The 1,113,619-nt window shown below is 32.7% G+C and overlaps 6 protein-coding genes, 2 non-coding genes and 1 pseudogene across 38 annotated transcripts; 5 read left to right on the top strand and 4 right to left on the bottom strand.

Annotated features, from left to right (window-relative positions):
* Positions 1-220: 220 nt before the first annotated feature.
* On the bottom strand, positions 221-74,718 carry LOC146995866 (5-hydroxytryptamine receptor 4-like). Of its 2 annotated transcripts, none has more exons than XM_085822942.1 (2): positions 74,559-74,718; positions 221-1,480 (listed from the first exon to the last, which is right to left on the bottom strand). In XM_085822942.1, the coding sequence occupies exons 1-2, from the start codon at positions 74,585-74,587 to the stop codon at positions 469-471; spliced, it is 1,041 nt and encodes a 346-aa protein (XP_085679068.1). In that variant the 5' UTR covers positions 74,588-74,718; the 3' UTR covers positions 221-468. The 2 variants fall into 2 exon arrangements, 1 of the variants encoding a protein (XP_085679068.1); XR_015042847.1 differs by lacking the exon at positions 221-1,480 and adding an exon at positions 50,378-50,577.
* Positions 74,719-88,367: 13,649 nt separating this feature from the next.
* On the bottom strand, positions 88,368-101,492 carry LOC118184965 (uncharacterized). The gene is made up of 3 exons (XM_085822943.1): positions 101,378-101,492; positions 91,928-92,006; positions 88,368-88,785 (listed from the first exon to the last, which is right to left on the bottom strand). The coding sequence occupies exons 2-3, from the start codon at positions 91,984-91,986 to the stop codon at positions 88,401-88,403; spliced, it is 444 nt and encodes a 147-aa protein (XP_085679069.1). The 5' UTR covers positions 91,987-92,006; positions 101,378-101,492; the 3' UTR covers positions 88,368-88,400.
* A 21,100-nt stretch (positions 101,493-122,592) lies between these two features.
* LOC118184966 (U6 spliceosomal RNA) lies at positions 122,593-122,698 on the top strand. Its single transcript, XR_004757514.2, has one exon. It is a non-coding gene; the product is annotated as a U6 spliceosomal RNA (small nuclear RNA).
* Positions 122,699-133,788: 11,090 nt separating this feature from the next.
* Positions 133,789-203,169, bottom strand: LOC118184963 (lachesin-like). Of its 4 annotated transcripts, none has more exons than XM_035354721.2 (7): positions 202,833-203,166; positions 194,475-194,584; positions 192,202-192,327; positions 179,461-179,560; positions 172,359-172,631; positions 147,271-147,561; positions 133,789-134,909 (listed from the first exon to the last, which is right to left on the bottom strand). In XM_035354721.2, exons 1-7 carry the CDS (start codon positions 202,888-202,890, stop codon positions 134,845-134,847), a joined length of 1,023 nt encoding a protein of 340 aa, XP_035210612.1. In that variant the 5' UTR covers positions 202,891-203,166; the 3' UTR covers positions 133,789-134,844. The 4 variants fall into 4 exon arrangements, with proteins under 4 accessions (XP_035210612.1, XP_035210611.2, XP_085678056.1 ...); XM_035354720.2 differs by lacking the exon at positions 133,789-134,909 and adding an exon at positions 136,227-142,024 and having other exon boundaries at positions 202,833-203,164; XM_085821930.1 differs by lacking the exons at positions 133,789-134,909; positions 172,359-172,631 and adding an exon at positions 136,227-142,024 and having other exon boundaries at positions 202,833-203,167.
* A 187-nt stretch (positions 203,170-203,356) lies between these two features.
* Positions 203,357-212,718, top strand: LOC146995867 (anaphase-promoting complex subunit 13). 2 transcript variants are annotated; one of them, XM_085821931.1, is made up of 2 exons: positions 203,357-203,543; positions 212,211-212,718. In XM_085821931.1, the coding sequence occupies exon 2, from the start codon at positions 212,212-212,214 to the stop codon at positions 212,437-212,439; it is 228 nt and encodes a 75-aa protein (XP_085678057.1). In that variant the 5' UTR covers positions 203,357-203,543; position 212,211; the 3' UTR covers positions 212,440-212,718. The 2 variants fall into 2 exon arrangements, with proteins under 2 accessions (XP_085678057.1, XP_085678058.1); XM_085821932.1 differs by lacking the exon at positions 203,357-203,543 and adding an exon at positions 203,977-204,128.
* A 91,644-nt stretch (positions 212,719-304,362) lies between these two features.
* Positions 304,363-891,544, top strand: LOC118191434 (uncharacterized). Of its 20 annotated transcripts, none has more exons than XM_085821944.1 (46): positions 304,366-305,773; positions 602,829-602,930; positions 626,402-626,500; positions 636,579-636,776; positions 645,083-645,268; positions 653,573-653,671; positions 653,918-654,016; positions 655,930-656,028; positions 658,913-659,011; positions 659,745-659,942; positions 669,979-670,176; positions 683,253-683,450; positions 689,930-690,028; positions 699,317-699,514; positions 702,886-702,984; positions 703,978-704,175; positions 706,455-706,553; positions 708,278-708,461; positions 719,388-719,480; positions 722,176-722,319; positions 722,821-722,938; positions 724,481-724,543; positions 729,008-729,025; positions 732,168-732,392; positions 733,989-734,149; positions 735,336-735,547; positions 753,840-754,059; positions 763,718-763,814; positions 766,086-766,314; positions 772,640-772,891; positions 773,819-773,894; positions 780,062-780,268; positions 786,854-786,982; positions 790,209-790,309; positions 790,873-790,960; positions 794,694-795,860; positions 799,181-799,243; positions 803,604-803,723; positions 807,250-807,444; positions 822,921-825,599; positions 844,480-844,572; positions 857,593-860,808; positions 862,954-863,433; positions 870,117-874,190; positions 882,759-882,804; positions 888,020-888,083. In XM_085821944.1, exons 1-46 carry the CDS (start codon positions 305,651-305,653, stop codon positions 888,066-888,068), a joined length of 17,190 nt encoding a protein of 5,729 aa, XP_085678070.1. In that variant the 5' UTR covers positions 304,366-305,650; the 3' UTR covers positions 888,069-888,083. The 20 variants fall into 20 exon arrangements, with proteins under 20 accessions (XP_085678079.1, XP_085678078.1, XP_085678070.1 ...); XM_085821934.1 differs by lacking the exon at positions 888,020-888,083 and adding an exon at positions 888,240-891,544 and having other exon boundaries at positions 304,367-305,773; XM_085821935.1 differs by lacking the exon at positions 888,020-888,083 and adding an exon at positions 888,240-891,544 and having other exon boundaries at positions 304,367-305,773; positions 753,840-754,044.
* LOC118194463 (5.8S ribosomal RNA) lies at positions 884,955-885,099 on the top strand (annotated as a pseudogene).
* A 23,051-nt stretch (positions 891,545-914,595) lies between the features above and the next one.
* On the bottom strand, positions 914,596-1,052,620 carry LOC118183244 (uncharacterized). 7 transcript variants are annotated; one of them, XM_035352715.2, is made up of 17 exons: positions 1,052,425-1,052,620; positions 987,817-987,937; positions 967,537-967,792; positions 965,018-965,297; positions 960,239-960,534; positions 958,267-958,382; positions 944,976-945,110; positions 940,432-940,938; positions 938,568-939,382; positions 933,564-933,810; positions 931,275-931,429; positions 926,006-926,102; positions 924,511-924,593; positions 924,147-924,344; positions 922,695-922,833; positions 920,209-920,267; positions 914,596-917,229 (listed from the first exon to the last, which is right to left on the bottom strand). In XM_035352715.2, the coding sequence occupies exons 3-17, from the start codon at positions 967,740-967,742 to the stop codon at positions 914,674-914,676; spliced, it is 5,889 nt and encodes a 1,962-aa protein (XP_035208606.1). In that variant the 5' UTR covers positions 967,743-967,792; positions 987,817-987,937; positions 1,052,425-1,052,620; the 3' UTR covers positions 914,596-914,673. The 7 variants fall into 7 exon arrangements, with proteins under 7 accessions (XP_035208606.1, XP_035208603.1, XP_085678081.1 ...); XM_035352712.2 differs by having other exon boundaries at positions 958,267-958,436; positions 1,052,425-1,052,619; XM_085821955.1 differs by lacking the exon at positions 1,052,425-1,052,620 and adding an exon at positions 1,030,051-1,030,711 and having other exon boundaries at positions 958,267-958,436.
* Positions 1,052,621-1,093,488: 40,868 nt separating this feature from the next.
* TRNAK-UUU (transfer RNA lysine (anticodon UUU)) lies at positions 1,093,489-1,093,561 on the top strand. Its single transcript has one exon. It is a non-coding gene; the product is annotated as a tRNA-Lys (tRNA).
* Positions 1,093,562-1,113,619: the final 20,058 nt, after the last annotated feature.

Raw genomic sequence — 1,113,619 nt, forward strand, 5'->3', positions numbered from 1 at the left:
AGTTTTTATCCAAAATAAATTCCTAAAACCACGGCACAAAACACTGAACAAAACAATTTGTTTCGTTTTTCGCGTGATATGTGGAAATTTTAAAATATTGCTTAATTTTGTTTGTTTGAAATGTATGGGTTTCATTTTTAAATAATATGTACGCTTTTTGATAGTATATATTTAAATACTGTTGATAGATTAAATACACTATCAACAAACTTCTCATTATGCAATTTATACAGATGGAATGGCAAAACATAAACCTGTAAATTTTACAAACACATATTTTAATAACTGGGAAATTCTCTTGTCCGTAATTGGCTAGGTTCCCTTGCTACCGGTTAAGACAGATTCTACTGTACATCATATTCATTATACTTTACTAGGTCTCAATATATAATCTACTTTAATTTGATACTTGGTATCATGCCTATTATTCTACATGCAGCCAATATCCTCTTAAAAACGCATCGCAACTCATTCAGCTATCATTCTAGGCAGTTTCTTGAATGCATCTCTGTAGTCCTTTCGCAAAATCGCGTAAATAAACGGATTTGCAACCGAAGCGATAAAAATAAGAATCGTTGAAAAGTAATTAAGCACAGGAGGCGTATCATAACCAAAACATACCTTTACTTCCTTTGACAATGCATACGGACTGAAACAGATATAATACGTTACTACTACAAACATCATACTTTTGGAGGTCTTGCTCATTAAAGCTTCTTTCTGTATTGTTTTTTGTTTCTTTTGTGTTTTATTATTTTGACTCACATATATCGGTTTGACGGATCTTCCAGACTTATATGCTGTAAAAATAATGAGAAAATTACATATTCCTACTATAATAGCAGGGACATAATAGCAAACGAAGCAACCACCATGGAATAATTTAAAAACATCCCTGTTTCTTGTATAGTCCAGTGCGCATACGCCTTCTGTGTAGTCATAATGTGACCAGTAAGGCAAAGCTCCAGATAAACCCACGGCGAAACTCTGAAAAAGTATGAAGGAAATTCCACCAATCAGAATTTTAACGGAGATTATGGTTCGGTATTTCAAAGGATAAAGCACTGCTATTACTCGATCGAAGCTTATGAATGCCATGTTACAAGAAGATGCACAGGCGAAAGCATAGTTGAACGTTGTATGTGCTTTGCAGGCTCTCCATCCGAATGGCCAGTAGTCAAACATAACAGCGGCAGCTGATGGAAGCATAACCAGAATGGCAGTCAGAATGTCTGTGATGGATAAGAATACGATAAGAATATTGCCTGTTTGGAGTCGAAGAGATTCACTCCAGAAGGAAGCCGCTATTACAGCTGCATTACCCAAGACTGAGATCACAGCTATGACGATTGTGGTAAAGCAACCTATTACATTAGCAATGGATTTCCTGCGATATGGTGCCATGGTGAAGTTATCTGCCAGAGAGCCATTGAAACCGTAGTTCTGAAGACTCAAAGTTACATTTTTTATATCCATTGACCTGTAATAAAGAAAAAGAAGGAATTATCAGTTATGTTTTAAAAGACTTCAAATTTTCGAGATGAGAAATTTAATACTGACATATATATATATATGTGTATATATATATATATATATGTATATATCTATGTATATATATATATACGGCAATATATATATGTATATATATATATACGGCATATATGTAATTCAGAGATAATTAATAATCTTACTTTTTAAAATTTTCTAATTTCTTGTTTATTATAATATGTATATAATCAAGAGATAATAGTTAAATCAAAAGGAATGATTGATAAACTACCAAAACAGCAAAATCAAAATTTTTTGTATCTGTATTTTCTGTATCATGTAATCACGTTTACTTTGTATCATGTTTACTTTGTTTGAAACGTTTCATTACTATTTAAAGTGGATGCACTCAGTTCTAGCAAAACAAAGTTATTAATTTATTTGTCAGTATTAAATTTCTCATCTCGAAAATTTGAAGTCTTTTAAAACATAACTGATAATTCCTTCTTTTTCTTTATTACAGGTCAATGGATATAAAAAATGTAACTTTGAGTCTTCAGAACTACGGTTTCAATGGCTCTCTGGCAGATAACTTCACCATGGCACCATATCGCAGGAAATCCATTGCTAATGTAATAGGTTGCTTTACCACAATCGTCATAGCTGTGATCTCAGTCTTGGGTAATGCAGCTGTAATAGCGGCTTCCTTCTGGAGTGAATCTCTTCGACTCCAAACAGGCAATATTCTTATCGTATTCTTATCCATCACAGACATTCTGACTGCCATTCTGGTTATGCTTCCATCAGCTGCCGCTGTTATGTTTGACTACTGGCCATTCGGATGGAGAGCCTGCAAAGCACATACAACGTTCAACTATGCTTTCGCCTGTGCATCTTCTTGTAACATGGCATTCATAAGCTTCGATCGAGTAATAGCAGTGCTTTATCCTTTGAAATACCGAACCATAATCTCCGTTAAAATTCTGATTGGTGGAATTTCCTTCATACTTTTTCAGAGTTTCGCCGTGGGTTTATCTGGAGCTTTGCCTTACTGGTCACATTATGACTACACAGAAGGCGTATGCGCACTGGACTATACAAGAAACAGGGATGTTTTTAAATTATTCCATGGTGGTTGCTTCGTTTGCTATTATGTCCCTGCTATTATAGTAGGAATATGTAATTTTCTCATTATTTTTACAGCATATAAGTCTGGAAGATCCGTCAAACCGATATATGTGAGTCAAAATAATAAAACACAAAAGAAACAAAAAACAATACAGAAAGAAGCTTTAATGAGCAAGACCTCCAAAAGTATGATGTTTGTAGTAGTAACGTATTATATCTGTTTCAGTCCGTATGCATTGTCAAAGGAAGTAAAGGTATGTTTTGGTTATGATACGCCTCCTGTGCTTAATTACTTTTCAACGATTCTTATTTTTATCGCTTCGGTTGCAAATCCGTTTATTTACGCGATTTTGCGAAAGGACTACAGAGATGCATTCAAGAAACTGCCTAGAATGATAGCTGAATGAGTTGCGATGCGTTTTTAAGAGGATATTGGCTGCATGTAGAATAATAGGCATGATACCAAGTATCAAATTAAAGTAGATTATATATTGAGACCTAGTAAAGTATAATGAATATGATGTACAGTAGAATCTGTCTTAACCGGTAGCAAGGGAACCTAGCCAATTACGGACAAGAGAATTTCCCAGTTATTAAAATATGTGTTTGTAAAATTTACAGGTTTATGTTTTGCCATTCCATCTGTATAAATTGCATAATGAGAAGTTTGTTGATAGTGTATTTAATCTATCAACAGTATTTAAATATATACTATCAAAAAGCGTACATATTATTTAAAAATGAAACCCATACATTTCAAACAAACAAAATTAAGCAATATTTTAAAATTTCCACATATCACGCGAAAAACGAAACAAATTGTTTTGTTCAGTGTTTTGTGCCGTGGTTTTAGGAATTTATTTTGGATAAAAACTGCAGCTTCATAACATCGTTTGCTGAGATAGACGAAGGCTGGTCGTCAAATCTTATAAATGTCTACAATCTTTCATCAGCTTCATTCCACTTAACTTCATCCACTACGTTTTGCCTTCATCTAACCGTCTTTTCCTTTATCAATGTCTATTCAAGAATTTCGTCTTCATCTTAAAATTTTGTCATGGGAACAGTAAACTATCATGTTCAAAGAAGCCTGTATCTCCTCTTTATTACCACTGAATTTCTCCGAAAATGCAGGTAAACCATGATGTCGGATATAGAAGCCGAATGTATTTTAAAGCTAATAGAATCGTCGGCACTCGACGTTTCATCTACAGACATGATCATTAGCACAATTTATGCCAACAGCGATGTTATAATGTTCTTTATATCGATACAAAGTAAATTTGACGTTGTTTTATTGTTTCTTAAAATAATGGGCGCATATTTCGAAGTTCTTATATTTGCAAGTAAACAAATGGATAGGTCGTTCATCTGGATAATTCTTTGGTCCATTGACTGTATAAAGTTTATTATAATGGGCGACAGAAGTATAATATTAATATTTTCTACATTTACATCCTTATTTGGGGCAGTTGCCCAGCAAATTTCACAAAAATAAACAAGGAGATCATTCTTAGAGCGTATCATAATCTATCTACACGGTCTTTTATGACTGTTAATGGAAAGGTGTTTTGTTTTCATTTCATTTGACATTTTGAAGCATTGTGGATTGCAGACATGCCAACCACTAATAATCTAACCTTTTACGGCCAGGACAGTTACTAGTAATTGTTCTGCTTAAAGACCTTCTTTGAAAAGGCTTCCGTCGTAAAGTTTACGTAGGAACGTCGACGTGAGGAAACATCTCCATAGTAATCCATTCTCATCGGCATTATATACATGTTCCACAATCATATTACTTTCGTTTTCATCCACAATTCATTGAAACTGGATCATAAACCCATTCGTGTACACTTCGTCTATACTCCTCTGTTCACCTGGCTCATCTAATTGCAAATTCCATGACTCTATGTATAACACAGGATATAAATCTTCAGTCTTCACAGTGGGACTGAAGAAAAAGTTTCTAGTGTGCTGCAACTTTGTAGATATTGTTAGCATCAAGAATATCCAGATTTTAACGTTTATTTGACCGCACAACGTTGAACCTCTTATATTGTTTTCCTCTACTAATTTCGTTTTGCTGAATCCTCTCTATTTTCTCCAGCAGTTCCAGTTTAAATTAAGAGTGAAACATCTAAATTTCTCGAAAGTAACAATAACAACACCTGTGTTATAACATACATAAATGATTGCAGCTTAATGATGCGAGTTCCGGTTCTATCTGTGAGATGTACAAAACAAGCCACAATATCTCCCTTATCTAGCCAAAAGCCTCTGGGAGTACTGAGGGAGAGCTGTCAAATTGTGGCGTCTTGTGGGATATAGAAGTGTGGCGTCTTTACATAAAATTGTGTTGCCAGAACGTTAGCCCATTACATATTATGTCATAGGCGTAATTTTCGGATTTAAATTTAGACGTTCAAAAGTGCCGGTTTCTTTGTATTACCTGTTAATGGATACCGGTTACGAGAGATTTTACAGTATTTTTAGTAAATCTGGCACTGCAATTAGTACTATCAACCTTCTCTTTATTTTGCGAACTGTAGATTCTTGAAAGTTTTATTGATGATTATGATGCTTATGAAGAAAGTCTTGCACTAAGAATAATACGAGCAGTTATAATTTACGAATTTCTTTATACGAAAAAAGGTTTTTCATTCTTCATTTCATCAAATGGTAATACCAAGAGTAAAAAGGTAGGCATACAATTCATATTCGTTCAATTTAAATGTAATTTAAGTGAATGATTCACGATGTAATAAAAGAGTGAAGAGTTGAAAACTAGAAAACACTACAACATTACAAAAGAAGCTATATCATCTCACGGAAGTTTAGCGTATTGAAAATTCAAATTCCTATTATAAAGAAAACAGCAAGCGTAATAAGTCTTGTGATGGTACATGTATAAATATTTTTTTCTTTTTTGAAAAGAAGGTGAATTTTTATAGGTGCTTGAAATGCAGCAAACGAACGTAAGATAAAATTTTAATAAATAAGCATGGCATGCTGCTTTATGTGTTTTAATTTTACCATTAGTCATTTACTAAACGTAGTAAGTCTTGTAATACTGAAACTGTAATACTGAAAATTGTTTTTTAACAACTTGATATTTCAAGGAACTCTTTTAATCTAGCATATGAATCATATTTTTCATAACTACGATCATCGAATGAATCACAATAAAACTTATTCTCAAGCAAGTATTACATTGAACTATATTTCATGCGATTTGAAAAATTAGACGATTGCATATGATTGCTAATGATTTCAATTTTTGTATTTAGATAACCTGCTCTTATTCTGGATGACTCGAATGAAACATTTTTTTAACTTCTAGAAAAATAGTGAAATTTAATTTTAAAAAAACATATGTTGCACTAATGTGTCAATAATATGGATTCGCCCAGATTCTGAACTTCAATAAAGTTATACTGAGTTTGTATAGTAATTTCTTGTAAGACCAAACACTAAAACCAGGAACTAAAAACTGTAAAGGAAATTTTTATGTATATTCAATAGATCTTTCTCATAACTATTGAACTTACTAATTAGCTACTTTTCAATTACTGTTTAAACATTTAATATTTGGCTGAAAAAATAAGTCTTTTTCATACAAAATATTTTTCAAAGTTGTTCTTGTTATTATCGATAATGCTTGTTGGGATGGTTTCGGAAACTGAGGTTATATTAAATTAATAATTTTAAATTTTTCTAAAGCATTTTGGGTTTAATAAAATGAAAGACAAATCAAGAGCATTGAAAATAAAAATGCTGTGTATTTTTTATTCGAAACATGACTTAACACGCAGGTAGAAAGTAATTATTAATTTCAAACAGATTTTAATCAAATAAATGTCACATCATTGATGCCTGTCTGTAAGATCGCTGCCTGCATGCAATATCAGTTATAATTTACGAATTTAAAATTTAATTAAACAGTAATGATGAATTTTACAATGCAAACACTCCTCTTCCAGTTATTCTAACTTCTAAAACTCTTAAGAAATTTAAAGAAATGAACTCACGGAATATGTAAATATCTATCTAGAATAAAGTATTTTTAGGGCCAATTTGTTTCAGGAAAAATGTCTCACACTTAAGCTACATTTATAGATGTATGAAGACCTCTAAAAATCATCAACGCACCCGACCATTTCCTCTACCAATAATGAAGCCCATATTTGTAATTTTATACTTCATAAACTACGATTTATTTCCGTGTAAAAGATGTTCGATTAAACATTCGAAATTCATTTTATCCTAAATTTATGGCTGACAGACTATTCTCAGAAATTCAGTATTTAGATATGAAAGATATGCGAGCTATCGTAAAATGTTCTCACAAATATTTCATTTAACACTGAATTAGTAGATTTGCTGTAATACATTCTCACTAATATAATCAAATATACAGAGATAAACACACAAAATAAATACATAACTAAACTATCAAAACGAATATATGCTGCAACAGGAACTTAACAGCAGGTTTAACGAAACATTTAATTTTAACCCTTCTACACTGCCCAAGCTATTGTTTAAATTCCCAAATCCGCTACTTTCCGATCTTGAATTAAACTACAAAAACGAAACATACTTCATTCTTTAGTCAGCACAGATTAAAATCGCTGTCTAAATAACGAATTTTAAAGTAGGTAGCGTAATACCCAAGCATAGCAAAAAAGCAACAGTAACATAACACTCTAATATAAATCTTCATTTTCTAATACAAAAATGAGAAAGTTCTGCTGGGGTAATCACAATAAATCTCAGTTGCTGTAATAACTTTTCTAAAAACGTAATACAAAAGTGCTAAAAATATCTGTATATCTTCTTTATATTCCGTCTGTAACAAAAGCAGCAGCCCTGTTTGAATATTCCGTTTCACTCCAAACATAGAGCATTTATATCTTCTTTTTAAATTCGTAACTCGAATAAGTTGCAACTATTTCCTTTTATTATGTAAAGGATTCTAACCCCCATCTAACTTAAATTTATTAAACATGATTAAACTGCAGGTAGAGAATTCGTTTCAGCAAATTAAATAATTAAATTAAAGTGAATATACGTATTAAGAATAATACACGGCCCAAAATAATACACAGTTCAGGAATAGCACACTGCTCAGGAATAACACACAGTTCAGCTGGGAGTTATGCAGTTTCTGACCTTTGAAGAAATACTTATTTCCCGACATAGTAAACATGATAGTCTATTACTGTACCAAACTAGGGAACTTTATTATATCTTTATATGGAAATCTGTATATACAAATCGCCAACAATAGCTAAACGCCAACAGTATTCCTCCAATTAATTATAATCTTTTACATTCATAAAACATATTTTTCGTCCTGATACAAAAAAATAAAGCTAACTGTATTAACAAAAACAGGTCTGGAATAACTGAGATTGAGATCCGACAAATGAATATACGAACAGCAATTACGAGAAGCATTAACAATCGAAGAACTAACCTGACGAGTACCCAGAAAATTTGAAAGAATTCTTGTAAATCTATAATGGCGTGAAATATTTAAGGACGAGGCTCAGAAATTAGCACAAAAACGGAAAAAGAAACAAAGCAGACCGAAAGACTAATCAGGATATAGACTTATGACCTGTATAGTAGGGCATGCCCATACATGTCATATGGCTTAATGGGGAAAACGCTTTGTGCTGAGTACTGCCTCAATGATACATCTCATTATACAGAAATTATCACAGAGCTCTTGGAGAGTGAAGATATTTAACTCATAGACTGACCTGCAAGGTCCCCGAACCTCAATTTCATGGAACACATATGAGACCTTCTCGAGAGACGTTGAAAGCATGATCAGCCGCCAATAGCGATTCTGCAGCTCAAATTGGCACTACGACAAGAATGGACCGATATACTTCAACAGCTACTTGACAATCTTGTCGTTTGCAGGGACAGACGTTCTGTATCGCAGTCAGGAGTGATAATATCCTCCTCTAGGCACCTGTCACCTGTTTCTGTCTTCTCTCCAGTTGTGCTCAGAACTACCTTTTCAATAACGAGCCATATTATCTTTTTTATTCCTTATTTGGATGGTTTTAATCATTCATCTCTTATTTTCATATCTTCGGAATTTTATGACATGATTTAAGTTGATACGGAACACTTCTGCACAAAGTTATATTCGAAAATCCCGTCTCGACCTTAACCTTTTGCACGCCAGCGTATATGTATATTACATCAAACCCTTATTTGTAATCTTCATGTACATCTATCCAAACACGTTTTATTGAAATCGAATAACCAATTAGTTGAGTAATTTTTGTTGTGTTAGGAAAATATTTGGAGGGAAATTTTTTTTAAAAAATCTATGCAGCTCTATACTAGACTTTTCAGGAATTTAGTATATACTCTAACGGCGAAATGAGCTACCATAACTTTAATGGTGTTTTATCCCCATCTCCTTTACTAATATAGAACTCTAACAACTAAGATCTTCAACAACTAAACATTCAAATTAATATAAAATTTATTAACCGCGAGCGAAAATGCTAATTCACGTATAATGTGTGAAACATATCATAACAAAAATAATAGAAAAAAGAATCTATAAATAATGGTATTTCCTTCTCAATGGTTGCAAACTTAACGTCTAGCTGGTACAAAGCGATATATGGACTAATTTATGGAAACAAATATATTAAACACATTTGTGTATCCTGGAATTATGCTAAAATATTCGGATAAAACATCGGCTTGCCAAAAAAGCTCGTTTCAGTACTTCTTAGCATGTTAGCCACGAATAGCAAAGATCTAATTGTGCAAGCTATCTAACAATTGTAGCGACAAACTTTTAAAAGAGGTAGAGCATATCATAAAGATTGAAAATTGCATAGCAACCCGTTATTGTATGCCGCTATGTGGTGCTCTGCATGAGATCGTTAGAAGGAATATTGAAGATTTCCTCATCCTATCAGTTGCCAGCTTAGGAAAAGCTTTCTAGCATTTTATTTCAATCACATTGTATAGTAATTTCACATAATCTCAAATTACGGCCAAAAACAAAATACATTTCTTGAAATTTATCCTCTGGAACTTAAAGGAAAATTATTGTTTACTTGATTATCATAATTATTAACTATCATAAGTTAATAAGAAGCTGAGAAAGTTCATAAATTAACACAAACTGTACAAAATATTTCTTAATGCTAAACAAGGTAAACAAATAACGTATGTAAATTACTTCTCGCACGTTATTAGATCATGTAGGTCTTGAGATGTCTTGCAAAATCTGTATAAACGCATTCATGTGGGCCTATACATAGGCGCATAGCTTCGTGTACAATTATGCTAAAGCAGACATTTTCACTTTTATAACCTTTGTCTGACTTGAAAACGCAGCCAACTTGATCTCCGTTTGAATATCAAAATGGTGTTAAAGGATAAGCACACAGGATTTTTATTTTCCATTTTACTTGGATAGCATGAAAACCTGTTAATGAATTCAAATAAACTATAATTCCTTTTAATGGCTTTAAACTAATGTTTTCAGTCCATACGTAATTCATTAGAAATAGCTTTAGCTGTACATTACCACATTACGCTGTTGAAATAAAATGATTCATATATTTTCGCAGCGTTTTGAACGAAACGTTAAAGTACGATTAAGTTCTTAACTTCCCTGTGCTTGAAATGAGAAAATGGATCATGTGTGATATCACAGTACTTCTGATGTGTTATACTGTTCTCTTCTAATATATGATGAGTTACATTTAAGCGAGACCAAATGATGTTTAGGGGGAGAGAACGAAATTATTTTCCTAAATTTTCATTTTTAGAAGCAACAAGTTTAAATAGAGAAAAATCCTTTTGCTAGCTGGGTTAGCATTTCTGTGTCTTTCTCCTATACATCAGCTTCGAGAGAACATTTGTAGCCTTTTAGATAGTTTTATTAGGTTTATTTTGCTTTCTTTAATAACTGAAATTGCTAGGTTGAGCCTGGTTACATTAGAGCTATTCGTTTAAAGACTTCAGTGTTATGGAACATTCTTGCTGGCATAGTTCTGATAATCGTTAGGTGCAGTAGTATTTAAATTGTAAATTTGGTTGGTCATACCAGGAGTAGCTAAAACTACCCGTTTCAGATATAGATATTTTCTTGTGTAATTTAGCAAAGCTTTTCGTAAATATAGTAGCAAAACACGCAATATGCGATTAGGAAAATTTCAACTTTCAATAACGTTTATTTCGTAGAAACTCTCGACGCATGTCGTCGAAGATTATCTTGGAGCCATTTTTTCTTCAAATGATAAAAATATTTTGCTCTATTTGAGCGGAATTACATCAATCAGACGAATTGAAATCATTAAAAAATTTAAAAAGAAAAATTGCAGCACAATTTACTCTACAAGCAAATGAATTGAAATATTTGAAATAAGATTTGTTTGGGGAAAGGCCATGATCAGAATAAAATAGCTTCCATTCCAAACGGCAGAAAAGTTCTTTTCAAACTTTTTTCGAGTATTACAGACGACGTCGTTCATTCAGCCATCTTAACACCGAAAGAGTTAGCCAGAGTGCATTACAAAAGTTAGATTAACATTAGCTTTGGAAAACGGCCATACACAAAAAACCCAACGCTTACACGGGATTCGAATCTTTACTCTTGAGTTCAGAATATCAGTCAGCCTCAGCTATCAACCCTATATGGTATAACATCTAAAGCAACGCGTAAATATAGTTTTTAAATAGAAAATTTTTAAATTTTAACTAAATGTAAAGAATGTAAACAGCTTAAAAAAATCTAAGTTAAAAAATGTTTTTGTAAAATAAACTTTCATTTGAAATTCATAAAATACGTAATGAACTAAAAGACGAAAAATGATGTATCATATAGTTTCATGGAGAAGTTACGTAAAGCATACATTCATTTACAATTTTATATCACGAATAATAAAAGCGTGAAGAGCCTTTGATAAATTTATAAGGATAATGGTTTATACTTTTAACAGTGCAATTGGATTAATAGACTGGATTAATAGATCTCGTTATTTGGGCAAACATGCTTTTATTATTCGTGATATAAAATTAAACGTAAATTTTGTGAGAATTATTTAATCTCTTGTTCATGTGAAACTGTGTGATAAGTACTTTTCTTCATTTAATTCATCAAGTATAAGTTTCAAATACAAGTTTATTTTACGAAAAAATTTTTTACCTTATTTTATTTTCCTCATTTTATTCTCAATAACAAATTAAATTATTCAATTAAAAATCACTTTCCGGCAATTCAAAATAGCTGTTTCGCTTCGATTAATTTTTTCTACCTCAAATGGTCGAAAAAAACAGCGGCTGGGCAGTAAAGTCTCTGAACATTGATAGTTCACTCAGGAGTTCAAATCCCTGCGAATGTGCCGGCTGCACTGGCATTTTCGTGGTTTTCTTGGTTCCAATAGGAATACGAGCCAGTTTCCTTAATAGATCTTCCACGGGGTATCCCTTCCTTTCGCGGATACCACTGTGTGCATTTCCGTAATCAATTAAAAAAATCTAATGCGTACATCACATGACTTCCTTATACGTATTTTTTCTTGCATTTCATTTAAACTTATTGGATTGAATTAAATCTACTTCGTCATTAGCTCATAAACCACAATAGAATAAATGCACTCTTTAAAATTCACTGTATTTTTTACCATAGCGACATTCTGGCGCTAAGTTCTTTTAAGGGAACTCATACACCTTAAACCCCTTATGATCTTCGAATATGTGACTGTTGCAAGAATTGGGATATTTTATTTATTTTAAAAGCAATTACTTCCAACTTTTTACATCTGACTTCATATTATTGCTGTTGTGGAAAATAATAACCAGAAAGTTTGTGTTGCCACAAATATTTTTGTAATTTAATCCTTTTGTGACAAAATATTTCGCCATGTTTCCACCTTGCGCGCATGATATTTTAAAAATGGCTAATGGTACGTACTTGAAATTTGATGGAATTCTTTATATGGGCACTACTTTCTAACTGAACCAACAATCTGATGAATATTTTAATATTGAATAATTTCATGGACGAAAACATTTAAATTTTTTTAATAAAATACATTTTATAAACTTAACTCAAAATAAAATAAAAATTTAACATGAAATTTTTAGAATTTTAGGTTCACAGTAGTTTCCAAATGTTATAAAAGCTTTATATTAAATATGGAATTAAATTTTGAAACAGAATGTTTTAAACTGTGCGCAAGTTGCAAAACAAGTTGGAAACATCACGAAAAATGTTGTCACAAAGGGGATTAAATTATAAAAATATTTGTGGCAACACAAACTTTCTGATTACTATTTCAGAAAGCAGCTATATTATGTAGTCAGCTGTAAACAGTTGGTAGTAATTGCTTTTAAAATAAATAAGTTATTTCAATTCTTGCAACAGTCACCTATTCGAACATATCATGGGTTTTAAAGTGTATGAGTCCCCTTACAGTATTATATTTCGTTCATATTATAACTCAGAATGCACAAAATTTATATCATTTGAAGAATTATGTAATCTTTGCCCCATGTTCTTTTCAAATACTAAAAAAATCTAGAGTGATGCATAAAAGAAATTAGGCAAACAAAAAAGGAACGGTTTTTCACAGACGATTTAGTATTTTTCATTCAATTAATTCAGTTCTCACTTAGCGAAAAGGCAAAAATAGATAAAAACTCAAAATATATGTATTAAAAATTACGAAGGAAATCTTAAACACTTATTTCCTCGAAAACATTTCAGAAAGGATTAAGCATGATTTAATTCGCAATAATAAATGAAGCCGTAATCATTGTTGTTTCGAAGCTTAGTCTCTCTAGATTGGCAACAAATCTACTATTCTGCTGTTTCAAATGTAAACAAATATGTCCGCCATGTTATTTAAAAATTAGGCTTAACCACACTTAAACAGCTTTTAAATTGTTGATAATTGTACAAATATTGCTTGCAGATTTACTAAAGGCATAAAAATCTTAACCAGAAGATAAGAACAATATAATTCATGAGCAGGGTAACAGAGTGGATATATATATAAATATATTTCTGTATGTTTGGTGCGGCCGATTGCAACCAAAATACGAGGGGCAAATCTATATGTTATAGCAGTCCTATATACAAAATTTCAACGTTCTGAGGCTATTCGTTTTTGAGTTATGCGAGATACGTACATACGTTCGTACAGACGCCACGAAAAATTCTCTTCAGAATTCATTTTAAAGCAGTTTTGTAATTTTTTTGGAGGAAAAGAGTGTTTTATTCTCTCCTTACATACAGATATCATGGAAATACATCGTTAAATTGCATTTGAAAGAGGTCAAAATGGGATATTTTCGTTGAAATATGCTGCCTGAAACTTTTCGCGGTTACAATACTTTCTTTTTACTTCGTACAAGGAAGTAAAAATGGTCAAAAAATGTGACAAGTTTCGAAAATTTGCCACGAAATCAGCGATTATGCTAAAAGTTTCGTATAAATCTTTTTAAAGCTTTCCCGATTTATCCCATGATACAAACAGTAGAGTTCAGAGAGTTTTAATTTCTTCACTAAACGAATTATGTAGGAAAATAGTTTCAGTATTAGATTTTTATAAATGTAAGTCAAATTTCGGAAAACATATCGCTGCACCACATTGTATTGTCATCCGTTGTGCAAATTTTGGGCTCATCAAGAAATAGGATTTTAAAATGTCATAAAGTACATAGCATTACCTATCACAAAAAATTAAGTAAATCAACTTTTAAATAAAATGCTGATAATAATGTATGCAAACTTATTATACGGAAAAAATTTTAAAGATTTATTTCTAGATTTCATAGCACATAATTTTAAACGTTAATTAATCTTTAAATTCTGTTGAATTTAATAAAATAAAGCGAATGTTAAATGCGATGAAATGTGTACAAAAAACATTAAGAAGCGTGCGACGTAATGATATCATATCCTTGACAGTTTGTTTCCAAACGATCGCCGGGAGAATTGATTTATTTCTCTTTTCTACTTCAGACTGCAACATATGTTTTAAAAAACATTTCGAAGCTTGCCCAGCTAATATTTTTATCGTTCTTGTTTTTAAAGAGAGAAAAGAGTTTATTTCATAATCTGTGAAAATTTCGAAACCTTATATCTGATGTTGAAATTTTAAAATAACGGACGTGGTGGTGGTGTGTGTATTGAATTATGGCAAAGCACACTAGGGCTATCTGCCTAAGGGGGGATGCCTTCGTGGAGGACTTTCTAATGGAACCTGGCTCGTATGCACGTTACACATGGGGAAAACCACGAAAACACCCATGCAGCCAGCCCGTTCGCGGGATTCGAACCTCGGGCCGAGCTACCAGTGTTCAGCGACTTTACCGCTCGGCCGCTGGTGAGCCCAATATAATGGACGTAAAACAGGGAGAAAAGGAAGAGTTCCTCTTCGAGCCGGGTAGCGCAAACGCGCGCTTATCGCGGAGGCCGGCAGTGTCTCACGCGAGCGTCTGTCCAGGGCCGGGGGCTTTTTTGCTACTAAGCCTAAATCCATGAAATTTCCGAAGTATCAACACATTGTTTAATAATGCTCTATAGAGTATTTAAACGGCTTATGCTTTATAGATAATTTTATACTATATACTTTAATTACCTTATTTCTTGTTTAAATGCATATTTTACACATTTTATTTTCATTACTCACCATTTTATGACTTTTAACATTATGCATCTGAAAACTAAATATATTACTTAAAATTCTCTTTTGTGTGAAAAATTTGAAAACAGGGATTTACACACAGTCCTACGTTACATTCCTTGCACTCGTAATAACTCATTTGCCGTTTTGGAGGATTTTTCCGGGAATGTGAACAAACGAAGCATCGTCGTCTCATTTTCTTATCAGTCTCTTCTGAACAAAATTTTGGAAAATGTCTTTAAGTTAATTTTCAGAATCAATATCAGAATTTCAGAATCAATATCTGAAATATTTTGCATCATTTCTGCTATTTCATGCTCTGTTAAACATTTTCGACGCTTCGACATTGCAACGGTAAAAACAGAAAGAATTCACGTCTAACAAGATCTAATTATTTTTTAAAAACTGAACTGCAAACCGAAATACCCAACGCTTTAGCGCAAATAAAACTTCTCTACTTAAATAAACAACTACCACGTGCGAATAAAGTGCGATTTAAAGAGACGTCATAAATCACGCCATTCGGAAACATTTATATCCCCTTTTGTTATATAATCAAAAACACGTGTATGTGAGTCCTGCTTCTCTCATTTCGAGTAGAAGGTCTAATGTACACTGCCCAAAAAAAAAAAATGGGACAGTCCTATATCTCCCGATCTACTGGGCCGATTAACAAAATTCAAATTGCGTTCTTCATGTCTCGAAGGCGCGACTTAGGATATATATTAGATTTATATATAGCACTATTCTAACATAGGTATTTTGACACAAAATCGGACTTTTTCTGAAATAACATACCAATTTTTTTACATATTTCGATTCTACGACTCAAATTACGCCTAAATATGAAATTTTGTAAAATTTGGAGCGAAATTTACGGAGAAATTCACAAATTTATGTTGGCACTTTTTTGTCAGTTTACACCAAGAATACTTTACTTGGCGAACTTCTTAATATATGGCAACCTAATTTCCTTTCCCGTGAGAGGAAAAAAAGTCACCATCGTTCCTTTTTTCCAAATAATATTCTTTATATTATATTTTTAATTATAACTTATTATTTTAAGTATTTTTTTCTTTTTCGAATTTCATTTTAATTGTTTAAGTTGCACTTTTTTTTTCCGAATAACTGTTTTAAAAATTTCCATTTACCTATTCGAACTGCGGAAATAAAGGTGCAGCGTTTATTTATTTATTTTTTTTTCAAATAGTTTTCTTTATATATATTTTTCGTCATAGTTTTTATTTTAGGTCATTTTTAAATTTTTATACTTTTATTTTAATTGTTTGTGTTGCATTGTCTCTTCAGATAATTGTTTTAAAATTTTCTATTTATTTCTTCGAACTGAGCATTTTAAATATATTTATTAATATCAATTTTCCAGAATTTGATTTTATTTATTTGAACTGCATTTCTTTCGGAAAAATTCTTTGTAACCCAGACTACGATGCGTTTGAAAACTGCATACTAAATTAAAAGAGAAAATACAGTAAAGTACAGTTTTACACGCCTTTCAATGTTCCGTTCAGAAAATATATATGTAAATAAGAGAGATGTATAACTGATATTTTAACTTAGGATGACTTGCATACACTGCTTTAAACAGTTTTATCATTGTGCCCATTGCTTTACACAATTTTATCCTACATTTGGTTTCTTAAAATGTTATTCTTATTTTAGTCTTTTTTTTTTTTTTTTTTTTTTTTTTTTTTTTTTTTTTTAATCGCAAGAATCAAATATCATAAGATTGAAAAGTTTTAAATTTAAAAAAATACGAATGCTAAATTTTACGAAAAAATTTATTTTTCTTCTCTTTTTCTTTAAGCATTCTGAAAGTATATTGAAAAGTATCCAACTTTTCGAAACATTTTGGTATTTCTGACAATCATTTTAAATAAAGTTATCGCCTTCCATTTCATAAAGGCCCACAAACGGCCGAGCGGTAAAGTTGCTGAACACTGGTAGTTTCACTCCGGGGTTCGAACCCCGGTAAACGGGCTGGTTGCATGGGCGTTTTCGTGGATTTTCTCATGTGTACCGCGTATGACAGCTGGTTTCTCTTAGAAAGTTCTTCACGAAGTATTTCGTCAGAGCCTTTATCAGTCTTTAGAGGCTAAACATTTTAAAGGTATGAGATGAAAGGAAAGACTGGTTTCATCAAAAGGTTTTGGTTTATTTTATTATGACAAAGCACACTACGGCTATCTGCCTAAGGGGAGGTATGCCTTCCTGGAGGACTTTCTAAAGGAAACTGGCTCGCATACACATTACACATGGGGAAACCACGAAAACGCCCATGCAGCCAGCCCGTTCGCGGGATTCGAACCTCGGACCTAACTACCAGTGTTCGGCGACTTTACCGCTCGGCCGCTGTTTCATCAGGAAGGGGAAAAAACATCTTTAGGTGACATCCACATACATCACTGGATAAACTCCTGAATCTTCAAATAATTCGACTGAGAAAATCATGGGATTCACCATTTATGATACAATATGATGTTCTATAACGTAATTTACACAACCATATAGTTTAAAACCAGTCGCGCTTCACTTTAATCTGCAATGATATCGTTTTGTCTTTTCTGTTAACACAAGCTCAATTGATGGTATTTGCTGGTGTACACGTCCAAGTGTTTTCTCTTTGAACACCTAAATTCTTTGAAGTATCCTGAAAGTATATTCGAAAGCGTCCAACTTTTTGAACATCTTGGTATGTCTGACAGCCAAATTTCCCTGCAAATTTTTGCTTACTTTTCTCCCTAATTTTCTTCTTTCCTTCTACAGTTATTTTCAGTGCTCACACAAGAAAATTAAGATTTTTCGACTGCTAGACTTCCATACATTTTGCATTCTTGTCAATTTTTTAAAATATCAATTATATGAATTGCGTTTCAGCTAAAGACAGCTTTTCATTTTCTAGTCATTTTAGCTATAAATAAAGTTTAAAGCAAAGTCCAAAAGATAAATATTTTAATTAAAAGATTTTTGCTAAATGACAAAGAAATAAAACAGTCCAGCAGGGTTTATTCTGCACCACAGAGTAACCCGATTCTTATATCGGCTGAAACAATCTAAATCATACTAAAGATCATGTTTTTTTTATACAGTCTAGAACGAGAGAGAAAAATTAGCTTCTTAAAACATTCTTTCTAAGAGAATTAATATAAAAGATTATATTTATATATATATTTTTAAAGCTGGGACTTGAACCAAACTGTCAAACTTTTAAAGTTTAATTTACATAGTGGTTATAATTTACATAGTGGTTCAATTTGAAATGGTCATAAAAGGAAAACTATCGGACCAAATGTTATCAAACTTGGGAATCGTGTAAAGGAGGTTATGAGAATTTATTTTCCGCGGAAAAAAAAGAGTTCAAAAACTCACCACCAGGGGGAAAATGGCGCTGTATACAATATTGTTAAATGAAATAAGACACGAAAACATCTGTTTAAAATGCGTTTAATATTTTCCGAAACGTGTTACAAAGCATGTTCAATGTAGCGTCCAGCATTTTCCGAAAGCAAGTTAAATTATGTTACTGCATTCTCAACAGCAGCTCTTAGCATATCAGGTTTGGTTTTGGTTTGGTTTATTAGATTACGGCAAAGCACTCGAGGGCTATCTGCCTTAAGGGAGGGATGCCTTCGTGGAGGACTTTTTAAGGGAAACTGGCTCGTATACACGTTACACATAGCATATCAGGAGGAATGTTATCAGTGTATCACATTTTTCATTTCTGCCAAATTGTTTAGATTATCACCATAAACAGTGCTTTTGAGATAACCTCATAGACAAAAGTCACAGAGGTTGAGGTCTGGTGGGAAGAGGGGAAGTGTTGGCCTATAAGACGTTCATTCGTGAAATGTTGTCTAAGTAACTATGCGACACTCTTGAGGTGGTGCCCAGCCCTGCATAAAAATCGTAGTATCTAAAATGCCACGTTACTGCAGTTCATGTATCACGAAACATTTTAATATTGGCTCTAAGTGAGCTGCAATCGCAGTAGTCCAGCTGTCCACTGCTCTTCAGAAAAAAAAATGGTTCAGTTATAAAACTAGCTGTCATTCAACAGTAAACGGTGTGAAATGACTGTTATGCAATCGAATGCAGTAGGAGAATGCAATGGAACTAGACAGATAACATGAGAGATTTCTTTGGCCCAAATCGATTAAAAGCGCTTTGAATCAGTATCTTCATGTTTTAGTGCCGAATTCAGGCTACAAATTACAAATTAGCGATCTGTAAGAAAACGATTTCCAGATTGTACGCACTTGTGAGAGTGATTTGCGATCTCACATTTTCTAATCGCTAATTCGTGGTTTTCACGGACGAAATTCTCACTTACAGGGATGGCGCACTCGACATTTATCGAATTTAACGTCTTTAAATGGTAATTTGCCTACTTCAAAGATTCTTAAGGCTATACAACATATTAAACCCGTTTAACAAAAGATTAAGTTAGATTCCGACCCATATTTTGTTTAACAATATTGCATACAGCGCCATTTCCCCCCCTGGTGGTGAGGTTTCGAAATTCCTTTTTTTCGCGGAAAATAAATTCCCATGACCTCCTTCACACGATTTCCAAGTTTGATAACAGTTGATCCAGTAGTTTTCCTTTTATGACCCTTTCAATGTGGAACTTTAATTATAAACACTCTGCATATTATTAAATTTTAATTTGAAGCTATGCATTATATGTATACCATATAATGCATATCTTCAAATTATTTTCGCTTTTATGGAAAAATAAAAAATCGAAGCAAATATACTTAGTATAATGGACCAAAACTGAAAACATTCCCCCTCCCTCCGAAAATAAAATATTGAAATTTCGAACTTGAATTTATTGGGTTATCGAAATATTTAATTTGACTTATCTTCTAAATCCTAGTTCCGACAACAATTCCGTCAAAAATTCCGAATTACTTAAGCTATAGTAAAAGATTTAGTATATATTCACTGTATGTTAATAAAGTAATCAGAGTGTAATAAAAATAGATTATAGAATTTACACTGATGTAACTTTTTGTCTGACTGCATAACATGTAATGGAAGAGAAGGTTTGTAGAGATCTGTTTTTGACATGCCTCTAAAAGTAGATGTCATATTAATTTTGTCTCTTCAATTTCAAAAAACGTTCCTTTGAGAGGCAACTTTAGTTTTTGAGAAAGAAAAAAAAAATCACAAGAAGACAAATTTGAAGAACATGCAGGACGATTGAGTACACATACTTATTTTCGGAACACAAGCGGTTCTCCGACTGGTTATTGAATAATGAAAAGATGCATTGTCATGAAATACAAAACATTTGGAATACGTTTTCTGGCTGAATAACGTAAGATTAAAAATCATCTGCTTAATTCACATCTATTTACAAGTCAACTACTCGGGCAATTGCAGAATCGTTTTGATCCTGAGGTTGTAAGACAAACCTAATATCACTGGATTTAAACACTTCTTTAATCTTCCGAGAACGTTTCTTCTTTAGCTCATATTCCAAGAATATTAAGTGAATACAATTATTGCCAAAGAAATTGAATATTCATTTGCACTACGGCTTGGTAGTTTACTAACGAGTTAACAAAACTTAAATTCTGCTTTTTGTGTCTAAGAATACAACAATATTTTAAATATTTACAAATAAAATATTAAATTGGAGATTTAATTGGAGCCTCATCAGTTGCCTAGCATTTGAAAAAAAAAAAAAAGATTGTTAAATACTAATTGTTTGCTGCTCAGTCTAACCCTGGCTGCATGGTTGGTTTTCGTAGTTTTTTAGGTTCTTTTTACAAAGATTCTCTATGAAAGCATCTTAATCAAATAGCTCCCATGTTCTTTCTATGTTCAAATAACCAACTAACCTAGTTTAAGCGCGATTTCCAAGTGAAGTTACTAGTAAAATCCGAATACTCATTAAAAATCATGTAGCTAGCCAATCGGGAGTAACATGAAAGATACGGCGCCAATAATTGAAATGTTGTTAAGGTACGCTGTTTCTTAACTTAGATGGTCATTCCTTAATTAAATAGCCCACCAACGGCCGAGCGGTAAAGACGCTGAACACTGGTAGTTCAGTCCGAGGTTTGAATCCCGCGAACGGGCTGGCCGCATGGGCGGTTTCGTGGTTTTCCCCATGTGTAACGTGTATACGAGCCAGTTTCCCTTAGAAAGTCCTCCACGAAGGCATCCCGCCCTTTAGGCAGATAGCCCTCATGTGCTTTGCCATAATTAAATAATCCAATCCAATCCTTAATTAAATATAATTGATTTGTAAATTCTACTAGAACTGACTGTAAGAATTGAAGTGGAAATAAGTAATATGGTGTGCAATCTTGATTAATATAAATTAAAAATATTTGCATAGAAAAATGTTCAGACAGAAAGTTTTTTGAAATATTTGCAATTACTTTATAAGAAGGATTTATTAATAACCGTAATAATTACTTATTATATTACTGATGATTAGGATTCAGTTCTTGTCAATTACATTCCAAATTAGAATTTTAAGGATATAATGAAAATACGCTACGCACAAAAATTCATTTTAGGGTAAAAATGAGTTGATTTTTTATGTTTTAAAACTTCTTAAATTCATTTAGTAAACATCGTATCCTCGTTGTTTATTGAATCCAGAATGTTGGTGTCGTTTATATAATTATTCTTACTTGTCCATAGAATCTGCTGACTTATCCAGCCATTAAGTAGCTGCAGATCATTTCTACATAACTTCCATTAATTCAGTCTCTAGAGGGTTGTATGTTTATATCATAATTTGACTTTTATAAAAAATGATTATTCTAAATATAATGTTTCTATAAAAATATATTGTGCTTTAAAAATATGGATAATAGTATCAGCCGCTCTTTCAGCCACTTCAAAAGCAACAGTTTGTTTAGAAATAAATTATGCAGTTAATGTCATAAAATTCAAATAAATAGCAAACGAAAATTCTCAGTTTTAGACAATTCGATTTAAACGAAGTAAAGTAGCAGACGATAAAACGCCGAAGGTAAAAATTTACTCTTACAAAAACTTACTCTTAAATTTTTTAAAAAAAGAAAAGATACGAGAGAAATTTAAAAAGAAATAGTTAAAAATTTGAATAATATCATCTATAATTTAAAAATTAGCCTTTCATATAGTATTAATAAATATTTATTACGCATCATTGAGGGAAAAAATGTCATATAATTAATTCTCCGTAAAATTTTACTTGAAGTTTAAGGTTAAAAATAGCTGTGGCAATTCAGTGTAACAAAAATCCATAGACCACATTTGGCGTTATTATCGCTCAAAAAAAAAGGTGCCAAATTTCAAAACGCGAAATTATGTAAATTCGTGTATATCTTAGAAAATTTTGAATAAAAAAGTCTAATTTTTTGCAGATATGCTTAAAAATACACCTACTTTAAGATGATGGTAAAAATTTTATAGGTTATTATTCAAAATTTTTTTCGAAAAATCTATAGAAATTATTTAAAAATAGAAATTTAAAAAATAAAACGCAAAAAATGGGTAAATTTTATTTGGAATGAACCAAAATTTCGAAATGTGAGAGAAAAAATCAAAAAAGTTTAATAAGAAAAGAGATATTAATAAATATTTGCCAAATTCAATTAACATTGAGGAGCTAAAATTTTGAGAGCTAATATTTTAAAAACTATTCGTACGATTTTTGCAAAACTTGGTATTCTGGCATAATTTGAGTCGTAGAATCGAAATATGTAAAGAAATTGGTATGTTATTTCAGAAAAAGTCCATTTTGTGTCAAAATACCTATGTTAGAATAGTGCTATATATAAATCTAATATATATCCTAAGTTGCGCTTTCGAGACGTGAAAAACGCAGTTTGAATTTTGTCAATCGTCCCAGTAGAACGGGAGATATAGCACTGTCCCTTTTTTTTTTTTTTTTTTTTTTTTTTTTTGAGCAGTGTACATGTATCTGAAACAATATGGACATACAGTGCCATCTTGTGGCAGAAATTATAGTTTTTAAAACGTTCCAGGACACTGGCACAAATACGTGACAGTCGATAGTGAACGGGAAAATGCTCTTGCACGCCTGCGTGTCAGCCGGGAAGTGAGTGTGTTCGTTGCTGGCACGTAGACGTGACAGTCGGCGCGAAGGGGTTAAAGAAAATAACGTGACGAAGAAGCAATAAAAAACAAAGACAAATACTTGTTAGTTATTAATGAATAATTACAAATTAATTCGTAATACAGATATATTTAATTATTCAATAAGAAAAATAGGGCTTCAGAATCTCTGACGATTCATGTAATTTGCCTTATGACCCACAGATGGATCCCCACTCACTTTTCGAAACTACTATCTTAGAAACCCAAATCTCTTAAAAATCAGATCTTGGGTGTTTCAAATGTATGTTCTAAACACTTTTAAAATGTCGCCAGTTTTGGGATATTTGTCAATTTATCGCATATTAGTAATTTTTATATTCAGTGACAAAATTTGTCATTAAGGGGAAGTAGACATGAAACGCTTACATCTCCGTTACACATTAATCTCTTATCAAAACCGCAGTGTCTGTTTACTCAGAATGAAAAGTACTGAAAACTAATGAAACAGTTATAAAACTGAAAGAATTTATCTTAAAGTAAAGATAATATTAAGTATATAATAAATAAGGTTTAAGCTGGAAAAAAAACTACTAAATGGCTAAAAAGTAAATATTTAATGAGACACAGTAGACAAATAACAAAACAAAAGCATACGTAACGAAAATATAAATATTTACATAAAAATTTACGTAAGAGAAAATGACGTATTGAGTATAATATAATCCTTAAGAGCAAATGATTACTATAGTATACTTATCCAGAGCATCTTGTAAAACCTTACACATTCCCGAAATTGAAAGCTATATTTCCAGCTTTGACTTGTGAATGTAATATTGCTTTGTATATTTTTATATACATTCCAACGCTCCTATATACGATTCAACAGTTTATGGTACATTTCACAGCGCATTTTCCCGATAGATCCATAAAAATAACAACCCCTAGCATGAAAAGCAACTGAGAATTAACAGCCGCATTTTACGCCCAACTATTTTTCAGAGCTGCTTTCATAAACCGTGAACATTAAATACAGAAGGATGCGGGCCAATAAGTTTTATTGCCTATTACGTAGTATTTTAGTATCACCAGTATCGAACGTAAAATGTTCCTCCTCTTGATATTCCCACTTCCTTGTGTTAGAATTATTATTTTTATTGGACTTTTATGGCACATTTTTACTTGGAAGTTGTTTTTCCCCTATTAACCCAAGTGACTCTTTGCTTGTAAATGAAACAATGGAATGGATGCCCTGAAACCGATTTAACTTGACAGGAAGAAAAAGTTTTTTATGTAACTCATTTTACTGATGCTGTGTCTATATATTCTACTACATTCACTTACCGTAATCACAGCAATAATTTTCTCTTCTCTTTTGCCTCCTCGTACACCGACAGCAGATTCAACGGGAATATTTATCTGCTGCAAATGAGAGGTATTATTAATGTGGAATATTTTTCTCGATGATACATATTCCAGGCATGAAATGTGCTCAAAAGCTTAAGAACTAAAATACGCTTCGAATTTCCCGTCATATACAGTAGCATAGTTATCTGAGCTGACTGCCATATCTTTAGGAGAAATAGATTCAAATCTCGAGGAAGATTTTCAATCAATAGTCCTTTGTGAAGTATCCTTAATGGCTAAATGGCGTTATATGGCTGAATAGCCAATGAGTTTGACGATTTGTTACGAATGCTTAAATAATAAATATCTGGTCCTTGTTGTAGTAAAGCTCAAAATAAGATTTTTCTTAAGTTCGGTTCTGATCTGTCCTTTCTGATTTTAGAATGTGTAAGCTCTTCCTTCAGAATATTATGACCTATATTTGAAGTAAAATAAATGATTATTAACTACTTAAGCGTATGAAAACATTTTGTGTAACAATATGATTTTATAACGGTAAGAGAACAAATCCGCCATAGCTGAGTTTCAATCGGTGCTGACAGTTATATTTGAAGAATCCCGAAAACTCTGCCCACTAGAAGTCTGCAATAGTGAGTGATGGAAGGGATTATATATCTGGTAAAAGTATTTATATAGGTACAATGTAGATCAGTATATGAGAATAAGATAATATTTTCTTCAGCTCTAGTAATATGAAACATATTCTACGTAGAATAGCCTCAAGAAGTTCTTATTGTATTTGCGTGTTGAACTGTTAAGGGGACTCGTACACCTTAAAACCCATACGATCTTCGAATACGCGATTGCTGCAAGAAGTGGGATAACTTATTTATTTTAAAAGAAATTACTTCTAACTTTTTACAGCTGACTACATAATATAGCTGCTTTCTGAAATACTAATCAGAAAGTTTGTGTTGTCACAAATATTTTTATAATTTAATACGCTTTGTGACAAAAGTTTTCGTCGTGTTTCCGCCCTGCGCGCACAATTTAAAACATTCTGTTGCATACTTTAATTCCATATTTAATATATAGCTTTTATAACATTTAGAAACTACTGTAAACCAAAATTTCTAATAATTTCATGTTAAATTTTTATTTTATTTGGAGTTGAGTTTATAAAATGTATATAATTAAAAATATGTAATGTTTCCGTGCATAAAATTTTTTAATATTAAAATATTCATCAGAATTTTGGTTCCGTAAGAAAATAGTGCCCATATAAAGAATTCCATCCAATTTCAAGTATTTACCATTAGCCATTTTTAAAATACCATGCGCGCAAAGTGGGAACATGACGAAACATTTTGTCACAAAGTGGATTAAATTACAAAAATATTTGTGGCAACAGAAATTTTCTGTTTACTAATTTCCAAAGCAGCTATATTATGTAGTCAGCTGTAAAAGGTTGGCAGTAATTGCTTTTAAAATAAATAAAATATCCCAATTCTTGCAACAGTCACATTTTCGAAGATCATAAGGGGTTTAAGGTGTACAAGCCCCTTTAAGCGAAATTCTTATTTATAATATTATACGACTAAATAGTTTCTGATGATTGTTTCACCTATTTTTCTTTCTTTATTTTGTAATTATTTAAAAAGAGTTGGGCAGACAAGAAATCATTAAATAGACACTTTTACCCATTGGGTAGCTAAACCATTAAGTAAGTAGCTAAACCATTAAGTAACACTGAGTACAGAATTAAATATTAATGCTTTTAACCCACACTTTTTTGATAAATACATATTATTAAATTGCATTCTGTAACAAATACCATGTCATCTGAAAGAAGGATTTAGTTGGAGTACTTGATAATTAGCAAAAGCTGTCAAATTTACCTGCTTTTAAAGAGGGGAGGCCTTTTGTTGAGATGCTTCCAATAAAGTAATGAGACTTTGAGAAGCATCCCTTTTATGAACCTCTTAGCAATAATGACCGAGTTTAACTCTAATAATTTTAAAATTTTTGATACGAAAATATAAGTGAACGTGTAGCGCATGGGCGTCTGATAAACATTTTAAAAATCTCATCAAAGCTGCTTTAGTAGGAAACATTCAAATTACCTTCAGTTAAAAAAGTAATGATTCGGAATCTTATTCTCTAAATAAAACAAGAGTTAAAAATCTTACAAAATAGATAGGATGAAATTTCTAATGTGATTAATTAATTTAGTTTGATTGTGCTTTATTGTCTTAAAAAGGTAGAGCATTCTACTATTACTTTAAAATTTTTTATAAATTCTAAAAGACGTGTCATTGCGTTAAAGTTAATAATTTTACATCATGTAAAATGAAATACGCTGCTAAATTTTAAACTAGTCTAATTCTCTGAAGTTCTCGATATCGATCAGAAGTAGCCTTTGAGAAGTTTCTGGAGACTGAATAAAAGGTCCCGTGGAGTCTATTAAAAATTATATTGGAGAATGTCAATGATTGTCAGCGGTGTCGAAGCCTATATTGTACTCTCATTCAGTTCAAAATGATATCTTTCGTCTTCATATATTAATTTGTAAAAATAGCAAGTTTATAAACTAATATTCTGATACTCCGAAAATAATAGTTTTAATAAAAATGATAGTAAATACCGGCTACAAATTTGCAAGTCATTAATGCATCTGGTGGAGCAGGGATGATTCTCGCGTGTAATGTCACTTCGTAATTTTGCGGTAATTAATGCAATTTCACTTTGAAATGTAATTTCACAAAATGTTATGTCAGACTTTATATTGTTTCAGTCCAAATCGCAGTTAACAATGAAGAAGATTACTTGGAATTAAGATAAAATCCTAATTTTGAACTTCGAGCAACGCTAACTTGAGGATATTAAAAAAGCTAGTGAAACAGGTCTAATTCCATTTTAAATGTATGCCTTCATACTGGGCATTAATTTAGAACCTGAACTGATGTAACAATTTTTTATTATTCTCTTTATTATTGCTTTTTTTTCTTCAGCTTTCTCCTAATTGTTTTATGACCGTCTTTCCCTTTTTCTCTTATTTCACCATCTTTTGAGACGGAGAATTTCCCATATCTAGCCTGAATACGAGCCAGTTCCCTTTAAAGTCTTTTAGGAAGGCACCTTTCTCCTTAGGCAGGTAGCTCTCGAGTAATATACTGTAATCTAACTAATTCTAAACCTAATCTTCTTAGCAGATAGACCTGAGGTATTTTACTTTAATCTTGTAACCTAATCTAACGTCATTTCAACATTTCTCTTTTCTTTCAGGTTAATTTAACACTGAGTACAGAATTAAATATTAATGCTTTTAACTCAGACTTTTTTATGATAACAGTAGAGTTTACAAAGGAAGCCTGCCTAGAAAAATATGTGTTTGAAGATGACATTTTTCGGAAATATATTTCGTATTTGTGCTACATAAGAACAAAATCACGAAACCGCCTATTTAGCCAGACTCTTCTCCGAGATTCGAACCCAGTCTACCTAACACTTTTCCCGCTCAGCCGCTGGTTAGTCTTATCACAGATTATTAGCCCAATTTTATCAGTTAGTAAAACTAGTAAATTAAATTGCTATTTTCTTTAATTTATCACCATCTATATTTATGTTATACACGCCTAAAAATTAAACATACGTAATAATATCCTTTTTATGGCATAAATGATCAGAGATGCCGAGAAGGGTAAACAATCTAAGAGACTTCTTTCAGTTGACTACCGCTTTTTTTCCCTACATTGTTTGGAATAGCGTCGAAAGTTAATGTGTCCCAAATGGTGTACACTGCACATGCCTATCTTATATATAACAACATGGCGTAAATCAATGGACCAGGGGGGAATACCTTGTAAATCGCCGCAATTTTCCCAGCAAAATCCTTCTATCGACCTATATTACAGAAAGTGGACTTAATAGCTTCTGTGACAAGAATGCCGGTGAGATTTACTGCTGCCAGTTTTCACAGCTATTCCCGCTTCCTCGAGCCTTGAGGCAAAAAAAGAAAAAGGAAGGGAATGGAGAAGCGAAAAAAAAGATGAAATAATCGATACGATATCGGGCTGTGCTTGGTCATTAAGGAACAGATTCAGTCTGGCGACATATGGCCAAGCCGCCGCCATCAAATGGCGCCAAAACGTGTCCTGGCATAATATCTGCCACTTTCTTCAAATGCATTCTGCTTTTAAACAAATAAAAGTTAGCGTAGCCAGTGACATGGAATAATATTAAGAGTGCTATATTTCATGCGGCCTGCGATTTACTAAATCCTTTCATCTCAACCAACTAAAATTGAATAAAATTTCGTGGCATCTGCTCAAAGAGACCTAGCTAAATTTCCTTTTAAAAGCACAATTGTTTTGAGTTTCTAGAAATTTCAGTTAGAACGCTTCGAGCTATTTCAGTTAGAACGCTTCTCAGCATTAGTGGCTGGATATCCAATATATATATATATATATTATTTTGGATATTACGCAGGCATTCTCTAAACCAGGCGTCGGCAATCCCTTTTGGTTGCGTATCAAAATCAACCAAAATGTGTGTATTAAGAAGACGTCCCCATTCAATGGTATTTTCATTTTAAAACCGAATAAGAAATATTTTATTGAGAAAATAATTACAATGCATTTTAAACTTTAAACATAAAAATTATAATTATAATAATTATAAAAACAAACCTAACTTAATGAACAATACTTTTCTCCTTGATGTCAATGGCTATCCTAATGCTGTATTTGTGAAGTCAATTTAATGATTATGGCTTATAGTTAGTCTTCTTAAGACAAGCATCTTAACTTTCAATAGTTAAGCTGATCCTGTTCTTACTTAAAATAAATTTCATTGTGAAAATTTTGCTTGCATTTATAAGTTCAATTAAATGCAGACAAAATGCCAAAGCGAATTAGCTTCACTGAATTTGTTCTTGGGCTCATGAATATGTACTAAGACTGTGAGTAAAATAAGAGACCTGAGATTACAGAAAAACTGAGAAATTGCTGAGAAACATTAATGTTGTCACATGCCCATCGAGGAATTATGGGTCGACGTTGCCAACTTTCAAGGAACGATCTTTGAAACTAAAGTTTTTTTTTTTTTTTTTTTTTTTTTTTTTTTTTAAGTAAAAATGCGTGTTCTTTGCTGCAACTTTGTAATCAAACAAAAATGTTATTGTTAATGTTTTATACTTTATTTTTATATATTATACTTTATTTTCGGAACTTAGGCGTGTCACTTGAAATTATGAAATAGGTCACTAGGTGACCGGCAGGTCATAGGTTGCCAACGCCTGCTCTAAAGTCTACCTGCTCCTGGGAAAAAGTACCTAAGAAGAAAACGGTGATTCTTAAGCATAGGCATTCGCCGGAAAGGGAGAAATAGTCATCTTAATCTTTCTTTGAAGCGAGTAAAAAATATGCTTTTGTATTGATGCATGTATTGCGTATGTATTCATGAAATCTAGCAATACTTATTCTATAATCTACTTGGCCACTCCCTGGAAGATTTTCTGCTGACATTTCTGTCTTCAAATGTTAAAGTTTCATTTTATTCAAGTCGCTTCAATTTCTAGGGAACAAGTTCAGTAAAACCGTGCAAATCTTCAACATCAAAATTTTTGTTTTAAAGAAAGATATAAAGCTGAATTGTCAGGTGAAAATTTCGTATATACCTTGAATGAATGTTCTAAACTAAACAGTCGCACATTACGCAAATAATTAGGTAAATAAATATGAAGACCAATGTGAATAATATAATTTTGATTAATATACATACCATCCTTATATATTTAACATTATTATAACTGGAATGCAACTTTATTAAAGTTCAGTTGACATCACTTAACGTTTTGCGAAAGAACTACATTAATTTCTTTTCCAGTGTACAGAAGAATTTGGAAGCAAGTATATACCAGATACACTGCCGTGATTCACGCCTTTCATGTCAGCTAGAACAGATGACTAACGCTTGACTCTGAAACAGGTAGACAGGCAGAAAAACAAAACATACTAATCGCATATGCACATAATGAATCTTTCCCTTCTATATTACAGTCTCTTGCATTTTTCATGTTATGTGACAAGTTTACTTAGTTACTGGTTAGGGCTAATAATATAGAGTATATGTGGTTAGGGCTAATAATATATAGTAAGTCAAATAATTACATGGCATAACTGTTTTACTTTCAAGTCATTGAACAGAAGGAAGGATAAATTTGCTTTTCGGTGGAAGATACGTTAATGGACACCTATTCAAACGATTTACATAAAACATTCATATCAAAATTTCTTTGAGAAAAGAAATCGAGTAGAACATTCCCTTTCAGATCTTCTCATAGCAAATATCAGAAAATAGTTTACTTTCTGGAATTCTAATGAATTAAACCATTTTATAGGTTGTTGAAATCACTGCGAATGAACGAACCTTGCTTTCTAAAAAAATATTTCTTTACGCAAATTAGTCTAGTAATGAGATTTAACTAAAGGATCTGAAGGAAATAAAATATCTTAAGGAAAATGAATAGAAGAGGCGAAAATTTCTTGCTTCTTTGAAAGAGCGGCTTCTTTGAAAACAGTTTTACTTTGTATGTTCAGCTGTACTTAATGTAAGAACTTGACCTTTGACTTTGTATTGGACTAGTAAACAGTCAGACAATCTTACATAGCCAGATTTTAAGAACTGTTTTTGTGTAGTGCCTTTGTCTCGCTTCGGAAGGTGTACTGGATTCTTTAACGACTGTAACTTACAATCATGCTACATCACTTTCTTTCACAGAATAATTTTTTCTGATTGGTTCGAGCAGGTGTACGCGTCCTGATTGAGTAGGTAAATGTGAAATAATCCCTCTACAGTGTAAGTGATGTTACTCATCAAGAGTCAAATTTGGTTGGCAGTTAAAAGGCGGATGAATAATGAAAAGATTCTTGACAAGATAAAGAATAAAAATTAGAGTAATTAGAGCAGAAGATAAGCGAGCAGGAAATGAATTTGTGTGACTTATAGTTAGTGTATTTTTAATACTTATTTTAATACTGAAAAGCAAAAGTAGGAGAAATGTTAAGCACGAAGCGTAACGAATGGATAGTGAGGATAAGAATAATGTAGGGATCTGGCTTGTCTTCATTTAATATGACGAAATAGAAAAATTAGCTTTGAAAGACAAATGGACAGAAAGAAAGAGCTGTGCGGCTGACGGGCTGCCTCCTTGAGTATAGAAGGGTGAAAGATGTATTCCGCGCTGGAAAGTGATATAGCCGAATATACAAATCCGATTGCCGTAAATGGTGTGGCAGCATCTTGTACAGCTTGACAGCGGGGCTCATGGAGAACATTCTTCTAATAAAGATAAGCTCCTATGGTTTTCTGTTGCTTGTTCTATCGAGTATCTTCGCTTTGGTTCCGGCTCCAATGGCTTTGGCTTGCGTCTTTCATAGATAATCTTAGTTTCGTTTCGGCTCCGATGACTCTGAATTGAAACTTGTTATCCATAGTACACATCGGTTATTAGAATGGACTGCTTCGAATAATGCGCTGTCTGAAAATTTATCCTTACCGAACTTATATAATGTGTTCTCCTGTGCTGTTGGAGGTATCCAGGATTCAGGATTCAGCTATTGTCTCTTCTAGACAAAAATTAATCAATGTTTCGGTGAATATTTCCGTTTATAAAGTTAAATATTTATATTTGCTGCATCTAAAGGTGTCTATGTATATCTGCGGCAAACGATAATCGAGAGGTAAATTCACTATAATTAATGTAAAAATGCTCCTTTTTCCTTCTTCTAAACCTACAAAAGTCTGTGTTTAACTATGACAAAAGATCATAAACATAATCAAGTTGTCATAAACATAATCAAGTAGAGTGCAATTTTCAGTTGTGTAAGGTTTTCCGGACAAATTAATGTTAAACCACTTATATTATTACTTGTTGAGTATTCGGGTATATGTGGTTAGGGCTAATAATATAGAGTAACTGTTAAAAATGAGTTTTGTCTATATATGTGTGTGTGTGTGATAATTCTCTGTAGATATTTGATGATCCTTAGCTGCTCATACAGAATGCGAAAGCTGCATAGATATGGAAGATGACATAACGGTGAGAAGAAACGTTAGAAGTGGCGTTTATTCTCACAAAGTTTTATTTTGTAATTATCAAGTTATCACGCGTGCGAAGTGCACCTGTGCGATTTTGAAAACCTACATTCTCCGACAACTGAGCCGAAGCAGAGCAGAAAAAGAATACTCATAAACAACAGCAAGAGTACTGCAGAGCGGCTAAGCACAGTTTATAGCAACGATATTTATAATAAAAATTTCGTTAATGTGATTGGGCAAGAGCTGTCATACATGAGCTAATGTGATTGGACAATAGTAGCATGATCACATAAGAGACATGAAACGCATAAATTTCAAATGACACACTCTATATTCATATATTATTATTTTTAAGACAGGATGGGGACGTAGCCAAATTAAAGTTTTCATCTTTTTATATAAAGGAGTTTTGCATGTATTATCTGTCTACCTTACCTACATATTAAGAAATCAAACATTTTTCTAAATTCTACCGATTTCGAACCTGGAAGTAATGGCTGAGTATCAATTTTAATTATTATGTTAAGAAATCTAATTAACATCTAATTCCAATTTGTTCACTTGTGTAAATTCAACGATTCCGCGTCAAATTTTCGACGACACAGCTCAATCACCCCTTTTCATATTTCTAAATTTCCTCATTTGCTTCCTGTCTTTCATTTTTGGAGAACCAATTGCCTTTATTTTTCAAGAGCTACGTGTATTATTGTTATTTATTTTAATTATGCATTTCATATAGCATGTAAAATTAGTATTATTTTAGGTTTCATGAGATTATATGATGCGATTGTTTTTCTTTATTGGCCATTCGAAAACGCTCAAACTGTTTATTTCATGCAAATTTGTTAATTAATTACTTACTAACAAACCAGTTACTTTCTAATCTCTATTTCACTTAGGTTAATGAATCAAATGCAACTTTCGCAAAGCTGGGAAACTGTTAATAAGTATGTTAATTAATTTTAAATTGTACTTTATCACTGTAAACGTTCTCTACACCAAAATACATAAACGTAATTTAGGTTCATTAATAAAATAATACTTCTAATACTTTTCATTCGAAAAAACGTACATACACACCATTTTTTTAATAAAAATCTTTTTCCAGGTTCTAATGTTTCCAATTTCGACAAAAATTGCTGCCAGCATAATTAAACGTTATAACTAATCCATTGCGAATACGATCTTTCATTGATCCTCCGTAGTATAAATGTGCGAGCCTGAGTATAGTGTAATATTCATTATGTTAACATGGACATTCTTAAAACTATTTTAAAGCTACAGTTATTTTAATAATAAATAAAATAATTTCAACTAAAGCATTTCTAATAAATTCTCCGACAACTGAGCCGAAGCAGAGCAGCAAAAGAATACTCATAAACAACAGCAACTTCTCATGGGTTCTTATCATCTGTACTAAAAATTAAATATGATTTTAAAATAAAGTAATAATAACATAAGGATATCATCTCTACATATAATAAAAGAAAGAGTCTGTGTGTGTGTGTTCTTCGTTCGCGCTGCGCCTAAGCTAATAAATAGACCCACGGCTACGAAATTTGGTACATACAGTGGATGGACAAAAATATGGAAATACCTTGTGAAATGCATGTTTGAAAAGAAAGATTGATTTTAATGAAATATGTAGGTGGCGCTGGAGTTTTTGACTACTGACGCCACCTATACAACTTCGTAAATGTGCTAAACAGTTCAGTTGTTTGTCGGAGTACTGTTATGTGAGGTTGTCATTGCATTATGTCAGAGTTAAGAGACTTCGAACGTGGGCAAATTGTTGGAGCACGTATGGTAGGTGCTTCCTTAAGCAAGGTAGCCGAGGTGTTTAGTGTTTCAAGAGGTACTGTATCGAAGATTTATTCCGCATATTTGAAAAGCGGAAAAACATCATCTGCTAAATCACAGCGCGGACGAAAATGTGTCCTGAGTGATTGTGACAGACGATCATTAAGGGCAATTGTGACGAAAAATAAGAAGACCACAGCTGCAAAAGTTACTGCTGAAATGAATGTTGTGTTACCGAACCCTGTGAGTACCAAAATAATTATAAGGTAGCTTCATAAACAGGGAATTGCTGGCCGTGCTGCAATTGAGAAGCCACTCATCAGTGATGCTAATGCCTGTAACAGGAAAAGGTGGTGTTTAAGTCAAAAAGCCTAGACTATAGAGCAGTGGAAGCGAATAATATGGTCTGACGAGTGTTAAGGAGCTAGAGTCACGGCATAAAAAATTTTAAGGTTTCTTAAGGTAAGGTACCTAAAAGGTTTCCTACTCTGTTGACATAACACTTAAAATTTTCTAACAACAGTCATATACTAATATCAATAAACCCTGTACATTTGCGTTGTGTTTTCGGATTAACCCTGAAATCAATTTGAGAAAGAGACGGGTGAAAATCATGAGCACACAAAAAAGAAATAAATAAACATTGAGTGATCTAGAAATGTGAGCCTATTTATTAAATTCTTCAAGAATTACTTAATCCATAATTTGTAGGCAATTTATATTCAATCAGAACTGTAACATATTGATGATTACACAATGCAGAATTAACTTAGTAAGCAAATTATATTCAAGCTGAACTGTAAAATATTGCCTTCTACAAATGCATACCCCTACAGAGTAATATTACTTTTCTCTTAAACTCAATAATATCAAACTATTAATTCTATTACATTCAGGTAAACACAATCAGATAAAACTTTAGATAAATTAACAATACCCTCCCTGGGGAGAAAAAAAAGAATAATTAACAAGTTATACTTTCCAAAAAAACATTTCACACAGAATAATCAATACCAATGTAATTCAGGTTATTGCACATAGTAACTTTCTATTTTCAAAAAGAATGATTTAACCGGATAATATGTTAATTAAAATCAGACTATTACATCCTACAAGTAATTTAGTCCCTAAGAGGAGCAAAGAAGCTCCTTTACCAATCAATCTTCACCATGAAAGAAATTCACAAGTTCAATTAAATAATTTAATGAAGAATATATTTCCTTAACCAATCTAACTAAGTTACATTCACTGTTTCAATTAAATAATTTAAATAAGGATATATTTCCTTAGCCAATCTAATAATTTACTTTATGGACAACAAAATGATTTCATTAGAATTAGGTTAATTTACTCAACTACAATATTTTACTTGAACTAATTAAGTTATTTCAATCACTATTAACTATTTTAGTTATTAGAATTACTATTAGAATTTACTATTAGAATTTACTATTAGAATTTTTCTTTTTTTCTTAACATCAGACCAACAAATAAAAGAAAACAAACAAAAAAAAAAAACTTATCTGAGAAATCACAGGCTGCAAGTGAACAGGAGGAGGAGAAATGCCCTCATATTTAAAAAATTATCAAGATGCCAAGGAGGACGGCTGCCGAGCGTGGTAGAAAATGAGAAGAGTTCATAGGTAGATGCATTTTCAATGGAGTCCAGAAGTTTCTAATTGATTTAGGATGCACTAAGGTGGTTCTCATTACTCTGATAGTTGATTTCCAATCCAATATTGAAGTTAGTCGTTGTTCCAGTTAAGTGATTCATTATGTAGTAGCGACACCGGAGCTAGCAGTGACGGGGTTTTCTTGCAGGGCGGAAAATAATTCTTAAAGGCGTGAAACATCGAGGCAGATGAAAACTCTATTCATGGAGGAGAGACTAAAATTTTTCTTCTTAACGGCACCAGTACTAGGCATCACCCTTCGTTGCATTTTTCTATTTTAATTATCTTTTGAGTAACTTACATATTCAAACACTCAACTGATGAGACTATAATTTAGTTGAGGTCATGATGCATATAACTAAGTCCCTCGTTCAAAACTCAAGGGCAGAAAGGCCGTAGATCCAAAGGCGAAAAAATGCATTTTCCAAAATAAAGTTCAGCTGCCAACGAGTACAGCGTCCGATGGTAAGTCAAAAGTGCAAAAAAAGTGAAGTTGCCCCTCAAAACACCCCGTTAAAAGGGAGGACGCCGGACTGCCTAGTTGGCATAACCCACTCTTCGCCGAAAGTTAAAATAGTTGCAACAACAGCATACCCTCATGTTATCAAACTCGCCAAAACCACTACTTTGAAACCTCAACGGAAAATCTATGTCGCCAAACCCTCGCCAAAAAAAAACCACCTGTGACAGGGGGAAATTAGGAATTTCAACAACCCTGCAAGGGTCCCAACGAAAGAACGCTGAAAACTCGCAAAAAGTGACTTTTCAACCGGAAAGAAGGCATTTCATCCCCCTTTAACTAAATCACAAGCAAACGAGGAAAAAACTACTAATTAAAGCACATAACTGAAATGCAATTAAAGTTAGAAAAACGAAAGGTATGCCAAATTAAAGAACTAATTTTTCTGAAACTAATGATATTAAATACTAAGAAACCAAATTAATTTTTGACACGAAAAACTGAGTTTAATACGTGGAAAAAATACTTATCCATTGTTTGCGTGTACAAGATTGAAGACGCAGTTCGCGTAAACTCGGAAGGCCAAAATATATTACACTAGAATTAATAGGCCCAAAAAGAATATAACCAAACTTGTGTAGCTCAAATTTTGAATAATTACAAATTAAAATTTTGATTTTTATGAATCACTTAATTAAATTAAATTCGCTACACAACATGAGTCTTCTTTGACATTGTTTCCCACTTCTGGCCGAGTTTACGTCTGGAGAACGCCATCTCAAGCCTATAATACAGACTGCTTGTTGCCAAGAGTGAAACATGGCTGGGGTTCTGTTATGGTTTGGGCAGCCATATCGTGGTTCTCGGCTAGCCCCATGATAACTGTGTCAGGGCACATAACTGCCAAGACTTATGTGAACATTTTGGCCGATCACGTTCATCCCATGGTACAAACTTTGTTCCCCGATGGTGATGGTGTCTTCCAAGACGACAAAGCCCCTGTTCAAACAGCTCACATTGTCCATTACTGGTTTTCTGAGCACGAGGATGAGTTGTCCCATCTCCCCTGGCCACCACAGTCACCAGACCTGAATGTTATCGAACCTTTGTGGTCTACATTGGAACGGAAAGTGCGTTCTCGTTATCCACCGCCAACATCGTTATCTGAACTTGCCACCGTTTTGCAGGAAGAATGGTATAATTTTCCCTTGGCAGGAAATGATATCTCGGAATGGATAAATACAGTTCCTGTATTTATCCATTCCGAGAAGACTGCAAGCTGTTTTGGATGCCAAAGGGTTTCCTACACCATATTAAGCAAAGAAACATGATTTTTTAAAGGCTTTTTCATATTTTTGTCCAACCCCTGTAGGTGCATCTAGACAAGAGCCAGTGCACCTCGAAGCGGTTTTTTCGAAATTCGAATTAGAATTTTCTTTATTTTGTGTTTTCTGACGAAATCGCGTCATTTTGAGATATAAAGGGCTGTAGGAAAGCGAGATTTTACTCCATTTTCACATCGTCATGAAACGTAGGCACTTAGCTATTTTACGCACTAAAATAAATTTCGTGTTTCAATAAATCTATTAAATACGAATTTATTTAACAAAGGAACATTCTTTTCAACTTGAATTTTTCTAAAAACGTTTATTTTTTAAAATGTACAGTTTATTTTTCTTTGATTTTTGGACACGTTAAACTTTTATCCTTGCAACTGCTTTTACAAGAAAATTTTGGAAATTTTGGAAAATTATAATATTTTGTATTTTTAAAAAAAATTTTAATGAAGCTTCCGAGTACACTTCTCACATCTCACATCTTTAAAAATGTGATTTCGGCAACAATTTTCCTGCCTTATTGTTGTTGATAGATTTTTGATGAAATCGCATCATTTTGAATAGTTTCATTCTTTTAGAAATATGGGTTTGGGAACAATTTTTCATCCTATTTCTTTTGTCACCGTTTTTAAGAGACTGGAATATATATGATACATTTTTATTGATTTTTTTTTTTTTTTTTTTTTTTTTTTTTTGATAACGTTTTTCTACAGAGTAAACTTCTGCGCGGAATTTTATGTTTTTTGAGTTGCTTTCATGTTATTTTTTGCTTATTTCGCTATTTGTAACATATTGAAAAGTTTTTTTTCTTCAACGTAATTGTAATTTTCATTGTAATTTTTTTTTTTGCAAAGGGAAGTTGGTTAATTTATTTATTAAGATAATTAATATTTATATTAAGGGATATTGCTTATTTCATTGTAATATTGTTATAAGTAATAACTTTTTTTATGAAGTTGTTCTGCAGAGTAAAATTGTACGCAGTTTTTAAATTTAACTTTTGGTGTTCCCTTCAGCCATTTTTCCGGTACATTTAAAAGCCAGACGAAGGCTGGCAGCGAAGCTGCTAGTTTTATATAAATTATATATTGTTATAATAACTGTGTATTATCAGCATATATAGATAGATAAATAGATGATATATAATATATATATATATTGTAATGTATTTTTCAGTAATTGACAAAACAGGCAATCTTCTTATTAGAACATAAATTTTATTTCTAGTTCACGGAGATAGATAATTTGAAGAAATTTTTTAGTTGCAAAACTTTCATACTACTACTAGCAGGTAAAAACTTCAGAATCTAATTTTTAAAACAATTCCTCACGTTGCTGAGCAGCGGTTACATAATACAAATATGGCGTTGCCACTTCAACAATAAATTTATTAAATAATAAATAAATTTATTAAATAACAAGATATTACAATATATGTTCTGGAATTAGCAGAGTTCGAAGATCGCCATGCATTTCCCTTGAAAAGTCCATGTTGATGTTCGCATTAGGCTAATTTTTCCATTTACCCCTCCATTGTTTTCTAATTTGTTTTGAGATAGCTTAAACTTTATTCTACATACATATTAACTTTTAATTTTGAATCAAGTTAAGCTTTCACCATTTTCTAATTTTCTTAATTAGTATTTCATATATTTTGTGTTTTTGCTTTACAATTGGATCTTTACTTTGTGTTTATACAACTTTGCAAAGGAACCGGAACCGAATTAATCACTTTAGCTCTAAGGAAGTAGCTAGAAGAATTTACTTTATAAATTTTATTCCAAATTTTGCAGCTCAATGCGCAAAATTCTTGACCTCACAGGTCCTTTTTAGTTAAGTTAGTTTGCCTATCTTACATTATATATATAGAGAGAGAGACAGATATTATAAAGAGAGATTATATATATATATATATAAGCTCTCTATATATGTATGTTGTTGCAAACTACTGGTTCGTGGATTGAGTAACTGATGACAACACTTGATGAAGAATCAAAACACAATTTATTCGTCAGTATTACACAGTACAGTTCTACGTTACAGTCGTCGGAAAACTATGATAAACACACTGAAACAATACGCAACACAGCCTTCAGGCTACCGGGCTATAATGGTGAAGACAGCTTCACGGCAGAGCACTAAAATACGACTCGATCCTGTCGCTCTCAAGCTAACCTCTGAACTCAAAACACTGCTACCGAGCTCAACATAATCAGGATACTATTCACGATAAACTTTAATTAGTTCTCTATTAAAAACGAAATACAATCTCTGCATTACCTCCCACTTAATGATTTCTCGAAATCATAACGATTTCAAATCATTATGATTTCGAGTACTTCCAAAAAAATTTCAAAATTTATATAATGTATATCATTTTACGTTATTTTTTATTAAAGAAACATTTTCAGTACTTGTGCTACCTCCTAAAGATACTTCGAAACTTTTCCATACCATCTTTGACAACAGTTTGCAATTACCGCATTACATTCTTAATACTTCTTACTACGCATTACATTCTTAATAAGTTACGGATGCTTTCAAATATTTTAAAAAGTTCATGTCATATTCCTTATTAGTTGGCATTTTTTATTCATATCTCACTATGGACAATAACCTCACAAAAACAGGTTCGCTGGCCGAATCATACCAAGCGTTTTTAAATCGTTCTGCAGGTATAATTTCTAGAGCCATCAAAGGTAGAACAGGAAGGAATTATATTAACGTGTTATCGCAAGCTCCTTATTATAAGTCGCCAAATTTTCAGTACGTGCCAAACTCTGGCAACCATATACATAATCATTCTTTAGGCAACCATATACATAATCATTCTTTAGACAATCATATACATAATCATTCTTTAGGCAACCATATACATAATCATTCTTAAGCAACCATTCTCATAACAATCCTTTAGTCAAACAACGTCTCCATTTTTGCATGATTTTTGTTGTATTTCAAGTTCTAACGGTTTTTATAAAAAAATCGTGACATTTTTTGCCTTAATTTTAAAATATGAGCTTGAGCTTGTGGAATTTATTGGCAGTGGAAGAAATTTCAGCAAAATGCTTTCAGGAGTATACGGTTTTGGAGCAAAAACTCTAAAGCGAACAATGAGAAAATGTGTTTTGATAGCCGCTGTAACCAAGGTTTGCATGATGATAAGTCCCTGCCATTCTGTGATGTTCTTTTAAATGAAAACAGATCACTGTCTAACTGCGTAGAAGAATGAAAGTGTTTTATTTTTTAATGTATCTGGCAATCCTTATTTAGTAATTAAAACTTGTATTATAAATTGCTAAATTATATTTGCTTTTCATATATCGGTAATGTTTACCGACTTACAATAAATATCAATAGTTTGAGAATTCCTTTTAAAAATAAATTCGTGGAAACCATTAACTTGCACCTGATAAGAGCTTTCACCATTTCATCCCAAAACATTGCCACATTTTGCCAAGGTGGTTGAGTTAGTATACATATACCCTTTTTTCAAACACTTGCATCAGTTACTTGATCTTAGCTTGCAAATTTACCGGGACTAAATAAAAACTAAGATAGTATTTTTAATTTAGTGAAGAAGAAAGACTCGGAACACAGTCTATGGCCAATATAAGAAATGAACCTTTTGGTGCACCCAGCATTACAAGATGAATATGTCCTACATTCCACTCAGGTTAAATCTCCATATAATAAAAGAAAATCTTCCAGTAACTATTTGGAATGCTAATATGGATGTCGATGGATAAATGCAAAGCATCTTTAGCTAAAAAATCAGCTCTTTTATTTCCATAGATTCCATAATGACCAAGCATATAAGCAATAAAACAGGACAATATTGACATAAGGGTAATATTATTGCGAATTTTTAAAAATATTTATATTTTTTATTTATAAGTTGGTTTTTATGTAGTTTTATAGTGCTATGCATTAATTAATTTTGTTTGCTTATTTATAGATTTAGCGCATTTCGAACAATGATTTAATGTTTATATACGCTTCAACATGTAGCCACTTAGTATGACGTCTGTTTCATGTATTGTATTGTAGATCATTAAATTCTGAGTCAATTTATATTTCAATTTTGAGCTCCTCATTCAGTGAATTATTGCTTCGACTTTGCTTTTCAAGCAATTTTGATGAAATACAGTATTCCTCTCATGGGAAGGAATTTCGAGTATCTCTTTGTTTTTTTCTTTAGCTATTTGTGATTGTTATTTATCTCAGCAAAGCTTCAAATCGTTCTCTTTAACTGACTTTAACTAGTTATTTAAGATGCTTGCGAACCAGTAGCAAGCAAGAATATTTTCCCAAAACACATTTATACATTAATTAGATTGAACTTTCAAGAACTAAGCAAGCTATTAGTAATTTTATTAGTAGCTATTAGTAGCACGTTATGAGTAGCTATTAGTAGCAAGCTATTAGTAATGAAGAAGAACTCAGACAATTTTACTATATAATCACAAATGACGTGACCTGGTTGAAATTATAACAGTACACAAAGAATTTCTGGCCTTTAAATTTTATTAACAAAATGTTATATAATTTACATCTTTCCTTTCTACCTCTTTTCTCTATAAATTTTGCTCATTACGGACTTTATGTAGGTTTGCGTGGTAAACTGTTTTATTATAAAATTAGAAGAGTTACAAATAATAACTGTGTGTGAAAGTTATAGCCTTCTATTCGCAACTGCCTTGTTTTGTAAAATTTTCTCTCTTTCGACTATTCTAGTGCTGGTCTTGAATTAAATAGTGAAATGAATGGAGACTTTCAAGTCGTACGTTTGAAATTCTAACACTGTCTAGGTGAATATTGGAGCTGATAAAATTACATTAAATTATTCGAATTTATAGCAGTTTGAAGAAAGATTGTGTTTAATCCAGGATCAGTTGACTAGTAATTTTCTATTGTACATTTCAGTTTAACTGTCAACATGATTGATCTTCCTAGCTTGCTCTTAAGAAATTATACTAAAATAAATAAAAAAACATTCAGACCTCCAACTTGATTCACAAAATAAAATTCTTGATTTCTGGCTCTAGCACAAAAGCTCAAATGTCAAACAGAAAGCTCATAATATTACGTAATAAATCTGCTACTCTAATACAAGAGCTCAAATTTATTCACACAGCAAAATAGTTTTGAATTTGGGACTCTCATACAACAGCTCAAATTTCAAAGTAGAAATATTCTAATATTTAAGCAATAAATTTTCCAATCTAATACATGAACTCAAATTTTGAAAGAGCATCCTAATCAGGCTAATTATTTTGATGATTTTATCCAAAAAGCTCAAACTTTGAATGTCGTACGGTAAATTGAATTCAATAATAAGGTAAATCATTTTCATGTAAAATGACACTGTATTCATAAAAACTGATACTCACGCGTCCTCTATTCCTTTTGTTTTTAAATAAACACTGGTTTCCCTTTTCGATCCTAGCGACTACCACCAAATATATATTTTTTCATACACACACCTTCGAATTTCAGCACACCCACCTTTGAATCGCATAAGTGGTGAGGCGGAATAAATGTAAAGTTACCGCGCTTCTGTGTCTATTTTAGAGTTAGAAATTCTTGGAGTGAAAATATCTCCTCATAGAATACATGTGACACTTTTTTAAACGACGGTCATCTAGCTAGCTAACTTTATTTGAACCCTAAACCAGAGTTACAAGATACCCGGCAGATGAGTCAGCTAAACAAAAGCATGTTACAAGGGTAAAGTGGTAAATCATAGTTATAAAAAAAGGGAACCTGAAGAATAATCTGACCGGCTAAACAGTTCCTCAATCTTCAAAATCATACCTAAGCAGAAGTTAACTTGTCTTTGTCCTACAAGTGTGCATACTTTCTTTCCGCTCTCTGATTATGCTTGCTTGCATGTCGAAAAACATAAAATATAGAGAAGTACAAAATTAAAATAAAAAAATTACTCTGGCGTGTATCACACCTATCTATCCTATTTCGTAAATACATGATTCTAAATCATGCATGCGTGCCTTTGGCCGTGATCGTGTTGTCCATAATAAGAGTGCAAAAATCTCAAAATGGACTGGTCACGTGAGAATCGTTTTAAGCATCTCATATTTTAAGCTAATCTACATGACTGCTCATTATAAATTCAGGAATAATCAGAAACATCGTGATAAATAAAAAAATTTATAAATGAATTTGGTAAAATATAACGAAATTTTAAATTACTTTATGAAATTTACCCATAAAAATATTTCGTACGAGAAATATTTTTCATTAAGAAAAATAGCTCGTGAATAAAGTTGATAGAAACTGCAGATATGATATTTAATAAAATAGCGGATTCAATACTTAATTACTTGCTACAAGAGAAAACTGCAGGCTAGTCCCAGTAGATGCCCTCCAAGATCTTGAAGGTAATCGCATATATCTGGTTTAGATGTTTCAGATGTAAGGTTTTTGATAGAACCTTCAGGAAGAGAAGTATAAGCTGCGAAATACATTCCAGGTTTTGAAACATTCTTGTACAGTCATCGTGCGGCATTTGATTGGGGGAGGGATGCTTTCGTTGAGGACTTCCAGTGTAAACTGGCTCGCATGCAAATTACACCTGTGGAAAGACCACGAAAAGGCCTATGCAGCCAGCCCGTTTGCCTGGAATAGAAACATGGTCTAATTACCAGTTTTCAGTGACGTTATGCTCGGTCGCTGGTGGGCCCCATTTCTTTCTTGAATTTATGACAAAATTTGGGAAGAATAATATTAGCTTTAGACACGTTATGACAGACGTTTTCACTTACTTGAATTAGTGGAAAGCATTTTATAATACAATTTTTGCCTTTTAGTTTCATGGATTGTGTGTGCTCGCACATTCTACTTCATATATAGAAAGAAAACAAGCTACCAGACATCGTAGGAAAATTTCTACAGAATTGCCTACCCGGCTTGTCCCTCTTAGTGAAATTAAACCTGCCATAAAGGGCAAAATGTGAAATAAAATGCAACTAGACTGGGACATAAAGCTAAATTATTTATTGAGAATCGTAAAACCAAAAGTAGAGTATTGGGAGGCTGGTAGGAAATGTAAGGAGAAAACTTCAGGGGGCTGGTAAGAATGTGAGGAGAAGAATCAATCACTCTCGAGTTACACACAGGTACCTTCTAAAATATGAGAATGAGGCTCTGTGTTCAAATTGTAATGCTCATATCGGTGCGTCACATTTTAACAGAGTGTCTTTATTTTAACAGTCTTCGACAGAAATGTTCTAATAGTTATGAGTTGTCTCTTGACCGTGTAATCTGAAAACAGGTCAATTAGAGTTTATTTCAGGATCTAAGAATTCTGTATTATTTAATTTCATGTGGTTTTAAAGCATTTAGTTTTATTTTATTATATGTATTTTAATTTTTAATATTTAATTTATATTATATTATTTTTTTTATTTTATTATATTATTTATGTATGTAAGGTGTTTTATATTTTATGATTTTATTTGATGTTCTATATGAATTTATAAACGCTATTAATCTGTTTATAAGTGACCATCCCATCTATCTAGAAGTTTAAGGCTTTTGTGAATTGATTTTACAAAGTGGAATATTTCTGTTGAGCGTCAGTCACATTTGCCTTTTCAGGCTGTGAGCCATTAACTTCAGTAGCCATTTATTCTACTTCATAACTTTTCTGAACGAATGCTTCATTCATAAACGATTTCTCCCTTACCAACTGTTTTGAAATAAAAATTAAAATATATATGTAATAAAGCAATACACGTAGCTGTAATGATTTTGATGGCATAGATATGTAGAATGTATTGAATCCCTAAAGAACAGCAAAATTTTCGATGTCGTAGAATGTTGATCCATAATGAATAGGAAACTGGAAACTGGCAGCCGAGGCAAATTAAATCTTTACTTTATTTCAGTAAACATGTTACGGCCACAAACAGCTTGGCACTTCATTTGTGCCTATTTCAAAATGTTCATATTTTTGGTATATTTGCGAAAAGAAGAGAACATCAGACTGAATTCCATCTAGGCCGAAGAGATACGAGTAGAAAGCAAGTGCGTTATGTTTAAGATGAAATCGTAATTCCGACTGAGTTAGTTTCGCGTCACAATGCGTTTTGATTGGATAATTAACATTGCTGCAAAATTATTATTGGCTGTCCGAGTTTTAGTTCTGCTTACATTATTAGTGTTATTTAAGAGTCACATGATATGGAGTAGTCTCGAAATGACGTAGTGCAAATAGAGATTGCTATTTTTAGAATAAAAAGAGGAAATAAACTACTTAAATTTAAGCATTAAGAGGCTATTGCTAATTTAAATTATAATTTGTCTTTTTATCTTATACATTTATATAAATAAATAAAAATAAATTAAAAGCTTGAAGAGTGCTTAATTCTCTTATTGCGACTTCGTATAAAAAATTCTGCGGAGGCCACTACGTTTCAGATCTTGATCACATTCAGATACTCCGATAGAGAATTCAAGCTATATCATTAGCATAAAATGCAAACAATGGAGAAAAACCTAAGCGCTACTGTTTCCCAATGATATCGTTTCGACAGAGCTCAGAATGCGGTCTCGACTTCTTACTGAGACCTTGAATTTACAAGCTGATTTATGATATTTATGATCTCTCTTTAGCACATGTAAATTTAAAAATTTATCAGATAATTATAAGAGAGCACTTTTGTACATCAACCCACAGTTTTCGAAACATTTTGACCTAAATCTGCCTCGACCTGCAAGTAAATTTATTATGATTCTTATTAATTTTCACATAGGCAATTTCAATAAATCGTGAGTCTATAATATACTAAATGGTTTCTTGAAACATTTCTATGTAAATCGATCAGAAATTTTTTTTTTTTTTTTTGGTTAGATCCTTTGGATACCTCACAATCCTCCTCAAACTGAATTTCAAAGTTGGAAAATTACACCACTACTTCCTGTGAATGGTCCTCTTAAAAGTTTGCAATTGCTGCACTTCGCCTAACTGCTGTACTTTGTTGTCTTCAGTATTAAGAATTGTATTTCGAGAAGAGATACTTGACCCCGTCTTTTAATAAAATCAATCCAAATCTGAAATATATTAATGAGAAGATACAGTAAGTTTTCCTGTGACAACGACTGGTCTCCATACATACTGTATTCAGGTAAATCCTATCATAATTTGAAGTTAGTCTCGAAAAGATTAACTTAATACTGATCCAAGCAAGATTTACTTAATATTGAGATTAAGAGAAGGCTAACTCAATATTGGGAATAAACATAATTCTGAAGATTAGATTACAGTATTAAAAATATAGCAAATTTCGCAAGAGCCTAAGTGAAAGCAACGAAAGCATCCTTCATCTTAGGCAAATAGCCCTTGAGTTCTTTGATATAATCAATTAAATCAAACCAAACATAATCGAAAGCACGCTTTCATATATGACTTTTTAAGAGGAAATGGCTGATTTTCTCATTACACATGGGAAAAACCATGAATACTTCCATACAGCCACCTCGTTTTCTGAGATTTGATCCCGTATCGAACTGCTGTTATTCAATACTTTTAGTGCTTACGGTGATGGGCTGCAACTTAACATTGAAAACGGTTAAGAGTGTTTATAGTCCTATTATTAAGATTAAATTTAATTGGGTTTTTGAGAGGTGTGTTAATTGGTTTTTTGCGTTTGTTTTAATTTAAGTGGGTTTTTGTCAAACTTTAAAATGATAAATGATTTCTAATTAAAGAATTAATCAAAATTACGAGTAGATATTTCTGCAAATGACAACGCGAATACGCGACAGCCAATTTTAGTGAGAACTCTTACATTTAATGAAAATCAGAAATGAAAGCTCTGAAGAAAGTAACATGCAAAAAATAAATAACTCGGTTAATAAATAACTCCGATAATCCCTTTTTATTCAAACGTGATTTTATTCTATTTTATTCATGCACTGATATTAAAAAATAGCTCTAATCACTGCTCATTTGTACTCCCATATTTGAATAGGAATTACGTTTGCATTGTTTCGTCACTGAAACGTAAACCTAAAACTCCTTTTCTGAAATAACATCAATTAAATTTGAATAAATGTGAAGATTCTAAACGCATTTTTTCAGATGAATCTAAACAAAAACTGATTAATATATGATTAAATTCATTTCCTTCTAGGAAAATAACAAACACCGCCCAAAACATAATCAAAAATATTTTATTTTCCAGATGCTCCTCATGGGAAATAAGTTATTTTAAAAAATTAATTATTTTGAAAGATCTCTTTTCAGAATCTGACAGCTGGGGAAATGAAAAGGATGAAAGAGATAAAGACCGAAGATATCTAACTTTCTGCGATTTGTAGCAAAATACATGAACAGAGCTTGAAGATTCCTTAATTTATTATTTTTACCTTTCTGTTGCTATGAGTTGCAAGTAAAATTATAATACAAAAACGCTCATAGTCTGCTTTTCCTGATCCCAATCTAAGGGATCCAACTGCACGAGTGAAAAAAATTTTAGTTCCTTCCTAGCTGATGGTGTATAATAGGGATTTCAGATCTCTTCTAGTTGTTGTCTCGTAAAAGAGATTTCGATTAATTCCTAATTCACACAGAAACACAGTGGAGCAACTCATTTAACCTTGTTAAAGATAAATAATAAATTAAAACTTTTGCCATTCAAGGTATAAAATAGTTTCATGAATATTTATTTAAATAAGGTCTCAGACATAAGTTTGTTTTCTTTCAACTTTTTTTTCCGCTGCATTTAAAGATTAAACTCTATTGAGAATCTCCAAGCGTTAAAAACTATAATTCATCTTGTACCTTATTAAAGGATGTAAGTCAGTGAATGAATTTGGCAGATAATTATATCTGCACTTTTTCATCTGCAATAACTTTTATGTTACACCATTATCATAATACATTAAATATGCTTCTAACATTATATGATGTGTCAGTTGTAAAAATCCTAACTTCAATTGTGTCTCCTACCGTTCATTTAAATTTTTTTGATTACCGTAAAGCGCACGAGGGCTATCTACCTAAATGTACCGATGCTCTTAATTTCCAAATCAGATTAAGAAATGAAAACAATAAGGAAATTTTAAGTGAAAAATTTACCGAAATTTAAAACTAAAACAATTTTTGCAGATAAAGAAAAGCGGCTAAATATATTTCAAGTTAAAGAAGAAGACTTTGATTTGATTCTTCTTAACACAAAATGAATAACAGAAATTTAAAAATCAACAGGCTGAACACAATAATGAAAACATCGAGTAACAAACTCGATAGCCCAGACTTTCAACTCTTTTGTCTTCTCATGTTACTAATTATACCATAAAAAAGAGCAAAGAGGAAATTAAGAGAATTTTCTTTTTCTAGAAAATTGGTTCGAGGATCTCGAAAATGTATCTATGGAAACATCCAGATAGTTTGGCCAAGTAGGGCTAGAAATCTCTAAATGTCACTAATTAATTTGACGATAAAAATTTATCTCCAGACTCAGTGCGATAAATAACCTGTATCTGCGATGCTCTTTAAATTATTTCCACAATTCTAACATCAATTTAGTCATAATTACAAACATTGCAAGTTCTTTTGCACTTCTTTGTATTTATTCATTATATATAACTACCATTGCATATATTGCATTAAAGAAATATGCAGAAACAATCACCGGAGCTCTTTTTAGTGAATTTTACCATTGCTTCAGAGGAAAATATTTAGATTTATATGTTGTCAACAGTAAATATTACTTCATTCAAAAAATCTGATGTATACACCACATGACTTCCTCCTTGTACGGAATATTAAATTCTACGCAATTTTCCTGCATTTCATTTAAACATATTAAATTAACAGTTAACGAATTTGAATTAAATCTACCTCTTCGAGAGCGCATAAACCACAATAGAATAAATGCACTCTTTAAAGTTCACTATGTTTATTTACCATAGCGACACTTCGGCGCTAGGTTCAATTAACAGTATTACATCTCATTCATTTTATAACTCAGAGTGCACAAAAATATATCATCTGAAGAATTAGCAGAAGTTCTATTAAAATACTATAATAGATATAAAACGATGTATAAAAGAAACTAAACAAATAAAAAACAAACACTTTTTCGCAGACGATTCAGCGCCGCTTACCTAATGCGCTACTAATTAATTCAGCTCTCACTTCGCGGCAAGGCAAAAACACATAAAAATTCAATCAAAATATTTTTATTAAATTTTGAAAGATATAGAAAAATACAAAACACCAAGTACAGATAAAACAATTAAAAAACAATTTTTGCAATTAAAATTGCAGTTTCTATGCAGAAACAAGCTAATAACTTAAATAATTCCAGAATAAATTAAGCATAACTTAGTTCGCAATAATAAAACAAGACGTTACTTTGTTGTTGCGAAGTTTAGTTTCTCTAGATTGGCAACAAATCCACTATTCTACTAAGTTTTATATGCAAACAAATATGGCTGCCATGCTAAAAAAAAAAAAAAAAAATTAGACTTAGTCGCACTTAATGATAATTCCAGAAGAATTGCATGCAAGTTAAGTAAAGGCATAAAAACCTTAACCGGAAGATAAGAACAATATAATGCAATCAATTTCAAAGCAAAAAATGCACAATTTACAAACATATAAGAATAAAGAAACTGAACTCAGCCGAGTAACATAGTGGATATACATATACATATATTTAGATATACTTTTGGTGCTGCCGATTTGCAACCAAAATGGGAATTGCACATCTACATGCTATAGCAGTCCTATATATAAAATTTGAACGTTCTGAAGCTACTCGTTTTTGAGTTATGCGAGATACGTACGTACAGACGCCACGAAAATATCTCTTCGGAATTCATTTTATATCAGTTTTATAATTTTTTGGGGGCAAAAGAGTCCTTTATACTGTCCTTACATACAGATGTCACGCAAAAACATCGTTAAATTGCATTCGATAGCGGTCAAAATGGGTATTTTTGTTGAATTACACTATACCCGAAATTTTTCGAGATTACAATATTTCCTTTCTACTCCGTACAAGAAAGAAAAAAGAAATATTTGTATGATTTTCTTTTATTTTAAAATTTTTTTCCTTATTATTGTTATTATTATTTGTAATTGTCAGTTCTTTGGGATATTATACATTTAACTGAAGTTTCCTTTTAGATTCTATATGAGTTTCATACTTAGTAACATAGCAGTACTAATTTTATACATAAAAAAAGTTCTCCTTCCCCCCCCCCCCCGTATGAGTTTTATACTTAAAAAAAGAGATATGTCATTCGAGTCCGCGCATCCAACAGTTAAAATCGCCTCCAAAGAACACTGAGCTATCATCCCTACTACTTACAATAGGCAGCTTATAAAACTACTCCTGCCATCTAGTGGCACAAATATGAACAGAACAAAATAAACTCCCAGGCCGCCCATTTATCGTTTGATCATGATAAATACTGCAGAAGAGATCTTTCTTTGACACAATGGTGTGCCCCATATGGCTTAGCGCCAAGTATAGGTGAATAGAGACGGTTGTTATTTATGTTCCTTTCCGGAACCGTTCCCAAAGAGTGGGAAAAAAGAAGGATATTTTGGTCAGACATTTACAGGACTTTTTTTCTTTTAACGAAGCCTATTTCAGAGAATTTTTCACAGAACATAAAAATTTTGCATGATTACCTCGTCCCAAGGGTTTGTTTCATAAAGAATGAAAGTAAAACTAATAAGTGTTTGGCTGAAAGGTTGGAAGCAAAACTGTACATGATAGAACGGAAAAGGAGACGATAGTTATCAGATGAACAATTTTGTTGGGAGAATCAACTGTATTTACCGTATATAACAATAATTATCTCGGCTTTATTTATCATATATAAAAATATATGGGATATATGGGTATATCTAATATATGGGAATTCAGTTATCAAGATCCCTTGTCCTTTTTAAGCAAATAAGCTCATTATTATAATAGAGAATAAATACTTTTTTTTTTTTTCCTCCGAAAATATCTTACAGCTTTCACGGGGGATATATCAGCATACTATTAATAATTTTAGTAGTCATAATATAAAAAACCGACCTTTGCATAAAACTGAAAAATAATTAGATATTCGGAGTAACCTCCGAATTCTAGAAAAATAGCAATTCTAATGCGTCATAGCACTCTTAATTTTTTACTAATTATTATAATTTTCATACAAATAAATATCTTCAATTTTTATTAATAAATGAATTAAATTAAAAAAAGAAGATCAGGTAAATTTGAGCTCGAATGATGGCAATAAAAATAAAAAAGTCCCTTCCCCAAAACAAAACTCTGAAGAATTTCCATTTTTATTTCCTAATTCTAAGAATCATTTTAAGAATATATTAATTTCAGGCAAATAATCATGAATACACATCCGAGATATTTAAGAAAAGCTTTACCATTCGTGAATTCATTAAATTAATACTGAAATGAATGAATTCATTGAATCCATTTCTACATTAAATATTCAGATAATACACCTTACATTTGTTACTTCGGACTATAATTTATCCATGTCCATCTTGTTTTCTTGTTTTAAAGGCTCGTTTAATCTTCCTCTAATTATTTTCAATAGATATTACTGTTTCCGTAGGTATGTTTATAGCAACTTATCCCCACTGCAGCCAGGAAAAAAAACTAAGACGCTATTTTAATAAAAACTATGTATAAAAATTAAAAAAATTGATAACAAAAGAAGACGAAGAAAAAATCATAACAACTTCAAAACCACAGTCAATTGCAAACTCTAATTAAGTGTTATTAGAATAATGAAGGTTATAATTGCAAATATTGGTTTTAAGATAAATTGATGATTCTGAGTAAGAAATTAAAATGAAATCTTGTAAGTAATAATATAATAAATCCCATAATAATAATATAACAAAATCTAAAAGGTTTCAGATTTTAACGGTGGCCCAGATGGGTTTGTTAAGGATTTTTATGCTTTCCCTAACCTCGCAGTGTATAACTGTTGTTGCATTCATTCCTACTAACCCCCATCCTTTTTTTTTTTTTTTTGGCTTTTTAGCTTTATTATTAAGCATCATTTTCTTCGAACTTACATCATGTACAATTCATTAAATTACAAAAACTTTTTAAACCAGTATAGCAGTATACAGTCAAAATTCAAGATAAGATATAGCGTTAAAAGTTGACAGACATTTTTTGCATTTTTTTTTTTTTTTTTTTTTTTTTTTTTTCAGTATTTTCTCAGTTTATCACATCAATGTTCAGTTTTCTTACTAAGATGGTTACATGATTTTTTTCTGTCTTTTTATTTGTGTATATTTTATTTGTTAAATATCACGTTCTTGGCACTTATGCTATTTAAAATTCGATTCAAAAGCAAAATGACAAAATATTTAAAAACACCCTATTTTTAAAGTTTCCGATAGATAAACTCGCACGCTCGAGATATTTTTTTTTTTTTTTTCTGCGCAGTGTTACTACTGCTCACTTTGAAATCGTTGAATTTGTTAAAGTTTTAAAAAACATGAAATAGATAACAAAACAAGTTTGAAATTTAGCTTCCAGGCGCCCATCTTCGGGTGGAGGACTAAGTTATTCAAAATTTAATAGCAAAATGTTTTTCACAATAAGAGACATTCATGCATATTCTTCGTTATTTAATATCTTTAAATACAATTAAATCCATAATTACTTTAAAAAAGAGTGTAATTAATAGAGCCTTCGCAGCAAACCAAAAATAACCACAATTTACTAGTATCAAAAATCTATTGCTGAGAGATCATCAATATTAGCCACAATCAACTAAATAAATATTATCGTAAAACGGCAGAATTTTCCTATAAACCAGCAATTTTTCCATATTTCCTTATAATTTAATGGAATTTTTTATGCTTTCAGTTTAGGTAGTTCGAAGAAAGTTTTATGGAAATTTTATACACCGCAAATTTAAATTTGTATTATACGAAGCTATTTGAAATCCTCTCTTAAACATCACTGAATTCACAATTTGTATAGAATGTTATATGATCACATACTATATTCTTTATAAAGAATATATTTAATTACGCGAATACGTACAATCTGTTAGGTTTTATGGAGCTGGATGAAAAAACTGACTGTGCATTCGCCAGGATTAAAACCGCAGTTTCATCTCTTTTTTTTAGCTACATTTCCCCCTCCCACTTACACCATGACAGCACGAAGAGATAAGATAATTCTTTATAAATGAAACAATGCAAAAGTTCATTTATAAACAAATTAAAGGTGATGAGTTTTGGAACTCACTAATTCAATATTGCTTAAACGGGATTTTACTGTGATATACAGTAAAACTCCGGATCACGAATGCCTAACTTCACGAACAGTTCGATTAAAGAACAAAATTATCTGAGCAGAAAATTTCTTGGATGCGGAAGAATATCTCGAATACATAAATCGGCAATATATAATTTTCAAAATGTTTTAGGTAACTTAATGAACACTCTGGGATTTCTGGAAGTATAATTTTAATATTTTATATTTCTTAGCTCTCATTAACAAATCCTGATATGGAGTGATTTGCAGGGTCATGATTTCGGCTTGAAAAAAAGTCTAGCTTGATTGGACTGCTGGCACAGATTTTGAGCGCTTTGATATTTAGGATTATTTTTGTTTTTTTGTGATACTGTAGCTTGTATTTCTAGGCAAAACTACTAACTAGGAAGTTAGCACTAAAGATGTGGAGAAAGGAAGACCACAAAAATCATCTCAACAAAGAAGAACTTTAGTAGAAGTAGCAACGAAAGGCAACTGTCGAAGAGCAAGAAAGAATTATCCTCTGAATCGGTAAGATTTACGGTTTGGTTTGGTTTATTTAATTACAGCAAAACCTCTAGGGCTATCTGCCTAAAGGGAGGGATGCCTCAGTGGAGGACTTTCGAATGGAAACAGCCTCGTATACACGTTACACATGCAGAATTTATGAACAATAGGGTAAGACGTAAAGCTTTTTTCCTTACAGATATCAACTTCATAAAATATAACAAATTATAGTATAAGCATTTTAATGACAATATCTCAATTTAGAAACATTTTAAAAAGTAAGCGGCAACAAATTCCACTTGACAAATGTCGAGAGAAACGGAGGCCAGGTGAGTCTGAGAGTCAATTGGCTCTTAGTGCCAAAGAAAATTGTAAAGAAAATTATAGTTACCTGATATTTTTTAGAGAATAAGACTAGAACTGTAACTGTATAACTAATAATGGTATAATAATACTAACTAACTGTGGAATAACACTTTTACTAAAGACAATTAGTTACCTGATATTTTTATGGAAGGGAATTTCGGTTCTAAACATAGCATCTTCTTCAACATTTGCCACTTATGTCATTCACTCTCCTTCGTAAACGTATAGTAAAGTTAAATTCCTTTTTCGTATATTTCATCTGTTTATTATTATTCCTTTTTTTGTTTTAATATTTATGATTTCTATTTGTTTGCGTTTATTAACTTGTGCATAGTTGTATTGTTGTAAAATTTAAATCATATGTTGTCCAGGAATGGATTAATATATTTTACATAAATTCCTATAGGAAAAATCGTTTCGGTTTACGATCATTTCGGTTGGCGAACAGCCTTTAGGAACGAATTAAATTCGTAAATCGAGTTTTCACTGTGCACATTTAAATAGCAAATAGTAGATACGTAAAAATATTTGAAAATGAAGCACATTGCAGTAACACTTTTCCAGTAGTTCATCATATTTCATTAATCTAATTAGGAAATTGTGACTTTCATCATAATTCTGTGTTGAAACGCCTTAGCTTCAAGTGTTAATTACTGTGCAACTATCAAAATAGTAAAATAATAAATACTAATACTGTTAGCATAAATTTAGGTATTTTGCATAATGAAACTCGAAAGGCATACGAAACGAACGTGCGCCAAGGTATATATTGGCGAGAGAAAGTAAAGCTCGGGTGCAATGCAGTATATTTGATTTTCACCCTAGCTACTTGTACCTGGCCAAAGGTCTAATCCAATAGTACTTTCTTCTCTTTCAGGTACTACGGCAAAGTATATTCCTGTTTATTTTTCTTATTGCCTAATATAGGTAAGCCTGATGATATTTACTACTGATGTTGATTCTCTGTAAGTTATTCTTTTCAATACTTCAGAATTTTAATGTACGTGAACATTATTACTTTTGTTATGCTTAAGTTAAGCAAAATTATCCTATTAAATAAAGATTTCGTAGTTAAAATTTTTGACTTATGATTCTTTAATTCTGTGCTTGAGGAAACGTACTTACTCATTACGCCTTCAGTGCTAATGCACAACCAACAATTGATTATGAGACTGAGAAATTGAAATTTTGTAATCTTGTAAGATTCCAGGGGCATAAAGTGTTAAAACTCTTTGTTGAAAATACTAGTTACAAAGTTTATAAGAATAATTGTAACAAGTAATAATGTCTATTCTAAAAGAATCAATTTGGATAGAAAAATTAACAGATGAAAATTATTCAGTATGGAAATTTAAAATAAAACAACTTCTAATAAAAGAAGGTTTAGATGATGTTGTATTCGAAGAAAAACCGGAAACTGATACTGATATTTGGTTAAAGAATGATCGTAAAGCTAAAGCTTTAATGTGTCTAAACATTTCGGATTCGCAAATTATCCATGTTTTACATAGTAAATCTGCAAAAGAAGTTTGGCAGAAGTTAAAATGTGTCCATGAACGTGTAAATTTAACAAATAAGTTATTTCTTCTTAGAAAATTATATTCCATTAGATATAATGAAAGTTCTAAAATGCAGGAACATATCAAAGGAGTACTAGAGTTGGCTGAAAAGCTGCGTATTATAGGTGAAGAAATTAAAGAAAGTAACTTAATCGCAATATTATTATGTTCTTTATCAAATTCATACAACTCCTTAATAACTGCAATAGAAAGTAAATCGGAAGCTGAATTGTCGCTAGAATATGTTAAAAACAAACTAATAGATAAGTATTGTAGACGTGTGGAAACTAAGAAAGTTCAAAAGTACGATTCAGTTGCTTTAAAAAGTAAAAGCGAAAATAAACCAAAGTATATTACACAATTTTGTACTTATTGTAAGAGAAATAACCATACGATAAATGACTGTTTTCATTTAAAACGCAACGCTAGAACTTCCCCGAAAACAGATGTAAATAATATTAAAATAAGAAATTATTCTCAAAATTATAAAAGTAATGCATGCCAAATAGCAAATACACGAAGTGTAGAAAACATAACAAAACTTAAAGAAAATAAGTATTTTAAAAGTATTGAAACTGAAAATTCGCAGATTCAGTTTAATCAAGTTCTAAAAGTGGAAAATAAACATGAAAACACGCAAACGCAAGAATGGGTTATCGACTCAGGAGCCTCCACTCATATGACGAGTAATAAAAATTTCTTCTCTCAGTTAAATGACTCTAATAAACAAATGATAACTGTAGCCAATGGTGCTAAATTAAATTCTTATGGTATTGGTGAAGGTTATTTTAAAGTTCAAAACTTAAAGGGTCAGGTTACACAAATAAAATTGGAAAATGTATTGTATGTACCAGATTTAGATAGTAATTTACTTTCTGTTCAATCTGTTACCAATAAAGGTTGCATTGTTGCATTTGATAGTAATAAGTGTTACATAAAGCGTAACAATATACTCGTAGCCGACGGCAATGCTCAGCAAGGTTTATATAAATTGATCGTAAACCCAATTGATGAGAAAGCATACTTAGCTAATAATGTTTCATGTTCAAATACGAACTGTATACTAAAATGGCATCAAAGATTAGGCAACAGAAATATAGATGCCATAAAAACACTTGAGAAAAATGATTTGGCAGACGGCATTAAACTTGGCAAATGCACTCATAGTGTGGAATGTTCTACTTGTGTAAAAGCGAAACTAACTGAAACACCTTATCCCAAAACTAGTTTTAGATCTAAAAATTCACTGGATTTAGTGCACACAGATGTGTGTGGGCCAATTGAAGTCAACAGCTTAGGAGGGAAAAGATATTTCGTAACTTTCATTGATGACTATTCGCGTTATACTCAAATTTATTTGATTACTTCAAAAGATGAAGTATTCGAGAAACTTAAACAGTATGTTGCATCGACAACAAATAAATTTAGAAAGAAAATAAAGGTTCTCGGATCCAACAACGGTACAGAATACTGTAACGAAAGTACTGAAAATTATTTAAAGAAACTCGGCATTTTTCACCAAACTTCGGTTCCTTATTGTCCGGCACAGAACGGCATCGCAGAAAGGGAAAATCTCTCTTTAATAGAAATGACAAAAGCCTTGCTAATAAACTCTAAATTACCGAAAGGATTCTGGGCTGAAGCAGCAGCTACTGCTGCATATCTTCAAAATAGGTTACCAACTAAAGCCACAGATAGAACACCATATGAATTGTGGAATGGTAGAAAACCAAACTTAAGTCACTTACGAGTATTTGGCTGTACAGTATTTTATTATGTGAACAAAAACGGCGTAAATTCGACAACAGAGCCGAAGAAAAAATATTCGTAGGATACGATTTACGAAGTAAGGGATACAGGATTTATGTAGGTGGAAGAAAAATAATAGTAAGTAGAACTGTTAAATTTTCAGAAAACTCGTCTTTACCTGACAAACTTGCAGAAAATAATGCTGAAGATTTAGAATTAATTCACTTCAATAACTCGCAAGATGAAGAAAATAATGAAGAAACATCTCTTGGCGATGATTTTACAGAAGATTCAAAAAGTTCCGAAGAGTTAATTAAATGTGAAGAAAATGTAGAAAGAAGGGTTTCTAGCAGATCAACCAAAAGGGTCCCACCGGAAAGGTTCTCTTATAAAGCAGAAGACGAAGAATCAATCTTACTTAAAATTAAAGATCCAGAAAGCTTTGAAGAAATTCTAAACTTACCAAAATGTGAACAAGAAGCTTGGATCAAGGCTATGCAAGAAGAAATACATTCTCTAAAAGAAAATGAAACCTATAAACTTACAGAATTACCACCAGGAAAACATGCAGTAGGCAGCAAATGGGTGTTTAAGACAAAATATGATGAAACTGGTAAAAATATAAAATACAAAGCACGCTTAGTAGCCAAAGGATTTACTCAAAAATACGGCAGTGATTATGATGAAACTTTTTCACCAGTAGTGAAACACACTACGATAAGAGTTTTCTTAGCATGGGCAGCGTATAATAATGCCAAGGTACATCAACTAGATGTTAAAACAACTTTTTGTACGGCAACTTAAATGAAGAAATATATATGGAACAACCAGAAGGATTCGTGGTTCCGGAAGAAAGACATAAAGTTTGTAAATTACAGAAGTCTATTTATGGTCTCAAACAAGCAGCTAGGTGCTGGAATGCAGAAATTGAAAATACATTGAAGAATCTGGGGTTCAAAGCAAAGCAGATCCATGTCTTTTCACAAAAGTGGTTCGTGATAAAAGAATTAATTTAATAGTGTATGTTTATGACATCCTAATAAGTTCTACAGAAGGACTAATTCTTCAAACAATTAATGATTTAAAGAAACCTTACCAAATAACGCATCTTGGTGAAGTTAAATATTTCTTAGGCATGAAAATAAATCGCAAGGAAGATGGAAGTTATCTCTTATCACAGAAAAATAAAATAAATCAACTTGTCAAGCAATTTCAACTTGAAGAAGCGAAACCCGCCAGCACACCAATGGAAACAAACTATTATAACCTAAACAAGGAAGAAAATCTCCTAACTTCAAATGATAAATTTCGCCAAGCTATTGGAAGTCTTTTGTATATATCGTCTATCACAAGACCAGATATCACAGCTTCAACTCACATACTCAGCAGAAGGTGTAATAATCCACGTCAAAAGGACTGGAATGCTGTTAAAAGAATCATTAGATACTTAAACACGACAAAGAACCTATCCTTACAAATTTCGTCGAGTGAAGAACCTAATATTACAGTTTATTCAGATGCTGATTGGGGACAAGATATTGAAGATAGAAAATCTACATCAGGAAGTGTTATTTTATTAGGAAGGAACTGTATTTCATGGTTTTCAAGAAAACAAACTTGTGTTTCTTTATCCTCAGCAGAAGCTGAATATGTTGCACTATCACAAGCTACGCAAGAACTATTATGGCTATTAAAATTAACAGATTTCAATCTACCCCAAACTCTACCGATAAAGGTATTTGAAGATAATCAGTCTACTATAAGACTTGTAGAATCTGAAATTCAGTTCACGCACTAAACATATTGATACAAAAGTTCATCATATACGCGACTTGAATAACAAAGGAATAGTAAAACTTGCTTATCTTTCAACAGAGGAAATGGTTGCTGATATTATGACTAAACCAATTCCTAAAGCTAAATTTCAGTTTTGCAGGAATGAATTACAATTGGTATGAGTTTCATTAGCAAAACAGGGGCAATGTTAGCATAAATTTAGGTATTTTGCATAATGAAACTCGAAAGGCATACGAAACGAACGTGCGCCAAGGTATATATTGGCGAGAGAAAGTAAAGCTCGGGTGCAATGCAGTATATTTGATTTTCACCCTAGCTACTTGTACCTGGCCAAAGGTCTAATCCAATAGTACTTTCTTCTCTTTCAGGTACTACGGCAAAGTATATTCCTGTTTATTTTTCTTATTGCCTAATATAGGTAAGCCTGATGATATTTACTACTGATGTTGATTCTCTGTAAGTTATTCTTTTCAATACTTCAGAATTTTAATGTACGTGAACATTATTACTTTTGTTATGCTTAAGTTAAGCAAAATTATCCTATTAAATAAAGATTTCGTAGTTAAAATTTTTGACTTATGATTCTTTAATTCTGTGCTTGAGGAAACGTACTCATTACGCCTTCAGTGCTAATGCACAACCAACAAATACTAATTATTATTAGTATGTTATTAGTATGCAATATTCAACTTTGTTACTTTGTACTTTTCCTCTCTCTGATGGTATATAATTCAGTTTGGCTTATGTGTGTAGTCGAAAGCCATTATAGCGGTGCACTCACTCACATAATAAAAGTTGAGTAAAGTTCGGAATCTATTTAGGGAATGTATAGATAATCATATGAAGATATCAGCTTCATGTCTTTAAGACTGAAACGGATATAACTATTTGAGAATAATTGCATATGCCTAAACCTTTTACTGATGACGAATTTCAAATTAGATTGATAAAACCTTTCAGTTCCCTATTCATCCTCATGCTTTTAGAATATCACCAGATTCATCAGAATCACCAGAATTTCTAGCATATTTCTCTGCCATAGAAATATGCTAGAAATTCTGATATTTGCATCGTTGTGATTATAATCTGCGGGAGCTCCCGACGGAAAATGCTTACACAAATTATCCTCATGATATTGATGAACAGCAAAACGTCATAAGAAATAATTAGAAAGGACATATCTATGCTTAGGAGGACAATGGTTGGAAAACAATTACTTACAGAAAATGCTGGGATTTGATTCGATTATTTCTCTGATTCCAATTTTAATAAAACTTTTTCTTGTTTAAAGTTGTTATTTGAGTTAGCATCAAATATATAGGTTCAACATGCATTCGTGAATTCAAAAGGTTTTCGTAAAATGCTTGTAAGACAATTCTGTTTGAAATGTAAAAAATTTATTACCTAATCTGTCTTCGAAGTTAATAGCCATTGAAACGCACGCATTTGTTCCAGCACACCTGACGTTCAGAGAAGTAATGACAGAATGTCTCTTTTGGTATCTATCATAGACTGAGCATCACGTTATTTTAGATTGTTTGTATTGTTCCAATATTTTAACTTCCTAGAACAAACTCGATAAGAACGCCATAGGATTGGTCATAGGGTGAAACATCTGACAACAAAATAATTGTGACATAACAGAACCCTGTTTCTTATCATAGAAACTCGAGCTTCATTGCGTCGAATGTTTGAAACATGTTTTAATGTCATTGTCTCTACACTACGAACTTCCCTGTGAAATCCCTGAGAATATTTGGATGCTTGTAAGTGTATAGAATATGTGCGGTATGAGGGCAATTAAAATATTGGAAATCCGAAAGTCTTCTCGAGAGGCTTGATGGTGGGAGTAAGAGAGGTGCGAGAACCCGAGGATCCGATACGTGTAAAGATCTCCCAGAATTGAAATATACGCTTCTTGGGGTCGGGCTGTAAGATCTATCTCTACTTTTCCACATCCACTGACTTAGATCCTACAATGAACTTGTCGAATTCTCGCACAGGCGTGAAATAAATACCAGCACAGAAGAAGGGTGCAAAATAACCCTTTATTAACTCAAACTAAAATAACAGACAGCACGGGCTTCGTGCGTTACAAAAACACCGTTCATTTGCGGCGATAACTTAAACGTAGACGAGAATACAAAATCAAATCTGAAAAATAAATGTGCAAAAACGCACTTCAAAATTTACTCCTAGAGATGGACTAACAGAAATTTAACCGGCGTGATACTAAACGGGTAAGGCCAAAAAGCTTACTCGAGTGACCGCGAAATAACAACGAAACGTGCGCTAGGCACGCTCTCAATAAACTGAGATAATCGCATGATTAAATAGTCCTTTCACTTTAAATTTACATCCTGGCGAGAGAATGTGAGGGGAAGTTTGAGAAGTTGAGAACAGGAAAACTTAAAATAAATTTGTTATGCAAATTCAGAAAAACCCTACAGGGCTATACCTAAAAATCCACTGGTGAAATTCTGGTGTCCGGCGTGCTTCTTCCTATGTGCATACAATATGCAGAAACATACCGCTTCTTGTGAGACAAGTTTGAGTACTGCAAATTTTATCCATATGACATGACATTTCCAAGAAATTTTTAAATACTTGGGCGAAACGTCTAGAGCTGAAGTTTAAAATACTGCGTCTTTTTACAAAAATCCTACATTTTTGCAAATCAGTTATAATTTTTTTGGGGTAAAATTATAAGTTCGAGATGCAAAACAAATGAAAATCTACAAAACTAAAACAGGTTACCCCAAGTCTAAGACTTCCTACGTAATGAATTACTGAAATTTAAGAAGGGAAGCTTTCTCATCTGTTACTAAACTCGTGGTTATTATATCACTGCAAGGAGACACTGAAACATTTCTGGAAGCCAAAGGACAAATGTTAATAATTTATTCTGTCAAAAATAGCTCTTTGCCATACATTTAAGAAGGCTCTTAAAACTATACTCAGATTTGGAATGATAAACTCCACTAAAATTCCAGTTCAAACTCACTTCAAAATGGTTAGATAGGAAATATCAATTAACTCTTTTCTCAAAAAATTACTACCACCTTCTCTTTTAACTGTTAATTATAAATGTGAATTAAACTGAACAACTAAAAAATCGAAAAGTTGTCAATAAGCTGTAAATGTGGAGGTCAGTATATTAGCCTTGAATAACCGATCAAACGATCATTATTTTTTCAGATAAGATTTTACCTAAAACTTATAATCCTAATAACAGCATATCAAAAACTAAATTTGAAAAGATTCATTTATTAAAAATCACACCATTTTAGTTTGGTAACATTTATTATGAATCAACCCGTAATTACTAATTTTTTTGTTATAAATCCAATGAAAAGCTTCTAACATTTTAATTAATCTGTAAATTTGAAATTTCAATGTAACTGCTTATCTTTGTTGAAATCGTCAAACTTCTCGTATATATTTATTTCATCAATGAGTCATTGCTTCTTATATATTTAAAAAAAATTCTTTACTGTATATTTTCCTTTTTTAAAAGCAAGTTTAGAATGAAATTATTATACTCGCTTCAAAGCTCTTATTAATTTAGATGCTAGCTGGGTAGAAATCTATAGCATTCCCTACAGAATTAAACCAATTCGAAAACATGTATGCATTGCCTAATGAAACTCTTTCTGTGATTTGGGGAATGTCTACGCACAAATATTAGAATAGAACTTTTAAGACTGTGTAAAGATTTCCATAAATTCGTCTGCAGCTTTCGCTTATTAATTACTATAAATATTTCGATTTCTATCTGTTGTGGTTCCAGCATAATTTCCAATATTCTCCAGAGAATTTTTAAGTCAACATTCATCTTAATGGAAATGAAATCGGTAGTCGAGGGTTGGAAGTTACTGTCAGTTTCCTTTAGATAAAATTCCCTGCTGATGGCAGGATTGTGAACTATTGCTTTAGATCTTTAGAAGAACTGCCAAGGGAGAATTTCTGTCATTGTAAACAACATATAATGGTTGCCGCAGAAATAAAATATTTCTTATTCAGAATTTAAATTATTTGTTCGATTCGAGACAGTATAGTTGAATAAAGAGTTGATGTATTTGTTATGCAGGTTTAAATAGTAAGCATTATATAGTTATATGGTGTACAAAATGGGTCTACAAATTTTTAGATCTAATTTCTTGAACCAAACTCGATGCAGCTGACAAAGAAAAATTTATGGCAATGATTTCTAAACTTGAATTATTTTCAATATCGTCGGTTTACAAGAAGATACTTTAAAAAATCTGTTCTTCATAACTGGTATTTTTGTACGTAATGAGGAAGAGTAAAGTTTTTCCCTTTATAAAATTATCTTTCAGTAGCTTTTATTGACAAAACCAAAGTGGATCAGTTTTCTGTCATCATGTCACCTATTCTGACAACTTATTTTATATTTCCTAAAACGAATTCTCACTTTAAAATTCAGCATTTTTATAATATCTGAGAAATTCAGGAAAATGCAGCAAGAATATTCCAGCATTTTCTAATTTCTATTCAGATGTTCTATTAACACTGACATATAGCATCTTAAATTTTGTGTATATATCTATTTTTTACAAATTCATTCAGAGAACGTTATGTATAATTTATATACATCCTTGCTTTAAAGAATCAGTAGTTACTCAGATGTAAATCGTAGATGAATGAGGCAGATATTAAACCATGAAACAACAGTAATATCTCATCAACAAATATTGCTTCCAAAAGATGCCTTTTGTAGTTAGTGTACCAACAAATACTGACTAATTATTAAATGTAAGGCTAAAGTGCACGCTATTATGAATATCATCAATTCAGGATGTGGATATCAGTTGAAGAGGCTCGTGCATTTAGGAGGATAAATCAGATCTCCTGTTTAAGAGCTAATAATTTTTCTCGTGTGCACTGATGATGATGCTCTATAATAAAGAAAATAAATGAAGAGCAAAATAAAATAATTTATTAAGAGACATGTGGATATGCAGTTTCAGAAGTTGAGACTGGTTGAAATCTTAGAGAATAATGTCTCTTTTATTGCTGTCGGACGCTTTTAATTTCTGAGAATAAAAACGTAACTATAACGTGAGAATAACCACTATCCACAATCGAATTTCTAACAATTTTTTATTAAGTTTAATTTACTTTAATACGAAACTGATTAGTTTCTGAGCAAAACAGGTGTCCTTCTAGATAATTAAAGGAAAAAAAAAAGGCAGAGAAAGAGGAAGAAGAGCTGAAAATTAGGACAGAAACATTCAAACCTATACTATTATAGTTATTAATTTAACTAGCGTCTTCAATGTCCTACCATATTTTCTAGCAAAACACTTTCTAATATAGCATTCTTTATTCCTACCTGACACTCATTTTACTCAAAAATACGCTATATGTCAGTCGTATTCAGGGTAACAGCACCTATTTATGTAAGCCTAAAACTTTGCTACTAAAGAAGGGAATAAATAGTTTTCGGTCTCAAATGCGTAAACTCTTCTACCGAAATCACCACATAATGAAGCTTGCATAACAAATGCTTTTAAATGAGACTGTTTCATATGAAACACTGATAGCATTAAATGAAACAAAACATAAGTTCTTCTAGTAATAAAATACTGCCGTCACGATAATGGTTTTAAAGATAATTTAATGCTTTTCGACACAAAATGGCGCTGATAATGATAAAGAAAAACATAACATAATTTTAAAAGTACGAGTACAAATGTGCAAGCTCATTGACTACTGGCAAATTCTTCTAATTTCGAATTTTATTTGCAAATAAACTGTCTGAATATATATATTTTTTATTTTTTATATAGCATGTAAATACGTGTGGACAATCGCCCTTGAAGACATTTTTTCCAAAATACATGAACGTCCAGTATAAGGATGTATAATTTCCTTACCTGATACCTTCAAACCCCGCAGAGAACGAAATAAAATAGAACTCATGAAAACTATCTTAGTAAATACTTTCCACAATAACAGCAGACTAATGACAGTAATTTCAAGAAATGTTGTTAGCAATGTAAGTTTCTCAACGAACTGCATAAATTCTTCTATAATACTACATGTTGTTTCTTGAAAAACAATATCATTAACTGGTTTAGTTTCAAGAATCGTTAAGATAGCAAAGCCCTCATTTCTGCAGCCTGGGGAGAAAGTACGAGCTACTTGTTATTTAAGAAATATTAGTCACATCCTTATCCGTTTCCCATGTGGACTTTTTCAGAAACTTCCTTAACCATATTTGTTTGATTTCAAGAAACTTCTCACTTTCACAAAGTTTCTGTTTCTTTCAAAGTTCCATTTAAGATTCTTTTAGTAATAATATAACAGAAAGAAAAGTTGAAGGAATACCTTCAGAATTAAGAAAAAAAGATCCGTTCCCCAAAATTTTTGAAAAGCTCTTACCTCAGGGAATTAACACAAGGTTTGTCAAAAGTTTAAAGTAACTTTAAAAACTAGTAAATTTCGAACCCCCTAAAGAAAAATGCAATTTTTTCTGTAGGTTGAGTAAAAGACTTTGTTTCTTTTAAAACATAATTTTTTTTTTAATTTTAAAGTTTTTATGCGTATGAAGTCTTAATACCATCTGATTTTCGTTCAAGGCAGTGATGGATTAGTTTACCTTTTCGCAAGATCATGTCTTTTAAAAACAAAACTCAGTTTGTTAAAAAGTTAAAGAAACATTTACTGAAGCAGTATGCAATGCTGTAATTTAAGTTACATAATGCCAAAAGTAAAATGACAATCTCCGTGTCATCTTAATCTTTAAAGCAATTAATTTTAAAGTTTTAGAAAACGGGAATATTGAGTGCTAAACCACGTATTTTGAATTTAAGAACTCGTGTGGCAACTGCAGAGTACAGAAGCAGTAAGACAAGGATTATCAAGACAGTCCAAATCATTTCATCAATGTAAGAATTTCATTAGTTCATTAGTAAGTATGAAAGCAAATTCACTTTCTGAACCATTACAGTTAATTCTTCATGAGTCAACAGCATTGCTTAGGAATTAATTTCAAGCTCGGATTGTACAAAATAATACAGCTGGGAAAGCTTTCAGCAGTAAGTATAGAAAAAAGGGAACTTTTATGCCGTAGATGATTTATAAACCCTTAAATGCTTTATGTACGAAGTAACCATTTCATATACTAGCATTTAAAGATTTATGAGAATACAATATTATTTTGAGAATAGAATATATGAATTTAGATTAGAAGCGTCTGAGAATTTGGGAATCTTCCTATCATATTTGGCTTCCTCTTTTTACATTAAATATTACTCTAGTCTCCCTCCTTCTCCTGAGAAGTGGAACTGAGTGCAGGAGTTCCAAAACATAAAAGAACATTAAATTGCTATTATTAATAGCATCGTCCAACTGCTGCAATAGTAGTTCTTAAATGAAATATATTTATAGGACGGTATTGATACTGTATTTTTTATTTATTTATTGCATTAAAATCATGTTATTTATTGAAAAGTATTTGATTGGAATAGTATTTAGGATTATAATTAGAACTATATTAGTGTGGATCTAAATATTATATATTACTCTAGAAGGCAGAACGAATTAACTTGATTAATATACACTGCGTAAAAAAATACAATTCTATATCTCCCGTTCTATTAGGTCGATTGACGAACTTCAAATTGCGTTTTTCATGTCCCGAAAGAGCGACTTAGGCTATATATTATATTTATATATAGCATTGTTCTAATACAGGTATTTTGACACAAAAATCGAACGTATTCTGAAATGACATGCCAATTGTCTTCCATATTTCAATTCTACGACTCAAATTATGTCTAAATATTAAATTTTGTAAAATTCGGGGAGAAATTTAAAACTTTATCTTGGCGCAATTTTTTTTTTAGTTTGCGCTAAGAATAATTCACTTGGCGAACTTCTTAATGCCTTCTTTCTTTGCCCATAAGCGGGGATAAAAGGGCATGGTTCATTCTTTTAAACAAATTTAACGAAGTCCATAAAGCATATTTGACTTATTTTCGCTTACAATTAATATGAAAAATGCGTTTCAAAACGCGCCAATATATAAATTCATCTATATCTTAAAAACTTTTGTATAAGAAACTCTAATTTTTTGCAGGTGTGCCTAGAAATACATCTACTTTAAAACTTTTATAGGTTATAATACAAAACGTTTTTTGAAAAATTTATAAAAAATACCTAAACATAATTTGTTTTTAAATCATAAAAACTGTGGGAATTATATTTGGATTAAGCTTAAATTTCGAATTCTGGAAGAAGGATAATCACGTAAATTTAATAAAAGAGATATAATTTTAAATATATATCAAGTTCAATTAGCACTGAGGAGCTAAAATTTTGAGAGCTAATGTTGCGAAAACTACTCGTCCGATTTTTACAAAACTTTGCATTTTGGCATAATTTGAGTCGTATAATCGAAATATGAAAAAATTTCAATTTCAACTCCAGGTATGAAGAAAAGAGAAGCTTGGATGAAAGAAATCATGACAAATTACGTGATATATTTCTTAACCGAAGCCGTACATCCGACCTTTACTTAATTGGCTCTATTTGTTGACCGACATATTGTTGTATATAGACAGCCTTACAGGAGACCGAAAATTAAAAAAAAAAATTATCTATTATGGCAAGCATAAGCTCACATATATTTTCTAATTCAGTTTCTTTTCTTTTTTTTTTTTTTTGTCGTTACCTTACCACGCAAAATTAGACAGAAATATTATGAGTAAGGAAAGGCCTACCAAATTTTCAACAAAACACTTCATCAATCCGTCTGAACTACCAGACTGCAAATTTAATCGCTTCTAGTGTCACTGCACTGAACAGAATTAAGTGACTTAACTGGTGTAATTAGGCTCAAGTTGAAATATTTGAAAGCTATCAGAACAAACAAATGATATTCCTTGACATTATCGCTCAGAGGAATACATTTAAAATCGGCAGACACAGGATGATACCAGACTAGATATTCGAATAGCTTTGACAAATTACTCTCGACTGTTGGGGAAAAAAACAGAACACCATCTTTCAGATTAGGATCCAGGAAAACAAAGAGGTAATACATCTAAGGAAAAGTGACAGGGCTAGTCACGAACAGACTGTTCCATTTTTCACTCGCAAAAGGGATTGTCGTAATGTGGTGGTGTACAGTACTCAACAACATGAATCATCCAGAATATTTACAGCCCATCGATGCTGATGTAAGACACACCGAAAGAGACATCCGTTAAAAAATGTCTTTAAAATGTAGGACATTCAAAAAATGAATATCCTTTCAGATATATATTACTTTTATTTTCATTTACTATATATGCAAGAGTAGATGTCCGATTACAAATTTAATACTGGTTAAAATTAAAGTTTATATTGAGATTGGTTATAGACGGAAAAAACCTGCATATTTGAATGAAGCCACTGCGGGAAGCTCCATAATCTAAACTAATGTGTTCAGACATGTGCTGTAAACAGAACTGTTAAGTTTTCTATTCAATGGCAGTAATAATATAACAGGACAACAAACACTCAGACTAAATCGACCACAGCTCAATGAATATATGACAAATCCTTATAACAGGAGAAGTAATTTATGTGAATTTATTTTATTTTTTCTTTCTCCTACTTTACTTGAACAAAGATTATAGTGTTAAAAAAGTATTATTATTTTCTTAAAACAAATTACAAAACTACTTTGTCAACTCAATTAAGCAACAAAGTTATTTCTATTTTCGAAAACACAAGATTCATTTCTATTTCATCTAAAGAGGAAAACAAGGCATTATTTTCACATACACGGTCTTTTAAATGCATAACACTGTTTTTATTATTACTGTGAAAATCTTGCCAAATGTGCGGCGAGTGAGACACTTCAGGTGGAAAATGAATGAAATCGCTTATTTAAAATACAGTAAATTAAGTATTAATATGAAAGCAATAAAAAATTCTTAAACGTTTCAATTTTAAAATTTCCTCCAAGTATTTAAATCATCACTGCTCTTATTACCTGTAGTATGAAAAAGAAACATATAAAGTAACAAGATTCGCAATTTAATATCTATTTTTACATTTTTACGCTCATAAGATATAAATATTTTTTGACTTTAAAGAAACCCGTAAAAAATTAATCTCAATGGAATAAAACTCATAAATTAATCAACAGCAAGCTAAATTTTATTTGGTCAAGAAAATGGAATGAAACTTTGAGCTAAAATAATTAGAATTCGGAATATCTGGGTGCTAGATAATAACAATAACTGAACACTTTTCGCTCGAGTTTTATTGTACGAAAACATGTACGAAAACATCATTGTACGAAAACATGTTTAAGTCATTTTTCTTCTTGGAATTATTATTTGCGTTATTTCGCTTACCTTTTGCATTGCTGAACAACTTTCAACATGTCAGCTCATACATGTAAAATCCTCCTGTTTTATAAACTTTTATTTTCCTGGAAAGAGTCTTTGAATATGCTGAATTATCTTGCATAACCGGCCGTCTTATTTGAATCCAATACGGTAGGTATACACGAATAATATACTTGTTCTTTGAGGAATAAAATTTATCTCTATCTTTCGCGAAATATATAAAGTTCTTTTTAGCTCTGAAAAATGTATTCCACTCTGAAACTTTTGTGTAATTTAAAAATTTATTTAATAAAATACTTTAGAAATATTCACTAAACTTCTATTGTTCACTCTAAACAATTTTTCAGAAAGATTCGCTCTAAACTACGTATACTATGTTTAACGTTTTCTTCTATAATCTTTCCTACTAAGAATTATGCTTAGTCTTAAAAATGAAAGATACAACTAAATCTCTTAATAACAATAACATATCGTTAGCTTTTTATAAACCATTGTATCACACAATTCAGGATTAATATCTGTAGTCACATTCCCTCCCCCATTCCTACCTTATCTGGTGTCCCGATTTTGCCCCGAACACCGATGGAACAGTGCTGCTGTTCCTCAATTTGGACAATGATGTCTAATTTCGGTTTCATCAGGTATTGTTTGTTTTAATTATGTTATCTAAGAAAACTCTGTTGTGTACACTACATGACTTCCTTGTACGGAATATTAAATTATACGCATTTTTCATTAATTTCATTTAAATTGATTGGATTGAATTAAATCTACTTCGTCGACAGCGCATAAAGCACAAAAGAATAAATGCACTCTTTAAAATTCACTATATTTGTTTACTATAACGACACTCTGAATGCACAAAATTTATATCATTTGAAGAATTATCGTTGCCACATGTTGTATTCAAACACTATAATAAAGCTAAAACGATGTATGAAAGAAACAGTTTTTCACAGACGATTTAGTATTTCTCATTCAATCAATTCAGTTCTCACATTCAGATCACTGAGCCGGGTAACAGAGGGGATATATATTTAAGTATATTTATATATGTTTGGTGCGGCCGATTGCAACCAAAATACGAGGTGCACATCTACATATTATAGCAGTTCTATATACAAAATTTCAACGTTCTGAGGCTACTCGTTTTTGAGTTATGCGAGATACGCACGTATGTACATACTTTCGTACAGACGCCACGAAAAATTCCCTTCAGAATTAATTTTAAAGCAGTTTTATAATTTTTTTGGAGGAAAAGAGTTTTTTATTCTGTCCTTACGTACAGATATCACAGAAAAACATCGTTGAATTGCATTCTATAGCGGTCAAAATGGATATTTTCGTTGAAATATGTTGCCTGAAACTTTCCGCGATTACAATACTTCCTTTTTACTTCGTACAAGGAAGTAAAAATAGGGCTGCAGTTACAACGGAGCCGTTTTTTCATGCAGAAAACTTTTCCTGTAAAATTCTTTCGAGCACCTGCTCCTTTTCCTCTCGCCGTGCAATAAACAAAATGCATGTCGGCGTGCCCTGCGTTCATTTAGCAATGCACAGCGCTCGAAACCCGTATAAGGAATGATTATTTACGCCAGCAGAACGCTTTTATCTACCATTGAACAACACCTGAGAAACTTCATTGTGCCATTTCCTCACGCAAATTTCATTACAGAATCTGCTTATTTCGGGCTACTCTATCTGCCTTTACACTTTTGCCAAGTATTTCTGAATCACCCTGTATAATATATATATATATATATATACACAATGAACAAACTCATAATTTTTATGGAACTGCAAGGGTGTAATACTGTAAAATAATGAATATTAAAAACAACACTGTAAAGTAATAAATAAAAAGCAAAAATAGTTTTATATCTCGTAACATCTTTTCAGAGGCTCGGTGCTACGAGATGACCTAAGAATACACTCATTTCTTTGAAGTATACAATAAGCAATTTGATAATGCCAAAAATATTTTAAGTAAGCAAATAAAAGAAATAGTTAAACTTTTAATTAATGCAGTCTCTCTTATTTGGCAATAAAACAGAGTGGGGTTTCATTCGACCCAAAAACGAGTGATGCTAAATGGCGAAGCACATGGCCTAATTCTAGTGGTAAAAATAAAATTGTTTGAAATATGCTATAGAGAAGCAAATTAAATGCATTAAAAATAACTTTTAACAAACGAAAAATACAGAAAATTTTTAAAAACTGAATTTGGGTATTTAATTTTAAATCAGATTACTACTAACCTAGATCTTAATTTAGTAGAGCAAAATTTGCCTCACTATCGAATATTACACAGGCTACTTTAAAATGAAAAATAGCTAATAATTTCTCCTTAGTCACTCTAAAAGCTGTAGCCAAATTTAAGAATAAAGAATTGATAAAACCTGCGAATGTAATCTGTTATTATGGAACAATAGAGGGATAAATTTGAAAAAAAAAATATAAACGAAAAGCTACATTTTCCTAAAAATGAAGCGAAAGAAATATGAAAGAACTAGAGGGCAGAGTTATAACAAACCAGTTTCCGCAGCCCAAAACTGAATAGTAACTCAACAAAACATTAGAAGTTTAAAATATTTTGCAGATAGAATTTCGTGTAAAATCATTGCAATGTATAAAAGTCATAAATAAATATAAATATAATTCTGAACTAGTTGAAAATTCCAGCATATTCAACAAATATCGTCAGAAATTATCGTATAAAAATATTAAAGGATAACTGTCTGGCTAATTTACGTCTTACACCTATTAGAGTTAGACATGGAACTGTAGATCAGAAATTAGACATAGAACGGAGATCTTTTGGAGTTTTTATGGTAAACTATGATCACATATTACAATTCAACACCAGCCTTGAAAGTACAGTGGCCAATTCAGTCTGACTGCTAGCAATGGAAGCAAGCTCTCAGCCGCCAAATCCAAAGATATGAGTCTTAACTACTACTCTGACGCATTGTCTGGCTGTGTACGTATCGTCCATTTTCCTTCCTCGTGGTGTAGTATTGAAAGCCCCCTACAGTTGTTCCCTCGGCAACACCGTTAATCATGACACCGCTAAATGTCGGCTGCCCCTGACAAATGCTTGGGAAGCATGTGTCCAGGAATTCGACAATATTTATATTATAATTCTACTAGACGTCCAAAGAGATAAATTAAAAAAGAAAAATTTGATATAATTATTTTCAAATGAATTGCGCCCTAATTAAAAAAGCTCAGACCATATGAACAATACCAGGTTAATAAAACAAATATATACTAATTTGAGATTGATAAGATATTCACAAATCACAAAAACTGGTATGTTTTTTATGTAACTATCATAAGCAATTAAAATTCAATTGATATTTTTTATAACTATTTACCGTTTGTATTTTACTGAATATAATAAAAATCCAGAATTTCGAGGGAATAGAGCAAATATCTAAACCGGCTAAGCTAAAGTGAAAACGGATCTTTGGTAATTAAGACATCAGTGTTTCTTTTCGCAACGTCAGAGTAATATAATGCAGGCATTCTCTCTTTCCTAAACTCTGTATTTCTTTGGTGATAGCATCTTTTCTATGAAGAGTTAATATTACGAATTGTAATTATTTCTTTTCGGTTTTATTTCAAATTACATATTAACTATTTTATAACAATACAAAATAACTCCTGCCAGAGAATTTCATCTGTTGTTATAAAAATATATATAACAAATTTTTGCAATTCTATTAAGATCCCTTTTTATTATTCCAAATAAAGGGATTCATATGAGTTTAGATAATAAATGTATATTTGCTGTTTGCTGAAAGAAGAATGAAATATTGCATACCAAGCTGCAGAGCCAAGGGGGGAGTACATCTTTATATCTGATCCACGTATTTTTCGAAATCATCATTTATTCGGTAAATTCTATTCATGATGCGGCCAGTTTGTAGCCTTGTCATTTCAAGGTTTTCAAGATATTGAGAAAAGCCCAAAGATAAATGCAAAAAGAGAGAGAGCTCGAATGTATGTTATTACGTAACCTAATTCTAGAAACCTTTATACCAAATTTAGAGTGACATATCTTATCTTCTAAGTTACATCTTTGATCTGGAAATGCTTCGCGGATGTCTTTCCACGAATACGAAGAACTGCTGACTTAGTAGATTACGATGACAGTTACATGGAGTGTATCAGTGACTAAAGATATAGAGAGGGAAGATATCCGCTTGTTATCGTTACCATTTTGCTTGTTGTGCAGTTGTAACCACAGCATTTGTTCGATAGTTTGGAGTTCCGCTTTGAATGCTGCTGTTATAAGAGTTTATGACTTGAACTGCCATAGATTATACTGCATTAATAGCTGTTTACACAGTCTACAGTCTGTTTTATTTATTTTATTATTTTTGCATGAAACTCGATATAGTATTTATATGTATATTACCAACAAATATATCAGAATATAAAATATTTTTTTATGCTGAAAGCTTAATAAAGTTAATATATGTTTAGATACAGAAATTTTCAACTCAATACCTGATTAGTGCATTTAAAGCTCTATTTTAAAAATGAATATTATTGCTGTGAATAGTTGTTCAAAATAAATCAAACTGATTGCAGATTTCGCACTGAATAGAGAACTGATTGCAGGGAAAAAATTGGAAATAAAAATTGTACTTTCGTAGCTGCCCGTTATCCGATGACGACTACGTCATCGAAAAAAGTTTCTAATAACTTGATTGTCTTATGATATTTAAAACGCGAATGCTTTACATATTTTACATATTTAGTAGAAGAGGATAGGGGTTTTCAACTGGTGACCTTACCTTAAATTACCAAGTTGCAGGCGCTTACAAATTTGATGGCTTGAAATCTGATTCAGATCTTACTTGTTAACTAAAGGGATTTCTTATGTTATGATCGCTAAGATTTCTGAGATTCTTTATTATCCTGTTATTTTATTTGATTACTTGAGAGGATCTATAATGAAACGACTTAATAACAGTATCTTTCTATGATACATGTTTTTGAAAGATGTTTTATTTATTTTCTAATGCTTTCTGTGAAAAGCTTTTACAAACAAAACAAACAACCAAAATAACTACAAAAACTGGCAAAAACCTTAAAATCTTTTTACGAATTAACGAAAACAAAAAATATATTAAGAAAATAAAAATAAAATTTGTGAAAGTGTCGGCAGACTATGATGTATCTGCTACTGAACATCGACATAATCTACGAAGTGATACTGCTGTCGTAAGAAAAAATCGCACGGTTGCATTTTGTATTTAGCCCTATGTCATATACCATCTGGCAAACAACTCAGTATTCGATACGAGCTACTCTTCTTCACATTACTCTGAAATTTAATTTCTCACGCGTAATCTGAGAAAAAAAATGCGCATGTTGAGCACAGCAAACACCGCATGTTACCAAACAAAACCAAAAAAAGGAAGATAAAGAAAGAAAGGAGGAGAAAACAGAACATTTCTATAAAACCTGTCTATCACTGAATATCGCGCAATTTTAACGAATCGTGGTAATAATATAAACAAATAAAAATCAAAACTTTTCGAACCAGATGATAGAATTTTCCACATTTTTTCTTTTAACACCAACTTATCCTACTATGCCTTCTAACTTCTGTGATATGCAATATCTAATTGCTGGGTCATGTCTTATATCAAAGCACTATTGTTTTACTACATATCTCGTATGAATCATGTAAAACGTACACATTGTTGTCATTTTGTTGAAATTTCTGTAATAATCTGCTGTTGTTTCCCAAAAGTTAAGCACGCACAGCAAATTAGCAATATTCGAAAGTGTAATTGAATTTGATGGCCGAAATCCACTGCGGTTGGAGATGATAGTGTGCAAATATCGTATGTTAAGGTCAATCACGACTGACTGTCCGAACATGTGCTAATTACGCAACCGTTGAAGACGACAATATTTGAAGACAACAAAGACGTCAAGATTCTTAGGAGACTCATTCAAATGATGATATAAAGTGTTTCTTTTGTAAGATAAATTTTGATGATAATCGTGTTTCTTTGGCTGAAAGAAAATGAAAAGCAGATAGCAGACGCTGGTGGGTTGTCAGACGCATTGAAGCAGACTGTCTATTAAAGATGTCGCTCTTTTTTTTGGAATTGATCATTCGGAAGTTCCCCAAAAATGAAAGCAATTCTAAACAAGTCAAACATTTTTCTGGTGGCTTAAGGGCGATCGACCAAGTGTTACCACCTCTTCTTAAGATCAGTATATTCCAAGTATCTTCAGATTTTCTTAAGACCAGTGTATTCCAGCCAAGCGAAATCCAGGAGAAACTTCCACAACTGTTACATTCATGTTTGCAGCGTCACTCGATAAGACAATGTCTACCAGTACCGTTCTCCGAAGGTTTCACACAAAGGGACTGTACCTCCGGGTACCAAATGTTTGTTTTCCATTAACCGCCTAGTCGAAAAGGCAAGATTAATGTGGTGTCATCAACATCTCAGTTAAACTGTCTCAGACTGGAGCAATGGGTTTCAATGGGAATCATACCCAGCTGTATATCTTTAAGCACGCTTCTCTGACGGCTGCTTAGTTTCGAGATAGTGCTCTATTCCCCATCGTGAGACTCTACACTTCAGTAGTGAATCCTGATTTCCTTCTTATGGATGATAACAACTGTTCCCATACAGCGAACATCGTTCATAAGTATTTCCCGTGTGGACTGGCAGCTATATTCCCTGATTTCTAATGCAACTGAAAACCTTCGGGATGCCCTTGGGCGTGCTGTCTTTGTACGTTTATCTCAGACAGCTGAAAATATCCCTAATAGAAGGAGGATTATATCTAGCATCTTCAATGGCAGATCATCTCAATGAAAGTATGGGTAATCGTTATAAAGTTTGTCCGAAGTTCCAGGGTAATTATATATCTTATTAGACGTTTGTTTACGTTTAGATTTAAGCATTAGTTTATTAATAACCTAATGCGATGTTGTCATTTAGTTTACGAACAACATATAAAATAAAACATACTTTGTACATAATACTTATTTTCTATCATGCATAAACACATTTGCTACTTTCATGAAGAGTTTTTTGTTAATCAGTTTTACTTTTTCATTTTTATTGCTTTTACCGCCGCGTGCTTTTGAAAAGTAGTATAAATAAATTCATTGCTTACTTACACAATAATTGCTATATTTTGCAAATATTATTTAGATAATCCATATGACTGTTCCATGTGAAAAGTCATCATTATACGATAATAGCTAATTCTAGCATAGATGTTTGGATTTGATGGAAATCTTTTATTTCGCATTATAGAAGGGAAGGCAATATTGAAAGCGAAATATTTCTAGGAAATGCATGCTTTATTTATTATCCTTCATCAAAATAAATAATGTTATCCTCCCATATCATGTATGCGAAGTTTAGATTTTTAAAATAATTCTTTTCAGTAGAGCCAATTTATTACAGATTGTTTAAATTTTAAATATAGTTTAAATTGTTTGCTATACTGCAGTTTTACAAACATTTGAGTTTCTCATTTTATATGGTTTAACTTTATTCGCATCTAAAATCAATTAATCGAACTATTTTTAACTTTACTGCTTAGATGTTCTTTGACTTTGTATGGTCTTTCAGAAAAGAGGTTCCTAAAAGTTGCAAAGTTCTGATGGGACATTTTTAAAGCAGTAAAACCTATGAAAAAAGAAATTATGCTCACAAGTTTGGTAAATTTCCTGTGACTTTCCATCTGTTATTGTTCATAATAATGATAATTATGATAATAACAATTAATTCTGTACCCTGAACATATTCTTGGTCTCACGTAGTGCCAGGAAGGCGAATAATCTCAGATAATTAAGAATTAAAAAAAGGAAATGGTTGTATACCGGTCGTCCGTCATGTTACTCACCGGGAGGGATCCTGACCAGAGACCTTTTTTGCATAAACTTTAACCCAGAGCTGAGGCATTTCAGTATATTCAAACAGCATAATACTGGATCCTGGAGGGAAGCGAAGTAATCTAAAATGCCATTGTTATAGTTATTAATGTAAACCTGATATATTGCTGCATTAAAATATTTATTAAAGTTAAAATGGCACTGAAACAGAGCTTATACAAATCCCCTTTCCTCAATACGAAATATATGCATTTAATAACTAATTAAAGTTTCACATTAAACTAATCAATCATGTTTTAGGTTTCCGCTTACTTTTCAATTCCATCTTGCTCCATAAACATGCGAATTTAGTTCGCAGTTAAGAAACAGCAGCGGATGTCGAGAATGACTTTAAAGCTGAAAATTTGTTAATTTTTGCAAGCTTTTAAATACCAGTTCTCTTCATAACAATGATTTTAAATATTAGCCAGCGTTCAAAGTAGACATCTTTTCAGTATTGTTAAGTAAATCCAGTGGGCAAATCCTTTCACCAAGTTGTTGAGAGCTTTAGTTAACCGGCTCTTTGATAGAGTTCCGAGCTCATTTAAATTCAATAATAAGATTTTATCATTATTTAATTGATAAACATTGTTTCAGTCACTAAAAGCCCAGAAGAAACACTTAATTCAGATTTTTATCTAATTGTAAGATAAAGATCTTTACAAAAAGGATACCCACTAACAGAACTGAAAAACTTCATCATTTTTAATATAGTCCTCATCACTTAATGCAAGCTTGTCAGCGTTATAGGAGCTCCTGAATTTCACTGAAAATAATCTGACTGATTTTATAACCACTAATGCATCGCACAAACTTCTTGCTGTACCCCACCGTACTGACAGTAGTTGAAGACTTAGTTGTGAGGGTACTTATTTTATTATTTTAGAATACTTATGAGCGTCCTCCCAACTAATTCTGCACCTTTTGTTCATTGTCTTATGTCTCATTTTCAGAATCCAAAAATTTAATAATTTTGCTCGTGTCATTTTCATACATCTTCTAGATAAGAGATTAACTTAGCTGAACACTATCTATGATATGTATAAACAAACTATATATTAGTTTAATGCACTTAACATAATGCAGATCACTATACTATTATTTATATCATCAGTGTAACATGTAAATATGTTTGCATATTTATATACTTTCAATCTACATTTTACGCCAACTTCTGAAATCTAAGATCTTCGAAAATAATTCTTGTAATCACAGTTCTTGGGAATTTAATTAGTAAAAATACCAAAGCACACAATTAAAATAAGAAAATTGCATTTTGCTTATCAATTAACATTAAAAATAAGTATGTTATAAAATACTATAGCCATAACATTGTTTTTGAATTAATAGGGAATAATATATTAATAACAAAATGCAATCATTATTTTTTTCTCGCGAAAGTTTGAATTCCCTTTATATTTTTCTGACCTACTTATGAAAAAATAATAAATCCGTATATTGGAAAATCACAGTTTATACCATTTTTAATATTAAACTGGGTCTAAATAGAAAGCAAGAAAAAAATAAAACTCTTCGAAGACGCCAAGAAAAAAATGCCATCTAGTAAACCGTAATTCGGAAGAGAAATTGACCCATAAGCCATGTGCTTTCTAGTTTTTAGAGATCCGTAAGATGAACACTAACGCCCTCTGGAGGGAGAAGAGAGAAAAAAAGAAAAGCTTCAATTCTCTGTAACTTCTGGACCCGTTCTAAGTCCAACTGACTTATCGTAATAGAATCAAACCTAACATAGCTGCTATCAATGCCACATTTCTTGACAATAGAGATCCTTCAGTGGTTGTAGATTTAGAAAATTCTAGCTTTAAAAGAAAAGAAAAGAGTTTTTTTATCTATTGCGAAATCATTATTCGTTTTTCGAAAGCTATTTTCCAATCTTTCCCTAAATGTGGAACATTTATCACGGAACTAAATGCATTTTAAAAGTGAGATGTTCCTGGAGCCCGTTGGTCCCAACGAAATAGAATAAACTAAAAATTAAAATGGCTGTGTTACCGTCAAATTGAAGTTATAATTTAATATTACTGAATGATTATACTATTTAGTATGCACGTCGGTTGTATGATAACGTATTCCAGAAAGTTTGTTTACTTTTAGATTTTGTATCAGGTGCTTAAATCTTTCGTTAGTTTCTTTAGTTTAACTTTCGTTAATTTAATTATTTCTTAAAGATATAGAGGTTTAACTCTACATCTTTAAGAAATAATTGAATGAAATATATATTTCCTAAATCCCAGTGTGTTTAATCAAGGATATATATCAAAAGCTTTTATAATCATGACCTCATAACATCGCTTCTTATTAACGCTAAATCTTCCCAATTCTAAATCATTTAACATATTTAAGAACACATAGCTCGGGAGTTTCCAAGACGACGAAGAAAAGGCTACCACGCGAAAAACATAAATGACTTTTCAAAAGATTTGACATTAATACAAAGGAAATTTAGCATTAACGCTTTTCTTTGCATCACTATAATTTTACTAACAGTACTCTTATACGTACACTAAAATTATGAAAATCATAAAGTGTATTATTAGATTAATTAAATAGAATAATACGCTTGAATAATATTATTCTTAAATTATAACAATTCAAGCAACTCTTTTATCCATCTAAAGAAACTCTTTATTTAAACTGTCGTGTTACATTGAAGAGAAATGTTTGTATCTAAATTAAAAATAACATTAGCCACTAATTAATTATGATTCGCAAAATAACAAATTAAAGTATAAATTCTCAGAAATATTACATTTCGTCTTCAGCATAAACTTTAATCATTTTAATTAATTACAACGCTCTCGGTAACGAATCACCCAAGATGAAATTTTCCGTTTTGATACATAAATAGTGGAGATAAAGATAATTATTCATTTCAGTTAAGCCATTTTTTAATTTCAATTTTTGCATGTAAAAGATCCAACTGCCCTTTTTAAACCTTCAAATAATTAGAAAGTAATATTTGATTATATTACCATTAGTTAAGTCAAATCGTTTTTGCAGTTATGCTATAAATCAATTAAGGAGAAATGTTTTATAAGGTATATTCCTCCTTTCTGCATACCTTTGTGGTGCGACGGTTAGCACACTCGGAGCGTATTCGAGAAATCCAGGTTCGTCAAAATAACCTAATGTCTCTACAGCGGCGCCCGAACTAAAAAGATGGTGGATGATAATTTTTCACCACCAGGGTTTGGCGATTGTGTCCCCTAATCCCAGTCGCCCATTAAAAAGGGGAAGTATATAAGGTAATTTCTCCCTCCTTTTTGCATGTCTTCATGGTGTAACGGTAGCACACTCGGCGCGTATTCGAGAAGTTCAAATTCGAGTTCAGGAGAGGGCACTGCACATTTTCCATGTCTCTTTCTTCTAAATAACCTAATGACTCTACAATTTTAAACAGATATCAAAAAATAAAGTAGGCTCAATAACTAAAAATACTTTTCGAAAGAACTGAGGCAGTAGTCAATAAATAGGGAAAGATACCTGAGCCAGTGTGATTGAAAGAAAAACATAACTTCCATTAGCAAACTTTTCACAAGAAGGTTTAACATTTTATCAAATATATTCCATCAAACGGTTAAAACACATTTAATTTTCACTGCAATAATACTGGAGGATCCAGTTTTAAATTAGACACCCGATAAATTCGGCAGCAGAAATTATATCCTTTCTCTTGAAGAGAATACAGATATTTTTTTTCCGTCTTTCCAAAGAGCGATTCTGCTTCAGCAGAATATTTACAAATAGTTCGGGCTTTACATAAAATGAATTCTGCTTCAGCAGACGACCACGGTACGATACAAACACATTAACTAAAATACATAACTATTTTCACATATCTATCAAGGTTGCTCTTTCGCTTTTGCAATAGGATGGAAAGATGTGAGACAAGGACAGGGCGCACCGGTAGAAATGGGCGTGGATATTTCAAATCAGATTGCTAATCCAACTAACTGTACACCAAGGAGCAGGCTTCCGTCCTAGAAATCCATGCGGAAGGATGCCTTTTCGGTGGAAGAATCTCAGGGTAGGACGGACAAGCGTAGTTTTATTCCTTGTCACTGAAGAGTTTCATGGACAGCATAGTGCTAATCCAACTAGATGCTCATGCTACTCAGTCTTCTAAGATGATAATCTGGATTATTCGACTAGCCAGCGAAACTTATCAGGAATTTCCATCTTGCCTATAGCGTGCCGTCGGACTGTAACTGGTGGCGCAAACGGTTAGAAATTGGAATATCAGAGTTCAAATCTCGATGAAGACAGCTGTTTTCTCACAATTCTCTCTTCAAAAATTCTAAACAGTTCTAAAAATGAATTGAATTAGAACTGCAAAAGAAAGTCAAAGGATTTAGAAATGAAACCGAGCGTTCACATCTTCTATCGGGAACTCCCAACTCTTGATGACCAGATACAAACATAGTAATACTCCTAAAAGCAAACCGAAATCTGAAACTAATAAAAACATTTGGTGATAACGTTGTCAAACGTATCAAAAATGCTAAGAAAAGAAATTTGCTTAAGGATAAAATTAATTTGGTAGAAGAAATGAAAAAAATAAGTTCTCTAATTTTGAATTTGATAACATTACTCATCAGACTCAGGTGTAGGATACGACAAAATAATCATCAGCATCAACCTCCTGCTAAGATCCAAACATCCCTCCGATTACGATTAAAACATCTTTTTCTGTCTTTTCTAAACAACTGGGGAAAATGACGGTCTATAAAAATTTAATTACTTTTATTTGTAGGAATTTTTTAACAGTTTTGAAAATATATTAATTTAACTAATTGCTTTTAATATTACCAACTGTTTATCTTCTTTCTATTTTTGAAAGTTCATATTTCATACTGTTTAAGTTTTATACAGAATTATTTCTTTTAGGTCGGAACAGATTATATCTTGATAATTCTTTTTAAAAAAATTAAAACTTCATTCAAAATTGTTTCCTTTTATTAAATTTTTTATTTCTATTACAAATACGTTTAGTTAATTTAATTTGTTTTTTTATTTGGCACATACTTTAGATTTGTTTCATGAATGTATAACTATCCAGATATGTTTCAGAAACGTGGCCCTGTGGAAACGTTTTCGGCAGCTCTTTGAAAAAAACCTAAGCATTTTCAACTAAAGGATAAATTTGAGGTATCAAATTTCAACGAAAAATACCCATTTTGACAGTTCTCGAATCCATCTAAAAATGTTTTTGCGTGATATCTGTATGTGCAGACAGAATAAAGGTCTCTTTTTCCCAAAACGGATTAAAAAATAGATTTTCAATAGATTCAGAAGAGATTTTTTTCGTGACTTCTGTACGTACGCACCTATTTATGTATGCATGTATGTAAGTATGAATGTAAGTACGTATGTATGTATCTCGCATAACTCAAAAACGAATAGCCTCAGAACTTTGAAACTTTGTGTATGGAACTGCTATAGCATGTAGTTGTGAAACTCCATTTTTGGTTGCAATTGGCTGCACCAAAAGTATTTAAATATTTTATATATATAAGAATAACATAATTTAATCATATGAATATCAACATGAGAATAACATAATTCAGTCACAGGAATGTCAACATAAAAATAACATAATTCAATCACTTTTAAAGCAAAAAATGCATATATGTATATTTTTCATTATATATATATATATATTTCCTACTCTGTTACTCAGCTCTGTAAGCTCAGTTTTTTTTATTCTTATATGTTGGGAAAATGTGCATTTCAGCAAGAATCATCAGCAATTTAAAAATTGTTTAAGTTCAAATAAGCCTAACGGATACCTCTTGCCCAGTCAAATAGTTGTAAACCAAAACTTTCTCTAACTAACACTGAAACTATCGACTCTCTCCCTTCTTCCTCTGAGTTGCAGCGCTCTCTTTCGCTTACGCTTCCCTGTTGGCAAGACGCTGCTGTTCATTTGCCTAAGATAGCGTCGTACTTTAAAACCTGTACACACGGAACTTATTGCATTAAACTACAATTAAGATATATCTTTTTTGCAAAAGGATGATATGATATGTGCGTAAATAAATAAAAGATTGTGATTCTTCAAGCTCTGTTGTGGTGGATGCGTCATCTTGCTTTCCACTCAGTCCTGTCTTTAGCCACTACTGTCTTCTTAGCCATGATGAATATCGGAACATGCTGAAAAGTACCAGATTCCTTCATTCTGCGCATTTAAATTACAATATATGTGCGTGATAAGCCTCTGTTTATAATTTTCTTAATTGCATTACTTTCAGCATAGTTTTTTTAGTGTTATACACTGTTAAGTGTTTACAATTTTAATTGCGAAACTCATATTCAATCCTTAAGAATGTAGGATACAAGCATGTGACATAAATAAAGTTTTAATTTTGTTTTTAATTATAATTTTAATTATAAAATAAGTTTTTACATTTAATATTAAAATAGTTTATCAATAACAACCATACATTTTTCGATGCTTTCATTTCACATAAAATCCTCTGCAAATATAAGAAGTTATCCTACTTGCTTTATACTTATGATTTGCATGCAAAACATTAACTTACCTCATGAGTCTAGAAAATACAATAAAAATTAAATTACTTCTGCCCATGAAAGCATACGGTTCGGAGCAACAAGATAGTATTTTCTCAAGTCCGCAAAACAGAGACAATAATTTCGATGATCCTTTGATGTAGATGTGCAAGAAAGCTCTTTTGCTCATCTACATCAAAGGATCTGAATGGCTTGTGAAGTATTTTGCCCTTTCTTATCGCATGAATCTGAGGTGTAAATGGAAGCGCATCCAGCTAGTATCAGGAGGTTTAACGTTCGAATCCCGAAGAAGGAATTATTGATTTAGCACGTTCACTGAAGCCAGAAAATCCTTTACAGAGGGAACCTGAACTAAAATGTGGTGCATGATAACCAAGATTTTCTTATTGTTTACCCTCTTTTCCAGTCGCCTTTTAAGTGGAAAAGAATGCATCGATTTTTCTTCTTCCTTACTGTGTGCCTTAAGGATGTAATTGGAAGCAAATTCGTCTGTCATCAAGAACTACGGTGTTCAATTCCGACGACAGCACTGCCCATTTTTCACGTTTCCTCTTTCGAAAAACCTTATGATTCTACAGGTTTAGGAAAAGAAATTATTTTTAGCATGGATGATCAGTAATATGTAAGACTAAAAGCAGGCCTTAACTTAAATAGTTAACTATTCTAAATGTAACGTAACAGTTCTACGAACTTCTTGCCAGACAGCTATTGTATTCCATAGTACCTGTACAATTGGATATTATTCTTAGCTCCATTAATATCCTCAGTCTGTCAAACAGAGCATACAAGAGAAGTTTGAAACGCAGCAGAATATATTGAATCGCCTTCAAGATGTGTACCTCAATTTCCACTTCATACTGACGACTTTTAGCTTTCTATCTTGAAGCTTTGAAATTAATAATGCAATCCACAGATAGTTATTTATTAACAAAACTGACCTGAACGTTATGATGTACAAAACACTATTTTATGGCACAGGGTCTCTTTTCAAGGAATCTGACAAACGAACAACACGATTACGATTCAAAACAGCATTGTACGTATGTGCATCCCATGTTGTATAATTTACAATAAACTGCTTCATAATGTTTGCAACCAAAACTTTACTCTTGATTTGTAATGAATGGGTGTGCACTTGGAATTCATTTTATTTGTCAAACCAGTAAGTTTTCGATTTTACAGTCCTAAAACTCTTCTTTTTCCTTTATATTTTCCTTGCCTTAGAAATATGCAAACTAAGAAAGAAATAAAAGGGGTTAAAAAGAAAACATGATTATCGTTTATTGAATAGAATAGATTCATTGGGAGCTTATTCCTTGAACTAACCTTTATTTCTATTTCAAACACGCTTATCTTTTAAATGGTTTAAAATTCAGATACTATGAGTGATAAATAATTCAGTCTATAAGAACATTAAATATTCACTATTACAGTATTTAAATTTTAAATGATTTACTTATAAGTAAATGATCAAGAAAAAAGAGTAAATGTTTTCCCTCGAGGCATTTAATTAAGTTAAATCATTATCATAAATAAATTTATTTAGAATATAATATCTATCCTCTGATAATAAATTACATTAATCTCTGCATATTTGTTTCCTAAAGCACACATAAATTTACAATAAATTTAAATCGCTTTGCTTTAAAAAAATGAATTTTATGAATTCACTTAATTACAAAAATTAAGTTAGATTCGAAACATTATAATTTATCTCAAGCAAGAATGCATCATCACTACTAGAAGTTGAATTATCTAATTTAAATTAAACCTAAGGATTCAAGCAAATAGCGCATTTTTAATAGGCAATAAATAGGTTTGTAACATACTGTACTGTAAAATAAACATTATTTCATTTTTTGATTAATAAAAAATGTTTCACTGTAATAGGCTCTTTAGTTTCATCGTGTTTTTCATTAATTTTCCTGAACTTACATATTTTACTGCAACTTTGAAAAAGTATTTAAGAAAGGAATTTTTATAAGAACTGCACTAGAAAATATTATGCAAATTTAGCAAAACATAAATTGTACATTTTTGGAAGCGAATAGCTACACACAGAAAGAAATTCTTTAGTATTACTACATGTGATTTGATTGAAGCCAAATATAATGAATGTAAAGCTGTAGTTTACTTCAGAAAGAGCTATTTTTTCCTTAGAAATGTAATATATGTTAATAACAGGAGTTCGCTACTTTTTATATAATAGTATATTTACATAATAATTCATATCAAACCTCGTCTGATGATTTCGGTACGGATCAGGAATGAATACACGAAATTTATTACAGAATTTATGGAAATTTATTTTGTGACATATTAAATGTTAATGGGCAACATATCATGTGTTACAAGTAAATTCCTTCCTTCCTTAGGCGCATGTGAACTCCGTATCGCTATTGTAAGTTTCACAAATATTATATAACAGCTAGATGATTAGGAACTAGTACGTAGCTTGCTTTTAGCAAGAACTGAGTTATAGCAAGACCTGAATTATAATGATACGTATCCTGAAAAAGAGAAGCCATAATTGAGAAACTTTTCAAACCTGTTCAGTTTGTAAATGTATCTGATCACTACTCTAGTCTCACCAACGCGGACTTCATAAGAAACATAATAATAACAGTTATAACATTTCACAAAGATTCGAATACATGATGAAGAGAACTTTCGATGATATTATAAATAATAATGGTGCATTCCTGTACTATACTACTAAAAGCCGTGAAACATCGTGTCGGCATGTGCCAGGACAAGTCCGAATTTCACTTACTAAAATGTGGTGTGATGAGTAATCAATCGACGTGAGATAATATTAAGATTCTTGAAGTTTTTAACATTTTGTTTTTCTTTTCCTTCTCGATTTAGACTGAAACTTTAATTTTGATCCTGTATGAACTATCCTTTATAATAAATCGTATTTCCATTAACAAGGTATTTCTCCCGCCTTCTTATCATGCCTTCATGGTGTAGTGATCAGCACGCTCGACGCGTATTCGAAAGGTCCGTGGTTCGAGTCCTGGCGAGGGCATTGCTCATTTTTCATCTCTCCTGCTTCGAAATAACCTAATGCCTTTACAAGTTATATTATTCAACTAAAAGAATTTATTTACTGTTTACTTTTGATCGAAATTAGGATGAAAAAAATTAGTTTCAAGTTAATTATTTAATACTTTGCAAATTTACATCTCATACGTCTAGATTCGTTTTAAATTTCTGAAGAGTTTTGTTTTTAAAAGCAGATGGTCTCGAGTTCCTTGTTGCACTTTTCATCATAGAATCCGTGGGCATCACTGGGGCTCGAGGGATTTTGCTAGATTTGTTCCATGGAGCTCGCACTTCTTTAAAACCTGCATCTTGACCATCTTTGAATGTATAGGTAGAGCTTGTATGACTTGAGGCGGATTCCGACTGGACTGATTCTTCACTACTCTCATTGTCCTTTGTTCCTCTGGAGTACGAACCTTCTGAAAGTTTCGGTAATTTTGAAGATGTAAAATTGCATAGCAGCAAGTTGCAGCAGAAGTCCAAACAAATTCCTAAAACGGAATTTCCAGCATATTTTCTAATACACCTGTTTTAAGAAAGAAATGAAAGAATTTACTTTCAATAATGTAGAGCTTAATTTTCAAACTTTGTTTCGAATAGCACCTTTCAAACATAGATAAAAGTCTACTTTAGTCTTTCTCAATAAAATTTTGCCAAATCATGTATTTTCAGAACTTTGTGAGCATTAGACACATAATTCAAATCGTTTGTAAGTTGTTACAAAATGTACTTGCAGTAAAATTATTTTAAAGCTGATAAAGATGTTTAAAGGTTTCTACTTTTATTTCTTAAACATCATCTCTTATATATAACTATTATGGCCAATTAAAAAGTAAAATAAGAAACATACAGTGGAACTTAAATCATTCACATTTTTTATATCCGAAAAGCATTAAACATCGATTTACAGTAAAGTAAGAAACATGCAGTAAAACTCAAATAATCCAAAACACTAATTATTCAGATCATCTGATTTTCCTTTTAAGCAAAATTAAAGTTGAGCTTATTACATGTCCATAACCTGTATATTGGCCTGCAATATTTGGCGAATATTTAATCATTATGCATCATAGAAAAGTAATCATCTGCATGCCTATGTTCTTTACTTAAACGTGAGTAATTGTCTAATCATAATAGGATTTTTTTCCAAAAAACAGAGTAAACAAATAAGGTGACATGATGACACTTCTTTCTTTACTGTAAGGACTTTATGGCTTATATAAACAACGTAACTGCAACCACTTGAGTGTCAATCCTCAATTTTCTGCAAAAGAAGAATGCTGGAGTGGGTTCATATAGCTTTCTAGTGTCAGTTTATCCAGTTGAAACTTTTTGATGAATGTTTGGCTACAAATAATTTATGTATTTTACGACAAAAAAAATTGTTATGAAGTGACTACTCAGAAATGATTTACCTATAAATCAATACAAATCAATTTGATACCCATTCTTCATAGGTCTATGCCTTAGTAAGTTTTATTCTAATGATTTCAAGTAAACAAAATCCTTTAAAAACTCTATCATTTACACATTTTGCAAGGAAGTACGCGGTCATAATGCTGTCCGATGTATTACAGTTTTTTCTATAATTAAAAGTAACGTAAAAGACTAACACAATTTCATAATAAAAAGACCTAAGAATAAAACAATTAAACAAGATAAAATTATCGTCAAAAGAAATTTTTCACACTGCCGAAATCGATAACGAAGAGCAATGTGAAGGAGAAGAATGAGCGGAACAAACAATACCTTCAAAAGAGCCGGTACTAGGATCTATAAATGCGAGGTGAGTTCAATAAGCTCTAAGCCTGTGATATGAAACAATACTTGTGAAATAGTGCAACATGGTGAAATGATTGCATAATCCTCTAGAAGTACAAAAGGAAAAGCATGCACATCAGGTGTTATTATTATTATTGGATGTCTGAGAAGCTATTAAATGCTGTTAGTCAATGTTGTCTCTTAATACTGAAAATTTCAATCACAGTTCGGTAAGTATCTTTTCGGTAAAAGAAAGCATATTAGCAACAAATATTCATTAATATATGCTTACGGTTTGTGGTGATATAACACCATTTTATGCTACCGGGAAAAGGTAGAACAGCATATTTAAACAAGGAACTCACACGAAGATGATTCCAGATTCATCTACTACATAACTGAGTGCTAAATTTGAAGAACGTACGATGGGAAATAGACTAATGACAACCTCTAAAACCGCTATAGAAATAAGCTGTGGTGTTGCATCAGTAGAAAAAAAAATCCCAGTGTGAGCACCTGGAGATGTCGAAAGTTAGCCCCAAATATTAAGCCAGAAAGAAATGGCCATTGTGATCTAGGAAGTAAAGAATAAGGAATAAAGAATAAATAAAAATACCTCAAACACCTAAATACAGAACCTAGAAATCTTCTGGGAAAATTTTGGAATGGAGCGGAACCACTGCTCTTCCATTACTTCTAGGACAGCAGATTTTTATTAATCATCTGTTAACTCAACTGCAGAACATAAAGATAAAACGCGTAGGAAAATCGACAGAGGTGGCTCTGCCACACACGACTGATATTTCCCAGACTAATATTAAGCAATGTAGATTTTAGCTTATCCCTTAATTTACTATATTTAACAAACCTTATCCCAATGAATCCTTTTTGCTTCAATAGATGAAGCAACATTTGCGTGGCGAAAATGATGAATTCAAAAGTGTTACTTAAGATGCTTAAGGAACCACAATGCTAAGTGCTTTGAAGTAAAGGGGAACTATACAGAAAATTAAAATGATAATTTTAGACATATATCTAGCACAAGTATGTTACGCTTAAAATTTACTGAATATCCAACGTCAGCTGAAAGAGTGTGTTTGAAGCTCAGACTATGGTTTCAGTTAAAATTAGCCTATCAAGGTAATCTCGATATAAATATCCAACGTCAGCTGAAATATAGTATTATGTTAAAATATAAACAACCTATTAATAGCTGAAAATGTTAGGAAGCTTATTAATATTATGACATATATAATTTAATTTCGATTTACAAGCACGTATATAATCATGTTATTATAAGTATTTACTTTTACTTACTATATTTTGCATAATTCGGTTTTCCTGGTTGCTTTTTCTACTCACTTGATTTATTATTTAAAATGAATGAAGATTTCTGAACAAATTACTTTTAAATACACAAACACATAAGATATGTAAATGCAAATATTTCTTTTATTTCCCACTGTAGTTTCTTTTTTCTACATTATATTATGGGTTATACAAGATAGCACCTCTAATGAAAGATAAAGGGTGGTCACTACGTCTAATGTATCAAAATGGAATTAATAGTACTGATATCATTATTTATTTTATTATAGAACTGATTGCATAATATTATAATTATTATCCCTAATGAAAATTCCTTCCTCTACTATTATCTCCCACAATAGCACCCCTTCTCTTTAATTTAAAACTCTCATTTTACTCTTGGGTTAATCTTCTCTTCCCTACTTATAAGATGACGCATAGTAATTGAAACTACACTTTAATTCAGCCACTATATGACGAAATTATGCAACGTAAAGTTAGTAAAATAACAGCTTATTTTCTGTTATTTAATTTTAAATAATTATTTCATATTTTATTATAAAAGTAAAAATTTTGAATGATAATAATTTATATCTTACCAAATGCAACATGTCAGAACTAACATAACAGTAAACAAAGATATTATGAAGAGTACCATAGCTGTTTTTGGATCCAGACCTGCAACAAAAAGCTTCATTAAGATATTGAAATATTTTACTACTCTTTAGAAAATCAAACACAAAATCAAAGGTTGCTGCTGTAAACCAGAAATAAGTAAATAAATCAATATAAAGTTTAAAAATTTTAAATTATGATTCCGCTTCGAAGAACTGCAATTACATAGAATGGCAATGTATGAATTGTATAGTTTTAAGGTTTAATTTTAAAAATAAATTTTCATATGCATCATTAAAAAAAGAAAACATACATTATGAGTGCTCATTTTTAGCTCTTATACAATTGCTGCATGATTCTCATCGTGAATACATAAAAAGACTGAAGCACTATTATTAATATCTCGTCCTTTATTACTGACGCGAAAATGATTTCACATATATAGCGAGAATGATTTTCATAAGATATGGTATACTTAAAATCATGCGAAGCATGTATCAGGGTAGTCAGAGACAGCAGTAGTAGTTGCTGTAGACCAGTTTCTACTCGTTTGGTTCAACCTGGGAAATGATAGACAGATCCATCTCTCGACATGAATGATATTAAATTGATTTTCACAGTATATATGGTCCCTTGAGAATTGTGTCTTCGTAGCATAATTTTAATAGCAATTCGAAATAATACAACAAGTGAAAATCACTAGAAATATAGCTCACCCCGTAGAACAGTAACAGGACTGTAAGAGCAAAACTATTGTAATGTAAGCATATTACTATCCAGTTTGTATGTACTTGACAAAAATAATATTGTAAAGCCGTTTAAATGATATTGAAAATCCAGTCAATGTGCAAATGAATTACAAGTTTACTTTGATTATCTCAGTAAAAGTATTGTAAATATGAATTCAGATAATGTTTAAATGTACACATAGCTGTCATGATTTTATGTAACTTGTACAAGACAATGTTTGTAATCAACATATCTATGTTTATACACAGGCCTTGTATGCCCATGTAATATTTATATTTATATTTTTACACGGAGGAAATATTCCATTCTGCCAGGATGACTATTAACACTGTAAGACATTTACAACAAAGTCAGGTCAGTGGTTATCTCAGACGGCGCTCAGTATATACGGCGTGTTTTAAGCAGATTGAACTGTCAAAGAATCTCTTGAATTGTTGGTTTATCATAGGTTTCAGTTTAAAAAAGAAATCGAATGGCGACAATTTTCGTCATGTAACACTTTTTGTTAAAAGAATGTATTTTTAATGCTTTTATGTAATCTTTCTCTGAACAGAGTTAATTTCTTACCCACTTAAACCCTCTAGGCAAAAAAGGGGAGGGTTTCTAATTAAATCATGTTTATTTTCACACGCTGAAAATACATTAAAATGAAAATATATTTTAGAGGTAATATAAATTCAAAATTTGCCAGAAACTTCAAATCAATTTTTTTTTTTTTTTTTTTTTTTTTTTTTTTTTTTTTTTTCCAAATTGGCATATGGAATGTCGTACTACCATATTAATACCTCTCATACGATGTCCTAAAATTCGCATTGGAAAACCTAATATGCTTACGAAACTCACATTATTACTGAGTTTTAAAAACCAAATATGTGAAGCTTTTCGTTACATAACAATACATTTTTCACGAAACCGTTCAGAGCTTTAAATTAAGTATTACTTGTAGTTTTTGTCAATTTTATCCAAAATCTAATATGTTGTTCGTATTAATATAAAAATTTTATATACTAAATTTGGAGAGTTTGGGATTGTATTTTAATTTAGCAGTTTTCATAACAGTTTTCGGCCTCAAATAAAGTACTACAACCGGTTGTCGATTTTTTTCACAAAACGCTTTATATGAATGAAGGAAACTTAAATAGGAAAAACAAAAAATCCAAAAAAACTTCCCTTACTTATGTATATAATTTGGCCAAAAGTAAAAAAAAAATATTATAAAAGTGCATTTTCAGTGGTTACAGCCGAAAACATCCGCGGTAAACAGTGGTTACAGCCGAAAACATCCGCGACAAAAACAACGCGGACGAAACGTCGCGGAGAAAACAACGCAAGGGGTCGTGCTACAAAACATCGTAGGAGAAAACATCGCAAAGAGAAAACATCGCACTTCTAAAACATCGTGGTACAAAATATCGTCGTCGAAAATAAAGCGGTTCAAAAACTTCGCAGTTTAAAACATCGTCGTCGAAAATAACGTAATCGTGGTAAAAAATAAAGTATCTACAAATGATCGCATGAGGATAACATCGCAAACACGCTTTTTTCAGGATTTAATAACTGTAAATGGATATTCCCATCATGATTTGTGAGCGCAAGATGGAAAAAAGGATAATTTTTACTTTCATATTTTTTATTAACTAATAAATTTTTGCTAATAAAGTTTTTTTATTTTTACAAAAGCAATGTTTTTTATAGATAAGGTCATGTAGTTACTTTCCTTTCTTTCTCTAATCTTTTTTAGATTGTACTTTTCATGAAAAATTAACAGTAAAAACTTCACAAAAACGATTTATTATTGGCCTTTGTTAGTTAACTATGTCAGTTTAAAATTCTATTAAGTGCTTTAAGTTGCATTAATTTTTTATGCTTAAGTTTCCTTCTTATTTTATCAGCAAATATTTATTAGTTAATAAAAAATATGAAAGTAAAAATTATCCTTCTTTCCATCTTGCGCTCATAAATCATTATGGGAATATCCATTTACAGTTATTAAAACCTGAAAAAAGCGTGTCTGCGATGTTATCGTTATGCGATATTTTGTAGATACTTTATTTTTACCACGATATTTTCGACGACGATGTTTTTAAACTGCGAAGTTTTTGAACCGCTTTATTTTCGACGACAATATTTTGTACCCCGATGTTTTAGAAGTGCGATGTTTTCTCCCACGGTGTTTTGTAGCACGACGTTTTCGCCTTGCGTTGTTTTCTCCGCGACGACGCGTCCGCGATGTTTTTGCCGTGATGTTATCGGCGGACACCATTTTCAGTATAGCTTAAATTAATAATTTTAATTAGCAATCATTTTTATTTACATATCTTAATAACATATTGCAACAATATTTTTGAGAGCTGTGGGTTCGTAGCTGCCTCTTTAAATAACTGCTCTATATGGGCAGGAAGAAACTGACAATTTATTATGAATAATAATGTCACAAAACGCAACAAGCTCAAGGAGAATTCTGATATTAAGTAATTCCCCACTAGCGCATGAGAAATATGTAAATTTCCAAAATCCCTCATAAAGTATAATCTTTCAGTGGATATACAACCATTTACTAAAGATTGTAAATAAACTATACACTCTAAGAACGAGTGCAGGTACAGGCTAAAGCAAGGCCGTCACCTGTATTTTTTCCTAATAAGGCATATTAGGTATCGCCGGGCCTTGCTAACGGCTAAGCTTTCGCCCCAAATGGAATTCCGAAAGAAAACACCCCAGCGTGAGGTCTGAGTGTATCTCACTCCTTTACCCCTACCATCATCCCTTCGAGAGGATTTCATCTCACTTTGCCTTTTGAGTGTCTCCTTGCTGCACAGACGTTATTCGTTTACAAACGTCTATGCTTGCTCCAGGATTCGAACCCGGGTTCCTCGTTTCGGCAGTCAGAGTATCTAATTACTATCCCATCTGGGCGGCTGTAAAAACAAGTTGGAAAAAATGGTCGCAGGGCTTCGAAAACTCGGTTTATTGAATCTTCGAAAAAGTTGCCCGAGTGGCAAGGAACCTCCAGATATCGTCAATGCCCATTAAGAGCGTTTTTGCTTATATCTCACGTTTTAGTTAAGCTACGTTTAAACTTTGAACGTTGTTGGTCTCAGAATTGAAAGACCTATCATTCTACTCAAGGAATAAACACTTTTTTACAAAGCATATGGCAACAAATTCAATTGCAAACAAAAAAAGCTCTAAAACTGTAGTTCTAAAAGCAACAAATAACTGCATAAAGCAATACATAATATTACAACACTACATAAAAAGAACAATGCAGTCAAGTAAATTAAAATATTTACAGAAATATTATATTAGAAAAAGAATGTGTGTGCGGTGGACGCAGTTAGATCAGTGTTCACGTCTATAAAAATATATTCATTGGCTATACGATTTATATTAGGGATATAAACTCCTTAAATTATCCGAATGATTTGCTCCGGATATATTCCCCTGTAAAAATTGTTACTGCTTGGAGTTCTGAAACACGTCGCAAATTTTTGTTTTATAATTTTTTTTTTTAGCATACATATTCGCAAGGCCTATGGGAACTATTAGCGTACAAGTATACTAATTCAGTATCTAAAAATATAGGAATATAACAAAATGTTTAATTTAATTATACATTGTTTTGAAGCTGTGGATGACAGAGATGTGTAAAGCCATTTAAAATAGAAACCTAAGTTTTAAAGTTTTTATTTTGGAAAAAGATAAGACGTTACTTTCATACATTTAAAACTGTGAATTTTATAATTCCATTAATAAAATCATAAAATACAAGACCTTATTATATTATTATGATTTAATTTTAAAATTTGTCATTCTATGAATAGTCTTGACGTTAGTTTTAAGAAATTATGAAATGAATAAGCTTTAAGGCGTGGTTTTTCTACTTTAGTTATTGTTTATTTTAGTTATTATTTATTGTTACTTTATGTACTATTCTTAGTATTATCAACGTCATAATCATTTTGGAAAATACGATTCAGAACGGCTAAGAGAAAAGAAGGGCGAAGAGGAAAGAATATATGTGATATGGATATATAGCTGCAGCTGATGGTATTCCAAGAATAATAATTACGTACTTTCTTATTTAGTAAAATGAAGCACTCAAATAAGAACTTCAGCAGTACATTTATTTTAATTTTCCTAGCTTTGGTTTGGTTCCTCTGATCTCTCTTCCCTTATTTTGAACTACTGAAAACATGATTATAAGTTCGACACCAGCTGATATTACAAAAAATATCAGACATAAAAAAAGATTATGTTTAAAACTATACAGCATGTGTACCAATAAAATAAAATTAAATTGGCATTCCAATTTTAAATTATTATAGAGACACTCAGCTAATCAATGTTCACTTTTACAAGTGATGTTTTCGAAAATGAAAGTAATCAGATACAACCAGAGAGCTCATTCAATCAGAGAGCTCATCAAAATCTTTCAATAGCAGCATTGTGTCTTTCGGAGAAATTTTTATAGTTTATCAATCAATTTAAAATTTGTATACTTTTATTACTGATGTTTATACATCTTTGAAAGCATTTCATATACTTATTTAAAGGAAAATCTTTTCTAGATCGCTTATGTGTAGAAAGCTCTAAATTTGTTCTAATATAACAGCGAAATTCTTTTATCTAAAAAACGATACTAGTAATACAATGAATTCATTCTTTGGCTAAACACTTATTCTGTCACAATTAAGCGACTGAAAAAGGCAAAACAAAAATACATTTTGAACATTATAAACTACTAAACGGCAAATAGTTTTGCAGCATTATGTAGTCTGAAAGTGTCTTTCGCTTCTCATTTTATATTTTCTGCAAATGACCGTTAAAAAAAGAGAGATCTGTTATTTTTAATAATTTTCTCTAAAAAGCTAAATATCTATAAAATTATGTCCCTTAGAAGCATCTTATTTTTATTTCTAGCCGTGCTTCAAATTTCTATAAAAGATAACTTGTCATCTAGATAGAATACATTGTCATATGGAACTTCAGAGAGTTCAGAAATAAAGATTAGCCAGCCTTAAATTAAACAGACATTACCATGTAAACAAAGAAATTGCCTCTAGCTTACTGAGAAATAAAAATAAACTGTATTAAATTCATTAAAAATATTGAGCGTTCTCCCGTTGTCTAACGCGACAGCATGCAATGCACCTATTCTTTTTGCATTGTAATAAAGAACTAGGGGAAAAATTCACTTTGCCCGTGTTTCGTCACTCGTGTGGTAATTCATTCGCATGCATTCAGTGGTAGATAGGCAGAAAGAAAGTGAACGAGGCAGCGCACTTTGAATTTCTCCTTTCACATTGAATTTCTGATATTAAAATCGGTAATTCAATGCAAAACTACAGATTAAATGCAAATAATAAGGAATTTTCTATATGAATGAGTTTAAAAAACAATAATTATTTTTTCCATTTTAAAATTTATGCCGCCCAAATGGTATAGTGGTTAGGAGAGCCTGACTGCGATACCGAAGGGCCTGGGTGCGAATCCCGGAGAAGGCATGGTTGTAACTGTCCGTCTCTTCATAGGTGGCTCCATAATAAAGAAAACACCTGGTATAGATTAATGGACTCTTTTAAAAAAACCTGTAACTGCTCAGAATCCGCCATTGGGGGAAAAAAAGTTTCTAATTTATAAGCATGCCCTGATACAACCTCTCTGGCAAACGCATTTTTCTGATAGTAGAGAAAGTATTTAGTATTTTAAGTTTTTGTATCAATTTTTTTATTTTGCTCTGATGAATACTATTTTCTTGCTACGTTTGTTTTTCGCACTTTCCATACAGCTTATATAAATACGAAGGCAAGTCAAAAATTATCAACACTTTTGTCATAACTTTTCTTACATTGCGTGCTTTGTCTTCTGTCCTCGCATATTTTATTGCTATACTGTTATGGTAATGCTGTGAAAGTTTGATCTTAAATCCTCCATTTTTCTTCCTTCTGCTGCATGTGTATCATGGCTGCTCCATCAGAAGTTTGCACCAAAGAGGAACAACGAGCAGTGATCCGATTCCTCTGGTCAAAGGGTCAGACATTCATCGCAAACTATCATCGCAATATGAGAGAAGTGCATTATCACGTAAAACTGTGTTTTGACAAAGCGTTGACAGGCCCTAACACGAGTGAGCTTGTGTTCTGCAGTAAGCTTTCTTGGTACTCACCGTGCACAGAGTTTATGAAAACGGAGCTCGTCGTGGTTAATTGATGGGCAGAGCCATGACTGATGTTCAAAGCAGATGCTACCTCATCGATAGTGATTCGCCGTTTCATGTCTGACCCTTTGACACCCTCCGACCAGGGAAATCGGATCACTGCTCGTTGTTCCTCTTTGGTGCAAACTTCTGATAGAGCAGCCATGATACACATGCAACAGAAGGAAGAAAAATGGAGGAATTAAGATCAAACTTACACAGCATTACCAGAAGAGTATAACAATAAAATATGAGAGAACACAAGACAAAGTGCGCAATGTAAGAAAAGTTATGAAAAAAGTGTAGAAAATTTTTGACTTGCCTATGCATCTAAATTTCGTAAATTCTTACTAAGAATTGACACCGTCAATAAAATTATAGTAGTGGGGAAGGTCTAGTTTATTTGTTTCATTCCTTAAACTGGTGATGCAAGTCTTTGACCAAAGGTTCAAGAGAACGTGCAACCCGTATATATTCATAATTTAAAATTAAATTTAAGAAATGCTTGAAATTAAGTAATTTAGCCAGTACTGTATCTCAGATGGCGAAGCAGAAACGTTTTTTAACTGCTAATATAAATGAAAAAAGTTATGTTTGTTTACGAAAGAAAATGAAGTGTTTTATAAGATTTGGCTCTAAATAAGATACACTTTCGAATATTAAAGTAACCATAAGATTAATGAATTATTTCTTTTAAAGATTTCAAGGAAATGTCAATCAAGCATGAATATTTCATTTGCTTTTGAATGCAAGAAAATATTGTAATACCTAATCACTTTAATAATTATAACATTATAATTGAGATCGCATGAAAAATATAGTATTTTACACCAACGCTTAGATTTATTTGGCTTATATTTCAAAACTTATTGTTTGTGTGCACTTTTTTGCGCAGTGTCTTGCAGGAATAGAGTCTTCGAAAATAAATGGTGGGACTTCGCGAGGTTTCTGTAAAGTATGTATTAAATAAAATGGACTGAAAATTATTTTATTTAATTCAGTCACCTTAAAAGAACTACTTGCGTATGTATTAAATGCATATAAAGATAACCTTATTATGGATGAGATCATGTGCCATGCAAACAGTTGTATACATCTCTACATTTGCCGAATTCTTAGAAAGAAACAATTTTACTATGATCACAATTAATTGCCATAAACACCCCTTTATTAAATTAAATCAGTTAAACTAAAGTTCTGCTTTTTTTTTAAAAAATACCCTTATATTTTACAGTTTCTGGCCTTATTACACATATTTCACGTATAAATCTGAGCAAAAACGACTTAAATAGGCAATTACTGCCATAGTAATCCCAAAAAGTGAAATAAAAAACTTGATTTTTACATAAAGCGAATATTAAAAATGTCACTGTATGCTTATGATATGCCACAAAGAGGGTTAACAAATATTTTGCAATTCATTACATATTCATTCCGCCCGAAGAAATGTGGAAAGCAATCGTGTTCACTACTGCTCGACAGAAAAGAGTAAGAAACGTTATAATTTTTTTAACCTACTTCAACATCACAGAAGATTAAAACATAGTTGCGATTAAGCAGTGCGAGAAATAAAGTCTGAAAGGGGGCTGAAACGTAACGAGGGAAAGTGCTTCCCTGAATGTTTAATGGGGACAAACTCAAATAAACGCGAAAAACATTCTTTATTTCCAGCAAACGAGAAAACTTTTCTATGCATGGGTGCTAGGATGAAGAAATTCCAGTTTTCCTCCTTTACATGCTGCTAAAAGCGTGTTTTTTATTTATTTATTTACATTTTTTACCATAAACAAGTATTTTCCCCTCACTTGTTTTTCATAATTTTCTGTAATAACAAGAGGCAGGAGATTACGTACAGGGAAAAAAACAAACAGTATTTTAATGTTATTCGAGAAATGTTGGGGTCGTTTTTAATATAGCTAACATTCGGTCAACAAATGGTATTGCAATGCCATCTGTACAAGGGAAATATAACTATTATTGGATAATGGGAGGAACACACATTACAGAATTTTTACTGCATAAGACTGAAGTTATCTGGAAGTCTAATTTTTTGAATCACCTTTTTTTAACCCTAAATAAGCAAAAACTCATTCTGTGAATGGTTTATTTGCAATTTTCAACACTTTCGCTTACTTAAATATTGTTATTATTTAACATCATTTTACGTTATCAAATATACTATGCTATTCGACAGCATGTATTGTGGAGTATTTCTAATTCAGGCTAATTAGCTAGCTGCTTTAACCCCTTACGTTCCAAATTACTTTATTTTTTGAAAAGGAGTTTGTAACTTTTTTTATTATATTTCTTTATGAATGAAAAGCATTTCACATAAGCTGACTAAATTACTGTAAGTTTTTCATTTCTTTTTTTGAACTTAAAATTGAGGTTTAAAAGTACCGTTGCTGAAATTTAATGGTTTTTCATGTTCAGTGAGTTGCTTAGAATGCACGCGCAAGCCTCTGAATTGCTCGTGTTATGTTACCTGTAAATCTTCTTCAGTTCTTGCATTTTTTCTAAGCATTCTCTTCTTGCATTCTCTTCTTTAGATACTCCATTAAAAAAATTGGCAAAAGTCTACAGAAATAAGTCGGGATATCTTTGGTAATTATGAAAATAATTATTTTTATAATTGCTACTTAATTCAAATATGGAAAAATGAGTTATAATTTCTTTTTTCAAGATTTTTTAAGATTCCTATATATATAGTATACATGTAGAGACAGCCATAACAATAATAGTTTAAAAAAATGTTTAACTGTTTTAAATCCTGAAACATTGACAGTAACTTCATGAATGAAGGGGGTGCCTGTTCGAAGTTTTAAACATAATTTTATTACTTCATCACTCTTGTATTTGAATAAAAAGTACCTTTTTGGTTTCATCGAGCCTGTTTTTTATCAAAAATTAATAATTAAGAAATACGTTATTTCCCATAATGTAAAATACGTGCAGCAGGATATCTGAAACAGAAAATACTCATTAACTTCCTTTGTTGTTTCTCAGAATGCATCAAAAGATATGGAATACAAAATATTCATTTCCTTTTAAAAATGCAGATGGGCAGAATGTAGGACAAGACAGTAAACTCTAAAAGAAAAAGTCATATTTTAATAAGTTTTCAATGTGCAATGTCACTATTACTAACAAAAAGTATAAAATTACGGGAAGGAGAGTAATTAAGGAATTTTACTACCAAATGTTTTAATTACAGTTAGGTTTTCAAAAGAATTTTATCATGAAATTCTTTTAAGATTATGCTCCCAAAGCAATTTTATGCAATTTTTAATTGCAGTTATATTTGCAATATGACACTTCTCTCACAAAAGGATCCAAAAATGGCTCATAATAAATGCTGAATGTTGCGACCATAATCAGTGATTAGGCACTGTCTAAGAAAGGTTAAAATACAGAGATAGTGAAAATGGTATTTTGCAGAAAATATTTCTACATGCCGCCGCGTATTTTTTTTCCCTAAAGCCCATGGCATGGGATTACCTCTGTACTCCCGTGACTGCAGACAACTTTATAATCAAAGGAATTAAGGTCCGTAAATCTCTGTCATTATTACTACTAAAATTGGTGGTTTATTATTTCATTTTTAAATCACCAGTACTTATGAACAGTAGCAAACTGTATACGGAAGGCTTAATAAGAAAGTCCTTAATTTAAGGAAGCCAAAGAACTTATGCTTCACCTCTTCTCACACCAAAAACGGACCCATGTAATGTATCGTAGAGAACATTAGACTTTGAATCTACAACACTGTAAATGCGTTCTCTTCAATAACCAAGATTCAATTTAATACGTTTTATTCTAAAACATGTTTGCATCTGCGAGAAGCTGGAAACACAAAATATTTCCACCAACAATTAAGAATATAACTATTTCGGCAGTGAAAATGTGTTAGTATAGGAAGGCATAATAATTAGTGGAAAGTTTCTTCTACATGGTGAGTATCTGTTTCTGTTCAGAAGTCTTGCACCTTACGTAAGGCATTTTAGAAGTATATGTGGATCTTCTTTCCTATTTATTGATGATACCGCGTGTATAAATCGAACAGAGCTTGATAATGAAAATTTCTTGTAATCGAAGGCACAGCAAAAGCCGAATTTCCTGCCTAGCCGAATTTCCTAACATGAAACTCCCCACGAAGCATTTTGTGAAGCATTCTTCGTCAGTATCTTAAAGACCGTACATTTCCCAATTTTTAAATGAGAAAAGAAAAATAATCCAAATTAATAATATATAATGCAGGGTAATTTTGTATCATAATTTTTTATCATTTTTTATCCTATTATTTTTTATTCACTCTATTTGGTTTTATTTTGTCAGTTTGATGCAAATACAGCTTTTATCATTACTATTTTTCTCGGACCTGTCTTGTGTTTTATGTGAATATTTTTATTTATTTCATTCAAATGGCAAAATCATTTTCAAAAGGCAATGCTTTTTTTTTATATTTGGTTATCAACGTATTCTATTAAAAACCTGGCAAAATTTAAAATTTGTAAAATTTTTTTTAATTCTATTAAAAATTTTAAAAATAGCGGATTTTTCAAAATTAAAATTTACTTTTAAACGATTTAAGGTTATTTAAAAGTAAAGATTTAGAAGCTTTATGGTTTAGCAGCAGAAAGCAATATTTTTATTTGCTTAAAGGTAAAACCTCGCCGGAGATGTGAGATTATAAACTAAAGCATTAGTTTCTCAATGCCGTATTTAAAAATTCACAGAAGTAACTTTGTACTCATACGAGCACTCAATTAAAGGCTATTTAAATCCGAAAAAAAGCAGTTGAAACTATTGCTAAATGTGTAATTACAAACACAATTAAAAAAAAAACCTTTTTGCGAGTTATTTGTGCTAAGACTTGAAAAAACTGATAGAACAAGTAGCATTAATAACTGTCTGCTCAACATACGATATTTTATATAATTAGCTTGGAATTCAATACATTCCACAATTCTGAAACCAATAAACTTAACAGGAACTTAGGATGACACACTTGGTGTTTGCAGACGTGTTTTTGCAAGGATAGTCGGATCGTATTGCAGTTTGAAAGGAACGAAGAATTAGTATTGAGGATAAGCACATGAAACTATCTGTCTGAAAGGAGGGATACATTCATGGAGGACTTTTAAGGGAAACCTTCTCGTATCCACGTTACACATGCGAAAAACACGAAAACTGCCATGTAACCAACTTGTTCGGTAGGATATGAAATCCAATCGAAATACTCATATTCCGCTCGCTTTATCGCTCGGCCGCTGATACGAGAAAAGAAAAGCTTCTTGAAGAGAAAAGATTTTAGAAGTGTTTCAAATACAAATTTTCAAAATGGCATTTTTTTTACACTCAACATAATCTGAGAAAACGTCATGCTTCGGTTCATCTGAGTATATTAATTCTTGTTTAATTTGCATCTTAATGCTTGCATTCAGCATATAACTTATTTTTAAATGTATTATATAGCGATCTGGCTTATCCCGCGAAAGATAGATAAACAAAACGATTGTGAGTAAAGGATGCTTTCGCCTCCTGTGTGTCCAAAGTGCAACAGAAAATGTTTCGTACCGTGTTAATGAGGCAAATTGTCTCAATGTGAATTGTTAAAATAGTCAGAAGAGATAAAATTGGGAAGGATAAATATATAGTATAAATGTGTTGTAGGAGGCGAGATAGCGCTAGTTTTGAACAAAGACATAACTTTGAGCACAGTGCCATTTTTCTGTTTGAAAGGCCTCTAGACTGCTAAAGAAATAAAGTTTAGACTGACTCTTTACAATTATTTAAGTAGGCCAATTATTTTTATCGTGAACATCATTGTGAATTTAAGAGAAAATAATGAGCGGTTTGTTAAAATTTAGATCAGATGAAAGATCTTTTAATATATAGCATTTTAATACTATTCAGCACAGTGTACTAGGTTCATTTTACAATACGCAACATCCACAAAAATGATCGCTACAACGCAGTTCGATCATCCATCTTTTTGAACAAAAATCTCTCTCGTTGCTATTCCGTAACAGAGAAACTTACCTCTCATGGAGTTCGATAGTGGCGCGACAATTTTTAAAGGACGTTTCACCGTAAATTTAAAAACTGCGTAGAATTTTACCCTGCAGAAGAGCTTCATAAAAAAAAAGTTATTACGTATAACAAAATTACAATGAAATAAGCAATATCCCTTAATATAAATATTAATTATCCTAATAAATAAATTAACCAACTTCCCTTTGCAAACTCTTAAGAACTCAAATGGTATAAAGGAGGTTAAGAACTTTGTTTCCTAAAACAAATCACTCAAAACTTTTCAATATCTTAAAAACAGTGAAATGAGCAATAAATAACATAAAAGAATACAAAAAACAAAAAATTCTGAAAAGCAAAGCATTCTGAATAATTAATGATATATTATCTTATACTTTCAAGAGAAAAAAATTACAATGAAATAAGCTATATCCCTTAATACAAATATTAATTATCCTAATAAAAATTAACCACTTTTGCGTTGAAGAAAAAAATCATGCAAAACTTTTCAATATCATACAAACAGAGAAATAAGCAAAAAATAACATGAAAGCAACTCAAAAAACATAAAATTCCGTGCAGAATTTTACTCTACAGAACAACTTTATCAAAAAAATCAATAAAAATGTATTATATATAAATGAGAATGAAATATTCGAATCTTTTAAAAACAGTGACATAAGAAATACGATGAAAAATTGTTGCCAAACCCATATTTCTGAAAGAATGAAACTATTCAAAATAATGCAATTTCATCAAAAATCTATCAACAACAATAAGACAGGAAAATTGTTGCCAAAATCACATTTGTAAAGATGTGAGATGTGAGAAGTGTACTCGGAAACTTCATTTAAAAATTTTTTTAAAAATACAAAATATTAAAATTTTTCCAAAATTCTTTTTGTAAAAGCAGTCGAAAGGATGAAGGTTTAACGTGTCCAAAAATCAAAGAAAAATAAACTGTATATTTTTAAAAATAAACATTTTTAGAAAAAATCCCGCTGAAAAGGTGTTAAGCTCCCTTTGTTAAATAAATTCGTATTGAATCGATTTATTGAAACACGAAATTTATTTTAAGTTCGTAAAATAGCTAAGTGCCTACGTTTCATGACGATGTGAAAATGGAGCGTGTAGAGTAAAATTTCGCTTTCCTATAGCCCATTATGTATCAAAATGACACGATTTCATCACAAAACATAAAATAAAAAATGTTCTAATTCGAATTTCGAAAAAATTGCTTCGAGGTGCACTGGCTCTTGTCTAGATGCACCTATGTACCAAATTTCGTAGCCGTGGGTCTATTAGCTTACGCGCAGCGCGAACGAAAGACACACACACACACAGACAGACTCTTTCTTTTATTATATGTAGAGACAACATTTTCTTTTCCTCGCGGCGGAATAAAGGAAAGTGCGATGCGTAAATTTAGTTACTGTATGCTTATGAATGGTTTGATAAGTATGGTGTGAGATACTCGTCAGTCAGATTATGGGAGGTGTAGTTACGTTTAGAATCAGTTTTTAATGAATAATTAGGTGAGAAATATAATGGGAATTACTGTCAGAAAAGGAAAGAAAAAACTGTTAAGTGTTCTTTGGAGTTTAGTGATATGAAAAGAAAAAAAGAAGGAAAAAGTGAGGATGGTAACTAGTAGAAAGACGAAAAGAATAAAGGATAGAGAACGAAGTAGCACTGCGATGAATACCATTAAGAATGTGCTAGATGAAAGAAGATTCCTAAACATGTATCGGTCTCGCGTCGACTGATGGGCTGAAATGAATTATTATTTTGAATACGTTGAAAAGTTGTTTTAAACTGTTATTTTGTGTATGTTGACGGAAAAGGGATTCGAAAGTGTAAACTTCAGGCTTGGCGTCTTAGAATATCGGCTTACGATTGTTACTATATTGTGCGACCATCAGGTTGTGCGACCATATATGTGCGACCATTCCCATCCAAGACGTATTAATCGCAGCGAAATACCATATTTATGACTCTAAGAGGTGATCAAGAGAAATGCTGTTAGAGACTGTTATTTAGTTTGTGGTAAAGCAGAAAGGCGTGAAAGTTTAAATTCCAGCTTTAGAAAAACAAAATCCCAACCTTCGATTTTGATGGTTGTGGGATGAAGCGAATGCTGTGTACCTATGATGAATTACAAAGAGACTGTTCCAAATTATATCTAGGGTGACAAAGAAGCTGGCTTTGCTTCAAAGTAGAGTAATGGACAGTGTTAAGACTGTAACGGACAGGCTACATTAAATCATTAGTAGTCTGGCTCCGGGTGGAGCATTTGAACGAGGTATTCCTGAACGTCGCGTAAATTTTTAAGATTTTTCTGAAACCCTGAAGTTTGCCTGCGTAAATACTCTTCATGTTCTCTTAGCGTATAGTAATGAATGTGTAATCCTTAAGGAAGATTAGCATGTAAAGTTGATTATTTAAATCAATTAAATATGCTGATGTTTATGAATGTGCTCTGTTTCGAGAATTAGAAGTAAAACGCATGTTAAAGAGACATTATTTTGATCTAATACCATCCTCAGGAATTTTATGATTATGTAAATTTAGTTATTAACTTTTCGATGTTTACAAGGGTACTTGGCTCTAAGATTCGGATAAAATTATTATCTAACTGCCTACTATTATGATCTTACATTTTTCTAAAGAATTTAGCCTCATTAGATGACCTATGTATGTTTAATGCGAAATTACGGAAATGTTTAAAATGATTATTGTGATATATATGTTATCTTATTTGTGTGCCTACTAGGTTCCAACTTTAATAAATCTAGATGGTATTTATTAAATTGAACCTGGGTTCCATTGTTTGCGTTACTGTTAAACTCTTTTTTTTAAATCAATAGAAACGTGATAATGTACACATTGATATTAATCATAATGACGTTACTAAGAGCGAGAAAAATCTTTCTTCTCATTAATGTAACTCAAATGAACTTTAAGAAATCCATTAGGAAAAAATGGCAAAATTCTCAGAGCACTGACGAGAATATAGAGAATCATCAGAAACTCTACAGCAAATGGCAGCTAAAAGCATTGATAGATGCCGAAATTTCGGGCTCTGGGATTTGCACTAAAATTGTATCGAAACATTTTCACTAATAATTTCACGATCGAGATTTAACATCAGTATATCAGTGTCGGGATCAAATGCGAAGCAGTAACAGATATAGAACATAAACTAAATAAATATATGCTTTTCTAAAATTTGGCGACACTATGTTGAAACCGTGAATCTATAGAACAGTGTTTCCAAAAAAATGCATTACAAATTTAGATACGCTTTATTTTGAAAAATGGAATAAGACTTTCCCCTAATTTGCATGTATTCATCTCATAGAAATGCATCTCCCCCCCCCCTTATTTTAGTATGATGTCAAATATAAAAACATAGAAAAGCAAATTCATACGGATATAGACAACAGAAGATGCAGTTTTGGCGTGAAAGATATGATATGTAAACCAATCACATTTTAGCGCTATATTTCAATGCCGTTATACATGATACAGATTTTCATCTAAGACGATAGCATTTTCATACATATTCTTTGTACATACATAGGCTTTGTACATTAAAAAAATTTGAATTTACAAGGAAAAAAATTATCTTTCAGTACTAAACTATTTATTGGTGCTGAAAAATAGTGAAAGTGTACTTATATTACTTCGAGAGATTTTCCTTAACAAAATAGGAGTAATTTTAGTTACAAAGTTTTGATTTAAATTTTGAATTGGTTTTGTTTATTTGATTATGGCAAAGTACTCGAGGGCTATCTGCCTAAGGAGATGAACGCCTTCGTGGAGAACTTTCTAAGGGAAACTGTCTCATGTACACGTTACACATGGGGAAATGCATGAAAACGCACATGCAACCAGCCGGTTAGCTGGGATTCCAACCCCGGACGGAACTACCGGTGTTCAGCAACTGCTGGGCATCTAATGCGCTTTTAGGTTTTGGAAGAAGATTTCTTTATCGCGCATGTTTCTCATCTTGTTCTGTGCGTTTTTTTTTTTTTTTTCTTTAGTTTAATATATTTTTTCCCATTAGCGGGCAGTTAGCCGACTTAGTTTTGTCCAATACTAAGGCCGGAAGTAGTGGCCATTTTATTGTGGAAGCATTTAATAGGTGGGACACCGTTACCTCTTATGGAGGGGCGGACAATTTAGAGCCATGCCTTCTCTGGGATCAGAACCGTGGCCCTTCGGTACCGCAGTAGGCTCCCCTAACCACTATACCGTCTGGGAGGCCAGTTTACTATTTAAATTGTTTAAATACGAAATATGATCATGTAATTGATACAGAAATTAAAACTCAAAATAATAAAGGAAAAAACTGAAATTCATAGATTTATTCAACATTGGTTGAAAAGTTTGAAAGCAAGAAATCTAAAAAAAAAATTCTTCTCCATAAAATTTATGAAATTAATGATTAAATTTCCCATTAAAATTAATATTCTAGTTAAAGATTTCAAACCTTACTTACCAATATAACATTCTTCCTTTGATTTGGCTCCTCTAGATTTGGTTTTGAAACCCTCACCACAATGTTTACATTCTGCCGCCGCGTAGTGTTCTGTGTATTCGTTCAAACGGCAAGGAATGCAGTATCCTTTATCTAAGAAATGGCCTGGTTCACAGGGAACTACGTAAAAAAAGGAAATCGTAAAATTTAAAAAAATACAGTCTATAGGAATTGGACGTTCAAACATTCGAATCCCACAGACTTTGCGAAAAATTAGAGACTCAAAGACTCTTATCAGTTATTTTGTTTTTGTTGTTCTCGTTGTTCGAATTTTTCAAATTCTAATCTAGAATCATTGACTTAGTTGATTTAGCAAAGCGCAGACTATCTGGATGGATATCTTTGTGGAGAACTTTCTAAGGGAAAACTGACTCGTATACCTGTTACACAGGGAGAAAATCACGCAAACGCCAATGCAGCCAGACCGTTTGCCTGGAATCGAACCCAGGTCCGAACTACCAGTTTCAGCGATTTTACCACTCAGCTGCTGGTGGATCTATAAAAAGTTTGAACTCAATATTTTAGAATAATTATTTTTATTTTTGTCCATTAAGAAAAGAATGTGACTATTGCAATTTCAGCTCGCTTGGGCCATCGCCCTCTTCTTTTAGTATCACTGAGTATCATACTCTTAATTTTCTGGAAAACATTTGCACTCTTTGGTTAGCATTTATCTGTGAAATTCTGTCCCCTCTACAACTGCTTTGATTTTAAAAAATTCTAGAAATAAGTAAGCAATTTAAATTATATTCGGGAACAGCAAATATATTAATTAAATCATATTCAAAAAAGGAATCTCAAGGTTCAGGAATTCTATTACTCACTAAATTACATTTATATCGTTTTAAGAAATGCATATTTAAAAATCATACACTTAAATTCGCTAAAAACATAGTTTATTCTTTGTATAAATTCAAAAGCGTTTAAATCTAAATAAATGTACTTATTCAGATTTATTAGTATTTCTATTATTATTTGAACAATGCGATATATTCGAGAGCATTTTCGGATTTGAGAAAATTTAAATTTCGTCGCACTTTACGTATTTACTCTTAATGACTTAAATAAGTATCACAAATCAAAAACATTTTGGATCATAAAAAGAACTTTAATAAGATTTTTTCTGTAAGGATGCTACATAAAGAAAATTTATTTTGTTTGTTGCTTTCGACCAGGTGTTCTTACCCCTTTTTTTCGCCATACTCCTTTTCACTATTGCTAAACGATCATTCTTCCCTCCGTTCCCAAATTCGAAAAACACGTATACATATATTTAAATTTCGAATGTTTTTAAAGTGTTTTATAAATTAAACAAGAAGATCTATGGAATATATTGATAACTACTAAAACATGAACGAAAAATATTTTTTTATGTTCATAAACTAGTAATCTACAGGAAAAGGCTGATCTCATTTTTCCCTGAAACTATGAAATGTTCTCCTTGGGAGGATTCTCCCCTTGTTGAGAACCCCTGCTTTAGACGATGATGATGGTGGCGAATGGTTGAATATTGATAGACGATGGGTGAAATCCGTAACTTTTCTAGTGCGGGAATAAAACAAAAGGCCTGTCGCTTTTGCAGGGCTAAGTCGGGAGAAACGTTGCTCTAAACAGCTGGTTGTCCATAATATTTTGTGCATGATGTTCAGTAATTTTTGCTCACTTATCTTTAATGCTAAAAACTTACCACAAAGAAGTTTCGACTCTGAATCTTTCTTCTCGAATCCAGGATCACATATCATATCTTCATCAGTTTCGTAATAAGAAACGACCTCTTCAGCTTTCTCTGAAAGCTTCAAACCACTTCCTGACATAACAGCACCGACTATCTGTCTCGTTACCTATATGAAAACACACATATTTAAAACGTAATTCAACAAACAGACTTTAAAATGATGCATTTACCAAAAGCGTATCACTTTCAAATATTTTTACCGGCTCTTTTATAAAATATTTCTTCAAGTTTTCATCTCAGTATTAATTGGTATCTCAGTATTAATTGGTATATCAGTTAGCAACGGACAATGCATAAAACACTGAAAAATAATAAGCGCAATTATATGGTTGAATGGAGACAATAATGGCAGTTTTGAATTTTTTCTCTCTCAGAACTCAAGCACGCATTTAGCTGCATAATTACGTTCCGCATAAACGTCCTCTACGTTTAAAATGAGCATCGTAATCAATGGTTATTATGACGCCTTGTCGCTTTTAAAACCTTATCAACTGATGATGTGCATTTAAATATCATTTTCAGTATCGTTTTCTCAAGTACGATATTCAATCATATAAGGTTACTCTTATTTTACATAACCAATTAATTTTAATTTTAGCCTCAACTATCCTTTTTTTAGCCTTTAAGAAACAATAATTCTTGAAACTCAGTCGCTTTCCTGTGGCCACATGGAGACTACTAGAAAGCTGTTACACTTTTACGCCTCGCTGAAATAGACAAATATCGATCAACATTGGCAGTCGGGATTCTTGGACGACCTTGCTCAAGCTTACTCTCTACGATCTGGCATCTTTAAACTCTTGACACAAGTTGCATACCCCACTGGTCACTACATTCAAATCTCTAACATCTGCACGATACTGTGCTGCTTCCATTCTCCCGGTGATTCTCTATCTCATTCCATCATCCAAACGTTTGTAGCTACTAATTTTAACCCGGCATTACTATTGACTGAGAAGGAAGAAGTAGTTGTATGTCACGTTCAAAGAGGAGCTAATAAATGCTCGCCATTCCGGAGGGGCGTAAAGATCTGGTGGGGCGCACTCGAAGAGAGCAACCATAAAAGCTAGTATTCCCAATCACTTTCTGTGTTTAAGTTGTATCTGTTGCATTGAGAATAAGTCTTTGAGTGTTTAAGAAAATGGGTTTGCCACCCGGTCACTCTTCACCTAGTTGCATGTATAAGATGATTACATTTAGTTCAGTTAAATTTCTATTTAACAGTTTTAGTTTAAAGAAGCATTGTTTACAACCCTATAATTGTATTTTTAGTCATATTATGATAAAATATTTTAAATAGTTAAATATATTTTTAATTTATCAGTGTATTTTGTTCAAACTGAGCAATTTAGAAAGCTCTTTTTTTAAGCAGTTTATAATCTACTGAGTTTTTTAATCCTTGATTTTTGAACTCTTCCAAATGAAATTCAAAAGGTTCTGAAGTTCACTTGTGGATCGTTTTTGCCACATTTATGTTTGCAATTTATGCCACATTTATGTGTGCGTACTTAAACGTAAAGTGGAAGCTTGTAAAATATTCAGCTACTTTCTGGCTAATAATGCTGCATAAGAACAGCAATTATTAAGATCAAAATTTCATAAAAGAACAAGGAACGTTAGCTTCACTTACTCTATCTTTGTCCTCTTTTACTTTTTCCACAGAACAATCAGCTTCGCAGACAGCGTTCGGTATTGCTGGTATAATAACAGGTACTGTTACTCGCAGAGAAGCTCGGGCAGGCTGTAATACAATAACAATATTAAATCACAACAAATTTGTTAAGTGAATCGTTAGACAATTAGAGGAGCATAATTAACAAATAAAGAAATTTTCAACTAATTCTGTTCATGCTATTCCAAACATTGGCTTCTGTGAGTATCATAAGGGAATCCTCAGAAAAATTTCTACGTATATTATTCCAAGCGTTAATACTATATAGAACTAGAATATACTAAACCCAGTATCTGAATCTGATTTATTTTAATTGTGCTACACATGACTATTAACAATATGAATTCAAATCCAAGCCAAAGTAAGGATAAATTAAATACTTATAAAAAGTAAGATTGATCATGGTTTGAAACAGATCTTTAAAGATAAATAGTTAAAGGAAGAGACATTTTTTTTTCCTTTTGGTTTCCGAGATTACTTTGTGAGATCATTGGTAGTGCTTGTAGTTTATGTTTAAGCAAATATCCATATTACGTTGGTTACCTTACCCTAATAGGGAATTTCGCAATTGCGAACTTTTAATATTCCACGAGACATAATAACATTTAATCTATCATATGTCCGATTTGATAAATTGCGGCTTCTCAGAAGAGCCATCATACGACATAGTCTTAACTCTTTCAATTGAAACTGTACCTTGATTAGTAAATTGAATCATTTGAAAGCAATATACGGGTAAACACCCTGTGATACGTTTATTAAGTTCCCAAAACACGCTCTGTTACGAATCAAACAAGTCATACTAAAAAACAGGATTCATTTCCAAAAGTTAAGAGAAACACTATATTACTTTTAATTTTAGTCATTAAAAATGCACTTTAAAAGTATCAGGTTGTAGAGACGTTAGGAATTTTTGGAAGCCTGAGAGATGAAAAATGAGCAATCGCCTTCACCGGGAATCTAACCACGGACCTCTGGAATACCGGCCCAGCGTGCAGAACCACTACACCACGAAGGCACGCTAGAAAGGCAGGAGAAATACCTTATAAGGCATTAATATTACATAATAATTTCTTCGTCACCAGCATTAATTATTCATTTTTTGGAAAGTAACCTCATCTTTGTGATAGTCTGTCTTAAAATTTCAGTTTCTTTGAGTGTAATAATATCCATTCAGAAAATTATAATTTTAACTTATTCCGCTTACTGCTGAGAAAATAAATATACCATCCCTTTAATCTTTGTAAGATTTCCCTACCGAATATTATATCAAAGAATAAGCAAATCTGGTGTAGATATTCAGTAAGACAAATTCTCGATTCTGCTTGAATCCTGTTAGAACGAAATAGTGTTATGAAAGTGATATACTGTAACTAGATCTTTCTCAGTTCTCGAACAATATCATAGCGGACCCTTATTGCAGGAGTGTTATGATATACGGAGGCTGACTGTATTTATTCTTATATCATACTTATTTTATAGTTTTAATAACGATTTAGATGTGATTCCAGTACGATTCATATGTTTCTGAAGTCTTGTTGTAAATATTATTTACTCTAAAAGTGGTAAATTTTAAAAGCATTACAGTTTGGAATAAATATATTCAAATTTTATTGAATCGTGTCTGTGCAATATACCGAGAAACGCAAAGCATAGTGAGCACTTTCTATACTTCTTGTTTCTTGCTATAATCTACACTTGCTAAGCGCAATAAATCACACCCAAGAATAGACATTCACTGTGTCTTAAGCGTATTTACTGCGAATTCATGCAGATATGTTATCGAGATCTTTCATGGAATATTTTTTATGTTCATGCACCCCCCCCAAAAAAAAAACATACACAGTATAGTATTTAGTAAGACTGTTTGTAATTCGCTTACCAATATCAAGCATATGATTTAGTGTGCTTGCTATGAAATCGAAAGTGTATATGATAGAACTAGGCATCAATTATTTTCTACAGGATATTCAGCTTGAACTGCAGCGCTTTCTTGAAAGAAGGTTGCGACGAAGGAAGAGAAATATTATCGGAGAGTTGTTAAAGGCCTGAAGTTAACAGCATACAGAGCTCAAGTTGTGAGCGAACAATAGTCTTTAGATTTGCGAAAATTTGTTATTTGCTATCATTGGTTTAAGACATTCATACATAAAAACGTGATAAAGTAAATTAGCAATCTAGAATATAGAAAATGCTCAAATCCTTACAACCGTCATCTCACAACTAGTCTCACAACTGAGAACTGCAATACCGGTATACTGGGATACCGAATACCGGTATTTTGAGCCATTTTTACAATTTTGTAATACCGGTATTCACAAGTTTAAATACCGTTTTTTCGGTATTTACTACAAATTTTTTAAATTCTCTCCACTATATGTTCAAGGTTCGCCAAACATAGCAAAATAGTATACGTTTTTGTTTTTATGTCTCCCTAACGGGCGAAATTAATTAAACTGTGAATAGAAAGTTGCATCGTACAGTCTAGAGAAGTGATACAATATATAAATCATACAAGGAGGCGAGCCAAAACTGCCCTGTCCTATTACAGCTCAGAGCGATACTGCACACGCGCAGAACTCGTAGTCTGATATTCGTGCCTGTTAAAATAAGGTTGTAGTTGTTAAGAAAGTGCGTAATATTTCGAAAAATTTCAATATTTTTTAAATTGGTGTTTGTTATTTACAGTGTATTTATTGCATATCATATTTTAAGATTCAAAATATTTTTCAGATTTGTTATATACTCATAATTAATAAACCCATAATAATGAATAAGAATAACTTTAAAGAATATAAAAAATCTGTTGATAATACTTCGGTTTGGTTTCATTATTTATATGATGAAAAGAATTTGGTGGCACAATGTAAAAAATGTTCAAGCGGCTATTTTAAAATGAATGGAGGAAGTACATGCGGACTCCATACACATTTAAAAACGAAACATGATACAAATTTGTTAAAGAGGAAAGAATCTAATTGCGATTATAAATTAAAGCACAGTTTCTAAGCCTAAGCCATCAGGGATTTTAGACTATTTAAAAAATAATTTAAAAAAAAAAAGATAATTTGGATGAAATTATAAGTAAAATGGCAGCATTAGATGGTTTGCCTTCCATTTCGAGTGTTTTACACTTCTACTGAATTAAGACAATCACTATCCGCCAGAGGTTCTAAAAACTCTACCAGCATCTATTAACACTATAAGAAGAACTGTTATAAATTACATTAACAGTGTTCGCAAGTCTTTGAAACACGAGCTAATACAATTAAAAGTAAATCGTGAAAAATTTAGTCTTACATTTGATGAATGGACAAGTGTAAGAAATAGACGCTATTTTAAATATAAATATTCATATAAAAAATTTTGGAATATAGGACTTACACATGTCTCAGGAAGTATGTCAGCCGCAAAATGTTTGGAAGTTCTTAAATCTAAATTAGGGAAACATGGATTATCCCTGAAAGAAGATATTGCATCAATAACGACTGATGGAGCAACGGGCAACGGTTATGAAAAAAGCTGGAAAGTTGATTGGTGCAAATCAGCAATTGTGCTATGCTCATGGAATTCAACTAGGAGTAATAGATGTATTATGCCAAAAGAATAAAGAAAAGAAGAACCCAAATATACTTCCAACTTCCAACTTTGAAGAGAGTTAGAGGGATACTGACAATGAAGATAATGACAATGTAATTGTTGAAAAAGATATTGCTAATGAGGATGAAATATTAACGCATCAAGAACTGCTTCCTATAATTAATAAATTTCGAAAAATTGTTAAGATATTTAAATGTTCCCCTACAAAAGTGCCTTATTACAAAAATATAGGCTAACAGAAAATAAAACAGAACATACAAGTATGTTAATATTAGATTCTAAAACACGTTGGAACAGTTTACTCCTAATAATGGAACGACTTTTGAAACTGAAAATTCCAATCCAAAAATAACAATCGACTTCTGCAAATTAATTTTTCAGATAGTGAATTCGATTTAATATCCAGAACTGTATCAGCTCTACTTCCAATAAAACTGCCTGTGGAAGCATTCTAAAAGAACACCACACATCACTATCTGAAGAATTATATATTACATTGAAAAATCGCACAGAAGAAAGGCATACCGAAAAAATAATATCTTACAGTATTTACATAATTATAATGATTTTAAAAAAATGAAAATGAAAAAGAAGAAAAGAGATTAACCAAATCAAATTTGATCAAGTTTATAGTAAATTTTCTCAAAATTTTTTGCCTACAAACCTATCCACATTCAGAAGAATTCGGTACAGTTATCAAAGATGATGATGACACTAATGTGGATATCGATAGTGAAAAGGGTTCTCTCTTGAACAAAAATTAGAATTAGCGATAACTAAAAAAATTTCAACAAACCAAATACAACACAAAAATCAGTTATATCCAAAATCCTCCGATGAGAAATCGATTTATTTGAAGATGAGGGAGTTAGAGGTAAATACTTGGAAAAAGTATATTGCGCATTGCTGACAGTACCACAAACTAGCGTAAATGCTAAAAGAGCGTTTACGACAGCTGGTAATTTTTGCACAAAATTACGTTCCAGGCTTAATAACAGTACAGTTGATGCATTCTTTTTTTAAGATCACATTTCAAAATTTTATAATAGTACCAAAGACTGAATAGCTATATTTACACATTTTTGCTATTTAAATACATAAGATGTTCCTTGTTTCTTTACTTTTTTGTGATTATTTATATACTGTTATAATTTATAAGTTACAGATGATTTTTTGTGATATTTACTCTCTCTAATAAAACTGGCAAATTAAAACAAAGAAACACCTGTGTTTTCTTTCTTTTTTCTAGACTTCCTGCTACCGGTATTAAAACCAGTACTCTGGTATTAAGATCTAAAAAATACCGAATAACCGGTATTGAACTTTTGGTCCGAAACTGCAATCCCTACTAACAACTGAAAAGTTTGTCCAAGAAAGGTAATATAGCTAAGACTTACGCGGAAGTAAAACCATATCCCAGGTTTCAGAATAACAATCAAACTGTTCTTAAAACTGCAGTACCTACATCGAAACACGGAAAAAATTTTCAAATAAATATTTAATGAAATTCTAGTAAATTTTCGAGGAAAAAGGTTAACCAAGAAAGTTATTGCGAACAGAAAGAGGCTTGTTCAATGAAGCATAAATCGATGAATAGTTGCATATTTTTTTAAAGGAAAATAACGCTGTTCTCACCTTTCCTGTTCTATTTGCTGATAAATACAATTACCTAACGAAATAAAATACTTATTATTTCAAAATAAATACTATATCTACTCAAAAATAAACCCGCCTTTTTTGCTGTACTTTAACTCCAAAATTTCATAGAACCTTATGAAAGGGGATTTTGATAAATGATATTATAGAATGAAAGGGAAAAAAATTAATTACCACACTGTATAGAATATTAAACATCTAGGTAATTACCGTTTGTTAATAAAACATTACACATCTAGATAATTACCGTATGCATACTACATAACTACCGATATCTATAATAACCACGTCTAGCTGAGCAATTTTTAGCTGAAGCCTGCATCATCTATAACTGGCAGCAGTATAACTGGTCACTGGTATGTCTGAAAACATAAAAACAACAATGTATCACTAGCAATATAACGGTACTGTTATTTGGAAGAAATTCAGGAGGAAGAAAGAAATTAGATTCTCTTTCTCATTATTGGGAAACAAAATTAAATTCACCTACATTTTTATTTCTTATAATAAATGCCAAAATGCAGGGAAGGTCATATAATCAAGAGTGTCTTATTTTCATATAAATACGGTATGTAAGTATTATTAAACTAAATAACGAGGTCCACTGGAGTTTTGATTTACTTGAAATCATTTCTCATTTATTTATTTACGGAACAAAAGTAATTATGCGGACAAACCAACTTAAAGTCGTTTCACTCAGTTCGAAAGACTGAAGTTGCGTTACATCAAAAATCATAAAAATTTTACTCACATTAAATACTAATAGATTTTGCATTATAATGCTGAAATTAAAAAATAATTCATTATTTCAGTTACTTAAATTTAATAATCATCTAGTTATAAATTTGTGAAAGGGGATGACTTTTCAATAGTCTTTCTTGATTGCACATTTAAGTTAAAAATTATTTTATTTAAGTTTTTTGTCTGTTGCTCCCCATAGTTATTGCGGTTAGCTTTAATGAAGTATGATAAATTAGAGCAGGTGAGACGTAAGATAACAATTCTGATTGCATATTTGCTTTGGGACTTTCCGACAGTTTGATTTTAAAAAACAATCTTTATAATGCTGTTAGCAATACTTTTATTTGAATAACTTCAGTTAAAATAAATGACGCTTTTGAATAGAAATAAAAAGAGTTCATTAAGCCTAACGTCTTCAGTACGTTTAATATTAACATCATTGTATAAGATGAAAAATGACTGAGATGAAGATGTCCAAAATGACTTAGCTCATTTGTTTATTTTAGTAACTCATTACTCATTTACCTATTTTTTTTTTCCAGTCTAAACTCCTTTATTATTTAATTTCCCTTGACTTCAACGCACTTCATTCAATTAGGCGTCAAGTTACAGCAAAAAAGTATGTTTTATCGTAGTCTGATGATCGTAGTTTTGTCTTAGTCCGGAACGACATCTTTTACATCCTCATCGTCACCATATACGTGAGCCATACAAGTGACTTCTTCGGATTTTGAAATTAAAAAATCTGATGTGGACACCACACAACTTCCTCATACGGCCTAATTATTCGCACTTTTTTGCTGTACTTGAAACAACAGTAATGGTTTTCAAAATGTTATTGTTTGCCTTCAGTCGTTAGAACAATCAATCACCGGAAGCCACAATTTGACAAATCTGTCTGTCTAAAAAGCGACTGGGGATTAGAATGCCCAGTCACCAAATCCTTGTGGTGATGAATTATTGACCATATTTTAGTTCAGACGCCAGTGTAGAGACATTAGGTTATTTTTGAAGCAGAAGATGTGAAAAATGTGCAATGCCCTCGCCGGGACTTGAACCTTTACCTCTCGAATACGCGCCAAGTATGCTTACCGTTACACCACGAAGACATGCAGAAAGGGGAAGAAAATACCTTTAAGAAGACGATTAAACTGAAACAAAACAAGATTTAATTTTTACTAAAAGAATATCAGGTAAATAAAACGGTAAATAAAGTAATCTGATGAATTGATAATTAACTAAACAATTTTAACAGAGGTAACCTCAAGCCGTTACTCCTTTTCCTAATCTTTTTAGATTATATTTTTCATAAAAAATTGCCAATAAAACTAAAAAAGAGTTTAGTTATATAATGATCTATATTCATTACTACTTAAGTTTTAAATTCCATTAATTGTTATAAATAGATTGAATTTTCTACTTAATTTCAATTTTTGAATGCTTAAGTTTCCTTTTAACATTTTCAGCAAAAATGTATTAGTTATTCAAAAATATGAAATACAAAAATAAAAATATTCTTCGTTCCTTCCTGCGCTCATAAATCATTATGCGAATATGCATTCTGAATTTTTAAAACCTGAAAAATGTATATCTGCGATTTTATCGTCATGCCGTTATTTGTAGGTGCTTTATTGTTTACTATGAGATCTTTTATGACGATGTTTTTAAACTGCGAAGTTTTTTAACCGCTTTATTTCGAAATCGATGTTTTAGAACTGCGATGTTTTCTTCTTTTCTTTTCTGCCACGATGTTTCGACTAATGATGTTTTCGCCTTGCTCTGTTTTCTCCGCGATGTTTTCATCTGTAACCACTTGCTAAATGTATGCATATCTTTCTCTAAAAATGTTATCAAAAACGTATTAGAGAATATACCTCAGCAAAATGGCAGTTGCTGACAATATTGCCAATTTTGCATTTCCTTGTGATGCAAACTTTGCCTCTTATTTTGGACTGGACGAAGATTTTAGTAATGGCTTCATTTTCTTCTTTACAATCTTTAATTGCATAAACGAAAATAACATGCACTCTAGCAGAAGGAAGTTGCTTCACTGAGAAATAAAGCAAAATATTATTCTTAAGTGGTTTGATCAATCATTATGAAACAGTATTTGAACTACATTAAGAACCGAACAAAAGATTAACACAGTATGAAAAAGAAGATAAACTTTTATTTTATTTTATTTAGTTAATAATCATAATTAGTTAAACCTTCTTCTTAATCTGTCAGTTTTTTATTCAACATTTAGTGAAGATGCAAAAAATGTGATTATCTAATCTATTTTAATTATTATGTTTCTTTCTAAAACTATATTTTGACATTTGCTCCCAACTTGACTGATAATAAATTGAATAAAATGATTATCCGAAATTTATATTTTTATTGTTCATCAAGAATAAATGAGATAGCATCTAACTGTTTTCACAATGTGCCAAGTTGTACATAACATGAATAATAGAATTCAAGAATTTAGGTTCAAATATTTCATAAACTTAGATTGAGAAGTTCATTAAATGCTTAATTTTATCTTAAGAAATAATATTTCATAAAAATGAATTATAGTACGTTTTACCTATGAATATGTGGTTCACCTTTATAAAGCCAGAGTTCGTTTGTGCCTTGCAAAAATACAATCCAGCATCTTCAATCGATGCTTTTCTAATAGTTAATACACCATGTTTATCTACACTGAATCGTTTCCCATTCAAAACTTGCTTCTTTAATGCGCGTTCCCATAAGAAATTGCTGGCTCCAAGACGTTTTGCCATGCTATTTGCAATGAAACAAGGGATCTTAACATCGGATCCCAAATAAATTTTATCCCTTACCAAACCTATAAAAAAAAAAAAAAAACTTTTCAAATTCTTTTATGCGATTAAATTTACATAAAAAGTTTTGCCATTAGCTTAAGTTAATCAAAAAACTAAGTTTTCGGTTATAAATACAAATTTTAAACTACTTATTTATTATATATTTATGAATACCATTTAAGTTATTTACTTTTAACTAATCGATATAGTGTATAGTTATTAAGTTAATAATTATGGGAGACCTGGCATGTTGTTCACTAATTATATGATGGTCCAGAATTACAGGGAAAATTCCTAGACCAGTTTAAAAGTAAATTGGCATCAAGACAATAATATTCAGTCAGAAGACGAAATAAAATGCAAACTGAACTATATAAAAAGTTCAGAATTCTAAAAAAAAAAAACATAGGAAGACTGAACAAATAAAATACTATCAAGTCTTTCCTTGAGTTTCATTTTCAAGGTTTACTTTTTCCTTTAACTATATCATACTCCTACACCTTTGTTAGAATTCGGTGAAATGGTATGAAAGAGTTTGGCAGAATAGCAGCAATGTCTTCCATTGTTAGATTTGATCCTAACGATGGAAAATCCATCGGTTTGATTTTATTTGATTATGATAAAGCACAGGAGGGCTATCTATCTAAGGGAAGGGATACCTTCACAGAAAACTGTTTAAGGAAAACTAGCTCGTATTTATGTTACATATATGGGAAAAACCGCAAAAACGCAATGTAGCCAGCCTGTTCGCCGAGAGTCGAACCTGGAACCCGCGTTCAGCGACATTACCGCACGGCCAGTAGTCAACGTTAGGAAATCTGCTTTCTTATTATGCTAAAATCGGTGAGGAGTAGCATAACAGGTCTCTTGACTGTTTAAAGAACATCTGCATATTCCTCTAAAGCAAAGAGTATTTGCTTCGGCAGTATATGTATAAAATTGGATCGAAACATAGAAGACTATCAGGGGTTCTGCAGAAGGATGACACACAAAATCATGAAGCATTCGACATTTTGCTTATAAAAGATCAAGCATTCCTCTTGCGCAGAAATACAACATTTGGAAACCTACACCTTATGATGAAATTCCAGAACACCCCTACCGGATTCTCCATCAAAATATCCAAATATCTACTTTAAGTTTAAAATAGAAACAAAAACATGAAACAATACTAAGACAGAAATTTATACAGGTGAATCAAAACGTAATACTAAAATAGGATCTGCAATAGTTGCATATCAAAGGCAGCATCAGTCTAATATAATTGAATTTTATCTAAAAAGCAAAAATTTAGTGTTTCAAGCAAAAACATTTGCCATAAAAGAAGCTACCAAATCAGCATGAACAACAATATACAAACAATAAAAATTAAAAAAATAGAAAATGAATATTAAATTATTTTCTATCTATTAGAATTCTATTATTAGACTATAAATTCTATTATTAGACTATTTCTATTATTAGACTATTGCACGTATTATAGAAAATGAATTTAATATTCATTTTCTATAATACGTGCAATAGTCAGTAAAGCTCAGTAATCTTCCATCTTAAAAGAAACCATAACATATTTAATCCAAAACCCCCAAACAAAAATAGCAATAGAATGGATTAAAGCACATACTGATGATAAAGGAAATGATGGAACTGATCTAAACGCCAAAAAAGCAGCAAGCAATGTAAATGCATAAGAAATATTAATCTAAGCTCCCGAAATCATACTTATTCTCCTTAAAGCAAGAAACGTTACTAAAACGAGACCGATGGTGGCTAGACAACCCACAAGAAAGAACATACAAAGGCTTCAAAAAGATGACATTAGCACAAATTCTTACATAAACTGGTATATAATGGGACATGAGCCTTTCCATACATTTTCTTATGAAAGAAATGTCTCTCAAACAGGCATCTGTGTATGTGAAAAAAAGAAGTGACCCTGAATATTACTTCTTTGACAGCACAATAACAGAACTACTCTACGTAAAAAACTCAAATCAAAACATAGAAAATTTCCTAAAACAGGTAATAAAAAAATCTACACTTATAGAAGAAAATGATTGAAAACTAATCTTCTAAAAGAAACGAATTATGCGCAACACATTATTATTACTAAAAATAAAATGTATCGTGGAAAATACCAAATTCTCTATGCAATTACTTTTAATTAAAATAGGTAATACTATGAACTATTCTACCTGTATCACATATTATGAAAGAACTATTAATTTACCAATGAACTACATCTGTAGTAAACTTATAATGATGAACTATATGAACTGTTTTATGAACCACTGATTAAAACGAATTATTAACTACTAATGAATTATCAACTAAAAATTTTGCTATTAAAGCAAAATATAATAATAATTGAAAAAAGGATTACATAATTCAAAAAATGTATAAAAATATAATTATAATTAGTATAAATACAAAATTAAGTACAAAAATATAGTAACTATTTAAAAGCATAATGTAAGAAATTAAGAACTAACTTTTCACAAAGACCAAAAATTGAAATTCAAAATTACTATATTTCAAAAGATCCTATAAATGCAATAAAAAAATTTAATATTAAAATCAAAACTTTTCAAACAAGCAATACAACAGTTCAAAAAATTAAGGAAATTTAAAGAAAAATTAATATAATAGAAGAGGAATTCAATCACATCAATGCCACTTCGTCAGGAGCAGGAACATTGAAATCAGTTGGAATCACTCTTCCACAAAAATCCTTGCTTTTCTGTATCCAGAATTAGCCGATGAACCATTTCAATATATTTATAACAGTTCACGCGTTCTGGCCCCTTCCCAAAGCAAGGGAAAAAACAAAGGGTACTATTCCCTTTAGAGGTTCGTAAAAAAATTGCAGCAAAAATGTATGCGCGAAAGCTCCAAATCTAGCGTACGCGCTGATTTCAAATTGCGTAAGTTTAGATACACTGCTGGCCACCTAAATTGCAACACCAAGAAAGACAAGAGATATCACAACAAAATTTATTTAGTAGATAACATGTTGACCAAGTATCAAATGATTAAATTTATAGACTCCTGTGAAGTGTGCTTCCTTCCAGAATCAGTAGCCAGAGCAGCCGCCATTGTTGGAGATCACGCTGCCACACGCCTCGGCATTGATTCAAAGAGACTTTGGATGTGTTCTTGAGGTGCAGCAGACAAAGCAACTTCCACACGTTGCCAAAGTTGATCTGGTGTGGCAGCTTGGGATGTAATCTGGGTCAATCATTCAGCAACCATGGACCACATGTTTTCTATCGGCGAAAAATCTGGAGAGCGAGCCTGCCAGGTAAGCAATTCAGTCTGGCGATTGACAAAGAACCTTTGTACAATGCGTGCCACGTGTGGTCGCGCATTATCCTGTTGAAATATGGCTGTGGGCAAGCCCTGAAGGTAAGGAAGGACAACTGGCTCCAACACCTCGGAGATGTAGCGCTGGCTGTTTAAAGTACCGGCAAGCGTATTAGAGGAGTGCGATATTCAATACCGCCCCATACCATAATACCCGGTGCATGACCAGTGTGGCGGTGCATAACTCAGCTGTTCAGCATGCTTTCTCCACGGTGTCTCCAGACTCGAATCCGGCCATCGTGGTGTTGCAGACAGAAGCATGACCCGTCAGTAGAGACCATTTCATTCCATTCTGCCGTCCACATCCTTCTTTCATCGCACCATTGGCGGCGGAGACGTCTGTGGTTCTGCGTAAGGGTAGACGGAGCAATGAACGTCTTGCAGACGCTCTGCTGTAAAGCGTCGAATGGTACGCGCAGACAGTGGATGATGTGTTACAGACTGAATGTGCTGTGCTATGATTCGTGATGTGACTGAGCGATCCGTCACTGCCATGCGCACAATATTCCTGTCATCACGTGAAGTGGTGCACTGAGGTGGATGCGATCGAACGCGTCGGTCCGTCGTACCCTTCTGCATCCAACGGTCACATATCCGCATTACAGTTGTTTGGTTTTGTCCAACACGACTACCGATTTCCCTGAAAGATAATCCACACTCTCGTCGGTAGGCCACTATCCTTCCTCTGTCAAACACGGATACTTGATCAAACGATGATATCGCTGTTTACTACGAGGCATAATTCATTGGGTTTCTTTTTTTTTTTTTTTTTTTTTTTTTTTTTATAAACCACAAGAAAAACACAATTTCTGAACTTGAACTCGTCGAAAACTCCAAGCCTTAAATAGCGCTTTGAAGTGGCGCCTCAGGCGCGCATGTGTTGCGTCTGCGCTGAAATTCTCATCATTTGCATATATCCCCTCCCCTAATGCATGTTGTAAATTCCATGTTATTTGCATGCTTCCTTCAGGGTGTTGCATTCACGGTGGCCAGCAGTGTAGTTTTATATTTCTTAAGACGCCATTGAAATACTAGTCTAATTTTTAAATCCTTTTTTTTTTTTTATATCCTATTGATTTTTTTTTTATAAACCACAAGAAAAACACAATTTCTGAACTTGAACTCGTCGAAAACTCCAAGCCTTAAATAGCGCTTTGAAGTGGCGCCTCAGGCGCGCATGTGTTGCGTTTGCGCTGAAATTCTCATCATTTGCATATATCCCCTCCCCTAATGCATGTTGTAAATTCCATGTTATTTGCATGCTTCCTTCAGGGTGTTGCATTCACGGTGGCCAGCAGTGTAGTTTTATATTTCTTAAGACGCCATTGAAATACTAGTCTAATTTTTAAATCCTTTTTTTTTATATATATCCTATTGATTTAACAATTTGGGAATTGCCCATGACGAAGAGTCTGCAATCCATGTACGCATCGACCTATTTTCACTTAAAAAAATCCCAGAATTGCACAAAAATGGCACTGCGCACACCCTTGACTTTATCTATGTACACATCGGCCTATTTTCACTTAAAAAATAAAAGAAAATTTACAAAAATCCAATTGTTTTTACCCTTGTAAAAAGCGGCAAACAAATAAGTGAGCGATTCTGCACTTTACCGAGAATTTTATTAAAGAAAAGGCATCATTCATTATAGAAAAGTATGCTTGAACAAACAACGGGATGAAATTATGCTTTAGCGCTAACTCAGCGAAATAGCGATGCAGGAAGCTTTGTTTTATATAAATTATAATAATAGTCTGAAATAGTTACTCTTATGCTTCCATTCAGTTATGTTTAGCCTTTTTTATATAAATTATAATAATAAAAGTATTATCTGAAATTAACCTTTCATCTAAATTAAGACAATAATATTTAGATAGTTATTTACTGTTATACTTCCTTTCTTGCGTTAGGGTTGCAGCAATTATTTTTGGCAGCACTGGCATCAACAATAGTTAGGCGATTTTTTAGGGTCTTCAAAATGGAATAGTACCAAACAAAGTAAATTCTAATTAAAATCTTGTACTTTAAATAAAGAGAATTCTAGGTAAAAATTGAAAACATAGGTTAAATAATAAAATTCTTCAGTGAAAAATTCAAATCAAAATTTTACCTTTAAACAAATAGCATATAATCCAAAGAATTTACGTAAGTGGAATTATAAAACTTATATCTTTACTGATAATTTTTCAGCAGATTAATGAACGAAAATACTAGGCATGTTTATATTTTGTTTTAAAAAATTCTTTTGTAACTATTTAAAATGTATATTAATATATGTTATGTATGCTACATATGTTACGGAATGTATGTTATATATGTTATGTATGTTACTTCCGATCGTCATTACAATAAGTTATTTCCGATTTTTCCTTCCTGAGTAGGGCTAGAAAATTTTCATATTTTGAAGCTGATGTTATTGGTTGGGAATAAGTATTGCGTTCTTTGGTTTTCTAATTTTTTTTTAGATTTCACAGCGTCGATATCAGCTAAAATGTGATTTCTTCACAGAAAATGCACTTTGACTTTAATCTGCATTCATTGCTCTAAAGCTTTAATCTGCATTTGCGAAATCTTGTTTCATTATCTGCTCAGCGAAATAGTGGTTAAATATAAAACCTGTAATTCTACGCATATGGTACATTTGCAATCTGGGCATTTGAACTCGAAAATATTCCGGAAATTAATTCTACCGGATATTGAAATCGAGGGTGCGAATAATCAGAAAGTACCTCATTGAAAAATGATTAAAACCAATTTTTACATAAGCATTATTTAACATAAATTACCATGTTTGTTACTTCACTAATCTCAAAATATTGAATATGAAGCCTAATTTACGGAAATTAAAAAATGATATCCTGTGTTTAGCATCTCATCTTTCGTTAATGTGGTGGATGGTCATCTCTGACAAAAATGCAAACTTCATATCTTGGTTTCATAAAACATAGCAAACTATTGATCAAACCTTGTGAACTACACTCTATTTCTTGTAATTTTCTACTCCCCCTTCGCTGCCAGGACTGCCGGTCTTACTTAGGAAAGGTGCTTATCGGCCTGGCTACTTTTTTCTGCTACGAAAAGTAGACAAGCCGATAGCACATTTCCTAATATTTCTATACGAAAAGTATACTTTTCTATCCTGAAGCGCCCTAGAAAGTATTTAGTGCATTGCATTTCGACAAGTTCATCCCACTCATGATCAAGCGAGTTCAGTTCTGATGAGTATGCTGACAGGTCCCCACGACTGTTATCTTCTGTTTCCAAATGTCCTGAGAAAAGAAAGAAGATATGATCCAAAAGTATTCCTAAACAAAAGACTTCGTCCATTTATCTGTGACCGATTACAGATCTTGTATCAGAATAAGCAGTTTACTGACCATTTTTAATGATTCTAACTATAAAACAGTTTCCAGAAAACGGGATTCTTCATGACAAGGCAAGTTGCGTATTTCTCGATCTCTCTGGAGCAAAATACTATCTGCACATTCTCAGTTCAGGCTGTATCTAGACTTAATAAGAAAATACGATCCCATTCCTCTTGGCTCAACTGAAGATGACGAAGACATCGCCTGAAACGGTCCCCTTTGGAAGATGAAATGAGTGAGAGACACACCATCGGTTTTCTCCGAGCTCATGAAATCTTTATACAAAAGTAGAACAGTCAATTCAAATTCCTGTGGCAACGTGAAGATTTGAAAAACCAACTCTTTCGCAGTCGCTTTACAGTTTCCTCGAGCTGTCAATGACAGAAAACTGTCTTTCTGGTGCATTTGTTATCCTTAACCGCTATTCAGCAAGTTTTTACTAACTGATTCATTGCTTAAAACGCAATTCTGAGTTTCGATATGATTATTTGAGGGATATTTAAATCTAGGAAGATTCCCCATTTGTGTTGATCAATTCTCAGGTCTATAAATTAGCCACCTCTTTTCACTTAATTTATACCATTGGATCAAAATTTAACGAAACCTAATCACTCACAAAAACTATATTAATTTTAAAAGCATTATATACACTCGAATTTTAATATGCGTCCATTATACAACACGTTGGCAGTCGCTTAATTTGCATATTTCATGCGTTAATCTAAGTGCAGATGACCAACTTTATATTCAGTTGTAAATAAGTAATATAATTACACTCACTACTGGACACTAGTGGAAACTTTAATCATCAACGAGCATACTTTTGCAGATTATCATTTAATTCTGATAACGAGTGTGTTTAAAATTTTTAATCAAACAGAAATTATAACAATATTTTAAAATCTACCTTTTAAATGTTTTCCTTTAATATTCCGTTCCGATATGCGACTAGACTTAAATTCATTTGTATAAGTCATTTCACCAAAATAACATTCTAATACGAAAATAATGTACAAACTATGTATAACAAACATGATTTAACTGATTATGTGCAATTTTACTGTAAAGATTGTTCCTACAAAGATTAATTCTATTGTTTACTGCTAATGATGTTGCCAAAATCCAAACATAAATAAGAAGAAATGTTTTGAATTTCTTATAAACTATGTACTGATAAATGCTTGCGTGTACAATAAAATCTAACATCATGTTTTTTTATTCTGACTAGTAGACAAGCCTGCCAGATGAGCGAGCTGAGGCTAAAGGAAAATTTTCAAGTTCCGTGTTAGTCCTGAAATTGCCGCCCAAACGGTATAGTGGTTAGGGGAGCCTGACTGCGATACCGAAGGGCCCGGGTTCGAGTCCCGGAGAAGGCATGAATGCAATTCTCGTCCCTTCATAGGAGGTAATGGTGGCCCACCTATTAGATGGCTCCATAATAGACCACCACAGCTGGCCTTAGGAGTGACCAATGCCGGCATAGGCAAGCGCCCGCCATTGGAAAAAAAAAAATTTTACTCCTGAAAAGAAAATGCATCAAAACATTTCAATCACGTATGAGAGTTCAATACATATGACATCAAGATTTAAATTTAATGAAATGTAATAACTATTTCTCAATATCAATAAAAGAATTACTGTGGCAATAACATATCGTGTCAGTTATTCTAACTTGAAACAAAAAAAAGCTGCCAACATCAACTATTTATTTAAAATGCTGACATTAACGATAAATTTTCTACATACAATGACGTCACATACAATCGTGGGCTTTCGTCAATGTCAGAACATGACCTTATATAATAATAATAGGTTTAATGTTTGGCAATGCTATTTTTATTTCCTATTTTGTTAAAACTTAGAAATTTTTGATTAATAAACTCTATGATTTGAAAGCAAGCAGTCGCAACACTTTTCGAAATAAAGCATTTTAATCTTCAGAGCGCGAGTTTCATGTAACGATAATTAAAGACGAAATAAATACTGCAGCAAATCTTTTTTTTCGTACTGTCTCACATTTCTACTTAAAACAACTCGTTTTAAACATATGATTTTTATGTTCTATATCTAACGATTAATTTTTAAACTAATAGGCTACTTGTAACTAACTGTAACGCTTAAAATTGATTCAGGCGTTAAATTGAAATTAGTATCGAAAATTGGATTTAACTAACTAATTTATGAACTAATTTGTGATTTTTAAACTTTTCTTTAAACTTTCTAAAACTTTAATGGTTGATTCTTTCAGATATTTCATAGTATGATCTCAAATTTTCAGACTAAAATTTAGTATTTTTAGCCTAAAGAGTCAATTTTCCCAGAAGGGCTATTAATTTCGTTTTGGGCATTTTGCAAAGAGAGGAGTATATGTACACGCTGCCATTCCAAAAGGAAGTGTTCCACAAATAAATGCAGTTGTAAAAGCAAGGGCCTCTTATGCAATTCAAAGTGTCATAATAGTCTAAGTTGTTGCAATAAATAAGATTTGAATCACATAATTTGGTAAGTTTATAACTTCTATTATTTTCCTTTCTCATTTTGAATGTACTGTGTGTTTTAAGTTCTTATGTTCTTATTCTGAGTTTCAAGTGCGTTTTTTCGCGAATGAACTACGGAGAAGGAAATATAATATTCTTATATATTCAACATTCACCGTTAGTACATGGTGAATGTCGACATTGACTGGTGTAAGTCAGAAATAAGAGTATTTGGAAAATATTTTGGACATACACCAAGAGACTATGTGAATGTTGACATTCACCAGTGAAAGTCGACATTCTCCAGATTTTGGTGTTTCACCGTAACATATACATCTCATATGATATTCAGTCCTAAAGTCCCTAAGTCAGTTGAAGAACTGTGGAGTTAAACTAACACTGATTGAAGAAAATACTTAATATTTATACATTAAGACTTGCAACCTCACTTGTAGTGACGTCTGAATTACACCATTTATTTTTGAAGGCCAATTACATTTTTAAAGAGAGGGGTAGCTATATTCTAGAGAGAAGAAAGATCATCAGCAGATGAAAAGAAGGTATGAATTGATATAAGTGCATCTAACTTGAGATGAAAAACAGATAACAGTAAAGACAACTTTCATTTATGGATTCCTAATTAATGCATGACTTTTTTTTCTCTTTTTAATAACCTGAGGATTACTCATCTCTATTTTTAATTTTAGGAGAAAAATTCTGATTTTCTTTGAAATATTTTGAAAAAAATTATATTTTGTTGCTTTCCCGTGACCACTGTTCCTCTCCTTGACTTCACATAATTTTTCAGGATTTCCTAAGCAAGTGGGAATCCTGGCATAATTCCATTAGATATTAAATTCATAATTCCATTTATATTACAGAATTATGAGCATAATTTAAAATGCAAACATCCATACTTCAATTTTCTAGGTTTCATTCACTTAGTCTATATGATTAGTCCAGTTTAAAAAATTATTTATTATTTTAGAACTTTTGTAGATGCACTTTTTAAATGTTCTACAGCAGAAAGTAATGCTTCTTGGTACCGTTGATTCACATTTCAGTTTTCCGGGACTTTAAAAATTACGAATCATAATAAAGTTGAATAAACTTAACATGAAATAGAATTTTTGCTTTTAGTGCTAAATTTTTCAGAAACCTTTAGAGCTTTTTTCTCTGTACTTTTTCCACTATAGCTATACTGGGAAGGCATGTATAATAAAAGGCCTACTTCAAAAGAGAGATGTTTTATTTCTAAAAGCAATTATCTCATTTTACAAGGAAGGCTTTTCAACCTTAAATACTCAATTTTTCTCAAAAATATATGATTATACTGTTATAGATCTACATAAATAAAGCAAATAGCTGTTATAATTAAGATATGGTTATCTTCAAACTAATTTCCACCTTCCATTCTAATAGTTTGTTTGCAGTTTTTCACATTGCATTTCCATAAAATTTAGTCATTTAAGAAGTACAGCTTCACAGAATTCGAATTGACCCAGATTACATCCCAAGCTGCCACACCAGATCAACTTTGGCAACGTGTGGAAGCTGCTTGGTCTGCTGTATCCCAAGATCACATCCAAAGTCTCTTTGAATCAATGTCGAGGCGTGTGGCAGCGGTGATCTCCAATAATGGCGGCTACTCTGGCTACCGATTCTGGAAGAAAGCACACTTCACAGAAGTCTATAAATTTAATCATTTTATACTTGGTCAATATGTTATCTACTAAATAAATTTTGTTGTGATAACTCTTGTCTTTCTTGGTGTTGCAATTTGGGGGCCAGCAGTGTATTTTGGCAACATACAGCATAGCCTTCAAATACATTTTTGTTCCGTTTCGGTAATCAGAAAGTACTCAATTTTCTTCAATTATTAAAAGTTTAGTTTTTAAATTTATTATCTGTTTTTGCTATGATTCATCTAATTTACTAAAACAAAGTTGCTTACTTAATAATTCCCAGAAAGTATACTCTCAAATTTGCATTCAGTATTGAATGAGATATTATACTTTAAATAACTTTTATAGGCATTTTAAATTAGAATATTTTTCGGTACTTCCTTATTATAGTGCTCCCAACACTAAATTGCTAGTCAACCAAGATATCACGTCGAAGTCTCACCACCTGTTCCTATTTCTAGTTACATTACATCTCGATTTGATTAGCGATTAAATTTTGGAGGCCGTTATAATAAGAAAGTACCTCTTGTTGACCAAACCTTTAATTTGATGGCTTTCCATGTTGCTATGTCTAATAGTCATGACAAAGACACAAAAGAATTTATCAGCAGTTTGGATTCCTATTTAACTGGACTGAGTTTGAAGCTTAGTTTGAGTATGGCAGATAAGTGATACAAAATTTACTTGAATACATATAATTAAGGATTCATATTGCTATATACAATCTTCTATTGCTATATACAATCTATAATTGAGAGGACAGTCATACTGTTCCTGACAAAGACACAAAAGAATCTACTACTAGCAAAAGTCAACTCAATAAAAAAAACTCAATGGAATCTTCTGCCATTTTAGATTTCTATTAACTGGACTGAATTTGAAGCTCATTTTAGGTATGAGAGATAAGTAATACATAATTTGTTTAAAATAATAGCCATAATTGCAAATTATAATTGTAAATTTTTTCTTTACAAGTGATTTATGTATATTACTGTATGCATTTATGTATTTTTTTATATTATGCATTATCATTCATTTATAAATATTAGCTTACAAAAGTTAAGCCCTTGATGGTAAAATCAACAAAAACAGAAAAGTAAAGCTTTGATCAACACCAGTCTATGTATGAACACAGCAAGTGCATTTATGTATGAAAGAAAACAAGCATTATGTGAAAAGGTAATAATAATATTTAATTCTCATGAATTATATGATGATGTCACATTTGGCTCATTAACAAATTGACGTTTAAAGTTAAAAACAAACAAAACTTACATTAAAAAATATGTGACTAGCTAGACCCTCACACAAACTTTACAGTGACTATCAATGCTTTTAAAGAGGTGATGAACCAATGCAGATGCTTGCAATTGCCATTCTTCCATTAGGGTAGTTCCAACTGTCTGAGACTGGCTGAAGGAAGTAAACATGAAAGGACAACATGCCCAAGGAGACCCGAAAATTTTTCAGTGGGATTAAGGTTGGAGAAATACAGCAGCCACTCCATATGAGATATGTCCTGATTCTCCAGGTATTCATTAACAATGTTCACTCAGTGGGGATGGACATTATCCTCCATCAACAAGAAATCGGGACTAACTGCTGCAGCAGAGAATTTCACAATGGGGTTTAGGACTTCCTTTCGATACCATGCAGCCATCATAAAAGATATGAAGCTGGGTACGATATCCCACTGAAATTCCAGTCCAAGAGGCTTCCACTTCTGAATGTGGGATATTTGATGATGTTCTGGATCTGATCATACCAGCCTCTCTTTCCAGATCCTTACATGCTTATCGTTTAATTATACTATTTATCGATATACTTTGATTATACTACTATATCGTTTGATTATACTAATTACGTTTGATATAATATTATCAAATTATATGTAAATTTGAACATCCATGAACTGGACTTGACTCCAGCTGAGACAGTCCTACTGAAATATTTACAACCACTTTAATCTTGTCTCTCTAGATCGAGTGGTTAGTTTACAATAAACGCTTGGGTCTCAGACATACAAACCCTTCCCATGAAGCATTTGCCAGACATTATTGGCAGATATTATCATACCAAGTGACATTGCAACCATGGATATAAAAGTAGTGCAAGTCATTCTCTGAGTCCACTTGGATACTATAGTAATAACCTTTGCTCAACTGAGCATAGGTCTCCTCCAAGCTGTTTAACTTGTTTGACATTGGTTCCAAATTCCAGAAATTAATGACTGTTAAATGCTAAAGATAACAGCAACATCTTTGATTGATTATCCTGCTTCAATGCATCCAACAGCATTCCAGTGCTCACTATCTAGCATTTGTCTTCTTTTAGCTATAAAAACACAAATATCATCAAAAATTATCCTGCAAAAGTTATAAACTATTCATATCAACATTTCAATTAATCTCCTCAAGCCCTTCAAAATGCTGGTATGTTCAACAACTGCCTAATTAACCTATCTTCAGACAATAAATTGTGACTGGCTGTATCATACAGCATTTTCATGCAGCCATTTGCATGAAAAATTATTTTCAAGCATGCAAATTAAACCACACTTTTGAAAATTGATAATTTGAATTACATGCGTAGCTTTTGGAAGGTGTATTTTACACATTTAATATACCTTTATTTGATGATTATAAATAGAAACATAAAAAAAGTCTAATTGTAAAGTTATATAATGGTGAATTAAGTATATTAATTAATAAATTCACACAAGAAATAATTACAAATAAAGTTTTTATTCAAAATTCATATTTATTTTCATAGGCTCATATAAATATATATATATATATATATATATATGTAACAAACTAAAATGGACGGATTTACATCACAACCTATAAAATGGACATATTTACAACTTTCAAAATTCATCTTAATATCACAAAAGTCTATTTGAAGTAATTATATTCATTTTAAATGCAAATTTAATGTTTAGAAAATCTAAATTTCAAATTTAGATATATAAATAACAAGGAAAAATTTAGTTAACACTAAAATAATTCATTTTCATAATTTTTTAATTATATGTACAAAATTTTTCATTTGCCAATAAAATTTCTCATCCATATCCATTTTAGCAATAATTCTTTCAAAAAGGTGAATTTCACAGCAACATTAAGTATGGTATTTCTTTGTAACCATGTCAAAATTCATTGCTTCAAAGTCTGACTTAATGTATATGCAGTTACTTAAAAATTTCACTTCCAATACCATGTTACTAAAAGACAGATAAAAGGGGGAGGCACAATTTTCAATTTTCCTAAGATAAAAAACTTGATGCTATAATTTAAAATGAAAATCCATCATGTCTACGCAAAATTCACATTAACCAATAACTTTATAAAATAAGTGTTTTCATACAAGAAACAAAATACACTGTCTGAAAAGTTTTAAATAGTGACTGACTTTTAAGACTACCTTTATTTCTTCCTCAGTACTATGTATGGCAACTTCATACAGGTTTTGTAAAGAGAAAAAAAAAATGCCAATCTGCTTAGGAAATTGTAGTTTTCCCTCCAAAACAATGTCTGGTAACAAACCATTATCTATAATTGAGAGGACAGTATTAGAACTCCTTCTACATAGCTCATAATTATTATGTGATTTTCAGGCATTCTCAATGCTTAGAGACTACAGCAGGGAAAAAAAAAAAAAAAAAAAAAAAAGAGTATGTGAGAAGTGCCATGGTTGAAGTATTAAAAGTAACATCATAAAACAATCTATTTAAATTTTTGAACTGTTAATAAAATGCTATAGAAAATGTAATTCAATGCAAAGGACTCAGTTTAGGAAAAGAAAAAATATATAAAGCCTGTAAACATCATCTTGTTATACATAAAAAGCTAGTCTTAAAACTTTTCAGTCAAACATTGTAATAAAAATATAGGCAAAACAAATAACACAAATGCAGATCAATTACCGTAAAAGGTTTTTAAACACTTGTATTATCTTATATAACACAACAAATGTGAGAAATATTTTAACTAAATTCTGAATAAGCAGAAAAAAGTACGGATTTGCAAACTGTAAAATTTTATATTTTCTCCTAAGACAAGGTTTAAAGAACCACAAATTCATTGGTATAAATGAGATTCAATCCATAAATGTCCAAATACAGATTAGAAAACTATAATTTACAAATGATACGATACACAGTTGCCATCACCGCTAGAAAACCACTTATTTACAGTACACGTAAAAAAAAAACTACACTACAAAATTAACACCAGAGCAAAATAACAATGCTAATGATTTAAAAAATGAATATCATTTTTAAAATTTGTGATTATTACAATAATTTCATATCAAATACAATAATCGAAAGTGCAGACCATGAGTCTGTAATGAATTCTTATAAAAAATATATTTCAAATTAACAGAAAATAAAAGCAATATCAAAAATTTCCCTATCCAAAGAAAAACAGCATTCGCTGAAAATCAGATTTAATTAATGCAATGTAACTGGATGCAAATCAAATTCAGAATGCTGTTTAAAATAATGCATATAACAATTAAAATAATGAAATATGCAGTATAAAATGGAAAAAATTATTCAAAAATAGGTAAATAATAAAATTTCTTACACAGAGTAATATTAATTAAGCTGCCAATCTGGAGATAAGACTCACATTTTCAAGCGTAACAGACCTTTTATAAATTACTTCTCTTTCATAAACTATCCAGTTTATTTAAGCAAGTTTTTGCCAAAGATGGATGTACTAGATTAAACAATCAAATTTTCACAACAAAGTAATCTGGAAAAAGCAGCTTACACCTAATCTAATTCAAATTTAATATATCAGTATATCTTAACACAATATTTCATGAATTCAAAAAATAATATTTTTTAATTATTCATTTAATTTAAAGAAATTAATCAAATATTCAAACTGAAACGAAATGCATATAAATGAATATGTAAATTTTTACAAAGAAGAAAACTTAATTAAAAAATATGCAGAGTTACATATGCTGCATCTTGTCACTGTTGTGCATTAAATATGTATATAATGTCTTAATGCATATAAATGAATATGTAAACTTTTACAAAGAAAACTTAATTAAAAAATATAGAGTTACATATGCTGCATCTTGTCACTGTTGTGCATTAAATATGTATATGATGTCTTCCATTTATTTCAACAGTATATATTCATTTACAGTTTGCAGAATAACGTAAAGTGGAATGTATGAGAGATAGTAGAAAAATATAACTTACTACACTGCTGTCTTATTAAAAAATGAGTGCTGACTTTAACTTCCCCTTTCCTCTGCCCAATTAAAAAAGAAATATGTAAAAAACTTATAACTAAAAAAAACTAATAATAATTAAGGAGGTATTACTTTTAGATGGGCTGGAGAGCTTGTATATTCTACATTATAATTTTAGTATGTTCTCTAAAATGTTAAATTTTAAAAAATTACATTCTCCTTTTGTATAATAAAATTATGTACTTAAGGATTACTAAAAACAAAATTTAAATTAAAAAAGTCTGATTAGAAATAAATTTATCATCTGCATCTAACTATACTAATCAAATGCCAAGATAAAGCACATGACTCCACAAAAATTGCATTAATATTTCTACATTACATTAATGTTTAAACATTGCATTAATGTTTTACTTCCTTAACTGAAACTTCAAAACACTTGTTAAACCTTCATATGTTTTAATAAATAAAAACTACTTATCTTTGAGATTAGGGAATGTTTATGCAAAGAAACTCGGTCACAGGGATATCACTTAAAAAATAAAAATCATAAATTATATTGTAGGGTTTATATTTATTTTAACTAACATTTATTTTAAGTTTAAACTATCTTTCCTGTCAAGCCTTACTTTCCCCTGGAACTGCCAATGCCAGAATATGTAAATTTGAGTAGAACGCGCAAGGATTCAAATTATCAGCGGAAGTATTCTGATTTAAATAGAAGGAAACGAGTTCGGTGTGATATTCTTACTTAGCGAGCGCGGAGGTAGTTAGCAAGAATTGAAGAACCCCGCGTTGCGGCCTATGTGCTTGGCGGGAAGTAGTGGTAATCGTTCCAGTGAGCTTCAAGTCTGCTGAATTAGCAGCGGTATTGTAAAACGCGGTGAGTTAGTTATTTTAGAGAGCCTCGTAGTTAGAATCTTGTCTTTACTTTCTTTTCAGGTTATTATTTTTATTTGACTGCCAAGTTGGCACAGTCTGTGAGCGTCAAGAGCACGCAATTGTAATTTATTACGTTGAATAAAAAGGGACTTAAACCCTTCACAAGGCTCTATCTTTTATACAAGTTTTCACAGTCACCTCTTGGTTGCGTGCAAGTTGGAGGCACGCAACGTTATAATATGATAAAAATATAATAAATTTCTGCATAAAAATGCAGTATAATTAACAGACCTTTTAATAATAAAAGCATAATCTTAACTAAAATCATACATAAAACAATTAAAAATAAATGTGTCAATCACTACCTACTAATCACTCAACAATAAAAAATTTGTATTCTTAATATAGGTATGATTACATTCAAAATAATTAATATATGGAATGTTAATTTAGAATACAGAATGGAAAGAATATAGATCTGCAACTTCTCAATCAATTAAAATGACAGCAACTTAAAGTGCTAAACCATTACTTCCTAAATAATTTTACAAAAATTCCAACTTTGCTGTACAAATAACATATATAAGAGGAATGTAATGATTGTCCTGTGATGAAAAACTAAATTTTTATGATGAAAATGTTTGTAATGCATATATTTTCATGAAAAAAGTATCAAACATGACTACAGAGGTTTAACTATAAAGTTGAAATGCTTGTATTAAGTATCATAAAAGCATTTTTTTCATTGTTATTACTCAAATATTTATTTAAAAAGCATCCAGTACCAAATGGTTCCACTAAGGCAATTTTATTAAACATCCCTTATACACCAGGCTAAATAAATTTTGTACTGCTGCAGCTGCTAAGATACTCTGCCTGAGCAAAACAGTTCCTTAAAAAACAAAACAGCTTTACTGCTGTAACATTCATATTTTTATTCTAATTTTAGATTAAGTTATTGCACAAAATATACTTCAGATCTTTTCATAAATAGGCATAAGACTAAGCATGATAAAACTACAATGCCTTTCACTTACTAACCATGCTAAACATTATTACACATATCAGCACAATAAATTAAACAATCCAGTTATTAGGGCTTCATTATATTTTGTAATTAGTGTTTTGTTATTTCTCTCCTGTGCTTTATAACTCTCTGTTGACAGATATTCTTTGTTTATATTTGTTCACTGCATCAAAATTACAGATAACTGCTCTCAACTCCTGCTCTGAATTCCTTATGGATGCATTATCTTTATCAATCTGCTCATAAGAGACAAGCTTGAGCCACAGCTTTGAATATCAGAAGTGCTTTGTGAGCGATTTAGTAACATTCACTTTGTTGGGGAAAATTACTGAATTGAACAACTATTAGTTTTTCCTCCTGCATATAGCTTTATATACGAGACAACATTTCAAAGATTTAAATAGTCAAAAAATTACAGGAAGCTCAGTAAATCTTAATATTTAGAGATGATGAGCTCAGTCATAATAAAAGGATTAAAAAATCACCAGGGAATAAATTGTTGAAGTATAAAACAGAAGGACAGATACAGTACGAAAGTGGAAAAAAATAGAAAGAATAAAAACAGCAAGAAAACAACAAAAAATATTTTGTTTGTTGGAAAAGAAAAAAAAACTAGATGAGGTAAAAAATTCAAAATACTTAAAAATGTGAATGCAATTTATATCAGTTCTCAAAGAATCATGAATTGTTATGCTATGTACAAGTATGAATTATTATGTTCTAATTTGAAAACTGGACAAATATAAATGCAATTATAACATTGTCAATATGTTAATACAGATAATCTTGAAATCTGAAGGACTGTTGCCAATATCTGCCAATCTTGAAATCTGTAGGACCAAAAGATTTTTGCATGGAAATTGTGAGGTTTTTATGCTGCACCTGTCAATGCAATTTCAACAGAATGCCAAATTCGTTTAAATTTGCTTTATAATGCTTAAGGTTACTGAACTATTTACAATGTGATTCTAATGTAAAATATATAAATATTTAATTACACATTCAAAAGTTTATAGTTTTGTTTACTAATTTTACTTTATTTTGTACTTTTTAAATTTTTATATGGACAAAATTCTCTGTAAGGAAGAAAAGTTTTTATTTATCAAAGTACTTTTATATATAATGGGAGATAAAATTAATAATCTACGGCAAATAACAAAATTAATTAGTTAAAAACTAATTGCACATTTCATACACTATGGCACATGAGATTAAATGCAGTAAAAAACAGAATAAAACATCTTCACTTCATATCAGTTAGGTTATAATCCGTTCACTTCACACTGACTTAAGCATGTTGCAATTTTCATTTAAAGAACCTGTTTCTGCACTCTTCTTCACCTATTTGCCATTCAGATCCATTTTTTTAATTTGAAAGATGAATAGATGAAAAGATGAGCAAAATAAAAGACTAAAAATTTAAACTGGGAGATTCCTATCAGGTAACCAGGACATGTAATGAAAAACTGAAAGAACTGCAGCTATGAAATAACGAAACTGACTAGAGGTTTAATAACAGCAGCACATGAAATATATATCTACCACTAATAATATTACACTTAAAATTATCTATTTATAAATATATTAATCACCTAAATATAAAATTATCACTATTTTATTAATAATCATTGCTTATTGCATAATCAACTGTTCTAAGAAATAATAAATACACAAGGATTTTTAAAGTACCTCACCTGTTCATTCTGAATTATTACGACTGAATTTTGACAGATCAAGAGTTAATATACTTTTTGAAAGCTTACTCGAAAACTAAAAATGACAAATATTTGCACAATAACAAAGAAACTTTAATTTGAAAGGGGAGAGGAAATACCTCTCTGAGAGTCTTTAGCATTTATTATATTTTAATACAAGCATGTCAACTTACATAAAATTAACTCTTTACACCTAACACATACTCGGTAAATTGTATAAGATTAAATAATGCCTTAACAGTGATGTTTAACAAATGTTGTCAGAATAAATACCAATTGAAACATCAAGTAATCCTGAGTCTGTGTTTAACAAAAATCTTCAGGTCTCTTACTTCTGCATCTTGATGAAAGTGAAACACCATATTACCAAATGAATGAAGTTCATTTTCTATTTTTTTTAACCAAACTATGGTCCCTTTCCATACTCTCAGATTAAAAGTAATAAAATCTTTATCCATAATGGAGCTATATATACTTTAAAAAAGGCATATTTATGCTTAACAAGGCAACTGTTCCTATAAATGCCAGAGACAGAAAGTCTGCAACAGCGCTTGAACCAGATACAAGTAATCCACATGCGGGAGGGCACTCAACATAGTACGATTCTACAGGAATTTAAAAAAAAAAAAAAAAAAAAGTACAGTGCACATATTTTAATATCCAAAAGTAAATAAAAAACTAAATTTACAAATATTGAAATAGATTTTTTTTAAATAATGACTATAATACAGAAGTGAGAAAATAGATTATAACAACATAAAATTGGGAAAATGTAAAAAAAAAAAAAAAATTAGAAGTCGTGAAAAATTATTACTTACAATTTCACACACACATAAAAAAGCATATTTAGCTTATTTAACTTATAGTATCCTTTCCAGAAATTTGTTTATAATAAGATATTTCTCCTACAAACAAACAAAATATAAAACAAGTTTTAAAAATGTCAATAAAAAAAAACTGCTTCTGGAGATTATTTTGCACCAAGATATAATCATGTATAAACATTATATTTTTATTAATTTGTACACAGTGGTACAAATGTTCACAAAAATTATATTAATTAAATGGGTTGAAAATTACACTGCTGGTCATTAAACTTGCAACACTATGAAGGAAAGCAGATGCAAAAAAGATATTTGTTGCATGCAAACAGTATGGCATGAAAACAAAATGATTAAATTTGGAAGCATTTTGGAGGTTTGAAATTAGTAGAAACAGCTGTCATCTTTGGCAACTAAAACTGCCCTTACCCCATTAGGCATAGAGTTAAACTGGGCTTGGATGACAGAATTTGTCAACTCATTCCATGCTGCTTCAAGTCTATGCCACACTTCATCAACCGTATTAACTGGAGAGGGGTGGGGGGCCAGTCTCTCTGCAACCCGAGACCAGATGTTTTTAATGGGTGACATATCTAGAGACCATGCAGGACAGGGCAGCAATCGAATACCCTGTATATAGAGGAAGCTTAGGACACGACGTGCAACATGTGCTTTTGCATTATCTTGCTGGAACATAGCATTTGGCAGGCCTCGAAGATAGGGCACAACCACTGGATATTAAATGTCAGAAATGTACCCATCTGCGTTCAAATTACTGGCGATCCGAACTAGAGATGTGTGTGCCATGTACCCAATGACTGCCCAAACCATCACACCAAGTGCAGAGCCCCTATGCCGATATCAAATACAAGCAGGCGACATGCGGTCTACTTGGACACTGTAGATATGTATACGACCATCAGAACTGGCACGTAGAACCGAGACACGTTTAAAAAGCCATCACTGTGCCGCTCCTGAACCATGCTTTGTCATCTGACGCACCAGAGTCGCCATCTCTCTTTATGCTGCATTGTCAAGGGAAGCCGAAGTAATGCTCACCCTGATGATAGTCCACGCTGCTGCAAACGTCGGCATACCTTGCGGGCTGATACGGAGCTTACTGCAAACATGCCCATTTCCTGACTAATGTTCCATGATGTGGTCGTACGCTTTTGCAGGGCTGACCTCACAATATGTCTGTCCTCTCAGGCATTAGTGATGGGAGGGCATTGAGATCCTGCATGCCATTCTGTATGACTCTCAGTAATCCACTGATTTCTTATTCACATGACAATGGTTGGATGTCGACCAATGCAACCGACGATATCACGGAGCGATAATCTACACTTTCGATAGGCTACAATCCTGCCTCTATCAAATTTGGAAACTTGCTGGTAAGCATTTCCTCTTCTTATTCGAGGCATAACACGATATTCTGTTATGCCTTGAAGATATTCTGAGCAAACTCCAACCTTACAAAGCACTTTCTGAATGAGAAATTCACTACACAACTTTTCTTTTATACAGTGCGTAAGGTGACGTTTCTCCCTCCTGTGTCGTCTAAATGCACTGAAATACTAATCATTTGCATATCCCAACTTCTTATTTTCTTGTGATTTTGACATTCATCAGATCATTCCTTCCTAGTGTTGCAATTTTAATGGCCAACAGTATATATTAATATGTGTTTTAATGTTTTCAGTTTGATGCTGTTGATTTTTGCTCAGTTTCATGATTCTAATGTTCTCAGTTTGATGTGTGATGCTGAAGGATTTAGTTTTTTGATAATTCCTTGCATTTCAGATGGAAATGTAGGTACAATAGAACTATTATCATTGTTTTTATTAAAAAATTTCATGCAGTTGATCATAAATAAAACTATTTATAAAATTATTTTCAAAGTAACTAGCGAGAAGATTAGCTATTCCTTGCTCAGTATAAGCATGGGTATTGTTGTAATGCAGAAGAAGAGTAGGGTGGGAAGTCTTAAAATAAACGCAAACCAGAGCTTGCTATTTGAGATAAAAGCACTTTAAATTTTGGTTTTAAATGTATGACAGGCACAATATTTTTACATGCATAGAAGTCTTTATCAAATCTTGATTAGGATTTACACTCTTTTGAAAAAAAAAAAAAAAAATCGAAGCACTAAGAAAGACTTTTGCAATCCTGATGAAATTTGGTATGCAAAAGCATCTTATCGAACATGCACATGTTCAAAGTTTCAAAATGAACAGGAATTGTGATCATAGCGTGCATTTCTAGTGCGTAATTTGCAAAGTATAAAACCAGTTACAGAGGCAGAAAATTTATCCTTTTTTGTTGCTGCTATTGTAATTCCGTAAAAAAGCAACTAAAGATGCAATTATGACGATATCGAAGACCTTACAGATAACTAAACGACTTCGAACGTGGTTGCATGAAGTTGGGTGGTCATACCGAGTATATTCTGCCACCTACAGCACACAGACACTGCTGTGCACAGACGTTGGCAGAATGGTTGCCACAAGGAAATTGCCGACAAAATGAAGGCTCTGGAAGTCCAAGGAGCACAAATGCAAGGCAAGATAGGATGATTGTTCGCCAGGCCCGAAGTGCCCCAATAGTATCATTGTCGACTATTTCAATGCACTACAACCACATCTATGCCTCCCCTGGTACCGTCCACCATCTTACAGCGCTTGTCTGAGGCGGGGTTATGCTCACATAGGCTTTTAACACATCTGCCTTTGACCACACAACATCAGTGGAGTCGTCTGGAGTGGTGTCACAGCCGGTTATCATGGCTGCCATCATACCGGCATTGTATAGCATTCAATGACGAATCCCGCTTCCCTCTTGAACCAGTTGACCACCGTGTTCATGTCTGGGGAGGACGGGACCATCGGTTCCTATCAGCTCTTGTTTTAAAAAGGCATACAGCCACAACCCCAGGTGTGATGGTGTGGGGTGTTATTTCTTATGACAGCAGGTCATCTTTAGTCATGCTCCGTACATCTTTAACAGCTCAAAGATATGTTGATACATCCTGCGGCCGGTTGCATTACCCTTCATGGCACATCATCCTGGGGACATTTCCCAACACGATAATGCCAGGCCACATACCGCTCACATATCTCTAGACTGTCTCCGTGTGGTTGATACTCTTCTTTAGCCAGCAAGGTCATCAGACCTTTCACCAATCGAGATGTCTGGGGCATGGTAGGCCGCCAGATTCGGGCAACATAAAATATTGTAGATCTGGAACGAGAACTGATGAATGCCTGGCAGAATGTGTCGCAGGATGACATTAGGAACCTCTACCACTCCTTGCCTTGATGAATTCAAACATGCATTGCCGCCAGGGGCGGTTGGACCAACTACTAATTTGAACACTCAATGGGTGATTGTGAGGCGTGAGCAGGTACTACGACCTTGATTTTTTAATCATTTTATTATCTGTGTACGAGATATACACATATTCAATTTCATCAAAAACAACCACTTCCTTCATGATGCTTTGATTTTTTACAAAAGAGTGTAATTTACAAAACATCAGCCTACAAAAAATTAGTGATAGGCTAGGTATTTCCTAAAATGAATTCTCAGCCCCCTCCTGACCCAGTATTAAAATTTGCCTCACTAAATTTTTATAATTTTTTTAGTTATAAATTATTATTTTTTTAAATATTGCTAATCAAATAAAAGGGGAATTATTATAATCATAAAAAGTCATACAATTTTATGACTAATGTTTCTAATTTACAAAATTAAACATAAAGATCTATCAGAAAACACACTGAAATTTTGAGATTCATTATATATATAACAAATCCAAACATACAACCATTACCATTATAACTTTTAAATATTCTTTAAATCTAAAATAAAACTTGGAATTCAAATTTATTTTCTATATAACAATTCTTTCTGCGACAAAAACAAACTGATTTTTTTTTTCAATTATCAGGTTATTAATAATACAATAAACTCTTGCTGAATGTAACGGATATGTCATTAATACATTGTGTGTACAGCAAAACCACCTTTCACAAAGTTAACGCTCTGAGCGGCCAGGGTTTTCACTAAAAAACCATACATTTCTCGAAACTACTATGAGAACAAATTATTTTTTTGATTTTAGTGTAAAAACTCTCCTGGTATTTCATACCTGGATTTTTTTTTTTTCTTTTGATGTATTTTCTTAATTTCTTTCACATTTTTTAATATGCATTTATATATACGTTCATACAGATATGACAAAAAATATTATATATACGTACATATACGGCCTTGCTGCTTAGAGGGTTAATTCCAGTGAAAAAAAAGAAATGTGTTAGGTATAATTCATATTAAGAAAGTATGTATAATTTAAATAAATCCAAATATTGTAGTAATAAAAAGGGGAAAATGAAACAAATGTTAATTGATAGGATTTTTTATCAGTACTTATTGAGGGCACAATATATTTATTTTTTAAAAAACTTGAAGATTTTTGCTTCGGACAATAATTAATGCAACTCTTTAAAAGTTTCATGCTAGGGAGGGCAGTTTTTCAATGTTTTTCCCAAAGTGTCTTCTTCTTTCTTTATTTGGTTCAGTCTTAAATGTAAAATCCGATAGTTCCTCAATCTCTTTTTAACAATTCATTTAACTTGTCAGCTGGTTTTGTAAGATCTTTCAATTTTTCATTCGTCATTTCTCAATTAATTCTCTGACCTTTCCTTCTTCGATTATGGAAATCATTTGCTGCCAAATGCTTTTGCAATTTGTGTGATTTCTTTGGTGCCGTTTTTAAACGATGAAATCCTTTAAAATTGTTGATAACTTCTGGCCATTGCTGATGCCACCCAGCATTCAGTTTCGATAAATGAACGTTGAATTTGTATGACTGAAATTTCAGTGTTGAAGAAATTAAATGGAAACATTTAAGTTAATATGTATGTGCGAAATCGTATTCTGCAATTCTGCACATGGCAAGAGTTTACTGTATTCAGCAAACGCAAATATATGACAGAACAGCAATCAAATAATCTAAATAAGTCACTTACCTTCAAGAGTGATTTTCTTTTGATCACGGCCAAGCTTATTAATAGCTTTACATGTATATGTGCCATAAGAATCTTCATCTACAGCAGCAATACGCAGTTTTGATTCAACAAATCCTGATTCAGAACTAAATGTAGTAATGAAATATTCTCGCTGATTGTCATATATCTGATGCTGGTCTTTTAACCATATTATGGAGGGTTCTGGATATGCTTCGACTTGGCAATATAAATCCACATCATAATTTAATGCTTGCTTATAATGAGTTCTTGGAAGAGTAACTATTGGTGCAACTATTAAAAAAAAAAGTTTATCAACATTTAAAATGTATTACAAAATTGGAAATTGTATTTCATTTTACACAAAAAAATGCTTTTACAAGCTGGAGGTTATTTTATAGACTGAATAAACTTCACTTAAATTGGATTAGGTCTGGCCATTTAATTTAAGCAACACAAACATTGACTAATGTTTAATTTAATTTTTTAATTTAAATAACACAAAATTATCTGTCTAAGTTACGTTCATTTTTTGATTAATAACATCTCATGAAATGGAATTTAACTTCGAAAACATTATATTTTCTTGGTTTTTAAATGAAAATATTTTTTTTAATTATGCATTGTTATTTAGTAGTTTCACAGAACAGTATTAATTTTATTCTCAGACGACAAAAATCTGCAAAAGAATATCAATAGCTACGTTAATGAAAAAAACGTGAATAATGAGATGTTAAATACTGCCCCCCGCTCCAATTTTTTCTTTAATTAAAAAAGCTTTTTGGAATAAAAATATTAATTCTGAAGGGGAAAAACTACAAGACCTATGAAATTTTTCCCTTATATGCACAAAGCTCTCACATGATTGAAAAACCATTACAAAATGACTAGTACCATAATTTCGAGTAGCTAAGCCGCCCTGGCATATACGCTGCACACATGATAATTGACTGGAAAAAAATAAAAGGTCATCTGATAAGCCGCAACCAAGCATTCTGAAGCATGGCAATTAATATTCATTCAGTAATTCCCTGCCATATTGGTGTAATCATCATTGATAACATTTAAAACATAAATATAATCAGTAATATATAAATAAAGAAGAAACATCTTACCTTGAACATGCCGAAAACGAACTCTGATGATTTCTAATACATTATTTTTACGTTTTCGGTAAACTCCATTTATCAGCATAAATTACCACATTATGAAAAAGAATATGTAAATTAGATAAACAAACAGAATTTTCTAGTTAAATTAAACTACATTTATTTATACAAAACCTTCAAAATTCAACTCATCGATGTCTGATTTAAATAAATTTAACAAATGACCATAAGCAGTAAAAATGACCAAAAGCAGTAAAAACGTGTATGAATGAACACAGCACAGGTCAGTTTCATCATTCTGTTTTAAATCACTTCTTTCAACATCACTATCTTCACTTTCATTTTCTTTTTCAATGATTTCTGATTTAATGAAAGCCGATACGATCATATAAGCTCAGACTGATCGCCATGCTCTATCGACACATAAGGCAGCCTCCTCATACGAAGCTTTCTCATTCGTCCGGAATTCATGAAGGAATGGAGTCCGCTTTGCATCCATTCCTCCCACTGCTTCATAGCTCGTGCTTGAAAGTTCTATTGATAGTGAGATCTAGCGGCTGTAAAATTTTTGGAAGCCCACCTGGTATCACTGAGACATCGGTGCTAAGTTTTTTTGCTTCTGATCTTATCGTATCTGCTAAATAGGATCGCATTGAATCCAGAACAATGATTTCTCGGGGTTGAAAAAAGCACCTTTCCCTTTCCGATAAATTTCTCTCAGGCAAAACAACATCACTTCTTCGCACATTCATCCTTTCATTGGTGCAAATAATAACTCATTTTCGGAAGTTTCCTTTCGGAATCGTTTTTCTTTTGAAAATTATCAAAGGCGTTAACTTTTCTCCATTGGCAGTATAACCCAAAACACAAGTAAAAGAGGTCTTTTCTTTCCCGGTTGTTAACACTGAAATAGTTTTTTTCCCTATTGAATAAACAGTTCTGCTCGGAGGCCAGTCAAAAGTAACGGGGACTTTGTTCATATTAATTATTTGCCTTCTTTTCAAATTTTGTTCTTTAATTTTCTTAGATGTGTACTCCAAAAAAGTTATCTTTTTTTTTTTTTTTTTTTTTTTTTTTTTTCAAGCCAGTCTACTGGAAGCTTTTGTCTAACTATTTTTTGGTCTGGACGGATAATTTCTTTTGCTTCATGAACCTGAAACACCAATTAGGTCGTCCAACAAAATTTTTAATGCCCATTTATTGAGCAATTATCTTTGCTTGAAGGCAAATTCTAACTGTTGATACTGATAATCCACTTTCTCTCTGCTCTACTGTGCATTTCTCTAAATTGTCTTCCAAAACAGGCCTTGGCTATGACACCAGTTCGACGAGATCTTTTATTCTTAGGCATTTTCTCTAATTCTTTTTGTTCAGACTTCCACCGCCGAATGCATCGCTCGTCAACACCAGCTGTATAACTTTTTCTTCGAGTAGGAGCCATAACAATAATAAGTGCAAATGATAAGGCAAACAAAAAGCAAGCTACAAAGCAGTAAAAACGTGTATGAATGAACACAGCACTTGCAAGTAAACGTACCTGCTACCAGTAAAACAAAACGTCATAGGAAAATGCGGGAAAAACCATGGAGTTTTAGGAGGAAGTACATGCATCAGTGTCTTTACAGAGAGTGCCACCTACCTTAGGAAAGTTTGGACCCATTGCACTGCCTTAGAGCAATCTAAGGTTAGAATATTGCAGCGAATTCTTACCGTTTTGCTTCTGCGTTACTTACGATCTGAATTAGCAAAATTTTAAGGACAGAAGAAAAATAAAATTCCCTCAGATATGCCACTCTGGTGGATACGCCGCCAACCTAAATTTTTAACTTTTAAACATGTATAAGCCACAGCTTATCTACCCGAAATTACGGTACTATTTTTTCCAAATTTCTGCTTTTATTTTAAAGTTAAAATACTAAACTAAATATAATTTAAATTTAAACTAAATATAACTTAATATACTATTCTGTATAAGTGAAGTAATTATATGCTAACTGTACTTATAACTGCACTGGTTTATTAGTGCAAAGGGGCAATTTGCCTAGAAGAGCTATTAATTTCATTTTGGCATTTTGCATTCATTCACTAAAAACAGCATATCACTTTTTAAATTGTTGCCACCAAATATTAGAGCCATGTATTATATTTAAATAAATTAAATAATGAAGAATCTGCATAAATGTATACATGTTTCTCAAACCGTGATAAAACAATGGTACCTAGAGCCATCAAATTTGAATAACGTATGTCTCCATCCAAACATGGGCATCTGGAAGCCCAAATTTGGAATTTGTTTCATTACCTACTTCATATTTTGTAAATGAATTTAAGAATTATGTCATTTATGAATTTTTGATTAAGAAACTCAAATGATTTCAAAGTAAGCAATGTCAACACCGTACAGGGGAGGGGGATTATCTCCAATGCACAAGACTGTGTATATGAAATTCTAAAGGCATGCTCTTTTAAATATTTTGTGATATTGCTGTTGAATTGAATTTCATGGTTTAAGTACAAAGAACGTGATATTTAACAAATAAAGGTAACACACAAAATGTTAAGAAAATGCCTCTTTGGGCGTAATATAAAATCTGAAAGTTTTTTTCTTTTCTTTGTCCAAAAACAAAGTGCTGAAGTGTTCACAGAATCTACCACATTCTTTATAATAAGGAAATTAATTTAAAAAATTTTCATCATGATACAGGTCAGTAAAGATTAATGCTGCAGCTTTTAGGACGTTTTTTAATGTAATGTGCTATTTTGTATATTCCAATTTAAGTTCTAAATGCATAAGAAAGTTAAATAAAGTTAACATGAATTACTATACAGCATGTCTGCTGCAACATTTAAGACTTTTTTCATTAATGTAATATGTTATTCTAAATATTCCGATTTTAAAGTTCTGAATGCATAAGAAAGTTAAATAAAGATAACATGAATTTTACATACCATGTCAGGTAATACTTTTAGGACTTTGATCATTAATGTAATGTCTATTCTGTATATTGTGATTCTGAACGTCTGATTGCATTAGAAAGCTAAATAAAGTTAACACAAATTAACATATCCAGAATATTTTCAAAGCCATTAGTCACAGTCACATACTTCTAATAAAAAAAAAAATGTCTTAAATAATATAAATACTTGCATTCAGCATTTTTAAAAGAAAAAAAAGAATTTTGTGAGATTTATGATAAGTTTTTACATGTTTTCCTAGTTCCTATACTTAAAGAAACTTTTATCCTTACTACAAAAAATAAATACAAAAAGTTTGACTACTATATGATAAAAATTCACCCAAATATTTCCTCTTAACACCTTCAGGATGGGTGTATCACATATGCATCAGCAGCTAATCCTCTTACAAGACAGCATGCTGCTAGCACAACTAACCTTGGAGACAGAGTGTTACACCAGTGCAATGCAGTATGTGATGCACCAGTGCATCACCCGACTGCTAGTGACATTTGGGACTGATGCATATATAACACACCATTTGAAGAGGGTTTTTAGTTCAGCAACATGCTGTAGCGAAGGCACTAAAGCTGGTGATCATGTTAAGAGGCTAGATATAAATTAAAGCACAAAATGTTTGCATTTACACTGAATGAAAGATAAAACAATTTAGGAAAAGATTTTTGATGTAAGATTAACCCATTAGCCGCTGGTGTAGCGTTGACGCAACGGTCAAAATAAATGCGTATATATATATAACTACATAAGATATTTTATACCAGCAGATATTTTTGTGTAGGGAATATTATAAATATTATTTCTGTAAAAAAATATTTGCCTTCAACAATCATTTTGTTTATAATAATTAATCTCATACTTTCAAGCATTACGGGGTATTTTGCTGAAAATAATGAAAAAAATCGCTGTTTTTATGAGTGATCTATTTTTAGTCAAAGTCACTGTTTACCAGAACATTACATCAATCAAATGTTTATATTTGTGTTGGGAAGGAAGGGAAAACAAGCGTTGCATTGACGCAACGTCAGGCAGGAAATGGGTAATCTCCTTTTTTACTCATTCCTTTCGATGTTCTGGTTCATGTTCTGGCTGCTTTAAAAGTGCCTAGAATGAGGTATTTTACATTAGAAGAAACCCTTCAAAGATTTTTTGATGAAAAAAAAAAACAGATGAAGATAACGTTAATAATGACCAGAATGAAACTGATATTGTTGTTCCCCCAGTGATGAAGAAGAAGGGAATGACAATGTTTTAAATAATAATAATGATATTTTACCAAATGATACTGCTGGGGAAGTTGAAATTCACATATAAAGTAAGTTTTAGCCTTCTAAAAGCAGTGGCAGTCATACGAAAAAGTTTAAAAAGCCGAAAACTGAAAACTTGAAATGGATAAAAAAGGAGCTAACAGTTATGTCTTAGGAAGACAATGAAGAAAGAGATAGAAGAGGAACTATAAAAGACAAAATATAATGTAAAACTAGTGGAGAGATTTTCGATTTTCTTTTTGGTTCAGGCATTCACTCTCTTTTCGTTGAACAGACAAATATATACGCTCAGCAAAAAAAAAAAAAAAATCGTGCAGAATTTATTGCATCTGAAGCCTATATGAGATGATTTATTGGAATATTATTGCTCACAGGATATCATTCTTTACCTCAAGAAGAAATGTTTTAGTCTCTTGATAAAGACATTTCTGTTCCTATTGTATGAGAATCGGTATCACGTTTGCAGTGAGACTATATCTAAACTTATTAAATAAGAAATTATGACAATTTCGTATCTTTTCTCACGATCTAAGTATTGACAAGCAAAAGATTCCTTATCGAGGCAAACATTCAGCAAAGATGTTTTTAAAAGGGAAACCTATAAGATTTGGATACAAAGCATGGACTCTGGCATCATATGATGGATATGTGTTTCATTTCAATATTTATTTGGGTAATTTGCTCAGAGTTGTTGAAACTCCTGGCAATCATGCTATTTATTTTGATAACTTTTTTACATCATTTCAACTTCCATGTCATTTAAAAATAAAGATTTCAGTGCTACAGGAACAATTCAGGAGAACCACATGCAAATCTACCACTATAAACTGTGAAATGTGTCCGTAAGAAAGACACATTTCACATTATTTTTTTATGTTATTATGATTTTCAATATGAAGAGAAAAACAAAATAATTTTTGTCTGATGGAATGACAATTCAGTTGTAACTGTTGGTTCAACATTTGGAAACATTCAGCCCATAAAAAATGTTTCTGTTTATTCAAAAACGCAAAGGAAAAAGGTTTTTATATCTCAGCATCTTATTGAACAATACAATGCCAAAATGGGTGGAGTCGATTTATGTGACAATTTAGTAGCCAATTACAGAATAAGTTTGTGGGAAAAAATGGTAGGGGCCAATATTTACCAATTACATTGATATAGCCTTGATAAATGTATAGAAAATATCACGACTTTCTATTACTGGAAATAAAAAGTCTCGTTTAGATTTCAGATGTGAGATGGCATTATTCCTTTTGCAAACTCCTATTGAGAAGGCAGAATTAGCCAGAATTAGATCAGCAAGAGGAAGACCTAGTAAATTCAGCATTCAAAAACCATTGCATGGAGATGGTAGACATTTTATCATAAAGTTTGATGATAACAAAAGACTTCATTGTAAAGAGTGCCATAGCCAGACTGTTTATAGATGAAAGTATGTAATGTAACTTTACATCATGATTGCAGTGAAGCTTTTCATGCTTGAATCTTTCAATCGAAATAATCTGTATTTGTAAAAGAAATATAATGTATATTTTAATATTAAATTAATTACAAGTGATCTGTAGATTTATGAAACGTTATGAAGCTAAAAAGTAATCCAGTGCTCTACTCAAAGAAAACATTGCACGAGTACAATCCTACTCACTAAACATCCGTAGTCTTATTCCGCTGATGTTGCATAACGCAACACTCGCTTTTTCCACAGGTAAGAGCATTTTTTTTATTTTTAATGTAAATTTATGTTAGAAATGCTTAATTTAATATTTGTTATTATTTTCATCAGAAAAGAATTATTCCTTGCAGTTTTCATTGTTAATGGGTTAACCCTCTGATATGCCTGGGTTTTCACTAAGAAAGTACATATTTCCCAAAATTACCATAAGAAAGAATTATTTTCTTGATTTTAATGTCAAAATGCCTCTGGCATTTTATACATGGATTAATATACTTTTAATTCATTGCTTTAATTTCTTAGAATTTTTTTAAGATGCACACATATATATATATGTCCTTACAGGCATAACAAAAAATATTTTAAACCATATATATATATACACATATATATAGCTTAAAATATTTATATATATATATATATACACATGAGGGTTAACAGAATAAGTGACTAGGATTTCTACGAATATTACTGTGAAAAGTATTAACCAGTACTTTTTTTTTTTTTTTTTTTTTTCCCCAAACAACAGCTATATTCACAGAATCTTATGGAATTTGTTCTAGAAAACTCTAACAGGTTTCAGGCCCGCTAGTGGCCAAGTGGTAAAATCAACGAACACTAGTAGCTTTAACCTGGATTCAATTCCAGGCAAATGAGCTGGCTGTATGGATGTTTTTGTGGTTTTCTCCATGCGCACTGTATATACGAGCCAGTTTTCCTTAGAAAGTCCTCCATGAAGGTATTCCTCCCTTTAGGCAGATAGCCCCAGTGTGCTTTGCCATAATCAACTAAACCAAGCTAAAACCTGGCAGGCTTCAGTATTGCCATATTGCCAACACATAACCTTATTGTTGAATATCTGAAAATTAAGGAGTATTTAACTTTTAAGCTTTAACTCAATTTAACTTATTGACTTAACTGTTTGACTGGTATTGGACAAACTACACTAAAAACAAATTCTCTTATTAAACCTGAAGTGTGTAAAATAGGAGAGAGGAACTGTTTGGTTATTTAATGCAAATACTTTTAACAAAGCATATCTTAAAAATCAATTAAGTTAATTCAATCAATGCAACTTCACACACCTTTGATTAAACTTAACCTGAAATAAAGGAATAGAGGAATAAATCTTCACTGGTGTTCAGGTAAAATATAATATTAACTCTCATATACTAAATCTCTTAAATCCACTTAACTACATATTCAATCACTTCAATATTGCAATTTGTTGTTCAGAGGCCAATATTTAGAGTAAAGAAGCCATCGATTTGGGACAACACACTTTATTTACACAAATAATGAATAAAAAGATCACACAGGAAATCATATTGACCATCACACAGGAAACAACATCTCACCATCTCCATACGCTCGAATGACGGATGTGTCGGGAGAAGAGACAGCTGCGCCATCATAATATGCATGCGCATAAGAAAAAACATTCACTCGCCTCTACCCAACACACCCCTCCTGCGAGCAACATTTTTTTCAATACAAAAAATGAAATACAAACAAATATATAACACATTACATTAAGAAATTAAGGAAATTATTTTCAATGTATACATTAATTTTTCTTCACTGAAACTCTTAGTAAGAAAATCTGCAATCATATTATCAGTCTGTGAATATTCCAACTTAATGACATTGTCCTTTGTTAAGTCCTTCATAAAATGGAAACCTAAGTTCATGTGTCTGGATTTCGTAAAAGATCTGGAACAGTTGATCCACTGGATGGCAGCTTGACTGTCTGTATTCAAGACCACTGCACCATTAAAAAATTGTTTACATTTTATTTCTGATAATAAATTTACAGTCCAAATAATATCCTTACAAATTTCAGAAATAGAAAATAATTCTGCTTCACAAGTAGACAGACTAACACTTCTCTGCTTACGACATTTCCAAGAAATCAATGAATCACCTAGTAAAATAGTACCACCAGAAAATGACTTACCATTTTCTGCATTTCCCCAGCTAGCATCAGCATATGCATTTAAAACTCCAAAATCATTGCTATATTTTACTTCTCCAGAGTCTCCTTCCTTCAAAGTATACACCATACAAAGTAAAGTTGTTTTTTTGGGCCTCTCTACTATTTCTCACACTTCGTGTTTATGTAATGAATCTAATTCATTTTCCATTGTGGATTTCCAGTCATACCAATTAGCACTTTGTTTTGCTTCTGAAAAATCATTCCGAACATTACTGATTATACTTGACGCTAGCTGTTTTGATTTGAGCCTCTCGGATCCGATCGTCTTAATGGTATTTTATTTCCATATTTATTACTTTTTTCATAGCTATCAGATGTTTGGACTTCATTCCCCCCTGTCATCACCCCCGCTACAACGGCTCATGTCGGCAATTTCGAAATTCGATGAGTCATCATATTCGCTTGTTTGAGTATTTTTTGTAACAACCAATTCGATGTGTGGTTTTTCATCTACTTCGTTTCCCTTTCTTTTTAATTCTTCAATATCCCAAGTTTCTAAGGCTTTATTTTCCCCCATATAATTACTACCCTTTAAAGATTCGTTAAATTTAACTGATCGTTCTTCAATTATTTTATTACTTACTATATCAAAAATACGATATCCTTTTCTTTCTCTAGCATATCCTAACATTATCCCTCTTTTTCCTGGTATGTCAAATTTGTTTCGCGTTACTTTCGGAATGTGAAAGTATGCCACACATCCAAACTTTTTTAGATAGTTTAATTTGGGTTTTTTACCAGTCCAAATTTCTAAAGGAATTTTTCCTTTTCCTTTCTGGGGTGTTAAATTTGATACTTGAGTACTAAAATTAATTGCTTCTGCCCAGAATTTTACCGGAAGCTCACTCTCATGTAGTAATGTCCTAGCTCTCTCTAAAAGAATTCTGTTTGCCCGTTCAGTTTTCCCATTACTCTCACTGTTATATGGAATTGTTTTTTCATGAAAAATACCTGAGTTAACAAGATAATTATCTAATTGTTGATTTACAAATTCTAAACCATTGTCTGTTCTCAAACGTTTAATTCTTTTACCAGTTAAATTTTCATACTTAGCTTTAAATTTACAAAATGCATCAAATACTTCACTTTTACTTTTAAGAAAATAAGTAAAATACATTCCAGAAAAATCATCCACTGAGATCATAAAATATTTAGACCCACCAATTGATTCAGTTTGAATAGGGCCACATAGATCCGAATGAATTATTTCTAAAATTTCTGAACTCTGATTAATGTCAATATTTGGATGACTTTTTCTAGTTATTTTACTTATGTCACAAGTTTCACACTTAAAATCACTTACATCATTAATATCAATGTATTCTTTCATTTTAAGCATATATTTTGGATTTAAATGACACAATCTACTGTGCCAAAGTTCATAATTATTACCAGTACAATCATTAGCAATGCAAGATTCAGAATTATAATATGGTTCTAAATTAACTTCAAGCCTACCGTTATTCTTAAATGCTTTAAAAAGTACTTCATTACACCTACTAAAAACTAATACAGAATTATTCCTTGATTCAATTTTACATCCTTTATCCATTAAAGCAGTGAGTGACAATAAGTTATTTCATAAATCAGGAATATAACTAAATTAATAAAATTAGAATTCTTTGTATTTATAGTTTTTGTTCTAACAGTACCAATACCTTCTGAAAATATTTTTGAATGTTTACCTGCCTGGTAAATCTCCCTCACCTCTGGTGTAATATTCTGAAACCAAAAGAAGTCTTTTGCTATGTGTCCAGTTGCACCACTATCCAACAACCAAATTTTATCACATTCATCACTTTTTCCACGCGTAAGTTGAAGAGCAAAATCACTTTCATCAGAACGAGATGAAACTTTCACACTCGTAGGTTTTCTTTCCTTGTTACCTTTGGATAACGCACTTTTTGGATTCTTGTTTCTGTAATAGCAGTCCTTCGCAATGTGACCAGGCCGTCGGCAAATGTAACAAATTCTTGGCTTATAGTTTTTATTCCTTCTTGATATGAACGCCTCCGTGTTGGTTCCATCAGGTCGTTTCCCGTTCGTTGAATTGTGAACGGACTCTTCCTCACGGAGTATTTTGAGTACTTCATCAATTGTTTTTTCACGCTGAGATTTTACAATTTCCCTAATTCGAGAGAATTTCCCACGAAGTCCACGGACTGTGTAAAACACCAGTTTCCGAGGAGATACATCTAATCCTAGTGATTGGCACTTAGTTGCTATTCCTCTCGCTCTTGCGATATAATCATCAGCCAACTCATGCAACTTCATTTCTAAATTTTTTAACTCATTACCAGCATCTATTTTTCGATCTTCGGCTTGACCCATAAATGTTGACTTTATTTTTTCCCAAAGAATTTTTGCATTTTTTTCTGTGGAGAACTGAAGCGCCTGTTGATCCGATAGTGAAAGTTTTATATATGCTACGGCATCAGCGTTTTTCTCATTCCACAATCTTTCATCTTTCTCGTCTAAATTTTCTGGTTTTCCTGTGGAAATTACAGAGTCAAGTCTTTTTAGTGATAAGGCAGCTTTAATTTTCAATGCCCAAATAAAATAGTTCTCTCCAGTTAATTCGGGAACGTTCCACTTCTCCAATTTTGGCTTCCACTAAGACACCTTCGGTTTCGACTTGGCATTTCATATCCAATTGTTCTTGAAAAAACCACGGAGCTGCTACCAATTGTTGTTCAGAGGCCAATATTTAGAGTAAAGAAGCCATCGATTTGGGACAACACACTTTATTTACACGAATAATGAATAAAAAGATCACACAGGAAACAACATCTCACCATCTCCATACGCTCGAATGACGGATATGTCGGGAGAAGACACAGCTGCGCCATCATAATTAATACGCATAAGAAAATATGTTTGCTCGCATCTACCCAACACAATTGATAGCAACAAGTTCATTTTCATTAAACCAGAACCTCACAACTCGCAAGCACCACCGAAGACATACTCATAATCACAAACAGTCCCTCAAGAAAATTCAATCAGAAGTTTAATTTCAATCCTAGCACCTAAGTATCAATTAACATTAACCCCAAACACATAATCAAATCAGTAACCGTAAGTGGTTAGTACAATTGGGTGCATTGTGAAGCCCACTGGGGAGAACAATAACAGCAAATTCAATAAAGCTCCATGTTTCTTAAAAGCCTCCCGGCTCAAACAAATGGAGTGACATGACAGACCACCATAAATTACACACAAAATAATTAAACAAATGCAATTAAATTTTAAACACACATTTATTAAATTTCTAGATTATTAAATTATTAGTAATTAATGGATAACTGATCAGTAACCCCCGCATACAATTAAATTACATTCCTCATTATTACTTCTAGACATACCAGTAGAACAATTTTGAAATTTAACAGAACAAACAAATATTAGGTTTATTCTATACATAAACTTAGTTACTTTAAAAATTTGATCACTAACAAAACAGAAATTACAATTATGGAAATTACATATTTTAGTCACAGTAATTTTAAATTTTACTTAAGGCACAACCTATGATTCTTTTCAAATAAAAAGAATACGATAACTCACAATTAGTACACAGGAACCCTTCGTCACGCTTAGCAACCGCTTAACGGAAACATTGCAGAATTCGCAAGCTCCATATAAGGCTGGAGACGGAACATCGTTCACTGATGGCACTAAGATGTAAATCACTAATACTGAAGTAGATGATTCGAGAAGACTGCGATGACACAAAATTAATTCCTCGACCCCACAACCAGAATTCAGAAGAAAAGGGTGGCAGAAGACACTACAAAGACACCACAAGATGAATTACCCGCATCGCACACCACAGCCAGATAATAAAACAGGTACTTCTAACTGGAACGCATCGAAACTTGTATAGAGCACCTTTGAAACAAACTTCTATATGGGACAAATCATTATCTCTATCAACGCCTTCTGTCTATAACAAATGCTTCTATCTGGAACCCCTCAAAAATGAGTATTCAAAGTTCTCGGAAAATACATGAAGAAACAGCAAAGTTTTTTTTTTTTTTTTTTTTTTTTTTTTTTTTTTTTTTCTGAGCTCCTGTCATTATGCAAAACTCTCCACTGCACCCGACCGCGGGCATAAGCTCCCGCAAGAGAACAAGCCCCGCCACAGGGAAAATGCCCTTCGAACCTTTTTTTAACGAAACTTTACATCACTCCAGCTCCAAATCCTGAATTCTTCTAACATTTTGCAGCCTCCCAAGAAATCTTGGTCTCTCTGCCCCCGTAAGTTCATAGGCTTACAAAATTGCATAAAATTCAATCTCACCAACCTTGGAATTTTACTTTAACTGAGAAATAACACCCCCACAATGAATCAAAAACAAGAAAATCTAACAATGCAACTGGACATCTGTACCCTCAACGTGGGAACGTAAAGTGGACCCCCTAGCTAACCAGCGGAAATAACCAAGAAAATCAAATTACCTAAACTTACAAACCCCTCACTGTGCTGAATAGGAACTGAAATTAAACATTGCAATATACACAGAGCGAAAAGGCAAGTGAGAACGAGTAATCTGATTTATGACTTCCTTGACAATCCCAATTTAGTAAAGCCCCCCCACACACACACACGGCTAAGAAATGTGACAAACACCCTAACTGCTTAAATTCTACTGTCAACGTAAGCCATAAACCAGATGTTTCTCCATCTTTGTTACACTATCTACAGTTTCAAGAATAACGAGCTAAATAAAGCTGTTAACAATTTAAGAATACTCTTTTTACCAGTTTCAAATATAAATAAGTTCAAATAAAAATGCTTGAATAATGATACTTAAAATAAAACAATAATATCTGAAATTCGTGACATAGCATTATTCAGATAAATTAAAAATTTAAAATATTTTAGTTTAACGAATTTTTTGGTATGATTTTTATCTTAGGATTCTAAAGTACTAATATCACAAAAGAACATTAATAAAATATTTCTAACATTCTAAAACTTAGAAATCAATTGTGTGGAAATTCTTTCAGTATACCAATTGTAATAAAATTATTAATTAAGGAATATTACACATCAGTAAATCAGAAAAAAGGGAGGAATTTAAGAGGAAAAAATCAGCCTCTAATTAATCTAATTTATTATTAACTGACTATTCTAATTTATTTATTAACTGAATCCTCAAGGTCAGTTGAAAATAATAACAAAAATTGCAAACTTTGAAATTAAATATCTTATTGCATTTTTTGTTCATATCGAAATATACTTTTTAGGGTTTTTTTATTTTTTAAAATGCATTTAAAACATTTTCCTATATATAAATACAGCAATCATGAAAACATATAAAAAGTTAGATTTAATATTTTATATAATATTAATTTAAAATTTTTTTAAAAAAATCTGAAAATTTTACATTATGCTCAAAGGGGAATTTTTTAATGTTTTGTATGTTACCTTTATTTATTAAATATCATGTTCTTTGAACTTAAAACATAAAATTCAATTCAACAGCAATATCGAAAAATAATTTTAACATGAGCATATCTTTAGAATTTCCAATACACAGTCTCGTGCACTGGAGATAAAAATGTTTCCCCCCGCACAGTGTTGCCACTGCTTGCTTTGAAATCATTGAGTTTATTAATCAAAAATTCATTGAAGTGTTACAAAATATGAATTCGATAATAAAACAAATTTCAAATTCCAAATTAAGACTTCCAGACGCCCGTATTCAGGGGAATATTATGTTATTCAAAATTTGATGGCTCTAGGTACCATTGTCTCATCATAATGCGAGAAACATACATACATTTATGCAGAGTCTTCATTATTTATTTTTTTTTTTAATATAACACAGGGCAATAATATTTGGTAGCAGCAATCTAACTGGCATTTATAGTGAATCAACGCAAAATGCCGAAATGAAATTAATACTCCTTCTGGGTAAATTGCCCCTTTGGACTAAAAATATGAAAATTAATGTTTGCATCATGTGAAACATATCTGTAATTGGAAGCAGTGGCATAAATAAGGGTATGCAAGGAATGCCGTCGCATAGGGGCCCGAAGGCTTAGAGGGCCCTGAAATGTTCTGCTGAGCTGCATTTACATGTTTAAACTTAAAAGACGGATTCCATTACATATATATAGAAGATTTAATTCATTTTCCCTTGATGAGTTCGGAATTAGAATTTCAATAAAAGAAGATTAATTATTATTTTTATATTTTTTATCTTGTATTTTTTCTCTTTTGCTTTTCATTTTTATTTTTAGAATTTGTACTACTATAAATTCTTATTTTAATTTTGATATGTTTTGATTTTGTGTTAAACCCCTTTTAAACGATTGTTAATATTAATATAGTTGAGGAATAGCCTTAATTTGACTCCAATTTACTTTTAACTTTAAAATCTTTAAGTACATGTAGATAACAGAATTCGTTTTCTTTTAAGTTTTCAATGGCCCCCTACCTACATGGTTCAGTGACGTTATTCTCTGTATGACGCAGATAGGAGGCCCTTAGAAGCACATGAAACAGCTAAATTCAAGTGTTTTCAAAAGTTAAAATTCCAGCATTCGACTATGAAATAATAACTTCATGACCTACCCCAGTTTAAAGATAGCAGTGAGCGTAAAATAGGAAAAGTTCCTTTGTATTCCTTAGTCTCAAACCTAAAAATTATTAAAGGCGACCCCCTAAAGGAAAGGTTTCTCCTTTTGCAATCCCAAATCAAAAAGGAGTAGAAGTGGAAATTAATTGTAACTATTTATAAGTACTTATTTTATATATTAATTTGTTTCTGTATAATTTGCATTATGATCGAATAATCAGTAGATATATTTTCTAAGTACAAATCAAAGAAGTAACTAGGCAGGATTCTGGTACTTTGGAATGAACTTTGCAAGTTAAGAGAAATCATGGTATATTATTTGCAGTTCGTAATTTTCATAATATGTCATTCCGGTAGCGTTTAATTTTGTTCATATATTGAATCTCTTACTAGCTTTTCCATTAAACTCAAGTCCACAAATCAGTCCTAATATTCAATTTGAAATTGAATTTATTAATGTGAATGATTTTTACAATTTAATATAACATATATTTCGTTGGTTTGCTATAAACAGCGTATCATTTTTCAAATTGTTGCCACCAAATAATTTCACCTTGTATTATTTAAAAAAAAAATTAAATAAGGAAGAATCTGCATGCTTGAATGTATAATTCTCACAATGTAAGAAACGATGGTACTTGCAACCTGTGCAGTCGCACCTAGAGGCAAGGTAAGGGACAAAAACATTTTGGATTTAGAAGCACGATTGACATTAAAAAATGGAAAAGTTAAAAGGCGGATCGATTTTTTTTCCTCTGTTTTTTACACTAATAAGCTGGAGGGGAGGGAATCATTCCTAAGTATTAATTGCTAACTCCAGAATACATGCTTTTCTTTCTTATGCACGCAAAATCATTGACGTAAGTTGAGCAGTTGTGGCATGAAAGGACTTTGCCCCACCCCCATGTCGAAATGCCGTTCTAGTCCAGGAAACACAAAGAATTTATGGCGCCACATTTGGAAAGAAAAGATTTCCCGTTCGGCTTAGGGATCTTTGATGAATTCAAGGTTTGAAAAAAAGGAGGGGGAGTTTTACGACAGGCTAAACGTAAACGAACACACAGATGCTCAAACATTTAAGCGGCCAAATATTTCAGTTAATTTCCGCCGTAAATTTAATGACATTTTTTTCATTAAATTTATCGAAATTCATTACTTCTTCACTCATGGGGGTAGGAAATGGAATGGATAAATATTTTTACTTGAAATAATGAGTAAATAAATATTTATCCAATTTTTCATATCAAAATTTTCAAAATATTCTCAAATTGCAGGTAAAATGCAGGTTAGGAATTCTTTAAAATCCCGAATCGAGAATTAAGTCTGAAAGCACAGAACTCATTTGAGGATTTACTTGATTTGCTTTAGAAAAGAGAAGAGCTGTAGTGTTTCTTAACCTGTAAATTACCCATCTACCAAAAATTCACACTTATCTGTAAAAGATAATTCTGAAGACATTAAATTTGTTTTGAAAGTAATATATTAATCTCTCTTTGTTTGAAAAAATATAATAAATTACAATTTTTTTACAACGTGAAACATTTAAGCGTATAATTGAGTAATGTGCAATAATTTGTACTTTATTTAAACGGAACTGAATTATTATATAATAATAAAGCACTCGAGGACTATTTGCGTAAGGGAAAGAATGCCTTCATGGAGGACTTTCTAACTGTTATTTGAAATGAAATTTTACAATTTACTTTAATTTTGCTTTTAATTTACTTTCCACAGCATTCAGTACGTGAAATCATCAATAATAATCTAATAATGATAATAAAAATGGCATCACAGAACTAAAAGTATATACTACTTCGTAAATTTTGATAAATTAGTTACTGAAAATAATAAACATATCAATGGCAGCGTTTCCCTAATAGTTTTAAGTTGCATTTCAACATCTGAAAGAACGCGAATTACACTGCTATTTTCACTACACAAACGAATGGAATATTTCAGAAAAGAATGCTTCCTCATTATTGCAATATTTCAATAATTTTGGCAAATTGAAAAATTTAATTAACACGTTCTAATAGTAAGTGATGTGATGTTCACTCATAAAATCCCTTTGTACATTATTCTCTTTCATTTCGGCATTACTGCATAACTTTTCTAAGACATAAATAGCTTCCGTTAATATATGTTCCCATACATTATATTTATTTTTTATATTTTATCATTAATAAATTAATGATTAAGATAAAAAAATTTAAACTGCTTAATTTATAAGCAATGTAAAGACTGGAAAGCTGAGGTCATTAATTTCTGAGACATAAATAGACGCAAGTAAAACAGATAACAATAATCATAAATATTAATGCTCCTAAAATATATCCGCTTTCCTAACTGATTTTTGCTTTATGATCACCAGGGTACAACAAAGCTATTTTCATTAAATGAAGTTTTGCGCATTTCTCTACGAAGTACGCAAAACTTGTTTCATACAATTTTATTTTTACTAATTATGAAGAAACTTTATACTTGTTTCCTAAACGAGTATTTATGTGTCCTACTTTTAGAATCCATGCGACAGAGTGTGAGTACTCATCTTCAAATATACGTTAGTGTCAATAAGCTTAACTCTAAATTATTAAACATTTCTGGGTCCATTCATGTATCATTGGAATCCGTTAAGGATTTAACTAAATTAGCAATGGTAAAATATTATGACATCACAAGCAGTTATTCGGGAGTATGCAATTCACTTATATTGTATTTATCATTATCTGTAACCACAGCCACGAGTGAGAGGCCATTTTCAATACTGAAACGAATAAAAACATATTTAAGAAACAGTATGACACAAGATCGGTTGTCAAACCTTTCACTATTGAGTAACTGAGATGGCTTTCACTAACTGAGATGGCTGAGAAAATGGACGTCCAAGTATTGATAAATAATTTTGTGGAAATGAAGGTTAGGAGACGCAAATTTTAAAAGAAGGATTTTTTTCTTTATGATGAATTTTGGCCACCAATGTTATCATTACACTTATTGAGGGATGAAAAAATTAAAGAAGAGCAGTACGGACTGAGGAAAATTAAAAGGAAACAGTAAAAAACTTTAGCATTCAAATTTTTTATAAAACTCATGTATTCAAGTAGTTTAGTGTACCAAAAGGTTTTTTAAAAAGACAGAAAAAACTTTACCATACATATTTTCTACAAAAATTGTATGTTCAAATTGTTTTCTTTATGAAGTTTATGATAAATGTGTTTTATATTTAACAAATGTATGTTTTCTTTATGAAGTTTATGATAAATGTGTTTTATATTTAACAAATGTATCATTTACATTATAAAAGTTCTTATTTATTACTTGTATATTATTGCATAAATCATGTTCGTAAGCTGAGTAAATCACAGAGTACTATACATTATTGTAATAGCTTTTCTGTACATTTATCAATTATCTTGTCTGTCAGTTATTAATTATTTATAAGTTTGCTAACTTAAGCGAAAAAACTTAGATAGGTGTAGATTTTATATAAAATTTTAAAACATCAGTATGCAAAACTTCTTGGATTTTATATAAAAATCTCGGAAAATCTAGGCTTTCTTCCTTTCCTTAATGCTATACGTCGACATGTTTCTTTTTTTTTTTTTATATATATAGACTTATTCATTTATTATTTTTATGCATCTCAGTCAAAGGAGAGAAAAATCTGTCTCTTGCTCTCACACAAAAAGTCTTAAGTAACTGAATTAAAATCATCTGACGTCAAATACCCAGACTAAAGCAAATTTTCATTTTACCAGTTGGTCAAGGGAAATTATTTTCCTTTTTTTCTTTCTTCATTTTACGTACCTTTCAACTGGTTCCCTAAGAAAGAACTTTCATTTTTTAACAATTAAATCAGATGTGATAAAAATCATCGTGAAAACATTGCCGCCTGGAATCCTTGATTTTTTTAAAACTTTTCGTGTTTATTATTATTATTACTATTATTATTATTATTATTATTATTAAGTACAGTAAATTTATTGGGAAAGGGGCCAGGAAAATTTTTGGCATAGAGGCCCAAGAGTTGTAGTTACGCCACTGATTGGAAGTAAGTATCTATGACCAATGGCTGTGAATAAAAAGGCAAAGTAAGGACTTTTGTGAATACTGTGCATATTCAACAGCATGTACAAAAGTACTTCTTTAGTTTATCACTTCTCAATGAATGGAAATGGTAAATAATGCATTTTATTTTCAAATGAATAAAATAATACAAGAATCAAAATGGTTATGATTCTAAAGTGCTTAAATATAGCATTACAAGCATATTTCACAAATTACAGTAATATTCAAATTGTCCATTATTTAAATAAATATATAAAGCATTTTTGAAAAGTAAAAATACAATGCCTTATACTAATTCAAAAACCTTTCAACTGATAAAAACAACCATTACAAATTACTAAGAGGTACAACAAGCCTAACTTTTTGACATTATTGCCAACACTGTTCAAGTATTTGTTAAGTCTGAATACAAACTTCTAGATCCCACAATCAAACATGTTTACAGCCTATTGCTAAAGCCACATTCAACCCGAATTTTTATCTCATCATCATGGATATTTTGCCCTGCAAAATATTTCTTTCAGTAAAGGAATAAATGAAGTCATTGGGTGCAAGATCTGGGTTGCACTGCAGATGGCCTAAAACTTCCCACTTGAAACTTTTCAGTCGTGATTTTGTTCGAAGGCATTATGTGAGAATGAATGTTGTCATTAAGCAAACAGACTACACTTGTTATCATGCTTTTACATTTGTTTTGAATTGCCCATTTAATGTGTCTCAAAGCATCGCAATATGCAACAACATTATGTTGTGCTGGGAGGCATGAAGTCAAACAGATGAATGCCCTGTCTGCCCCAGGAAACAGAAGTCATGACTTCTCTTTATAAGATATATATATACTGCAGTTTTTAATTTCTTGGCTTTTAGGGAATTTGCATGGTACCATTTCACTGATTGTTGCTTCGATTCTGGTATGTGATGATAAGCCCACATCTTGTCATCAATAACAATCTGATTAAGAAACTCATCACCTGCTTCTGCACAGTGTGTGAGGAAGTTAAGTGTTAAGCTTATCCTTTCCCTTTTGTGTTGTTCCATTAAAGTTCTCAGAACTCAGTGTGTGCACAGTTACACTTCATTAAGTGTTGTCATAGACTCTTCCAGTATGATTTTATGCAATTCTTTCAATGTGAGAGACCTTATTATTAAGACATCAGACACCACAGATGACCTACCAATTCTGCGTTCATCATAAAATTGGTCTTAACTTCAGAGAAAGCCTGACACCATTTCATTACATATTGTTGATTCATAGCTTTCCTACAGACGGAAACAATTTCTTTATGAATATCTGACGAATGCTCAATTTTTGCATGATGAAAATGTATGATGGAATGCACTTCAGATTTGTGGAATTCTGAACTGAAGCAATCATTTTTTATTCACGTGTGCTATAACCAGATTCAGCATAGAAATAATGAATGACCATGAGGGGAGGCAAAATGTTCAAGCTTACAAGACAATGCAACATGCAAATGTGCTCGCCAAAATGTTTCCTATTCTGCTGTCTGTGATGTATCTGCTTTTCAAAAATGTCTTGCATAATAAATTAAACATATTTGTTAATAACAGCAGTCGTACATGTGATTAAAAAATTATTAAGATGAAGATTAACTTTTAAAAATAGTTTTACTGAAATGTACATTATGAACTAAAAGATAAATACAAGACTTATATAATGCTGAATGGCAAGACTAAAAACTGGCTTGGTCAGATGTTTAGAATTGCATTTAGCAGGACATATGGAAGATTACGATGCTATGCCTCATGCAATGGAAACTCTCACCAGATCACAAGTCATGATAGTGTAGTGCAGGGATGTCAAACTCATAGGTACACTTGGGCCAAACAAACAAGGTTTAACTTTAGGCGGGCCGCAAAAGAAAAAAAAAAAAAAATCAATATTTGTAGAAACGTAGATTTATTTCGAATAATACAATAATAAACATATATATATATTTATATAGAAAAGAACAAGAAAAATTTAATGTTTATGTCCTGATACTTGACATCTCTTCTCTGCTATTATCTTTCCTATTTCGGGAGAAATTTTGTTTGCAGTGATAACTTTCAACGCTGACCCAAGGTGAGGATCATTAATACGGTTTCTAATAGGAGACTTATTATCTTTCATGACTGAAAATAACTGCTCGCACCGATAAGTGCTACCAAACATGGAAATAATTTCATATGTGAATTTTCGAGTATTTTCAAACCTGGCTGGTAAATATTTGTAAAATTCAGGCACGCCCACTTCAATGAATTTTGCTTTCAAATTTGAGTTGCATTGAATCTCGATCACCTCCATTTGCATATGGCTGGGCACTGAGTCAATACTTATTGAGAAAATCGAAGAAAACAAAAAAAAATTGTCTTCAAGGGAACTAAAATCATTAAACCTCGTTTCAAATTCAGGTGTTAAATTTGCAATTTTTTCTGCGTATTTTTGATATGAACAAGTATCATCTAAACTTGATTTGTTCATGCTGCATGTCGGGAAGTGCGTCAAATCTTCATTTTTAAGTTGTTTTTCCCAAAGAACTAGTTGACATTTGAATGCTTTAATTATGTCAAACATGTTCGTAATGATATGATCTTTTCCTTGTAACAATAAATTTAAATCGATTAAGTGTTTGGTTATATCAACCAAGAAAGATAAATCTTGTATCCATATTGGATCGTAAAACAAACTTACGTCTTGATTTTTCGTTTTTAAAAACTGACATATTTCTTCTTTCAAATCCCATAATTGTTTGAGAATCTTGGAGCAAGATAACCAACGTACCTCGGTATAGAAGGACAAACCCGAATATTCACTATCTAACTCACTTAAGAAAGCAGTGAATTGACGCTGATTTAAACGAGATCTTATAAAATTTATAACTTTTTTTATATATGACAAAACATTCTCCATATTTATTACTTTCATGCATAGAACTTCTTGATGTATAATTCAGTGCATATGATGAATGTTTGAACCGTGAATTTCACTAAGTTTTTTTCTTAGTAATGCTACGAAGCCCTTGTTTTTCACGGTCATTGATGGAGCGCCATCTGTAGCTACAGAATTTAATTTTGCCAAAGGTAGATTGTATTTCTGCAGAAGTCCAAAAACACAAGTAAATATATCTTCTCCTGTGGTAGTACCAGGCATCGGTATTAGTTCCAGTAATTCCTCAAAAATGTTAAAATTCTTGTCACAAGAACGAAGAAACACTGCTAATTGAGCTTTGCCACTAATGTCCGTGCTCTCGTCACAGGCAATGGAGAAACTTTCGAAACTAGATGATTTTGCTTTGATCTCACTTAAATTCGCGGCTAAATCAGTAACTCTTTCCGCAACTGTATTTCGAGACAATGAAATTGATTGTAAAGCCTTCACATTTCCAGGACAACAATTTCTCCAGCTTTCATTAGGCATTCCTTGATGAAATCACCGTCAGTAAAAGGCTTCGAATGTTTAGCTATCAACTCGGACAAGACGTAGCTTGCATGTACCGCCGCTTCACTTTCTTGCAATACTTTACTAAACATGGACTGTTGCTTTTTCACTCCTAACTTGAGCTCTTTCAACTTTTCTTCTCTCATTAATCCTTCGTAATTGTTATATTTCGATTTGTGTTGTTCGTAATGACGTTTAATATTATATAACTACATTAATAGTATTATTACATATCAAGCAGATTATTTTATCTTTTATTTCACAGCAAAAATATTCTAATTCCCATTTTACTTGGAATATTCTATGTTTGTCAGCGATTTTTCGTTTAATTTTACTACCACTTGGTTTTGATATAGACATACTGAATACAAAGGGCTAGAATAAACACGGTTAACATTAAAAAGTTAACAAAAATTTATTCTTTCCACAAGAGATAAATCAAAATGCTGAAATATTTCTTCAAAAATATTCTAACAATATCACAAAATGTCAAACGTTTAGCAAAAATCAATTCAAAACAGAGAAATTAATTCTATCTCACAGCAAAATCACTACAAATCAATCACAGCATTAAGTAAACAAACAGTTCGCTAGAACTACAGCTACTACGGAGATGAGTTGTTTGTTCTCGGCTTTTATAAGCTTTATAATTAATTTCTCGAATATACTGGAAACATCTATAAATATCTGGATTTTTGTGAATGGCAACAGCAATTACGAGATATTTATTTATTAGGTATTAAATGCACGCGCTGTTCTATTTTTAACCTTCCAACACAGCTGTCTTTTCAAAAATCATCTGCATTGCTAAGGCAACATGAAGCAAATCTAATTACAATTCTAAATAAAAAAAACTAGATAAATAAATAACTATGAAATCTGTAACAATATGAATTAAGTAATAATTAATAATAAAGCAAAGTGCATGCACATGCATGCGCCAATATATTGTACAAAACTATGATTGGGAAACTGAGACCATGAGTTCGGCCACATTCGGCTATCGGGGGATGTGTACAAGTTCTGAGTGCACGTGTCCCCCAAAAGCCGAAGGTAGCTGAACGCAAGCTACTCACACGCATTTGTAATTTAAGTAGTGTGTGTGTCAGCTCACTGTGAGTAATCTAACAACACTGAATAAATTATCGTTAATTACTTAGCAGTAAACATTTCATTTTTTTCTTCGTCGATATGTTATTTTATTATTATATATTATTATTTGCCGATATATTGGCCGGGCCGCAAAAATATTTGTTGTGGGCCGCGAGTTTGACATCCTTGGTGTAGTGGAATAGAATACTTTAAAATTTTTTATTGATTTTCTTAAAATGTGTTAAAGTCAGAATCAATACAAAATTAGCAAAAGCCTACTTTCAAGTATAAAAAGCATAATAAAATTCATTAAAAGGAAGGATTATGGAATGACCACATCAGTTCTGATTATAAATGAAAATAGTTTAAAATTCAGACTGTTAGAAAATGAGAGATGGTCTGATTATTTTATATACAGTACAAAGTCCATAATCCGGACTCATCGGGACTTCGGCGATTCCGGATGAGGGTTTTTTCCGAATTATAGGTCATCAATTTAAATCTGGTAACATGGCATGCAGAAATTATACTATTAAAAATATGAAACTGTAGTTTATGAAATAAAATGCAATTATGATCTAAAGGGTATCAAAATTTTTTTTTTAAAAAAATCTTAATATTTATTTGATTACTTCATTAAACATTTCTTTCAATGCATGCATGCGTAAAGCATACACGTGTAATGTATGTGCATTCTCTATGCGCATGCGTAAAGTTTGTGGCTTTGAGGTCCGAATTATAGATCATTCCAGATTACGGATTTTGTACTATATTTTTAATAATTAATACTGAAAAATTAAAAATATAAAATGCATCCTACACAAGAAAACTCTGTTATTAAGAAATACATTACAAAATACCTCAAGGGGAAAACTTACATTCAACTTCAACACCTACATGACGACGAGCACCTTTTCCGACGCCATTTTCAGCTATGCAGTAATAAGTACCCCTGTCACGTTTACTTATATTATGAATGGCTAAAATATTTCCTCGGAAAACAGCTCCACCAGTAGGCAGGATATCATTGTTCTCACGTCTCCAAGAGATTTCTGGCTCAGGACTTCCTCGTGCATAACAGTTCAAATAAACAGTGGCACCTGATGTGGTCTGCACTGATTGTGTACTATTGTCTAATATAACAGGAGGAACTAAAACAAACCAAAATATTTTACTCAACACTAAAATTTTACAACTATAATTCATATTTGCACTTTATGTGTGCATACATATCATTATAGATTGAGAAATAGATACTGAAAGTACAAATAAGTCTCTGCTGTTTTTTTATAAAAAACTGAGCATTTATTGTGAAAGAACAGTACATTTTGTTTTATTCAAACTCTTGTCCATTGCTAGCCACTACATTTTCCCATCTTTCTAGCAGCATAGGGATACTGCATTGGAAGGAAGCTTTACCTTTCCGGGCTATCCACAAATCAACCCAATTTTTGGTATCTTAGCGCTGCTCAGACAGGCCATGCATCATCAATTGAAACAAGTATTATTCAGAAGGAGCAATGTCTGATAAATACAGGAGGGGGGGGGAATTCTCATTTGAATATTTCAGAATACGTTTTAAGCGGCACCACAACAAGTGAATGAGTGTTATCCTGCAGGAGAAAAATTTTGTCATGTCTGGAGTAGTAGTGGGTGCATTTTTCTTTGAGAGTTGGGCTCAGTCTCATCAACTGTGCTAGGTTGAGAGCTCCAGTCATGATTTCGGTTTGAGCAACTCATAATACATGAAATCAAACTGATCCTACCATATAAACAGTGTGATATTTTTCCCCCATGAATATTCAGCTTAGCCCTCAATGTTGAAGCATAGTTAGATGATCCCCATGGCCAAGTGGTCCATAGTTCTTTGGGTTATTGTAGTGGATCCATTTTTCCTCACCAGTGATTATACAATGTAAAAGGACTCTTTTTGTTTATATCTGGCAAGCAGCATTTCATGTGTAAAAAATAGACATTGAATGTTTCTCAGCTGCAGTTCATATACAACCCAATTTCCTTGTTTTTGAATCATTTCCAATGACTTTAAATGAAGTAAAATTGCTTGTTGAGTCACTCCTAATGTAACTGCAAATTCTACTTGCATTTTACATTGAAAAACTTTATTCAATAATACTTCCAATCCCACGTCTTCGTACACTTTTACCCTTCCACTTCTTTGTCTTTGATGTTAAATTCATAGTTCTTAAACTTTTGAATTCTCTTCAGACCTCTGAAACTTAAACTTGCAATTTTATGCAACTTCTGCCGATTCTTTGCTGCTTCAAAATCTTCAATATTCTTGCAATATAATTGAGCCAATTTTACTTTTCCCTAATATTAGTATTAATAATATATGTTGCCTACTGTTAGATATAATATTTTTCTCTCAAAAGTAATTTTAGCACACCTATCAATATAATTCAAAAAAAAATTTTTTGTGTGTGTGTGTGTGAGTATGGCAAAGCCTCGAGGGCTATCTGCCTAAGAGGAGGGATGCCTTCGTGGAGGACTTTCTAAGGAAAACTGGCTCGTATACACGTTACACATGGGGAAAACCACGAAAACGCCCATGCAGCCAGCCCATTCGCAGGATTCAAACCTCGGACCGAACTACCAGTGTTCAGCGACTTTACCGCTCGGCCGCTGGTGGGCCCAAAAAAAAAAAAAAAAAATTTTGAAAAGAGGTGAGTGAAATAAAATTTTGAAAATACGTTTTGAAAAGAAGTACTAAAATTAATTCTATTAGATATTATCTGAAATACAAACCAATATATATTTCATAAAACAAAACAAGTATTATTGCTTACATTCTGCTAAGGTGTTACAGCATGTGAAATAAACAAAAACATGCATTGATTTTTTAGTACAAATGCCACATAATTTCTTTTGTCGTCAGCAAATTTTCATTTGTTGAACATAAAATACAATCCAGTTATTGCTTTCTGCATGTACTTTTTCATTTATAGTTCAATACAGATGTAAAAAGGGTATCCTGGTATATTACTTCATTAGTAAAACATAAATTTTAAAAAATGTGATAGTTCTTACACATTATTAGGTATCTGAGGTTTTGTTATTTCAGAATGTATGGGGAAATTTATCTTAAATCAAGAATCTTTTCTTTCTGTTAATTTTTGCCACCTGTCACATAACTCGTCACCTTTCAATTACTTAGTTAACTTATTAACATGTCACTTAGTCACTTGTAACAAAATTTCCTCTTTTTTTCTGACTGGGAATAATGTTAATATTATCATCTAGACTGAGCTTCAGTAACTTCAATAAATTTAAACTAAAGATTTCTGTCATGGAGGAATGGTTTTATGGAAGACTTTCTAGAGGTTGATTTGATTTAATTCATCTGGTTACATTGTCTGATTATCTGCCTAACAGAAGGGATGTTTTTGTGGAGAACTTTCTAAGGCTAACTGCCTTGTATGCATGGTACATATGGAGAAAACCACAAAAATGTGCATGCGGCCAATCCATTTGCCTGGAATCGAACCCAGGTCGGAACTACTAGTTTTCAGCGATTTAATCACTCGGCTGCTGGTGGGCTGACTTTCTCGGGGAAACTAGCTTGTATTCTGTTGTATGTGCGAAACCTGACATGTTACCTTTTCTGTTTCATCCATGTTAATTATTTCAGAGCTAAGAACATCTATATAAAATTCTAAACCCAATTCATCTTCGCTACTATCTATATTTGGATTATAACTCTTCCTTTCGCTGTTATGATATGAAGCAGCATGATGACAAATACAAGGTGGGAAATGAAATGTCATATGTTTTATTTTGGTCATTACACATTTACTTATCATTGAAATATTACAATGAGTAATTGAATGTACTATTGAATGCACAGTTAGCTGTCTGAGTGTAGAAAGTGAGTTCAATGCAAAATGTTTTCAATGTGTCCACCATTTTGTTTTGCAACCTCTTTCTCTCAAGTGAACCTTGCATTTTTCACAAATCTTCCTAAATTGTATGGCTCCACTGCACAATAAGAGCCTTGCATTTTACACTTATAGGCTTCTAAGCAAATACCTTATAATTTCAAAAAATCCCCTAAAACGAATTCACATGGATTAATATTTGGGCTATGCAGATAATAATCCAAGTAACAAACTTCCAATATTAATCCATATCATTCATGAAGGTAATATGATATTACACAAACATTAAACACCTCATACAGGAAATCAAGAACAACATTTGCAATGGGCAGGTGGGCTCAGTCTCTCATGTGCCACTGAGTATGCAAAGGAAAACTTGCTGCCATTCTCCCATAGGTACACGGTGGGAAAAAAAAAGTACAATTCTATATTTCTCGTTCTATTGGGCCAATTGACGAAATTCAAATTTCGTTTTTCATGTCTCAAAAGCGTGACTTAGTATTAGATTTATATATACCATTTTCTGAAATGGCATGCCAATTTTTTTCCTCTCTCGATTCTATGACTGAAATTATGACAAATTGCCAAGTTTTGTAAAAATCACACGAGTACTTTTTTTTAAATTAGCTCTAAAAGTTTTAGCTCCTCAATGTTAATCAAATTTGACATATATTTATCAATATCTCTTTTTTTATTAAAATTACTTGAATCCTTCTTCCAGAATTTGAAAATCGGGCTTAATCCAAATATAATTCACACATTTCTTATTACTTATTTTAAAAATGTGTATTTTTAAATATTTTTTGTAAATTTTTAGAAAAAATTTTTGTATTACAACCTATAACATTTTTAACATCATCATAAAGTAGATGTATATCTAAGCATATCTGCAAAAAAATTACGAGTTTTTTATTCAAAATTTCCTAAGAAATACATGAATTTACATTTTGGTGCATTTTGAAATTTGGCATATTTAATATTAGCAGTAATAACGAAAACGTGGTTTGCACACTTTGTTAATATTATTTGGAAGAATGAACGAGACCTTTTCCTCTTGTGCATCAATGAAAAAAAAAGGAAAATAAGTAGGTTACTATAAATTAGGAATTCCACCAAGTAAATTATTCTTGGCGCAAACTCAAAAAAAAATGGGCCAAGATAAATTTTTAAATTTCTCCAAAAACATTTAATATCCAGGCATAATATGAGTTGTAGAATCGGAATATGGAAAAAAAAATTATATGTTATTTCAGAAAGAGGTCCGATTTTCTGTCAAAATACCTAGGTTAGAATAATGCTATATATAAATCTAATATGTATCCTAAGTCGCACTTTCGAGACATGAAAAAACACAATTTTGTAGCATTATATGTTGATTATTTTTCAGATTCAAAATATTGTATAATAAGTTACCAAAATGAACTTTATAATATGACAGCCAAAAATAAAATGTTTTATTTTAATGCTTTTTTTTAATATAATTTCAATATATTACCATTATTTTAGTGAAATTCATCAATGTTCTGATGTTTTAAAAAAAATCGTCGAAAAATTCTCAGATCGCTGAATTAAAAATTTTCTATAGAAACTTATCTTAAAATCGCCAAAATGTTGATAAGTTGCCAAATTTAGAACCATTTAATAAAAGAATTCATATCTCCAAAAGCGAAAAGTTGTTTAAGGGCTCTTTATTAGAAAAAAATGAATTTCGCTATGTTTATGTTTCACTTTGCTTAGAACCTCGAGTATCCCATCATTTATATTAGAAATAGAAACAAATTATAACCCATGAACCCATTCAAAAGATAACCATGTACATCAGTGAATCGCCAAAAATATTCTTCCAAAATGCTAATTCACACTCAAAATGGCAGTCATAAAAACAGCAATTTCAGATGATTAAAATTAAGGACCTTCTGCTGATTTTGGCCAAAATTAAGGATTTTTAAGGATCAAAAATCGATTCCAAAAAATCTAAGGACTTTTAAGGACTCTTAAGGACTGTACAAACCCTGCTCAATCATTTGTTTGGTGGTCCCCAAACGCATTTGTGCCTAAATTTTCAGTGGCAAGCACGAGTTATGAATGATATTTACATGGTTATGAATGACATTTACATGTTTGAAGTTACAGAAGAATCTGTTTTAACAATTCAAAAAAAAAAAAAAAAAATCGTGAATGCAACTGCATTAAGTTGTTTTTATTCAAAAACAAAAAAGAGATGGGATATTATTTATACCAAACAAAAGATGTAAAATTCGACAAGATTCGATTATGGAAAACTCGACAAAAGTTAAAACAATGAGAAAGCAAAAAGCTTAATAACCTAGAGGTTAAACCTAAATGGAAGTACACATAATATCAATATGCTTATATAACTTATAAGCTTATATAATTTATAAGCAAAAATATTTTCAACTTCTATTGAGATATTTCACAGAATGAACTTAAGCCATACACAGAGTACTGATAAATTAAATTTATTCAAGAAAATTCTAATGGAATAAAAAATGGCTCCCAAGTGATTTGTCATCATTAACCACAAAAGTATATACATGTAAGCTAAATTAGAAAACTATTAAAGCAGTTAAAACTTACCTGAAAAACAAAATGCACTATTTCATAAATCTATACCATTTACTCTCATTCTATTTAAATTGTCATTAAAAGAAATAACAAATCAGGATGAAGTATTAATAACAAATGAATTTTGAGCAAATTATAATTTATACGAGGGTTGGAACTTTAATAGTGGCAACTATTTATTTACAAGGAATACAATATTTATTTACAGGGATTCATGTCACCATGTTTTACAGTCCTTCAATATAGTCGCCAGCATTGTTGAACAATGTGGAAGTCGCAGAATACCTGTAGCAGCGCCTGTTTTGTTGATAGTTTGAATGGACCAGTCTACTACCGCAAGAATCTCAACAGTTTGGAAGAGAGTGCCACGAAGTGGTTCCTTCATCTTAGGAATTAAGTCATAGTCACAAGGGCTTAGACCTGAGAAGTATGGTGGATGGTAAAGCACTTCCCAGCCCCATCGCTTGAACAAATCAGTCACAGCTTGTGCTGCATTCAGCCGAGCATTGTCATGCATAATGAGAGGAGTGTTCTGCAGAAAGTGTCGCCGTTTTTTTCTCAAAGCTGGTCGGAGATTGTGCTCCAAAAATGAGCAGTAATACTGCGCAGTGACGGCCTGCTGTGGGGGAACGGTATGCGTTAGGATGACACCATCACAGTCGTACACAAGAATCACCATAACTTTCACATTGCTGAGGTTCTGACGAAATTTCGAACGTCGTGGTGACCCGTGATGATGCCATTCATTTGACTGGCGTTTCAGTTCTGGCTGGTACGATCGGGCCCAAGTCTCATCCAGCTTAATGATACGGCGTAAAAAAGCATCTCCTTCGCGCTCATAGCGCTCCAGGTGGGTTCGGGCAGCATCGTATCATAGCCATTTCTGCATTTCCGTCAATTGATGTGGAACCCATCGTGAAGCAATTTTTCTCATGGACAGGCGATGTGCAGCACAGTCGTATGCGCTAATCCTGTTTGTTCGGCCAGCTGACGAATCGTTTGGCGGCAATCACTGTCCATTAGTGCGGCAACACCTTGCACGTCTGCATCGCTGACACTCAGACGACCTGGCCGCAGCATGTCTGCCACGTTTTGGCGTACTTCATTGAATGCTTTCACCCATCTTGCTACGATTCTGTAAGGCAATGCAGATTCCCCACAAGCCTCTTGAAGCCCTTGATGACACTGTCGTGCTGTACGATCTCTAGCACATTAAATTTTTATACAACATCGTTGTTCTTGTTTTGAAAACATCCTGACAAAACTTACTTTAGACGAGCTAATACAAGGTTTCATTCTTCGCGTCTCTCCGCATACGCGTGACGTAGGCAGGACGAGTCTTTTTGCTGAGAGGTAAGGTAGGTATGTAGTTTACGTGTGGTATACGCGATATTCTTTGGTTTTGTTGCGTAGCGTTTTTTCAGCTGTGTTGCCACTATTAAAGTTCCAATCCTCGTACAATGCATTATACAATATACGTAATATATGTAACACTTACTCTTCACATGCAACCAAGCATCTTCTGCCAATTTACTGGTAGGTCCAATAAGTACTTGACATTGATATAATCCACTATCAACTTTCTGAAGTTTAGTTATCTGTCAGAAAGAAATCCATTTACTAAATTTAAAAAATGCTTTAAGTTATTTAATAAAATGAAATTAAAACATTTCGTACTTAAGCTTAATAACAGAATTAGGTAGTTGTCTGTTATCGCAACCACGTTCGGAAATGTATGTGTTCATGCATGCATGTACATAAGTATGTACACTGCTCAAAAAAAAAAATGGGACAGTGCTATATCTCCCGTTCTACTGGGCCGATTGACAAAATTCAAACTGCGTTTTTCATGTCTCGAAAGCGCGACTTAGGATATATATTAGATTTATATATAGTACTATTCTAACATAGGTATTTTGACACAAAATCGGACTTTTTCTGAAATAACATACCAATTTTTTTACATATTTCGATTCTACGACTCAAATTATGCCAGAACACCAAGTTTTGTAAAAATCGTACGAATAGTTTTTAAAATATTAGCTCTCAAAATTTTAGCTCCTCAATGTTAATTGAATTTGGCAAATATTTATTAATATCTCTTTTTCTATTAAACTTTTTTGATTTTTTCTCTCACATTTCGAAATTTTGGTTCATTCCAAATAAAATTTACCCATTTTTTGCTTTTTATTTTTTAAATTTCTATTTTTAAATAATTTCTATAGATTTTTCGAAAAAAATTTTGAATTATAACCTATAAAATTTTTACCATCATCTTAAAGTAGGTGTATTTTTAAGCATATCTGCAAAAAATTAGACTTTTTTATTCAAAATTTTCTAAGATATACACGAATTTACATAATTTCGCGTTTTGAAATTTGGCACCTTTTTTTTGAGCGATAATAACGCCAAATGTGGTCTATGGATTTTTGTTACACTGAATTGCCACAGCTATTTTTAACCTTAAACTTCAAGTAAAATTTTACGGAGAATTAATTATATGACATTTTTTCCCTCAATGATGCGTAATAAATATTTATTAATACTATATGAAAGGCTATTTTTTTTAATTATAAATGATATTATTCAAATTTTTAACTTTTTTTTTTTTTTTTATTTCTCTCGTATCTTTTCTTTTTTTAAAAAATTTAAGAGTAAGTTTTCGTAAGAGTAAATTTTTACCTTCGGCGTTTTATCGTCAGCTACTTTACTTCGTTTAAATCGAATTGTGTAAAACTGAGAATTTTCGTTTGATATTTATTTGAATTTTATGACATTAACTGCATAATTTATTTCTAAACAAACTGTTGCTTTTGAAGTGGCTGAAAGAGCGGCTGATACTATTATCCATATTTTTAAAGCACAATATATTTTTATAGAAATATAATATTTAGAATAATCATTTTTTATAAAAGTCAAATTATGATATAAACATACAACTCTCTAGAGACTGAATTAATGGAAGTTCAATGGTTATGTAGAAATGATCTGCAGCTACTTAATGGCTGGATAAGTCAGCAGATTCTGTGGACAAGTAAGAATAATTATATAAACGACACCAACATTCTGGATTCAATAAACAACGAGGATACGATGTTTACTAAATGAATTTAAGAAGTTTTAAAACATAAAAAATCAACTCATTTTTTTTCTAAAATGTATCTTTGTGCGTAGCGTATTTTCATTATATCCTTAAAATTCTAATTTAGAATGTAATTGTCAAGAACTGAATCCTAATCATCAGTAATATAATAAGTAATTATTACGGTTATTAATAAATCCTTCTTATAAAGTAATTGCAAATATTTCAAAAAACTTTCTGTCTGAACATTTTTCTATGCAAATATTTTTAATTTATATTAATCAAGATTGCACACCATATTACTTATTTCCACTTCAATTCTTACCGTCAGTTCTAGTAGAATTTACAAATCAATTATATTTAATTAAGGATTGGATTGGATTATTTAATTATGGCAAAGCACACGAGGGCTATCTGCCTAAAGGGAGGGATGTCTTCGTGGAGGACTTTCTAAGGGAAACTGGCTCGTATACACGTTACACATGGGGAAAACCACGAAACCGCCCATGCGGCCAGCCCGTTCGCGGGATTCAAACCTCGGACTGAACTACCAGTGTTCAGCGTCTTTACCGCTCGGCCGTTGGTGGGCTATTTAATTAAGGAATGACCATCTAAGTTAAGAAACAGCGTACCGTAACAACATTTCAATTATTGGTTCCGTATCTTTCATGTTACTTCCGATTGGCTAGCTACATGATTTATAATGAGTATTCGGATTTTACTAGTAACTTCACTTGGAAATTGCGCTTAAACTAGGTTAGTTGGTTATTTGAACATAGAAAGAACATGGGAGCTATTTGATTAAGATGCTTTCATAGAGAATCTTTGTAAAGAGAAACTAAAAAACTACGAAAACCAACCATGCAGCCTGGGTTAGACTGAGCAGCAAACAATTAGTATTTAACAATCTTTTCTTTTTCAAATGCTAGGCAACTGATGAGTCTCCAATTAAATCTCCAATTTAATATTTTATTTGTAAATATTTAAAATATTGTTGTATTCTTTGACGCAAAAAGCAGAATTTAAGTTTTGTTAACTCGTTAGTAAACTACCTAGCCGTAGTGCAAATGAATATTCAATTTCTTTGGCAATAATTGTATTCACTTAATATTCTTGGAATATGAGCTAAAGAAGGAACGTTCTCGGAAGATTAAAGTAGTGTTTAAATCCAGTGATATTAGGTTTGTCTTACAAGCTCAGGATCAAAACGATTCTGCAATTGCCCGAGTAGTTGACTTGTAAATGGATGTGAATTAACCAGATGACTTTTAATCTTACGTTATTCAGCCAGAAAACGTATTCCAAATGTTTTGTATTGCATGACAATGCATCTTTTCATTATTTAATAACCAGTCGGAGAACCGCTTGTGTTCGGAAAATAAGTATGTATATTCAATCGTCCTGCATGTTCTTCAAATTTGTCTTCTTGTGATTTTTTTTCTTTCTCAAAAACTAAAGTTACCTCTCAAAGGAAAGTTTTTTGACATTGAAGAGACAAAATTAATATGACATCTACTTTTAGAGGCATGTCAAAAACAGATCTCTACAAACCTTCTCTTCCATTACATGTTGTGCAGTCAGACAAAAAGTTACATCAGCGTAAATTCTATAATCTATTTTTATTACACTCTGATTACTTTATTAACATACAGTGATACTAAATCTTTTACTTTAGCTTAAGTAATTCGGAATTTTTGACGGAATTGTTGTCGGAACTAGGACTTAGAAGATAAGTCAAATTAAATATTTCGATAACCCAGTAAATTCAAGTTCGAAATTTCAATATTTTATTTTCGGAGGGAGGGGAAATGTTTTCAGTTTTGGTCCATTATACTAAGTATATTTGCTTCGACTTTTTATTTTTCCATAAAAGCGAAAATTTTACGCATGGTATACATATAAAATTTAATAATATGCAGAGTGTTTATAATTAAAGTTCCACATTGAAACGGTCATAAAAGGAAAACTACTGGACCAAGTGTTATCAAACTTGGAAATCGTGTAAAGGAGGTCATGGGAATTTATTTTCCGCGAAAAAAAGGAAGTTCGAAACCTCACCACCAGGGGGGAAATGGCGCTGTATGCAATATTGTTAAACGAAATTTGGGTCGGAATCTAACTTAACCTTTTGTTAAACGGGTTTAATATGTTGTATACCCTTAAGGAACTTTGAAGTAGGCAAATTATCATTTAAAGACGTTAAATTCGATAAATGTCGAGTGCGCCATCCCTGTAAGTGAGAATTTCGTCCGTGAAAACCACGAATTAGCGATTAGAAAATGTGAGATCGCAAATCACTCTCACAAGTGCGTACAATCTGGAAATCGTTTTCTTACAGATCGCTAATTTGTAATTTTTTAAGCCTGAATTCGGCACTAAAACATGAAGATACTGATTCAAAACGCTTTTAATCGATTTGGGCCAAAGAAATCTCTCATGTTATCTATCTAGTTCCATTGCATTCTCCTACTGCATTCGATTGCATAACAGTCATTTCACACCGTTTACTGTTGAATGACAGCTAGTTTTATAACTGAACCATTTTTTTCTGAAGAGCAGTCGACAGCTGGACCACTGCAATTGCAGCTCACTTAGAGCCAATATTAAAATGTTTCGTGATATATGAACTGCAGTAACGTGGCATTTTAGACACTACGATTTTTATGCAGGGCTGGGCACCACCTCAAGAGTGTCGCATAGTTACTTAGGCAACATTTCACGAATGAATGTCTTATAGGCCAACACTTCCCCTCTTCCCACCAGACCTCAACCTCTGTGACTTTTGTCTATGAGGTTATCTTAAAAGCACTGTTTATGGTGATAATCTAAACAATTTGGCAGAAATGAAAAATGTGATACACTGATAACATTCCTCCTGATATGCTATGTGTAACGTGTATACGAGCCAGTTTCCCTTAAAAAGTCCTCCACGAAGGCATCCCTCCCTTAAGGCAGATAGCCCTCGAGTGCTTTGCCGTAATCTAATAAACCAAACCAAAACCAAACCTGATATGCTAAGAGCTGCTGTTGAGAATGCAGTAACATGATTTAACTTGCTTTCGGAAAATGCTGGACGCTACATTGAACATGCTTTGCAACACGTTTCGGAAAATATTAAACACATTTTAAACAGATGTTTTCATGTCTTATTTCATTTAACAATATTGTATACAGCGCCATTTTTCCCCTGATGGTGAGTTTTTGAACTCTTTTTTTTTCCGCCGAAAATAAATTCTCATAACCTCCTTTACACGATTCCCAAGTTTGATAACATTTGGTCCGGTAGTTTTCCTTTTATGACCATTTCAAAGTGGGACTTTAATAATAACCACCATGTAAAATAAGCTTTAAAAGTCTGACAGTTTGGTTCAAGTCCCAACTTTAAAAAATATATATATATATAAATATAAATTTTTATATTAATTCTCTTAGAAAGCATGTTTTAAGAAGCTAATTTTTCTCTCGCGTTATAGATTGTATAAAAAAACATGATCTTTAATATGATATAGATTGTTTCAGCCGATATAAGAGTCGGGTTACTCTGTGGTACAGAATAAACCCTGCTGGACTGTTTTATTTCTTTGTCATTTAGCAAAAATCTTTTAATTAAAATATTTATTCTTTGGACTTCACTTTAAACTTTATTTATAGCTAAAATGACTAGAAAACGAAAAGCTGTCTTTAGCTGAAACGCAATTCATATAATTGATATTTTAAAAAATTGACAAGAATGCAAAATGTATGGAAATCTAGCAGTCGAAAAATCTTAATTTTCTTGTGTGAGCACTGAAAATAACTGTAGAAGGAAAGAAGAAAATTAGGGAGAAAAGTAAGCAAAAATTTGCAGGGAAATCTGTCTGTCAGACATACCAACATGTTCAAAAAGTTGGACGCTTTCGAATATACTTTCAGGATACTTCAAAGAATTTAGGTGTTCAAAGAGAAAACACTTGGACGAGTACACCAGCAAATACCATCAATTGAGCTTGTGTTAACAGAAAAGACAAAACGATATCATTGCAGATTTAAGTGAAGAGCGACTGGTTTTAAACTATATGGTTGTGTAAATTACGTTATAGAACATCATATCGTATCATAAATGTTGAATCCCGTGATTTCCTCAGTCGAATTATTTGAAGATTCAGGAGTTTATCCAGTGATGTATGTGGATGTCACTTAAAGATGTTTTTTTCCCTTCCTGATGAAACAGCGGCCGAGCGGTAAAGTCGCTGAACACTAGTAGTTCGGTCCGAGGTTCGAATCCCGCGAACGGGCTGGCTGCTTGGGCGTTTTCGTGGTTTTCCCCATGTGTAACATGTATGCGAGCCAGTTTCCCTTAGAAAGTCCTCCAGGAAGGCATCCCTCCCCTTAGGCAGATAGCCGTAGTGTGCTTTGTCATAATAAAATAAAGCAAACCCTTTTGATGAAACCAGTCTTTCCTTTCATCTCATAGCTTCAAAATGTTTAGCCTCTAAAGACTGATAAAGGCTCTGACGAAATACTTCGTGAAGAACTTTCTAAGGGAAACCAGCTGTCATACGCGGTACACATGAGAAAATCCACGAAAACGCCCATGCAACCAGCCCGTTTACCGGGGTTCGAACCCCGGAGTGAACTACCAGTGTTCAGCAACTTTACCGCTCGGCCGTTTGTGGGCCTTTATGAAATGGAAGGCGATAACTTTATTTAAAATGATTGTCAGAAATACCAAAATGTTTCGAAAAGTTGGATACTTTTCAATATACTTTCAGAATGCTTAAAGAAACAGAGAAGAAAAATAAATTTTTTCGTAAAATTTAGTATTCGTATTTTTTTTAATTTAAAATTTTTCAATCTTATGATATTTGATTCTTGCGATTTCAAAAATAAAATATTTGACTATAATATGAATAACATTTTAAGAAACCAAATGTAGGATAAAATTGTGTAAAGCAATGGGCACAATGATAAAACTGTTTAAAGCAGTGTATGCAAGTCATCCTAAGTTAAAATATCGGTTATACATCTCTCTTATTTATATATATTTTTTCTGAACGGAACATTGAAAGGCGTGTAAAACTGTGCTTTACTGTATTTTCTCTTTTAATATAGTATGCAGTTTTCAAACGCATCGTAGTCTGGGTTACAAAGTATTCTTCCGAAAAAAACGCAGTGCAAATAAATAAAATCAAATTCTGGAAAATTGATATTAATAAATATATTTAACATGCTCAGTTCGAAGGAATAAATAGAAAATTTTAAAACAATTATCTGAAGAGACAATGCAACACAAACAATTAAAATAAAACTATAAAAATTTAAAAATGACTTTAAATAATAGCTATGACGAAAAATATATATAAAGAAAACTATTTGAAAAAAAAATAAACACTGCACCTTTATTTACGCAGTTCAAATAGGTAAATAGAAATTTTTAAAACAGTTATTCAAAAAAAAAAGTTCAACTTAAACAATTAAAATGAAATTCGAAAAAGAAAAAATTACTTAAAATAATAAGTTATAATTAAAATATAATATAAAGAAAATTATTTGGAAAAAAGGAACGATGGTGCCTTTTTTCCCTAAGGAAACTAGGTTGCCATATATTAAGAAGTTCGCCAAATGAAGTATGCTTGGCGCAAACTGACAAAAAAGTGCCAACATAAATTTGTGAATTTCTCCGTAAATTTCGCTCCAAATTTTACAAAATTTCATATTTAGGCGTAATTTGAGTCGTAGAATCGAAATATGTAAAAAAATTGGTATGTTATTTCAGAAAAAGTCCGATTTTGTGTCAAAATACCTATGTTAGAATAGTGCTATATATAAATCTAATATATATCCTAAGTCGCGCTTTCGAGACATGAAGAGCGCAATTTGAATTTTGTCAATCGGCCCAGTAGATCGGGAGATATAGGACTGTCCCATTTTTTTTTTATGAGCAGTGTACATATGTCTGTGTATACACACACGTACATACATACTTGCACATGTGCATACATAAATACATTTCTGAATATAGTCCTGATAACAGAAGAGTACCCAGAATTATTGTCAATATTACACTGCTACTTATACTACTTGTAAAACTGCAACACATTTTTAGTTATAAAATCTTTGCAACTGCTCTCAATCATAAGATTCTCGAACTGCATCATAACATTACCTTACAAATTAAACTGTCAAGGTAACAGTTTCTAGAGTATTTTATGTTAATTGATTAATTATTATGATTTATAATTTCTCCTTTTCTGTAATCGTCACCAGAATATAAATTAGTTGACAAAGTATTTAAGTCAAGGGTTTTGAATGTTAAGGTTAGAGATTTTGGCAAGTGTCATCTGCAGTTTATATGTCCTATTGCCCAGCTCTGCCACTGATAATTCTGGCTTTAGCCATTTTGCTAGCTGATGTCAATGATATGCCATTAAAAATATTGACCCAGTTTAAGTAGACCAATTTATATAACTTCCAATCATATTACTTAGAAACTGAAATTTTTACTATTGGCAAGACAACAATGAAATTTTTACTATTGGCAAGTCTTCATTTTAACATAAAAAGTTAAAAAGTTGTTTTAACCTTCACAGGACTGGAACTACTCTTATATATGCCCTCACTGGGCGACAAATTTCTCACATGGTGCCATATTACTATCTAATTTTTTTGTCTGCATTTCGAACTTTAAGCCTATTTGGCGAGAAACTCCATGGTGCCATATTACTATCTAATTTTTTTGTCTGCATTTCGAACTTTAAGCCTAAAATGTCTCTAAAAATGCGGTTTCACACATGCAAAACCACGTTTTGAACATGCAATTTAAGCTAAAAATCCAAAACAAAAACGAAAAATTTAGATAGCAAAAATGTAAATTTCCTAACCAAAAATATTTGACAAGAATTCATGTACACAGCAATATGTTTTAACTTAACAAAACACCACAGAATTTCACAATTTATGCAGTGAAGGAATCTATGAACTACGCACACCTAGCTTAAATAAATTAACATGACAACAATAAATTTGAAAGAATACCATGTATACAGTGTTCTGTTTAAAGTTTAAAAAAATCTACGAATTGCACAATTTAGGCAGCGAAGGAATCTACAAATTACTCACACCTCGCTTTAATAAATTAACAATAAATTTCAAAGAATACCATGTACACAGCTTTCTGTTTAAACTTTAAAAAATATCTACGAGTTGCACAATCTTACGCAGTGAAGGAATCTACGAAGTATGCACACCTCGCTTTAATAAATTAACATAACAATAATAAATTTCAAGAATACCATGTACACAGCATTCTGTTTAAACTTTCAAAAAAATCTATGAATTGCACAATCTAGGCGTTGCAGACTAATCAACAAAATAAACTAAAATAAATTTCAAACAATTAAAAAAACAACAATAATGACAGAAATTCATATTAAAAAAAACAATGAACATAACATTCTACAAAATAAGAACAAGAATAAAATAAATGCACTTAGAATGAATGAATGCTTCTTTGAACAGCAGAAATACCAATTTCAAACAAACATCATCAAAACAATTTCACCATAAATTTGTTAAAAGTCTCTTCTCCCATTTCAGAACAACGATGGAACAATACATAAACCACCAAATAAAACACAAAAATCGCATTTCCGATTATAAGAAGGCAATGTAGCTTTAACATACCGCCACATAATCTCTATCATGACAGCCAGACTCACTAGCCACAAAATTGATACTATCTTTCACAAAAGAAAATGTTTAAAACCTCCTTCTCCTAAATGCTTGTAGAATTTCCAGCCACCTGAAAAAATAGTTCTACCAGGCACGCAACTAAAATTTTGCCAACAGTCATAAATCACTTAACTACCACACACCACACGAACCAACTAGCAAATCCAAGTTTCCACGTAAAAAGGGTGACCACAGAAACCAACATCACCCCCAAATGCATCGCAGAACATGTAATCGCACCAAAAACCAGCACCCAACACATATCGCTGCATTTGGCAACCTGAGGGTGCATATAAGAGTAGTACCATAGGACTTAATACACTCACTTCCAAAAGTTAAGCAAGAAGATTGGAGACTTAAACAGAATTATGTATAAAGTGAAATAAACAGCATAAAATGAAAATAAAAAAGAACATTAATAGAGTATGTGATCCCCCCTCATCTGTATGCAAAGTTTACACCTTGTGACCATGCTTTCCATTACGTGGTCAACCACCGCAAAATTAAGCAATTGCCATTCTTCTTGTAGAGCAATTTCCAGCTCAATAAGAGTGGCTGGAGGTGAGAACGTGAAGATACAGCAACGGCCGAGAGCATCCCAAAGATTTTCAATGGGATTAAGGTCGGGCGAATATGCTGGCCATGACATACGCGCAATCCCTTCACTCTCCAGGTAGTCATCAACAATGTCAGCTCTATGGGGACGTGCATTATCGTCCATTAAAACAAAAGCAGGGCCAACTGCTGCAGCATACAATCTCACAATGGGTTCTAAGGACTTCATCTCGATACTGGACAGTCATCAAAGAACCCCATTTAAAAATGTGCATGTCGGTGTGGTATCCTAATGAAATCCCTGCCCACACCATAATGTTTCCACCTCAGAATACGTGATGTTCGGTGATGTTTTGGAACTGATTGTGTGTTCGTTGTTCACGCCATATCCTTATACACTTGTCATCTGGCTCCACAGCAAATCTTGACTTATCAGTAAACTTGACATTGCCCCAATCAGACACATTCCAATTGACATGTTCCCGGCACCACTTCTTAATTGAGGAACACAAACTCGAGGTACCCGGGCATACAGTCAACTCATATGTAATCTTCGGCGTACAGTAGCTGCAGATATCGCCTTACCAATGGACGCTGTAACTACAGATGTCACACGTGTGGAGGTCGCTCTAAGATTCCGCTTGGCTACAATAGCAATATATCGATCTTCCACGGGTTTGTAACAATTGGGCGACCGGCTACGGGCCTTCGGACAACTGTCTGTGTGGTTTGGGATTGTTTCCAGAAACGTGACATTACAGAATGATGAACGCCGAAGAAAAGAGCAACATCTGTGATCGACTGTTTTGTTTCATTGCGCTCCACAGCAGCACGCCAGTGCTCAGAATCTTCCATTCGTCTTCTGGAAGTCCTAGAAATATGTATGTCTTGAAAACAAATTGTACGAAAGTTTTAAACACCTTCTATCAGCACTTACAATTAACTTCTGTAACCCTTCATAAAGCTGGCTTCTCATAAAACTGCCTTTTTTACATATTTCTTTGACATAAAAGCATGACTGGTCGTTACCTAACATATTTGCATACTTCCATCTACCTCTGCAGTGAATTGCATCCTCTTCAATTATGATTGGCTTCTGGAAATTAGCATTTTCCTCTCCGTGCTTAACTTTTGGAAGTGAGTGTATTTACAGACAGAGGAAAAACTTTTCTGCCAATCTAACAAGATCTAAAGGACTTGGATTTAATACTCCACAATGAGAATTACGTGAAAAGATAACCCTATAAGTTATAAATAATTCTCAGTGCATGGTTTTCACATTATAAAAAAAATATAGGTACTTTTCCTTTATATCAAAATATTGTAAATTGTAAGAATAAACACTATGATATAATAACACATAATAATTAATAATAAGACAATGATAAAAATAAATTTAACTTCAAAAAGGGTAGAAGGAGCATTACTCATATAAATTAGTGTTTAATTCTTTTATTAGTGATATAAAGATTCACATCAGGAAGATATGAACATTTTTTATTATTTGGGAGAATTCACCATTGCTGGAAATAGTCTATTGAAATTTTTTATTGCCAATAATTCAAAAGGTCATAAGGTGACACCAAACAACACAAGACTCAAAAAGAGAACTTTGAGGATAAAAATGGCCACTAAAACATAATGAGATATGACTGTCAGATTTGCAGGCAGATAAAGGAAAAGTACCAAAATATAATATTGTTTACACACTAATAGATATTTCTTCATATAGGCTACCATCAAAAGGAGAGAGCTTTGTGTGCAATCTTTTTTGATTAAAATGGCATCTTACTGCTTTATAATAGTGAACAGAACTAATCTAACTTCAATTCAGATTCAGAATCCTTACACATCTTTGCCTTATAATTAACCTTACAAGTATACAATTAGCAACCAATAATATGCCATAAATAAGTTCAAAATATAAATTTTGAGATATACATTTTTCACTGAGAATGCAGTCGAATAACCCTTATTTTTTTTTGAACGAAATACAGTTTTAATGTCATGCAATTCGTTAAACATTCATGGGAATGTGACATTTGAATAAATTATGGCTAGTTTAACTAATGTAAACCAAAAAGAAGTTAGTGGGAAAAAAAAATTCGGTACTTTTCCATTTCGCCAGCGCAAATCACGCCAAGCAGACTTTATTGGCGACAACATACAATATACAAAAATAAAAAATGTTAACAAATGTTAGTTCTAAGAATTTTTATTTTGAAGGCATAAACATTTTAATATCGTTTAAAGTTTTGTAAAAAGACAATAAATTTGTAAAAAGACGTTAATTTAAGAATTTACTGTGCTTTCATGGTTCAAAATCCTGATTCGCCGGTTCATATCACTTCACCCCAAGTGATCTCATCTCACGTAAACTACATTGCAAAAATCTAATTCTCTCAGTAATTACCTACATTAATTTCAAGTTAAATCTTAATTTGGAATACATCTTTAAATGCAAGAATTATTTCAATTCGTACGAATAGCTTACTCAGAAATTATGTAAAACCGCAGTGCTTTACTTCGCTAATGCATTCTCATTAGAATTGACGAATTTAACCTCTGACTTTTCTATGTTTTCGCCTTCGGGTGAGCGGTGTGATTGCATCCTAATTCACTTAATTACCGCGAATGGCCTTAGGGCATAAAATTGAAATATCTGGTAAAATTTCTATGTATGCCAGTATTGAAAGAAACGTCAATCTCATAAGAAATGGCTGCGACTTATTTTGAAAGTGAGGCGTAAAAGGTTACCAGCGAGGATATTCTGTTTGGCATCAATTGTACCATTACTGGCGACTTTATCGCCTGCGCCGGCAAAACGGAAAAGTACCAAAAATTCAAAGCCCCCTAAGATACTATAAACCAAAATATATATACAAATCTTACCTGCAAAGTATAGGAATTGCTAGCATCATCATGCCGAATAGAATATCGTTGATCTGGAATTAACTGTGTGCTGCCAGTTGATATAATAGAGTTTCGACCATTTTTATCAATTTTTACCCACAAAACCTACATTATAAAAAAAAGGCAAATAAACATATATGTAAATTAATAAAATTACATCATTAATATCCAATAAAGTGTAAAATATTTCGGTTAGAGTAGACTGAAGGGTACCCTTTGTATTATCACAAAGTTGTCGTTTCATTTATCGCCAAGTTGTTGTTTTGTTTATCGCCATGTTGTTGTTTCATTTATGGTAACTTGAGTAGTTGAATGTTCCGTAAATATACTTTTACCTAGATTTGGGTGCTCCTTTGACATTTTAGTAAAAATATATTGATGTGTAAATGGACAAAGTCAAGGGAGTGCGCAATGCCAAGTTTGTGCAATTCTCTGATTTTTTTAAGTGAAAATAGGTCAACATGTACATGGATAAAGTCAAGAGAGTGCGCAATGCTTAGTTTGTGCAATTCTGTGATTTTTTTTAAGTGAAAATAGGTCAATGTGTACATGGATAACGAGTTTGTGCAATTCTTTGACTTGTTATTTTGTCTTTCTGTAGCAACGATTTTTGGCACTAAAATCGCTGCTACACAAAGCCAAAATAACAAGTCAAAAGAATTGCACAAACTTGGTATCCATGTACCACTAAATATCACCTTTTTTCGCCAAGGGGTACCCGTAAATATCATTTTACCAATATTTCAATTATAAAAAGAATACAACTAATAATAAATAGCATGCAGTAATCACTATAGTAACTTTTCATGTTACGTATACAAATGCTACTTTAATCAGCATGTTATAAACTAAAAACACTTTTTCCTGCAATGTCTTAAAAAATTAAATGAATAAAACTTGAAGATATATTTCAGTATCTTAAATTTACTATAGCCAGATTATATTAATGCAATAATGAAGGCCTATTATAATCACCAGTTTTGTCTCAGTTCCCATCGAGCAACTGTAAAAGTATCTTAAGGAAAATATGTTATTCAATGCACTTAATTATTGAACATACAGAGGTACCATTTATTATTTTGAACAATTCATTATTCAATACACTTTATGCAAAGATTTTGGTGTAAAATTAAGATACTTCTTTGTTACGGCGGCCCCCAACTATATTTCAGACTTGGCATATTTTAGATTTTCGCTAAGATCTCAGCTATAAATTCGCCAAGCTCATGAACTGCAAACGTAAAAATAAACAACACAATATACAACGATAACAGCAATAATATTCACGTTGTTTTCTAAGAATATTTTTAAGAATCCTTAACCTTATTATTATTTTATTGCGTGTAACGGTTCCAGTCAACTGCAGCATTTTCACACATATTAAAATGTCTATTACACCATTCCATGGATGTCAAATCCTCTACTCAAGAATACATAAATCTAAGAGCAGTAAGAAATGATATTCTGGAACTGCTGAACATATTTCCAACATGATGGATCTTTTCTTTTGGCAATTTAACACTGCACCTTCAAATGGTTTCATCTTTAACATAAAGTTTCATGTTGCGGACATTTTCATATATTCATTTGTCAGGTAAAAGATCTCTTTCTTGAAAATATAATATCACAACCACCTCATTAATTGATAAATTAAAGATTGTTAATGTCATATCCCCCCAAAAGCAATGAATATATTTTTTAATAAACAATGCAAATTCAAAAACCTCATAAAAATGAATAATAGAAGAACACATGGCGAAAGAAAAAACATAACACAGTGCTAATATACAATTATGTGACAAGGAATATGCAACTGGCGCTAATATACGATCACGTGGCGAGGTATAAGAAAACGCAGCCAGATTTTGGCGAGATATCTCGGTAGATTGGTGATTCAGTCTCAAGGGCTGCTATAATAAAGTGCAAAAATTTATATAATGCCAAATATCAAAGTTACATTCATACTTAGTATTTTACAGATTATTCAAGTTAACATACCCATACTTTTTTTTAACTTAAATAATTACAATCAGCAAATCATCAATGTTAAGATAGTATTTTTTACTACTGCTAATAATTATAAAATTTTTATGCAATTTCAATTAAAATAACCAAGTTCTAAAAATGCTTATTTATTACCATACAATTACTGTTACCATACAATTTCCATAAGCTCTTTTCATAAAAATACAAAATTATTATCGAGTTAAAAAAAAATATGCTCTAAATTTTACAGAAAATTAAAAACTTACTGGGTAGCCAGTAGCATAATGAACAGAACAAACTAGATCAATAGAATCACCTATATTTGCATACTGCTCTTTTGTGATATAAGAAATGGTTGGATTCTGTTGCCCATATACTGAAAAAAAAAAAAGGTTAATAAAATTTATTAATGTGCAACAATTACTTTTAAAGACAAATTTCTAAAATTATGTCAAATAACTAAAACAACATAACGTACTGCACTCTGAATATTATTTTATAATATTCAGAGTGCAGCAAACGTTCAATACAGCATTTTAAAATACAATGCAAAGGAGAAATTTTTCATATTCTGTCAAATCGTTCTCAGAACAGCATGTTGTCTAAATTCAATTACAAAAATTCACCTTTTTTATCACTGCTAAACTGATATTAGATATTAGCACCTCATTCTGAATAATATTAGAGCATAAAATCCAATTAAATGTAACACATAAAAGTACAAACGATAGTGGAGTGTTATAAGCCAGTTATTTTCCAATACAAACAAGATGATTTTAATGCTCGTTTAAAAAATTTTCTTAAAAAGTACATCAATTAAAATAATTTTATAAATCAACAGAACTTCTTAATGAGAAGAAATTAAGTTCAGCATATATAACCACTTAGCATATTACACATAAAATGTTAATCACCATAGGAAACATAAATAGCTGTGAAATAAAGAAACCAAATGATTATTTTAAATTAACAATGAATAATAATATGTGATAATTGGCTGTTTTACCTTAATGAGAAGAAATTAAAGTTTAGCATACATAACACATATACCCACATTTTATGTGCACTTTACTGCACATAAAATGTTATTTATCATAAGAAACATAAATAGTGTTGAGAATCAAGCATTCAATTAATATTATGTGCAGTTTCAGTGGCATCATTGTTTTATTGTTTTATTATGTTTTATGCATCTGGCATCACTGTTATTTTTATCATTCTAAAAATTTGTCATGTAAACAGTAAAATCATCATTTTAGTTTCTTAATTTCACAGCTATTTGTTATAAAAGACATACATAAGTTCTCTCTACTTTTTTGTTAATAAAATCCAAAATACAATTGTCCATCACTCTGCATGTTAATTTTATAACAAATAGCTGTGAAATTAAGAAACTAAATTATTATTTTAAATTAACAAAAATAATAAACTGCCAATTGTTTTACCTTCTATCAAGATTCAGAAAGTCTTATAGTTGCAGTTCCTGCAAATTTAAAGTACATGTATATGCCTTATAAATATAAAAGAGAACACGAGTTTGTTCAAACTGTTAACAAAAATGGATACATTCCATTAAAGCTATAGCATTAAGCAATCCTTTTTCCCCTTTTGGGGCAGATGTTGCCAGTTTTGTGGGACTTCTTTCCTGATAATAATTGTCCTTACAATAAAGATCAGGTAACAATCATTATCATCTAATCAGATGTTTTCTTTTTCTCTTTTCTTTTGTGTGTTTCCAGGTGCTCTTGAATAATCTTAAACTCTTAAGGTCATATCCCACATCCAAAAACGTTTAAGAACAACTCTTTCATACAATTTCTCTGCTTTTCACATGATATAAAACAGCCAATTACCACAGATCATTTCGAGGTTACCAAATAAAGGGAAAACTGGTTCTCCATTACAAATGATAGGAGACGATGCGGAAAGCTGATTGGTTGCTAAAAACAAACAACTTTAAAAAATTTTTGCAAAAGGGAAGAAAAAATGTGTCTTTCTTTCAGTGGTAAAGTAGGTAGAAAAATTCTTTGAAATAGTTGTTTGTCAAAACAAATGGATGTGTGATAGCAGTCTTAACAGCTTCTGCTTACAAGAAATTTGTCCATCACTGCATTTAATTTCCAAAATGTACTTTTGATGCAAGCAGAGCTTAAATTACGCCTGAGCCCACCAGAGCCTGGCTCCAGTACTTTTTGGGATAAATCATAATTCTAGCCGGAGCTCTAAATAAACAAATTCAGTAGAAATTTCATCTTGAAAATTTTATTTTTTGCAATAAACTTATATTACAAATTGCTTATTAAATTTTAATTTTAATTACTTAACTGTTTTAATAATAATTAATTATTTTTTGGGTACTATTCGGTTTTGAGAGCCGTAAAAAAATTCCAACGAAAATGGATGCGCAGCGCCAAATCTAGCAAACACGCCCATTTAACAGTGTGCCAAATCTAGCATACGCGCTGATTTCAGATTGCATAAGTTTATATAGTTCTATATTTCTTAACACGCCATTGAAATACTGGTTTAATTTTTAATTCCTTTTCTGATAACCTATAGATTTAATAATTTGGGAATTGCCCATGATGAAAAGTCTGCGATAGAATTTTGGGTAAAGTGCAGAATCACCCACTGCTTGACACATTTTTAAGAATTGCACATACTCGGTATCCATGTACACATCAACTTATTTTCACTTAAAAAAAATCCCAGAATTGCACAAAAACGGCACTGCGCACACCCCTGACTTTATCTATGTACACATCGACCTATTGTCACTTAAAAAGTAAAAGAAAATTGACAATCCAAATGTTTTTTCCCTTGTAAAAAGCGGCAAACAAATAAGTGGGCGATTCTGCACTTTACCGAGAATGTTTTCAAAGAAAAGGCATCATTCATTAAAAAAATTATGTTTGAACAACCAACGAGATGACATTATGCTTTAGCGATAACTCGGTAGCGAAATATTACATCAACTTAACCTTTCATCTAAATTAAAACATCAATATTAGATAGTTATTTACTATTATATTTCCTTTCTTGCGTTAGGGTTGCCGCAATTAATTTTGGCAGCATTGGCATCAATAAAAGTTTGACGATTTTTTACGGCCCTCGAAACCGAATAGTACCATTTTTTTAATTAAATAATCGACAAATATTAATTATTAATACTAATTAAATAATAATTAATTTGATAATAATTAACTATTTAATTTTTAAATTATTAATTATTTTAATAATAATATTATTTATTTATTTTTGTTCCTCTTTGCTGACGGTTTTCCATAGGGGTCCGGCACTTCTAATTTTAGAAATTAAGCCCTGAATGGAAGATAATTAAACATACTGTAAAGGATTAATTATGATTGTTGTTTAACATCTATGGATTATTTGCTACTTTGTAAAACTGACAAATTCTGATTCAAAGAAGAATTTCTGTTTTGCTGTTTTTTTATTCAGAAATACTTTATCACAATATTTGATTATTAAAAATTGAATAAAAGCTTAGAAAAAAAATGTAGCAGGGAAGTTTCTTTTTATGCATATTTAATATGCCAAATAATCATAGCATCTAGATATTACCAAATACTCAGCATCTATCCTGGATATGCTGGACAATGGATACATTGGTTGCATCACTAACTTAAATAGCCAGACATTGGTTGCAACACTAACTTGAATATTATACACAAACTTTTAGAAAATCTGATTCAGTAAATAGTTCAACATTTTATTTGGTAATAAAAGTTTCATAAATTTTATATAATTATAAAAATTATTTTTGGTACTGTATAGCAGCCTAGGCAAGAAAGTGGATCTGGTGCATTTCTGCACTGGCAAGAAATAAATGTTTGCCGATCCACATATGTGAGAAACAAATTGTTAGCAATCTAACTTGAGTCAGCAATTTATTTTTTCTACGTCAGCATATTTCAGAACTGTGAGACTTCAATGCACATAGTGGAGTGGGGCATGGTGGATGCCGTGAGACAGCTACAATGATAATAAAATTAACTATATATTAATAATTGTATAATTACCAGAATAATAATAAAAGAGATCCATTAGAGTGGCAGTGATTAAAAGTGTGCCACTTTGTTTGCCACCAATTAGTTCCAAGTTTAAAATTATGAAATTATAATAGAGTTCAAAAGACTAAAAAAACTTACTTTTGTAAAAAGTAAGTTTTTTGTTTAATTTCATAATTCTTAAAGAAAGCAAATTTTTCTTTTTAATTTTTAATCTAGAATATTCAACACCTAAATAAAAAATAACAAAATGAATTTTAATCTAAAAAGGTGGCATAAAGAATATTTTACACATAAAAAAAAGGAAATTCAATATTCAACAAGTGGCATAATATTACAAATATCATTAAATATTATAGACAAAATTTCAGTTTTTAAATATAACTGGCACCACATAAATTCTATCAAATATGACTCAAAATTATGGCAAGCAGTGCTCCGCTAGCGTTTATTTCTGCATTTAGCACTGCTCCACAATTGTTCCACAGTTCGGGTATGGCATCCAGTTTCGAGTCTACAAAATTATAATTCACAGTGAAATGTTCATACCCAACATTTCTTAATTCCTTTTTCTTATATCCTTTTCAGCAGTCTGAAATTATAATGCTGCCATCCACGATGTTTTCCTGAATTGCTGTCATCAGTGTTGTAGCACAACGATCATGAAAGGCGACCAGAAAACATTTTTTGCTTTCCCGGTATAAACCCCCAAATAATCCAGAAGGGCACTTCCAACCTTGTTTTTTTTTTTTTTTCTTTTTGTGAAAACGCTTTCTTCTATTTCTATAATTTTGTTGGCTTTACCGATTTTATTTCTTTTATGAAACATCAAACTACTTACACCTACCTCCTTCAAGTATTTCTTCGGTTAATCTTTGGATTATGGTAACTCGGAAATTTTTTGGCAAAAATTTGGCAACCAACCCTGCTACAGCAACCTGCTAGTTTTTTTTTTTTTTTTTTTTTTTTTTGAAGCCATTTTCTTTTCATGAAGTATAAAGGCATTTTTTTTTTTTTTGTTTTTTACTCAAATTTTTTTTCTAACAATCTGCTAGCCGAATTGTGCTTATGCTAGAACTTTTATGGAACAAAAGTGCTTAATCATGACGAAGATTAGGTGCGAAATTGGGAGAAAGTGCAGAATCGCCCACTGCTTGCCACGTTTTTAAGAATTGCACATACACGGTGTCATCCATGTACACATCGACCTATTTTCACTTTTAAAAAAATCCTAGAATTGCACAAAAATGGCATTGCGCACACTCTTCACTTTATCCATGTACACTGCTAAAGTCCTAGCTTGTTTACCACGTTTTTAAGAATTGCACATACACGGTATCATCCATGTACAAGTCAACCTATCGACCTTTAGCCATTTATTCCAATCTACTGCCGCATTATGGGTGATTCCTAACTGAAGTTTGCAAAATTCAATCAACAGCAATTCCTGATACCACAGATAGATAAAACGAACAGCATTGAGTAAAGAAAGGTGCCAACCTTCAAATCCTGTTTTGGTTCTCAACACATTTTTGTTTTTCACAGCAAGAATGTACATAACAATGCCATATTGGAGCTTTCTTTGAGTCAAAAGTTAACTTCATAGAATGATTTTGAGAACAAAGTCAATTGCTATGAATTATTCCTTTGCCCTGAAGGAATAAATGGCAGCCTCTTCATCATTAGATAATTTCCTAAATGGCAGCCTTGGTACTTACGTACTATGATGACTACATTGGCAACATTTGCCAATAAAAATCTTCGTTTTTTTTTTTTTTTTTGTATTTGGCATTTCATTGTCGTTTCAATGCACAAAAAGGCTTTTGTCAGTCATTCCAGGCCTTCCAATTTTAATATTTTCATTATCCTCCAAATCCTTCACAGACACTTCACACATATAATTATTCCAATCAATACCAGTCTTATTGGATAAATCCAACTGATGTTTGCACCATTTAATGGACAACTGTAATTATGCCCAAAAGTAAATAAATCTTAAAGCTTTTAAAAATTCAATATAACTGCTTTGAAACCATGTACCAGTTCGGACACCAAACTTTTGTTGACAATTTTTGACATTGCACCTCCAATAAAATCCCAAATTATAAAATTTGCTATCATGGCCATTTTAACAAACGCGTTCTTTGAGAAAAATCCAGTCTCTCTGAAAAATTCTATCATTTCTTCTTCATTTGAAGGAAGATAGAAAATGTTGATATCCATTTACAAAAAAATAATCACAAAAAGTTTCATGTGTTTAACCTAAAGGTAATGATCCATGTAAATGTAACAAAAAAAGGTGTGATAATAGCAAGTGCGGAATAATACTCTTTATTTTAGCTCCCTCTATAACCTATGTTAGAGTTAACCTGTATAACCTACAAGGGTTGCCAGTTTTGACGATATATCTAGGTAGTTGTCATACTACATAAGTACCGCAGCCTCTTCATCATTAGGTAATCTAATTATGTAGTCAGTAAAAATATATTTCAGGGTGTCTCTTGGCAAAAATTAGCGATTGGCCAGCACTGCACAATTTCAAGATGGCCGCTACGCAAAACCAAAACAAAACAAACCAAAACAAAAGTCAAAGAATTGCACAAACTCCATATTGTGCACTCCCTTGACTTTGCCCATGTACACATTGATTTATTTTCGCTTAAAAAAAAATCGGGCAAACAATGACGAGATATAATGTAGAAATTTCTATTCCTTAACAGCATCCAAAAACTTTCTAAAATTATCTGAACTGAATATACATACAGCCAACACCATACAAATAAGAGTCAAAAATCAAAGTTCACAAAAATAAGAGTTGCAAATATTCTCTGTAATGCCAGACTGTTGGTGGCATTTCTTGCAACAAACCCATTCAAAGTAATCTCAACGATCTTCACATTCGACTATATGCATTTTCTTCATACAAGCAGGACACTTATAATGACTACTAAGTAAACTTTCATTTACACACCAATCAATTAATGCTTCTTTTTCTCTTTTGTTCCAAATCGTACAGAAACTTCAGATTAATCTCATCGCATACAGCCATTTCACAGTGTACAGCACAAAATAAGCAACATACTTTTTAAACTGGCATCCAATGCAGAAATAAGCCCTTACAAATATTTTCCCATCAGTCAAATTCACCACAATCGCACAACCAATAACGTCATAATAGAGTTTCCATAACGTCAGAGTCGTAGCTAAGAGTTTTCAGCGCCCAGGGACAACTGAAGATTTCGTGCCCCCTACTGCTTGCCAAGGATGGAAAACATTTAATTCTAAAATGTCATAACATCAGTTTGGCGTCCCTTGGATTCTGCGCCCAGAGACAGATGCCCCCTTTCCCCCCTCTAGCTATGCCCCTGCATAACATTCAACTACTCAGGTTATCATAAATGAAACAACAATTTAGCTCTAAATGAAACAACAACTTGATGATAATCCAAGGGGCACCCTAAAATATAGACTAACCGTGTAGTCCATTGTACTAAAAAAACGATGAAATATGGTCTGATGATATTTCAAATGATTAAAGAACTTCTGTATGGATAATGAATTAATTACCAATTTATCATCTACTACAGTCAGTTTTATTTTCATGGATGTTCCTAATTTTAGACAAACTGTACTTTTTTCAGAGTGAAATAAATCAATGCCGTTTTCTCTTGCTTAGGCCAGTATAGAAAATAAGAATTGTACTTTTATTTGTAATTTTAGTCTGTAAGAGAAAATTTTTCAAGAAGACATAACTATTATACAAGACAACATAAATTTCTTCCCGCTTTACACCCAAACTTATATACACAAAATCACATTATTTTCTACATTATGTGAGAAATACAAACAAATTTAACTGTAGAAATTGTGTAAATAAATTTCTTGAAAATGTAAGAGCAGAATTGGAAATAGTTTTAATAATTATCAAATCACATTACAAGCATTTCTGAAATTTTTGCAATAGGTTACTATTTTAGCATAAAATTTCAAATAAAAAATTTGAAGATTGATTCTATACAAAACAAACTTGTTACTTAGTTTACTAATGAGCTCATATAACTACAAAACTACAGTTATACCCTATTCTTTTCTAAGGACATACTTAAAAAACCATTTAGGAAATGACTTGCATGCTTTTTACACAGTCTAATGTACTTAAATAATATTTAATAATTTGTTTTTAATATAATATCGCTTTATAATGCAAAATATAATTTACTGTAACAAAAATGAATTAGTTATAGAATATTCTGGATTTCTTTGATGATTTTCTACATCAAAAGAGGGGAAAGAAAAAAAAGATAATAAATGCCTACACCAGGGCATAACAATTACATAAAATTTTAGAAAAAATATCAATAATAACAGACTTAAATTTTTCCTTCGATATTTTAAGGAATCTAATTTTGCATCGCTTGTCATTGCCACTTGCATTTAATTCCCCTTAACCTGAAGAAAACAGCAATTCAAAATAAATACCTGTAATCGCTGAATTTAATAAGCAGAACAGTTTTTAAAAATTAAAATTACTTTAAAAGTTCAGACACAAACCACACCCAAAATCTATAATCAGAAGAATTATGAATTATTACATACCTGCAAACAATTTTACAGCAGATATTAGCAGATAAAAAACTAATTTAGGTACATACATTTTTCGAAGCGCATATATGAATATTAATAAATTTCTTGGAGAAAGAAATGATGTAAAAAAAATACAAAATCGTTACGCGCGTTGGTTGATCAAATACGGTTATGATCCCTTAGTTTAATATAAGCTCAATATTGGTAATTTGTTCTTCAATCTATAACTTCATGACCTTACTGTAACGCATTAACGTTTCAGTGTGTTTTATGTTTTTTTAATACTCATTGCTTCTCCGAACATTAGAGTAGTTACAATGTTGTCATACTTTGAATTTTTTAGCACTGAAGTGAACTGGTGAATAAATATGCAAAGGTTGCTTTTTTTTTTTAAATATATAAGTCTAATAAATTTTTAACTTTTCTTATTTCTAGATTTGATCTTAGGAACTTTTCTGATTTGTAAAACTTTTTAATTTAAATTATCTGCTATCAATTCATACCGTTGTATCTGCACTAATGGCCACTTAATTATACCACGGGCCCAAAAACTCGGAATTAGTTTGCAACGAAAAACAATTGTACCAGTATTCAAACATTTATAGCTAAGAATTTTTCTATTCGTCTTCTTTGTTTATAATCTTGTATGTGGTTATTATCTGATCTATTTTGAGCATATAAATCTAGTCGCAGCTAGTTCTAATTTTTTTAAATTCTTCCTATGTAAGTAAAGTAATGTTTCCCCTTTTATGTTATCATTTTGGGGTAATGTGCAGAATTGCCCACTGCTTGGCGCGTTTTTTATGAATTGCACATACTCGGGATCCATGTACACATCGACCTATTTTCACTTAAAAAGTCAAAGAAAATTGACAAAAATCCAATTCTTACTCTTGTAAAAAGCGCCAAACAAATAAGTAGACCAGTGCTCCGCAACCGGTGTGCCGCGGCACACTGGTGTGCCATGAGTAGGATTTAGGTGTGCCGCAATCAAATACATGTATTTGACATTTTGCAATTTTTTATCATGTATTTAATACACAATGACAATTTTTTTCCCTTAATAATGTCTATTTTAAATGTTTTTATATATTTCACTGTTGTGTGTGTGATTGTAAGTGTGTCAGCATGATTTTTTGTGCGTCGCAGGTGAGAAAAGGTTGCGGAGCACTGAAGTAGACGATTCTGCACTTTAGCCTCATTTTGTAGTTTTTCTCAAGTTATTTTATATTCTGTCTAATATTAATAATTCTAGAGTTTCGCGGTTATCGGCCAATTTCAATTGTTATTATTTTATGCGTTATTAAGGTAAAAATGATTTCTTAAACTCAGTATCTGTACCAAACTAATATTTCATCTATTGTTGTTACTGGTGTTCACTTACTGTTTCATTGTTTTAAAATTAATGTGTACTGTAATTTTTTGCACGCTGTGTAAAAAATATCTTACGTATTATCTTAAATCACTTATTTATCATAAATGCTTTTATACTGATAAATAGAAACGAAAACTTGAGGCTAATCTTTGGAATATGGTAACAGGTAGTTTGGTGACATTTTGATAAGACGATAAAAGTTACTAGCAAAGACTTTAGCAATAATCTGAGAAGTACACAGTTCGGTAAATCTTTACATTATGGTAACTTGGTGATTTTCTGGCGAAAATTTGGCGACCAACCCTGCTACAGCAACCTGCTAGATTTGTTTTGGACGCCATTTTGTTTTCACGAAGTAAAGGCATGTTTTTTTTTTTTTTACTCAAAATTTTTTCTAACAATCAGCTAGCCGAATTACGCTTATACTAGAACTTTTATGGAAAAAAATGCTTAATTACGACAAAGATTATGTGCGAAATTGAGAGTGCCTGCTTGCCGCGTTTTTAATAATTGCACATACATGGTATCCATGTACAGGTCGACCTATTTTCTCTTAAAAAAACATCCCAGAATTGCACAAAAATGGCATTGCACACACTCTTAACTTTATCTATGTACACATCGACCTATTTTCATTTAAAAAGTCAAAGAAAATTGACAAAATCCAATTCATCTTACTTTTGTAAAAAGCGCCAAACAAATAAGTGGGCGATTCTGCACTTTAGCAGCGAAAGTCCTAGCTAGTAACCTTTATCACCTTACCAAAATGTTGCCAAACTACCTGTTACCATATTCTAAAGATTAGCCCACAGTTCCAATCACAGATTATTTTGTGGTGACTTTTATAATGGATAATTTAGAGGGAAAAGAAAATTAATGTGGGTAGAGTAGACTTTAAGGTACCCCTTGTATTACGGCGAAGTTGTTGTTTGATTTATCGCCAAGTTGTTCTTTCATCTTTGGTAGCCTGAGTAGTTGAATGTTATGGAAACCCTATTGTGACATAATTGGGTGCATGATTCTGGGAAAATTTGAATCATGGGATGTTTCGTAAGCATTTTTGTGTTGTGTGTTGGTTTGATTTTTTAGATGGTAGAATCGCCGAATGTAGTAAGATTAATTTGAAGGTTCTGTACGATCTGGAGCGAAAGGGAAAAAGAGCTTTAATTGACTGGTGTGTAAATGAAGGTTTACTTAGTAGCCATTATAAATGCCCTGTATGTAGGAAGGATATGCGTCTAGTCGAATGTAAAAACCGTTTAGAAGGATTTGAATGGGTTTGTAGGAAGAAAGGTTCAGATGGTCACTATGTGAAGTGTTCGATCAGAAAGAGCACCTGGTTTGAAAAAAGTCATTTGAGTATGATTGATATTTTGATTTCTACGTGGCTCTGGGTGTATGAAGCGAACTCGAAAATCATGGTAAGTGAATATTTGCTTTTGGTAGTGCTTAAATGTATAACATGTTTTTCCTTTTTTATGTTATTTTATTGTTTGGTTTAAAATGTCTTTTATTGAGATTATGAATTTTTTGTTTGCTATATTGTAGAATTGGGTGCTCCTTTGACTTTTTAAGTGAAAATATATCAGTGTGTACATGGACAAAGTAAACGGAGTGTGCAATGCAAGTTTGTGATATTCTGGGAATTTTTTTTAAGTGAAAATAGGTCGACGTGTACATGGATAAAGTTTAAAAAATGCACAATGCCATTTTTGTGCAATTCGGGGATTTTTTTTAAGTGAAAGTAGGTCGACGTGTACATGGATAAAGTTAAAAGAGTGTGCAATGCCATTTTTGTGCAATTCGGGGATTTTTTTTTTAAAGTGAAAATAGTTCAACGTGTACATGGATAAAGGAGTGTGCATTGCCATTTTTGTGCAATTTGGGGATTTTTTTTTTTTTTTTTTTTTTTTTTTAAGGGAAAATAAGTTGATGTGTACATGGATAGCGAGTTTGTGCAATTGTTTGTCTTGTTATTTTAGCTTTGTGTAGCCACGATTTTTGGCGCGAAAATTGCTGCTTCGCAAGCCAAAATAACAAGTCAAAGAATTTCACAAAATCGGTATCCATGTACCGCCAAGTTTCACCAAGGGGTACCCTAAACTATACTTTTACCATTAATGTAATTTTTTGCATATTTTAATTATTTTAATGCTGGATATAAAAATTTCTCAGGAACCCCTAAAAGTGATCGAACACGCGATTATCGCACTAACATATTTAGTTGCGATGAGAATAAATAATTTGCTGACAAGGAGTTGCAGGTATCAAAATAATAGATAACTGTTTGAAATTAGGCAAAACATCAATCTCTGATTAACATTAATTTTTTATTTCAAGGGATTAAAATACACATAGTTCAAGGGAAAACTGAATTTTGTCTCATTTTAAATTTCAAGTTAGCATGTTTCTGTGTAATATTTTAAAGGAACGAAAAACACAAGTATATATGTGAATAAATACAAAGTAAAAAACAATTCAAAACCTAATGCAATTGAGTGCTGATAGCAGCAATAAGTGGTGATAATAATGTAAAATAAAAAATATGGATACTTTTCCTGTCTCCTTGTAAAATCGTAAGAACAAATAATATGACACAACAATACATAATGACTAATAATAAGAGAAATAAATTTAATTATAAAAAAGGTAGAATTTAGTTATAAAAAGGTTATTTTGATTCCATTATGAGTCAATAGACAAACAATTTCCACCTGAAATAAACATTAATTGACATGAGCAATGTCCCTTCTACCCTTTTTATAATAAAATTAATTTTTCTTATTGTCTTAGTATTAATTATTATGTGCGTAAAAATATATTTCTAGGTGTCCCTTGCGATTGGCCAGCAAGGCACAATTTCAAGATGGCCGCTACACAAAACCTAATCAACAAGTCAAAGAATTGCACAAACTCAGTGTCCATGTACACATTGATCTCTTTTCACTTAAAAAAAAAAATAGAGAATTTCACAAACTCAGCAATGTGCACTCTCTTGGCTTTGTCCATGTACACATCGATTTACCATATTTGACGGCATATAAAACGCACTTTTTTTCCTAAATTTGGTCTCAAAAAAGTTACCTGCATCTTATATGTGAAAGACACAGGTTAACTTTCAATACTGAATGCTATTTGTCGCCTGGATAAAGGTCTAGACACACATAACTTTTTCTACGTCTGCCATAATTATTTTATGCATGCATGAAATATCTGTCGCCAAAAAGCGCCAAATCTTGAAGCTGATGTCGAAGTTCGAATAGGTTCGATGGTTACATTACTTCTATGGAGCCTTTCCTTCTTTACATAGACTTTCTTTGACTCAGCTGACACATGTGTCGGTATCGGTGCTACTCTGTATAAACGTGTCGGTATAGTTGCTTAAAACTACTTGTTTTAAAAAAATACCCTGGAAAATATGACTACAGGAAACAAGAGATTAAGCTATACAATTCAGTATAAACTAGGAGTGTTAAACTACGCCAAAGTGCATGGAAACAGAGCAGCAGCATATATATTTTTTCTTTGCCTATATTGTAGAATTTGGAGCTCCTTTGACTTTTTAAGTGAAAATATACAATGGACAAAGTAAAGGGAGTGCGCAATGCAAGTTTGTGCAATACTGGGATTTTTTTTCAAGTGAAAATAGTTTGACGTGTACATGGATAAATTTAAAAGAATGCGCAATGCCATTTTTGTGCAATTCAGGGATTTTTTTTTAAGTGAAAATAGGTCGACGTATACATGGATAAAGTCAAAGGAGTGCGCAAAGCCATTTTTGTGCAATTCGGGGATTTTTTTTAAGTGAAAATAAGTCGATGTTTACATGGATACCGAGTTTGTGCAATTGTTTGTCTTGTTATTTTGGCTTTGTGTAGTGGCGATTTTTGGCTTGCAAGCCAAAATAACGAGTCAAAGAATTGCACAAAATCGGTATCCATGTACCGCCAAGTTTCGCCAAGGGGTACCCTAAATTATACTTTTACCGAATGATGGAACAAATAGATAGGAGTGCCACATCACACCCTCAGATAGAATGAAGTGGCCCTCTATTTCACAAGTGGGCAAGTGAGTAAAAAGATCTTGGGAGGACGTAAAGGCTGAAGTAATTGTTAAGAAGTGCGGAATCAGTACTGCTCTTGAAGGAACAGAAGAAGACGACGCATTATTCGAAGAAGGTGATACTAGCGATGACGGAAACAGTAGTGATGACGATATTCTCATTTTCAATGATGATGATAGTGAAAAGGATTTTTATGGTTTTGAAAGTGATTAAAGTCTAATTTCATGATAAGCAACATTTTCCTTGAATCTGTGTTTTTTGTTGTTTCTGCTTTATTTTGTATTATGTTTGATTGCTTGCCGTTGATTCATTTATTTATTATTGAAATTTACATATCATGTTCAAAATAGCTTGCCATTTATTAATTTTCCTTAATAAAAGTATGTTTGGTAATTGCATTCAATGATTGTTTATTTGGCTTTTACGAAATGTGAGATTTAAAAGAAACCACATTTTATGTTATTGTGGTAACGCGCTGTTGCACGGACTATTGAAATTTTTTTCTTTGTGTTTGATCTTCTAAATAAGGGTGTGTCTTATATGCCGTCAAACAGTTACTCATCACCAAAATTGAACAAAATTTGTAGCCAATCGAAGCTCAATAAACTGCATTTTAAATCACACAATGAAATAACATAAAAAAAAGGAAATACATATTATCGCATATACTCAGTACAAAAAGGAAATATCGACTTATCATATTTAGAAATTTCTGTGTCTTCAGTCTGTGGCACACAAAATTCCTTAACAGCATCCAAAAACTTTTAAATTATCTGAACTAGGATATGCATACTGCCGTCACCACATAAATTCACAAAAATAAGAGTAAAAAATATCCTCTGTACTGCCTAACTGTCAGTGGCATTTCTTGCATGAACCATTCTTGCGACAAAGCCATCTGAACTATCTTTATGTTCGACCATGCGTGTTCCCTTCATACAAACAGGACACTTGTAATGACTATTAAGTAAAACCTTCATTTACACACTAGTCAATAAACTCCGTCCTATCGTTAGAAGTCAAAATCTGTTTTACTCAAACATCTAAAACGCACTTATGTATGCATTTCTGTAGGAATGGATTTCTTCCCTCCATGCCAAGTAGAATGCTACAGCACTAACAGTAACATACTTAAGTAAAGCAAAGACTTCTATCTTCTCAATGTTTTCTTCATGCACTTTCACCACTATGTGCTGTTTTCCCTTAGAACAGGATATCAACTTGGAATGTCATTTAACACCACCCGTAACCATGAACCATGCAGTAACATGATGGGGGGGAGCACTAGGTAGAAAATAATTCAGGCTTTTCGATGACTGCCGATTTTTGAATGGTCGGGCGTTTGGGGCAACTTTGATGCGAATAATGCTTTTTTTCCCCCTTTCGTTCCAAATCGTAGAGAAACTTCAAATTAATCTCATCACATGCAGGCATTTTACAGTGTACAGCACAAAATAAACAATGTACTTCCTAACTGACATCCAATGCAGAAATAAGCCCTTACAAATATTCAACAACTTGGTGATAACCTAAGTGGCACCCTAAAATGTAGACTAACCAGTGGGTTCCCAAAGTGTGCCCTGCATTGGCGTGAAGAGTAAACAGGGGCACCACGAGGCGCTCTTGTTTACTCTTTTACGGAATCCAAATTCAAATTGCATGTGCTGCCTAAATCGCTTGTTGCATAGAAAAGTGATAACATCACTCTCCTCCCGCGTACAAGGTTCGGTTCGGCAACGCCGAATTCTTTGCCAGCCGATGCAAGAGATTTCTAGAAGATCGCATTCGATCGTTGCGTTGCATCGACAGGAGTTGTCTCAAGTGCTCATTGCCAGCACTGCATGCTATGCAGACCCATTGCATCACCTATAGGGAAGCATTTGCATCAAAGTCAATGAGCTGTGAATTGAATTTGGTATTCTGACGTATCATAGACATAGTAAAGTACATAAAAACTAGTCCACTGATAGTCAAACTATTAAAAAAACTTTGCATGGTCATGAGAGCTGAACTTATTACTGCAGGTCATGATGGCTTTCATGTGGTCATGATGGTTCGTGCATTCAAGCTACATCAAGAAGTTCACACTTTTCTGTAGGAGGAAGGACATACAAACTCCAGATACTTTCCAAACCAGACTTTTTCCAAAAAATGGCATATTTGTGCGATAAATGACAAACTGAATGCCTTAAATGTTTCTCTACAAGGCAATAATATGCACATCTTGAAACTATAGAGAAGATTGCAGCATTTAGAAAAAAACTGCAGTCATGTATTTAAAAAAATTAAAGAGTATGGCAGGCAAGATCATTTCCCCGAATTGCATAAATACACGTCCTCTAATGAGCTTGTTCTCTTTCAAAAATTGCTATTTCTTTTCACACATAGCACCTTTCGAAGCTCGCTGAATGCTTCGCAAAATACTTTGCTGAAGAAAATATCGAGAAACATTCGCGGATCCAAAATTCTTTCCATGCTCAAGCTCTACCAGAATTCACTTCACAAGATGAAAAGAATCTCATTGAACTCTCTTGCGACAACAGCCTTAACAAAATTTGCTTGTTCTGATTTGGTGGAGTTTTGGATAATCATCAAAAATATCCAACTCTAAGCTCCAAATCTTTAAGGATTCTCATTCCTTTTGCAACATCAAAAAGTAAATTATTTGTACAAAACCGGATATTTAGGTGTAGCTCTAATAAAGAGCAAATATCGTTCAAAGATCAACAGGGAGCAAGAAATGAGTGTGGCAGTGTCAAGCCTTATCCCTCGCATTGAAAAACTTTGTGGAGATGAGCAGGCTCACCCATCCAATTGATTTTTTCCAGTTTTCTTTAATAATGATAATATAATATTCTTGTGTATTAGTTCAATATATACCTGTACAATATATACCTTCAGACTGTGGTTGTTTTCATTTCCGTGCCTGGTCAATAGAATCAATATAGAGTCATATTTAATGAATTGTTGTGATTTGCTATAGCTTTATGCAGTAAGCAGGTTGTAAAGCACAAACCTTGTACAACACTTCATTGAACACGACTAAGGCTCCATAACAAAATACTAAACCTGTAAGTGTGCAGCCAACAGAAAATTTTTGGGAACCCCTGGACTAACCATTATGTGTTATTATGTCATATTATTTGTTCTCTATTGTTCTTTGTGAGGTTCGATTGCCAGATTTGCCGGCAAATAAGGGAAGAGTACCAAATTATGTTAAAAGTTTATCTCATATTCTATTTGCAATAAACCTCATGCAAACACCAAGAAACAGAAGCACAGTGGCAAACTCCAAGAAATAAGGGAGCAAAATATGCCAAAACCAAAAAACGAAGTATGAAATTTATATCTTCCGTGGCATCATCATCAGAAAGTTGATGAAACGAAAGAAGTAAATAAAACAGCTTGACCTGAACTAACAAAGACACAAATTAAAGTTTGAAATTTTAAATAATATTTAAAGAAAACAAAATAATCTATGTCTTTATTAGTCCAACCCATACACTTCAAAGTAAGCAGTGCAAGAAATGGCAAAATTTATAGTATCAATAATATAGATAAATTCAAAAAGATTGTAAAATAATTGAGAAATTTTTTTAAAAAAATATTTAAAATAGAAGTCCATGAACAAAACTTTCAAAAATAATTAATCCAATACTTAAAAAACCAAAATCTTATACAAACTTGTTAATCCAAAATTTTATCTGTAATATCATATAGCCCTGAGTTCAAGAATTAATCAATTTAGTGGGCTTGAACACTAGTGCTGAAGTGGTTAAGAATTTTGTAGCTGCCTATAACAATCACGCTGTTATTTCGAGCTTTACACTACATATTACTGCTGAACTTGACTAAACAAGAAATTTAATTTTTATCATATAGCATGTGTTAACTGTATTTTTGCATAATTTATTACTTATATTATTCGTAATTTTTTTATATATAATTCTAGCATGGATAGTAATGTGGCTCGTAATGGCAGATTGATAGACATTGTGGACAGTAGTTGGCGAGAGGAAAAGTTACCTGATGAACATATTGCTGTGCCTGCTGCAGAACTTCCTGATCCTGAACCTGATAATGGCAATCCGCAAGAAACTTTGCGAGAGCAAGAACAAAAATGGACTGATTTAGCTCTGAACAAAATTCACAGAATTACTCCATCCACAGTTGCTTCATAATGCTTTATAATTATACAAAATAATAATAATAAATAAATAAATAAAATAATAAAAAATATTTTTTAAAAAGTCCTAAATTTGAATAGCATATAACTTATATTTAAAGGCTGTTCAATGAAATTAGGTATTTTGTTGAAATATTGATTTGCTTTGAAAATTTGGTGTTTTCTATTCAATGTGTATGTTTGTTTATCTAATGTAGTGTATTATACTTTCATACATTCTTTGAAAAGTAAATGCTCAATTTCAGCACCATTAAAATTACTACTTTTTTCTGAATTTTGTATATGTTTGTTATAGTATGTTATGTAGTATGCATTGTAATTTGGTTTTGTTCTTTTCAAATTAATAGCAATATTTTAACAGCAACATTTTTGGAAATGAATGTTAAAGTTTCAATTTAATACGCATTTAACTGCAACGTGAAACTCCATATTATTCCACATATATGCGCAGGTTGTTTTGAGAAAAATATATAATTAAATATCTCTTTAGTGAGAGAAATTAAGCTATAATACTACACTTTATATAATTTTTTAACATGCTTGAAACTTTTTCTCAAAACGTTACATTTCATTAATCAAAATCTGCTGTAACCTGCAGACCTACTTTTAAGTTGGACATTCATGTGTAATGTTTTATGGGATAAAACGTATAGAAGTATCTCTGATGAAGATATCATCATTGTAATGTTTTATGAGATAAAACATATAGAAGTATTTCGGATGAAGATATCATCATTGAAATATGATTGTTATTATCCTCCTTCTTTTAGGTTTCCCATGATTCATTCAAATTGGTTTGTATTAAAGGAATATTTTTAAAGCTTTGAATTCTGAATTAAAAATGGTTTTGTTTCATACAACATTGTATCATTTTTTCTTTTTCAAAACTTGGTTTTTTATTACAATAAGTATGTTAATATATTTACTTATTGTAATTAAAACATAGTTCAGATAAGTGTAAAGGAACTGCTAAGAAATTTGAATACCTTAATAAATGCATTAATTTACTTTTCTTTTCTTATTCATTCTTGAGAATAAGTATTGTTTCTGAACTTTATTGGCCATTTTATACATCAGCAAAATATCTTGTCTCAAGTCTTCCAGAATCATCGTGTAAACGTCAATGGATGATTTGTAGAAACCTTTAATGCTATGTGTGCTTCTTGGTCAGCATAGTAGTTACTAAATTGCCATGTTCCATTTGTAAGAAGAAAGCAGTATAGCAAAAAAGTCAACACTGAGAGTAAAACCATTTTCTATGTAGAATTTTATAGTAAAAAAAAAAAAAAAAAAAAAAAAAAAAAAAAAAATTTCTTCAGCATTAAACAGTCTCATGTAACAGTTGAAGTCATTGACAAAAAGTGGAGTTAGAGTAGATTGAAGGGTGCCCCTTGTATTATCGCCAAGTTTTTGTTTAATTTATGGTAACCTGAGTAGTTGAATGTTATGGAAACCCTATTATGACATAATCGGCTGCATCATAGCCATAAATTTTGAATGACATGGGAAAGATTTATAAGGGTTTGTGGTGTGTGTTGGTTAGGAAGTACATTGCTTGTTTTGTGGTTTAGACGGTAGAATGGCTGAACGTGGTAAGATTAATTTGAAGTTTCTGTACAATTTGGAACGAAAGGGGAAAATTGTCTGGTGTGTAAATGAAGGTTTACTTAGTAGCCATTATAAGTGTCCTGTTGTAGGAAGGGAAATGCATATAGTTGAACGTTGGAGGATAGTGGCGTTACAGAAGATATCTTTTTACTCTTATTTTTCTGAATTTATGTGGCGACGCCGATATACAGATTCTAGTTCAGATAATTTTATGAAGTTTTTGGAATCTGTTAAGGAATTTTGTATGCCACAGACTGAAGGACTCAGAAATTTCTAAATAAAGCAAGTGGATATTTGATTTGTGTAGTGCTTAGATGCATACGATGAATTTCCTTTTTTATGTAATTTTATTTTTTGATTTAAAATGTAGTTTATTGAGATTATGTATTTTTGGTTTGGCTCTAATATAGAACTGGGTGCTCCTTTGACTTTTTAAGTGAAAATAGATCAATTACATGGACAAAGTCATGGGAGTACTCAATGCCAAGTTTGTGCAATTATCTGATGTTTTAAGTGTAAATAGGTCGATGTGTACATGGATATCGAGTTTGTGCATTTCTTTGATTTGTTATTTTGTCTTTGTATAACAGCGACTTTTGCGCCCAAGCTCGCCGCTGCACAATGCCAAATTAATAAGAACTGCACAAACTCGGTATCCATGTATCGCAAATTTTCGCCAAGGGGCACCCGTAAACAAAGAATATGTATTGTTAAGAAGGAAAACTTCGCAGCAGCAGGAGTGGCTCCCTTCAAACGAAAAGTGAAACAGCTGCGCATACGTAAAATATCTGTTGCCAAAGTTCGAACAGGTTAGACGGTCACGTTTATCAAGAGTTTAAAGCAGTGCAACTCCATTTTCTTCCCTCCATATTGACGGATATAAAATCAGACATTAAACTGCGATATGGATAATGCAAGTTCAACAGCCAGTGACAGTGAAACTTCACCTAATTGTCTTATTCATCTTAATCCGTGTTCCTCAATTTCCTGTACACGTGACGGAGGAGGAATCTGTCGGCCAGGATCACAAAGGTGAAAATTCTCGCTCGCCAACAGGTTCCGTCGCCAAATACCTTGGCGTAGAAGACAAAAGGGTTTACATTACGTGTATGGAGCCTTTCCTTTACATAGACGTTCTTTGCCCGTAAATATATTTTTACCAAAAATGGTAATTTATTGAAACACCTGTTAATCACTATTGTTTTTACATGTTGAAGGTAAAATTTCATGTCCCTTTCCGAGGTGGTGTAGTAAATTTAAATGCATGTAGAAATTAAAATTAAATCAAGGCATATGGTATCCTGCATGCCATTAGTAACGACTGATCTACAGTTTGACAGTCACTGGAAAATTACCCTTTGATCACTGGTATGCGATAAAGTAAATTTTTAAATTAGAGACGTCAGTGCACGAAAAGACTGCTAATCACTGATGACCTACACCTTGACGATTGGTAGGGAAGAGGCAATACAGTGCAATTTTAAAATTAAATTCGAACATGTCGGTGCTTTTCAAATCTTTTGGTCACCGATGATCTACAGGCTCAAGGTGACTTGGAGAGCTTATCCTATCCTGTTTCATTATGAGAAAGTGCAGTAAATTAATATTAAGTCAAAGCACACTGATCCTGATAAGTTTATTGGTTAGCAGTGGCACTCAATAGCTTACCTAATGGGATAGCTGACGAGGAAGGACAATATGTGTTGAACAGATATTTAAATTGATATTAAGATGAGTGCTCAAGGGTATGGGTCCTTGGTGACTTGTAGATTGAGGATTGTGTGTTCAATCTGTGTAAGTCACCACTGTGAGGCAATGCAGAAAATTAAATTGAAGCCTGGACTGGTTTAAGTAATTTCGGAGCCCTCCGCAAGGTTGGGATTTGTGGGCCTCCTTCCCAACAAGAGTCCCCTTCAAAATTGTATTTTCTGGAGAAAGCTTCTATAGGCTACTATATAGTTCACTGTTCTAATTATTTCGTTTTGAAAACAAGAATTTTAAGCTCTTGCGTAATATATTTCGTATATTTATATGATTAAATCTGAAGTTGCTTCTTCTCATTCATCTTTTTTCTGCGTATTTACATTTTCATTTAATGACTGTTTTGCTACACTCGTGTTATATTTACATTATCTGCTATTCTCTTTTTGTTCTTTAAAATTTTTTTGGCAGCTTCAGAGTTTTGTTTGCTTTATTTTCTGTTTCATTACACTATTTGGTATACTTCCGTTTTGCCGGCGCAAACGATAAAGTCGTCAATAATGGTACAACTGATGCCAAACGGAATACCTTCGCTGGTAACCTTTTACGGCTCATTTTCAAAACAAGTCGCAGCCGGTTCTTACCAAATTGATTGTTTCTTTCAATATTAGCATACAATTACAGAGAATATTTACAAAGATAATTAAATTTTATGCCCTAAGACCATTCGCGATAATTAAGTCAATTAGGATGCAATCACACCGCTCACCCGAAGGCGAAAATATAGAAAAGGCAAAATCAAGGGTTAAAATCAGCAATTCTAATGAGAATGCACTAGCGAAGTAAAGCACTATGGTTTTACATAATTTCTGAGTAAGCTATTTGTACGAATTGAAATAATTCTTTCATTTAAACTTGTATTCCAAATTAAGATTTAACATGAAATTAATGTAGATAATTACTGAGAGAATTAGATTTTTGTATAGTAGTTTACGTGAGATGAGATAACTTGGGGTCACGTGATACCAGGATGTTGAACCGTGATAGTATAGTAAATTCTTAAATTAATGTCTTTTTTACAAATTTATTGTCTTTATTTATTGGCTTTTTACAAAATTATAAACCATATTAAAATGTTTATGCCTTCAAAATAAAAAATTCTTAGAACTAGCATTTGTTAACATTTTCTATGTGTATACTGTATGTTGTCGCCAACAAAGTCTGCTTGGCGAGATTTGCGCCGGCGAAAAGGAAAAGTACCCACTATTTACTTACAATCACACTGTCATTTTGGATTTCCTCTGAACATTCAGATAATTTGCTTTCCTATTTCAATGTTGTCTTTAACAAATCTATTTTATACTTCCCCTTTTGCCTTTTACCTCTTTGCCGCTGGTGGGCCCACCAGCGGCCGAGCGGTAAAGTCGCTGAACACTGGTATTTCGGTCCGAGGCTCGAATCCCGCGAACGTGCTGTCTGCATGGGTGTTTTCGTGGTTTTTCCCCATGTGTAACGTGTATACGAGCCAGTTTTCCTTAGAATGTCCTCCATGAAGGCATCCCTCCCTTTAGGCAGATAGCCCTAGTGTGCTTTGTCATAATTAAATAAATAAATAAAATACACACCATTTACACTTTGATTGATAAAACGGATGCGATCTATAGTGAACAAATTGCACTACACGGACAAAAGCTACGTGGAGCAGAATATCACAATGGATAAGATTTATATAATCACATAAATAATGATATATGGTTATTCCTATTCGTAATCTAATTTATATATTGCAAAAATATTCCACATATAAAAACATATGTTTGTACCTACAGCATACATATTAATTGACTTGTAAAATCTCTCTATAGAAAAGAGGTCTAAACTCTACATTTGCAGTCATTCCAACCTGAGAATGCTGGATATACCAGAAAGCATATCATTTGCCAAAGAATATGATCTCATTGTTCCTACTAGTGGTATTTGGGGGAGATTGAAAATTACTAGTTTCTCCAAAATTTAAAAATTTGAAAATTGCACAATGAAATATGAATACCGTTCAAGGAAAATAACTGACAAGAAAATCGGAAGGAGGGAATACTTCTAAATATATATTTAAAACTATAAGAGTATGTATTAAATTTTTGGTGACAATAGCCTACAACCAAGTTGTTACGACATTGGTGGTTTACAGATTGTTTTTCGACAATTATAGTACAGCTTCAGTGAGAAATTGCACTTATTTTTATTATTTTTTACTTATGCTTGGTATGTAACGGTTCATCATTATTCATATGTCATTCCTTTCACGTAGCTGTTATGTAATTTGGGACAAATATTGTTCAGATTTGCAGTAAATTGTATGACAAATTATCTTGCGGAGAGGGGCTCTCGCAGTTACTGGTTTTGCGAGCCCACGAAACCAGCCTAGATCGAAGCACACTACAGTCACTGCTGTTGGTCACTAGAGACTTTGCAAGTTGAGGATAACTTGGAATCAATCCATACGTCACTTATGTGAAACCGTGAAATAAGTTTTTAAAAATATTTAAATTGTTGTATTGCAGGGTGACCTACGGCTTGAGAATCATACATCGCTTTTGTTGGGGCAGTGAAGAAAACATAGCGATATTGAAACTAAATTGAAGAACTCTAATACCCATCTGAAGTCCTGTCTGACAAAATGGGAAATAAGAATCAATGTTGAAAAGTCGGAAGAGGTGTTCACCAACAAGAGAACGCTCGATATGAATATTACCTTGTATGATACAGTTATCCCATGGGCCTAGCAAATAAAGTACTTATCATATTAAGTCAAATAGTCGTCTCGACCCCACACATTTGCAATACGTTTCGAGGTGCTAGGCGACCCCAAATTCTCCGGAATATGTATTTTATAATATGTTTGAACACCTGTTGTGCAGCTTTTCAGCAACCTTGCATCCTCAAAAAAGTTTTTCGTTGCCCTAAATTTGGTCACAATCCCTAGTTTGGAGACCACTGCTCTAGAAAATAAGTTACCCGCATGGTAAGGCTATTGCATCTCATAACACCTATGCTGTCCCGTCTGGCGTTATGTATGTAATTACCAACTTCCTAGACTACAAGCTCTTCAAAATATGTATCTTTTAGTCAAATTAGAAAGAGTTGCTTGTTTATTCATAACAGTGCTATACACGAAGTATCCAAAAAGTCGATGTATACATAGCAAAATTAACCAAAGAATAATAGCTCTGTTCCATTTATGGATTATGACTTCAGTGACAATAGTATGAAAAAATGGCTTGGTGCAATCTTAATCTTATTTAGTTAATTATAATCTCGCAAACTCACTGGCTTACTATATTTATTATCAGTTGGTTAAAAATTCTTAACTTTAAAGTTAGCCTCCCATCCAGTCGTTTCGGCTTTCTTCCCAAAGTTAGTATCATTCTGTCAAAGTCTCTATCCTCCACCAATGCCGGAATTGCATCTTTATTTTCAGCCAGTCCTGCTACTCCAAATCATTCATATGACCGGATATCTAAATCAACCTACTCAGCTTACCGGCTTCGTCCAGCTAGAGACGCAAGCCAGTATGTTAGCTTATGTTCCTGCTCCGGCTTATGCGACGAATTAAGTCAAAGCTAATGCAACCTGTGTATACGACCTTAGAAGACATAACCTTAGAAATACTCCTACAATATTGCGAGTAGATCATTGTTATCGTTCTTAGAAACGCAAATTTTAGTTTCTGGTAATGAACTTCCACTTCTGTGAGCTGCATCTGCATTTTTCCTACTACCAAATTTTTCAGCACGGTTTTTTTTTTGCATAAGACTTATTGATATACCATGGCTACATGTTTCGTAAGATCAAATTCTGGCTTTCTCTCGCCTACACAATCTTTCCAATGTTAGCAAAAGATATGACTTAGAATTACATATATTAGTTATATATAGGATTGGGCCCATGTTTCCCGTTCACTTAAGTCACTAATGTAATCAAGGGTCTTGGTCACCAAACTGAGAGTCGTATAAACTCAACCCATACATCACCGAAGCGAACCGTGTACTTTATTTTAGATATTAAATTTAATAGAAAAAAAAATTAATGTTCCTAAGGCTGCCGTCGTACGTCGGTTTGTTTCGGAAGAACAACTGTTTGGAACAATTTTTTGCTTTGTTACAGCAGCCCAATCACCACAGATCGCTGTCGGGTTAACACAGGAGAAACCGGTTTCCCATTGCAAACAATGTGATAGCATTAGAAGCTGACAGCTGATTGGTTCAAAACGAACAACTTGCAATTTTTTGGAAGGGAAGGAAAAAGTCACACGTCTTTCTTTTCAATAGTAAACCAGGCAGAAAAATTGTTCGAAACAGTTGTTCATGTGAAACAAACGTCTTGTGGTATGAGCCTTACGGATGTTAGTTATTGGTGACCAACAGGACCAACATATGTGTCACTAGTGGACAACATATTACTCGTTGATGTATACCAATATGGGATAACGCAACAATTTACATAAATATTTTAAATTAAAACGGAATGAGGAACACCAATGCTCATCAGAACTGTTAGAACAACTTTCACTTCATCATCTCACCACTAGATGGCTGCACTATGCAGGAAGCAGTTATGCGAAGATGGCTCGCCTGCTAGCTAGTGTAACATTTTTTTTGTGTTCCCTTACTTGGATGATGTATTAATAGCCTCATCATCAGAAGAGGAGCATAGTCAACACCTAAAACTAGTGTTTGAAAGATTAGACAAATATGGTTTATGCATCAATATATCCAAATCTGTGTTTGGAGTTGAAGAAATAGAATTTCTTGGATATCTCATAAATGCTGCAGGTTCAAGACCCTTCCCTGCAAACGTGCAAGCAATTTTGAGTTACCAATTGCCAACAACAATTCATGATTTACGTAACTTCCTAGGTATGGTAAATTTCTACCGCAGATATCTTAAAAATGCAGCAGAAACACAAGCCATTCTCCACGAGATGCTCAAAGGTGCTAAGAAAAAGGATAAACGAAAAGTCCCATGGACAGAGGAAGCAAAATTGCAGTTCGAAAAGTGCAAAACAGATTTGGCTAACACTGCTTTGTTAACATTTCCCAAACCTGATTGCCTATTATCCTTATGTACAGATGCCTCAAACTGGGCAATAGGCTCAGTGCTCCAACAATTGGATGAAGGAAGCTGGAAACCCATTGCTTTCTACTCAAAGAAATTAAATGAAGCACAAAGGGCATACAGCACGTATGACCGAGAGTTATTAGCAATCTATCTCTCCATAAAACAGTTTAAGCATTTGTTAGAAGGTAGAGAGTTTACAATCTTTACTGACCATAAACCTCTTATTTTTGCTTTTAAGCAAAATAATGAAAAAGCATCACCAAGGCAGTTGAGACAGCTTCAGTACATCTCTTAGTTTACCACTAACATCCAGCACATTATAGGCAAAGAGAATATTGTGGCAGACACCCTGTCTCGAGTTGAAGAGATTGCTGTTATCGACTATGAAAAGATTGCACTGGAACAAGGTCAGGATGAAGAGCTGAGATAGTTAATTGATGGAGAGACTTCATTGATTTTTAAAAGCTATAAGCTCCCTTCTGGACACATCTTATGGTGTAATACCTCCCAAGACAAGATTCGTCCCTACATAACTAAACCATCTCGAAGAAAGATATTCAAGCATATAACATGGTCTTTCGCACCTTGGCATCAAATCTACAGTTAAGCAGATGACTTCCAGGTTCGTATGGCCAAATATCAAGAAAGATTCAAGTCAATGGGACAGATGTTGTGTTAGTTGTCAGCGAGTCAAGGTGACCAGACACACAAAGTTGGGAGAATACCAAGAAGCAGACTCCAGATTCAATGTGGTCCATATCGATTTAATAGGACCATTGCCTCCCTCAAATGGAAAATTTTACTGCCTTACATGTATCGACAGATTTTTTTTCTTGGGTTGAGGTAATTCCATTGGAAGACATTACAGCAGAATTAGTTAGCAGAGCATTTTATGAAAACTGGATATGCAGATTTGGAGTTCCAAACAGAATTGTGACAGACCAAGGGAGACAATTTACATCACAACTGTTTCAAAATTTGGCTGTTATATGCTGTGCAAAGATTTGCCACACCACGCCCTATCATCCCCAATGTAATGGGAAAATAGAGCGTTTCCATAGAACCCTAAAATCTGCAATTAAAGCTCACAACTCAATCAAATGGACTGAAGTTCTACCTACAGTGCTTCTTGGCCTCAGAGCAGCTGTTAGAGAGGATGGTAACCATTCTCTTGCTCAAATGGTGTATGGAACCAACATAAGGATACCAGGTGAATTTTTTGACCCTCCAACTTGTGAAATAGGGCCTGATAGCTTTGTGAATAAATTACAAAAACATATGGCTCTCCTCAAACCAGTGAAAATGCAAAATACACCACAACAGAAAGCGTTTGTGCACAAAGATTTAGATACTTGTACACAAGTGTTTATTCGAGTGGACAGAATCAAGAAGCCACTTGAACCAGCCTATGAGGGACCATTTCCAGTTCTGGACAGGCAGGAAAAATATTTTTCTCTGTCAATTAAAGGGAACCAGTGAAAATTTCGGTCGATAGATTTTGAACCTGCGTATACCTTAAATACAGAGACTATCCCTGCAGATTCTAACCTAAGCATTGCTGATAACAAACCGTCAGTTATTAAACCCACCTCCCAAAGTAAAGAGGCAAGGCATCCGACAAAATCTCGTTCAGGGAGAGCAATACACCTTCCTGTAAGATTAAAACTCTGAGTTATACTATTCCTTAATTTATTACTCTTATCTATATTATGTCTACTATGCAATATGAATATTTTAATAATACTGATCATATTTTCATTGCTGTTAGCTATTTCATGTCACTGAAAGCGTAACACATTGAATAGTTCATTTAAGCCCATATGTGGAGTATATATATTTATTAATGGTGGTATATACAAATGTATTCCAGCATTTTTAAATTCATGATATTTTAAATGTAATTTGTACTTTGATTTGCTACATTACTTTGAGAAACCTGATACAACGTTTAGTAATTGATTCCTTTATGTTTTTATGTGAAGTGAAATTGGATCATAAGGTATAATGATCATGTTCTGCTATTACTGTCATGACAATTTATGTATCGTAACTTAGTTACTGGAGAGGGAGTGATATTAGAACAACTTTCACTTCATCATCTCACCACTAGACGGCTGCACTATGCAGGAAGCAGTTATGCGAAGATGGCTCGCCTGCTAGCTTGAAATTGTAACAAATTAATAATAAATTATAAAATAATGATTAATTGAAAAGGAAAAGTACTGGTTAATTGTAAGCATTCCAAACTAATTTGTAAAGTTTTTTTTGTAATTTTTCTAATTGTTTTCTAATTTCTAAATGTTTATTAATTTTTCACTCTGTATTTTTAACTGCAGTTCAACTGTAACTTTGAACTGTGAGAGAGTCTGTCTGTCTGGCAGTCAGGAGCCATGTGTTGGACTGTGTGTGTGGAGCATGTGTAAAAAAAAAAAAAAAAAAAAAAAACTCTTGCATTTTTTCAATTTAGTTCTGCTGATTTGTTTTAATGTAGCAGGATCTTTATTAATATTGCATGGACAAAACTATTGACTGGCTGTGATCTACAGTTTTATTCTCATTGGGCTACCACTATGAAGCAACGGAATATAATTTTTAAATAATTTTAAACGAAAGACATGCGCCTATGAAAGTTTCCAGAGCCAGATGATCTATCGGATTTTAGCAACTTCCATGGGCTAGACAACGGTTCATGGCTTATGAGTTGACTACCAGTGAGTTACGGTTACTGAAAGTTAACTCATAAGCCCACTTGTGGGGGCATATTGAATTAAATAATCCAAAGAAACCTTAATTGAAAGATACCAATGACCATCAAACTTGTTGGAACAACGAATAGTTTAAAATTCCTCAACAGATGGCGGCACCAGCCAACAGCATTTTTATTCTCTAAATTAGGCTTGACAATAACACATGCTAAGTTTAAAAATATGACATAAATAATGTATAAAAAAGGTTCTGGAGTAAAATTAACATTTAAATAATAGTATATCATTTTTAAGATTTAATGCATAATTTTTATAATTTTAAACACATTTTATATTTAATTATATGTATTCAGTATAAACTTTATCTGTGAACAAACTGTGTGAAGTAATGACTCCTGTTCTTGTTGTTGAAATGGTAGCACTTGTAACTTGAGGATTGATGCTGGTATGTTTTATCTTGTATTGGCAAAAATAAGATGGACCTGTAATAAAATAATAATTAAACCTGTATTAGTTGAGTGCTGACTTTACAGTGAGAAAGATACACGCAACTTAAGAATGTAAAATACCAATAAATTCATGGGTACCAGTGGCTGTAACGCTACTGTTCCCTGATCACTTCAAGTATTCAGACATTAATATAGAGCAGTGCAAAGTTGTTCTAATGGCAAAATCTGCTAAAGCAGTGAGTGATAGTACTTGGTAGTGTGACGTAGCAGAAAACGTTAAGGTAATGTCATATCCTTCTTTTCTTGGGCGTGTAGTTTCTGGATATGTATATACTTCCTACCGTAGACGTAGCGTATTGTGTTCGTTGCATAAAACAAGCCATTTTAACGGCACAACACTTTATTAACACACAAATAAAAATAATAAGTACAAACGATGAACACACAAGTATCACTTCGTATCTCGCATCTAAGCTGACATAAAACACGTTTCCTTCGTTACCTCGCTACTACCTACTAACTACTCTTCTCCAGTAAGTCTCATGAGAGAGAGGCGTTGCAGGCCGTTCGGCTGAACTGCGCATGCGTTGTCATCACGTCATGACACCTCCCCTCGAAAAGATTTGATTGCGTCTTTCAATGACCTGTCAAATCCACATATATAAACATTTCTTGAAACAAAACAAAATAACATCCACGAAATTGTCGAACTTAATTAACTAATTCTTACCATTTTAAATTAAAATTACTTCAACATAAATTCAGTAATCCTATTCATTTAAAAAGATGACATTCAATTAACATTTCAAACTTAAATCTTTCACATAATCATAATCATATAAGCAGTTATCATATAAACGAGACAATACAAATCAATCATTAACATTAAACATAATACTTTAGCAAACCCTAGCTAAATCTTTAAACACATTACATAACGTTAGAAAAAAGTTAGCATTTTAGCAAAAAAAAAAAAATCAAACTAAACACTCAAAATGTCTTATAGTTCATAGTTCATAACGTCAATCATGCTTCACTCACTGGGAAATATAATCATGTCATTTTAAGTCACGTCATCAATAAACTCAGCATAGTCTTTTAGTCTGCACATGTTACCGTTATATTTTGTTGACACATAAACTACTGGATGCACATATTCACTTTCTGATTCAACGATTAGCTTTAGCTGTAAAAGCTTATCTATTTGACGATCAGCTTCATTTCTTAGAACTTCGGGTGTCCGATACGGTTTCTGCTTTCTTGGCATACTTCCAGGTTTCAGTTTGATGCTGTGTTCTCCCACATTGGCGATTTTCGGAATACCAGTTCTTATGCCTTCTTAAAATTTCCATAAGTTCTTTCTTCTTATGCGGTTCAAGGTGTGTAAAATCACATTCCTCATTAGAATAGTGTTCTTTTGCTTTCCGTGGAACAATTCTTGGAACGTTTTCAACTTCGCCGAAATCAATATCTGTATCATATATCACACCGACATTATTCACAGCGGTATTGAACTCTCGTATCTTGTTTGCGTGAACGTGCTTCGATGAATTGTCAGACATTTGTACTATGTAACTATAATCAGTATGCTTTTTGATGATCGTAGCAGGTCCCGTCCATCTGGCATAAACTTTGTTTTGGCTATCAGGGATTAAAACTATAACCCTGTCACTTTCCTTGAATTCTTTATGACGAGTCTTTCGGTTACGGTAGAATGCATAAGCTTGTTGATTTCCAACATCTGTAAGTCCTGCGTTTTCAGCAGCTTTTTCCAATTTCGTCTTCAAATCATTCAGATAATCGGTAACTGAACTTAACTGTCCATGAGGAACAAGAGTTTTATTAGTCCATGACGATTTCAAAATAGACAACGGGCCATTAGGACGTCTTCCATAAAGCATTTGGAACGGACTAACACTAGTCGTAGCATTAGGAACTTCTCGGTAAGCCCAAAGTAAATACGGTAGATGTTTCTCCCAATCTTTCGAATGTTCTCTAACGGTATGATGTATCATTCCCTTTAAAACAGCATTAAATCTTTCTACCAGGCCATTTGAACTTGGATGATAAGGAGTCGAGAATCTTGGGGACGATCCGATCCTTTTCAAAAACTCTTGGGTCAACGAAGCAGTAAAATTAGTTCCTTGATCTGAAGCAACAATTTGAGGAATTCCTGTGCGTGAAAAGATTTGCAACAATGCATCGCATGTTGCTTTGGCATTCAAATTCTTCAATGGCACCGCTTCGGGCCACCTTGTACATTGATCAACAGCACACAGAACATATTTGTAACCTCTACAGCTTGGCTCTACAGGTCCTAGGATATCCACATTAATTACCTGGAATGGTTCTTTAGGACGTGTTACTGGCATAATCGGAACTTCATCAAAGGGACGCTTTTTCGCTTGAAGTTGACAAGAAGTACAAGCACTGCAGTATTCATTTACATCTTTCTTGATTTCAGGCCAATAGAACGAATATCTCAAACGTTCAGCTGTCTTCTTGGTTCGCAGGTGACTTCCCCACAAGCTAGAATGAGCTAAGTCCAAAATTTGTTTTCTTCTTCCTTTAGGAACGACTAACTGGTAAACTCTTTCTCCTAGAACTTTATCTTTATGATACAAAAAGTTGTCAATAACAATTAAGTTATTACTTCCGTTCTTAACATTTTGCCAGCATGTTTCTAAAGATGGGTCATTCATTTGTTGCACTCGAAACAGTTCTGAATCCGAAACACATTGATCGTGTCCCGTGCTACCTTTGGAATCATCCTTACCTGTATCTTCATATACAAGAGCACAACATTCTATTATCTTCTTAACAGTTTCATTACATTTTTCATTAATTAGGTTTTCCCTATCATGGTTAAGTATTTCGTCAAAATTTTCAGTTTCATGAAAAGGCATTTCACCGAAACTATCAGTAGCAATGTTCACATTTTTACATTCAAAATTAAACTTTCTTTTATCATCTCCCCTTAACTCATTAAAAGCACTTAACGACAAGAGTAAATCATTACATAACTTATCCACCATTGCACATGTTATAAAAATAGGTGACATAAATTTATCATTTTCAGAACATATTACTAAAGGTAGGTTAATGAGAGGAGCTTTTAAAGCTTGCCCGAAAGCTGACGTGAGGATAACACTTCCATGTGGCGTACGGTATTTTTCTGGTACAATGTCGGTCTTGACAACGGTTAACTGTGTGCCTGTATCTGCTACTGCATTAATTAATTTACCATCACATATAAGTTTAACGGTTGGCAAGTCATCTATTAATTCTTTAACCTCTTGATTCGCAGTAAAATATTTAGAAGAAATCTTTGCAGTTACGGCGTTAGAATTATTCTTAATTTCTTCTTTAGCAACCCTTTCCTTATCTTCATGCAACAATATATTATGATACTTAGAATTACATTTTGAACATTTTAATTGAGAAGGGCAAATTTTTATTCTACAATTCCTTTCGAAACAAAGAAAGCACCGATTAGAAGCCCTTAAACTCTTTTTCCTTTCTTCCGGAGACATAACGCATTTTTCCGAAGCATGATTTTCGCTTTCGCAAAATAAGCAAGGGAAAGTTCGAACAACTGCAATTTTGCTTACATTAGGGGAATAGCTGGCGCCAAATTTGTTGGCGTTGAATGAATTCCGAGTGTGGAAGTTGTTTCGCTTTTCATTTGGTTGTGAATGCCTTCCAAGAGAATTAGCGTGACTCTTAGAATAAAATAGATTTAATGAAGTTCGTTCGCGACTTTCAATTTCCCGTTTTAGAAATTTCATGAGGTTGTCGACATTAAAAGTTTCCTCACCTGCGTTTTGACGAGCAAAATCAAGCGTTATATCCTGAGGTATGCATTTCATTAACAAAGGGTATAGTAACTTTCCATACGATTCGGTCTTAACCCCTATCGAATTTAGTGACCTTACTTGTACGTTGCAGGTATCATATAATTCCCTCAAAGAATTAATGTCATTAGAACTTCGGACAGGCCGTAAATTTAAAAGTTTATGCATGTAAAAATTAATAAGGAGATCTTTTCGACCATACCTATCTTTGAGAATTTTAAAAGCTTCGTCGTAGTTTTCTGGAGATAAAGAAAAGCCTTCTATTGTTTTTAAAGCTGCACCGCCTAACAGGCTAAGCAAGTAATTAAACTTATCTACTTTAGATAGTTTTTCGTTTTGATTTATTGCCGTATCAAAAGAATTGTAAAATGTCTGCCACATTTCAGCATTCCCATAAAATTTATCAATCATAATCTTCGGCAATTTAACATTATAATCAGAACTTTTATCGACACCAGAAATAGATAAATCGTTACTATCATTAGAAGAACCATTAGAAACTAGCGAATTATTGCTATTTCTTTTTTCTTTCAATAATTTTGTGCCTCTAAAACTCCATTTCGCAATTTTTTCTTCGTATTCCAAGGCACTTTCGATTTCGGTTTCAATGGTGTGGTGTGGTGGTGTATTTAATTATGGCAAAGCACACGAGGGCTATCTGCCTAAGGGGAGGGATGCCTTTCGTGGAGGACTTTCTAAGGGAAACTGGCTCGTATACACGTTACACATGGGGAAAACCACGAAAACGCCCATGCAGCCAGCCCGTTCGCGGGATTCGAACCTCGGACCGAACTACCAGTGTTCAGCGACTTTACCGCTCGGCCGCTGGTGGGCTCGGTTTCAATGTCATTAACATCAGTCAAAGTTTTAATTTTTTTTTCGTCTAACGCTTTCAAAGAAATAGCTTTTACTTTTAAACTTTCCAGTGATTCTTCAAGGTCTTCAAGGTTACCGGCTGCAATTAATGATTCAATAGCATTTGTTACTTTAGTAATGGCTGAACGCATAACTTTCCGTTCTTTCTTAGATTTCGTTAGCTCTTCAGCCATTTTTGTAACCTTGAATTCCACTTTACCACAAAATAAATTCAACAAATTTCTTACCTTTCTGAAGACTCACTTACGCATTTATCCGTGAACTTTGCAGAATGACATATCCTCCTGTTCTGACACCACTGTCATATCCTTCTTTTTCTTGGGCGTGTAGTTTCTGGATATGTATATACTTCCTACCGTAGACGTAGCGTATTGTGTTCGTTGCATAAAACAAGCCATTTTAACGGCACAACACTTTATTAACACACAAATAAAAATAATAAGTACAAACGATGAACACACAAGTATCACTTCGTATCTCGCATCTAAGCTGACATAAAACACGTTTCCTTCGTTACCTCGCTACTACCTACTAACTACTCTTCTCCAGTAAGTTTCATGAGAGAGAGGCGTTGCAGGCCGTTCGGCTGAACTGCGCATGCGTGGTCATCACGTCATGACAGGTAAATTATGCGGGATTTAAACCAAGAATCTTTCAATGCTACCAGTTGCACCACAGGAGCAAGCATAGAGTAATGAAACATTTCCTTATTTCGTCGGGTTTTGTAATGACGGTAAATGAGCAGAAATAGCAATATGCCATGTGAAACACAGGATTAAGAGGAAATATATAAAATATAACTAAGCAAATAAGCTCTGGATTGGTGCAATATATATATATATATATATAATTGTATTTAGTGTTTCTGTAATCCAACACAGTAGGCTGTATCGTGAAGTATGCATTTATAGTTAAACCATAACCATAACCTAAGACATTTTTCTGTCCGAAAGGTCACAAGCTAAATTCTTTAAATAAACTCTTTTGCAAATAAATCGAAGCACCAAGAAGGACTTTTGCGATAGTGACGAAATTTGGTACGCAAAAACATCTTGATCGAACATGCGAACGATCAAAGTTTCAAGGCAAATGCACAGGAATTGCAATCATAGCGCGCATTTCTAGTGCTCAATTCGCAAGGTATAAAATCAGTAAGAGAGGCGGAACATTTATGTTTTTTTGTTGCTGCCATTGTAATTCCGTAAAGAAGCAACTAAAGATACCATTACAACCATATCGAAGACCTAACAGACAGCTAAACGACTTCGAACGTGGTCGCATTCTAGGGTTGCGTGAAGTTGGGTGGTCATACCAAGCAATAGTCCGCCACCTGCAGCGTACAGAAACTGCTGTGCAAAGATGTTGGCAACAATGGTTGCTACAAGGAAATTGCCGATGAAATGAAGGCTCTGGAAGGCCAAGGAGTACAAATGCGAGGCAAGATATGATGATTGTTCGTCAGGCCGAACCACCCCAACGGTATCATTGTGGACTATTCAACGCACTACAGCCACGTCTATACCTCCCGCGGTACCGTCTACCATCTCACGGCGCTTGTCTGAGGCGGGGCTACGCTCACAGAGGCATTTAAGACGTTTGCCTCAAATGCCTTTTGTGACCCCCCAACAACAGCGGAATCGTTTGGAGTGGTGTCGCAGTCGATCATCATGGCTGCCATCAGACCGGCACCGTATAGTGTTCAGCGATGAATCCCGTTTGACTCTTCAAGCAGATGACCACCGTGTTCGTCTGGAGACGGGGCCAGCGGTCCCAATCAGCTTTTGCTTTACAAAGGCACACAGCTATAACCACTGGTGTGATGGTGTGGGGCGCTATTTCTTATGACAGCAGGTCATCTTTAGTCATCCTCCGTACATCTTTAACAGCTCAACGATATGTTGATATCATCCTGCGGCCGGTTGCATTACTCTTCATAGCACGTCGTCCTGGGGCCATTTTCGAACAAGATAATGCCAGACAAAATACCGCTCGCATATCTCTGGACTGTCTCCGTGCGATTGATGCTCTTCCTTGGCCAGATCTTTCACCAATCGAGCATGTCTGGGACATGGTAGGCCGCCAGATTCGGACCAAGTACCAAGGCGATGGCTTCCGGAGTACTTTTGCTGAAAACAGCAATTATCTCCACAATCGCAGATTTCGAGCGACAACTGATGGATGCCGGGCAGAATGTGTCGCAGGATGACATTAGAAACCTCTACTACTCCCTGTCTCGACAAATTCAAGCATGCATTGACGCCAGGAGCAGTTCGACCAACTCAATGGGTGATTGTGAGCCGTAAACAGGTACTATGACCTTGATTTTTTAATCAATTTATTATCTGTGTATGAGCTATACACATGTCCAATTTCATAAAAAAACAACTACTTCCTTCATGGTGATTCGATTTTTTTGCAAAAGAGTGTAAACAATTTTTAAAAAATTATTACGTGCTAAAGCTTTTTCTTTCTCTTCTTTTAATGTCTGTTCGTTTCAACATCTATTTTTTCTGTATTCTTTAATTTTTTTATAATTAAGGTAATGTTGTTTTAAGGCATTTTCTAATCTATCCCTTTTTACTTCCTTGTACAAAGTAAAAAGGAAGTATTGTAATCGCGAAAAGTTTCAGGCAGCATATTTCAACGAAAATATCCATTTTGACCGCTATCGAATGCAATTTAACGATGTTTTTGCGTCATATCTGTACGTAAGGACAGAATAAAATACTCTTTTCCATCAAAAAAATTATAAAACTGCTTTAAAATTAATTCTGAAGAGAATTTTTCGTGGCGTCTGTACGAACGTATGTATGTACATTCGTGCGTACGTACGTATCTCGCATAACTCAAAAACGAGTAGCCTCAGAACGTTGAAATTTTGTATAGAGGATTGCTATAACATGTAGATGTGCACCTCGTATTTTGGTTGCAATCGGCCGCACCAAACGTATATAAATATATTTATATATATATCCACTCTATTACCCGACTCAGTGATCTCAGTTTCTTTACTCTTATATGTTTGTAAATTGTACATTTTTTGCTTTAAAAATGATTGAATTATGTTGTTTTTATCTTCCAGTTAAGTATTTTATGCATTTAGTAAATCTGTGTGCAATATTTTTAGAATTATCAGCAATTTTAAAGTTCTTTAATTGCCGCTAACCCTTTTTACTTCCTTATACGAAGTAAAAAGGAAGTATTGTAATCGCGAAAAGTTTCAGGCAGCATATTTCAACGGAAATATCCATTTTGACCGCTATCGAATGCAATTTAACGATGTTTTTGCGTCATATCTGTACGTAAGGACCGAATAAAATACTCTTTTCCTTCAAAAAAACTATAAAACTGCTTTAAAATTAATTCTGAAGAGAATTTTCCGTGGCGTCTGTACGAACGTATGTACGTACATACGTACGTTCGTGCGTACGTACGTATCTCGCATAACTCAAAAACGAGTAGCCTCAGAACGTTGAAATTTTGTATAGAGGATTGCTATAACATGTAGATGTGCACCTCGTATTTTGGTTGCAATCGGCCGCACCAAACGTATATAAATATATTTATATATATATCCACTCTATTACCCGACTCAGTGATCTCAGTTTCTTTACTCTTATATGTTTGTAAATTGTACATTTTTTGCTTTAAAAATGATTGAATTATGTTGTTTTTATCTTCCAGTTAAGTATTTTATGCATTTAGTAAATCTGTGTGCAATATTTTTAGAATTATCAGCAATTTTAAAGTTCTTTAATTGCCGCTAACCCTTTTTACTTCCTTATACGAAGTAAAAAGGAAGTATTGTAATCGCGAAAAGTTTCAGGCAGCATATTTCAACGGAAATATCCATTTTGACCGCTATCGAATGCAATTTAACGATGTTTTTGCGTCATATCTGTACGTAAGGACCGAATAAAATACTCTTTTCCTTCAAAAAAACTATAAAACTGCTTTAAAATTAATTCTGAAGAGAATTTTCCGTGGCGTCTGTACGAACGTATGTACGTACATACGTACGTTCGTGCGTACGTACGTATCTCGCATAACTCAAAAACGAGTAGCCTCAGAACGTTGAAATTTTGTATAGAGGATTGCTATAACATGTAGATGTGCACCTCGTATTTTGGTTGCAATCGGCCGCACCAAACGTATATAAATATATTTATATATATATCCACTCTATTACCCGACTCAGTGATCTCAGTTTCTTTACTCTTATATGTTTGTAAATTGTACATTTTTTGCTTTAAAAATGATTGAATTATGTTGTTTTTATCTTCCAGTTAAGTATTTTATGCATTTAGTAAATCTGTGTGCAATATTTTTAGAATTATCAGCAATTTTAAAGTTCTTTAATTGCCGCTAACCCTTTTTACTTCCTTATACGAAGTAAAAAGGAAGTATTGTAATCGCGAAAAGTTTCAGGCAGCATATTTCAACGGAAATATCCATTTTGACCGCTATCGAATGCAATTTAACGATGTTTTTGCGTCATATCTGTACGTAAGGACCGAATAAAATACTCTTTTCCTTCAAAAAAACTATAAAACTGCTTTAAAATTAATTCTGAAGAGAATTTTTCGTGGCGTCTGTACGAACGTATGTACGTACATACGTACGTTCGTGCGTACGTACGTATCTCGCATAACTCAAAAACGAGTAGCCTCAGAACGTTGAAATTTTCTATATAGGACTGCTATAACATGTATATGTGCACCTCGTATTTTGGTTGCAATCGGCGGCACCAAACGTATATAAATACATTTATATATATATCCACTCTGTTACCCGGCTCAGTAATCTCAGTTTCTTTATTCTTATATGTTGGTAAATTGTACATTTTTTGCTTTAAAAATGATTGAATTATGTTGTTTCTATCTTCCGGTTAAGGATTTTATGCCTTTAGTAAATCTGTGTGCAATATTTTTAGAATTATCAGCAATTTTAAAGTTGTTTAATTACCGTTAAGCCTTTTTTAATGGCGGCCATGGATGTTTACATTTCAAACAGGAGACTAGTGGATCTTTTGCCAATCTAGAGAAACTTAACTTCTCAACAACAAAGATAACGCATTCATTTATTATTGCCAATTAAATCATGCTTAATTCTTTCTGGAATTTTTTCAAGGAAATAAGTGTTTGAGATTTACTTCGTAATTTTTAATATAGATATTTTGAGTTTTTATGTATTTTTGCCTTCTCGCGAAGTGAGAACTGAATTTATTAAATGAGAAATACTCAATCGTCTGTGAAAAACTGTTTCTTTTTTTGTTTTGTTTGCTTAATTTCTTTTATACATCATTCTAGCTTTATTATAGTATTTGAATAGAAGATGTGGCAACGATTAGATAATTCTTTTCTTTAAATGATATAAATTTTGTGCATTATGAGTTATAATATGAACGAAATATATAAATTAACTGTTATATAATTATTGGATTATATAACAGTTAACTTAGTTTCCGTTATATAATTAATATATAAGTTAACTGTTATATAATTATTAATACTGTTAAGCGAATCTAGCGCCAGAGTGTGGCTATGGTAAACAAATACTAGAGTGAATTTTAAAGAATGCATTTATTCTATTGTGGTTTATGCGCTGACGGAGAAGTAGATTTAATTCAATCTAATAAGTTTAAATGAAATGCAAGAAAAAATGCATATAATTTAATATTCCAATACAAGGAAGTCATGTGGCGTACACATCAGATTTTTTTAATGGCGGCCATTGATGTTTACATTTAAAACAGGAGACTAGTGGATTTGTTGCCAATCTAGTGAAACGTAGCTTCGCAACAACAAAGATAACGCATTAATTTATTATTGCCAATTAAATCATGCTTAATTCTTTCTGGAATTTTTTCGAGGAAATAAGCGTTTGAGATTTACTTCGTAATTTTTAATATAGATATTTTGAGTTTTTATGTATTTTTGCCTTCTCGCGAAGTGAGAACTGAATTAATTAAATGAGAAATACTCAATCGTCTGTGAAAAACTGTTTCTGTTTTGTTTTGTTTGCTTAATTTCTTTTATACATAGTTCTAGCTTTATTATAGTAGTATTTGAATAGAACATGTGGCAAGGATTAGATAATTCTTTAAATGATATGCATTTTGCGCATTCTGAGTTATAATATGAATGAAATATAATACTGTTAAGTAAACCTAGTGTCAGAGTGTCGCTATGGTAAACAAAGTGAATTTTAAAGAATGCATTTATTCTATTGTGGTTTATGCGCTGTCTGCGAAGTAGGTTTAATTCAATCTAAAAAGTTTAAATAAAATGCAAGAAAAAATGCGTATAATTTAATATTCCGTACAAGGAAGTCATGTGATGTACACATCAGATTTTTTCCTATTAGTAAAAAAGTGGCTGAAGAAAGTAAGTTGTCGATAACCACTCAACATTTCATTCTGTTGCCAACTGTTAGCAATTTTGCCTGTGTTTGTGGCTGTAACCTCCTTCTTGTGGAACGTTGTTTGATAGACCCAGTTGCCTAGGCTGACGTTTTACCCGAAATCGAACATAGTTGAAAATTGCGAAATATTTTAGAAAATAATTTTTTTTGAGATATGGTATTTTTTTTTAATTCCAATTTTGAAGAGATTCACGCGCTATAAGTTCAAGCCTCAAAGTCGTCGAAGTGAATCTATGTTATCTAGGTAATTTTGAATTAATAGGTCTCAAGTGGTGAATACATATCATACATACAATACACACAAGATATAAATATTAATGTACATAAATAAAAGAAAAGAATACAGTATAACATGACAAAGTAAATATAAAAATCAGATTTCCATGATTATATTTGGACTGAGAATGAACATTGGCCTTTTTTGATTAGTGTCATTCTTATAATCTGAATTATAAATTTTGAGTTCAGAGTTACCTATAGTACGTAAGTTTAAACGTTTTAAAGCAGGCTATAAGCTCAGGCAGTTTCCGAAATTTCTATGTAGTTAAGTCAGAAAATTAATGGAAATTACAATAGGGAAAGCTGTGCCTTCGCCAATGTGCAATTTCAAACACACTATAAAGCTAAGTATTCGTACTTTCCGGAATGCATGACTGATTGCATCAACGGTGAAGCGTGAGAGCTTTTTTGGTGATTTCTTTGCGCCGTAGATTTCGTCCATAAATGCTGCACGGCAGCTGAAATTCTTGACTCGCGGGCCGCTTGTAACCCAGAACCAATTTCATGCGAATACATTCTCCATAAATTAATTAGCATTATTATAACAAGAACTTAGATAACTAATAATTTACACTGTGACAAGTTTAAAAATAAAGATTCGGTAATTTTTTTTTTTTTTTTTTTTTTTTTTTTTTTTTTTTTCCCCGTACATGCGAAATTTTATCATTTATGTGTATAGAGAGTCAAACTGCGCTAAGGTGGCTGTGTAACTTAGGAACTAAAATTTTGTATCATAGCTCCTATGTAATTTCGAAATCGCAGTTACAGATAAGTGAATTGAAACACTGCCATGATGGAAAAGAAGCCTTCACCTTGCTAAACATGATCTTTTTTGTCCTGTTTTCATTTTGAACGGTCCAATAAAGACAAATGGTACTGAGGGTAAGAACAAGAAAGTTGAGTGACGTAGATATTTTGAAGAAGCGTTTTCAGCGATCATGCTAAAATAAAATGTACAAGTAATCAAACTGAAGGTTTAGCTATGGGAAGTCCTCTCAGTTCAATTCTCTGGGATAACTTGCACAATTTTGAATTAAAAATGCTAAGAAAATTAAACTTTCTCTTTTGAAATCATTTCACATTCGCCCTGTTTGAGGGCAATAAAGATGAAACTCAAGTCCTGTCAATCATGATTTCTGTAAAACCTGCCATCCAGTTCCCTTTGGAACCTGAAGCATCTGGTTTTCTTTCTTTTCCTGACATTTTAGTCACACGAAACTATTTTAATTTTGATACCAGATTTTTGAGTACTTTCTCCTTTCTTACCCTGTGCCTTCGTGGTGTAATTGGAAGCTTGTCCGGCTAGCACCGGAGGTCTAGAATTCGAATCCGTTGGGGTGTTTTTTTTTCAGTTTCCTGGCTTCAAAAATTCTAAATGACTTCTACAATTAGCACCCAAAACTAAAAGGTGGTAGATAGTAATTCGTCATCACCAGGATTTGCTGAGTGGATCCGCTCCTCCCCAGTGGCCCTTTAAGTGGAAGAGAATGTAAGGTATTTTCTCTGTCCTTATCGTGTCCCTTCGTGGTGTAACTAGAAGCACGTCCAGCTAGCAGTCGGAAATTCAAAGTTCGAATCCTGATAACAGCACTCACGTTTTTCATGTTCCTGCTTCCAAAAGCCTAATGACTCTACACAGAATGTATCGAAAACCTTCCTTGGTGTAGTGGAAACTACATGTCAGATACTTTTCATCTTTTCACTCTTCTGTTTCCTATGCTGTCAAGGTTTCCACCTCTAAATAAGCCTTTGCTCAAGAACAAAACTATATGAAAGCCATTCCAAATAATAGATTAATAATAGAGCATTTAAAATATTTTCTCGTTCTAATGAGAAAAAACATTCTTTTTTTTCAATCAATAATAATAATTTAGGGGTTATTCCTTTCTTTCCCTTCGACAGCTACAAAATTGCGTACATTTTACAAAATCCAATTTCGTATTATTTTTTCTTCTGTGAATAAAATATTCAGTTTTCTCCTCAAAGATTTCTATTCCTGAGATAAATTCTTGAGAAGTTTATAGCATTTCTTATCACCGAGGCTTTAGCTATGCTGGATAAATAAAACAAGTATAACATTTCGCATCAGAGAGCATAAGTCTTGTATTCAGAAAAAGGAATTCCGGTACTGTTGCAAACCCATAAATTAAGTTAAAAAATAAGCTTCTGCAAGAGCTGAAACAATTGTGAGGTAAGTATATCAGGGGAACGAACGGCTAGCTAAAACCCAAAATTTAGAAATGCCTTAAATAGTAAACTATGATTGTTAATTTTCAATTTTGAAATGTATCAAAAAGCCTTATTGTAAAACAACACAAAAGCAATAAAAAAGGCTTTACAAGTTTGAGCACCAGCGTGCTTTTTCTTAAACAGTTCACCAAATTATCTATAATTTACCATTTAATATTTGAAACAAGACAGAAAAACACGTATTTTACGACATTACACGTATTTTTATATAATTTTCAGCTAATTATTATTTTTAAGAAAATTACTTTAACATTATATGCGAATTCAATACTACAAGTAACAAGAAAATTAATAAAGCCTTACAATTGAAACCTTTAATTGTACATAAAGCTGCAAGTTTAATAGACAGATTAACTTCATGCTGAATCCCAACGACTGCGTTGCCTGCAGGGCCATTTTGCATGATTTAACCCACGCGCAGCTTAAAACGAGCTAATTTTCTTTAGAAAGTCGTCCACCTGCGGCGGAGCAGTGATGTCGCTGAACACTGTAGTTCGAGCCGAGGTTCGAATCCCTGTAAACTGGCTTGCTGCATAGGTGTTTCCGTGGATTTTTCTGTGTGTATGAGTCAATTTTTCTGAGAAAGTCCTTCACGAAAGCATCTTCTTTTAGGTACATAGGCCTCGAGTGCTTTGCCATAATTTACAAAGCCAAACCAAGCTGTCTTTAAGAAAGTCCTCTACGAAAGCATCCGTCTCTTTAGGCAAGTGGCCCACCAGCGGCGGAGCGGATAAGTTGCTGAACACTGGTAGTTCCAACATGGTTTCGATTCCAGCCGAATGGGCTGGCTGCATGGGTGTTTTTGCGGTTTTTCCCATGTGTAGCGTGTATACAAGCTAGTGTCCTCTACAAAGTCCTCCACGAAGGCATCCCTTCCCTTAGGCAGATAGCGTTTGTGAGCTTTGCCGTAATCAAAAGAAACTTAAACCAAACCTTAGGCAAGTGGCTCTTGTATGAGTTGCCGCACTGAAATAAATACCCAAGCACAAAAGTTATCGCTTTTTATGCAAGAAATATTGTTGAGCATTGTGAAAGTTTAGTTAAATATGAACATATCAACAGATTATAAAATGAAATGATATGAAAACCTTAATAAATCAGATTGACAAGAATCGACTGCTAAAAAAACTAATTTTTTCAAAAAATATTTTTTCAACGGCAGAAATGAAAGAAGTTATATAGATGTCTTAAATTCACAATTAAAATGAACATTTGAAAAATTAATAGAGATAGTTAAAAGATAAAGAAATAAAATAATTGAAAGATAAAGAGATAGATTTCTAGTTTCTAACTTCGGAAATTTAAAAGTTATTGGATTTAGGTATTTTAGAAGAGCAACTTAGCTCTTAAATATCTAAATGGTATAAATGCTCCAGATATTCCATCAGAAATATTTAGCTTTTAAAAGCCATGCAGTTTCAGTAATTCTGGTCGCTAAAGCATGATCAGATTTTTAAAAAAAATTCAGGAATATAATTTTATTTGATCGTATATGAATTCGGAAGCTCCATTAAGATATTTTTAACACAGCCGATAAATATTGTTTGTGTGAGGAAAACCTTAGAAAACTCAAAATAATAATAAAATAATGCTATGAAAAACATCCTTTGGTCAAAGCAAAGCTTTCTGATATTACTGTTTTCTCTATAGAACTCCCTCTGTAAAACTATATACGGTTTTCTCTATAGATAATCGCCCCACCAGGGACCGAGCGGTCCCTGGTGGGGCTGAACACTGGTAGTCGCTGAACACTGGTAGTTCGGTCCAAGGTTCGAATCCCGCGAACGGGCTGGCTGCATGGGCGTTTTCGTGGTTTTCCCTAAGTTTTACGTGTATACGAGCCAGTTTCCCTTAAAAAGTCCTCCACGAAGGCATCCCTCCCCTTAGGCAGATAGCCCTGGTGTGCTTTGCCATAATTAAATAAACCAAACCAAAACAAACCTCTATAGATAATCAAATATATTTTGGAACTATTTTGTTTCTTTAAAAGCATGACAAACCAATTTTAAAAAAGTTTGAAACAAAGATTAGTGAATACTTTGTTCATTAATTTCTAATAATTAATAAATTCCTTTTGCATTTTCAGTGTAATATGCTATTGTCTAAAACATACTTTCTAACATTTTCATTTTAAAATTATAAACTTTTACATATATTATTTTCTGAATACATTACGTTACGGTTAAAACTGATTTTAAGAAATATAGTTTAGTATAATTATTTTTGAACAGAAACGTGTTTAAATATAACTACTTTCATTGTATTAGAGGTGGTCATTTATGTTTTTGCCTCAGACGTAAAAAATCTCTAAACAGGGCTTTTTCAAGATCCAAGATCATTTTTCATTCCATTTCCTATAGCTAGATGGCACTATTTGCTTTGCTTCTTTTCGTTTTTTGCCTTTTCCTCTTGACAACTCACCAATGGCGGCGCGCTAATGTAGGTGAATATTGATAGTACGACCCGGGTTCAGATCCTGGCTAACGAGATGGCTTCAAGGATTTTTTGTTGTTTTTCCATGTGTAACCTGGATACGAGCCAATTTCCGCTAGAAAATCCTCCACAGGAACATCCCTTCGCTTAGGCAGATGGCTCTAGCATTCTTAATCAAAGCAATAACAACTTTCCCCCTTCACAGAGGACATCATGGTTAGTTAAAAGGAAAAAATTTAAAATACATCAGTCTCTGTTCCTATTTGTGATATTCTTTCATCTAGTTACAGCTGAAGAAAGCGATAAACACTAGATTAAACACTGATTTAAAACACTAGAATCCCCGATAGACTCCTTTCGAGTCCGCACGTTAAAAAAAACACTCCTATCTTTCCTAATTTTTCATTTCAGTTCTTTTCCTTCCTTGACTTTTAATGAATTAGTGATGTCTAATGACTTCAGAAAACTAGAAATAGTTAATTTAATTTGTAAAATATTTCTTGGCCTTTAATCTCTTTCGACTATTGTGTTTCAGGTTAATAGTAGAATTTCATAAACTATTAGCGAAAAAAAATTAATCTTTTTTGCATGTTTCTTTTTACTTCCTTGTACGAAGTAAAAAGGAAGTATGGTAATCGCGAAAAGCTTCAGGCAGCATATTTCAACGAAAATATCCACTTTGACCGCTTTCGAATGCAATTTAACGATGTTTTTGCGTCATATCTGTACGTAAGGACAGAATAAAATACTCTTTTCTTCCAAAAAAAAAAAAAAAAAAAAAACTGCTTTAAAATGAATTCTGACGAGAAATTTCGTGGCGTCTGTACAAACGTATGTACGTACGTATCTCGCATAACTCAAAAACGAGTAGCCTCAGAACGTTGCAATTTTGTATATAAGACTACTATAACATGTAGATGTGCACTTCGTATTTTGGTTTCAATCGGCAGCGCCAAACGTATATAAATACATTTCTAAATACTCTGTTACCCGGCTCAATGTTTGTAAATTGTATATTTTTTGCTTTAAGAATGATTGAATTATGTTGTTTTTATCTTCCGGTTCAGGTTTTTATGCCTTTAGTAAATATTTATACAATATTTTTAGAATTATCAACAATTTTAAAATTGTTTAAGTGCTGCTAAGCCTAATTTGATGGCGGCCATTGCTCTTGTTTACATTTGAAACAGCTGAGTAGCGGATTTGTTGCCAATCTAGAGAAACTTAGCTTCGCAACAACAAAGATAACGCCTTCATTTATTATTTAAATCATGCTTAATCCTTTCTGGAATTTTTTCGAGGAAATAAGCGTTTAAGATTTACTTCGTAATTTTTAATACAGATATTTTGAGTTTTTATGTATTTTTGCCTTCTCGCGAAGTGAAAACTGAATTAATTGAATGAGAAATACTCAATCGTCTGTGAAAAACTGTTTCTTTTTTTTTTTTGTTTTGTTTGCTTAATTTCTTTTATACATAGTTCTAGCTTTATTATAGTATTTGAATAGAACATGTAGCAACGATTAGGTAATTCTTTAAATGATATAAATTTTGTGCATTCTGAGTTATAATATGAACGAAATATTATAATACTGTTAAGTAAACCTAGCGCCAGAGTGTCGCTATGGTAAACAAAGTGAATTTTAAAGAATGCATTTATTCTATTGTGGTTAATGCGCTGTCGGCGAAGTAGGTTTAATTCAATCTAATAAGTTTAAATGAAATGCAAGAAAAAATGCCTATAATTTAATATTCCGTACAAGGAAGTCATGTGATGTACACATCAGATTTTTATTTATTTACTTTTCTTTCTTTTAACAGCTCAGAACGTTTTGCTTAGAAACATTCACTCAATGTGACTGATTGCTACCCAAATGCGATACCCGCCCCGTTGATAGTTTTCTTTCTTCCAAATATTCATGTAAATTATTTGGTACAAGGCTCTTCCAGATACCAACGAACTCAGAAATTTCATGTGCTTTCAGTCACCTATCTTTCATCACAGCATCATGGATCATTTTAATCAGTTTTAGCTCAGAACCCTTTAGTAGCGTGGCTGGAAAGTTCAGAGTCAGATAAATTGTAGAGATTTATCATATCTTTTATTATAATCAATAAAAAAACAAAATTAAGATTCCCCCTCCCCTTCCCGTTATAGGAAAACAATCGGCAAATAATTATTTTCTAGAATGACATGAGCCTCAACGTGATCTTTCAGCAAAAATACACGCATCCGTCTTTAACTCATTTCGAGGGTGATAAAATATTTTCAAATATCAGAACTATGTCTGTTAGATTAGTTACTATTTAAAGGATAGAATAGAATAACACGTTTTAAAAACTTTTCCTTGATATTACTTACTTTGGTAGAAGAACACTTTTACAAGAGATAAGAACAACATATTTAACAGTGGCCAATAAGGCAACCCTGATGTAAATATCATTTTATGGAAAACTGTTTGTCTCGCCCTGCTTTGCAATAACAACCAAACAAAAAAATCCCAACATTTAATTACATTTTATGTTAATATGACTTAAAAAAGAAGATTCTAACATGTGTATCTTTTAATTAATCATTATTCAAAAATCATTTCGATTTTTAAAAAATTCCTTCATATTTCAGAGTTTCTGGACTTCGGTTTTCGTTTGGATAACTGAAATTTTGAATTGTCTAAATGCAATTCGAATCAGAGAAAGTTCACTATTTGAATGCATTATTTAAATAAGGACTGTTGATGCCTTATTGAGTCTGATCTTCTAAAATAATTGCAAACCGAAAGGTTTTACCTAATATAAAAGCTTTTTGCTGAAAAATTTTTAACGATACTGGTAGTTAAGTGTAGCATAATTATTGAAGGAACGAGATGCGAAAGTTTTGCTTTCCCACAATAGTACACTTGTGAACACAGGAAAAAAAACAAAAACCCATTTTCTGTTTAACTTAGAAATGACTAACATTAGAAGAAATAAACCGCAACCATCTCGAGATCACTGAAGCAAACTTGCGGCACGGCACTGAAAAATCGACACTCAGATTCCCACAAATGACCCGTGAAAATTGTCGACATGAATTTTACCATCCGGACTGTAATAATCCCCTTTTTATCATTTATTTCATATCATCTTTGAGATAAGACGAGGTAGAGTGGCCATTTTCTTTGCAATTCAGGACTCAAACTCAAATCACAAACAAGATTTTCACTTTACTGTCAGTTTGTGTGTAAAAAATTAAAAGAACAACTGCCTTTTTGTGCTACATGAACGGTTATAGTTTATCAAATATGGGTGCTAGAACTAGCTATTTGTGTTTTTAACTGCCGTTGTTTATTCGGTTGATGATTTATAACATAAATATCTGTAAGACCATGATTACAAATGAATTCAATTCGGTTATGCGAACAGTGGACTTTCCTTTTCGATGATGTCAACCAAATTAATTTTATTTTTGGTAAAAGTGGCAAAATGTTTCGTGTCTAAAAGTTTGTAGTATAAGTGACAGAAGTTTTACATTTTGGTCAACGTTCTTTCATGATTTATCATTCAGAGTTTCCAATATAAACACGTCTTGATATTCCTGAATGACATGGATAAACTGGCGTAATAGCAGTCTTTTTTTTATTTTTGAATATTATGGATAAGTTTCGTAAAGAGTGTTTTAAGAAGGAATCATTTTTTATCAAGGTTTGGAAGGTAAGTAAATAAGATCACATTTCATTATAACAGAATTCTGGTTATAAATTACATATTTGTTCAAAAACATGTTAGTTACTCATCAGAATGTTTCTAGAATGTACATGGAAGAGGTCAATTATAAACTTAAAATTGCAATCTTAAGTTGGAGGTATTTTTTTGGAGCATTATTTCGATTTTGAAGGAGGTAGGCAAGTTTCCTCTTTCACAAGAAGTAACAATTTTCTTCCAAATTACAGGCTGCTTAAAGTTGGCTTTTGCCCAATTTTATGTTTTCTAAAGACTATGCGTATATCAAGAAAAATAATCTATTTCGTGTACCATGTTAGAACATGGCTGGGAGTAGAAGTTAAAGGCTTACGAATTTCATTAATATATATGAAAGCATTCCGTATCTGGTAATTAAAGTTAGTTATGATTAAATTGAGTAGGTCAAATTAACAGTATCATAACTTGCCTTCTCTTTGTGTTTATATTTGTACTGAATTAAATCAAGAATAAGTTAAATACTAAGAACATAATATTACTGCTTGCTGTTTTATAATAATTAAGGAAAAGCATATATGGGAATTTGCCAAAGATAATTACTTAAGGAAACGTGGTCTCGTATGCTTGTTAAGGCATGATGGATGCTTGTTACGGCTCTTATGCTTATTAACGCACGAAGCGAACAACCCATACATTCAGCCCGTTCACCGGGATTCAAAACCGCGTCAAATTCCCAGCATTAGGATTTTAGCTATTGGCTACTAATGGTACAAATTTGAAGTTTGGATCTTCCGATAACGATTTAACTCCACAGATAAGTTAGTACCAAATTAGGAAAATTAATCTTATAATGGTTAAATAAAACTGAAACTTAGCTAAAAGTTGAATTTAAATATTATAAGCTAGACTTGCTTGTAAGTTTTATTTCTGAACACAATATGTTTTAAATAGAAAATAACAAAATGTTAAAAAAGACATTATTGCTAGAACAAAGTTAAAAAAGAAACATATATATAAGAAAAAAAGGAATATGTATAGTTTGCAATCAATAGATATACTTGCACCAAATCTGTATCTCGTGGCTTGATACCGCAGTGTATGGTTAATAAATGACGAGTGATTGACAAATTATTTGAAAAATTATTAAAGCACGCGAAGGTTAATTGTTTAAGACGAGGGATGTCTTCGAGGAGGATTTTCTAAGAGAAAGTATCTCGTATTCATGTTACACTTGAAGAAAACGACGAAAACTCCAATGCAACTTGACAGTTGCAAAAATATGAACCTGGGTCGAATTACCAACGTTCAGAGATTTTACTGTGCCAGCTCCTACTGAGCAACAGGCGGTGAACGAAATCTATCATCTTCCCACTTTTGTCTTCCTCTTTCTGTAAACAAGTGATGTAAGCAAAATTTTGAATACAGCAAAGTTCATGGGTGTCTTTTTTAAATAATTTTTTCTGCTTGTTGTCTTGAATGTTTGAATTGCTGTGTTAAATATTGAATGCCTGATGTTTTAATTTTTAAAAACATTGTTTGTTGTTTATTATTCAATGCCATTCTTTAGCAATCATTAAATAAATTTTTAATAATTTTTTCCTCTGGTATCAATTGTTAATGGTATGCTTCTTAATGTACTGTTATCAATGCATAATGAATATTATAATTGTAATTTTATTTCACTAAAATTACATAAAAGTTAGATTTTATGTTTATAGTATACTCCTTCTCAGAGAATTTAGAACGTTTCCAAAAATTCTGCATTTTACTTTAAGAAACTTTATGATCATAAGCTTGCATTTAAAATATTTAAGATTAATAATTAAGAAAATAAGTCCCTGTGCCACGCTTTTTAACGTTCTGCATAAAGCGAATCCAAATTCTAAATATTTTTTAAGCGTACTTTCATTACATACGTCCTCTCAGGAAGGAAAAGAAAACCATTTCCAGCCCCTTGCGTCTAGTAATTTCTATTTCGTAGTCGTAGACTTTATTTAATGACTTCACTAACGATGTCAACGACAAAAGGACCTTTTATGCTCGTTAACGAGCAAATAACATTCCTGAACTTCCGTCTCATAAACTTGACTTGACTGCTCACGCTGGAGCGTGAGCAGTCAAGGTGGTATTCATCTCTTCTGAAAATTAATTACTACAAAAGCAATAAACGAAAGATAATACTTAATGAATGAAGGAAATAGTCTTTATTCTCCAATCCTGCAGGAATAACGTAAATAATGGAATTACAGGTCTTCAATGCATTAGGAGAATTTCTGTAACTAGCTTTTCCGTATGTGTATAATTAAATACTGAGTTAGAAATTGCTGCGAAATTATATGAACATTTTCAGCATTATTTATGTAGGAAGTAATATTTGATAGTGTTGATTCTTATTTGACTATTAGTAAACGAGATTTATTAAGAAAATATAAAATAATCAGATTAAGAATTAACATATTTGACAGTGGGTAAATAAAAAAGATAACATTTATATGAAGATAAACATACAAGAAAGCATTCAAGTCATCGCTTTTTGCCAAGAGAAAAACAATTAAATGAAAAAAAAGTATCACAAAAACATAACGAAAAAAGAAAGTTATGTATCCACTATTCAGAAACAAAGCACAAAAAAATCCCCTATTCTGAAAAGTTTCAAATGTAAACAAAAATGGCCGCCATGACAAGAATAATTAGGCTTACCGCACTTAAACAATTTTTAAATTGTCGATAATTTTATAAATATTGCATGCAGATTTACTAAAGGCATAAAAACCTTGACCTGAAAATAAGAACAATATTATTCAATCATGTTCAAGCAAAAAATGCACAATTTACAAACATATAAGAATAAAGAGACTGAGATCACTGAGCCGAGTAACAGAGTTGATATATATATATACTTTTGGTGCGTCCGATTGAAACCAATATAAGAGACGCACATGTTATAGCAATCCTATATACAAAATTTCAACGTTCTAAGCCTCCTCGTTTTTTAGTTATGCGAGATACGTACGTACACACGCACAGACGCCAAGAAAAATTCTTTTCAGAATTCATTTTAAATCAGTTTTATAATTTTTTTGGGGGAAAAGAGGCCTCTATTCTGTCCTTACGTACAGATGGTCACGTAAAAACATCGTTAAATTGCATTCGAAAGCGGTCAAAATGGATATTTTCGTTAAAATATTATACCTGAATTTTTTCGCGATTACAATACTTGCTCTTTACTTCGTACAAGGAAGTAAAAAGAATTTCAGTTTTGAAATCTCGGTTTTTGTATCTGCATTTTTTTAGCGTAAATAACATAAAAAATTAAGAATATGAAATTATATTAAAAATATATATATAATACTGTTTGAAGTAAATTATAAAAGAGAAAGGTGTCAATCTATGTTATTATCAAACTTCGTCATAGTTGCCGCCCTGTTGGCATAGTGTTACAGAAGCCTGTTGCTATAGTCCTGGACAAGGTATAAATGTTTGTAAGTGCGCAGAGTCATTGAGGTGTGGGGAGCGGAAACACTTGAAATGTTGTCGATACATAAATCGTTCCCTGTTGTGCACCTTGGACAACATTTTCGGTGATGAGACGGCTAAACAGCCGATTGGTTTGGCCATTCCAAACGAATTCATGAAGTTGAAAGTGTCATTTGGAACAACAACTACTTCATATCTAAGAGATTTATAATTAACAGATTCATAACTAACAGACTTAAGTTTATTAACTAACTGGGCGCAGAAGACCTAGGGTTAGACAATTTACATTCGAGCTATTATAAGGATGTTAGAAACCTATTTTATACTCATGTCAAAATTTATCATTACGTTCCCCAAAATCACGGTATTCCATGAAATATCCAATCGATGTAATCCATTTTTGCGAGGAATTTTTGAAAGAAAATCTTAAGTAGCATTATTCAATTGAAAGTGACAAAACGGTTTCTGATATGCAAATCAAGATGTCACTTCATGTGGTGATGAATTCAACGTTTTGTTCAAAGTGAATATCTGAGTGACTTTCTGCAATACTTCAGTGTGGAAGGAATCGAATGGTTGTCATGGTTCCGAAGATTCATTTGGAAGAATCTGTGAAGTGGTGAATCATCGGGCGTTTAGAAGCAGGGCAAATAATCGTGGGAATAGGGAGATGTGTGGTTAACTGTGGTTAACAGCGTTATTGCAAACATGAACATACGTTGTGAAATGTGTATGCAAGTTAGGAGAGCTCATATTCCATATTAAATTCATAAGCCTTAATTATTTTCTGAGTTATTCTCTTTTTTTTCCCCTGAAATCTCCTTGTGATACATTATTACCATTTTTATTGTTTCTTGTTCCAGTTTCATATTACATGCAGTGCTCTTAAGTTTTTTCCATAGTATTTATGTGTTGTAGAGTTATAAATTTTTTTTAGCCAGTTAGTTTAAGTTAATTAGCTTTTCTGTCTTTCTCCTTTCCGTTTTTCTGCCAGGATGTTAATTTCTAGTTCGCGCGTATTCAGATGAGGCAGAAAAGAGTATTTAAAAAAAAGGTTTTAGACGGTAGAATTAGAGCTTGTTCCGGCTGCTGAAAACCACAGTGCTAGTTTATTCTCTTGAGAGCAATTTATCTGCGGGGCTGCGTTATCACGCCGATTTTAGGTCTGAGCCAACTTGCGCGTTTTCTGTCTGCATAGCCTTTGGTTAATTAGAATTTCCTTAGTTAAACTGAATTCATTCCTTTTTTATTTACGCCATAAATGCTGGCTGGTTTTGTAAGTAAAAGACATGCCTTCTGTTAACTTTTTTCTGAGTTTAATAAAAGGGCCTTTAACACACTACCCACGTCTCTATTGCAATTTCCAAGAACACAGCGATAAGTCGTTTACAAGTCTTTGTAGAGTTCTCATAATTTATGTTACCAAAGAGAATGAGACTGCATAATGTGTGACGTTATGATGTTATATATCATTCCACACAAATTCATAAAATTATATTTCCCAGTCAGAAATCTATAATTTCATGAATGTAAAGGTAATTTTGGACATGAATGCATCTGTGATATTCAAGGTATAAAACAACAGTTGCTGCAAAAGTATCGTTAATTAGTCTAAATGAAATCATTTTTTAATTATAATATGTGAACTCTAAATTCAACAACGTACTGTTATAACATCAAAAATTTGAAAAAGAAGAAAAGAAATGAAAAGGAAAAAAAAAAAAAGAAGATTCTGAAAGGATTCAGATTTCAACATCAGAACTGGAGACCAGGAAATTCCAGATCACACCAGAGGGTTTGTTAAGGCTTTTTATGTTCTCGCTGAGTTCCCAGTTTACATTACTTTGTTGGACACATTCCCGCTAGAAAAAGTTTTTTTTTTTTTTTTTTTTTTTTTTTCGTGCGTGTGTTTTTAACTGTATCAATAAATATCCCTTCTTTCGCACTAATTCCACATAAAACTGATGAGCAGCAAAATCACAAAATATTTAAAAACTGCATATCTTTAGAATTTCGGATGGAGTGTTAAGTGTTCCCATACATTACTTTACATTCACTGTATTATTTCTTTGAAAATAATACATGGTGATAACATCCTTTTATTTGTGATGCTATACATATTTTTATTCGCTATATGATTTCTTCAAAAGTATTATGGAGCGATAAGATTTGGTAGCAGCATCCTTTTATTTAAAAAGTGATACGGACAATGAAAAGGATAAAGAAGAAAAAACTTACTTATCATTCATTGGCAACAATGTGAACTTATATCGGATGTGATTTTATATAAAAATACATTCACATACTGCGAAGAGCTATTCAAAATATGTATTTTCAGCTATTAGCCAGAACCCCGATGATACATTATTATCGATACTACCCATGGCACTTTCAATAGTTGCCTTAAAGAAAGCAAGAGAGCAGAATCGTACGTGAGCTTAAAGCCTGCTGTAATGATAATTTTTAACATTCGGAACTTTTCTTTGCAGAATTCAGAATTCATTCTTTGCAGAATTTTTCTTCGGAAAAAGTCTTTTTCCTAGAACGGTAATGAAAGAGATTGCAAAATTATTGGAACATTTATATACTGAATAAAGAGGCTTAAAAATTATAAATTAATACTCATCTCAAAATTCTGTATAGTGTCTGGCGAAATTAACAGATTGAATTTTTTGCATTTTCTTCAGGATCTTGGATTATCTGTAGCAAGTTGTGGCATGTGTTAGATGCAATGTTTGCTGGGCAGAAAAACAAAACGGGTCAGCAGTTGAATAATGTATTAAACGTCAGCTGTGTGCTTAACTTTTCCCTTTTCTTCCTTTCAGGAGGTCATTCATACTGATGGGAGATATTAATGACAGCTTAGCTGTCTTTTTTTCATAGTTGTAATGCGTCGAATTCCATTTTGAAAGAGCAGGTAATATTCGTTTCTAAATCAGAGTTCAGTAATATATGTGTAAAATAAAATAAACAGGTATAATGTTTTGTTAATTTCTTAGAAATTAAATCAGGGTAACCAATACCTATTTCAGTATTTATTTAACGAAATGAGAAGTAAAGAAAAAACACAGAGATGACTTACATCAAGATTACGTCAATTCTGTACTTATTTCACTCCGTTTAATTTGACTGCTAGAACACAATTTCACTTCGCTTCATTCATTTAGTATCTTCTTATCATTTAATTTCACTAGTAGAATCGCATTTTCCCTTTCTTACAACGTGAAACGCTGGAAGTTTTTCCCAAGTTCTATTGCCGACACTCGAATGGGCTGAAGGTATTTTATCAGGGATAATGTAGTTATGGACCAGTTACCATTTCAAAAGTTTTCAAAGAAGGCATCCATTCCCATAAATAGGTAGTCGTAAATTGTACTGCCATAATTGAAAAAATGCGTTTTTTCATGCAATTTAAACAAAATCTGCTTTCACTAAACAAGTTTCTTACAAAAGTTTTAATGCATTCACAGGGCATTAAAGATTAATATTTTATACGCCATTCATGTTCTTGAAACAAATTATGTACCGTAGAACAACATTATTATTTTTTGTTTATAATTGGTCAGAAATATAGAAAGTGAAGAATTTAATATAACCCATTTTAAACTAGGTTAATGCATTTATTATATACATCAATAAATTAAACTGAACATGGTTACATAAGTTCCTCGGATTTAGGAAACAGGCATAACTTCTTAATATAACGTTTTGGAATAGTCCTTTAGTACACTCAAGGTATTGATTCCATTTCCCACACACACTTGTCATAACATGATGTAAAGTGTCCTACATAACATTCGTAGTCTCCTGACGAATTGCATTTTTAAGGTTGTTAACACCAGGTATGGCGTGAGTGAAAGCTATATACGCTTTATAATAAATATAAAGCTTTATATACGCTTTGGAAAATGCTTACTTCAACGACACAGAAGAAATGAAATGAGAGTCACTAAATATTATCAAACTGAGAGAGAAATCACCAGAAAACGTCCCAGATATTTTTATGAAGGTACCTGAAAGCTGAAATTTTCATTCGTATCCTTTCTTACATTCCCAACCTAAAAATGGATTCGACAGAAGATTACAAAATGTTACGTAGGATAGCTTACGTTGCGTCATGGCAAATATACCTGGGAGATCACAGCAATGCCTTGATTGTCATGGAGAATATCCCTGAGACGTGGTATCAAAGAAGAGAGGTTTGTTTAATGAATCCAAGACACTACCTGTACATATTCAGTTGTGTTTATTGTTATGAATAATAAACAAATGATGCTGTTATGGAAATGGGTAATGTTATATTTTACATTAGCATGCCAAACTCAGGGCCTACGGATCACATGCGGGCCTTGACACATTTTTCTATGGTCTTCGGACAATTCCGAGAAAATAAAAAAATAGATATGCAGCTAAAACAATATGACCCTCCCCATATTTTTGAATGAATTCGTCTGGATGAAGTAGACGGCACGTGATTAAGCTTTAATGGTACTTGACTGCTGCTCGATAAGGTAAGGAATCATTCTTGCATGTACATTTGCAAATGATGGGGAAGGCTGCTGATTTAAGCGAATTTGATAAAGGGCAGGTTGTAATGGTCCGAAGACTCGGAACGATTATCTCCAAAACTGCACGACTGATAGGTTGTTCATGATGTGTTGGTGTCACTATCTATGCAAAGTGGATAAATGACTCTGAAACCAGCAGTAGATGCCAAAGTATTGGACGTCTACGCATCATCAAAGAAAAAGGACATTGGAGACTGCTGTGCTTGGTACAGCAAAATTGGTGCTAAGCAGTGACTCAGTTGACAGCCCAATACAATGCCGATCCAAGTGCAGGTGTTTTGGAACACACAGTTCAGCGAATACTGTTGGATATGGGACTGAGCATCAGCCCTCCCACTCGTGCACCTCTGTTGACCAACCGTCATTGCCAGCTACGTCCCGAGTCTGGACCTTGCATAAAAGGAAGACACTTGCCTGGTCGGAAGAATCACGATTTCTCATTCATCTCGTGAGGTTCGAATCCCGAGAACGGGCTGGGTGCATGGGTGTTTTCGTGGTTTTCCCCATGTGTAACGTGTATACGAGCCAGTTTCCCTTAAAACGTCTTCCACGAAGGCACCCCTCCCTTAAGGCAGCTAGTCCTCGAGTGCTTTGCCGTAATCTAATAAACCAAACCATTCATCACGTCGATGGTGGTATAAGGATACGCCGTCTTCCAAGCTAACAATTGCTCCCATCTGTACAATCGGTCATACTCAGGCTAGTGGAGGCGGTATTATGCTTTGGAGGACATTCTGATAGGTGGCTCTGGACCCTTAGTTGTGTCAGAAGTAGACCATGAAAGCTGCGGACTATCTGAACATAACTGCGGTTCAGTTGCACCCTTACATGGCGTCCGTCTTCCCAACTGGAAATGGAATCTTCCAGCAGGACAACATCCCATGTTATAAGGCTCGAATTGTGTTGGAGTGGTTCGAGGAGCATAAGGATGAATTCCAGTTAATGTCCTGGTTGTCGCCGTATCTTAACCGATAGAGCAAATTTGGGATGTTATGAAGCAGAAGCTTAAATAGCACCATGTCAGAATATCTCGAATTTGCGTGGAACATTTGGTACAACCTGTCTCCAGTCATCTACTGAGAACTTATGGCATCCATGCCAAGACAAGTTTCAGTTGTTTCGCTGGCCAAATTTCGCGCAACGCTTTATTGAGTAGGTGCTCATAATGTTTTGGCTCTTCAGCGTATAAATATAATATTTTAATAAAAATTGGAATTCTACCAAATATTTTAATTTATATATTGAGTGTTAAAAAGGACTATTGAGGCAAACCTTTGAGAATGTGCTAGCTCATTTACAGATGTAATTAACAGAAATTCAAGGTGACTAAACTTTAAAACAGAAATTCAGCAAAGAGGGTATCTCCGATTTTACAAAAACTTCCCTTCTTGGCATCCAAAAATCCAAAAGTCTACATCGTGCATGATTTCCATATTTGGTGGTACGAATTTATTTTTAACAACTTTTCTCAATTACGAAAAGGAGAAAGTTCCCAGCGAGATCCACGTTAACAGACATCTGAACTCTGTCTTGAAAGTCGCTAGTGCGAAAAATGTGTTTCCAGACATTCAAGGGTTGATTGCAGGAAAAATATGCCAAGTGTCAGAAAATAAACGATAAGTATCAATCTGCTTCCAGGATTTCCTCGTATCCCTTCTATTTTTTGTAGAACTACAGTATTAAGCCAGATTTTACGTATTTACTCAGTTTTTAAATACAGCATTAAGTATTTAAATGGCTTTTTTTTTTTTTTTTTTTTTTTTTTTTTTTTTTTTTCATGCAACTCACCATCTTACTTCACGAGCGCGGAGGTAGTTAGAAATTGAAGAACCACGCGTTTCGGCCTGTGTGCTTGCCTCGGCAAATTGTTAATCTTTCAACGTAATATTCAGAGTTTGCTGAATTATCAGCGGTATTTCAGAACGCGGTGAGGTTAGTTACATTTAGAGAGCCTCGTAGTTAGTCACTTGTTATTATCTCTTTTCAGTTTCTTATTTTTATTTTACCGCCAGGTCGGCGTAGTTTGTGAGCGTCAAGAGCACGCATTTGTAATTTCTAAAGTTGAATAAAAAGGGACTTAAACCCTTCTCAAGGCTCTGTCTAATTTCCAGTTTTCAGCAGTCACCACTTTGTTGCGTGCAGGTTTACAAGCTTCTGAGGCATCTTTTAAATAGAAAATCTGAGTAAATTTATAATTAATGCTCTATTCGGTTAATTTCAAATTCGAGCACATTTTATTTTAATAGTGAATGGTGCTGATTTCCATGTACTTAACTTTCTATGGATATTTCTGTAAGGGAATGAAAAAGGATTTTTTTTTAAAAACACATTTAAAATTTGTAACTGTCTTATTATAAAATGTAAGGTAATAATTCTTTTAATACTTATCAGATTTTTTTGTACCCTTAATTTTAACAATACATATTGTAAAACTCTTCTTTACTACTTCCTTAAGTACTCACTTCATAGAATTTTGCTTTGCAATACCTTTTAACAGATTGCTTTCTAGTTCGAACAATTCTTGCTTAAACAGTTTTATAAACGTATTTGTCAAAATAATTGCTGTTTATGTTTATAATTAAATGTTATATATGTTATTATATGTATATAACAGGTTTTATATATTTACATGATATTAATAATCATTATATATTTAGATATATTTAATAATTAGATTTTTCATAGTAAGTTTAACAGGAGTTTATGAATGAATAAATCCTTCATTTCCAAATACGTTTATAAATAATTTTCTAAATATTACGTATTTTGTTGAAGGCAGATACATGCGTTTTGGGAAATATTTAACAATCTGGAATCGATAAGGCGACCATTCATGATCGGACCTACTTTGGCAGGATACACAAACATTTTCACCTCCGTCGGCCACTCTATTTTCAAATTCTTAATAAGCTGTCTTGATGATGTAGAGCGTTCACATTGTCACATGATTTTGACCGCACATGGTACTTTCGCCGAACTAGCAAATGCATCTGTCTTCTGTTCCACACATTTGTGTAAAATTGTATATAATTTTGTGGTTACAAATCAAGAAAAGGTTAACTTATTAGCACATCTGTCTGTATATTTATTAATTTTGACGAGACTTGCAGCACTTGATGGTAATTTCATTTTTTAGTTAACCCAAAGTGTAAACCCAAAGTGACTATTTTTCAGTCATACAAAAATAAATTGATGAGTTTAAAATGAGCAATTATTAAGCCTCTCCTCTAAAAATGTTTAAAAGGTAAGTATTACAGTAATATGCAGACGACAAAAAAATGTACTTTATTTAAAACATTTTGATGTTTGGAATATAAAATAAAAGTAACGGATTCTTTAGCAAGGGTATCGAAAGACGTATACCATTTTAAAGGTACCATAAGGTATTTTTTACTCTTTACGCATAAGATTTTTGCTAAAATCAATATTTTTGTAGTCCAACAGCTTAGAATTTTATAAAACAAATTCATAATCAAAATCGCTGTTGTAAGTTATAAGGTATTTCTCACGCCTTCTTGGTGTAGAGATCTGCACGCTGGGCGCGCATTCCAGAGGTCCGTGGTTCGATTTCCGGTGAAGGCGTTGCTTATTTTTCATCTTTCTCCTGCAACAAAATAACCTAATCTGTCTAAAATGGCGCCCGAACTAAAAGGGTGGTTTCTGATGATTCTCCATACCCAGGATTTGGCGTGGCGACTGGGCCCCTTAAAAACCCCAATCGCCCTTTAAAAGGGGGAGTATATAAGGTATTTCTCATCCCTTCTTAGCGTGCCTTTATGGTGTAGTAGTCTGCACGCTTGGCACGTATTTCAGAGGTTCGGGGTTCGATTCCCGGCGAAGGCGTTGCTTATTTTTCATCTTTCTCCTCCTTCCAAATAACCTAACGTCTCTACAAAGTTATCGAAAAAAACAAGATGTGATTTTTGCGTAAATGTCACTAAACTATACAAATTGCTATTATCCATGACACAATGGATATTTCTTTTAAGCGGAAGTGTTCCGCTTTTCGATTTGTATCAAACTGTCTTGTGTGGAAATGAAATGCTATCAAAGCGGTGTCAAGGGAGCTTCTGGATGTAAACAAAAAAACACCCTGTCTGGAGACCAAAGCGGGGAGCCACTGCTTCACTTGTAGTGCGGGGTCGGCCCTTCCTATTATTTTTACCGCCATGCAACCCGCACTACTGTGCACTGATAACTGTTCGGCCCGCTTGAGCTACTGAGTTCGACATGCCTACTCTATATATATCTTAACCTATTTCTTTAATATGAAAAATTTCTTGGTAATTTGTATGTGCAGTGTTAATTTTATTCACTTTAACCTCCTATATAAATTTGCAAGATCTTATTCTTAATATTATACAAATTGAAACAGATAAAAGAAACCAAATTTACGGATGAGGTAAGAGTTATTTCTTTGTGTTTGAGGTTCGAAAGGTGCATATTATCAGCTTGTATCCTATAATTTTTGAAGAGCCGGAGGCTAGCCCTATCTGCTGTATGACGTAACAGTTTGTTTTCAGTTCATGAGTCAAGTGCAAAGAAATCGCCAATCAAGGATTGCTGTACGAGCTGGCGAGAAGGTGCCACGACGCGCATAAAATTGAAATCAGATGACAGGCTATACCAATTGGTAGAAAATGAAGTAAAAAAGAGAGTTGAAGGTGAAATTATGAAGGAGCTGAATGTATAAGTAGCAAAAAGTGCTGAATCTGTTGTTGCTGAGAATTAATGGCAATTAGTTAATCAAAATCGCATTTACAGGATACAGATATTTTACTTCTGGATGAGGAGAAAAGGGTTTTTTTGCTGTGTTGGAGTTCTGGTGATAGTGGATGGGAGGGTAGAATTTAATAACATTATTGCGGATATAGTAAATGATTTGCTAGACTATAAAGTCGCAGCAATTGACCCAATTTTCCAGGTACCCTGGTGTTTTGATTATTTCGCAAGGGATCTTATTTTTTATTTGAAGCTTTCTAAGATGCGTTTTTACTGATTGACTCCACGTAAGAGAGGTGTAGAGAAGTGCAAAATGTAGGATGGATATGTAGGGGATAAGTTTATTTTTCACAGAACGACTGCTAATTCTTCGAGTAGAGAAGGGGTATTATTGAGTATATAGTTGAATTTGTCATCAAACGTTTTTTGAAATGGTATTTGAATGTAATACGGCAATCAGAATTGACTCCAAGGTAGATGATGACATCATTCCATTCGGTAGTCTTTCTTCTAAATAAAGACTAAACTTTTCCTAAAAAGGAAGAAGCTTTAGTGATTCAATTCTGGTGAGCTAAAGTTACAATGTTGCATAAATAACTCTGAAGGTGCGTGCGAATGAATCTGAGATTCGCTGTTTGAGAGAGGATTGTGTATCGTCGGCAGTTTGAATTTCAGGATCAGGAGGAAAATAAGTATAAATATTGAATAAAATGGGTTTAGCACACCTGAGGAACGCCTGCAGTGATAGTTCTGACAACAGAGAGGTTTTTCCGACTGCGAATTTCCGACTATTCAGAAAGAAGGCAATGATGAAGGTGATAATGTTTGGTATATTTAGATGAGTAAATTTATAAGTTATACGTTAAACTTCAAATTTATCTAATTTGAGTCTAACAGAAGTAATTAATATTAATCAAATCAAATGTAATGCATTCCACTTTCGGTTCAGCTCAAAATTACTATTAAGGGTAAGATAGACTTTTAGCAATTTTTTTTAAACCCAGATAAAATGCATATATCATTCCGTCCTAATTAATTGATTTTGAGGTTACATTTTCTTGCAGTAATAGCATTCCTTCTGATTAATTCCTTTTGATTAAACCGAGCCTAGTTCTTTTGTTTAATTTATGTGACATATGAAACTGCTTTTAATAAATAAAAACTCATTAAATAAATGCAGCTTTTTAATTTTTATTATTTTATGTGCGTCTGAATTTGTTTACTCTCTTTTTTAATTACTTGGCGCTCCAAAAAGTAATTTTTAACACAAAGCATTATTAGGTTTTTTTTAATAAATGGTTTTGTAAGGAAAAAAAAAGTTTTCTTTTGTATGGAGGAGTGTAGACGCTAACAGATGAAAGTTATGTATTTTCTGAATTTTTGATACCACGGAACTAAAAGTTTAAAATCAATGATAATGGACTCGTGACTCGCAGGACGCATTTAGTCCTTGACTCTCTTTTGTCTGCTGTCCATCCCCCCCGAGAAAATAACAAAAATATATTATTATAATATTTAATATATTCATAAAAAGACAAATGTGATTCAAATGGTCATAAGTTAAATGGAATCCCACCGAATATCTAGACGTAATGCCAACTTGGCTACTGAAAAAGACTCTTGAGATGGGCTATTTACAAAAATACTTTCTCAACAGCCGTTGAAAAAGTGCCAGACCATTTACAGATAGAATTAACAGAAATTCAGCGTGACTGAATTTTAAAGCAAAAGTTCGGGTTTATATGCCAGAGTGAAGGGCTTTTCTCACTTATGAAAAGGAAAAGGTTTTCAGAGAGGTCAAGGTTAGCAAACTTCTTCTGAAAACTGTTAGTGTCAGTAGCATGTCTCCAAAGCTGGTTGTTGGAAAAAATGGCCATGTGTCGGGCAAGAAATAAAACATAGGCATCTTACTGTATGTATTTTCTTATGTTCCTTTACTTTTTTTAAGAAATACAGTAGGAAAATTATTCTCTGTTCATTGTTGCCCACTTATACACTGATGATTTTATGGCCCACACGAGATACTGAGCTTGACTTAGACAGACGAAGCTTTGGTTTAGGAAATTGAAGGCGATTTCTTAAAGCAATAAATTTTTCGTGATGAAGGTGGGATATTTAATAATTGTAAGCTTACTACTAATTTTGATTTTAAAGACCGGCTATATAGTAAATGTGGTATTAGTTCATATTTATCCTAAACTGATATTTTTATGAGACCGATGCTTAAATATGGCATTTTCGATTCAATAATTTTTTTTCGAAACTACTTTAGAGTACTCGCCTTTTATAATTAAAACGCATTCTTTCATATAGAGTGAAGTTTTCTAATTAATTGTTTAAGCCAGAGCTAGATTTACCATTAAGCAAAATAAGCACGTGCTTATGGTATTAAAGAAAGAGGGCATCATAAAAATTTCCCATCTCTGATTTCATCCATGAAATGTATGGTGCAATTAAAGTAAGACGAAAAGAGAAGGAATGGAGAGAACAGACGTTATACCTGTAAAGTATATATACAGGGACCAAAATCTTCTAAGTGCTTCGAACTTCTTAAAAGTTTCCTGACCCTGGTTTAAGTCTTGTTTGCTATTAATGGTGAATATGAGTTTTCATATTAATAAATAAACATAAAACGCACATTTTTGGTAAGAATTTCATTTGGCATTTAATAATATCACTAATAAAATATTAATTCGTATATCTTAAGCTAATTATTCATTTATTATGATTTTGATCTTTACTATAACTTCGCTTTTCCGTATTCCTCACCAGAATGAAAATTAGTTGTTTGTGTATTTAAGCTAAGATATTTTTATCTTGAGACAGAAGGTGTTTCTGGCATTGCGCGTTATATAGCTAGATTCTGTCAGCTCTAGTTAAACATAATTATACGGCTTTGCATTCTCTCTCCGCCGATACTAAAAAAATATTTAAATACGTCATATAACAAAATTTATTTCTGCTAAGGATTCACATCAAGATGTCAGCTTTAAATGGCCATGAAATACTTTTTTATAAAGTCAACTGGTGAAGGAGTTCTATGGGCATTTTATATCTTCTAAAAAAGGATCGTATTGCATTTATTTGAGGTTATCTTAATTCTGTACTTTTTACACCATTCTTAAATTAGTTGCAAAGAGTTCTAACCCTTCGCCGTCGCTCCTTGATAATTTAATGAGGATCACTGAGTCATCAATTTAAGAACTCTTAAGTGTACCGAAGCTGGGAAAATCGTTTAAAAACATATTAATGACACTGGTCCCAAGATCAAGCCTTGAGGAACTTAAGCCTGCGTGCTTCTAGTGCACAAAAATTATTCGAAATGAACACTATCAAACTAATATCGCCTTTCTCCTCTAAATTCTATTTTTTAAAGCTTTTATTCGTGACAAAATTTTCCTTTCAGATCAGGGATTTTACATAGATGAGGCATGGATTCGTCTTACTAAATATATCTATGAAATAATATTAATTAAAAATTATTTAATTATTGAACTAAATTTATTGAATATGGAGGTCTGTAAAATTTGAATTTGCTTATAGGATTTTTTTTTATACTTTATGAAAATTGCTATGTGTCGTGCCTTGTGCAGTCGACGAATAATCAAGCCCGTATTCTTTGCAATGACGACGATTACTGAGACTAATCAAGATACTGTGTAAAATTTTGCGGTCGTGTTTCAGGAGAACAAACATCTCCCTTAGGTGTAGTGAGATGGTGCGACATATCAGATACACAAAAAAGTTCAATGGGAAGATGCTGAAGCTGTGTTATTTGGCAACAGGATCATATACCTAAGATGGTGGCCACCGATCATGTTTAAGAGGGAACACTTAAAACAAATTGCGTACTAAATAACACATACATCTTGGAAGAGCTGAAATTGAATATCAGTATTGCCGTCAAGAATACAGAAAATGAAAGGCGTCGTCAGACTGAGAGGAACAAAAATGAAAGATGCAGACTAATGCGTTCAAATGGAGCGATGTCATTTCCAACTTATACTGCTGGGCAAGTCCATCTCACAAATATGTACACTTATTCTTTCTACAAAGGGGTCAACATATAAACTTCAAAACACTTTTGTATATTTATGTTGTACATTTTCTCTTCTAAAGAGAGAGAGAGAAAGAAAATTAAAAACTTAGATATTTAGCTTTTTTGATTAGATGAAATGAAAAAAATATATTTGTTATCCTTTACACTAAAAGTGCATTTGCATAATCTAATTTTGAAAAATTCACGGAATTTCAATTCAAAAAACAGTTAATATACTAATAATTTACTATATATTTTTGTATAGAATTAGTTCAAGTTTCATTTGATAAAAATGGCATAAATGTTTTATTTGATTCAGAAAATAAAAACAGATTAACTGTCACACCCACACACACATAAAAAAAAGAGGTTTCGAGACCTCTTATGAACATTCTTTTTTTTAAATCTGAAATGATCTCCTTTACTATGAATTTATATTTCTTCAGCAGAATATGGGGGCAGGTGGACTTCTTGAAATAAAAAAAGTAACATTCAGATCCCTTCCATTTATAATATGACTTTTCCGTTTATATTAAGCTGTAATAAGAGGATTTAGATATCATCCGGCGGAATGGTACCATAATTCTGTACAGCTCTGTCCTTGATCGGAAGGCTCCTCACCATAATATTGATCTAGAGTAAATCTGATTTATTTTTACAGTTAGATAAATTTAAAAACTACACATATTAGACACTGCGCATCTGTGTTGCTTACAACTGGTATTTTACGAGTAACCACAGGTAAACGTCAAGCCACATTTCGTATGATCAGGATAGGCCATGCAGTACATAGTAATAGTATCCATTCCTCCGTGAAGCGATCACCTCAGAGTGATTTAATAAATCAGTTACAGCAAACTATTCTATCCCTATATATCTAAGGAAAGAAGTGCTTTCGACGAAATCTGTCTACCCTTTTCGGTTGCAATCGTCCGCACCAAAAGTATATAAATATATATACATATATGCTCACTCTGTTATTCGGCTAAATGAGCTCAGTTTTTTAATTCTTATATGTTGGTAAATTGTGCATTTTTTGCTTAAAAAGTGATTGAATTATGTTGTTCTTACCTTCCGGTTAAGGTTTTATGCCTTTAGTTAATCTGCATGCAAAATTTGTAGAATTATCAACAATTTAAAAGTTGTTCAATTGCGGCTAAGCCTAATTTTTTTTTTACGATAACAGCCATATTTGTTTACATTTGAAACTTAGAATAGTGAATTAATTCTTTCTGCACCTTCGGTGTCTTTTTGACGAGTGAGACTAAAAGGGAACTTTTTGTTTTGCGTATCGAAAAAACTGCCTTCTTGCTTGCTAGCCGAATTTCTTGTTTTTGGGTAGAAATTATAATTTTTAATTAAAATTAAAAAAACATTATCTATATTTGGTGTATTATGCTTTTCTTTTCTTTTAATGAAAATATTTTGAGTTTTTATGTATTTTTGCCTTGCCGCTTTTCTTGTATTATGCTTTTCTTTCTTTTCTTTTAATGAAAATATTTTGAGTTTTTATGTATTTTTGCCTTGCCGCGAATTGATAACAGAATTCATTGAATGAAAATTATATCTCTAATGAAATTCGAGGAAATAAGTTTAAATACACTATTCCGCTTAATAGCTTGAAACAGTATTATTTCTATAGACAACAAGCTACTCATTTATTAGTTTATGCTACGTCCCATATTATGTTATGCCTGCCCAGTATGGGCCTATTCGTGTAAATCTCTTCGAAAAAAGTTACAAGCTGCCCAAAACGGTGCTTTGAGGCAAATCTCTGACGCTCCGTGGTATGTGAGAAACCACAAGTTGCACCAAGAACTACGTATCGAGCTGTTAAGAACTTTTTATTGCCGTATTGCTCAATTGCTCGAACGTTCTGTAGTGACCAAATTTAATTAAGAATCCAGCCATTCGAGTGTATGATTACGATTTTAATGATCCCTGTTATAGTAAACGGCCAATGGCCATTCTTATTAATCAAACTCATTAATTAAGGTGTACGGTATATATGTATCTTTACGTGCAACAAATGTAAACATTTTTCTCTTATGTTCAACTCTCATCTAGGTAATTACTATTGTAATGCATATTTCTTCCATTAACACACCTTGGATCTTGCAATTGCTTATTTTTTTATGTTTCTTGTGATTTACCAGGTATTATCACCAGCTCGATCGGTATCTAGCTTCCCTAGTTGGCACTTCTCGAATCTTTGCACGCTCTAACTATTCTAATTCATAATCTAAATAACTGATAATTACTTTTATCTCAACTTATTCAAAAAACACTCATGTAAATATGTACCTACGTACTCTATTTCCCATCCAGTTATTTTTTGTTATATTAATTCGAAACAATGCATTTATTCGATTAGGGGTAGGTTCCTTAGACCCAGGCAACCTGGTACTACATCAATTTCTCGCGTAAAATAAGTTCAAATGAAATGCAGAAAAAAATGCGTATAATTTAATATACCGTACAAGGAAGTCATGTGGTGTATACATCAGCCTTTTTAGCCATCTTGATAACTTCCCGAAAAATCTTGGTGCAGGCAATGATGAGTAAGGTGAGCGATTCCACGAAGATTTGAAGGTTATGGAGGTAGGGTATCAAAGTAGATGGGATGTATACATGATGGCTGACTATTATTGGAGAATCAAGCGAAAGTGTCTACAGATTAAATACTCCAAGAAAAGCCATAAGCGAAAATTTTTACTTTTATATATATGTTTAAGGTTTGGTTAAAAACTTTAATATATTTATGAAACATTTAACTTGTAAATAACAAAATATAACCCTGGTATGAATAAAAATGTTCCTGCTGAACAGTATATTTGCTACGTTTGCGCTTTACTTTGTAGAGATTTATATTTATTTTAACTAACAAGTTAAAGTTAACAATGAAACTTTCCTATAAGCCTTCATTCTCCTTATTGTCAGTGCCAGAATAGTCAAATGTGGTAGCGCGCGTGAAGGAATGCAAATTTCTACTTTTCAGGAAGTATTTAAAACCGAATTTCGGTAAGAGAAAGGAAAGAGTCAGGCTCTAGCCGCTACTTCTGCGTACGTTTGCTTATTGCTGGTTCAAGTGGCTTAATTGCATTTATTTTCTGCCACTAGCTTCGAAGGGGGTTTAAGTTATGGGATCCCGCTGAGCCCTGTACTTTAGTTCTGTCGTTTGTTAATATCTTCAAATTTTAGTTTCGTTACTTCATTTTCAGTTACCGCCCAAACAGATGCGAAGTTTGTTAGCGTCGAGTAAATTTTCAAAGATTTAATAAAGAGTACTTTAATCCTTCTCTTGTGTAGTTTCCTGCTACTCCAGGTTTCACAAAGAAGTTTATATTCCGGACTCTACAACTTTCTTTATTTCCATATTTTGCATAACTTTCGGGACAAAGATCGGGTATACCATAGCTTAAAAATTGATGTGACAAACAAAATCTGAGGTTATTTTTAGATTCAGAGATGAAACGTTGGTTAAAAACAACTGGCATATCTAAGACAATGGATCTGCTGCTCCCCAGTGTTATCCAAGAAACTTTAATGCTAAGTACTAAAGCAAGTCTACAGCAGATGCTAGCTACATTAAGAAGTCGCCCAAACCACTTTCTCTGCACGTTTGCTATCTGCCAGTTGCTGAATCTCCGACGTGAAGTGAGCTTTCTTAAATATTGAATAAATGTACTTGCATAGAAGAGTGTGCACTGAATAGGTAAATGAGTCAAAAAGACTGATAACGATAACTAAAATTTAATTATAATGCAAATTAAAAGCTTTACAAGACAGCTAAACCTTCATAATTACTCGCATGAAGGCTATAATAATGGAAAGACTGATAGCATAATTTTGTTTAGTGAGCTTTCTTGCATTTTGCTGACAATCTCAAAATATGACATAGATAATCACTATCACACTTGAAGATGAGTTGAGGGTGATGTGTCATAAAAGGTAATATAGATGGGATAAATTTCATGTCAACTGAATAGGTAAATGAGTCAAAAAGACAGAAAACGATAACTAAAATTTAATTATACTGCAAATTAAAAGCTTTACAAGACAGCTAAACCTCCATAATTACTCGCGTGAAGGCTATAATAATGGAAAGACTGATAGCATAATTTTGTTTAGTGAGCTTTCTTGCATTTTGCTGACAATCTCAAAATATGACATAGATAATCACTATCACACTTGAAGATGAGTTGAGGGTGATGTGTCATAAAAGGTAATATAGGTAATATAGATGGGGATAAATTTCAAGTCAAACAACAATTGCAATATTTCATCTGCACTATCACTTATTGGCACTGCATCAAATCTAAGACATGATACTGCTACCATGTCTGGTTAGTTAAACTGAACATTTAGGCTTTGCCTCCAAAAATAGATCGAATAATTACGATTTTTCTACGGATCAAAATTCATGAATATTGTATAATGCATCCTATGATATTTAAATTGTAAACATCAAGGGTGTTGTCTCAAAGAAATGACATAGTAACTTAATCGCAAAGAAATTTCAACTTGTAGTAGAGTTTAATGCTTTTCATTGCAATGTACGTCAACTCTTATAGCCAATAAATTTTAACGATATTTTTAGTAGCCTGTAACACGGCTATTGCAAGAACTTTTACAATAGTAAAGTATCTAAATTTTTTGCATCTGTGCTACACACACATACACACATATATATACAAGATAAAAAATATGTGAATCAAGATTGTAATTTAAAATAACGGTAATTCTTTTATTCTCCCTCTCTGTACTAAAAATCTCAAAATTTTCACTTTTCAATGAATGTCCAGATAGCTTCCTAAATTTGCTTCCTAAATTATAACTTATTTTAATGTTGTTGTTAGTTTCTTTTAAAATTTAATATCAGTTATGAATTTAAAACAGGTTGTTTTTATAGCTATTCAAAAATTACATCTGCCAATTCAAATTGTAATTGCCGTGCTATAATCACATGTAATTTTATCTGATATATTATTGATAAAATTTGGGAATGAGGAAGCTTAGCAATCAGGTCACATCAGAGGTGCACAGGCCATGCAAAATGGAATGATCTAGAAATGACACAATACGAAAACGTTATTATGATTTTAAGCACAGAGAGGGAGAATTAAAGCATTGGCGTTAGTTTAAATTATAATTTGGATACACATATTTTTTATCTTACATATATATGTTACGGTGAAACACCGAAATCTGGAGAATGTCGACTTTCACCTGTGAATGTCAACATTCACATAGTCTCTTGGTGTATGTCCGAAATATTTTCCAAATACTCTTATTTCTGACTTACACCGGTCAATGTCGACATTCACTATGTACTAATGGTGAATGTTGAACATATAACAATATTATATTTTCTTCTCCGTAATTCAGTCGCGAATAAACGCACTTGAAACTTGAAATAAGAACTTAAGAACATGAGAACCTAAAACACACAATACATTCAAAATGAGAAAGGAAAATAATAGAAGTTAAAAACTTACTTAATTATACAGCACGTTCTAAATGAGAAAATAAAATAACAGTAATAAAAAACTTACTAAATTATGTGATTCAAATCTTATTTATTGCAACAACTTAAACTATTATGGCACTTTATGACCTCTCTTTTCGACTTTCGCCAGAGCATATCTGTGATTGTCGACATACACCGGTGAGGGTCCGAATATACAAGAATGTAGTGAAATATTCGGTCTTTCACCGAGTTATTTGTTGAATGTTGATATTCTCCGGTGAAAGTCGACATTCTCCAGTTTCGGTCTTTTACGGTAACATATATATTGAATTATTGAACTGAAATTCATTGAAATAGAAATAAATTTCCTATATATATATGTGCGTGTAACAGAGATGCATATATATATGCATATACATATTGTTGCACGCGTGCGGGTTCGTAATAAATTGAATGCGCAAGTCCGATGAAAAGTGAATAAAATTTATTATTATCGCAACAAATAAAACAAAATGCTTAAATTTCTTCAGATATTCGTATAATATTGCAATATCTCACAGTAGTTATATTTTAAACTACTCAAACGTTCAAGAGAACTTGATTCAAAACAGAGAAAGCTAACCTGATTTCATCGCGAATTCATTTAGTAAACAACAAGAGTTTTCTAAATAACTGATAAAAAAACTTAACTGAGATGTTTTTCTCCCGCTTTTTAATTAGCACGAGAATATTCTGGTATTTTCTCGATTTTTTCCGAAAAGCAAAAGCGTACAATTACGAGATATCTATTTATTAAATGTGCGTGCTACTGTATTTTATTTTTTTCTCTTCAAATAAGTCTCGCGCTGCATTGCACTGTAATATAAAACAATTTTAATTAATTCTAAGACCGTAACAATGCATATATACATATATATATGTCATAATAAAAGCACATAGAAAAAACGGAGCAGTGTCGATCTGTGCTTAGATTCATATTGAAGAAGATTTTGATTGCGTAGTATTTAAAGAACTTGGCAGTCGAGGCAGTTTTAATTCCATTTTTATTTCCAATTGGTATTTGTGGCCACAATCACTTGGCACTCTAGTCGTGCCTTTGGTATTTGTGGCCACAATCACTTGGCACTCTAGTCGTGCCTTTCCACAGAAGATTTACATTTTTGATATTGTTGGGATAGAAAGCAAGCCAGCGAAATTACATCTTAGCAGAGTAGAGGGCAAAAGCTGAAGTGCGTAGTTATGAAAGATGGAAGTACGTGAAGAGAAAAGTTTTGGTTTACAAGGTCAGTTTCAGTTCTTAATTATTACGTCATCAGAGTTGCGCGGCCCATAGAGTGATCTAGAAATGACTCAATGCAGAGAAGTTATTACGATTTTAGAATAAAGAGGAAGAATTAATGTTTTTAGTTATTCTGATTCATACATTTTTATCTTACATATTTCCCCCCTTCAAAAAAGAAAAAGGCGTAGCGACAGTGAAGCCTTTTTAAAGAGAAAGAGTTAACGCACTAGCAAATAAAAAAGAAAAACATAAATCATAAAATTTTGATTCTATAAAAGTATAATTTATAAATATAAATATCAATTTTTTTTAAATAAATTTTTAATTTTTAGAGTCCTATTGAATTTTTCAGCATTTCAGTCCAAAAGTCTTTTTGTTCGAGAGTTCACATAATCATAATTCTTCAGGGAAGGTTCTTGTTATCGCAGAATATCACAAAATAAACTTTTACATAATCATTACTTATAATTAAGTGCAATGCACATAAATATTTATGATACTTATTTCTATACTGATAAATTATATTTTAACAGCATATAATAATAGGAGTAAGCTTTTCAGAATTTATGGTTTCACCGTTATCATCTTTCATTTACAATTCCTGTATTTTACCTACTGGAAGGCCTCGCAATACTAAACAAACATATCCATCAATAGGGCTGTCCTCTTGAGCTAACCAGTGTGTTCTCTGCACTGGTGGCCCAGGGTGCCTAGACAGTTACTTGAAAAGACCTCCGTTCCTTGCATTAAGGTAACTGGCCTTTGAGAACTGCACTAATATATTCCATAATAAAAAATATAATACTAATAATAATAATAATAATATAAAAAATTTACATGCATTCATAAAATGAGAGCCTCCAACATTATCTTGCATGAAGAGGGTAAAAGGAACAACTGTATAGAGGTAATAACAGGCCTCTGTTGAAGGAACCAGTACTCCCTCGACATACACTACTTAACACACAATAACCCATAAATTTTAACATGCATTTACCATAATTTCATATTACGTATCTGTAATAATTTCACTTATTTTTTACGCCTACTTCATTTTTAGAATAATTATAAAATTCGTATTCAAAATTATCAACAAAATTTCAAAAACATAAAAACTTATCTTAATATCCTTCCCTATGAATAATTTAAATAGCTTAAAATTAATTACTTAATTTGCTCACACATAATTATGAAAAATTAGAAAAATTAATGAACAAGAATTTCAGATTTTCTCAAAACAAATTGCAGAAATTTTAACCAATGTTGAAATGAAAACTATAGAAATCGCAGCACATTAAATAATTTAGTTCCTGAGCTAGGTTCACACGAATGTAATAATTTTTGAGCTGTTGAAAAAGCGGAAGTTCAAATAATTTTCTGTCGCACATACTTGCAAACACTAATTCAGATCGACCTTGAACTCGCTGTAATGCTGAATTCCTAAACGGTAATACACTGATGATTTACAGCACTTTTTTTCTAAATATTGTAGACATCGGCGAAGCAAATTCAATATTCCTTTTTACTAGCATTCGAACTTCTCAATTTATCGAGAGATCACTTTCAATCTGTAAACACTACGCGTGGTTATTATTATTATTATTATTATTATTATTATTATTATTTTTTGGAAGCACTTGCAAAACACCACAGCAGAAGAATGATCTGTTATTTTTTAAACACTGAAAAAACAAACTTGATGATTCACTTCTTTCACATTATCTTGGAGTTATCACAAAACGATGATTTGAAGAGCTGAATTAAATTTTCCATTGAGGTTTCAGGCTGCAGGAAACTATCCTTACCGGCTTAATTGTCATAATAAAAGCACATAGAAAAAACGGAGCAGTGTCGATCTGTGCTTAGATTCATATTGAAGAAGATTTTGATTGCGTAGTATTTAAAGAACTTGGCAGTCGAGGCAGTTTTAATTCCATTTTTATTTCCAATTGGTATTTGTGGCCACAATCACTTGGCACTCTAGTCGTGCCTTTCCACAGAAGATTTACATTTTTGATATTGTTGGGATAGAAAGCAAGCCAGCGAAATTACATCTTAGCAGAGTAGAGGGCAAAAGCTGAAGTGCGTAGTTATGAAAGATGGAAGTACGTGAAGAGAAAAGTTTTAATTTACAAGGTCAGTTTCAGTTCTTAATTATTACGTCATCAGAGTTGCGCGGCCCATAGAGTGATCTAGAAATGACGCAATGCAGAGAAGTTATTACGATTTTAGAATAAAGAGGAAGAATTAATGTTTTTAGTTATTCTGATTCATACATTTTTATCTTACATATATATATGCGTACACACACATAAGTGGCTAAAGTGTGTGTCGCCGATAGTTTATTGTTGCCACTCGGAAAAATGAGCGCAGAAATTAACGTTTCCGCAGTTTATAATTAATATCTCGGCTCGTACGAAGATCGAAGTCGTACGAAGATGAGAACGGTATCGATGGATTCGGATAATTTTTTGGAATCCGAGGATATGCGTCTCGAATTTCAACTCGGCGCCGTTCCGTAGATATTCGAGAAAAAAGAATTTGGCACGTAGCGAAATCCCTGTAATAGGGAAAACCCAAGAAAGAAAGTGGAAAATGTAGGGAAAACGTAGGGGAAAATTAGTTTTTAATTAATACCTCGGCTAAAATCCCAAGAAGACACGAATGATCAAAATGGCGTGCCACGGACCTGCGGAATCCAATGGTGTGCTTCGCTAAGCCCGGGAGCCAGCCGTTTCGGAGGAGATGATGTTACTTCACCATATATAGATGCGGCTTAAGTCTCTGTTTGTCGCCGATAGGCTGCTCGCGTAACTGTGCTAGCCAATGGGGTGAATTTGCCACGGCACAGGGTTTCTGTTTCAATTGAGACGTAGACAATTTCCTGTAAAACTTGCCTTTGCTATGACCATCCGTAAATCTAAGGGCCAAACGTTTAAGCGTGTTGGCATTTGGGCACGGTCAACTTTATGTTGCCTGTTCAAGAGTTCGTGAAAGAACGGACGTAAAATTGATGGTCCTCTGCAAGGCGAGCTTAAAAATGACTGAAAGATCTACAAAAGAAATGTTGTGTACAAAGAGATCTTTGACATATGAATTAACATTTCATTATTTAAACCGCCTTTATTTATTGAGCTAGCGGTGGGCTCTTAAGAAATGTACCGCCAGTGGGTTTTTTCATTGCACTCTACTTTAAGCAATTAAGCAAGTAGAAAGGGGAAACCCCGTGAGTCAGTAAGCAAAGGGGCGTCCTCGCCGCCTGCCCTGGCTAATTCAGTTTAAATTAGCAGACACTTTTGCACAAATCATTTTAATTACAATTTATAATATCTAGAACAGCGGCCCTTTCGTATGACCGCCGGACTTTTATCTTGACCACATAGTTTTCTTTTGTTCATGTTATTTTTCTAGTTTATATATATAATACTCCAAAAGGACATTGTATATGCAGGATAACGAAAAAGTATTTCCCTGGTTATAAAATTTTATGCGAAACTAGCGGGCTGCAGCCAAAGGAAAATTTTTACGTTCTATGTGCCCCTTAAATTAAGAAATTAGCTCATTCTTTCCAAGCAACAATCAATTCGTAAATAATTTTTTATTGCCGAACCAGGAAGCAAAAACCTTTGACCACTTCAGGTTAATGCATATGACATCATGATTTAAATTTAATGTAATATAACAACGTTTCCTCAATATTAATAAACGAATTAACATAGCAGTTAATATATCGTATCAATTATATACTAATCTGAAACAAGAAAGTTGCCAACAGCAGTTATGTATTTAAAATGCTGACATTAACGAACAATTTTCGACATGCAATGACGTCACATGCAATCGCGTGCTTTCTTCAGAGTCAGAACATGACACCTTATATAGTAATAATATGTTTAATTTTTGGCAATCCTATTTTTATTTCATATTTTGTAAAACTTACAAATTTTTTATAAACTGCGATTTGAATGTGAGGACTAGAAACACTTTTCGAAATAAAGCATTTTTATCTCCAACGTGGGAAACTGTTGCCACTCGAAAACTTGAGGTCGAAAATTGTATTTTCAGAGTTTTTAATTAATATCTCGGCTGATTAAAGTTGTGCGAAGATGGAAACAGTCGAAATGTCTTCCTACGAATTTTTGGAATCGGAAATAATATATTTAATGTTTGGCAATGCTATTTTTATTTCATATTTTGTTAAATTTCCAAATATTTTACAAATTTTTATTAACAAACTCTACGATTTGAAAGCTAGCAGTGGCAACACTTTTCCAAATAAAGCAAATTTTTATCACCAGCGTGCGAGAATGTCGCCAGTCGGAAAAATGAGAGCGAAAATTAGCGTTTTCAGAGTTTTTAATTAATATCTGCGCTAATTACACTCGTACAAAGATGAGAAGGGTCGAAATGGTTTCCCACGAATTTTTGGAATCCGGGGGTGGGGGGGATGACCTCTCTCGAAATTCAACTCCCCGCCGTTCCGGAGGAGATAATGCCACAGACAGACGCGCACAGATTTTAATAATATAGATGGGCCATTCTCAAGCTTTTTAAATTTTGTGCCACATAATCTTAAAAAAATAACTGTATACAAATAACTAAAAATAAAAAATGTGTGCACCGTCATAAACTAGTAACTACCATATAGCTACTGAGTGCCGTCATAGGCGCCAAATTAAGGAATGTGCCTAAAACGGAAAAAGTATACATAAGTGTCTAAATAATTAAAGATTAAAACAAAATTTTAAAAAACCTGTCGAACATGAATTAAAATTTTTCGAGTAAAAACTGTGCCACTAAAAATAATGCAATGTACCATTAATGGTATATTTATCATTAATCATAGTTAGCAATACTTTTCCACGTAACTGATGGCAACAAGAAATTGTTAAAAATTAAATGCCTTCAATGAAAGAAAAAACTAAAAAAAGCATTTTGTGATAATCATGATATTAAATCGCCCATCAACGGTGGTTTAGAAGTTCTTATGGCTGCACTACTCCAGATGTTAAGAATATCACGGATTGTTGTGAAAGAGTTTTAAAGAAATTGATAGAATAGTTGAATTTCCAAAAAAACATCAGGCCTACTGTGAGTAATAAGAATCGGCTCTGGCATGAATCGGACAGAGGATATATCAAGGACCGAGTATTTATCACACTAGTCGTATTGATACTTTGAAGGCCAGAATATCACCTGCTGTGTCAAATGTTACATAGTAAATGTTGAAAAATATGCGACGAGAACTGAAATATCGATCTAAACTTCTCCAAACCCCAAAGGTGGAGCGCATAAAAATTTATTCACCTAGCTCTATCCATAAAAAACCTAATTACCACAGTTACGATTTCCAAAGAGATAAATAGGTATAATTTAATTTCAGGTTTCGCGCAATAAATTTTTGTAATCCGAGAAAGATTTTTTGCTCACTTTGTGTTCCAATATACAAAAGGACACAAAATGTGGAAAACCTTTAGTGAGAAATACGTTTTCTTACTAAATAAATGTATGCATCTTTTTTATGAATAACTTGAATAAATACTGATAAATACTTAGTAGATACATAAATTAATAGAATGAATTATGATTTTTTTTAATCTTAAAAGGTAATTTCAGAATACTTCTCAAATCGTTTTGAACAAACTAAGCAGTGGTTTAATTTAATCAAGAGGAGTTGGGAAGATTGTATCAATTAAGCAGTGGCTTAATTTGTCCAAATCATTTGCAATAAATGTACTTCTTAACAATCTTACTGCAATTTATTTCTCGTAATATAAAATGTCTCATAAATTTGGACACTTTTTAAAGTATCATATGAAATCAAAAACTTGGCGTAACACAGAGCAATTTATTACTACAAAAATAGATTCTCTTAAATATTAGTTTTTCCATCGATAAATTATAATGTTAGTATCGCACTAAAAAAACAGGAGAGAGAAATTATGACTGTACAGCATTTATTCGTCTGCAATTGTGAGCAATAATACTAATAATGTACTAACATTGGTAATGAGCTTATAGATGCATATCATCTTCTTTCAAAGAGTTTGAATTTTCACATTTTGTCATATTATCTGTGCACAGCCATCTGTCAGTAAAATTTTGGGCTGAAATAAACGTTAATTCTTTCCTCCCCCCAAATGCAGTTTCTAAGATAAGTGTAAACCGCACTCTGTCACCCCAATACATAATTTGTTTTTGATTTCTTATAAAGTGTCGAAATTTATGAGATACATTTCATGAATATCTAGTTGATATAGTTGATGTAATTTACACTACACCCAACTGAACAACTTTATTTTTAACTATTAAATTATTACACCATATCTTAAGTGCTTCGGGACGGAATAATATTTTTTCCCATCTTGCAAAGAATTTAATTTTTAGAAGACATTTTAAGAACTTTTACTTAAAATCGATTTCATACACTTGTAGGGAATCCAATGTCAAAGTAATTCGATCGAAGTATCAGTTAAAAAAGTAAATGACTTCTTAGCTGACATTAAAAAGCGATATGTAAATATATATATATAACTATTTCAACCATTAACGTCTTAAGAGTGACTTCATTCATACATAAGGGAGAGGACATTGTACTTTGTACCATTACTGACTCGTTTCGTTTTTCCTTACTGTCAGCATTGTTTTCTGATACCTCCGGACATAAAATTATAGGGTGAGATCGCCTACACAAATAGCATTGAATGAACTGGGGACACTTCTTCGCAAAATGCCCTGGTTTAAGACAGCGGAGGCAGCATTTTAATTCTCTTAATTTGTCTAATCTTTCACAAATTACAATACAAATTAATTAAATTTGTATTTAAATTCAATTTATTCTTTTGAAACAATATATATATATATCTATATTATATAGATATATAATCGAGAGATAACAATGAAATCAAAACTAAGTCATGAAAAGCAGGTAATTCTCTAACAGGAAATACGCAAAACAAAATTAAAGAAAAACAAAAAAACATAAACATGTGAAAATTGAAGCACAAAAAAATTAAATAAAATTAACAAAACTATGTGTAAAATGTAAATCACAGTTGAAAATTCCTTCGCCTTTTTCAAGAAGCAGCAGAAGAATTTTCAAAAGATGTATGTTTCTGAATTATATCTATATGACAGTACCGAAAACATGTCAAAAAAATTTCTTAAAAAATAATAAAATAAAAAAAATCTGGAAATTTTCAGATTTTAAATTACGTCCAAAGGGGCGTTTTGTTAATGTTTTGTGTGTTATCTTTGTTTATTAAATATCATGTTCTTTGCACCCAAACATAAAATTCAGTTCAATAGCAATGTCGCAAAATAATTTTAAACTGAGTATATCTTTAGAATTTCCGATACACAGTTCTGCGCGCTGGAGATATAAAGGATTTTTTTCCCCCGTAGATTGTTGCCATTGCTCGCTTTGAAATCCTTGAGTTCGTTAATCAAAAATTCGTTAAAGTTTTACAAAATATGAAATCGATAATAAAACAAATTCTAAATTTCAAATTTGGTCTTCCACATACCCATATTCGTAGGAGTATTACGTCATTCAAAATTCGATGGCTCTGTGTACCGTTGTTTTATCACAATGCGAGAAATATACATACATTATACATACATTGATGCAGATTTTTCATTATTTAATTTCTTCAAATATAATGCAGGACTCTAACATTTGGTGGCAACAGTTTGAAAAGTGAAACGGACATTTATAGTGATTCAAAGTAAAATCGCAAAACAAAAACAATAGTTCTTCAGAGACAAAGCCCCTTTGGATTAAAAAAAAAAAAAAATCTGAAAGATTTCAGATTTTAAATTACGTCTAAAGCTGCGTTTTTTTTTTAAGTTTTGTGTGTTGCCTTTATTTATTAAATATCATGTTCATTGCACTTAAACCATAAATTTCTGTTCAACAGCAATGTCGCAAAATAAATTCAAAATGAGCATATCTTTAGAATTTCCGATACACAGTTCCGGGCGCTGGGGATAAAAAGGTTTTTTCCCCGTAGAGTGTTGCCATTGTTCGCTTTTAAATCGCTGAATTTGTTAATAAAAATTCGTTAAAGGTTTACAAAATATGAAATCGATAATAAAACAAATTCCAAATTTCAAATTTGGGCTTTCAGATGCCCATATTCGCAGTAAGATTACGTCATTCAAAATTGGATGGTTCTATGTACCGTTGTTTTATCACTATGCGAGAAACATACATACATTTATGCAGATTCTTCATTATTTAATTTCTTCAAATATAATACAGGGCGATAGTATTTGGTGGCAACGATATGAAAAGTGATACGCCATTTATAGTGTTCCGACGTAAAATCGCAAAACGAAAACAATAGTTCTTCAGGGACAAGCCCTTTGGATTAAAAATAAATAAATAAATAAACCTGAAAGCTTTCAGATTTTACATTACACCCAAAGGGGCGTTTTTTAACGTTTTATGTGTTATGTCTTTATTTATTAAATATCATATTCCTGGCACTTTAATTAAAAAACTTCAATTCAACAGCAATATTGGAAATAATTTTAAAATGGATATATCTTTAGAATTTCCCGATACACAGTTTAGCGGGCTGGAGATTAATAAAAAATTTTCCCGTTCAGCGTTGCCATTGATCGCTTTGAAATCGCAGACTTTGTTAATCAAATATTTGTTAAACTGTTACAGAATATGAAATCGATAATAAAACAAATTCCATATTCCAAATTCGGGCTTCCAGATGCTTATATTCGATGGAGGATTACGTTATTCAAAATTTGATGGTTCTAGGTACCGTTATTTTATCAGAATGCGAGAAACATACATACATTTATGTAGATTCTTCATTATTTAATTTCTTTAAATATAGCACAGGGCGATAATATTTGGTAGCAACAATTTGAAGAGTGAAACAGACATTTAAAGTCTTCGACGCAAAATGCCAAAACGAAATTAATAGCCCTTTTGGGCTAACGCTCTTCGGGCTACTAATAATAAAATGCCAAATTTTGTATTTTACTTTAATTTATTGAATTTTTAAGTACTTTATCTTAATTATTATCTTAATTTTAAATTAAAATAACTAATAATATTTTATATTTTTCATTCGTTTTTAATGTTATTATAAGTTTATAATTGTCACTTTATATAATATTTCAATAGTCTAAAAAAACTGCAATTAATAAGTGTTGTCATTAGTTTTTCACAGGGTTTAAAATACAGAAGGAGAAAATTCATTTGTACTACCAAAATTAAAGCAATATTTTTTTTTATTTTCTCTTTATTTTATTTTATTTATATATTTATTTATTTATTTATATTTATTATTATTATTATTTGTAAAAGAATTCGTTAGCGTTATAAGGTATTTCTCCCACTTCCCTAGCGTGCCTTCGTGGTGTAACGGTAGCACGATGGGCCGGTATTCCAGAGGTCCGTGGTTCGATTCCCGGCGAAGGCGGTTGTTAATTTTTCATTTCTCCTGCTCCGAAAAAAATACCTTATGTCTCTACAAGTGGCACCCGAACTAAAAGGGTTGTGGATGATGATTCTCCGCACCCAGAATTTGGCGACTAGGTCCCCTAAAAAACCTTAGTCACCCTTTAAAAAGGGGAGTAGATAAGGTATTTCTCCCACTTCCCTAGCGTGCCTTTTGGTGTAACGGTAGCACGCTGGGCCAGTATTCCAGAGGTCCGCGGTTCGATTCCCGGTGAAGGCGGTTGCATATTTTTCCTCTTTTCTGTTTCCAATAAACCTAATGACTCTACAAGTGGCTCCCGAACTAAAAGGGTTGTGGATGATGATTCTCCGCACCCAGCATTTGGCGACTAGGTCCCCTAAAACCCTAGTCGCCCTTTAAAAAGGGGAGTATATAATACCTTATTTTTCCCACTTCCCTAGCGTGCCTTCGTGGTGTAACGGTAGCACGCTGTGACGGTATTCTAGAGGTCCGTGGTTCGATTCCCGGCGAAGGCGGTTGTTAATTTTTCATTTCTCCTGCTCCGAAAAAAATACCTAATGTCTCTACAGCGTTTTAGTTGAAATAGCATCAATAGTTTTAACAACCAATCTAAAAAAATGCTTAGTATAATTTAAAGTTTGCATATGATATCAATTTAGAAAAAGATTTACAGAAATTATTGTAAAGCACTAAAAACCATATTATCACATGTAATAAATTTTGTACAGATCAGCTGAATTAAATGCAAATTCTTTCATAAACGAAATTTATCCCTAAGAAGCGTTAAAAGAGATTGTCAATAGTAATTTAACCGAAATATTTTAAAATCTATGCATAATCTTACGAACACTGGTGATAAATCTTTAACCGACTGTTAATGCAGAGAAAAATATTTAAAAATTAAAATTGACTAAAAACAGCTTCAGAGACAACTAAGAATTAAAATAGCACACTAAGTGAATAAGAATATTGCTCAAAACGTAGATAAGAATGAATGGCCAAATTTGCTCTGAAAAAGCGAATAAACCTCATTTTAATGTCTAATACTAATATTCGTATAATTCGTAATACTAATATTAGCATATGAGAAATAGTTTCTTTTAAATAAAAATAGCAAGCCTATAAGTAGTAATATTTTTATTAATTTTTATAACATGTTATTCAACATGGTTATTGCAAATAGCATTGTAACGAATTTAAAGCAAATTGTGCATGTATGCATGTATGTGTGTACATACGTATGTATACGTAAGTATATATTACATGCATGTATACATACACTCATTTCTGAATCCGGTTCAGATAGTAGAAAAGTATTCAAATTATTTTATATGCATGCAGTAGCTGATTTTAAATTCGTCAACATATATTTTGTTAAAGATCTGAATATAATATTTCAATAGTTTGTGGTCGTACTTATATTTTTCTTTATGTTTATACCGTTATTATGATGAAGTAAAATATTTTGTTAAAATATATGAAGGGGCTTTTGAAAACTTTACTTGATTTTTATTGAAAAGAGGCACGTTAGCATTCACTAAAAGTAAAATTAATAGCAAGAACGCTTATGTGTATATCACATCGCGGAAATATTTAGTTAATGATATCTCGGATAATTTTGATTGTATCACAGTGGGATTTTGAATCTTCCATTAATATGGTTATGAAAAGCACTTTTCCGGTCAAACTGTTTTTATATGAAGTTCATACAAAATAATCAGTCTATAAAAATCTAAATGTTGCATGCAGTATTTACTAAAAGATCGCACTATACGAAAACAGTCATAAACTGAAAATAACCTATTACTAACTTTTTATTGGGAGCTGTGACCAGACGTTTAATATTTTTGAAATAATTTAAATACCACTTCATATAAATATTATTCATTTACACAAAACTTCGTTTAAATATCTGTTTATATTTTGTGAGTTAAAAAGACTGTAGTTAAGAAACCTCGTAAAACCTGATATGTAAAACAATCTTTTAAAGAAATCTCATTAATCTGAAGAATATTTATGAAAAATCTTGCTAAAGCTATTTTCCATATATTCATTTTATGCAGTGGAAGTTATAAATTCGTCAACCCTCAAATAATATTTCTTTCTTTTTTTCCACGCTAAGAAACCAAACTGTATAAATAAAGATGCTTTGAACATCATACTGCATTAAAATTTTTTTTTGAGTGAACTATAGAACGTTTCTCTAAAAGGCATTATACTAAACTGTTATTTATAGCACAGTTTCAAAGTTATAAACCTGGGTAGTTTAAATTTATCTAAAACAATTACAGGAAAGTTAAATTATTTTAGATTTAAAAATAGTCGGTTACATCGGCTTTAATTTCTTTATATTCCTATTCAAACCTAACACAACCATTTAAACTCAAGAAACAGTACGGAAAAATATGTTCAGAATCAAATTAAGTTCCATCTTTCCTTTCATATATTATCAGAGTTATTTTTCTCAATTATTTCTACATATTTCCGTTACTAGGGAAAATATATTTTTCTTTTTCTGTGGACAAAAAATTGCACGCCGTTTAGACGATGAAATTTTAGTAAAACTGTTTTGATGAAAGACGAGAAGAATGAAAAGAAAATTAGAGTAGTCTCTTGTGGGGGAGGGTTCCCATGGCAACGCATCTGGGATACGGGATTCGCTTAGAGGCCGCCCGGGGACGCTGGACGTTTCTCCATTTTGGCGATTTATCGCCAGAATTAATGATTTTCTTACTTCCGCAAGGAAGAAATACAAACATCCCCTTTTAAGAATCCTGAAAAAGTTTTTCCCCATTTAAAATGCATTCAAAAGTATAAGAATTTTAGTTTTATCCTACTTTGAAACTAGACACTTTCTTTTTATGCTTATTTAAATGTGCTAAACTTTATTACACAGACAATACATTTTTAAAACCCCTGTGACTAAATATATGATCTTTTTTCTTTCCTTAAAAAGAAATATTTTCTTTAAATTGATTGTTAAAATATATATATTCTTTCTCACATAACAGGATCAGTAGCCAACCGTTTCGCTAGGTAGTAAATATATAAAAAACAATAAAAGCTTTGAACTTAACAAAAGCAATGAGAGTTTAATTTTTATGCACATTTAATTTGTCGGATAATCAAAAATACATCTGACTCCTGTACAATGTTCTGTACTTAAGCCGGATGTTACGGATAATTGATATTTTGTAGAAGTTTAAACGTATCCCTTGTATAAATATTTATTAAACGTATAAGTTAGGTAAATTATAAGTTAGATCAATTAAATATACCATTCAATGATAAAATAAAGGTTGCAAATATTTATTCGTAATCTTTATAAGCCAGGCAATTTATTTAGATTGTGTAAGTAAACATGAAATGTATTTTCTTTCTCTGAACCAAGTGTCTGTAAGATATAACTGACAACATGTCTGGCTAGCAGTCGGAAGATCCGGAGCTCGAATCCGTACAAGGGCATTGTTGATTTTTGGCCTTTCTTGCTTCGACAAAATTAACCGCTCTACAGCTGTACTGTTAAGATTTGAAAGATAAATTACAGGAAAGAAATAATTTCCCTTAATTATCTAGGTGTGAAGCCGCATGGATGTATATTCCAGTAATAACGTTATATAAAGAGATGGGATAAAATAAGTAGTACGTATTTTCAACGTCAAAATGCATGAAGAGTTGTCGAAGAACTGGGGAAACTTTTAATGGGATGACTTGAGATGCAAAAAGTAATGTTTTCAAATCCCTAATAAGTTAGCAGAGGATAGCAAACTTTTTAATGCAGCAAATGAACTTGCACCATGGTGAAACGGAAGCTAACGAAATATTTACAACTCTAACATAGTTCGTTCATCAGATCAGCATTCATATATATAAACCTATAATAACATCGGTAATGAAAGGGGAAGCGACGCTTTGGTAGCGTTAATTTTCTAAAAACGATCGTTGATCTCATTGAAACTGGTTATTACCAGATGCAAATAGACATTTAACGGGAAAGGAATAGAATTTTTGGAAATAGAGCGCTCATCTCAAAAGGTGAAAGGTAGCACTAGTCATGAGCTCTTAATGATACAGCTTATTTTATAGGTTGATGACTATAAATATAAGCACATCTTAACTTATTAGTAAAACTATTCAGTTTTAAATCATTGATTTGTAATTTAACTGGATAAATGTAAGAAGAATCAATAAAGTAAAGTGAATACTTTAAATAAATATCCCAGATACGTTAATAGCTATACGTTGACTGTTTCAATAAAAATAAAAATAAAAGTACCATCTAGGTGTAGATACTGACGCACCTGGAATATTTGTCCAAGTTATTCATTTTATTTTACTGATATTTCTTACTTTTCATGTATTAGTTGGTGGTAAGTAATTTGTTATTCACACATTAGTTTTTAGCTCATTTTAATATTTATGCAGTTTTATGTTCTTTGCTGCTTGATAATTTCGTTGGAATCGGTGTAAATCACACGAATACAATAATTTATTTTCTATATTTTATTTAATATTTAAAACTGTTTATTTTATATTAGTAGCCTAAATTCTATACTATGATTACAGGTTTATGGTAGAAATCATATTGTGCTTCATAAAATTTCAAATCAAGTTTTATTCTACCGGTGAAATAAATTAATTATGCAATTCTGTAATATTTTTATCTGTGTTCGGTTTTTGAAACTTTAAATTTTGAATTTTAATTCGATTGTTTTTTCTCGTATACTTTTTGGACGTATACCTTTTGGTTCCTTTTATGGACGTATACCTTTTCGTTTACATGTTGTGATTTATCTCACTTCTCTGACCTAATCAGAACACGTCCACGAATTTTATTATGGCAATGAGTACAAGAATAAGTCTGTTGTTATTACATGGGTCTTGAGCACCATGAATTGACACCACGACATTGCCCTAGTTTGATGGAAAGCATTCCTGGGAAGAGGTAGGAGAATCTTTCACCCCTGCTTCCCTACCACTAAACCACTCTCGGTGTATTTTGAGTGCCTCCATGACGTAAAGACATTATACTCTTACAAACATCCACGCTCTCTCCGGGATTCGAATCCGAGCCAAGTGAATAATGCAGCATCCAGGAACATAAACCGCTCTACCGATCAGGGATGTATTGGGTTAATATGAATTTGTGAATGGTCTATTTTATGCATTATTTAGTTAATTACAATTCATAACTTTCAAATATTGCTTATTACGTATTTATACTGTAATGAACTTACTCTTCCGAAAATCGGTAAAATCATTTCGTTCTATTCTTTGCTCTTTATCTTTCGGTTTATGACCTAGCATTAGTTAAATGGCATATTTAATTACAACTAGAGTTACGTTTATTGCTTTTTTCTTTAGATGTTTAATATATTCATTTAACGATTTAGATGTGTACATGAAAAAAACTCAATTTTCAAACTGTATGAGTTTAACAAAATCAAAAGTAATTGAAAATTACTGAAAAATTAGGGAGAACAAGGAATGAAGCCTAACAAAAAATTAACCTTCCCAAAATAATAATGATCCTCATTTTGTGATAAATCAGTTACAAGAAGTCACACAGTTTTGAAAGACTGCGTTAAGTTGTAAATGGAAACAAACTGAAAAAAGAAATTTAAAAGTAAAACAGAACTCATTCAAAAGCAAGAATTAGCCAAAAAATTCACAACTAGAAGGAACTGAAAAATTTAAAAGTTTAAAGATGCTAACTAAAATACTATAATGTTCAAATTAGTTGGTACGAAGCGATTATTTTGATAATTTATGTACATACCTTTATATATATATTGATAATAATAAAATTAGTAGGAAGTACGTCTTCTATTAGCAGAAGTGACCTCTCGAATGCGCTTGGGCATCGACTCTAATCGTTTTGAGAATATATTTTTTACTTCTTTATCATGGAAGCCCACTTTTCTTCGTCAGGCGCTCTTTTGTCATACTTTCGTTTTGCTATGTTCCCTGAGAATGTGCCACAAGTTTTCGATCATACTTAAGTATGGTGAATTTTATTTTCCAACATGAACCTTCCGACAGATTTCGAATAGTGGCATGGAGCCAAGTCATGAAATATTCCTGCAAAGATTTTCAATAATGACACAATCCTAAATTTTAAAATTTCTATATACTTCAATAAATTTATCATATCCGTCAATAGGATCTAGACTTCCAGTGCCACTTGTAATGAAAAAATTCCAAAGCATTTGATTTTGAGGCCATTTCACGGTTTCTTGGATATATTAAGGGCTTATTCATTTATCCTTGCTCCGTCTAACAACGTTAGAATGGTTAACAGTGAACAAATAAATGAGAACCATCGCCTGAAATTGATCTGTTCCCAGTCATTTATAGGGTCCAAGATTTTTATTTTTTGGCTGACAATAATCGTTTTTGTTTATGATAAAAGTTGTTTTTTTATTGACTTGCTCGCCTTTCGAACATCAGTGAGAGGTCTACGATGCACATTAAACGGATGAATACCAATACCAATAGACACAGATCTCTTTTAAAGTCTTTGTTAATTTGTTATTGGATTAATAATGTCATTTTGGAGTAGGAATCAATCAGATTTTGGAGCTGCTTTCGTTTTTCTTCCACATTTGCCCTTCCATTTTTGAAGAAAATGAGCCACTGTGTCTCCTAATCGAGAAACGCTCAGTTTACGAACACTAAACGCGGAAGCAATATATCTTGTGGTGTTGCGCGGCCCCAACCTACACGCAACAATAATAATGAGTGCTATGAACTGGAAAGTACACAAAACTCTTAAGAAGGGTTTAACTCCCTTTTTATTCTACTTTAGAAGTTACACATGCGTGCACTTGACGCTCACAAACTACGCCGACCCGGCGGTAAAATAAAAATAAGAAACTAAAAATGAATAATAACAAGTTACTACCTACGAGGCTCTCTAAACGTAACTAACCTAACCGCGTTTTAAGATACAGCTGATATTTCAGCAAACGTTTCTGAATATTAAGTTGAAAGTTTCAACTATCTGCCGAGGCAAGCACACAGGCCGAAACGCGCGATTCTTCAATTTCTACCTAGCCACCTTCACGCTCGTGAAGCAAGAAAGCACACTTGCGAACTCGTTTCCCTTCTCTTAACTCAAATTACTTCTGCTTAAAAATTTGAATACTTTGCGCGTTCTACTAAATTTTACATACTCTGGCATTGGCAATTCCAGGGGAAAGTAAGGCTTGACAGGAAAGATACAGTGGATGGACAAAAATATGGAAACACCTTGTGAAATGCATGTTTGAAAAGATAGATTGATTTTAATGAAATATGTAGGTGGCGCTGGCGTTTTTGACTTACACCTATACAACTTCGTTCGTATCGCCACCTATACAACTTCGTAAATGTGCTAAACAGTTCAGTTGTTGTCGGAGTACTGTTATGTGAGGTTGTCATTGCATTATGTCAGAGTTAACAGACTTCGAACGTGGGCAAATTGTTGGAGCACGTATGGTAGGTGCTTCCGTAAGCAAGGTAGCCGAGGTGTTTAGTGTTTCAAGAGGTACTGTATCGAAGATTTATTCCGCATATTTGAAAAGCGGAAAAACATCATCTGCTAAATCACAGCGCGGACGAAAGTGCGTCCTGAGTGATCGTGACAGACGATCATTAAGGGCAATTGTGACGAAAAATAAGAAGACCACAGCTGCAAAAGTTACTGCTGAAATGAATGTTGTGTTACCGAACCCTGTGAGTACCAAAACAATTAGAAGGAAGCTTCATAAACAGAGAGTTGCTGGCCGTGCTGCAATTGAGAAGCCACTCATCAGTGATGCTAATGCCCGTAACAGGAAAAGGTGGTGTTAAGTCATAAAGTCCTGGACTATAGAGCAGTGGAAGCGAGTAATATGGTCTGACGAGTCTTCTTTCACATTGTTTCCCACTTCTGGCCGAGTTTACGTCTGGAGAACGCCATCTTAAGCCTATAATACAGACCGGTTGTTGCCAAGAGTGAAACATGGCGGGGCTTCTGTTATGGTTTGGGCAGCCATATCGTGGTTCTCTGCTAGCCCCATGATAACTGTGTCAGGGCACATGACTGCCAAGACTTATGTGAACATTTTGGCCGATCAAGTTCATCCCATGGTACAAACTTTGTTCCCCGATGGTGATGGTGTCTTCCAAGACGACAAAGCCCCTGTTCACACAGCTCACATTGTCCAGGACTGGTTTTCTGAGCACGAGAATGAGTTGTCCCATCTCCTCTGGCCACCACAGTCACCAGACCTGAAAATTATCGAACCTTTGTGGTCTACAGTGGAACGGAAAGTGCTTTCTCGTTATCCACCGCCAACATCGTTATCTGAACTTGCCACCGTTTTGCAGAAAGAATGGTATAATATTCCCTTGGCAAACATACAGGAACTGTATTTATCCATTCCGAGAAGACTGCAAGCTGTTTTGGATGCCAACGGGTTTCCTACACCATATTAAGCAAAGAAACATGTTTTTTTAAAGGTGTTTCCATATTTTTGTCCAACCCCTGTTGGACAAAAATATGTATATCCCTTAATACAAATACTGGGTAAGGATCTTGAGTTTGGAAGCATTTATGAGTATTTAAAGGATCCTGAAAATTTTAGCCACCAAGATATTGGGGCGATAAGAAATAGGGCGGCCCATTACGAACTAAGAGATGGTCTGTTATTTTATACAAAAACTACGAATTCCAACAACGAATTTCGACCTGTTATCCGAGCTAGTCTTAGATTAAATATCCTGCAGGAGTTACACGACAGCCCATTAGCTTCTCATGCTGGTATTCGAAAAACGATCCAACGCGTACGCGAGGCAGTCTGTTTTCCTGAACTGCAAAAGTTAACAAGGGCGTATGTCCAGTCCTGCCCAACATGTCAAGCAGTTAATTATATTAATTTCCGCCCGGCCGGGTTTCTAAATAGTATTAAATCCGAATTTCCAAATGAAATAATTGGCATCGATTTATTGGGCTCTTTCCCAAAAAGTCAGTTAAATAAAAGTCGCTATCTCCTTGTTATGGTTGATCATTTTAGTAAGTGGACCGAAATTGTTCCCTTAAAACGAGCCTCCGCGAAATTAGTTACTGATTCTATTTTAAATAAATATATTTTAAAATACGGGGCGCCCCTAAAAGTTATATCGGATAATGGTCCTCAATTTGTAAGTAATGTATTTGAAGACATGTGCCAAAAACTGGGCATACGTCATTTAAAAATGGTCCCGTATCGGCCGCAATCAAATATAGCGGAACGGGTCAATAGAAATATAGTGAAAATTATCCGTAGCTATGTTAAAAATTTTCATAAAAGCTGGGATAACTATGTCAATGAATTTGCTTTCGCCCTTAGGACCGCAAAACATGATACAACGGGCAAAACTCCTGCTGAGTTATTTTTAGGCAGAAAGATTATAACACCGTTAGATAAATTATTTTATGTGCAACAAAGAGCCCCAGAATTTAAAATGGGTGATATAGAAAAATTAATCAAAGAAGCAAAAAAGAATACTGAAGTAGCACAGAGAAAACAGAAGCTTTATTATGACATGAAACGACGGGGAGTAACTTATAAAGTAGGGGGTGAAGTGTTAAAAATTAAGCATTCACTTTCCTCAGCACCAGAAGATAAAACTGCCAAATGTTTTCCACGATTTGAAGGACCATATGTCATAGAAAAAATAACTCACGCTGTAGTGGTGTTAAAAGCCAGAAATGGTGAAACATGCTCCGCAAACATTGATCAAATAAAACCCTACTATGATCGTAATAAAATGCAAATTTTCAAAGATCTTTTGCAGGATCCGGCACGGCAGACACGGCAGGCACAAGCTCCAGAGGTGGAACAACGTCAAGCACAAGGACAAGCCATTAGGAGGCAGGAGCAATTGAAAAAAAAGTTTCCCCGTTGGAAAATTGAAAGTAACGAGAAAAAGAAGCCGTTCCACCGTCCAGAAAAGAGAGCTCACGAACACCCCCAGAATGAAGAAGGGAGAAGTACGACGAATCCAAAGAAAGCCAGGAGAAATAACGGCAACTATAACCCGGCTTTAAAACGGAAGATCTACTCATCCGACAGAACTCTCCGCAGCAAAAGTCGCCGAACTGCGGAAGGGCCATCAGCGGCGGAGGAAAAAGTACAAGAAAAATTTGAACGGCCAACAACGAGGTCCAAGCAAGAACACGGAAGAAATTTCCCGGTTCCGCCAAGACCAGCTGCCATCAAACGGCAAAGACCACAAGCAGAGGAGAAAAGGAAAGTATTCAAGGGTGGCCGTACTGGTGAAAAAAGGAAGCTTCGAGAGGAAAGCACTGAAGGGCGAGCCCGTACAAGAAGGAGGATAAACAAAACTACTATCTGTAGTACCTTTAAAGACTGGGCCCAGAAAAGGATGTCCGAATATTACAAAGATAAGTAAAATTTTATGTTACTTTGCAAACTCAAGTTATCTTTCATTCTTACTGCAAGTGGCAGATTTCAAGAAGTTTTACCTCATGCGAGGTCTACCTTTATCGCCAAAAGGGCGAGAAATGAGTTGTGACCGATTTTGGTATTATGTTTTTCAATTACTCGTGCGTAAAACTAAAGTTGATGTATAATAGGAATGTGTAAATACTTAAATATTGTAAAAGTTATTGTATAAATTTTATTTAAAGCATTCTGGAAAGAAAGAAGTTTTAGTCTGAAAGACTTTTTGAAATGTAGTATTTCAATGTAGAAGAATTGGCACTTGCTTTGAAAAGAATAGAAGTTAACAATGTACTACTAATGTATGTTTTAAAATGCGTAAAATTAACGGCATGTTAATATGTTCTTATATATAATGTGAACTGTTATTTTAAATGTTAAGAAATACTGTGATATGGTAAAAGTAAAAGTAATGCCAAAAATTTTAAACTTATTCGTGTGACTGAAAAAAGACCAAATTATGGTGAATATGTGTTAAAGGTTGAATGAACGTAGTTAGGCTCTCTGACGCTACACTTCAGAGTTAGCCACTTTCAGATTAGTACCTCAGGGTTTAGAGTTGAAGATAGGGTGTGTTACGAGGTCTGGTTATGTTGAATTTTAACACGTTAGTGTTTTGATTGTAGGAGGCAGTGTTGAACACGTATACATAAACACATTCGTGTTTGGTGTTCTTTTACAACACATGTCAGAGAGCACGGGGAGAGATAATTAAAATAGTCATGAATGAAATAAGAATGTTAAGAGAAATATAAATATGCATGTTACTTGCCATTTCATTGTGTAACATTTCATTAAACTAGTTTTCCTTCCAGATCTCTGGAAGGAACCAGATTTGAATAAAAGCTCCTGTTTAGATGCAGTACAGATGAAAAGTTGGGTGTCCATGGAGCTGCTATTGTAAAAACAAATTTTTTTTTTTTTAAATTTCTAGTTTCTAGTGAGAAATGTTTGTAAAAGATTGGCCTCGCGTTAGATTCTAGAGCTAAAAGTTTTCAACAAGGTCGTTTTAGACCTCAGTTTCAAACTAATTAACTCTGGCGGGAAGTATGTAAGGATCTTAAGTTTTACTAACGTTTATTTTATTTTAAATCTTTACTATCACTTCTTATTTTCTACTTCCGGCCAGAATTAAAAGCGTTAACTTATTTATGCAAAATTTGTCTGGCGAACGCCAAGTACTTAAGTTGTGGCTTTTTTGCCAAGCGAGAGAGAGGAAGGAGTTAGTCGAAGCAGGCCGCTTACCTTAGAAGTTTTATTCAGTTGCTAGTTGCCTTCCAGGCCAGAGGTTTAATCCTCGTGATAATTTTAAACGTATTGTAGTGTTAACAGTTCTCTGTACTACATACGGCTTCCTGTTAATATCCGGCCAATCTTACACGTAGGCCCTTGTTGATTATTCCAAATTTAAGTTAGAGTTTAGTTATATTTTTATATTCTTACGTTCAGACCACAAGTAGTTGGTCTCTGTATTCCGAAGTACGGAAATTATTGTAAAGAGTGAAAAATAAAGGGTTTTGTATACCCTTCCTGTGTATCCTGTCTACTTCCCACATTTATTGAACATAACTTTAGTAAGCTCCCTGTTCCGAGTCAGGTTCCCAAAGAAAGTAAGACGGAACATTGAGCTTGATAAACTTGCCACCGTTTTGCAGGAAGAATGGTATAATATTCTCTTGGCAAACATACAGGAACTGTATTTATCCATTTCGAGAAGACTGCAAGCTGTTTTGGATGCCAACGGGTTTCCTACACCATATTAAGCAAAGAAACATGTTTTTTAAAGGTGTTTCCATATTTTTGTCCAACCCCTGTAGTTTAAACTTAAAATAAATGTCAGTTAAAATAAATATAAACCCTACAATCTTACAGTCACAGATGTGAGACTGTTAAGTGCTATAATCTTTGCTGTCTTTATAGGCATCATATCAATTTTCAGCACACTAAAATGAACGAATGCAGAACTTATTTAAAAGGTATACAAAAGTAACTCTCTCTTCTCACAGAAAAAACCATAAAAATGGGACAATAATTCTAATTTATTGACTAAACCAGGTTTACGTAGACAAAAGCAAAGGCGGGTAAAACTGCTTTGAGAGAACTCCTGGCTTCAGCTGTCAACCAACTTCAAATTCTGTGAAAAAATTGCTTTATCACAATTAATTTGCACACTGTAGTACTAAAGAAGTAGCACAAAATAGTTAGAAAATGCAGAAAATAAATTACAAATACAGAAAACAAAATTACAAATGGTCAACTATTTTAACCTGTCTGAAAGCTGCTGCTGATAGTAGTCTAAGAATAAATAACCTGAATTGCATTATGTTTTCCAAAAACTTTTCTAAAGAGCAAAATATTAATAAGTAATTATAAATTGTTGGGTAGAAATTAATTATTGTATTTTGAGTTCCTTAACAGCGGTGAAGTTTTAAGTCAAAAATGCCACAGAAACATTAAATGAATGGAATGAAGCTATTCTTATATGTGTTCCCTCTATACTATCACTTCACGTTAATATTAGACGAAAGTACTCGTGCGACCAAAGTACTCCTACGGAAGTCATTGCGATATTATTCAGGCTCCTTAAAAATTTATTAATATCCAAATAAAATTTTTGTTTAGGTGTCTGAGAGTGCTATATATGACCAAAAAAATCATATGATAACTATTTCTTCCTTGATTTAGGGAGTGTAACGTAAGAAGCTTTTTTTATGTACGATTATTTTATTTCATACTTTTCAGTCCAGACGAAAATAAATTCCTTGTCTCCAATCATAAGAAAATTTATCCTTTAAGTAAGCCTAACAACGATATAAATGATGCTACCTTTCTTTCACGATTTTTTTTTAAATTATCCGTCTGTGTAAGATTACATTTTATTCATTTAAATTTTTGTTTGGTTTTAAAACCCGATCTTGTTTTTATTTAAAACCATCAATCTACTAACAATGAAATTTACGAGTTTACAAGTTTAAAAATCCGCCAATCGTTCTAAAAAGTACTTCCGATTTTTGAAAAACGCAAAATTTCGATAAATGACTAAGATTCTAGTCTGATTTCTTGCGGAAGAATTTTTTTCAGCTTCTTTTGAAAAAAGTCGTTGTCGAAAGTTACGGTATTGTCTTCGAAATACGTAAGTGTGCAAAGTTTTATCTTTGTAATTGGCTTGTATAAGGGGTCAAATCGACTTGGGGCAAAGTGGCCAAAATAGTTTTATAATACGTAGGAACTAAGAAAGTATATATTTATATCTTTTGCTTATGAATAAATATATCATTAGCTTCTACAATGGTACAGATCTTTTGCAAGTTTTTAGGTCGGGCCTCTTCTGCTTCGATTTTCCATTTTTTGACTTGGGTAGATTAGAAACATCCTTAGAAGCATTTTCCCAAAATTTCTGCATCGATACCTTAAGCTACATTACGTTACCATTCATTTATCCTCCACGCAACTTGACAAGTAACATAATATTTTATCTTCCACGTGGCCCAACAAATAGCGTTTTCTTACAGTGTTAACATTCAATAAAACATAAAATCTTTAATTTTCTTTTAAAACTTAATTAGTTTTTAGTTGCGCAGCAAACACAACCATTTGAGAGCAACAAATACAGTTCTTTATCTCTATTATTATAAAATGAAGAATCTATGAATATCTGATTTCATTGCCTAGCGTAGAGAAGGATAGACCCAAAGCTTGGAAATATAGAGTATATATTGTCCCGACAATAAAGGTGCACACTTCAAAACGATTTTTGTTTTTCAAAATTAGATTTATTGTAGATTTCTTTTATTTAATGTTGAAGCGATTCTTCGCTGGTTTTCCGCGAATTTAAAACGACAAATTTAAAACCTTAGAAATTTATTGTTTGCACCATCGGATATGTGTGGAAAAGAAAACTTTTAAATGAAGTTTATAGCGAATTTTGATGCAGTTTAGTAATTTTGGGCGATTTTTTCGAAAGTCAGTCGATTTTTCGACAATCATTTTCATTGTTTTAAAATTTGAACATCGAAAAAATTATCTGTCATAAAGGTACACACTGCTGACCACCCAAATTGCAACACCAAGAAAGACAAGAGATATCACAACAGAATTTATTTAGTAGATAACATGTTGACCAAGTATCAAATGATTAAATTTATAGACTTCTGTGAAATGTGGTTCCTTCTAGAATCAGTAGCCAGAGTAGCCGCCATTGCTGGAGATCACCGCTGCCACACGCCTCGGCATTGATTCAGACTTTAGATGTGTTCTTGGGGTACAGCAGACCAAGCAGCTTCCACACGTTGCCAAAGTTGATCTGGTGTGGCAGCTTGTGATGTAATCTGGGTCAATCGTTCAGCAACCATGGACCCCATGTTTTCTATTGGCGAAAAATCTCGAGAGCGAGCCTGCCAGGGAAGCAATTCAGTCTGGCGATTGACAAAGAACCTTTGGACAATGCGTGCCGCGTGTGGTCGCACATTATCCTGTTGAAATATGGCTGTGGGCAAGCCCTGAAGGTAAGGAAGGACAACTGGCACCAACACCTCGGAGATGTAGCACTGGCTGTTTAAAGTACCGGCAATGCGTATTAGAGGAGTGCGAGAGTGATATCCAATACTGCCTTATACCATAATACCCGGTGCAGGACCAGTATGGCGGTGCATAACGCAGCTGTTCAGCATCCTCTCTCCAGGGTCTTTCGAGACTCAAATCCGACCATCGTGGTGTTGCAGATTGCAGACAGAAGCGTGACTCGTCAGTAAAGACAATTTCGTTCCATTCTGGCGTCCACATCCTTCTTTCGTCGCACCATTGGCGGCGGATTCGTCTGTGGTTCTGCGTCAAGGGTAGACGAAGCAATGGACGTCTTGCGGACTCTCTGATGTAAACGGCGTCGAATGATACGCGCAGACACTGGATGATGCATTACAGACTGAATGTGCTGTGCTATGGTTCGTGATGTGACTGAGCGATCCGTCACTGCGATGCGCACAAGGTTCCTGTCATCACGTAAAGTGGTGCACTGAGGTGGATGCGATCGAACACGTCGGTCCGTTATACCCTCCTGCATCCAACGGTCACATATCCGCAATACAGTTGTTTGGTTTCTTCCAACACGACTGGCGATTTCCCTGAAAGATAATCCCCACTCTCGGTAGGCCACTATCCTTCCTCTGTCGAACTCGATTACTTGATCAAACCATGATCGCCATTTACTACGAGGCATAATTGATCTTTTTTTTTTTCTTTGAAAAAAAAAACCACAAAAAACACAATTTCGAAACTTGACATTGTCGAAAACTCCAAGCCATAAATAGCGCTTTGAAGTGGCGCCACAGGCGCGCGTGATGTGCGTCTGCGCTGAAATTCTAATCATTTGCATATCTCACCTCCGCTAATGCATGTTGTAAACTTCATGTTATTTGCATGCTTCCTTCAGGGTGTTGCATTTACGGTGGCCAGTAGTTTAATTTTCCCATACTGAAACAGAAAATCTTAGAACTCTCTGAAATTTAGAATGATAAACCAAATATTGCAATATGACTTTAGCGAAAGGGGAAGTTCCCGTTCTTCCTTAGGCATTACCTGATTTGCCTTGGAAGCATGGTTTCGAGGATATGACGTCATTACGCATCACACTGTCTTTTCCTCCACTTCTTATAGATTTTTCTTATACTGATTATTTATTAGCTCAAAGGGCCGTTAGCCCAGAATTGCTATTAGTCTCGAAACAGAATTTTGCGTTGAACCACTAAAAGCGTTGCATCACTTTTCAAATTGTTGCCACCAAATATTATCGCCCTGTATTATTTTTTAAAGACATTAAATAATAAAGAATCTGAACGAATGTACATGTATTTTTTGAGCTGTGAAAAAACAAAGGTATCTATAGCCAACAAATTTTGAATAACTAGTCCTCCACCCGAACATAGGCATCTGGAAGCCCCAATATGGATTCCGTAATTTGTTTTATTATCTACTAGTCGTTGCATGGTCAGCCTTCGTCTGGCTTTGAAAAGCACCGGGTAAATGCCTAAAGAACAACTTTATCAAAAAAAAATTCAATAAAAATGTATTACATATTAAAAAGGTTCTAATGACATAAACAATATCCCTTAATACAAATATTAATTATCCTAATAAATAAATTAACCAACTTCCCGTTGCCTTCTCTCGACAAACGTCCAGTATCCAAGAGAAACACCAAATTTAAAAACTCCACAGAATTATCGCCCTCATTTTTCCGAGTGGCAACAATCGCAACATTGATATATTATATTAGCAACAATGGCACGCAGCCAATGTTATAATGAGAGAGAATTATTGTTTTCATGCGATTTCATCAAAAAACACAAAATAAAAAAAATCATTGGAATTTTTAAAAAAAAATTGCTTCGAAGTGCATTGGCTCTTGTCTAGATACACCCTCCTCTATGTACCAAATTTCAGAGCCCTGGGTCTATTAGCTTACGCTCCGCATGGACGAAAGACACACTCACACAGATTCAGATTATATGTAGAGTGTAGGGTCTACTTGTCTAACTTCTAAGTGCCAACTGTACATGTAGTAACTGCCCAGGAGAAGGGTTAAAAGTACCCTTTATTAACTCTTTAAAATTTACAATGCGTCAACTTGAAGCCAATACACTACGCCTCCCTTGGGCAGTAACTGAAATCACAGACCTAAACTAAAAATTTGAAGATATGCACAAGTAGTAGAACTAAGCTACAGGGCTCAGATATTCCTGTTTCTTAAACCCGCGTCGAAACTAGTGGCAGCAAGTAAATGCAGTTATGCCACGTAAATCAGTAATAACTTCGGGAGTACAAGCTCACGCAATAGAAGTGACGGCAGTAGTCTAAAAAAGGTCGTCCGTCTGCGTATGCATTTTTCCCGGTGACGCTAGGCGTTCACAACGCACTAATGGAAACGGGGCTTAACTTTCATTAACTTTCCTACTGAACCTCGGTTTTTAAACTCTTTCTTCACAAGGTAGAATTTGTAATCCTTTACGCGCGCTACCAAATTTAAATATTCTCGCATTGACAATTAGGGGAATGAAGGCTTATAGGAAAGATTAAAATTAAACTTTAACTTGTTAGTTAAAATAAATATAAATCCCTACATAATAATAATAAATAAATATTTTCATATTTTCATATAAAATTTCATATTTTGTAAAACTTTAACGAATTTTTTATTAACAAATTCAACGATTGCAAAGCGACCAATAGCAACATTGTACGAAAGAAAACATTTTTATCTCCACCGCGCAACACTGTATATCGAAAATTCTAAAGATATGCTGTTTTTAAATATTTTTAGCCCAATGGGACATTAATCCAGATATTCTCGAACTTGTATGAGTGTATAAATGGAAAAAACACTTCTTTAGAAGTAATATAATATTTGAAAGCTTTCAGACTTTTTTTTATTAAATTTTTCTTCCACCTTTGTTAGAAAGTATTATTTGTAAAGAAATTAAGCTTACTGCAAAAGTCGTTTGTCATTTTATAAATGCTTTTTTAAAAGATTTTGAATTTAGTTTTTCATTTCCTTAATCTCAGTTTTCCTGAATTTATTATATAAAACAAAAAAATTTTTTGGTCTGGCTAGCGTTTAAAAGTATTTGGTATGAAATTCGCGTGTCGTTTGCAACTTTATTCTTTTTTAATGAAATGCAGAAATAATGTAAAATTATTTCCACATTTCATTTTAAAAGTTGATTTTTGTTAACTTCGTTACAGAATTCTTTTTTTAGGGTATTAAAATTCCAACAAAAAAGTGCTCTAAACTTTTATAATGTTTTGAAATCATAGCAGGTTATGAAACTAATTCTTCGTCTTCTTTTAAAATAAGAATGATTAAAAAATATAAATTAGCAAATTTTCTAGGTTTTTTCTAAAAAGAACTAGCCTTTTTGTCAGACAACCTTCAGTTTAACTTGCGTATTCTCCAGACTGAATGCAAATCAGACCTACAGCTGGCTGCAAGATTCTGTATTTCTTTTCAGTATTTGGAATAATGCTTTCATTATATCTTACAATTATTTAATAGATATACGTAAAGGGGGGGGGAAGAATTTTCAACATTTGGTATATGTAAACATAGAAACATCTTCAGTAAGTCTAAAGGTATTGTCTCCCTTTTTTCTGTGTGCCTTCGGGATGTAACCGTAACACACTCGGCATGTGTTCGAGAAATCCAGGTTCGAGTGCCGGCGAGGGCATTGTTCATTTTTCACGTCTCCAGCATGAGAAAAACCTAATGACTAAACCTAATGAGGGCGCCCCAACTAAAGGGGGTGGATGATGGTTCTTCACCACCAGGATTCACCACCTAATCCCCAGTCGCCCTTTAAAAAGGAAGAGTATAGAAAATATTTCTTCCTCCTTTTCGCGTGTCTTCATAGTGTAACGGCTAGCACACTCGGCGCGTATTTGAAAGGTCCAGATTCGAATCCTGGCGAGGTACTGCTCATTTTTTATTCTCCTGCATAAAAAAAGTCCTAATAACTCTACAAGGTCTTTCCAAACTTTTCAAACCTTTAAATTTCGTTACGATACATTATTCTGCTTGGCATATTTATCTTGCAGCAATTTGGAAAATGTTGCCATTGTGCGGAATTTAAGCTCCTTATCTTCCATTCGAAACAGTGAATAACTAATTATGCTGCCACTCATCACGTAATAAGATCTTTAAATTATCTTTCAAATGAGCAAACTGCGTGATTTGAAAGCAATAACTGTTCTTATTTATAAATTAAAATTCACATTTTATTTTTTTCAACAATATTTCTAGTTGCATAATTTAATACTTACGATTATTTGCAGCTTTAATGTCGTTAATAATGAATGTTGCAAAAGCCAAATAATATGAGTGTCGAGGCAGAAATGCCTGCTTTTTTTTAAAAAAGACTTTTTCTCTTTTTTAAGTGTAAAGTTAATTTTAAACAAATTGTTTAGCGGCTGGCGCATTGCGTCTTATGGTAATTTGTTTGACTTATCATTTACCATGGGAGAAAAGTTTAAGAAAGTGAAGAGACAAATTTTTCAGCTTATGTGTTTAGTGAAGTATGTAGTTAAGGTAACCGGGGTTAAAATAGAAGATTAATAACTATCCTGTCAGTATGTTTAACTCCATGTTAACAGAAAAGTTGCTGTTTTACACTGCTGTCGATTAATTAAAAAAAAAAACTTGTTTTGCTCATCCTAAATAGTACGTACCTGTCAAAATGCGATTTGCAAGAAACATATTTTGTTTTCAATGAAAGGGTGTTTTATAAACAAAATGAAATTTTCGTGATACTGCTGCATCGATTCCAATTCAGCACTATAATATGGACATCTCTGTAAAATTAGTCACAGAATTTTCTATTTTTTGACGGATATTTAAATATAACTTGCAAGACAATCAATATAATCACATATGGGCTTAAAGAAATATTGAGGATCAGCGATAAGTTTCGTTAATTCAGTATTATTCTTTAAATCTAATGGCACTAAATGCAATGTGCAATGAATAACGAACACTTATGTGGGTACTTCAATACGGACATATGATTAAAGTGAACAAATTAAAGTAACAATATATGCATAGTCTGAAATCGACACCTGAGAATAAAAATGAATTTCGGTAGTAAAGCTCATAATCAGTAGCCAGAAATGAGGTCATAAACCACACCCCCTAATAATAACGTCACCGGAACTGTAGCCATATTGGATAACCGTAATATTCGATGGTAGTCATTATGTCTATTCGATGGTAGTCATTATGCATGATGTTTGTTCTTTCAGTGCTGTTTCGTGGTTTTACATGTAAATTTTTCATGGTGTCGAGTCTATCTTCGACATCTATCTAAGAATCTAAATGATCTAAGCTAATGTTTTCAAAGGAGTTTACACTTGGATTTCTGAGAGATTTTGAAATTTTGTTTTTCCTTTAATATTTTCAGTTTTATTCTGCTTTGTTTCTTTACTATTATTTGGTATTTTTGCTAACGATGGCTTGATTTTGTTTTTATTGCTGTTTTCATGCTATTGACTTTGCAGATTTGACCGAAATATTATAAGTCACTTAATCGCTTTCACTTCTTTTCTCAATTTTTATTTGGGGCACAGCTGAGAGAATGCTGTATGCTCCTTTTTGCATTTTCGACATCGTGGTTCAACACTGCAGTTATCTCTGTTAGAGCATAGAGCACTGCCACGAAAGGTCATCTTTTAATGGACTAAGTGCTGACACTGGAAGAATCGCAAGGAGGGTAGAATGCATGGTCTTACGGGGCAGTGCAAATACTTGACTTTAATATATTTTTGCAGATCAGGCGAACAAGTCAGCATTACGTGTTTCATATTTATTGATCAGCTAATTATGTTTACATATTTTGATCCGCCTAGCAGCATTCTGTTCGGACAGCTCGAGATAATCTCCTCTTTTGATACAAAAAGAAGGCCAAACTCTGAGATTAAGCCAAGACTATGATTTACGGTTTTGTGCTCTAAGACACTAATATCGGCTTACACAAATATTGTTAAACCAAGGAGAGTGAGAAAATAAATTGCAAAAATTATTTCAATCTAAAGATTTGCAGCCTTTTTATGCTCTATGGTTCGCGGCCTACGAATATATAAGTTTGTTAATCAAGAATGATAACATCTGTTCAAGTTGGCTAATAGCGTTGTTAATAATGACAAATTGTGAAACAGCGGTTTACTGCTATCTGAATTCGTATTTACACTTGCTTTTATGCTTTTGGGAAAAGAAAAAGTTCCATGGAGTCGTTGTGGGTTATTAAGAGCTGTAATGAAGGAGCGATCTTATGCATCACGGAATCCAAGAATGAGACGCAGATGCCCACGCCAAGGCTAAACATGTCTCTATGTAAACTAAAGCCCCACAGTCGGCTTTCCAGAAAGCAGAATCTCCTGAAAACTTATCCCCTCGTGACTAACGCTAAGGTCTAGTAACCAGCTGGTTGATACTAACGAGGATTGTAAGTGCTTCTCATAAGAATTGAAGGAGAAACCAAACCGTTTTGTTAGGGCAGCACCTCTCTCGTCAACTTCTATGAAACTCTTTTTCAAACGTAGAGGCCTCCAAGCACAGGCAACGTGTAGGCAACTTTCTCATCATAGTAAGTCTGAGACTAAAGAATTGTAATAGCATCTGACTGTAAGCCCTATGCACCGAAGAGGAAACCACAAGAGAGAAAAAATGAGAAAATAACAGATAAGAGGAACGGAAAAGGAAAAGTGGAAAGATTACTGGCGTTCCAGAATCATGACTCTTTCACTGAAAGGTGAGCTCCTGAAGGGCTAGTGTATTTGTGTATTGACACACTCGTATTAAAAAAGAATAAGCTACTGAGGACGGACTGACATCAGTGGTTTATGATTTTTCTTCGTTATATTTTACTATAAAATTAAACATAATAAAAGTGTAATTATCATTCATGTTATTAAATATGACGGAGAAATTACTTTAGTAAGTGTAATAAAAAAAATTGTGAACAATCTAGTGTTTGCCCAGTTCTTTAAGAAAAACCGTCCCTCCCCGCATGGAACAACTGCACTTTGGAAGTATACATACACTTTTAATCAGATACGTGGTCTGATGTTATAAAGGCATCTTTGATATAAGTGAAAACTAAACTTCATGCACTTATGTAGCATGCAAAGAGTAAATTCCAATCAAGGAGTATTTCCAAATATCTTTATTTCACTTCCATTCAATATGGCTGCATTTACGGTGATGACAGGATGATCAGGTGTAGCTCGTCCTTGCTTTCTTCAAAGCATTCTCTGCGATAGATGCTTGTTCTCTATGGTAGAAGATACTATCATATTACGTTGTGCCTAAAGGCCTCCTTTTTCAAATAGTTATTGATAGGATTTTACTTGGCCTCTTTCTATGAATATATTCTTGCATAAAACTCGTCACATCATGAACATCAAGTTTAAATGTCCTAGTCTGAGATTTCTTTTTTTAAGTCGTTCGAGATACGCTTTGCTAAAAGTATGTTTAATTTATTTTATATTATCGAATATTTCAATAATTACAGGTGCTATTCAACCATACAACCTGGTAGGAGAAAATGTCAGCTCTCCGCTCTCAATTTTTGAAGCGGAGTTGATTTATATGTGCCTGAAGTTTACATGTAGTACAAAGATAACACCGAAATTAGTTCGTTTTTAGAAGAAATTCCTTAAAAATGGTTAAAAAATGAAAAATTTTCGTATTTATGACATTTTATTAAATTTCAATGAAATTTTCGATAAAATAGATTTTTTGATGAAATATTTTTTTTTGAGGGAAAATATTTTATTAACTTGAGAAAGTTATTTTATTTACTTGTCAAATGCCAGTTACATTGGCCGTTAGGCCATTAAACTCCTTGCTTGCCAATAACACTGAAATCTACAAGAAAAATTTGTCAGTGCTTCACACTCGTCTAGTAAATGTTCCGCCGTCATTGGCGTCCACTATTACATAAAACACACAACGGTGAATCAGCTAGTCCAATGCGAAGTAAATGGTTCTGTAGACAGTCATGTCCCATCAATGATCTAAAAGATGCAACCGCAACTATTCGCGGGTGGTCAGGAACAAAAGCTGGGTTTGTTGAGAGAACACTCCAAGGCTTGCCCTCACAAGCCCGAGTGGCAAAATCTCTAAAATGTATGGGCGCAAGTACAAACACAGGAAATAACACATGAATGGAAACATAAATTGTTTGCTTACAGCATTGTTGACAAGTGTTTTTATAGCAATTTTTAAAATATTTGCTGAAAATTGTATTCACCAACAATAATAATGCATAGATTTTATAAAGAGACTGACTTGTACTATATTATTGGTTTGAGGGCTGTAGGTGGCTTGCTTAGTAAAACTACCTGACATCTTTGAAACTGTACGCCAGTCGTTGCTAAGTGCTACCAAGATGCATTATTGTTGGTGCATGCAGTTTTGAGGAGATATTGTTAACATTGCTCTAAAGAATAACGATGCTGTAAAGCAAGGATGTGCAACTATTTTTAACTGCGAGTCCAAAAGATCTTTTTAATGCATCATGTGGGCAAGGACGTCACAAGGTGCGAAGATGTTTATATGACGATATTTTGCTGTACGCCTATTGTTTGCTAGGACGCGCTGGGGATGGTAAGAATACCCGTCTACGGTAGAAATTGAAAAAAAAAAAACAATTTAAAGCAGTATTTTGTGCACCTAATTTCATCATTTTTATTTTAAATATGTTGTGATCACGATGGCAAGATGTAGATCAATCAATGAAATATAAAATCTGCAAGCAAATTTCAAGGGATATGAAAGAAAAGGTACGAAAAGATACCGGTGATTAATAAAGCATTTAAAAAAATTATAGCTTTAAGTACACTTTTATTTTTACTGCAAATACTGTGTTGTAAAAACAATTATTTATACATATTTAATGTTAGTCATGAAATCTCGAAAGTTTGTTTGTGAATATTTTATCCAAATTAGGAACCAATCTACTTATAGCAATCTTTAATACCGAATGTAAATTTTCATTAGTAATTTGTGATCACATTCATTTTTCGTGTACTTCATCACTGAAAACGTTTTTGTCGATCCAAATAAAACTAGATATCTTTTGATAGAATGAGAAAAATTTTGAATTTGAATTCAGTCAGAAAACCATAAATACCATTATTTCGGTTGAAGGAAATATTCCTTTAAACAAATCATTCCAACTGGAAATCAGTCAGTTCTAAGTGTATATGAACTGTAGCATCATTTTAAAATGAAAATTTAGCGGTGAATTTTTTTTTCTCCTAAGCTTCCTTTTATGATTAGTCCTTTCATCTCAACTGTAGTCATATTTCATTGTTTAAGTTTTAAATTAAAGCTTCTAGATAGAATAGAATTATATTCTTCAGCAGATGGGCATACTTTCTAACATATCTAGTGTTCTCAACTTAGGTTGATTGCTAATACAGGCATGTAACTGTAACAATAGATTTGCATTCGCATATACACTGTAACAATAGATTTGCATTCCGGTAATTTGCGTACAAAATCGAGTCGGAAAAAAATGAAAATGTCATGCACACTGTTTCATACGGGCGGGATTAAGCAATGAAAAGTTTTAACATACAGCCCGGCTTTTTCCCATTCTTGCTATAAAGTAAACCATTTAGGTTTTCTTCCATGTCTTATTTCTTGCATTTGAACCACAATGCTTCATTTGGGCCCATACATTTCTGTACAAACAAAGTGGTTGTTGCGTTGTAGCGTTCTCTACCACCTCTTAAAGTTTATTCCATGACTTCTCAAACACGCTGTATATTTCTATGGTACTGAAGACACCACTCCTCTGTAATATTCTGTGCCTCATCAGGATCGTGGGCGAAATATTTTCCCCAAGAAATAATATATCTCATGCAGAAGGTTAATCCCTTTTAACAATAATCTATTTAACAGCAAATACTTAAATTCTGAATGCAGCATAGACATTTTCTATTCTGTTAATAACTTTATTTTGTATTTTTACAAATTAAAGCAACAATGAGGAAAAAATAGACAAATGATGCATGAAGAATATTTTGAGGTCTTTCACATTCTGAAGCAATAAAAAAGTGAACCAGTTAAAATAACTATATTTAAATTAACAATACATTCTTTATTCGGGAGAAATGCGATCAAACTAAAGTTCCAGTTGGTCAATAGACGTTTCCATCCAAAAGAACATTCTTTGAAAACACTTCATCCGATTACTTCCTATATTTCAAATACTATCACACTTGATGGATGACACATTGCCAGTACATTTTGAGTAATTATTGAATCTGTTATTCCAAATATTTAAATCTAACGATAGGCATTTAGGAACAAAACGTTGCGTAAATTAGTTAAGATAATTCTTATTTTGTATTTATTATTTTGTATTTCTATCATATATTTTTCTAATAAAATTTTAAAATGTTCACAAGAAATTGCGCAGTTGCAAAAGTAAAGAAACGAAATGCCGTCCAGACAGGAAACTGGTTAGTGACGATGACTGCAGTTCCGAAGTGCTAGATTGCAAATCTGGAGAAAACATGAAAGTCTGTAAATATATATAGGGCACTTAAAATATACGGCGAGCTGAAAGTCCTGTCCAGAGGTTAGTGGTAGGGGAAGAAGGGTGGAAGACCCTCTGAACCGTCTCGCCTCTGGGGTGCCGTTCTTCACAATTGGGGCAGAACAGAGGAAAGTCGGACAGTCTCATGTACGCGTCTGCCCAAATCTGAGAGTACCTACAGGTCTTGCACATAAAAATTCTTAGTAATGTAATGTCCATGTAATAAACCTGAGACATTTAGAAAGTATAAATGTGTTTCTTAATAATTTTTATTTCTTTTTAATAATATATCTAGCTTTTACTATTTATAATATCTTTAATTCAGAAATTTTAAAAACACATTTACAATTAATGTTACTTAACCAAGATTTCTTTAATTGTATAAATTACATATTCATTTAAAGAATAATTATTTGTTCGTTATATAACTATCTGTTATAATTTTGAAACTGTTGCTGGTAGCTCAAACTTTGTTTCAAAATGAAAAAGTGAAAAATATTTTTTAATTTCCCAAAATAATGATTTTATTTTTTAATTTTAAGAAAAGAAACTTTACAATGTCTAGTATTAATGATTTCATTTCATCTACTTTTAATACTTAATATCTTAAAAACATTATTTGAAATAAATTCTAATTCGAATAAATATTGTTCGGATTTTTTACTTAATTGCTAAAACTTTCTAGCACATTTTATGGTATTTCAATATTGCAATGCTTTGTTTAAAAAACGAATTTTCTTATTACATCCAAAGGAGCGTTTTTGTAACGTTTTTTGTGCTACCTTTATTTATTAAATATCATTTTCTTCGCAATTAAACGACATAAAATTCAATTCAACAAAAATATCACATAATATTTAAAAACAGCATATCTTTAGAATTTCCGATATACAGTCTCGCGCCCTGGAGATAAAAATGTTTCTTTTTTTTTCTTCGGACAGTTTTGCCATTGCTCGCTTTCGTTGAGTTTGTTAATTGAAAATTCGTTAAAATTTACAAATTAAAAATAGATTATAAAACAAATTCCAAATTTAGGATTCCAGATGCTCATAATCGGGTGGAACCGAACGTTATGCAAAATTTGATGGCTTTAGGTACCGTTTGTTTTATCACAATGCGAGAAACATACATACATTTATGGAGATTCGTCATTACTTAATTTCTTTAAATATAATACAGGCCGATAATATTTGGTGGCAACAATTTGAAAAGTGAACCGATATTTATAGTGAACCAACGCAAAATGCTAAAACGAAATTATTAGTCCTGGGCAAATTGCCACTTTGTACTAAATATAAATTTTCAGCATGTATTTCATAGCAAATACAATTTCAAAATTTTGCATGAATTCAATCTTGAGTTATATAGGAATTAACTCATTTAAAGCAAAGATAAATATTACAAATCTGAGAGTAAATTATTTAAAGCTTTTGACAACTCTTTGATGTTCCCAAAACATTTCTAGCGTGTGTTCTGATTATGACAACAATGCGCATTAAAAATATTTTATCCCAAAATTTAGATAACCTGTTTTTGAAAGACTTTCATCTAAAGTTCTATCATATATTATTTTCCAATAATTTGAGTAAAAGAATAGACCATAGTGATTGTGATTTGTTATAATTTGCAAACATTACTTGAGTACTAATTTTTTAGGCAAACCATTCTCTAACGATTCCTTATTTAAGTTAATTTATTTATATCAAAAGGAATTGGCACTATTAAACATCATGAAGGAATTAATCAGCGATTAATTGCAACCAGTTGTTGTCTAATGAAGGTCATTCATCAACAGATTGCTCTCAAAAACTTTAATGAAATAGTTGTTGTTGCGCGCAGCGCTCTTTTTGTTACGCCCCCGTTTTGCCAGCATTGGCGACCATTGGCGATATTTTGGGTTTACAAAACATTGCGTAACTGTCATCCTCTCCTGCTGGCCCTATGCTCGGTAACAACATGGACTCCGGCTCACCCGTTGCTTCCAATATTTTCAAGCTGAAACCCGTCTGCCAAACCTAAACATAATCCCTCCCTTCGTTTCCTATACGATCCTAATACCCCGGAACGGGAGGCAGTTTTCTGTCCAGTAAACCAGTCAGTGAAAACTATAGTTTTATTTATTATTTGTGTTGATGTCCCGGAGTAGTTTTAGAAAAACTTGTATCTGGATTTGGGCTGCAGCTGTTTGGATACTGCTGAAGAATAATTTCAGGAATTCAGCAACTGAATCATCATTTCGGCAAGAAATTCCTGTGTGTCTTCAGTAATAGAGAAACAATAGACAGCAGTGAGTAATTACAGTTTAAAACAGCTTTATAGTTTTTCGTTAACAGGATTTTATCATTCTCAAAGTTCTAAGCATATCGACAAGCTGATAATTTATATTTCTATTTCGACCAAACGAGAAATTCTTGAGGTGAAATACATATTTAGTTGCAAAATATTATGCTGCACTTGAAATTCTTTGCAAACTTGTATTTCATATCTTAAAAATACCTGACATACTTTATTTTCATATTATTTCTGTATTAGAATTGTGTGCTTCAAACCTTTGAAAACTGAAAAGCTACTATCGATACATACTACGCGGAAAATTTTCAGTTTTTCTTTTTTGGGGATGAATGACTTCACAAAGTGAGTGTGAACAAAATTATTTCTCAATTCCTCGATTTAAAAATTAAAATCCAGAAATAGTGTAATATCGTTAATGTGATTACAATTAGCATTTATACAGTAATCGTTTTCGCGGACCAAAATAGAGTAATTGGTGTTTATTTCAACAACATTTAAATCACGTATTTACTTTTTTGCACGTTCATGAGAGAAAACAACTTATATTATCTGCTATCCAATACAAAATACTTTTTGATGATGAACTAATTATTCACAAAATTCTTTGCAACTATTTTTGAATACATTTCTGCACAACGTCAATAAATTAATGCAATAAATCTTCGATGTTTCTAAAAACAATTAAGAAGACAACAAGAAGTGAACAACAAAACAATGGAAAATAACTAATATAAAATTTATTGCTTGAACTTGCTGTAAATATCTAGCCAGTGATTTAAATGTTAATAATGAAACATATGAAAATTAATAACTGAAGTGATAAAAGACAAAGACGTTTTTTGAAGAAGAAATCAAAGTATCGCCGAGATTCTACTGTAGTAAATTAAGGATTTTCCCTTAGCTTCAAGGGAATTCGATTGACAAATCGCAAAACTGTAATAAAAGCAATCAGTAAAGTCGGCAGAAGGGAGTGATGACTCAGTTCGTGAGTCACATTCCTGTGGACATCGCTGCCACTCGCAGCCCACGGCACACTCACCATGGCTACAGGGATTACAGCTTACCACGGCCTCATCACAGCCCCCATCATAAAAAAGTAAGTGCTTTTCTGCGTTTTCTATGCTTTGTAATATGTTTTCCGATTTCCTCTAGAGCTATAATTCTTCTGAACATGTTGCTCGTAATCGAAACAATTTGCTTCTCTGCCCTCACGAATCCTAAGGGGTTATCCACTTTATATATATATATATAATTTATTTCCTAAACCGTATTGATTAATTGATTATATTATCTCCTAAGTTTAATTAAAGTAGAATTATTTTAAAAGTGTGCATCCATACTGGTAAGTTATATTTTGAAAGATGTTTTGAAGTAATTTGAAAGCAAAATGTTAATAATGTTTTAACGGGGACTGGAGTTAAATCATCACGAAGAATAATATTACAATTGTAAAAGTAAAAATTAAAACATGTAATTATTGTCATTGATCGGAAATTAGTTGACTTTTCAAGGGGAACAAACCAACTCCCGTTCAATGATCAATAATTGATAGAAATACGTAAATATGAAAGTGTTTCGTCTTTACTCGAGTTATAAATTAAAGCCAAACCGGCAATTCTAGTCAGGCCAAATATTTCCGCGAATAGTTGTTACTCAAAGAACTGATTCTCATGAAGCATTTTAGTCAATTCAATTTGGAGTAAAAATCAATTACTGTAGAGAAATCTTGTAAAACTCGAGTAATCGTCCCCGACACTATCATCTTTATGTATTTGAGTACTATATTATTTGTAGAAATTAAACATTGGAAATTGTCATTATGAAATCGAAATCAAAGTAAAGTTGAAATAAACATAGAAGATTATAAAAAAGATAAATAATGCAAACTTTGCAAAAACAAATCAAAGAGAACATAAAAATAATATAAAAATAATATAAAAATAAAATAGAAATATATATATATATATATATATAAAGAGAGAGAGAGGACGAGATATGGAAAACTGAAGAACGTTTAATTTTACAAAATGCTGTTAATATGTCACAAAATGCTGCGAAACTAATTAATCAGCAAAAGAACAAGATAAAAAATATGGAATACACACTTACCCAAACTGGCAATCTATCTAACAGAAAAGTACATAATAAAAACAATGTGAATCAAAAATATGAAAATCAAACCCAAAATAGAAATAAATTATTATAGAAACAAAACACTTTAATAATTCCTTAGTTTTTGTCAAAAAGTAGCTTATAGAAATTATCATCGAAGGCTCTGCTGATAATTTCTTCGGCTTGCTTCTCGACAAACAACAATCAAGCAATAATCAACTTTTTTATTTGTTTATTTTGTTTTTAGATTTATTTAATTCTGTTTCAGACTTGATTTCCAAATTTATGCTCCAAGTTGTTTTTCGAATTTCTGCCTTCTTCATGTTAGGTAACTTGCGATTTTTGGTAGCTGTATATTCTACACATTCTTTTATTATATTACATATATGGAAAAAGAGAGAGTGAAAAATGTATAAACACATTAATAAGGATGGAAACCCCCCTCCCCCGACCTGCTTTAAAAATTGGAGAAAGAAAAGAAAATGTTGTGGAAAAACGAAGATCTGCATGAAACTTAGTAAAAGAAAACATAATAATGATAATTCCCATTTATTTAATCAATTTCTTTTCTAGGTAAACTGAAATTAAGCAAAAGTGGAATTTGGGTTGTGTTCTGATTTCTGCATCGTAGCCCCTAATTTTATTTTAGAAGTTGAAATATGACTAGGATATGCGTTCTTTAAAAGTTCTAGAATATTCAATATTGTTTTCTTATTTCTATAGGTTTTATATAGTAAGTATTCATTTTATATTTTTTATGTTAATATGTGAAATGCTTTCTGCTGAAAAAGGATATTGGTTTTATTAATCGATTTTTATTCCAATATTACAATTTTAGTTTAAAACTTTTCTTTGATCCATCATTGTTACGTAGTTTAATGTTTTTTCTTCAATATATCTCTCGCTCTTACCTTAGGATGTAACTTTTATCGCGCTTAGGTCATATTTGCATATGTATAATTTAGAAATGTTGACGAAAAGATTTTGATGCATAAAGAAGTTGCAGACGTGGCCGAATTTAATTATTCCTTTTTATTTTCGGTAACAAGCATTTTAATTAGCCAACACAAAATAAACTGCCTCAATAAGCCCGCTTGTTCTGTAACATTTTACATTTTTGAAGACAACAGCGGCTAATTAAAAAAAAGCGAAGAAAAGGCAAACGCGATTGTTCAAGAAGAAATTGTAGTTCATAATGATGTAATTATGTTTTGCAATTTTCCTACTGCCTAATAAAAGCTTTCGAAATTGATTGAGTTTCAGTCTGTAAACCCATCTCCGTTAACAGCCTTATGTAAGGGTCATTTGATGGCTATTAATTTTTGAAATGGCCCAATTTAGAGAGTTTTGTTACTATTTTTGAGACATAAAAGGGAAATACCAAAATAAAATGATTGTGCTGATAAAAAGACTGCTTAAAATTAAATTTGGTACTTCAATTTACATTTTATACTACATAGATATGTAATTACATATGTATCTATGGTGGTCCAAAAATCAGTAGCAAGTTTTACTTGCTTGGGAGCTTTCATTTCTTAAAGTTTAAAATCTACAACAAGTTTATTTTTAAAGTTAAGAGTTTTGAACTCTGCTGGAAGGCCGTCATGCAAGGTAAATAAAAATAAATAAACGGCGATTACATAAAATTAAATGAAATACAAAATAAAATGAGTGAATAATTATAAATATAATGATAATGAATTAAACAGAGAATAAGTAAATAAAATGAAAATCAGTGATAAAAAATCACGAAAATTAAATACAATTAAAATTAATAAAATGGGAGCAGATTAGTCACTTAGAGAAAGATGATAAAATAAAATTATACATTTGACTCTGGAAGGCCAAGAGCGCAACAGAACAGTCATTTTGCCCACTTTGATACATCAATCGCCGAAGAACAATTGCGCTGAAATAACGCACGGAAACTAACTGAACAAGGGAACATGATCTATCTTATTTACTGCATCAGATGGGTCGTGAGTTTTTATACTATGATTTCTGAAAGCAGGTAAAATCTGCTTCTTTTTTATACACAACCTGCAATTTGATAGAAATTAATACTTTATTTTAGGCATTACAAATAAAGATGAATTAAGCTAACATAAACGGTAAAAATGCACTTTTAAAGTTTTCATTTTGAGTAAATATATCCAATTTAAGACGAGTATATTTATTATATCCGTCTTAAATTAGACCGTCATGTTATGCAAATTACCAATGTTCGTTTAGCTAAAAGACATCAATCGGCCATCAATCAATGTTTTCTTCGTAAAGTTAAATGCCGTAAGTTTTCTTCGTAAAGTTAAATGTATTCTGTATGAAAATCAATAAAATATCTAAAAGAATACTTTCATAAACATATTATTTATAAATCCGAAGTCCATTTTAATATTTTAAGCAGTTGCAATAACATTTAAAATAAAATTTATTTTGTTTCTCCTTGCAGGATCTTTTTTATTATCGTATTCATCGAAATCTGTTAGCAGTAGAAATATAATTTTTCATATCTATTCAGAGTCAGAAATAACTTTGAGCAATGTTTATGCGGTATTTATCGACCACTCCCTATATTTACTCTAAATATAATATGCCTGATATATAATTCCCTGCATATAAATACAGCACCATGAAGGAAACATCCAAACAGCATGAAACTTGCTTCATGTATATATCACGATGGAATATGCAAATGATTACGATTTCAACTGACGAACACATCACGGGCATCTGTAATGCTTCTTACAATCCGTATATAAAAGGAAGAAAAATTGCCGTTTTGAATATCCGTCCGAATCCGTTTGAATATCCGAATGAATTTGCCGTCACGAATTGACTCGTGAGATTTTTTGTGTGTGCAGTTTCAGTATGCCACGCAGAAAAACACGAGCGTCATTCAGGCAGGGTCACTGCATACAGAGATTGCGAATTATCCTTCCGGGAAATTGCTCATAGTGTTGGACGTAGCCAAACAACAAGAGGGAACGACTGACAGACAAGAACAGTTGCAATCGCTTCGTCACACCATTCCACGGCAGGGCAAGCATATTGTGGGCATGGCACTGATGAAGCGCGCTGCCACATCCTCAGCCATATCAGAACGAATGCAATGTAACACAACAATCGGTGTCTGCACGAACAATTCGACATCGTTTACAGTACCATGGACTGTCCGCAAGGCGCCTATTGCTTCACTTATCCTTCACGTTAAACCAGAGGCGTTTGCAACGGTGCACTCAACTGCGAAGATGCGCATCTGAATGGCATGACTTTGTGTTTCGAATGAACCATGCTTCTGCCTGCAGTTTGATCGATGGTCGGACTAGAGTCTGGAGACACACGGAGAGAGGCTGCTGGACGGTTATGCATCATCATACTAGACCTGCAGCTCGCGTGTTATCGTGCGAGGGGAACTGGATTCCCCTCTCGCCCTCTCATAGTACCCATTTATTGGTACACTGACCACCTGAGGTTTTGCAGCCTGTTCTCCTTCGTTACGTTTCAATCATTTTATTGACAGTCTTGTACGCAGTAAGAAGTATCAAAATATTTTAAAGAAACACGTTAGGTATTTTGAAAATTTTACAATGCATTTTTATGTTGATGTGATAAACATTGTACCATTTCAATTCGAGTCGGCAATAAGTCACAAATTTCCGATAACACCGTTTTAGTTTTTTCCTCTTTTTGTGATAGAAAAGCGTCATGTTGATTTTTAACCAAGTATTGCACATGCATATATACAAGGCACGTTTTTAAAGTAAGTACTGTTTGAAAATAAAAAAAAAGAAACAAGTACAATTTTCTTTCCAATTTTATTTTTATATGAAAAATTATTCAATTGTAATCAATTGTTCTACATAATTTCCGCCAATATCAAGGCACTTATCGTATCATGAAACCAGTTTTTTAATCCTCTGTTCACAAAAGCCTGCCCCGGGATTTGACACCCGCTGCAACACAATCGTCTTCATCTCATCGTCGCTGTGGCTAAGACAGCCCAAATGTTTCTTCAAATGGAGGAACAGACGCTAAATCGGAACTCTACGGAGTGTGATCAAGTTGTTCCCAACGAAATGACGCAATGATGACAGAAGGTCGTCCACTTCGTTATCATCATGAACATTCGTGGCGTCATCTTTAAAACCCCTAACCTATTGCTCATAATGTTTTCTCCATACTCTTCACTAATCTGACGATGAACTTTCGTTACTTTAGCATTAAGAAAACAAATTACCAATCCTTTTTCATATTTTGTGAGTTTATCTATCTGCTGAGCCATTTTAAATACTTAAAAACAAAGTTAACATGGTCAAAAATTCCATAATGGTATCTGTGACTTGCCAACAGATATAGATAAACAGCGCGCACGCGCAAAATGCCGAATGCAAAACGGTACTTACTTTAAAAACATGCCTCATACTGTCGATATAGTATACACTGCTGGATATTAAATTTGCAACACCAAGAAGGAATGATCTGAAGAACGTCAAGATTACATGAAAGGAAGAAGTTGGGATATGCAAATGATTAGTATTTCAGCACATTTAGACGATGCACGAGAGAGGAATTACATTTGAAGCACTGCATAAAAGAAAAGCTGTGCAGTGGATTTCTCATTCTAGTGGACACAGTTCTAATCGACGATAATTTAAACTAAATCTAGTTCGAATCGACGATAATTTGAACACAGGTCCACACATTTCTCACATCTTACGTCCAGTGGTTTGGCTATGAGGTATTTCTCCCGCTTTCTTAGCATGCATTCGAAGTGTAATGGACAGCACACTCGGCGCGTATTCCAGAGGTCCGAGGTTCGAGTTCCGGCGAGGGCATTGCACATTTTTCATGCTTCAAAATAACCTAATGTCTACAGTAGCGCCCGAAGATTCTTCACCACCAAAATTTGGCGTTTGGGTCGCCTAATCTTCAGTCGCCCTTTAAAAGGGGAAGTATATAACGTATTTCTCCCCCATTCTTAGCACACCTTCGTGGTGTAATGGCCAGCACACTCTGCGCTTATTTGAAAGATCCGAGGTTCGATTCCCAGCGAGGGCATTGCTCATTTTTCATGTCTCCTGCTTCGAAATAATCCTAATATATCTACAGTGTCTTATCTTCGAGGCCTGCCAAACGCCATCTTCCAACAAGATAATGCAAGACGTCGATAATGTTGCACGTCGTGTTCTGACCTTTCGTTTGCTGCCCTGGCCTACACGTTATCCAGATCTGTTACCTATTGAAAGCATCTGGACATAGGTTGCTGAAAGACTGGCCCGCCACCCCTTTCCAGCTAATACGGATGAGGAAGTGTGGTATAGTCTTGAATCAGTTGTAGAGACATTAGGTATTTTTTGGAAGCAGAAGACTTGAAAAATAAGCGACCGCCTTCGCCGGGAATCGAACCGCGGATCTCTGGAATACGCGCACAGCGTGCAGACCACCACACCAGGAAGGCATGCCAAGATGGCTGGAGGAAATACCTTATACAGTAAGGAATGAGTTGACCGTTTTCAAGCTCAGTTCGACTCCATGCCTGACTGTGTAAGGGCCTTTTTAGCTACTAGGTGTGGCAGCTGTTTCTACTAATTTCGCATCGCTGTAAACTGCCAAACTGCTTACAAATGTAATCATTTTCTCTTCATGCCATTCTGTTTACGCACAATAAATATCTTTTTTTTATATTTTCTTTCCTTCATGGTGTTGCAATTTTAATGACCAGCAGTGTATATATATACTCGCAAATGTTGTCTTTTTGGTATTTTAATCAGTTTAGAGAGAATTATTATGCACACATATACGAATGTACAGGATGATCATAAAAAAACTTCCCTGATATATGAGCCCATAGGAGTATCCGCTCAAACAATCGAAAGAAATTTCAGATATTGCAATTTGAAGGTATGTGCTCAAGATTGTGACGGTTTAAAACAATAGAGATTTTGCATAACAGTTGCAGTGAAAAAAATTTCGAAATTTTCAAAAGGCAGCACCCACTTTTTTCCTGCCCAAATATATTCCCACCTTTGCAGACGATAATAAACGCAGGCAGACAGTGGGACAGAAGTCCATAACGGTGATAGACGTGCCCTCGCAGACGATAACGCATTGCATACGAGAGATTGTTGACAACAATGAAGAAAGAAACATCGCAGGAGGAATCCGTAGAGCTTCTCGTTTTATGGCATTTTTCAGTTCTGACGAACCTCGAGAATATGATGAGTACACTTTAGATCTCAGATAATCTCAGAAGCAAGCATCAAGCTTTCTTGGAGAACCTTTATAATGGAAACTGCCTTGCGAAACTTACATCCATGCTAAAATATGAAAACTGTCGCTAGCCATAGCTGATATTTGACATCCAATGGCATTCCTTCAAGAGAGGTGACCCTCGAGAGGTTTGCTTGTTTTAACTGAAACTTCAATACAGCTAATTAGGCTTAACTGCATTTCTTAATAATTTTCAAGCGAGATCAATCAAATATCAGAAAATGTGAAAAATAAAGTTATTCTTTCTTATAGGTGTCACTTCATTGAATATGTAAAAAATTATGGTAAACTTTCTGTTTCTACAGCTTGCTTAGTTTGGGGAGGAGGATTCAAGGGAAAAAATGTCGAGAAGTAAACTGCACTTTCATCTGAGTTAAACTATTTAATTTCGTTATATTAAACGACTATTGTGGAGAGATGTAGCATTTACAAAAACTAGGTTTTATACTAAAATCAGTGGATCCGCAAAAAGAAATATCCCCTGAAAAAATTTGAAGAATTTATTATGTTTATTACTATTAAATCTTAAACGAAAAGGTTGCTTTTGTAATTGTTGATGCTAAGAAAATAATTTCATGTCAGCTATTGTTATGTATCAACAACTTATTTCAGTTGTAATTCTAATAAATTAACTCTATTGTAATGTAATTATATATTTATTGTAATTTATTTCCTACCATATATTGATCTGTATTTAATATTTATTTTAATTTATTTCTTATTAGCCCAAAGGGGCGTTAACCCAGAAGGGCTATTAGTCTCGAAACGGTATTTTGCGTTGAATCTCTAAAAGCGTCATATCACTTTTAGTGATTCAACGCAAAATACCGTTTCATATAATGGTGGGTGCAGTTAAGGTCTTCCTGCATGAAGACTGCTGTACGAAATTTGTCTTCATATAAAGGTGGTTATCATGAATTATAATTACTTAAAAAAATTTTATTAAATAAGCATTAGAAATCAAAGCATTAGATAAAAATTAAATTAAAAAATGTTCTAAAATTAAAAAGTGAATTTTGTCTTTTATTTATTTAATGTCGTAACTTTAAAAAAAAAATGTGATTTTGTACTAATTAAATAGAATTTGGTGTTAGATTTACAACAAAATTACAAATGCTCATAAAATTTATCTATTAAAAATGCTGCAAATTAAATGTATTTTTATTTAAATCAGTTAGATACATTAAAAAAATAAAATAAATAGCATTTATTTAGTTTTTAAATCGCTTAATTTGCTAAGTAACTGAATGATTAAGTCTGAAGATAAATTTTGGATCTAATGCTCTGCAGAATGGTAGCGTCACTATTCTGCAGAGCATTAGATCCAAAATTGTATGTACAAATGTGCGTGGAGAAAATAAATTAAAGATCCTATGTTTCGGCGCCGTGACAACACTTACTAAGGTCTACGTGCAGATTCTTTCTATTCTTCTCGTTCGTCGGTTTCCAAGGCATGATCATGGTTATAAATTTTATATGTCAGAACAGGATATAACCTGTTATGCGAAAACGATACATAGAGTGGTTTAAAGAAAGTAGTAATTCGAACTTGAAAGACTATTTATACCTTCCAGTATGCAGATTTTATATTTCTAATTATTTTTAGAAGAGGTTAAATATCTCATAATAGCTCTTTTCAGTAAATCGTAAATATTTTCTGTTGGCCTTCAATTTTCAGATTTTGACTGACTGCTCTGTTCTTTAGAGAGAGCAGTGAAAATCTTTAGAATTTTTGCTTTCGAGAAATTTATGCAAATATAAATTTCTGTATGTAGTCGAACCTATCATAAAGAGAAGCAGCGCCAAATCTCTCTTAAAGAGTATTGTTACGAATTTGGTATTTAAAAAGCTAATGTTAGTTCAATTATAAATTAAATGATTTTATTTCTCGCGCAGTGCAGCGCGTGACGAATATTAAAAGAAAGCTAGGCCGAAAAATTGAAAATACAAGAGCGCGTGCATTAAATAAATAAATATGTCTTTTTGATTTCAAGAAAGTACCAGAAAATTCTAGAGCGTGATTTTTAAAATCTTATAAAATGAGGGAAACATCTCAGTTCGTAGTAGTTGCTTAATTTATTGTTGTTTAGAAAGCTGCTCTTGTTGATTGTAGCGAATTCGCGGATTAGCGTTCTTTAGCTGTTTTGAATTACGTTCTATTGGACATTTGAGTAGTTAAAAGATAACTACTGTGAGATATTGTAATACTGCATGATAATTTGAGAAAATTTAAGCATTTTTGTTGTGATAATAATAAATTTTTGTTTATTTTTCATCGGACTTGTGCATTTATTTAGTAACGAATCCGTACGCACGCAACAATTTTTGGTGTCAGAAGTGGGATTCGAATGCCAATAACAAGAGCGATGGAAGAGCAGTTAAGGCAATTGATAACAGCCTTTGCCTCGTTTAAAGAAGAAATGAAAGAAGAGATGAAATCAAGCCAAGGAAAGATGGAAGGGGCCGTCAACTCCGTTAAGGAAGAAATGAAATTGGGCCAGGAATCCGTTAAGGACGAAATGAAAGCCGTTCAAGCTGGTCAAGAAAAGATTGAAGCAGGTCAAAAAGAAATGAAAAGAGAGATTACCTGCATAATAGAAAATAAATTTGAAGCTATGGAAGGCAGAATTGACACAGTTGAAAATAAAGTTGGACAAATTGAAGAAAAAGTTTCTTTTGTAAAAGATCAAATTGAAGAAAGAGTTTCTTCGGTGAAAGAAGAAATAGAAGAAAGAGTTTCTTCTGTAAAAGAACATATAGAAGGGAGAGTTTCTGCTGTGGAGGAACGAATTGAAGGAAGAGTTTGTGCCGTCCAACACCAAATCGAACAACAAATTGATGAGAGAGTTTCTGCAGTTGCCAAAGAAATGGAAACTTTAAAGAAATTCGTAGCGACGGCAGGGAGCAAGAGTGATGATTTTAAATTCTTACCGATGCCTGCTCGTCCATCTCTGAAGCTATCCACATATGATGGGAAGACATCCTGGCAAGTGTATAAGACACAATTTTCTATCGTGGCGGATGCGAATGGATGGGATTCCCAAGCTAAGGCCTGTCATCTCGCCGCTTCTTTAAGAGCCGACGCAGTGGATATCCTTCAGACTCTTCCCGAAAACAAAAGGTTAGATTTCGAAGCTCTGTCCTGCGCTTTGGGGAGAAGTGTTTAAAAGACTACAGCAGGCTTCAACTAAAATCCCGTCAGCAGATGCCCACCGAAACACTTCAGGAGCTCGCCACGGATGTTGAAAGGCTGTCACATCACGCCTTTTCGGAGTGCCCGACAGAAACAAGAGAAATTCTGTCGCTGCAATATTTCATCGATGGCATCCGGGATCCTGAAATACAGAAGGCTCTACGAATGGCGGATGTTAAAGATCTGAAAAGCGCTTTAGTGTACGCCATGAAATTCGAGGCAGCCCAGCAAGCAATTCGCAGAGATCGCTACCAAGTCAGAGCTGTGCGAGTCCACCAGCCATCGGATCAATTAATGTCTCGTTTAGATGATTTATCCAGACAAGTTGATGCTTTGATACGGAGTAGCAGTGAGAAAAAAGTGGTTGTAAGGTGTTGGAGATTGGTTCTGAAGGCCACCTACGAAGGAACTGCAGAACACCCAGAGCACGGAAAATAAGGCATACGATTTAAACGGACAATTAAATGCCACGGGAAGGAAAAGGACTGACAAGAAACCAAAGTGCTGGAACTGTGGAGCAGAAGGTGCGAAGGAACTGCAGAATAACCCGAAGCATGGAAATTGAGACAATTTCCCAGCGACGATGGAGGAAACAAATGAATGACCATATCGAGGAACGGAGGTTGCCAGAGAATGAAAAACCTTGTTTTAAAGCGCTCAAGATTTCTACAGTGAGTGGCAACACTAACGGACTGTCCATCAATGGGCATATCGATGGAGTTCCATGCAATATGATCATTGACACAGGAGCTAATGTTACCATCATTCGGAGAGATTTAGCTCAACAGTTTAAAGATAAACTTATTTGGACGCCATCCTCTGTTACCTTTCAGACTGCGAGTGGTGACAAGATCGACATAGCTGGGAAGTTAAACGTGAACATCACGTTTGGAAGTGCCGCCTACCACCACATGGCATATGTGGCGGATATTACAGATCCATGCATACTCGGACTGGATTTTTTAAGGAAATACAATTTTTCCTTAGACTTCAAAAACAATAAACTGCTTTCAGGATCTGAAGCCATGACTATCCATTCTCAGAAGGGATTCTCACCTGGAAATTCCGACGCCTTGTCCGAAAGACCCAGCTCGGGAAGCTGCCGAAATCATACTAGGGTCGAAAAGAAACGCAAGACTACCAACTGTTCTCCATCACAAATGCTCTTCGGTAGTGACCTTCGTCTGCCTTGTGACCGCCTGTTTGATCGCCATACGGATGCGCCTTCATCGCCTGAGGAATACATCCAAGATGTCCAAGCCCGTTTTCAAGTGCACCGTTCCGTACGAAAGCGAGTCAACCTGGCGACGGAGAAAGTGAAGTCCAGATACACGAGAGCTACTAGACATAGATCCAACAAAGGAGACAAGGTGTGGTTGTGGAGCCCGATTCAACGAATAGGACTCAGTCCTAAATTACAGTCACCTTCGGATGGTCCATATACAGTACTGAACAGACTGAATGACGACGTGGTTCGGATCCGTAAGTCTTCGAACTCTAAACCTAGAATCGTTCATTACGACAGGTTAGCTCATTACTATGGCCATAGTACGTAATGTAAATAATTGTAAATAGTATAAGACCATGGTCCTGTTTGTTTTTAAATGTGTATTTGATTTGATTTGTATTTAGTATTTGATTTGCATTTTGTATTTGATTTGTATTTGATAGCATTTGATTTGTTTTATTTATTGCATTTAATGTTCATGGTGTTTATTATTGTAATGTAATGCTTATTAATGCATTTATGCCACAGTTGTAAGTTTAGCTTCCTGTCCAGGGATTGTACTGCCCACGACGTGCAGTCCTTGGGAAGGGGGCAGTGTTACGAATTTGGTATTTAAAAAGCTAATGTTAGTTCAATTATAAATTAAATGATTTTATTTCTCGCGCAGTGCAGCGCGTGACGAATATTTCAAGAAAGCTAAGCCGAAAAATTGAAAATACAAGAGCGCGTGCATTAAATAAATAAATATGTCTTTTTGATTTCGAGAAAGTACCAGAAAATTCTAGCGCGTGATTTTTAAAATCTTTTAAAAGGAGGAAAACATCTCAGTTCGTAGTAGTTGCTTAATTTATTGTTGTTTAGAAAGCTGCTCTTGTTGATTGTAGCGAATTCGCGGATTAGCGTTCTTTAGCTGTTTTGAATTACGTTCTATTGGACATTTGAGTAGTTAAAAGATAACTACTGTGAGATATTGTAATACTGCATGATAATTTGAGAAAATTTAAGCATTTTTGTTGTGATAATAATAAATTTTTGTTTATTTTTCATCGGACTTGTGCATTTATTTAGTAACGAATCCGTACGCACGCAACAATTTTTGGTGTCAGAAGTGGGATTCGAATGCCAATAACAAGAGCGATGGAAGAGCAGTTAAGGCAATTGATAACAGCCTTTGCCTCGTTTAAAGAAGAAATGAAAGAAGAGATGAAATCAAGCCAAGGAAAGATGGAAGGGGCCGTCAACTCCGTTAAGGAAGAAATGAAATTGGGCCAGGAATCCGTTAAGGACGAAATGAAAGCCGTTCAAGCTGGTCAAGAAAAGATTGAAGCAGGTCAAAAAGAAATGAAAAGAGAGATTACCTGCATAATAGAAAATAAATTTGAAGCTATGGAAGGCAGAATTGACACAGTTGAAAATAAAGTTGGACAAATTGAAGAAAAAGTTTCTTTTGTAAAAGATCAAATTGAAGAAAGAGTTTCTTCGGTGAAAGAAGAAATAGAAGAAAGAGTTTCTTCTGTAAAAGAACATATAGAAGGGAGAGTTTCTGCTGTGGAGGAACGAATTGAAGGAAGAGTTTGTGCCGTCCAACACCAAATCGAACAACAAATTGATGAGAGAGTTTCTGCAGTTGCCAAAGAAATGGAAACTTTAAAGAAATTCGTAGCGACGGCAGGGAGCAAGAGTGATGATTTTAAATTCTTACCGATGCCTGCTCGTCCATCTCTGAAGCTATCCACATATGATGGGAAGACATCCTGGCAAGTGTATAAGACACAATTTTCTATCGTGGCGGATGCGAATGGATGGGATTCCCAAGCTAAGGCCTGTCATCTCGCCGCTTCTTTAAGAGCCGACGCAGTGGATATCCTTCAGACTCTTCCCGAAAACAAAAGGTTAGATTTCGAAGCTCTGTCCTGCGCTTTGGGGAGAAGTGTTTAAAAGACTACAGCAGGCTTCAACTAAAATCCCGTCAGCAGATGCCCACCGAAACACTTCAGGAGCTCGCCACGGATGTTGAAAGGCTGTCACATCACGCCTTTTCGGAGTGCCCGACAGAAACAAGAGAAATTCTGTCGCTGCAATATTTCATCGATGGCATCCGGGATCCTGAAATACAGAAGGCTCTACGAATGGCGGATGTTAAAGATCTGAAAAGCGCTTTAGTGTACGCCATGAAATTCGAGGCAGCCCAGCAAGCAATTCGCAGAGATCGCTACCAAGTCAGAGCTGTGCGAGTCCACCAGCCATCGGATCAATTAATGTCTCGTTTAGATGATTTATCCAGACAAGTTGATGCTTTGATACGGAGTAGCAGTGAGAAAAAAGTGGTTGTAAGGTGTTGGAGATTGGTTCTGAAGGCCACCTACGAAGGAACTGCAGAACACCCAGAGCACGGAAAATAAGGCATACGATTTAAACGGACAATTAAATGCCACGGGAAGGAAAAGGACTGACAAGAAACCAAAGTGCTGGAACTGTGGAGCAGAAGGTGCGAAGGAACTGCAGAATAACCCGAAGCATGGAAATTGAGACAATTTCCCAGCGACGATGGAGGAAACAAATGAATGACCATATCGAGGAACGGAGGTTGCCAGAGAATGAAAAACCTTGTTTTAAAGCGCTCAAGATTTCTACAGTGAGTGGCAACACTAACGGACTGTCCATCAATGGGCATATCGATGGAGTTCCATGCAATATGATCATTGACACAGGAGCTAATGTTACCATCATTCGGAGAGATTTAGCTCAACAGTTTAAAGATAAACTTATTTGGACGCCATCCTCTGTTACCTTTCAGACTGCGAGTGGTGACAAGATCGACATAGCTGGGAAGTTAAACGTGAACATCACGTTTGGAAGTGCCGCCTACCACCACATGGCATATGTGGCGGATATTACAGATCCATGCATACTCGGACTGGATTTTTTAAGGAAATACAATTTTTCCTTAGACTTCAAAAACAATAAACTGCTTTCAGGATCTGAAGCCATGACTATCCATTCTCAGAAGGGATTCTCACCTGGAAATTCCGACGCCTTGTCCGAAAGACCCAGCTCGGGAAGCTGCCGAAATCATACTAGGGTCGAAAAGAAACGCAAGACTACCAACTGTTCTCCATCACAAATGCTCTTCGGTAGTGACCTTCGTCTGCCTTGTGACCGCCTGTTTGATCGCCATACGGATGCGCCTTCATCGCCTGAGGAATACATCCAAGATGTCCAAGCCCGTTTTCAAGTGCACCGTTCCGTACGAAAGCGAGTCAACCTGGCGACGGAGAAAGTGAAGTCCAGATACACGAGAGCTACTAGACATAGATCCAACAAAGGAGACAAGGTGTGGTTGTGGAGCCCGATTCAACGAATAGGACTCAGTCCTAAATTACAGTCACCTTCGGATGGTCCATATACAGTACTGAACAGACTGAATGACGACGTGGTTCGGATCCGTAAGTCTTCGAACTCTAAACCTAGAATCGTTCATTACGACAGGTTAGCTCATTACTATGGCCATAGTACGTAATGTAAATAATTGTAAATAGTATAAGACCATGGTCCTGTTTGTTTTTAAATGTGTATTTGATTTGATTTGTATTTAGTATTTGATTTGCATTTTGTATTTGATTTGTATTTGATAGCATTTGATTTGTTTTATTTATTGCATTTAATGTTCATGGTGTTTATTATTGTAATGTAATGCTTATTAATGCATTTATGCCACAGTTGTAAGTTTAGCTTCCTGTCCAGGGATTGTACTGCCCACGACGTGCAGTCCTTGGGAAGGGGGCAGTGTTACGAATTTGGTATTTAAAAAGCTAATGTTAGTTCAATTATAAATTAAATGATTTTATTTCTCGCGCAGTGCAGCGCGTGACGAATATTTCAAGAAAGCTAAGCCGAAAAATTGAAAATACAAGAGCGCGTGCATTAAATAAATAAATATGTCTTTTTGATTTCGAGAAAGTACCAGAAAATTCTAGCGCGTGATTTTTAAAATCTTTTAAAAGGAGGAAAACATCTCAGTTCGTAGTAGTTGCTTAATTTATTGTTGTTTAGAAAACTGCTCTTGTTGATTGTAGCGAATTCGCGGATTAGCGTTCTTTAGCTGTTTTGAATAACGTTCTATTGGACATTTGAGTAGTTAAAAGATAACTACTGTGAGATATTGTAATACTGCATGATAATTTGAGAAAATTTAAGCATTTTTGTTGTGATAATAATAAATTTTTGTTCATTTTTCATCGGACTTGTGCATTCATTTAGTAACGAATCCGTACGCACGCAACAGTATTATGCAGAGCTCGAAGATCATTAAGATATCGTTTGCTAATCATTGCGCTTTCCGTAAATCCGCGGTAAAGATTCTCCGTAGGATTAATTTAGTAAAACGTTCTTTTCATACTTGCCCGAGTATAATGACTAATTTCCTAATATTTAGTAGTAGGACTATGAATTCGTAATTTTTAGAGAGAGGAAACATAAAAGAATTAAACTTTAGTTTAAATCTCAATTTATCACAAAGCATTGAATCATCTCATTGCTGTTGACTTAACCATTTTATTCGGTACATCATTTCAACTAAGCTGTCTTCTGCCGTGAGGTAAGATCGAAACAAATCATAGATTTTCTTAGGTTAAAGTCTTCCTGCATGAAGACTGCTGTACGCAATTTGTCTTCATATAATGGTGGTTACAGTGGCAATTACAATCTCCACAGGCAGTTTGTCTAGAAGTCGATTACAGCGTGAAGTTACAGATAAGTATCGATTGCAGCGTGAAGTTACAGATAAGTATCGATTTTCAAATGGAGTTATCATTCTTTAACAATGTTCTTTGTAGTTCGCACGATAGATTGTTCATATCTTTAAACTGTTCTCCGGAATGTAGTATGGCTTGTCTAGAGATATTCAGGCATTTAATTTCCTCATCATTTGATTACCTCTAACTAGAATACCGTCGCAAAGATTCTTCTAAATAATGCTTTGAAACCACAAAGCATAATTTTCAGTGGATTTGAAATCGAACCAAATGTAGATACGTTGCTGTGCATGATGGTTAAAAACGTTGCTCTGCTTAATACCTTTTCAACGATTTAACTCAGATTCAAAATTAGAAACAAATCAGATACGAAAGCTTTGGTCATGGAATATTTTTACTATTAATTTTTGCTAAAACGTTTTTCTATTAATTTTTACTAAAACGTTTTTCTGTTAATTTTTACTAAAACGTTCTTTAGTAAAAATATACAAACTTTAGACTTTCTTACGGATCAGATAGCTATAAAATTTCAACGAATAAAATGTTTATAGTGGTGCTGTTCGGATGCTGAATTAGTGATTCGAAATTAAAATCCATTTTTATACGATCAGAATTATCTGAAGTATTATTAATCGAAGTTTTTAATGGGTGATTACGGATTGTGAGCAAAAAATGCTAAACCGAGTAAATGATTACGAATGTTAAAAGATACTTCACATGTTAAAGAAATGTGAAGTTATATACAGGGTGAATATAAATAAAGTTCCTCTTTCAAAAGGCTGTAAAAAAAAACCACTGGTCAAAATGACCTAAACTTTGACCTGAATATTTATGAAACTATGTGGATTTTTCTGGCGAAAGCAAAAAACAAATTTCAAAATTTTATCAATAAACGCTGCCGTACGTATCATAATATGCTAATTAAAGAACGTAACATGCGCAGCAAATATTAAATTTCATAAAAAATGGAGTACTTACAGTTTCTATTATTCTGCGTCTGAGAAGCTCGTCATGACTTTGCCAATAAAGGTTCGGGCTCTGCTTGTGAAGCTTTTTTACAAGAACGGTGATTGTGCTTCAGCTGCCCTGAAAACGTTTCGCACATTAATGGGTATAAGACGCGGCTTTGGCAAAAGAATGTCTGAAATATTGACAGAACCTCGGCGATGGATATGAGCTCCGTCTGTCACTAATCTGTCATGCTGTATCTACTTCCATCCGAGCTAGAAATCGCAGGGAAAAGGTTTGCCGTATTGGCATCTCAGCAGAAAAAAATCCTGAACGTGAGTAGTTTTAAATGGATAGCATTTCATGATGTTTTGTAAAATTTTACGAACGGTGCTGATAGTCTTCTGATCGATTCTTATACAAACCGTGCTGAGAGGCATGCCATCACGGGGCCTAAAGATCGAGCATTTCCCCTTGCACTGCACGTTCCCACATCACTTCTTATCTCTTCTTGCAACGCTAAATCCACATCTTCTGCTGAAGTCGAAGCAATTTCTTTCTCCTTTCGTCAGATTTCATGTCTGTCTCTTCAAATTTCAATCATCGTCCGCAGACCCTTGACTGACGAGAGCCACGCATTGTACCCATTAATGTCCCGAAATTCTTCGAAGCAATTTGAAGCACAGTCACTGTTAGAGTCATGACGAGCTTCTCAGACGCAGAATCTTTCTTATAGTTAATAAAGAAAGATATTTTTGCACAGCTAGTCCGGTAAGGATCGGAAGTAAACCGGAAATTGCAGGTAGTGAATGCTTCTATTAATTCTAATAGAAATTCTCGTCATGCCTTTTAATAAGTGTATTATGAAAAGTACAACACCATTCATTGATAAAATTTTGAACTATTTGTTCGCCAGACAAATTTCCATTGCTTCATGTATATTCAGGTTATTCTGACCAGTGTTTCTTATTTTACGGCCTTATGAAATTGAAACGTAAACTATAATTCCTTACACATGATTTCAAACACCTGTTTTTAGAAACACTAAATCTGGAAATATTTTCTTATCTAAATTCATCTTTTATCCTTTGTAATTCACCTTTAAGTTTTCGCCTGTCTTTTTCTTTGGGTTAAAGTTGTTTCTGATATATTATCTTGAAAATGTTTTCAGGCACAGTTTTCCATTTTACAGAGGCAGATTTTCTTTAAAAAGGTCTTTAGTAGATCTACCAAATACCAAGCGTAACTTTTGTCATAAAGGTCTAAAAATTCCAATTTTGAGCCCTTTTGCTAAAAGTTATCACTTGACCAAAGCTGTCATAATAAAACGCACCTTATTTTGCTCAGTCTTTATACTCGAGCCACGAATGTGTGAAAGATCAATGCAAAGATATTAGTCGGACACAAAAAAGAGTTTTGTATAAATTTTCTAATGAATGTAAAGTAGTTTATGTAAACTACTGTTACCATAAATGCTGTAGCAACTCAAAAATGATTGGATTATAAATATAGAACGTAATTTTTTGGATAAAAGTGTAACAAGGTTTTATATAAATTAATCTTTTAAAATTCTAGTCATATTTTGTAAAGTAAAAAATTATTTGCCTAAGGATAAAGAAATAATCCTTTGTAGGAAAAATTTTATGAGGTATTTCTCCCGCCTTCTTAGCATGCTTTTGTGGTGTAATGGTCAGCATGCTCGGCGCGTATTCGAGAGGTTAGTGGTTCGAATCCCGGCGAGGGTATTGCTCATTTTTCACATCTCCTGCTTCGAAATAGCCTAATGTCTCTACTATGTTTTATACCGGTAATATATTAATAACAAAATTAATTTTTTTTTTTAAGTTTCGTTATTCCTCCACGAAAGCTTAATAGCTGAGATTAACTTTGGCTTTAATAAAAGAGTAAAGGCTGAAATAATAAATTACTGTTAATTTCAAATAATAATAGCCTTATAAGTGTTAAATACTGTTAACTTAACATTCGCATATGTGAATGATTTTATTTCTAATACTGAATTCAAGGCTGCTGTAGCTATGGTTAATCTCCGTATCCATATGTACAACCCCCAGAACGGCCTCATGAATAAATGCAAGTAATGAAACAGAAAGTGGCCTTGATAATGAGATATAGACATAATTTTGACAGATAATGCCTCAAATAATAGAATCCGTAGCTTCTTCGGGAGTGGAGCTGGAGTACGATGATTTGACAGAGGGATTTGCTAACAACTATGTCTCCTGGGGCGGCGAGTTCAAGCTAAAGTTACAGAATTAGTTGAAGTTATTGAAGTTGATCTTTTCATCTGAGTACATAATATTTAAACGGATCGATGTTCAATTAGAATATTTTAGAATAAACGTATCAAAGAAACGTTATCAAAGAAAGCAAAGATTTATGAATATTTTAAATATTAAAACACTTTTTAGATTAAAAAAATTAGAATATTTCTGTCTACTATTGTTCCTATATATATATCTCGCCTTTTTAACTTATTTTTTATGCTTTTTGGTTTCTAAATATTTTAAATAATGAATAGTGTTTTTAAATTTTTTCCTACTAAAAGAATTCTGTCGGCAGACTTTCATTTTTATATCAGAGTAAATTCTAGCTTTAAAATTTACAATATTGTATAAAGCATATTTTCTTTACATTCTTCAACTAAAATTCCGTACCTTTTAAAAGACGGCTTTTTGCAGCGTGCTGCTATCGTTTCTGTCTGTATTTAATCATCTTAGTCGCTGTTTTAAATCTGTAAAAATTATTTTTAGTTTTTCTAGTACCAGTGCTCTTCAGTTCTTTGGAAGTCTGTGATATTTTGATTTTTGATTTCTGTTTGCCGTGCAGCTTTTTATCATATGCTTATCTTTTATCTCAGTGAGAAGGAATCTACGAATAGTTTGCAAGGGAAAAGAATATTTTATTGCATTTTCTCTTTGCAAAAGTCTGATAGTAGTATAGCTTCGTATTTCTATTGATATGTAGCAGTGAGGCAATATTTTTGATACTTAGTATAAATTCAAGATACTCTTTGTATCATGTTTGAATATTTACAAAAAATTCTTTAGTGCTTCCATGTATTAGAATAAAAAACTAAAATAGTTTCATGAATAGTTGGGACATTTGAAATTATTTTGACTAACCGCGTTTACCTAGATCGATACTATATTAGCAGCACTTGTTAATAGATGGCAAAACCGTTTTTAAATGTACATCGCAATGTTAAAGGAAAAAAAATCAATTTCCTGATGAACAAATTTGAATGTTTATCACATCTGGGAACGCCTCCAAAATTTCCCATAACACTCTATCACTGACAAATCCTAACAAAGGGGTTATGAAATAATTTTGGCTCCTTGCCAGAAAGAAGAACCCCAGAGAATTTATTGCCTTGGAAAATATTCAAATAACTTGACTAATTAATAGTGACTTTGTTATCTATCTCAGTAATTCTTTTCTGTTGAAAAGTAAATTCGTTCTACAATTTCCCTTTATTGCATTTAGGCTAAAAAACAGACAGCTTTCTAAAATTCTTTTATGGCTTTAAGGCCAGAAAATTTCCACTTTGAAAGCAAGAAAAAAACAGACAGCCCGGTCAAAATACTAAAGAAACCAATATGTTCCAAACACATAATCGAAAATCATATGTCAATCATGTCAGCTCACGCGGTTACCTGAAAAATCTGGTTGATCTAATTAAAAGTTAATTAGGTTATCCGTTAATTTGGTCAATAAACGTTTTACTGCAGGCTAGCTGTATACTTATCTTTTGCAAGTGCTGGATTTTTAATTTTGCATATTTTATTCTAACACTAATTTACTGTTAAAATATCACAGTTTATATTCAGAGAAGATAACATGTTACCCTCGAGCATAAAACAGTGAATGAAAATCTCGACATATACCAACAGATGAAAGTGACATGGTTGATTATAATTACGTTACGTGTCATAAAACAAAATTTCTTTGGGAGGAAAGAGAATTTTTTTGTTTCATATTGATACTGTAAATTTGTTTAGTATGTTTCTATAAAAATTTCGATGTTAGCTTAAACTGGATGTCAGTGCAGATCTGATTGTCGAATTATAATAATTGAATGATGCTATACAACTTTTCAACAAATGAGCAACAATTGCAACAATGAGCATTTTCTTCTACATTCATTTGATGCTCAGTTAAATCGGATAATTTGAGTGACTCTGTAAAACTTTAAAACTAATTGACCATTCATACTCTTCTACATCCATTTGATGCTCAATTAAATTTGTTAATTTCCCAGGTTTCCAGCTAGAGAGCCCTGCATTCGCTTTCATTCCATTACTTGTGCCAATTTCACGATGAACAGAATTAATGTTATACTTGCTTATTCTTACTTCTTCAACCTATGTTCTTCCTCTCCTGTGTTCGGACAAATCGTCAACATAGTTAGCTCGGGACAGCGCTGCCGCGCAGGTGCGAATTGCGTTTGATGTTTGCGAATTGCGTTTGATGTTTGCGAACTGCGTTCGCCTGAGTCGACAGAATTAATGCGTAATCTGAGTACTGTTTATTGCGAAATAGAGGTGCTTTCTGGCTTTCCTTTAGAATCTGCAGATATTCGTTAAATATAATGCATGTATATCCTGAATACTTCGTAGCATGTAGCTAAACATGTGGCTCTATTTATCATATCTTGTATATTAAACACGAATAAATATTTTTGTGGTTGTTCATTTAAGTTATGTGCTATTTAAAGTTTTACAAAAGATAGTAATTCAATCTGCACAGAGCTTTAACGTAGTCAGAGAGAAACAGTGTACTTAAGTACTGTTGGATTGGAGATCGTTACATTGCCTATCTTAAAAAAATAATAAAAAGAAGAAGAAGAAAACAGAAAAGAAGTCTTTTTGAAGAAGAGAAAGGAATGCCTTCTGCCGGTGCCAGTTTTGCTTTTCAATTATTGCTTCAGCAGCTTCAATTATTGTTTTTATAGCTTGATTGTTATCAGAGCAATACTTCGCAGACGAAGTGCTACTGTTCTCGATTTCTCATAAAATAAATTAGTTCTTGGCTGTTTGCTATTAGTTGCCCTATGTAGCTCTTGATATTATAAATATTACTTAGAACTCAAATTTAATCCTTACAGTTGTAACATACAATATTATTTGTTTCCTTAAATTTGCACAGAATGAAACTTCATAAAAGAAAGAGTTTTCTATGTTAAAAGTCATGTTCTATATACAAACTGTAACGAAATGTGGCAATTCAAAATCAATTTTGGGAAGGATTGACAAAATATAAAATTGCAAAAATTTTGTCAATGACATAAATGGTGGTATATTTGAAATTATAACCGATTATTACGATATGTTACTCTAATGAAGTAATTAACAGTAAGTTACTGTAATGAATGGTAAGTTTCTGTGGTTCTGTAATGAAGAATTAGTGCAGGTTTTCCCTTTTTAGCTGTTTATACTACGATGTGAAGTGCAGCAAGATCTAAAAAATATTTTGATTTTGGAAATATTTTATATTTCTGAATACTGTTACTCGGCATGATCGAAGTCTACAAGCCTTACCAAATTTTTAATGAACTTTGATGTAAGAATAGAAGAGGATTTAAAAATAAATTTTTGCCTGTGCTTGTACACTGATAGAAAATGAAATCCCAACACAAAGAAGAAGCTGTGTTAGATAAACGAAATGTTTAAGACTGTTTGTATATGTGAAAGATGACGTCCATACAAAGTTAGCTCTTGACAAATAATTGTGGCGGTAAGAATGCCACAATGTGAAAATGCAAACTACGTTTGCTTTAAATACGCAATGTAAACTTCATGTGCTTTATTTATCTTCCGAAATGGGCGTTGTGAGAGACATTTGAGTCAAGAATGCCTTTAGTAAAACGAAGAAAGTAGTATCAGCAGCCTACTGCGTTTGCACAAAGCCCTGTAATAGGCTATGAGCAGGAGGATTTTCAGTTTGCGATATTGCAGAACAACTTAGTAGGAATGTACCCACTCTGCATGCCAGTTGACAACAGTGATCAAGGGAAGATTCAAATGAAGAAGTCAAGAATGCCTTTAATAAAACGAAGAAAGTAGTATCAGCAGCTTACTGCGTTTGCACAAAGCCCTGTAATAGGCTACGAGAAGGAGGATTTTCAATTTGCAGTATTGCAGAACAACTTAGTAGGAATGTACCCACTCTGCATGCCAGTTGACAACAGTGATCAAGGGAAGATACTGTCGCAAGAAGACTAGGACCCGGAAGCACACGTTCCACTGCCCAAGAGGAAGATAGCCGTATTCGCCGCATGTCTGTGGCGCATTGCACTGCATTTCCAGCAAACATTCGAGCTTGGAGCATCGAACTGTAATAATTCGGTTACTTGAGGAAACGCTGTGAGGTAGACGCCCCCGTAGCCTCCAACTCATCTCCATCTTTGACTTCGGTAGTGTTAAACTAGAGCTCGTTAGAGGGCGGAATAAAGATCTGTTATGTTCTCAGGTGGGATTCGTTTCTGTGTTGATGTCAAGTATAGCCGTATATTGGTTAGATGGAGGGCCGGTGAACACTTGGAACCATTCTATCTGCAGCGTAGATACATTAAACTACGCGAGTAGTCATGACATGAGGAGCAACAGGAGCACTTATACTACACACGGTTATACTTCACACCTTGATAGGAAATTTGTACATCAGAGTGGTGATTGCACCGTTGTGCTACAATTCTAGAGGGCATTTTTCAACAGGATAATGCTTGCTCTAATAGTGCTGCTATCACTGAAGGTGCTCTGCATAGTGTCGATATATTGCCTCCTTGGCCTGCGAAATCGTATCAAGTAGCCTGCTAAATCCTATCGAGTAAGTATGGGACATAACTAGATTGCAAAACAGTGCCATATGCATCCAGCACGGACAGTTGGTGATTTGGCTGACCAAATGCAACATGTATGCACAAAATGCCACAAAACGACATTCGGCATCTGTCCGACACAATGCATGCTGGTTTGCACGCTTGCATTCAACATCGTGGAGACAGCAGCTGTTATTAATGTAACACCATTTTATATTTGAAATGGCTCTTCTCTAACATACTTTTAACCTGCGACCTTGAAACATTAATCAAGCAAATATGTTGCGTAGGCTAATAAACCTGACTTCTGCTGACTTTGCCTGCATTTCATTCCTCTAAACCAGGTGTTTCCAAAGAGCATGTTACTTCGCGGCACCCTGAGGCGCCGTGAAGTAAGGCCAGTGGTCCTGAGAGGCGCCTCTAGCCTTGCATCACGGAGAGACAAGACGCACTGAACGCTCGACCATATTTTTCATTAATTAGACGTTCATTAATACGTTTCATTAATTTTTATTCTATTTCTTGAAATAATGGCTCCGTAAGTTTTTCTCAATACTTATATTTCAAATCTACATTTAATGCCATTTAAATTATATTTTTGGATATTTTTATTTCTCCTTTTAATCTAAATAATTCTTGTTCTCAATTTCAATTCTTAAGGCGCCACTTTATTCTATCACTTAGTTTCAATTTGAAAATAATTCTGTGCTATTGCGTCAGATTTGTGTTCAATTATTTTCATACAATTTTCTCACTTGTTACTTCCTTTTATAAGATTGCTATATTAGTCTTCTCAGCATTGGCATCTGTTGACATTTATTTTTTCCGCTCGCTACCGGTAGTATCGAACTCGTTACGTTCGTGAAAGTAGTACAGTCATACATTTCTATCAAAAAAGTCGTGATCTCGACGAAATATTACAATAAATTGACAAGTCCTTACTAATATTTCGCGAAATGAAAATATTTTTTTTAAACGAGCAAACCGATCGTAACGATAGTTTGAGTGATAAGGCATCGACAACTGGAGGAGGAGAAAAGGAGGAAAAGTTTTGTAACTACAAGGATAATGCGTAACAACGTGGTGTGTTCACTAAACACATCTCTTTGCTTTTGTAAATCCTGCAACTTTCTGCTAAAAAGACGCGAGATTTGTCGACCAAGTTAGGATGAATGGTCTCAAGATATCCTGCTTTGCTTTTGTAAATACTGCAACGTTTTACTAAAAAAAGTTCCAAATAGTTCCATACAGTTCCCAATAACGCACAGCTAGACCCCTGCTCTAAACCGATTTCTTCTTGGCATTATAATTTAATTTTTCATTACTATTATATTCTCTAAAATTTTCAAAATATTTTTATTACACATTAAGATATTTTTTTTTTTTTTTTTTTTTTTTTTGGATGGAAAGGAGACTTGAAACATGAGCAACGCCTTCACTGGGAATCTAACTACGAACTTCTCGAGTACGCGCCGAGCGTGAGGGCGGAAGAAATACTTTATATACTCAAACTTTTAAAGAGCGACTGGGGATTTAGGGGACCCAATCGCTAAGCCGAGAATCGTCATTCACCACCTTTTTTAGTTCGGGCGCCACTGCAGAGACATTAGGAATTTTTTGGAAGCAGGAAACTTGAAAAATGAGCAATGTCCTGCCCGGGAATCGAACCATGGTCCTCTCGAATACGCGCCGAACCTGCAGACCACTACACCACGAAGGCGGGAGAAATACCTTATACTGTAAAAATTAGTTCCTTATCTTACCCTTACTAAATACAAAAGGAAATACAACTGTGTTGATTCAGGCGAATGCCTGGGAAGTACTGGTTAGAATATGTACCTAGGCAGTCTCAACCACGGGGGTATAAAAACAGACTTCACAGAAGGCCTGAGGGCTCTCATGATAGAGTAAGGCACGGCAGGGACCGTGCGGGTACTGCCTTGTCTGCCCTTGCTCTGTGGGGTCGCAACATGGTAGATTGTCAGTTCGGTGGGGCGGCAATTAATTCCGTTTGGCAACAGCCTCAGGTCGGAAGCGGCCCCATCCGCTAGCGTTGTGTTTGTTGTTTTTAAACGTCTTATTCTGTTACTCAATAACTTTCCAAATTAAATTTGAAAGTTAAAAATCTTAGTCTTTACTGAAAGGCAACATGTTGCATGGAAGATGAAAATTTCGAACAGTGGCAATACTTGCTTTCAAATATCCAAATATGTTAATTAAAACTGAAAGATAAATATCTTACATTTTTCTGAATGGCAACAGTCTCACTCACTGAAAATAAAAATGTTTAATTTCCAATAGTGTTGCCACTGTTCGCTTCCAAATAAGTGAGTTTGTTCACCTAAAATTCATTAAATGAATATAAAACACGAAATAAATAAAAATAATCGAAATTTGAATCTCTATGTGCACATGTTTCATGAGAACTACGTGTATTCAAAATTTGGTGGATCTAGACGCCAATCACTCACTGAAAATAAAAATGTTTTATTTCGAACACTGTTGCGACTGCTCGCTTCCAAATCACCGAGTTTGTTCATCTAAAATTCATTAAATTAATAAAAAACATGAAATAAATAAAAAAAAAAAATTCACAATTCGAAGTTCTATATGCTCATGTTCTCATGAGGGCTACGTGTATTCAAAATTTAGTGGATCTAGATACCGCAGTTTTTCCATGTGAAATGAACATGCATATATGCATACATACCGATTCTTCATTATTTAATATCTTTAAAAATAATACATGGCGCTAAGATTTGGTGGCAACAATTTGAACGATATTCGGACAAATAGTGAGTTTCGAGAATAATAGTACCTCTGGTGCTAAAAATAAAAAAGAGTATGACAAATCTTTACCACGAGTTCTTAAAATATGCTTCTTTCAGGAGGTTTGTGCATTTGCTGTTGAACTTTACGCTACATAAGTGCGAAGAAAACGATGCTTAACAAAGTTGTAAAGGCAAACAAAGTTGTGTTAGCAAGAGTGATTTTAAGAGCAGATTGGTAAACCGTGAACTCAGCGAGCGCATAAAATATCCTATAACACCGCTCTGGTGCGACGTTAAAGTCTTATTTCTTATTCCTTCAAATTTTTTTTTCCTTTTGCTTTGCTTTGTTTTCCCTTCTCTCTTTGTCTTTTTATATTATTATTGTTGGTATCATTGTTAAGGATAATTGAAAATTCAGAACGCTTGTACTTTATCCAACTCATTGCTTACTAATCTGCAAAATTTAGAGTCGGAAGCTCAAACTGTTCACAAATGACGTTTTCACTTTTATACGTTAGTAGAGATAGAGTAGATTTAACACGGCTACTTAATTTCTTAATGAAATGTATGTTGCATTTGTATGGAAAAGGCATTAGATTCTCACTGCAAGCTGGCTAAATTAAGATTGATTTAATTTAATTAGGATAAAATTTCACTAGAACTAAGTGCCCGGGGAATGTATTCCTCTCATAAGCGATCTTGTTTGAGCAATAGCTAATATTCGTCCAGCAGATAAAAGGAGCAATAAATATCCCTTCGCTTCAGCTCTAGTGCTGTTGAATTGAACGAAATGTTTTCGTTCGAAGTGGGATTATTTGAATCAAATTTAAAAATTTTGTAAGCTTCTCTACAAAAAACCTTTTAGAAGAATACCGTACCATCGCAGAACAAGGCGTCTACCAAGCATTTTAAAATTTCTGCATTAAGAACCATTTCAGAATTTCTACATTATCACATTCCTTAGTAATGATGTATAATGTATTTTTTGAAATAAACTTACAAATAAGCATCTTCAGAGATAGGCTTTAATAAGAAATTAATTTAACAAGAAAATATTAATTTTAATTAGAAATTAAAATGAATTTTAATAAGAAAATTTATTTGAACAAATAACATGTAGTTCTTAATTTTCAATAACCTTGTTAATATTTATACTATAAGTGAAAATTTGAATATACTTGACGTGCTGCAACTCTTTCGAGTGAAATAAACGGTGTGCTGTGCAGTACTTCTTCGGATTCTGTATGCATTATCCAATCTGAATTTTCTGTCTCTTTTTCGGAATCACTGTCATTTATACATTCACTATCTATTACCCTGATTTATCGCCTTCTTTACTTCCATCGCTACCTACATCACTGCTTTTCTCCTCTCTATAGTCAAGTACACTGCTTTCCAAAAGTTAAGGAACAGCATGTTTATCAAAGCTAACCACTATAAAAATGTCAAAGCGTTTAAATTCACAGTTCATATGCATGACAGTAACTAAGTTTAAGAAAATATATGCAAAAACAATAACTACCACTTTTATTTTATAGAAATAATTACTTATATATGAGTTGGAGAAAAATGCAAAAATTGTAATTTTTGTTCACAAATGTTGATCTTCAGTCATTATTACAATCTCGTGGACAATATCCAGGAGAGTTTATGAACGTCTAGGTAAAGTCCTTTGCACAATTCGTTGAGATGGCAGGCGATCGGATGGATGGAAGTGGGATGTCACAAGCTGTGCTGCTAGACGTCTCAGTGTCTCTAGTAGTGTGGTTCCACTGACTAAGGAATCAGTCTGAATCCGAGCTGTGTCTAGAGTACATGTTCCAGGAAGACCTATGATTACAATACCTGCGGGGGACCGTTATTTAGCTCTTTCGGCCCGAAGAAGGAGTAACATTACTGTGCCTCAGCTTATGGCATATCATTTAGTGGCAACAGGAACAAGAATCTCAGCTACTACAGTGTGCAGACACCTATACAATACAGGTCTATAGGCAAGACGACCAGTTGTTTGTGTCCCCTTGACCCAAGGGCACAGAGGTGCCCATTTATGTTGGGCAAGAGAACACGTCTCCTGGACCAGTCAACAATGGGCGTCTGTTCTCTTCACAGACGAGTCTAGGTTCACATTGAAAAGTGATTTTCAAGACGTTAGCTGATCTGGAAGGAACAACGCATCAGACACAATAAATCCCACATTGTGGAAAGACACAGTTACAGAGGTGGTGGAATAATGGTTTAGGCTGGGATCTCTCTCGGTGGTCATACTGCATGTGTTCCATTGAGGAACTTTGACCATGTGAGATATCGAGAGAAGATCCTTGATCAATATGTTCGCCCATATGCTCCTGCTATTAGTCCTGTATTTCTTCTGATGGACGACAATGCGCGACCGCACCGAGCTCGGGCTGCTGAATATACCCTGAGGGTCACGGTATGGAGCGGTTGAAATGGCCAGCTCAATTCCCAGACCTGAATCCGATAGAGTACCTTTGGAAGTATCTTGGGATACAGGTTGCTGCTTAAAGTCCTCATCCAAGGTCGTTAAATGAGCTTGAACAAGGATTACTCCGTGTCTGGTCGTTGCTTCCCATTTCACTAACCGACAACTTAATTGACAGCATGGAACGTCGTTGTCGCCAATTTATTGCAGCTAGGGTTCGACACATTACTTATTAGAACCCATTTTCGTAATGTTATCACACCATTTTTCCTCAAAAAACTGTGATAAACACAGTTTACTAACTGTGTTTATCACAGTTTTTCACAGTTTTTTGATATACACTGTTTCTCCAAGGCAGGATTTCTCTGCCAAGAGTGCAATTTTTTGTTATAATTCATGTTTGTGTTGAACTTTAGAAACATTCTATGTCGCATTTATTAAAAATATGTTTATTGAACATGTCATGTAAATTTCCTGTTTCTATGTTGCTTCACAAATGCAAATTAGACACAAAAAACTTTGTTCCTTAATTTTTGGAGGGCAGTGTAGTTTATGCATAGAGGCAAGCCCATTCTAATTGATTCCTTCATCATATTCCATGCTTATTGGGCTCCGCTACTTTGAAAACAATTTTACTATTGCTACGACTGTCAAGTTCTACTTCGAAGAGGCATACAGGTATATAAAAATAAATCTAAGAAACGTATTTAAGATAAAAGTCTGGCAGTTGTTTTATACGCATGTATTGTTGAATATGCTCATGAAGTGATATTACTTAAACGAAAGATAAATGAATATCGTTACTGCTTGAATTATCGTCTCAAACTTAAGTGGGGATAGAGAGTCACCTCTCGAGTTACCTATTCTCGACTCTTGGTCAATTGGTGACCAAGAGTCACTTTTCGAGTACAAAAAGTTAAACTAAGCAGTTAAGTTCTATGAATTAAAAGTTTTAAAAAATCTGGAAATAAAAATGAAAAAATTTTAATGAAAAACGTAGAATACAGAAATCTTTGTTAAAAACGGCAACGACAAATTTTAGAAGAAAGGCATATTATGATCATTTAATCACGAATTAATGTACGTAGGGATTTGTGCAGTCATTTAATAAAGAAAATGTTCAATTATTCACGAGAAAGCTTTCCATTTATTTCATTGTAACTATTGCTTGTGACAAATGCTTCTTTCAAGTGGCAAATTTTCTATTTTCTTAAGACGCCAAATCCGAGAACAAAAAACAAGAAACATCAAGAAGAGTATTCTTCCAACTATTCGTTAATAATTACCAAATTTTGAGTGTATATTACCATTTTCAATATTTCCCATTTAGGGTTTTTTTTTTTTTTTTTCATTTTAATAAAATAATAAACTTAGTTTTATTAGTGGATACTATTTGTGCTTGTAACCAAAAGCGGAATGTTTATGTGATTTCTTGATAACTTGTTATTCAGCGAAATGGTTCGTAAAATTACACAATTCCTGTTAGGATTACCTGTAGTACGTAGATACATGCGAATATTTTTCATAATAACATAAATTCTTTTTTTAAAATTATTTTGTTTTAGTTTGTTTGTTTGCTTATTTATTTTCTGGAAGTCAAACCTTGAAATCCGTCTTTGAATTCTTGTTTATAATACCAATATTATTTTCTTGAAACTTTGCACATATGGATATTTACGTTTACAATATAATGTTCCACACCGGTGTTTTGAAACTTCGGTTTTTCTTTATTTAATGTTGAATTTCGCACGTACTGTAGAGGCATTAGGTATTTTTTGGAATTAGGAAGAAATGAAAAATGAGCAACGCCTTCTCCAAGAATCCAGCCACGAACCTCTGGAATACGCGCCCAGCGTGCAAACCGCTACATTAAGACGGCATACTAAGACGGCGGGAGAAATACCTTATATACTCCCCCTTTTAAAGGGCTACTGTATTTTTTATGGAACCCAATCGCCAAATCCTAGGAGAATCATCATCCACTACTCTTTTAGTTCGGGCACCACTATAGAGACATTAGGTTATTTTAAAGCAGGAGTTAGGAAAATTGAGCAGCGCCCTCACCGGGAATCGAACCACGGACCTCTGGAATACGCGCCCATCGTGCAGACCACTACACTACGAAGGCATGCTAAAAAGGTGAGAGAAATACCTTATATACTCCACCCAGTCGCCCAATCCTGAGTGTAGAGAATCATCACCCACCACCCTTTTAGTTCGGGCGCCACTGTAGAGACATTAGGTAGTTTTTGGAATTAGGAAGAAATGAAAAATGAGGAACGCCTTCTCCGAGAATCGAACCACGGACATCTGTAATACGCGCCCAGCGTGCAGACCACTACACTACGACAGCATGCTAAGAGAAGGTGGGAAAAATACCTTACAGTACTTGTTTAATGATTAAACTAATCACTGTCGAATTTCGACTCTCATTAGAAGGGATACAAAAGACGATGAAGCTACGTTGAGAGAGCGTTCATTGCTACTCTGACTGAAAGGATATAGTTTCCTCTTTTCAGTATCTTGAGTGATTGTTTTTATTATTTTTACTCCGCCTTTATTGGCAGGATAATATTAAAAAAATGCGACATAAAATTTTGTACTTTTAAAAACTAAACTCAGTGGCATAACAGTCCTAGTGGGCCAAGGCCTGCAGTGCCCGAAATTTGCTTTCTTGACCGTGGGCCTCGGGGTGCGTGAGCATATGCCCTGAACAAGAGGTCAGCTTATCGCAGAACCCCTCAGTGTTTAGTCCCCAAGCGAACTTGGTACTTATTTTATCGACCCAAGTGATAGAAATCAAGGGATGAAATGCTGAGTCGACCTTGCCCAGCCCGAGGATCGAACCGCGGACCTGTGGTGCTGTTGCGTGATGCGCTAGCCACTACGCCACTTTTAAAAAAGATAAAATAGAAATGTTTAAATGTTTAAAAATAAATAAATGTTTTTATTTATCACAGTATTCTTTATCAAAAATCACTGAAAACGAAATCAGAATTTTTTCTATTCAGATATCAATAAACTTCATAGCATAGAAATGACAGATATAAGAATGATTACGTTCAATTTTATATTCAATTAAATTTCTTTCTTCGAATGATGATTTAAAATTGTCATTGTTAATAGTGTCATGATTCTATTGTTAATTTTATTGGGTTATAAAACAAAAAGATTTAATTTTTAACATTTCAGCGCATTTAATCAAAACTGTGCAATTAAAATTTTTTATATATGTTATCATAATTCATAAATCAAATGTATGCGGTACCCATTTGCTGAAAAACTTTAAACGATTTGCCAGTTTCCCAGATGCCACGTAATCTCTTCCTTGATGAAGACCAGATTTTTCTATTGTAAAGTTTATTTATTTTTCTCTAACCAGACATATTAAATAGCTTTACTGTGATGCTCTCTTTCCGTTTTCCAGCCAGAATACTAATTTATAGTTTGCGCGTATTCAAATGAGATAGAAAGAGGTAATATTTAAAGCGAAGTTTTAGATTGCTCAATCAGAGTATGTTCCACCTGCTGAAGACCACGTTACTAGTCGCAATTCTTCTACAACTGTCTGTTGTTTTGTTTTCGCTAATCGTGTTTTTCACGCCGGCTCTCGCCAACTCTCGCGATATTTATTTTTGTGTAGCTTTTGGTCTAATTTAAGATTTATCTTAGTTTTAAATTTGAATTCCTTATATTTTGAGTTACTCCATAAATGCTGTTTGGATTGTAAGCACAAGCAGGGCCTTCTGTTAAATTATGTTGAGTTCTGAATAGAAAGGTCTTTCACAACCTTCTTAAGTTTTGTGTCATCTTAGACATAGCGAAGAGTCCTTTAGATATCTATTAAAGTATTTGGTACAAATTACACTTAGTTGCAGGCACAATCCGTAAACTATTAAGGAATCAAAGCCAAGTCATGGATTAGGTATGTCAATTATTTTTCTCTTCGTAGCTTAGTAAGAAAGTGCTGACGTCGAAAAACAATATTCTGTTTTGTTTTTTACGCCTTCTTTTATCGTACCACGGGCAAATAAGCAGAGAAATGTGATTTTTCAATCACAGAAATTGATCAGTAAAAGAAAATTCATTAACTAGAAGACTGCCATATTATGTCGAAGCAAAACGTATTGTCCACTGTCATTGCTTTTGAAAATGTTATTTTATTACTCTACACAAATACTTCATTTTTGTTTTGCAAACTGAAGAAAGGATCGGAGAATTAATTCTCTGGATTGTCGGCCCGAAAGTGACTCTCTTCTATTGATCTTACTAGCTTTCTCATCTCCTTGATTAGATCTCTCGGGAATATGAGGATCAATGACCTATTTCTAGTGGACTTCTTGCACGGACTGGGCGGCAACTTTGAGGCGTTCAGATGCAACTAGAACTGTAGAAGACTCATTTGGAAAGGTGTGTCTTTGACCTTTAAACTCTTCACACTTCGGCAAAATTTGTTTATTTTGCTATTCTGGAAAGGTAATTGCTTGAACTTTGATATTTTAACAGGTGGAAGGAAGTATTTAACAACACGCAATCAGCCGGCCATGTCTAGAGTAGATTTCTGTCTACAACCACTGAAATTTTGAATTTAAGAGCTATATGATTCTCTGTACTATACTTGATGTAGTAAAAAACATCTACTTGTTGATTTAAATTTCAATTATGTGAAATGCTATGAGATATATATTTAATGATCTATCCAACTATCATATAGTGCTGGAAAAAAGATGGCTGCAGACTTTATTTCCTTACACACTTATTTTATGTACATACATCCTTTTATGCAACATCTTAAAATGAAGCATATAATCTCAAATAAGCAGTTTCAAAGCTGAAGTTTGAGGAAAATTTTGATATCTAACTTTTGACATAGCAATGACGTTAAAATCATTGTTAGAAGCAGGGATCGTACAATTCGGCCAAATATCGCTGAATTTCACTCCTGGTGTTTGTAGACAGTTATCTGGCTCCGAATATCGGGATAAATAATAGTTTTTATATTTAAGTCGGTTAGATAATAAGCAGGTACACCTGCCGTAGTCAGTCAATTAATATTTCGTCGGATTATTCGCGAAATAAAAGGTAACTAGTACTAAAGCTTTATATGTAATTTCACACTCAAAAGGGAAGGTTCGAAAATGTGATAATAAAATTCGTTTTCTATAAGAAGGATTTTCATTATTAAAGATGCTTCAGTTACTTGAGAAATTCTTTCAGCCATTTTGGAACGAACAGCTTGATTGCGAATAAAATCACGCGTCACAGTGAATAGTCTTGTAATGTTATTTTTGCTTTTATTCTTCAGTCTTACTGACATAAAATTCTTTTATTAAAAAAAGTAGATTTTGTAACGAATATTTTGGAAAGTATTATCGCAGGAAAATAAAACTGGGTGTGGGAGGGAATAAAGGTATGCCTTTCACAATTTCACATATACTCCTTTAAACACAACAATGCACATTGCTGGCTATTAAAATTGCTACACCATGAAGAAAAGTAAATAACAGAGTCTTATAAATTGTATCTTATTAGTGTACATATACCGTATAATGGGATGAAAACATGATTAAATTTACAAATAGTTTGGCGTACACAGTGTACAGAATTCAGTACGCAGAGTTGCCACCTGAGGCAGCAACAATGGTTATAATCCTTCTGGCATGGAATCAATCTGAGCTTGGATGACCGATACGGGTACTTTATTTCATGCGGTTTCAGATCTATCCTAGAGTTCATCAATCGTAGTGGCTGGCAAGCACTGACGTGGCAGTCTTTCTGCAACACATTTGCAGATGTTCTGAATAGGTAAGAAATCTGGATAACTTTTGGCCAGAGCAATAGTCGAACAACCTCCGTGGCACAGATTTAACACGTCTTAAACGTAACTCCGGCTGACCACATTATCGGCTATACGAAAAAAGGTTACCGGGATGTGTACCCATTTGTATCTCATGTCAGCGTGTCCGATGCTCGGCCATTATGACAAAAACGAATGCAAGCCGACAACGTTTGTGCTCCTCAGTGCCTCCATATATAGTCATGCTCATCATGGTTCTGTACTCAAAGCCAAGCCGGGATTCGTCTAAAAAGACTTCGTAGTGCTACTCCTGTAACCAGTGTCGTTCTTCGCGATACTGTAGGCCAGGGTTTCCCAACCTTTTTTGTCCCTAAGAGCACATTCTAGAATATCTGTTGGACGGCGGGCACCATTTGCTTTCTCAAGGTGAAATTATAGTTGTATAGAGTTAATAATACGTGCACATAAAAAAGATATCGGTCGCATTTCGCTTTGTGCTGGTATCTGTGTTGGATGCAATTTCTATTTAATTAAAAATGAGAAAATTGTCACATAATTTTATTGAAAACTAAAGCATTTTTATTGTAATCGTACAGCGGCAGGCACACATTAAACGATCGGCGAGCGCGCTGGTGTCCGCGGGCATAGGATTGGGAATCCCTCCTGTCTCTGCTGCAGTGTTAAAGGAAATCGAAACAATTGTGTGGCCGTTTTAACAGTCTGTGAAGCTGCATATATTATCGCACTGAAGAATCATGTAAATGGAGACTGTTTGGCGATCAATAGAGCGTGCTTGGCTCATGTAGCTCTTCTCCAAGAAGGTTTAATGTATTTTAAGAGAGTTGCATGTTAGCCTCAGTAGAGGAAGGTTGTAGATTGTACTATGCTATAGGAGCGACGTACTGCTCTGAGTTCACTATTATGCTTTGAACCATATTTTTAATAAATGTTCGTTTCGTCTTGTTAAATGGTGCCTTATTGAACCATGAAGTCATCACACGCGGGCATAGGATTAGGAACCCCTCCTGTCTCTGCTGCAGTGTTAAAGGAAATCGAAACAATTGTGACCGTTTTAACAGTCTGTGAAGCTGCATATATTGTCGGACTGAAGAATTATGTATTACACAGTTGAAATAAAATATATATGCATTTAGCACAATAGCATATGTATTAATTTAGCAGCAGCCTAACAAAATATTTGTATATAATATTAAAGTAAAATGCATGCATCTGTACAAATATAATTGAACGGTATATAAATGCAAAAATAGCCTGCATGCAATTGTGTAATCTTAAGTACACTGTGTGTAATTATATAATGTAAAATTATTGTGTATTACACAGCTAAAATTTAATTTTTGAGACTTCAGTACAGCAGCAGTAAAATTTTAAATAGCGAACTGTAGGATTAAGCAATAATATAATGAATAAAATATTTGTACAGTGTATAAATAATCAAATATTGTTAACGTGTTGCATAGTGCACTCATACATTAACAGCTTATATAATGTTATGTATAACATAGGTAAATAACTGAATATTGTAATCTGGCATTAGCATAATACATAAATAGAATGAATTATGCTTCGAATAGCGTACGATGAAATTCAATGTCAGAAATGAGAATAATTTATCTCAACGCATGTGCCATAGTCACTTTCTTGGTCCATTGCATATTGTAAATAGAATGCAGTAACTGTGCCAGATTATAGAAACTATAATTAGAATATGATAATTTTATAGGGACTAAAAGTATTACCAGCGAAGATATGTAAGACATATGTATAATGAATTACTACAAAAAATATGTAAGTCAGAACTCACACAAAATATTTTGGAAAAAGGAAAATGTAATAAATATATAATGTATTTATTTATCCTAGAATTGTATACATTGTCTACGAATAAAATTCGTGTTGTACAAGAGATGAATTTGTTTTATATTTATACTGTGATTCTAAATCACTGTGAAATAATCAAGACAAAGGAAATGTAAGAAATTACGTGTATATTTAATTTAACTGTAGATACCATCTAGATAGCTCATCTACGCAGAGCATTTGTATTATATATCAACAAGCTCATCTACGCAGAGCATTTGTATTATATATCAGCAGGGTTATACTGCATTGTAAAGTAACTCCACTTAGAATTAATCAATGACTTCCGTCTGATAAGCTGGCCCATTCAAGGATTCGATCAGCAGATCCTAGTAACGGTAGCTTCTGCTGTAGAATAAATTAGCTTCTGTTGAATGAAAGCTAATGCCGAGAGGTTTTTTCTAGCTATGGGGTCAGCAGTCCACTCACGCAGCGTTCCTGTTCGAGAGAACACTTATCGTCCTGCACACGAGCCAAATTCCTGACTTAGGGTAAAGGATATATGGCTTAGGATTTTGCAATGCCCAAGAGGCATCATATCTTCCCTCTCAAGCGTTGGTGACACGGGGCTGCTGAGATGGTGTTTCTGAATGGCATTCTTGCACTCATCAATACCATATTCGTTGTCAGTCATATTGGCAGTGATCGGATTCCGAACAACACGAGCAGGAATGTCACGGAACGATAAACTACAGTCCCGATAGATCACGATTCTGCTGCGGTCGAATTCTGACACGTATTGGTACGGTGTTTTTCCCCTTTAATTACGAGTAGTCGAGGCTTAACACGACTTTTACACAAACACCCAAAGTTCGTATGCGATTTCCGTGTCACAGTCTTCCCATTAATATATAATATAGATGGCATTCCTCGTACCTACTTTGTGCACATGCGCTGGAATATTAATTATTCTCATATCCCAGCATTTGGCATTTGAAGTTTGTTACTTCTCGTTGTAGTAATCACCAGTTGTCTGTCCAGTAGTGTATAATACACGTTTGAAAATATCACATTTTAAAATATCTCTTTAAATATGTGTTCAAATATTAAATTTTGGTAAAACTTTTAATTTAATGCCTTGGTTTCTTTTCCTTGAGTACTTTGTCTCCCCCCCCATACGTTGAAATTAGTTACAAAAATTCTCTTTCTCTAGACCATTTTCATTATAAATACTAAACAGCAAATTTAGCTTTCTTAAAACAATTATTATAACTTCTAATATAACATTTGTTTGAAATTTCTTAAAATATATAATATATAAATATATAAATCTAGCATTAATATATCTTAAAATATATAAATCTAGCATTAAATCCCGTTGTGGTAAACAGTACAGCGATCTCCAAAATAGATTTTGCTTCTTTTTTATTCTGATGTTTATCATCATGAGAACTCATGAGCAATAGCTCAGCTTCCGATTCCTTTATTCTTAAGGAAATGCCTACAAGGCTACATTTTGTAAAGTAGCATTTATTTTTCTTATTTAATTACTGTTCTTCGTTGAATTATGCTAGCAATCTTACGTTCACTGGCTATTTGCCATCGAAAAATCAACCCTAGACGTCTGCATTTTCTATATTTATGTTTATTGAAAAAAATGAAAAATGGCTAGAAAATGAAAAAAAAATTTAATTTTAAAATGAAATAAGTCTTATTTTTATATAATGAATTTTACTTTAATTTAAAAAAAACTACAAAATAAATTCATATTATTCCTTTAACAAAATAAGGCAAAAATTGATAGAAAATGTAAGAAACAGTATCCAAAATTCGGTTTCTCTTTTTCATTTATTCAGTCTCTGCAAACAAATAAATTTACAGAAGTTTTAAGTACCTATAAATAACCATTTCTTGACTGTATATTAAAAGAAATATTAAAATGTATGTGAATAAGACACAACAAGCAATTTCTGATAACCTAGTTTCTGCATCAGTTTTAGAAAAATATACCGAATTTCAGAATTCTCTTAACAAAGTACAAATTTTTAAAAAATAAAATTTTTTAACGGATGTATTCTCTTTTTTTTACGAATGTTACAATTACAATTAAAATAGGGACATAAACATTTTGAGCATTTTTTTTAACTTCTGTGGAAGAGAGACCTTTAACTGAACGCTCTCCGAATGGATAAGCATTTTATTCTATCACTTCGGCTTTATTTTGCTTCAGATTTACGCTAGTCTAAAATTGCTCTCAATTCTAATTAAACTTTTACATTGGAATTTTTTTCTACAGTTACAAGTACATTTTCAGTGTTCCGTTAATCTTTTGAAATCATGAATTAAGGACATATTACTTCGGAACTCAATGGGTTACTATTATTGTGTGAGAACTTTTTTCTTATTTTAATTCCTACTTGTGGCGAATTTTCTTTGATGTATTTTTTACAATGAAGGTAGCAAAAGCGCAACGCGTTCCGTTGTTACAGCGTAGTACAACACAGGTTTTACGTGATGTCTTGCGCCATAATAAATGCCAAACAGATGTTCCATATTTAAACTAAATTAAACATATGTTGTAAATGTGAAACAGCTGGGGTATTTTTTCTTACGAAAAATTCGTGTGCGTTTGAAACAGTTCTTTGGTTCAAGATTTCTGGACATCTTTGTGAACGGAGCAAAATTTACGGATTTTCGGTGACTACTACCCTAATCTTAACATAAACATTGCTTAACCTCATGCAATATTTCATGTCAGATCTTTAACTGAGAAATATTTGCATGATTAGAAAAAGAAACCTTTATGTTTTAAATGTTTGACTTTTTATAAGTTTTATATTAACTGAGTATTTTGTTTGTTTGCGTCAGATCTTGAAATTACTTTTGATCCCTTCCTATCAGCTCGATTGTCTTGAAATGTTTTACGTATACATTACGTGCAATGACGATACAGTATTCCACAGACTTTTTTTCGAAAATCCGTCTAAATAAAATTCTGAATTTTTCTCATATAGCCCTTTTTAAATGGTTAAATTAATCATCGCATAATTATGATTTTTACAACACCAGTTAAAGCGAAAAATGTTAATCAAATGACTGTTTTCGAAATTTCTAATATAATTTCCTGAATATGAACGATTTTTTAAAACTAATTTGATATTTTTAGCTAACTTGCAGTTGCTGACAGTAGATCTTTGCAACAAAAAATGTAATAGTTCGTTGTTGGCAAACGTGTGATTGAAAGAAGCCCATTACAGCTTGAGGCATTAAATTGTAAACTAAAGTTGCATTATTGGGCTGTTATTGACTGTTGAAAATCCTTTCCTGCAAAAATAAAACCTGAAGCCATTGGAAAGTTTTCCAAAATGAAATCTAAGAACATGAATTTGCCATCCATGCGTCTTCGCTTGTTGCCTTTTAACAAAACCATTAATAACAAACTGACTGATAAGCAATGAACACATTTCTTAGTATCTTAAATCTCCAATTTCATTAAATACAATTTATATCAATTAAAATATATTTAATTTATGATAGAGTCACATGATAATTGCTATGAAGTTTTTTTAACGGCGTATGTTGCGCTAGGGGAAAAGAATCATTTTTATGTTTTTTATTTTAATGATGTTTTGCAATTTTTTATTTTTTTTAAAAGTTGTATCGGCAAATAATTTTTTCCCAATACAAAGTTTTAAAAATTTTTAATTCTAATCTAAAATTTTCAAAATTAATTTCATTACTGTATTTATTTTTAATTTACTTATTTCGCGTATAGAGAAAAGAACATGCCAATAATACGAATTTCCCGGTTACCGTCTTGGACCGTAGTTCAAGTTAGCCCGGATAATGGAAATTCTTGTCTGTGAGTCTCTATTCGGCGTGGATGACGACATTGCCATTTAATTTCCAGGCACTATTACGAAAAAAACGGAAACGGACTTGCATTGCAGAAACTGCGCAGAGTATCATAGTTTCTTCTCGTACAGTTTTTTTTAATGAGAAGATAGTCTTTTCTAGAAATCAATTGATGTGTTTAAGCAAGCTGGTGATCAAATAATGTTTTACTCGTATTTTTCCTAACTTTAAGAAAATCAACTACGTTACTATGGTGATGACACAAATTCGCTTTCGTTACTGGTAATGTGATCCTGAACTTACGTCAGAAGATTTCGACAGAAACGTAAGAAAAGAATGATTTTTTCGAAAAATACTGTGAATAAATTAATTTCAACAAACAACCGCGTGATATTTTTTATCTACTTACTGTATATAGTATAAAATATCAGTCATATCAAAATCATTATGAGTATAATAATGTTAAAAGACTGTAAATGTTAAAAGATATTTTTATCTGGAACTGCATGAATTGAAGTAAGTTATTTCGAAGTATATTAAGTTTAAAAAAATAATATCAAATTCTGAAGATAAGTAAAGATATATTTGTATGTATTGAGAATTCTTATTTTGGAATTCTAAGTCGTTTTAATGATCTTTTATATGATTCATTGATATATATGTATACAGATAACGCATATTAGATTTTTCCAAAGGTTTTGTTTCCTACAACTTGCACAATATTTTATATTTTACGTTTACTGAAACCGTATACAGATCAGTTCCTTTTTATTACCTTTCCCTAACTCAGCGAAACCTGAATAAGGCTATATTTCCAAATCTTTCGTGATTTGATAACAAAATAGTGCTCCAAATGCAGTTTAATATTGTTTTGAACTGGACCGTTAATACAAAAGACAGTTTTTTAAAGAAAGAAACGGATAATGATCACATGGAGAAATATTCTAAGAGTTCAGAGGATGAGATGCAACATTCCAATTAGATGTTAAAAACTTCTTTATAACGGCTAAAAACACATGGGAACCATGTTCAGTTTTGCTGGCTGTTTTCTGCTACATGCTTTTTTCAGTTTGTTTAATTGAAGACAATTATTAAATTAATACTGTAAAAAGCAGATCATAATAAAGGACTCCCTTCCATACCATATAAGTCCGACTGTAGCTGAACCAATTGTGTTTATAGTTAACATTCTCACAGAGTATTCAGATTTCATCTACTGTAACTAATATCCTCAAAATGTTTTCTTTGTTGCTTTTTTAAACTTGGTTAAAGAGAGTGATGTCTGCCGATTAATGTGGTGTCCATATTTGAATGTTTAAAGATATCTGCTTTGAAGAATGAATACCGTATCATGCTCATACTTCAGATTATAGATATGAAGTTCTAAGAACTTTAGGAGTTGATTGTAGGACTCTATTGCAGAAATGTTTAAATCATCTGCCAATTCGAGGATAGTATATAGCTGATTCTTGCCAACCATGGCTTTATGACATCTATATCTGCAATGGATTGGCGCCTGCTACGATTTTCATCCTCCAAGTTTATGTGACTTGGACGAAAAGTAGTGCAACGCGTCAATAGCTATGACAGCATGTTAACCGTACAAATACTCACAATTTCCAAGTATTAGGTGACTTGCTTAGTTCTGTTGATATTTCACAGCTGACATCCTAAACCTCGAATAACCATCTGTCTACTGTAATGGACCTACAGTGCAAACAAAATCAGTTGATTTGCCTAGTTAAACATTCCCTTTTAAAGGACTAGCTTTGATATGTTTTGTTACTTTCAAGATATTAGTAGTGAGATCTTTAATATGTGATTGAATCACATCCTTCAGTGACGGAATCTGCTGAATTTTCTTTTGCGCTTCAGATACCAATACAATTTTTGCAATTTACTACATTCGAAGAGCTGCAAGCGCCACCCACAAAAGACACGATGTTTTTAGCTCGCTTTAGACACAGTTGTTTTTGAAATGATCGGTAAGACTCTCAAAATACAAAGCAGCGGATTGCAAGTTCTGTCTTCGCAAAAATCCGCATGATCACACACTTCACAGCCGCCATCTATTGTCAAATATCGCCATTAAAATAACTAACTAAAAACTAAAATCAGGAACGACTAGTTCACTATACTAATCATGAAGGATGCCAGTTAGGTCTAACAACAAACAGTTGCGAAAGCACACTTTACAGCTCCGTTCAGGTGTGTCCCTTGAGTGATGTGCAGTTTAGAGAGAAAATTAACTCGCGTGCGCATGACGTCATCTGGGTGACAGTCTTTAGTGCTGAGCATTTGTTTACATTCCTTGCTTCCATAATTTGAATTGATTTGTGATAACAAGTTCAATTTCTTACTGTACCGAATCGGAAAAGGCAAACTGAAACTGCACTGTAATATTGTGCCAGTGTTACAGAAAGAAGACTCAAAACCGGCTGATTGCTGTAGAGTCTCTTCTTTTTGGAAAGCATTTACTAAGTAGAAACTCTGGACGAGCAGAATAAAGCGAAGACCTTTGTATCAAGAACTCAAATAGTTAACAGTATACAGTCCTTGTGCTAGCAAAAGCAGCCAAAAATAATGGCGTAACTCAAAAATAAAGAATTCAAATTAAAATTGAGTTAAATCTTGTTAGCCCAAAGGTTACACAGAAACTGGCAAGAAATAAAGCAACGCCGAAGACAAACTGATATTGTAGAATTTCAACTAGTAATGTAGCCTTCAGCACGCGGAACATGCTCTGTCTAAAAGTCAACTGAATACGCGCGAACTAAAACTTGCATTTTGGCAAGAAACGGGAAAGGGAGGATGACAGTACAGATGCTTAACAAATAACAACTGTTAGATAAAATAAATAAATACTTTACATCACATATGATCATTTTCCGAATATGTCCGCTGCAAAAGAGAAGATAATTTTCAGTACCGAAAATTTAAGAATATGTTTTTTTTTTTTTTTTTTTTTTTTTTTTTTTTTTTTTTTTTCGTCAGATGTTTGCATATGAGATTTAAAAGCAGGTTTGCTTGATTAACTTTAAAAGAACTCTGAAATCTATCTCTACTCTACATCTTCCATCACCATCATATGAAAGTAATTTCCAAAAGGAAGTGAATTATGTATGTTGCCCTCCAAACTACTCGAGGCAGTATAGAAAGAAACATTTCGAGCAATCCTAGTGATTCATCAAACTCTATACTGAAAGGTGTAGAGAAAGCAGGTGTCACGCTCGGAAAATAAAGAAATGAGGTTTGGAAATTTTGACTTCACCGTTTCTCAAAAAGAGAAAGCTGCAGGATTAAGACAGACTGCGTAAATCAATATACGTCCAATGACACATAAGAATTAGCTCAACCTGTGAAAATTTTAGAAAAAGAAAATAAGAGATTAAGTACATTGTATTGTTAACTAAACAATGAAGGAAAAAATATTATACTGAACTTGTTGCTTCTTGTAAAGAATTATGTAACTTTCAGAAAATGAGGAAAATAACAAACTAGCAAGCACATAATGAAATTACAAATTTTAAGAGCAATTTTTGCAGGTAATCAAATGAGTTTACTCATGTCAAATAAAGAAAATGTTAAGAGGAATACGGATGACATTTGTAAATCTGCAGAACAGATAGCAACATTTAGGAGATGTTACAACTGTCTTAGACCAAAATTGTAAGAAAAATCATCTTTAAACAATAGGCATTATTTCGAAGTACAACAAAAATATTTTTAAGAAGCAATCTGACAGAATTACAATGACGTATTTAAAAGTATTTAATTTGTATGCAAGCTTAACTGGAATTAAAAGTAAGCAAAAGTTTTAATACGTATAAACGTATCATAATGTATCGTAAATGGATTATAATAGTACTTTTAAATAATAATGAAAAAAGTACGCACTTTTGCCAACGTCTGAAGTGAAAAAAATAACTGTAGCACTTCAAAAATCATGCTTCATAAATGAATTCATGCATTCAGAAATAATGCGTAAAGAAGTGTAAAATAATACTTAAAAATTATTTACTAACAAAAACATACCATTAACAAATCTGTTGAATTTTATATTAATTAAATATGAACTTCAGAATTCAAAGCTTTTCATATATGTTTTCCTTGAGCTGTATAATTTGAAATGAAAGTCATGATCACGAATTTCTCATGAAATGTCAAAATTCATTTATTAAAAGAATGCATGTGCAGTGAAAGAAAAGGTAAAACACTTTTTAATTATGTTGTTACCACAGTTTTGCAGTTCTATTTTCAAGAATTCTAATTTATATTATGTGCGTACGAAACATATAAATATGATGAAAAATAAAGTGCTTTTTGCAGCATTTAGTTTCCTTAATAAACTAAAATATCCTTTTTCCGTATTCTTTCCTTTAGAAAAAGAAGGTAATGTTTAAAATTATTTCAGTATTCCTACGAATTCTGAGCTAAAATAAACGTCGTGCCACTCAAGTGACTTTTTTTCGTTCCTGGGCTAAATTATAATGCATTGTAGAACCCATGGAGTTAGGAAAGGACTTACTTTCTGCCTCCAATGGTAGAAACAGTGGGGTAGCTAGAGCAGTCCCCCTGACTAGGGTGAGGCAAGAGGGGATATCTGTTCCCGGGTGCAGCATCCAGGGTGTGCCAAATTGATGTTACACAATTTTAAAATGAAATGTTTACTATTCTTGGCACACAGTGCACAAAATCTTCAGTTGTCCCCAGGCTTTGAAAACCCTAGCTACGGCTGTATGTAGAACCTTGTGCTCCGCCGCATATGATTTTATCTATTACTCAGGTGCTAGAAGACCTATTCTTTTCTTAGCGCACAGATATGCTGCTTGATAGAAAGGTCTAATAATATAATAAGGTATTTTGAATAAGGTTAGTATATAATCCGTATAAGGTCTTTTGAATAAGGTTGGTATATAATCCGAATAAGATCTTTTGAACTCCTCGATGTCAAATTTTGTGATCGTACCTCTGGTATAAAATAGTTCCTCCTAAGAATTCAAGATATTAAAGCTATGTCATGTAGAATCACCACCGTTCTGATTATTGAAATGCTCTAAGAACTTTGACGATGTAAGAGATTAGGTTGAAAAATTTTTGGAACATAAAGTTAATTGTGGTCATTCTGAAATTCGGTAAATGTAATATGCATGAAAAAAGAATACAGCGAAAATGTCACAGGATTTGAATATTTTATTCAGGATATGCGAAAAAGCCATATATACCGCGAAAATCAATAAGGCATTGAACCACCTTTGATCCTTTTGCCAGCTGTTATCCGACCTAGCACAGACTTGCAAAGTGTGAGGATGAATCCCTCCGTAATTTCTTGTCAAATTCTTTTCAACTGTTGAGCTACATCTGGAAGATTCTGGGATAGCCAGACGTGTTTGCGCATTAGACCCCAAATATGTTCCACTAAGGAAAAAACTTTGATGTAGGCCAAATAAATTTTAGGAAAGCCCTAAAACAATCAGTATAAATGATTGCCTTATCCGATTAAGCGTTATTCTGTTAAAATGTAAGCTCAAAGTGCTCAAAAGGGAGAACAACACAATGGGATGCAGATTATTGTTGAAATGCCACCGTGCTGTAAAGAGTGTCACAGATGACAACCAAAGGGGTCCGACTATGAAATGAAAAAAAAAAGGAGACATTTGGTTTTTAATTAGGTTTTGATTTTTTTAATAGTAATAAAATTGTTGATACAATACCTGCTATTTTAATAACTGCATCCAGATTTTTTCCTATTTATAAATCTCAGTAGTAACAAAAATACATCCCCATTAAAATAAGGAAAATAGGGAGTTGGATTATGAAAAATCCTCCACAAGCGGCCAGGAAGTACTAAGTACGCTCACTTTTATACAAAGTCGAGGCTTGATTTAACGAAGATAGGTTTAAGAATTTTCTCCCTGTTTTTTAATAAAAAGCATTAGCAAAATAAATAAACAAATAAAATCTCAGTATAACCGTTACTTTATTCCGATTTATCAAACTGACAAGTATTTCCACATTTTTCTATGGTTTGAATTTTAAGACATTTTTACCTGAAAATGAGTCAACAGATTACTCATCTAAACCTCATATGAGTTTTATTTACATAAAAGTCGAAATCATCCTCTATCTAAACGCTGGGATAGAGTACTTACTTAGATGCCTGTTTCTCTTAGACAGTAAGGCACACTTAACATGACCTAGTGATGCAAATCCGCAGATTTTTCTACATTATTCATTCACTGAATGAAGCGATATCAAGTGTTACCAACAACTGTTTTATTAAACTAGGATTTATAAGCAACAGAATGTGATCTTTGCTGGCCCAAAGAAGAAGATATTGAGAAAAGGCGGAGTGAAACTTCCTAGCGTTACCCATTTTCATATGCAATAACATCGTCAGAGGTAAAATATGACGATACCGAAGCAAGTTGAAAATCTTTGACAGTGAAAAGGAAATATCTCAAATAATTCTCGAGAATAATCTTTCTGGTCCTAAGTCTCCCAAAATATTTTTAATGAATTATGAAAGAGAAACTGAAGTATTGTTGCTATTACTTCAAATGGCAGGGCCCTTTCGACTCAATGCGTTCGTCGGGAATAGCCAGTACCCATTTAATTCTTGGTGATAACCATATTATCACCAAGAACGACACTCAAGATGCACTACAGAGGGCAACAGATTTTATACTATCAAGAATGGGGAAATTCCATCCCTGTTTTGATGTGCAACACCTTGATATTTCTCTCCCTACCATTAAGCCGCTAGCGGGGACTTTCGGCCCGCCGGTATTTTAAATTCCTCTAAGCTGTACAAAGGCACTATGCACTTACAATCTCCGGTATTTCTCCAGGATTCGATTCTAGGCCCAATGATAATGGCAACAACAGCACTAATTAGTATACCGATTAAGACAGTTAAGTTGTAGAATTAAAAGCTTTAAAAATTTGATAAAAGAAATTTAATAAATCTTTTAAACATACGCAAACCATTGCATCAGATCTATTTTCTAAACAATAATTCATAGTGTAAAATAAAGTTAAAAAAATACCTCGTTTTATATATAAAACGTATTTTATTTATTATCTTTCCCGAGCTTTGCATACTGAAGTAAACGCACAAATTTTATGCTTCAAGGAAGTAACACGTATACCCTTTAGGTTATTTCTCCCTTCATCCACCATGCCTTCGCGGTGTAACAGTAGCACACTCGGCGCGTATTCGAGAGGTCTACGTTCGATTCCCAGCAAGGCGTTGTACAACTGTACATTTTTCGAATCTCCTGCTATCAAAAAAAAAAAAAAAAAAAAAAAAAACCTAATGATTTTACAACCTTAATGTCACTATATTTAGCAAATGATTTTTTAAAGTTTTAAAGCCGGTTTCAAATTATTATTTAAATCGGGATTCGATTGTAACGTTTACTACCTTTTCTGTATCTAAATCTATAGTACTAAGTAAAATTTGCATTTAACACGAAGTGTTCCAAACTTATATTTTCTAAGTTTCTGTTAAAAGCATATAATTCATTGTGGGTCACTGTTACAATCTCCAAGTGTTCCATAGGTAGCCAGAGCCAGATGGAAATTTGCCAAACATTTGGCTGCTCTCAAGAATTTCTGGACACGGAGATCAATAAGAAAGTTCTTATTTTTGGCAACCAGAAACTAGCGGCCAGACGGGGGAAAGAGGGATTTTCTTTCCATTCATTTCCTATTTTATTTCCCCGACTTGCTTAGGTAATGGGGATATTTATGACACGGAGAAGAGGTGCTTAAACCTACCCAGAAAGAAATCAAATTAATAAAAATGACACTCGAGGCTACTGAATGAATTATATTCCGTGATGGGTTAGTATATTTCATTTGTGCAGCTCTAGTAGTCTATAACTCCGTACTCCTGTAGTGTGGACGAAATTTGAAAATTTACGAGTCTGAATGTTAACTACGATAAAGTATTTTAGTTCAGATACTATTGTAATGATGTGTTTCCAGATACACGAATGATTTCTTAAAAGACCTATCTTAATAATTTTTATTTAACTTCAGTTAAGGGTTAAAAAATTGGGTTTTGAATTTAGATGTCCCTGGTTTTCCAAAAGAGGACAAAACTTTGCCTGTGTATTCGAAAGAGTTTTGTCAAAATCAGGTACACTGAGATAAAAAGTCGTCACAAATATTTGCCAAACATAACTAATTTAAAAATCAGCTTGTCTTAGTAAATTATGAGTGCGTTTTGAATTGACTGAATTGAAGACTCGGGAATATATATGCAGCGAGCTTCAAATTATTGCATAGGTTCAGAAAAATAGAACGCTATTCTACTACTAGCTTTATGAACCAAACTAATATTTTGTCTAAATCTCAAAGTTTCGAAAAGTAATACTTAAATTTAATAAAACAATATATTAGGGACGGAAAGTAAATTGTTATGTAGTACTTCTTTGATTATATTGTTTACACTATAAACAAGCTTTCGAGAATTTCTTGCAAGTATATTTAATTAATGATGGCATAAATGTTGTTATATTAGATATATTATATTAGATGTTGTAATATATTAAGTTTGCAAAATATTCTCGGAATTTCAAACATATTTATTTATTAGTAAAATGAAAGGGGCATGTACATTCGTTTTCAAAATCCTCAGATGATTCAGCCATGTCTTAATCAGGACTTTCTCACAATTCATCTTGTCAGATTAAAGAATTTATGGTTCTCCTGGATGAGCTTCATAATCAATGTTAATTTCGCCACCAAATTCCAATTTAAACTTTTGAAATGACTTTTCACAAACAAGGTTGTTTTCCCCAGGGCTTCAAAGATGATTTATTTTGATTCAGCTGTAATCTTTTTCCTCTCCTTCCAGTTAAAATAAAGAAAACCATGCAGTGGTTTAAGAAACACATCGAGTTCCATTATTATATGTTGTAAATTTTGGCATGTTTTGCAATCATCAATTAGTATCTAAACTCTTGGTAGACGTTACGCGAACTATCACCAAGTCTAAAATAACAACTGAAACTTGAGAAGGGTGTAAAAGACCCTTTTATTTAAAACTAAAGAAGAACAGGAGGCACTTCTGATACTCACAAATCAGTCAACCACTTGTGGCGATGTAATTTAAAGAAACACTCAAAAGAAAAGTTTGAATTCAAGTATTCTAGTAGTCGAAGGCCATACAAATCAATTTAACACGAAGTTGGCTCACAAATCTAACCCGCGTGGAGATTCAATATCGGTAATTATAATTCAAGACCTAAGACTAAAAATATTATCTGAGCTAAGCAACCTAGTAACGTGACCTAGAGTGGCTGAACACGCTCTGTCCTACAAGCTAAAAACCTCAGTTTAAATACACGCAAACTAATTTGCATTCTGGCATGCAAAGGGAAGGAAGAAGTGACAGTAAATGTCTAAATTATAAAACAACTGGTTAATTAACATAATTGAACTCTGATTTGTAATAAAAATAAGGTTGCGTTTTTACTATTGTTTAAGACCTAGTTAGCTACTTTCTTAATTGTAAGTTCCGTAAAAAAGGCAGTGACTGCTAAAGTAACAATTTCGTGCAATCTAATGAACTGTGGCAATCACGTAATACTTAATAGTCATGCATATGAATGGAAAAGTATTCATAATTTTTAAGAAACTAGGTTTTTTGTGTTTCTTGACTATTCTTTACTTGCACGTTTTAAAGCATAATTAATACATGGAAGAAGATCACAAACTCGTGATCAAAAGATTCCCAGTTTACGCCTCATACAGATGAATGTGAAATATCCAACGTGGACTCTTCGTCGAGACGTCATCAGAAACCGAGGGGAAGTTTATAACCTAACGGTAAATGGCAACAGTCTAAAAAGTTCTGAAAGAAAACGGTTAAAACAAAACAAAAAAACAAAAAAAAAAAAAACATAACATCTCAACCGTTAGTTAGAGTTTTCGACAGATTTTTGTATGGACTTAACTTTTCCCCTTATCCAAGAGTAAAAGTTCCTTATTTTACTTGTTATTACTTTTGACATGTAATTCTTCTAAGTAGTGTTTTTATTTTAATTAAATTTTCTTTGTTAAAAGTAAATTTTATATGGCCGTCTGGTTATTTTACGTAAAATACCACCAAAATAGAGCGAAATGAAAGAAAATAAAAAAAATTAGCACGCCTTTGCACAGATTTAATATTTTTTACTATGTAACTTAAAAACAAAATATTTTTGCCTAGTGATGACCTTGCTACGGGTAATCTTACCCAATAGCTATTCTAACATCTGCCGACTGAGTGAGTGTTCACAGAATATTTGTGCTTTAACGCAAGTTAAGTAGTTTAATTACAATTTTTAAAAGGTTATTTTCCAGACTAAACAAAAAAGCTTTTCAACTATTTTTGGTCCTCGATTCCATTGATACTGCACATCCCTTTCCTCAAAAAGCATGTAGAAATCTCCTCCCCCATCCATGTTTTCATGTTTCTTTATTTTACCATTTCCGAACAAAAAAAAAACATTTTTAATCATTATCTTAAAACTTTAAATACCCTCAGACCAGAGGGACAATTAGTCAAAATTTACTCATAATTATGCATTTAAAAAACCTCTGATGTTGAAACCACGCGAATTTCTTATACGGCCTATTATAAATTGCACACGTTTTTTGCTGAACTTCATTTAATTCATTTCCTCTAATTATTTCAATTTAATCAACCGATCCCTCAAAGCAAGTTGAAAATGACATAAAAATACCTCGAAATTTTGAAATTATATATTCGATCAATTTTCTTCGTACGGGAATCAAACTTCTTATAATTTTATGTTTTGATGGCAAGTATAAGTATAGAATATATAAGTATAAGTATAGAAAACCGAGATACCGTATTAGATTTCGTTATTTGTCGAAAATTAAAATTCTTTTTTAATTTGACATTGCCGAAACATGAACATTTTCGTCATTTAAAACACTTCTGTAAATGAAGGTATATGACTATGGCCAACGATTGCAAAATCAAAGGCCGAAAATTAAGCCAGAAAAGGGGTGGGTGTATATATATAGAGAGAGAGAGATTCGCCTCTTAGTATATATATATATATATACTCTTATATATATATATATATATATATATATATATACTGTATATATATTAAGAGGCGAATCTAACTAACTAAGAGGAGAAACTACAAAAACTAAGAGACGACTCTACGCAATTGCTAGAGGTTCGAAAATGATAAAAAGTCGGAGCTTAGATGTAGTTGTACAACTTCTTTCCTATGAAGGCCTCATAAACATTTGTTTCTCGAAGGAAATTGAACCCAAAATTTTTACTAGTAAAAAATAAACTACAAATATTTACTTCTTATTATTTTATTAAAATTTAAAATTATGAAAGTATTACACAATAAAATAAGAAATAAAAAAGAAGTATTAATCTCTTCAGTTTAACGCTTCAAACAGAACTTATCATGGGAAAAGTGTTTTGAAACCCTAAACCAAGTTGATTAATGAGTTCCGAATACATGTTTCGTTCCTCCGAATCATTTAAGTTTCAAAACCGTTATTTTCAAAGCAAATTTTCAATTTAAATTAACTTTCAGTGGCTTTCAAATGTTCAGACCTTTTCCTTATATGCATTCGACACCCCATATACGACAAAATTACAATACATAAGAAAAAAACGAAAAAAAAATTGAGATTAAATAAAACTGCAAAAGAATTTATTAGGAAAGAACTTGAAACACTAAAATGCGAAAAAAGCCTAAAAAGGCCAAACGAACTAATTACAGTCATATACAACTAGGGGAACCCTGAATAAAACAAGCAACAAATTAATATGGTCAGTATTTAAAAACTAAAATAAGGGCGTCTCGAATGCAGATTAAAATTATATATATATATATATTATGCGGATCGAAATAACCAGAAAAAATCTTAATAATAAGCTGCTGAGAATTGCTGAAAATGCTCGAATTTATACTAAAAGGCTTACAAAGATACAAAAGAAACTACTGAAAGCTACGAAGATTTTATAAAATATTTAAAAGAAAACCTCCTGAGAATTAACGAAATTAAATTGAGAAAGTTGCTCAAAATTAACAAAGAATTTAATCAAAAATTATTCTTAGCAACATTTTAAAATTCTCTCAATAATAACAGCGAAAATAGATGCAGTTTCTTAAAAAAAGCGAAAAAAATGAAGTATCAGAAAAGCTGAAAGTAAATTTTTAAAAAATATATACTCAAAATCAAACTGGCTAGATAAACTTAAAATGCAAGAAAAGGTCAACTAAAATTAAAAATTAATCATGAAAAGGAAAAGAGAAAATGTGAAAACATGCCTATCGTCTTCGAACCACTGGGATAGGAATGGAAGAAAAAATGTCTGCCGAATATGTTGTTAGAAATCAGACCAAGCTTTGCAATGGGTTTACCAAAAAGGGAAAGGAGACTGGAATATCAGAAACAACAGGAGTTTACGCGCTTTATCGGAGTGTTTCTATTGGCGATGAAATGTTAACGAGAGACAAGAGGTATGAATGAGTGAAAAGAAGGCTACTGGATGATCGTCATGGTGTCGTGTTTTGCTACTTTGTTCTAAAGAAAGTCATCCAAGATGGCGAAGCCACAAAGTTTTAAAAATTTGTAAACAACTAGCTGAAAAGTTTCAGGAAAGAAAAAAGCGGTTTAAAAGTCAGTATTCTTCACGCAATCGAGCTGTAATGTGTCTTACATGAAATTGAAAATGGCTCCTTTTTTTAGTAACAGAAAAGAAAGAATTTGCTAGTAATTCCTTGGTGTACGTAATTAACAGTACTTTTAAAATTTCTGGCTAGCAAACCAAGATACAAGAGAAGCTTAGTTACATATTCACATTAGATTTCTTTCATCAGTCATCCATAAAATTATCTTCTTTTCAGGTTTGGGGGAAATGTATCATATCATTGTATACAAGCTATCTAAAAGATAAATTTAATGACAGCTTTTTTTAAGGTATTTGAAATTGTGAGTTTTGGAGTTTGATTTTCTAAGACTATATTAATTAGGTATTTCATCTCTTCTATTAGATGTTCAGTATTGTTGCAAACATTTTTAATTCTTAAAAGCTGGGTGTTAATTGTGTTAAAGATGTAAGGTTTACTTTCAAAAGAACATGGTAGAGCACAAGTTAAGCATAATTAACAATCTTATTTTACTAGTAGGAAATAAATGAAATAAAAGATAAAAGTAAAAATTAATAATTCAGATGGCAATCTCATGATGAAAATAATTCCAAACAGTTCTACAGGATTCATGTAACGATGACTAACACACAATCCTCAATAAATACATCCAAAGGGTTTTTCTGCCCTTGTATGGCTAAGTTGATGTAAGCATCTTGGAGGATCCGCAGGTCGTCTGCCTACTTCCATTCCATCTCGAAACTATCCGCTCTGCACGTCGATTACGTCTTAATCTAAGCACTTCCAACGGTCGTCTGCCGCTCTGCGAGCTGCGCTACGTCATGGCTTGCTGAGTTGAAGTAAAAGTAGTCGAAGAATCTTCTTCCGCAAAGATGACTTTTTGGAGATGTTGGTATTCCAAATGATAAGTTCAATAGTGCGAAATCTGAAATTTCTCCTTTTATCGTAAATTTTAATATCTTTTCTAAAATTTGTAAATCAAGAGAATCAATAACCTTTTGCTTCGTGTAAGTCTTGCTAAGTTTGAGGCTTACAGGGTAAATACTTGCATCTTCTGTTTCTATTTTGTTAAAGCTGATGATAGCGATAATGTCGTCTACATATCTGAATATGCAGAAGAAATAAGTACCCTGATCATCAGTAAGGGATAGTTGAAATTTATATTCTAGAGAGAAAAGAAAAATTTTACAAAGTGCCGAGGACGTGCGTGAACCCACTGCAGACCTCGTACTTGCTTGAATAACTTATTATCAAACTTGAAGTAGTTGTTAAACAAAACTATTTTAAAGTAGTTTTCCATTCTTCTTTGGAGACTATCGTAAGATTCTGCGAAAAGATATCAGTGGACTATCGAAAATATCTTCAAGCAGCAAATTAATTTCAATTATATTAAGTGCCTCAATAATTGTCACGTAGTTGTTAATAATCCAGTTGTAATTACGGTCTTGAAACTTAAAATTATTCATAATGTGCAGAATTTGTTTTAGTTTTTTAGCAAAAAGTAGGTCAATTGCTTTTAAAAAATTCGTACGGTCATTGCCAATAAATCTGAACTTAATCGATGTTTTATGAAATTTTGGAACTGCAGAAGGATTTGCAAATTGATTATAATATATTTTACTAGATATTTTAAGTTTTCGATTTAATGCTTTGAACTCCTTTGGAGAACTTGAACGTTGGTATTAATTTTTTGATAAATGATGCTGCTTTGGAGTTTTCGCTTCATTAAATTATAGTAGAAAGTTTTTCATAAAATGCTGAAGTTGTTAGCTTTTTAAACTTTTGTAATGATGAATTTGTTTCGAAGTTGCTTGATTTTAAGTTCTAGTTCATCATTCTTGTGAATCATCTTTCCATTCAAGAAAAGAAGATGTAGGAAAATTAGTTTGATAACTGGATTTAACTATGAAAGCATTCAAATCATTGTCGAGTTGTTTAATGCAAATTATAGCAGTCCCATTTACAAAATTTCAATGTTCTAGGGCTTGGTTTTGAGTTATGTGGGATACATACATATATACGTACGTTCGTTATGTCAAGAAAAAAATCCCTTTCGAATCCATACTAAATCCGTTTTACAATTTATTTTGAAAAAAAAAAGAGTCTTTTACTCTGTCCGTATATGCAGACGTCACACACACACACACACACACACAAAAAAAAAAAAAAAAAAAATCGTTCAAATGGATTCAGGAGTGGTCGAAATGGATATTTTCTTTGAAGTATGATACTCGAAATTTATCGCGTATAATTGCATAATTGCATAGAGTTGAACGTATAGTTGCATAGAATCTTAAATGTATCTTACATGAATTTCCTGAAATTCGTCTTAAATTGTTTACATTATTTTTGTTTGGAAAACATAGTATGGGATAAGTGCATTTACATCTTTTAGCATGTGACAGTTTTCAGAAATTGCATTGGGAAATTTTACGACTGAAAATCTCTTTCTGCTCTCAGTTTATTATGTCAACGAAAGCTGGAACTTATCTTTAACACATGTGTTCTTTTTTAAGATTGCTTAGCTTTGCGTTAATTTCTTTGTCTATCTTACAGCATAAAGTGTTCCATTTGGGCAACATCACATTTCTATATTCCAGTGTGATTCTGTTGCTTTTCAAGCATCTCTGAAAGAGATGCGCAGTCTAAATTTTCTGCGTGATATGTACGCATAGTCTTAAATATTCCATTTTATTTCAATTGTTGCGAAAATTCCCTTTTTTTTTTTTTTTTTTCCCCATTTTGTCACAGTACTAAACTCTAACAGCTGGCTATCTGCTAGGAACGCTTATTATTACCTAACTAAGGAACAGTATTGTTATTCTTATTTTATTTATTAGACTTGCAATCAAGAGTATTTTCTTCACCGGGCTCACTTTTTTGTATGCTTAATTCACTTTCTTATATACACAGAAACTGTAACTGTAAAGTAAGAGAAAAAATTATAATGCAGGCTCGCGTTATTATCGTTTTTTTAAACTTAGTTTCTTTTAAGCAGAGATGTAAGATGTTGTTAAATTTTTCTAGAATTGATGTTAGCAGATTTCGAGACCTGGATTATTAGCAATTGCGTGTTCCTCTATTTTGAATACGAACTTTTTTTTTTTTTTCGTTAATGTTACCTCCGAAAATCATGTCTGCACTGTTTTTTAAAGCTACTTTGAATTTGCGTTTTGTGGCGTTTAAATGAAGGAAATGGAAATTGTGTATTTTGAATAATATTTCTTTCTTTCTGTCACTGACGCAAAATACAGGGTGCGGTAGGGAAACTACCTTATTTTAAAAATGAATGACACAAATATTTTAAGCGATATCAATTTAGTTTTTTTTCAAGTTATAAAGAGACATTTAAAGTGTTGTTTTTTTTTAATTTTTTTTTTATTACGGTTTAAAAATAATATCATTAAAGTGGCCTCCGTTCTGGTCAATGCATTGAGATAGTCGAGTTTTGAAGTTTGTTTCCCCTTTTACAGCATATCAACGGGTATGTTATCGATAGTAACTTGAATATTGTTCTTCAGTTCAGCCAGAGTCTTTGGACGTTAAAGATTTCAGATAGCCCCACAAAAAGAAACAGGCGAGCGTGCTGTCCACTGACGATCGCCCCGTAAGGATGGCAGCTGGTTGCCCAGGCGTCCAGGGAAATGTTCTCCAAAAAACCATGGTCCAATGATGCCTATTCTGGACAAGGCACACCAAACAGTCACACGTTCTGTGTGGTGAAGGGGCTGCTCATGAAATTCTTCAGGATTCGTGTGGCTCCATTATCGCATGTTTCGCTTATACATGCTGCAACCGGAAAGATGAAAATGAGCCTCATCGCTAAAGAACACAAGGGCATCATAAAGCATATTGCCAAGACGGATTTGCGTACTTTTTTTCGTGAAAGAAAATCGCGTGGATTAAGTTTTTGCATTTATATGAATGAAAATATAGTACGTTGACAAGTACGACTCCACGGCATGGACCTTATAACATGGACCTTATAAGAAATAGACTAACCCAAACGGGTTTTCTCCCTCATCTGAGGCGTTGCCGGCTGTCACCTTGATCACATCCGGAGGAGTAGGGACGACTTGCAGAAATTTAACAGTGGTTGCCTATTGCAGCGTGTATAATTGTCAAGAAAAAGCTGGTTGTAGTGCCTCACTTCACAAATTAGAATTTCTACATTTTTTTTTTTAATTGAGATTGGTTTTTAAAAAATTTAGCATATTTATCAAGTATAATTAACGTTCAAAATAATTATGAAGCTATTGCATGCTTTCAGGGCTAGATATTTTTTTAGCTTTTCCTATGCCATAAGGAAATTTGTAACTGCTTCTTTTAGAAAATATTTTAAATCTGAACTAATAGAAAATTTCAAACAAGTAATTTTCTCTTGCAATTTTTATGCTTTTTATTGGTTTAAATTAGTAAAAAATACTAAAATATTTAAAAACGAACTTTTGAAAGTTTGAAAATTTTGAATTAACTTACTAAATTTAAAAACGAATTTTTGAAAGTTTTTTTTTAAATTCTAAATTCTGCAGCTTTTTTTTAAATTATAGATGAGTATCATAGCACAATTTCTATAAAGGAATTTTATTTTAATTATATTTCATAATACATCATAGTGATAAACACTTTTGGCTCCTTAAAAATTTTTATGCATTTAATTCTCATATTAAAATTGTGTTTAACCGTAATAATTAATTTTGTTTGTATTTTATAGTGATTATTTTTTTTTAATTTATTTTTAGTTCTGCATAAGATTTTTTTTTATTTACTGTTAATTTAATTTATTAGCCCAAAGCGGCGGTAGCCTAGAAAGGCTGTTAGTTTCGAAGCGGCATTTTGCGCTGTTTCACTATAAATGTCTGTGTCTCCTTGCAAATTGTTGTTACCAAATATTATCGCCCAGTATTATATTTAAAGAAATTAAATAATGAAGAATCTGCATGAATACATGTATGTTTCTCGCACTGAGACAAAAACGATGCTATCTAGAGCTCTCAAATTTTGAATAATGTAATCCTCCACCCGAACATGGGCATCTGGACGGCCGAATTTTGAATTAGTTTTAATCTATTTCATATTTTGTAAAACTTTAACGAATTTTTGATTAATAAACTCAACGAGTTCAGGGAGAGAGAGCACTGTACAGAAAATAACAGTTTTATCTCCAGTGCGGAAATTCTAAAGATATGCTGTTTTCAAATGTATGTGGTTTACGGGCGAAGAACATGATATTCAATAAATATCACGTTCTTTTCATTTCGCGCATTTTTTATCACTATAAAATATAAAAAATAATCACTATAAAATACAAGCAAAATTAATTATTACGGTTAAATACAATTTTAATATTAGAATTAAATGTGTAAAAATTAAGGAGTCAAAAGTGTTTATCACTATGCTGTATTATGAAATATAATTGAAATAAAATTCTTTTATAGAAATTGTGTTATAATATTCAATAGTTTTAAAAAAGCAGCACAATTTAGAATTTTAAACAAAACTTTTAAAAATTCGTTTTTAAATATTTTAGTATTTTTTACTTATTTGCACCAATAAAAAGCATAAAAATTGCAAGAGAAAATTGCATGTTTGAAATTTTCTATTAGTTCAGATTCACAATATTATTTTCTGAGAGAAGTAGTTACAAATTTCCTTACAGCATAGGAACAGCTAAAAAAAATATACAGACCTGAAAGCATGCAATAGCTTTATAATTATTTGGAACGTTACTTATGCTTGATAAATATGCTAAATTTTTAAAAATCAATCTCAATTTCAAAAATAAAAATATGGCGAAATTCTAATTTGTGAAATGAGGCGCTACAACCAGCTTTTTCTTGACAATTATACAAGCTGCAATAAGCAACCACTGTTAAATTTCTGCAAGTCGTCCCTACTCCTTCGGATGTGATCAAGGTGACAGCCGGGAACGCCTCAGACGAGGGAGAAACCCATTTGGGTTAGTCTATTTCTTATAAGGTCCATGCTCCACGGAGAACGCGCGCTCCTCTCTCGTCCACTGTATGATTGGTACTAAACCTACATGACATAAAACTTTATATACCACTCTTTTTCAACGAGCGCCACCCCACCCTTCTCGGAATAAATGTCACTAGATGGCGAGCGGATGGCGAGCATTTCTCATAACAAAGTTCTCCTGCCGCACCCTGTATTTTGTTATCACGATAATGTGGCATTTTTTGTGACTGCTTTTTTTATCGACTCCCCCCCCCCCGTGTTTAAAATAAAGTCGTCGTGCTAAAAAATAAACAGGCTTTCGAAAACTGTTGGTAAATTCTTTAATTTCCAAATGAACATTAAAATGCAAGAGGTAAACCTTTACGACTGATTTCTAAACTCATTAGTTCATTAGTTCCAACGTAAACACTTATATATAAGATTAACTAGTACACAGATGATTCACTCTTAATGATATGCTGTTAGTTTAAAGCAGTGTATACGACTTACTGATTAATAGAAATTAAAGGGGGAAGGAAAAGTTACTTTTTAAAATGTAATACACCTGTCATTCCAGCAGCTTTCGCTATAGACTGCAAACTATATCTATAATCTATATCTATCTAATGCAAACTACTATATCTATAAATTATGCTGGAGTCTCTTGTAATTTATTTTCGTAACAGAACTCATTGCGAGTAATACAGCTATATTTATAATTACTGGCATTTCAAATCATCTTCATTTATACAACTGGTTCCCAACCTTTTTCGTTCCATGTACCCTTGCTAGACGATTATTCCCAACGTCCTCTTTTCTAAAGGTCGAAAAATACATATGCATTTATTTAAATTTAGGTTATTTTTTTAATGTGTTTCATAAATTAAACAAGAAAAAAATATAGAAAATGTTTATAAATACCAGAACTTGAATAAAAATAATTTTTTATATTCAAAACTAAAACTAAATCCTTAACAGACTTAAATCCTTAAATACGGATCACGTTAATGCCCAACAGAATAAATTAGTACATGTGTGCTAGCTTACTCCCTTATGCTAATTAGCGAATTTCACGTTTCAAAATCTAAATGGAAGGACCATTTGGGATCACATTCTATTTGGATATTCGAAACACCCACATAAGTGGGTTTCCTTTATCCTTTCATGAAATATATAAAGAGGGAATTTAAATTTTTCTCTTTATCTTATTTTACATCAATGAATATTACTTTGTTCAAAAATGATATATTTTTATTGCCGTTAAAGTAAAATATATTTTATTCAATAAAATTTAGCTTGGGCAGTAACTTTTGATTTTCATAAACAATTAATTTTTATTCTATTTACTATTAAATGATTTATGAATATTATACATCATGTTAATACTGTGGATGTCAGAAGTCAGTGGAAGAAAAATAGCATAAATTTTGGTAATCTTGCAGTTAGTCATCCCTCATCTAAATCAATATCAAATTCAGAAATAAATGAGCAGCAAGTTTCATTTTACTTATTTTAGAAAGAATTTGTATAAACTAACTGGAGTTTTAAATATTTAGAGAAGCTGCTGTAATACATCCAGTTAAGAGAGCATCGTCAGAAGTGCTGACATCTATCGTTACAATTTGAAACTATAGCACGTCCGTACATCTAAATAAATATGTTCTTAATTTAGAAGTCAAATTACAAAAATCAGCGCTATATTTGCAAATTTTTACAGGACTAGTTTCGATGATTTTACCGAACCATCATCCTCAGCTGCCAAAAAGAAAAAAAAAAAAAATTTCGACTTCTAAATTAATAATTATTCGGTGTGTTATTTTATCTTGAATATGTTCTTATTAAAATATTTTTAAATGAAATAGCAGCTAATATAATGCTTTCACTTTCATACAACATCCTTCGATCAACCATTAATTTAAGAAAATTGCATGTTGAAAAATAATGCATGCAATGTCAATAAGTTATAGTGGCGCCATCTACTAACGGAATAAAATACAAAAATTGTTAGTTTCGTTTATTATGTACACTTATAAAAATAAGATAAAATACTAACTTTAATTTTCAATATCCTTTTCATTCTTCTTTTTAACTTTATTAATTTTCTTTTTATAAGCTTTTATTTAGTTCACTTATAGTTTATCGTTATGGTCAACAGTTAGTTATCAGTTTTTAAACTGCTTTTTGATAAGCTGTGGAACTCAAATGTTTTACACACGCTCTTTGTGGATGCCAATACAATTTATGGAAGCGATTTTTCACACATATCTTTATTGAACGAGCAAACTAAAAACTATCAGATTTTTTCTTTTTGCACCATCGAATAGAGACGGGGGGGAGGAATATTTTTAATGAAATTTGTAATTTAATTTCTGAATGTTTGGTGAATTTTCGAAAATCGTTGGTTATTTTCGGCTATTTGTTATGAATTATTTAAAAATTTCAACATCTAAAGTTTTATCCCTCATAAAATTTTGAAATTTTCACAGATTTTAAAATAAACTATTCGCTTTCTTTTAAAACAAAAATGATAAAAAAAAATAATAACTGGACAATTTTATTTTTCGTATAAAAATTGTTACTGCGGAAAGGGGGAAATAAGTTCATGGGTATTGTTAGGAAACATACTTTTAATTTTATTATAATGTATAGGACTTGAATGTTATTATAATGTACAGGACTTGAATGTTATTATAATGTATAGTACTTGATTTCTAAAATTAGAAGTATCAAAGCACTATGGAAGGAAAGAGGAGCGAAAATAAAAAAGTTAAATAATTGATAAAGTAACAAAATAGGTAATAGTTAAAATAAATAATTAAAATTCAATAAAATTTAAAAAGGTAGATACAAGTTCAATAATTAATTTAATTTAAATAATTAATTAATAAAATAAAATATTTGATCTCTTCCTATCTGGGACTGGGCATGGGATTACAATTTCACTTAAGAAATAAGAAATAGCTCATACGGGCTCTGATGGCCTGCATATACAATATAATGTACTGTTTCAAGGTATACTAAGATCAAATCCATTTTTTCCCAGCACACCTATTAAAAACACAAAATGTTTTAAAGCATCATTAACGAAAATACAGAGAGAATGCTAAAAGCAGTATGAGAGTGAGGAAGGAAATTTTAACGAAGATGTGTAGGTATGAAATAAAAAGAGTTCCGACGCTTTTTGACCACAATCGCCAGCCGATAAATTCTAGCTGTCAAGCAGAATGTGACAACGGAAAAAATTTTCACACTAATACCAGGCTTAATCTTGCAGCTGGGGAGAAACGTAAGACTCTGCCCAGGTGACAGTTTTCGTTCTCCATATTTGGTTTCATTCATCCAAAACATGTGTATGGTATGTGTTCGTTTCCATGGAAAGTCACTAGCGTTGGACGTGCACAACTAAGGTAATTGTTTTTCTATTGTATTTTTGGGAATGAAAGTTTACCCACTCTCATAAATTCATTAAACTTTCTGAAAACGAGGCATACGACATGGGTGAGGGCTGGGCTTTTCTTTCCTTAAAAGTCTCAATCTTCGTCAGAGGGTTTGTTTACCAGGTAAACACCCACATGCATTTGGAAATTAGAACCGATTTTTAAAGCTTTCTTATTATTAAAATAAATTTATCGATATCAACAGAATTTTCTGCTTAAATTTGGATCACTTAAGTTAAAGCCATCTTTTTTAGGGCTTCGGTGCGCTTCGTGTTGAATCATAGCAAAAATTGAGATGGTGTTCGTCGCAGTTTAAGCTCTGGTTGCATCGGACGATCCTTCTTGCTTCTGTAGTCATTTCTTTACTCTTCAGCCGTTTTATTAATCTCAAAACGGCATAGTTTAAGGATTGATTAGCATTTAAAATTATTTGCAATGTAATCTATCTTGTCGTTTCTCATATTTTTTGTTTTGTTTCATAAGATTATATACATTTTCCTCAACATTTAATTTTAAAAGTTGATTTTCTCTTTTTTTTTTTTTTTTTTTTTTTTTTTTTTTGTGATAGGTAGCATTATATTTTTTATACGACTTTAAAATTTTAACGTTCAAAAATGCATCTATTATAAAGACTTCAAATTTTCAGATATTATAAAATAAATTCTCCACCCTCTTGTAAAACATGTTAATTTAAAAGTCCTTAACGAATCAATTTTCAATTAGATGCGTCCCGGCCTTCCTTAAAAAATATAAAAAATAATTTTTAAAAAAAAATCTCGACCGTATATGGTAAAAACATTGCCATGGACCTTTTTTAAGTGTTTCCCGAAAAGCTATCCAGCTCAAATTTTCCCCAGGCTCATTGTAAAGTCACTTATACAGAAATTTCGTAATGGAATGAGTTAAAAAAATTTCTAATAGAATTTAATTTTACTATTATTAATAAATAACCTTAAAAATGGATTGAAAAAAAAATGCTCTTAATTAAGTTTATACATTCGTTTGGTTACGATCTAAATAAATTACGCATATTCATTTTACCCTTTTTAAATAAATGTTATCAAAAGTTCTTTCAAAACCTCAATTGATTTAATAACTTGATTCTCAATGAAAGCAATTTGTTGGCCTCATCAATGATGTAATGGGCTTTATTAGCAATACCCTGGAATTAAGTTTAAAATAATTTGCAGTTTCTTGTTTCGTGGCGCCATCTATCGGTATTTAAAATATTGATCAAGAAAGTATTGAAGTTCTATTCTTGTGCTGGGCGTGGCCGAAAAAATTATTTCTGGAAACTCTGCAGGACTTCATTTCTATGATTAGAAGTACCGCAGCCTATGGAAGACCGTCAGCAAAGAGAAACAAGAGTTAAATAAATAAATAAAATGACTATTAAACTCATTAATAATTTTTAAATTAAATAGTTAATTATTATCAAATTAGTTAATAGCTATTTAATTAATATTTATGAATTGTTATTTAAGCAATAATTATTATATAATTAATAAATTATAATTTAATCAATAATTATTAGATAGTTAATTATTATTTATTGAAATAATTAAAATTAAATAAAATGTAAAGAGATAAATTGAAATTTAATAAGCGATTTTTAATATAATTTTATTGTTAAAATAAAATTTTCGAGATAAAAATTTCTAGTGAAATTGTTATTCAAGTACATAAAAGAAGTGCCGCAGCCTTCTTATTCAGGGCTCCGGTGCATTCCGACTAGAATTATGATTTATTGCAAAAACTAAGAAGCACCGGAGCCGAGATACGGTGGGCTCTGGCCTAATTTAAGCTCTGATTGTAGGGGAGAGATAGTTCTTTTTTCATCACATACATTAAATACACTTAAAGTATAGTTGATGAAAATTCCAGGGCAAAACAGAATGAGGGTATGAGTGGGTGGAAACAAGAAATGAGGGGAATCTTGGTGAGCGAGAACGTTCTCTTTCACCACGGCTCTCTGCTGATATAATTATAGCCATCAAGCTAGTACGTGTGTCAGGGGTAAAATGAGTTCTGAATCCGACTCCTAAGGATGAATGTAAAGTTTCTGGTTACGCTTCCCCCCATTAGTGGATACTGTTTGAAGACTATGTATAGGACGTGCTTGAGCAGTTTATCTCAAAATTTCACTCTTATTGTACTCGCTCTCACTTAACTCACATTTAAGAGCACAAATTTTCCTTCCTGCGAGGATAACTAACTGTAAGCATCGATAACAATACACTAGATACGATGGCATGGCGAGAAATTTACGGGTTCTTAAACAAACTCCCCCAAATTTATTGCCTTTCTTAAAGGTAACGGTTTCCGCATGTGAGTGAGGGAACTTTACTTGAACGTCTCATGTTCTCATGAGTTCGTATTTCTAGGGAAATAGAGTATTGCAAGGTCTGCTTTTTGTTAAACTAAAACGTTAGGAATTCTAAATTTTTTCCCTTTAAAATGCGGTTCAGTTTTATAAAAAGAAGTACCGGAGCTCATCTTATTTAGGGCTCCGGTACGCTCCTGCTAGAATTGTAATTTATCTTAAAAATTGAGAAGTACCGGAGCTGGGCTCCGGTGGGCACCGACGCACTATTGGTGTTTAAAATATTGATTCAGAAAGCACTGAAGTTCTATTCGGGCGTTGCCGAAAAAATTATTCCTGGAAATTTTGAAGCATGTAATTATGATAAAATGAATATCATAACGAAAGGCGAGATGTTCAGTTATATGATATCATCAATTACTACATTTTTCTTGGATGATTTATTAAACGCAATGAATTACAGGAAATTTTAGAAATAAACTGCTTCAAAAAGATGACGATTTTACTTGCTTATATTTTATTTTATTTATTTTATTTTATTTTTTTTTTAATTTCTCATAACACAGCAGTGTTACGTATATAACCTAACGAGTATAAGAATAATTTCTCTCGGGATTACTCCCAGATGTCCATATTCAGAGGAGGATTATGTTATTCAAAATTTGATGGTTCTAGGTACTATTGTTTTATCACAATGCGAGAAACATACATACATTTATGCAGATTCTTCATTATTTAATTTCTTTAAATATAATACAGGGCTGTAACATTTGATAGCAAAAATTTGAAAAGTGAATCAACGCAGAAAGTGAATCGACGCAAAATGCCAAAACGCGCTCCTTTGGGCTAATAAATAAATAAAATATAATTATAATTAATTAAATAAATAAAATAATAAAAAAATGTAATGAATCATTAAACGAAAGACAAACAGTTAACTAATAAAGTGCCTGATATCATCTTATTTGAGGTTCCGCCTGGAATTACACGTTCGTTAAAAAAACTAAGAAATACCTCAGCTGGGGTCCAGCTGATTTTAACTCTTTAATATCCAATATAATGAGCTATTTCAAGACATGATAGGATCAAAGACCATTCTTTTTCAGGAAAATAATGAAAAAAGCTGAAACAGCTAAAATATCACTAACGAAAATAGCGAAAATGCTAAAAACCATATGAGAGTATGGAAGGAAATTTTAACCGAGATGTATAATTATGAAAACAGAGAGAGGTGAATCCACCAATTTCTGACCACGTTCCCTTGCCAATATAATTCTAACTGTCAAGACAGCGAAAACATTCCATGCGACAGGGGAAAAGTTTCCATCGGAATACAAGAATTGATACATAAGCGTAAATGTTTGTACAAGTGATAACTTTCGTTCCACTTGTTTCATTACATGTATTCCAAAAATCCATAGTTGCTCTTTTCTTTGAGAAGTCAATGCATACTTACGTAAAAATCCATTGAGCTCTGACTAAAATTCTTGTGTTGTAAGAAATAACTACTTCGCAAACAAATGAAATATACTTCTTTTTTTTTTTTTTTTTTTTTTTTTTTTTTTTTTTTTTTTTTTTTTAGAAACCGCGTGTATATTTTTATTAACTAAATTTCTGTGTTTTTTGTTTAATATTTTGATGTTACTATGTATAACCGGTACAGGTATAAGTGTGTGGGTCATCAGAATTTCATCATAAGTTTACACGTATAGCCCCACTGCACTAACTGTGCAGCTCCAGCCCAATTTTGAGATAGAACACTGCATTAAGTGATCCAAGATCTGCGCATAACAGCATTCTCTACTTTCTTGCCTTTTTCTGTTGGATATATATGAGTCGCAATCAGAGCTCAAATTCAGCTGGAACGCGGTTCCAGTATTTATCAGTATTTGAGAAAAATTAATTCCATCCAGAGCTCCGAATAAAATTAGCTCTAGTATTTTAATTTATAATTTAATTATTTGTCCATAATTCAGCTTCATTTATTCATTTTTTATTTAGTTTGTTACATTATTTATTATTGTATTTATTTAATTGCGTGGCTTCCTTGATAGCTTTTCATGGGGTTCCAGCACGTCTAATTTTAAAAATTAAGCTCTAGTCGAAATATGTTGAAAACAATTCTGAGTTTCTTTTATTTAATTTTATCCATTTTAAATTAGAATAACGCCTTTACCGTGTACAACAATAAATAAAACGGAACTCTGTTTCGTAAGTTAATATTTTAGATTCATGAAACAGACTCACAGCTTCAATATAACGTTCTGGGGATGCCCTCTAGAAGCCAGATGTATAAGTACAGGTTCCAGGTACATTGCCACGATGCCACTTTGTATACCCTGTGCGATATTCGCAGTCTTTTAATGAACTGCATTTTTAAAGTTGTTAATATCAGGAGTGGAACGAATGTAAACTTGATCTTTCAAAAATAACAGCCTCCCCCCACCCCCCAAACAAAATTTTCTACTGCATTCCACGGGCGCTTTATTTCTCGGTTGGGTTGAGTGATTTTCATTCAGTTTTTCTGACCTTACCGCGACAGATTTTCTTTCTAAGGAATAGTTTTGAAAGCTCAAATTTTTACTCAGGCTGTCAGTGTCAAACAGGCTGTCAGTGTCAGCTTGTTTGACACTGACAGCCTTAAAAATGCAATTCATCAAGAGAATGCGCAATTTAAGCGGGACAATCTGCTTTGCGTTATAGCAAGGGTACCTAGCAGATGACACCATGCATTCACTGTCATGGAGGATATGTCTAAGCCTTTGTATAAAAGAAGTGAGACCCATTTTATGAATCCAAGACACTCAGCTATCTAGCCTGTTCAACTTTACTCACAACTGAATATAGCAAATGTATTATTTTGTTTTGAATGCTATATGCTGGATAATTTAATAATAAATAATTTCTTATTCGGCACTTTTTTAAATAGGCATAAATATTGAAACTTAATCGGCACTTTTTTAAATAGGCATAAATATTTAAATTTATTCGGCACTTTTTTAAATAGGCATAAATATTTAAACTTATTCGGCATTTTTTAAAAATAGGGCATAAAATAAGCCCTAGTGAAGATCATCCGATTTATTGTCGAATTAACAATTGGAGTGCAGAGACGTATGGACTTCTTACTGAACGGCCATGGTTGTGACCAGTAGATCTTCATAATTCAATTTGTTGTGTTTTATAACACATCATAGTTAATGTACTCGGGCGTAATTTTAAAAAATTCTGAATTTTTATGTCTAAAATTTTTTGTCGCTTCTGTGTTATCAATCATTTTTAACAGTTTTTGTTTCCATTTCTGTCTCGTAAGTCTTCGATTACATTTGATTTGATAATAGATTCATAGGAAATAAAGTTTGATCCTTAAACAAAAGGAGCGTAAAAAAGACTGTACAAGTACAAGAAAAGAATTGTGGAGGACTCTCAGGATAAGAATCTTATAGCTTTCTGCAAAGAGAGGTTAGATCTCGGGAAGTGACGATCAGAGTACGATAATCTGCAAAAGCTCGTGATTTGAGTGAAAAATTCATGGAATAAAGTCATTGGCATCTGCATTGTCAATGCACTATGAGGAAGCCAAAAAGGACTAATTTAAAGGAGGTATATTCCAAATCTAAGAGATTAGGGCCAACAGTTCCGCAAGAAATGGAGCTACAAAAAAAAAAAAAAAAATAGTTTGGAGTTCGGTGTGTGAAGCTTTATGACAATGTTCCAGAAGAAGATGATATGATTGTACTTGAAGAAATATAAATATTTAGACGTGAATAAATTTCGATTCTTGAATATTTAAATAATGTTCATCACTGAAAGTAGATAAATGTTAATATTCTGCATGAGCCAAATAAGGTATTCCTTGAAAAAACAGTCATCATCTGTCTTTTGGAGGAAATTTAATAGAAGTCCCTATCTTATTTTCGGGGGAAATACTGCATACACTCAGAAATCGCAGGCAATTTGTGTTAGTAACCCAATGCCTCTTCCCATTACATTCACAATGGAGTTCTTTAAATTCAAAGGCGTGCACAGGTCAGTAGCGTGTAAAATATGTTACATTAGAAAAGGCAGATTTTTGTTCAAACTTTGCTGCATTCCTATTCCACTATAAGTGCATTACTAAACTTCTGGAAATATCTGAGATTATTTCTGGAAAGTTATGAAATTATTAACCTATACTAATTGTTTGTAATGAAAATATTTGAAGTGTGTACATCTTTTGCATTTATGCATATACTTAACTATGTGACATCATCTCAAGCGAAGCAATTAAAAATAAGTATGAGCACAAAATATATAATTCAAAGTACAATAAATCTACATAATTTAAGAGAGTTAATTGGTAAGGAAAAAATTGGTAAGGAAAAAAAAATATTGTTTGGCATTTTACGAATATTACTTTTCATTACTAATTTTAACTTAGCTTATAATTCAATGACGAGAAGTATAATAAAAATGATAATGGTGGATAAGGTGTGATAAAAACGACAAAATATAGTTTGGGTAATATCGTGGAAGTCAGCTGTTGGAAAACTCTCCTTCGATAGATTATCCTAAAATTCTGAAATTGGTTTAAAACGACGACTTCAGAGACATTTCATTTTAGGAAGTAGAAGTGTTGTTTACATGCGTTAAATCTAGTATAGCATAAGAGTACTTTTATTCCCTCTCCTCAATAAAATGCTCGATAATTTTTACATCATTAACTCCATTGCGTTTCGATATTCTTGGTTTTTAAAGCTATAGCAGTAAATATTTGCTATGTGATATTAAAAAAAATTGCATTTAAAATTCCTTTAAACTGTTTGTAATGAAAACACGTTGAGAGGCATTAGAAATCATTGCCGATTTTTTATCTTTTTGTAGCTTTGCTAAATTGCTTAAAAAGATTTAATCCCGAAATTTCGCCGACTTCCCTTGAAATGAATATGTATTACATTTTCCTTGAAATTAATGTATTACATTTTTTTAAATGAATGTATTACATGTCTACCAAAATTTTATTTTGTATGTTTCTGTAATAAACGAATATAGTTAAATTATTATCGTTGTTGTGGTGGTGTCTATGGTGAAGCCTATTGAAATAGTGCCATGGGCGAAAATGACAGCCTTGGCAGCTGTAGTTCTTAAAAACCGATAAAGAAAAAAACTGCTGCTATAAAATTCAGTTGTATGCGGCCGTTAGATGGCCCGATTATTAGCCCTGTTGAGCCAATTTTATATATCGAATGCTGGACTGCTACAAAATATCTAAAAGCTAACGCTGTCAGAGAATAAAAACTAACCAAATGGGGGCGAAATAAAATAACACTATAATCTGTATTGTAGAGGCTCAGGGTACGTTAACCTTTGTTCCCACGGTTTACCTGTTAGTATTTGGGTCCGTTTACCTTTATATAGGTACCACGAGTAGTCTCTATGTACCAAGCGCTAAAATTCGTATCATTTGACCACATAGTGAAATCAATACTATCTAAACTATTACGAATTTTTTCATATTCCAAGCTGCTTAAATTTTGGTGAAATCATGGCTAAAGATATACTACGTTCTTTAGTTTTTCCTTTAATGAATAGTACTTTACAAGATAATGAGTTCCTTACCAGCAAGATGCTTATTTTCAGTTGGCAAATTTTGTCCTGATGTTATTTACTTCTCCCATTTGTCAATTGACTGCTTTCAAACAAAACACAGATCTTACTTTACAATTTTGTACTAAGTACAATTTTGAATGCAGGCAGACATAAGCGTAACTATTTAATGCAGTATCCGGTGAAGAACATTCAGTCAGCTAATATTTCGATTAGTTATAATTACGATGCCGTTAATGCGAAAAGAGCTAGAAAACCTCCAATATGAAATCTAGTTCATATAATATGATTATAAAAGGTAGTATATCTTTGCTTCTTTCAGGAAGCGGCTAAAGAATTTGTACTATCTCTCAGTTAAGTAACCAAATATTTTTCTTCATTCCCTAAAACTACAAGATTCGATCGATGTCTAAGGAAAATCTTTTTAGAATTTCCAACGAACTGGATGATAGAATAAAATAGGAATTTATTCCGTATGTATTAAATGTAATATTTAATAATTTATACCACAATTAGAACAAATTCTAATTTTCTTCGAATGTGCATTTTAAAAGTTTCCAAATTTCTTGAAGAATTGAATTCTTCGTATAAAATGAGAAAAGAAAACTTACTTAGTGTCAAATTTTTTAATTAAAGGAAAACTTCAAATCTTCAAATCTTCTTTTAATAGCCAAAAAAAAAAAAAAAAAACACAGAATTAGGTACTTGTAAGTTGTCAATATAATGTGGCAAAAATATGTAATTCTCATATTTTTATATTTTTCCAAATTTTTTTTAAAAATCAGAGAGTAAGTGAAGAGGGAAACGAATTCATAAATATGTAACTTAAATTCTGTCCAGAAAATTAAGAATGAGCTTCTCAAAGTCAACATTAGGAGATGTTCATTATTGATGCTCATTATTCATTATTGTTTATTATTTATTATTCAAAGTAATTGCAACAATTGCATTCTTTTCCTGAGGAAGCATTTGTTGGACATTATAAAAACTAATCAATCCAAAGTCTTGAATTTGGCTCCAAGAAACATCAGGTGCTTATGTATGAATAGTATATGTGTATCAACGATCATTTGCAACACAAATTGTTCGTTTTGTTTGCTAATGATGACAGCAAAATAATTGCTTCATTAGAACACAAGTCATTATTTCGAAATGTCACAAACCGATAAAAGAAGCCGGCAGTGGAGAATTTATGCTTTGTATTTCTGTATCGTTTAACTCCTCGTTAGAAAAACTTATTCAGAAATTAACAAAGTAATAGGAAAAAAAAAAAAAAAAAACAACCTGAAAGCATTTTCAGATTTTATATTACGCCCAAAGAGGCGTTTTGTTAACGTTTTGTGTGTTACCATTATTTATTAAATATCATGTTCTTCGCACTTAACCATAAAGTTCGATTCAACAGCAATATCGCAAAATAATTTTAAAATGAGCATATCTTTTCCCGAACAGTGTTGCTATTGCTTGCTTTGAAGTCGCTGAGTTTCTAAATAACACAATCTTGAACGCTGAAGATGTTTTTTTTCCTCACAGTGTTGCCATTGCTCGCTTTGAAATCCATTATAAAACAAATTCTAGATTCCAAATTAGGGCTTCCAGATACCCATATTCGGATGATTACATTATTCAAAATTTGATAGCTCTAGTACCGTTGTTTTAATCACAAAGCGAGAAACATATATACATTTATGTAGATTCTTCATTATTTAATTTCTTTATGACAACAATCTGAAAAATGAAACAGACATTTAAAGTTTTCAACGCAAAATGCCAAAACTAAATTAATAGTCCTTCTGGGCCAACGCCCTTTGGGGTAAAAATTCTTTTATCACAGTAAATCTGAAAATAAATTCTTAACTTAAGAACTTTGAATCGAAATATTTTTTTCCAGAAAGAAAATTTGATTTACATTTATTTTACACAAGGTATGTTAAAAAATTATTTCATTCTGTAACATTTGCTTCTGTCAAAAATGAAGTACAAGTAAAAAAGTTTGAACTACACGGTTTTAATTAAATGTTCTCAAACAGCAACAAAAAATAAATAAATAAAATTAACTATCATAACATCTTTGTCATATGTAACTATAAATTAAACCCGGCGAAATGCTAACAATGATTGATTTTAAGTGACAACTTTCAAACAAAATTTAAACGAATTGAATGTAATTATCCTTATACAAGTCGTTTCCATGGTATCATTCCTGTTATTCCTTAAAATTGTGTTGCTGTCTCAACGCATTTCTTTTACAGGTCCCCATGATTTTAGTTTTATTTGCATATGACCGAGAATGCTGAAATAGCTAATTCTTTTTAATATTTCAGTGCATTTAAATGAAGTTCTGTAAATTAAAATTTTTTTCAAAGGTTTTATTTCCAGCTTTTAATTCACCGATGGAAACGAAAAGAAATTACTGCACCTGAAAATAGAAAAATTAATCCGTCTAATGAATATATCAATGAAGTTTGTAACGTCACCTTCCTTTCAAAATCTCCCGATCTACATCCCATAGTAAAAGATTACATTTAATTCATTTGAACATTCTTTAAACATTTTGACACAAAAATTCGTTATTGTCAGCAGCACGTTGATCGATTTCAAAAAAGCAGTCGAAAATCGTAACAAACTTCATTTAGAAAATTATTTTCCATTCGATGCTATAGACATATACATGGTATGCCTTCGATGGTACTGACCGACGTTCTGAGATCATTAATTTAATCGTTAAGTAAAGATAGGTGCAAAAAATTTGCAAAAAATCTCGTAGACTTCAGATAAAATTATCTATAAGAGGTTTTAAAAAATTGCTTTGAAATGCTGTATAGTCATTTTGTGCGTATTTTAATAAAATAGGTTTGACGAAAGTGAATCAAAAATTGGTTTCATTCATGACTGACCCAAGGAAATGAATAAGCAGCGAAACTAAATAAACTGTATGAAAAAACTACACAGATGATCTTCAGTTTTGTAACTGAATGTTTAGAATGGAAAAAACATGAGCTTTGAAGAAAACATTTTTATTGCCGCCCGGCAATCTACATACTTTTCTCGTAACGCTTTAAATCCTATAACACCCCCCGCAGAGCTTTCAAATGCCTTCATAAATGGTTAAGTAATGAGGTACTCATCATTATGTTTCCTTGAAGTTCTTAAAATCTATCGAATCGATGCTGTGTGAGGCGAGATTTTTATCTTACGGAACAGAAAAGTAATCCCCAGGAACAAATTCTGGTGAATGAACTGTGTAATTATAGTTACAGTTTGCTTTTAAATAAACTGCTTCAGATGGCGATAAAGTGAAAAGGCCCCATTTTGCTGATAATTTCAGAGTTATAAATCGCGAACAAGCATTATTCATTTCGTGTCAAGGACAGACCTTAGATCAGAAGTTCCCAATGGAATCAGTATTGATTCCCTGGGGGAGGGGCGTCGATGAAATTTTAAAGGAAGGTAGTGATAATCAAGAGGTTGGTTGGAGGCCAATATCCGTATATGCACCGGCAATTGATCAGCATAAGTTAAATCCCATTGATTACAAAATTATTAATGAAATTTATAATTAATTGTTGATTGGTATAAAGCTATATCATGTGGTAAGAAAGAAATCGTGTGAAATAAAAATAAGGGGAAAATACACAAAATGTATTTAATATAATTTTTTTCTGCAGTAAGTTCAATATGAAAAAGTAAAATACAGGAACAGAAAAAAAAAAAAAAAAACGCAAGCCCCCTTTCCCCACAAAAAAAAAAAAAAGACACAAAAATTTCTTCATAAGATAGATTTTTATACAGGGTGTCTTAAAAGGTTGTTGTCAAACTTAACATGCTGGTCTGTCATTCCATGACAAACAAGATTTACATAGGAACTTATCGATCAATTCGATAGTCCGAAAATGCGAACGGCGACCGCTAGAGGGCAATGTTCTCAGGCTTATGGGAGAGCGGGAAGTATGATCATTTCACATTTCAGGCGAGGACTTTACGGGAGAAGGATTAACCGGTTTACTAGCTCAATTCTTCATGGACATTTTGTGAAAAGAGTGTTGTCGGATATCATGGTTGACGTTCCAGCAGCTACACGCCGAAACATCTGGTTTCAGCATGATGGAGCGCCTGTACATTTTAGCAGCAACGTGCAGGAATACTTCGATAGGACATACCCTGATCGCTGGTTTAGCAGAGGAAGACCAGCCGCATGGCCATCAAGATCTCCCGACTTGACTTCCCTGGATTTCTACCTGTGGGGATACATGAAGGCCATGGTGTACGACGTAAAATCAGACATGGATCTCGTCTGCAGAGTCTTGGAAGCGGAGGCACGTGTCCTTGATTCATCTGCCCATTTTGAACGAGTCTGTGAATCCATGTGTCGAAGTTGTGAAACATGTATTATGGTGATCGAAGGAATTTTCAATATCTTCTATGATTTAACTATGTTCTATAAGTTGGTGCTTTGCTTCCTAGACATTGAAAGTTTGAATGTTCCAGCTCGGCATATAGAACCACTGAACTGCAATCTTGATGTTAGAATGCAAGAAGAGTTGATTGCATTGAAAGATCTCAAGCACAAATCTTATTCAAAATACATGGATATGCTAAGTTTTGGTATTTAAAAGTCATCCGAGAGAAATATCCCAAAATAAAAGTTGCTATTCAACAACCATATTGACTTTTCTCTCTTCTGACCTTGTAGAAAAAGACACCGTAGAAAGTGACCGTCTTCTGACCGTAGAAAGTGAAGTCAATAGTTTATTACGGAAAACAACAAGAATATCTACTATTTTTGAACGAGGTGAGTTAAGAATTAATCAGTTTTATACCAAATATTAGAAAAATGGCATCACTACATCGAGCGCAGCCATCGTATTAATTAAAATCGAACTTTTGAGCAATTAGAATCTGTGATTTTGTTTCTAAAAAACCTGCTTATATTTGTAAAAATAAAAATAATAATGATACAAAAATAATGAAACATAAATCTGATAAACCATTGTTTCAAAACTTTTTTCATATTCCTTGTCTAATTGTTATCTTTCGATGAAGGAAAACATTCTTTTCAAAGGGGTCGATGCGAGAAAAAAGTTGGGAATCTCTACCTTAGGTTGCACTTTCATGAAAATACGTTGCAACAACAAAAATATGAATTTAGAATCTATTATTTCAAACTTTCTCCTTCTCATTGTTCTTTCATCCATAAAAAAATATTGCTGCATAAAATAATGCAAAAATTACCACTGCGTTTCCATTCATATGGATTATACATTAAAGAAAGGAAATTGAGCTACAGTGTCTCACAAAAGTGATGAGACACTTGTGACTACGTACTACAATAAAAATATTTTTGGGGTTTTTTATTTTTACTTAAGAGTAATTGACAATAATTTATAAAATCGTCTGTAGTATTTCTCTCCAGTTTGGTTTGGAATATTTGTGTTTTTTAGCTCTGTGCAGCCATGCTAATGCTAAACGAAGAGAAACTTTGCCTGAAATTCGAAAATTAGTTATTAATTTGCATATTGAACGTGGAAAATCTATTAGAGAAACTGCTGAAACTGTTAACTTGAGTCATTCAACAGTTTTCAATATCATTAAACGATATAAAAAGAATCATATGATTCAGGATAAAAGAAGACCTGTCCGACCATCAAAGCTATCCAATGGAATAAAGCGAATTATCGTTCGGAAATATTAAAAAAAATCCAAGAACGAGTGCTCTTAAAGTTGCTGCTGATTTACAAGCATTATATGGAGTAATTGTTAATCCTGAGACTATTACTAAGAGTAATTAGATCTGCTGTATATCACGGTAGAGCAGTCAGGAAAAATTCTTCGTAAGTGAAAAGAATAGAAAACTCAGATTGGCTTTCGCAAAATCCAACATAAATAAGAATTCTGATTACTGGAATGAAGTTATATTTGCTGATGAGATTAAATTTAATATATTTGGTTCTGACGGTAGAATCTTGGAGTGGAGAAAACCCTGAGAAGAATTTCTCAAACAACTTGGTGCCAACAGTAAAACATGGTGGAGGAGGAGTTATGGTATGGGGGTGTATGTCGTCAGCGGGAGTTTGTAATCTTGTTTTTATTGACAGTATAATGAATCAGTACAAGTATATTGACATTTTAAATCAAAATTTAAAATCTTCAGCACGAAAATTTAACCTTCATAACGATTTTAAATTCTACCAGGACAATGGCCCCAAGCACACTGCTTTGAGCGTTAGACTCTGGCTGCTGTATAACTGTCCTGAAATAATAAAAACACCACCACAATCTCCAGACTTAAATCCCATAGAGAATATTTAGCAAGAACTGGAATCAAGAATTCGCAAACACACCATTTTTTCAAAACAACAATTAAAATCGGGCTTCAAGAAGAATGGGGTAAAATCACTCCAGAAATCACAAAAAAAATTAGTCGATTCCATCCCAAGAAGATTAAATCATGTTTTAAACGTAAAAGGAAATCCAACAAAATATTAAAACCTTTTAAAAAGTAAAATTTTTGGATAAATATTTGATGGAAAAGTAAGTGTCCCATCACTTATGTGAGCCATTTTTTGTTCCGTTTTAAACAATTGTATTTTTATTAAATTAATATTTTAATATTTTGAGAAAATGTATGTTATGTAATAATTGTTACTAAATTTAAGTATGAAATACACCCATAAAAATTTTTTACATGTTTTTTAAATTTATTTTACTACAGTTTTCTTTTGTAAAGCACAAGTGTCCTATCACTTTTGTAAGACACTGTATCTTAGTATCTTTCATGCGTCCACCAGCGGCAGAGCGTTAAAGTCGCTAAACACTGGTAGTTCTGTCTGAGGATCTAATTCTGCGAACGGGCTGGCTGCATGGGGGTTTTGTGGTTTTCCCCATATATTTTTACTTTTATTTATTTATTTATTTTATTTTATTTTATTTTATTTATTTATTTATTTTTTGTGTCAAATGCCAGTTACATTGGCCGTTAGTCATTAAACTCCTTGTTTGCCAATAACTCTGAAATCTACAAGAAAAATTTGTCAGTGCTTCCCACTCGTCCAAATGTTGTGCCATCATTGGCCGTCCACTATTTTCCCCATATGTAACGTGTATAGAGCCAGTTTCTCTTAGAAAGTCCTGCAGAAGGCATCCCTTCCCTTAGGCAGATAGCCCTCGAGGCTTTGCCGTAATCACATAAACCAAACCCAAACCAATCATTCATGCTGCATTCAACTAACTTAAGAAACTAAACTGAAATCTAAACTAAAAGCACAGTGGAAGAGACGAGCGATACACATCAACTAAGTGATATATACCTTACGTATATTTAAGCGAAGAGCTTCAGACACCTGAAAGTCTTCAGAAAGCTGTTAAAAAATGAAAGCAGTGTGTATTTGATCATAAATAGCGATAGTTGTTCAGTTTCATATAATTCCTTTATTGTTTCATATTTTGGCATCAGGAGAGAATCCACAAATGGACTTTTTTTCCCTTCAATTAACTCTTTTGGAGGTTAAATGAATACTATAGTCTTATAAAATTATTCTCATTTATTTATGAAGCACCTCGATGAGATATTAGTAAGCGTATTTCGTATTCTATGTAGGAAATTATATATAGTCTTGCCACTTGTAGGAAGTATTTGCTGCATGCCTCGCGCGCAAGTGCTCCAGGAAATGAATGCGCAGCTGCATCATGAATAATGGAATCCTTTCTTAGTTAAAGAAGTGTACAAGTCTCCCCGTAAAGAAATGTACAGTGAAATAATAGCAAAGAAATATTTTATTGAAAAACTTTTATTGGCAAACTGTAATGTTAACAATTGTTTGTCCAATTTTAATTTTTATTTCTTCGAAGGTTAAGTTAGGTGTAAAAACTAAGAATTGGAATTAGTCTGTGGATTGAGAATGTCAGTCTTTCAGCCATGTAGACCTAGAAAAGAGACAAGTGATCGTTTAAAACATTCGGTCGCTTCATGATAAAATGAATAAACAGTAATAAATGTCCAAAAACATTACACTGTTTCCAGAAAGAATCCTCTGTCAAAGAATTATAATAAACAGAAGAATAAATTGTTCAGTGCAGTTAACTAATGTTCTCAATAACTTAATCCAGATTAGTGTTTCCTAAACTTTTTTTCGTTAAGGAACACTTTTTAAGTTTTTAAATTTTTAAAGAAAACTAAACTGGGGTTTAGTTGTAATAAATGATAACACAGACATATTATTTAAACAAAATAAACATTTGTGGGGTTTCATTTAATTTATGTAACAGCTAATTTTTATTTTAAAGCAACTTTCCTTTAATTCTCATTTTCCAACGCATGTTTTCTTGCCAGAATGCTCATAAGCTAGGACACGTGTATTCACATGAGTTGAAAGTCGTAGTATTTAAGAACGGCTTTGAAAGATGATTTTAGAGCGTGTTATGACTGCTTGAAGGCCACGTTGCTATCTTAAATTTCTAACTATTAGATATCTGTGGCGTTGAGTTCTTCTAGCCACTGGACCTTGTTTACGCCGACTTTTATGAGCTAGAGCCTTCCAGTTAAATTATCCCGTAAGCCGTTATGTTAAACTTAGTACATTTAATTTTAAGTTCATCGTTACTTGTTTTGAGTTAAGCCAGAAGTGTTGGCTTTATATACACCCAAGTTTTTAGTTTTACAAAAAATGGCATATAAAACTAACTGAAACAACTAATATAAAAAAAAATTAAAACATTTAAAATTTTTAATGACTTCGACGTATTTGAGTCTTCGAATTACAAATTCTTTTAATGACCGGTACAATCTTAAAAACTTGATACGGCATCAGTCAGGTTTTATGCGTGGATCTTGTTGCAACCTACCTCGATAAAAAAAAAACCTACCTCACACAAATACATTGTCTGAAAAGGAAGTAAAATATGAGTAGCTGATTTAAAAAGAGGGGATATTCTGAAAAACTTATCGATAATTCGTCGAATGGTAGATTTTTAAAATTTTGTTTTATGCCTGAGTCAATTATCAAATGGATTACTTTTTTTAAAAATCAGCTACGCTCATATTTGTTGACTTAGCTTCCGTCATGAAAAAAGTTTCGAATCTAAGAATTGTCTTCCTGACATTGCGGGGAATATTGACTCTAAAGGCAAGTCATGCAAATGTTGTAACATTTCATTGTAAATTTTATTATTCATTTTTAAACTTTATTCATTTAAAGCTGGGAAACGGTCAAATTTATTCTCTTCTCATGAAGAAATCTAGAATTTCTTTGAAAGACGCAGTTTTAATTATTACATTCAAAACAGACACGTTTCTTCGTTGTAATGATAATTGTTTTTCGTTACACTTAGCAAATACTTATTAATAACGCAAGAATTTTTTAAAAAATTTAAATTGTTTGATGAGAAAATTGCAGTAACTCGCTTCGTAGTTTAAACAATCACGATAGCGATCTTACATCAATGTAAAGAAAAGTACCATATGTCGGCGATCCACTTTTCTTGCATAAAATTTGAAATAATCTGAACATAACTGTATTCAAAATACTTTTTTAAAACTTGTCCTTGCCTATACAAAACACAATATGACATTTTTGTTGCTCCTTCTAAAATGGGCTTTGCAGTCTCCCTTCATCTTGCCATTCATTGTTTGTGTACCATCTACCCACACTTTTTCCAATCAAGTTTCCTTTTATAAATATAATTATAAAAGCAGTTAAATATATCTTTTCAATTACTCTTTCTTAGATATATTTGTAATAGAACGAATACTTTTCAGTGCTGTTATCCTTCACAGCGCACGAATATCAGTAAAACAGATAAACATGCGACATCTAGGGACTCATACATTTGTAAATCAAATTCATTGCAAATTTGAAGTCAATTAATTAGCTCTATATCAGTAGAAATATCGGTAATGTGTCGCGAGACAGTGATATTGATAATTGCAATGAATTAAAATTTTAGTGGACTTTTCACTGAACATGCTCATGCACAATGTCATTCAAGCAAAGCTTGATAACCAAAGTTGTGTGTCCAAGCTTACGAGCTTCACAATTATATGCAATGCAGTAGTTAATGCGATAGGATGTTTCTGCTGCCATTTCGATTTCAGTTTTTAGCAATTTTTATTGTTTGAAGATGAGATTTTTCTAGAGAGATAAATTGTTTCGGAATGAAAAGTATAGTTTTTTTTTTTCCTTTGTAATCAGGATGCTCCGTTTCAAAATGTTTACTAAGTTTTGCTGGAGCCAAAGATCAGTTAAATTGAAAGTTATTACATACAACGCATATTGCATCGAAAGCATTTTTATTGCTTTACTGTAAAGCTTCAATTTAAATAACCCTCGTCATATTTCCATTTTGCCGCGTTCTTCAATAACGCCTACGTTCTGGCCTTCTCCAATCGCAGATGTATATGATGAAATATTTGCTTTTTTTACTTTCAAAATTCCGGCTTTTAAATAAGAATGTATATTTTAGAGCTAAAATGCACACATAAAAGAAGTGATATAAAAAAAAAAAAAAAAAAAAAAAAAAAAAAAAAAAAAAAAACTGTACGTAACTCTGTATACAAATCTGTCGTTAAAAAAAAATGAAGCAAAAAAAAAAAAAAAAAGAAACTGCAGTTTATTAAATAATCTGCTTCTATTCGAAAACGTAAAAAATAAAATTATCTATAAAGGTTTTTAACTTCTTAACAACCACCATCTCAAAAAAGGGATATGGCAGATTTCGAAAGGTTATCTAACCTTAAATCCATCTTCGCAACCAACAAAACAAACCTGGAAAGCACGAAAAGCAAGTCAAGTTCATGACCCGAAAATTGAATATGTAACGCTTCAGCGAGCACCAAAATTAAATCGCCCGGACTTCTTTTGAAAACACCAAGGAACGTAATGATGCCTACAAATGTGTTAACTCTTTTAAAACTGGCTGTTTCCACCCTGTTCGAAGAGGTGTGAAAACGTCACGCACCGTAGAACAACTGCCAGCAAGTGCTAAGATGTTCCCCACCTGATCGCATTTTTCTAAAGGTTGAAGTTACAGGGAATGGTTTAGAATTTATTTTAAACCATAAAAGTCAAGAAGTATGTAAATGCATTTTTACTTTTCAACTGATAGGTTAAACGTTCAGCTTTTGTGTTATTTCTTTGTTTATTTATTTTCTTGAAAAATTGGTTTGTTAAAACACGGCAGAGCAGAATTGGTGAACATAAATACCTCAGAGGAAACTCGTTCTTGTCAGAGCAGTGTTGCCGAATTAAAACATTTATTTAAAATCAAGTAGTGTTAGTAAAAAGCAACAGAAAAGCTACTTGTCCGCTCTTTTTCCTCAAAGTACTTCTTTTTCACTATCTGAGTTTTTAATTATCCGCCGCTTACTGAAGCCCTTAAAACTAATTTTATTTAACTGTTTTTAATTAAAGGAATGAACGATTAATGAGGTATGAAATCTGACTCCCAGTTGGTATAGGGGTTAGGGGAACCGACTACTAACGGGTTCGAATCCCGGAGAAGGCATGGGTGTGTCTGTCCGTTCTTTCATAGGAGGTAACGATGGCTGCCTGTCATTTGCCTCCAGAATAAAATGGTCACCACTTCTGGCCGCTTAGCAGTGGCTAATATCGAAAAAAAAAAAAGACTGAATAGTGCCTGCCCTTCGGAAAAAAAATGTATAAAATCCGCACCAAGCAAAAAACGTTCTCAAATCTGATGAAATATAGCAACACAAGCATGACTAGTATTGTCTTCTCATAAACGTCCTGACCATTATGTTTACACATTTTGACCATTATTTCATGTATTGTGCAATGATTTGAAGGAAAGAATGATTCAGGTTGTTCTGTTACCCTTGAAATTATGCATAATGCCAAGCAGCAAAAGTGTAGTATCCTTCATTGCATTATCGTTTTAGAAGTTTAGGTTGAAATAATCAAAATCTTTTACTTTCACATGTACTAGAACAATGACGAAAAATGAACACTTTAAGCATATAGTGCACCGAATATCTGAACTCTTTTATGCCAGTGAATTATCATAGTGAACTAAATTTGAAATTTAGTATTTTGTACCTAAATCACTCGAACCTGTGAATAATTACAAATTTCACAATGAATTTCGACAGAGCCTGAGCCCCATGCCCGAGTACTCTGGTGATTACACCAGATATGTGTGTATATAGTGCACCGCCAGTATATTTAATTATTACTTTAATTTAATTTAATTATGCTGATAATTTCTTGCTATGTATAAATTTACCCATAAAATCTTTCAAATTTTATAGGTTTCGTTGTTTTTCTTCCACTTCACAGCTGTAGATTTTAAAATGCTCTAGAAAGCCGCGGAAATATGACGTTAATTTCTACCGAAGCAAGAGTAATCTAGATTATAATATTGTTAAATGAAAAAGATTTTTTCAACATGTGAAATCACTTATTTAAATTTTCGCTAAGAGGAAGCTAAGAATTCATGTCTTTGCAAAACAAGAAGTTTGTTGCTAGTCGTTGAAACAAGAAATCTTTCATTATCCCCGTACATTAAAAGCGCGTAGCTCCCGAGAGTAGCATAGTGAATAATTTAAAGAGAAGCTGTACTTACAAACATTTTGTGAAAATGTTATTAGTGATTTTAATCATTAGTAAAGTCAGTTCTAAAGCCATACATTACGTGCCTCGATTACTGAAATTATAACTATATTTCCTTTGTGCACTAATGTATCTTAATCCAAAGCAAAATTTAATGGAAATGATAGAATTCCATAGTAGCATACAGATTACAGTTTTCAATAGCTTCCTTCTTTTAATCAATCGATAATTTAATACTATTTTTGAGATTTTGTTACTTACAAAATTTGATTCTGGTACATTCAGGAAAACGTATAGGACAAATGCTCAAAGTTTAAAGACCCAAGTCTTGTAAAAGGGCAAAACCTCTGAGAACTGGAAAATTTCCAGGCTGGTTGGATGATAAATTAAATACCTAATATCTTATAGAATGGCAGTATTTACTGGTGGTGTGGATGGTAAACGGCTTGGCAGTAGTACGTAACAGAAAGAAAAAAAAGCCTAAGCTGTACTTTTTCTAATGCAATAAAAGTTTAGATTTCACGTAAATTGTTAGTTGTTTAATAGTCTTTTGGACTTTTAACTTCCGGAGATCACTTTCAGATTCTCTTTACAACGAAAAATACAGTTTGTTGTCATTCGCAGAAAATGGTAGCACACAATTTCATTGCTGTAGTTCATGCTTCAAGTGTACTTTTCGATATGATGAATGAGAAAAACGACGCATTTTCCATTGTTATTAAAAAAATCACTAATGTTGAATAGTTACGTCTGATCAATTTATAAACGTTTTTCGAAGACAAGGCCAAAGTTCCGAAAACTTAATGACCTGTGTGCTAAACAATTCATTCTCTAGCAGAAAACAAAGTTTCAAGTCGATCCGTTCGAGTGAGTTGCGTTTCTGAGTGACAAGACCACAAGCAATGTTTCATTTCAATATGTTTAGCAAGGATTGTAGTGAATGATATATTTTAGATATCGAGATAAATAATTCTGGAAATCAAATTTTTCCATCCAATCATTTTTCTTCCATCAGATATGTAATATACGATTAAATGTTGTCGCTTACTGTCCTTTTAGATGGGTCTTGTTTTTTAGTCTTTTCAAGAGAAGATTAATATATCCATTTGCCTTGATCCCATTTTGATAGAATAATAACCTAGTTATATGAGCTTCATGCAAACCACTCATATTCATACAGGTACCTTTATGGGGAAAGAGGCCTTGTTTAAACTTCGTATATTTTATGAAGATATTTAAAAAAAAAGATTAATGTATTTCAGGAAAACCTTCACGAAACCATAATGACTTCCTGTGGGCGAAAATTATGCCTTCACCTGGATTTTCCAAGATAGAAGATTAAAGATTAAATACGTGATGGCTGCTTTTAAGGATGTACGATGAACGTCGTAAAATACTTCTAAAAATGTTTTTAAAAATGTAAGCAATTATTTTTCTTATTTCTAAACATGTAAAGAGTTATTTTTTCAGCCACCTTAAAGTGCTGTGAGTAGGGAAAAAAATGCATGTTGGTTTGGTTCTTCGGTTTAAAATTCTTTACGCGTACGTACTATTATTTTATTTTAGAGCTTTATAAAAGTCAAGAGAGTTCTCTTATTTGCGACGGTTATTAAACATCCATTATTATTTAAAAAGCAATATTTACGCAGGATTTGCAATCTTTTTAATTGTAAAACCAGAAAAACATTCTCGAAACTATGTAAGAAAAACATTCCCGAAATTATTGAATAGAAAAGAAATCACTTATTGCAACTATATCAAGCACTAGAGACGTGTTATGGACCTCCTTTCCCACATTTTAGTAGAGCTCTGGCTGTTCCACCAGTAACTCACACTAAATGTTTCTTTTATCATATGTCATGTTTGATGCTCTACTTTCTGTCGTAACTCTGGTGAAGCAAAGCAGATTTCTCAAGGTACTGGTAATTTTTACATGGTTATAATGTTTTTCCTTTAACCTGCCGAATTCGTTAAGCAACAACAACCGCAAACTTAAATGAAAAAAACGACGGAATTATCTGCTGTATCTCTCACATGGCCTTAAATGGTAAAGGATACATGGCACTGCCTTAAACTGTTAATAAAACAACTAATAAAAATCGAAACAAAAAGTTAAGAACAAAATACTAATTTAATAAGATGAGGCTTAAATATCTTTCTAAAGTAAGAATTAAATTTAAAACTATTTATTATAATGTTGAAGGATTCTGATTAATGGGAAAGGTCAGAAAAGTTTTTCATAGATCATAGCTCGTGTATAATACTCTGATATAGAAAGCTGGAGCTGATACATATGTCACCGCGTGAAAGATCGAAATTGTTGACATTCTCCGGTGAATATATACACATACCAAATATGTCGGTTAAAGACTGAATATTTGGTTATATTCTTATACATTCGGACCATCACCGGTATATGTCGACAAGCACAGGTACGCTCTGGTGGAGGTTGAAACGAAAAGCCGAGAAGAAAGAGAGGCTACAAAAACGCCAAATCCTGTGTTCTGCGGCTGTTGAGGTTTGGTGCAATCATTTGCTATACTCTGGTTGCAATACATAAGATTGTATAACGTCATGCAATACATAAGATTGTATAACTTCAATCACATAATTAAGTAAGTTTATTATTGGTGTTATTTTCTTTTCTCATTTAAAATGCACTGTTCGTTTCAAATTCAACACTTTATTAACATGTGTTGTTACTTAAGCTTTCTCGTATTTTGAATGTATCACCATAGTATGTTTTAATAATAAATTATGATTTAAAAACATAACAGAAATGTTTTATTCGAAGTTCACAATCGGTGCATGGTTAATGTCGACATCTGCCTGTGTAAATGAGAAATAGGATTATTTCGGACATACATCAAGCGACTACGCTAATGTTGACATTCACCAGATGTCGACAATCTGCAGATTTCGACTTTTCACGGCAACATACATAAGACATCCTGATAGTAAAGGCTGAAAACTTTCGTAAAATTTAATACTGTGTAAGCTTTGCTTTTCTGTTTTTAAAATGCTCTCAGTTATTGACTTTTAAAATAAAGCTTTACTTTAGAAAACATGAAGTACTCCACAGATGCAAACTCTGACAAATAATTCAAATACGAAATAATTACACTTCATTTGCAATAAATTGCTTAATTATTGTTACATAGTATCTTTATTGCTTCTCACTGCCTATTCTTTCACCCCGTAAGAACTTGCTTAAAATCAAACAAAATTTCATTTAATTTTCTTTCCTTAAATAAATGGTATTCCTGAAACGCAAATTAAGGGTGATAATAATCATCTGTACTATTATTGTACGGCAGCTTTCCTGGCATTGGTTGAAAATAAATCCTAAAAATCCACAGACCTTATATATTATTTTCGGGAAAATGGTTATTTTCCTTATGTCTTGAAATACTAAACTTAAGGCTATACTTTTCTATTAATAAAGTTTCTGAATACAAAGAGCAGAATTTTATGAATTATATTTCTCTATGTTGTCCATAAGAGAGAGATAAAGTTCCTGCGAAAATCAGAAAAAAACAAAAAAGGCCAGTTCTGTAAAAGTAAATGTAGTTTTTTATTAGCTCTTCACAAAACCAATAGCAAAATATTTAATATGTCTCATTGAACTAGAAACCATATATTTCAATTCAGGAAGATGTTCGTGATAAAAGATTAAAAGAAAAGGAAAGGCTAAAAATTTAATGAAGTGTGCAAGTCCACTTAATCGGGCCCACCAGCGACTGAGCGGTAAAGTTGTTGAACACTCGGTCCGGGGTGTGAATCCTGGCGAAAGGCTCGCTCCATGAGCGTTTCCATGGTTTTTCCCTTGTGTAACGTGTATACGATCCAGTTTCTCTTAGAAAATCCTCCACAAAGGCATCCCTTCTCTTAGGCAGACAGCTCTAGAGTGCTTTGCCATAAACAAATAAATCAAAATCAGTCAAGATCTTACTTAGGTCCCCCCCCAGAACAAAACAATACTTGGTGTATTTCCGTAAATTACTGTACCTGATTTTAAGAATTTCGCACGTAAAAATGTCTTTCATATTGAGCACCGCTCACAGGTGTACCTCTAAGTTGAGCATTTATGAGAACGTTAATAAACAGCACTAATAATAATTACAATATTGTTATCAAAGGTAATTATTCCTTAATCCGAATGAGATGACTAAATATGTTTAAATGACTACAAATTACAAAATTCTGCGTCAATGTTCTAAGTAAAAAAAGTGAGTTAAATTTCCATTTCATACTCTAACACCAAAACTATATTTTTAATCGCAAAAATAGTTTAGTAACAGTAGTAAATCAATATTGAATCATTAATTTCATTCCTTCTCAAAAAGTGTAATGTGTCATATATGCTTCACGAAGCTTTCTATGGTACAGCCCTCTTTAAATGATTGATTACGAGCCTAAATGTTTATATTAATTTTCCTTATTTCCTGTCGGCCCAACTGGAACGTCTGCTCAAGTAAGACCAAATACATTTTTTTAAATCATTGAAATCGATAGTGTTTATTTCTAAATTGACAGTTTAGTGCATTTATGCGTGTTGAAGAATAAGTTGAAGAATCTTAAAATGTATGCCAATGTCTTCCTTCTAAGAAACGGAAGGAATTCTGCTCGAGAAGGGTAAGATATCTCAGCTGTTCTTTTAATAAAAATTCTAAAAGTCTGACAAAATTAAAACACTTGGGTTGCGATGTGAAAAATAATAAGGTGACTGAATTTACGTTATGAAGTTCAACACTGTTTTAAAAAAGGGTCGCGTTTAACATTAAAAAAAATCAAGTGCCTGATTCCTGTAAGCGAATATGTTAATAAGAAAAAGGTACTTTTGAACTTACAAAACAAAATTTGTAATTTACAATTTTAATGCTCAGTTTTCAAACATTATCCATTTATTTTATTTCATTACTACATTTTTCAGTCTACTTATCTATGTAATTAATTCGTTATTTTATTAATAAACTCATATACCATATTTCTACTTCAGTATGTTCCTTTAACTGATTCCCAGAGTATCATGAATGAGATATAGCCTTTACATATAGTAATACTCGGCGTAACGACATCTTCTCTAAGATAACCATCTCCAAAGTAGACGGAAACCATCTGAAAATGCATGCGATGGCCTCCTGAATGCCTATTGGAGGCGATGCCATTTTCCGCATGAAACAAAGTTCTGTCTAGCAGTGGTAGCATTCTTCTTACAAATTGTAAATAATTTTGTCACATCGTTAGCTTATAGAGCTATTTGTCGGGAACAATTCGTCAGAAATATCCAAAACTACCAAAGCTCATAGCCTTCATATCTTTGCAGCGCATGGAAAAGAGCATGAACTCTGATCTCTACTGATAAAACCCTAGTACTCTTAACTGGACCGAACTGAACCTAACTCATGCTTTAATTTAACTCAATGGGCACTTCAGTCAGGGGTATCCCTCAGCTTCGTTACTTAATTATTATTGAGGGTAGACTTTCATATCTGTCGCGTGCTAGACAATTTGAAACAAAGGATTTTGACCCTGCGAAGCGCACACCTTCATTACCATCTGGCATTTCATAAAGCTTTTTAAAAGTTTGGTAATAATCGGTCATGCAACATATTTTATTGTAGGGGCAGCTATATGAATCTATACACTTAACAATATATATCAGACAAATTGAAATTATAATTGCATGCAAAGGCTATGCAGATAATACTACGTAGAAACTCCAGTAACTACACTGCAGATGCTGGGAAAGCTGCCTTCTTTCAATTTGCTTGTGGAAAAAAAAAAGACCATAATCGCGTTACACGGCTAGACGCAACTTTCATTCTGTGCAGACACACTTATATAGTGCATCAAAAAGGTTATGCATGGCATATTCCTGAAATTAAAGGAAACAAAATGCTGGAGTAGATCTAGTTTTCTGCTTCTTTCACGAGATATTAAACTTCAAAAGTCTCTTGAGGTGAGTTCTGCACACGAGAATGAATTGCTACCCGCGATGTAATCAGGGGCCTATAATGTGGAGTAGAAGGAACATGTATCTTGACATATATGCTAATGCAGATGTACATCGCGATTAAAGGTCCATAAAGATCTACAGGACTCAATGAAAGAGCATTAGGTAACTGAAAATAAACGTACAAAAGAAAAACTGTTAAGGAAACATCAGTTTTCAAATAACTCTTGGAGGTGGAAAGGCACGCCTGGATGGTAAGCAAACAGAAGAACTCTTGTGAATATCAAATTGATGAAAGATACAAACATATCAAATAACAAAAGTGATTCATTCTTTACTATGTACAGTGAAAGATTCAATATGTGTTGCATTATTACAATACGTTTCGCTTAGGGGACTAAAGGATATTGTGTACTATATCCTTTGCATGAAGTAGTTTAAAATAAGAACTCAAATTTCCGATCGTTGACATCAGTGCAAGTGGCGTTGCATCGTTGGATTATGAGCTGTTTGACACGTTTAAAGATACCTGACATCATCCTAATGTTTTTTAATCCTTTGACTACGAATTAGAAAAATTACTCCGTTTTCTATCGAAGTTAACAAAGTATGTCACAAATAAGGTAAATTTTAGCATTTGGGATTTTTTTCGCAAACGGGTTACAAGCCAAAGGCTGGGGCACATAGGTCCCAGCCGTAGTTAATAGTGGTATACGTTTATAATGGTGGTATACGTTAATAGTGGTATCGACTTACTATAAGCACGCCTATTATTCTAGAAAATTTTATTATATGAAAGAGAGTTTACATCATATGGTACAGAGTAAAGCATTCTTTGCATAATCCAACATTACATATTGGGCAACTCATATTTGTTCTTTTCGCTATGTTCATTTGTGTAGAACGAGCACAGTCTTGATTTTCCAACCATTGGAAGATGATTTCCAACATACAGGAGATTCGAAGTACTTTTTAACCCAGCATTAATTTTTAAACTTTTAGTGGGACATATATGTCCCGTTAGTAGTCAAAGGGTTAAGGCTAACGGGATGCGCCCAATGAATTCCTTTGCAGTGTTAAGGGTTCGTTGGACTCTGAAGCTACGAATCTCCTGAATGCAGCGATATACTGAAACCATTCCAACCTTATTTTGTTTCTCTCAACTTCCCAAATACGCCATACACACTTTATTTATCGCACTTTTACTGGGATCCCTTATAATATTTTCTCTGATTATTAGATTTGTATAGTTACTACGAACTGCTATCTAGGAACAAAACCGGAATCAATGTGATTACCTTTAAGTCGGACATTGGAGACTCAACCGTCTGTACGGGGTAGTCGAAGACAAATTGAGCAACAAAGAACTTCCTTCTGCCCTCTTCGGGGTAATGTGTTTATTTATGCATGGAAAGGACATCTAGGCAGCAGAAATACAATTTAACAGACCAATCTAAAAATGCACTCAGGTTTACCAAACTTCATATGTCTGACATCTTAATGTATGATGATTCATTATCCGGCTTTGCTTCAATAGCTGGCATATCCCGTAGCAGTCTTCTTGCCATAAAATAAAGTGGCCCTCTAACGATAGTCCTAATCCGAATTCGATTTCTGCCAGCAACAAATATGACAAGAAGCGGCAAGGTTGATGAATTAGCTACGCAGACAATTTGAGTTGGAATTTTCAATGCTACAGCCTGTGATCTTCATCAAAAGCATTATTTCTTCACAGCTTATGATAAAATGGCTAGAGAACTAGCACACAGGATAAATCAAGACATGCAACTGGACGTCTAAAATAGATAACAATAATACAATTGAGTAACTTAAGTAATTACAATATATGATTTGTGTACAAGATTGGCAAAACCTGAACTGAGGAGTAAGAGATAGGTAGGAGTAGTTAGGTCCTTCTCCTAATCAATTGCAGCTTTCAGACTAAGGAAATCGATAACAGCGAATACGAGACGGGGAGGGAGTTCCTAAGATCATTAAGTCTTCAAACTCGCTAACGCAGCGCATTTCATTTCAAGAACCATGCATCTGCCAGCTAAACTGTGTTCACAAATCACGCTTAACATAATCGTCTTGCTCAATGCAAAACTTAGAATTAGACGAGCTACTCTACTCTCAGATACGCCGAAAACCCGCGTTTGATAGAAGATGCTGTTATTAGATTATCACATCTTTTGTGTACATAAACACTCATCTTAATAAAATATAGTGCATTCTCTTTATTACTTATTTAATTAACTCACTGTTTAAGTACAAGCAGCCCCCAAATTCTCTAACGAATCAAATAAACAAACGCGTGAAACTCGCTATGGTATGAATTGCATGGAAATGAAAATGCCAGAATAGAGTAGAAAATAAATTAAATTTTAAGTTTTAGACATAGTTTGAAACTTGGCGATAAGATTAAAGAAGATTAAAAAATTAAGTAAAAAGTAAATAACATTGAATACAGATAAAAAGGAGGTGAGTAATTGTTTTATTTTACGACATAATCCGAACTTTGCACAACAATAACAAAATCAAGTCATGAAATTAATCAAAACTGTCACTGTACATACGAAAAACCATTGCTAAACATCAATAAGCATTGCTGAGTAGAGTGCGTAAACGCCACATACACTTTTTTTTCTCTTCGCCTTTTCTATTTAACATTACGTAGTGTTTGTTCATACAGTGATCTGTATTATACATCATTGTGAAATGCATAATGCACTCTAGAAATAATATATATAATGCATTATATATATAATTAAGATATAATAAAATATGATAGATACGTTAAAAAAATAATTGGCAACCTCAGAGTTGTCTATTCTAGATTTTATGTTCTCCACCTAAGTTCATCTGTTCTCCCAAATTTGAGATCTTTCCGTGTTACATAACGCTGTTTGAAAAAGGGAACTAAACCTAAAATTATCACAGCTTAGCTGTACATATTCACCCAAGTAGTATAAATACTGTTTCGCGAGCAATTACGTCACTTCTTCTCAACTTTGCCTGCTATACCACACCGCTGTGCTGCTATGCTCTTGTTCTTCACCTTAAAACCCGTGTACATAAAAATTATCCTATTCAACTATAATTATATAAATACCTTGTCTACCAAAATGATCTGATGTGAATTATTATGGAATAATGTTATATTTCCAAACCGACACGTCTGGAAGTTTCTGGTTTTTGCATCCATCTTCTAACTACGCAGTAAATTCCTTTCGACTGCCGGAAATTAAAGTATCGGGTTCCTTCATCTACGCATTAAAATATCACCCATATATATATATATATATATATTCTTATCCAACCACAAAGTCCTTATCCAACCTTTGTTTACAGCCACAAAACCTTTTGTAACCATAAAAGTCCTTATCCAAACTTGGTCCACAAAAGTCCTTATCCAACCTTTGTTTTCGCAAACGTTAGTCGTAAATATGTACTTCCAGTTACAAAAACGTTTTAAATGACGCATAGATTCTGTTTTGATATTTTCAAATTTAAAGATATCAGTTTTGTAAAAATTACGAAATCTTTTTATACGTTCCTACGATCCCTATACTTATAGAAAAATTTTGCGTTGCCGAGATATTTGATGTAGAAATCGGAAATCAAATTCAGGAGTGGTACACAAATTGAACAGCGAAATGTTCTTTAAACATAAAATATCGTTTAGAAAAATGATCTGATGTTGAAAGATTACGTGAAGAGTATTTCTATGCAGACTTATGTGAAAAATAATCATCATTATTGTTATTATTCAAAAAAGAGATCTTATATAATTCGTGTTCTAAAACAGCGTTTCTTACCTATGGATCGTGATTCCAAATGGGGTCGCAAAGCGAAATGGAAAATTTAATTCAGATACGCGAATTTAAAGAAGCATTAGTTGCGGTCTCTTCGTTATCTTTAAGTCGATATATCACATTTTCTGTATAGCGCTATTATAAAATCGTAATACTGGCCAAGTTGAGCCGTAAATTGTATTTACATGTTGAAAAATACTACTAAGTGCATCATAACAGCGGTTGCATTACAATTTCAATATAGAAATTATTTCAAAGTATGCTGCAAATGTACAATGCGTAATGCCCTGCACCACAAGGAAGTGCCGAGAGTAAATCCAGGGTGTTGTAACTGATGTCTGGGTAATTCGCGTATCTTTCCCAGTATATTTCAGCTATCTTTAGTATCAGTAGTAGGGTTCATTATCGGTAGGTATCTACAGTTAACTCATAATATTATTTGCGTTAATTAAAAGCAAAAACATATTTATACTTTAATAAATTTTAATACCAGTTTATGATTCTAAGATAATAACTTTTCATTAGAATATTAATATTGTAATTTAAACTTTGAAAACTTATAAATTACCTGTGCTAAAATTCTTTCTATATACCAAATATAAAAAATATATAAATAAAGGCTCAGGTAAATCACAAAAGAATATCATTAAATGACATTTAAGAGAACAACATCATAATAGAATTGCATGGATTTATTTATTAACCGAACCCCTCAATGAGAATTTATACTGAAGTTAGAAACGGTAAATTTTGGAATTAAATATCTCAGTCAGTTTTAGATATACGGGAGTCAAACTTTTTGTGTGTCACTTTCTATTAGAATGCGTCATTTAAAACATTTTTTGTATCGGGAAGTAATGTCTACGACCGACGGTTGTGAAAATAAGGCGCGGGTAAGGATTTCTGTGGACACGGTGTGTAATGCTCTATATATCTCAAGTAATGTATGTCGCCTCAATGATGTGTATATTTTATTAATTATGCTCATTAATATTAATGTTCTATGAATATTAATAACGAACATTAGAATTTGAAAACTTATTGGCATTATGCTTTTCAAAGTTTTAACTAACTGTACAACGCAATACACTGTAATATAGTGATGTTCCCGTATGCGCTGTTTCACTTATTTACGGCTCAAAGTGGAGGAGAGAAAAATATTTGTGCAATGTTTTGTTAATTCTAAGTCGAGAAACAACACAAATTGCAAATCAAGAGGTGCCAATCGCCTCGAACAGATCCGAAGGCAAACTGAGAGGCGTCAAACTGCAAGTCAAACGCAGATCCGAATGCAAATCAGGAGGCAGCCGCCCAACCGGGACAGTAGTAATTTCCAGCCAGTGTTATTTTACTGATCCAGCTAATAATTAATAACAACTGATATGAATCTGCTTTTGTTGCTTTTAAACAGTTTATTTTTTTCATTAACAGCAGAATAAATTTGAGAGAAAAGATTAAATATTTTACTCGCCGCTCAACTAAGATATCAGTTAGTGACTGATTGCTGTACCGAACAGCCCAGCTTCAAACCCGGAGAAGGCATGCCTGTTTGTAAATGTATAGTAGCTGATATGATGCTCAAGACTCATGCCAACGACAGGTGCATTTGACTCCTGCCACGATGAATGCCGTGGGCTTGTGCTGACCATTGTCAAGCAAGTGAGCTTGGTAGCAACAACAATCGAGAAGCATAGAATTTCAAATCAGAAACATAACCAAAGTATAGCAAATTAAATGCGAGCAAAATTTATTCCTATGCATTTGAATACTTATAACTAATACAGCAAATAGAAATAGATCATTGTGAGACCTTATGTGTATCCTCAAGTTAATAGAAACTCCCTCAAACTTTTAGTAGGCATCCTAGTGGTTATAAATATATTGTTATAAAATCTCAGCTATCAATTGTAAGAGAGTATTTGATTTATCATTGTTTCTGTACACATATACCTCTTTTCTAAGCTTTTGTTCATTCTCGCTTTCAGACTATTCCCCATTCTTCTTTGCGATAGGTGCTCAGCTTTCTTACTTTTAAAATTATTTCCTATCACGACAAACATAAGACTAATGACGTTGTATATACAGAGATACTACTAGTGTACTACTAGTGTACTATTAGTGCTACGAAAAGGAACATTATCATTTCTACCATTCTTTGAAACAGTCGCTACGCTGTACAGTAAAACAGCTTTGTTTGTCTACTTCTCCTTTAACTTACGCAGATTAAATTAAAATATGTGATAATCTTTTATTTTCACAGATATGCATAACAGAAAATATTTAAGTGTAATATATTACAGGTAGTATCCGGAATACATTATAATTACTTTAATATTGGTAATGTTTTACTTGTATAATTTAACAACTACGAGGTTTAGATAAAAAGGAGTGTCAACGAGTGAATAGTTTTGAAATCACTTAGTATTAGCTATTAAACACTTACAATCCCTGAGTCGCCTCTCATGTCTATCACCTTCAGCCAGATTACTGAATGGCATATATGTCATCAGCACGTCCACTTCTGGTGATGCTCAAAAGTGGCCACACTAAAACATAGATAATCTCCTCTATACTGTAATGGACCTTCTGTGATGTTGTAATGGATTCCTCGGAATGGTGGCGAAGAGATTATAGTCACACGGTCATAGTCGGATAATTATGGCGGGAATTTCAGTACCTCCTATCGTCATCGTCGCAGAAGGATGAAACTTACGATATATAATGGGATCCGTCATTTACTAATTACGATATATAATGGGATCCGTCATTTACTAATTACGATATATAATGGGATCCGTCATTTGAGATATAATCTGCGTCTAGTACTCAGGAGAATGCGATGATACTTGTTGATGATGAATCACACCATCCTTACATAATAAAAGTGCGATGTCATAGGGCGTATGCTGTTACGGATATCGCCACCATCGCATTAGATCCGTAATTCCTGCCATCCTAACCCTATATGGATTTATATAATTATCTTCTATAATGTTATATCTTCTCCAAAATGAAACGAATACCGTGAAGGATCCATTATAGCAGCAGAAAGAAGGTCTTCCGTGTTTAGGGCGGTTGCTGCGGAGCATCAATTGATGGTTTACGACGTCTTCTACTAACTTAAAAGAAGAAAGACAGTGGCAGGTGATTATAGTGAAAGATTGCAAGTGTTTTTTCCGATGGTGTATGAAGTCTTTTCAGAACTAACAATATACTACTGCCACTTTTTATCTAGTCTTTTTATACGTACTTAATTATATTTATTCAAAAATTATTCTGCTTTACATAACATTCGCTATAGTGCAAAGTTTCATATACGTTTTAGAATATATTATACGCAGATATGACTGCAATGTCCTATGTGTCGTAAGAAAGTTTCATTTTATTCTTTCTTACATGTATAGCATGTACGATTTTCGTATATCTCTTACGTTTCCTTTAGCTGTCAAGCATGTATTACATTTGACACGCTATTTTAGCTACTTTAAACTTACGTACGCTTCTGAATTTTCATAGCTGTTTTCCTACATATTCCATTACTATTTACATTCCTGCTTTTAATGTTCCATATAGCGCACTCCCCATTTCTAAAAATGAAACAAGATATATATACTATGTAAGTATTGGTGCTACAAATTTCTTTAGCGTAGACTTTCCTAAATTTTGGAAGCATTATGTTTGCGTTATCAACCAAGTACTTATAACTTGCTTTGGTAAATATCGTCACTGTTCTGCATTGGTCATTGAAAAATTCATAAGCCTTCAATGATCAATCGCTTTGGCGTTCACTTTGAACCATGGATCATCCATATTCACAGGTAGATCCGTAGGTCATAACTGAATGGATATTATTTTTTCGGTTTAACGATATTTTTAAAATTTGACTAAATATATTGTATAAATTCCATTGTATCAAACTGGGGTCTGTAGGTTGACTTTCAGCAACTGTCTAACTTTAAATCACTGTGACCGACAGTTTTAACAGATTCTAGTGTGATTCTTTTCCTTTTCTTTTTAAAACCCATCTAAATTTACTGCATCACCCTAAACTGGTGACTGAATGCAGAGTAGTGCACTAAAGTAGATGATTCGAGGATGAAGTCGTGACCTTCATTTGGTAGGTCTTCAGAAACCAAAAGATTTCACGAGCATAAGTATGCTTCTTTTTATAAATTAAATTTAAAAATCTGTCTAAGTTTATCTTACCACTCATATGGAAGACTAATGGATTTGTCTCCATAACTCCCAGATTGTCACCCTGACCAAAAGGCTTCACAGTTCCGATATCCTTAGGTTTAACTTTTATTTAAACTGCTAGCAAAGTTTGCGATCACTGAAGGCTTACGAATGGAAAGTCCCACGGGGATGACTTACATCTTGGCCACAAATGCCTATCAACCTATAAGGTAGCAGGTGACAAATGCCTTTGACAGTCATTTTCAGTTTAATTTTGTTTTAAAAGTTTACCTTAATGATACAGTTTTTAAACAGATATAACTTTTAAATAATGTAATATACCAGACTAATAATTTTTAACAGCAAACCAAACGTAATTAATAATTTTTAAATATCTGCAGCATTATTTTAATTAATAAAAGATATTTCGAACGCCAAATATTCTGTACATCGTACAAAATATACAAATTTAGTCTCATTATTTTCCTCAAAGAGTTTAATTAATTACTATAAAACTCTAATAAACCGAACTCGAATCATCTGAAGATCTGTTATTTAAAGAAATAAAACCTGTATCTGCCTTTTTTCATACGCTCTGCATAACATTATTCTAATCGAAAAGTAGATGATACTTTATTATCTACTTATTTCCATCTAAAGGAATTGAAATAAATAGTGAAAAAAAATTCGGAAACCGGACAATTGCAATCCACTTTTTTAACTCCTACAAAATTCACGAACGAACTAAATCCGGTTTCTAACACTACCTTCCTTCTATTTCTCGAACGCGCATCCGAATTTCGCTTCTTCTTCTTCAGCCAATTCCATTGTGCTCTGGATAGCAATAACCGTATATCGCCCATCAGAAACTAAGAAATATAAGGTCTTTTTCTAGAACGCGTGTATAGCGTTTCTATGTTCGTGACTGGCCAAAAACCACTCGGAAGGAATTAGATCTGCCCCCTGAGCACGTTCGACGCGCCTCCACCTTTTAATCTGCGTCCATATATAAAAGAACAAGAAAAATTAAACAAGGGAAAAAATGGTACTCTGATCTTTCACGTTTGGTTTGCTGACTGCTGTTGGAATTTTTTGGGGATGATGTCTTCCGCTCTGCATTTGGAGCAGAATGAAGCAGACGATAAAGTCAGATCCTTCCGAAGAATGTTTTCGATATATTAGACATCGTCTGAGGGCTTCGTTTTCGAAGGTATCGGTAAGTGATAACTATTTTATAATATGGTTTTGTGTTTTTCAATATGGTTTTATAGTTACTCTTTTAAGAAAAATAAGTGTTCTTTTCTGTTATGAAGCTTCTTCCATACATTAAATTTAAAAAAATTGTGTTTGGATATATTTTGCAAAGTTTTCCTTTGTCCATACATTCCACGTTAAATGTACAAAATTAAAAAGCAAGACCAATGTTAACAATTTAGTTTTCATAAAATTCAAGTTTAGTCGTTGACGAATGTTATTTTAAAAGGATATAACTCTATGAATAGATGAGACAAAAATGGATATAATTGCCTAAGTAAAGTGGGAAAATTCTTTTAGAAATTATTTCAGGTAGATATAATGTTCTTATGCGCTAATTAATCAGTTACTATCGTTATACTAAATACCATTATTTTATTATCGTTAGAAACGTCGTCTCAAAATTTCTCAACCAGACTGTTGCTTTATGTTGTCATGCTCTGCCCGAACTAATTACAGACCCCGAAAAGGCTTAAACAACGTTTTTATTAAAACAGAACTTTGAACATAAATGCGCTCTTGTATTAACAGAACCAACCACCATTTTTAGCGATGTAACTAAAGTAAAAGGCAAACTCAAATTTAAAATGTAGACTAGTAGTCAAAGGCTACGCAATTAAATTTAAATCTAATGTGGTTAAAAAACTCTAACTGGCGTATCGAATTTAAATTTCGGCAGCAATAACGCAAAGCCGAATAATTACAAACTTGTCAGAGCAGGCAAGAACTACGTAACGTAGCCACGACGGGCAAAAACATGCTTTGTCTTGCAACAAAAACCTCAGCTTAAACACTCTTTAGCTCAATTTACATTTTGGTGAGGAAATGGAAAAGAGAAGTTATAATAAAGGCTGAAATTATAAATACTGTAGTTATGCTAATTAATTTAAATAATGATTCTTAACATCATTATTAACTGTATCGAGTTATCTTACCATATTTAACTGGTCAGATATTAATTTAATACATAATTTAGTAGCAATATACCATACATTCAAAGGTATATTATTATTTTCTTTAATTCTGTCTATTTTGAAAAAGTTTTCAAAACACTTTTCTGTTTTAATTATGCCTACGATTAATTACTATTTAATATTAATGAACTTTTCTTGTTTACTACTTGTAAGACAGCTTAACTACAGGCTTCACAGTTTTAAAAATGAATAGATATCTTAATGAACAGTAATCTTTCCTTACAAATTATGTTTATTATTTGTGAAGCAAAATTTACTTTGAAGGTTTGAAATCTAAATGCGTTATACTAGGGCTTTTCTCATTCAAAAAGGTTATAAGGGATTTATATACGCGATAAATATATATCAGAAGGTAAATAATATTTAACATGCCTCCTTCGATTCATTTTCAATCAATTTAATTAATAATTAAACTCATTAATTTTTATTTATGAATTCGTTCATTTTTATCATTAACGGGATAAAAATTCACCCATGGGATCAAAAGGTTATTCTCTTCGTATTCTTTACGGAAAGACAAGCTAAAAATGTAAGGCATTTTATTATTTTCATTTTTTAATTTTCTTTCACTTTTCATTTATTTATTCTTTTTTAATACCGCAGAGGTTTTAAAGGTACTGTTTTATCGCAGAGGTATTGTTTAAAAATAGCTGTTTCTAACAGTTCATAGGAACATTATTGTTTGCAATGAGTAGTTTGTAACAACTTGAAGGGGTGTTATTGCTTTATATTAGCAGTTTTTCTCACAAAAATGATAGTTATATATTGTTGCTCATCCAGGAGGTTTAAGATTTTTCATGTTATAAAAGAGCTCTGTTTATCTTAATAATATGATCAATATTATTAATTTTTGCATTTATTATCGCTTCCGATTTTCTGAGATTGGCTTATAATTGACTAAATCCAATAAAGGTTTTATAAAGCAACTTTATCTGCATACTATACAGACGCTCCCCACTTTACAAGCTTTTTAAATAGGAACAAACCTATTCACAAAGAATGAAATTTGTTCGGAGCCGAAAGGACAATAAACAAACTGCTGTGCACGAATCCATACTGTATTATCGTCTTATTTACTCCAAAAAAAAAATGTTCGGACAAGTTTAGGCACTTTTCTTATTATAAAGTCTTCAGAAATCGGTGTTACTAACACATCTAAAATGCCAACTCCTTACACTTCTCATATAGCCTCCTCATCATAAATGTCTTTTGTTGATAAGTCTTCAAAGGGTGTGTTGATTCCTCTCACTTATCTACTAACCTTATCCTCACTCCGTCTATATGTACCTCAAAAAAGACGACAATCCAAGGGTACGTTCAGCTAGGCGCGATGGGCTGCTTTGACCGTCGCGGCCACTTTGCAAACTCCTCTTTGCCCACCAACACCTTTTTACAATTGGCCATTGTTCACAAAGGTTCAAGCTTTAAGTCAAATATCACTTCCATTTTATGAATTTTAACCCAAATCTAATATACTGTTTCCATCCATATAAAAGTTTTAAATATTGTTTTTTTATTAAAAACTGTTATGAACTTCAAGTAAAATACCACTTTCGATTGCCCATTAAAGACTATTATAGGCTTCTTGTAATGTACCACTTCCGATGGTCCAATTTTACCCCAAATCCAATCAACTCTTTATATGAATGTAGAAAGCTTCAATACGGAAAACAGAAATTTTTGGAAGTTTCATATAAGAATTATCGTCGATGAAAAAAAAAATCTCTTCTGAATCCATTTAAAATCCATTTTACAATCCTTTTTGGCAAAAACAGTAATTTATTCTGTCCTTATGTACAGATGTCACGCAAAAACATTGTTAAATTGCATTCCACATTGAATTAGATATGGTCAAAATGGATATATTCGATATGGACAAAATGGTTAGTTTCGTTGAAATATGATATCTGAAAATTTTCGCGATTACAAGTCTCAGACGATTCTATCCCAAGATACGTAAGAACCATCAGTTAGAAATACCATTTATTGAAGGCAAAGAAAGATTACCTAAAAACCGTTTAATTTACACGATTTTTGTTAAATAAACTTAAAAATTACAATTTTTTAATACCTAGTATGACTTTTTTTTAACTTAGTAGAAAAAGTAGAGTAGAAAAAGGTACCAGAATCTTGTACAGGAAAATACATGCACTAATGTTACTATACGGCTATTTGATATACTCTTTTCCGAACGAAATTAATAGCATTTACTCACGTTGCATTTGACCGTCATTTGTGGAGTTTCAGACCGCCACAGTTCACATTCAGCAATAAATTGTACAGAAGTCTTAGTGTTTTGAGTCTTAGTTTAATTAACTATTAATAAGTCATTCGCTATTTTTCAAACTTTTTTAAACCAAACTCAATAAAATTGCTCGCTAAGCTAGCAGTTAATTAAAAAAATGAAATTTATTTCAATATTCTTTAAATGTTTCAATAATGTAACTATTATGAAAATCGCAACTTCTAAGATCATTTCATCATTTTAAAATACATAAATATGCATTAAATATGTACTTACATAATTTTACTCAAAACTACTTGTCATCATTTGTCTTTTTTTCTCGAATCCTTTATATGTTGTTTTTCAAGTATAAAGGCATTAATATGTTATCTGTTAAAATATCCGGCATAATATGTTATCTGTTAAAATTTTAATAATAATGTAAATGTTAATAATACATCTTGGAAAACATTAAAAAAAGTGCTGTATTATCTTTGAGGTTTGGTTTGGTTTATTGAGATCATGGCAAGGCACGCTAGAGCAATCTGCCTAAGAGGAGGGATGCCTTCGTGGAGGACTTTCTGAGGGAAACTAGCTCGTACACACGTTACACATGGGGAAAATCACAAAAACGTCTATGCAGCTATCCCGTTGCGGGATTCGAACCTCGGACCTAACTACCAATGATCAGCGACTTTACCGCTCGGTCGCTGGTGGGCCTTTATCTATACGGACTTATTAAAATGCATTTTATTAAATTGCTTATCATAAAGTACACAATATAATAATATATAAGATAATAAATACATTATTTATTATATTTTATTATATTTTATTACATTCTGTATTATAGGATACAGAAGGTAAACGAAAAGCCTTTTCTATACAAACTGGCAGCAGTTTATTTCACCTCGAGCAAAATTTAATGCGAAATGAAAAATACAAAATTTTTCCAAGTTTTAACAGCTGTATTCTTCGTTAAAGTTCCGAAACATCTTTTATATTTTAAAGTAATGATATTATTCCGGTTGCTGTAAACACGAAAGCTAAGAATCCGCTGAAGTAACAAATATTTCCTTTACCAGAGTTTCGAGAGCAACGACTTTTTTCAAACGTTAAAAATTTTATAAAAATAAATCCTTTCCATCAATTTCATTCTGTTTCAAACACGTGAGACTGCATATGAACAAGAAAAATCCGAGAAGCAGCCCAGAAATAAAGAGTTTTATTAATGCTCCCTTATTAGAAAATTATTGGCGCAAAGCGATTAAATGTAGCGTTTAAGCTTCAGGAATGAAATATTGATAAAGTAATGTTTGAAACAGCTTTTTAAGCGAATTTATGTTTTTAATATACGACAGCACCTGCGAAAGTAATTTTCAAGGTTACGCTATGCATTACTTAAATTAAACCGAACAATTTCAAACTGTAAGTCTGACCTAACGCTCCAGCGAACGCAATTCAAATTTCCATTGCGTTTTGGAATGTGATGTTTTAATTGCAAAATGGCTGCAGTATCATTTCAAGGTTGCCATTTTAAATATTTATCGCCCGTGAAAGAGCGAAATGTGACGATTTAGAACAGTACTTGAACTTTGAGTTTTAGCATAACGTTTCAAGGAATGGCAACAGTTTATTACTTTACATTCTTCGGTATCATGTTAAGATAGATCCATCGGGTTTATATGAGAAATTCGAAGTTAAGATCAAAATGTGCTGTATTTACTTAAAAGGATTGTCAGCTGATTAATTGATTATTAAAAAAGCAAGCAGAAGCTACTTACCTAAGGAAAGAGATGCCTTCGTGGAGGTCATTTAGCAAGTGGATTCATTAGCATTTAGTGGATTCATTATACAGTACATAAAGAACGATGCATGCCTTGAAAGCGATTCCATGGGACCGAAGACGAACTATCCGTGCTTGGTTAACCAATCCACTTGGTCAAATTAACTTGAGATACTCGAGTGATACTGAGCTACTCAACCAAATATTTCAAATTTTTTGATATAAAGGAATAATATCAAAATGTAATTCTATGTAACATATAGTTCCCTCATTTTCTAACAAACGTTTATAGGCATATTCAGGCAGTTGCTGATTCGATATATTACCACAATAGTTGCAATAAAATGGATTATGTCAACAATTTAGTTTCCCATTTTATATGAAATTTACATTTATACTTTAAATATTTTAATCCAAAGATGGACACTTTAAGGTCTTCGGAAGGCCATTTTAAGGTATGTTTTGATGTCACTAATCGCGCAATATATCTTGCTAAACAAATATGTTATGGACTATTAAAAACGTTTTTCTGTTTCTTTATCTTCCAATGGCGGAACACTTGGCATGTACTGGATCATCTCATAACTAAAACGCGGGTTTTTGAACTGAACTCAAACTTAGAAGGTAATGATAATGCGTTCAGCTAGAACGTTCAGCTATCATATAAACTATCTGCATCAACTTCCTATAATCGCAGGAGTAATTTTATCTTCTTATTCATAATATAAATTTTGAAGAATGTAGTCATATTTCAAAGCTAAATGGAAGTGACGAAGGAACATATATCACATATTTGATTTATGAATTCAATTAATTATTAATAAGAATGTAAATGCAATATACAAGAATCTGATAATAAGCTAGTGTCAGTAGTGGTTCCGGAAAGTCTGAGTAGGAAATTACAGTTTAGAAGACGAGCTTCTTCCTGGAAGATTTGCAGAGCTCGTCAAGGATGTCCTGCGAAGCCTGGTGGAACAAAATTCCATTATATTTATTGAAAAAACCTAATGGAGGATAAAGAAGATTATATTTTAGATCAGGGTTTCTTAAACTTTTTTCAATCGCGACCCCTTTTTATCACTGAGAATTTTTCGCCACCCCCAGGACCCGATAATATTTACAAAAATTTTGTGGGACCCTCCCCCCCCCAATTATTGCGCAAATTCGACACACGCGTGAGTGAAACTGTCAATTTTTTCACTTGTACCATAATATACTCTTGCAGTTTTAGGTCATTAACTTCTAATTTCAAGACACAGAACAATGTGAAAGTTTTAAATAAGTAATAGACGAAATGACAGCGTCACGTGCAAAGCAAGGAAAATGAACGTTTATATTGTAAAAAGCGAGTGCGTCGAAAATGTTTTCGTTTTTTTCTTTGTCTTTAGTGTCTCATATTTATTTATTTTCAGATACATTGTGTAAAAATATTTGATAATTGTAAAATTATTATAATAAGTTAAAGAAATATCAAAACTGTTGAAATTTTTGGCTACTCCCTGCTGCAGGTCCCTGTTTTAGATTAAAAAAGAACTTTTTTTAACTTAATTTTAAAAAACTAAAGAAGTATTTAAAAAAAACGCATTATTTATGGGGTAACCAATAGAGTTCGCCGGAAGTAGTCTGAACCCGTCAAGTCGATCAAGTTGTTTTATTATTTATTATTAAATATTGCTCAGGTTTCAATGTAGCTGAGGTACACAGAATTGCATCTTGGTGGCTGCAAAAAAGCGAAATAGAACAATTTCTACTCGCAAAGAAAGGGAAAATATCTATAAGCGCTGCAGTTAATTGAATCTGAGAGGAGTTTTTCTTCTTTCCGAAGTGACTGCAACTTCTTTTGCGATTTATTTAGCTGATAAAAATTTCTTCGCCATCAGCTCTTGGGCTTTCTTGCGATACACATCTATGAAAATACCCGTTCGCCCCTCTGTTCGTATCCCAATCTCAGTCATCGATACTTGCCTACTTTCGAACTTCACCGCGAGCTCAACGTATTACTCTAGGGTACGCGGGTTTCGTAATTCAACTTAGGCATTATTAATTGAAAAACCTCCGCATTCATTTTTTTCCCCATCCAATACGTTTACAACTTTCCTCCAAATGAACTCACTCAGTTCCTCTATCTTAGTTTGATATCTACCTAAAGTTCAGCTTATAACTTCGCCTTATCTTTCACCATAGGGAATGCTTTAACAAGTACGGTTATAAATACTTCGAACGCAAAATTCTGACTGCCTGGTTCACCCAACCAGAATTTACCGATATATTTGTACCAGCTTAGAGCCTCTCATTGGTGCGCGGTAGTTGCTATCGTAAACTTTTGTACTCCTGCAGACGGAAAAAAGTAGAATGTGGGAGTCTAATTGTTCCAGAAAGTTTACTACCGAACTTTTGTTATCAAAATAGCTGCTGGTTTCATTGACAGTCCCATTGTATCTACGATGAACCCGATGCCTTCCACGGGACTTCCTAGTGCCGATGGAGCCTGCAATCTATGGGGAAAGGGCAGTCTAAATGTTATCTTGTTTTGGGACATAATGTATTATTTTTCGGAAGTCAATTATGGTGTTTTACTTGACCTGGAACTAATAACCTTATCAGACATGAAGCGAATTATCTTATGTCTGAAATAACGACAAGCCATATGAAGGCCTTATAAAATTTTTATTTAAACAGAAATTAGAACATAAATGCACTTTGCTGTGCTAACAATATCAACCACAGCTCGTGGTTATGTAACTAAAAGAACAGTCAAGTTCAACTTAAAAGTAGACTAGTTGTCAAAAGACTACACAATAAAATTTTATTAAGCTGGCTCAATAATTCTAACCGGAGCGTCAAAACTCAAGGTATCGGCAACGATGTAACGTAAAGCCGAATAATTACAGTTATTCGAGCTGGCAGGAACTAACGTAGCGTGCTCGTGCAAGCCAGAAATATGCTCTGTCTTAAAATCCCAAAATATCAGTTTAAATATCATCTAAACTCATTGTTATTCTGTTGAGAAAAACTGGAAGAAGTTATAGTAAAGATCCAAATCATGAAAACCTGGTTAATTTAAATAATGATAACCCCACATATTATTAATTTGAAGCAATCACTTATTCAGAAGATCGAAGTCAGCAGTTTAAATTGACATATTAGAAATATGGACAAATGTAATAGGCATAGTATTAAAACAGATATTATTGGAAAGAAGAATCTTAGAATTTAAGAGAGGGAATCAAACGATTAAATTATTAATGTTAGCATTTTATGTTACATATTTATATAAATTCAGGAAATCAAATTGTTGCGACCATCTGCCAGAACGATCACCTTTGAAAGTTAATTTAAACAAACTTTGGCACTAAGCATCAACTTTCTAAAATGATCATTTCTGCAGAAGTTCTCTGGAGTCTGAGTTCTCGTCTTACAGAAGGTTCAGTACAGTATATTCTGATTTATCGCTGGCTTTTATTTAATGGTGGTAATGCTTAAGATGGGAATCTATAAAGAGAAAACATTGAAGTTATATTTTAGGTTGTTTAATAGTAAAGAAATATATAATTACAAAAACCAATAAAAAGTTGTTTTGTGTGTATGGTTTAAGTGCAGTAACTGCTGCATTTGTCTAACTTTGCCTAACTAGAGGGATATGCTCTTTACTTGTGAATATAAATGTTACATATCTTTGTTCTTCGGTTATTTTGGCATATTTTAAATTATCAACATATACATTTTTGAGCAACTGTATAAATAGAATATTGCTCTTTCTAAAACCCACTAAAACCTGAGGTGGTGCGACGAATGCTGACTTCATCAGAGCATCAAAAATTTTAATTCTAAAAGCTTCAGCTTTTACTTTCTCATACTGCACATATTGAAAATCTAGAAAACAAATATGAGTTTTAGGAGAAAAGTTTCTCTTCTCTTCAGCTAAAAATAAAGAAAAATTTATAACGAAAAATTCCAGACACGGGAAAGAACTAAACGGAATAGAATCGGAAAAGATCTAAGTTTAGATAACGTTCGTTATATCCAGTACAGAAAGGAATAAAGCAATCATTCTTCCAGGAAATGTCGTCTTGTTTCTTTTTCATCTCTTCCCCAGAAGAAAATCTAAAAATGAAGAAACACTGCGGGCTTCCGAAAAACTGTACGAGTTAAGAAATTTCCATATTGTTATTTTCGCAGGAATACTACCTTACTATCCTTTAAAACTTATTTTGTTTTGTAGCTATTTGCAAAAATTATTGGTAACCGAAATGAAGTATGTATTAATTATAGAATTTTATGCTCAAACCCTCTGTTCTAAATGCTAAAATTTGGTGCAAGTTTAAACTTGCACCAAATTTAAATTTTAATTATCCCCATTTCCAAATTTAAATTTGAACCAATTTAATTTTGTTTCAAGTTAGTGTTAGTTTCGTCTGAATCTCTTAAAAAATCATATTAAATCTAACTAAATTGATAATTAGTTTTTTCCTATCGAGCTTAATGGATTATCTGAAAAGAAACTAAATGTGATTTATGATATTTTAATCATTAAATATAGATAGAGAGAAGAAGAGGAGATACGTTTCTTTTCCCACTTCAGTGAAAAAGAGTCTTATTTACTTTTAAAGGATTTCATGAATCTCCTTTAGTCAACAATAAAAAAAAAAGTTATTCTGCGCAAGTGCACTACTTCGCGCAGCTTCGGATAATAGCGCCATATATTTAGGAAAAAGAATTTATAAGTTAGATAAAAGCAGTGGAGTAATGCAGAATGGAAGTGGAATTTTCAACTGGAAAGGGAATTTTTAATATCCCATATTAATTATGAAATTATTATATAGATCGACCAAATTCATTACAGTCTCAGACAGACATAATACCGTTGCAAAAATCTCCGAGGCGGGGAACTACAGCAACCATACATAAAAGAGTTATCCAGTAAGCGTATTATACAGTTCATGCGACATGCTGAAGGTGAATAATATCGAAGTAAGGAGTTTTACATCAATATATTCAAGATGTAGCAATTCTTGTTGCCATGGAGATAGTGGGTCAGGTGCCACAGGCATGGGCCCAACTTCAAATCTTCGAGAAGGCATGAATGTTTGCAAATGTACAATACCTTTGCGGCATGAGGCTACTTAAAATACTCGAACCCACTCGAAGAAGAGGAAGAATGGTAGGTGTGTAGAAAGGTGACGGAGCACGGGAACCCTTGGTGACTACCCGTGGTAAGCCTGCCTCTTCAATCTGTAACGCAGTCCTTACTAATGCCCTTGAAAGGCCATGCACTTCCCTTTGACAACCTCAATAATCTCCTGGTGCAGCCTCGTGGGACTCCAGGGAGCTTTTGCTATAGTTAGAGGAGGGTGTGGATCACATGCCTGTTTGCCTCTGTTAGACACCAGGCGTTCTAGTCCTCCGTAACCTACCTACCTACCCGTGGTAAGCAGGTACATGACCTTTTATTATCTAGAGACAACGCCTCTCGTAGGGCCCCTGAAGATGACAAAACGGGAGATAATAGAGAAATTTCAACTGCATTTACATTGCTAAAGAAGTACTGAAGAGGTTTTAGTTGGTACACAGAGAATATAAAATTCATATACAGGTTCTATTACTTAAACAATAAAATTATACATTCATTACACAACAAACATAACATTAAGAAACATACATAATATAATAACATGCATTAAAAATACATAAAGATACACATACATATTTCATTGTACACTTAATACAAATACACTGATATATGAATTGCGGTATATTGTCTGCGAGTATGAGTTTATTATATTTATTCACTAGTGCGGCTAGTTCAGTGAGTGTGCGTCAATGAGGCTGGCAAATATTCTTGGCCCTGGTTGCAATGAAGTCCAAGACTTTTTTTTTTTTTTTTTTTTTTTGTTGATGCAAATTTTGTTGATGACAGCTCGATTTTTTACACTGAGGCGCTGACATGCTTCTGCGTTGCTTAATGGAAGTACAAATGCGTTGATTCCGTGAAAGGAGCGTTATAGGCATAATAGTCAGAGCTGCCTTATTGACCACAGATACCAGACTTCTGCATTTGAAATATTGTACCTCTTGCAGTTCGAAGAAATGGCCATGACCTGAGATAAGCGAATGAGCTGCAGAACAGCGATGTTCTGTGTGGTTGAAACTTTTTGAACGGTGGTGTTCGTCCAGTCTCACAGCTGTCTCTGGCGTTGATATTTTTCTTTGCTTCTTTGGCGAGCCGATTTCCTGCTTCATAGCCTTCGAAGTATACGTGTGCTTTACCCCAGATTAATTTTATATTTTGGTGGTTGTGGTTGTTAAGCAGCATTTGTATTTCAGCTTTGAAGGGTGAGGTGTGCTTGTGATTATTGATAGCCTGAAGTGATGACATGCCGGCAGTACATATTCATAGTATACAACTGGTGTAGTGGTTAGTGACGCTGATTGCCGTAACGATGGGAGCGGGATCGAACCCAAGAGAAGGCATGGATGTTTGAAAGCGTATAGTATATGTGTGGCAAGCGGGCTCTCAAAATAGACGGCGAGCCGAAAGTCCTCTTGAGAATTTGATAATAGGGCAAGAGGGGTGAGAGACTCTCGGACCGCCTACCCCATGTCTTCTTCCTGTAAACTAGGGCGAAAGCTTAACAGTTAGCTGGATTCACCAATACCTCAGTCACCTGTGGTATTACAGAGGTGCCCTCTCACAATATTCCTCCCTCTACCTGTAGTTGTCAGTAAATATTATGATATCAGTTCTGTTATCTATTGTTGCATATCTAACGGCTGTGCTTGTTGCCAAAGCTTCCGCGTTGGAGATACTATTGTATGGATGAAAGTGACATACGTTTTTATGCCGTAACAAAACATAAAGAATGGAGGCACTAGTTCTCACTGAAACCAAGAGATGTTTGATGTGACTGGTCATTTCGTCTCGCTTCTGCAAACCGGCTGTCATAAAGTTCAGTTCGTAAAATATTTAGTAAAAGTTTCGGAATTCGTAAAATCTTACTTTTGCCTACCAATAAACAATTTAACTTCATGAATACTATGAAACTTACGACAATAGAATGTACATATGACAACTGCTGAGTTCTTAGGTTTTTGTAGTAGCCTAATCCAATATAAGATTTTAGAGTCATATCACACTTTATCATTAATATATCTTTAAGATCTGCATCATTTCCATGATAAGTATTAATGTACTTCGCAGATGGCAATTATTCAGAGATGCTCAGTTACAAGATTATATTCTAAATTTTTCAAAAACTTGATTTTAAATGATATATTCTAAACTTTTACTAAAATCTGCTTCTTCAGATTTTAATCAATTTATATGTCACTTTTCATAATTAGCATCTTTAAAAATACGAAATAAATTCTGAAACTTTCATTTTTATGAGTTTTGGACTCTAAACTTATCAGGATCAATATTCCTTCTAACCTTCTTCGGGAACATACAAGGACCTGACTAGGAACAGAGAGCCTACTAAAGCTATGTTCACTAATTGTAGTAAGTAGACAGGATACAGACGAAGGGTATACAAAACCCTTTATTTTTCTCTATATACAATAACTTCCGTACTTCGGAATACAATGACCCGCCACTCGGGGTCTAACGTAAAAGTATAAAAATAAAACTAAACTCTAATTTAACTCTAGAATAATACACGTGGAAGATTGGCCTTATAATAACAGGAAGCGTATGTAGCACAGAGACTGTGAACACTACAATACGTTTTAATTTATCAAGAGGATTAAAACCTCTGGCCTGGAAGGCAAACAGCAACTGCGTAACTTCTAAGGTAAGCGGCCTGCGTTGACTCACTGCTTCCTCTCTCTCTTGCTTGGCAAAAAGCCACAACTTAAGTACTTGGCGTTCGCCAGACAAACTTTGCATAAAATCCTTCACGCTTATAATTCTGGCCGGAAGTAGAAAATAAGAAGTGATAGTAAAGATTTAAAATAAAATAAACGTTAGTAAAACTTAAGATCCTTACATACTTCCCGCCAGAGTTAATTAGTTTGAAACTGAGGTCTAAAACGACCTTGTTGAAAACTTTTAGCTCTAGAATCTAACGCGAGGCCAATCTTTTACAAACATAACTTCGCTAGAAACTAGAAATTTAAAAGAAAGAAATTTGTTACAAAAGCAGCTCCCAGGATATACAACAATTTTTTTTTCATCTGTACTGCATCTACACAGGAGCTTTTATTCAGTTCTGGTTCCTTCCAGAGATCTGGAAGGAAAACTAGTTTAATGAAATGTTACACAATGACATGGCAAGTAACATATACAATATACTTCTCTTAACATTCTTATTTCATTCATGACTATTTTAATTATCTCTCCCCGTCCTCTCTGACATGTGTTGTAAAAGAACACCAAACACGAATGTGTTTCTGTCTACGTGTGCCACACTTCCTCCTACAATCAAAACACTAACGTGTTAAAATTCAACATAACGAGACCTCTTAACACACCCTAATTTCAACTCTAAACCCTGAGGTACTATTCTAAAAGTGGCTAACTCTAAAGTGTAGCGTCAGAGAGCCTAACTACATCATTCAACCTTTAACACATATTCGCCATGATTTAGTCTTTACAGTCACACGAATAACAAATTTTTAACATTACTTTCACTTTTACCATATCACGGTATTTCTTAAGATTTAAAATAACAGTTCACATTGTATATAAGAACATATCAACATGCCGTTAATTTTACACATTTGAAAACATACATTAGTAGTACATTGTTAACTTCTATTCTTTTCAAAGCAAGTGCCAATTCTTTCTACATTGAAATAATACTACATTTCAAAAAGTCTTTCAGACTAAAACTTCTTTCTTGCTAGAATGTTTTAAATAAAATTTATACAATAACTTTTTACAATATTTAAGTCTTTACACAACGCTATTATACATCAACTTTAGTTTTACGCTCGAGTAATTTAAAAACATAATACGAAAATCGGTCACAACTCATTTCTCGCCCTTTTGGCGATAAAGGTAGACCTCGCATGAGGTAAAACTTCTTGAAATCTGCCACTTGCAGTAAGAATGAAAGATTAACTTAAGTTTGCAAAGTAACATAAAATTTTACTTATCTTTGTAATATTCGGACATCCTTTTCTGGGCCCAGTCTTTAAAGGTACTGCAGATAGTGGTTTGGTTTATCCTCCTTCTTGTACGGGCTCGCCCTTCAGTGCTTTCCTCTGGAAGCTTCCGTTTTTCACCAGTACGGCCACCCTTGAATACTTTCCTTTTCTCCTCTGCTTGTGGTCTTTGCCGTTTGATGGCAGCTGGTCTTGGCGGAACCGGGAAATTTCTTCCGTGTTCTTGCTTGGACCTCGTTGCTGGCCGTTCAAACTTTCCTTGTACTTTTTCCTCCGCCGCTGATGGCCCTTCCGCAGTTCGGCGACTTTTGCTGCGGAGAGTTCTGTCGGATGAGTAGATCTTCCGTTTTAAAGCCGGGTTATAGTTGCCGTCATTTCTCCTGGTCCTCTTCACATACGTCGTCCTTCTCCCTTCTTCATTCTGGGGGTGTTCGTGAACTCTGTTTTCTGGACGGTGGGACGGCTTTTCTTGTTACCTTCAATTTTTCCGCGGGGCAATTTTCTTTTCACTTGCTTCTGTCTCTCATTGGCTTGCCCTTGTACTTGTCGTTTTTCCACCTCTGGAACTTGTACCTGCGGTGTCTGCCGTGCCGGATCCTGCAAAAGATCTGAAAGATCTGGCTTGATTTGATCAATGTTTGCGGAACAGGTTTCACCATTTCTGGCTTTTAACACTACAACAGCGGGAGTTATTTTTTCTATAACATATGGTCCTTCAAATCGTGGAAAAAATTTGGCAGTTTTATCTTCTGCTGCTGAAGAAAGTGAATGCTTAATTTTTAAAACTTCATCCCCTACTTTATAAGTTACTCCCCGTCGTTTCAAATCATAATATAGCTTCTGTTTTCTTTGTGCTACTTCCGTATTCTTTTTTGCTTCTTTTATTAGTTTTTCTATATCACCCATTTTAAATTCTGGGGCTCTTTGTTGCACATAAAATAATTTATCTAACGGTGTTATAATCTTTCTGCCTAGAAATAACTCAGCAGGAGTTTTGCCCGTTGTATCATGTTTTGCGGTCCTAAGGGCGAAAGCAAATTCATTGACATAGTTATCCCAGCTTTTATGAAAATTTTTAACATAACTACGGATAATTTTCACTATATTTCTGTTGACCCGTTCCGCTATATTTGATTGCGGCCGATACGGGACCATTTTTAAATGACGTATGCCCAGTTTTTGGCACATGTCTTCAAATATATTACTTACAAATTGAGGACCATTATCCGATATAACTTTTAAGGGCGCCCCGTATTTTAAAATATATTTATTTAAAATAGAATCAGTAACTAATTTCGCGGAGGCTCGTTTTAAGGGAACAATTTCGGTCCATTTACTAAAATGATCAACCATAACAAGGAGATAGCGACTTTTATTTAACTGACTTTTTGGGAAAGGGCCCAATAAATCGATGCCAATTATTTCATTTGGAAATTCGGATTTAATACTATTTAGAAACCCAGCCGGGCGGAAATTAATATAATTAACTGCTTGACATGTTGGGCAGGACTGGACATACGCCCTTGTTAACTTTTGCAGTTCAGGAAAGTAGACTGCCTCGCGTACGCGTTGGATAGTTTTTCGAATACCAGCATGAGAAGCTAAAGGGCTGTCATGGAGCTTCTGCAGGATATTTAATCTAAGACTAGCTGGGATAACAGGTCGAAATTCGTTGTTGGAATTCGTAGTTTTTGTATAGAATAATAGACCATCTATTAGTTCGTAATGGGCCGCCCTATTTCTTATCGCCACAATATCTTGGTGGCTAAAATTTTCAGGATCCTTTAAATACTCATAAATACTTCCAAACTCAGGATCCTTACCCAGTTCGGTTATTACAGTTTCTCGGGAATTTATTGTACACGCTGTAAGCATTGCCATCTTTACGGTATTGCCTTGTTCGTCTATTTTAATCCTTGATAGGGCATCTGCTACGATATTTTCCTTTCCAGGGGTATGCTTGATTACCAGATTATATTCTTGCAGCTTGAGTGCCCATCTTATTAACCTTGGGGATAAATTTTTCCCTGAGTACAATCTAGTTACCGCCGCATGATCAGAGTATTCTGTTATCGGCGCCTTTCCAAAATAGACTCGGAACTTTTGCACTGCTAACAGAACTGCAAGTGCCTCTCACTCGGTCGCGGAATAGTTTCTTTGATTTAAAGTTCGGCTAAAAAATGCAACGGGCTGCTGATTTTGCGAAAGTACCGCTCCTACCGCATAATCCGAAGCATCCGCTGAAATTTCTAAATTCTCATCCTTTTCAGGAAATTTCAACACAGGGGCTTGCGTTAATGCTTGTTTTAATTTTTCGAAAGCACTATTGGCTTCGGCCGTCCACGAGAATCTTGCCTTTTTTATTTTTAATTTTAACAATGGCTCCGCGATAGCCGCAAAATCTTTTATAAAGGACCTATAATATGAACAAAGTCCTAGAAAAGAAGAGAGCTTCTTTGCCGTGTTTGGAGTCGGATACTTTTGTACAGCGATTATTTTTTATTCATCTGTCTCGATCCCTTTTTGTATTGAGATATTTTGTAACCTAAATATTTTAATTCAGGGGCTGCAAATTTGCACTTTTCGACATTAACTTTTAGACCGGCCTCATTTAATAAAGAAAACACCTGTCTTAAATCCTGTACATGTTGGTCCAGATTATCACTAGTAATAATGATATCGTCTAAATAGATAAATGTGGACTTTCCAAGAACAGGTCTTAACACAATGTCCATGCATCGCTGAAATGTTGCTGGGGCCCCTGAAAGGCCAAACGGCATACGCAAAAATGCATAAGTGCCAGACTTGGTTATAAAAGCAGTCTTAGGCACGTCCTTAGGCCTCACCCCTATTTGAAAATAACCAGTCGTTAAGTCTAAAGTCGTCATAAATTTGGTTGATTTTATGTTCCTTAAAATTTCTTCTATGATCGGTAACGGATATACCGGATATTTCGTTATGGAATTTAATTTACGGTAATCAATAGCGAATCTCCACCTTTTTGGATGCTCCAAAGGATAGTCATTATTTTTCTTACATAAAACCACCGGGCTAGCATAACTACTTGAGATGGGCGTTATGATTTTTTTACGTAGCATATCGGTAATATGCCATTCTATAATTTTTTCCTTATTCTTATCATACCGGTATGGTTTTTGACGAACTGGCAATGCATCTCCGGTGTCAATACTATGGTTAGTAACCTGAGTAAATCCTGGAATATCACTAAATAACGAAGCAAATTCACTTACCACTTGTCGGATTCTATCTTGCTCGTCATTAGGCAGGTGGTCAAGATTTAACCTTGGCGGTTCAGCCTTTTCTACACGCACTGGTTTCATTGTCAGCTTAAGGGACGCTTCATTAAAATCCAGTGTAGCTTGTGCGTCTGAAAGAAAATCTATTCCTAAGATCAAATGTGCTTGCAGATTCTTTACTATAAAAAACATCACCTTTACTTGTTCGTCCTTGATACGGATATACAAAGGTACTTTACCTACGCACTTACATTTTTCTCCTTGCGCCGCTAATACTGTCGTATTATCCGCATTATATATGCGGTATTTGCGAAAATACTTTCTAAAAAACTCTTCTGCCACACAGGAACACTGCGCGCCGGTATCCAGGAGTGCGGTGGCTGGGATATTATTCACCAAGACTTCAATCTTCGGAAGAGTCAAATTTTTCACCATTACTGTATTTAACTTGTAGGAAGAGGGATTTTCGTGGCCTTCGGATTTCCGCACCCTCTCGTCAGCAGAAATCCGTTTTAGTTTAAATTATTTTTCCTTTCCGTGCTTTCCTTCTTTTTCCCCTGGCCTTGAGACTTTTTTCCTGGGTTGCTATTGAACTGTCGACGTTCGCCGGCTGTTTTTGAATGCTCGGGTTTCCTTGCCCACTGATTCGCTTTTTCTCCGTAGTCATGTGCTTGAGTTTGCTGTAGTCTTGGCGTACCAAATTGGTTTCGCTGTTGATATTGGCGTCTTCTTTCGACGTCCGCCGTTCTTCTACTTTCAAACTGGATTGCTAGCTCAAATAACTTTTCCAGTGTAGTCGGATTTTTTAATTCAATAAAGTCTTGCACTTGGGGCAGTAACCTCGGCAAAATCACTTGAATTATTTCAGGATCCGGACGGTTTCCATACAAGAGCTTGAAAACGTGAATTTTTCTTAAAATAAAGCTCGAGAGGTTTTCGATTCTTTGTTGATATATACTGAAAAGTTCCGTTTCTAATTTCGCACGATCCCTTACAACAGGGAAGGCTTTTAGTAGGGCAGTCTTGAAATTTTCGTAAGTATAGGTGGGACTTCCTGCTTGACCCAAGAGACTTCTGCCTATACATTTGAACCAGTTAAGCGCTTGGCCCCTCAAAGCGCTGGTAGCTAAGGTAACTTTTTGAAACTCGTGCACGGGGTAGAGCATGAAGTGGTCATCCAATTTTTCCAAAAAACTGGTTACCGGTGAGTTTCCGTTAAACGTTGCTTCTGGTTTCATCGAAGCGCGCATGGTCTGGACGATGTAACCGAATCCTTCCAGGGCGGCAGCTGGCATTTCTGGATTCTGAGTCGTTTCTGCAGGCAGCACAGCTTCTTCTTGAAACTCGGCCATGGTTATTCTTTTTCGTTGGGCGCCACTATCAGGATCAATATTCCTTCTAACCTTCTTCGGGAACATACAAGGACCTGACTAGGAACAGAGAGCCTACTAAAGCTATGTTCACTAATTGTAGTAAGTAGACTGGATACAGACGAAGGGTGTACAAAACCCTTTATTTTTCTCTATATACAATAACTTCCGTACTTCGGAATACAATGACCCGCCACTCGGGGTCTAACGTAAAAGTATAAAAATAAAACTAAACTCTAATTTAACTCTAGAATAATACACGTGGAAGATTGGCCTTATAATAACAGGAAGCGTATGTAGCACAGAGACTGTGAACACTACAATACGTTTTAATTTATCAAGAGGATTAAAACCTCTGGCCTGGAAGGCAAACAGCAAAAACTTCTAAGGTAAGCGGCCTGCGTTGACTCACTGCTTCCTCTCTCTCTTGCTTGGCAAAAAGCCACAACTTAAGTACTTGGCGTTCGCCAGACAAACTTTGCATAAAATCCTTCACGCTTATAATTCTGGCCGGAAGTAGAAAATAAGAAGTGATAGTAAAGATTTAAAATAAAATAAACGTTAGTAAAACTTAAGATCCTTACAAACTGTTTTCACACAGGAGTAAAGAACTGATGAATTTTTAGCGCATCAGTTTATGTCTCTTATCTGTTCATTTCCGTATGCAAGATTAAGTTTACGACAAAATTAATATATTTTGTGATGGATTAATTTTATTATTTATTTTTATCTTTTTATGTGTATACCAATAGCACTTTGCATAAGTTCTATATTAATTACAGTTTCAGGTATAAAAATATAGTTTTCGGGTATGTAGCAAATGTTTATGAAGTTAATGAGCTTTTGGTTTACACAGTTACCAAAAGTTTTGTGCTGAATCATACCCTTGGGATACATTTGATTTGCTTCCTTCTTAAGGTATAGTAACCTAGCCATGCTTTCTCTTTGCAGAAAATAATTCAAAAAATGTTTAAGTGGAAAAAGCATGTAGGGCTGTAGAATCATAATTACATGTATTATAAATTTTTCATATGCTGAACCAAGATTCTAAGCCCGAAATTATTTTTCTGTATTTATTTCTGAAAAGTCACGGAATTTCTTTCTCTTTCAGGACATATTTAAGATTACGTATTTATAACATCATATCGGATCATCGATGCATCAGTATCAGAGCACTGATCATTCGAATAACTTAAAACCTATTTGAATCGACAATAGAGAATTTTTAGAGAACGGAATGCATTTTCTGGAAAAGGGCTTTGATGAGTTCGATTATTTTCTAAGTGATCTGAAAAAAATTTCTTCCCTTCAGTGCCTGTTCTGTTACCATTGGACAATGGTTCTACTCATCCTTATTTCGAAATTCAGCCTGAATTTGTAATTATTGATGTTTTTTCCTTCCACTTAATTCTGTTTAATCACCTCTGGATGAAGCTGTCATGGAAATATTTAACGATCTTTATGATATAGGGTTTCTTGGACATTTACTACTTTGGTAGAACGACCAAATATCAAAAGCGTAGGAAAAACTAAAAGAATATTTCCCCATAGTCGCAAGAACATAGAAAAATACTAAAGATGGAAAGTTGCTCAGAGCATGAAGAAAATTGCTGCCATCACAGGAAATAATGAAAGATACAATTGACTAAAATGTGAATCCTGAATAAACCTTAGTCTGGTGGAATAAGTTAAGAAATTTGCGGGATTTCATCAACATTATGAAGAAGACTTTAGTAGCGACCGACAAGCGATGAATAAGGCTGGAGATTTCAGTAATACTTCGAGTGATGAATAAGATTCGAATTTATGCACTGGTCATTGCATAATTTTAACGATTCAGAACTGAAATGGAACTGAAGATGAAGAAATCGATGGTAATGTGGAAAATACCCAAATTCAGACAGCAGCAAAAATATTTCCTCCTTATAAAACTATGATTGCCCTAATAAAAAGGTCGACAAAAGGTAAAACGCTCCCAGATAATGGGATCGTAGAGATTTAAATCTAACTGCTGAGACAAAAGAATTAGCTTTAACGAAACAGAAATCTATAAAATATTGCGATCTTTAAAATATATGGAGCATTACTGTCCACTTTTTTCTGTTGGAAAACGTAATTCGGTGTTTTTTTAAACCTTTTCAGACTTTGAGAAAATGAATTGGTGTAACGCTTATCTATAAATATATTGCTCGGTACAATAATTTTTTACTTTAACCTTTGAAAATAAATATGTGTAAGGCTCCTCAATAAATGGAAATTACCTGAAATACATCTGTTACTCTATCTTATTCTGGTCCCAGCCAGATGGGGTAAAAGAATTTCTACTGAAGCCCATTTAGTAGCAGAAAGGTTTTTGAATGCAAATCAGCTGTAAGATTCATCTTTCAAGTTGCTCATACTGCTAGGCCTCCTAGTCGCTAATTCACATCGTACTTTCATTACATTTTTAATAATCAAATTAGATAATAAATTAAATTCGACTATAAAAAGTCCCTGGAGGAATTTTAGGGTCTCCAGGGATCCTCGGACCTCAGCGTACGAAACTCTGCTTATGTGGAAGTCGGTTTTTAGACTTCCACATCCATACAGGTTTCAATAATATATCGAGATTTAGTCAATAGTAATAACTGAAAAAAATTATCATAAAGCATCGAATAAAGTGGACATAACCATGTCTTGTGCAATATTTTGGTCTTTCTGCTTGAGCTCAGTTAAAAGCTTATTCTCTAAGGTAATAAAATGTTATTCCTCCAGGATCACAATTCATGATTTATATAGATTGAATGATGTGTAAACCAGAATTCAAAATGTGTAAGAATGATTAAGAATGCTTTTTCAGAACGAGATTAAAACTTTGAATTTTCGTATTCTGTAATATCACGAGGTCTGAGTTTCTGCGAATTTGTAGAGCCTGAAGTTCGTTTAGGGTTAATAAAATTAGTAATATTTCTTGACACTAAGAAAAGCTAAATGTTTTTTTTACAGTTAGAAGCATGCACGAAATTTTTGTTTGTTTTATTCGATGATTAGAATCTATATCTCAAATTCAATTTAATTTTTAAGTGAATATTGTAAATATCTACTTCATGTTTTAGCCAAGTATCTTTTCAGTCACTTTAACCTTTCATAGCGTATTTTTGGTATTATATCCTTCACTTTTAGGCAGGCAAATTGTGATAGTATAAAAAACATAAACGGCTATTTATCTACTTTTTGGGGGATTTTGCCGGATAATATGCAGCATAAATATATTTGCCATATATTTAATACGGAGTTAAACTTTCATATGCCTAGGATTCAGTAAGAAATTTGTCGACGGGCGGGATTTAAATTGACACTATATGAATCAAGCTATTACGAGAGTTAATTTAAATACTTAAATACATGGATTATTACTCTCGTTGTGACCTGCCTCAGAAAGTGATCTAGTATTTCTGGAAACAAAAAAATTAAACATTGATATTGAATATGATCTCTCTAAAATTACCATCTCTACAGAAGTGCACACATCTTAACTACACGTCTGCAGTACTATGCTTTTTACAAAAATATCACCTCTACAAAAGAATAATATCATCTGGAACTGTGTGCGGTAGCAATGTAAAGAATCACTATAAGTGCTTAGAAAATAAGGAGCTGGAAGAATTGTTTGTGTAATAGTGGTTACTAAACCATTATCTGAGAAATAGCTTAAGTACTTTACGTGAATAATTTTTATTTAAGCGGTAATTATTAGTTATCAATAAATTTAATTAAACTGCTAACTAACTAAAATAAACTTCAACAACTGATAACTTACTTGTATATTAATTGACGTAATTTAAATTTGAGAAGGTTATAATTAGTTTGGTAAAAGACGTATGCTAGCCAACTAGAAGCAAAGATTACATGTTTTAAAGGCTAGTTTTCATTATGTTTGGAAATTATTAAAACGCTTTCAGCCACTTCTTTAAGAGATAATACCTTGTCAAACTTTTCTAAAAAAACGTTTTTGTTTGATTATTCTACTTCACTTTAATGTATGGGTCAATTTTTAGTTTCAAAACTTTTTAAATAAAATAAATCTTATGTTCAAATCATTGCTAGCAAGTCTTAGTTCCACCTATTATTGTGTAAATGATTTAAATGAAGAATTTTTTTAAAAGAAATTAATATAGATCTTGAAGAACTGTCAATACCTTGATTGGTGGAACCCCATCGTTCACGTCATTCTGACGTCAGATGCATCCCGTTCGAAATCGATTTCCTTCTAAAAATATAAACTCAAAGGCATCTTCAAAATTAGATTTGGCAAGATTTGAAATCAGATCTTCAAATCTTGGACATCTATTGCTAAAGAATTAAGCAGCAGTTTATTCATCTGCTTATAAAAATATTTTTGGTTTTCCTTCGTGTGAAACTAATATGAAAGGTGAAGGAAGCGAAGGGGATACAGTTTCCATGGCAACCAGCATCTCGCCTCATCCTACCACATCTACACTCGGGTGACGTTCCATTGGTCGCCAGTCTCATTCGTAGGCCTCCATCAGGTGTTCAGCGGGAATCTTTCTTCCTGTTCCTTCCATTTGGGGTATATTGTAGATCCCCAAGTCCTTTAACCGGACGATGAATCCTCTACAAGTTTTCTTCTTAGGTGGGCTCTTTTGTATAGGATAACCATTATTCGCCATTTACTTCTCTGCATGAAATTCCCCACATCTCTTTGATGACTAAACAACTATAGTTAGTTCCTCTCTTGCACTAACTTCAATGGTGGCTTCTTACGATTGCTGTCTTCCTATAAAAGTGTTTTGACAATCGACAAGGTTATCTATCACACACAGTTTCCTTTAATCCCCCGCTAATTCTTAACTTCAGTTTTCTTGTAGCTAACTTAAGTTTACGGCTAATGATATTTCGTATGGTACATGACGTAAGATACGTAATATAAAGTGACTTATAATTCTTCATGCTTTTTGCACAATAATACAGTCCATAAAACTCATTCAAAGAAATTGGTAATACTGAGCGATAAATGCGAAGAAAGATTTGTATAAATGACAATCATTTTGTCGAAGAATTTGAGTTCTTTGGCAAGGATTCAAAAGTGCGTTACGGTATCTTGAAATGATCTCAGTAATAAATGCAACAAGTTGATAATCGCACAACATATCCGAATACTGAATATCCGCTTCAGGTTTCTTCTTACCAGTAAAAAACATTGAATTTTGGCAACTGAATTTCGATATGTGAAGTCCTTCTTTATTGATATTTTGGGAAGTTTTTTTAATATTGAGAATTTGTTATAAGGCTATTTTCTATTGATAGGACACCTATAGACAGAGATTCTGTTTTTGGAAACAAAATATAATAACACAAAGAAATTTTTATAGACAATTTTAGTGATTGTTCATTGCATCGGGTTTAGTCTAGTTGTGGAATTTTGTTATAAACCTGCTTTTGCACAAAATCCAAAAATGGAGAAAGACACCGAGGATCATTCTAAAATGCTGGCTGTTAAAGAGGTTCTTGAAGATGACGCATTCGCCTCTAAGGTAAGAAAATACAAATATTTATTGGAATTTATTAGCATATTAATCAATAAAAATATATTTTAATTCATAAAAATTTCCACTAGCTTCTATGAATTGATTTTAGTTATTGTGTGTTGTGTTTATCTCATTATATATTCTCTAACTGAAACGTATAGTTTTTTAAGTAGCCTTTCGTCTCCCCCCCAACTCTAATCTCAATTTCATTTTAGAGTTGGGTTGTTTATTTACTATCCAAGGACTACTTTCTAACCAGACAACTGGAATTGAAATATTTTCTAATTATTACGACATTTTTTAAAATTATAATCCAATATTTTCTCATTATTATGATTTTTTATTATAATGAAATATTTTCTTATTATTATGAAATGTTCTAATGAAATAATAAATTTGGAATAATTAGTTAATGATTTCCAAGGATGCATTTATGGTTCTTCAATATGTTTTTCAAGGAATTAAAAAATATATAGCATATTTTTTTTGGATATTATGATTTACGTAAGTGTCTGTTCATAGCTAAAATTTTCGGCAGATAGAAATTCCATTTTTTTTATTTGAATTAAGTTAACTAATTCTAACTTATATTGAAGAAATAAAATAAATATATTCTGCTTGTGAAAATATATTTATTTAAAAATTTTGCCATCTTCATTTAATTTATTAAAATATATTGTGAAAAAAACTTTTAATTATAATCATTTTGGAGAAAATATTTCAAATCTGTGTTTCTTTTGCTCATTAATTTAATTTAAAACGTTGATTTTAATCTACGACGATAAGTTTTAAAAAGAAAGCATTATAGAAGTGTTATAATGGTATTTTATGTCAGTCATTTTCAATATTTACTGCAGCAAATTTCAGTGAAGAGTACTTATAGAAATAATATACAATAAGGAATATTTATAAAAATAATACTTAGTAAGGAACACTTACAAAATATGCAAAATACACTTAAAACATAATTTATTTAATAGTAATTTCTAAACCTTCTACATTTTGAAATGTATATTTTATATCCTCATCTTAATCATATGTCAGATAGTCTTTTTATTTGTAGATAAATGATTGTATTATAAAGCGTTAGAATCTGAATCTCATTATGCTACAGATCATTATATAGAAGATTACTATCTGTATGAACACACAACACAAATTCTATTCTGTTCTACAATTAAACTAGCTACTCATCATTTGGTTTTCAATTTTTTAATGATTATACAAATTATTATGTTAAATTTTAATGCAAATGTTGCAGGTATATTTTTACAGTTTCATTTTCATTTATAAAAGAACTGCATCAGATTAGAACCTTAGACTAACTGCTATAGGAGAAACATGCCAAAAATGTGCAAAACAAAATTTTAATTTGACGTGACGCCTAAAAATATAAAATCATTTTATGTAAAACTAAGTTTGTGTTTTCCTCAGTTTTAAACTACACTTATAATTTCGTTTCTAAAGTATTGCATTTTAATTTTATTTATTTAAAAACAATCTGTAAATATAGTCTTTAAATGTACTCGTAGTTTCTTGATTTATCTGAGTTTAGGAATATAGCTTAGATGTCTAAGATGTGTGATAAACTGATCAATTTATCAAACACCATATGAACAATTTGCGAGAAATTTAAGTCGTGAAATAGTTTTGTCATGACATAGCGTAGAGCAAAATGTTTACAGAGGGCATTAGAGAGATAAAACTTCCAATCTAATTCAGATAAAAATGAGCATAATACGGCATGCCGTCTGTTCATCTGAGTGTCTTCACACTATCGGGAAACATAGTGAATGCTTCAAGGCATTTTCATCGGGAAAATAAGACTGTTAGATTTTGAATGATTATAAAACTATTAAAAATGAGTGTACCATTACGAGTTTTGTAAGGAACCACTTGCTTATTTCATTAAACTTGGTCCTTACTGAAACTGCGAAGCGACTTCTTGCCCTGTCTTTTAAAACAACGCCAACTCAAAAAAAGGTGTAGACAGCCTTTTCAGTAAAGCTTAACAAACACACAGTTTGTGCTTACAGAACAATCTCCGCGGCTTACAAGATTTAATCTGATATAAAGTGTAAATTAAAACTTAAAGCAATTTAATGCTGGAAATTCACCAAGCAAAAATCTATTAAGCGTTGGCTTGAACTAATCTAATTACCCGCGCAAACGCAGCTGCAAAATGCTAACTAAAGTAACTCATGCAGTCTAAAGTAACTCATAAAGCTGGACGAGGAATCTCACAACGTAGCACAGCTGCCAAAGCTTTCTCTAACTTTCAAGAACCCTGTTCTTATATATAGGCAGTTAATTTGGAACCTAGAGGAAGGTGACGATAGTACAGGTAAAATAATAAGATAATGCATTAATTGACATAAACCTTACTGTCTTACAGGAGATTTGTAAAAAAATAATTTTAAGTCTTAATCTTAAAATCATGTTTATACAAAAAAAGTGATCATTTTATGTTCTTTATGAGCCTCAGATAAAGCTTAGGTATGAAATTAAAGTTATGATATAATAGCTCCATGTTCTGCTTTGATATACTATACTGGCCACATTTTGTAAAGAATCTTTTCCAAGTTGCGCCATATTAATCGGTGTGTTTCTAGGACGTTATAATGATTGTTGCAACATGCCCTGAATGTGTTCAATAAATAATTTTTTGGTGAAAGGGCTGCTTTCAGTAACATACTATTTTTTTAGCCGTTATACACTGAAGGCATTTTCTTGGCTAGGTGTGAAGATGCAGTGTACTGCTGAAAAATGGTATGACTTGACTGCATAAATGGTAAGAAGAGGACATAGGACTTTATACCTTTAAGACATGTCGATCAGCAATTGGAGATCCTTTCAGATTTATTATTTCCGTGTTTAAAGTGTAAATACGCTTCTAAGATAATCAATTCCATGGTAATTGGCCTATGTACTAGCGCCGCAAATATTGGAATGCTTTGCTATCATCCAGTTTTATGCTTTAAATTTGTATGCCACTCTTTTGCTCAAAGCGGAATTGGGGTTCATTGCTACGCACTGTAACCTGTTATTGGTTAACATTCCAGTTTGCTGCGATTTGGACGCAACTAAAAACCATTATACCTCAGAGTCGATGAAAGTGAAACGTGTATATTTGGATGATAAATTCTCAATGCAAATCTTGAAAACTATTGCTTACATTCAGAGTAGTCAAAGCAGGCTGTTTTATGTGGTGTAGTGGGAATTGTATTAACTCAAATCTTTCTTTAATTCTGTAGAATTAGACTAATTCAGAATTAAACAGCCCTTTAATTCTGTAATAAAGTATTATGTGCCAGAGAGCTTGTCGGCAATCTTATTGAATATTCCGCTACTAAATTCTTGGTTAAATTTAGATAAACAAGCTACGCTACTTCTTTAGACAATGAATTTTTATAACTATTAAACAATAATCTAACTATTCTGAGCGGCTAGAAGCTGTCGATATCCCTGAACATGCCTATGAAAAGGCACTTCGGATGCAGACAAATTAATAATGAATATGCCCAATGGCTTTCTTTCATATTTGCTGTATTTCATATTATTACATTACCGCGGAAGCGACTGGATAAGTGAATATTTTTAAAGCCTAATCAACTGTAATAATCCAACTCTTAAAAATTTACCACTAGTTGACGGCACTGAGACTACTTTTTGGGGGGAGGAGGATCGTAGTGATATATTTATCTGGTGTATCTATTTGTTTATTTGCATATGTGCCTGCTAAAGCACAGCAAAATATCCGAAGTCACTGTAAAAAGATTATGAAATCATTTCAAATCTTTACGAAAACAAAAATGTGCGTTTGAATTACAAGCATCTAAAATTAAAAAGAGAACAAAAGGACAGTCTGAAGCCACTTTTACGAAACAGTAATGCAAGACTTATTTATAATAAATGATACAGCAAAATGACAAAGAAAATGATGCGCAAGACAAGAAAATTGTGTGAAAATACAAATAAAGTGAAAATGCATGAAACAAGGAACGAAGGAAATGAAGACAAGAAGACCGAAAATAATAATAAATAGCCAGGGAATTCAAGCATTTGTTTCTCAGCTTGTCATTTTTACAACGTTCCATTTACATAGCAGCAAAGTGTTTCTCATTATTTTGAAAGCTGCTCCGCTAAGATTAAAAGTAAGGGAATAAAAGAAGATTCATTTCTTATTTGTTTTTAGGAAATTCTTTAATATAAATATGTATATTTTACAAAATATTTTTTTAAATAGTTAATATTTTATTATAATCATTCTACAGAAGAAATGCCTAATATACGTAATTTAAAACCCAATTTTTATGAAGCTCGTACCGGCAATGAATCACGAAATTGGCTAATGCCAGGCCACATGTTTCCTTAATGCAATAAGACAAAAAATAGCAGTTATTGATACGGTAGAGGGTAATTAAGGGGGTAAAAAGACTAGACGATAAATATTTTCAAGATAAAAATACATTTACTACCTAGAAATTTAATGGTAGGGTATTCTGAATAAATATATGACAATAAACTTCTATAATTCGATTTTAGGTCTATTGGAGTAACGGACTCTGATTATGGTCTAAATTTTGAAGATAAACAGGGCTGTTTTGCCATAAGGTTGTTCTGAATGCCAATATTAAATTCGCATCATAATCGAATTGAAATGAAAGCAAAAATATAACTATTATCCCAGTGGAAAATAAGATGTTTTTTGCCTCGGATGAAAGTATTATATACTCATTTATTTTACATTTAACTTTAAAACTCTTTTTCGGCATATCAGTTGACAAACCATGCAAATAAATTAGAAAAATCCAAAATAGTATTAACATAATGATATACAAAAAATAAACATATAGCATCCGTACCATCGCAACTACGCATACGCACAATCATATATATGAAATAATTTGGAAATTGATGGCGTAGAGTGGTAGTGTTCGATTTAATATGTTTTCACTTTGTTGCCAAACAGTTTGGATGCATTACCAATAAATTGGCGCAGTAAGTGCGATTGCTCTTGAAAAACGTTTACATTTGTATAATGTGCGTTATGAAAAGCAGCTACAGGAGACAGGAGACCACTGGGTGAGCAGCTGTGCCGCCATGAAGACTTTCAGCTTTATTGCTCACTCAGTGGGACCACGTTTATTTAAAATTTTATTACAATAATATTACAATAATATATTTTATATTACAATAATTCATAAATAGTTCACTTTTCATTATAGTGCACAGTTCATAAGTCTGTTAAAGTTTATTTATCTGTTGAAGTTAATAATTAGTCTGAAGTAAGTTCTGATAAAGCTCTGAGAAATTCTATAGTTAGTGTGAAGTAAGTTTCATATTTGTTGATTGAAGTTGGGCTGTCTTGAAGTGATGCTAATTATGCCGACAAAATGCTGATGTGGAATTGTGATGCCTTAATTTATGCTGCCTTTAGATTATCACAATTTTCTATGAGATATTCCATTAAATTATGAAGTTTATTGAGGAGAGATTTACTTCTGAGTAGTTGTTTGAACCATCCTTGGGCATTTTCACTTGGGAAAGGACGAAAGTGGAGGTCTTTAGTGATTATACATTCAAACAGGTAATGATCTATTGTTCCTGTTGATCCACATATACAGTTGTCTGTATGATACAAGCCGAAACGAAAAAGATATGAAATGAAGGGTCCATGTGCTGTTAGAAGATATGTTATTGCATTATTTGTTGTAACTAAATTTCGTGTTGGTTTTGGTAGAAACATAAAAGTTCGTCTGCCCGTATTATCTTGTGACCACATGAGTTTCCATTGTAAAATCAGTCTTGTTCAAGTCTTGATTTTAAAAGTGATATTGGATTTGGTAAATACGTTATTGCTGTTATAGTACTATTTGCTGCTTCTTTTGCCAAGCTATCTGCCATTTCGTTGCCCAATGTTCCAATGTGGGCACGTGTCCAATATAGTTTAGGTTTTTGTCCAGTTGGAAAATATGCGAGTAAATATTGTATATCTTGAACCAAAGGAGAGCGATTATGACCAGCTTTTGCTTGAATACTTGATGCACTGTCAGAAATTATAACACTGGTTATTGAGAATTGCTTTGCATATGTTATTGCTTCTCTTATAGCCAATAGTTCTGCTTGAAATACTGAATTTGTATGATTCAATTTTGTTTTCCAGGTTTGTATAAGATTATTATTTCTGAAAACGCAATAAGCACTGCCTACGCCTAACTCTGTTTTTGATCCATCTGTAAAAATTTGAATTTGAAAATGATCTATATTTGAATTTACTATTAGATTTTCTGAATATAATTGATTTGGATGTAAGTTTACATTTTGTTTGAGTTCTTCATATTCTGTTGGATGATAGATATTAGAATTATATGTGCTTGTTTGTCGCAGGCGTGCAACTTTTGTTTTAACTGCTTCTTTCTGGAAAAGCAGCTACAGCAGTCTAGCAGGCAGAGAAGTAGGGTGTAAATGCGAGAGGTTCAAGATGAAATCCCTGTTCAGAAATGATTTAGTTTTGGTTTTGCTGTATTTTGATTGGCTAATATTAAGCTGCTAAAATTGTTTTTCGCTGATACTTTATGAAAGTCTATGTTATTAGCTTTATTTAAAAATGTGATAGGTAGTAAATTTCTAAATGACGCAATTTAGAATTTATTATAAGCATGCGTTTATAATAACCAGCATATTAATTTTGATTTATATATTTTTAGAATTTTAAAAGGGAAAGGCAAAATTGCAAAATAGTAGAAAATTAAGGGACTTTAAAAATAAATATCATATATATATATTGTTTCACAAGAATATAGTAAAGTTAAACTTAAATAATTCTCTTGCGCCATTGCTGAAAGGAATGAAATTTGAATTTAACAACTATTCTCTATTCGTATAAAGCTAATATAAATTTTTAAATTAATTACGAATTTTTAATTGCAAAAATAAAATTAATTATTGTTGCGAACTAATTTACAATATCATTTAAATTCTAAGAGCATATGTAAATTAATTTATTTTCTCAATTAAACTTTCCTAATTAATTTTTTAATTTATATTAGCTTTATACGGAATATTTTTTAAATATATATATATATATATATATATATAATATATAATAATATAGCTGTAAGCAATATTTTGGAATATATATATGTATCATGATTTTGATATATAGAGAGATATGTTTGTGTAGTATGTGCATTAATCGAACTTTGTGTTTAATGTTTTAAGAAATTTGCGTTTAAAGAAGTATTCCAAAATTTCCAGCCATCTCTCACGTATAAATGTGTTTCTGTAAAATTAAAGTTTTAATCTCAGATAAATCCGTGATTTTAATTCAAAACCCATTTTACCTTTAAAATATTCTTGGCTGTATTTACAGCTTCATGAGCTGGTATTTGAAGGTGCCATATTCATTTACACCGTCTAAAAAACGCCTAAACCTTCCTCTTCGGCCTCCTTTTCAATTTTATTAATATGAAAAACTTCTTTGAAGATAATTTTACTTTTACTAAACTGCTAATTCTATTATCGAGTTATTTATATGAAGCTGTAAGCAATATCCATGTAAATCTAAATCCGTGAGAATAAGCAATATCATGTGACGCTAAATAATATCCAAAACTGATGCATATCGAGCTGCATTATAACTGAAAGTGTTTTAAGAAGATACTAGTACTTAAGTCTTGCATTTCAGACTATAGTATTTCTTAGTAAGTTACTGAATAAAAATGGTTTACTTAATTAAAAAATTTAAATACGATACACTCAAAAAATCTAAAGCGTTTAGGAAAAAAAATTAAATACAATGCATTAATTTGTTTCTATTTGTTTCATGTAGCTGTCATCGTTTTATTGATTCCCCCCCCCCCGAAAAAAAAAAGAAAGCTATTTCACAAAATGGAATAATTCTTTTATATACTTTAAACGAAAAACGCAAAAGTAAATTTCAAATTGTCTTCTCTAGAGAATGTCTATAGGAAAACAAATAATTTGCATTTTCAGCATTTATATATGAAGATAATGATTAAAAATATGCATTATCTTTAACTCATAATTATTAATATTTCTGCAACATTATTAGACTCATTTTCTACAGAATCTTATGAACAATTACGTTACATTACGCTACAACGCATTCATCATTCACATGACTTGGCAAGTACTGGTGGCTTTTTCCGAAATCTTTATCTTCACTGCGGTCTCATAAACAGCCACTTTTAAGAATGTTGACATTCGCTAAAGCCCGTAATTTTTAATTTGCCTTTCAAATTTAATCACTCTGTAGTTTCCTAATAAACTGAACAATTTGGAAGCAGTTTTTAATAACTTAAATCTTAATTTCACTTTTCTTAATAACGTACCTGATTGATATAAATCAGAATACATTTGATTTAGGATTATGCAGTGATTGTTACTAACATCTGAAGCTCTGCTGTAAACAACAAATGATATTTCTAATGGCATATGTTAACGTACTTTGATTTTAATATATAATTGGAAATACATTTAAATATATAACTTATCCACCTGATAAATTTTATGAAAATCTGCAGTATTGTTGTAATTAATAAAAGGTATTTTAATGTCATATATATTAAAGAATTACCTAATTTTGTTTTTAGATTGCAGTTTGTGTCATTAATTTTATAAAAATTCTAAATAATAACTGATGAAAAAATATTAGGAATGCTTTTTTATTGCTTATGGAATTTTTTATTGTTTTGCTTTTATTATTTGCTAATCTATTGCTTAGTGTAATTTTATATCAGTGTATTGTGTAATTTTATATCAGTAAGAAAATTTCAAATAGGTATTACATATTTCTTAGATTTTGTACGCTTTAATTTCTCATATTAATGTATAGAGAAAGTCGTAACTATGGCAACGAGCGACACAATTACTCGAAGGAACTATTTTGTGTTGCCGATATAATACAACAGAATGTTGCTATGTATTTGAAGCTATTACTCGTAAAAAGATTAATGGCTTTATTTTATTGCTTTCCAGCTATAGGCTACAAAGACCTGTACTTGAAATATTAATAAATTAGAAATAATGTAGCCATTGTTCGTACGAACATAACAGATGTGATCAGTTTATTAGACTCGGAAGATTTTAAAAATTAGATTAACCTTTTAAATAAAAATATTTCAGTAAATTTACTATAATTTAATATTTAGTATGGAAACTTTTTTGCCTTTTTGAGCATTTTGATACGCTCATTTAAGCATTTAATATATTAAGAATTTGTAATTTGCTTAAAGTTTAATCGTAGCGCCAAATTTAAAATAAGGTTTCAAATAGACTTCTTTCCGTTATTTATTGTCTTTTGCTTCGCTTTTCTTTTTAACCTGAGCTCAAATTTTCGACTAGAATTTTATCCAGTCAATTTCTAGGCCAAAGCAATATTTTGACATCATTTTCATTTGAAACATTAGTTTTTGCTTTATTCGGTCAATTTCTAGGCCAATACGTTTACATCTGTTTTACTTGGAAAAAACTAGTATTTTTCGCTTTGTTGTGTAGTCATTATTATGCATGAAAAGATGATTTCATTCATAATACCAGTGTTGTATTTAAAGTTAAAATTATATTTGCAAAACTTTGGTATATTGTTCTTCTCAGAGTTTCTCTCAAATATATGACTTTTCTGGATCTTCACTATTCATCGCATACCAGATCATTTCTGTCATTAGATGATCTACAGTTCATTGAATTATACTCTACCTGAAAGGCTTCTTCTGGTCCTCTATGAACATACTGAAGTGTTTCTTCGGTAATACAGAAGCTCAGTTCATAACTTAAGCATACCTAGAGACAATTAATCACATTCCTGTGAATTGTTGCAAGAAAATATGTGAAAATATTGAAAAATAACATTTTAAATAAAACTAAAATCAAAGCAATTAAAAGAAATTGAATAATACTCGCTCAAGTGGAATAAAATATTAATGAATTTTATGCCTACTTAACTACTTCTGTGTTACTCCATTCTTTATTCACCTTAAATGTTCGTCTTGTAGTAAGTTAGTCTCAGTATCTTGGTCTAGACATTTTAATCCATTATTAGATAACATTTCTTCCATTGCTATAGCTGATGTTTCTAAACTTATAGAAGTTAAATGAGTTTTTTAATCTGTTAGTTTCTTTTCTGTGCATTTAATATGTCCATTTCCACTAATTTTCTTTGCATCTTTGTTGAGAATACATTTTTCAGTCACATTTTCTTTTCGAATTTGAGTCTTAATTTACGTTCTTGAACAAAGTTTTGTAAGTAAGAAGCCATACGTTTTAAAGTGATATTGAAATATTCAGAAACCCGTCTGCTGTTTTACATATTTTCAAATAGAATGTTTAAACAACTGCAGCGTCATAATATTAATGTGTCGTACATATTAGAAAATGTGAAAAATTAGAAGTAAATATTAAACACAAGTAATAGAAGAATTAAACTAAAAATTTTCCGAAATAATAATTCCGAAAAAGAAAAATTTTGAAAGACTATTAGGTTTTCTAAAGAAAAATGGAATCAAACACAGTGTAAATTATTTTTTATAATAAATTTAACTCTACGCAGAGTAAATTGTTATAAAGAACACTAGAGATGTATTTTAGAAGTTATGAAATGTAGCTATTGAATAAACTCCTCTACTGCAAATAGGGGGAAAAACAGAAAGTAAAAGAAACAAAATTTTTTTTATATTGTTATTATTAAAGGATAACCCAATTCTTTTATTATGTTATTTTGCACACTTTTCTGCAGCTGTCTATACACGTCTGCTTGTACTATGAGCACACTTTTTTCAGATGTCATTTTTAATCATGTCTACGTTACGAATGAATTCATTACGAGCAAATTCATTTAGAAAATTTTAAAAGCAAAAGCCTATGTGCAAATGCGAAATATTAAAACATTTTTAAACGATTGACATAATTTCTATGCTTCTGTGGCCTTATAATCTTAATGGTCTTGTAACTAAAAAAGTCTTTCCGTGTTCGTCAGAATTTCTGTTCCCTTCTTTAAACCAATATATAAATGATAAAATTGGGAAGCTGAAAAAGATCTGTTTGATTAATTTTAATCTGTCATTATTACAACTATGAATCATCTCAAATATCTTCAGCAATTTAAAGTAAACTTGATATTAATCTCATAACTATGTATCATTTTTAGTAACTTAACGATAGAAGTATTTTTCTAAGCTTATTTCATGAAAGGAATAGTGTATCAGCAAAATTATTTCTAAAGGCTTAAGATTTTTAAATCATCTAAATTAAGTTTTAAATTATGAGTTTAAAAATTCATATAATTCTAAACGCCTGCCAACTGCCCTAGAGGAACTAAACTAAATTTCGCGGTTATAAAGTTTATAACTGAAGGATGTTTTCAAATATCCTAAGGAAAGTCTACATCTTAAAAGAGTTTTTTTTAACATGAATCTGCTTCAAGCAGGTCAAAATTATATAAAAAGGCGTATCGGGCGCTGCAGGCTTTAAGTTTACTGAGGTAAGGTATCTTTGCCGAAGTATTTGTTCTTTTGTGGCTGCGGAAATTATTCATATTTTCTGCATGATTTCATTAGTTTTATCAATTTTTGCAGGGTTTTATTAAAAATTTATGATTTTCATGAAAGTGTAGACGTTCGAACACTTTTGGCCATATTATATACTGAATATATTAACCACATTCTTCTTAAAAGGAAAAATGTAAATAATTGCATAAACCATCAACGATTGCATTACGTTTTTAAATGTACGGTAATACGCAACAGGTCTTTGCCTATTGTATTCACAGACACACACACACATACAAAAGAATATACAGCTGCACCTAAAATATTAACGAAAGTATGCATAGATCACTTAAATTTTACTTTCTTGTTGGACTACTACAGCTTATCGAGAGCACTCTAAATACGTTCAGAAGAGTTAAAATGAAAAGAAAACGCTGGCCACAACGTTCTCTGAATTCTCACTGTCAGCAGATACTTGTTCACAGTGTCAGCCTGGTCACCTTGTGGAGTCATTAGGTTTTTCTAAGGCAGGAGACGTGAAGAAAAATGTGCAGTGCCCTCGCCGGCATTCGAAATACGGACCTTTCGAATATGCGTCGAGTATGCTTTCCAGTTATATCATGAAAATATGAAGAAAGGAAGAATAAATGACCTTAAAACTTAGCTTCGTTGCCTGTAAAAATAAAGTACGGTCTTATTGCAATCGCAATAGAACAAGGACTTTTAACATATGGTTAAAGGATTTAGTAACGATATCATTTTGCCATTGCAAGAGATACGAAAATCAGTGTGATCACCGAAAAAGTATTTACCCTGTACAGTGACTAAAAATGATTTGGGAAGCCTACTAAAATAGCTGTTAAATGATATTGACTGTTTAATCCCTGGATCAGATTGCTTACATTTCTAGATTAAAAAACCATCAAGATTACTCTTTCGAATGAAACGCAAAGCATATTTGATGATAACTTTGCCCCTTTACCTCTGTTCCAGTTGATATTGTTTACAACATAAGAGTGCGGTTCATGCACTCTTGGCTAACAACTGGTTGCCCAAATGTTGGCTGCACAAATGAAATCTAGTCCCATATCTCACCTTCTGGTCATGTTGTCGGTCTTCCTGTAAATTCATTGAGGCTAAAATAGAAAGCTCGTATTGGTGCTTGCCTGCTATGTATCCGATCATTAAATATAAATAGGAATCATCAAAAATTATAACTAATTCGATTGTGACCAGACCCTGATCTTTTGCTTTCTGTTCTGCTAAATACTTCGGTATAAGATCCGTAACCAATATAAATCACAGAATAGTAAAGTCTGAAGAAGCATTTGCACCGGACTGGCTAGATTCTAACCTGCCCATAAGTCGCCATCATTGCCATTGTCCGTCGTTTAGGACATAAAGAATAAATGACTATTTTGGAGTTTTGTTCTAATGCTCGCAGTTAGATTAGTGAAGTATGGAAAGGGAAAGTTCTTGCTTTTAACATCAATATTTGTATACTGAGCAGAGATAGGTGTCCTTCGCCGTAAGTTAGGATATTCACGTAATCAAAAACCTGAGTAAATTTAATGTGACAAAAATCTATGAATCTGTTTGCTGAGAAAGAATTCATTTTGTCGGAAATTTAAATTTGTTTACTTTCTGCGAATTTGATACGTCTGCAAATTTGAAAATATTTGAAGAAATGGACTATATTACATCTTCTCTCATTGTATTGTGGACAGGAAATGCAAAACAGTTTGTAGAAGCAATAAAAAGTGAATACAATTAATCAACCGTTGTCTTTTCTGCGATAATATATCAATATTTTGTAATATATATCGAGAGAACATCACATCTTGCTTTCACTTTGAGTAGATCTGGGTGACCATTTCTTCTTATTTTCTCTCTTTGGAAGGAAATATCTTTGGAGAATCTTTTTATCGATTGCACAACATTAAAGTTGCCTTCCGTGACTCCAATACCGAAAGGGAATCTTATTTTCGGCTTGCACTTTTCGTTCTCATGAATACTCAGTCTGCCTTTTATTCGACTTATCATAAAATCGATTTAAATACGATGTATTTCCTGTGAAAGTATGTTCCTGAGCAGCCGTTCTAAACTTTCCGAGTTTCTGAATAAATTGGACTTCATATTCTGTATGTGTTCGGGCGGATTACGATATCTTTGCATAAACCGTAAGGGTATAAAGTAACTATCTTTTATATTCTACGGTTACAGTTAATGCTTCAGAAGTGTGTATTTTTAGAATATGGAATCTTGAAAAAAGAAATGCAAGTAGAACATGGGAAATAAAATTTTGTGCAAACTGTTTCAAGAAGTTATTCTCAATAGTTTGCAACTCTTTCAAATTAGCCGAACTTCAAGACATGTGCCATTTATGAGATTGAATGCTTGATATTCTCCGGATATTAAATATTTGAAAAGAATTCTTTTTGACTTGTTTCCATGTTATAACAATGGAGAAGCTCATAATATTACGTACATGTAAAAAATCTAAATGTTCTCTAACTCTCTTATAAAAAACTCTCTTAAAAAATCTAAATGTTCTTACGTACATGTAAAAAATCTAAATGTTCTCTAAAATGAATGCAGTAGCATTCATCGTTTCGCTGTATTTGCAACCTTTCTTCTTAACTTATGGTTTTCGGTTAATATCGAAAGCAAGCGCTTAAGGTTTACTGTTGCTGTTTCAAAGGAACTCTCTTTTCTGAATAAAAAAGGGAGTTGCTTCAATCCATCTGATGTACGATCTTTGTTTCACTTTCAAAATTATAACTGTACATTCTTATTAGCAGTATATCAAAATGAACGAGAACAACATAAACGAGGAGAAATCAGAAGGTAAAAATAAATTTCATGCGAATCTTTATTCGCAAAATTTTAAATGACTGAATATACTATTTCCAATACAAACCCTGTGTTAAATTACTAGAATTTTCTACTAGTTACTTCATTCCTTCAAAAATGGTTTTCTTTCTGCTCCCGTAGTCAATTTGCTATGTTTACTGAGCGCTGAATTTACGATCGCCAAGTAACGTCCATCAGCAGACCAAAGGAGTGGTAATTGTAAGACGTAATGGTGCAGTCAGACTATTTTGGAGAGTATTTCTTTTCTTTTGTTAAGAATTACTAATTTCAGTTTAATGTTGTAAAATTGTCTCAAAATGTTGCACTGTTCGTCGCCTGACGCCACCCGGCCGGTTTAATGGTTAGTGACACTGACTGCCGTACCGATGGAACTGTGTTCAAATCCCTGAGAAGACACAGATGTTTGTAAATGCATAGTGTCTGTGCGGCAAAGGTCACTCAAAACACGCAACGAGCCGAGAGGTTAATGGTAGGAAAAGAGAGATGAGAGTCTTTCGGACCGCAAGCGAGCGGGGTGACTACCTTGTCCCTTTCTATCTTCGAGGTGCATCGCATATTCTCAAGGTACTGCCATTCGGCAAAGCATTAAATCGTTATCTTTCAAATGTAATCAATCTATTACTGTTGAATAAACTGAACAGCTTAAACATAATTAAAACATTTCTTAATAATTTAAATCTCTGCTTAGTATATTTTTTACTAATGGGGCTTACTGATGAGTATAATATATCCAACTGATACATTTTCTGAATTCTTACTATATTACATTGATCAATGAAAACTGATTTAACAGAATATTTGATGTAACGAGCACAGAATAATGTGTTATACTTTTAAATATTTTATTTTACTGGTAAACTCTGTTTATGGTATTATTTTATAATCAAAATTTACAAATTAAAAGTTTCTACTTCTCCCCTCTCATGTGAACGGAATAATTTACTATAAACTGAGACTATAAATCGCAAATTTTAAGCACAATACAAAAAACAATTATTGGCCTCTAGAACGACCACAGTGTAATAATTGCACCCAACTTATGTTCAAATTGATGTACAGCCCTAATAATTTACTGTTGAATATTTTTGTAGTAAAAAAATAAAAATCATGTAAAATTTATTGTTATTATAACCAAAGGTCCAAAGATGGCATTCATATTTTGTCTAAAAGGCATGTTCGACATAATCTTTCATTTCTTAGAAATAAATGGTATATTTGAAAGATATTTATGGAGTTGCCTAGCAACGAATTATTGCCTGTCTATACCCGTACTTTTGTATAGAAACTGTGTTGGGAAAGACAAGATTTATCAATGTTGCCATCCAAATTTTGTAGATTTAAATTCCATCTGATATTATATTTTAATTTTTGTATCAGATTTTTGAATTGGTTCTCATCAAATTATACATAAGAATAAAATAGCACATTAGTATTTATCACCGATAAAATTTTTGGACTATCAAAAATTTTATCGGTGAGGGAAAAGTATATTAATAAATTAAACCTTTAACTGAATAGTTCAATCTTATGATATTAAAATTGGAATTTGCAGTTATAAACAAGTTAGAAATAGTTTATTTATTTGTGTAAATTTTCATTCCTCTGTAAACCACAATTTTCAATTCAATGATTCAAAGATTATTTCTTAGTCAACCTGATAAGAGAAACTAGACTTTTTTACTTAGGCAGTTTAGAAAAAGAATTATGTTTTTTTTAAAAAGCATGTATTGCATTGCTTCAAATTTAAGAGATATAGCATTATGTCGTATTTTTCTAAACGCTTAACGCCACAGTGTGGATTATTTGTAAAAAGCATATATCACATAGGTTCGGCAGTCTCGCATCTTTCACAGTACTTTGCGAGAAAGAGCAACGACTTACATTTAAAACGACTTAATATTTATGCTGAAAGTGATATCGAATCGAAGCTGAAAGTGTTATCGAAGAAAGACTATCAAAAGATTTAAACATCATAACTTGAGTTCAAAAAACGAAATAAATACGGTTTTCTTTATACGTAAAATCTAAGCGATTAGAGATAAGTTGTTTTAATATTTTGTAATATTTATTGTATTTACAATACATGATATATCGAAGAATATTTTAAGCAAAAACATAATGCCCTACATTCGGAACAGTTCGACATTTATCTTAATGACACACTTCAAAAGTGTAAATAAGAAAATCGTTAACGTCTTTAAACTTTACGACGACTCGGTAATAGTAATACCAGTAGTAATGAAAATTAATTTACGTAATGAATAATCAGTAATAATAATAAAATAGTTGTAAATAATCAGTTTTGATACTGGACGGCAACTTCTGAATTGACGAAAAACGAAGTTATTGATAAATCCGAATATAAGACGCTGTTTATTTATATATAATGTTCTGAAAACCATTACCACCTTATATGCGCAGCCTAATATTTAATAAATAAGCCGGCCTAGACCAACACCTTCTGGACTGTTACAAAGCTGGCTCAGTTATTGTTTTTTCTTTTCGAAACGGTGTTGCATGGACGGTCCAGTGGTTAGCGGAGACATTAGACAGCCAGACAGACAGTCCGAGCTCGAAGACGTGGGGCATGGAGTCCGTGATGTGGGACGAATCTCGTGATGTGAGGCTTGGTTACTTGTGTGTGTCTTCCTCCTTTTTCGTGGGTGTAATCAACACCCCCTAGACTTAACTAGGGGCTGTATCTAGGGCTGTAACTAGGGGTTGTATCTAATTAAGATTGCGTCTAAGGGGTGCTGGTGCTGGAAAATAACAGAAAAGGTAAAATATCGGCACCAGGTTGCTTTAACGATATGCTTCAAATTCTACCAATAGGTACAGTTGTAACTTGCTTCTGAAAATCCATTCCGTACCTAACTGAATAATTTGAGGCTAAGTGTGATCTCCGTATATTGGTCTTCATGTTTCGTGAAAAACTGAACTATTATTTTTTTTCTCTTCCCCCCCCTTCCCGGAAAAGAAAGAGTTTCGTAAATTGACAGCTTATTTACGACTGACTATTTTATTCTTCATTCGATGAAAATTAAAATAAAACTGTAAAAACAATATTTGCTTTATTACAATAAATCAGTTCATGACTAACGTTACAATATAGGAACATATTTTTGTTTAAATAAAACAAGATCAACAAAAATTATATTTACGTTCATAAATAATTACATTAATTAAAAAGTGAGGAATTTTTGTTAATTTCTTTAACACGCTTCTTCTATTCAAAAGCATTTTTACTGTTACCGAAGGAAATTGCCGTTCCCGCAAAATTTAGCTGTGGTTCATCTATATTCCTAAATATAAACATCACTGGTATAACAGATCCAGTATTGTATAAAGCACCTGCGTTTCTCAAAGCGTTCATAACAAATAAATTATGATAACTTATCACTTACTCCTTAATATTCATGTTATAATGAAATATTTTTATTTATTACCCCCCCCCCACACACACACACACTTTGCCTTCATATAAAGCCTATTCATGACCATGCGTATGACAGTTAAACGCTTGAAAATCGACCCTGATTTAAAGGGGCGTAGCTAGAGTTTCCAGCGCCCGGGGACAATTGAAGAATTGGCGCCCCTTTCTGTGTGCCAAGAATGGAAAGCATTTCATTAAAAAATTACGTAGCATCAATTTGGCGCCCCTTGGATGCTGCGCCCGGGGACAGATATCCCCCCTTGCCCCACCCTAGCTACGCCACTGCTGATTTAAAAATCACGAAAAAAGAGTTGACTGCATCGGAGCTTTCCTGGTTTACCCCATCTGCAATGCGAATATGATCCAGTTTCCGTCAGAAAGCCTTTACGGAAATAACCTCCCCTTAAGTAGATAACTCTGATGCATTTAGCTATGATTTGATAAATTGTATTCAAAATGCGGGTGGTTTCATATACAGGATTTTTTAGAATTCATCCAAAAATGTGACTTTTTTTTTTTTACTTTACTGCATTTGTAAGAAAATAAATTACTTTCTTAATGACAAATTCAAATTTATATGAAGAACGTAGCTAAACTAATCAACAATGAAAAAAGGGTCAAAGCTATGTTGATAACTCTTAATTAAACAAATAACATTAAAAAAAATTTTTTTAAAGTCAATTCCTTCTTAAACTCGAATTCGTACTATTATATTATTCTAGTTACTTTTAAATTTAATGTTAATAAAAAGTAACTTAAATAAAATTTTCCTTTGTTGATCTAAGTAGGAATTTGAACAAGATATAACATTTTTAGTTCCGATAAACAGGAATAAATAAGTATTAACTGACTTTAATATATGTGAAAAAAAATGTATTAACATCAAGTGTCATCCACTACAAGTTTTAAAAAAATGTATTTGAACTTGAGTGGAGGAATAAAAAGTATTTTATTAACGATTGAAAATTTGAACAAGATATAGGAAGAGTGTGAAATAATAGTAGGAATTGGAAAAAAAGGAATATCTGCTATTCTAATTTTTATTATGTTTTTATCGATGGATAAAATATTCTGGTTGCCTAAAGACTTTTCTTTCATTTTCATTTCTTTCCTCATTCTAAGAAAAAATTTCGGAAGAATGAAATAATGCTTTTTTCCTCAATCGTAAAAAGCGCTACCTATTCAATCCGGGAGCCCCTTTGTACTGTCTTATTCATTTAAAAAGAAAGCCAAGTATTTTCCCATCAATCCTTTTCTGTCTGGAAAATAAGAAATTCGCAGATTTGCGGAGACAAGGTCAAGTCATTGATTTCATGCAGTATGCCGCGTTTTTGGTTTATTCATTTTGTTATAACATCCAAAACAGCTGTGGGCAGAATAGGCAGTTTTTAAAAAGTAGTAACTCAACAACAGTGTATCTATTCTACAGCATTCGACAGCGTATCAGCAACAGCATTTTCAGTTATTAAAATCATCATAATATCTTTTTAACAATAGCCTGTTACAACAGTCATCTCTCATTTTTGTCATACTACACATTTAATTCTAAAAATCTAAAATTTTCTAATTATTACGGAAATTCTAAAAATATGCTGTTTTTAAATATTTTTTTCCGAAATGCTCTCGAAACGTGTATGTAGTACATGTAAAGGATAAAAACGCCCCTTTGGGCATAATATAAAGTCTAAGAGCTTTCAGATTTTTTTTTAAATATTTATTTTTGACGATGCGCAAATAAGATCTTTTCGATGCGCAAATAGGTATCATAGAAGAAATTCTGCTTCTAAGCTACATAATGCATAACATTAATATCTTTAAGGTCTATATTTTTAAATTTCACATCAAGCAGTCATGTCATTTACCCTCGCATAGTCCCGAAAATTATAGTTTCGAAAATTGCAACCATTCTCTGGATATAATAATTCTAATTTACTTTCCAAATTATAGCAGTGAATTCTTTATTTAACAGTGTAACAAAGTAAACTATTTAAAAACAATATAAGTACTTGTTAATAACTTTTAAATTGTTTCTTTAGTTTTTCAAATTCAGTTTTTTAATTTAACTTAATAATTTTATTTGATGTTTATTTAATTAATATTTTATATTAATAATTTATTTAATTTATATATTACTTTTTATTAAATTCATATATTAATCATTTAGTAATTTATATTTATATATTTATAAATATCACTTAATTTCTTATCACTCTTAATAACAGTTAATTTTTCAAATTCAGCTTTTTTATAGCTCTTAATAACTCACTCTAAAGTATCGTTAAAATTATTTATAACTATTTTAGTATTGTAAAATGTATCTAACTCAAAATTTTGATTAATTAATATATATATTATATTAGAAAAATCTGGTGTGGACACCACATAACTTCCTTGCACGGCCTATTAAGTTATACACAGTTTTTGCTGCATTTCATTTAAACTTATTTCCTCGAATTGCATTAGAGATACATTTCTCATTCAGTAAATTCAGTTCTCACTTTGCAGCAAAGCAAAGCACATAAAAATTCAAAATATTTTCATAAAAAATTGTAAAATACGAAAAAACATAAAAACATAAACAATCAAATATAGTTAAAACAGTTTAAAAAATCCATTTTTACAGTTAAAAACAGTTTCTACGCGAAAACAAGCAATTCGACCAACAGGCAAGAAGACAGATTTCTCAATGCACAAATTTACTTTTGGTCCCACTCGGCAAAATAGACGCTGAAGTTCCTTATTCTACTAAATTCCTTATTCTACTAATCCTTATTCCTTATTCTACTAAAGAGTTTCAAATGTAAACAAATGGCGGCTACGTTAGGCTTAGCAGCACTTAAACAACTTTTAAATCGTTGATAATTCTATTACTATTGCATGCAGATTAACTTAGCTAATCTGCATGCAACATTTAAGACCTAAAAACCTTAACCGGAATGGTGACCGGGAAAATGTCCACAGGAAAAAAGTTCACAGGAAAATGCTCACAGAATAATATTCACAGGATAAATGCTCACAGGAAAAACGTCCACACAGAAATATGCCCACATAGAAAAAAACTCACATGTAAAAATGGTCACTGGGAAATATGCCCACATAGAAAAAAACTCACATGGAAAAATGCTCACTGAGGAATATGCTCACACGGAAAAAAGCTCACATAGATATATGCTCACATGGAAAATGAGCCCAGTGATAAATAAAATAGGTAGAAATATCCTTACATTAATAAATCAATAATTAATCGATTTGAAAATCGTACACATACTTGAATTTTTCAAAGAAAAATTATTTAAATTACCAAAACATCTATGATACATATATATATCAAAAACCGTATAACTTATGTGTAGATTTAATTGCTATATAAGATTAACAAATTGGCCGTTTTGAATTAGGAAAAAGAGAAGAGGAAGGAATCAAAACGAAACAGAATATACAGCGAAAAACTATTACAATTTTAATTGTTAAAAAAAATAAAATAATAGTAAGTATAAGTTACATATTTTACGATATAAACTTTTAGAAGAATAAGAAAATAGAAATAATTATTTTATTTAAATTACGTAAAATATCTTGTTATATATAAGTCATATATATTTCACATAAATTTATAAGGTTAATAAATATAAGATAAACTCCCGCCTTCTTAGCATGCCTTCGTGGTGTAGTTGTCTGTACGCTAGGCGCGTATTCCATAGATCCGTGGTTCGATTTCCAGCGAAGGCTTTGCTCATTTTTCACATCTCCTGCTTCCAAAATACCTAATGTCTCTACAAACTTACTAAATATTAGCTAATATATGTAAATATCTAATTTTATCATCGATTTCATCATAGTTTCTTACATGATTCGCGATTACCAAATGTAAGTTTTCATATTTTATTTTTTTCCCCTTTACTTACAATAGCTAGTAATAAACGTTGACAGGCTAAATCTTTTTTCAGTCCGTCAAACAAAAACCACATAACACACTTAACTAAAAGAATCTTTTAAGTTAATAAATGAAAGACATAATAAATTTCCATGTTCTTATATAACCTAATCTATCTTTCGACAGTAATTAATCAATAATTAATATAATTACAATTTAAGGTTAAAATTATAGGAATAGCAAAATAATTTTGGCTTCGGTCAGAAAAGATTATGTCATGTTTCAAAGCAATATTCATACGCACATGCTCGTTTTTCGCTTTGAGTAGATGTAACCCAAATGGGCGTTACCATCAAATAATTTAGCAGAAACCGTCGCTCTGTAGTCTTCATAAATAGGATAATTAGGGTTTCGAACGATGCAAATGACGAAAGCTTTTATATAAATTAATGAGATTGGTTATATGGTTTAGCTGATGTCGTAGATATTCATTAATAAGTATATCATTTTTGGAATTAAGTCGTAGCTGTGCATTAATATATTAAGCAGGCTTAAACATTCTAATAAAATACAATATGTGGAAGTTCAATCGCGTTCATTTGACTAAAAATGGGATTATTAATTATGAATTAAAAATTAGTTATTTAATTATAATACTGAGTTTAAATTCGTCCTGTTTTAATAATATATAGGTTACCATAAAAGATTAAAATAAGACCCCTATTAAGAAAATCTTGATGAAAGTCTATAATGAAATTTCGTGATGGAAATGAAGAAACACTATTGGCCCTTTATATTTTACGAAGGCTAATTGAGAAGTTTTGAAACTGCTTTTATTTATTACATTTGTAATAAATAAAAGCAGTTTCAAAACTTCTCAATTTATTTACTTTTAAACTTTAAATACTATTTAAAAAATTTTAAATCCTTTTATTTATTATAAATTATTATTGTTATTAGATGGGGGAGCCCTATACTGAATTTTATACAAGTCGACAACGATGTGTTTTAACTTGTAACTGGACAGCCATGACCATCATCATGTGGTCCTAGAAATGGGAAGAAGTACCTTCTGCGTTTTGTTTCGGCAAGTGGAGAAGATTTCTGCATAGGATAGAGATGAATCTTATACTAGACTTAGCAAGAGCCGTCACGAAACATTTGAAATGTTACAGTATGCATATGGTAACACTTAGTCGTGCTTTATTATGGTTAAACGAATAGTCAAACATTTGGCCATGCTTCAGTATTCCAACAATAAAGGAACTTCAAAGCGATAGTACATGAATAATACTGCAGCAGGTAAGTTATGGAGGTTATATGCTGAAATTATATATTTCATTATTGCATACCCATGGGCAGACAATGAACACTGACTATCAGGCAAACGTTTGGAAGTCCCATTTGCATAGACACAGAGCCATAAGGAAGAAAACAAATCGCATTTGCTCAAGTAATACCGAATTTGCTGCAGAAAATACTTAGCTGGACATTAGTACTGTGTTATTGGCAGCATTGTCTAAAATGAAAGTTTTAAGACTAGAATATCTTGCATGTAACGGTAATTAGTAATGTATGATTTCTAAGCTGCTCCCAGCACTGAAAAGGCAGTTACGTGAGAAGAGAATAATCATGTGATGGCGAAGCAGGAAACGCCTCGCAAGCAGAGTTGACGAGTATGTCACAGAACAGGCTTTATCATATTTTTAATGGCCTTCAAAACACTATGCAAAATGTAATTCAGTATGAAGGCCTCGACTTTGAAGAAGAAAAGATTTCAGACTCAGTAGATTCATCTGATTCTGAATTAGAGAATCAGTTTCAAAACTTTCAGCTTTTATGTCTGTAGCCATATAAACATCGTAGAAAAGAAAAAGTGATACACATGAGTTACATTCTCATTCCAAAATGCTTAGTTCAATATTATATCGAATATCTAAGAATTTTTCATAGATTTTCGAGAGGTTTCTTTTCTTGTATAATTTATATTGTCGTTATCAGGGTCATGTTTTACATTTTTGAGGAGGCAGCTAACAGTTTTGAAACTAGACTTAAGATCGTACAGATACAGAGGGAGCATTTGCCTATGTCCTGGCTGCTTCTTGGGTTCTCGAAGATACCGGTAAGTTTCTACCATTACAATTAAAAACGTGTATACATGTACAGGATCTCGTTGCTACTTCGCAACACGGCTATTCTCAGATTTCCAAGGAAGTTGAATAATGTTTGGAAGTCCAATATAAGGTAGTGGATGCAAATTAAGATTTATCGAGCAAGTTGGAATTACTGCATTTAAGGTATAAAATTTTGCTTTGCGGTCACAATTATTCTCAGAAGGTATTTTATTGCTATAATTATTAAAATTTCGCTTAACAGGAGAATAAGTGAGCAAAGCACGCGAAGGCCATCTTCTTAAACTTCACCTTAGTTTTGATCGAGAAACCAACCCTATCGGCCTGCGATGGAATCCAAAATTTCTGTATTCCTCTTCCTCATGACTATTTTAAGATGCATTGATAGTCAATGTATTGAATCTACTGCTATTAGAGCATGGATAGCGTGGTCATCGGCACAAACACGCATGCGCAGTTCGAACGCATGCATTTAGGAGTTGAACGTAATCCTAATTGCGAGGGCTTTTTGTGTTTTTACTTGTTTTATTGCATTTTATTTTTTCAAGTGTATTAAAGATATCGTATATCAGAAAACGATCACAGAATATATATAATATGAGAAATAAATAAAAAGATTTTTCCAGAATTCAAGATTACCTTTCAAACGTATATCTTTTAGCTGATACTTCTCTATATAAATCTGAATGTTTTCTCGTACGGCGTTCTTTTGTTTATTACAGAAATATAAAGATAAGTCAGGAAGCCAGGAAATAAATTTAAAGAAAAAAAGAAGCATTTTATATATAATTGATTCGCGTAATTTTAATAATATCGTTAGATTTTATTTCTTGTGCTGACGATATATATTAAAAGACCGATTAGAGAGAACAATCTCAGAGATGCATAGTACAGTGAACCTCTCTAAAACGAGCATATACAATTCGAGATGATCTTGAGGTGTTGTGAGATGGGCGTCTTAGAGAGTTGACGTTGGATATAAACTGATCATTTTCAAAAGTTTGGGTATGAGAAAGGGGGGATCATATAAACTTAGGATATATAATATATAATACTAGAAACACTATTTTAATTATCTTAACGGTATAAATATTAATAAAACTTGCTACAATGTATTTAATGATATGATTAAGAAATACACCTTGTTTTAAATAGCTTACTGTGTTACACTCACTGACTTCGAAGATATCTTGAAGAATGGGAACAATAATACTGAAAAGAATCTTGAGGTTAAAAATATCATTTTAATTTCTGCATATAATTAACAAGAAGATTAAAAATATATAAACAATCCGAAGAGTATTATACTGCAGATTATAACTCTCAAGAGAAAACATCCGTGACTAGATGCCACTGAATGGATTTCATCCAGTACAACATGGGAAAAGAATAGAATAATAATAAACTATTATAGCATGTCAGAAATAGTATCAAAAAATGAAAAATTTTCGGTCGCGATGTAATTGTTGCTTGCTGAGCACTTCTTTTCAAATATTCCACTTGACATTGCCAGAGTTAAGAGCGTTCATTGTCCAAGAGCTCCGAGGTTAAAGATCTTTTTTGTATTTGCTTATTTACTTTTCAGAATGCCTAGAATTAATTGCTACTTAACCACCTGTAACAAACTGTAATGAAAGAAAGGCACAGAAATTATTTCTTTCTTTTAGATATGTACTTAAAGTAAAAATGGTTTTAATTTCATGCAAGAATGACTGTGGCGAGAGCTATCCAAAATGTAGAAGTACAAACAATTATAACGAGTGCAGGATTTTTGCTGCAGAGAATGTAATGTTTTTATTAAACAGAAAAAGAAATTGTAGGTAATCTGTATCCTAACAGAAACAACTACAAGTTTTAATTGCATTATCAATCTGTTATTTCCCATTTCGTCCTTTGTTTGTGCAAACAGCATTTAAATTTGCATTTTAATTTATGGATCAAAAAATGGCAACAGCATCTGTCATTCTACTATCAACCATAACTTACTTTTATTTTAATTTTTTTAAATAGGTACTGATATAAATACAATGGACAATGTTATTTATATCAGTACCTATTAAAAAAAATTAAAATATGTAATATTTTTCACTACTAATTATAAAATGTATTTTATTTCTTATTTTTTTTAACTTTAAAAAATAACTACGTCTTAAATTTGAAGTAATACGTTAATTATGAAGGACTGCAATCTCGTCTTTGCATTAAGATTCTAGTGTAACATATGCAACAATTTTAGCCTAATGATTGACGATATCCCTACTGTAGTCTGTTACTTTAAAATGAGCACTTCAAGGTCCTTTTGCCCTTTCCTTATTTACTATCGAAACACATATGGCCATTACCGCTCGGCACTTAATTTCTCCACCTTATTTAAAACTATAGTTCAAGGTCAGCCTTGTCAAGTTGAGAAATAGCCTAAACGTAAATGAAGTGGAAAAAAAAAAAAAAAAACCATTAGGGAGCTCGACCGTCTTCCTAAGCTGTCGTTACCATGCTTAGACGCAAACCGGGCTGGGGAGAAAATTACCTTGAAGTCCATATTCTGAAGTAACAAACTATAGGTTAAGAAGTAACCCCAAAAATTCAAGACACAAAAATAAAAATCATATTCTTGAAATGAACTCTTCAAAACAATAACGACAAATGATTTTTTGAAGATGAAACTTGTAGAGATATTAGATATTTTCTTAAAGCAGGCAAGATGAAAAATGAGCAATCGCCTTCGCCGCGAATCGAACCACTGACCTCTGAAATACCGGCTCAGTGGACTGACCACTACGCCACGAAAAAAAGGCGGGAGAAATAAACTAATCTTTCTTGCAAGTTACATAGCTGATTAGAAACCCGCTTTCGATTCAGTTATGTATTTTCATGGATAGTAAGCGTGTAATATTATAACTATAGTGGCGGGTGTGCAAAGTATTATGAGTTAACACCAGACAAAAGACAAAAAAAAAAAAAAAAAAAAAAAAAAATGTCGCATCCTTTACAAAGCGTCTAATAACAGCAGTAATAATACTTTTTTTATTCATATGTACGTACTTGACTTGTATATGTAGGAAATTACTAACTTTAGAAAAGACTTCCCACAATTTGTGAATCAAATATAGGGACATTGTCCGTTCCGCTCTGCGACGGACAATCAAAAATGGCCACCAAAACAAACCGCAGACTTGGCTGGATTGTTTGTTTGCGGAAGCCTGATTGTGGGAAACTGAAACTACTTCGTTGCGGAAGTATTTGAAATAACATGTAATGTATTTTCTTTATAATTTTTATGTCATCGGCTATGTCGTAAACGTTTGGCCATTCGGAAAGCGTACAGAAGTAAGAAAAAGCAACTGTAGTTTTTCCAAATTGCTACTGATTGCAAAGAAAGTTTAATTTCAAATTAAACAAAGATTTGAAAGGAATAAGCATATTTTTTAATAATTCATATTTTTTTATGATAATGTTTATGATGCTCAATGATGCTTATGATGTTCTTAATAATGTTAAACATCTGTTTGATAATTCTGATCATTATTTTCAGGGTTAATGCAATTAATAAAAATTATTTCTGACACTTTAAGATTTGCCCCGCAGCATATAATATTTAAGTTTCATTTTGAATCTACTATTTCTTTCAATATATCATTAAAGATTACATTGTTATCCAATGTACTTCTATAATTCTTTTCAGATAGTTTAAAGATCTTCGGTCCCGAGACTATTTGTAGCTGTGAAAATTGGCTATTTTTTTGGGTCGCGTCGATTACTAAGCTTGTGAAAATGTAATGTAGAAAACGTAACGTTGTGAAATACTGTAGACCAGGTTTTCTCAACCGGTGGTACGCAAGAGAAAATGTGGTACGCAAAGAAGCAAAGTATTTTTATCTATTAAATTCAAAAATTAAAACCCTAACATCCTGATTGAGTTTTTTTCTCTAACACTCGTAAATTTATGCGATCTGAGCTTTGTTCAAGAGTGGCGGCGGTAGTAGTACTTTGTACTGGTGGTACTGAAGGTTTTCAATTTTTGTTCAGATGGCACGCATTAGTCAAAATGTTGAGAACCGCTGCTGTTACATTTCAAAGTTCGAAAAAACAGATCACATAATATATGTAGTACATATATATGTAAGTTGGTGTTATAACGTATAGCAGTTAAATTTAAAAAATAATAGAAAAACTCCAAAACCAATGGATTTATTCAGAATTTACTAAACATCAAATATTCGTAAAGAAACCCAATATTCTTGATATTTTAGAAAATGTCCTAAACCTAGGGATTTGCCCTGTTTGTGACAGGCGTTTCATTTGGTACAGAAGGCCAATGTACACGTAGGCACGGTTTATCTAATTAAGTTCATAAGCTAAAAATTTGTTTGTTCAAGAACCTCCTTGTTTGTGTGAAGTAATTAAGATTAGTTAAAGCTGGTATTTTCTAGTCCAAAATAAGCTTTTGCAGTCTCCAAGGAATCCAGTCGTTGGCAGTAACAAGAACTAAGACTATACTACAATAATAAGCAAAATCAGGTGAATTTGTAAATTATGCCTATTTATAATAAAGGTATTAAACAAAAAGTTACTAATTATTCCGCCGAAGAATTACGTAAATATTCAGAACAAACACTATTGTACTCATATGCTCGTACTCCTTCATAAATATATCTTTGTACTCCTTCACAACATTCGCTATTTTTCTCGCAAAAGCTGGGTAAATTTTATTAGTTATCGTGTAAAATGAGTAGCCGCGAACGTATGGATAACGGAACGAGATGGAGAATCATCGTTAGACTCGAGGCAGGCAAATAGCAAGCAAAGGTGGCTATAGAGCTCAATTTAACGCTCAGTGTTGTCTGCAACTTCTGAAAACAGTTTCAGAACACTGGATCCATATCGAGAAGACCTGGACAAGGTAAAGCAAGATCCACAACAACGAATGAGGATCGATATTTGGCACTTTCAGATGCAGCGACACAAGATTGCTACAACTTCACAGTTCCCACGTGAGCTGCCATTGAAACTCGAGTTTCAAGATCAACTGCTTACTGCAGCACATAAGAAAGCGCGTTTAGCATGGTGCAAACAACATGCGCCTTGGACCAGACTTCAACAGAGTTTCATGCTTTTTATAGATGAATCGCGATTTGAACACATCCAACCCTCACCAGGCAAACGAATCATTACGTTAGTGGCTTGGACATGTATCATGTTGGACGGCCGCACGCCCCTGTATGTGTTTGACAACTATGCACCCTGACTACTATGCGGTATAGCAAGGAGATCTTAGAGTCGTACGTCCGACTCTTCAGAGACACAGATGGTCCTTGGTTCCTGTTAATGGACGACTGTCGTCCACATAGCGCAAAGCTGGTCAACGATTACTTAGAAAATGAAAAAATTCGCCGCGTGGATTGGCCAGTCAGATCTGACCTTAATCCTATACAGCCAGTGAGACACAGGGACTACACAACTGCCTCCTATCCAATATACCGTTTCGCTTCGCAACCTGTCTGACTGTGAAGAAGGAACCATATCCCATATTAGACTCATTTTCAATTCAATGTCAGAACGCGGATTGTGTACATCCCTGTACTATGAGCTTTATGGATACTCGGTACATAAAATAACTTTTGAATGCTTTATCTCTTTCTCTATTATAAATATATATGCATACCAAGTTTCATTAAAAGCTGTACATTAGTGTGTCGGAAATTCGACACTCAAATGTATTTTAAAGATCCTATTGCTATTAAAGATGTTGAAATATATAGTACACATGGTAGATTTCTTTTCTTTTTATTACATTTTTTAATAATTTAAGATAATAAGCACAAAGATAGAAACAGAAATGAACAGTTTAGTGAAATGAGCAATGTTAGGTTCTGCAAGTTTTGCTCTTCCCGACCTAATACCTTTCACGTTACTGATCCATAGTCTGTACAAAACGAACGGCTTCATAACGGTGCATAACATCAAGACTGAATGTTTCTTGACATCAGCTCTGACGACAGGTTATCAAAAATTTTAAAGAATTTCCATCAGCTGAAAAATGAAGCTAAAGGTCGCACTAATTGCAACAGGAATAGGAAGCGAAGGATTTTCAGATATGGAAGAAGGAGAGGTCAAAGAATTAATTGAGAAAGCTATAGAATAAAGGATTGATCTTATACACCAGGCAGACAGTGAAAATAATTATAATGAAAAAGATAAAGCGCCTTTAGCTTATGAGAAATTAAATGAATTGTTAAAAAAGGCACAGAAAGTCACTAAATTTGCAGTGGAGATTGACCTAAATGAAGAAATAAGAAGACACATTTTGAAAGACATTGCAAACTCTGCTCTCCTTACCGCGAAACTTTTAATGAATTGCATCAATTATTGCCCTAAAGAAAATCACCAGCTTTTAAAAAATATAATCGCATCATGTAACTTATTAAGCAGTAATAAAAATCCTTTCAATTAACATCTGTTTCGCTTTCGTTTACTTACAATATTTAAGTTTGTTTAAATTGTACATACTTTCTTAATCTGGGTTACATCTAATGCATGCTTTCCATAGAATGTTAACTTTTACGGAACATGATTTTCCCGCATGCGCAGCGTATTCATGACGTAAACATCGCATTCGACAAGGGTTAACAATAAAAGCAAAGTACCGAAATTGAATTATGTGCCAGTCTCAAACTGAAGCTTATTAACATACATCCAAGCAAGAGAACAACTGCTCAAGAAACGATAGGCTTTCCATCTTATTAATTTTGTGAGTATCAACATTTATTTAATTTTAAGTTTACAAGATAAAAATTACCCAAACTCTGATAGCCTTGAATTATTAGAAACAAATACAAACTTTCTTCTGTTAACTCAATAACAATATAAAATTAAATGAATTTTAATTAACTGCATTGTTACGAATTTTGTATATAGGTGAATAATTTTAGTGAAATTATAGGTTAAGTTGTAGTATCGTTTGTACAGAGTCGTAGCTAGGGTTTTCAGCGCCCAGGGACAACTGAAGATTTCGCGCCCCCTACTGCTTGCCAAGGATGGAAAACATTTAATTCTAAAATGTCGTAACATCAGTTTGGCGCCCCTTGGATTCTGCGCCCGGGGACAGGTGCCCTCCTTGCCCCCCTCTAGCTACGCCCCTGCGTTTGTATAATGCAACATGAAAGGTCTCAAGAAACGAAGTTTCGTCGGGAAAATAAGGCTTCAGGGGGAAGTCCATTTAACACTGAAGTAAATAATAGAGACTATCTGGCGATGGTTTTGCGAACAATCTGGTGAACTTTTGTCGCCAAATTTGGAGACAAATCGCCATAAGTTGCCAATAGCGACCATTTACTGACATTTTGGTCCGACAATCCTTGGTATACTGTATTCGAGAAATCGAAAGTATTGGAAAATTCGCAGCGGTCGAGGTTAGCTGTGTAAGAATTGAGAGTGCATGATCCGTGAGTTCTTAGTTTTAATTCAGATTTGAGTTCTGAGTTCAGCTCAGATTATCAGAGTACTGAAAGTTCACTCTGCGAGCTTACGCATTGAGGCTTTGTATATTGTCTTACGTTTAGTGCTCCTAGTAGTCTGAAGTGGTAACAGCTTTGTCTCTCTCATACTGATAAGAGCTGTACGAGTACTTTTAGTTCTAGAACTGTAAAGTGTTTCTTCAGGAAAAATAAATTTTGCTAAGTTATCATCGATTTTGTGTGTATTCAATCCATTACGAAATCGTACACACGTAACAGTATTTTAAATAAATAAGTGTACTGGTAGTAACGTACTCTTCAAAATTGCTTTCGATGGGGTTAACGGTAATGTGGTCTAAAGAACATTCAAATTTGCAAAAATGGTCCCCACTTTTAAAAACATTAATATGCAAGATTACCTACAAGGTTCTTTAGGAATTTGTATATACGTACTTTATCAGCCTCTGTGAAAATATAAAAACATTTCTCAAGCGATAGCATCATTTACATCCTAACAATTTCATAAAAATTCTCTTCTAATCTATCTGTTCCCACAACTCGTTCAGAGCTGCAATCATTTTCATGATACCAATACTTACGATGGTATCTAAATTATGAATGATATCAAGAATTATGGGTGACATTTGGGTAACGTAAGTGAATTTTTATGCAAGCAAACAAACAAAAGACATCACACTTTCCTTAAGGTAAATTCCCCGAATACCAACAACAACAATTTTACGGTTGACGCAAATGATATCTAAAATCCAGCGATGATATACCTTTATACGAGTCTGTTGTTTATTGATAAATGTGACGTAGCTACTGATGCGCAGAAGCTTGAAATAACCGTACGAAAAAAAGAAAAAGGAAGAACAAACGAATAAAATAAAATTTTTGGTCGGCCTTCAGTGCTTCTCTGATTCATGAGACCTTGAAGAACTTCTTTTTGGAGAGCAGTTTGTAATATTGTCAACCTCGCCCACCAGTTGCAAACCGGAATCATTACCATATGTATGCAAGCGAGGCTTGCAAGAACGGAAGTGATGTCTATTAAATTTGTATCAGGTTTTCAGCGAAAAAAGAAAAAAAAAAAAAAAAAAAAAAAGAAAATAAATTTAAGAATGTTTCCGTTTTGCCTGGAGAGTGAATGTTTGACATCGCACGTTTGTATGATGTCAATAAAATGTATCTTTCTATTCAACCATTAAATCTTTTCTTTTTAATTCACGGGATGAGAATACTTTGTTTTACTGAATTATGCGCTTATTAAAGCTTTTCTTTTTTTAAATCACTTCGATAAATTTGCATCGGCAATCGACTGATGCCATTCTGCAAACCCCATTTCCTCGTTTCGTATATCTATGTCACATTTTGCAATTCTTAAAATATTTCAAAATTTTATTTAATGCAAACAAATAATTGGTTTCAGAGCTTCAGATTGACACGTCCTTGGCAGATTCTTTACAGAGTTTTCAGAAAGTTGAGTTCTTTGTATTGCATAAAGTGGCGCTACCATGCGATTGCCATCCATCAGACTTGGCAAATGTTGTCGTTGTCGAAACATACATCTTTATTTTCCGCTCGACCTCGCGTGTGACTAATCCTTAGAATGCTGCCTTTACACAAAATGTATTAAATTTACCTTTCAAGTTAAGTAATATGTAATTATTGGAAGCTTAATCAAGAATCAGTATCATATTCATAAATTTGCAGGACTAGTTTCGAATGTTTAAGTGTAGAAACTGCTTCTTCAGCTGCAGACATGCAAATGATGAAAATTATTCATTTAACTTCCCCAGTTTTGATTCTTATTGCTTTAATTCCTTCAATAATCGTTATTCGGGTTATTATTTTAACTATACCTGTTATACCTGTTTAATTGAGCGGTTTAAAGACACTAAACCACTTTTTTTTTTTACAATTTAAATCTTTATTTTATATTTTATAATATAAATAGCTAATTAATAACAAATTCAAATGCATTAAATGAGTAATATATCCCACTGATCATTTTTATAAATATTTGCAACGTTGCTATGATAAATAAAATATTTTTCTAACGCCATATCTTGTATGCAATCATTTGATTTTAAGTCTTTAAAGATCTATAAATTTCATATAAAAAATCTTCTATAGATCGACGAAAATCATCTGGAATCCGATTCCAGATGATTTTCGTCTTCTTCATGAATAGGAGCCAGTTTCTCTGAAAAAGTACCCCTCGAAAGCATGCATCTCGTCTTAGATACCCCTGTGGTGATGCGATATTCAAATAGCTTAGCCTACCATTCATTTTATGTTGACATGGTTGCTTTTGAGAGTTAATGTTCAGTACTGATATTTGGATATTTGCTTATGTTCTAAAACATGCTGGTCACTTTAAGAGATGGCCGCTTAAAAGATGCAGTTGCTATGAGGCAGTTTGCTATATACGTAGATTTGTATACATTGTCAAATCTCACTATATGTATAATACTTTCTCATTAATATGTCGGAATTCGCTAGCATTAGGTCGATTTATAATCTAACGATATGTCTACTATATATAATCTATTATATTAACGATATCTATAATCTATTATATTAACGATATATAACTATTATATTAACGATATATAACTATTATATTAACGATATATAACTATTATATTAACGATATATAAATATTATATTAACGATAATATGATATATATATATATATAGCAATCATACGATTGTTCCTAATTGCATGTCTCGCATTTTAAACTGAAACTAGCTTTTGATTCAGAACAAAACTATGGATAATATTACAGAGAAATATATATCGAAAGCTGAGACAAGCCAAAACTATGTCATTTGTATCTTCAGTCGTGTTTAGTTGTAGTAATGTTTTTTCGAGTACTGAACGCAGTGATAACGTACTTGAAAGCACTTTAATACTATTGCAACGAATAGTACTAAACTTTCTTCGTAAAAATTTCGTATCAATTGCGTACAAATGATACGAAAGCAAAAATATGAGTCCTGTTGTTGTGCCGGTGAGTGATGTCTAGATAACGCAAAAATGATCTGAAATATAATTTATCAGAAAAAGTTTTTACGCGAGTGGGCAAACCTAACACCGCGACTACAGCGAAGAGATATATTTGAAAAAAAAATTCTATGAAGAATAAAGATAGAATCTGTCTTTAATAGAAATAGCAGCTTATTTTTAAAGAGAAAACAGATTTGAAACATTATCAGTTAAGCATAAAATGATCGTTTCTTTATGACACTTTTTAATTTTCATTTTGTACATTTGTATTGATAATTTTTTATAAATCTTCTATCTGGTTGCAGACAAAATGCTATTTCTCTGTTTCTATAAAAATGTCTTTTTAAATCTTATTTTCATAAAAAAGAGTTACTGCAGTTATCAGCTGTTTGTTTTCAGCAATTAAAATCATCCATCGTTTCACAAAGTATATACATATTTATGCAAAAATAGTAGGATTTTTTTTTTCCCCCGTATTTTTTCTGAAATTTCATAGGGTCTTATAATCAAGTAATCGAGTATTTTAAGAAATAAAATTGCAAATTGAGTGGAAGGAGTTTAATTATCATACTATACAAAGTAGTTATACTGTTTCCATACTAAATAAACGATAAAAGTAATTACTATATATTGCATTTAAAATCTGTAAAAATAGCCACGCTTACACTACCGATTTCTGTTTTAAACTGCATCTGTTATATTGGTTACTGGTATACCTGAGAATAAATATGTAATAAATATATCGTACTTTTTATTTCTGTACCATAGTAAAATACAGGTAGCTTGCCTTTGAAAATAAATAGGTAATAATATATCCTACGTTTTCTTTCTATACCACAGTAAAATATTGTATTTAATTAGATAACTTGCCTTTGAAAATAAATAGGTAATCGTATATCATATCCTACTATTTCTTTCTAAAATGCTGTGTTTAATCAGATAGTTTGCCTTTGAAAATAAACAGGAAATTTTTCTAATAGTAAAATGCTGTGTTTAATCAGATAGCTTGCCTTTGAAAACAAACAGGAAATTTTTCTTTCTGTACCATAATAAGAATAAGAAAAATATTGCATTTAACTAAATAATAATAAGAATAATAAGAAAAATATTGCATTTAACTAAATAGCTTGCCTTTGAAAATAAAAATGTAATAATATATCCTACTTTTTCTTTTTATACCATTGTAAAATAATGTATTTAATTAGGTAGCTAGCCTGATTAATTCTAATCAAAATTATGTTCTCATCAAATATTCACCTCATTTTTATTTCTTAAAATTTATGCTAAAATGTTTTTCATTCAAGGGGGCCTTATCTTGGAGTAAATAAGTTATGCAAAGTACGCCAGAGAATAATAACGCTGTTTCAGCAAAAAAGCACTGAAAATAGTCAAGAGCTTGCATTTCTTTATTCGGGAAAATATGTATTCAGTTTCTGTCACGCTTATGTTGAAATGACTTGCATTCTTTGCATTATGAAATCTGGAAATACAGATGGTATATCGAGACAGCTTCTGAATCATGAGATACAGATGTTGTTATTATTTTCTTTCGCATAGTTCCTGTTATTTTAATAATTATATTACAGTTGCATAATATTTCACGATGCATATAATGAAAAAAAACGAACAAGAAATAAAAGAAAGTATATAAAAATTTATGAGAAAAAAAAAGGTCTGTCTTTTTGATAAAGTTTCGTTTAATAAAAAACTGGGAAGCCGAAATCTACAGTAGGCAGTTTGTAATAATCTTTAAGAGCTAGGAATAAAGTAGGTGAGGGGGAGAAAAACTGCTCTTAGGATTTTCAGGATTTCAGAATCCCACTGTTAGAAATTTAAGTTGATTTCGATTTAATGATAACTTATTGAAGTAGTTTTTAACCTCGCCAAATTGGTTGGCAATTTAAAGTGTTCAAACGATTCCTGTCTTTTTTTTTAAGTGATAAAAAGTTTTATCAAAATAAATTTATCTTTTGTTAAACAACAAGAACTGGAATAAAAATACATCGCTATAATTTTAGTAAAATTAATTGAAACATGATTTTGCGAAACGCTAAAAGGCATTTATAGAATCGTTTTGCAGAAGACATTGAACTATAAAGAGAAAAAAAAAAAAGAACAATGATATGTAAAAGAACAATGTAAAATAAAGAAGGAAAACAATAACAGCAAAGAGATAGAAAAACCTATACCATAGGTTCTCAAACTAAATTTTGTACCAATAAGTAAGAATAAAAAATATAAATTCTATGTACCAATATATATATGCCAAAATAAATGCCACTTTAAACATTTTGCGTAAAATTTGCACCACCAAAATAATATAATATATCAATTGAGGTACACTGCGGGGGAAAAAAAATGGACATTTCTATATCTCCCGTTCTATTGAGCCAATTGACGAAATTCAACTTGTGTTTTTCATGTCTCGAAAGCACAACTTAGGATATGTATTAGATATATAGCATTGTCCTAATATAGGTATTTTCACAATAAATCGGAACTTTTTCTGAAATGGCATGCCAATGTTTTTCCATATTTCTATTCTACGACTCAAATTATGCCAAACTGCCAAGTTTTGTGAAAATCGCACGAGTAGGTTTTAAAAAATTAGCTCTCAAAATTTTAGATCCTCAATGTTAATTGAAATTTGATATATATTTATGTATTTACCTCTCTTTTAATAAACTTACTTTATTCTTCTTTTCACATTTCGAAATTTAGGTTCATTCCTAATAAAATTCGCCCATTTTTTATGATTTATTTTTTAAATTTGTATTTTTAAATAATTTTTATACATTTTTTGAAAAAAAAATTTGAGTTCTAATCTATAAAATTTTTACTATTATCTTAAAGTAGATGTATTTCTAAGCATACCTGAAAAAAATTACAGTTTTTTTATTCAAAATTTCCGAAGATATACGTGAATTTATATATTGGCGCGTTCTGAAACTTGGCATATTTGTTGAAAGCGATAATAACACCAAATGTGGTTTAGACACTTTGTTAAAATTATTTAAATATAGGAACGATATGACTTTTTATCCGTTCATGCACAATGTAAAAAGGAACATAGTGCCTTTTTTCCAACTCCTGCACAATGGAAGGGAAAGGAAAATAGGTTGCCATATATTAAGAAGTTCGTCAAGTGAGTTATTCTTGGCGCAAACTGCAAAAATTCGCCAAGATAAATTTTTAAATTTCTCTGTAAATTTCGTACCAAATTTTACAAAATTCAATATTTAGGCATAATTTGAATCACAGAATCGAAATATGTATACATAAAAAATGGTGTGTTAGTTCAGAAAAAGTCCCATTTTGTGTAAAAATATATATGTTAGAACAATGCTATATATAAATCTAACATATATCCTAAGTCGCGCTTTTGAGATATGAAAAACGCAATTTGAATTTCGTCAATCGGCTTAGTATTTAGAACGAAAGATAGAGAACTGTCCCTCCCCTTTTTTTAGCAGTATACATGTACCATAGATTGTTAAATGCCAAAAAACCGGTACACTGAGACTCTAGTACGTACAGTAATGCTAGTAATGCGTGTTACTGGTTATGACAGTAATATAAATAGCGCTAAAAATGTACACAACGTTAGAAAAGGTGTACACATGAATAACTTTGCTTTCCATTCGATTTTACTTTTAATGCGGACGACATGTAAAAGAGCCATGTAGTGTTAGAAACCTATTTTATGTTTTCTATTAATTTAATAAAATAGTACTTGTATAATGATCCTTTTAAGAAAGAACGAATAAATTTACTTTTAAAATGATTCATTTTGTTAACCCATTTTTAATGCAGACTAAAAAACAAAACAAAAAATTATCAAATTAGAATAGTCAGAAAAAATGAAGAATCATAAAAGAGCTAGATAGCAAAGGGTTTTGTAATTTTAATTTTAAATCTCGCAGGCTTCCCAACATTTCCTGTCGTTTTTTTTCTTCGACTACTTTCATATTTTCGTACTACTTTATGTATTAAGCTTTCGGCCTTGGATTTCGCTTTAAACGCCGTTCCACTTTTCCTTGCATAACTTCCTGCCTTTTGATATTCTCTCTGTGGGACATTTTCGAATTTCTCTTTTATGAACTTTATGCTATTTCACAATTAATTACCCAGGCTGCTTTTCTTTAAACACTTTTAGTGACATTTTAGAATATATGCTTAGTTGACTTTTATCCGTTTAAAATGGTTTCCAAGCGCTCAAGCATCACGTTTTACTGTGATTCTTTTGTTAACATCGACATTTTCATCGGTTTCACAGTACTTGCATTATATTCAATGAAATTATCGGAATTATATTTATAGTCCTCTATGGGTTTACAGTGTTCAGTCTAGTTGCTCATATTTTTTAACGCATTGCTAAAGATTAAATTATATCTTCCCTTTGTACCCTATATTGTTTGGGTTTATTTCAGTTCTTCAGCTGATTATCATAATTATACATTAAATTACATTTTTAAGCTGTGGTTTTAAATATCCGTTTACTATGTCTTCTGTAATGTATTTCCCCAAAAGCATAACGCATTCAACACATTAAAGGTGCGTTTGTAAGAAATAATTTATAAAAGCGTCATAACAGCATTTGTAATGGTTGTTCTTTTCATTCCTTTTTTCTCAAGCTGTCATTTTTTGCCCTAAATGTTTCCCTTTTCGTGTATACGTACAGTAGATATCCGTTATCATTATTGCTTTCATCCGAACTAATTCTGATGGATAATTTTTTGTCTTGGTTATTTTATAGTCAATGGCATTTTCCATGGAAACTGGAAATTGCTTATTGTTGCGCATAATATTTTTATATTATTGCTGTTTTGTAATACATTTTGCATAAAATATTATAAACTTCAAAATCACTTTTTACTCTTTTATAGTTAAAACATTTTGTGGAAATAAATGCATGTCTAACTAAATTTGTTAATATCTTGGAGAAGATTTTATTATTTTCATTACGCAAATTTTCTGTCCTGGCAAAATAGTTAGCGTTGCTACTCCACTTGTATTAAATATTTGGTGCAAGTCTCGAGCTCAAGAAGTTCAGCTTAAAAATGAGCAGCTATGCCTTGCGTAACTAAGGCTATCTTTCATTAGATAAGCAAAAAAAGTCTCCATTTATGTTAATTTATAATAGGTAAGATAACAGCAATATTTTCTCGTACCTTTCGGTAGTTTTTTTAACAGCTTGTTTTAAATATACAGTTTTAAGCAATGTATCTTGAATTAACCATTCCTGTTTAGCTTAAGCCTGTTTCATGTTTAAAAAGGAAACTGGATACGAATGTCTTGGAAATTATTTCAACTCATTTTCTGTCCGTACCATAACTGTGCCCAAATCACTCTTCGAATTTTGTATCAAATGTTATTGCGATAAATTTATTTTTTAAAAAGCTTAAAGTAATGAAGAATCTGTATGTATGTATGTATGTATGTATGTATACTCGCATTGCAGGAAAACAATGGCACCTAGAGCCACCGAATTTTTAATACACGTAGTCCTCCATGCGAACGTGGGTACTTCGAAACCAAATTTTGAATTTCTATTTTGTTTTCGATTTATTTCATATTTTGTACAAATTTAACGAATTTTCGTTTAATAAACTCAGCGATTTGAAAGCGAAAAGTGACACCACTTTTCGAAATAAAACATTTTTATCTCTGGCGCTCTAGACTGTTGCCAAAATATAAAATATTCTTTCAATTTTAATCCACACACTCGGCTATTTACCATTGCCTCAATATTTTTTTAATAGCAATGACACTTGATTATACATCAAACCATTGTCTCGAACACTGATTATCTCCAAACACTTGCGTGTTGCCATTCAGCAAAGTGTAAGAAATTTAACTTTCAAATTTAATCTTCCCTGTTACCGAATATCAAACCAAGTGACTGAAAAGCAATAAAACTCAGTTCTTAAAAATATCTTTTCTACCTTAGAACCTGATTGATTTAAATAAAAATGCATTTAAATCATGAGATATCTTAATTAGAAGTATTAAATACTTTATGAAATGGCACTAGTTGGATTCACTTTTCTTTTGTATGATAACATTTTTACGCGACTGGCGACCCGAGGGGCTAGTTTTCAAAGAAATAATGTAGCAAATATAAAAGAAATATTTGGCAACCGTTAACATTCTATTGGGAATATTAAAACAGTACTATTTTTTTTTAATTTTGTGATCTTGATCTTGAATTTAATGTGGCGTAAGTGCGAAGAAAGCGATGCTTAATCTAAAGCTAAAAAGCTAAAAAGCTAAAAAGACAATAATAATAATAATAATAATAATAATAATAATAATAATAATAATAATGTATTAGCTGGAGTGAGTCCAAGAGCAAGTTGGTAATTTGCGTTACTCAGCAAGAGTACAAAAAAGTTAACAAATACTCTGATGCCACGCTCATTCTGAATCCTTTCAGACTGTTTTACATTTTTTAAAAATTTTTCATCTATTTATTTATTATTTTTTGCACGCTTTGAAAGAGTCGCATTGTTTTCAGTTAAATGTAAAATCATGTACTGGGTTTTCATAGAAACGATCACGTAGAAGAAGGAAGAAATAATAGAAATTAGAAGCAGCATTTGTCATCCACTTGCTTTGAAGAGATTTGCCACAGAGCAAAGTGTCTTTAGTTCTCAAATTGAATTAGTCTGTTATTGATTAACAAACCGAGAAACTTAAAATTCATAATGCATGTTTTATTAATTTAATATTTATTTTACTTTTTTAAATAATGTTTCAAAATGACATAAATTAAAATACATTAATTTTGTTATTAATTTATTCAACTGATAAATTTCATGAACATTTGTTGTTTTTTTGTAATTAATAATGTGTGTATGACATATGTTAGGCAACTGGTTTCAACTTGTAGTGTTCATCTTCTTAATTAACTTAACTTCTTGAACCCTATTGAAACTGTCAGGTGAATTATCGCGCCATCTGTACTAGAAATAACAACTGAGTCAAGAACATGTTTAAAACTTTAAACAGACTTCACGGCTTATGCTTACAATTTAAATCTCCGCAGTTGGCGTGATTTCAGGTAATATAAATGAAGATTTAAAATTGAAAGTAATTTAATAATGCAATTGGTGCAGGTAGAAGTTAGGACATCACCTCTGCAGTACGACAAGTAACTGAGGTATTGCTGAATCTAGCTGTTCGAAAATGATCAATAAAGGAACAGTTGAATACTCACCTTGAGGTTTGTCCTACAGGCTTTCTTGACTTTAGGTTTGTCCTACAGACATTCTTCCGTTTTGGTAAACGAGTTCACAGATGGTGAATCCCGGTGCAGGTGGTTCGAGAGTCCCGCACCTCTCTTTCCCTATCACCAACCCTTCGACAGGATTTTCGGCTCATCGTGGATTTTGAGTGCCGGTTTGCCCTACAGACACTATATGCTTATAAGCATCCACGCTTTATCCGGAATTTGAACCTGGGCTCATCGGTGCAGCAGTCAACGTCATTTAACAACTATACCGGATAAACGGAATTTACAATACAACAGCCTGAAAAACCAAGGCTCAGATTCTAAATAAATGCGCGGTTGAATTCAGTAGCAAAATATCTATCGCAGAATAACGTAAGTCGCAAAGTTGAGCGAGACAAAAATATGGCGGTCAGAGTCGCTGCTGAAAGCTCTCAAGTTCTAAGAACCGTCTTTTAAATACCCAAAACCGCCCAACCGGTATAGTGGTTAGCGTCACTGACTTGCGTGCCGAAGGGCCCAGATTCGAACCCCGGAGAAGGCATGGATGTTTGTAAATGTACAGTGTCCGTGCGGCATGAGGGCACTCTAAATATGCGACGAGCGAAAAGTCCTCTCGAAAGCTTGGTGGTTGGGGAAGAGGGCGGGAGACCTTCGGACCCGTCCCTCCAGGGTGCTCTTCATCAAAATTGGTGGGCTGAACTGAGTTAAATCGCACAGCCACCTGTAAGGTGCTCAAGACTGTTGCCAACGACCGGCATAAACTTGCGCTCTTTGCCAAGAGGAATTTCGTAGGCTTGAGCTGACTATACGTCAGACAAGTGAGCATTAGCAATAACAGCAACATTCTAAATACCCGTATCTCATTTACACCCTGGCGAGAACTACAGAAAAGAACTGATAGTATAGTTCAAAATTGCAAGAGAATGAGTTAATTAAACTCTAAAAATTTTCTTAATGTTTTTCATTTTTAAATATTTTTTATTTATTTATTAAAAATTGTTAAAGCTACACTCTTTCTTGGGGTAATAGATTGTATTATGAGATTTTCAAATTGCACTTTTTTTAAATAGTTTTTTTTATTTTTGAAATTTTTAGGGGTAAATTCATTTATGATATAGAAAACATAATCTAAATTTTTTAGATTGTATATTTTTTTAACTTTATTACAAATACCGCTTCTAAAGTACTTAACAATTGCCCTGTGATTTTTTTAAACTTTTTTACAAATACCGCTTCTAAAGTACTTAACAGATGTGCATAATAGCTAGCAAAATGCATGTTGAAAATTGTATTTTGTCTGCATCAAAAAATATTTTTAAAAAAATGTGCGCTATAAAAAGAATATGAAATTAAAAGTAAATTTATATTATCATATAAGTACGCATAACTTAATAGTTTCAAAAATCCCTTTTCAAATCAGATAATCAGATCAGTGGTAGCTCATTGAGAAGAATGACAAAAATTCATTATGAAGTATTTAAAAAACCAAAAGTGTACGCTTTACTGAAATCTTTGATGCTTCCTTAAAGATATAATAGGAGTTCCGAATAATTAAACTACTAGTATACATTTCCGGTGAAGAAACGTGATTTACTATCATAGCATTGACTTCTATGACTTTCATGAACACATCATTTCCATAAAAATTTTAGAGATAAATTCAAACAAATGATTGTATTTAAACGTTCATTATTTATATTTCCCTTTACCTTATCCATATATTAATTCCTGAGGTGTAAAAAGTATTAAAGATTTTTATAGCAATGAAAAGCCTTTTCCCCCTTCTTTGCATTGTTTCATTACATACGTACATTGAAGAAGTTATGACTTGTTGATAGGATGTAATTCAGCACCGTTTGACTGGAAGGATGTTTCTAACAATACCACTGAATAGATCATAACTCTTGAGATCAGTTGTGTTTTCGACAAAGGTTAGGGAAGGAATAAATAGGTACACTTCCTGCTGAGTTTCGCAACTGCTGAGCTTTTACAGTTTGATGAAAACTGTTTTCGTAATTTTTGTTCTCTGCGTTGAGAGTGAGAAGTAATATTTAAAATGAGCTAATCGTAATATTGAAATGCAGATGACATTTCAGTGCCGCAGTATTAACAACATTCACTTTTGGCTTTGGCAAATAATGCTAGTGTGTTTATTTTATCACAATGAATTTGTTTTGGAGAATATAAAGGAAATATATGTTATCCACTTTATTTAGAATTAAAGGAAAGAACTGCATTTCGTATAGTTTTTAAACACTTAAAATTATTAACAATATTTGAAAAAAATGCGATCTCAAAAATATTTAATTGAATTGAAGCTGTCTAACAATAGCAGGTTCGGGTGTGACTTCGGACTTGGTTTTCGGGTTTAGGCATAATTTGATCGATGTGCAATGCAATAAAACTTGTGTAAGCCTTTCATATCATGTGAATGAAAGCTAAGAAATATTGCAGTTCTTTTTCGTGCATTCCTTATGCATAGGTACGATATCGTCGGCATCACCTCCAAACTACGAATATGAGTTTTTAGCTTTTCCACTTTTTCGCATCTCCTGTGCTACGTTTTCATGTTTATGCTATATTTGGAAGAAATCCTCACTCAATTTTTCTTTTCGAGTGATAAACATGCATTTTTAGAATATGCATTATTATATGAGGTCAAATGTCTTTTTGGGCACGTACGGTAACTACTAATTTATTATCAGCTGTAAAGTTAAATGCTACTAGATTCAGGCCTGAAAAGTCGTTTTTCTCGGAACAAGGGATTTTGCATTGTCATAATTTTGACTGGTGCCTACGCAATGTGAAAAGCGATTGCAAAGACTTCGAAATTCTATAAAACAAAACTTTATTGAAGTACACAGACAGGCAAGAAATTATAGAATAAAAATCAAGTTTTATCTTTTTTCTTTTTTAAAAAATAAAAAGAAAGGAGAAAGAAAAGAACCTTAGTTCTAGTCTATGATTTGATATGGAATTGTAGTTATCTTTCAGTTTTATTTTGGGTTTACCAAAGTATGCCCTCAAACTTTTTTCAAGTGGGGACTACTTTTGTAAACTAGGATATTCTGCGAACCTCCTTACTCTAGTCTTAAAATTCATTAAATTTTATATTGGTATTAAGTAATTACGTTAAAAGAAAAAAATCTCCATTCGTTTTTAATAATTCAAGGCTATTAAAACTTGGATGATCTTTATCCTATTAACTGAAAATTAAAAAACGTTGGTACTAGCATCAATGAGATTAATTTAAATTTTTGAACAGCTATTCTGTGTTTAGATGTATGCCGATAAGGTCTGAGATTGGTTCACACATCAAGTCGACTTCGGTGTTTGCTTTTATTTGAGTCAGTTTTTATATATAACACAACAGTCTTGGGAGGAAAAAGTGATAGGTCATTGCCTTGTGTAATTTCCAAACTTTAATATTTCTAGCTGTAGTCTGGTTATAAGGTATCTCTCCCGCCTTCTTAGCATGCCTTCGTAGTGTAGTGGTCAGCACGCTGGACGCGTATTCCAGAGGTCCGTGGTTCGAGTCCTGGCGAAGGCGATTTTCATTTTTCATCTCTCTTGCTTTCAAAAATTACCTAATGTCTCTGCATGGTATTAATTGGATCTTTTATTTTATTTTATTTTTTTCTCAAATCTAAGAAGACCACAAAAGCTGGCTTCGAGAACCGCTTCTGATCCGACTACAGATTAAGAAACGCTGATATAGACAACAGTGCATGAGTAGAAGAGTTAGAAATACATTTTTTTTAGCTGTAGTACTTGGAACAAAAGCGTTTCTTATTAATTATGTTATATAAATTTTAATAAGACTTGAAATCCCCTGAAAAGTATTAAAATAACGCTGATTAATGCACACCCATTCTAAATGACGCATTTCACAATTGAAGTTATAATATGAGTTGTTGATTGATTAAGGCGAAGTATGGGCAGTCTATCTTCTTATAGAAGAATACTTTCGTGAAGAACTTGAGGCAAGTTAGCTCATACTTTAATTGCACACGAGAAAACTCACGAAAACTCTTACAACCAAGTAACTACCCAGTAATGGGACCCAGAATGAACTACTAGAGTTTAATTGCTTTATCCATTCAGCTACCGCTATGCTTTAATTGTGAACTGGATTGAAAAAGATTTATTAGATAATGGTAAAGCACACTTAAGGCTATCAGTCTAAGGGCATGAATACCTTCGTGGAGAACGTTTTAAGGGAAACTAGTTGGTATTCCCGTTACGCATGGATTAATTTCAGTAAAATTACAATGGAAAAGTACAAATGTTGTGAGAGTTACCGAAATGTGATACATAAACTTTTGTCTGAATGATTGCGTACTTTTCTTTTTAACTTGAGTTTGTTGGATTGTATTGGGTTACAGCAAAACTTGCAAGGACTATCTCCCTAAAAGAGTCTTCGTGGAGGACTTTTTAAGGAAAATGGGGAAAACTACTGAAATTTTTAACAGTGGGGAAACACTATGAGTGTTCATTCAGTTAACCAGTTGGTCGATTGAACTCTGATCAACTACTAATGCTGTCCACTCGGCCAATGGTAGGCTAGTTGTAATTCAGAAGATAAATAAGATAAATTCTTCATACCCCATGCAGCTTCTTATTTTGCCAGGACAGGATCTACTTTGCAAAACTGAAACAAAGGTGTTATAAACGCAGTTTAACTATGATAATTAAGCCATTATTTCAATTATAATGAACTCGCAGGTGGTATTTTAATTACACAGCATTGTTTGACAGATTCCTCCAGAAAATCTCTAAACATTCCACGCATTTATTCATAAGCATTTGTTCGACAGAGATTAAACCAATATACTGTAAAACGGCGTAACAATTCCTTTACAAAATTCCACAGAATTCTCCGCGGAAATTCATCGGGCGACCTTCACATGGAATGTTAGCGAAGACAAACACTTCTCTCCAGACCCTTCATACCTGTCTAGCGCCCAGAGTGCAGTGGGAATAAATTGCAAGGCCATGCTGCAACGATTTCCGCTCCAACGTCGTGGGTTTGCAGGTGACTGGAGCACGGAGGGTGGGTTTGCAAAGTGAATTTACGGATGATCTGGTCGCTCTGAGTACATTTTGTATCTGACAATGAAGCTATGAAATTTGATATCGATTTGAGCCTTAACTGTGGCTTTGAAGCTTGGATTTAGTGCATTTTGCCAGTTAATTTAATTTTGGGTGCTTTGAGTATTTTTATTTGATGGGAAAAAAAAAAAAAAAAAAAAAAAAGAAGAAGGTGCAATCAGTAAACTTCCTATTGCAGCATATAAGAGACTGCCACAAAATGTTTCTTTTAATACATAAAATTTTTAAAATATAAAAATGTTTGAATATTTTGATTCTGTTCTAAAACAAAATTGATAAAAATAAAATCTGCTGTTGCTATTTCATAAAATTCAGTATTTATCGGTGAAAAACCATTAAAGAACAACCATTAAAGAAAAAATTTTTTTCAGGTTTGAAAGCTCCGACTTTAGTTTCTGCGTGAAAAACAGCCATTTTCCACTAGAATGCATCCTTCTGTTTCTTTGTATAACGCTTATATGCTTTGGCATAATCAGCCAACCAACAAAAATTCATTATATTTTTGCATTTTTTTTTTCAAAGTGAAATGGCAGAAAAGGAAACAAAAAACATCAAAATACTTTTTAAAACGTCTGTTATGGGTTGAACAAATTTAAAGAAAAAAGTGTGTAGATTTTAACGGTCACCCAGAAGGGCTGTTTTAAAATTTAATATGGATTATCAGTCGAGATTATTAACAGAGTTGGCTCAGGTGGAATACCAAAACATTTTATAGGAATCAGAATGAATATACATTTAGACTCCATTATATAGCAACATTATATTCGAAAAGTGAAAAATATATAACTGAATTCTACTAAAATATTTAGCGTTTTTAATTAGATATATCGTGAATTAAATGAATTTTTATTTAAACCGGTCAGATTACGAAGCACACACACACACACACAAAAAAAAATAAATAAATAAATAAATAAATAAAAAAAATAAAAAAATAAAAATAAATACTTAAGGAATCTATTATCTATTGCAGGGGCTCTCAACCGGTGGTACGCGTACTACTGGTGATACGCAAGAGAAAAATAGGTGGTACGCAAAGAAGCAAAGTATTTTGAACTATTAAATTCAAAAATTAAAACATCATCATCCTGACTGAGCTTTTTTCTCCAACGCTCATAAATTTATGCGATCTGAGCTTTGTTCAAGAGTGGTGGTGATAGTAGAACTTTGTAGTGGTGGTAATAAAGGTTTTCAGTTTTTGTTTATATGGTACATGTTAGTCAAAAGCCGCTGATCTATTGCTTTTAAATAGCTTAATTTGTTAATCAATAACATGCAGATTAAATTTGAAAGATAAATATCTTACATTATAACAAATGACCACAGACTCGAATGACAAGTGAAACAACGCACATACAGTGGACACATTTACAGTCTCCTGTCCTCTCTTGTGCTGTCACTCGGTCCTTCCCAATGCTTTTCTTTGCAAATGATTTACTCTGCCAATTTTCGTCATACGTATATCGTTCCAACGCCGTTTGTGGTTTTTCAATGCTTTGATAAATTTGCGCAGGAAAAAAAGTGGGTATTGAAATTAGAAAATTTTGAAATTTATTTCACTGTAACTGTAACCATGAGAGCCCTATTGTTTTAAATCATCATAATCTCTGAAATTTCATTTCGATTGGTTGAGCGGATAAGCCGCTAGGGGTTCATATATTGGGAACGTTTTTTATAATCACCCTGTTCAATAGTTTATGATCCGTACGTATCACTAAGAACATACCCGGAACTAAAAATGCATTTTAATGAAATGATTCATAATTATTCAAGAACAAATATTGGTTCGTTTGCTATGTTTCTCCCTTGAACTGGAAAGAAATTTTGCATAAAAGAAGGTAATAGGGAAAGTGCAGGGAACACCAGATTCAGCCTTTTTTGTCCTATCGTTGTTTAATTACACCAGCTGTATTTGCATAGTAACCCTGACAATTTCCGTCTCTTTCTTTCTACTTTACAGCAGCTGTTACTACGAACAATATATTAATCGAAGCTGCTGAATTGGGAAAAACTGAAGTCACGTTTATAATTGTTTAAGAGATGAAGTAAGTTTATACTTTGAACAGATTTAAGTGCATATATTGCAATATGTCTGAGAAGCTGGTTTCTGTGAACAAGGGGATTTTATAAAATATATTGAATACTTTCCGCTGAAACTATTCCACTTGGCACTTTTTTTCCCCCCTCTCTCTCTCTCTCTCTCTTTGGTGTATTTCCTTAGCTCCATATATAGCCAGTTTGGTTTGGCTTATTTCAAGACTTCGTGTTTGCCAAGAGATGGGCAGGTGAGCATTCTTTTAAGAAAGAGATAATTTTTCAACTGCCTTCGCCGGGAATCGAACCAAGAACTCTGGAATACCGGCCCAGCGTGCAGAACCACTACACCACGAAGGCAAGCTAGGAAGGCCAAGGAAATACTACCTTATAATTGATTTAAACAGAGCACCATTTTGTTAACAAATCGAAGTATTTCGTAAATTTTATTTTCCCAGAATCTTTTTCCCTGTTCATGAGAATGAATTAAAAAGATGCATCTTGAAATTAAGGTGTAAGTGACAAAAGGCAAGTAATGATGTGAATTTATTGAGATTGTATAGCCTAAATCTTTAAATCAGTCTATTTCGGAATGAATTTTCACATAATTTGTCAGTTTAGGTAAATTACCATGCAAGTTTTTTATGTGCAATTTTGTTCAGACTTCATCAATTTTATTACAGTTATTTTTTTTCAAAATTTTTATTTCGATTAAAAATATTTAAAAAAATGTTTTACTCAAAGTAAAAGTGATTCTTGAAAAATAACTTTTGTCTTTTTAAAATTACTAAAATCAAAAAATTATATTTTTTAAAAATTCTCAATTCTCAATTTAAAAATTCAAATAGATACGAATTTTTTCTTGGAGAACAACTGAAGAAATTATGCAAATCTGGCAATCGATTTAACTGTTATATCAGAAATTAAACACATTTAATTTTTTTTAATGTTAACAATAGAATTTCATAATTTACAAGAACTTTTATATTTAAAGGGGATTTTAATTAATTTCTGGGAAAAAATTCATTCGAAATCATCCTTACATAAAAGAAATTAAACTTTAAGTTTCAAATTTAATCTCGGTAGAACATCTTGTCATAATGTTACTTCCCTCTCAGATCTTTTTAAATTCTCTTGGAATTTTTTTAAAAAAGGTTATAGGAAGGTATTCAATTAATTATTTGACTGTAGATTCTTCAGGACTCGTAGGTATTTTCGTACACTGAATAGCGACCTTCCCAGTCATTGTGTAATACATACGAAACTATTGGGTCATATTAAAAACGTCTCCGCAGTTTTTTGCCACTAGATGGTGTTGATGCCTATGCATCCGGCAAATCTCACCCGATTGTCTCGAACCAAAATGTGCTTAAAAGGTGACATTCGGGTTCCATTACTTGTGAAGATAGTTTTTTAATTCGTTTCTCGTGTAAAAAGTTATATTGATTTGAAAATGTGTGAAATAGCTGAAGAAACACGCCATGTGATTTTTTTTTACTATAAAAAAGGGTAAAAAACGTTCCAAAAACATGCCGAAAAATTTGTGAAGTGTACGGAGAGAATGCTGTGAGTGAATGAAGGACCCAGGAGTGGTTTGCTACTTTCCGTTCCGGAAATTTCGATGTCGAATATACACCTCACTCTGGTCGGCCAGTCACTACAAATATCGATGATATCTTACAATTGGTGGAGTAAGACCGGCACGCAAGCTGTCAGGAAATAGCGGAGGCACTAAATATCAATCATGTGACAGTTTTTGGAATAATTTGAAAAGAGCAGGCTACAAAAAAGAAGCTCAATGTTTGGTGCCCATGAGGAACTGTCCATTATGAGCTGCTGCAACCTGGCGAAACAATCAATTCGGCCCTGAACTGTGCACAACTCGACCGTTTGAACGAAGCAATCCAGAAAGAGGGACCAGAATTGGCCAACAGAAAGGAAGTCGTGTTCCATCACGAAATTGTGCGGCTACACATCTTTGATGACTCTGAACAAATTGACGGAACTTGGTTGGGAAGTTTTGATGCATCCACCGTATAGCCCGGATCTTGAACCGTTTGACTACCATTTGTTTCGGTCTCTGCAAAACTCTCTTCATGGTAAAAAATTGGTCGACCAATGCGCCGCTGAAAATCACTTGGCCAGGTTTTTCGGCGATAAACCACAGAAGTTCTACACCGATGGAATTATGAAGCTACCCGAAAAATGGCAAAAGGTCACAGATAATAATGGTCAGTATGTACTTGATTAAAATTGATTTTCAATAAAGAAAATTTTGTTAAAAATATATCAAAAAACCGCGTAGACTTTTTATATGACCCAATATTTTACATTCCACCCAAGAACTATGATTCCATTTCAGTTACACTCTAACATCATTCTTACATACATTAGAAGTATCTGATTTTTTTCTTACAAATATTTTTAAGAAAGGATGAAAAAAAAAAGGAATACTAATCTCTTTTATTAGGATGTTACAAAACCTTTACTTTGCATCCGGATGCAAATTTAACAGAATGTTGAAAAAAAAAAAAAAATGTGCGTTGTAAGGACATGGTTTTGTTTAGAACGTCCTGAATGCAATATATTTTTGCCTCATCGAGACATTAATAAGGCTTTGTTATGGATTACAGGCTTATATTTCTTTCCCAGGAGAATGCGGTGAAGCGATTGTCAATGCGGTAAATAATGCCAGGACCTCCTGAGGGCCACTAACTGTCATTAAGTTTATTATAACAGGCAATCTTTAAAAATTAATTATACCCTTACCAAGAAACGAATATAAACCATCCAAATATTAAGTGGTTTTACAAGTCACTTTACTACAAAAGCACGTGGAGAAATTTATTTAATTCCTTATCACAACTTAAAGACAACAAAAGGAGAGAACGATAGTCAGTCGGTCATACCAAACTGGATACGAAGTAACGTCCATCATATTAGTTCGGGTGCCACTGGTCATTAGATTATTTAAAGCAGTAAACCTTAAAAAATCGATTGTGGCCTGTGTCAGTTTTTGAACCCAAGTCTTCCAATTGTTAGCTAGATGTGTTGACAACTACACTTCAGCCCCAAGTGGGAGGATTCAAATTTACGTATGTGTTCCAGAAAATATGTACTATAACACTCATTTATTTATATCATCATATTGAAATGCAGGAGAATATACCCGAGGAAAAAAATTGCTACGAAAAATTTTATTTCTAAAGAAACCTGGCGAAGAAACAGGATACAAATAATTGGTGTATTAGTTACAAAGTTTAGATCCTGAGACAAAAGCATTCGCAGTCACTGTGTCTCGGAAACAGATTGAATTTTTCAGTGAGATTAAATTCGATATGTGATAATAATTAGCAAGATCATGAATTTCTCAATTTGTTGACGATCCCCGAAACTCAGTTAAAAATTCAAGGGACGCCGGCGTCTCTCCCATGCGCCCATTCTACACACGTTGTCAATAGACGCCGGATCTGATCTAACGTTGTGGCGATCATCTCGCGATCTATCATTGAAGTCACAAAGCGAAAAGGGGCCCTTCTCGTGACGTCACTTCAATGGAGTGAGGGGCCCTCACAGATGACGAACTACACATGAGTGTTATTCCATCGCGGAGAAGTGGCTCCCGTTTTAATTATCAGTGTCAGCTGTGAAAACGCCAAGAGAGCAAAAAAATAAAAACGCGAGACGTCTAAACTGTGTTGCGGCTTGGTGTGATCATGGATTTAAATAACTGCAAGCGTCAGTGATTTCGTTTGGATTTTTAGACTGAGCAAGATGGAGATAGCAGAAAATATGGTGAGTTTTGTACTAAGTTTTCCTTTTTGTTTTGACTGGCGCTCTCTCCTTGACAGTTGTGGAGCACGTTTCTGGAGCGAATGTAAATAGTGAAATGTGTGTTATCTTAATAGGCGTTGCTTTCTGATATAAAAACTCGGAAAGATTATTCCTGACTAGTATATGTTTTCTTAATTTTCGAAATATTTAATTACTTGAAAATCATGGCTTTTTTTTGGAATTTTTTTTTTACTTCACTAGAATTTAGTTAGGTATAAAAAAATTTGAAACATTGAATACAGAATTTTACTTCGCTAAACTTTGCAATAGAAACCTTTCTAATCTGACTTTGATAACACTTTTAAAATGAAATCTTTCATGCCTTCGTTGTTAAATACTATCTTAAACTGTGTTAGAATATACGTTTCTTTAAACCGTTTCTCATAAATACTTAAAAGTATAGAATTTCACGTTATATTTAAAGAGTATGTGGAATTTAGAATTTCTATTATATTAGAATAGAAGTAGAAAGATAAATTTTCCTGCTGATCTTATAAATTATGAATTAAAGGAAGAATAATATTTTTGATGTAAATTTTTCATATATTCACTTATATTTTAAGACTATAAAAATTCCTTGGGAACAAAAGTTAAAGAGCAGTATTTTTTAAAGTTCGAAAGACATATTTTTTGCTGTCCAAATTTTCGAGTGGAATTAAACGCGTTTTCAAAATACAGTCGATAACCTTTTTTTTTTAATAACAAAGTACATTTACGGAGACAGCAATGGAAAAATAATTTAGAATTAATATTTAACTGCTTCAAAATATTTGATTAAATACTTTATTTATTTTTCAGTTAAGATTACATTTGCAATTTTATTTTAATGAAGCTTGGAATTCACGAATTCTGTTTAATTTTTTTAATTACGCAAAAATATTTTCGCAACATTAAAAAGAAATTTGATCCGCATTAAATCTATTGTTATTAAGTGTTTGTCATAGTTTGTATTTTTGAAATAATTAGCGAAACGGAAAGTAAAATATATTAAGAGTGGAAAGAATTTTTATTCCCATACAATTATTTTTCGTAATTTCTTTCTTAAAGTAGACGTACAGGAAATGCATCTCAAACTATACATAGGAAAATATTACGTTCCATTAATATATTTTCTTAATATTAAATTTAAGTTTGTTTCTGTAAAAAAAATGAGTAATCTATCGAATTAAAAGAAAATATTTAGAATGTGTACCCTCTCCCTCCAAAAAAAGTTTCATAATTCTTCGCTAGCTGAGATGTTTTAAAAACCTTCCAGAGATGCGATAATTTCATTAAAAGTGAAGTTTATATATTTCATGCCGTTAATGTTTTTACGAAAACTTATAACTACTGAAGATATATATGCAAATATAAATAATAAAAGTATAAGTATAAAATTAATGTTATTTCTTTAATACTCCAAAATAGTGTCGATTGCAGTATATGTACAATGTGTTTGGATTTAAAAAGTTATTCGTGTTTTAATGCATAGACATAAGTTGTTTGTGTTCTTTTAAAAGTGCTGAACTTAGGTTTAATTTTTAGTAAAATTTTCCTATACACTTGATATTTTATATATGATCTGTAAAATATATGCTATATAAATGATTTTGACTTTCACGCTTAACTGCTTTGAATTTCATTCTTAACATCTGAAAGAAACCTCCGTTCATTTTTTGCTTAACAGTATACATTGTCACTGATTTTAATTCCACAAAGAGATCGCCAAGTTAAAATGCAAGCAAAAGACTTTTGCTGTTCATTTAAAACGGCAGCTGTCAGTTTCTATAATGTGGAGGATAAATTTATTATAAATACTGGCGCCGTAGGCAGCACAGTATGCTTTATCTGATTAATGCTTGGAATACATTCTATATTTATAACAAAACTTATTTCAAAAATTTCAAATGACCTTTCTAAACAATTTTACAGGTGTAACAAAACCGTGATCAAGTTAACGGCTGCTGGAAAATCAACTATACTCTGTCAGTAATATGGATGTGGTTAAAAGTTAGTTCTGGGGTGCAAATTGGCGATTTTGGTGTTTTTTTTTAAAAAGGTCGTCAAACTATTGATATTCATTTTAATTAGTAATTCTAACAATAATATTCAACGACAGAAAGCAGTAGTGAAAGAAAAATACTAAAATTTATATATTGCTACAGAAATGTATCGTTAATGTTAGTTTTCCCTGTTCCGCCTTTAATGTGCCTGATGTTCTGCATACAGGAGATTTAGAGAGAAATTATGCAACACAAAAGAGAGTTACAGAGCGTAAACAGAAACCAGGGCCCACCGGAGTCAGGCTTCGGTATTTCTCTTTGTTTTAAGTAAAACTACAGTTTCAATGGGTGGCCCCAGCACAAGATGAGCTCTAGAAATTTTAATTTAGTTAACTATTTATCATTATTTTAACTCTAGCTTAGTTTTTAAATACCTTTTTTTTATTTTCTTTCATTTTAATTAGTAATTCTAACATTTTATGCATTTTTAAACTCAGGTATATAATGACTGGAGTTTGTTTTATAAATTACACTGATTATATGAATGTTAATAATGCTGCTGGACGGATTTTTTTAAACTAGGCAGTGTATTATTGTAACATTTTTAAGAAATATACTCTTGTATACGTATGGTAAATGAAACATTTTATACCAGACGGATCGCCAATAATTCTTTTTTAATATCGAACTTGTTTTTTAACTGCAAATGTGATCTGAGCAAAATAAAAACTATCAAAAATGCATAAAATCTTGCTTTATTGGGATTCATTAGCTTAATTAAATTACTGCCTTTGATTTTATGACGAAGTATATGAAATAAGCTCACAGAATGCCAGAATAAAAATTAAAAAAAAAAAAAAAGAAGAGAGAGAGAAAGAGAAGAGATTGTGTGCCTTTTTCTTCCCCCTTCCTTTATATTGCATAGAATGTAGAACATCAAACTGCATCATTAAACTGTAAGTTAGTTTCTTAAGACAACTGACTTTTTACAGCAACGAATTGACTATACAGTTGATAGTTAACAACGGTTAGTCACGGAATGTTTCGTGCAGACATGCCTTGAAAATAATATAAATTATTTTGATTTACAATGTAGGTATTTTAAGAAGCTTATCTTATAATGTATTCTATATAGCTACCCTCATTTGGAATTATTAACTATTATAAGTAAGTTTTAGTATTAAAGAATAAAATTTAAATACAAAAAATCCTCCTCGTAAAACTTAAAAGATGCGTTCTGGACACTCGTTTCATTGGATTTACCCATAACTCGGGTTTTGGTCAAAAGCGCATAAAATACTATTCATATTATGTTATAAATAATGCATTGTAATAGTGTAATAATAATATTACTTCAATGCTATATTAACAATGCTACTTTCAAAAATTCATTTTTAAATATTTTACTATTTTTTACTTATTTACACCAATAAAAAGCATAAAAATTGCAAAAGAAAATTTCTTGTTTGAAATTTTCTATTAGTTCAGATTAAAAATATTATTTTCTAAAAGAAGTAGTTATAAATTTCCTTACGTCATAGGAAAAGCTAAAAAAAATCCAGCCCTGAAAGCATGCAATAGCTGTATAATTCTTTGAAACGCTAATTATGCTTAATAAATATGCTAAATTTTTAAAAATCAATCTCAGTTTCAAAAATAAAAATATGGAGAAATTCTAATGTGTGAAATGAGGCGCTACAACCAGCTTTTTCTTGACAATTATACACGCTGCAATAGGCAACCACTGTTAAATTTCTGCAAGTCGTCCCTACTCCTCCGGATGTGATCAAGGTGACAGCCGGGAACGCGTCAGACGAGGGAGAAAACCCATCTGGGTTGGTCTATTTCTTATAAGGCCCATGGTAACATGTCATCGCTTCATTTTCATTGCACGGGGCATACGGAGAACGCTTACTCCGTTTATTCTAACCACTTTGTAACATTGAACAGAATTTTGTTAATGTCACTCCATAACGTTATGCAGATGTTTTTTGTGGGGTTAGAATTCTATAATAAAATAATATGCTTTTAGATATATGTTTTCGGGAATAAGAAAAATCCGAAATCGGTAAGAAATGAAATAATTTTTATAATCCTATTATTCTTTGTGCCTATAAAGAATGAAAGAAAAAAGGTTTTAAATGTTATTTTAATTGAAGTTGGGCAATGTTCTAATGAAATTGGAAACCATTCATGTGAAGACAAAAATATTGAATTCAACTTAATTAAGACAAAAATTATGCAACATCAGAATATATTAACATCAACTTTTCTGTGTGGAACTATCAAGAACTTTACAAAATTTCATTGGATATTCTTATTTCAGAACTCTAAAATATGCTGTTGTTTTAAAAGAGTACTCTAAAATTACTATTGAATTCAAAATTTTATGACGATAGTTTTTGTTTAAAAGTTAATATGTTTTGTATTTTCAAAATTATATCTTTCACATTTTGCTGCTCTAATGCTTGTTCATCCACCCTGCTCACCCAACCTTTCTTTTGAAGGGGGGCGATATGTAAGATATAACAAAATATGATAGTTATTTCAAAAAAAATAAATGGCGACCTCAAAATTAACATTCTAAATTTGGTAATCTGCCCCTAAATTCATCTCTTATAGGTTCCAGATTTTTCTTTCTTACGTAACGTTTTAATGCAGATACCTCTTATCCAATCAAATTAATTGTAAACCAAAACTGAGAACTGAAACTTTTCCCACTCCCACCCTTCTTCCTCTGAAAGTACTAACTTTGCTTATTGTCCGCAAAGCTCTCCTGCTGGCAAGATGTTTTAAAACTATGCTGCTGCTTACTTACTTACTTAAGATGACGTTGCAATTTGATTATCCGATTTCGTTACTGAGGTGCCCGCCCTTTTCCACAAAAAGACCAGTTTGTTTAAGAACTTCTGAATTTATATTATAACTACTCTTCATAATTGGAAAATAGGTAGTAAAATTAAATCATCTGAAGAATTTTAAAGATATTTTTTTGAAAATATCATAGGATGTAAATGCGTGGATGAAAGCTATTTTACCTCTACCATCTGAAAGGTTTCAGATTTTAACAATCGCCCTAAAGGGCTTGTTAACGATTTTTTACATTCTCGTTGAGCTCGCAGTCACGCTGAGCATTAACCTGCTCTTGCACTTGTAGAGACATTAGGTTATTTCGAAGCAGGAGATGTGAAAAATGAGCAACGCTTTCGCCGGGTCTCGAACCATGGTCCTCTCGAATACGCGCCGAGCATGCTGACCATTAACCATCGTTTTCTTCGCATTTACGCCATATACAGTTCAACGGCAAAATCACACAGTTTCTTAAAGCAGCATAACAGCATGTGTTTAAAATTTCTAATGCAGTGTTAAATATGTTGGTATACATTTTTCTATTTTTTTCAGTCTTTTCTTAGTTTATCATATTATTGTTCATTTTTCGTAGTAAGATGGCATACAAAACTTTTTTTTTTCTGCCTTTTTATTATTAACATTTTGTGTGCTAAATTTATTTATTAAGTATTACGGTTCTTTGCATTTACGCCACATAAAATTCAGTTCAACGGCAAAACCAAAAATATTTAAAAACAGCATATCATCAGAATTTCCTCGTTTCATTCCATACAGTGTTGCCACTTCTTGCTTTCAATTCTTTGAGTTTGTTAATCGAGCAGTCATTAAAGTTTTACAAAATATGAAATAAATAATGAAAAAATATATAACGTCATTCTGTGAGAATATTGAACATTTTAATTTTTTTAATCCACAAGAGACAAATTTGAAAGATAAATATCTTACTTTTCGGCGAGTGGCAACAGACTCGAATAAAAAGCAAAACGATGCATTTGTAGTGATCCGTCGCAAAATCCAATTTCGAAACTAATACAGGCTTGTTAGGCTAAAAATATTTTGACGAAGTATAATTATTTAGTAACACATTATTCAGTAAAATATTTTATTTAAAAAGATATGAAATATCAAAACAAATAAAATGATATCCGAATATAAAATTGAAATCGAGCGAATGGATTGGATTATTCAGTTATGGCAAAGCATACGAGGGCTATCTGCCTAAAGGGAAGGGATGCCTTTCGTGGAGGACTTTCTAAGGAAACTGGCTCGTATACACGTTACACATGGAGAAAACCACGAAAACGCCCATGCAGCCAGCCCGTTCGCGGGATTCGAACCTCAGACCGAACTACCAGTGTTCAGCGTCTTTACCGCTCGGCCGCTGGTGGGCCAAATCGAGCGAATGAAACGAGAGTTTTTCAATAATCAGAAAAGTAGGGTTTCTTTCAAATCACAGCGTTAATAATTCCAATCCGCTTATTGGGAACACTTGTAGAAACACGTCATATATCATATAATCAATGCGGGAATTTTCTTATGCTGAAATCTACACTGTTTCTGAAAACATAAATTAACACTGGTATTGATCTTCACCAATAGTCATACTCTCTGAGGTGAACACTTTCGCAGAAGACAAAAGTTGTTCGAACTGTAAGGCCAGTTTGTTTATATTAACTATAACATGTAAACAACTGAAAAAATTAAATTAGTATTATTAATTGTATTAAATAATAAGGTAATGCTTTAGATAATTTATAAAGTCATCGAAATTGTTTCGACTTCCATTGGCTTAGAAAAATCAGCTCACTTTGATGTTACATGTACATACAAAATGCAGCATTTAAAAACAGGTCTGTGTTATATTTTACAAGTGGTATGAATGTTTATATGCTTGCTTTAAGTAATAAAAAACCTTTCTTATCTTCCATTAGAGAAATTTTGATGTATTTGCATCCTGTAGTCAATTAAAAATAAAATCTAATGATGATCATGTATTCGTTGCAACGTATTTCAGTGCACCAAAGTACATTTTATTTTCTCTTTTTTTTAATGTAAGTGCATTCTGTAGTAAAAAGCCATTTTCAAAATGATTCTAAATATATAGGAGAGAGCTTTGTGTTGCTGTTGTAGTCAAATTTCAGCAGAATTATGGGAGAATGTTTTATTTTTAATCCGCGATTGTTGCTGAGAGTTAAACAAGCAAATTACTCTTAAAAGTCGTCCACGAAGGCATCCTCCTGTGAGGAAAAGAGCCCTTGTATTCTTTGTGATAATCCAAATAAACCGTATCCCTCTGACCTCTAGAAAGCCAATGAATGATAATCTTTGTTTACTGTTTTTGTAATTGCTGTGGCAAGGTTAAAATATTGTGTTGATGCATTACCATGAACTAGGAATGAACACAATTCTTATACGAATGTTTAATTCAGCGTGTTACTATCAAACTCTAAGCTTCTCTCTTTTTTTATTAGTAAATTAAAACCGGAAGTTTGATATCAATTTCTTTTGCAAGCTGTAAGATAATTAACTCAGTGGCGTACAGTTCAGAGATTAGTATGATCAAACCCAGGTTGTTTGTCGAGTTTATTATATGAATGAGAACTTATACGTTGGAAATATTAATTTTGTTTTTTCACTATAGCATCTTATCATCTCGTATTAAAATTTGGAATGCTTTCTGTCTTCTTTATTTTCTCAATTACAAAGCTTATTTCTACATATGAAGAGATGAAGTAAAAGAACTGCCGTTCTGTGAAAGGAAAGATTTAATGCATTAAAATTAGCAGTGAAAAATGTAATAGCAATAAAGTTAATTATTGCATTAAGCATTTAACTAGTTTCTTTAACGCCTGTTGACTTTATGTCCGTCGATGAATTTTTTCCTTGAATATCAGTGTCATTTTGACGGTTGGTACATCGTAGTGTTTCCTTTTCCTTTGTCACATTACTTTACATTTTGCTAGCACAGCAGTAAGGCCGTGAAGTTTACCGATTCTGAGAGCAGTCATGATGAAGGTATGAGATCTTTATTTTATCTTTCAAATTGTTACGGTGTACTGCTTATGAGAGCAACGAAGCGATATACGAACTTATTAATAATTTTTATCTTTATTTAATATTTTTGTTTCTCAGATTGCAGCAATATTTGCTTTATCAGGGTAAACGAAATGAGCTATTTACGAACCATATGTTTGTTCCTTGGCAATTCATAAAATCAGTTAAAAAGAATAATAAATCTTGTTCATAGTACTGTGCGATGAGCTAACTGATATTTTTTTAATATTCATTCTATCAGTGTTTAGTTAGCAAAATATTTTTTGGAATCCTGGAAAAATCATTGAGTTTATATAAATGGGGTGCGTGTTTTTTTTTTTTTTTCTCTTGCAGATGTAAGGAATTATGTTTATTACAATTAATTTGTACTTTCTCTCTGCTATATTTAGGCTAATAATTTTCAGCAGTATTTACTAAAAATTAAAAAGTTTTAATCAGCAATTATTCAGGCTTTTTTTTCCTCTATCTCTTTATGAATGAATTATCTTTTAATTAAAACTAACTGATATGAAAAGTGTAAAATAAAGTTTCTAGCTTCGTATCTCTATACTTTCTTCTATAATTCTTTTACCAAATATTTTAATGATACTGAGTTCTTGATCCTTTTGGGGCTGAAATATAATCTGCAGGAAGGACAGAGTGAAAACCCTGTACTTTTGAATTAATAGCACTGTACATTTGACCTGCTTTTATGTCCGTTAATCAATCGGTAAACCATTATTTTTAAAATAACACATTTTTTAAAAGACAGCCGCTATTACAGAAATCGGTAGCCTTCTTAAAAATCAGAAAATAATCTGAATCCATTACTTATTTTTAGGTAAAGGACAAAAGTGGTAGATTTAAAATAATCAAAAAGTAAACCCTGTCTTTTTAAACAAGTCGGAAGAAACAGGTGTTTACTCTTTCCATTTCGCTATTTAATATTCTGGAAAAATAGGAGGTATTGCTACTTGACGAAATATTAATTAAAATCCTCGTATGCTAACAACCTAATAAATAAATGCACAACTACGCCATAAATATTAAAGTATTTTTTTAAATAAGTATGCAAGTTTCCTCATTGCTTTAATTTACGCTCAAATATAGTATAAGGTATTTCTCCCGCTTTCCTAGCATGCCTTCGTGGTGTGGCGGTCTGCACGCTGGCCCGGTATTCCAGAGGTCCGTGGTTCGATTCCCGAAGGCGTTTGCTCGTTTTTCATTTTGCCTGCTTCCAAAAATACTTAATGTCTCTACAATAACATGGCATTTTTTAGTCTCAAAAGGCTTATTAGTCTCGAGATGGGATTTTACTACGTTTCACTTTTTATTCGACTCTTCTCCATTCGATAAAAATATAACTGACTGAAGACATTTCGGATTCTTTTTCAGATTCAAATTGAATCTGAAAAGTCGCGGATTAAAAATTAAGCTATTTGAAAGCAATAGATGCAGTTTTTGGCAGTATTCGTGTCTTACTTTTGAATCGGATTGATATAAATAATAAAAATGTATTTAATTCATGATCTATATAATTAAAAATATTTAGTTTTGACATAATATAACTAGCCCAAAGGGGCGGTAACTGGCCAGTATTAAAGTTACACTTGATGGATAAACCCGGAAACCAACCATTCAGTAAGCCCATTCGCGTGGCTTCGAACCCGGGTCGAATTACCAGTATTCACCGGTCTTAAAAACAGGAGTTCTTTTCGAAAGTGGCAACAGAAGTATGCAGCAGTTCATCTCCAGAGGCACAGTACTTCTCCGGACACGTTCCATTCCCAGCATATTTACACCGCTTCCGGGGCAGTAGCACAGATTTTTGTGTATGCGCGAACCATTATGTATTTGGCTGCGTACAGAGATCAGGATACCATCTTACGAAACCAGTTTCGACTGCAAATGAGCCGCTAACACTATTAGTAACAGATCTGCGCAAAATGAAAATGGTTCATTTATTACATATTGTGACACTGCCTACTCAGTGATGTCAAGGGATATACACCCTGCTCCAAACACGTCCACAGCATATGTTTTCCCACAACAATAGGAATATAGCGGCACACTTCCCCTCTATACTCAATGCTGTTACCCTTATTCGAACTTTGTATATAGTTCTGTATTGATATGTATATTTTCAGTTTGATTATTTATTTATCAGTTGCCCATGTGTTTAGATGTTAGATCGCCCTCATAAATAAACTTACGCACTAGCTGAAATTTAACTTTGTTCATAAACGCTGTTACGATTTTGTCTTTCATTTGATTGCTCAAACTGATGCATGTGCTCAAGTCTTCTGCAAATCAAAGTGTCCTGTTATCATCAACTATTTTCCAAGCTATATGTAATCAGTTCAACAGAAATCAGCTCGCTATCATAGCCCAAGTATCTTCCAACGAGCTTTCATATTACCCTGTATGACTAACAACCCGGTCAGAGGCCAATTCAAGCAGTGGTCTGGTGGACGTGGTCAACCGGTGGTCAAAGACGGCCACTGGTTGGATGGTCTCTGTGATAAGGCTTACCGCAAATGGAAAGAGTGGAAAGACCGGATTGTTGAGCAGAGTATAAGAATATTGTCGAAAACTGGGAAACGGGAAAAAAAAAACAACTATGGGAAGGAAGAAAATTATTTTAATTATTTTTAATTCATTTACACATCAATAAACAGTCTATTAATTTTACAGTTTAAACACATGAAAGATTGTATTTAAAAAAAGGTATTTCGCACTGAGATTTCGAAACGCTTTGCTTTACTTATTCCCAAATACAATATTTTGTATGCGTAACATGATAATATACTCGTATGATTATCGTCATGAAAACGCTGTAACCGGTTCTGGGGTCACTGGTAATCATTGGAACCGGCTCTGCCTATGATGCAACATGTATATCCACTAAGGTACACGGCATCTTGGTGAAAGTGACGGCATTTATCTGTAGAGTTGATATAAAATATTACTCTTGAATTTCACTGAAAGCCATGAATAAAATGCTAAATCAGGCATCTGCAACCTTTTTCTGTTGCGGGTCAGAATAGATCAAAATGTGTGTATTAAGTAGATATTTCGTGGTCAGTGGTCACAATTAATGTGGCTGTAAATTATGTGTCTGGTTTTGAAATTAGTCTAGATATCACAAGTTTCATCAAAAGATAAATCTTGGAAGCTTTTATGACAGTCTTTACTTACACGCAGGGGGAGGATATTTAAAGAAAAATCTTTTTTCCCCTTTAAAATATGAGTTTTTTATTCAGAAATTTTTTTAATATTTTAAAGAAGCTCCAAATAAAATCATCCACCAAAAAAATTTTAAATATCATGTAGCGTTTGAAAAATGCAAATATTTTCCAGAATCGTTTAAAATTTGAATTAGCGACAAGTATGTTTCTAAAATCTTAAAATTGTTTCATATCCGAATGAACATGTTTTAAAATATTAAATATAATTTATTTCTAGTTATAGAAAACCTTTTCGTATTTGTATGATCACACTATAAAAGAAATTTCTTAGAATAAATAACTGTACTAATTAAAACAGCTTTTATTATAATTCACAATAACTTGCGAATATTTTAGCAGCATAAAAATACCACAATGGATGCAAAAAAATCCGAGAATTTTCTTTCAAGATCGTGGCAGTTAATGACCTGTCTGGAGCACATGTGGTTATCTGATGAATGAAACCGGTGATAATCCGCTTGGTGAAAAAGGAGGAGGAGTAAAATGATGCAGAGCTATCTACGCTAAGCTGTTTGCCTTCGTGCTAGATTCCAAATTTATGGGAAATGTTGCATTGCCTTTAATCAGAAATGATATCTTAGATTAATCATTGCTGGTTGCTGATGGAGTAATGGAATAATTTGACATGTGTCCTGTAGAATAAATCATAACGGGCAGATGCATTGAAAATATATATGCCTATAGCTTGACTGCTGAAAATACACTGCACCAGCCTCTGTCCAGGAAAAAAGCAAGGAAAACGTTCTTTAGGTAAAGCTGCGGAACATTTTTGCTAAGTTTTCCAATCAAAATCCCACTAAAATGTGGTGACTAGATGGTACAATTTGTTGGCATACTGTAAGGAATTTTCATTTATCTATTTTCTTCTTTATCTGAGCCACTGTGTGGAAATCATGACATGCTCTATCACTGAAATTTGAATTGTTGTATCTAGATGTTTGACGAGTGTGAGTCTCAGTTAGTTATTGATAATGCTTCTCATTCATTATTAGTGGTAATTACTCGCCCATAGCATGTTATATCTTAAAGGTTTATAGACCTTCATGAAAATGGGCAAAGCATATTTAAACGTTAGATACTTTTGATCACGTTTGACACGCAATTTGAGTAACTGTAATCTCATTATAACCCAGCTGGGATTCCAATAGCAGAGTTGTATGATTTTAACTTTTATAAACATTTTAAAAGCTTTTATGCAAATTCAAAGGTACATATCCTACAGAAAAAGTACATAAAACCGTACATACCCTACAATTTCGAATAATTTTGGGGCTGAACACCTTAAAGCGATGATTTTCAGTTATCAGGTTCAGTGTTTCTCCTTACTTGCTTGGGTAACATTCATGAACCTGACTCGGAACAGGGAGCTTACTAAAGCTATGTTCAATAACTGTGGGAAGTAGACAAGATACACAGGAAGGGGTATACGAAACCCTTTATTTTTCACTCTTTACAATAATTTCCGTACTTCGGAATACAGAGACCAACTACTTGTGGTCTGAACGTAAGAATATAAAAATATTTAACTAAACTCTAACTTAACTTTGGAATAATAAACGTGGAAGATTGGCCGTATATTAACAGGAAGCCGTATGTAGTACAGAGAACTGTTAACACTACAATACGTTTAAAATTATCAAGAGGATTAAACCCCTGGCCTGGAAGGCAACCAGCAACCGAGTAAAACTTCTAAGGCAAGCGGCCTGCTTCGACTAACTCCTTCCTCTCTCTCGCTTGGCAAAAAGCCACAACTTAAGTACTTGGCGTTCGCCAGACAAATTTTGCATAAATAAGTTAACGCTTTTAATTCTGGCCGGAAGTAGAAAATAAGAAGTGATAGTAAAGATTTAAAATAAAAATAAACGTTAGTAAAACTTAAGATCCTTACACAGTAACGATATTTATTTATGTCCTCATAAACACTGGTCACTTTTAGAAGTGGTCGTCTCAGGAAAATGGTAGCTATATGAGTGTTCACTCTATGTAGAAGATCAGCCGATTAATTATGAAGTATAGAAATATGACTGAATTTAAATGATTTGGCATAAAATATTACTCTTGAAAATACGCTGAAAACCACGAATAAAATGTTAAATTAGGCGTCAGCAACATTTTTTTGCTGCGGGTCAAAAATCGACCAAAATGTGTGTATTATGTAGACATTTCGGGTCAATGGTTATTTTCATTTTAGTCTTTCTTGTTGAATAATGAGATAAATTTTACTGTGAAAATAAATTTATTTTCGGTTTATTTTTTATGTATTTCTCAAGCACGCGTTTCATATTTATGTTTCATAATTTATTTTTATACTATTTTTTTTAACTATATTTTCCGAACTTAACTGCGTCACTTGAAACTATGAAATTGTACCCCGGAGATCATAGGTTGTCGAGGCCTATGCTAAATTAAAAACTTCACTTTGAGGTGTTTTTTTTTTTTTTTTTTTTTTTTTTTTTTTTTAATTTAATACGGAAGCTTACTTAGGACTTTTTGTTTGATGCTACCAACGACCGTTTTGTTAGATGCTACCGACGAAGTGGAATTTCCTGGTTCTTACGAAGTTCTTCCTAGAGGGAATTTGCACTTCTATTTTTCAATGTGATGTGCCTAAATGCCTTTTTCTTTTAATGTAGTTTATTATTGTTTGAACGTGGGCTTTATATGCAAATTCCCCCAGCGTTTCAACAAATTTAATTTAAATCAAATTGTAAAAAAGCAGGCTTTTAAATTTTCGTTTTATTAATATTTTTATAACGTGTCTTCAAAATCCAAACAGAAAATAGAATAATTCTAAAAAGGAAAGAAAGAAGTAAAAAATTCTTTTGGAAAAAAAAATGTATGCAGAAAGAATTTTATTTTTTTAATATGTTTATAATTATTACTATTATTATTTATTTTTTATGCGTTAAGTGATTATAAAGATTCTTCACAAGCGGTAAAAAGTTATTTTGACGTTCTGATATTGAAATAATTTTTTTCCTTTAGACATTGTTTATTTTCTGTTCATTAGGTAAAAAGAATTTCAAAACATTCCATTACATTTTTTCTCAATGTACTACGATTATTTTTTTCCCTCTGATATTCTTGTCAAGATAAACAAGTAAATGAAAGGAATTTTGCCTCAAAGAAATTTAATTAGCTTTTATAAATAGTTAAATAAATAAAAAGAAAAGTTATAATGAAGGAATAAATAAAGTAACAAATAATTTTTTTAATAAAATCGTCACTCTACAGTGAATAGAAATTTGATATATGTTCTGAAACAACGAAACTTAATCCACAGAATAAAACTGGCGTTTGAAATTTTAAAAAATGGAACGATAAGCAGTTTTTTACATAGGTTCTTGGCTTTGTAAATATTTATGGGTATATTGTATATGTAAATATTTATGGGAATAACCCATAAATATTTGTAAATGTTATGGGGTTAAGCAACTTAAACCGAAACATTCTGTTGGTGAGCTTTCGTGTTGTATAACTGCGCACTTTTTCTTCAGTTGTCTTTCCGTTAAGATGCTAGTTCACTCCTTTCGCTTCTACCAGCTATTGTCTATTGTTCTAAAAATATAATCTGTATAAAATTGTGGGAGGCATAGCGCACCCACAATGATGAAGTGAAATAAAAAGAATACGTGCTCTCAGAATTAATTATCTATGAATAAAATTATATTTATTATTTAGAACTATATCTGTCTTCGAATGTCATCTTTCTGACTACGAAATAAAGGATTGAATTAGATTATTCAATTATGGCAAAGCACACGAGGGCTATCTGCCTAAAGTGAGGGATGCCTTCGTGGAGGACTGTCTAAGGGTAACTGGCTCGTATACACTTTACATATGGGGAAAACCACGAAAACGCCCTGCAGCCAGCCCGTTCGCGGGATTCGAACCTCGGACCGAACTACCAGTGTTCAGCGTCTTTACCGCTCGGCCGCTGGTGGGCCAACGAAATAAAGCTTTTCCAAGTTATTATAACGCAAGGAACCATTGCTAGTCTGCTGTAGTTATCTCCAAGTCACTTTATTACATGAGGAATTGCCTTCCTTTGACTCCAGTTTACTTTTACTTTAGATGCTTTAAGTTTATACAAATAGTTATAAATATGTTTGAAAATAACAGATAAAAGAATAACGTTAATAATAACAATATATTCTTAAAAGCTGTCAATAATTTTATTTTTTGATAAAGTATGCTGAGTTATTTCACTAAAAACGTTAAAGGTCCGGATGCACGCATCTCCAGGCAAAACAGTAATAATAATGATGAAAGAAAAATATCTGATGTAGATACCACATGACTTCCTTGTACGCCTATTAAATTATACACATTTTTTCTGCACTTCATTTAAACTTGATTTCCTCGAATTTCATTAGAAATATATTTCTTATTCAATTAGCTCGGTTCTCACTTCACGACAAGCCAAAAATGCAGATCTTCATTAAATATTGTAAAATACAGAGAAATCTTAAACACTAAATACACTTAAAAATAGTTTAAAAAAAGTATAATTAAAATTAGAGTTAAAAAAAAAAAAAAATTTGGACGGTGGTAGGAAGACGAATTTTTGGTGCACAAATTTAAAAGCAAACTTCCGGCCCCGCTATGCAAAAGAACACTGAAATTGGGGCACCAACTGACTTAATTCACTATTTTATTAAGAGTTTTAAATATAAACAAATGGCGACCTCATTAGGCCTATCGCCACTTTTAAATTGTTGATAATTCTACAACTGTTGCATGCAAATTAAGGATTAAAAACCTTAACTGAGACGTGAGGACAACATAATTCAATCACTTTTAAAGCAAAAATGTACAATTTACCAACATGTAAAATTAAAAAAAAAAAAAAAAAAAAAAAACTGAGCTCACAGAGCCGAATAACAAAATGGGAATTCAGTATGCATATATTTAACACTGCTGGCCACCCAAATTGCAACACCAAAAAAGACAAGAGATATCACAACAAAATTTATTTAGTAGCTAACATGTTGACCAAGTATCAAATGATTAAATTTATAGACTTCTGTGAAGTGTGGTTCCCTCCAGAATCAGTAGCCAGAGTAGCCGCCAGTGTTGAAGATCACCGCTGCCAAACGCCTCAGCATTGATTCAGAGACTTTGGATGTGTTCTTGGGGTACAGCAGACCAAGCAGCTTCTATACGTTGCCAAAGTTGATCTGGGGTGCCAGCTTCGGATGTAATCTGGGTCAGTCGTTCAGCAACCATGGATCACATGTTTTTTATCGGCGAAAGATCCGGAGAGCAAGCCGGCCGGGGAAGCAACTAAATCTGGCGATTGACGAAGAACCCTTGGACAATGCGTGCCACGTGTGCTCGCGCATTATCCTGTTGAAATATGGCTGTGGGCAAGCCCTGAAGGTAAGAAGGACAACTGGCTCCTACACCTCGGAGATGTAGCGCTGGCTACTTAAAGTACCGGCAATGCGTAGTAGAGGAGTGCGAGAGTGATATCTAATACCGCCGCATACCATAATACCCGGTGCAGGACCAGTGTGGCGGTGCATAACGCAGCTGTTCAGCATCCTCTCTCCACGGTGTCTTCAGACTCGAATCCGATCATCGTCGTGTTGCAGACAGAAGCGTGACTCGTTAGTAAAGACAATTTCATTCCATTCTGCCGTCCACATCCTTGTTTCATCGCACCATTGGCGGCGGAGACGTCTGTAGTTCTGCGTCAAGGGTAAACGAAGCAATGGACGTCTTGCGGGCAGACCACTCTACTGTAAACGGCGTCGAATGGTACGCTGGATGATGGACACTGGATGGTGGACGGTACGCTGGATGGTACGCTGGATGATGGACACTGGTCGAATGGACACTGGATGATGCGTTACAGACTGAATGTGGTTCGTGATGTGACTGAGCGATCCGTCACTGCCATGCGCACCATGTTCCTGTCATCACGTGAAGTGGTTCACTGAAATGGATGCGATCGAACACGTCGGTCCGTTGTACCCTCCTGCATCCAACGGTCACATATCCGCATTACAGTTGTTTGGTTTCGTCCAACACGACTACTGATTTCCCTGAAAGCTAATCCACACTCTCGGTGGGCCACTATCCTTCCTCTGTCGAACTCGGATACTTGATCAAACGATGATCGCTATTTACTACGCGGAATAATTGATCGTTTTTTTTTTTTTTTTTTTTTTTTGAAAAACACAAGAAAAACACAATTGCCGAACTTGACATCGTTTTGCGCTTTGAAGTGGCGCCACAGGCGCGCGTGATGTGCGTCTGCGCTGAAAATCTAATCATTTGCATATCTCACCTCCGCTAATGCGTGTTGTAAATTTCATGTTATTTACATGCTTCCTTCAGGGTGCTGCATTTACGGTGGCCAGCAGTGTATGTTTAATGCAACCGATTCCAACGAAAAAAGGAAGTGTTCAGTTAGATGTCGTATACAATATTTCCACGTTCTACTGCTGCTCGTTTTTGACTTATATGTGATACATAAGTACTTACATACAGACTTTCTCCTGAATTCATTTTAAATCCATTTTACAAACCGTTTTGGAAAAAAGAATACTTTATTCTGTCAGTACGTACAGATGTCAAGCCCCCCCCCAAATCGTTCAAATCGATATTTTCGTTAAAATATGATACCCGAAATTTTTCGCGGTTACAATACTTCCTTTACTTCGTACCACAAAATAAAAATAACAGTCTGAAGGCTTCAGTTTATAGTCGAATACCTCAAAGAAAAACCTGCTGTTAAAAACTAATTAATTAATTATTTGAATTGCTAAAGGATTTATTAAATATGAAAGGTAAAGGTTTTTGTGTTTTGCCAAATGACATCATTATAAGAATTTGCCGTGAGCGCAGATATTTGGGAGATAAAGTTTTTGTGTTTTGCGCAATGGCAATAATTGATCAAGATCGGTTCTAGATTTTTTACGTTCTTCTGATGTGTCAGTTTTGCTAAACTGGATTTTTATAAGTTAAGTAAAAAGTAATGTACACTGCCCCCCCCCAAAAAAAACATTTCTATATCTCGCGTTCTACTGGGCCGATTGACAAAATTGAAATTACATTTTTCATGTCTTGAAAGCTCGACTTAGGATATATGTTAGACTTATATATAGCATTTAGGATATATGTTAGACTTATATATAGCATTGTTCTAACATAGGTATTCTGATACGAAATCGGACTTTTTCTGAAATAACATATCAATTTTTTTTTTCATATTTCAATTCTACGACTCAAATTATGCCTAAATATGAAATTTGGTAAAATTTGGTGCGACATTTACGAAGAAATTCAAAAATTTATCTTGGCACAATTTTTTCAGTTTTCGCCAAGAATAATTCACTTCGCGAACTTCTTAATATGTGGCAATCCATTTTCCTTTCCCTTCCATTATGCCGCAGCGGGAAAAAAGGTACTTCGTTCTAACCGTTTTACATTGTGCATAAACGGAAGAAAAGTCACATCGTTTCTACTTCCAAGTAATTTTAGCAAAGTGTCTAAACCACATCTGATGTTTTATCACTTTTAAAAAAATATGCCAAATTTCAAAAAGCGCCAATACATAAATTCACGTATATCTTCGGAAATTTTGAATAAAAAACTGTAATCTTTTGCAGCTATGCTTAGAAATACGTCTACTTTAAGATGATAGTAAAAATTTTATAAAATTTTATAAAACTTATTTAAAAATACAAATTTTAAAAATAAATCATAAAAAATGGGTGAATTTTATTTGGATGGAAACTAAATTTCGAAATGTGAAATGAAGAATCAAATAAGTTCAATAAAAAAAGAGAGATTAATAAATATATACCAAGCACAATTAACATCGAGGAGCTAAAATTTTGAGAACTAATTTTTTTAAAAACTACTCGTGCGATTTTTACAAAACTAGGTAGTTTGGGCTAACCTTGGATCACATGTTGTAGAATCGAAATCAGAAATCAGAAAAAATCCGATTATTTGTCAAAATACCTATATTAGAACAATGCTATATATAAATCTAATACATATCTTAAGTCGCGCTTTCGAGATATGAAAAACGCAAGTTGAATTTGAAAATAAACGGGAAGGAAAAAAATAAAGAAACTGAAATATTTTTTTAGAAATCTCGACGTTTTAGGTTTCATTTCTCAGATCACTGGTTACATGTTTTATAACACGTGTTATCTGTAACAAAGTTCTGTGTGTGACACAAAGTTCTTCTATTTCAATAATAAACTTTTCGATGTAATTTTAATGAAATAGTAATTACACCAGACATTTTAATTTTAATAATTTTAATTACACCAGACCAAATAATAGAATTTCTGCATTAAAAGTAGCGAAAAGTGCATGAATTTTCTTTTTCAGCAATCGGAGAAATACTTTTTTCAGCATGATAAAATACTTTTTTTTCCTAGTACAGGCCGCATAATTTACGATTGCGAAAGTCATAAAAATTCAACCTCGATAGCGGTTTATTTCGAAATAGCAAAATAGCAAAATGAAAAAATAAAATTTAGATTATGTTTTTAATCATATAATTCCTTATATTGTTTTCCGTTTAAAGGTCACTTGTATTTTTCATTGGAACTTCTTTGTTGTTCTGCAAGATGAATTCAAAGCCACTTGGCATTTATTTGAAAAGCCAGTATAACTTATTTCCTTTTAACAGTGGAAATGGGTGTCACCAGTTTATATAGTCTTAAATTATTCGCTATCAGACAGGAGACTTACAGACGTGGGATGTTCTAATTTTGTATCTTTGGTTTTGCCCTTTCTGATGCCCTAAATAAAATACATACTTATTTAACAGTCTGCTGCTGGATGGCGTAGCTTAGCAACGGAAGAAACAATTGTATTAGCTAAGAAATAAAACTTTTCTTGACTCTAATATTGCATTTAGGTATTATGTAGAGTTTTAGTAAGACGAAAGTTTAAATTAATTGATATTTCTTTCCTCTCTCTCGGGTTGCGTGTTTAGGAAAGAGAGACGACAAAATGCTTTTCGATCAAAGATTTTGTTGTAAATCAATTTTAATTTATTATCTCTTTAATCCGGTCATTTTTTTAGCCAAAGTTATCCTACTGTGAATTCCATTGAGTTTTTGAATAAAATTCCTTTTAATCTGTTCATAATCTAGACGGAACATTTTTTTTTAACCTTTGAACATCTCCATCCGTTTTTTGTGTAAATGCTAGACAAATGCTAGACGGATGAAACCTTCAAAAGTACTAAAATGTATTTTTCTTGTATGTTGGTTTATAAACTGTAGCTAAAACAGTGATTCTCAAAGGATAGGCCACAGAAAAAGTAAAATATTTCACACTATAAAAGCGCATTCATATGGTATGGTATACCTATTATACGTGGCATAAGCAGAAAATCCTTGCTGTTTTAGATTTAAAGGATAATGCATACATTACAGTTATCTGTTAAGGAAAGGCATAGTTTCGTAGAGAGCTTTTTAAAGAAAATTAGCTGGTATTCAACTGATTATGGGAAAGTACGGATGCTTTTCCTAAGGAGGGACGTCTTCGCGGAGGACATTCTAAGGAAAACTGGCTTATATTCACGTTACATATGAGGAAAATCACGAAACAAAATGAAAGTATCTTCTTTTTAACCCTTTATTGCATTTTTTGTTCGAATATAGTCTTATTTTTTGGATTCAGAGTCGAAATTAACAAATTCAAAGCTGAATGCATGTGTTTTGAACAACTTAACCTAATATTGATTTTTACTTTCTATTTCCTGCTTGTTTTACTACTTAATGACAAGGTATTATAATCTGTATCATTTGCATAATATTCCATCAAGAATGCCAGCTCTTGCATTCAAATGTGAGTGAATGAAGCTGTATAAACACATTCCCGAAATACAGTACGACTGACACTGACAGCTTTGTACGAATCCCTGTTGACAATCGGTTGCCATGACGATTTCCACCATGACAGATCAATTTTTATCCTATCCGCGACCCTCCTGTCACGTGATCCGCACCCGATAGCCATCTCGTTTGCTCTTTCCGCCGTGCCGTGGCAAGACTGGAACTGTTACAAAGAACACGAGTTGAGGGAACGGTTCCCTCAGACAAAAAGGCAGGGTCATCTCTGATCGAATATTTCGTGCGTACTTGGAGTGTTCCCTAAATTGTTATTCTAAACTCGTCTGTGTTTTATCAATGTCAGCGTGTCAAAGAATTTAAAATAAAATTATGCATTGTGCAACCGAAGTCTTCTTTTCTGAAGACAGACTGTGTGTCGAGGAAAGGCAAGGTTTAGAATAATATCTCTTGAAATAGGGATGTCATTTTGCGTTTATACAGGTTGAAAAATCCCATGGCTCTATATCACGAAAGTGGTTTTCTAAATAATGACTAATAGAAGTCAGCAAAACGATTTGTAATCCTAGTGTAACGTCAGTGCCTATATAACAAATAATTTAATAAGTTTGATTTCCAGTTCTGTATCACAGTCTGTTACCTTAAAACAGACTCATTATGACAATATTTTCCTCATTAATGGATCATAACGTATATCGCCATCGCCGCATAGAAGGACTTAGGGCATTAGGATACGACTGTCTATCATAATAATCGATATTATGGTTACAAGGGAAAAAAGGGACCTTAAAGAGACTATAAGAAAGGACCATTATCCAATTTCAAATTTTTTAAAAAGTGGTTTGTAATTTTGGCCGGTTTTTCTAATCATATATGAAATTCAGTGAATGTTTTCCCAACCGCTAATGCATTATTCCTTATGGTATTTGAAAATAAGGGTACTTACTTTTTTTTTTAATGCGCAAATCTCTGGTAATTTAATTACTATAGGCTTTTTTTCATTTATTATTAGCAGCAGATGATTATTATTAATAGATTTCATTTATTATTAGTGATGTTATTGTAATATCCATTTGTATTTAATTGCTCTGAAATTCGGTTTGATTTCGGATTATTAGTGAAGGGCATTGGCCTTTCCAACTTAGATGAAAATTCATGATTTTGATGTGTTTGTAGCAAAAATATTAAAATCGGTCATTTCAGTTATTACCTCTTTTTTAATGTAATTATTAAATCCATTTTTGTTTTTTAAACTTTTTTTCTCCCTATTTTTATATTTTTTTCCACTTTCTTTTAATAGTTTGTTTTTATGGTTGCTCGTATTTTTTGCCCCCCCCCCCCAAAGAAAAGAAAAATTATAGCATTAATTTTGCTTGCTGCGCAACGTTTTGTTTGAACATTTTTCCTGTACTTCCAGCGGAAACAAGGATATCTGATTTACCCTCAGGGAATTAGTTCCTAAAGTTCTTTCATTGTGTATCATTGTTGAAGTTTTCCAGTGCATCTGTACAAAAGTTATACAGGATAATTTTAATAAATCTTGAAATATTGCTTTCATCCATAACTATCCTTGACTTCCTGTAAATGGGTTATACTACTGCAATGCAATTTTTGAAAATACGCCTTTAAATCAATACATCTTTGGCTTTGTTTTTCGCATTGCCTTTGATGCTTGAAATCTGAGAACTCCATTGTGCGTAACGTTAGCTACTTTAATTTATACGCGTTCTTAAAAAACATGCTTCTGCAGAGAACAGAAATTCTGTTATTTGTATTTAATTAAAGGAACTAGGTCAGATCAGGAAATGTAATCTGAATAATTTAGAAATTATTTCATGCCTGAAATTTGAAAGACGCTCTGCTCTGTAACATTAGCAACTTTTCGTGTCATAGATGTCACGTTTAAGCAATAAATAGAAATTTGGTAGTCTTATTATAGTAGAACTAGGTTAAATTAGAGTAAATAAAAATGTGAATAATCTTGAAAATCATGAATTCTGCGGTTGTGTAAATTTTCAGTTATGCAAACGTGTAAAGCATAGAAGTTAATTCAATAAAAGAGATATTATCAGCTTTAATTCGTAATGTATAACGTATTAATTCAAATGTTAAGTTATCTGATGTTAAAGTAAGAAGTAGCTCTTTGTAATAGTACAGGTAGTAAATATTGTTCAGAAGAAGACGTGTATGCAGTTTTAAGAAAAGAAATATACATGAAATATTTATGCAGAAGATTTTTAAAATGATTCTCTTCTGCATATCATTATAATTTTGCTGTGTGAAAGCGAAATTTATTCTTCGTGTTTAGCTAAATTTTATAACATTACCCACTTCATAATTTTTTCAAATAAAAGAGACTTTGTTTAAAAACTGCGTATTATTTTGGGATTCGTTTTAAGGGGAAAAATATATTTCTCTAGAATGTTTCTTATTCATTATCTTTTGGAATTTTACTTATTTAGCAGCCAAGGAAAGGAACAAATTCCAAAAAAAAATTGAGTTAATTAATTAATATCTTTCGCATTTTTCACATTTAAAGATTTAAAAATAAGTTTATCGGATAGTCGTTTATGTGCAGATTTTCAGAGTTTTAATATTTTGATGACTTACCGTAGTTAAATAATACTATTATAAACGTCTTTGATTAAGAATCAAAAGTGCTCTAATTTGCGCGTATGTTTAAAAGATAAGACAAATAAGTGTTTACAACGTACTTATTCAGCTCTGAAAACCAGAGTTTATATTGCGTCAAAACCCACCCTAGCCCGGCTGTGGTATTTCTCAATTTTTGAGATAAATCTTGGGAGCCCTAAATAAGAGGGCTTCGGCACTTCTTTTATGTAAAAATTATAATTTCAGCAGAAAATATTTTTGATTTCGGAAATTTTATTTTGATAATAAATTAACCTTAAAATCAATTCTTTTTTTCCCCACATGTTTTACTTCAAAGCTAGAATTATATTTTCAGGGGATGGTGATCTGAACGTGTTGGACTTTCTTTGTTTTCGTATCTACACATATCCTTTAAAATTTCCTTCCATGCTGTCGTACTGTTTCTTTTTTAGTATTCTCTTTATTTCTCTTAGTGACGCTTTAACCGTCTTAACTTTTTTCATCGTGCAGGAAAAAGAAGGATCTTTGTTTCAATTCATCCTTTGAAACAGCACATTATATTGCATATTCAGGTTTAAATTCAACCGGAATCTTATATAATTCCAGCCGGAGACCCAAAGACGAGGTTTAAAGTTTTACTTTATTTTTTAAGTATTTATTATTGGTGTAATAATTTTCAAAAATGTATTTACCTCTTTACCAGTCCCGGAACATTTTAAAGCTATTGTGTTATCCGGTAGAGCATAGATTTTCAGTTTATAAGGTATTTCTTCCGCCTTCTTAACATGCCTTCGTGGTGTAGTGGTCAGCACGCTCGACGTGTGTTCGAGAGGACCACGATTCGAGTCCTGGTGAGGGCATTGCTCATTTTTCATCTCTCCTGCTTCGAAATAGCCTAATGTCTGTACAGTGGCGCCCGAACTAAAAAAAGTGGTGTATTTTGATTCTCCACCATCAGGATGTGGCGATTAGGTTCCCTAATCCCCAGTCCCTTTAAAACGGGGGGGACAACCCCCTCTTTTTTATTTTATATAAAAATATCTTTGTTAACTGCTTCAAAGAGATCTTGCACATACTCATTCGTTCCTGGCACTGGAAGAAGGATAAATTCACCGTTTCTGTGAGAAAAAGTAAAAAGAGCATTAAATGATATTATGTAATGAAACGCTTAACAAAGAGTTCCAGAAATACTTGGAACAGTTGTTACGAGACTGGTAAAAGTCTGTGGTACCGAAGAGTAGTGCAAATGTGGTTGTGTTTAAAGTGTTTTACATTATCGTGTCTGGTATTACCTACACCAGTCCCGGAACATTTTAAAGCTATTGGTTTATCCGGTATAGCATAGATTTTGGCGTACAGAATGCAAAAGCAAGTTGGCAAAAATGACGTACAGCTGGCAAAAGTGTGAGTGTATAAGACTACTATTGCTGCAACGGTATTTATAAGCAACGGGCTTTAAGTGACGAGCGACTTCTAAACACTTTTGTCTGCGCTAAATACCATTCTGCAGTATTTTTGATATTAAATGCTTTTTTTTTTTTTTTTTTTTTTTTTTTTTATGTTTGAGTGTACCGATTGAATACTGAACTAACTGAAATATAGTACGAAAAATGTGTTGCATCTAAAATCATGGAATATGAATTTATTCTTAAGTACCTTCTTTATCTACCAAAAAAAAAAAAAAAAAAAAAAAAAAAAAGGAAAAAATGTTGAACGCGCGATGGTGAAGCTGGTGCGTTAAGTTATCTATGAATCATTTTTCTTACACATATGTGAAAAGATGTAGATCAACCAGTTTTTGATTTATATTTAACCCTGTAACCCTAGCATACAAGAGCGTTTACCTTTTTATGGGAACAACGACCAATACTCCATTCCACCTTGACTGAAAAAATAACCTGCAATTTGAAGTTCTCATCGTGGCCCAAAAGGTGAGAGGTGAATCATTCAAGCGTGAAAAAAAGGAAATAAGGTCTGGCACGTGTTGAAAAGTGATTAATTTAACTTCACGCGAAGTGTTACTACTAACATATTATGGTTCTTCTTTTTTTCTGTCTGCTGTTTATGTGTCTTTGGATATCTGGTCCTATTGTTCTGGTTGTTGCAAGTAGATCTGTTTGTCTTGTTGCATGACAAGGTCAGGTACTAAAACTATGGTAGCGTGAAATCTTTTTTAATGCTTTTCTATGATTGGCGTTTCTATGGGTGGCATCGAAAGTGAAAATATCAGGAGTAGAAAATCTCTATTGTTTGCTGCTTGTAAGTTTGTTTGTTTTTAGAACTAGAGTTAAAAATAAAGAGAAACGGAAATCGAAATACGAAATATGCATGTTTGTCATCAGTTATTTTTTCTAAGGCTGTTATTCTGATACAAATATATGAAAGTTAGTTGTAGAAACGTTTATTTTCTAATATATGAAATATATGAAAGTTAGTTGTAGCTCTATAATGTGCTTGTTAGTTCAATCGTATATACCGTGTTATCTCAATGGTATCACTTACCTACGGATTAGACTTAATGGATCACCTACGGATCATAAATAATCACCTAAGGATCATATATCCTACGGATTATAAATAACGAATGTTCAATTCGTTATCGAAACAAGGAGTTTACTGTAGTGTACATTACAAGAGCTACGAGTTACATTACAAGAGCAGAACCCTTGAAATCGCGCAAAGTGCTTCTTCAACGTTTTAGTTATCAAAAAGGGATGTTTTCCTTAAAGAAAAAGGAAAATAAGGCTGCCCATCTCCTAGTTCCCGATAAGAAATGTATAAGAGTACACTTAGTTTATTCACATTCAAGTATATATTAGACCAGACTTGCCATCAACTTGGGTGGTGCAAAGGTCGCGTGCTCTTCTACAGAATGATGAGATCCTGCGCTTCATCTAAAGTAAAATACGTATCTTTACAAACTGAGATCTATTGAATTTAGGAGTCTAGTGCTCATTTTGCGATTCTCTGATCTATTCCTCTACTGCCAATATAGACATGTTCAAACAGGATGGAATGATTAGGATTTTATGATTTTCTCAAGTTATTGCCATCAAGCAAAAGTACAATGACCAAGAGGTATTAAGATTCAAAGTACCAAATTTAAGATAATGAATCACCAGAAGAGATGGAAAGATATGTTTCTTTGTCTTATTTCTAAAGTCTGGATTTCGACTGGAGCTTTCGAGTCCAGGATCTCATCAACTGTAGTCCAGTATGCAATGACTGCCCTAATAAAGTGTTTTAATACAAACAATAAATCAATAATTGTTAAACAAAATTTCAAAGCAAAATTTTAAGAAATAGACAAATGATAAGTTACATTGGTATGTGAAGTTGTAAACATCAGGTTCTGAAATATGTTTGAAAGAATCATTGTAAAAGAAGTAGCAGCTTACTTCTTTATTTTACTGCAAATATCTGGATTTCGATCGAGTCTTAATCGAAACATTGTATTTTCCTCATTTTTTGCGAAGAAAAAACAAGCTTGGAAAATAATTTCGGGCTGCTTCTTGTTAATCTAGAGGCAGGTCCTGATTTCTGCAGGGGCACATGCGGAATTTGGAATGTTACTTCCATTTTTAAAGTGGTCTTCAAAATTTTTTAGTATATTTTCTTAAAAAGAAATAAGTGTACATTTTCTTTTCCAATTCAGAAAATATAAAATTAGTAGGAGGAATAAAATGTTAAATTTCGTTTTTAGTTTTATGCTTTCTTTTAAAATCAGATTGAGCTTTTGGTTCCCATGTTCTTGGCTAGCGATATCATTTAATAAAGCCTCAAAACTTTATGAAATTTCGTTTATCAGATGAACTTTTTCTGTTAGAATACTAAGCTTAACGAAATTTTTTTTTTTTATTTTTATTAATAACTATTTATTATTAAGAAATAAAGTAGAAAAAAAAAAGAAATGCAATCTTTTTTAAATTATAAATAATTAAATTATGATATATATTGTACGAAATGACATAGTTTTTAAAAAAATTCCCGAAATTAATTTTTAACATGCTCAAATCATAAATATCTCGTTATGACCCGTCAGAAGAAATGATTTCTTCCATATCTGAAAGAAATGAATTTTTTAGTTTCACATTTTATTCATTACTTCATTATTCAATTAATGAACAATTGAATTACATTAATTTGATCGTATCTCTATAATTTAATCAAGGTTCGTAGTAAAATAAATAAAAACTCTTTAACTCTTTCTCTTTTAGGTTTCTGTCAGAAAAACAGATTTTCTGTTTAAAACCGATAAGTTTATATAAGTCTACTAAACTGAAACATTAGAAACAAACGTAAAAAATTTATAAAATTATTTCACGAAGGAATCCGTATGAAATACTCTTTATGTAAAAAATAATTTGCATCAATGATATATATTATACTGAAAATCTGGAAGGGGCTTTCTAACAGGTTTTGCTAAGCTCTTTAGAACTGAGGTAAGCAATAAAATGAAGCTATTTTTTTTTCTTTTTTAAGTGCACATGTGTGTGAGGGCAAAGCCTCGAGGGCTATCTACCTAATGGGAGGAATGCCTTCGGGGTGGACTTTCTAAGGGAAACTGGCTCGTATACACGTTACACATGGGGAGAACCACGAAAACGCCCGTGCAGCCAGCCCGTTCGCGGGATTCTAACCTCGGACCGAACTACCAGTGTTCAGGGACTTTACCGCTTGGCCGCTGGTGGAACCTTTTAAGTGTATGCTGCGGGCAGGGCAATGGTGATCTTTTACGGTCTGCCTATTGCTCGCAGGACGCGAATATGTAGTAAGCGATTGGGGAGGGGAAGGTGGAAAGACACTCCTGCCCGGTATACCCCAAAACAGGATCTGCTCAACTTGGCCATCAAATGATTGTCATTTATACTGTTTCATTTTCAATTAAAATTTAGAGATAAAATATTATTTTCCTAGATTTCCGCTTTTGATCAGTCTTTTTAACTCAACAACAATATTTGCAACTTAAGCTGTTAGAAATGATATAACTATATTCTTCGGCAAATGCACATGCTTTTAAAATATCTAGTGTTCTCAGCTTAGGTGGATCGCATATAGTCATGCGTGTATATGCCCGTATGCACTATAGCAATAGATGCGCACGCATACTGGTGATTTCGCTTGTTTTCATACAAAAGCAGTTAGAAAGAGACGAAATGTCGTTATATAGGATTTCATATTGAGGCGGATTAAGCAATAAGAAGGACCTTTCTCCCGCGCCTATTATAGAAGTAATTTACAAATCAGTGCTTTGTGTTCGTATTGCTGGAAAATGTCCTGGTGATGTTAAGTTAAATCATGTCAGATATCGGTAATCTGTTTTTCAACGGATATTGTTAATATAAATTTATGCAAATAAAATTTTTTGTTTTTTAATTTTCTCTTTCTGTTGAAATGTTTAAAACATTTACAGACATATTGAACATGCTGCTATGATAAGATTATGATGACCTATGTTTTAATTGATTTTCTTTTTTTTTATGAGTTTCTAGAAAACTAAATTAAGAACTGTTTTCTGCTAACCTAGTTTATCCATGCATTTAAGTGTCAGTACTTGGTAGCAATATTTGTGTTACATTCGGTGGTAATCAAAATGTTTATTCTAATAAAATCTCAAATTTGGAAATTTTTTTCTTTTACTTCTCATTTTTCTTGCTGCTGGGAAAACAAAAATGTGATAACCGTTCCTTTACTCGATTTTATATTTAAATTGCTAAAGGCAATGGCATTTTCATAAAAATGTACGAACTACTCTTTGCCGAAAATATAAGAGCCGTGAACGTCACTTCCCGTTAGAAATGATCCCTTCTTAACTTCCAGACATGCCCCTTTCTAATATCTGGTAATGGAGGTTGGAGATAAGATGGTACAGGCCATTAGTACTTCCGTAAGGAATTACCCGCGGGTTCTTTTAATGCTTTGAGCTGATAAAGACATCGCTGTTTGTGGGGTGGGGTTAGACCATTTTTCTCGCCTTCAGAATTGACACTGACACCACAAGTTGGTTATGGAAGTGAAGCTGCTGATAAACAGAGAGAAGATAGTGTCTTCTTTCCATTGAAATCGACGCCAGATTTTTTTTCTCCCCCTTCCCTCTTTGCAAAACTCTCTATTCTTTGTGCCTAAGAATTCTCTCCTGCAGCGTTCTAAAAAAATGTTTGGCAGATTAAAAAATCTTATTTCGTTATATATTTATTTTATTTAACAGTCATGCGTGAGTACCTTATAGGATAACCTTTCAGTATGAGTCGATAAAAGTATCATCGAATTCGACATTCTTTTCTTGCGAAATTGCTTTAAGCAATTGACTCTGACAGAGCTTAATTTCTAACGCATACACCTTGCGCTTTAATTAATGGCTATAATAGTAAAAAATATTGTAACAACAACTTATGGTACCAGTTTGCTGTTTTGTCGCTAACTGTAATTCCTAATGTATTTTTAGTTAATACCCAAACATGTTGTCTACTTGTGACTTCCTAAGCACCAGTGAAACCACATATATCTTCACTGAGCCCCAGCCAAAGAACGAGCAAAATGAATTTTCCTTTTAATAGCCAGGCCTGTATTTAATAGCCAATAGCCTTGCGCCACTACAAGAGCCGGAAGTGGTGACTATTTTATTATGGAAGCATCTAATGGATTGCCACGGTTGCCTCCTATGAAGGGTCGGACAGTTATCCTGGAGAATCATGCTTTCTCCAGGATTCGAACCCGGGCCCATCGCTACGGCAGTCTGAGTCACTAACCACTATACCGGCTGGGCGATACGTGCAGCATGAAAACGTGTAAAGAACGAAAGCTTCCATAGACGTAATGTAAGTCAGCTTGACTGTTGCGCTACTAAATCGTAGAGAGACAAATACTCGTCGCTAAATCGCAAGGTGTACAGGAAATTGTGGAATACGGTACAAAAGCAAAGAACTTAATAGGATTATTTCTTTTTCAAATTGTTTCGCGATAATTTAAACTCGAATTTTTATAGACTTTATAGAATTTTTATAGACTTTTTATTTTACTCACTTTACTTTTTATTTTTATAGAATTTTTATAGACTTTTTATTTTTACTCAAAATAAATAATCCATTAATTAACCTACTTGCGCGAATCTCTGATTTTATGGGTTAAAAAAGAATACGTATAGGTAACTAAATAATAAAATATTAGATTAGGAAAAACATATTGAAATCATAATCAATAATAAAAAAGTAGGTTCCTCTGAGATTTTGAACTCGGATAGTCGGATTCAGGACTGCTAACCATTGCAACATGGACCTCAATTTCCCATGCCGGGATTCGAACTCGGGCAGTACCAGGTATGTAGGAATGTACAACATACAGGTATGTAGGTGGTACGGCCCGGGACGCCGGAATGGAAGTCAGTAATACAAAGCACTAGATCACAGGCTGAAGACTTAAGCTTTCGTTCTTAATCATAGAAATTCTATGACCAAGCGGCTTACTGAAGTGTTGGTTACAGGACCTGATCCTGATATGCTAAAGCAACGAATGCTGAAGCCCTAAAGAATAGTAGTCAAGAATATTCATTTAAAAACTACATGAAATGAAGAATGTAAATAAAATAATACAAATTTTAAATATTAGGTATTAAATTACTTAAAAAGGAAATACATTAAATTAACATTCAGACATGACATTCGATATAGAGGAAATGCAAATATTTTATTTATTATTCTATTTCATTTTAGTGTACTCGCAATTTAAACATTTGATTTCAATATTCGAGTAAAAATATTATTGAAGACGAAATTTAAGCTCACTATTTGCATGAAACTTAAAACTATAAAAGAAAACTGTCGAATATTCCCCTGCAATTATTAAAAAAAATTGCCTTTTTAAATTAAAAGATTCATTTTTTTATTTAGAAAATGCACGAAGCTGTCGTTTTCCTAATAATTCTTTTCTGATTTTTTTAAAAATATTATTTTAATCGAGTGGAATCATTTGTGAATATTAGTTAAGAAGACTGTATTTTTCAATTGAAACATACTTTTCTACTTTATTTTCGATTTGCAGTTTTAAAACTTATAAAATTTAGCTTACAAATTTTAGCATGATAGTAAATATTGTGCATAATATATCGGTGCTGCTTTGAACAAAGTTCCCAAATCGCCCCAGCAGTAATTTTATGATCTCTATCTAAAAACATGAAGTACTGACCGGGACTATGAGAGTATTGCGATTAATATTAAGCACCGGCTGTTGCATTACTACCTCGAAATTTTCATGTTTTGCACATATTCTGTAAAGGTAGCTTTCGTGCATAGCATTTCCTCGTGGATTAGATAGAAATGAAACGGCGCTAAGCGAATGTTGGTAAGAATGCTTAAAATCCACTTCAGTGTTAATTTAGACAAACAAAAATCAGCATTATATTTGCAAATTTAGTCCACTTCAAACCCACTTCAGTATGTTTATTGTTTCCGGTAAGTGGATTTGGTGTTCTGGCAAAATGAAAAGTATTTCCACTTCAGGAAGATATGCAAGCCTCGTCTTTAGACAATCCGGTGAAATATATGCACAGCTAATGCTTTAAGTAATTAAATTTTCTCTAAATTAAATGAGTGTAAAAATCTTCACTTGGTATTGATTTTCGATGAAATAATATCACAGCCAATTTTTGTTGCGATTTGATATTGCTATTTTTAATAACTCGTTTTAAATGTATATGTTCTATGAGTTGAATTCCTGGGGGGGGTAATTATCAAGCTAGTTAGGAAACATAATTGTTTAGCTTACAGTTGTTTTAGGCGTTAAACTGAAAGCTGCATACGAAGTTTTGATGCAATTTTTTTAAAAATATATAAAATTGGTAACTTTTAAAAGACTGCATAATTGCAGTTTTTAAAAAGTTTATGATATTTGAAATATTTAAAATTTAATGGAGGGATAGTAAATTGTATGTATTTGATTTAATTAGAACTTAAGATTATAGATACTTGATAGAATTGAAATATAATACTTAATTGTTGTTTTCCATTGTTGATAGAACTATATTTGTTAAATTAGTTATATGAAATAAAAGATATAAGTTAAAAAATTTCTTTTTCATTCATTTACGTTTTTTTTCTCCTGATCGGGCACCGTCAAACTCTAAATTACAATTTTCATATTTCCGTAATTACGTAATTTTTTTCTCTAATCGTAGAGATTGGTTACAAAAACATGAAATCTTCTGTGCAGCAGAATCATTTCATTAAATCTACAACGCTTCGTAATGTGGTAAGTCGTAATGTGAGCACCCATTATTATACAATATTTTTAAGATTTCTGCCTTTTCAAGGATGGCTAAATTTTAGCTTCCATTAGTTACGCACGCTACCATAAAAAGTCGCACTGCGGAGGAGTAACAAATAAATATCAGTTGGCATATTGCGTACTTCTGGCATGTGTCCCAGAAAGAATCGTGCCAATCCTACGAACTTATGATTAGGGTTGAGCTCTCGAAGGAAATGGAAAAAAGGAATTCTTCGTTATTATTAGTCATTTTTGTAGGGCTTCCCGTGTCTAATGGCCTTGGTTCTGAAAGGCATTTTGTTTGCTGTTATTGTTTTGGATAGAAAGTGACGTTCGCTCATCAGGAACTGTTTTAACAGAGTCACCAGAGTGAATGAAAGTAATACCGTTTTATTTTGGTTTGTTCATTACTCTCGTTGTTTGCTGTCCTGCTTACTCCAGTGACGCAATTCGCGATTTAGAGATGAAAGTGCTTGACCTACCAGTGACATATTTGCTATAATTTACGTGGCATGAGGTAACTTCACCCTTTGCTCTCGGAGAGTGGTTTGCTTTCCGATGGCGTTCAGAGTATGAGACATTACCAACTTTAAGGCAAATTTTCTAGCTGCTGCTTTGTAAATTTTTTTTTTAAATTTCAAAAACTGGAAATGTTTAAAGTTTAAATCGTATTAATTTATTTCACTGAATGTGGTAAAATTAATTAGTCTGAAATTCTTTTCATGGTATGATGATGATATATGTGAAAATAATCCTTAAATGTCCTTGGCTTATTTGGCAAATGTCCGAATAAACCGTTTTTTTTATATTTTTCAAGTTGATGTAGAATCTTCGAATTGTTATTACACAATTCTTCCGTCTGCCTTTGAGCATTATGTGAAAACTCCTATTTAATCAGATTTCAGAAGTAAAGCCAAAAAAGTCTTCAAAGTGAACAGAAAGTTTTTTTTTCTTTCAGCTGTGTGGGTCTGTATGTCTGTTTGCCGTTTTTCTTGTGCGATGAAAGTGGTTTTTCAGTCGACCAAAAGTTTCTCAAATTTCAATTTTGTGGATGTACTTTTTTTTAGATATTTGTTCATTTCCATCCGCTGACTTATAAGTGATTTTGAGCTGATGCAGCATATTTCTGGCATAATTTTGCATAATTCAGTACCGAAATCGCATTTGCTGTTTCACGTTTCTCAAATTCTTCAAAATCACCCTCTATTTCAAATCCTGAATTCAAAAGTTAAGTATACCAGTGTTTCTCAAAGTTCATGTTTCCTTCGAGTTTCTTAATGTATAAAGGGAATTCCAGTGAACTTCCAGCAATAGTGCCCTTTTCTTGTGTTTCTTTATATTTGGAAATTTTCTATTTAATTGATTTTATGTTTATAAATTTTAAAATAAAAAAGTGGAAAAATAACACTTGAAGAATAACTATATAAATGAAAAAATTAAAATGAAGTAATCATTCGATTTAAAGTAAAAGACACTTTCACAGAATTGATTTCTCATAATGCTGAAGAGAGAAATCGTTTTGACAATCCTTTTTTTTCCCCCTGAATTCGTAATTCGATCATTCATAATGATTTATCATCATGAATAATAAATTAAATCAATGAACTATTTCAACTAATCAGTTAGGATGCCATTTATTGTATATTTCCAGCACCCTTCTTATATTTTATGAAACCCAGCAATGGGTAATAATTTATAAAACCATGAATTGTGCGTGTTACATTATTAAACCCACTCCAAGCGCACAGACATCGACATAAATAAATAAGTATAACCTCTATGTCACGTTCTCAGAAAATTCTTGATAAAGAAGAACACAATAACATTTGCTACATTATTTTTATGATGGGCTACATGACTTTTATTTCTGGAATAAAAAGAAGTAATAATGGAACTGCAGTAAGCATCATTTGAAAATATCCATCCTCTTACTGCTTCATCCTATAGGTAAGTTTTATGGGATCGTGATTATTGTTTGCTTAAATAAACAACTCATATCTCTCAAGAGAGGTAACTATATGGAAAACCAAAAGTAGAAGAATGAGGCTGAAAAGGCGGAAGTGAGTTTTCTGGGCCAGGTTACTTTTGTCTAATAAAAACTCCACCCATTATTATGAGATAAACGTTTTTCCTTAATAACGTTAATCTTCTTTTATATGAATAATTCTCATTAAAGTTACTTTTTTGATGTTTTATTTTTTATTCGAAAAGAAGTTTTTGCAAAAAAGAACCTTGGGGAAAAAAATTTGTACCTTCCAGCTTGTTAAATATGTCAGCTTCTCACACAGCTGTCTGAGTACTAAATGGACAAGGAAGTTTCGCCTCCTTCATGCATGTTATAATGACGGACTGCAAGACGGACGTGTAAGTGATAGCACGTCCGTCTTGCAGTCGAAAGAGCCGGAGTTCGAATTCCGGCGAAGGCATAGCTGATTTGCTCACGTTTCTTGTTCTGAGTAAGCACCTGATAGCTGAACAGTTTGCATGTGAGTTTGTGTTACTCTATTTAGAAGTTACGACAAATAGTCTGTACGGTTCCAAAAGTTGATACAGTGTGAAGACGTACAAAGGTGTTTTGTGTAGCAATTTATCTACTGTCCAGTCTTTGGTAAATATTAACATTAATAGAGAAGCACAGAACTAGAAGAAACCGTTTTCTGAGTGTTACAAACCAAAATAGCAGTTGATTATTATTCAGATTAGAGCAATATGAATTTCCGGTTTGATAGAAATGCAGTGATCGGAGTATACTGAAATTATGCGAGTCGAGAAATATCGCTACCTAATTTTCCCGACTGTGTACTGTACAAAAGCGTATAAGAAAACACTTATTGCTTAACCCTTTGGTAGTCTTAATTTCTAACGGCAGGCAGGTAGGGTATTTGGAATCGCTCAATCTCGATGACAACCAATTATTTTGGATAGAATTGAAGTAGAATACTTCATTGGTAAACCCGGAGAACAATCTGGTTACACTGGAATTTTTGTGGCTTTTTCCATGAGCAGCAACGTGAACACGGGCCAGTTTCCCTTTGAAGTCCTATATAAAGTATCCCTTTTCGTACGAAGATGCCCTTGTGTGCTTTTCATAATGAAAAATATCGAACAAACCCTTACTAAATTAGAGTCATGTCTTGATTACTGTCTAGGACTACAAAACCAGGACATAAGCTGCTTAAAAATAACTTGTAATAACCTGTAATTCTACAAAATACTGTTTATTATTCTTTAAAAACATAGAAATCAGACGTTAGAGACGTCTGAAGAAACGTTGTTTGTAGAGCCTCAGCATGTTTCTATCGGGCCCTGATTACCGTCAAGCAAATAATTTTACCAGCAGACAGCATTTCCTTACCTAGTTCACTTATTTTAAATAACATTGTATCCTGAACTGAGTGCTTGTATATTTTGAAATAAGAAAGGGCAGAACAGCGAAGAATTTAAAAAAAAAATTGTTAATAACTTAAGATTACAACTTGTCTGTTTGCTTTTCCCACGATCCTATAGGTGTTGAAAGTAATGCGTTACTCTTAAATCTTTGTTATGGGTGATATATCTTTACAGTGACATAATTGCGTCACTTTAAATTCTAGTTTTGTTGGTATATTATAGATATTTAACTGTTTAAATGTGTGAGGTCTACTGACAGTTGAAAAGTACAAGCTGTTTGAAAAGTCATGATGAGATGTGGTGTTGGTTTGTATTTTGGTTATGACATTATGTGCTATGAAATATTTTTGTTGCAGTTAATGGCTGAAATTTTGAAAAAGTGTTTACTGTATATACATAATTAGCGAGTGCTGAATGATGTTGACAATCTTAGTCCGTACTCGATCAAACACTTTCAGAGTTCTTTCAGTTGAACAAGATTCTGAATTTCATTCGATTGATACTGTAAATCAATGCTTGCCCTTCCCACTCGCGAGCTTAGTTGGTGTAAATAGTGCCATATTCGCCTGACAATTGAAAATCCGTAATTTGAATGACGATGAGAGCACAGTCAACTTTTCCTGTTTCTTGCTCATGAAAAAACATTATTTTTTTACAATAGCGCCCGATTAAAATGTGGTGGACAGTAATTCGTCACCACCTAGATTTCATTACTTCGGTCTCATCCTCATCCATTCGCACTTTGGATTAGGATAATATAAGGAATTATTACACACCCGCCGTGCGTGTTCTCCTGGCTATCGGTGACACGTCTGGCTGCGAATAAAAAGATCTGTGAGCATAACTGATTTTTCATATCTCCTACTATAAATGCTTAATGGTATCTCTACACGTGAACTAAACAGAGAGGTTTTAGAGAATAGAAGTAACGCATCCATCTCTGACAGTTAACTGTCCTACGAAATAACTATTTGAATTATATTGCACACTCTTTGAGAAAGGTTGTAGTACATCTTAGTAAAGAAAGCTGATGCAGTTCTTCCATTTACTTGCTTTCGAGAACAAGCTCAACATGTTTAGATATACCAGGTGTCCATAAGTAAGCTTGGAATTTGTGAGCAGTCTGTAGCAAAAATTATACAGCGGAATTGCATCAGAATTGGGTAAAGGCAGAAGGAAATGGTGGGAATTTTATCGAGGGGAAAAAAAAAAGCAATGAGTTTCAAAAACCACCCCTAGGTGGCGTGTCAGAGCTTTATTGAGAACATATAAATAATCTACAAAAGTTTACAAAACATACTCGATATGATGTCCACTATTATCTGCTACCATCTGGAAGCGTAAAATCGCATGTTCGACTGTTGAAAGCAGCATGAACTGGGGAATGTTACGCACATGGCGTTCTATGCTTTCTTTAAGGTCGAATAGAGATGCGATGGGATTACGGTAGACCATGGCCTTGAGGTATCCCCACAGCCAAAAGTCGCAAGGATTCAAGTCGGGGGATCTAGGAGGCCAAGCTGTAGGAAATTGCCGGCTGATGATTCTGTCGTTACCGAAATGGCGGCGGTCCACTTGTGTCACACAACGGGCGATGTGTGGAGAAGCACCATCCTGCATAAACAATGTGGCTGTATCACGCCTTGCCTCAGCCAAAATATCGAATTGCTCTAATAATGAAGCGTATCGTTCACCGGCGACGGTGCATGTCGCAGGTCCTGCGGCGCTGTGCTGTTAGAATAAAAAAAAAACGGACCCACAATGAAGGTTGCAGTAAAGCCACACTAAACCGTTGCATGCGAAGAGTGTAATGGTATTTCTAGGAATTGATGTGGGTTTGTAGCAGCACAAATATGGCAACTGTGCTTGTTAACCGCATCTTCCATATGAAAGTGGGCTTTGTCGGTCCAAAAATGTTCCATGGCCATTAATACTGGAGCTGAACCCGCGAAAGAAACTGCAACGCAAATGTTTGTCGACTATCTAGATCAGCTGGTGAGAGCTGCTGCACTAGCGATAGTTAATAGGGATAGTAGCGTAAGACCTTTTGAAGAATCTTATGAACCATGGAACAAGGTCGGTCAACAGATGCTGCAATAGGCCGAACACTAGTGCTGCTAATGGTTTGCGATCTGTCTTCCTCCACTTGCGTGGCTACATCATCCACTACCTGTTACTGTAATACACTTCCGTCCCCTTCCTGGCTGAATCCCCAATATTCCCGTTGCTTCAAATTTCCTAATTATGTTTCTTAGCCCTTGACCAGTGAGTGGATCTTTTCATAACCGCTTCAAAGACCGAAATTTCCGCACACAAGCTTCGGTAGCAGTGTATCCGTTTTGGTAAAACAGTTTCAGCAATATAGCACGTTCCTGGAGTCTGGCTGCGACATCTTCTTTGGCTCGGAAAAGAGTATGATTGCGACTTAGACTCTATAATTGACCGAGCTATTGCGAAGAGCAATGTTGCCGGTTCCAGAATTAAAGCCCAAGGGCATTTGATATAAAGAAATCCGGACGTGGAGAAAATATCAGATGAGAAAACGGAGAAAAAGGGAAGAAGAGAAGTACCAAAAGAAGCAAGACAATCCAATCGGACAAGTTCGCAAAACGTGACGAGCGATCATAGCTTTCAAGGAGAACCCAAGACAATGCAAATCAATGACAACAATATGAGAAGATACACTACACTGTAGTGACTACAGCAATAGTTCCAATGACAAATTCAAATACAACTAAACAACCTCAATCAATAGTGCTAAATACAACACAATACAATACAACTATACAACACAATTTTAATACAACTATTCAACGCAGTACACTACAGCAACTCAACAACAACCTAAGCAACCTATTTACAATACTACTATATCATCACAATGCGAAAAATCTCCCTGCATTAGTTTTATAATTCACTCAAGCTACAGAAGAACTTCAATCAAAATCAGATGCGTTGGAAGTATAAACAGCTACCGATTCAGGAGCTTAAGTGACAAAATTGTCGTCTCCTCCCACGAAGGTGTGAGCTGCAAGTGGTTTGACGCTTCTATCTTACGATTGCGTTTCGCCTGTCGCATCTTTATAGGGTTGCTGTGCGCACAGGATTACTATGGTTACGACATTTGCATATGCCAATAGTTTACATTGCACAACGCCATCTAGTGGTGGTTTTTGAAACTCATTGTTTTTTTCCCTGGGTAAAATTCCTGTCATTTCATAGTTTGCTGCATAGTTTTTGCTACAGACTGCTCGCAAACTTCAAGTTTAATTATGAACACCCCGTATATTGTCTTTTACAATAGTAATAAACGATACCAGTTTTTGACATTTTGTGCTAGTACAATACAATTTCGATTTCTTGATATTAAACGGGTAAAGTGGCTGTCCGGAATGAATGATTAAGATAACTATTGAAGATTAATTCAGAAGTCAAACAACAAAAATCAGCGTTAATTTACAAAATTTTCACAGGACTAGTTTCGATGGTTTTACCGAAACATCATCTTCAGCTGCAAAACCGCAAATGAAAGATAGGAAATAATGTTTAGATAAGATAAGAAAGCCTGGACAAGAATAAGCAAGTGGCGCCATCTGTTGGCGAAACCAGAACTAAAACATAATTTCTCTAAAAGCCAAAGGCAAATTTGGATTGGAATTAGGATCGTTAACTGGAACAGAAAGATTTTTATGAATGTGAAATGCCTCTAGAAAATCCAGTTCTCCAATGGAAGATGTTTTTTGAATAATTTTGGCAGCAGAAAAATTGAAAGTGTGATTTTCGGACCAACAATGTTGAGCAACAGAAGACTTCTGTGTTTCCTTTTTTCTAATGTAGGCCTCATGTTCTTTGACGCGAAATTTTAAGGCTCTCTTAGTTTGGCCAATGTAAATTAAACCGCACTGGCAAGGAATCCTATAAATACCCCAGGAATTCATATCCGGAATGGGGTCCTTGAGTATAGAAGTTGGAATTTTATTGATGAGAGAGTAAACAACCCGAAAGTTAAATTTCTGCAAAATATGTGCAACTTTATAGCTAATTGATGGAAAGAAGGGAATGACAACAGAATTTTTATAATCTCCTAAAATAAGAGTGTGGCTTTTAGTGTGTTGAGATGAGAATTTTTTAACTGCTTGATTAATAATGTTGGGTGAAAAGCCCCTGTCAATAGCTATTGCTTTTAAATAATTTAGTTCTTCATCAAGGGCTAGTTTGGAGGAGCAAACTTGAAGAGCACGGAAAACATAGGAATAAAATGAAGCTAACTTTTGTTTAGTCGGATGACATGATTTAAAGTGTGGTGGAAGGCAAACCGATGAAGGTTTACGGTAAACTGTAGTACTGAAGTTGGATGTGTTACGTGTGACCAGAATGTCGAGAAACGGAAGAGAATTGCAAGTCTCAAGTTCAAAAGTGAACTGAATAGCAGGATCAATAGAATTCATTGTTGAAAGAACTCTATTTAAATCATCTTTATTACCTTCAAACAGGGTAAAAGTATCGTCTACGTAGCGGAACCATGCCGGGAAGTTTAAAGTTTCAAATAATTTTGATTCATAATAATGCATGTAGATATCAGCCAGGATGGGACTGAGGGGGCTTCCCATGGCTAATCCCTCAGTTTGCTTGTAATATTTGTTTTGGAAAACAAAATGTGTTTGTTTCAAACAGAGTTGAGTGAGAGAAATTAGCTCATCAATTTCGATGCAAGAGAAATGAAATTCGCGAAGTCTGGTTTCTAGACATCTTAATGCACCCTCCACTGGGACATTGGTGAATAATGATTTTACATCAAAAGAAACCATGAGTAAATTACGAGGAGAAATGTTTTTAACCTTTTTTACAAACTCTATTGAATTTTTTATGGTGTAAATGTTATTGTGTAATAGAGTGGAAAATCTAGAAACTAAATATTTAGCTAATGGATACGAGGCAGTACCTAAATTTGATACAATAGGGCGGAAAGGAATACCACTTTTATGAATTTTGGGAACAGCATATAATCTGGCACAATTCGCAACAGATGGGATAAGCGAATGTTTTAAGTTGCTTGAAATGATTTGCGAAGATTTGATCGCAGTTTTTATTTTGGATAAGTCCGAAGGTGAAGGATCTTTAGGGATCGGATTATATGGTCCTTCGTTTAAGAGTTTAATGACACCATCGATGTAAGTGTTCTTATCCATGACGACTATCTGGCCACCTTTGTCGGCCTTTGAAATGACAATATCCGGGTTAGAATGAATCTCGCGCATTGTAGCTCTTTCTCTCGCAGTTAGATTTGGTTTCAAAGGTTTATTATTGAATTTCACATTATAAGCGATAAGATGCCTAATCATTTCTTTCTGTGAATCTGAAACTTTACTGAACTTGAAAGCTTTTTCGATAGGAGCCAAAATCTTTGGAATCGAGGGTTTGCAGGTTTGTGAGAAGTTAAAATTATATTTTAGAATTCTCTCTTGCTCTTCTGAAAGACTAACATTAGAAATATTAACTATTGGCTTGATGTTTACAATGGGAAGATTTTTTGAACTACTTGGACTGGAAGACTGTAAAAGAAGTTTTTCGAATTTAACTGCAAGGGTGTTTTATGACGGTTAACTGCATTCTCCGTTCTAGACCAAGACTTTTGTTCAAGGGCAGTGAATTTTGGATATGTTTTAGCGAGTTCCAGATGAAGCTTATAGAGTTCATGTTCAATTTTGGACAATTGTTGACGTGTATCCCTTATCACGGACCGAAGTAAGGCAAGTTTGCAATTTAACAGAATTCTTGAAACGCGACTCGAAGGTTTTTGATTAGATTTGATTTGAATAAAATTGGGGATCAATTTTTTACATTTACATTTAAGTAAAAAGTCAAGATGATTCAGGAATTTTTGCCGTTTCAGGCGTAATTTAGTGAAACGATTAACGGATGAAGGCATGATAAACAATGCAGAAAATCAAACTAAATTAACTGAGCAATAATAAAGTACACACAAAATAGCAGAAAAATCCCTTACTGAAATGAATAGAAAACAAAATGTTTGTAAGCAAAATGCATGAAATCAGACAAGCAAAGCACAATATCCAAATGTACAAAACATAAACATAACTTGAAAATTGTAAAAATGTACTCACCGAAACTCCTAACAATCACAAAATGGCGGCCACACCACGTGCAAAAAAGAAAGCAAAATGTAAGCCTGTTTGGGGCTTCTATAATTAAGACACAATAACACGCCGAATAAATACTAATTCAGAAGTCAAACAACAAAAATCAGCGTTAATTTACAAAATTTTCACAGGACTAGTTTCGATGGTTTTACCGAACCATCATCTTCAGCTGCAAAACCGCAAATGAACAAGATAGGAAATAATGTTTAGATAAGATAAGAAAGCCTGGACAAGAATAAGCAAGTGGCGCTATCTGTTGGCGAAACCAGAACTAAAACATAATTTCTCTAAAAGCCGAAGGCAAATTTGGATTGGAATTAGGATCGTTAACTAGAACAGAAAGATTTTTATGAATGTGAAATGCCTCTAGAAAATCCAGTTCTCCAATGGAAGATGTTTTTTGAATAATTTTGGCAGCAGAAAAATTGAAAGTGTGATTTTCGGACCAACAATGTTGAGCAACAGAAGACTTCTGTGTTTCCTTTTTTCTAACATAGGCCTCATGTTCTTTGACGCGAAATTTTAAGGCTCTCTTAGTTTGGCCAATGTAAATTAAACCGCACTGGCAAGGAATCCTATAAATACCCCAGGAATTCATATCCGGAATGGGGTCCTTGAGTATAGAAGTTGGAATTTTATTGATGAGAGAGTAAACAATCCGAAAGTTAAATTTCTGCAAAATATGTGCAACTTTATAGCTAATTGATTTGACTAAAGTTTCAGATTCACAGAAAGAAATGATTAGGCATCTTATCGCTCATAATGTGAAATTCAATAATAAACCTTTGAAACCAAATCTAACTGCGAGAGAAAGAGCTACAATGCGCGAGATTCATTCTAACCCGGATATTGTCATTTCAAAGGCCGACAAAGGTGGCCAGATAGTCGTCATGGATAAGAACACTTACATCGATGGTGTCACTAAACTCTTAAACGAAGGACCATATAATCCGATCCCTAAAGATCCTTCACCTTCGGACTTATCCAAAATAAAAACTGCGATCAAATCTTCGCAAATCATTTCAAGCAACTTAAAACATTCGCTTATCCCATCTGTTGCGAATTGTGCCAGATTATATGCTGTTCCCAAAATTCATAAAAGTGGTATTCCTTTCCGCCCTATTGTATCAAATTTAGGTACTGCCTCGTATCCATTAGCTAAATATTTAGTTTCTAGATTTTCCACTCTATTAGACAATAACATTTACACCATAAAAAATTCAATAGAGTTTGTAAAAAAGTTTAAAAACATTTCTCCTCGTAATTTACTCATGGTTTCTTTTGATGTAAAATCATTATTCACCAATGTCCCAGTGGAGGGTGCATTAAGATGTCTAGAAACCAGACTTCGCGAATTTCATTTCTCTTGCATCGAAATTGATGAGCTAATTTCTCTCACTCAACTCTGTTTGAAACAAACACATTTTGTTTTCCAAAACAAATATTACAAGCAAACTGAGGGATTAGCCATGGGAAGCCCCCTCAGTCCCATCCTGGCTGATATCTACATGCATTATTATGAATCAAAATTATTTGAAACTTTAAACTTCCCGGCATGGTTCCGCTACGTAGACGATACTATTACCCTGTTTGAAGGTAATAAAGATGATTTAAATAGAGTTCTTTCAACAATGAATTCTATTGATCCTGCTATTCAGTTCACTTTTGAACTTGAGACTTGCAATTCTCTTCCGTTTCTCGACATTCTGGTCACACGTAACACATCCAACTTCAGTACTACAGTTTACCGTAAACCTTCATCGGTTTGCCTTCCACCACACTTTAAATCATGTCATCCGACTAAACAAAAGTTAGCTTCATTTTATTCCTATGTTTTCCGTGCTCTTCAAGTTTGCTCCTCCAAACTAGCCCTTGATGAAGAACTAAATTATTTAAAAGCAATAGTTATTGACAGGGGCTTTTCACCCAACATTATTAATCAAGCAGTTAAAAAATTCTCATCTCAACACACTTAAAGCCACACTCTTATTTTAGGAGATTATAAAAATTCTGTTGTCATTCCCTTCTTTCCATCAATTAGCTATAAAGTTGCACATATTTTGCAGAAATTTAACTTTCGGGTTGTTTACTCTCCCATCAATAAAATTCCAACTTCTATACTCAAGGACCCCATTCCGGATATGAATTCCTGGGGTATTTATAGGATTCCTTGCCAGTGCGGTTTAATTTACATTGTCCAAACTAAGAGAGCCTTAAAATTTCGCGTCAAAGAACATGAGGCCTATGTTAGAAAAAAGGAAACACAGAAGTCTTCTGTTGCTCAACATTGTTGGTCCGAAAATCACACTTTCAATTTTTCTGCTGCCAAAATTATTCAAAAAACATCTTCCATTGGAGAACTGGATTTTCTAGAGGCATTTCACATTCATAAAAATCTTTCTGTTCTAGTTAACGATCCTAATTCCAATCCAAATTTGCCTTCGGCTTTTAGAGAGATTATGTTTTAGTTCTGGTTTCGCCAACAGATGGCGCCACTTGCTTATTCTTGTCCAGGCTTTCTTATCTTATCTAAACATTATTTCCTATCTTGTTCATTTGCGGTTTTGCAGCTGAAGATGATGGTTCGGTAAAACCATCGAAACTAGTCCTGTGAAAATTTTGTAAATTAACGCTGATTTTTGTTGTTTGACTTCTGAATTAGTATTTATTCGGCGTGTTATTGTGTCTTTATTATTGAAGATTAGTTATTAAAACTGACTGAATAAGAAATGCATTTTATGGCAAACTTGGCGCTACGACAGGCAGCCATAATGCAGAGTTTTACCTTTTTATTCGTAAAAAGATTTTTTTTATTCCCTGAAAATTACGGCTCTTAAAGTGAATGTAGTGAAATAAAAAAAATATAATTAAGTTGTATTCAGAACAAACTTAAAATTCTGAGACTGCTTGTTTATTTTGAAACAGATTTTAAAAACGGATCCACTATTGATTTGACTTTTCCAGCTCCTTTCTTGGTAATGATCCCGTTAAATGTGGAAAAATTATTTTTCGTCCAGTTCAAGTAAGTTCAGATTGTTAGACAACATATCCCTCAGCTGTTTCGAATTTGCTATGATGTTTTGTTAATCTTTTCAAAAACGTTAAATTATTCAGTGATATTTAGCATAGCCACCAGATTTCCATTCTGTTATTCATACAGAAAAATGAAATTGATTTTGTAGAGCCAGCTATCTTGTACTAGATGATTATAGTCTGTCTTGCATCTGATGAATGATACTTTCTTCACAGGTGGAATTACTTTTGGCTGCTTCCATAAAACTTATTCAACAATTTTTTATGTACCTGCTTTGTAAATTTCATTTTTGAAAGCAACTCGAAAATTTCCTTTTCTAAACACGCGTTTGGGGAAGAATTATAAATCGATTTCAATAAAAAAGTTGCTGTTTCCGCCAGATTTCCATTCTGTTCATTTATACAGAAAAATGTAATTTATTTTTTAGAGTCCATTATCTTGTTATAGATTATAATAGCCTGTCGTGCATTTGATGAGACTACCTCCTTCGACGTTAGAGGTGGAATTACTAAGACTGCTTCTAAAGAACTTATTCAACAATTTTTATTTATTTGTTTTTTAAAATTCATTTTTAAAAACAGCTCAAAAATACCCTTTTCCTTAAAACCCGCGTTTGGGGGAAAAATTATAAATTGATTCTTTTGCTTATTTCATTTTTAATTTCAATGAAATAGGTTCCTATTTTAGCTCATATTAATTTTTTTCTAAACATGCAAACAATTCCCAGTATTTTGTACCATATTAATTGTATATTGAATTTTTTTATTTCAAGTTAAAACACTGTTATAATACTGTTAAACTGACAATAAATCGAAAATATTCATTAGAAGTTCTAACGTTGCCGTTAGCATTTTTCCCGAAATATTCGTTCCGCATAGAATCCGTGTTTAGATTAATTAATGCTTTTAACTGATATTTTTATTCTAAAATAGCGTTCATTATTTGTCGATATAATATCTCACCTTGCCATGCAATTCAAAACTAGTATTTTTAATTTCTTTTAAATACCTCCTTTTTTTTTTTCATACTTTCTTAGAGCACTTTTGTTGATTTGTGGTTCTTTTTCTGTGCTTTCTCAAGTTCGCCATCTTGTACAATGTCTGTGTGTGTCTCTCTTCATGAGTCATAAATTCAAAGATCGTTTCGTTTCAGGAGTCAAGGTTGGGAAAGCATTAGAATTTCAAAGCAAAACTTCAAGATTTCTTAGAACATAGAAATAACATTTATTAACGATAAACTTATATTACTTCCGCCTATAGTGGCCATGAAACATAATCAAGCATCAAATAAATATGACATGCGTCATTGTTCATGTTCAAGCGTCAAGTGATATATTTTTCATCGGCGCGCATCAAGAGCGCCACATATCTATCAAAAAGACGGAACATACTCCGCCCCGATGAACATTGGTTCATTACAACATTATTATAAAGATCTTCAATTTTAGATTCAAACAAGTTTTCCAAAGTTCAACAGTATATCATATAAAATAAAGATGCATAATGACAAATTTAAATTGAATAACAACATTAAATTTAGCACAAAATTTTACAAATAAAACATACTTACAATCTCTAGAAGGAAAACAATATAATGAAACTGCTAAATTACCATAATCCACAATTGTGGTGCATTCTCTGAATCTGAAACATAATTGAATTAATAATAATAATAAAGACACAAATTATGAATATACAATTAATGGTTTTTTTTTAGAGTCTTATTCACTCAATGGTAAGCGGCAAAGTTTATGTATAGGACGCTTCATTTCGCCCAATAAAGTTTTTAGTTTCACAACACGAACTTTTCCATCAGCACCAGGATATAGTTCAATTACTCGTCCAAGTCGCCACTTTAATGGAGGCAAATTTTCGTCCTTTATCAAGACTAAGTCATTGAGGGCTAAATTTGGTTTATCCCTCAACCATTTGGTACGCCCTTGTAATTGTAAAAGATAATCTCTAGACCAACGTTTCCAAAAGCTCTGGAAAATTTGCTATGTCAATTTCCATCTTGCAGCAGGGGTTAGCTTATTATTTGTAAGATCAGGTTCAGGAATTGCTGTTAATGTAGTCCCAATTAGGAAATGTCCAGGTGTTAAAGGATTAAAATCTTCAGGGTCAGATGAGATGGAAACTATTGGCCTGGAATTCAAACACGCCTCGATTTGTGTAATTAAGGTGTGAAATTCTTCGTATGTCAGAACCTGGGTCCCAATAGTTCGCTTTAAGTGAATCTTCATTTGTTTCACTCCAGCCTCCCAAAGGCCTCCAAAGTGAGGGGCAGCAGGAGGATTGAAGATCCATTGAATATTTTCACCGCTCAGGTAGTTTTGAAATGCTTCGTCAGAGCAAAGTGTAGCTATGTATCTTCTTAATTCTCGATCAGCCCCAACAAGGTTGGTGCCTCTATCGGAAAAGATTTTCTTGGGTTTTCCTCTGCGTGACACAAATCTTTTCAGAGATGCTAGGAATGCTTCAGTTGTTAGATCACTGACCACTTCTAGGTGAATGGCCTTTGTGGTGAAGCATATGTAAAGGCAAACGTAACATTTATATCTCGTTCCTCCTCTTCCTTTCCTAGCTTTAATTAAAAAGGGGCCTGCAAAATCTAGTCCTGTATTCGAGAACGTTCTATCCGGCAATACGCGAGAAGCAGGTAGGTCGCCCATTATCTGACTGGATGTGCTTGTTCGATTTTTAAAACATTTTATACATTTCCAAATTATTTTCCTTACAATTTCTCGGCCATTAACGATCCAATATTTCTGTCGCAGAGCAGATAATGTTAATGTGGCTCCTCCGTGAAGGTTCACTTCGTGAAAGTGTTTGACTATCAATTCAGTAACTTGGTGACTTTTAGGAAGAATGATTGGATACTTTGTGTTTTCTGAAAGATTCGAGTTACAGAGTCTACCACCGACTCTAAGGATTTCTTCTCTATCAAGGAAAGGATTTAATTTCAGGATTTTACTGCTGAGATTCAATTTCTTCCCTGCTTTCAAAAGTCTAATTTCTTCTCTAAATTCGGAATTTTGCATGATTTTAAAAATCAAATTGCTTGCCTTATCCAATTCTTGAACTGTTAAAAAACCCTTGAGTTTTAAAGATGTAGGTTTAATATTGTGGCAGAATCTTAAACACCATGCAGTTACGCGTTTCAATTTTTTCCAGGATGAAAACCTGGATACCAATTCAAATTCAACCTCTTGGCTAATAACAGAATATACAGTAGTTTGACGCTGTTCTACCTGTACCTCTTCTACCATAGGCTCAATCAAAGGATCAAAAGATGATGAAGGTACATTTTTCTCTTTTAACCACACTGGTCCATTGAACCAAAGTTTATTTTCCACTAGATCAGAAGCTCTTAATCCACGTGAAACTATGTCAGCCGGATTGTCATTTCCCTTACAGTATTTCCATTGCGAAGGTGATACAACATCTTGTATTTCCCGTACACGATTAGCAACAAAGGGTTTCCATTTATCAGCGGTACCCCTGATCCAGTGAAGAACAATTTTAGAGTCACTAAAACAAAATACATTATCTTCTTGGATATTAAATAATTTCCTTAAATATTTAACTATTCTTGCGGCAATAATGGCTCCCATAAGTTCTAAACGAGGCAAGGTTAATTTTTTAAGTGGGGATACACGGCTCTTTGAAAGAACAAAAGACGTACAGCAAGAATCAGGATCACGAAAATATGCAACAGCTCCATATGCCTTGAGGCTGGCGTCACAAAAGACAAAAAGCTCTATTTTATCGAAATTTACACATTCATCATTTAATTTGTATTTTCTAGGAATACACAAGTTGAGAATAACTTCAAGTTCAAAGTACCAAGTTTTAAATTTTTCACTCAAATAACTGGGCAAAATTGTGTCCCAATCAATACCCAATTCCCATAACTCTTGTAATAAGAATTTTATTCTGATAACAAAGGGTGCAATGAATCCAACTGGGTCATAAATTTTTGCCACAATCTGTAATACCTTTCGCTTTGTAACGTGTTTCCAGTCAACTGGTTGTAAAAGTTCTTGTACATCTAATTTCAATGTGTCCTCATCCAAATCCCAAATTATTCCCAGCACCTTTAATGTTTTCTTATCCAAATTATCTTCCTTATTAATTAAACCAATATCTTGCCAATGATTTTTTAAAGATACGGAATTTGATTCAAATTTTCTTAAGTTCATACCAGCGTCTTGAAGAATTTTAACTGCATCAGTTGATAATGAGAAAACTTCTTCAACGGAGTCTGCTCCATGGATAAGGTCATCAACATATAAGGACTTATTTAACATGTCAACAGCTTTGCTATATTTCTTTTCATAACCCTTAATATGATGTTTGATAGTGGCGGACAAAATAAACGGACTTGTTGTCATTCCAAACGGCACTCGGCACATTCGGAAAACCTTAAAGCCTAAACTATTGTCACTATTGTCGTAAGAATGATGAAACCATAAGAACCTTAAAAAATTTCTATCTTCACTATCAATTTGAATTTGGTGAAAAGCCTTCTCTATGTCTGCACAAAATGCAACTTTATGTACGCGAAATTTTAAAATTATATCCAACAAGTTAGGATTTAAATTAGGGCCTGATATCAAACATCCATTTAACGATTTAGCTCCTTCAGACCTAGAAGAGGCATCATAAACTATTCTTATTCTTGTTGTTACTTTTTCTTCACGTATAAACGGGCCTATGAGGCATATAATAACAGTTAGGTTCATTTTCAACAAACTTACATTGTTCAACAATCCCCCTTTCAACTTGTTCTCTAATTATATTATCATATTCATTATATAGGAAATCATTTCCCTTTAATTTATGCTTTAGTCCTAGAAATCGTTGTTTAGCAACGAAAAAATTATCAGCGTGTTGTGATTTATTGTCCTTCCAAAAGAGTTTTGTTTCGTACCTGCCGTTATTAAATTTTAAACTGTCGTTAAAATGCTTAATAGTATCCAAATCAGTTTCCGAAAATGTTTTGTTTTCATTTTCAATTCCTATCGAATCCAATTTCCAAAATGACTGCAAATCAAATGTGTTTCCTTCAACGGCAGATAAAAACAACGCATTAATTCGAGTATTATTATTTTTTACTTTACCCATCACTGTGTATCCAAATATGGTCGGTACTATAAACAAACCATCATTTATCATTGAATTACTTCCTGTTTGTATATACCAGAAATGCTCCGCGCCAAGCAGAATATTTATGTTCTCATTAACGGGACTTGTATCCGAAAGTTCCAAACCCTTTTTAGTCATAAATTCTTTAATGTTTTGACATGTTGATGGCGCCTGGAAGTTTATTGATGATATTAATTATATCCCAATAGCTTCTACAACAAGGCAGCGATCATCGTTTTTATTTTTTATTTTTAGACTATATACATCAAATTCTTGCGAGTTACCGCGCTGATTTCCAAACGAATAAATTGTTAGAAATTCTTTTCTAATGACTTGCAATTCCAAATCGCGCGCTAACTTGTGGGTGATGAAGTTTCGTTCACTACCTGAATCAATTAATAATCTTACGATTCTCGATTTATTTTTGCTTTGAGCAATAACAGAACATGTCTGTAAAAGCACACTATTTTCAGGTTTTAGAGTGTTACAGTGGGAAGTAGATACTAAAGTTTTATTTTGCGTATCTGCGGAGTTAACATCTTCCATTTTTTTCGATTTCAAACGGCAGAAAAGTTTATTATGATTTTTGTCGTTACAATTTTCGCATGGTTGTATTTTTGAATGACAAAACGACCGCAAATGTGATCTCAGAAAGCATCTGTAACAGCGACCTTCATGTTTTAATTTCTTTCGTTTTTGTTCGTCGGAAAATTTCAAACATCCGGCAGATGTATGTTCGTTTGATTTGCAGAATATGCAAAACATTTTTACCGATGTGTTAAAAGTAGAAGCTTGTGATTTGACTTTATAATTTTTTAACCCTTGTTCAGGATTAACCCCTGTGTATTTATTACCTTTTGAGCTATTAATCAAAATACTTGCTTCTCGGCATTCAGTTTCTATTTTAATGAACTCTATTAATTCACTTACTTCTATATTTTGGTTAGATGTTCTTTTTCTATGGAATTCAAGAGCTAAATCTTCAGGTAACAATTTAAGAATTATTGGGTTCAATAACTGTCCGTATGAACCGCTAGTAACATCTAAACTACTTAAATTTCTAACGCAGATTTGTAACTGATCATAGAGCTTTCTTAACTCAAAAACATTTGAAGAACTTTTAACAGCTTCTAACTGTAACAACATCTGCATGAATTTTGATATAATAACATCTTTACGACCAAACCTCTCTTCTAAACTTTTAATGCATAGATCATAATTTTCTTCAGATAAAGCATAACCAGAAACACAATTATATGCTGAACCAGATAATAAACTTTTCAAATATGTAAACTTATCTATTTTAGATAAACTTGGATTAGAATGAATAGCATTATCATACGAATTAAAGAATTCGAGCCATTTACTGGGATCACCAGCAAATTTTTCAATATTTAATTTAGGTAACTTTACCGAAGCACTACTTGTAACAACATTATTACCATTCAGAGTACTACTAATACCATTACTATTTGCAATTATACTTCTTTCAACAACTTCATTACTGTTAATTTTCTTTACTTTACTAACAATCTTAGCTTTAAACGTTATAATTTTTTCATCATACTCTTCACATACAAGTAGTTCGTTATCATATTCTTTTTCATCAATTATGAGAGCATCGATCTTTGAGTCAAGAGTTTTAAGTTTCTCATGGTATTCAATTAACAATTCATATGATGAATTTAGATCTTCTACATGTCCTTTACTTAATGCTTCCGATAATAATTTCTCAAGTTTATTTAGAAATGTAGTAACTTTACTACGTACAATAGCACGTTTCTTTTTCTGTTTTGCTAAATAATCCATTATGTTTCGTTTTCAAAGATCGATACCAAGAACAAATAAATCAAAAGTCTTACCTTTCAAAAGGTAATTCCCCTTGTCGCGGGTTTCAGACACCAGAAAAATGTGTGTGTGTCTCTCTTCATGAGTCATAAATTCAAAGATCGTTTCGTTTCAGGAGTCAAGGTTGGGAAAGCATTAGAATTTCAAAGCAAAACTTCAAGATTTCTTAGAACATAGAAATAACATTTATTAACGATAAACTTATATTACTTATATTACTTCCGCCTATAGCGGCCATGAAACATAATCAAGCATCAAATAAATATGACATGCGTCATTGTTCATGTTCAAGCGTCAAGTGATATATTTTTCATCGGCGCGCATCAAGAGCGCCACATATCTATCAAAAAGACGGAACAATGTCCCTGTCATCATGTTCGTCATCTGTCATCAATGTCCTTATCTTCTGTGGCGTCATTTTAATCCTTGTTTTCAACTGCTGATATCAATTCCGTCATTGGCTGACCAGCGGCCGAGCGGTAGAAGCCATCGAACATTGGTTTCTGCCGAACGAGCTGTTTGCATGGATGTTTTCGCGGTTTTCCACATGCTTAACGTGCATACAAGCCAGTTTTCCTTAAAGTCCTCCACGAGGAATCCCTTCCTTTCCGTGAAGTGCCAAATGGCGAAGCACGACACACACTTATACATACATACAGACAAGCTTCGTCAATCAGTTGATACTGTTCGTCTTTCTTCATCATTTTTGTAGGTCATCATTTTTTCATACACGTGAACTTATTATAACAGTGGAATCAAATTGTTATTGTTCCTTCCAGTCACTCCAGAATCAATTGATTTTTCTTCCTTCATATTCATGGTAGGTCAAACAAATCGGAATTGTTGTCTAGTTATCTTCTTCTTTCCGAAGATCTAAATTGTCTTGTCTTCGTGGATAATAGTTAAAATGTTTATTAGAAGTAATTCTGACCTTCTTTTCAAGAGTAATTTTAGGTCAGCAAACGTCTAAGGCAAATTTTGATTTCAAAACCAAAGGGTTTTAATACACATGAATGCATGTAAATATTGATTGGGAAATGTACTGTTTGCAGTTTAATGAAAAATGTTCATCGTAGAACAATCTTCGGATTAATTGGCATTCTCATGCTTTTGATACAACAATTAAAAATAATCTTTTTAATTACCAGTATTTTAATTTTTTAAAATTTTTTGTTATATTTCTACCATCTGTTTAAAATAAATTGATTAAATATCAAATTAAACATAAGTTTTTGAAAAAATTGATTCTGTGTTTTCTAAGCCTTCAACACCATGAAGAAAATTAACAACTGCAATGCAGTATTAATACTGCAAAAAGCTATGGTTTATAATAATAACTACATGGAAATTTCATTACTTCCTTTCAGGCAGGTTCAATTGAAGCAGGTAGAATCCCATGGCAAATGTTATTTATTATATATTTATCTAATAGTTTAAATAAGACACAGGAAAGTTATATGATTATGAAGAAAAATTACTTCGTGAAGGAATTTCTAAGGGAAATTTGCTTTTAATCCATTCGAAAAATATACCGGTGTATTTTGTTTTTCTTTTAAAATATAATTATTCACACGCCTTTAGCTAGAGTAGAATGTTCGCGAAGTATTTGCGAGATAGCATTTCAACTTTTAAAGATACCCATCTTATAGTTGGAAAGCTTAGAAAACAGTTGGATTTATTTATCTCAACATGGTCTGTTTAAGGGTGAACTAGTAGTAGCTGGAGATACTTAAAGGCTTTCACATTCAGTGAAGTTTAAGACAACTACGAATTAGCCGCAACATTTATTAAAAACGCTTTCTTGAAAGTCTGATTTCTTAAGCACAGTACTTTAATTTCAGATTAAAAATGTTGCTCTTTGTTAACTTACCGATGTGGTTAATTCAACCAACCAAGATCGGCGATAAGAGTAGTACAAAAAACTTGTTTTGCCAGTGTAAGCGGTAATAGATTTCTTCTTGGAGTTTAAGTCTAGATATTGTTTGAAGACTTAACCCATCTGTACAAAGAGTTTCCTTGGAAATGTTGCTGTGGCCCAGATGTTGCTCAGGTATGTTGCCGAGTCTAATAAGCCTTTTATAAATACGTATTTTTCAGGTAATTTTAAAAGTGTAGGTGTATAGAAGTGATTTTAAAATCACCAACTGATTTTTACAAAGCGTATATATGCCGGTTGTTCAATTTATTCCAAAAATAGATAGGTACTTCTCAAAATCATTGGCTAAGTGAAAAAAAAATATCCCGTTTGCTGTTGGCTCACATTGTTTAACCTAATGCATTTTAACTTCAGAATTTAACTAGCATCCCTCGAGGAGCTTAGGCACTTTTAGGTTATTAACACTGAAGCTTTTTACGGAACAGCAAAGATTTCATGAGTTATTTATAAACTTCCCAGATGACGTGACTAAATATTCTCAGGTATAAAACTTCAAAAGTTTCTAATGAAAAAAAGGTATAGTTGAGAAAAAAGTTTCTTTACTGCTTCCAACGAAACTTTATTTTCTGGTTCCCGAGGTGATTGGATGCGACTAACTTTTTTTACTTCTTCGTCTTGGACGGCTGTTATATTTTTTTCTTTTTCCCAATGCTCAAAAAAGCTTTTATTGCCTTTGTCATTGCCTCTTACTTGTCAGGTACGGTAAATGAAGTCTTAAAATACTGTAAGTAATCTTTGAACACAAAAGATGACCATTTATAATGTCCCTTTGTTGACCAGAATCGCAGTCAGTAGTAAAATATACAGTTGACGTCTGGTCCAGGATAATATGAGATGATTTTACGCCGAATAATTTAAAACTTATGTAAATCGGAAAACCACTAATATTTTGTATAAAAAAATTCAGATTTAAAAACTGTCACCATGTAGTACTAATTTGCACGGTGTAGCATCAGTTTAAAGCTCTTTTTAGGTGGATTTAGTGTGATACGAAAACAAAGAAAAATAACTACTCTGATTTATTTTGTGGTGCATCATGTCATCCACTTAATGCATACCGTTTTAAGAAGAAAATTATACATTGCCATAATGATATTTTAAGGTGAATGCTTTGTGTCTTATCAAAATTAAGATAATAAAAGTCAGCAAGAAGAAATCATCACGCCAATTCGTTTAACCGTTTTCTACTTTCTTAATAAGAACTATCCGTTTTCTTTTTACTTCCTTGTACGAAGTAAAAAGGAAGTATTGTAATCGCGAAAAGTTTCAGGCAGCATATTTCAACGAAAATATCCATTTTGGCCGCTATCGAATGCAATTTAACGATGTTTTTGCGTGATATCTGTACGTAAGGACAGAATAAAAGACTCGTTTCCTCCAAAAAAATTATAAAACTGCTTTAAAATTAATTCTGAAGAGAATTTTTCGTGGCGTCTGTACGAACGTATGTACGTACGTATCTCGCATAACTCTAAAACGAGTAGCCTCAGAACGTTGCCGTTTATATACGCCAAACGTATATAAATATATTTATATATATATCCACTCTGTTACCCGGCTCAGTGATCCCAGTATCTTTACTCTTATATGTTTGGAAATTGTACATTTTTTGCTTTAAAAATGATTGAATTATGTTGTTTTTATCTTCCGGTTAAGGTTTTTATGCCTTTAGTAAATCTGTGTGCAATATTTTTAGAATTATCAACAATTTTAAAGTTGTTTAAGTGCCGCTAAGCCTTTTTTTTATGGCGGCCATTGATTGTTTACACTTGAAACAGCAGACTAGTGGATTTGTTGCCAATATAGAGAAACTTAGCTTCGCAACGACAAAGATAACGCATTCATTTATTATTCCCAATTAAATCATGCTTAATCCTTTCTGGAATATTTTCGAGGAAATATGTGTTTAAGATGTACTTCGTAATTTTTAAAATAGATATTTTGAGTTTTTATGTATTTTTGCCTTCTCGCGAAGTGAGAACTGAATTAATTGAATGAGAAATACTCAATCGTCTGTGAAAAACTGTTTCTTTTGTTTTGTTTGCTTAATTTCTTTTATACATCATTCTTGCTTTATTATAGTATTTGAATAGAACATGTGGCAACGATTACATAATTCTGTTCTTTAAAAATGATATAAATTTTGTGCATTGTGAGTTATAATATGAAGGAAATATAATACTGTTAAGTGAATCTAGCGCCAGAGTGTCGCTATGGTAAACAAATACTAGAGTGAATTTTAAAGAATGCATTTATTCTGTTGTGGTTTATGCGCTGTCGGCGAAGTAGATTTAATTCAATCCAATAAGTTTAAATGAAATGCAAGAAAAAATGCGTATAATTTAATATTCCGTACAAGAAAGTCATGTGGTGTACACATCAGATTTTTTCTTTTGTTTTCTTAACTTACAAAATTTTGTAGCCTAGTGTTCTCATTCTTATCAACTTTACGTTACATCTTAAACTGCGCTACTAAGATATTCATTGCTGCTTATAAATTGTTGTCGTCATTCGACATTACGTTAAGATCTTTACTTTCATCCTTCAAATTAAAACCGTACTGATAAGTTCTTTACTTTGCTAATTGAGTGATTGACAATTTTGATAAGTTCTTTAGCTTATTAACTGAGTAATTTACAACCAATTCCAGTGAAAGGGCCACCTGCATAATAATTTCAGATGTGTAACATAAATATGAGTCAGGGGTTTTCGGTAGAAGTGTTTTTCCCTCTCTCTTTTAGGCGGAAAGAACTCGCTAGCTTTGCTTTAATCAACGACATTGCGAACAGTTTGAAAGCAAGTAATTAATTCTTGAATTCTCTCTCTCTCATGTTTAATTAAATGGGGCTAAACAAAAGAGGATTGTCTTCATGAGAGAACAGCTGAAAGTCTTTCTGAAGGAAACCGGCTTATATTCCATTTTCGTCCATTCACGTTCAAACTCTGTTCTTCATGTTATTATTGTTATCCTCCTGCAAGATTAGCCACAACTGTCAAAATTGGGCAATTTACCACTGTACTTGACTGGTGGTGGTGATGTATTTAATTATGGCAAAGCACACTAGGGCTATCTGCCTAAAGGGAGGGATGCCTTCGTGGAGGACTTTCTAAGGAAAACTGGCTCATATACACGTTACACATGGGGAAAACCACGAAAACACCCATGCAGCCAGCATCCGAACCTCGGACCGAACTACCAGTGTTTATCGACTTTACCGCTCAGCCGACTGGTGGGCCCTGTACTTGACTGAAAAATTCCATAATAGCGTTGTGGCGCCAAAAATAGGAAAACTATAGACGTCTAATTTTTCCGTTTTTCAAAGCTTACGAAAGAGAAATTCATGAGATGAAAATTTTTAACAGTATACATAAATTCTAATTTTCTATAGATAAATTCTAATTTTATCTATGGATAAAATTTAAAATGTATGCATGAATAATAAACTACGGTGTTGTGTCTGAGAAAATTGTTAGACTATTGTGCGATCTGATATTAATATAAACATAATATGAAACTTTTGAAATTTAGGAGAATTACCAGAATATGACTCAAAGACAAAGCATCTGAATAAGGTTTGCAAAATTGTGACAATCGATTGGCTTGTTACACGTTTTCTCCACACAACCGATTTTTCAAAGCACCACAATTTATGAAAGCTTAATAAAAGTTTATCTTTAAACATTATGGTATACATGCACAAGAATGTGACCTCGAAAGATAGTCAAATCGTATTCAGGAATCATCAAGAAATTTTTTTCTTGGAATTTTTTTTTTCTTATTGAAAAGATATTTTAGTTCAAGGAGAGGGGAAAAAAATATTATGTTCTTAATCTGTACTCAGTGATGCAAATAGCTAATTCTTCAGTAAACTATTACCAAGTAGTAAAGTTATCATCAATCATCGGTAATCTCCAGCATTATTTTTTATTGGAAATAATATTTAAAATGATGTGTTTCAAGCAGAATAATACTCATACCATCGTATAGTTTTCACGCATGGTGAATTCAGAAAATGATTTACTCACTACCCCAAGAAATATCATCACAGTTAACAACTATCATTTTCTCTTGATACATTTTCATTTTGCCAAAAAAAAGTGGAAAAGTTCCGTTCTATGTTATAGAACCTTTTGCCTATATATTTATATATTTTTTAAAGAAAATCACAAAAATGCCTGATTTACTTCTGTTCCTGAAGGCAGTGTGATAAAAATGGGATCATTGTCTTAGTATTTTTGTTGTGAAAAAACTAAAAACAATAATTTTCTGCATTTTTTCTCATTTTCGGTAAATAGCCCCAATGTAACCCAGTCTCACATGTATTACGACTATCTCATTTGTACTGATTCCCTATCATTTTTGGAGACTCTAAAATACATTTCTTCCTCTAATAATATCATCATAAAAATTAAAAACAACTTAAAAACCTAAAAGATAAAAGTATTTCGATTACTTTTGCATTTGTTCGTGGTCATACAGGTGTTGTTGGGAACGAACGGGCCGATTTTCTTGCTAAGACTACCACCAAGCGTGAAATTGACACTTTTGTCAATATTCCTAAACCTTTTATAACAAGGTCATTATCATGTCAATACAGTAAAAAACAGATCATTCAAAATTCTAGATAAGCAAATGAAGAAAGGTTGCTTACCTTTATGATCCGCGTTCTTCGATTCTGGTCCGCCGCTTTTGTAGACTCCGATTTGGTTTCAAACTCATCTAAAATTGGCACTTTTTTGTATGAATCACTTTATTTGACATTTCACACAAAAGAGGAACAATTTCTAAATCATTACAACATCAAAAAACACTTCTAACTACTTAGCATCATTGTTATACATATCTAAAAGAGTCATTATTCTACTGCGTAACTGTTCTAAAAGCATACACTCGTCGTTGCCAGTTCTCAAAAAACAAACTATCTTTTTCGATTCTTGTCGTTCTGGAGGCTCAATCCGTTCCCCAAGAGCGGAGCGTGCATCGTTCGCGACAGTCATGAAGGAAATTTGAAAGTATTGTGGAGTCGTGGAATTAAGAATTCATTAGCACAAATAAAGGGAACTTAATTAAGAGTTTATTCCCTTCCATCAAAATGAGATTGTCATGTCATCACTTTTTCACAAATTGATCCAATTTCTTACTAGCCACGGAAATTTCAAAAGTTATGAGTAGATTTAAGTTGAGCTCAAGAGACTGTCTGTGATTCTAGCGTCGGTGGATAGCAAAATGTTGAACATGTGCTTCTTCTATGTTCTAAATATGAGAATGAAAGAAAAATCTTGAAACTGGCACTAAAAAATTTTAATATTAACTGGCCTCCAGAATTTCACAATTTATTTCTGAGAGAAGTGCCTTTAACAGTTTTTGTCAATTCGTTGTAAAATTTTGTAATCTTTCTTAATCTTGTTTTAATTTTCTTTTACTGTTTATTTTGTATTGCGTTTCATACTTACTTCTGTAAGCCCCGTGTGGTGCTATGTGGTACACTGGGAATTCTTTGTGTTTCTTTTAATTAAAAAAAGTTTTCTTCGCCGTCCCACATTAAAAAAAACTTCGGTTTAATTTTAATTTAACAGTCCACCAAACTGGTATAAGAATATTTTTTAACTTTATTTTAATTAATGCAAAATGTCCCTAACCCCAATAGTTACTTAGTATAGAATTGTACCAAGTAACTATTGGGTACTAAGTACTTTAGTCGTGTCGGGAAAGTTAAATAGAAATAGAAATAGAAAAGGGTCAGGCTTAAATATATTATTAAATGTTTATATCTAAGATTTTTAGCCATGTGAACATGAGCAGCATTCCAGTGACGCTTACTCTACTCATTATTGACAGAACAAACATAAAACTCCATGGCCAAACAAAAATTTCTGTTGCAGATAACGGTAAAATATGCTTTTAGTCAATAAAACATTCACTACATTACACTATTGGGTCTATGGTCTTTCCTTTAATAATGCACTTAAAAATGTACATAGCAGCAAAGATTACTGCAGTAAAATATATTATTCCCGTTCCTGCGTGGTAAATGTCTATGGAAAAAATTAAAAATCGAGCCAAGAATCGAAAATTTTTACGTAGTAGTGTTGTAAAAAGGGCCTTTTTACCTTGGTAGAAGTCTCTGCTTTATAACGCTTGAGTTTTGCATTAATCATTTGAGCCATTGTCACGTAAAACCTATACGTAAGGGAGTACCGTCTTGTCGTCTTTTAGAATTTTCAATGGTGGAGAGAAGCTTCTCTTTTCAATAAAGTATACAGCACGCGAAGCAATCAAATGAATTTTTCTCTACGAAATTCATATAGCTGAAAGGCTTTTCTCCATTGATTAAATATTCTGTGCAAGTTTGTACCGTTAGTTACGTAAAAAGGATTCTCAGAAATGTTACCTAGTAATGACAGTATGGAGGAGTTCATTGTTACTTTGTCTTCCCGGGCATTATTTAAAGGCGACGGTTTCTATAGAAAGTCTACCTTGAATAATAAATTAATATGTGTAATTAATAGTTTAATGGCAATAATGTAATTAGGAAATATATTGTTCATAATTATTAATATCATTTTAAAACTAATTTATAATATAATGTGTAATAAGCAAATGCTACGCCCATAACATTTGTTATTAAATATGAACCTATTTAGTGATAAGATTGATGATTCCCTCATATATAGTTAATTATTCAAGGTACTAATATAGCGAAACCTCATATGCTGAATATATATTGAGATAAAAGCAAAAAGTATTTGTATAATTTATTCATGATATACGTGATATCTTCTCGTATAATCAACAGGCTTATTTTACATGTATCTTGCCTTAATTTATGTTTGTCTTTAAAATATTCGGTAAGATTTGTGCTAATAGCTTTACTAGTTTTCTTATCTGCATTATCAATATTGCATTTAGAATGTATCTATGGTTTTCTTAATTAAATACTTATGCATTCATTCTCAGGCTTTCGCGTGAGAGAACTTGCAGAAAATAACGAAATTACTTTATTTTTCTACAAATCTGTTGAATGATGACACTTCCGCTTTGCAAGAAAAAAAAAAAAAAAGTGAACTATAAACAGTTAGAAATGCTAAATAAATTTGAATCAAAAGTGTATTAAAAATTTAAAGAATTTTTTATTACTTTTACTTCTTAGCAACAACAATAAAAAATGAGATGTTGCTTTCAGCTGAATTAGGTTAATTTTCATCAAGATCAAAGTTTGTGCATGTATACATCCTGTTTTATTCAACTTCTTTTTGTTGCAATTTGCAGATATTACTCCCTTAACGCTCATGCCCAAGTGATATTCGAGTGGCTTTAAAATTTGTGTTACTAAGATATATATAGACGTGTACTGCCTGGACACCTGCTTAACATTTCCATCAAGACACCTGAAATTACAAATATTCAAATTTCTCTTCATTTGGTCAAAATTTTTGTTTTGAAAGCAAGAAATAATAAAATCTGATTTATTGGTAATTTAAACAATACTGTCGTTTTGGATCGCTTTCTCAGAAATAACACAAGAATTAAGAAGATCGAACTTTTATAAACCGATGGTTTTTGCAATACTGCATCCAACCAACTGCTCGAAACTATTTTATCAATCGCATTTAATCATTTTTATCCATATCTATAATCATCACAATATTTTAAAATTTTATCACTGTTATTAAATTAAAATTAGGTCAAGTAATAACTGTATGATGGTCTTTAAGTGTTCAGAGTTTAATATGGTATTTATTATGAAGTTTAAAGACATTTATTATTTAATTTTATAAGTGAAGCTGCTCATCTTACTAATTTGTTTCTATCTTTTCTCTCAGGCTATTGTCCCGCTTATATCGTATAGAAATTAAGAACATTAATGATAATACCATTAATAAATATGATTCCTTCTAAATGTTTAAACCGATTCGCATGTTTATCAGTTTTAAGCAAACATTAAAAATGGTTTTAGCAAACATAAATTGAATGATGAAACTAGTCGAAAACTAGGCATCTTGTGTCGGATAATTATTTGAGTTTAAAGGATGTATAAAAGTACTACAGTAGTCAAAACACGAAATGATAAGAAAGCATCATTTAGCATCATTGTAGGACATCACTTCGGACGCTATATTATACGCAGTGAAAAGAACTTTTATATTCAGCTGAAAATTACTATTTCATAAGACTCACTTCATTGCGAAATTTACTTTATTGCAGGCGTATGTTGTTGAGTTGGTTACTTTATTGCAGGAGCTTGCTGATGATATCCGCTTCGTGAAACAAACAAAAAAAAAATTGCAATGAGTGCATACGATTCGAATCTGGAGATGAGCTAGTTCTATTTGAATGATAAGTGGACGTGAATGCTTACTTAAATGGAATGAGCATACGCGTTTAAGCCAGAAGCAGCTAATGAACGATGTTTCAAAGAAAAACAGCATTCGAAATTTAACTTAAATTGCATCTATTTTTTTTTTTTTTTTTTTTTTTTTTTTTTGGGTAACAACAACGTAATTCATTCGGAAATTCTGTTTGAACAAAGTGTCGTGCTCAAGTAGAAAATATTGATTGGCATTTTATTAGAAGATTTCAAATAGTCTGAAAATAATAATTGCATTTCTGTTGCTACTCCTTCTCCGTTGACGTCAAATTTACCTGCTAATTTGCAATAGAATGTATAATGTTGCAGTCAGACGCATAAAGTGAAGGAAAAGTATCACCATAAGAATGTGAAGACTTAAAAGATATTATTTTATCCGTACTTTTCAATAACAGCTTGCACTAAAAGTGTTATTTTATACATAAATACGCTGAATGAAATACATTTGTAATGCTTTAAAATGTGAAATTTACTTCTGTACATTATCGAAATAAAAATCAGTTTAAATTTTATGCTATCTATATACATGACTCCTATTACACTTACAATTATTTGTCTGCATATTTTAAAAATTTTCTTCAAACGGTAGTATATCTTTTTAATTGCCTTGATATTTTTTAATACTGTGTTACGTTAAAAAGAGAAAAGAAGAAACATAAGTTTGCGAAACATTTTTTTTAAATGGAGATTTATTCAATAGTAAAGATTTGTTATGAGTTTGCAGTCGAAGATATTATTTTTATTTAATAAGATAAACGAAAAATTAGAAATAATTTTAATTAAAAAAAGAAAAATAAATTTTATATTTTTCAGTTTTTAAGTAAAGTGATCCTTTTCATGGGGATCACCTTTGAAAACATTTCTGAGAACATAAATAAATATCGATAGTTATTAGCTCTCTAAGACATCCTTAAATTATCTGGAACATATTATAAAGGATTTATTAGAAAGCATTTACTACTCATATTAAAGGATTTACTATAAGCTGAATTCTTCCGCTTATTATAATGTGATATAACGTTTTCAAACTGCGGCTTAATTTCTTTTTGAGCATTTTAGTCAAGAGTTATTTTTTTAGCCTCTTAAGTAACGAGCAATGTAATCTGAAATCATTGTTGTATTTCAATTCAAATCATTCGATTTTTTATAAAGAGAATAATTTTTACCTCTTTAGCTGTTCATAGATGTTTTTCTGATAGCTTCAAAGTAGCTTATCTCAAATACATTTCTCCAGTGAATCTGCATTAGGTGGCGCTCCGGTAGATATTTTCTGATATCAGCGAGAATGATAAAGGAAGGCTGAACAATAGATAATTATTTTAAGAGTCGATGGCTGTCGAAGAATAGCTTAAAATTTAGTTCTTCATGAAAGCTTGAGTAAGAATAAAACTGAATTTTAATTTAGCTGTCTGGAAAAATAACTGTACGAGTTGTTGAGGGACGTTCGCAGGGCATAAACTGGCCACACCCGCTTCATTGTTATGCCCTTCCCATCTCTTATCGAAGCACTGTAATTTTCCGCTACGAATAATTGTTTTCCCTTAACTATTTTTGTACAACTCTTAACAGTTGGATTATTTTGCATATTTAACGGTCATTTTTAATGCAAATCTTTTGCAGTGATTTAAAAAAATATTATTATTGTTGAAAAGGTTTTTTTCTTTTTTTATGAGAAGAATTATGTGTCTGATATAAATTTCTTCCAACTAGTTTTAAAGAACAGGATTTTGAACCGTTTTAATATCATGGCTCACGAAACGTGAAGGATATGACGTCATTAAAATCATTTGACCCAGACGAGTTGAAGACGTTTAATAAAAGTTTGTCGTAGCGCGGCGAAACTGACAGAAGCGCTTTTTTGATGCTTCTGTTGAGTGAATTTGACTGAAATTGACTAAATAATAAAAATATGGTTCATCGCGTGATTTAACCTAGAGGTAACCTCGGTGAATTTAGTTTCATAATGAATGTGAAAATTCAACTTTAATACCTCGATGACAGATCGAAATCTCACAGTATATGGTTGCACTATAAATATGTCTTGCAGCTTGAGGTAAATGTGCATCCAGCATGCATGTTTGTTGTGATGCAAAATTTTAATTCCATGAGCAGACCGAAGTGACGGTCCGTAGAAGCTTGCAAGAAAAGAAGAGGCAAACAGTTATTCTAATTTTAGATAATGAAAATCAGAAATTTTCACATCTTTAATGAAAGATGGAGAAGTAATGCCAAGTGGTATTGTGTGTTGCTTTAGTAGAATTAAAACATGACATCTCAAAGAAATTCTTCGTGGTAATCAGTTCACTTCAAACAATAAAATAAAAGTTCTTATGTGAAAAGAGATTGGACATCAGTTGCAGTACTGTCAATTACTTGGAAAGATTAGTTCTTTTAACTTATCTCCCTTGTCTGACAATAACGTAAGATCAGTTCTATGAATTTTATAGTGGGAAAAGGGAAAGGTTGCGTCTATCGTTAGCTTAAAGCTTGAGCACATTTACAGGTGAAAGTTCTAATTTGCTTTATCTCCTTTCCAGTTCTTAAGAAGTTTTCCCCGGGGAAAGCATCGAGGATATCCCATCTCTCTTTTCCTTCTGTCAACTTCTCCACAGTATTTTAAATGCCGCAAAGACACTGTCCATGCTTTCTTCAAAATTCAAAGCCCGGACCCAAGACTATGACGACAGCCGGCTTCCCTACCACCATGCTAAGGGCAGATGCCAGCTTTGTAACTTGCTTAACTTAGTGTTACCAAAAGTACTGATATATCTGGCTCGGAACATAGCAGAGAGGGAAGAAAAAAGATTTTAGAATTTAACGGTAGCTCTAAAGGGTTTGTTAAGGTTTTTTTAAAACTCTCCCTGAGATTGCAGTCTACCATTCTGCTTTTGCACTCACTCCTGCTTTTTTTTTTTTGCCCAAAGATGCGGTAGCCCAGACGGGCTATTAGTCTCAAAACGGCATTTTGTGACGTTTCACTATAAACTACGAATCACTTTTTAAGTTGTTGCTACCAAATATTATCGCTCTATATTACATTAAAAGAAGTTAAATAATGAAGAATCTGCATGAATGTATGTATGCTTCTCGCACTGTGAAAAAACGACGATACCTAGAGCCATCAAATTTTGAACAACATAATCCTCCACCTGAACATGGGCACCTGGATGCCCGAATTTTGAATTTCGAATTTGTTTTATTATCTATTTCATAGTTTGTAAAACTTTACCGAATTTTTGATTAATAAAGTCAGCGATTTCAAAGCGAGCAATGGTAGCACTGTACGGGGGGGGGCAATTATTTCTAATGCGCTAGACTGTCTATCGGAAATTCTAAAAATAAGCTGTTTCTAAATATTTATAGCACAAAGGCCCAAATGCTCTCGAAACATGTATGTGTACGTAAAAAAAAAAAAAAAAAAAGCCCTTCTGGCCGTAATATAATATCTGAAAGCTTCCAGATTTTCTTCTTTTTTTTTTTTTTTTTTCTTTCCTTTTATATTCTAAATGTATTTTTTATTTTAAGCTTTTTAGATTTACTGCTAAGTTTTTTTTTTTGGTACTATACAGAAGAAAAAAAAATCCAAAGCTGCATACCATATATGTTTAGAATTTTCGATGCAGTGCTGAGTGTTGGTGTAAGAATTTAATGTTTTTTCTGTCTTCTCTCTTATTCAGTTTTCTTAGTTAAGATGACTAACAGTTTTTTTCTTTTTATTATCAACGTTCTATGTGTTAGCTTTTTTTTTATTAAATATTCAATTGCGCAAGTTCGTAGTATCGCGAGTAGATCAACAGGGTAAGTTCGAAGTAATCACGTATGTGGCGTAAGTGCTAAGAACAAACGCCACATAAAATTTAATTCACAGGCAAAATCCCAAAATATTAAGAAACAACATATCTTTAGAATTTCCGATAGACAGACTTGAACTCTGGAGATAAAAATATTTAATTCTGTACATTGTTGCCAGTGCTCGCTTTCAGATCGTTGAGTGTGTTAAAAAAATCATTGAAGTTTACAAAATATGAAATAAATAATAAAACAAATCTAAAGTTAAAAAATTCATGCTTGCAGGTGTACATATTTGGGTGGAGGACTACGTTATTCAAAATTAGATGACTTTTGGTACCGTCGTTTTTCCGCAGTGGGAGAAACACACATGCACGCATGAAGATTCTTCATTCTATAACTTCAGTGAAAATAATATAGGGCGATAATATTTGGTGCCAACAATTTGAAAAGTGAAACTCCGTTTTAATGACCCTTCGTAAAATCCAGTTTCGAAACTAATAGCCCATTTTCGGGCTAAAACAAAAACAAAAACAAAAACAAAAAAAGCCAATTTAAGTTGTATTTGTGCATATTTTATATCAAGTTTGCTTTTTTAATTAGGTAAAAATATTTTAACAAAATTTTGCGACTGTAAAAGATTAAGGTATTTCGACTCTAAAATATTATTAAATATTAATTAACATTATCTGAGTCTCCTAAAGACATGTATATTCTGAGGAAAAAAGTGATTGGAGAACCGTTATATAAATATTTTGTGCAACCTATGGTTTGGGAAAAAAATCCACTTTCATATAATGATCAGAATAAGATTGCTGAGAATTTTTAAATGAAATGAAAATAGTAAAAATTTTTGGGAAGCACCTCAAATTCTGAGCGGATAAAACTGTGCATATTAATAGTTTCTTTGCAGGTATGGTTCCCAACGGAAAGCCTTGAGGGTTTTCTTTAACTCAATTTATTTAATAAATTAATTTTTGGTTTTGTTCACCTGTAATGCAACTACTTCGTAAATCCATCAGAAAACATAACTGTCTCCAGCTTTGTTTTATTTACTAAGGTAATACAGTATTTCTGATCTAGAAATAGATAGATCATTATATTAGTTGCGGACGGTTATATCGTATTTGCATTTTTCGGAGTTGGTCTTTATAAATGCGGTACCACCGTCTTTCTGCATGCAGTAATATTATAAGAAGAATGGTCACACTAACATCTACAGTTTTCGATTTTATGCTTTATGTAGCAGTTTCTTTCTTTCATTTATTTAATTTTTTTACGTTTGTTAGATAATTTAATTGCTTTCCATATTCCTTAATTAATTATAACTGTTTAATAAGTTTAAATGATAAATTCTTGCTTTAATTCCATTTTAAATAAAAATTACTTAACAATTCTTTTTGAAATATGAACAACTTTATCTTAAAATTTGAAGAGTATATCGATCTTCAGAAATTACCATTAATTATTTAAATTAGCATAATAAACCTTACCATGTAGAATTTTATTCTAATTAACTCAATTACTTTATTATTTTTCCTGTAATATCGTTTCTTCATTCGTCAGCTCCCATCAGGATGCATATTAGTTAAGTGCAGAGTTTTTGAATTTAAGAGACAGTTTTTGGCAATTATCACCGACCGGTTACTTATTACATCCCCCCTGCTACTGAGTCGATTTATTAGCTTTAGCTTCTCTAGCCGCATTTGGTTTGTGAATATTTAGGCCGAGACAAAGCTTATTTACTGCGTGTTATTATGTATTTAATATTTTGATTTGATAGGAGTATTTCTTCTGCAATTTGTAACTTGTAAGCGAATAATCGCTTTAGCTCAGGAAACAGAAACGTAAACTCAAGGGCTAATTACCCTTTATTGCTCAAAATACGGTTTAACAGATGGTCCTTTCTCAGAACGTACAGAAAAATCTCTACTTGGGCTTGAACTCAAGAATACTAAGCAATAAAACTTAACTAATGCTTAACTAAAAAGATATAGCCGAAGCTATCAAAGTTCTACAGGAGTTGTTCCTAAATGTTAACTAAAAAACGGCGAAGCTATCAAGGGCCTGAAAATACGGCCGAATGTAGTAATAGCTGAAGAGAGAGCGTAGCCAAAAGGCGAAGACTCGCTAGTCAGAGTCTCTGGCTCTCTAACGAAGTCAGTAGAACTTAGACTTAAGTACTGCTTTTCCTTCATTTGCATTTAACCGCGATTCTAAAAATTCTGGCTGGAAATTTGTAAGCTGAAATTAGAAGGGATAGGAAAGTACCTCTAACTAAAGACGACTGTTAAAAACTTCTAAGATAAACCTTACAGGTGACTTGACTTTAGTTTAAAAAATTTCTTCTATGGTATTTTAAACATGTTAACCGAAATGTTGATCTCAATAAGCGAGGCATTTTCCATGTTTTTATCTACAAGCAGGCGGGGCTTCGGAAAATTAATAACAATTCCCGAATTATAACATTAACGGTGGTTATATTAAGCGGCGTCTACTGTATATTGTTTCAGTAGGATTTTAATGAGAAGTATTGCGTGGAGTTTCTGTACGCTAGTAAAGTTTTAAGCATGAAGCTTTTATGAATTATGAAGATGATAGATAAAGTCATGCTGTTTCGGTTGTTGTAACTGTTGCATAATCGAGAAAATATTGTTAAGAATTTTATTATTACTATTTTTTATTATTATTGTCTATTTTTCAAAAGTGTGTTTTTGTTTTATTATTGTGTGAAGTTGTAACTATATGTCTTTTCTTGTGTGGCAACAACGCTTCTGTAATTCTTCAATTTGAACTTTTGGATGTGTGCCAAGTTTGAATGCTCTGGTGAGAGCGTCGATTGATTGTGTAGATGAAACATGTTGTTTCAGAACGTTATTTCTTTAAAATATGTAAAATAAATGTTTTGTTTTCTGAACTCGGATTATGCAAACGTTATTTAGTTTCAACATAAAAGTTTGGCGTCCGTTTGACAGGACGTTTGTGTGATTTCGAGTAATTTTGATTTAGGCGTTTTGTTAAAATGGAGTTGTTAAAGGCAAAACGTAAAAGTGAACGTACTTCGTTTACGTTAACTACGAAGATTGTGGAAGAAGAATTGCCTACTTGTACGGATCCTGAGAGATTGCAAGTGTTGTTGGGGCAACTAATTGACAAATTTGAACGCTTGGACAGTACTCAAAGCAGTGTTTTAGAACAAACCAAGGAAGCTGATTTCGAGAATGAATTTAATACGGCTGAAGGATACAGAGATTCCTTTATAGCTTTAAAGGTGAAACTTCAGAATAAAATTGGACAATTGAATTCGATGAATGTTACTACAGATATGGCTTCAGTTTCGATTTCGGATCCTAAAAAAAATAAAAACAGGAAGTTCAAACTTCCTAAACTTGAACTGAAAAAATTTTCTGGAGATGCAAGAGAATTTTTAGGCTTTTGGAGCCAATTCTCCAAAATTCATGAAGATGCGGATATTGTGCCGGAAGATAAATTTTTGTACTTAGTGCAAAGTGCAGTACCTGGCTCAAAGGCAGCTCAACTTTTGAACAGTTTTCCTGTTACCGCCGCGAATTATCCTAAAGCTATCGAGCAGCTGAAAGAAAGATTTGGTAGAGAAGACCTTCTGGTGCAGATCTATGTAAGAGATTTGCTTGGGCTTGTTACAAAGAATGCTACAACAGGCAGAACGGCGTCGGACTTAGGAGTACTTTATGATAGTATAGAAAGTAAATTACGAGCGCTGGAAAGCTTAGGACGCACCAAGGAAAAGTTTGCTGATTTCTTGGGACCTTTAGTGGAGTCGTGCCTACCTGAGAATATTCTACGTGCCTGGCAGCGGAGTCGAACTTCTGAACAGGGACAGGAAAAGAGTTCTGAAAGAACGCTTGAAAAACTAATGTGTTTTTTAAGGCATGAAGTAGAATCGGAAGAAATGATTAGATTAGCACAATCAGGATTTACTCATTCTGTTAAGCGTCTTAATAAAAATGTTATTTCAGGTAATTCAGATTTAGCAACAGCTGCCGCGCTGGTAAGTACAAATGAAACCAGTAAAGGTAAGCAAAATGTTTGTATATTTTGTGGTAAGCCTCATATGAGTGCTAAGTGTTTTAAAGCTGAAAATATGAGCTTAAATGAAAAGAGGCAACTTGTACAAAAGAAAGGTGTTTGTTTTTCATGTTTAAGAATTGGCCATTTAAAAAACCAATGTAAAGCCAATATTAAATGCCCCATTTGCAGTTGTGATCATATAAAATTTATGTGTCCTCAGAATGTTAGTTCTGTAAAACAAAATGACTCTAAGTTGGATGTTTCCCTTTCTAATAACAGTAAGAGCGAGAAAGTTTATTTGCAAACTTTATGTGTTCTAATTAAAGTTAAAGATCGAGAGAGAAAAATTAGAATTCTCTTGGATTCGGGATCCCAACGATCATACGTTGGGGAGAAAATTATGAAGCGAATGAAGGCTGATCCTATTCGACAGGAGAAAGTAATTCATGGTTTGTTTGGGGGGAGGGAAACTGCGCCTGTAACCCATTCTGTTTTTGCTATTGACATAAGCAGTTTAGATAACACTTTTAGGTGTTGTTTTGAAGCTTTTTCTGAAAAAAAGATATGTGGATTTGTTCCAACAATCAAGAATGCTCAGATTATAGAGGAATTGAAAAGCAGGAAAATTGAGGTCAGTGACACACTTTGCGAGGAAAGTGAAATTGATTTATTGATAGGTGCAGATGTCATTGGTAAACTGTTAACTGACGAATACCTAGAATTACCCTCTGGTTTAACTGCAGTCAAAACAAAACTGGGTTGGACGGTTATGGGTAAAGAAAAGGATACTGTCAGGGATAATGCCCTAATAAGTCTTTCCTTACATGTAAATAATGCTTCTTTGAAATCTTTATGGGAGCTTGAAGTTTTGGGTATTTCCGACCCGGCGGAAAATAGTAAAACGAAAAATCTTCATTGCGACTATGAGATTGATTTTCAGAATAAATTATCTATTCGGCCCGATGGTAGATATGAATTAGAATTACCCTGGAAACGCGAATCTACCAATTTATCAGATAATAAAAGCATTGCTTTGACACGTCATCAAAAAATGATAAAGAGGGCAAAAGAAAATAATTCTTTGAAGGAATATCAAGAAGTGTTTAGAGAGTGGGAAAATTTAAATATTATAGAAAAGGTTCCGGAAAAGGAATTAAACAATAAATGCCACTTTTTACCACACAGACCGGTTATTAAGATGAATAGTGAAAGCACTAAGGTAAGACCCGTTTTTGATGCTTCATCTTGTGAAAAGGGAAAACCATCTTTGAATCAGTGTTTATTGAAAGGACCTAATTTAATAGAATTAGTCCCTGATATTTTAGACAGAATGAGATTTTTTCCTATTGGTCTGAGTGCAGACATAGAGAAAGCATTCTTGCAGTTAGGAATTTCTCCGAAGGATAGAGATTACTTGCGATTTTTCTATCCAAGTGATGAGGGAGAAATAGTGTATAGGCACTGCAGAGTAGTTTTTGGGGTTTCCTGCAGCCCTTATCTACTAGGTGCGTCTATTAAATATCTCTTGAATAATTGTCCATCTGACATTTTAGATGTGGCTGACAAATTAAAAAATTCGTTCTATGTAGATAATTGTATTACGGGTGTTTACAATATTGAGAAACAAGAGGATTTAATTCAAAAGGCCAAACGTCTTATGTCGAGAGGCAGATTTAATTTAAGGGGATGGGAGAGCAATGTTGCTTCCAAATATATTACAAAACATTCTGGGGACACACCTCTTTTAGGAATATTGTGGAATTTAGACAATGATACTTTAAGGTGTAATATAAATGTAAATATGATAACTTGTGATACTAAGGTAACAAAATTCTTTCTAATAGATTAATAATAATAATAAATAGATTCTGTCTATTGTACAATCAATTTTTGATCCAATTGGAATACTTGCACCAATAACTTTGCTTCCAAAACTTTTGTTACAAGAAACATGGAAGTTGAAATTTTCTTGGGACGAGGTATTGCCTCATGATTTTGTAAGTAAATTTTTTGTGTGGTTATCTGATATACTTTTGTTGAAAAATGTGGCAATACCCCGATTCATTGGAACCTTTGCAACAGTTGAATTGCATGTATTTGTCGATGCCTGCAAATATGCTTATGCAGGATGTATTTTCGCGAGAAGTGTTGATTCATGCAGTGTAAAAATTACTCTCTTAAGAGCAAAATCTAGAGTAGCTCCTATTAAGAATTTGACGATTCCTAGATTGGAATTAATGTCCTGTTGCATTGGATCCCGATTACTATATTCTGTTTGTAAAGCTCTTAATGATTTTGATATAAATGTAACTTTGTGGTGTGATTCCACAGTCGCATTATGGTGGATCAGAAATCCTGGTAATTGGTCAAACTTTGTAAGCAATCGTGCTAAAGAAATTACTAAGTTGACAAAACCTGAATCATGGAGGCATGTGCCTGGTAATATGAACCCAGCAGATGTGTTATCTCGAGGTTGCTCTGCTAAACAAATGATTAACTCGGAGTGGTTTAAGGGACCTCTCTGGCTAAGAGAAAGCCCTGAATTTTGGCCTACCAATATTGTTTGTCAGCCGAGCGAAGCTGACTTGGAAAAGAGGAAGGTAAAACTTATTAATGTTAACTTTTCAGAGGATACCACTCCTTGGTATGCAAAAAGAGTTTCTGATTATGAAAAAATGATTCGTGTAACCGGTTGGGTGTTACGTTTTATTTCTAACTGTAGGAAGAAGTCAAATTTGTGTAAAGAATCTAAACTAACTGTTGCTGAAATCATAAATTCCGAAAAAGTTTTGATTCGGTTGGTTCAAAGCTCAAATTTCCCTGACATTGGAGCTCTTAATCCACTTGATGTATTCATTGATAATGAAAAAATTATAAGAGTTAAAACTAGAATATTGGAACGCAAAGACAATTCTGAATTTTTAACACCAATTTTGTTACCGAGTAAATGTATCTTTACTACATTGTTAATTGAGTCAGTTCATAAGAAACATTGTCATGCTGGAACTCAAATGCTTCAATCTATTTTAAGAGAAAGATTCTGGATACTAAAACAACGTAAAACTGTGCGTAATGTGTTAAAAGGGTGTGTAATATGTCAACGATATAAAGCGAAACCGATGTCTTGCGAAGTGACTCCTCTTCCTGAAGATCGCGTAGGAGATTATAGGGCTTTTGAAATTTTGGGAGTAGATTTAGCTGGCCCATTGTTTTTGAAAAACGGTAAGAAGGTTTGGATGGCACTCTTCACATGCGCTGTGTACAGAGCAATCCATCTAGAACTGGTGACTTCGTTATCAACAGAATCTTTTCTTTTGGCTTTAAGACGATTCATAGCCAGACGTGGCAGACCACGAACCATTTATTCTGACAATGGGACTAACTTCCGAGGAACGTATAACGAAATGTCTAAACTTAACTGGGACATAATAGAGAATGAGGCAAAAATAAAGAGAATAGTATGGAAATTCAATCCACCAACAGCCTCCTGGTGGGGAGGTTGGTGGGAACGGCTAGTTCGCATGGTTAAAGAACTTTTAAGACGTTCTTTGGGAAAATCGGTTTTATCTTATGAAGAACTGGAAACCTTAATTTGCGATTGTGAGTCGGTAATTAATTCTCGACCTTTAACATATATTTCGGAGAACTCTGAAGATGCTATCCCTTTAACTCCGTCAATGTTTTTAATTGAAAATTGTACTTCGAATGTAGCAGATATAGATAAAATTGACTCTCAGCATTTTTTGAGAATTAAATACCGCACAAAACTTCTTAAAGATTTAAGGAACCGCTTCCGAAAAGAATATTTGGGGCAATTAATAATGAAACAACCACAAAATAAAGTAACCCGGTTGCCTAAAGTTGGGGAGATAGTCTTAAGAGGCGATGATTTCAAAAAACGCTTGTATTGGCCTTTGGGTAAAATTATAGAGAAAATTCCTGGTCGGGACGGCAAAGTTCGAACAGTTAAACTAAAAACTCAGAATGGGATTTTCATAAGGCCCGTTCAGCGTATTTATCCACTAGAGATACAACTAAGTGAAAATTATTTAGTTGAAGAGCCTAACGTTAACGACGATAAGAAAAACGATCAGACTGACGTACAGCATATAAAACAGAAATTTACGTCGTCAGGACGGCTTGTTAAGAAGCCTAATGTACTAGACCTTTTTAATAGGATAACATATGTTTTTGAGTCGTTTGCCACTGACTCAAAAAGGGGGGAGGATGTTGCATAATCGAGAAAATATTGTTAAGAATTTTATTATTACTATTTTTTATTATTATTGTCTATTTTTCAAAAGTGTGTTTTTGTTTTATTATTGTGTGAAGTTGTAACTATATGTCTTTTCTTGTGTGGCAACAACGCTTCTGTAATTCTTCAATTTGAACTTTTGGATGTGTGCCAAGTTTGATGGCGTAATGCTCTGGTGAGAGCGTCGATTGATTGTGTAGATGAAACATGTTGTTTCAGAACGTTATTTCTTTAAAATATGTAAAATAAATGTTTTGTTTTCTGAACTCGGATTATGCAAACGTTATTTAGTTTCAACAGTAACGGAGAATTTCCAATAATATTCCCTTTGCTATATTTTAATACATGTTTTTCAAAAACTACTATTTTTACAACATCTTAAATGTAAAAATTTATATAGGCCTCCTTCTTCCTTTAGATATGCCACTTATTGAAAAAATTATAGAAAAGTACGAATATTAACCTCGCATGCATGTATACTGGAAGAAACTCACACAGGCAAATTATGCATTCCCCCAACCCATTTTCCAAATAATCAGAGAAACGTTTCATGTTAAAGTCTTAAAAGCTTTGCTAAAAAAAGAAACAAAAGTACTTCTAAATAATTTATGAAGGACGAAATCTACTGAAAATACTCATATAAGTAAATTACTTATTTTTCTCCTCCGTTTTCTTAGTTTCTTTATGAGAATCGATCCGAAAAAATTTTGTGTTAAAGCCTTCTATACTATGTTTTTTTTTCCTCTCCATCGCTGAATGGACGGCTCACATGTTATTTTGCTTCAAGCCATTATGTCCAGCCAGTAAGAAGTTATGTACTACCTGGCCAATCAGAGCAAAAAAAGCAAGGCTGGCCGGCAGGACAATCGAACATTTATTTTTTTGCATTAATGGAAATACAATAATGGTTTGCAGATGCAGTTCCGCGTGCATTACGCGAAGCTGGAACTTATAGGCACTGGAATTTTACAAATCTCTATAACTGAATTTTACAGATATTTAGAATGATGTTTTGACAGTTGTAGTTCCGGAAGACAAAATTTGAAGCTGTGTCTTTACATATGAATTTTGAATAGAACTCGGAATTGTGATATTAGGTATTACCAGTTATTTCAGTAATGGTGTTTACTGTGTTTACAGTCATAAATGTTTACTGTCTTTTCAGCCTTGAAACGTGTTGTAACTCATTAGAGTTTTCATTTATGTATTTAATTTTCTGCATCGTATTAGAACTCCATGATTGCCTTGGAAGCAACTCGCACCATTTTCTTTCATTACTTGCCGATGATTTTAATAGATGTAGGTCTAGTTGTCATCCAAACGTTTTGACTGTTCTCGTGCAAAAGAATTTCCAAGAGGAAATTAGCCCTTTTTTACACTTCTCTTTCTTTTTTAAATAAGCTACATCTTTTTATACGTTCTTCTTGGTCTTGACGTGACTGAAAACGTCTTCAGAGCGTTTGATTATTATTATTATTTTTTTTTTGACAATTGATTGCTAGGAAGATGTTCCACCAGTTGCATTGAGGTATAGCTGCAACTTGTTTAAGTTTATATGATCGTTTACAGCCGTCCTTAATGGTATCTGTGAGTTGTTTCTTAATGGCACTATCTAAGTCCTCCGTAGTTACAGTGGAATCAATCTCTTCTTGGAGTTTTGTGATATTATTGAGGAGGTGTTTATGCAGGATGGAGTGATCACGATACTTTGCATTGAATCTGACTTTGGTAATCATATTATAGTTCTGATATATTGAATAGGAAATGTACTTATGATCATTCAACGTATTATCGAGAGTACTGTCCAGTCTTGGGCTGTCCTAACTAGGTCATGAGATGCTAGTGTGACATCAGGTCATCCTCTAGCTCGTGAAAGTAGGAGGGGAAATTGGGAGTTTAGAATGGTGAATGTCTTGAGTATGTGAATTGAAGATAAACACTTTGTAAAGGGAGGAAAAAAAGAAACACAGAAAAAAAGAAAAGGAAGGAAAAAAGAAAGGAAGGAAAAAAAGGAAAAGGAAGGAAGGGGAAAACTTATAAATAATCTATGAATTGTTAAATAAATAAACTTTTTCTTTAAACCCCTGCCATTCCTTGACACATTTTAAACGTAAAGTATTATGGTTGAAAACATATTTTTTAAAATTCGTTTGTGTTTAAATCAAATAAGTTAACTTTTAGATAAAAAACTTACAACAATATTTTCCCGTACATATCAGTATTTACATTATTTAACTCTGGACACTTGCGGATTAGGTAGTTGCTGGGGGATCGGCCGAATTCTTATTACTGAGAACATCGCAAACTGATTTCACACATCTACAGGCAGAAGAAATGTCGTGATCTCAATAATAAGAATACTATATATTTTTAAAGCAGTTTATGAAAAAAAAAAAAAAAAAAAAAAAAAAAAAAAAAAAAGAGCGAACAGATAAAGATAACCGAACAGATAAAACATATATATGTAAGATAAAAAATATGAAAACAAACTTCTAATTTTAATTCGCTATAACCTCTTTTATTTTTTATTTAATTTAAGGACTTCATCTGTCTATCTTAAAAATAGCGTTGTAGGTCTAAACTGCTTCATTCAAATTAATCATGCGATCATACGTAACGCATAATACAGATACCTCTTGTCCAATAAAATAATTGTTAACCCAAAACTTTTTCTAACTCGAACTGAAACTTTTGGCATCCTCCCTTCTTCCTCAGAATCCCCTGCGTCACTTTTCGCTTATGCTTTCATCCTGGCAAGACGCTGCTACAATCATATATGCTCCCTTCTATCGCCATAGTATCAAAAATGTAAATGTTCTGGAAATAGGCATGCTTAGAGAACCAAGTGAATTGTGGCCCCCAAATATGAATTTAAATGAAAAAAAAAAGGAAATTAATCCGGCTCGACTTGTTCCTCTTTAATATGGATCAAGTATCTACGCTAAACAGCATTGCTATGCTTCTATGTCAGTGTTCTTACATTAATGCTTCCAAAATTGTGCTATCATTACATATATATGAAATTTTTTAAAAAGTAGCATTTTAAAAGAGCAATAGAAGACGAAAATAAAACTGAGACATAAATTTCCGCAACGTGCTGTTCTTTTATATATTTTTTACTACTTTAACTTGTTTCACGGTGAAAATAGATATGGCTTTCAATTATTTAATGCGGAATTTTCTTTTTCGTTTTGATTTCTAAGATTTTGGCTTGTTTTATATACATATATGTAATAAAGTGCTTTAGCGTAAGCTGCAATAGATTGACGATGGTTCTCTGCGTTTTATCCTGGGAAGACTTTACCGCGTAGTTGAAAAGATGACACTAAACGGAATGACTTGTAAACAGACGTGGGCGAATTGAATACATCTTTTATTGGTGGATACGAACTAATTATAAGAAATATATCTTTCATCACACATGATCATGGTCGCAAAACGCACCCCTCAATTTTATACATATTATCACATTTTAGATAATGGCATAGTTAGCGGCACGACAAAGCAAACGGAGAGAAGTAGTATCTTGACTGCAGGATAGATAAAGCGAAACGTGTGCAGTTATCCAATATGGAGGCTCACCAAGAGGAGGTTTTCGTTTAGGCTAAAAAGGTTTCAGTTCTCGAAAGTGTTTAGGTACCGAATTATCGTTGCGCACGCCATGCAAGATGGATTGCACTTGTTTAAATTTTAATTTTGATTTTCTTAAGATAATAAGTGGCTGGAAATTATTATATTCTAATGGGTAAAATTTAGTAATTAAGCATTTTTGGGCGTAAATAATAAGTGATAAATTGTCTGAATAATAAATATTTAATAAGTCACATATGTCGCTACACGTTTGAAATAAATATGTGTTACTGTATGTTATAGAGGGGGTAGTAAATGATATAAATTTTAAATTTAATTTCACCCTCTCTTATTTGAAATAAGTATCACATGCCCGAAAATAATACATCATTAGCCAAGATGAGCATGCAGCAGCACGTTACAGTTGCAATATGGATGCTTAACGTTTGTGCTCGCCCATGCTGAAACTGATCGTTATCCAGAGTGGGGTTATGAGATTGGACAGACATGGTTTTAATATAGCAGTATCTCTATTGATTGTGCGACAGTAAAAAAAAAAGACTGCTTAAAGCAGCAAACATTCAGAAAATAAAGTATCATGAAAGAACTCGCAGTAGTTCTAATTAAGGATGGAAGTGTTTGAAACGGCAAGCAGTTTAAGCCATAAGCCTGGAAATGCTTACCGTCTGGATCATATAGTTGTATACTGCTCTTCAGTTTGAAGACATTTCTCACTTCCTGTATCTATCGTCATACAATGCAACCAAATATGTAACCGTATTTCTGACTCAACCTGTGTAGGGAAACCTCTCATAGTTACAACCTCTGAAAGTAACCATAATTTTTCAGAATGTAAAATAAACGTCAATATTGACCATCACCGTTTTAAGCAATAATCATTGGCGATTTTACGAAGTGAGCTGTTAACTTTTTACTTGACCTTTTGAAGGCTGTCTCAATATAAGACCTAAGTTTAATAATTTGTAAATTTAATAATTTTAAGAGCAAATTAATGATCTAAATCCTCTTGGCAACAGCGACTTGCAAATCTCCATAAATCTGCTTCTAGCTGTTATCTACACAGAACGCTAAAAATGTGTGGTCTCTGGGTTATTGTCTTAGAGAATGTATTTTTGAATATTATTCTGGAACCATGGGTCATTTTAGAGTTTCACTGAATTTTCAATATTGCATAGAGTTTGATCTCCAGAGGGGGGGGGATTCTCTCTATATGCAACAAAAGTATAAAATTCTATATTTCTCGTGTATTTATTTATGATAAATAGGCGAATAGCTTTTTCAGAAATGTTAGCGTGTCTGAGAAACTAATGAATGCGTAATGATTCAAACACGTACGTACTTATATACATGCATACATGAACACTTACATCCATACACACATGCATACATTTCTGAATCCGGCCCCGCTAACAGAATTGTACCAAATTTTGTACATATTTAATTATAAAATTCTGTTTAGACACTCTCAGTATATCCTACTAAGCTTATATGCGCTTGCAAAATTAAACGTTGAAAGTTATTTTCACAAAAGCGAAAAATTGTTTTTGGATTTCTCTTGGTTAACGAAACAGATACTCATATATACCTCTTTTCGTAAAAGCGAAATAATATAAAATGGACTCAAAAATACTTTCTGTACTCTATCAAGCATTAAATTACAAACTTCGCCTTTTTTTTTAAGATTTTAACTCCGCTTAAAGGTGTGGGCAGAGAAAAATTCATTCATCTCCTTTCATGATTCATCATCACGGGGTTGATCAAATTAGCATTTTACAAAAAAGATCAACAAAAAAGGACTAAACAAAATAATATAAAATTGTAGTGATTTAAGAATTTATCATTTTAAAATTGCTCAATTTTGTTTTGTATTGCTTTCTAAAGTGTCATTTAAAGATGATAACAATCAGCGGAATCTTTTCTTAAAGATTTCCGGCTGGAATGGAGATTGAAAGAACAATATAATGATCGAGGCTGAAAAACTCCAAAACAATTGAGGAACAAAACTACGGTTCGCGAAGCGATTGAGAGTCGTAAATTTTTTCATGATTACGTCTTATGTTTTATTTGCTAAAGGATGCATCCTTTAGCAGTCAACCGTGACAATGAATTTATTATACATTTCTCTCGTGTAAATGCTAGTGAAATAATTTTTTGTATAAATTATGCTATACTTATTGATCGATACCGGTATTAAATCGCGAGTTCTAAATTTCTTCATCTGAGCAGTTTATATATACTATATATCTATATCTGTTTCTCTCTCTCTTTATATATATTAGTGTTTGTGTAAAATAAAGGTAAAACAAAACTATAACTTAGCAATAGCCCATTACTTCCTCATTTTAATTTTGATGTTTCCCTTCTCTATTCTAAAAACAGGAATAACGTTTTCTGGATTGCGACATTTCTAGACTAATCAATGCCCTATATCTTTTATGTAGCAATGATGACGTAATTAATTTAGAATTCAAAATTTCGAGAACCGAAACCTTGGATTACTACGCATTTGCTTTCTGCATCTCGGCCTAGATAGACTGTTGCTTCCCTTCTTCATCTTTCTTTAAAACAGTAAACGTTTTGAAATAGGTACGATTAGAGTGCCAAGTGAATTCTCCCTTAAAATGTCAATTGAAATAATCTATGGAATTCTATATCATTACATTATGTATATATTGATATCATCATCTATGCATCATTACATTATATATATATCATCATCTATTGCATTATTACATTATATATATATATCATCATCTATTGCATTATTACATTAGATATATATTTATATCATCATTACATTTTATATATATGTATAGTAAAGAAATATTATGAATACTAAATTATGTTGCAAAAATGTTTCATTCATGAAAGCTATTTTTCTTCTTGTTTAGACATGTTCGTACTTGCACATTGCGTGGAACAAAATGTTTAGAATTTTGAAATTAATGCGTGTGAACTGTCACTTTATTTACAATATTGTGCTAATTGTGCGTGTATCTGTGAGCGGTCTAAAGTTATTCAGTGAGATAATTCTTGGTTTAGCGTAGACGCTGTTTTATGAATGAGGAAGATTGTACAATGTCAAGGCGCGGTGTCGCACCCAATGTCATACTATTTATAACCGACTTGCGCCAGCTTACTTGTAGCCAGCCGGTACATTGAAGAACTTTGCCAAGAACTTACGTCGAAAGGGTAAGCGCACAAAATTTCTTTCCGATTTTCCTGATCCATAATTGTCAAAAGGGAAAGAAACTGTCATCAGTTAATTGAGAAAACGACGAGATGAGGCAGCTTATGATTGCTTGCTAATAAGGCGTGGGGCCGGTACAATTTCTTCTATACATACGTTCTGCCTAAATAAACTAACAAGTAGATATTGTCAAGTTATGGGTGCTTACTAATAGGGCAAACGCAATTTCTGTGCATATGTACTGCCTAAATAAATTACAAAAAATTTCTGACGATGACAAACAGCTTTTGACAACTCAAAAAACAAATCTTTTAACATAATAGGTAAATCAAAACAGAGGCACATAATACCTGAAACACAGAGAATATAGTTGTGGGGTTCTTTTATCTCTATAACGATTGTCTCTGAAAGTGACCAATATATCCGTAGACATAAATAAACAATGGTGTTAATAATTTTAATGTTATTCTGTAAGAGGAAAACTCCTTAAAACGATGAAGTCCGTCAAATATATTAAGGCTACCATCAAAACATCTACTTTCGCTTCTGAACTAAAATATATTAAGAACTGAACGAATCAATGAGTTGCATTTTCATTTCTGAGCGTAATATCAAAATTGTTTTCATGAGAAACTGTACTACATTAATAAAGTTACGTAACTAATAATAAACAGTAAAATAATTGATTTACTTATTGCTATCTCCGATACTCGTCTTCTCTATGACAACCACACTTACAGGACCAGCATTATGTAGAAAGGTCAGTCGTCTTTGTGGGAGTTTACGGTAGTTCTAAAATTATTACTCTTGTTATTTTCTAATACAAATAACAGAACAATCACATGCAGGTACAGATAGAACTGGACAGGAAATTGGTCGTACAAGTGTAATTCCACCACACTAACTGTGCAGCTTAGCTCCAACTTTGATCAAGAAAACTCGGTGGATCCAAAGGTCTTCCACTTCTCTTCCTTTACCATCAAACCGCTCGTGAGGGCTTTCATCTCACCAGTATTTTAAGTGCCTCCATGCCGCACATACACTATATCTCTACAAACATCTATGCTAGCATCGCTAACTACTCTAACGTTTAGGGCGGCAACAATCAGTCCCAACTACTAGTGAAATCTTCCGACTACTATCATCTTAATTTATTCAAGTTAATATGAATGGAGGGAGGCACAAAAGTCCCGTGCAGTCAGTATATCTGGATATCGAGAACTAAATTCGTGACGAACAACCAATATTTTTCTATTTAGCAGCTAAATTTCATTTTTTTATATTAAAAGAATTGTGTTAAGTTCAGAATGTGTAATAATTTATTTAAAACTTTTTGCATTAAATATTATACCTGACCAAGAGTAATATTAGCCAAAACAAATAATTTAGTAAAATAAAAGTATGCATAAAAGAATATAAAAAGTTAATATGTGAGTAAGATGCATAATTTCAACTACTTTCTCCCTTTGGTTGAAGAAGCACTTTGTGGGGGAACAGAAATTAGAAATTAAAAAAAATCTAAAAATTCTATGTGAAAAGGATACTTTTTCTGTTTCTAGTAGTTGTACGAAGCATAAAAGAATGCATTTATGATAAGCATACTTTTTCATTAATTCGCAGTATTTTAAAATTCTTGATTAATTCGTGTGAATGTAATGTTGAAGAAACGGTTCGTAGTCTTTATTTATTGAATTGTTCCTTCGGATGTAAATGTTTATAAGCCAAGCGAAAAGATTGTGCAGGACAAATGTAGGCATTCATTCGCTCGAAAACGTTTTAACAAATATCTAACAAAGTTGAGATGTTTGGAATCTGAGACTTCGGAATATTTCTCTTAGTAATAGATCCAGAAATCCAATGAAATGTTGCCTGCCTAAACAATAAAATAGTAAAGTTAAAATCTTAATTTTATATAAGATCTAATATTTTAATATATTAATATTAAAAATTTTAATTAGCTAAATTTTTGGGAATTTGCACTGTTAAAAATTTTTAAAATATGAAAAATAGTTCAAACTTAAAAATAAAACTGGAATCGAATTACAAAAAAAAATTTTTTTTAATAATTCCGTGGTATGTTTTAAATTAACTGGCATCGTCCTGAACTTTCATCTTTGTTAACTATTACTTTATTTCAAATTTATATCAAGACACTTCGGACTTGCCTTTAACAATAAAACGGAAGAGATAAACGCATGTTCTAAAAGTTGAAGCTTAGCCAAGTCGGGCGTCTTAATTTCAACCTCTGAACTGCAGTAAGCTACTAAATGAAAACGAAAAAAAAAAACTATATGCGGAACTAAAACTGTAAAATCTCAGAATTCATTGCGATATATCCTTGCAAAGAGAGGTCAAAGTTGAATAACGCATTAGTTTCAATTTCGAGCTCTATTATGATAAGGCTGTCGAAGAAATCGTAAACATCGTAATTTTTAAATCGACCTTTTAATTTGAAAATGTCTTGTTAGCGTGCCACAAGTGTCAAAATCGAGGTCGTCTAAGCCAGCTGTCTGGACAGGAAGTAAATTAATTATAAATCAATTGTTAATTTGAAAATTACTCATTAAGTTTTCTGTTTTAAAAATCAACGTCGCTGCTTACTTCTGTTTGTTTATTTTCATTTATATATTTTCGATTTATTGTTCTGAAAAACGGATGATTAATTGTTCTGAAAATAGCGATCGAATTTTGTGAAGCATGAAAAATTTAGTTAGCACAGAATACGTGTATAAAACATGCGCGAGATTCATAATAATTAAATATAGTATTATTTAAAAATTAAATTGAATGCTCTTGTAATTGAATAATAAAAAATACGTAAATTCATACTAAATAAGGAACAACAATAATCGGAGTAATGTAAGTAAATTTTCGAGACTATAATTTGAAAGGTTAAATAGAACTTTCTTTTTCATTTGTAGGAATAAAAATTATGACGAGAAATATGTGCTTACGCGATGGCAACAGACAAATCTCTAATATTTGATCTCATGTTACGCCATCTCGAATTTTTGGTCTCCTAATTTTTTTGTGCTTCTACAGACAAGATTCTATTTCACCTTCGAAATTTCCAGTTCCTCAAATTTCCTCACGTGACGCCGATTCTTCTTATTTACTCGTTGTTAGTACTTTTTTGTTCTATTATATTTTTTTTCGGCGTGTTCTTTCCTATATTTTAACCAAATAGTCTTCGCAACGAATGTATAATGTCATATACAGATGCAACAATAAGAAAATTTGGAACAATCTTGCACGTGATTTTAAAATTTGAAAGGAACTGCTTCGGTTTTAAGAATAGAGTGAAAGCTTATTTTATCAGGTACTGTGTCGTTGAATCATTATTTTGCCCGTTTTGTCAGATAATTTCTGATAAATAAAAATGTTAGACTCTTACATTTCAATGCAGTAACTAAATTTTTGTAACCAAGCTTGCATACTAATAAAAAAAATAATTTCCGAAAAGCAGAAAGTCTGTGGAAACTAAAACCTGTTGGAATGTTCCTATGTTATGTTAAAATAGGCTGTCTGAAACGTTGACCTCATAGCAACTATTTTGGTAAGAGAGAACAAAAGGATCATAAGCTGAGAATTCTAGCAAATAAATGGTTATAGCATGTCAGAAATCTGATTAAAGAAACTCAAGGTTCTTTGTTCGAATGTTCAAATTACAACACTGTGTCGAATGGTCGAGAGATGTTTTTAGAACATTTATTTGCATTGAAGTGTGAACTACGCTATCCTGGGTGTTTTCACTTTTTACATTTTAAACTATATTGTAATTTCTGTGTGTCTAAATCATTATTTTTAATAAATACTGGATGCGGGGTGTACTTTGGGATTGAACGATGTACCGTAGCAGGTAAACTCTAGATCTTTTGGAAAGCTTCAGTTGCTCATGTCCTCAACCTTTCTTTGTAAACTCTTATAAAGCTTGCAATTGTTTTTTAAGAATTAGTATGAAAAGGTATGACCTTTTGACCCGTGATATATCGCTGGTGTACCCCGTACTTTTACCTATTACTGTAGAGAATACATTAACGCTTTCTAAGAGCCAAATTTAGTTATTGCAAGTTTTGTGAATTTCACATGGCTTGACGTTTTCAGCGAATTTTTTTAATAGAGTAAAATGTATACAATGAATTCACATTTTTCTGCAACTGTGTTCATTATTTAAAAGTGATATAACTTCTAAATTAAATTTAAACAATAATTCCAAATTAAATACAAATATTAATCAAGTAACAGATTCAGAATTAATTAGAAACAAGTATTATTCCTCCAAAATACTTAAGTTTGATTCAGCTGCAAGTATGGATGTCAGCATTCTTTTAAACGTTTACATACCTCAAGATACATGTATCGAACAAAGAAGGTTGCTGGAGATATTTTTCCGTTCCTTTTATTTTATTTCTTACCTGCATGAATTCACATTTCTCAAAAAACAGTAATCATGGATTTAACGAACAAAGGAAAGTCTGAATTTGAAAACAAAAGGGAAAAAAGAGGAAATTTAAAAAAAAGGTGGGGGAAGGGAAATAAATAAAGGAAGTTAAAGGGAACTGAATAAAGCCAATCGCATGTCTTGGTAGAATAATGTTTTAAGCGATAAAAAAAGAAATAGGGAGAAGAAATTCAAGTTTGGAATTCTTTTCACATAGAATGATTTTTAAATTAAAAATATTCATCAGAAAATTACTTTCTGATCCCATTTGTCTCTTTCATATATGCACAAAAAATTTATAAAAATGTAATTCCATTCTATTTTTGCACTTCTAGTTTAAAAACTTGGCTTTCCGATATAACAAAATCCGGAAAGCAAGCGGAAAGGCAAATTTTTATGTTTTAGAAACATTTCTACTTTTCTTTTTACTAGGTATGTAAAAATGGCAATTAAAGTTAATATCACACACATTGTTTTGTTTGTGTAAATGGCAGTATACTTGTTGTGTTACGAGTGAAAGAAAACGTTTTTATGTTTCAGCAGCAATGGCATACGGTGAAGTTGATCTGGTCTGAAAATCTTTATAGTATAATGATAATTTGAAACTTCTATGTAAACATAATAACTTTTACACGAATAAGTGTTATGTTGGAATTTATGTTTGTTATTCAAGCTATCACATTAATCGATGAAACCTTTAAGCACTGTCTACAAATTTAAACACGGTAAAAATGTTTCTAAAACGACCACCTGCGATTCTAGATTATTTTGGTCTTCTGCGGAGGTGCTCACCATAGGGATATGATATTATTAGAAATACTGCTCACTTTTAGAGATGGGCATCTTAGGAACATTTTCATCACGAGACGTTTCGATACAATTGTTTACGAATGGAATTCTGAAAGCATGAATACGAAGTCATAATTTTATTTTCAAAGAAATGCTGCAAGAAGAAATGTTAAACAAATCATAAGATGTATGTAGTATATCGTGATCGTAGACGGGATTTGGGTCTTTCAGGTGATTCTGAACTTCTGTGGAGGTATCCTATTAGAGACGTGAAATTCAGCATCGATGCTTATTTGCGTTCGCAGAAATTTAGTCACTTTCATAGGTTGCCATCGTAGGGAAATGATCGCAACGAGAGTCATTGTATTAGTAAAATATGCGAAAAACAGCCATAAATCTAAAAATGATAGTAAGAAAAGAAGGATTACTAAACTTTCTCCAAAGAAATATTTTTTTCTAAATCTCATAATGCACGAAAATAAATTGTACTATTCTAATTTTAAAATTTATGGTGTTTTTCGAGAAGTTGTGGGATTGAGTAAGGGAACTGGTCACCGTGAGAGGTTTTAACATAAGTAATTTATCAAAATAGCAATGATTAGTAATACAGTAACTCTCAAGCGTGCTCTGCTAATACTTGTCAAGTAATTGTTTGAGAAATCAACATAAAACACTTCCTCTACCATGTATTTTTGATTGATTACGAATGAACAATACTGACGTTTCATAAAGAGAATGTACTCGTCTCATTGTTTTCCTGCTGGAAATATTTTTTAACAGATCAATACATTTCAGGCCATCCATCAAATGTCTCCTTTCAAGTCAAATATGTCATGGCCATTTCGTCATGAAGCGGTAAGAAGAAAATCTTGCAAAAATAGCGGTCCAGGTAAAAAAAAAAAAAAAAATCTTCTAGCTTAACTCTAAATAGCTGAATCTATAACTCGAGCAGATAAATTGCAGGTGTTCGTCATGTTAAATGTGACTCGAGCTACAATAAACAGTACTTTTATTTCTGAAAATTTGAAACAGATATCAATACACAAAGGCTCGCCTTTTTTTTAACAATCTGCGATTTAATTTTTTAAATTAAGATGTAAGTATAATATTTTCACTATGAGCATCACCCGTTAACCCAAAATTAAGTGTTAACATTCTTCAAAATAATAAGCAAAAGATTAAAATTTTTGCCATTTACTGTCAGTGGTGTAAATCAAGTAGTGACTTTCATATTCCATTTCTTATGGGAAGTAATTAAATGATTTGTGCCTGATTAGGGCTAGTTTGTCCTTCAGTTAATTCTTTAGTAGATTTTCACACCTGTTAGTAATCAGAAATGAATTAAATGCCCACTGAAAATAAATTAATGGTTGTATGTTACGATCAATAGCAACACTCCTCGATTTTTTAAATTTGTTTCGGCTGTCAGTTTCCAAGTGATGATCATGTTTTAGAGTATTACCAGAACAGGATATTATATGTTAAATTAAAACGATGTACCTTTTTCAAGATGCAAAACAATTGATCATCAAAATCAGACAAAGATAAGACAAAACGCTTACTTGGGGATGTTTAACACAGAGCAGAAAAATTTTAATTTGCATACCGTAGAGCTTATTTACGTAAAGACAAAACAGTAGCGTCAAAAATTATTTAATTGCACTTAATTTTAAAATTTAAAATACTCGTTACTTTACTTGAAAACTTTTTTCTATTCAAATAGGGTTTTTTTAATTTTTGAAACGATATAAATATCTAGTTTCAGATCTTGAATATTTTTTGCATGTTGATGTATTGCTATTGTTCATACCAATAATATTTCCATTTTTCGTAGCACTGACATTGCGCTACAGTTTTAAATCATCCATGCAATTTCGCTAATTGCTGTATTAATAATTGTTGCTATTCCTTTGCGCATAAAATTTTCAGTTTGTCTTTCAAATAAAACAGGACGCTTCTCATCAGCAATTTGTATATCGTATTGGCTGGAATACGATGTGATCGTGCATTTGTGAAAGCGAAATGGGGAGGAGGGGACGGAAGACGGCATTGCGTATAACAGTTTAATACGTATATTGAACGTATTTTACAAAGAAAACATTAAAATTTTCTGTTTATTATAAAGTGTAACTAAAGCAGAACTAAGCAATAGATAAAAACATATAAATAATAAATATAAATGAACAATAGATGCTAAATTATATTTATATATCTTTTAAATAGAATTCTGTTCATATATGTATAAGATAAATATAGGTAAATAAAATTTATAAGAGTATAAATAAATAAAGTTTTATAAAAGTGGCCCATCGATAGCAACATTCCCCTAATTAAAAAAAGATACCACGTAACAGTCTTGTTACATATGTAATTTCTTAGTATATCATCCAATCAAAGAAGATTAATTCTCGTATACTTCGCAGAATTCAAAGAAGAATTTTACTAAGAGTTGTGCGTGGCTTCAGAACAATTAGCTATGAAGCCTGTTTCGCAATTTCAGGATTTCCTCCGAATGACCTTCATGTTTTGAATGACAAAAAGTTTAAAGATACCATCAGCAAATTTATGTTCGATACCAAGGTGTTGTTTGAAGATCTTTTTCATCCTGCCAATCGTTTGCCAATTCAAACTATCATTTATGACAATTCTGTTGATGATAATTTCCCTGTTGTGTGTTATACAGATGGCAGTAAAATTAATAATCGAGTTGGATTAGCTTATCTCGTTTTCCATCATGGTTCTGAACTGGAATACAAACTCTTTAGAATTCCCAATGAATGCAGTGTTTTCCAAGCCGAATTACTGTGCATTAGTGAGTCAATTAAGTGGATATCTAACAACTGTTCGCTAAGTGCTAAATTTCTTATTCGCACTGATTCTCTTTCATCCTTATATTCTCTTAGGAATATCTTCTCATATAATAAATTAATTGTCACTTCCCATGCTCTTCTTAAAGACCTTAATAATAAAAGTGTTGATGTTATCTTTTCTCATGTACGTGGCCACACTGGCAATCTAGGAAATGAAAGGGCTGATTGGTTGGCAAAACAAGCTACACATCTTCAAGTAATTACTCCAATGATACTTCCTAAGTCATTTTACAAGAACAAAAGTAGGGATGATACAATACTCGAGTGGAATGAACTATACAGGAATTCTACTACTGCCTCTTTGACTAAACTTTATTTTCCTTCCATTCCTCACAGACTGAATAATAAACACTTTTTCTGCAATTTTGAAGTTACTCAATTTCTAACTGGACATGGCAAATTCAATCCATATCTGAAGAGATTTAGATTATCTAGTACAGACTTGTGTTCATGCAGTTTTGGGGGAGTGCAAAATGTCGAACATTTGTTGTTCTATTGTTCAAAGCTCAAGGCAGGACGAAAGGAACTCATTTCTAGGTTAAACTCTGGGAATATTACATTTCCTCCCCCTCTTCACGTACTATTTGTCCAACATAAAATGGCTTTCTCTTTCTTCTGTAAGTTTATTTCTTACGTATCATCTGTGAATTTGTAAGTTTATTTTATTTTGTGTTGTTGTATTTGTTTGTTTTTTTTTTACTTACCTCTGTAAGCCTTGTGTAATACTATGTGGTGCACAAGGATTTAAAATTTTCAATAAAATAAAAATAATAATAATAAAAAAAAAAAAACTTACGGTTGGACAGTAGCATCCGGACGATGGTGTTATGCATAGAGACATTCGTATTCCTTCACTATTTTAACTCATTAATATTACTTTACTAAAGTACTTGTCGCAATATTCGCGAGTGGTATAGATTATAACTATGATAAATATTGCATTTATCCAATTCCTTCTTGAAACCGTAATAAATAGCGCATATCTGAATCATTTTATCTTTTAATAAATTTTAAAAATAGTTTTAAATTTTATTTCCTTTTCATATAAGTGATGTATTTTTTATGAGGATATACAATCTCCCCCCTGCATTACAAACGTACTACAAGAGGCGTAGATAAATATAGTTTCCAAAATATAGATTAATTTATATAACTATATTTATAGATAATATGTTATTAAGATAAATATAGTTTTCAAAAGGATGAAAAAAAATGTCATCTTAGGATAGGACTAAGATGACATGTAGATTTAATAATAGATTTATCATGCTTTCTAATTGCTTCTTCATTCCAAATTATAGCCTTACATTGCTGAGCTTCTTAAAAAACAATTGTTTAAACGATGGGCGTTTTTATTTATTTATCCAAATTTCAGGAATAAGGTATAGTTATAACTTGTAGTCATGTTTCCCAGTATAACGCCCACTAATTGTATATGCCGAATGAATACTTGGAATGAGATTACTGGGGTAGAAGGCGTTTAAAATATAATTTTAATTAATTAAATCTATGAAAAAGACAAATGTTTTTCATACAGACATTTGAAGCTTCCACGTGTTAAAATCATGTCACTTTTAAGCCAAATGCGCCAAACTCTTGCGTCAATTTTATTCTACGCAAAGCGAAACCTCTTCTCTTACCTTTTCAGTCTTGGACTCCGAGATCTTTAAAATGTTTAAAAAGACGGGTAGTGTGTCCTGTCTTTTGCTGTTTCTTTTTGGATAGATAACTTTATGTTTTCAATAAATGTTTTATGAACAAATAGCATTGTTTCTAAATGGGATATTTGCCTACCAGCCACAATAAAAGAGCGAAATTAGAAAAAAAAATATTTTAAGCAAACCTTTTTAATGAAGGTAAGAAATTCAGTTTTCAGGGACGTCAAAATCGGTAGTCTTTTGCCAAAAGCGGAAGGAAAGAAATGGCCATGATATTGGATTTAGCAGCTGTTTTCATCTACGATCACAATGGTCATAGTATTCGCCATCCAGGGTTTATGTTGTGACTGAAGCTTCGGCCGCAAGACATTTTTTTCTATCCAATGCACGTATAATATTAGCTTTATTTATAAATGCTTTAGCAAGTAAATTAATGCTAAAGTTTTTTTTAATCAACCTTTATCTTTCATGCTTATTTTGTATGCTATTACTTTTCTTCCAAAATTGTCAGTGATACTGTTGTCAGTGATACTGTTGTCAGTGATACTGTTGTCAGTGATACTGTTGTATTTTATCTTATTTTATTCAATAATATTCTTTGATTAATTTTTTAAATATAAAACAAAAAAAAAATGGTTCGAGTTTCGTTCAGTGAACAAACGTCAACTGACGTAAATGGCGAATGACATATGTTTGACTACATATATAGCAAGAATATTTCTTTAGGATATCATTGCTGATAACAGTTAATGTGACTAATAAAAGATTGAATATTGTATACCTTGTGATGCTGCGTGGCTCCAACTTGTCCGCAACAGTAGTAGTGACTGCTATGAACTGGAAATTACACAAACTCGTAAAAAGGGTTTAATCCCTTTTTATTTCACTTTAGAAATTACAGTTGCGTTCACTTGACGCTCACAAACTACGCCGACCCGGCGGTTAAACAAAAATAGAAAAGTACAACTAAAAATAAATGACAGGATGCATAACTAACGAAGTCACTATCTATGAGGCTCTATAATTGTAACTATCTTAACCGCGTTCTAAGATACAGATGAGATTCAGCAAACTTTCTGATTAAGAATTTGAAAGATTCAACGAACTGTCCAAATAGGCACACAGGCCGAAACGCGCGGTTCTTAAACTTTCTACCAAGCAACCTTCACGCTCGTGAATCAAGAAGCACACTTACAAATCTCGTTTCCCTTCTATTTAAACTCAATTACTTCTGCTAAAAATTTGAATACTCTGCGCGTTCTACTAAAATTTACATACTCTGGCATTGGCAATTCTAGGGGAAAATAAAGGCTTGACAGGAACGATAGCTTAAACTTAAAATAAATGTTAGTTAAAATAATTATAAACCCTACATTTGCCGCTGCCAGAATTTGGTAAACTTGGAAGCAGGTCCTAGAAACGACCTGTTGAAAAAGTTTCCACATTCTGATCTAAAACTCAAGAACCCCGTTTACATAAAACAAATTGTTTTCTCAAAAATTATAATTCTTTCTGTAGATACATAAAATTACCATTTCTTCTTACAGGATCCTTTTTGGTCTTCAGCAATCAATCTTTTCTCTTCCTTCCAGCATCAGTATGTTCTAAATACATTATAATTTACACTTTCTTAACACTGGATAAAGTTTTCGTTTTCGATCCTTTTATTTTCCTTAATTAAACGGGAATATTCGTGTTTTTGTATTACAACACTTTCCCTAACCACAATGATTTGTTAGAATTCAACAACCAAATAGACACACCTTAATCGACATAACCTTGCCATCGGAATGATTGTTTTGTTATTCAGATAACATTTTTCGTTAAAGCTTATTATTTACTTTTAAATGTAGTAATTTTTCACGTATGAAAAAGTCGGGTTTTTTTCTTTAAATTTATTCGAAACTAAACAACTACTCCAGCTAACTTAGCCGTCTGATTTAAATCGCATAAAGGCTACGGATATTATTTTTCAGTTACGGATGTGTTTCTTCTTGAAATTTCTTGTAAATTTTCTAGGAATTATTACGGTTTCTTATGAAAAAATATGAATTCAGAAAATTGATTATATGAACTTACATAGTATTTAAACTAAGTTTTAGGAAGAAAAGTCCTCAACAGTGGATTTCTTTCAATGAGAGACATAAATAAAAGAATCAAAAACAAGAAAATAAATTAAACAAGTTTTATTTATTTTTCCTAGAACAGCGAAAAACTGAACAGATAAAAATTAAGTACAAGGAGATCCCTAAGTACTTTAGAATCTCCTTGTACCTAATTCTTGACCTAATTTGAATAATCGTGGGTTTTGCCATAACAGTTATTTCAGTTAACCATCCAACATGTGCTGAAGTAGTTAATTGGAGGAAACGTTTTAACTACTTAACTTCAATTAATTTTAATGCAGTAACTGTGTTTTGTGTAGCGTGCAGCTCTTATCCCCTCTATCTTTAAAAAGACATTTTCCATCCTAGCAACATAATTTATTTTTGAACATCTTATAATTAAATTGAAATGTCAATTTTCAGTAATTTGTAATTAAGAAGGCAGTATCGAGGCTATGAGTGGAAGCTTAAAAAGAGGAAAAAAACACAGTAAAAGAAAAAGAAAATGTAATTAGTAATGGGTCTTCTTTCATTACGAAATTAAAAGTAATACTAACTCTGTTTTCATTGCGTATTTCTGTGAACCTCGTTTCCATTGCATATTTACAAATTAGTGCCAAATATTTGGTGGCAGTGTAATGTTTATTTCAAATAATTAACCTTTTTCATTTTAATTTTGACTTTATGCTGGCCTTCTTGATTTCAGAATGGACGAGTATTCTATTCAGTAAGTTATAAAAAAACAGTTACTTTCCGGAAAGTAAGAAGGTAATTTAATCTATTGATATTCATTCACAACTTTAGGAAGGCAAACAGCTGATCGGGAATTATGTTTCCATTTTCAGGATGAAATTCAAAAATTCAAAAATATGTATAATCCACTCCTGACGAGCTCGACTGTTCAATAACCTACAGTTAATCCCACTCAGAAAAGAAATCAGGCCAATATCCATTTGGTTGCTTCATATGCATTATGGTGGTGTATTTAATTATGGCAAAGCACGTTAGGGCTATCTGCCCAAGGGAAGACATGCCTTCGTGGAGGACTTTCTAAGGAAAACTGGCTCGTATACACGTTACACATGGAGAAAACCACGAAAACACCCATGCAGCCAACCCGTTCGCGGGATTCGAACCTCTCATATGCATTATGAACAACCTAATTAGAAACTTGTCTGCAAATTTATGCTTCGAAAAAAACGCTAAGCTAACTGTTTTGCCTGTGAATGCTTGGACGTACTAAGTAAATCATATTGTGAAATATCAAATGACAATTCCGACGTGGATTTGTATCAGCAAACTCAGCTACTACTAATTTTCTTCTTCTGTTACTGCATTTCTCCTTTCACTGAAAATGGTGATGAAAATTCATAGAATTGCTTATCGCAGACATTGCTAAAATCTGCGAATGGCATACTCGTATAGCTATAACAAATGTGGAAATTTTAAAACCAGTTGCCAACATTGTCAAAAACCAAACCATCTTTCAGATGAAATTCTTTTTGATACCAGATAATGGCCAAATCTTTAAAATTAGTGAGTATTTATTATTATAGGAGCCCACCAGCGGCCGAGCGGTAAAGTCGCTGAACACTGGTAGTTCGGTCCGAGGTTCAAATCCCGCGAACGGGCTGGCTGCATGGGTGTTTTCGTGGTTTTCCCCATGTGTAACGTGCATACGAGCCAGTTTCCCTTAGAAAGTCCTCCACGAAGGCATCCCTCCTCTTAGGCAGATAGCCCTAGTATGCTTTGCCATAATTAAATACACCACACCAACACCATTATTATAGAGAAACCTGGAAAATCTAAGCCCATCAGCGGAGTAGCTTATTACGTCGAGGTCAGTTATTTAACAATGCTTCAAAAAAACTTTAGATTCGAATTGTGCTACGTGAAACGTGCTTCATGTCATCTCATGGCTTAGTAGAAATATAGTGAAACTCCTTAAGCACTCACTATTGCAATGGACCACTTTTGCGTATATTTAATACCTGTACACCCAAAGAAATATGATATTATTAAGAGTCTAATATCATAAGTGTTTCTTCTGATGAAATTAATTAAATCATTCATGTTAATGCGAAACGAAACGAACATGCAAACAATCAATATACTTCAGGGTTTCTTAAACTGTGGGTCGCGATCGCGGGACCTGCAGCAGGGGTCGACAAAAATTTTAGCAGTTTTGATATTTCTTTAACTTATTATAATAATTTTAAAATTAACAAACATTTTTATTAATCTGAAAATATATAAAGATAAGACAATACAGACAAGGGAAAAAACAAAAACGTTTCGACGTATTCTTTTTGTAATATAAACGTTCATTTTCCTTGCTTTTGCACGTGACGCTGTCATATCGTCTATTACTTATTTAAAATTTTCACATTGTTTCATGTTTTAAAATTAGAAATTAAAGTTAATGACCTAAAACTTCAATAGTATATTACAGTACAAGTGAAAAAAATGTACAGTTTCACTCATGCGTGTGTCGTATTTGCGCAATACTTGTGGGGTCACACAAAATTTTGGTAAATATTATGGGGTCCTGGGGGTCGCGAAAAAATCTCAGTGATAGAAAGGGATCGCGACTGAAAAAAGTTAAGGAAACCCTGATATACTTTATACTGAATTCTGCTGAGAACTTGGCTGGCATCAACCAATCCATAAGTAATTCCCAAATTTACGCTTCTAGAATTGTACTGCCAACTATGGAAATAAATTCTCCAACAACTGGAATAAATAAAAATATTAATGAAGACACTGAGAAGCTAAATTAATCAGAGAATTAATAAAAATTGTTAGCTATTATAAGGAAGCATAGGGTTATTTTGTAGAGTCATTAGGTATTTTTGGAAGCAGGCAAAATGAAAAATTAGCAACACCTTCGCTGGGAATCGAACCGCGGACCTTTCAATTACCTGCTGAGCGTGCAAACCACTACACCACGAAGTATCGCTAAGAAAGCAGGAGAAATACCTTGTAAAGTTAAAAATTTAACTGCTAAAAGCTTTAGTTTTATCTACTTTTAAAATAAATTACTATTTTGTTGTAGATATTTCTGTAAACTGAAATGTGCTGTTGGTAAAATTATGCCCTAAAATCGGAAGACTGAAATGTTAGTTGACAAATTCGAGACGTAGATTGCATTTATTCTACAAAAACTTTTATATTCGGCCAGGAGTCTAATATTTCATGAAAGACAATGCTTGGTGTTTTCTGGCCACTTGGTTGTTTTATATGTACTGTTTTTATGGCTTATTCTCTTGATTTGAAATCTAATTTTTCAGATCAAGTGTGTGAATGAATCGTGGCTAAGAAAATTAGAGTATCTAGTCTTGGGCACATTATAAAGCTGATTATACGACATTTCTGCGCAGCAGATCCCATTTTTGATCGTGAACACTCTGAGGAAATCTAATCTAATGCTGTTATCATTTCTAGCGACAGCGAGAAAAGGAGACTTTTTTGGGAAACGAGATTCTGGTAGCATTGGTTTAAACGGGGAGGATTCCTAGGAAAAAGAAACCTGCTGGAAGCGAAATCCCGCCTAGCCAGGGAAACGATGTAGCGGCTACGCGGGATTTTTTCAAACCTCACCGAAAATGTCTCGGCTGGAGCTCTGTCCCGGATAGAGCAAACCAATCAGACGAAAGTTCTACTTCTGAAGGATCACGTGATCCCATTCTGAGCGATAATCAATTACTGTTTGGCGTTCAAGTCTTTGTAGTAAGTGAAAATGGTAACCTAGCTACGTGGGTTTCCTGGAAATGTGCCGGTTCTAAGAATTGTCCCTTTCGACGTCCAGTCCCGCGTAGTCGGAACAAAATGTGATTAGAACTTGACTGTTTTGTTATGTTCTTTCCTTATTATCAACCTGTCGAGAAGAATTTCGGCTTGACAGATTTTTTAAGTACTTCCATGCCGCAAGTACACTATACACATATCCATGTCTTCTCCGGGTTGCGAACCCAGTTACACTGATATTATCATACCGAGCAGAATGCCTTTTTATATGGGTAACAGTTATGTCTTTTTTAATACTCAATTAATCAGTTTCTAAGTTTGTTAAGTAACAGGGAACATTTCTTGCAAATTCTATGATTATTGATGTCCTGACGTCTGTAATAAGATTTTTAGATCTGTCTAGATGAAGTAATATTACCTTAAGTGGGAAGGGGAAATTTGAAAGGAATAAACGTCAATGTCTCTTCTGTTAATTTGCTAACGAGAACTTTGTATTAATGAAGCATTCTCAAAGAATGATTGACAATTATTATTCGATTAATACATATAAAATTATTTCTGTCTATAGTGATGTAATTATTCTTATTCTACTTTTCCTTAAAAAAATAATTTAAATTAAATTATTTTTAAAAAAATGTTTTTCAGGACTTCTATAAGATCAAAAGGATTTAAATAGGCTGATTTGAACATTAAAATTTACACATTATTTTAAATAAAGTTTCTTTGACTTGACATATTCGAAACGGATTAATGTACCGTGAAATATCAAAAATAGCTGTGAAATCGAAAAATAATTAGCTGTCTTACATTTAAGTATGATGTATTATTCCTTTTAGTTTTTTTTTTTAACCCGCTGACGAGGAAGACCATATGATACGTAAAGATACGAAAAGATTATTTGTAAAGATAGTTTGCATGGAATACAATAGAACAACACCATTGTCTGCATAAACGGATCAAGAAAAAAATTAAAAAATTAAGGAGAATGGTAGGAGAGCAAGATGAGGCTGTGATTAAGAAAAGTAAATGTTCTTTTCCTTTTGGATGCAAATTTATGGGGGAAATGTAAGTTTATTTAATAAGTAAACTAGGGAAGAATATTACGCTGTCTGTAATATATATTTACTTATCTAATAATTTTACTTATATGTCTCTGAAAATAGACTTTGTATTATACAAAGAAAAGTTATTTGTATGAAAAAGCTTCAAGGGTTCACTTCTTTGAATCTACCGATTGCAAAACAAAATCACTGACAGATAACGAACCTCACTTATTAAGATACATTTAAAAATAGCATAAGAAGGTTTTTTTTTTTTTTTTTTTTTTTTTTTTTTGTTTGTTTGTTTCATTAAGGTCTTCTTTTTTCGGCTCTAAATCAGAAGTTCTCTCATTCGCCAAATGTTTGCAATTGCTGGCTTTCAATGAGGAAATTTCCCCTTCAGCGTACCTACTACGTCAAGCTCTTCGATAGCTTAGAATAATGCCAAAAGGTGTCGCTTCCGTGAGTGTTTCCACTGTTGGAAGAACGTTGCAATAATTGTTATCCCGTGTAGAAGATCTTTCATTAAGATACTCGGATATTTAATACATTTTATGAATCGTGTTGAGCACGCTTGCTGTAGTAGGTGTCATTGCCATGTCGCCCAAGAAGAGCCTTTTGGAGAAAAAGAATTTGAAGCCATCCAAAGGATACCCTCTTCCAGCCACTTGCAGTGTCAGCTCTTTGGATGAATTTCTGGTATGTGAAACTGCGAAGTTCTTCTAAGAGAAAATTAGCGGTTTTAATGGATACCGTCGTGAGAAATAAATGTGGCGTAAGACGAGCAGGTTGGTGTGCATTGCCTTGGATTGCGGTCTCCTGTTTTTATTTGTAAAAATCCATTAAAATTCGTTATAATAGAAATTTGTGGATGATGAAACGTAATATGTGAAACTGGGAAATATGATAAAATGAATATGTTTGCAGATACGTTTAGAAGTATTAGATATGATGTAAGATGAATAATTTGGCTAGCAGAATATTTAATTTTTGTTGTAATTTTCAGATAATTTTCCGACTCATAATCGTATTCGCTGACGACGGCTAGGATTTAAGATGAATACTTGATCTCTTCTGCAACATGTATATGAGAAAATCATAATGCGATTGTTTTATGAAATTCTAGCTTGAATTGTTTTTCTATTACTATATATTTCGTTTCGATAAAGTTAATGCCAAGATGTTTCCTGTTCGTTAAAAATATGCTCAAACAAAGTACTTTAGTTTGTCAAAACATAAATATAATTTAATAAGTGGTTTCAAACTTTTATTTCGTATCATAAAATGCCATAAATTTATAATTATAGTAGCAAGCTGTTTAATACTGTATATCTGTGTGCTATTTAAATCGCGTTGAGATATAGAGATAAATATTTTTATGCTATTCCATTATGTTATGTACTTAGAATGTAATTTAAATTTAGTAACAAATTAATAAATATAGTTGTAGATAATGTAACTCTTTTAACGTTATATCCAAAATTAGTTTAATATTAGCACATTTGATTTTCAGCTCACGCATTTCATAACTGTTAAGTTTCATTAAATGTTCGTAAATAATCTGTTTTTTTAAGCTCTGAGATTCAATGTAGTGTTTTATTAGTTCAGTGTAGGTTGTGGCGTATTTCATCCTTAAGTAGGGTATTGAAACATTACCAGAACGTGCAACAGTTTCCCTCAACATCTGTTAAATGCAGTACTTTGAAAAATCTTTGCTTCCCGGCATTTTACGTAGCTGGGTCTCGTGATCCATCCTTACTTTTGATTGGTTGACGTACACATACGCGAAAAATTGTATCAAACAAAGCATATTTGCCATGACCGTAAAATGTTGCAGCTAGAAAGCTACTGCTCAAATTAATTCGAAGGCAGAGCATTTTTAGGAGATGTCTGTTATATTTCGCAACTGAAGATGTGATACCAATACTGTATTAATATAAGTTGACCTTGACCTAGTTCGGATTTTTCTTTATATTATTGTAAAGAAAAATCCAAAATTATTGCTTCATTCTAAATATCTAAATCATATCTAGTCCAATAACAAATCAAAAATGCTTTTTTGTATTTGAATATACGCATACATTAAGATACTGCGTATTATAAAATAAATATCCAATAAAACCATTCATATAATTACTTATATATTTATATACAAGCTAATGTACAAGATATGCTTATATGTGCTTATTGTGAACTGTAAAGCAGTAAGTCTGTTTCGTTTTGTACGTATAGAAAAACTATATATACGCAGAAGAGTTAAAGAATGTTAAGTGATATATACTAAAAGAAAAGTATCTCATAATTATACTATTATGCCACATAAAGGAGTATTATATCAAGAAAAACAGATAATAATAATACTTTTATATTCGTATCATATTTAAAGATGGAATATAGTTTTAACAAAGAATTAATAACATTTGCATATAATTTTCTTACTTTTACTGGGCTGTGAGAATGTCGGCGTTCTATTTATCGTTTTTAACCAGCGCCTTTCTAATTACCTTACAGCTTTTCAATTTAAACCGAGAAATATGGGACTAAGCCTTTCATTTGGAATTTTAGATACAATAGTTAAGTCATTAATTAATCCTAATTCCAATATTGTATTAGTAAAAAGTTTGAAATACTGTGAGAACATATTAAATGCACGAAAACTGTAAAATTTCGTAAAAAAAAGGAAAAGAACGAAATTAAATTGTGAAATAGATAAAATTAAATAATAGCCTTTTGAAACGTTATATAATGTTTTTCCTTTACTACATGTGAATAATCTAGATTCTTTTTTATTCTAAAAACAAGGAGGCAGTTAATTTTATCTTGCTGAAAACGCTTTTGTCATCGTTTTTTTAAAATTTTATTTTAGGTATAAATCACAACCTCTTCTAGAACAATTGTTTGATTAAATTAGTTGAATATATTTTATCTGCAGCTGCAGCTTTTAGAGGTTATAGGTTAAATTTACCAATGCATGGAAAGTCTTTTAAAATAACGGGTTCCATGTTATTTATTTATCAGTGAAAGTGAAGTATAAATTTTCTTTTGAAAGTAATAATTATTTTGTTGAAGAACCTATTTAAACTTTTTACTAATGAAAGTCTGTTGACCTTGACCTACTTGAGATTATGGGTTATTATTATTTGTTTACTTCGAAGTTATTTAAAAAATGAATCATGAAAATTTTCTTTTTAAACATCCGAACAGAAATTATGTGTCCTTGTTTGAATCCAGACTAGCTGTTTTTATGAGAATGGTGTATGCCTGTGTTTATGTGCACGTTTCAAAAATACCGTCAGCAAAATTTTAAAATTTTTTACATAGTATCACAAATATAACTTTGTATTGCTTTTAATTTACTGTACTATTATTTAAAGTATAAGGTATTTCTCCCTCCTCCTTAGCATGCCTTCGTGGTGTAGTGGTTGCACGCTCGCCGCGTATTCGAGAGGTTCGTGGTTCGAGTCCCGGCGAGGGCATTGCTCATTTTTCATGTCTCCTGCTTCGAAATAACGTAATGTTTCTACGGTGGCGCCCGAACAAAAAAGGGTGGTGGATGATGATTCTTCACCACAAGGATTTCGCGATTGGGTCCCCTAATCCCCAGTCGCCTTTGAAAAGGGGGAGTATATAAGGTACTTCTCCCGCTTTCTTAGCATGCCTTTGTGGTGTAGTGGTCAGCACGCTGGACGCATATTCGAGAGGTCCGTGGTTCGAATCGCGCATTGCTCTTTTTTCATCTCTGCTGCTTTAAAAAATATACGTAATGTCACTACAAAATGTAATGATTTTATTTTATATGACTATGTAACTGCAAAAATTCGAAGTTCTATATACGATTTTTTTCCGTTAGAAAATCCTGCAGTGTCACTTGAGCGGCATTATAACACAGGGTTAATTTTGGCACAACCACCCGCATAATAAGGAGGGAATTCTGTGCTAAAAATAAACCGCTGTGCTGTTCTTTAGTGAAAACGCTCCGATTTCTAATGTAGCTTCTTCATTCCACGAACGAAATTCATTTTCTGGCATTTAAAAAAGCAATTAACTTTTATTTAACTAAACCCACTCTTGATATATTTGAAAACAAACTTTGAACTGAAATTTGTGCGATAGAAAGAAACAAATGTTTATAGTCTTCATTTAAGAAAAGAAATGATTGAACATTAAGAATACGTAATTGTTGATTTTGGCAGGAATACTGGCCGCCCTTAAATGGAGTACAGAATAGCGAGACAAATAAAATTCTAGAATCAATGAAATAAATCAACAGAACTGACGTTGAGGATTAACTAAAGCTGAACTGCTTCATTTAATCCCTAACATCAGTTCCCCCACCCCATCCTTAAATGGTTTATCGATTTATTTTTATGGCTGTTAATCGCCTTATCTTTTAAAACTATTTGATGATTATTAACTTTTCTTAAATAATTTTGTTAATTTATTTTGTAATATTAAAGCTAATCTTGTAATGAATAAAACGAAATATCACTAATTATAAGTCACTGCTAATCACATCAGTATCGTAGATAATAAATTTAATACCTTTTAAATTGGGTTTGAAACAGAAAAGATAATATTTTAAAACCAAATGTGAAAGTCGTTTAGTTATTGTGCTATTTGGTTAGAGACTTTATCACATATATTGTGTAATTTCAATAATACTGGCTTGGGATTTGGTTCTTAAAAAAATCCATATTAAAGAGATAAAGTGCTAAAATACAAATAAAAATATTTTTAATGCCATTTTAATTTTTTAATTTTTAAAATTTTATTATAATTCATTTAATTAAAAATATTTTAATAGTTTAAAAAATTATTTTCGAAATGTGTTTGCTGCAGAAAGAATTTTTTCGATGTTGTTGTGACTTATGTCAGTTGTCTGACAGTAACATCAGAGCAAGGTAAAGAAATTCATCGTGGCAAAGAGTGCAAGATTGCGCCTGTCGTTGGCAAGAGTCTTGAGCAGCAAAAGATGGCAGTACGACATTGCACAGTTGCGCCCTCCATTTTGAAGGGAATCACCCCGGGGAACGGGTCCGAGAGTCTCCCATCCCTCTTCCATTACCACCAACCTCTTGAGAGGACTTTCGTCTCAACGCATATTTAGAGTGCCTCCATGCCGAACAGCCACTATACATTTACAAACATCCATGCCTTCTCTAGTATTCGAACCCGGCTCTTCGGTACATTAGTCAGCGTCGCTAACCAGTATCCCGCTTAGGCGGCATTTTTTCGATCTTGCTTGTATTATTAGCAAATATTCAGAACGAAACGTTACGACATGTTTTCTTCTTCGCAATTTTATGCAACCTGCAAATACATTTCAATTATATATATTTTGTAAGTACGGGAAGATTTTAGTTATTTGAAATCCTAATTTACATTATTTTCATTGTCATTAAAAACATAAAACATGAATAACGCAGCAGAAAATTTATAAATGTAGCTAATTAATTTACACTGTGATATAAATCTCATACGAAGATCTGAAAAATACAGACTTTATTAACTTTTGTTCGTACTTGTCAAAAAATAAATATACTAAGTTACGAACATATGCACTAAGAATAATCGTTTTGTTTGGAATATGTGAAGAGCTTTTTTTTTCACAGTTGAAAATTAATAAGAAAAGAACCCGACTGATCGATAAGCATTCACAATTCATGATGAAGATAATTTCTAGCTATTTCTCTCCAAGACTACAAACTTTATCTGAATCCAAACGCTGTCAAGTGTCAAGTTGTCGCAAGAAATGAAAAATTTTATATTTATTTACACAAAAACATACATATTTTTATTTATGCGTAGAAGAAAAATTTAATAAATTGCAGAAAGATACTACGTTGTCTTTATTTATTCTCAAGTTTTGCGCCACTAAAAAATTTTCTCTGAAAACTTGGAAAGTTTTTATAATTGGTTTATTTTTAGTAGTGTAAATCAAGGTAAAATCTTTGACGGTTAATTAAACACGTTAGAATTATTTGAAATAAATATCAATCTGAAACTATATTTAGCTATCAGTATAATTGTGCAACCAACAGTTACAGGTTCCAAACTTCAGATTTCAGATAAAAAATAAATATAAATTTGAATTTTTTTCTTTTGCGATATCATTGTTATTATTGTTTATTGATGTTTTGATCAAATTTAGTAAGCGAACTTTAAAGTTTAATTTTTTTCATATATTAATTTTAAAAAAATGAAATTCTTACCAGTCAGCTGTTTTCAGTTCGTGCATTCGTCCCGCATACAATTTGAATTTGAGACCAAGGAGGTTAGAATTAAAGGGTGTAATACTCCCCCGTAGAAGCCACGAAACGTCAGGGTATGACGTCACGACTCATCATGGCTGCTGCTATAAGCATAATTCTGATTGGTTTTGTTTACATTCTAATCGGTGTTGTCTACATGTTAGCTATTCATCATTGAACATATATAAATCTCCCGTTCTAATTTTAATATTTAATATAAAAGATTTTCTTAGTATATAGAAAAAACACAAGAACTCCAAATAAGTGTTTCAAATTTAATAAATTCTAGGTACATGAAAATGTGTAAATCGTAATTATAACACAAATTTATCCATAGTAAAACCTGAAAGATTAGTAGACGTTTCAATAGTATTTTATGGAAATTATGCCTAAAGACACTCTTATGATCCTGTGCACGTTGATATTTGCTGTCAGTGTTATTTTATTTAACAATATGTTTCGTAGTATTTACCTGTACGCTGTAATTTCGAACATTCGCTTCTGTATTCTAATTGCCTTTGCATCTAAAATTTATTATTCTTTCACCGTCTTTATTTTTCATTCTTTTTCTCCCCTCCCCTTTTTTTGAATTCCTGTAGCTTATTATTAGCAAGTTGATTAGTTTATTACTTTCGTAATAGAATATTTTACGAGTTTGTTACTCTTACAAAAGAATATCTTAAATATACAAAGTTTTCTGTTAATTTGCTACGTATGTTATTTATATTTATTTTGGCTGTGTATATATTGCATTACTTTATAAGAATTAAATATTATCTAATGAGTAACTTTAAATTAAACAATATTTAAAAAAATCCTTTGAATCCTTGTATTTAACGAGAGCTTTTAACTTTCAACGAGTTTATAAGATTAGCAGAAAACCGAGCTTCAGATTACTGAAATTTGTGATGTCTGATAAAGAATACGAAACATTTCTGTACTTACGTATGTTATGTACGTCTGTACTTACGTATGTTATGTATAATGTTTACGTATGTTTGAACTTACGCATGTTACGTACATACTTGCGTATGTTTGAAAATTTGTTGCATAAAATATAATTTAGTTTATGAGTTCTTGAGATCTTATCATATTAGTTTCAATACAACAGTTAAAAGGGTATTTTGGGTCAAAATTAAAACTTGAATTTTAAGAACTTATTCTTTCAAGAATGGATAGCAATTCTCAGAAATAAATATTATTTGATCTAAAGAGTTTTACTTACTTGAAAACAAATTATCTTTAAAACTTCGATTGGTTTTCTTTCAAGTCAATGACTTGCACGCCTAGAAGTGATATATAAGTTATATATCAATTAAAAGTGATATGTAGGTTAGCGACTGATTTCGCAAATGAAAGTTTGTGAGTGAGAATTCAACTGGGCCTTTGTATCTGCAATTACTTAACTACTTTTTTAAAAGAAACTGTGTTCATTAACTTCTTTAAAATCAAATGCTTTGTTACAGGAACTGCGTTTTATACAGATTATGAAAATATTAGAATAAAAAACTACCCTTTCTTCGATTAAACACTTAACGATTCGGCGTTTCTTGGAGAAATTGGATGAATTCTACTGCACCTGCAGGATATGCGGGAGACATTGCACAAACAACGAAAATTTTTCAAACTGTTTATGCTCTTAGGTTTAAAGCTTACCTTAGCAAAAGTTAATTCATTGTTTTAGTTTAGTCAAAACAAAAATGCGTTATGTATTTATTCAAATAATAAAGAACTTAATCGTTGAATTTCATTGAAAAGTATATTTTTTATTATTTAGAACATTTATAAGTTTTTCATATTTTTAACTGTATAAACTTTGTTACATTAATACGATAAATGAAAAATAACATTTCTTCACTTATTATAGTAAAGTTATGTTAGCTTAAAAATTTAGTCCAGTTGTCCAAATTTTTTAAATATTGGATATGTTGGGTTTTTACTCCGAATACTAGAAGTTCAGTTGAATTCACTTCTACCAGGGTGCTGGGTTAACGAGTTAAATTCGTTTCTGAAGGCCATTCACCGTAGAAATGCTCATAAACCGAAGTTATTTCTTTCAGAAGTATTAATGTAAAATTGATTAATGTCTTTGGGCCTTGGGTGATTATTTATTTAAACTTTTGCAACGTGCTTTATGCTCCAGTTGATAGCACAGAACTATGAAAAATCATTAAATCTAAGCCAAAAATAAATAAACAAATAAAAAGTAAACAATCTGTTAAACAAAGAAACGAAAACTTAATTTAACTACTGACTAATGTCTTACGTTTTTTAAAGCTTGCATAGTGAGTCATGGCACTGGCGATGAAAATGCTTATGCTCTGGCTTATTACTGCTTTAAGGTAATATCGATTTTTCAATGTGAGTTAAGCTATGGAGAATATTAAAATGATGATTTCAGAGCTTTCTGTGTGTTCATTCTATTCTGGATGTTACTACAAAAGACATTTGAAAATAATTTTTGTGTACTTGTGTTAACTCGAGACACCCTTCATCATGCGTGACATTTTCGTTCAGAAAATTTCTTCTTAGACCTATTTAGTCTTGATTAGATTCGTTCGTAACCCGAAGCTCCGTTGTACTGGATTATACGAGTCTGGCCAATCAGTGATCTTAAGTTATTAATTTTTAATGGTTTTTTTAGTGGGCATATGCTTGCATGTTTCTTCTGTATTTTGTAACTGTAAATCCTCTCTATATTTTGTATCGTATATCCTCTGTATGAAACTGTTCACAATTCTAGACGATTTTGGTCTGCTGTGAAAGTAATCGGCCTCTCAGACGGGACAGTGGTTAGTGACGCTGACTGCCATACCGAACGAACCGGGTCCAAATCCTCGAAAAAATACAAATGTTTGTAAGCGCACAACGGCAAAGGGCCACTTAAAATACACGGCGAGCCGAAATTTTCTGGAGAGGTCAGTAGTGGAGAGACCCTCTGACTTCGACCTCTCCTCTGGGTGTTTTCTCTCGAAATTGCAAACTGGGGCGGAAACTTAACATTTAACTAAGTACAGTAATACTTCAATCATCTAAGGTTTTCCATCAGTCATCAAGGGTATCGAGGTACTGATCTAACTTTTACCTGTATTTGTGAAAGTAATCTTCTTAGAATGAAGAAATTCAATGTTGAGTACGTTTCATTGATGTTGCCATAAGTTCTGGTCACTTTCAAGGCTATTTATTTTAGGCATCTGGTCGCTATGAGAGGAGAATAATTAACTCTATTTCTAATCCAAACTTGTTTTTCAACTACATGCAATGCTGCATAATCCCTTTGGGACCTTTTCATCCGCCTGCAAATGTTTGTCATATTCCTGCTTATTAGCATTAGGCAGCGAAGCGAGAACGATTCATCTTCGCAACAAGGCGTCCATGTCAAAAAGGACATTCTTTTCGACATGTTTCTTAGATAGACTGATGTAATGTTAGAGTTTGGTTTCCTTTTATTTTGGGGAAATATTGTTTTTCTCGACTAAGGTTCTACAAAAGTTCTCTTTCTTTTACAGAAATAAGTGTTTTGTTTTTATCTTTTTTTCTTGTTAAATCCCGAACATAACTCTTAAATTTGTGTTATTTAATGAACCAATTTTCGAGTTAGCAGTTTTTCGTTTTATCTTCTAAAACATTTTTTATCTAGTTTTATGGATGGTGAATAATTTTATGCATTATAGATGGATTATGGATAGATTATATCATTATGAATGGTGATAATATATAGCTGATAAATAAATCAGCTATATATTATCACCTACTGAGGCTAACCAATTATCAGTTTTTATTATTATTGTTTTCTGAATTTATGCACCGAACTTATTTTACAGGAAGTACTATTAGCACACTTAAGGGTACTGTTTTTCTGCTGTATTCATTCTATATCCGTGATTAAATGTATTTAGAATAATGCAATAACATCGTAAAATTGCAAAGAGCAAGATCATTGCCTTCGCTTTATCTAAGAAGTTTTGAATATTATAATAGCGCATTAAAAGAGAATTACCTCTTCAAATAACTGTTCTTAAAATCATAATTGTCTTTTATGCACAGCCTAAAATTTAGGAAGTAAGATAATTTACCACTTAGGATAAGAACCTGGGATGAAAAAATTCTTGAAAGATCATACGCATGCTTCTACGAAAATTAAGTCAGTAGATGAAAGATTTTATTCCTCCTGTTATCAGGCCCACCAGCGGCCGAGTGGTAAAGTCGCTGAACACTGGTAGTTCGGTCCGAGGTTCGAATCCCGCGAACGGGCTGGCTGCATGGGCGTTTTCGTGGTTTTCCCCATGTGTAACGTGTATACAAGCCAGTTTCCCTTAGAAAGTCCTCCACGAAGGCATCCCTCCCCTTAGGCAGATAGCCCTCGAGGCTTTGCCATAATCACACACACACACACACACCTCCTATTATCAGAGTTTGAGACATTCTCTGCTTGAATTTACATAAATGTTCAATCTGGCTGGGAATATGTAAGCAAACATCTTCATTATTTTAATTCTTGTAAGTTTTTCGATGTTTTCTCTCTTTTATATAGCTTAGACATTTCAATAATCAGTTTTATTTTGTCAGATTTAAGGTTGTTTTGATAGACTGTTACCGAAATACTAAAGGAAAGAAGAGTAAGTAAGGAGAGGCAATAAATCAGTTTTAAAATTATTCACTATCAATTATCTAGCTAAAAGATACATTTAAAATTAAAATTACGATAAAATTAAAACAGAGCGAAGAACAAAGATTAAGAGAATGCGTGTTACTAATCTGATGTACTTTAAATCAAAACGACATTGATGCGCATGTGTACTTTTTTCTTTGCTTTTTAGCACTTCATTTTGGATGCAAACTAAATTCCTCTTTCTGTTATTCTCCATTACCTGTATTAAATTACATTAGGATTGAATGGTAACATAAGTGGTAAACAATTAGACGTACTGTGAATTTATTGCTGAAATCTTTTAATTGCGTCTATGAATAAAATTTTTGTAATAATTTCTCAGTTTTAAGAGGATATATTTTAATTTCTAAATTTTTTATGCGATAATGCATAAAATGTTTTTCTTTCTTTGTTCTCTTATGAATAAATAACCGTAAAAAATTTTGATCTAAAATTTAAATTTTTAAAATATTTGCCTGAAGGCAAAAATTGCTCTAAAATGGAATTTTCTTTTCGAAGTTATTAAAAATTTTATAAATAATATTTTTGTAAATATACCTTTAAGATTAATTAACTTTTATTGCGAAGTTATTAAAATTTTATAAATAATATTTTGTTAATATACATTAATTAACTTTTATTGCGCAAAGGAGAACATTATACAAATTAGTCAGTTGCTTCATCAGTAAATGGAAAATATCATATCTTAAATACATATCTAAAATTTTTTAAAGTAAGATTTTTAAATTTTTTCAGGAATTCTTTTGCGTGTAAAGTGGTTTTAATTGTATAACACATTTCAAGCGAAAAATTCGTTTATATACAAATTAAAAAAATAAATGAAACCATAATTATTTCAAGATATGATATATAAACCACTTAATTATTTCAATCAATAAAGTAAGCAAGTGTATGCCAAATATGAAAAACATTGCGTCAATACATCAAGCACAGACATCGTATTAATTACATTCGAACTTTTGAGGAATTAGAGTCTATGATTTAGTTTCTGAAACTTGTTTATATTTTTAAAATTAAAAGTATTAACAAAACAAAATTAAGAACATGTAAGTCTTAACAAACCATTTTTTTAAACTTTTGTTCGTATTTGTAATATAATTAAGAGTTCAATGAAGAAAAAGCATTCTACTAAAAGGGGTCGATGCAAGAAAAGGGTTGGGAATCTCTGATTTAATTCTTTACGACGCAATTACATTATAGTTAAGAACGTCCCTGTTACCTGAGATTCGAATCCGACTTAATCATCTTGAGAGCACCCTTTGTGGTGTTGTAAGAATTTAGACTGAAATCGAACTCAGATCATCCTCTTCGTGCGAACAGTTACTGTATATCTATTAAAATCGGCACCCAGCATTGGCCGATCAGCTCCACTACTGGCGTAACCTTTGAATCGGCCATCCACCTTCGATTTATTTCTGCTTGAAGTGATATTTAATAGCCTAGCGATTTGAGCATTATGCATCAGTATTTCCGGACTTGGGCGTTATGTGTAGATGAGTATAATATGAGGATATACTGTTTATTCATAGCACTTGTAACACACGCCGCTTATAGCGAGACATATCTTATGCCGTCATTAGAGGAACCGTATCTTTCCAAGAATTCTATTTTAGTCGAAATCCGACCCAGTGGCCGAAAAATAGGAGTGAACCCGGCGCAACCGTCGAATACTGGGTCTTCGCACTGAGTTCGATCCTAAGCGAATGGGCTACTATTATGGATGGTTTTCATAGTTTTCACCATGTGTAATGTGAATAACAGCCATTTTCCTTTAGAAAATACTCCACGAAGCCATCCGTTGCACGAGATAGGTACTTACGTACTTTGCCATATTTAATTAACCTACCTTAGTCGAACACCACTGTAAAGCATAGGTTTCGACTGGGACGCGCACACAAACATCCATTACGTTCGATCAAGCTAATCTTTGAAGGTCACACCATATTTGAGGCATTTTTCCTGGAATTGATACGTTATTTGCATCTGAGCGAATGTTTCCTTTGCGTGCTCTGAGGCAGTTAATGTTGTTAAACTACTATATATTCCGTAACTGACTACTGAAAGTTTTTTTCCTAAATTCTGAAGGAAAAAAAAACCCCTTAAAACTGAAATGTTTTAAGGTTTTTTTTTCTTCTTTCTTACTGCGTATCTTCGTGGTGTAATCTAAAACTACGTCCGGCTAGTATCGGGGGATCGGAGATCGAATATCGCCGAGGACATTGTAGATTTTTCGTATTTCCTGCTTCGAAAACCTAATGACTACAAAAGCGTAAATAGCATCGTTCTATAATTTTGGGATAGTAATTGTTATTAAAGCCCCAGCCATATTGCCTTGCATCATGAGACAAAGAAGTTGTTTCTTGTGTTCGAAAACTTTTTGTTTTTACAATAGGCCCGTCAGGGAAATCGTCCAAATCTAAGTTCTGCACGTAACTTTTGCATACATCATTCTTGTCGATATTTTATTGCGTTTCTGAGAATGCACTTTTTCCATGAAAGTAAAAGAAAGGCCTCGGTAAAGCACTGGTTACACTCTCTTGGGAGTATGAACAAAGAGCATCACGTGTTCTCGATTTAATACAAGGTGTGCAAATTCATATATATTCAATGGTGCAGCCTAAAAAATGTTTACTTATTGAATACTTTAATTTGAACATTTTTAACAAAAATTACACTGTACTGAATTTGTTATACAGTTTAATAATGATTGTTTCGGTAAGTTTTTGTATGCTGATTGATTGGATAATAATTGATAAATATTTTCTTTCTGAAAGACAATTAATCATCACTCTCCAGTGAATATTTTACAGCAGATTAGTGGCGTAAGGGCATAGCTAAAGGGCGTAAGATTAGTGGCGTAGCTAAAAGGGGGCATCTGTCCTGAGTCTTAATTTCCGGGGGTGCCAAACTGATGTTACGAAATTTTACAATTAAATGTTTTCTATTCTTGGCAAGTGCCGCGAAATCTTCCGTTGTCCCCGAGCGCTGAAAACCCTAGCTATGATTCTGCAGGAAACTAGATCACTAAAATGTCAAAAAAGCCATTTAAAAAGACATACAAATAAGTTTGTTTCATTTTACTAGAAATATATCGGATATTTTAGATAAATGTATACTTGATAAAGATAAGTGAACTGAATTGAATTTGTACCTGTTAAAAAAGGGTGTTCTAACCCATTCAAATTTTCTTTTCTCAAATACTTTTTCACATTGACTATTCATACACATGACCTTTAACAAAATTAAATTTAAATGATGTATCCAATGATTTTTTGTTGGACTTATTCTATAATAACCTGGAAGTTAAATGCTAAAGACTAAATGCAATGCGGCCTAGATTAAAGTTAGTAATCTTCCTGAAATATTTACCAGAAACAATTTTCTTTTAAAATAAGTGGATTAAGTGTTTTCTAATATGTCACGACTCGAGGAATGATGCCGGAATGTTGTTAGTTTTCTAGTTAGTGTGTGGGGCTAATACCTACTTACTTAGGGTAAATATTAGGTGGCCCCCCTCACTTCTACATAACATAACATAATATATTCTTACTATTTTTTTTAAATGGCTTATGAATTACTATTACTTCATCGCTTATGTGTAGTTTTTCTATAATTTGAAAACTAAGGCATAAATTGTTTATTTTCATGGCATGGCTATAACTTGGATATCTATGAATAATTTTTATAAGCTATCCAAATTGCCTGTGTGCGTAAAGAGCGGTTTTCATTCGTACAGAATAAGACGCGTAAGATAATAAAGATTGAAATGAGATTTATAATAAAACCATAAATATATAGGGAATATAAGAATAGTTTTCCCTTTTTTCAGTAACTTCTTAAATATTTATTTCATATATAAAGCTTTGCTATGTATACATATAACCCAGCCATAAAAATAAACATAAGGAATTTACCATAGTTCCTTAAATGTTTTCATCATGGCTAAAAGAGGAACAATTTTGTAAATACTTAGATTTCTCTTTTCTGCTGCTGTTTATTGTTAGGATTTACTATAAATTTCCCATGAACTTTAACTAATATCTGAAATCCTAGTGTTGATTGAATGTTTTTAATAAGTCGACTTGATAAAATTTAGGAGGGTATTAAACATTTCACTCCTGTCCTGCAACTAATATGTTTGTATAACCAAAAATTGAAAATGAGCCTTTTTGTTTAATTTTTTTTGTAATTGTAATTAATTTTCCCCCTCTTTTGTGTTTTTATTATAACTATACATGAAATCAAAATATGAAGAAGTCTACTGCCTTCACTTCTATAATCTGTTTCTCATTTTGGCTCAAATGTACTGGAAATATTTCCCTTTGTTTATTTTTATACACTGCTGTCAACAATTTTGGCTCATCTGAGTTACCGTTATGTTCCCCATCAATCCTGAAATTTAATTATATCCGTAAATTGCTGAAAATTAATTGTTAAACTGAATCATTAATTGAATTATAACCAAACGACCAAACGAACTTTTTCTGTATTTAGCGCTTTTTTAGCCCAAAGGAGCATTAGCCCAGAAGGGCTATTAGTCTCGAAACGGCATCTTGCTTCGAATCACTGTAAATGGCTGTATCACTTTTCAAATTGTTGCCACCAATATTATTATCGTCCGCAAGACTCTCTATCGGAAATTCTAAAGATACGCGTTTTTAAATATTTTGGGATATTGCTCTTGAATTGAATTTCATGTGGTTTAAGTGCGAAAAACGTGATATTTAATAAATAAAGTAACTCACAAAACATTAAAAAAACGCCCCTTGGGGAGTAGATTTTATATTCTATATTTATTATTGTTATTATTTTAAGATTCCTGTGGAAAATACTTCTTAGAAATAGATTTGGAGTGTTTTGGGTTCATTCAAAAATTTTTCTTTGTCATTCATTTTTATTGTTGTAAGTGATACAAAATTTTTAGTGAATAATACAATGCAGACAAAAATAGTTTTCTTATTAAAATAGTTGGCTTATATTTATTAAATGCTAAACAACTGTTTTAAATTTTACATGAGTGGAAACACTGAAGAACGATATTTACACACTAAAATTATAGAGTCATTAGGATTTTTTTGAAGTGGGAGTCATGAAAAATGAGCAATGTCCTCGCCTGTACTCGAACCACGGACCTCTCGAATTCGCGTCGAGTGTGTTGACCTCTAGACCACGAAGGCATGGTAAGGCTGCGTGAGAAATACCTTATAAAGTAAGAAGAGTATTTCCCCTCCAAAGAATATACAGTTCCATGATCTTTAATAATCTATCTCTTTCTCTGTTTTTTAGGGGGAGGAGGTTACGTATCGCTGTGAAAATAATTTTCTTTCCAAATTTATGCGTAGAAATTATTATCATCTTAATTGTTCGATAGCAAATAAAAATGCACACATTTTTTGGCTTCATTTGGCCTGGATTTATTGTACTTTATTACGTTCAAAAATAAATTTAAAGTTAGTTTAATATTTTCTGAAACATTGGAGAAATCGTGTAATACCCAGGGGATGAAAAAAAGCGAATCAGAAACATGGAGAAACCCGAGGAGAACCGTATTTCTGTTTCTCGATAAAGAAATCCTAGTAAGTACCGTAGGGATAAATAAACAATTCGTAATAGAATAAGCATCGTTGATGACGGGCGTAACCAAAAAATATGATGATACAATGCTTTTCGACAGAGGAAACATTCTGCCTCATGTGTATGCATATTTTATGCGGAAAATGACATACATAGATTTTCCGAGAGGTTATTTTTATTATACTCCCTCTCCTAGACGTACTTCTTTGTTGACAAATAAAATATGGGCCTGTTTTCATTTGAGAGAAGATTCTGCAGTACAGCGCATTTAGCTATCTATTATATTTCCACCATTTCAGTGTAATGGCAACTGAAAGGTGCTAAAAACGATACTTTTAGTTATTCCTGTAATTTTATTCCTCGTCTGGGAAAGACCTACCTGTCGTTTCTGGTAAAACAAAAAAGTATTGAGGTGTGGGCCACACGGATCGGGCTTTCTGGCGCCCTTTTCAGTCGTCTGCACTCCGCAACCGTCAGTTGCGCAAGCGCACGCCGGTTCAATCAATATTGCCGTCTCATACGAACTACTGCAGACACGTTGTGATGCGAGAAAACGCGTGATTTTTACGAGATGATTCTTCCCTGGTTGTACAAACGTAAATAAACCAACCCTATTGGAATTTTTTTGCAATGCAGTCCGTCCTCGGTCCTCACTTCGTGCGTTTCTGGTTCGTATTACACCTACAATAACTAACAGGACGTCCGATCCACCCAAATAGCAAATGACGTTGAAATTCTTCCTTTCATGTTAAACATTTATAACTAGAATTGTACAAAATGGAATATTTGATGATATCTACAACAGCATAAACTATGGTCCACGAAGGAGGAGATCATGCTCAGGTATTTTATCGAGTTTTTATTTCAAAGCAAATTGGAGAATTTTGAGATGTCACATGAATATAAATAGCCTGTGTGTTTTGGGAGAGGCGGGTTTTTTCTAATAAGGTGTCATTCTGAATTACACTATAAGAAAATAAGATAAAATATTATGATTGGATGCATTACTTACTAAGTGTCCTAGGATTTATATTTCATCTGTAATAACATTCTTGGTATTGCATTTATCGTTATATGCTGATATTGCAACATCGTTATTTCTGAATGACTGCATTGAATTTATTAACATTTAAAGAATTTCTGAGCCTTCTCCATTTACTGACAAAAATTATGTATCTCGTTTTCGAACAGTAAATTTTTTTTTTTTTTTTTTTGATTTTTCAGTGCATGGCTTTGACCCGAAAACTGTATCTCTTAAAACTGGAAGAAATTGCTGGTGCACATGCGCCTAAAGAAATATGACGTAATTCTACTTCAATTTAAGGAAAAAATCTAAAAGTTTTCTAACATTAACTTTTATTTTTTATTTTATTTTAAGGATAATAAAAAGATGCAACGAAAAGTGTCGTTATTTTTCTAAACTACTGATTTTTATTTAAATATTTTTAAAATCTACTTAAAATGATCTTATTTTAAACCGGTATAAGTTAGTATTTTGTGCGAAAAAACACATGCTAGGCTTCTTAATTCAAAGCTTACTGGAAAAATGCTAATATGATTTGAATTCTAATTCGTGTATTTTCCTTTCTTTACTGATAGCGCTTTTGTTTACAATTTAGAATTTCAGTAGGAGGGAAAAAAACTTTATGGGAAAGACCAAACCAAATAGATATACATGATATGAATGTAGCAATAAATGGAAATGACTTTCATTTTTCATTATTTATCTTCCCAATTTTAAGAATTTGAATAATTTAGAGCTATAAAAAATGCAAAATTCAGAAAACTGTATGCAGAGTTTTCCGTTTAACAGCTCTTTAAATGCCAGTAGACTTTAACAAAAAACATGTCTAACATGTTTTCAGATTATGATATTGGAGTGACACTTAAATTCCAAATATATAAACAACATTTTTGGTCCGTAATTTGGAAAGTATAATTTTTCTCTTTTTTAAAATTGCATGATATTCAAGAGTCTTTATAGAATAAAATTAGTATGTATTTAAGTGTAAATGTGTCTATTTTTATCCACGTTCTGGATATTTTTCTTGAAGAATTTTATCAAAATTGATCTTTGCCCTTAATGCAGGAAAACTAAAATGCGTTCAAATTTATACATATTTTTATCTATGCTACGAATACGAATATCAGAATGGTCTTAAAACAATGCATATTTTATACGTTCTGATCGGATTATCATGAATCTTCTGATCATTTAGTATGCTTTAATTGTTTTAGTAAAAAAGAATTTTCATATAACGTCCGGTGTTGTAAATATATAACTATTGAGTATATCACTCTTGCTGCAAATAGAACCCAGTCTTCAATTTAATGAAAAAGCGTCGTTTGTTATATTGAAAATTGTTTCATGCACTTCATATTTCATACGATTTTTGTAGTTCTTAACTTCATAACGTAATAATTCTGAACCGATTTTTCTTCCTCATGAGCAAATTAAGTGGAATTTTCGTTTATGCATCACAAGAATGACCTAATTCTGTGTTTTTCAGCTGATGCTAACAAAATTGCAGAAACACGTTATGAGTGAAAACGTCAGAAATAAAAGTTTTGAGACAGCCATACTGCTTGCTGGTACTGTTTTATGTATGGCAGTTTTTAATGTAGTTAATGCTAACATTTTTCTGATATTGACTTGCATAAAGGGAACGCTTCTAGAATGAGGAAATTTTGGAAAATATTTTGGTACAGATTACTTTAGTCTTTAAGATAGTGGGGGTTTTCTGTATTTTTTTTTCGTTTGTGTAACATGAAAGGATAAAAAAGCGAACGGTATTCATTTCAGAATCCTCCAGCAGATATGTCTAGATGTAAGACAAGCAAACTTTAATTTGGTTAGGTTAGGTTAATTGAATAAGGCAAAGCAACTCAAGGGCTATTTGCCTATGGGAAAGTTGACTTCGTGGAGGACTTTGAATTTTCCTCGTATCCACGTTACACATGAGGAAAACCGTGAAAACTCCCATACAGCCAGCCCGTTCACCAGTATTCGAACTTCGGAACAAACTACCAATGTTCAGCGACTTTACCGTCGCCGTGGGCCTTTTTAACTTCGATTAAATTGTTTGGAATATAGATATGCAGATAGGCTCTGCATAAGGGAAGAAGTACCCTCGTAAATAACTTTTTAACGTTCTAATCTCGTATTCTCGGCACAGATGGGGAGAACCACGAAAACTCCTATGCAGCTACCTCGTTCGCCAGGATTTGAACCCGGATCAAACTACCAGTACAGCAGTAATTTGATAAACCTGTGTGTTGTGCAGGGCTGAATTAAAATTAGAAACCCCGTAGCTGTATGAAAGGGCTATTAGAAACAGTAAATAAACATGAATAAGTAAAGTAACAAATAAGGAATAATTCAAATTAAATAAAATGTAAAGAGTTAAAAAAAGTAATAGTTTTCAATTCATTTCAATGAATAGCAAATTATTAATGAAATAATAAATAAAAACATCTGAAATCACCTTATTCGAGGCTTTGACTTAAACAATAATTTCACTCCAAAATTGAGATATGCCGGAATCAGATCCCAGATGAATTAAAACCCTGTTGGTTTCAAAGCGAGCAGTGGCAACACTGAAAGAAAAAAAAAATTTTTAATCTCCAGCGTGCGAGACTGTGTATTGGATGATCTAAAGAAGATATGCTCTTTTTAAATATTTTGTGATATTTCTGTTGAATTGAATTTTATGGTTTAAGTTCGAAGAACATGATACTTAACAGATAAGTGTAATACAAGAAACGTTAAAAAAAGCCACTCTGGGCGTAATATAAAATCTGAAAGCTTTCAGATTTTGTTTTTAATTATTTTTTAAATGACCACTACTTCCGACATAAATAAAAATATGCGCTGTTTGCGTAAAATGCTCGTAATCAGCCTAAAAATAACATTCTTTTTCCCTTTTTTATATTTTTTAGTATGTTGGAAAAGTTGGAAGCGGTACGCATAGCTCTTTTTTTTTAGTCCAAATGGGCTTTGTCCCTAAAGGACACGGGAAGGGGGGAAAAAAACCTTTTTATCTCCAGCGCGCGGAACTGTGTATTGGAAATTCTAAAGATATGCTCATTTTAAAATTATTTTGCGTCATTGCTATTGAACTGAATTTTATGGTTTAAGTGCAAAGAACATGATATTTAATAATTAAAGGTAACGCACAAGACGTTAAAAAAACGCCCCTTCGAACGTAATTTAAAGTATGAAACCTTTCAGATTTTTTTTTTTTTTTCAAATAGTGACACTCTTTCGAAAAAGGTTGACCACCCCTGTCTTAGAATATACAATAAATGCAGCATATACCTATAAATTGAAAATTGTGAAAAGGAGTTACTAATTGTTAACGCATGCATACAGGAAAATCCTTAAAAATTACATTAAATATTCAGTTTTCCATTAAACCATCGATTTTGTTTAGAATAAAAAATTTTATGAATTGCACGCTATTGTGTCTTTTTTGATTCCGCCTGTACACGTTATCAGTAAACGAAATATTTTACAATTTACTAAGAGAAATTATCTTTTTCCTACGTTCATTTCCTCAACGTGACAGAGTGGGCGAAAGTTTCCCTAGCGGCATGCCGTCGCGGTATTGCATGTAACTAGGAGTGAGTATTCATAACAAGTCTCTTCTCCAGCCTGCTCGTAATAAGAAGAAACTTCCAAATAATACGTTGTTACCTCAGATAATCGATTTATTCCCCCCTGGTCCATTTCTTTTAAGTACTAATTGCAAGCAGCTTTATTTTTAGATAAAAGTTTGCAATCTGCATTGCTTTCCATGTTTCTTGAATTAAAACGCCCTCGAGACATAATCTGCTGAGCCTTTTCAATAAATGTGTCTTGTTTTCTCACATCTGAAATACCTTTGACACCATTATCTGCATAGATCGAATATTTTAATTTTTAGGCAAATTCTTCTAATTCAAATTTCCTATTATCCAACAAATGCGAATTTTAGCTTGCTAATAGAAATGGGCTCGTGGTAACACCGAACACTACTCTACAATGTCTGTGAACAATTTCCTCATTTTCAGAAGGATAGAAAAATCGTAAAAAAATTCGATGGTTTAGACTGTAAAAACCCTTTTTCTATCAGTTGAAAGTCCAATCAGATAACTTTGAAATCTGTCAACAGCATCAGGAATGAGCTCTATTAAATTAGGCCCTTTATATAACAGATTCATTAAAGGACATTTTCCACTCTTTTTAGCAGATGCGTCAAATACGGGTCAAATAATGTAAATTGTAGTTTAAAAATTCATATGGAAACGCCGTATGAAAGAAGTAACCATTTCTGAGTTTGTTTCAGTGAAAAATCACTGTCAGCCAATACACAAAAAGAAAAAAGTACCCATTTCAGAGCTTAAATCTGATGAATTAAAAATTTTTATTATGTGCATTTCATTATTTTATAGTCTATGCAATATTTAACAATATAGTTATACCCAAATATTACAGTCAACATTCGAATGATATGGCTAACTTTCAATCTAATTCCATTCGATTCATAATTCTAACTCCCTTTCATTAATATATAAAATTTTACAAATTTAGTGTTAAGCAGCTTGTCTTTTGGCCGAAATTATGTTTTATATATAATTTTTATTCCTTGATAAAGGTTTCAGTTCGTAAATTTTATTATTATTATTAGCTACGTAAGTATCTTTGTCATGAAAGTTATCTAAAAATCAATGACGAGTACCAATTTTGAAATAACGCAGTTCAGCCAGGTTTATCATAAGCATGTTATAATTTTTGGTACAGAAATTATTCGTAACCAACCTAAATATGACGCTTAAGGGACTATTACGAATTAATTTTAGGATTTTATTTTACATAATCTTTATCTTACAGATATATGATAAAAATTTATACAAATAAATTGCAAAAAAACGTTACGTAAGTTTATACATTCTGAAACATTTATTCATTAAACATTAAACAGTTTATTGATTAAATAAAAGCCTAATTAATAAAAATTTCTTCAAAAACTAAAGAATAGATTAAGTCCTCGAGTTACTTCAGAATTGACGGTACTTACATATTATCTCGTCAGCCGTTAAAATGTCGCCAAGCAGCACGATTTAGCGGTAATTATGGCTAAGAGTGACGTAACAACAAATTCATAACATCTGCGCTTTCGATTAACCTCAACTGTTTCTCTATAAGCCACCTTATGTTTTTTATACACAAGGACATAAATTAACTGTCATTGCTGTATTTTTTCTTGCATTAAAAAATATATTAAAATTTCAGTCATGGCTTCGGACTTTCGGAACAGGAAGCAGTATATTATTTTCAAAGTTATCGGATCCTACCATAAAAAAATGTTTTTATATTAATAGACATGATATGGTGAGCTGAATATGGCTGACGAAACAGCAAGTCTAGATGAATTACCTATGAGAAGCTCATACTCATAGCGTTATAAACAGCGGTTCAGTAAAATTGAAGGGCGTAACAAAATAGTAGAAATCGAGGAAACACTTTTTACACAGCGTAGAAAAGTAGTGGATCGAATACTGACTATTTATTAAGTAAAGAGGTGTTAGTTCCTTCCAAAATTTCGCAAGAACGAGTGATGCAATTTATGCGGGGTTTCTGTCAATTTTTATGGTTCGATGGTAGCCAGCATTTACGGTCGACGGGATAATACGTACCTACTGAATCAACTTACGACGGAACCGATGGAACGGCACTCGTCTTAAGTGGATGACTCTCTATGTATCATTGTTGCAAGAGTAATGGGTGTTGAACAAACTTCGAAAGGGTACCGATAGAAGGAAGATAACAGTGTATATTTGATGTTCTTTTATTAATGATTTACAAAAATATTTTATGACTTTTTATTCATTTCATTCAGCATCTTATTTATGACGGAAATCTTTTCTTTTTTAGACGGATGGCAATGCGAGCTTTTTACGAGCAGCAAGAGCTGGAAATTTGGAGAAGGTCATTGAATACTTGAAAGGAAACATTGATATCAACACAAGCAATGCAGTAAGAACACTTTTCTTTTTTGAATTTATTGTTTCTTTTCAATAATTAAAAAAATGAGCAGTAGTGTTGTTAATTTTTAAATCATAATCAATATAATTTACGTTAATAAATCGAAAGATGTGATCCTTAAAGTAAATTTTACAAGTATTATCTTAAACAGAAAAATTTATTTGAACATAACGCGTTGTGTGCCATCATTGTTGATGAATATCTACGTTTTCATTATACATAGACTGAAATATTTGACTAAATCAGGGATGTCAAACTCGCGGACCTTGACTCATTTTTGTGCGGGTTCTCTCTGAGAAAGCGTCAAAAACTATAAAATATTATTAATAAAAATTGAAATTCCACCTGTTATCGAGATATACAGGGTGTTTTAGTACAGCCATTATAAAACCTTCAGGAGAGATAAAATACACCTATACAATTGAAAATCTCCTAGCAATGCATAGTCGGCGCGATAGTGACGACATAAAATACAAGGAAGGAAGGACAGGAACAGGATGAGAAAACATGTTTATTATGCTTAGTGCAGTAAAATGATGGGACGGCTTTGGCTGTGTACGAGGATGCAATCTGAATAGATGTACCTGAATGCAACGTATCCTCAACATTGGATCTGCAGGGATGGCTCGGTACGTTGGCTAACAAGATCGCCAGACCATTGACTACTTCCTCTGGGAGGTACATCAAGACACTAGTTTACGAAGCCCCCCGTTAACAGTGTTTAGGAACTTGTACGCATCGTGGCAGCTGCTGGGAAAGTCCGGGATCCACCCGGTATTTTCCAGAACATTAGATTTTCCATGCGTCGGAGACATGAGGCTTACATCACGGTCTGGGGTCGTAATTTCGAACACCTTCTTTGATGACGATCGTTATCTGTTTTTATTCTTATTTCTTGTTTTCTGCTTAGCATAATAAACATATTTTCTCACCCTGTTCGTTTCCTTTCTTTCTTGTGCTTTGTGTTGTCATTACCACGACAGGAAAGCGTTTCTGACCATACATTGCTGTGATTTTTCATTGTTTAGGTGTACTCTGTCTCTTCTGAAAGTTTGTAACCGCTGTGCTGAAGCACCTTGTATATACAACCTTGGATGCTAAAAAAGTCATTTGAGACGGCCTCCTTACAAAAATATTTTCTCAACCGACGTTGAGGAATTGCCTGACCACTTAGAAATGAAGAGAATCTCAATACGGCTCAAATCTAAGCATACATTCAGTAAAGTGGTATCCCTGGATCTTACAAATTTTACATGCTTATACGGTTTCCAAATCCTTAAATTTACATCGTATGTGATTCTCCTATTCGATAGTATGTATCTGCATGAGCAAAATTTCGCACTTATGAAAAGATAGAAGACCCCAGTGAATTCCATGTTAACAGATATTCATCTAAACTCAATTTTGAAAATCTCTAATGCGACCAGTATGTCAGCAGACATCAGAAACCTGGTTGCAGGAAAAAAAAGATGTCAGTTGTCAGAAAAGAAATAAGCAGGTTTTCAATATTTCAAGATTTCCGTATTTTCTTTCTATTTTTAGAAAACTGCAGCATTACGTAAGATTGTATGTACTTATTTACTTTTTAAATACATGATCAAGTATGAAAATGATTTTTTATTTGACCATATGTGGCCCGGATTATTGCACATTACTCAGAATCTCGGCCAACTTACATAAAGTGTAACCAAAATACAGCCATTAATAACAATTACTTTTTACATCCCTGTATGAAGTAAAGGAAGTATTATAATCACCAAAAATTTCAGGTATCATACTTCTTTGGAAATATCCATTTTGACCACTCTCGAATCCATTTGAACGAATCTTTTGCGTGATATCTGTACGTACACGTACATACTTATATATCTCGCATAACTCAAAAATGATTAGCCGTAAAAACGTTAAAATTTTGTACATGGGACTTTCTACTTACTTACCACCAGCTGAGTTGCTGTACCGCCTGTTATATGACTATCAGCATTTGTACTCAATCAGTAGAGCATTCTATTGTCGCTAGGCCTAGCCAAAAATCTCTATTGAATATTAAAATTGGTAGCGGAATCTATAAAGTTACTGCGGGAATAGGTAATTGTGACCTGTGGTTATTAAAGAGACCCTGTCAAGACTTTTGACTGTGCTGAATGAGGATGGAATAGGAGCAATGTTTTATGCTTTGTGATTCTGAGTTTACAGAGAATGTTTACTCATCCTCGTACCCGACTGAGTGAGCTCTGTCTTTTTATTCTTATATGTTGGTAAATTCTGCAATTTTTTTTGCTTTAAAAGTGATTGAATTATGTTGTCTTACGTTCCGGTTGCATTTAGTTAATCTGTATGCAGTAGCTGTAGAATTATAAACAATTTAAAGTGTGAGTCCTGCTAGGCCTAAATTGGCGGCTATTTGTTTCTATTTGAAACTCTTAGTTGTATAGTGAATTAAGTCAGTTGGTGAACAAACTTCAGAGTTTCTTGCCCAGTGTGGGCGAACATTTTTGTGCACCAAAATTTTTATCTTTCTATCCGTTGGATAAATTGTTTGTTCTTGCGTATGAACTTTAATTTTAATTGTTTTTAAATTATATTTGGTGTTTTAGGTTTTCTATACGATTCTTAATGAAGAAATTTTGAGATTTATGTGTTTTTGTCTTGCCGCGAAGTGAGAACTGAATAGATTGAATAAAAAATATAGCTCGAACAAAATTCGAGAAAATAGGTTTAAATGAAGTGCAGCAAAAAATGTGTATAATTTAATAAGCCGTGCAAGTATTTCAGTTAAATATCAGTAAACGATTGCTTATATAAGACACTCTAAGACAAGGAAAAAAACGACGCAACAAGAAGGAGCTATCTGAATGGGACGAAAATTGGTAAATATGATGTACATGTACAGAAAAACATATGATAACATCATAAAAAGTGGATGATTTGTTTAAGAGAATGAGCTTCACAAATTGAGCAAATCCATAACGCGTTGGTTCAAATCTCTTCGCTGTGTTTTGAGCTTCATATTTTGGTAAATGTTCTGTTCAAGTAAACGCTGTCTTTTTTCCCCTCCTATTTAGTAACTTTTAGTTATGTTAGTAATTTTTTGTTCATTTTTTCTCTTTTGATTATTTTAAAATTATAGCGATTAATAAAAGGCATAGTTATGTAAAGGGTAATGTTGAATGAAATATTTTTATTCCTTGATGAAGAGAGATTTTTGTCATATTCTTTCTAAATTAACCTAAGTTAACTTAAGAAGAGTTTGTTTTTGTAAGTTATTTACACACAAAAAATCTTATAGCACCTTCGTTTTCGTATAAATTAAAATATGCGAAAGCATTTATTTCATATCTGTTTATAAGACTGTGTCTGTTCATGCAACAGTTCTGTAAGTTTATATTGGATTCAGTTATCAAACAATGCCTTTTGTAATACTTATCCTTTATTTCAAAATTATTATTCTGTCGGACTTAGTCTCTATCGAGTTTTCATTCTTAACAAAACGTAAATTAACTCATTTTAACAATAACACAAACATAGAAATGTAGACTGTAACTAAAATTTTTGCATCTAATGTGATGATACTGAAACTAAAATACACATACCTTGCAGAAATTGCCCACCAGCGGCCGAGCGGTAAAGTCGCTGAACACTGGTAGTTCGGTCCGAGGTTCGAATCCCGCGAACGGGCTGGCTGCATGGGCGTTTTCGTGGTTTTCCCCATGTGTAACGTGTATACGAGCCAGTTTCCCTTAGAAAGTCCTCCACGAAAGGTATCCCTCCCTTTAGGCAGATAGCCCTCGAGGCTTTGCCATAATCACACACACACACACCTTGCAGAAATTTACTACCCAAGAATAATAGCTATTTATAGATATAAAGATCCTCTTCTTGATCTAACTTAAATAGACTGTTGTGGTTACCTTTACTTTGCAGCCGCTATTTATCTAGCTCATTCTTGGTTCTAATTTGATGTGAGGTTAGTAGTATACCCATAATACATTATTATTATGCATCTTAGGAACTACGTTTTAAGGTTATACGTATCTCATGAATGAAATATGTGTTCTTAGAAATGGGAGAGTTTGGAAAGAAAGCGTATCGAAACATTCAATTATTACTGAAAATGAAAAATTTCACGAATTACTTACTTTCAAAATCAAATGCGAGTTTATATATTGCTGGAGTTTAAAAGTGGCCAGTGAAATATCGTCGTCATTAATATGAGACGATGCATTAACTAAATTAAGATTTTCTTTTTTTCTTTATCATTTACTGCTGAGACAAATAATGCTACTTTTAAATTGTTGCTATTCTTTCTATATGATTGAACAAACAGGAACTATTTTGTTTTCCCGCTTCCTATTATCAGTGAAACGGATTGCGCAATATGAAAATTTTAGTTGATTTCCATATGTATAATGAGAATACAGCTCATATCCCATCGAAGATCCATTTTATGAAGCTGCTTTCTTGAGGCAAATGGGTCTAGCTTACTTTGCTTTCATAGATAAACAATTTCTATTTTTTTATAATGTGCATGAACTTATAAGGTATTTCTCCCGCCTTCTTAGCATGCCTTCGTAGTGTGGTGGTCTGCACCCTGGGCGCGTATTCCAGAGCTCCGTGGTTGGATTCCCGATGAAGGCGATGCTCATTTTTCAACACGGCTGCTTCCAAAAAATACGTAACTTCTCTACAGTGGCTCGCGAACTAAAACAGTGGTGGATGATGATTCTCCACCACCAGGATATGACGACTGTGTCCCCTAAAACCCCAGTCGCCCTTTAAGAGGGGGAGTATATAAGGTATTTCTCCCGCCTTCTTAGAATGCCTTCGTAGTGTGGTGGTCTGCACGCTGGGTGTGTATTCCACAGGTCCGTGGTTCGATTCCCGGCGATGGCGTTGCTCATTTTTCAAGTCTCCTGCTTCCCCCCCCCCGAAAAAAAAATACCTAATGTCTCTACAAACTTCTAATTGAAAAATAGAGCTAAGCCATTCTTTTAATTCTGCTTAATAGCCTCCACTCGATATTTTCTGTTATCATTAATTCTATAATACTAGTCTGATAGTTAGATTGAAACTTAAACAAGATTCTACTAATATTTATAAAAATAGCAACACCATGAAGGAACTATGCAAATTGAACCAAACTTAAGGAAATCTAAAGTGAGTTAAGACATGCAAATGATTAGAATTGCAAAGCGATTGCTTATACGTGGAATGAGAACCGCTCGCTTGTTCCATGTATATAAAAGACTGCAATGGTTATTTGGTTAACAGCGGAGGGGCCATACCAACAATTAACGAAGTTCGAACGAGGCCGCATCGTTGCTAGGCGAGAGAGTGGACTTTCTAATCGAGCAATCGCAGCTAGCACGCAGCGTAATGCCATAATAGTGATTGATGCATGTTTAGGAGAAATGGACGGAGGAGAACCAGACAAGGAGAAATCCTGACAGTGGGGCCCACAGTAGCACAACGGCATGGGACGACAGACACCTCATCCGCATGGCGTACGGATCGTACAGCGTCCTCTCGTGTGTTAGTACCAACGAACGTCTACATATTGTTTGTTATAATTCTTCGTTAGTGCAACGCTGGAGCACGGCTGCAAACGTTATGTTGCCTACTGTTCGTCACCGTCTTCTGTAGAATGAAATGCGTGCAGAGTTCTTCTACGCAAGATTCTCCTGTCGAATCACAGACGCCTCCGAATTCAGTGGGCACAACAATACAGTGCGTGGCAACAAGTAATATTCTCCGATGAATCTCGCTACAATCTGGAATACATTGATGGAAAATTACGCATCAGACGTTACAGAGGCAAATGTCTGCTTCGACAGTGTGTTATCCAACCTCATACCGCACAAACGCCTGGCATCATGGTGCGAGGAGATATTATGTATAATTGTTGATCCCATCTAGTGTAGACTGTGGGCAACTTCAATAGTGATCGCTACCTAAGAGAAATTGCGGAGCCAGAGGTCCTCCCCATTCTTCGACGCATTCCGGGCGCTATATTTCAGCAGGATAATGCCAGTGCACGTGTTTCTCAGACTGCGCAAGCCTTCTTTTTAGGACACAACAGGTTTCGCTTCTTCCATGGTCTGCTTCTTCTCAGGATATATCACCCATTGAGCATGTCTGGGATTTCATCGTTCGGCGACTGGCTCCTACAGCTGGTGAGGCACACACTAAGAGTGAACTTTGGCATCACGTCGAAGGCATATGGAGTATTATACTCCAGGATTACATTCAGAACCTGTATAATCGAATGCCACAACGTGAACAGACTTTCATCGCTCATCGTGGCGGATACACAAAGTACTGATTTTCAACGTTCGTTTTTTTTTTTTTTTTTTTTTTTTTTTTTTTTTTTTTTTAATCTTGTAAACGTGATCATTTATTTGTACCACTATCAGTTATATACAGAATAAATTTCATTCATTTCCGATAATTCCTTCATGGTGTCGCAATTTTCACAAATATTGGTATATTTGAAATTGGACTGTTACATCTTATTCATCATGCTCTTTTTCTTCAGTTTCCAAGTATTGTTAAACTCTTCTTCTGTGGATTAATAATTATTGTATTTAGTGCAGTGTTAATTGTGTTAATCTTACTATTCACCGTCGTGAACACTTTGAAGCAAAGCACGCAAGGACTATCAGCCTAATCACCATGATGATCGAGAAGCGATTGCTGTCATTACTGTTTACGATGACGGTCGATGGGGCATCTGATCTATTAAGTCCTTATCCGAAAGTAATTTCTGAAGTTGTTAACGTGCCAGACAGTCTTCCTCTTCTCTGCCTAATCATTTATCGATAATAATGCGACCAATCGATATGGACAACTTCAAAGAATTCGATTCCTTCTGGTTTTTATTCGTTAGCTGGAATTTATTTGTGGTATTATGTAATTGTGGAAGTATTGCTTATAGTTAATGTTGCAAAGTTTCTTTCATTAAGCTTTTTTTAAACTCTCAATAATTTATATTAGTTACACTCTGTGTTTTAAGCAGTAAATCATGTATAAATATTCTTTCTGCTTAAAGCGATTATCATAAGTATGAAAGTATTTTGTAGATAAAAGTAGTATCATCTTTACCAGAAAAGTGCATTGTGCCTTTTTGTGCATTGTTCATCTAGTATATTATACATTGTTCATTACATCACCTGTAACCAATATCCTCTCATAATAAGAATCAAACTCCCAATATACTAGCAAAATCAAATCCCACATGTTTATCTTAGTTACATAAAGGCCCACCAAGCGGCCGAGCGGTAAAGTCGCTGAACACTGGTAGTTCGGTCCGAGGTTCGAATCCCGCAAACGGGCTGGCTGCATGGGCGTTTTCGTGGTTTTTTCCCATGTGTAACGTGTATACGAGCCAGTTTCCCTTACAAAGTCCTCCACGAAGGCATCCCGCCCCTTAGGCAGATAGATAGCCCTAGTGTGCTTTGCCATAATTAAATAAACCAAACCAAACTTAGTTACATAAAAATACAAAACTTTCAGTGCAGCGATGTCCAAAATATCAACTGTATTGCATTTACGTAATTCAATATCGTAATGGGTATACCCAACAGCTTGTGTTATGTTTTGTAATTTTTCCCAGTTTTATGTTAATATCCTTTTTTATCATCCTATCTTTAAAGTTTTATTAATTTCAGTGAAACAAAATTCACACACTGTGATCCTGGAGCTTCAAAAATGCGATTTTCCCAAAAGTTTGAGAAAATTATCAAATCTTGCCACCTTGGCGACAATTTTTGTTGCCAACGCCGATTAGGAGGAGTTTTGTTCATATCCTGGATTCTAGTTGAGTTATTTTCACAATTTAAATGTTGTTGGATTAAGAATCACAAAACCAAGAATTCTTTGCAATACGCATGTGCTTATATTACATGGCCACCTATTCAGTTGCACACAAAAACACAACTAAAATGTTTTACTTAAATGCAGAAATTCAACAAATAAATAAATAAAACAATACTGGCTATTTTAACAATCATCAATCAGATGCATCCTATTTGCTGAATCTATTTATAGAAATTTATCTATTTACAGAAGATATATGTATTTACAAAAATTTACAATAATACGTACTTTTAAATTCAACTGAGAAGATATTAGTTTTTATGTTATATACTAGTAAGCCCGCGATTATATAACGAATCGAATAACCAACAAAAGTACCTGTGTCCTCTCCAACGTTCAGTCCATGTTTCTAATCACCAATGATGTGTCTCGAATAATTTTTTATGCGTTAATATTATTGTTGATTGGACAGAGAAAGAACTAAACTTTTTTTGCTTTTCAACCATCTCTCTCAGACTGTTTTCGATTACTCTCTTTTCGAAAACATTGATCAGCTGAGTGCATCCATGCTATATACATTTTTTCTCTACACCCCCTTTTTCTCTCTTCGCCATTTTGAATCATATTAACTAAGATACTGATGTCACTGCTAATGATGGAAATAATACTTAAAATAACAATAAATAATAAGTAAACTATAACTAAAGTATGCAACTCATGATTCAGTAGGGGGTTCTAGTTTGTCTTATCATTTACTTATTAAATGGTGTAGTTCTCTTTATACATTTAGCTTTTGTGGTGTAAAATATTTATTTTATTTATTTTTACTTAACCCCACTAGCAAAATATTTTTAGTTATGTTTCATCTAGTGCAGTACCGTTACGAGAATATCTTGATTCACCAAGGCTATCCACGAATTAAAGAAATTCTGAGAACCTTTTGGATTCTCAGATTTTTTTCAATTAGGGTAGGAGTTTTATGCAGTCACATTCTGTGTGAAAATTGCCTCTGCATTCAAGTTCTGTTTACCAATATTCTTTTTGAACATGAAAACCTTTGGATTAATTTTTTTTTCAACGAGCTTAGGAGTGTCACACAACCAGTTCTCTCAAAATTCCTTTTGCGTTCAATTTTTGCTTTTCGGTATTAATTCTAAACGTGTTGTAGCATCTACTATTTTGTCACAGGATATGATATTTTCATTCATTTACATATTCTGTTCTTTGATATTTACATACTTAGTTTGAACCATACTAAATAAGTACTCAACATGAAGATTGATTTTCAGTCCAAATGGGTGTTAGCCCAGAATTGCTATTAGTCTTGAAACAACATTTTGTGTGGAATCACTAGAAACGGTTGTATCATTTTTCAAATTTTTGCCACCAAATACTGTCGCCCTGCATTTTATTTAAACATGTTAAATAATGAAGAATGTGCATAAATATATGTATGTTTCTCGCATTGTGAAAAATCAATGATACCTAGAGCCATCAAATTTTCAATAACGTAGTCGTCACTCGAATATGGGCACCTTGAAGCTTGAATTTTGAGTTTCAAATTTGTTTTAGTATTTGTTTCATATTTTGGAAAATTTTAACGAATTTTTGATTAAGAAACTGAACGATTTCAAAGTGAGCAGTGGCTGCACACTGTACAGAATAAAATATGTTTTATCTCTAGCACTCGAGATTGCCTATCGGAAATTCTAAAGATATGCTGTTTTTAAATATTTTAGCCCAAAAAGGCCTGAGCCCAAATGCTCTCGAAACGTGTATGTATGTGTAAATGGGCGTAATATAAAATCTTAAAGCTCTGACTTTTCCCCAAGTTAAAGACTGTATCTCTGATTATAAAGAAAAGTATTGAATTTGATAACTCGCACGTTTTATACTGCAAAATTCACAATTTATGTTACCGTTCAAACGTTAAACTGAATCATATCACGAATATCTGTTTTCTTTTTTCCCCTCATTTTATCTCGAAGAAACCGATTGGTTTAAACATAAAAACGTAATTTCCGAGGTATAAAGAAGATTTGAGAGTAATTTGTGAGTTCAGATTTTATTTACTGGATATTTTAAAACTATAAGGTTATAAATAAAAAATTTCATCAGAAAATAGTATATACTCGTATCGCCTGTACTTTGATGCCGTAATTAAAAAGGTAAATTAGCTATGTTGTTTTTGCCATTATTTTCGTACAGTTTATATAAATATCGCGAAAGCATATTATTAGTTCCAACATAACCCATATTGCTTCTTAGGAGAATGTGATGAATTTTCCTTTTTTGGTAATCATATCATCGTTCTTAAATATTATAACTTCTTTTTTACCAAGCGTGAAACAGTTACAAATTCTTGGAATGTGTTTGGGATCGCAATCAATTGCAATCATAAAGAGAGCGGTTTTCCAGTTCTTGTATATTTCAATATTCAGAAAATTACAGCTTATTATTTATCTGTTCCTGAAGTATAGTAAAATGTTTCCATTTGGGTGTACTTAAGTCCAGACGTCTGACTTTTACAGACAAAATGAGTCACCTGAGAATTCCTGCAGCACTGAGATTTATGTTATTCGTATAGTTTGTTTTGAATATTTTTTTATTTACTTTCTAAAAAAAAAAAAAAAAAAAAAAAGACAGATTGTTTTAAGAGGAATTGCCTTCTTTTTTTTAAAAATGGATTTTTAATATTTTCCTTTTCTAAAAAACAGATTTAATTTCATTTGTTAGTTTTAATATGTGGTTTGTTTAATGCTTTCTTGAATAAATAATCTAAATGGTAGCAAAATATTTATACTCCTGGGGGTGACTCCGTAATTCTTAACCTTGTACGTAGTATCTCGAAAGGCTGGCTGTTCAGTCAACATATAAATTGCAGCATAGAAATTGCGCACTGAAGGTTTAGGTACAACCTTTCTTTCATGAGCTGAAAATAAATTCAACTAATGTTAGCTTCAGTAAACATTTTTATTTATGATAATGATGAAGAAAACAATTTTTAGAAATTTCAGAGTCTCGGCTATACGTAGGTCTAGAAATGGAACTCGAAGATGCCTGCAATTGCAAACAAAGCCATATTATATAATTCGGTGTCTTCTGATATCTTTGCTGTTTACTAGTCGAAAATAATTATAGAAATGAATTTCTTGCTCAGAAACATACTATAATAACTTGGCAGGTACATACGGCTTGAAAATATATATATATATACATATAATTACAAAATTATTTTTGAATACTAAAAATAATTTTGTATATTTATAATAATAATTGTGTATAATCATAATAATAATTGTGTATAATTATAATAAAATAATTTTGTATATTTATAATAATAATTGTGTATAATTATAATAAAATAATTTTGTATATTTATAATAATTTTGTATAATTATAATAAAATAATTTTGTATAATAATAGTATGTGTATGTGTGTTTGTCTGTGTAAGATAAGAAATATAAAAGCAGACTTCTAATTTTAATTAGCAAATAGCCCCTTTATTTTAATTTAGGTATTTCCTTTTTCTGACCTAAAAATAGTTACTATTTATAACATACCAATCTAAACTGCGTTATTTCAAAATTAATCCGTTTCACGCCATCTTACGTAATATGCAGCAATGTAAGTATATTATATGTATCAGATTAAAGATTTCAGGGACAACCGAACCTTTTAACCCTCTCCCACGCTTCTGTTGAAAAAAATGCGCTGCTTTGCTTGCTTGCTTTTCCATATTCTACGTTTAATTTGTTTCTATATTTTGTTGCTATATACGTTGAGAAAGATTTTTCACACTTTTAATTTCCGTTCTTCCGAATGGGATTAAAATGTTTCCAGCTGTGTGAGAAATTTTGGGTATTTTGAATGAATCTACAACCAAAGTTTTAGGAGTTGCTCTTCCTGAAATTTAGATTTTAACGTCGAATCTTTTCTGACATGTCTATAAGTTTTTCACTTTCCAGGCAGGTCTTCTGCTTTATCGTAGTACAGTAGAAATCCATTTATCCGAATCAGTTGAGACCGACCCCATTCGGATAATTGGATTTTTCCGAAGAAAGGGTCTACGAACACTTTAATTAATTATTGTATGTTCTGTATGTTGAAAATGGAATGAAAAAAAAAAACTATTTTTAAAGAAAAGAGGTTTTAAATTAAAATGAAAAGACAACATTTATACGTACATGTTATCTAGCATATTGTACAGTACATACAAGTGCTGAAAGATATTGTTTGCTGAACATCTGGTCAAAATAAGCTGTTTAACTATCTTCATGCGTTTTCGGGCAGCCAAGTCGCGCTTCCGCTTGACAATGAATGAGAAGTTGCATGTGGTCACACTCGGGCTGACACTCTATCCACTTCAGCGCAGTTTCGAGGCCGGCAAATGCTTCACTAGCTTATGGTCCCGTGTCTACTTCAACTTCGACATTAAGATCATATTCTCGACACTTTCTTCTCTCACACTTTCAATAAGTTCATCATTTAGAATTTGAAACTTAGGGTCTGACGAATCACACACTATCCATTTTGCTGTATCCTCAGCACTCTTTTGAACATCCAGGAATTTTTGAAGGAATGTTTCTTAATTCCTCAAGTGACGCATCATACTCATCTTCTCCTGCCTCTTTTCTTTCCTTTTCCTGAGCTTCTTTTTCCTTTTCCTTCTCTTCTTCAGGTGATTGTGAAACTTTGAAACCCATTCGGATAATTGGAATTGTACTGTACTTGAATAAATTTTTTATCCAGTCATGCTTAGTTTTTTTCCTTCAGGCCGCCCAGACGGTATAACGGTTAGGGGAGCCTGATTGCGATATCGAAGGGCCTGGGTTCGAATCCTGGAGATGACATGGATGCAAAATTGTTTGTTCCTTCATGGAAAGGTAGCGGTGGCCGCCTATTAGGTGCCTTCGCAATAAAAGGGCCCCCACTTCTTTCCTTAGTAGTGGCCAATGCCGTTATAGGCAAGTGACAGCCATTGGGGGATGGGGGATTTTTTTCTTCTGAAAAATAGCCTCTTATAGTTTTCTTCAATTGAAATGGTGCTTCGTATATAATTTTTAACATTGTCAAAATCAGTTTATTTTCCGTTAGATTGTCTACAGTGTTCTAAAACTGTTTAGTTTTGCAAAGCATTGCACCTCATTCTGTTCGGCTTATGATGATCATATATTAAGTTTTAAAATTAATCTGTGACTAAATATATGTTTCTGTGTTTAGTATTTTTAAAGTAAAATATATGTTTTGTATTTAATAAACATTAATCAATTAGTATGAATGCTTTATAACTTTATACTTTTTCTTTTGACTCTAAGCCTGGGAACACAGTTTGAAGATCACTACTTTAGACCAAGGGTGGGCAAATGCTTTTAACCTCAGGCCAAAAAGATCTTTTTTAGTTCATCATGCGGGGAGGGCCGTTGCAAAGTGCCGATGGTGCTTGTGTGCCGATCTTTTGCGCTCCCTCTATTGTTTGCCAGGACGCTACGGGGCGGGAGAAAACATTCCACTCCGGTAGAAATTTAAAATGAATATTACAATTAAGTTTACTTTATACATTCAGTTTCATTTTTTAAATTTAAATTAGTCCCAGGCGGTGAACACGAGGTCACAATGGTTCGCTGACCAAATAGTGAAATATTAAATGTACACGAAAAACTAGAAGTTTTAGCTTAGATTGACCGCTTAGCATGTGCATACACGCTGTAGATATAGGTGCGCTCTCGTGCTACTGATTTGGGTAGTTTACTTACAAAATCAGATAGAAAATAAATGAAAAATCTCCTTGCACAGGATTTCATGATATAAGAACTGCATTTGGCCTGCAGCCCGGATATAGCCCCCCCCCCCTGCTCTGTTGATATATATATATTTTCATTCTTTATAACAAGGCATCAATTTTAGTACTTTCGCACATTATTCTCGGTTTGACTGAATTTATTAGATTGCTTATATGTTGTTACAAGACTGGAATCTGATTCCAAATCATTGAGGTATTCTAAAGAGCTACACCATAGAGATGGATATTTGGAAACATGCATTTTCATCGCACCAAAGATATCTGCTCTGCCTGCATAGCTAGGAGAATAATTTTGAAGCGTTTTATCGATTCCCATAGTTTCGTGCATCCACGGTTCAGAATTTTAAATGGATTTTTAAAAATTTAGGGTTGCACTAATAAAGTTCTTTCCAGATTTTTCATCACTTTTATCTAAACTAATACTGATGAAAAATGCGGAAATATGTTCATGATTTCTGATTACATAAATTATTATCACAAATAATAGTTTATATAGCTGCTGATAAAAACATATAAAAGAGTAATCAAGTTTATCTGCTGCGGAGGTTACAAAGATGAAGAGTGTATGCTTGAGACCGAATTTAAATTATTTTAGATTACTAACCATTTCGTTCAAAAAATAATGTAAAACTAATTTTATAGATCTTAGACATCGGAAAGTCCGATTGAAACACAGAAAGCAGCTCATGAAATTTCAAACTGGTCAATTAAAAAAATCTTTACAACTTAACTAAAATAATATGCATCATTTTAAAAGTACTTTTTAACTTTTTCATATTATTCAGTCTAGATCTTACATAATTGAGAACGATATAATGTGTTTAATTTACTAAAGCCACTGTGCAAAATATTTTATTAATTTATTTGAAAAATGTAAAATACCGTCAACTCCCGACTAATCAAGCAAATACCGAGAATGACGCCACAGTTCACTTACAGACAGAGTTAATTATAAGGCAGTTAAAATAAAATTAAAGAAAGAGAAATAATCCAGATTTTGATTAACAGAAAAACACTAATAACAATTTATTTGTATCTTCGATAAATTTAAACAGGAGAATACGCTCATTTAATTTGTGCGAATTAAAGCAGTATTCAAAACAAAAGTACACTGCAAATAATAGAAAAATATATATTAGAAATAGAGAAACTAAGTTATCTTTTACAAGAGAACTTGAACATTGTCATTAAGTTCAAACCCACGTAAAAAAATCGGTTAGAACATTTTGTCTTTTATTATAAAAGTCCATGTATTTCGGATTATGTAAAATTAAATTGAGTACTATCTCTTCTTTTTCTATATAAATAAAGCGTAAAGTATTTGTTGTTGTTGTGATTAATCTCGTTTGTCTGAAATCAGAGCAAGTCCACGAAATTCATCGTGGTAAGGAGTCAAAATGACGCCTGTCGTTGGCTAGAGCCTTGGGCACCATACATGTGATAGTACGATTTTGCTCTGTAGCCACCCCTCTCCGATTTTGAAAGAAAGCAGCTCTTCCTATGTAAGGATTACGTTAATTTTTGTTAACAGTTAAATTTTGAGTTAAACTTCCTTTCCTATCGCTTCTTAATTTTAATTTACCACTTCTGGCCAGAACGTAGTTTTAGAATCACATCTGAATGCTAATGAGGAAGAGCGGTATTTAACCGCGAAGTTCTACAGTCTTAGTGAGAGAGATACCAGATATTCTGACTAGCACGCGTCCGCCTTTTTAGGATACTCTCTCGTAAGCTATTATTACGCTCGGCCGTACTTTAGGCTCTTGATAGCTTCGCAGTCAGTTAGCGTTAAGGGGCCAACTCTGTTAGAATTTTAATAGTTTCGGCTCTATCTCTTTAGTTAAGATTAGTTTAGTTTAATTCTTAGTCTCTTTAAGTTCAAGCTCAAGTGTCGGCTTTATTGTACAACTCCAAGACGGAATTCTCTTAAATCTTATTTTGAATAATAAATGGTCTTTTAACCCTTTCCAAGTTTATTCACTGTCTCACGAACTCAAGCTATTATTCTCTTACTAAATCTTAAGATTCTTCACTTTCAACTGTAACTTAGAATTACACAGTGAGGAATCCTACACCCCTACCACCGATCTCTTGGCTTACTGCATATTTACAGCGCCCATATGCCGCACAGACATTATACATTTACAAAAATCCATGCCTTCTCCGGGATTAGAATCCGGGTCTTTCGGTACGGAAGTCAGAGTCACTAACTACTTTTCTGATTAAATGCCGCTTAAAATATTTAACTTTTTCTTTCAAATTTATGCTGCTGTTAAATGAAAAAATAAGCTGTTTAAAGCAATAAACACAAATTCATTTCATATGTTATGAATTATTAGCCGTATCAGTGAAATTATACTAGCTGGATTATTAAAATCATCTATATATGCAAAGAAGAAGATTGCATGTTTAATATTTATGTGCGTGATAATTAATTCAAATCTACAATGTTTTTCAAATTTTCTACATAAAATTTTGTTTTTTTATTCATCATGACTACCACTACTTTAGAAATTGATGTTGAGTTCCCTGGAAAGAAACTTTTTCGATGGGCGATGGATAATAAACAGCCTGTACAGCTGATGCTTAAAGAACTTGGTGATCTTCAAAATGCATTAAAGGCTGGCAAGCCGGTTAAAGACAAGCGTCAGCTCGCTTTCCCTAAATTAAAAAAGATGCTAAAAATTGAAGGTCTGAATGTCATTGATTCTGAAGGTTCATCTCATTGATTCTGAAGCTAAGAAGATGGAAAACTCTAATTCTGATGTTTCCCAGAATTTGGAACGTAAAACTGATTACTCTTTTTCTCGAAAACGAAAGAAATACAAGAAGCCTCTCAAGCGTGCAAGCTTAGCTACTACAAGTAATAAAGCATCTACTGAAGAAAACGTTTGGATTACACCTTCGAAATGTGCAAAAAGGTTTACAGCTCATACCAGTTCTAATATCACTAATATCTTAAGTATCTGAACCTGCAACGAAGGTAACCTCTCCATTGAGAAGAAATTCTACTTCTACGCCGAATAAATTCGACGCTTTGAATTCTGTTCTCGATTCAGATGATAAAATGGATTTCATGGAAGTTCCATCAACCAAAGCTGATCGCATCTTGGAAACTCCTAAGGATTCTGTTGCTGACTGTAAAAAGAAGAGACTACCACCGATTATATGTCCAAGATCGGAGGTTACTTAGAAAGAAATAAGAACTTTGTTTTCGAGTAACGGTGTCAAAAATTTTACTGGTAGTCTTAACAGAGAAAAAATCATCATTACCTTTGATTCTGCTCTTAATAGTGATGGAGCTTTAGCTGTATTTATGAAAAACGAAGTTCAATTTAGTACTTCTAGAACAAAAGCCGATACTTCGATCAGAGTTGTGATCAGAGGATTAACCGAAGATTCCAGCATTGATGAAATCAAAACTGTACTTTGTGAAGCTGGTTATCTTGTTTTGAAGGTTACTCAATTCACTAAGAAAACCAATGATGTCGTGACCAAGCAACCTGTTTTCTTCGCCTCCTTAAAAAGAGATGACACTGGACGTAGCATTTACAAGAAGCGTAAACTCTTAAATCTTAGAGTGAGTATCCGAAAATACCGTAGCAATCGTAGCTACATGATGTATTTTAGATGTCAATGTTTTGGCCATGGACAAATCTTTTGTAATAATCAACCAAGATGTGGCAAAGGCAATCTTACGTATACATGTACTCTTCCGAAAGATGACAAACCCACTTGTGTCCTATATGGCGAAAATCACGGGGCCTCTCTTTTTAAAGGTTGTGAATTTTATCGTAAAATTCGTATGAATCTTACGGCGTAGGATTTGAAAGCTCCTACGCCGCCCGATGACTGTAACAAAGTTGTTTCATCACTGAAAGTTTTTTCTGCTATGACTAACGTACCGGAAAATTCCCTTGAACTCTCAGACATGAACTTGTCAGAAATTTGTTAAATCTGAAAGGTATTGTCAACAGATTACTTACGTTTGTTGAGCAATTCAAGAAAAAGAAGACTGCAGCGGAAAAACTCAAGCTAGCACTGTGCTTAATTGAACTTCCAGACGGCTTGGATGTTTAATTTTCCATCTCCTTATGTAAGATGGCTGAACTAGTTAAATCTATACTCGACAGATGGCACCACATTACAGTGACTTTTCATGATGTCTCGCTTTGCTCCGCTCTGTTTGGTTTGTGGATCCTCCTTCTCCAGCTTCCTCCGATTTCTTTAAGGTAAAAAATGACATCTTAGGAAACTCTTATGGTGATGCGCTTTTAGGCTTCATTCTCACTGAGCCACCAAAATTACACTTCTGTGTAATAGTTCCGGCGATATGTTTGTAAGTTAAAAAATGAATAAAATGTGACGCTGTTAAGTGAACCTAGGGCCAGAGTATCGCTATGGTAAACAAATAGAGTGAATTTTAAAGAGTGCATTTATTCTGTTGTGGTTTATGCTCTATCGACGAAGTAAATTTAATTCAATCCAATCCAAGTTTAAATAAAATGCAACAAAAATGCGTATATTTTAATATTCCGTACAAGGAAGTCATGTGGTGTACACATCAGATTTTGTAATTTTTAAACATCAAAAAATAAATATTGAGTTTAGAAAGACGACTGAACATTACAAATTATATTTATAGAGGCCTATTTAATGGGGATTCGCAGACTTCAATGGATGCCTGTTTTAATAAGTAGTGTACACGCACTACTTATTAAAACAGGAGATTATTAAATAAAATTAGTGCAAAGTTTTATGTAGCTTTGCTTTCGCTTTACAGGATAAATCTATTTTCTGCATTTTAAAATTATGTGATTTTCATTAATTAAAGAAAAATTACAAAAATTGAGGCTTACTCAAGAAGTTACATGTAAAATTTAATGAAACTGAACCATAGTATACAGCACATAGTAAGGTACAAAACTGCATGAAAAGAAATTACCAGACACTTATGGTGTTATGGAAATTAGCATATCTATATGTAAATAAAATAAAGAATATGTAAAAGATTAAATTAACAGCGTAAATTAATTTCCCTTCTCTATTCTAAAAATAGCAACATCTATTTGCACTGCGTCATTTCGAGAAAAATCTATGTCATATGACTCTTACGTAATTCTGGTGATTAAACTTAACTAAAACTCAAGCAGCCAATAATAATTTTAGAGCAGTTTTAACTATCCAATCAAAATGCTTTAAAAACCAAAACTAACTTAGTCTGACTTGAGATTTCATCCTGAACATTACGCACTTGCTCCCTATGCTTTGGCCTGGCCGCATTGCAGTCTGTCTGCTCTTTCTTTCTTATTGCAAATTTATCACAAATTTTGTTAAAAATTTTTAAGGGTAAAATGTTAATTTGCGATCCCGTATCAATAATACTGGGAATTTTGTTCTGTCCAATTTGGACATTCACTTTAAAGTAATATCATTTTTTAACTTCTCTTTTAGGAATCGTGTTATAATTAATAGCAGGGTAATTGTGGATATCGAATTGACCGATACGGATACTGTAGAGGTCGGTATTGCACTTGTTGATAATTAAAAGGTCTCACACTACGAAAACTTTGATGAAGAGTGGCTTGCACTGGCCTGGGATAATAGCACCTCGGAGCAGTTTGCCTTGGAGAAACAAATTGGTAATTACTATTTTCTAGACCATCCAACGGCATCTGAACTGGAAACAGTTTCCTAGCAAGAGTAATCCAGTCTTTCGGTGTATCTATTTTTTGCACTGTTAATAGCATTCTTTGAGACTCAGGAAGTCCTTCCGTAAGTGCTCCCACCATTGTGGATTCTGTTAGTTTCAAGCTGGCTCCTAATTTCAACTTATTACGAAAATAAACATCAATGTTATTAAATTTCTCGTATTTTAAAGACACAAAATCACCAAAAGTAACAGATTCCGATGTTGTGAAGTATGTCTCGAAAATATCCTTTATGTTGTTCCAGTCTTTATCTAAACAATCACGTAAATAGAGGGCTAAAGCCTCTCCTCTAATACACTCTGAGAAAACAAATTTCTTTTCCTTTTCTGGAATGTTCTTTGCGACACATTTCTCTTCAAACAGTAGAAGATATTTGTCTATTGGAAAATTTGTACTTGTGCCGTCAAAAATAGGGAATTGAAATTTCGCTGTATCCACAATAGCTACGGATTCTTGCTTATCATTTGACATTTTTGCCGTTTTTGAGCGTGTTAGCATTCCAATCAAAAAATCTTGAATTTAAGAGTTCGCATACACATCAATTTGAAACACTAAAATCAATCACTTTAGAAGCACTTGATAAAACGCATAACTTTGGAGACGAGGGAAAGCACTTAAGCATCACCGGAAAAGAAGCAAAAACATCAGACGATCACACACTGTCCTTGAACGAATTTCACCGCGAAATGCGTGTAAGGCAGTAGTAGAAGAGTTTCCCGATGAATTAATCCTACCGGCTAATTAATAACTGTAATCTTTTCAGTTATTCCAACACATCGTGGGTGAATGATGAGGCTATTCCATTACACGTTTTGGCAGATGATTGACGAAGCTGGGATGATTGAACCACGGACAAAAGGACTTTCCACTTTTAACAGCATATCTTTATTTTAAATTAGAGCAGATGATTTTTCCAGATGAAGTTACTCAAATAACTTATTCAGTAATTGAACTATTAGATACGTCTGACTTTAAACTTTAATACGACATAGCGTTCTAACAAAGAAAGAGTATTCCCCCTTCAAGAAGAAAAAAGCGTAGCGAAAGAGAAGCCTTTTTAAAGAAAAAGCGTAAAGCACTAGCAAATGAAAAAGAAAAACATAAATCATAAAATTTGGATTCTATAAAAGTATAATTTATAAATACCAATTTTTTAAAATAAATAAAAAATTTTTAGAGTTCTATTGAATTTGTCAGCATTTCAGTCCAAAAGTCTTTTTATTTTGAGAGTTCACATAATCATATTTCTTCAGGGAAGGTTCTTGTTATCACAGAATATCACAACATAAAACTTTTACATAATCATTACTTAAAATTAAACGTAATGCACATAAATATTTATGATACTAATTTCCATACTGATAAATTATATTTTAATACCATAAATATAATAGGAGTAACAGTTTTATAAATTATGATTTCACCGTTACTATCTTTCATTTACAATTCCTGATTTCACGAAACTGGAAGGCCTCGCAATACTTCTAAACAAACATATCCATCAGTAGGGCTGTCCTCTTGAGCTAACCAGTGTGTGTGTCTGCACTGGTGGCCCAGGGTGCCTAGGCAGTTACTTGTAAAGGCCTCCGTGCCTTGCATAAGGTAACTGGCTTTTGAGAACTGCACTAATACATTCCACAATTAAAAAAAGTATAATAATATTAAAAAATTATCACACACATAAAATGAGAGCCTCCAACATTATCTTACATTAAGAGGGTAAAAGGAACAACTGAACAGAGGTAATTACAGGCCTCTGTTTTAGGAACCCAGTACATCCTCATCATACTCTAAACTTACAAATTTTTTACATCCACTCCATTTTTAGAATAATTATAAAATTCGTATTCAAAATTTTCAACAAAATTTCAAAAATAAAAAAAACTTAACAGCCTTCCCTAAAAATAATTAAAAATCTAAGAATTACTTACTTACTTTTCTAAATTATTAGAATTCAAATTTCTAATACCATTAAATTATATTTCATCATATCAAAGTGTTACGGTTTTTAATATCCAATTTAAAAACAAAAATCAGTTCCCAATGGAGATTTAATTACGCAAAAGCAGAAGCGAAAACAATTTTCTGGCACCTACTTCAATTGTAAATTTAATTCTATAACTGGGAAAGAACAACCTAATTTATTCTCATAAGAGCCATATTAAGATATGCAGTTCGATGACCCTGAAAGCACTGGAATGATTTGAAACGTTGGCACTTGGAAAACATTCGTCATTCTACAATAAACAAACCCTGGATTAATTTTGAAAGGCTGGCACAAGATTTCATTTTTAAGCACTCGTAGTAAATCTGATTCGATTTTTTTTTTCACATTTTCATATCCCTGTTCAGTTACGACGTTGCACTTGTTAAATCACCGCATATGCGCACATAGATTGACGAAGCCGTAAATATCTTGAAAATTAGAGCATGAAGGCATTAATTAACGAATTCGCTTTTACAATCGTAGCCACAGTTTGGATGATAACACTTCTGTGAAGAACAAGCACACTTTGATAACTTTTTTTTTTTTTTTTCTTCTGAACATTTAAGAGATGGCGGTACACTTCGTTTTCACTGACGTTAGCACTTTTGGACTTGCAGATACTCGATTTACATTATGAATTTCCGTTACACATGAAAGTAATCTCAAGTCAGACTGAGTTAATTTTGGTTTTTAAAGCATTTTGATTGTATAGTTAATATTGCTTTAAAAATATTATTGGCTGCTTGAGTTTTAGTTCAGTTTAATCATCAGAATTACGTAAGAGTAAATATGTAAGTAGAATTACGTAATATGACATAGGTTTTTCTCGAAATGACGCAGTGCAAATAGATGTTGCTATTTTTAGAATAGAGAAGGGAAATTAATTTACGCTGTTAATTTAATCTTTTACATATTCTTTATTTTTCTTACATATATAAAATGAGCAAATCGGATGTCTCAGTTTGGTATAGGAAAATTGCCTTCAATATGGACTTTGATCTCACCTAGAAGCAACGCAGCACATACAGCGATGTGTGATGCTGTCAGTTATACGGTGTATTAATTCCGGGAGAAGTGATAGACGTTGCTTTTGCAAAGCACTTGCAAGGGTCTGAACAGGGCGATTGAGAGCTGTTGTACGTTTTCCTAAAGTATCCCAAACATGCTCGATAGGATTCAGGTCCGATGATCGAGCTGGCCACACCATGCGCTGAATTGTTTGCTGCTGAATGTAATCACATTGAGAGCCTCCTATTTCCCCTGTATAAGGGAGCACATAAGGCATACACGAGGTACTGTTAACATTATAAGGTACTTATAAAGGATACTTATTGCACTAATGTATTGTACAAGTAGATTGCCATCACTTTCTTTTTCTCAGTCACGTAGAAGTAAGAATATTAAATTTGAAACATGTTAACAATGCAGAAATAGTTTGTACTGTGTAGCATCATATAATATGCCAAAAAATGATACAGCAATAAAACTCGTGCTTTCTTGCCTTAGCTGTGAGTCAAATCCGACATTCGTATTTGTAAACTAACTTTTGAAATTCAGTTGTTAATTATTATTACTCTGATTAGTGGATGAATATTAAATTCGGCCGAATTGGAAATGAAATACTATCTCTATATCGTGGCTTCCAGTTTAGCGCGCGCTTTGTAACTTGTAATCCTTATATTTCTACAGCTTTGAAAAAGTGCTTTGGACCTCAGTAAATTGTGCGTAATTAAACTTGCACGTCCACAAATGACAGATATTTTAGCATGAATATATATTCTATGAACAGCTTTTCCCCTCTCTTTTAATAGCTGCGCACAGTTTGCGCTTTAGTGTATCAGATGCTTAGTTTCATTTCAAGGTGCACATTCAGAGTGGGCTGAATATTAATGGCGTAAATTAGTGTATATAGAAACTCAGCTCCATCCCTTCCTAAGAATGAACTGACCAGAACATTGAACATTAACCAGGATAATTAGGTACCTAACTTTAGCCTGCAGAATACATTGAATTCTAAGCATGTGAGATAGCATATTTCGTAACTTAGTTTCTTTGTTTCGCTCATTACTTTCAAGTGGGATGAATGTTGAACATGCCGAACTAGTGTATTTAGGTTTTGAATTTCATTTTAAATTTTTGTTTCAGAATGGGCTGAATGCTTTGCACCTTGCAGCAAAAGAAGGCCATGTAAGTGTTGTCACAGAGCTGCTAAAAAGAGGAGCGAACGTGAATGCTGCGACAAAGGTAATAGACTGAATTTTTATTTTTTATTTTGCAGTTTAATAAATATTATATTCTTTATACTAAGATGTTATGTTGACCTTGCGTTTGCTTTATCGGTATATTTCTGATGTAATATGTTGTCTAAACTGATAATATGTTGTCTGTTGTTGATGATTTAAAAGCTTAAATTATTATCAAATCTAAAAGTATCTTAAAATTGTGTTTAATGATATACTTTTTGCATAAGAATGTTCAAAATACATGCATAATTTTCTAAAGATTAATCATTTATATGCTGTACTTTTCCCTTATCCATTTCAATAAGATCTGTATATTAATTTTGGTATTTGAGAATTAAGTATTGGGAAAAAAATCACATTTTCATAATCAGTTACATAATTGGCAATTAAATGATGATGAAGCTTCAGATTAGTCTGCGGCTTCAAATATAGCTGAGAATTGTGTATACTGTACTGTGTTAATTCTTCATACGGAGCAGTACCTTAATGGAAAAAAGCTGAAGATTTCAACAAATCGAGAAAAATACAGTTCAAAATTTTTACCATTATATTTCTTGTGTATTTCAGGTATTAATTTTTCCGTAATATTTCACACAATAAAGTATCATTTGATAATACTAAGAAATTTTGTGTTTATGTTTTAATAATGTATATTATATACATGTATACTATTTTAAGTTAGAATTCAACAATAATTCGCTGTCAACCTCACAAAAATGTTCTGACTGCTAATGTCAATAGACTGTCTATGATAAATTTATTATATATCTTTTTTGAACTTGGTGTATATGAGCCAGTTTCCCTTAGAAAATCCCCCACGAAGGCATCCCTCCCCTTAGGCAGATAGCCCTCGAGGCTTTGCCGTAATTAAATAACCTAACCTAACCATAACCTTTTTTGAACTTGCATAAATTTACGAGTTAATAACGCTATATTACCTTTAAAACTGGCATTAATATCTCAAATACTTTCAATAGACTGAATTTATACAACCTTTCGAATGAAAATGTTTAGTAAATACTTAATCGAAAATTGGGATATTAAATAATAAAACGAAAATATGAAATATTCTAGCGAAGCAAACAGGGCCCATAACGTAACAAATTTTCATGAAGGGCATGCTGTTTAAAGCCAGATTTTTAAAAAATAATATTAATTAATGTAAGTTTGAATTACATATATCCAAAATTGGCTATAGTATATGTATAATATATTACTAATTTTACATAACGTAAAATAATGAAATGCATATAATCACCAAATTTAATTTTCTGATTCTAAATAAAAAGACGATTCAATGTTATTGTGCATTGAAGTACTATATCTACAATGTGTGTGGATGCAAGATGTATCTGTATGTATTTTTCTTGATATTTTCTGTTTCAAATGAAAGTGCATCGGAAGAATTATCATTTGCGTTTGGAAATATTTGCTTGTTTAGCAAACTATATTAACAGGACAGGGCAGGAACAAGTACAAGGGGCACCATATCGTCGCTATGAGCAGAAATGGTATTACCCCTGTTTTCTACATTTTCGTATTTTTTGAGAATTAAACAAGGTGACATGCAATGATACAGATGTTATACATTTGGATATACACAGCTGCATATTGTTACATTTGGTGATCGTAATGTTCATAAGTAGGTGAGATACAATAAAGTTCGTAATAATAAATAGATACAATATCATGGTATGGAGGTAAGGCACAGATATGAATGAAGACTGAAGGCACGTTAGAAGTGTGTGTTTGGTGGAGATAACAATGGCCCTCTGAAATTATTGCAGAATGAGAGGATTGAAGATTAAGGGTGGCAGATATTGAGTCTTTGTCTGTGGAAGTAGTCGATGATGTTCTTTATCTGACTAAATGCTTTGATTAGAAATCGCCTGAATTCTAGACCTGGGTTGCCTGGATGACGTATATGGTGAACAGACGTCATTGGACAGTTGAAGATGTAATGCTCTGGGTCTCCGTTGCTTCCGCAAATACATCTGTCAGAGGAGGCTTTGTGTCTGTTGTAGAAGTAGAGTGGAAATGGGCCGTGGCCCGAGATGTACTGGGAAAAGAAGTAGAATGAAAAAGTGATGTTTTCATCTACTTTTAGGGAGAAATTCATATGTTCCTCTTCCTTGCTGTCCGTGGTCTCACTGATGTTGTCATTGTGCATTTGCAAGTTGTTTCAACTTGCATTTCAATGCTGACTTTGGCCACGGCATAGAGATTGGAGTGCCTATTTGGTGGATAGCTGCGTCTTTGCATTAATTAATCAATAATTAATTTTAAAAAATTTAAAGTCAATTCCTACTTAGGTCAACAAAGAAGAAATTTTAAAAATACAAATATACAAAAATTTTTTTTTAATTAAAAATTTTTAAAATGTGAAACAACCGTATTAACATCAAGTGTCATCCACTAGAAGTTTAAAAAAATGTACTTGAACTTGAGTGAATGAATAAAAAGTATTTTATTAACGATTAAAAATTTGAACAAGATATAGGGACAGCGTGGCTAATAATAGGAATTTAAAAAAAAAATTAACATAAAACACAAATATTTACACTATTCTGGGTTAAGTACCAAGGATTAAAATTGAAACTTACTTTGAGGCCAGTGGGAAAAAAGTAAGATAAAATAAAAATAAAAATAAATAATACAATTACTAATGACTAAGCTTTAATTACTCTCCGACAAAATAGAATCTTACGTTTTTTTCCTGTAAACAAGTATTATATAGTATACATCCTGAAAATACTATAAAGATTTAGACAAGCGTACACAGACCGTAAGAAATAGATATATAGAAATATAATCTCAAGTTTTACGGCTTAACGCATCGGCATCCTCACTGAGTTTTCCTGAGTAATTGTGAAATTATATGGGTGAAGAGCAAGAGCGAATCGCATTAGTCGAGGATTAGTACTGGCATTAGTTCGTAATCAGATGAGAGGATTATGATCAGTTTACACAGTAAACTTCTGTCCATCTAGCTAATAGTGAAGTTTCTAGATACCGAAAACGAGGCTGGCACCTTTTTTGGTAATGCAGTATCTTTTTCCCACCTTTGAAAACTTCTTTCTCAGGAATATAATTGGATGTTCTTGTCTCTTGCTAAAGAGTTGTGCCTAGTACAACTCTCATTCCATGATCAGATGCATTGGTTTGTAGAATAAAAGGAATAGTAAAAATAAATAATAAAATTGTTGTAGAATAAAAGGAATAGTAGCTTTTACGAGTATTATCGGAGAAGTGTAGTTAGATTCCCTCCACCTCAGGAATTTTTACGTCACGCATTCGTTGAATTTCTCTTTTTGAAGTCTCATTTTGTCGATGTGACATTCGATACGGCTTGGATCTTACCGGCTTGATAACTTCAATGTCATGTTCTACGAGGTGTCATTCCTGAAACGGAAAAACTACGACTATTTATTTAATAATTTATGTAATTGATCTCTTTGTGGAGAGTCTAATAGTTTTTCCAAATTACTACTTTTAATAGCGTCAGAATAATCATAAACTTTAGGATTGGTATCAGTGTAAGAAAAATCTATTTCAGTATCAATCTGGTCAGAATCATTTTTGCTGCAAGGCAAATAATTGATTTCATCAGGTCTCTGATAATATAGCTTCAACATATTGATATGGTAAATTCGGGACTTTTCTTTCTTTCCTGGTAAGGTCACAATGTAATTTGTTTCGTATATTTTACTTTAAATTTTCCGCGGTCCCGGCCAGTGAACCCAAAATTTGAAACTTCCAACCCAAAACTTTGAAAGTAGTCAAAATCAACACCAAATCACCTGCCTTAAACTTTCGAAATTCTCGCTTTATGTTATTATAATCCCTTTTTTTCTTTTGATTTGTTGATCTTGTATTTACTCAACTGCTAGCCCTTGCCAATTCTTTTGGCGATTTATGAGTTTAAAAATATACTCGGTTACTAGTTGCTCCTCCTGTGGTGTATGTGTCCAATGTTCGTATAACAACATCTCTGGAGTACGCAAATTTTTTCCACTAGTTCTACGGACTAGTTCCGCAGGTGTGAAGCCCGTATTTTCATGCGTCACTGTTCTTAAGGCTAGAAAGGTCGATGGTAATACCTCTTCCCAATCAGAACCAGCCTCCAAACATAAAACGTTTAGTATTCTTTTATGGCACGATGAAATGTCTCCGCCAGATTAGACTGGGTGTAGCGTACCGAACTATGACTAACTTTAATACCGAAACTTTCAAAAAATTCGGTTGTCAGAGTGCTCATAAATAAAGCATAGTGCATATTTCTTTTCCTTAGTCGTGATGTATAAATGTCTGCATGTATCCATGTTTATTTTCGAAAATACTTCTGATATTACGGAGACTAGTTTGAGAGGTGGGTTTTTTTTTTTTTTTTTTTTTTTTTTTTTTTGTGTCTGTTAGTTAGGTTTACCCGCTTTTTTGACAAGGATCACAGCTTCGAACATAAACTTCCATTTCTTGATAACATTTGAGCCAAAACAATATCTCGCGAGATGATCTTTTAACTTTGTTACTCCCAGATGTGCCGAGATCTGCTCATGGCATAAACTTAATACTTTTGTTCGACACGTTTTGGGAACTCCCAATAATTTCAGTGCATTCCTTAAACGGTCTTCGTGACATTCATATAACAGCCAGTTTCCTATTTTGTAAACACTTTTCGGAGAGCTACTTTGCGATCCAACGCCGCTACGTCAAAAAGTGATTTTAAATTCTCACTTTCTCTTTACGAGTGAGACAACCGAGTCTTATGTATTGAAAAAAGTGGTAGTTCATGGTCCTCTGTGTCGGGCAGGAGCAATGTAGCGTCCTTCAGTTATTTTGTTCAGGACAAAGGGACGTTTATCTTTAGCGAGGGGCGGAATTTCCTTTTGGGGCTATAAAATAGTCACTTTCATTTCTTCCCTGACATTTTTCCGTATTTTCAGTTTCGGACTGACGGAGTTCTTGAATTCGAGTCTCCACCGCTTTCACTTGAAAGAAAGATTACTTCGATTAGATTTTTTTTCTAACTTTGCAGCCATTTGGTTCCTTAGCTCGTTTCGAATGACTACTGCTTTTGTTATTATCCTTGATCAAGCTCGTTTCGAATGACTAGTGCTTTTGCTATTATTCATCCAAATTTTCCTTCAATGTCGACGCATGCCAGACGTAAGCATGTCGGCGCTACATTAAAAGGCTGTTTCCAAACAGTTTCTCCTGTCAACATTGAAGGAGTCATGATTTTTTTTTGGCATATTATATCAATAGATGCTTTAGAATGCCACAACGCTGGAAGATCGGACCCGTTTACGTCAGCCACTGTTGTGTGTAGCGCTAAATAATCTTCTTCATTCTCATGCATTTTATTAACAATAGTTGGTGATTTGAATTCTTTCTATTCTTTTGGGTATTAAGGCCTTAAGTGATCGGTTGAGCCATCGGTATATCAAAATGATTCGGGAAGATTCCTTTTTTTAGGAGACATATCTAGTTTTCCCTCTAAATTTTATATATACTTCTGAGAATCTCTGAAGCTTGACTGCCTTTTATTGCCCTTTTGTGACTCCGAACTATGAACAGGAGTGACGTTTTTCTAGTATTCACGTACGGTTTAAGTCTTCTAATAACTCTGCTAATTTATTTCGAGACGCTATCTTCGACCATTCATCAATCAAATGCCGACGCACTTCGAAATTTACTCGACCCTTCATTTGAACCTTTATCATGAAATCTTTTAATTGTTCAGAATCTTTAATTACGAAGCCTGCGATCCATTCTTCAAAATAATCCCTTAAATCAAAGGCAAAATCTCTCCAAGTGGTTTGAGCTTTTTTTTTTTTTCGGGGGGGTGGAGAATTGAGTAAATTCGAAGCTAAATTTTTCTGTATTAAGTTTAAACCTTTTAAAAAGTATCCCTTTTACATAAGCGTAGTCATAAGCCTGCTTTTCTGGCTTATATCAAGTACAGCTGTAGTTTATATAAAAATATGTATAAATACTATAAAATATATGTATAAATATGTAATAATTAAACATTGATATAACAATAATTTAAAAATAAGATACTAAGGATTTCTAGTATTTTCCTTTAATACGTTCAACTGAAAACTTTTCAGTTCTTATAATTCTTACACAAACTAATGTTTTATACTCCTTAATGGAAAATCTAGTATTTAAAATATTCAAGACGACTTGGAAATTATATGTCAGAATACCAGCTAATATATAGAACCTTCAGATTTATACTAATTCTTTCTCTCTTACAAAATGAATTATATAAGCTTAATTTCTGCAGATCTCATCATCATTTCAGGCATTAATAGATCTATTAACACGAATTCAAATTCCTAAAATTTATGCTTTCTTTTTTGGAATACAAAATCAAAGCAACACATTTCTTTAAGATGTACAGAAAACAATATCTTAATTTCAGCAGTGTTCAAATTTCTAAAATTTATACTTTCTTATTTGAAACACAAAACCAGAGCAGCACATTTCTTTAAGCTTTACAGAAAACAGTGTCGGCTTAAAAATAAAGAATTACGTGAACTTGTATAAATTAAATTACAGACATAATTTAAATTATTTCATTGCCTCAACATAAAAAATCTAAGGTATTTACCCCCCCCCTTTTGTAGGCTTGGTGCCCTGGTTAAAGCCTGGAACCTGTAGATACTGTTGATCACAATTTAAAATTGTTATGGACGCTGATTGCCCACAATTTAAAATTTTTATCGATCCGGATAGTTCTGACACTTTAACGCACCTTTCACAATACACATACTTTCGGACATTGCTGGTCAAACATTTAAACACAATGCTTTAGATCTTCGGACGTTGACTGCCTACAAAACTTAAAATGAGCTTAATTTCAGACCCTGACACTCCTTTCTCTTCATTAAAATATTTACGGACTCTGGTGGTTTCATAAACTTAAAAATGCTAGAGATCTTCGGACATTGACTGGAAAACTAAGACCGGATAGAACATCAGCTCTCAGTTTTTAGATCAGAGTTGACTTTGGAGTATTGAAATATCCGTGAGAACTTTGCCTATTAAATGCACATTGCATTGCGTTGTGTCTAACGTTTTTAGTAGTTTGAAGTGGAAGTACTGATTGTGCTCTGTGATACTGAAAAGAGCTGTGCGAGCACTTTTGTGGAAAGTTCCAGAACTGTAAGGGGAAATAAATTTTATCATCGGTACTATGTGCATTCAATCCATTACGAACTCGTACGCATGCAACAATATATTTAAGTACTATTTAGGTTTTTTTTTAACTAAATGTACACGTTTTAAAGTACATTAAATTATTTACTTTGTAGGGTTTATATTTATTTTAACTAACATTTATTTTAAGTTTAAGCTATCTTTCCTGTCAAGCCTTTATTTTCCCCTGGAATTGCCAATGCCAGAGTATGTAAATTTTAGTAGAACGCGCAGAGTATTCAAATTTTTAGCAGAAGTAATTTTGAGTTAAATAGAAGGGAAACGAGTTTGTAAGTGTGCTTTCTTGATTCACGAGCGTGAAGGTTGCTTGGTAGAAGTTTAAGAACCGCGCGTTTCGGCCTGTGTGCCTACTTCGGCACTTAGTTGAATCTTTCAACTTCTTATTCTAAACGTTTGCTGAAATCTCAGCTGTATCTTAGAACGCGGTTAAGTTAGTCACGTTTATAGAGCCTCGTAGGTAGTGACTTGTTATTTATTCATCCTGTTATTTATTTTTAGTTGTACTTTTCTATTTTTATTTAACCGCTGGTTCGGCGTAGTTTGTGAGCGTCAAGTGAACGCATCTGTAACTTCTAAAGTGGAATAAAAAGGGAGTTAAACCCTTCTTAAGAGTTTGTGTAATTTCCAGTTCATAGCAGTCACTACTACTGTTACGGGCAAGTTGGTTGCGTGGCAACTGTTACGGGCAAGTTGGTTGCGTGGCAACTGTTACCACGCAGCACCACAACTTGAGATCATGATATTTTTGGCATCATCAGATTTTACTATGGATGAATTTCACTTGAATTTTCAATTATAATGACATTCAGTCGTTGATACTCTAAACAGATTTTGAAAGGGGTAATTTTAATTTTGAGTTTGCCACGTGGTATTTTAAATACAACATTGGTTAAGAAATCGTTTGCTCGAAAGTTAATCTGTAACATTCTTCAATATAGTTAACTGAAACATGAACAGATTACTGTCTTAGTTCTTATCACATAATTAACGAAATTTCATTTTTATTGTACATGATATTTAATACACATGGTTTTGGGGCATGGTACCGTGGAAAAAAAGGCACATATATCCAAAACCAAGGTGTTTATTGCTTGTGATTTACGTAGGTGGAAAGAACCATTCTAAAAATTTTAATACACTTCTATATGAGCGCCATTTGTATCTTGTGCTATGTCTAGGAGGTACTCTATTTCAAGTTACAAGTTGAAAAGCATCACTGGTGGGACAATAATTCAGTTGTTTCCATAATTCAGGCTAGCAAATGTGCAACATCCGCCAACGGCATTCGATAGACTCTTTCCTTCACAAACTCCCATAAAAAGAAATATTAGGGGGGTTATGCCGGGTGAGCGCCGCAGTAAAGGGGTAATTCATAATTGAAGGAAGTCTAAAAAGCCCAGATCTATTCCGCGTCAATCTTTCAGGCAAATACAACTTTCTGAGTTCTTTCCAGCTACATAAACCACTGTGCAATTCATTTCGGATTTATGCATTGTTTTTTCATCACTTTGTTGTACTTTCGTTTGACAGAAGAACTCTGAAGATGGCAAAAGTATCCAAAATTCCTGATCGAGGACAAGCCAAACTATGCGTAGCATTCGTTGTATTTAATATAATCATCACCTTCTTTAAGAAAGAAATGCTAAATACAAAGCCGTTAAATATAATAAGTAACTTTGCTAATACCAGCAGCTGGGTAATACCAGTACCTGGTCAATAGGACCATCGGAAATCTAGAAGGGGCTTTATGACTACATTTTTGAAGTCCCCTGTCTTTCTTTTTCGTATTCTTTTTAATAAAAATATTTTTTGAGGGAAGGGGTTATAGACGAGCCCTCAGATCCAGCATTATTTGCCAGGCCCTCTTCATACGTCTAATGCTCATTATCACTAACCTGCTGTCTTCAGGATTCACAGCCGTTTTATGAAAGCCATTATACAGCTTCTTCTACAGTAATGTTGGCTGCTGTTTCATTTTTTGGCAGATGGAGAATATTTGTTTCTCGCAATTTATGGTGCATTTCAAGGCATCTCTTTAATTTTATTCCTCATGAAAATCAAAACAACAATTTCTTGTATTTATGCATGGGTCCAAAAGTCCATTTAGTTTCGTGGAAATAATGTGGTTGCTTTGAAAATTATTTTCCTGTCTGGAAGCTTAGTTATTTAATAAATTTGTTGCCACTTTCGATGCGCTTTTTATGTTTTATTTTTATTCCTTATTATTATTTTAAGCGCAATTATTCATTACGTATACAATCAAGATGATGCCTTCCAGTGGATTACAGGATATCAATGGTTCGAACGCCGTATCCTTCTCTTGTGAGTCGAATTTAGGATTTTTCCGCAAATGAAGTTTCGTTAATGATTACGTTCCGATTACGAGTCTTATTAATCAGTCTCATTAATAGTGGCATCACTAAGACTAATGGCGATCAGTTTTATTAATAACTGAACTTTCAAAAAGGGAAAATCTAACCGAGTGTTGAAAATATTTCTGTAAAATTCACGGACTTCCATCTATAACATTTAGGAAACATTTTGGGAAGAACTTTGATCAGAATCGGTGTGCATGGTTTAAGAAAAAAAATACTAGTTTTATTTATTTATACTTTCAGCATTCTTAGAAGAATTCGTTCTGAATGAGCATCATATAAGAGTTTAGAGAAATTCCAGAATACCCCCCCCAAAAAAAAGGTATTGCGTGATGTTTTCACGGAGGCAGTCTAAGTCCTAGTGCAGTATATGGTGAATCAGAAAATAAATACTTTTAGATTCTACTAGTTATAATCTATAAACCATAAAAGCATTAAATTTTTTCTTTCTTTCTTTCTTTCTTTTTTTTTTTCCAGAAGGGAAATACAGCGCTACATATTGCATCTCTTGCTGGCCAAGAGGAAGTAGTTAGAGTTTTAGTACAGTTGGGTGCCAACGTAAATGTTCAGTCTCAAAATGGATTCACGCCATTGTATATGGCAGCTCAAGAAAATCATGATTCTGTGGTCTCGTTCCTTTTAGCTAATGGGGCGAATCAAAGCCTTGCAACTGAGGTAAGATTAAAATTAGAAAAATTTACTTGAAATACATGTGCTTCATTTGTATTACCTTACATACATGATGCATTTACGCACTTGAATTTATTATTAATAATTATTAATTCATAATTAATTTTCAGCAGGAAACATAAAATAAATTGAGAATTTGTGTTTTTAAGAACTAAAATTATTTTCAGGGCTGCGAGCGAAAGCAAAAGCAGTGGTATAAGGCGAGTATTTTTGCATTCGTCTAAGGCATTGCCTCGAATATTTCTCCTTCGTATATGATTATCGCTTGAATATAGGTATAGTTAGTTGTCTCCAAAATAGCTTTCCTGTCTTAACTATTCTGGAAAATCTTAATATAATAACTTCAGACGTATTTCTTGAGTGTATGCAATATATCCAAGTAACTCTGTATATTGTACTAAAGTAAACTTTGAAATTTGATTTTGACAATTAATGCCCGACTGATCTGTTTTGGCCTCTACCTAAGGTTGTGGCTAGTAGTTAGTAGATGGTTTTACCTCTGAGTAACATATTCCGTTTGTTGCCTTTAGGCTAACTTAGGTCGAAAGTTGCTCAGTAGGTAAGTGTTGTCTCCGAAATAGCTATACTACATTCATTATTTTAAATACATTTAAAAACAGTTCTGTACATGCAGGAATGCGGGCATGTTCCTGTCTCATTTAAATAATTTTAAATCCGTTTCTCGTAATCCGAGTTTTTGTTCTTTGAAGATATACTCTGATAGCAGTGATATTAGAGGAAGTGAGGGAATTTGTATCAGTGGTGTGTTCATACCAACTTCTACTGGTTCTGTGAAATTAAAGATAAGAAATCCCCACTTTTGTTCGGTTTTTAGATCAGAGCTTATTGCTATCAGGAGGAGCTTACAATACAATATGCGTACCAAATTGAGAAACAATTACACGATGTCTGGATTCTAACTGAATAAGCATCTATCTAATTGGACAGCGATATGAGACAAGACAAGCCTAAATATCTTAGAGCTTCTTGTGAAATGCAATGAAAGGACTGCTGTCCAGGGCTGCTTGTCCAGGATTGCTGCCGTAGAGGGGTAGGGCCCTTGCGAGGCTCTTACATATAGCGAAATCTCCTCTGTTTGGAAGATGGAATTAGATCAACTTGGCAGGACTCCCCCAATCACTTGTGGTATTTTAGAAAAAGCCTGGACGGGCCCTATCAGCTGTTGCCTGGAAAATATCAGACGGCCTTCTCGCGCTTCATGAGTGCTCATATTAGAGCACTCACATTTCAGCGAGAACAGAAGATCTTCCCTGAGTGCCATTGGTGTAAAGCTGACATGGGTACCCCGGCCCATATTTTATCTTGCTTGGATTTTAACAAAGATGAAGTCCTTCGGGATCCTCTATGGTTTTTAGAATTTTTAGATATGTTTGGGTTTATGGAGAATCTCTAGCTTTGCTGGACAATCTGGGATTAGTAACAAAGGTAAACAACAAAAAGGTAATCCGAGAACATCTCTGAACTCATCATTTCACCATACGAAATATCAAAACATCACTGATTAAAACTAGAGTGAACTTTTAGAGATTTTAGAAACTTGACAGAACAAAAAATAAAAGTTTTTAAATAAACTGTTGCATTTTGTTTAAATAGTTTTTAAATAAACTGTTGCATTTGGTTTAGCTATTTCTTCCTCATACATAGTTCTAAAAGTATTCACCGTTTTATGGGAGAGACTAAAGGACTGTGCGAAACATTCTAGTGATGAACAAAGGAATTGAAAAATAAGAATTGAAATTTGATATTCGCTTCATATTCTTGGTGCGTTGTGTGGAGAAAAAAAAAAAAAGGATATCGATTTAAGGCTCTGTTCTTGAAAAGATATTTAAAGAAATATGCCTAATTTTATAGAGAAAATTAGTGGCATCAGCGGAAACACTTTTGTTTGTAAACAATAAGGATTTATTACCGTAGTTTCGTGCGGCATTACATGTCTTGAAAATTCATCTGTTTAGTACAAAAACCAGTAATAATAATTAACCGAGAAAATGAAGAGCATTAATTATGTTCCTTTTTTTTTTTATTAAGGGACGTTTAGATTTAGAACTGGAAGCAGTTTCTTTCAATTAAAATACAAACAGCTTTTGTGCCCAAACAATATTCCACAAATTTTATTTTCAGAACTAAAATCATTGAATTAAAATGCAACAAATTTCTCGAAATATTTCCTCCCCCCTTTTTTTTGAGTAGTGTGAAAGTTATAACTGTTTAGACCCCCAATTGAAGATTAACCTGTAGGGTGACTTTTAGAGGATCAATCCAGTCAGTTGGTATACGTGTTGAAGTACATCTGGTATGGTTGGGATATTAGCTGCTGAACCGTAAGTATAGTCGGTATATTAGCTGCTGAACCGTAAGTATGGTTGGTATATTAGCTGCTGAACCGTAAGTATGGCTTCTATGGTATTTTCTTTTTTGTAAAAAATTCAAGCCAGTTTTCGCTAAGAAATTCTGTTCAAAGTTATATGTGTGATAAAGCGGATGTTTTTGCATACTTTGTTATACATAGTCAGATTGGAAGCACTTCCGGAGAGAACCCGGTGAATGTAAACATTGCCAAATTTGGCGATAATACTTAAAATCTGGTAACCCAGCGGATTCAACCTATTCGCTTGTTGCAACCATTCATCTTGCGTCCATTTTGTTTCGTTATCACTGTGGTTCTTCGCATTTGCAGATTTCTATTATTCTTCTTTTATTTATTATTTTTTTTTCTTAATTTTTTAACAACGAATAGATAGAAATATTTTCGTAGATCCCGGTTCTCGGTTCGGGATGAAAGGAAGAAAATAAAGCGGGAGGGGTGAATGCTAATTTGTAACACGGCTGTTCACGTTGTGTTCTTAATTAGCTGTACGCACGCAGAACCATGAGGTTCGAAACGCTCAAATAATTCGTTTTCGTGCTCCGCAAAAATGTGCGTTTTAAATAATTAAGTAATGCTTTTACTTTTATTATTGTTTATTGTCACCTAAAATTATGATAATAAATCAATTTTTATTGCGTAAAATTGTAACAATATATTGTTAATGCTTTTCTTACAATAACCTTTCAGAGGATGGCAGGTGTGACATAAATAGATTATTAAATTTTAATAATAAATACTATTTATTACTGATTATCTGTGACAGAATAGTTTGATGTATTCCCATGGTCATCAAAATTAGCAAACCACTGCTGGTGTAAGGAATATAGTTCAAATGACTCTTGAAAAGTAATGAAATGTGTAATGTTCAAGTTTTATTAACAATGCTACTGAAGAAAATTTGATTACTGTTGAAGGTTATTAGTATTGTGAAATAAATTATGAAAAGGATGGGTATTTGTTTCAATGTAAATTGCTTTAACCTGCATGCAAGTAACTTTAAAAAAAAAAAAAAAAAAAAAAAAAAAAAAAAAAAAATGCTGAAAACTGTTAATCAGAGTTCATACACATTTCTGCACACAGAAATTAAGGACCATTAATGAAAAAAAAATTCAGGAACTATGAGTAAACGCGAACTGAATAAATTCAATTAAAAATATTAGCGATGCCTGCATTTCACATTTGTAATACCATCCTAAAAATAAAATAGATCCATAAGTAGTATGTATTATTACTAAACATGAATTAACATAATTATTAATAAATTTGAAAATGAAATAAACTTTAAGTAATTGATCAAGTAGCATTAAATATTTTACACTTATAATAGTTGGGCATATTTGAAAGAAGTGACATTTACATTTTACTAACTTTATGTAACTTTTTTTTTTATGTCTCGTAATGTCACATACTTGGTCAGGCTAGCGGTTTAGTAAGTAGCAGGTTGATTTTATGTCAAATGGCATAGGTTAAAATGAGAAGTATCATAATCAGCAAAATTCATAACAAAAGTTAATAATTTAATAATTAATTTCTGTTTAAATTTAATACCAATTTATTTCCGTATATCACGTTTAACCTGTTAGTTTTACATCTACATGCTTATTATCTGTGAATTTTTACTACCATATGCTTAATATATTGTTTAGTCTGCTAACTAGAATTTACATGCACTAAAAATCACGTTTACAAAGTATCACGTTTACGGCTCACCTCAGCGTCGATGAAACGCGAGCTTGGCGAGTAAAAATGGAACGGCGCCAACGGGTTCTCTGCGGATGAAAACCCTAGTCAGACAATCAAACAGTAACTACTCTCAAGTTCTGCATTGAAAATATATTCATTGCATTATTCCTTTTCACTATTTGATTTTGGGGTACTATTCCGTTTTAAGGATCGTAAAAAATCGCCAAACTATTGTTGATGCCAGTGCTGCCAAAAATAATTGCGGCAACCCTAACGCAAGAAAGGAAGTGTAATAGTAAATAACTATTTAAAGATAATTGTTTAAATTTAGATGAAAGGTTAATTTCATATAATAATTTTTATTATTATAATTTATATAAAAAAGGCTAAACAAAACTGAATGGGGCCTTTCATCCGCAGAGAACCCGTTGGCGCTTCGGGAAAGAACCTGTTGGCGCTGTTGCATTTTTACTCGCCAAGCTCGCGGTTCATCGACGATGAGCCGAGCCGTAAATGTGATATTTTGTAAACGTGATTTTTAGTGCATATAAATTCAAGTTAGCAGACAAAACAAGCATATGGTAGTAAAAATTCACAGATAATAAGCATGTAGATGTAAAACTAACCGGTTAATAGTGATATACGAAAATAAATTTGAATTAAATTCAAGTTAGCACAGAAAAGAATATATTAAGCATAAGACAATATATAAGCGTTTATAACGGAAATAAAAATTCATTTAAAAATATAAATTAGTATTAATGTATTGAAATTAACCGGTTAAACGTGAGAAACGAAAAAAATTTGACTTAAATTCCAATTAACACAGAAAACAATATATTTCTTACATCAGCAGTGGTTTGCTAATTTTGATGACCATGGTGATGCATCAAACTATTCTGTCATCTTAGATAATCAATAATATTTTTTTTTATTTCAATTTAATAGCATTAACAATATATTATCTTGTTAAAGTTTTACGCCATAAAAATTGATTTATTCTCATAATTTTAGATGACAATAACCAATAATAAAAATAAAAGTATTATTTAAAATTTGCACATGCATATTTTTGCGGCCTACGGAAACAAATTATTTTAGAGGTTGGAAACCTCATGGTTCTTAGAGCTGTTAATAATTAAGAACACACAACGTGAACAGCCGTGTTACAATAGCATTCACCCCTCCCGCCGTATTTTCTTCCTTTCATCCCGAAACGAGAACTGGCCTCTATCTACGAAAATATTTCTATCTATTCGTTGTTAAAAATTTCAAAAAAAAAATAATAATAAATAAGAGAAGAATAATGTAAATCTGCAAATGCGAACAACGACAGTGATATTTCAACAAAATGAACGCAAGAGAAATGGTTGCAAACTTCGAACAAGCGAATACGATAAATCGGCTGGGTTACCAGGTTTGAACTATTATCGCCAAAGGTGGCGATGTTTACATTTACCGGGTTCTCTGCGGAAGTGCTTCCCTGAATGGAAGCATAAGAGTAAATAACTATTTGAAATCATTATTATAATTTATATATAAAAAAAAAAAAAAACTAAACATAACTGAACGGATTTCTACATCGCTCTTTCGCTACCGAGAGTTATCACTAAAGCATAATTTCATCTCGATGGTTGTTCAAACATAATTTCCCGTAATGAATGATGCCTTTTCTTTGGAAAAATTCTCGGTAAAGTGCAGAATCGTCCACTTATTTGTTTGGCGCTTTTTACAAGGGTAAAAACAGTTGGATTTTTGTCAAATTTCTTTTACTTTTTAAGTGAAATAGGCGCAGTGCCATTTTTGTGCAATTCTGGGATTTTTTTTTTAAAGTGAAAATAGGTCGATGTGTACATGGATTGCAGACTTTTCGTCATGGGAAATTCCCAAATTGTTAAATCAAATATCAAAAAAGAATTTAAAAATTAAACTAGTATTTCAATGGCGTCTTAACAAATATAGAACTACCTAAACTTACGCTATTTGAAATCAGCGCGTAAGCTAGATTTGGCGCTTTTGCGCATACATTTTCGCTGAAATTTTTTACTCGGTCCTCGAAATGGAATAGTACCGATTTTTTTGTAATTTTTTATTTAATTTTTATTAATGTATTTTCAGAATGCCATGTAGAAAGCAATAATTTTCACAAAACTAACTGAAAATTGTGATTTGAAAATCTGACTATAGAATGCTGTAGAGTTTCAAGAGATGAACTATTTTTTAAAATCCTATTTAATATTCATGTATTATTGGGAACATTTTGTATAATGGCATCAGTATGGATCTAAAGAGATTCATTATTTCTCTTTACATTTATACTATGTTATTGCTGTATGAATATGTTAAATATGGTAATTCTAAAATTAAACTGTGAAGTTAAAAAATAGGCAGAAGACAGTTTTTGTGCAACTTGAACACATAAATTAACAGATTTAATAAGCAGAAATTTTCTGCAGATATTCAAACAATATTTGAATCTTTATTCATTGATCAAAATACAATTTGAAGAAAAAATATGTTTTGTTTTAAATTTATATTGATAAATCTGCCAATAGTAACCGAATAAAATCACTTTTTTTGCAGTGACTACTGTTTACTAGGATTTCAGTTTACAGTTGTATTGGATTAGGTTGCCTACAAGGCTGACTTTCATGGCTGTGTATCATATAAATGCAGTCCAATTTTTATTCAGAAAAGTGAGCCCTCCCATGATTTACTGTGAAAAACTGCATGTAGAAAAAAAAAGCAGACTTTCATATGACTGTTACAAAAATATATACTTGTTAAGTGCTAATGAGTTAAATTATTTGTATGAATGTAATGATGTATATGAGTTTACATTTTGATTGAAACTTTTACCAACTCATATTTAAATAAAAATGAAAGTAGCAGTTTTATGCTTAGAGTTCAGAAAAGGAAATAAATATATAATGAGTGAATATTTTAGTGATGAAAATTTTAATGAAATATATTCAATTAACTTATATACTATGTTCCTTTTTTTATACATCAAACATTCATTTTTCTTGGTGACTATTTATTCGTATGGAATTTGTTTTTGTTTGACTTGTCTTTAAATCTACTTGTTCATAATTATCTAAATTACATTCTGTTATATGTAAGTTCCACTTTATTATTCCTTTAAAAAATACTACAGATTGATCATTTACAATAACCAAGCTTTAATCATGTATAAAATAAGTTCTTAGTCTTATATTTAATATTTTGCTTATCTTTCTAAGCCCTAGATTTCCTGTATTAAGAAAGCTAATTTAAAATGTGGTATTCTATTGTAATTTTTAATTTTAAAATTTAACTGTTGAACCAAATTTCAGAGCAAATTTGCAGCATCAAAGACAATTTATGAGACCTGAAATCTGGATTCGAAATTAAACATGAGAGATGCACAAATGAGTAAAATTTCAACAGCTAGGCAAAGCTGTGCATGCAGTTTGGGTTGAAATCTGAATCAAAAGATATTGATTGTGAAAGGATTGTGAAAAGCAAGTCTCAATCATTGTACTTATAAAACAATTTTTTATTTTATTAGATGGAGAACAGATATGCAGAAATACGTGTGACTTTGAGTGAAAGTTGAGAGAAGTATTAAATGAAGTCTTTGAATCTTTCAAATACTTTAAATTGTTTTTAAGACTTAGGCTGTTGTTTGAGTGTTTTTATGTATCAATCTTGATAAAGGGTACTTTGAGGCATCTGAAACTGCAAGACTTCTCTTGGTTCACCTAGTATTTTGAATACTTTCAGATTTTGTTTTTAACATTTACAGTCCTTTTTAAAGGCTATGAATATTAATAAATTTAAATAATGGAATGCTGATTTTTTTGGAGAAAATAATATGAAAATTGTACATGAAAAACCTTCTAAGGACAATTAATTTTTAATTGGTTACAGTATTTCTTTAAAGGTATTTAAAAAAATTATGTTTTAAAAGTTAAAAATAAATTTAATTTTCTTTTTACTTGGCTTTATAAAAAGACGTTTTAGATGTTTGAAGTTTTTGATGTGTTTAGTGAAATTTCTTGTGTTGGACTTTTAGTTTATCACCACTGTCAAATATTTGATCAATTTAGCTATGAAAATTATCACTTTGTTTAGTGTCTCTTATTTTAATGGGGGTGGCTATTTAATTATTATGCATTTTTACTCTTCTTTATGGTAGTCCTGATTTATATTTGCTAATATATTTAATTTTTTCTAGGATGGTTTCACCCCATTAGCTGTAGCATTGCAACAAGGCCATGATAAAGTGGTTGCTGTTCTTTTAGAAAATGATACCAAAGGGAGAGTACGATTACCAGCCTTGCACATTGCTGCCAAAAAAGATGACTGCAAAGCTGCAACTTTACTTTTACAAAGTGATCACAATCCAGATGTTACCTCAAAGGTTTGCTTTCATTCTTTATACATATGGATAATAAACATGAAAAATTTTTTGGTCATGTAAGTCTAATAATTATGCAATTACATCTTTAATATTCTACTTTATTTACAATAACTATATCTTATTATGCCAAGTGTAGGGATCATATGAATTGCTCATGTCACTATCCATTATCACCAGTGAGAAATGCAACAGCGCCTAGGTCTGTTTTATGCGAGTCAAATTCTCTACCATTAGTGCAAAAGAGCTCCCGTGTGCTAGATTCAAGAATTCCAATCCTTTAGACTTTGGGAGCATTGAATTGCTCTCGAGATCACTGGACAAGTAAAATACTTCTGTTAACTTTAACTGCAAGATGTAGAGTTGATATAATTTTTAAATTATGATTCCTGACTTTAAGCAAAATCTTAAGTTCTGTCTTGACATCATTGAAATTCACTTTTATGTGAAAACTCCTTATATGCTAAATGTATTAGTGCATATAGAGTGTTCAGGAAAAAAAGGCCCTTTTTTAGTGACAGCATCTTTTATCTCTTTGCTTTAATTCATGTTCAAGAGAAAAAGTTTTACAGGATTTTTTTTTTATAAAAAAGCATAAGTTTCAGTGCATTATTAATATAATATTAGCATGGATGTGTTGTCATATACTTAATGTTTAACTGCATGATTGTATGTAAAATTTCTGGGTATATTTTTTCATGAAAATTCATGCATTATGTATAATTTCATGGGAAAATGTAAATGCGATAAAAATGGCACACTTTGTGTAATTATTGTTGATGCTAGTTAGATATTTTATTATAGATTTTTTAAAATGAGTGTCTCATTAACTCTGCAGTATAAGACTCATGATGATGGTGAACTGTGCTCTACAATGATTTTTATTCTGCCACTTTACCAGAGTACCATGGTCTTTCAACATTTTTTGTATGAGCAGCTGTTGTTTGACCAAGAAAACGAAATTTTTGGTTTGCAGCAAAATGTTTCTTAACTTGCTTTTCCCAGTTCATCTGTTTTACATACTTGGCAACAATCTGATTAAATTATCGATCTTATATATGGTTAATGGTTTTTGTCATGCTGTGGTTTTTCTTTCTCTTTGGAACCTGTGTGAGAAAAAATTCATCAATTTGTCAGCCTAACTCATTAAATGTCCAGTATTGTGAAAGAAATCTGTTGGCTTTGTTTTTTCCCATACGAATAGACTTTTGTTTATGTTTACAGTTTTTTCAGGGCCATCTATTTACTTATTTGTTTTTTCAGATTAGATGTAGGGAATACACTTTTCATTAAACTGTTCTAGTTAATAGATGTATTTTTTATAAGCTGAGTCGCTTCTACCACTTAGCTGATATCAGTACCAAATCAGGTTCTCATAACATATCCCTTTCATAACATTTCCCTATGTAGTTTTATTTAATGGCCATTTTTGTATATTTCAATGCAGATCAAAATACATCTTTTTTGAAAGAAAAATAGAGCATCTTTTTCACTTCCATTTAAATCAAGCATTTTAAATATTTTTTAAAAAGAAGAACATATGTTAATGTGTGACATGCTCTGAGATCATCTAATGAGAAGAAAATTATGAGTAATCATGAATTGCTAACATTTTGATAACCATTAAGACTATCAGTCATTTGAAGATGGCTTGTGTTGGCAATTTATCAATAATTTGATGATATTTACAAAAATTGAATGGGGTAGTAATAAAGAAAAATCTAACATTCTGCAAATAAAAAGAGACCGATATCCGCATATGATAGTAGGACATCAAGTATTATCTGTAAGTAATTATTATGGATCTTGCTATTTTCACATGTGAGAGTCATTTCAAAGTCTTGAATGATTTTGAACACCAGCTGATATGGATAGAGGTGGGGACTCAGTTTCATTCCGGTAGTAGTGGTGTAGCTAGGGTGGGGTAAGGGATGACATCTGTCTCCGGGTGCAGCATCTAGGAGGCATCAAATTAATGTTATGAAATTTTAGAATGAAATATTTTCCATTCTTGGCACACAGAATGGAGCACAAAATCTTCAAGTGTTCCTGGGCGCTGAAAACCCTAGGTACGGCTCTGTCCAATAGCATCAGGAAGAGAAATCATTATCAAAGGCCCGATGTGCTCATCAAAGTAGATATTATATTTAGGCTTGACATAATATTGTTTGCTTCAACCAGGACAATTTTGAGAAAATACTGACAACAGAAAATAAAACCTATTAAGAAATGTACCTATGATTGAAAAGGCTACATAAAGAAATTAGCAAAATACAAGATAATAACTAAGCTAAACATAATTCTTAAGTTATTAGTATTTATCACTAGTGTGATGTTTCTGTAAAAATTCTTTGTTACTTTTAAGGGTGTCAAAATTTCAAATTCAGTGCAGTTTAGTTCACTGTTAATTTTGCAGCTCAGTAAAGCTTTTATGGTCGATTCAGTCATTTTACCTCTTTCTTCAGAACATATGGTATTCATTATTGAGAATACTCTTTCAAATAGTGAATGTACCTGGCATGATGAAAATGTATTCTGGTACCTGGGAAAAAAATATTAAGCAATGAATTTTTTTTTTTTTTTTTTTTTTTTTGAGATGACTGAAAAGTTGTATCCATGTTTTTTCACAACTCTTATTCTTCCAAATCTGATAAATTGTTAACCAGTCACTTCTTCATCAATGACTACTGTTTGCAGTCATTATTTTATCAAAAAGGTGATCTATTTTTATTGTATTATTTGTGATAGTTTCATTAATTTTGTCACCTGAAACTTCAGTTTGAGGCTATGTTAAATGCACTCTTACTTATCTAAGTGAAAAATTCTCCTCCACCAAAACTGTTTTCCCATAACTCTATATAAGATTGATCATAAAACTCTATACAAGATCGATCATGAAATACTCATGTAAGATTTTATTCATATTAATAATTCCATTATTTTATAATCTGTTTTTTTCTACTTTCCTTCTTGAGGCATGAATTTATTGTCTTTCCTCAGGGTTTGTTTTTAATTTTCCAGTTTCACTGACAATATCAGATGCACTCACTTTTGTGCTTTTGGTAATAAAAATATCTTTATTAAATAATTTGCTTTGCTTTTGCACAAACCACAAATACATTTCTTCTTCTGAGGCAGTACAGCCTACTGCTGGCCTAGGCCGTCTCAATCAGTCTATGCCATCTGGACCTATTCATGGCAATACTTCTCCAGTCTACCCTATGTATGGTATTAATGTCATACTCTGCAGCATTAAGTCACCTAATTGGTGGCTTTCCTTGTTTTCTAGCTCCCATAGGTTTGATAAATACGAGTCTTTAGTTCTGCATAAAGGACCCAACCATTTAATCCTGTGGCATTTTATGACCTTGACAATATCAGGCTGTCTAAATTTTCATTAGATTTCATGATTATACCTTTATCTCCAAACACCATTTTCACAAACAGCACCAAATATTTTTCTTAGTATTTTATGTTCAAAGATCAGTAGTTTACTTTCAGTTATTTTAGTCATTGCCCAGCACTCGCAGCCATATATTATGATGGGGCATAAAAGGGTTTTATATATATTAACTTTAGTATTACGGCAGATAAATCGAGATTTGAACTGATTTTTACGACTATGATAGCATCTATTTGTAATGAGAAGTCTATTATTAATTTCCATAGATAAATCATTATTATTAGTGATAATAGTTCTAAGATATTTGAATTGTGCGACATTTTCAAAAGTGTAGTTGTTCACAGTCAATGGCGACAGATTAGTTGATTTATGGGCAGTTTCTCAAAATATTTTATCTTCATTTATGGTTAGGCCTAATTTTCTTGCCACAGCTTCTAGTAAATTCAATGATTCTATGATATATTTTCTGAATCTACCCACTAAAAAAATGTCGCTGGCGAATGCCAAGATTTGTATTGTCTTAGTGAAAATGATTCCCATATTCATAAGACTGTAAGCTCTGATACAAATACATTTTCACCACAATAATTATTAAAATATTGTTTTATCATCACTGATTAGTGTTTTTGTAAATAAAATACGATTTAGAACTTCAAGTATTCTATCATTAGCTGGAATTAGTGAAAGAAAACAGGTGTTGCCATATTGAAGAACCTTTTTATATTCTACGACTACAAATTCAAAATACTCTTCTAGTTTAGTGAGTCTATTCATATAAATGTGAAAATGTTTATCAATTTTATTGATTAAAGCTTCTGTTTCAGTAGGCAGAACATTAACTGCACTTTGAAGGTAGCTATGTACGATGTGAGCATCGCAGCCAATGTCAACAGTATTTCATCCTAGTTTTATTCTTCAATCTATTGTAAATATTATTTGCTCTTTTACGTTTTAACATCTGTAAATCTCCACAAAATCCAATGTATATATATATTGCTTTTCTATAACTGATTTTAAATGGTTTGTTAGTATTTCTGCAGTTTCTGTGCATAACTAATTGAAAGTCTAAGAGTTTAATAACTTTTATTGCACAATAAGACTGCACAACTGGCACAGTTTTAATTTTTTTTTTTCTGCTGGAAGAACCTGTTAACACCATCACAAAATTTGCTTTATATAAATTTTCACAAAGCAGCTGAAACAACAGTGGCTCAGAACAATGATGGATTTACATTGTATTCTGGCTAGTCTAAACATTGTTTCAAAGAGCTTTGAAATACTTAAATTTAGATGAACAGTCTGCTGATTTAAGGTTGTGAACAGCAACATTGCTTCTTTAGCTGCTACTAAGAATGCTTTGTCATTTAAATCACTACTTTTAAAATATGAAAATATATTTGAGGAAGCTCTTTCCACTGCTAATAGGCTTGCCTTATGTTTCATATATTTTGTGTTTTGTAATGTCCAAATACCCACCATGAGCTGCTGAAAACTCTGAAAAGCGCAGTTCACATTTCACTTTTGTCAGTACGATTATTAACTTTTTTTCACAGATGATAATTCCTTTTAATAATTCATTAGTAAACATACTGCTTCTTTTGTACATTTTGAAGATTTTCTAATTCAATCTACAGTATGAAATAATCCTAGATGTTGACTCGCAGTATGAACTCAGCTAAGAGATAGCATCAAAGACATGGCCCGAGTCCTAATGTTGCCAACTCTACCTGAAACAAAAAAATCTGAAAAATTAAATAAATATAGCTGGATCTCGTAGGCTACATGCTACTATAAATTCTATGAAAAAATATCTGAGTGAAAAACAAAGCATCTAAATTGATTAGGTCACATATTATAAAAGTGGTTCATAGCCTGCTTTGCTCCGTGCACTCTTTCACCATTGCTAGATCATTCCCCTCGTTTTTCAAACTAAAAAATACATATACATTTAGATTTTAATTATATTTTAATGTGCTTTTATAAATTAAGTAACAAAAAGTATAGAAAATATTGATAGATGGCAAAACTGAAATAACAATAGATTTTTACATTCATAAACTAAAACTAAATACTTACCAGTTAAATAAAAGGCTGACTGCATTCTCCCTGCCTGAAACTATCAAATTACATCCAGGGGGCATTCCTTCCTGGTTAAGAAACCATGTACTATAATTTTGGACATTGAAAGTATTCTTAGAAAACATTGAAAGCACTTATATCTAGATACAAAATAATTAGGGTAGTAAGAGTAAGTGTAGTAAAGAAGATATTTTAATTGGCAAACTGCCATTTTAGCTGAGGCTGTACTATTTTTATTTCTTGTATATTCATCACATTAACATTTTACCAAATAGCCAGGATAAAATGAAAAACTGACTGTGATGCAGGGACCACATAATCAAAAGAGGACAATCTCAGTCAAAATCGGGATGTCTGATAAGCCCAATTATATGGAACGTCTTCTCTGACTTGTATATTTTTGACAAACATACCATTAAGAGATATCACTGTTCTGGAGTAGTAGTCCTTTTCCATGTGATTCTCGTAGAAGAAGTGGTTGAAATAGACTTTTATTGTTATGGATGATAATGACAGAAAACATCAGACTGATACTGTGAAAGAGCTGATAGGAAGTTAAGGTATCATTCGAATGGATTGACCAGTGTGCTTCTCTGATTTAAATTTTATACATCATGTGTGGGAGACTTTGGAAAGATGCCTCTCGGAATTACCACCATCCATTGGCAAATACCAAATAACTGAAACAGGTGCTGATCAAAGAATTGGCTTTCTTACTTGAAGAGTTATTCAGTTATCTGATATTGAGTCTCAGGTTTCTTTTTAGGTAGCATATACTCAGACCCTATGTAAGTGAATTCTCGCTATGTGTCTTGAAGAATAAATACTGCAGAAGAAAGTTTTAACCCCTTAACTGCCACGGGCGTATATATACGCCTTGCTCAGCCGATGCGTTAACTGCCCCCCAGATGCGCAGCCGATGCGTTAACTTTGCGAATAATTTTAGGTGTAGCAGTGCAAAGCAAATGATAGCAGTTTGGAAGGACGTATATATACGCCTGGGGCAGTTAACGCATCGGCTGAGCAAGGCGTATATATACGCCCGCGGCAGTTAAGGGGTTAAATAAGCTTTTTATTTAAACTAAATTAAAACAGATGCACACACTTGGTGTAAATTTAATAGAAAATAAGAATGTAACAAATCACTAACAAATTAAGATATCTGACGACTGGCTGCTTAACTTATGCTAAATTGGCTGCACACAGCAAAGCCTAACCTAGAAATATCAGTATAAACTGAAAGGTGTCTGACACCGACTAGAGATCTAATTTCAAACACGCAGCATAAACTTGGAATCAAGTTTGGTACTACTCTTTTCGAACTCTTGAAATGCAGCTTAAATACTGTTTCTTAAGCACGTTTAGATTAGCATCTATGTCATAACAAATTTACATTCTGGCAGAAAACTGAAATCAGGGGGAAAAGGTAAGAAAAACTAAAAATAATTGCTTAGAATAAAATAAAGATCTTACAAGTATGGTGAGATGATGCCCTGCATCTGTTCTGGTTACAGGAGGTCATATTCCTTATTAAATAGATTTGGAAAGACACTAATTTATATCAATGTTTTTCTTTCTATAAACTTTTTCTGTTTGAATCCACCCTGTCTGCATTCTGTTCACTTTTGAGCTAGTTTGTTTTTTCTTCAAGTATAAAATACCATGTCTGTTTTCTGATTTTTGTAACTTCCATTTGATTTCTTGCACAGATGATGCAAAAATGGCCAACTGTGCTTAATTTTTGCATTCTAATTTGTATGTGTGTATATATAGACATACAAATTATAATTCAAAAATTAAGTATATATATATACTAAAATAATATGCCAAAAACAAGAATTTAACCTGTCCTGTACTGTAGCTGCAAGATTGAAGTAAATTAAACATAAAATATCTAAAATTAAAAATCTAATATACTCTTGGAGTAAAATTAAACTGGAATCAAAACAAGGCAATTCCCTCATAATATTAATAATTGCAAAATTAATATTCTATTGATGTATTATAATATTAATTTTGATTATGTTTGCTACAATGCTAGACCTTTTACCAATAGTTGCAGTTATTAATATTATTAGGGAATTGCCTTGTTTTGATTCCAGTTTAATTTTAGATGCTTTATATATATATATACATGTAATAATAGCAGCAAGGAACACCGGAACATTGTTGATGCATAATACCCAGATAAGATCATAGATCCATACTGAAGAGGAAGCATTTTGATTGCATAGTATGCTAATATGTTGACTTGCTAATATCTAAAGAACTTGGCAGTTAAGGCAGTTTTAATTCCTTTTTTTATTTTCTAATTGATATTTGTGGCCACATTTCATTTGGCACTCGAGTTGTGCCTATTCAAGAACATTCACATTTTTGATATTATTGCAATAAGAAGCAGCATAGTGAAATTACGTCCAAGCAGAGCAGAGACAGAAGCTGAAGTGTGAAGTTATGCAAGATGGAAGTTCATGAAGAGAAAGGTTTTAGTTTGAGTTAAAAGTTTCAGTTTACAATTATTACATCATCAGCACTGCACAGGCCATACAAAAAGGAAAGATCTTAGAAATGATGCATTCGAGAGAAGTTATTCCGATTTTTAGAACCGAGAGAGAGAGAGAGTTACTGTTAGTTTAAATTATAATTTTGATTTATGTATTTTTTACCTTACATATATATATATATATATATTGCATTTCTTTTTCAAATATCATGTAGTTTATTTATTTTTAAATCGCCAATAATGTTTGATGATGCATTTTATAAAGCAATGGATATATTTGAAAAGCACACACTATAGTGTATGTTTTCTTGATTTATTTCAGAGTGGTTTTACACCTTTACACATAGCTGCTCACTATGGCAATGAAAGCATTGCTAAAATTCTTTTAAATAAAGGAGCTGATGTGAACTATGCTGCTAAAGTAAATATGAACATAACTTCTACATTTCAATGTTAGAGTAGGTTTAGTTAAAGAAAATAGATATCACTTTTAATCATGTTAAATAGTATGTATGTTTTCTTTCATTTAACTATTGTAAACATTACAATTTGATATGGATTGTTATTTTTCTTTCTTAGTTATATTTAACTAAGAAAGAAAATAATTCAAAATAGTTAACTATTATAAATACTATTTATTAATAAAAATTTTTGTTATATTTTATAGCACCAAATTACACCTCTTCATGTAGCTTCCAAATGGGGAAAAATGAACATGGTTGTTTTACTTCTTGAAAATGGGGCCAATATTGAAGCTGCCACAAGGGTATAATAGTGTTTTCTACTAAGATATGCATAATGAAACACAGAATTTATAGGAATGTTTTGTAACATCTGAAAGGTTTTTTTTACTGTTTAAAACTTCAAATGTTTTATTTTTCACTATTGGATTTTAAATGTTTGAATTGACTTATTGTTTAAATTGAGCATTCTTCTAAATGACATTTATTAAACACAATACTTTGCTTAGAGTAATTTAGCTAACAATGTGGATATCTTAAGATAATATAAAAATATTAGCACCATCTACAAATATAAATTTAAAGGACTGGCTTGTGAATATGATAATTTCTTGTCAATATAGAATTAATACAGTACAAAGTCTGAAATCTGACCACACAGTTTGTGGCATGGTCAAATATCCAGATCACTAGCACCAAAATAAATAAATAAATCTTCCCACCCTCTATTTTTTCTTATAAAGTGTAGGAGTGCAGAATATGATACTCAACAAAAAAAAGTAAGGTGTGCTGTAAATGTCATTCTTCTCTGGACTAACTGAGATTCTTGCGTATCACTTTCAAATTACTAGAGAATTGCACCATTGCATTGAAAGATGTTGATATTTGACTAGTTTGTTTGGAGAGTGTCAACATTTTTCTGTCTGACCTAAACAAAAAGTGAAACTCCAATGCTGCCATGTCTACATATCATCTTAGCAGATTTAAACAGATGTATTAAAAATCTGTAAATTCAGATTCTCCGATTTCCAACATTTCCAGATGTTCGATTTTGTTCTGTACTAAGTATGTTTTTAGATACAAAAGTGCCCTAAAATGTGATGTTTCTTCGGACTAACTGAGATTCTTGTGTATCACTTTCAAATTACTAGAGAATTGCACCATTATGTTGAATGATGTTGTTTTGATGTTGATGCTTGACTCGTTGTGTTTGGGGAGTGTCAACATTTTTCTGTCTGACCTAAACAAAAAGTGAAACTCCAATGCTGCCATGTCTACATATCATCTTAGTAGATTTAAACAGATGTATTAAAAATCTGTAAATTCAGACTCTTCGATTTCCAACATTTCTAGATGTTCGATTTTGTTCTGTACTAAGTATGTTTTTATAGACAAAAGTATTTAAGTTATACCTTAAAAGGCTGAAATACTGTAATCACTTTCTTCATATGATGCTGCTCTGTCATATGCCTTCAATAATTATAAAGAGAAAAAAAAATGTACTTGTTGTTGAGATATAGGTCCTAGAAGATTTTTAAAAGAGGATTGTGTTTTCTGGTTTCAGTACTTTAATTCAAATGTACCTGTTAATATTTTGCAGCAGAATATATCAGAAGCATTAGATTTTTCCTGTTATAATTTTTGTAGGTAAAATATGGTTCAAATATTTCCAGTTGTCTGCCATAATTCATTTAAGTGACGGCAACCTTAGATTGGCATTTTCATTCCCATTGAAGGTTGCATTTGAATGTTAGACCAGCATTAATAGGCACTAAGAACTCTGACTGTACAATGTTGTAAATGTTTTTCTCAGGATTTAAGGTATTATGTTAGCTTGCTTACACTCAATGCTTATGAGCTAGAGTTTGCCCATATACTTTAATTTGGCTTTCATTGCAGATTGCAGTAATCATGTTCTAAACACAAATGCTCCTTCTATATCCTTTAAATTTTGAATTTATTATTAAATGTTGTAGAAAAATGAAACTGATAACTGTATTAAAGTTCAAATGTTAATTTCTTAATGTATTTGTATTTTGCAACATCATTAGGTATGTTATTCTGTTATTTTGTATATTTATGTAAAATTGATTTATAAATTTACTTCTCAGGAATTAATTTTTTTATTTAATTGTCTATCATTGTGTATTTGTTAATTGTAGATGGGTTTAGCAAACTACTCTTTTTTTTTAAAATTAATATTATATTTTAAATCTAGGATGGCCTTACACCTTTGCATTGTGCCGCTCGCAGTGGTCATGACCAAGTTGTTGATTTGCTACTTGAAAAGGGTGCTCCATTTCTGGCTAAAACAAAAGTAATGTATAACATGAATGATATATTATTGATGATATAATATGCAGTACTTTTTTAAAAACAGCTTATTTCGAAATCATGGTCATTAAGCATTATGTGATATTCATGTGTAAAACAGATCACCTTTTGTGATTATATATATATATATATTCTTATTCTGATGTTTAAACAGTAAGAAAAAATCACTGAATTATGTAGCAAAATTGTGCGATATATTCAAAAGCGTAATTTTTTTTTTTTTTTTTTTTTTCATTTTGCTGTTTGCCTTGTAAGCTTTCTAACCATGAAGAATCAAAAAAATGTTCTTCAATTTACTTATTTTATATGTGAATAAACATATATCTGTGTACCTTATCAGTTATTTTTTTATGATGTTGACTATTTAGATTGAGTCTTAACAAACAAGTTTGATAAACAAAAAGTGAGATAAAAATGTTTGACTGTGTGTGTTTCCTGTTGATTCTTGCTTATGTAATAAAATTTGTTTTTTGCAACTGCATGTATCAGCATAATTTTTGTTTTAGGGCATCATCATCAGGATTTGAGTATTCTAATGAGATGCCAAACATACGGAATACATCTGAAATTTTTGCAGTGCATTTCCTAAAGATCTGTCCGTATAAAGAAATAATACTAATGGTTTTGGATAATTTTCTCCAGAAAATGACATGAATTGAGGTTAGAAATTATGTTCTGATCTGGAGTGTTGTTTATAAAAGTGTGGAAATGCATTCAACAGCAAAACATACTCCCTGTAATTATCTCTTTATCTGCCTATGGTGATTTTGTGTTGCTGCATTATATTTTTTCCAAATCCAAAGATATTTTATCAAGTTCCAAGACAATTAAAGAAGATTATTTCACAAAACATTTTGGTGTATTGTATTGATATTTTGAAAATAACTTTTTAAGCATTTTAAATTTCCACAGTTTTGAGCATGTGGAAAAATTAATGGAGCATAAACACTGGATTGTCTTTAATATAGAAGTTTATTAAATCTCTTGTGAGCCATTTGCCTATATGCATGGCTACCATTTGTAGCCAACTTTGTTGTAAATTTATACATTTGTATCATAATATTAATTTTTTATTATGATACAATCATCATACTCAATAGATTTAGATGTGAAGATTAGATTTAGCCTGATATATTTTCTGTTGTTATTATTCTATGGATTTGATTTATGTAATATAAGCATTCCCCAGTTAATATTCAAGGATCTTAATTTTTCTCTATAGAATTATCAAAATAGAAATATTTCAATAATGGCTGCTATATATAAAACTTTCTGCTTAAATTAATGTGGATTAAAATGCAGGTTTCTGTATGTGCACCATTCATCTATAATTTTCTTTCCAGATATTTTTTTTGCATGTAAACAGGTAAACTTGTTTTCCTCCTTAAAATTATATTGTTGTAATTACATATGATGCATAGGGTGATCTTAATGATATCTGCTCTATTTTATCTACATATATATGTTAACGTGAAAGACTGAAATTGGAGAATGTCGACTTTCACCGGAGAATATTAACATTCACCAAATACGTTGGTGGAAGATCGAATATTACACTATATTCTTGTATATTCAGACCCTCACCGGTGTATGTCGCAAATCACAGATATGCTCTGGTGTATGAAAAGAGAGATCATAAAGTGCCATAATAGTTTAAGTTGTTGCAATAAATAAGATTTGAATCACATAATTTAGTAAGTTTTTTATTACTGTTATTTTATTTTCTCATTTAGAACGTACTGTATAATTAAGTAAGTTTTTAACTTCTATTATTTTCCTTTCTCATTTTGAATGTATTGTGTGTTTTAGGTTCTCATGTTCTTAAGTTCTTATTTCAAGTCTCAAGTGCATTTATTCATGACTGAATTACGGAGAAGAAAATATAATATTGTTATATGTTCAACATTCACCATTAGTACATGGTGAATGTCGACATTGACCGGTGTAAGTCAGAAATAAGAGTATTTGGAAAATATATCGGACATACACCAAGAGACTGTGAATGTTGACATTCTCTAGATTTTGGTGATTCACCGTAGCATATATGTATAATTTATTATTAGAAAAGTTTTTTTATATATCATCTCCAAGGAACATAATTTTAATTAATTTGATGAATTATTGGAATAAATTTGAGTCGGTATTTTAACTATAAGTAATTTAGATTTCTATTACTTTATTGTATGTTCACGTGTTTTATGAAATTTTTAAAGTTTATTTTAAACTTTATATGGATTGTGCATGTGAACTGGACTCGGGTATTCTGTTCCACAAGTGTATCAAATTTCTTAATTGTTAAATATAATAATAACATCTACAAAATCTGTGGCTAGTTTCAGATCTTAGATTTATTTTAGAAATGCAGTATTATACCATATTCCTTAATGAATTTGTTCATATGAAAACATTTGGTTATTTCTTTTAACTAATTTACAGATCTTCTGATGAATGTCAATACCTTTACACTTTTCAAGATAGCAAGAAACGGTTTCTCAGGAAATTTTTAAAAAAAGGTTTTTGTCCCAGTATTAAGCATCCTTTAAAAGCATACTATTATTGCTTTTATGTCAGTGTTAAGGAAAAGCTTTTATGCTGTTTTATTATTGCTTTTATGTCAGTGTGGAGAAAAGAAAACCAGCAAAATTAATGTTAAAAAATTGCATACAACTTATTACAGTACTTTCCATGATAAAATCTGTAAATTCTTATGAGCAGAAGAATGAAAACGTAAACAAAATTGAGTGAAAAAAATAAATAAAATGAGAAATTTGTTAATAGTTATGTATTTTTTTAAATATGCATCATTTATTCAAATCTTTTTGTGGTTTTTTATAATATCACTCCATTTTTAAAAATTTTATTTTTAGAATGGGCTTGCACCATTACATATGGCTTCACAGGGTGATCACGTTGATAGTGCTCGAATTTTATTGTATCATAAAGTTCCTGTAGATGATGTTACTGTTGTAAGTTGGATTTTAGTTATTTTTATGAGAAGATTTTTCATAAATATTTTTATACTTTGGTAGTTCTTATATCATAAAGCTAAGTAAACGCCAATAGCATAATAATCAGAATTATGAAAATATTTTATGCTGGCATGCTAATTTAAGTTAAAATATTTTTGTTTTAGAAATCTGTGTAAACTAAATTATAATTTTATGCGGAATAAGGCATTTCATTTTTGTTTGTTTTATTGTGAATAATTTATTAATTTTTTTGTCATAATTTTATTGTGAAAATACCTTTACTTTTTGATTATGAAATGAGATTAACTGTTTAAACTTTTCACTTATTATTGACTTATATATAGATTTATATAGATAATATACATAGCATAACATATTCATTTTAGTGTTATTTGAAGTTTTGATTTGGACATTTTCTTATAAAAAGAATGAAAGTATCTGTTCTTGACATCTAATTTTTGTGTACTCAGAATTTTTATTTGGTATTTTATATTTGTAGTCATTAATTTTTATTTTATTTTTACAGAAGATTTTCTTAATTAATATTTTAAAATTTTAAGTGTAAATTAAATTAGTATTTGTTGAAGTCTGATGTAATTTAAACAGTATGAAATAAATCGAAGGTTGCTTTAAACTGGTTAAAATATAAGTGCATGTAATTTAGAATTGTGCTTTTTTCTTCTAGTTAATCTTTATAATGGATTTATTTTGTCATAAAAATTCTTTCTAGGACTATCTTACAGCACTGCATGTAGCTGCGCACTGTGGTCATGTAAAGGTGGCCAAACTTCTCCTAGATCGCAAAGCTGATCCTAATGCTAGAGCTTTGAATGGATTTACGCCTTTGCATATAGCATGCAAAAAGAACAGAATTAAAGTAGTTGAATTATTATTGAAGCATGGGGCTTCTATTGAAGCTACAACAGAGGTAAAATAAGATTCTTCATTAATGAAAAAACTTCATATTATTAACATTATAATTTTACAGTACTGTGAGATTAAGAAGTCCTCTAGCTCTTATTGTAAATATTTATTTACTCTAAAAATTTTGAAATGTTTGCAAGTTTTGTATTTTGGAATAAATGTATGTTCAGTTTTCTGTGAAGTGCCCCATTTGCATTAGAAGGCAGATTACTGAGTACTGTGAATGGGAGGTGGGAAGAAAGGACAATCTGTGCACTGTGTGTCTTCTGCGAAAATAGAGGGTTTCTGTTAGAAGAGAATAGGAGTTATGTGTCAACTTCATAAATAACTAAGTATGAAATTTGTATCAGTGCTGTCAATTAACTGGCAATAAACATGTTTTGTCATATAGATTTGTGTTTATTCAACTTTTCTTTTATAGCTTAAGGGTCATATATGTTAATACTGTACCTATAATTAAATAAATAAAGGGGAGACACAACCTTTTTGGATTAGGGTTTCTAACTTTAAGGAGATTTTAAACCACACTGTATTTATTCTATTCTCATTTGATTTTTTGGTTTAAAAGGAAAAGCTTGCTCAGGCAATTAGTAATACACTGGAATAACTTTCTAAAGTTATGAAATGTCTATGGCAGTGCTCCGCAACTATGTCTTATGGCAGTGCTCCGCAACATTTTCTCACCTGCGACGCACAAAAAAAAAAAGTTTTAGAGCTATTATTTTTAATTAAAATGGTCCGAAACCAGTATATTTCGTTTAAATTTATGTTTAAAAAAAAGTTATATATTTTTGAGTTCCGAGTTATCAAGGAAGTGCCGAAAAAATTCAAATGCTGATAAACTTACAATCACACAACAGTGAAATATATAAAAACATTTAAAATAGACATTATTAAGGAAAAAAATTGTCATTGTGTATTAAATAAATGATAAAAAATTGCAAAATGTCAAATACATGTATTTGATTGCGGCACACCTATATCCTACTCATGGCACACCAGTGTGCCGCGGCACACCGGTTGCGGAGCACTGTCTTATGGGAATAATTTGTTTCTACTAAATCATAAATATAGTTTTTCTAAAGCACTATGAATATTAATTGATCAAGTAGTCTCTTTTTTTGTAAAATGTATAGAATAATAAGTCTATATCAAGAGTAATATACTTTTTGAGACTTGAACTTTATTTGAAGTCATAAATAATACTGAATGATATTTACTGGGTGATAATACTTAATCATATATGCAAATTGATGGTCACAGCTTTAAGGGCTTGTAGAACATAATCTGTATACTGCCAAAAGTAATTATGTTCATTTATATTTATTTTAATTATTATATTCATAAGAAATAATGTTTGATAGTTACAAGAATGTTCAAATGAATTGACTGCAATCAATGCATGACAGTGGGAACAGACACATATTTACTCTCTTCATGTTTTGTCTGAATTAGCATTGCTGCTGTGAAAGTGCATTACATGTCAAGCATCTTCAAAAGTGTTTGCTAATCATTTTGATGCATGCTGATGATCATTCAGTTAAAAAATTCTTGAAAATGTCAAATATTATTTCTTGTAAATATGTGAGATTAAAATAACTTTTTGTTGTTCATGTTCTTGTACTTACTGTGCTTTCAGATTTATATTTCGCTTTCCATTGCACACTGTATAACAAAAATGTTTCTTTGTGCTATGTCCTAGTAGAGTTGTGACCATCAAATACAGTGCACGGAGGAAGGGGCGCCCAGACTGGCTTTGCTCAAGGCAACCTTACACTGTTAATCACTCCAACCCCTAGAGGTGGTCCGGACAATTTTTGTTTCACAAAGTCAGGGTTTTGAATCACAAGTCGGTGGTGGATGGCTGCACATCCACTGAAAATCATGAAGTCAAAGTTTGACATTGACCATCCCCTAGTTTTGACAAAGGGGAGCCAAACCTCCAAGGACAACCTTCAATATCAAACCATGTATCCTAATATAAAGCTTAAAACTGATTGGGGGAATTTATCTCAGCATGAAATTCACCGGTTATTATCAGGAGAGGAATTAGGCTCTCGAAAACCTTTGGATTTATTTAGAAATATGAAACGACAAGCGGAATCCTTAAATGTTCCCAGTAACTTAATATTAGAATTACTCCTTCAGCGTATGCCTTCGCCAGTTCAATCTATTTTGGCAGTGGTTTCCGATATAACTTTAGACAAAGCTACAGAAATTGCTGACTGAATCTTAGAAGTGAGTCGTTTCTCATACAGTCAATCAATCTATTGAGGATAAATTGTTTAAAGAAATAGAAAAATTAAACAAACATATTGATTGTGTTTCCTTTTCTCGATGTTGCTCGCCAAATCGTGGAGATCGAAATAAAGAAAGGAGCAGTTCCTAAAGGAGAGATTATTCTGTTTGCTGGTATCAAAAACATTTTGGAAAATGATGTAGAGAAGACAAGTGTATCAAACCTTGTTCATGGAAGGGAAACGAAACCAGCAAAGAATAGAGATGACTTATTCTTTGCCTCAAATTTCACATTGCCTGTTCATTCATGACTGGAGAACAAACGTTTTATTCTTGGTCGATACCAGCTCTGACGTGTCCTTATTTCCAGGAAACAATTCACAAAAACAAAACTGTCCCCAACAAACACTTCTCACTGCTAATTCTTCAACTATACATGTTTATGGTCAGAAAACACTTTCTTTAGATTTCAAATTAGGATTACAGTTTACTTGGACTTTTCTTATAGCAAATGTTAGTACACCCATTCTTGGAGCAGATTTCCTCCATTTCTCTGAATTGGTGCCTGATAGAAACAGATGTCTCAAAAATTTAAAAATAAAGTTTCACACTGTAGACTGTGAAAAATGCAGATATTTATTCAGTAAAAACTGTCTTCAGTGATACACCTTATCACAAAATTTTAAAAGAATTTCCTTCCATTACTAAATTACTACAATAAACTTCCCAACAACCAAGGGGCAGGTCCCTGCCAATCCCGAACCTACCACCAAATAAATGATAGCTCTAGCTCTGTGAAAACAATATATTTACCTGAGAAATTGAGGCTGTGTAGATACTGATCTAGCCAGTATGCTGGGATGGTCAGTCCCAGTCGACCCCCAGGGATACCATCAACTACAGGGTGCTCAGAAAATATCTGGCAAAAATTTGCCAAATATGAGGACAGAATCAAAGTAAACAGATTTTGTAATGAAATGTATGTGCCCAAATGATGCTTTGGGGGTGATACAGAATACTACTGAATGGGAGATAAAAGCATTCTGCATTCATGAATTTTTGTACCTTGTGTGGTTTTGAGGGGTATACATTGTTACCCAAAAGCAAAGCTCACTGACATGCCTTTTATTTGTAGGACTGCTGAGGGAAAAGGAGCAGCTGCTGAAAGGTGGTGCATGGAAATCATTAATTGCATCTCTTTTTAGTTGCAGCCCTTCGGACTCTCATGACTGAAATTTTTTAAATAGGAAAAGAAACTCGATAACATGTTAAAAAATTAAGGGTTCTAATATTTTAATCCTCTGGGCGGCCAGGGTTTTCGCTAAGAAAGCAAAAATTTCCCCAAACTACTATGAGAACAAATTATTGTTTTGGTTTTAATGCAAAACCTTTCCTGGTATTTCATAACTGGATTTGTTTTCTTTTGATGTATTGCCTTAATTTTGTCGACATATTTTAATATGCACGTATATATACGTTCTTGCAGATATCACAATAAATATTCTAGGCCGTATATATATATGGCCTTGCCGCTTAGAGGGTTAAAATGGAAGTAAAAAAGTCGGTGCATTTACTCTTTGCACTAACAAAAATTTTTCCAAAATTTCCACTTTTGTGATATAATTTTGCATTTATAAAAGTAACATTGAAAAAAATGCAAAGAATAATTTGTTTAAATTATTGTATGTTTGGTGCATTTGTTAAGTTAATGCAAATGGAAAGGCCTGCTTTCATGCAGTTCTGAAACCGAAAAAAATCATCTGTAATATTTGATATATATCTCAAAATTTGTATATAATTTCTCACATGTTCTGTTTTGCAACCTGTCCATAGATTTGCCATTGAAATGTAAGATGCCTCGAAACATAAGTATAACTTTTACAGGAAATAATGAGCATAATACCGTGAACTCTGTCAAAGATAACCAGTAAAAGTTGTAGATAATTTTGTTAATTTGTTATGTCAGTTTTTTTTAGAGAGGTGATTTTCAATAAAAATGTTTATGTTCTCAGAACTACTGGCCACTTTCAGATTTAGTTGTGTTCAAGAAGTGATGATCACAAGAGAGTTCACTAATATGTAAATGATTTTAAAAAAAATTATGAAAGTTATACTGTACAATCATTCCCATTGCCCTTCAGTAATGGCAGACAAACTCCTGATGGATGCTGTTTGAGCTGATGAACCTCTTTATTTTTGATGTGATAGCAGAAGATATTTACCATTACTTGCTCTGTGCCAGGCTTTGACAACCTATGACCCACAGGTTACCACATAACCCATTTCATAATTTCATAATCAAGTGACCCATTTGAGTTAAAATAAAGTATAATATATAAATTGTAAAATACGGATATAAATGAATGCTTGAAAAATAAATAAATAATAACAGTAAAATTTTTCTTTTTAGTTACTAAGTTACAGTAACAAACGTGTTTTCTTAAAAACTGTAATGTAATTTCAACGAGAAATAAGTTTGGCAACACCGATCTGAATCCATAATCCTCCCCCAAAAGGCCTTTGCCATTTTGTCTGCATTCATTTCAACTTATAAATATGAGCAAATATTTTCAGATGTGAAATTTATTTTAATTTATTTATTTTTATTTTAAGAGAGAACAAGAGCAGTTAATAATTACTGAAAATCAGTTCTTTCAGTTAATTACTGAAAATTCAGTTGTTTGTATTTGTTTTAAGATGACTAACTATAAGCCAGATCTGATTAAACTGGTGTCACAAGTTCAGCATCAGGGGAGCCAGTGTAACAGAGTTCATTCGGTTATATTTATTTTCATAATAATTATAAATTTCATGTTTGAAGTTTAAAGCATATTGTAATTATTTCTCAATAAATTTATCTTGTTATTCACCGAAAAAGACTGTTTGAAAGTGAAAATACCATTGATCCGAAATGCCTTCTTAACACACACATTTTGGTTGATTTTGACCCAGAGCTAAAAAATAACTGCTGACACCCACTGTCTGCAATCAGATATGTGAACAGGTATTTGGATATTGTGTGAATTGATATCAGCTTACAAGATATGCCACTTTGAATTCTGCAGAACTCTTATTACAAGTGACACATTGCATTGTAACATATCTAGATAGGTGGATGCTGTACAACTCAATGTAAGTTTTATGATGAGCTCAAATTGCTATGCTGGCGGAATCCATGATCAAGCAGCTGGTGGACCAGAATAACTAATTATAATAGTGATGGCGATAATAATAATAACAAACAGTAGTTTAACGTTTTTTTAAACTAAATTTTAAAATATTTTACTACATATTTGTTTGTTAAAACATACAACTAAAAATAAAGGGGAAAAAATTAATTTATACTTATTTTCTGTCTTAAATCTAAGCGTTCATATCTAGAAGAAATTTCTATTGTTCACACTTTGTAATTCAAATATATTGATGGCTAAATATCAAAACTGTCATTTATTCAAATAATTATAATATACTGAAACCACTAAATACCACCAATACCACTAAATAACTCACTTTTAATTTCAGTTAAAAAGAAATACAGTCAAAAGTTGTTAATCCGGACTCGTCGAGACTTCGGCAATTCCGGATTATAGATCATCAGTTTAAATCTCGTAAGATGGCATGCAGAAATTCTAAAATTAAAAATATGAAACCGTAATTTATGAAATAAAGAACAATTATGATCTAAAGGGTATCAAAATTTACAAAAAAAAAAAAAAAAGCATAATATATATTTGCTTACTTTATTAAACATTTCTTTCAATGTAAGTTGTTTAAGTTGCTTCATTTTATGTGATAATACTTTCTCTTTAATTCTATAAACAGACATAATTTCTTGTTCAGTTACAAAGTCCCGCTGTTCAAGTCCCGTTAATTGTTGTGCCGAGAATACCGACTAACTTGTCAATCGAAATTTTTTCGTTTTCACTAACCTCTCTGTCACATTCTTCATGTCTTTATCCATTTTTTGCAGCAATTCCACTTTTTGTTTGTTGGACATTGAAACATACTTTCGTTTTGTAGATCCTTTGGAAGTTCCAGCATGGGAAATTCTATTTGACATAATCGAAAGTTCAAGTTTACTTTTATAAAATTGCTCTTACAGTCTGCAAAAAATAATAAGCAAGATCCAATTTGAAGATTAAGGAACAACACAATCATTAACATTAACTGAAATAGATAATTAGATAATTTTAGCTTACACCGTCCATTATACATTATACGCGCAGGCGAAAACGTATTCTGCACTTGCGCACACGCATATGCGCAGTAGTCAAGGTCTTACGTGCACGCGTAAAATGCCTGTGCGCATGTGCCAACGCGGCACATCCACAGAAATTTTTAGCTTTGAGGTCCGGATTGTAGATCATTCCGGATTATGGATGTCCGAATTAACGACTTTTGACCAGTCAAAAGTCTTTAATCCGGACTCCTCGGGACTTCGGTGATTCCGGATTATCGATTTTTCGGGATTATAGATCATCAGTTTAAATCTGGTAAGATGGCATGCAGAAATTATAAAATTAAAAATATGAAACCGTAATTTATAAAATAATGAGCAATTATGATCTAAAAGGTATCAAAATTTACAAAAAAAAAAAAAAAAAAAAAAAAAAAAAAGCTTAATATTTATTTGTTTACTTTATTAAACATTTCTTTCAACGCGCATGCATAGAGCATACATTATGCATAGCCAAAATTAGAAAATTGCAACCAGAAAACTATTTGATTTGTATTTGTGATATTTATAATGACGAGGAATTTGATTTAAATCATATCAAAGACAAAGTACATCGAGATGAAATACTACATTTAATAAGGAATTATAGCCGAATAAAATAAAAACATCTGCCCTGAAGATAACGATAGTGTTGACAAATCAACTTCCTGTTCATTGCGCACCGCCAAGTTCCCCCTCACCCCCGCGCAGACCAGCATGAAATTGATAAACAGATTTCGGAACGGTTAGATAAACAAAGGATATGCCTTTATCCATTTTTTGGAGCAATTCCACTTTTTGTTTGATGGACATGGAAACATACTTTCGTTTTCGTAGATCCTTTGGGAGCTCCAGCATCGGAAATTCTATTTGACATAATTGAAAGTTCAAGCTTACTTTTATAAAATTGCTCTTACAGTCTGCAAAAAATAATAAGCCGGATCCAATTCGAAGAACAACGCAATCATCAACATTAACTGAAATAGACAATTAGATAATTTTAGCTTATACCGTCCATTATACATTAATTGTGCAGCGAAAACGTATTCTGTGCTCGTGCAGACGCATAAGTGCAGTAGTCAATGTCTTACGTGCACGCGTAAAATGCCTGTGCGCATGTGCCAACGCGGCACATCCGCAGAAATTTTTAGCTTTGAGGTCCGGATTGTAGATCATTCCGGATTATGGGTGTCCGAATTAACGACTTTTGACCAGTCAAAAGTCTTTAATCCGGACTCGTCGGGACTTCGGTGATTCCGGATTATCGATTTTTCGGGATTATAGATCATCAGTTTTAAATCTGGTAAGATGGCATGCAGAAATTATAAAATTAAAAATATGAAACCGTAATTTATAAAATAATGAGCAATTATGATCTAAAAGATATCAAAATTTACAAAAAAAAAAAAAAAAAAAAAAAAAAAAAAAAAAGAGCTTAATATTTATTTGTTTATTTTATTAAACATTTCTTTCAACGCGCATGCATAGAGCATACATTATGCATAGCCAAAATTAGAAAATTGCAACCAGAAAACTATTTGATTTGTATTTGTGATATTTATAATGACGAGGAATTTGATTTAAATCATATCAAAGACAAAGTACATCGAGATGAAATACTACATTTAATAAGGAATTATAGCCGAATAAAATAAAAACATCTGCCCTGAAGATAACGATAGTGTTGACAAATCAACTTCCTGTTCATTGCGCACCGCCAAGTTCCCCCTCACCCCCGCGCAGACCAGCATGAAATTGATAAACAGATTTCGGAACGGTTAGATAAACAAAGGATATGCCTTTATCCATTTTTTGGAGCAATTCCACTTTTTGTTTGATGGACATGGAAACATACTTTCGTTTTCGTAGATCCTTTGGGAGCTCCAGCATCGGAAATTCTATTTGACATAATTGAAAGTTCAAGCTTACTTTTATAAAATTGCTCTTACAGTCTGCAAAAAATAATAAGCCGGATCCAATTCGAAGAACAACGCAATCATCAACATTAACTGAAATAGACAATTAGATAATTTTAGCTTATACCGTCCATTATACATTAATTGCGCAGCGAAAACGTATTCTGTGCTCGTGCAGACGCATAAGTGCAGTAGTCAATGTCTTACGTGCACGCGTAAAATGCCTGTGCGCATGTGCCAACGCGGCACATCCGCAGAAATTTTTAGCTTTGAGGTCCGGATTGTAGATCATTCCGGATTATGGGTGTCCGAATTAACGACTTTTGACCAGTCAAAAGTCTTTAATCCGGACTCGTCGGGACTTTGGTGATTCCGGATTATCGATTTTTCGGGATTATAGATCATCAGTTTTAAATCTGGTAAGATGGCATGCAGAAATTATAAAATTAAAAATATGAAACCGTAATTTATAAAATAATGAGCAATTATGATCTAAAAGATATCAAAATTTACAAAAAAAAAAAAAAAAAAAAAAAAAAAAAAAAAAAGAGCTTAATATTTATTTGTTTATTTTATTAAACATTTCTTTCAACGCGCATGCATAGAGCATACATTATGCATAGCCGAAATTAGAAAATTGCAACCAGAAAACTATTTGATTTGTATTTGTGATATTTATAATGACGAGGAATTTGATTTAAATCATATCAAAGACAAAGTACATCGAGATGAAATACTACATTTAATAAGGAATTATAGCCGAATAAAATAAAAACATCTGCCCTGAAGATAACGATAGTGTTGACAAATCAACTTCCTGTTCATTGCGCGCCGCCAAGTTCCCCCTCACCCCCGCGCAGACCAGCGTGAAATTGATAAACAGATTTCGGAACGGTTAGATAAACAAAGGATATGCCTTTATCTATTTTTTGGAGCAATTCCACTTTTTGTTTGATGGACATGGAAACATACTTTCGTTTTCGTAGATCCTTTGGGAGCTCCAGCATCGGAAATTCTATTTGACATAATTGAAAGTTCAAGCTTACTTTTATAAAATTGCTCTTACAGTCTGCAAAAAATAATAAGCCGGATCCAATTCGAAGATTAAGGAACAACGCAATCATCATCATTAACTCAAATAGACAATTAGATAATTTTAGCTTATACCGTCCATTATACATTAATTGCGCAGCGAAAGCGTATTCTGTGCTCGTGCACATGCAAATGCGCAGTCGTAAAGGTCTTACGTGCACGCTTAAACGCCTATGCGCATGCGTCAACACGGCGCATGCGCAGAAAGTTTTTAGCTTTGAGGTCTGGATTATAGATCATTCCGGATTATGGGTGTCCGAATTAACGACTTTTGACTGTATCATTTATTTAAAGGTCCAAAGATCTTAACATACTGTAATTTTTTATTTCATTATGTGTATTTAGCTATTTCATTATGTGTATTTAGCTGTGACACGTTTTGATTTTTGACAATTTCATTAAAGCTGTTAAATCACATAGTTTATTTTATTTGTTTGTTTATGAAAATTGGCAAAAATATTAAATACATGAGACAATAGCTTTGTTTGTTCACCAGAAAATCAATATTAATGATTCTTAATATATGGTATATTCTGATGTTATTTTATTCATGCATTAGTATGTTTCTTTGATTTTAGTCTGGGCTTACACCACTCCATGTAGCCTCTTTTATGGGCTGCATGAATATTGTGATCTATCTCATTCAAAATGGAGCAAATCCTGATGTGCCTACAGTGAGAGGTGAAACTCCTCTGCATTTAGCTGCTCGTGCCAATCAGACAGATATCATTAGAATTCTTTTACGGAATGGTGCAAGTGTAGATGCAAGAGCTCGAGTAAGTGAATACTCTGTATTTTCACTTTTCTGTTGTTGTAGCTGATCTAACTAGTTCGAACTAATCAGAGCAAGTCCACAAATTTTATTGTGACAAGAAGTGCAAAACTGCATCTGCTTTTGGAATCAGACTTGAGCGCCATATATTATTTCATTTATTTATTATTTGCTTCACCATTTAAGGCTACACAGCATAGGTGACAGTATAAGTTTTGCCCAATTCGGCGCTAGTTTTGAAGGAGAGCATCCCAGGGGATGGATGCTCGGGTCTCCCACCTCTCTTCCCCTACCATCACAGCAATCAAGAGAATTTATGGTTTTATTGTATATTTTAGATGCCTTCTTGCTACACATACACCATGCATTTACAAACATCAATGCCTTCTGTGGGGTTCAAACTGTGGCTCTTTGGTAGGGTAGTCAGGAAAACGAAATACTATTCTGTTTGTGCAACATTTTCAATGTCTTTGGATAAGAAAAGAGGAATATTTAAAGCTACTTTATGAAAATGTAATTGTTAACAATATCATTTAAATATAGATATTGTTTTAGGAAGGGGAATTATGCTGAATTAAATCGTAATGTATATACCTTTTATTAATTTTATGATATTCCTTACTGCAACTAGTATTCTGTATAGTTTGCCCCTAGGCCATTGATTTACTTTTAAAAGAAATAATAATTGCTAAGTATCATAAACAGAGGGATTTAGTATATTTCTAATAATTTCAGTACAAGTTAAAAAAATGTTAATGTGATGAAATAAAATTTCTGGCAATGGCCTATAGTTTTAAATAAAAAATAGCATGCATTACCTTGAAATTAATTTTTTCGAAATGCCACACGTAAACAAGAATGAATATGTTTCTGCCCTTTTCAAACAGAAATATTTTCATTTAGCAATTCAAAAATGTTGCAAAATTTATCGCATTCAAATGTCTAGTGCAAAATAAGCAATGGTATTAATCAGAAAATGAAAAAGAAATCTATCATTATTCTTAAACTTTACACTGAAATAATTACTTTACACTTACAGAAGAATCTAAGTAAATGCTAAAAAATGTATGTACTATTTTTAATGCTCCTAAAGCAGAAAGCAAGCAGCAAATCTGATAGTGCAGAAACCACTTGGAAAGTCTTTAAATCCATCTGTAGCATCAATAAAAAAGATTTATAGCTTAACAAAATTAAAAACAGAATGTTCACTGGTTTTTACTGAAGTATGTAGCTGAACATAGAAAATGTGTGAGCACTGTTTTGAAAGATACGAGTGAAATTACAGAAGGTGTTTACATATTTTTAGAATGATTTTGAGAAAGAATAAAATTGGAATAAAAATTTTTGGCACCAGCTTATTTTTTTAAATGAAAAATATCTTCTGCTATCTTTAAATATACTTCTGTTTCAAAATGTTGCCTGTAAACAAACTGTGGATTGAGGGATATGTTTTTGTGCTTTCCAAAAAGAAATGCGCCTATTCCATAATTAAAAAACATTGTAAAATGTATAATATTAAAATTTTAAGCACAAAGGAAGCAAAATTATTAATCAGAAAGGGAAAAACTGTCATTAATTACTTCTACATGGAAAGAAGATTCCAAATGAATACCCAGAAAAAGCACGTATTGTCTCTAAGGTTTCTAAAACTAAATCATTGGTAACAAGAAAGAATCTGCCAATACATAAATCACTTACAAAGTATTTAAATGTAGAAACAATAAATAAATTAATAAACCAAGATTTACAACTTAAAAGAGCTGAAAAACATGATGTTCACCAGCTTTTGCTTAGGCAAATGATTCAGTATAGAGTAATTTGTAAAACCTTGTATAAAAACTATTTAGCAGGAGATAAATGGGATTATATTGTGACACTTGATGAAACATGAGTTTATCAAAATGACTTCAATAAAAAAAGGTCTATTTGTGATCATAAATGAAGAAAAAAATGTGCAGACTTGGTTCCATCTATGCAAAGAAAGTTTCAGTAACACGATTATGACTGTCACAGGATTCTCTTACAATGGGAAATAAAAAATAAAAAATCTGAGGTGACTACATCACTTCCTTGTGCGGAATATCAAATTATGCACAATTTTCATGCATTTCATTTAAACATATTAAATTAACAGTTAACAAATTTTGAATTAAATCTACTTTGTCAATAGCGCAGAAACCACAATAGAATAAATGCACTCTTTAAAGTTCACTATATTTTTTTACAGTAGCGACATTTCGGCACTAGGTTCACTTAACAGCATTACATCTCATTCATTTTATAACTCGGAGTGCACAAAAATTATATCATCTGAAGAATTACCACATGATCTATTCAAATATTATCATAAATCTAAAACGATGTGTAAAAGAAATTAAACAAATAAAAAAGAAACCATTTTTCACAGATGATTCAGTGCCGCTTACCTAATGCATGCACTACTAATTAATTCAATTCTCACTTCGTGGCAAGGCAAAAATACATAAAATATCAAAATATTTTCATCAAAAATTTAAAGATATAAAAAAACATAAAACACCAAGTATAGTTAAGAGAATTAAAAATACAATTTTTACAATTAAAATTACAGTTTCTTCACAAAAATAAGCTAATAACTTAAATGATAATTCCAGAATGAATTAAGAATAATTTAATTCATGATAATAAAAAAAGAAGACGTTACTTTGTTGTTGTGAAGTTTAGTTTCTGTAGATTGACAACAAATCCACTATTCTGCTAAGTTTCAAATATAATCAAATATGGCTTCCAATGCTAAACAAAAATTAGGCTTATCCACACTTAAAACTTTTAAATTATTGATAATTCCACAATTTCCATCCAGCAGGTTAAGTAAAGGCATAAAAACCTTAACTGGAAGATAAGAACAGCATAATTTCAATCATTTGTAAAGCAAAAAATGCACAATTAACAAACATATAAGAATAAAGTAACTGAGCCCACTGAGCGGAGTAACACAGTGGATATGTATATACATATATTTATATACTATTGCGTGGCTGATAGCAACCAAAATGGATGTGCTCATCTACATGTTATAGCAATCCTATATACAAAATTTCAACGTTCTGAGGCTACTCGTTTTTCAGTTATGCGAAATACGTACGTATAGACGCCATGAAAAAAATCTCTTCAGAATTCATTTTAGATCAGTTTTATAATTTTTTTTTTGGGAAAAAGAGTTCCTTTATTCTGTCCTTATGTACAGATGTCATGCAAAAACATCATTAAATTGCATTTGATCGCAGTCAAAATAGATATTTTCTATGAAATATGATACCCGAAAGTTTTCATGATTACAATACAGTACAAAGTCCGTAATCTGGACGTCCATTGTCTGGAATAATCTATAATCTGGATCTCAAAGCCGCAAACTTTTTTTTGGTATGCTTTATGCATGTGCGTAATGCATTTACGCATGTGCGTTAATGCACGTTTAAGCATGCACATGCATGTAGGAGGATGTGTCTCCAGATACGTTAAAAAATTTTTGGCATAATTTATGGCCAGCTGCCATATTTCATTGTGAGGATGATGAACATGAAAGCCGTGAATTTGAAGGTTTTCGGACATCGCAAACTAAAGGTGAAATTTTCTAGTTATTGGATTTTGTAAAGAAATGTAGAGAAGCGGTAATAAATAAAGATGATACAACAGAAGTTTTTCATTGTGTCGACAATGCCCCAATCATCAATGAATTAACGGACGGCGAAATCTGTAGTATGGTTCTAAATCCAGAAAATACCGCTTCTGAAAGGTGGAACTTTGTAACTGAACAAGAAATTATGTCTGTTTATAGAATTAAAGAGAAAGTATTAGCACAAAAAACGAAGCAACTTAAACAACTTACAGTGTAAGAAGTGTTTAATAAAGTAAACAAATAAATATGATTTTTTTTTTTTTTTTTTTGTAAATTTTGATACCCTTTATATCATAATTGCTCTTTACTTCATAAATTACAGTTTCATATTTTTAATTGTATAATTTCTGCATGCCATCTTACAAGATTTAAATTGATGATCTATAATCCAGAAAAACCCCTAATCCAGAATTGCCGAAGTCCCGACGAGTCTGGATTACGGACTTTGTACTGTACTTCCTTTTTACTTCGTACAAGAAAGTAAAAATAGTGAAAAAATGCTGAAATCAGCTCAATGTAAAACTTCATCAAGACAAAATATAAGTCATACTTCAAAAAGTACGCTGCATTCCTGAAAAAAAAATTAAGACTGATACAGGTATTGCATGTATACTTTTTCAACATATCCAAGCAATCTGGTGCTATTGCACTTTTGCTCTCTAGTAAAGAGCTCTTTCTAAGTTCAAATCCACCACAACTGGACTCTGGAAAGTAATGGAAGAAGACTGGAAATCAACAGCCCTTGAAATTTTATTAAAAGCTCTCCTATAATGGAAATCATGATGCAGATTTTATAATCCAGAAAAAATACTATCAGATCAAACATTTTAAAAAGTAGTCTTTGTATTTTAAACAGTCATTAAATAGCCTCAAAATCATTCTAAAATTGTGTAAACAACCTTTGTATATTGTGTCTCTTGATAAAGCACGCATATACTTAAAAGAATTTAAGTATTAAATTCTATTTATTATTGAAAACAAGAAGAAAAAGATGTGTAAACCTAGTTCTGACAATACAAAGTAAGTTTCAGTGAGGAATTATTGTAAATTTCTCCTAACAGTGAGAAACTGAAAATGAGAAAAGTGAAAAAATTGTCGGAATAAAGTCATACTATTATTAAAAAAGTGTTTTTAAATGAATATTTACAAGTACAGCTTCAAGTGGGCAGGACATCAGAATTTCATCATTGATCATACGGGTTTAGTCTCACTGCTCTAACTGTGCTGCTGTGCCCAATTTTAATACAGAAATGCCATGGGGGATGGTCTGTGGGTCTCCCATCATTTTTACCCTACCTTCATATTATCTGAGAGGATGTATACCAATTTAAGTGCCACCATGCTACAGAGACACTATGTAGCTTATTTTTACCCTACCTTCATATTATCTGAGAGGATGTATACCAATTTAAGTGCCACCATGCTACAGAGACACTATGCTTTACAAATTCGCATACCTTCTAGCGGATTCAAAACGGAGCCAGTCAGTACAATAGTCAGTGTCACTAACCACTATACTGATCGGGACAACAGTGAATATTTATAGGAGAAACTCCATTTCAATATTCCAAGAACTTTCAGAGCATAAATCTGCACTGACACAAAGCCATCAGTCATACTTGAAAAAGCCACTGCTGTATTCCTTGAACACTACACATCAGATTTTTCTTTCCTTGCATGGACTATTAAGTTATATGCATTTTTTCCTGCATTTCATTTATACTTATTGAATTAAATGTACTTCGTTGAAAGCCCATAAACCACAATAGAATAAATACCCTCTTTAAATTCACTATATTTATTTACCATAGCGATACTAATATGGTAGGTTCACTTAACAGCGTTACAGCTCCTTCATTTTATAACTCAGAATGCGCAAAAATTATATCATCTGAAGAATTATCTAATCTTTGCTACATGTTCTGTTCAAATATTATAATAAATCTAAAATGTTGTATAAAAGAAATTAGACAAATACAAAAAAACAGTTGTTGTGAAGCTTAGTTTCTTTAGATTGGCAACAAATCCACTATTCTGCTAAGTTTCAGATGTAAACAAATATGACTGCTATGGTAAAAAAATTAAGCTTAGCCGCACTCAAACAACTTTTAAATTGTTGATAATTCTACAAATATTGCATGGAGGTTAACTAAAGGCATAAAAACCTCAACCGGAAGATAAGAATAACATAATCCAATCATTTTTAAAGCAAAAAATACACAATTTACCAAAACATAAGAATAAAAATACTGAGCTCATTGAGCTGAGTAACATAGTGGGTAATTGTATATATATGTATAATTTATTTACTAAATAATATTGATTAATTGATTATATTATCTCCTAAGTTTAATTATAGTAGGATTATCTTAAAAGAGTTAATCCATATTAGAAAGTTATATTTTGAAAGATGTTTTGAATTAACTTGAAAGTTAATTGTTAAAAATGTTTTAACGGGAACTGGAATTAAATCATGAATAACAAAATTTCAATTGTAAAAGGAATAAATTAAAGGCAAAAAATAAATTAGATGCATGTAATCATTGTCATTCATCGGAAATTAGTTGGCGTTTCAAGGGGAAAAAACCAACCTCCATTCAATGAACAATAATTAAAAAATAAATACGATGGTGTTTCGTCTTTACTCGAGCAATAAGGCTAAGCCAAACCGGCAATTCAAGTCAGGCCAAATATTTCCATGAATAGAAGGGATTATGAACCAATGCTGATATTCAAAGAATTTATTCCTATTAAGCATTTTAGCCAATTCAATTTTGAGTGAAAAGCAATTTTTGCAGTAAATTTTCGATAATGCTCGAGTAACCATCCCCCGGCACCCTCATGTTTATGCATTTGAGTTCTATATTATTTGTAAAAATTAAACATCGGAAATTGTCATTATGAAATAGAATTCAAAGTAGTTGAAATAAACATTAGAAAATTACAAAATATAAGATAAATAATGCAAACTTTGTAAAAACAAATCAAAAATAAAGTAAAAATTAAAAAAAAAATATAATAAGAAAAGTGAATGTACATGAAGATATAAAGGCCAGAAAAAGTATTAATTAACTTACATTCTTTCTAGTGGGGAGTGGGCAAAGTGTTCTCTTTGCGTCTGACTCAGAAGCATAGTGTTTCCGAAAATTCTCTAGCGGAGCGGGGGCTTTGAATAATATCATTTGGTAAGACTTGGTTGAAGTAATTTATGGTAGTGGGTGGGACTAGGAATTCTTGAGGGATGTATTCTGTGGAGTTCTTATTTGAGTGAAACCGTCTGTTAAAATTTTTTTGAAAATACTTGTGAATGGAAATTAATTAATTTCTGGCTAATTGTCGTGTTGAAACGATTAAGAATTTAAGAAAGGAAAAAAGGAATTTTCACTGTCAAAGAGCTATTTGACAGACTAAAAATTATGAAATAGGTCCATTTTTTTAGTAACAGCATAAGTCTGAAGACAGTTAGCTTTTTACAATATATACAACTGAGTAATTACACTATATACAAATCCTTCAACTGACAGTCATCCAACTTATACCGCCTTCTCAGGTTTAGGAACAAATTATCATATCGCTATCAGTTAAATTATTTAGAGTGAGTATTTAATGGCTGCTCTTTTAAGGTAATGGTTAATAAATTGATTGGGTATTAGATTATTTTTGCGAATTTTAATAAGGAGCAAAATTTTGCGTTGTAGATCTATTGTATCTGTGCAGATATTTTTAATTCGTTGTATTTGATTTATTACTGTATTGTTAATTACTTTTTTGGATATGTTGGAAATCCAATTTATTAATTTGTTAGTATTGAAATTGAAGTTTCTTGTTTTGTCAAAAAGTAAAATTTTTTTGTAGTTAATGATTTGAAGATCTAGATAGTCTACACTATTTTGTGAATTATTAGTTTTATTAAGTGTAAGACAATTTGGATAAATCTCGGTGTGTTCAGTTTTACTAAAATTATTAATTGTAATAAGGTCATCAATATATCTGTAAGTGTGCTTATAGTAATTTAACTCTTGTGGTTGTAGATTTTTTGGAAGTTAAATTCTTTGATAAATAAAAATATATTACAGATCGAGGTGCTGGAATGTGAGCCCATTGGCAGACTTCTGACTTGTTTAAAAAGTTGATTTTGAAATTTGATGTAGTTATGAAAAAGTGTGCATTTTAGGTATTTTGTCCATTTGTTAAGAGTCATAATTGTGAGCATATCAGGGAAGAGTTTAGACAGATCTAGTAGACTAATATAGATTTCTTCTAGAGGAAGTGAGGTATATAAATTTTCAAAGTCATAGCAGTTAATGTTTTGTATGTTAATTGTTTGAATGGCATTAATGACAGGAGTGTTATTATGGATGATCCAGCAATAGTTATAATTAGTGTTACAATCGTTGAAAATAAATTAATGAATTTACAGATTTTTTTGAGTTGAATTGAAAAATAATAGTCTACATTTTTGTCGTAATTATTAGTTCCATTAGCTATAAATCTGAATTTTAATGGTGTTTTATGAAATTTGGTAATTGCATATAGGTTAGTAAATCTGTTGTAGTTTGGATTTAAAGTAATATTTAGTTTTTCATCAAAAGTTTTAATTCTGTTTATTATAGATGTTTCTGTAAGGTTGGATAATTGATAAGTAGTTGTGTTGAGAAGTTCTTTATGAATAATTTCTGCATAGAATTGTTTTCATATAATGCTAAAGTTATTATTTGGTTTATCTATTTTTGTAATAGTAAAAAGTTGTTTTAATTTTTTAATATCTGATGTAAGTTGCGACCAATTCAATGTACTTTTAAACTTGAGGTGACTGATTTCGGTGGATATGCGTTGAAGAATTTTAACTTTCCATTTTAAAAAGGTATCTATAGGTAAATTCAGTTGATAGCTTGCTTTAACTATAAATTTGTTGATGTTGTTTTCGAAAGTCTTGTAACAAATTGGAATTCCAAGATATCCAAAAAAGTAATTAACAATACAATAATAAATCAAATACAATGAATTAAAAATATCTGCACAGATACAATAGATCTACAACATGAAATTTTGCTCCTTATTAAAATTCTCAAAAATAATCTAATACCCAATCAATTTATTAACCATTTACCTTAAAAGAGCAGGTGTTAAATACTCACTCTAAATAATTTAACTGATAGGGATATGATAATTTGTTCCTAAACCTGAGAAGGGGGTATAAGTTGGGTGACTGTCAGTTGAAGGATTTGTATATAGTGTAATTACTAAGTTGTATATATTGTAAAAAGCTAATTGTCTTCAGACTTCTGCTGTTACTATGCAGTTACTAAAAAAATGGGCCTATTTCATAATCTTTAGTCTGTCAAATTGCAAATTTCACTTTGACAGTAAAAATTCCTTTTTTCCTTTCTTAAATTCTTAATCGTTTCAACACGCCAATTAGCCAGAAATTAATTATTTTCCATTCACTAGTATTTTCAAAAAAATTTTAACAGACGGTTTCACTCAAATAAGAACTCCACAGAATACATCCCTCAAGAATTTCCTAGTCCCACCCACTACCATAAATTACTTCAACCAAGTCTTACCGACTGATATTATTCAAAGCCGCCGCTCCGCTAGAGAATTTTCGGAAACACTACGCTTCTGAGTCAGACACGAAGAGAACACTTTGCCCACTGCCCACTAGAAAGAATGTAAGTTAATTAATACTTTTTCTGGCCTTTATATCTTCATGTACATTCACTTTTCTTATTATATTTTTTTATTTTTACTTTATTTTTGATTTGTTTTTACAAAGTTTGCATTATTTATCTTATATTTTGTAATTTTCTAATGTTTATTTCAACTACTTTGAATTCTATTTCATAATGAAAATTTCCAATGTTTAATTTTTACAAATACAGTCAAAAGTCGTTAATACGGACTCGTTGTGACTTCGGTGATTCCGGATTATCGATTTTTCCGGATTATAGATCATCAGTTTAAATCTCGTAAGATGGCATGCAGAAATTCTAAAATTAAAAATATGAAACCGTAATTTATGAAATAAAGAACAATTATGATCTAAAGGGTATCAAAATTTACAAAAAAAAAAAAAAAAAAAAAAAAAAAAGCTTAATATTTATTTGTTTACTTTATTAAACATTTCTCTCAATGTAAGTTGTTTAAGTTGCTTCATTTTATGTGATAATACTTTCTCTTTAATTCTATAAAAAGACAATTTCTTGTTCAGTTACAAAGTTCTGCTGTTCAAGTCCCGTTAATTGCTGTGCTGAGAATACCGACTAACTTGTCAATCAAAATTTTTTCATTTTCACTAACTTCTCTGTCACATTCTTCGTGTCTTTATCCATTTTTTGCAGCAATTCCACTTTTTGTTTGTTGGATATCGAAACATACTTTCGTTTTGTAGATCCTTTGGAAGTTCCAGCATCGGAAATTCTATTTGACATAATCGAAAGTTCAAGTTTACTTTTATAAAATTGCTCTTACATTCTGCAAAAAATAATAAGCCAGATCCAATTCGAAGATTAAGGAACAACACAATCATTAACATTAACTGAAATAGATAATTAGATAATTTTAGCTTACACCGTCCGTTATACATTAAACGCGCAGGCGAAAACGTATTCTGCACTTGCGCACACGCATATGCGCAGTAGTCAAGGTCTTACGCACACGCGTAAAATGGCTGTGCGCATGTGCCAACGTGGCGCATGCTCAGAAAGTTTTTAGCTTTGAGGTCCGGATTACAGATTATTCCGGATTATGGGTGTCCAAATTAACGACTTTTGACTGTAATATTGAACTCAAATGCATAAACACGAGGGTGTCGGGGGATGGTTACTCGAGCATTATCGAAAATTTACTGCAAAAATTGCTTTTCACTCAAAATTGAATTGGCTAAAATGCTTAATAGGAATAAATTCTTTGAATATCAGCATTGGTTCATAATCCCTTCTATTCATGGAAATATTTGGCCTGACTTGAATTGCCGGTTTGGCTTAGCCTTATTGCTCGAGTAAAGATGAAACACCATCGTATTTATTTATTAATTATTGTTCATTGAACGGAGTTTGGTTTTTTCCCCCTTGAAAAGCCAACTAATTTCCGATGAATGACAATGATTACATGCATTTAATTTAATTTTTGCCTTTAATTTATTCCTTTTACAATTGAAATTTTGTTATTCATGATTTAATTCCAGTCCCCGTTAAAACATTTTTAACAATTAACTTTCAAGTTACTTCAAAACATCTTTCAAAATATATTTTTCTAAAATGGATTCACTCTTTTAAGATAATCCTACTATAATTAAACTTAGGAGATAATATAATCAATTAATCAATATTATTTAGTAAATAAATTAAAATTAACTTACTCTGCAGCAATTGCGCAAGTAGTAGTAACTTGTTTTCACACTAAATGAATTTAAGATCATACAACATTTTATATGTATGTATGTATATATATATATTTACTTTTGGTGTGGGTGATTGCCACCAGAAAGGGAGGTGCACAACTATATTCTATAGCTGTGTATATATACAAAATTTCAGTGTTCTGAGGCTACTCGTTTTTGAGTTATGTGAGATACATACATACATGTACACATATATATGTACATGCATATGTCTATATGTATTGATTCAGAAGAGATTTTAAATCAGTTTTAAAATTTTTTTGGGGAAAAAGAATTTTTTACTCTGTCATACAGATCTCATGCAAAATTATCAATTAATTGCATTCAATTGTGGTCAAAATGGATATTTTCATTGAAATATGGTACCTGGAATTTTTCGTGATTACAATATTTCCTTTACTTCATACAAGGAAGTTAAAATGAAGCATTCATATATATTCATTCAGCTAGCATTCATATTCATGCAAAGTCTTATGATATTTCAAACATAAACTTTCGTGTCTTTGGTCTGCCGAAAAGAACTCTATCCGAGCACAAACATACCACAATTTATGGACTCTGGAAAGTAATTAAAGAGGAGTGTAAAACAATAAAAACCCCTGGAGATTTTTTAAAAAATCTTTCTTCTATGGAAAATGTGATGCAGACTTACACTTCTGAATAAAGCATTATCAGATAAAATATTTAAATACAGTACAAAATTTAAAAGTCCAAGATCCAAAATTGTTTCAACTTCAGAAGTTCTGGATTTTTTTAATTTCTGGATTTAAATCATCAGTGTAAATCTAGTTAGATGACATGTAGAAATGACAACATTGGGGCTTCATTTATTGTGAAGTCAGCTAGAAAAATGGTAACATCCTCTCACAACCACTTAAAGGCTGAAGGTGTGAGTACAGCCAACATCAACCAGTATATTGTTACTGGCCATGGTAGGATTCCCTAGCCTGCAGGTGATAGAAGAAATCTCAGTTAGCCTGAGAAAAATAACATTTGTAGCACATCTGCATATTTATTTATTTTTTATGCATTTTAAATATTAAATGTGCCCAAAAGCAGTCTAAAATGTGTATATTAAATAAGTTGAGTAATTTATATAATACATTTTTAATTTTAATCAATTTTCTACTTAACTCTGAATTTTCCAATGTATATGTAACTCTTAAATTATGAAAATGAAGTCCTATGTTATTTAAGTAAAGAGAACTCTGCTTTCTTTAAACAATGTTGAAAGTAGTTTTATAGATAACTTTTTTTTCTTTTACACCTTTCTTGCCCTTTATTATTTTCAACAGTGATGTTAAATGTATTTTGCATAAAAAAATATCAAATTTTCCTTTTAAATTTTTTAAAGAATTTTCATTTAAATCATATATTAGAAATAATATACAGCTGTATCATCGTTGCATTTTTTATTTCATTTAAATTTGCATTTTGTTGCACTTAGGGCATTTGAACTGCTTAACTATTGTAAAGTGGATACATTTTAAAAACTGCATGATTAAAGTCAATTGTATAATTTTAAGTGCATAAATATTTTGGAGGGGGGGGGGAAAGGCTACTTGTAAAAACTGAAATTAACCCATTTAAATGGTTAAATTAAATCATTTAAATAAATTAAAACTCATGAAATGCATTAAATGTTTATTTTATTATAATCATTACTTCTGAAGAAGCGACCCATTAATCACATGGTCAAATCTGAGAGAATGCTTGATGAAAATTAATAGTGTTTTAATTTAAATGCATAAGCAATTCCAGAAAAAAGGACTACGAAAAGCTTGAAATTATTCCATAAATACTTATGAATCAATTTCCATTTAAAAACATGTTTTGTGAAATATTGCCAAAATTGGTATTAGGCCGCTTCAAATATATTTAAGGGAATCTGCTGATTGCAGCTTAAGAAATGTTACTAGAAAGCATGGTTTAATGAAGAAAAAATTTATCTTAAAGGTAAATATGAATTGTACCTTTGCAAATGTTATTTTTAATTAAATAATTTTGCCTTTTATAGGAAGAGCAAACTCCACTCCATATAGCTGCCAGGCTTGGTAACGTAGATATAGTAAGTCTTTTACTGCAGCATGGTGCTGCTGTAGATGCTACAACTAAAGATATGTACACAGCACTCCACATTGCAGCCAAGGAAGATCAAGAAGAAGTTGCATCAGCTCTTCTAGACCATGGAGCTTCCCTCACTTCTACAACTAAAGTAGGTATTCACTTTCTATTATTCAAATTCATGCTATAATTGCGCAATTAATTTTTTTGATCTGTCACTATATGTAATTACTCTCTTTGATATGATTTGGAATATCATTATGCTTTACTGAAATAAATGATTCTCAAATTGTTGTACAATTTTGATTTGCTCCAAAATATTATTCTAAAGATCTCAGTTGTATCTAGATCAATTATTCTCATTCTTTAGAATGCATACATTTCGGGGATCTGTAATGAAATGTTTGGGAGAATGCCAAGCAAGCTCAAAAATTACTATATCTGGTAATAAAATCCCTGAACTCATAGAACTGTTCCTGATTACATTTTGAGTGATGTAATGCAGTGTTGTAACTCATTCTTGTATGTTTTAATTAGTCCTTCCTTTCCTTGCCTGAGTTACCCAGTAAAACTTTTACATTTTTGCAAAATTTGTCAAACTATTTATACCATTTTTATTGCCATATGAATTCGTAAACGCAGAATTCAATTTGTGTATATGATCACACTTATGTTTCACTTTATACTCCTTATTCTACAACTCTATGCAAAGGGTATGCCAATTATATAAACGTTTTCAGGGGGATACGAAAAAAAAAAGTTGAGATCGGCTAGGTGAACAGTAAGTAAACCTATTTCCCCCTTCCCTTCTTTTTTTTTTTCTTTCTCTCTCTTTGTCCTCAATATGCATAGTAATTTTACAATAAATTTTGCTTTTGTCTGTGGGTGTTAAATATTAAAATCTGGCTCATAATTTCATTATAATCTGCTTATAAAATTATAAAACTAGTCTGGGCACTCATTCATGTCATTAGAATGTCTCACTTAACACTTTCACTACCAGTCTTGCGACAGTACGTGATGGGGCATGAATGCGTAAGTGCCAATCATGCATCAGCACATAGTGTGATGTCTCACATTCATGAGGGGAAAGCTGCACTTCAATATTTATTCTCCACTTCAATTGCCATTATATGTTAGGTGTGTCTGCTGATACTGATGTGGAGTAAGAGCTAGTTGTAAAGGTATGTAGTTTTGAATTAATAACTTTATTAGTTATTGAAAGAAATCTTGTAATACGAGTTGTAGAGACGATAGTTCTGCAAGATCTTCATGCCTCCCAAAAAGAAAAGTGCAATTTAATAAGCCTCTAACAGATGATGAAATTGCAGTTTTGGTGGCTGGCTGATGAATACCCAAGTGATATTAGTTATGACAGCGATGAAGAATTCATTTCTGCCCAAGGTGCCACTGATATTTTGGATTCTGAAGGAGAAGAGCTGCAAGAAATGCAGGAGGTAACATGTCATCCATATGATTCTGCTATGGTAGAAAATATAATTTGGAAAGATGACTCCACAGCAATGGAACAATTTCCTTTCAAAAAATCATTGTATTTGTTGCAACCTGTGTCAGGTAACAATCTATTTGATCAATTTCACCATTTATTTACCAAAAATACCTTGGTTGAAGTAATTGCTCAAACCAGTAACTATGCTTGTAAAGTACTGAAACAAAGAAACATTCCTTGAAACAAAGAAACATTCTAGAATTAATGCTTGGAAAGAAACTGCAAAAGGTGAGATATTGGTATTTGTGGGATTAATTTTACATATGGGAACTATAAGAATAAACCACATTCAAGATTATTTTAAAACAGATACACTTTTAGACTTGACTGTATTCTCATATAATATGAGCAGGAATTATTTTCTTTTATTGCTGAGGGCATTGCACTTCACATATATCCCAAAGCAAAATGCAAAATCTCCAAATGGTTAACTACATGAGATCAGAAATATGGTAATTTTTTCCAACACATAATTGGCTAAAATATTACCCAAGAAGAAAGATTAGATGAATCGATGGTATTGTGGTATGCACAGCTCATTTTTAAAGAGTCTATTCCAAGCAAATGTCATACATATGGTATCAAGTTATACATGGTCATGACACCTAATGGTATGGTTATCAAATTTATGGTGTGTACCGGCAAGGTGAATGATTTAGTTGGGAAGGGACATGTATAAAAAATGCTGCTGAATTTATTGGAAGGAATGCTAGGTGTTGGGCATAGTGTATTTATGGGAAATTACTGTAATAGCTAGAAACTGACAAAATCTTCTGTTGATAGAAAAAATCATTGTACTAGGACAATCAGAAAGAACAAAAAGAAATTTCCAAAAGAGGTTAGGGAGAAAAACTAAAGAAAGGGGAACTGTAGCAAAGTATGTTAATGATGTAATGATTGGCAAATGGAAAGCTGAAAGAGATGTAACTTACATTTCTAATGAATACAAAAATGATATTGTTGAAATGACAAACAAAGGGTTAAAATCAAAATCACTATCTGTCATACGCTATAGTAAATTTATGGCAGGTATTGATAAGAAAGATCAGATGCTTGCCTATTATATCCATGTGAATGAAAAACTATTAAGTGGCCTACTAAAATATTTGTGCATATTTTGCAATTAATGATTTCAGAGTCTCGATTTCAGAGTCTCACTTTCTCTCAAATATTCCACTAAAACTCACTTTCTTAACAAATATTCCACAAAAAATATGTGACTTTATGACTTTTGTTTATTAGTGATAGAGTATTTATTGAAACCAGAATCTGTCTTTTGTGTTTCTGTGCATAATTCAGCTGGATCAGAACATGTGCTGAAGCTGAAGGAATAAAAGAAAGGTGGAAAGATATTGTGAAAGTAATGCAATATTTGCTATTCTCCGAGAAAGTGAAAAGATACCATTTATATCTATAAAGTTTGTGACAGATCTCCTAGTTATTGCTTAGATTGTGTGAAAGTGACCCATAAATAAAATGTTTAAATATTGTTTGCAGTAATAATATCATTGTAACCAGCTTGCAATAATTCATTTATGTTAAATATTTTTAACGATAAAGTATCATACAAAAATAGTTCATTTTGTCACTTATTTTCATGATATTGTTCATTTTTGCACATCACCTGCCAGCATGTAATGTGGCATTTAGGAAATAATTTAACCTCTAGTGCCTGTCACATGCTGGCCTAGCATGTAGTCAAAATATTCTATCAGGAAAGGCCTAAATATTACTTATAATCAGTTTGGTAGACATAATTATATTTTATTATCACTTTGAATCATATTTGTTAAAATTATGAATCATATTAAAAATAAGTCGCAATCTGGGAAAAACCCATTTCTATCTTGGGGCTATAACTATTAACACATCGTCACGTGACTGGCACTAAAAGTATTGAATAGCTACATGAATTTAAAAAGAGCCTTTTCATTTAATGCAGTTGACTAAATATAAGTTCCGGCTAAGGATAGAAAAAATAAGTCATAGTTGAAATAAAACAGTGTTTCAAAATGATTGTGTAACTAAATAATTCACGAGCATTTGTGTGTAGGCTTAGGTTCTATTTAAACAAATGAATCAAATAGGATGATTTTCAGACTGACAGTTTCTTTGTGTGCGAATCTTTTAGTGAAAATATAGAAAATTTTAAGTTCTCATGAAGGAATTTCTAATTTACAAAGTTATTACTTACCTTAATAATAATTATTTATTGTTTATGTGATATGTGAAGCATGAATTGATAAAAATTATGAAAATTATGTTACTCTTTTAAACGAGGAAAAGAAACCAAAGCATCAAAAGTGCTTTTTTGAGGGTCCTATAAAAACAAAATATTAGATATTTATTAGATAACATTATTGAAATTTAACACATCTGAAAATAGAAATTTGAAATCCATGCTTATATCTTCAGGTTTGTCTGATGCAGAATACAGAAAATAGGGTTTAAAAATGTAAATTTTTCAATTACATGCATAGGTTTCAAATTTCTTATTTATTGAATTATATTTGGGGTAATTTTAATTACATATTAATTTGTATATGTGTGTATTTCCCTAATTCAGTAGTGGGAGGTATTATTTCATTTCCCTATTTTGTCACCTCCACAAAGGCATCCCTTCTTTTAGGCAGATAGCCCTCATGTGCTTTGCCATAATTAAATAATCCAATCCAATTCCTCTTTTGTCTATAGAACCATAATAATATTTATCCAAAAGCTGAAGCTAAAAAAGTCAAGAGCAAGTAAATAAATTAACAGCAAACTTAAGTTTATTTGCCTTAGAAGGGAAAATAAGCAGTCTGGATAAGTAGAGTTCTGCTGTTTCTAATTCTAAATTTGAGATTTTGATGAAACATTACTCAGGTTTCATAGATATTTCTGATTTAAGTAACCAAAGTGGCATTTGAATTTATTACTGTAATAGGATACATTATCCACTGTTTATTTAAATTATTTGCTTTTAAATTGTCAGTCATAAATAAATATCCTTCAGTCACTCTTATTAATTACTTATTCAAAAGTAACTAATAATTTCATATATGTATATGGTTATACTTTTTTCTACTTTTTAGTATGCATGCTATCATAATAAAATGTAATAGTAATAGGAAAACAACAAAGTTCAATGCAGTTTAATTTTTTTAAGTATATGAACCTTAAATTAAAGTTAAAATTGTTGAAGAAGGGAAAGGCCAGTTAAGGAGATTAAAAAAAATACATTAACCATGAGAATGAGTAATTTTTTTGAAATAAACTATTGAATAAGCTTTAGTTTTGTAAATATGTTTCTTGATGGTTTTGTTCAATAAGCTAGTAAAAATAAATAAGTTACATTTTATGTTGAAGATATTAATGTAAACAAATATGTGAACCCATGCTTTATGAAATAAGAGTGTAGGGATAATTATTACCTTGGGGACAGTTTTGGAATTTTTTAAAACATTTATTTTATTATAATGTTGACAGTTTGTTACTATATACATAAAAATATCAGGTTGTAATAAAAGTTTTCCACCAAAAAATGTTCTTAATAAAGTTAGGGAAAAAAAGTGCCTTCATGTTGGTAGTAATCCCCACTCAAATCTATGATTTTCTGCCATGTTTCTTGATTGTTTTCAAAGCCTTTTTGGTAATTTTTAAAGCCTTCAGCCCAGAAACTTGGTGGGTGTGAGTACAAAAACGGGTCAACCTCATTTCGCACATCTTGTGAAAAATATAAGATAGCACCAGCAAGATGTAGTTGCAGGTGTGAAAAAACGTAGATGTTCGAAGGAGGGATGTTGAGGCTATATGTTGGGTGTGGCAAAAGATCCCATTCAGATCCGCACAAAGTCCAACCAATGAATGCAGACACATGTGATCTTGCATTATCTCGATGGAACATTATCTTTTTACCAGATCATTAACAGAACTCAGTTCAATGTTTTGTCTTGTTAGTAGCATCAACAGAGGCTAACATCTCACTGTACATCTTACTATCAAGAGTTTTACCTTTTACTATCTACTCTTTGTGGATAATACCACAAGAATCCCACCAGATAAAAAGCATCATATTTTTATTAGTCAAATTGCGGATTTGCGATGGTGCCGAGGGACTTATCGAGTGCTGACCGACCATCTTTTCTGCATGTATTGTTGAAGTAAATCCACGTTTTATCACAAGTGATGATCCAGTCCAGAATTTTGACCTTGCATTGATATTCTAGCAGATTAGTGCAGGCCTGAACACATATGCCTTTATCTGCTTGAGTCAGCTTATGTGGCACACAGGATATAAAATTGTACGTCAAGTTTATGCGACGCACAGCACGACTAGCAAGCTCTCAAGTGGTTGCATACTGATCATCTTCCCCAAGTTCTTACAGTTGGGCCTCATCAATATCAGCAGGCCGGCCAGAGCGCTCTGCTTCTTGTATCTCATAGTCCTTGTTTTTGAACTTTCAATACTAAATCTTCACAGTGTCATATGATACAGCATTAGTACCTAAAGCTGCACACATGATTTGGTGACTTTTTGCAACAGAACTGGAAGTAAACAATGGTTCTAATCTGGTAGCTTGATATTTCCATTTCAGACACCTTGGACTTAATGATGAGGATATTTTTTTGCAGATTTCACAACACAGTGTTCTAAAACAAGTCTTTTTCTTTCAAATGCCAGAAATCATGTGACAAAATATGGTTAAACACAGCAACATGAACTGTTTGCTAAGACAATATTTACGGTGGCGGTAAACTTTCGTCAATACCCGATATCCATGTTCTTGACAAATGACAAATTATTATAAAATAAATGCATAAATATCTATATTGTTGGTAGTTATTCTTTAAATGTTTAATCTCTTCAAATGCTATTGGAAAATATTTATACTTTAATGATCTTTCATCTTTATTATAATGTATGTTTATAATATTGTATTTAAATTTTGAAATTCCCAAAATAATAACTATTTTTTATCAAAAATGTTATATTTTTCTATTTTTAAATGGCATAATTATTCATTTTATTTCAAAAAGTGGATAAAATTTAAACTTAATTGCTTTTTTTCTTTTGATATTTTACATTTATCTTTATTTAGTGTGTACATTAAACTATTTTTTGTTTCTTTCTATTATAGAAAGGATTTACACCTCTTCACTTAGCAGCAAAATATGGGAATATCAAAGTTGCTCGTTTATTATTGCAGAAAGGTGCTCCTGTTGATGCACAAGGAAAGGTAAAAAAATGTTTTTGACATGATTAAAATAATTTTCTAATTTTGAAATAACTCTTTTACAAACTCTCTTCAATATTGTTGACACTGTTGTTACTGTTATAAAATATTCGTCATTCAATATTAGCAGTTATTCTGTGTTTGACTTTCAAAAAGCTCCTTTGTTAAGTAGCTATTGAATGAAGTATAAGAAATGTGTGTAAGAAGCCATGATATGCATGTATTTAATTCTGAATGCCTCGAAACTGATTTTAATAAGACTTTTTGTTTCAGTGAATTGTACACCAGAACTTCCCATTTATTAGTGAACATGTATCAGTCATTTTGATAAACTTTTAAAGATTTTTTTTACACGGAGTATAAATTTTATAAAAATTAATAAAAATTAAATTAATTTATTCTTCTGAAATGTATTAATAGATTCCAAAAGAAATATTATGTTTGTCATGTTTGGACTTATTAAATTAATTAAAATTTATATTTTATATATCTTATTACAGATTTTTTTTTTTCTAATTTTGTGCCGTTTGAAGAATGTTTAATGTATAAGGTAAATATAGTTGAGACAAAAGTGTTTAATGACAGTAGTCTTCTTGTAGCGGTTATTCTGTTTAAAAGTACTGTGATACCCAAGATTGTATTGAAAAGTAACTTGTCAGGAATGGTATACTCAGCCAAAAGTGCACAGGAGTTATTCAGCTTATAAATGATGGAGTGCCTTAGTCACATTACAAAATACATCAGTGCAAGCAGGCCATATATATAGTGAAGAAATGTATATCAAAATATGTGATGTTTCAGGGAATAGGCATTTCATGATGGGGATGCATACATACAATGTCAGAAGAACTGATAAAGAAAATCACAGAAGATTTTTTTCACATTTTAGCAGTTTGATACTCAGGTGTGCTGCACACTAGAACATGCTAACTGTATAGAGTAGCCCCTAAGCCTTGAGCATGCTGCCATATGAGTGCAGTGCAGGTAATACACTTAAATATAATAAGAAGAAAGATGGAAAATTGTTGAAATAGTGTTACCCCAGCATATGTTTCGGTAAATAAAACAATTAAAAAGCTCGATTCACAAAGTGAAAACGTACTGTTGGATATGGAAGAACTGGCTCTAGATTATGGGACAGAAATATAAGAAATATAAAAATATCCATAAATGTTGTGTTTAATGAACATATAGGTTCAATAATTGGAAAAGACAAAAGTATGGATGCAAAAGTTGTTTAGTGGGGAAAAAAAATGAAGATTTATAAAATAATCAAGATAAAAGCATTTCAAGCCTGAAGGATAATGATTTAGAAGCTGATAATGCAAATGAAAATAAAAATGGAAAACATGATGCTGAATGGAAGAATGGCATATTTAGGAGTAGATAATTACTAGCAAAATACAGAGATTTTGTAATGTCATACCATGGAGCAGTATCAGGAGAAGCTAATGAAAAATGATTGAGATAGTCGTTTTAAAGATGGACTTTAAATTCTAAGACTAGTTAATTCCTTTTTCTTGTTGAAAACCTCTTGTAGCTTTGAAGAAACATATAGTCCTGTTGTAAGCTATGCCTCATTAAGAAAATTATTTGCAGTAGTGGCTAAGAACAAGCTTGAAATGACGCAATTTCATATAAAAAGTACTTTTACGATGGAGAGACAAAAGATATTTGTTTGGAAGTTCCATAAGGCTTTAATTATGGAAATAAGCACAAATTGCACATATACGTATTATAGAACAAGCTCCTTTCAGCTGGAATTGCTTCACAAACTTTATTAACAGAAAAGGTTTCATTCAAACTAAATGTGTTTGATGTATGTTTTAAACAAATTATTTCTTGATGATTTTAGTATGATGATGGTATTTTGATTGGTAAAGACAGAAAACAAATGAAGAAATTTTTAGGAGCAATATCAAATGAATTTGAGGTAAAAGTAGGCAAGTATTCAGATAAAATTTAGGGAATGGAAGCAGAAAGAAATATTAAAAGGAATAACACCAAAACAATCAAGATATTCACTAGATGTTCTCAAGAAATAAGAAATGTCTGAATGTAAAGAAACCAATACTGCAATAGGATTAGAATCTCAACAAGGTCTAATAATAAAGATAAAATTAATTTCCTTTATAGAGAAGCAACTGATAACCTTTTATATCTGTCTAACAAAACTCATCCATATTTAGATCTTGTTACTAATCTTGAAAGTAGACACGTAGAAAATCCAAGCATGAAAGAAGTTGAAAATGTAAAAAGGACTTCTGATAAATACTGTAAATTTGGGTTTCCATTATAAATGTTTGGTGAGCAGCTCTACTTCGAATGAAAAATTAGAAGTTTTCTGTGATGCTGATTATGCAGGTGATAAAAAAAGTGTTTTGAAGCACTAATGGATATGTGATTTTATATAAAGGAAGTCCTGTAAATGGGAGTACGAAAAACAATCAACCAATAATTGCTTTGTCAATTGCAAAAGCCGAGAGTACACAGAAGCAGCATACTGTATTAAAGAACATTTATATTTAATTTTTTTGGAAGAAATAATTAGTAGGACTTTTATAACTAATTTAGTTATTGATAATCAAAGTACAGTAAAATTGATTAAGAATGGAATTTTTGGTAGGAGAACAAATGAAAATTGAAGTTAGGTATTAATTTTTGTCAGGAAAAATTAAAGAAGTTAATAATATTAATTTAGTTTTTGTAATTTCCAACAATAACATAGCAGAAATGTCTATGAAAACATTAATTTAAATTTAATAAGTTTAAGACTTATTTAGTACATTATAAATTTTACTAAATTAAGTAGTAAATATTTTTTGATAAGAAGTGGTAAACTAAGTTCAATATTAATGGTTAATTCAGTTTGATTTTTGAATTCAGTAAGTGAAATAAAATTTAAAGGAAAGTGTTGAGGGGTAATTTTTATTTAATTATGTATGTAAAATTAAGTGGCTAAATGTTATTACAATATGAAGGGCAACAGAGAAAAATATTCATGTATTTTCTCATGTAATGAAAGTGTTTTTGGTTCTGTGTGATGTGATAGGATGTGACTGCAAATAAAGATATAAAACTAAATATGCCATTTGTGTAACAATATTTTCGGAACTAATCTTATATACGCTCTCACTTGGCGACAAATTTCTTGCCAAATATTTTTGGCGAGAAACTCCACAATGCCATATTACTATCTAAATTTTTTGTCTACATTTTGAACTTTAAGCCTAAAATGTCTCCAAAAACGCGGTTACAAGAATCCATGTACACAGCGATATGTTTTAACTTCAAAAAAATCTACAAATTGCACAATCTAGGCAATGAAGGAATCTGTGAACTATGCACATCTCACTTTAATAAATCAACATAACAACAATAAATTTCAAAGAATACTGTACACAGTATTCTGTTTAAACTTAAAAAAACAACTGAGAATTGCACAATCTAGGCATTGTGCACAAATCAACAAAATTTACTAAAATAACTAAAGTAAATTACAAACAATTCAAAAAGCAACAATAACAATGTAAATTCACAGTAAAAAAAGAATGAACATCTTCTTCTTCTTCAATGGCCTGACAGCCCAGAATGGGACTTCCTCAGAATCGAATTCCAAGCTCTTCTATCCCTGGCCATGGACATCCACTTGGTTATTTTTAAAACTCTTTAAGTCTATTTCCAAACAGTCAATCCACCTAAGTTTATGTCTCCCTCTTTTTTGGATGCCGAATGGTCTGGCCAAGAAGATCTTTTCAGTTACTCGATTTTCATCCATTCTGCACAGGTGTCCTGCCCATTTAATTCTCTGAATCCTTATATATTTTACTATATCTATTTCTTTAAAGGATTTATAGAGTCCAGAATTAGTTCTTGTCCTCCAGATATTGTTACATTTTGTGCCACCAAAAATACTTCTCAAATTTTTTTTTCAAAGACAGAAATGATACTTTTAGCTTTTCTGTCATTGCCCAGGTCTCAGCAGATTATGTAAGAATGGGTCTGATTAAGCTTTTGTAAATTAAGATCTTCATTTTTCTGCTAGTGAAGTTAGACTTCAAGTATTTTTTGAGACTGAAAAAAAAACTGTGACTGCATCTGTGACTTTGCTACGGATCTCAGGCATTAAATCATTGAGATTATTAATTTATGATCTCAGGCATTAAATCATTGAGATTATTAACTTCTGATCCTAAATATTTAAACTTGCTAATAGTTTCAAATTTGTAATTCCCAATTTCAAAATAGGGGCTGCTGTTATTACCACATGGTATGTATTTAGTTTTGTTTTGGTTGATTGCTAGGTGCATTTTGCTGGCTGCAGCCTGTAGAGATGTAAAAGGCCTCTCTAAGTGACTCGGGTGCGACTATGTCAATATCATCAGCAAGTGCAAAAATCTGAACAGACTTGTTAAAGATAGTTCCATGAGTATTAATGTTGGAGTCTTTTATGATTTTTTGGAGGGCAAGGTTAAAAAGCAAGCAGGCCAGTGCATCACCCTGTCTGAGCCCATTTGAAACAACAATGGGCTCAGAAAGATTATATTGGATTTTAACCTAAGTTTTGTCTCAGTAAGAGTAATGGAGACCAAATTTATAAGTTTTTCAGGTATTGCAAATTCTCTTATGGCTTCAATTAAATATTCTCTATTTACTGAATCGTAGGCAGTCTTAAAATCGACAAAAAGGTGGTGCGTTGTAATGCCATATTCATTAGTTTTTTCGAAAATTTGCCTCATGTTAAGGATTTGTTCTGCTGTAGGTCTTCCTTTGCGGAAATCACATTGGTAATCACCTACAATATTTTCCGTATATGTTACTAGTCTACTAAAAAGTATATTGAAAATAGTTTGTAGAAAACACAAAGGAGACTGATTCCCTTGTAGTTGGTACATTTCAAAATTTCTCCTTTTTTGTGTAAAGGGCAGATGATGCTCAGTTTCCCATCTTCGGGTAAAACTTCTTGGTTCCAAACTGATTCGATGAGGTGGTGTTTCCTCAATGTTTTGACCTGCAGCACTTAATAATAAGTTCTGAAGTAATTGAGAGTCAGAGCCTGGGGCCTTGTTATTTTTGAGGTTTTTAATTCCTTATCTAACTTCTGCCAAAGATGGTGGCAGGATACTATCGGTGTTTACAGTGGGTAGGTTGAAGACCCATCTCGTGTATGGTCATTCAACAAATTACTAAAGTGCTCATTCCACCCGTGGAGTGCTTCTTTTCTATCATTTAGGATGATGATGTTTTTGTCTCTACAGGCAGTAAGTAGTTCTAGGCTTAAAATCTTTGTGGCCAAGATTAATTTCAGGATAGAAAGCACGGCTGGATCCCTTCAGATATTCAACATCCTTAAACAGGTCGTTGTGAAAAAGTCTTTTCTTAAGCCAATCATGTAACATGTAAAAATAACAGCACCAATTACTTGCCCTAGCATTGTATTAAGAAACTAATATATGAATATGTGTATGTATTATGCGCCTATTGTATATGTACCCAATGACAATTATACACCCTATAATTGCGTATAAATGCATTATTTTTAAAATACTATAAAATTAATTGCATCAATTATCCTCAACGGCACTCTACAATGTACCATCTGCTCATGTATATAAATGTGCCATGTACCTATTGATTATGAAATCGAATGATATAAGCATTGTAAATAGGTATAGCATTGTAAATAAGAAAACAGTATAGCATTGTAAATAGGAAGCTGTACCCATGCACCCGCATACATTTCTACGTAACGTGACACAGTAACGCAAAACATCAACGTAGTGTCCTATTATGAAATTAAATAAGCACCTATTACTAGTTATAAGATTATTTTATGGACCTAGAGTTTCAGTATATGAAGTAAGTACGAAATGTTTATGTCACCAATGACTATTGTGTACCAAAATATAAGCGTATACACGCTTTTGTCTATATGTAATTGTGTATGTCCTTGTTTATATGTAATTGTACCCATGTATCTACTAGTGTTATCACATATCTTGGCACTGTATAGTTAATATACATCTATTACGCATGGATAATCATGTACCTAATGTGTCTGTATATATGTATATGAATTTATGTTCTGTATATATGATAATGTAACTATGCATCTGCACATTTTATCCTGTAACACGGCACCGTATCGCAAAGAACTAACTAGAGCCCCACTCTAAAATTAATTGCACCAAAGACACTGTACTACACAGTACTAATCTAGGGTCTAACTTTTAATTCACTGTACTAATTACTTATTCCAGCATAACATTGCGCACCTAATATTTCAGTATGTACATGTCTTCTGTAATCTAATGATAATGCTTCAAAGGGTCATAGTGTACTCAACATATGAGTACACACGTTATGTATATATGCTATCGTATCCATGCTTTTGCATACACGTTGTAACATGGCAATGTATTATCCAGTGTCTAACATTAATTAGCTTTAACGCCACTGTATGAAGTACCAAATTTGTATGTATGTTTATATATTAGTATATTAGCACAATGAACACGTATGATTATCTAGATAAAGGTGGACGTGGCGCTATACCAATTAACCGTATTGGTAGAGGGGTGGTGCCCACGTCCTCCGTCGCATGTCGCATGTCTTAAGCCAATGGATCTTCTTCTGTTTTCTAGATTTCTTATATTCCTTAACAGAGAGTCTTGAATGCCGCTTTTGGACTATATTTTTATAAGCAGCTCTTTTTGCCTCTGTTTCAAGGAAGCATTCATTATCAAACCAATCCCTTGGTTTGGGTTTTTCCATATATCCCAGTGTGTTGTCAGCTGAGCATATGATTGAATCTTCGAGCAAACTACGCTCATTTTCTAGTTTCCAGTTCGGCCATGTTTTTAGATTTTAGTTCTCCCCTGAGTGAGGACTGGAAATTTCGTTCAATTGCCTCATTTTTCAAATTTTCACAATCAAACTTTTTTTGAAATTATCATGTTGTGTTCAGCAGCAAAAAGTACTAGTCGTTGTCCATTGTCATTAGTACTATCATGTAATCCATGCTTTCCAATTGTTGGTCTAAATTCATTCTCTTTACCCAATGTAGCATTCATATCTCCCATAACAATTTTAAAGTCATGCTTGGGACAATATCTCTATAACATATAAAGTTCCTCATAAAAAAATTCCTTCTCTTCCTTGTCCTCTGTAGGTGCATTTCCATTGATAATACTATAATTAAAAAAACTTTCCCCTTAGCTGAATTTTGTAAAGTCCGGGTGATTTAGGAACAAAATCAATCATTAAGTGTTTTAAACTTTTGTTCAATAAGAAACCAGTACCAAAAACATTTTTTTTTTCACATCACAGCTATAGTAAACCATGTAGTTTCTTTTCTCAATGGTACCTTCCCCAAGCCATCGCATTTCCTGAATGGCAAGTAGATCCATATTATATTTGTCAAATTCTTCTATAAGGAATTGCAGTCCTCTACTGTAGTACAGCGTTTGGACATTCCAGGTTCCAAAACGAAAAGTCCTTAGGCCATTTCCAAGTTGTTATCCAGTAGAAGCAGTCCGGCTAATTCTATCTTTGGATTTCTTAACAGTAAGATTTTTTACAGGGGTAGTAAACAATGAACATAACATTCTTCAAAATAAAAGCAATAAAATGCACTTACCATAATACATTCGGGAATAAAATTTTGCCAGTCACACAACATCTGTGAACAAAAGTGTCATGATTTTGGTATATCACATGCCTTTCTGCGATTCAAAATTTCGAAAACGATAAAAACTTCCTCCAAAGTTAACTTACTACACGAAAACCACAATCCAAATCTTAAAACTCCACTGACAGCCACATACTTTACCAGCAACCATTTGACTGCACGTCCGAGTTCTCATATCAGCTCCACATTTCGGACATGCCAAACTCCGTTTTAAAAGTCCTGACTCCCACAGAAATTTAAAAGGAAAAAAAAAAAAAAAAAAAACACTTCGATCCACATAAACACACCCATGAACAAAAGACTCATTAACAACTAAAACATCGTACCTTTTAATACTAAATTTACTTTGCACACAATCTAAAATGTGTGACTGAAATCTTGCCACCACGTCTCTCATTGCAACATAGGCCATTTCAAAACACTCATGACATGAACCAACGAGCAATTTAACCACTGCAGCAAAAGAGTTAAGTTTCAACATCAAAAAGGTTCCCATACAAACAACATTGTCCCCAGAACCATCCCACAGCATGCAATCGCACCAAAAAACCAGCACAGAGCACATATTGTCACATTTGGTGGTCTTAGGGCATATATAAGAGTAGAGTCAAATTTTCAAGGGTTCCCAGACATGTGGATACAAAATGGAATGAGTTGGAGGACACAAGAGCAAAATCTGCAGGTTATTTGTTGAATCGTCTCGTCCTTTTTAGTAACATCAGCAGGATCATTAAGTAGAAAGTCAATGATCAAATGGCAGCAACTGTGGGGTGTTCAGGTAGATAATGAGTTTAGAAAATGCCAAACCCAGACTGGAGTGTTAGGAGGCTGCTAGGAACTGGAAGGAGGAAGTCTTGTTAACTTTAAGATCGGTCACTCTCAAATTATTCACAGTTACCTACTAAAAGCAAAAAGTGAACCTGTTTGGCCCAATTGTAATGCTGTTATATCAGTGTGTCCTTTTTTTTTTTTTTTTTTTTAACAGAGTGTCTGTATTTTAGAGACTTCAACTGAAGCATTCTGTTGAGAATTATTTGCCTTTTGACCATATAACCGGGAAAGAGGTCAAACCAATTTCTTTCAGTACATGAAGGAGACACACATGTCTTTGTTATTTAATTTGCTTTAATTTTAAAGTTGTGTCTTTATAGTTTAATGTTGTGTATTTTAATGTGTCTCATGTTTTTGATTTTGCTCCTGCATCAGAAAACATTCTCTACTTGTTTCATCTCAGCATACTTGCATATTGTTTTATCTCAGCATTAATCATTCTATTTTTTCATTGCCTTTATAAGTTCACTTTATTTTATGTTTGTGTTTGCTGCTTGCTTGTTTATGCATGTAACATGTGTATGGCACATTTAGGTTATGCAATAGAAAATCTACTACCATCACCACCACTAATCTCGCTACTGCTTTTCTATATTTAATGAAGAGAATAATTACATTGTTTGCAAATTATATAAGTTATAAAATAGGTAAATAAAATAATTTTCTAAATCATCAGTTCTTCGCACAGCCATATTAAATGCATTAGAAAGTATGAAAATGTCTTAATGTAGAAGTAAACAAATATTGATTAAAATTAAATTATTTTTCAGAATGGTGTTACACCTCTTCATGTTGCTGCTCATTATGATCATGTGAATGTTGCACTCTTGTTATTAGAAAAGGGTGCTGCACCACATGCAATGGCCAAAAATGGTTATACACCTCTTCACATTGCTGCCAAGAAAAATCAGATGGATATTGCAAGTACTCTTCTAGAATATGGTGCAAAAACTAATTCAGAGTCTAAGGTAATTTTTTAAATATTTTTAACTAGATAATTTTATTTTCTAAGTTATCAAAGATTTAATGGCACTTTCTGGCATTTGCACACTCCCGTTTAAAAGTTTCATCAGCTGTTGATGACTAACATTTTGCCAAGTGAAGACATTAAAGACAAGGGCCACTTTAAAAAATAACAGCACACTAAGAACTACAAAAAACAGCAACCAGATTAAAAGTTCAAAATGCAAGAAACATCCATAATAAATTACTTACTTTTTTCCCTAGGCAAAGTACATGTTGTTTTTCTATGTGCACAACAGTTTGTGTTCACAGGGGGGGGGAGGGAATCAGAGAATTGCACAAACTCGGAACTGCTGCACAAATGTTGATCCTCGAAATTCAATTGTTTATGAACTACAACTTCATGGACTGTGAATTTTTGTATACTCTAGTAATGAGCAAAATGACTTGTTTTTGAGAAAATGTGAAACTTTCTTTTTCATAAACCAGTAAAAAGTCTAATTTTATGTCAAAATATCTATGTTTGAATAAGGCTATATGTAAATCTAATAAATATCTTAAGTTGAACTTTTGAGGCATGAAAAACACAAGTTGGTCAATTGGCCCAGTGAAATTGGAGATATAAACTGTTCCATTACGTTTTGTGTAGAGTGTACATTATTTAATGTGTCTAATGCTATGGCTCTTCAAATATCAACTGCATTTTTTAATATTAAAGAACTGAGCTGATGTAATTTGTCTTAGTGATTCAGCAGTTGATGTTCTCATCTAAAGTTTCAGATATGCATTCAAGCTGCTGAACTTAGCAAAGCATTGAATACAGTACAAAGTCTTTAATCTGGACGTCCATAATCAGGAATGATCTATAATCCGGATCTCAAAGCTACAAACACATGCGCGTAATACCTTTACGCATGTGCGTTTAATGTCTAACAGATGGTATAAGCTAGGCTAAAATTATCTAATTATCTATTTCAGTTAATGTTTCAGATTGCGTTGTTCCTTAACCTTTAAATTGATCCGGCTTATTATTTTTTGAAGACTGTTAGAGCAATTTTATAAAAAGTAAGCTTGAACTTTCGATTATGTCAAAAAGAGTTTCCGATTCTGGAGCTGTCAAAGGATCTAAAAAGTGAAAGCATGTTTCCGTGTCCATCAAACAAAAAGTGGAATTGCAGCAAAAAATGGATAAATGCATGAAGAAAGTGACAGAGAGGTTAGTGAAAACAAAAAAAATTTCGATTGACAAGTTAGTCGGTATTCTCGGCACAGCAATTACAGGACTTGAACAGCAGAACTTTGTAACTGAACAAGAAATTATGTCTGTTTATAGAATTAAAGAGAAAGTATTAGCACATAAAACGAAGCAACTTAAACAACTTACATTGAAAGAAATGTTTAATAAAGTAAACAAATAAATAATAAGTTTTTTTTTTTTTTGTAAATTTTGTTACCTTTTAGATCATAATTGCTCTTTATTTCATAAATGACGGTTTCATATTTTTAATTTTAAGATAAAGATTTAGATTTAAATTTAGATTTAAATTGATGATCTATAATCCGGAAGAACCTCTAATCCGGAATCGCCGAAGTCCCGAGGAGTCTGGACTAGACTTTGTACTGTATTAGGAATGTGAAATAATACACTAAGTTAATATATGGCGAGATATTGTTTATATCTTGCTCTAATGAATTTATTTTATGTAGAATAAATATAGATTAATAATAAAATAAGTAGTAAGATAAAAAAATATATAAATCAAAGTTATAGTATAAACTAACCTCTAATTCACTCTCGCTCTCTCTGTTATAAAAATCATATAAACTTCTCTGGATTATGTCATTTCTATATCATTTCATTTTGCATGGCCTGCACAGTGCTGATGATGTAATAATTGGGAACTGAAACTTTTAACTCAAACCAAAACCTTCCTCTTCATTTGCTTTCATTTTAGTTAACTACAGACTTTAGTTTCTGTCTTTGCAGTGCTTGTATGCTATTTTCTTGTGCTAGTTTCCTATTGCAATAATATCAAAACTAAATTTTCTTGAATGGGCGCGACTAGAGTGCCAAAAGAACTGTGGCCACAAATGTCAATTACAAATAAAAATGGAATTAAAACTGCCTCAACTGCCAAGGTTTTTAGATAATACGAAGTCTATGTCAGAATTCTTCCTCTTCAATATGGATCTACTATCTATAATATCTAGGTATTGCGCATCGACGCTGCTCCATCTTTTCCTTGCTATTATTACATAAGTACATAGTCTGTATGAGGTGTGACATGCACACACTCATACACACACAAATAAATAAATAAAAAAGAGATAATTCCAATAAATCAGTGTACTTACAGAATTAGTTCTTTGTGATGTTATTACCTTCAAACCTTCAGCATTCACACACTTCTGCATTTGGTGCTGTCATTGCTGGTAACATTTTCAGAATGAGAAGGTACATCAGCGGATTCTCCGTTTTTCCCTGGACATCTTCAACTGAGGCAAAATAGGTTCCTTTTATGCAAAATTTAGGGAATAAAAAAAGTCACTTGGAGCCAAATCTGGTGAATATGGTGGATGCTGCCTCACAGTGAAGTTTTTGCTGGTCAGAAACTGTTTGACAGATAGGGCTTTGTGAGCAGGTGCATTATCCTGGGGGAATAACCATCCATCAGTGGCCATTTTTTCTTAATTTTTTCACAAAGTCAGTACTTGAGTGTAGTAGTGTTGAGTAACAGTCTGACCACTGGGAACACTCTCAATCATTAGAATCCTCTTCATGTTGGAGAAGACCATCAACATTATCTTGAATTTTGATTTTGTTGCTTCCCTCCAAAAAACCATTTATGCCATTCAACCACACATGCCTGAGACAAAGTTTCATCTCCACAAACCTTGATTAACATTTGAAATGTTCCTGTGGCTCTTTTCTGAAGTTTCACGATAAACGTGATATTTATTCACTGTTTAGTTTTTAAATTAGACATTCTTCTAGCAGAATGAAGTTGCACGTGTTCACTCATACAGTACTCCCAACTGGTCATATACCTTTAAGTCTAAAGTGACAACATGGATAGGATTATGTCACCAAAACAGTTGTTGCCAACTCCAATCTTTTTTCAAGTTATGCACTTAGTCTCTTTTTTTTATTTATCATATTATAATAATTAAAATTTTCACTTTAAAGTAAAAGTTGAAAAAATTTTAGATGACTTTTGTTAGTTTCATACTCTCAGGTTCGGTAAAATTTCTGAAAAATGCACTTTTGTAATTTTACATTAAAATATTTGTATATTTTTAAAATTCTGTATAAATAAATTTCTAGTAAAGTCATTATATAACGTAATGAGCTGCATTCAAATTTTTCTTCCTTTAGGCTGGTTTTACTCCTCTTCATCTGTCATCTCAAGAAGGACATGCAGATATGTCACTACTTCTGATTGATCACAAAGCTGATGTTAATCACAAAGCTAATGTAATATATACTTTTGTTTATGTTTAAAAATACGGTTATTTTATTAACATCAATAGCAGTATCATTTATGTTACTACCAATGAACTCACTTATATGTGTACTTATGTGTAAAGAAAGCAAGTGCAAATGTGCTTTATTTACAACTGAATGACAGCGCAGATTTATGTTTTCAGTAATACTTAAATGTCAGAATTTTGATTAAACATAGGCCAACTATGTAGTAAACAAACAAGACAGATGATAGGAAAATTAACATTAGGAAATCAAAAATTTAAAATACTAAGTATCTTTTTCAATACATTTTAGGATTATAAGGTATGTTTTTGTATATTTGTCTTATATCTCAAAAAGATGCTTTTCATGACATTAACAAATGAACTATATACAATTCAAACATAGTCATGAAAGGCAGGAAATTTATTAACTCAGTCGTGAAGAATATTATTACAGGTATTTTTAGAAACAAAAAGCAGAATTAATTTGATATGCTTATAATCCCAAGATAAAAGATTGAGTCAAAAAGACTTAAAAATTCTCACTGATTCTAAACTGGCTCTTCTGACATATTCCTTAAATGGGCTATTGACTTTTAGATTTAAGGAGATTTAACAAAACTGATTATTTTGTTGACATTTGTTGTCAAATTCTACCAAGCCATAAATCTGATAATTTTAAATGTAATAGAGCAATTACTAATTTTTGCTGGGTGCAAAATATAAATTTCTATTTGTCATAAAACAACATTAAACTGTAATGAAATATATATCTTATAAATATTACAATGTGTTTATTTTTTGTTATTTTACAACTGTATGCAATTCCTTTTTATAAATAGTAGTTCATAATATATGTAGTAGGAAAACAATTGAATGTTTAACTTTGATGCGATAGAATCGTAAACTGAAAAAAGTAAATTGCATGGAATTGAAATTGTCAAGGGATAATACAGCTATAACTATTTTCTTAATTTTACTCTCTGTTGCTTTCTTCCAGAATGGTCTTACTCCACTTCATCTTTGTGCACAAGATGACAGAGTAAATGTGGCAACTGTACTTGTCAAACATGGTGCTGAAATTGGACCACAAACGAAAGCAGGCTATACTCCTTTGCATGTAGCTTCTCATTTTGGACAAATAAATATGGTTCGGTTTTTACTCCAGCATGATGCTAATGTGCATACAACAACATCAGTAAGTACATTATGAATTACTTTATGTACATGTTTGTCTGTCATACAAATAAAGTTAAGGAATAATAATGCAGTAATGCAGTTTCAAGGAGTCATTGAGACTTTTTTGCTATACTTTGCTGTGTTGAGTCACTCCCACAGCACATAACAGAAATGTGTAATTTCATATTTCGAATTATATTGCACCAGCTGCATTTAGTCAAATCAAAGATATCTTATAGTCTCAAATAATCAGTTCTTAGAAGCTGGTGATATACCTGGAGACACTGGAATATGTTCAAATATGCTGTAATGTACCATACATGAAAGAGGATGTTTAATTATATAGCAAGTTTATTGTGAAAATAGGGTTTTTTTTTTTTTTTTTTTTTTTTTTTTTTTTTTTTTTTTTTTTTTTTTTTAAGCTGGATATTTTGAAATGCCAATTGTGTTCTTTCTGTGAAAATAAACCCAATTTTTCAGTTGCTGTTAGAATCTTTTAACATCTGCATTACTTTGTAATATTGGAGGAATGTTTTTTAATACCTTGCAGATTTATTTCCTTTTTTCAAACTGATTTAATACTTATTGTTGTACAATCTTACAATTAGCTAATCTATGTAAAGAAATTTTATTTTATGAATAAGAACATTGTACAGAAATTTACTATTAGAGATTGATTATGAAGATAGCTACTCTAGGCATTAAATTTAATAGAGTGACAAATGAGTCAAACATTAATTTAAATAAGCTGTTTTCATACTACTAAAATTGTATTAAAGGCATGACAGAGGCCTTCTGCCAGGGCATGAAAGTATGTTTGTCCAACATTGATTTATCATACTGAAATACCAACCCTGTTGATGAAGCACCTTTGTGTGGAGTACAACTTGTACTCCTATATGGTACAGCCTTATATTAATATGTTAGTCTGTTTTGATTTAAATAATGTCCATTTCATTTGGTTGTAATAAAGTTTTCTGCCAAAAATATTCCTTATGAAGTTATGAAAAAAACATGAAAGCAGTACCTTTAGTGCGGGTATTAATCACCACCAGATCTATGATTCTCTACCAATGTTTTAGTAGTTTTTCAAAGCCTTCAGCCCAGAAACTTGCTGAGCGTGAGTCAAAAAACAGATAAACCTCATTTGGGATCTCCTGCACAAAATATAGGATAGCACTAACAAGATGTAGTTGCAGGTGTGGAAGAAAAGGGGAAGATCAAAGGAGGGATGTTGGGGGTATATGGTGGGTGTGGCAGAAAATCCCATTCAAGTCCAGACAGAGTCCATCCGGTGAATGCAGACACATGTGGTCTTGCATTGTCTTGACGGTACAATACCTTTTTGCGCAGAACTCAGTTCAACATTTTTCCTCAATAGCAGTGTCAACATGGGCTGTATGCCTTACTGTTGAGTGTTTTATTTTTTCCAGATACACTTTGCGGATAATACCATTGCAATCCCATCAAATACAAAGCATGATCTTTTTGTTAGTCAAATTGCACTCGGCAACGCTGCCAATGAGCTCACCAGGCACAGACCAACCCTCTTTTCGGCCTGTGTTGTTAAAGTAAATCCACTTTTCATCACAAGTGATGATCCAGTCCAGAATTTTGTCTTAGCACTGATATTTGAGCAGATTAGTTCAGTTTCGAAGACGTCTGTCTACTGCTTGAGTCAGCTTATGTGGCACCTAGCGGTTGAACTTTTGCGTCAAGTTTATGCAATGCATATCGCAACTAATGGACATAAAACTAACGTCTAACTCTTTGGCAAGCTCTTGAGTGGTTGCATATCGATCTTCTTCCACAAGTTTTTGCAGTCAGGCTCCTTCAACAACAATAAACCACCCAGTGTGCTCCGCTTCTTGAATGTCATAGTCCTTGTTTTTGAAATTTTGGTATCAAACCTTCACAGTGTATATGATGCAACATTGATACCTAAAACTGTACACATGACTTCTGTAGCTACTTTTTTTGCAGCAGAACTGGAAGTAAATGATAGTTCTAATCTGGTAGTGTGATAGTTCCATTTCAGACACCTGGAACTGAATGATGATAATATTTTTTTTCCAGTTTCACAACACAGTGTTCCAAAGGAAGTCTCTTTCTTTCAAATGCCAAATATCATTTGACAAAATATGTTTAAACATGCCAACACAAACTGTTTGCGCAGACAATATTTGCTGTGGCAGGAAACTTATGTAAAAACCTGATATATCAAAACTTCATTAAAACCCAATATATCAAAACGTTAATATAAATTTTGAATCTAATATGTCTTTGAATTTTTAACAGCATGGTTATACACCTCTTCATCAAGCTGCCCAACAAGGCCACACGCTTGTTGTCAATCTTCTTCTTGAAAATCAAGCATCTCCAAATGTTACTACAATGGTAAAGATTTTAAATATTTATTGCTATTCTTTTCTTGAAAATTTTAAAAAAAAATGTTTTGTCGTACCTTATTAGGTTGTATTATAAGACTTTCATGGCCTATTTATGTATTCAATAACTTTCTCTTTTTAATCAGTAAGGCAAGGATTTGATAGTATTACTTATTACAAATTTTATTGCTTCTGTTTATTAATAAGTATTGCGAAATATCTGAATATTTTTAATGGATTTTAACAATATAACAAATTATCAAAAGAGAGAAGACTTATGAGACTATACTTATGTAATAAAAACTTTTATTACTTTTATTATCAAATTATCTACGTGGCTAAGAAATTATGTTCCACTGTAACTCTGATAAGTTAGATTTAAATCTTTTTTGTACAATTTTCAGTGATCTACATGTTGAATGAAACTGGGTTCATGCTAAACATGCTTAAAAATCATTAGTTCAGTATGTGCACAGCACAAAAGTATATGTGTGCACATGGGTTTATGCTAAACATACTTAAAAATAATTAGTTCAGTATGTGCACAGCACAAAAGTATATATGTGCACATATATATATATATATATAATAGTTTATTATAAAAAAAAGGATTTTTTCCTATATCATCTCCAAGGAACAGAAATTTAATTAAATTAAATCGAATGAGGTTCAAGGTTCAGACTTGGTGTGTGAAGGTGCAGTTGCCCCTTGCTCCCTATTTTTTGACTTCGCTGATTTTTTTGCGTTTTAGTCTATGTGTTATATGTTTGATCATATAGCCTTGCTCAGTAAAAGTAGGCGGCCAGTGTAACTGTGATTCAAAATCTGGTTATGACCATGTGCAGTGCTGATAATGACCATGTGTTTCTTAGACACCTTTGCCGGCGCTTTATTTTTCTTCTTTTTTCCCCTTTCTAGTAATTTTGTTCTTCTAATGAGGAGGGACCTTTAGCAGCCCTCGAAATCGATTGAGTGTTTTAATATATGTACTCTAAATACAAGGTTGTTATTGTGATTTTGATTATCACATTGGCATGTTTCTCTTCTATTCTATGAAATCAATGTTAGAAGTCTGAGGAACTTGTTGTGTGCATCATGGCAGCAGATGGGGAAGTCCGGGACATGTCTGGTATTTTCCAGAACATCAGATCTTCCATGTAACGGAGATGTGAAACCTGTATGAGGGTCTGGTGTTGTAATTTTGAACACCTTTTTTTATGGCGATCGTTGTCTATTTTTGTTCTTATGTCTTGATTTCTGCTAAGCATAATAAACATGTTTCCTCACCCTGCTCATGTTCTTCCTTTCTTGTGTTTTGTGTTGTTACTACCATGCCAGGAAACCTTTTCGACCATGCTTTGCTATATGATTTTCCATTGCCTTGGTGTACTCTCTCTTCTGAAAGTTTGTAACGGATTTGCTGAAACATCCTGTAGGTATATGTTAAATTTTGAGTACACTATATTATGTACATATATAACTGTTAATGGTACATAATATATATATACTTAATTAATATTTAGAATATTATATGTAGTAATATTTTTCTTTGTTAATTTTATAATATTAAATATTGTCCTTTTGTAATATCTTAAATTTCAGTTATTTGCATAGATAATAAAAAATGCATTATTTTAATGTTAAGAGCCCAATTCAATGATTTTTGTTTTTTTTATGAATGTGAAATTTTTTTTTGTGATATTGAGTACTTATTTTGTAATACTATTTTATTAGCAAGGACAAACACCTCTATCCATAGCTCAACGCTTAGGTTACATATCAGTAGTTGAAACTCTGAAGGTAGTAACTGAAACAACTGTCACAACTACTACAACGACTGTTACTGAAGAAAAATACAAGGTGGTTGCTCCAGAAACAATGCAAGAAACTTTTATGACTGATTCAGAAGATGAAGGAGGTAGATTTTGTATCTAATAAAATCAATTGCTTTTTTATATGCCAATTAAATGTTTTAAAACAAACCAAAAAGAAAAAAATAATTAGAATTTTTGGTAATACTTTTTAAAGCAGCATATGATGCATAATAATTTTTATTAAATTTTTACTGTTTATGTAGTTTGTGTGTTGTATGAAATTCTGAAGTAGATTAAATTTTGACATAGCAGCTTTTATCCACAAAGTAGGATTTTTAAGGAACTCTGTCTGTTTTTGATAATTTTTTTAAATATTTTCCATATTTCATGTTATGTTTGTTTAGTTCCTTTTAAATAATTTCAAATGTGCGTATGTTGAATTAAAATCAATATTCAATTTGGAACCATAGATATCTGTAAGTGTAGCAATTTTTTTTTTTTTTTTGGCTGTTGCTTACTACTTGTGTTAATTAATTAGATTCTAGTTTGCAAGCTTATGCTGCTGGATTTCATTAGTTTGTTTAATATTTGATTATGTAATTAGTTAGCATTTGCAATTTGTATACAGTCAAAAGTCATTAATTCAGACACCCATAATCTGGAATGATCTATAATCCGGACCTCAAAGCTACAAACTTTACATGCGCGTTTAATCTATAACGGATGGTATAAGCTAAGCTAAAATTATCTAATTCAGTTAATGTTGCAGATTGCGTTGTTCCTTAATCTTCGAATTAGATCCGGCTTATTATTTTTTGCAGACTGTTAGAACAATTTTATAAAAGTAAGCTTGAACTTTTGATTATATCAAATAGAATTTCCGATATATATTTGCTACTATGTAAAGGATCTTATGCGAAAGTATGTTTCGAAATCCGAAATCTGTTTATCAATTTCACGCTGCTCGGCGGGGGGAACGCCGCGGCATGCAATGAATTGGAAGTTGATCTGTCAACACTATCATTGTCTTCAGAGAAGATGTTTTTATTTTATTTGGCTTATAATTCCTTACTAAATGTAGTATTTCATCTCGATGTACTCCGTCTTTGATATGATTTAAAACAAGTTCCTCGTCATTATAATTCACTTCCCATAGTGAAGAAAGTGACAGAGGTTATTGAAAACGAAAAAATTTTGATTGACAAATTAGTCGGTATTCTCGACACAGCAATTATAGGACTTGAACAGCAGAACTTTGTAACTAAACAAGAAATTATGTCTGTTTAATAGAATTAAAGAGAAAGTATTATCACATGAAACGAAGCAACTTAAACAACTTACATTGAAAGAAATATGTAATAAAGTAAACAAATAAATAATAAGTTTTTTTTTTTTTTTGTGTAAATTTTGATACCCTTTAGATCATAATTGTTCTTTATTTCATAAATTACAGTTTCATATTTTTAATTTTGTAATTTCTGCATGCCATCTTACCAGATTTAAACTGATGATCTATAATCCGGAAAAATCGATAATCCGGAATCGCCGAAGTCCCGACGAGTCCGGATTAACGACTTTTGACTGTATTAGTATTTTAACAGGACTTCAAAAAATTAATATTCAGTACTCATGCAGTATAATATTGATTGCATATTAATAATTAATTTTGAACAATAGATGTCATTTTAAATGCATTCCATGGAAATTGCATCACAGAGTTTTATTTGTCATCACTCTCTGACAATTTTCTGCCACTTTTTACAAATGGAGTAGGTTCTGCTAATTTTTCAGAACATAAAATCACATTTTTTTTTATTCACCAACAAATTAAATTATTTTTAAATGCCCATAAATAGGTTAAAAAAGATTATTATAAAAAATCAAAGTACTTTTTCTTTTGTGAATTTTAGAAGAAAAGAAAATAATTTTTTTCCAGATTTATTTTTTATATTGGAAATTTGGTACTTTCTGATTATCCTCACACCCACTGGAAAACTGTAAAAAAGTACTGATAAGGCAATGCACCATTTTGACAAAAGGTATTTATGTGGCAGCCCATGAGGTTGCCAAAAAATATTTACTGTGATACTGCTGTGTTGTTTTGGGTATTTATTGCTGTGGCAATACTTCCCAGACATTCAAAGTAGAAAGTCCTAAGCAGTGTAAAAGCGTGAATTTTTTCCTCTGAGGGGAAGATATGATGAATACAAGAGAAGATGATGCCTCATGTTTGTATGCTCGAACGCTGATGGGAGCTGGTGAGAAGATATGCTGGTTGAGGAGCAGGGGGCGTGGCCTAGTCGGAGTTATCCAATCACCGTTGCTGTCTGGGAAGTAGTAAAGTCTAATTTCACTTTTTTATTTCTGTAATTGCTAAGTTCATTAGGCATATTGTCCATCAAAATAATCGGAAAATTATGGGTGGTATGAGGAAAATGATGTAAAAATCATAGCGTTAATTTCCAAATAAAAGCAGGTGAAAATTTTGTAATCGATTCTGCTGGCTGTTGCTCGCTGATGATTGGTCGAAATCCTATGGCGTCAATATTTCCGTTTTACTGAGAGGACTTAAAACATCGTGTATATAATCATGTTATTGTAAATTTAAAATAAGTATTAAGCTTGGGTGGTTAAATTTGAAGCATAGGGACGAATAAACAAATCTTTTAATCTGGGCAAAGGTTGTGGCAAAAGTTCATCACAACTTTTTGGAAGAAGTTTAAGTTATGTAAAAAGTCTTTCATGTATTCAATCTTGAGATCCCAGTGTAGATTTTCATTTCTAATGAAGTAAGGGGTGTTTGTAATAGTCCTTAGAAATTTATTTTGTAGAACTTATAACTTGTGGATGTCTCCTTTGTTTGCACTTGCCCGGGCCAGAGCAGCATAAGTTATAATTGGCCTAATGATGGCTGTGTATTGGCCTAATGATGGCTCTCTTGCGAGTGAGGCTGAGGCCTGAGTCTTTTGCGAGTAGAGGATACAGTCTTTTTATTATACCATACGCTTTTCCACACACATAACTTAGATGGTTAAACCAAGTAAAACTCCGGTTGAAGATAACACCGAGATATTTGGCCTTCGTTATGATGGGAACTGGCTTCCCAAGCATAGTGATTTTACAGCTAAGCTGATCTTTGGTCTTGTATTTCTGGATAACTAAAACTTGAGATTTCTCAGGATTTATCTTTACCTTCTATCTCTTGCACCATTCTTCTATTTCTGGAACTGCTTGCTGAAGTTTTTCTAAACTGTGATTGGGGCGTCTTGATTTGGCAACGATCGCAATATCATCCACGTAACATGCTAAGATGGTGTTTGTTTATTCTTTAAAGTTAGGAAAGTCGTTAGCGTAGATTGTATACAATAACGGCGAAAAAATACTGCCTTGTGGTATGCCTGCGTGGATGTAATGAGGCATTGAAATGTGGTCTCCTTGTTTTACTGAGAAAGTCCTGTCTTTAAGATAGGATATGAACATAAGAGTGATTTCCAGGGGAGATTCATGTGCACGAGCTTGTAGATTTAACCCTTATGCCAGACGCGGTCAAAGGCGAGCGCCACTATAGAGACATTAAGATTTTTTCCTGCAGATCAAAAATATTTATTTTGCAACCCAGGTATATATGTAGCATTCCCCCAGACAGTTTTCCACTACAGATATTTCTGTTAATGTGATTGAAGGTTAAAATCTTTCCTATGAGAATTTCAGTGTATTAATATAGCAGCAAAAAACATACTATAGTTTTCATCATCTTCAGGAAAATCTCTGACTTATCTTTCTGCATATATTGAGCTTAATGTGACTTGCTTAAAGCCATCATGTGCCTCTTTTTTCCTTTCCATTTTAGGATTTTGGTGCATGATACTGAAGTTCTTCATGATGATAATTTTGTGCAATTGTCTCATATTTTTAAAACAAAAGCTAATTACTGTGTACATGAAGAAAACAATGCGAGGGGGAAAAAACAAGGACCATGAAATGAGAAAAAGGAATGTAAAAAAAAAAAAAAGGGGGGGGGGGAATGCTTTTTGTTTGGATGCATCACTGAGATAGATATAAAGATACTCAAACCAATGTTTCTCACCAAAGTTTGCAGTGAGTTCAGGACTTTTTGGTTAGGGTGTGAATAAACAGAAAATATTGGAAATTTTAATGTTTAAAATGAGTATTTTCAAAAATTTCATTAGAAAATTGATTTAAGTTCCCATATTTGTTATGCAGTACAAAGTCTGATATCCAGATGTCTAATATCTGGAATGATCTAAAATCCGGACCTTAAAGTCACCACCAAAAAAATTTTTTTATGCTTTATGCATGTAAGAAAATATGTAGAGAATCCCAATTCTTAATTTCACTTCGCCGCTAAATAAAATATCTTGTTAATGAAGAAATTATCATTTTAGCATAAATTTGTGTGATCAATATAACTGTTATCTGCTTGACATACATCTTAAACTGAAGCATTCTACATATAAACATCATTGATGTTACAACTACAGTCAAATACCGAAAATCCGCCGACCTGAAATCTGTGTTGCCTCTCAAAATATAAACATTCAGTTTATAGGTTCTAGAAACCGCAACATTGAGTACGAAATATCGAAGAAAACATACTTACCGAATAATGACGTCATAATTACCGAATAATAGAGTTCATAACAGAAATACCAAATTATTGACATCATGATAAAAGTGTTTTCCCTCTAATCTGCATTGAGGTAAAAAAGCAGACGATTCACTCAACTCTTCTTTCAAGTTCACGATTCATGTTGTTGTATTTTCTGAGCTTTGTTATTTCATGAGATTATTTAGTGCTGCCTTTTTTTCTTATCCGGATATTTTGTGGGTAAATTAAAAATATTTTAAATTTCAGTCTTTTTAAATATGACAGATAAGAAACACACTCATGATTTTACTGCTTGCAACATTGAAAAATGTAAACACAGTGCATTGATGGTAAAGCAAAAAGTGCAAATTCTGCAACAGATGGAAGCAAGTTCCACTCGTCGGTTTATAGCAGGGGAAAAGTGCAGAATCCCCCACTGCTTGGCATGTTTTTAAGAATTGCACATACTAGGTATCCATGTACACATCGACCTATTTTCACTTAAAAAGTGAAAGAAAATTGACAAAAATCCAATTCTTTTTACCCTTGTAAAAAACGCCAAACAAATAAGTGGGCGATCCTGCACTTTACCCTATAGCAGAATCGTATGGAATTGCGACACAATTATGTATGATATATGGAAAAATAAAGAAAAGCTGTTGAAATTTTACAGCAACAGTGATTCTAACACCGGAATCCGAAACCAGAAATATTTGCATGAGGCGAAATCGGCAAACTTGGATGCTGTGTACATATAATACAATGAATAATATAATCAATTTATGTATGTAATAATAATTTAATGCATATAATGAATTATTGCAATGATGTATATAATAATTTAATTATATGTATCTAATATGCCTTATTTATTTTGCACTTTGAGTCTGAATATTATGATTTATCTTTTCTGTCCTGAAATCCGCACAACCTCTCCCAAGCTTTGCGGATTTCTGGACTTCTACTGTATTAATATTGTATAGCCCTGGAGCCAACTTGACGAATCATTATTTATTATAGTTTGGTGTCGTCACCATATGTTTATCAACACATGATAACTTGAGTAATGACTCGTGCAGCAATGCATAAACAATTTTGTTATTAGTAATTGAATAACGAAGAATATGGAAACCTTTTATGTTGACATTATTTATGCTTGGAGCTGATTATAGATTTAAAAGAAAACTATTTGTGTTGATGAGGAAAAATTTAACAAAAATTTCTTTCCATTTGCTAAAAAGAGATTTTGTTAATGAAACTCATAGGCCAAAAGATTATATTTAATGCTATTTGAAATAAGAATAAATGATTTGTTACTCGCGTAAATCCAGAACCGGCGCCACAGCTCATATTGCTGCACCAGGAGGCAGAATTTAGGGAAGACAACATTTTCGGAATTTAGATGAGCACTGAGCGGCAAAATTTAGGGATGACAAAATTTTTAGAATTAAGGGAAAGCACTGGAATCCAAAATTAGGGGTGGCAAAAATTTTGAGCTTAGAGAAGCGCTTACCAACAGAATTTAGGACCCGTCGAGACTGCATCACACGGTAAGATACCTAGCGCCATCCCTTGATAAGCCTTAAGTATATGCGGGAATTTATTTATTCAGGACTTGGAGCATGTAAATAACTACCGTATATGACAGCATATAAGACACACTTTTTTCCCTAAATTTGGTCTCATCCCAAGAAAGGTACCTGCGGTCTTATACGTGAAAGTAATTGCATTCAATAATTGTTTATTTGGCTTTTACGAAACGTGAGAACTAAAAGAAACCACGCTGTTGAAACCTTTTTACTTCCTTGTACGAAGTAAAAAGGAAGTATTGTAATCGCGAAAAGATTCAGGCAGCATATTTCAACGAAAATATCCATTTTGACCGCTATCGAATGCAATTTAACGATGTTTTTGCATGATATCTGTACGTAAGGACAGAATAAAATACTCTTTTCCTTCAAAAAAATGATAAAACTGCTTCAAAATTAATTCTGAAGAGAATTTTTTGTGGCGTCTGTATGAACGTATGTACGTACGTATCTCGCATAACTCAAAAACGAGTAGCCTCAGAACGTTGAAATTTTGTATATAGGACTGGTATAACATGTAGATGTGCACCTCGTATTTTGGTTGCAATCGGCCGCACCAAACGTATATAAATATATTTATATGTATATCCACTCTGTTACTCGGCTTAGTGATATCAGTTTCTTTACTCTTATATATTTGGAAATTGTACATTTTTTGCTTTAAAAATGATTGAATTATTTTGCTTTTATCTTCCGGTTAAGAATTTTATCCCCTTTAGTAAATCTGTGTGCAATACTTTTAGAATTATCAGCAATTTTAAAGTTGTTTAATTGCCGCTAAGCCTTTTTTAATGGCGGCCATTGATGTTTACATTTGAAACAGGAGACTAGTGGATTTGTTGCCAATCTAGAGAAACTTAGCTTCACAACAACAAAGATAACACATTCATTTATTATTGCCAATTAAATCATGCTTAATTCTTTCTGGAATTTTTTTGAGGAAATATGTGTTTAAGATTTACTTCGTAATTTTTAATGTAGATATTTTGAGTTTTTGTGTATTTTTGCCTTCTTGCGAAGTGAGAACTAAATTAATTAAATGAGAAATATTCAATCATCTGTGAAAAACTGTTTCTTTTTTGTTTTGTTTGCTTAATTTCTTTTATACATCATTCTAGCTTTATTATAGTATTTGAATAGAACATGTGGCAACGATTAGATAATTCTATTCTTTAAATGATATAAATTTTGTGCATTATGAGTTATAATATGAACGAAATATAATTCTGTTAAGTAAACCTAGCGCTAGAGTGTCGCTATGGTAAACAAAGTGAGTTTTAAAGAATGCATTTATTCTATTGTGGTTTGTGCGCTATCGGCGAAGTAGGTTTAATTCAATCTAATAAGTTTAAATGAAATGCAAGAAAAAATGCGTATAATTTAATATTCCGTACAAGGAAGTCATGTGGTGTACACATCAAATTTTTTCCTTGTGTGTGGCCATCTAAATAAGGGTGCGTCTTATATGCCGTCAAATACGGTAATTCAATTCAGGCTTATTTGTATAGCAATAGAAGCAAGAAAAAATTTAGCAGAACAACTTGTCTTTCGTCACCTATCTCATGATACAGAGCCAGTAATGTATAGTATACGCTGTTAAGTTAGGCTAAAATTATACTTTACTTTAATTCCAAGGAATTTCAATTAATATAGCAAATTGCGCTGTTCCTTAACCTTCTGATTTGATTCAACTCATTATTTTTTGCAAACTGTTATTAATACAGCAATTTTATGAAAGTTAAAGCTTGAACTTTTGAGTATGTTAAAAAGAGTTTCTAATTCTGGAGTTGCAACAGGATCTACAAAGCAAAAGCATGTTTCAGTGTTCATTAAGCAAGAAGTGGAGTTGTTGCAAAAAATGGATAAAGGGTATATCTGTCTAAAAAATTATGCAAAGAGTTTGGCATTGGAAAGTCAACTGTATATGACATAATCTCGTTTCAGATTCCGGTATCACTTTAGTGGAGGAAGACATTTTCCCCTTAACTTTTTTCAAGGATCTTGTTGAATCATTATCAGAATCTTTCAGGAATTCCATTCGTCTTGGGTTAGGGTGAGATCTGGTTGAGTATTCCAAGTCTGGATAGTCACTATAATTGTCAATTGAGTCTGGTGTCCTAAAAAAGGACATTTTTTCGATTTTCGAAGGAAACACAACTGAAGTTATTTGCAGTCAAAATAGAGTCAAGAGCTAACAGAGGTACACTGTGGGTGCGCGTGGGTGGGGGAACAAAGGCAGTTCTTATATCTCCCATTGTACTGGGCCGATTGACAAAATTCAAACTGCGTTTTTCATGTCTTGAAAGTGCGACTTAGGATATATATTAGATTTATATATAGCATTGTTCTAACATAGGTATTTTGACACAAAATCAGACTTTTTCTGAAATAACATACCAATTTTTTCCATTTTTCGATTCTGCAACTCAAATTATGCCTAGATATTAAATTTGGTAAAATTTGGTTTGAAATTTATGGAGAAATTCAAAAATTTTCTTGGTACATATTTTTCAGTTTGCACCAAGAATAATTCACTTGATGAACTTAATATGTGGCAACCAATTTTCCTTTCCCTTCCATTATGCCAGAGCAAAAAAAAAGGCACCTCGTTCCTACCTTTTTACATTGTGCATAAGCAGAAGAAAAGTCACATCATTTCTACTTTCTAATAATTTTAGCAAAGTGTCTAAACCACATTTGATGTTTTATCGCTTTTAACAAATATGCCAAATTTCAAAACGCACCAATATATAAATTCACATATATCTTTGGAAATTTTGAATAAAAAACTGTAATTTTTTGCAGGTATGCTTAGAAATACGCCTACTTTAATATAATGGTAAAAATTTTATAGACTATAATTCAAGAATTTTGAAAAATTTATCAAAATTATTTAAAAATACAAATTTAAAAAATAAATCATGGGTTAATTTTATTTGGAATGAACCAAAATTTTGAAATGTGAAAGGAAGAATCAAATGAGTTTTAATAAATATATACCAAAATCAATTAACACTGAGGAACTAAAATTTTGAAAGCTAATTTTTAAAAACTGACTCTTTTGATTTTTACAAAACTTGGTAGTTTGGCATAATTTGAGCTGTAGAATTGAAATATGGAATAAAATTGGTATGCTATTTCAGTAAAAGTCCGATTTTGTGTCAATATACCTATATTAGAACAATCTAATACATATCCTATGTCGTGTTTTCGAGATATGAAAAACGCAAGTTGAAGAATTTTGTTAATTGGCCCAGTAGAACAGGAGATATAGAACTGCCCCCTTTTTTTTTTGCGCAGTGTACATGTTATTACACATTCAACAGTAGCTGCCCGATGTGCCCGACAATTTTTCCTGTTATGTAACATGCAAATAAAAGAGCATGGATGACACAAGCTTTAATGAATGATTGGTTTGAAAATCATTTCATACCCAAGGCTCGGCAATATTTGAATTCAGTTGGTTTACTTGATAACGAAAAAATTGTCCTGATTATAGAACTGTTCAGCTCATACATAAAGTTTCAGTGAAAGATAATGTACCCATATTATTCTTTTCTCCAATTTGTACATCCGTCAATTCAGCCTGTGGATATTGTAATAGTGTGCTTGTTGAAATGCAAATATAAAGTAGCATTTTTAAAATCCATGTTAAATTTCTTAAATAATGGTAAGAATATTGGGGAATTTTTTTAATATTTCAGCATTAAATCTGCTCTGTGAAGCAATGCAAGATTGTGAGAAAATGTGCCTCCAGATACTTTAAAAAATGCTTGGCATAATTTATGGCCAATTGCCATATTTCATGGTGAGGATGATGTAGATGATAGCCGCGAATCTGAAGGATTTCAGATTCACAAACCAAAGATGAAATTTTCCAATTAATGGATATTGTAAAGAAATGTGGAGAAGCGGTAATAATTGAAGATGATATAACAGAAGTTTTTCATTGCGATGACAATGCCCAAATCATCAATCAATTAACGGACGATGAAATATGCAGTATGGTTTTAGATCCAGGAAATACCGCTACCTATAGTGAAGAAAGTGACAAATAAATTATTGAAAAAGAAAAAAATTCAATTGACAAGTTAGTCGAAATTCTCAACACAACAGTTACAGGACATCAACAATGTAACTGAACAAGAGATTTTGTCTGTCTACATAATTAAAGAGATAGTATTAGCACAAAAAATGAAGCAACTTAAATAACTTATATTGAGAGAAATATTTGATAAGGTAAACAAATAAATATTAAGCTTTTTTTTTTTTTTTTTTTTTTTTTGTAAATTTTGGTACCTTTTAGATCATAAATGCTTCATTATTTCATAAATCACAATTTTATGTTTTTAATTTTAGTAGTTCTGCATGCCATCTTACTAGATTTAAACTGATGATCTAATATCCAGAAAAATCCCAAATCCAGAATTGCCAAAGTTCCAATGAGTCTGGATCTCAAACTTTGTACTGTATTCTAAATTAGGAGAGTTTTTCTTATGATGAAACTTCAAGATTTTTTTAAGAAGTGCCATTTAAGACATATTAGTTCAAAATAAATTATGTAACAAAATTAGATTTGTTTTAAATTGTGTTAAAAAATATTAAAAATCTGTAGGAAAACAGAATTGGGTGTAGTCTTATTTATAAAAACATTGCAAATGACTTAATAATTTCATTAAAAATAATGTGTGATTAAAATATTCAGAATAAAAGAATTTCTAACTGCGAAAAAAAAATTTGAAAACACTACTTTTCCTTCCATGAGTGACAGTAAACACTAGGAGACCAGGGTATACTGTAATGTTTTAGTAAACTGAATGAACTTGACGCAGGTGCTGACTTTGATGAAGCTGCAATATTTGGAAAGCCTACTCATGCGACTCATGTCTATCTCCCTTATGTTGAGGGCCAAAACTTTCAAATGAGTAAGTTGCATCACCAAAATTTACTGTATAACTGAGAATGACAACGAAAATATATATTGCTATGTACCTATATTATTATTATCATTTAAAAGAAAAATGAAGAAATTAATTTTATTGTAAGATGTAAAAATGTATAAATTCTGCTTATCTTATAAGACAAAAATTTGGCATGAATTTTCATTTTATCACATTTATTTTACTTAAGTTAGCTCAGATTTTTTGTATTATTTAATATAATTGAGTATTTGTAAATGCTTGCCAGTTGCTTTTATCTTTAAAATTTTTCTTGATTACTATTCCTATTATTATTATTATCCTTCTCTTCCTCATTATTATTATTTTTTCTTATATTTTTAATTAATTTATAACATTATTTTATTATCTTGAAATTATTTTCAAGCTAATTGAAAATTTTATTTATAAATGTGTATCTGCTTTTTATTTATTTATTAATCTGTTTGTATCATTTTCTTTCAGTTCTTTACTCTTGTTTTATATATAGTTATGTATTTTAAAAATAGGGGTGTTATTTAATCTATGGAGGAGGAATAATTTTCTTTTTTGTAAAAATTATTTAACCAAGGAGATAAATAAATGAAATGCATGATTAATAAAAATTCAAGTTAATAATATTAAGAAAATAAAAGGAAATTTTGTAACTAATGAATTCTGAATATTTTTTGTCCTCCTACCTAGCATAAGTAGTATAAAAAAAAATCTTGCTGTGATTGAATATGTATTTATCGTTATTATTATATATTATATACATGACAAGAAGTATCTATAGCATAAAGGTAATATAGAACTTACTTAACTTCTAAATTTTATTATAAGAAAGAAAAATATATTAGTTCATAAGTTCATTACACTCTTGCTTGCTTTGATGTGTTATTGCTATTAGTAAAATTTCTTTTTGTGATTTGCATGCTGCTTGCTTAGCTTTAGACATGATTTTGAATGCTTAGGTTTAATAATGTGTATGGAAAAATGTATATGTGTATGCTTGTATGTATAAAAAAGAAGAAAATTATTGCAGTTATTTGCTGGAATTTTTGTATCTTAATATTTGCAATTATATTTGTGTGACATTATACACTTTAGAGCTGGCCAATTCATTGATCACATGTTGCTAGTTGATCACTCTGTGCTTTTTAGCTATCATTAGCTATCACTGTCAGTTATTATTTCGTATTTTTCAGTACACTCACTGGTAAATCTTACCAGTAGCAAAAAGGAGTACCTTATATTCATATTAGAGTTGAGTCACCATGATATATATGTTTTTGGGAAAGGAATTGAGAAATTATAATCAAATTCAGTCAGAATTTTCTTAAATAGTTCCAAGTACATTGCAGAGTTTGAAATTGTAATAAATTTTTACTTGTCATTTAATTTCGTGGAACTAGTTTGTCTTTTTTTTGTCAATGAAGTTTTTAAGTACTAAAAGAAAGTGCTAGAAAATAATGATTTTAAATTATTAATGTAAGTTCATCTGTTAAATAATTTTTAAAGAACATTACCATATTTCTCATGTATTTTCCTTCCATTTTTGCTAATTTAATTGCCTGAAAATCGAGAAGGGAAATTTATGCAAATAATTTAATATCCGAAGGGTGTGTGTACAGTAAGAACATAACAAATGAAAAGTTGCCATGGATAAACTGCTGGTAATTATCGCAATATTATTTTTAAAAAAATAAACTCTATTTCAGTAAGAATAATAGTAATATTAGCATTACACTATCTAATAAGATATCTTCATTTATATTTTCCTGTAACTTGAATCTTGCCTGTTCTTATTGTTGTCTCTGCTACACTTTAAACCTCAGATCATCCATAAATAATTGGGAAAATTGTAGGTAGCTCAGCAAAATAGTAATGTGAAATTCAGTTAATGTTTGCTTTGCTGTGACTGGTCGGTTCTTGAATTAGGCTGGCATAAATAAGCTCAACAGTTAAAAGAGAAATGTTCAGCATGACCTTCGCAGGTAGTTTGTGGGTTTTGTCTTTGTTAGTTAGTGAGATTAAAAACAATCACTATGTGGATGAATTCATTTAAAAATTTAGGGAAGCTTATTCTTTGAACATGTTAAAAAACAGGGGAATTATGTGAATATTTTAAAAATTTTCAGAACTTGGTGCTAAAAGACTAGAGGAGCAAATACATGATGAAGAAAAGTACATGTGGTAATACGGTAAAATTTATACCTGACGAATATTTAATTAAAAGGCATGAACATATAAAAATAAAATTAAAATGCATAATTAACTTCATGAAACATTCATTATCAGAAAAGTATTTAATCTTTTTTTCCCTGAGGTTTGTACATAAAATTGTAAAAATGCTTATTTTTCAACAAGATTAAAAAAAAAAAAAGCATGTGCTGTTAACTTTACATTTAAGTCTTTACATTCTATGTTTGAGAATGCTATAAGTCTTCAAGAATTGAGATTTTATAAATAAAAAAATTTGTTGAGCAAAAGAATTTGTCTATTGAACACTTTTTTCCATAGCAGTTTTTATTTGATATGTTATACATCCATAGTTGTAGTTTCGGGATTGATTATATGTAATCAACTTCAGAATAAAAACTCTACCTTACATATATAGTTACTCTGTTTCACTCAGGTAAAAAAAAAAATAACGCTGCCTGAAATATGTAAGTTCAAAATTTTTGTATAATTTTCTTTTCAGGTGAAGAAGCTATGCTTGGTGATCAATCATACAGGTACATCTCAGCAGATGAATTAAAATCTTTAGGTGATGATTCATTGCCCATAGATGTAACAAAAGATGAAAAGCAACACGATGTAATGCAATCTGTTAAGCAGTTTGGTGGTAAGTGAATTTTACTGAATATGCAAATTAAGTATTCCAAATTTCAGTTTTACACTGTATTTGTAGCTTCAATATTTGCTCGTTAATGATTGCTAGGAAATGATCTGCATGGAGTATAAGTTTTTGTCATTTCTATGTAAATGATGCTGATAAGAAATATTTTAAAACTGTTTTCTTTAATTTCGATTTGGAATTTTACATAATACCTTGCAATAAATGTCTTTAAAAATAGGATGTTGTGTTTGTTTAACAATTATTGTTCAAATTAATTTTTGTTTCTTAATTTTTAGTTGTTTAATTAAACTAAAACATATTTTTTTGTAGAATTTACATGTCTAGATTTTATGCCTCTAAAATTCTAGAATTTTACTTTATTTCAAGAATATTATGTGATTAATAAAAAATTCTGATAATAAAATAAATTTTTTGTGAATCTAATAAATTTTATATTTTATATTTTATTTTTTGTTTCAAAAGATAACTGTTAAAGTATCATTTCAGCTCCTATGGTTGAGGAGGATAATCTTTCACCTCAACATGTTACTCCTGTGGAGAGTGGTTTTGTTGAGAAATTTTCCCCTGACAATATAGACTTGACTCGTGTTCCTGTACATGCTGGGTATGAGATATGTTTTAAAACTGCTCTAAAAAGCTAAGAAATTAAGCTCAGAAAAGCCTTTTTGAATTGTCTTTTCTATAGGAAAGTACTAAAAATTTTGTGTTGGGAAAGTTTTGTCTAATTTTTTTATTAAAATAGATGATAAAAACAATCACTAATTTACATATTGAATTTTTATATACAATATTTGTTTGACTATGAGGTAGTCTCATGTAAGACAGTTCTATATATGAAAAATGTGTTGTGAGAAAAACATTAATGTAAGACAGCATTCTGTATATGGGCTTCATATGCAAAAATGAATGTATAGAAAATATAATTGAGTGGTCTAAATTTGATATTATTAAGTAAAACTAAGTAAATGTTTGAAATAGAAAACTTTTCACTAAATAACATTCATTTATCACCTATATAAGATCTTTTGACGCATCTTAGAGATTCCTCAGACTACTTTACAAAAAGAAATACCAGCTCAAAATGTTCATTTCTTCTTTTTATAAACTACTTATAAGAAAATTAAGGAAGGCTGTATCACTATAGAATAAAGATTCAGAAAAATGAAAAAAAAAAAAAAAAAAAAAAGTAAATTTTAATTTTTTAAACTTTATTTTTAAAATATATTCTGATTTGGATACAGCTGTGGAAATTGTTTAAATAATTATTAAGCATATTGGTTCTGAAACCAAAAGCCAAGAAATTTATGATATTAGTTGAAAATCTTTGATGCAAATTTACGTCATTTTTTTAAAATGCTTTGAAAAAAAGTTGTTTAATGTTCACAAGATTCAACTATGATTCTCAGATAATATATTGATTGAAGAAAATGCAGAGTGTTTTCAATTTCAGTGGTATATTTCTGAATTAATTACAAAAATTTTGTGTGAATCGGGAATTATTGAGATAAGCTATAGAAAGATAACAATTTTTATGGTATTTATTATTATTAATCATTTAAAAGGACAAGTATCGTTCCTCACCCATTGCATGATATTTCAAATAGTAATTGAAAACTGCATGACATTTCAAAGTAATTTTAAAAAATTAGCATTGTGATTTAATATGATAAAAATTTTATAATCATTAAAATTGCCTGAGTATATGCATAAAACCAAAATTATTAATTTTGCTATCATAATATTTTTAAAATACACTGTTGCTGTTTTTTATTATGTAATAATTTTATGTTATTTGCTATGATATGTCTGTGTTGTAATACTAGCAATTTTATTTTTAAGCTTTTTTTTTTTGATAATATGTGCTGAATCACAAATAAAAAAATAATTAAATCTTGCTTTTTCTGTAGTTTTAACTCACAGTGCTTTTTATTGCTGAATATTTTAATATTTATTTTATATTACAACACTAGCAGTTTTAAAATTTTAAAGTCTTATTTATATATTTTGATAGCATGCACATTTTAAATGCCGTACATATTGATTTCATTTATGAATTATTTAAAATATTTATATTTAACTTCAGTTTTATTTATTCATTCAGAATGTCATTCACATTTAATTCTGGTTTCATTTATTAATTATTTAGAAGTTTTAGTTGGGATGATGATTACTACTATTCTTTTCATCCAAAAGGCATGTTGCGAAGCAGGTTGGCAATGCATTTTATAAAGATTTTTATTTTTTAATTTGCATGAATGATTTATTTTATTGCTTTTTTAATATCCCTGAACCAAAAAGTTATCCTAATTTTTATTTGAAATTGTATCTAAGTATGTTTAAAAATGCATTGTGTCTTGTTACATTTAACATATAACATTATAATTAAGACACAATAACACGCCGAATAAATACTAATTCAGAAGTCAAACAACAAAAATCAGCGTTATACCTACAAAATTTTCACAGGACTAGTTTCGATGGTTTTACCGAACCATCATCTTCAGCTGCAAAACCGCAAATGAACAAGATAATAAATAATGATTAGATAAGATAAGAAAGCCTGGACAAGAATAAGCAAGTGGCGCCATCTGTTGGCGAAACCAGAACTAAAACATAATTTCTCTAAAAGCCGAAGGCAAATTTGGATTGGAATTAGGATCGTTAACTAGAACAGAAAGATTTTTTTGAATGTGAAATGCCTCTAGAAAATCCAGTTCTCCAATGGAAGATGTTTTTTGAATAATTTTGGGAGCAGAAAAATTGAAAGTGTGATTTTCGGACCAACAATGTTGAGCAACAGAAGACTTCTGTGTTTCCTTTTTTCTAACATATGCCTCATGTAGAATATAAAACTGTGGCTGCCTTGTTTTAATTGAAAAGATTTAATTATTACAGAAACTGAACTATTTAATTTTTACAGGATAAAGCTATTTACATGAAAGAACTAATATATCAGATTGAAGTAAAGATCCTACTAAATTTTTGATGAGACAATTACAATGTTTTTGTACTTAAACATTTCTAAAATTAAAATTATCCTCATAAGTAATCCTCATATTACATACTTATTATATATATTATACAAAAGTGCAACTGAAAAAAAATTAAACAGATATCATTTTAATTTTAAGCAAGTGTATTTATATATTATGTGTGGTGCAAGAATGTAATAAAAAATAAGAATGTTGAAATTAATCTGTTCAGTGTCTTTGATTAAATATAATGTTATATTAATTCAGAAGTCAAACAACAAAAATCAGCGTTATACCTACAAAATTTTCACAGGACTATGACTTTTACTTATGAAGTAAAATGGACTTTTACTTATGAAGTAAAAGAGCACTTTCATATATGTTTTATCATTTTATCTTAATAAAATTTTTTTGCTCTTTTATTCATCCTGAATATTTTCTTCTGTAAAATTTAATCTCTTCCAAGAAGTAATTTTGTCTACTACTGAATGCAATTGATAAAATTTCATGTATATATAACATATATGTAAGAAATTTTACTAATGTTTGTGTAAATATATATATATATATATATTTACTTAAATATTAATAAATACAGTAAAAATCAGTTCAAAAGGTAATCCACTTGCATACTGAAAGTGGTGGCAATAATGCAAAATAAATTAAAAGTTAATAATATGTTTGAAATTCATCACATATTCATTTTGAAATAAATAATACATGTGAAAATGGGGGGGGGGACACAGAAAGGCACTCTGGCAAACTACAAAAAAAGTGAGGGTTACATGTCAAAACCAGAAATGAAATAAGAAATTATCTTTTCCTGCATGGTCATCAAGAGGTTGGTGACACAAAATAAGAAAATAAATCATAAAGTTTAAAACTTAAAATATTCTCAAAACAATTAAAACAATTTATCAATCCAGCCCCTACAGGCTGAAGTATAAAAAATTGCAAAATTATAATATTAAAAACATAAACAAATTTTAAAAACATTAGTATTTTGAGCAGACCGAGTCTAAGCAAAACAAAACATGCAAATATAAGCAATGCACTACGTGAAAAAATAAAAACATACCTTTAGGGCATATTTTGGTTCACTGATACTTTTTCAAAGATGAGTGGTGATTGTCATATATTTGAAATGAAATTGTAACTCTTCACTCTTTGTTCAATGCAATCTTGTGTCTTTACAGCAGTCATGGCCTCAGGCCAATTATAGTTACTCAGTCTGCTTAGAGACAGCATTCTTTGAAGTTTTATTGAAAACTAAGAATCTGGAACAATAAACATACATCAAGAAAAATCTTATATCATCTAGAATTTTCATATTCAAAAACTCTTGTCAAATTCTATTCCCCCCCCACACACACATGCATGCACACAAATACACAGTCTTTCTCTTTCTCTCTCTCTCTATGTATATATACACAATGTTATTAAATTATCAATCATTAAATTAAAATGAATCATTAGTTTGTTCTGTAACTATACTTTCACCTTGCAAATGATGTATTTAATTTGGCTTTATTGAATATTGATATTTAAGATCGCATGATTTTCTTTATTTACATTCATACAGATTTTTAGGTAAAAAAATCCCATAAAAGTAAGAACCCTTAAAACTGGAAATTAAATATATGTATAAATAGTTCTCTTTTTGAAAACTTGTATTTAAATGTTTTTTAATTTAGACATAATTTATTTATTAGAAAAAGATATTTAAATTTTAGTGATGTAAAATTTCTCACTGTAAATTTGATACTGCTTTATAGAAAATTTTATGACAATAAATTTAAAAGTGATATACAGATTAAGCATTTTACTGTAAAAAAAATCTGATGCTGACATCACATAACTTCCTTATATGGCTATTAAATTATACACATTTTTTCTGCATTTCATTCCAATTCATTTCCTCGAATTTCATTAGAGATATATATCTCATTCAGTTATTTCAATTTCCACTTCATGGCAACGCAATAATGCATAAAAACTAAAAACATCTTTATTAAAAATTGTAAAATACAGAAAAACATAAAACACCTAATACAGTTAAAACATATGAGAAAAAAACTTTTTTTGCAATTAAAATTAGAGTTTCTAAACAGAAACAAACAATTCGATCAGCAAGCAAGAAGGCAGATTTTTTGGTGCATAAAACTGAAAGTTAACTTGGCAAAAAGACATTAAAAGTGCAGAAACTGACTTAATTCACTATTCTTCTGAACTTCAAATGACAGTTCATTAGTCTTAGTTCGCCAATTAAGCTTTTAAATTGTTGACAATTCTACAACTATTGCATGCAGATTAACTAAAGGCACAAAAATCTAAACGGGAACATAAGAACAACATGATTCAATCACTTTTAAAGCAAAAAATGCAGAATTTACTAAAATATAAGAATAAAAAAACTGAGGTAACAGAGTAACGAGAAAGGTAACAGAGTATATATATATATATATATACTTACTCTGTATATATATGTATATTAATATACTTTTGCTGCAACTGATTGCAACCAAAAAATGAGGTGCACAACTACATGCTCTAGCAGTTCCTATGTACAAAATTTTAACGTTCTGAGGCTACTCATTTTTGAGTTATGTGAGATACATGCATACATATGTATGTGCAGATGTTATGGAAAAAAAAACAAAAAAACTCTCTGGAATCCATTTTACAGTTCATTTGGGGAAGAAGAGTCCTTTATTCTGTCCCTATATACAAGTGTCATACAAAAACATTGCTCAAATTTATTCAAAAGCATCAATATTTTCAGTGAAATATGATATCCAAAACTTTTCACAGTTCCAATAATTCCTTTACTTCGTACAAGGAAGTAAAAATTATTGATAAATACCTTGTAGTACAAAGTAAAAATTTCTATTAAATTTAATGTTTTGAATTTTTGTATTTATCATGCAATTTTAATGTAGCTCATATTGAGTAAAGAAACACCTTCTGTGTAAGTAAAAGAAATATGAGAAATAATTTATGAATTACTTAAAACAAGAACAATTTTTAGAAAACTAAATTACATACACAGGTTTACTTTTTTTAAAGTATCTTTTTAAAGAAAAGGCAAACTTTTACAGCCTGTTTCTCTGTATTTGCTTCTCATTTTGCATGAAAGCTTACACTTTCCTGATTTTCTCTGATTATATTTCTGTAAAATAAATGTAGCTTAATTGTGACTCTTATTCACTCGATCAAAATTAGATTAAAATTATTTTTTTGTAAACATATTTAAGCTTCAGCAGAGAATTGTGTTTAAAAAAGAGAAGTTGTGAGAGATTTTTGTCTGTGTCTGTAGATGAGTAGTAAATTAAAATCTGATATACCTTTAGATTTTTTTTAGATAATTGTTTTTAATAATACAAAATTTTTTACTTTTTCATGAGAAGTAATAATTTAAAACAAAGTTTTCTGTGGTTTGGTGCCTGTGTAAAATATATATTTTTATACACAAAGTAAAAAATTAAAGTAAATTTGAAAAAACGATTTTACTACTGAATCATTAATTTTATTCTGTTCATTTACTAATTGCATCTTGTTTGGTTTGTTATTAATATTTTCACTGAGATATGTACTTGATCTGTTATTTAACATACACTAACATATGTGTTCTTTCATTTCTTGCACATTGGTTTAATATATTTACTTTTCCTTTTTTCTAACTCTTGCATGGACATATACAGCAGGCTAAAATGGAAAACGTAAGTCAACATTTGTTTAATGTGTTACACTTTTCAGATCATTGAAACTTTACATTAATACATTAAAGTGAAGTGAATTTGTTCAGTTTAATTATATATGAATTTCCAAATATGTATCAAATATCTGAAATAGTCAGTACATTTTTAGGTTCTTTTAAAACCTTGAAATAAAAATTTTTTCAAGTACAAATTTTTAAATGTTAGCCAAAAATATCCTTAATTATGTTTAGTTGATTTTTTTATGTTTTTGTAATAAAAGTTTAATTAATTAATGAGCAAGAATTTTTACACTTGATATTTTATGAATTTCTATTTGTCAGTTATTCTGTTATGTATAAAGTGTTTTAATTGAATATTTATGTGCTAAATTATGATAAGTTTATTTCATTTTAATGTGCTTAATAATTTAAAATTTTTTGTTTGAAACTTTTGTTTATATTTCTGTTTTCTTTTATGTTTATTTTGACTGAAATGATTTTAAAGTATTATAGAAATCATTCTCTCACATTTCACAATACATGTCAAAAAATTATTTTTTAAAAAGGACCTTGTGTTTCAGGAATGTGCAGATCAAGTTATATGTATAATCTGCAAAAAAATTAATTATCATCTGTGTCATTTTTAATTTGTATGTTTTACAAAAAACAAATAAATAAGAGAAATAATTTTTCTAGATTATTGGTAATGAATGAAATTTTTCAATACATTCTTTTCTTGCTTTTCCCTTTGTTTTCTCTTTCTTTTTGTTGCATAATGCATAAAAAGTATTCATAATGTATGTGCTTGAATGTGGTTTGATAAATGAGTGAAGAATACAAAATAATTTAATGAGATGTTATGGAATTATGCTATTGTCATGGTAAAATTTATCATGCAGTTGTAACAAGCAAATATTGTATTACTAATATATTCTAAAAAATAAATAAATGAAAAAAAATAAAGAAAAGGGAATAAAAACTATTAGTAGTTCATTAATTCAGTCTTGTGTGGTACAACTGGAAACACTTTTCCAAGCACAAACCAACTCCACAATCACTACACCAGAATCGTGGTTCCTTCCTTATCTTTTTCCCATTTTTATCCTTTTTCGAACAACACACTTTGCACTGTCTTGCAGGCTCACGTTTCAAAGGAGTAGGAGGAATATGGGATATAAAATGGCATTCAGTAAGACAGGAAGGGTTATCTATTGTAGGTGGTCTGCCAACATTCTTTTGTCCAGAAGCTGCATCATCATATTTATGTAAAAGCTCTTCTACAACTTAGATTCGAAATTCTAAAAATATAATACGTTTTTCAACTACATTTTTCTAGAGCAAATATGAGTTCCAGAGTACCTTGTCTAGTAAATGTAAAAATATCTTTTTATAATATTTTTTCTGATGTTTTCGGATTGTTGGATGAAAGGATATTTCCTGATCACAGCAATCTACGCCACCCATAGTTAGATTGTAGTCAGAAAGAATCTTTGGCTTGAGTATATCTTCATTTTTTTTATTTTTGAGGCTGACCATGGAAGTATCATGAATACTGCTCATCAAACACACATCCTTCTTATCTTTCCACCTTATAGCCAAAATCTTAACGCTTTGAAAAGCTATGATTTGACCTTTTTGTAATTTTCTTTTAGCGAATTCTGTAGGTAAATCTCGTCTGTTTATCCTTACTGTGCCATAAATATCTGTTTTTTGGGCTACAAGTAAATCTGCAAGCTCGGGTGACATGTAATAGTTATCTACAGTCACACAATAACCATTTCCAAGAAAGCGATGGAGTAGGTGCATGACGACTTTTGTAGAAAGTCCATAATTTGTATACAATTGATTGAAGACAGTACTATTTCTTGTATAGATAATAAAGTCACAAATATACCCTGTTTCCACCTCACAAAGCATAAAAAATTTGATTCCAAATCGTGCACGTTTGATAGGAATATATTGTTTCCAAGATAACCTTCCTCTATAAAGCATCAAGCTTTCATCAACCGATACATCACTTTTCGGTATGTTAAAATTACAAAATTTTTCCCGTAAATTTTCTATCACATTATACAGCTTCCAAAGTTTTGGATTTGGAAAATCATTTTTTTTTTCAAGCTTCATTATTGCAAAAATGTAAATATCAAAAAAGCAAAATAAAACGATTTACGGGCATTATTGAGTAAACTGGAGTATGCAAAATCCTTCGATGAGACCAGTACATAGCCTGATTTTGTTTTCGGACAATACCTTGAAGAATTATTAGCCCAAAAAATTGCTTCATTTCTCTGTCATTTGTAGGGATCCCATTTTTTACTGCAGGAGCACCTTGATATCTTTGCCCAATTTGCTTTTCTTTCTTGTTCTGTATCGTTGTTCGTTCCTTTGACAATTATTTCCATTAGATTTGAATCCAGAAACATTTCTAAAATATCTAAAGGAGCGTAGTTTATATTTACAGGAAGAGTTACACCTGGAGTACCTATAAAAAGGAACCACGGGGGACCTAATCGGCCAGAAGCAGTTATTTCACAAGAGTGTCTTGTATTTCCTATATCATCATCGCAGCTATCCGTTGATTCAATGCTACTTTCAATGTCACTCTCCTCAGTTTCACCTGAGTCACTAGTATCGATACCTTCAAAATCTTCATCTTCGGTTGAAGAATATAAATCATCTATATAACGTTTCAAAGAACTGGACACCATTTTATAACAAAAAGATCCCGCGCACTTTGAACCAAAGAACTTCTAACCTCTAACCTTTGAAATCTTCAGTAAAGTGCTGCCATCTACTGAATTAAGCGCACATTAAATTTTCCCGAGATACAGTCGGGTTTGACAAAGAGATGAAGCCAAAATAAACGTCTCCTGATATATATTCGGGTGTAACAATACGATGCACTCAAGAAAAAAATTACCCCGAGTAATTCTCGGATGTGACATTTTCGAACACCAGTGCTGCTCGGGCATGACAGTTAAAAGGTTAATGTAGTGTAGGTGAAATATATGCCCTGAACTGTTAATTTTAAATGGAATATATATATATATATGTTAGTTAATTTTAAATGGAATATATATATATATATATATGTCATAATTTTCTTCTCAAATTCAGTATCATTAGTTCTGTTATTAATTTAAAATGTTGTAATGATTTTACAGGTTTCTTGTAAGTTTCATGGTTGATGCACGAGGTGGTGCTATGCGCGGCTGTCGACATTCAGGTGTGAGAGTCATCATACCACCTCGTAAAGCATCTATGCCCATGCGAATAACTTGCCGCTATCTTAGAAAAGAAAAGTTAATCCATCCACCACCCTTAATGGAAGGTGAAGCGTGTGCATCACGTATACTTGAAATGGGACCAGTTGGGGCTAGATTTCTCGGGTGAGCTTCATAAGTAAAAATTATGTTCTTGCTTCTAATAATGTAAATTTTAATTTTTGTTTTTAATTGTCCGGAGTAGTGTTAAGCATAATTTTGTTTTAAACTTCAGTATAAATATATATTGCATAATTTGTTAACTGTATATTTATTTATGTCAAATCTGGCAAGCCTTGGGATGTTCAGAAATTTTTCACTTTCATCTTGCTAAAGCTAGTACAGAATGGAATATTTTTGTTATTAATATTAATTTTTTTACAAGTTTGTTGCTTTAATTAATATGATTTAGAACTTATTTAGTATTAATTTTGTTAAGGTATTATTTATTCATTAATTCACTTATAAATTTCCATAAATGTTTAAGTGCTTGAAACCATTGAATACTTGTAATGAGCAGATGTAGTACAATGTATTAAAAGGAAAGATCGATGAAATCAAAATCATCCTTATTAAAATTCAATAGTTTAGTACCTAATTCATTAAAAATAATTAATTATTAATTTGATGTAATATAGTTTTTAAATCTTAATTCAATAAACAACAATTAATAATATTTCACTACTTTTGGAAATTAAATTGGTGTTTTAACTTAGAAATTAATTTAATTAGTTCATAATTATTTTTACTCTATTTTAAACTATTTGAGCCACTCTTTTTTCAGTAAATTGATTATAAATCTTTAAAGAGTATTTTATTATGTATAAGTAAATAAATATGTATTTACATAATTTTTCCTTTACCTTCATGTTATCAACACAGGCATTTTGTCGTCTTTCCCTTCAAGCTCAAGGTTAAATCCTATATATAGTTTTGCATCCCAGAAAATGTTCTGCTTTAAGACAGCTTGTAAATGCTTTTCCATATTTTTATTATTCTAAAATATCACATACCAAAGTATTTTTTTATTAAAAAAAAGATTATTAAATGTACTTCAAATCATGACCCAGGAAATAGTATTAATCATGTCCATTACACAGTCTTCAAAACAAAGGATGTTTATTTTCTAATTATATTTGATTTTTGTAGATGCTGAAATAAGAAAGTGGTCATATTGTATTTACTTTAATTGCAGTATTCAGTTTTAATATCAGTATTGTAAATTGTATTTTAATATCAGTATTGTAAATCTACCTAAATGCAGAACTAAATCAATAAAAAAAATTAGTATGTAAATATTTTAAACTTTACTGTAATGCATCCTCCTAAAAAACATATATACTGTTAATAGATTTTCCTTTTTAAAATCAAGCAGTAATTTTATGGATGCTGTAGTTATAGTACAATTTATGAAGACTTTATTAGCAGATATTCTTTTTCACTCTTTTATATCTTCATATTCTAAGCTCTCTAAGCTAAGCATGCAATTTAAAGTTTTTTAAAAAAATTTTTTTTAAAGTTTACAGTGTATTAGTTACATAAATAATCTATCTTGCCATGACATTCAGTCATTCATATTACAGTGTATTAGTTGCATAAATAATCTCTTTTGCCATGACATTCAGTCTTTCATATTTAATTATTTTTATATATGACACATGTGTGTATATATAAGTAAAAAGAATTCATGTTAAACTAATGATTCTTGAATTTATTTAACAGACCAGTTATTATCGAAGTACCTCATTTTGCATCTACAAGAGGAAAAGAAAGAGAAATTACAATATTGAGAAGTGATACGGGAGAAAACTGGAGAGAGCACACACTAGAAGCATCTGAAGAAGCCGTTCAAGACGTTTTAAATGAAAGTTTTGAAGGAGAAGGTAATATTTTATTTTGAACCTGTTTTGCCATTTTATGTCTTATTATTTTATTCATAGCTATGTGTAGTTAACAGCAAGTTTGAAAATGAATAAGTTTTATTTTCTGTTTAAGGCAATTCTACCCCCTATCTTTCTTGTGTTGAGTTCATTTATAAAAAATTATATTTTCCAATCTTGACAACTGATAATTCAAAACTTTTTATTATATTATAAATTACAACTCTATGCAGTAATTAAAATGATCAGTTATGTATTAATTTTTGTTATTAAATTAAATCAAATATACTTATATTGATTAGACATTTTTTTGGCTTTTCTAATTAATTGCTTCTACAAAAATACGGTAATTATTGTTTCAATTTAGGACTTATTATATACATTACATGAATGTATTATGTCATGTTAATGTGCCAATAAGTCCCTTGAAATATGTTAATAAAATTTTCGAGCTTAAGTGCACATTTTATATCATTTAAAAGGTTGTTGATAAATTTCCTTTATGTATTTGCTATAGAGATATTTATGCATTTTATTTTGAGATCTTTGTAACAAATTGTGAACAACTAAAATTTTAGTCTGTTCTTTCCTTTAGAAAGGTACTTTATACTATAGTCACAGTTAATTTTGTATAGAGACAAATGATGCTAAAATGTAAATACCTATAGTAATATTCAACTTACTCCTTTCCATCTGGTTTGAGAATGAGAAAGTGAATTTCATTCTCGTTACAACAAGAACAGTAGCCATTGCTAACTTCAGTAGCGATAAAACTATAAACTTTCAGAAAATTTTTCTAGCAGGATTTCTCTTTTGCATAGGTTATAAATTTGGAAGTTGGGTTTAATCAGACTGAGTATAATCACTTTAGACTTGGCTTGCCAAGCATAGGTTTAAAATAAATTAGAAGACTGTTAATATAATATTCATAAATTCATTCAGTTAATTGTGTTATGAATCAAAATTTTGAGAGAATTACAACACTTAAATTTTTAGCATCATAAATTTATGTAAACTGAGAATCTTCACACTTTTATGCATTGCATCACAAATTATTTAAAATGCAGTTTTTATTCAAGCAATACATATTTAAGGATGTCTGAAAGTTAGAAATCTTTAAAAATTTTTCAGTGTTAGCTTTTATGCATATTAGGTAGAAACTAATTTCTGATTCTGTGTAACTTAACAGAACTGAGTGCTCTTGAGGACCTTAACACCAATAGAATCACAAGAATCCTGACAACAGATTTCCCCCAGTATTTTGCCATTGTCACAAGAGTTCGCCAAGAAGTGCATGGAGTTGGTCCCGAAGGTGGAATGGTTAGCTCTACTGTTGTGCCTCAAGTCCAAGCGATCTTTCCAGAAGGAGCTTTGACTAAAAAAATTCGAGTTGGGCTTCAGGTAAATAACAATTCCCCTGGTTGTGACTCTGATGTAATAGAGAATTTTCAGGGGGATGAAGTACATGCTAATCATAAACCAGTTTTGAAATCTTGTTTGAAGCACAAATCAGAACTTAAAAGCATAAATAATAGTCCAACGCCATCTGTAAGCAGAAAAACTGCTTCTTCCAAAGAAAAGGTAAAACCTTTCAAAAATAAGCGCAGATGGTTGTCCAGAGTTGTACAGTTGCTTTGGCCAAAATTAGATGTTTTTTCTGCCATGTGAAAGATATTTATAATACCATCTGTTAACTGTTTGAAGCTTTGAATCTTCATAAGCAAGTTTTGCATTATATGTTCTTTAAGGTGATGTTACTTTTGTATCTTTCCAATATATATTTAATATACTCATAGTCTGAAAATCAAAGCAATCAAGAGCTAGACACTTTTTACTAATGTGTAAAGCATTAGAAAATGCTGAAATTTTCATTTGCTGAAATTTTATTTACTAATCAGTGTGGAATCACTTTGTTAACAATCATATCACTTGAAATAGGTTTTATATTCTTGTTATAACTTCTAAATTTACCTTGTATATACTAAAAATAAGATTTTAATTTCTTTACTCTGTCTCAGTGGTTGAAAATATATAGATATTTTTTATTTGTTTTTCATAAGTTGACCCTGAATAAATAGATCAAATTCATCTAAAGAAGTAGCCAAATAGTGCAAAAAAAATTTTTTTTTAATGTATGCATATGTAAAGACATACTTAAATTGTTACCTAATTGTATCTATCTGAAATTAGCATCCAAATCCCTTTAATTAAGTGTTCGGCATCAAATAAGCTTTTACTTATTTTATGTAATTCAATCTCAGGATCATTTTTATTTGAAAGATTGATTAAATTATAAGTGCTTACTAATGGAAATCTTCAAAAAATTTTACTTTGTTATGAAGCAAGAGCTTTTTCAGATCTAAAAATAAACAGTATTACAAATCCTGCAATAAGGGACAGCTAGATTAATCTGCTTCCATTTGACTACAGAGATGCAGAAAAAAAGGAAATTACATATGCTGACTCATTATTATCTTTTGCACAAAGTAATGATACTGTAGTAATTATTAAATAGATTTTTAGTATATTATAGTACAAGTAATTTAGTTTATTATTAAAGTAACCTAATCACAATAAATTTAGAATATATTAATAGAAAAGTAAGTAATTTTTTAGAGGATTTTTAGAGCAAATTGAATTATGTATAAAATTTAATCCTGAGAAAGTACCAATGTGCTGTAACTAATTTTTGAAGAATTTACCAGTTTAGATTTGCAACAGTAGAAAATGTAAAATTATGAAATTTTTGTTTGAAGGAAAGTGAAATTTGTTAATATATGTCATTTATATATATTATGTTGCACCAGAAATAAATTCCTGTAAAATGCAAATGAATATTATATACTATTGTTGTAGATGTTGCTTTTCTTTGTCATATTTTTCTCATTGTAAAAATATCATTGTGTAGGTAATGAACTATTATTGTGATATGGTAAGTACAAATCACATATTAGCTAAGCATAATAATTCATCATATATTGACTTGTTTCACATCATTATCATTCCTATATATAGTACACGGTTATGTAAGATTAATCAGTATTGCTAGTTGCAGTATGACTTTGCCAGCCAGTTAATATTATAATGCTGGTTATAATTGTACCTATATACATTTTTTTTTGGAGAGGGAGCTTAAAAATTGTAATTGCATAACATTAACAAAAATGTAAAATGTCTTACAAATTAGTTATTTTTCCTCTTTGTAGTGATAGTTTTCATGGGCAACAACATATGTTTTTCTATTCGTGTTGCAGTTTGTGAAAATGATAAGCTGTGAGTTTCCTGAAACTGGTATTCTGTAAATAAACATTCATATATCAATATAGAATAATTATATGTTAATTTATAAGGGTGATATTAATCTTTAAATAGTTTAATTTAATTTATAAGTGCATTGTTAATTATTATTGAAAAAAATATTTAGTTATAATTTCATCAGTATTATTGATCATTTTTATCATTTAATAATTATTTAGTTATTGTTTAATTAATATTTATTCATTCAGAATCACAATTCATTTATTATTTAATCTATTTATTGTTTAATATTTTTTATTATTTAATTTTAATTTATGTTTTTATAATTATTTACTTGAATGTATTTATTTATTTCATTGTTTAAGCACTATGTACTTATATCAGGAAATAAAATTTTTAAAAAGTATTACTTTTACAACCTTTTACTTAACTAGTATTTAACATGCATTCAGCCTAAAACTGTGTTTAAAAGTATTAAAACAAGATAAGCTTAAAAATTTCTTTTCTGGGAACTTGTATCAGAAGTTCCACGAGTTCTACAAAATGTGCAGTGTATGCATGAAAGTGAGCTTTGTTAAAATAAATAGATGGTCCACTGCAGGTAACTAATGTTGATGAATTCACTGCCGAAAGGAATGAATACCAAAAATAAATAAATAAAAATAAAATAACTATTTTCTCTGCCAAGTCAGCTTAGAAGTGACAGATTGTGTAAAATAATGTGCTGTAAATACTTAATTCTTTAATGTTGCTTCTGACCCATTTGAAAAAGCAGTTTTATCAGCATGAGTTTCAAAGTGATGAGAATGGTTATATTGTTTTTAGATATTTCATACACAGAAAAATTTTATACGAAGAAAACAAAATCACTTTCTCTGTCTCTCTCTCTTTTTTTTTATATGTATTTTATCCTTTTACATTTATACTGAAATATCTACCTCTTACTGGGATTTTCTTCATATTTTCTTAAACTCCCATAGATATGATTATTATCAAAAATGTCAAAACTATATTAGAAAGATCCAAATTATGCAATGTAAAATATCTATTATGAAGGCTGAATTAATTTTTCAGTTTTGCTTAGATCAGCAAGTATATTAGAAATATTTTTATAATGTATCTATAAGATGAAAAGTTGTATGTTATGTTTAATCCATAATATTTTACTATTGTAAATTAACATAATGATTTTATTTTCAAAAATGTCATCTCTTTATTTTTATAAAATGAATGAACCGAAAATATATGAGTAAAAAATTCATATTTATAAATTTATTGCATTAAGTTACTCATTTTGGTAGAAAATATCAAAGCAGAACTTAAGTTTTACTGCATAGAAGCATTTGAAAGTGCCAAAGAATATTGACAAATCAGTAAACTCGAATCTTTTCATTTTAAATCAGTGCCAAAAAGAGTTTAATTTTGACAGTTATTAATATTTAAGTAACTTGAATCTTTTCATTTTAAATCAGTGCCAAAAAATTTTTATTTTGACAATTATTAATATTTAAGTTGTTGTGCAACTCTTGCATTTATGAACAGAACAACAGTTAGAAATTAAAATAACTCCAATATAAATTTTAGCCTAAACATTCATATTCCTGAATATGCTTAACCAGCATTTAGAGAAAGACTTCAAAGCCTTAAAAGGAGTTTTGCAGCATCTATATTCATTAATTAGCTGTTGTATAATTTACATATTGAATGAAAAAATATTCTTAATGTAAATTAGATTATTCTTAATGTAGAATTTTTTATTCAGCTCTATAATAAGTCATTTTACTTTCTTTTTTTATTACTGAAGTCTGTCTTTAAAAGTTTAGCCCAGTCATTTAAAACCTCATTATATGTATAGAATCTTTATTTAATAAAGCATAATTTAGTCATAAAAAATAGTCTTAATACAAAAGTGCCCCCCTTTCCCAAAACGAAAGTCATCTGTCTACTCTATTACTTTTGTTTGCATATTTGGGTTTTGATTTATGTGTTAAAAATAATGTAATACAGAAATATATTGTAGCCAGTGAAATTACTGTAAACTAAAATTTAATTTTTTAATAATCCATTTATTTAACTATCTACCACAATAAAAAGAAATTTAAGTTTAAAAGGCTTAATTTCAATGTGCCCTTTTTTTTCTTTTGGTCTAACATTTGATTTAGATTTATTCATATTATTTTTTTCTACATTATAAGCACAACTGTGATGAAAATTTACTTGTATGTTTGTAGAAAGTATGTATATATATCAAGAGGGGTTTTCTATAGATTATGCTGTTAATGAATATAAAAAACTTTTAAATAATGTGCTGATCTTTAATCACTGTGTTACATGGTGTTTGCAATTTACATGCTATAACTATGAAGTTTTTTGTTATGAGTATGTTTTATTGAATAGCTGTTTGGTACTTAGAAGCGACTATTTTGCATTTTAATGTAGTATAAATTGCTAAATTAAGATACAATCAAGGTTTATGTGATTTGTAAATAAGTATCTTTTTTAAAAATGTATAATTTTAAGATCCATTTTGACTCTTGCTTAAAATAGAATAGGGAAGTCTCTGAAAATTAGAAATCTTTAGTAAGTTTATATGTTTTTTATGTTTATGTTAAAAGACTAATGTTAAATGTAATTTCCTTAGAGAAGTGTTATTAAAAGAGTTACCCCCAAAATCATATCTGATAATGGGTATGCATCTCAGAAGCACTTTAATATTATGTTTAGATGTACAAGGATCTGTGGAAAAAATTCTTTTATTTCTTTCTGACCTATTTTAATTAATTTAAGCATCAAATTATATTTTTAATCGATACATTCTAGAATAATTCATAATTCAGTTTCTTTTTTTACCATTATGTGACAAAGGATTAATGCACATTTTAAATGACTGATTTCTTTGGCTCCTTTTAATTTTTTTTAAAGGTGTGATTTTTAGTTTTATTTATTTATTATTATTTTAAATTTTGAGAATATAATAATTTCTATGATGAGTTTATTGAGTATGATAGTATATTTTTTGCTTGAAAGTTACACTTTTCAGTTATGAATAATGCATAGCATAACTTAACTTTTCTCATTTAAAATATTTTTCTTTTTATTTAAGATTCATAGATCTTTATGTATTTATATGATTGAAGCAATTGTTCATAACAACCAACTGAAAGTTATTTGATCAAAATAACAACTTTTAGTTATAGGTTTTTCTTAGCAAAATTTTGAAGAATAAATGAGTTATTTCGTTTTTGAAGAATTTATTGCTTTCTAAAAATTGTTTCTGCCAGGATTTGCTAATTAAATCCCAAAGATAAATAAATGTGTGTTAAATATAAAATATGGCCAGTTTTTGAAACATATAAAATATAAATGTGTATCATGTAGAACACTATTACATAGTGTTAAATCATGTATGCATATGATAATATAAATGTTCAAATCTGTTGATAAAACCTCATGCTAAAATTTTGTAATCTCTCATGTAGCAAGTATTAGTATAGGTATTAGCTATGATGTAATGCATCCGTTTAACAAAATAAAAATTTTGAATTCTTTTCTGTCTGCACCTTTCTTCTTTGCCTCTTTCTTTCTTTAACTTTGCAACAACTACAAATTCCTCTTAAGCTGAAACTAATCTATTAATCATTCTGTAATGCCTATAATAAAAATTTGGTTCTAAAACCTGTTTGCCCTTTGCATGTCATTTAATGAGGTATTTTAAAAATATCACTTTTACATTTAATACTTGCTGCATGAGAGCATAAGTTCATTATATTCTATAATTTTTCATATTTGTTCCAAGTTTATTTATTTCTAAAAGTATCATTTTAGAACCAAATTTTTTTAGATATTTTATATTTTTTGGAGCATACAATGGGTATAATATTTTAAGCTTACATGCTAAAACTATATTTATAAACAAACATGAAGGTAGGAGCTTTTGCAGATGACTCATCTGCTTTGTCGCTTGGAACCAGAATGGATGGGTTGATTCAGTTCTGGCTGGCAAACCAGATGGGTTCTGAAAAGTCTTCTGCTTTTGTGTTTGTTTGTAAACATTGGTTTCAGGAATTTGAAATATTTTATCTTTTGTTAACTTGATTTCAACTATGTGCGCCAATTTATTTTTCAACATAATATGAGTATAATCCTTTTAAATTATAAGTGGGAAATTTCATTTAATCTCTAATATTTGTGTTTGAATATATTTATTTATTTTACATATTTTTGGTCTTATGACAACTGAAAAGAAGAAAATATTTAGTTTATTCGTAAAAAGTTTATTTTATCTTATTTGCTTTTATAAATTTTAAGTTGCTTTCTAAGTACATGTCTTAAACAATGGCTTGCTTGCTAAGCTTCTTATTATGCTCGGCTGTAAAAATCTTTATGACTGTTTTCCATATTTATATGCACAAGTACATTTCAACATATATGCAAGACACTAATCATATGTTCTGACACATTATTTTAATTGTACTGTAGTCAAATCTGTTTAGTTCTGTGACCATCATTTTGTTGCTTCTGATAATTTTTTTCTTGAGACAGTTTTATTGTTTTCGTACCACTTTCATGCCTTTTCACAGTGACACTCCATTGCAGGAGTTCAACAAGTACTAGTTTGCAAAATGAATGCATTAGTTAATGATAATTTGTTCCAGAAAATCTCCTTTAATTAAGTCATTATTTTTCATTTTCTTAGCTTTTTCTCTACCTGTTTATTCAGTTTCCAATACAGAGAACAGTTGGGATTTATTTTCAAAATATTATTTAGATAATCAAAATATAAAAAGTAAACACAGGAGGATACTATTTCAGAGAAGTGTGGGGAGAAATTGGAGAGGGATGTGTCTAAAGCGGTGAAAGTAATGACTGGTGTTGTTTGAGTAAAACATATTTTTTTAAATTCTGTGTCCCCTATTTTCATTTACTTTTTGTAATAGGTTAAAGGAATAAAGAAAGATACAACAGATGTCTCAAACCCATTTATCTTTTTTGAATTATTTTTTTGATGAATTGCTCGTACTTCATATTGTTACTGAAACTAACCGTTTTGTAGACGGGTATATGAACCAACGCTTTGCAAATGAAAAATGAAGAACAAAATCGTGGCATTCAATCAGTTCAGAAGAAACATATGTTTTTTTAGGCATACTGATTTCACAAGGTATAACACTGAAACCTGATATTACACTTTACTGGTCTAAAAAGGAATTGATCGAAACTCCATTTTAGAGATCTTTTTTGTTATAGAAACATCATTTTTATTATACTTTTACTCAAAACATTAAATTTTGGGCATTCATTTTTTTCTTTTATTCTTTATTTTGTGAAAATAAACAGTTTTTAGACAGTAAAACTTGCACGTATTTCTCCCCTAATACATCACATAACTATGCGAGCCTGTGTGAAAAACCATGGCACTGGGAAATGAATCTTGTAAGTTTTCCACGGCAATTAAGAGTTCACCACGGCAAGTTCACCAGAGTTAATAAACTCAAATATGTATTCAAACTCGAGGAATTCTAATTCAAACTTATTTTCTGTGAGAAAGGTTCAAAAATTATTCTGAGCGTTGCTATAGTTTACAGAATGATTCTGGGCATTAAATTGTTATCCTCTTAAATTATATCTAGATTGCACTTATGAAGAGCTGCTGCTTGAGACTTGATTGATTATTATGCTAATTTTGAGCAGTGCTTTTTATGCCGTTAGTGAAATATGAATGACTTTGTCTTTTCTCTTTTTCCAGTTACTTTTTTTATAGCTTCAAAAATTTGGGCAGTAACGATTTATTTTCAAATGAAATTGCTTTATAGATCTAAGGCACTCTAGTAATTTTCTTTACATTTTTAAGGTAACAAAATATAGTATGTCAAACAGAGGCCAAAATATTTTATTGAATAAGAATCCATCCAGGAGTTTGGAAGTATTATGGTTCTTAACAAATATAAAAACATTCTAAAGATTAATGCAAGGTTTTATAGGAATTTATATTCATTGAGGAAATTGTTTTAATATTTTTTATTTTGGATCACATGCTCTGCCACGTATAATCTACACTCATGATCACTGAATTTTGTAGATGAACTTGAATGCAAATAATGGCAAAATATTGGTCAATAAACAATATTTGTTTGTAAGGCAATATGATGCCAAATAATAACTTATCGTTATTCACTAGATTAATTTTATACATTAATTCATAAACAGCATAAAATGTTTGACAGCAACATTTTCTTAAAATGAGATAAAAGGTTGGGATTTTCTGACTCAATTTCCAAGCTTCTTACTTTTCCTTTCAGGCTGTTTAATTTTTCATTTTCTTTAGACAGGATGGGAACCAAATTCTTATAACAGAATAATACAGTATAACTTGCTATTAAATAATATATATGTACCATAAATTATTTATTAACCATAATTCACCCTCCCTCCAGGTACTTTATGTTTTATTCAAAGTATTGTTCTTTGCTAGTCACTGCCTTTTCCCATCTTTCTGGTAGCATATGGATACCATGCTGGGAGAATGCTTCATCTTGTGCAACTATCCATGATTTGACCCAATTTTTGGTGTCTTTATATGATGTGAAGTGCTGCTCAGACAGGCTATGTTTCAGCAATCAAAATAAGAAGTAATCAGAAGGAGCAATATCTGGTGAATAATCAGTGGGTGAGGTAAAACTTCTCATTTGAGTGTTTCCATGTATGTTTTGACTGGCACTGCAATGTGTGGATGACCATTTTCACGCAGGAGAATAATTCTGTTATGTCTTTAGTAGTAGTGAGCGCATTTTTCTTGGAGTGCTCAACTCAGCCTCATCAATTTTGTTCATTAGAGAGCTCGAGTAATGGTTTGAGCAACTCATAATACTTGATACCACCATGTACATAACATGATTTTGTCTCCATGAATATTCAGCTTGGCTGTTTATGTTAAAGCATGGCAAAGTAGTCCCCAAGATTTCTTCTTTCTTGGGTTGTCATAGCGGATACATTTCTCTCACCAGTGACTATGTGATGCAAAAAAAAACCTTTCTTTTATGCCTGGCAAGCAAGATTTCACATGTAAAAAATTGATGTTAAATGTTTCTCGGCTTCAGTTCATATGGAACCCAATTTCCTTGCTTTTGAGTCATTCCCAATGATTTTAAATGATATTAAATTGCTTGTTGAGTCATTGCTAATGTAAGTGCAAGATTTACTTGCATTTGGTACGAATCTTCATCCAATAGTGTTTCTGATTCCGCATCTTCATCTTCATACACTTTCGGTCTTCTGCTGTGTTCTTTGTCTTTGATGTTAAATTCACCATTCTTAAACTTTTCAAATTACTCACGATAACTTTTCTCACTTAAGGTAGCCTCACCATATACTTCTACAAGCAATTAATTAATCTGTGCTTCAGCTGCAGATTTATTGAAATTAAAGAAGTAAATCAAAAGTTCCCACAAATGACGTTTATTCAGCTCAGAACTCAACATTTTTTGCACAAAACAAAAATTTATGATGTTGATACAAAATCGCTAATAATATTTCGCGGTTATGTTGTTAGCAGATTTTCAGCCTTATGATATGACGTTTTGCATCAGACAGTTTTAATACAACTAATTAGTGGCACCATCTTTTGTCAAATGGCAAAGACTTATTTGTACATTGGATAGTATTCAGTGTCAAGAAGAGTAGGATGTATTTTTGTAGTTTATTTTAGATTAATAATATATCTTTTTTAAATAAATCATTCAATTTCATCATAAATCAGAAATTTATTATAAAAACAGCTGAAGTTATCATCACTGTTAATTGAGGAATCACTGTATTAAAAGTAAATAGTGTCCACTGTATCACTGTATTAAAATACAGGGTTTCTATATCATATTGCATATGAAATGTATGCTCACATCTAGATCAGTAAAAGACAGTAACAAATATCTAATTTGCAATTAAATTAATTTTCAAGTAATATAAGAAAAATGGCATATTATTGTTAGAAAATGGTGAAGGCAATTAGCAATTAGTCTTAAGGTAATGGTTATGTTTCATAATTCATCAAGTCACCTAAATTTTACATCTTTGAGATGAAAAGTGGAAAAATTAAATTTAACTATGAGAATTGGAAATCTTGCTCTTTTGCCAATGGATTCTTTGAATGATCTATGAAGTACTAATAGAATGCATATAGGTGATATTCTGTAAAAAATAGATAAATAGGGCACTGGAGTTAGGTAATAAATTTTACAAAAGCAAGTTTTGAAATGTTTTTTATTGTTCTTTATTTGGAGTTATGCTAACATGCCATATATATTCATGCTCTGCTTGAAAAATTTGTCTTTTATGGTGATGATTAAAGCTTCACTTTCCAGAGAGATTAATGACTGATAAAACATTTTCCTAGTGGGAAGTAATCCAGAAGAAAATAATAATCTGTTAATGAAATATCTACAGAATAAGAGAGATAAGGCACATATTTCCTTAAGTTGTAAGATCTGTCTCTCTTATTCCACATGAATTAAATTAGGTCCTATAATGAACTGGCGAATTTCCTCATAGGCATAAATAAAATTACCAGCACAGAAGGAGGATGAAAGTAACCCTTTATTTAATTAAAATAATTAACAGAAAGGCATGATCTTTGTGCTTTACAATGGGACCATCAACTTACAATGACACTGAAATGTAGAGTAATTCAAGTTAAAATCTAAAATAAAGTAGTGCTGGATTAACACATTAAATTACACCTAACAGGCGTGATAATAATCCGGAATGGCCAAGAAGCTTACTGGCGTAACAGTAAAATAGCAACGAAACATGCACTGACTAGCAAAAACATGCTCTAAATAAACTCGGAGATTCACCCGTTTAAATACTCACTTCACCTTGACTTTACATCTTGGCGAGAAAATGTGAGGGAAAGTTGAGAAGTTCAGTAAAGATATCAAACTTAAAATAAATTTGTTATGCAAAATAAGGGAAAACCTACAAAGTAATGTATGTGCTGTGTTATTTTCAATGCAGTATGGAGTTTGCATTGAAATAATGCTTTTTAATAACAACATAACATATATTGCTGTAATATAAATTGGTACTGCAACACTTGGTATTGACCAATACTAGCTACCTACTAACACTTTTTGGGCATGAATTTCCTGCTTATGTAAACAACACTGATTTTTTTGTCATGGTCTGATTCCTTCTAGGAGGAATTGATAGTGGATGATGCCACAAAATAAGAATAAATTGTGATTGATGTCAAGAGCATTCATTATATAATGAGCACTGCAGTTTTGAAATATGGAGATGGTTTCACAGTATATCTTCGAGTCTCCTACATTGAGATCAAATTCTGCAGTTTCCTTCTAAGTTCCATTCTTCATCAGTAGTCAGAAAAGTTGGGTGGGGGAAACTATTATTTATTTTTGATCAGGAGAGACAAGCATACTTCATATTGTTTTGTTTTGTTCGAGTGAGTTTATGAAATTCTCATATATCAGTTAATAATACTGCTGAGTTGTACAAAACCATTGAATAGTAGTTATTTATAATTTTCTGTACCATTTAGTATCAGTTTTATTCAGCTAAATCCTTTAACTGACATGATCAATAAAGGAAAGATGGCCATCAGAGGCATATCGCCTGAATTAAACTTTGTGACCAATGCTAAGTAATTTGTGTATAGCACTTCCTCTGTCAGATGCTTTTTAAAATATTTTTTGCTTCTATCTATGCACTTGTTAATTTAAACTGATGAAGGAAAATAATCATAAGTGTATTTGTTTCTTAGGCAGACTTTATATCAGCAGGTTTCGTCATGCCTGTATGCTGGAGCCAAAAGCTTATGTTATTATATTATCAGTGTATATATATGTCTTGTATTGTCAGAAACATGATTTGAATTTGCCTTGCTGTTGGATATCACACATACAAGGTGTTTATTAATGAATGTTGTAGTTTTAAAAATTAATAATAAGTTTCTCATGAGCTACCTACTGTTTGTTTACTGTGCAGCTGCAGAGTAAATTTCCATGATGGCAACGGAACAGAAAAATGCTTTCTTTATGCTCCTTTATGCTCCATTTTGAGATGTCCAGATCTGTGGTTTGAATGCAGCGCAAGTTTCATGCATGTTTCCTATGTGATGTCTCATGAGAAAGTGCACACCCTGTTTTTCTTCAAACAAGAAACTGCGATTGGCAACTCATTTCTAGACATGCTGGAAACCTGGTTGTTAGCCTAGCTGAACCCTGTTATGATGATTACATTTTGCAATTGGACAGTGCCCTGCCGCAATTTCAAGGCCAGGGGATGTGCTGCAGCAGCAGACAACAAACTTCTTCCCTGGCCACCGTGTTCACCAGATTTAACTCCATGCAATTTCTTTCTTTGGAGGTTTGGTAAAGACTGAGCTTATGAACCACCAGTGCCCATGTCAGTTGAGGAAGTTTAGGCTCGGGTAAAGCCTGCACTAGCAGACATGCTATGCCGAGTATGATAAGAATTTATTACCATTGTAGATGTGTGTTGTGTGACTAAGTGTGCACATATTGAAGGACTCCGATTAATGCATCAAAAACTTGGATAGCTTCCACTACTTATTCCATGAGGTTTGCCCATATAAAATGATATATAGATTTATTATAAGTTTTTAAAACTGCACCATTCCTTTATAAACACTATGTATAACAAATATTACAGAGCTTTAAAAATCCTGCATAGAGTGCAATAATTAATTTTAAATAAAAGCAAAGTAATTTCGATGATAATAAATAAATTACTTTATTAATGTAAGTATTCAAAAATAATAATAGGCGATGTAGTAGTAAATGAAATTCATTACAGTCTTTTTTCTGTCTTTTAACCACTTGCACTACAACTTAACTTCACGGTTGCAGTGCCGTGTGCTACAATATAACAAGCGGTAAAGTGTCTTATTTACGCCACTCCGCGTCTGCGAGTGCAATCCAGAGCTGTAACTCGAGAAATAAACAATCTCATTGTTAGCCAATGTGTGCACGATGTTATTTTCATTTTTGCAATAAATGCCTATCGACATGGTGTTCATGTCACTTGCGGTTTGAGACAAAAGCATCTCGCCGTGCATGACACGTCTTTTTAGCGCAAGTGGTTAAATGTTTTTTCAGAACAGCTGTCTATTCATGGATACTAATCACCTTTTTCAGAGGTGTAAAAATTTTTTCCAACCTTCAAGTATTTGCAATTCATGGCTTTTATATTTATTTTTAAACATACAATGTGAGGAGTTTTTTTTTTTTTTTTTTTTTTTTTTACAAGCCCACCAGTGTTTAAGTAGCTAAGCTGTAGAGCGTACACAATTAATTTATCCTGGTTACTGTTTCTGATGACTGAAAAGGCTAGCTACCTAGGAGTATTATGGCTTTCTTCATATATAATATGAATATTAGTTTATGTACCCTGAAAAGTGTCTCGTATGAAAACATTTCTCATCTTAAACAGCTAAACTTCATGTGCTTTATTTCAGTGTACGAGTTCAAATCCTATAGTTATGCACAGTCTAGACTATAACAATTATTAATGTAGATTTATTTGTTATTTTTGCTTGTTTTATTTTATGTAATTAATTTTTTTTACTAATTCTTGTATTAGTAAAAAATTTAGCTGCGTAAAATATGTTCAAGTTTTTACTAACTCTTTTCACTTTTATTAATTCTTGTTTGAAAATAACAGTTAATCTGAAGCTAATTACAGTCTCTGTGTCTGGTGTTATTTTGGCAGGATTATTTATAAAACCAAATGTACCAAAAATGTTCTTTTTTATTTTGAAGTTCAGAGAATTTATTATTTCAGATAGAAGCACCTTTATTGTTATTTTGGTATTGATAAGAAAGATAAACAAAATATTGATACCAGCCTAAATAATGTTCTTCAATGATAATAAAATCATGTACATTTTTTACTTTGGATTAGGTGTAAGTTTACAGTACTTTAATGTAATATGTTTACAATGACGTTCTATAAACTTACTTCACTCGTCTTTTTATTTATCTTTTTGATGATAATTTCGTGTGCATATCTAAGGTGACAAGAGTCATAGAAAAGTATACATATGTATAAATTGAAAGTAATTCCATAAGCTTCAGGACAGAGGTCCTGGCACTACACTAATTACATATACTTTTCTTGAAGACATATTTGGAATGGGAAAGAAGTCTTCAGATACATAGTCACAAAATTCAGTCTCCAACTGAAAATGCTAATATTTGAGATATTTCTTCAGGGGGCAAATAAATAAATGGATTGCTGGGTGGCATGTCCAGATTATTAAAAAAAAAGCTGTAGTATTTCCCATTGAAATTTCATTAGAAGATCTTCTGTTTTACCTACAACATGCAGCTGATCATTAACGTACCATAACATAATATTTTAAGTCACCATGCCATTATTTTATATTTGATGATAGTACAGAATCATTGCAATGTTTGACAATCCTTTTTGATGGAGAATTGTCTGTTTAATAGATGAATACAGCTGACAACAAAAACCTTCCAATATGTAAGGCAATTCAAAATTTATTGTGATCTAAGATATTGGATACCTTTGCAGATTTCTTTTTTCTTTTTCTTTTTGTTTCCAGTTCAAAGAAAAAGTATATAATTTCATTACCTATCACTAACCATTTAAAAAAAAAAGCAATTTTGGTACTGCGTGAAATGTCTTCAAAAATGTCTTGTGTATCTATCTACAACTATGGCAGTCCTCTTCCAGAAAACATATGTTTACCATACGATCTGCCTTTGATATTGATTCACTTGTTCCAGAATTTTGAATGTAACCATTGCATTTTATTGGCTGAGTTTCGCATTGTCCAAAAAACTTTCATGACTTTGAAGGAAGCATGCATTCCATGTATGGAGAGTTTTCATGAAACAGAAATTTCCTCCTATAAATGTCAATTTATTTGTTGCCTTCACCCAAATAAAAATCTATGCATGCTGTTCGTATACCAAAGAATTTTTGTGATTAAAATGCCATTTTCAGGCAATATGTTAATGAAATATATATGTTATTTGACTTAAACCAAACCTCTGCTATACATCACATTGTTGTATAAAGTCATTTCTCAATTTTCATGTCATGAACTTACTTTTTTCTGATATCTGATAAGATGAAGTGGGCTATTCAAAATTCTGTCATGTAATATTTGTTAAGATCAGTGATGTAATGAGAGGGTACAAAGGGATCTATCACACTGTGGAGCGCCACTCACAGAGGAGCACCAAATAGTCCCCAAGACAAACAGGATTTTCTGGAAAATTTCAGTTTTATTTTTAGCGATTTCTGAAAAATAAATTTTAAATTAATGATTATTGTAATATAATTAATTGTTTCCTTTCTTTATTTGGCTGATAAAATATGTTATAAATAATGTTTGCAGTAGATCAATCAAATATCTCCATATGCACAATGTTCTTTCTTTCTGAACACTTTGTTTTTCTAAAATCATGAAATATTTTTTTTTAAAACAAAATGCACAAACATCTCATGTTTGTTATTTTAAAACGATAATAAACAGTGCAATATAGTCTTTTATTATAAGGATTTTGATCTTGATCTATTGTTAATTTGGCCACTAAACTATACGAATCAACTAATAAGTGATATCAAAAGAAATAAATATTATGGACTTTTATTTGATTCAACTCCTGATATCACTCATTGAGAACAAATTTTGCAAGTCTTTAGATTTTTAGATATTGATTTTACCAGCAAGAAAGTTTCTATCAAAGATTTTTATATATATATATATATATTTATTAAAGTACGTGCTAAAAATGCAGTCTCAAGATACAATTTTAGAAAAATTAAACTCTGATTAGATTTCATTAACAGGCTGTAGACGACAATGTTATAATGGTGTTGTCAGGATGTCAGGTCACATGTCTGGTGTTCAATAAAATTTATGGGAAAAAGTAAGGAAGCATTTAAACTGTGATGACCACTCATTAAATTTAGTAAGAATTACTGCAGCTAAGCAAGATCCAGTTGTTGTAAAATTTCTGAATAACTGAAAACATAATATCTCTTTTTCTCACATTCAACATTACATTGGGAATTAAAAAAATGCTTTAAAGAAAACTGGAGGACAGTTCTACCACAAGTGTCACCAAAAGTGAAGCTACAATTTTATTGCAAAATACTCTGAATTTCATAACTTAAGCACATTTCTGGCATGAATTCTTAAGGAGAACTGATCATGTGCAGCTTAGATTACCAGATCCTAAAATGAATTTTAGAGAAGCCTTGCATGGTCTTGAATCATTAGCAACTGGAAGAAATTCAAGACGAGATCTGTAAAGAGGAAATAGAAAAGGCTAAGTCTCTTTGGGAAAAAATGGCTACAGTTACAACAATCCATGTTAGAAGACGCTGAAAAAGGCCCAGAGAATTGGCTAGAGATGTTGGCCTTTCCACAGTAAATGAAATTTCTCCCATTATGAAAAGCGTTCCTGATCGTCTGCTGCAGGAAATAAATACACAATTTACAGGACTAAGTGATCTTAATTCGAAATTTGGGTATTTACTGGACATTGAAAAATTATTGGACAAAGAAATTGTTGACAATGATCTTGAAAAGAATTGTAAAAATTTGGGTGAATTTTATAATACAGATTTTAATGGACAGAACTCTATGTCAAAATATGTGACTGCAAGATATTACTCTGCAGTAGAAAAGAACTTAACTCAAAACTGCATTAGAGCTTTGTACCATTATAATCTGGTATAGAGAAAGTGATTTTTCAAACCTAAGAGTTGCTCTTCAAATACTCCTTACTATTTCAGTATCAATTGCTAGCTGTGAATGTTCGTTCAGCAAATTAAAATCAATTTTGGCATACCTACAATAAGCTATGGAACAAGATTGCCTAGCATTTTTAAATGTGGAAAGAGGAAAATGGGAAACGATCGACTTTGATGAAGTAATTGATGTAAATGATAAATTTTCTTCATCAAAAGAATGCATGCATAGTAATTAATTGTATTAATGTATTATAATATCATATTAATATTAATAAATATATCTACTTATGTATAATAACTTTTTCATTATTTAAAAGCTGCGTGTTTTTAAAAACAATTATTTTAATATGTAAAATAAATAAGATTTTTTTAACTAATTTTAGATGAGCATATTTTTTTTTTTTTTTTTCTCACTGACACATTTCTGAATCCAATCCTAGTCTTGATTTTTTAATTAGATTTTTTGTCTCAAATTTAAAGCCTAACCCAAGTCTGTTATCCCGAAAACTGTATACCATTTATTCGGAAAAACTTTATAGCATTTTGTAGAAATGTAATTAGGTATTGACTATTTATAATATATTACAGAGTATTTTAAGGCAGGTACTGCATTTTGTTATTATTTGTATTATGTTCTTATTACGAGTATAGTCTACATGTTAGTATGAGTTTCTTATGGGGTGCGGAAAAGGTGCATTTATGTGTGTACCAGGCGCCAGTTATGCTCACTGTACGAGTATTACTGGTTAAGATGGAATAAAAATGATTGGCTGTTTTCATGTTCTCAGGGGGGGGGGAAGATCACATTGCAAATCAAAACCAAATCATATTAATGGTTTTGAGTTGTTAGACTATTCTTCTCCATCCTATGAAAAATTCTGCTTTTTTGTGAGTTTTATCTATGGAGGTTTACTTTTTAACATTATTTTTGGCTGTTTATGAATACTTGTGTATATACTACTATTTTATTTTGTATGGAAGTTATCTAATTGTTGTTAGTTTTATCCTTTATTTTTTTTTCCTAGATTTCTAGTTTTTTTAGTCATTTATTGTTCAAGACCATCACAAATAACTTTAATCAACTTCCTATTTTTTTTAATTCCTTACCATTTGAGGAAAGATTTTTATTTAATTATTCTTTTATGTATGGTGCAATAAGTATGTAAAATAATATTAATCTTTTTCAGTTAAAATCCTCCCTTAATAAAAATAAACTTCCATCTCTACAAAAAATATTAAATAATTTTCCCAATAAATTCCTATTTATGAAAAATATGCAGTGAACAAATGTTTGAATAAATTAAAGGAATTATTGATCTACCAAAAAAAGTAATAGAGTTTGAGCACTGATGAAATAAGACAGTTTTGAATTCTAATTGAATAATAATGTGTTTACAGCTATAACCTCCCCACAATAAATATTATTTATTTTCCCTTATAATCTTATGAAAAATATGCGGTGAACACAAATTTGGGTAATTTAAACGAATTATTTGTCTACCGTACAAAATATAATAGTTTAAGCCTTAATTGAATAAGACAGTTTGATTTTTAACTCAATAATAATGTGTTTACAGCTAGGATATTTTTTCCGTTTCATGTAACATATTTGTTTTTTGCTAATGTTGCTTCTTTCTGATATGTGTACAATATGTTTCTGTTTCAGGCTCAACCTATTGCTCCAGAACTCGTTGCTAAGCTTCTTGGCAATCGCGTAGCGGTGAGTCCTATTGTAACAGTAGAACCCAGAAGAAGAAAATTCCATAAACCTATAACTTTAACAATCCCTGTTCCTCAGGCAGCTACAAAAGGAATGATTAATCAGTATAGTGGTGATGCCCCAACATTAAGGTTATTGTGCAGCATAACAGGTAGTACCAAGTCAGGTTTGTCTCGCTTTCTGTCTTCTTTTGCCTACCTTCTCATCTTTTCCTTTTCCAAGCTAACTGAGTTAATAGAGAGCTGTAGTTAATAAAATTTTACTGCTTAAAAAGTAGAAGCCTGTATTGTTATTTTTATTATTTATGTATGCTTTTCATATTTTTTATTGATTCAGTTTTCAGTATTAGCTGTTGTTTTGTATTTTTTTTCCTAAATATTTCATGCTGTTTTGTCTGTTTTTCTATGCTTTTCAGCTTATTTGTGGGCATTTTATATTAGTAGTTTATTTTTTATATTACTATTTGTTATTTGTATATTTTAATTTATTATTCATATTTTAATGTTTTAAGATTTTGTCAGTTCTTTGTCAATCTTCAAATTAATCCTTTTTCAAGTCAAATAAAAATAACCTTTTTATTTGACTTGAAAAAGGATTAATTTGAAGGAATTTTTTACATTTTTATTTTTCAGTTTTCATGGTATAGAATATTTTTCTCAAAATGATTTTATGAACTAACATACAGGCTTCAGCAGTACTTAAAAGTAATTGTGAATGCTTTTTAATTTATCATAGGAGAAACAGTCAAATTACTATTATAGGTGTGTCTATTATTTATAAACTTTAAAATATACTAAAATGTGTTCTTGATATTATATGCAGCAATGTTTTTGACTTGTCTGTAAGCTTTCTCACTAGAGTTTTAAATTGAAAAAGTTGTTACTTTATTTATGTTGTGTCCAAAAGCAGTATGTCAGATAAAAGTATACATGCACATTTATACTTTATGCATTCATAGATACATATATGTTATTTTCCAAGAACACCATATAGGAAATTAATGAGAAATGCATGATTTAATTTTAACAGTTGATGGGGATTTAAGACAATGTGCCAAAAGGTCATAAAAAGTTACATAAAATCATCGAAAAAAGGAGGAGAGTGCAACTTACAATAACAATATTCTTTAAGCAGGAGTTTTTTTTTTTTTTCCTTTAACACGCTGAGCGTGGCGCTGGTCCCTGGGGACCGGCAGTGAACTTTCCGTGGGGACTGGCAGTGGAATTTTCATTTGGCTGGCATCGGCCTGTGGGACCGACAGTATTAAATTTAAAAAATACATATAGTCTGAATGAAATGTGATCAAATTTAATTTTAATGAAATGTATTGAAACATTCTAAGCAAAAATACGGCTTAGCTTGCTGCCGGCTGAACAGAAAGGACAGCAAATTCGGCGCTGCGCTCAACGTGTTAAACAACAGCAAAAATTCACTAATAAATGGAAATTACATGCATCAGTTTTTCCAATGTATAGAAATCAAGCCAACAGGAAAAGGTGTCTGGATGTACTGTTTATTTGAGCTTTCATTTTGATTCTATTGGCAAACTGACATAAAAAACCAGCCTTTTCTAGACTAGCCTATTTTATGTAAATAGTTAATTGGCAATAACTGTTTTGCAAAAATTTTGAACTGATAAACATCTAAAAAAGGGAAAAGGCTCTCTTACATATTCTGGGCTACTTAAACTTGAAAAAACATTTACGTATGTATCATGTATTACTCAAAAATGAGTAGCTGTAGAACGTTGAAATTTTGTATATGAGACTGCTATAACATCTAACTACCTTTGTCGATTGCAACTTTGTCGATGCAATCGACCACTCCAAACGTATATAAATATAATGCATACTGAATTGCCATTCTGTTATTTGGCTTGATGAGCTAATTTTTTTATTTTTATATGTTGGTAAATTTTACATTTTTTGCTTTAAAAGTGATTGAATTATATTGTTCTTATGTTCCGGTTAAGGTTTTTATGCCCTTAATTAATTTGCATGCAGTAGTTTTAGAATTATCAACAACTTAAAAGTTTAAGTGACGCTATGGCGAACAAAGCCACGTTTGAAATTTGTAGTAGAATAATTGAAGTCAGTATTAAGTCAGTTGATGCACCAATTTCAGTGTCTTTTAGCGTAGTGGAACCAAAAGTTAACCTTCAATTTTGAGCACAGAAAATTTGCTTATTAGCCAAATTGCTTGTTTTTATGTAGAAACTCTTATTTTAATTGTAAAAAAAAATATTTGTTTTTTTATAGCTGTTTTTAAATGTATTTGGTTATTTTATGTTTTTTCTGTATTTTGCAATTTTTAATGAAGATGTTTTAAGATTTTATGTATTTTTGCTATACTGCATACATGATTACTGAATTGATTGAATGAGAAATATAGCTGTATTGAAATTCTAGGAAATAAGTTTAACTGAAGTACAGCCAAAAATGTATATAATTTGATAGGCCGTATAAGGTAGTCTTGTGGTGTCCACATCAATATTTTATGTTTCACACAAATTCTTTTCATTAGGTTTTAAAGCAGCATATTTTCAGTACCAATAAAATATTTACATTATTTAATTTTATTCTTCTCTAATATTTTTATAATGTAGCTATGCAATTTCCAATTGCTTTAGAAATAGCTCAACCCTGGTACTTCCCCCCCCCCATTCTCATTTCACTAGTATAACTTCCCTGTTGTTACTTTGTTAGGTATTAAAAACTGCAGTTGCTGTATATATTCTAAATTGAAACTGTCAAGAGATTAAATACTTCTAAAAAAACAAAGAAACTGGGAAATGAATAGGCTAATTTTAAAATACACTTTTTTATTTGGGTATATGTGTAACTAACTATCTGTGTATCATTTGACACATTTCAAATTTCATCAAGTATGAAAGAAAATTATATGCTTGAATATGGATTGATTTTTAAATCCTTGCAAATATATGTTTATTCAATTAAAATGTAGCATCTGCTGTCTGAAGTTCAATATGAATTAATTGTAATTTTTTGGTTAAATCCCTATGCTTTTAATGCTAGCATAAAAATTACAGACTATCTCAGAATTGTCTCTCTTTTGTATTTTTTTTAAATCCAGGTTGGAAAATGCTTTTATTTAATTATTTACCTAAAGAGCTGGAAATTTTTAGGTAGGTTCATAGAAAATTAGATTCTGAGGAAGCTGATTCAAATCCAAATGACTTTAAAGAATTTTTTAATCATACTGCAATTTATAATCTCCATGCAGCTGTTCCCAAAACAATTTTAGAATTTTAATTTATAAATTTAGCATTTAATGAAAATATTCATTAGATGCAATTTGAGGAGTACATTGTTGGAAGTTTTTCTTTTTGACACAGCACAATGTTTAATAGTGTTGATTAACACAATTATTTGCAAATTCAACTTTTTGATTGTGGTGAGAAATTAATAGGACAGTATTTATTTTATTACAAAGTGTGGCAAATAAGGAATGAGATTGTATTCTTTTTTAAATCCATGCAAAGCTGACGCACCAGAATTTTTTTTCTTCATTTTGTTCCTGGTGCTGTGCTTTCATTTCAAATTGTTGATGGAGCAAATTGCGAGATCTTGGGGTTGCCAATATTTAGATTCAGTATGAGGTGTTTAATTGATTTTCAGACTGTAACTTCAGCTAGTTTAACAAAAGAGCAACTTTAAAGCAATAAGCATGCCCCTTTCATTTCTTTTTAATAATGTCTATAAGTATAGATTTTAATTCATTTAACTAATATGAAATAAATCCACCTAACTAATAATTTTTGTAAATATTCGAGTGTAAAGTTAAGAAAAATGTAAAAAACAATAAAAATGTTTAACAATTTTCAAATTTTATAGATAAAGAAGTGAAGTTTGGAAACATTCAGAAATACAGAAATGCAAACGTATGGATCTTCTTAAATATAAGTTGCGAATGTTTTCTTTTGAAAAGGCCTATGTGCTTAATTTTAGAGCTTATGTTAAAAGTATCTTCAAATCCTATTTATAGAAACATCAGTTTTTTTTTCAGAGCAGGAACACAAAAAAGACAGTTATGGCCTTTCACAGATCTTCCAATATATTGCTGGATGGGCTATCACTTACACCCCAAGAGACACACAGAGGAATGCCACAATTCCTCCTATTCTGACCACTTAAAAAGTGTTTGGGGATAGGTTACGAGATCCAGTCAACTAAATTCAGTTTATGAGGAATCGCTGTCGACAACATTTTATTTCGGATCTCAGTTTAGAAGCATTATGTTTTTCTTGTGAATGAAAAACAAAAATTCAGGTTATTTTTAACTACATCTTTAACTGATATTTAACTAGTCTTATTGTTTAAATAGGCATTTTTTACTTTTTATCTAAAATTTTGTTTGGTGGTAAAGATTGGGAAAATAATTATTCAAAACATTCATCTATCTTTTCCAAAAAACAAAATTGTACAATTATATTATATCCCCCTTCCCTATACACTCACACACGCATATGGAGGGAAAGCAATCTTTAATTTTTGTTACATTTAATTTTGTAATTTGCTATTTACTTCAAAAAGTGTTATGTGCATACGTTAAATTCAGTAAACACCTTAGCATTCAATTATTTTTTCTCAAGACAAACTTAACTGAAATCATCCCAATATTAGCTTCATTGGGATGATTTTAGTTACATAAATCGTCTGATTTTATGCCAAAAGATCTGCAACTATTCTCTCAGATAAGCTCAATTTTTATTTATTATAAATCATAACAGCCCTAATAAATAGACTAGAAGTTTTAACATTATTAAATAATAAAGTGCCTCACTGCTGCCTAGGCCAACACGAATCCAGGCCTTGTATCTTAAAAGGATGCAAATCTTGCTGTAACTCCTCATGATTATTTTGTTTGATAAAAAGACAAACTCATGCATGTTGGCCTTAGAAAGAACCTATACCTAATGTTTTTTGTGTTAATAAGGACCTGATGAACAATTACTGACGTATGTTCTGATTGGCATTAAGGAATGCCTAAGGTGTCTTGAGCTGAACCATAATCTGAAGTCTGGAACCAGAATCAGATGACTTGAATTGAACCAAAGTTGGAATAATGGAATGTATAAAATCTATGAAATTGCTAAGTAATGCATAAACTTACTCCAATCACGATTACGGTGAGTAATATGATGCAAAAACCTATTTCCAAAAACATTTTTAGATCCATCTTTCTTTTGCTTATAGTGCCAAAGAGCTATTATGCTATATAAGCTGAATTACACAAAAGCTGATCTTAGATCAAAAGAAAAGAACACTAATTTCCTTTAAATTTTCCTCATGAGAAAATGACAGAATATGCTGGGGGGCTGGAAATCCAAGTACAATATGTGAAGGGGACCAATGATTTGCATGGTATATGTGATCCCCCCCCTTTTTTTTTTTCAAACTCCGATTTTTTTTTTTTTTTTTTTTACTTTGAACTTTACATGCAAGTGTTTTTCAAACAGATTAAATGAATTACTATATTTTACAACATTTATTTAATTATTTAACACTAAGCCTTCTGCCCGACTTAAAGTACCCTAATAACATTGAATCAGGAATCAGGTCACAGTAGGTTTCTTAACCCTTGCCATTAACCCAAGAAAGAGATCTAATATGTATTCCTTTCTCATTTCTTCCAAATATTTGATATTTCAAATATTTGATTTTTCTAAACTTTCATAATTTGTTCATTTATTTACTTAGCATTAGTTTTAGCTGGTAAAATGTATTCCTCATTTAGACAATGTTGTTATTGCCAATTGCACTTTTTCCTCATCACTTTTTCTCATATTTTGAAACTTTATGGATTTTGATGCACCCTATATATCAAGAATATATTTTAATCTATTTTAATATTTATGAATAGAAGACGAGTTAATAATGAAAGCTTTAAAATAAATGGTGTTAAATGCAGCATTCATGTGTCCATTATAAGCCAGATAGCTCATGACTTGGCTACGGTGACCAGAAAAATGCTCACAGGAAAAAAAGCCCACAGGAAAAATGCTCACAGGTATAAATGCTCACAGGAAAAAAGCCCACACATAAATATGCCCGCATAGTAAAAAGCTCACATGGAAAAATACTCACTTAGAAATATTCTCACACAGAAAAAAGCTCACATAGATATATGTTCACATGGGAAAAAGCCCACTGGTTATTAAAATATGTAGAAATATCCTTACATTAATCAATCAATAATTAATCGATTTGAACATCGTACACCTACTTGGTGTTTTTTTTTTCAGAGAAGTATTATTTAAATTACCAAAACATCTATGGTATATATAATATATACATATATATGTTGTATGATCTTAAATTCACTTTATATATATCAAAAACTGTATAACTTATGCGTAGATTTAGTTGCTATATAAGATCAATAAATGCACCGTTTTGAATTAGGAAAATGAGAGTAGGAAGGAAGAAAAATGAAACAGAATGTACAGCAAAAAATTATTACAATTTTAATTGTTAAAAAAATAAAATAATAGTAAGTATAAGTTACACATTTTATAATAGAAACATTTAGAAGACTAAACAAATAGAAATAATTATTTTATTTAAATTACATAAAATACCTTGTTATATATATGTTATACATGTGTGAAATATACATGTATATTTTACACAAACTTATAAGGTATTTCTCTCACCTTCTTAGTATGCCTTTGTGGTATGGTGGTCTGCATGCTGGGCATGTATTCCAGAGGTACGTGGTTCGATTTCCGGCAAAGGCTTTGTTAATTTTTCACATCACCTGCTTCCTACCTAATATTTCTACAGTGGCACCTGAACTAAAAGGGTGGTGGATGATGATTTTCCACACCCAGGATTTGGCGATTGGGTCCCCTAAAAACCCCAGTCACCCTTTAAAAGTGGGGAGTATATAAGGTATTTCTCCCGCCTTCTTAGCATGCCTTTGTGGTGTTTTGGTCTGCATGCTGGGCATGTATTTCAGAGGACAGTGGTTCAATTCCTGACGAAGGCTTTGCTCATCTTTCACATCTCCTGCTTCCAAAATACCTAATGTCTCTACAAACTTATTGAATTATTACAACTAATTTTATCGTCGATTTCATCATAGTTTCTTACATGATTTGCGATTACCAAATAATTTTTTTTTTTTTTTTTTTTTACTTCAGTACGCCCTGTATTTACAAAAGCTAGTAATAAATGTTGACAGGCTAAATCTTTTTTCAGTACGTCAAACAAAAACCACATATTAGGATGGCTACAATTAAATAATGAATTTAGTACCTAATGAAAGCTTTCATCATAATGTGTTGCTTTAGGAGATTTTTCGAAGGCTGCTTCATAATGATTCCACACTTCGATTGGAAACTGTGGTCTCCTAAAACGTTTTTGGCTCCAAGCTTAAATAACTTCATTCAAACATCAATTTCTATAGATACACATCAAAAGTATGCAAAAATAGAGTAAATAAAAAACAAAAATAAACTATACTGTTACAGGAAAAAAAAATGTCTTACAGGGGGCAGTGGTATAAAATATTACTGTACATGCAAAATTTTACTATAGTTTTTCATTCTTTTATATACCGCCCCTGAAAAGGTTAATATGAGCATTTGTCTAATAATTTTTCAAATGATCAAATAATTTTTCCTTAAAAAATTCAAGTAGTCGTACGATGCTCAAATCGATTAATTATTGATTGATTAACCCATTAACTGCCAAAACTACAAGGAATGTTTCTTTTCTCATGAAAATAATAACAAATTTTAAATTAAGCATTTATAACATAAATTTACATTGAAAATAAAGAAAATGCTCTTAGCTGTGGAAAAAGCGAGTGTTGCGTTCGTACAACGTCAACGGAATAAGACATTGGATGTTTAGTGAATAGGATTGTACTCGTGTGATGTTTCTTTTGAGTGGAGCACAGGATTACTTTTTTAGCTGTATAACGTTTTATAAATCTACAAATCACTTTACTTGTAATTAATTAAATATTAGAATATACATTGTATTTCTTTTACAAATACAGATTATTTCATTTGAAAGATTCAAGCATGAAAAGCTTGATTACAATCATGATGTAAAGCTACATTACATGCTTTGCATCTATAAACAGTTTGGCTATGGTACTCTTTGTTAAAGAGTACCATAGCCATCAATGGACTTTACAATAAAATGTCTACCATCTCCATGCAATGGTTTTTGAATGCTGAATTTACTATGTCTTCCTGTTGCTGATCAATTTCTGGCTAATTCTACACTCTCAATAGGAGTTTGCGAAAGGAATAATGCATTCTCCCGTCTGAAATCTAAAAGAGATGTTATATTTCCAGTAGTAAAATGTGGTGATATTTAGTAATTTAGATATAATCTCACCTCATATAATTTATCAGTATTGTCAATTTGACTATTGTCAAATGCAAATTCTGCTTCATATTCCTGTATTGCAAATGCGATATCAATTCTCGTACAACAGGAACAGAAATGTCCTTATCAAAAGACCTATACATTTTTTCTTGAGGTAAAGAATGATATCCTGTAAGCAATAATATTCCAATAAATCTTCTCATATAGGCTTCAGATGCAATAAATTCTGGGCCTTCTTTTTTTTTTTTTTTTTTTTTTTTTGCTGAGCGTATATATTTGTCTACTCAATGAGAAGAGAGTAAATGTCTAAACCAAAAAGAAAATCGAAAATCTGTGCACTAGTTTTACCTTGTGTTTTGTCTTTTATAATTTCTCTTCTATCTCTTTCTTCATGTTCTTCTTGAGACATAACTAAGAGTTCCCTTTTTATCCATTTCAAGATTTCAGTCTTCTGATTTTTAAACTTTTTAGTATGACTATAACTGCTTTTAGAAGGCTGAAACTTACTTCTTACATGAATTTCAACTTCCACAGCAGTATCATTTGGTAAAATGTTATCATTATTTAAAACATTGCCATTCCTTTTTTCTTCGTCACTAGCCTCTGCAATTTCTGGGGGAACAACAACAATATCAGTTTTTTTCTGGTCATTATTAACATTATCATCATCTGTTTCTTCATCAAAAAATCTTTGAAGAGCTTCTTCTAATGCAAGATATCTCGTTCTAGGCATTTTTAAACAACCAGAACATGAACCAGAACATCGAAAGGAATGAGTGAAAAAGGAGATTGACTACCCGTTTCCTGCTGACGTTTCGTCAGCGCAACACCTGTTTTCCTTTCCTTCCCAACACAAATATAAACATCTGACTGATGTAATGTTCTGATAAATGGTGACCTTGATTAAAAATAGATCACTCTTAAAGACCGCGATTGATTCTTTCGTTAAATATTTTTAGCAAAAAAACCCGGTCGAAAATTTTGCTTAAAGTATGAGATTAATTATTATAAACAAAATGATTGTTGAAGGCAAATCTTTTTTTACAGAAATAATCTTCATAATATTACCTACACAAGATCATCTGCTGTATAAAATATCTTAGGTAGTTATATTTATATACTCATTTATCTTGACCGTTGCGTCAACGCAACATCAGCGGCTAATGGGTTAATGTAAGGATATTTATATGTATTTTATTTATCAGTGGGCTTATTTCCATGTGAGCATATATCTATGTGAGCTTTTTTCCATGTGAGTATTTTTTTATGTGGACATATTTCTGTGTGAGCTTTTTTTTCTGTGAGCATTTATACCTGTGAGCATTATTCTTTGAGCATTATTCCTGTGGGCTTTTTTCCTAGAACCCTTGGCTACATATGCCAGACGTCATTACTATATTGATACAGCAGTTAAGTGTTATATATTTATTTAATTTCTTTTATCTTTGATCTATTTAGGAGGTTCCTCTAAAGCTCAGTGGGAGGATGTAACTGGATCAACTCCATTGACTTTTGTAAATGATTGTGTATCATTTACAACTACAGTATCTGCTAGGTAATTATCTTTAAATGTATCATTATGCTTTACAGACTAGTTATGAATTAGATCTCTGAATTATTCATAGTTTCCTGTTTCTTTAGAAGTATAATTAGTAAATAATTTTAACTATATAGGTGGGCAACATAATGAGACAACATATTAGGATCTTGTAATTATTTATTAAAATCACTTATAATCGAAATCAGAAAATGCCAATATACCATGAATCATAGTGCATTTTTAGACTGTAAATTGTGAAACTCGGGATGATGATTTATATACCAAAATGTCATAGTATATTTTATTGATAAAAATATTTATTTACAGTCAAAAGTCGTTAATTCGGACACCCATTAAGACCTTTATGGCTGCAAATTTGCATGTGCGCATGCGCAAAATACGTTTACGAATGCGCGTTTAATGCATAACGGACGGAATAAGCTAAGCTAAAATAATCTAATTATCTATTTCAGTTAATGTTGCAGATTGCGTTGTTCCTTAATCTTCGAATTGGATCCGGCTTATTATTTTTTGCAGACTGTTAGAGCAATTTTGTAAAAGTAAGCTTGAACTTTCGATTATGTCAAATAGAATTTCCGATTTATACTTACTAATATATAACGGATCTACAAAGCCAAAAAATGTTTCGGAGTCCATTAAACAAAAAGTGGAATTGCTGCAAAAAATGAATAAAAGCATATGCTTTGTTTATCTAAACTTTAACGTTTGTTTATCTTTAACCCCGCGGCGGCGCGTGCAATGAATTGGAAGTTGATCTGCCAGCACTATCCTTATCTTCAGGGCAGATGTTTTTATTTTATTTGGCTTATAATTGCTTACTAAATGTAGTATTTCATTTCGATGTACTCCATCTTTGATATGATTTAAATCAAATGCCTCGTCATTATAATTCGCTTCCGATAGCGAAGAAAGTAACAGAGGTTATTGAAAACGAAAAAATTTCGATTGACAAATTAGTCGGTATTTTCGACACAGCAATTATAGGACTTGAACAGCGGATCTTTGTAACTGAACAAGAAATTATGTCTGTTTATAGAATTAAAGAGAATGTATTATCACATAAAAAACGAAGCAACCTAAACAACTTACATTGAAAGAAATGTTTAGTAAAGTAAACAAATAAATATTAAGCTTTTTTTTTTTGTAAATTTTGATACAGTTTAGATCATAATTGTTCTTTATTTCGTAAATTACGGTTTCATATTTTTAATTTTATAATTTCTGCATGCTATTTTACCAGATTTAAACTGATGATCTATAATCCGGAATCGCCGAAGTCCCGACGAGTCCGGATTAACGACTTTTGACTATATTAAGCGTAAAGTAAAATTTTGAAACTTAATGTACCAAAATTACGGTTGGGGAAGAAAATCAGAGAAATGAACTTGAAAAATGTGAAATTACCTATGAAAGATAATGAAATATGAAAGATAATGATAAATATGAAAGATAATGCCGCTGGTTCGAAATAAAACTAAGTTAGGCCACACAAATATTTAATTATTTACACAATGTACAAGGTTACAAGTTAGGTGCTCTATTAGCACAGACAGTGTCGGACTTGCGAATGCACCATAGGTCCGCTGCGTACATTCTTCAACTACTAAACTAAATTTGCTTTCTCTCACAAGAGGGTTCTGATCCTGAATGGCACTACATTAAACAGAACATCCTGTGTTATGGGGACTTAATATAAAATATTTAGTACATGTATGAAGTTTCAGAACTAAATGTCACAAAAAATTGAAGGAGAGCAGATTTTTTTTTTTTTTTTTTTTTGTATGGTAAGATAGTTAAGAATAAATACACATACTTAATGATAGTTATACTGTTTACAAACAACTGTACTTATTCTTGCTGTTTAGACTCTTTAGCAACTGAGTAGGTCAGACTGCCGAACACTGGTTAGCCTAGATTGTAAGAGATCGGCAGTTCCAGCAAACAGTGTTGTTCATTTTTTGGACCTACAATAATAGGCAACAAATTCATATTGTGAAACACAAAATTTCATTTAAACTTCATTTCTTAAGCAGGTAATGTTTCAATGAAACCAACTGAAGGTGTGTGGGAGCTGTAGCCAGTAGCCCTAGTTTTTTGAGGATCTTCAAAAAGATTAGTTGAAAAAGGTCAATCTTAGAATTTTGTCAATGCATAGCCTAATAAAAATAATAAATGTTTTAAGTACGTACACTGTTATGGAATTATAGAATTAAAAGGGAATAAAATAAATAAATTATAATTATATTTTTCTTCTTCTCATTAAAGATTTTGGTTGATGGATTGTCGACAAGTACCTGAAGTTACACGATATGCTACTGAGTTGTACCAGGAAGCTGTTTATGTGCCTTTTATGTCAAAATTTGTCATCTTTGCCAAAAGACACGATCCATACGAAGCTCAGTTAAGAGTATTCTGCATGACTGATGATAAAGAAGATAAAACCCTTGAATCTCAAGAGCATTTCACTGAAGTAGCTAAAAGCAGAGATGTTGAAGTAAGTTAGTTATACTGATACATTATTTATAATTTGCATGTTTTATATTTTTCCCCTTTATATATAGTTATTCCTTTCATTTATATTCATTAATAAATGATTTAGACTTCTGTATTGTTGAAATTTAGTGATATCAACAAACAGTTTATCCAAATCTGTCATATGGTTTAAAGGACTTACCTAATGCAAAAATATTGAATATTGAATGTTGAGAATGAGCAAAGCATGAGTAGTTGTCTTTTAGTTATTATTTAGCTTACTTTTAATTATACTTAATACGAGGCGTATTCGGAAACTAATTACCGTTTTGAAAAAAAAAAAATAGTAAAACAATTTTTTCGAATCCAATTTTATTTTTACATGAAAATACATGTCTTAAACTATTTTTCAACATAGTTTCCGCCAATGATCAAACACTTGTCATAGCGGGTGACCAGTTTTTGTATACATACCATTGTCAAAGAAACTTCCCGCCAGTTTCGATAACCACGAGTCCACAGCATTTTTCGTGTCATTGTCAGATCCAAAGCACTTGCCACCAAGCTCGCGCTTCATGTGCAGGAACAAGTGATAGTCGGACGGTGCCAAGTCTGGGTTGTACGGCGGGTGATCGAACTGCTCCCAATGAAACTGTCGAATTAACGATTGAGTGATACCAGCAGTATGGGGCCGAGCATTGTCATGGAGCAACACAATTCCTTTACTGAGCATTCCTCTTCGTTTGTTTTGAATGGCACGGCTTAGTTTTGTTAAAGTCTCACAATATCATGCCGTATTAATGGTTTCACCTCTGGGAAGAAATTCAGTAAGCAAAACGCCTTTCCTATCCCAGAAGACAGTGCACATGATTTTTTGTGATGACATTGTCACTTTGAACTTTTGTTTTTTCGAAGAATGAGTGTGTCTCCGTTCCATCGATTGTTGTTTCGATTCTGGTGTGAAATGACACACCCAAGTTTCATCACCTGTCACAATTTGGTTTAAAAGGTTTTCTCCCTCAACACTGTACCACGTGAGAAATATCAGGGCACTACCAAGTCGTTTTGTTTTGTGAACATCAGTGAGCATTTTTGGAACCCATCGGGAACACAGTTTGCGATAATTCAAGCGGTCAGACACAATTTTGAACAAAACAGTATGTGAAATTTGTGGAAATGCCTCTGAAAGAGTTGTCATTGTGAAGCGTCTGTTCTCATGAATTGCTTCATCAACTTTCCTTACCAAATCATCGGGGACAACAGAAGGCCGAGCATTGGCGTGGACATTTGTTCGACCTGCATGAAACATTCTTACCCACTTTCTCACCATTCTATCACTTATCGCGTATTCACCGTAAACTTCTGTCACTTGACGATAAATTTCGGCCAGTTTAACGTTCCTCACGTTCAAAAATTTAATCACGGCACGAATCTCACAGTCAACGGGAGAACTAATTGTCTTAAACATTTTGAATGTGCACAGCAAACTGAAAACACAACATAGAGCAACCAAAATGGTGACAATTGAAAGACAGTGAACGACAAAGACTAGTGCGCATGCGCGGGACGCCTATCACAGCGCTGCGACGGCACTAGAATGAAACGGTACTTAGTTTCCGAATACGCTACGTACATTATATTTTTTAATTTAATTTATTTGATGGATAATGTGGACTTTTGTGTCAAATTATGTTCTTTTAGAGTATCTGCTGATTTTAGAACCTGTGTTATATTTGAATTTTAAAACAATGAATGAAGATTAAAAAATGAGATTTTATCCTGTTGTTTAACTGATAATCGATTGAACAAAAATATTTAATGAACATAAAGCACAATGCAATAATTAAATTCCAGTATGGTAACAGTGGATTGAAACTTTATAATTATATTGGCTTAGCATTTGCAGTAAGTTAATCAAAACACATAGCTTTTATAGCAGTATTTTTGAAAGATAAACATTCAGAAGTATTATAAAGGCTTACAATATAATCATGAAATTTTCTCTTTTTCATTACTGAGGCCAGTTTTGACTTGTTTTATTGTATATCAGGTAAGGAAACATTATAGACATTTATACCAATTAATTTGGTGTACTGAAGTATCAGAAAAGATATGGTAATTTTACAAAAACACTGTTAGTTAATGTACTGAAACTGAATCAAAGCTGTTATTGCTGTGTTTAAGTATATTAAATACTTAAAAAAAAAAAAAAAAAAAAAAAAAAAAAAAAAAAAAAGAACTTAGAGCTATTACCACTGACTTTCTTTTGACACGACTTCCTCTTTGTTAAATTATCAATTTTGAATCAGTTTTTTTATGACATCTATAGGTAATGATGGATTTCCAAAGTGAATCTTTTGTAAAACTGACTGTATGTTAAAATACAGAACCCCATTAAAAGTACTTGAATAAACTTCAAACACTACATGACAATGTCAATTCTATTTTAACTTACCATTGCTGTTATGTCATAAAGATCACAGATAATCTCTGTCAACAGGTAAGACACTTATCTGTAGACAGGCCTTCCATATATCTATAGTGACACCTATTTTCATGGTATGAAAGTGAATTAAAATCTTTGAATTAGTTCAATAAGATTTCCTCCTTTCTGTAAGCAATCATTGAGGCTTGGTGACCCTTTCAGTTTGGTAAAGGCATCAAATGCAGATCTTATCCTGGTTGTGCTATTTTCTTTGATGATGGGACAATGTGATTAATAATGTACTACTGGAATTTGTTGATCTTGAATGTTTTCTATTATCCCCTCCTGTAACTAGTTATGAAACACTTCTTCATATGCTTTAAACGATGCTTGTGACTTAAGATGTTGGATGGTAGTATTTAATCTTTTCAGCATTAGATCAAAATTGTTGGGTAGGGGAGGATGATTTCAGCCCAAGATAAATGTACCACATAACGATTTTCATTGACACTTAAAACAGTTTAAAAAAGTCTGGTATCTTCATGGAGCTCAGGTTTAGTTCTTTTTAGCATGTGCATCCATAATTCCAAGTAAGTTGCAGCATGCACCCCAATACAGTCCACCCAAGTCATGTCTCAGTTGTAGTTAGACCACAGAGTAACATTTTATACCCACCAGTCATAAGTTTTTGTGCTACATTGGCACCTGTTAAAATTTTAGTAGGGCCTTGATCGCTATCAGTAATACATATGTTATTGTCACATAGTTCTTTAGTTCAAAGTTCATGGATTACAACCAGAACAATTTCACAGATCACTGTCTGACTAGTACTTCAATTTAATACAAGTTTCAATTGTAAGTGTGGTGTATCGAGAACTTAATTATAATCGAACAGTGATAGATTTCATCAGTACTTGATAAATACAGTTTGAAAGTTTCATGTCTACACATTTTGGTGTTATTTCCCCCCCCCAAAAAAAAATTTTTTTTGAAGGTACTCCTAACTTTCAGCTTGATAACCCATTTCTTTAGCATTTTTTTTTAAATACACATGAGTACTGTGAAGCAGAATCAATTATTATATTGCCTTTCATCATATCTTATTACCTTTTTAAATTACTATTAAAGTTTTCAACTTATTTTAGGGGTTTTGGACACATTCACGAGTGCATGATCTTTCTGGGAAGGGTTTTCTAACTTCTCTTATTTCCCCATTAGATAGTGAAGATGCAGGTTGTTGAAAATTTTTATACAGTAAAATGTCTTTCTGTCTGCAGTTCAAACAGACAGCCTTTACATTACATTTTCAAATTTGATGACCAGATTTTAAACATAAAAAACAGCATTGGAATTTTTTAATAAGAGTTTCTGTTTCTTTTAATGGATTTTTCCGACTTTAAAACAGTCCCAAGAATTATACAGTTGTAGAAACATTAGGTATATTTTTGGAGGTAGGAAAGATGAAAAATAGCAAGGTCCTTCGCCGGAAATTGAACCACAGACCTCTGGAATACTGGCCCAGTGTGCAGAACCACTACACCACGAAGGCACGCCAAGAAGGGGGAAAAAATACCTTACATACTCCCCTTTTTAAAGGGCGACTGGGGTTTTTAGGGGACCCAATCGCCAAATCCTGGGTGTGGAGAGTCATCATCCACAGCCCTTTTAGTTCGGGCACCACTGTAGAGACATTAGGTATATTTTTGGAGGCAGGAAAGATGAAAAACCAGCAACCGCCTTTGCCGGGAATCAAACCACGGACCTCTGGAATACCAGCACAGTGTGCAGAACCACTACACCACGAAGGCATGCCAACAAGGTGGGAGAAATACCTTACACAGCTTTAAACAAAATGTGCATGCTTTTTGTTTGTGTTGCTGTAAACAGATCTGCAACTGTTAACATGGAACTGAAATTAATATCGAATTTTGATCTAGCATCTTGAGTTTTACTCTGAAATTAGTCCTGTATTTATTTTCTAAAAATTTAGTATTTTTTAAAACTGTAGGAAGCAAGATTTATTCTTTCTTCTCCTTTATCTTGGGGAAATGTGAGAAAGGAATCAAAGTCACTTATCTCTATTGAATTTCATGATGCTCCCTTTTTGCATGCTGTGAGATAAGCAAATTAGGATCCTTATCAGTGTTTTGGAATTGACAAAAATGTGACCAATTTTAAACATCCCTATTAAACACTAGTAATTGTATTTTTGGAGAATGCAATTTTTTGCAATTTTTTTTTTTTTTGGTAAAAAAACTGCAATTTTTTCAATATTTTCTTTATCTGAAAAAAAAAAAATAATAATAATTGTTTAAACTTTTAGACACTGTAGAGATATCATGTGTGCCAATGATCAATATTTTTTTCAGATTCATCAGTTTCTCTCATGAATAACTATTCATCAACATTTTCAGTACTATGAAGTAACTGTTTCACCTTTTCCTCACAAAGTATAGATTTTTCTTAAATTAATTTTGATTTTGATATTTTTCCAGCAGCATCTAATTCATTTTCATCTCTTTCTTTATCATTACACAATTTTGTAAATAACCTGTGGTGTTGCTTTCTAACCTTTTGAAAAGTTTCCATATTATAAAGAGAAACTAAATTATTCAATCATTTCAAAATGAAAAAGGAAAAGTCCTTACAATTAATCAGTTTAAAAATGCAGATGTATCCTGTCTCAGGACACCAGATGTTAAATCATGAACATTGAATGAGTTTTTATTTTCTTCTTCATTTATTTCACTTAGCAAACATATGTAATGAACTCAGGTATATATACAGCTCTATGCTCTTATTTTTAAATTTAGCTATAAGAAAATATCAGTAATTTCTCATGCCCCATATGTACAACATGTGTAAGAAAAATATTTTAATGTAATGCTTGTTTTAAGTATTAAAGTCGCTTTTTGATTCACCGGTTTTTTTTTTCCCTCTCCAAAATAAAAATTTATGACATTTTTATAATTGTTTTTCAAGAGATACTTGCAAAAAAAAATAAGTACATAATATATTGAATATTTTTCTTACAATTTAAGTTTAAAAATAAGTGCATGGAGTGCACATATATCTGAGTTCATTATATAAATTTGTTATGTAAAATAAATGAAGAAGAAAATAAAAATTGCTTTGAAGTCGATAATTTAACAATCTGTGCCTCTGTTTTCAAGGTAGTGAAGGTGAAAAAAACATAAAGTAAGATGCAGCAGTTCTGAGAAATTCAAATGAAGAGTAAATTAATTGGAGATAAATTGAAAGTTTATAGTGACAAGTTGTAAAGAAAAAAGCTGTTGAGTTGCTAACTGGTCATATTAAGCAGTCATATTAGTATTTACTGAAATTAAAATGTGTTTATGATACTATATCCCCCCTACCATAATCATTGAAATCATAGTGTTTATGTTCATTTTAACTTTTAAAAATCATTTAATGAATACAAGGAGGAATATTGTAAATTTTAAGTTATTTGATTGCATATTGCACTGTAATATTTTATATGAATTTTTCTTTGTTTAAACTATATATCTTTAGTTAGCATTCATGTAATTTTGAGTAACTTGCAGGTTTTGCTTTCACACATAAATATTTTCATTACATACTGTCTGAACAATGCTTAGTTAGCTTTTTTTTTTTTTTACCTTTTCTTTCTTTTTTGGGGGGGGAAGAGGGCTTATGGGTTTATACATATTCATATGTAAAGGAATTATGACAATTTTTTGTGGTTTTCAACAGATCATAACATGTAAACTGACTTACATTCACTACAATAAGATTTTAAATTTTTGAACAAAAGTAATTACCAGATAATTATTTAATGGTATATGTCCTTTTCCAAATTAAGTATTCAGGAGAAAATCATTACGTGTCTTTATATGTCATTATATGCATTTATAATAACACTTATTTAATTAATATTTAGGTCCTTGAAGGGAACCTGCAGTATCTAGAATTTGCTGGCAATTTGGTTCCTGTGACAAAGTCAGGAGAACAACTGAAACTGACATTTCAAGCATTTCATGAGAATCGTTTACCATTTACAGTACGAGTGAAAGATCCCCATATAGAACCAATGGGTCGTATTGCTTTCATGAAAGAACCTAAAACTGCTCGGGGGGAACCTCCACAAGTTCCAATATGCAATTTGAATGTTGTCTTGCCAGATATTACACCTGTAAGTTCTGCCTTTTTTTTAAACACCATATAATGAAACAGTATTTGCTAAGTCAAATAACAGAAGTTTTTCTGTAATCATAAATATTTAGTCTATTGTGAAAGTGAATTGTAACATTTTAATTTTTAAAACTAAAAAAATTTTACTTTTTGTAAGTTTCTATTGAGATAAGTAGGCAACTGAATTTTTTCATGTAGTCAAACATTTTTTATTATTTTTTCTTGGTGTTTTATTAATTAGATATTTTATCTTTCAAAGTAATTCATTTATATTTCACTTGAAAATCCATAAAATTTAATGTGAAGTTTACACAGTATTTAAGAAGTTTTAAAGCAATAATAAAAACATACTGTATGAGTGGAAACTGTGACTAAGATGCAAGAATTAAGTAAGTGATTTAGCGAGACATGTAAGCATCCTATGTATGCTGTTTTTTCATTTTCTTTCACTATTTATAGTAATTCCTTACCTTGGTAAAATGTTAAACTATTGCAGTATATTTCTTGAAAAAATAAATGATCTCTAAAAGAATATAGCTTATTACATATTTTATTTTTGGCATTGCTTACATTAATGTTGCATACATTTTATTTTTGGTTATAACTATGCACTAAATGTTATTTTAGTTACATATTAATTATAATATTATTTAGTCATTATAATTAATTATATTGATTAAATACACTAAATATTATTTATGCTGAAAACATGGAGAAAGTACTGTAATATTTTCCACGTCTCAATATTCTGTACTCAATATTCTGAATTATTTCGATAAATAAATGCAACAAAAAATCAACATACAGTAGCAAATTTTGAAAATTTTCATTTAGTTTTAAATTTTATGAATGCATTTTTCATCATGATGTATTTTTAATGTAATGATTGACTTAACCTTTAATGCATGTTTATCTTTTATTTCTTTAGAGTGAATTAAATGCAGAAGCACTGGAAATGGTCACATTGGAGAAGCGATATGATTACATACAAGAAGCTGGTTTAAGTGAGTAATTACATAGTTCTCATCTTTAATAATTTTTAATTTTATTTATTATTTTTTAATGTGAACTGTATTTATACTGAATGTCAAAATAATTATGACGTATGGAGTTTTTATTTTCTAAAGAATATTTAAATTCCTTGTGCACCACATAGTATACAAGGCTTACAGTGGGGAGGGGGACGTTTCAGTACAAAATAAAATGAAGTTATAAATTCATAGATGACATATAAGAAATAAATATATGGAAAAAAAGAGAATGCTATGTTGTGTTTTTAGCAAACACGTGAAGAGAAGGAAGAAACTTAATATTTAAAGAATTTAACTCAGAAATGAGTTCTTTTCTTCCTTCTGTGAGCTATGAACAGTAGAAAACAAATAACCAACATTTTTTACTCCCCTAAAGTTGTAGGAACACAAATATGTATCAGATAACACAAATCTCTTCAAATATGAATTAAATTACCATTAGTGCAGTTAGAAATTTAGCAGTTTCAAAATTGCAGGAAAAATGTCTGAGGAATAAACGGCAAATAAGTAGGAAAAGATAATTTAGTTACAGAAGTCGTAGAATAACATGAGAAGTCACAATTAAGTTATTACAGGAGAAGCTATTCATAAGAGAATATAATTATGAAAGAGAATCAGTGCAAACAAGAAAGTTACAGCTTAACAAACAGTGATTAGATATCCATTTAATAGGTTCACTAATGCACTATGATTCAGCTTGGAAAATGCTGCATTCATTGGGAATTTTAAAGAGTTTGTATTCCTGTTGAGAACCATGATGAAAAACAACATAAGCTAGACATATAAAATTAGCAACTTGATTGTTAATTTTACTGCCATCTGTATAACACACAACTGCGAAATTATCTTCAATGTAATTGTCATTAATTATAGTTTGTATTGGCAGATGATCAGCGATCAGGAAGATCCTCAAACAACATTTAGTATCAAATATAAGTTTCCTGATGCTATCTTTAAGCCCTTTGTTATGTAAAACATGGAAGATCAGTCAGGGGAACTCTACAATTACAAAACAGGCTTCATAGCTGTTTTGTAAGATAGCTGATTAATAGCTGGTTCATAGCTTCATAGCTGATTTGTTTGGCTTCATAGATTTGGGTATGGTTCTGCAACCACACCCAAATTTTAGTGAAATTCTTTTTTGAATTCTTTGAAGAATATGAGAATAAACTTTTTTTTTTTTTTAAAGCTGTCTCCTACATTCTAGAAGCATAGCAAACCGAAGGGGTTATATCTTACTTATAAATCATAACAGTAACATTAGATCTTAAACCAAAAGTATTGAAAGAGACATGATTAAGTCCTATAAAAGTAGTTTCAACTTTTTTTCATAAATACATAATATGACTTTTCCAGCAAAACTTTGATCCAGAATAATACCTAAATGTGTAATTTTATTCACTATTTCAAGTGCAATAATATCAAAGTACAATTGTTGAGTTGTACAACTGGCATGCTTTCTTTCAATTATCATAATTTTGTATTTATTTGGATCAAACTCGAACTTCTGCTCTGTAGATCGATCTGAAACTTTATTAAGAGGTATAGTTTATATTTTCTTCAGTGGTATTCTTATATAGGTCCAATTATAAAGTGTTTTTAAATAAGAAATAGAGCATTTTTTATGTCTCAGTTCTATATATGGGAGGATTCTCTGAAAGAAAATGTAATTTTTTCAAAGGTCATTGTGGATTAATAATTTCGATTGATAAAATATTCAATATGCTTTAATTAATTAATACAAAAAGTTCCATTTCTACACATAAAATTTATTTCATATGCATTATTATATATGATTAATAAAATTTATTTCATATACATTATTATATATGATTAATAAATTTGTAACAAGAATTCCCATTTTTGCATATAAAATTTGCAGACGCATGATTAATATTTCTGCATATAAAATTTTTAGACATATGATTAATAATGTCTTCATCAGAACCAAAGAGATAACTGCAAATTTGAGAAATCTTTTTATCTCCACGATCATATTCTTACCAAAATATATTTTATAGCTTCTCACCAGTGTGTTTTCAAAAGTCTTTAATTAATCTTTTTATGCAATAAAATCTTGACTATCTGGCATTTAGTTAATTGGAAAGCTGAAGAAACAAAATATTTTCAAATATTGGAATTTTTTTATTTTTAATTTACTATTCTTTTAAACAAAAACTTAGGCAAATGAGAGATTTGTAAAGCCTAAGTAGTATTGTTACTTGAAATGCAGCTTATAATTGGTGGCTATTGAATAGCCTTTGATGCCAATACTTAGCTGCAGCTGATTAGCAACAGTGTGTTCTTCTCTTGTAAGGAACAGTATGTGAAACTGTAATTAGTAATGCATCTGCATTTTTCTCTAAATATATTTATGTTTTTGTTACTCTTATGAAGAGTATTTTTTTCCTTAACACAGAACATAACTCAGTGAAGTCTGTTTTAACAAAAGTAAATGATCATAGTGTTTCCATAACAATAATATTTAAAATGGGGGGGAGGGGGAGTCCACCTGTGGGTCGGTTGCAGCCCTTCTAATTGCTTAGTCTCGCCCATTATGAAATCCTGTGCAATGGCTTGTCATCTCTTTCCTACCCGATTTTGTATGCAAACTACAAAAATCAACAGCATCTAGTGTTACATTGTATAGGTTCTGATGTACGCATGTCTATACTAGCAATCAACATAAGTTAAGCACACTAGATATTCTAGAAAGCATATGCATCTGATAAAGAATGTAGTCTTATCATTTCTAAATGTATAATTCTATCATTTCTGAGCCTTAATTTTGAAATTTAACCGGACATGTGCATATTGTTCAGATAAAAATCTGTTCAGTAAAGGAAACTTAGGGAACATTTCACCTCTAAATTTTTATTTGAAAATGAAACAGTATATACAAGTCAATCATTTGTTATTTGATAACCAACAGGAACAGATCCTCTTTTTGTTATATTTGTAATTTTTTTTTAAATTGTAATTTTAAAAAAGAATTCTGTTTGGGAGAAGTATTTCTGCTCGTGTCCTGCAAACAATGTGGGCATTCAAAAAGACTGTCACAGCCCTGCTTGTATGATGCATTTTTTGGGTCGCAGGTTAAAGTAGTTGCCCGCCCTTGATCTAAAACAGCATTTTCCAACCCGTGGGCCACGGGCCGCATGTGGCCCTCTTATTCATTTTGTTGGCACTTGCCCTTCTTCGCTGAAGAAAAATGTTAGTTAAATATTTGGAAAAACAAAAGACCTTTCTTACTGCTTTAAATAATAAATAACAAATATAAATAATTATATTAAATATAATAATTAAATAATAAAAATTATAAGGCTCACACAATGAAAATTGTAAATTTGTTAAGGGGAGGCAAAGCCTAGAGACGCAGAGCATTTATTGCATTTGCAGACAGTTTGAATTTGCGCTGTTTGGCAGTACATAGGCGTGTGAAAGTGCTTTTTCTGCTCTCAAACAAATTAAATCAAGAGAAATCGCATTGAAAGTGCTTCACTGGAATTGACCCTGAGACTTTGTCTTACTGAAATTACAGTGGACATTGATAAACTTGTATCAAAACAGCAGTGAAAATCATCACATTGATTTCTAGACTGTACAATAAAGTGATATATTAAACTAGTGATTTGTATGTTATTCATTTTCTTCCTTTAATGTCTCTGGCCCTCAGTCTCCTATACTAACATCTGATTGGCCCTTGGATGTATAAAGGTTGGACCACACTGATCTAAAATGTGAATACAATTACATAGCTGTCTCTCAGAACATATTGATTAACTCTTTCCCCATCATTGTATTTGTTATCGATAAAGTATGAAACACTAGCATTCTATAGATTGCCTAGGCATTGTATATAATGCCAGATGATTTTATGCAAAGTATGAAACAAGAGAATTATTACATACTTTACATAGGCATTGTATATAATACCTAGGCATTCTATAGATAACAGATGCTATTTGGGCAAAGTATGAAAAAAATGTTTTGATAAGGCTATTATTTAAAAGACATTCATTCCTCTAAAATACAAATGTTGTTTTGAAAAATTAATGAAAGAGTGCCATTAAAAAACTGTTCTTCGAAATATGTAAAAAAAAATAAAAGATAGTGAGGTGATCTTGATACAGCGTAATAAATTTGTATTTTCTATCTGGCTGAGATTGGGAATCAGTAAGATCCACCTGACAACAGAAGTTAAATTCAGAAACAATCATAAGTCTCACATCAGTGCCCTTTTAAATACCTTTTTGTTTTTTCTGACAGGGCTCACAAAAATGGTTGTTACAGTTCAATATCATTACATGTAACGTTTTTGTAATTGGTTGAAAGTTTTTTCGGCATTCTGTCATGTCCTTCGTGTGCAGTACTCAAATGAGTTTTCATGAAATACAGAAAATAACTCAGCGTCCGTGATGCAATACTGCATAGTACTGATGCTTGCTTGAACAGGATAAATGAATGTACTTTTATTTTCCACAAACATCACAACCTAGAGATTCAGCAGTCAGTAGTACCGTGGTTCCTTCTTAGTCATTTTGACCTTTTTATGTCATTTATTAACTTCTGGTAAGTAGTTTTGAATAGGAAGTGTATTTTATACTTTTCCGGTTTGTCATTCTATAGAATGTCGAATTTCATTACTTTACTGGTAACATATCCATTGTATTGTTCCAAGACTTCATCCTTTGAGTTGGACATTTCTCATCGAAAAGAAAAAGGGACAATGAGAGATTCCAAAGCTCAAGATGGGCACTGAACCTGTCTATTGCAAGAACTACTTTCACCAGTATGTTTAATACCAACCATTTTTGACAAACAAAAACTATTACCAAATAGTATGATTCAGCACCAACAATGCATAAGTGTGACATAACAATACAATGATAAGATCTTTGCCTTGGCATAATGTAAACCTGATTATTCTAGAAAAGCCTATTTAACCTTTATAAAGAATAATGTAAGTTAACTATTTTTCAATTTTCCATTGCATCTTGGAAAAATAGGTTAACTTTGTGACTTTCCTTCCATGTAATAATATGCAGTTAAGTATTTTTAAAATTATGCGATCCTAGCATCAATGAAACCATGCATTAATGGAAACAATATGTCACTTTATTTGAAAACAGATTAAAAATGACAACATAGTTTGAAAACTTATGATAAGCAATTGAAGTTTTTAATATGCTATATCCTTAACTTGTAACCATTGATTAAAATCCTTAATTTGTAACCATTGCATCCAAAAGTTATCTAATAATTAAAGAACAACCTTTTGTTTAAAACTTTTGTCAGAATGATTGGTACATGTTTGGCAATATCTATTTTGACTTTCATGGTTGATAGAATTTCATTTAATGACATAGAATTTCTTTTGTTTAGGTAAGTAAAATGTAATATAATAAATATTTGACCACTTAGAATTAATGCTCTGCTAGGAACAGTATATAAAGTGTTAGATAGATGAATGTTTTTTCTTATTCAGCTTTCCCCACTTCAGTCTTGAGAGTTTTCATAAAATGTAAAATGCTGCTAGTTAGCTTAATAAGCTAATTTTTATTTGGAAGTTGAAAAAAAAAATAAATAAATAAAAAAAAAAATAAAAATAAAAATAAAAATAAAAACTATGTTTTCTTGATTGATTTCATTTCATATATTTCATTCGTAAAGAAGGCACTAAAATTAAATTCAGGTACTACAGATTTCATCCCTAAGACATTTTGCTGTAAACCTTTTGAGAGGGAAATTTTATGCAATAGAGTAAAGTAGATTGGGCTGTAGATAAATAAAAGACTAGAAAAAACATTAAAAAAGAAACAAATCTGGAACTTTTTGATGAACCAATTGTAAATTCAGAGTATTCTTTGAATTGTTTTGAAAAATGCCATAAAAACAATTATAATCTAAAATATTTTTTAAATGTTTAACAATTTAGTGGTGTTGGTTTAGAGCTGGAAAAAAGATTAAAAACTAATATAATTTTTTTGTACAAGTTTACTCTATAGTTTATGACAAAAGGTTTATAATAAAAGTTACACAATAAGTAATAATGGTTTTAAAATTTCCTACCATTATCATTTTTGTGTTAAGTTACTTAGACAGTGTTGATGATCTTTTTATATATCTCATTATCTTAGGTAAACCTGAGCTTATTCATCGTGCTGACTTACGACTGTCAGATATAGCACGAGAACTTGACAAAGACTGGTTGAAGTTGGCTCAACAACTTGATGTCACAGAAAATGATATTGAACAAATAAAAGCTGAGATAACATATGATCAATCTGAACAAGCTCTCATGATGTTAAGGTTGTGGCTACAAAAGTCAGGATCAAAAGCCACTGGTAAATATAAATTTTATTTTCTACACCTAACTCATAAAAATATTTAGCTTATTGATAAATGGTAGTTTTATTAAATTTCTGGCATTTCAAAATTGATTTACTGGAGTCTTTTTCCCTGCTTTCAACCTCTTCAGAAAACTTTACTGAACACTTCTGTTCTACAAAGGCAATATATTTAAATAAATCTCCATTTCTTAAATGGGATTTAAACCTGAAAATAGCAGTTAGGCGGTTAACTTTACACAATGAGGATGTATCAGAGGCTTATTTATACTGTCTATAAGGAAACATATATACATTTTTTACATCATATTGGATCACATAAAAGTTATGTAACCTATTGAAACTCATAAAGAAATTATCATCAGTGTTTAGAAATGTATTTCATAAATTTAAGTAAATCTTAACTTTTTAAACCATCAATATGTAAAAGATTCAAACAATGTGGCCACTTAATGCGATACAAACAGAGTAATGCAAGAAACTAAATACAGGAAAACAAGTAGTTTTGAAATGGTTACATAATCCCACCTTTTGTATTGTAATATATAGTATATGTTATTATATTGTAATATAATACAATAAGAAATAAGATTTTAAATCCTTACAGCAGATAAAACATTAAAAAAAAAAAAAAAAGAGAGAGAGAGAGAGAAAGGAGTTTGTCAAGTCTCTTAGGAAGAACAATTATTATGTCCTTATCAACTGTGCTTTGAGTACAAATCTGGCTGTTTCTGAACATGAAACAATCCTTGCTTTGGTAATATCCTTAGCATTGTCCAGTGAAATATATCTCGGTATTAAAAAAAGGTAGAACTTACCACAAGTTAGAAAAAAAAAGTATTTTTTACATTTCACCCAAAGGGTCTTTTTTTTTAACATTTTGTGTGTTACCTTTATTTATTAAATATCATGTTAATTAGGTATTCGGGATGACCATATTCGGTGGAGGATTACGTTATTCAAAATTGGATAGCTCTAGGTACCGTTGTTTTATCACAATGCAAGAAACATACATACATTTATGCAGATTCTTCATTATTTAATTTCTTTAAATATAATACAGGGTAGTAGCTTTTGGTGGCACCAATATGAAAAGTTAAACAGACATTTAAAGTTTTTGATGCAAAATGCCAAAATGAAATTAGTAGCCCTTCTTAGCTAACAACCTTTGGGCTAAAAATTATTTCTAGATCATGAATTCCTTCAACTACAGAATCAAACTGAAACAAAATTGTGTAGGAATTATCCTTGTCGTGTGAAAAAAAAAAAAAAAAAAAGAATGCAGCTGAATTCAAATGGTCGCTTTGTTAAATTTCTATGAAGTTGTGGGTTGCATGCCTTCAAAACAGTGCTGTTTTGCACTCTTATATACATTTTTACTTTGCAAATCTCATAATTATGAGCGTTGGCTATAGTAAATAGTAAAACCTAGATTCCTAATAAGGCTCCTTAGGCTCTTAAACACGTTCAACGTGAAGTCTTATACTTTCAGACAATGTTTTTTCTTGATGAATTAATAAATTTACTTATATAAGTAATACATATAGTTATAGACATGATTGTAATTATATGCCAGTATCAAGTTACTCATTAAAACTTAATTCAAGAGGATAAAGATATTACAGTGGTCTAATGATGCACTTGCCAGCAACAAGTAGTTTAACCATGCATCTCTTCCCGGAAATAGCTCAGTAACACATCCCAGTGACCAGATCAGACCTTTTGTGTTGTTGCAACCAATAATTACTATTTCACCAGGAGCAGTTTTTTAATCTCCGTAAACATGCTTCAGGGTTGTGAAGAATTTCACTCGGATATTCTTGCTGGAATTGCTGTCGTAGATTATTTCTTATAAAATGCAAGTAACAAGCATGTTTCAAGAGATGCTTTGAGTCAATTATGTCCAAATTAGTCATAATATTCTGCTTTATGTCCTGAATAAAATATATTTTTGTTATAGCTGTCAGTTCATTGGGATCATCTGAAAGACATGCTAAATATCTTCTATTTGTAGCATATTAACATTGTAAGATATGAAGTTTTTCGTAAATTACTAAAGCCTTTCCCAAACATTTCTTTTAAAATGGCTTAACACTATGTGTCTGGTGTCAGTATAAATACATCAAATCAGAAGAAATAATCCATTCATAAAATTCAAACATTTATTTGAAGACAATCACAAATGAGAATCATTTACCTCTCCTCAGATGAATATATAATATTTCTAAAACTTCATAAAATCATATTATTCAATAAACAAGTTTAATATTTTTCTAGTAAAGTTTCTTTCAGATGCATCTCAAAAATTACTATAAAAATAACATTTTCTTGCTCTTGATACCCTTTAATCACACAACTCTTATCTGTAAATGAAACAAAATTTTTGAACTAATAGAAAAAGATAATTCAATCTGTTGCCCCTAAAGCAAGTGAAACTTAATTAAAACTACAAGATTATATTTATACTCTCACTCACATAATAAATGGGGAAATGTGAAGATGTATTTGCCAACGCTATGAATCATCCTCTCCATCCTCCATACCATGGCACATCGGGAGTACTAAGTTTCCTCTTTGTCTATTGTAATGCACATTTAATTTGTATCTGATCCCAATCAAAAGAATGAAGAGCCTTTGATATCTCAATGAAGTTACTACCATTATCAGTATAATTGTCAAACTTCTTCCTCATCTGGCAAAAAATCTTCAAAAGGCTTAAATAAAAGGCTCCATGGACAAATTTGTAGCCAATTCCGAGTAGATTACTCTGTAAACTGCACGTGAAAATAACACAATCCATACTTTAATTCTTTGTTGGAGATAAACAGGGCCAGATAAAGTTGTTGGAGATAAACTCCCTTTACTTCAAATGATGCAACTCATTTAATGCTGTCCACATGGTAATGGAGCAATCTCTTGTATTACAGGCATAGTCAAATTTCTTTTACAGATTGTACCTTTGTTAACCCCTTAACTGCCACAAGTGTATATATACACCCTTCCAAAATACTATCATTTGCTTTGTGCTGCTACCCGTAAAATTATTCGCGAAGCTTTGGAATGCAACACTACAATGACCTTGACAAGGTATGCAAAGGAGGATACTATTTCAAAGAGGGGGGAGTTGGAGAGGGGGATGTTTGCTGTGAAAGTAATGACTACGCGGTATTGGCTGGTGTTGTTTGAGTAAAACGTATTTTTTTTAAAATTCTGTGCCTCTGTTTTTGTTTACTTTTTGTAGTAGGTTCTAGGAATAAAGAGATATAATGGGTGTTTCAAACCCATTTATCTTTTTTGAATTATTTTTTGATGAACTGCTTGGGCTTCATATTGTTACTGAAACTAACTGTTTTGTAGACGAGTATATGAACCAACACCTTGCAAACGAAAAATCAAGAACAAAATAATGGCATTCAACAAGTTCAGAAAAAATATGTGTTTCTTTAGACATACTGATTTCACAAGGTATAACACTGAAACCTGATACTATTACACTTTACTGATCTAAAAATGGATTGATCGAAACTCTATTTTAGGGATCTTTTTTATTATAAAAACATCATTTTTACTATACTTACATCTTTTTATTATATTTTTACTCAAAACATTAAATTTTGTGCATTCATTTTTTTCTTTTATTCTTTATTTTGTGAAAGTAAACAGTTTTTAGAAAGTAAAACTTGCACTTATTTTCCCCCTAATACATCGCATAACTACGTGCGCCTGTGTGAAAAACCATGGCACTGGGAAATGAATCTTGTATGTTTTCTGCGGCAGTTAAGGGGTTAATAACTTCTTGGACTACCCTGCAACCTCAACGAATCCAAAGCATTCTCATAAATAATTTAAAATTACTTGAGCACCTCCATTTCATTGTTTTATGGAAATGACAATCATTAGCCAAACAATAGGATGATCTGAAAGTACTGTTGTTAATTGGAAGTTGTCAGAATCATCCCCTAGTATTAATCTACTTTTTACCTTTAAATACCATCATTTTTAAAACATTGAATTGATTTTGTGTATTTTTCTTGACATTTACATGACTATTCAAACAGAATAATTCATGTAATAGCTTTTTCTGCCATTTCCAACTCTTGGCCAGTAAGTTCACCTGCAAATTTAGAAGATCCTCTTTTTGAATTATGGCAAATTCCTGTCATTCAAAGGTTTATAATGTTCTGGAAAAAAAAAAGAGAAAAATTTTTTCCTGTACTTTTTTTTTTTTTTTTTGTATCAATATTTGTATTAGCAACAACTGTTTTCCATCGCTGTAATAGCGCTTCATCAGAAAGAGCAATATTTACTCATGGCCAGTTTTCTCTAGATTCTCATAACCAGTTTGGTCCCACTACTGACTCTGCAAAAGTTCAAGCCAGCCACAAGAACATGGTAGCAAGTCTGCTGAATTGAATTCTCCAGCTTTTAATTTATATATTTCTTTCACTCGATTACTGACAAACATACTCCAAGATTTTTTTTACTCACAATCCAGTGAATCTGTTCAGTTAATAAAACAGCATTTGAGTCTGTTCAGTTATATATCTTCAGTAACAACTGGAAAGCTTAAATTTTTTCTTTTCCTTGCACCAATTGTAGCTGCTAAAAGTTCCGGTCTTGGAATTGTTAGTTTTTATGTAGGCATTACATGAGAGTAACTGAACTGATATATGAGTATCATCTTCACAATGTAAAAATGTACTACAGGCATGAGCATAAGATGAGATCTCAGTAAATATATGCAAACTAGCTGCCTTGTGTTCCCTTCATATCATTTTAAAAAAATCATGCATTTGCTCAGCTAGATTTGTATTTTTTATCCATTTCTTATAACAAAACTGAATTTATAAAAGCAGTGCTTCATAGCACTCTCTTTTGTCATGCCAAGCTTAGAAGAATTTAATTAATAATAATGCTGCAGATGTAAAATCAATGGGATCATAAATGCTGTTTATCACAGACAGCACTTTCCTTTTTGTTATAGTGTAGAGTCAATAGTACTTTTTGAAAGCAGAAGATGTGAAAAATGTGCTATGCCCTTGGCGGGACTCGAACCTGGACCTCTTGAATAGGCACCAAGTGTGCTACCATTACACCATGAAGGCATGCTGAAAGGAGGGGGAATACCTCATATATTCCTCCTTTTAAAAAGAGCATCTAGGGATTAGGGGACCCAGTCACCAAATCCTGGTGGTGAAGAATCATCATCCATCACCTTTTGGTTCGGGCGCCACTGTAAAGTCATTAGTAGTCATTCATTGTAGAGTCAAATTTATATTTTTCTCATGTATGCTTATCTATTATGACTGTGGGAAAGTTTTCTCTAGGATGCAACTCTTTCATTGAAACAAATCAAATTCCATTAAATCTAATTTAGGTAAAGTGAAAATATCATTGGTGTCCATACATATATGTATTAGAAAATATGGATATCATTAGTTTGATGAAGTTAGCATAGTTAGTTTTGATCTCAGTGAGTTTACCCCTGTATATTTCAGCAGTATCAAATTCTATTTTATAATCATTGAATGATGATAGATCAGTATCTACTTTAAATAATATTTCTGCTTAATCAACAACTTTATTGTATAAGATACTTAAATTCTTACCCATGTTTGGCATAGAAATAAAGCATCAAATTCTTTACATGCACTATTATTTGTAAGTGAATGCTGAAACGAGTTTGTTCCATTTTATAATTTATCTACCGCTAATTCTTTCTCACCTTCATTCATCATAAAATGATTTAAAATGTCCTGTCCCAGACACTGATGCTGAAACTCATAATGAATTAAGCTCCTTAAAAGTCTTTTGTTTATTTAATATAAGTTAAATCATAGAAACATAAATGTTTCAACTATTAGCACATAAAAGATTAAAACAGTGTTGCCACTTAATGCAGTACACAGTTATATAAGAAACTAAATACACACACACACACTCACAAAGGAGTTTTGAAATCGTTACAACATACATAACTAGTGAATCAGAAATTCTGAACAAAGTAATACATATTTATTGATATGACTGTTGAAACCACCTGCTTTAAGTACATTAAAAATCTTGTTCATGATTTTATACTTTAATATTTTTTTGAATGTCTGAATTTTTTGTCAATTTTCAAACAACACATTTTATCTTTAGCAACTGCTTATTTGATTCTCTAGTAGTGAACCAAATTTTTAAAATATATGTTCATAAATTTGTAATATCATAAACTTGAAAATATTTCAAATCATAGCTGTGCTTTAAGCTGTTACACATACATTATGAAAGCAGGTGTATTTCATAAAATCTTTGTAGTATTATAGTTTATGTATATGCATTAAAATTGTATGTATTTTTTGCAATCACTTATCTTTGAATTATGTTTATCATATATTATTTTGGAAACATTATTATGTTTCAATATCATTAAAGTAATAATTTTTCACATTATCTGTTTGATACATTAAAAGCTAAAAAACTAATAGAAAGTTTGGGAGGTATAAAATAGTATACCTAAGTAAAATTTCAAGGAATTTCGTATATTACATACAGTATTTGATTACTTATGTTCCTGTGTGTGTTTTCTTAAAACAGGCAATGAACTTGAAAAAGGCTTACGAAAAATTAATAGAGAAGATATCATAAAGAACTGTATGTTCAATGTGGAACTGGTAACTGATGATGTTGAGAAAGCAGTTGCTAAAGTTCATCTTGATCAATCAGGTAAATTAAAAATATTTCATACTGCAATATTTTTAATAATTCTTGATAAAAAAGACTTTTGTAATTCATTTTTTTAACATTTATGTGGTCAAAGAAAATACATATATCAAAATAAGTTTTGCTAGAACCTTGAATGCTGTTTGGTAGTTTTATTTCATATATAGTAAACCCTTATTGAGGGCAGATTTGTGGTGTTTGTTCATCACATTATCTTAATTATTTCAATTTGATTTGCCCAATGCTAGAATTTTATTCATATGTGATTCAACAATCATTCATCAAAATTTAATTCTTGCTGGCATCTGCCCTGGCCAGAAATTACCAACAATTTTAAAGGATTTTTGTTAACTGAAAGTGAAGAGAAAGAAATTGTACAAATGCAAAATCAATTGCTGGGGGAGAATTTGCAGGTATGGAAGAAAGGAAGATCATATAATTAATCAAGAAATGATGAATGAAGAACGGGATGATCTTATAGCACCAACGGACAATAAAACCAATGATAGTGAAGAAGATAGAGTGCCTTTACCTTCCAAGAAATTAAATAAATTTCTAAAACAAAGCACAGGAACTGTGCTACAATCATTGTTGAATCAAGTAAGGTAGTAATACCACAAAAGTTAGAAAAGTATTTGTAATATTTATCTAACACCATTACATATATGTAAACACCAGAAGTGGTTTGTGAGGTTCAGGTCAGGTAATTCTGAACTTTATGATATGCATCATTCAGGAAGACCAGTGTCTCTTGATAATGATGTTTTATCAGCAGAAATGAAAGTAGAACCTTGTCTAACAGTCAGAGAGTTATTAAACAAGCTTGACACACCTTTTCTGACTATTCAAGAACTTTTGAAACTGACTGTTAATGTTGACAGAGAAGATGTTTGGGTTGCAAATACTTTGCCAGAAGAGAACAAAGCTAATAATTCAATCACCAGTAATTTATTGTTGAAAGGGCATAATACAGAAGCTTTCCTTGATGAAGTGATGAATGGAAATGAGAAATAGATCCTTTATGCTAATCCCAAGTCTAAAAGACAATGTCTCTTTCTCAGCCAAATTCCACTAATTATCCCAAATCCAGGCCGTACACCGTAGAAAGGTGGCGGTGCCTGTCAGTGAAAAACCTAGGGGCATGTCAAACCATAACTGCAGACAGTTAAAGTAAGCCAAACTTTGTCTGAAAAGCATCTAGCCCTTTTTAAAAGAAAAACTTTTAACAGCACCATTCTACAACATGACAAGTCAAGACTATGCTCTGTAAAAAAAGACTCTGGATAAAATCAAAAAATTAGGATGGAAGGTATTACCTCACTCACCTTATTAGCCTGACATCATATTCCTTAACTATCATTAATTTAGATTGTTACAACATCTCTTGTGTGGAAAGAAGTTTTGAAATGGGTAAGAAATCAAAAATGGAATTTCCAGTTTATTTGATCAAAAACCTACACCTCAAGAATTAAAAATTTGCTGATTAGCTGGAAAAAAACTCTCTGATAAAGAGGGTGATTTCATCATTCACTCAGTATATATATATTTACTAAAAAATATTGATTATATTAGCTCCTAATATAAATTTAGTAAAAGTATCAAAAAAGAGTGAACTCATATGTAGGAAGTTTAATTCCGAAAATTGTGTTTTAAAATAACTTGAATGAAAATTATTAAAAATGTTTTACGGGGACTTGAATTAAATCATGAATAACAAAATTTCAAACTTTGAAAACGAAATTAAATTAAAAGTAAGTAATTATCGCTACTGATCAGAACACCTTCGCTTTTATGCATGTTATTATTTGCTTCTGAATTATGGAGAAGAAAATATAATATTGTTATATGTTCAACATTCCCCATTAGTACATGGTGAATGTCGACATTGACCAGTGTAAGTCAGAAATAAAAGTATTTGGAAAATATTTCGGACATACACCAAGAGACTATGTGAATGTTGACATTCGCCAGTGAAAGTCGACATTCTCCAGATTTCGGTCTTTCACCGTAACATATATATTATAAAATTGTTTTAATTTGATTAAAAATACAACATTTCTTTCCAGTGCTCCTTACATGTAAGTATCTTCAAAATATTATAAATGTTTATATGAAAGATTATTAATATTAGTACAGTCAAAAGTCGTTAATCCAGACTCGTCGGGACTTCGGCGATTCCAGATTATCGATTTTTCCGGATTATAGATCATCAGTTTAAATCTCATAAGATGGCATGCAGAAATTCTAAAATTAAAAATATTAAACCGTAATTTATGAAATAAAGAACAATTATGATCTAAAGGGTATCAAAATTTACAAAAAAAAAAAAAGCTTAATATTTATTTGTTTACTTTATTAAACATTTCTTTCAATGTAAGTTGTTTAAGTTGCTTCGTTTTATGTGATAATAATTTCTCTTTAATTCTATAAACAGACATAATTTCTTGTTCAGTTACAAAGTTCCGCTGTTCAAGTCCCATAATTGCTGTGCCGAGAATACCGACTAACTTGTCAATCGAAATTTTTTCATTTTCACTAACCTCTCTGTCACCTTCTTTGTGTCTTTATCCATTTTTTGCAGCAATTCCACTTATTGTTTGATGGACATCAAAACATACTTTCGTTTTGTAGATCCTTTGGGAGCTCCAGCATCGGAAATTCTATTTGACATAATCGAAAGTTCAAGTTTACTTTTATAAAATTGCTGTTACAGTCTGCAAAAAATAATAAGCTGGATCCAACTTGAAGATTAAGGAGCAATGCAATCATTAACATTAACTGAAATAGATAATTAGATAATTTTAGCTTATACCATCCGTTACACATAAAACACACACGCGAAAATGTATTCTGCGCTTGCGCACATGCATATGCGCAGTCATAAAGGTCTTACGCGCACGCGTAAACGCCTATGCGCAGAAAGTTTTTAGCTTTGAGGTCCGGATTATAGATCATTCCGGATTATGGGTGTCCGAATTAGGGACTTTTGACTGTATATCTAAATTATAATAAACAAATGAATTAACATACTTTTTATGTTTTTAAATTAAATGTAAAATATTATGTAAAGTAAAATGTTACAAATACTGTTTAGTATGTAGAGAAGGTATAGGCTAATAACATAAAAAGAGAAGTTTTTTATAATTTATTTCAAAATAATTTTGACCATTTTATCCCTTTTGCCTTGAAAAATTATGTAACAGAATGTTCTCACATTAACATTGCTTAGGTTTTGATGTCTTCAAAGAAGAATTAGGGTCATCTCGAGAAGCATCTATGAGACGAGGAGCATCTTTGGACATATCCTATGATGAACAGGATATAATGAAAGTATGTCATTATTGTTTCATATCCAAATGTATTTCACTTTTCTTACATCATTTGTAAAAAATCATGGAGATACAACTTGAATAAATAGGTAACCATTTATACAATATGATAAAAAAACCTTAAAGGAGAGATACCAACATCAAAAAAATTTTAAATGAATCAGCTTTTTTCATGAGAAAAATTGTGCATTATGCATTAGAAAAGCCTTCTTCAGTCACCCTCTACAAATGAACGGGGGATGAACTTTTAGTGCTTAGCGGTCTTACTTAGGCCGCCAATGTGTTGAAGGCTTCGGATTTCTAGATTACACATCTTATCTGATTTGAAAATTGCTTTTCTTACTTTAGTAATATATCATTCTGATTTGAAAATTGCTTTTCTTACTTTAGTAATATATCATTATCTTCTGGAGTTAAATGAGTTATTATACAAGTATATTTCCCAAGAATTTATATTCTTGGATAGCTGAAAGTAACCTTCAACATATAATTACTTTATCATAATCTGTAAATAAATGTCTGTTTACTGTGCTTAATTAACAAACTCCCCCCCCCATTTACTAGGAAGCAGAATCTGCTGCTGAGACAAGTAGTGAAACAGGATCATTGTTTGAGAGAGATCAGTTATCTCAAGCTCTTACAGATGAAAAAGGTAATGTTGCTTTTTAAAATTAAAATTGAAAAGTACTTTTTTTAATGCCTTAACAAATGTTATAATTTTTATGCTAGCTTTCTGCATAGCTTGAATAATATACTGGAAATGCAGTTGATGCAATAGAGACTATTGCTTTGATATTAAAATAATATAGAGATATTTAAGTGTCAACAAATATTTCTATTTAAAAATTTATTTAGAAACTGTAATTGGTAATTATGGAACTTATATAATATACATACCCAATTTAAAATTACTTAGCCAGGTGCTTTAAAGCATACGTCAAACAAAGTGATTTTTTTTTTTTTTTTCATTTGCATTCTTAAATATTTTAGATTAAAAATTTACTTTATTTTAAGTGTACTGTTCTTATGATGTGCAGAGAAAAATTTTATAGATTGTGTTTCTTATTTTAGCTTATTTTTAGTAAATGATTGTTCAAGAACCTTTGTCAGTTTTTCATAATATACAGTTATCCCAATTCTGCGCTTTTATTGTGCAGTGTTATAAAACCCAAGGCTGTGGAGCATAGTGATTGGAAATAATTTTTGCTAATCAAATAAAATTAGAAAACTGAATGACAAGATTATTTGAAAACATGTCCATAATAGCATGTGTTGTTTACCATGTATTTTTATTGTTGTTGTTGTGCTCTTTCTACCAAAAATGACAGTTTGGATATGCCAAGACATGCGTAAAAAGAGTTGCAAGTTGTGTTCATATTACAGCATTGTCAGCAATTCTGGCTGAATATTGGTCACGAGACTTATAAGTGTTTTGCTTTAACAGCATTTCAGAGGGATTCATGAGAACTTATGAGCAACTTGGACAATTACATATGCTCTAGAACTTGAGTGTTTATTAAGCTATGCTTGAAGGGTAGTCTCCTCTCTCTCTGTATATATATATATATATATATATATATCAGTAATTCTCAACCTGTTTTTCCCAGTGCACACCCCCTTGCATCATTTCTAGATCATTCTGCCCTTCCTTTCCAAAACTGAAAAGAACTGAAAGAAATATATATACATTTATTTACATTCATTTTTTAATGTGTTTTATAAATTAAGCAACAAAAAGTATAGAAAGTGTTGATAAATATCAAAGTTGAATACAAGTAGTATTTTATATTCATAAACTAAAACTAAACAGCTAAATAAAAACTGACTGCATTGCCCCTCAAAGCTGTGACGGTACTTACGTATTAACGCAACCAGGCCAAAATTCGCATAAATCGCCAAATTTGGCGAACCTACTTACGGCAACCCTACGTCTTATACTTAGTTTTTCGTAAAGAAATTATTTTTCTTACTGGTTAGATTAAATGCCCTGAAATACTTTAACTATGGGTATTTGGGATCTGCCTGTGAGTGAAAAAGATGCTGTTAAATTGTTGCAGGGATAAGGAATTATACCGAACGAACGTACTTGTAAAAATTCTCATAAAATGAAACTGTATTTTGGAAAGCAAATCTTCTGGAAATGTAACGTCGAAGAGTGCAATCAACATTTGGGTGTGAGAACCGGAAATTGGTTTGAAGGTAGCAGAATTTCATTTGTGACAGCGGTGTGCTTCATTTATTGTTGGTGTAAAGAGTTAACCTCAATTAAATTTTGTGCAGAAGAGATGGGAATTGCTGACAAAATTGTTATAGATTGGAATAATTACATGCGGGAGATACTATGTGCCCTTGAAATGGATGAAAAAGAAAGAAAGCAAATAGGCGGCAAAGGAATAATTCTACAACTTATTCAAATTCGAAACCGAAGGGTTTAATTGCTATTTTATATTTTAAAACAAAATAATATAAAAAACTGTATTAAAAATTATCTGTAATTAAAAAATGTACATTTTCTTTCTATTTATACTTTTTTACTCAAACTTACAAATCGCGCCAACCTGGTTGCGATAATACGTAAGTACCGCTGTGACATCCCCCCCACTGGGTTGAGTCTTCCTGCTTTATATATATATATATATAAAGTGGTATATATATATTGTTATATATATATATGTATATATATATATATATATATATAAAACAAGCAAGGTAGTTAGTACAATACTGTATGACCAATTTGGTTTAGAAAACATTTTGCGCAATATGCTGCAAAATAAGTAAATTAGAAATTGTAGTAAGCTCGCCTAAAAGTTACCAGGAGCTGTGGCTCCAAAAAGTTCAACACACGCACACATATATATATATATATATATCCCCTTTTTTAGTTTGTTCTCTTTTCTTTAATTATATATATGTGTGTGTGTCCACGAAACTTACCTGCTGGTTATTTTTGCAACCATTGGTCATAGACTTATACTTCCTATCACAAAACTTTGAAAGGATACAAATATTTGTATTTGGCATTTTAATAGTTAAAAGTTTTGTAAAAATTACAAAGCCTAAAATTTGATATGTTCTTATAATCAGAGAAATTTGTACCGATTATTAAAAAAATCACATACAGATCAGATACTTTGGGTACTGCAAATTTGATATGAAAGTAGCAGATCATATTCAGGGCCATAAACAAATTGAAGAGTGAAATGTTTGCATTTATATGTAATTAAAAAGAAAACACCAGTTAAGAGAACATATTTATGTTGTAATAGATTAAGTAACAAGCATTTCTGTGCAGAGAAAGGTATTGATCAATATAATTTTTTTCAAACCAGATCTTATTCTCTGATTCTTGGAGAACATGTGTTCTAGAAAACATTGGAAAGTTTCAGTATTAGCACATGACCAGTTAGCAACATTATTTTCATTAATTAAAAATAAAAATGTTTTTAGTTTAAGAACTTTTTTGTGTGATTATTATGTTTAAAATTGCCTGAGAATACCAACAACATATTTTTAGCATTTGGAAATTTATAAATTACTTGTGTAAAAATTCTCTTGACATTCCAAGTATAGCAAAATGATAAATTAGAGAACTAGTAAGTCTCCAAAGAATATCATTGAATGTTATTTAAGGGGAGAAAATCAACCTCAAATTATTTTAATTAATTTGTAACCAACTTCTCAATGCAATTTGAAAATGTCAAATTGCAGATGTCAAAAATCACAAATTTTAAAATAAAATATTTTGGTCAACCATTTTGTGTTTTATTTATTTTAATGTGTATAACATTTTCCTAAATATAAGGATATGTACTAATGGAGCATATAAAATGTTAGATTACATAGTTTTACAAAATTGATTTTTTAAAAATGTTTGCCTCATTTAAAACACTTTTGTATTAAACAATACATGTCTATAACTAATGGTTATGAAGTTAGAGCCTGTGTAAGGATTTTAGCGTACAGGATGTGTATGTTTACATATGTATGTATATATATATATAATATATATCATTACATGTGTATATTATATTGATTGGAAACTTCTTCCATACAATAATGTTTTCACATTTTCTAAATTTAAGCTTTACACTGTGGTTCCCCCCCCCCCATTTTCTTGCATCTTTTTTATTTTATGCAACTAAACTGATGATACCAGTCATATCTGTTATTTTGTATATTTTTCTTAAATTTTTTGTGCCTTGTGCAATCATATTGTTAATATTGTACCATTTTGTTTAAATCTGAGCATTAAAAAAAATTTTTTTTAGTTTATATTTTTCTTACTTGATTATTTATTTTTATTTATTTTGCATAATTTTATTTTATTTAATAAACCATTCATTTTATGATCTTATTAATTATTTTATTTTATTTATTCAAAGATGCATGCCAAACAGACATAGTAGGTAAACAATCTTCTGTGAATGACAGTACTATTTCTGCTGAGAAATTTGCATACATTAGTTCATCAGCTGAACCGTGTGAATCTTCTTGTCCATCAGCTTTACAGGTTAATAACTTAAATATGCAGAGTGATCCAGTTGATACAAATGATAATATACATGTGAGCCTAGAAACTCAGTCTATTCAAACATTTGAAAATAAAATAAATAATACTGCATATAACAAAGAACTTGAAAATGTTGTGAATGGATCTGATAATTACATCTTAAAAACTGAACAAGGTAGTAAAAAATTACATGAATTCTGGCCTCCTGATAAAGTTCCAGAGACTTATCACAGTATTGTATATAGCATGCAGGAATCATCTGATATTAAGTCTTCACCATTTGTTCTTGATGAATCTGTATCCATTAATTCTTTTAACAAAGAATCAGCATTAGAGTTGCAACAAAATAAAAAGAATGGGATTATGGATCCCAATGTAAATCTTAGTAATATCATTGGTGATGGTGATGACATAGAAAATTCAAATGCATATCTTAATGCTAATATGAATGTATCAGAATATGACAAGCCTATCGCAAAAGAAATATCTACAAATGGTAAACCCTTGATCAATCCTAGTGAAAAAGATGCTTTAGATAATGAGAAGGCATCTGAAATTAATGATCTTGGTTATTGTAGTTTGGATAAAGATATCAATGATTCTAACAATTTAATAACTGATAATATCAGACATGAGAACTCATTGCCATCTGAGATAGTTTCAGATAAGTGTAATTTAGACCATAAACAAACACCAAGCTGTGATTCCTTTGACAAAGAAGTTTTGCTTCAAAACACTAATCTGCATCCATATTCCATATTACATTCAGAACAAACTATTAATGCCACTTATGATACTGTTTTAGAAAATACATATGATGACTCTGAAAGAAATTCTTCATTTAAAGAACTACAAGCACATGAAAAAATGCCAAGTAATATACCAACACTTTCCCATAGCATACCTGAATCAACTGCTGTCAATCCTGTACCTACAGAAGTGACTATTTTACAGTCAGATGAGAGAATAGTTGTAACAGAAAATAGTTCACAAAGTTTAGATTATGCTGATAAAAACACAGAAAATTCTTCTGCTGAAGGTACATTATATATTTTTTATTTTGTTTTACTTTTAATTTTAATCATTATATTCTGTTTGTTTTAGTGCTTCTTTTCTTTATTCAGCTAATGTGACTTTTTAGATTTCATAAAATATGAATAGAATCTAGCACAGCATATATTAGCTTTTGTTATTATTATTTTGTGCCTGCTTTAATAATTTAAGTATTTTGTATTCACTTTAAATTTGTGGGAAATAATTAATTAAATTTGTAGCTTATTATAAGTAATAACTGTTATTGATCTGTAGATCTTTTGAGAATTTTTGAGTGCAGGAAATTCTGTAGTATAAATTATTGTGCAATATTATTAAAACATTTAAATATGATTAGATATAGAATGACTGAAAAATAAAATTATTATATAGTTGTAAAATATATCATTATTTAAACTAACTCCTGCATTGCAGTGCGTCTTTTCCAGTGTTCTGAAAATTGGCTTATTCCTTCTTCAAAGAAGGTGCATAATTAGGTGTTTATCCATTATTGATGTGCTGTGATGATAGTGTGGAGAAGTGAAATCTAAATCTTGACTAAAATGAAGATGCAGCAACATGTTCACCTGTATGTGATACCCATTGTTCTTCACATTGTCTGATAATCCTGGTCAAAATTTCAGAGCTTGTGATGTCTTCTTGCATTAAAAACTTAATGACAGGCCTTTATTATAGACTGTGACTTTGAGCAATTTCACAAGCACCACATACAACTAATTGTTTCAAGACTTCTATGTTTTGTAGTTCAGTGGTCTCAAACTGGCAGCATGTGGCCTGTGAATATATTTCTCTTAAATTAGTTAATATTATTATGACAATAATTTGAAGAAAAAGTGTGAGATTTTTAAGGTTTAGAGTCCAATTTTACATTTTCAATAATAATAATAAAAGAAATCATGATCAATGCTCTTAAAAATGTAGAAATAGAGCTAATTGATTTGCATTGTGATATAAATCTTTTTCAAAGATTTGAAGATACAAAGATTAACTTTTATTACTACTTGTCAAAACATAAATATCCCCAGTTACGGGTTTTTGCAATAAGAATATTCATTTTGTTTGGAAGTACATTTACATGTGAACACTTCTTTTACATAGTCTACAAGAAGAACCAAACAGCTAATATCTACAATTTGTGATGAAGATATTTTTCAGCAATTTTCTTCCAATATTACAAACTTCATGAAAATTGAAATGCCATGAGGTGTTGTAGCTGAAAAGTGTAGGAAAAAACAAAGAAGTTTATAATTATTTACATACTTAGTGCAAATATGTATTTTTTCTACATGAATCATAGAATAATAAATAAAGAAAATAGATTATGTTGTCATTATTTATTCTCAATTTTTGTCCCTCTTGGGAATTTTTTTTATATTTCTGTCTAGCTTAAATAAGTTATTTAGTGGTTACTTCAACATATTACAATTATTTGAATACAGTCAAAAGTCGTTAATCCGGACTCCTCGGGACTTCGGCGATTCCGGATAATCGATTTTTCCGGATTATAGATCATCAGTTTAAATCTGGTAAGATGGCATGCAGAAATTATAAAATTAAAAATATGAAACTGTAATTTATGAAATAAAGAACAATTATGATCTAAAGGGTATCAAAATTTACAAAAAAAAAAAGCTTAATATTTATTTGTTTACTTTATTAAACATTTCTTTCAATGTAAGTTGTTTCGTTTTCAATAACCTCTGTGTCACTTTCTTCTTTATCGGAAGTGAATTATAATGACGAGGAATTTGATTTAAATCATATCAAAGACGGAGTACATCGAGATGAAATACTGCATTTAGTAAGGAATTATACGCCAAATAAAATAAAAACATCTGCCCTGAAGATAAGGATAGTGCTGATAGATTAACTTCCAATTCATTGCGCGTTTCCTCCCCGCCGCAGAGCAGCGTGAAATTGATAAACAGATTTCGGAATGGTTAGAGAAACGAAGGAGGATATGCCTTTATCCATTTTTTGCAGCAATTCCACTTTTTGTTTAATGAACTTCGAAACGTACTTTCGCTTTGTAGATCCTTTACATATTAGTAAATATATATCAAAAATTCTATTTGACATAATCGAAAGTTCAATCTTACTTTTATAAAATTGCTCTAACAGTCTGCAAAAAATAATAAGCCAAATCTAATTCAAAGATTAAGGAACAACGCAATCTGCAACATTAACTGAATTAGATAATTTTAGCTTAGCTTATGCCGTCCGTTATACATTAAACGCACATTCGTAAACGTATTTTGCACACGCGTATTCGCAGTCGTAAAGGTCTTATGCGTATGCGTCAACGCAACACATGCTTAGAAAGTGTGTAGCTTTGAGGTCCGGATTATGGGTGTCCGAATTAATGACTTTTAACTGTACATGCCAATCTAAAATTTTATTTAGCAGTCAATACTGCAAATTGCGATTGAAAGAAATTTCTTGCAGGTGCCAGCTTTTAGATTTCAGGCAGAAAATTAGTATAAATTGGAATTGTTTGTTTTGACAAATATGTTAAAAAATTAGTTTAATTAACATATTATATTTTGTTAACGAGCCAAAAAAAAAAAAAAAAAAAGAAAAAAAAAAAGAAAAAAAAAATTCCCTCCCCCCCCCAAATTGCGGCTTATTAGCTTACTTTTAGATCATGCATTTGGCCCACTTGCAAACTGAGTTTGAGACCATTGTTATAGCTAACATCATGTTGCTTACATCTTAAAATTACACAAAAAAGAAGCCAAATTAAAGCTGCTTTTTTCTGTAATTTTAAATTTTGCATTGCCGTTTTTCTGTTTCAATTTGAACATTTTCTGAATGAAATTTTTATTGATGGGTGCAGATGCAAGCTGTAGATGCAAAGATCTGTTTGTGATGACCACATTGCATGATTATTTAAATTATAATGATTGTTTTTATATAAGCAAATGCAGTTAGTAAGCAGTCATATTAGTGAGAAACTAGGAAATAAAAGTCATTTTAAGTTATTGTATTCTTTAAATGTCATAATTGACTGTGGCCTGAAGTTGACAAATTGTGTTGATTTGTTGGTGTTAACTAATTTTAATTGTGATGATGATGTTAACTAATTTTAATTGTGATGATGTTAACAAATTTTAATATTTGTGTGTTTGCTATAATTTTATTCTTTGAAATAATAGTAGTGAAGAAAGGTATTAATTCAAAGAGTAAATTACAAAAAACAGGGAATTGTAACTTACAAGATACATAAGATTAAATTCATATGGATTTCATAGTAGTGAATAAACATCGAAGAAAAGATAACTGATTATCATTTATTTTCTTTACCAGATTCCAAAATACGCAGACCTTCAAAAACTCCACCACCTTCTCCTGCTGATGAAATAGATAAAGGTATAACTTTGAATGTTTAAATATTTTATCAGCGTGGAATGAATTTGCAAATGTAGTTAGTATTGAAAGGGTTATGTGTAAAAGCTGTTGCATCACACAAATTGTATTTTATTTATTCATTCCATAGTCCACAGCCATTCTTTAGTGAAAAATAAAGATAATAACATTTGTCTTAGTTTAATTAAAAAAATACTTTTTCTTAAATTAGTTAATTAAAAGTTTGATGATGCTTAAGACTTGTGGTCAGGTTTTTCTTAAAAATAGGAAATTGTGTCTGAATGTTTGTTGTAATTGAGCATCATGTAATTATAGCAATAAAAATTTAGTGTTATAATTTTATATTGTATCAAAACCATATCATGTGACTAAAGGCAGAGGGCGTTTACGTATTTTTAGAAAGATTTCGGTAAAGAATTTAAAAAAAAAAAGGCAAATATTTTTAAATTAAAATTTCTGGCAGTAGCTTAAGACTTGTGGTCAGGTTTTTCTTAAAAATAGGATATTTATTTGTGTCTGAATGTTTCTTGTAATTGAGCATCATGTAACTATAGCAATAAAAATTTAGTGTTATAATTTTATATTGTATCAAAACCATATCATGTGACTAAAGGCAGAGGGCGTTTACATATTTTTAGAAAGATTTTGGTAAATAATTTTTAAAAAAAAGGCAAATATTTTGGAATAAAAATGTCTGGCAGTAGCTTATTATATAATATCGTTTGTTGCTATTAAATTTATTCTTCCTCCAAAATCTGAGGGGTAAACAAGTTGTGGGTTGAAGAGTGTGCTTTTGTGCTTTCCGAAGAGGAGTATTCCTATTCCAGAATTCAAAAACGTTATGAAATGCATGATATTAAAATATATAGTGATCTTTGATGAGGCATGGCTTTATCTAAAAGAAATTCCATTTCTTTGTTCCAATGACTTTCAAAGAGTGAAAATTCATCAAGACCTGCAAGTCATACTTAGAAAAGTACCACTGCATTCCTTGAAAAATTAAAACTGATATAGATATTGCATATATACCTTTTCAGTGTATTCCTGAAGGGTACTGTGATATTTCACCTGTAGACTATTGGACCTCTAGTTTCTTCAAAAGAGCTCTTTTTAAGGGCAAACCCATGACAATTGACTTATTCAAAATTAACCATGCCTTATTTGAAATAAACTATTGGCTCAGGTCTTTTTTGTGTAATATTTCAAAGAAAAAAAAATTATTTACAGTTTTATGTATGTACATTAGAATTTTTCTTTGGCATGTTTCATCTAATGAATTTATTTTAATTCATATCTTTTTTGGGGAGAAGTCTTATCTATTGTATATTCCAGGGGTGGTGGCCATATTATTGCTATTGTTTATGTAAATAAAACATATGTATGGAATATGGTAAACTAAAATTACTCAGTGTCCAAAAGAATGATTAATTTATGTCATTCCTTTTTACAAAATTTGTAGTAAACCTAAATTGATCAGTGTCCAAATGTAATTATTTTATTTTATTTCTTGTTAGTTGAGAAACTTTATAATACTATTCAATAAGAAAACAACAAGAACAACAAAAAATATTGCATTGATTCTATTAAACAATTTTGTAAAGAAAATCTTTAAAAGTTAGATTTGCTTATGTATGTATGCTTTATGAATGGATGGATGACTACTGTTTGATGCTTTACAGGAAGGATCTGCTGAATTTCTGAATCATTAATAATGGTAGAAACTAAATTGGGGTGGAATGCGAGTGGAACAGAAAATGCATCAGAACCATTTAATGTCATCCATATTTTGGTATAAGTCAAAAATAATTTAAAAGATCTGAATCTGATAGGCATCTGAATTCATGAGAAATTTATTGGATTTGGAAGCTTTGGGAATTTATGGAAAATCTAATGATAGTCACATTGGGAACCATGGTATAATTTTGATGTAAGGAAAAAATTATTTTAAGCCATTTTGATGCAGATTTAAAGAAATCCAAAGTTTGATGAACATTAAAAAGCTGTGATAGAACAATTTTTACAAGAAGGTATCATGGAAGAATCTGAATATTTAAAAATTGAGAATGCATTAAATTGTAATTAGAGGAAATAAAGGCACCAAAAAACTGCATTGTCTTTGATTCTCATGCTGAAGGCAAACTCTCATTGAAGGATTGTTTAGAATCAGACATTTCTTTACATTTGAAACCTATTTCATTACTTTTAAAATGATATATAAATATGAACTTGTGGCTCTGGAATATCTAGTTGTGGCTTTCAAACTTTCCTGAATTCCAACTGACATGAAACTTGGCCACTCCTGGTATATATGTTACTGTGAAAGACCGAAATTGGAGAATGTTGACATTCACCACTGAACGTCAACACATACTAGATACATCAGTGAAACACCAAATATTTGGTTATAGTCTTGTACATTTGGACCAGCACTGGTGTATGTCGACAATCACACATATACTGGGGTGGAGGTCGAAAAGAGAAGTCGAGTTCAAGAGAGGCGACTTGTCTGTCGCCATTCCTTTGCTCTGCTGCAATTGAAATTATGCAGCATGTATTTGTTATACTCTGGAACACTGTTTGTCAGTCTTATGCTATGATGGTATGCGCAAAGTTTTCTTATTTATTTTTTTTTTTTAATCCAATACCCTAATTTATGTTGAATGGATACTGCAGTGAATCGCGAACGTTTCCTTGAAAAGTTAAATGCATGAATTGTAAGTAAACGAGAAGACAATTGTTTTTATTTTTCAAACATAGCTTTCAAACACATCTCTCCTCACCGGATTGGTTACTCCTTATGAAGCTATGTTTGGCATTAAACCAAGAAGAGGCATAGCATCGTCTTTTTTGCCTGGCAAACAAATTGCAAATATTGAAACCAAAGAACAACTCTTAAGAAACTGCTAATACTTTTGAAACCGATGAACAGCTTGAAGAAACTGTAATACTTTTGAAGAAAATGTGAGCAGTGGCCATACCAAAAACCATATTCCAAAGAAAAATATTTAGGAGGACCTGCAATCTACCACGTCTTTGTATCAAGCCTGAACTGAACAACACGAGTTAATTTCTATAAAAAGATCGTCCGTGAAAGAGAATCTTTTACTGCAAGCGACAAAAATGTTACGAACCTCAAAAAAGTTTTTCTCCTGCTCAGATTAATGATACCATACGAATACAAGTCTCTGATGTCAACCGTGGTCGTACAAATGGCCAGAATCTGTTGGCAGTTGTTTTTGGAATAAGACTCCAGCTTTTATAAACTAGCAAATGAAAATGGCACCTTCAAGCAGCTCTATACCCATAATCAGTTCGTAATTTGTAAAGAAAAGTTAGTTTCCATAGATGAAATTTCTTCTCAAGTAATGTCGCTGAGAGAAGCAGCAGCATCTAATTCGAGAAGTAGAGGGCAAGGCTATACACGCTGTCTCTGCAAAAGGAAGTGTTCCACAACTAAATGCAGTTGTAAAAGCAAGGGATTCTTGCACAATTCAAAATGTCATAAAAGTTTATGTTGTTGCAATAAATAATATTTAAATCACATAGTTAAGTTTTTTTTTTTTTTTTTGTATTATTTTCTTTTCTTATTTAGAATGTATTGTTTAAGTTCAAAAGTTTATTTGCATGTGCTGCTACTTAAGATTTTTCATATTTTGACATATATGGTATAAATGCAAAAGTAAAAAAAAAAAATTCTTTATTGACTAAATTTAAAACTAAATGCTTAACATTTATCCAAGCACGACTGCTGTCATTATTAAGAAGTCAAATAATATCGAGTAGCCCTTCTTGTATCAAATAATATCTCGAATCAAAAGCTACACGTCACGCAGTGAAAACGCCTCTATAAAGTTATGGACAGCTCTTCTCACCAGGGATTGGTAACTCCTCTCAGGAAGACAGGCCTAAAATACAGAGAACAAAATGCAAATCTCCGACATATTCAACATTCACCGTTAGTGCATGGTGAATGTCGACATTTGCCGGTGTAAGTCAGAAATAAGGATATTTGCCAAATATTTTGCACTTGCACCAAGCGACTATGTGAATGTTGACATTCTTCAAATCTCAGTCTTTCTCAGTAACATATACATTAAGTACTATTTTTAAAACTCAAGAGATTTATATTTTTGTTTCATTTTCTATGTGAAATATACACGTATAAAGGATTTCACAAGTGCTTGAAATCCGCTTTATTCATTTTTTAATGTGTAGTTTAAATGCTGGGCTCAGTTTGTTTCTGAATAGGTTCAGTTACATTGTTTTTATTGCTACAATTTTTGCAACTATGATTAAATTAGATGTTTCAAATATGTTTTTTCAAATTGCTAGTAATTTATTATTATCATAATTATTGTAATAGTATATGGAGATATTGAAAAGGTGAAAGATGTGCCTGCTGCTGCTACAGCAACCACTGAAGTAAAAGATGCTTATGTTAGATTACCTAGTGAAGTTGAGATTAGACCTATGGAGGGTGTTGGTAAGTCTGCTCCTTAGCTTGAAATTCTTATTTGAGTTTGTCTAAACTTAATAATATAACCATGGCTGAACAAAAAAATAATAATTTACAATGCAGAATTAAAAAATAACAACTAAAATTTATTTTCAACATCATAATAGGTTTTTCTCCCATACAGCAACATAAAGTAAATAACAGCTCTGAATCAGAACTGCCCAAAGCTTACAGAATTTGCAATGCGACTTATCTAAGCAGACTGCAAGTAAATTCCAAACTAAATCAGATATCTGGAAATAATCTAATTGCTCCAGGTCAAGATCAAATTTCAGTTAACAGACTCTCTCAATTTACTATTATTAGTTGAAAGTAATTCCTCTCTAGTTATAAGTTTCAGTTGATTATCAGATCTATTTAAGTTGTCTGCTCTTTTAACCGGATTTCAATATGCAAATTAGGAAACCTACCTAACAGGATATTTTGATCTTTAGTCCTAAGACTAAACAATATTGGGCTCTGTGGGACTCGCTCTTAATTCAGGAATACTGTCTTGTACGGGAGATTTGCATCAGATGATGGAAAGGCATTCTGATGGCAGCTGATACTTCCAAGATACTGGATGTCCTAAGCTAATTTTATAGAAAATAAGAACAGAAAAGCTTGAAAAAAATTTTAACTGTTAGCAAATTAATATATTTGTACTCACTTTTATTCATCTTACCTTTAAAACTGGTCTGTGTGTAATGATTAAAGAAAAGTTATTTTGAATTTAATGTATTTTTTCAGCTTGCATTAATTTTGTTATGATTTTAGATAGTCAGCAAAAATTTGCCCCCTCCAACTAATTTAATGTGAACTCAGATTCACTTTTATTTTATGCTTGTGGTTGGAATAAAGTGTTTTGTTTTAACTAGCATATAACTTTCATCCCTGTTTTAACCCAAATATTTAATTCTGCAGTGCCACTAGCTGTTTAGGAATGTGAAGATTCTGCTTGAGTTGCCATATTTGGTGTGTTATTACTTTAGCAACTAAAAATTATCAAAGTAAATAAATCATGTATTGCCAAACATTAGCTAGTAATTGAGTGTAAGTTAATTTTGAACTAAAATTAATGTAACATAAAAAATTATAACAGGATTAATAAAAAAAATAATGTAAACAAAAAGTTGGTGTAACCAAGAAAAAGATAAAAATTCAAGTGGCATTAATTTCCAAGGATTTTATGTTAAAGACATAAAAGAGTTGTATTTAGAAATGAAGTAATAATAAAATAAAAGCTTTTGAACCTTGTTTATTCAAAATTATTGGGTAAAATGAATAAAACATTTTGTCATATAAGCTATGGATAATGTCATTTTCATTAAAATGAACCAAAATAATGCAATTATTAAACATAATATTTTCAAATTTACTAATATTTCTAATATATTTTTCATAAATTATATTTAAAAAAAATTTTAAGCTTTACATTAACTTTGGAAACATTGTAAGAAGTTTTTATTCTTGTTTCAATAATTATTTTTTAAGCTATTAAACGAATTCTATGTAGATGATGAAAAGGTTGCAGTTAAGAGTGCCTTTTATAAAGGTGTGGTTAATAAGGCATTGCAAATTTTTAATGACTAAGTTCAGAGATCTTCTTCTGGAATATATAAGCCAATATATATATTCCAATTCTTCTGAAATATGCTAATTTGTAACCTGAAAAATATGTGTATATGACTTCCAGATTTATCCCAAAATTTGCAAAGCACAAGCAGAATTTTCACTTAATGCATTTTAACAAAGAGTGATTATAAAATAGCTGTATCAGCTTGCAAACTAGTACACTTACTGAACAGACAATGCTTTTCTTGTTTATAGTAAAAAGTAAGGTCCATTTTACTGCTCACAAAGTATTTTCTACAGAAATATTTCCCAAGCATTTTAAAAATTAAAGTTTTACCAACATATTTAAATAATTTCTTAACTAAATAGAAGTACCCACCAGCAGATGAATGGTGAAGTGGCTGAACACTGGTAATTCGGTCTGGGCTTTGAATTCCGGTGAATGGTTTGGCTGCATGCATGTTTTTATGGTTTTTCCCTTGTGTAATGTATATACAAGCCTAGAAAGTTCTTCACAAATGCATCTGTCAGGCAGAGAGCTTTTAAATGCTTTGCCATAGTCAAATAAACCAAACTTTAACTAATTAGATTACATATTTTGCACAAAAAAGTGGCTAGTACACTTTATTTAGTCAATATTATCAAAATCTTCAGATTACATCAGATTAAAATCTTATCTAGTTTATCATAATTGTCTGTAGTCGCATTAAATAGTTCTTACAAAAGTTTGTGCTTCTGAACCTACTAATACTAAATTCATGCTAAAAATAATAGCAGAGTTAAAAATGAACTTAATAATAAGTTTGAGCTGTCTTATTATCCAACTTTCTTAAATGTCACTTTTAAAATTATCATAATTCAGGTCATTTTTCAGAAATTATACATAATTTAATCCTAATTATGTTTCAACAGTAAGTCTGAGAAAGAAACTATTATGCAGATTACAGTGTATGCTATGTTATAAAAAAAATAGTAGCTGGATAAATATAATTTTACATTCTTATTTTATAAAGTAAGTATTAACCAAGCTGAGTATGCACATTGCTAAAAAAACAATTTCTTTGCAAGAAATTGAGATTTTTTTAATATCTCATGAACCTCTGTTTCAATAGAATCGGTACTAGCTAGGAGATTGGAAAATTAATTTACGTTAATACCTTCTGCTGGCATTTCTCAGGAACATGTTTTTCAGCAGATCTTTTAAATGTTTTTCTTTTTATATTTTACTCTATGTTGAATTCCATCTACAGCATATGAAATAAATAGTTCAGGAATATGGGTAATATTTATATTGAAAAAGTTCGAATGTAAAATTGTTCAAATGAAAGTTTTTAAATAACATAGGTGTTTCATAGATTAATTTGCATAGAAATATATTTGCTAAATTTCTGTGGGCTTTGAATTACAGATGAGGAAATATTTTGAAGTGATTATACTATCTTAAAGAAGCACATTATCCACAAATGTACTTCTGACTTATATGCAAGTTTGGAAACTTCCTGAAATTTGTACATCCAGATACCAAAACTGCAATTCTCTCAACTTAGGGCAAATAATGCTAAATATTCTGCTAAATGGTACATCATTTCATATATTATGAAAATCGAGGCTGTCTAAAATCATTGTAATGTATGAAAACTTTGATAGGCTTCTTTGTGTAAGTTGATAAGAAAATATTTTGTTAATATAAAGGCATTAACAGATATATTATGCAGGCTTGTATTCATCATTCTCAATAGATAAAAGCTATATCTGCTGAACTATACTGTTATATTTTAAATTCTTTTTTAATTGGTCGTCTTTATGTTAAATAATAAAAAATTAAGTTTATTATTTGTTGAATTTTAAGAAATGTTATATAAATTTAATTTTTGTATGTTAAGTTTCATTTATTTTCATTAGAAAGCACTGAAAATGTTTGATAAACACCATTTTATAGGGGAGGTAGGTGGACAAGAATTACTTGCTAGGTTGACTGAATCAGAAACATGGCCATCTGGAGATTTGGACACTAGTCAAGTGTCTGTATCCAGCCTTCCTGATGATGAAAAATCTGAACCAACAACTGCTACAGTTTCAAGTGCTGCTGCTACTGCGGCAAATGACAGAAGTACTGCAGTATCTGAAACTGTTGGTAAGTACATGAACTATATATAGTTTATATTGAACAATCAGTAATTATTCAACATTTATTTATTTATTTTTATTTATTTTTTTTTTAAAGAACTGAATTAAAATTCCACTCTAAGGCAATCAAATCAGTATCTGTGCTAACATTTATTGTTTTAAAACAAGACAATATCTTTGCTTTAGTAACATAATTTATTTCATTTGTCCTTTTTTATTTTTAATTACACAGAATTCGAGTTTAAATTTTTTTAATGTAAAGCAAAGTATAAGAAATGCAGCATTAATATCATAAATGTTAATTAATATTAATGCAGGAATGATTACATTTTTGGACTTTAGCCTAAATATTTGAGTATACTTTTCCTCAAATTGTGTGACTAATGAGAAAGACACAAAAGATTAGAGATTTTCTAGGAAAGGAAGCATAAATTAAATATTTTTAAAACATTGCAGTGTACTGCTTAGCTTTTTATTTGCTGACAAGGTAATTTAATTTGTAAATTCAAAGTTTAAATAGTTATAAGACTAATATTTTACTATTTATTTATTCTAAAATTTCAGAACTTTTTTGAAATATTCATGGAAAATAAATAAATGAAAAAAATCCATATGTATTCCTGAAGCTTGGTCTGTCTCTTCTTTGCATTTGTTTAACTAGATAATACTCTTCTAGTGAATTCTTCATGTACTGAATTTCTGTTGCATAAAAATCTGTATCTATTTGTTCCATACACAGTTTGTTCACAAGGATTATCTTCATTTCATGGGTGCTATAATATGTATTACATTTAAAGTGGTAAAGAAAAAAGGAGCTTATAATGGTCCACAAGAGAGAAAAGCAGTGGCACAAAAAGTTTTGAGAACTAAATAAAAGAAAAGTATAGAGGCTTGAGTCCGTTATGCATTAATATAATACTTACAGAAAGTATCTCACAGATTATTGTTTAGAAATCAGCTGCAAAATGTTTTTGTATATCTCTGATTTCATTTAGTTCCCATGTATGTGCAATGAAGATATTGTGGTGAAATTTTTTTGAGTAGCTTTTTGATAGCCAAGCACTAGTTAGGTAACTGATATCCTGATGCTTATTTTAATATTTTCAAATTCTAGATAGAAATGACATGCTAATTAAAACTCAGCATGAATAAAACAACATTATTTTGCATCAGTTTATTACAAAATTAATGAATAAAAATTTTACTCCAAAAAGCATTGTTTCCTTTTTTACGTCATGATCTGTTTTAGTCACTATCAAAGTGTACATGAATTGCTATTCAATCCAAAGAACTGAAATTTCTTAAGGATACTACACATTATTAGTTTCAGAACAGTGAAAATACTGCATTTTTTGGCAACCAGATGTAATAGTTTGTCCTTTTGATGTGATGTAGAGAGCTAGATAAATGTAAAGTAGACTAAAGATTAATTAGAAGCAACTGTAAACTGGAGCTATGCATTATCCTAATTGTAATTTCTAAAGGCGTAGCAATCTGTTGTTTACTGAGTTGAAGAAAAGAGAATCCTGATTAGTTACAAAACCGTTTGGACAATCAATCCAGTTTAATGACGTCACAATAAAAAGAAAATGGTAATTTCAAAAATAGCCAAAACATAACTGGGATACTGCTTTTGAAATATAGCATGTTTAATTTACTTTTTATGAAATATTGTTATTTACGACTAACATTATGTTTCACTTTTCCATTGACCTGTAAATATTAAAACTGACTTTATGTTTCAGTTTTACATTTGTTGTTCAGAGGCCAATATTTAGAATAAAGAAGCCATCGTAGGACAACACACTTTATTTACAGGAATAATGAATGAAAACGATCACACTGAAAATCATACTGACCATCACACAGCAAATAACATCTCACCATCTCTATACGCTCGAATGACGGATGTGTCCAGAGAAGAGACAGCTGCGCCATCATAATTAATACACATGCGCATAAGAAAAAGAACATTCGCTCGCCTCTACCCAACAAACCCCTCCTGCGAGCAACATTTTTTCAATACAAAAATGAAATACAAACAATATATAACACATTACATTAAGAAATTAAGGAAATTATTTTCAATGTATGCATTAATTTTTCTTCACTGACACCCTTAGTCAGAAAATCTGCAATCATATTATCAATTTGCGAATATTCCAACTTAATGACATTGTCCTTTGTTAAGTCCTTCATAAAATGGAAATGTAAGTTCATGTCTCTCGATTTCGTAGAAGATCTGGCATAGTTGATCCACTGGATGGCAACTTGACTGTCTGTATGCAAGACCACTGCACCATTCAAAAATTGTTTACATTTTAATTCTGATTATAAATTTGCAGTTCAAATAATATCCTTACAAATTTCAGAAATGGAAAATAATTCTGCTTCACAAGTAGACAGACTAACACTTCTCTGCTTACGACATTTCCAAAAAATAAATGAATCACCTAGTAAAATAGTATCACCAGAAAATGGCTTACCATTTTCTGCATTTCCCCAGCTAGCATCAGCATATGCATTTAAAACTCCAAAATCATTGCTATAGAAAAGTTTTTTTTTTTTAAAATTTTTTTGTACCTTTTAAATACCTTAATACCCTTTTAGCCAAAAGATGCCTTTTTTCTGGTACATGATTAAATTGTGACAAATAAGTTGTTACTATACAATGATATATCAGGATGCAATCTATTCGCTAAATATAAAAGTTCCCCAGTTAATTCCTGATACAAAATTGCATCAATTTTTTCAATTGTACATGAAAAACCTTTATCTGCCCCTTTAACCCTTTAACGATTGGCGTTTTTACTGCTGTACAATTTTCTAGATTGTGTTTAGTCAATAAAGATTCAGTATATTCTGTTTGAGACAAACATATACCATTTTAAAGTTTTTCTATTTGCATTCCCAAAAATTTTGAATTAGTATTTTCATGTAACTAAAATACATTTTTAATTTTAGAAACAATATTTTCAAGCATTTTTTTATTATTACAGAATACAGCTAAATCATCAACATACAAACACAATATAAAAATGTTTTTGGTATCATTATAAATGAATATACAATTATCAGATGCTAACTGTACCAGTCCAAGTTTTTCTAATTCAGTTTTTATTTTCATATACCAATTTCTACCCGATTGAGGCAACCCATAAATACTTTTCTTCAATTTACATAATTTTCCTTCTCCAATCAGTTTTTCATAACAGGTGGAAGAGTCATATACACATCCTGGTTTAAGTCACTGTACAAGTATGCTGTTTTTACATCATAAAATTTAACAGTCAAGATTAATTTAGCTGAAAGTGCAAGCAATAATCTAAAACATCCAGCTACAGCTAATGCTCTGGGATTTGGAAATTCGATGAGTCATCATGCTTCCCCGAGTGTTTTCGGTAACAACATTCCAGGTGTGGTTTTTGATCTACTTCATTTCCCCTTTTAATTCTTCAATATCCCAAGTTTCTAAGGTTTTATTTTTCCCCATATAATACTACCTTTTAAAGATTCATTAAATTTAACTGATCCTTCTTCAATTATTTTATTACTTGCTATATCATAAATACGATATCTTTTTCTTTCTGTAGCATATCCTAACATTATCCCTCTTTTCCCTGGTATGTCAAATTTGTTTCGCATTACTTTTGGAATGTGAAAGTATGCCACACATCCAAACTTTTTTAAATAGTTTAATTTGGGTTTTTTACCAGTCCAAATTTCTAAAGGAATTTTTCTTTTCCTTTCCGGGGTGTTAAATTTGATATTTGAGTACTAAAATTAATTGCTTCTGCCCAGAATTTTACTGGAAGCTCACTCTCTTGTAGTAATGTCCTAGCTCTTTCCAAAAGAATATTTGCCCGTTCAGCTTTCCCATTACTCTCACTGTTATATGGAATTGTTTTTTCATGAAAAATATTTGAATTAGCAAGATAATTATCTAATTGTTGATTTACAAATTCTAAACCATTGTCTGTTCTCAAACATTTAATTCTTTTACCAGTTAAATTTTCATACTTAGCTTTAAATTTACAAAATACATCAAATACTTCACTTTTATTTTTAAGAAAATAAGTAAAATACATTCCAGAAAAATCATCCACTAAGATCATAAAATATTTAGACTCACCAATTGATTCAGTTTGAACAGGGCCACATAGATCCGAATGAATTAATTCTAAAAATTCTGAAATCTGATTAATGTCAATATTTGGATGACTTTTTCTGGTTATTTTACTTATGACACAAGTTTCACACTTAAAATCACTTACATCATTAATATCAATGTATTCTTTCATTTTAAGCATATATTTTGGATTTACATGGCACAAAATGTTAATTAAGTATGAAAATTAATGCCAAAGTTCATAATTATTACCAGTACAATCATTAAAAATGCAAGATTCAGAATTATAATATGGTTCTAAATTAACTTCAAGCCTACCATTATTCTTAAATGCTTTAAAAAGTACTTCATTACACCTACTAAAAACTAATACAGAATTATTCCTTGATTCAATTTTACATCCTTTATCCATTAAGGCAATGAGTGACAATAAGTTATTTCATAAATCAGGAATATAACTAGATTAATAAAATTAGAATTCTTTGTATTTATAGTTTTTGCTCTAACAGTACCAATACCTTCTGAAAATATTTTTGAATGTTTACCTGCCTGGTAAATCTCCCTCATCTCTGGCATAATATTCTGAAACAAGTCTTTTGCTATGTGTCCAGTTGCACCACTATCCAGCAACCAAATTTTATCGCATTCATCATTTTTTCCACGCGTGAGTTGAAGAGCAAAATCACTTTCTCTTTCATCAGAACGAGATAAAATGTTCACACTTGTAGGTTGTGATTTCTTTCTTTCCTTGTTACCTTTGGATAACTCACTTTTTGGATTCTAGTTTCTGTGATAGCACTCCTTCGCGATGTGACCAGGCCGTCGGCAAATGTAACAAATTCTTGGCTTATAGGTTTTATTCCTTCTTAATATGAATGCCTCTGCGTTGGTTCTATCAGGTCGTTTCCCGTTCGTTGAATTGTGAACGGACTCTTCCTCACGGAGTATTTCGAATACTCCATCAATTGTTTCTTCACGCTGAGTTTTTATAATTTCCCTAATTTGAGAGAATTTTTCACAAAGTCCACGGACTGTGTAAAACACCAGTTCCCGAGGAGATGCATCTAGTCCTAGCGATTGGCACTTAGTTGCTATTCCTCTCGCTTTCGCGATATAATCATTAGCCGACTCATGCAACTTCATTTCTAAATTTTAACTCATTACCAGCATCTATTTTTTTATCTTCGGCTTGTCCCGTAAAAGTTTATTTTTTCCCAAAGAATTTTTGCATTCTCTTCTGTGGAGAACTGAAGCGCCTGTTGATCCGATAGTGAAAGTTTTACATATGCTACCGCGTCAGCGTTTTTCTCATTCCACAATCTACAATCTTTCATCTTTCTCGTCTAAGTTTTCTGGTTTTACTGTCAAAATTACTGATTCAAGTCTTTTCAGTGATAAGGCAGCTTTAATTTTCAATGCCCAAATAAAATAGTTCTCTCCAGTCAATTCGGAAACGTTCCACTTCTCCATTTTTGGCTTCCAATCAGACAGTTTTGGTTTCAACTTGGTATTTTATATCCAATTCTTCTTGACAAAACCACGGAGCTGCTACCATTTGTTGTTCAGAGGCCAATATTTAGAATAAAGAAGCCATCATAGGACAACACACTTTATTTAGAGGGATAATAAATAAAATGATCACACAGGAAATCATACTGACCATCACACAGCAAATAACATCTCACCATCTCTATACGCTTGAATTACGGATGTGTCGGGAGAAGAGACAGCTGTGCCATCGTAATTAATACGCATGTGCATAAGAAAAAAAAAATGTTCAGTCGCCTCTACCCAACAACATTGTAAGTAGCAATGAAAATGACTTTATAAGGTATTTCTCCCACTTTCTTAGCATGCCTTTTTGGTTAGATCAGCACGCTCGGCATGTATTCGAGAGGTCTGGGTCCTGGTGAGGGCATTGCACATTATATTAATTTCCTGCTTCAAAAAAATTATAATGTCTCTACAGTGTCGTCCAACCTAAAAAATGTGGTGGATTATGAATGGCGATTGGATCCCCAATCGCTCTTTACAAGGGGGAATATATAACATATTTCTCCAAACTTCTTAGCATGCCTTCATGGTGTAATACTCAGCACGCTCGGCACTCGAGTTCTGGTGAGAGCATTGCACATTTCTTCAATTTCCTGCTTCAAAAAAATCCTGACGTCTCTACAAGTTTACTAGTTAGATTATCTGTCTATATAGGAATATACAGGAAGCTGAAAACCTGAATCTCTAAAATAAATTGTAACATGCTGATGTTTCATTTTTACAAATTTTGACGTTTTGTAAGGTTTTCCTTTAATTAATTCATTTTTATAACATATCCAATTATATTGTTTTTAATTCTTAAATTATCTCTCAGTAATTTCATGCAACGTAATATTTTAGATGCAGTCATAAGTCGTTAATCCGGACTCGTCGGGACTTCGGCGATTCCGGATTATAGATCATCAGTTTAAATCTGGTAAGATGACATGCAGAAATTACAAAATTAAAAATATGAAACTGTAATTTATGAAATAAAGAAAAATTATGATCTAAAGGATATCAAAATTTACAAAAAAAAAAAAAAAAAAAAAAAAAAAAAAAAAAAAAAAAAAAGCTTAATATTTATTTGTTTACTTTATTAAACATTTCTTTCAATGTAAGTTGTTTAAGTTGCTACGTTTTTTATGTGATAATACATTCTCTTTAATTCTATAAACAGACATAATTTCTTGTTCAGTTACAAAGTTCCGCTGTTCAAGTCCTATAATTGCTGTGTCTGCCGACTAATTTGTCAATTGAAATTTTTTCGTTTTCAATAACCTCTGTCACTTTCCTCGCTATCGGAAGCGAATTATAATGACGAGGAATTTGATTTAAATCATATCAAAGACGGAGTACATCGAGATGAAATACTACATTTAGTAAGGAATTATAAGCCAAATAAAATAAAAACATCTGCCCTGAAGATAAGGATAGTGCTGGCAGATCAACTTCCAATTCATTGCGTGCCACTGGGTTAAAGATAAACAAAGTTTAGATAAACAAACGTTAAAGTTTAGAGAAACAAAGGTTATGCCTTTATCCATTTTTTGCAGCAATTCCACTTTTTGTTTAATGAACTTCGAAACATACTTTCGCTTTGTAGATCCTTTACATATTAATAAATATATATCAGAAATTCTATTTGACATAATCATAAGTTCAAGCTTACTTGTATAAAATTGCTCTAACAGGCTGCAAAAAATAATAAGCCGGATCCAATTCGAAGATTAAGGAACAACGCAATCTGCAACATTAACTGAAATAGATAATTAGATAATTTTAGCTTAGCTTATACTGTCCGTTATACATTAAACGCACTCTTGTAAACGTATTTTGCGCACGCACACAAGCATATTCTCTGCCGTAAGGGTCTTATGCACATGCGTCAACGCAACGCATGCGCAGAAAGTTTGTAGCTTTGATGTCCGGATTATAGATCATTCCAGATGATGGGTGTCCGAATTAACGACTTTTGATTGTATATATATATTTGGTCTACCGGAAAATTCTGTCCTTTTTTAAAATAAAACAAAATACAAATTTTTCTTACTGTCAATAAACTTTATTAAATAATATAATTGCCATTATTATTAATGCCTTCTTGCCAGTGTGAGAGCAGTTTGTTTGAAAAATGTGGTATCTTGTGATGCAAAAAATTGACCCAGTCCTTGTTTAATATCTTCTTCATTTGTGAATATTTTGCCCTTCAAAAAATTTTGTAAGGACAAAAACAAATGATAGTTAGAAGGTTCTGAGTCCAGGAAATATGGTGGATGCAACAGAATTTCGCAGTCTAGTTCTGCAATTTTTTTGGCGAGTCCACAAAAGCAGTACGTGGCCTGGCATTATCATGATGCAGTACGATGTTCTTCCTATTGAACATCACCGGCCACTTTGCTTGAACTGCTGTCCTTAAATTATCCAGTTGATGACAATACTTCTCCGAATTGAGCTTTTCGTTCAGTTTTAAAAGCTCATAATGTATTGGTCCTCGAATGTCTTACCATGTATACAATATTCTCTTATTCAGGATCAAATTTGGTTTAGAGATGATAGGGCTAGGCTTTCCAGGTTCACAATATGCCCTTTTTTCATACGATTTTTTTGTAGGTAATCCACGTTGCAACCCTAGTTATTCATCCGGTTCAACAATTGGTCGATTTTGTTCCAAACAAGCAGAGATGTGCATATGACAACTTAGTCATCCAAATTCTTCTGACTTAATGCATGTGGCACCCATCTTGAATATTTCCACACCAATCCTATCTTCCGAATATGGTCCGAAATGGTATGATGAGCTGAATTAAGCCGTTCTGTGATCTCTGATATTGTCAGAAAAGGATCTTGCTCCAACATGGTCTTAACAACAACATCGTCGTCGATCAAAGATGGTCGCCCAGAACGTGGCTTATCAGAAATGTTGAAATCACCGGTTTCAAATTTTTCAAACCATCTTCTGCATGTCCTATCAGAAACTGTACCTTCACCAAACACTTTCAGTAAATTTCTACATGCTTTTGTAGCATTTCTTCCTTGTCGAAATACGTATAAAATACAGTGGCGTAAATGAACTTTATCAGTAGGCATGGGTACACTATTGCTTCACACTTAAGACTAATGTGAATCAACTTTGTTTTAGTTTATTTGCTACATCAGTATGTATACATCAAGGGATAAGAATAGAGGGCTGAACGTGTGCCAAATAAACATGTGCTTACATGTCGAAAATTGCTGTCATAGAAACGGACAGAACTTTCTTTGGTAGACCGAATATATGTATGTGTGTGTGCGTGTGAGTAGCATGATTATCTTTTAGGCAACTTGAAGTAAGTCTAGTATGTGTCATTCATGATCACTTGATGCTTTTCATGCTTAAATTGTTTTAATTATAATGCATAATAAATATGTAAATAATTATGAATCCGTTATTATTTATGACTATATTTTATTCTTAATAAATTCTTTTACCCTGTCTTGTACAAATACTATGCACTGAGATACTGATTTGATTTTTCTGTGGCCTACTATAGCATTACTTATTTTAAGCAGTTGAAACAAATATATTTTTTTATTTATTCATTTAAGAATGAAAGTAAAAGTTCTGCGTTGTTTCTCCTAACTGAATTTATTTAATTTGTAACGACAATATGTGTGCATACAAAAGAATATTTTGAAATCTTATTTCTAGACAGTACTTTTTTCATAAATACCCGACATAATGTATAGTTATTTAAAAAAATTTATTTAATTTGTGCCACCTGTGAGAAGTGTGTGTTTGTGGTGCATTGATTAGAAAAACTACTGGCATGCAGGTTTTTTTTTTCCCTTCTAAATCATTTAAACTTTTTTTAAAATTATTTTTGATTTATTTTCTTATACCTTTCTCCCTGCTTTATATTTGTAGGAATTAATAGATGAAAACTTACATATTAGTTGTGATGTTTCTTTCTAAAACTAGTTTGCATGGCTTATGTAAAAAATAAATCATATTTTCCCTGCACTTCTTGACTCATATTTGGAATATCAGGCAAATCTTTCTTCTCTTCTATAATAAATGAAAAATTTAACAATACTAATTCAATTTTAACAATATTAATTTTAGTTACTTTAATAGTTATTTCCTTTGAATTTTAAGTAGATTTAGGTTTTTAAAAATCTTTATGTAACTTCCTATTCCTTCTTCAAGCACTTGCCTTACTTACATATGATGTATAAAGACATATGCTCTGTAATTCCAAAATTTTCCTGTATGATTAAATGCTCCTGGAAGCATTTTGTTTAGTCAGTTTGCATGATTTGCTTTTGCTTAATAGTCATTAACATCAAAAGAAACTGATGTTTTTTACTAGTGACTTATCTGCTTACAATATCCAGTAGTAAGAGTGCTGTCCTGTGAAAGGTGGCCATTAAAATTGATAAAATATTTTGAATACATTTAATACATTATTATTTAAATGTATTCAACCTGTTCTTTATTAACCTAGCTGTATGATAACAAATTTAAGATTAAATATGTTGAAGGTAATAAATATATATTGATTTATAAATGCTAAAGCTGAATTTAATAATGTATTTAATTGGATTAAAATAAGTTTGTGTTATTAATGCAGTTGATAATACAATGTACCTTATTTCCAAAATAAATGCTATTGCAAATGTACATAATTATTAAAATAATCAGATTCAAAACAGTATACAGTTTTCCTCCTTCTGTAATTTAAATAAGCTTATTATATACTTTACATGACTTGCAGATTGATATTTGTAATTCATTTCGATCGTTCTACATATTTGAGATCTATTTAAGATGGAGGAAAAAGGGGATCATTCAAAATCTATTACTTTGGCTGACTGAAGGAAAAGAACGTGTCTGTTATTCATATATCAGCATCTGTATTAAAATATGTTGTGGTAAAAACAAGGATTATCAACTGTGGTATTACATTAGTTTCCTATGTTTTTAGTTCACTAGGTATTGCATACTACATACATGAAATTACTTAATCACTCTGCAGCATGAAATAAAATAGTTTTAATTGGTCATGAAGAATAATCAAATTGCCAGTCTTCCATGCATATTTTTTTTGTACTCTTTTGTGTATTTTTACATTACCTTTTTATCAAGGACATAATCTTCAAAGATTAGTTTTGAAAAGATTATCTTCTAAAATCTTTTAAAGATTTTAAGTTAATGTTAGAAAAAAGTAGCATAAGAATCATACAAATTGAAAAAAATAGCTAAATTTGGTAGTTTTTATTATAAGGAAAAAATATGATATTGAAGAATTTTTTTCCTCTTTTGAATGAAGTACTTTTTATTTTTAATGGATTTCACTAAATTAATTTTTCATAAAACACTTTAAAAAGAACCGAGTAGAAGGGGGGTTTCTTTAAAAATGTGCGCTAACATCGTAATTGAAAATTATGATTATTACTTATAACAACTGTTTTCACAACAAAGGACAACATACCATTAATAATTAAAATATATTCAAGCCAAAATAAAGCAGATCTATAAAAAAGGATACTATATATATATATATATATATATATATATATATATATATGTTATTTATGTGTACACTTAAAAATGTGAGTGAAGAGACAATAGAAAGCCATTTGTCAGTTTGAGAACTAAAATTGAAGATTGCTATTGAATGTTGTCATTTTGGTCATTGCTTCTCGGCATTTGTTTAGCCGCTGTGGGATGAGAAAAAGAATATATTTTTATACTCTTTTATAAACAAACAGACACACTCATAAATTTTTAATATATATATTTAAAGCTAAATGTTTACAACTTATCGTCGGAAGTTATTTCATTTATTTATAATTGATCAATAAAATTTATTTAAGCATGCTCTGCATTGAAAATACATAGTAAAAATATCAAAAATGAATGCTTATATTTTGCATATAATTTTCAAAAATTGTTAAAAACTTTGTGTTAAACTTATTTAAAAGTATACAATTTGCATACATCATAACATTGAAAAAAAAATAAACTAAAAATAAAACACCTGCATCTGTTTTTGTTGTGAAAGAAATGAGACAGATAAATGCATGTTTGATGTATATGTTTTTAATTATTTATCACTTTAGAGAATAATATAAATATATATGGGAGGAGAGAGAGGCATATACTTTTTTATCAGTTAAGCTTCCTTTTTGTGAGATATTCAGGTGCTGAAGTCTAAAATTTGAATGATACATTTTAAGGTTAATTTGCAGTTCCTCTCTTTAAACCAGCATTTCAGAGAATTTGGATTATCATCACATATCTGGTTAAACACTTAAACTATTTTAAGATAAAATTTTCCATGGGACCTATAAAACTATTTTAAGGTAAAATTTTCTATGGGACCTATAGTAATATTGCTGCTTATTATGCTGCTATCCAGGTATAAAACTCTGGAACAGTATTATGAATAAATATGAATGGTTTCAAAGACTATGCCTATTGGACAAATTTGTGATCAGCTCCCTCCCAGTTATGATAAATAACATCTTTAAATATTCTATGTAAAGGCTTTTACTCCTCTATCTGTGCCGTCACCCATTTGAAAGAACTTTTGGAATCACAGCCAGTCTTCTTTAACATTATATCATGTGGGGGGAAAAAAAAAAAAGTTGATTAAATGCCAGGAGACATTGCTTTGAATTAATGAGATAAATTTTAAACTCATGTATCACAATAACAAATGAGATATAAATAATCATGTAGTACATAACTAAAATAAAAATATCATGTAGCATATTAACATGTAAGCTAATTAAATGTGGATTTGATATTGTTGATACTTTTATTAGTCAAAAATTTAGATTTTAAAATAGCTGTAGCACATTTTAATATAATTTTATAAAACATTGTTGTGATACTTAATCTTGAATTATTAACTAACACCTGAGTATCAGGAGCTTAGTTTTTATTATTGCTCAGTATTAAGCACCAGTCAAAGAGAAAAATATCTTTTGTCTACTTCTGTCTCCTAACTTTTGTCTCATGAAAAGATAGTTTGTTGCTGTTCAACACTGATGCATGCAGCACTGATTATACTACCTGGAGTACTGGGATTTACTAGTCAAATATATCAAAAATATATTATGTCTTGAACATGACAATATCTTCATCTGGCTTTGGGTGCACAATTATAATTCAGTTGGTCAAATATATTTTTAAAAGTATTTTTGGATATAATAGCAATGTTTTGTATATCATAAGAATAGCTTCTAGTTACTTATTATGTTGTCACCATCTAAGTTACGATTTTGTTTCTTTTCATAATTCTTATGTGAAAGCATTTAAGGAGTATAAATAACTGTAATACTGATCCTTATAAATAATAATGAATTTTTTACTTGTAAGCCAATGATCAAGTAGTAAATACTGACATAGAAACCCCTTTGCTATTTATTTATAGGCATCAAAATATTATGAAAAAGCATACTGGTCCACTCTATTGCAATAATTTGAAATGTGCATTTATGACTTCTAGTTCATCTTGCCACTATTTTACATTACCCCCTTTTTTTAATGTTATCGTTGAGAAAAACTGCCATGGTGATTAAGTATTTTATGTTTAGGCAGTAGATAAAACCAAAATCTCATCTGTGTAATTTTAATATGTTATATGCATTGGTCTGGATTGAAGTGCTTTTAAAGCAGTTTTTCTGTTATCTTCTTTGAAAGCATTTTTTTTTTCTCTGCTGTTATATTAATTGAATATGTCTACACTTTAAGCCACTTTTTAAGCAAAGCTCGAAAGCTGTGAAGCTGTTTTGCATCTTGTCTTGAAACTGCTTTGTTATGAGAGAAATGCACTCTGAATGTTATTGTTTTCATCCCATTGAAATTTGTTGTTTTGCTTTTTAATCACTTTCTATAGTATGCTTTCTGAAGGGCTAGGAATTATTCTCTTAAGTTATAATTTATCTCAGATTTGTTCAGAAGAAAACTGTAAGGTGCTTAAAAGGATCTAGTTATTGGCATTTTCAAAACTGTAGGTTATTTGAGTTAAATCATAAGTTTTGGGAAGTTTACGTAAATATAAAATTAAACTGTACAGTTATATAATCATGTTCTAAGTATTCCAAGGGTCTGATTCTATAGGAAAAGTAAAAGGAAATCATTACATAATTTATTCATTAATTTAATTGGTAGAACGAATTCTATAGGAAAAAGTAAAAGGAAATCATTACATAATTTATTAATTAATTTAATTGGTAGAACGGATTTTCAAATTGACATTCATTTCCTGCTAAATACTTCCTAACTGCATTTAAAAATAAATTGCAGCTCACTGTAATATAGTAACAGTGTTTAAGGCTAAAAACAAATACTTCTCTGCTAAAAAATGCGCTATTATGTTAAAAAATTTTCTGAAAAACTGGTTTTATTGTAATTCATAAATTAAACTAGAGAGTGACCAATGGTTTTTCTTTTATAGTTTTCTTTGGATACAGCGATTATGAATATCCTACACTATGTTGATATCCCTAATCATAGGTGGTTTTGCAAATGGTGTAGGTTTTGCAAAAAAAATACTGTCTCATTTATCCTGTATAAGGATTTTCTTTTCTGATTTTTTAATATGCAGAAATGTGTTCCAAGACTTGATAAATTCTTTATTTTTAAAATTTTAATTAAGATAGACTGAAAAACACTTTTTATAGGTTATGTTATTTGTGGATAAAAACAAGGCTGTTTTCTGCAATAAAGAAATAATTTATTGGCATGACACATTGTTTACACTAACCCTTTCTTTTTTGTTATTCACAAACTCACTCATAATATTTCATGCTTGTACCGTATAAGAATTTAGAAATGTAGTTTAAATGTTAGTTTTTAGTAGAAATGGACTTATATTGTGTATACTTAAAGCTCTATGAAATATAAATAAATTTTTGTTTATGTATCGTAGCAGGCTTGGTTCCAGCATTTTTTTGCATCCTAGATGATCAGTAAATTTGGTGTCCAAAATCAACTAAAGTGCCAATAATTAAAAGGTCAATTACTTTTACATAGTTGTTGCTGTTGAGAACAACTTAATTAGCACCCTCAAAAAAAGCAGTGCCTAGATGAATGCCTATGTCACCTATGCTTGGAACTGGCTTTGCATCCTGAATTAATTTTTAAGTGCTTTTATAAATATAGTTTAATGTATATTATATAGGGTACCTAATTATTATATATTTAACTAATTATAATAAAATTATGCTTCTTGCTTTAAGTTTTTTCTTGAATTGTAGGTGTAATTTCTAATGTATATAATTGATTATTTATGCTAATTTATATTTACTATTTAGTAACACTCAATAGTGAAGGTTTCTGGCTTGCTGTAGATTATGTTTATCTTATATCAAGACTTATTATTACTTATTATATTTCCTTTTTGCAGTAGTACTTTTTTTTTCTTTCAGTAGAAATAATTTTATAGGGAAAATATGCACTTTTATTATGGCATATATTGCTTTGAATAGTATATGCAGCCTGATCTCTTATGATAAAATGCCCTTTAATTTTTACTGTGGAACTTTTATTTTGTGCAGTGTCATAGAAGCATGGTTGCATATATTTTGTACATGCTGTTAGTAGTCAATAGAATGTATAATTCCTTCCTTTAGACAGTGGTCCTATTTTTATTGCTAAATCCATCGCATCATTGGCAGTTTTTATTTATTATTATTATTATTATTATTATTATTATTATTGCTTCATTATGCTTGTTTGAATGATATGGGAAGTTTGAAATCAGTGGTGGCAAAAGAAATAGCTGTCAGTATTTTTGTTCACAAAATGTTTTGTGGGCAAATTCCAGAAATTGATGAAGACCTTGAAGATGAGACATTATCTCCAACCAAGTTCAAGGACCTTTGTTCAAAGAAAGTTTCACCAACAAAATCTATCTTTGAATCAAAGATTATGCTGTCTCCCAAGCTGCCAACAAGTGCGCAGTTAACTCCAGAAAAGATTCTGTGTCTTCAAGAATTACCATTGTCGCCAGTGAAGGAAGTTTCCGAAATAGAGACCAAAGAAACTTGCACAAGTCCTTGTGCTGAAAAGTCTGAAACAGCGAAACCAAACCAACTTATTTCGACACGAAAAGGGTTTCGAACTCGCAAAAGATTGAGTCCAATTCATGATGGAAATAGAATAGAGTCAAAATTACCGTCTAGAGTTGACCGAGGCCTTAGTCCAATAGCAGTGTTTACTGCCGGCCCATCTGGAGTAGAAAAAGAAGAAAGTGAATATTTTGTGCAAACATATGATGCTCCGCCTATGGAAGAACCAGAACGTCAGTCTGTTGTATTTTGTTCTAAAAGTACAGAAATGTCTCCTAAGTCTACATTTGAGACAAAAGTTTTTAGTAGTGTACAGAATAAAATTCATTTTCCAAATGAACAAAAGACGAATTTAGAATCTTCTGTAGCTTCTAAATTCATTCAAAGTGATATATCTGATGAAACTGTGATATCAGATGAAAGTGCAATTTTGCAATCTGAGCAGTTAACCAGTCCATTAAAGAGTGAAGATAAAATGTCCGGTACTTCTCCTGATTTAAATTTTGTTGTTGTTGATGAACTTCAGAATAGTTCTATAAAAGTTGAAAAATCAACGAGTCCAGCATCAGACATGATGCTTGATACTGGCATTGGCACCGATTCTCTCATTACAACAGATACTGCCAGTAGTCCATTTCTACTTGACACTCAGTCACCGTCCAGTCTCATTCCTAAGTCCAGTTCAGTATCATTGCTAAAAAAAAATTTTTCCACTCAAACAATTCAGGTGGAAATGCTGTCTGCACATACTAGTCCAATTGATGGGGCATTCTCCCTCCAGGATTCCAATTTATCCTTCTGTCCAACTGAAAGCAGTATAAAGTCTGATTCATTAGATGATTTGAGTAGAACTTTAGGTACTCCAAGTTCTGAAAACATTGAAGCAGATGTTGGTATTGATGTTAATGATCCTTCTATTTTAGAAAAAGTTAAAGATGTAACAAAATCTACTGTGAAAGAATTCCTTGAAGAACATATAGTTAGTGATCATGATGATAGAAGTGATGTAACTGATCGAGAAGAACTTTCCACATGTTCATCCAGTGAAACTGGTGTTAAAACTGATCAGGTAGTTCCCTTAAAAGAGGAGGCAATCAATAAAATATTAGTTATTGAGTCATTTAGAAATGTTTTTGCTACGGAGCCCCCTTTTTCAGTTGTCGCTTCAAGGAGACCGGAACTCATTAAAAAATGCACTGAACAAGAAAAAAAGCGGAAGAGTGGTCTTACTTCTGAATTATTAAATGAAGAAAGAATATTTTCATTGCATGAGCAGTTATTATCTGAAGAAAGTGCCTTGGAAAGCAGTACTGATTCTGGAGTTGATATGAAAGAAACTAACCAAGGACTGATTTATCAAGGAAGTCCTTCCATTTCAGAAGTTTCTGCATTGAAAAAGACTAGTGTTCCGGAAACCAATTCTGGAAAAAAATTTGTTTCAGATTTAGATAAATCTGAACAGACTTCTTATTCATGTGATGATTCATCTGAATATATATCAAAAGTGGAGCAACAAGTACTGAAAAGTACTGCTGAATATAGTAATATAGCATATACTAATATAGATGTGGTTCATATGCAACAGATATATGAACCTTCATCTGAAACAGACACCAGTAAAAATTCTGTTCTTGCAAAGCATAATGAACTTTTTCGATCAGAAAATGTAAGAACTGTAAAAGAAGAGATTTGTATAAAAGAAAAAACTAAATATTGTTGGGATGATAATGCTTTGGAGGTCTCCAAGTCCAAGTTAAGTTTTGATAATTCTTCAGAGCTTTCTGACAGTCATTTGAATAGTTTTACAAGAGTTACAGTGGATAGGAATATTAGTGATGTTCAAATTGAAATGCCACAATTTGTCAGGAATGTTGAAGAAGAAGTACTTCATTCTGCTACTGCTCATTTATGTATGTCACCTACTGCAGATGTAAACACCATTTACATGCAACAAATATATCAAACAATTCCTACTGAATATACAAACATGCCATCTTCTAATGACAGTTCTGCTATTACTGATAGTTCTTTCCAGCCTGTACAAGAAGAGCTTCTTGTTTCTCAAAGATCTCATTTATCATTTGATGATGATATCAATAAAATAGACCAACATCACGAATATCATATAGAAAGTGCTTGTGCACCAGATGATAAATCACTAATGAAGTCAAAACAGCAACCGATAGTTTTTAAAGAATCAGTGCATGTAGTTAAGCTATCTGACAGAGAAACATTTTCACATGCTGTTGATGAGATATTTAGTACTATTGAAAGTGATTCTACTGTTTGTCATAGGAGAATGAGTGATGACAATAAAGTATTAGTATCTGAAGCTACTGTCATAAAAGATAAAAGAGATTCCCAATTTATATCTGAGCAAAATAAATACATTCCAAAACTTGAACAAAGTACAAGTACAGATGCAACTGTTGAAGGTAAGAAAAATGTCCTATGTTAATAATTGTAATAAACGTGATTTTAAAAGCAAATTGAAGTCATAAATTTGAATCTGAAATCCCTACCTAAGTTGGCACAGAAAGGCATTTTGAGGACAAAATTTGAAATAGAAGGTAGCTTGTTGAAAGGAAATCACAATGTACACTTTTAAAGTGAGTCTTAGTGTTAAGCAGTGCAGTTAGATTGCCCTTGTGACTCTTCTTTAGTAGTGTTTATGTTTGATATGCTGAATGTTTTATAAAGAATTCTCTGAGCCTTCTTTTGCCAACTTAAATTATTCATTAATGAGAAATAGTCAAAAAGTTTCTATTTGAGGGTTGTATAGCTGAACATTTCACGTTTTTAGAAAAATTCATCACTGGCATTAAAGTAGTTTTTGCCTTTGATGAACCAAACTGTAGATCCCTTCTGATAGAAATGTATTGTATTGCATAAAAATGTTATTTCCTCCATCACATCGTACAGGTAAACTCGATGTGAGTATTCAAAAGACTGAAAACAAAACAACCCCCCCAAAAAAAACTCATACATTGAGTAATATGGTCTATAGAAAATCAGCAATGCCACCATGTGTTTACTAATAACTTTCACTTACATATTCTGGAATTTTACAGCATAACTTGTACTCGAAAGCTTCATGAGATTCCTTCTCAATTAAAAACAGTGTGCACTGTCATGAGGCAAGGATTTATGATTTTTATTAACTAAAATGCTTTTTAGCCATTTTGCATGTGTTTATGACAGGAAGGCATAAGTTTCAAATCGTATTAATGATAATAGGCATCCTTTTGATAACATAGAATTTAGAAAAGGAGTTCAAACAACCATTTTAATAAGAGAAATGTAAGTTTTTTTTTAACATAAACTATATGAGGAATTCACGGAAGATTAAAAAGAATTCCCCTGTTACTCTGAAGAACTTTCAGATACTAACAATGGGGTTTGCTAGAAGCTACTTATTATGGGAGCAGCTTAAAATAAAATAGGCTTGATAAGTAAGAGATATAGCTGTTGCTGAGTGTCATATTTATGAGGCTTAATATAATATACGTCCTATTCTGAGCTCTTTCAGCAGTATCTGTCATGTAAGGGCATTTGACTTTAATAACCTTTGCATCACTAGCATGATCCCTTTTCAGAAGTTATTTAAACATTACTTTTTAATTCACATAACAGTCAGAAATGTAGAAATAAATAAAGAGTTTTTGATGAGAGTTCAGCAACCAAAGAAGTTTGGTGGTATTTGGACTCATTGGTTCGATTTGTGCGCACTGCTAGCAGCGATGCTAAAAATATGTGTAACACATGCAATTCCATTACATCATAAGGCATTTATTGTGCATAGCACACATCATAAACACACAGCCCTCTGTCAATTAACCCTGGGCATGGCAATCATCATAAGCATAAAATAACAGCGCTGCTAAAATGGAAAGTTTTTTTTTATCAGCATCAGTATAACGTGTAAAATTTTATTTATACAATAATAATAGAGTAATATTATTAAGTCATTTAAAAGTTCCTTTGCATTTATATAATCTATTAAAATTCATTTTAATTTATTTATACATATTATGTGGCTGATTCAGGTACCAATAAAAACTCAATGTTATTTAATGTTAATTATTTCAATTTGCAATAAGCGATAGCTCTTTCAATTACTCAGAAAAATATGTTGAAATTGTTAGTATCAAAATAAATCCAAGCAGCATATCTTTTTGAATTCAAATTGGTTCATTATGCTAGCATAGTTAGTCAAAATATGAGTAAAGCTTATATTAATATGCTTTATAAATTAAGAAGGTATAATTTTATTTTGAGATTATGTAGATCAGCTAAGATCTGGAGGATAGTTGTCACTGATATTAATATTCTAAAAAAATTAATTGGGATTAATCCTGATATAATGAAAAAAAAAAAAAAAAGAAACCATCATTTAATGCTGAATAATAAAAGCTACTGTAGTAAACATTGTAAGGCAGTAGTTAAGGTTAGATAAACCAATAAATTCTTCCTTCCAGTTTATTAGAACTTAGCTAACTGCACCTTCTAGTGAACCATTTCTCATCACTGCAATACCATTATCTGATGACTGAGCAGTGAATTGCAACAAAATTAATTTTTCTGTAAAAGCATTCACTGCTATTACTAGTAGTTAAGATCATGTGGAGTCTTTTGGGAAGTGTTTTACAATTACGATGTACATGCTGCAGATAAGACATACCCTGTCATTACTAGTAGTTAAGTTTGGGAAGTGTTTCACAATTAGGATCTACATGCTACGGATGAGACACATCCAAATACTTCAATAGCAACCGGCATTAATTAATTGTAAAAGAATATTTCCTATTCAAAATCGTAGATAGTGTGTGAGTTTTAAGTAGCTTTAGAGACATACAGAAGGATAAAGCAGCTTGTCTGCACCTCATCCACTTCACTGCACCAGTAAGCATAATATGTCTGCTTATTAATCTGCAAGTTTGTAATGAGAACTGTATGAATTTTGTCATCTCTTGTATGAAGAAAGTTCTTCTGTCATTTTATTCTGATATTATCAAAATATTTAAAGTTGAGGTGAAACCTGTTTTGATATATCAAGTTTTTCTTTTATGTTGGGATGAAGCTTCTATATCATAATCTACTCATTCAGGAGAACTTTTTAAGTGGCTTAATGTAAAATACAGACAGTATTTTCTTTGGTCAGTTACAAGTCTACCATTATGGAACAATAATAACTATCAAGCGATAAAAATTTCTGAGAAATATTTGGAAAAAATTTCCTTAATTCATCTAAAGCTAGCGATTGTTGGGTTTAGAGATTAAATTTTTGTGGAATAATATGTCATGAAATATGATACAAAATTGGAATTTTGTTTAATTAAAGCTACCACTGAGCAAAATTACATATCCCCCAAAAGAATGTATTTTTATTCTTTGTAATAGTTTTGCAATTATCCTGAAATATGGCATCTTATTTGGCAAGCGATACATATTGTCTGGGTATTTTTCATCAAGTTTGTACAGATCAGAGAATTTAGTTTGTATTGCAGGGAGGAGGTCCATTCTTTACCATAGGAAAGGTTGACTTTATGGTGCAGAAATGTTTTGTTAATAGCATCCTTTTTGAAATATGTATGGTTTTCCCACTTTTGATGCAAAATAGTAATAGATTACATAATGCACCCTATATCTGAGAATAATTTTCATTATTAATTTATTATGTGATCTGAACTGTGTTGGAATACTGTAGATTATATACAAAAATGATGCTGAGTGCAGTCTTATGTAAGATTTGGGAATTTTTTTCATCTCTGCGTAATAATGAAATATATATGTAAATTATTGAAAACGTGATTTTATTTTATTCGTAATCTTTAGTATTACTTATATTGTAAATATTGTTTTAAGGAAAGAAAATGAATTTGTGGTAAGTAATTAGAAATGTTACAACTGTTAACATATGCTTATCAAGATTTACATATGCATCTTTCTTTTTGTTACTGTTTACGTTAGCATCTGTATTGCAACTTCATTAGCAGTATATTTATAATATGATGATAATATGTAAAATAAAATTTAAAACATATTTTTATTATAATGCTGAAAATGTTTGCTAGGTAATATCTTTTTTATTTCATTTTGTAATTTTGTCTTAAGTTATAGATTATTTTTTCGTAATTTGTCTTACGTTATAGATTATTTTATCCACTTAATTATTGGAACTTTGATACACTACTGTGTTATCTATACATATATTGAAATAATAGGTTAATTCATTCTTTATTTTGTAATAAATAATATTAATTAATAATTATTATGTTTGGGCTAAAGGAAATATTTTGAGTTTGAAGAAATAATACATTCAGTTATTGCCATAGTATAAATAATTATTTTCATTTTTATTGTGCGAAGAAGTGTGCTGTATTATGATTATAAGTAATTTTTGTTAGAAGTAAATTACTTATTATTTGAAGTAAGTAAATTTGTGTGAATTGTAACTTAATCACAATATGTATGTGCACATCTAAAATATGATCAAAGTAATATTATAATTTAATAGCGCAAACTGCAGTATTGCATAAAACTGTAGATTTTTATTGTAGAGATTTCTTAATTTCAATTATGTCTACCAGAAATATTGTTTTAAGTTTTGTCTCTTTCTCTAAGAGAACATCAATTCAGTGACAAAGTTTTTGCAGGGTTCATTGTCGGTCGTATAGTACATTTTACAAGGTTTATACAGTCCTTAAAATTCCTTACGTTTTTTTGGAACGATTTTTTGTCTTCATTTCTTTAATTTCAGTCAAAAATGACAAAAGATCCTTAATTTTGGTTATCTGACATTTCCGTCTGCCTTTTCTATGGCTGTCATTTTGAGTGTGAATTAAAATTTTGGAGGAAACTTTTGTGGCATGCAATGACAAATATGGATTTAACGGATTAACTTGAATAGAATTCTTTCCTACTTCTTAATATAAATGGTAGATACTTGAATTTTCGTCATTAGGCTCTGCTCAACTGAAACATGAGAATTTCGAAACAGTTTCTTTTTCGGGAATGAAGAATTCATAAAATAATTCTTCAAAAACAACTTTTCCCGTCTTGGGATATGAATTTTTTTATTATGCAGTGCTAAATTTGGTGGCTTATCATTTTAGAGATTTCAAGATCAGTTTGTATGCAAAATTTTTTATTCAGAAATTTGCGAAGTTTTTAAGGACATTTTTACACACGTAATAATATTGATACATATAAAAATAATGATAATATATCAAAATTAACATGTAAAGAAATAACCTTAAAATAAAATATTTTTATTTTCTCTTGTATTTTAAAGTGACATTACTTTCTATTTTCGTAACTTCAGAAAATAGTGATTCTGAAAAATAAACATGTTAATAAATGCTGTATTGCATAGTTTCTGAAATACTTCTTAAGAAAAACTAGTGTAGTTTTATTAAAATTAATTTTATTTCTCTTCTTTTATGTTTTTACATAAGAGTTTTTTCCCCATGTAATTGTTTCGGCATATTTAAATGTGTCTTTTCTTTTGAAAATTCACTTTATACTTTCCTTTTCCAAACTTTTTTTCTTTTCAAAAATCTTCTAGCTTTTTGATCTTACATAGTTGCAGGTATAATTTTTCTTTTGGACTTTAGACCTTGGGCCTCAGAAGGTTTAGAAGGATTTGAAGGCAAAGTCCTACAATTCCCAGAAAAATCTGAAAAAATTTGAAGTGTCTCTATAGTATTAACATATAATAGACGTATTTTATAGGAAATTTGTGATGAATTTCTTATCTGTTGGAAGAGCGTTGACAAAAAAATTATTTGGATTTTCTCCTTATGATCTCAGAAGTCTTTTCTCTTAGCATGCTTATCTTCCCATTAGTTAAAACCAAACTGATTTTTATTTAAAAGATTATTTGATAATAAATAATATTGTAACCGTTGTGTCATAATCTTGCCCCAGGAAGGCAGTAAGCATATGGGGCAAAAAGAGGAAGGATCTTCTTTATAATTTCTTTCTTTGTTGAACAAAACCAAATCAGACTCTTTCTAACATTCAGGAAAAATCCCCCTTCGAAAGCATTCATTCAGAATAGCTACAAAGAACATTTTATTACACTCAAAGTTTTCTAAAATAATATCCGTTGTCAGGCCATCTGTTCCAGGAGCTTTTCCTTTATTTAACTTTTTAAGAGTAAATTCCACTTCATCCAAAGTAAAATCATAATCATTTACGGTCTCTGGAGGTATATTACAATCTGATCTATATTGATAATGACATGCTAGATCACCATAAGTAGCATCACTAGGAAAGTGATATTGTAGTAGGTAATTTACTGTCTCGTCTATATTCATAGTATAGGATCTATCTTGATATTTCAAAGAGGAAATTTGTAAAGCTGGTTTATATTTATTAACAACAATATAGTAAGGAATGCCAAAAGGTTGATGAATATTCAAAGTGTCACATAGTTGTTCCCAAGCACAATTTTTACTAATGTTGATTTCTCGTTTATATTCAGCTAATTTCTTCTTATATTGAATCTTTAACAAATTTTTCTCTATACGATTATAACATGTCTGAAATTTTCTTCGATACAGTCGAGCTTCTTAAAACAGCAAGTTTTTCGGACCATCAATACACCTGTTTACACAGAGCGTCGCTCTGCTTAAATTTGTTCATCGTCTTATTTTTCTTACAGTTATTCACTATTGAGTTAGTAAGATCTCTAATATAGATATTTAAATCAGAAGTATTTTCTAAATTTTCTTCGGAACTTGATTTATAAAGTTATACAGTTCTGCACGAAAATTTAGCCAATTTAAATCCCAAATATAGAAACGTTCAAATTCCTTCTCTCTAAGTAAATTGTTTAAAAGTCCAATCTCAATGTAGCGATGATTACTACATGATATATCCATAGAAACAGACCAGTTCAAGACAAAAGAAGATAGGTCTGTCCAGCTTTCGCCTCGGGCACCGGAAAACATAGCCGGGCTATCAGGACTATAAACCTTCACTGAATCTGTAGGTTTCGTCTAAAGTTACATAGAATCAGGGTGATTTCATTTAAACTTCACTGAATTGGAATGATTCACTTAAATGCACAGAATGAAGATGAGTCCTCAAAACTTCACTGAATCGGGATGATTCTTCTAAAATTGCGTACAATCGGGATGATTCCACGCAGACTTCACTGAATCGGGATAATTCATCCAACTGCATAGAATCAGGATCATTCTTCATACCTTCACTAATTCGGGAGCAATTATTCAAAACTGCATAGAATCAGGGTTATTCCACTTGAATCAGGATGATTTAAGCAACTACTTAGAGTTGCTAAGAATAAAATCTATTGTTAGAACTAACGTATTTAAGTTTAGTTTATGCTTTTTGTAATGACATGCATAGTCTAAACCTGTTTAGAATATATAACGCTCCCGACATTAGTAACTCTCTAATATCTTCATTTACTCTGAAATACAGCTCTTAATTCGCAATAAGTCCTAAGTCCGTGAGCTGAGTTTGGATGGAGACTTGGTTACCTAAAGTTTGTTGCAAATCTAACACATAAAAATCCATTAGACTAGTATTAAAAGTTTAAAAAAGGGTATCTAAAAATGAATATACCGTATTATCAGTCTTTGTTTCGTTTATCAGAAGGTTTAGAAGGATTTGAAGGCAAGGTCCTACAATTCCCAGAAAAATCTGAAAAAATTTGAAGTGTCTCTATAGTATTAACATATAATAGACGTATTTTATAGGAAATTTGTGATGAATTTCTTATCTGTTGGAAGAGCGTTGACAAAACTTACCATTGAATAAGATACATAGGATTGGGTACGAACTGCGCCAAATTTGATCGAAGATCCCCGTTCCCCTTTTATCTAATCCACGAACTGCGTGACGTTTCCTGCCCCTTATTTCTTTCCCAAGAAGATTGGGTGCTACAAAAAGTCATTTATCGCCATTAATGGAACATTTTATTGAGACTGCAAGCCTTTGTTTTTGTTTATCAATATTGTCCAAATTGTGCGTGCAAAACAAATATTAATTTAAAGTCTGGCGTGTGCTAAAGTAGAAATAAATTTCTTTTACACTCATTTTAAAGTTTTATGATGCTTAAAGGAGTAGATTTGAATAGTAAAATTGATAGATTAATGACATGCACAAAACTGATACATAATCAACCTATCAAATATTGGATTTGTAGCTCACCTTAAATAAGTTTCTTGTCTAGATAAATATTAACAAATCTTCTTAGAAAGTAGAATGGTTTTAACTTTCAAATTTACCATTTTAGGTAAACAGTTCTAATTTAATTTAAAAAAATTTCTTTATTAAATCTAAAAATTGGACTTCTTTTCTCGTTCTAAATTCACACTAATATTATTGCAATATATTCCCGTTATTAAGCTTTCCATTTTTAGTCATTAAAAGTTATTTTAAGGTTATTTAACTTTGTTACAAATTCCATATTTTAATACTAGAAACGTTTAAATATTTACTCTGTTTTCCATCTGATGTACTTTGGCATACATTTAATTTCTAATACACATTTAATTAATAAATTGATAATTATGAGCGTCAGCAGAATTTTCATAATTAACCAAAAAAAAAAAAAAAAAAAAAAAAAAAAAAAAAAAAAAAAAAAATTCAATCTCCCTTATATTCATATCCTGGGATTTTCAATTCCCTTTTAATCCATTCCTTTTTCACATATTGTTGCACTGTACTCAAGTTTTCATGTATGTAGAATTTATATACTTTGTATTGTATTTATGTCAATTTATATATAAATGATAATTTTTATGAATTCTTGCATCAAACTCTAGTTAACAGAAGAAGTTTCTAACACCTTGCAAAGCTTAATCTTCAGCATGTAGCTTATTTTCTAACCTAGTTTCAGGCTGAATTATTTGTAAAATTAATTACTTGAAATTATTTGTTAAGAATGATGGTCGCTAAATCGCGCTAATAATATTTCTAACTGTTGTAATTTATAACGCAACGAGTTCATGTGATTTATAATATAATTCATTTATCAATTTTTCAGCAGTATTGAAATTAATAGCAGATACTGATAATGTTATACATTTAGATTACAATGATTTAGAATGCCATTGTCTTCATCACTCATGCTTTTATGCTACATTCCTAATATTTCATAATGGCATATAGGTAAATTTAACTCATTCATTAAACATGTAAATTTTTAATTCAGTCCACTTTTGTTCTTACGTGTGCTGTATCTTCTATTTTCTTTAATATATCGTTCAGCGTAATTTCAAAAGGTCTTAAGGTCTTATGATTAAGCGGAACAAGTCACTAAACATTGGTAGTTCGACCCGAGTTTCTAGTCCCAGTGATCCCCCAGCTCTTTCTTTTTTTCTTTTTTTCTTTTTTTCTTTTTTTTTTTTTTTTTGTACGTATTTACTGTGTAAAAATGTAGCGTAAAAATTTCAGTTCATGAAGTAAAAATACTTTTTTAATTTATTCTTTAAAAATATTGCAAAAATTTTCACCTTTATCTTAGCATATCTTTTTACAAATCCCTCTAATAAGATTCGGTTTCGGTTTATTTAATTATGGCAAAGCACACTAGGGCTATCTGCCTAAGGGGAGGGATGCCTTCATGGAGGACTTTCTAAGGGAAACTGGCTTGTATACACGTTATGTATGAGGAAAGCCACGAAAACGCCCATGCAGACAACCCGTTCGCGGGATTCGAGCCTCGGACCAAACTACCAATGTTCAGCGACTTTACCGCTCGGCCGCTGTTGGTCCCTCTAATAAGAAAAAATAAGGAAAGAAATTAACTCAGTTTCAGTGATTGATACCTCGGTGCAAATTATATGTAACATTTTTCCAAAAGCATAGAGTTTATATTGGATATCAATAAATTAAGGATTATTTCTCCATCAAATTTTCTTAACATGTTTATTCCAGAATTTTCTTTTCACACTGTAGCGCTTAACTTTATGAGTTTTCTATAATCATTCAATTTCTCTAGCTATGGCAACTTTGCATACCTTCTGACAAGTAGTCATATTTTTAACCACTGTTATTTTAATTCCTGTTGACTATCAGTACATTATTCACTTGTTTCACAAATGCAAATATTCATTTTATATGAAAATCTACATAAAATAGCAATAAAACTTCAGTTACGCGGAACCCCTGATCGATTGCTTGTTTTAGATTGAATGAAATTAAGCTTAATTTTGCTGTTAATTAAGCTTGTTATTAATTTAATTTTACATTTCTAATTAATTATATGTTCAGATATTTCCAAGTATATTACTCAAACTTTTGCATCCCAATTTTTAGTTTTTGGTTAAAAAATAAACTTTTATTTATTGAGAGGCCTGATTGATTATATTAATTTGCAGTATTGTTTATCTAATTCCTTTCTTCTAGATAAATTTTAGAAAAAACGTCTTAGCATTATAATTTAAATTTATTTACAATTTATACGTGTCAGTGTTCCAAATGCATAGTTATGTTGTTATAATAGATTTCATGCTAAGCTTTTTTTTAATTTAACTAAATTTAATTTCTACAAACATTTACATGATTACTTTAATTAACAAAAAATATTTTTAGCACACTTTAACACACTTTGATATGGAATAATTCTTTGCACAATAGTGAATTCTTATTAAATTTTCCAGTGTAGTTCAGACATCTTGACTATTATTGATGTAATTTATTAAAAATATAATTGGTATGCCTTATAATTATTTAATTTATCATATTATTATAATAAATGAAAGATGTTTGTAATGCTAATATGTATGTTTACCAGTACCTTTTGTTTTCTTTGTTAGCTCTCGCATTTATTACTGTTATTCAAATAATTAGCCTGCTTGTTAGATATTTTTTACTTGTTCTTGTGATATGTAATTCTATTTATTTATTTTTATTTTCCTCTTGGCTACAATTGGCTTCGAAAAGTTAAATTGCAACCCTGTAGGCAGCAGGGGGAAGAAATTTTGATTGGCGCAGTTGGACTATATGGTAGCACGACCCGGGGGGATTTTCATTAGCGCAGTTGGAGTACACCCATACATAGTTTAAAATTTTGTCTTGTTTCCACATGTAATTTGCGCTGTTGGTTTTATTTCTGTAGCAGTTACACATATTGCTCGACGAATGGAAAACACGACACATTGGTCTGTCTTATTCTTCTCAAGGCTAATGTGTGAAAATATAATGTGTGTAAAGGGGATTTTCATTAGCGCAATTGGAGTACACCCATACATAGTTTAAAATTTTGTCTTGTTTCCACATATAATTTGCGCTGTTGGTTTTATTTCTGTAGCAGTTACACATATTGCTCGACGAATGGAAAACTCGACACATTGGTCTGTCTTATTCTTCTCAAGGCTAATGTGTGTAAAGGGGATTTTCATTAGCGCAGTTGGAGTACACCCATACATAGTTTAAAATTTTGTCTTGTTTCCACATGTAATTTGCGCTGTTGGTTTTATTTCTGTAGCAGTTACACATATTGCTCGACGAATGGAAAACTCGACACATTGGTCTGTCTTATTCTTCTCAAGGCTAATGTGTGAAAATATAATGTGTGTAAAGGGGATTTTCATTAGCGCAGTTGGAGTACACCCATACATAGTTTAAAATTTTGTCTTGTTTCCACATGTAATTTGCGGTGTTGGTTTTATTTCTGTAGCAGTTACACATATTGCTCGACGAATGGAAAACTCGACACATTGGTCTGTCTTATTCTTCTCAAGGCTAATGTGTGAAAATATAATGTGACATCTCTTTTCTTAATTGTTTTACTGCTTATAATGAATGAAAAAATAAAATAAGTTATTATAAACAATAACAATATAATAAGAAAGAAAATATGTTTGCCGTTTAAAATTCTTAGCGGAAGATTTAAGACAACCCGTTCTAATGTAACTGATATTAATATAAAACAGCAAGTTTTAAAAATTTAATTTAGTTCTGTTGGCTCTAAGATATAAAAATATAATTAAGAAAACTATAGTTCTTGCTAAAGTAATTTTAATAAATACAGTTTAAGAAAGATTGAAACGTGAAGAAAGAGAAATGAATGAACATGATAAAGCTATTGATTTAGAGATTTAAAAAACTGAAATTGAGACATCAAAATCAATTAGACTAGGAATCACAAACATGTTTATTTGGTGTGAAAAAAAAATAATTGCAGATGTCTATCGTATTCGCGAAATTTAATACATTGAAACCTCAGAGTTAACTGATGAGGCGAGGTAAAAGTAAAGATAAAGCATGATGCATCAATAAATCTTATTACAGGGGACTCTTGTTTAACACGGTAGATAGGTTCTTAGAAAATGCCGTGTTGTGTGAAACCGTGTTGCATGAGACCCAGAGGCAGTATAAAAAGGGGGGTTAAGTTCCGAAAACTTTTTAAAAACAAATATTTTTTTAATCATACATAAACAACTTAATCTTTTTTAAAAATATATATGTATATACAACACAAAACAAAAAATATTACATATTTTAATTTAACGCAACTTTAGTTTAATAAATTTCTTCGTTGCCATTGCTCAGTATAATCAACAGAGAACGTTTTTCCAATGGAATGAGATCCCTTTTACTTTCAGAATTTCTTTCTTCATTTAAAGTTCAGGCATTTTCTTCCCTCTTTAAAAAATTTATAATGTTACTTTAATTACTAGTTCTTACCGGGTCATTTTAAATTTCTTGATGTAGAGTTAGACAGTTTTGCAGCTCCCTTTTTAATTTTCGGCTTATTTCAGCGGAAGGGTCTGCACTCGAGAAAAATAATTTGAGATTTTCAGCTAAGCATAGGCCTTCTTTTAATTTTTTTAATGTTAAATTACACTCTTTTGCAAAAAAAGTCGAAGTACCAAGAAGAACTTTTGCGATCGTGATGAAAATACTATTTACGGATGAGAATAGTATCTTGTTGGCATTTTCCAACAAGATAATGCAAAAACATCTTGATCGAACAGGCAAATGATCAAAGTTTCAAGGCAAATGAACAGGAATTTCGATCATAGCGTGCATTTCTAGTGCGCAATTCGCAAAGTATAAAACCAGTGACAGAGGCGGAAAATTTATCTTTTTTTGTTGCTGCCATTGTAATTCCGTAAAGAAGCAACTAAAGATGCCATTACGACGATATCGAAGTCCTTACAGACAAGTAAACGACTTCGAACGTGGTCGCATTGTAGGGTTGCATGAAGCTGGGTGGTCACACCAAGCAATAGACAGCCACCTGCAGCGTACAAACACTGTTGTGCAAAGATGTTGGCAGCAATGGTTGCTACAAAGGAAATTGCCGACGAAATATAGGCTCTGGAAGGCCAAGGAGCACAAATGCGAGGCAAGATAGGATGATTGTTCGCCAGGCCCGAACCACCCCAACGGTATCATTGTCGACTATTTAACGCACTACAGCCACGTCTATACCTCCCGCGGTACCGTCTACCATCTCACGGCGCTTGTCTGAGGCGGGGCTACGCTCACAGAGGCATTTAAGACGTTTGCCTCAAATGCCTTTTGTGACCCCCCAACAACAGCGGAATCGTTTGGAGTGGTGTCGCAGTCGATCATCATGGCTGCCATCAGACCGGCACCGTATAGTGTTCAGCGATGAATCCCGTTTGACTCTTCAAGCAGATGACCACCGTGTTCGTCTGGAGACGGGGCCAGCGGTCCCAATCAGCTTTTGCTTTACAAAGGCACACAGCTATAACCACTGGTGTGATGGTGTGGGGCGCTATTTCTTATGACAGCAGGTCATCTTTAGTCATCCTCCGTACATCTTTAACAGCTCAGCGATATGTTGATACCATCCTGCGGCCGGTTGAATTACTTTTCATGGCACGTCACCCTGGGGCCATTTTCCACCAACATAATGCCAGACCACATACCGTTCGCATATCTCTGGACTGTCTCCGTGCGGTTGATACTCTTCCTTGGTCACCAGACTTTTCACCAATCGAACATGTCTGGGACATGGTAGGCCGCCAGATTCGGGAACCACAAAATATCGCAGATCTGGAGCGACAACAGATGAATGCCTGGAAGAATGTGTCGCAGGATAACATTAGGAACATCTACCACACCTTACCTCGACGAATTCAAGCATGCATTGCCGACAGAGGCGGTTCGACCAACTAGTAATTTGAACATTCTGTGGGTGATTGTGAGCCGTGAACAGGTACTATGACCTTGATTTTTTAATCATTGTATTATCTGTGTATGGAGCTACCCATGTATTCAATTTCATCAAAAACAACTTCATGGTGCTTCGATTTTTTTTGCAAAAGAGTGTCTTAACTTCACAATCTTCATCAGTGGTAGTGTCCTCAGAATCGATTTGATTTACAGCTTCGGATGTCATTTCTATCAAATCTTCATCAATTTCTTCCGCTAATAAATCTTGAACGTCCTCAATAGTCATGTTCACAAAACCTTCGCCTCCGAGTGATTTAGCAAGTTCTAGTATGCCACCAATTTCATTTTTTGACGATTCACGCACGTTTTCTATTTCAACTGAAGAGGGCTATATCTTCTAACATGCATTTAACGTTGATGCTTTCAGTTCTTTCAGTGATAAAGCTACGATGTCAGTTCAGTTCTTGATTGAAAATGTCTTCCATGCTTCTATTACATTAATCGATTTTGAATCGGTTACATCTAAAATCTACTGTAATGTTCTTCTTATGTAATATATTTTAAAAGTATAAGTAATACCGTGATTCAATGGCTGGAGTAACGAAGTAGTGTTAGGCAGTAGGAACAGTATTTGACATTGTAATGATTCAAATCGTGTGGGTGACATGGAGCATTATCTAATAGTAATAAGCGCCTTGAAGCTCAAAATTTTTTACAAAAATAGCGTTAGACAATTTTTAGACACCTTAAATCAGGATGCAGTTTTTTTTTCTTTTTTCGATATAAAGGTTCTACTGGGAATTTTTGTTCCACCAAAGCCCAGTTTTGAATCATCGAAAACTCGAACTGCTGTGTATCCTTGTTCTTCTATAATATTTTGATATTTTTCAGAAAACGTCCCAGCAGCTTCATAATTAGCCGATGCAGATTCTCCTTGAATTCTTATGCTATGAATTGCAAAATGCTTCTTGAAATTTTCGAACCAGCCTTTACTTACCAGAAAATCTGGCTTCTTCATGTTCTTTGAGGTGCTTGAAAATTTTGAGTGCTTTTGGTTTAATGATACTGCCATCCAACGAAATTCGTTTTTGACAGCTATTATCAATCCAAAATGCTGAGTGCGTTTTCCATCTTCTCAATTATTGGTTCGTACGTTTTGCGGATGTCGAAGATCCTGCAGCAACTGCACTTCTTATTTCTTTTTAATTTTTCTTATTAGTCCGGACTGTTCTTCATTCCAGTTAACACATTTTCCAATGTGAGATGCCTTTTCTTCTTTTAAAAGACAGTCCAAGATTTGTATCTGTACTTTTAAAGAAATGAATTTCCTCTTAAACGTTTATTTTTTATTTTTTTAATCTTTATCGGACATGTTTGGGGACTGAAACTTAATATCCAAAAGACGAAAAAGTTATTCTTTAGCACACCATGGCTCGACGTTCACTGCCGACCAGCAGCGTGAGACACTTTTTTTTTTTTTTTTTTTCAAGGCCATGGAGACGAAGATTCGAATTTTGGAAGCCTAACGTGTAGGTTGTGCGTTTTAGAGCACTTATTGTGACCTCATGTTGTTCGCCTTTTGCGATGAGGTTTCTTCATTGTTATCCGAGGATATTTCTTCATACAGGTCATCTGAGGACATTTGTTCTTATGGCTACCGAGATCTTGGAAAACAACTGGCAAAACTTAGGAAACAAGGGTTTTTATGTGTTGAATGACTATACGGGTGCTTTGCACAATATTGGAAAAACTTCGTGCGGAACTCGGTTCGTTAAATTTCTTCGGATTGCTTGGGCAATTTTCTTATCGTGTTAGAGCGAAACCATGTTATTGGAAAACCGTGCTGTAGGAGGGTTCTTGCAATTTATGGCGAATGGTGTATTGAATTATGGCAAAGCACACTAGGGCTATCTGCCTAAGAGGAGGGATGCCTTCGTGGAGGACTTTCTAAGGGAAACTGGCTCGTATACACGTTATACATGGGGAAAACCACGAAAACACACATGCAGCCAGCCCGTTTGCGGGATTCGAACCTCGGACCGAACTACCAGTGTTCAACGACTTTACCGCTCGGCCGTCTTGCAATTTATGAATCGTGTTGTAGCGAAACCGTGTTACAGGATGCCGTGTTGTAGGAGGGTTATCTGTAATTTTAAAAATATACATATAGTATAAAACTAGTAAAGCAACAACCTTATGGTGTATATTTAGTCGATTTCGAGAGCAAAGTGAAGTGATCTGTATTAATTTTTGCAATACAAATTTTTGCAATACAAAGTGAAGTGATCTGTATTAATTTTTGCAATACAAATTTTTGCAATACAAAGTGAAGTGATCTGTATTAATTTTTGCAATACAAATTTTTGCAATACAAATTTTTGCAATACAAAGTGAAGTGATCTGTATTAATTTTTGCAATACAAATTTTTGCAATACAAAGTGAAGTGATCTGTATTAATTTTTGCAATACAAATTTTGCAGTTGCTTTTTCAATTTAAATTTGTCGGTACTAGAAAGCATTTTGAATGAATCATTTTCCACACTATTCTTCCAAATCATGTTTTTAATAAAACTCTCCTGTTATCATTCGAAATAAATATGTTGCTATTTTTTCCTTGAAGAGAAAAGTTGAGTTTCTCAAAAATATCTGAAAAATAGCATCGCTTTGAAGCCATTTTGGTAAAGAGCAGTAAGATCAGATTTTTGTTAGGTTAAAAATATAATAATTTCGTCTTTTAATGATAATAATCTTGTTAAATTTTGCCGTCTTTATGTTATCTTACTTCTACATGAAATAATAAATTTTCTATTCGGAATTTTTATTTTTATATAGATTTTAAAATAGACAGTTGTAATAAATATTAATAATTTGAGAGTATCTTGAAACACTTCCTTTTTATCACTTTCCTATTATTTTGTAGTCTATTATTAGTCCAGAGGGGCAATATGCCCAGAAGAACTATCAAACTGTATTATATTTAAAAAAATTAAATCGTGAAGAATCTGCATAAGTACGTATGTTTCTCACATTGTAATAAAACAACGGTACCTAGAGCCATCAAATTCTGAATAACATAATTTTCCACCGAATATGGGCATCTGGAAGACCTAATTTGAAATTTGAAATTTGTTTTATTATCGATTTCAGATTTTGTAACACTTCAACGAATTTTTGATTAACAAACTCAACGATTTCAAAGCGAGCAATGGTAAAACTGTACGGGGGGGGGAATAATTATTTGCAGCGCGCGACACTATGTATCGGAAATTCTAACGATTACTCATTTTAATATTATTTTGAGATATTGCTGTTGAATTGAATTTTATGGTTTAAGTGCAAAGAACATTTAATAAATGAAGGTAACACAAAAGGTTAAAAAGAATCTCTTTGGGCGTAATGTAAAATCTGAAAGCTTTCAGTTTTTTTTTTTTTTTTTTTTAAATTTTATTTTTGTTCATTTTATTTATTTTTTCCTCTCGATGGATCAAGCAGTGTTTAAAATTAATGATCATTTCTAGCAGCTTTAACAAATAATTTAAAACCAATATTTATGCCCATCATTGCTTTTGCACTATGTGTGCATACGTGAATGGAATTTTTTCATTTTAAAGCTTCAGGTTCAACAATTAAAATAAATTTCAAATAATAAAATAATTAAAATAAAATAAAACAGCAAAAATAAAATGAGAAAGGAAAATATGTTTAAATTTTAATAAATTTTACTATCTCTATATTTCCGTCTTCATGTTCTTCCACTAAAATTTTTTATCGATATTTTCTTAAGAAACGTACCTGACATATACCAACAGCTGAGCTATATTTGGGATATCAGTTATTTTGTCCAAATGAATTGTAAATTTTGGTCTTTCTTTAAATCTAATAATAAATTTCATGAACTGGCTGTCGTTAATTTTAGAAATTCTGTTGGCTACACTGTTAGTTGACAAAGGAACTTTCCAACCTTTTTAATTCCACCAAGTTATGCATGATCTTCTCCAATGACATTTTGCTTTTAGCAATCGGATGTCAAACTTCGTACGACGCAAATAAGTATTTTTCGTTCACAGTCATATATGGCACGGGGGACGAGCTGCTCGCAGACATGCTGAGGAAGTTTTCGATTGTCAACCTCGCCTTGAAAAGTCAAGGGAAGCTTAGGAACAAGTGAACTAGCACCCATGGTCCGCAGTAAGGTATTAGTCAGTCTTTGCTGCGTAAAATTACTTTTGAGACAGATCGTGTTAATACAAGCAGGAAGAGAGATGACATTCTTAACATATGTAATGACGTATGTATGATTCTTGACATATATACATGCGATATGTTTATCTGACTGGAAATTTTATTTCTCGTGCGAAACAGAAATCAATGGCCTTACTAAATCAGGTTGGCAGAATAGTATCTATAAGCAAACTCTCTCGTACAAATAAAACGGCCATTTTAATGAGGTAAATTTAATATTATGAGACGTTAGATGTATTGATCTTCAAAGGTTTCATTGCTATAATAATTAGTACCTAAACACCGTTATCAGCAATATGAGAGATTGACATGAATCCTATGATGTTGCAAAAGATAACCACATTCCATGTTGTGACAGTTTCTTCTATTTTATCTTTAACTGTTTTCTGGTATTAGTGTGCCTATGTTACATTTATAGTATTTAATGCAACTGTTTGTGTATAATACAAGCAGGAAGAGAGATGAGATTCTTGACATACGCTTGTTTCACTCATATGTGTATCTGACTGGAAATTTTATTTCTCGTGCGAAATAGAATTCAATGGCCTTACTGAATCAGGTTTCTCAGTTGATGTTTAGGTTTTTTTAAAAAATATTTTTGAAAGAATCACTTTTAAATAATGTCGAACTTTTAAATAATGACAGCTTTATAAGCTGTCAGAAACAATATAAAACACTTTTGTGGACTGCTGTTTTTAGGAGGAGAAAGGGGATGTTGATAATTTAAAATTCTGAGAAAATAAGCTTTTATTTTACCCCTTTTAATTTTTTTATTGTTGTGTTACGCAAACTGCTTTCGCTAACTTGCACTTTGTCCCTCTGTTTCTTGCTCAATCATATACATGAATGAGTACGAAAATCTGAACCTTTTAAATTACACATTTTAAATACCTACGTTACCTTTTAAATTTGCACCCTGTATTTATTTTCTTTATTCTCAGAAAAAACACAAGATGATGGCTGCGGCTTAACCACTCATATCATCCAAAAGACAACTCACATGACCATCAGTGTGCAGGAGAAACCTGAGGAGGGTAAGGATATTACTCTTTCATAGACTTGTTTTGAATTAAATAATATGAATAAACGCTATACGTTTTTACACTGTTCTTCTAATGTTATCATAATAATTTCGCATAACTCTTTCATAAATGATGAATAGTAAAATACTTTGTATAACTTTATTTTTTCCAAATTTCTCCTGGAAATGAAAGGGTGACAGTATGAACTGTTATATGCTTTTATATGTTTTATAACTAAGTAAATGAGTTTTGGCAAACCAATACTTGAAAATAAGAAAATGATGTTAAAGAAGTGAGGAAAAATGAGAAAATGGTGCACCTTAGTTTTCCAAATAAGTATCTTTTAGGTTAAATTTGATGTGCCTATTCCAACTATTAAAAAGTTACATTTGATAAAAATGATTTAAATAGACCAGAAAGTAATGATTTGAAAATACGCTTCTGGATGGTGATCCTTTCATTCTGAAGCTTCCTCTACCTGAATATGAAAGGTAGGAGAAATCTTTTTTTTTTTCCCTTGTCTTATTTTTATACGATTTTTCTTACTGCAAACGAAATAAATGTTAATCAATAATATTATTTTAATTTTAATGGCATGAAAAAGTTTTCACTCCATTCCTTTATATTTTTCTTCTCTTTATTGTACAAGATTTGTCTATTAATTAATTTTTTGCTTCACCTTTTTCTTCAAAAATGCAGCACGGTTTCTTTCTTAAGCTCTTTCCACCCTTTCTTTTTTAATTTCGTAGCTTTGATCATTAAACAAAACAAACTTTCATATTCAATGACAAAACTTCAAGCATCATTCATAACAAAGTAAAGGGTTTTAGGATCGGTACAAAAGGAGGTAGTAATTAGAATCGGTTAACAGAAATAGGGGTACATTGTTCAAGGTCTCTGGGTGACGAAACACATTTGTTTTAAAAGATCCGTAAACTATTTCTTCTGCGTAAATAAATAAATAAATTCCTGAGTTGAAACTTGGTATGTAACTAAAACCTCGATAATCTGTTGGCAAAAAGATATAACAAATTAGGCAAAAATAACTTATTTCATCTGAACGTATTATATCGAAAATTAAAAACTGAATCATTATTCACATATATTTGGCTGATAAGAGCGAAACTAAGTAATACTCGGGAATGTTTTAGAGCGCAAGTGGTGCGACTCCACCTTTTATGAAAATGGAGTTCAGTTTAGTATTTATGTGATTATTTGATTGACAAAATTCAAATTGAGTTTCTCATATCTCGAAAGCGCGACTTAGGATATATATTAGATTTATATATAGCATTGTTCTAACAGAGGTATTTTGACACATAATCGGACTTTTTCTGAAATAACATACCAATGTTTTTCCATATTTCGATTGTACGACTCAAATTATGCGTAGATATTAAATTTTATAACATTTGGTGCGAAATTTACGGAGAAATTTAAAAATTTATCTTGGCGCAATTTTGGCGAACTTCTTAATATGTGGCAACCAATTTTCCTTTTCCTTCCATTATGCCGGACGGGAAAAAAAGGCACCTCGTTCCTACCTTTTTACATTGTGCATGAGCGGAAAAAAAGTCACTTCTTTTCTACTTCCAAATAATTTTAGCAAATTCACTGTAACAAAAATCCATAAACCACATTTGATGTTTTATCGCTTTCAACAAATATGCCAAATTTGAAAACGAGCACATATAGAAACTCACGTATATCTTCGGAAATTTTGAATAAAAAACTGTAATTTTTTGCAGGTATGCTTAGAAATACGCCTACTTTAATATAATGGTAAAAATTTTATAGATTGTAATTATAGAACAATTTTTTTGAAAAATTTATAAAAATAATTTAAAAATACAAATTTTAAAAATAAATCATAAAAAATGGGGGAATTTTATTTGGAATGAAATTAAATTTCGAAATGTGAAAGGAAGAATCAAATATGTTTAATAAAAAAGAGAGATTAATAAATACATACCAAACTCAATTAACTCTGCCGAGCTAAAATTTTGAGAGCTAATTTTTTAAAAACTACTCGTGCGATTTTTACGAAACTTGGTAGTTTGGCGTAATTTTAGTCGTAGAATCGAAATAAGGGGGGAAGGAATGGTCCGTTATTTCAGAAAAAATCCGATTTTGGTTTAAAATATATATATTAGAGCAATGCTATATGTAAATCTACGACTAATAGCGCGACTAATATTCTAAGTCGCGCTTTCGAGACATGAAAAACGCAAGTTGAGTTTCGTTAATTGGCCCAATAGAACGGAAGATATAAAACTGCCCCCCCCTTTTTTTTCTTTCTTCCCCACAGTGTACATACAGGCGTCACGAGAAATCTTTTCTAAATCCATTTTACTATTCGTTTTGGGAAAAAGAACTCTTTATTATGCTTTTATGTATACAGATGTCACTCAAAAGCATTGTTAAATTGCATTCGACAAGGGTCAAAATATATACTTTCGTTGAAATATGATAGCCGAAATTTTTTGCGATTAACAATACTTCCTTTACTTTGTACAAGGAAGTGGAAGTAAAAACATTGGAAAAACCAATGTTGCAAAATGTTGTTGTTTGAAGAAGATATTTTATTCCGTAAAATGCCAAATAGCTGCTGTCTTTGTCTTTATTTATTTATTTATTTATTTTTAATCTCTTAAAACCGCTCACTTAAGAATCGCTGAGCCTTTTCCCCGTTAAAACTATGTCAACTGTGATTTTTTCCTGTGTTTTAAAATATTCCGAAAGCAGCACACGGCACTATCATTGCAAATGTTTATGTTATAGCTTACCTATTGTTTTATTATGGTAATAATGTTCTATGAACCTCCCCACTGTGATAAGGTGGCGTAAAGGTTCTTTTTCTAGGAGGAGTGATTTCAGAGTGCTGTAGTTTTCATATCCGTGGTGAAATCCTGTGTCTTTGTTAATGATTCCGGTTGCAGCCTCGAGGGTCACTCCAGTGGACAAAGAGCTAAAAGAATTCTTTTCATCTGGGTCAGGAGATGGATACTTTGTTATGTATAAGTGAAAGAATCATCCCTTCCCCGAGAATTCAGATCAAGTAAACACAGGGAGATATATAAAGTGGTTTCCTGAGAAGAGGGGATAGCTTTCCTGTTTGGAGCTACGAGCATGTTGGCCTGCTAGAACTATAATTCCTTGTGTATAATATGAAAGAGCATTTTTCCTGTTAAACAAAGTTCTGAAATTACGGGACTAAATACATCCAAGTCCCATACTGTCAAGGTATGCAACTGTTAAGGTTTTCATCTTATTAAAATTCATGTTATTGTTAAAACTTGAGTTTGAAGTTCATTTCAGCCCTGTGTCACAACCCAGGGTTTGCGTAGCGGTTTCGGCCACTACACCACACCACCTCACCCTATTTTGCACAGAAATCGCTGATCAAATAAATAGGAGCATCTTTCCTTCCCTCTTTCTTCTTCTACGAAAGATATTTCCTCCACTGCAATCCAGTGGCGTAGCTAAGGGAGGAGCAAGCTGTCTTCGGGCGCAGCATCCAGGGGACGCCAAATTGATGTTACGAAATTTTAAAATTAAATGTTTTCCATAGTTGGTAAGTAGGAGGGTATTCGAAACTTTCAGGTGTGCGCGGGCGTTAAAATGCATAATTACAGCTCTGCTGCATTAACTGCATTTTGGAGTAACATTTGTTGCCAAGTTACTTCTTCGTATCTCAGGACATCGTCATTCAAGACATTTTTCTCTTGGAAAATCTATTTATGATCCAAGTTGTTCGTAAATCAAGGTTCTATTGTACTTGCAGATATGAAAAAGAAGTATTCTCTAAGCAAATTTTATTCAAGGAAAGAATAATATTCAGAAAATAATATTCGCGCTCCTGAAAATAATTTTATACCGTCGGTACTTTTATTTCTTTATTAATTTTAAAACATAGGCTGAAAGCCAGTCATCATCGCAAACGAAATGTTCATTTATTTCATAGTCATCTGCCGTGCGATAAGGATTCTATTCAGCTTATGAATTACTTGAATCTTAGAAGTATAGCTGTTCCATAAATAATGATCTTCTTCCCCATCGAACGAATGGAAAGCCGCACGAAATGGCGTTCTTTTTAAAACCTTTATAAAGATACCGGCTTTAATATCTTTCCACGCTTAAATTATAAAGTCGTACGAATTCTCAAGTAAAGCTCGCATACCTCCTTTTGGAGTAAAGGTTTCTCCCATGTCATCCACTTTTCTGAAATAATGATAATATTGGTTTTGCATCGGTGTAGCTGTTACTTCGTTTTCTGTGTTACATGAAGCTTTATCATATCCTAGATCAGTAATAACCAATCGATTTTGCCTTAAGGGCTATTTTTAAATTCCTGCTGTACCTTCCCGGCTCCCGATTTCTTATGTTTGGGAAATACAAATTTCACGAAAATATGTAATTCTACTGGTGGAGTTTGTGTTTCCAAATAATTAAAAAAGATTAATACAAACTTACAAAAACTGAAGAAAATCCACTAACGAAACGCAAATGTAGTGTCGATTCAAACTAATTTTCTTTCAAATTCGAAAATAAAGAAATGCACATATTAATAAATTAATTACAACTAACTAAAGGCGCATTCTGATACACAGCATGCCAGCACCACGTTGTTTTCTCACATGGCCTGGAATCCACATATTTCCGTACTTGCTTTTTATTATTTTAAGTTGTGAAGAAGCCTGCTCGCAGAGGTATGTTGAACCGAAAACTGCTTTCACTCTAAGTGCACACCTAAATATGCTTTTTTAATTAATAGAGCCCATTAGTTTAAAAACTTCATTTTTATTTTCTGTGCTTATATCAAAAGTAAGAATAATATTCTCTAATTTAGCCTCCGATTTGTTAAGAAATAAAATTTTTCCATTGATAAAGTCACTTCTTATCTCTGATTCCAAGAAAGGATTTTGTATAAACAATAAAATTAGGTCAAATTATGTCTTGGAATCTTCTTTTAAATTCTGAGCTAAGTTACAGAAGGTTTTCAAAGTAAGTTTTTCAACAGCTAATATTGGGTGAAAAGCCCCTGCCAACAGCTATTGCTTTTAAATAATTTAGTTCTTTCTTTATCAAGGGATAGTTTGGAGGAGCAAACTTGAAGAGCATGGAAAACATAGGAATAAAATGAAGCTAACTTTTGTTTAGTTGGATGACACGATTTAAAGTGTGGTGGAAGGCAAACCGATGAAGGTTTGCGGTAAATCGTAGTACTGAAGTTGAATGTGTTACATGTGTCCAGAATGTCGAGAAACGGAAGAGAATTGCAAGTCTCAAGTTCAAAAGTGAACTGAATAGCAGGATCAGTAGAATTCATTGTTGAAAGAACTTTATTTAAATCCTCTTTATTACCTTCAAACAGGGTAAATGTATCATCTACGTATCGGAACCATACCGGGAAGTTTAAAGTTTCAAACAATTTTGATTCATAATAATGCATAAACAAAATAATAAACAAAAACTTTCTGTTTGAAACAAACACATTTTGTTTTCCAAAATAAATATTACAAGCAAACTGAGGGATTAGCCATGGGAAGCCCTCTCCGTCCCATCCTGGCTGATATCTACATGCATTATATGATGAACGAATAAAGAACTGAAAAAATAAAAAAATGTTATGTCAACACTTAACACTGCATCGGGAATTCTGAACGTATGCTGTTATGCTTCTTTTAAAATTTCTTTTAACATTTTTGTTATTTTGGTGTACGGTTTAAGTGCGAAGAAAATTATGCTTAATAATGAAGCTAAAAAGAAAGGGAAAAAAAAAAAAAAAATAGTTAGCAAAGGAGGAGTGTAGCAGCAGACTGATAGGCTGCTAGCTCAGCAAGAGCGTAAAAAAAAACTTTAACAAACTCTCCTGGGCGACCGCTAAAATCTGAACTCTTTCAGTTTTTTTTTTTTTTTCCTATTAAATTATCATTATTTTTACGCTATTTTTATATCCAACCAGCCTTGAACGAGAGCAAAAAGTCGGCGGGAAAATTCGATATTTGTTAAAGTTTTTCTATTAGAAATGACTATAGGTTTTAATTTTGTGCCGTCTGCCTTGCATGCTATCACCATAGTAAAATCACACTTGTCATATCCAATTTCACCAGGGGCATATGAGTATCTTTGGGGTTTACTGAGCTGTTTTCAGGTACATCAAATATCCTTCGTTCACATTCTTGATATTACTCAAGACAAATTTATCGCTGCTTATTTATCGTCTTTAAAATTAAATTTTCGAGAGAACGTCAAGCAATTTCTACAATATTTTTTGTAGCAGTTGATGTTGTAAAATAAATCTTTTGCTTTTCATTAGTTCTTAGTACAACATTTGACAGTTCCCTTAAAATTATCCACATACAAAGGAGATTTAACCCTTTTAATAGCAGCATAAACGCTTATTGCATTTAAAGTGACAGTGCTCCCATTTTGTCGATTTTCCATTTCCCTTTTTACCATCATATTTCCGAAGCTGTGTGTAAGTCTAGCCAAGAACACTTTCTGATTCTTAAGATGCAATTCTTTTTCGCTTTCCTTTCTTTCTTGCTTTATGTAGCCTTTCTTTTTCCCTCCTTCCACTCTCATTTTCAATTCTCTGGAATTTCTTAGATGTTGCACAATTATTTGTTGAGAAGCCCGCTTCATAATTAAGCTTTTAAAAAGGAGTTACTTTTATAATTAGTTGCCGAAATCCTCGGTGATTATCTCTTGGTACCACGCATTTTCCTGAACTCCTCAACAGGACAGTATACCTTGGTTTCTATTCTCCATGATTGCAGCAATTTATACTATCCACAGTGCGAAAAGACCTGTGGATCATGCATGATGATAATTCCAGCGCCGTGCGTAACTGCCTCCTTGCTACATATATCGGGAAGTGGAATGGACACGACAGAGACTTTGACTGGCCTCCACGTTCACCGATCTCAAAATCTGTCACTTTTTTGGGGACACCTTAAATTACTCAATCATGAGATGCAGTATTTTGCAACGTCGATTATTCTTATTGCGGCAGACGCATTTTATCTGGTATATTCGAACGTATTTATCAGTAATTTCTCTGTCCTTGTGGGCTCTGCATTGATATTCTTCGCCGCCACTTCGAACAACATCTCTAATAATTTCTCAATATCCTTTTACCAGTATTTTATTTTAACATAAGCTGTATTGTAAACGCGCTATGAAATAAAATGTTTTTGTACTTTTTAGTTGTTTTTCCCCTTTGTTCGGTGGTAGAAATACATAAGTATTTTAACGATTTTCACTAACAAAATATGATTTCTGATAGCATATTCCATAGCAATTATTGTTCCTCTTAAAGCCTTGTTTCACCCATCTGAGTTTGTCGCCGCATTAACAAAACACCTTGTATATCTTCCCAGTGATGCATTTTATTTTAGCATGTAATAGTTATAAAAACGGTTAGTGATGACATTATTTGCAGTAGGTGGTGGATGAAGGTAGGTGGATATTATTTGAAAGTATTTTTCGCCATAAAATTTCAAGATAGCATTATTTGCCATAAACGTTTAGGATGATTACAGTCCAAATACGAAATTTTATTATGTTGACTTCCGGGAACTTGCCGGGTAGAGCTCTTCAGAATACATCAGATTGGAAACATTCTAAAATATGAGATTTGATGCGATATTTTTCAAGAAAAAAGTCACTTTTTTATGACTCATCTTTAAAAATCTTTAAAAATATATCTCATCTTTAAAAAGTTCCAAACTGTTCTATTCATTTCTCATAGCATCTGTGATGATGAAAATTATGAACATGATTTTTTTTAAATTTACCTAAAATTGAATAAATGCTAGTAAACTATTTATTGCAATCTTTATCAGCATGCACAGTGTATAAATTAAGCGCCAGTGTGTACTTTTGTTAATACTGTGCGCTAAAGTGTCGACCCTCAAAATCAGACAGCCTAATACATTCTAGATCGTTCACAAGAGCGTGCAACTATAGAAAGAGGGGCTGTGCACGTATGCGAGAATTTTCTATATAAGCACAATACTTTCTACGGAAAGAACCATAGTTTATTATATTCGGAAACGGAAGATTTCTGTGCTCCACTGCGCTTTCCGTGCCATTCCAGATGTGTTCGATAACTCAAAGGTCCGCACCGCCCCAGCCAGTAGTTAGTGGCTCTGACTGGCGTAGCGATAGGCCCGGGTTCGAATCCCGGAGACCACCTATTGGTCGCTTGCATAATGAAATGGCCACCACTTCCGGCACTTGTAGTCGCGCAAGGCTAATGGCTATTAAACAAAAAAACAAACAAACAAACAAACAAACAAAAAAAAAAAACTAAGGTCATGTGATTTAGATGTTCATGATTAGACTTCAGTTCTAATAGATTTTCTATTATTCAATTATGGCAAAGCACATGAGTGCTATCTGCCTAAAGGGAGGGATGCCTTCGTGGAGGACTTTCTAAGGGAAACTGGCTCGTATACACGTTACACATATCAATTTTAATGGATGTTCTTGTAATCATATTTTGGTATCTTTAGCCATGTGTGATTGCGCTTTGTCCTGCTGGAAGAGGCCACACCTTTCAGAATGAACACAGATAGTGAAAAATGCATCTTATCGAAAAGGATGCGTACGTGGCGTTTGCTCTCAGAGAAGTTTATAAATGTACCAAAGGAACTGAATATTCATTGAATGCCGGCTAAACAAACCTTGTACCTTTTTGCGGAATCTCTGGTTTCAAGGGATTTTCACGAAGCTCAAATCTTTCCATCTGTCCGAAACAGTTGGACAATCGATTGGTCAAATTAGCCTACTCATTTCTAGTTTTCAAATGTCCAGCGCTCGCACTGTCATATTTGTAGTCATACTACACCCTTGAATTGGTTATGTATAAAATCTTCATTAAATCAAAAATCCACTATGTCCCGTCTCATGTTTTCCAAGTATTTGAACTGTTTTCCAACTGTCTCAAGCACTTCCAATTATTAGAAGGCATTAAAAATTGTTTCAGTCATTAAAAACTGCCATTTATGTGGCGAAACTAACTACAAAAATTTCCACAGATGTTTAATTTTATATGGAGTTGGTGGATGCTTACAATGACTAAATACTAAATAGCGTTTCTGTGTGTTCTTCATGGGCTCATATGTATTAGAGTGTTTGACATATCTGTGTATTTTCCAAGTCACTTTTGCTAGATATTTCCTTTAGGATTAGTAGATTGGAATTAACGTTTTCACATGCGTTAATAATAGCAATAATAATAATTTAAAAAAACTCTCTTCTAATAAATGTATTTCGTTCTGAAAATTTTTTTAAGTTGGAGGGCTTTATATGCTTAAATTTTAAAGTATGTATGATCCTGTCATCTGGTGTGCAATGGTCTGATTTTATTCATGGGAGTTCCGTAACTGAATAGTTCATGAAACGTAATAATTCCATTTATAAGGCTCATTTTAAAATGTTCCCTATGGATTACCAATAAAAATATCCTTAAATAAATTGTACTGTTGTTGTACAACATATGAAAAGCAGTTTATGGAATAAATTTAGTGTACACATGTACAGTATTAATCGGGAAGTGTTGTTGTGTATGCTTTTCCTCCGGATTCCTACGAAGTCAGACAAGGTTCAAAAGACCGTTGACTCTAAGAAGTCGAGCAGAAAAAGGGAATTGGTATTGGTATAAATATCCTCCATAGAGAGGTCCAAAGAGACCAAAATTTATTCGGTAAAAGCCTGTTGTTCACAGCACTTGGTGTATAAGGTATTTCTCCCGCCTTCTTAGCATACCTTCATGGTGTAGTGGTCAGCACGCTCAGTGTGTATTCGAGAGGTCCGTGGTTCGAGTCCCGGCGAGGGCATTGCTCATTTTTTTATCTTTCCTCCTTCGAAATAACCTAATGTCTCTACAAAGTAGATTCAGAGTTTGAAAAATACAGGGTATTAATATGGCACAAGAATAATTTGAAATCTTCGTTGTGCTTCTTTCATCATTTTGAGATGAATGAGTTATCAGCGGCTTATTGTTCTATTGATGAATACTATTTTCACGTGCAGAGGCGATCATCATAAATAATTGAATTTGATGATGCGTATGGATTGAGATACAGTTATTTGCATTCGGGATATTTGACCTGATTGTCAGTGGAAATGTCGCGAATATGTACCTTAGACTATAATAATTGCCCCAATAGCCTGATGTGATCTATCAGTAGAGCAAAAATAATGAGTCATCGGAGAGAGCCACTTCATTGCACTGAGCAGGTTCCAGTTTCGATGTAATTATGTATATTGATGCTCTTGTTTGAAATGCATAATTCTGTAGATGCTTTGTCATATTCCAGATGAGCTCAGTACTGTACGTCATTCGATGTCGATCGCGTTGAGACTTTTCAGTTGGCCCTTTTTAATTTGCGGATCAATACTAAAGAACCATATCAACTGCTATCTCTGAGTTCAGTGAAATGTAGCAATATTCCTTCAGATGTGTACTATACACATACTTTCAACGCGAAATCCTGTTTATAGTTAATTCTTAATAGCTAATAACAATCTAATATCAGCTATTACTTGGTAGCATGTAAAAGAATGTAATAATCGCATATATTTTAATGACCTTATCCAAATGAAAAAATTTTAGGCTTAGGATGCAATGTGGTCATTTTCAAAATGAACTTATATAAATATGTTGTCTGTTATCATTAAAAAAATGCAAAAAATGTTATGTAATGTCTTTGATTTAAGATTTTTTTAGCTATCAGGCCTACTAAGTAGAAATTTTAAATCTCTGACCACATTCTTTGCAGTATGTTTCATGGGGTAGGTACACACTTGTGAAAATCGAATTTAACTTGTTATACTGAAAATGAATTGCAAAATGTATGTAGAAATTTAAATGCAATAATTGCTGCTTCGTTTTGGACACTGTTTTAAGAGAAAGGTGTCTCAAACTAAACTTTTAAATTGTGGATAATGTGGCAACTTCTTTTTTAATTGATTGAACCATTAGACGATCTCGAATTTCATTAATTTACAAATTGCTTTAAAATACTTAAATAGCATAGGCAAAAATGCTGACTATTCATTGAGAACACAGGCTGTTCACTTCATTGTAACACAAAGCCAGAACTACTGCCTTCTCAAAATGTTTTTTCAACCTCTCCTCTCACTAAGCAAACATTTATTTTTACTTTTTTGTTGTTTATAAATCTTTTCTCATGTTTTTTTAGAGAATTGTAATTATTTACCTGTTATATATTTCCAAAAATATTAAATTTAAATTGCTAATTTCTTTAAATATATTTTATTTAACACAATTAGGTTAATTTTTTAAAGAGTATGCAAAAAATTAAAAGCATTCGTGATTTATGTTTTCTTTCTAGTCCAAAGGGCATCACCCCAGAAGGGCTATTAGTCTCGATACAGCATTTTGCGTTGAATCACTTTTCAAATTTTTGCCACCGAATATTATTATATTTAGTGACATGCTCTGCATTATATTTAAAGAAATTAAATAATGAAGAATCTGCATGAATTTATGTATGTTTCTCGCGTTGTAAAACAACGATGTCTCTACAGAGACATCAAATTTTGAATAACGTTGTCCTTCACCCGAATTGGGGCACTTGGAAGTCCAAATTTTGAATTTCGAATTAGTTTTATTATCTATTTCATATTTTGTAAAACTTCAATGAATTTGTGATTAAGAAACTCAACGATTTCAAAGCGAGCAGAAGCAACACTGTACAGAATAAAATATTTTTATCTCCAGTACGCGAATCTGTCTATCGGAAATTTTAAATATATGCTGTTTTTAAATATTTTGAGTCCAGTGCTGTCGAAACGTGTATGTTGGTGTAAATGAAAAAAAAAAAGAAGAAGAAAAAAAAAAAAAAAAAAAAAGCTCCTTTGGATGTAACATCAAATTTGAAAGCTTTCAGTTTTTTTGGGGGGAAGGGGGTGACATTAACATCTACATAGCAGTAAGAACGTTTTAAATTCGTTTCCCAGCGAGATAACTGTATCTATTAAAAATTCATTTTTGAGTAAAGTATTGGAGGATATATTAGTATTTGTTATGATATTCGTGTATTTTCATCTTACATGATTCTTGCGTTCCCTGTTGCAGAATTTCAGTTTATTTTTCTAGATCTTGTCCGTGTAAATTTAAGATTTTAACTTTAAAGCCCTCAAACAGAATTCTTCCTATTTTTTAATTTTTCTTTTGCGAACCCTTTGATCATAACTATATATTTGTTGAATGGGAGATGTGAATAAATGACATCATTTTGTACATTTTTTACACTTGCTTTATTTTTCTAGCAAAATGTCTTTAGTTTTTTAGCTGCTCTATGAAACGAATGTTCCCATTATAAGTATGAATGAAAAGAAAAAGAAGTTTGACATGTGTGGTGCCTTTACTATTATTAATTAATGAAGTGGCTGAAGTATAGTAATCTGAGTCTCAAAATTACTTCGAAATAAGGCAATAAAAATGTTTTACATAATTTCATATTTAACGGAACTTCTGCCTTAATTATTTATACCTTAATATAATAAAACTGCTTATTAGTATAGATACAAATTCTTTATTGACTTTTGTTCAGTGAAATGTTTAGGTAACGTAATTTAATTTAATGTGTGAGTAATTTGAGTTTAATGCTTTAATCTTTCATGTTTACTGAAATTTAAATATCTTCAAAAACTAATATTTAGATTTTATTATTTTTAAATAAGGTGTTTAATTTACAATTTTAACTGAGTTCTCAGATTAGAGTTTAAGCAGGTTTATATGATTCATAAATAAATTTTAGAATAAATTAAAAATATACCAAGAAAAAAAAAAAAAAAAAAAAAAGGCAATACACATTTTGGAAATTTATGCACAGTTTTTTTTATTTGCTTTGATATACTTGAACGGAGCATAAGAACTCGTAGAATCGTATAATACTGTATAAGTTTCTGAACTTTATTTTTATATGTAGGTAAATAAAACTTCATGTAGCATGATGATAAAAATTAATTTAAAAAACTTACTGAAATTAGGTGGCCTTCAAGGTGCTGCCTCTGTTAGTTCTGAGCAAGAAGAAATGGGATCTCCGAAGTCACCAGAATTAAGTTTTGCTGAAAAAAGAGACTTCTTCCAGAAATTATCACTTTCTTCGTCTTCACCTAGTACAACACCAACTCATAGTTTGAAAACTAATGCGACAACTGAAATGAAAACTGAAGTATACATCTCTGAAGATATTATAGCAATTGCAGATAGTTCTGAGGAACAACTGAGTTTTATGGAACGCTTGAAGTTCTTTGAAAAATCGGATGAACATCTTGTTAAGCCTGAAATTAAAGAAATAAAGAAAGAGGTGTGGACTGTTGTAACAGAAGATTGTGCCAAGAGAATTCAAAAAACAGATGATGTGTTTGAATCACCTGAAAAAGAACGGGAAGTGGAAATTGTAGAAATACATGAAAATATTGTAAAATCTATTAGTAAAGACGGAAAAAGTGTTTCGTTACCTCTTTATGAAAATAAAGAAGTTTTGGAAACTAACAAAGATACTAAAGTAGAAGTTACGGTTAAAAAATTTGTACCTGGAACCGAAATGATAGAAATATGTTCAGTGGAGAACATTCCTGCAGATCAAGATATATTAAAAGAAAATTTCAAGGCTCAGCAGTTGGTTAGTTTATCTTCTACAGTGCATCAGTCTGCGAAAGAAGAGCTTCACCATCCCTCGGAAGTTGGTAAAGTAATGCTAGAAAGCAAGGCTGATGTCGATGATTCGCTCAAAAGTAAGCCAATGTCTGTTCCTCCTTCAGAAACATGCAGTGATGAGATTGATCTTTTAGAGTCGAAAAACGTAGAAGAAGTTTATAAGAAAAAAAGCGTTATAGAAACTTATGAGACAATATCTCGAACATCGTCTGAAGTATCATCTAAAGCTGTTGATAAATCTGCTATTTCAGATTCTGATAAAATTCATCAAACTGGATTGCCACCTTCTGATTTATCGAAATCTGTGATTGAACCTGGTGAATCTACCATTTCAGACGCGAAAGAAGTTTCTGATGAAGAATTTATTAGTAGAACTTACAAGACGATATTAGAGGTTTCTGCTGAAGTACCTAAAGCAACAGTAGATGCATTTAAAAAAGAAGATAAAACTGACAAATGGCAGAGAGAATCTCCCGATTCTATTAAAATTGTTAAAGAAACTATGGAACCTTCTTTAGGTAAAAGTGAGATATTTATTTGTACAGAAGAAACATTAGATAGTGTGAAAAGGATTTTATCAGTTGCTGATGCAGAATCTAACATTGTAATGAGTGAAAGTGCATCGACTTCGACTGTTTTGTGTGATGATCAACAAAAAAGTGTGCTAACTGAAAGAGAGGAACGTGAAGAAATAATTAAGAAAACAGTAGCACATGAACCTGAAGAATTAACAGCTGCTCATTTAGGTATTGATCAACTTAAGCAAGATATTCATTCAAAACCTGATGTAACTCAGAGAGAAATATTATCTGATCATGCTGAACAAATGGCTTCTGAACTGGAAAAAAAGACTGAAGTTGAATTGAAACGAGACAATTTTGAAATACATTCAGATGGTACAATTTCTGATATTGTTCATAAGCAACTTGAAAGTGAAGTTTCACGTGAACAAGGAAAAGAAGCTGAGTTTGGTAAAGAAACTCATCTTGAATCTCACATAGATTCGTCGAAGATAAAAATATTGGACCAGAAAGAGGCGAGCGAAGTAACTACCAAGGAATCAGATTTAGCGTTTAAAGGAAAAGATACGGGAACCAAAAATATTGATATTGAGAAACTGAAATCAAAAATAGAGAATGAAAGAGAAATTGGTTTGCATTTTGATGAGAGTTTAACTCGATCTCTTGGTAGCAACGAAGAAAAATCTGATTCTTGTTTCAGTTCTGTAAGAGATCGCTCTATAGAAATTGAATTTTTACCTGTTCTAGAAGTTTCAGGTGATATAAGCAAGGAATCGGTAGATAAGACAGGTCACGAAGCTTTAGGTACCCCTTGTTCGTTCCATAAACAGATGAGTGTTGACAGCAGACAGAGTGATTTAGATCAGAGCTTAGAAGAACATGAAGAAAAACATTTTGATGATTATGAGATTGAAAAAAAAGCTGATGTTAGTCCAGTTGGTGCTGTTGAAAAAGCAGAATATGAGGAAGTTGAGAAAAAGAAACAAGAAGATATAGAATCAATTATATACAGGGAATCTATTTCTAGAGAAAAAGGCGGAAAAGAAACTTTCCATTCAGTTGAAGTAACACAATTTAAGGAACATTCAACTGAAGTATATAGCGTTCCAACTGAAAAATTGATTGAAAAATTTCCATCGAAAAAGATGCATTTTGAACCTTTAACTGAAGATAAAGAACCAAAATTCCTTCCTCATAAACTTGACCAGTTCCTTGATTCAGTAACTCAAATTGATGAATATGGTGCAGGTATTTCATTACCATCGGATGTGGCTCCTATTCATAAAAGAACAGAAGAATGGATTGATCAGAGTGGTGAATTATTGTTAAAAGAAGGAGCTATGTTAGACACTGCAGATAATGGTCTTTTTGAAGACCGTCCACCGACTTTAGAGGATGAACAACATAAAAGGAGTTCCCCAACTGCTGAATCTTTTGATGATAAGGCTAGAGTTGAGCAATGTGACACTGACGTAATGATGCAGTTACTCGACTTCGTATCCCGAAATGATATCGAGTTAGCTGAAGTTCGCACTGAAGATGAAGCTCCAGATATTGAAGAAGATGTTTCTCCTTCCGCTGAAGAAGAGATATGCACCAAAGTTTCAGGTGAAGAATCTAAAGTTGATGATAAATTGCATAGTAAGGAATTACCTGCAAGCGAAGAGAAAACTCAGGAATGCCTCAAAGTTGTTGAAGCTGAAAATTTGTTACTCTCACCTCACCGTTCCTCATTTGACTCTGTTACTAGCCCGTCAAGGAAAGATATTCCATCAGAAAATATAGACACTATTGTGGAGCTAACAGGTCAAGTAGAAGGTATACATCATATTAGGCAAATTATGCCTCAGTCTTCATTAGAAGTAGAAATCGGAAGTCGTGGAAGTGATGAATTGCAACTTCATGATATTGAAAGAGAAGTAACACCCCTTTCTTTTGTCGAAGAGGAGGAGTATATTAAACATTCTACAGAAGTACCTCATGATGTCAGCAAACCTATCTCTGAGTCACTAAAAGACCAAGGTACACAATAATTCTATGTGGAACTACATTTCATCTTTCGCAATAGGTATCATTTAAAGATGAATATTGCTGCTTCTTATACATTTTAATTTCGCATCTTTGTTTTCTCCTCTTCGTTATTTATTTATTTGGGCTATATTTTGCTGCTACTGCTTTTATGTGGCAGGAGGTTAAGCTTTTGACGTCTATCTTATCCCATATTTGAAGCTATCTTATCCCAAATTTTTGTTTCAAAAAATTATATTCTTTCGCAGTGAAATATTTTAACTAAACTCACACTTTGTAAAAGATACAACTCAGCTTTTAAAAAAGCTGGTTTAATTATTTTTAAAAATTTACATAAATTTTAAACAGTTTGCTGTTTCAAAGTTTAAACACAAACCTGTTCACAAGAAATTTTAATTTTCTGCCACTTTTTTGCTACAAGTTGTTTCAGTTATTATAGTTATGTTGCTTTTTATATCACATATTTTATCACGATTATTTGCAACTTTTAATGAGTTTTGCAATAAAATATATTTTATTATTTTCATGTGTTTGTTTTACTTTCTTTGCTACATGTAATTAAACAGTGTAACGTATAGCTTCTTCAGATATTTTATGTGTTTCTTAAAAGGAACTTTTTCATGCTAAATTTAAGTAATACTTTGGATGTGATAATATCCCCTCCTCTCCCGGGGGAAAAATTGTAATTATTTAAAAAAATAAATTATTCCTCTATGTTTAGTAGCCTATATAATTTATTTTATAAAGAATTTTGGAATATTATCATATCCATTTATGCTATTGAAATCTTCATCCTTTATATAAAGTATGAAATTAAGCAGTTACTAAAATTTACTTCCTAATGTTGCTTTTCATTCAGTTAAGTATTATATTAAAAATAGTGATTAAAATTTTCTTTCAAATATTGCTTTTCGTTCATATATGTTTCGTTTATATTAACATATTGCTTAATACTTTATTAAGTAAATGTCATTTATTATGCTCATTTTAGTGAAAGAAAATTTCTTAAAATGCTTTTGATATTCTACACAAATTCGCTTTCGTATGTTTATTTTCTGTTTCGCGTGGGATTTTTTTATGTCATAAATCTTTTATTTTATTTTTTTCAGGTACGTTATTAATTTTGTCTTCAGTTAACTTTGACACATTAAAATATTTCATAAGTTTAATCAGTATATATTATGGCAATCAAAAACTTAATTTTAAGCCATTCTGGAAATTTTCTTCTGAAATAATCCTAAATGCAGTGGTTTCTAAATAGTATGTTCTCATGCTCATTTTGTGTTATTGATCTTATCGATCAAAGATGTTTTTTTTTTTTTTCTAAATTATTTAAATTTTACATTTTTATAGCAGTCCTTAAGCAGCATTTATCACATGCTTTATATCAAAAATTCAAGAAAAGTAAGCCTCAATATAGTAACAGAAATTAAATGCATGAGTTTTTTTAATTGTTTATAAACATAAAAACTCATTATTAATATCTTAGAAACAAATATAGCAAAAATAACCCATCTAATAAATATTATTTTGAAGAAATTGTTTCAAAGAACATAATAAATGGATGTTACTCTAATACATTAAGTAAATTTTTGCATTTCATTGACTAATTTAATATTACGATTTTTAAGGGAATTTGAGAAATGTTAATTTAATTGCAAAAATTCTCTTATAAAGCTAATTAAAAGTTTCCGTATTATTGTTAAGCAGCTGGTAAAGTGGGCCAAAGTTTTGACCGTTACAAAGTTTGCATTTTAAATGTAATATTTTAATATAAACATATGTGAATTTGAATCGAGCTATTTTATACCTCCACAATCTAGAAACCATTGTTTGATAACTGAAGAGTTTGTCATACTTATTTCAACCTTTAAAATTTAATTTTAAATAATGAGCATATTAATAAAATTCTCGTGGATAATATAAGAAAATGTCAAGAGTTTTATTTTCCAAAAACAAAGAGCTAATTAAGTAATATTTACTGATTTTCTATGTTTTATATATAAAGAAATATAAACTTATATTTTAAAGATCTTTATTTTCAACTGTGCTGTGGATATTTTATTTTAAAAATAGTGCAGTTTTATTCTTACGTTGAATTCTAAAAACTGACTCATATGCATTAATTTCCTTTTTCAGAATTTAATGACAAAAGGCAGTTGGCCAGCCTGATTGCTGAAGAGGGAAAATTAGATACCGAACAGAATTTAGTGAGTGAAACAAAGCAAGAAGAAAAGAAAGAGGACATTATGGTACGTTCTGTAGATAAATCTGTATCTGAAGAGCGAGAGCAGGAAATAGTTGACCAGTTCCAAGCAGGTGAAAATGTACTTCGTGAATCATTTGAAACATCCTTAGGTCAACTTGCTGAAGAAGCTGCCATCATTAGCGTTGTAGGTGGTGATACCACAGTGAAGGAAATTACAGAGCAGTCTGTTAAAACCACCGCGAAAAAATCTAAACCTGTTGAATCTGTTGTTTCAAGTATTGATGACATTGTTTCTGCAAGCCCTGACCATGCATTAGAGTCAACTGAAATTCCTTTTGCAGCTGATGAAAGTGAGTTACCGATGGATCGTCCATTATTATCTACAAAAACTGATATGAAGCCTGGAGAAGGTATTCGAAAATTTTAATAGTTATTTCAGTTCACAATTTGGAATATATTAATTACAAATAAAAATTAATGCTCTTTAGTAATTTTGTAATTAACTACATATTTAATTTCATAATTAATGTAGTAATTAATGATTTTTAGTGAACGATAAAAAATATTCCATTTATTTCCATATTTTCATATATTCTTGATTACATTAGGATAAATTTCATATAGTTGTGCCTCGCATTATGATTGCTGTTCCAAAATGCCTTTCGTTATGGCATAGGTTAGTGTGAGAATAATTTTAATGCGGTCCCAGTCCCTAGTCAAATCACGAAACATTGCACAAAAAATTTCAGCTTGAGAAAGTGTGAGAAAATCCACCAGTATTGGAAATGACAAAAATTTACTCTTTATTAGTTATAATGTTGTTAGGATTATATTAATTTTTTATTTGTAAACATATTTACGTATACTTTTACTGATATTTACTGAAATCGCAGAGTGTTTTACTTCAGTTTAATTTGAATCTTAGCAGTCTTCCAGTGGACATGAGTATGCCAGCTGCCCTTGTCCTTCTTCACTTCCTTCTGCTTTGGTTTTTTGCAATGCCGAAGGTGCAAGAAATTATTTGCAGTGATTAGTATCTTCCTCTTCTGTAGAATAGTTCTAAAGTAGTTCATGGCTTTTGTTATTGAACTGCTGCTTTGTTCACCTCAGGTTGATAGGAATACTACTGCTTGGTTGTGGCTTGGATTTCTTTCCACTTCTTGAGATAGTTCTCGATGGTTGCAATAGGATCCCCTCGTGTTCTGTTCTATTCGAGAAAAGCTTGCAGTTTTTCAGTGATAATATAATATTAAAAATTATGCGCACAGTCTCATTATCTGTTTTTATGCTCAAACGTATCTTCTGCATCCGCGTAAACAAAAACGGAGAAAAATTATACACGTTTAACATATTAATAAAGGGTGATAATACTCGCTTGCTATTCATTGCGCTAGACCGAGTTCGTTGTACAGGATATTTTTCAGGCTCTGAGGGCATTAATTATACAGGGCGTTCACTATGCGAGGCACCATTATACTGACATTTAGAACTTTATGTGTTATCTAACATATTTTTGTCTCCATAATAGCACTATTTCCCCCCTCTTAATAATTGTGCTTACTATATGTTTTTTCACTAAATAATAGCGTATAAATAATAATATTTCAAATGCGCATAAAATTTGCAGTATTAAAATATTAATTCTTTGCTATTAGCATTTTTGACAGATAAGGTAAATATTTGTTTGTATCCACTGTACTAGGATTCAAAAGCTCGCAGTCATGATCTGTAAGTCCTAATTTCTTGTAACTCTGAAACACGTTTAACTGGAAAATAAGGTTCTTTTTTAGAAATGAACTGTTGTTAGATTTACCCCCTTTTTTTCGTCACCATTTTTAGGGCACTTTAACAATCCATTCTTTGAAATGACTTTCAATTCAACCAGTGTTGCATTTTTCAAATCTTGCGTGTTGAAATTAGATGACCCGTGAAATAGCAACCAGATCTACTAGCTACACTCAACAGCGCATCGAAAGAAACATTACCAGGAATCTTGCTTTTCAGGATATCTAATTGGCTAACTTATCCGAAAACCAGTTCTTTGGTGAAGAGCTGTGCGAGCCAGTGCATGCGCATTGAAACATTTTCGCTAAAGTTTCAAATGTTCCGTGTACAAAATTTCGAGTGGGACTGTTTCGGCTGCAAAACCTCCCATTTAAATCAATGTTGAGAAGAAAAACGTTTTTCGAAAAACTTTGGCGTCGTTAGATGCGATAACCCTATAAGTCAAAGTATGCTTGTGGAAAAACAGGCTAAGACCCGTTAGGGGGAAGTTGTATGAGGTAAATATGGCGGGTGAAAAATTTTCTATTTAAAGGAGAAAGGGGGAACCACGAGAGACATTTGGGCATGAGTATTTTCATGAATAGGAATAAATGTATTCAATGAATGGACTCAAAATTGATATCAAAGAGAACTTCTGATGGTAACTACTAATATTTTTAGATTAATAGTTGTCATGAAGAGGTATGCTTAATCAGATTCGATGTGATCAGACTTTTCAAGACTTCAATGGAAAAGAACCCTCGCCTTCTTACAGTTTTTGAGGAATTTATGCTTGCTTAAAGAAGGCAAGTTAGCAGACGTCTTTTGAGAACTACCGGAAAAGTTAGTACTATTCAAAAGCTGTTGTACGGAGTATTCTCGCCGCAAACTTGTTTCAATATTGCTTTAAGGTTTGCTCTGAACGTTTGCCAAAGTATGTAGAAAATGAGCTATTTAGTAAATACTACTTTTCATAAACTGGTCACAGAATACTTGACTAAAAATACCTGGAATTACCGGAAGGAGCACCAGACATAACTAGGCGGAACTTCATCGCAGTTGAGCTTAGTTAGACCATGACTGAATCGAGTGATCTACTTACTACATATAGATATTCTCCTATGCAGTCAGTCCCCGAATTTTTGGATCCTATGACATACGAAAAGTATTAATAATTTAGAAAATTTATTGTAGGATAATAGAGTAAATAAATAAAAATAGAATTCTATTAACATTTTTTCTTGGTTTATATTTTGTTACATCATTTTTAGGTATAAAATTGTTAGAGAAGTGAAATAGAAACCGAGACAAATATCAACAAAATGCTTTTTCGATTTTTCTGTATATATATATAAATTTAATAAATACAATATTATAATCCCATTCATGTAAAGTAAATGAATTTTAAATTATGCAAATTCATGACAACTACTTATCTAAAAGTATTAGTAACAATTTATTTTGCAAACAAAATAAATTGATTAATTATTGCTGCGAATTAATTTGCAATATAATTAAATTCAGAAAATATAACTAAATAAAGTGTATGCATGTAAATGCAAGAAAAGATAATACATTCCTAAAATTTTATCTTGAAAAATTAAAATTTTTTTAAAAATAAATTTTAATCCGTAAAGTGAATAATTGTTGATCAGGCAGGAGACAGATCTTTTCAAGGGGAGGTTGCCCTCAAACCCAACTCTACAATTACCCAATTCGTGTTTTGTCATCTATATAGGTATGGATTAAGAAATACGCAAAAGCAAAAGGAGTGATATATTAAAATGAGAAATTTAATATTTAAGAAATTTTCGAGAAATTTAGAAAACAAATCCGTTATAGAAAAATATTATTGTAATTAAAAGTACATAAGCAAAGTAATTTAGAATCCCAAACTTTCGTGTGGGAGACGTACCCAAACTTATATAGGTACTTCTCCCACACGAATTATGCATACAAACCAAAATAAACTAATAATGTAAAATAAAACACTTATTCTAAACATCATAAAAGTTGCAAGAATAATAAATGAAATATAATATAAAATAATTACAATCTAAAATAATATAAAAAGGCAAATAAATACTTAGCTGCAATTTAACTTACTAGGTTACCACATTATTCTAGTTTAAAACGTTGCTGAACTGTGTGAAGTTGCGAAGTTTATAGCTGCAAACTGTGAAAACAGAGGACATTGATACTATGTCAAGTTGAGTAGTATGAAGCTACAAACTGTGTTAGGTATTGTAAAAATGTAGTTGCTAAACTATTATATTATTGTAATAATATAAGTTTTGTGAGAAACAAATGAAAATGTAAATTTTATAGAAAGGGAAATTTATAGAGTAGGTATATGGTAAATGCTAATAATGCAAAAGAAATAGAAAGCTAATGTTTCCAAATTTTGAACATAGAATGAATTAAAAAATTGATAAAAATTGATAAAAAAATTAATACAATTTAATTAAAACTGGTTTTAAACTAACGTTTAATAAAAACTTTAACTAAAAGGTAAGGAAACAGTAGAAAAAGTTAAAAATCTTTACTCAATTCGAGCTATAACTAAGACTTGAGAAAAAATCTGGCCCTTCATACACACACATTTATGGAAAATGAAATCCCAATACCAAGAAAAAAAATCAGTTTAGAAGAATGAAATGTAGACAAAGCATTTGTTTGTGTAACATATTATTATTTAATTAGTGCTGTAAGGTCACAACTTAAAGTTTGCCCGAGAAGACCCATTTCAAATGTGAATTCGTGATACATTTATAACCGCCACGATGCATTTGCCGCGAAATTGAATGCAAACATGCATTGTGTCGTGAAGGTGCCGTATATTATTTTGTAGGATGGAGTTTCATGCCCGTTGCTCGTGGTCAGTCAAATCAGCAATGATCTTAGCTGGTTTTGTATGACGCTGAATTTATAGTCCATTCATGTCCCCATGTCCCATATGTCTCCCGTACGGGTAAAAGATCGGATGATCTCGCAGGGCAAGACCAACATGTTGACACTCTGCAGAGCACGTTAGGCGATACCAGTATTATGGGGGCAAGCAATTATCCTGTTGAAAAATGGCCTCTGGAATATTGCTCATGATTTGCAGTACAACCGGTGCTATCACCAGTCTGATGAACAGATATGCTGTCAGTGTGTATGGAATAACAACGAACGTGCTCCTGCTGTAATACAAAATTGCTCCTCAGACCATAACTCCTGCCTTAGGTTCAATGTATCTGCGCCGCAGACAGGATAGTGCAAAGTATTCACCTATTCTCCTTCTAACCAACATACCACCATCGCCGGCATCAGTACGGAAACGACTCTCATGTGAGAACACAACAAATCTTCACTCCGCCCTTCAAAAAGCTCTAATTTGACACTGCCGGAGTCGCAGATTGCGGTGATTTGGGGGCTACAGGACATATGCCTCGCAGCTTTCCCTCAAGTAATCGATTTTCGACAGTCCAATGAGTCACTTTGGTGCCAATAAAAGTTGGAATGCGTACTGTAGATGCATTGAGATGCGGCGCAGACATGCGGCTAATACGGCGATCTTCCCTTTGAGTGGTGGCACGTCTGTGGCCGGGCTCTAGTTTTCGTGCGACAGTACCTCCTCTTGATTACTGCTGTGAACAGCCATAGACAGTGCATACATTCCTGCTAAGTCTTTCTGCGTGTCGCGAAGGAAATACGTCTTCTCATAGCCTTCGTTCAAATTCAGTAAGCTGCCTTTTCCATCACCTTAAAAGTATGCTTGACTCAAATCTCGCTCACAGTGCCCATTTCGGAAGATAAGTAAAGCATGAGAAATTTGCATTACGTGTTTAAATAAAACGTTATTTGCATGTTCACAATCGCTGTGCTAGCACTACATTTCTTTGTTTAGCGAGAAATTTGAATAGACGTCATCTTTCAGATGTGCAAATACACCTCGCAAATTTTGTTTCTCTGTCACAACTCCTTCGTGGTATTGTGATTTCATTTTCCACCTGTACACACGCACACACATATATATATCTTACAACATTTGCAGAGGAAATGCAAGAAACATATGACCATAGCAGTATATATGAGACACGTTTATAGATTCAGTAAGGAAAATAATTGCTTCTTATGAAAGCAACCTACCTAAACGTAAACTACGTAAACCTAGCCATAGCTAATTTATTTTATTATTATTTTTTTATGGTTAAATTATATATGTAAACTTGTCTACTTATGAATGAAGTAAATAAATAAGTAATGAAGGTTAGTTTATAATAGTCTAATTTTATATATTCTTGTTTATTATAATGTATAGCATCTTTTTCTACTGTATTACATAAATAATATAGAAGTTATTGATTTGAGATTTGTGTGCATTATTTTTAAAGACTTTTACCCAGGGTGAAAGAGAGAGGGGAGGAGAAAGTTTCTTTTAATTTTTTCCTTTAAAAAAATAATAATTAATTAAATTTTTTTGTAGAAGGCATCACTTAAGCATTTGTTGAATTTCGTCATAAAATTAATACACGATATTATTTCGTCTTTATTTGAGCATAGATCATATTAAAAATATCTGCATTGTATCCTACGGTACTTTTGTAGAGCATTAAAGTTTGAGGCCTTGGATTTTTGCGTAGTTTTTGGAGCCTCTGAACTTCCTGGTGTATCTGTCATTGTTTCGTATTTAAATATTTTTTTTTAATATAACAGATAAGAATGTAGCCTAACTACGTTAAAGTAAGTCTCAAGCTTTCCTTCTATATACTATTCCTTGGTCAAAATTCCTTATTTGTAGTAACGTCACTCAAAGGCAAATAAACGCTATTCCAGTACATCTTAGATACTGAAATATATGCTGAAAAAGGTTTTGCATCATTCATTAATAACTCATTATTTGGAACACTCTGTAAGTGAGAGAAATAATTGAAAAAAGAAAAGCAGTTATTTCGGTTTATTGTATTTTTATACAATCATTAATTTTATAGAAGATAAATTTGAAACTGTACATTAAATAGGAATTAATAAGATAAATAATATTTTAATTTTGCATTTATATGTGGTGTATGTATTTATAGATTGATAGATAGAGTGGAAGAGGGAGAGAGAGAGAGAGAGAAAATATATGTATGTGTATATGACTGTTTGTGTATATAAAGTAAATCCAAATGTAAACGTGCATGCATTTGTGCTAGCCTTCTTTAAATGCACTAAATGTACTCGCGTACAAATTGCTTGAAAAATAATTTAGTGTAATTTAATTAAATGCTATGTATGGCTGCATATTGTATGGCTTTTTTATGTTCGCTAACAAACTAACAATATATTACTAACATTTTAGAGCATGTTCAGGATAGGAAGGTGGAAATTATCCAAGAAGAATTTGTGCATGAACTGAAAACAACTGATTTGAAGCATGAGCAGTATATCCAGCCAATCCAGGAATTTGAAAGCGAATTGATTCCTTGTGCGTTTGTGAACACAGCATTTGCTGGCGCAGAATTAATTGATGAAGTAGAGCAATCAGCTTCCATTCGCGCACGTAGTCCGTACGAAGTAATTCGTGAAGAGCAATCTTCGAAAATTGACCAGAGGGAAGAATTTTCTGTGCCGGAAGAAACCGAAGATCTTCGAAATAGCAGTAAAATAAGTTTCGTATCGAGACACGCAGACATACATCGACGGCCTATTTTACAGCATATCCCTTCAGAAATATCAGAAGAAGATTTAGTTGAAAGAGAAATCACATCTCCTATAAGGCAAGACTTTGAAGTTTTTGGTGAAGATGAAATCAAATTATCTGAAATTGCTTTTAATGAAGTATCTTTCCAATCATCTCAGGATTTAATAAAGGATGAGTTCAGTGGAGAAGCAGACACAATGCATAGTAAAAAAGAAACCACAACAATAGTGAATGGAAATATTATAAGCGAAAGTGTTGAGGAAATTTGCTCTTCCCCTCAAACAACAAGAATCGTAACTACCACCGTGAAAAAAACAGTGATTAAGACTGTTTCTGAACTTGATGCTAGTGGTTCTGGAATGAATGGTGACGATGCTGTAGGTACAAAATTACCACCCCATGAAATTGAACTGAAAAGTGAAACTTCTGAATACGTTGCCAAAACAGATGATGCCACCACTCCAGAGTCAGATACTGGTATACCAACAAGTCCATTCGAGGTTTTGAGTGAGAGTGAGCTAAGTGATGGGGAACACAGAAGTGCACATATTTCAATGTCCCCAACTGTACCTAAAAGTAGTACCGAGAAGTCTCATGATTCGGTAATTATGACAATGCATTCCCAAAGCTTTACTGATAAAACTATATCCGCTGGTATTTCTAAAGATTTTAGTGATAGCGAAACATTAAATGAAAAATCTCAGTGTGAGGAACTGCAGTTGCAGTCTGAAGGAGAAGCTGTTTTACCTGCTAAATTATCATCCGGTATACAACATGCGTCTGATGAACATCAAAAATTAGATGCAACTCGTGTTTTAAATGGTCCGGGTGAAGTTGATTATCATAAAGAATATGATTATGATAGTGAATTTTCACAAACAGTAAGTTATGAAGATAATTGTATCTTCGATGATATGTCATGTACTGAACCACGAGCATACGAAATTCAAGAACCTGAAGACGTGAAAAAAAGTCGGTACAGTAGTATTTCAGATGATGGTGTAGACATGGAGATAAATGAAATTTTAAGATCAGAACAGCAATTAGAAGACATAATTGAAAGACCCGTTACCCCCGAACCTCCCAAGGAAGGATTATCGAATGCCTGCACTGAAAAACTTGGATTCGATTTATCGCTACCGTGTGCTGCACTCGAAGATGACTATGTAGTGTCTGATGACGGAGATCAAATTGTTTCATCACCTGGTTTTAGTCCAGATGATTCGAAGACTCGATTCGCTTATGGTATAGAGTTTGAAAAGGAGATTTTGGATGTTCCCGAAGAAGCTATGGATATTGATAGTGATCAGTATAGCGAGGAAAAAGAATCATCGTATGCTTATGCTATGCGATTCGAAAGAAATCCTGAACTGGATGAAGAAGATATTCCTTGTTATGGTGACTTGTATACTCACGAAGAAGAAGATGAAGATGCACTAGAAAATGGGGACAAAATTAAAGTAGTTTCTAAATCTGATAAAGATCCGGAATTTGATATTTTAGCTGGTCGCAAATATTTCTCAAAAAATGTTGAACTTGATGATTTATCGATGTCTTCTCTTCAGGAATTTGAACGTATCGAAGCTGAAATTGTTTCAGGTCGAAAATCTAGTATTGGGTCTTTGGATTCACTGAATGGAAAACCCCCAGTTAGTAAAAGTGGAGAACATGATGATGTTTCAATGAGTTCTTTAACTGAATTTGAACGATTAGAGAGAGAATGTACCGAATCCGAAAAAATAGACCCAGCAATGCAAGAAAGTATTACACAGCTGTCAGAGATTGAAGAAGGGCACGAAAGTCAAGCATCCGAAACTAGTCAGGAAAATAAATCGGATGTGGGTAAAGAAGAAGACCTGAGTATTGTTGAAGATTACAGTAATCAGCTTGAAAGTATTGAGGAAATAATGTTGGAAGCTAAAGATCAGCTACCTTTCCAATATCTTATTAAGAAAACTCAAATAATTGACAAATCCTACGAGGGAAAAGCCGAAGAACAAACAACTGAAGATGAATCTTTAAGTATTGATGTACAATCTGCTGATACTAAAATTAAAGATCGTATTCATAGTAGTAATGTGGAAGTGCGTACTATGTATAAAACATCTGAAACAACCTATCTAGTTCCATCCGGCGAGACACAAGATGATGATTTTAACAAAAATGTAAGGGATGATGATCTAGATCAAGATTCTTTGCATGACGATCAAGATTCTTTACAGCAAATGCTTTCTTTAAAACCCGATTCTCTTACTGAAGACATAAAGCATGAATTCCAGGACTCCTTACGAGAGGAAAAATTTGACGATGCTGATTCACTGCAAGGAGAAATTCCCGATGAAATGCGTGATTCTCTTTTGGAAGAGAGACATATAGAAGATGATTCTCTTCGAGATATGGATATATTACCAGATGAGTCATCATTATCTCTGGAAAGTAGCATTGCTGCTGTTATATCTCATGATTCAAGTAAAACAGATGATCGTGTAAAAGTTAAAGATCAAACTGGAGAAGTGCATGAAGTAACTAAGCGTTCTAGCTTGGGAAGTGCCCTAGAATCTTTTTTGACAACCGAAAAAGCAGAAGTAATTGTTTCACATTTGCCTAAAGGGGATTTAATGCTGTCTAGTACAGATTCCTTGGAACAAAGCAGTTCTGCTGCTGCTTTTCACTTAGAAACTGATACTGCTATGTCTTCGAGTTTAAATAGTGCAATTACATCAGAAGATTATACCATGATATCTAGTACTGATACGCTAGAGCAGGAAGGAAGAATAACTTTTAGGTACGAAGACATACCAGTTGATGAATTAGAAGTAATTATTAGGGATGGCCGTCAAGTTATAGTTGATTCTGAAGGTAACATTCAAGCGCAGTATGATGCAAAACACTACATAGGAGCTGAAGATAATGTAAACAATACTTTAAGTTTCTCATCTAAAGACTTGTCAACCGTAGAACATCCTTCAACCAGTACTGTGCAGGTCCATTCTGCTGTTACAACTGTCAGTTATATTGGTGAACCGCAGAAATTTCAAAGTCATAAAATATTTCATTCTGCAGCTGATCAAGGAACTAGTGATTCAGAATATGAGTCTTCGCATTTTGATCCTGATGTTGAAGTAGAAGAAATTCATACCACGGATGAATTTGGAAATCCTAAAGTAATTAAGAAAATTAGAAGGGTCATCCAAACTAAAAATCAGTATTCCTCGTCTTCTTCCTCTCAAAATGTGGAAGAAAAATTGAAGGAATTTCTGAGAGAACATTCCGCTGGTGAAAGTGCTGGTTGTGGTGAAGAAGAAATAAAAGAAGAGAGAACTATAGATGATAAAGGTAATGTTGTACTTATTCGAACTGTGCAGCAACAGATACTTTCAGAACCACAAGTACATTCCAGAACTTTCAGGGGACCTGATGCTGATACTCATTCTCGTGAATTTATAGAGACATTTCAACAATTGGATCCAACTGAAAATGTGTGTGAATATGAAAAAATAGATGAACAGTGTAATGTTGTAAGGGTTACTCAACAAGTTGTTGTGAAACCAGAAATGCACACTGTATCTTTCAGTGGTCCTGATGCTCATAAGCAAATGGAGGAATATATGAAACAATGGACAGCAATGTCTCAAAGTAGGGAGGACTATGATGCTGCCAGACTACCACATTTATTCCAGAGTACTCACGTGTCCAGCTCCAGGGAAGAACCTCAGGAATATATGCCTTCAGGTATAAGACTTTTTCTCCTTTATTTTTCTTTGATTTTTTCTGGATCTTGCATTTGTTTACTAAAAAATAACGCCAAAGGCATGAATGATCTTGTCAAGCTTATTTTAACCGTTAATAACTTTTAAAAAAATGTTCTGTTTTTTGGAATTCTGTCATGTTTATGTTCTTAACAATTCATCAATCTTAATGTATTTATTAATATTGCATTTTTGACAGTTGTTGCCCCCATAATTGTAGGTCAGTGATTCGTAACTGAAAGAGCCTTCATTCATAGGAAGCACAAGATAGACTTTTAAGGGGATCTAATGAAATATTGTTTGTGATCTTGAATAATGAGTTCTGAATTGTACATCATATACTAGGAACAGATGTATAGTACTTTATAAAAATTATATTAGAGTAGATGTATAGGAAAACTAAACAAATATTTATTAGATGTGTGGGACGTAGGAAAAGTTAGAACCACTGTTGTAGGGCATGTCATACTGTTATTTAGGATTGCTACGCGATTTGTGTATTCTTTAATATTCTAAATAATTTTAAGTATAAATAAGCTAGTTTTTTCAAATTCAGTATGAACTTGTAAACAAAAATTATTTGAGTACCCATAAAAAAATTAATATAATACAGGCTGCCCATCACTAATACAGCATCTTAAAGTGACGGATGGATTTAAGCAAACCGTAACGCGCTGCAAACGCCTGGGAAAAATCCCTCCTCATGATAGAGTACTCTTTTCTATAATATCATTTCTCCTCTACTTGAGGCAATTGCCTTGGCGCGGTTAAGTTTAAGGCTACATCTCTATACTCTTACTAGTTTACATTTTGTTTTCAGCACTGAATTAGGATTTCAGCTTTTAAAAAAGTGCGTCTTATGTATGTGATACCATGAATTATATTTCTTACTGCAAGTGATATTTGGTGAATTTAATGTAAACGATGCAGCATATTTGCAAGAGAATGAGAACAATAGTTGTGTGTAGGCTAATTTCCGTAAATGTGGGTTAACTATCAGTTCAATTGAAGTTTATGGACCAACTGAATGGGAGTTTTCACCGGATGTCACTGCAGTAAGAATATAATTCATGGTAACACATAAGACGCATTTTTTTAAAAGCTGAAATCCTAATTCAGTGCTGAAAACAAAATGTAAACTAGTAAGCCTATAGAGATGTAGCCTTAAACTTGAACTGCGCCAAGGCGATGGCCTCAAGTAGAGGAGAAATGATATTATCGAAAAAGTATTCTATCATGAGAAGGGATATTTTCCAGGCGTTTGCTGCGCGTTACGGTTTCCCTAAATCCATTCATCACTTTAAGATGCTGTATTAGTGATGGTCAAACTGTATCATATTACCGATTTGTATATAATACAGGTTGGGCTGTGATATTGCGGATTTTAGAAATTATGGAAAACCAATTCACGCTTGAGTTACGGGAAATACATTTTCGCTTAAAACTGGTACAACACCATGGCTGCTAAACGCGCCTCACAAGTTCGATATACGTAGACATTTTAGACAAATAAATAAAAATGACGAAGCGAGAGATGTAGTTTATTTCCGAAGCAGACGAGGAAGGATTAGCATGCATTTTGCATGCTGCGTTCCGACTATCATAAGTTATTATGTTTGGAAGAACGCTTCAAGTAGACAAATGCTGAACCGTGGGTCCAGAAGCACAAGTTAGGATGTAAATGAGGAAAAGCAATGCTTACAAACTTTGGGTTGTAGCTATAGTCGAAAAGTCATATTAACCTGAGCAGCGTTTGTGCTAAAGGTGTCACATTGGAGAGAAATTGTTGGGAAAATGTGACGTGACATGCGGCAAAGTGATGCAAAAAGTATTGAAACAAGGATGTGTTTAAATAAAATTTTCGAATTTGATGATCTATTGCCAGTTCATTCCAATTTAGTTTAGTTTTGTGTCATATTTTGCATATATATACATGTGCAAAATATGTATATATATCACACTGTAGATTCGCTACCAGACCGACAAACTTGCAGGGTGTGTAGGGGATACAAAAATGACTCGAAATCACATAGGATAGAAATGCAGAGTAGCAAATGCCGTAGTTGCGAGCTATGGTGCAAAGAAGCAGAGAAAAAGAACAGAAACAACAACACATTAGTGAGACAGAGAACATTTCATTAAACGTTTGTGCTACAACAGGTGTTTGAAATTACGACCAGAAGTCGTCTGGCGGGCTTTACACAGCGCTGCATGGAATTCCTTACGTTCTGGAAGATCTCTGGCATGTCACGTATCCTCCCGGCAGTTAGAGATATTTGAGCGACGAGGTCTCCAACTGAAAAAACGGGTGTCTCGCATGCCAAACTCTTCATGTGACTCCAGAAAAATAAATCCATTCATTATAGGTTCGATGATCTGGCAGGCCAATGAACCGGGCCCCTTCAAAGGTTACATCGAGATGTCGGCGGACGTTAGCCGTGTAATGTGGAGGAGCCTCGTCATGCTGGTACCACATAGAGCGGCGCAACAACGGAGGTATATGTGCTGCGTCAAGAAGTTTAGGCAGGACTTGTTGCAAGATCAGGTATGCCTTACCGTACAAAGGACTGAGCAGAAGTTATGGTTCAATGAGGTAGCCTCCAAGAATACTGGCCCAAACATTGATCGAGAAATGCTCTTGAGCTGCACGTGGTTGCGGACGATGAAGGTTCTCCAAAGGACACACATGCACGTTATGCTGATTGAAGGCACGTGTGAAGTATGCTTCATCTGTGAACAATACGGATGCAGCAAATGCGCCGTCTGTAGCAGTTTATTGCAGGAACCATATAAAAAATGTCCTCCGAAGTGGATAATCCTCAGGCTCTAATAATTGGACGCCGTGAAGATGATATGCGCTCATTTGGTTTGCTGCGAGTATCCTCCAGATAATGGATTGAGGTAAACCCACTTGTTGGGCTATCACTCGAGTATTCGTACTTGCCTTGTCTTCTGTCAGACGTAAGATCGCCTCCTCATTTGCCAGGTGTCCTCGTCGTTCGCTGTCGATTCATTGTAGCTGTCGTTATACAACCTGTTTCAACCAGTTTCACGTATCTTCTATTGACACTTTCGAAGGTCGTGTGATGTGGAGCATGCCTCTTCGGGTAACATTTGTGGTACAACCACCGAGCGGCGTTGTCCGTTACCATCCGCAGCTCCATACACGATCAGCATGGCAACCAGTTCATCCTACTACCTCGGGAAACGGATCGCAAGTGACGATTTCCAGCAGAATCGCTGCTCACACAACCTTCCGTTTACCAAGAGGAATCTTCTAGAACATAAGGAATTCCACGCGCAGCCGCAATCTGGTCTGCCTGACTGATAACTTCTGGTTGTAATTGCAAACACCTGTTATAGTACAACCTTTCAATAAATTGTTTTCTGTCCCATTAATGTGTTGCTGTTCCTGTTCGTGTTCTCTGCTTCTTTGCACCATAGCTCGCAACTACGGCATTTGCGACCCTGCATTCCTATGCGATTCCGAGTCGTATATATACCCCCTACACACCCTGCAAGTTTGTCGGTCTGGTAGCAAATCACCCTATATATATCTGTGGGATTTTAAATCCTTAATAATTTTCCTTGCGCGCTGTCTAAATTTTAGCTGTTAGCACAAGTGAAATTGATAGAACTTTCGCCACTTTGTTTTATTAAGAGCTATAAGATGTTATGGATGTTGCGTTTAATATATATACGATGATAAGATGTTGTTTTATAGATGTAATATGATATAGATGCTGTATTAATAGATGAACGATCTTATACATGTATTAATATTTTATTAAATGTGTTTTGTTTGAACATGAATTGTGATTTTGAAACTAAAGAACCCACATATCTGTACATATAAACTTAAAGTATCTAAATTTATTATTAAATTGTAATAAAAGTAAGGCAATTCCTCTATATTATAATAATTGCAGCCGTGTGTAAGAGGTTTAACGGAATATCTAAAATCCAATTAAAGAAAGAATTCATAGTAGAACAAAATCGAAAAATAAAAATGCGAAAGGGAAAATGTACAAAATTATGCAAATAAAAATTAATCTCCTTTTATTGAAACTCCAATTCAGAACTCATCAGGGGAAAAGGAATTAAAGCTTCATAAAAGTCGATTAATTATGCTTCGAAAATATGTTTCGTTCTCCTGGTCCATTTGAGATCAAAACCCGTAAAAATACTTCATCAAATTTTTATTAAAGGCTTTAAAATTCATATAAAACCGAAAACTCGAATCTCAAATGTACCAGAATTTTCCCTTTACATTTTCGAAACTCTTGGAAAAAAGAATAAAACATAACATTGTGCCAAAATGACAATTGAAAAACCAAAGAACTTCACATTATGCACCTTGAAATTAAAAAAAAATAATAATAATAATTTGGTCTAAAACCAATATATGCTAATCCGAAGCTCAAAAGCAAGTATAAATAAAGAGCAAAATTAATAGTCACTAAAAGAAAACTAAAAAACTTGGGAAGTTCCCGACTATGTTAAACTAAACTTTTAAAACCAAGAAAACGAAAAACTATACATAGAGATTTCTATAAATAAAAAAATTCAAATCTGAGCCTTAAGCAGCTAAAAATTGAAAACCTATTTGAAACTATAATTGAAAAAAACTTTAAAATGCAGACTTGCTGAAATCTTAACATGACTTTGAATGCATAATCTAACTGAATTCTAAAGATGACCAAACTGTCTTCTTGCTAAAGAAAGTAGAGTTCAAATTGCTGTAGAGAAGCTCTTACAGAGAGCAGCTTCTTTTAGAAGTTTCTTGCGCCGCCATTTTGGGTTGACCATCACATCCTCCTTGTCGGTAATAATTATTACAGACCGCACCCAACCATTGACACCCTCGCACACAAAGTATAACAGGATAAGTCATTTTGAACACATGTTAAAATACTTAGTTCTGCTACCGGACACTTTGAACATTATTGCATACTTTTTCTAACTAACATATAACTTTTTCTAACTTTCTAACTTTTTCCAAGAACTAAAATTTTGGCTTCTCTCTTTCCTTTGCAAATCTAAACTCTTTCCTCCGGCAATAGTATTCCTTTATGTTATCATGTTTTTCCCTAACATGTCGCATTAATATGCAGTGTTCGACGAAATGTCGTGCATTGCCTTTAGCACTACAAAGACTATTATTTTACAAATTAAATCATTTCAGGTACGCCGGAAAGCGCCCGTGTACAGTAATTATTTGATTGTAATTAAAATCACATATCATTCTCGTATTTTTAGAAACTTCAAAGTTCAATAAATAATCTTCCCTTTTCCGAGAAATGTTCCATTTCTCTTTCCAGCAATCAAAATAGAAATCCTTGATTTCACCAATTACCATTCTTTTTGACGCCTGAGTATCGAACACATCCTCGACATTACCCATAGCAGGCTCTTAGCCAGTATGTCGGCTCTCTCATTACCTATAGCACCAATATGGGCTTTCACCCAGTTCATTTTCACTTCATGTATTTTATCAACTTTTACAGGAAGATGTTTCATATATGAGACCGAAATATTAGTGTCATCAGCATCCGCCAGTGCTTCCAAGCTAGATAATGAGTTTGTATATATATATTAACGTATGATTTTTACTGTCAGGTTTTCATCAATCCATTTAAGAGCAAATATGATAGCAGACAATTCGGCTTGAAAAACCGAATTGTAAGGTTCAAGTCTAATTTTGCCATGGTCTATTTCTATACTAAACAAGTAAACCACATATGCTGCACCAGTTCCTTTGTCATAACCCGAACCGTCAAAAAATATATCCAATTCTCCTACGCAAACATTTGGTCTCTGATATTCCGCTGCTTTTCTTAATGCAGGATGTGTACTGTTAATATTGAAGACGGAAAAACATATATTATATGCAGTAAAACCTTTATGAGCCTCGGCTATAAACTTTTGCCTCAATATAAACGACTGACGGCAGCATGATCTGAATAAACTGTTATTGGGGCATTTCCAAAAATTTCTGCACTACTAATAATACGGCAAGAGTTTCTCGTTCTGTTGCGATGGAATTCCCTGGAGCTGGGTTCAGCGTTTTACTCAAATACTCTATTGGCTGACTGTTTTGAGACAGAACGGCGCCAACTGCATAGTCCGAAGCATCAGCGATAATACCGGTCCCTTTCCTAGGATTTCAATATTGGAGCACTGATTAATGTCTACTTCATTTGCTCAAGTTCTGTGTTCATCTCAGCCGTCCATGTGAACCTTTTTTTTCTTTTCAAAACTAGTAAAAGTATATTAACAAACTCTTTTTTGAATAAACGATAATAGTAGGACATGTTTTTTTTTTTTTTTTTTTTTTTTTTTTTTTTTTTTTTTTTTAGTGTTGGGACGCAGATAATTTTTGATTGCTAAAATTTTTCCTTTCGATGCCATTTGTGAGATTTTATATCCAAGATATCGAAGTTCATTAGCTGTTCATTTACATTTTGAGGCATTTACTTTAAGGCCATCATCATTCAATAAAGAAAATACTTTTGAACATGCTGGTCAATTGTTTCACTCGTTATAATAATATCATCAAGATATATAAAAGTACTTTTTCCTAGAACGGGTCTTTGGACAACATCAATCATACACTGAAGTGTTGCCGGAGCTCCGCATGAAACCAAACGGCATTCTTAGTAAGGCATATACTCCGAATTTCGTTATAAAAGCGGTCTTTTAAACATCTTTGTGCTTTACGCCAATTTGAAACTAGCCTGACGTCAGGTCGAGTGTGATCATATATTTCGTAGACTTAATTTTTCAAATAATTTCGTATATAAATTGGCACAGGATATAATCCATAATTGGCTACTGGATATTTCATAATACTATTTAATTTACGTCAGTAAACGGCAGATCGCCATGTTTTGGGATCTAAAGCTGGAAGATCGTTTTTCTTGCACTATTAGATTACCGGATTCGTGTATAGACTACTTGTAGGAATTATAATTTTATTGTTTCACATCTGTGCTGTTCGATAATTTATTCTTTAACTTTATGATAGCGGTAGGGCTTGACTTTTACAGAGCGGCACTATCAGTGTCGATTTCATGACTAACCACCTAGCTGAAACCAGGCTTAGAATCAAATAATTTGTTAAACTTTCTTACCACCGTTTGTAGCTTCTCTTTCTCTTCTTCCGGCAGATGGCTCAGCTCGACTTCAGGTGTTGGACTCAGTTCCCCTTCTATAGTTTCCATTTACACTTGAAAAGTAGAATTCTTAAAATTTAAATTTGCGCATGCCGCGGATAAAAAGTCGACCACCCAGAATTACTAATGTTAATATACATCTTTCACCACAAGAAAGGTAACGTATTGTTATTCATTCTTAATTTGAACGTGCAGGGACGGCGACTACTTTCTGCCCCATAACTTTAAAAATACGATGCCTCCTGAAACGTTTTCTAAAAAAGTCCTGCGACAGGAAACTGAACTGCGCCTCAGTGTCCAATAGAGCAGTCACTGGTATGTTAAGGAAAAGCCAAATTTTGCGCGACCACAGTTTTGCTTTGATGGAGGTGACCGGACCTTCTTCTCGGGCACCCTAATTACTTTAAATGTTTTTGTTTTTTTGCCCCTTGCTTCTACAGTTGCTTATTTTGGTAATCGCCAAATGATTTTCTCTTCTGTCCCACATTTTTGCTACCACCTTTTGCGGTCGCATCTGATTGCAGATATGGATACTGCCTATTTTGTGGTCTCTTCTGGGGCGAGAATCTCGAGTACTGGTGTTTCTTTCACACAAGAAGACGAATGTGAATTGCAGGACCGCTTCAGGAACCGTTTTAGTATCACGCCTGATCATATTTTTTTAAAACGTATTTCTCGTATTTCACGCACTGGCTGCAGATGCTTATTGAATGTTACTTGGCATTTTATATAGAATAATATTTTCCAAGCTTTTTCAAATATTTTTAAGTGCTGAAATAATGTACTGTGGTTATCGTAAATTCTTACAACTTTCATAGTATGTATATGTCTTTCTCATCCTTAGCTTTCTGCTGAGGATCTGTTAGTGAGTTAAACTTCATTCTGAGCAGAAATACCTTCCTGGATAAATATGGCGTTATCTCCTTTTGAATAAAAGTAATCATACTGAAAATTTTTAATCCAGGCCTATTTTATTATTATTATTTTCCTTTGTGAATTGGAGTTTACATTATCTTTTACCAAATCGATAATTAAGTGCTCTAAAACATAGTCAAATAATTATGTCTTACATTTTTTAAATTTTATATTTCTATTGCATTTGTAAATTTACTCAACTGTATTTGAATTTTACTAATGCATTGCATATATGTAAGGAGAAAGCATCAATCAATTGTGATTGATAAGTCAGCGGTAGCAAAATATACTTCTGGGAAACAGTCGTATACATAATAAAGCTGTAATCTTTCAACATCTATATATGTTATTTCAAATTCTAACTTTAGTCTGAATGTAAAATAACACATTTCAGTTGCGTTCTATATTAAAGTTGATTGATAAAGAAGTATTTCAATTCTAAATAATGTGTATATTTTCAGAAGGCTTAGGTTGTGATGTAACTGATGGTCGAACTATCACTAAAACGTAAGTATTGTATTCTTCTCATTTAATATGTTATGACGAATGTGCAAATAACATTTTAAAACTAGAAATATTTAACATTCAATGAAAGAACTGTATTTTAGAAAGCTAAATGTGCTTAACAAACTTGCTGATGCTGTTGTTTGATACTTTTAAAAAATATGATAAAACTTTGTTCAGTAAAACATAGACTGGGGCTAATCATCATTGTACCGCCAGTGTTGCTGTAATATCTCGTAGTACATTTTAAAAAATAAAACGTTATTCAAAAGAACATGGCGATCTATCCTCCTTTAAAACGTCACGTGTGGTGTGAAAGTTGGGAGTGAGCAACTGTAAATAATTTCAATGTGAATAAAACTTTGTAAAAGTATTTTGTTTGCTGCTTCTCTCGGAAAAGTTGCCTTTTTTTTTTTTATATATAACCGCATTGCGGTAAAAATGATATTGTGATGTCACTGATCACCATAGAAAGGTTACATTATGCAATAGAATCCCGCAAACTCGACATTCCGTATAACATGACGACACTTTTTAGGAACTTTTTAAAGTTATCTCTAGGCCAAACAGAGCAAATATTACATACAGTACCTATAATTGTTATTTATGCATATGTCTTTCCTGGTCTGTTGAAGGATTTAAGTGTTCTTTTTCAGTAATTTTTGTCGTTTTCGCATTATGCCATTATTTCTTGAACTGCCTAACAAATTTCAGGATATGTTGTAACACTTAGCAACGCTGTTTGCTTTTTGCGAGGATACGAAGAAACTGAGGTAGCGGCTGGCCGCTGGCTCACATCCCTTTCTATTGTTGCGAAACGTTAGGAGACTTGTCTGAAATTCTGTGACTGCACTTAATTGCAAACTGAAGTCACACCACTTCATTGCGGGTATCGTTCCTCAGTTCACATCCAGGCGTATAAGTGTTATGTATTTTTGAAACTTTTGATATTCTGTGAAGTGAAAATGCAATTCGAAAAGAAAAGAAAAGCTAACGTGACAATGGAAATGAAACTAGATGCTTTAAAAGACAGGACAAAGGGAATAGTTTAAACAAAATTACCACGAATTTAGTTGTTGAACGGACAATGACAACTTTGAACGGACTTTGATAGGATGGAAAAAGGTCCGAAATCGAGACTTGGTGTATGAAAGGAGCCTATACGGATAGTTTAAAGGAGAGAAAAAGTATGAAAGGTAGTGAATACCAAAATTGAGTGAGGCGCTTTATTTGTGGTTCAGGAAGCAGAGGTAACACCAATTTCGGGATGAATTTTACAAGAGAAAACCCTGAAATTTTATGATTAATTTTAAGGAGAGTCTGGATTTATTGCTAGTACTGGCTGTCTCGATAGATGAAAAAGCGGTACCACCACCTAGAAATCAAGAATAGTTTTTTTTAAAGTTCATATATTACTTGTCTCTAGGAACATAATATTCGATTTACTGAGTCTTTTAGTTAAAACATTATAAAAATAATATCGCGCGCATGAAAGGGTTAAATATTAAAAGAGTTCTGAAAAACCCACCGCTTATTCCATAAAACTCGACTTTTCGGAAACTCGATAGTCCCTCAATCTACATTATGTCGAGTTTGCGGGACTCTACAAAATGATCAAACTACTGATTATAGAGTTGGATTCTGGCAAAACGTCTAGGGCTAATTTCCTAAAGAGAGGAATGCCTTTGGGGATGACTTCTTCCATAAAATTGGTTTATCGCTCAGCCGCTAATAGGCACCTTTTATAAAAAACCAAGTGCCGCATTTATAGAGGTGGCCAGCGTGGTTAAAGGCTTGGTTATACTTTCTTCATTGGAAAGAATAGCTGTTGCTAGAAAGATTCATTTGCAGTTGCTCGAACTTTATCTTAAGACTTCGTCATGTAACCTATGGATAATTTCTTGAAAGACTTAGGGTATGTAACCATAGGAACCTATGGCATTATCAGATTAGGGCTGTATGATACATGTGTTAGAGCGTCCTATCTTTAGCCAACAAGTACTTGTTTAGTAGAATTTATTACATGCAAGTCTTATAATGTTTTTGTTTTTTCGTACTCTAAGGAGCTTTCTAAAAAGCCATACGATTCCATCAGACAATGAAATCCTTTTTAACTGAATGGTTCTTCAGTAATCTTCCACATCCTGAGCGAAAACTCTGAGCAGTGGATCACTCGGCTCACGGGTCGATGAAGAACGCAGCCAGCTGCGAGACTTTGTGTGAATTTCAGGACACATTGAGCAATGATCTTTCAAACCCGCATTGCGGTCTTGATTATGCTCGCCTGTCTGAGGGTCAGATGAAACTTTCGGACGGAACTTACTCCTACTTGGTCGTATCGGACGTAAACCTCCGTCGACCTAAGGTCTCGTATCACTTTGGCCGAGAAGCGTACCACTTAAGAGGTCGCTCGAGGGCGGAAGAGACTATGCTAAAAAAGACGGCGTACATAACTAAGAGCCGCAACCTCAAGATAATTTAAATGAAATATGTACAGGATATCTAAAAATGGCAACATAAATATAAAATAAACATCCTATGAGAAGAATGCAAATAAAACCTGGCTGGGGCAATAATCTGATTATAATTAACTTTCGATAACTTGTGTATCAGATTTATCATTATTGTTCCGTTTCTGCTTCCTCTTAGGGAGGAAACTATTGCAGAAACAGACAGGTGAAACCGTAACAAAACTACCATTTACTAATTAAATGTTAACCAACAAAAATTTAACCAAGCAGTTATTAACAGGTCAAACAATTTTGTGATCGTCAAGAGATGGAAGAATATCAATACATGCGTTGTGTTTACCATACATCCGTGACCGTGCTGTGAGAGGATCGAGTAATAAGACAACAGTATTTCATAAGCAAGAACATAACAAAATTCCAAATTAATTCTGAGTTTATTAAGTATTCTCATGGCAAAAGGAATTTCCATTAATTTACTGATTATACCTTCACCTTAATTTAATTTAATTTTTTGACATTAAAATTTTATCATGAAACATACTTATTTACTTTTCCAGATAAAAACTATTAAGTAAATCATGCAAAAAAAAAAAAAAACAATACACACTTTTCTTTGTCCTTAAGCAAGGAATTTGACATACAGGCTAATAATAATTTCATAATAAAAAAATGTACATTCTTAATTAGATGGAACTCTGAATTTTAAATTAATTTTAGAAATAAAGATATTAGGATGAAGGCGAGTTTCCTTTAGGTCGTTAGAAATTAACGTTACAGTTAGTAGTTACTTATTATCTTCTTCTATTTCATTAAAAAAATAATAAAAATTCTTATCTGGAGGATGGTCATCTTGAAGTGAAAAATGAACCGTTTCTCTAATAACCTGGCTAAACGACATCCTGGCTTACAACACCTGGCTAAACGACATCCTGGAACACAAAGAATGGCACGGCGATGACTCCTACATTTCACGAGGAAACTCATCTCACTGTCCAGTGGGATTGAATAATGGAAGAATGATTTTAGTCTTTGTTGTAGAATGATTTAGCCACTATCCTCATAGGAAAAAATGTTATAACACAAAGACGTAGTATCTTCTCAGGAGTAGCTGTCATAACCCGAACAACTGAAGAATGAGTTTCGCAATAAATATTCGGCCATACCAGACCATAGCGACAGTTGCTGGATAAACTATATCAGCCATGCGAACAATTATTTTTTCGTAAACATGCTGCACAGCTAGAGTACTCCCATCAGTAATTGTTTGGCCAACAGAATCAGCAAACGCTCAGATGCATGCTTCTTCCTGCACGTAACAAGGCCGGGAGCATGAAAATATTCCCTCCTTTCCCTTCTCCTTCAAATCAAGGGGTCACCTAAACCCAGACGATCCAAGCAAAAAGTGTCTGTTCTTCAAGAACTCCTTCACTTCCTTCAGCAAACACATCTCCCATAATGCCATTATTATCGCCCCTCAATTTTAGCACTAATTTCCGCTTTTACCCCGAATGACCGAAAAATGTACCGTCTTTCGTCAAGAACCTGACACTGCAATTCGCCAACCTGATGACTTACCCGCAGAAAATGCAACACGTAATTCCATCACGTAAACAAGTCCTAGGGGTCAATCGCACAAAAGAAGTTTGTTCTAGAAAATTCTAAAGGACAAACAGCACCATGACAAAGCGAAATTCGTCCTTTTTTTCGAACCCTTCACAGAGAAGCAAAATTTTGAGAAAATTCAAAAATAAAAGAAAACGATAAGTATTTGTTGAAGCATCTGCCTTTCCCCAAAATTAAGAATTTCAGAACCGAATTAATCACTAAAATAAAAACTCAATTTAATAATTCAGAATTAAACTAATTATTAAGATTTTCAACTAAGAAAATAATTAATCCAGTTCTTTATAATAGATCAATTAATTATCTACACAACATTATGTCACATGTGCCATTCAACTTCTACCACGATCAAGACCTAGTGGCTAGCTGCTTAAGACTGTGGAATGACACTAATAGTGCTTAAGACTGCCGAATGACTCACAAAAACACATTTTAGTAGTTCGTCTCAGGATCAAATTCCGGCGAATAGGCTGGATGCATGATTGATTTCATATTCTCATGCCTAACCGAATGCGAGCCGTCTGCCTCCATAAAGTCATCCACGAACGCATTCCTTATAAGATATTTCTCCCGCCCTCTTAACGAGCCTTCGTGGTGTAGTGGGCTGCACGCTCAATTGAGAGGTCCGCGGTTCGATTTCCGGCGAAGGCGTTGCTAATTTTTCATCTCTCCGGCCTCCAAAAACATATCTAATGTTTCTCTACAACCTTTGGCAGATAGTCCTAATTTGCTCTGGCATAGTTATATAATCCAGATCTCCCAGGATCAATGGCATATATTATTTAGTACATTTTGTGTTTAATTTGAATAGCCCTTTTACATACTTGGGTAAAAAATTTTCTAAATGATTTATTTAATCAGTATATCCAAAGTTAGGGCTTGTTTCCTTTTTCCATTCAATGTCTGAGAAATATCAAAGGCGCTATTAATGCGTCTGAACGATTACTGTATTTGGCAAAATAAATCTTAGATAATGAGATGATAGTGAAAAAATATTTCTATGCTAATGAAATTAAAAAATTATTTTACTATGTTATATGTAAGCTATCTTAAAATATATTTTAATTCATTCATATTCCTTTCATTACTTTTGATGATAGTATATTTCGATATATTTTCTGCAGAATCGTATCAAGTTTACCATCTGAATCTTCAGAACAGATGGTAAAATAAATCTTAGATAATTTTAGATAATGAGATGATGGTGAAAAAATATTTCTATGCTAATGAAATTAAAAAATTATTTTACTATGTTATATGTAAGCTATCCTAAAATATATTTTAATTCATTCATATTTCTTTCATTACTTTTGATGATAGTATATTTTGATATATTTTCTGCAGAATCGTATCAAGTTTACCATCTGAATCTTCAGAACAGATGGTTGTGCACACAACAACTACGAGTAGAACATCTGTATCTTCATTTGGAACTGAAGACGAACCACCGAGTGATTCAAAAGATCAAATGAAACAATCTAAACAAGAATAAGCTTATGGACGCTTTATGTTGAGATTGGAGATAAAATAAGACCAAGTTCGCCTGTCCATTGAAGTGCCGAAGCGATTATTCCTTCGTTGTGCGAAATTTCCTAGGAATGCCAGCATTCTATTTATCTTCTTGACTTTTTAAGCCGTTTTCGTGTATACTTTAAAGGCCTAATACTTGTCTGTTTTCTCATATATTTAAATTTAAGTATCCTGTAAGGCAGAATTTACTTAAAAGTGTTGTTAATATCTAATTTGGTATTTTTAATCTCAAAAGTCTTATTTTATTTTTTATTTTTTATTTTTTTTTTTTTTTTTGAAAAAAAAATAAGGTTTCTGAGTAATTCCAATTTACAGTTATTTTCTTCTGTTTTTGTCTGCATGGACGCTTGCAGTATGTTGACGCAATCATTATTTTCCGTTCATTTGACTGCTTTTATATATACCATACATGGTTTTCTTAACGCTGTGTGATTTGAAGATAGCCTGCTTTATTAAATAAGAGTTACATTTTGTTACAAGTTAACGTCCAGTTTTCAACTATGTTGTTTAGGCTTTTCTTCATTTTTTGAACTTCAAATTTTGCATACACTTACGACCACATCATCTTCCAAATAAGTGGTATTATTTTGACTATCATAATTAGCAGTTTCTGTGCAATATAAAAAGAGTGCTGTCGTATCTCACTAGTAATATAAATAAAAGAAATAAAGAGTGCCTGCCGTTTGTTTATGTTTTCGTGTATTTATCGGCAATAGTATTGAGCATTATCCGAGTAGCTTGAAATACAAAGTGCCCTTCTCAAATATTAAGTTGCTACAAGTCTTGAATAATAGTAGTCATGGTATCTATCAAGTAAATTTGGCTACCATTTTCAGAGTAATCAATGATGCTGTTTACTTAATGGACAGTATAGCTTGGTTACGCAGAATACTTCACTACTATACATATTAATAACTGAATGTAATTTAAGTAAGATTCAATGACGTAAAAGTTGTTTATATGCAAGTGATAGATATCTTTTCAGTGCCTGTATCAGGGTATCAAATTTATTACAAGAGTGGAAAACAGTTCGTTACATTATTTCACCAATCTGATGAAATGCGAAACTAGATTCATCATTATTTATTTCTGTTGCAGTCATTTCTGAAAAAAGATCATTCTATTTATACTGATACAGCAATGGAACTGTGTCAGTAATATTCACTGTGCTACGTAAAGTATATGTTGAAGATGCTTTGAATTGCAGTTCTCCCCAAAACACTTTTTTAACCATACTTACATTTATCGCAGCGTTTTTAACCTACAACTTGAAATAAAGCTTCAGTAGTGCGAGAGAATGGTTTTCGAACAGGTCATCATAGATACTGATTAAAACGGAATCTAATGTACGATATTAAATTTGTATAAATTATGATTTAAAGATAATATGTATTTTAATTCATTTACATTGATAATTGTGTGTTCACATTTGGGATATTTTGAAATATGTTTGAATAATTAACTGTAATAAATATATGTCAGTGTATTGAAATAATCTAAATGAATTGAATGAAAATTTCTGATATATATATTTTTATTAGAAGTTTATTTGTTATGAAAATGAAGAAATATGACTCTGTTAATGTTATTTAATGTTTAAAGGAAAAAGAAATGCTAATTTTGATTTACATTGCTTAAATTTTATTTATTTATTTATATTTTTTCAGAAATATAAGATTGAACGCATTTCTTTCAAGTTATATTACTATATGAACATTTATGAAGAACTTTACGTCACATATTAACCAAATACAGCGTCTGAATGAGTCATGTAATTTTATTTCAAATCAAAATTACTTTACAATATATTAATATTTTTCAGTAACCAATTTTGAGTTTAATCACCAATCTAAATCACTGCTTGCCTTTTTATATGAGAAAAAACATGTTTGTAAGGAAAAAGTAGAACGATTGCAAGGATTCCTTAAATCTGGAGCATAAGGCGGTAATCAGATTTAGATTCAATTATTTCTCAGAAAATAGCGATGAAAAACTTTTTACGATTCTAAAGCATAATAACTACGTTTATTTAAATAGTTATAATCGATGTGTGATTTATAAATGTACCTAATTTTTAAGCTTTTAATTTATCCCCTTTCTGAAATTTGTCTTTCCTAAAAGAGATTTTAAGATATGCAAAAATTTAGAATTATATTTGTGGATTACCGTTGCCTTGTTTCAATAGGCACAATTAAAAATTCTTTATCATCCTAAGTAAATATTAGTTAGTTAACAAACGATTACTAAATTAGTCAAATTTCTAAAGAAAAGAAGAATTAAAAATACCATGTTTAAATATTAAGGTGTGGATGGAAATCCACACCTTAAATCTCTAAAAACAAAATAATTATGAAATGGTGCATAGTCATCAAGAAGTAATGTAACTGTTTGTGCTACAGTTTTATACTCTTATTGTGCTCTATTTATCATATTATGTTTACAGCTTTTCTTTTTTAATCTGTTAGTGCTCATACTACGATAAATGTGTTTTTCTTGTGCTTCGGAAACCTGTACTGTGGTGTTCTGTCTGGTTCTGCCACTTTATGAAGCATGTTAATGCTTCAGTCTTTTGAGCTTTATAGTGGAATTGGAGAATGTAGCTTTTTTTTATGGAAGTGTTACTGCTCCTTTCCTCGTGTGTAGCTCATGGTATTAGATTAGACAATTTTTGAAAATAATATGTATTTTTAAAAATTTGATCATTAATCTATTTTCTGATGATAATTTATGTATTAGAACGTACAGAATAATTTTGGGCTATTTGCAGAAATAAAATTAATATCTGTTCCAATGACAGCAAGCTAAGTCATGATTTTAAAGCATAAAATCTCAAATTCGATCATACCCGAAGTATCAGTAAATTAGAGGAAACGAACACACGAGCACTGAGTACTTCTTTAAGAGAAAAGAGCTGTATCACATGGTTCTATGCAGCTAAGGACTGTTGTCGGTGATATTTCACACTTTCCAGACCAAGAGATGAACTGCCTGGCGCTGACGAATGTATATGTCTTCAGTCTATGAATGTGGTTACGATGCTTGTGATGTGCACTTATACCCTGGATACTCTATAGCGAGTGCATCTTTTAGTTTCAATAAATACAGCTTATTTCTATCAATTTTGTTTTCTTCATTTCTAATACACACTTATACAAATATTAAAAGAGTATGTACTAGTTTAATGTATAGTATTTTAAACATCTTTTATGAATTACAGTAACACTGCAAATGTTCATAAAATTCATATAAGGGATAAATTATTAATTAAATGCATTTAAAAATTATTTTAGTTAAAAATTAATTATTGTCACATTAAACGCCAGGCCTAATTTTTCTTGATTTAAGACCGATCCTTAAAGACTAGTGCGGCATTTAATGTATTGTAAGAAACTTTTATAGGAAGTCACCAGTAATTTACAGTTTGATAATGACCTATGGCTGATTGTCACCTTTATGAGACGACATAGTTAGTGTGCAATTATTATTTTTAAATAGCTTAGTTTGTTAAACTGAGGGAATTTCTATAAATTAAAAGATAAAATTTAATGCTGATATGCCTTCGGGAATTAGAATGCTATTATGTTGATTGAAAGTTAATAATTATAAGATTTCATGTTTCGTGCAATGATCGCAGATGTGATAACCAACGCCGGATTTAGCATTTTTCCTAGGTAAAGCAAAAACTTACGACTGCCGCCCTCACCTACCTTCCTTTAAGCTTCTCTAACAGATTTTAATTTATTTAATAAACATAGAAATATGTAGCGTTTGAAATAAAGTGTAAAATACATTTTATAATAAGAAATTCTTTATGTTCCATTTTTGTTATAAAAGAAATATGCAAAAAAAAATGGTTTAGTTTCTGTATTTTTGGCAAAGCATAAGAGGGCTATCTGCCTAAGAGGAGAGATGCCTTCGCTGAAGACTTTCTAAGAGTAATTGGCTCCTATGCAAGTTTCGCATGAGCGAAACGACGAAAAGGCCCATGCAGCCAGCTAATTCGTCGGGATGCTAACATCCGATCGAACTACCCAGTGTTGAGACTTTACCGCTTAACCTCTGGTGGCCCGACATACAAAAGTTAAATAATTAAAAACCCGTCGAACCCTCTTAATGCAGTTGCCTCTCTAGTATACAGGAATAATCAAATTTACATTTTCCCTGAAATAGGAATTTTTTCAATATTTGCAATAATAACTACTCTTATATTATTTTGCTATAATAAAGCTAATAAATGATACTAAAAAAAGATTCAATACTAAACACTAAAATAGTTCAGCACAGTACAAAAATGGGAATCATACAGTATTAATAATAAAAAATATCATTTAAACAAATATAAGAAAATTACAAATCACTAATGTAACTGATTAAAATAATTTTATACCAATTTCTCTATACTAACAGTAAATTTAACCTAGCATATTAAAAATTCATTTCAGAATATCGCCTTTATGTAGCCTACTCAAGAACTCTTCTAGTTTTATGTAGCCTACTCAAGAACTCTTCTAGTTTTATGTAGCCTACTCAAGAACTCTTCTAGTCAGTGTTTAGGATCTCTCTCTGTATGAATTAGTCGCTCAGTGTCATGATCGATGCCTTGACACGATTTCATTTGTTGTAGTCGAATTTTCCACTTAATTATGCACTCTCTATGGATTTCAGAGGCTCCAGTTAACTTATATGAATCTTTTTTTTTTATTTTTTCAATTAATGAATCCTGTAGTACACAATGCTGATGTAGCGTCAGAGGGATAAAAGAGATTTTTAAACCTGGCTTTAAAACTACTAATGTTGTATCACAATTAGACAACATTCCAACTAAGATCCAGCGCCACGCTTAAATTTGACGCTTGCAGAAGATTAGCGCCCGAGGCACAGACCCCGGCTTCCCCCCCCCCCAGATCCTGGACTGGTGATAACGTTCACGAAATCACAGTATAATGTTATATTATACTGTGATATACTGTACTCTTAGTGAAATTTAAAAAAATTGATTTACTGGAAATGCGGTAATTGCGTCTAAAATTAAAACCGCAAGAATATTATTTGTTCAGAGCTTTGTAGACGAAGATGAGAGAATTAATCCTTAGATGAGAGAGAATTTTTCTGTTTTGAAGAATATGCCCGTTTGAGGCTTCATGCAGCATCACCGAGCTAATGAGTGACTTTTATAATTTGCAAGCATTAACCTGGTTAATTTACTCTTTGACTAATACTTCTTTTATGTTCTGCCGCCACCGTAGCAACATTATCATAGCACTCCGGACCGACAAACGTTTTATGCTTTTTTCACTCACCTGTAGTTGCTTCAAGATGAGTTCTTCCAAGGTTTTCTCATTCGTGCGAATTATTTCAATGAAATCAAGGGAACGTTCCGTAATACGTATTTTCCCATCCCAAAATCAACTTTCACTTTCCTTCTTATAACTTCAGCCATCTGCTCTTATTGTATACCTGAATAGGAGTGAAGTCAAGTATTTAGTCGTTACTTGGCTTTACATATGTACTTGGCTTTAATAACTTCTGTCAATAGTGGAGGAATTCTTCCTTAATGTTGGCCCACCAGCGGCCGAGCGGCGCTGAACACTGGTAGTTCGGTCCAAGGTTCGAATCCCGCGAACGGGCTGACTGCATGGGCGTTTTCGTGGTTTTCCCCATGTGTAACGTGCATACGAGCCCGTTTTCCTTAGAAAGTCCTCCACGAAGGCATCCCTCCCTTTAGGCAGATAGCCCTAGTGTGCTTTGCCATAATTAAATACACCACACCACTTCCTTAATGTTGGTGAAAGATATTGATCCGGATTTTTTTTTCCCTTGAACCAGGTATCTTTTATGATAGGTTTAGAAATGGAAAATAGTTTCAGTAAAGCCGCGAAATTCCTATTAAATAAAGTATTATTAATCTGGCACCATTACCTGTGCCGGCCCGGGGCCTTTGCGATTATCAAATGCTGTTTTCTGTTCTAGTGCACGCTAATGGTATGATTAAAAAAGAGAAGCAAACATTAAGAAAAGACCCTTTTTTAAACGAAAAATAGACCAACTGTAAGAGAATAACCTCTTTCATCAACCATTTCTTTTTCGGGCAGTTTTTGTTTATAGAATAATAATTTATCAACGAAAAAGAATTCATGAAATACTTGCATTTAGCATTATATTTTTGTTCTCAATAAATAAATCAACAAAGCTTTTCTTGTATCTTCGTCAAATTCCAGAAATTGAAGCTTATGCTGTTCTAGAATCTAGAGTTCATTTCACTAGTTCATAAGCTTGTTAAGTGTGCTCGACATCACCGTTTGCTTTTCTGTAGTTTTATCCTTAATACCATGATATTTTTACAAAAATTTCTTTAAAAATAATTTTTTTAAACTTACAGAACTATGTATTTTAAATTATTTCTTGTTTTTAATGCTGAACGGTCACTAAATTCAGAGCAAAAGACATTTTTCTTTTTGTCTGTACCAAATCGCTTACTCTTTAAGACAGAACTTGGTACAAATAATTTTATACAATGGAAGCTATCAAAATATTCCTCTATGTAAAGGTAGGGTTAGTATATTTTAAGAACGAGAATCCAGAACCATGGCATGTATTTGTCACCCTGAAACAGGATAAGAAATGTAATGATACATGTTATATGTATAGTACGTGTTTTTGTATTGAAGCTGAACTGCATCCTATAATTTACTTGTGAACCCCTAAATTAAGCTATTAAAAAAAATTAATTTATATTATTATTTTTCACCAACTTGTGCGCCCACTCTAGAAAATTTCCTGCAGATGCCCATGATCATGACACTTCAAAAAAATTTTATTTCGGTGGTTAAAAAGGCCTACAGCTTGTAAGTTATATAAACATATATGATAAATAAAATTTGGTATTAAGGAATAAAAGGAGATCACATAGGAAGAGCAACAAAATATTGGAAATATTAAAAATTAAATTGCATAACTTTTGCAGCATGTGCAATGTGAACATTATGCAGGTGACTGGAATTCTGTTTTATTCCACTCATATTCACTGCATATTTTCTCATCAAATACTATTTTTTTCAAGTATTCTGTTATATTTTACATGTTAATAAAAGTCACTGCATGAATATTTTGAATTCACACTCAAGTCTAAAACTTCCTTTATTGTTGACATCTCTAATAGATCTCTTTCTAGATTTCAAATAATCACAGCTGAAAAAGTCCTTTCTGTAGAACGGGTGTATTCTATAAACGCATAGCCAATTCAACTACTTTGAAAAATATTTTTGAAGCTGATATCTGCATTCTTGGGGATCTCAAATATTGTCACACATTTATATCCTCCAGTAATGGCCGAGTGGTACTGGTAGTTCGACTAGGCTTGGATTGGAGCCCAGACGAGCGGGCTGTCTGAATTTTTCGTCTTCTTGGTTATTCCCATATGTAACGAGAATACGAAACGTTTTCCCCAGAATGTTCTCCACGAAAGCATACAGCGTCTCAGACAGATAGCTGTTTGGATATGTCTTCTCCATATTCAAATAACCTGCCTTCAGCGCTTAGAGGTTTAGAGTCTGATTTTTGTTTTGTTTGCAAAATTTGCTTAGCATTGATTGTCTTCTCAAATAATTCATGTATAGAGATGCTTCCCACCTTGAGAACGAGTTATTTTTCTATTGACTGTTAATACCAGGGATTTGCCCGTAACATATTACTAGGTCCGGTACACATATCTTCTAACTTTTAATTCGTCCAGCAATATATGTAACTACTCTAGAAATAATTGTAGACTGCACAGTGCTGCCGCAATTCAAATGTGGATGTGATAAAACAAATCCTCGACCCAAGCCTCGTATCCACTGCCTCACACGAAGAAAGCAAAAGACTAATAATAGAGCCATTTCATTTTCGAACATTCTTTTTTTTAGTCTGCCTATGCTATTCTAATGGGTCTTCATGCTTTAGGCCTGCTGCAGTAAGCTATAATGCGAATTTTGGAAAGTAGTGTCAGTGGATTTTGGAAAGTTTGTTATGACGAACAGCGAAAGCTATTCAGATAAATGAAGACAGTAAAAAAGTACTGATGGATCGAACAACATAGTGCTTTTTAGGCAAGTTTGGTCCACGCAGTTGATAAGTCCAATAATAAATTTTAATGTTACAAAATACTGTATATATATATAGAGAGAGAGAGTATTGTGAAACTTCAGCACTTTAGAATATTTATGCTATTTATAACATAGCAATCATAATTTCTTTTTTTTTAATGAATGTATAAATTCTCGTAGACAGTTTGGCGACCTTTCTAGTTTTTCATCTGAAGCAGCTGACAACTTGCCTCACCATTGGCCCGGCTTTGACAGTTGCATCAAAAAAAGAATTGATTTAAATAATACGGTTAAGCATAATTAGATATTTAACTACACCTTTTTAATATAATCTTCGTATTAACCCTTTCACTCCCAATGGGGTATATAAGTCCCAGTAGATGTTTACAGAAGCCTAGATGGAATTACACGCATCAATTTACTACGTAGTTGATGTCTACTGGTAGTAGGCATCATTTCTAATATCCCCAGTGCAAAATTGTAGCGCGCATCTTTTTATAGAGGTTTACTGAATTTGTTTATTATAAGGCAAGCAGGTGCTACGTCTTTAGACTTGTTTAGTTTTTGGTTTTGCTTAAAATACGTGTAAAATATGTCTAGGTAAGTTTGTTGACATTCGAATAACTACTTATAGAATATATTTTGTTCATGTAAAGATGGAGTATATTGAATATCTTTTTATAAAATTTTTTGACTGGTCATCTGTGTCCCAGTGGATTCAATGGCGGGATATAGTATTTGGCCCAGTGGTATTACTAGAAGTAATATGTATTTTTTTGTTTCAGTAATAAATCATCGTCCGATAAAGAACTGATGGATATTGTAGAAAATATTTCTGATCTGGAAAAAACAAATAAATTGGGACTGAAAGGGTTAATACAAGTCTAAACTTCAAGAACATAGAGAACTACAGTTTGGAACCTGTTTCCTCCATTCAAGGTAAAGGCAGTACAGGGTTTGAAATCATCCTGGCTGTTGCGCTAGCAATCCGTCTTTTACTAGGCAGTTAGGCTACCGTATTATCTGCTTTTATGGACTATGGCCTCTAATATATTCAAAAAAAAAAAAAAAAAAAACTTAAACAATACATTAAATTAAAAAGGAAAATAACAATTTAATCAGCTGTGTTTGTTAGTTGCAATTTAATCAGCTGTGTGGTAGCAAAACCCATGTTATTAAAATATATACATCTATTTACAATAATGGTGGGTCAGTGCATATGCTGTTTTTGCCTAGTGTGCAAACCTTTATACCTAATCTCGGATTTCGATGATCAATTAGTCCTAGTTTACTTGCACTAAAATTGCTGTAACCTCTTCAGCACAGTAGTAATCGCAAAAGAGAAATCACACAGGATGAGTTAGTTAGGAAGTCCGAAGGAGTGCTTATCGGTAAATTTGCATAAAATACGTGCGAGGGCAGTTTCTGATGCAGTGGAGACGTCTGCATTGGAACCTGGAGAACAGCACACGCTTCTGACATCTCTGTTCAAGAAGCGAATGTACTAAGCTGGGAACGTTTTGCGATTCGTGTAGGCCTGCACGAGTAATGTTTAGACTTAAATCTTCTTGCCTTTGGGGTAGATTTCATATGTGTACCTTCCCGCTTCTTCGTTATCCAACGATTATGCCGTTCTTAAAGAAGGCCTTCTTTATATATCGTTTAGCTACTTCTTCTTAAGTTGGGAGTTCTGTATTTACTACGTTGTCTCTTTTGCGAGCTAATCAGCTCTCTCGTTCCCTACCAGGTCCTTGTTTCCACGTACCCAGTTGAGGTTGATCGAGTTGCTTGCGCTTGAGAGTTGAAATTATTTCTTTGGGCTTCTATGCGGGCCTCTCTTACGCCTTTCTTATTCAGAGCTTGTAGAACACTCGTGCTGTCAGATTAGAACTTTACTTGCCGGTCATTCCTTTAGTAATACCGTTCTTAGGCTTGCCATTGAGGTAGCCGTGAGGGCTGCTATGATCTTTAATAGTGCTATACTCTGAATTTGTTTCATTTTCTGACACATTTTTGTCATGTCTGTCATCCCAATCGAGCTACCGTGGAGCACCATCCTTTCGATGGCTCTCTGGTATAATTCTTTTAAGAACTTGCCTTTCAGGTTTCATTTAGAACTCACTATTCTATTTAAGCTGTAAACTACTTTGTTCCTCTTATCTCTGATATCTGTCAAATGCAGTATCTAGGTTAGTTTTTTTATCTAGGACAAAGCCAAGATACCTGAGTGTTTCCTGCTTTCTTAGTAAAACCCCTTGCCATTTAATCCTTGAATCTATTATGAACCTATTTTGGCTTCTTTCGAAAACAGAATTAGCTGTATCTTGGGGTATTGAATTTCACTTTGTATCTTCATCTTTTAACCCTTTCCGGCACGCTACCTTTTAAAGTCGGAGTTTTGATTTAAAAAAAAGGTAGGCAATCTAATTAGGCCTAGAGTAGTACACAAGTAAAATTTTGTGAAGATAGCACTTATCGTTTATTTCTGTGGGTGTGCCCGAAGAGGGTACACTGATTGAATAGAGCTTCGAAAAGAGTGCTGAAACTAGCATTGTTTTCAATGAACTGACCGATGAAATGCGGAGAAACAAAGAATACAGACTCTCAGTTGCCCTAGATTATCGGTGAGCCCGGTCTGGGCACACCTAGGGTTCGCCGTTTGATGTTAGGCAAGATTTCAAGGTAAAAATTTAAAACTAATATAGAATAAGGAGATTAGCATACAGCCAAAAAAATAACATAGAAATTTCTTTTTAAACAATTCTTTTATACCCTAAAAAAAATCTGGAAAATTTCTTTGAAAAATTAGGGTCTTAAAAAACTAAACATGGCTAAAATACCGGGTGGCCATAATTCAACTGACAGTGCTCACAGTGTTCAGTAGTGCGATCTATTTGCGAGAATGACGCCACAAAAACAAATTAGTTCCAAAATTCACCGCTAGGGGAATATTTGGCGCTGTGTAATAGAAAATAGAGTGTTAACAATTGCAAATCAATACGGAAATTACCTTTTATTTTGCATTCAAATGAGGTTCAATGTGGCTGCCATTGTTGTGTACCACATATCGCATTCTGTGCGCAGTATGCGCAACAGCAGAAAGTAACATGTCTGCAGGAATATCCCGTACAGTCCGTGATATGTTATCCTTCAACGTAGCCAGGTCCTGGACCACTCGTTGATAGACCTTGGACTTAAGGTAACCCCATAGCCAGAAGTCGCATGGGGTAAGATCAGGCGACCGAGGTGGCCATTCAGTTGGAAAGTAGCAGCTAATGACTCTTTCTGTTGTGAATTTCTGTCGTAGCATCTCTTGCACCCGCACAGCAACGTGTGGAGGGGCTCCATCTTGCATGAAAATGATTTTCCCCAGACATTGTCTTTGCTGAAGTGCCGGAATGACAAAGCTGTTCAACATGTGGCGATATTTCTCTCCGGTAACAGAACAGTTTTCCGGTCCTGTCGGGGTAATGTTCTCTTAGAAGAATGGACCAAAATAAATTCTGCTGTGAACCCACACCAAACAATTACTTTTGGTGAATGTAAGGGAATTGCTGTGACTGCATGCGGTGGTTTGTCATCCCAAATTCGGCAGTTCTGGGTATTCACAGTTCCATTCAGGTAAAAGTGGGCCTCGTCTCCGCATAAGATTTTCCACGGCCAAGCATCATCCACCTCTATTCTGGCAAGAAAGGTGAGAGCAAAAGTCAATCGCTTATCATGGTCGGGGTACAGTAACTCCTGTACACGGCTGATCTTGTACGGATAGAAGTTGATAATCTTTCGTAAGATTTTCCATACCGTACTGTAAGGCATATCCATATTCCGAGCTACTCCACGAGCGCTAGAGCTGGCAGCAATATTGTCTGGTCCTCTGTCGACAATCGCCGTGGCAACTGCTTCGATTGTATCCTGTGGTACAGGTTTTCGTCCTCTGCCTGACTGAACCTTCAGAGAACCCATTTTCTCAAACGTCGCAACCATTGCTTTTAGCCCATTAACTGACACAGGACCGTTACCTTTACGCATTTTTTTGTGCGTTCTAAAAGCACGAAGAGCGGCTGACGCGTTGCACTGGTTAAAGTAAAAGAATTTGTAACGCATGCTCGACTAAAGAAGGAGACATTGCACATAAACTTTCAATCCGATTGATTCGAAACGTAACACATTGCCTTTTTAAACCCAAGCAGCTGGCACTGTGCGAATGGATGTAACGTGAAATTTGAATAAAGAACTGCTCAGCGTACGTGATATTGCAGATCGGATCACTTTATCGGTGTTTATGTAGATTTTACGCTTCTTTAAAACTGTTGCCATATTGCACTTGAACTAAATCAGAAAATGTGCATAGTAAAAGGTAATTTTATTCCGTATTAATTTGCATTTGTTAACACTCTTTTTTCTATTATACAGAGCCAAATATTCCCCTAGCGGTGACTTTTGGAACTAATTTGTTTTTTCGCGGAATCCTTCGTCCGCCGTTTGTTTAATCTTCCTACAAAATGTGGCGTCATTCTCGCAAATAGATCGCGCTACAGAACACTGTGAGCACTGTCAGTTTAATTATGGCCACACGGTATATGGACTGGTTTGTGGTGAACTGCCATCTACTATAAATAAGGAAGGTTCAGAGTAACCTATAAATCCCTTTTCATTCAATTTTTCTGTGCGTACAGAAGGAAAATTTTAGGTGTGTCCAGACCGGACACACTGTGCCGCAAAGGGTTAAGGACGTATAAGGCATAAGCGGCTTTTCTTTCTATGATAATATGGTTGCTGCCTTCGATTATCAGTATGAAATCGTTGGCTTAGGCTTGGATTCTTGCAGTGTCCTGAAAGTCCAAGTTCAGAGTTGTATCTGCTATAATGTTCCATAGAACCGGCCCTATGTTGGACCCTTGCGGAGTTCCTTAGGTTGTTGTGAGGTGAGCCTCATCTCTATTATACGTGACCTTTCTCTTTTCGAGATATCTGCTTATAGGCCAGTTTACATCTGTCAGAGCCGCTCGTCCGTGCGTTTCGAACCGAGTGAACGGACTTGTACTCTGATAGATTGTTTACACCAATCAGAGTGGACTGACAACTCGCCTCCGTTTGTTTACGAAATGGAAACCGACGTGGCAGCTGCAGGGAGGAATATGCATTGAACATACATAGATGTTCTTTGGCTGCAGTGCTTGAAGTCTGGGAAGCAGTTTCAAACGAATTAATTTCTGCTCTTGCGAGAGAAAAAAAAAAAAAAGAAGAAGAAGAAAAGGAAATGGGTACGTGACTGGGTAGCTTGCCGCGATGAATTAGGAGTATCAAATGAACTATTAAATGAATTTCGGACGAGAATGTCCAAAGTTACAGAAACGTTATTGCATATCAGATACAAGAATTTAAAAGAAACTCAGTTTGAGAGAAGTTATTTAGTCAACTGTGGTTATTGAAATTCAAATTAACGAAGTTTTTCTACTATATACAACTGTTTATTTACACTTAATTAATCATTTACAAAATAATGTAAAAGTAATAATGTGTTTTATTATTTGTTAATAGAGAGAATATATTTATTCATCCAGAATCCACAGAATCAATAGCTCTGTGCATGTAATTAATTATGCAGAGTTCTGACTGGAACTGTGTTATTTCTAGAAAAGAATGCAAAATTAACACATGGAATATTTATTCAAAGCAACCATTAACACGGCAGAAGTAAAATGTATAATATCTACCTAATTATTCAGAAAATCTTAAATAAATAAGAAGTATAAAAAAACTTGGGAGCATTACATATATTACCACAGGTAAAAGAATATGTATATTATGACATAGTTCCAACAGGAATATATTTATCTCAAATTCTTACTTTTGGATCCTACTGAAATTGTATTTCTGGACAACACACAAAGTGATATCAACAAAATTAATAATGGTTAAATATAGTGATTATATTTTACATTTAAAATGCTAAAACGGATAGTTTAAGAAGATTAGAATTCATCTAGCATAATTTGTATAAACCTTAATACACCTTCAGTACACTCACACATCCAAGCTGAACATGTTTCACATCCAAGCTGAATTGTAACGAATTATAGCGCAGAATGTTTTTATACAAAGCAAGAAATTTAAATATTCCCAATAAAACATCTACATATTTTTTTCATAATTCCATTTTTATTTTTGTAGTTTATAATATCATATATTTATTGCATCCTCATGTAGGATGCTTGTAGAAAAATGAATATAAGCTCACATAATTATAGAAGTATGCAAGATCTTAATGAAGCAGTGAAGTGTTCTCTAAAACACTTCATAAGATGCGTATGCATTAAAAAGTGCCATGGTTTGGATGGTATGCATTAAAAAGTGCCATGCTTTACATCTCGGCATTATAGAACTCACTGTCACGACGTCCCTGCGAACGCTGCTTGGACTAACTGCCCGGATAGATTTTTCAACAGGTTCAAAGTAGAAACGGAAGCGCTGACTCATCTTCCCTACGTTTCTACTCCGTCGAAGTGAGCGTTTACACTGTCAAAGTAATCGTAACGAACGACTCGCTCCGAGCCGCTCTGACAGGTGTAAACTGACCTTATGATTTCATAGAGATTCATCGGGCATTTTAACTCTTTCAGCCTGTTTTCCAGCCTCGGTCACAAAAGATGGTTGAAGGCTTAGGCGACATCCAATGAGATGACGCATGTATGACGTTTTTTTCGTCTGTTCTGCAGGACTAGCTTTTGAAAATTGTTCAGAGTATCTATTGTGTTTTCTGAAGCCATGCTGGCTGTCGCTTAAGAGGTTGTTTGTCTCTAAGTGGTACGTTAGTTTCTGGTTATTATTTTATAGAGGAATTAGCTCCATACCGACATAGGGGCCAACAGGCATATGGGCTCATGCTAACTCGATTTGGATGTCTTTTCTGTCTTTCTAAAATAGCACCAATTCGGCGTTTTCCAGACATCTGGAAGATTATTCCAGATCCCTGTTTGAAACATATATTTAATAAGCTTAAAAAGGGTCCTTCATTAGCCATTCTTAATTCGTCTACTACTCCTATTATCAAGTTGTCTAAGCCTGCGGCCTTCCCTTTCTTTACCGAGGTTATTGTTTTCCGAACTTGGCGTGTCATCTTTTGTCTCTGGAGGCGTCTCTGTTTCTTTTCCCATTTTTGCACGTACTTCTTCGTCTTCGTTGATGTTGTCTTACGGGAAGTTGTGACAGATTATTGCTAAGATCATGTCCTCCGTCTTTTCCGTGAAAGTCCCACCTTTATTGTGGATGGTGCTTAGCTGCAGCGGATTTGTGTTCTTGAATTAGACTAGGTCAAAGTGCGCGTCAAATGGGGAGTTCATCGTGATTCTTTCTCATGATTTTCTCTTTGCTTTGCAAATTTGCCTCCTGTATCTAACTGCCTGTATTTTGTAACTGATTCTATACCGCCTTCTTTTTTCTCCCATCGTTTTCTGATATCTTTTTCTTAGTGCTCGGACCTTTTTATTACGTTCCATAAGTCTGCTGTCCTCCACGGGGGATTTCGTGGCCTTTTGGTGCGTTCTCTGTGTGTCTTTTCAAATATTGTTTGGAGCAGAGTCGTCGCTTTTTCTGTGTATAAGTCAAGATCCTCTTTACTTTTCACCCTAATTATCTTCTCATATCCGTCCGAGATTATCTGTTTAAAACTTACGCAATTCGTGGCATCTATATTAATTTTGGGATTCCTCTTATTTTGGTAATGGGAATTGTTTAAGGCAAAGAGAATGTTGTGATCGCTGGAAATGTTATCTTCGGTAATCCACCAATTTTGAAGGTCGAGATCGACTTTTCTGTAGTTTGGGACGTCTATCCACGATTTATATCTGGCTTCTGCGTATCGTGCCAGAAATAAATCTTTCGTATCATGCATTAACTCTTTGAAAATCATATCGTCCCTTAAGGTCTTTTATTCAAACGACCACAAACGGCCGTAATTCCGATTTTGGTTTCTTCCCTCCACTAAGGTATGCAGTAGCAGGTGCAATTTCTCCAAATGTATTGTATCAGTTTATTGCAGACAGCTTGTCCTAAAAGGATTTATTTGTGATTGCTTATCTTTATTTGTTAGAAGTATAAAGGATGTCATTTGAAATCTTCACTCTTATTTGTGGGTTAATGAATGGGGAGGAGAGGAATTAGCTGTGGCTCTCGAAAACCATTTCAGATGGTTCGGTATTTTAAGATACAGATTGGCGAAGGCTTTGGTTTTCAAAGAGTTAATAGAGAACAGACTTGTAACTCCTCGTCTTCGCAGCCTTCGTTTTGCGTTCTTATTAACTATTTAAGCTTATCCTGACTTATTTCATTGCTGACATTATAAATTATGAAAAGCTTTTGCGGATACTTTGGCTCCATCAGATCTTTTAGCTTGCGACTCTCTTTGATGGCTTCCTCTAGGATATCCAAGTAATTTTCTTTGTTACCTCCATAAGTAGGCATTCTTTGCTAATTTTCTTGCATTTTTAATCCTGTCTTTAGCTTCTCTGGATGTATGGACTTGAACATTTTAGCTTTATGTTCGTCTGAACTGACCTCTTTCTTTGGAAATATTAGTAGGACGTTCTCCTGTCCTGTGTCCCGGGTTCTTGACTGTGGACGCCTCGACGTTGATCTTATCCTGCTCTTTGAACGCGACATCGCTACTTCGGCATAAGTTTTACTTTCCTTAACTAATAGATCTCTACATGATCCTGTAGTTGTTGCGTTTGCTTCACCTGTCCTTCTAGACGTGGGAGGTTAATATTTTGCCTCCTAGCTAAGTTAAGTAAAACCGTGAATTGATCTCTGATTTTATGACCTAAATCTTCCATGACATCAGCCGAGAACGAATTATCTGAATGTGAAGCTGGCTGTTCGTGAGCCTCTACTGTATTTGGAGCTGTTACCGATAACGTTTCATTATCCTGAGTTATCGGAATTCAAATAAAGGATGAGCTTTAAGCAATTTATTTGTACAGTTTGGTCAATCAAAAAGTCTAATGACACAAGTTCCGTTAATGGTGAATTTAGTATCATTTTTAAATTGACATGACATCATGCATACTAGAATAGTATTGTGGTTCAAAATGAAATGCACTAAAAGATATATGCGTATAGTTAGAACTTCTCTGAGAAATAGGAAAGAGAGGATATTTTCAGAAGGAATGGGAAGATCTGTGTTTAGTATTCAAAATTCACCTTTAGTTGCAACAGCAATATAATCAGCAGTTAATATGCTTGACTATCAATTTCATATTTGAAAAAAATCATTTTTTTAAAATTCATTTGACACGCTCCTGACGTTGAAGAAACGTTTAAGCAGGCTTCGCATTTTAAAGCAGATCAACTATTTCCTATATAGTATTTTGGTCATTGCTTCACTGAGAGAATTTCTGGTGAATCTTTAGAATTCTGAAAGCAGAAAAAATAATGTCTAGAATTAATCTCTTTGTCGTAGACTTTGCATGTAGATCGAATTCGATATTGTAATTTCTGTATTGTAACTAAGGCTGAATATCCTGTATCGTACGTTTCGGAGTTCACTTCTCTTACAGACTACAGTGAGGACCCTTCGAGTTTGGAATTACTTTTTTCTCGGTGTTTTACTCAGTGATCAGACCATTCTGATCCGTAAATGTTATTTTGATCTATTACTCTCAGTGTTTTACTCATAAATCAGACCATTCTGACCAATTAGTCCTTTCTCCATAGAGAGATAATGTCAGTAAATTGTTTTCATTCTGACTGCCCATTGCTTTTAGTGCTTAATAATCAGCAGCTTTCAAGAATACGACTGATAGAAAGATCATCTAGACTTACACATAAGTCTCTGTGGCTGAAATTATAATTTCAAAATTACGAATGACTTTCATTTTTTAATGAGAGGAAAGTGCAATAATCCTTGATGTGTAATTTAAAAATTAAAACTCGAAAATTTAGGAGAAATAAAAAAAAAATAAATAAAAGTTTTACATTTACTCAAAAAAATTCTGTTTTCTAAACCTGCCGTAGTCAAATAAATTTCTACAATAATATGAAAATAATTGACCGAAAGCTAACATCGCCTGTAGTAACAATATTTTCTTCCTTTCTCTTTTATCTGTAACATTTATAGATTCTATTATACCTCTTAGCTTTCAAGTAATTAACGGGAATATTCAGGATTAGAATAGCTGCATTTCCAAAGCTTTTGAGACAGAACATTGGTACCTTAAAGATTGCTATAACATCAACATGTGTGTCTTAATTGATCACAGCAAGAAGATGTTTACGAAAGGGATTGTATCAATCAATGAGCTCGTCTTTTGTACAAAGTGGCTAAGTATTTTAATAAAAATGGTATTTTACATATTAAAAATTGCATTTTCTGTTGTCCAGTAAGTTTGGTTTCAAAGTGGATGTCATGGCTCTTCTATGGGCAAAATAATCAACAAATATTCTTATAGGATTCCTTGTTGTGTTGGATCTCATGGATATAGTCAATTTATTTAGTCTCTTTTCTGATACTACCGTCAACACTATTTTGTGCTTTTGATCACGTTCACCTTTCTTATTTGTATTTCTAATAACCACCACTCTGAAGCTCGAATAACTAGTTGAAATCATCAACTAACTCCTTCGGCTGCGAACGTATAACTAGATCTTTCTAAATTCTAAATCTATTTCATAATTTTGCGGTAGACTTCAAATCCGAAAGCCATTTAAACCTGCATTTTATGAGATAGAATTCAGTTTTCAAAACACTCTTTCAAGAAGACGGGTTATTCCCGTATACAATGAGAAAAGCAACAATATGCTCCATACATTTGTTCAACTACTCGACAGATCGAACTAATAGTTACACTTGGTTATAAATGTAAAAATTATGGATAAAATTTTTCTGAGAAGTGCCTTAAATACGCAGTTTTCTTCTGAGTGCCAGGAAAGCTGTTTTTGTTTTGGCTACAATGATATTTAATTCTTTGAATTATTTTATAAATACGTCACCAAAAAAGTTCACTATATGCTCCCAGCATTAGTAATGATATCTGACATGTATTTTTGGACATGTACAGCTGAAGGAGACAGATATGTACAGCTGAAGGAAACATGTACAGCTGAAGGAGACAGACATTAACTACCAGACCTTTTACTTACTTGTTTCTTATTCCTGCAATGTGCTAACAACCGTTTGTCCACTGTTATTTATTTTTCATGATGATCCATCCTAACAAAAATTCACGATCACTAAATTCAATTAAATATTTAGAAACCAAACAAAAGAATATTCCAGAGTTTGGGAGGCTATTAAACTGACTGACTGAGACATTTGACGTAGGGCTAGTGAGTAGGTCTTATAGGAAGAAGATAAGTTGGTTCGCTCTTGAACTGATGGATTGAGAACTGCGTCATTTTACGAAGCGAACGAAGGATGTTTTGTCAAAAAAGAGCGGTAGCCTTTTTAGAGTTCATCCATCAAGGCCTCTTGTTGGAAGAGTACAAGGAAAGTTCGATTTCCATATTAAAGGAAGAAAAAAGTGTTTATCTTTCCATGTTAAAAGCGAATGCAACTCTTGCCATGTCAAAGCACTATGAATTTTTTTTTTTAAATTTAGAACTTTATTGATAGTTTTGCATGGAAAGGATGTTTTAAGGAATGCCAAAACTACAGTTGCTAAAAGTCAGCCCAGGGAGCTAGAGTTTCTGTTCCTGGTCTCATGAGAAAAGGACGCATGTCGATATGACTGCTAAAGGTGATGATTTCCCTCTTTAGGTAAACCATCGAGTATGTAAATATATCCCATCAAGGCAGAGGCCAGAACATCTACGGAAGAAGCCTTGGATATTGAAAATCAAAATCATTATCTTGATAAATTAGAAGAACTGGACCTTGGAATAAATTAGAAGAATCAGACTCGGGAGTTCATACAAAGAATATGTATTGTTAAGAAGGAAAGCTTCGCAGCAGCAGGAGTGGTTCCCTCCAAACGAAAAGGGACACAACTGCGCATGCGTGAAATATCTGACGCCAAAAAGCTCCAAAGCTCGAAGCTGATGTTGAAGTTCGAACAGGTTCGACGGTCACGGTTATCAAGAGTTTAAAGTTGTGTGACTCCATTTTTTTTCCTACATATTAACAGATATAAGATCAGACATCAAACTGCGATATGGATAATACAAGTTCAACTAGTAAAGCAAAAAAGCAGTAAAATTTGAGTTTAAATTATCGAGAAAAGTCAAAGAACGATTCATCTTAACCCGTCTTTCTCAATTTCTTGTACACGTGGCGAAGGTGGAAAATCTCGGCCAGGTACATCAATAAGGGGGAAATTCTCGCCAACACGTTCTGTCGCCAAATCCCTTGGCGATTGTCCCTCTTCTTTCTAGCGGCGTAGAAGACAAACTGGTTTATATTACGTTTATGGAGCCTTTCCTTCTTTACATAGACTTTCTTTGGTTCATATTTCTTGGATTATTGAAAAGACGATCTGTTTCTGACAGTATCACCAATTCTCTGGCCCAACAACTAGCTTCTCTGTTAAATATTAGTACCTCTGGACTAGCTACAAACACGACCATTACAAAACGTAAAATTGTTATTTCTAATCCTGATACTAGATCTAATTTTCATACTGATGATGTGGGCTTTAAACTACCAAATAAAACTGCCAAACATGTGAAAGTAAAGAAAAGTTAAGCAGTCTTTGCTTCTACAAAATAAATTTGACGCTCTTGGTAATGATAATGATAATTATGATGTAATTACAACTGTTCAGCAACAACCAGATTTTAAAGCTCTAGTAATTCCCCTATAATGCTCAACCCAGAAAATTTATTATTTGAGGACTTCCTCAGTCAGTTAGCGAAAGTAGAAAAGCTAAATTTCTTGAAAAATTAAATTGAATATTTAAAAATTCTTTCATTCACAGATAGGATGACCACAGAGCCTTGAGTTCTTTTTTTAAGGTAAAGCATATAGAGTATTGTGTTATCAACGCGATGTGAAACAAACCAATCAAAGTAATAATTCGTGGGCTACTCACAACCGCTAATAAAAATAAGATCACAGCTTCGCTTAATTAGCGGATTTCCATCCAAAATTAGCTCAGTTAACAAGGAGAAAACTAAAGCGCCAAGGCCGCTGTTTCTTGTTTGCGTTCTACAACATAATATAGCTAAAAAAATTATGATCTTAAAAAGCTCATGCTTTTTTCAGTTTTGGAGAAGAAATTTATGTCGGAAAACCAGGTTCCGCAGCATCACAGCTGTCAAAACTAACACCTCTCCTCCAAAAACTTTTTTTCTGCACTCAACCTGACTGTAGTTGAGAGTTTCCGGTAAATAGCACGAGCCCAGTTAAAATACTATGAAAACGAAAATAATATGACGAATCATATTTGGAATTGGGTTTTATGTTTTTGGTAATTATGATTGAATAGAAGACATTATGCTTAATTTGTAAAGAAGTTTCGGTTCATCTCAAAACAAAACATACTGCGCAGTGCAAGAAACCCAAAGAATACTTTGAACGACTTTTAAATCATCAAGTTATAAAAATTTGTCTTTGGGAACTTTGTTACTGTGAATAAAAAGTATTTACTTGCGTCGTATGAAGCATCCTATTTAATTGCAGAAAATAAAATGGTCTTTTCAATTGGAGAAAATCTAATATTGCCGGCTACTACTAAGATGTCCGAAATATTTAATGGCAAAAAGTACACGGATTAAATCTGTAAAATTCCATTATCCAACGATACTGTTTCAAAAAGAATTTCAGAAATTAATAAAGATCAAGATTAGCAGGTTAATAACTAGCTTCAAAATGAGCCCTAACTTTGCAATCTAGTTGGATGAATTAACTGATATTACCAGCTTCGATCAATTATTGGTGTATGTTAGATGTGTTTTTTATGAAGAATTTTTGTTTTGTCTCTCTTTGGATGGACATGGAAGAGGCGAAGACAATTTTGTAAAAGTTAATGAATATTTCATTGAAGAAAGTTTGCAATGGAAAAATTGTGTTGGCATTTGCACAGACGGTGCTAAAGCAATGGTCGATCCACAAATTGGATTTCTAGCCAAAGTTAAGGAAAGTGTCAACGAACATATAATATTTACTAATTGCATGATACATCGAGAAGCCCTGGAGGTCAAAAAATATCAGCGGAGATAGATGTTGTGCTTCGAGATAGCATTATAGTGGTCAACTTCATTAAAAGCCGTGCTCGGAACAGCCGTTTGTTTCCAAATCTTTGTAAAGACATGGGTTCCGAATACAAAAGCTTATTATTGCATGCATAGTTAAGGTGGCTTTCTTGAAGCCACAGTTTAAAAAGGTTTTTAAAATTAAAAGATGAATTTCTCCTTCTAACCGAACAAAAATCTGATTTGGCGAATTTACTTCATAATAAGTTGTGGCTACAAAAACTATGTTATTTGAGTGAAATGTTTGAGAAACCAAATGACCTAAATTTATCGATTCAAGGAAAACGTTGCAACATATTCATGTTCAAATCAAAAACTGATGTTTTTATGAATAAAATTACCATATGGAGAATCATGGGGGAAAGGGTTCATCAGAAATGTTTGTGGTAAAAAGGTAATTTTAAGTGAAAATGATGAAACAGATCATCAAAAAGATGAGAATACGAAGTCTTAGAAGATTTTTGGCTAGGAGTCACAAAAGAATTTTCAACGATTTCTGAAACTGCCATAAACTTTCTTTTACATTTTATTTTATTTTTCGGACGTCCTTTGGCAGGATACACAAATGTTTTCACCTCCGTCGATTACTCTATTTTTAAATTTTTAATACGCTGTGTTGATGATGTGGCACGTTCACATGGTCACATCATCTTGACCGCACATGGTACTTCCGCCGAATCCTCAAATATATCCATCTTCTGTTTCATACATTTGTGTAAAACTGTACATAACTTTACACAAACGTGTGATTACAAATCAAGGAAAAGTTAACTTATCGGCATATCTGTGTGTCATATATTAATTTTGACGAGGATTGCAGCATTTGGTGGTAATTTTATTTTTTAATTAACCCATATAAGTAAAACGTGTAAACCCAAAGTGATTATTTTTAAGTTATATAAAAATAAAAGGATAAGTTTGAAATGAGCAACTATAAACCCTCTCCTCTAAAAATTTTTAAAAAATACATGTCACAATAATATGTGGATGACCAAAACAAATTATTTTATTTAAAACATTTTGGCGTTTGGAACATAAAATAAAAGTAGCAAATACTATCAAGGGTATCGAAAGACGTATACAATTTTAAAGATACTGTAAGGTATTTTTCATTCTTTAAGCATAAAATTTTTGCTAAAAATATATATTTTTGTAGTTCAACAGCTTAGAATTTTATATAACAAATTCATAATCAAAATCGCTATTGTTAGTTATCGAAAAATAACCAAGATATGATTTTTGCGTAAATGTCACGAAACTATAGAAATTGCTATTATCCATCAGACAATGAATGTTTCTTTTATGCGGAAATATCCCGTTCTTCGATTCGTATGGAACTGTCGTGTGTCGAAATACTTCATTATCTTATGCTATGTTATGTTATGTAGAAGTGATGAGGTCTCCTAATATTTACCCTAAGTAAGTAGGTATTAGACCCACACACTAACTAGAAAATTAACAACATTCTGGCATCATTTCTCGAGTCGTGACCGAAATTGTGACTCTAAAGAGCACTACAAGTACTGCCACCTGCGGCGGCATCAACGGTACTCCTACCTTTCAGCATTAAATTAGCTCAAGTAAAAGGGATTGAATTACATGATATACATGGCGATATACATAGTTGTGCAGGTGCATATTTCAAGATGTTATCTTTTGTAATGGGTACAGGCAACATGTTTCAGGACATTATATATTGCATTAGAAACAGGCGTGATGTTCCCAGGTTACAAATCATTTTGGCTAACATGATCTGTTTACTATCAAAATTAATAAAAACTTTGCAAACTATAAAATTGTTTACGAAGCTTACATTTAAGTACTGTTGTAAAGTTGTGCTGAAACTTTAACAGCTCAATTTTGACGATTCGTTATATGGTGTAACGTATGTTTTTGTGTTAATTGATTTTCAGAAATTACAGAAATTATTCAGTTCATTCATTTTCAACACGCTATATATTCAAAAATATTACACATAAAAATATGAGTGATGTAGGAAAATAACCGCATACTCATTACTACAGGCTCTACAAATGTTCTATACACGCCCTCTGGGTCACACGACATACGCCCAGGAGGTAGCTGAATTCGCTCCCCACGTTTTGTAGTGTCATGCTGTCAATAGTCATCACTGAACTCTCGTAATGTTTTTGGAAGTAGGGGTACATAACCAAGACCCTTAATGTGCTCTCGAAAGAAGATATCACGAGACGTTAAATCAGGTTACTGGGACCCAAGAGTACAAAGGGAAGTTATCCTTACTAACACGACCAGTCCAGCGACGAAATAGCAAGTTCCAATGACGAATTGCATGTTCCAATGACGGGATGTCCCTTCGAGATGGAAGACAAAATCTTTGGAATCAGCAGCATGTATTGAAATAACCACAACTGGAACATATTCAGGTAACGTGCACGACTCACAGTGTTCTCGCAGAAGAAATATGGTGAGTTTGTGGTTATTTTCAGATATCACTAATATTTGTATGCATAATAGTTTTAACTACATAGCTTATAGAAAGCGGATGAATATTTTACTTAGTAGCCCTGTAAAATAATTGGTGTCTTCCTATCTATAACGGTGTAAAAGGGTGCGTTTCTGAAAAAGTATGAAAACTAGGTATAGTGCTTAAAAGCAATTTAATGAATTTCAGCATCCAAAGAGAACTTTCGAAGAGAATTAATGTTTAAACCAGATTAGACTAGCTTTGTTACGATATAAAAATGCTTTTGGAAGATTTTTCAAGTATAAGGTGCCTGTGGAAGGTTTGATGCAAGAGAGTTAATTGAGGAAATCACCATTTTCAGAGAGATAAAAGCACTCACACGGTGCTTTTTGTGACATTAGTGCATTCAGTTCAGATGTATTTAATTCTTGAACGTAGGAATTTAATATTATTTATTTTCAACCATCTTTATTTATCGTATAGCAACTTCACTAAAATTCACTGATCCTTAGGGAATTTTCCTGACAGTTTCACTTTGTTTTATGGCCCGACAATATAAAAACCAAAATATTTTAGCGCTTACAGGTTATAGGGTTAATCTTAATTCTCTGAAATATTTAAAAAATTCATAACAAGTATAACCGTGCAACCAATATTAAATTTTATTACGCTGCAGCAATGGTAAATTCATTAAAACTTTTATTTTGCATATTTCACGAGCTGGAAATGAGTCCACGTTACTGATTCGGGGTCAAATTTATTTAATTTTCTTGGGCATACCGGAAATCTATCTGATGCTACAGTTAAATGAAAATAGTTACGATTAGGTCTATTTAACAAGGTAGCTAAGTTATGATTACGCCTATTAACAAGATAGTTATTCGGTTTACTTCTACACAGATTACATCATATTATTTGTCAATAGTAGCTTAATCTAAATTTGCCACTAAAATAGAAACAATCTTAATCATAATTCTTTCCAAAAGTGGATACAATGCATAAAATGAGGAGATGACATTTTGTTGTATTAGCTGCTCCGACCCTCGGGTTTAACACCAAGTGACATTTTGTGTGTATATGTGTATATTTATGTGTATATGGGGGGCGAAGATGTTTTCAATAATATTACCTTTATGCCATAATACCCAGGATTTAATGCCATACCACAGATGCAATGTTCTTATCGGCCATGAAATATTGACACGCCTTGGGACGAAATGGATCAGTACATATATATGTGTTGTTTAAGTCAAAGTTAATAAACTGATGTCTTATGAAATATGTAAAAATCCTTAGGAAATTTTCCTCTAGTTAAGTATAATAAGATATGGCATCGGTAGTGTAGTTTATTTGTAATACATTTTTAAAACGTTTCGCGGAATTTTGAATGATTTTATGTACACTAGGTAACATTAATTAAGGAAAAATCAAATAATTTCCATACAATTTGAAATTCTTGTTAACTGAAGATTATTTAATACAGTAACGGCAATATACAGAAAATTGTATTCTACAAAATAAATATATTGTTTTATTTATGACCAAACAAGTTTCTATGAAACCAACTGCTTTTTGAAGAACCTTTTGGTTTGAGGTCTGGTGACGAAGGACAACTTTTGTGTGATGCTGGATGAGGCAGCTCTGAAATACCTTCATCTGTGAGCAATAAGCTCTGTCTGCACAGTTGACTGACCGTAGCCATGTCCTTTTTACGTTTACTTCGTCTTAATTTGAGGAAAGATGAAGGCATTTTGAAATCAGAACTAAGCACTGATTTAAAGAGTGAAGAGTTTGATAAGGATTTTGATGTTTTCAAGTTATTTCCTTCTATTGTTTGTGACCCGCTCTTTTGATAATCTGATGTTCTCTTGGACAATCGAGATTCTTGGCAGTTCTCACCTGTCCGAAAGACAACAAGACTCATGGAATCGATGGAACTATTAGACAAGGTATCTTCATCTCGTCTTGTTGTAGAGATTGTTTTAAATCTGGCATCATGTTGTGTGTGTTGTAACGATAGATCTGTTTCTGGTGAATGTGTGTCGCCATATTTTTGTGTTGAAGATAGACCGAAATTTGACTGATCAGTTCGGAAACTTACAGGTAAACTTGTTGACACAGGTGATGAAATGAAATGTTCTTTGGCTTTCCTGACAGCTTCACTTCTGGCACTGGAATTGGGACTAGATGGTGGTGTGGCAGGAAAGAAGTCCAAATTAGTTGGCTTGAAAATAACGGGATTATAATATGCTGATGCATATAAAATGCTTGGAGTATTTGGAGTGCTGCAAGAATGCGTAATAACTGGTGGAATACTTTTAGTGCTATGAAAATTAGTTGAAACTTTTCTTTCAGTTATTGGGGAACTTACATTACTAGACAAAGGACTTGTGGGAGATTGGCTCTCAATTACCTTTTGATTATATCTTTCAATCAATGCTTTGACATTTGTAGCCCCTTCGCAGGATAGGTTTTTTGGACCAACCTTTCGCCAATCTAACTGTGGTGCTGATGGGGATTTAACATAAAGGTTATCAGATTTACCAATATCTTTTGATTCTGTAGCTGCCTGGACTTTGTTAAATTCGCAATTTAAAATTTTATTTGTGTCATTCACATCTGCAGCCTTAACAAAACGCTCCGGTTCCTCATTTAGACGGTCCTGAGGTAACAACTGTGTTTGAACTAGTTCATGCGTTATGGTTTTAACATTTGAATGCTTAGGAAAATTATCTTTATTAAATGACTGTGGATCATAAAATTTCAGGTCCTTTTGTGCTTCACGCATTTTTATACAGTTGTTTTTATTATTAGAGTTTGTTAATGAATGCTTATCTGTTGTTTTTTGGAGAAAAACTTCACACGAAACATCAGATTTACCTTCTGTAATTATTCTTGAAGATTCTTTTGATGAACTTTCCGAAACACTTGAATCTTGTTCTGAACTTAGGCTACGTTTCTTAGGCATAACTATAGTAACTATTTGCTCTTCGGTTTCCTTTGTATCTCTAAAACACTTCACTGCATTTCTCAGTTTTCGTTTTGGAAGTTGAATTGTTACTGTTGTAGCATCGTTATTTATGGACTGATTTGTGGAATGAGATTGATCTATGAGCTTATTTGGTTTAGTTGTAATATTTCTGTCCTCTTCATATACGGGAATTAATTCTTTTTGTTTGGTACTTTTTTTACCATTTACCAATGCTATTCCTTGTGAAGTATAATTTTCTGAAGCTATGGATTGCTGGAACATGTTATCCGAATGATCCGTAGAGGATAGTGATTCTGGTGGTTTAAGACGTTTTTTCGATCGCTTTTTTTGAAATTGCTCCCTTCTTTCTGTTACTGTTTCTTTTCTGTGCTTGTCACTCATTGATCTGTTTGGAAGTTTGGGTGATTCTTTATTCTGTGCAGCTCGTTCTGAAAGGCAACGTTGCACTTGAATAAGAAAAGGTATTTTTGAATCAGATGCTACTTCTCTCAACAATTTATTGTTGTCTTTTACTAATGATGCTACCTGTGCAATATCTGAACTTTCTCCGCGTATGCTTTGACATTTAGCCAGTTGATTTCTAATTCGTTCTTGATTTCTAATGTCTCGACACAAATTTTTGAAATTGAGATTAGAATCTGATAAATTGCTTCTCCCTTCTATTTCCTGAAGATAAGAAATCCGTGGCAATCTGAAAGATTGACATTTTTGAGGCCTTTTGTCTGAGGAACGTTCTAGATTTCTCTGTATATGGAAAGTGTTAGATCTTCTCCTTCCTGTACTTGAGCAGTTTATTGCAACTTTCTGGAGTTTCTTTCTCCTTTGCGTATACCCTCTAGGGGGATGCTCGCCATATGACATTAAGAGCCGTTCTGCATCCGCATTTGCAGGAGACATGGGTACAGGACGCCAGGCAACTCTAGTATAATCGTCATCAGATGAAACCTCAGATTCTGCAGATGATGAGCTATTCTCTTTCCACGAATCCTCATTCGCAGAAATGATGCTAATATTTTCGGCAGAATTCCTTCTTACGGTGATTTGTTTTCTTTGATCCATTGTTGCAGCTTGAGATTTACGTTTCATTCTTGAATTCTGTCCAAGAAAAAAACATTTTATATCAAGTAATAAAGAACAAAATTTAGAAGTAGCTTATTTTAAATGCAAAAAAATATTGTAAAAAGATGAAATCTCGCTTTAAAAACATATACTCTATTTTGATCAGTGTTTAAAACCATATCGCAATATTCTAAGAAATGTCATTAACGGATTCAAACTCGAGAGCAAAAATTTGTTTATTTAAAGAATTTTGAAGATTTTGCTATGTTTTATTTATAGACTTGCTAGATATAGCGTATAGTAGTACTTAATAGATAAAAGTATTTATTGATTACTTTAATTTTAATAGAGTAAAAGTAATATTAATATTATTTATTACGTTCGTTAGTAGCCATAGTACACTTAAGCACAGATTATATGTGATTTGATATATATTTCAGGGTTAACTATACGACAAACTAAACATTTTAGGATTTCTAATGTACATAATTATCCTAAATACATTAGAGGATGATGATTATATGCATCATCGTTTCCTGAAAAAGCACATACTAAAGCTTTGTAAAAAAGAGAAACATTTAACTTCAACACAGACATCTAAATTCTTTATAGCTACACCAAGCTAGACAGAAGTGATAACATTTGAAAGACAGAAAAAAAGTACAGCTACAGGTCATCATTTTAAATAATGTAATATTTAAGTAAGATAATATTTATATGACTTTTTTTCGGGGACTACCGTAAAATAAATGATAAACATTTACAGCAGCAAGATTTTGATATTAAACATTGTATTTAAAGGTAGTTTTATAAGGTATTTCTCCCGCCTTCCTAGCGTGCCTTTGTGATGTAGTGGTTCTGCACACTGGGCCGGTATTCCAGAGGTCCGTGGTTCGATTCCCGGCGAAGGCAGTTGCTAATTTTTCATCTCTCCGCCTTTTCCAACTAACCTAATGTCTCTACAGTGGCGCCCGAACTAAAAGGGTTTTGGATGAGGACTCTCAACACCCAGGATTTGGCGATTGGGTCCTCTATAAACCCCAGTCCCCTTTAAAAAGTGGAGTCCATAAGGTATTTCTCCCACTTTCTTAATGTGCCTTCTTGATGTAGTGGTTCTGCACTACATCACTACATCTGCTGTGCCGGTATTCCAGAGGTCCGTAGTTCGATTCTCGGCGAAGGCGTTTGCTAATTTTTCAATCTCTCTTTCTTCCAAATATCCTAATGTCTCTACAGTTTCTGTACTTGGTATGATTTTAAGAAGTTTAATTAGCATGATGTGAAGCTTAAGAATAAAGACTCCATATTACTCATTTGTGTGTGTATTCAGCATTATTAAAGCCATTAAAAATCTGTTATGTAATGCTCTTTATCTATATTACTTACTGCATTGAATAGATATAATGTTAAGTATGCATCCAGGGGCAATAAAATTTGGTAAAAGCATCATTTTATTTTAACTTATTTAGAATTTAAACAGATGTACGGTTTCTGTTGTACACGAAATTTGGAGTTAAAAGTTCTGCAGACTCTACTAGACACATAGCGAATTATCGCTACGTAATTACTTAAACAATTCACAAAATACAGAAGGAGGTTTAAAAAATGATCTTTTTATTTCATCTTAAATTGAACAGACCAGGCACAGCTTGTGCTACAGACGAAACTTCTACTACCTGTGGATATTTAAATTGACATAACAAAAGTTAAATTTCATTGTAAAGAGCGTAATTCTAAGACTATAGACAATATGAACTGGTTCAGTTATTCTACCGGCTTGTATTTTGAAACATCGTTAGCGAGATGCTAAAACCGAAATATAAAAAGGAGAAATTTTAAGCAGGGCTGGCGTTAAACTTTTAAGCAGCGAAGGAACCATACTAACATCAAGACGCGATTGGTAGAAGTTCTAATCTTAAGATTCAAAACTTTCAGCTTATATCCACAAAAACCAAATTTGCATTCTAATGAGGAATATGAAAAGGAGAAGTTATAGTAAAATCTTAAATCATAATCACTGGTTAATTAACATAAGATACGTTAACAGTGTCAGCTTCACTTTAACTACTCACTTACATTTTTAACTTTAACGCTGAAAAGTGATACATTTACGCAATGTTAGCTTAAAGAATGGTATGTAAGCCATTTATTATCCTTGTAAAACTCCGCCAACGTATCAAGCTCCTAAATATAAAGCCATTTAATGTTTATGGATAAAAATCTCAAAAAACATTAACTGAAAACTTTTTTAAAAAGTCGTTTCAAACTGCTTTCAGAAGTACAAGAGAGTCTTCTACGTTAGGCCATCTTATATTAAGCCATTACGAAATATATATATCATTTAGTTATACAGAAACTGCAATGACTTTAATTAATTAATTTTGTGCTATACAGTTATAATAATTAGCACTGGAAAATGTTCTATAGAAAACTCCTTTCATGGCATTGTTGACTTAATTAAAGTACTATACATCTCTGCTTTTGTAGCACAAGATCAAAATATTTAAACATTTTAAAAAAATTAAATGTATTGTGCCAATAGATTTTATATAATTACAAAAATTGTTCTTATATCAGTAGTTACCGAATGTTTCTGTGTAATCTGTTTTCTATTGAGGAGGTAAAATATTATGCGCGCCCTCTTGGCATGGTGATAGGATGATAGGTCTGGGTTCGAATTTCGGAGAAGAAAAGGATGTTTGTAAGTGTACCGTGCTTTTATGGTATGGAGACACAAATATACTGCCAAGACGAAAGTTTTATCGATAGGTTAGCGGAAGGGGAAGGAGATTGTAAGGCTATGAGGTCCGTTTCCCGGGAGATTCCCCTTCAAAATTGGGAAGGAGATGGAAAAACTCGCCCAGTCACCTGTAAGAAACTCAAGACGATGACAGGCACAACAACCCTTGTCTTTTGCCACGATAAAATCTATAAATTTGATCTGATGTTACTGTGAAGCAAATAAATAAGAGAGTCAAAATTAAATAAGTCATAACAATTTATATTAATACAAACCTCGGCATTTGTTGATGCTATCGCCATCTGTGAATCCTTACAGCTTCCTTTAGAATAGTCTAGAAAAATAAAAAACAATAAAAACGTTAATACCGCTTAAAATATCAGTGAAAATTTATTTTGGTCAATTCATTATTTTGCTTTATGTCTTATATGGGCTTGGATTGGATTGGATTATTTAATTATGGCAAAGCACACTAGGGCTATCTGCCTAAGGGGAGGGATGGGTGAAGGACTTTCTAATATATGTGCTTGAAACAACGATGTAGACATATATGTGTTAAAAAGCTGAACTTTTGAATAATAACTATTATTTCCACAGTTCCCTTTTCTTTCAAAATTTATATTGAAAATTTAAAAAAAATTGGTCATATGATTAAAAATTTTGTATGATTTTACTCTCTGATCTTAGCTCTAGTGACTCAAAAATACTTGCAATAAGCTTGGTAATTCTATTTGAAGTAAAATATCTGGTGGCCGTTTATTACAATTTGTCGCCAAACCAACCAAACGTGCAAGAAAGCTGGGACTTTTATAGACTTACAATGCGTGTTAAGCACTTCTTCAGATTAATATATGTTAAAAATCAGTATTTAAATTGAAACTTTTAGAAAGGAAAAAATATTGGTCCTAATTATTTGGGCTGCACTGCTAAATTAGGTTACAATGTAGTATCCCCAGCAGGAGTAGCAAACCATGAATATTCTCCGTGAATTACTTTGCTAAATTCTTTGATTTTGGGCTTCTTCCTTTTTGAAGAGATACACAATGTATGATCATTTTGCTTATAAGTTATTTTAAGAGTGCTCTGTGTAGTATTCGGTCAGATTTCTATATGCCACCGTTAAGCTCATAACCAAGAATTAAATAATTCTTGTCAAGTTAGCAGATTGGAAGATTTATTCCATCTCTAAACAAATCAGTATTTTGAATGGAATCTTTTATTAGTAATTTCCCGCATCATTATAGAGAATTATACAGAAAACAGGCATCCAAAGTAGGCTCTATTGGGATAAGATCTGGCGAGTTAGGTGGCCAGGATATTAACTGGAATTGATCCTTACAATTCGAGCCTTGTGACATCGGCGTTGTCCTGCTGAATGACTCCATTTCCAGTTGGGGAGAAAGACGTCATGTAAGGGTGCAACTGATCCGCAGTTATGTTCAGATAGTCCGCAGCTTTCATGGTCTGTTCTATCTCAACTGAGGGACCCAGGGCAGCCCATGAGAATGTTCCCCAAAGCATAATACTTCCACCAGCAGCCTGTGTTTGACCTGCTGTAGGGAAGAGGTAACCCTGACACGACTATCAATGCGATGAATGAGAAATCGTAATTCATCCGACCAGGCTTCTATCTTTCACTTCAAAATACTGATTTGTTTAGTCCAGTCTCGATGTTACCGGTCCCATTGCAAGCGTAGTTGACAATGACGCTTGGTCAATAGAGGCACACGAGGTGGGATGTCTGTTGTGCTGTCCCATATCCAACAGTGTCCGGTGAACTGTGTGTTCCAAAATACTTGCATTTGGATCTGCACTGTATTGGGCTGTCAGCTGATCCCTGTTTAGTGGCAGTTTTGCTGTACCAAGCGAGACACTCTCCGACATCCTTTTTCTTTGATGACGCGCGGATGTCCAACACCTGTGTCTACTGATGGTTTCATCGTCATTTATCCACTTTGCATAAATACTAACAATGGCAGATCGTGAACAACCTACCATTCATGCAGTTTCGGAGATATACGTTCCGAGATTTTATCTGCAATCTGCCCTCTATCAAATTCTCTTAGATCAGCAGCATTTCCCATCACTCTCAAAAGTAAGTGCAGGAATGATTCCTTACCTTCTGCAAGTAGCAGTACTACAATTTCACGTGCCCTCCACCTCATCCAGACAAGTTCATTGAAAACTGTGGGGAAGGTCATAATGTTTTGGCTGGTCAGTGTATATTCTATACGTCAATGAGCAAGCACATATCCGTTTCCACAGTTTACATTAGTGTAGACAATTATTTTCATAGAATTTTATTTGATAATTATCTGTGGAGTACTATTTCCTCAGTCATTCTTTAATTTTGTACGAAAAAAAGGCCAGCGCAAAAAATGCTTATAGGCATATATAAAACGGAAATTTCCAACATAAAAACATCTATTAAATATATAATCATTTGCTTTATAATAGTAAATCTATAAACTTCTTTCTTTTCTTTGCTAACATTTCATTAAAATAGGTCTCTTGAAAAAGGGATATCGCAAATAAAAATATAAAAGATATAAAGTATTTCAAATTTACGATGAATGAATATTTTTTAAACAATTTTGGAAAAGCTAATATTGTTTACAGCTTCTGAGCAAAATTTTCCAAACATATTTTTCTCATTATACGCATGCATAATGCAAAATTTATTCCATCTATTTGTGAAGCTGTAATAGTTTTAATGTTATAACGTGAAATGCAAATAATTATGTATCATTGCAAATTATACCTGCTGCTGATGTTAGTTTTAGCACTTCTCTGCTTAGCTGTTGAACTGTGTTTGAGAGTTGTGTGGCTTTAAATTCTGTGAGAGGCAAAGCTTCGTAGAATGCTTCTGTAGCTGTCATTCTATTGCTCAGATCTTCGCCCTGTATTAAAAATAATATGCCTAATTATTCATATCTACGTTAATAACATTTAGGTACTGATAAAAATTTTTAACCTATTCAATAGATTATTAAATACTGTTATTTTTTAAACAATTTTCTATATTCCTCTTCTACCAAATTTTCTTTCATTTTACGCTCACAATCTCTTGAAGTATATAAATAAACGACTTAAAAAAAAGAAAAACAAATACGATTTGATAGTTTGAATTCATTTAGATGAATACGAATTTTAATATGTGAGCTGTTTCTTGTCGTAGGTCTGATCGACATTATCATTTATGGAGTTTTAGTTCATAGTTTTGGGTTTTGCACTCAGTTGGTGCGAGAAATTAATTATAAGCTCCGCAGTGAATGATAGTCTAGGATGAATTATATTAATTTAAATTTCCAAAATTTAAAAATGAAATGAAGTGAAAAAAGGCTAGGCACTGAATTTTAAGATGTATTAATTAATCAAGAAAATTACTGTTGTTATCTCAAGTAGATTTGTTTGAAACTGCAGAATTGTTGCCTAAATGCGAATTGCAAAAATTTCTATTTTAATTTATAAATCTCTAGTTCTAAAATATACAAAAATGTCTAACCTAAAAGTTAACACAAAGATACAAAAGGTCACTATTTGCAAAAAAATATATTGTGTAACAATATTTTAAGAGAAAAGTTTAAGTTACTACTAACCCTTCAAATTTGTTCATTTGCTTGACTATGTCGAAGCATAACGAGGGCAGTTTGTTTAATGGGACGGACAGCTTCACAAAAGTCTTTCTAAGGAAAACTGGCTCGTATTAGAATTACACGCAGCAAAACCACGGAAATATTTAATCTTTTCCCAATCCGTTTGCTGGAATTCTTGGAATCATTTAAAGAACTGTTAATAGAGGAAAATAATGAATAAATTGATCAATTTCCTTTGCTTAATTTTATATAAAACCCTTAACTCATATTTGGATGTTTAATCAGAGTTCACCAATAAAATTAGTTTACTTTGTAGAGTCATTAGGTTAATATGAAGCAGGAAAGGTGAAAAATGTGCAATGCCCTCGCCGAGATTACAATCCTGGGCTTCTCAAAAACGCGTCGTGTATACTTTCAGCTACATGTGAAAAGAGTGACGAAAGCATGTGAAAAGAGTAAAAAAATACCTTGTAAAGTCTATGTGGCCTTTGGGAACATAAACTTTTAAAACGACTCTCGCACTTTATCTCAAAATCCGAACTGTCATCCAGCATAATATAATTTTAATAGGAACCTTGATGCTTTTACAGCATTTATCAGTTGTAGAGTATACGTACTTGTGTGGGCAAGTATGCAGAAGCTTCTTCTGACGAATGAGATCTGAAATGGGCGTATTTTGACCTTTTCCTGTGCGCAGTATGTGTGTGCAATTCTGTTTCTAACTTGACGGTGGATAAATCTCGATGCAAAAGTTCCCATCTCAACTGACAGATTTGGCGGGTCTTTTGAGACAACATTTCTTCTAGGTCTTGTGTCTAAGAAAACAAACAGAATTAAGAATGCTTTCATGATTTTGTTTCTTTGGCAAAATTATAAGACTTTGTAATTGACTAGACGATTATCTGGTCGTCTATTGAGGAATTCTTATTGAGATAATCATTTTAGAAAGAAACCAATGGATTTAGATAGATATATTCTTACCTGCTTAACGAGCAGAGCTGATAGATCTTGCAACCTTTCGATGGCCTCTGCGTGTGAAGAAACTGGAGCTTTTGTTTCATTGTCTGTAAAATAACGAATCATAAAATATTTAATGTTGTATTTAATGTAGCAAATGTTTAGCATTTCATAAAAACGGCTTAAGGTAATAATTGAATTAATAAAACTTGTAATTCAATAATAATAATAGATTGCCTGTCATATCAAACATTTTTCACTGAATCATATATTTTTAGTGACTGTAAAACTATTAGTACTTCTATGCACATTGACTGTGAATAACTGTTTCAAATCATGCAGTACTAAAATCCCTAAGCATCTGAGTGTGGCGTTAGAGATTATAGCTTCTAATTCATCTTTCATATTCTTTCTTTCGTTTTTTTTTTTTTTTTTTTTTTTTTTTTTTTTTTTTTTTTTGGGTGTGTGTGTGTGTGTGTGTAACTTTTTGCTTTAACTTATCACTACGTGAAAAAATGGCAAGCAGTCTGTCCTGGACTAACAGCGAACATTCGCGTGTAATGTCATCCGATCCATCGGCCTGGGACACATCGCGCAACATCGCAATGTCTCGGACATCATTTATAAAATGTGAAAATCCACACTCACAGTAATTTTTGCAAGTGGTGTTCATGATTAGGTGCATGGTCCAGATCAGTAGATTAGAAGCAGTCCGCTGAATGGATTTGATTCCCTGAGATATTTTCCGTAGGAAGTTGCCGAAGAGAAGGATAAAGAAGAAAGCCATGTAATTTGGATGAACTGCAAACAAGTTTTGTTACGCATAACATTGCTTTTTGGAGCCAGCAATAATAAATGCACTATTTCATTCAAAAAAATGTAGCAAAGCAAAGCTATAAGCAAAGCTATAAGATTCCTTAAACAAATCTATTCCTTAAAGCAAAGCTATAAGGAATAGATTTGTTTAAGGAAACCTGGTTAAAAATACATAAGTTACAGTAAATTTAAATCAAGAAATGATTTGTCAGACAGCTTATGCATTTATTTGATCCAGGAAAATAAACTTCTACGAATACCAATTTTTAATGTAGCAAAATAAAAATCCTCTACAGGGTAAGGGTAATGAAATGGTTCAATAAATATACTTCAAATGAATCGTGCATAAATTCTCGCAAGTTATAAACTAATAAAATTAATTTAAATTATTTGAATAGCTTAACATTCTTGGAAAATGTAATCGAAAGGTTTTAAAGAAAGCTAAATTTTTAAACTTATTACCTTGTTAATATTTTACGGGTGCGAAGAAAAGTTTATAAAACAATACATTATTTATTTCCCATAAAATTACTAAATGAACGTCACAATTTGTAGAAATCAGAGTGTATTTGCTAAATACCAAAATTTTACATAAAGCTAAATGTAAAATTTAAGATACAAAATCATAGCATCAGAGGAAAATGCTTAGGAAATAAGCATGAATTGACTGAATTGAATGACTGTTGTTCATATATAAATTTACCTTCTGTGTTTGAACCTGCCGCTTGAAGTTCTCGCATTTTTTCCAACAAATCTAAAGTCATATTTTCCTGCTGTTTTGAATGGTATCGGAAACTGTCCTGCAAAAGATGGTTTAGTCATGTAATTACAGAACAATAAAAATAAGCACAATTAAAACAATTAAAAATTTCTTTCTTCTTGTGACATGCACTTCTATTTTATTTAAAAAAAAACTATCAGAGGTAATAAGTGGATGACTTCCATAGCTCGAAGGAGCGCAAAATAAAATATATACCTGATAATAAATAATAATAAATAATAATGGACCTTTTTCCATAATACAGTTGCATTGTTAATTGATTTAGGCAAAGTACACGAGGGGTATCTTCCAAAGGGATGATATTCCTTTGTGGGGGACTTTATAAAGGAAACTGGCTTGTATTTATATTACACACGGGGGATGACTTGTATGCAACCAGCTTATTCGCTCGTATTTGAGTTAGGGTCTAATTGGTGTGTAGCATAAAACACAATGACTGAGGCATAAGACCGATATGTAAAGGAGACTAAAACTGAATTGATATGGATGACAAACTTAAGACTGCCACATGCTTTAACTCCGAAACCCCAGCCATTAATTAAGTTATAACTCTCCTAAAACAACATAAATTGCTGTCATTTATTCAGGGAATAAATTTCAGTTTCTTTTGTTGAATTATGCTATTTCTCATTGAACATTAGTTAAATATTTTCGTGTTTTTATTTTGTGTAAGCTTAAGGGAAATATTTTTGCGTTCTACGGGTTCGTGGATTTGGTGTGATTGATGACAACACTTGATGAAGAATCGAGACAGAATTTATTCGTCAGAATTTCACAGGAGAGTTCGAAAGGCACGTTTAAAGCCGTCGATGAACTACGATAAACACGTTGAAACAATCAGCAACACAGCCTTCAGGCTATCAGGCTATAACGGTGAAGACAGCTTCACGGCAAAGCACTAAAGTACAGCTCCCGACTCGGTCGATCTCTCTCAAGCTAATCTCTGAACTCAAAGCACTACTACTGAGCTCAACCCTTTCAAGATACTCCTCGTGATAAAATATTACTCCAGGTAGAGGCTGGGTATATATAACTTTTGTGCTGCCTTCGAGAACATGCTCGGAAAAACCGATAAAAATTCGTTCTGGAAGATCTCGCTCCGTCTATGGCATATCGCCAATTTTGTCCTCAAATGGGCGATTTCGCGCCAAATCTGCTATCTTGCCTTTCCTTGCCACTTACTGGCAACCCTAACCCCGCTTTGCAGGAAAGCTATCTTACGGCAGCTAAGCATTTCGTAACAATATTAATTGTTTTACAAATAAAAGTAACACTGTTATCCTTTAACCACGAAGATAATAAGCGTTAACATCCCACGCAACTGCAAATCACCATATGATTTTTGCTTTTCCCAAAACATAATTATTCACAGCTTGCTATTGATCAAAAGCCTTATGAATAATAAAAATAGAGGACAGATTTGCGCACTTTGTATTCCATAGGAAATACTCTATAGTTTTGCAATAAAGCAAACTATAGAAAATAATTTTTTAAGGAAAATAAAGCATTGAATTTGTGAATAATTTAAGTTCATATCGTGGTAAAGTTGAATCTTCTACTCCTTACATCTCCCGTACCTACATGGATATTGTTTTACAGGATTCATATACGTGTATGTGTTATCAAAGTAAAATTTTAACATGAAAAGATAATGTCCAGAAAAAGGAAATTTTTATTTCCAAATACATAAACTGATGCTGTTATAACAGAGCATTTTAGTCGTACGATTAATCTAAAATAGCTTGGTGAATGCAGTTGATAAAGTTTCAGCCAGTTGCCGCATACGTAAATAAGTCATCTAAACAATAATAAATGACATACACTATTAATATTTATAATTTCAAGAAACGCTGTTGAATTAAAAACATGTACAGAAGTTTTCAAGATGTTCTGGCAAATTTGAAATTTTTATTATAGGTGAAGGGGACAATGACAGATTTGAGTCTATTTTCTGATAGTAAAAGTTAAAATAGATTAGTCATTACATATATTTATAAATTCACAGCATATCAAATTTTTTTAAAGTTTTTTCACATTTGTACTCTACATAGCTTATGTGCTATGTTACATATTTTTTGTTTTTTAATTGATGTAAAATTTCCAAAATATTTTCTAGCAAATTTATCAAAAACATACGCTGTATAAAAGTATCTGCCTACTTCAAGGATTAACTAATAAGTTCATGTGTCATATTAAGCAGAAATTTAAAACTAAGCAGTTAATGTAAATTTTCCTAATAATTTTAACAGCACATTTCTTTTATGTGCCGATTACTAAGCATTCTGTACTTCAAAAAGAACAGTTTAAATTTATATGAGGTTTTCCTTAAAATGTTCCTACTAGAGTAAGGCTTTTTTTTCTACTTACTAGTTAAAATAATCAACAATTCATCTATATTCATCTATATATTTTCAACTAAAAACAAATATGCATTAAGAAAGAATCACCCAAATTCGACGAAAGTTTGCTCGCGTAATTTACATAAATTAAAAGAGAAATCATCTTGATTTGCAGAAAATTATTTAGTCAAAATTCAGTGTACTATGCTGTTGCTATGTAATCAGATATACGTTGTTACTGGTAAAATGTAAACGTATGATTCATGGAGTAATGACCGGAGGCATAATATATCAAATATGGGGAAATGGCAACCAGTTCGTTTTACATTCTAAGGCGGGCTATAGAGAAAAACTCTAAACACAAATATGAGAAAAAAGGGCAGTTTGCCCTCAAATCAGCTGAAAAAGAGAAAACATATACTGAAAGAAAATTCTAGAATTTTTTAATGTTTTAAAATTTTATTTGTTTTGCAAATTTTTTTATTATGAAACAAAAATTTATTATAAAATTTCAGTAACTTTACAAATTGGTTTAATATAGTAACTTAAGTGTGACTGAGTAACACTCTGATAGCTTTTGTGTTATGAAAAAAAAAGACGTTTATATAAAAATGAAACTTATCTTGCTCATTTATTAAATAGCAAAATGTAGTAGCAGCTTACAATAATCTTATAAAAATTTGTAATCGTAAAATGAAAAATTAATATAACAGTTAAAATAAAAATATGATGTGCTGATATTATTAGGTATTTCCCCCTCCTTCTTAGCATGTCTTCGTGGTGTAGTGGCCAGCAAGCTCAGCGCGTATTTCGAGAGGTCCATGGTTCGAGTCCCAGGGATGGCATTGCTCATTTTTCATGTCTTCTGCTTCGAAATAACGTCTCTACAGTATTACCTATTTAATCATACTTTAAGGGGTGTCTGTTTCGGAAAGCAATTCGTTGTTCAACAACTGTAAAAACACGGCCACCTTAAAACCATTACACCACCATCGTATTTTAAGTACCTTATTATCAACATTATACCTTAGAAATATATTATGTGAAGGCTAGAATGTTCATTAATTCCACATTGAAACTGTTTCTCCTCTTTATGCATTTAACGTTTATCAGTGAAAAATAATTCCCTCAACATTTGCATTATGACCATAAATGCAAACATTTCCCGAGTATTTACATTTTGCTAGTCATTCTTGCATGCCGTTTGTATAAAGAACTGAAGATCAATGAAGAAGAACCTTATAAAAATAGATGGATGATTTTATACTTCAGCTGGGAAAAGGAACAATGTCATCTATTTGTTCACTAAATGGTAACCCAGACTCTTAAATATATTACTATCAAGTGCTAAAGGTATAATAAGTATCTAATAGCGATGGGGTCAATGAGCTAAGGCTGCTAGCTCATTGACCCCATTGCTAATGTGTGAGAGCACATATTCGTTTATTTTGAATTAAAAACTGTTTCAAATAATTTTTCTACCTACTTTACCACTGAAAGAAAGGCGCATGATTTTTTTCTTCTTTTCGCAAAAAAAATTGTAAGTTGTCGGTTTTCAGCAACTAATCAGCTGTCAGCAACAAACCTCCCGTCATCAACCATTATTTGTAATGGAGAACTAGTTTGCTGTTTACATGGTGCCCCAAAATGATTCGTGATGATTGGCTACTTTATATCATGTGGCAAAGGAGAAAAATTATGAAGTTATTATTCTGAATAAACAGTTGCTATTCTGAAGTAATATGAATGTGTGATACAGCCTTAAAATGTTGGCATTACAGAGGACACATTGAGATAGCCATCATGCTCTGTGCTTTGAGAGCAGTATATTATTGAAAATGATCTGAGAACACTGTGAGAAGCGCGCTTAAATTGGTTGCAGAATATTGTAGACATATTGTGTTACCATAAGATTACCATGGGTTACAGACAACTTTCAGTTATGTTATAGCTATTGTAGAACAGAGTTATCCTGTTCTACAAGAGCTATAACATAACTTAAAGTTGTGTGTGCCCTGTCTAGAGTCAAACACTCTAGACATGGCACACGTGAGATGTTTTACATTACATAGGCAAATTTCACTCAATTCCTAGCCATACTAAACATACACGCTGCCTTAGAGATTCAGGACGAACCAATAAAATTTATATGCGACGGCCATTCCGATGTTATCTCGTAACGGCTCAGATGTACATAATAATGGGCATTTATAGCACATAATAATGGGCTCTACATTTTTTCAAGGCGGTTTTCACCAAAACTTCATCATGACATTTATTATCGACCCCTTGATCCCCAATAAGACACTGCCTCTGTATCATGCTTTCTCCGAACCACTGCTATAAAAATCATTTGATTATCGCGTCTTCTCGAGTTATGAATTAACTATATGTTGAGTCGACAATTCAGCTTTTAAGTGAATGATACAGCCTCTCTCAACATCATTTATCTTTTCGTATGTATTCAGATCCGTTATCAAAGTCCTTAGGAGTACTCACAACTACAGTCAGCTGTTACAATTGCCTCTTGTTTTACAAAGCTTTCTTTATTATAGTTTCATCCATGCGCGCTTCCTATATACTGTATCTGGACATTATTCGGTTACTCATACCGGAAATTTTAGTCATGTGGCATGTTCGACAAGGATATAGTATTTGCGCTTGGAATTTTGTTCGGATAAAAAACGTTAGGGATTTTATTGTTAAAATATATGTTTTTGTTTTCATTTAAAGCTTAAATTTTCAATACAAATTCTTTTTAAATATGAAAAAGTGAAAATGCATGCTAGAAAAACTGAAGCATGATATATGAATAATTGTTTGTGTGATCTAGTACTTCAATAGGACCTTACTTCTACAGATTCTCTGTCGTTTCTCAGTTTCTCGGTATATCTTTCCAGAACGTCGATTCTCTTGCGAAGCTGGGCCATGGTGTGTAAGCAGCATTGAACGTCTCTCGGTGTTGCTCCTGGTTTGTGCATTTCCCACAACTTTTCTCGGTAACGCTCTAAAAATATGCCATTTTTAATTAAATACATTGTATAGTTATATTTAAAATACGGATGAGCAGTTTTAAAATGCTTTAAGCGTTATTTTGTTTAATATATACGCGTAATATTATATGAAATGGTGTGTCTTATGATAGTTATTTCTGTACGAGTGCTAGCTATGAAAGTTCTAGTTTTAGTTAAAATATTGATTTTAAAAAAAGAAGTTCTATTTATGAATATAAGTGAAACACTCTTGCGTTACATTTAATTTGACTACACGAAAAGAATGTGTCTGTTAATCGGATGATCGATTTTCATGAATACAAAATGATTATTTTAATTAGTCTTATTTGCAACATTACTATTTTAAATTAAATTCAAATTTCGTTTTATGCTATTAACTCTTTATTATAGCATGAAAACGTTTTCAATGAAGCAAAAGGGAAAGAGGAAGGCTTCCTGCTCTTTTACACGTATATAAAAATGACGAAGTGATTTATAGTATTGATATCAAATATGTAATCTCTCCCTAATTTTTGTCTCACTGAACAAGCGTTTTTCAAGTCCAGTTTTCAAGTTCACCGAACAAGCTTTTTCTCCGAAGCGTTAAGTTCTATTAGCGATATATTTTCGATCTTTTCTTGTATTTCAAAAAATATCATCGAAAGCAGTTAAAAAAAGGGGGAAACCCTGCATTGTAGGAATTTGAAAATTTTCCACATCACTATCTACCTTCCCGACTCCGATTCTTTTTTTTTTTTTTTTTTTTTTTTTTGGAAGGTTCCAAGTATCTATCTCAGCGTTCTCAGTCAACATTTGTTGCTTAAAATCTTAATCTCACTGATTAAGTCTGAGAAGTTACTTAACTAATTCTACATCATTAGAATCCAAGCCACGATTCACAGATAGTTATTCGAGAATGAAGTCACTTAGTTCTATGTGAATAGTGAATGAATGATTGCGAAGAGTTTCACTTATTGCACTTTTAACGAATTTCCAAGATACCCCGAAACTTCTCCAATATTTGTCTAAGTATGTTGCTACAAGTTCAAATGTTTCAGATAACTGATATCCAACATATGAGGATTAGATTTATCACTTCATACATGAAGCTGGGAGTCTTAAAGAAAGTACTAAAGCTTTCCGTTGTGAATATTGAAATCTACGGAAATTTGTGAAGTGATGAATTAGATTAAAAAAAAAACAAGCCATTTTAAGTATGGTCGAATATGATAATAATAAGCATATTTAAAACTGAAAGTCAAATTTGAATGAGCTAATTTTCAAGAGACAGTCTACAACTTCTCAGGTGGAAAATGTTCGGTATAACCAAACTACCATAAACAAAAGACTCACCTGGAATTTTAATTATCTTTAATTAAGAAAACACAAATAAAAAGAAAACTAAAACATTACACTTAAGGACGTTATAATTTCACATTTAAGTTACAAAAAAATAAATCTCGGAGGACACCATGCTTAGTTCTTGATTTCAGTACACTGAGTGAAGGCTTTGGCCTTTTTTGCCCGGTGTTTCCCCCTGCGGCCGCTAGGTGGCGCTCATTGAGCCGTTGGATTACAACGGTAATTAGATCGCAAATGGAAGCGTGAATGTAATATTTTAAAACAAATGTTTCTTTCCCTAGAGTGTTTGAGATGGGTTAATGTAGATCGAAAGGTGTAATAATGATGCATAATAGTTCAAGTAGAAAAGACAATATATTTCATGATAAAGGCCTTAAAAGTTTTCTCATTTAACAAGGATTGCTAGATTAAATTTATCTGTGACAATGCCAAAATTTTACTTCTGTGATAAATTGCGAATAAGAGCAGTTTTACTTAGTAAGAATAAGTAGGCAAATATGCATCACTGATAAAAGGCTAATAGTACTATACATCTTAACAAACGTGGTTATAGTTTTGATTAATTCTTACCGTAACTGCACGGGCAAAAACATCTGGGCTGCAAAGAAGACATTTCCAACAACAACTAAAGTGTGTAGGTTTTTGATAACTCAAGTATATCCAAAACATAGGATTTGTGAATTAAACATGTAAGCACGAAGCATGAAAAAGCAGATTGATGGTCCACAATAACTGCAAAAACTTACAGATATATAAGAAAAAGTTATTAACATTTTATTTATTGACCTGTTTCTTGCATATGATGTTGATTCATCACATCGACTTTTGCATCAAGCATTTCCAATTCCTTTTCTAGTCTCCTGCAGATTTCTTCTTTATCCTTAAGTTGTTCTAAAAGAATGACATTTTCTTCTAGAAGACCGTAATAGGTCTCCGAATCCTTCCTTCTTTTATCTAGATCGTCTTCTTCGCTCTCTTTATTTACTCCTGGTTCTGCAAGCTCATCCTCCAAGGAATCGCCTACATTCCTGCTCTACAAAGAACAATAAATGCAAATAAACTTGTGCAGACACGGAGTCAAATGGAAAAAAAGTAGAGATTAGAGTCAGTGAAGACGTTACATTTCTTATCGATTACGATTTACATTATTTTTCTTCAATTTTAAGTTATTGTAATTATCTTATTGTGTTTTTTATAACATTAGCGCAACATGCAAATTACAATGGCTAAGCAAAGATCAAGTTTTTCTATTGTATCCAACACCTTTTCTAAACAAACATGATTTTTACATTATTTTCAGAATAATTTGAAGCAAGCTAGTAATGTATTTATTTTTAAAAAATTCGAAATATATAAGATTAATTTTTTTTCAACGTTAAACGTATGCAAAAGCAAGTTAACTCTGGCAAAACTTTTCATTATTTATATTTAGTTTGCTAACTTAACAAACAGATATATGATATCATACTGCCTTTTAAACAAACTTTTTAGTTATTTTTGTTCCATATCTAGAAATTTTTTCTTGCGAATTATGTTATTCAGCAACATTGAAAATTAATCCTTTACCAAGATCAGATTTTAAAAAATCACTCTTTTAAGAAACTACTCTCTAACATTCGTTCCTTAGCTAAACTCCTCAATTTTTCATGTCCACTTTTCAAATGATATTTAATGAAATTAACACTGAAGGCACAGGAAGTCAAGTAAAATTAATTCCTAAAGCCGATTAGTAAAATGCATTCAAGTACATTTCCATCATTAAGGTGCCAGATTCAAGTCCATGTTTAAATTACAATTTTACAATGGTCGTAATAGAATTGAAATTCGGTAATGGACCATCAACTGTTAGCTGTGTACAGGATTCTATCCCACTGGTAAAAGGGCACGAGACTTTAGAAAGCTTGAGGCATGAGACTTTAATAATGAAGACGTCTTTCGTAACTCGGTTAAAAATGCCTATCTGTCATAAATTAGAAATCATTAACAACCTCGATATCAGTTTCAGCTTCCAAATTATGTCAACTTAATAATTATACACCGTGTCCATAAACATCCTTACGCGACCTTTTTTTCGCAGCCCTACATTTCCATACATACAACTATTTTAAATGAGGCAAATTAATGTGTTTTGTCACGTTTCAGTTTAAAGATTTTCAAAATCCGTAAAACTTTCAAAATACAACTTTTCATATCTATTTTTGTCACACTGAAGTAAAAAAAAAAAATTAATTATTTCCGACTTTTACTAGATATGACTATAGAGACCAAAGAACCTTGTAAACGTAATTTTTAAAAGAGTGAATTTTCAAATTTAAAAAATGCAAAATATGAATATTTGCTTCATTTAAAACCCTAGCAGCTTGCGCGGTCAGCCGCCTCAAACAGTTAATAAAAAGAAGAAAAGTATGTATAATGATTCTAATGAATCTAGCTAATATAATTTCATGGATCTAGTTAGTAATTAATAATAATTTAAATGAATTTGCATTTATTTCTTTTAAAGCGTCTACTTTTCTAATAATAGAATAAATGTGAAAGAAAAATTTAAAAATCATATGCTTGGTTGAACGACAACACACTGACGCATAGAAGATAAAAACATTTTAATTCGGGTAGTGACAACTTATTTAATTTAAATCTAGAGTTTATAAATTAAATTCAAAAGACATATATATTGTGTTCTGCTGAGTGGCAGTACCTTTCTTTATATCGCTAAGTTTTCTGATTAATTTTGACAAAAAAATAGCTTACACTTTGCAGATTGGCAACACAAACTGTTGCCGAACTGTTTATACTGCTGATTTTTTTATTGAAAGGTTATTAAATTCGCTCAATAAACAAATAAAATGAAATAAATTAAAAGGGAATTTGAAAATCGAAATTCGGGCTTCGAGGTGCACATGTTCGAGGGGAGGCTTACGTACGGTCAGAGGTTGGTGGTTCTAGGCGCCGCAGTTTTTCCACAGTGCAAGGAACATACACACATATATACCCACTTGCATACAGATTCTTCATTCTTTAAAAATAGAGATTTTCGAATTGTAAATGTATGCCGATAACCAAAGGTTGCGAAAATAGTCCCATAAAGTCCCATAAAGATTTTTTGTGGACGTAATGTATATTAATATATTCCTTGTCGAATTAAAGAGCTTTGGAATAGAGCCATTAAATAAATAAAAGAACAAAATTGTAAGGTATATTTTTTTTTATAACAGTTGTTTCAATTTAGATAACCATTCCTATCAATTCTTGTTTCCACTTACAACTCCCTACCAGAATGAGGTTTTAGAATCGCGTTGAATGCAAATGAGTTAGAAGTATTACTTAAGGAAGGTTTAACTTACTTCGTGAGAGAGAGCTAGGAATCCTGAATAGCGCGTGTTTGCCTTCGGACTAAGTTTTTCTTGAAGCTGTTATTGCTCGACCGTATTATTACATGTCTTTTGATATTCGCCGACTAGTTTAAATTAAAAGCCGACTACGTTAGGGCCGGTTTACACTTCTCCGAGTTACTTTCGGCAAGCCCCTAAACCGAGCAGCGTCTCGAACTGAGTGAACGGACCTGTAATCTGATAGATTGTTTACACCAACCCGCGAGCTGGACTGACACCTCGTCTCCGTTTGTTTGCAAAATGATACCGACGTGTATGTATTGCTGTGCTTGAAGTTCGCGAAGCAGTTTCCAAAGAATTCATTTTTGTTCTAGGGGGGAAAAAAGAACAAAAGGAAATCAAAACGTGACTGGATAGCTCGCCGTGATGAATTGGGAGCATTTAATCAACTTCAGGGCGAGGATATCCAAAGTTACAAAAACTTCATCAGGATGGGTGAAGGATAATTTGAAACTTTATTGTAAATGGTCATTCCATTTATTCAGAAAAAAAAAAAAGTTCGTTCGAGCGCTATCTGCGTTTTAATATGCTCTGCCAGCAAAATTAAAAAGGCAGATAGCGCTTCGGTTTCTGGGGACGGGTGACTCCTGCAGTTCTCGGTATATTTATTTCGAGTGCCAAAATGCACAATCAACATGTTTATTTCAGAAGTGTTTGAGGCCATTTTCAATGTATCAGGTTGAGCGAAAATTAATAATCTCTTTCTTGAACTCTCCAACAGCCTCAAATTTTAACCTGTTAATAATAGCCTCATATGCCTTCTTTCGGCGATTTTTCTTTTAATACTTCCGACTGATCGTTTGTAAATAAAATCTAACTCGCTGTTCAAATAAAGAGGAAATTCTATAAACAAAACTTCAAAATTTTAGATTATATTATATTAGGTGTAATTGATCATGATTAAAAACTGATTGTTCTTAATTTATATCAACAAAATAAAATGTTTGCCCTTTCATTTATTTTTAAATTGAAAACTGTATTTTAGTGGGTACATATCATTTAATTGTTTTTTTATTAAATAAAATTCAGAAATAAATATATTTAAAATAAATATTTAGAATCCGATACCCTAATTTAATTTTCTTCTATGTTTTTTCTACAATATCAAAACCCTAAATTTATTCTGATCAGTAGTTATATCCACTTTATATTTAGGTATTAGTAAACAATAATCGTAATATTCAGGTAGTGAAGTATCCCATAATACTTCACAAGATGCATATGCACTAAAAAATGCCACAGTCAGATAGATTATCGCTCCATCTCGGCATTTTCGATATGACAAAAAAATTGGGCACGATGTCTCTGCAAACACCAGTCAGAGTTACTGCTCGGATACATTTTTCAGCTGGTTCAAAGTAGAAACGGAGCCGCTGACTCATCTCCCCTACGTTTCTATTCGAACCATGGAGGGTTATAACTTATTTTTTATTATTTTTTTATAGTTCAAGCTCGAGTGGAGGCTTTGTTGTAAACCCAAGAATGGGGCCAACTTTTATTCTTATTTGAGTGAAATAAAGGGTAGTTTCACCCTTCTTGAGTCTACATCTTTAGTTAGTTTAACTCAGCGATAATTCGTTAAACTAGGTTCCTCCACATCCATCGTAGATAAAAAGAGTGAGGAATCCAAGATTACTACCCAATATTACAGAAAGCGACAAGGCAACAATTTTATAGCTGCAGAAACATTTAGTCTGGTATAATTTATGAAATTTTATGCAAGCTTTGATTTTTGCTAGCTTGGATGCTTATATTAGAAAGGTAAATGTGATACAAAATAGTCTACAGCTTATATTAGAAAGGTAAATGTGATACAAAATAGTCTACAGCTTATATTAGAAAGGTAAATGTGATACAAAATAGTCTACAGCTTTCCTATTGAGCAATTACAGGTTTCTATCTTCTCATCAATATTACGGAGATAAATGTACGGATATCAAACAATTATATTTAAAAGTTGGATATAAATGCGAATATAATTTAAGATTTATAATCATTGGACTTTTGCAATATTTGCTGATCTTATTTTTGCCAGTGAGATGTTTTTTGCTTCATCTGCCAAAGCCCATATTGCCATTTTAATGTACGCAACTGGCATCCTAAATAAAACTTATGTTGTTTACGGGAACACCATTTGGTGTTTTATGTGAATGGAGGTATTTTAAAAAAATTGGAGAAAACGTTTTATTATTATTATATCTTTTAAATTAAATAAAATACTGATTTAAATTCACTATGCGCGTTTATACGGCAATCAAAACATTTTCCAATATTTTCACATCCCTATACCATCATTTCACATAAAACGTCATTTGGCATTCTCCATATATATTGTAAGTTTTATTTTATCGTGCCTTCTCATTAAAGTTTTAAATAAAGTATAAAAGAATTAGCTTACCAAGCTGGAAACTGAGATATTTGTACCATTTGTCAATGCAACCAATGTCGACAAGTCTGGCTCGGAGTTTGCTCGAGATGGATGATTCTGTCTTTCCGTATCTAACGTATCTGGTAATTTCAAGGACGGTAGTGAGTTCGAAGAATTGTGCGATGGCTGTCCAATGTCTGCGATACTAGACTCGGACCTAGATACTACTCTTTGCAAAGCACCAGCTTTGGGAATCAGGCTAGGCTGAACGCTTAAACGACTGGAGTCCAAAAGCGCAATAGTGGATAATTCAGGTCTAACCCCTCGTTTAGTCTCCCATTCGTATAGTTTCTTCGTGAAAGCGTCAGAGATGCCTTCAAACCGAAATTCACCAGCAGCCGTCTTGACTAAAACTTCTCGTTTATTCGAGCTGCTTGCACTAAGTACAGTTTCTTTCAATTTCTCCAGACGAAGAGCTCTTTCTTCATATTTTTGCCTTTCTTTAGACAATCTTTGCTTTTCCTTTTCAATTTTCTGCAATTCTTTTTCTAACCAACTTAAATCCTTGAGTTTAGGTTTCATGGTTTTTTCATAACGATCGGATTTTTTGCGAGCTCTAGCAGTTTCTGGGGCTTTTCTGTCCCAATGAGGTGAGCATGACGTATGGCCAGCGGATCGTATGCGATCCCATTCCTCTATTTTACGATGAAAGTCTTCACTTAAATTGCGTTGAAGCTGAAGCATGAGTTCAGAAGTAGGTGCGGTTAGCGCCATTTGATGCACATGGCTATCACTCCCCACTCGAGGGATTTCTCGAGAATCTTCATAGGATCCTTGAGACATTTCTAGAGGGAAAAAAGGTTATCATTTTAAAGTAATGAAACTTTCAAATTTGGAATTAACATTAAAATTTACTTGAACAAAAACAAATAAAATTAGAGTTTAAAAAATTTGAAACTGTAAGGTATTATCATCTTAAACATAATGTGCAGGAAGCTTACTGAAATTTGTTGCATTAAGTTCTTATATCGAATAATATATTTCACATGCAAAGATAATCAGCCAACGGACACTAACGCGCAAGAGTGGTTCAGAGAATTATTAATTTTCATCTAATTCTTAATTTTAATCTAAAAATTTAATGTGTTTTTAAATTTTCGATTAAATTGCTAATTTTCATTTAAGGCTCAGGGTTCTGTTTAAAAATAATTTTACAGAATTAAGAGCTATTCAATGAAATCATGAATTATGTAGCAGCTATAATATAGCTAAATGTCATAGTTATATGTTAATTGAAATAATATAAAAGGTTTTACATCTTCAACATAATTTACCCTAGTTTAATTTTCAAACATAGCGGCCTTTTGAACTAGTACAGTAATGTGCATGAAAGATTCGTGGCTATTTTGCTGGCTATATTTGAAAAAGTTTTATACTCGTTATGAAAAAATAAAATATAAGAAATTTGATTGAGACAAAAATTGACCGGAATATTTAATTTAAATTTCCCATTTTTTATGTGATTTTCAATTTCCTTTGAGGAATCTTTTAATTAAGTTAGAATAATTCAAGGAATGAGTTTAAATGAAGTGCTTAAAAAATGCATATACTTTAATTGACCGTACAAGGAAGTCATGAGATGTCTAGATCAAATTTTTATACGGTAGAATTTCAGGTGCTTTAAGTGACATCAAAAATATCTAATTTCATTACCAGAGTAAAAACCAGCAGTTTTTAGAATTTTTGCGTTTGTTTAGAAATCCATAAGATCTTTTCTACTGGGTGGTCTTTGAATTTCCATGTCGAGACAGAAACGTTAAAAGTTTTTCAAATACTTAATTATAAATGATACTAAGCAATTCAAGCATGCACTACATCAGAGGTTCAAGATTACCTTCAATGACGTCAAATGGGAAATTTCCATCCTGGGTACAATTAGGACTAGTCGGAGTGGATACAGATGTAGGATCCTTTTCTTCCTCTTTCTTACCTTTTAATACTTTCTTAACTTTTGTCCATCGTGATTTCCTATGAAAGGTGGGTGAAGAACTGGGTGTGCGTGGTCCACCACTATCTCCCTCCTGGTCTATACTTATGGGTGCAGGTTTACTACTCTTCCTTTTCTGGTGTTCCACTTGTTGTCTAGATGCACATTCCGAGCATTCTTCGCACGGTTTCAAGTCCAGTGGATCGACGGTGCCTTTGGCCAAGGAATCACAGTCCGTGCACAAATGATCTCTACGAAGCGATCGCCTTTTTAGACTGTCTCTACGTCTTTCAATAATGGTCTTGACTCTTCCCCAAGGACTCTTTCCACGTTTGCTGTCATCCTTGTCAAATTTTGCATAGTCTTGGTTCGTATAAGAATCACGTTCAATTGTGGATGACTTGGGTTTTAATTCTAGAAATAAGTTTGAAATGTATTTATTATTAAAATGCTGTACTGTGTGAGTTAAAATATACCTATCTTCATAAAAATGCGGATTTTTTTCAATATTTAATAGCAAGTTTTTTTTCAAACTCTTCAAAACGTTAGTCTGTGTCCTTCACACGTTGTACATTATTCAGATTTTCTTCTAATTCGAACATCATGGCACCATACTATAATGTGAAATTTATGGACATCAGGGTATTTAATGGGTATGAAAAAAGCACTTATGATAGCCAAAATGAAAAATAATTGATTTATTCTACAAGGTTTTGACGTGCTGTGCTACTTCTTTTATAAGGTGCTCGAGGGCGGCCTACGACAGACGCTCATTACATTTTACCAGTGATGAATTTCATGGACCTGATCGAAGCACTTTCAGATCAGAGAAATTAAAAACAACAAAAAAATGTGATATTGTGCGGTAAACGCCTGCTAAAAAGAAAAAAATACTCTCTAAATATTCTGAAATTAAATGCATTTTATTGCTAAATTAATATGACAAGGTTATGCCAAGCCTATTTTGCTTGGCCTGTCTGACGCCGGTCCCTACGGGCGGGCGCGACATTTAACATTTTAAAGCACTTAATACGAAATAATTAAAATCGTGTACTAAATATATTACATTCTCCCTCTCATTAGTGGAAAACTCTTCTTAACTCCTGACAATTCAGTTATTTCCCTTCTCATAAATATCGTACAAACTATTTTTAACCCTACGTACCATTTTGAATAGAATAATACCTTCATTTCATTTTAGTTTTCGTTAGTTCATTCAGTTTAGTTGTAGTTGTAGTTGCAGTTTTGGTCTTCGACATTTTCAAAAAATCGCATAAAATCAGGTAAGCTGCGGATTATAGTACGGTTTGTACCTAAAGATTGTTACAGAGGGGACTTTTCCCATAAGAATAAATTTTAATTCAAATTTTCACTTTTAGATAGCGTTGTTGACATCTTATATAAACTGAATAGTACAAAATATATATTCGCTTGCATTTGGAAGCTTCTTTTGTGAAGACCAACTTTTGTACTAATCAATTATTTTTATGTTAAGAAACTTTCCTTTTCCTTCTGATTTCAATGTCTTGCCAGAATGAAAATTTAAATGACATATGTGCAAAACCTCAATGAATTCGGACATAGTATTTAAGTAGCAGAACTGAAGAGTTCGGCGATAGTTAAGTATAGCGGGAGGGGGAGGTTACGCCGAGTATAGCGGGGGGGGGGAGTTACGAGTTTATGCCGCGAGCGAGACTTGTGCCGCGTGTTTCCAAGTAGTTTTGTAGCTGAATATTTGTGCTAGCCACATACTTTAGATTATATTTTACAGTCGGCTTTGCTGTGTGCAGCCGATAAATCTGATATAAAATAAAGTAGGAACCAGTCGTGTAGCTGAAATTTGCTTCATTCTCGTAGTACATACTATGTTGTGTTTAAGTTACTTAGCCACAAGTGGCGGTTTGTTTGTGAGCACCGAGTGTATGCATATTCTGTTCAGTTTAGTTAAAAAAAAAAAAAAAAAAAAAAAAAAAAAGGTTGTTATAACTTTTATCGGCGGTCCTCTGTTTCCAAGACAGCAAGAATTCGCTATTTCGCCTACCAGTAGGGTCTACATTTTATGCTCCCAAAATGAGAGACTCTACACTTTCAGTTTATTAATAATGTAATTGTCAATTTTGAAATTTCAGTGCGGCATCCTCTTTCAAAGGATTTAAATTTGCCTTATTTTCCCTACATTAAAGATACATTACAATATGTCGGTGAAAACTTGTACTAAAATGTACCTCATATCAAAAACCCTCTCTTTTGTAAGAAGTCATTTTGAGCATTTAATATTCTGATGCAACAATATGCTGATTTTATATAATTTTTTAAAATATGTCCAAATTTAGAGGACAGCTTGTATAAATTCTTAATTAATTCTAGATAACTAAAATTTCGTAAATTTTCGGTTTGCTTAGCACTTTTAAAGAATTTTCGCTGTTCTAGCATTTCAAGAAATGTACTTCCATTAGTAAGTCCAGTCAGAAGAAAGCTCTTTAGCAAATTATTTGCCACATTTGAGAAACTGATTACTTTTTACAAATTTATCAACTTGCATCGTTCATACTACAAAATTTTCTAAGAAAGCCAGTATTATATTTTTCTGAGCAATCTTTCTAGCGTATTTTCTTATGACATTTAGCTTTCAAATTTTGTGACAAGTACATTAGTTTGACCGAAGTATCGATTTTTAAAAGCTAGGTTTTATAAATTATTGAATACAATTTTTCGAGTTCAAATTCCAAACACACAAGCAAATGAGGTGCTATCGGAAAGTTCCAGGACTTCATGTAAAAGGAAATCATTCAGTCATTTGTTCTGCTTTAGTAGCTATTTTCTTTAAATAATCTCCTTGATCCCATATGTTTTTCTGTGCTTAGAAATCAGTTTTGTTTGAAACTGTTGAAAACACTGATGATTTCAATTGAACGCAGTTTTGAAACTTCATCTTTTGCGATTCCTTTTCAGGCTGAAAAAAGAAGCGAAGCTGTAGGTAACTTGATCAAGTGAATACGGTGGATGAGATATAATAAACTACACGACTATTTTCCATAACTTAACAGGATTCTAAGAATGTGGGAAGTGAAAAATTCTAAAAAGCTAAATTTCGTAGGAGAGCAACACATGTTCAATTTCTGTTAAAGTTTATAGTCTCTAAACAAATTTCGTAACTGATTTCACCTTGTCTGCGATTTAATGGATTGTTGAAAAGAAGATATTTTTGGATGAATCTTCGAATTTTTTTAACATATCATTATGCTCTGTTCGTCTCTTCGAATTCTCAGAATCTTCAAATGAAACTCCGACAACTCTAAAATGCCAGTTCCATTCAAAAACAACTGCCTGAGATAAAGTATCATTATCAAAAGCCGTGTGAAACATTTCAAGAGTTTCCTTAGCATATTTATCGAATTTCGTGTAAAATTTAATGCAAACAAGTGTAGTTCGACTTTACTATACATTGCCAAACTCGCAGAGAGAACTAATTAACAAGATGAAATAAAACCTAAAAAAAACTATGTACGTCTATGTAAAGCAACAGAATGTTGGAGAAAGTAGCAAAATTATAAATATGACCTACTTTAGTCTCACCACCTTACGAGGCAACCACAGCAGTCGAAGTCTGAGAATTCTCCGACAACACCTCATGTATCAACTGTAAATGATAGTCAGGGTTAATAACTTTACGATAACGGGATTTCCATCACTATTTTTAAGAATCAGTATAATGATTCTTAAAAATAGTGACTGATTCTTAAAAATAGTGATGATTTTGGGGGAATTATCTGCGATATAGCAATATAAAAGTAAGTTTCTCCATCGGTCAAATAAAACTGCAAATTTCCGATATTTGTTTAATTATTTTAAAACTATTCTTTCTTTTAATACCACTTTCTATGTTTGACTTTGTTTCTTTTCTGTCTTAGGCATTCATAGAATTTGATTAGTTTATTAAATCGTTGTTTAAATTTACATAAAATTATGCTTATTGAATTATACAATACTTGTTTACTTTATACCTTATTCCTTATAGATATTTATTAGAAATATTAGTGTAAATGCTCTAAAAAATTAATCATATATATCTTTATTAGGAGTTACAGGCCGTGAAATTAGCTACAGTTCCAGAGAAATTTGAGCGAAACTTTGGGTCAAGTGTTACCTAAATTTTGAAAAGGGAAAAATATTATGACCTTAATTATTAGAAAAATTAAATAGATTTCTTCCTCAATAATAAGCTGATTAAGGTAAAAATATTTGGATGTGTAAGGTCTGTGGCATAAAATTTACGATGTATTAATAATAAAGCAATTTTTGTACCTTCACAGTGAAATGAGAATGTATTGTTCATAGCAGACTATTCATACTATCTAAAAACTGCATTGAACACTGGAATACTGTATGTCTTTTCCTTGATCTAACATACAAAAGTTAAAATCTGAACAGAGCACTACAATTTTTCTTACCAAGTGCTTCTCGATAAGAAGTAAGTTTGTCGCTTCCAGGACTTGGAGTTGACTTTTGTCGTCTGAGTTGATCAACGGGAGTTTCCAAGTGTGCTACGTACTTTTCAGATGCAACTGACGCTCTTTTCAATTGGTCTGTAAATTTCGTAAGAATAATCAATACAACTGAATTTAAGTGTTGTGAAACATCTTCGTTATCTTCTTTGCTCACCAGAAACATATGTATATATATGTTTCTGGTGAGCAAAGAATACATATTTTTGAATATAATGAAATTTATCTAAAATATCTGGACTTTGCATAAAAAATTTCTGAAAAAAATGTGTAAATTTCACTTTACACGTGCAGTACGTATGTGAATAAATGGAATATGCTAGTTACGAATATAATGTGCAGTGCCATAAAATCTGAGATGAGAATAAAAACTAAGTAAAAATATATATATGAATAAGAATTTCGTTCAGTGTTCCTTAGATATGCATCATCTCAATACCCCAAAGGAATCATAAATATAACATCAGAGACAGACCACTTCCGCCATTCTAGTCTGATCGTTCCTCCTCGTTTGAGACGTAAATAATGAATCTGTCCCAAACAGTAATTTTTGAAGCAATCTAATGCAAGGAACACATACCTGCTTTTACTATTTATAACATTTTATTTCTATAATCAAAAGGTTTTTCCTAAGAAGGCACAGCAATTATTCCTAATCTAGCTGCTGTTTAGCATTCGGGTGATCCTATTGATTAATAAAAATTTCTCATGAAGAGTTCTTTAACATGATTATCAGAAAGGAAATAATTGAGTAGTATAGAAATGCGAGGCTGAGAAGAATAGTTTAATTTCAATAGTATGCAAATGAAGAAAATCAAAGTAAAAATTAGTCATATTAATATAAAACTTCTTGATGACTGCAGTGTAGTTAGAACTCAGTTGAACTTTATGAAAACATGCTTGCTTTTCTTAATATAGAAATTACGTTTTTCATGAAAATGATACAGAAGAAAATTTTGGAATCTTGCAAGAAATTAAAAGACATATTTGTTGAATAATAAATTATCTATAAAGTTTAAGTAATAATTTAAAGTAATAATTTATTACAATTCTGTGCATCAGAAAGATGCTGGTATCATTTCCTCGTAATACATTCGTGTGTAAAAATGAGAAGAATTGCAAATTATGTCTATTTTTAAGAAAATTATTGAAACATGCATATTAATTGTACCGCCGAGGAATTATATGAATATTCAGTCGAATACATATGCGCACACATGTGTTCTGCGGAGCTGCGATTGTAGAGGGGATATTTGCACAAGGGAATTTCGGCAATTTGTGTACTCGTACACTTGAGTAGAGTTGGCAAATATTATAAGGATCGGGATAAAACAAGAGGCCACGAACGTATGGATGACACAATAAAACGTATGGAGAACTGTCGGTAGACTGGAGGCAGTCCAAGCACACGCGCAGGTGGCTACAGAACTCATTGTAACGTCTAGTGTCGTCTGCAATTTATGAAAACAGTTTCAGGACACCGGATCCACATCGAGAAGACATGGACAAGGTCGACTAAGATACACAACGACGAATAATGATCGTTATTTGGAATAAGGTTGCTCAAACTTCGCAGTTTTCACGTGACCTGTATGCTGCCGCTGGAACCCAAATATCAAAGTCTACAGTAGTTACCTGAACGCTTCATGAGATAGGGTTCTATGTTAGAAGACTGCTGTTTGCGCACGATCACTGCAGTACACAAGAAAGCTCGTTTAATATGGTTCATACAGCATAAGCCCTGGATCAGACTTCAGTGGAGCACTGCGCTTTTCACACAGGAGTGAAGATTCAACCTGGAGACTCATTCTCGGCGTACCTGTATTTAGAGAGCCTGAAACATAATACTCTTCCTTCCTCATAAGGGATAAGAATTATTAGGGTGGTGAAGGATGACCGCACACTCCTGCATGTATTTGAAAAAGGCTTCTTGACTGTTATGAGGCATGTAGAGGAGAACTTAGAGCCTTATGTTTGACTTACCCAGTACCCAGAACTCAGGAACAGAGGTACAGTTGGTCCTGAATTCCAGTTAATGTACGACAACGCTCGTCCATATAGGGTTTATCTGTTCTACTATTACCTGAAAAGTGCGGATATTCGGCGCATGAACTGGCCAGCCAGATCTCCTGACCTTAACCCTACAAAGTATTTCTAGGTCGCTCATGGAAGGGCAATTTCTTCTCGCCATCCCCTTCAGAGAACTATCCCGGAGATAAAAACTGCTTTGCTGCAGGCATGCGATCGATTGTCACAGGGATTCCTTAATTGCCTCTTGTCCAGTATGGCTTCACGTTGCGCGATTTGCCTGTGACTTGGCTGTGAGAGCGGACCATACCCCATATTAGACAGATTTTCAGTTCGATATCACAACGTGGATTTTTGACATCCCTGCACTATGATCTTTGCTTATAATATGCCTATATTAAATGACGTTTTTTTAGTACATCTCTTTCTCTGTTATAAATATATACTCAAAAAATTTCATTAAAATCAGTATATTTGTTTTTTAGAAATTCCACATAATGGGCAAATTCTGTTAATTTTGCAATCTAATGTACATTCTTAAACACGCAATTTGCAGCGGATCCTTCAGTATCAATTCCTTTACGGAAAACGCAAACAATTTAACACTTTAAACTGAGGATTAGTTCAATTAATAAAACAGCGTTGTGAGGCTTAAAGTCGCCATTTGTTGCATGGTATAGCAAATTGTCTATCTGTAGAAAAGCTTCTAAGTTTAAGAAATAGTATAGGAAAACTTAGAATTGTACAATATTGTGCGATCATGGTTTTAACATTTACAACATACTGGTCATATTAGCAGTGCTAATATTTTTAGAAATGTAATAAATCCCAACAGAAGAGAAAAGCATATCCAGATAGAATGTTCCTAGTATCATATGCATAATAATCATCCACGATTCTATGATATTTCGTATTTCCTAACGTATTTTCCCCCCTCCACTTTATTTCCTTGTGCGAAATAAAGAAAGTATTGTAAGCGTGAAAACAATTTCGGGTATCATATATCAAAGAAAGTATCATTTTTGACCACTCTCGAATCCATTTGAACGATGCGTTTCGAAAATGAATAATAAAATGGATTTAAAAGATTCAGAAGAGATTTTTTGTGACATCTGCACATAGGTATATAAGTAAATACATATATATGTATCTCGCATAACTCAAAAACGAGTAGCTCCAAAGCATTGGAATTTTATATATGAGACTGATATAGTATGTAGCTGTGCACCTCCCGTTTTGGTTGCAATCGACCCAACTAAACATTTATATATATATATATATATATATATATAAATGAAAAAGTCGACAGGATTTACCTGGTGCAAGTTTTCCCGAATGGATTTCGAACTCTGCTGCCTCAAACTACAAGTGAATCATCAAATTAGTTTCCGGTGTGTGATTTAACGGCATATTTTAAAAGTGCTTTGAAATCATCGAGTAAATCGAAAGTGTTCGGAATCAAGGTCAGTGTCGCCAACGTAGTGAAGTATGGTTAATCTTTCTTGCTCTCTTCGAATATTCTCAATGTTTAAGCATCTCCGATCATCGCGTAGAAAGGAAATTAAGCATCGAAAGTGCTTTCAAGGCCATCAACCTCATTAGTGAAATAAAAAATGCTACATGGGATTTTGTGCTCTCTTGCATGTTCAGCGCTTTATTCGTCTAATTCTTCCTATTCAAAGAATGCACTATTATCAAAAGTTATTAATGTGATATTGAAGTGGTATTAATTTCCAAATTGAGTACATTATGTTAAAAAAATTGCATTTATAAGTTAATTGAGCTATGATTTATTAATGATAATATTTTGCTTAAGTCATTTTGAGATCAAAGTTAATAATTTAAAAATATTATGATTTATTTAAAATGTAGTTTTGTATTTCTGAATTGGGAAAAAGGGAAAGGTTATAGTACTTTCATAGCAAGAAGGCTGAAGTTTCAGTTCACAGTTTTGGTTTAGAATTAATTTGATTGGACGAGAGGCATCTGCATTAAAACGTTACATAAGATAGAAAAGTCTGGAACCTGTGAGAAGAGATGAATTTAGGGGCAGATTACCAAATTTAGAATGTTAATTTTGAGGTCGTCAATTATTATTTGAGACACCTATCATATTTTGTTATATCTCACATATCTGAATTTGATAAAAGTTAGGTAAAGAATTTGAGGGTTTTACTTAGGGAAGGTTCCTTATGTGAATAAGATTTTTGTACTATTGTTTAAATTTCTTTGAATTTATATTTTTTTGAATTTTTACTGTATTTTAAGAATGAAATTATTGTTTGAAAATTTTAAATTCTAAGAATTTCTTAAATGTTTTTATGATAAACGTTGAAGGCTCTCACCTTATGGAAAAAATACATTTTTTTTAATCTAAGTATTTTTATTTGTTAATAAAATGGAGTGTGTTTTTAATATTCGTATGGAATGACAGCAGTTCGAAAAAGGCCAGTTGCCGCTACAGAAGGAACGGAGGCCTTTTCCACAGTAACTGCTAATTTGGCAAATCTTTTGACCACTGGTGAAGAATATTAAACACCAGTTTGCACAACTGATAAACCAATATGATGGAAATGCTAGTATTTAGATAAAGTTGTGGAGTCTCCAAGTTTTGTAAAGAATAAGTAAATTTTAAATGTCTTAATAATAGTGAAAAATTTGAAATTGTGTTTATGAATGATGTTTTGCAAAATTTTTATATTTTAAAATGCCTTCCTTGAAAAAAATAATTAAATAATATGAAAATTGGCATCTTAATTTAGAAATATTTTCATCAACAAAAATTTGAAAGAATTTTATTTGAACATTTAGTTTGTGAAAAAATTTGAACTTTTACCATGTGGAACTGTCAAGAACTTTACAAAATTTCATTGGACATTCTTATCTCAGAACACTAAAATGTGCAATTGTTTTAAAAGAGTACAGTGTCTAAAATTATTATTGAATTCAAAATTTTATGACATTCAGCGAAATGTCAAAATTGATTCAAAATATCGGTCAAAATTTTATGACAATAATTTTTTGTTTAAAAGTTAATATGTTTGTATTTTCAAAATTATATCTTTGACATTTTGCTGCTCTAATGCTTGTTCTTCCACCCTGCTCACCCAACTTTTCTTTTGAAGGGGGGATATGTAAGATATAACAAAATATGATAGGTGCTTCATAAAAATAATTGACGACCTCAAAATTAACATTCTAAATTTGGTAATCTGCTCCTAAATTTATCTCTTCTCACAGGTTCCAGACTTAATGTAACGTTTTAATGCAGATGCCTCTCGTCCAATCAAATTAATTCTAAACCAAAACTGTGAAATGAAACTTCAGCCTTCTTGCTATGAAAGTACTATAACCTTTCCCTTTTTCCGCGTTAACTCTCTTGATGGTAAGACACATTTCATCCATGCTGCTGCCGCTTACTTGCTTAAGATGACGTAGTACTTCAAAATGGGAGTTATTCTATTTAAATATTATTAAGAAATATCTTATCTGAAAAAGGATGATTTGATATGCATGAAAAAATAAAGATTGTGATTCTTCAAGATACTTTGTGCTAAATTGCGTCATCATGCTTTCCACTCTGCCACCTTCAAACCACAGTTTCATTACAATAATATGGCGCACCCGATTTTCGACCCTACAGGCGTGGAACTTCAGTGCAGTTTATTTCAACTAATCTCACATCGTTTAACGAATGGATAAAATAAAAAAGGTAACTATTCATCTGAATTCCCCAATCAAGTCATTACGGTCTTCTCGGTCATCTACGCAGTATCGTAAGCTGTTGAGGGTTCCACTGCTTTCATCTACGCATTTTGAAATCATTACATATATATATATATAAATGTTTATGTTATAATATATATATATATATATATATAAATGTTTCTATATATATAAATGTTATATATATATATATATAATATTAAAAGCACAAGGAAAAGCCGGAGCAGTGTCGATGCGTGCTTAGATCCATATTGAAGAAGAATTTGATTGCGTAGTATGCTAGTAATGCTAACTTGGTAATATCTAAAGAACTTGGCAGTCGAAGCAGTTTTAATTCCATTTTTATTTCCAATTGATATTTGTGGCCACAATCACTTGGCACTCTAGTCGTGCCTTTCCACAGAAGATTTACATTTTTGATATTGTTGGGATAGAAAGCAAGCCAGCGAAATTACATTTTAGCACGGTAGAGAGCAAAAGCTGAAGTGCGTAGTTATGCAAGATGGAGGCACGCGAAGAGAAAAGTTTTGGTTTACAAGGACAGTTTCAGTTCCCAATGATTACGTCATCAGAGCTGCGCCGATCATAGAGTGATCTAGAAATGACGCAATGCAAAGAAGTTATTACGATTTTAGAATAGAGAGGAAGAATTAATGTTTATAGTTTAATCTATAATTTTGATTCATATATTTTTATCTTACATATTCCCCCCTTCAAAAAGAATTGTTATTACAGAATCTCACAAAATAAACTTTTACACAATCATTGCTTATAATAAAATGTAATGCACATAAATATTTATGATACTTATTTCCATACTGATAAATTATAATTTAACATCATAAATAATAGGATTAAAATTTTCAGAATTTATGTTTTCACCGTTATCATCTTTCATTTACAATTCCTGATTTTACGAAACTGGAAGCCTCGCAATACTTCTAAACAAACATATCCATCAATAGGGCTGTCCTCTTGAGCTAACCAGTGTGTTCTCTGCACTAGTGGCCCAGGGTGCCTAGGCAGTTACTTGAAAAGGCCTCCGTTCCTTGCATTAAGGTAACTGGCCTTTGAGAACTGCACTAATACATTCCATAATAAACAAATATAATAATAATAATATAAAAATTTACATGCATTCATAAAATGAGAGCCTCCAACACTATCTTGCATGAAGAGGGTAAAAGGAAAAACTGGTACAGAGGTAATTACAGGCCTCTGTTGAAGGAACCAGTATGACGTAATCATTGGGAACTGAAACTGTCCTTGTAAACCAAAACTTTTCTCTTCACGTGCCTCCATCTTGCATAACTACGCACTTCAGCTTTTGCTCTCTACCGTGCTAAAATGTAATTTCGCTGGCTTGCTTTCTATCCCAACAATATCAAAAATGTAAATCTTCTGTGGAAAGGCACGACTAGAGTGCCAAGTGATTGTGGCCACAAATATCAATTGGAAATAAAAATGGAATTAAAACTGCTTCGACTGCCAAGTTCTTTAGATATTACCAAGTTAGCATTACTAGCATACTACGCAATCAAATTCTTCTTCAATATGGATCTAAGCACGCATCAACACTGCTCCGGCTTTTCCTTGTGCTTTTAATATTACAATTAAGTCGACAGGATAGTTTCCTGCAGCCTGAAACCTCAATGGAAAATTTAATTCAGCTCTTCAAATGATCGTTTTGTGATAAATCCAAGATAATGTGAAAGAAGTGAATCATCAAGTTTGTTTTTTCAGTGTTTAAAAAAATAACAGATCATTCTTCTGCTGTGATGTTTTGCAAGTGCTTCAAAAAATAATCACGCGTAGTGGTTACAGATTGAAAGTAATCTCTCGATAAATTGAGAAGTTCGAATGCCTAGTGAAAAAGAAATCATCAGTGAATTACCGTTTAGGAATTAAGCATTACAGCGGGTTCAAGGTCGATCCGAGTTAGTGTTTGTAAGTATGTGCGACAGAAAATTATTTGCACTTCCGCTTTTTTAACAGCTCAAAAATTATTACATTAGTGTGAATCTAGCTCAGGAACTAAATTATTTAATGTGCTTCGGATTCTATAGTTTTCATTTCAACTTTGGTTAAAATTTCTGCAATTTGTTTTGAGAAAATCTGAAATTCTTGTTCATTAATTTTTCTAATTTTTCATAATTATGTGTGAGCAAATTAAGTAATTAATTTTAAGCTATTTAAATTATTCATAGGGAAGGATATTAAGATAAGTTTTTATGTTTTTGAAATTTCGTTGAGAATTTTGAATACGAATTTTATAATTATTCTAAAAATAAAGATGTTAAAAATAAGTGAAATTAGTACAGATAAGTAATATGAAATTATAGTAAATGCATGTTAAAATTTGTGGGTTATTGTGTGTTAAGTATAGTATAATGAGGGTGTACTGGTTCCTTCAACAGAGGCCTGTAATTACCTCTGTACCAGTTTTTCCTTTTACCCTCTTCATGCAAGATAATGTTGGAGGCTCTCATTTTATGAATGCATGTAAATTTTTTATATTATTATTATTATATTTTTTTTATTATGGAATGTATTAGTGCAGTTCTCAAAGGCCAGTTACCTTTAATTAATTGTCATGATAAAAGCAAAGGAAAAAAGACGGAACACTGTAGATGCGTGCTTAGATCCATATTGAAGAAGAATTTGATTGCGTAGTATGCTAGTAATGCTAACTTGGTAATATCTAAAGAACTTGGCAGTCGAAGCAGTTTTAATTCCATTTTTATTTCCAATTGATATTTGTGGCCACAATCACTTGGCACTCTAGTCGTGCCTTTCCACAGAAGATTTACATTTTTGATATTGTTGGGATAGAAAGCAAGCCAGCGAAATTACATTTTAGCACGGTAGAGAGCAAAAGCTGAAGTGCGTAGTTATGCAAGATGGAGGCACGCGAAGAGAAAAGTTTTGGTTTAAGAGGACAATTTCAGTTCCCAATGATTACGTCATCAGAGCTGCGCCGATCATAGAGTGATCTAGAAATGACGCAATGCAAAGAAGTTATTACGATTTTAGAATAGAGAGGAAGAATTAATGTTTATAGTTTAATCTATAATTTTGATTCATATATTTTTATCTTACATATATATATATATACACCGGGTAACAGAGTGGGGAGCCGGTACCCACTCTGTTAATTATGCACCAACTTCAGTTCTTTTTTGCTGAGTGGGACTAAAAGTAAAACCTGCATTCTGATAGGAATGTATAGTAATATTAACGTTATAACATATCGTTATTTCTACTTCCCTTTAGCTTGAATCTCGTGCGTTTTTTTTTCATGTCTTTGCTACTCGTTATCATCCATAAACAATTAGAGAACGTGAATGTATAGCTGGCTCAACGAAATCATAGACTGAATGTTAGTTCGTGTTTGCTCCGATGTGATTGGTCGCTTATATAAGCTGGTAAAGAGTTCAACAGTTAGAAGGGAAAGGTTTGGCGTGACCTCAGCAGGTAGTTTGCGACTGTTTGTCTTTCTTAAAAAGACGAAAACTATCACTACGTGTACAAATCCATTTTTTAAAATTTAGGAATCATTCTCTTGAACGCACTGAGGAAGGGAAAAACTACACAAGTATTTTTTTAATTTTGCAGAATCTGCCGTTAAAATGCTAGGGGGTGATGCGGAAATACTAGAAAGCACATTGGATAACTGAATATCCGAAAATTAGAACACAATATTGAAGATAAATTCACGTCTGTTTTTTTTATTTTTCAGCCAGTGCTATCCCAATTCATACGAGAATGCTCTGTGAAATAATTTTGATAACAAAATGTGACTTTCTGCTAACTATAAGGAAATCAAAAGAATCCCAGTTAAAAGACTGCACGTAATGTTCACATACTGCCCTCTCTGATTGAGAAATTAAGCATGATAGTTCTATTTTAAAAGCCATCAAGATTGAGTAACGTATTTGGTCTTGGTCCAAACAACGGAAAATGAATGAAAACTCTGACTTGTGCCATGACACCTTTTATTCAACATGGAGAAGTGAATTACGAAGTTTTTTTTTTTTTTTTTTTTTTTTTCTCGCCTTAAATCTCCCCTCTATCTTTGCCAAAAAAGAATAAAACTTCAGAATTTTTAATTTAAGAGGCTTGTCTAATATTTATTTTGCACTTTTCTCAATTGATTTGATTATGTGGATTAATTTCATGTCTGTGTGCGCAAGGTATTAAAAAATTGTGACTACTGTTTTTCTTTTTGAATGTTGTTTCTAGATGTATAGAGTATTTCTCAAAAGAAACAACTGCTAATTCTTCTGGAATTTGTAACATATCTTGCCAATGTAGTTAGACATTAATCAGCTAAAGTAGAAGAGCGAAAGACTTTCACTTTAAGGAACACTAATCAAGTTCAAAAAAGGAAAAATAAACAATTCTTCGATAGTTAGTCATTCCTGAGCTTAATCACAATTCGGCATTCATTCCTAATGAATTTTTAAAACTTTCAGAATTCTATAATCATACTTTTCCACGCTTCGCTACTATTTTCTTTGACATAAGAAGCTATGTTTATTTTCGTTTTACTCCCTCCATTGTTTTCGATATAAAATCTTTATCGAAGGTCCCATTTTTGACGTTTTGATTTCATCTGAAAAGGAGGAAAAGATGGATCATTGACAATTTTATTCAAAATTTACGCTAAGTGGAAATTGTTTTGGAGGTAGGGGATAATTTTACATTATACGTTGGCATATTTCTCTTCAAATTTGACTGTCTCAATGCTGTGGATGGGATGGTTACTCAAAAACCCACAGAAAGTAAATTCTGGCTTTTTATGTATGTCCTGTGGAGTAAAATTACCATTTAATAAAATATTCTCGCTTTGATAAGTTGATAAGTTTGTAAGGTATTTCTCCCACCTTCCTAGCGTGCCTTCGTGGTGTAGTGATTCTGCACACTGGTCCGTTATTCCAGATGTCCGAGGTTCGATTCCCAGCGAAGGCGTTGCTTGTTTTTCATCTCGCTGGCTTGTCCAATTAACCTAATGTCTCTACAAGTTAAAAAGAAAAGTTCCATGTTCTTATTTAAAAAAGGAACGGAGATATTCCAAAATCACCGTTCCTTTTTTAAATAAGAACATGGAACTTAATTTAGTTATTTTGCTCTGCGTTACTTAATTTTATTCCAGATTTTTGAAAATAAATTTAGGGAATAGTTAAAAAATAAAAGTTAATTTTTAGGTAATTAGTAGTGTTGTGTGAAACAGCATTCATTCATCACTGAATTCATATCTTTCCCCTTCATTTCCGATAAAAAGCGTTTTATTTTTATTATAGAAAATGAGCTCATTTCCCCCTTCTTTTCAAGTAAATTGAAGTTACACTTCGGATAACAAAATTTCAGTTCCTATGTCATTTATCTTATGAATTTCCGAAAATGATCTTTTGATTTTAAAACTGCACATGAACATTCAATTTTTGAAAATCTACAGTATTTTGTAATTTTAGTATCAAAATACAGCATAAATATAGAACTACCTAAATTTAAATAAAATATACTTTGCATAGCTAGGCATTTACTTTATAAAATACACATACATCTAAAGATCGGCAGAAAACTTTTAGTCTCTGAAGTGACATCTAATGTCTAAAGTATACCGGTATTACCCGATTCACCAGAAACGTGTTTTAACTCCAAATAGTAAATGTTTTGGGGAAAGTACAGATGGTTCTATTTATCCAAAAATATATAATGATAAAAAATTAATTGCTGAATGACTATAGACGGGCAACTAAACACATTTAAGCTTTTAAGAATGCAAATTTATTTTCAACTTTTAAAAAAAAAATCAAATACTGTTTCGTGAGTCCTAATGATCCAATCACGGAATGGTAGTACAAAACATAAAATGAATAAACAAAGAAAGTAGATAATATTCTTTATGTTAATGCAAACTAGTTTAAAAACTATTTGATATGAAAATTCAGATAGAAATAAAGGAAATTTAGTCTTAAAAAGGGTGAGAATGTAGGATATTATAAAAAAAATTAGAAAGATGCAAATGATTTAGATATCGCAATAAAAAGTACAGCATAAAAAGTCAGCTGCCTTCAACAGGCTTTGAACCACGGATATTATGATTAATCGTGTTAATCGTTCATAGTACGACAGCAGATACCGAAGAATGCAATAATACCTTAAAAATTTAATATTAGACCTTATAATAGTATAAAATTAATGAGCTTTCATTTGTGTCACAAAACAAGTGTGAAAAGATAAAAAAATCTGAAAGCTTTCAGATTTTACATTACGCCCAAAGGGAATTTTTTTAACCTTTTGTGTGTTACCTCATATCATGTTCTTCCCAATTAAACCATAAAATTCAGTTTAACAGCAATATCGCTAGCTAATATTAAAATGAGCATATCTTTAGAATTTCTCATACACAGTCTCGCCCGCTGGAGATAAAAAAGTTTTTTTTTATTTGCAGTGTTGCCACTGCTCGCTTTGAAATCGTTAAGTTTGTTAATCAAAAATTCGTTAAAGTTTTACAAAATATGAAGTAGATGAAAAACGAATTCCAAATTTGGGCGTCCAGATGCCCAGATTCGGGTGGAAACGTACGTTATTCAAAATTTGATGGCTCAAGGTACCGCTGTTATATCACAGTGCTAGAAACATACACACATTTATGCAGATTCTTCATTATTTAATTTCTTTAAACATAATACATGGCTCTAATATTTGGTGGCAACAATTTGAAAAGTGAACCGACATTTATAATGAAGCAACGCAAAATGCTAAAACTAAATTAATAGTCCTTCTGGGAAAATTGTCCCTTTGGACTAAAAATAATGGGAGAACTTTCCAGTTGTCAGTAGTAATTTTCATTGGAATACTATTGCTTTATATTAGTTTTTATTAAGGTCAGCGACCGATATTACACTGAAAAGGCCATTCTATTGGTACTATGGTAGGGCAGCCGGCTGCCATAATCTTAGGTCGGGATTGGAATCTCTGAGAAGGCGTGGATGTATAAAACTATAGATGTCTTTGGACATGAAAGCACTTGAAATATTGACACGAACGTTCTCGTGATACTTTGGTGACTCAGGAAAGACAGCTGAGAGACTATGGTATCGGCGGAGTTGGGCGAACTCATATTGTCACCTACAAGGTACTTAAGGTACACGCACAGCCTCTTTCCTCTTGGGAATGTTAAAATTTGTGGACCTGGTCAGGTTGCAGATTGGGAACAGAAGGATTATTAGTAACAACACCTAAAAGGAGTTGGCGGAGATAATACATGCACAGTTGAAACTTTCATGGGAATCCAAATCACATTGCTGGTTTCGGGTCAGCAATGAGCTTTTGTCAAAGACCATATCATCTAGAGCAACGAGATACATTACATGTTTTATATCCAATAGTGATCCCCAAGGTTTTGTTTTTCAAACAGGTTTCTCCAAAGAATGGCAACTCATGTTATATGAAAACTGTTGAGGAGTGCAGTTACCTGGTTCGAGATCTTCATTAACGTCTTCATCCGAGGAATGAAAGGAAATGTCATCTTGATACCAAGTGGGACTTCCCGGATGACGTATGGACCCGCGAGTTTCGTCAGAACAGCGTCTGAAATTGCCAGAATCGCAATCATTTTTTATCTTCACAGATTCCTTTCGTTCACTGCAAAAGCAATAAATCTTGGTCTTGACATACGTATAAAAATTAATATAAAATGTTAACTTAGAAGATCTGTTAGAAGCCCTTAAAATTACTACATTAAATACACTGTGAATTAATTATACTGTGATTAAAATACACTGTGAAATAAATAACAAATAAATATCTGTGAGGTATGTAAATGAAACATATAAAACCATTCTTTGAGAAAGATTGTTCTGCAGTGTAACCAAATTTCTTATTTTACAATAAAAATATGGGATAAGGTTAGAAGCATTTGATTAAAAACTACAAAATCAAAGCATCTCATAACAATCCAATTTTATTAAATGTTTTTTAGTCATTTAAATATTTTGCCATTACCAGAAATTTAGTTTATAAAATTAAATTAGTATACGTATAGCTGCTCTTAGAAAAGACTTTGAGCTTCTGTAGCAGAATTTAATAGAAGAATTCTGCATATTCTCTTCACATCTTAAGCTTCAGATCATATCATATGAAATCATCATCTACTGCATGTCTTTAGAAATTACGACAAATCAAGTTTTGTTTACTTCATTCTAAAAGTCTCAGATCAGACTTTGATTATTCGAAATGTAATATTTTGTAATTTCCCCAATTTAAACTCGAAATGTAGAATTAAGTCGATGTTATTTTTTCTTGCTAAATCAAATTTTAGATTAGTTAAATTTCCCCTTTCTTAAGCGAAGTTTGACTGCACCTTTTAGCGTTTATGCAGTCACCGATGTGTGGAAAAAATTTTGAAGTGATTGGGTCATTCTACATTTGCTCTTAAGTAAGCCGCATTTCCATCGATGGAGATAGAGCTACGGAGTTAATTGTTTCGGAAGCTGAACCTAGTGATTAAAAGGTAGTAAGGTATTCAATATCCGTTAAGTACGTTTTGTGTTCCATCTCAATTCCAGAGCCACCAATATATCCTATGACTATATTTTGCACATAGTATAGTAATTTAGTAATCGAGAAAAGTGTGCTGTGGAAGGAGCTAATCCAGTTAAAATGAAGGGAGTGTGAGACCTTTGCGTTGAAAGGGTGCATCTTTGTTAACTCAGGTAAGATGAGAGCTGATAACAGGAATAATTGCTTCGAAGAATCCGATCAGTCTTCGTTATTCTAATTAATGCTGCTACCTCATATTACATTTACAAACGTAAAACCCAATTTTTTCCAGAAACACATTGCACGAGAACACGTTTAAATGGCAGCCTCAATATTGGAGAACGACAGTAACACAGTTTCATTCGCTTATATCTACCATTTAATAGCAAAGAAGAATCACAAGGCCTAATTAAGTAAATTTTGAGGAAGACAAAATTTCTGGAAAAATTGTGTTCGATGAGGCGAAGGAAAACTGCAGTCCAGTCTGATAGCAGTATTGCGACGATAGCACTGTTTATTAATGGCTATTGCAGATACCATATCATTATCGTATAGGAATAAACTACGGAAATGTTGATTCGTAGACCAATGGATTAGCGACCAATCCACAAGGTCGTATATTACCCATTGCTAAAATTGTGATGCGTTTTGCTACCATGGCTAAGCTGCCACTGGGAAATCTAAGCTCAAGTTTTAAATAGGTCAAGATTACGAGTCTTAAAATAACTTGGATTTATCTTAGTCGTTTTCATCTCTAAAAATGAGAGTTTTACATTTTAAAAATATACATTATCACACAAATGAATCGCAATGAATGTAAACTAATATAGCTACACTGTCATTTTGAAATATTTTCTAAAGAAATGGAACTGCTTAAATTAGTCAACACAAATGCTTTACATTACCTTTCCCATCCGAATGCCTCTTTGACTTTGGACCATTTCGGGAATATTCTTTTAGATTTAGTATCCTCGCACGCATCTTCATGTCCAACACTTTTGCTTCTCTCTCTCCGCTGGCCTCCAGTACTCTGGTGTCGACTTCTGCGACTGAGGTACTTAGAAGAACTCCTAGAGGTGATTGTTACGTGAGATTCTTCCTTCTTTGGGCAGAAAGTCTCAGTAGCACTTTTCGTCAGTTCGTAAGGACGGCGCTTGTTGCTTAGAGCATCCTCTGAGCTATACTGAGCATCTTCGTTGATCTAGAGCAAAAGATGTTATCATTTAGAATCACTGCTTCGTCATAATTTGGTACGAAAGTGTTTTAGTTATTAAGTTATTTGTTTTCTAAAGTAATTTCATATCTTTTGCTCTTTGTTTTGTTAGACATTGCTGCCGCAGAGGTATCGACCGCATTGCATTGTTAACGGAAAATGAATGTTAAGATACAAAAATGTGTTTCCACAAGAATTTTGAAAGGATTGCAATTGTGTTTAAAACATGGCCTGTTTAAATATCTCTTGAAAGATTCCCGCAGTCCTATTAATTCAGTTTAAGAATTAGTTGTCTTTCAGACTAGGAAAAGTATCATCACGGAACACACAAGTAAAAATAGAAGAGAAATAAGACATTGCTATCCATTTACATGATGACCATTTTCATGTTTGGTTTTGTTAATTTCGCTGATTTGTAACTTTCTACCACAAACACCACAGAAATAGAATAAGTCTTTAGCCTTACCTCTGTTCGTTTGATTTTACATGGAACTCTGGTCACGTAGTTTTATATTTTCGTAGTAACCAAAGCAGCTTACCAATGTAGCAGATGCATGGTACACTCATAATTAGCGGCCTTCCTTGGTTTCTCATGTTCTTTCGCTGCAATTTCTCTGCATCCTTCTTCACACCAATATGTAGTAAAAATATTATGATATCGTTATTTATGACAGTGATATAGAAATGGTTAAGCATCAATATTCAAATATTTCTTATGTAAATATTGCAAAATATGCTTCATAAAAGAGAGTTTGTCAGGTAAAATAGCTGGATGCTTCTGACGGAATTTTAAATTGGCATTTTTTAACTTACCACCGACTCGTAATATATCATCATTATCCAAAAAAGGATACGAATTAAGAATGCATGAATTTATAAGTAACGGTTTCCTGGCATTGTTATATTTAAATTCAAGAGCAAAACGTATCGCTTGAACTTGTTTAACATACACTGGTGTGCAAAAATTAAGGACGAAGTCGAAAAACTAGCATATCAGCTGAACGAAGAGGCAGAGCGGACAGAAAGACCAATCAGGAGATTAAGTAAGGGGATGTACGGTAGCACATGCGCAGATATGCAGGTAGACGTAATGGGGGAGTGTCTGAGTAGTATAAAGCATGTTCTCGGTGTAAGATCAGTATTTATGGCAAAGAGATTCCACGCCGTATAGCAGTTAAAATCACACCGAGTTGCTGCCTCAGCGAGAAATGGCGAATAATCAATCTGTTAGACGACATCTGGATGCTTTTACCCGAGGTCGAACCATTGGGAAGTTCGAGGAAGGCCGCAGTATGACAAGTGTGGCTGCAGAGTTCGGAATTGCTCACAGCATCGTTTCACGACTTTGGGGACAATTTCAAACTACAGGAACAGCTATCCGGGGGTTTAGCAGTGGTCGTCAACGAGGAACCACACCCGTCCACGAGGAACCACACCCGTATATTGCCATACAGGCCAGAAAAAACAGGCGGCAGACAGCGGGAGAAATCGCTAGACACACAACACAGGCGACTGGACGACCGATATCGCGTTTTACCGTGGCCAGAAGACTGCACGCTGGTGGTCTGTTTGCATGTCGCCCTGTACGGTGTGTACCTCTAACGCCTGCCCATCGGAGAAGGCGTTCTCTGTGGTGCCGGGAACACCGGAATTCGCGAGACAATGAATGGGGACGAGTACTCTTTACAGATGAGAGCATATTCAGTCTGAGTAGCGATTCTCATCGCATACTCATCTGGAGAGAGCGGGGAAGCCGTAATCATCCCTCGAACATCATTGAAAGGGACAGTTATGGAGGTGGCGGTGTTCTCGTTTGGGGAGGCATCATGCTTGGTAGTCGTACAGATCTTCACATCTTCGACGCAGGTTCAGTCAACGGGACCCGTTATTGTAACGAGATTCTTCTTCCATATGTGCGTCTTTTTAGAGGCGCTATGGGTCCGCAGTTCCTTTTCATGGACGACAATGCACCATGTCATCGCACAGTAGCTGCCGAACAGCTCTTAGAGAGTGAGGATATTGAACGTATGGATTGGCCGGCTCGATCTCCAGATCTCAATCCCATCGAGCATGTATGGGATTTTCTAGGCAGACGCTTGGCAGCTCGTACCTTAACACCAGTAACGATTCCGGAGCTTCGATTGGCGCTGCAAGACGAATGGGCAGCAATGCCTCAACAACTCATTGACACCCTCATTCTCAGCTTGGGCAGACGCTGTGAAACCTGCCTAGCAGTCAGGGGAGATCATATCCCCTATTAAAGACCGGATGTTTCTTGCTGGACACCCATCACAGGGATGTTTCGGTCTTCAGTCGCATTGAGCTCCATGCTACTTTTTCAATAAAGCTTCTTTTTATCCCTCTGATTTCTCTTTTAGTAAGTGTTGCTTACACTACTCATGTCCTTTCGTATTGGGGATCTTACGGTATTAAATGCGTTGATTTGGAAAGCTTTTGTACAAAGTTATATTGAAAAAACCGTCTCGTCCTTAATTTTTGCACACTAGTGTATTAACACGATACGCTGTATTCCAAATCTTTCATAATTAGACATCACAGTTTCTTTTAAAATTTAATAAATCTCAGGTACCACACGATCACTCTTAAGTTTTACAGACGATTTATGTTTGAAATCACTTTTATGCCTAATACTACAACACATGAACAATATTTGCTCTCTTATTTCAATACTTTCTTGCAACGTGGGACCATGTGAAAAAATGGACTTTGACTTTACACCAGGCAATCGAGACCAGGCGATCAATGCTTGTGAAATGCCAAATCAAACATATTCACATGCGCTTGTAACTGCTTATAAGTGTGTTAATAAAACAGCAGCACATTATTCCAGTACCGGAATAAAAATTTGTTTAATAGGAGCAACTTGAGATTTTGCTATTAACAATTTTACGCACACAGGAGAATGAAGAGACGATTTAAAATAAATAACTGCAATATAACCATTTTTCGCTGCATCGCAGCACCCATGTAATTGAATATTTAAGGGGCTGGATAAAAAAGACATTTCTAGAAGGACGAACTGAATTTAAATCTGAAATTGCATTATACATAGTTTTCCACTTTTTCTCGATTGTCCTCAAACTGTGTACCAGTTTGAATTTCCAGAGATCTTGAAGAATTTTAGTTAATATGACAAAAGGTGCAATCTAACCAAAGAACCCATCACAACATAGTACGTTTTGTCGGGATGTCTTGCTGGAATGTTGTGCTTTCAGGGGTATTTGTACACGGTTGCAAAAACTTTGAATTAATAGCTTCTTCATTAATTCAGAAATTAAAATTATTTTCTCATTTACCCTTTTTTCTATGTTACCAATATTTATTGCTTAATAAACAAAAAACAAATAACTATATTTACAGAATCATTCGAAATCTCCTTATTAGGTTATTTCAGTGTGAGCAAAAACATATGCGAAGAAACACCACATATTGGTGCTACAGAGCATCATTTGGCAGAAAATTACTGCATTATGTTATATCTCTAGTTAGTGTTTTTTTTACTCTAGGATTACCTCAAGACTTTCATATACATGTTTCTCGTAGAAAATGACTCTGATTTCGTTATAAAAATCGTTAAGGAACTGACTGTGTTTCCAATATTCATGCAAGGGATGTTATAAGTTGTGTGCTGTTGGTGGTAGGAACTTCAAGTAGATTGTGTAAACGTTTACCACACTTTACTATAATAATTTAAAGATATAGCTTATGAAGATAATATTGATTTTCTATTTTTCTGTATTAGCTCTTATTACTGCCAACCCCTCCAGGTACTTTATATAAAATTTTGACTTTTATATAAAGTACCTGGAATAATTTTTTAAATGTGTCACGTGACTGAAATTTTGCAGTCTAAAGTTTGCAGATTCATTCCTTAAACTAGAACAAGGGTACGAACAAGAATTTTAATAGTGTGTTTGTCTTAAAATATTCTGCATTCCATATTAAAGTGAAAAATTGTACAAAAGTTTAGTAAGTTTTAGTAAAACCGTTTTATAATAAATAAATATTTTTATTGATTCAATAGTACGCTTATAAACTTCAATAGTACGCTTCCCTTTAGCTTATCAAGGTATGAATTTAAAGACAGAATTGAAACATTATGCATGGTGTTTATAGCCTCGACTTTAAATATTCTAATTCCCTATTTAAAATATTAGCAAACTCATAAATTGCATGAGTTTTGTTCTTTTTCAGGTAAACTCTCATAGCTCATTTCTGGGAGCTCCCAGATAAATGTTATCTACGGAAGAAAAAGATTACCTAGAGATTCTGTATTTAGACAGCGCATTTAAATTAAACAATTAATCTAAATGTTAAAAGTTTTTCGAAGGAACTCTGAATAGTATTCACAAAATCAACGAATTAGAGGAGCGACTTCAGTCATCGTGATAGGAGGAATGACATTATTGTGGTCAGTATCAAAAGAATATTTAACAAACGAATGGCTTGCCTCTTTATGCATGTCGTGCAAAGTCTTCAGATCTTCTAGGTACTGTACCCTCTTCTGAAGTTTGTTGTTGGTATCTCGAAGCTCGCTCAGCTGTTCCATGAGTTTGCAGAGATTGTCCAGATGATCCAGTCCTACTTTACTGGGGCCAGGTACTTGAGTTTTACTCTTAATAGACACGGAGTCAGCCGATCTGTGATGTTCCGAAGGTTCTTTGGCAGGAAGAGACATGACAAACTCGATGAAAGCCTTCTCAGACTTCAGAGCCTCGTCCATCGAAGCCCTGATGAAAACAAAAAATAGAAATTCACAGTTATTTGGTATCATAATAGCTTCTATTCAGGCGGTATCATAATAGCTAAAATAGTATAGATATCATTTAGATTGAACATTAAAAATTATTTTACGTTGATTAGCATAAAGGAACAATTAAAAATACCATGGCTTAAAAATGCGAAGACTAGGAAATTTCTGAAATGACGAGTAGTTTTATAAAATTTAAGAATATTTACTTATTACGAGCTTTAAAGAACTTTGTATGACATGCTTTAAACGTACTGTATGCGAGAAATATCTTTCATCGGAAAATACACGAGCACAGAGGGAAAATCCTTGAAATAAGGTATAATATTCACTTTCGTATAGGGTGTAGTAATATTTTTGTATAGAGACAAAGTATTTCAATATGAGCTATAGTCATCTTTCATAGCAATGTGAGATGGACAGTTATAGAGTCATTAGGTTAATTGGAAGCAGAAAAGATGAAAAATATGCAACCGCCTTCGCCGGGAATCGAACCACGGACCTCTGAAATACCGGCTCAGTGTGCAGGAACCACTACACCACGAAGGCACGCTAGGGAAGTGGGAGAAATACCTTATACAGTGACATTCACGATGACGGCTGTTTACGATGACGGCTGTGTTAGGACATTAAAGATTAATGACATTATTTCTTTGACACATGTTCAAGCTCTTATTGATATCGGCTGGTACTTTGAGGATAGAAACATATCTTCCTCGACCGTAAAAAACATGTTTAGTCTGATTTAAAAGCAGTAATCAGGCTGTGATTCAATGCACACCTGCTCTTAGAGATGTTATTACATTATCGAGAGGTATCGGTTTATAATATTCATATTTCTCCCTAATGGGCCAACATTCTTTCAAGATATCTTTTCCATAAACTTTTAACACCGGGGTTTGTATTATTTCAGTATATGAGGTTTTAGGTGTCCACTTAAAAGAACGCTATTGCACTCATACATGTAATTTGTATCGTAGAAATGCTTTTGAGATATATAACCTTGGCAACAGCAGATTTTTTTGGTGTTCCCTATACTTTTATCTGTACCTGCATATTCAGTAACACATGATAACACTTCATAGACAATGTGTAGATTTACTGACGAAGAGTACGAACCTTCAACAATCTTCAGTCCATTTCCACTACTATTTGCCCAGTTCAGCTTCTCACTTTCCTGTGACAGTAGATGAGAGTTACGTAAAATTATTGGACTTTAGAATAAAAATCACCTTCTTGAAGCCTTACACATGCATTAAAAACTGATATAATACAAATGGTAGGTACTATCAGAGCGAATCTTAGTCAATCCCAGATATAAGCTTTCCTCTTACTTGAAGTTAATCAAACGTAGTAATTTAACAGTAGACTCTTAACCACAAAACTTGCATGTCTGAACTTTCTAGAGTCTAGACGATGAATCTATGCTTAAACTAATTCTAAAATCTATAAACAATAGAAGCTTACAATGTGTCATCATGTCACGTCTAAATGACAGCAGTGCGTATTCGAACCGATGGATAGTACTCCTTTGTAGCTCGCTTAGGAAATGCTGTATCGAGATATCTCAGACAAATAAGGCTATTCCGAATTGATTTATTCTTAGAACATAAAATAACGATCCATTATTATTTATTTAACTTCTATGGCGTTTTTGCTTAAGCTTACATATCGGCTTTATTTATCGCTTTAACGTCATGTTCTTTTCTCTAACAAAGAAGACCCATAAAATACTGATCAATATCCACGTGGCAGACATTGAGCTCCAAGACATTGCTCAGCGCGAAGTAGTATGAGGGAAGTAAGGTAAATGGTCATTTCAGATTTAATTTAATACCCGAATTCAGTTATATATTACCAGAAATACAGTTTAAGTAAAAACATTATATAAAATATTGCAAAAGAAAAAGTTTCATGTAAATATTTAATTAACTAAAACAGATTAGTGTAGACAGATGTGTTAATTTTCCCTCAAAGTCGCGCGCATGGGCAATGCCACATGCTTTGGTAAAATGACATAGGTGTTTTTCTTCCCGCACAAACAGTCGATGGCAGAACACCAGCACTCAAAACTTTCGTGGTTATCTAATGAATGAATTTTTATATTTCTTAAGCGCTCAGCCATGCGTCTTAATCGCGCAGCTGTGAGGAAAGTTAATGAAAATTTTGATAGTCAAATTGTAAGAGACGCGAGAATCAAGAAGACAGTATTTTCTTACCTTGGGGAAGTTTCTTCAGATTTCTGTGCATGAGACAAAGAATCATGTCCTCCGGAATGCATATTTTGATCACTGTGGTCAGCGAACGCAGAAAGAGAACTCGCCGAGGATGAATCCAAAGGATCCTGAGAATGAGTCCGAGACACTGAATTCTGGTGACTGTTGCTACTTATTTGCTTCGAGAATTGTTCGCTCGAGTTTTCCATGTCATTAAGTTGTAGCTCTCGTCCTCCTTTCTCAATCTTATCTCTTGGAACTGAGGCAGAAGGAGAAGAAAAGATAAGTTTGGAGGTTGAAATTCTAAAAATACTAATTGATTTACATTAACACGTCCCAAAGAAATGTAAGTCTTTGCACCCTAAATCTAATGATAACCCCCCCCCCCGCGCAAAAAAATATAAATATCTGATGTGGACACCACATAACTTTCTTGTATGGCCTATTAAATTATACACAGTTTTATGCTGCATTTCATACTTATTCATTAGAGATACATTTTTCGTTCAATTAATTCAGTTCTCGTTCAGGGCTAAGCAAAAATTCATAAAAACTCAATGCATCTTCATTAAAAATTGTAAAGCATAGAAAAATAAAACACCAAATATAGTCAAAAACGGTTTTAAAAAAATTTTATAATTTAAAATTAGAGTTTGTACGCGAAAACAAGCAATTCGGCCAGCAGGCAGAAAAACAGATTTTTCGCTGCATAAAAGTTTACTTTTGGTCCTACTCAGCAAAAAGACACTAAATTGGTGCCAAACTGACTTAATTCTCTATTCTACGAGTTTCAAATGTAAACAAATAGCGGCACCAATTAAGCATTTTAGTTTTTTATAATTTTTCAACTATTGCATACAGAGTAACTATAAAGGCATAAAAAATTTAACTGGAACAAAAGAAAAACATAATTCAATCTTTTTTAAAGCCAAAAAATGCACATTTAAAAACCTGAGCTCAACTAATCGGGTATCATCGGGTCGGGTAATCGGTCAACTAATCGGGTATATCGGGGTGGGTGTATGATATATATATATATATATATATATATATATATATAATTAACACAAATATGAAAGAATCAACTAATTTCCCGTCAATAAAAATAATTACTTAGTTTGTTGGTTACATTTTCGCTTTTACCTATTCCATTTTAATAATTACTTTTAAAATTTTAATAATTCCGTTTTAAATATGTTAATTCAATTCATAGAATTCTAGCTACTGTTTTCAAAGGAGATAATATATTCAATAATCTACTAGAATATAAAATTATATATATACAACGTTTGGTGCGGCCGATCGCAACTGAAAAGAGAGGTGCACAACTACATGTTATATCAGTCCCATATACAAAATGTCAATGTTTTAAGGCTACTTGTTTGTAACTTATGCGAGATACATACATACGTACGCACAGAATTCATGAAAAATTTTTTCTGAATCCATTTTAAATCCACTTGCAGTCCGTTTTGGGAAGTCCTTTATTCTCTCTGTCCGGACAGATGTTACTCGAAAACGTCGTTCAAGTGGATTCGAGAGCAGTCAAAATGTATATCTTTGTTGAAATAAGATACCCGAAATGTTTGGCGTTTACAATGCTTCCTTTACTTCGTACAAGGAAGTAAAAAGGGAAAATACACTGGTGGACAAATGCTAAAGATGTATGTCAGTAGCAGTGATAGCAACCAGAAAATAGAAGGCAGGAGAATCTGGAAATAAGTATAAGTGCTGTATACAGTAAGGTATGTTGTGCGTATGCAAATTTTGGATTGCTGAAGTTGTTCGTCAAGTAGAAGCGTTCATAAGAGATATACAGGATTTGACGGGTATTTACCGTTGTTGTTCAAAAACAAAATTTAACGGGAAAGAATCAATTGACGAATTTGGAATTTTCAGTATGTCTTCTCGTCATCACTGAGATGATTTTATGTGTGGCCAAAATATTGTCAAGATTTGGATAAGGGCGAAAAATAACAGATGTTGTTAGGGTGTTCCATGTCAGCCACAGCGTTGTTTTAAAGCTTTGGAAATGATTTCAAACAAATAGAATATATAGCAAACATCACAAAATCACGGGGAAGGTCGGGTCCGCAGTACGATGCCTGTAGAAGATATTTACATAGTGCCATCGTCAAGAAAGAGATGGCACAGCACAGCTACTGAATAGCAAATTAGTTACTTGCAAGCAAATCTTCCGAAAACTGTAGCCAGACGATTGCATCAAGGAGGGCTATACGCCTGTAGTCCTACTGTATGCATTCCATTGTCTAGACGTCATCGATCCGCCGGTTTGCAATGGTGTCCGGAGGGAAGACTGCTGGACGCAACCGGAGGGAAGACGGCTGGGCTTGTGCACTATTCTCAGATGAAAGTTGGTTCAGTCTGTCGTCTGATTGGGGAGTTCAACTGATGTGGTGTAAGAATGGTACTGCTATAGTCCGGCAAACATACAGGGAAGTGACCGATAGCCTACATGTAGTGTCATGGTCTAGGCTGGGATCAGGCTGGGATAATGATCAATGGCCGCACGTCGCTCTATGTGCTTCCATCTGGGACTGAGACTAGCCAACGTTACATTAATGATATTCTGATGACTCATGTTCGCATGTTCCGTGGTGCTATCGGTGATAAACATGTTTTCAATGGACGACAACGCTACATGTCATTCAACAACAGCTGTCCAGGAGTGTCTAAAAAGCGAGGATATTCAACGCCTTGTATGGGCAGCACATGTTCCAGATCTTTATCCTACTGAAAATGTTTGGGATGGTTTGTGGAGACGTCTTGCTGGTCGACAATGCCCTCCAGTAAACAAGGACACCCTCATCGGTTTCACTAACAGAGAAATGGGTTAAATTGGCCAGATAGCTGTTGGATAATGTTGTGCAAAGAATGACAAGGCTAGTGGAATCATACATAGCCCTATGTGGTGGCCATATCCCGTTTTGTTATTTTACCCCAGAATGCCTGCGGACGGTAACTGCATTTTTTTTCACTTCTACGTATTCAGCACAAAATGTCGATTTTGTTCCTTCAAAGCCTTCTGGATAGCCTTCTTTTATTATTATAGCCTAATATTCTGGCATTATTTTATTTCTCTTGGCATCCAACCACACTTACTTTTGTACTCGCTATATAGCCGTTTGTTATCCGTCCTTAGCAATTGCCCACTAGTATATGTCCTTCTTGATATGCCAAAAAAGTCTGAAAGGTCTCGAATTTTAACGCTTGTTAAGTTTTTATGCTCTGGTAGACATCACAGTCTACCAGTCTGCTGTTGCACTCACGCCTGCTAACCTTTGTTTTATCCTTTTAAGCTTAATTACAAAGCATCGTTATCTACTTCTCACTTATGCCACATACAGTTCAACCAAAAAAAAAAAAAAAAAAGTCACAAAATTTTTGAAAGCTATATAGCAACCTATGCTTAGAATTCCCCGATGCAATGTTAAGTGTTGGCATACATTTATATACCTTTTTTTCAGTCTTTTCACAGTTTATCATATTAGTTTTCAGCTTTCTTTCTTCTTTCTATAAAAAATTTTTCTTTTAGCGCAAAAAAGTTGTTTTCACCTTTTTATTATTAACTTTATTTAGTAATATCACATTTTTCGCACTTATGTCACATAAAATTTAATTCAACAACAAAATCACAAAATATTTAAAAGCATCATATCTTTAGAAGTCTCGACAGTGTGTTAGAGGTTATCATGCATATTTTTATACTGTGAATTAAAGCTCAAAGGTAAATAAATTACATTTTTCCGAATGACCATAGTCCCACGCGCTGTATATAAAAATGTTCAAAATTCGGGTTTCCAGGTGCACACGTTCGACTGGATGGCTAAGGTATTTAAAATTTGATGGCTCTAGGTATCGTCGTTTTTCAAGTGGGAAAAACATACGTACAATGCAGATTCTTCATGATTTAATTTCTTTAAAAATAGTACAGATCGATAATGTTTGGTGGCAAAAATTTGAAAAGTGATAGTCCGTTTATAGTGAACCAATGTAAAATCCCATTTCGAGACTGCTTTTGGGGAAAAATGTTTCATAAATTAAATAGAATTTTGAAAAAATTAATTTTATTCACAATCAGATTTTTAACATACAGAAATATGTTACTTATTTCGACTCTCAAATGGCTTTTATTTTACACAATTTCAATTACTGTGAAAAAACTATATCATCCTGTTTAAGAGAGATCAATTTCTTTATGTCTGGTCTTATTTCACTTAGGTTTGACCGTAAATTAGAATCCCGTTTAATTTTATTCTGCATTTATTTTTGAAATTTAACATGGAAAAAAATTCTTGTTCACAGAAATAGGTTGTGCTAAAAGGCAATAAAAATTTAATAGCTTTATTTGAATGATTTAAAATTCTTTTTTCTGTTCGGCCAAAATTAACAAGCGTGTTATTTTTGAAATCTTCAGTTAGAATTCAGTCACAAGAAGTTTCTATCAATTGTTCTTTTTCTTCACAGGATAAAATTTCTAACAAAATGGATTTCTAATCCAATTTTCGTTTCATAATCTTCTTTAGAAAGAAAGATAGAAAACTTTCTAAAAGATGTAAAAAGCTTCTAAAAGATGTAGAATTGGATATTATTATCCAAATCTTTGATTATTAGCTCGAGTTTTTATCGTTGCATTTATTTTATTTCTAATGGTAAACAAATTAACACTTTGTTCTTGTAATCCTAAATTTAATTCATTTAACTTTCCAAAAATATCATCTAAATATGCTAAAAGCACCAGCCATAATTCACTAAATAAAAATTCAAATTTTGAATCGCAGAGGAGAATTTGAATTTCTGATTGAAGTTCAAAAAGACGATTTAAAACTTTTCCTCTGGATAACCCACCTTACTTCGGAATATAACAAAAGCGTTTCATGTTCATTGCCCATCTCTTTGTAGAGAAATAACGCCGGAACGTTTATCTGTTAAAGCCCATGCTCTGTCAGTGCATACGGCAATACTTTTATTCCAAGGAATATCATTCTCAGACATGAAATTGTCAATTACTTTGAAAATTTCATTTGCAGTTGCTCTATTATGAAGAGATACACAAAATAAATGCTTTTTGGCAATTCGTTTATTTTCTTCGAAACGTATGTAAACTAATAATTGAACAGAGTTCATTAGTTCATTACTTCCGTACTTTCTTCCAATTGCGATGCGAAATACTCATTGTGTTTTATTTTTTGAATGTCTTTTTTATGGAATTTGCTATTTCATGAATTCGTCATGAATACTTACTGTATCATTTGATAACGGAATATTATTAAGTTCATTAGCCACGTTTTCCTTGAATAATGTTAAAGCGATATCTTTAGCTTCTGGTAATATAAGGTTACCCAGTCTTGCCACCAATCTTCCCAATTCTTAGGCTTACTAGGCAACAAGCTTTCAAAGCTTTTTCTCTTGAAGTAGGATAATCTTTCATTACTTTATAAGGTATTTCTCCCGCCTTCTTAGCATGCCTTCGTGGTATATTGGTCAGCAAGCTCGACGCGTATTCGAAAGGTCCGTGGTTCGAGTCCCTGCGAGGATATTACTCATTTTTCATATCTCCTGCTTAAAAAATACCTAATGTCTCTACAATAGCGCCCGAACTAAAAAGGTGATGGATGATGATTCTCCACCACCGGGATTTGGCGATTGGGTACCCTAAACCCCAGTCACCCTTTAAAAGGGGGAGTATATAAGGTATTTCTACCGCCTTCTTAGCATACCTCGTGGTGTAGTGGTCTGTACTCTCGGCGCGTATTCGAGAGGTCCGTGGTTCAAGTCCTGTCGTCGAGGGCATTGCTCATTTGTCATCTCTCTCCTGCTTCAAAATTACTGAATGTCTCTACCAACTTGTTTACTATTTTTGAACTCCGATGTTTTCCTCTTAAAATATTTTTTCAGATTTATCCTTTAAATTGACATGCTTAGATTCAAGATGTCTTTTAAGAAACAATGGCTTCATACTTTGTTAAATAATAATAGTTACCATAATATTCATAATAGTTTACCGCAGACAACAAATTGAGGCTGAGGGTACTTTTCATCTCCATTCCAGGAAAACTTAAATGATAAGTACCTTTCATTATATTTGCTATAAACAATTTTTCTTTTCTTTTCAATGTTTAATGCTAATAGATTTTCTTGGATCCATCACCTATCAGTCATCAACTTTCTGCTTAGTCAATCCTAGCCATTTTTATATTTTGAAAGTCTAGGTTTGTTTTATTATTTTTCCACAAATATTTATATGCACAATATATTACAAGTTTTTCAAAAACAAGCGACGATATTCGCGTAGAAAGAAAAAGGAATAGAAAGCAACAAGAAGACAAAATACCTGCTTGTAGAAACAGCAGATTGACTCAAAAAATGATTCTAATTCAAAATAAAGCATTGTGAGCCCGGAAATGGTGGCGATATAAAGTGTAGACATGCTTATAAATCGATCAATTATAAATCAATTTCAGATACTATTATCTTTTTGTAGGAACTTATATTTTTCCTATTAAGTACAACATCCATTTCATTGCCCCTTTTAAAAACATCATTTACGACAAATTTTGTTATATCTGTGTCTAAAAGAATATTTGTAAAAATAAAATGGATTATTTTGCTAAAATCTATGAACAGCTTGAACAAAACCCAAATCCCATAAGTTTACGAGTATTAGAGAAAAAAACTTAAAAAGGATGTTGGGGTATTTAATTTTTGAACTTAATAGTTAAAAATACTTTGTTTCTGTGTGTTCCACCTATTTTTCTATTGCGTAGCACCGGTTGAGAGTATCCCTGATCTAGAGGATCATCTATTAAAATCTCAGTGATCGCTTAAATCCACGAGGGCAAATAGGTATTTAACCAACCTCCAGCCTACAAATTTTATATTTACTTCCAATTATGCTAATAGGTGATTTTCCGTGATAGACGTGGATTGACTCGAAATAAAACATTTCTTACAGGCAATCAAAATGTCTTTAAATGTCTTAAACTTATATAGCTTTTAAACTTATGCAGTAGTAGTTTTCTATAGCCAGATAAATTTTTAAGATTTTTAAAAGCCAAATCAGATTTTCGCCCTTTTCTTAGCAGCTAAATTCTTAAAAAATTTTCCAGGTTATCAAAAATAAGCATTTATATAAGTGTTTTATTACAGCCAAGTAGCATAAAACTAATCGACGTAAAACAGGGAATAACAGCAACATATGTAGGCAATCAATCAAAATTTCCATTACCACATCAAGTAACTTTTCAGTGTCGAGTCTCGCTGTTATCAAATGCATTCAAAAGTTATATAAAAAGTTTGATATTCCAAAAGCATTCAAAAATGCAGCGGGAAATAAAAAGAGGTTGTAGCTTTCACACAAGAAAAAATACTTTACTTTTTTTTTATGATAAAAACGTCAAGATTAATGCCGAATACGATTCTTCCCTCATTACCCTCTTGGTTTGCTTTTACAAACTCCAATTTGCAGGCTCTCAGATTCCGCTAAAAAAAAGGCTGTTAAGATTGGAGAAACGTCCCCCCTTTCTGATGCAGAGTGTTAATTTTTTTATTTCTTCTTCTAAAAGTTGTACTCATTGGCAGCAGTCCATGGATTCCAAATGGTGGGATATACGAACTTTTTCTCAGAAACGCCTGTTGGCAGTGCAGAGAACTTCACAACTGAAAGAAGTGGTAAAGGAAGGGGGGTCTCCGAAAACAGAACTTGTTGAAGATTGGTATCTCTGGAAGAGTAACCAATCCCTCTTGTCACAGCTTTTTTGCACGCTTCTCACGACTCTAACGAACCAAAAGCTGATTTTATTCATTCGGATCCTAAGCAGACTCTCAGGGTAAATGACATATTTAGCTAGGTATCCTCATGCAGTGTTTCTGCCACGGAAGTTAAAGTCCGTGTGATTTAGAAGGTTCAGAACAACTAGTGGTTTTTTTTTTTTTTTTTTTTTTTTTTTGTTTAGTTTTTTGTAAAGTTTAAAGGTAAACCAATTTTTTATTCTATAAATAATCAGTAATAAGGCATATTCCCTCCTTCAGAGTACACAAAAGCATTGTATAAGAAAACAAAATGTAAATAATGTCTAACTTGACTCATTTCGTGTTTCTCAACGTTCGGATTTTTTCTTTGTATTAATACTGAAGAATCTGGACGTTTTCAAATTTCAGGTTTCAATTTATTAGCAGACTTTTACCGGTTCACTCTTCTATGATGAAGTTTCTTGATAAACTCACAGTAAACTGAAAATATTTATAACTATATTTAATACTAACCTCAGAGACCTTCTGGATACTAACCTTAGAGACCTTCTGGATACTAACCTTAGAGACCTTCTGGATACTAACCTTAGAGACGGGTTAAGAGGTTGGCGGACCTGACGGTAGCCAATGCCTCATGAAGACGAAATCTTCTGGATATATAAGATTTTTCTCATTAAAAAATAATAATCGGTCAAAATTTTTATGGCAATGAGCTCAATTAAATAATATATTCGTCAATCGAAAAAGATAATGGTATTTTAAATTTTTTCTCATTCTCCTATCTACTTATCTTTTCCTGTTCTTATATATTATGTACTAACATTTCTCAAAAACAACATGTAGTTCTAAAGAATTTTGCACTCCTATGGAGGCGATTGCCCCAGAGAAAATGACTACCATTAATATGCTTACGAAAATATGCTTGACATTACGAAAGTGCCGGCTGTGAAAAGTTTCCAAGAGTTTTGATGATCGAAGAGGTCTATCCATTCCATTCCATTGATGGGAGACGCGAGCACTGTAAAAGAGGTCTATCGATAAGTCACCGAAGATGTCTTATTGATAACTAGCGATAAGTCATTAAGCAGTAAACGATCTTTCTCATTTTTAAACTAGGTTTGGCGCACTATACAAAAAAGTCGTCAACGACGTTTATAAATCACTTTGCTGCCTTGTGTCTTTAACATTTTAAGTAATGTTTGCTCTCTTCAGTAATCGGATTTACTACTTCAATGTAGATTGAATGCGTGTCGTATATGGCTTTGTTGCGTTCATTTTGGTAAAATGCGTAAAAATTTGATAGTTCCAAAACTTTAAGAGAAGAAGAACTACAACTGCATTTGTACCTATTGGTGATCACTTTGAAACAACATGATAAAAATATACACACATTGCCATAAAAATTTACGCACCAAAGAAATAATTGTGGGATCGTAATGAAGTCCACAAACTTGGCATTTCACCAAACTTGGCATGAAGGTACATGTCGGACAGCTATGCAAATGATTAGAAATGCAGCGAGATTGCGCATTGCGTAATACCACTAAAGAGCGATGCACTTCGTTCTTCTTGGAGCATAAAGCAGGTAAGTACAGCTTGTTTGAGTGTACTTAATCTTTTGCTAAGGAAACGCTGAGCTAGACATGCCGTTACGCCGCCATCGAAGCCAATATCAACAGCTTTACGAGTTGAGAGGAAGAATCATCGGGATGATGGAAGCTGGCTGGTCGGCTCGGCGAGTAGCTAGTCAGGTAGGCCGTTTTGATTTTACTGTGAGGAGGTATTGGAACCAGTGGACAGAGGATATATACACGGCGACCAGGCTCAGGACGCCCTCAACAGATCAGTCGTCGAGAAGACCGTCACATCATACGACACGCACACGTAGAGCTAACTGCCTCATTGCCCGCTATCCAGACACAGGCAGCAGCTTCATTACGGGCCCCTGTGTCTTCCCGAATCATCGCAAGGCGCCTGTTTGAAGGACATCTGGTATCGCAGCGTCCATACGTGTGCTGTCAATGACACCCATCCACCGACGCCTCCGTTTGAAGAGGTGTTGCGCACGATAGAATTTAACTGTAACGGAATGGAACCAGGTCCTCTTCAGCGACGAATCTAGATTCAATTTCACCAGTGATGACAATCGTGTTCGTGTGTGGAGCCCCCGTGGTGAACACCTCAATCCTGCCTTCGCTTTAGAGCGACACACCGTTCCCACAGTTGGTGTGATGGTATGGGATGCCATTGCTTACGATACAAGGTCTCCCCTAATATTGATCCATGGCACAATGACAGGCCAGTGGTACGTCCATGACATCCTTCCGCCACATGTGTTGCCACTCATGGCAGGGCTCCCAGGATCCTGTTTTCAACAAGATAGTACTCGGCTGCACACAGTACGGATCTCACAAGACTGCCTCCGCCTGGCCCGCTCGATCCTTATCTAGCCTGCTCGATTCCCAGATTTGTCACCAATCGAGCATATCTGGGATCATTTGGGACGTCAAGTTGGTCGAACCAGAGGAGCGTTTAAAGCAAGGGTGGAACGAGATGTCTCAGGACACCATACGGAATTTGTATGACTCAATACCCACTCGTATCGCATCGTGCATTCGCGCTAGAAGTAGTCCAACAAAGTACTAAAACTTCCGTTCATGTGTACATTTTTCTGCATCCTCCTTTGATTTTCTAATCACTTACTTATATCGAAGTAGTACTTGCATATGTAAAATTTCGTTTCATTCTGAAAAATCTTTCTTGGTGCTCAAGTTTTTATGGCGATGAGTGTCCTTCAACTGTGAGACTAATTCTGTATTTCATATACTAGTTGCCCGGAGTTTTTTTGTGTGTGTTTCACGGAATCCATTACTCAGCGAATTTCAACTATACTAGCAAGAAAACATGTCACATGAAGCAGATGCACAATAATTTCTTTCAGAAAATTTCAGGTATTCTCTACACTGTACTTCTGTACTTAGTTATGTAATGATCCGGTGCGCGAAGTTGGGGCCAACACTCACCTCTATGCGTTTGTTAGTCGATCTCGGAATGCTCTGAGATATCGAGACTATGTCCTTGATGAACATATAATTCTGAAGCAATGGTAACACATTTATTTTAAAGGCTAGGTTGCAAAAACAACAGCTATAATCAGTAGTTACAACACAGTTCTGCGAATAAGCATCAAATATCAATCCTCTGAATATTTAGAGAACTACCGAGGAAGACAACTGGGCGCATTATCTTGCTTCCAAGATCCCTGAATAAATTACAGTGAGGGTTAAGGTATGAACGGGTTCGCTTCCAGATCCTATCAGGAAAATTTATTAATAGCTTGAAGCAGCTTAGCTTCGCAGTGCCAAGTTTAATATGACCACAGGGATGGAAATATTCCGTATTAAAATTAAAATTCTTAAGACACAATTGTGAAATGCTTTGTCGTCGTTTTATCAATCAAGTGATTTTTTAAAAATAGCAGCTCAAAATTTACAATAACTATATTGTCCGCTAAATGATTGTATCATTTACGAATACCTGCCCTAAATGTGATATCTATAACGTTTTTATCTTGACAATTATGGCCCAAAAGTGTTTGTTCCTTAATTTTTGGTGGAAGAACTGTTTCAATAATTCTTCCTCGATAAATTAATTTCAGATCATTTCTATTTTTAATGTACTTATTTCTAACTAATTTCGAAAACAAAATCATATACATTAGTTTTCTAGTTTTCTTCAGGCGTATAAAGTACGATAATAAAAGTTTACAATTAGGTTTTTGTTTGTACGAGCTTAAAATAATTTTGCTACCCAAATTTACAAGCACATTCACAGACAAGAATAATCCTCAAGTTCTGATGTTTTTCATATCAAAAATACAGGTGGTATTCTTCATTTAATTTCTCTGTGCTTCACAAGTTATCAGAGGATAGCGAAGATCGTTCAAAATAGTTAATACGTCGTTATTATAACTGCCGCCTTTTCAAAAGATGATATATGTTCGCAAAATCTGAAATGATTATACATTGGAAGGAGATTAACTTTCTGGTAATGTAACTATCAATGAATAAGGTTTGGATGAATGAATAAGTTCGGTGGAGTGCTGCATAGGAATTGTTCCTCATAGCGAAGAGCCATTCGGGAGAGGTACCTGTATTTCTCTCCGCGGCTAATATCAAGCTGCGAAGCTAAGCTGCTTATTGGTATTATAAATAGCCATGCTGTATTGCTATTATTCTGAAAAACGTCCAGTCTTGGCTTTACAGTAGGTCGCACTGAACTGTTGACCAGATCATTTTATTTGTTTTGCTTTACGTTTTGCTATGTTAAGTTTAATAAATGTTCTGTTTGATTTATATAGTCTCATTCACTGGATTACTTCATTCTAGGTTCACAAACGACTAGAAAGGTGTAATGATTTCTAACCACAAATAATAATTTTTAAGTAACTTCTATTATTATGTTTATCACGAACTTACTCCGTGATATATTTCCGCGATCATTTGAATATATTAAAAATTGAACACTGAAGAATTATGATAACATACATAAAAAGAGAAACTTCTGTAAGAAATTGAAATAGGTTTAAATAAAGAAAGTCAGTTAATTATGTAAACCATCGGATAATCCATAACTGATTAAAGTAATCAGGTACATTTAAAGTATATCAAAAGTGTAACAGAAGAAATATCTTCTGTCAATAAAAATTGTAATACGTATATACTGTGCATAGTATTAGAGATGAACGAGTCACTGTTTTAGATGATTTCTTTTTCCAAATTAGAGAAATAATATGTGAATAAGATGAGCTAATTTAAAAATTGTCGAATGGTATTTTTCCAAAATATAGCGGTTTTTTTTTTATTTTTGAGATCCTAAAATCAAATTTTTTAATATGAAATTTAAACTAATTTCTAAATTCTTTTTTGCGAGAAGCATTATAATTGGTCATTCTATACTGGTGTAGTTTACACAATTGGCTAAAACTTCTTGAAATTGAGAAGAACAGTTTCAGAAAAATTATACAAGCAAGTAGGAAAACTATAATTAAAAAAACAACTTAATTTTAAGATATTATTAACTTCAAATACTGCTAATGCACATCATTTTCCTAGTATTAATAATGAAATATAAAAATATATTTATAATTTCGTATATATACATAATTATAGTCTATCTAAACCGTACTGTATACATAATCATCAGAATTGTAATTTCACAATAAAATGCGACGAGTTCAAATTTTCATACGTTTTCAAATTTAATTACAGTTTTAAAGGTTCTTATCTCAGAAACACATTAATTGGCCATCTTATACTGATATAATGCTTATATAATTAATCAATTTTCTTGAAATTCCAATCAACTAATTCAGAAATATAATCCACGCAAACAAGAAAATCAAGTTCTGATGAAATATTAATTGAAAATTGAATTGCTTTGAACCCTTGTAAATACATAACACTTTCTTAAAATTAATAAACATAGAAATAAATAGGTTAACAAATAAACTTTTCTATTATGTGTAACTATATATTTATATAATATTGTGTACGGAAGCCTTTTACGTGTACTTCGTTGTTTTAATACGAAGCATTTGTTCAAATGCAAATGTAAAAAATCTGATGTGTACACCACATGACTTCCTTGTACGGAATATTAAATTCTACGCATTTTTTCTTGCATTTCATTTAAACTTATTGGATTGAATTAAATCTGCTTCGCCGATAGTGCATAAACCACAATAGAATAAATGCATTCTTTAAAATTCACTCTAGTATTTGTTTACCATAGCTACACTCTGGCGCTAGATTCACTTAACAGTATTTCATTCATATTATAACTCATAATGCACAAAATTTATATCATTTAAAGAATAGAATTATCTAGTTGTTGCCACATGTTCTATTCAAATACTATAATAAATCTAGAATGATGTATAAAAGAAATTAAGCAAAAAAGAAACAGTTTTTCACAGACGATTGAGTATTTCTCATTCAATTAATTCAGTTCTCACCTCGCGAGAAGGCAAAAATACATAAAAACTCAAAATATCTATATTAAAAATTACGAAGTAAATCGTAAACACTTATTTCCTCGAAAACATTTCAAAAGCATGATTTAATTGGCAATAATAAATGAAGGCGTTATCTTTGTTGTTGCGAAGCTAAGTTTCTCTAGATTGGCAACAAATCCACTAGTCTGCTGTCTCAAATGTAAACAATCAATGGCCGCCATAAAAAAAAGGCTTAGCGGCACTTAAACAACTTTAAAATTGTTGATAATTCTAAAAATATTGCATACAGATTTACTAAAGGCATAAAAACCTTAACCGGAAGATAAAAACAACATAATTCCATTATTTTTAAAGCAAAAAATGTACAATTTACAAGCATATAAGAGTAAAGAAACTGAGATCACTTGTAACAGAGTGGATATATATATATAAATATATTTATATACGTTTGGTGCGGCCGATTGCAACCAAAATACGAGGTGCACATCTACATGTTATAGCAGTCTTATATACAAAATTTCAACGTTCTGAGGCTACTCGTTTTTGAGTTATGCGAGATACGTACGTACGTACGTACGCACGTACGTACATACTTTCGTACAGGCGCCACGAAAAATTCTCTTCAGAATTAATTTTAAAGCAGTTTTATAATTTTTTTGGAGGAAACGAGTCTTTTATTCTGTCCTTACGTACAGATATCACGCAAAAATATCGTTAAATTGCATTCGATAGCAGTCAAAATGGATATTTTCGTTGAAATATGCTGCCTGAAACTTTTCGCGATTACAATACTTCCTTTTTACTTCGTACAAAAAAGTAAAAAACCTTCTGGCTCTTTAAACGGCAAGACCTTAGAAAAAACTTAGCATCATAATTTGAGAACTTCAAACGGCAAAATCTTAGCCTATTTACGCCTGATGTTTTACAATGAATTTTTGTTTGGGGGATTGTTTAAATTGTTTGTAAGAAATCGAATTTCAATATAAAAGCATGAATAAGATTTCAAATTTTGATTTATTTCTTAAAAGCATAAAAAAGATTCAATCTTTTGAGCTACTGATCCTTTAATGTAACGAATAATAGCTGATGTTATGCATAAAATGCAATAAAACCTAGCTAGCAGGCAATTCTGTTTATTAGTTAAACTATCTCAACCTGTTTCTGTGCCTTTTCTGTACAGTGTGTACTGAGTATGAAGTCATTTCTGAGATTTTTGGCGCTGGTTAATAAGTGATTTTTTTTAATACTACTAAGATTATTAGACTAACTTGTTATTAGAATATCACTTGAAGAATGAAAAAAATTATTTGCTTTCAAGAAGGGAAACAAGCTTTTCTGACTCTGACTGGATCTCTAAAGTTCTGAGGTACCGGCTCATCAAAACTAAGTTTAAGGTCATCGTTAACCGACAATTTTAAGATGAATCAAGGTGTCCCTCTTTTGAGTTCTATACTTCTTTTATTGTTCCTGGCAGGCATTGTGATAGTGTTCTCAAAGACTATTGAGATTGACTTTGTTATTGCACATACTGTTCTCTGCACATCCGTTTTGACGTGAATGATATTGAAAGAAATATTAACTACACTTTTGTTGTGGACATTTGCTAAGGATCACAAACTATGTTTTAATTCTGTGTGGCTCTTAGTTAGCCCTATTTTTACTACAAATAATAGTTGCAGAACTGCCAACGTAAAGATTTTTACAAACACATTAAGCAACACCTATCGTTTGAAAGGCATTCTAAATATTTGTGCTTTGACTTGAGTCCTGAGTTTCCTAATAAAAGACATATTTATAATTTGATGTTGAAGACTAGAGACACGATTTACTATTTTTAAACATACTTCAGGTAGCGAATGCCATGCCGATACTGTCGTTCTTGAGGATACCTACATAGCTTATATTAGAACAATAACGAGATACAGTTCTCGAATTTACTGCTGTTCCTCAATCGCGAGCTTTCAAAAACTTCTAAGATTTCAGCTGAGTACTACTTTGCTTCATAACTAGCCTTCCTAACAACTGTCCAAATAAAGTAGTTCTCTGTGACCCGGATTTTCAGGCTTTGAGTTTTGGGAAAAAATTCTAATTTGGGGAAGTTTTATAGCAAACTGCATACTCACAATAGAATCCTCACAATAGAATGTCAAGACAACTGAAGGGTTGGCATTGAAATAAAAGGAAAGCCTTTTCAGTTATGCAGACTCTTCAAATTTTATATTCAAAAATTGTGGAACAGCTTTCATTGAAACTCTCTGTCCACTCTTCTGAAGATCTGAGTGGTGTAAGACTCCATACAGAATTTTTAACCTTTTGTTCGCAAGAATTTAGATTCTCCTGACTGCTTCAGACATTAGTTCTAGAAAAATGATTACACTCCAAAGGATACTACTGTTATTTTCTCTAAGAGTACAACTAAAAGTGAGCAGTCTCTCTTGCTATGAGAGCTGTACTTTTATCAGATCTCAAAACAGAATTGTTCAAATTAAGAACAGATATGAAGTTTCCAAAGAAACACTAGTTGCCAAAGAACGTAATCTGTACAGAATCTACTTAAAAGACTCCATCGACTGGACATTTAGACTGAATGTACATACATTGCGCCATTTTTCCAATCAATGTGAATTAAAATGAAACTAATTAACCTCTTAACTGTAACCTAGTGAGAAGAAATTCTGCGCAACTAAGTTTAATTGGGGCTAAGAATTCGATTTCTAACAAACTCGATATTACATCTTCTAAAGGTTTCAAGCAAAACTGGCGAAGGTGTTGCCTGAGTGCTTGATATATTTTTTGGTACATATCGATAGAAAATATGTATATACCCTAATCTTTAGCATATTTATCGTGTATAAGTATAGTTGAAATTCATTTGGCTAAAAAGAACATGTGACTTAGATAAATGGAGTTGTAATAGCTATCTATAATCTGTATAACTGAAGTTTTATTGTAGTTCATTAGAATGGAGGAAGCGATAAGTCACTAAAAACCAATTTAGACATTGGAAAGCTGAAATTAGGAAAAAATTATGCATTTTAATAAGCCAGAGCGACGCGGTTATCATTGCAAGTTTTTATTTATGAATCACTTTTAAGCTGCTTTATTGTTACAATTCAAATTTTCCTGATTCTGTCATTGGTTCAGAAGTATAACGAAATTTATCTAAAATAAAACAAACAGCAATGTGATTATGATTAAAATACCACATAGTCGTTGTATATTTTTACGCATTGCAATTGGAATGCAGTTCTTGGGAACTTAATGAATAATTCAAATGGGTTAAGATGTATAAACGACTTGGGTGGTCGCCTTAAGTTCTACTGAAGTTTGTTTTTTAAGTAATACTTAATGAGGAAGAATTAAAAGCTTTTATTCCTGCAGTTAACGTTTTTTTTAACTTGTTGATAGCTATACTACTTTTCAGTGATGCGTATATTGTTATTGTTAGGTGTAACTAAACTTGGGTTACATTTTTATTTTGAACTAGAATTACAAGTGCACTTAAACACTTTTCGCCACTTTCTCTTTTAACTGGAAATATTACAAATGGTAATTTTAATAAATATTTTAGTCCCTGGTGCTTTCTGTGTCGTTGTTTAATTGAAACACTGAATATATAAGTAACCATGGCAGTGATAATTTACTCTCGTGAGTTCAAACTGTTCATATTGGTTAAAGAGAGGAATATAAAGGCTGTATGTTTAAAATATTCACACACCTAATCATTGCTGTCTATTTGTTGTACTTCCATCTATTGCACCTTTTTACAAAGCGAAAAATAGTGGCAATTGTATAATGAATAGCACTATTTTGCCTCTTACGTTTCCTCGCATTCATCATTTTTTGCGTTTATACATCATTCCAGTAATTTTGAAATTATATTGAAAAATATCTCTGTTTTTATCTTGAAATTTATCCATTGTATATTTGCCTATCATGCGACTTTATTTAAGCATTATTTTTCATTTCTGTCGTGGCATTTTTAAGCACAGCATTTTTAAGTGCATGGGAGAATAAAAACGTTTTAGAGGAAATTTAGTTGTTGAAGTTGTCTTACATAAAAAAAGATATTCTTTTGCTTTGTCATATTAAGTATAATGTAGAGAAAGTTTACGTATGATTCATATTTTCTCAATTTTAAACACTTTGAAGTTTCAGGTTTTATGAATACGAGCAAGAGGACATTTATCAATCTCACTTAGAAATGAAGTCATTTAAGCAGCAGAAAATCACCCAAAGACATCAAAAAGTATTTTTAGACATCAAAAGGTAAAAGGTATTAATATTCAAGTAACTGAAATCAAATTTGGAAAAAATGTAAATTGAAAAATGAGAATTTCATCTGAAACTAATATTGCGATTTTGCAACGCATTCAGTGAAATAATCTAGAATTTAAAATTGCAAATAACTCGAGCTTCTGAGTTATCCGTCAGCCAATCACTTAATTAAAAGAAAATCATCAAAGCTCAGAACTGAAAATTTTTCAGCTTCTTTAGAATGGCTCAAAAATTTAAAGCGCTAGAACAAAAGGTCTTACTGAAGAAAATGTAGCTGTTGAATAGTCAGTATAAACCTGAGAATGATAGACTTATCCATCTTAATTAATAATACAACATTAAAAAAACTTCAGTTAGATGAAAAGGTGTCATTGACAGAGTTTTGTGACATAAAACATTAGATTTCAAGAGGAAAGATTTGCTACTATCACAACTACTTTGCTTCTATGTTCCAACGCCGGGAGAATGAAAAAACTTAAACCTTATCAGAAAATCTTCGAAACCACGCTGTTTCAGAAACTCAAAGAAATTTCCATGCTCAGATGTAAATAGCAAAAAAAGTGTAAATGATATCTAACATTTTGTGAATTGATAGAATAATGATGTAAAATAAATATTTGTGGATATTTCTTTTACATCATTTACATCATTATTCTCATACTGATGTGATTTTCCATCACTGACACATATAGATGTAATTTTCTCATAAACTGCTATCAGCCAATATCTCAGGATTACACAGTCAGTGAATCATAAGATATCACAGGAAAAATTTAATGTGAAGTGTTTCTGCTACCGAACGGGAAAAAAAGAATGTCAAGTTTCAATCCTGAAGCAAGTCCATATACTTGCTGATTTAGGAGAAAGTTGTATCTCAACGACGTATAATTATTTCGGAAAAGCAATTTATTTTAATTCGAAAGATGGACAAATCATTCGAATAATCGTCAAAAGAAAATGAAGTATAAATAGATTTATAAGGGAAAATCAAGTAGTGTAACTCACTATTTAATCACTTTTCAAGATTTTGTCCATGATATTGATTTTGTTTCCATGTTGATGAAATCTGTTAAAAGTTTTAAATTAAGTTAGTCTGCTACGAAATTGTGGGTGAAGGAGATGAAGATTGTTATAATGATTCATATAGATGAAGATGAAACTGCTTTTCAAACTATTTCATGTTTCACAAATATGCTGAATTTCGCAAACTCTGAGGAACTCTCTTCAAATAACAAAAATGACACACTTGAACTGGCAAGTTTTGGTATAGAAAATAAACGAAAGAAAATGTATATTAATAACTTTTTTCAGACGCCATATTTGGCATTTTGTAATAAAGTATGTGCCGCCCAGCCGGTATAGTGGTTAGCGTCTCTGACAGCCGTGCCGAAGAACCAGGGTTCGAATCTCGGAGAAAACATGGATGTTTATAAATGTATAGTGCCCGTGCGGCATGACGGCACTCCAATTATACGGCGAGTTGAAAGTCCTGTCGTGTGGTTTAGAGGAAGGGGCTGAGCTAAATCGCATTGTCACCTGTAATGTGCTCAAGGCGAATTTTGCTCTCCTCGCCACGAGGAATTTCGTGGGCTGGTGTTACTGTCCGGCAAGTGAGTATAAGTAACAACAACAACAATAAATTATGTACATTTAATTAATGTAAATTTTGTGCCTTAGGTTTCAATTTAAATCAAAATATAATAACAAATTTAATAAAAGTTATGAGTACTACGTATGCTAGTGTCATAATTTCAGAATTATAAATTTCTATCATTTATGACCCCAAAGCGTTCACTGACTAATGTAGTATACTGATTTGCCAGTGTGAAAATTACCACCGCATGATTTTTTAAATCCTCTAAGAAAATGTATTATATTCGGTTAAGATACCAAATCCCTCTTTGGAAAATTCATACCGACGATCATGTCTCTGAAACATGTGAAACATTTAACGGTCGAAAAGGGAGTAAACCTAGAAGTAACTCTGCAAATACTGCCTATAAGCGAAACATAAGATTTTGAATTTATCTTCCGCCGACAATCTCATGGTGTTGTTATTGGAGTATTATTACTGGGCGAAGTAAAAGATCTTTAATTTTTCTTTCCAATTTATCAGTTACTTTCTCTAGAACAGAGGAATTCAATAGCAAATAAGAACACTTCTAAAAAATTTTAATCTTTTTTAATAATGTGTAAGTTATTCTCTCCCTTCTTACCTTTTCTCCCTCCTTGGGTGTAACTGGAAAGTATAGCTGGCTAGCAATGAGAAGATCCAAAGTTCGAAGTTCGGGGAAAGTAAGGCATATTTTTCATGTCTTCTGCTCCGAAATAAAATCACTGCAAATAAGATGACTACTTTAAAAATATATTTCCTTTATATAAATTTAAAATACAGTAAATTAATTACATATCCAACCGGTAATTTTTATGGACAATTTCAGTTTTATTGTAGAAAAAAATGAAAGATAATATCTAAAAGAACATAAATAAAAAATGACTCGATATGTTATGTGATTGGAATAGAATCATCTTTTCAACAATTTTATTATGTTTGATATTTTAATAGTGATCTCAAACTCAAATTGCATGCGAGCCGAATGCTCGATGTGAAAGGAACTGATTGGGCAGAACAATTTTTAGCAATATTGAATATCATTTTAAAACAAACAAAAGAAAAATTTTACATTTAAAATTTTACCTATGGAATATTTATCACTACATACATAAAAATTATAATAACATAAAGGAGAAAATTAAAAATTTATGTTTATTTTCTGCCTGAAATCTAAAGGCTTGTAACCGAAAGAAATATATGTTAATTATATTTTTTACTTCAGATGTATTTACAGCTAAATGTTAAATTTTAGATTGGTATTCATGTCAGGTAACTCCGATATGTTGAATTTTACATTACGCCGAAAAGAACGTTTTTTTTTAACGTTTTGTGGGTTGCCTTTATTTATTAAATATCATGTTCTTCGCACTTAAACCATAAAATTCAGTTCAACAGCAATATCGCAAAATAATTTTAAAATGAGCATATCTTTAGAATTTCCGATACACACAGTCTCACACGCTGGAAATATTTTTTTTTTTTTTTTTTTTTTTGTTACAGTATGGCCATTGCTCGCTTTGAAATCGTTGAGTTTGTTTATCAAAAATTCGTTAAAGGTTTACAAAATACGAAATAGATAATAAAACAAATTCCAAATTCCAAATCTGGACTTCCAGATGCCCATATTCGGGTGGAAACGTACGTTATTCAAAGTTTGATGGCTCTAGGCACCGTCGTTTTCTCACAATGCGAGTAACATACATACATTTATGCAGATTCTTCTTTATTTAATTTCTTTAAATATAATACAAGGCTGTAATATTTTGTGGTAACAGTTTAAAAGTGAACCGACATTTAAAGTTTTCAACACAAAATGCCGAAACGAAACTCATAGCCCTTCTGGGCTAACGCCCTTTGGACTAATAACCCGAAAAACCCGAACCTGAAAACCAGGGTGTAGAACCATAGTCTACTGATTTTATCATTTTTTCTTTAATAGCTGCGGCGCAGGTAAGCTCAGTCCATATCTTCATGTCTTTAAAATTAAGAACCGTAGTCGCAATAAATACATAACTGAAATATATTCACGTGTGGCATAATATTGCTTCGGGGGCCACGAGTTTGCAATCACAATTTTAATATCTTTTCAATGTATAAGGTTCCTTTATGTTAATTAACCTGTTTTTTATATTTTGAATCTTTACTGTCACTTCTCCCTTCCGTTTTCTCTCCAAAATGCAGATTTAGTTCGCGTGTATTTAAGCTGAGGTTTTTAGATTGTAAGACTGAGCGTATTTTGTATCTCGTCATAGGTGATCGACTGAGCTGTAAGCACAAAGTGTGCCTTCTGTTCTTATTTAGCTTTAAATAAAGGGTATTTTACACCATTCCTAAGTTTCAGTTGTTACTTTAAGCTTAGCGATAATTCGCTTAACGTCTACGAAGAGTTTGGACACTTGTAATGTTATTATTCGGATATCGATTATCGAATTGTCGAAATCTCACCCGTTTCTGTACGAAAACATGGAAATATTTTGCTTATAATGATCAATAAGTCGGTTAATATTATCAAAATATCATAGGACAGATATTTTAAACTAAAATGAAATATCTAAATAAATGTCAAAATAGCTTATAAAAATTGCCAAATGACAGAGAAATGTTTCCAAGTAAGGAATTAAGTCTACATTAATGCTTGTCTTTGATTTTAAGCAATCGTTTAAAATTAGGCAAAAAAGCAACCTTAATTGCAGATTTTAAATAATTCTCTGGAATGCGAGGGCGATTAGACACTTTAACACTTGCCGGAAAAAATTAATTAGTAATGACATTTTCCTTAATGAAAATGACTTGAAAGCAAGTGTTTATATGTTTCAAGTTCCATTTGTATTAAATTAGTCAAATTCCATTTTTATTTTGAAAAATACTTTGTTTCCATCGTTTAATGTCATCATTTGCTAAGGCGATTGAAAAAGACCTTTCTGTGCCAAATAGCTGAATTTTGAACTCGAAGGAAAGGGTTTTGAATTTCAACAAGCACTGGCAAATCACGTCATTCCTTTTTTGAAGGAATAACTTGCTGCGATAGACTGGAATTGAATACGAAATATAAGCAAGTATGTACACTTTATTAATGTATACGAGTGCACTATCAGCGTATATCAATGTATACACTCACTGTGTATATCAATGTATACATTCACAGTGTATATCAATGTATAAAGCATATCAATATGTACAGTACATCAATGTATGCCTCTAATAATGAAAGTTTAAAAATTTTAAATTTATTTATTTATTTGTTTTAAAGTTTATTATTATTTCTTTTTTGTATTTACTATGATTTGAATAAACATATGTTTGTCCTTCCATTCCCGTTGCGTGTAAGCACTAATATTTATAATTATTAATTTTTTCCATAAGCAGTATTATAACTTCCCAAACCATAAAAATACGTGAAATGTTTTCATTCGAATTATTAAGCTATTCTTAAGCAAACGAAAGGTATATTCCAGGAAACTTCTTAAAGAAACTTAATGAAATGGCCAAAGTGAATTTAAAGAAATTATAGGATAAATGAAGTAATGAAAGAAGAATTTAATGGTGGTATTTTCATAAGCTGGCTGAGAAATAGCTTGATTAAAGTGTAAAGAACCTTTTAATGAATCGCACTAAAGAAACATTTACAGTGCAGTCAAGGTTATTGAGAAACAAAGGTCTTTGTAGCTTTAAAACTTGATCTTTAAACATAAGTTTCAGATTCCATAGTTTCTCAAAAAGAAGTATGTGACAAAATAAGATGCAGGATTTTATGAAAGCAGTTTTACTACTCTGTATGGGGAAAATTTTGTAAAAAAATTTAACTTTTTGTATGATTCCAATTGAAAAAACTTATCCTTCTTATATGATTGTATTGAGACATCAAATCTCTATCTTCCGCCTTTTTTCGATTTAATATCACTGATAAATGTGCTTGGGCCTATTGAAGGAAATAGACTTATATTGGCCAACTGAGATCGACTGAAAATTCACTATCGAAAGCGGAGAGAAAGTAATGACACGGTTAAAACATTTGTTTATAATTCGAATACGCGTCATTATCAAAAACAGTTCAGTTGTTGTTTAATATGAGAAAAATCTGCACACATACCTTATTTGAAAAACTGTACCACAGCTGGTTGGAATATCTGAAACTCTGAGGCCACGTGGTGTGTGTCTAGGGCAAAGTTTTATTTAGAGAACTTCTTCCGCTTTTCCCATTTACCTTCTCAGCACCCGCTGACAAATTCAGCGTTGATATAAACTCACAAACGCTTGTAGTAGACCGCACAAAGCACTCTTCAATCAAAAGCTCGTATTGTTTTTCTTTCACTTTCTGTGGCTCATAAGAGACGATTAAGATCTAAAAACTCCACTCAAGATTTACTGCATTCTGGCATTTCCAGCCAAGAAAGAAATGCCAGATGTAAGTTTAACCACAGAATTACCGTCTCAACAGAAATGGCCAAGAACGCCGCGATACGTATGTAATCTGCGAGGACTTTTGACTGACAATAATGATAAAATTCAGAATTTTTATTAACAATTATTCTACACGGGTTTCATGCTTGCAAAAGGTATTATTTTAGATATCGCATAGTGAAGGCATTACACAGGTGGAAACTGATTTTGATGCTTCATATAACAGTCCACAGTTTATTTTGGTGAAATATGTTTCAAAACAGTATTTCGAATTTCTATGCATGTAATCTTACATTTGATCTCCATGTTCTTCAAAATTATTTGAAAAGGTAGTTTTGAATGTATATATTTATTTTTTCAAATATTCGTAGCCCATGCTTATAACTATTACAGAAAACATTCCTAAACAGTAGTTAAAAAATATATTGCATGGTTGTAGAGACATTAGGTATTTAGGAAGCAGGCAGGATGAAAAATTATCGGGAATCGAACCACGGGAACCCTTCGCCGGGAATCGAACCACGGACCTCTGGAATACCGGCCCAGCGTGCAGAACCACTACACCACCAAGGCACGCCAAGGTGGGAGAAATACCTTACATGGTCAGCAGCGCTATAACGCTTCTTTAAATTGATTCCTGTAATTGAATAAGAGATTTGCAAACTTTATCAATTGAAAACTATTAATTTCTTCTTTTCTGGCATAAAATCTTTCCTCTTTAATAAGCGTCTTTAAAGCTGTCTTAGTTTAGCCTAATGTATATTGAACTATGATGTTATAAATTCAAGAGTTCCAATCTGATGTAGCCATTTTTAGAAATGAGTCACAGATTTACTAACTGGAAAGAAAATAAGCTGGAATTTGCAGTTCAAGATAATCCAGAGTATTTGGTAACACAGAAATTAAAAATAGAAATGCATCAAGAATCATGTGGTCTTCGCTTAAAGAGAAAGTAAAACATCTTTAAAGTCTCAATAGTTACTCAAGGAGAAAGCTTTTGTCAGTACAGCCAGTTATCAAACAACTGAATTCTCATATGAAATAAGATTGGGAAGAACAAATATATAACATGTGAAAACATAATGAAATGCGTTTCTGCTTATCAAATCGATAAGATCTGGCATGAGAAGGAAAGCAAATGAAAATTTCCAGTAAATTAATGGGCAAAAATTAAATTTCTGTTGTTTCATTTGAATGCCCAAGAAGGAAGTTTGGAAATTCACATTCAAAAGACAACTAAGTGACAGATTCTATGGAACTATAACTGAATAAGGTATTTTAAATCACGTTCCTTACCATAACAATGAGAATGTGGGGGTATGATCAATATAATGAAATTAAAATTAGTTTTTTCAACAATATGATGTCGTATACGCATAAAGACTGCTATTAGGTCTAACCAGATTAAACCAGTCCACGAAGTGCAAAATGATTAAAATCGCAGACACTTATAGTTCGACGAAGTTTCGAATCCAGGCGAACAAGTTCGTTGCATGGATGTCTCGGTGATTTTTCTCTGTCTGGTGTAAATTCGATCTAGTTTTAATTGTTTCTTTATGAAGTATTGATAAAAGTACAATCCTCGTACACTATTGTGTTTTACAAAAGAGGAGGTTTAGCAACTTCCTTAGTGGTTTCGTAACTCAAAATTTCAATGAAGAATTCCACGTGAGTCCCAAATCCGGACAATTTAAAATAATTAATTAGAAAATATTTTTCTTGCCAGCATAATAATAAATGAATATTCGGTTGAAATTAATTAGAAAATAGGAATTAGAAAGAAATTAGGAAAATAATGATTTTCTTTCATAAAAAAGCGTAAATATAATATATTTTTAATATTTATTTAACATTTATTTTTATGAGGGAAGTAATAGGGATGCTGAAAAAACAAAAAGTAAAATTTCGCCAGGTTTGCCATGTTCAAGGAAACAAAACAAATCTATAGATAATCCTCTTAAAACAAATGTACTTGACATTTTTTAATTTGTAAATTTTAGTAGCAGAACAGTAAGAACTGAGCGAAACACCAGAATTTCCCCCTAATTGTAGGGATACATTTCAACCTCACTAAACGTTCAGCTCCGCCCCAAATTTTAACAGACCGCACTCTCCGAGTATCTCCTACACCTATTTCTCTCTCACCAAAAACATTACAGGATTTCCTGTTCAAAAGTATTTTAGTGCCCCTGTGTCACACAGAGATCATACACTTATAAAATCCTTACCTTCTCCAAGATTAGAACACAGAATCGCAATATGACGACAAGTTCAGTTCTTTTGACGACGAATGGAGACACTTGGTCTTTACTAGGGGTTAACAAGTGTTATCCCACATTTATCATAAACCAGATTTATATTAATTTTAAATAATAATAACTAAATTAATTATATTTTCTGTATTTCAATATATTATTTAGAAGTATAAATTTTGAAACATATTTATGTGAAAGAGGAATAAGAACTAAAACTAAACGCAACTGCTTTAAAAATTAAAGTTTTGGAACTATTGGTGTAGATTCTAGGCCTTCTATTGGGATATAATAAAAGTTCAGGTTGTATTTCTTAGCTGCGATATTAATCGAGTGGAAATTTTTAATGATAGTGATTCAACATAAAAATTAATGATAATTTAACCGTGGAATAAAATGCATTTACTATTAAATTCGAACGATACCTTCATACGTTGTTACGTGATTAGACCACCGTTAAACGCATATTATAGACTAACATAGTGAAACCTAGTCTAGAATACTTGAAGAGAGAAAGTTTTAAGGAAATGGTACTGAGAATAATACGGATTTGAATTCCCTAAAACAAAGCTAGGACTGGAGAAGAGGGAAAAAACGCAGGTGCCTGTAGTAAGTGTTCACTGCCACGCCTGTCGAATTAATTTCTACCTTTTCGTTGCCCTGCGTTGGCAACATGCTTTTGAGATTTGTCGTTCGTAGGATTCGGTCGCTAAAAGCGTAGCTGGCCTGTAACGGTTGTAATTATTATTTTATGCTTATCTGTACTTCTGAATTATTACTAAATGTTTACGTGTGAATGTTATATTATTAAATGTATTCAGTTTGGTTGAAATAGACCGAGAGTGACTGAATTTATTAAGTATAATCAAAGTCGAAACTGCGTCATCCATGTCGGCGCCATTCTAATACGAGGTACGTAAACATCATTTGGAGGCACGCCGGCGAGATCATATCAAGAATTCGTCAGCAGTTAAAATACAGATAAGTGATGATTTTTTAGTTCGATTTACATCTAAATTTGATTCTTGAAGTTTTATATCTATTTTGTATTGATTTTGATTTTGAACTTGAATACTTCGATTACTTATTATGGATCAAGCTACTGTCATTAGATTGCGTGGTAGGGCAAAAGCGGCCTTCACAAGGCTTCAGAATACTATTTCTTCCGATTTATCTAAAAATGAAATAATTTTGCATCTGGAGCGCTTAGAGAGGATTTGTTCAGATTTTGATAAATTTGATGCCCAATTACCAGAAGAACAGTCAGAAATTGAAGATTTTGAATCGATGTATTTTAGTTTGAAACTTCAGTATCAAAATTTATTAGATGTATTAAATGCGGCTAATGTGCCAAATGTTACAGGAAATTCTAATATTAGTAACTTTAAGTTACCTAAGTTGAATATTCCTATTTTTTCGGGTAACTTTAATGACTGGATGAATTTTAAAGATTTATTTGTTGCAACAGTGCATAATACTTCTTTATCGAATTTACAGAAATTTCAGTATTTAATCGGATCACTTGCTAGTGAACCAGCTTCTATAATTAAACATATTCCGTTATCAAATAATTCTTATGAAGAAGCATGGGCAAAATTGCTCGCTAGGTACGATAAAAAGAAACAAATCGTACAATCGTTAATTAAAACATTTATGGGTCAAAAATGTATTTCACAGGTTGATAATGTTAATTTACGGCAATTAGCTGATACTTCCGATGAAGTTATCAGAGGTTTAAAAGCTCTTGGTGACAAAGTAACTTCTAGGGATCCATGGTTAATATTTATGTTGCTTCAAAAGGTAGATTCAGAAACTCGAAAGTTATGGGCACAGAAAACAGCGGAAGATGATTTTCCTACATTGGAATCATTTTTTGAATTTTTAAATTTAAGGTGTTCTTCTCTCGAAATTATCATAAATAAAGAAGCGGAAGCTAAAGTTGTTGATAAAAGTAGTAATGTTAGTTCTAAAACATTACAGAATTCTAAATTTAGTAATACTAAATGTTCGAAATGTAACGGACTTCATGCGTTATATAAATGCGTTAAATTTAAGAATTTAGATGTTACTGCTAGAAAAAACTTTGTACAGAAACAAGGATTGTGTTTTTTATGTTTAAATTCCCATCTAATCAAAAACTGTAATTCACAGTTAAAGTGTAATTTGTGTAATTCAAAAACACATAATAGTTTGTTGCATGAAGATATTAAAGCTAACAACGTACAGCTTTTAAAAGCGCCAAATGAAAACGAAAGCACTCCAGAGCGAATTTCGAATGAATCATGCGAGGGTCAAGGTCAGGTAGTTGTCAGTAATACGATTCAAAATTGCAACTCGGCGATTTTGCCTACAGTTCTCGCACTCGCATTTTCATCCAGTGGCGAAGCTATCGAAATTAAATTATTGCTGGATTCCGGAAGTGAAAGTTCGTTTATTTCTGAACGAGCTGTTCGAAGATTAGGATTAAAAAGAAAAAAAATCAAAGGTTACTTTTGCGTGGAACTGGCGGAGTGTCAGCTTTCAAAACTCGTGGTTGTGTTGATTTTAAGGTTCGGTCAAAATTAAATAATCAAGTAATTGACGTTAACGCATACATTTTGGATAAGTTAACTTTGCCATTGCCGGAACAAGTGATTAATGTAAAGCATATAGAATGCATTAAATCTATTCCGTTAGCGGATCCGAATTTTGCTTAACCCAAAGAAATTGATTTGATTTTAGGAGCTGATTATTTTTTCTCCGTTTTAAGATGTGGCCAAATATATGGTTCGAAAAATGAGCCTGTAGCTCAAAATACAATTTTCGGTTGGGTGATTGCTGGGAAGGTCGGAAATAATATGGAAGGCCCAAAAACAGCAAATGCACACTTCATAAAGTTAGAAGATAATATAAATATTGATTACGAACTTAAACGTTTCTGGGAAATGGAGGATATTGTCGATCTTGGGAAGAAGGAATTTCTGACACCTGAGGAACAATTTTGTGAAACACATTTTCAAAACACTCATGCTGTTAATTCAGATGGGCGATTTGTTGTAAAACTTCCATTTTATAAATCGCATTTGAAGTTGGGTGATTTAAAACCGGCAGCAATTTCTAGGTTGCGTTCCATGGAACGAAAATTCAAAGATAATCCGGAATTTGAAGAACAGTATAAAGATTTCATACGTGAATATGAACAGTTAGGACATATGACTGTGATTAATGATGATTTATCTAACAGATCGGATACAGAAAAGTTTTTATCTTCCTCATCATGCGGTAATTAAACCTTCTAGCACAACGACAAAATTAAGAGTAGTTTTTTATGCATCCTGCAAATCTGAAAATGGTATATCATTGAATTCTCTTTTAGGGGTAGGTCCGAAATTACAAAGAGATATTTTTGAGATTATGATTAATTTTCGATTTCCTAAAATTGTTTTCACAGCCGATGTGGAGATGTATCGTCAGGTGATGGTAGCCCCTGAAGATCAGAATTATCAATTAATACTTTGGCGATACAATTCCAGTGATAAAATGCGCACGTACAAGTTGAAAACAGTTACTTATGGTCTTTCCTCTGCTTCATTTTTAGCAACTCGATGTCTGAAGCAGATAGCTTTAGAGTCTAAAGAGGAATCAAATGTATCTCGTATATTGCAAGAGGATATGTATATGGACGACTTATTGTCGGGTGCAAATACAGTTGATGATGCAGTATTTGTCTGCAAGAAAATATCTTCAATTTTACATGCACGTGGTTTCGATTTGAGGAAGTGGAATTCAAATTCTGTAGAATTCTTAACTGAATTTAAGGAACATTGTTCATTGAATTCTGATTTTGAGATATCTCCTAATTCGAATTCGAAAGTCTTAGGACTTTTTTGGAATTCAACTACTGATACCTTCAGTTTTAAAGCTACACTGCACATCAACGCACCTATAACAAAAAGACGCATATTAGCAGAATCTGCTCGCATTTTCGATCCTTTAGGTCTCTTATCTCCTTGCACTATATTGATTAAAATATTCTATCAAAAACTATGGTTAGTTAAAGGCGACTGGGATTCAGTTGTTCCCCAGCATATCTCAGATGAGTGGTTTAAATTTCAAGAGACATTCAGTCAAATCAATAATTGTGAAATTCCGAGATGTGTCATACTTACAACGGACAGTGTTATCCAACTACATGGATTTTCTGATGCATCTTCGCAGGCTTATGCAGCAGCCATTTACTGTCGCCAAAGGTGCAATGGTACAGTTAAGGTTAATCTTTTGGTATCAAAGACTAAAGTCGCGCCTATAAAGCAAGTATCCATTCCTCGATTAGAACTCTGTGCTGCGTATTTGTTGACCAGATTAATGCGATCTCTATTGAACATTTTAAAGAAGTTTGATTTTGAAATCTTTGCGTGGACGGATTCCAAGGTGGTTCTGTCTTGGCTATCAGCTCATCCACGTAAGTGGAAAACTTTTGTGGCAAACAGAACATCTCAAATCATAGAAGTGATACCTATTAAACATTGGAATCATGTTTCCTCTAAACAGAATCCTGCAGACATTGCTTCTCGTGGTATTGAACCTCAACTCTTACCAAATTGTATTTTGTGGTGGAATGGTCCACCATGGTTGCGTCAGGAAGAGGAAAAATGGCCTGAATATGAATTAAAATCTGAAGATGATGCTGAAGTAAAGGCCGAACAAAGATCTGATCCTATTTTTATTTCTCATATACGTGAATCGAATGATTTATTAGCTAATTTGTTCGAGCATTCTTCTTCGCGTTGTAAAATTGTTCGTATTCTGGCTTACTGCCAAAGATTTATTACTAATTGCAAGAAGCATCATGTTACTCAGAACATTTCACGTACTGGCATAACTCCAGCTGCCTTATGCCGCTAACATTTCTAGAGATTCGAGTAGCAGAAAATTTCATTATTCGTTGGATTCAGAATCATCATTTCAAAGATGATTTACAATGTATTAAAGAAGAGAAACCTTTACCCAAGAAGAGCCAACTACGTTCTTTGTATCCATTCGTAGATAAAGATGGTCTCTTACGGGTGGGAGGACGTCTTCGAAATTCATCTTTAGCATTTAACATCAAACATCCTGTCATACTTCCTTCTCGACATAAATTTAGCGAATTACTAGTGAAAGAACTTCATATTACTTACCTTCATGCTGGTCCTTCTTTATTATCACACCTCATCAGACAATCTTACTGGATAATTGGAGGGAAGAAACTGATACGCAGTTGTGTCAACCATTGCTTAATATGTCATCGATTTAAAGCTGCTTCAAATCCGCAATTGATGGGTGACTTACCTGAACATAGTGTGACTTTGGAACGACCGTTTACGCATCTGGTGTGGATTAAGCTGGTCCTATTACCATGAAATTTAATAAGGGTCGTGGCTCTAAAACAACGAAAGGCTATATAGCTCTGTTTGTTTGCTTGTCGACTAAAGCTGTGCATATAGAAGCAGTCAGTGACCTGACGGCAGACTCGTTTATCGCTGCACTTAGACGTTTCATTTCACGTCGCGGTGCACCACGGCACATTTATAGTGACAACGGTACCAATTTTGTGGGATCATGCCGAAAACTACAAGAACTAAATCAGATTTGGTCTTCCTTGTATGCAACGGAATCGGTTTCCCGAGAACTAACTAAGTCATCTATTGAATGGCATTTTATACCGCCTTCTTCGCCCCACTTCGGAGGAATATGGTAAGCCGGCATTCGCTCAGCGAAATTTCATCTGAGAAGAGTATTGAAAGAGACTCTTTTAACCTACGAAGAGTTGTCAACACTACTTACCCAGATCGAGGCTATTTTGAATTCACGTCCACTTACTTACGTGAACGATGCTGATATTGGTTGTATTAATGTTTTAACCCCTTCTCATTTCATTACAGGTGATACTTTAACTTCCTTTCCAGAGAGTCATCAGACTTTACGCACAAGGAGTTCTAGGTGGGAACTTGTACAGAATCTACGTGTGGGATTCTGGAACCGATGGAAAAAGGAATACTTCGCTTCAGCAGAGATCCAAGTGGCAGTACAACAGACCCAATCTAAAAATCGACACCGTGGTTCTTATCATCGAAGATGGATCTCCACCGCTAGCTTGGCCTATTGGACGGATCATCGATGTCCATCCGGGCAAGGACGGCTTAGCTCGCGTAGCCACTGTCAAAACTAAAACTGGTGTTTTCAAAAGAGGAATTAATAAACTTTCACCGTTATCTGTGTATCAGGACTAAACCTGATAGGGTGGGAGTATGTTCACTGCCACGCCTGTCGAATTAATTTCTACCTTTTCGTTGCCCTGTGTTGGCAACATGCTGCGTTGGCAACATGTCGTTCGTAGGATTCGGTCGTTAAAAGCGTAGCTGGCCTGTAACGGTTGTAATTATTATTTTATGCTTATGTGTACTTCTGAATTATTACTAAATGTTTACGTGTGAATGTTATATTATTAAATGTATTCAGTTTGGTTGAAATAGACCGAGAGTGACTGAATTTATTAAGTATAATCAAAGTCGAAACTGCGTCATCCATGTCGGCGCCATTCTAATACGAGGTACGTAAACAGTAAGTATACAAAATGATTTAGATTCACTGTCCTGTACACAATCATGAAAATATTAGCATATAAGAACGTAAATAATGAATTTTAATTCAAATAATATTTTTAAAAACGTTGGGTGACGATACAAAATGTTACAAAAGTGACGGGCTTTACAGTATTTTAAATATTAATTTTAGACCCATTTATTCTTCCAATTTCAAAAAAAAAAAAAAAAAAAAGTATTTGGACCTCGGTAAAACATGTATATTGTTACGCTCTTCTGTCCTCGTGTTAGACGAGGACACAACAGCGTAACAAATATTTAGCTCATACATAAAGAATTCTTAAAAGTAATTAATATTTATAAATAATTTTACATAAAGCAAGTTATTTGTTTGCAAATTATTTGTCATTTGTTTGCAAATTATTTGTCAGCGAACTTAAATGCACCAAAAGAAGCTGCACTATTATTTACAAGCATAAAATCACGATAAAAACCTGCGTTTAAAAAATATTTTAAGTTTTAATCAGGTAGCAAGGAATACGTATTCCCTTCTCGTTTTGATAACGTATCGCTTCACTGTAGTAACTTTTACTTGTCTGGGAAAATTCGTAATTGTTTGTTTATCGTTAACCTTAAGAAACAACCATGAAACATAAGTAAAAGATCTCATTCTTCATGGACTGATAGCATTTTTTAGCGCTTTGGGCCTAATTTAGGCTTGTGAATGAGAAAAATTATCAGAATGACACCTGTAGCATTTCACAATTTATAAAATATGAAAATCTTTGCATAGGATGAATAAGTTTTCCTTCAGTTACAATTAATGTTTACAGTTTGTTTTATTCTGAGTCTTTGATGAGAAAAAAGACAGATCGGTAGCGGTGGAGTAAAATGGTAAACTAATGAATTAGATACGCTATCATAAATAATTAGGATCCCAATGCATCACACATAACACAACCAAGATGTAAAGATACCTCATCTGAAAGAAATAAGCACTAGCCAAGAAGCTTCAATTGCAGACTTGAAAGCTAGCCAGAAAGTGTCAGCATAGGAATTAAGGAATTCATTTAAAGAACGAGATGCTTGCTGTGAGTAAAGTCAAAGAAACAATAACGGAAGAAAGAAAGTTGATGAAGTGCTTCTGGCAAAGCGCGCAAAAATTTCTTTTATTGAATATGAAGTTATGTGTCAAGTTTTTTCAAACCTTTGGAAACAGCTGAAAAATCCTCACCACATCTCAACCTACAATATTAAGATGAAACAACAACCTTGGACGTACGAAGCATCTGAGACATGAGGAGGAGTGTGTAACTTAATGAATATACTTTCTACTTGAGAATGAGTTTGTAACTCAATGAATATACCTTTTACTCACTCTGAGTTAACGCTGAAGTTCTACGTTCTGCAGCCATAGTATTGCATAATGTACCCTGTAACTATAGCAAAGTAGATTTCATTAGTAAACATAGATCCATCTGATAACTGAAGTATATAAAGTAAATCATTTTTGCATGTATGTAAATCATTTTCAGCTACATGTTTTCTATATCCGAGTGAAACTATTTTCCGAAGTATCAACAGGCCAAAAAAATGTTTCTGTTTGCTTTTGTTAGACTAAATCTTGACATATAAATTTATACAATAAGATAATTTGACTTTTGGTATTCAAATGAACTGGAATGCTTCTTTGAGTGGGGTTTGTCTACGCGAAGTCTATATTTTACACTTTTAATTTCGTGTTTTCCAACATAAGCCGTATGCCGCCAAAATTAGCAATGGAAAATAAATTAAAACATTTTATACATATTTCCCATGGTTTTAATACTTTTGGTCTTCTAGGAAAATGGCCACTTTAGAAAGACGATATTCAGTATTTCTGATTTGCGTTCTGAGAAATACTAGTTACGTTCAGAGACAATCGTTTCAAAAGGGTTGATTATACATTAATTACATTTGAAATTAAATGAAGACTAATTTTTAAAAGCTTGCAGAAAATAAGTTATTCCATCGAATATTTTTATTATCACCAATACAAAAGATCTTGACAATTAAAACAATGAAACACTGCGTAAGAATAACCAAGTATATGCTGACGATAAAAATTTCCAACAAAAATATAAAAAGTTGCTAATGGATAATCAGTAAGAGCACAGTGAAGCTTGCATTCGAAGCATAAAAACACCTTTGATAAATTACTTCACAACCGCTCCGCGTAAAAAACGCATTTTTGAATGGTTTCCGTTTTTCGCTCTAGGAATACAAGCATTGTTAATATCGAGCACATATGAGTTTATACCGGATAATAGAAAGTTATGCACAAATACATATACGGTTTCATATTTCTTAGAGAGTTAATAAGCAGATCATTCGACATAACGACAAAGATCGTTGCAGTGGTCATAGTTGGTTACACAAAACCTGTATTTATGTTATTTGAAAAGTTCCAGTGACGTTTCACATCATAAATTGATTATTATTTATGTGGCTTAACCTGTAAGATATTTTAGATTAATTAACCAGTTTTTATCATTTGAATTTGTACTATGACTTCTCCTTTTCGTTAGCCTTCTACAGGACTCAAATGACATTAAATACTATTTAAGGCGAGGATTTTGAATGTTTTACGTTATATAGAAATAGAGGTTTTGGTAGCGACGCTCCCAGCTTTATTTTCTATCGCCTAGCTCTGCCAGGTAATATTTGCCATTTGCTAGCCGAAATTAAAACGAGCCATTAAAGTTTAACTTTGCTTAGTTAGGCCAAATTTGTCTAGTTTTCAGCTACGAAAATTTTTAAATTCCAAATTTGTGTTATTTTAATAGCTGCAAGTGGTGAAGCTTCGATTATATGTACAAGTTGTGCATTTTGTTAAATTTAAGTTTAAATGAGAAGGTTTATTTAGGACTAAATTTACAACGTTATTATACAAATAATAACAAATTAACTTTGTCAATGTGCCAAATGATATTGAAGCAAGGCAAATAATATTGTATCAAGACGCCTGATTGAGTATTCATAGCGAAACCTCACAGCATCCGCTGGGTATTCAAGTTGGTTGGTGGATAGAGGTGGCCAATTGGAAAAAAACCTCTTTCACTTATACTTCTAACTCTGCCTCAAGTTTTGGTTACAATCGTGGCATTTTCTGGTAAGGCAACTGATCTTAACGGTGACTTCTCAAATGTCTGAGATTGATCAATACAGCCACAACCGACAAAGTCATCCAGGGTACAAAAATACGAAATTGAGTCTACAGACACCAGTGAGACATAAAATTGCTTATGAAAATAAATTGCTCATTTCATGGAATGCATTAAGGTTATTAAATAAATTTGGATTATCATGAAGAAGTATTATTAAAAAATTCCAGTTACAACAATAACTTTATGTTCGATAGAAGGCTTTGATCTTCTGGATTAATTTTTCATGTAATTAGTCAACTTTATATTACATATATTCAAGTTACTTCCCTGTAAGGGACATACAAGTCGGTAATAATATAAGAACAACTTTGATTAGCATTATCACTGCTGTTAGAAATAAATAGCTTTTCTTTTGCCTATATAAGTTGGACTTCTTATATAAAGGCATTACCGAGATGACAAAGGTGAGGCACGGGAGGCTCTTCCTCACTCTTCAACTTGAAAGGCACCAGACATCATTGTATTGTCAAATTTCGTCATTTTTTTTACAATTTCTTTAGTGTCTACATGTATATAATACTAGCAGCTAAATTTTTCACTGTTATTTTCCGCCGCCCAGTCAGTAAAGTTGTTAATGACGCTGACTGCCGCACCGTTGGGCCCAGACTCGAATCCCAGATAAGGTATGGATGTTTAGAAGTGTATAATGTGGTGCGGCAAAGGTCACTCGTAAAACACACCCAGATGAAAATCCTGTCAAATGGTTAATGGTAGGGAAAGAGGAGTGGGAGACCTACGGCTCGTCTTCGAGGTAGTTCATGGTCAAAGTTAGAGCTGAGCTTAATAGTTAGCAAGCCGCAGCGATATCTAAACCTTCGGGAATGCACAAGTACCGGCTTTTCTTCAATTTGTACTTGTTATGCATCTCTAAATGAGCAAACTCGGATGCATTGTTTTCAGAAAAACTGAGAGTTTGGCAGATATCCTTTGCTGTATTATTCATTGTAAACCTAACGTACGATTAGAATAGTTGATGATTTGCTTGCCTTATATTATAAAGGAATCATTTTGGAAATTTCGAGTAAATATATGTACGTATTTCACCTGCATGTTTTTCATGTAAAGTATTACAGATATATCATCTGCTATTTGGGATGTAGTGAAATGCGATATTTTGATTTCCTTGCAATAAAGAAATACTTGATTCACAGGTATTCAGTTGATTACTAGGCAGGATAGGCATCGGTAAGCTTGGGACGAAAACATTGTTTTATAAATGGGTAAACTCTGTGATCGATAGATTAAATAAATTTAAATTTAAATTCGAAATACAGAAATAAAATGTGTAATGTATGACTCCCTTATAAGTTTCCGATCAAGTATTTGTCCTATGGGATAACACAGTCGAAAGAAATAATGGGCTGAGACCAGATATTCCTCCGTTTAATAAGTTCGAATTTTCTTTTTTAATCTTCACTCTTATCTTTCTTCTGTTTTTTATGTGAAGAAGTTTGATTTAGAATTTTGAACATAGATTTTTGGCTTTCATTTCTGGAAATAGATCTCCAACGCTCGCATTGTAGTTCATGTCTTACTAAATTCATCTGTCATATTTAAGATTAAATTTGATTTATCCTCCCCCACCTACATAATATATGGAGTTAGTATAGTGATTGTATGGTACTGGGCCTAATAAACGATCCTTGAAGTATGCGATTTTAGCAGAGATGTTTACTGATTAGCTATTGACTAGTTTTTTTTTTCTTTTCGATGTATGTCTTTTCGGCGGACCAATTAAGGATGAACATTCATAAAACATCCTTTGAATTTTGAAATAAATTCTCATATAAAATTGCCATTTTGGAAGAGCAATTCTAAACTAAGCAAAATATTGAGTCTAGGTTACCATCATATTTTGCGCGAGAAATTATGGGATATGCATAGGAATACGAAACATAGGTTTTATATACTTCTTTTAACGCATTTAATGATTATTATTATACCTTCTACGATGTTATTCAAACTTTAAACATGAATCAATAAATTAAATATAATTCATAAAATTCCCTCTCAATTGACTTCACAAAAAAATAGTTAATTGAACTATTTAGAAAATAATTATTTACAATATACTAAATTTAAAATAATTTATATTCAGATCAAAATTACATACCTTTAAGATATTCGTACGCTTAGGATTAATCTTTAAAGTTTACGTCATACTTAGTATTTGCGAAAACGCACAATTAAAAATAACACGGAATTGGCATCTGATTCCAATGCATAACTGGCCTCGAAAATTGCTTCCTGCAATCAGGTTGCCCAGAACAGTAGAGATCAATTATTTCTATTCTTCTTAGTTGTTTCTAGTAAAAACCTGTTGTCTGTAGATGCTCAAAAAATAAAACGAAATGAGGATCCTCTAATTCCAATATGTAATTGGTATCCTGTAGTCAGATTATCTTCGCAGCTAAGGTTAGTAATTTCCATTATTATTTAAGGCCACTGTACCACGCTTTCGGAATAGTTTCCATAAAATGGCAAATTGTAGAAGGGTTGTTGAAGAGATTCATTTGGTCATTCATTGACAGATCGTTACTGAAGAAATTCATCTCTTCAATAACGGCTAGTCAAACTTTTAATCTCTCAAGCATAAACTGTTGCTGGTAATTCTCAAAAGGATAACCTCAAATTCTCAAAGGGATCAGTTCTCAAGGGATAAAACGTATCAAAGTCAAAATTAACTATTAAGAAACAATTTCTCTGCATTACAGTTCAAAGACCCAAAAATATCTTTATTTAGTATACAGCTATTTTGCTTATTTAATTGGATGTCAGTCGTTCTTCACATCTATGTTAATGTCCTACTTAAGTTTCACTCAATAACATTTATGGAGACGCTTGCTAATGAAAATCTTCATTTTGTTTTAACTTAACATTTTGTTTCTTTATTGTAGTTCACGTTAAATTAATTTTATTTTATAGTGCGCATATATATACTTATATGACATCTGTTTCATTCTGTAAGGTTATCACTATTATTTTGCACTAACCAATTATTTTAAATTTTGGATCTTTACTGTCACTTTTCGTTTCTACCAGAATGTAAATGAGATAAAATGAGACAGTATTTAAATGAATGTTTCAGGAATTTAATTTAGATCCTCTTCTGTCTCTCAAAGGCACATTACCAAGTTAGCTACCTAAGATAGGATTGTATTATCCGACTTCGCATTATAGTTACCGATATTTAAATTGTTACGCCGGTAAGAAGTTTGAGCCAAGTTTTCGTTATAGTATGTGTTTTTTTGGACAGCTCATCTCTCTTGGACAGTTCTTGGATCAAACAGCTTATTTTATTTAAATTTGAATTTGACTATTATATTAAGGTATCTCGTCACAAGTGGCTGGCGGAGTTTGTAAGCACGAGTTGTGCATTTATATTCAAATTTCTGATTTAATTAAAAGGTTTTAAAAACTATCCTAGACTTCGTAGTTCTATCCAGACATAGCAATAATTCACTTATATCTATTTGGAGTCTGATACTAGCTTATGATACTAAAGCAAGTTAAACTTTATAACTTTTATGATACATTTTTTCCAGTTCCTTTTCAGAGTATATTAGGATAATAGTCTATGAAGTAGCAAGCAAGTATCGTTAAATAGTAAGTTACTAGCATTTTTTAATATATAACTTAAACGCCTTGTAACATGCACTCTGAAGATAACATAGTAACCTTTGTGTGGATTTCCAATACAACAGATTTACCGAATTGTTCCTGCAGCTTTAAAGGTTTTTAAGGACTCTTTTCTCCGTGTTAAAGCTATTTACTGATCCGAATATTTAATACAAATATTCATCTCTTTTAAGAATTGGAACTTTACCTTCTAGAAGACGAGTCCTTGTACCTGAAACAAAGCTCGGAATATCACAATCGAAACTGTCCTAGTTAACTTTTTGTAAAGCTCCTTTTAGTGTTTACTTTGAGGAGTTTCGTATTATTACAGACTATTCGCCATTAAAACTGCAGCACCAGCAAAAATAAAATATAACTAAACTATGTTTTACAGATTCTTTATAATAAAAAGACGAAATCTTTAAAATTTCGAGTACGTCAGGTAAACAGAATATGCTAGAAGCACTACCGAATGTGGTCATCGTGAGCAATAATACCTCCGTTATATGGCAAGGTATAGAGTTGAAGAGGTTCTGTATGGCATTTTTGGTAATTGCATAATAGCAGCTGTAATTCCTTGCTAGAGTTCATTTGTTGTACCATTGGGATTTGCTTCTCAAGCCAATGTGAATGACACCAAAGACCAAACATGTTCAATCGGGAAAAGATCCGGTTAAACGCACAGGCTAAAGCAGGCCTCTAACCTGTTATTTGTTACAATCGAGGAAGCGTTGGATGTTTAATGCAATGTGTGGTAGCTTTTTATACTGTTGAAAGCTTAAGTCAAGAATGCTTCTGAAGATGCGATATAACAACAGGTCTTATCACTTCTATAACGTAATGTTGACAGGTCAGAATGCATACTAAACTCAAGTAGGGCACATATCCAATTGCATACCATACAATAAGTACTGATGATGAGCCGGCATGATGGCAAGATTCCAGTAAGTGCATCACACGTTGGCGCTACGTGCGTACGAGTCAATACTGATGCTGAATGTTAAAGCGGGATTCGTCTAAGAAAATGATGTTACGCCATTCATTCGTTTATGTGAGTCATTCAACGTTTCAATGCATCATCTTAACTGCAGACACCAAAGTTGAGTCTTTATGCAATAGCCACTGTAAACAGATGGTGAATCTCAAGATGACGTATAGCCCTTCTCTCATGCAGGCATTTCATGCGTGATGTGGTTTTACAAACCATTCGGGCCATTCGCACAGCATATATATCTGCCTGAGAAGTGTTACGTCTACGTTTTGTAAGCATGCATATCTCTCCATCGGTCTATTTTGGATCTTTCATCTCTATATTTGTACGATGAGCATGGAACCGATTCTGTTTCTTTCAATGAAACTGTCGAATTTTGACTAACGTGAGCAATAGTTTGAAGATAAGATAATCTGAAATCACAGAATACACTATTTTCTCTCGCTATCAAATTCAATATGTTTGCGTTTCTTCTTCTTACTGAAGGCATACTTTATACTTCTAGTTAATCAAGCAAAGAAAAAAAAAACCTAACTCCTTTGTGGAAAATACTTCCTCCATTCATCTCTTTTATACTTTTTCTAGGTGATGTTTATATTCTAGGTGAATACGTTTTCTAGGTACAGGCATTATTTGCTTATGGAATGCATAACTAATTATTTTCATGTTCTGAAATCTTCTGTCTAATGTGCAAATTTCACGTCAATCAGTTACTTTATTCATGGTGCATCAGAAGTATTGACCATAAGTGTATATCTTGTGAGCTCCAGAAGTATCTAATGTTTATTTTATTACTTGTAAGAAATTGCATATAGAAGATGGAAGGAAACAAGGTTAATAAACTTAAAAATAAGCTTTACAGAGATATCACCTATATTAATAGGTTTACCAAAACATGAGAAAAGGAAATTAGTTACATAGCTGTTAGGTATGGTTCCAAAAACGACTATTATGTATAGTAAATCTACATTCGTGTAAGCTTCATGATCTGTATGGCTATTGCATTTTTAAAATTTCTAAAGCTTTAACTTGTCAGGAAAAGTGATAAGTCAGGTTTTATATCTAAAAGTAACACTGCAGTTCCACGAAACTATGTCTCAATTATCAGGTTTAAAGCAGTGCTACTTATAGAAAAAAAAAAACATTGTATGGCACTCCGTTCAGACATGGGAAAAAACATTACTGCAAGAGGAAATATTCGTATTGAAAATAACATTGGTTATTTTTGTCCCGTTCTAAGCGTACTATTGGACATTTCAACGTTCAGAAAAGAAATCTTTGCTTAACAGTAACAAGTACTTAGTTATTAAATTAATTAAACGAAACTTAGTGATTTTTTGTAGATTAAAGTTTACTAATTTATCATCGAAATTTAACTGCCACTTCTCGTTAGGTAAAAACATAAATACCTATTATTCTGTATCTACTCACGACCCAGGAACAAAAGCTCTTAAATTCTTTCAAATTTTACTACTACTACTGCTATATTAATATTACTTCAAATATTACTAATTCAAATATTAATAATATGCCGCACAAATATTCTTCTAAGCTTACCAGCAATCCTTTTATATACTTCTGTGATCGTCCTAAGTGCTATATATATATATTCCAAAAGAAGTTAATTCGAATGGACAAAGATTAATAATTTACATCAGTAATTCATTATTTTTAACTATAATCGGGCTATTTTCTAAATTTCAGCTGTATATATTAGCATATTTGTTGTATTAAACTTCTCGTAGCACATATAACACTTTTGTTTTCATTCAATAATGATAAATAATAATCAGGTATAAACATTGTTTCATAACGGTCTTTGCAATACATACTCCATTAGCACATATAGTAAATGTTGTGCAAACTTTGATTGATTAGGGATCTAAATATTGATTAAAGTTCAGAATCTTTAGGTTTTGTCCAAGGTTTTAGTTGCTGGATAACATTTCAAAATTAAACAAAATTAAGAAATAGATTTGCGTTTATTTTAGAGGAAATGCTATATAAACTTGCAGAAAGTCTGTTGGAGGCAACCCTTTATTGATTTTGGCAGATCATTTGGTGATATTTCACCGAATTATCCACTAGAATCAACCCATGAAAAATACCAGGGACCGTCTATGTACTGATAAGCGCTTCTTGATTATCCAAGAGAAATTCATAAAATATCCAAACTTGCTTGTCAAAATGAGAAAGCAAAACATACCATTTTCAGAACGTTTATTTGCTGTGGCTTTTCAGAAGTGAGGAAGAGCTTAAAGCATTGCAAAATGCATCACAGGACCTTGAGCATGATGCATCTTGAAAATAAATTTTCGCCGATAATACGAGATAAAGCATAGATGGGAAATCCCCAAAGACCTTTAGAAACTGCACGTGGATGTCTTTCTGAAGGCAATATATTTCTTGAAATATGGAAATTTGCCAAGAAACGTGGGAATCATAAACTCAAGGCAGGTCAGCTTGGGTGCTGCTTGGTTACTGGGGTAAAAGAAATAAAATTTAACATCCATTTTTAAACTTCTTGTTGACATATCTTTCATAAAAACGTGTTCCCTAAGACCCTTTCAAAAGAACCGTTTATTGGCTTTCGAAATGAATATGGCTGAAGTGCATGTGCGCAGAATATGAAACTATTTTCTTAACCAGATTTGTAATATTCCACAGTACTCTTTTCCAATAATGATTTACATTACGTGAGATGTATATTTCATAATCCCTCCAACTGAAATCTGCAAAAATTTCTAAATGGTTTATGTGCTAGCAGCTATGTTAGAAAATAGCGCTATCCAGATACATATGTAATCTGTTTTATAAAAGTCCCTTAATTCCGTGCCTGATCAGCGAAATTTGAAGAAACATGTTTTTATGTTTTTTTTTTTTTTTTTTTTTTTTTTTTTTTTCCCGGGGGACATCTACAAATTTAATTCATATTCAAGAATGAGTTCAACACCCGTTTTATTGCGAAGCCAGAATAAATTTGTCTCTTAAGCTTATATAGTTTTTAAGGTTATGTTTGAATGTGAAATTTCAAAGGCTTTTGGTAAAGACATATCTTCTCTTAGCTTAGTTTCACTGGAAATAAAGTGATAAATACTTTTAAAACCTGAAACAAAGGCCTGCATTCACCTAAAATAATATACATTTAAAGTTTAAAATATTAGGTATGCGTAAAAATTTTACTCGTTTCTGATGTGCGTATGGAACTGCAAACAACACAAACTAGAACTCATTAGAACTATGTGTAATTAGCATTATTATCAATGATCACTTGCTATCTTCCCAGTATAAGATGAATCCCCCGCCGATGAAATTTACCAGGTTTCGAGTTAAACGCACGTTAGGTAATTTTCGCAACTTCCGCATCATCAGCGATTTTCTCAACAAAAGGAGCCGCTTTGACAGCAATGATTCTTGCAATCTGTTCAACTGTTGACAGTAGAAGGTTGCGTTAACGGTTTGGTAGGTTCCTCCTAATGAATTATTCCTTTCACATCCTACTACACATTCAATAACACTTTCTTAGGATTCTAATGGAGGCTGTTGAGAAAAGCGACACAGTCCTGCGATGTTTCACGTTCCGGTAAACTTCTGATCTCCTATGACAGTAACAATTCGTGTCAAGAAGTTATAAGGTATTTCTCCCACTTCCCTAGCGTGCCTTCGTGGTGTAACGGTAGCACACTGGATCGGTATTCCAGAGGCCCGTGGTTCGATTCACGGCGAAGGCGGTTGCATATTTTTCATCTTTTCTGCTTCCAATTAACCTAATGACTCTACAAGTGGCGCCCGAACTAAAGGGGTTGTGGATGATGATTCTCCGCACCCAGGATTTGGCGACTAGGTCCCCTAAAACCCTAGTCACCCTTTAAAAAAGAGAGAGTATATAAGTTATTTCTCCCACTTCCCTCGCGTGCTTTCGTGGTGTAACGGTAGCACGCTGTATCGGTATTTCAGAGGTCCTGGGTTCGATTCCCGGCGAAGGCGGCTGCATATTTTTCATTTTTTCTGCTTCCAATTAACCTAATGACTCTACAGAGTGGTAATTTTTGTACCGGCAAAGCAGGAAAACAGACATTACGACTCGTTCTTCTAGTTGAATTGCACTCAGTTTGTGTGGAATCCAATGATCGACCTTTTTGGTGAAATCCAGTGCTATGAGACTTCTTGCTTTCGTAAGTTGCATCATCACAGTACTGCCGTTATCGAACTCAAAGAATAAACAGTGCCATATGTATTCCTTATTGGTCTAAACGTTATATCCAGTTACGAGCCACTAGTCCACACTCTTTGCCTGCTGCTGCTGCTGCTGTAATGTTATTTCAAAAACATGACAATCGATTCCAGCTCCTACAGCACCATCCATTACGTTTACAATCTATTACAAACAGACAGAACGCTTGCACATACCGAATAAAGGTCTGCTTTCACTGACTAAGTGTTAGCTTACATTTTGATAATAATTATGAAACAAATATGAGTTCTATTGGAATAAACTTCATATATTTCAGTCTGCAATTGTGCGGTAAGGCAAAGTCGTTAAGCAACCCATTATAAAGGTACTTGTTGCAGACAGGTTAAAATCTGCCTTTTCGAAATGTTATTCAGCACTCACAAAATATAAAATAAACTCATTGAGTATAAAGTGTTAAAGGTAAATGAAGTTCTTAAATTCCATTAATCTGCATTGTAATTCTGATGCATTTAAAGTCTGTGGCTATCTGAGTCTTGCATTAACTATTTTTTCTATTTTTGACTTTCTACTGAAAGTGTTATTGCTTACTATTTTAAGATAGCTTCATTCTTTGAAAACGAGAATCAGATAGTAATGAATGCGTAATAAAATATTAAAATATCAGATCATTTATAAAGCACTTTCCCATTTCTCTACGCCAAAAGCTAGATTTCTCATATTAATTGATATCCACAGATTAGTTTACAAATTTTCTCATAAATATGTAAAACTCAACTATTAGTCCTCAAACCAGTAGAAATACAGAGAAAGGAAGTACAAAAACAACAAAAAAAAAAAAAAAAAAAAAAAAAAAAAAAAAAAGGCAGATAAAATGCAATTAAAATCTGATTCAATGTTAGCAAGAGGAGGCAGATCAGACTTAATTAATTAATTATTGAAAAATCCATTAATTATTGATTATCTGGATCTTAACGTACATAATCTTAAAAAAAATAAGAATATTTGATAAAAGAAGATAATTAAATATTTCTACAATCTAGAACATTAACATTTCTAAAACGTTATAGCTAATACAGTCTTTAATCAAATTACCAGAATTAAAATGTTTGCACAGAAATTGAACAATAAAAACAAAAAATAATTTTTCTTGTAATTCAGAAGTCAATCAACAAAAATCAGCGTTATATTTACAAAATTTTCACAGGACTAGTTTCGATGGTTTTACCGAACCACCATCTTCAGCTGCAAAACCGCAAATGAACAAGATAGGAAATAATGATTAGATAAGATAAGAAAGCCTGGACAAAAATAAGCAAGTGGCGCCATCTGTTGGCGAAACCAGAACTAAAACATAATTTCTCTAAAAGCCGAAGGCAAATTTGGATTGGAATTAGGATCGTTAACTAGAACAGAAAGATTTTTTATGAATGTGAAATGCCTCTAGAAAATCCAGTTCTCCAATGGAAGATGTTTTTTTGAATAATTTTAGCAGCAGAAAAATTGAAAGTGTGATTTTCGGACCAACAATGTTGAGCAACAGAAGACTTCTGTGTTTCCTTTTTTCTAACATATGCCTCATGTTCTTTGACGCGAAATTTTAAGGCTCTCTTAGTTTGGCCAATGTAAATTAAACCCCACTGGCAAGGAATCCTATAAATACCCCAGGAATTCATATCCGGAATGGGGTCCTTGAGTATAGAAGTCCGAATTTTATTGATGGGAGAATAAACAACCCGAAAGTTAAATTTCTGCAAAATATGTGCAACTTTATAGCTAATTGATGGAAAGAACGGAATGACAACAGAATTTTTATAATCTCCTAAAATAATTGTATCAAATTTAGGTACTGCCTCGTATCCATTAGCTAAATATTTAGTTTCTAGATTTTCCACTCTATTAGAGAATAACATTTATACCATAAAAAATTCAATAGAGTTTGTAAAAAAGGTTAAAAACATTTCTCCTAGTAATTTACTCATGGTTTCTTTTGATGTAAAATCATTATTCACTAATGTCCCAGTGGAGGGTGCATTAAGATGTCTAGAAACCAGACTTCGCGAATTTCATTTCTCTTGCATCGAAATTGATGAGCTAATTTCTCTCACTCAACTCTGTTTGAAACAAACACATTTTGTTTTCCAAAATAAATATTACAAGCAAACTGAGGGATTAGCCATGGGAAGCCCCCTCAGTCCCATCCTGGCTGATATCTACATGCATTATTATGAATCAAAATTGTTTGAAACTTTAAACTTCCCGGCATGGTTCCGCCACGTAGACGATACTTTTACCCTGTTTGAAGGTAATAAAGATGATTTAAATAAAGTTCTTTCAACATTGAATTCTATTGATCCTGCTATTCAGTTCACTTTTGAACTTGAGACTTGCAATTCTCTTCCGTTTCTTGACATTCTGGTCACACGTAACACATCCAACTTCAGTACTACAGTTTACCGTAAACCTTCATCGGTTTGCCTTCCACCACACTTTAAATCATGTCATCCGACTAAACAAAAGTTAGCTTCATTTTATTCCTATGTTTTCCGTGCTCTTCAAGTTTGCTCCTCCAAACTAGCCCTTGATGAAGAACTAAATTATTTAAAATCAATAGCTATTGACAGGGGCTTTTCACCCAACATTATTAATCAAGCAGTTAAAAAATTCTCATTTCAACACACTAAAAGCCACTCTCTTATTTTAGGAGATTATAAAAATTCTGTTGTCATTCCCTTCTTTCCATCAATTAGCTATAAAGTTGCACATATTTTGCAGAAATTTAACTTTCGGGTTGTTTATTCTCCCATCAATAAAATTCTGACTTCTATACTCAAGGACCCCATTCCGGATATGGATTCCTGGGGTATTTATAGGATTCCTTGCCAGTGTGGTTTAATTTACATTGGCCAAATTAAGAGAGCCTTAAAATTTCGCGTCAAAGAACATGAGGCATATGTTAGAAAAAAGGAAACACAGAAGTCTTCTGTTGCTCAACATTGTTGGTCCGAAAATCACACTTTCAATTTTTCTGCTGCTAAAATTATTCAAAAAACATCTTCCATTGGAGAACTGGATTTTCTAGAGGCATTTCACATTCATAAAAATCTTTCTGTTCTAGTTAACGATCCTAATTCCAATCCAAATTTGCCTTCGGCTTTTAGAGAAATTATGTCTTAGTTCTGGTTTCGCCAACAGATGGCGCCACTTGCTTATTTTTGTCCAGGCTTTCTTATCTTATCTAATCATTATTTCCTATCTTGCTCATTTGCGGTTTTGCAGCTGAAGATGGTGGTTCGCTAAAACCATCGAAACTAGTCCTGTGAAAATTTTGTAAATATAACGCTGATTTTTGTTGTTTGACTTCTGAATTAGTATTTATTCGGCGTGTTATTGTGTCTTAATTTTTCTTCTGTTTACAAAAAAATGAGATTAAATGTCTTCTAAAAAAAGGCTGGAGTGGTCTACACCCTTATTGAATTTTTTATTTGAAAGCTCTAATAAAGAAGGAAACTCTAGAAGATTTTAAATTATATGTATGTATATATTTGTATTACTGTACATCTTTCTTGACTACACTTTTATTAACAGAAGGCCTACTCTATTCTAAGTTGTCATGATAAGCCCATGACGTGAAAACTATTCTTTTCTGACCTTTGCTTCTTTTTTCCTTTTCTTGCTGCTTGCTTTCCAAAAACATTTTAAACAATTAAAAATTAGTTGCTTTTAATTCACCATTTGAGTGATTTCTACTTGCCATCGCAAACTAGTTTCACCAGTCACCAAACTGGCAACCATTGGCGTACGTTCTCTTTTCGACTTTCGATCTTTTGTTTCTTCGTTGCATAATGGTAGGTTAAGGCGGTTACATTTCTCTGTTATTTTTATGTATAATTTATTATTACATTAATATTACATTTTATTCACGTTTAACTCAGTAAAATATGTCTAATTATTATTCTTTTCCTTTATTATATTAAATTAATACTTAATGATTTGTTTTTGTACTATTTCATTACATTTGGGAAACGGCTGCGTAGAGGAGAAATTCAGAATTTTCGTGTGAACTGTTAAAATTAAATAATTTAGAATAGTTCATCAGCTGATTCTAGATTAACAGAAACGCAGCTGTTTTCCAAGGGAAGAGGAGTTCAATTAAGTCTGATCTGCCTCCTCTTGATAACGCTGAACCAGATTTTAATTGTATTCCTCTGCCTATATATGCACACCAGAATCTAAATTTATTTTCTTTTTCCCGGTTCTAAATTTCTTTTTTCCCATCTATTATATATATAAGATATAAGATATTCTTATATATTAACTTTTATATTGAATCACAACAAGGAAAATCCTCACACTTTATGCAGGCTCACTGAGTGCTTAAAAGGCACTTGTGTTCTTTTCTGATTGTTCCTTTTTCTTCATCATTGAAGTTAAATCATAGCCATTCTATTATTCTATTATGGATACTTAAACATCTAGAATAAAGTGTCATGAGAGAACTGGCATTTCTGCTGATCTGCGTATTATTGTCTTCTCTCGCATGCCTCTGCCAGTTCCTCTTAAAGACATTCAAAGCAAACACACGTCCCAAAACATTCCTTGTTAGATGGCAAAAAATTTGATATACTCAAACTGATAATTAGCTCAGATGCATAAAGCCCAAATTTAAACGCTAGAAATCTTTCAGATGCCTTAAAGAGGAATTCCTATAGACCCTAAGGACAGGTCACTCTACGCATCTTAGTAGATACCAATGTGTGAATTTAAGGTTCATTTAAGCGAAAACTACTAATTTGTCTGTATATGCTCTTTTAACCTTTCGTCGGTTGCTCGATTAAGCATTTCTTTCTTCCCAAATATGCATGATATCTATCTATTTGTCTATACAGATATATATGTAAAATGTAAAATGTCTATCTTTCAAAATTGTTCAAATCATAAATTAATAACAGCCCTTTAACTCCCGTCTTTATTCTAAACATAAGTGAGCAATAATTTTTCTAACTAAACTTCCTGCAGTTCTGATTCGCTCTTATTCATGAAATCTGAACCTGACATCTGGACATTCTGGACATTAATCTGTCATGTAATAGTAATGGAATTTGGTATAAAAGGTTAATTGCGTCGCGACTTCCTCTCTTTTCTCTTGCTTCGTTTCGCTGCCTTGCATTACCGCTAGCCACGTAGAGTTTGCTTTTCTAAATTTCGTCCATTCTTTAAGAACTGTAAGTCGTATACACATGTGGGGTGCTCAGGGCACCATAGTGATGATGTGCATTATCAAAGAACAAAATTCTGTGTGGAACTTATCGTTATGTGTGTTCTTCGACTGTCATCTTGCTAACTACGCAGTTATAATGCCGAGAACCACCGCCAATCCGTTGCAACTTTCTTTCTTCAAGTCTTCTTTTTAGAATAATGGCCCAGTCTTAATACAATAATGCCACAGTCATATTACAAAAATGGCACAGTCTTATTAGAAAAACGTCGCAGTCTTATTACATATATATATCGTTCTGACTGTGAATTCCAAAAATAGCGAAACCAATTATTATTTTGAAATAAAAATATGCCTTCATTATAGATTAACAAGATTAGATGAGGTTAGTTGGATATAAAACAAACGACGGCTATCTGCCTAAGAAGAGAGAGGCCTTCGCGGATTGTTTTCTGGGGAAAAACTGGTTCGTATGTACGTTACACTTCAGCTACAAAAGCCCTCAAGCAGAGTATCCGTTCATCTGGTTTCGAACGAAAATAAACTACCAGTGTCCAGCGATTTTACTACTTGGCCGCTAGTAACTACGCCCAACCCTAACATTAAAAAGAATTCCTGGAATCCCATAGATACAGATGGTTAGTAAACGTTAATTTTAAATTATACTGTAAAATGTAATTTTAGTAACCATTTGAATTAAGATTTCGCTTCTTATCTGTGTTGCTGTAGTTTAGTTAGACTTCTCTTCAGTTATGATGATAATTCATTAGAGCAAGAATAGTGGTGAAGGTAGATTTAGGTAAATAATTGGGTAACGAACTGAGAATTAAGTTGTGCTAAATATTTGACTAAAAACTATCTCATGCTACTTTAAAATACGAGTAAGATTGTTTATTTTCTGCCCACTAATTAAAATTTCATTTATAGTGCTATATTTGTAGGCTTACTTATAGTTATGGGGTCTTTATTGTTTTTAAATTCATTTCCGAGGAACAAAAACCTCTCGCCTGTGGTAGGAAATAACTTTGATAACTACAATAACTACGAATTGTAAGTGGTGAATGTAATTAATTTGTTGGAGAATTTGCGCGATCTTTATATTTTTTCCCCAATGGCAGGCACTTGCCTGTAACGGTATTGGCATAATGAAGAAGTGATGACCATTTTATTGTGGAGGCATCTAAATAGGCCATCGTTACCCTTTATGAAGGAACAGACAATTTTACATCCATGCCTTTTTCAGGATTCGAACCTGAGCCCTTCGGTATCGCAATCAGGCTCCCCTAACCACTATACCGTCTGGGTGGCTTATTGTTTCGTCAATATTAATTTTAATTGCAGGTTACAAAGAGCTATAAGCACTGGAATAACAAATGTCATTAAAATATCAGGTGTCAATGAATAAATCCACCCTTCATAAGGGGCTTTCAAGAAGGCATTTATAATCAGCTAGGGTTATGTAATTTCTGGTAGTGATAAAGTAATGGAATGCTAAAGTAATTAGGTGATCGACCCCCCCCCCCCATCTGCCGGAATTTAGAAAACCACAACAATTGCAACTTAGATGGAGTGAGGCCGTCGTATCCCGAGTGTTGAAAGTGTATTTCTAATTGTTTACGCTCCTAAAGAGCGGATTGTGGAGTTTATTTCTGGAGCATGGCAGGCGGGATAGGGGCCATTAGTGTCTGAGGAACAGTTTATTGCCTGCGAGAAACAGGTACCGCTCAAATATTTCTGCTATGTCACTTTCTCTTCCCCTTTTACACCATTTGGCAGACAACACCATTTGAAGCACTCTCGTCATGCAGGCCAGATATCTATTTAGCAACCAGACATATAGTCACAATATATACTATACTGCTTGTAGAAACGTGGTATTTTTATTTCAGAAATGACACATCTCTATATAAGTAACACAAATAAGTAACCATTCTTCTGCTGTGTATCATGTAATTAAAATATAATTATAACATTTTAATAGTGGTAATATTTTTAAAATGTGTTTAATATGAGATAGTGATTATGTTTTGAGAATTCAGAGATCTGCTGAGCTAGAAATTTTAGCGTCTCATCTGATTTGTTACCTCTCTTTAGTGGTCTGAAAAACAATTGAAAACATATTATGCTATCACATTTTTAATACTGGTAATATAGTATATGAATATACATAGAAAGAAATAAAACCCAGAAATAAGTGAGTGTAATTAACAAGTTTTGAACTCAGCCCGCTTAACAAATAAGCAAACTTAGTTAATATTTGAAGAGATATAGAGAAAACTACAAGAATCTCTATATAGCAGCTTGTAACGAGAAGTACGCCTAGAAAATTTGACATTTTAATTATTTTAATAAATGTGTAATTAAGTAATCAGTACGTTAAATAGAATGAACAATTAAATTTATGTAATATTAAATTTTTTTTTCAATAAATTACTGATCAATCATTTTTTTGTTCTTGCTATATATCACTACGTTAGGAAATTAAATTATTGAGTGATTTAGAAATTAATTCAAATTAATTAATTGAAAAGTGAAAAATAATATTTCAAATATTTTAAAAATATAATTATTATGGAAATTCCTTCTCAGTGTTCAAATAGTATTTTATTCTTTTTCACAACTATGTTTAACTCGTACTTATTTACTTACTTTTATAGACATATTTTACTTACTTTTCGCTGAAAAGTCTTCAGCTTTCCAAAACCATTCATGGAATAACATTTTAACCCCAGTAGTGAATTTTTACAACAGTGAACATCCTAATTTATCTAACCAACGGATACTAAATCCTGCCTCGTTTAAGTTTCCATAGCTATTTTCCAAGGTTACGGTTTAACACTGCCTTTTCAGATAGTTTTAAATGTGAATTTAGTTCCTTTCTTCTTAGCATGTATCTTACATAGGAATGAAATTTTCATTTCTTAAATTTTAATATATCTAGCGATCACCAAGTCTACATTCATTTTACGATTCGACACTTATTTTATTATTATTGATTTTTTTTTCCGTCTGGAGATTATCTGTCGCTGCTGTTTGGGTGAAAGGAAAATCTTGAAAGCCACTAGTGACGTTGACCCTTATTGGGCGCCGATCCAAACTCTTAATTAAAATGAGCCTTTGTTTTAAATAATAAACACATGTTTTTCTAAGGGCAAAGCACTTTTCGTACAGCAGCTTGATTGCAACTCGCCTCTGCTGTTACGTATTTGTTATCTTGAATGCCGAAGTTACTGGACTCAAATTTCGAACTGTTGCAATGGCATTTTTTTAATTAGAATGCATTATAAAAGTTATGATAAGTTATGATACACTGAAAACTTGTTTTTCTGGAACACACATGAAAAATATTTGGACTGATTCTTAAATTTATTCCTTGGATGTAAGTGGTTGGGATGCATAATGCTTTGAAAGGAAATGATAAACTTGGGTTATGAATTTTTCTTATATTGGCCACTTGTTAGAAATTGAAGCTTATTTCAAGAAATTTCCAAACTTTATTTCATGGAGTATTAATGTCAGTAATTACTCGCTGAATTAAATTATTTAATTCCAATGGGAAAAGTATTTTTGACCCAGGTATATCAAGTTGCCATCCTTGAAAAGTAGGTAAAAATATATATAAGCTGGTTTTTCAATAAAATGTCACTTCAGCAATTTTATGATAATTTACGATTTGGCCACTAAAAAAGAAACCTAACGATGCTTTAAACTGTTAGGTATAGAATGAAATAAAATGTAGATAAAACAAAATACTTCGAAGAGTAAGAGTCATACTCTTTGCAAAAGTTGGTATCTTTCAGTGGATTTCTTTATTTTTATCCAACATGTTCACCTACACTTTTCTCCTCTTTCTTTATCTCCATAAGTAACATTAACTCAAGCAAGTTAAGTGATGCAGGAAGAAGAACTTTTCAGTTTTTTACGTCCCTATTTTTGTTCTAAAAAGTTCTATTCCAACTAACTATTTTTAAAAATCAGACTTCAATCTGATACTTTTGCTAACAAATTAATTCGTAAACTGAGTCCGAAACTAAACTATTTTCCCGAGTTTTGCGAATCAAATTTTCAATTCCTAAACTAAACTTTTTTCCGGAGTTTTTGCGAATTTTTATTATAGTCCCGTAAAAAACTCCCAAAACCAGTTCGCCGCCGCTTTTGTTCCCAATTCAACGGTGAAGCGGAATCGGGGCATGAAATTTCTGTAACTTTCTTCATTTGTAACTTTACTAAGCTAAAGGCTTTTCTTAGAAAGATTTCCACTAAGGCACACTCTCCCACAGTCAGTTATCACTAGTGTGTTTTTCCAAGATCAAGAAATTCACACTTTTTATAACATTGAGCAAAATATCTACACTTGACAGATTATTCTTTCGAAATATGTTCTATATTGAATAGATAAATAACTGAAAATCATAATTAAACCATTACTATAAATGTATCGCCAGCTGTCACAAAAAGTACCATTTAAACTTTAAAGTTTTAGATGTGAAGCAATACGTTTCATTTGTGCTGTTTAGTGTGTGATTTATTTGTGATGTTGAGAATTTCTGGGTAATTCTAAAACGTGGTTGCCTGGCAAAGAAGTATACTAGATGTAAGTAAAACATAGATTTTACTGGGTGTTTTGAGCTTTTTAAAACCAACGAACAGGATTTGTCAACATATGACATGTGAAAAAAAATGTACACATGCTTAACTGGACTGGTAAGTCGGCAGGTAGTTGGCTGCAGCAGTTCCATATGATACTTGATATTTGTCCCTGACAACATATTAAATTTTAAAATATATTACCTAATATTTATTAATTATTATAATAAATATAAAGAAATAAAAAATACATAAATAAAAAACACATAAAATGCGTGCAGAGTAAACTAAATTAGGCGATGTTAGGAGTTAGATTCACTCGGTGGTGTTCGATCATTAACGTTACGTTTCGTCAAGGAATATGTATTGTTAACGGAGGAATATCTAGCATTAGCTGAAGGGCTATTTGCTTTCCTCACCATAAACCACAATCAAAGTTTCATATCAATTGATTGTACGTCCCAAATGATCAAAACTTTGTATGACAAAAAATTTGCATGTGCAAGGACAAAAACCGAAACAATTATTTGTAATGTTTTTTCATTATATTCGTTTTCACAACTGCAGAAAGAATTAGATAAATGCATATTTATATCTATATATTATGATTCTTCCCACCACAAATATTTAAAAAATTATTTCCCACAATTGTTAGACTCTTTGATCCAGAAACAGGAATTAAAATTAGAATATTAGATTTTATTTCATTGGCGGATGAAACTTCACAAATAATTTTTGATTCAATAAGTACTATTTTTTAAAAGCAAAATTTGAACAATAAAATTGTTGCCTATTGTGAGGATAACACTAACGAAACGTTTGGTGGAAAAGCTAGAAAGAAGCATTGAAAACGTTTTTAAGAAACTTAACGAACATTTGAACCAAAAAATTATTGGAATAGGTTGTGCAGCACACATTCTACACAATACCATTCAAACAGCATCTGACTTACTTCCAATGCATCTTGGAAATATTATTGCAAAAATTTATTCGTACTTTTATATATATATTGTGCGTGTAGAAATTTTGAAGGATTTATGTGAAAGGGCAGAAATCAAATGTAAAAGAATTGGGTGACATTAAAAAAGGAGATTTTATGGGAATATGTGGAAAAATCTTTTTAATATATTTAACCATTTTCCAAAAAATAATTTTTGCGAAAATGATCTTTTTGATAAGGTGTCCTTGGTAAAAAGATATTGTTGCGTTTTTTTTTTTTTCTGTCACCACGTTCGTACGGGGTTCGTAGATTTGGAATGAGTAACGACGACACTTGATAAAGTATCGAAACACACTTTATTTACCAATATTAATCAGGACAGCTCCAAAATCACCTTTTATAGTCGTCGAAGATCTGCTATAGACACGCTGACACGAACAGGGACACAGCTTTCAGGTTATCAAGCTATCACGGTAGAGAAAACTTCATTGCAAAGCATCAGAGTACAGCTCCCGACTCTGTTTGGTCGTTCTCAGAACTCCACGTACTCTCGAGACTCTCCACGCTACAACTCGCGATGAACTCGACGACACACAGAGCACAGCTCCTGAATTTTCGGTTCAGTCGTTCCCGGAGCTCAACACGCTCTCTCGACGATGCACTAATCGCGATACACTGCGAGACTCTTTCGGTGCACTCGACGATCCACTCGGCACTCGCTGCCCGGCTGTCAACGCGATCAACTCCGCAGGAAATGACTCGCTAGACGAGACACCAACTCGATACTAACTAACTCGCACTCTATGCGAGGCTCATACTCTCGCCCTCTCGACGAAGCACACTCTCAATGAATGACTATCAGCTCGCTAGACGAGGCACACACTATCTCGCACTCTCTGCGAGGCACACTCTGACTCGCCCTCTCGACGAGACACTCACTGACTGACTGCGGACCAGCAGGGTTTGCTTGTGTTCGAGAACATTCTCCGCTAAACCGGTAAGAATTCGTTCCAGAAGGTTCTCCATCCGTCCCTGACAATCGCCAATTTTGTCGCCAAATGGGCAATTTCTCGACAGTGGCAACCCTCCTTCTTTTGCCATTTTATGGCAACCCTAAACCTGCTTTGTGGGGAAGCTATCCCAGCGCGCCTGTACATTTCGTAACAATATGTTACTGAAGAAAAAATTAAATGTTGATTGTCTGCAAATGTGAAAACAGACAAAAAATGGACGGAGTTATTCCTCTATTTTAAACAGAATAATATTCCTTATGAAAATATTTAGAAAACTGCAGAAAACGCGCTCTCCCTTCCAGGAACATATGCAGCAACAGGACGTGTTTTTTCTAGTAGCAATAAAGTATGGACAACTGAAAAAAACGCAGTTGAATGTTGAAACTTTAAAATCTGTATTAAGGGTACAATATAATTTAATCAATTAATGTGAGAAATTTCACGACATTTCAATAAATGATCCGAATTTATTGCAAATTATTCACTCGGATAAAAAATATGACAGTGAAAGAAAATCATCAATTTTTTAAATAAAATTTTAAATTAATTAAAAAGCATAATATTCAAATTACAGTTTTTTACAAATATTTTTATAGTTACCAATAGTTAATAACAAATATATTTTTGAATATTTATAGGCAAGTATATGAATGTATACAATAAAATATACTCTTTTTTGAATTATTGGTCTGCTTTCATAACTAAATTACAATTTTCATTTCATTCCATTTGTCTCGCTTTGTCTCAATGAAAATATGGTTACTTTATACTTGATGGACTTACTGTAACTTAACGCACATTTTTCTTTTCTTTTGTTTGTATCCATTTGCACTATACATATTTATAATCTATTAAATATTTACTTGTACACATTATGCAGTTTTACTACCAGTTGAATTTTTATACGATTGATATAGTTTCTTTTTAATTTGTCTACACATTTTAACACGTATACAAATAGTGATACTTAATAATTATCACAACCGTATTGGCGCAGTTTGGCGAAATTTGCGGAGGAGCAGGAAACAGTGACTTTTTGTTGTGAAAAATTATTGTTTATTGCCCACATATTTTACTTTTTGACTTTGTATTTATTCTCCCTAAAAAAATCAGTAAATGTTTATTAAAAAGGGCTTTTGTTTCGGAGCGGTCGTTTTCAGAAGAGATTCAAAGCATTGTTTCTGTAGCGATTTTGCGGCAAAGTCGCCAAAGGATTGACAAAACTCCTGCAGAAAGTTTAACAGAATTTCTTCAAATGTAGGTAATCTTACAACAGCATGTTTTAAAATCAATTTTAAAACAAAATATAATCATGATTTGGCCTGAGAAACTGTTAGAATTTGAAATACAACAATAAGAAAAGGAAAGAAAAGGAGAAATGCAAACGAAAATGGTATCGTTTGCTGTTAAAAAACTGAAGAACTGTCATGGGCATAGTTACCTCAAGAGTTGTGCATATAATTGATAGAATTTGACGCATTTTGAGACTTTGACAACTTCTACTAAGGTGGTTCGGTAATACTTAAGTACCCAAATACCGCGCAGTTCTCGTCAAAGATACAATAAAAGTATGTATTAATTGCTGTAGAGTGGTTTCTGACATATTCAAACGCAGATTGACTGCAATCGCTATCTCTCGGCATGATTGATATTAAATTCCGCATGTCCTTTACCAACTCCACCATATACCTGATGAATGTGATACTTTAACAATTAACATGCTATTTTCCCCTTAAAACATCAGTTGAGCAATTATGTTTTTAATGTCTAACGCTGTATAGCCTCGTTGTTTATCAAACTTTTCAGTTGCTTTTAACAGTTTTGTTACTAAATACTATAAATTTTCTAAACATCGTATTTTTTAAATCTCTATTAGAAAACAAGTTATTCTTTTTATCTTATACGCTCTTCATCCACCCACATACACATATATAATTTTGATGGGGACGTTGAAGATGATGTTCGCTTTGGAGATTTGTCCTCCGATAATAAGGAGTCGTAGACATTTGAAATAGCTCTTTATTTTACACAAAACGTGCTTAAAGAAAGCATATACGAGGCTGTAATGGCGCAAGAGAGTCCCCGTTTTTAATGTAATTTTCACATCGGTACTGCAATAAAGTTCGCATGAAAATAATGCTTCAAACTGCATGTTCACTAGACGAAAGCAAGCATTAGAAGGAAAAGGATTATGTTATTATAGAAAATAATTGTTGGATTAAGTATTGGTGACATTGCTCTGTTTCCCGCCAGAAGGGTATTATATCTTTATTATTGTTGATTACTAAATGTTTCAGTCTGAATACTCTTCAATAAATTTCATTTTCACATTTGTTGTTTGTCAGTACGAACGTAATAAGGATCATTTGACAGCAATTAGTTTTGAAACTAAGAGATTTGGAGATGTTAATTATAAATATGTTAAGCCAGGAAGAGAAAGTAAACAAATTAAAAAAATAAACTTCAAGGATTATTGCAAACTAAAGTTAAATTCTTATTTTTCCGTATATATACTACTTACCAAAAGTAAATAACACAAACCAAATTCTCATACAGTCTCTAATCCGGGCGTCCATTATCCGGAATGATCTATAATCCGGACCTCAAAGCCACAAACTTACGCATGCGCGTAAAGCCAGTAAAGCGTTTACCCATGCGCGCTTCCGATAGTGAAGAAAGTAACAGAGAACGTTATTGAAAACGAAAAAATTTCGATTGACAAGTTAGTCGGTATTCTCGATACAGCAATTACAGGACTTGAACAATGGAACTTTGTAACTGAATAAGAAATTATGTCTGTTTATAGAATTAAAGAGAATGTATTAGCATAAAAAACGAAGCAACTTAAACAACTTACATTGATAGAAATGTTTACTAAAGTAAACAAATAAATATTAAGCCTTTTTTTTTTGTAAATTTTGATGCCCTTTAGATCATAATTGCTCTTTATTTCATAAATTACGGTTTCATATTTTAATTGTATAATTTCTGCATGCCATCTTACCAGATTTAAATTGATGATCTATAATCCGGAAAACCCCTAATCCGGAATCGCCGATGTCCCGACGAGTCCTGATTACGGACTTTGTACTGTATAACTAGCGCATTCGTGCGTTTCATTGAGGAAATATTACTGTTGTCGTGTATGAGGAGATGAAAATATCAAAGGCAATTTTTTTTATAAATTAAGCGCAAGGTGAAGTGAATAGTATGCGAGTAAGAATCTGAATGCTACAGAAATTCTTTCAAGAGATTGCCTGTTAATTTTGGATTATTCTAGCTTCGTTATGATGTAAAGAATATAATTCAAAGATTTTAATGCCGTTATTCCGAAGATTTTGGCAAAATAATCCAATTCGTGCCTAAATGTTTTATTTCTTTTATTTGGGCAACTCAACGTTGACAGTTATCCGGAGACTCGTTTAGTCGTTATAAAGCTACAATATTTTACAGTACATCACATTTCTGGCGAAACACCGACTAGACACTCTCATTCTAAACGATATTTACCTAAACAATAGAGGTCAGTATCTGCTGGTACTGCTAAAGTTGTAAGGTGAAGGCTAAATACGAAAACTTTTGTATTTCCATACACAATCTCTAAATATGAAAGCTCCAATAAAATGGTGTCGTCAGCACGGGACTTGCACAGAAGTGGTATGACTGAAAGAGATCTTCATCGATGAATCAAGATTTCTCCTGAAATTGTCAATGGAAACGTAAAGATCTCCCTCGAGTCAGTAACATGCAGCTAACTCTAAAGCATCTTTGAATATCACGTTTTTAATCGAGACAGCTTAATAGTAAACTGTGGACATTTTTCGTAATATCGCAACAAGTTACTCACAAGCTGTATATGAAGGCCTACAGGTATCGAAATTAAGTCCACTGAGCTCTTCGTGAGACTCTATGTTGCAACAATGTGTCAATATTTCGGTTTGACTGTCGGCTACTTTTATACCCCCCAAAATCACTGTTCGCGAGTGCCTTGACTATAGTGGTATTGCTCATATGCAGTGGCCAAGGTATTCTCCGAACCTCAAGCACCCTAAAACCTTTGCTATTTCTTTGGAAGAGCTGTTTCTGCGTGTCAGTCTTTTCAGTTACTCTCTTAGATGTGCAACTAGCTTATCTACAGGAATGTCAATTGCGCAAGTTTCCTGTTCGAAGGGATGAATCGTCGATGGAAAGCTTGTATTGAAAGTCATTGGAGGTTCCATTACATATATTTTGTTGTTTGATTTTATGTAAATTGTATAAAACAATTTCTGCAATGTACTACGAATAAGTATTTAATGACCTAAGAATATAATAATATATAATTATAATATAAGTATATATATTTCATTATTATTCCCGTAAATAAATAACTCAATTGACTACTTTCTGGTGCAATCCAAAATCAAAGTATAACATTTTACCTTATGTCAAATTTTCTATTACACACTTACGTTTTGAGTATTAAAAGTTTACGAAGTACTAACACTATTGATGGGGCGTAGTTTCAATGCTATTTAATGTTAAGCTCCTAAATGGCCATAAACGAAAAGTTATTTTTTTTATCCCCTCCTTTTGAAAGCCTTATCTAGTCACATTACTAGTCGAGTAAAGTTGCATTCGAATTTCATCATTAAGCTTAAATTACATGAAGCTAGTTCACGATACAGTATAGGATAGGGGGTAAACGTTCTTGTCTCCGGAAAGAAAGAATAAGGTTCATCTTCAAGTTTTTATATTTATCTCCTAGCTCGTATTAAATGCGATATTTGTTGTCCTGCTTTAGATAAGATACTTTTTAACGATAGATTTCAAGTTAAGATATAATTAAAGAAAAAGCAAAATTATATATTTCACACTTATAATAATTCTCAGATTATATTTCTAAACCAACAGGGGGAAAATCACTTTTCCAGAATTTTGCAAACAGTGCCAGACGCAGTAGTATTTTTATCACTTAAAAGTTTAGGTCAAATATTCTAAGAGTTTAAAAGTTAGGAAAATAAACAGAGCATATAAAACATCTGTTAAACTTCAACAAATTTTATCTGTTAAGAAATTACATCCATCACATTAATAGGTTTTTATAACCGTGGCAGAGAAATGGGTCTATGAACATGTAGCGTTGCGCGCCTCCAACTTGCACGCAACCAAGAGGTGACTGTTGAAACTGGATAACTGACAGAGTCTTGTTAAGGGTTTAAGTCCCTTTTTATTCAACGTAATAAATTACAAGTGCGTGCTCTTGACGCTCACAAACTACGCCAACTCGGTGGTAAAATAAAAATAATAACCTGAAAAGAAACTAAAGACAAGACTCTAACTACGAGGCTCTCTAAAAGTAACTAACCTCACCGCGTTTTACAATACCGCTGCTAATTCAGCAAACTTGAAGATCACTTGAACGATTAACAATTCTTCCAGGCAAGCACACAGGCCGAAACGCGGGGTTCTTCAATTTCTGGCTAACTACCTCCGCGCTCGTGAAGTAAGAACAGCACACCTCGAACTCCTTTCCTTTCTATTTAACTCAGAATACTTCCGCTGATAATTTGAATCCTTGCGGGTTCAACTAAAATTTATATACTCTGGCATTGGCAGTTCCAGGGGAAAGTAAGGCTTGACAGGAAAGATAGTTTAAACTTAAAATAAATGCTAGTTAAAATAAATATAAACCCTACATTTGCCGCTGCCAGAATTTGGAAAACTTGGAAGCAGGTCCTACAAACGACCTGTTGTAAGGTTTCTACAATTCTGAACTAACTCTCAAGAGCCTAGTTTACACAAAAAAAAAAATCTTATGTAACAAAATGTATACTAAATTTCTGTCGATACTTATATAAATCTCTCTTCTTACAGCAACTTTTCCTGGACTTCATCAATCAATCTTGTTCTTTTCCTTCCAGCATCTGGAAGGAATAAGTATCAGTATCTTTCTATATACATTATAATTTACACTTTCTTGACACTGAATAAATTTTTGTTTTTAAACGATTCGTTTTCCTTAGTTATTGCTTAATTCACATTCATTCAATTTTTCAAGCATTAATTTAACTTTACTCTGGCTCTCCACCATGTGTGGTGTCAAACGGGAATATTCGTGTTTTAGTCTTACAACACTTCCCCTAACCACCATGATTTGTTAGAATTCAACGACCAAATAGACACACCTTACTCGACATTCTACAACTCGATGAGCTACTTTAACATTCTTAAAAATTCAAGTGTAGGTGGAGAACCCTACAAAACACATTCATTCTAACTTCCCCCTCATACATCTTTAAACATGCAGGCTTTCGCTCTAAAGCATGACTTTATCTACAGTTTAATACTTAAATTTTGAATTCATTCCTTTTGAGCATTTTACTTTTAGCATCTAAAATTTTATGCTTCTAGACTAAATTCTACTTTTACATAACATTCAAGTATTTACGTACATTTACAAAATTTTAATACATATGATTTTTACAATTTACCATGAAATGAATAAGAGAAAAGAAATTTTTACTTTACTCATTCTTCGCCAAGCTGGCGGCACTGAAACTAAAATTCTTATTAATACAAGAATACGAAGTTATTTTTTGTCTTCGGCCAATTTTTGGCTTTAACATAACAGAATTAGTCTTTCGACCAACAGAAAATGCTTGTTCTTAGCTTTTATACTTAAAGAATATAATACTTTTGCCTCAGCTAAATAAAGTAAAACAAAACTAAGTCTCAACCGAGACATATTGACTTTCGTCAAAACATAGAACTTCGTACTTATGCATAACATTTCGGAACAAAAGAGAAAAAAATTTTATAGAAGATTTTAACTTATCTTTGAGTTTTCGATGATTGAAACTCCGTCATTCTTTTCTGGCAATATTGTTCCCAAGTTATAGGTTTCATGGACGTCAATCTTCTCCTTACTGACCTCCGAGTGTCGTCCACATTAGTTTTTCTTTTGCGTCCTCTGCATGCTGGCCTCTTGGCGGAGTAATCGTCGGGTTGTTGTCGTTTCCGTTTTTCCATGGGACGGCTGGTTTTGACGTCCTCCGGTCTGGAGTCCTTCTTGAATTTCTTCTGTTGTTCCTGGTATTTTTGTTCCTCCTGTTGCCGTTTCAGTTTCCGGAACGGTGGCCTTGCTGGCACCTGACTCTCTGGCCCTGGAAGCGTTCTCCTTGATGTATAATTTCTCCTGCGATACGGTGTAGGTATTGTTTTTCTCTTTACCACGGTTTCTTTACGCGGTGCATCTGCATGCTTGTTTTTCTTAAATGCTGGAGTTTGAAAGTTTTCCTTTTTTCTTTTTGGTACCGTCGTCCGGGTTGTAGAAGGGCTAGGTCTCTCTTCAGTTCTCTGCTTCTTGGGTGGTGAAACAGTTGTTGTTATTTCTGGACCTTCTACTTCGTTTAGACTTGAGTCCTGCAAGAAAATTTTAAGGATTTCAAAATCATTTGGATTATAGTATTTCTTCACCTGGTCGGGACTTGCTTTACAGATCTCCCCTCTCACGTTTTTAAGGTATAATACGACTCCTTTGATTTCCTGAATTACATAGGGGCCTTCAAATTTTGGAGCTAGTTTTGCCGTAAAATTGTCTGGGGCACTTGATAAAGAAAATTTCCGCTTCAATACTTTATCCCCAACTTTAAAATCTGCTTCACGGCGTTTTCTATCATAACATGCTTTTTGCTTATTTCTTGCCGTATCCGAGCTTTTAAGCGCCTGATCAATAAGTTTTTGCACATCTTTCTGTTTAAACTCTTGCTCTCTTTGTTGCACAAAGAATAATTTATCTAAAGGCGTAATTAACTTTCGGCCTAAAAATAATTCTGCTGGGGTTTTTCCTGTAGTATCGTGATTTGCCGTTCTTAAAGCATAAGCTAATTCATTTATGTAGCCATCCCAGCGCTTGTGATGTGGGCTCACGTAACTGCGAATTATTTTTACTATGTTTTTATTCACTCTTTCTACTATGTTTGCCTGTGGTCTATACGGAACCATCTTGATATGGCGTATGCCAAGTCCATTGCATATGTTTTCAAATATTTGACTAATGAATTGTTTTCCGTTATCGCTAATGACTTTTATCGGTGCACCGTATTTTAAAATGTATCTGTGTAAGAATGCATCTGCGACTGTTTTGGCTCACGCGCGTTTAAGTGGAACAATTTCTGTCCATTTTGAAAAATGATCTACTATTACTAAAAGAAAACGATTTTTATTTAACTCGCTCTGGGGGAAGGGACCAAGAAGATCTATGCCTAAAATTTCATTCGGAAATGTAGCGCGAATGCTATTTAAGTACCCGGCCGGGCTGTAATTAATATCATTTATTAACTGACATTGATTGCAGGACCTGACATACGCCGTTACGATTTTGTATAATTGCGGGAAATATACCGCCTCGCGTACCCTTTTTAAAGTCTTTCTGACCCCTAAATGACCCGCTGTTTTCACGTCGTGTAATTCCTTAAAAATGCTTAATCGAAGCGAGGCTGGGATGACTGGTTTGTACTCAAGATTTTCGTTTGTTGTTTTCGTATAAAATAATAAATTATCTATTATTTCATAGTTTTCTGCTCTATTTCTTATCGCATCGATATCTGTGTGCTCAAAGCTTTCGGGGTCTTTCAAATATGCATAAATATTTCCAAATTCAGGATCAGCTTTCAGTTCAGTGATAATCGTATCTCTAGAATCTAAAATCTTTGAAGTCAACACAGCGCATTTAAGTTCATTTCCTTCATCGTCCAGTTTTATACGAGAAAGTGCGTCAGCTACATTGTTTTCCTTACCCGGTTTATATTTTATTCTGATATTATATTCTTGGAGTTTTAAAGCCCATCTTATTAACCTGGGCGTTAGGTTTTTCCCCGAGTAAAGTCTACCAACAGCCGCATTATCCGAAAAGACTGTTACTGGCGCTTTGCCGAAATAAACTCGAAATTTGTGTACAGCCATTAATACGGCTAATGTTTCTCTTTCTGTAGCTGTATAATTCCTTTGTATCTGATTCAACGTTTTACTAAAAAATGTCAGAGGATGCCTATTTTGCATAAGAAGCGCACCCACCGCATAGTCTGACGCATCTGCTGCTATTTCCAGGTTTTCGTCCCCCTCCGGGAATTTTAAAACAGGGCATTGATGAACGCTTCTTTTAATCTTTCAAATGCTGTATTTGCTTCCGCTGTCCACGTAAATTTACCTCTCTTTCTTTTGATTACTAAGAGTGTTTCAACAATATTAGCGAAATCTTTTATGAAAGACCGATAGTAAGAACATAACCCAAGGAAAGAAGAAAGTTTCTTGGCGGTGTTGGGCGGTGGGAAATTCTTGATGGCTTTTGTTTTTGAATCTTGCGTTTCTATACCCTTTTGCGAAATTTTATAACCGAGATATTTAAGTTCTTTAGTTGCGAACTTGCATTTTGAGGCGTTAATTGTAAGACCGGCCTCTTTTAATAATTTAAAAACTTCTAGATCATTTATGTGTTGTTCCAACGTACTACTCGTTATAATTATATAATCTAGATAAATTAAAGTTGATTTTCCTAGGACAGGCTTTAGAACAATGTCCATAGCTCTCTGGAATGTTGATGGGGCCCCACACAACCCAAAGGGCATGCGTAAAAATGCATAAGTGCCCGATTTTGTTATAAACGCGGTTTTATGTATGTCTTCGGGTCTCATAGCTATTTGATAGTAGCCAGACGTTAAGTCCAAAGTAGACATGTATCTTGTCGATTTGATCTGTCTAATAATTTCCTCTATAACCGGCAAAGGGTAAACTGGGAATTTAGTAATGCTATTTAGTTTTCTGTAATCGATAGCAAACCTCCAAGCCCTTTTATCCGAAGGAGGAAACTCGTTCTTTTTCCTACATAGTACGACGGGACTCGCGTACTCACTATTTATGGGCGTTATTATTTTATTCTTTAACATCTCCTGAATATGTTCTTCGATGATTACGTCTTTTTGTTTGTCATAGCGGTAAGGTTTAGTCCTACAAGGTTTTTGAACAGTTAATTGTATCTTATGCGTAACTATTTGACAATTTCCCGGCTTTTCTGAAAACAAGTTAGAAAAATTACTCACCACTTGCTGGATGGGTTGCCTTTCATGGTCATTCAGATGGCTAAGGTCCACTTGCGGTTTCTCCACAGGTTCCACCACCCTCTGGTCCATCTCCAGCACCACGGAACTGTCTTGAAAATTCAATTTGGCCCTCGCGGCCCTTAAAAACTCCATACCTAAAATAAGAGGATTTTGCAGATTCTTCACTGTAAAAATTAATACTTTGAGGCTTTCCTCTTTTACCTGTATGTTTAATGATAATTTCCCGATGCAGTGACATGTTTTTCCTTGCGCCGCTATAATTTCCGTATTTTTGGTTTTAAATAATCGTACCCTATAAAAATTCTTTTTGAAGAAATTTTCGCTTATAAAATTTCCTTCTGCTCCTGTATCGATGAGGGCTTCTACTGGTACATCGCCAACCAGGACTTGTATAATTGGTAGATGTGAGTTTTTTACGATGACCGTATTTAAATGTCTTTTTGAGGGTTTTTTTAAAACTTCCGGGGTCTGGACCCTCCCTTTCACAGGCCCCTCTACCCGTTTAAAGCTTTCCTATCAATTTGTGCCCTCTGGGTACGCGGATGTTTATTTTCGAATTTTCTTCTTGGGCCTTGACCTTCGAGGTTCGATGAGTTAGCTTGATAGCTCTTTCCCCCATAAGAGCGATTTGCATTTCTGGTTTCCTCATTTGAAGATTTCCTTCGGGTACTTTGAGAATACGTTGCCCCTCTAGCTTTTTCCGCTATTCTGCGATTTTGAAACTTCACCGCCAATTCAAAGAGCTCCTGCAATGTGCTTGGGTTTCTAATTTCGAAGTAGTCTTGAACAGCGGGTAACAATCTTGGTAAGATTATTTCAATAGTCTCCGCATCGGGTTTCTTCCCATACAGCATATCCGTCAGCTTAATTTTTCGTAGAATAAAGTCCGTCAATTCTTCTATATCCCGTTGATAGAAACTATATAGTTCGGCTTCCAGCCTTGCTCGATCTTTCACTATGGGGAAGGCCTTTACTAACGATTTTTTGAAATTTTCAAACGTATATGTCTGGCTCCCATATTCCCCTAATAAAAATTTGCCTATATTTTTCCACCATAGCGCGGCCTGTCCTCTTAGTGCGGATGTGGCGATGGCAACTTTTTGTCTTTCAGGCACAGGGTAGAGCTGAAAGTGATTTTCTAGGCCTTCTAGAAATATCGCCACCGAATTTTTTCCGTCGAAATTGACGTTTGGCTTGATTGACGCTCTCAAAGTCTGGACCAGGTATCCAAATCCTTCCAATTGGCTTGTCATTTCTTCGTGTTGTCCAGCAGCTTCCATCCGATTTTCGGCCATTTCAGTTCGATAAGTGCTCGGGCGCCAATGTAGCGTTGCGCGCCTCCAACTTGCACGCAACCAAGAGGTGACTGTTGAAACTGGATAACTGACAGAGTCTTGTTAAGGGCTTAAGTCTCTTTTTATTCACCGTAATAAATTACAAGTGCGTGCTCTTGACGCTCACAAACTACGCCAACTCGGCGGTAAAATAAAAATAATAACCTGAAAAGAAACTAAAGACAAGACTCTAACTACGAGGCTCTCTAAAAGTAACTAACCTCACCGCGTTTTACAATACCGCTGCTAATTCAGCAAACTTGAAGATCACTTGAACGATTAACAATTCTTCCAGGCAAGCACACAGGCCGAAACGCGGGGTTCTTCAATTTCTGGCTAACTACCTCCGCGCTCGTGAAGTAAGAGCAGCACACCTCGAACTCGTTTCCTTTCTATTTAACTCAGAATACTTCCGCTGATAATTTGAATCCTTGCGCGTTCAACTAAAATTTACATACTCTGGCATTGGCAGTTCCAGGGGAAAGTAAGGCTTGGCAGGAAAGATAGTTTAAACTTAAAATAAATGTTAGTTAAAATAAATATAAACCCTACAAACACTTAATTTAGACTTTGGTTTCGATACTGTGCAGTATTTTCGTTTTTTCCTGGAGTGTTACAAAATCATCGTTGTATGCTTTATATTTAAAAATTAGGCAGTTTGTGAGAACAGAAATACTATAATATTTCGTTTCCGTAGTTAAAACATTTATTTGTGGAAAAAAAGGGACGAAATTCTTTAATAACATTTTTAACATTAGTATTCAAAATTTTTTCCTTTGTTTATTTGAATTGCAGTGCCTTCAGAAGTACAAAGCATCAGTACTTTTGTCGTTGAGGATAATTTCTAGCATTACATTAAATGAATTGACTTCAAAATATAATCTTTCTCTTGCAGAAGAGGTTGATGAAATGACGTTTGATGTCTGCACAAAACGCATGATGCTGAAATTTCTTATTTTTCAATAAGTAACTGTAGTTCTTATTTCTAGACCAAGTCAATCACTGACTCTAAAATTTAAAAAAAAAAAGGTTGGAGGTTACTTTTAGAATCGAGACAAATGTGAGGCGGTTGACTCAGGTGAAATGCTAGGAAAAACGACAAAATAATTAAAAAATAAATTATGATTGTTAACTTTCAATACTGAAACCTATAGATAGATAAGCGCAGTCTTAAAATTAATTTAAACCAAAAAAGGGCGCTAAATACCCACCTCTGTCTCTGTAAATACCAGGAGGCTGAGATAAATGAATTGGATTTATTCCCTAGATCCCATCACCAGCGCAACTTTGATTTCAGCTTCTACTAATATCTTGTGTGCAGTTCAGCACTGTTTCTTGGGAATGGTATAGGCTGAGAATTAAAAGGGGCTGATATAAATTTAACTGCATTGAATGATCCCTGAATCCCATCTTTGCGGCTTCGAACTCAACATCCCTCGCTATGTGAGGTTTCGGATCTTTTCCGTTGGGATGATACAGACTGAGAAACCTGGCTGAAAAAAATTACTTGCACGGTAAGGAGCGGCGTATTAGGAAGGCTCATCGATGTTATTTCAAAGATATGCTATGAAGTACTCGGCCCCACCTACGATTTGTTTAAATAAATTATCAACCAACTTCCTACTTCCACTGATTGATATTCATCATCATATTGTTTATTCATTTGTGTTGAAACCCACATAAGATCCAATCTCTTATAACTTCTTCATCAACATCTTCTTATCTGGACATGGTCCTTTCCCCACGTACTACTTTGCACGAAATTTGAGCGATTCAGACAAGTGCGTATGTGGGGAAAAGGTAGATCCAGAGCACTATAGTTTCAAGAGCCAGCTCACAAAAGAGCTACACTGCAAAGAAAGGTCACAAATTACGCCTGAGTACATTAAATGTTTACTAACGATCCCTCAATTACAACAAAAGGTTTCCTTAATTATGAAGAAACTTTTCTCATATAAAAGAGAAGACATATGTCAAGATGTTATCACATCTGTATAAGTACCTCTTATTCCATAACTTGCAAAAATAATGCAAGATTTCAGAAATATTGTAAATGTCTGAAATAAGCTAAATATGGTATGAATTGTTTTTACAAAATAATTACAATAAGAATTTGGACTGTATTAGGAGATGAGGGGGAAAAGCATTATGTGATTTTCAAATGTTTACAAATGTTTTTTCTGTGTTTATGATACATTAATTTACAATAATAATAATGTAAGACTTCAGTGCTGATGCAATTGTGTGTAACAAGTTAAAAAGTGAAAGGAAATGTATTAACAAGATAATTTGCCTTGTACCATTCATATTTGAGTTTGTCAAGCAATTGACTTTAACAGATAGTGCAAATTAAATTTAAACAGATAGCGATTTATGCATTGCTAATGACGACATGTCTAGTAAATTAATAACTAATAACTGATTAGTGTTATAAAAATAATTAAATACTGTGCTAAAATTAAACTAATTTTTACAAAGGGTACGAATCCTAGGCCTCACTTTTCATGTGATTAAAACGGAAATAAAACTGAATAAACCAATTTATGTGGGAATGTGTATTTTAGACTTATCAAAAGGTTTCATTATAATGTGATGAAATCTAAATAGAAAGACTTACTATTATTACTTATAGACTTACTATAGACCATATACATTACTGTATATGGATACAGATAGTTTTATGTATGATATTAAAACAGATGACTTTTATAACGACATGAAAAATATGATTGATTATTTTAATGCATCAAATTTTCCTAAAGAATAATATAATTATAACGTAATATACTTTTAAAAATTGAAAGAGTATTTGGTAAAATGAAAGATGCAAACAAAGGTAAAATTTACTGCAAATAATATGATTTAAATGATATTTATGGTAGATAAACATTTTTTTCAAATTTCGGTACATATATTAACTATTAAATTAGTAATAATTCTATAATGACTACAATTCTAACTCTGAGATGCTTCTATAGAAAATGCCTCTGAGTCCTCGTTTTATGTAAATTCTTTCATTTTTTAATCATTTTTTATACTTATCATACTTTTTATACTTTTATTTCAAAAACATAAGATTTTATATTTTTCTTGTAATTTTTAAAATTTTTTAACTGAAATTTAGTAAATGATGTATATAATTAAACTTCTTAATCTTGAGATTCATTTTGGTATCATAGTTTGAAAAAAAAAAGAATTCAATAACAGCTCAGATTTTTTGCAGTTTTTCAGATTACTTTTAAAGTAGAAGATGGAAGATTGTTTCGATTTAATTCAGATAAGCACTAAGCCTGGAAAGTTAATTTCTCTCCAGAAGATTTAGAAAAATTTCTAAAAAATCTGATGTGTACACCACATGACTTCCTTGTATTGGAATATTAAATTATACGAATTTTTTCTCGCATTTCATTTAAACTTATTGGATTGAATTAAATCTACTTCGCCGACAGCGCATAAACCACAATAGAATAAATGCATTCTTTAAAATTCACTCTAGTATTTGTTTACCATAGCGACACTCTGGCGCTAGATTCATTTAACAGTATTAATAATTATATAACAGTTAACTTATATAATAATTATATAACGGAAACTAAGTTAACTGTTATATAATCCAATAATTATATAACAGTTAACGTATATATTTCGTTCATATTATAACTCATAATGCACAAAATTTATATCATTTAAAGAATAGAATTATCTAATCGTTGCCACATGTTCTATTCAAATACTATAATAAAGCTAGAATGATGTATAAAAGAAATTAAGCAAACAAAACAAAAAAGAAACAGTTTTTCACAGACGATTGAGTATTTTTCATTTAATTAATTCAGTTCTCACTTCGCGAAAAGGCAAAAATACATAAAAACTCAAAATATCTATATTAAAAATTACGAGGTAAATCTCAAACGCTTATTTCCTCAAAAAAATTCCAGAAAGAATTAAGCATGATTTAATTGGCAACAATAAATGAATGCGTTATCTTTGTTGTTGCGAAGCTAAGTTTCTCTAGATTGGCAACAAATCCACTAGTCTCCTGTTTCAAATGTAAACATCAATGGCCGCCATTAAAAACAGGCTTAGCGGCAATTAAACAACTTTAAAATTGCTGATAATTCTAAAAATATTGCACACAGATTTACTAAAGGCATAAAATCCTTAACCGGAAGATAAAAACAACATAATTCAATCATTTTTAAAGCAAAAAATGTACAATTTACAAACATATAAGAGTAAAGGAACCGAGATCACTGAGCCGAGTAACAGAGTGAATATGTATTTATATACGTTTGGTGCGGCCGATTGCAACCAAAATACGAGGTGCACATCTACATGTTATAGCAGTCCTATATACAAAATTTCAACGTTCTGAAGCTACTCGTTTTTGAGTTATGCGAGATACGTACGTACGCACGTACGTACATACGTTCGTACAGACGCCACGAAAAATTCTCTTCAGAATCAATTTTAAAGCAGTTTTATAATTTTTTTGAAGGAAAAGAGTATTTTATTCTGCCCTTACGTACAGATATCACGCAAAAACATCGTTAAATTGCATTCGATAGCGGTCAAAATGGATACTTTCGTTGAAATATGCTGCCTGAAACTTTTCGCGATTACAATACTTCCTTTTTACTTCGTACAAGGAAGTAAAAATGTTTATATTAATAATTCATACATTTGCAGTGTGGCTTTCAGGGCCTCCAGATACTGGCATTCCAGCAAAAATAGTTCTCTTTTTTTTCCCTGGACTTTCCATCTGGACGCAGTAAATTGATCTTTGCAAAGTTTTGAATTTGAAAGTTTTCGAAAGTTTTGAAAGATGTTTATGGATTTTTGTGTTATGATTTGAAAGAACCAAATGACATTTTTAGATTCGAGAATATGAAACTTGAACCGTTTTCAGGATTCGTAGGATATGAAGATTCGAGTGTCAGATCCCGGTTCTTTATGAAATTTTGAAAGTCATTCGTGAGTTTTTTGTAAAACTTTTTTTTTAAATTATGCTACTGATGAAATTTACAATTTTTATAAAGAACTTATCAATCCCTGTTTGCTTTGTACTGTTCATTAACAGTTTTTCCCAGTCGTATCTTCGATCTCGTAAAATTTCTTGTTGTTTTTGCGATTACCACGTTTCAGTTCAAGAGCTTTGCTTAAATTTCCAACTGCCTTTCTAGAAATGACTGAGGTTGGCATGTAGTTTGCTTCTTCCAAATCATATTCATTATCAGTTTCAGTATCTGTAACTCCTTTAAGAGGACTCATACACCTTAAAACCCATAAGATCTTCGAATATCTGACTGTTGCAAGAATTGGGATAACTTATTTATTTTAAAAGCTATTACTTCCAACTTTTTACAGCTGACTACATAATATAGCTGCTTTCTGAAATAGTCATCAGAAAGTTTGTGTTGCCACAAATATTTTTATAATTTAATCCGCTTTGTGACAACATCTTTCGTCATGTTTCCACCTTGCGCGCACAGTTTAAAATATTCTGTTGCATAATTTAATTCCCTGCTTAATACATAGCTTTTATAACATTTGGAAACTACTGTGAACCTAAAATTCTTAAATTTTCACGTTAAATTTTTATTTTATTTGGAATTGAGTTTATAAAATGTATTTTATTAAAAAATCTGTAATGTTTTCGTCCATAAAATTTTTCAATATTAAAATATTTATCAGATTTTTGGTTCAGTTAAAAAATAGTGCCCATATAAAGAATTCCATCAAATTTCAAGTGTGTACCGTTAGCCATTTTTAAAATATCGTGCGCGCAAGGTGGAAACATTGCGAAATATTTTGTCACAAAGAGGATTAAATTACAAAAATATTTGTGGCAACACAAACTTTCTGGTTACGAGTTTCCAAAGCAGCTATATTATGTAGTCAGCTGTAAAGGTTGGAAGTAATGGCTTTTAAATTAAATAAAATATCCCAATTCTTGCAACAGTCACATATTCGAAGATCATGAGGGGTTTAAGGTGTATGAGCCCCCTTAAGCATTTTCTTTAATATTTTAATCAACTTTTTTGCATATTATTAAGAACTTATCGTTTATCGAAAAGTATTCCAAAAATAAATTGTCGTTATTTCCCCTGATAATCAGTAACTCTGGCTATAGCACCCCACTGTATTGGCTGTAACCATCTTTGAATGAAATCTGTACTGTAATGGCATTTGAAAGCTTTTATAACGTTAATATAGTTTAAAATTTAGGTGAGAAATTACTAGTATTTCAAAATTATAAGCAGATTAAACATTACTGATGTAAATTAATAATATAATATGAAACTTCTTATGGCGATCGCTTCCCTAAAACAATTATGAAAATGATCACTTCTAAGAAAAATGTGTAACAAATACTGAACTGGATAATTATGATATCACTGTAGAGAAAATAACTCAGTATCATGACAGAGGCCATCAGATATACGTTTATTAAGACCAGCATTAAATATAAAATTTCGTCACCATACTAAAATCGTTTATTAAATATCTTTTTTCGAAGGCCAGTGTTGTTACTAAACCAGCTTACTTCTCGGAAATTACAGCATTCCACAGGAAATCGTCATGATTAGCCAATTATTTTTATATTTGTAATTTGTGATTATTTTTATATTTGTAACTTTAATAATTTACCTTAATTTACTAAATTGCAGTAATTCCTCAGTTTTACTTAATAGTAATTTTATTAAATTATTATAATTTACCTTAATGTTTCCCATGCTTTTCCAACATTGTCAGCAAACGATTAACTTAATGTGCAGCTATTATCAATTTTTTGTTTTGCCTATACGTATTACACGTATAGGCAAAACAAAAAATTGATAATAGCTGCACATTAAGTTCTTCACTGTTTACAGACATGGGATTAAATTTCCTCTAATTTAAAGCTCCCGCGTGGGGTGGTGTGGTTATCTGACAGTTTTGTTTTAATCAATTGCAGCAAAGCAAATGAGGGCTATTGCTCAGGGAAGGAGTACTTTCGAGAATGATATACTAAACGTTGGTCGTTTGATTTTCTGTTTAATTGATTAAAACAAAGTACCCGAGGACTAGAGAAGTATTCACAAAGAATATTTTAGAGAAACTGTCTCTTATCTTTCTCTCATATAGGGAAAATCTTAAAAACTTCATGCAGGCAGCAAGTTCTGAGTATTCAAACACGGAATGAAATATCAATGTTCAGCGAGTTTGCCATTCTACCATTGATACCATTTTCCACAAACAGTAGTAATTTCAATAAATATGAGCAAAACGTCAGTTGTTTTCTGCTTAAGATTTTCTCTTTCATTAAAACATTTATTCTTTGCCTTTCTGGCAACTATAACAGCCAATATGTTGTGTCTTATTCACGCACTTTTTTTAAAAAAATAAATATTAACAATGATGTACAGTAATTTTTATGCTAAAGTTTCGTGTAGATGTTTATTTCTTTGCTTATGATAGTTATTAGAAAAAGCATATGGGGATGTTTCTTTTGTGAAGGTTGTAGAGTTATTAGGATATTTTTACGCAGGAGACCTGAAAAATGTGCAGTACCCTCTCCAGGACTCGAGCCTGGATCTTTCGAACACGCATCTAGTATGCTTCCAATTACACCACCAAGGCATGCGGAAAGGAAGGAGAAAATACCTTATATATATATATATAATACCTTATATACTTCCCCTTTTAAATGGGACTGGGGATTAGGGGACTCAATTGCCAAATCCTGGTTGTAACGAATTATTGTCCACCGCCTTTTAGTTCCAGCGAAACTTGTAGAGTCATTAGGTTTTTTGATGTTGGTGACGTGAAAAATATGCAGTGCCCTCGGCGGGGCTCGAACCATGTACCTCTCGAATACGCCTCAAATATACTCCCAGTTACACCACGGATTTACATGGAATTTAAAATTAGGCAAAAAACCAATCTGAGTTTGGAGTATATTTTGAATAAAACGCTAGCGATTTCGTATTTGATCACACACAGGTCTCCTTTCTTCAAGAAAAAAAACATTTTTCCAAAACGGGACTTGCGGTAAGCATTTTTATGCCAAAAGCAATGGACAGAGCAAAGCGAACATGAACGTACAGTGACTTAACGAGGAAAATAATAATGAAACTGAAAAACTAAGATATTAGAATTCTGAAAGCATTAGGAAAGAGGGGATTGGAAATAATGTTATTAACTAAATAGGATAATTTTTTTTAATGTAAAAAATTTCCAGGAAATTTAAAATATGAACTATAGAAGGTTTACAGATAATTTTTGTAAAACAAAGCCACAACTGTGTTTAACAATTCAACTATAGTAGCTATCGAGGATATGTTTATTTCTCCTTTTCAAACATGAGATTCGTGTTACTTGACGTAAAATTTTAACCCTCTTTTAGTTAGATCAATATATTAAAAACCACACTGACAAAGTATGCTGTAAATTCCCCCAAGAATTAAAATCAGAGATGGGATCTTTAAAAATCGATCAGTGAATTTTACTGATGATTAAAATAACTGCAAGGTTGAACTTGTGGAGAATCGAAGCATTTTTGTAATTAACATAAGGATTAAATGAAATGACGACAAAATTATTAATACTATTTCCCATAGCGGAGGGCCTTTTTTGGTGGCAAGAAGAAACGTTTTAAGTCCTTTAACAATGACTACAGGAGATCATCCTCTGTCAGTGCCAATCGATTTCATATAATTGATTTCATGACAGAGCAAAGATTTCAAAGAACAAACTTTGATGCCACGATATGCGCAAAAGTAAAAAAGAAGTTATTTTTTGTTTAGTAGTGAAATATGATTTAGCATGGGGAAGCAAACAGAAAATTGTTTACGGAAGGGGTAGGCAATTGTTTTGGCTGAGTGTTCACTTTGTGGAAGTGGAAGTTAGAGGACAGCCGCACTTTTATAATGATTACATGCATTAGTTAACTTTGCGTTTCAGAAAAGGTACAAATTGAACCATACAAATTAATACATATAAATTAAATAAAATAGTGCAAGTTTTATTAAATTTATGTATTGTGTTAATTTCATAACATCTAAAGCTGCAAGTACATTTAATTTTAGAACCAGTTTAATGAGACAAATGTACCCTATCACACTTTTCCACAATCTTTTTTAATGACGAGTTTTTTAATAAGGACTCATCACAACCTACAAGTCAATGTCTATCAAAGAACATCTATATTTACTCATTTTGATCTTTAAGCAAGAAAAACCTTTCCTCACAAATACATGCATATCCATGTAAATTTTCCCAACAAATTTCTTCATACATGGAAATTTTTGAGGAGATAAATATTTGTAAAAGTCAACTAATGTCACAGCATTAAACATTTCTTTCACAGTGTAATCTGACTGCAAGTCAGTAAGTTCAAACTGCAGGTCCTCAGATGTTGTGGTAATATCAGAGGAAACAAGATAAAAGAACAAACTGAATGTTGGTTCAACTTTCTTGAAGTCCTGAAATCTTCTTGCGATCTAGTCCTCCAGCCCCTGTAAATGATTTCTAATCTTAGCAGAAGCACTTCTAGGCATTTTCTGTTTTTCTAATAAAGGGAAATAAAAAAAATTTGCTTTACCTGCTTGCCTTGCATGCATATCTAGTTTTACTTTGAATGATTTTATATGTTCCCATATTTCACGTGCAAACAACCCCTTTTTCTGCAATGTCACATTCTGTTCCCTCAATTTCTCAAATACATCAGCTGCAAACATCATCTCATATTTCCACTCCTCACATCCTACTTTTATAACAGAATCATGAGATGTTTCCCTTTGTCCGGAAATAAGTGGATTTCATTCTGCAATGCCCAGACTCTTTTTATCACTTTGACCAGGCTCAACTACCTCCCACTGTTGTGTCAAATTAGCCTTCATACTCTGCCTCCACATCCTTAAGAAAGATTTAAACTGCCAATGTAGGAGTGCCCTTGCTCGATTGTATTCACCACACAAACAATAGGATCTACTCCATGCTTTTTCACACAAAAAACAGAATTTATCCCATGCTTTTTAAGACCAGTGCAGCTTTACAAAGGCTCTTCTGATGCAAAATGAAATGAAAAGCGAAGATATCACTGTAAATATATTGTGCTTGTATTTTTTTTAAAAGCTTAACCATACCTACATTTTTTCCGCTCAAAGCTTGTAAGGATCCTAAGTTTTACTAACGTTTATTTTATTTTAAATCTTTACTATCACTTCTTATTTTCTACTTCCGGCCAGAATTAAAAGCTTTTAACTTATTTATACAAATCTGTCTTGCTAACGCCAAGTACTTAAGTTGTGGCTTTTTGCCAAGCAAGAGAGAGGAAGGAGTTATTAGAAGCAGGCCGCTTGCCATAGTAGTTTTACTCGTTTGCTGGTTGCCTTCAAGGCCAGAGGTTTAATCCTCTTGATAATTTTAAACGTATCGTAGTTTTAGCAGCTCTCTGTACTATATACGGCTTTTTGTTAATTAACGGCCAATCTTAAAGTAGGCACTTGTATATTAATCCAAAGTTAGTTTAGTTACAGTTTTAGTTAATATTTTTATATTCTTACGTTCAGACCACAAGTGGTTGGTCTCTGTATTCCGAAGTCCGGAAATCTCTGTAAAGATAGAAAAATAAAGGGTTTCGTATACCCTTCCTGTGTGTATTGTCTACTTCACAATTTATTGAACATAGCTTTAGTAAGCTCCCTGTTTCGAGTCAGGACAATTCATGTTTCCAAGGCAAGTAAAGAGGAATACCAGTCCTGATAAGCTCTCAAGTCCAGACCAGTGGTTCTATTTTTCATTGATTCTAAGCCAAGTAATTTCTCTGTGATGAAGAATTTTTCATTAATTCTACGAACAAAGATGAGTAATTGTTCAGTATCTTCGTTATCTGTTTTCTCATCCGGTGCCAAAGAAAACCAAACAAAATTTTTGCTCGCAGGATTCCGTTGTTCTGCGATTTTGTCTCTAATTGACTTAATACACCGCACTTCAGTCCTCGACAGTGAAATGCTTTCGAATTTGTTTCTCACATTAGGATACAACACATTTGCGCACTCTGCTATTAGACTGCTTAATAAACTCGCTCTCCGGAAAAGACTTCTTGCGTTTAGCAGAGTTGTAGTCTACCATGAAACTTGCTTATGTAGCGCTATTTTGATGTGTTGATTCCTTTGTAAATAATAATTACTGCTTAATACTGCTTCTTCAATATTTTCACGCATTCCGCAGCTTTTATTTTGCGCTCTTCTTTGGAAAGATTGCAGACACATTCGCATTATTATGTGTCGTGATGTCATTACAGACTTCCGTTTCCTGACACTTAAACACACTACTTAATTCTTTGTATTACGAAAGAAATATTTGTTTGACCTGGTTTAACTAAATTTAGAAAACTGATGCAAAGACAAAATTGAAATTAACCAGATCAACATGAAACTCACTGTGTATCGTATCTATACTGAACATACGTATTAATGTAGCCGTTCTAGTGGAAAATGCGATACGAATCCTTGGTCGCGCAGAGATAGGAAATCTCGGTTCAAGGCGAATTTTTCTGCCCATCTTAGCGGACCACAGATATAAAATTTAAAAAACAAACTCTTATGCGTCCATTCTCTGCATGTGGCCCGGGAACCGCTATTTCCCATCCTTGGTTTACGGAAATGTGGCATTAAAATTAAATTTGTTGCCGATAATCAGAATATCAAGGAAAGGAAGGAAATCATCAGATTCAGTTTCAAAAGTGAACTGGATGGTCAACTCAAATGAATTCATAGCAGATAAAATCTCCGTAATAAATCCTTTTTATTACAAGTCAAATTGCGCGAATGCGTCATCAACGTAGTAAATCCAAAGCTGAAAAGATACGTTTTCATATAATGAACTCAGAACAGTACGTGTAAATAGTATCAACAAGACTGAGGCACTTTTTGGGGTTATGCCAGAAAGACATGACTTCAAAATACAATAAATGCAAATAATTACTATCAAATTATTAGTTTAAATCCAACTATTACCTCAAAATGCAAATAACTACTATCGCCAAACTGAAATATTAGTTACAGGCAATCCCAGGTAATCCTTCAGTTTGGCAATAGTAATTATTTCGGAAAGGAAAGTGGATTTGACTGAAAAATGATTTAGCAAGAGAAATTAACTCATGAATTTAAGCAGATGTGAAATTTCATTTTCAAAATCTGTTTTCAAGACAATTTAATGCTCTCTTAACCGTTAGTAAACAGTGCTTTAACATAAAAAAAGCATAACTGAGTGCGACGGCGAAATATACGTAAGATTTTAGATTATTAATATTATTTACCTGTTCCGCCCTAAGGCACTACACGGAAGATAAGGCTGCCTTTGTGAAGAATTTTCTAAGAGAAGACGTCTCATATTAACACGTTACACATGGGGAAAATCACGAAAACGTCTATGCAACCAGCCCGTTCGCGAGATTCGAACCTCAGACCGAATTACCAATGCTCAGGGACTTTACCGCTTGGCCCCTGGTGGGACAAATGATTCGATGATTCAAGACAATTTTTGCGGCGCAGATGTATTAAGAAATTAATAGATAAAATTTAGAAAACAAATGTTTGGTTAAAACATGTAATGCTGTTCCAAAGTTATTAGGCGAAACGGATTTCCAGTTGCGTGAAATTTCGAAAGGACATTAAACTTAGCAAACAATAACTGGAATGAAATTTTTTTTAAAGAGTTGGAAATATGTGAGAGGACTTAAAATTTGTTTTAACTTTCGAGATATTAGAAAGCTGAAAGATTTTTAGAGATCAAATAGTATGGGCTTTACGTTTCAGTTTCGTAACTCCATTAATGTTATTTGGGCATAACAACGATCTGCCCATTCTTATCTGCTTTGAAAATAAAAATGTTGGATTAGGAGGAATTTACTTAAAGTCTGCTTTTCTTTTTGGTTAAGATTCGAAAAAAATGAATTAATAATGAAATTATTTTCGTGAATATTTAAGTGGTGAATTGTATCTTTCTTTACTTCCGATATTTTAAGGAATTTAGAAACCTTTCTTAATAGAATTTTAAATTCCTTAAAATTTGGAGAGTGAAAGTTTCGGAGAGTTGAAAGTTTACATGTGTGTTAAAAATTGAAGTTATACTTCAGTACTTTCATTCGATCCTGCAAGGTATCCCTATTACAGATATTAAAAACATAATCAGTATGAACAGTTATACAGTTACCAGTTTGCGCGGTGATAGATGATTGGAGTTTAAACATTCGGGATTTACAGTCAAGAACTGTCTTCAGGCGTTGACAAGCAGTTTTGGTATCTAGACCAATAATTATAACCATTAGATAAAAAATTAAAAGCTGAATTGGCAATTTTCAAATGAAAGTAGTATAACTCAGACAGACTTTATACGTGTTTTTTAGAATGGAACAAAAACGTGAAAATTTGAATTTATGCATGATTTTGGAAACACAAACAGAGAATTTAAGATTTCTTTTGACTTGCGTAAGTTTGGGTATGATATTCTGAAGTTTGATTTAAGGAAAAATTGGACAGTGTTAAAATATTCCATGCGTTTTAGACATAGCTTCCAAAAATGGTAATTTTCTGATGGTAAGGCAAAACAAGTGGGTGAAACACAGAAGGAGGAAATGTTTAAAACAGGAAATAATATGGAAAAAGAGCCGAATGGTTAAAATATAAAAACTTCGAAAACGGCAATAAGAAAAAACAGTATTCAAAACGATTAAAACTACAAAAGTACAATAAAAGCAAACCAGTGTTAATGATGATGGAAAACTGTAGAGTATTAAGAAAGATTTCGGATTAAGAAAATGTCAGGCAGAGATATTAGATCAATTAATCCTTCAATTCCAATGATCACCTCCACAGAGGCCCAAAATTATGTGAAACGGCAGCAGGTAGCCTTCAAGATAGTATAGGACACTGATTAAAAAAATAATGTTTTAACTCGTAAAGAACGAAGGTACAAAAAATTATATTGACTGTGGCAGCGTTTCACAAACTATGGTCATTCCATTTGCGTTTTTGCAGCTGAGGATGGTGGTTCGGTAAAACCATCGAAACTAGTCCTGTGAAAATTTGAAAATATAACGCTGATTTTTGTTATTTGACTTCTGAATTAGTATGGCCAGGAGGCCAAAAGTGGTCTTCGAAGCCCATCCTTGTGGCCGTTCTAGATTAAAAAAAGACAAAAAAAAAAAAAAAAAAAAAAAAAACATTTCAAGCTTAACTGCATATACTGCCCTATAGCTGAAAATCTCAAAGGTTCGAAATTACATATGGTTTTCTTCTATCACCTTTCTCACAATATCGACATTTTATGAAATACATTAGCGGTTACCTGTCTATGGTCTTTTCACAATAGAGTTGACAACAAAAGAGGGATTCAAACAGCGATCGCTGAGCTCATTACCAGTGGAAACAGAATATAGTGAACTGTACAATTATGCTTTAAAAATTATAATTATATTTGCTTCTATGTATCTCAGCGAGATAGAATTTTCTTCATCCACTTAAATAAAAAAAAAGTACTAAAGTTAGTTTGATTTATGCGACGATCACAGTTTGGATGTATGACTACACCATACATCCAAACACAAAACAGCTGTGCAAAAAATAACAAGCTCATCTACCTCATTTCGAATAGCCTTAAATTTCAAAAACCGAATACGAATTTTCTTCTGTCAGCTTAATTACTTAGTATTAATATAAAATTAACTAAATTTTAATTACCTGCATTTTAAAAATATTAAAAATATATTGGTAGTAGCATATGCTACAAAACTTGCTACCGAAGGAGATAAGAATAAAGTAGTCCACAAAACCTAATTTATAAAAGTGAACCCCCACTTGAAAAAAGTTTGAAAATTACTGGACTATGGTCAAAATGCAGCAACAAAAGCAAGTGCAATTTTCAGTTAAGAATGAAATAAAATTCCCATATGTGAACACTTAAAATTTTTCTTTGTGGGTTTATATTCCAAAATGTAACAATACATAAAATTCTAAACTTGAAATTTATAAACTAATAGATAAAAATATTTAAATAAAATATCTTTACGTATGACTATAACTAGAAAATAAATACTTTATATTGGATTAAAGTTTACTTTCTTGAAATAGTATATAGTTTTATAATTTAGTTTACTTTACAACTTAAACAAAATATCATGGTGTTATAGACTGAAAGAGTGCTGTGTGTACACATTTATTTCTCACGTGCATCAAAAATTACACATTGTTAATTTCATAAAACAGTGCACAGTAATTTTTGTGAAACTGAATAAATGAAGATTTTTTAACATGCGAAGTAATTTTCTGCAGAACACATCGTACAGATGTAATGGAAACATGTAAATTTCTTCCCGAAAGAAATCTCTGAAATATATGGAATATTTTAGATATATATTTGAACTACTACAATTATTATGATAAAACCTCTCTGAAACTAAAACAAATAAAATTCTTCCCTAAGACGAATGCTAAAATTAAAATTTCGAATTTAAGTTACTATATTGTTTCAAAAAAAGAGTTTTTATGCACATGCATATGCAAACTACAAGCAACTCAGTTAATATTTTGTTAAAGAAACAATGACTGATCATATAATTAAACCCTGTTTGCGTAATAATTGTTGAAACTATAAACAAAAATGTTGCGTTAATTAATAGTTAAACGTATACAGTTAAGATTAATGGTTAAACGTATACAGTTATTACTTGATTTATTGTTTCAAAAAACATGTTATGTATATACGTTATGTATTACGAATAACTAAACAAGCATGCTTTTGCAGAATGTTATCTGCTCAAATACAAACTAATAGCTAATAAAGTAAATTAAAAGTTTACATTAAAAATTAATATGTAAGTCCATATGTTATATACTACTTTCATTTATATACAAAAACGAAATGCGTTTTCATGCATTTATTAAGAATAACTAAGTTAGAATTTTAGTTGATAAACTCCTGACTTTTCAGTAACGTAATGTTTCATTTTCACAACGTATGAGCATTATCTGAATAGGGATTTAAAAAGCGCTCTTGTGTAATTTTTGACCTTATACTGCAAACTGATGCCTAAAACCTTTAACTTTGTTTTTGAATACAAATAAATAAATAATTACCATAAATATAACATTCATATGTATCAGTTAATCATAGATAATATAAAATACAATAAAATGGAAATAAATAATATTAAAAACCTGCAAAAAACAGAAAGAAAATAATGCAATAAAAAAACGGAATCTGCCAAAATCAGAAGATATCATATGGGTGCAATATCGAAAGTATAATTACTCGTTTTACTAAGTCAACATAAGTCACATTCAACTTTTGACTACAATAGCTTTTAGCTCAATGATTAATTAATCAGTTTTACTAAAGCATCAAAATGACCATGAAAAATTTAAATAATACACATTCTTTTTGTGAGAAAACGTTCGGATTATAAGAAATATTTTATGTTACTAACTAATAAAGAAGCGTATTAAAAACTTTTCCGGAAATGTTTCCAAATCACTCAAAACTCGTTGTTTTATTACATCATTTTTTATAAACACGTTATGTGGGAGCTTTCAAACCCAAACCATGCATTACTTCCGGAAGTGAGTACTGCATATTCGCGTATCCTAAGGAAACTAACCGACATTCAACTCTGTGAGTACTTCTTAGCCACCTCCCAGTTCTCAGTGATGCCCATTCAACACTAGTCTAAGCCAAGAATACCTCTCTGGCTCCCATTTCGTAACAGATGACTTAATCCTCTTTCACGTAATCGGAATTTCGACTTACCTTGTGTTAGGTGCACCTAATCCGAATGTCATGCATGTTGTTTAATCCAAGGTTACAGGTCAGGGGCAACAGCGTAGAAGAAAATAATAACAATAATGATGCGAGAAGAAAAAAAAAATTGGAGGGTGGTTGAGAGCGCAGAAGGAAAGTTGAGAAGATGCTGAAGCTCTGCCATTGGAAGAGGCATCTTTCCACTATTCTAGGAGCGCCAATTTTGGAACAACGTTGCGAGCTTGGGGAACATCAACAAACGTAGTTCTTTATAAGTGGTTTTTTCTTTATCTTCTTTTTCTTTTCAATCCGACGCAAACCTAAAGTTGTTTTTATAACTATTTTGGGGGTTATTCGCAAATTTAAAAACGATTAAAGGGCTCAATTTACAGGATATGGTGTGCAATGCAAAAGCTGCAAAAATATTTCATGACAACACAGTTTATCGTCCTTTTATATATGCCCGGAGTCCCCTACCCCAGTATTTTAGTAAATGAGCTTTTTTGCACAAATATTAATTTGTATGAAAGTTATTTCTGATTTCTTCCACGTGGTAGTTAAAAATAATTAAAAGTTTGAAAAAATAAAAATTACTATTTGAGGAACATTTAGTTCACATATGAGAAATATTTTTGAACTAGATTTGCTACATCTGAGTTAACCTAAGTAACATATAGCTTCCTACCATACGATTTAAAAAAAGGGGCGGCGAAGGTTTTCAGCAGATTTGTAATTTAACTGCATGACTATACTGTTCAAAGAATTTAAATAGAAAGTTCGCAGGAGCATTTATTTGTTTAGAAAAGATATTAATAATAATAATAAAAAGATTAAAAATGAACATATAACAGTAAATCAAATATTGAGATTTTCTAAGTTTCATTCCAGCTTGAAGTATTTGGTTCATAACTGAGCATACTTGGGTACACTGTATCACCTGCTAAGTAGTAATCATCTACTAAGGTACACTGTTATATTGAGTCATTTATAAAAATATTAATTCAAAATAATAGATTACAAAATAATAGCACTGCTCCCCAACATTCATGTGAACGTAGTTGGTCCTAAACTTTTTACCATATTTGAAGAAGTAATTCTTTGCATCAATCGGAAACTACAAAATATTGCTAACAAAAGATAAGTTGTAATACCTTGTCTACAACAGAGACTCGACTTTCTGACCTTCTGTTCTGCAGATTGGTAAGTTACTACTGAACTAAGGAAGCTAATCTTGGCTACTGCTTTTCTTTTCTTTTGATCAAAATTCACCATGATTTCATCATCCGCATCGTTCAAGCTTCCTTCTTTCTTCTATCAAGAAAGCGGGGAATCTATGCAATATCAGTAGAGTTATTGCCTAATCTCAAAAAGGAGTTGAACCGTTTATAACTACAAGCTTCTGCTCAAACAGGAGCCAAGACCTTATTTCGTACGTAGATGCTAAAACGTACGTAGATGCATGTACGTAGATCGCACGTAAATGAGGGGCACCCAAAAATAGAAAAATTATTTTAAGCAATTATATTATACTTTACATTTGCATACCCTAGTCCCTTTAAAGTCGTATTCTCTGGCTGCATTGGTGTTAAGCTTAATTTTTTGCCCCTAATTCATATAACTGAATTGCTTTTTTTATCCGCTCAGTTGTTTTCTGAAAGCTTTCTTTATCCGAAAACAATGGCACTGAATAAGATTTAATGAGTGAGAGGCACGTACTATATTATTGTGGGATGGCATCATTCATTATAATCGGATGACGCGACAAGCTATGAGAATAAATCTTTTACTTTTCCGATGATAGAAGGCAGACGATTCCGCGATTAAGACGACGATGCGACTGAAAGATGTTCACATGTAAAAGACGGTCGATTCTCTTTCATCTGTAAATATATCTATTTCCTTCTACGTATGTAATTACTTTGTAGTTTGTTGCAACTATTCATGTTTAATTAAATACTCAAGTTATTTGTAAATTGGACTAGTTTATTAGCCCCTAGACAGCCAACTAAGAAGTAAGTTTACAACATCATATTCCTAGACAATAAATACCGATTCTACAGATTTGGGCGCTCCGGCCGCGATGAGCCTAGGAAGAAGCATTATGAATATTACAAAATAAGAGAAGTAAGTTTTGTTTCGATTATTTCCACATTGTTACTTCTAAGAATAGTGTTCTATGATACTGTGAATTAAGATGACTACCTTAAATTCTATTCCTAGAATTTCAAATTCTTTAAAGACTGGGCCTACTAAGTCAATTAAACTTTTACATCAAATTGTGTTTGGAACTTTGGGTGATCGAAAAAATAGAGCTAGATTGCGTAACTTTTGCGGTTTTCCATCTGATTTTAATATTGAAGAAACAAAACAAGAATTACTTAAAACTCTTACTGCAAATGATTTTATTTCTGTGTGTAATTTGTTACATCTTAATTATGATTCAAATCCTGATAAAAACTGTGATTTGATATTGAATAGTCTTTGTGATTTTAAGCTTTTAAAATCCGAAAGTGATGACGATGATGAGTTATCTGAAAACGAAAGTGTTTATGATTCTGATAAAAATGATGATATTAATTCTGTTCGGTCAGAATCACCTCTCACAAATAACTCAGTGAATGAAAACATTATAATGCCTAGCAATATTTCCCTACATTTTCGTGATATCTTAGAAACTGTTTCTGAATTTAATGGCACTGATACATATCCAGTTGAATCCTTCATTGGTGATTTAGAAGAATCTTTTAAATTATTTAAGTTATCGGAATTACAGAAAATTGTGTTTGCTAAAAAATTGCTTACTGGTTCTGCTAAAGTATTTATTAGGTCTTTGAAAGGTATAATATCATGGAAAAAATTAAAAGAAAATCTTTTATCTGAATTTGGTTCTAAAATAAACAGTGCACAACTTCATAATTTGTTACAGAAACGACACTTAAAACCTGGTGAATCACTTTCCGAATATTTAATTGCCATGCGTGAAATAGCCAGTTGAGGTTCTGTTGATGATTCATCAATTCTTGATTATGTAATCAATGGGATACCAGATCAGAGTAGTAACAAAATTGTTTTGTATGGGTGTAAAACTATTTCTGAATTCAAAGAGAAATTAAAAATATATGAGAAAATTCGCGTTCCAGATACGAAAAATAAGGGTTATTCAAGTACTATCACACAAAATAAAACACGCGCTGTACCTAGTAAGATTAAAGAGCCAAGGTGTTATAATTGTGGAAGTTTAGGCCATAAGTCGAATTTTTGTAACAATAAGAGTAAAGGATTTAAGTGTTTTAAATGCGATTTGTTTGGACACAAAGCCGTAGATTGTTCGAAAACATCATCTAAAAATATCCAAGATGCCAAAACTGTTACTCCAATAACTCAGACTTGTCAGAAAGAAATGCATAAAACTGTTAATTTGGGTAATTTGCAAATTGATGCTTTAATAGATACTGGTAGTCAAGTAACACTAATCCGAGAAGATATACATAAAAAGATAGGTTCTCCTGAACTTAAGTCGGCAGAGCTACAGTTAACGGAATTTGGCAACAAACCTATAGAGAGATTTGAAGGTGAATTCCAAATTAATGGTTCTTCATTTAGATCAAATATTTGTTTTATCGCAGAAAACAAGAAATCTGAAAATGATTCTGAAGAGCTGAAAAATGCTTATTGCAATGGAAATGGTTCTGAAGAAGGATTTGAAAAAGTTGTTAATTATGGTTTTTTACTTCCAAAACCAGAAACTAATCCTGTTAGTATAGTTCCTGTTACAATACAGAATGTGATCAAACTGGATACTTCATCTACAGTTAAAGCAAGTGGCATTGATTTCCTTATTGTGAATTCTGATGATGTCCCGAGTGACGCAGATTCTTCTGTAAACGAAAATGATGCTATTAAAGATGAATTTGAATTAGTGCAAAAAGGAAACTCAAGCACAATACAATTAGCTTCGAAGCCAACGAGGAGAAACGACACTGCAGAAGGAGATTCTGAAGAGAATCATTTTTCCGAAGAAGAATCAGTTGCTAAAGATGATGAATCAAATGTGAATTCTACTAGAACAATTTCAGTGAAATACCTTACAATAAAGAAGGAGAAGAAGCCGCTGGAGACGAAGAATCTACAGAGACCAACGAAGAAGAAGAGAAGATTGAAAAGCAGAAGTCAGTCAGAAAACCTGATCACAACGACGCTGATACGGAAAGCAAAGACGGAACAAAAGAAATTAAAGAAGGTGAGAAAAAAGAAGCGGAAAAGCAGATTCAGAAGATCCAGGAAGAAAACTGAAAATCTTTCATAATGAAATATCAATTTTGATGATTCCTGATTTAGACGTTTTTCCCGACTAGACAAATTTCTCCCGATTTGACTAATGGACTATTATTTTAAAGACGTGAACTAATTTAAGAAGACTGAAGATGATGTCTAAGGATGAAATGTATAAAGGAAGACGGCTTAAAGAAGATGATTTTGAGAAGACGCATTCGACTGACGGATCTTGAAGATATCTAAGACGCATTCAGAAGACGTATCCAGACGGTATCTAAGAAGACGCATTCAGAAGACGTATTCAGACGATGTTTAAAAACACGTAAATACGAAGACGAATCTAGACGTGTTTTGAAATGTATGTATTCAGGTAGACTATTAAAGATGAACGAACACTGAAAGAGCATTTAAGAAGAGCTAACGCCGTTATTTCTGAGGATGTTAAGATGATAAGGGAAGATGGCTGACATAAACCATTTAAGACGACTTTTCCCTCAATAGTAACTAAAAATTATTATTATTATTATTATTATTTTTTTTTTTTTTTTTTTTTTTTTGTTTTTTTAAATTTTATTTTTCAGATCCCTAGATGAGATGGTGGTGCTACGAGAATGCGAGGCCGCATTCCATCAGGATGGACGAGCAGTTGTGGGATGGCATCATTCATTATAATCGGATGACGCGACAAGCTATGAGAATAAATCTTTTACTTTTCCGATGATAGAAGGCAGACGATTCCGCGATTAAGACGACGATGCGACTGAAATATGTTCACATGTAAAAGACGGTCGATTCTCTTTCATCTGTAAATATATCTATTTCCTTCTACGTATGTAATTACTTTGTAGTTTGTTGCAACTATTCATGTTTAATTAAATACTCAAGTTATTTGTAAATTGGACTAGTTTATTAGCCCCTAGACAGCCAACTAAGAAGTAAGTTTACAACATCATATTCCTAGACAATAAATACCGATTCTACATTATTTTCCCCAAGATTCGGAGGAACAGAATTTTTTCTGAAATCTGATGAATAGTCTTTGGACAATATTCATTAGAAGTCTGTTACAGTTTCTTAATCTTATTTGTGCTCATGGATGTCTAAGTCGTATAGCAGTCTTCATATCACATGACACTATTTTTTAATCTCGAAAATAACTCATACGCTTGTGGTTTACTCAAAATATCACTTTTAAAGTTTGTAGCTGCGCTTTTTCTTAACCCCCCAACATTCAAGTAGAACCTTTATTTTGTGTACTTACTTAAACATCGAAAAAATTTCAGGATGTTGCAAGCAGCATAATACACAATTTAGCACCGACAGCATACTGCTCTACTCATATTATACCACTTAACAAATAGGCGCTTGAAATAATAAGCTAACAAGACCTCGTGGCATGCTTCGTAATTTTGAAATGTTCACTTGTAGTGTTGTGATTTCATTTATTTTTTTAGTACACTGACTTTTTTGGGTCTATTGGTATGTTTCTGAAATAGTACTTTATGTTTTAATAAGATTTTAGCTTCTTTATATTCTAATTTTGAAAAATAAAACTTCGGAAACTTTAATTACGAAATCAAAAATATATTAAATGCTTTTTGTATCATTAAGTGCTTTTGGTATTAAACGCTTCATTTCAAAATTCAGCACAGACATTAGGCATTTTACTGATATTTTACCAAGAATACAACATTTCTTAGGTCTTATAATATTAATAAATAAAACATAAATGGTACATAAGCTGTTATAAATGCGTATAAAAATAGCTCTAATATCGCAGAATATATCACCAGACCTCCTCTTAGAAGAGAAATAAATTATGTAATTCCTTTAACTAATTACACTTTATAACTCAGGAAGCTGAAAATGCATGCTAAAAGTAGTCAATATTAGCTAACACAAGTCGCCCTAAAACTTCATAGGAAAAACAGTAGCACAGCACATAAATTTATTAAAGATTGCCAGACATTGAGGATACTTTTAATCCGCAATGTAATGTTGAAGAGGAAATGTCAAAACATTTCTGCCAAAACACTGCTTTATTTGTTAAATTTTAAAAGATTTTCAGGCGTATCTCTAATTTTTTTTTTTAAATATGAGAAACTGTATGTGCATTCAGTGCACTTCGGAAAGTAATTAATTAGGTTTATTTATGAATGATCAACCGAAAGTGATTGTTTACTTAAAGCTCGTTGCTATTCCAAATTAGCGAGCGGTCGTATGATGACCACATCAGAACTTTTTTTAAATTCCTTTTTCTTTTTAATTACTTAGGTATGCACCTTGAAATGTATGAATGAAATTTATTTCATTTATTTGTAACTCATATTTGCTTTAAGTGAGATTATTAGCGAAATTTTGTTCCGTTAACCTTTATTTCAAACAAGCTCAATTTACTCTACACCTATCTATTTCGATACATCCATCTGCCAACTCAACTTTTATACTAATATGAAGCAACTGCATTGTACAAAGAGGATGGTGCAGCGTATGGGCGCCAACGGAAATTAAAATGACACAATCTAAAATTACACTGGTGTGCAAAAATTAAGGACGAGACGGTTTTTTCAATATAACTTTGTACAAAAGCTTTCCAAATCAACACATTTAATACCGTAAGATCCCCAATACGTAAGGACATGAGTAATGTAAGCAACACTTACTAAAAGAGAAATCAGAGGGATAAAAAGAAGCTTTATTGAAAAAGTAGCATGGAGCTCAATGCGACTGAAGGCCGAAACATCCCTGTGATGGGTGTCCAGCAAGAAACATCCGGTCTTTAATAGGGTATATGATCTCCCCTGACTGCTAGGCAGGTTTCACAGCGTCTGCCCATGCTGAGAATGAGGGTGTCAATGGGTTGTTGAGGCATTGCTGTCCATTCGTCTTGCAGCGCCAATCGAAGCTCCGGAATCGTTACTGGTGGTAAGGTACGAACTGCCAAGCGTCTAATACATGCTCGATGGGAATCTCATACATGCTCGATGGGATTGAGATCCGGAGATCGTGCCGGCCAATCCATACGTTCAATATCCTCACTCTCTAAGAGCTGTTCGGCAGCTACTGTGCGATGACATGGTGTGTTATCGTCCATGAAAAGGAACTGCGGACCCATAGCGCCTCTAAAAAGACGCACATATGGAAGAAGAATCTCGTTACAATAACGGGTCCCGTTGACTGAACCTGCGTCGAAGATGTGAAGATCTGTACGACTACCAAGCATGATGCCTCCCCAAACGAGAACACCGCCACCTCCATACTTGTCCCTTTCAATGATGTTCGAGGAAGGATTACGGCTTCCCTGCTCTCTCCAGATGAGTATGCGATGAGAATCGCTACTCAGACTGAATCTGCTCTCATCTTTAAGGAGTACTCGTCCCCATTCATTGTCTCTCCAATTCCGGTGTTCCCGGCACCACAGAGAACGCCTTCTCCGATGGGCAGGCGTTAGAGGTACACACCGTACAGGGCGTCATGCAAACAGACCACCACCGTGCAGTCTTCTGGCCACGGTAAAACGCGATATCGGTCGTCCAGTCGCCTGTGTTGTGTGTCTAGCGATTTCTCCCGCTGTCTGCCGCCTGTTTCTTCTGGCCTGTAAGGCAATATACCGGTCATCTGCGGGTGTGGTTCCTCGTGGACGACCACTACTAAACCCCCGGATAGCTGTTCCTGTAGTTTGAAATTGTCTCCAAGGTCGTGAAACGATGATGTGAGCAATTCCGAACTCTGCAGCCACACTTGTCACACTGCGGCCTTCCTCCAACTTCCCAATGTTTCGACCTCGGGTAAAAGCATCCAGATGTCGTCTAACAGATTGATTATTCGCCATTTCTCGTTGAGGCAGCAACTCGGTGTGATTTTAACTGCTATACGGCGTGGAATCTCTTTGCCAGAAATACTGATCTTACACCGACAACATGCTTTATACTACTCAGACACTCCCCCATTACGTCTACCTGCATATCTGCGCATGTGCTACCGTACATCACCTTACTTAATCTCCTGATTGGTCTTTCTGTCCGCTCTGCCTCTTCGTTCAGCTGATATGCTAATTTTTCGACTTCGTCCTTAATTTTTGCACACCAGTGTAGTCTGTTTATTAGAATAGCGCGTAGCATATATCGTTACAGTCAAAAAAATATTTTGGTTCAATTACTCGAAATCTTATAATCTTATTTAAAGAATGAAAATTTATCTAACGACTCTACAAATCTTTAGTCAGTCAGAAGCTGCTAAAAGTTCTAATAAAAAATGCACCAAAATTTATAGTTTCGAAAACCTAAATATTGTGTTATTAAATATACTGATATAAATTACTTCCTTATGAAAATATCTTCTCTCGCTAAAATTTAAGTTGGAAAGAGAAATTTAATTATAACATCTAAAGCTGTCACAAATTCTTACATCTAAAGTTTTGACAATTTAGTTTCAAGTTATAATAATATGTTTTGCTATTGTTCTAAAGAAGCTTTATCAGAATTTCATTTTGCTTGTGTTGTAAATTTACTTTTTTCCCTTTCTGCTGTATCCGGTATAAGATCAAATTTATACATGAAAGATCCAACGCTCCTGCGGTTGAGTGCAATCTAGCATTCCATATCCCCTTCTTCCCTCCCTTCATAAAAGAAACTATTTTGTGGGTAATGGCTGCGTTCTTAAATAAGTACTTCCCATTCATGAGCAGGGAATCTCACTTTCCCTTTTATTTCTGTATATTTGTATACGTATATGATAGTCATAAAGAAACTTCCCCGATATATGAACCCATAACGACCTAGCTGCTAAAGCAATCGAAATGATGCAGATACCTAAATTTGAGCAACGTTGATAGTATTATTAAAAAAACTCAACATACACACAACAGTGCCTCTACAAAAGTAAGTACTTTGTAGTTTATTATTATTATTATTATTATTATGCTTTTATAGCGATATGCCAAATAATAAATTATTTTTTTAAGTAATAATCTATATCTTCTTTAAATTTGTTTACATTAGTATTGGAGGTTAACAAACTAATTACTTGAATAATATGCTGCTCCAAAATTATTTTGCGATATTATGTGCCACTATACACGCGGAAGCCTACCCTGAAATTTATGCTTTCATGCAATAAATCAGAACTCATATAGAAAACAGATATAAGAAAAATGTTTTACCATGTCATTAGTTAGCTAAATAAACGATATCGTCATACTTTCAAATATATTTCCTTTGTGTTATTATTATTGTTTATACATGTTTTGATAAATATTCAACTAGTGACATTTAAAATTGAATTAAGTTTGAAACCATTTCTTTAAATGATTGTTTCTATATCGGACCGAATTTAAATCTACCTTTGTTAGAGATATTAACACAATTTCAGGAACACATCGCATCGCATTTACCGGTGACATCGAACTAGCTTTTTTCCAAATTTTTCTCTGTCACCCGAAGATGGAAATGTTGTGAGACTTTCGTGATTTCGGTTTGGTTTATTTGATTACGACAAAGCACTTGAGAGAAAGGATACCTTCGTAGAGTACTTTAAGAGAAAATGACTCGTACACATGTTACACACGCGGAAAGCCTCGAAAACGCCCATGCAGCTAGCCCGTTCGCCTCTTCAGCGACTTGATCGCTTGCGATTTTTGTGGACAAACAACCTTGTGGATGAAGACGGAAAATTCAATACGAATGTGCTTAGAATGACTCGCGCTTATTTGGCGCTACAGCCAGCACATTATTGCTGCCGCTGCTGTCAAATAAATACTTGACGTTTATGAATACTTTCGATCGTATAAATGCCTTTAAAGGAACTACTCTGGAAACAGTTACACTATTGAACGACGTGGACACTTTAAAAGGCTATAATGAAGACGAAAAAGGAGCTGAATTCGTATATGAAACCATTAAAAATATATCGAAAACTGCCAATTTTAACAGGCAAAAAAGCAAGAAAAATTGTGCGAATTCAGAAAGTTTTTGAGAGCGTGAAAGTGTTGAAATCCAGAAAACTCTAGAACAAGAAGTATTGAGATATAAATGGAACCATAAGGAAGGTTTTAAGATGGAATCTCAAAGTCTAGCAAATCAAGCCCAAGAGAGATCAAAGTTCATCACGAAAAGAGAAGTTTTAAAATCATTGAAAAAATTTATAATCCTCTTCGAAACTCAGTATGAACTGGGAGATCTGTTGCCATCAGGCTTTCAAAACAGAATAAGAAAACAGTCTAATGAATTACCAGAAATTCAGAATATAAGCATTCAGCGATATTACTTCCAAAAGAACAGTCAGACTGAACGAAGAGGCGTTCAAATGCCCTGCTTCATCAATACAAGTCCAAAGGCATACTGAGCGATGATTTATCTGCGATACGCCACAGAAGACGGTGAAATCGAAAGTAGTTTTGGTAATTTCTAAAACCATAGTATACCCACTAAAGAAACTGCCTCTTCCATGACTAGAACTGATGGATGCCCTCATCAAAGCAGTATCAGCTTAAAATATAGAGTGGTTATAATTAAAGGGACCTTATTCAGATCCCTGTACAACCCATTCTGCCTATCGGATTTTGATGACACTCGGTATATACGTTGTATGGTTCTGGGGAAAAGATTTCTGCTATAAAAAATATTTCAAATTTTGATCACCAGATGACAATTTTCATAAATTCCTTATACAAATTAGTCAAACCTATACAGAGACTTGCAGTCAGAGCCAGAAAATCATTCTGCGTGCCCTTTGTCATCGTTAATCATGCCCTTACAGAAGAAACATCGAGCTTTATTAGTAAAACTGTTTTATCAGAACGGCAGCAATAGCTTAGCTGCATTGCGTGAATATCGTCATTTAAAGGGATTGCGAAAAGAGCCCATGTCGAACTACTTTTTATTGCAGAAATTATTTGCCCATGATCCATATAACATATGTACCAAATTTCATCAAAATTCAATAAGTATAACAGATTCTAGAGGGGTCTTAATAGCGTCATTTTAATTATTATCACTCTTTACTATAAGAGAACAGATAGGGAAGATACTCTAGATTAATGGATACTTTTGGGATACTACACTTGATAAAGTATGGCTTGAGTAAATGGAAGCCATTCATCGAACATCGAGCAATGGAAATACGAGACAAAGAATTATCTGAGTCCTAGAATTACTGTCCTGGAGAAGATAATCTGACTAACACGCTGACGAGGGGAATGAAGGCAAAATTCATGAAAATAGTAATATTACCTTAACTAGGAAATAGCGCTACGTCGTGGCAACCAATGGTTATTACAGAGCGTAGATTCATGGCATGAGTTCATAGAACCAGTGAAAGAGTTGGAAGATAAAGGAAAGCTTGAATTTCAAAAGGGAGCTCTGATAAACTCAATGTTTACAAACAAAAGTTCTGTTAAGAATAAATTCGTCAAAAATTATTCATCATTTAGTAAATTGATTAGAATAACCGCGGGGAGTTTAAGGTTTGTGAACAATTGTAAAATCAATCCACCATTAAGAAAAGAAAGTTGTTTGAATGCTCCTGAATTCCAGAATGCAAAGTAGGTGCTAGTCAAATGTGGAAAACTTTCTGAGTTTCAGTCTGAAATTAGGTGCCCGCAGCTTCAAGTTATAGCAAATTTTATCTTAAAATATATTTCTTAACAGAGATGAACTTTTACGATGGGAGATTACGATGACAACTTTTAAGATGGGAAATACGTTGGTGGGAGATTAAGTTTCTCCAGTCTTTTACTATAAGGAGTCTCTTCACTCAGACAAACATTTTCCCTTATTAGACAATTATTCTGGATACCTTTTGGACAAGTTAGACGTGTTATAAATAACTGCATGACTTGCTTTCGAACAAAAAATCAATTTATAAATCATATGACGGGAGATTAGGACCTCCACTTTTGTCAATACCTGAGCCAAACAACACTGTACATTCTTTGCCATGTACAGACATTTCATGACTGCAAGCATGACCAATACTTTGCTTGCTTTTTATTCAGACTACAGTTGCCACTTCCTCTCCATTCAATTAATTTATGGTAATGCTTAGAAGCATTTCATGAAATTTTTATAACTCTACGTGAACATAATGTCTATCCCAAAGGGAAGATTTTGTAAACCTTAAAAGGTGTGATACAGAAGTTGAATTTCCACCTCCTATCAGCTGGTATTCGATCAGGAACCCTAATTCATTTATAGTGCCTCTACGCTTTTTGTTAACCTTAAGCTAAAGAAATTCTGCCCCTCTGAAATTCAGTGTGAACAAAGGACTCCGAAAACAGTGTCTCACAGATACACGGACTGGGGATAGAAAGATTTTGGTCAAACCCTTTTTATTGAAGCACTATATACCTGAACGATAAAGCCACGTTCACAATACTTTTACTGGATGAATTACGATAAGCTTTAATAGGTATAAATGGAATATTTTGACACTTAAGAATCAGTCTTTTGCCAATATGAGTTTAATAAGCGGTAGCTTTTCTATTGATTACTACATGTTTGTTTTGGTTCCTAGAAATCTGAACGTAATAAGCGGCTGGTTTTATTAACCATGATTTTATGTACGAGTATATATAAGTAATATATATATATATATAAATATATGTGTGTGTGTGTGTGTGTGTGTGTGTGTGTGTAAGATATAAAATCTGATAGCAAAGTATTAATTTAAATTTTGCAATAACCTTTTTATTTCTCATTTTAATTTGGGTACTTCATCTTTCTGTCTTAAAAATAGTAACTATGTATAACATAGAAATCTACAAAATTAATCCGCACCATGCCGCCTTACGTAGCCTGCGATGCAAACGTGTATCTTTTATACAATCACAGATCAATATAAATAACTGAAACCTTTTGACTTTCCCACGCTTCTTCTAAATGCGTTATTACTTTCATCGTTTGCCTGGCTGCTACTAACATGTTGCGGCTAATTGTGTGGCACTCACTATCTTAAGATGTAAGCTTCCGACAAGTGCGAGGTGCATACTGCGCCCATGATGATTTGTGAATAAAAATATGTATCTCAATTAGTTTTCCAACAATAAAATTATGTGACTCTAGGGCAGTCGTGCTTAAACAAGGAGTCGCCAGAAGTTTTTTGGGGGTCGCCAAATTTTTATGAAATGCATTATGCCTGCATGCTGCATACCTTACAGTGTACATATAAGGAGTGAAGCGCCGTCACTCACTGTTTAATTGCAATTTCCTGCTGTCCGCTCTTTCTTTGACCGTAATACGTAATGTATGTCAAGTGTGAAGACGCAAGTTTTTCACTCCGGCAGATTGCGCCCTCTTTGCGGTAATTCGCCAGTTTTACTGAAAAGCGCCTATGTTACTAGACGTTAACCGCAGGGAAAGGGGAAAAATTCGCTTCCGTGATCAGCCAATCAAATGGCGAGGTACGCGGTGTATCTGATAGAGTGAAGACCTGAAGACGTGAAGTGTTCGCCTGAAGTTGTAGCATGTAGCAGTTGGCCTGCAATTGTCTTAGTTTATCCTCGAGTTTTATCATGTGACCTTCTGTAATTACGATTTTTTATATTTTTATCGGGCTTTGCTACTCTTTGTTATCAGATATGTACTATCATTAGAGAAAGATCTCTGTTAATTTTATTGAATTTCTCGAAAAAAAATTATAAAATTTTATATATTATTTGTTTTAGTTTAAATAATTTAACCCCTATCTTCATAATGGATAAATGGGTAATACGTACACCAGGTACATCTTCAGCTAACAAACGAACAAATACTGATGAAGAGTCGCAAAATACGGAACTAAATGCCCGATCTAAAAAAATTAGAAAATACAATGAGGAATTTATTAAGTATGGTTTTACATTTTGTGTTGTTGATGATGAAGAACGCCCGATATGTGTCATTTGCAACGAAAAATTAGCAAATGAGAGCATGAAACCAGCTAAATTAAAAGGGCACCTGGAAACTAAACATAAAGAACTTCAAAATAAACATGCCGATTTTTTTCAAAGACGAGCTGAAAATTTGAAAATTCAAAGTGCACATTTAAAAAAATTTATAGCAATACCTCAAAAAGCATTACGAACTTCTTTAGAAGTTTCTTATCTAATAGGAAAAACAATGAAACCCCAAACAATTGGAGAATCCGTTATCCTTCCTGCAGCAAATAAGATGACATCAATTATGCATGGCGATAAATATGGAAATGAATTAAAAACAATACCTGGGCAAACTCTGTTGCAGTTTGTACTGATGGTGCTGCAGTATTAGCAGGTTCGAAAGGTTCGAATAAAGGGCTCAGAGGCTTAATTCAGAAGGTGGCGCCTCATATGGTATTTAATCACTGTATGATTCAGCGGCAAGCTCTTGTTGAAAAAGATATGGATGAAGTGTTGCACAACATATTACAAGACGCTGTTAGTTCAATTAACTACATTAAATGCAACAGCCACAACAACCGTCTCTTTTCAATACTTTGCAATGAGAGGGCTCAACGTATGAGAGATTACTTTTACACACCGAAGTCAGATGGCTTTCACGTGGGAAAATTACGTGGGAAAATACGACGGATATTTGATTTGAGAAATGAAGTGTACATGTTTTTAATCGAAAAGAAATATAGATTGGCAAGTTATTATATCAATGAAGTTTGGCTAGAGAAGCTGAGATATTTACTTGATATTTTCGAAAAACTTAACGACTTAAATTTGAGCTTGCAGGGTGAGAATTCAACTATCATAACTTCAGCCAGTAAAATTCAAGCTTTTAAGAATAAGCTTAGTCTCTGGCAAAATAAACTGAATAAAAACAACACCGACATGTTCCCTTGCTTTAACGATTTTATCAGGGAAAATAATATAGATATATTTACATTTAAAAACATCATTTCCAATCACATGGAAAAGTTAAAGGAAAATTTTTCGAGAAGATTCGAGGATTTTCCTGAAAACGATCTTGGTTGGATTCGTGATCCATTTTCCTTTGACATATGCAGTTCAACTCTTCAAATTAGTGAGAAAGAGCAATTGATAGATCTAATTAGTGATTATACTCTTCGAAATCAATTTAAGACTCAGCCTTGCCAAAAATTTTGGCTATCCGTGGGAAAACAATATCCCGTTTTATGCAAGAATGCCATCAGAGTGTTAATACAATTTGCATCAACGTATTTATGTGAAACTGGATTTAGTAAACTAGTTTCAATAAAAACTAAATACCGCTCGCGTTTAAACCCTGAAGATGATATACGAATTGCAATTAGCAACATACATCCAAACATCGATGAGATAATTAGAAACTTGCAGCCACATACATCTCATTAAAGGACAATTTACTGATTTTTGTGTAATACAAAAAGTATTTTCTTAAAATTAATATGAGTCAGATATGATGATGTTTTTATTCGATGAAACGAAATAAATGCGCGAAATATACATCGTATTTGTGAACATTTATCTCTAGGGGTCGCCAAAAATTTTCTCTCTACAAAAGGGATCGCAGTCGAAAAACATTTGCGCACCACCTGATCTAGGGTATCGTCTGTCTACACATTTCATCATTGTATTCACACTGAAAACCTCTCCAGTCCATTACATCTATTTCTCTAGTAACTAAATCTATTACGTGTATATTAGAGCGTGACAAATTTTAACAGCATATACTTAATAACAACTAATAAACAGTACCTAATTGCCATTATTGTAATTCACATGCAATAATAAAGAGGAAGATGCAGCTACATTGTTAAGACTCTCGGTAACAACAGCCGGTCAGCTCTTTGCCACTGCAGCATTTATCCCTGTTGATATATTGCTTATTATTTAATTAACACAAATCTGCCACCAATTTTCCTCTATACCTCTATGTGGTGTATACAAACAATAAATATTTTCCCACTGTTGGTGGGATTTTGGTATGTCTGATGATATGAGTATGGAGGTAATTGTAAACCAAGGTTAGACGAGTTCTGTTTAAAAGTGATTTTATCATGGCGAAATTTTAAGATTTGTATAAAATATACTGAAGAACTTAAATTTCTTGTTTTAGTAATTTTATCTTTAAGAAAGATCTGATGGGAAAAAGTGCTTTCAGTACAAACAAATGGCAAGGAAATTTATGAAAGGGAACAAAAAGCCAATAAAAAAAATCCAAGAAATCTGATTTTGCTGTCAAAAACATCTAATGATGTCAGAGAAAAGAAATACAGAACGAATTATAATCACCAAAGTCAACAACCATAGCCAAAGATTTTAATAAAATACTTTCAAGCTGACAGTGAAATTTAACTGTCTCAGAATAGTGACACTGTCAAGCCAAGGTCAGCAACGAAGAATAGTCCTGACGATTAGCTCTGTTCTTAGGTTTTATTTATTTATTTTAATAATCTATCAAAATTTAGTGCACTGCACCTGTGATCGGATTTACCATAATGGTGATCTATGGGTTTACTAGCGGTTACGAATGTCCTTGAAATTTATTTTAGTTATCTACTTAAAAAGCAGAATTTTAGATACATTTAATTTATAATATGTTTAATCGATAAATAGTTTGAAAATTCGTAATATTATTTTAATCAACGCTAACACAAAATATTACATATTTAGTACAGAACCGTTTGATTTTTAAATCCTCCATACTCGCACATATCATCTGCTCTTCTTACTAGTCCTCGTTCTTGATTGGGTTAGAAGGTAAAATTCTTTTATAAAATCTTTTTATTAGGCGCTTTGGAGACGATTCATTTTTAGCTTCAATGCATGATATCCGAAACTATGATATATAAAGCAGCATTGTAACAGAAGAATACTCTATCAAAGTTTATGTTTTCTAAAGGATTGAGGTGAGTGATAGAGGACTTCACCTAATACTGCACGTCACAATAACTCTACTCTTCAAATTACACTTCCGGTGATATTTATAGAAAACTGGCACTTGCCGATAACACAGCTGCGAACTACATTTTCGTGGATAAACATACGGCTTGTGCACGTGTATTGAAATAACAAACCTTAACCCTCTTGGTTTTTCAGACGATGTTTGGATGTAACAAAAAAAAACGAAAGATGTTTACGATTTGCTGTTACTGTTACAGATATCTCAGACTTGCCACTATTAATAAAAAGCCCTAACTAAAGCCTGAAATTTTGGAATAAATATATTGGTATAAATAAATGTTAAATTAATATAATGGCAAACTTAAATTGTGTAAATTATTAATGAAGGATTTGAATACAGGTTGTCATCAGGTAACGATGACTTGACTTGCGGCGTTTGGAAATAATGAACGGAAGTCCAAAGTTAGAACAGGTCCACCAGCGACCGAGTGGTAAAGTCGCTGAAGACTGGCAGTTCGGGCCGAGGTTCAAACCCCGCGAACGGGCTGGCTGCGTGGGCCTTTTCGTGGTTTTCCCCATGTGTAACGTGTATACACACAGTTTCCCTTAGAAAGTCCTCCACGAAGGCATTCCTCCCTTTAGGCAGATAGCCTTCGAGGCTTTGCCGTAATCTCATAAACCAAATAAATCAACCAATGGTAAAACAAATTAAATGAAAATATGGAAAACTGGAGAATACTAAGAAAGCTGTAGGCAGCGATTTATTCATATTCATATATTGTACTTCGACGACTTAAGGATTGTTTTAAAAACCGATGTTAGATTCACATAATCATTGCTACCTTATTTATTGCAGCTTACTTCGATCTGATAGTTACCATTCTATGGTCACTTCTCTCTTCTTGTCAGTGCAGGTGCAAATAAATATCCATATCTCAAAATGCCCCTTCTTATGAGCAGAATATTGACGCAATACTGGATTAGTTTCAACCTTCATTTTTTTCATTTTTCTAACATTAGAAAGATGAATTCTTCGAAGTATTAGTATTTTTCAGTGCAGATAAATTATCATTCGTGATGAACATAAGTTATGGCTAACTGACAACAGACATAATCCTTCTTTTACCTACAACCGAATAACAGTACGTTTCTTAACCCAGTATATGTTAGTCATTTAAAATGTCGTTTTATCTAATCATTTTAACAACATTTTGCAACAATTCTTATTTCATACCGTTAATGTCACAAATAAAGTAGGTTTCTAATACCTTACAAGTTTGACCACTATCATCTAGAACCAAAACAAAATCCAGTGGTTGTAAGGAAATTTTGTATTAACGTAAGGACTGCAAACCTGTCTATATATTTTCCCTTTTTAAAAACTGTAATATGCATTTTTGGGCTTATTTTGAATCTTTAGCGTATATTATTGTGTATTTTTTTGTGTGTGTGTGTTGAAATGAGATGTAAACAATCAAACGTGAAATTTTGTAAAATCAGGATTCCTTTTGAATTGAGTTTTAACTTTATTTATGCAGCATCCAATAATTTTAGAGTCACACAACCAGTGTCGTGGCTTTGTTGTCGTTGCTATGGATGTATAATGTGCTGCACTAAAATGCATATTTCTTTGTTTAACATCTTTTGGAAATGTTATCGTAAGTTTATCTTTATTTGCATTCCAATTAATCAGAAATCTTCTCATATCATCAGTAATATTTTTACCTATATAACTCCCGGTATCTGATGAAATGCACTAATTTATTCCTTCTTCATGCTTACTGTCAGCTTTACGATTTCAGCTAATACATCGTCAGCTTACGAAGGCGAATTCAACCGATAATATAGTTTTTTGTTCAAGCTGTTCAACATAACTGTCAGAGACAATATCTGCTGAAGAATCTTTTTCTGGGTAGGATGTTTTAATAAGAAAATTGTTTACTTTTGAGAACTTTTTTTCTTTCTCCCGCCTGTTTTTCTTTTCTTTTTGTTTTTAGGCTCCACTGTCTTGTTTTTTCTCATTCATTTTAACTCGTGGTATATGCAGTATTTTATCAATTGTTACAATTATTTTAATATGTCTTACCTTCACATTTTGTTTCCCAGCCAGCTACTAATAAAGCAGTTCTTAAGAGTTTGAAAAATTAAATATAGCACACAGACTGCTATAGGACGCAGGCACTTAACTGTTCTGGTTGCCTCTTTCATCAAATACGTCTGCGCAGGTTTAACCCAAACAAGCCTACTTGGCTAGTGATAGGAAATTGTTGCTATACTTTATACCTTCTTATGCTCAAATATAAAAATCACAATAAAAACAAATACAAAATTATTATCAGAAACAAAGAATGCTAGTTTTGGTTAGATTGCGCATGTGCATTTTTTCGGAAACAAATTTATCAATTTATTACTACTTTTCGAATATTCAAAATTCAAAATATAATCGGCCCTTAGCCATTGCTTAATCTTGCTTCTCTGCCATCTACCCCACTGCCCACATACCAAGTTTCTTCTTAAACCACTTTATTTTATCATGGGCATTGAGAATAATCAAAGAATTACCTTGTAGACAGTGATCTAGTTCATTTAGATTTGAGAATAGTTCTGAATGTTAAGCCAATGTACTCTACCATATCATCAACAGAATTAAATCTTCGTTAATTTTGTTGATAAGTAACAAGATTTACTCTCTTAGTTTAAAGAGCCTCGTGAGTACCCTTACCCTGTGAAAGACAGCGAACTTCAGAATGAAGAAGGAGCTGTTTATGCTCGCTACACATAACCAAGTAATGAGAATATTCTACTGTTCAGAGGCTCGATAAAGTTTTTTACCTTAATGATGTTTTCTAGCATGTTTTTAAAGTCAAATGACATACTTTCGATCCCCAAGTGTTCCTTATGAATGATAGAATGTGTAAAGGTAACAGCAGGTGCCAAAACTCTAACTACAACAGCCGCTGTGCCCACAACTGAACTTACGACCCCATCGAAAATAAAAACCGCAGATTCTCTCTGATCAGTTTTATGCTCTTACATTTACTCATTTAGGACTTTAAATATTTGTTTTACAGTTGCGTAAGATAGCAGAGACTTCGAAAATAACATACGTTCATGAGTGTCATTGTTAAACTCATACCTGGCATAATGATTTATAAGCGCTTTATATTTTATCATGATATTTTCTATGATGATATTTCAAAACTGCCACGTTTCTGAACCATGGTTTAATGCAACGACGTTTCAGAACTGCGATGTTTAATTCTCTCTTTCTGTTCTTCCACGATATTTTGCACGACGATGTTTTCCCTTGTTTTCCGTTATTTTATCCGCGGCCTTTTCGTCAGCAATGATTTTGCCTGCAACCCTTTGCAATTATAGTGCACTGAGGTTTTGGTTCACTCTCAATGCCATATCAGGTAAATCCAAATTCCAAACAAATGATGTCATATTTCCTAGTGTGTGCTTTAAAAAATATAATTACATTATACACACTTTAATTTGCACAAAAATAAAACTTCTCCGTTTTCTTAGCTGTATTTGGGGAAGTAGGTCATTTACTTTACTTCAAGTTTTCATTCAAAACTTCACTAACTGTTAGAGGAAAGAGTTCTCCCTCTCTCTTTTTTGAGAAACTAGAGAGAGTTTTCCCTCTCTCTAGGTTTACGATGTAAATTAACAATTTTATTTGATTTTAAACTCGCAACTCTTTCCTTTTACTCGAACACTTGAAGGCCACTGTAAAATTATTAATAGCCCAAATTTTAATATGATGATAGAGAAAAGCTTGAAATATTGCAAAAATGAACATCTATGTATTAAACGTGTGAAATGGACGCATTTTAATATCAGGGAAAACCACAAGGTGGCCAATTTTAATAACAGAAAATATTAAATAGAAAAATACTTTGCAAACTTCGAAGATAAAATAACATTACAGTAAACACTTAAAAGACAACATGCGTATTTGTTGAAATAAGTTTAGTATAATACTAAAGAAAAACTCTGAAATACTATTATCAAAATTTGCAGCACAGGCGTGAATCGAATAAATGCAGTTGGCAAATTGATTTCGATGGACAGACTTGATAAAGGATTCCCGTAAACATTCCACGATAAAAAACATATACACTAGTGGAGTTGTATGCCTTCCAGAGGTATATCCTGCATTATGAAGGTTTTCTTTTTCGGTTAAGGTATCTGCCTACGTTCAAAAAACGATCTCGGCGAAAAAATTCGATTTTTTTTAATTGCCCAATTTGAAAGGTCAGTTTTGTAGGATTCTGAAAATGGTTCATTTTTACATTTGTGATAATTAGAAGAGAAGATATAGACAATTAACTGCACTGGAAGTGGAAGAAGAAAGACCGGAAGTGCCATTTAAAAGGCTCAACTTAAGGTATCTGCCTACGTTCGGAGCACTTTTTTTTAAAAACATAGAATTCTGATGAAATATATATTTATTTAGTCAAAATATGATATCAAATCATGAAAATAGGTAAATTTTTAGGAATATTTTTATAAATTTTTGAAATATATGCAATTTTATGCAAATTTTTAGGAGAATTTAACACTTACGTTAAATGCCGTATATTTTTTCTCACAGCATATATTTCAATTTTTTTTATACTGTATACTAATACAACACTTATCTGTGTTATGAACTAAAATATATATGATATTTCTAAAATTTACTAAAATATGTGTAATTACATGAAAAAACACAGTTTTTTGTAAAATATTTCTTATCGTTTTATATAGAAATACTTATAAAACAATCAAATTAATAAATATTACTTAGATTGTAGCTTAAAACCTAATAAATAATATAGAAAACATTTTAGGGAAATTTAATAGAGATATCTTTAGACCATTTTGAGTAATTACATTTCTTGTATGTAAAAACACTAGAAAAATTAGTTTTTCAGAAAACGCATTTAAAGATTTCACATTAACAGAAAAACTGTTCTGTTGTATTTACACACTTAAAATTCTCCACATTTGTACATCACACCCTCCATATCTTTATGCTTAAGTAATTTTGATTTCCTATTTGATTTTAATTTTTTTCTGGCTATTTTCGAAATGAGCGACGAATGAATTTTTGAGTTCTTTATTCTTTCGTTATCAATTCCAAAGTAATTTTTAATCATTTCTTGCTCAATTGATATGCCTAAATGTTCAAACACAGGAAGTAATCCAAGATACCCTGAATTAAAAATTAAAACGGCTATATATGCACCCAGCAACGTAGTCTTTATACCTAATCGCAATGTTGCCAAACCCAGTTAAAAAAACCGCAATGTTGCCAGTCCCAGTTCAAAGAATTAAGGCAAATAATTATTGCCAGAAACAAAAAAAAAAAGTACCCAGAATTAAAATGAAATGTTTTAGCACAATTTTACACACAAACAGTTAAAAAAAAACACGGATAACAACATTGTTTACCTTTAAGTTGAGCCTTTTAAATGGCACTTCCGGTCTTTCTGCTTGCACTTCCAGTGCAGTTAATTGGCTATACCTTCTCTTCTAATTATCACAAACGTAAAAATGAACCATTTTCGGAATCCTACAAAATTGACCTTTCAAATTGGGCAATAAAAAAAATCGATTTTTTTCGCCGAAATCGTTTTTTTAACGTAGGCAGATACCTTAAAGGTAAACAATGTTGTTATCCGATTTTTTTTTTTTTTACCTTTTTGCGTGTAAATTGTGATAAAACATTTCATTTTAATTCTGGGTACTTTTTTTTCTGGTAATAATTATTTGCCTTAATTTTTTGAACTAGGACTGGTAACATTGCGGTTTTTTGAACTGGGTCTGGCAACATTGCGATTAGGTATAAAGACTATGTTGCTGGGTGCATATATAGCAGTTTTAATTTTTAACTCAGGGTATCTTGGATTACTTCCTGTGTTTGAACATTTAGGCATATCAATTGAACAAGAAATGATTAAAAATTACTTTGGAATTGATAACGAAAGAATAAAGAACTCGAAACGTCATTCGTCGCTCACTTCGAAAATAGCCAGAAAAAATTTTAAATCAAATAGGAAATCAAAATTACTTAAGTATAAAGATATGGAGGGTATGATGTACAAATGTGGAGAATTTTAAGTGTGTAAATACAACAGAACAGTTTTTCTGTTAATGTGAAATCTTTAAATGCGTTTTCTGAAAAACTAATTTTTCTAGTGTTTTTACATACAAGAAATGTAATTACTCAAAATGGTCTAAAGATATCTCTATTAAATTTCCCTAAAATGTTTTCTATATTATTTATTAGGTTTTAAGCTACAATCTAAGTAATATTTATTAATTTGATTGTTTTATAAGTATTTCTATATAAAACGATAAGAAATATTTTACAAAAAACTGTGTTTTTTCATGTAATTACACATATGTTAGTAAATTTTAGAAATATCATAAATATTTTAGTTCATAACACAGATGAGTGTTGTAGTAGTATACAGTATAAATAAAATTGAAATATATACTGTGGGAAAAAATATACGACATTTAACGTAAGTGTTAAATTCTCCTAAAAATGTGCATAAAATTGCATATATTTAAAAAATTTATGAAAATATTCCTAAAAATTTACTTTTTTTCATGATTTGATATCATATTTTGTCTAAATAAATATATATTTCACCAGAATTCTATGTTTTTTAAAAAAAGTGCTCCAAACGTAGGCAGACAAACAAAAACAAAAAAAAAAAAAAAAAAAAAAAAAAAAAAAAACAGTAAAGCCACTTGCGAGTGTGACGTTTCACGGAGACGCGTACTAAACCTAGTGTCAATGGTTAATTAAAAGGGTTATTGCTTTTTTTCAAAAGGTGTGTTGCTCTTATTTCGAATCAAGAGAAGGATGCATCTAAAGACACAGTTCATGATTCTTTATTGTATACCGTAGTATCATTCTAAAGAAAATGGCACACATTCTAATGGCAAATGTCCAAAGGAAAAAATATGAATAAGATTTTCGCTTTTACGAAGGAAAAATAAAAGTGAAAGCAAGGTTTTGCATGAATTTTTACAATGATTGCCCAAAAAAGAATAATCTTTTAGATTAGTAAAAATATGTGTCAAGCTTAGTAATCAAGCATAACATCGCGGAACACAGAGAGCAAGAAATTCCTTTCTAATCAGGCAATCATCAAAACTATAGACATATTGATTGAATGGATATTTATGACGACAAGACATAAATTAGATGATCCTTTTTCTCTCTTTCTTACATTGAAACCTTGCATTTCCCACTATCGCGTCACTGACGGTTTCAATGTACCATCAGCATTGTATCACTTCTAAGTGCCCCAGTGCAGTTGCATTCTTTTCAGTTTCGATGGATGAAACTATCATTGCACATGCGTTACTCCTTCTTATATGGACTGCATGCTAATTTGCTTTTGTATGATTTGATAAGTTTATATGCAGATTTGAGAAGTTCAAAGACTTTTTCTTATCGAATTAATGGTAATTATTTTCGTTTTAGGCAATTTTAGGCTTTTGTATTTTATTAAAGGGAGGAAAACGTGCAACCAAATAAATGTCTCGAAAAGTACCAAACAGCGCTCAAAAACAACCGAACCTTTCCACCCTCGCAATATGGTATTCAGCTTTTCATGCCTTCCAGCTGTTGATGATTACCGCATTTTTTTTTTTCTGGTGTTGAGAATGACGTTTTCTTCTCTCAGTAAGTGAAAGGGTGGAAATTCCTTTTGTCGGTTTATTATTTGTGCTATTTATGGTATAGCCATGTGTTGTTTCAGTGGTGTGTCCGATTAAAACAAGTATATATAGTATGCAAACCTTCCGCGGCAAAGGGCCAATGACTTTTTTAGCATTACAAGACCATCACAAAATGATAACCGAATTCTAAAGCGAATGATTTCATAATACAAGACATGCATACATAATACATAATACTTGTATTTAGCTGTAGAAAATTGAAAGAATTCATTATTTCTAAACGCTTTTTTAATTTACTTTTTTTAATGTTTATTCTTCATCTGACATCAATCACTAACACTTCTTTCATGCCACTAATCTTATAAAAATAATAAAGAATTAACAGCAGTTAAATCGTTATTATTTTTATAGTTAGTCTTTTATTATTTTATTATTTTTTTATATTCTTTATTATTTTTAAGTTATTATTTTTCAGTTAGTCAGACCGCGTAGATACTGAAGCACAAAAACACATGACGGTTTGAAAGCTTTAAAAAAATTATACTGATACATAACACGTTTTATTTTGAATAATTTACTTAGGGCTAATTCCAGCAGCATTTCGTTAGTTCATATGCCAGCAGCATTCAAGTAACAAAACAATCAGATATCCATAACCATTACATTCTAAAGGTTCTGTTTAAAACTGATGAGAGTATTCTGTAAGAATTTCCCACGTTTCAGTAATATTGCTCCTTATTGATATTCCAATATGGTTACAATGGAAAATAAATGCTCTGTTGCTGGGTTAGTTTCTGGTAAGCACATATCAATTGCACATTGTATCTAGGGCCAGAATTATGCTTTTTACCATTCGGTGCATTCCCTGCCGCTCCTGAATTCTGTCCCTCTTCCGGTGCAGCTTCACTAATTGCGCCGGCTTCGGTGCCGGCCTTGATTGCCTCTCTTAAATCTGAAAACGTCACTACTTATGTACAGACAGCAAAGACAACCGCGGAACCGGAAACACAGACAACACAATATTTCTTATTTCATCAGGAAAAGAGAAATCATTTCCTGATGAACTCTACTTATCAATAAATATATGCCTAATCCCAAGTCGCACCACGTGTATATACTAATATAGTGTTCTATGTATTTATAGTGTTATGATATCACTATAAAACAGGCATAATGTTATGATATCGCTCTACCACACGCATAATATTATGATACCACTACTACTTTTCAGTTATATTGTTGCGACTAATCTCGCTTGTCTGAAAGCAAAACAAACCCACGACATTTATCGTGGCAAGAAGTCCAAATTCCGCTTGTCGTTGTCAAAAACTTTGGGCACCATACAGGTGACAGTACAAATCTGTCCAGTTCCGCCCCCAATTTTGATGAGGATCACCCCGGGGTGACGGTCCGAGGGTCTCCCATCCCCTCTGTCCCTACCATCAACCTCTCGATAGGACTTTCGGTTCGCTGCCTCATATTTTGAGTGTCCCCATGCGCACAGACTTTATACATTTACAAACATACATGCCTTCTTCGGGATTCGAACCCGGGCCCTTCGTTACGGAAGTCAGAGTCACTAAACACTATTCCGCGCAGGCCAAGTGGCCGAGCGGTAAAGTCGCTAAACATTGGTAGTTCGGTTTGAGATTTGAATCTCGCGAACGGACTGGCTACACGGATATTTCCGTGGTTTCCCTCCCCCATGTGTAACGTGGACACCCGGCTCAAACCCAATTTCAGTTGTAATAAGTAAATAGCTCAAAACCTTCACCTTTTCAGTCTCAAAAATAATTTCTTTTTCACGTTTATTAGTACTAGCTCTATTTTCTCTACCTCTTGATCTCTTAACATAAATCTTGAAGGAATGTAACATATCTGAATAAAAAAAAAATTGATCGGATACAGAATTAAAAAACTTGACAGTAGGTGTTAATGAAAATCCATAAATTTATTGGCGTCAAAAACAAACTGTGTCAGTCATAAATCACAGATCACTGAATTAAAATGTTACATTCCTTGAAGACTGAATCAATTTTTCATATATGAAAAAATGAAGAAGTGGTGGAAAATGAAGAAGAAAGGGAAGTGTGAACATATCTTGCTCAGTTTTATATCTATTTAAGTTTTATTCTGGAACTTTGTTGAACTTTTCAGCCGTTAAAAACCTATTTGATCATGATTTTTTTGATCGAAAAAATGGTTATGAATAACTTAACCTTCGCCAAAATATTTTCTTGCAAAAATTACAATTTTCTGTATGTTCTTCCATTGTATTATATATTTAAAGGGCTTCATTTAAAACTCTGATTGAACGTAGATGATTGACCTGTATTCTCCATTTTACAAGTAGGAAACGCATTTTAAAGAGAAACACAAAAGTTCTTTAACAAAACAAACTTTTTGTCAATTGTGGATACTCCTAAAAAAATATTTCTTAAATGCAATGCTATACGAACGCATTTCTATTTTGTAAGCTTTCTATTTGCATATTTATTAAATAGATTTCTACCCAGATCTCACAAAACATACTTTTATCTTTGTATGAAATAGCATTCATTATATTTTAGGGAATATATTTAGATGGTACATTATTCTCAATTTCCGGAATACTAATCACTATAATTATATCTCTCTAGCGCTGAAATAGAAACGTATTCAGAACTGAAAATTTATTTAAACAGGTAAGTGCATAATTATCATGTTAAAATTCAAAAGGAAAACTAATATGTTATACAATACGTACAGTAAAACCCATGTTAAACAAATTTCCTTTAAGCAGATCTTAACCGAAATAATGAATAATAATAACATTGCATGTTTTCTACTTTGTGTCTGCCATCTTTTATATACTTAAAATTAAATGCATATTTCATAATGTAAACAAATGATCTGCATATTGCGTGCAAAAATTGAAGACCGTAAAATCTTTGTCGAAGAAATGCATACTGTTTATCAAATTAAGACGCGACAAGCATTGCAAGGAAAAAATGAGATCAAAACAAAAAGATAGTCCATTCTTTTAAGTATGTGCTAGCTAAAGTATTATAAAGCATGTTTTTGTTAGTTTTATAATTTATTACAAGCTTTAATTCCCGAAAATAGTTTCTATGTTTTATTCCCTCTAAATGTATCTATAAATAAAAATAAAATAAAAATGGGACATCCGAAATGGCTCCACATATTCGATTTAGAATAAGAAGGGTATCATTACAATAATGCTTATTATGACATCGGTAACATTTCCTGTTTCAAATGTGACTGAGGTAGAAGCATACGTTTTGGATACAGAAACTAACAGTAAATATTAAATTTTTGTTACAATTTCTAAATGGACTTCTAAAGATGTTTCAGATGATTAAAAAAATTAGTAAGAAATATACAGTCATAACACTTGTTACCGTCTTGAAAGATTAGGATGCTATATCAAAGCATGCATAAAGAATACTTCATGGAAGCCTTTCTATGAATAATCTCATATTATCGATGGTCTTCAAATTGCCGACCCCAAAAGAGCCCGGGGGATTAAAGGTTACCTATGTGTCCGGAATAACATCCTCAAGTAAATAAATGTGGGAAAAAGGCATGTGGAACAACATGCAGTTACCATTCTTTTGCGTTCTATAAAAAGATCAGCAGGTTTTATACTCTTTGAAATTCTGAATAATAATTGGTAAGACCTGTGCTACCGTTTCCAATGGCAACAATTACCCGCTGACATGTCTCTCTCTCAAGTTGCTCATCGAACAAATCTATCACTTTCAGTCCTTGTCGGAGAACATAGGTGAATTTACTTTGCTTGAACTAAGGAGAGCACTGCTGTAGATACATAGATCTAACCCGGCTCAGATGGCGTCAGTTATGAACATTAAATCATCTCTCTTGTAAGTTATTCAGTGCCCTTCTCACTGTTTACAATCGAATGCTGAGAGAGCGTACTTTTTCCCAGCCATGGATGTATGCAAGTTACAGTCATTCATAGGCCAACCAGAAAAATACCCGAAAAGTGCCTTCCATTGTCAGTCCACTACACTTACGAAATGCGTTTGCAAACTGAAAAATGGCAGCCTACTGTCTGAAAAATAATATCATCTCTCTATATTAAAGTGGTTTTCATGAAGATAACATGAACATCAAAAATATGCTCCTTTTGGCAAGTTCCATTCGTAAAGTCTTTACCAAAAGAAACCATCAAGTGCCTGTGTGTTTTGGTATACAGAAGGCTTATGATAAGGCTTGGAGATACAGCAATCTGCGAGATCTTCAAGTTAAGAACTTATGCGACAATTTGCCAATTTTTATACAGAATTTTTTAAAGGCTGAGACTTTTTAAATGAGGATTGTCTCTTATATGGTCAAATCAGCGCTGGATTAAGCCTCTGAGTGTTATCCAACCGATTTTGCCTGAAGAGCTACTTTCAGATACCTGCCGTGCCTCGTGAGCGTCCGGTGTTTTATGTTTGGAAATTAAAAATTTAATGAAAATACGTAATTTTACTATATTATTTTGTTTCCATATAATAATCAAAATTAATACGAACTTACAAAATGCTGAAGAAAATCCACTAATAAAATGCAAATGCAATGTCTGTTCAAACTAGTTTTATTTCAAATTTAAAGAATAAGAAAAGCATATATAAATAAACTAAATACTAATATAAGAAAATATAACTGTTAATTGTCAAATATCTCATTAATTCATTAACTTGCTATTAATGAGATATTTGATTATTGATATACTCTGACAATTTATTAAAATCTGGCGTGTATTCTGATTCACAGCTTGCCAGCACCATGTCGTTTTTTTACGTGTGCTGGAGTCAACATATTTCTATACGTGCTTTTTGTTATTTTAAATCATGAAGAAACCCGCTCACAGTAATAAGTTGACTCAAAAAAATGCCTTCGCTGTTAGTACACGATTAAGTATGTTTTTGTATTTAGTAGACACATTTAGTTTGAAAACTTCATCCCTTTTATTTCCTGTGCTTTTGAATGTTATATCAGTACGAAAAATAATCCTAATAAAATAAAATTTTGCCATTCATGAAGTCCCTTCTGTTATGTGTAATTCCAAGAAAAGATTTTTTATAAACAATAAAACTAGCTCCATATAAAACATGTAACATGTTTATATGGATAATACTCCATAATAAATTCTGAGTCTAGATTGAGGGTAAATGATAGAAATTGTTTATAGTCTTACTTCAAAGTTGTTTTCCCACAAATCGATTTTAGACAGAAAAGCAGATATTGAACTCATTGTTTCCGATACATGCTTTCCTTTTTCTTGGAACGTGGTATTAGGTCGCTGAGTTTTTCAGTGATATCTGTTAAAAATGCCAAGTCAGAAAGCCATTCCACTATTATACCTCTACATGTATTTGACAAAGGGCTTCCTGACTACTATGAGGTATAGAGAGGAGATCTTAGAGCCTTATGTTTGACTTTTCAGGGACACAGTTGGTCCTGGGTTCCTGTTAATGGACAACACTCATCCACTTAGGGCTCAGCTGTAAAGTGAGGATATTCGCCGCATGGATTGGCCATCCTAAATTTAGCACTATATAGGCAAGTCTGGGACGCTCTTGGAAGGGCAAATTTATCTTGTAATCACCCTCCGAGAACCATCCCGGAGTTGAAAAATGACTTGCTGCAGGAGTAGGATCGACTGCCACAGAGTCTCCTCAGCGCTCTCCAGTTCAGTATGCCTTCACACTACGCTACCTGTCTGGCTATGATGGGGCACTATACCCTATATTAGACTCATTTTCAGTTAGATATCACAACGTAGATTTCGGGCATCCCTGCACTATGAGCTTTACTGATACTCTTGCATACATAAAACGACTTTTGAATGGTACATCTCTTAAATCAAATGTATTCATACCAAATTTCATTAAAATTTATTCAATACATTTTCTGAAATTTTAAATACTGTAAAAATTATCTTGATTTCGCGCACGAGTGCATTTTATTTTGATAGCAAAATTAGATATTTTGATGATCACTTTAACATATATCTGACAGCCAGTGTCGCTTTGGGGAGGGGTCATCTTAGAGAATAGCATGATTATAATACAAGTTTTTTTTTATGTTCTTAGAAATACTAGTTATTTTCGGAGGTGGTTGCCATGAAAGATATGGATACTGACGCAAATTTCCCCATTTTGCTTTTATAGTACACTAATATTGATATATACTAATATTTGGATAACCGAAAGAAATTCGGAAAAATATTTACACTTAGAAAAGTAATTTTAAAAAAATGGTGTCAGATTTTATAAGGTTTAACATCATTTGCCACTGTAAAATGTGACTAACCTTTTGCTAGAATTAAAGAGACTTTTCGCTATGTTTAATATCAAAGTAGAGAAACTTGAGAAGTGTGTAGAAGACCCTTTTATTTTAAACTCAATAAGATGAAAAGAAGGCACTCCTGGTGCTTACAAAGTTCGCTAGTACTTATGGCGAGAAATTCAAATGTAGAGTTAAATTTAAATAGATAATAGCCATAGGCTACACAGGACAATTTAACGGCGTAGTCGGTTCTGAATTCACCGGTGTGAATCTAACTATCGCAAGTAGTAACGCCGAAGATAGGAACCAAGCAAAACTAGTAATGTGGCCTTCCCAAAAGGCAAACAACGTTCCTACTTGATAATCTCTAACCCTCGCTATATACACAAGCGAGCTAATTTGCATTATGACAACAAGAAAGAAGTGACAATAAAGATTCCAATCATAAAATAAATGTAAGTTCAATAAACCTCAAAACTTTTTTATTCAAAGCTTTGAGAAAAAATATAAATTTCATAAAGACAAACCACCTAGTTCCAGGGCAGTTTTTCGAGAAAAATGGGAGTCTGAGAAGTCAGACAATCATTATAATCATTCTTGAAGTTCTAATTTATTTCGATCTTTCTTCACTTTTTAAATACATCAGCACTGAATTCAACACATAGTGATAAACTTCGAACTTTTGCACTGAGACAGACAAACGTGGACCTGAAAGATCCTCGCTCTCCTCCTGTACATTACCCTTTTTCATTTTTATCATACTGTCTTCAAACATTCAGCCTAATGTGCCATCATCATGAATATATCTGAACCAATCAATGCGTTTACTAACTTCCCGATTTTAATAAATAATATTAGCTTTTACATAGGTTAGTTCTGTTCATATGAACTGTGTGTTTATCAAGCTAGTTTCTATTGTATATCAGTCTTTAGGTTCAATGAGTTATTTGATAATTTATTATTTAATCTTTAGGTTCAATGAGTTATTTGATAATTTAATATGTGTTATTTTTAAACTTGAAAACGCTCAAAAATATATCAATAAAAATTCAAATAATTTTATTGATATATTTTTGAGATATAAATAAAAATTCAGCTATTGGTAAATACTTCTTCGTTTTAGTGTCTTTTCGATTTACAAAAGCTTTCGCAACAAAATTCTATTTTCATTGAAAGAGAATGATTTGATTACTTCAAACGTAATTTATTTCTTATTCATACTCAAATGTACTTTCGTAAGAGTTTTCAGCTATCTAAGCATACCAAATGTATTTGGCACTCCTGTCACTTAACAGATGTTTCAAATGTTTCGAACATTTCTTTTCTCCTGTCCTTTAAATGGAGGTGAGAAAGAATATGGCTAAAAATATCATCTCAAATGTGGGATTGACATCGTGAGACTAAACATTCTGTTGCTTCAAATAGGTGTTGAGAAATGCATTTTGCTATTTTCAGAGCTATGAGAAAAACATACTTCGATCTCATTTCATAATTTAGACCCTTAGAAACCTTAAGACGCCTCTTCCAACTGTCTATTTCAAAGTGCAAAATTATTTTGAAACTCGCATGATTGCTTCACACTGAAATAAAACCCCTGTACATCTTTAATCAGTTATAAAATAAGATTTTCTTTCTCACAAGATTAAAATAAGTCTCTTTAATGTGTTTTAGTATTTGTTATTAATGATCCATTCTAATATATAGCATCAGCTAAATTCTAATATAGCCTAATGGAAGCAAAAACGATACATGACACCACATTTTAATAGTTCATTACTGATTTAAGGGACTGAATTTTTTTAATTGCATAAAATATCTGAGATTTAAAACTTTATTCTTCTGAAACTTCTATGATGGAATATCAAATGAGTTTTTACAGACGAAAGGAAATAATTATAAATACAAGACTAACCTCTAATTCTTAGATTGAAAGTATTGTTTGATTACTGAAAAATGATTTAATAATGGCGATGCATTCAACTACAAGTGCAAGTTGCATGTACATTTATACGCATAAAAATATAATAAACTGAAACTAAGCTTAAAAATTACAAAACGTACTAAATTAGTAAAGAATATATAGGTTACGTTTAGGGAAGGAGATTGCAAAAGAATCATATAAATCACGACAGCCTGCGAAGAGTGAACAAAAACGCTTGACTATGTTCTTGAATAGCACCATTTTGAATATTTCAGAAATAGCATTCTGCTTTCTTTTAATAGTTCAACAAATACATCAAAATATTCAGAAATATTCGTTATAGTTTTCAACACGGTTATTCCATAGAACAACCAGTTTATGGGTTTCTTCTTCATAAAAGTTACTTTTTATTTTCAGTTTCCTTTAGAAAACTCTCCTGAAGGCATCCCTCTCCTTAGTCAGATAACCCAGCGAATTTTCCGTAATCAAGTAATGAAATGTTTCCCAATCAGCGCTGAAGCTCTGTCTTGATACTGTACCGATCTCGAGAGCCAATCAAAACGCTCGCACTACAAAGCAGTTCGGATCAGAATCTATCGCACAAGAGCTCTTTTGTGTTAACGGTATGGTATTCGACTAGGCCCAGGATCGAAACCTAAACTCATAATAATCTTCAAGGGCATATGAAACTCGCTCGCTGCGTCACTTCTCATCAGTGCTAATAGATGACAACACGAGCAAACAGCTAGATACCGAGCAGCATCAAGCAAACATACCACAATGTGATCGTTATAGTGCAGATCCGGAGAACTACGCACTTCCGAACACTGGGGACACTACATCCCACTTGTCAAGGGCTCCTTACACACCCTTAGAAAGAAAGCTTTACAAGTGCTTTCTTCACACGCTCCACCACCCCAGATCCTAACGGCGACACACATGCCACTAGACCGGGGTGTCTCAACCACGCTGTACCATACAACAAGGAGTAAAGTATATCAAAGCACTGGGCACACAATCAATTCCATGATGCGGGCTCAGTTCACGATGACCAGTCGCATCTCCTCATATCGCATCAGAAATGTTTGAGAAGCAAGTGTGTAGCGACCTCATGAGCCTCTCAAAACGCTCCCGCTGCAAAGCAATTCGACTGTCCTAGGATAGTCGACGCCCTTGGGCTACTAACCATAATGCGCCCCTTTTCATAACAAAATATGGGGAATAGGTAGGGAAGCGGGCTGACCGGCAAAGATTTACAAAAGTTTTAGAATTAGAAAAGCTAGTTTGTTACCATTATACAAAATAGAAACGTAAAATTCATGCACAAATGTATAAATAAAGAAAAACTATATCAATAAAAAACAAAAGTAGTTTAAATACTCATTTTCCTAGCTTTGGCAAATTAGTTTATAATGTTACACGTATTTGAGTTATAAGTAAATAAAACACTTATAAGTAGATATAGTAGTAGTTATAAATAGATAAAATACTCAAATCATTTAATTTACTCTGTCATAAAGAAGATGTATATAATTTTACACTTTTTAGAGAAAAAGATCTTTCACCGCTGCAATTTGCAAAATGCGCATTGCTGTGGCCACGTTATTAAATGTAGACTTAGCTTTAATTAAATTATTGTCCTTAAACTAGGTTCCGCAGAAGATATATTTTCTTTATTTTCAGATAAATACGCATGTTTAAAATGACGGTGTTCTTCAATAAAACTGTTTTCGAAATCGTCCATTTCCGCTTTACACAACTCTGCAGCATTGTTTCTAACAGTTTTTTCGTTTAAATTTTTTAGATTGACCAGAAACAGAAATTTCAGTGAAAATCACTTAGACACACTTTCTCTTTTGTTCTTGTTTGTTGCTTTCCATTTAGTAAATGTCTATAAAATATTGTTAGCATACGTGCTCTGCAAATTGTAAACTACTTTAGATGCAGTATAAGTCCAGTTTTTGAATATGTACATCTACTTTAGATATGTTCTTGATTATATCTATATTTTTTCCACTTTATTTTCGTTTTAATGCAGGATCATCATAACATTTTCTAACTTCATCTTTATCTGAATATTCTTATAAACTGATGTTCTTCTGGCCGTGGCTGTTGTATGTCTTGTTGCTCCTGCTCGTCCTCTTTCTGTGTTTATGTATCATCTTTTTCTTTCTCATTTGATTGCTGGACATTATTATTATATTGTTGTTGATTTTCTTCTTTTCCTCGTTCGTATTGATACTGCGTAATTTCCATAGATAGTATTTCGCCATTTTTAAAGGAATTTCTTAATGTACGCATTTTTTCCAAGAGAAGCGTTTTGCCTTACATCTTTTTTCTTTCTTTAATTGAAAAGTGGCAAAGCCAGATAACTTTTTTTGTTCGTATTCCATGATTAGCCATGCCTTCAAAATATATATATATGTAATAATAAAATTCCATAGTCAAGAATACACTTAAAATTCTAACTGTATGTTCTTTTCAGTTTTTTAATGGCGACGTTCTCTTATTTGAAAATACGTGGAATTAAATGCACAGCCCCGTAGTTTTGTAGTTTTTCAAGTTGTTTTTCCCACCTTTTCTACACGTACAGTTATAGAATGTTCTGGAAATATTTAAAGCGAACTGGATTGGCTGACGAGGCTGACGTCATTTCTTGGAAGCTTCGCCTTTCTAGAGGCTATAAAAGGACTCGCAAAGGAATATCGGGGGCTTTTTCTTAAATGTCACGATGCAGTAAATTAAATACAAAAAGTTATTAATAATTCTTTTTTATTTACTCCGGATATCTGATTTTGTAACTGCTATTTCTTCTGACCAATAATAAATGGATCCTGTTTTTTAAACTTATCGTCTGATAATTTAAGCTACGACTACATTTATGATTCTTCAACAATCTATTTATTTCTGACAAAAGCTGGTACATCACATATATATATCTTTTTTTAATTAATGCTAGTTAATGCTAGTGAGTAAGGTTTATCTTATTAGCTACCCGAGGAATTAAAAAAGTAATATGGTATTAAAACATTAAAACAATACTTAGAAATTGAGAAATAGCAAACTAGAAGAAAAAGTTAAATCCAATTTTCAGTAAAATTTGTCTACAGTACCAGTTTACTGCAGTACTACACTACCAGTTTACCACAGTACCAGTTTAAGACTAATCGAGTCTCAGTTTTGTCTGACTGGCGGGTAAATCCTCCGTAAACGCAGTTCTTGAACGAGTCAAGTGGAACTGCAGGAATAAACCGCGGGCGAAATGGATGTATCAACACGGAGTATCGAATTTTTAAAAAATATATGGTACACAACCCTTTTCTAGCGGCTGGCTTAATTCAATCATGGGCAAATCATATCGAATGCCAAAATCCTCTCAATTTCTTTAATTATTATTAGTATTTTATTACAACAAATAAAAGTTTGATAAATAACCATAGCGATGGCAGTCGGGCACATGAATGAAGCTTGATTACATAAACGAATCCTTTTTAAAATTTAGGGGAACTCCGTTCTCTGAAAGCGTTGAATCCCACTTCCTTTGAGGAAGGGAAGAATTACGGATTTTTTTTTATTTTTCAGAACCTGCGTTAAAAAGCTGGGGGGAGGGGGACGAATACGATATTAAGATTCTCAGTTTCAGATGTCCTAATTAAACTCACTAACTTGGAAAATAACAGTTTAAAATTATATTCAGCTTTTACGACAAACACCAAAACTAACGATTTTTTCTTGTCCATTTGAGGTCCTCTTATTTCTACTAAAGTAGCTTTTAACGGTTACTTTTATTTTTAGTTCTCTTTCATTCCCCCCCTTTTTTTTTTTTTTTTAAACTTTTTTGTTCTTTTATTGCTATGCCCTTTTATCCCTTTTAAGAAGAAAAAGTACCTATGCCTGATCGCTCTAGAAATTCAGAGTTTTATTCATAATCTATGGCAATGTAAGGTTGTATTTTTGCCTAATTTTAAATTCTACATTAGTATGTTTCTCCTTTGATCTTTGCAGTTACGAGAGCTCTTTTTTTAAGCAATTTCTTCTTAATTTTTATTTTTGAAATAATGATGTATTATTGTTCTTGGATTCTTGCTTCTGCGTGTGGGTGAAAGTATTGGGTGCAGCTTTTTTCTGTTTTCTGCAAGCAGATGCCATAGAAAGCGTTCAATGTCCTCGTAAGGAGAAACGTTTACACGCAAAATAACAGAATAGTTTCTCTTGGCTGTCGAGCTGTCTTTAAGAAAACAAGCCATCTAAGAAACAGATGTATTTGTTTTATTTAGCGATGCTGTGAATGTGAGATTTATCAGCTAATGCGCTGAATAGTTTAAAAAATAAAAGCAGGCATTGTTATAGTTTCGTTTTAATATGGACCGTTTGACAATTAAACAGCGATGAAGAGAGAATGTCATTTGGCAATGAATTTTATCGATGAAGGCTTATTTGAAAATGTTCCACAGAATTTCCTTTGTTGCACAATAATTTCTGGATTCCTTAACGCTAAGTTCTAAGTCTCTTCAACCTCGAAATGGTCCAATACGCAAAATCTACAAATACTTGTAGAAAAAATTCTTCAATAAATTTTGCGTCTGACTACACTTACAGGAAATATTTAATGAATGATAATTTGAATAGTATATTCCAATTAAGCCAGGGAAGCTGCCTATGATTGGCTCAGAAACTGAATAAATCGCTATCGATTTTGAGGGCGTTCAGGCATACGCTCCCCTTCTCTGGAGTAAAAAAGCATTTTGCTATAATGGGACTGACTGACTGACTGATCAGGTAACTTCAGGTCCTTATGTAACAGGGCATTACTTACAAAAGCATTTGTGATCAGTCTAATAATCTTATTTTGCAGTAGTAGCTGCAGCTTATGTAAGTCATTCTTGTTGGCCGTATTCCAGGCGAGTGATGCATAAGTTATAATCGGCCTTATGTTCATGATGTAAACAAGCCGTTTTCTGCGTAGGTCTAATCTAGAATAGTTGTTCAGCAGGGGCTTTAAGCTATTTATTACTGCGAAGGTCTTTTTTCTGACGTTTGTGATATGGTTTTTCCAGGTCAGTTTTTCATTGAGTGTTACCCCAAGGTATTTTGCATTTGACACTTGTGGAACCACTTCGTTGAACAAGTAGAGTTTTCTCTTGAGCTGAGTCTGAATGTGTTTCCTTCTAACTAAGAGCAACTGGGATTTTTGGGCATTGATTGAAATTCTCCACGTGGTACACCAACTTTCAATTTCTGGCATAATGTCTTGTAGTTTCTTTACTGCGTGGTTGGCGTTAGCAGAACTCATAGCTAGAGCTGTGTCGTCTGCGTAACAGCCTAAGAAGTTATTTCGGTCCAGGTGTGTCCGGGGAAAATCAGCAACATATTGTTGCGTTTTTCTTTTCCTTCTGACACCAGTTGTTACGTTATTTTTTTCCTTCACGTTAGTACGGTGTTTGTATGGATTTGGAGTGAGTAATGACGATTTTACTTGATGAAATATCAAAACACACCTTATTGGCCAGTATTGTCAGGGCAGCTCCAAAACACTTTTTTACAGTCGTCGATGAACTACTACAAACACGTTGACACGATCAGCGACACAGCCTCCAGGTTATCAGGCTATCACGGTGGAGACGGCTTCACGGCAAAGCACTAGAGTACAGCTCGCAACTCTGCTTGGTCGTTCTCGGAACTCCACGTACTCTTGAGACTCTCCACGCTACAACTCGCGATGCACTCGACGTCACAGAGCACAGCTCCCGACTTTTCGGTTCAGTCGTTCCCGGAGCTCGGCAAGCTCTCTCGACGATTGCACTAACCGCGATACACTACGAGACTCTTTCGGTGCATTCGGCACTCGCTGTCCGGCTGTCAACTCGATCGACTCCTCATGGACTGACTCGCTAGACGAGACACCAACTCGATACTAACTATTTCGCACTCTATGCGAAGCACATTCGATACTCACTCGCCCTCTCGATAAAGCACACACTAACTGACTGCGGACCAGCAGGGTTTATATAGCTTTCGGCCTATGTTCGAGATCATTCTGGGCTAAAACGGTAAGAATTCGTTCCAGAAAGTTCTCCAACCATCCATGGTATATCGCCAATTTTGTCGCCAAATGGCGATTTATCGCCATATGTGGAAACCTTCCTTTCTATGCCATTTTATGGCAACCGTAGAGCTGCTTTGCGGGGGAAGCTATCTTACAGCGCCAGGACATTTCGTAACAATATAGAAGATACAAAATGGGTCCTAAATGAACCCCTGGGGGACCCCAGCATTAATTTTTCGTGTATTAGTAGTATCCTTTCCAATGGAGTCCACGAAACTTCGATTGTTAATGAAAGCGACAATAAGTACCATAATCTCTCTATGAATATTAAAGTTTATCAGCTTGTAAATAAGCCCCTCATGCCAGACGCGGTCAAAGGCTTTCGCCACGTCCAGCATGAGAATGGCAATATTTTGCCTATGGTGCAGAGCGTCTCCACAAAACTCCACAAGTCGAATAAGTTGCTATAGTGGGAATTGCAGCAACCATATTTATAGAAAACTCAACGTGCGAAGCAAAGAGAAAACGAACGTCACGCCATTGTCGAGCAAAACAGCAGTGAAAGGTGAAGGAGATAAGATGTTGGAAATTCGGAAGCATTGAGAAAATCCGGTATATGACTAAATTTAAAAAATACAATAAAATAAAAAAACTGAACGGAAAAATGTACAGTTTTGTGAATACTCAAAGCCTTCAAGGGCGTCCAGTTCCCCAACACAAAAAAAAACCTATACTCGAATTCTACGATAAATTAAAGGTTACTTCTTTTAAACTTATTTTGGTACTATTCGGTTTTGAGGGCCGTAAAAAGTCGACAAACTATTGTTGATGCCAGTGCTGCCAAAAATATTTGCGGTAACCCTAACGCAAGAAAGGAAGTATAATAGTAAATAACTATCTAAGATTGATGTTTTAATTTAGATGAAAGATTAATTTCATATAATACATTTTTATTATTATAATTTATATGAAAAAGGCTAAACATAACTGAATGGATGGATGCCCGCATCGTTATTTCGCTACCGAGTTATTGCTAAAGAATACCTTCATCTCGTTGGTTGTTTAAACATAATTTTCTATAACGAATGATGCTTTTTCTTTGAAAAAATTCTTGGTAAAGTGCAGAATCGCCCACTTATTTGTTTGCTGCTTTTTACAAAGGTAAAAACAATTGGATTTTTGTCAATTTTCTTTTACTTTTTAAGTGAAAATAAGTCGATGTGTACATAGATAAAGTGAAGGGTGTGCGCAGTGCCATTTTTGTGAAATTCTGGGAATTTTTTTTAAGTGAAAATAGGTAGATGTGTACATGGATACTGAGTATGTGCAATTCTTAAAAACGCGTCAAGCAGTGTGTGATTCTGCACTTTACCCAAAATTCTATTGCCGATTTTTCGTCATGGGCAATTCCCAAATTGTTAAATCCTTAGGATATCAAAAAAGGATTTAAAATCAAAAAAGGATTTAAAAATTAAACTAGTATTTCAGTGGCGTCTTAAGAAATATAGAACTATATAAACTTACGCAATCTGAAATCAGCGCGTACGCGAGATTTGGCACGCTGTTAATTGGGCGCGTTTGCTAGATTTGGCGCTTTTGCGCATACATTTTCGCTGTAATTTTTTACAGTCCTCAAAACTGAATAGTACCCTTATTTTAAGTTAAAATATTAATTAATTAATTAGTATAGAAGAGAAAAACATATTTCAGATAGACCTAAAATTTGGCCTCTGTAAAATGTTTGTTAAAATTGCGAGTATAAAGAGAGTGAATTCTGATTTCTGTCAGAACTGTGTGCATTCGCTTAAAACTGGTAGGTGATGATGCAAAATAAGTGCCATATTTGTATTTAGAGGTGTGAAATATCTTAACAACAGCCAAAATGCTTATTTCTTTCCCAACAGCTGTTTTGTACTTACCGACTAACCTCTACTAATTATCTGCCTTTGGGAATAGGGATTCTCTTGTATTCATTTCTGGTAGTACTTAGTAAGCTGTAAAGAAAAGCCTTCTCCTTGCAAACTAGGTCAAGCCCGGATAGCTCAGTCGGTAGAGCGTTAGGCTTTTAACCTAACGGTCCAGGGTTCGAGTCCCTGTTCGGGCGGGCTTCATTTTAGCAAAGAAGAGAGCTACCTTATTCCAGCCCCGTAGTTTTTTTAGCGTTAGGTTCTAAAAATTATAAAATTATTCAAGTATTCCCCCCCCCTTCCTTAATTCAGCGAACCATCTTCTTAAATTTTAAAAATATCTCGTCAGGCGGGCCGGACAAACGGACTACGTCCAAATAAATAAATAATAAATTTTAAAATGGTTTCGTCCACGTAGAGATTGTTTTCGTTTTTCTAAAAAAGACATAACATTGCAAACTACCTGCAGAGATCACGCCAGACATTACCATTCTAAATGCTAAACTTGATGCCATCCTAATACAAGGACCGACACATCAAAGCAAAGCAAATACAAACTGTCAGTCAGGCTTTGATTGCGCTAAATCTTACACTCACCTTTTCTAATTATCTTTGGATAATTTGAAGTGACGAAGACGATAGTGACAACTTTTGAGCTGTAGTTGACAAGTCAGACAGCAGTTCCAGCAGTATCAATTGATTTGAGACATAGGGAGTTGCAAAGACCACTATCAGATGGGAAAGACATTATCAGATAAAGCAGGGAAGTTAGGAATGAAGATATGTTATAGATATTTTAATGTTACTGTTACTCAGAGCCGTAGCTAGGGTTTTCAGCGCCCAGGGACAACTGAAGATTTCGCTCCCCCTACTGCTTGCCAAGGATGGAAAACATTTAATTCTAAAATGTCGTAACATCAGTTTGGCGCCCCTTGGATTATGCGCCCGGGGACAGATGCCCCCTTGCCCCCCTCTAGCTACACCCCTGCTGTTACTTTGTATTCTTATTGAAATGCAGCTTTGTTTTACAGGAAAAATGCTGCCATAATTACTTGTAGTTTATCGAGGACTATTCGCACTCCTTATTTTTGGACGATGATGTAACTTAAGAAAGGGAGAAGAATACGGAAGGAATTACGGCATATCTCGCAAACAAGTAGCATCTTCGAACTGCTTTCCGTGGAACTGTGGGGTTCTACATAAATCCATTCAAGTTTCCGCAAATCAAAATTTAAAACTGAACATGAGAAACTCGAGAGCACATTTTTGCCAATCGACTATGCATAAGGTATTGTATTTATATTCAACGTTATCTGTACTTTTTAAAACTACTTTGTGGCAAATGTTATTTTACACTTCAAGCAGCATAAATAAATTAGGTTTGTAACATTTGTACAATGGATTGCAAAACTAACTGTCCTACTTCTGCATGTCTCGTATTTGAAGTAGGCAGGTAATCGCCCATCTAGCAAGTCCCATGTGGTCTAGTGGTCAGGATACGTGGCTTTCAATCAAGCGACCCGGGTTCGATTACCAGCATGGAAAAGGACGTTCCGTGGTATAACGGTTAGCACTCTGGACTCTTGAATCCAGCAATACGAGTTCAAATCTCAGTGGAACCTATACGTTTTAGATATCTAGATGCTACTACATGAGATACGATTATATATGGCTCTTGTAAAATTAAAAATGCAAGACTAGAGTTATTTTAGTTAAAAAACTGCGAACTCAAACTCTACTCTTATTGGTACAGAAGTTATCTTGAATGTATTAAGGAATTAAATATTATACAAAATCTTATTCAATTTTATTTTTTAGGTACGTTAATCTTATTTTAGTTCTTTTGGTGAAAGTTCTAATTTGTACTTCAAGGTGGTGACATCTGGCGAATGAAAGAGTAAATAACTTTGTTTGCGACTTTTTCCATTTTACTGTTTGGAGTGCGTCGCGGATGGGTTGTGAAGTTCAGTAAAAAACTGGGAAGCTGTAATTAATATTTTATATTTAAGGCTGTAAAAAAATTTGAATTTTCTTTGGGAATTTCTTTGGGGAATTTAAAAATCTAAAACTTTTATGGTACACAAAAAAAGCAATTTTCAAGAACACTAAATTATATTAATAAATATAACAGACACAAAAGTAGCGCAGAAAGCTTATTTACTGTTTTAATTTTTTTGTTTTGTTTTGTTTCATTTTTCTTTTCAAAAAACTAGTTGTTATCTGAACCCTGAGTTTGTATATTAGGCTGGACATAAATCGATTTTAGCAGCTACTGTCAAAAAATAAAACCGACTTGCAAGTGAATGTGAATGCTTAAAAAAGGAAGGGGGAAAAGAGATCTTTTCATGTGCATAAAGATATTCGTTATTTATGTTTGAGAAGAATATTTTTTCAATTGAATACCTTATAATTAGTTTAGCGAATTTCGTAAATTCTAGAGGGCCTGCCATTGGAGGGGGGGATTATTATTTACATAAACACTATCATCGGTAAACAACTGCAAATATAAATAAAACTAAAAACACATACTTCAAACAATTTCTACTGAAAGCGGAAATTCTGGATTAGAGATCCCTCCAATGGTTATGGACGTAAAATTCCGTACAGGATGATGATTATTCAATACATTATAGACAAAACTTTTTGCCACCTCTTTAACTATTTGATTTCGGGATGGAAGTCTAACTGGAAGAAAAGAGTAAGAATACAAAGTGAGAGGGCTTTTGGACTTAAAAACCTCTTATTTATGACATTCTGGGGAACTTTGAAAATATCGGCGTTATACCCGTGGTGCTCGGGAAGGGGCGTAAAACTGCGCTGGAGCTCACCGGAGAAAGACTCCGGTACTTTTCAGGTTTTAAGACAAACCTAATTCTAGCCGGAGTGAACCGGAACCCTAAATAAAAGGGCTCTGGCATAATTCTTTGATGTAAATGAACCGGAATTTTAGAAGGGGAGAAATGTTTAATTATGAATATGCTTTAAAAATCAATTATAACTTCTGAATGTATGGTTTTCTTTGGGGAATTAACTCTTTGATGGAGGTTGAGACATTTTAGGAAAGAAAAGCCTCCAGCCACATGTGAAAAGCTCAATAATCAGGGAATTCGATAAATTTATGGCAGTGAGTAAATTTTTCGTACCGAAAGTGCCAAGTGATTACCTTTTAGTGCATATCTAACACTAGTGACTTCTTATGCAGATCTCCAGCAGACGTTTTGAACGAAGTTACTAGTACTCACTGGGAGACGAAAATTGTTATTTATACAAAAACATATGCATATTCTCACGTTCTTATTGGACCGAATTCGGGGGATATTTTTTACTCTGTAGCATTCTGCTTGACCGCTAGAATTAAATCGATAAACCATTGCTGTCAAAAAAGTGTTAACTCTTTCCTGATTTCGAAGGTAACCTTTTCTGTTAAAATGTCCTTTCATACTCTCATACTGTTTCTAGCACTCTGTCTGCTCATTAGTTACGCTTTAATCGTTTAATCTTTTTTAATTGGTTTGGGGGAAAAAGAAAGAGGTACAATAAAAGAAAAAAAAATACCCGTATATTCAGTGCTTAAATTCAATCGCAGGCCAGCTCAGCTATTTCTTAAAATCTTGGATAAAATTGTAACTCTCTAAATAAACTTAAATAAGGAAGCTCAAATAAGACAATATTTTATTTTTTATTTAAATCTTTATAATGTTTTAGTAATTTGTTAGAATTTCATTTTTCTTTTTACATTTTATTAAACTTTTATTTAATTTTGTATTATTTTGATTGTCAGATTTTTTTAAATTTTAGGTCAGTTGTCTGATAATCAGATCGAGTTCATGAGACATGAAACGTTCTAGAATAAAATCTTGATTAGAGTAAATTTGGTCTGCGACAGGGTGAAAAAACAATTAGAGTCCACAAGGCCTTCCATCTCCAGATTCAAGTGATAATAATAAGTCAACGCAAATTGCTAAAAATACAAGATTTTGGAAGCACTATTTTTTTCTCTTTCATTATCTCATAGAAAAGTTGATTGGATCATCCCATAAATAATGCGGTTTTCTTTACCTTTTTCAACTGAGAGAACTTTCAGGAGATTAAACCTGAATATTCAGCAATTAGAAATATCTTGGCTTCTCTTCTTTATAATAATGCGCTAGTCTTCAAGTTTAGGGTCGCGAAAACGTTTTTTGGAATCGCAAAGTTGCTAAAAAAACTGCATAATAGGCGTCCGAACATATTATTAAGTACATATTTCTCAGAATTTGGGGTTGCAGTACGACCTGAGCATCTGAAAATGGGGTCGCGATTCTAAAACGTTTGGCTACAAATGCAGTAATGTATAAGATAATTATAGAAAAAAATCTCATTGTTAAATAAGAAGTTTGAGGGGAAGTTTTTCCACTTTAATGTGTTTTAGACAAAAAGAAAAAAGTGAAGAACGAAAAAAAGAGAAAGAAGAAAGAAAATGGATTCTAAAAAGAATTTTCCTTTTTTTCTATGTTTAAACACAAGAACGTATCCTACATTCCCGCAAAAAAGATGCTGCTCAACAACAATTCTTTAAAAAAGTATGTTAATGTGCAGGATTAAGTGCACTATTTTAGAATTGACTGCAATATTTACCTATTAATTTAATTTCATTGCTAATATCTTTGCGTATTATTATTGTATATACCAGCTAAAGAACAGCGAGGTGTGTCATTTTTAATGGCTCTACCCCGTCCCCTTCCGACAGAAATTTCAGAAACTGAATATTTGTTATAGCCTTTAGAAATCTATCAGTTTTATTTTTAGCTGGGCTTCAAATTTTATGAAAAGCTACGTAGACCTATAAATATAATGCACTGTAATATGGAATTTTGAAAGAATTTCAGAAATAAGGATTATCCAACCTTAAATTAAGGAAATAGTACAATATAAAACTCGAAGCAGAAAAATCGTCTTTGGCGAACTATAGAGCAATACTAAATTGTGCTAAATTCATTGTTAAACAATAAATATTCTATCTTTTAGCAACACCATGTAATTCGGGAAATCCAAGAGAATTACAACAACTTCTAATTCGGCAGCTTCTTCGCATTGTGGGAGGGAAGGAAAACAACTGAGACGTTCTTTTTGAACGTATTCTTAAACCTCAATGCAATATATTGTTACGTTTTTTCTGACACCAGTTGTTACGTTATTTTCTTCCTTCCCGTTCGTACGGGGTTCGTGTGGATTTGAAGTGACTAATGACGACAGCACTTGATGAAGAATGGAAACACAATTTATTTAGCCAATATTAATCAGGGCAGCTCCAAAGTCACGTTTTACAGTCGTCGAAGATCTACTATACACTCGCTGGAACAATCAGCGACACAGCCTTCAGGCTATGAGGGTATAATGGTGGAGACAGCTTCACTGCAAAGCACCATAGTACAGCTCCCGACTCTGCTTGGTCGTTCTCAGAACTCCATGTACTCTCGAGACACTCCACGCTACAACTCGCGATGCACTCGACGACACACAGAGCACAGCTCCCGATTCTTCGGTTCAGTCGTTCCCGGAGCTCAACAACACGCTCTCTCTCGACGATGCACTAACCGCGATACACTAAGAGACTCTTTCGATGCCCTCGAGGACTCATTCGGCACTCGCTGCCCGGCTGTCAACTCGATCGACTCTGCACGGACTGACTAACTCGAGACACTAACTATCTCGCACTCTAGATGAGACACACTCTCTGATTGGGGACCAGCAGGGTTTATATAGCTTTCGACTTGTGTTCGAGAACATTCTGGGTTAAACCTGTAAGAATTCGTCCCAGAAGGTTCTCCATCCGTCCACGACATATCGCCGATTTTGTCGCCAAATGTGACAACCCTGCCTTCCCTTGCCATTTTATCGCAACCCTAAAAGTGCTTTGCGGGGGAGCCATATTATCGCGCCTGGGCATTTCGTAACAATATTCTCTAGTATGCGCTGGGCAATGAGCAATGGGCAGAGAGAAACAGGAAAAGGAAGGAGAAAATACTTTATGTACTCCCCCTTTTAAAGGACGACTGGGGATTAGGGGACCCAATCGCCAAATCCTGGTGGGGACGAATTATCGTCCAACACCATTTTTTAAGTTCGTAGCGCCACTGGTATTACATTTTTAGCAATTATTATCCTTCTGACAATATAGTGTACTAAGAATTAATATTCTGAATTTGATGTATAGTCACTCATAAAGCATATGATTTCATTATTTTAAATTTTCCTACCTTACAGCATGTTAAAAAGTTAAATATCTGAAATACTTATTTAAGTTATCACAAGAGCATGTTCTTATGTCTTGTCACACCCATTGTTTTAGAAAATATTTCGAAGATTTACAGAACTCTGTGTAAGGAAGCAGAGTGATTTGTCTCGTCTTTTTTTTTATGAGTAATGCACCTAGCTATCGTATAGGTTAGCTTGATGGTTGAATTGGCCTTGAAAATAATCTCCTTATTCTTACGGCTTCTTTATATTGCTTCTTTTGGCAATATTTTTCATTTTTATTAATATAATTACCATTCACTTTACCCATGAATCTTAACACCGTCTTTCATACAGTATACAGTGAACTTAATTGCATGTCATATTTTGAATTTAAGATGGACTTTTGACCCATTACATAAAGGTGTCTAAAATCAAAATCGATAACATCCTGGTATAAAAAACATCTTGGTTTGGTTTTTAAATCCTGGTAACATACACCAAATATATACATAAAATAGTTATTAACAGCTAATTCTATCCAGTTAGTGCAGAATGAATTTTAAAATATTGCTTTCGATGGCCCAGAAGACGATGTTTCACGGGGTATTGATATATTTTCAGATTAAGTAAACTCTAATTTTGGATAATATGCAAATATAGAGGGCTCACAAGAATGAAATTCAAATACTGATTCATAAGAGAAATAACGAATAGTGTACCAATTGATAAATAGGTAATTTTATTGCTGCTAAATCTAATTATATAATTTCTATTACTTTTTAATACTCTTATATTGAAGATATCAGTTAACGTAACTTAAACGAAATGTTACTAAACATTTAAATTTGTAAGCTATATTTTTTATTCTTTTTAAAACGACTACATTAAAGATGTCAGTTGATGTAAACACATTATTTGAGTAATATATTTAACTGCATGTGTGGAATTAGCTTTTGAGATAATACGAAAATACTTTTGATTTTCTTCGAATAAGAGGTTTTTTCCTCGTGATATTAGTGAAATTAAGAGAATTGGCTTAACTATTGATGGTCATTAGACCAATAGGCAAAAGACAACAGCGAGGTGATTTTATATCGTCTTGAAATGAATTAAGATGAATCTTCTATAACAGTATCCTACTGACAGTAAATTACAAAAGAATTTAAGGTATAAAATATTAAAAATATGATTCAGTAACGCAGTTTTTCCCATTTGGTGCTTCGCAAGATTTCGATTTTAAATATATTTTGTGACGCTCAGAACAATTTTAATCAGAACTATTGTATATTTATCATGATGCCATTAATGCATTTTATTTTAAGACAAGTTCAAACATTTTGCAACACCTGCAAGAATATATGTTCAGTTTTTTTCTTCTACATAATATATATCTCATTACTGTCACGAATGTCACGATGATGTCATTAATTAATCCATTTTATTATCAAGTAGGCAACACCAAACTGTCAATACAGACGACAGTGCTTAATCTAATCTTTCTGTTTGATCTCTAAATGGCAAAAAGAAAATATAATTTATAAAAATTGTGATAGTTACTTCTGTTGCCTTCTTTGTTTATAAATAAACGCCGTGTTCCAATAGTAGAAAACTGATAAGCTAAGAGGATAACTTTTACTTAAGATATCATTCTTTGGACCTTTGCCACAACTGAGCTTTGTCTTGTTTTCATTTTTTGTGTAGATAGGTACTATAAATCTCAAGGCTATTTTGCAAAGTGAACATCATTTTAAAAATAAGAAATGCACATTTACATCGTAAAAAGAGACAAATAGGCTGGAATTTCAGTTCTAAGTACAAAATATCCAGCACTTCGTTCCGCATCATCAGTCCACATCGTGTGGACGTCATTTGCTGGGACCAGACTGAGGAGGCGGACGCAATCATTCATCAGCCTACGTTCCAAACAGCGACTCAGTTGTCATCTGTAGGCACTTAATTTTTACACGCTGGGCGTCTCATGCTTCGAGATCCGCTTCTTCAAGCTAGAAACATTTTGGAAAAGAGAAAAAAAGAAGTCTTTGAAGTATTTGGAAGTAGGTTTGGCTACAAATGATGGTTTAAGAACAGTCTAAATTAAAGTTAGCAATTACCATTTCAAAACTGCATATGAATACACTTCGGAATGTAAAAAATAGAACATTTCTGACACACTGTATCTTTTACTTCAGTTTACGAGTGAATACAGCTCAGAATAAAAAAGACAACCATGGAAAGAAAAGCGAATATCATTTTTATTTCTCATAGATTGTTCCAGAACATATTGTTCCTCAGCTGTATATTACATTAAAAAAGTACTTCATGATAAGAAATCCAGACAGTTATAGCATTGCTGATTCTACCAAAGAAGGCTATGAATATTTTCTAAAGAATACCGTAAAAATAGGTAATTTACATAAAAATTAGAATATATAAATAATAGCTGTCAAAAGCCATATTTTTAGAAAGGCAAAAAATAGATCAAATATAATATAACTGGTGTATTAGTGGTTCAAAAATATTAAGCGATTAAATAACAATTGAATGACTGTTTTTAAACTTCTAATTCGAATTTAAGAAATAGTTAAAATTAGGCAGGCTTTTAGAATATAAAAATATAGGTCACATGATTGCTTTTAGTAATTATACATAAAATTTTGATTGTCGTACACGTTTTTTGGAAAAAAGGTCAATGAAATTTTTTTTTTTTCATTACCGTATGAGTGCAGAAACAGAAACAAACTGAGCGAACCGAAAATCTTCACAGGATTAAAATTTTCCCAGACCTTAATCAAATATTTTGGGGAGTGTGCAAACATTACTGCAGATGCAGAATAATATTGCTATAGAGTATCGACAGATGTGAAAAAGCTGGTCTGAATGACGAGGAATACATTAAGCCCTTACCGAACGTGGAGGTTACATCATTAATACACTGCACGTGCGGCAAAATTAACTTTCTATGGGGGAAAAAAACATGTTAGGTACAGTTTCAAATGAAGAATTTAAAAAACATAAATTCTATTTTAGTCAAAAGGGGCGTTTAAGGGGAGGCGAAAGCTAAATTTACTGTCGAAGCCATGATAAATATCAAGTGCTCAAACTATTTGTTCAAAATGACGGCACTAAATAATAAAATGGTACATATTAAGATATTCGAATAATATAAAATGCAAAATAAATTTACAAGTAAGATTTCGTCGGGGGGGGGAAGAAAACCTACTTATAATTTAATCATTTGCTACATTTGTAAAGACATTAGGTTAATTGGAAGCAGGCAAGATGAAAAATTAGCAATGCCTTCGCCGGAAATCGAACCGCGGACCTCTGGAATACGCTCCCAGCGTGCAGACCACCACACCACGAAGCCATACTAGGAAGGCGGGAGAAATACCGTATATACTCCTCCTTTTAAACCACGATTGGAATATTTTAGGGGACCCAGTCGCCAAATCCTGGGTGAGGAGAATCATCATCCACCACCCTTTTAGCTCGAGCGCCACTGTAGAGACAGACATTAGGTATATTTTTTAATTAGGAAGAAATGAAAACTAAGCAACTCCTTCGCCGGGAATCGAACCACGGACCTCTGGAATACGCGCCTAGCGTGCAGACCACCTCACCACGAAGGCATGCTAGGAAGGCGGAAGAAATACCTTATATACTCCTCCTTTTAAAGTAAGACTGAGGTATTTTAGGGGACCCAATCGCCAAATCCTAGGTGTGGAGAATCATCATCCAACACCATTTTATCGGGCGTCACTGTAGAGTCATTAAGTATTTTTGGAAGCAGGCAAAATGAAAAATTAGCAACGCCTTCGACGGGAAGTGAATCGCGGACCTCTAGAAATACGCGCCCAGTGTGCAGACCACCACACCACGAAGGCATGCTATGAAGTCCGGAGAAATACCTTATACATTAAAATGTATATTTTGCAACAGAGCACTCAGAATATTATATAATAAAGCAATAAAAGCGAAAAAGTAATGAAACGCTTTAAATATGTTCAAATACAAATATTAAATACTGCATTCTGAAACTTCAGATTATAATCTAAAATCGTGAGTAATCTATAATGGAAGATTCAAAATGTGTTTTAAAATTAAAATAAAAAATCTTTAGAAAAATCATAAGATAAAAACTAAAAACTGCAACATGTCTTTCCTATGCAGATTTCTATTAACACCGAGACAGTTTTAAGCTATCGATTACGATAGGCCTTCTAGGTTAAGAATAAATGCTCCAAAAGTTAAAAATACAGAACATAAAATCTTATATTTAAAATGAGTTGCTCAAATGACAGAGACAAACAAGATAAACAAAATTTTGCAATGATGGTATAATTTTGTGGCGGATTAGAGAAAAATAAGAAATTCATATGTGCGGTTCTCTCATAAGTTGCAATCCTCGATCTGTTAGGAGGTTTGAGATGACATGCTCTGACATTATAGAAGCAGTAACTTGTTCGATAATGCCTCTAATTGACATTACGAAATCGTAACTTCATGACCAGAAGATTTTAGCGATCTCCACTGTGGCTGTCAGCACAGGCTTTTAGTTTCAGTAGTTCTAACCACCCAACGATTCTGAAGTTTCTTTGATATTGCATTCGACCATAACGAATCAGAGGTTTAAAAAAACGAGCAATGAAAGGGGTGTGACTGCAAAATGTTCCAGACAGAGCAAGTACTCAGAATGCTCTGAAACTCTCGACTCTTGCCGCTAAGATCCTCATATAAATGAGGAAAATAACTCTACTTACCTTCTAAATAATTGCTTTTGTGAATTTAATATTGATAATCAATTTGTTATTATGATATATTTTAACAATGCTTTTCTTCAAATTATAATAAATGGGCTTTTAGTTCAGTATGCAGTTAATACGCAACCTAAACATAACGCCAACAACCCCAGTCACTACAATGGAGTCGTCCCACTATCGTACCTGCGCCCCCAACTTCATCTTAAATAACACCACACGGGGACTTCTATTAAATCTAGGAAAAATTTCATTTTTCAAGGCATAGCTATAGATTTATTTCGCTGGATCGCTGGTTTGCGAAACTTGCATATTTCTTTCTTTCATGAAGCAATAAATTTTATTTTGCCAATTTTTTTATTTTGGCAATTTTTTCTTTCTCTTCCTTCTTCCCGTTTTCTTCCTTTTTTTACGGCAAAAGGGGTGGTGTAAATAAGCCTTTATAAGGACTAAGAACGAAGATTAGGGATTCTAAATAATATTCTATCGAAGATTACCATTCGAAAGCCATGTTGGAGAGTGAAGGTAAGTTTCGGTTCGGATAACGCATCTTAAAGGCAGGTGCAAGTCTTACTTTCCGAGTATCCATGCACCTACTTTTGGAACATAGCACATCAACCAAACTGTTATTTTCAACAAAAGAAATTCTGAAACGGAATGCCTGTCCGCTTCGTAACTAACAAACCTCTAGACGGATTTGTTCAGTTCTAAATACACATTAAACCTTATTTCGAACCTAAAACTCTTGCAGAAACTAAAATTTTTGATAAATTATAACTTTTTAATGATGCCGATAATATGGTTGCTAATTCTATACTGAACCCCAGCAAGACAATAGCGCTAGTACATATAACCATGTACCTCCTATGATGGTATAAATCAATAAAATCGTCAATACATTTATTCTGGAATTTCACAAAATTACCTCAGCTAATTTTCTAGTTGGCATCATCTACGATTATCATGCATTTTGCAATATTTTGAATAATCACAGAATCTATACTAAGACATTTAATGCCAAGCGATTAAGTATTCAGATAGATCAGTAATACCTAGTGTGTTTGTCATGAAAGGAGTATTCTCATCACATATTGCTAATTTCACGAATTTATATATTTCACGAAGATATTGCTCAGAATGTCACTAAAGTATTTTTTTATGTATTTAACTTTGTTCAGCTTATAGAGTTTAGTCTTCTTAGGTAGCATTTTTTTTATTTCCAATGACAGATTAGAAGACAACTGTAGTCAGATATACAAACATATTAACAGAAGAAACAGGTAATAAAACTAGAAAAACAGTAAGTCTATAAATCGTTCATCTTGTGCCGAGCTCTCCAGTATTTCTCCCATAAGTGTCCCAAGCCCAGTGCAGGGCAGTGACTCAAATGGTTCGCGTCCATATTTGTACGACCGAGCGGTAAAGTCGCTGAACACTGGTAGTTCGGTCCGAGATTCAAATCCCGCAAACGGGCTGGCTGGATGGACGTTTTCGTGGTTTCCCCATGTCTAACGTGTATACGAGACAGTTCGCTTAGAAAGTCATCCACGAAGGCATCCCTCTCTTTAGGCAGATAGCCCTCGTGTGCTTTGCCATAATTAAATAATCCAATCCAATCCAATTCTTTAAATTAGGGATGGCTTTCAAAGATCTCCTTCATTATTTTTGTGTTTGAAGCAGATGATCATACTCTACAAGCTTCTGCTGTTCTGAGACGGAATGACATCTCTGGTACTCTCACAGCGATTTTATTTCTCAGCTTACACCAATAAAATATCCAGTTTTCTACTAGTTTATAATAGTATTTTCACTCTCGCATCACTTCTTATTACACCAAACATACCCAAACTCTGGCTCATGAGCCATATGCGGCCGTCATTGCAAGAAACAGTGTTCTCAGTTGTGAAATATAATTTAATACAAACATTTTATTATTAAGACACACCATTTATCAATCAGATTATAGTTTTAAAATTATATTACATATTTAAAACTTTTAAACAGCTTTAAAATGCTTGATGTGTACTAATCGTCAAATTAAGAAACAGAAGGTAAATAATTCCGTTTATGCCACAGAGATTTTTCTTTTAGAACAGACAGCCTATGTCAAGAAAACAAAAAACAAACACGCACAGATATGGTAGAATCTATTTTAACCGTCAGCAACGGAACCTTCTCTATTCCGTTTTATTGAATTTATAATTTTAGAATTTATCTATTCATATTTTTCCATTGGTCATGTTTTTCCCCAATTAAATAAATAACATCATAAAAAAGCATAAATTATTTTAAACTATAGCACATGCACATGATTTGGTATTTCAAAAAACAAAACTAAACAGGATTTTAAAATTGCGTAAAAAGAAAAAATTATGAATTTCTTAGTGTGGTGGCATATAACATCGAATGTCTTACTTCTTACAAGACTGTCATCGTAATTTTAAAAGATTGCTATATGTACAATGAAGCTTACTATATATTGACATAGGTGAAAATTTCTCGGTAAATCTTATGAAAATCTACAATCCATCGTCAGCTCTCTTCCACGTAAGTTTCTTGCTTTGCGTGTCATTTAATCTTCGTCCTCGCTCTCCACATCATTCTTCTCCTTTCCGAGTTCTTCATCATTGTCTTGGGAGTGTGCCACAGGAACAGAACTGTCTACTTCCACTCAGCCCTGCATCACTAATACTAACATTCTCTGAACATGTAACTAGTCCCAAATGTCTGTCATTGGCGCAATATATATTTTAAAATCAAAAGAATCTTCATCATTCGTCATTTATGACCATTATCATAAGAATACCAACCTTCTCTTAACATGTAACTAATCCCAAATGTCAGTAACGAGCATCAAACATGTTTTAAAACCAAGAGAATCTTCGTCATTCGTCATCTACGACCACGAGCATAAGCCACAATTTACGCCATTAACGGCCTAAAGTAATGTCCTTTACACCTTTCCAAGCAAGACGTAAAGTAAATTTTACGTCTTTCAGAATGAGTTGGTTCTGAAGATTATTATCTCCAAAGTTCACATATCAGCGCATAAAAAGGAATCGTTAGCTCACCTTTTCTTCTGGCTAATTCCTTGGCTCATTAATTGAATAAGAATTATTTAGCCCTTCAAAATAGCATTTATTTTGGTGTTTTGAGATAATTGGGTTATGACAGATTTTACTTTACATTTGTAGCATGCTACACCATTTCCTTGGCATCCTAGGTAATGAGCTGACAGACGCGGAGGCGAAGGAGGCAGCCAAATCGGCCGACACAGATGAGGATGCCACATTAAAGCCGATCACATTTATGAAGCGGCACTCGCTAGAGCTGTTAATAACAGAGTGGCAAAGGAGATGGGACTAGGGCACCACGAGTCGTCGAGTTCATACCGAAAGTGAGGACAGAGGCCCAGTCTACCTCTTATATGACACAATTTCTTACGGGACATGGTCCATTCCTCACATACAAATATCGCTTTGGCTTCGTAGACAATGACACTTGCGAGTGTGGTGAAGTTGGCGACCCAGATCACCTCCTATTCTCATGCAGCCTCAGAGAACAGTACAGGCTAAAAAAGCCGAATAATGACAGCTACTGGCCCCACTGGCTAAAGACCACTAAAAAATTCAAGCAGGATCAGCTAAAGATCAAGGCTGTAATAGACGAGTGTCTCATAATGTATAGGGAGAGGCACCCAACAGAAGGGTGCACACCGTCGGTAACCACCCTTAGAGCCGCTACATGTCTTGTATATTTTCAAAAGTACTAATATTCAGCCTTATGTATGTTAAATGTTATACTGTACATCTCTACAGCATAATGTATATCTCATGCTTGGCCAAATGGCTGCCACACTGTTCTTTTTCCGTACTCATGTATTTTCATGTTTCTTTTAGCCTTCATGTATACTCACGCATTCTCCTGTATAGTTTCATAAGTACTAATATTCAGTTTAATGTATGTTATATGTACTCTTGTACACGTCTACAGCATAATGTATATTTTAAATTAGGTCAGTATCCTCAGCATTCATGTATATTCACACATTCTCCTATACAGCCTCTAAAGTACTAATATTCAGTTTAATGTATGTTGTATGTATTATTGTAAATCTCTACAACATAATGTATGTATCAAATTTGGTCAAATGGCTGTCACATTGTTCTCTCTCTCTTTTTACTTCCTTGTACGAAGTAAAAAGGAAGTACTGTAATCGCGAAAAGTTTCAGGCAGCATATTTCAACGAAAATATCCATTTTGACCGCTATCGAATGTAATTTAACGATGTTTTTGCGTGATATCTGTACGTAAGGACAGAATAAAATACTCATTTCCTCCAAAAAATGATAAAACTACTTTAAAATTAATTCTGAAGAGAATTTTTCGTGGCGTCTGTACGAACGTATGTACGTACGTGCGTGCGTACGTACGTATCTCGCATAACTCGAAAACGAGTAGCCTCAGAACGTTGAAATTTTGTATATAGGACTGCTATAATATGTAGATGTGCACCTCGTACTTTGGTTGCAATCGGCCACACCAAACGTATATAAATACTATATTTATATATATATCCACTCTGTTACTCGGCACAGTGATCTCAGTTTCTTTACTCTTATATGTTTGTAAATTGTACATTTTTTGCTTTAAAAATGATTGAATTATGTTGTTCTTATCTTCCGGTTAAGGTTTTTATGCCTTTCGTAATTCTGGAAGCAATATTTGTACAATTATGAACAATTTAAAAGCTGTTTAAGTGCGGTTAAGTTTTAAATAACATGGCGGACATATTTGTTTACATTTGAAACAGCAGAATTGTAGATTTGTTGCCAATCTAGAAAGACTAAGCTTCGCAACAACAAAAATAACGCCTTCATTTATTAATGCGAATTAAATCATGCTTAATCCTTTCTGGAAATTTTTCGAGGAAATAAATGTTTAAGATTTACTTCGTAATTTTTAATACGAATATTTTGAGTTTTTATGTATTTTTGCCTTGTTGCGAAGTGAGAACTGAATTAATTGAATGAAAAATACTCAATCGTCTGTGAAAAACTGTTTCTTTTCTGTTTTGTTTGCTTAATTTCTTTCATACATCGTTCTAGCTTTATTATATTATTTGAATAGAACATGTGGCAACGATAAGATAATTCTTCAAATGATATAAATTTTGTGCATTCAGAGTGTCGTTATAGTAAACAAATATAGTGAATTTTAAAGAGTGCATTTATTCTATTGTGGTTTATGCGCTGTCGACGAAGTAGATTTAATTCAATCCAATCAATTTAAATGAAATTCAAGAAAAAATGCGTATAATTTAATATTCCATACAAGGAAATCATGTGGTGTCCACATCAGATTTTTCTTTTCATATTCAGTTTGATGTATGTTATATTTATTCTTGTACACTTCTACAGCATAATATATGTATCAAGTTTGGTCAGTATTAGTATCATCAGCATTCAAGTATACTCGCGCATTCTCCTGCATAGCTTCTAAAGTACTAATATTCAGTTTCAAGTATGCTGTGTGTACTATTGTAAATTCTATAGCATAACTTGTCCAATATAATGTATGTACGTATGTATCATATTTGGACCGTACTCACATGCCTCCATGTTTCTTTCAGCACATTTGTATATCATGCATTCAGCTTCAGCTTAATGTATGTTATATCTTCTACAACATAATGTATGTTTCAAGTTTCTTCAGCACTCATGTATACTCACACATTCTCCTGTATGAGGATGATACACGATTACGTGTTACCATTATTCTTCATCTATCGTATAATGTACAAGTGCCATTTTCAGTATTTCATTTCCATTAATGCATAAGTGTTTAAGTGTATCATTTGTACTAATATATATGTATAGCCAAGTAAGGTAATACACGAATATGTGTAACCATTAATTGTCATCGTTCACACTGATACACAATTTTCATTCTCAGTGTATCATTTCTGTCAATGTATAGGTGTGTATGTATCATTTTTATTGATGTGTATATAATCCAGTAGAATAATGTATGATTATGTGTTTTCATTTATCGCCATCATTCGTATGTGTTTATGCATATCATTTCTGGTAGTTTATGTATAGTCATATAGGATGACACACGATTACGTGTATTCATTAATTGTCATCTTCTGCATTATTGCACCAGTTGCGTCAGTGTTTCATTTCTTTTAATGTATAAGTGTTCATTGTTTGCCTATCTCATTAACCACTTAGACCAGTATACATATGTATCCAATGTACCTATACCACCAATGTACCTGTGTATGAAACTTTTTATTAATTGTATACTGAAGCATATATGAACACACGCCCTTGTTTGGCCACGTCAATACCACATATTCTACATTAATATATTTCCGACGCAGCCCTCTCAGGAAGTCGCTAGGGTTGTGTTGTTCTAAATAGGTGCGGGTACCGGACGACACCCGATTTGTCATATTAAGCCGTCCGGGTGTCCGGGCCCTGCATTCACCTGTCACATGTATAGCCTCTAAGTTCTAATATTCAGTATAATGCACGTTATATGTATTATTGTAAAATCTACAGTATATTGTATGTAACATGCCTGGTCATATGGCTGTCACATTGTATGTGTGTGTGTGTGTGTGTGTGTGTTTTTTCTGTACACTTGTGCCTTCATGTTTCTTTCAGCATTCATGTACATTCACGCATCCTCTTATATAGTTTCATAAGTGCTTATATTCAGCTCAATGTAAGTTATATGTATTTATGTACTCTTCTACAGCATAATGTATGTAACAAGTTTGGTCAGTATCGTTAGCATTTATGTACATTCACACATTCTCCTGCATGGCTTCTAAAGTACTATTAAACAGTTTAATGTATATTATTTGTATTATTATTATTATTATTATTTTCTTTTTTCATGTGCCATCATGTTCTCTCAGCACTCATGTTTATCACGCATTCTCTTGTATGGTTTCATATGTATTAATATTCAGGTTAAGGTATGTTATAAGTATTACTGTGCATTCCTACAGCAAAATGTATGTATCCTGTTCGGCATTAACTGTGTCAATCAGTACCAATTGGCTCGCATCGGTATCTTCATGTATTACCAGCACCATGTACAGTCTTAATTGTTTCAATGCTTAGTATAATGCTTGTTATATGTAGTAGTTTAAGTACAATTCTAACGTTCAATGTATGTCTTACGTATGGTACTAATAGTGTCTGTTTATCCTAGTATCCTGTGTGGTACTATAGTGTCTGTTTATCCATGCTCCCCCATGTATTGCTCCTAAAATCTCACCTCATAGCATAATGTAAGTCACATGTACAGCCTTAAAAGTACCAATGGTGGGTATTGTCATGCGACTGACACATTCATATTCGCACTCAAACATCTTCATGCAAAAATAGCTCATGCACAGTCCTAATAGCTTCAAATGTACAGTCTTAATAGACTCATGTACAGTCTTAATAGCTTCAAATTATTGTATAATCTATGTGTCTCTTATGTTAATAATCCCTTATTCTATGTTGACAGTAGAATGTAACCAAGACATCAAGGGCCCTGTAACCGTGCCCATGTACATCTTTTATATGGTACAATAAATATCCGCGGGGTTGGCATCCAATTCCGTATGGGTATACCCGTTATACCCGGGACGGAAGCCAGCTTAGTGGCTCAAACCCTTTCCTTGGATCTACTCATGTAAACCCTTTCCTTAAAGTATCTAGAATTTTAACTAACGGTGTTACGAGTGCATATAGATAAAACATGCACTAAAAAAAGTATCTCTTTAACTAGTTTTAATCTAATGAGTTAATAAAGGATGATTTAAGGACAAATTTGCTCTCCCTGTTTTGGTTTTCACATTAATTGTGTAAGAAAAATTACTAAATCCTGATAAGCTGGTTAGTTAATTTTAAAATAATTTTTGTATTTTGAACTGTGGTTTCAATGCAATGACCTCTATCCCATTTCTTTCACTTCCTTAGTTCTTTCCAGAAGAAAAAAAGGTGGGGTATTAAATAACAGTAAAAACCACTAGAGTTTAAATTAATGTATTATTCTTCACTTCAATAAACTTTCTGCGATCTCTATTTTCTGCGATCTTTTTCTTTATTTCACTTCTTTTACAATCCATTGACAACTACAACAGGAAAACAAAAATTAGAAAGTAGCAGAAATTCTTGATTTACTCTCTAGAGAAAGAATACTGAGTACACTTCGCAAAAGTGCAAAGTTTTAATTAACATACTCTACTGAATACAAAAAAGGGTAATAAGAATTATTTATTCATATTTATGAATAACTTCCATAATTAAAACATGTAAAGCTTCAAAGTTTTTTTTCATTTGAAAACAGTTTTACTGCTTTTAAAATGATATTAATAACTAGTTGCGACTCATTAATATTTCTGAATTTTAGCACAGACAAGAAATTTGGTCACTCCTACTTTAGACAGTGCAGAGGTAAAGGAAGGCTAACTATCAGATCGAAGAGATGATAGGTTCGATATTCGGTTCAAAGATTGGCTGTTTGTGTTGTCATTCTCTTCCTTTGCCAGACTAACGGCTGTTGCTCTTTGTGATACACTCTGGGCAACGTCCTTGGTAAAAGACTGTTAAATATCTAGAGTTTCAGTCATTCTTTTGGCACAAAGCGCCTGGTGCATTAAATTAATTAATTCTGATTTTTAATACAGTTTAAAATGATTTTGAAATATAGCTAATGAAATTTGATGTTTCCGTTCGAATTACCCTTTCTCAGATTAAGAAAAATTAACTTTATATGTAACTAACTGCATTTAATTTTTTCTGCCTTTCTTCTTGTTTAAATGATTTTATCACATATCTTTTAGGCAAATCATTAGAAATCTCTTTTCATTCGCATAAAGAAATACAAGAGCGAATCTTTACCTAACGCAGGTATCCAATAAGTTCGTTTTTCAACTTAAAGCATAATTCTTTATCTCACTAACAAAGAAAACTATCAGACTTTACAATAGCAATGCTAGAGATGACCAAGAATGTGAATAAAACAATAGGTGCCTCATATCACAATCGCCCTTAATTCCCAAAACAAGGCGCGTAAAGTGACCCTCTAGCCTGCAATATTTCCAGCCATAGACTGGTAAAAGAAATATATGTTTGAGGTTCTCTGTCCTCATGTACCCCATCATGAAATCACATATGTCATACATATGCGTCAGTGTTCATACGTTAATGAGGTAGGAGAAAAATAGGGTTGCGAGCAAAATTGATACACAGCAAATAGGTAAATATG

This window comes from Stegodyphus dumicola, chromosome 8 (assembly GCF_044657685.1).
Source record: "Stegodyphus dumicola isolate Sdum_Otavi_A_Nest chromosome 8, ASM4465768v1".
NCBI lineage: Eukaryota > Metazoa > Arthropoda > Arachnida > Araneae > Eresidae > Stegodyphus > Stegodyphus dumicola.

Bases quoted from the DNA above. Each gene is read 5' to 3' on its own strand.
- LOC146995866 (XM_085822942.1), bottom strand. From the start codon at position 74,587: ATGTACTCCCCCCTTGGCTCTGCAGCTTG. The intron at 1,481-74,558 runs GTATGCAATATT...TCTTTATTACAG, and splicing joins CCCCTTGGCTCTGCAGCTTG to GTCAATGGATATAAAAAATG.
- LOC118184965 (XM_085822943.1), bottom strand. From the start codon at position 91,986: ATGGTACTCTTCATAATATCTTTGTTTACTGTTATGTTAGTTCTGACA. The intron at 88,786-91,927 runs GTAAGATATAAA...TTCTTAAAACAG, and splicing joins GTTCTGACATGTTGCATTTG to GTGTATTAGAAAATATGCTG.
- LOC118184963 (XM_035354720.2), bottom strand. From the start codon at position 202,890: ATGTATGTACCTAAATTAGTTTTTTATCTGCTAATATCTGCTGTAAAA. The intron at 192,328-194,474 runs GTAAGTTTTTAA...TTTATAATGTAG, and splicing joins ATTATGCTACTGGCTACCCA to GTTTTGTGGGTAAAAATTGA. The intron at 179,561-192,201 runs GTAAGATTTGTA...TCTTTCTGACAG, and splicing joins GCAATTCCTATACTTTGCAG to ATAACTAAACTTCAGAAAGT.
- LOC146995867 (XM_085821931.1), top strand. From the start codon at position 212,212: ATGGATAGTAATGTGGCTCGTAATGGCAGATTGATAGACATTGTGGAC.
- LOC118191434 (XM_085821934.1), top strand. From the start codon at position 305,651: ATGACTCAGTTCGTGAGTCACATTCCTGTGGACATCGCTGCCACTCGC. The intron at 780,269-786,853 runs GTAAATATAAAT...TTCTTAAAACAG, and splicing joins GTCAGGATCAAAAGCCACTG to GCAATGAACTTGAAAAAGGC. The intron at 825,600-844,479 runs GTAAGAAAAATG...CTTTATTCTCAG, and splicing joins TACAGATGCAACTGTTGAAG to AAAAAACACAAGATGATGGC.
- LOC118183244 (XM_035352714.2), bottom strand. From the start codon at position 967,742: ATGGAAAACTCGAGCGAACAATTCTCGAAGCAAATAAGTAGCAACAGT. The intron at 945,111-958,266 runs GTAACTGCACTC...CGAAATTTACAG, and splicing joins TAATGAAGATCTCGAACCAG to ACCAATTGAAAAGAGCGTCA. The intron at 917,230-920,208 runs GTTTGTATTAAT...TTTCTTGGACAG, and splicing joins TAGCATCAACAAATGCCGAG to AATTCAAGAATGAAACGTAA.